This window comes from Mesoplodon mirus (genome assembly GCF_964341445.2).
Source record: "Mesoplodon mirus genome assembly, chromosome: X".
Lineage (NCBI taxonomy): Eukaryota > Metazoa > Chordata > Mammalia > Artiodactyla > Ziphiidae > Mesoplodon > Mesoplodon mirus.
Window position 1 is genome coordinate 3,857,652 of NC_138981.1, and position 1,117,824 is coordinate 4,975,475.

The 1,117,824-nt window shown below is 43.7% G+C and overlaps 3 protein-coding genes, 2 long non-coding RNA genes and 1 pseudogene across 16 annotated transcripts in view; 3 read left to right on the forward strand and 3 right to left on the reverse strand.

The window, feature by feature from the left end:
* NLGN4X (neuroligin 4 X-linked) overlaps positions 1 to 147,525 on the reverse strand; it is a 458,026-nt gene extending 310,501 nt beyond the window's left edge. Inside the window, exons 1-4 of one of the 2 annotated variants that reach the window (XM_082609694.1) lie at positions 147,427 to 147,525; positions 145,114 to 145,241; positions 119,997 to 120,084; positions 30,612 to 30,814 (exon numbers count right to left, since the gene is read on the reverse strand). The gene's annotated coding sequence lies outside the window, so the exon portion shown is untranslated. Of the gene's footprint in view, positions 1 to 28,258; positions 28,510 to 30,611; positions 30,815 to 119,996; positions 120,085 to 145,113; positions 145,242 to 147,426 lie in introns of those variants that run through there. The other variant, XM_082609695.1, reaches the window with a different exon arrangement.
* Positions 147,526 to 274,595: 127,070 nt separating this feature from the next.
* LOC309796507 lies at positions 274,596 to 582,824 on the reverse strand. The gene is made up of 4 exons (XR_014292467.1): positions 582,499 to 582,824; positions 444,979 to 445,085; positions 367,899 to 368,040; positions 274,596 to 274,701 (listed from the first exon to the last, which is right to left on the reverse strand). It is a non-coding gene; the product is annotated as an uncharacterized lncRNA (long non-coding RNA).
* On the forward strand, positions 316,870 to 317,302 carry LOC309796929 (small ribosomal subunit protein eS24-like; annotated as a pseudogene). Its single transcript has one exon. The product of its transcript is annotated as a small ribosomal subunit protein eS24-like (transcript).
* A 20-nt stretch (positions 582,825 to 582,844) lies between the features above and the next one.
* Positions 582,845 to 715,108, reverse strand: PUDP (pseudouridine 5'-phosphatase). 2 transcript variants are annotated; one of them, XM_082609706.1, is made up of 4 exons: positions 714,661 to 715,108; positions 680,774 to 680,992; positions 663,530 to 663,759; positions 582,845 to 583,701 (listed from the first exon to the last, which is right to left on the reverse strand). In XM_082609706.1, exons 1-4 carry the CDS (start codon positions 715,055 to 715,057, stop codon positions 583,600 to 583,602), a joined length of 948 nt encoding a protein of 315 aa, XP_082465832.1. In that variant the 5' UTR covers positions 715,058 to 715,108; the 3' UTR covers positions 582,845 to 583,599. The 2 variants fall into 2 exon arrangements, with proteins under 2 accessions (XP_082465832.1, XP_082465831.1); XM_082609705.1 differs by lacking the exon at positions 582,845 to 583,701 and adding an exon at positions 641,981 to 643,377 and having other exon boundaries at positions 714,661 to 715,100.
* On the forward strand, positions 712,566 to 887,124 carry STS (steroid sulfatase). 9 transcript variants are annotated; one of them, XM_082609703.1, is made up of 13 exons: positions 714,313 to 714,691; positions 760,605 to 760,732; positions 766,407 to 766,518; positions 768,033 to 768,088; positions 797,996 to 798,136; positions 801,324 to 801,445; positions 801,539 to 801,661; positions 802,978 to 803,401; positions 825,739 to 825,875; positions 852,335 to 852,472; positions 865,502 to 865,661; positions 873,658 to 873,779; positions 884,114 to 887,124. In XM_082609703.1, the coding sequence occupies exons 5-13, from the start codon at positions 798,000 to 798,002 to the stop codon at positions 884,485 to 884,487; spliced, it is 1,737 nt and encodes a 578-aa protein (XP_082465829.1). In that variant the 5' UTR covers positions 714,313 to 714,691; positions 760,605 to 760,732; positions 766,407 to 766,518; positions 768,033 to 768,088; positions 797,996 to 797,999; the 3' UTR covers positions 884,488 to 887,124. The 9 variants fall into 9 exon arrangements, with proteins under 9 accessions (XP_082465822.1, XP_082465824.1, XP_082465829.1 ...); XM_082609701.1 differs by lacking the exon at positions 768,033 to 768,088; XM_082609696.1 differs by lacking the exons at positions 714,313 to 714,691; positions 760,605 to 760,732; positions 766,407 to 766,518; positions 768,033 to 768,088 and adding exons at positions 712,566 to 712,737; positions 712,819 to 714,266.
* A 119,832-nt stretch (positions 887,125 to 1,006,956) lies between these two features.
* LOC309796429 lies at positions 1,006,957 to 1,072,082 on the forward strand. The gene is made up of 3 exons (XR_014292455.1): positions 1,006,957 to 1,007,061; positions 1,049,650 to 1,049,774; positions 1,071,811 to 1,072,082. It is a non-coding gene; the product is annotated as an uncharacterized lncRNA (long non-coding RNA).
* Positions 1,072,083 to 1,117,824: the final 45,742 nt, after the last annotated feature.

Below are 1,117,824 nucleotides of genomic sequence, written 5' to 3' on the forward strand. Positions count from 1 at the left end.
AAAGACGATTAGAGCCGTTGAGAAGGTCTGGATAATGAAAATGTCAGACCAGTTTCAAAAGGAAAAGACTATCAAGAGACTAGGTAGGATTAGGGACTTTCCTGGGGGTCCAGTGGTTGACTCTGCGCTTCCACTGCAGGGGGCGTGGGTTCGATCCCCAGTCAGGGAACTGAGATCCCATGTGCCGCAGAGCGTGGCCAAAAAAAAAAAAAAAAAAGAAAAAGAAAAAGAAAAAGAGAGAGGGAGAGAATAGGTAGGATTAAAAAATGATCATCTGGGACTTCCCTGGTGGTGCAGTGGTTAAGAATCCGCCTGCCAATGCAGGGGACACAGGTTCGAGCCCTGGTCCGGGAAGATCCCACAGGGCACGGAGCAACTAAGCCCGTGCACCACAACTACTGAGCCTGCACTCTAGAGCCTGTGAGCTACAACGACTGAGCCCGTGCACCTAGAGCCCGTGCTCCGCAACAAGAGAAGCCACCGCAATGAGAAGCCCACGCACCACAACGAAGAGTAGCCCCTGCTCGCCACAACTAGAGAAAGCCCACGCGCAGCAACGAAGACCCAACGCAGCCAAAAATAAAATAAATAAATTTATTTAAAATAAATAAATAATGATTATCTTTTACAGTCTATCCATTTCATTATAATCACCAACAAACAGCACATTCCCCATCCGTGTCATCGACGTGAGGATGTGGCATCTGACAGTGATGGGCGCCTCCTTGGCTTCTGAGCCTTCTCTCTTCCCTTTGGTAAAGTACTTAAAATATCACCCCAACTTCCGACAGTTACTTCCTTGGCTCATTCTCTGTCCAGTAAGAGGCCAGGTCCCGTCAATACCATATTCCCAGTGCCTCTTGGGAATGTGAAACCTTCTCCGTTTCTGCAGTCTCTGCCACCGTTCCATCTCAATGTACATTATTAGCCTGATGTCTTCGATGTCTACCTACATTGCTACCTGCCTCAATCCTATTCACCAGCACAATGGTGGCGTTCCATAGATGATTCCACGCTGCTGAAGCCCTGACAGGGCTCTCACAGCCCACAGAAGAACATCCATTGGCTTGACCACTGAGTTCCACCACCCACAATGCTCTGATGTCAGTTTAATCGTCTGTACCCAATAACAGGCACTTGAAAGCGCGCTCAGCCCATCCCTCCACTCAACACTTGATGTGTCCACGTGTTTACTCACTGTCCCCTCTGCCCTTCTGAAAAAATCCTCTCCATCCTCTGAGATGCAGCTCACAAGCTGTCTCCTTTGGAAAAGCTTTGGTGCTAGCCTAGCTCGCAAGGTGTATCAACACCCTCCCATTGACCCCTTCCCCAATGTACCTGGTCTGGACTGTGTGACCGGTAGCGTGCGGCAGAAGTGACGATGTGTCTCTTCCAAGGTCAAGGTATCAAAGACTACGGCGGGTCCTAGGATTCCTCTCAGCCACTCCGTCTTACTCTCCCTTTTCTCACTGCCCAGAAAGCCACTGCCAATGCCGTGTGACCGGCCCTAAGGTGAGGTCCACAGGACAGCTAACTGAAGCCCTCTGCTGATGGTCACACACGTGAGGCTCTCTTACGCCTTCAAAGAACTGCATCCCTGGTCCACAAGTGGACGGCAGCATCCTGAGAGGCCCTGCATCAGGACCACCCAGCTACGAAGGTCTTGAATCCCTGACTTACAGAAAATGTGTGAGATAAGAAATATTGGCAGTTTGGGGTCATTCTTTAAGCGGCCATAGGCAGATACGGAACTGTCCTACGTGATACCAGTTTTCTAGTGGAAAATAAGATTCTATATTCCCAAGGTCTGTGTGTTTTCCCTTCTCACGGCATGTAGATGTGCTTGCCTTGTGGTGCAGGTGTTTTCAAGGATTATTTTGTCTTCTCTACTAAAAATGTTATCTCACTGGGATCAGGTCAGGGGTTGAATTTTATCAGTGTTTCTGTGTTCTCTGGTATCTAGCACGGTGACCTTCTCAAAATAAGATGTGAACACATGGCTATCGAATGAATGGATGGATGAATGAATGATGAGAAATGAATGGTGAGAAACTCTATTCAGTTTCTCACTCTCTGAAGGAGGAAGAGCTCCACACAGCCCCGAAGGACCAGAACTTTAGGACAGAAAGCGCTCCTGGATCCCTGAAACGGGAAACAATCACTGCCTTCAAGTTACTCTACTGCTTTGAATTACGAGCCAGGCATTTGGAGGCCACGGAGGAATAAACAACGTCTAGCCTCTGATGAGGCTTGATGGTGGTTATTATGAATCTTTACACCCCTCACGGTCCATAGCACATGGCAGACGTCCAATAAATATGCAGTGGCTTGAATGGTCCGGGGACCTGAGAGCATAAAGATAACCTGTAAATCCAGAGCAAGCCTGAACGCCAAAAGCAAACGAGGAGACGCAGAGATTTTAACACCGCCTTCCGAACAGGAAAGACCAACATAGGAGGTGGCCGTCAAAAATCAAACGGGATGTCTGTGGACATGCGGCCTGAAAGGACTGGAATGCAGTGGTCCTCACCATGTGGCCCCCGCACCAGCAGTAACGAGTTCACGTGGGGACATACTGGGCCCCACCTTTGATCTGGCGAGTGGGAAACTCAGATGCGTGGATCCCAGGGGTCTGTGTTCAACAAGCCCCCCAGGGGATACTGATGCTGAATTTGCAGAAACACTGCGTTCCATCATCTGCTCCAAAAGCAATAAAGATTTAAGACTTGAAGCCTTCTTCCAGGAATCATCTTGCCAACAGTATTATTCTGAAATCAGATTACAAAATGGATGGGAATTGACCCCCAGGCCACGGACCTAAGGACATGGCAATCAGGCAAAACCAGGAGACCAGAAGCCAACTCTTTCATCCACATCACTTACGGTTTTTCAGCACCTGCTCTGAACTCTACCCGCTTCTGTCCCCCAAGTCTCCCCCTCTCCCACCATCCCTTCAAGACCCTCCCAATTGGTGGTCTCAGTTCCTTCCGAAGACGCCCCGTGCACCAGACCTAAGGCAGCATCCCCTACCAGGAACCCTCCCGTTCTCCTGGCTCTATGCACATTGACTTTGCTACCTTCATTAAAGGAATGATGTCACCTGCACGTATGTCATCATCTGAGAAGCGCCACGCTCCTCCAACAGGCCACGTTATCCGTGACGGAGCTGGTGTCGCCCTCTTACCTACCGACCGCCACGGAAAGTCCAGAGCCTGCCAGGCATCAGACACTCAATGCCCCACGTATTAAACATACGATCATGCTTCTAAAGGTTCTGACATTCACACCGACTGGGAGATTTTTAAAGTTCCCATTCAGCCACTTTATAAAGGTCAAGAAATACCTCCTCAGGGAGAAGAAAAGAGAAGGCCTGAAAAACCGGACAGTAGGTCACGTCGTACACACAAGCAGGGGAAAGACAAAATGCTTGCTCTCTTGCTTAATTGTTTATAATGCACAAGCTACAAGCGGAAGATATACTGAGGCAAACGGACGTGGGACCCTGTATTTCCTCAGCGCCAGACACAGCAGAAAAAGAGGCAAAGATGAAATACAACGAATCGTACCTCCCTCCAGTTTCAATTTTAGTGCCATTTAGATGTTCTAACATAAGTGCCACCCTGTGCTTTACGATCCAGGCTTTGAACAGACTACATGTCACTCAAAGGTCCATCCCTCTGAATTCACTTTATTTTTTTTCCTTTTATTTATTTATTTGCTCTGTATTTTTTTAATTTTATTTTATTGGAGTATACCTGATTTACAATGTGTGTTACTTTCAGGGGTACAGCAAAGTGCATCAGTTATACATAGACATGTATCTATTCTTTTTCAGATTCTGTTCTCATATAGGTTATCACAGAGTATTGAGTAGAGTTCCCTGTGCTACACAGTAGGTCCTTATTAGTTATCTATTTTATAGGGAGTAGTGTGTATATACCAACATGAATTTGTTTTAAATGACACAATTGTGAGTTGCAAACCCCCTCCCCTCCCAGTTTGCCTCTGACGTTTCACCAGGTCACAAAGACGTTTATTGAGAAAAATCCCTGAAGCCTGTGGTCTCGCTAATTATGGTGGAAAACGAGCCGTATTCACATCAAGAGTCTTAATTACAATGATCATGGCTCTCGATTCAGGTGGAATTAGAATGGGAAAGGACTTGGAGATGGGTCCCACCCACTCATTTTACAGTTGAGGGGCAGGAATTTGTTTCCCTTCCAAGGACAGTGCTTACAAAGGGGGATCCCACGCTGTCCCAGAAGGTGTGACGCTGTGACAGGATGCAGCAGCATCCTTAAAATCTGAAGGAGATGGACATGATCCTGGGAGACAAGTATCCCCCCCGCACCCAACCCCGACTGGAGGAATGTATCGGAGAGACAGGACCAGGCTGCGAAGAGGCACAAAGCTGGCTGAGGGGTCACCTCAGCTCTACGCCAACGGGCTGCGGCATCTTGGATAAATCCTATGGAGAGCTGTGCATGCTGGTGTATGAGACTCCTAAGGCTGCTATAACTAAGGGCCACAGGCTTGATGGTTTAAAACAACAGGAATTTATTCTGGAAGCCAGAAGTCCTAAATCAAGGTGTCCCAGGGTCTCCCTCCTTTTTGAAGGCTCCCGGGGAGGGTCCCTCCTGGTCTGTTCTAGATTCAGGTGGCTGCTGGCCATCCTTGGTGTCCCTTGGCGTGTAGCTGAATCCCTCCAATCTCTGCCTCAGCACTCACGTAGCCGTCTTCTCCCCCTGGGACTCTGCCTTCACTCTGGCTCCCGCTACGCATGCCCGTGTCCTCTCGCAGCAGTTTCCCCTCTTAAAAGGACCCTAGTCGTATTGGATCAGAGCCCACTTCGAGGACCTCATCTTCGTTACACCTGCAAAGACTCTACTTTCAACCTCACGTTCTGAGGTCCTCAGGGTCAGGGATGCACCCTATCTCTTGGAGAAACACAGTTCAACCCACCATACTGGGTTTATTTGTGAGATGAGATGGTCGGGCTTATGAATTTTTGGCTTTAGTTTCTAAGCGTTAAACCTGAAGAGAAATTTACGAACACTGCTCAGTTCTCTCTTTCTCTCTTTCTCTCTCTTCCTCTCCTTCCCTCCTTCCTTCCCTCCCTCCCTCCCCCCACCGCACCTCCCACACACATTTGGAATTGTGGAATTGGAACACTCGGATGACTGGCTGGATGGATTTACCTTCAACCAGGTATTTATTGTATTTTTTATACAAAAACCACCTTCTACACATTTGCATGAAGCCAGAATGTGTGCTATCTGCAGAATTCACATCCACACATGCATCCACCGGAAATGTGACGATAACTGTTACCAGATTGCATGTGGGAACCATATACGTATAGGCATCAAAAGCCGCATAGCACAGGGAGATCAGCTCGGTGCTTTGTGACCACCTGGAGGGGTGGGATAGGGAGGGTGGGAGGGAGACGCAAGAGGGAAGAGATATGGGGATATATGTACACATATAGCTGATTCACTTTGTTGTACAGCAGAAACTAACACACCATTGTAGAGCAATTATACTCCAATAAAGATGTAAAAAAAAAAAAAAGCCCTTTGCAATAAGTGTGTAATCAATTGACTTTTCCTTGTCTCTTTGTACTTTCCTGGAGCCCAGCTTCTTCATCTCTTTCCTTGTGGAGCAGACACTTAATTTAAGTCTGTTCCATTGATTAATTTGAACATTGTAGCCATGGCGTCAACATCTCAAACATATAACCCAGTCTTAAAAATGTAGACAGGGAAAAGTAAAACATTTCTATTTAGGAACTATGAAATGAATACAATGAAATAATATTCATTGTAGCAAACATAAATACTGAAGAAATGTGTAAGGAAGAAAGAACAGCATATGTCTCCACAATCTAATTTTACAGAATCAAAGTCTTAATCATTAGTTAGGGTATCTCATCCATTCTTTCAGGAACAATTATGGAGTTGACATCAGCAGTTTAAATGAAGCAAGGCAACGTACTGCTATTTTATTACCATCTGAATAAAAATCGCTGTTTTTGCATAATCCTTTTGTCATAAGAAGTGTAGACGGTGCTCATTTATTATTGAAATTTAAAACAATAATATAAAGCAACCTATTCTGCAGTCATTTATGACAAATCTTACACTGCCTTCTTTGGGGTGAGGGATATTAACCGAGTCTCTAAGGTTAACAATACATTTCTCAAAAACACATTTTTCCATACAAATCCATCCCGTATTCACTCACAGAATATTAACTCTTCTTAGGTTGAAGGATCTAATTTTAATCCATCAGTGCAACGGCTCAGAAAACATAACACCGTTTTCAAGGAGTCTGAAATTCTCTGCACAGAACGTTTCTACCGTTTCCACGGATGCCAATAACTTCTCAATAACGGACAGCACTCACCAATCTGTGCTCATCTATAGAACTGCAAATCATATTCTGGGCGTCAGATGCTCACATACTGTCTCCCCATCTACTGAGCTTTCCGACTGCAATGCGCTTTTGCCCAATTTTAGATAAGCTAGCTGCGTTTCGCTTGGCCCTTTGTTCTGAGAGATACCTATCGAGGATTTTTCTGTTCTTGTTTTCTGTTTTTAGTTGCTCGAAAGCTCTCCCTTACGTAAATCAATCCCATCTTCCTCTGTGATCAAGTGTGTGATAACCACTATCCGCAAACATCACCCTCATTACAACCGACACAATTCATAAAGTCGACTCTGTATGAAAAAAGAGCTTCCAAAATAAAACGGTTACTTCCTCTCATTGTGAATACTTTGCCCAGGTGTTCTGATCACACCCAGCACACATATGGGCTAACAGAATCCCAAAGACAATGAAATTCCCTGTGTAAAAACTCATTTTATAACAGAGGTCCTTCACTTTGATGCATTTTTACCCCCAGGGGACGCATGTGTCACTGACACCTCGAGGCTTGAGGGACACGACTAAGCATGTGACAATGCACAGGCCAGCCACCTACAAAAACGAATTAGCCACCCCGATAGCAAGAGCACCAAGGTGCACACATCTTTCATAAGAAAGGTGTATTCCTGCCGTATCTGAGTAAATCGAATCACATTTTAAATATTATACGGCACCTACTAGATTGCAAAATTCTCTAAAGCATCCTTCTGTAATAGACTCCAATGATCTTCTACCAATGGTAGTTTAATATCCCTAATCTATGTTATGGGAGCGCGGGTTTATGAAGCATGTGCATGTGTGTGCACACACACACACACAAACGTACAAATATGTGTAGGGCCTATCTTGCTGTTTCTTGCAAGACCATTTTTTAGAAAGGTTGACATGTCCTTCATTTTATTTTGCTCTGTAAGTTAAATATCTAATAAGTATCATTTTTCTCAAATATGCAGTCTTTTACCGAAAGGCTCTACGCCATTGTGCTAAAGGATGAAATAAACTTAGAACCAAACAGCACAACGGTACTTGCCAGGGGCTGGGTGGGGTAGAGGAAGTGGGAAGATGGTGGTCAAAAGATACAAACTTCCAGTTAGAAGATGGATAAGTTCTGGGGTCTAATGTACAGCAGGATGATTCTAGTCAACAATAATATCTTAGACATTTGAACATTGTTGAGAGTAGATCTTCAGTGTTCTCACCACAAAAAAAGACACGGTAATTATGTAGCACGACCAGGGTGTTAGCTAATGCTAGGGCAGTAATTATTTTACAATATATAAGTGTATCAGACCATCACATGGTACACCTTCCACTTACAACGTTATGTATCAATTATATCTCAATAAAATGGTGGGGGAATAAGGATGAAACAAGCCAAGAGTGATGAGAGACCATCCTGGTCAGACACCTGCGCCTAAACTGTCTTAATCTGGGGCATAACTATGGCAGCATGAGAATGATGTCCAACTATAATTGTGTAGATTAGGTTGCTACTGCTTAGTCTTTATTTTTGTAAATGTGATACGTAGCACAGACTTCAATCAAACTGATATAATTTGGTTAAGTATGAGTTGGCAAAGGGGAAAAAATTGCAGGGGTATGTGTGTGTGTGTGTGTGCGCCTGTGTAATGATGAAACAAAGGTTACCCTCCCCCTCTCTCATCTTTGCCGGTCTACAGTACTATGGGTATCAGATTAAATGAGGTCCAGTAAGCCTAGAGGGCACCCACACACACCTGTGGCCACATTTACACAGCTTTCCTTCTGGGGACAGCACTGCCTCAGGTAAGGCAGGCTTCCTCCCTAAGGAGCTGGTAAGCTAAGACCAAATGTTATGGAAAACACTCAGGTTCTTTTAAAAATAACTTGAGTACTCCATTTTGCTGAATCTATAACCTACTTTCCTAGAGAGTAAAAAGAAAGAGCAGTTCCTTCAAGAAGAATTTGCATGAAAATGATGGAGAGGGACACAAGCCCATGAAAAGAAACTCAAACGATGAATCAACCTACTGCGATGCACAGACCTTGGGTGAGTTAGCAAACCAGTAAAAAAAAAAAAAAAAAAAATCATCTTTGACTTTTATGACTTGATGGTGATACTGAGGAATTGTTGATAATTTTAGGAGTGGTAAAGATACAACGGATATGTGGGAAAAATTACTTCTTTTATTTTAAAGCAATATACTGACATATCGTGAGATGAATTACACAGTGCCGTAATGAGAATGGGGGAAAAGGGTGAGATTAAATAGGAACGCTTAGGCTAGGCATTCATAATTGTTAAGGGTGAGTGACGGGAACATGGGATTCATTATTCCATTTTCTTTCCTTTATTTCTTGCAAGTACTTGAAATCTTCAACATTAAAAGATTCCATAAGATTTCAAGCACATACAAAAGTTTTTTCTTAAAAAAAAGACAAAAGAAAAAAGTTTACGAATCCAAACAATATACACAAATCTACAAAACAAAATAAGTAATGCCCCTTTGATGAAGAATGTGGGATTTATATGTATGGCTTTGAAAATAAGTTATAGGTGCAAAACTATATAAACACTCTACCTGTCAAAAAATAAGGAAATTGCATATAAATCAGTGAAGTTAGAACACTCACTCACACCATACACAAAAATATACTTAAAATGGCTTAAAGACTTAAATTTAAGACATGACACCATAAAACTCCCAGAAAAAAAACAAAGGCACAACATTCTCTGACATAAACATAAACTGTAGCGATGTTTTCTTTGGTCAGGCTCCGAAAGCAAAATAAATAAAAGCAAAAATAAACAAATGCAACCTAATCAAACTTAAAAGCTTTTGTACAGCAAAGGAAACCACAGACAAAATGAAAAGGCACCTACAGAACTGGAGAAAACATTTGCAAATGATGTGACTGACAACAGCTTATTTTCCAAGATAAACAGCTCATGCAAGTCAATAACAGAAAAACAACAACCCAATCAAAAAACGGGCAGAAGATCTAAACAGACTTCTCTCCAAAGAAGACATACAGCGGGCCAACAGGCACATGAAAAGATGCTCAACATCGTTAATTATTAAAGAAATGCAAATCAAAACCACAATGAGATACCGCCTCACACAGGTCAGAATGGCCATCGTCAAAAAGTGTACAAAATGCTGGAGAGGGTGTGGAGAAAAGGGAACCCCCCTACACTACAGGTGGGACTGTAAACTGGTGCAGCCACTATGGAGAACAGTATGGAGGGTCCTGAAAAAACTGAAAATACAGCTACGAAATGATCCTGCAATCTCACTCCCGGGCATATATCCGGAAGTGACATACACCCTCATTCGAAATGATACATGCACCCCAATGTTCATAGCAGCACTATTCACAATAGCCAAGACATGGAAGCAACCTAAGTGTCCATCAACAAAGGAATGGATAAAGAAGATGTGGTACGTATTTACAATGGAATATTACTCAGCCATAAAAAAGAACGAAATCATGCCATTTGCAGCAACATGGACGGACCTAGAGATGATCACACTAAGTGAAGTAAGTCAGACAGAGACACACAAATATCATATGATATCACTTACACGTGGAATCTAAAAAACTGTACAAATGAATTTATATACAAACCAGAAACAGACTCACAGACATAGAAAACAAACTTAGAGTTACCAAAGGGGAAAGTGGGGGGACAGATAAATTAGCAGTATGGGATTAAGCAGACACAAACCACTATACATAAAATAAACAACAAGGACCTACTATAGCACAGGGAACTATATTCAATATTTGTAATAACCTATAATGGAAAAGAAAATAAATGATTTAAGACATAACCTCCTGAGAGAATTAATCATGAAAAGTAATGCTTATGAAGATTCACAACAATCCTAAAGAGGTTTTTGCTATAATATTTTGGGAAATGTAAAGTTCAGAGTGGCATAGATATATTGGGTTGGCCAAAAAGTTTCTTTGGGTTTTTCCATATCATCTTACAGCGAACCCAATAGATATATAATATGTACATAAGTAAAGATATGGATAGAGATAGAAATATGGATGTAATTCAGACATAAATACAGGTAGGAACAACATGATATAAGTAAAGTTACAGATATGATATGGTTATGATATAGATTGATACAGATGATACAGATACATAGATACTGATGGAATATGCATGCATATATATACACATATTTATACACACAGATAAAGATATACATATAGATAGATAACTAAAATATTAAAATATTCAGATAATTAAAATATTAAAATATATGAAAAATTCTGAGAGAAATTATACAAGTTGTTTAGTGTTTAACCACTGGTTTATGGAACGAAGATTGATGTTTATGTTGTTTTTTTCCAAACTTCTATTCTTATAACACTCTTCATCCGTTCTTTGTAAAGAAAATCACACTGTCCTTAGAATCTCCTTGAAAAGGCTACAGTGTGCTTTGATGACTTATTCATAAAATTCATAAAATGGAGAAGGTTTCTTAAGATACACTTAAGCGATAACCACCTGTGTGCATATTAAAATTTTATATTAAAACCCACACCATAATGTTAAGAGGATGAGATCACTTTTTAAAATATCGATCATGGTGAAAAGATGGCCACACGCCTATGGGCATTTCACAATCTAACCTCCACGGGGTGCCAGTGGAAATCTGGTCAGGAATATGTTCCCTCAACCTTATGCCTTTTGATAGAAAAATATTCGGATGAGCTGTGAGAAGGCGTGAACCCCAGGCCACTGTGAAGCCGTGGAAAGGGCGCCTTGCTTGCTGCCCAGGAGGGCTACAGATTAATGCAGTGAGGGACCGTGCAAAACACTGTGGACTCTGCCAGTCCACTGAGGTTTCCAGATGGAAGGCGGCCGTTTTGTAAGCTGAATACCCCCGGTCCAGCGGGGTGCGCAGAGCTGACCCACACAAGCGAGAGTCTCAAGCGAACAGCAGAGTCACGTTTGCTGCTGCAGATCTTCCAAGAACAGAATCCTCCCCTCCCACGTCCAAACCCTGGATGGGAGTTTTCCTCTAGTCCTTCTACAATGGAGCATCATTTAGCAACTGTCAAAATGAAAAGACTCTTGGGTGTCCAAGCAATACCAACAAAGTACAGTAAGTAACAGAGAGAGTAACAGCAACACAGTATTGGATTGTGATCCTACAATGTAGTTAGTATCCCAAGTATACAATAAATATCCATGAGTCCCGACAGATATAAAGGAATGATTCAGTGAATCAATAAATGAATGAGGGAGAAGAGAAAGATCTCCCTTTCAGGGGAATTCTAAATAATTGACGTCAACACTCCATCATCCAAGACATGCAGCTGAATCGCCCCACCTCCCCACCGTGAGGCACTTCAAATGACTGGCTTCCAAAGAACAGACTATGAAAAGGTGAGGGGGGTGGTGTGAGTCGACAGTGGAAAAACCCACTACCTCGGCCAGGGGATCAAGGTCAACATCAACATGTTGCTAGGCTATGCCCTTGACAGGATGACAAAGGCAACTGACTTTTGCGGGTTCCCTCCTCCAGAAATGTACCCCAGCCTAAAACATCACACAGACTGCAACTGGGAGACTTCCTACATAATATCACAAAACTATTAAAATCATGGAAAACAAGGTCACAGAAGAGAGGAGGAGAAGGAAACATGACAGCTAAATGCACCGTGTCGTGCTGGAGGGGATTCTACGACAAAAAGGGAGCATGAGGTAAAAACTGGGGAAAATGACATCAAGTCTGACACTTACTTAACAGTATTGTACCAGTGCTGGTTCCTTAGTTACAACACATGTCCCATGGTAAAGTAAGACATTAAGAGGACATGGGGTAAACAGGCACTCTCCGTACTTTCTTTACAGGGCGTTTTGTACATCTAGAACTATTTTTTTTTTTTTTTTTTGAGGTACGCGGGCCTCTCACTGCTGTGGCCTCTCCCGTTGCGGAGCACAGGCTCCGGACGCGCAGGCTCAGCGGCCATGGCTCACGGGCCCAGCCGCTCCGCGGCATATGGGATCCTCCCGGACCGGGGCACGAACCCGTATCCCCTGCATCGGCAGGCGGACTCTCAACCACTGCGCCACCAGGGAGGCCCCTAGAACTATTTTTAATTAAGTTTACTTTTAAAAATGAAAACAGTACAGGCATACCTCGGAGATACTGCAGGTTCAGTTCCAGACCATTTGTGTAAAGCAGGTCACACAGATGTTTTGGTTTCCCAGGGCATATAAAAGTGATACTTATCCTAGACTGTAGTCTATTACGTGTGAGATAGCATTATGTCTTTAAAAATAATGTACAGACCTTAATTTAAAAATAACTTACTGCTAAAACATGCTCACCGTCCTCTGAGCCTTCAGCAAGCCGTAGCAGTAACATCAAAGGTCGTGGGTCATGGATACCGTCACACATACAGTCATAATGACAAAGTCTGGAATACTGTGCAAATTACCAAAGTATGACACAGAGACACAAAGTAAGCGAATGCTGTTGGAAAAATTGTACCGAGAGACTTGCTCGACACAGGGTTGCCACAAACCTTTGATTTGTAAAAACAAAAAAACAAAAAAACACAGTATCTGCGAAGTACAATGACACCAGGTCTGCCTGAATTGCAAAACTGTCCTAAAGAAAATAGGTTCCGGGCTTCCCTGGTGGCGCAGTGGTTGAGCGTCTGCCTGCCGATGCAGGGGACACGGCTTCGTGCCCCGGTCCGGGAAGATCCCACATGCCGCGTGGTGGCTGGGCCCGTGAGCCACGGCCGCTGAGCCTGTGCGTCCGGAGCCTGTGCTCCGCAAAGGGAGAGGCCACAACAGTGAGAGGCCCGCGTACCGCAAAAAAAAAAAAGAAAGAAAATAGGCTTCTATTTTGTGAAATTAATCAACATGGAAGAATCGGAGTGAGCATTAAAATCTCAGTGAGGCTGGGATGCTAACTTCCCACTCTGAAATGTTCTGTCCAATGGAAAAATCAGCTGGTTTTCATCCTGCAGAATCAAAACCCCATATAAGCAATAACAACAGTTAAATTTTTTTAAAAAAATGCCTCTTACTGAAGTGAGAAAGGATTCATCTCAAGTGTATTTACTCGAAATCATCAATGGAAAAACAGCGGGTCTCAGACACAGAGAGATCTTTACCCCTAGCTCTGTGCTCAGGTTCGTAGGTGGGTAAGAGTACAAAAGCATAAAAGGGCCATGACAAAGCAGGTACACAAAGGTGTCACACTAACACTCGAGGCTTCTTGGACGCACGTTACAACAAACCGTTATCCAAAAATACGGGGGTCACGGGGACTTCCCTGGTGGTCCACTGGTGAAGAATCGGTCTTGCAATGCAGGCGACACCGGTTCGATCCCCGGTCGGGGAACTAAGATCCCGCACGCCGCGGGGCAACTACTGAACCTGCGCACTGCAACTAATGAGCCCACGCGCTCTGGAGTGCCGATGCCACCACTAGAGAGAAGGCCACGCGGTGCGACGAGGAGCCCATGTGCCACAACTGAGATCCAAGGCAGCCAAAAAAAAAAAAATAAATATTAGAAAGAAAAAACAAAAACACGGGGGTCAGGAGGGGACCACGTTGATGCGTAAGGTAGAATATTATGCTCATGGTAAGTCAGCATCCCCTTATCCTAATGCCTGTTTCCCTTTGGATCAGCCCTCGGATACAGGTAAATCCTCATAAAAATACACATTTTACCGAGTCACGTCCCGACTGGAAACTCCTCAAGGTGAAATGACACAGACCAGCCCCTGAGAGTTGACTGACCTTCCTGTTCCGCCTTCTCTCCCTCCACGCAGATGGAGACCCCTATGTTCACCAGAAAGAGGGGCTCCTGGTGCTTTTTGCCTCTAGGACCCTTTGGTTGTCTTTAAAATTCAGGGGATGGTAGATGTTTCTTTCCTCTTGAGTCTGTCTCAACGGACTAGAAAGACATGAACAGAGAAGTAGAATCCACTAGCGTTTGCAGAGATGAAAGATACAAAGTTCTCATCTTGGACAAAACCCTATGGGGAGGGGCTTCCCTGGTGGCGCAGTGGTTAAGAATCCGCCTGCCAATGCAGGAGACACGGGTTCGAGCCTTGGTCCGGGAAGATCCCACATGCCGCGGAGCAACTAAGTCTGTGCACCACAACTACTGAGCCTGCGCTCTAGAGCCCATGAGCCACAACTACTGAAGCCCACGTGCCTAGAGCCCAGGCACCGCAACGAAGAGCAGCCCCCGCTCGCAGCAACTAGAGAAAGCCCGCGCGCAGTAACGAAGACCCAATGCCACCAAAAACAAACAAACAAAAAAACAAACAACAACAAAAAAAACCTATGGGGAGAGAGGAGACTGCATCCCTGAAAAAGTTTCATCCCTTCCTACAAATGTGTGAAACATGGCAAGGTGTAATAAACAAGTGCAATTAACTAACATTTCAAAAAACTGGAGAGGCATTGGGTTCTTACAGATAATAATTAAGAATCCAGAGACAAGGAAGATCAGAGGCAGCTAAGCTGCTTTCATAATAACTCAGAAAAAAAACAAAACAAAACAAAAAAAACACCTGAGTTTCAAGTAACAAGTTTTGCTTTCAGTTTTGGAGTTTTTTTTTTCCTCTGTCCTCTCCCCAAAGAGATTTCTCTTCTTCAATTGCTGTGGCACAAAATACAGAAAAGTCGGTTTTGAAAATGAAATTACGTGCTTTGCTTTATTAACGTGTTTGATGATGCCTCTGATTTCATATGCTTCTCATAAAACTGGCAAAAATAGAGATATCAAATCCTGAACTTTCAGGTATTTAATCTTCATTTCCAGAATAGTGTTTAAAAGTACTGTCCAGCTGTGTGGTTCGGGGATAAATCACTGGACCTCTGTGTGACTCAGTTTCCTTCTGTGTAAATGAATGAACACAAATGATTATTCAGTTTCTTTCAAATCCTCATAACCTGTGATTCTAAGGTATTTTCTTATTTTATCACAAATATCCCAACCAACTATACTTTTTATATTTACTATAGGCAAGTCAATCATGGTCTAAGCTCATTTTTATATTCCTGGAATTAAAGGTGGATAAAAAGGCATACTTTGCATCCTTCAGCTCCCCACCCCATAAGCTGAAATAGGCCCCCCAAAATGTATAGTATCTGCTTGAATACTGTTTTTTTTTTTTTTTTTTTTTTTTGCGGTACGCGGGCCTCTCACCGTTGTGGCCTCTCCCGTTGCGGAGCACAGGCTCCGGATGCGCAGGCTCAGCGGCCACGGCTCATGGGACCAGCCGCTCTGCGGCATGTGGGATCTTCCTGGACCGGGGCACGAACCCACGTCCCCTGCATCGGCAGGCGGACTCTCAACCACTGTGCCACCAAGGAAGGCCTTGAATACTGTTTTTAATTTGAAGAGAGGATTTGTTTTTCCTGCTGAGTAGGCTTGGAAGGATATCAGACCAGAAGAGGAACAGGAAGGAGGGGAAACAGCTGTGTTTCATCTGACCAGCTCCGGTGAGAAGCCCAGCACCACTGAGGCCCAGAGGGAGTCACCTGCTCCCCTACCCTGGCCATGACATCCGTAGCAACATGTGGGTAATTGCCTCTGAAGAAAGGCCACCCTCGAGGGAAACCGGAAGAAGTAAGGACCATCGCTTGGGAATAGATAGTTGTTTCAACACCAGTAAATCCGGGGATGCCCACCTAGGTGTGACTAAACTCCCCTGGGCCCAGCTCCACGCTTCAGGGATGCCCTTAGGCCCCATTAGATGCCGTGGGTTTTAAGACCGGGCTGTGCAAGGAACACCAAAGATGCCAGTCATCCACCAGAAGCTAGGAAAGAAGCACAGAACAGATTCTCCCTCACAGGCTCAGTAGGACCCAACCCTGTGGACACTTTGACCTCAGACTTCTGGCCTCCAAAACCCGAAGACTATAAATTTCTGTTGTCTAAGCCAATCTGTGGTATTTTGTTACAACAATCCTGGCAAATGCATGCAAACACTGTGTTCTTTAATTCTTGAACCTGATAAAAATGTTAATCGCCATTTGGGGCATTTTCAAAAGGAGGTTTATCTCCAAAGCAATTTCAATACCCTTCTTTCATTTTACCTTCATAAGACCCTATTAAATAAATAGATACTAACATTCCAGTGTTAAAAAAAAAAAGAAAGACTGGGTTGTGATTTCTCTAAATTAACAGCATACTGGGGGTAGGGGAGGGGAGATACAGTTCACAGTTAAATATAATTTTTCAAATTTCTTCCCCTTTTACTTTTCTCTTCCTTCAGTGACATTTAAAGAGAGAAAAGGTAAATAGACATCTTGGAATGATTTAGCAATAGAAATGTTAACAGTCAAGTTCTGTCAATACAAATAATGCGTTTGGATTTTTCTGCTGATTCTGTTATGGTATTGCACAATGCAGAGCAACTGTTGTCTTTTTATTTAAATCTTCAGGACTACATGTGCCGCGATAAAAAGTAAGCTATTAATATTTATACATATGTCAATATATATGTATGTGTTTATATAATTTATATGTGTAAATTACATATAGACATACATCTACTGATTTAATCCGGTCACATCTAAATGAACAAGAAATTGGCTGGCTCTACAAATGGCCAACATGTATCCTGGTATTTCACACATATATTCATAGAACTGAGTAATTTCTTATCAATTTGGATGTGATCAGATTAAACACCCCAAAACCTGTGAAATTAATACACATGCTTACTGAAGTTATTTTAATTTTGATAAATTTTAATAGCTGATTCTTGTTATTCATCAAAGGGAGACTTTTCAATCAATATAATCATCACATAAATTCATGGACATCACTTTATCTGTGAAATTGTTTTAGCAGAATCATCATGAAACACCTCCACACAAATCTGAAGCGAAGCAATGTGTAAAGCATGCGTTTCTCCCCATAATCTGCTGCTGTTTCCATGATTTCTGCCATGAACCAAAATTGTCCGAAGATGTGTGCTGAGATGGGATTTTTCCCAGGACAGGCATTAAGACTCTCCTCCATTGTCGTATTTTTATAACAGCTTTATTGTGATGCATCTACAACTCACCTACCTATCACCCTTTCACTGAGGTTGGTTGGTTTTATGTTCTTAACACCCTCAGATTCCCCCCCCATTCTGTTTTGCCATCATAGCTTCTGTGTCTGGTAACTTCCTATGTCTTCTCATTTTAACTACTATTTAACATTGTGTAACCGTTACTTTTCCCTGACCCTTGTATTCAGGGAGAAGTATTTTCTCCTGCCTGGCCTGCTGGGTGACATCACAGCTGCTAACCCTCAACTCTGTGCTAAGAGGCAAAGATCAATCCATAAGGAAGGTTTTTGCCTTGTGTTCTGTATTTGGTTTTTGTTTTCAAAATGTCCTCTCCTTTTCCATGGCTCTGATTCTCCGGGGGTACCAGTTCCAAATAATTTTCTGTACTGTGATCTGAACTATTCCAGCGTAAGCTTGGCTCGCGGGTAATGATACAAGATGTAAATGCAGACAGACCCAGCCTGCTAGCTAAGGGCTGGGATACAGGTGCCATCCCCGGCATCCACTAGGACACGTAGCCTTCTTTTCCCCAAAGCCCCTGGTTAATCCTCTGACCCTTTATCAAATCATCTCTTTGCTAATTAACCCTAGTAGCCTGTGCTGTTGAAGAAGCTAAAAATTTGAAGGTATGTCATCTCCAGCTGAAAATTATAAAATTCCCTACCTTCTCAATATTTCAGCTATATGGCCCTAATGATCTCGCCTTCAACTATTTAAAAAATATTTGAATTAAGTTATTTTCCTTAACACTGGATATAGAACATGAGAAATTCAACACACACACAATACAACACACTGACACACAGACACACACCCCAGAAGGGAGATTCTCATAGAAAACTTCTTTGTTGTTAAGTTTGAGTCTGTTTCCTGTCTTGTCGTGCCCACCCATCCCCCTCGCACTATTTTTCCTGGGCGGCTTTGTCACATGGATAGTACACGAAAGATAAAAAACCTGGTCTTCTTCATTTGCCCCATGTCTCAGCCCTCAATCAACGCTGAATAAGTGAATGAAACGAAAAAAAAAAAAAACCAACAAGTTCATTTTTCCAGATTACCTTGGCAATTTAAACACTTTCAAGTAATCTTAGATCCCCTTACCTCTGTGTCAATAAGATATCATAGAAGCCTGCTATGTGATTCCAGTTAGGTAATTTGGGTGACACTTGTTCCAAAGAATCTCAAATTACGCTATGTCTCCTGAATCCATCAGTGTGAGGCTCTTCAAGTCCTTAATGTGTTTGTTTTCCGTGTAAAAGTCAAGACACGGGTATGACAGGTATTAGAGAGGCTCCCAATTATTTGATCTGGGAGCCTCTCTAACGGAGAATCCCTTAACGAAGATGTGGTATATATGCATAATGGAATACTACTCAGCTATAAAAAAGAATGAATTAATGCCATTTGCAGCAACATGGATGGACCTAGAGATTATCAAACTAAGTGAAATAAGTCAGAAAGAGAAAGACAAATATCATATAATATCACTCTGTGGAATCTAAAATAATACAAATGAACTTATTTACAAAACAGAAGCAGACTCACAGACATAGAGAACAGACTTGTGGTTGCCAAAGGGGAGGGGGGCTGGGGGAGGGAAAGACTGGGAGTTTGGGATTAACAGAGGCAAACTATTATATATGAGATGGATAAGCAACAAGGTCTTACTGTATAGCACAGGGAACTATACTCAATATCCTGTGATAAACTGTAATGGAAAAGAATATGAAAAAGATTGAATATATACGTATAACTGAATCGCTTTGCTGTACAGCAGAAATTAACATAACATTGTAAATCAACTATACTTCAGTAAAATAAATTTTTAAAAACAGACAATCCCTGATTTGGGAGCTCTTGACAAAGACCTTAACTAGCTGAAAAATAGATTATACGAGGGGTGGTGGAGTTTGAGAACATTATCTGTGATTTTACAATCTTTGAGACTCCGGTACATCAGAATTCATGATATTTTTCATGATCACAAAAATGCTGATATGTCTAACTTGCTTATTGATTTTTATAACGACCATAGGATACAGTCATTAATTAATGAGGCTAGATCCACTACCTTATGTTTAAAAAAAAACAATACTTGATGGGCCCTCAATTCTTTCTTGAATCAAAGTAATCTGTTTAAATATGTATTCACTCACACAATTTACTTAAAATGAAAATCAATGTTTCACAAATATAGGGTTTGACAACTTTAAAAAATATAAAGCAGCTAAACAAATAGGGCATGTGAAGAATTCTATTAAGTTGTCCTGGAAAATCTTCTTTGCCATTTCATTTTGCTATTCTTTCCTGACTGATGGAAAGAATTATCCTCTATCTAGTTACCTTCATTGGTCCTTTAATGCTTTAAGGACCTCTGAGTTCTCATCAGTCAGCAAACAGAAGAAAGTGAGGGGGGAGGGGGGAAGGGAGAGGGAGGGAGGGAGAGATTAAAGAAGGAAAAGTCCGTAATACGTACCAGAAAACGGGAAGGGGTGATACACACGTGAACTAAATATCTTAACAACTTATTTATGAACATTCACACACAGGCAAGGATTTTTGAGGCGGTATAGGCCTAAATCATCTCAACATTACCAGGGCTAAATTTCCTTCCAAGCTTGCAACTTGGACATGCTCAAGAAAAGTGATGAATGAAAGAAGGAATAGGAGTCAGAAGCTAGTTTCCAGAAAAAGATGCGTATACCTCAGTCACCGAATATCTTTCTTGCCAAGACTAAGGAGCTCCATTCCCGAGCCTACCATATTGATTTCCCATCTTGAGCAAGGCCCCACAAGACACCTAGCCAACAGGATCTAGCCCACAGAATCTAGCACACACATGCTCAGATGGAGAGCCATGGCGGCCACCACCACTAACCCGTGCCTGTGGCGGGCAGCACTGATTTGCTGTGGCTTCTGTCCTGCTGAGATAGATTCTAGGGTCTTGTGTTCTAGGGGCAGCAGATGCCCATCCATTCAGGCAGGAAGGATACAGGGCTTGACTTGATACATATGCTTCCACTGACATGAGGTTGCTTACTAAGTATCAACTAATTATGTTTCAGTGAGGGCTCAAATATGCTTGTTACCATAGGAACATTAATAACTCCTCAACGTCACTTGAAGGCAAAGAGGTAGTTTCTGTGGACCATTAAATGTAGATTCTGGGGAGCAGCCTGGAAATGGTCTTACCAGATGTGACACAGTTTCTTCTGGAAAATGCACATCAAACTATCTATTCATCCATCTATATATGTAGGCTCTACTTGTATTAATTTTTTTTTTTTTTTCCAGTACGCGGGCCTCTCACTGTTGTGGCCTCTCCTGTTGCGGAGCACAGGCTCCAGACGCACAGCCTCAGCGGCCACGGCTCACTGGCCCAGCTACTCTGCGGCATGTGGGATCTTCCCAGACCGGGGCACGAACCCGTGTCCCCTGCATTGGCAGGCAGACTCTCAACCACTGCGCCACCAGGGAAGCCCCTAATTTTATATATATATAGATAGATTTCTTATATAAGTTAAATATGTATATACATTATGTAATACACAATTATATTTACATAATACATTACATGGCTAAATGAATTCTTTTCATTATCTATATAAAGGCTCTCCAATGAATTTTAAGATAAAGCATGTCTTGGGACTTCCCTGGTGGCACAGTGGTTACGACTAGGCACTCCCAATGCAGGGGGCCCGGGTTCCATCCCTGGAACTAGATCCTGCATGCCACAACTAAAAAAAAAAAAAAAAAAAAAAAAGAGATCCCGCATGTGACAAAGATCATGCCAGAATGCCAGAACGAAGATCCTGCACACGGCAACTAAGACCCAGCCCAGCCAAATAAATAAATAAATAGATAGATAAATATTTTTTATAAAAAATAATAAAGTAAAACAAACCATGTTTTGATGAGTCTTTCATCAATTATATAAATTGTATGCAAATACAAATATATAAATGCATAGTGTATATTATATATAGATAACTAACAAGGACCTACCTACTGTATAGCACAGGGAACTACACTCAATATTTTGTAATAACTTATAAGGGAAAAGAATCTGAAAAAGTGTGTGTGTATATATATATATATATATATATATGAATCAGTTTGCTGTACACTTGAAACTAACACAACATTGTAAATCAACTAAACTTCAACTTAAATGCACAGTGTATACACATAATTATATAAATATATAAATACAACATAGCAATAATTATATACATACATATTTAAATAAAATTTAGCTAGTTTAGAGGATGAAGTCTTTCTAGATATGATCTGCCAATAAAACGACCCTGTGCAAGAAATAGCTTTGTGATGTTGTGGCTCTAACTGTCCTGAGACCACTTGGGTCCGCACGCCAGCCTACTGACATGTCAGGCGCCTACGTCTGTTTGCAGTCCACGTGCAATCCTATTTCCAAAGAACCTGAGCCCACTGGCAAAGTGACAACCCAGGACAGGAAATCCTCTGGCATTAATTCATGGCTGCCGTGGCTTTCCTGTGAGCTGGGGTGTGCCCGTGCTTCTCGGTAGGTGCACCGTGGATGAGTGCTCCATGTGAAACTGGGATGCAAAGGGAGTGCGGGAAGGCAGGGACCCCAAACCACAAAGAGACTATTATGAGCTTCTCAACTTTGGGGACTTCCAGCTTCTCGGTGTTCATGGCAAGTGAACTCTGGGCTTGTCTGCTGTGCTGATACGATGCTTCTTCGACTGCGCCAGGAGCTTTCGATGGCGACAGCCTCTCCACAGAGCCCTTACGTACCGAGAGACACAAAGGCTTGCATCGCCTACCAGGCAGATAAAAGGGCTATTTAGTTTCGCCTTTTTAAAAAAGAGTGTCCAGTGTGATCCTTGCAAAAATTGTCAATTTCTCCATCCCAGTATGTAACCTGGAGGAATATGGATGGACATAAAAGGGCAGCGTGTTATCACTCCAACCACACAGATTATTTCACCCTGGACCTGGACAATGATACCTTGTAAGAAACTCTTACTCAATCAGAAGAGAAAGCTTCAAGGAAAGTTAGAGAAAGCAGCTGCTTGCCCCTCAACATACACTCTCAAATTATTTAGGTCTCAGTGTCCTGTCATAAACCATCATGGAAAAGAACATGAAAAAGAATATGTATACATATGTATAACTGAATCATTGTGCTGCACACATGAAACGAACACAACCCTGTAAACTAATGTCTTCCCCCTCCAATGAGGAGTCTTTTCAGGTCCATCTCAGGTAACTTACATCATGAATTTTCTAATATCACTTACGTTTGGTGAATGATGGAGAGAAGAAATGGAAAATGACCAAGACAAAAATCCCATTTTTCATTTTGGTACTTTGTTTTTTTTGTTTTGATCTAATGTGTTGCTGTGGCTGAGAAAAAACATTTGATGCAAGAAATTGCTCTTGGTTACGCTGGTGCATATGGGCATACCTATGTGTATAAATATACACAGACACACACAGACACACTTCCCTTCTTACTACATGCCTTTAGGCCATGAGGGAGTATGCACTCGAGTGAGAAAAGCAGTTAACAGTGACATACTTTATTTGCTTGAAAAAATGTGTTTCCTCAGACTCACAGATACAGAGAGAACGAAGGAGTAACCAGTGCAGAAGGAGAAGGGGGAGGGGCAAGATAGGGATAGGGGATTAAGAGGTACAAACTACCCTCCTACGCCTTTGGTGGGAATGTAAATTGGTGCAGCTACAATGGAGAACAGTGTGGAGGCCCCTCAGGAAACTAAAAATAGAGTTACTATGTGAGCCTGCAATCGCACTCCTGGGCATATATCCAGAAAAGACAAAAACTCTAATTCAAAAAGATACATGCACCCCAATTTTCACAGCAGCTCTATTTACAATAGCCAAGACATGGAAGCAACCTAAATGTGCATCGACAGATGAATGGATAAAGGAGATGTGACACATATATACAGTGGACCATTACTCAGCCATAAAAAAGAACAAAATAACGCCTTTGCAGCAACACTGATGGACCTAGAGATGATCATACTAAGTGAAGTAAGTCAGACAGAGAAAGACAAATATCATATGATATCACTTATATGTGGAATCTAAAATACGACACAGATGAACTTATTTACAAAACAGAAATAGGCTCACAGACATAGAAGACAAACAGAATACACTTTGCTGTATACCTAAAACTAACACAACATTGTAAATCAACTACCCTTCAATTAAAAAGAGGTACAAACTACTATGTATAAGACAGGTAAGCCACAAGTATACATTGTACAGCACAGGGAACTACAGTCATTTTTTCGAAATACCTTTTAATGGAGTATAATCTGTAAAAATATGGAATCACTATGCTGTCCACCTGAAACTAATAGAATTATGTAAATCAACTTAAATTTTTTAAAAATGAGTTCACGGCTGCCCACCACCTGGCCCAAAGGGTACTCGAGTAGGAAAAAACTGAAAACACTCTAGGCACGCCACCTCAGTGGCTTGTGGTCTCCACACACACACCTCCCCAGTGCCCCGCACACCCCCATCCCCACTGGTTGTTTCTGAGACCACAGTTTGACGCTGCAGGCTAAGTAGCCAAAGCTGGCGGACCGTCAAGGTCACATAATCCACGTCCCTGCCACGGGTCTAAACCAAACACTGGTGATGCTGATGGATGAAACCCGGAACATGACACCATGTGCAAATCCCATCACCGCTGTAAGAACACAACCAAAGAGATCTTTTCCATGCTTCGCAAAAATAAACAGCGACTCACGGGTAATACACCTCTCATCACTGCCCGTCACAGTTTCTTTCAGTTTGATTCTTTTTTTTTTTTTTAAAGGATCCAAAAGCTTAACCAACTTTCTTTTTCACGTAGAAAAATCGGAGGTGAAATTCCCCATTTCAAAGAAGTGCACTTGGCAAAATATGACTTCTTCCGCCAACACCGCCCCCCCGGAAACAAAGTTCCAACCAGCCAAACAAAAGCAAAAATGGTTACCAAAGGGGAAAGTGGTGGAGGGATAAATTAGGAGTTTGGGATTAGATACACACCACTATATATATATATATAAAATAGATAAACAATGAGAACCTCCTGTAGAGCACAGGGAACTACACTCAATGTTTTGTAATAGCCTATACGGGAAGAGAACCTGAAAAAAAGACTATACACATATATATGTATAACTGAATCACTTTGCTGTATGCCTGAAACACAACAACTATACTCCAATTTAAAAAAAAAAAATGAGAGGTGAGTTGGGATGAGGGTGGATGCCTGCAGAAACCTAAGAGTCAATTTCACAGAACGAAAGAGTAGAATGGGGGTGGTCAGGGGGAAGTGGCGAGTTACGAATCAAAGGTCATAAAGTTTAGATAAAGCAAGATGAGTATCTTCTAGATCTTCTGTACGATATTGGACCTACAGTCCACAGGACTATACTGTACACTTAAACATGTGTTTTAGTGTACAGTATAGTGGATTCTCGTGTCACATGTTTTTACCTCAAAGCAATAAAATAAAAAAACATACCCTTGGGATGATGACTTCGAGATGGAAGGATGACTTCATCATCCAATCAGGGATTAGCCTCTGGAAACCAAAATGATCGCCGATAGCAACACATCAAACCAAGAAGGTCCAGTTGCCAGCCAAAAAAGAGCACTCTGTTACCGTGGTAAATCACTATTCATAAATAAAACCACCAAACAAAACTCTAGGTTCTTTCCCTTCATTTCCAAAGAGCTGTGAAAGCACACGCCATTTCATTAATACCATCCTGAAATAAAGATCTGCCTCCAGGGAGGCCCTGTAGGGTTTATTCTTCCTCACTTCTTCCCTAATACGATTACTCTTTTCTCCTCTGGAATCAATTCAATAAAACCTCACCTTACTAGACATTTCACGCTTGTTGGGGTTTGGTTCCTGTTCGGTCAGGCACGCCTTCTGGGCAGTGCAGGGGGGGGCGGGGGCTGGTGCAGAGAAGATGCTCATTCTGGAAACTGGCCAATTTCCACAGGCACGTGGTGCTCAGGGGTTCCACACATACCTGGGGCAGGTGATCTCAACAGTGAAGGTCTGAAGGCTGAAATCAGAGCCCTAAGTGGCCTGGCTATTCTCCACTCATGTGCTCATTTTATGAGCCCTTTATTTCCTTTTTGTTGTCGTATACCCACTGCAGACATAAATCCTTCTCAGAGGTATTTGTTCAAAGCCTATAAATGGCCAACCTCAAACTTCTAGGCGGTCCCACTGTTTTTTTCTCCCTTATTCATTTGTCCTATTCTGCCTGCCCCTAAGTAAAGGAGGAAGGGTTTCCCATCCCGCCACTCACGGAGCACAGAACAGAAGAGGCTTTGAAAGGCCAAATGTAGGTTGTTTAGAGAAAAATGACAAAACTGGAAAATATTCATGGCGTGAATGGCCCATGAATGGCTTGCAGCCCACAACAGATGACCTAATTGCCTAGAACCACGTGGGCTCAATTTTGAGGTTTTCACTGCCTCCCCTTATCCGGCCCAAAGCAGAATATCTGATTTGAAACTGGTAGCTGACAAGTTTAAGAAAGCAGCTGTCGCTACATCCAAGGCCTAGTCTGTCTTCGACTTTTTTAACATAATTAAGCGGAAAATGAAGTGTCTCTTCTGAAAAGATACAGTATCCAGGATTTTTTTTTTTTAATTGGGCAACTGACTTAAACTAAACCTTGCGCGTATTTTTCTCATTTGGGAATAAATGTAGACTGCTAAGCATCAAAAGCATTATAGAAAGTATACAGCTGTGGTTGATATATTAAAAATCTGTTCCTTGCCCTTGACTTCCACATACAAAAATCAGCTCTCATCGGGTTTGGAATTTAAGTATATCTTAACCAGAGAAGCCTGTCATCAGAGTGAGGGCATTAAAGGACCTGAAATATTTTCATACGGTGGCTTCACTGGAATCACATAAATTCTGTCAACAGGTTGTACTGTTGACAATACGTAGCTGTGCGATAAAGGTTTAGAATCTGGAGTACCAATTAAAACGGAAGAACAGTAAAGCCACGCCAGACTCTGTGCACTTGAATACTTACTTTTGTGAGAACCCTCCCTGGGTTTTTGTGTTGTGGTCCAGGCATCAAAGCCCAATATTCTAAAGAGCTCTTAAAGGGATGCTTGCACATTCTGAAAGCACTGTAATGTGTATAGAGAGGAAACACTCTCATCTTTGTACAGAGACCAAGAAGCTTTCCACAAATTACTACAAAGGAAAAAACATGAAAAGGCCAAGTTCAGAAATAAAGAAAAACCCCACATACTTACTGCGGGTCTACATTCCAGGCCCCAAAAAGAGAACTTTTATATTGCCCACATCTATTCACTTGTAAATTTCAGAACATGGAAATACCTGCTTTATCTACCTTATGTAGCAAATCATCACTTATCAAGTATCTTATATCTATTTTGAGATTTGGGTATAAATTGGCTGGGTTTAGGGCCAAATGTACATTCAGCACTCTTTTTATTTAGGGGAAAAAAAATACAAAGGAAAGCAACAATTCTTCCACCAAAGAAAAACGTGTCAAAACACCTTGAAAACGGCATCAAAGCACAGCCATTAGTATGAAAATGCAATTATCATTAACTCCCTGCTCGAAATCATTCCGGTTTCCAAAAAATTAAACCTGTCATTTTAATCCAGTAATTTAAAACTGATGAAGTAATTTTCTACTTGCTACTTATTGGCCATCATGATTTTCTTACATGTCAAGGAAAATATTCTTTAAAATTGCCATATATATATCTATATATAGAGAGAGATAAATATAGATATATAGATAGATAGATAGATCTCCAAGTACATTTCTTTGGGTGACAGAATATTTAAGTTTTAATCTAGAAAAAAAATAAATATTTGCAGAGGTCTCCGTGAGATTCTTATGTTCTTACTTTAGGGATGCATTTTTTAAATCCACATTTTTTAAATCTGGAAATAAGGGATGAATGCAGCCATGTGCCAAAACACTCACCGCCCCCTACACACACACACACACACACACACACACACACACAGAGAGAGAGAGAGAGAGAGAGAGACACACACACACACCCTTCTGCTGCATCTACACAGGGAAATCTACCCTGAGGTTTTCAAGGCCGGCTGTTAACCTCTTTCCAAAGCCCACTAAAGGCAACTAAAGGCATGAAAAATTCCCCAGCCCCTCTATCTGCCCCCAGAAAGATGCAGATTTCTGTGCCACCGGACCCCTTCTCCGGGCTCTCTCATTCTCTAGGAAAAAGCTAAGCATCGCCATTCAAACCACGCCGTTCTCTTAGCAGCTGAGGTTGCTTTGTTCTGATGGAAAGTCAGGTCTTGAAGCCCCGGTTAATTTCTAGCTGAAGTATATACCTACCGACGATGCCTTATGCACGCACTCCTACGTTGCCTGCAGAACCCTACACAAACTGGAAATTCTGCTCCCTCCGGATATAACTAAGTCTCCCCAAACTTTCTTTTCTTTTTTCGTTCTTTTTTCCTCTGCGTCCCGTCCCTCCAATCGTGGTAAAGGCTGACTCCGAAAAGGAGCTAGCTCGTACCACCTCGCATCACAAAACAGTTAAACGCAGCGCGCTCAGGATGTGGAGGCCGGGTCAGCCAGGGGACCCCTTCAGACAGCCTAGGCTAGGAGCACAGAAAGCCGTTCCCCCGAAACTGACCCAGTAGGAAAAAAAAAAAAAAGGAAATCAAGGGAAGAATCCACACTACCACCTTGTGGATTCTGCTCGCAAGAACAGTACCTGCTGAGTTCGATACCCGCCGCCGGACACACCTCACCCCAAATCTCCCAAGTTGGGTCCACATGACGGAGGGCGAGCCGCGGCGCGGGCCCGGCTCACGGCAGGCGCGCGCGCGCTCTCGGCTTCACTCCCGACGCGCGCTCCCAGAGCGGGCGCGAGCCGCCTTCCCCGGCCCCCGACGCGGCCTCCTGCGCCCCGCCCCCCTCCCGCCGGCCCGAGAGAGCGGCCTCGTGGCTCCAAAAATAGATGAAAAGAGGCCCACACCTGCTGGTCGGTTCAGAGAAGGGAGTCACACCAGAGGAAAACCCGCAGCCAAAAAAAAAAAAAGCCCACAAAAAAACAAAGCAGAAAAGGGCGAGGGGCGGGAGGGAGGCAGAAGACGTCCTCCGGGCGCCCCTCGCCCTCCGAGGGGGACTTCCGTTCCTAGGGCGGCCCCGGCCAGGCCCCGAGGGTGCGCGGGGGGACCCCCGGCCCCCGCCCCCGCCGCTTCGGGGAGAAAGGAGGCTGTGTCTGGCGGCGGGCAGGCGCCGGAATGGTGCGCCGGGCCCAGGGATGCGCGGGGCCCCGGGCCCGGATCCGGGGGCGCACCGCCCGGGGGGGCCGGGCTGAGAAATCGAACCTACAGGTTCTCGGAGGGGCGAAGAAGCCGGGGGAGGTGAGGGGAGGGGAAGGGTGCGGTCGGGGACGGGCGGGGAAAGAGGGGGCGTCTGGGAGACTCAAGGGTGCCCGCGCGCCCTGAAGAGGCGGCGGGCTTCCAGGAGAGCCGGAGCGGAAGGGAGGGAACACTCGTGGGCTGGGGTCGGGGTGCAGCCAGGACCTCGGCCTCTCCTCCGGCCGCCGCCGGCCCGCGACCCCCGCACCGTCTGCGGCCGAGCGGCACGCCTGTTCGGCCCGCTGGAGCGGGACGGGGGTCAGGCCGAGCCGCGCGGGAAAGGGCAGGGGGCGGCGGCGGGGGTCGGGATGCAATCGGCTGGGAAAGCGTAGGAGGCGGGCGGGATCCGAAGCGCGGGACGGCTGCGAGCTTTGGGATACGAAGGGGGGGGATGGAGCGAGGGAGGGGGGAGGGTTGTCTGTTACGTGGCCCAAGGCTCTGCGGGTGGTCCGCACCTCCGAACCAAGTCCCCGAACCTCCGCCCCCCGCCTCCGGCGAGAGGACCGGCCCGCCGTGCGCCCCGCGGGCTCTGCTCCCGGAACGAGGGTTCTCCGTGGGCACCGACGGGGGTCCGCATCCCCGGAGACCCCGGCTAGGGCGCCCAGCGCCGGTCCCCGCAGCTGCCAACTTTTGTGGTCCTCGGGGAGAAGCGGGCAGCTCGGGGACGGCGCTCGGGCGGCAGCTGCGAGCCCCGCGCAGACGTGCAGGCCAGACCCAAAGGCTCCCGAAGCAGCAACGCCACCAACCGCCCTCACTCCTCCTCGCGCCCTCCATGTCCCGCCGCTTGCCTTCCCACAGCCCACACGCACGGCTGAAGGGCGGATGGCCGTGGGAGGGCAGGTGGCCCGCTCCCCAGCTTTGCAGAAACGGCGCTAAGCTATTTCGTCTTCACCCGGGGTCTCCAGCGCGCCCGGGTCGCTCCCCAGCAAAGCCCAACCAGGTCCTAATCAATCACGTGCGTTATTTCGTGCATCACACAAGCCGTCATCTTATTCAAGGCCAGCAGAGGAAGGAGGGGGAAAAAAATCGCTTAATGCAAACCCAGCCAAGCCTGTTTTCCTTTTTTCTCTCTGGTTAACCCAAAAAAATGCACCCGGGGAGGTGGTAGCTGACAGTTTCCTTAAAGAAGGAGGAGGAGAAAAAAGCCCGTGATGGCTCACAGTTTCCAGAAGTGCTCCTGGCTTCCCCACCAGTCCTGCTTTGCAGAGATCTGGCACTTTGCTCTTTCTCTCCCTGTACTGCAGATGTATTTTTTTTTCTTCCTGTGTCCGCCACACTCTTCTGTTTATTTGTATGTAACACAGCGCTATTTTGTAAACACATCACACACGGCCCCAGAGCCGTTCAAATAGCTGATTGCAGCAAAACGCTTCCAGACCACGGTGGTCCCAATTTTTTTAAGTCATGAGAAAAAAAAAATGTACTGTTTCTGTAGAGATGTGCACGAAGCTTGCACAGGACACGCCGTACATATATGTACACACTCCCACCCACACCTAAGAAACGGAGCGACCGATGGAAGAAAAACTCCTATCCTAATTTTCAAAATTAAAAAAAAAAATTTTTTAATGTCGGATGAAGTGGAGCGCAAACGTTAGCAGTCGGGCTTATCATCTTTTGCTGGGAAGCACACATCAGTCAAAACGTTAAATAGGCTTTAAAAAAAAAAACAACCCAGACACATCTTAAAACGGCACCTACCTTAGCCGTGGAAAAGCTGCATCGGCTGTAAGTGTTCTTTTTATGCATCCAGATATTTCCAGGGACCGAGGCTATGATTCAGGAGGATGTACTAAGTCCAAGCGCCTTGGCTTTCTCGAATCCCAACTGGATTTGCTCCCCCGAAGAAACGCGAGGACCACCGACACTGCCGCTTGCAGGAAATTCGTTGTTTCTGTCGTCGTCTGACGGGGGAGAAGAAACGGGAACACAGTCGGAGAAGGAAGAGCCGCGTTACGTCTGAATAAGAGCTCTGTATGTAGAGACAGAGACCCGTCTGCAAGAAAGAGAGAGATTGAAGCGAGAGGTCCTGATGGCTCCCAGCTCCCCCTCTGCTATTGGACCAAACTGAATGAAATTTACAAAGCCAGCAGCCAATAGATCCCCGCGGTCGGCCCCATCGCTACAGAAACCACATCCAGGGCTACAAGCGCATGCAAAGAGCAGCTAATCCCAGTGCAAACCAGCTGGAACAGAGAGATTCCGGTGCCGCCGGGGTGGTGGAACAGGTGAGCGGGCTTCTCACTGGGCCACTGGGCCAGAGCGCACGGGAAATCTTCCCTGCGCTCTCCAGATACCCTTCAGGGACACCACACACGCTGCCGTATTTGCAAACACTTTTAACCCTTTAAGGCTATGCTATCCAAGGGTGAGTGACAGCAGTACAAGCTCTTCCCCGGGGGTCAGGCTGACAAATGTGTTACTGTTTCTGGGTGGTATTCGGCTTGTACTGGGAAACAATGATAGATAGATAGATAGATAGATTAGCAAAATTAGAATGAAGACCTGTAAAGGACACAACCTCTTTTATGCCCAGGCGATGGGTTAATACCTTTTGGCGTTTTTTTGTTTGTTTGTTTGGTTTTTTTGGCTGCGTTGGGACTTCGTTGCCGTGTGCGGGCTTCTCAATGTGGTGGCTTCTCTTGTTGCCGAGCACAGGCTCTAGGTGCATAGGCTTCAGTAGTTGTGGCTCGTGGGCTCTAGAGCGCAGGCTCAGTAGTTGTGGCACACGGGCTTAGTTGCTCCGCGGCATGTGGGATCTTCCCGGACCAGGGCTCGAACCCCTGTCCCCTGAACTGGCAGGCAGATTCTTAACCACTGCACCACCGGGGAAGCCCGTTTGTTTCTTATACAGTAGTGGTTTTGATGAATGAACTACTGAAGAAGTTTCTAGCATCTGCCAGTTCTATTGAAATACCCCTCTTCACTTTTGGGATCCAGGATTTCATCTTTTCCAGCCAACTCAGAATTTGGTAATAGGACCTGGTATTTATCACTGGGTTAGAGGCAGCTGGCTGTCAGTCGCGTGATGTCTGAAGCTCCCCTCTGATAAATCAGGGAAGGCTATAGAGTGCTGTGGCAGTCTGAACACAGATTCTCAAACTAGACTGCTTGGGCTCAAGTGGCATATGACCTTCGCTGTGTGTTTAAATACTTCGTCTGGGTTTCTGCCTCTGTAACGTGGAGAAGACAAAAGTAATCACCTTGTGATATCCTTGTGATGTGATATGTGATACAGGACTAGGCATGCAAGGAGCTCCAAATAAATGTCTGTTTTTCTTAACCTTATTTCACAGGACTGTGGACTTACTTACTGAAGGAAAAACATAATGTCTTCCATCCATAGGACATCGTCACAATTGCTTCTGCATTTAGGCAGCAAACTCAGGCATCCAACCTGCTGTCATTATATGGTGTGACGGCACAATTAGCGATTCCTCAGGAGTTTTAAGAGAAGGACTCTTGGGGAAGATAGCCAACAGTGGGGAAGGTGATAAACGCTGATGTAGGGGACCTAGTTTCAGGTCGAGTGTCTTAACCCTGCTAGCGTTCACCTGTTGGAAAGTCCGTTAGGTTCTGTGAACCTTAGGGAACAGATCCTTTAAACAGTGATGAAAATAGCTCTCTGTGGTTCCTTGGGACAAATAAATGAGATAACAGGCACGGAAACATGCATCACCAAAAAGATGTCTATATATACCATACATACAGGTACAGAGAGAATGCTGTTTTCATCAGTTATATATACACAAAAGAGATATATAATCTAATAATAGAAGAAATATACATGTTTTATATAAATATATATTTTTCTTCTATCATTCAATAATTATTTAAGATCCAATAACATAATAGTATCGCTAATAAGTGTAGTTTTCCCCCCAAATTAGTAACACACATAACTGTAGACACAAAAATATATAGACAGATATAGATGTCTCTATATATGTAGACATCTCTTCTTCCCAAAGTAGAGTTTAGAAGCAGAGACTTGAGTTAAACACAATAACTTAGAGCAGGCCAGAAAGTCACTGGCTTTGCCGAGAAAGTGTGTATTCACTGATTTATTTATGCATTTATCAGGTAGGTATCTCTTGAGCACAGGCATCATCCTAAGCGCTAAAAATGCATTTGTGAGTAACACTCATCCATTTATTTTTGAAGAAGCATACCGTCTAGTGGATAAGGGAGCCGACAGCGTAAGAAACAAGTGATCACCAGGAGGTGTGAAAGTACCTATGACGTATGAAGTCATAGGCATCCATGCAGATGGAACTGATGGAGAAAACAGTCTCCAGAGAAAGAGTGCTCTCAGCAGAGAAGGCACCGTCGCAGAGAAGAACCAACCTGCCTCCCTGTTCAATCTATTCCATTCGCTCTAACCTTTGTGCTCTGCGGTCTGTGCTTAGGCAGGCTGGCTCTGCATCTCTTGTAGAAGAATGTTGCCTAGAGCCTGAAATAGACATGACAGGGCATTCTCAAGGCTCTGCCTTGCAGGCTTGACCATTAAAGGCATAATAAAAAGTTGCGGAACAGAAAAGGACAATTGTGGGCTGTTCCCTGGCGGTCCACTGGTTAGGGCTCAGCGCTTTCACTATCGTGGCCTGGGTCCAATCCCCGGTGATGGAACTGAGATTCCCACAAGCGGTGGCCCGTGCAGATTAAAAAAAGAAAGAAAGAAAGAAAGAAATCAAGTAACAATTGTTGAAGTTTTCTTGGAACATTGTATTGTGACCACGACCAGTCAATACCTCCTCCCGTTTTAGTAAAAAAGAAGCCTGGATTCTATTCTACTGGATTCTACTCTACCTCCGGTCAGATGGTGCTTTGGGACATTTCTCAGTCTCCTGGCTTCCCGAATAAAGTCCTTATTCGTTGCCCCAACACTTCCTCTCTAGGTTTATGGGCCTGTCGTGCGGTGAGCAGTGCAAGCTTGGAATGGGTAACAGAATGGTAAATAAACATGCATCAGGTGCAGCAGTTGGGGGAAAAAACATGGAAACAGCACGGAGAAAGGCACAGCAGTAACAACCTGTATGTGGGGATCTGGAATACACAGGGTTTTTGGGATGGGCAGGGTAGAGAGGGTGAAAAGAAGAGAGAGAAGACGAGAGGGTGAAGAATTCCTCTGAGACCTATTTATGGAGGGTCTTGAATACCATGCTGAATGGCTGGAATTTACCCAGCAGGCAGTGGGGCACCAAAAACATATGTTAAGCAGGGGGTAGGGGAGGAATCATCAGATTTATATTTCAGGGCAACTGCTCTGGTGGCAATGAGAAAAGGGGGCCACAGGAGCAGGAGACAGAAAGCAAAGGTCCACTTTCTGAGACTGCTGCAAGGACGGATCCTAGAGAAGTGAAGTCCTGAGTAAGAGGGAGAGAGAGAGACAGACAGACAGAAAGAGAGGAAGGAAGGAAGGAAGAAAGAATGACCCTGTTGGGATTTTTAAAAAGTACTTAAAGAGCCAGAGTATTATTTTAAGAACAAGTGAATGTATACTTTTATGAGTTTATAATTTCCCCTAATCCTGACTTCCTCACATAACGCCAGGAAAAGCAACAACCCAACTTAACCATCGGGAGAACAGATTGTACGATAATACAGCAAAAAAAAAAAAAAAAAAAAAAAAAAAAGTTATACAGTTTTAAATCCGGGGTTCTTGGAAGAGAGAATTCTTCATGTTTCCATTTGGAATCTAATTATGGAGTATGGCGAGTTGGGGAGACATGTCATAAAAAGGTATTAAACAATAGGGTCCAGAGAAGGACCCATTGCTATAGGGGCTATTTGATTCACAAGAACAGGAAGGAGCCTGAGAAATAATCTATAAGGTACCATAGCTGCCTCTGATGCGTGCAGCAACCTTGAACGATTCTAACCTACATTCTAATATAACGTTCGTGTTCCCATGGGCCTGACATGTTCAACCCTAAATGCAATACTGCCTACGCCAGGTAGATGATCAGGCAATACTAACTCATACTGGCTCCATCAGTACAATGGGAAAAATAAAATAGAACTATGATTATGTAGGATAATAATTATTAGTGCAATACTAATATACACTACTTTGTATTACCACACACTATTGGAGATACAAATATGAATAACCTGTAAGGTGCTTAAAATCTAAGGCAGTGATAAATCAGGCTCTTCGAATACTAAAATCCAAGGCAGTATATGGTCTGTGCCATCTTAGAAGCATAGGAGAGGCATAGCAGGCTCCCTGTAGGGATGAGGAGAAAATTCTTCAGAGATAAACAAGGTTTTCATGGGGAACTGGAGAGGTGGGGAATCCTTCCAAATGAACAAAGTCTGGAAAAAAAAAATAGCCATGGAGTAGGTAGGGGCTCTGAAAGTTGAAGGCACCTAACTGTGAGCCAGGTAGCTTGTTTAGCTAGTCTCATTCCATCTTACTTTATACTCCAAAGTGCCCGAGGAACCTTGTCCTTTCAACGATACAAAGTAGACTTCAGACCAGTTGAACTTGAATTCTCATGAATTCCAGGTTAATGTCAATCACTTAAATGAGGTTTTCACATACTAGTTTACTAGTATGTACCTTTTCATACATGTAAATATCATTATAGAAATTTAGTTAGAAGAGACACAGAGATGGACCCCATTGGTTTTGTGGGTGAAGTGTTTTCTACACTTTAAGGAGAGATGTTCAAGTTTGTATTTTCCAACAAGAAGGTTGTACATTCCTCTAATTCAATTTTTGCACCTGAGAAATGAAAATAAAAAAAATGCAATCCTCTTGGGTGGAAGTCTGCTCCCAGGCCCTACCATGCTCTTGTCCTTCTGACTGTTATTTTAAACCCCCCAAAACACCATTAATTATGCAAGATGCATATACTGTGTGGCAATATGCTCTGACTTGCCATCTGATTTTTAAAAATCCTTTGCTAGTTATTATTTCATCGCTGGACATGATGAGCCGAAATGACTTTTAAATGGCCCTGATTTTTTAAAAAGGGTTCAAGCTCCTGAATTTCAGTACATTCATTGAGGCTGAGAAACCCATTAGGTACTGCTTTTGTATGAAAACCAAGGACACTGGATCCCAGTAAGTGGCCCCAAATAGAGTTTGTTTGTTTGTTTATTTATGGCTGCGTTGGCTCTTCGTTGCTGCACGTGGGCTTTCTCTAGTTGTGGCGAGCAGGGGCTACTCTTCCTTGTGGTGCGCGGGCTTCTCATTGCGGTGGCTTCTCTTGTTGCGGAGCACGGGCTCTAGGTGCGTGGGCTTCAGTAGTTGTGGCATGCAGGCTCAGTAGTTGTGGCTTGCGGGCTGTAGAGCACAGGCTCAGTAGTTGTGGCACACGGGCTTAGTTGCTCCACGGCATGTGGGATCTTCCCAGACCAGGGTTCAAACCCATGTCCCCTGCATCGGTAGGCAGATTCTTCACCACTGCGCCACCAGGGAAGTCCCCTAGAGTTCATTTTTAAATGAACTTGCAGCAACTTTCCCACTGTTATTGCCTAAGTCTTTATAAACTTATTTCCGGGGTACTTATACATATAAGTATATATACTTATATATATACACACACACACACACACACACACACATATATTCAGGCATACATACATACATATACAGATGTATACATATAATACATAAAGTATATATGATAGAGAGGGGTTATATATTATATGTAAGGTTATATATTTATATATTATAGTTTATATATTTATATATTATAGTTTATATATTATAGTTTATAATTTTTAATATATTTATATAATGTAAATGGTTATATATAATACATATAATATACAGGCACACCTCAGAGATACTGTGGGTTCAGTTCCAGACCACCACAATACAGTGAATTTCTAAATAAAGTCAACAGGTTTTTTTGGTTTCCCAGTGCATATAAAAGTTATGTTTAGAGTTGACCGTAGTCTATTAAGTGTGCCATAGCATTAAGTCTTAAAAAATGTCCATACTTCGATTAAAAAATACTTTATTCTAAAAAATGATAACTATCATCTGAGCCTTCAGTGAGTCATAACAGCAACATTAAAGATCATGTGGGTCACAGATACCATAACAAATACAATCATAATGTAAAAGTTTGAAATATTCTAAGAATTACCAAAATGTGACACAGAGACATGAAGTGAGAAAATGCTGTTGGAAAAATGGCCCCGATAGACATGCTTGAAGCTTGGTTGCCACCAACTTTCAATGTGTAAAAAAACAAAACAAAACAAAACAATACCTGTGAAGTACAATAAAGCAAAGTGCAATAAAATGAGGTATGTTTGTATAGCATTATATGTGACATATACAGGGTTTTATATATACATGTTATATATAACCCCTCTGTATAATATGTAAATATATAGACATCATATATACATATATAAAATACATTATAGAGATGTTTATATTCCCAGAATGGTTGATTGATTCCTGATTCTGTCCTTGTATGCTTGTTCTGTGTGCACACACGACCTCACTTCCTACTTTATACCTTATACTTCAGGTAATCTATATTTAAAAAGAAAGAAGTTTACTACTGTAGAGACAAAATAAGAACTGGCATAGATGTGCTTTGTTTATTGATGCAAAGAACCTTCTGTCTTACTAGTGACCTGTACCAGCTATACCAGCAGGGAAATAGAACTTCTCTGGTGAACGGAACATGGTTTATAATTTCAGTTTAAATAAGATGAGGTTGACCAAAATATTGTTAGCACCATTACTCTCTTGTATCCTTTCAAACTCAAGGTTTATTTTGGAATCTTTTCTTTAAAATCATCATTTCAATTTTTTTTATCCTTCCTTGAGAGGAGAGGGAAAGTATTGCCAATTGTGCTTTGCATGTGACATGTAAACATATGTGGATTTGCATACATGTGGAACTAGAGCAGGAAGAAGATGTATATTAATACGAATGGTCTAGTTTTGAATGGAGATCAACTTCTGTTCTAAGGCACTGGTACAAGAGTAATAAGATAATGTTTTCCTGGAATAGTCAAGAATGACCCAAATGACACAGAAAACAGTCACACCTGTGTAATATCTTCATATCAAGAAACTGATGTAAAATATGGCACAAATGAGCCCATCTACAAAACAGTAACAGACTCACAGACATAGAGAACAGACTTGTGGTTGCCATAGGGGAAGGGGAAGGTGGAGGGATGGACTGGGAGTTTGGGATAAGCAGATGCAAACTAGTATATAGAGAATGGATAAACAACAAGGTCCTACTGTACAGCACAGGGAACCATATTCAATATCCTGTGATAAACCATCATGGAAAAGAATACGAAAAAGAATGTATATCTATACATATAACGAGTCACTTTGCTGTACAGAAGAAATTACAACACTGTAAACCAACTATACTTCAATTAAAAAAAAAAAAAAGGAAAGAAACGGATGGTATCTTTTGGCCAAAACTTGGTGAAGAACTGAAATCCTCAGTCCAGCAGCCTGTGAGAAGAAACTGAATCCCACCAACCACCATGTGATAGAGGAAATGGATTCTTCCCCACTCGAGTTTTCTGCTGAGACTCCAGCCCCAGCTGACACCTGGATTGCAGCCTACGAACATCTTGTTGCAGAGGACTGACTCAGCCAAGCTATGCTCCAGCTGTAGCCGCTGTGTGTCCCAGTCTCTACATCTGATAATGTGTTACACTGTGACAGATAGCTAATGTTACTTAAACACATAGGTATGTCTGCATGTATGCACGGATGTATCTGGATGTGGAGGGCTGTAAACAAGCTGCAGCGATCAGGATCGTAAAAGAATGTTGATCAAGTCGAACCAAGATGCTAAAGATTTTACAATTTGCAGCATGGTTGGGACAGCTCTTCGAGAGACACCATAGACGAATGAACCAGAGGAAGGAGTACGTCATCTGCTCGTGAAGGCTGACAAAAGGTATCAACTTAGGAAGAGGCGGAACTTGACAACCAAATCTGTACTTCCTGCATCCAGCAAAATAGATTTTCTGTGCTCTGGCTGAGAACTGTTTCACACTCATCAACACCCCTGATGTGTGCACAATTTGTCACATCAGGGAATGATTAGGGAACCCACCCTCTATCTGGTCAGCTCTGTGCTAGCCAGGATGTGAGAGTCTTGGAGATATTACACAATTCCAAAGGATTTATAATTTCTTGATATAATCACTCATTCCCCCCACATCCTCCTGCAGAAAAATTCATCATTCCACCTCCCCTCATTTCAAAGTATGTTGACCTTCTGATAGCACCTAAACCACCTACTCCCGGTGGCACACAGAGGGCGTGTGTGTGTCTGTGTATGTGCATGCATCTTGACCACGGGACTGTAGGCTGCATTTAGATATCTATCCCTAATGCCTCACTTTAAAAATATTTACTATTTTTTAGAGTTACCATATGATCCAGCAATCCCACTCCTGGGCATATATCCAGAAAAGACAAAAACTGTAACTAGAAAAGATACACATACCCAAATGTTCATAGCAGCACTATTTACAATAGCCAAGACATGGAAGCAACCTAAATGTCCATTGAGAGATGAATGGATAAAGAAGATGTGGTACATATATACCATGGAATATTACTCAGCCATAAAAAGAATGAAATAATGCCATTTGCAGGAACATGCATGGATCTAGAGATGATCGTACTAAGTGAAGTAAGCCAGACAGAGAAAGACAAATACCATATGATGTCACTTACCTGTGGAATTTAAAAAATTATACAAATGAATTTATTTATAAAACAGAAATAGAAAACATCACAGACACAGAAAATGAACTTATGGTTACCAAAGGGGAAAGCGGGGAGGGATGACTTAGGAGTTTGGGATTAGTGTATATAAACTACTATATATAAAATAGATAAAAACAAGGTCCTACCGCATAGCAACAGGGAACTAAATACAATATCTTGTAATAAGCTATAATGGAAAATAATCTGAAAAAATATATATAACTGAATTACTCTGCGGTACATCTGAAACTAACACAACATTGTAAATCCACTATACTTCAGTTAAAGAAAAGGTGTGTTAGTTTTAATATAACAAAATGAAATATAACAAAAGTTGCATTGTGTTTCCTCTTTTTCAGTTCACTTTCATCTCATAAATTGGGCAGATTCATCCAAAACCATCAGTGGAAATTTACTGGGAAGGACAGATGTTACCTTGTCTTCCTACATCTCATTCCTGAGGGTTGAGATTTCCCCCTTGGGTAGACCACAATTAAGTCATTTGCCAATGTGATCTAATCCCGTGTTACAGTCATGAGCCTTCTGATATGAAGTCACATGGCTTTACTAATAACATGAAAGGGTTGAAGTCCCAGATCCACACAATCCCCTTGCCCACTGCATTACCATTTGCTAGTCACGCTCGAACATAGCTAGCATGATTAAGGATTATAAACAAGCCCTCTCTGTTAGCAATTGGGGATCAAGACTCTTTAATGGGGGCACCTCGCACGTGGGTTGCAAGACTACGGAGGAATATATTTATTCCAAGCTGGCCAATTTAAAGAAAATAAGAATTACTTATAGATCATATTTTTTGTTATAAATTTATTATTTTTTTTTACTTTACTTTTGGCTGTGTTGGGTCTCTGTTGCTGCGTGCAGGCTTTCTCTAGTTGCGGCGAGTGGGGGGGCTACTCTTCATTGCAGTGCACGGGCTTCTCATTGTGGTGGCTTCTCTTGTTGTAGAGCACGGGCTCTAGGCATGCGGGCTTCAGTAGTTGTGGCACGTGGGCTCAGTAGTTGTGGTGCACAGGCTTAGTTGCTCCGTGGCATGTGGGATCTTCCGGGACCAGGGCTCGAACCCGTGTCCCCTGCATTGGCAGGCAGATTCTTAACCACTGTGCCACCAGGGAAGCCCTAGATCATATTTTTTAATTCACATGAAAAGTGTGTTTCATAGTACTAAGGACAAATAATCTCTCCCTCACTCTCTCTCTTGGTCTCTCTTGCTTCTCTCCCTCTTCTCTCTCTCTCTCTCTCTCTCTCTCTCTCTCTCTCTCACACACACACACACACACACACACTTTTTTTTAAGACCGTGCAGCAGGAAGCAGGGATTAGATCTTCGAGCAAGTTCTCCTGTTTCTTGCAGGGACCTCACAGGTCCTCCGGGCTTCAGGATGCATCTTGTTTCTCCCTTGAGAAGCCCTGGACAGCCTCAGAGCTCAGCCTCTCTCAGACCGTCCACTCGTCCATGGGCACTTGGGGCTGCCTCTTCCAGGACAGCCTTCCCCTGGCCAGTCTCCAGGCCCCTACAGCCACCCTCCCAAGCCTATAATGGTGGGGGGAGGATGAGACTCAGAGGCTCAGGGGTCCCCAGCCTGAGATGCTTTTGTCCATAAACAATCACTGTGGGACCTCCCTCATGGCGCAGTGGTTAAGAATCCACCTGCCAGTGCAGGGGACATGGGTTCGAGCCCTGGGGTGGGAAGATCCCACATGCCATGGAGCAACTAAGCCCGTGCGCCACAACTACTGAGCCTGCACTCTAGAGCCCGCGAGCCACAACTACTGAGCCCACGTGCCACAACCAGCGAAGCCCGTGTGCCTAGAGCCCGCGCTCTGCAACGAGAAGCCACCACAATGAGAAGCCCATGCACCACAACGAAGAGTAGTCCCCGCTCACCAAAACTAGAGAAAGCCCACACACAGCAAAGAAGACCCAATGCAGTGAAAAATAAATAAATAAAAATTTTAAAAAAATAGTAAACATTTAAAGAAAAAGAAATGGGAAATGACAGTGACAAATAGCAATGGAAATGACAAGATTTGCATTCTCAACTGGGGTGATATGTATCACGTTCAAGGGGGTAAAAACTGGTTCTTAAGGGGCAATAAAAATCTTACTCTTTGAATATATATATATATATATATATATATATACACTCAAAGTTATATATATGTATATTTATATATACACTCAGAATAAAACATATACATATATATTCCATATATATGGATATATATGTATATATATTCCATAAGCAAATGTAGAGTATATCTGTGATCCACGGTATTAAAATAACATGGGGATGGGAACTTTGGAAAACATGTTTACAAATTCTCCCTAGGGGTAATGGGTGGATAATTAACAATAGCTTGATAAATACTGCTACAAGGCATAGAACATATGAGAGAAGGGACAAATTATATATTAGTTTCTTCAAATAGCATCAACAGCCTCTCGCCAAAAGTAAATGAAGAAGAATTTATGAGTGTGTACAAGCTCCATACCCTGCAAGACACTTGAATGAGTCCCAAAAGTGGTATTAAGGCATGGTCCTCAAGAAACGTTAATTGATACACATGGAAAACACATGTGTGAAGCATGACATCACGCTGAAAAGTATTTAACCATCGGGTTTCTGGGAAACCTGATGTATCACTTGATGATTTCCATGGTGAAATACTTGGATCTTGGCCAGTTTCCTATATGAACATGAAGTCCCTGAGCCTGGAAACTGGAAGATGCTCGGGGTGTTTAATGATAGAGAATTTCCTCCATGAAGCTACAGTAGACTTAATAACCTCAAGAGCGTGGAGAAGACCAAAATGCAGTCAAATAATTAGTCACTGATGAGTTTCAGGCATTTATTAGCATTTTAAATAATGTATTTAATTTTAAGATTATATAATTGTTTTTAATGGAGGGCTACCTTTATCAACCGCGTGTCAAAATTCCCAAAGAGTGAGCCATTGGTGATCTCAAGCCAGAATGAGTTGAGTCAGCCACACCTGCAGAGAATTAGGAGATGGTGTCCTTCATTGTATCGGATGTACTTCAAGAACTTAAAAATTAATTAATTGATGCATCAGCTGTTCAAATTAACAGAAGAGTTCCAATTCTATTCCCTTTTGTCCCATCCGTAACTACCTGTTTGTGGACTTGAACTCTTCTTTTGCTGAGTTTCTTTGGGTTTTGATGGTTTTTCACAAACTGACCCTGTTCCAGGTAGTTTTATTATTATATTATGTAAAATATTCACATGAATGTGACTGGTCTTGTGTAAATCCTTTTAATCTGATATCTGTGTCCTTTCACTATGGATCCAGAACTTTTTTTTAAAGCAACCATTCTTTCCAGTAATTGAGTTTTCATATTTAAAAAGACAGTCTCTTTAGCAAGTGGTGCTGGGAAAGTTGGATAGTCACATGTAAATCAATGAAGTTAGAACATGCCCTCACTTCATACACAGAAATAAACTCAAAGTGGCCTAAAGACTTTAACATTAAGACATGACACCATAAAGCTCCTAGAAGAGAGAGAGCAGAGGCAAAACATTCTCTGATATAAATCATACCAATGTTTTCTTAGGTCAGTCTCCCAAGACGACAGAAATAAAAACAAAAATAAACAAATGAGGCCTAATCAAACTTACAAACTTTTGCATAGCATAGGAAAGCAGGGACAAAATGAAAATGCAATGTACGGAATGGGAGAAAATATTTGCAAATGATGCAACCAACAAGGGGTTAATTTCCAAAATAAACAGCTCATACAACTCAGCAGCAATAAAACAAACAACCCGATCGAAAATTGGGCAGGAGACCTAAGTAGACATTTCTCCAAAGAAGATATACAGATGGCCAAGAGGCACATGAAAAGATGCTCAACATCGCTATTAGAGAAATGCAAATCAAAACTACAATGAGGTATCTCCTCACACCAGTCAGAATGGGCATCATAAAAAATTCTACAAATAACAAACCCTGGAGAGGGTGTGGAGAACAGGGAACCCTCCTACACTGTTGGTGGGAATGCAAATTGGTGCAGACACTATGGAGAACAGGATGGAGGTTCCTCAAAAAACTAAAAACAGAGGTAACATATGATCAATCTCACTCCTGGGCATATATCCAGACAAACTTTAACTCAAAAAAATACATTTACCCCTATGTTCATAGCAGCACTATTTACAATAGCTAAGACACAGAAACAACCTAAATGTCCATCAACAGACGAATGGATAAAGAAGATGTGGTGCATATATACAATGGAATATTACTCAGCCATAAAAAAGAATGAAATAATGCCATTTAAAGCAACATGGATGCAACTAGAGATGATCATACTAAGTAAGTCAGAAAGAGAAAGACAAATACTGTATGATAAAACACATGTGGAATCTAAAATATGACACAATGAACCTATCTCCGAAAGAGAAATGGACTCACAGACATAGAGAACAGACATATGATTGCCAAGGGGAGGGGGGTGGGGGGAGACTGGGGTTAGTAGATGTAAGCTATTATATATAGAATTATAGATATATGGATAAACAACAAGGTCCTACTCTATAGCACAGGGAACCACATTCAATACCCTGTGATATACCATAATGGAAAAGAATATTAAAAAAGTATCTATATATATGTATAACCAAATCATTTTGCTGTAGAGCAGTAATTAACACATTGTAAATCAAGTATAGTTCAATTTAAAAAGTTAGTAACTCTGCAAAATGAAACTTCATCAAACCTACCATGTGAACATGCACATTTAGATTTAAATAAAAATGCAGATTTGGTTATAATGTGATTGGTGATTGTTTCCTGTCTTCTCCTGAGATCCCCCAATTTTCCAAAGGAGATGGGATCAAATTCTTTTGATTTGGAGAATGGGAGTGAGGATGATATGGGTGAGGGAGCAACTGAGGCATGGGATTTTATTAATAGGTTTAAGGAAAAGGTATTATTGGTTGCATTGGTAGTTCAATGAATTCGATAATATCATCCTATAATTTATAGATTGCATTTCTTCTTTTTAAGGATAATGTCTGAAGATTTTTTAAGAGCCTGCTTTAGAAGTTTTATATTTCGACCCAATGGACAAAATGCAAGTGATAATTGTTCTAGGCACACAAAAGCTCCCTGCGTATTGAAGATTCCAGAAACAGCTCTTTACCCCAGTGACCCAATCCAGGATGAGAACGTTGACCTGCCTTTCTCCGACTGGGGATGAATCAGGCATCGTTACAGCAGATATTCTGACTCACCTGGAGTCATCACGAGAAGATTCTACATCTGTCAGTCTAACTCGAGGGACTTCCCTGGTGGCGCAGTGGTTAAGAACCCGCCTGCCAATGCAGGGGACAGGGGTTCGAGCCCTGGTCCATGAAGATCCCACATGCCGCGAAGCAACTAAGCCCACACACCACAACTACTGAGGCTGCATGCTGCAACTACTGAAGCCCGTGCTCCGCAACAAGAGAAGCCACCGCAATGAGAAGCCCATGCACCGCAAAGAAGAGTAGCCCCCACTTGCTGCAACTAGAGAAAGCCTGCGTGCAGCAATGAAGACCCAACTCAGCGGAAAAAAAAAAAAAAAAAAATCTAACTTGAGGGTTGGCAAACTTTTCATTTTTAATCATAAGCCAACGATATTAAATGATAATTAAAGAACACAAAATTAAAAGCAGTCTTTTTTCCGTGAGACTATGGAGGTTTGTTTTGTTGATGGAGAGGAATTGAAACATGTATCTCACACTTTAAAGGGATTAATAATGACAACACAGAATTTCAGTTGATTTTAGTAAAACCTTTTACACCATTCAGTTCTTACAATATCTCCCCCTTTCTCTTATTGAAGTAGACATTTCAGTAAACGTAATGTCGTGATTGAATCTAAACATTTGCAATTAATGATTATTTCATTGCATGAGTGGAAAAAAAAAAAAAAGACAGGCAGGAAACAACTGGTGAACTCAACTATAGGAATGTGCTAAATTTGATTTCTTCCATTCAGTGATACGGAGGATAAAATGCAGGAGGCTTTCAAAGACCAAGGCTGTTATGCAGATTGCAACACTCTACTTCTACAAGGTCATTCATATGTACTTTCATATTTCATAGTGTCAGTAGAAATGTTCTGTTGGTCAAGTCTGATGTTTTAAAAACACTTACGGAGAGACACAGATGTAGAGAACAAACATATGGACACCAAGGGGGGAAAGCAGGGGATGGGGGCGTGGGGTGGCGGTGGGATGAACTGGGAGATTGGGATTGACATATATACACCAATATGCATAAAACTGATAACTAATAAGAACTGCTGTATAAAAAAATTAAATTAAATTAAAAAAAAACTTATGGAAATTGTTACTTTTTTTTTTTTTTTTTTTTTTTTTTTTTGCGGTACATGGGCCTCTCACTGTTGTGGCCTCTCCCGTTGGGGAACACAGGCTCTGGACGTGCAGGCTCAGTGGCCATGACTCACGGGCCGAGCCACTCAGCGGCATGTGGGATCTTCCTGGACCGGGGCACAAACCTGCGTCCCCTGCATCAGCAGGCGGACTCTCAACCACTGCGCCACCAGGGAAGCCCTACATTTTTTAAAAACCTCTGCAAAGCCCTTGGTTTTTCGATGAGGGATATTTCTGGGAAGGCAAATAACTGAGATCAAAGATCTTTCTGCTGCTTTTAAAGGCAAGCTTATTATTTCTTGAAATGTGTTCTCATTTACCTGTGATTCACGGTGCATGGTTAGCCATTTTACTGGGGATGAACATCAGAGAGCTACAGTTAAGCTGCGAATGTGTTTAAAACAAAAAATGTGCCAGAGGCTATTTTGTCTCTATTTCCACAACAATGTAGAACCGCAGTGAATTATATGTCTGTATGGTGATAAAGTCAATGAGCTTATCGAAGCACTTTGTGTGTGTTAAGAATAGGTAGGTAATGTGCAGTGTATGTGTTTATTTTAGGGTGTGGATAACCTTTGTGTAACAGCATTTTTCCACCAGAAATATCAGTCGCAGAATATTTCCATGGCTTCCCAAATGCTTGAGCCCTTAACCATCTTGAAATAATGAGCTTCTTACTGTTGTCAAATTGGTTCCCTCTTGGCAACATTGCATTTGCATCAGACTTGAAGTTACAGAAGTGCCCTCAAATGCACGTGGGTGAGTTTTAGCTGGGAACCAAAAGATTTTCCCAGTCTGCACTGGCTGTTACCATATGGATGGAGTTGGCTACACCTGCCCTGGGAATTGGAGCACTACCCGTTTTAAGGATGGACAAATACAAGGACTCGGCATTTAGCTGAGAAAAAGAGTTTTCTGAAACCTACACAGCCACCAGGAACCCAGCTTCATTTTAATGCTTGCAAATCTCACTGGGGGGTGGTGGCCACATTGCTCTGTGCGTTTTCATGGCACCACTTCCTATCGAGATAAACAAATATATAACTTATTATAACCATTGGGAAGAGTGTCTTCCCTTGGGATTTGGAAAATAAGGAGGACAAATGATCTCTTATAGTCCCATCTCACACTCAAGAGTCTTCTGGCTAAACCATGGGTTGAAAGACTCAAGTGTTTAATCCCCAAACAAATCTATACACAGTCCAAAGAAATACTGCCCTGAAAGACAGTATTGTGGATTTATCTTAGAAAACCTGAAGCCAAAGACAGTTGATTCTGTTTCCGGGTAAGTCAGAGCTTACCCAAAGCTGAAATTAAGGTGTTTTTTTGTTTGTTGAGTGGTTGAGAATCTGCCTGCCAATGCTGGGGACACGGGTTCGAGCCTTGGTCTGGGAAGATCCCACATGCTACGGAGCAACTGGGCCCGTGAGCCACAATTACTGAACCTGCGCATCTGGAGCCTGTGCTCCACAACAAGAGAGGCTGCAATAGTGAGAGGCCCACACACCGCGATGAAGAGTGGCATCCGCTTGCCACAACTAGAGAAAGCCCTCGCACAGAAACAAAGACCCAACACAGCCATAAATAAATTAATTAATTTAAAAAAATTAAAAAAAAAAGCTTCAACCAGTTTGAATGATTTAAAAAACAAACAAAAAGAAAACTTTTAAACTCAGTGTTGTGCACCATTTACAAAAAGTTTTGCTTTCAAGACTATAGAAAGAATAATAAACCACATTAAAGCTTGTTCCCCCAGAAACTCAAATATGAAAAACGATGTGAAGAACTCAATTTAAGAACATTTTTATCCACTTTGATGCGATGGGATTTCCCACCCTGCATTGATGCTTTTCTTCCTCCCATTTCATTCTTTAAAAAATTTAGAGACAAAAATAGAAGAAACCTCTCCCCTAGTTACACTGGGCCTTAAACAATGAAGTCATTTATTTAAAGAAGGATTATCCTTGTTAGGCCAGATAAGACTATTGCATGCATACCCTGGTTCTAAATGCACTACCTGTTTCACTCTGCGGACAAAACATCCAGCATGAAAAACTGACAACCCGATACCTCTTCATTCTCCGTGAGGCACTGCGTTTAACATAATTAACATGCATTTCCTGGAAGGATGGGTTTGCTCTATGCCATAAATTCCAACATAAACCGTCAGGATCACCATAGTTACCTGCAGCAGTAGACTCAGTGATGTGTGTGCCTGAAATATCTAGGAAAGTTGACTGTGGGGTTGGGCAGGTTTTTTTTCAGCCCAAAGATAAAAGGGTAATGAAAAAAAATTTAATTAATAAAAAAAAATTACAATAATTTAAAACAAAAACATCGAGAGAGAATGGCATCATAAACTTTCAAAGTCGTGGATTTATGCTCAAACGATCTGTCTGTTGATCATCAGAAAGAGGGTGCTTGCAATCTGCAGCTGTTTCCGAGGCCAAGATTGGGGAAAGCAGACGTTTCTAGGGCAAATCTGGTTCCTTTAAGCACCCCTTTATCAACTGACATCAACCTCTGAATTGAAGATTGAGTGCTGAGCGCACGGCAGGATGATTTTCACCTTGGGGGCAATCCCGTCGTGGCAACTAAAACTCGCGAATGATACCCTATCTGTTAATTACTTATAAAAGTCAGAATGAAGGACAGTCAATATGGTCAAACTCCATTTCTCTCGGGGGCGGCTTTTAGCAATGATTGGAAGACATTTGCTCATTCGAGGATCGAAGAATCGTATCCGAGCCACATCCCTTCCGCAGACCCTGCATTTGCAGGAAACAGCACATAGCGCAAAGATGGTCTCTCTTTACGTGCCGTTGGGTTTTCTGCTGAAAAATCCACAGAACTGGGCAAGAGAGGAATTACTATCATCACGTCATTTCACACAGGAGTTGTTTCTTGAAGGTGCACGATAAATGTGTGTGAATTAGGTCTCAAATCCTGTTTTTCTGATTGTACCACGGAAATGCTGCTCCTCTTGAGGTTGTAAAATTTTTTAAGTGTTATTTAAAAAATCAGCCAGCAGTGATCTTCACATACCGAGTGTCGAGAATTATAGCAAAGGAGAACCTTACCCTTAAAGACAAAGTTTGGAAAACAATGGTCCCTGGCACAGTTTAACATCTACCTGTATCTGTATGGCTACAAGCTTGGAAAGGATTGTACGTTTTCGATGGTGAAGAATAAACCAAAGAATCTCTGCTGACCCACGAAAATCATATGAAAGTTTAATTCTGGCGTCCACCAAGAAAGCTTTTCGGGCACACAGCCATGCCCGCCCATGCTTCTCTGTGCTGCGTGGATGCCTTCAGGCTTCATGCTGCCCTGGAAATGGAGAAGCTGCAAGAGACCAGAAAAGTCTACAAGAGTCACGATTCCTGCCTTCACAATCCAGGTTTAGGGAAATACCTTGACATAAATACCTCCTCGGGTGTGAAGGGTGGTATCTCTGGGCCTGACCTGGAAAGAGAAAGACACAAGAAAGCAAAAAATCAAGTGTCCTCCATCATTGAAGGATCTGGGGTTTCCAAGGACAGGTCAGAGGGTGAGGGCCGGCAAAAGATACGTCAGGGATGAGAGTCGGGGTGGGGGAGTAGCTTGGGAAGATGCTGGAGCGGAACATCCATCCAAGTAGAAGGAGGGGGACAGTGTACAAGTTCATGGTCAGCGTGAAATTCCCGACTTGCCAAGGACAAGCAAAGATTGTTAAGATCTGAGCTTCCAATATTTATTCCATAGGAATTGGTCCTGATGTCCTCTCTCCTCAATGCTCTACACTTTCCATGGCCTTGGAAGACACCTTCCATTGGAAGGTCCTGTCGACCGAAAAAGAAATGCACAACCTAAAAGCTGAGAATTATGTTTTACTTGGCGGACTTTCTGAGGTCTTAAGCCCGAGACGCAGCCTCTCAAACAGTTCTGAGGGACTGCCCCTAAGAGGTAAGGGGGAGCCAGGATATACAGGAGTTTTTGCAACAAAAACCAGGTAGAACATGAAAAGATGACTGTTGATTAAAGAAACCAGGCGTCCGGAGGAAATGGATTTAGCATTTTTCTCTGTATGCGAAGATGCAAGAGGATGGGCTCACTGAAGTCAGTCCTCTGATACGCACCTCAGTTACCTTGGGCCAGGATCCTGCTTTTCTCCATCCCGAGTCCCCTCAGGGTGCCCAGTTTGGGACAGCTACGGTGGTTGATGGCTTGATGGCTGCAACATCCTTTGTTATGGATAGGGCAGGCGCTGGTTTTTGTCCACAGTCTGAAGTTACTGAGGAAGGGGATGTGCGCGAGAATGAAGCCATGGAAAGTGCAGCTCCGGCCCCAAGCACTGATGGCTTCGAGTTTGCAAGGCCCCGCGACCCTACGAGAACGGTGATGGGCCACCAAGGCAGCATATGGGATGAGCCCCCTGATCCCTGAAGAGGTGCCTATTACAAGGGGACCTCAAAAGACAGGAGGATTTAGGGCCAGGCTTGTCAGTGACACCCAGTTACATTCTGCGGTTACAAAGTGGAAAATACTCAGGTACATGGCCTGCATGATGGCAATTATCACCCAATATCTTCCAATTATTAACTTGAATTTGACCTCTGCTCTTAGCTATTAAATGTTCGGAGTACCGATGCCTGAATCACTCTCCAAATATATTTTTGAATACAGAAAGAAGATAGGAAAATAATCATGCTTTTGAAAAGCACCAATTGGATTCTGAAGAAAATCCAATTTCAGAGAAAATAATTAAATGAATGTTGTTTTCTCTTTAATTGCTTCACACTTACAATCAAGTGTGTTTGGGTTAATACTTTTCGACTTCTAATTGAATTTTTTTTTTTTTTTTTTTTTTTTGCGGCACGAACCCGTGTCCCCTGCATCAGCAGGCTGACTCTCAATCACTGCGCCACCTGAGAAGCCCCTTGAATTTTCACAGTTCCTTATTTTGTTTGTTTTTTTAGTTTTTTGTTTTTGCGGTACGAGGGCCTCTCACTGCTGTGGCCTCTACCATTGCAGAGCACAGGGTTCGGACGCGCAGGCTCAGAGGCCATGGCTCACGGGCCCAGCCGCTCCGCGGCATGTGGGATCTTCCCGGACTGGGACACGAACCCGTGTCCCCTGCACCAGCAGGCGGACTCTCAACCACTGCGCCACCAGGGAAGCCCACAGTTCCTTTTATTATAAGATGAGGTTATAAGGAAAGGTGCTGACTTTTCAGGTACCATATGGTTTCTCTAGACTATTGGGCAATGTTTGAGGGGCCCAAAAGATGTTTCTAAGACTAATGCTTGTTTTGAAAAGGAAGATTCTACAGGCAAACTTGTGAGAAGCACAGCAATGAAGAGCAAATGCTTCTATCATAGAAGAAAATGAATCAATAATCCAAGTAGTGACAACTGGGCAGTCCTGTTTCCCTATGATTTCGAAGTCCAGAGCCCAGGGAAACGTTAACAGGCTGACCATGCTACGCTATACTCAATATAGATAAACATGTTCCAGAAACTATGATCCAACCTGTGGAAAATCAGAATTTATGAGACAATCTGAATAAGTTTAGGTCTGTGTGAACACCAACACTAGGCAGTCGCTATAACTGCCCTGAGAAATGTGTGAATTTAAGTTTCCAGAAGGCTTGTCCTCAAACCAAGAATGTAAAATCATTCTTCCACGTTTTTAAATAATGACTCAAACATTCTTTTCTCCATTCCATCTTCCATCCAGTGCGTCCTGAATGTTTTCATGTGTACCACTGGCACTATGATATATTTAGATTCTGTATGTATTTTACACTTTTTTTTGGCCACGTTGCGCAGGTTGCAGGATCTTAGTTCCCCGACCAGGGACTGAACCTGGGCCCCTGGAAGTGGAAGCACGGAGTCCTAACCATTGGACCACCAGGGAATTCCCTATGTTATGCTTTCTTATTGTTGATATTTAATATAATTGCACAATGGATAGTAAACGATGTCTTGATGGTTTTGATTCTTTGGATTTTTTTTTGAGCTTTCTTTTGTGGCACATGATTCAGATCAGCACAGGTTAAATTTTGTAAATGACTCAGATGCCTTGCAAAAATAATACATGACGTCTTTTTTGGTTATATATATATATATATCACTATCTTTGGGGGAATCTATCAATTAGATTAAGCTTGTTAATTACAACCTTCCAGGTTTTATCCTTGCTTTCTTTTTTGTTTCCTTTCGCAATACTTGAGATGCATTTAATTCTCCCACTAAAGATATGTTTTAAAAATAGCTTTGGGGGATTCTGTCATTTTAAGCTTTATGTACGTCAAGACCGTTGTCAGCATTAGAAAGCAAGTTTGTGATTACTGTGGATTTTTAGTGGGATGATTTTCAGACTATGTGATATCCCTAAACTCTATTCCCTGCTTTTGGTTTCAAGTCAATTGTATGTCAGTTTCATTTTGGTTTTTTTTTTTTCCGGGTGTGAGATTTCCATTTCTATCATTTTCAAACTCTTTTTGTCATTTTGTTATAGGTATGTCACCAGTAAATCATTTAGAGATGCATTATTATTTTATTTAGTTAGTTTTAATCCAAGCAGAGTATGTGTGCCTTTTACTATGTTGAAGGGGTTTAAGCTTTTATATCTATGGTGATGACTGACGTAATCGTACGTATTCCTACTATGTCAAATTGTGTTTTCGTGTCTCACCCTGTCCTTTATCTGGCTTTTTAAAAAAATTTTTATTGGAGTATAGTTGCTTTACAATGTTGTGTTAGTTTCTACTGCACAGCAAAGTGAATCAGCTATACGTATACATATATCCCCTCTATTTTGGATTCCCTTCCCATTTAGGTCACCACAGAGCACTGAGTAGAGTTCCCTGTGCTATACAGTAGGCTCTCATTAGTTAGCTATTTTAGACAAAACTGGGTCACTTGTAGAGACGTGGATGGACCTAGAGACTGTCATACAGAGGGAAGTAAGTCAGAAAGAGAAAAACGGATATCGTATATTAATGCATATATGTGGAATCTGAAAAAATTTGTACAGATGATCTTATTTACAAACCAGAAATAGAGACACAGACGTAGAGAGCAAATGTATGGATACCAAGGGGGAAGGGGGGTGGGTAGGATGAACTGGGAGATTGGGATTGACAGATATACACTATTTTTTTTTTTTTTTTTTTTTGCGATACGCTGACCTCTCACTGCTGTGGCCTCTCCCGTTGCGGAGCACAGCCTCTAGACGTGCAGGCTCAGCGGCCATGGCTAACGGGCCCAGCCGCTCCGCGGCATGTGGGATCTTCCCGGACCGGGGCACGAACCCATGTCCCCTGCATCGGCGAGTGGACTCTCAACCACTGCGCCACCAGGGAAGCCCCCATATACACTATTGATACTATGTATCTGGCTTCATTTTATCTGTCTTCTTGACGTCTGGTGATTTTCCTCATTGTTGGTTTTGTTTCCTTACTTTTTCCTACTTGTTGTTTTCAATATTCAAATTTCCAATCTCTTAATGAACTTCAAAGCTCGTAAGTATGATGATCCTCTTTCTGCACCAGACAAGGGTGGCAACATACTCCACCTAGTCAAACACCTAACCCCGCCCCCATTCCTTATTCATATTATTTAGCATTTCTACTCCAGCTTAGATATTAGTATAAAAAAATTATTTTTGGCTGCGCCATCCAGCATATGAAATCTCAGCTCCCTGACCAGGGACTGAACATGCACCCCCTACACTGGAAGCATGGAGTCTTAACCACTGGACTGCCAGGGAAGTCCTTTTTTTTTGGTATAAAATTTTAATATTGTATTACAACTGTTTTTGCAATTAATACATATTTATTTATAGATTTACCACTATAGCTCACAGTGGTCTTTCCTTATCTTTCACATTGAATCTAGTATTTCCTACCATGTTTATTACTCTGGGCTAAAATGTATCTTTTCATAGTGTCTTTATAAAGGATCTTTGGGTAAAACATTTTTTAGAGCCATTTATGCATGAAGAATATCTCTATTTCTTTTATTAACTGTTGCATTATTGATGGTTGTGATTGGAAGTTTATATTCTCAGATTTTGTGCACAAACATTTCAAATACACTGGGATAGACAAGATATTTCTAAGGTGACCCCGATGATTCCTGCTTCCTGGTGTTCATAACTTTGTGTGCTCTCCTTCCATAGAGTGTCGGTGGTCAAGGAGATCTGTTTCTAGACATGGAAAATTTTAAGGGAGATTGCAGACAGTTCCACATTAACTGACTTTGAGTTCATCTACAGGAAGGTTATCATGGGTGGGTCTGACTTTATCCCATGGAAGGTTTTAAAGGAGAGAATGGGTCCTCCCTAAGAGAAAGGCTCTCCCCATGGGTTGGTCAAGTTGAAGACCATACTGGAGATGTCTTGGTCTCCACCTGTGTTGGACAGATTGTAGGAAGACCCCCCAATGACCCCCCATCTTCTGGTATACCTTCTTGTATACGTCCCTGTCCTTGGGCATGCCCAGGATCTTAGGATGTGACCTCCCTCTTTCCTGATGCTACATTACACTCCATCTTGCTGGCAGACACTCTTAGAGACATTCTCTTGCTGATGCTGAAGAAGCAGGGGGTCGTGATGCTGGGCCCACACAGTGAGCTGATGAGTTTGGCCTCTAGGATATGAGCGTGGCTTCTGCCTGAGAGTCAGAAATGGCCAGAACGTTCAGTTCTACAGCCACAAGGAAAGTTAAGTGGCTCCTTCTCCTCTTGAACCTCCAGATGAGAACACAGCTGGCCAAAGGCTTGATCACTCCCTTGTGAGACTCTAAACACCACACTCACCCAAGCTGTGCCCAAATTCCTGACCCGTGGAAACTGTGAGATGATGGATGACTTAATTTAATAAATGCTTTAAGCTGCTATGTTTTGGGATGACTGTCACACAATTAGCAATAGTGAAGGAGTCCATGAATGATCCCATTACAACGTCCGTGAAGCAGAGAGTGTAAGACCTTGGTTCTGAATCCAAACAGCCTTTACTTCTCTCTGACTTATTCTGCTCCATCTATCAACTGGGATAAATAACAGCCCCTCCATCCTAGAGTCATTATACAGACAGTGTTGATGTTTAGAGCCCTGCCAGAGGGACCTAGGATATATATTTAATAAAGATATCATTATTATTTCATTGTTGTGATTATTATTCCAGGAACTGAACATGCAGAGTGGTTAATGTTTCTCTGCTAGTATTTTTTCTACTTCTTAGATCAAATAGGAATCTTAGTCAGACAGGAAGGACTTCCCTGACGAGCCATGCTTTCAGAACATGGGACCCTCTCTGGGTTGTGTGATAGGTTTAAATATCAGGTCTCTACTCGTCCAAGGTCTCTGTAATTATGTGCCTTTTACATTCACCCCCAAACTTCAACAATCTATTGATGTTTGAAGTGAGCACATTGATTTTTTTCTCTCTCTCTTATATTACAATGCCAAGGGCTTTTAATAAATGAGTGGTGGCCTTTATGTGAACTAACACAAGTCCCCATGATGGAGCAGCTATTAAGATAGCAGCCAGACAGATAAGCAGAATCACTGCTAAGGCTCTGGCATTGAAACTCTGGTCATCTAGGCTTGTAAATGCTCTGACTGTGACCCCCGACCAAAATCTAAAACATAATGCTCTCCTCTAATTATGCAACTCTTAACGTCATAAATTTTTAAAAATTCTAATTGTGCATGACTAGCCTTTGTGTTATTTATGAAAATTTCTTATGTTCCCAAGTTACTTGATTTTATAAAAGGAAATCTTCAACTTTCCTTATGTAAATTAGTGCAGCCACTGTGGCAAACAGTATGGAGGCTTCTCAAAAAACTAAAAATAGAGCTACCATATGACCCAGCAATTCTATTCCTGGGTATATATCCGGAAGACACAAAAACACTAATTTTATTTTATTATTATTATTATTCTTTTTGGTCACACCATGTGGCTTGTGGGATCTTAGTTCCCCAACCAGAGACTGAGCCCACGCCTTCGGCAGTGAAAGTTCAGTCCTAACCACTGGACTGCCAGGGAATTCCCCTAAAACACTAATTTTAAAAGATACATGCACCCCAGTATTCATAACAGCATTATTTATAATTGCCAAGACATGGAAGCAACCTAAGTATCCATCAACAGATGAATGGATTAAGAAGATGTGGTACATATACACAAGGGACTATGACTCAGCCATAAAAAAGAATGAAATAATGCCATTTGCAGCAACACAGATGGACTTGGACGGTATTATGTTAAGTGAAATAAGTCAGACAGAGAAACATAAATACTGTATGATCTCACTTACATGTGGAATCTAAAAAATACAACAAACTAGTGAATGTAACAAAACAGAAGCAGACTCACAGATACATAGAATGAAGTAGTGATTACCAGTGGGAAGAGGGAAGGGGGAGGGACAAAATACGGGTAGGGGACTGAAAGGTACAAATTATTAGGTATAAAATAAGCTACAAGGATATATTGTACAACATGGGGAATATAGCCAATATCTTATAATAGCTATAAATGGATTATAACCTTTAAAAACTGTGAAACACTGTATCATATACATGTACTTATATACTAATAATAAAGAAAGAAAAAGAAAGAAAGAAAGAAAAAGAAAGAAAGAAAGAAAGAAAGGGAGAGAGAGAGAAAGGGAAAGGAAGGAAGGAAGGAAGAAAGGAAAAAAAAATCATGCTATGTTGTGTCTGGGACTAGGACTTTCTCTAGCTCTCAGCCACTGTTTAATTCTAAACATGAGACTATTTTTTTACATTTTAATTTTTAATTTAATTTAATTTTTATTGGCTGCACCGCATGGCTTGCGCGATCTTAGTTTCCTGACCAGGGATTGAACCCATGCCCCATGCAGTGGAAGCGTGGAGCCTTAACCTCTGGACCACCAGGGAAGTCCCTACACCTGAGACTATTTAAAAAAATATAATTGATATGTATGACCTCTGCCTTACCATTTCTTTTTCTTTTGTCCTGAAGAGGATCCCAAAAGAATTGCATACATCCATTAGACACAGGCCGACTTCTCTTGTGACTGTAAAGATATAATAATTCCTAGGGTGCCTTATGCTTTCACTCAAACTGGATCCTAATCATTTTTGAAACAGTCATGGCCCCAGAAGGGAGAAAAAGAGTCATTTGAAAGTTGGCTTTTTTTTTTTCTCTCTCTCCCTGATTTGATGGAGCCTTAACTTCTCATTTGATGGAGAACAGCTCCACCTCTGGAAAAACAGACAGACATGCTTTCTTGCATGGAAGTGTTTAAACACAAGGATGCTTGGGTTCTTCTGGGTTCACTGAGAAGGAGATTGCAAGATGCACCCTTGGAGAAGCAGACAAGACATGATTCAACTGGAAAGGATTGTTTCCGGAGAAAAACCCATGTGAGGGAAGATGCCAGAGGATCTGGGTAAGGCTGGGAGACCCAGCAGAGCTGAACGCAAAGTCTGACTTTCAGCAGAAGAGAGAGGAAGGGGGTAGGAAGATTGGGAAAGGCAGTTTGGGGTCCTGGAGCCAAAGTTGACCATCAGAGGAGTCTTCTGTCTCCCCAGAACTGCCCTGCCTGACACACTCAGGCATTAGGGGGCGATTAGTCTGGGGGAAGTATGGCCACCATACAAACGAGGTGATGGCTTTCGGAGCACAGCAGCTGGAGCCCCTGACAACCAAATTCTCTGCAGCGGAGGACCTGAGAACCACATTTTTTATGGCTCTTCAAGGGGCATTTTGTTGCAGAGAGTTTCTCCTGGACGCACAGCACCTGATTCCAGAGCACGGAATTGCAATGCACGAGTACCTAGGAAGCTGATTTCTTTTTTTTTCTTTTCTTCTGCATTGTCAGCCTCAACTGCTTTAACATGAAGTTTTGTGTGGTGTCCCAGCTTAAAATTTGCTGAGCTGTGGGAATTTGAGGGTCCAGCATGTGTCCAGGCTTGGTATAGTGGCAGCCCTAAGGATGCCTGGCCTGACAGGGCAGCAGGAGGGGCCCATCCAGAAGCTCAAGGCTGACCACTCAGCTGCCCTGCTGGCAGGGGCTGGGGAAGACGGGGCCAGATCTCTGGGGCTGGGTGCCTACTCTTCGCAGATGACTATAGCTTTAGGAGAAATGCAGTACCATGCCGGACTTCCTGCTGGACCCTCACATGTGAGTCTTCTGGTTAAATTTTGTTTTATACTCTCCTTTTTCCCAGTAGGGGAAACTCACATACATCCATTGAAACGGCCTCATCTATTCTCTAAAATTGTGTCTACCAGAAATAATAAAATCTCACTGGAAATGCACATTTAAATTTTTATCTAAAGAGCATGGTTTTCTTCTGGAGACTGCTGCTCTATTTTGTGAACTTCCACGCAGCTGGGCGGTGGGGTCCGTGTCAACCTTTCAAATTTAGGTTTTGCTCTAATGTAATTTCTCCAGGGAGGTCCAGCACGTTTTTCTAGAAATTTCTTGAGCTTGGCCTCATCCGCAATCCAGATGTTCTTCCCATGACCAAGGAAATCGATTTCTCCCTCTTCATTGTCAGCCATAGACGCTCTGGAGTGATATCAGGGTCCTGGCTGAAACTTATCCTCTCTCAGTTCTGGAGGCTACAAGTCTGAGATCTAGGTGTGGGCAGGGTTGGTTCCTTCCAGGGCTGTGCCAGAGAATCTGTTGCAGGCCCTTCCCCTAAATTCTGGTGGATTACTGGCCATCTTTGGTGTTGCGTGGCTTGTAGAAGCATCACCCCGATATCTGCCATCAGAGTCACATGGCATTCTTCCTGTGTCTGTGTCCAAATCTGCCCTTTGTATAAGGACAGCGGTCCTATTGGACTAAGCCCGTCCTAATGACTTCATCCCAATTTAAATACACCTCCACTGACCCTATCTCTAAGTAAGGTCACTTTCTGAGGTGCCTGGAGTTAGTTAGGTGTTCAATTATGCGTTTTCAGTGTTAACCCACAACTCCAGTGAATCAGACATAACTCACCATTTCAGGACCCAACTTCAGCCGTGACTGGGTTGCCCAGGGATGCTCAAAACTTGGCAAAAGAGCGGCTCGATTCCATGACAAAAGTTGGCTCAACTTTTGAAAGAAGCATCCTGCTCCCACCTTGCCGTCAGATTTCCTGAATTACGCAGCACGATCTCCGAAATTCACTTGGTATCTAGAAATTATCCCAAGTCTGGCTGATCAAAGAAGCTTTGCTGAATGCCAAAGGTAATGAGTTCAAATTTGCATTCAAATTTACATCATTGTATTATCCACCTTGGAAACTCTTCACTTCTTAATGTAGCATGACTATATAGAAGTCAAGTACTTTATTTTCTGCACATTCCTCACATGTGTTCTTAACAATTACAGCCTGTCTCCTCAGCACCAGCATTGACAATTGTTGGCACTTGAGAATATTTTAAGTTTGTCGTGCTTCCTGGCAGAATTTTTAGAACCTGGATGAAACCTGCAAGGCTAAGATCTCACGTTTTTCCCTTAGTAGTTATTTAACCCAAGTTTTATGGTCCATATTTACGACTAATGATTCCTTCTGTATCTATAAGCATAAAACACAGGTTTAAAGGTGTGCTCAGTAATTAAGTCAGTAGTTATATAACCGTCTGTGTGGACATGACAAATTATAACCCAGCCCTCAAAATGTAGGTTTCTTATGTAAAAGGCAGAAGTTAGGATGGGTAATCTTAAGAACTGGATGTTTCAAAGATATTTCATACCTTCAAGGAAAGGTTGAGATTTTCTTTGTCCAGAGATGAACTCATGATTTATCTTTATCATACATGGACTTGCATGTGAAGCAGCATTTAATTTTAAATTACTACTTCAGCAAGAGTGATGCAAATGAGCAGAATCCACCTCCAGAATCCAGTAAGTCTCTTCTGTACACTGCCATAGAAAGTCCATGACTATTTTATTAAAATGGAACCCAGTACGGCACTGTGTTAAGTGAAGGAATTAAAGAGTATTTAACTGGCGAATTTATTCATTTATTTTTTTTTGGTGGTACGTGGACCTCTCACTGCCATGGCCTGTCCCGTTGCGGAGCACAGGCTCCAGATGCGCAGGCTCAGTGGCCACGGCCCACGGGCCCAGCTGCTCCGCGGCACGTGGGCCCTCCCGGACAGGGGCACAAACCTGCGCCCCCCGCATCGGCAGGCGGACTCCCAACCACTGCGCCACCAGGGAAGCCCTAACTGGCGATTTTAGCTGACAGTCAGAGCACAAATGGGAAAATGAAAAGTCCAAGAATACACAGTTATATAAGTAAGAATTAAACATTCTTGGAGAGCAGATTCAGAGTTACTGTTCTCTAGAGGCTGATACAAATTTCTCTTCTAAGCTTCTGGAAACAGTGTAGGTTAGTAAAGAGCACACACGTGAACGCACACACACATACACACACACAGAGGCAACCTTTTTCATGGCTGCCTAATATTCCATTTACAAATGACTTGGACTTTACATTGGACTTCCATCAAGGGTCATTTTAGTGTTTTTCTGCACTATTACCAAACAGTTCTGTAGTGTCTGCACCCTAAAACATAGATCGCTCTGTCATATGGGTGTGTGTATTTCTGAGTGCGTCCCTAGAAGTGGAAGGAGATGCTGAGTCACAGGCCATGTGCATTTTATTATTTTATTTTATTTTTATGGGGGTATAGTTGTTTTACAAGGTTGTGTTAGCTTCTACTGTACAGCGAAGAGGAGCTCCCTGCGCTATAGAGCAGGTTCTCATTAGTTCTCTATTTCATACATATTAGCGTATCCATGTCAATCCCAATCTCCCAATCCATTTCAGCACCACCACCCACCCCCACCTTGCCCCCCTTGGTGTCCATACGTTTGTTCTCTACATCTGTGTCTCTATTTCTGCCTTGCAAACTGGTTCGTATGTACCATTTTTCTAGATTCCACATATATGTGTTAATATACGATATTTCTTTTTCTCTTTCTGACTCACTTCACTCTCTGCATGACAGTCTCTAGGTCCATCCATTTGGGTCTCTACAAATGACCCAGTTTCATTCCTTTTTATGGCTGAGTAATACTACATTATATATATGTACCACATCTTCTTTTTTTTTTTTTTTGGGCTGTACGCGGGCCTCTCACTGCTGTGGCCTCTCCCGTTGCAGAGCACAGGCTCCGGACGCGCAGGCCCAGTGGCCACGGCTCACGGGCCCAGCCGCTCCGCGGCACGTGGGATCCTCCCAGACCGGGACACGAACCCGTGTCCCCTGCATCGGCAGGCGGACTCTCAACCACTGCGCCACCAGGGAAGCCCCCACATCTTCTTTATCCATTCAGCTGTCGATGGACCTTTAGGTTGCTTCTACAACCTGGCTATTGTAAATAGAGCTGCAATGAACATTGTGGTACATGACTCTTTTTGAATTCTGGTTTTCTCAGGGTATATGCCCAGTAGTGGGATTGCTGGGTTGTATGGTAGTTCTATTTTTAGTTTTTTAAGGAACCTCCATACTGTTCTCCATAGTGGCTGTATCAATTTACATTCCCACCAACAGTGCAAGAGGGTTCCCTTTCTCCACACCCTCTCCAGCATTTTAAAATTTTTATTTATTTATTTTTGGCTGCACTGGGTCTTTGTTGCTATGAGTGGGCTTTCTCTAGTTGCAGCGAGTGGGGGCTACTCTTTGTGTGGAGTGCGGGCTTCTCATTGCGGTGGCTTCTCTTGTTGGGGGCATGGGCTCTAGGCACGCAGGCTTCAGTAGTTCCAGCACATGAGCTCAGTAGATGTGGCACATGGGCTCAGTAGTTGTGGCTCGCAGGCTCTAGAGCACAGGCTGAGGAGTTGTGGCACAAGGGCTTAGTTGCTCCACGGCATGTGGGATCTTCCCGGACCAGGGATCGAACCCATGTCCCCTGCATTGGCAGGTGGATTCTTAACCACTGTGCCACCAGGGAAGTCCTGCAGCATTTACTGTTTGTAGATTTTTTGATGACGGCCATTCTGACTGGTGTGAGGTGATACCTCCTCGTAGTTTTGATTTGTATCTCTCTAATAGTTAGTGATGTTGAGCATCTTTTCATGTGCGTCTCAGCCATCTGTATGTCTTCTTTGGAGAAATGTCAATGTAGGTCTTCTGCTCATTTTTTGATTGTGCTGTTTGTTTTTTAAGTGTGAATCTTCTTTGCCAAATTTCCCTCTCAAGGGGCTGATTCACACTTTTACACACTTACCATCAAAACATTTCCTAGGTGTTGTCAATTTTTTAGTTTTCTATTGGAAGGTTAAAAATATGGGTTCCCACCCACGTTTGGATTTGCATTTCCTCCCTTATGAGGGAAAAAGAGAATTTTTTCACTTATTTAAATTTATGTATATTTCTGTTCTTCTCAAACTCTCTGTTCAGGCTTTGTTGTTTGTGGTTAATATTCTGGACATATTTTAAGTATGGTAGCCCACAGTCTGTTATACAGTTGAATGGTTAGTGTTAATGTGTTGCATTAGTCTGCCAGGGTTGTCGTAACAAAGTACTCCAGACCAGGTGGCTTAAACATCAGACATTTATGTCTCCCCGTCCTGGAGGCTGGAATCTGAGATCCAGGTGTCGGCAGGGCTGGTTCCTCCTGAGGCCTCTCTCCTGGGCGTGTAGACAGCTGTCTTCTCCCTGTGTCCTCACAGGGTCGTCCCTCTGTATGTGTTTGTGTCCTGATCTCCTCTTCTTATAAGGACACCAGTCCTATGGGATCAGGACCCACCCTAGTGACCTCATTTTACCGTAATCACCTCTTTAAAGACCCCATCTCCAAATACAGCCACACTCTGAGGTTCTGGGGCTTAGGGCTTCAGCCTGTGAATGTGGCGGGGGTGGGCACGATTCATCACATCACGTGTTAGTTGGGTTAGGCTATAGTTCCCAGAAGACTAATCAAACACTAGCTTATATGTCGTTGTGAAGGTATTTGATCGATGTGGTTAACATCCAGAATCAGTAGACTTTAAGGAAAGCAGAGTGGCGCGGGGGATAAATTGGGTGATTGGGACTGACACATACACACTGCTACATATAAAATAGATAACTAATAAGGACCTACTGTAGAGCACAGGGAACTCTACTCAATACTCTGTAATGGCCTGTATGGGAAAAGAATCTAAAAAAGAGTGGATCTATGTATATGGATAAATGATTCACTTTGCTGTACACCTGAAACTAACACTACGTTGTAAAGCAACCATACTCCAGCATAAACTTTTTTAAAAAGATGAAGGAAAAGCAGATTACCCTTGATAATGGAAGGGGTTCTTTCCTGGTCAGCTGAAAAGCCTTAAAATCAGAAGTGAGATTTCCCACAGAAGAAGATATCCTGTCTCAAGACTAAAACATCAGCTCCTGCCTCACTTTCCAGCCTGCCTTACCGATTTTGAATGTCACAGCACCTGCAAACGTGGGAGCCAATCCCTTGAAATAAATCCTATGTGTGATCTATAAAATAAAGAGTGCATATAACATGTAATAGATAATATACTTTTGTGTTTATAATATAAATATATGTGATATGTATATACATCTTTAGATAGATAAATAGAGTTATCTCCTACATATATATAAACCACATATTATATAAGATATGGATCAAGGGGTTTTGGGGGTTGGTTCCTTCTGGGGGCTGGGAAGAAGGACCAGTTCCAGACCTCTGTCATGGGCTTGTTTTTGTTTTTTTTTCTTAATATATTTATTTATTTATTTTTGGCTGTGTTGGGTCTTTGTTGCTGCACACGGGCTTTCTCTAGTTGCAGCGAGCGGGGGCTACTCTTGGTTGCGGCGTGCAGGCTTCTCATTGCAGTGGCTTCTCTTGTTGCAAAGCATGGGCTCTAGGCACGTGGGCTTCAGTAGTTGTGGCATGGGGGCTCAGTAGTTGTGGTTCACGGGCTCTAGAGCCCAGGCTCAGTAGTTGTGGCGCACAGGCTTAGGTGCTCCACGGCATGTGGGATCTTGCCGGACCAGGGCTCGAACCTGTGTCCCCTGCACTGGCAGGCGGAATCTTAACCCCTGCACCACCAGGGAAGCCCTGTGCATGTTTAATATATAAAACTTAATGACATGTGGAGATGGTGTCTACACCCATGAAACCATTGCCACAATCTCTGCCATAAATGCAGCCATCACATCCAAAAATGTCCTCCCATTCTATTTATTACTATTTTTTGTGTGTGATAACATTGAACATAAGATTTATCCTTTCAGTACATTTTTAAGTCTATAATACAGTATTGTTAGCTATAGGCTCTATGCTGTAGATTTGTCATGTATATTACCATGTATAATTTGTCATGTATATGACCAAAACTCTGTATCCTTTGAACCCTCCTACACTGTTGGTGGGAATGTAAGCTGGTGCAGCCGCTGTGGAGAACAGTATGGAGGTTCCTCAGAAAACTAAAAATAGAGCTACCATATGATCCAGCAAACCCAGTCCTGGGCATATACCCAGAAAAGACAAAAAGTCTAATTCAAAAAGATACATGCATCCCAATGTTCACAGCAGCACTATTCACAACAGCCAAGACATGGAAGCAACTTAAGTGTCCAACGACAGAGGAATGGATAAAGAAGATGTGGTACATATATATATAATGGGATACTACTCAGCCATAAAAAGGAATGAAATAATGCCATCTGCAGCAACATGGATGGACCTAGAGATCGTCATACTAAGTGAAGTAAGTCAGACAAAGAAAGACAAATACCATATGATACCACTTATATGTAGAATCTAAAATACAACACAAATGAACTTATCTACAAGACAGAAACAGACTCACAGACAGAAAGCACAGACTTGTGGTTGCCCAGGGGAGAGGCGTGGTGGGGGAAGGATTGGGAGTGGGCCTCTGGACAGAAGTCTGCCCTCCTCCCTGGGTGCTGACACTGCAAATAGAGCAGACTTTCCTTTCTACCAACCTTGCCTCTTTACTGGCTTTTGAGCAGCGGGCAGCCAGACCCCACTTTCGGTAACAAAGAGAACAGTTCGAAAGCCACTCAGCATTCTCTGAGCCCCTTGGGTGTAGGCAGATGTCTGCAGGTGTATGGGCTGCTTCCTTCAGGACCTATGAGCACAAAATCTGCACACCCAGAGAAAGGAGGAACTTTGTCTGGAATTCCCAGCCCCACTGAGTAACAGGGCTTTGGTCTCTGGAATCAGAGCAGCGCAACGCTCACCATGAAAACACTTCGGGGGCTTCCCTGGTGGCGCAGTGGTTGAGAGTCCGCCTGCCGATGCAGGGGACACGGGTTCGTGCCCCGATCCCGGAAGATCCCACATGCCGCGGAGCGGCTGGGCCCGCGAGCCATGGCCGCGGAGCCTGTGTGTCCGGAGCCTGTGCTCCGCAACGGGAGAGGCCACAGCAGTGAGAGGCCCGCGTACAGCAAAAAAAAAAAAAAAAAGAAAACACTTCGGGAGTCTCCCTGTGTCCTGTTCAGCGGTTACCATCTGCCCGTGGCTGTCCCCGCTTGGCATCTTTACCACGAAACTCACTTCTTTTTGTAATGTGCACCTTACCACCCCCACCAGTGGAGTTAAGATTTCCGTACTATTAGGAAACATAGAGCTTGGTGGTCACGGTAATGTCTTTTCCCGCAACATCCTAAGCGGAACGGGGGCCATGGAACAACTGTGTTGATTAGCTCCTGCCTGCGGGCTCAAAAAGAAATCAGGCTGGTCTCCAAAGAAAGCAGGCTTTCGGAGAAGAAGAACACCTGCGGGACAAAGGGCCACAGGAAACTGCACTGATGTTGATCGATTCTCTACCTTATCTTGAGAAGAGTGAATAAAAGGCAGGGACAGGAACTGCTGAATACAGGGATACTAGTTGAGTGTGGCTGCAAGCAAAGACAGAGGACCCCACAATGGTGACGAGAAACCCTTCTGTAAACTACTGGCAGCCTGAATCCGCACACCGCTCCTAGTTCTTTCGGTGACTCCCAAGCTCGGAAATAAGAGGTGAAAATGACATGACTTTTGCTCTGCATTGTCAGTCATGACATGTTACAGCCAGGCAGACCACCCCCCCCCCAACCAGGCTCCTCTTGTCGACGCAGGGGAAGCAACCCCCCTGCTCGGAAAGCTCGGCGGGTTACTAGGAAGCTAGATGCACATTATTAATTCTTGCCTCAGTTATTTTTCACACCACGGAAATGATTCTAAAAATAACCTGGAGAATTATGTAACTCTCTTTGCCATTACACTCTTGCTTCCTTGATTTTTTTTTTTTCTTTTTAAACGAACTTCTAGATGGATCCACCATGGGCTGCTTTGGCTAGAAGCAACATAAAAGATGTTCATTTCAGTGGACCCTCCTTCTTCACAAAGTTCTAGAGCTGCACTGCTCCTGGGACTTACGACTTAATCTCTGCAGTCTTGGCAGTGCCGTTGAAGCCGTGGGTTAAGTTGTAAGATGAGTGTTTTAACATCTAGTGCTCTAACAGTGAGATGTAAATGTTTTCAATGCCTTTCTACAGCCCAGATTCTCCAAGAAAGTAAAACAGGAGAGAGACGGTGAGCTCATCATTTTGAGGATGGAACAGACCAGGCTGGGCTCACAGAAGAGGAAAGACTGCAGGGGGAAAGCCCCCAGGCTAATGGAGTTGGAGAATTTTGGAGGCATGGACATCTTCTAAGTCGACTCCTGGATACCCACTGGTATGCAATCCAGACTTTGGGGGCACTGTACAGCTTGGAAGTCAAGGTTAACCTTCCCTCACCATGGTTCACCTTGTTTCAAAAAGGTTTTCTTTCATTCCTTTTTAATGAAAAGAAAGTACTCAAAGGCATCTTATCACGACAAGGAAATCTCAAATTGCCATTCAAATATACTCCGAGGTACCTGGTCCTGTGGATTTAAGTCATTAATGGAACCAGAATGGGCTGGAAAAACAACTAGAAGCCCCCAGGAGTGCCTTGAGAGCTCCAAACAAGATAATTTACCTTCTTTATTTTTCGCAGATGGAGGACGTTGAATCCATTGTGCGTTCCTTTTAAACTCTACATGAAATGCTCTAGTGAACGCAGGATTTTAGTGAGAGCTGATTTATGATTTCTGTGTTTGCTCAGTTTTACTTATCATTGGAATTAAATCATTCAATGGAATCTATTCAGTTTGGTGAGAAGCAAAAACAGGTGGCAGGAAAAACATGTGCCATGTTTGAAATGTTTTTTCTAATGCTTTAGAGTTTCAGGGTCCCTAAATAGATCTTGTCGAGTGTTTTTTTTCTTTAATTCCCATCTGTATTTAATGTTTGTTTTTAAAGTACATTCATTGAGGGCAGAACTCTATCTTCTTTCATCCATAAAAAAAATAGATTATTCTCATTTTCCTTCTTGAGTGAACCATGATAGCAATTGAATTAAGTTGACCCAGGTACACAGAGTTCATCCAAAGTTCAGTTTAAGGGGTTAGATGAAAGCGGGTAGGTTGTACTGACTAGTAAAATGGGCAAAAAATCTCTTAGAAGTATCACCTTAAAGAGCATATATTCCAAAGTGATGTGAATGTGAAAAGACACTGAATATCAATGAAAAATTTGGCCACACTGATTCAGAGCAAAAGCTGGGAACATATGCAAACCATCTGCTTTCAATTCTTCCTCTAAGTTTAGGAAGATAGGGTTTTTGCTATCAAATTCCTATTCATCTTAAAACTAGGAATGATACTTAGATTAATGTAGCATCCTGGCCAACTCTGCTCTGACTTTTACCAGGTATGCTGCAGAATTTCGTTGCTGATACACAATAAAATCAAAGGGAAATGTTAAGGGTCAGAACAATCGAAACTCTTTGAAGAATTATGGCCAATTTTCTATTTTTTTTTAATCCACAGAGTCTATTACCATGCTTGGCCCAAATGATGTTCTCAATATACAGTTGACCCTTGAACAACATGAGTTTGAACTATGCAGGCCCACTTATACATGGACCTTTTTTTCAACAGTAAATACTACAGTTCTAAGTAATCCAAGGTTGGTTGAATCCCAGGATGCAACCGGGGATACAGGGACCCAACTGTATGTTATAGATAGACTTTTTACTGTGCGGAGGGTCACTGCCCCTAAGCCCCACATTGTTCGAGGGTCAACTGTGTCGTTATTGGGTGGATGACTGAATGAATGCCTCCAAGTTATACTGCACCTTGCAATTTGGGAGACCACTAGCCATCGAGATAGAGACATGAAGAGTTCTCCCCCTCTACTGAAAACCCCTCATAGCAGGGAGCTAACCATTTGTTGTCTTTCTGCAGGAGAGTAATAAAAATAATAAGAAAAACCATAGGATGCCTGGAATAGAATGCCCCAGATTCATCTTGTTTTCCAGAGAACCATAATGGAGGGTTTGCTACAGTTAATTAATACTGCTCCTTAAGAAAAGGGAGCCCTCCTGCACTGTTGGTGGGAATGTAAATTGGTATAGCCACTATGGAGAACAGTATGGAGGGTCCTTAAAAAACTAAAAATAGAGCTACCATATGACCCAGCAATCCCACTCCTGTGCATATATCCAGAGAAAACCGTAATCCAAAAGGATACATGCACCCCTATGTTTACTGTAGTACTATTCACAATAGCCAAGACATGGAAGCAACCTAAAGGTCCACTGACAGAGGAATGGATAAAGAAGATGTGGTGTGTGTGTGTATGTGTGTGTGTTTGTGTGTGTGTGTATATATAAGTGTGTGTATATATATATGTGTATATATATATATATATATATATATATAATACTACGCAGCCATAAAAAAGAATGAAATAATGCCATTTGCAGTAACATGGATGGACCCAGAAATAGTCATACTGAGTGAAGTCAGTCAGATAGAGAAAGACAAATATCATATGATATCACTCATATGTGGAATCTAATTTGAAAAAAAAGATACAAATGAACTTATTTACAAAACAGAAATAGACTTACAGATATCAAAAACTTAATGTTACCGAAGGGGAAACACTGGGGGGAGGGATAAATCAGGAGCTTGGGATGAAAACACACACACACACACACACACACACACACACACACTACTATATATAAGACAGATAACCAACAAGGACCTACTGTATAGCACAGGGAACTCTACTCAATAATCTGTAATAACCTATATGTGAAAATAATCTTAAAAAAGAGTTAATATATGTATACATATAACTGAATCACTCTGCTGTACACCTGAAACTAATAAAACACTGTACATCAACTATACTGCAATAAAATTAAAATTTAAAAAAAGTCAGAGATCCACCATAGAACACTGTGCCTAGAACTAACGACATTGTGTTGTACATTTAATTTGCTAAGAGAGTAGATCTCACGTTAAGTGTTCTCAGACAATAAATAAAAATACATATATCTTTTAAAATGCTGCTCCTTCATACTTCTGGGAAGAAAGAAAGGGAGTGAAATCACCTTGATCGAGCTCCTAGGATATGGAGAACAACCTCCAGGGCTTTCAGAGGTGCCTGCCCACTGCCTACTTTGGGTAATCACCTCTCCGTGACGTATGATTATCTGCACTGTTCAAATAAGGAATTTGAGACTGAAGAAGGCTAACTGTGTTGGCAGTTTCAAGCATTTGATACATGGAAGCATTGGGGTTCTAACCCTTATCTTCCATGCCCAGGTTGAGAGCTGTTCCCTCTTTACTGATATCTATTGAATGAACATGAATTAGTTCATGCTCCACTTGTCTTCACTTTAGAGATTTCTCTGGCGTCAGAAAGCATTTAGAAACAAGACGCCGCCCTTTGCAGAATGCAAAGCAATTCGTTTCCAACCCACGACTTCTCCCTTCTTTGCTTCTTGAAGGCATCCTTCCCATTCAAGACATCATTAGTATACTGTGTTCAGGGTTCACACTGAACTGAGCTGGTGGCAGTAAGCAAAGGGCTCTCCCTTCTCTGAAAGAGATTGTGACTTAGCCCGAACTTAATGTGTATGCATGATCTCACAGTTTCTGCAGGTCAGGAGTTCAGGCACAGATGAATCCTCTTGGTAGAGGTTGGCGAGGCTTCCGTAGAGGTGTTGGGCTGGGCTGAGCTTTCATGTGGAGGACTGACTGGGGAAAAGTCCATTCCCAAGCTCAGGCCGGTCACTGTAAGATTCTGTTGCCTAGTGGCTGTTGGTTTGATAGGCCACCATCTTGCTGGTTATCACCCAGAAGCCACCTTCTGCTTTTCTGGGCCATCCGCAGCTCACGTGGCCTCCCAGCATGACCATCGACTTCTTCAATGTCAGCAGCAGAGAAAGCCTCTAGAGAGAGTCTGCTAGAAAGATGCAGTTTTATGGTGTATAAACACAGGAGTGACATCATAACCCTGGGTGCACTTAAAGCGATGGGGGCAGATACAAGGATACAAAGGCCAGAAGTCAAGAAGTCAAGGATTATTGGGGTGGTTTCCTTAAAGTCTGTCCAGCATAGGAGGTTGACCAAACAATTATCAGTCTGCTTGTCACTATATACATTTGTCCAAACCCACAGACTGTACAGCACCAAGAGTGAACCCTAATGAAACCTACAGACTCTGGGTGATGATGATATGTCAGGGTAGGTTCATCCGTTGTAACAAATGCCCCACTCTGCTAGGGGATGTTAATCATTAATCTCCCAAGTATGGCTTTCAATTCTTCCATCATCTGGCCTTGATCCACATTTCCAAGCTCCCAGCGTGGCTGCAACATTTCTTTCCTTTCCCACACACGTCCTGCATCACTTCGTGTCTTGCCTTTCCTTCTTTGTTCATGGGGCTGTTCAGTGTCAGGTCAGTGGGTATGCATCCTTGCCCTGTCGCTGTCACTGACTGGTTGTGTCTGGTGGATACCCGTTTTGGTTCCACCTAGTTTATCCCAGTAACTACAGTTGTTTCTCTCTGGGGGACCAACTGTTTTCTTCCCTTCAGCTCAACATTTCTGATAGACTTGAGTCCAACTCATGCTCCACAGTGGAACTTATAACCTAGAGTTTAGTCAACCAGGAGGTTATACTTCCTGACCACAGAGATTGGTTCACAGATCATCATGTGACCCAAAGTGAAGAAGACTCAATGAGAATTTGATGGGAAATGCTGAGATACAGATCCTTAGTCAAGTGTGAAAAGATATAGCCCTTGATGCTACTGGTAACCAGAACATTAACACTTCGCTGTTGAAGAAGAATTTTTAAAATACTATTATTTAAATACCCAAATACATATGTATCCTACGTTTATTTATATATCTATATTTATGCATGCATTGTATAGAGATCACATATCTGTATTATTTACATTTTTTAAATATATAAAAACATATTTAGGTATAGGTTTCCCTGTATCATCTGACACTTCAGTACCATGTGTACCCAAGGAGCAGAATTCTCAGTCAGTCAATGGTTACTTTTTGATAGACTTGTCATCCTTGTACAGTGATGCCGATATGGTTTTTTAAATACCTTACTGATTATTGCCCTTATTATTTTGTTTTTAAACGGGTAGAATAGGGAGCCATGAAGGTGTTAGCATTATAATATGAAGTACAGGGAATTTCCTGGTGGTCCGGTGGTTAGGACTCAGCACTTTCATTGCCGTGGCCCAGGTTCAATGCCTGGTTGGGGAATGAAGATCCTGCAAGCCACGCAGCAGAGCCAGAAAAAAAAAAAATGACCTACATGTTTCAAAAAGTTAATGACATGGAAGACCAATGTGAACATCATTCAGTGAGATGAAAAAATGGAATCTCCAGCTTTTGGGACTCAGACTTGCCAATGGTGTGTGCCATTCTGATGGAAATGAACACCAAAAAACCAAAAAAGTATGAAATGCTGGTCTAGTGTTATTGATGATTTTGCCTAAAATAAATATTTCAGCATTCATTTTTTGTTTTATGGACCTAAAGTTCTCTTTTCAGCGTGGAGTTTGTTATCTGATTTTCTCATGTTCAAATGCTGTGTGGGACTTCCCTGGTGGTCCAGTGGCTAAGACTCTGTGCTCCCAATGCATGGGGCCGGGGTTCGATCCCTGGTCAGGGGACTAGATCCTGAATGCATGCCGCAATTAAGAGTTTGCATGCCGCAACTAAAGATCCCGCATGCAGCAATGAAGATCCCGCATGCTGCAACTAAGACCCGGCACAGCCAAATAAATAAATATTAAAAAAAAAAAACCCAGAAAAAACAAATGTTGTGTTAATTTTTAGGAACATTTTGTGTAAGAAAGGAAAAGCTGCCTACGTTACTTAAAATCATACTCACATTATGCATGACACATACTCTACTTGGCTACTAGTACATGCTTGGGATTTTAAGAGAAGGCATTTTATGATGTCCATGGCCTACCAAAAAAAATGTCCTGGCAAAGAATGCTACCTAAGGTTTTTCTATGTTGGGGGACTTCCATGTGTTTTTTAAAACAGTACCATTTCCTGTTATTTTTCCCTTGCTCCCATTAATTCTTTTCCGCAGGAGCCTGAAGGATCTAAGCTGTCTTTAATTCTTTGTCACAATAATGGTTGCCTCTCTTTACGTTATCAGTGTGGAGTATTACCAAGAAATAAAAAGCTCCTCTTCAGGACAGACAGAGCAGCAGGGAAGTAGTTTTTTTTTTCTTTCTTTCTAATGTTTGTCACGTTTTGAAACCCACTTTGGTCGGACACAGGTCCATCCTGAATTTCCTCCATTTAAAGTAAGTTCAGGGATTACCTGGTGGCGCAGTGGTTGAGAGTCCGCCTGCTGATGCAGAGGACACGGGTTCATGCCCCAGCCCGGGAGGATCCCACACGCCGTGGAGCGGCTGGTCCCGTGAGCCATGGCTGCTGAGCCTGAGCGTCCAGAGCTTGTGCTCCCCAACGGGAGAGGCCACAACAGTGAGAGGCCCGCGTACCACAAAAAAATAAAAAGTAAAAATAATAATAATAAAGTAAGTTCAGTCAGACTTGTGGCTGCCAAGGGGGAGGGGGTGGGGGAGGGATGGACTGGAAATTTGGGGTTAGCAGATGCAAACTATTATAAATAGGATGGATAAACAACAAGGTCCTACTGTACAGCACAGGGAACTCTATTCAATATCCTCTGATAAACCATAATGGAAAAGAAGATGAAAAAGAATATACGTGCCACATCTTCTTTATCCATTCCTCTGTCGATGGACACTTAGGTTGCTTCCATGTCCTGGCTATTGTAAATAGGGCTGCAATGAACACTGTGGAACATGACTCTTTGAATTACAGTTTTCTCAAGGTATATGCTCAGTAGTGGGGTTGCTGGGTCATATGGTAGTTCTATTTTTAGTTTTTCAGAAACTAACACAGTATTGTGAGGCAATTATACTCCAGTAAAGAGATATGGGAAAAAAAGAAAGGAAAAGAATATCTGTAACTGAGTCGCTTTACTATACAGCAGGAATTAACACTGTAAAACAACTGTATTTCAATAAATAAATTAAAAAATAAAATAAAAGGGAGATTCAATCAATGACATGGCTCAGAAGGCCAGTGTTGTCACTCAAGCTCTAACAGACTTTTACTCTAAAACAAGAGAAGAGGTCCACAGATGAGAGCCAACAAGCCAAATCTAGCCCACTGCTTGTTTTTCATATAGGAGCTCAGGCTACTGAATAAGACAGACACATAAGAGTCTCCATATGACCCAGCGATCCCACTTCTGGGCATATATCTGGACAAAACTATAATTCGAAGAGATACGTGCACCCCAATGTTCAAAGCAGTACTACTGACAACAGCCAAGATATGGAAACAACCTAATGTCTGTCGACAGATGAATGGATAAAGAAGATGTGATAGATACACAATGGAATACTACTCAGCCATAAAGAAGAATGAAATAGCCATTTGCAGGGACATGGATGGACCTAGAGGTTGTCCTCCTAAGTGAAGTAAGTCAGATGGAAAAAGACAAATACCATATGGTATCACTTATATGTGGAATCCAAAATATGACACAAATGAACCTATCTACTAAACAGAAACAGACTCACAGGCACAGAGACCAGACTAGTGGTTGCCATGGGGGAGGGGAGTGGGGGAGGGGTGGACTGGGAGTTTGGGGTTAGCAGATGCAAACTAGTATATATAGGATGGATAAACATCAAGGTCCTACTGTAGAGCACAGGGAACTATATTCAATATCCTGTGATAAATCGTAATGGAAAAGAATATGAAAAAGAATATATACATAACTGAGTCACTCTGCTGTACAGCAAAAACTAACACAACATTGTAAATCAACTATACTTCAATCAAAAAATAAATTAAAAAATAAAGTTCAATCTACTAACCACCTCCTTATGCGTATTCTTGTTAAATTATTTAGCCATTTGTTTTTTTATAAAAATTCCCTAAAATAAATACCTTTCCCTTTATCAGTATTGCCATCCTCAGACTCCTTAAGTTAAAACAAAAAAACCAAATAACTATTCTACTCAGGAGGAAATGAGTCTGCTGTAGTGCTGCAGACTTTTCAATGAAACTTCTCTGTATATTTCAGGATTTGGAAGCCACATTTTTACCTTTTCAAGGCCAGTAGATTTTCTGCAATGGAGTTCTTGCACCCCTGAAGGTTTTCTCAGAGAGGCAATGGGGTATTTAGATTGGTGCCAAGTGCAATGGCTAGCAAAGGATCCCATATCATATGACTCCTCATCCCACTTGATTTAAGACAGGCTCCATAACAAGCACATCTAGATGCACAAGTAATACACTCTGTCCTTCCATCATAGGCTCTGTCATTTCCACGTCCCAATAAGTATATCAAGGAACTCTGAGACATACAGATGACCAAGAGGCACATGAAATAATACTCAACAGCACTAATTATTAGGGAAATGCAAGTCAAAACTACAATGAGGTATCACCTCACACCGGTCTGAATGGCCATCAACAGAAAATCTACAAACAATAAATGCTGGAGAGGGTGTGGAGAAAACGGAACACTCCTGCACTGTTGGTGGGAATGTAAATTGATACAGCCACTGTGGAGAACAGTATGGAGGTTCCTTAAAAAACTAAAAATAGAACTACCATAGGACCCAGCAGTCCCAGTACTGGGCCTATACCCTGAGAAAACCATAATTCAAAAAGAGTCATGGTCCACAAAGTTCATTACAGGTCTATATACAATAGCCAGCACACGGAAGCAACCTAAGTGTCCATCGACAGATGAATGGATAAAGAAGGTGTGGTATATATATATATAATGGAATATTACTCAGCCATAAAAAGAAATGAAATTAGGTCATTTGTAGAGATGTGGATGGACCTAGAGTCTGTCATACAGAGTGAAATAAGTCAGAAAAACAAATATCGTATATTAATGCATATATGTGGAATCTAGAAAAATGGTACAGATGAACCTATTTGCAGGGCAGGAATAGAAAGGCAGACGTAGAGAACGGACGTGTGGACACAGAGAGGGAAGGGGAGGGTGGGATGCGTTGGGTGATTCGATGTGACATATATACACCACCATGTGTACAACAGATAGCTAGTGGGAACCTGCTGTATAGCACAGGGAACTCAGCTCGGTGCTCTGTGATAGTGTAGTGGGGTTGGATGGGGGGGGGTGGAGGGAGGTCCAAGAGGGAGGGGATGTGTGTATTCGTGTGGCTGATTCACTTCGCTGTGCAGCAGAAACTCACACAACGTTGCAAAGCACTTATACTCCAATAAAAAATAAGAATAAAAAAAAAGGAACTCTGAGCTCCTGGGTGGTGTCAGCAACTCAGAAAGCCTTCATTCAGCACACGTGCACATGTGCGTTCTGAGCATCGCTATACAGTGAGTCCCTTACACAGGAACCTTCAAGTTGCGAACTTTCAAAGGTGCGAATGCGCATCTGGTTCCAGCAAGGAACCAGAACCTGCGCCACCAATGTCAGGAGTGAGTGACCTTGCAGCTTGCCCTCCGTCTCCTATTGCTGATGATGCATCCACTCTACCGTCTCCCGCCTCCTCTCTCCCCTCCAGTCAGTAACTCTTGTTGCCTGTTCACTGGATGCCAGCCCCTGGATGCCAGCCCCTGGATGCCCACTGTTGTATTGGACTACGGTACTTTTCCAGGTACTGTGCTGTAAGATAAATACGTTTTCTTTATTGTGTTTGTTTTTTATGTATTTGTATGTAAAGTATTATAAACCTGTTACTGTACAGCACTACATAGCCCATGGTGTTGGCTGGGTACCTAGGCTAACGTTGCTGGACTTACAAACGCTCTCTTGGAACGGAACTCGTTCGTATGTCGAGGACTTACTGTACGTCCTCCAAACTCATCATGAGATACAGGCAGCACCTGCTCCCCAGTTTAGCATCCCCCCCTCCAAACTCTACTTTGGATTTCCCCACTCAAAATTCTGTGCAAGGGTAACAGTTGTTCCACTGGAGAAAACTGCCTGATTGTAAAAATCCTTCAGCTTTATCCGTCTGTTATCATTGCAGTTTTTCTTTAAAGGAATCATCAAAAGAGAAAAGTATCCAAGGGGATAGTACTGGCATAAAATAGCAGATAGCCAAGGAGATAAAATTTTCATCAAACCTTTTCAGGCTTAGATGGGAAAATAAAATGTCAATCACTGAAAGGTTAACTTCAAAAAATTTAGATGTAAACTGCTCTCTTCAGAGACCGTCCATATTTAATTTTTATGTTTTATAAAATAGAACCATGTTTTAATTCGTTGTACAAACACAGATTAAAACAATCTTCTTGTATAGCCATGCAAATTCACGGGGCTTGCTGATTCTGCGTTTACAGACGTCAAAACCCCTAGTTCTTGGCACAAACCATTCTTGGACTTTTTTTTTTACAGGGAATTTTCTGGAAATAGCTGAAAACTATGGAACATGTTATGCACTTTCAGTGAATCTCTATGGGGCAGGCCTTACAATTTTTTTTAAAAAAATTTATTAATTTTTATTGGACTATAGTTGCTTTACAATGTTGTGTTAGTTTCTACCATACAGGTCTTACAATTTTAAGGGTAGCAAGATTTGACTCTCTTTTCCTTAACTAGCAATATGAAAAGAGTTTTCACAACTGAGAATGTTCTTTCCAAGCTAAATGCATGCACCTAACATACCTACACTGAAGAAAAGACACCCAATCAATATTCACACGGAAGTATCTACATTGCAGAAGCTGCTTAGGTGCTGAGGGTCGCCATTTGCTTTTCCTGGGAGCACAGCAAGACCATCTGCTGAAGAGACCCACGTTACTTTGCTTGTAACCTTGATACTCAAAATCCGGTCCGTGGGCTGTAACATCAGCACCGTCTGGGAGCTCGTTTTAAACAAGGCAGACTCTCAACCTCATCTTACACGTGCTCAGACTTTTCATCACAACAAAACCCTCCCTGCAGTTCGTGTGCACATTATCTTACGAGAAGCCACATGTAGAGAAAAACGGTAGACGTCTCTGCATCCAAGGGAGAGTCAGTGCGGGCAGGGTGGAGTCACTGAGAGATGGAATTCTTTGATACAACAACTACAATGAATCACACTCACCAATACTTGGTGAAAGTCATTCTGTCCTATGACTCCTCAAGTCTATACCTGTGTTGGGACAAAGAAGCTTGGGCTTTGGGTGCTTCCTTAGTGAAGAATCTAAGCAGAGTTTGGGCTGGGGGTGGTCAGTTAATGACGTTGCAAGGTTTCTTTTACAGGCTTCTCAACCAAATGCCCCTGTCTCTGGGGATAAGGGTGTCCGTCTACCTCCAAATGGTGTGAGGGGGGGCACCTTTCACTGGGGAGATGTCTCTCCTGCTTCAGGGAGACCGAGAGAAGGGTCAGCGTGTCCCCCTTGTATCGGCCATTTCTTAAGTAACTTTCATTAAAAATCATCAGTATGCCATGGAGGCATATTTTGGGGGTGGCCTGCCCTGGGCTCCAACACCTGTAATCGTCTCACTGTTACATGGGTGTGTGCAGAAAAACCCACATTTACCCACACACAAAATCCCACCCCCTTCCCCTGCCAATCTCGGTTCACCTGGCGCTGTGTCTTGATGCCTGGTTATCATCCCTACCTACCTTCTTCGAAAGCACAGAAGAGAAACAGGCACCTCTTCTGCAAGCTCCAGAACGTGGCATTTGTGTCTCTCAGATTTAGAAAGGATGGGGCGGCATTCGGAGCCAAGAAGGGAGGCGTCCTTTCTGACGGTCGTATCAGGGCTCATCCACAGAGTCTCAAAGTCAACACAAATCAGCTCGGTGAGACAGAATTTAACCTCTCCCCAGTTTTTATTTTAGGGAGCAGGCACGAAGCCACCTGCTCTAAGTCAGCAGACTCCATCACTTTTGACCTAGGGAACCACTTTACCTTCTTCAAAATGACTGAGGACCTCAAACACCACCTTTAATGTCCGTTATATTTATCGATATTTCCCAAAGTAGAAGTGAAAACCTAGACACATTAAAAATATTTACTTATTAGCCTATTCACTTTACATATAATATAATAAACCCTCTGTATGCTAACATAAATTACATTTTTCATTAAAAATGACGATATTGGGCCTCCCTGGTGGCGCAGTGGTTGAGAGTCCGCCTGCCGATGCAGGGGATACGGGTTCGTGCCCCGGTCTGGGAGGATCCCATATGCCGCGGAGCGGCTGGGCCCGTGAGCCATGGCCGCTGGGCCTGCGCATCCGGAGCCTGTGCTCCACAACGGGAGAGGCCACAACAGTGAGAGGCCCGCATACCACAAAAAAAAAAAAAAAAAAAATGACGATATTTTAAGAAATAGTGATTAGGGCCCCACTGCTCTGTGTTTGTGCAAATCTCCCAAGTGAGCTTGGTAAGACAGCTGGAGCCTCATATCTGCTTCTGCATTCAATCTGTTATAATATCACATGGCATGCAGCCTCTGGAAAACTTTACTGTAAACTCACGAGGGGATGAGGGGGGAGAAAAGGCAACAGTGTCTGAGAGTTATTATGAAAAGTGTTTTGTCCCAAGGACCCCTTGAAAGGGTCTCGCAGACGCTCAGGGTTTCCTGATCACAGTATGGACAACATATGCTTTAACTGGTTGAATGGTGGTTCTCGCAGAGACCAGGATCAGCTCCGTCATTTTCAGGGATCGGGAGAAAATGAAAATGGGCAGCCCGTGGATCAAACATCATCATGCATTTCAAGATGGCGACAGGAGAGCGTGAAACCAAGTGGGGAGCCCTCTAAGAATGGGTCACATGCAAATGAAGCTAGACCAGGTAAAGATGGAAATAAATTGTATTTTGCCCTGTAATGTCGGGGCTGAAGAGAACTGGGTTTGAGATAACTTCAGGACACCACAAGATTCAAGTCCGTCTGGTGGTGAGGGCTGTTATTATGTGCGTAGGCAGGAATCAAGGAGGCTGGATGGCTTTCTCCTGGCTTCTGTTTTGTCTTCAGCTTTTGGCTTCCCTACCCTCCTTCCCCTCATGCTCTTCATTTTTTTTCCAGGATTCCATCCATGTTGTGTGATAACAGATGCTAAGCTCATGGCAGGGGTGGGCAGGGTGAGGGGAAGGAGGTGTAGCGTTCTGTCTTCGTCATCCGGCCTCACATTTAGGCAGGTCCTGTGCTCACAAGGTTTGCACCTGAGACATTCTCAGCATCCCTGGCTTCCTTTCCATGGCAGCCCATGGATGTGTGGGCTTCACCTGGCATTGATGTTTGGTCTTGGGTGACACAGAGTTGATGCCCTATACCTGAAGGTAGCAGAGCTCTGCTTGTTATCAACACAGGATCCTCGACAGGATGAGAGGGTCTGTCTGCTGCTCTTGACCCAGCTGTAAAAGGGTTTTTGCCTGGGCCCTGGGGGTGACAGGTTTTGCTGCACCTTCTATCAGTGGTTTAATGTTTTTCTTCCTAGGAGCAGTGCAGGAAGCCTGTGGTGTCCGTGCCTTTCCCCAGGCAGCTGTTGGTTACTTCCTTCATGCCTGCAGCACTGAGGTGAGCTCTCCCACCTCTCCCACACGGCCTCTAATCCTTCTCATGAGGAAACAACAGGACCAGTTGAGATTCTCTAAGTGCCAATCCCCCTGGTGTTCGGGGTCCAGAGGATACCGGCAAAATTGAAAGGTACATGCATGACTTTCATTAAGATATAAACTAAGCAAGTGCCAAATAGCTTATTAATGAACGAGGGAATTAGTAAGACATACAATCGTGTTGTACCTTCGTACATCTACTGCGCGATAAAGAATGCTGGAATGAATTTACAAATGGATGTAAAATTGACCACCTGCTTGCATTCGTTGGCTGTTGTGTAGCTTAGCCAAGCCGGCACGTCAGAAGAAAAAACATCGCACTGGCAAATTCTACATGGTGAGAAGCACTTGCATTCCACTGGACATAATTTACATTGCTTTGGGCAGGAATTATTTGCATTGCTATCCATTTGCTATAATGTAGAGAGTTGTAAATAGCCTGGTCAAAGGCCAACAAAGGAATAAATGACCAAGATGAATGAGGCAGTTTGGACATGGATGACGTTTCAAATGGCTGCACCATTCTGCATTCTCACTACCAGTGAACAAGCATTCCTGTTGCTGCACATCCTCACCAATATCTGGTGTTGTCTGTGTTGCAGATTTTGGCCATTCAAATAGGTGTGTAATGGTGTCTTACCCTTGTTTTAATTTTCACTTCTCTGATGACATATGATATGGAGCATCTTTTCATTAAATCCCTTGTTTCTTTTATTGCAGGCAGACAGGTTAGCTGGTACCCAAAGCCGTGTTATTCTTTGGTTACAGTGAGAAATAAAATGGGACTCGGAGGCTTATGTAGCTCTCTGAAGGTTGCAATTTTGTTTGCAGTAGACAAGGTGTTAAAACTCAAAATACTTTCTCATCTCTCATCGTTGATCTTTCTGATTGCAGAACTTTGCCCTTCGTATTAAAGAAAACTTTTTATAATGGATCTAAGTCACCTGTAGAAGAAAATATCATATCCGTATGGGTGTTTTATTTCCTTTAATTCAAGATAAAAGACGGCAGGGTCAACATACGAAGTTGCTATTTCTTGCAAACTCTTTTGTGTAACGTCTGAGTTATTTGGACAATTATCTCCAAGGTTCTATCCTACAGTTTTTATGCACATAGAGTTTAATCTCCAGTTGTTTGCCTTGTCCTCTGTACTGGGGAAACTCATTCAGTTTAGCTTATTTCCACTAATTTGTTGACTGACATTTTCTTCAAGGGATGACTCAAAACTGAAGTAGTACTTTGTTGCTGCTTCAGGTTCTTCCTTGGTTTTGCTCTCATGGCATTGTAGGGCCTGTCGTAGATAAAGAGCGAAGTTGTTTACTTTTTTTTTTAATTTTTATTTTATTTTTTGGCCGTGCCCCGTGGCATGTGGGAGCTCAGCTCCCCGACCAGGGATCGAACCCACGCCCCCTGCATTGGAAGCGTGGAGTCTTAACCACTGGACCGCCAGGGAAGTCTATACAAAGGGAATTTGAAAGAGCAAAGATAAAATAATGGGAGGCCATCCACATGCACTTACCATACACACTCCCTTTTTACTGAGCACACCCAAAGGTGCCCCAAAGACACGGAATACATGCCCATCTTGATATGCCTGGTTAATTACTGCTCTGCCTTTGTCTGTGACTCACAAGTAGGTCCATCACCTCTCACTCTGCACTAGGTCCAAGTCATACTAATTTTTCTCTAAGAAAGTGATTAGCAACTTCATTTCCTATAATCAAGAGGGCACAGAGGATACGGACGTGTATGTGTTTGTGACCTGATGGGGAATAAATAGAGAGATCACACTTGGTGAGTTAACAAACCCTGAGCTCTAGCCACGACTTGGCCGTGATCCCAATACTGTTAGCCTGCTGAGATTTTTTTAAGTACTTATTCCTTTAATTAATTAATTAATTAATTATTTGTGTCAGGTCTTAGTTGCAGCACGCAGGATCTTCACTGTGGCATTCAGACTTCTCTCTAGCTGTGGTGCACGGGCTCCAGAGCACGTGGGCTCAGTAGCTGCAGCACTCAGGCTTAGTTGCCCTGTGGCACGTGGGATCTTAGTTCCCCAGCCAGGGATCGAAGCCGCGTCCCCTGCACTGGAAGGCGGGTTCTTAACCACTGGACCACCAGGGAAGTCCCAGCCTCCTGAGATATTTAGAGTAATTAAATGAGTGACATGCATACAGCGCATTCTCTAATAAAGAGTATTATAGTTATTTTCAGGAATTCATGAATCTAATGAACATATGCTTTTAAAAATCATCCAATGGTTTCAAGGGGAACAAAAGATGGGAGAAAAGAACTAGATGTGATTTGAAGCCAGCATTTGTTTTGCTCCCTTGCCGTGCGATGTCTTAAATGGTGACAGGATGATTCATCGTGAGTACTAGCCATTAACTAAAGGTCTATTGCTAAAATGGTCGATGGTTTTACCCTTTGATTTTCAATCTTGGTGACGACCATGCTCACGGCCCTGTCTACAATCCCCTGTTTGAAGGACCTGCTAGGAAGAGTGTTGTTTTAATGCCCTGAATACTGTTGATTGGACCAGAGGAGGGAATCTGACCCAAGAGTAAAAGAGAGCTTGGAGACCTCAGATGTGGCATGGTGTGCAGGGGAGAGACGGGCGGGTAATAGGCTCCTTTCGGAAATCTCAACTAGATAACTCTTTGAAAATGAGATCTGGAAGAATGACAGCTGGGTCTGTAAGAATGCAGAAGGAACACGAGGTCGGAAAGGGATCACGGCATGCAACACAGTGAGGACGCCCAGGCTTAGGAGTTAGGAGGAGAGGTTAAGAGGTAGACAGTAGGGGGGAGGAGAAGAGGAAACAAAGTGAAGGAGCTGGTAACCAGGGGAGAAAGGAGCAGACACGAGACACAAGCATAGGGGCCGTCGGTGTCAGAAGGAGGAAAGAAGTGGGCAGGCGTTCATGCAGTTAGCCCGGTGACAACCTGACAACCAGGTCCAATGTCTTTTTCCTTTTTTTAAAATAAATTTCTTTTATTTATTTATTTCTGGCTGCACTGGGTCTTTGTTGCTGCCTGCAGGCTTTCTCTAGTTGTGGCGAGCAGGGGCTACTCTTCGTTGCGGTGTGCGGGCTTCACGTTGCGGTGGCTTTTCTTGTTGTGGAGCACGGGCTCTAGGCGCGCGGGCTTCAGTAGTTGTGGCTCGTGGGCTCAGTAGTTGTGGCTCATGGGCTCTAGAGTGCAGGCTCTGTAGTTGTGGTGCGTGGGCTTAGTTGCTCCGCGGCATGTGGGATGTTCCTGGACCAGGGCTCTAACCCATGTCCCCTGCATTGGCAGGCGGATTCTTTTTTTTTTTTTAATTTATTTTAACATCCTTATTGGAGTATAATTGCTTTACAATGGTGTGTTACTTTCTGGTGTATAACAAAGTGAATCAGCTATAAATATACATATATCCCCATATCCCCTCCCTCTTGCGTCTCCCTCCGACCCTCCCTATCCCACCCCTCTAGGTGGTCACAGAGTACCGAGCTGATCTCTCTGTGCTATGCGGCTGCTTCCCACTAGCTATCTATTTTACGTTTGGTAGTGTATATATGTCCATGCCTCTCTCTCACTTCGTCCCAGCTTACCCTTCCCCCTCCCCGTGTCCTCAAGTCCATTCTCTAGTAGGTCTGTGTCTTTATTCCTATCTTACCCCTAGGTTCTTCATGACTTTTTTTTTTTTTTTAGATTCCATATATATGTATTAGCATATGGTGTTTGTTTTTCTCTTTCTGACTTACTTCACTCTGTGTGACAGCCTCTAGGTCCATCCACCTCACTAAAAATAACTCAATTTCGTTTCTTTTTATGGTTGAGTAATATTCCATTGTATACATGTGCCACATCTTCTTTATCCATTCATCCGATGATGGACACTTAGGTTGCTTCCATGTCCTGGCTATTATAAATAGAGCTGCAGTGAACATTGTGGTACGTGATTCTTTTTGAATTATGGTTTTCTCAGGGTATATGCCCAGTAGTGGGATTGCTGGGTCATATGGTAGTTGTATTTGTAGTTTTTTAAGGAACCTCCATACTGTTCTCCATAGTGTCTGTATCAATTTACATTCCCACCAGCAGTGCAAGAGGGTTCCCTTTTCTCCACACCCTCTCCAGCATTTACTGTTTGTAGATTTTTTGATGACAGCCATTCTGACTGGTGTGAGATGATACCTCATTGTAGTTTTGATTTGCATTTCTCCAATGATTAGTGATGTTGAGCATCCTTTCACGTGTTTGCTGGCAATCTGTATATCTTCTTTGGAGAAATGTCTATTTAGGTCTTCTGCCCATTTTTGGATTGGGGTGTTTGTTTTTTTGATATTGAGCTGCATGAGCTGCTTGTAAATTTTGGAGATTAATCCTTTGTCAGTTGCTTCATTTGCAAATATTTTCTCCCATTCTGAGAGTTGTCTTTTGGTCTTGTTTATGGTTTCCTTTGCTGTGCAAAAAGCTTTTAAGTTTCATTGGGTCCCATTTATTTTTGTTTTTATTTCAATTTCTCTAGGAGGTGGGTCATAAAGGATCCTGCTGTCATTTATGTCATAGAGTATTCTGGGAGGCAGATTCTTAACCACTACGCCATCAGGGAAGTACCTCCAATTTCCCTTCTAGGCATGAACACCTTGAGAGTAAAATGATGTTTATCTGGACAGCCATTTGAGTAAATATCTATTAACTGCTGATAAATGAAACATAAATAAATCGAATATTAAAGTTCAATTTTCCTGTATTAAATTAACGCAGTCTAAATGTGGAAAGCTTTACATGTCAGATAATTAAGAATGGGGGGAAAACATCATAGTAAGTTCTGTGATATAAAATTACTATTAAGTCATGCCTATTTTTCATCCCACAATTTTTTCAAGCATGTTTTGATATTCTGTCATCTTTATATCAAATTGAATTTAATACTTAATATAGTATATGACATTTTCTAAATTTGTATATGCCTTTCACAGTCTTTATTTTTGATATATAACAACCCACTGAGTTGATATGATATGATTTATTTGAACACGTACCAACAGTCGACATTTAAATTACTGACCTTTTTTCACCCTCACTTTGTTTTATTTTCACAGATGAACTGCAAGTACACATGACACCATACAACCATTTTCCTTAGAGGCTCTGCATTATTTTAAAATAATCTTTTGGTATTTGTCGTGGAAAAACCTTGAGGATAATCTATTTTTTCCTTCCATTTTTTAGGTCGTGTATATTTCCTGCTCAAATGCATACAGAGTATTCGTGCCTTTTCCATCAATTCTGGGTGAGCCCTCTTAGTCACCAAACTCAATTATTTTCTCAGCTTAGAAAAATGTCTTCTATGATGTGTTCAATATTTTCCTGTCTTCCATTGGTCTTTATTTTCCTAAGTTCCAACTATATTATTTGGAGTTTAAAGTAAGGTTCTGGAGGACACTTTAGCCTCAAGAAATCAAATAAATTCCTCTCATTTCACTAAAAGAAAAAATTCATCCATTTCCTTTGCATTCATGTACAGCGTCTCAAATTATCTTCCAAAGTACCAAGTTGATCTCTCCAAGTTTCGCTGTTTCTTTTTACCCATTACAAGTGAATCTTTATCTTGGTAGAGCATTTCTGAATTCCACAAACTCTCTCTCTACACCCTCATGCTCTTCATCCGTCTCAGCCTATCGCTTCCCTGCCTGTTGCTTTTTTTATTCCTCATAAGCAATCTGATTCTATATTTAGTACCTCAGAACAGTCATTCTCCAACAATCTCTGTTCTTGTCACTCAAATTCATTCACTAAGAACGCTTCTTTGCATCCCTCTGAGAATTGCAACCCTTCCTTCACATGCGGAGTTTTGTCCTAATCCCCGTGTAATTCTCCGACCCCAACCGTTGACTCTTTCACCAGTTTATGTCTCCAGGTTCACCTCCTGGAGCCCTTTGCCTCTCACTTCACACTTTAGGTATTCTTAACTACTTGAACTTAGAAAGCACACCGGTCATTTCCAAGAACATCTTCCTCACAAACGTGAGGACCTCAAAGACAGCGGCAGGACCTTCCTCACTGGTACATCCTTCATCCTCCAGCTCTTATTGGTTGCTCAAAAACCTCATTAAATCCATGAATGAATGGACACATGAATGAGAGCAGGAACTCACACTTACACTGTTACCATATACTGGTCAGGAGTCTAAGCCCTACAACCAATAAGGAGGGTAATGCAACTGGGACCACCAATGAGGAAATGCTGGAGCCAGCGCATAAACTCACGGCGTCTGAGAGGCTTTTGCTAAAGGCATCACAATAATATCTCAAGACTCACACGATAATGGATGGAAATAATCTAAGTATTCATTGATGGAGGAATGGGTAAAGAAAATGTAAATACACACACAAACACACACACACAAACACAGGAATATGATTCAGTGTGAGAAACAAGAAATCATTTGTGACAACATGGATGGACTTGGAGGGCATTACACTGAGTAAAATTAAGTCAGAGAAAGACAATTACTGTGTGATCTCACTTATATATAGAATCTAAACTAAACAACACAACAAACTCATAGATACAGGGAACAGACTGGTGGTTTCAGGGAGTGGGGAGTGCAAGATGGGTGAAGGGGGTCAAAAGGTACAAACTTCCAGTTACAAAATCAACTAGTCCTGGGGCTTCCCTGGTGGCACGGTGGTTGAGAGTCCACCTGCCGATGCAGGGGACACGGGTTCATGCCCCGGTCCGGGAAGGTCCCACATGCCGTGGAGCGGCTGGGCCCGTGAGCCATGGCCACTGAGCCTGCACGTCCGGAGCCTGTGCTCCGCAACGGGAGAGGCCACAACAGTGAGAGGCCTGCGTACCGCAAAAAAATAAAATAAATAAATAAACAAGCAAACAAACAAACAAACAAGTCCTGCTGGGAGAAAATATTTGCAAACGATGTGATCAACAAGGGCTTAATTTCCATAATATACAAACGGTTCCTACAACTTAACAACAAAAAAATGAACAACGCAATCCAAAAATGGACAGAAGACCTAAATAGACATTTCTCCAAACAAGACACAGATGGCCAAGAGGCACATGAAAAGATGCTCAACATCACTAATTATTAGAGAAATGCAAATCAAAACTACAATGAGGTATCACCTCACACTGGTCAGAATGGCCATCATCAAAATGTCTACAAACAATAAAAGCTGGAGAGGGTGTGGAGAAAAGGGAACCCTCCTGCACTGTTGGGGTGGGAATGTAAACTGGTGCAGCCACTATGGAGATTTCTATTTTTAGTTTTTTGGAGGTTCCTCAAAAAACTAAAAATAGAATTACCATATGATCCAGCAATCCCACTCCTGGGCATATATCCAGAGAGAAACATGGTTTGAAAAGATACGTGCCTCTCAATGTTCATTGCAGCACTATTTACAATAGCCAGGACATGGAAATAACCTAAATGTCCATCGACAAATAAATGGATAAGGAAGATATGGTACATATATACAATGGAATATTACTCAGCCATAAAAAGAATGAAATAATGCCATTTGCAGCAACACGGATGGACCTAGAGATGATCATACTAAGTGAAGTAAGTCAGACAGAGGAAGACAAATATCATATGTTATCACTTCTACGTGGAATCTAAAATATGACACAAATGAACTTATCTATAATACAGAAACAGGCCATTTCCAACCATTATTTTATGAATGATAAAGTATCACTGATTTCCTTATTCAGTTGTGTTTCAGGAAAAGTAAAAATATATAAGAGAGATTTTGAAGATTCACTCAAGTCCAAGATACCCCTAACCTAATGTATGCCCATTAGATCTTAATTCATCATAGATAAAATATCATATACTGGGCATTTGTAGAAATCTAACCACATCTATATGACACCAATGAACTTATCTATGATACAGAGACAGACTCACAGACATAGAGAACAGACTTGTGGTTGCCAAGGGAGAGAGGGGTGTGGGAGGGGTGGTCTGGGAGTTTGGGGTTAGCAGATGCAAACTAGTATATATAGGATGGATAGACAACAAGGTCCTACTGTAGAGCACAGGGAACCATATCCAATATCCTGTGATAAACCATCATGGAAAAGAATATGAAAAATTATATATATGTATAACTGAGTCACTTTGCCATACAGCAGAAATTAACACAACATTGTAAATCAACTATACTTCAATGAAATAAATTTTAAAACGTTATAAAAAGTAAAATAAACTAGTCCTGGAGATGTAATGTACAGTATGGTGACTACAGTTATCAAGACTATTATATATTTGAAAGTTGCTAAGATGGTAGACGGTAAAAGTTCTCACAGCAAGAAAAAAAATCTGTAACTGTGTGGTGATGGATGTTAATAACTAGACTTCTGGTGGTAACAATGTCACAACATATACACATATCAAATTATTATGTTGTACACCTGAAACGAATATGATGTTATATGTCAATGATACCTCGATTTGAAACAAAAGGAAAAAGAAGAAACCAAGCCTTTGACATCTTGATCTTGAACATCTGGCTTCCAGAATTATGAGAAAATGACTATCTATTGTTTAAGCCAAAAAAGAAAAGTACAGCAAGGTTCCTTCCACCCACAGCTTTGGTCCATATTAGCTGTCTGGGTCCCTCTTTCCTCTTCCCTCATCCACCAGGCCCATCCTTATTCTTTCTCTTCACAGATACATCATCCCTCACAAGAAGCCTTTCCTACTGTCCTAGGGGGGTGTGCCCTGACACCCTCTTAGGTGTTCCTCAAATGTGTCCTGGGGTACTCTCCATATGAACCAGCGGAATGCCCCCAGTATAGTTTAAGCTCTACAAAGGCAGGAAAAATATGTCTTGTTCATCAGTCTGTTTACACGGTCGAGAGCATTATCTCATTGCATCTTAAGCAAGGATGATTCACCACCTCTCTTGAAGCCATTAAATATTTACGAACATCCCCTTTGAGGGAGGGAAGAGCTTGAGTGAGATAAAAGCCATAAAAGCCTGATGTCTGCAGAGAGTGTATCAGCTCTGAGCCTCATCATTGGCAGGTTTGCTTCCAAAATCCAATTAGCATCACGAAAGTACCCGATGTGACTTCTAAGAATAGGTTTGAAACAAATCAGCATGTTTGAACCAAGTTTCAGGATGCCGGGAGAGGAGACACCTCTATTTCCTGAGGCGCCGATGCCTATCAGAAGCTTCTCAGATATGGTCCATTTAAATCTTCAGAAATAATTTGTAATGGAGATATGCATAGTTCCATTTGGAAAATAACGAAAGCGAACAGTGAGAGAGGTCACCCAGCTACTGGTATGTCCACCAGGTTTCGACTACCCTTGCTCTGAGTTACTTGGTGCTGTTTTAATCATTTAAGGTTGAAACCCAGATTTCGCACCTTCATGAAAAGCTGGGGCTGCACTTTTTTAGGAGCTTTCCCTGATTTCGACCACTGTGTTTGCCTTACTGTCTCCCCCCTGGGCTCCACATCCTTCCAGGTTGTGACTGGTCTGAGGGCATTTCCCCTCAGAAGAGAGTTGAGATTCAACTCTCCCCGTCTCCGTTCATTGCGGAGGAGAACATCCCTTCCAAAGGCTTCTTCTTCTGCATGGAATGGTACCCATCTGGCTTCTAACACCACCCGCCCCTCTAAGAATTACCCTGTGCAAACATAGAAGTCTTCAACTCAGCCATGACATTTTTAGTTAAATTCACGTGGAGTAAATGATCATCTTTCCAGTCAATGACTGTGATGCCATAAAAAAAGTTTTCCCCTTCAGTATTCCCTAAATGTTACACTCTAGTCCATCTTTATCATGACTAAATAGAAACATGGAGATCATCTACTGTGAGGTGGAAACTGTTTTCTCCATAAACTTGGTGCTCATAGGGAATTCTAGAAACAAGACTTGCAATGACTCTGGTCATATATTTGCACTCATGTGGAGGGGTAATGCAGCAGCCATCGTCAACTGGAGAGACAACACGGCTGCCGATGTAAAACTAATGTAGTTGTCCAGGGGATGGCCAGGACTCTCCATCTCTCATGGTAGAAATGCTGTCCACTTGATACTAGCTTCGGGTGGAGCTCTGTGACCTCTGTCTTGCTTCCCCTGATTCCTCATCCTTTCTCAGTTCATCTTGATCTTTGGACCAGACCCTCTCACCCCTTACTCTTTCAGAGTTGACTTACTGATTGGCAAAGTCTGGTGATGCCAGAGTCTCAAAAAAAAAAACAAAAAAAAAAACATCTCCTTGAAAATTCTTTCCTCAACAGCAGTTCTGTACTTTAAAAATATTTACTAACAATTAGTGCTATTAGTTTTGAATCAATAATCTATAAAAAATGTACTGAGCTAAAGATCTCACCACTTAGTTCTTTCCTGATCTACAGACAAAACTGATCTGCTAGATATGATCCATTTAACGTGAGGAAAAGGAAATGTTTCCCAAGAGACACCAAAGGACTTGGAAGAAAGTGAGCACATGAAGCCCATGAATCCTTTCCTTTAGTACAGTACAGCTCCCAGCCTAAGCATTCAGTAAACACAGTCGCTGTCATGCTTTGCATGTTTTTCTTTTTAAAATTTACACATTTGACGCTGTCTAGATAATGTTGGTTTCCAAAACACCTTCATTGGAAGTTGGCAAGAAAATAGACAAGGTCATCTGAGTTATCTTTCCTATTACTCAACCCTGAGATGCACTCCAATAAAAAGGGGGTGTAAGCTCCCAGAAATGTGGCTTGTGCCAGGAATCTACACTTCGGATAGCACTATTTTTAATGAGTCCTTGGGTTTATGCAAAATTGATGTGCTTACACATTTTGGTCAACAAGCATTTATTGAAGTTTCTGGCCAAAGGTGGTTGAGTAAAGACTCTCCTTCCTCAAAATTTCCATAAAGAAAATAAATAATGAAAACTAGAGGGAAAAAAATAAGCTTTCTCTCTCTCTCTTTTTTTTATAACTTTTCTCTTTAATATATGAAAAGTTCCACAGACCCCCATCATAATAAGTCATGGCTGCAGACTGAACATGAAACCTGGATTTCCAAAAATTAAAAAAAAAAAAAAAATGATGGGTCCCTTTTTCTTGGAGAAGGAAACACAGAAAAGCCAAGAAAATTCTCCAGGGTCATCCTGCTAGCAAGAGGGTTCATCAGAAAGCTTGATGCTAGCAAGAAGGTGGGGAGACGGGAATAAGGAAATAAACCACCAAAGAGATGCAAGCCACCTTAGAAGGAAAAGAGAACAAACAAGACTCATACAACCAAAACACCATTAAGATTCTTTCTTGTGCAGAACGACCAACCCTCATTCTTTCATTTATTTCTGCAGCTCCACCAATTTGCCTGTTGTTTCATTTCTACCTTGCCTGTCTTAAGCCTTTGAGAGACCACATTTTCTTTATTATAAGCTTTCATGGTGACTAAGAATATTAATGCTTGACGTTATTGTAGAATTACTATCGAACACAATACATCAGAGAAAGAAATAAAATATGTACCTATTATAAAAGAGGAGGTGAAGTCATTATTTTTTGACGGGTTAGTTTTATAACAAAAACCTAAGAGAATCAACCAGAAAATAAAAATGAAGATATTAAGACATTAAAGGAGCATGGTTATTTATGACGTTAACACAGAAATTCAATATTTTCCCCAGATATGAGTAATAATATGTTAGGGAATAAACTGACAGGAAGATAACTCATATTACCAAATAAGCAAAAAAATAAAGTACCTCAAAATTAACTTAACAAGCCATGTACAATATACAGAGAGAAAAATGTTGAAACGTTATTGACACATATAAATAAGAGGAAAAACATGTTATTTTTCCTTGACTCAGTATTGTAAAGACGTCAATCTCCTAAAATTAATTTGTAACTTGAAGGTGATCTCAATAGAAATGCCAACAGGATTACTTTGAAACTAGAAAAGCTAATTCTCAGACTAATGAGGAAGGACCAGCCCCTCGAGATATTCAGACGTAACATAAAGCTACATTTATTAGAGCTACTTGATGTTGGTACAGGAATATACGCAGAGAGCAACAGACAGGACAGAGGCCATAAGTAGATTGACATACGAAGTGGAATTTAGTATATGTCAAAGAGAACATCCTAAGTCAGTGAGGAAGAGAGTACATTTACAAATAATAGTGGGATAGTGATGTGGCCATCAAGGGAAACTACATATATGTGCATATGTACATACATATATATGAGTATATATGTTTATTAAACTATATTTGTTACTATATACAGTAACTATATACTATATATACAGACTATATATACTAAATAGTAACTCTGTGCAGACAGATAGATAGACAGATAGAGAGATAGATGACAGATATTTTCATTTCCATTTATTTACCAATGGCTTACTTTATTCCTTACATAAATTTAAATATGAGGGTAGAAATTCTAGAAGGGAACAGGGCTCATTTTACAAGTACAGTGTTGAAGTGGAGACAACTTTCAAAGCAAGACATAAAACTGGGCACCATATTGATTTATTGACTTAGCCACTCTAAATTTACAATTTGTGCATTCAAAAATATATTGAAATTAAAAGACAAATTTTTAACAGGACATATCTCTTTGCCTAGTCATACAGGATTTGAGGACAAAGATGCTTCTACTGGTTCATTTAGTTATTTAGTATCATCAGAAGCCCTCAGCACAGCACGCTGAATAAACAATCACTCTATACACATTTAATCATCAATTCATCGTGTTGATCAGAACTCCGTACTCTCAAATAGGAAATTTTTTCTCCAAATCCAAGCAGGAAGGAATTGGTTCACTTATCCTAAGAAAGTAAAAGAAGCTGAAGTTTCCAGAATTTGTCCTCTGTCTCAGCTTAATATAAGCTGTGGGATACAAGAGGAAAAATAAAACACCGAGAACTGAATCAATTATAAAAAGTGATCCAAGCTACAGAACTCTTTGATTTCCGCAGGTTTTTGCTTCTGGTGTTTTTTTTGGTAACACCTTTATTGAGATATAATTCATGTACCACACAATTCACCCATTTAAAGTACAAATCAATGATTTCTAGTACATCAGAAGAATTGCTCAATCATCACAGTAAATTTTAGAATATTTTCATCATCTGAAAAAGAAAACCTACACACTTTGGCTGCAATTCCTCATTACATCTCTTCCCAACCCTAGGCAACCACTCATATACTTAAGATGTCCATAGATTTCCCTATTCTAGACATTTCATATAAATAGAATCCCATATGTGGTCTTCTGTGTCCAGCTTCTTCATTTAGCATAATGCTTTGAAGAAACATCCAAATGGTAGCATGAATTAATTCTTCATTTCTTTTTATGGCTGAATAATATTCCACTGCACGGATAGACCACACTTGTTTACCTATTTATCCACTGATGGACATGTGAGTCCTTCAGCTTTGTTCTTCTTTTTCAAGAATGTTTTGTCTATCCTGGTCCCTTAAAAGTCCGTAAGAATTTTAGAATCAACTTTTTCCATTACTGATATGGGCCATTGAGATTTTGATGGGGATTTCAATGCATCTGTAGATCACTTTGGTGAGTACTGCTTATCTTAACAATATGAGGTCTTGCAAATCATGAACACAGATATCTTTCCACTTACTGGGGTCTTCTTGACTTTCCTTCAGCAATGTTTTGTAGTTTTCAGAGTGTAAGTTGTACATTTTTCATATACTTTATTCCTAGGCACTTCTATTATTTTCAATGCTATCATAAATGGGAATTGTTTTCTTAATTTTATGTTTCATTGAAAATGTACAGAAATTTGATTGAGTTTTTATGTTGATCTTATATCCACAGAATTTTCTATATACAGGATCATGACATCTTCAGATAAAAATCATATGACTTCTTCCTTTCCTAGTCTGCATGCCTTTCATATTATTTTCTCCTTTAACTGCCCTGGCTGAAATGTCCAGCACAACGTTGAACAGAAGTGGCAAAAAAAAAACCCTGTCATGTTTCCAACCCTCGGGGGAAAGAATCCAGACTTTCACCGTTAAGTAAAATGTTAGCTCTTGTTTTCTGGACATGTCCTGCAGAGACTTTTCTATACGTGTGAGAAGAGGACTCAAATCGAGTTAATGGCCCGTGTTCAAATTCTGACATATATACAAACACTCATTCTTACAAAATATAGCCACTGTGCTACTATTTAACAAATGATCTTAAACCGGCGTTAATAAAGTGCAAATAGCCAAAGAGCATTAGGAGAATTTGACATTTACCAAAATTCAAATTCCATTTTAATGCTTCCCCCAAACTAAAAAATAATTAAAAAATAACAACAGACATAAGACTGACCCCATGATATTCAAATTCTAATGATAAAGCAATGCTGACAGCATTATTGGTAATCTTAAAAGTTACTGAAAATAGGTTAAGAAAAATGTACTTTTAAATTATACTAAGTGGCTTAATTCACTTATCAGTTTCAGTTCAAAAACAATAAGGCTATCTTACAAACAGAAAGCACTTTTTTACAAAGTACTTTATAACCATTATCTCATTTTAACTCTGTTTTTTTTTTTTTTTTTGTGGGTTTTTTTGTGGTACACGGGCCTCTCACTGCTGTGGCCTCTCCCGATGTGCAGGCTCAGCGGCCATGGCTCACGGGCCCAGCCACTCCACGGCATGTGGGATCTTCCCGGACTGGGGCACAAACCCGCGTCCTCTGCATCGGCAGGCGGACTCTCAACCCCTGCACCACCAGGGAAGCCCTTAACTCTCAGTTTTTAAAAAAAAATATTTTATTGAACTCTAGTTGATTTATAATGTTGTTAATTTCTGCTGCACAGCAAAGCGACTCAGTTATACATATTCATAGATTCTTTTTCCTATTCTTTTCCATGATGGTTTATCACAGGATATTGAATAGAGTTCCCTATGCTGTACAGTAGGGTCTTGCTGTTGACCCATCCTAAACGTAATAGTTTGCATCTGTGAATCCCACACTCCCAGTCCATCCCTCCCCGACGCCCTCCTTGGGAACCACAAGTCTGTTCTCTATGTCTGTGTTAACTCTCAATTTTGAGAGTAGTAAAGCACATATTCATTTGAGGAATGAGGAAACTGTGTTTCAGAGACATCTCTTAGCTTAAGTAAAGGACAGTGTCTTAGTGGTGAAGTTTGTCCTAGAAATTAACGTTCCTCATCCCCTTCCCAGAGTTCTCAGCTCCACTCAGTGCTCCCACACTTGACCTGATGTTGGCAGAATTGCTTGTGAACCTTACCACCACCTGTAGTTTTCATCAGAGAGCAAAAACGGGAAAAGTTGAATCTTTTATTAAAAAAAAAAAAAAATTAAAAGCTCAGGAATTCAAAGGAGCATTCAATGGAAAATAAAAACTGTATTTAAAAGTATGATTATGGGCTGTTGGCACTAATTAATATTAATTTACTTTTACTATTCAGGTGCTTAGCTGGGGTGAGTTAATTGATGTAGGATGCCAGTTCGAAACTTTTCTAAACACAAATTTTAGGTTAAAAAACGCTCCAATTTCCAGGATGGAAACTATTTTCTCAACAGCTGGAGATCAACTATTTTCTCAACAGTTGGAAATCAACAAACCATAATTAAATCAATTTAAAAATGTTTAAAGAGACAGCAATGAACTCTAGCGAGAATTCAATATATAGTTCTGTCTTTAGTTTCAAGACCTCTAGAACATACTAAATAACTCGAAGATATTAAAGAAAAGTTTTTTTTCCCTGAGAATTTTCCTTGTAAAGAAGGCATTTCATGAGTTACCATGAGCTATAAAGTGAAATTGATCCATTCAGTCAATAAAGCGGGTTGACAAGATGAACTGTTATTCATACGGAAAGGTAACTGATGACCCTGCAAATTTCCTGACAATCCTTTAAGTCTGATTTGTCCCAAACACATTTGCTTATGCCTCTGGCATTATAATAGCCAAATGCCTTCCTGCTATCTAGCCAGCCACATGGGGCAAATTCTCCTTTCAGGCACCATGGAAATGGCCAAAGAACTGGTGCAGCACTTGGGGACCTGGTACTGCAATTATCAGAAGCACCAGTGACAGCCTAAGAGCTACCTGTTTGCACTGAAATCGTACACACATCCTGCGACCTACACAGGCATAATCACATATTAGCTTGGACTTGCTGACGGCAATACATGGTTTTTTTTGGAAAATGTCGTCAGAAGAGGGCATGAGTCACATCTGGGTTGTGTTTTGGGTTTCCAGACAGCAATCTGAGTTGGTCTGAGAAATAAATGGGGAAGTTGGCAAATATGCTCGTTCATTATTCTGCAGGTCTTTTCCCGTGGTTTATTCCTTGGCATACCTAAGTCATGCTAAGGTTAACTTAGGGAAAGATTACAGGATGCTTTGGTCAGGATTCCCCAGAGAAACAGAACCCATTTCACATATATACACATATAATTCCCTGCTATATGTACCTATATATGCAATTAATATACACACTATATTAACATTAAATACTGGTGTCATCCAGGGGAAGTAAGCATACCTAAGGGCTTCTGATGGGAGGCAAGTTGTTACAAACTTTCCGGAAGGAAATATACGGCAAAGGCTTTAAGCAAATGAATATCCTTTGACCTAGCAATTCCATTCCAAGAAATACATCTTAGGCAAACAATCGTTGATGTGGGCAAAGATTTAATTGTATGTTCCTTCACCTTCTATTTATTAACAGTGAAGAGATGGTCAGAAGCTGAACGCCCCAAATGAAGAACCGTTAAAATAAGAATGAGTTGAACTTCAAGGCACCTATTTAATGAAGGTGTTTCAGGACAGCTAATGATGTAGACCAAAGGTTCAGTATATGAATTAAAAAAATAAGTGAAAACTATTGGCTGGATACAAATATAGATATACAGAGATACAGACACAGATACATTTGCCCCTATAGGGGTAACTAAAAGAATATATACCCAACAGGTAACAGTGGCACAATTTCAGCTAATATAACTTTCTTCTTTGTATATTCTGTGTGTATCAAATATATTATTAAACAAAAAACAGTAACTTTACGGTGGAGAAACCTAACATACCACCTCAGCCAGGTTATGAAGTTTAACAGCCACTGTGATATCATGCTGATAGACTGTACCCTTCCTAGGATGTGAGGAAAACTGTAGCTGCCTTTCTTCCAAACCTTACAACCCTGATTATAACATGAGAAAAATCCCAACTGAGTGACATTCTACAAAATACCTGAGAAGTCCTTCTCCAAACTGTCAAGGTCATCTGAGAAACTGTCACAGACAAGGGGAGCCTAAGGTGACTGAGGACTGAATGGAATGAGGTGTCCCGGACGGGATGCTAGAACAGACAAGGGATGTTTGGTAAAAAGGGAATAGGAATAACTCACGGACTTGAGTTCATGATCATGTATCCAGATTGGACCATAAGTTGTGAGAAATGTACCACAGCTTTGCATATGGAGGTGAACTTTGTGAAGGAGAGGGACTCCTTCAGAGTCTGTTTTCTAGTGGTAAAGGGTCTTCCGGCTTCAATCTCTTCACCTACATATTCCCACTGCCATGACAGATGGCACAGGGGACGGTACCATGTGAGATGAAGATCCTTCTGGGAATCCAACATAAACACCTTTGATGAGCAGCCAGTCTGGAGTGTGTCAAATCCTTGACCAGCCTCCATCCATAGACACAGTTTCTATGAATTTTCTTCCATTTCTGTGCCCCCATGGGTGTCTAACACCAGCCATGGGAGGAAAACAGTGGTTTCTACTTCCTGTATCCTACCATGATCATTGTCTACAACAGGTCCCAGCGCAGGTGAGCTGACAGCTGTCCTGAACCTTCCGCTGGGCTGGACAGGACCAAGGCTGAGAGGCCTCTCTCATCTCTGAGTTGGAGCAAGTCCCAGCCCATAGAGACGTCATGGTGCTGTAGCCCTGCCCGTCTGTGATGTCAGGGGTTTCTAGGAGATGGGCCATGATGCTCACAATTAAGAGGATGACCACCTTGATTCATTTACAGTGCTGACAGGCAACAGTTGTCCAGCTGCTGAAGCACACTGCTGAAAAGCTTTCCTCCCAGAAGGATGCCGATTTGTACTCCGATTAGCAACAGCGCTAAGAGCTCTCCTCCTTCTCCTTCTTCTTCTTCTTCTTCCTTAAACTGAATTTTTTTAACTGCTTCTTAATATATTTTGATTATTCCCTTTTTGTTTGGATGGTCTGAGACCTCCATTTTCCTGGAGCAGGTTTTTCCAGTTTACCTAGGAGACTGCGGCTGGGGGTGCAGCCAACAGAGCAGGTGGGGGCTCCGGGCAGCCCAGGTAAAGGGGTGCAGGAATAGATGGGACAGGGAAGGCCTGGTAGGAAAGGGGAGAGAAGGCAATCAGCTGTTAATGGGCAAAATATCAGAGTATGTTTCAGGGGAACGGACTTCAATCCTTACACCTTAATGATATCTTCAGATCAGCCGATTGTGGGGCTCAGCTTTGCCTCCTTACACTGCAGGGACTGAAAAGTCACCTCTGGTTTTGGCTCTACGACCAAATTCACAAAGATGCCAGGGACTGGTCCTGTCCAAGAGGGAGCTAAACCATGATTAAGTCACAAAGGCCGTGTAACGGCATTCTCACGGGATTTGGATGATCGGCTCAGTACCTGTACCTCCGGGCATGATTACGTGGGAGATGATGGAACAGAACCAGGAAGAATATCATGAGACATGGTGGGATGCGTGAATCGTGGCTGATGTGTTCTGTCAACGAAAAATGGATTCTTAAATCTTCTGTTCAGCCGTTCCTCTGTTAGGAGGTGAGGATACATCGAAGGATCGGGAGAGATGGGAGGGAAAAGAAGAGGAGAAAGCGAAGCACGGTGTGGAAATGATACAGGGGAAGTAGGAGCAGGGTGGTCAGGTCTGGAAGAAAGTAGAAAGTGCTTAGCTCTGACAGGGAGGGCAGAAGAATTCATACATGACTGAACGACGGGGCTGACTCGTGGTGAACACCATTCCTTCAAGTGCAAAGGTTGGGGAAGAGGTTTTGTGGCCCATCTGAAGAATCAAATTCACCACCCACAGAGCTTGAGAGGAGGATTCACAGAGGGGTTGTAGGGTTTGAAGGTCAACCAGTAGGTCAGGTCGGATCAGAAAGGACAGACTATAAGATACTGAAGCATTTAAGTGATGTCTTGCAGGTAATGGAGAATTTAAGTGTATTACCTATGATGACTGGAATTATTAAGATTCTGGCAAAAATGTGGAGATTAAGGAGGCGAGGCTGGACAGAAGCTGAATATTAAAAGTGCATCAGTAGAGGGAAAGTCAACAGTGTGACAAGTTTATATATTTAACTGATAGCATGCCCGGCAGGTCGGGCTCCCAGAAAATAGCATAGCTTTGAACTGGTTTACAGCCATATCTCAGAGAGAGCGTGGGTTCAGTTCTTGAGCACTGCAGTAAAGCAAGTCACAGGGAGTTTTTGTTTCTCAGTGCATATAGAAGTTACGTTTGGGGCTTCCCTGGTGGCGCAGTGGTTGGGAGTCTGCCTGCCGATGCAGGGGATACGGGTTCGTGCCCCGGTCCGGGAAGATGCCACATGCCGTGGAGCGGCTGGGCCCGTGAGCCATGGCCGCTGAGCCTGCGCGTCCGGAGCCTGTGCTCCGCAACGGGAGAGGCCACAGCAGTGAGAGGCCCGCGTACCGCAAAAAAAAAAAAAAAAAAAAAAGTTATGTTTGCACTAGACTGTAGTCTGTTAAGTGTGCTAGAGCATTATGCCTAAAAAAAGTACACACTTTAATTTAAAGATGTATATTTATATATATATGCACACATACAGTAGAATATCACTCAGCCATAAAAAAGAATGAAATAATGCAATTTGCAGCAACACGGATGGACCCAGAGATTATCACACTAAATGAAGTCAGACAGAGAAAGACCAATACCGTATGATATCACTTATATGTGGAATCTAAACTATGATACAAATGAATTCATTTGCAGAACAAAAATAGACACAGACAGAGAAGACAAACTTATGGTTATCAAAGGGGAAAAGGGGGGAGGGATAATTTAGGAGTTTAGGATTAAAATATACACACTACTATATATAAAATAAACAACAAAAGGACCTTCTGTATAGCACAGGGAACTATATTTAATATCTTGTTATAACCTATAATGGAAAAGAATCTAAAAGAGAATAGATATATATGTATCTGTATAGCTGAATCACTTTGTTGTATACCTGAAACACTAACTATATTTCAATAAAAAAAATTTTTTTAAATGCTTTATTGCTCAAAAATGCTCACCATCTTCTGAGCCTTCAGCAAGTCATAGTAGTAACATCAGAGCACACTGATCACAGATACCACAGCAAACGTAGTCATGATGAAAAAGTTTCAAATATTGTTAAAATTACCAAAATGTGACACAGAGGTATGAAGTGAGCAAATGTTGTTGGAAAAATGGCCCCCATGGACTTGCTCGAGGCAGGATTGCCACAAACCTGAAATTTGTAGAAAATGCACTATCTGCGAAGCACAATAAAATGAGCTTTGCCAGTATTAGCAAAAATAAATGAAGATAGGCAATTTAGCATTCATTTAAGAACGTTAAAGACAGATGAGAACAAATAGAAAAAATTAATATAAATAATAATGTAAGTTAATGAATTAGAGAAGAGGAAAATGTATTTTTTATAAAATCATGCTATGGGACTTCCCTGGTGGTCCAGTGGTAAAGAATCCGCCTTCCAATGCAGGGGATGCAGGTTCTCTCCCTGGTCAGGGAACTAAGATCCCACATGCCACGGGGTGACTAAACCCACGTGCCACAACTACTGAGCTCACGCGCCTCAACTAGAGAGAAGTCCTCCTGCTGCAAACTACAGAGCCCACGTGCTCTAGAACCTGCGAGTGACAGCTACAGAGCCCAAACACCCTGGAGCCTGCACGCCACAACAAATAACAGAAAACCACATGCCACAACTAGAGAGAAGCCTGTGTGCCGCAATGAAGATCCCATATGCTGCAACAAAGATCCCGTGTGCCACAACTAAGACCCAATGCCACCAAATAAATAAATAAATATTTTTAAAAATAAAAAAAACATGCTAGATATGATTTTTTTGAACATTTAAACATTTTTTATAGAAGTAGAGTTGATTTACAATGTTGTGTTAGTTTCAGGTATACAGCAAAGTGGTTCAGATATTCTTTTTCAGATTCTTTTCCATTCTAGGTTATTACAAGATATTGAATATATTTCCCTGTGCTATACAGTACGTTCCTTTGTTTATTTTATATATAGTGTGTATCTGCTAATTCCAAACTCCTAATTTATCCCTTCCCCCCAGTTTCACCTTTGGTAAACATAAATTTGTTTTCTATGTGAGTCTATTTCTGTTTTGTAAATAAGTTCATTTGTATCATTTTTAGATTCCACACAAACGTGATATTATGTGATATTGTCTTTCTCTGGGGGACTTACTTCACATAGTATGATCATCTCTAGGTCCATCTATGTTGCTGCAAAAGGTCATATGTGACAAACTCACAGCTAACATCATGCTCAATGGTGAAAAACTGAAAACATTTCCTCTAATATCGGAACAAGACAAGGATGCCTACTCTTGGCACTTTTATTCAACATAGTTTTGGAAGTCCTAGTCATAGCAATCAGAGGAGAAAAAGAAATAAAAGGAATCCAAACTGGAAAGTAAGAATTAAAACTGTCAGTGTTTGTAGAGGACATGATACTATACACAGAAAATCCTAAAGGTACCACCAGAAAACTACTAGAGCTCATCAAGAAATTTGGTAAAGCTGCAGGATACAAAATTAATGCAGAGAAATCTGTTACATTTCTATACACTAACAACAAAATATCAGAAAGGGTAATTAAGGAAACAATCCCATTTATCATTACATCAAAAAGAATAAAATACCTAGGAATAAACCTACCTAAGGAGGCAAAAGACCTGTACTTTAAAAACTACAAGACACTGATGTAAGAAATTGAAGATGACACAAAACAGATGCAAAGATATACCATGTTCTTGCATTGGAAGACTCAATATTATTAACATGACCAATCTACCCAAGGCAATCTACAGATTCAATGTAATCCTTATCAAATCACCAATGGCATTTTTCACAGAAGTAGAACAAGTAATTTTACAATTTGTATAGAAACACAAAAGACCCCAAATAGCCAAAACAATCTTGAGAAAGAAGAATAGAGTTGGAGGAATAAGGTTGCCTGACTTCAGACTATACTACATAGCTACAGTCATCAAAATAGTATGGTAGTGGCACAGAAACAGACACATAAGGTATGACTTTCTAGGGAACAAATGACAAAATATAATGTCAGATATATAACTATAAAAGATTTGTTAAAAAACTTAACTGATATCCAAAAAGAGGGAAGAAAATTATATATCAAATAGAGAAATTAAAACACTTATCAAAGATCTTTCACATATTATAGAACATGTGGAAATGAGGATGAATTGGGGTATTATTTTTGCTGACACATAAATTATCAAAATTCACTCAAGAAGACCCAGATTTAGACCAATGACTCCAAAAGGAACTGAGAAGGCTGTCAGAGAATTGTCATAATATGTGATGAGTTGTTTTAAATTTTGAAGAATTACAGGATTCCTATGTGTTTATAAATTTCCAAGAATAGAGAAAGTAATAAGACCATTAAAAGAACAATGTCATTACCAAACATGGTTTAATTCAGGACTGCAAGGCAGGTCAATATTCCAGAATCCAAATATATATAGCTCTATGTATAAATGACACATAGCAGAAAGAGTAAGCAGTTTCCTTCACAAATTAGATAACATTAATAAATTGGATAAAATTCAATACCCATACCTAATAATTCTTAATAAAATAGCAAGAGAAGGAAACTTCCTAACAAGATTTCAAAAAATACTTATTTCAAAAGTATAGTCATGTTAAAGGTGAAACACCAGACATTTTCCCTTAATGTCAATCAATGATATGACAAGAATTCTCACTCTGTTTTTGTTTACAATTTTTCTTCAGAAAATGATAATGGGACACATCTGATAGGAGAAGCAAAATTACTGATATATGAAGATGGTCTTAATACTTAACCAAAAGGCTCAACTTAAAATAGTCAAAATGATATATGTTCATGATGAAGTCCAGTGATAAAAGAGTTCACTGTTTAGGGCTTCCCTGGTGGCGCAGTGGTTGGGAGTCCGCCTGCCGATGCAGGGGACGCGGGTTCGTGCCCCGATCCCGGAAGATCCCATATGCCGCGGAGCGGCTGGGCCCGCGAGCCATGGCCGCGGAGCCTGTGTGTCCGGAGCCTGTGCTCCGCAACGGGAGAGGCCACGGCAGTGAGAGGCCCGCGTACGGCTAAAAAAAAAAAAAAAAAAAAAAAAAAAAAAAAAGAGTTCACTGTTTAAAAAAATGTTACTGTTAACTATTATAAAATGGAAAATCAATGTTTGCTCATGTTCAACCCCTAATCAGTTAGGAAACATAATGTTAAAATGTTACAATAGCTACAAATAGAGAGAGGAACACAATAAGTTTCGGGATCTATATGAAGAAAGATGGATTCCTAACTCAGGGGGAAGACAAAAAAAAAAAAAGACCTGATTGAATAAAATCCCTGACTAGATAGGGAGAGGTAGCTCCTGCAGGTCTAGCAAGGTCTTAACATTATAAAGATGAATTCCACTGAAAGCAAATTAATGCAAATTCATTCAAAATATCAAAGTACTAACTTGAAGAAATGTTTTAAAATCCACTTGGATGAATATGTTTTATAGATTATTGAAGAAATTTTTGAAAAATTAAGAAAGGAGACACGTTTAAGACATTAAGATATTTTGTCAAGTTAAAACAATATATAGGGACTTTGCTGGTGGTCCAGTGGGTAAGACTCCGCGCTCCCAATGCAGGGGACCTGGATCAGGGAACTAGATCCCGCACATACGCTGCAACTAAGAAGCCCGCATGCCGCAACTAAGGAGTCTGCATGCCACAACTAGGAAGTCCACATGCCGCAACTAAAAGATCCCTCATGCTGCAACTAAGAAGCCTGCATGCTGCAACTAAGACCCGGCACAGCCAAAATAAATAAATTTAAAATAAAAAACACAATATGTAGAAAACTACTTGAGTGTCAAGGAGAGGGGATATTTATTTCCTATATACACTTGCACAGATATATAACAGAATACTCTGTACTCATCCAATAATGACAGAGCTCTAAACTGACATGGAGGATCAGAATATATTAAGTGAGGAAAACAGGGAAAGGCACAGTATGTACAGTGTGATCCAATTTTGATTAAAAATACATATATACAAGTGCAGTAAGTCAGAGAAAGATAAATATCATAAGCTATCACTTATATATGGGATCTAAAATATGACACAAATGAACTTATTTACAATACAGAAACAGACTCATAGACATAGAAAGCAAACTTATGGCTTCCAAAGGGAAAAGGTGGAGGGGAGGGATAAATTAGGAGTTTGGGATTAGCAGATACAAACTACTATGTATAAAATAGGTAAACAACAAGGTCCTACTGTAAAGCACAGGGAAGTATATTCAATATCTTGTAATACCTAGAATGGAAAATCATCTGGAAAAGTGTGTGTGTGTGTGTGTGTGTGTGTGTGTGTGTGTGTGTGTATATAAAACTGAATCACTCTGTGTACACCACAAACATGTTATAAATCAACTGTAGTTATATAAAATTATATATTAAAAATTATATAGGGCTTCCCTGGTGGCGCAGTGGTTGGGAGTCCGCCTGCCAATGCAGGGGATATGGGTTTGTGCCTCAGTCCGGGAAGATCCCATGTGCGGTGGGGCGGCTGGGCCCGTGAGCCACGGCCGCTGAGCCTGCGCGTCTGGAGCCTGTGCTCCGCAACGGGAGAGGCTACAACAGTGAGAGACCCGCGTACCGCAAAAAAAATATATATATATATAAATTAAAAATAAGAATGAAGCAAATTATAGGCTGTCTCTTCTCAACAGCCTCTTTTCTATCCAAAATAGAAGTCAAATGAGGTAAGAGGTGACAGCTAATTTTACCAACTAGTTCTTTTATGGATCTATAGAACACCATTTATCAGGAGAGAAGCCAGCAAAAATGAATTAATGAGATAATCTGAAGCAAACAAATCCACTTGCTGTTTGCCAAAGCCTGCCATATCCTACTAGAATCTGTTGGGAAAGGGATGAGCTTAAAGACATGGCCTTATTTCATTCTTTCCTAAGACTGGCTGGTTATGTTTTAGTTTGTGGCAGGCAGGAAACTGGTGACCCCAAAGACACTTGTACCCTGATCCCTAAAATGTGTGAATATATTACTTTACATGGCAGAAGAGACTTTGCATTTATTTTTGAGACTCTGCAATTCTGATTAAGCTCAGGATCTTGAGTTGGAGAGATTATTGTGGATTATACTGGGGTCCTCAGTGTGATCACAGGGATCTGATAAAGATAAGAGGGGGGCAAGGGGGTGATTCAAAGTGAGAAGGAATCCAACTTCTGTTGCTGGTTATGAAAATGAAGCAAGGTCCCCCTGAGCCAAAGAATGGGGGCACCTTTTAGAAGCTGGGAAAGACAAAGCAGTAAATTCTCCCTTAGAGCCTCCAAAAGGAATACAATTTTGCCAACGCCTTGATTTTTAGCCTGGCGAGACCCATGTCAGAATCTCGACCTCCAGAAATGTAAGAAAATAAAGTTGTGTTGTTTTAAGCCAGTAAATTCATGAACCGTTTCTATCCGCCTATGAGAAAACTCCCCTTTCTGTAAAGGAACGAAACTCTAGAAATCAGTCCAGATCAGGATGGGCCATTGCCACATATCCAGATGTATGGCATCGGGCATGGCCTCATCAGTCTTGTCCTGCAGCACGATTTTTTGGATACAACCCCTGCTGTGAATTCCGTGGGACCAAGAGATGTAAGAACTGATTGTCCTTCATGGAACCTTGAATCATACCAGATTTCTTCATTGAAAATGGTACATTTTAATACCAAAAGTGGTATGTTAGAAGGGGCAACATCAATTCATTTTAAGATGTAATCAAATCTTAAGCAGCTGTTTTTCTTGAATGGTTACAAATCCTCTGAAGATTTTTCTATGAGCTCTTCCTTCGACAGAAAGCCTCAGCTACAAATTTATGTATTTCTAAAGCAACGGAAGGTTTCTGTTTATACTGAAGCCATTTCTCTTCCTTTCTATTTCTTTATTTTCTTCTACAGCACACATAGGTATGTATTTATAATCTGTGTCATACAAGAGCTAGAAGAGGAAAATTGAGAACTTCTAATTGGTAATTAATTCCTGCATACACACAGCAACACACAAAAAAGGGAAGAACATTCTAAGTAACCAACTGGAGATGTTATGATATAAAACAGTAGTTCTCAAACTGTGGTCTCCACATCAGCGATATGAAAATGGTCCTGGCAACTTGTTATAAAAGCAGATTCTCAGATCCCATCACAGGCTTACTGAATAGAAGCCACAGAATCAAGATGTAGAAGGAACCTTGGCTGTTATGCAGGATAGTGTGATTCCTTGAAAGATAGGCTCAAACACATCATCCACAGTTTAGGTGGCGTCATGCCATTAAATTGAAAATTAGTACCACGTCTTTGATTTTCAAATCTTACACATACTTACATCCCCAAAATGGGAAACATACTAGAATCTCATTTCTCTTTACCCTTTAAAAAGGTAAAATACATATTTTAAAAATGTATACATCACAGGTTATTTGCTCTTTGTGATCCATTATGAAAAATAAAGGATAATTAATGAATAACATCCTCAATCTAATTACCCTTACACAGACTTGAATATTATCACCGCTTTTTAAAGAAGTATCATTTTTTTTTCTATCTTATGTTTACTGCCAACTGCTTGCAAAATACCATAGAAATTATGGGACTCATGGAAGCATTATTACATTTTCAAAGAAAACAAATGATGAACTTCCATCTTTACAAAGGCATTTTTAGAGTTATCTTTAAATTTAAATCACCAACAGATTATGGAAGCAGCCTGGATTTCATATGTGCTTATTCTTAATCTGTTATCTTGTTTCTAAATATCACTGTTGTTTGTGAATTTGCTTTGTCTTTTATAAAGCACATTTTTTTCTTCCCCTTTGCTTTTTCTATGGCCAATCTGTTGCTTTTCTCTTAAGCCTTCAGCTGTTAATTTGTTTCGTGTCACAATAACCTTACCTCATAATTCAGGTTTCAACATGGCTTGAGCTCTGAATTAACAGAATAATTGCTAAATTTCCATTTCACTTTGGGGTGTTCGGATGTAACTAAAGAGTGTTTCAACATCGAACATGCTTTGTGACAATTTCTTTTAAACCCTAGTCTTGAAAATTCTGCATGGGGATAGCTAGATAAATTGGCTCCTTAATTGAAGAAAACAGGTACACATTTTACCATCAATTACAAAGAAAGCTTTGCAATGCACATCTAAGTCAGCTGTAGAAGAAGTAAAGAATATCCAAACTATTCATCACAATCCCAAATCCTTTATTGTGAAGTCACTGAGAAAAAGTTTAAAACATTCATAAAAGCAGTTCCACCCTACATTGGCAAATAAATATGTCTTGAAGATAATACTTATGGTATAACTTAGTCACCATACCCCTCACTTAAAAAGAAATACATTGGGACTTCCCTGGTGGCACAGTGGTTAGGACTCTGCACTCCCAATGCAGGGGGCCCAGGTTCGATCCCTGGTCAGGGGACTAGATCTCCCATGCATGCCGCAACTGAGAGTTTGCATGCCACAACTAAGGAGCCGGCAAGCTGCAACTGAGGAGCCTGCCAGCCACAACTAAGACCTGCGCAACCAAATAAATAATAAGATAAATAAAATTTAAAAAGAAAAGAAACACATTTAAGGAACTTATGAATCCATGGTCTTTAAGGTTTTGCTAATTAAGAAGTATGCCTCTTGGACCAGTAGCATTGTCACTGCCTGGGAGCCTGTAAGAGATGCAGAACCTTAGCATGCCTCTTCCATCTATTATAGAATCTGCATTTGGACAAGTTTCCCAGGTGACTCATGTGCCCATTAAAATTTGAGAAGCACCTCTTTAAGGGAAACTATTTTCTGAAACATTGAAGATTTGGGGATTCCATTCTTAAACATCTGACTAGCTATTCTGGTCTTGTAGGAACTGTCGTGCATATTAAAGCATCATCAATCTTTGGTGTTAGGACACATGAGACGTGTGTCAGAGATGAGAGACAAACTTTGGACTTAAAGTTGCCACAACAACAAGAACAAAAAAAAAAAAGAAAAGAAAGGGATTTGCCTTTCTGAACCCCAGCCAAGCGACCCCCCTCTTTGGAAATATGAAGCACTGACTTGTCACCTTCTACCTTTGGCTACTTCCTGATCCAAAGACATGGGCATCCCTATTTTTTTTTTCCTTTTATTTTTTTTGAAATGCAGAAAGATAAAAATCTTTAAAGTCAGTCACTCTCATTATCTAATTTCTGGCTCTTTTAAACAAATCTATAATTCATGATTGCATTCATTTTACCATGTGTTCACTTTTAAAGGAGTAGGAAGAAAATCCTATTCTTTGTTGTTTCTTGAAGAATATAAACCAATGAATCTAAAGAATATTATCTAGCATGAAAAAAATTCATTCTTCAGACACTCAAAAGCATTTCTCTTTTCATTACTTATTAAACTACAGCATCCCAGCGCTATCTCTAGTGGCGATTTCTCTTTCGAAATCGTGGAAGAATAAACCCACCCCGGTGCGTACTTTCATTCAATGTGTGGGCTTAACAAGAGTCTCAAGATGCACGGCAATGAAAGGAAGGTATTTATTCTCACTGCCGGGGCATGACGCTTATGTATATGTTGACTGTGACTCCTACTTTTTTTCTATTCCTGAAAATCAATCAGGGTGCTATCACAGAAGCACACTGCATACAGAATGCATGTAACTTTGTTACAGAGCTTTGATATAAGATACACATATACGTGGTATCAATATCAACAATATATTGATAGATAATATATAATCATATAGGTATATCTATAGATATGTAGATTCGTACACTGATGGAAATATATAGGATATAGAAAGATACAGATATTACATATATTCCATATAAATATTGGGTTGGCCAAAAAGTTTGTTCGGGTTTTTCCTTAAGATGTTATGGAAAAACCTGAACAAACTTTCTGGCCAACCTTATATATATAAGGCATATCCTTCCATCTATATACCATATATATTCTCCATATTTTATATCTACATCATATATATATATACACACACACATATATATCTCCCTATCCAATATATCCCATAGATACAGATAAACTGATTCTACACATAAGCTATACTTCTCTCCAACCCGTCACAGGCGTTGTAGAGTTATACCCAGTTAGAGGGATTTGTTACAGAGCTTTGCTGACACCCCTGCAGGGCTGGGCGAGCTGCTGCCATGAGGCCGTTGTCTCTGTGCCCGATGCTTCCAGCTGGAGCCGGAAGCCCACAGGGAAGCAGTCAGGAAGGGAAGAGGAGCCCCAGGTGGGAGGGCTGGGAAGCAGGCTGAGCCCACAAGCACTAGTGAAACCACGCAAGGGTGGACCGACGCTGGACACGATTGCTGCCTTGACCCTGGCGATGAGGGCTTCCTGCGGAACGCGGGGCCCCTCCTCAGGGAGCTGACAGACATCCACGCCTGACCTGTGACTCGGAGAAGCTGCGGGGGGAGCCGGAGAAAGTGGAGGACGTGCAGACCCAGCCGCTGCTTCACACCAACACGATGAGTCAGTAGATCAGAGACAATGGGGGTGACCTGCAAAATGGCGGCTGCTTTCCTCCCACCCTCCTGATCCACCCCCCACCCAAGGATGATCTCCTTTGTGGTGATTCATACAGGAAAGGGATTTCTGGGAAATGCCACTGAGCAAAGTCAAGATGACACGTTACAAAGGCACGCCTGCCTTCTCCTCTATTTCTCTGAGCTCATGGAGCATTCAATAACCAGCACCTTGCCTCTTGAGATTGGAGAATCAGAACTTACATAAACCCAAACTTCCTGCTCCAAAAACACTGACCTTTCAGAATACAGACAAGAGAAAATGCCCAAGTAAGTGTCCTACTATAGAACCCTGTTTTCCCAACCCATGTGTCCAGTTCTGATCACCTGATGTAGTACCTTGAACTCATGTCTCCTCTAAATCCATCAGTATCCTACATCTGGATGATGTTGTTTTATAACCACTGAATTGGAATTATAAAGAAGTTATGGAGATGGCAGGGTTAAGCTTTATATGCAAAAGGATTCAAGGCCGAAAGTGACTGGGTAACTCTGCTCAATATTCTGTAACAACCTAATTGGGACAAGAATCTGAACGAATAGATAAATGTACATGTATAAATAAATCGCTTTGTTGTACGCCTGAAACGAAAACAACATTGTTAATCAACTACACTCCAGTATAAAATAAAAAGTTTAAAAAATAAATTAAATAAATAAAAATAAGTTAAAAAATAAAAAAAAGAGAAAGTGACTGGGTAATTAAAATGCTACCCTTAGTTCTTCCCACGTTTGGATTATACCATCAGGGTTGGGAGACCTCACCATTCTGACCTGCCCTCCTGGGAAACACATGAAACATATTCAGTTTCAATTGCTATACATTCAATTTCAAACAGCAAATCTTAGAAAATGTGCTCTCCTGAATCCACCAAATGTTTGAGTTTCTGGACACTAACCTGATTCTTCCGTCAGATCATTTAACATTTCCCTTTTAAGTACATGTTCATCCTTTTTCCACACTAACACAAAAAAACCCTTTTCTTTTTTCCTTTTGTTAGTGAGTAGCTGGAGGGCTGGTAATTACTCTATGTGTTTAGTAGCAAGTATCATTAGAATTCTGGATTAAAAATAAGATTAATGATTTAATTTCAGCCTTGTCAAGATGACTCATTTAAAAAAAATACTGATGTGATATAATGCTATGAAAGATTTAAGCATAATTTATTGATAAAACCATTACAACTGGAATGAGAGAGCTATTTGTCTACATAATGGTTCCTGAAATCACAGATAGTACTTTCCCATTATTTCGCTGCAACATTTGTAATTCCTTTTTGGATTTACCTTTTTTTTTTTTTAACAACCATACGTGGTACTTATTAAGTGCCAGCCACTGGTCCAAATGTCTTACAAACAGTGCTCACCAATTGCCTTACAAGGCAGTTTTACTGTTACTCCTACATTATGCATAAGAAAATGTAGGCGTGGAAAGCTTCGGGAAGTTCCCCAGTGGAACACAGCAGGTGAGTCTGGGAGCCATGATACAAACCCATAGATTCTGGACCCTGACTCTACAGCCTCCTAACCCTTCCTCCACATCCCTTCTCTAAAACCAAGGGAAACTGGGCCTGAAGACAGTAGCAAATACATCTTTGCATCTGGGAAAGTAGCCAGGTGGCAATATTCTTGGTGTAGAAAATGCTCTCGAATACAGAAAGTCAATAATCCTCATAGCCAGACGAAATGTTACAGAGATCTTCTCCTAACGAGGAATTATATAACTTGAGGGGTAGAAAGTTAAGACTTCTACTTCTTGGCGAGTTACCTTCCCAACAGAAACAAAAAGTAAAGCAATGGCTTTCAGGACATTGGATATCAATGAATGGATAACAGTGATTCCAGAAAGATGGGGAATAAATGAGATGAGCGCTCTGATATGCCCCTCCAAAAGGACTTGGTAGAACACTGCTCAGTGCTCACAGAGGACCACAAATACTGCCTGTCCCCACTAGTTGGAAGGAAAAGAGTCCCACAAACCATAAGACATTGCAGAGTGTTGAGGAAGGTGCAGCCTTGGTAAGAAGGAAATCATTCACCGTAGCCTGAGCACTGCTCAGGGTCTGCCTGCCAAACATGCTAAGCAAGACTTGAAGACATCCATCTCCCTCCAAATAGCTTAATTACAGCCCAGAATCAAACCGAACATTTTTATAGGAATAATAATTACTCAACTCCAAAGTGGTAAAATCTACAATGTTCTATCAATACATTCAAACATTTGAGAATTTGAAGTATAGCAACAGAAATGATCCAAATGAAATACAGTTGGCCCTTGAACAACCTGAGTTTGAACTGTTTGGGGGCCACTTATAAGTGGATTTTTTTTTCAATAAATACTACAGTGCTACATGATGTTTGGTGGATTGAATCAACAGATGCAGAACAATGGATATGGACAGCCAATTATCAAGTTATAGGGGGTTACCCAGGAGTCAGTGCCCCTAACCCTCAAGTTCTTTAAAGGTCAACTGTACAAAGACAGAAAAAAAGTATAGATTAACTGTAGTACAGCATCAAGTATCCTTATATATTGGTGTTTGGAATACACGAAGGAAAGAGAAGAGGACTGAAAAATAATTTGAATAAATAATGGCCAGAAATTTTCAAAACTTAAAAAAAGCTAGAAGCCTATATAGATCCAAGAATCTCAACAAACTCTGAGTGCAAGAAACGAGAAAAATTTTATCAAGACACGTCATAAACAAATTGTTCAAAACCAGTGACAAAGTCTTCATAAGCACCAGAGGAAAGAAGCATGTTTTGTATAAAGGACAAAGATCAGAATAACTTTAGACTTCTTAAATATGTAACAAACATATTTAAGGTACTAAAAAAAACACAACAAAACAAGTCACGTACATTTCTATACCCAGCAAAAATATCTTTAAATCAAACAAAGGTGGAGAAAAGACATATATATAAATCCAGAAAGAATTCATGACCAGCAGACCAGCACTACAATAAATGTCCAAAGAATTCCCTCAGGCGTAAGAAAAATGATATTAGATGGACATCTGCATTTACATAAAAGAGTGAAGAACACAATAGTAGCTCCTTGATAAACCTATACATTTTTTCTTATTTAAATATCTTTAAAAATAACTGATGGTTTACATAATTCAAAAAGACACATGCCTCCCAACATTCACTGCAGGACTATTTACAATAGCCAGGTCATGGAAGCAACCTAAGTGTCCACTGACACATGAATGGATAAAGAAACTATGGTACATATATACAATGGAATATTACTCAGCCATAAAAAGGAATGAAATTGGGTCATTTGTAGAGACGTGGATGGACCTAGAGACTGTCATACAGACTGAAGTAAGTCAGAAAGAGGAAAACGAATATCGTATATTAACACATATATGTGGAATCTAGAAAAATGGTACAGATGAACCAGTTTGCAAAGCAGAAATAGAAACACCGATGTAGAGAACAAATGTATGGACACCAAGGGGGGAAGGGGGGGGGGTGGGATGAATTGGGAGATTGGGATTGACATATATACACTAATATGTATAAAACAGATAACTAATGAAAACCTGTATAGCACAGGGAACTCCACTTCGCAGTACAGCAGAAACACAACACAGGAAAACAACTATACCCCAATTTTAAAAAAATGATGGTTTAAACAAAAATGATAGGAATGTACTGTGAAGTTTATAATACACGTAAAACTAAAACCTGACAATAGTATATGCTGCCATATACGACTGGAAAAATAAAAATATACTGTTGTACAAAACTGGACAGAGCACAGAACAGGAAACTGCAGACCAATATTCCTCATAAACATAGAGTTGGAAATTCTAAATGCATGTTTAGCAAACTGTATTAAAACAGTGTAAAAAGGATAATAAATCGAGACCAAGGAGGATCATTTCAAAAATGTTTTAACATTCAAAATCAATGTCCTATTAACTAGTTAAAAAAGAGAAAAAGATCGTCTTAATAGTTTCAAAAAATTTGTTGAAATTCAAAATGTAGTCCTCATTTTTTAAATTACGCTCAAAAAAAAAAAAGAGTAAGGGCAAGTGCTCCACACAATAAAAGGCAACTAACAGCATTCTTAATGGTGGACTCTTCGCCCATAAAATCAGAAACAAGCCAACTGTGTTTGCTCTCAGCACTTTTTTTTTTTTTTTTTGGATTCCCAGTTTTAATTTTTTTAGATGTTCAGGTCCGGTGAGTAACATTTCACCAAAAAGAAACAGTCTTTTCTGAGTCTTAACTGACCGAAACAGAAGAAGCACAGGGCAGGGTATCTATGGGGACAAAATATGCAAGAAGATTTGAAGAGGTTCTGTTGCCTGGCTAAGCACTGCACGTATAAGGTACAGGGGAGAACGGATGAAGTCATGGGAGGGAAACGAATCTTACTAATAATTCCAAAGCTGTCAGCACAGAGACTGTCACTACCATATACAGAGAAAGTATGCACACATGATATATTGATTTCTGGGTGAATGACCAGACCAAGACCCTGTCAGCCACACGGCTGTACAGAATGCCCCACCAAGGTCACCTCAGGATGTGATCCAACCACATATCTGGCCAGCCACTGACGTATCAAGAAGTCATCAGTGCCCTTGAAACAACGTGTCCACTCTTTAAGAATAGGACCAGAGGGATTGCACTTGATGCTTGTTCTCCAAGGAGGCCAGTCTTTTTTTTTTTCCTTTGTGCTTAGTGTAGTGTCCCTTGCTCATAGGGTGCCGAGTGCAGAGGCCTTGCACCTTGCACTCTTCAGACCAGGGTTTCTCGTGTGAAACGGCTGTGTCTGACACTTCGGCTCAGTAGACAGTGTGCAGAAGCACTGTCAGCCCTTCTATTCACCAATGTACTGAAGATTCTACCCAGTAAAACAAGGAAGAAAAGCTTTTAAACCTCCAGATCGGAAAGGAAGAATTAAAACTGCATTTGCAGATGACATGATCATCTGTGTAGAAAATCCAATGGTATATACACAACTACTAGAACCATTATGTGCATTTAGCATGGTTGTAAGATAAAAGATCACTATCTAAATTATATTTCTATATACTAGCAATGAACACTCAAAAACTGAAATGAAAAATACAACCTCAATTACAACAGCATCAAATGTATGAAGTATTTTGGGATAATTCGGACCAAGGTGTGCAAGACCTGTGTACTGAAAACTACAGAAAAATTGCTGAGAGAATTTGAAGAACACCTAAAGAAATGAAAAGGTTATTACTTTGTTCATGGGTTGAAACATTAGGTATTGCGCCAAGATGTCAGCTCTCCCCAAATCCATCTATAGATTCAACACAATCCTAGTCAAAACCTCAGCAGGATATCTTTTTGTCAAAATTGATAAACTTATCCTAAAATTTGTATGTAAATTTAAAGAACCTAGAATAACTAAAAACAAAACAGAAAAACTTGACAAAGAAGAACCAATTTGGAGGTCTCTCACGACCTGATTTCAAGACTTATTCAAGCTCTAAAAATCAGGACAGGGTAATATTGGCATTAAGACAGAGAAACAAATCAACAGAATAGGTACTTGAGGAATAGACTTACACATATATGGCAAACTTCCCTTCTACACACACACACACACGCACACGCACACACACACAGAGTCAACACCTGAGGTCATCAGGAGCAGGTGTTTGGGGCGCACACCACTAGATCATCGTTCAGCTCCCCTGTAGACTAAATGATCAGTACTGTTTCCAGCTAAGCCTTCATTTCTTCTCGGCAAAGAGTATGACGTAGCCATTTCTACCTGATGACAAAACCAATCCACTGTCTTGGATGTTGACCAGCCCAGATGTCATTTTACGGGTGAGAAAACAGGGCACTGGTAATTGGGGATCATTAGAGGTTGATTCAAAACAAGAAATCCGTCCCTTAATTCCAATCCAGTGTCCTGCAGATGACGGGCCAGAGGACAGAATAACTCAAAACTCCGCAGGACAGGTGCAAAATATGGTGCAGGCAAATATAAGCAGCTAAATTGTCCAAAATTAGCCTGGTACCATAGGACACTTTTATTTGATCTACCTTTAAATTTGTTGGCTTAAGACATTTATGATCTGATAAGCATCTTTAACAAGAATGAAACTAGGAAGGCTAATCATATTTTTTCTGAAAAAAATACCCAATTGAAAATGTGCTCTTTCATATTCTTATTGGTTTATTCTACTAGCTAAGCAATTTGCCAATTCTGTAAGTCATAAGCGTAAAAAGATTAGCTTGTTTTTATAAATGTATTTTTCCTTATTGGGTTACATGCCACCAATATGTTCTAAAATGATGCGTCTAGGGACTTCCCTGGTGGTGCAGTGGTTAAGACTCCGTGATTCCACTGCACGTGGTGGGTACAGGTTCAATCCCTAGTCGGGGAAGTAAGATCCCACATGCTGCGCAGCATGACCCCAATTTTTTTTTAAAAAATGATGTGTCTAGATCAAATACAATTAATATCATTCTACAAAAGAAATTAAGACATATTTATAAAATGAAAATACAGCCATTCTATGGCTTCCCTGGTGGCACAGTGGTTAAGAATCTGGCTGCCCATGCAGGGAACACAGGTTTGAGCCCTGGTCCGGGAAGATCCCACATGCCATGGAGCAACTGAGCCCGTGTGCCACAACTCCTGAGCCCACGTGCTGCAACTACGGAGCCTGTGTGCTGCAACTACTGAAGCCCATGCACCCAGAGCCCGTGGTGCACAGCAAGAGAAGCCACCGCAGTGAGAAGCCCGCGCACCGCAATGAAGAGTAGCCCCCACTCGCTGCAACCAGAGAAAGCCCGCCCGTGTGCAGCAACGTAGACCCGATTCAGCCAAAAATAAATTAATTAAATAATTAAAAAAAAAAAGAAAATATGGCCATTCTATACGTTAATGACAATTCATTAATGATATATATCCATTTGTAATATTTTCAGAATAAAATTCAGTCTCAACTTTTTTATAGTAAAGAAAACTGAAAAGACTAGGAAATAGTACAAAATAGGCATCCTGGGTTTTTAGGGTCTGATTTTTTTAAACCCTAAAATATTTTCCTGTTCCTTATAAATCTCTTTAAATAAAAAGAAAATATCTTGGGGTTTGATCAGTGGCATTCCATTAGTCAGGAGTTTACTGCATTTACGCATCCCTAATCATTGTCAACAGAACATGTATCAGAAAGCTTTTAATGATCCATTGACTGGGACAATTAAAAATAAGAATTCAAGTATCTTAATTGCAAAGGAATTTTCAAAATTATTTACTGACAATTCATTATCAATTTTACCTATGGCAATAAACGAATGAGAGCTTTTAAGAGAGTATATTTTACAGCGAAAAACATAGTCTAAATCTCTCTTACACATTTAAAAATTCTCGTGAAGTATCTGTTCTAGACATATGGGCTACTTGGAGACAGAATGTTTGGCTAAATATGTACTTGTCCATTACAGTTCAGATGAGGTTATTACATGATATAATACATATAAATGGGCAACAGGGGACTACATGAGTCAGCACGTCCCTCCTCCTGAAATTAACTGAACATTAAATTACCTTGGTTTGACAGTGGAATAGAATATCAGCAAGCCTTATAATTTGCTATCATGTCTTTGTTTGTTTATAAAAGACAATCCTAAAGCATTTCCACCTAAAACCCTAATGCTCGTTCTGTTCAATTACAGAGGAGAAAATTTAACAGCCTGTGTCATCAGTAATTAAGAAATCAAGGTAGTGCTGTTCCTTTGTACAGTGCAAATATAGAACATGGATGTGTATTCCCGTGGATGTATACAAATGTATTTAGAGGATGTCAGTGGACTGAAGAGTGCTTGGGTAGGCTGATGCCTCTAAAGTTTTTTTTTTTAAGCTTCCAAGTTCAACAGTAGTTTTGGACCTAAAGGGTCCCACCAATTCTCATTGTTTTCATTTAAAAAGCATGTTTTACCCAATCACCATGGAAAACAATACGGAGGCTCCTCAAAAAATTAAAAATATATCTACTATATGATCCAGCAATTCCACTACTTGGGAATATACCCAAAGGAAATGAAAGCAGTTATTTCCAAGAGATATATGCACTTCCCTGTTCACTGCAGCATTATTCACAGTAGCCAAGATATGGAAACAACCCAACTGCCCATCAGCAGATGAATAAATAAAGAAGATCTGGTATATATATAAACAATGGGATGTTATTCAGCCAAGAGAAAAGAAGATAGCCCGCATTTGTGACAACACAGGTGGCCTTTGAGTACATTATGCTAAGTGAGATGCGTCAGACAGAGAAAGACAAGTATGGTCTGATTAATCTTATACATGGGATCTAAAAATGTCAAACTCGTAAAAATCAGAGAGTAAAATGGCAGTTACCGGGGAATGGGGTTGGGGGATAAGATCGATGTTGTTTAAGGTTACGAACCTGCCATGAGCAGTAAATAAGCCACAGAGATTTAATGTTCAGTATAATAAATACAGACGACAGTACTGTATTATAATTTTGTAATGTGATAAATATCACTACAGTGGCAATCACAGTATATTATATAAACGTATCAAAGCAACAAGTTGTACACCTTAAATGTACACAATGTTTTACGTCAAATATATTCAATTAAAAAAATGCTGTAAAGAAAACCAAAAGCAGTTTTTATACTGAAAAGGAAGATCTACGAGGGGGGGTGGAGTTACACTGGATATTAGAATATACACCATCTTTATAATGATGATGATGTTGAACTGGCACAAAAAAACAAAGAATGGAATGGAATGGAGTAGAAAATAAGAGAAATAGACCCAAGGATATATAGAAATCTAGTATCGGATGAAGCTGGATCTCAAATCATTTGGGGAATAATGGATGTTTTAATGAATGGCTATATTGTAAATGTCTGCAGCCATTTGAAAGAAGATAAAAATTAGATTCATTCCTTACACCGTACCCAAGAATGAATCCCCAGTGGACCCAAGATGTAAATGTAAAAAGAAACGAAACCACAAAAGTACTAGAAGAAAAAGTGGGAAAATTCTTTTATGAGCTGGGTGTAGGGAAATGGCTTTCTTAACAATGATGCAAAGCCCAGATTTAATAAAAGAAGGGATTGATAAATTTGACTACATTAAAAAAAACCCACCTTCACATGGTATAAAATTCCATAAATAAAATCAAAAACAAAGATGAATGAGGAGAAAATATTTGCACTATTTATTACAGATAAAGGACTAATAGTCCTAATATACTAAGATATTGAAGAGCAAAAATAAAACAAATGGGGCAAAATATCACACTAGATAAATCTGGACAGAAGGTATGCTGATTGTAGCATTCTCACAACTTTCAACTAATGTCAAGCTACAAAAAAAGTTTTTTTTTAAAAAAAAATTATGGTTTCCCTAGGAATAGTTTGTTCTTAGCACACAGTACACACTCAACAAATGTGTCTTAAATCAGTATTGTAAAATGAATAAAACTTATATAGAATTTAGATTTATATAAAATTGAATTGGAATGTGCATATCATAAACGGGTCTTCAATAATGATTCCATTTAATTTTTTAAAGCACGTGTTTATAAATGAATGTCTATTTGCATATTATCATATGGTTGAGAATCAGAGCTAAGAGTCATTTTAGTCTCAAGCTATCCTTTCAGTGTTAGTAACTGTCAGAGTCTCTGATGTTCTGACAAGGGGATGGACTGACGAGGGGATGGACTGACGAGGGGATGGACTGAGGTCTGAACTCCCCGTAGGGAGTGAAGACCCAGCCGTGACTGGAGTCCCTTTTACTGCACGTTACTTTCCCAAGTTTCCCATGAGACTTCACATTTAAGGAGCCATCACGAGTATGTCAGCATCAATTACACACAAAGGTGACGGAAGTGCTATCTCACCGACGACCATCAGCATCATCGCTGAATGTCCTAGCTTACGGTCTTAATTGGTCATCACCAGAGGCTTTGCCCACCACTGTAGCCACCCTTCAACTGGGTCCTCTTTCCCTTTTGCCATCGTCACTTTAGTAAAATATGGGTGAATATGATGAAACTTACCCAGGCAGCCAGGAACTTCTCAAGGCTTGGTAGAACGAGAGGTGCACGGGGAAAGAACTGCAGTGTTCGTGGGTACCACCAAGGCTTTCTAAAGAAAGAGAGAAAGCGAGAGAGAAACAAACGGGAGTTAGAACTATTCATATGGAAGAGGGAGAAAGGACAAAAAGAGAGAGAAACTGGAATTAGTCACATGGAAACACTCTATCATTATCAGTCATATATCGCCCAGAATCCATTCAGAGATGCACAATGAATAAAGTAAGATAACTTCATTGTCTCGCTTCTTAAACCCTCTCTAATCAAATATTACTTTGGAAATACCCGGCATCTCCTTTTCAAGACTTCTGCAGCTGTGACATTCCTATTCTGATAAGCATTAGGGCAATGGAGTAAGATTCTTTGTTGCCTAGTTTTATACATTTTCGCTAAAAAGCGCAGCAGACAACTTTGAGTTTTACATATTTGGATTTTCTCCTCACATGCTGGACGTGCTTTGTGTTTGGAGAAGCGTCATCTTTCAGAAAAAGAGAGGCTTAAAGGGAAACCAATGGAACCGCCGACACCTGGAATTCCGGCTGCGAGCAGGGGCATGCGGAGGCGTTTGCCAGACCAGGGGCAGCTCACTGACCACATTGGGGTTCTGCAGAAATACTGTTGTCTTGGAATTTCCTGGGATTTGGATGTGCTGTAGAGTTTTGCTACTTTTACTTTTCTGCTTATAGTGAGAATTTTCATCAGCTGGTTCACATATCCTGTCTTCATTGGACAGCACTGTTTCATTGGATTTTTCTTCCTGTTCCTCGGCATTTTGTGAAGACAGCTTCTAGGTCTAGATCACTTTCTACGGTGACTGTTCTAAAATGTGGTCTTTTTAATGGATGATTGTGGTGGGGTGGTTGCGTCTGGGAAGGGGAATTAATTTTCTCTCCTTGTTCCGTTTTTCCCTAGATGGCCACGCCTTTAAGGGGACGTTATTTTGATTATTTCCCCAAGGCAATGCTGTCCTCCAGCTGCTACACCTGCACGCCTTTCTCTGAAGCCTGTCTCCTCTTATCACGTTTTGTGAGCCACAAAGACCCATGCTCAGTACTAGGGTGCTTGTAATTTTTATAATGTTTATGTAAAACCTTTATTTTATAATTTACATAACATTCATATAAGATGTAAAATCTTTGTTTTGTAATTTATATCATATTCACACAAAATGGAATGGTTATAATTTATGGTTTAACGTTTATAACTACATTGTGGGTTTTCAATCCATATTATGGGCTGAAGAATGTTAATGGGAGTGGAAGTAACACACTCTCAAGTTCCAAATTCTTTGACAGAATTGTGCATTTTCTTTTCATTTCAGAGTCAATAAAATCTCTCATCTTATTGAAAACTGAAGCTAGTAGATTACAGTGCTTGGGAATCAATACAATTCATTTTTGATTCAAAACTGAAAGTGAAAAACAAAAATCAGTGAATTCTGGCATGAGAGTATGAGCGTGCAATCGCAGAGCTTAGCTAAGAAGAGCAAGAAATTTAATAAATAAAATGAGAATGATTTATTATCATCCATCCTTTGGGAAAAGTGTGGAATTAAGAAACATATTTTAAAAATAAGCAAATGTGAAGGGACTTCAAAGAAACAGCAGCCGACTCTGCAGCTATGCTACCGTAATAATGTACACAGCATAATACTAGAAACGCAGAATCGGTATTTTTCAAGTAAGACATTCCACTAATATTTGAGTTCCAATATTCTGACAACTGCCAGCGATGGCAGCTGCCTATAAAACTAGAATAAATGTTGTCGTAACACGTTGTTGAAACTTTATTTTTTCACAAATGGGAACTATGTTTTGGTGTTTTCCAAACAGACAGCCAAATATTCACCATCCGAAGAACGAAGACACAGCTATGCTACACAGAGTACTGACCTGGAAGACAAGACAGCAACTTCAACCAGTGCGGCTCTTGGCCTTAATACCTCTGGCTCATCCAGTAAACAACACACAGATCGATAGTCCTGCCTTATCACCTCCCCATCAGAAGCTTCACATGCTGATTCTTCTTGCTCTCACCTACTTTCCCTACTCAAATAGATTCCCGCGTATCTGAATTCTAAAATGCATTCCTAGTTCACATACCCAGGGCGTTCTACAATAAAATCAATAACCCTCAGACGCACATACATCTGTAGTAAGTATCATACCCAGCACAGCCATACCCAGGGCATTCTATAATAAAATCAATAAACCCTCAGGTGCACATACATCTATAGTAAGTACCATACCCAGCACAGCCATACCCAGGGCATTCTATAATAAAATCAATAAACCCTCAGATGCACATACATCTACAGTAAGTACCATACCCAGCACAGCCAATCTGTAGCATCCTTGATAAATAACAAGTGCTGGCTTAGTATTCAAGAAAAAAAGAAGCTAAGTTTCTACGATTGCACCTCTTAACACTGTAGAGAACTCTTCAACTCTAGGATATGACTTCATGGAAGAATCCCTGACCAATCTCTCAGGTGCTATTTTGTCCAGACGTCTGCTTCGCAGCAGGGGGTGCAAATTTAGAGGCCCCTACCCCTGGCTGTAACCGTGAAAGTCACTCTCTTAGGAGAATATTCAGTTTTCAGGAAAATAAATGTGGAAGATACAGACACTGGAAAAACGACCAACATTTACTTTAAGCTGCAGCTGCTCTTATTCTGCAAGAAGTCATTTACGTGAAAGAGCCCTGGAGCTTTTCCACGTTTCCAGGAATTCTTCTTCGCTGAGACAACTCCCTCAGAGGCTGGAGAAGTTTGCTTTTATCGCACCTCCCTATACGCATCAGCTCAACAAAATAATTTCTACAGGTCACATGAAGTCTGTTCTTAGCCTAAGTGAATGAGAGCTCATTACATTTTAAGATGATTTAAATAACTTGTAAGGCCCCTTGGGTTAAACGGCCATGCCCAGCTATGTTGTAGAATTGGGGGCGAATAAATTATTTGGGGGGAAAATGGAGTTGTCATGGGAACCAATGGCTTCAAATAATATCAATATAGTCCTGACTAGCCTGCACATCAAGGTCAAATCGAGATTTAGTTCAGGGATTCTGTGCTCAGAGCAGTAACAGGCGTTGACAGAATCACATGGAAGTGGAAGAACCCAAAGTCAGGAGGATAAAGATGTGGTCCTATTCCTACTTCTGTTACTTCTTACAGGAAAAAAAAAATCCCATTTTTCAGATAAGCCAACTGATTTCATAACTCCACACTCTCCCCAGTTAATTATTTCTTCACCAGCTTTCCCACCTTCTTCCAGTGCCGCTCAAGCCCCCGCCCCATCGATTTCCTCTGGAGTTCAGTTTTTAAATATCACCCCTTCACCGAAACGCTGCTAACCTACTCCAGGGATGTCTACATGCTTCTTCCTTTTGATGTGTCCTTGTTTTATTGGGTCCACTGCACTGCCTTGTATTTTACTTTTACATCTCTGTCATTCTGGGTATGTGTGTGTGTAAGAGGAGCATTTATTTATGCAGTAAGACGACATACAAAAGAAAACAAGAGAAGGATGAACACAGGATCGAGGACACACGCTTCCCTGGATAGAGGAATAGAAGGAGGTGGGGTGGGGGACCAGATAACAGCATGTAGGTTATTTTTAAGGTTCTGTTTTTGTGTGGTTGCCTCTCTGACGACTATAAACACACCAAGAAATGCATGAGCCATTTCTAGACTAATGATGAGAGTAGGTCGTGAGTCAAGACTCACGTTTCATGTACGTTTTTGGAACTGAGGTCCAAAAAAAAGAAGGTGTTACATTTACGTCATCTTTATGTATTTCCTACTTTCCCATTGGTCAAAGCTCTTCAAAGATATATGACAAAATTCTTAGTTCCTGTGTTAATGTGGGCTAACACTGCATTTCCTCATCTGTCAAATGGCATAATTACAGTATCTACTTCATAAAGATGCTGTAAGGATTAAATATAAGTACAGGAGAAGGTTCTAGAGAAAGACCTGACACAGAGCAGACACTGAAGAAAAGTTAGCTCTTGTTCATGGGATTATTAAATGAATTGTTTCTGTTGCCATTTAACCAGAATTCTGGAGGAAGACACGCATCTACTTTGGCTCAGGGGTCCTGGAATGTCAAAGTTACATGTGTTGCCATTCTCTTGGTCTCTCTTTCCTTGATGGTCACAACATGTCAGCTGTAGCTCCAGCCATGTCTCCATCGCAGGCAGGAAGAAGGGAAAAGGAGAGAATAAAAGGGAGAAGTCAGCTAAATCCATTTCAGGTCAAGGCACCCTTGTGGAAGCCAAAGCAATGATATCACTTAGCTTCATGGGAAGATACACCATGCAGTCCTCTTCTACTGGGAGACATTACCACTCAGAACAAAGCAAGAGGACCACTCGGTCTGAGAGAAAGGACAATGAATGTTGGGCAGGCCACTTTCAGGAGCTCCCCGACTTTCACCCCTATCTAACCAGGCTCGTATTCTCCTGTCCAGCCTAACAGTCAGTCCCATTGAAGAGAAGTTGCAGACCGACTAAGCTTTGTTCTCTTCACCTGCAATGAAGACTATGTCTTGTACAGCAAGCAGTAGGCTGTGTTATTGGTAGAACTATACAATTCTACCAAAATACTCTGTTAGAACTATAAAATTATGAACATTTTCTGTTGTACTCAGCATTTATGTAAATGCCAACTTATTCTGAAACTGAGCTTTCTTGACACCCAACTTACAGTCCATGCCTGTCTGTCGTTCTTCCCTTGAGAGCTTGTCAGAGAATGTGGACATAGTCTTTGAATATTCCAAAGTCAGAAACCTCCTTATCTGCAGCCTCAAGGATTGGGATTTTATGTGCAAAATTTCATTTCCAAGAATATTTATTCTGCCTGAGTAATTTTCTGTGGAGAATCTCAAGCTACAAAAACATAGTATATCAACTGATCGTTTGCCTAAAATCAAGTGGAAACGCTCAAAGTTCCCCCTTGTGTGAGTATGAGCGACCCTGCAAAGTGTGTGAATTGTACCTAACTCCAAAATGTGAACTGTTTTAAATCAATTCTTCCATGGTGGTCAGAATTATGTCCGAGTAATGGATTTCCACTAGAATTCTAGGAATTAATAACTTAACCCACCTCTTTTTAAAAAAATCACTTTTACATACCACTTTTTAAATTTTAAATTTCACTTAATGTTAAAATGAGTGAGACATCCAGATAATTCAAAACTCATGAATGTTTCTTTTGATATTTCATGCTCATACTTTTGTTTTCTCCAGGTAAGATTTTTATGCACCCATCCAGTATTTCCTTTATGCAAATAAAAGAGGAATATATAATCCTTTTAACGCCTTTCCAACACAAAAGTTACTTTTCTACATACATTAATTTGCACCATATTTTTTCATCTAATATAAAGAATTTTTATATACTTAGCAGGATTTTACCTGCCAGTTTTTAAACTTTTTAATCTGTCCAGTCCTACTCTGCTAAAAATCATTTTACCCTGCACATCAACATCCATGGCTTTACCTCTCCTGGGTATGTACTTTGCATTTCTTTCACCGAAAACAGGTTTCATTACCCTTAAAGACCAACAAAGCTAGGCTATGCATTGCCTCTGACTATCTTCAGAAAGTTTTGCAAGAGATAAACTTCCAAGAACTCCATGAGCACTTAAAAGCCAACCTGAAACATACCTGATAGTAGTCCCAAATCTAAGATGCATTCCAAACCACAAAAACAATATGATTTCAAGGCCCTCTGACATTAGAGAATCACAAGCCAAAATTTATGTCTGCAACACTCAAGATCCGAAATCAACAATCTCAAGAATATTCAAGGTGCCTTTGCATCAATTTTTCCCTGGGAAAGGTGACAGGGTAACAGAAGATTGATTTTCTTCTAACAATTCAGTATAAAATTGAAAAAACAACGGTCATTAGGGAGCTATAGGGTAAGTGTTGATCGTTCTGGAAAGTTTAAGGAAGCAATACGTCATGACTATTATAAAATCGTGGCAATGGAGATACATATTTTCTTGTTCATGTATTCCAGAATTCCAGAACCAGGACACGTTCCTGAAAGTTGGAAGGTGATAGTTTTATGACAAAAGGACTCACTGTTTACACACCAGGCAGGAAGGATGTAGAACTCATTTCTGGAAGGGTCTATAACAGATGGAGAGTATAAGTAGGCATAGAAGGACCGTGATAAAATCAGAGAGGATGAATCACAAGGAACGTAGAAAAAGAGTGATGACTTATATGGCTGTCTACAGACACAACATTACGTCGGATGTTTGCTTCATCTAAGCAAGAGTCTTTACACAACTGTCCACGATGGAGCGCCCGATGTCTTGTGCAGTTGGTCTGAACCAGTACCCTGTGTACTAGGTTCTCATCCAAGGTGTTCATTTCCCTTCAAAGACTGGAGACCCCTCCGTCCCCATCACTGGACCAGGGCTGTGGCTTTGCCTGGCTTCTTGGCAGTAGGTTGGTCAAGAGCTCATCTCAGGACTCGGCCAACCTTGGTAGTCCAAGCAAGTATGGCTGGACCAAGGTAGGCAGCTAATGGATGCAATGAGGCTGTAGGTGAGGATGTGGTTTCAGAAGGTACAGCTGCTCCAGTCATGGAATCACCCCCAGGAGAAAGAGTTTATTGGGGATAGGACGATGGAAATTGGTATAAATACTTTACTGGAGAAAGATAATGGAAGAATTTGATATAGTTTATTGGGGACAGGATGATAGACGTTGGTACATAGAGTTTATTGGGACTAGTGTGATGGAAGATGGTATAAATATTTTTTAGGTACAGGGCAAAGGAAGTTACTATAATTTGTATAAAACAAACATTTTATTGGGAGTAGGATGAAGGAAATTGATATAGTTTACTGGGGATAGGACGATGGGCGTGGTGCAAATATTAATTTCTTAGAGATCTCACCTGCTGTGTGCTTCTACAGCCAACTCTTGTTCCTAGTAGCTGGTCCCCTTGTGCGTTTTGTAATTTGGGTTTGTGTACTTATGTTAACGTGTGCTTTACCTGTGAGAAGCCTTCTGCTCATTTTGAGCATACATCCATCTAAGGAAGAGTCACTTTCCAGGTGCCAGGCACCCTGTGTCCTCACAACACTAGGGCATTTCAAGGTAATCATGTTATTATTGTCTTGGGTCTTCTTAAATCGTGCAAGAAATGTGAGGTCTAACCTCCCGAACTCTGCAACAACAGTTCTATAGTTACAAAGTCTTGGAGGAAACATTGTTCCAACCTGGATTTCAGATCAGAAGAGTTCATTTTCTTCTTCTTCTTCTTTTTTTAAAAATATTTATTTTTTTATTATTTATTTATTTGGTTGTGCCGGGTCTTAGTTGCGGCTCGAGGGCTCCTTAGCTGCAACATGCGGGCTCCTTAGTTGTGGCATGCAAACTCTTAGCTGCAGCATGCATGTGGGATCTAGTTCCCTGATCAGGTATCAAACCCAGGCCCCCTGCATTGGGAGCACAGAATCTTAACCACTGCACCACCAGGGAAGTCCCCTGTGTATATTTTCTTCTTATTTCCTTGTTTTAGCAGGTGGGTTTTTCTTTTCTAGTGCAATGTTTGACTGGCAAAAGAGCCTTCTGAGTTCCTGGCTGCAAAAAGGGATCTCAATTTCTACTCCATCCTTGGTGTAAGATCAAGGTCTTGTGTACTCCCTTTGTTACAAGTGGAAATGTCTAATCCCCTCAAAGAAGTTTTGAGTCCTCTGAACACTCTTATTCCCTGTCCTGTTACATTTCTCCCCCTGGCAATTAATTACTTCTACTTTCTTATAATCTGCTGTGTGTGTGTGGTTTTATTTATCATCTTTATTGGAGTATAACTGCTTTGCAATGGTGCGTTAGTTTCTGCTTTATAAAAAAGTGAATCAGTTATACATATACATATGTCCCCATATCTCCTCCCTCTTGTGTCTCCCTCCCTCCCTCCCTCCCTCCCTATCCCACCCCTCTAGGTGGTCACAAACCACTGAGCTGATCTCCCTGTGCTATGCGGCTGCTGTGTGTTTTAAAGAATGTTTGCCACGCCTTATCCAGAATTTTTACGTATTCTCCAGTGGGAATGTTGCTTTGGTAGAAACAGTCTGCCATATGGGTAGCAACAAAAACCCTACACTTTTCCTGTCCACGCATCCTGCCTTGACTTCTCCTCACCTTCTTGAGTGAAGGACGCCAGTGGCCTCCCAATGAACTTCATTGACTACAGACGTTTTCTTATTTCTGTCTACTGGCAATGACCTCTGAGCTTAATTTTATTGAAGTGTTTTATTTACATGCCAATACCCTGCTCCAAACCTTACTATGCTCTTCCACTGTCCAGTTATAGAACCAAATTTTGAGATTTCTAGGTCTATTTCAGCTTTGACGACTCTACTTGGACAAACTCATGTTGACCGCTTCTCCACGACTGGGCTCTTTTTGCATCAGGCTGATTTAAGTGAGGACCCTCAAAGCATTCTCTTCTCATTCTCTGTGCCGTTGGTCATCTTATCCTTTTCTTCTGTGAAACAACTTCTCTTCTTCTTTATTTTGGAGGTAAATCCCAATCACTCTGCAGGTCCATCCTTGTTTACGAGGCTTTTTACTAATCAAGGTAGCTCTGACCCCAATAATACCCTGAAGCATTTCTTGTAATTGCTCTGAAGGAACAGGTAAATACTGAGACTTTTACCGTTCGTTGTTTTATGGGCATTTACCTCATGTTCCCAGTTAGTTTTAATTGTAACAGAGATTTTAAAAAATGATCCATTCATCACAAAGTGCCTATCCGAATGTTCACTGTACTTAACAGAAGAGCCACATGAGGCATGCTTTAAGAATGGTGTATGGGGCTTCCCTGGTGGCGCAGTGGTTGAGAGTCCGCCTGCCAATGCAGGGGACACGGCTTCGTGCCCCGGTCCGGGAAGATCCCACATGCCGCGGAGCGGCTGGGCCCGTGAGCCATGGCCACTGAGCCTGCGCGTCCGGAGCCTGTGCTCCGCAACGGGAGAGGCCACAACCGTGAGAGGCCCGCGTACCGAAAAAAAAAAAAAAAAAAAAAAAAAAGAATGGTGTATGTAAAGTAGTTGTAAACTAACGTTGAATTATCTCTTTTTCTGAGACTGGAGAACACGGCATGTCTTCAATTAATTAGGATACTGCCTGCTAGGATTGGGCACCACTGAGTTCATAGTAGATCCATCACTTAACATGCAGCATGGTGGGTGGGGGAGGTAAAGCATTCTCCATGCTCCCAGACCTTTAGGTCCAGTCTTCTCTCCAAGACCGTGAGCTCATCCAGCAGATGCACCATGTCTCCATGTGCTGTATCCTAAACAGAAGCAGATGACACAGTATCCAAGCTAAACTTCACCGCCATTTGGTGCCATTCAAGAAAATGTTGTCCAAATAAACGGAGAACAGCAAATCCTTGATGTTTTAGAAATCTAAAAGGTAGGTGGGCTACTTCTTCTTCAATTAATCCTCATTAAGTCTTCAGAATGGGCCTGATGAGAACTTGGGCAGGAGACCCTGTGGAATTTATTTTTCTGATGAGTAATTAGAGTTCACTCTTCCCTGATACTGAAAGACAGTGGGGCTTCCCTGGTGGTGCAGTGGTTGAGAGTCCGCCTGCCAATGCAGGGGACACGGGTTCGTGCCCCGGTCCGGGAAGATCCCACATGCCACGGAGTGGCTGGGCCTGTGAGCCGTGGCCGCTGAGCCTGTGCATCCGGAGCCTGTGCTCCGCAACGGGAGAAGCCACAACAGTGAGAGGCCCGCGTACTGCAAAAAAAAAAAAAAAAAAAAGAAAAAAAAAAAGAAAGACAGACAGTGGATCTACACACTTCAAGGATCATGAAACACAGAACAGTATCCACATCCTATATTGAAACTTATGGATTCTAAAGAAGACTCATTTGGGTTGATGGAGGGCAAACAGGAATTAGTTAACCTGATGAGAACCAAAGAGTAAGAAAAAAAAATGGAAGCAATCTATATTCCTTCGGGAAGGTGACTATACATAACTAACAAAATTTCTTGGTTCTATTCCCTAAAACAGAGCCAAGAAAATAATGCATGATTTGACTTTTATAACAAGAAGTTATTTAATCCATGCCATTTCTCAGAATCTCTTTGGTCGAAAGGTTGCCAACTTTTACCAGCAGAAATCAAAGATCATATCTGCTTCTCAGCAAGACAGACTGTGCAACACCAAGATGCTGAAATATCACCGTTTTAGTAGGTTGGGTGCATTGGGGTCCCTAGGAGAACACAGAGGAAGAAAATGATTGATTTTAACACACTGTTGATGGGCGAGGTTGCAATCCCAGTGGCATGTGAGGCAAGCAGACATGGTAACCACAGACGTCATGAACAGCCCCGTGAAGAAAAGTGGCATGGTCATTGTTTGCAGGGGACTCCAGGAAGTTTCTTTTGTTGGAGCAAAACTGTTTTTCAATATTGAAGGCTAAAGACATCTCTGGTAAGGACAACCCTTTCAATCAACGCTTAGTAAATGTGAAGGAAGTGGACTCACGTACCGAGTCAAAGAAAAGAAGAATGTTCTAGGTTGGAGGAACATTTCAATGACGTCAAGAACAAAACAAATTTCATGAAAGAGGAGTAAAGTATGCCTGTCTTGTTAAAGGTAGGACTTAAAAAAAAAAAAAAATCTCTCACTACAAGGCAATTTTCCTAAAGCCTCTCAACATGGGTCTACCTAAATTTTGAGAACAGTTGTTCTAAACCTTAAGAGACAAAAATCTCCCATGTATATACAGTATTTTATATATTGCTTGCATATTGTTACATAACAAATATTTGAACTACACCTGTTATTCTCACATTGATATATTGATTCATATTAATAACTCATAATAACGATATTGATGGCTAACTTTATATAGTGTTTACTAGGTGTCAGGCACAAATGCTTTACACACAAAATAGTAACTCACTGAATTTTCAAAAGCTCTAAGAGGTAAGTCACTTTTTATCATCATTCTATAGATCAGGAAACTGAGGCTCAAAGGTAAAGGAATCGCCCAAGACCGCAAAGGTTATAAATGATGAAATATGAAACCACCACTCTTACTCATTATGCTATAACTTATTATTTAATAATAATAAGAACAGGGCCTCCCTGGTGGCGCAGTGGTTGAGAGTCCGCCTGCCGATGCAGGGGATACGGGTTCGTGCCCCGGTCTGGGAGGATCCCATATGCCGCGGAGCGGCTGGGCCCGTGAGCCATGGCCGCTGGGCCTGCGCATCCGGAGCCTGTGCTCCGCAACGGGAGAGGCCACAACAGTGAGAGGCCCGCATACCGCAAAAAGAAAAAAAAAAAAAAAAAAAAAAAAAAAATAATAATAAGAACAGTAAATTCCCTAATTACAGTATAAAAAAGAAATAAATGGAAAGTAATATGTGACCGTATGGTATGTATTGTCACCATATGACATAATGAAGTGGTCCAAAGCTTTGGGGGTTAAACTGCTTGTGCCAGAGACTCAAATACCACGAGCAGTGTTGGAATTCTTCTAAAATTGTTAACAACTCTTGGTACGTTTCCAAACAAATAAACCGCAAGTTTCCCTCTAATTACTTGGCAGCTGTGCTCTTGGAAAATTCCTATTGGAAATTCCTTGAAAATTGAAAATTGAAAATTCCTTGGAAAATGCCTATTGTAACGGTGCAAAAAAAAAAAAAAATACGCCTTGAGTTTAGATATAAAATGCAGTTAGGTTCTAGGTTCAGATAATTATGGAGAGCTTTTTTATGTAAAGAGATACTTAGAGGGATATTTCAAAGTTGCGTGGGAAATGGTACGATCCTTTTTTTTGCTTTTTTAAACTTACGTTCTGTTTCCACGTTATGGACGCCGCGGAACTGTTTAGTCATTCCTGGCTGCCGCCTGCTAAATGACAGTAGTGACAGTAAATTATCGTAATAACACTAGTAACAACAAGATGCCATAGGCATCTTTGAAGAGTTACTGTCCTAAGGAATCCGTGGATAGAATTCGGGACGGCCTGAACTCTGCAATTCTAGGCAAAACGTTGAGTGCAGGTGCATTCTTCTTGGGGAGCTCTCAGTAACTTTCAGCAAATTCTCAAATCGTAATTAACATCTATTCCCCCCCAGGGTTAAGAACCACTGATCTCGGGTATTCCACGACAGTCTGCTTTTTCCAATCCCTTGTCCATCTGGTAACCATTCTTTTTGGTTTGCACAGGACACTCTTGGCAAGTTCAAAACCTGCATGATTTTGACTGTTGGCTCAGCATCCGTCTCAACTTAGCATCCATCACAGACTGTTTGTGTTTTTTTTTTTTGGCCGCACTGCAGCATGCGGGATCTTGGGTTTCCTGAACAGGGCCTGAACCCGCACTCCCTGAAGTGGAAGCACGGGGTCTTCACCGCCGGACCACCGCGGAAGTCTCTATCACAGAGTTCTTATGTCCAATAAACGATGCCAGACACTGCCCACAGCTGCATTAAGATGAGCTAGGACAGGTGGGGTGGAACACCACTCTAAAGTTCCCAGATTCTGCCGTAATTTTTTTGCTGGTTCTACGTGCAATACAGAGGTGGTCTGCAGAGTCATCGCTTAAACCTACAGTTACACTTGAAGGGCAAAAGCTGCAGAACCTCTTCCCCCAACCCTTTCCAGGGGCAAGGTCATGAGCATCTCCTTTGAAGGGCACTATGCAGGGTGGTGGCTAATAATGCAACTTGTGTTGGGGCAGAAGCTGGTGCTGTGGACTCTTTCTGGTCTCCGATGATGGTGTCCAGTAGTACTGGCTATTTGGTATACCAGTTGAGCCACGGCCGCTGCCAGGACCCAGACTATACGTGAAGCCATCGGGGCAAGGTTTAGGGTAGCAATAGGACATTATTGGGGATATGGCAAATGTGTGCTGGAGAAAGGAAGGCTCAGTAGTACTGTCTTAGTGCATATAAATATTCTGTGAATGCCTGTGATGGTAGTCTCGCCATTAAGGCTATAGTATAAATCCACTGTTATTTATTTGTGTTTGGCCATTCTGATAGATATGTACTGTCCATTTCACGGTTAGGGTCTTCAGCTACCTGTCCAGATTTTGTAGCTGCATTCAGTGGGGGTTACTACGTACTGTTCCCATGTGTTACAGGCTGAATTGTATGCCCTCAAAATTCATGTGTTGACACCCTAGCACCCAATATAACTGTATATTTGGAGATAGAGTCACTAAGGTTAAATGAAGTCATTAGGGTGGGCCCTGATCCCACAGGACTAGTATCCTTATAAGAAGAGGAGATTAGGACACAGATGCACAAGGAGGGATGACCATGTGAGGACACAGGGAGGAGACGGCCATCTACATGCCCAGGAGAGAGGTCTCAGGAGGAACCAGCCTTGCTGACACCTTGATCTTAGACATTCAACCTCCAGACCATGAGAAAATAAATTTCTATTTTTTTAAGCCACCCAGTTTGTGGTACTTTATTATGGCAACCCAAGCAGGCTAATCCACCATTTTATTGAGAACTAAAATGCAACAAACATATATATATACATATATGTATATATATATATATATATACACACACACACACATATATATATATATAATTTTTTTCCTTGTGATGAGAGCCCTTAGGATTACTCTCTGTTAAGAAATATTTTTAATGATATGTGTGTGGGCAGAAATTCTTTTTAAGAGAAAAAGGATTCAATTCAATTCAATAAAATTTATTTCTCAGTCAATAATTTTTAAACAATTAATCATAAAATTTATAAATTTATGCTTTTGTTTTTGTGTCCCCATTTCTCTCAAGAGACCTAGTGGAATGGTGAAATTATATAGTCACCTTATTCAAATTCCTGTTAACCCAGACACTCCCGAATTCCAATTCCTTTCCTCCTCCTTTCTCTCCTTTCTCTCCTTTAAATGGTTAGTCGTTTACAGAGGATATCGAACACCATTCTCTGACAGTCCCCTCGTGTGCGGCCTTCCCATAATGGCATTAACCATCGATTAACATTTTAAAATGTTCCCTTAATGTTTCACAATATTAACAAAGTCTTTAATCCCTTCTGGAAAGTTAAATCCATAGTTCTTCTTGGTGGACTGTGTGACAGCTATCGAACCAGCTCCCCAGTTGCCAGGCTCATGGGATTCCTCCCCAGGCATCCCTGTTGGTCTGTCAACCCTAATAAATGAATCCAGGCTGAGAGGGATGACTCGTAGGACCAACTGTAAAAGGGTTTTGTGTGGACGGTGACCTGTTTACACACTGTTCCCTCCCGGGATGATGGAGGAAGGTATTCAACACAAAGGAGTGAAATTTCAAGAGTTTTGATCTGCAATAGGATTCTCTGTGTATGGAGACTTTGAAGGAGAGATCACAGTTGCCCTAGAGAGAGTTTCCCTCATGCAGCGACCTTTCACGTCCACCCTAAAATGTGTTGGGGTGGGGGACTGAGGAAGGCTGGAGGCCAAGAACCTGGGGCAAGGAGACGATCTCCAAACTATCTCTGTGGCTTTGGGTAATGCCTTGAGCATCAGAGCCTTGGTTTCATCAACTTGACTGTAAAAAGAATTATAGGCACCCTACCTATTTCCTAGTGTCAGAATGAAATAAAGACGTAGGCATAAAAGTGTTAAGTCCATTATAGAACATTATACAGTGATAAAGCTGAATGACCCCCTCGTAATAATAATTATTAAGTGGTGCCTTTTTGAGAATGGAAGCGGGGCGGTTTTAAATTCTCCCGTGTCCTTTACGTCTGGGATCCAGTATTATTATTGTACATTTGTCATGCATTCTCATGGTGATTGCATTAGTTCTCCTCTGTAACTGTTAATATGCGGGCAGGCTTCCAAACCCCTCCAAATGCATGCGTTTAGGATAACCATAAATCAACAGATTTTTACTGAAATAATGAGTTCTCATTATGAATATGAAATGGATTAAAAGACAAGACATGTCTACCCAGCAGTTGACCGGATTAGTGAAAAAAATAGGACTCTATGGATATTCATTCTCATGATTTATTGCAAGGATACATAAATCTGTGCTTTAGAAGTTTAAACTATATATTTTGCCCTTGATTTCTAAAACCTGCTAATAAATCCAGTTCAGCTTCTCATTGAGAAATCATTATTCTAAGCGTCAACTCCAGCTAAGTATGAGGACTTATAAGCCTGGAAAATACGTGTACAAAAGGATCCCCAGGGTTTGAAACTGTACCAATAAATCTTTAAAAAGAAAAAAAAAAAAACGTTTTTAAACAAATCCTTACCTTCCAGTTGGGATATAAGTGAAAGATTCAGAAATTATGACCTTAAATATATACAATGATGGCCAGCATAAGCCATCACCTAATCTGAATTTAACACAGGAGAATTTCCGAGTGGTAAGTATTAGGAATCACAGCGTGAAAAGTATTATTTTAAATGAACGTTTAAAGAGATTTCTACTTGGCAGGAGTTAGTAGGGGGATAGATGCTGTTTTGACCCCTTGCCCAGATCTTTACAGGGCAGATGGAGATCTCTTCCAGCCGCTGGAACGGGTGCTATTAACAGGTCACAGCCACTCTCCTCTGTAGAGAGCTGCCCTTGGTGGAGAATAAGTTGCCCCGCCTGGAAAGTTACCCCCTACCTACCCACCCTGAAGACCCCACAGCCAAATGCCTCCTGACATGGGGGCTACAAATGGCAGTCCCTCTTGCTTCAAAGCTGGATGGTGCAGTCTGCGCTCCAGGGGCCCTGCCACCATGATATCAGACCAAGGCTCTATTTTACCAGGGGCTGGTCCTTTCTCATTTCTCTGCACCTTGCTTGCTGGTTTTTCCCTCAGTAAATCAATGGCACTCAAATTCCTGTCTCAGATTCTTCTTCTAGGGAACCCAACCAAAGACTCCAGCTATTTCCAATGATTCTTTACACGCGTGTTGCCATTCCAGTTCACCTGGATGACCAACATCCATTTAAGATAAGTGGGGTCAGCTTTCAAGTTGCAACAAATTCTTTCTTGTCTAGTGAAGCTCCTTGGTCAGAATCTCAACATCTGAACGTGTCAACAGGATCTTCTTGTCTTCCCATTTTGTGATTGCTCATACAAAATTCAGAGGTGACTGTGAGTGCAATTATTATCCTAAAAAGGGATACTGATGTTTCATTTGGTTTCAGTAAATGAAGCGAAGTCTTGGTCATTTGAGCTTTACGTATCAGTGTCTGTTTTTGTTTTTGTTTTTTGCGGTACGCGGGCCTCTCACTGTTGTGGCCTCTCCCGTTGTGGAGCACAGGCTCCGGACACGCAGGCTCAGTGGCCATGGCTCACGGGCCCAGCCGCTCCGCGGCACGTAGGATCCTCCCGGACCGGGGCACGAACCCGTGTCCCCTGCATCGGCAGGCGGACTCTTAACCACTGCGCCACTGGGGAAGCCCTCGGTGTCCGTTTTAAGAAGGGTGAAGACGTCTCCACCCAAAGAAGAGGCTGCAGTGAGACATGGGCTTTCTGACTGCCAAAGCCCCTGTTCCCCCATCACAACTTGGAAGCATCATTAAGAAATACATTAAGAGCACAAGACGTTCTGAAATCAGCACACAGCACTTTGGTAGCTAGCAAAACATTTCCCGTTACTTGGCCAATGATGATGAATGTAGCTATGTATGAGGATGCTAATGATGGGGCTTAAAATATTCAATACATCAAGAACGTTCCGTACAGGAGCTACTTAAACAGATCCAAGGCTATTGGTGACTCTTTGGCGATTAACTTAGAGGCATCTAACGTTTTTCCTTGGCAACATCTGCATCCCTAGCAAGAGAAACAAGATCTACAGAGCATCTTCTGTCATCCTCTTTTGGCTCTGAGGTGCATGTGCAACTATTATACAGAGATTTGCTTCCGTACATATAAGAGCAAGAATGGATGTTGAATTTACAGGGTGAGGATGAATCTTGAATGCTAAATTCAACATGGCGGATTTCTGTGGATATCTGTGATCCTCTTGAGGCACCAGCTGGCTCTTGGGGAGAAGTGGAAATCAGTGATGACTTCTGACAGCACACGCTGGCTGGGGGAGGATCTCTGGACCACACTGCCTAGAATCAAAGCAGTGCTTGCACTCAGCACTTCTTGCTTGGTACGGATGCCTCTCTGGGCATCGGTGCTCACTGTAAAAATGGGTGTGAAGAGTAACTTCTGCTCGTGGCTGTTGTAAAGCTTGAACTGTGAAGTTAGCAAATGTAGCATACTTAGAAAGCTACCTGATGTGAAACACTCTAAATTCTGTGCAAAAACATTATTAACCAATATACTAATTATTATATATGCATTATTGTGTACTATATTCTATATACATATATAATTATACATGATGTTATATGTAATTATACCTTATATATTATATTTATAATTATACATTATATAGTACGTTATGTATTATAATTATACATTATATGTAACATAATATATAATTACAATATAATTAATGATCAATTTGTTAATATACAATATAATATATATATATTTAATATATAATATATGAAATATAAAATCATATAAAGTATATAATAAATGTATGTATATAAAAAGAGGCAAAGAAGAGACATATATATAGACATATGTGTACATGTGTGGTGTATGTATCTAAATGGTACACGCAGTTAACAAGCCTCTTGTGTTCTTCGTTTTCAAACAATAATGACCTGACAGGGGCCCGTATGAGCCGGCACCATCTCTAGGCTCCTTGTCACAGGCCATCTTGTGTTGTCTTCCCACACATACTCCCCGAAACATCCAATTTCATACTCCTTTACACTGTATGAAGCATTAGATATGTTCATCACTCCACTGTCAAGATTACTCTACTCTGGGCTTCCCTGGTGGCGCAGTGGTTGAGAGTCCGCCTGCCGATGCAGGGGATACGGGTTCATGCCCCAGTCCGGGAAGATCCCACATGCCACGGAGCGGCTAGGCCCGTGAGCCATGGCCGCTGAGCCTGCGTGTCCGGAGCCTGTGTTCTGCAACGGGAGAGGCCACAGCAATGAGAGGCCCGCGTACCGCCAAAAAAAAAAAAAAAAAAAAAAGATTACTCTACTCAGGGAAAGGAAGAGAAAGTCCAGACTAGAACATCTGATCATGGGAAAGAAAGTGACTTAGTAAGAATAGAAAGATACCGTGGACAAGGATGTAGGCTTGTTAAATTCACAGCTAATGGATACTTACACTCCTGTAACTGATGCTAGGAATGAAATCAGTGCAACTCAACTGCCATGACTGAATCTCTTTATCTAAGTACATGAGCATATGCCCACGTGTTTGAACATATGTCCAAGATTCCCTGGGGCCTTAGTCCTTAAAAAAAACTTTATATTTTCAAATGGGAAGATCTCTACTATTTATTGCTTGATAGAGTGTTTGCTGATATATAAAAATGACATTTAAACAGAAAAAAAACATGAAATGAATGAAAGAGGAAAATAGGGAATTATTAATTGGATATTTCTCATTGCAGTTGAAACTTAGGAGAAACTATGTCACACGAGGAAAATAATGCATGCAATTTTCCTCCTGTCCTAAAAATATGGTTTTGAAAAGATAACTTGAGCTGTCTGATATTTTTGGAATGCAGCCTTGTATGTGCGGGGAGGGGGATGAAAAGAGTTCTGAAGGGGGTGGAGGAAAGAAAGGTGTGATCAGTTTTGCCATAACTCCTTCATGCCTTAGTTACTTATTTATTTATTTGGTTGCACCGGGTCTTAGTGATGGCAGCCAGGCTCCTTAGCTGTGGCTCACCAGCTCCTTGGTTGCGGCACGTGGGCTCCTTAGTTGCAGCTGGCGGGCTCCTTAGTTGTGACATGCGAACTCTTAGTTGTGGCACGCATATGGGATCTAGTTCCCTAACCAGGGATCGAACCCGGGCCCCCTGCATTGGGAGCACGGAGTCTTAAACGCGGTGCCACCAGGGAAGTCCCTCGTGCCTTCTTTATGTTGGTTTTTAAAACATAATAGCACGTTAGAGAAGTACTGTATTTTGAAGTCCCCTGTGGACCTGCCCTCAATTACATTTCCCTTCTTCTCTTCCCAGCAAACTCAGTTTGGTTTTCACAGTGTCCTGGATCCCTGAATTGTGTTATCATTCTAATACATATGTGTCTACCTTTCTATCAATGTTTATCTATTCATCTTTCTTTCTTTCCTTCCATGTATTTATCCACCTATCGTCTATCTAATCTATCACCTATTTATATCTATCTATCCATCTCTCCTTCCTTTCCTTCCTTCCTCCCTTCCATATATCTACCCATCTATCTATCATCTATCTCAAGCATCTATCTCATCTATCATCTAGTTCTATCTGATCTACCTACCTACATCTATCCATCCATCATGTATATGTCTACCCAACCACCTTCCTTCTCTTTTCTTTCTTCCTGTTTCTTTCTCTCCTTCGCTATATCTATCCACCTACCTATCATCTATCTAATCTATCGTCTATCTCAATCATCTGTCTCATCTCTCATCTATTCATATCGCTCTACATACCTACCTACATCTATCCATCATCTATCTATCTATCTACCACCTATCTATTCATTTTTAAAACTTAAGCAAATGGTATCATGCTGAAGGTCACTTCTTTTATTCATCATTCAACTTGAGACTCATTAAATTGATACCTATAACTACAGTTTATTTATTTTACTTATAATTATTCCATCGTGGGTAGTTTCTAATTTTTCATTATTACGAGCAAGTTACTGTGAACATTCTTGTCCATACTCTGTGCACATGGCCTGAGCTTCTGTGGAGTAGCAGCTGGCTAGAGAGCTGAGTGCATCTTCAACTCAACTGATGCTTCGAGAAGTCTTCCCAAAGTGGTTTGGTCAATCCACATGCCCTGTAACAGTACGGAGATTCATTTCTGCTTCACAATTTCCTCGGTGCTTGAGACTATCTGACTTAAATTTTTGCCCAACTTAAGGGAGTCGTATTCATGTTTTAACTCGAGTTTCCCTATCCGTAGTAATGCACATAGAATGTTACTGCCATTCAGGTTCTTGTCTTCTACGTGCTATGCATTTCCTATTTTCCATGGAGGTTTTTCCCCTCCTCTTCTTTTTGACTGGTCGTTATCTGTGTGTGTGTGTGTGTGTACTTTTATATACTCTTACAAACATGTATATTCATTTACTGTCATTTTAAGCTTTAGATATGTGAAGACTGTCGTCAGCATTAGAATGCAAGTTTGAGATTATTATGGATTTTCAGTGGGATGTTTTTAGGATGATGTGATGTCCCTAGCCTCTATTCCCTGCTTTGGTCTTCAAGTCAATTGTATGTGATAGACATATAATATACGTATATTCTTATATATATGAGTGTATTATAATATATTCTTGATAGTAATCATAAACATTTGGGGTGAATAGTCTTCACAGATTCTTGGCTCTTCTCTTTGTTGATGGTATATTTTATTTTTAGAAGTATTAAGCATCTGTGTATTCAAATTAACCAATTAAAATAATTGGTTCTTTTTGTGTCTTAAATTCAGGAAAGACTATTCCTTCACGATGCCGCTAAACGCTAGCTGTTTCGTATCTTTCTTAAATAGGATGCCTAATAAGGCTTTTCCTATTACATAAGGACAAAAATGGGACGACCATTTAAGAAGATACCAACATTAAAAGCATGTTATGCTGTTGTTCTGGACTGAGCACATTTGGCTATTATTGGAAGCAACTGCTCCATAAACACCAAGTTCACCATTATCACATTACACAGATATATCAGGGTATGTTTCCAAAGCACTTTTATATCATTTTTATTTGTTATTACCCCGTGCCCTAGTTTTAATTGGAAAGCATTCCCTCTCAGTACAAAATTCCTAATTAAATCCCCAGACTACACTATGAAATCTGTCCCCACCTTTTTTTTTTTTTTTACAGGAAGTAGACACCATTTGAAGGAGGAATGCATGCATCTTAATTAGGCTGTTCATCTTTGCTCAACTAGGAACCCATCACTGGATTTTGGAAAAATAAATTCTACCCAAGCTTGTTCTAAAGGTTTCTAAATTGGGGTTATTGTATTCTATAATTCTATGTCTTGTGAAACAAGCTTTACAAAATTCCCCTGGCTAACCTTGAGTAATAAGACAGTCACAAAAGGACACAGTGGTATGATTCCATTTATACGAGGTGCCGAAAACAGTCAAAATCATAGAGGCAGAAAGTAGAATGGTGGGTGCCAGGGCCTGGGGGAGGGGGAATGGGGAAGTCGTGTTTCATGGGGCCAGAGTTTCAGTTGAGTGAGATGAGAGTTCTGGAGATGGATCGTGGGGATGCTTGCACAACAGTGGGAATGCACTTAATGCCACCGAACCGTACACTTCAAAATAGTTACAATGGTAACGTCTATGATATGTGTATTTTACCACAATTTAAAATAGTTTAACCCCCTTTAAAACTGATCAGGGCACTCTCATTGTACACAGATAGCGTAGGTGAGCAAAAGAAGAAATGATATCGCCTGAAGAAGTGATTTCCATTGGTCATTCCAGCATCCTCATGGTTTACGTTGGTCCACGTTTGTACGGGTCGCACACAAAGAAGCAGACCCTTGCTAAGATATTTTCCGTGAGCGTTTTCCTTACTGAAATATATTGCCTTGTAACACTGTACACTTAAGGTGTACAACACGTTCTTTTGATATATTTCTGTACTGTAGTATGGTCGCCACTGTAACAAGAGTTGGCACCTACATCACATCCCATAACGATCGTGTCTTTTCAAGATGTTTTCTATGGAATAGTTGCCAGTGCTGGTATTTCAAGAAGTACAGACCAGGTCATGGAAATCGAGCCGTTTGTGTGCTAATGTCTAAAAGCAAGAGCTGGAGAAAAGACAGGCGTCGTAGCGATGGTTGTACCTGGCCAGAATCTTAGAGCTCTTCCAGTCCAATTTCAAACTCCTGGGTGTGGAGTATAGGGGAAAACAGGTGAACAACCACAGGAAGATTGCTGGTGGGTGAAGAGGCTGGAGATCCGGATCTTCTGGCCTTGGGGTTAAAACGTGCTCCACCTTCAACATCCAGAAACCAGTGATGCGTCTTCCGCCATGACCTTTGCTGATCTCCCGTCTCCTGGCACTTTGATGAGATGACACTGGACATCTCGTCCATTATTTTTCTCTATAACATCAATTTTAAGGTTCAGCAGGGCAACTGTTTCCTGACCTACTTTTTCTTTTCTTTGATACTCAATACTTCATTTGACGATGTCGACTGCCTCACACATGTGGATGATTTCTGCAAGAAGCGTTTGGGCGTGCTTGGCTTGGGGCTTCCAAAAACATGCACAGAAGTGTCTGTGATATAAGGTGCACCTGTTCAGTGATCTTTAAAACCCGCTACTCGGTAGAGGGTCATCGATGCAAATCAGGGAAAGTCTAAAGTCCATACTGGAAACCTGGCCACACATCTTTCATCCGTGAAGCTCCTTCTGAGGATTACGTGGTATTGTATATTGCTTGTTGTTCTTCTCTAAATCCTGTCTTGTCGAGGGCAAGGTCAAGAAGACAGTGTACGGGGCTGTGTGGCCATCATGCACATGCCAGGTGATCCCACAAATCATGGGCCTTTCATGAACATCTCGGACAAAAGATGATTCTGCCCTCATTGAGTTTAACCAAATCGGTTCCCAGCCCAAAGCTCCCAATGGAAGAACACTTAGAATGACAGCTGGGGGGTGAGGAGTCGGCTGCATCACACAAGGTAACGCATGTGAAATGATTCCATAAGCTTTAACACGTGGCTTTCAGTGACTGTGATGATGGATGCTATTATTACAATGAAAATCACTACTAATGAGATATTTTGGACCATTTTTGATACTTTAAAAATAGGTCTTAGCAAACTACAACCAGGGTGCCAAATCTGGCCAGCTGCCTGTATCTGTGTGTTTTAAGGGTTGCTGAGTTAAGAATGGCCTGAACATTTCCAAATGGTTACATTTTCAATGGTTGTATATATACCTGTGTTGATTTCCTCAACTTTGCATCTTAGTTCACCAAGTTGAATGTCTAAACTATTTACTTTAAGAAGAAGTTTGAAGAACTCCGCCTTACATTTTATACCCCATCAAAAAATGGGCAGAAGACCTAAATAGACATTTCTCCAAAGAAGACATACAGATGGCCAACAAACACGTGAAAAGACGCTCAACATCGCTAATTATTAGAGAAATGCAAATCAAAACTACAATGAGATATCATCTCACACTGGTCAGAATGGGCATCATCAGAAAAGCTACAAACAATAAATGCTGGAGACGGTGTGGAGAAAAGGGAACCCTCTTGCACTGTTGGTGGGAATGTAAGTTGGTGCGGCTACTATGGAGAACAGGATGGAGGTTCCTTAAAAAACTAAAAATAGAGCTACCATATGATCCAGCAATCCCACTCCTGGGCATATATCTGGAGAAAACCATGATTCAGAAAGATCCATGGGCCCCTATATTCGTAGCAGCACTATTCACAATAGCCAAAACATGGAAGCAACTTAAATGTCCATCAACAGATGAATGGATAAAAAAGATATGGTACATATATACAATGGAATACTACTCAGGCATAAAGAAGAATGAAATAATGCCATTTGCAGCAACATGGATGGACCTAGAGATGATCATACTAAGTGAAGCAAGTCAGAGAGAGAAAGACAAATACCATATGGCATCACTTATATGTGGAAGCTAAAATAGGACACAAATGAACATATCTATGAAACAGAAACAGAATCACAGACATAGAGAACGGACTGGTGGTTGCCAAGGGGGTTGGGGGTAGGGGAGGGATAGGGATGGACTGGGAGTTTGGGGTTAGTAGATGCAAACTATTCCATATACAATGGATAAACAACAAGGTCCTACTGTAGAGCACAGGGAACTATATTCAATATCCTGTGATAAACCATAATGGAAAAGAATATGAAAAAGAATATACATGTGTATGATTGAGTCACTTTGCTTTACAGCAGTAATTAACACAACACTGTAAATCAACTATACTTCAATGAAAAAAAAAAGAAATGTAAATGCAGACATGTAATTTCAGGGCTCACAGGAACCCTATGATATAATGAGCGTCATGTAATAGGAAGAATGAGAGGTCCGCATGAGAAGACCAAATTCCATTTAACCATTACCATCTGTGTCCCTATATGAGCTTGCTCATCTGTAAAGGAGAAAGTAAGAAAAAGGGGATGGTGGTACTAAAAATACCACCTAGTTTAAAGCCTAGACAACTGTTGGAGGAATAAAATGCAGCGATGTATACAGGAAAGCCTTAAAGCTTGAGTAGGATAAAGTGAAGGAGGTCTGAAAACCTACACTGAAGGGTGTGTCGGGAAGTGCAGCCCCAGCTCAGCTCAGATGACACAGTCCAAACCACCCAGATGGGGACTGGACGCTCGGATGGTGAATCTGATGCGTCAGCTTGACGGGGCCACGGGTGCCCAGACAGCTGGTTAGACATTAACTCTGGCTGTGTCTGTGTGGGTGTTTCTGGAAGAGCTTAGCATGTGAATCAGTGGATGAGGTACAGCAGTCACCCTGACCCTAGTGTGGGTGGGCGTCACCCAATTCCTGGAGAGTCTGCGTGGAACCAAAGGCACAGGGAGGCTGACTTTGCTCTCTTCCCGACTGTGTGAGCTGGGACGTCCGTCTCCTCCTGCACTGGGAGTTACACCATCCATGTTCCTGGTTCTCAGGCCCTGGGGCACACCCAGCTCTGGCTTCTGTCTAACCAAGTCGCTGTCATTTCCCCAAAGACGCCCCATGTTTTGTCACCTCCAGCCCCATCACTCCACTTTTCATCCCTGCATCACCTCCCCTATATATTCTCCCTCACCTTATGAAATCTCAAGGCTCTCCCATCCTGCAAAAAACCAGAAGTCCCATCCTGAAAAGAAAGCTGTCCCCGTTCAAAGCATAAGAGGTCAGTCCCCCGTCCAAATCTTCATAAATGCTGTTAAAAAACAATGAGCTCACAGGGCTTCTGTGCGCAACACCCAACACAGGATTTGAACTTTTACCTGCATCGGCCTTGAGCCTTTTAGTGTGCGTTCATCTCATCCGTGTGTGCTCCTTGCAGGTTCCTGCGTGGCAGGGTCCCTGGGGTCTGCTTCCTTGAACACCCCACCCTCTGCAAAGCCTTCCACAGCTGAAAGGTACACAGTACGTGCCTGTCAATGGACTGATTCATGGTAACTTCCTGGTAACCATTTAAGGGCGCTGAATCTCTCCTGCTGTCAGCAGCCATTCCATAATAATACCCAATCCGCAGAACCCATGAATCTCACCCCTGGTATAAACACTTCTCTAAACAGCACTGTTTCTAGGTCTGCATGACAGGCTCCTTAAGACAGGACCACCCAAAACTCAAGGGCATACAACGTGTGCCCTGAGCGTTCATTGTGTTTCACTGCCATGCTTTTCAGTAAAGCCTGTATTCTCAGGTCTTGCTACTGCTGCAGGGTCCGAGAAGTACCTCCCTTGGATGGGATGGCGATTTCCACGTTAGGCTGGGGCAACTAAAGCGAGGGCACGGTCTCATAAGAATTACAGAGCGGTTGTCAGCCTGGGCCTCCCACTTATGAGAGGTGGTACTGAGCCACGGGGACCCACTTGGAGGTCCACAGACAGGGCATCCCCTCTCTCCCTACTCTGCTTCCGTACCTGCATCTCCATCCATTGGGAGCATCCCCCATGCACCTGTGCCCTTGTCCACCAGGCGTGAACTCGGATGCACCTGCTCCATGGATTCTGAGACAGGGTTGGGGAATGCCATACAAATTAATCTAATAGAAAAGGTTTATATATTGCAGGTTGTCACCTCTCCTGAGGCTTTTTACCGCCACTCTTTCCCCCTCACTTTCTTGTCGCTGTTGCTGCTGTCTTTTCAGTAACATTCACTTTTTGGAAGAGACCCACACACCTCTGTACTGGGTGCTGCACATGGCAACGTATGTCATCATTTTACTTATACCCACCAGCCCTAATTTCGGGAGCCCCTGAGCAGCCTGCTTCATCCTTAAACCATACGCGATGTGGCCAACTCTGCATTCCCTCTATATTTATCAACCTTTTTTATTTTTAACAATTTTAATTTTTAAACATGGCTGATTAGCCTTTTAAGATAATGGCAGAAGTAATGCTGTGTAACTGAACATAAAGGTTAGAATATTTCCTTTTCAGTCCCCCCACCACCCCCCACTGGCCCCCAGGCTCATTCTGGATGTATCAAGTTATTCGGTAAGATTTCTTTTAGCTTCCAGCTTCCAAAGAAATGCCTATGGAAAGCAGAAATGGTGCCTGAGCAGAAACATTTAAAAAATTATTTTGGCATCTCACTAAATACCTAGGAATTGGGTCCAATCTAAAAATAACTCGGTCATAGTTTTTCTTCCTGTCGTTTTGAGACCCCGTCGTCCTATAATCTTGGAGCCATGCTCACCAGTAACAAAAGGAGTATTCTCTTTGGTGCCCTTGTTCCGTCTGCTTAAATCATCCTTTTATTCAATTCATGTCTCAGGAATTACGCAGTGGTGGAAAGTAGCGATGATTTGGAGGCATGGTGTCTATTAAAAATTGAGCAAGCGTTCGCCCCTCTTGGTCACCAGTGACCTTTCTATATCTAATCTTTTGCTCGGCACCCGTTAGCAGAGCAGACTCTCTTCACTTAATTGCTTAAGGCTTTCTAGAAAAACCAGCTGGCCATGGCCAAACTTCAATAGACTTCAAGAGACAGCCAAACTTCCCAGGCTGCTAGGAAAGCACAGGGAAGTCTGGGCTTCATGCATTTTGGGCAAAGCTCCTACAGTGCACACGTGTACACAAAGAGGCTCCAAAGGGGGGCTCTCCTGAAGCTTGAAACTAACAACCAGTTCAGGAAAATTAACTGGTCACTTGACATTTAAGAAACGATCTCGTGCAGATACTGGTCTGTCAGCTGGTCTCGTTCAGAAAGAGTTATTGATCCAGCAGTTGTTTATTGATTTTTACACCAGTCTTGCTCTTAAAAAAAAAAAAAAAAGAAACAAACTCTGCAACTAACTTACTTTATCTCATATGCGAATAATACAATTGTAAGCAACAGCAGGATGTTTCCCAGAATTCAAATCCTTCGCAGTGGTCTTACCGGTTCTTTGCTTTACAGGTGTGAAGGAAGCCTAATTTACCTAGGAGAGGGGTCTGCATGTACGGCTTGCAGCCTCCCTCTGCTGTAGGTTTGGGATATGTACCACATGCAACAGACATAGAATTATGAAAATGGAACCCTGGGCTGTCAAACTGCATCACATCCATGGTGCTCTTGTACATTCCTTACAAGTAATGCCTCTTCTTACCTTTCTCTGCCGTGCACAGAATTCTTATGTGCGATTTCCCACAAATTCAAGTCTCAAGGGACTACAGGAAGCGGCAGTCTCTCCCAGAGGCCATCTGGAGTACTCCAAGAGTGGTGCAGTTTCATTGGGTGGAGCGACCGATCTCAAGCCCCTGAACACATCTGCCCCAAGGCCAAGGGCCTCCCGTGGTCCTTGGTCCTCAAAACTGTGGCAGCCCACTGCCCCTGGAAACCCTGTTGGTGTCCAGACATCACAACGGGGTGGTGTGCCCACTCTGGGGATCTTCTCCTGTTGGGAGGACACGAATGGTCTGGTGAGCATGGAAGGTTTCCAACCGTGTCTACCCAGAAGAGCAAACCCTGACAGGCACGTGCGCGTGAGAAGGTGTGCACCGAGACCAGCACGCGCGCGTCCAAAGGGGCCCTCCTAGGCTGCAGAGCAAGATGCCTGATAAGATTTAAGAGTCTCCAGGAGGAGGCAGGGGTGACGGGATGCTGAGGAGGGTGGGAGTCTTCCGCGGCGATCAGAAATGTGCGAATGACATTTAAGCCCATGAAGGGTCCAGGGATCAAAGGGGTGATAGAAGCAAGGCCCGCGAGCAGGATCTGGGGGGCCAGATGTTTTCATCCAGCGTCAGGGCGGGGAGAAGTGGGGAGGGCACGCAACCCTACAGCCTTTTACAAACGCTAACGAACCTCAGTGGCCTGGAGGACGAAGGGCTCCGGTATCGGCCCCCAGCTTCCTCTTTCAAGGGGAGGACTGAGGACCACACAGCTCATCGTCTCTGAAAGAGAAAGGAATTCCACGTTCAAGATGTAAATCGAACCCTTTCATCCCATTCACTCGCTCCTCCCTGCAGAGGACCCCAGTTCTGGAAGCATTTTCACAGCCACTCCCCCCCAGCCCCCGCCCGGCACAGAAGCGCACAATCGTTGCACATCCTATCCCTACTGACGGGGGGCGTGGTTTACGGAGCACGTGCGTAAATGCGCGAATAGCAGCGCACCTTCCAGGGATGCGCAGACACAGAAGGCCGCCCCCGGGAGCAGTGGCTCCCGGGCTTCGAGGATCACGTTTGACGATGTGCTGTGCTGTCCGGCGTTCGAAGGATCCTAAACAGCTTTTTTTTTTTTTTTTTTTTTTTTCGGTACGCGGGCCTCTCACTGTTGCGGCCTCTCCCGTTGCGGAGCACAGGCTCCGGACGCGCAGGCTCAGCGGCCATGGCTCACGGGCCCAGGATCTTCCCGGACCGGGGCACGATCCCGTGTCCCCTGCATCGGCAGGCGGACTCCCAACCACTGCGCCACCAGGGAAGCCCCTGAACAGCTTTACTTTTAAGGCAGAGGAGAGCGTGGAGCTTTCCAGGCCTCCCTATGAGCACGGGGATCCTCGGGCTTTCAGGTCTCTTACTGGCTCGTTTTCCCGGCCAAGAATGCCCCGTGGAATCCTTTGAACGCCCTGCCAGTTGCAAAGTGCCCTCATTTTCATGGATGCCCTTGAATGAGCCCTTTCACGGAAGCTTTCCCACAGCCCGGAAAGCCATCTGGGCGCGCCCGCTCGGGTTTCGTGCGTCTTGGTGCCAGAAAGAGAAGAGGGACAGGCCTCCGCCTGGCTCCTGAAAGCATTCCTGGGCTGGCGCGTCATGGGCGTGAGAAACCGCCTGAGAGGCTCAGAGGGAAAGCTGTCCCCCCAAAAGAGTCCCCGAAGCCACTTTGAAACGAATCTTCTTGAAAGAATCTTACAGGATGGGGAAAGCAAGTCTTTCAGAGACTTAACACTGTTTATCAAAATGGTGTTTATAAGGGAAATGAACGGCCACGTGTAAACACCCTATCTCTTCTGCAATTTTACGTCCCAAAATATTGATGGAAGCGGTAGGGCTTTTCTTGCATAAACAAGGCCACCTAGTAGAAAAATGTAACGCCTAGACTTTTCCCAAATTATCTCTGTGTTTATCAAGTCATGGGGGACAGACAGGGGGTTGGGGGGAGCCTGGCATTTAAAGCTTATTGTCACCATTAGGAGGAAACACAGGTTATTCATTCTTTCATTCATACAAATGTAAGGTGTCTGGCTGTGCTTAGCAGCTAAGGGGGAATCCAGCAGTAACTGGGCACCCCTCCCCAGTGGACTTTGACAATGTCTAGAGACAGCTTTCACTGTCTGAACGGGAAGGCTGTCACTGGCTTCTAGGCAGTGGAGGCCAGGGATGCTGCTAAACATCCTACAGCGCCCAGGACGGCACCCCAAGGCAAGTGGCATCCGACCCGGAAAGTCAGTAGTGCCGACGTGGAGAAACCCCGACGCTGAATAAGGAGGCAACAGCCATCTCAGCCTTTAGGAGTCACTTTGGCAGGTGACATCGTGATATCAAAGCTCAGTTTTTCCTGTCTGGTGAGAATTGTGTGCACCACGCAAACGAAGGATTATCTCAATATCCCTCATATTTAGTGGTCAGAGATGCAACAGGCATGTTTCAGTGGCTAAAATGTGGCTAAATATGCCAGGTTAGAGAAACTGCATTTTCCACCTAAATCCTCTCGGGATCCCACCACCTGCCCCCCAGGGCAGGGCCAGCTGGACCAAAACCCAAGCCCCTGAGACTAACGCATGTTTTGTCTTTGTTATTCTGTTGGCTCCATCCGACCAGACTCCCTGTCTTCCTGCCACGCTCCTGTGGTTTGCAGGGTACAAATATCCCTTGCTCGTTCTCTTGGTTGCTTTGGGTATAATGTCTTTCTGAACCTGTACAGGTTCAGCCGATACACGACACATTAAACATTGTAATTCTACTGGTACCCTCTCCTCTTCCAAAAGTACACCTCTACCTTTTACATCTATTTCCAAATTTCTTGTCTCTGTCTGTATAAGGCATCCCCCCCTCATCCTTTTCCCCACATATTTCTTTCCTAATCAGCGGTAGGTAGTGTGTCTCCTTTTAAAGCTCACAGACAATTTGAACATTACATAGGAAATCACATTTCTCCATCATCCTGCTTTCTGAATCCTGCAGGGGTGGGAGCTTCAATCGCTCTCTGCGCTGCATCACTTCCTGCCTATTCCTACCTATGGAGGATTAACCCGTTGACATGTCATCTGAGGCCACGTGAAATCTGGAAAACAAGCACGTGTCAATCCTGACGGCTTTTTACCTCTTGGTGGACATTCTCTGGTGAACGGAGGCTGTTGTCTGAGGATCTCACACATAAACAGTTCTTTCCTAACTCTCTGCTCATATTCTCACCCACAGAATGAGTTCCTCCCTTCTCTCTCTCTACCCAGATGCTACACAGCTTTGAGTTCCAACCCAAGGCCATGGCTTCCTTCTCTTCTGAGCCCTGACTAGTTCTAGCACCTGTGTGGCCCCGGATGATCACAGAATTTCAGAGCTGGAAAAGGATCTTGTGTGTGATCTTCTGCTATTCTTTCATTTAGTGGGTGAAAGAAAAGGAAAAGAGAACATCATCACGTTGTCAAATATCAGGTCCTAGTATTGGTAGCTTTTGTCCCGAGCTTATTTTTGGCTGCCCTGCTGGAAGACAGGGACGGTGTCACATCCATCTTCATCTGAAGCTACGTCTCCCTGCGCTGAGCACGTAATGGGGCGCTCGTCAGTCAGGCACAGCGTAGTTTCTGTGTATGTGCTTTATTCTTTCATGCATGCTTCTACCAGAGGAACTCACCCTACAAACCTCATGCCTGGCAAATGTTGAGAGGGTTTTGGAAATAAGTGGTGAATTTAGCCAACAAAAGTCAAATTCAAAGCGAGGACGCAAAAGAATTCTCTTTCAGACTATTGCTTCAGACTAATGGGCAGATTCATTTCTCCTGCCCTGGAAACTGCATTCGTTTGCATCAACTCTTAGTGACTTCCCAGAGGCAAACAGCTGGAGGCCACTGTCACCCTGAGATATACTTGCTTAAAAGTGTGCATCCAGTTTACAACCCCTCCCAAATGATTCCCTTTTCCCCAAACCCAGCTACTTGCCATTTTTTTCCATCTTCTGACGCTCATTACTTAATTCAAAGATGTGCTGAGTCATGACTTCTATTTCTAGAGAGTCGAGCCTCCCCCTTGCCTAAGAGTTATTCTCTTAAGTAACATGTGAGTTTTGACTCATTCTATGTTTTTCTCAAAGAGAAGAGAGAGTTTGTGACTCAGGTGTGGTCATTCTGGTATAATAAAATCAGTATCTTGTTTTCTAGCTCTTATGTTATTCTGATATTCAGGGCTGCTGCAAGCGCATGTGGGAACTGGTTTTAGGATAAACACGTTATTTCATCCAGAAATTTTACAATATCCTTTATCTTCCTTAGGGGCCATGGTCTCAGCTGCCGCTCTGCTCAGCTCAGCGTCCGGCTGCCTTGGATCCCCATCTCACACACTACAGACCTGCTCTTCCTTGAGGAGCCAGAGGAAGGAGGTACGGGAACTTTCTCCTTGCTCTCCTTCTGGATAGCTCAACCATGCTCCTCCGAGAGCCTGAAGACGGAACCGAGCTTCCAACACCCACCCCAATGGGGAACCAGGCATCCGCTGTGCACATTTGTTATTCTAGAAATCTACCTTGAGGTTATGCAATTTACAATGCTTTTCAGGAAGAGGAAAACCACCCGAAGCATTAACATTTGTAGCCAAACCTCAGCTTGGAAGAAGTGGCCCACAAAGATGCAATCATCCCCAGCAGCTAAGCTTTGCCCTCACCTGTCCTCCAAGCCGCTCATATAGTAAGTTAAAATGCATGACTCGTAACCTCCCTGCAAACGGTTCCACGCGGGAGATACACTGCTGCGGCCACTCCCCTTAAGCTGTTAAAAGAGAAGTGCCTAGGTGGACCATTTATAAAAATACCGACAAACAGAACTAATACAGAATCAGCCAGGAATCTGAGTCCCTCCTGAGCCGTACTTTATGGAAGATACACCTCTCTCTAGTTTTTACCCTTTTGTCTACGCAAACTCAATTCCTCTAACACGTACTCATGAACCATGTCTTATACACGTTTTCCATCCCTTTATTGTGTGTGTGTTTTACACCCAAGGAAATATCATTTAATTTCCAGGTAAAGGATGAGAGAAACTAAAATGATGAAGAGAAAGACCATGGCATGATTGCAACCAGTCCTGCTAACTTAGCCCCCAGTTTAAAACAGTATTACTACCACTATTTGAAAATGTACTTTCATAAATAACTAAGCTTCATCATTACTTGAGCATGGGCGCTCTATTTTTCACAGGGTGTTAGGTCAACCTTGATTGTCTGTTAGTAGACAGTCTCTTACCTCTTGTTCCATACAGGAGACACTATACCCTGTGTCAGAATTTTCCTTTTAGCTATTCCACTTGTGGACCGGACTCAGACAGCTCAACAACGACTGCAAACCACACAGAAATGCAAGAGCCTGCAATCCCAAAGAATTCCAACCTAAGACATGCAGGGTTTGTTCTGGTCAAGGCAATAGTGAATTAATTGGGGTCTTATCTATGCTTTGCCTGGAAAAGAAGACACCAAACCCAGCTGCGTGAATGACCTATGTCCTTGTTATTATGCAAACCATGGAACTAAAAAGGTTCTGGTGACAGGGCCAGCACATATTACTTGTAGCAAACACACACAACCGGACTCTAAAAAATGTACGTACATCATCACTGTGGAATTAGATATGCCTGAACGTGATTTTAAACTGTGATGTAGAACAGAGTAAATGCTGAATAAGTACATTCCTACTAAAATATACTTACCCTAAGATGAAAGAAACTAACCCCCATAATTAGTGAACACTATGGTTAGAAAAGTTCCTTTGAAAATATATGGAACACAAGCTTTCATAGGGAACAGAAGTGCATAAATAAGTACATGATATTTTATACTGACAGTAACTGCCTTTCAAAATTTTCTCTGTATTTATTTTATATTGGATCAATTTAAGATGTTTTATGAGAGATTCACTCTATAGAACAGACAACTATATTCAATATCTTGTAATAACCTATATTAGAAAATAATTTTTAAAAATATCAATATATGTGTAACTGAATCAGTTTGCCATACCCCTGAAGCTAACACAATACTGTAAATCAACTATGCTTCAATTTTTAAAAAAGATAATTTATAAGAGGAACATAATAAGACATTAATAAATTTGTATTGACTCAAAAATTAATAAACAGATATATTAAAGTTGGTTATTTTGGAAAATATGATCTTATATTTTTCTCAAAATCCACAAATTGATCAAATTCCAGTAATGAGATTTACCTACATTTACTAGATTTGCTATTATTATTATTTAATATCTAATTAGTGTTAAGAAAAATAACCTAGGAAAGTCATACATGTTCTTTCTAGAAATAAATAATTGCTAAAACAATAATTGCTAAAAGAGTAAGTTTCCCCAATCTAAATATAAAAGGGGGCAAGTTAAAAGGTTAAAATCCAGTTTCCTACTTCCAACAAAAAGTGAATGGCTCATTCACAAAGAAAGAAAACTACAGGCCAATATCACTATGAACACAGATACAAAAATCCTCAACAAAACACTAGCAAACAGAATCCAAAAGCACATTAAAAGGATCATACACCATGATCAAGTGGGGTTTATCCCAGGAATGCAAAGATTCTTCAATATATGCAAAACAATCAATGTGATACACGATATTAACAAATTGAAGGATAAAAACCACATGATCATCTCAATAGATGCAGAAAAATCTTTCGACAACATTCAACACCCATTTATGACAAAAACCCACCAGAAAGTAGGCATAGAGGGAACTTACCTCAATATAATAAAGGCCATATAGGACAAATCCACAGCCAACATCGTTCTCAATGGTGAAAAATTGAAACCATTTCCCCTAAGATCAGGAATAAGACAAGGTTGTCCACTCTCAATACTATTATTCAACATAGTTTTGGAAGTTTTAACCACAGCAATCAGAGAAGAAAAAGAAATAAAAAGAATCCAAATCGGAAAAGAAGAAGTAAAGCTGTCACTGTTTGCAGATGGCATGATACTATACATAGAGAATCCTAAAGATGCTACCAGAAAACTTCTAGAGCTAATCAATGAATCTGGTAAAGTAGCAGGATACAAAATTAATGCACAGAAATCTCTTGCATGCCTATACATTAATGATGAAAAATATGAAAGAAAAATTAAGGAAACACTCCCATTTACCACTGCAACAAAAAGAATAAAATACCTAGGAATAAACCTACCTAAGGGGACAAAAGACCTGTATGCAGAAAACTATAAGACACTGATGAAAGAAATTAAAGATGATACAAAAAGATGAAGAGATATACCATGTTCTTGGGTTGGAAGAATCAACATTGTGAAAATGACTATACTACCCAAAGCAATCTACAGATTCAATACAATCCCTATCAAACTACCAGTGGCATTTTTCAGAGAACCAGAACAAAATATCTCACAATTTGTATGGAAACACAGAAGACCCTGAATAGCCAAAGCAACCTTGAGAAAGAAAAACGGAGCTGGAGGAATCAGGCTCCCAGACTTCAGACTATACTACAAAGCTACAGTAATCAAGAGAGTATGGTACTGGCACAAAAACAGAAATAAGATCAATGGAACAGGATAGAAAGCCCAGAGATAAACCCATGCACATATGGTCACCTTATCTTTGATAAAGGAGGCAAGAATATACAATGGAGAAAAGACAGCCTCTTCATTAAATGGTGCTGGGAAAACTGGACAGCTACATGCAAAAGAATGAAATTAGAACACTCCCTAACACCATACACAAAAATAAACTCAAAATGGATTAAAGACCTAAATTTAAGGCCAGACACTATATAAAACTCTTAGAGAAAGACATAGTCAGAACAGTCTAGGACATAAATCACAGCAAGATCCTTTCTGACCCACCTCCTAGAGAAATGGAAATAAAAACAAAAATAAACAAATGGGACCTAATGAAGCTTAAAAGCTTTTGCGTAGCAAAGGAAACCATAAACAAGACCAAAAGACAACCCTCAGAATGGGAGAAAATATTTGCAAATGAAGCAACTGACAAAGGATTAATCTCCAATATTTACAAGCAGCTCATGCAGCTCAATATCAAAAAACCAAACAACCCAATCCAAAAATGGGCAGAAGACCTAAATAGACATTTCTCCAAAGAAGACATACAGATTGCCAACAAACACATGAAAGGATGCTCAACATCATTAATCATTAGAGAAATGCAAATCAAAACTACAATGAGGTATCACTTCACACCTGTCCGGATGGCCCTCATCAAAAAGTGTACAAACAATAAATGCTGGAGAGGGTGTGGAGAAAAGGGAACCCTCTTGCACTGTTGGTGGGAATGTAAATTGATACAGCCACTATGGAGAACAGCATGGAGGTTCCTTAAAAAACTACAAATAGAACTACCATACGACCCAGCAATCCCAGTACTGGGCATATACCCTGAGAAAACCATAATTCAAAAAGAGTCATGTAACACAATGTTCACTGCAGCTCTATTTGCAATAGCCAGGACATGGAAGCAACCTAAGTGTCCATCAACAGATGAATGGATAAAGAAGATGTGGCACATGTATACAATGGAATATTACTCAACCATAAAAAGAAACGAAATTGAGTTTTTTGTAGAGAGGTGGATGGACCTAGAGTCTGTTGTAGAGAGTTAAGTAAGTCAGAAAGAGAAAAATAGATACCATATGCTAACACATATATATGGAATCTAAAAAAAAAAAATGGTTCTGAAGAACCTAGGGGTAGGGCAGGAATAAAGACGCAGACATAGAGAATGGACTTGAGGACATGGGGAGGGGAAAGGGTAAGCTGGGACAAAGTGAGAGAGTGGCATGGACATCGATACACTACGCAAATGTAAAATAGATAGCTAGTGGGAAGCAGCTGCATAGCACAGGGAGATCAGCTCAGTGCTTTGTGACCACCTAGAGGGGTGGGATAGGGAGGGTGGGAGGGAGATGCAAGAGGGAGGAGACATGGGGATATATGTATATGTATAGCTGATTCACTTTGTTATAAAGCAGAAACTAACACACCATTGTAAAGCAATTATACTCCAATAAAGACGTTAAAAAAAATTGAATGGCTCAAAATTATTTCCACAAAATAAGTGGAAATAATTACGGATTTGGGGCTACATCTTTTTCATATCTTCATTCTCTGAAGAGCAAATGAAATAGGATTATCATTGAATAATATCAGTCAATTAATTAAAGATCCAGAATCCAAATAACAAATGTTTAGAAAGACTGAATACCAGGACTGTCTATTTATAATTACCCTGGAGCACTTAAAAAAAATTATTTAGGGCCTCCCTGGTGGCGCAGTGGTTGAGAGTCCGCCTGCCGATGCAGGGGATACGGGTTCGTGCCCCGGTCTGGGAGGATCCCATATGCCGCGGAGCGGCTGGGCCCGTGAGCCATGGCCGCTGGGCCTGCGCGTCCGGAGCCTGTGCTCCGCAACGGGAGAGGCCACAACAGTGAGAGGCCCGCATACCGCAAAAAAAAAAAAAAAAAAAAAAAAAAAAAAAAAAATTATTTAAAGTAGCTAAGCTCCCTGTAATTCCTGTGGGTAATCTAAGAACAGATTAATTTTTCAATTATAAATATAAACGTCTGTGTCAGGATAAAAACAACTTTATAGTTTATGTTTTTCTTCTTTATTTAGGGTTGATTATAAGTCTATTTCTTTTTTTATAAATTCATTTATTTTTTATTTTTGGCTGCGTTGGGTCTTTGTTGCTGCATGCGGGCTTTCTCTGGTTGCGGCGAGTGGGGGCTACTCTTGGTTGTGGTGCATGGGTTTCTCAATGCAGTGGCTTCTCTTGTTGTGGAGCACAGGCTCTAGGTGCACGGGCTTCAGTAGTTGTGGCACGTGGGCTCAGTAGTTGTGGCTCTCGAGCTCTTGAGTGTAGGCTCAGCAGTTGTGGCACACGGGCTTAGTTGCTCCACAGCACGTGGGATCTTCTCACACCAGGGCTCAAACCTGTGTCACGTGCACTGGCAGGCGGATTCTTAACCACTGTGCCACCAGGGAAGCCCCTATAAGTCTATTTCTATCTTGAGAATATTAATGCTTTTATTTTTTAAACATGCCCAACTGAATTAAATCTTACATGTTCTAGGATGATGTATCAATGGAAATAAGACATGATATTTTTGTTTGTTTGTTTTTTGGCTGCACTGCACGGCATGTGGGATCTTAGTTCCCCAACCAGGGATCAAACCTGTGCCCCCTGCAGTGGAAGCACGGAGTCCTAACCACTGGACCAGCAGGGAATTCCCATGGTATCTTTAAAGTACAGGTTCCAAAAGCCTCGGCGTTTTGCCAAACTTAGTACTGAAAGGAACATGCTGGAAGCCATTAACACACTGAACTAAACGTCGGAGAGGCTGAACATGGTAAGATGGGGACTCACGTGTTTGGTCTAACAGGGAGGTAGGACAGCAAACATCCTTCAACACCAGCACCCATGTAACAAGGCTTATTAAGGACCGCAAGGGCTGCAAGAGAAGAAAGCAGCCTGTGTGCACTATAGGAAAAAAATCTCACGCCCACAGACACCTCCCTGCTGGACAGCACAGAAGGGTGAACACAGGTAAGACGGATGCTTCCATAAGGTTGGCTGCTAGTAGAAAAGGAAGAAGAGAACAGAATGGGCAAGTGCCCAGAGTGGATAGGTGATGCCCTTGAGTTCTGCTGATTCCAGAGGACTGACATGGCTGGGTCCCCCCAACATCAGGAACTAAAAAAGCAACCCTGAGCCATTTCAAATAAGCCACGCTCAGGAGGGCTCTTGATAAGTTGATTGTTCCGACATCTGTGATTCCTAGGACCCCGGGGACCGGGGGGAATTTAAGTTTGCCACTCTCATGGTCACCTCCGTTAGAAAAGCGTAGGTTCCAGTCCCCGAGCATTAAAACCGGGCACTAACCTCCTACTTGATGACAGCTGCCCTACCGTAGCCCATGACAAAACCATGCCAATGTCATCGACACTCGTTTTCTGCTAAGGCAGGTGAGTGGTCCTCCTTACTGATCCCTTTAGGAATTTCTGTAGAGTGTGTGACATTACACTGGCTGCTGGGACACTCTTTTTGTTACTGGGCAACTTTGAAGAGCCCTCAAGTCTTGGACATCAAAAGAATACCAACAGAACACAGACCATTCTGAGCCTTGATAAACGCCCAGGTGTCCTTAAGTGGAAATGGAGCTTACCCCACACTAACACAGGTCTGATCTTACACTGAAAGGTAATTTGGACACGACTGGTCAACTGTGAACACGTGGTTCTTACACAAAGCTATCCGCCCGAGATTAGCGATTACAAAGAAACAAAATTACTTCTTAAAAACCCTACAAATCTCCCTATTTGATGTGGGATCACCGAGCACCAGACTCTGTAGGCCATGTGAAAATGTAGGCCCCGTGTTGCCAGGTCTTCCAATTTTTAAGAGAAACATAAAATCAAATTATAAAATCAAAATTTAACCAATTTTAAATGCTAATAAATTACATTTATAAAGATAGCAGTTGCCATCAGGGAAAAATGGGTGAAGGGTACACAGTATCTCTCTACTTTTTCTTGCAACTGCATGTGAACTTATGATTATTTCAAAAAAAAAAAAGAAAAAAGCTTACGTTAAGAAAAACAACAACAAAATACTGTGAAAAACACCTCAACACTGTGAGCTGGGAACTCTGTAACCTCTGATGTATAAAATGATGGCTCTGGCTGAACTGCCACGATATGACTGTTCTCTTTTTTGTAGTTACTGTTGACATACATTTGCTCTGGCAAATAACTGACGTCATGAAAGGTTTTACGTTTAAATTTGGCAAAAAGCAGCTTATATTTGTAACGTATACCCATAATTCACTAAATGATAAAGTGTGTGTGTCTTGGAATTCCCTACTTCCAAGGAAGCATGTCTTCTGACACTCTGTAACAGTGTTTTTTAACAAAAATGTGGATTTGAGCACAAAAATGAACTCAGGCTGTGTAGGTAGAAGCTATAAGGGACCCTTATCTAAGGTTCAAAACTGCTTGTCCAAAGCTAACTGTAAAACAAAACAAATTAAAATTATATTTGAATTACAGACTTTGTGCATCATAAAGCAGAATTTGGGAATCTACTTTCCCATGCCAAGTCTAAACTTTGTTTCCTGTGGCGTTTAGGTAACTTTCACATTTAATAAATTTGGCTGGTCTCTCTGAGGAACTTCTGGCATTGCTATTTTTTGAGATACATTTTTGACTTTCTATGTTTGCTCGTAAATGTGTGGAGGATGCCAGAGTTCTGCTGATTTGGATCCTGATGGTATATATACCTTCATTTGTACATGAGAATAGCAGTTTTATCAGTTCATTTAGTTATGATTAAGGTTCGGGCAATCAGTTCCTATTAGCCAAAATCTAAAATGTGATAACACCAGTGAAAATGGCCATCATTAAAACACTCTACAAATAGCAAATGCTGGAGAGGGTGTGGAGAAAAGGGAACCCTCCTACACTGCTGGTGGGAATGCACGTTGGTGTAGCCACTATGGAAAACATACATGTAGGTTCCTCAAAAAACTAAAAATAGTTGCCATATGATCCTGTAATCCCACTCCTGGGTATATATCCAGAGAAAACCATAATTCAAAAAGATGCATGTGTTGGTGGGAATGTAAACTGATACAGCCACTGTGGAGAACAGTATGAAGGTTCCTTAAAAAACTAAAAATAGAACTACCATATGACCCCGCAATCCCACTATTGGGCAGATACCCTGAGAAAACCATAATTCAAAAAGAGTCATGTACCAAAATGTTCACTGCAGCTCTATTTACAACAGCCAGGAGATGGAAACAACCTAAGTGTCCATCATTGGATGAATGGATAAAGAAGATGTGGCACATATATACAATGGAATATTACTCAGCCATAAAAGAAACAAAATTGAGATATTTGTAGTGAGGTGGATGGACCTAGAGTCTGTCATACAGAGTGAAGTAAGTCAGAAAGAGAAAAACAAATACCGTATGCTAACACATATATATGGAATCTAAGGAAAAAAAAAAAGGTCATGAAGAACCTAGGTGTAAGACGGGAATAAAAACACAGACCTACTAGAGAATGGACTTGAGGATATGGGGAGGGGGAAGGGTAAGCTATGACAAAGTGAGAGAGTGGCATGGACATATATACACTACCAAATTGTAAAATAGACAGTTAGTGGGAAGCAGCCGCATAGCACAGGGAGATCAGCTCGGTGCTTTGTGACCACCTAGAGGGGTGGGATAGGGAGGGTGGGAGGGAGGCAGACGCAAGAGGGAAGAGGTATGGCAACATATGTATATGTATAACAGATTCACTTTGTTATAAAGCAGAAACTAACACACCATTGTAAAGCAATTATACTCCCATAACGATGTTAAAAAAAAAAAGATGCATGCACCCCAATGTTCACTGCAGCACTATTTACAAGAGCCAAGACATGGAAGCACCCAAAACATCCACTGATAGATGAATGGATAAAGAAGATGCGGTACATATATACAATGGAATACTACTCAGCCATAAAGAAGAATGAAATAATGTCATTTGAAGGGACATGGACGGACCTAGAGATTGTCATCGAGATGATCATAAGTGAAGTAAGTCAGAAAGAGAAAGACAAACACCATATGATGTCAGTTATATGTGGAAGCTAAAAAAAATGATACAAATGAACTTATCTACAAAACAAATAGACTCACAGACCTAGAGAACAGACTTGTGGTTGCCAGCAGCGGCGTGGTTGGGGAGAGATAGATTGGGAGTCTGGGATTAGCAGATGCAAACTATTACATACAGAATGGATAAACAACAAGGTCCTACTGTAGAGCACAGGGAACTCTATTCAATATCCTATGATAAACCATAATGGAAAAGAATATGAAAGAATGTGTGTGTGTATATGTACATATATATACACACACACATTACATATATATGTATAACTAAATTACTTTGCTATACAGCAGAAACTAACACATTGTAAATCAACTACACTTCAATTTTTAATGTGATTATATACAGTAAAAAGCACAGGAGACAGACCATCGCAAGACATCATTTGGGAACCACAGGAACACTCCTTCATGGGTTAAGGCAAACTCGGTGAAGGGAAATAACATCTAATGCTCACTGAGCACGTACTGCACCAGGCTCTTTGTTAATTATGTTTATCGGCTCATTTAATTCTCTCTTCAATCCTGAGAGGGAAAGCTGTGTCCTATATTTTCTCTCAGTGAGAAGATGAAGAAATCGTGATTGAGATGGGTTAACTGGCTTTCCTAGAGAGACTCTTCTGTGTAGCTGGAACGGACTCCAAAGTTACGCTTTCAAATGCTCCAAAAAGCTGCCTAAAAAATTGTTTCAGTTATTTCTTCATCTCCTTCTCTGTTTAAAGAAAAAAAAAAACTTCTATCTCCTTTCACAAAATGTTTGGGATCCAGGAATATTTAAGAAGATATGGTAAACTTCAAATCACTATAATAATATGAGACATTACGTTGATCATTTTAAACGTACAGGCAATTTTTTCGTTATGTTGGAAAATGTGTCTGGTCAAAGAACCAGGACTGGAGCTCTTTTCAGAACACTCTTTCTGGTGGATAATTAATAATTCCACCCAGAAAAGTAAAATGGGATGCCGGGAAAATTTGATATGCACACAGAGGGTATTTGTGGGTAAATGGGTATTTCTGTTTATCAGAGCTCCTGGCTATAGGGCGATGTTTCCAAAAGGATATTTACTAGAACGAAGGTTTCTCAAAATTATCTAAGGTAAAAGGATCTATGGCCAAAGAAGTTTGGAAAACACTGCATATGAATACTGTTTCTTGTGAAGTCACAACACACAATACTGTGCCGAATGTAATTTGTTAAGGCTGCTATAACAAAGGACCACAGACTGGGTGGCTTAAACAACAGACATTTATGTCTGCCAGTCCTGGAGGCAGGAAGTCTGAGATCCAGGTGTGGGCAGGACTGGTTCCTCCCGAGGCCTCTCTCCTGGGCGTGTAGACGGCCGTCTCCTCCCTGTGTCCTCATGTGGTCGTCCCTCTGTGTGTGTCTGTGTCCTGATCTCCTCTTCTTATAAGGACACCAGTCCTATGGGATCAGGACCCACCCTAATGACCTCATTGTACCTTAATGACCTCTTGAAAGACCCTGACTCCAAATTCAGTCATATTCTGAGGTCCTGCTTAGGACGTCAACATATGCATTTGCGGGGGTGGGAACGATGCAGCCCATCCATAGCAAATACCCACTAACGCTCTTCAGAACAGTAATCCTGAGAACACACTGGGCATGCAGGTGTTGAAGACAGTCAAGACTTCCTTGAAGTGGCTCTGAAAATGGTCTGCAGGGATCTGCATGAAGCACAGTGTTTGCTCCACCATCCAAAGCAATCAGTTCCTCTTGGACGTAACTGCCAAGAACACTGATAAGAACGTTCAGGGGTTCCCACAGCGTTCCCTTATCGAGTTGGTGCACCTGTTCTTAAAAATCTATTCTCTAACAAACAGACCCTTCAAATAGATCTTCCGTTTCCCGTAAAATAAGAATCTACCGTCCAAATATTCACAGCAATGCCGGCACTTTGCCTGTTAACTCCGGATCACAAAATGTCTCCAGCATAGCCCTTGGCCCGTCTGCTCAGCCCTTGGGATTATAACTCGAAAGATCGTTAAGTCCCGAGTTCCATGGGACTGTCAGAGGGAGAGAGGTGCTTGGAGATGTGCTCTGAGTCAGGCACCCCTATTAAAGCAATTATTGGATCAGCTATAAATCCAGCTGGATAAACCCTGAAAGGGAAAATCCTTTTAACTTCCCTTCGCCTATAATGAGTTCACGTGCCTTCTCTCCTGGAGCTCATATTTACCGGACAGAATAATGTCGAGAGCTGGTCAAGCCTGAAATGACTGAATGGAAACGTCTCATTCTGAAAATCCACAAGACTGATTCTCCACAAAGCCTTTCTGTGGGAAATAACACGCCGTCATTCAGAAATTACTGGTGACAATACTTGTCCGTATCACTTCTCCAGGCTACTTACCGGTGGGCTTTTGGGGTGTGTGTGCCAGAGTAGCAGATAAGGTGCAGGGAGATGAGAACCCTTTCAGTAAACCACAGGAAGTTCTTGACAAGAAGAACCCTTTTCTATTTGCAAGGGTTATGAAAGCAAGTTAAGGAATGTCAACTTGTCTCTGCGTTTGTAAGAGCAAAAGAGAAAGTAGAAATTATTCCATGTGGTCCAGCAAGGGATGGAGAAGTGTTTTCCATCTGCTCACCTTGGGCAACCTCCAGCAGGAGAGAGTGCAGGATGCCACTTTCAAGTGTTGTCTTTCAAACTGCACGGAACACCTGAATCTCTTGCCTTCTTAATGGACCTAAGATGTTACCCTTTCCAGGAGAACCTGGATTTTCAAACCGTCTTCTCTTTGTTTCCCAAAGAACAGGCTTACTCTATCACCAGTTAAGTGGAGAATCAAGAGTGCTTTTCTTTTATTTTGTAATGCTTTTTACTGACACACTGGTGCAAGAACCTGAACTCCACTATTTAGTCATGCTTTCTCTGTAAGTTTAAGCCGGGGGGCCAGCCTCAGAGGCGTCCAGTATCAGGAAAGCAAACACATTTTAGACAAAATGATCGTGTATCATGGAAAACGCCGGGAATTCAGCATTCCATTTTCTGGAGAATGTAATTAAGATTGCATTATATTTCTGAAATTGTTGAATGTAAAAATTCTCAAATCACTCAATAAGCCTCTACCATTTGTTTGAACCCACTGTATAGGTCGGTCATTTGTTTAGCCTATCTGAATGGATATGTAGGATTTTGTATGTCGGAAAATACAGTTAAAGCAACTAGTTCCTTGTGTATACTTGAAAGACTATTTTCTTGCATGTAAGTGATCTGAAGCCGTGCAGAATATACGAAATCTACAGGCTGCCTTAAGTGTTATAAAACTGGCCACACACCAAATGCATCCGGTATTCACTGAATCAAAGGTACGTTTTGGGCTTCCCTGGTGGCGCAGTGGTTGACAGTCTGCTTGCCGATGCAGGGGACATGGGTTCGTGCCCCGGTCTGGGAAGATCCCACGTGCCGCGGAGCGGCTGGGCCCGTGAGCCATGGCCGCTGAGCCTGCGCGTCCAGAGCCTGTGCTCCGCAACGGGAGAGGCCACAACAGTGAGAGGCCCACGTACCGCAAAAAAAAAAAAAAAAAAAAAGGTACGTTTTATTTATTTGCCTTCAAAGGTAATCAAAGGTATGTTTTATTTATTTATTTTTCTTTTTAATTCATCTGCATTTGTGACAAATTTTAAAGCGGAATGTGACTTGAGCACTACATTTCCATTGACGAAACCTGCTCTGAGTTACTTAATATAAAACGTACCACCTTGAAAAGTAACACGAGATGTTAGCGATAATATTTACATTGCTGAAATCTGTAACAGTGGAAATGTCTTCTCCATCATTTATTCTCCAATCTACTCTTCTTGTTCGTGACGTGACATCAAAAGTTAGGAGAATTCGACCTTTTCCTTTCCTAGGCAGTAGGTTTTCTCTTCACCTTCGAAGCACACTCTCTCTCAGATGCATCCTTTGTTACTTTTATTCTCATTCATTCATTGATTCATATATCCATCCAGCTGTCCAGCCATTCATCCATCTATTTATGTAGCATTTCTTAAGCACTATCTTTGGGCTAGGGAATTTTACGTACCAGATAAACTCATTCATTCAAGAACAGTGCTGACGTTTTGAGCACTGGGAATTAAGTAGTAAAAAGCGAAACAAGGGCCTCCCTGGTGGCGCAGTGGTTGAGAGTCCGCCTGCCGATGCAGGGGATACGGGTTCGTGGCCCGGTCTGGGAGGATCCCATATGCCGCGGAGCGGCTGGGCCCGTGAGCCATGGCCGCTGAGCCTGTGCGTCCGGAGCCTGTGCTCCGCAACGGGAGAGGCCACAACAGTGAGAGGCCCGCATACAGCAAAAAAAAAAAAAAAAAGCGAAACAAACTAGAGGACACATCCCAACTGAATATCAATCAAAACCAACTGTTGTCCGATACAGGACTGTTATTGCAGGCTCTACGTGGCTGACTTTAGACTGTTGTCTTAACGTTGTTTGGCTTGAGAGTAAAGATGGCTTTCGTGTACCTTTAGAAGGTCAGTGATGCCGGGTGATGGTGAAATGGGGGCAGCCCCTGCACCACAAAGAGACGTTCCAAGAAAGCTTCTACAGTCAAAGGCTAAGACAGCATTCTGTGCGTCGAGAGGACCAGATGCTTCTGTGAGTGCCCTGTACTGGGTGAAACATGCACCGGGAAAGTAAGAAAAACAGGAGCAAAGGCAACTCAGTCAAAAGGTGAAAAAGATCTCGAGTCACTGACTATGTGAGAACCCTGCTCAGGCGTGGAGGAGTCGCGTGAACTCGGATAAGCCATGGATCCTTTCCACTCTCCTCAGTTTTCTCAGCTGTAAAATGAGAACTGGGCTGGGGTTTGGGGTGAGCTGGAATAAGAAAGGGCAAAAAGGGCACTGGAAGCTGTGATGATTCTGTACCTAAATCTCAGCGTGGTGTGAATGAATACCTTGTCAGCCATGAGAATCTGCTGGGACAAACAACGTTGGCCATTCTTTTTTGTTGGCGTGTCCGAGAGACAGACTGTGCTTGGTTATCTCAATACCATACATACCACAACCTGTCACGCAGTCACACTGTTTCAGAATCTCTTGCAGTAACAATGTCTTCCCTGTTTCAGTAACAACACACATTTAAAATCGCTTACCCTTTCCTCAGTTTCTCAAAGTTTGACATTACAGTTGGTCACAATAGCACACAACGTGGTTTCCATGGAGAAATCTTTCTTTTCTTCCCACGTTTCCGTACAATTAAGCACAATGCACGTCAAAGAGCACAGAAAGTGTTATCTGTGGAACGCAGCAGGTTTATTTGGGTCTTTCTTACCACAACTCCAAATGGGTCTTTTAAGATCTTCCTGGGAAAGTGGCATCTGTTGGTTACACAGTGCTATCCAGACGTACCCTCACCTTTGATCTTGCTAGATGCTAAATAAAATCAATGAAGCGCTGGCTGAAATCTGAACTTAGAACACAGCCCATCAAATGATGGCTTCTTATAGTTAAACAATGTAGAGACCTGTTATTGTAAATTCTAATAATTCTAATTTGAAAAATTGTAATAGTTCTAAATGAAAAGCCACTGAAGATTATTATCAGAGATGAGGGACAGATTTTTATTTCTGGCAATAAAACTAGACTTGGATTTAGAAGAATGAGGTCCTACCTGTGTCACTAACTGTATTTATAACTTCTAGAAGGTCACTTGAAATCTTTCACTTTCACATTTCTCATCTTTAAAATAAGGAAATTGCACTAAACCTCTCTACCAGTTACTCTTATCCTGAGATTTTTTTAAGCCTATGGTTTGGACACTTTTATTTGCAAATAAAATTGAAGAGGTAAAATTCATGGTAGAAATGGCATTGACTGCACGGTGTTATATCGTTTTTTGATAATTTGCTTTAAAATGCCTCTTTATAAGCCTCTTTATATATAAATATATATATTTATGTATGAAAATTAACGTTACTTGCCACCTCATGTGGAAAGGTAGCATTTTAAGGCCCGTATCAGAAATCTAGAAGTAGCCATAAAGGATATATTCCAAATATGCTTTTGAAATCTGTAACAGAAGTTCCTTTTTTATCATAAAACATATTAGAAATAATTTTTCTCTGGTGATGGATGGAGACAAGGTCTCTGGTTTTACCGTGTGGTACGCAGAATAATGCCTGGCTCCAAAGATGCTCACATATTAATGACAGTACCTGTGACAATGTTCCCTCACATGACAAAGGGGAATTTAGGTTACAGATGGAATTAAAATTGCTGATCAGCTGACCTTAAAATAGGGAGATTCTCCTGGATTATCCAAGTGGACTCAACAGAAGCCTAAAGGTCTTTAAAAGTGGAAGAGGGAACTTCCCTGGTGGTCCAGTGGTTAGGACTCAGCGCTGTCACTGCCAGGGCGTGGCTTCAATCCCTGGTCAGGTAGCTAAGATCCCACAGGCTGTGTGGTGGCCCGGGGTAGCAGTTGGGGCGGGGAGTGGAAGAGGGAAGCAGAAGAAGTCAGAGTGGTGCGGTGTGAGGACTCCAACTGTGGTTGCTGGCTTGGAAGATGAAGGACGGGACCACAAGTCAAGGAAGGCAGGTACCTCTATGTGCTGGAAAGGGCAAAACATGCATTCTCCCCTACAGCCTCCGGAAAGAAGGAAGCCTTGCCCACACCTTGCTACGAGCCTACTGAGACCATGCTGGACCTCTAACCTACAGGACAGTGAGATAATGAATCTGTGCTATTTTAAGCCATCATGCAACTGTCAAGGTGTCTGAGCAGCCGTAAAGAACTAATACACCAAGCAAATGTGCATGCTTTTGACAGACTGGCCAGCTCTGTACCCAATACCTCAGGACAATGTTCTTGGTCTACAATCCTGTTAGTCTCATGCCAAGCTCCTCCCCCCAACAGACAGACAGACAGACAGACACACACACACACACTTCAAAGGGAGACTTTTGCCCACACCAACCTAAATCTTGCCTAATCCTGCCTTCATCAGAATAAGCACAGTGAACTCTACTCAGTACTCTATAATAACCTCCATGGGAAAAGAATCTGAAAAAGAATGGATACATGTATATGTGTAAGTGATTCACTTTGCTGTACACCTGAAATGAATGCAACACTGTAAATCAACTAGACTCCAATAAAATTAAAAAATATGTATCATTCTTTCTTGATGTGTATCTTTTGTGAAAAGGGCTTGTGTCTGAAGACAGAGACTGGAGACTTTCTTGAGTTCCTGAAAATGTGCCTGTTGGGCTATGAACGTGTGTACCATTGGCAGGGCTGATCTTCGTGGTGACTCAACCACCCAACAGCCAAGGTACTGGGCTGATATTAGGTCCAGAAGCTTCTGATATTTATCAAAAGGACCTACCTGAGAGTCGCCAAGCTAAATTAGCCTAGGTCAGGTGAGGAAAAAAAAAAAAAAAGAAAGAAAGGCTATGGGTTTGACCATCATTAATTTAATACAAAGGAGCATGTTCTGTTCGCTACCGTCAGCACTGTGGACATATTTCGCAAACACTTAATTCGTAAATGAGCATTCTGGAAATCGACAATTTTCACTAATTTAGAGAGCTTCTCCATCACTTAGCCCCAAGTCATTAATATTATATTGTCACTAATTGGCTATAATACTCATCAGCCTGAGGTCAACTATACACATAATAGAACTCACATGAACACTCTACTCATTATTGGGAATCAAATCCTCATCTTCATTGAATGGTAAATAGTGACAACGTGCCTACTAATTGGGATATGCAACACTGAGATAAAGGGGGTAGGTAATCCCATCCTTCATTTTTAAAGCAATCTTCTATTTTACCACCTTCTAGATTTAAACGCCGTGACTGTGGGGGCTATCTTTTGCTTGCCTTGGTGTCTTTCAAAATGCCTACCCAGTGTCTTGGTTAGCCGTGCAAATATTTAAATGGAATTCATCAAAAGCACATGTGGTCCTTTCTGAGTAGAACTAGGATGAGAAAACAAATAAAAAAGAATGTAGGCAGGTACTTTCTGATGGGAGGGGGCAGAGAGGGGACATTGGGGATCTATGCTAAAGACTAAGAAAGAATAATAAAGATGTATGCTACACCTAATTTGATTCCATTCAGTGTGATGACAAAGATCCAAGTTTTGCTTATTAAGGAGCGTGGCATCTACAGGTGTCCTTGAGATGTGTTTGTCCAATGGGAAGACTTAGGAAAGAAGCCCTGGTATCCTCAGTGCTCAGGTAAAGAATTCTGCTACCTCCAAATCTGATTCATATGTAATGTTAGGTCCTCATCTGGATTAGGGTAGCTACAATTACTAACTTAATTTTCATATAAAGGCACACCTTGGAGACACTGCAGGTTCGATTCCAGACCACGGGCAATAAAGGAATACTGCAATATAGCAACTCACACAAATGTTTTGGTCTCCCAGTACACGTAAAAGTTATGTTTAAACTAGACTGTAGTCTATTAAATGTGTAATAGTATTATGTCTAAAAAAACCCAATGCATGTCCCTTTATCTAAAAATACTTTACTGCTTGAAAAAAATGCCAGAACAATTACAACCGTAAGAGAGAAGATCACTGATCACGTATCACCATAACAAACATAAGTGATGAAAAATTTTGAAATATGGCGAGAACTATCAAAATGTGGCACGGAGACGTAACGTGAGCAAATGGTACCAACAGACTTACTGAGCACAAACCTTCCATTTGTAAAAAACACAGTATCTGCCAAGTGCGATAACGTGAGGTCTGCCTGTATTCAAAAGTCACGGCTTAGCTTCTGAGAAGAAATAAGCAATGAAGATTTTTAAGGTAAAGAGTTGAAATCGCAATCATGAGGTTATATTCTATTTAATGAGACTTTTAGATGCGGTGTAGTTAATTATGTGAAAACGAACATCGAAAAAAGAAACTTGAAAGGAAATATGCCAAAAACTATTTGGCACTTATTTTAAGAACTTCAGGAGTCATGAGTGATTGTGTTTTCTGCCTTTTTTTTTCTTTTCAGCACCCTTCTAAAGTAACGTGTACTGTTTGTCAAAAGAAAGTAATAATTTAAAAAATTTAAAAAATGTATTTTAAAATTTTGAGTATGCAATTTAAATAATCCATGTCACTATATGAAGGACTAGTTCAAAAATGTTATTTGCTCAGCTTTAACAAATATTCCACAACTTTCCAGGACACACAAAAAACTTTTGATATTGACCCAAATATCCATATTTAATGTGACAGATACACTTTTCCTTCCAAGTATCTATGGCTTATAATTTAACCCACTAGTAACTAATTTGGTTTCTGGGAACTTGTATAGGACTTAATTTATGTTCACAAAAACTGGCCATAAGAGAAAAAGTGAAATTCAGATAATCACACATATTGAAAACACTTTGTAAGCACTTGGATTAACTGAATTCAACTTAAAAAGAAAATGAGCACTTTGACAAAAAGCATATAATTGTATGTATTTAAATCATTATGTACTTATTTGGGTTAAAGGAAGGTGTCATAAGGTCAAATTCAATATGAATACCAAGAAGCATTATAACAATTCACCATCTCCAAGTATTTTCTCAGTTCCTTCCCTTCTATCTCAGTGAAAACACTGGCAATGAGCTGAGGAATCTTACATGCATGAGTGTACATCTCACACACACACCAAAGGAACTAATGTAAAAGGAAGCAAGAAGTTTTCACCTACCACATGTTCTCTTGGAAAGTTTTATCAGATAAATAGATTGAACAATTTTTCTAATGATAATTACCTTTTTTCAAATACTTAACATCCAGATATGTTTCTTTATAGCATGGCTTGCTCTGTAAGCCATCACTGATAATTCCAAGATTCTCCAGAGGTGATGTAAAATGGAGAAAACAGATGCTAAATACGGCTCCTGCACTTACTATGTGATATTTAAGCTTCTCCAGGGCAAGCATCTTTCTGGTTTATTTTCTGCTGTATCCACAGCAACTACAGCAGGGCTTGGAATATAGTTCAAGAAAAACGTACTGAATGGACAAATAACTGCAGCTATCCAATAATACTTTCTGCAGTTAGGGAAATGTTCCACATCAGTGCTATCCAAAACGGTAGCCATTACAATTTTCACAGAACTAGAACAAATAATTGTTCTAGTTACTAGAACAAAAGACCCCAAATAGCCAGCAAAGCAATCTTGAGAAAGAAAAACAGAGCTGGAGGAATCAAGCTCTCTGACTTCAGACTACACTGCAAAGCTACAGTCATCAAAACAGTATGGTACTGCCACAAAAACAGAAACAGAGATCAATGAACAGCGCAGAAAGCCCAGAATAAATCCACACACTTATGGCCAATTAATATATGACAAAGGAGGTAAGACTATACAATGGAGAAAAGACAGTCTCTTCAATAAGTGGTGCTGGGAAAACTGGACAGCTACATGTAAAGAATGAAATTAGGGCTTCCCTGGTGGCGCAGCGGTTGAGAGTCCGCCTGCCGATGCAGCGGACACGGGTTCGTGCCCCGGTCTGGGAGGATCCCACGTGCCGCGGAGCGGCTGGGCCCGTGAGCCATGGCCACTGAGCCTGCGCAACTGGAGCCTGTGCTCCGCAATGGGAGGGGCCGCAGCGGTGAGGGGCCCGCGTACCGCAAAAAAAAAAAAAAAAAAAAAAAAAAGAATGAAATTAGAACATACTCCAGAACACTATATACAAAAATAAACTCAAAATAGATTTAACCCAAATGTCAACCAGACACTATAAAGCTCCTGGAGGAAAACATAGGCAGAACACACTTTGAAATAAGTCACAGCAATATTTTTTTGGATCAGTCTCCTACAATAATGGAAATAAAAGCAAAAGTAAACAAATGGGACCTAATTAAACTTAAAAGTTTTTGCACAGCAAAGGAAACCACTGACAAAATGAAAAGACAACCTACTGAATGGGAGAAAAGATTTGCAAATGATATGACTGATAAGGGGTTAATATCCAACATATATAAACACCTCATACAACTCATCATCAAAATAAATAAATAAATAAACAACCGGATTTTAAAATGGGCAGAAAAACTGAACAGACATTTTTCCAAAGAGGAACTGCAGATGGCCAACAGGCACATGAAAAGATGCTAATCATCAGGGAAGTGCAAATCAAAATTACAATGAGATACCACCTTATACCTGTCAGAATGACTATGATCAAAAGGAACACAAAATAACAAATGTTGGCAAAGGTGTGGAGAAAAGGGAACCCTCGTACACTGTAAGTGGGAATGTAAAATGGTGCAGCCACTATGGAAAACAGTATGGCGGTTTCTCAAAAATCTAAAAACAGATATAGCATATGACCCAGCAATTTCACTCCTGGATGTAAATCTGAAAGAAACAAAAACACTAATTTGAAAAGATACATGCACCCCAACATTCACAGCAGCATAATTCACAATAGACAAGATATGGAAGCAACTTAAGCGTCCAAGAACAGATGAATGTATACACACATGCACATACACACACACACAGTGGAATACTACTCAACCATAAAAAAAGAATGAAATACTGCCATTTGCAGCAATACAGATGGACTTGGAGAGCATTATGCTAAGTGAAGTAAGTCGGAGAAAGACAAATACTGTATGATATCACTTACATGTGGAATATAAAAAATAAAACCAACCAGTGAATATAACAAAAAAGCAGCAGACTCATAGAACAAAATAGTGGTTACCAGTGGAGAGAGGGAATGGGAAGGGGTAATAAAGGGATAAGGAACTAAGAGGTACAAACTATTAGGTATAAGACAAGCTCTAAGGATGTACTGTACACTGTCGGGAATATAGCCAATATTCTACAATAAGTATAAATGGAGTATAGCCTTTAAAAATTGTGAATCACTATATTGTACAACTGTAACTTATATAATATTGTACATCAACTATACTTCAATAAAAAAATAAAAACAAAAAGTTCTAATCATAAAAAAGCTAATATGGTAGCCACTAGTCATATGTGGCTATTGAGCCCTTTAAATGCGGCAGATGTAAGTGAGGAACAGTTTTTTAATCAAAGAAAATTTAAATGGCCACATGCAGCTAGTGGTTACCATAATGGCCTGGACATGGCTAGGTGTTTACACTTGGTATTTTTAATACAGGAATGAAATGTTTATTTTCTCTTCCAGTGACTAGTCTATGTGCATTTAATTATCTCACAGAAACACTTACCAGACAGCACTAGTAAAGGAAAAACCAAATCTTACTTTAATACGATTCATTAATGGTGTTTGTTACCACACAGAAATTCTGATGAATCCATGTTTCTTTGGTGACATACTTATATTGCCATAGTTAGAAAGATCATCCCAGTCCAAGATTATAAATTCTCCCATCCTTCCTTCTAGTACACTTTATGGTTCAATTGTTTATATTTAAATCATTGATCTATTTGGAATTTATCCTTGTGTATGCTCTGGGACATAAGATCATTTTTAATTTTCCCATGTGGCTAGCCAAACATCCCAATACATTATTCAAATTTATCTGTTTCCGCTGATTGATGTGCTAGCTATGGGCGTCCAAAATTCCTAAATGCATTTTGGCCTATATCTGAACTGTTAGGTCTGTTCCACTGGTCTGTCTCTGTGTCTTTTTGACAACATCATGTCTTATCACTGAGACTTTATAATATACTACAATACTACTTCAAAGGCTTTTAGTCATCCTCACTGTTCCTATTTTTCAAAAGTTTTCTAGTTATTCCTCTTTGTTCATTTTTCCATATGTTCTCCTAATTGGTTGTTGTTTCTCTATGTGAAAGTCATTTATTTTTATACATTATTTTGTATCCCACACTGAATCCCCAAACAGCAAGCTAGGAAGACAACACTGCCATTCACATCACAAGCAAAGGGCTGAACTTAGTCCCCAACCTAGGAAGTGATAATTACAAGACTGACAACCAGTAGATGGTAAAGCATATGAACTGACAGTTCACAGAAGAAAAAAGGGAATAAGATGGGTTTTGAAGAAGAGAAGGGATGCTTGTTAAAATAATAAAATTACTAAATAAACAAATATAAGTACTGTAAAATACTGTTTTCAATCTGTCAGAGGTGGGTGAAGGAAACAAGAGTACATCAAGGGTCCCTCAGTTCCTCCAGGGGGATGGCTGTCTTTCTTGTTTTACCTGCACCCAACCTCCCAGTGCAACATATGTGATAAACAGCTCCACATACATCTCAAGAAGAACATTCTGTGTGCAATTACAAGCGCTTGGAGGCTGGCTTCTCAGCTGTGGACACCTCAGCCCCTTTAGAAGGCAGTTTCTGGGGAAGGGACACCACCTTGAGACCACTTTTGCTGGGACACATCCCATGATCCTATCCCTTGATGCCATTTCTCTCTCTTTGATGGAGAAAAGAGAACCATGCCTGCCGTATGTGGAAAATCTGCATGTCTCTTAGCCATGTATCACTTTCAAAGCAACAGCGAATGTTTTCTTGCCTCATTTCTGCCAGTGCGTGGAGCTCACAGGAGCGGCTAAGTGTGGCAATGAAGAGGAGAGACCAGACTGGAAGAAAGGAGACCATTTGAAACTGTGTCGCCATCAGGTAGAGAGGCTGAGTACTTGGGAGAGAGGGGTAGGATGACTGGCAAAAGTGGACCCTGCTTTTGCCCATCCAGAGTGTAAACAAATAGTAATAAAAATAACAACTTCAACAATAATAAAGAGGTAAGATAAATTGGTGGGGGAGCATGATCACGATACCCCCAAGATCTCATGGAGGTTGACTGTGGCTTTGATTTGATAGAGAAGCCACATTTAAAATGCAGAGACCCAAGCCACAGTAACAAGTTCACCAGACCTGCACTCTCCAATATGGCGGCCACTCATCATAAGAGGCAATGAAGCACGTGAAATGCGGTGAGTCTGAACAGAGGTGGGTTGTAAGGACCAAATGCATACTGATTTCAGAGTCTGTGAAATATCTGCCCAATACACTCTTAATATTGATTACCTGTGGGGAGATGATAATACTTTGGATACACTGGGTTAACTAAAGTATGCTGTTAAAATCATTGTCACCTATCTTATCTACATTTTTTTTAGTATGGCTACTAGAAAATTTCAAATGACACATGTGACTTGTATTACATTTCCACTGGACAGATATCGTATGATATTGCTTATATGCAGAATCAAAAAAGAAGGATACAACTGAACTTATTTACAAAACAGAAACAGACTCACAGACGTAGAGAATGAACTTACGGTTAGCAGGGGGGAAGGGTTGGGGGGAGGGATAGATTGGGAGTTTGGGATTGACATGTCCACACTGCTATAGTTAAAAAGGATAACCAACAAGGACCTACTATACAGCACAGGGAACTCTGTTCCATATTATGTAACAACCTAAATGGGAAAAGAATTTGAAAAAGAATAGACATGTGTATACATAAAAGGGAGTCACTTTGCTGTACACCTGAAACTAACACAACATTGTTAATCACCTGTAGTCCAATATAAAATAAAAAGTTAAAAAAAATAAAATCAATGCCATTTTATTTACTTTTTTTTTTAGTATGGCTACTAGAAAATTTAAGATTACACATATGACTTGTATTACATTTCCATTGGACAGCACCATTCAACGCAACCCACATTGATTAATTCACTTCTCTCTTCAGCTCAGTTACTCCTGGCTTTGCCCCAGCAGGCAACTCTGTGTCTCATTTGGGGCAGGAAGATGGTCTGGGTCCCCTTGGGTGTTCATGGATGCGTCCCTAACTTTATCCCCTGAGCATTCCCTCTCCAGTGGGCTTCCTGTTTACCCCTTGGCTCTTTAAAGCCCTGACTTTGTTCTCTTCATAACAAAAGTGTCCTCCTGAAGTCACTAGATTTATACCTTTCCTGAATTATGTGCTTTACCCCCTTTCCATATAAAATATCTCCCTTCTGCTCCATACTCTATCTCCAACAGGCTTTCACCCATTACACAACTGTCCCATCTTGGAGTGAGAAAAGAGGTGTTCTAACATCCGTCCTCCCTTTTCTCAGTTCAGAAGACTTGATCTCTCTCAAGACACACTGATCCCCCCAGAAAAACTTCCTTCTAAAACCTTTTTCGTGGGAGTGGATGGAACACCTGAAAGATGTTGGGTGCAGGACTGGGATTAAAACCTGGGTTTCTAGAACCTTCTTCTCAAGTCCATTCTAATCCTAATCTACCTCAGGTGTGTGTCTACTTTATAAGAGTGAGGACAGAGCTGTGACCCCTGCTGGGACATCCAGGGCTGAGCTCTGGCAGTCTTCCTGACACTGGCCAACCCTTCAAACAGCTACAAGGCCTTTCCAAATGAGTCGGGGTCACAACTTTGTAAGTAAATTGAATGTTGATAAGACATCAGAATTCGTAAAATTCCCAGAATATATTTTAAGCATTTCTCAAAAAAAAAAAAAAAAAAAAAAAGCTTTTTTTCCTGGGAGAGAGAGATTTGGTCACTACTCTGTGACATGTTGCCAGCTTTATACTTTTATCAATGTTGGTCTCACTCCAACCAGATCTTTCCATAAATAAAATTTTATCTGAAACAAAGCAGACAGTTATTTTAACATGTTGGCAGAATTGTCATGGACTATTTTAAGGAGACTTTAGAATACAATGTTTTACAACTGGTAAACCTAGAAATGGTGGGAAATGACAGTTTTTGACACCTCAATGTCTCTATCCACCCATTTGAACCTCTGCTTGGCCAGACTCGACCAACGGGAGTGTTTTAATCTCCTGTTGAAATGTAGATCTTAATTTAAACGTTCCATCCAGAAGGGACCTGTCTGCAGTAGAGAATTACTGTGAGACTTTGGTTTCTAAATACCCATCTTTAAAACATAATTAGGGGGCACACACGGCAGAGCTCTGAGAAAGCAGTCACCTGCCAAGGGTAACAGAGCAGACATTCTAAAACTTTGTAAATCACAGTTAAAATCATCAATCACAACACATCTCCTCCTTGTCAGATGTCTTCATCAGCTCAGGCTGTCATAACAAAGTACCACAAACTGGGGGCTTAAACAGGTACTTGTTTTTCACAGTTCTGGAGGCTGGAAGTCCAAGATCATCGTGTGGGCAGGTTTAGTTCCCAGTGAGGCACTCTTCCTGGTTTGTACAGCTGCATTCTTGCTGTGTCCTCACGTAGTAGAGAGAGGAAGCACTCTGGTCTCTTCCTCTTCTTATAAGGACACTAATCCCATCACGGGGACCCCACCCTAATGACTTAAAGTTAATTAAATCCCAAAGGTCCCACCTCCAAATACCGTTTACTGGGGATTAGGACTTCAACATATGAATCTTGGGGAGGGAGACACAAACATTCAGTCCATAAAACCAGGAAAAGTGAGTGCAGACAGAGCATGCCTTAGTTCTTTTTTAATTCACTCTTTGGGAGTCTGAATAATGCTCCCCCACACCCCCCGACAAAGATGTCCACGTCTTTTTCCCCAGAGTCTGAAAATACATCACCTTACATAGCAAACGGGACTTTGGAGATGTGATTAAGTTCACAATCTCAGGAGAGGGAGATTTTCCTGGAATAAGCAGGTGGATCTGTATAAAAGGGATGCATGGGGGTCAGAGAAGATGTGATGGTTGGAATGATTCAGGTCCATGAGCGAAGGAATGCCAGCACATGAAACATACCAACAGTGATAGGTGTATGCAAAATGTTCTAAAGCAAAGGCATAAACTAGGAATGGAGGGCTCATTATGGGTAGATGTGGGAAGAAGAGAATATAAAGTAGAATTAAGAAATAAAGGAGAAATTGGTTTTAGGAAAACTGATTGTCTAGATGGACTAGTCTAGAATGGAAAAAGCAAATAGAAGGAAGGTAGTGTTTAAAGAAATTCAGAAAGAGGAATTAGTACTTGATACTGGCAGGTCTTTAAGTGTCAACAATAATCCGTTCTATATCCACTAAATATAAGCGTAACACATAGAAACCACATAACGCACTATGAGTATAATTCAAAATAACTGACTGCCCATGCACGGAGAGACATCACTGCTTGCGTGAGTGCATGCTGTGAAGTTATGATGTGAACCTCCAGGAAAAGCAGGAGTATTGGAAAAGACCTTAGCACCAGATCTGCTGAGAGGCACGTTTTTACCACGAGGGCTTCCTTAGGCTGCACCTCCTGAATATCTGTTTCTCTCCTCTGGAGTGATGTGCCCTTTGGGGTAACTCGGGGGAATCTGATCCTTTTACATCTTGCCATTTCATTGATCAGCAGTGAGGTCTTCAGCTGTTTGTGTCTTGGTCAGAATCCCCGACCTTCTGTACTCCCATGCAAGGCTATTTTTGCTTCTGGCCTTAATCTTAATCATTCTTGCTGTGTCAGAGATTTATTTTTTAATTATTTTTTAATGTTAATGACCATTGTTTATTGGGAAGTTAGTCTCTGTGGTATTAAATATCTTTCTTTTAAATTGGAGTATAGTTGCTTTACCATGTTGTGTTTGTTTCAGGTGTACAGCAAAGTGAATCAGATATATATATCTCTTTTAGATTCTTTTCCCCCATAGTTTATTACAGAATATTGATTAGAGTTCCCTGTGCTATACCGTAGGTCCTTGTTAGTTATCTGTTTTATATACAGTAGTGTGTGTATGTTAATCCTACAGAGATTTAAACAGTAGAAGGTGGTTTTACGAAGATCAATAAAGACTCTTCAAAGGGGGCGGGGGAGAACACTGATTTGCAGTGTTTGCCAGTTTTTGTGGTGTCACTATTCCCGCTGTGGCAGATTTCAAGCTACTACTGCGATGTGGCTGAGTGGGGAGATGGGAAGAGATGGACCCAGTTGAGTTATGTGGGGACCACCCATAGTAAAGCAATGCCAGGTATCACTGACTGAAATCAAACCACACAGGACCTCTTAGGAAGGCTACCTCTTAACACATGGAAATCTGAGGAGACTCCATCACCTATAGTATACAGCAATAAACTTGTAACTGTGAGGTTCTACACTGGGTATCTCAGTATATAGCTTGGACACACACAAAAAATGCAATGCACAGAGCAGGGAATCATGCTGCTGGGTTTCAAATCTGGTAGTATACACCCACCAGCAGTGATGTGCATGAGATTTACAGCTTTTCTCATGCCAAGAAGTAGCTGGCGCTTGTCATCAGACACGTGAAGAGGAGAGGAATGTGGAAATACTGACAGCCTTATAGCAGTCTACTAAAATTAGAGCTGCGCTCCAGGCAGAAGACGGATAATTCAGGCATCAGAGTAAATCCGACTCAGGTCTCACAGGGCATCCATGAACAACAAACAGGCTTGAAACACTTAGACCTTTTATCCTTTAGGGAAAAATCTGGCTTCCAGATAAGCATTGATATGTGTTTTGAAAAGGTAGAAAGTCATGCTTCTATTACTTCAAAGGTATTTTCAGGTGACTTCAAAAAACCTTAAGAAAGATGTCAAGGAGTTGGATTATTCCTTCATTTTGTTGGTTTTAGTGATAGTGGTTATTTGGCTAAATATATTTCTATGTGGGGACATTACACCAAACACACATCAATGACAAAAAGCAGCCTGGTTGAGTTAAGGGCAGGGAAAATGGTGGTTTTACGAAGTTACCACGTGGATTGGAGACGGTGGATTCTGACGGTTGAGTGCCCCGGCACTTCAATGCAGTATCTAGACATACACTTGTCTCTTTGCAACTTTAAAAATGTTTTCTTTCCCTCCCAAGCACATAGCATTCTTTGTATTCTGTACTGAAGATCAAGAACTAAACACTTTGCTTTTATGTCCCTCCCATGGCGTACTTTTAAATTAAGTTGGTCTCCGGCTATTCTACGTATTGTAATCCTCTGAGTTTAGTTTTCCCAACCATAAAGCCTACAGCTTACCAACATACTGTCAGATGCTGCCGAATGCTTGGAGGCCAGAGCCATTATCTTACTCGACATGTGGATATTCTCATGCCTAAGATAAGTGATTAGGTCTGTAACCTTTTATAGCAACTTGTTAGACTTTTCGTAGGAAATCACAGTGAACTTTTTTTTCTTGTTCATTTTCAAATAATATGAAATGATGGGAATTAAAAAGTAGAATTTTAGACCTAGGATGTCTTGAAATGAGGTTTTTAAGACCAAGATACAAATAGGTGTTTTAAAGGGTATATAACCAGTGTCTTAGGTCAGGTTTTCTGGAAGAAGGATTCTTGTGCATGTGAATTTTTGAGGGAGAACTCTCAGGGTGAGGGCAGGACAGCAGAAGAGGGAGGGGGTGAGGGAAGCCAAGGCAGACATGGTCCAATGTGGAAGTGACGGTCCCAGGTGGACATGTACGTATAAATCTGGGGGGACACCAGCATCCAGTCTATAGCATCCACCTTGAGGCAAAAGTACAACCTTCTGTTCCCCAGGTTCAACCTGTCATTGGCCGCAGGCAGCAGGTGTTGGTGGGCTGAGCAAAACCTCCACATGGAGATGATGTTTGCGAAGGATTTTCATAGCAAAGAAAACTGGTTATGATGTATGTGAAGGAAGAGTATACAATAGTATACAATCTTACCCAGGCACAAAAATATGGTGAACCCAGAGGAGAGAGAAATACACCAAGGTGTGATTAGTGACTGTCTCTGGAAGGCACATGGCTGTCATTGTCTATGATTTTCTGTGTTTCCAATGTTGTCACAGTGCATCTTGTATAGTGAATAAGAACACACACTCAAGATGTGTTCAAAACCTTGCACGACAACACAACTAAGGTCTGACTTACCAACCTTTAGAAAAGGGGTTGGCAAACCATGACCCATGGACCAAATCCTGCCCACTGCCTGCTGCTATAAATAAAGCTTTACTGGGACACAGACATGCCCATTCATTGGTACCATCCATGGCTGCTTTCATGCGGCTGCAGAGTTGAGCAGTCACAAATGAAGACCATGAGGCCTCGCCAACTCCTGCTTTAGAGCACTATTCCTCATCTGTAAAATGGGATAACAATCCTTATCTCACAGAATTCCTGAATGGTTTCAGAGAGAAAATGTAAGTCAAGAGCTAACTCTACAGATGGCCAATAGGCATGTGGAAAGATGCTCAATATCACTAATTATTAGAGAAATTCAAATCAAAGCTACAATGAGGTATCACCTCACTCCAGTCACAATGGCCATCATCAAAAAGTCTACAAATAACAAATGCTGCAGAGGGTGTGGAGAAAAGGGAACTTCCCACACTGTGAGTGGGAATGTAAATTGGTGCAGCCATTATGGAGAACAGTATGGAGGTTCCTCAAAAAACTAAAAACAGAGCTACTATATGATCTTGCAATCCCACTCCTGGGCATATATCCAGAAAAGATGAAAACTCTAATTTGAAAAGATACATGCATCCCTATGTTCAGAGCAGCACTATTCACAATAGCCAAGACATGGGAACAACATAAATATCCATCAACAGATGAATGGATAAAGAAGATGTGGTATATATACATATATATATTATAATAAATATAATATATTCATTTATACACACACGTGCACACACACACACATGCACACACACACAAACAATGGAATATTACTCAGCCATAAAAAAGAATGAAATATTGCCATCTGCAGCAACATGGAAGGACCTAAAGATTATCACACAAAGTGAAGTAAGCCAAACAGAGAAAGACAAATACCATGTGATATCAATTATATGTGGAATCTAAAATATGACACAAATGAACTTATTTACAAAACAGAAATAGATTCAATAACACAGAAACAACCTTATGGTTACCGAAGGGGAAATGGGGTGGGGGGGATAAATTAGGAGTTTGGGTTTAACATATACACACCACCATATATCAAATAAACAACAAGGTCCTATAGTATAGCACAGGGAACTATATTCAATATCTTGTAATAACCTATAATGGAAGAGAATCAGATAAAAGTGTGTATATATATACATATATATACACACAAATAAGTATATACATACACACACACATATATTTATATATATGTGTGTATAACTGATGACACCCAGAGAACGACAGTGAATCACTTACATCCCCGTTAATCTCCAGAGGCTTGTGGAACCAGACAAACATCTGACTCTCATACAGCACCTTTGCAATCGATTCATGACTCCCATGTACTAAGTGGGTTATCTATTTGCATGTGTACCCCAGGTTCCCTCTGGAAACATACAAAGTTGCTTATATAGGTTCATTAAAATTTTATATCATTTTATCTTTCATATAGGACTGATCTACTCAAGGGTTTTTTCATCATTTGTGGACAATATGGTTTTTAAGGTAAATCCTACCAAGTGATTGTGCCAACAACGTTTGAGTGTGTTTCTTCTATATACTGTAAACAGATAGAACTTTTTGTGAGCACATTTATGTAGGAATCTTTTGCTAGAAGAAAGAATGTAAAGCACACCAGAAGTCACTACCTGCGCTCCTAAAGAAGGTACAGTACCATGCCTGGGGATTCTATTACATAATGCTGTCCTGGAGAGCAAAGGTCATCTGTAACAGACATTTTATTCAGCTGTTCCTACTATAATCACTGGTCCCATAGATGTAGGCATGAAAATAAAGAATCAATGTGGCTGAATGAAGTATATTTCCTATGTCTTTACTTTTCACATAAAAATTTCATCTGGGGAATCCTTAAGTATGAAATGCAGGTGGTTCTAAAACTATATGAAGAGCTGCCTCTCAGTGTTGTTTCCGTTTCTGTTCCTCCAACAAGCTGTTATCTTCTCAAATAACTGAGCATGTCAGGAACGGTAAGTTATAATGGCTTAGGATGTACCAGAAGGGCAGACCAGAGTTAGGATGCATTCTGACATGGACGGCAGGTCTTATTTGGAAATAGGGTGCCCATCTGTAAACCATGACTCCTAGATGCAAGGCACCCTCTAAGAAATCTGTCAGTCAGACAGTCCCTGTATTAAATGAGCATAATATTTTTGTAGAAGATATACATGTTTTCAGCAAATACCTACAGTACTGGGAATAGGTGATACCTTCAATGAGTTCAATGACCATGACTGGGTATTTCTTATTTACCAGGTCCTTTACTAGAAAGAGAAGCAGAATACCCCATTCACTCTCTTCTGCTTGATATTACAAATTGTCTGCGTGAAAAGACTTCAAAATTAGAAAAGTAACCAATAAATAATTGAAGAACTTCTCTCCTTGGTATGGGGGGAGAAGCTGGGCTTTGCATCAGCCAACCAGACATGAGTACCATACTGGACGTTGTTTTATCCTCCTGCCCCTGAAGTTAAAGATGGGGAGAAAACTTAAGACCACAAGCCATACCAGTGAGCTGGGTGAACGGTTTACAGCAGCCTACTGTCCACACACTGAGAATATGTTGGACTCCTCCATGTCTCAGCCATCCACTGGGTGAGTGATGGAGCTGCGGTGCCAGGTTAATGGTGAAAGGTGGTATGGATCTGCCACAGCACAGGCATCTCATCTGAATTCAACTCAGCAAATAATTATGGCCTATCTATTATGGGCCAAGCTATGAGTTAGACACTATGGGGTATTCAAAGATGGCCAGACACTGACGATGTCCTTAAGATGCTTATGAGGTTGGTGGGCGGGGGGAGCAGAGAGAACCAGGGTTAGAAGGAAACCCAGGAAAAGCTTCCAAAGGACTATCCTTAAAGGTATGGTGGTGAGTCAATGAGGAACCATCCAGGAAGAGTGTGTATCACAGAGGGAATTGGATAGAGGAGATTTGTCACATAGGTGATCTTGAGGGATGGTGGGGAAACTCAGAGACTAGTAATAAGAGAAAGCTGCTACTACCCTGAAGCTGGAGGGTCAAAGGTGAAGAGTGACGCTGGTGATCCCAGTGGAGGCTACAACCATGGAAAGGGCAGGCCTTTGAGTCCTGGGGGAGATAGACCAGGAGAACGGTGAGAAATACACTGGATTCCCCCTTGCTCCCATCAGCCAACCTCCTGCTGGTGTCATGTAGGAGGAAGCCCGGTGGCATGGATCCTGGGAAACACTGCCTGCAGGGTTCAACCTCCCTATGATGTGCAACAGAGCAGGGAACTGCAGAGGAGGGGAGGTGGGGCAAAGAACCCCAAGGCACACAAAGATGGTCAGTGACAGACAAATATAGCACGATGGAAATTCAAAGTCAGAGGAGCTGGACCCAATGAGAAAACGGCTTCCAGGATTCTAGACTGTGGAGAGCTTTGTGTCCTTCATGACATCAGTTTAGAAATATTTCATATATTGTAAGGAAATCAGAAGTACCTATAACATTTTTCCAAAGAAGAGATACAGATGGCCAAAAGGCACGTGAGAAGAGGCTCAACATCACTAATCATTAGAGAAATGCAAATCAAAACTACAATGAGGTATCACCTCACACCTGTCAGAACAGCCATCATCAAAAAATCTACAAACAATAAATGCTGGAGAGGATGTGGAGAAAAGGGACCCCCCCCACCGCCGCCCCTACACTGTTGGTGGGAATGTAAATTGGTACAGCCGCTATGGAAAACAGTAAGGAGGTTCCTCAAAAAAACTAAAAATAGAGCTGCCATGTGACCCAGCAACTCCTCTCCTGGGTATGTATCTGGAAACAAATGAAAACACTAATTAGAAAAGATACATGTACCCCAATGTTCATAGCAGCTCTATTTACAATAGCCAAGACATGGAAACAGCCTAAATGTCCATCGACAGATGAATGGATAAAGAAGATGTGATTATATATAAATACATATATACAATACACACACACACACACACACACACACGTATAGAGAATGGACTATTACTCAGCTATTAAAAAGAATGAAACTCTGCCTTTTGCAACAACATGGATGGACTTGGAGGGTGTTAGACTAAGTGAAGTAAGTCAGACAGAGAAAGACAGCGTACGGTATCACTTATATGTGGAATCTAAAAAATACAACAAACTAGTGAATATAAACAACAACAACAAAAAGCAGCAGACTCACAGATATAGAGAACAAACTAGTGCTTGCCAGTGGGGAGAGTGGAGGGAAGAGGGTGAGATAGGGGAAGGGGAATAAAAGGTACAAACTGTCAGGTATAAAATAAGCTACAGGGATATACTGTCCAACACGGGGAATATAGCCAATATTGTGTAACAACTATAAATGGAATATAACCTTTAAAAATTGTGAATCACTATATTGTACACTTGTAACATACATTATTAATACTGTATATCAAGTATACTTCAATTAAAAAACCCCCAAACCAAACAAAAACAAGAAAACAAAAAGTACCTATAAATATATTTTATCTGAATAAGGGACCTAGGACAGCAAACATCCAGCACACGTCTTAAGGACCATCTTCAAACGCAGGTAAGTTTACCATCTAAAATATTTACTATTTGCTGTCCCTGCTCTTGTCTTTGGCCTCAGGTCATTGTCAAATGTCATTCATCCTGATACAGGAAAAAGTATACAAAGTTGAACCAGATAAACAGCACCCTGGTTGGTTTTATCTGCCATCTGGTTGAGTTACTTAGGTTCTAGGCTGCATCTAGATTGTTGTGTTTTGGTCTCTATAATTTTTCCAGCTGGAGGAGATCTATTTCTATTTTAAGTAACAATCATAATAATTTAGCTTGGTTTCATGCTGTTCTCCTTATCGGAATGACTCAACATGTTCCACATTATTTCCATCAGCTGAAAAACATCTTGACAAGAAAAACTTGTGTGTATTCTAACTTTCTCTGGAAAGGGCTGGATAGTAAATATTTTTGGCTTTGCAGGACATACAGTCTGTGCTAGAATTACTCAACTGGGCCATTACGGTGTGAAAGCGGCCACAGATGATATATAAAGAAATGAGCATGGCTGTGTTCCAATGACTTTATTTACAAAAACAGGCTGTGGGCTACAGTTGGATGACCACTCATCTAGATGTTATTAATTAAGTGCCTATACATATGCAGGTGTATCTGTGTGCAAATATCCATGAGCTAGTCTTACTCTAATAAAAAGTAAAAAGGAAATTAAGGTTGTCCATGCTGACTTTTAATAAAATCACTAGTGTTAAAAGAAGATATTTTCCATGGACTTCCAAGGCTGCTCTTCAAGATTAAACGTCTAATGGGTCATTCTTTAATTGATTTTGTTGCTTTATAATGTTGATTCTTTATGTTAAACACATACATTTTACAACGATGTCAGTCATAACAATGAGTAATGCTATGCTCGTTTTACACATTGGAAACTAAGACTTAAAGAGAGCGACTGATTTCAAAATCCATCGTTATTAAGGGTGAAAATTCGAATCTGGACTAAGATCCACAGACAAAAAGTTTCTGTGCCTACTATAAAAATACTCATAAGGCTAATTTTGTGAAGCATATTAAGCATTTCATGAGAAAAACAATTTAAGATCTCTTCCCTTACTTCATAATATTTAATAATAAAAGAAGAGATGGAAACAGATGTAATTCCACTTACAAGTATCCTTAATATGGACGGTGGGACACCAAATGCCAGGACGGATATGTAGGAAATTCATCACTCATTCGGTTTCCACTTTGGGGAAAATTAAGTAGATACCTGAACTCTGGCAGTGCTGATTTGACATCCCATCGACGCCAACTCAATTACCTGGCATTTCTGTTGGAGAATTATGCGCTCAGGAAAGCTGATAGGTCGAGCTGTGTTTCACCACTTAGCAAGATCCAACACTCAGTTCAAGAAGCTGAAATTAACTGCCTCTCCCCAGCTGGTGAAGAAGCAAGGTTCCCAGACCCTTTCTACAACAGTAAAGTGAATTAATTTGTTTACACACACTCCGAGGAATCTGTCTCTCTACCCACCCAGGGCTTCCTTAAACTGTAACTACATTCTCTCTCCTCCCTTGACTAGTTTTTTACTTAAAGAAACAATGTAGCTTGAGGGCAAATGGGGGGGGGGGAAATGATTTATCCAAGGAAGAGGTGAAAACCAGCAGTGTCTCAGATATCGTCAGAATTACTGAACAACTTGCCATCTGGGTGTGGAAGAAGAGAAAAGATGCATTTCTTGGCTTTCAATGAATTTAAGAACTTTTTAAAGGAAGTTGTCAAAAGACATTGTAGACGCTCTAACGTGTTCTACTTTAAGAATCTGGGTCTTGGACTTGATAAAGGAGATGACAGATTGACATTTCATTTTACACAATTTAAAAATTGATGAGGCATAATTTACTGGGTTGATGTTTAATCAATTTAAAAAAATCAATGGATGCAAGAAAACATAATTATCGAGCTCCTTCCCTCATACTGTTGTGCAAAATATAAAGGTGCTCCTTATTCTTCTAAGGAGGAGGGATGGGAATGATGTTTTGTACACAGAGTTTTTGGGGTTTTTTTTTAATGTATATTGTTTTATTTACATCCACAGCAATCTCAGAAGGCTGGTGTCGTGATCCACTTCTTAGAGGTGAGAAACTGGAGAAGAAGCCACATCGCCACACGGTTGAGTTATGATTCAGAACCTGGCTTGCTTGACTCAAGAACCTGTGTGCTCTGCATGATGTCACGTGGCTTCGTGGTGGAGAGGAAAATGCACGTGTGTGCTTGTGGGAATGTATGCATGCTATGTATACAGAAAGTGCACACACGCACATGCACATGCACACAAACGCATGAACACCAAGCACAAGAGATAGGCAGCTTCACGGGCTGTGGCAATATTCCTATCTTAGCTGGCGTCTCAGAGTGGATGGAGAGGAATCAATACAGAAGCCAGTCACCTAAGTTATGAGAAGCGGAATGTTAGTATTTCATGGCATTAACGCACGGGGTCGGGAAACTCAAGGAACATGGAAGCTTTGATCTGACCAGTTTGGTTGGAGCCAAGATCTGTCTTGAGATACAGAGGTCTGAGTCTACAAGGGGACAGGGATTCGAATCTCCAGCATAAAGGACACTGGGCTTTAGATAAAGATCGTACTGGGAGGAATTATCAAACTCACATCCTTGAAAGTCTCCTTAAGATCTATCTCATCAGAGTATATTTCAGCCCACCGAAAATTTTACTTTTGTGAAAAATTATTCCTTCATGATGGCATTAGCAGAGAAAGATCCATTCTGTAACGGCTAAATTTTAGAACCAACGAAAGAAAAAGTTGTATTTTAGAGAGTGGAGGGGGTTTTGTACTATTTGATGAAAAAGTCTTAGCTAGACCCACATGAAGAAAAATTCCAGTCTAAATATATGGAAACAATTTCAACATGGAAACTAACTGTGGGAATCACAAGGCTTACAGAAAGTGGGAGAATTGATTCCAAGAACAAAACAATGGGCTTCTGCCTTAGGAAAGATTCCATCCTGGAAAGGTCATTCCACCCTCCGTCATCAACTTACTATAACTGATGCAGGATGAAGACCTACGGCTTAGAGATCAAAAGCTAATTCCGATCTCGTGACTTGAAAAATAGAGTTCTTCTTGAAAAATATGAAGATGCTGAAACCTGTCTTGGCTACTTGATTCTCGAGTGAAGGTGACCTTCAATTAGGAATGCAAAACTCCACTGCCTGAGTGCCATCAGAAAATAAAACAATACAGAAGTAAAAGAATCCTAGGCACTACCGCCTGAAGAACAGATATGACTGAACAAGGACTGCCGAGCCCGCTGTATCCACCCATCCGACATTTTTACCGAGAGGAAATCTTCAACGAAAAGAAGACTTAAAATTATGACATGCTGAAGGCTGTGACACTAGAAATGACCTTTAGAAAGAATGTATTTTCTCTTTCCCAATCTCTTTAATAATTCAGCCAATGCAATCGCCAGTCCAGAGGATGTTTTAATGTGTGACTTACATGAGTGCCCGATAATCTGAGTTAAAAATTGGTCGTGAAAATAAAGGCAGGATGAGAAGTATTTAGGAAGAAGGTAACACATCACACACATTTTTATAACTTTAAACTTGCAGGAACTTCTGCATGTTTAGTATGTATTTACAGGCAAGTCTAGACACAATTGGGAAACATTTCTGTTTTTTTCAAGGATGGAAACAGAAAGCTACAGATGTTGTACTGGCAATTATTTGAATTTAACCTATGTGCCTCAGTAATAAAGCTACAAGATGGATTGTTGGTGAAAAGACTTTAACTGCTTACTAGTTTTCTGATGTTGTCTTATTTAAAAATTTATTTGAAGTATAGTTGATTTACAATGTTGTGTTAGTTTCTGCTGTACAGCAAAGGGATTCAGTTATGCATATATATATTCTTTTTCATTATGGTTTATCACAGGATATTGAATGTAGTTCCCTGTGCTCTACAATAGGACCTTTTGTCTATCCATCCTATATATAGTAGTTTGCATCTGCTGACCCCAAACTCCCAATCCTTCCCTACCCCACTCCCCTCCCCCTTGGCAACCACAACTCTGTTCTCTATGTCTGTGAGTCTGTTTCTCTTTCTTAGATAAGCTCATTATGTCATATTTTAGATTCCACATATAAGTGATATTATATGATATTTGTCTTTCTCTGACTTGCTTCACTTAGTTTGATTATCTCTAGGTCCATCCGTGTTGCTACAACTGGTATTATTTCATTCTTTTTTTATGGCTGAGTAATATTCCGTACCCATTCATCTGTCAACGGACATTTGGGTTGTTTCCATGTCTTGGCTGTTGTAAACAGTGCTGCTAAGAACATAGGGGTGCATGTATCTTTTTTAATTATATCAATAGTTTTGCCCAGATATATGCCCAGGAGTGGGACTGCTGGATCATATGGCACTGATGATGTCTTTCTTTGTTTTGTGAATATTGTGAATGGATCCCCAGATTTTGCTTGTCCAACATTCAAGGTTTTGACAGCCGTATGGGCACATTATTAAATGTATGTATGACTATATCATTATTCACATGAGGATACTAGGGTCTGAACTTTAGTCTTTGATTCTGAAAGCCAAGCATGCTCTTTTCTCTTTCACCACAACTCCCTTCAACATAACATGCATACTCTCTGTGAATGCTACAGATGCTAAAATGTCCCAGCATAAATGCTTGACCTTGTAAAAAGGGATGCGCATGTACTGAGTCCAAGATTTCATCCGTGGAGTGGGCTGGGTATTAGATGGCCATTATTATTAAATCCTTACAGCCACCCTGTAAGGTGAAACAAGTCAGCAACCTTCCAAGAAACTTGTCTGACTTCAGGTTGGTCTACAAGAAAAGTCCCATTTTGCCTCATACTATGTGTTTTGAAAACTTCTGAAAGGTGTGGTCAAGTGCCACGTAGGTCTTACAGAAAACTATAGCAATTTGGGGCAATAAAAGCCACCTGGAGACCCTGAGATTTCTAATACTGGGCTACACGTTGAGCTGATCTCCACTCGTGGCTAAACTGATGCCCTAAATTTTTTAGGTTTCAATGAGAAAACATTGTATCTGGTTCCAGAGTCAGTTAGAGGCCAATGCGTGATTTAATTAAAATATCTTGTATGTCTTTTCCTTTCTTTACATTTCTTGAGAAACAGAATGATAGGAACAAGTCACCGTGTGGAACTCTAACTTCCCAGCATCTCTGTCCCTATTTGAGTGTATCCACATCTTCAAAGAGAATCTCGTAGAACAAATGCAGAAACAAACATTATCTGACTCCTGGCATGACTTTCTCAAAATTCCCTATGTAGTACTCTTGCCAGAAAGCTTAACCTGAGTCTAATCATGAGAAGGAAGCAACGAGACAAATCCAGGTTGAGAAGCAGTCTATAGAACAGCCACGAACATAGACCCTTCAAGCCGATCAAGTTTTTAGAAACAAACCAAAAACTGCAGAGGGGCAATTGGGATTTAGAGAGGGTAAAAAGACATGACAGCCAAGTGCCAAGCATCATTATGAACTGAAGCTTGGGTTTATATACAAGTATATCAAAATTATTTATGTATATGTGCTCTGCATCATATGTATGAGATTTTGTGATAAATGGAAATTTAAAATTTTAGGTATTATTGTATCCATTTTATTTTATTTTTATTTATTTATTTTTTTTGCAGTATGCGGGCCTCTCACTGTTGTGGCCTCTCCCGTTGCGGAGCACAGGCTCCGGACACGCAGGCCCAGCGGCCATGGCTCACAGGCCCAGCCGCTCCGCGGCATGTGGGATCTTCCCAGACCAGGGCATGAACCTGTGTCCCCTGCATTGGCAGGCGGACTCTCAGCCACTGCGCCACCAGGGAAGCCCTGTATCCATTTTAAATGTCTTGGATGTGATCATGGTATTATGATTACATCGGAGAATGCCTCTGTTCTTAGGAGTTGCACACCAAAGTATTTATCAGTAAAATGTCAGTAGGTGCAAATGATTCAGAAGGATCTGAATATACATACACATATATATATGTATATAACTCATATACGTGCATTATATATGTATGTATTTTATATATATTTTATATATAGATATACGTATGAGAGGATGCATAAGCAGAAAAAGGGAGAAAGCAAATGTGGGAAAAAGGTAAATATTAGTAGCGACTCAAGGAAGTATATGCATGTGTTCATTGTATTATCACTGCAAGTTTTCCATAGTTTTGAAGTTTTTCAAAATAAAAATGTGGTGGGGGGAATGAAATGCAGATCTGACAATCACAGAGAAAAGCCTAAGTAAAAGTTACTAAGTGCTTTCCGGGCTTCCCTCGTGGCGCAGAGGTTGAGAGTCCGCCTGCCAATGCAGGGGACACGGGTTTGTGCCCTGGTCTGGGAAGATCCCACAGGCCGCGGAGCGGCTAGTCCTGTGAGCCATGGCCGCGGAGCCTGTGCTGCACAACGGGAGAGGCCACAACAGTGAGAGACCCGCGTACCGCAAAAAAAAAAAAAAAAAAAAAAAAGAAAGAAGTGCTTTCCATAGCAGCTGTTCTCTACACTCTGTACTTTGCTTACACCATATGGTCCACATATTTTAACATAACTGCAATTGTTTTCACAGGTAGCAACGCATTATTCTTCTGTCTCCAATGGTGATTTTTTTTTTTTAACTCTGATGTAGCTTCTGATCTGGAAAACATTTATTCTGAGGCAACGCCTGTGAATATGGCAGGTAATCAAAATGGCAGCAGAACTTGGTAGGGAGAGAAGGGAACGAGTTGGAAAATTAAACGAAGCCTGTGAGTTCTGGTATAATTCAGAGACTCATGGTCATGGGACATTGAACAAGTAATTGGATCCCTGTGCTTCAGTTTTCCTACATGCCTGGTAGTCACAGTGCATGTACAAGTGTTTTACACTGGTAAAGTTCAAGATAAGTAATGGGGCTCCTAAGTGTCATAGAGATGATGGGTAAAACAAACATTAGCAAACTGGGAAATACTGTCTTTGTTAGGGTCTAGACTTTTTTCTTCTTCCAGTTTTATTGAGATATAATTGACATACGGCACCGTGTAAGTTTCAGGTGTATGGCATAATGGTTTGACTTGCATGCATCATGAAATGATTATCATCATAAGTTTACTGACATACCTCATCACATATAGATAAAAAGTTAAAGAAACAGACATTTTTTCCTTGTGATGAAAACTCTTAGTATTTGCTCTCTTCACAACTTTCATGTATAAACACACAGCAGCATTCATTATATTTACCATGCTGTACATTATATCCCCAGTACTTATTTATCTTTTAAGTGGAAGTTTGTACCTCTGAAGCAATTAAACTGATTGTTTTGGGTATGCCATGTGTTGTCTTTTAAAAACAATTTATAGGGCCTCCCTGGTGGCGCAGTGGTTGAGAGTCCGCCTGCCGATGCAGGGGATACGGGTTCGTGCCCCGGTCTGGGAGGATCCCATATGCCGCGGAGCGGCTGGGCCCGTGAGCCATGGCCGCTGAGCCTGTGCGTCCGGAGCCTGTGCTCCGCAACGGGAGAGGCCACAACAGTGAGAGGCCCGCGTACAGCAAAAAAAAAAAAAAAAAAAAAAAAAAAAAAACAATTTATACCAAAAGAATTGTGAAAATACTGGGGTAATGACAACACTGACAAATTACACTTGGATTCATGGGTTGGGTCCATTATTTTAAAAGAGATCCATTAAGTGATTCATCATGCATTTATGTAGAATTACATTTGTATGAACATATGCACTTAGGTTCACAGTGATAAAAGCTTCAACCATATGTGTGTGGGTTTATCTCTGGGCTTTCTATACTGTTCCATTGATCTATATTTCTGTTTTTGTGCCACTACCATACTGTCTTGATTACTGTAGCTTTGTAGTATAGTCTGAAGTCAGGGAGCCTGATTCTTCCAGCTCCATTTTTCGTTCTCAAGATTGCTTTGGCTATTTGGGGTCTTTTGTATTTCCATACAAATTGTGAAATTTCTTGTTCTAGTTCTGTGGAAAATGCCAGTGGTAGTTTGATAGGGATTACATTGAATCTGTAGATTGCTTTGGGTAGTAGAGTCATTTTTACAATGTTGATTCTTCCAATCCAAGAACATGGTATATCTCTCCATGTATTTGTATTATCTTTAATTTCTTTCATCAGTGTCTTATAATTTTCGGCATACAGGTCTTTTGTCTCCTTAGGTAGGTTTGGAACAGGATAGGAAGCCCAGAGATAAACCCACGCACATATGGTCACCTTATCTTTGATAAAGGAGGCAAGAATATACAATGGAGAAAAGACAGACTTTTCAATAAGTGCTGCTGGGAAAACTGGACAGGTACATGTAAAAGTATGAAATTAGAACACCCTAACACCATTCACAAAAATAAACTCAAAATGGATTAAAAACCTAAATGTAAGGCCAGACACTATCAAACTCTTAGAGGAAAACATAGGCAGAACACTATGACATAAATCACAGCAAGATACTTTTTGACCCGCCTCCTAGAGAAATGGAAATAAAAACAAAAATAAACAAATGGGATCTAATGAAACTTCAAAGCTTTTGCACAGCAAAGGAAACCATAAACAAGACCAAAAGACAACCCTCAGAATGGGAGAAAATATTTGCAAATGAAGCAACTGACAAAGGATTAATCTCCAAAATTTATAAGCAGCTCATGCAGCTCAATAACAAAAAAACAAAAAACCCAATCCAAAAATGGGCAGAAGACCTAAACAGACATTTCTCCACAGAAGATATACAGATTGCCAACAAACACATGAAAGGATGCTCAACATCTTTAATCATTAGAGAAATGCAAATCAAAACTACAATGAGGTATCATCTCACACCAGTCAGAATGGCCATCATCCAAAAATCTAGAAACAATAAATGCTGGAGAGGGTGTGGAGAAAAGGGAACACTCTTGCACTGCTGGTGGGAATGTGAATTGGTACAGCCACTATGGAGAACGGTATGGAGGTTCCTTAAAAAACTACAAATAGAACTACCATATGACCCAGCAATCCCACTACTGGGCATATACCCTGAGAAAACCAAAATTCAAAAAGAGTCACGTACCACAATGTTCACTGCAGCTCTATTTACAATAGCCAGGACACAGAAGCAACCTAAGTGTCCATCATCGGATGAATGGATAAAAAAGGTGTGGCACATATATACAATGGAATAGTACTCAGCCATAAAAAGAAACGAAATTGAGATATTTGTAGTGAGGTGGATGGACCTAGAGTCTGTCATACAGAGTGAAGTAAGTCAGAAAGAGAAAAACAAATACCATATGCTAACACATATATATGGAATCTAAGAAAAAAAAAACAAAAAGGTCATGAAGAACCTAGGGGTAAGACAGGAATAAAGACACAGACCTACTAGAGCATGGACTTGAGGATATGGGGAGGGGGAAGGGTAAGCTGGGACAAAGTGAGAGAGAGGCATGGACATATATACACTACCAAATGTAAAATAGATAGCTCGTGGGAAGCAGCCGCATAGCACAGGGAGGTTTGTGACCACCTAGAGAGGTGGGATAGGGAGGGTGGGAGGGAGGGAGACGCAAGAGGGAAGAGATATGGGAACGTGTGTATGAGTATAGCTGATTCACTTTGTTATAGAGCAGAAACTAACACACCATTGTAAAGCAATTATACTCCAATAAAGATGTTAAAAAAATTAATTAAATTAAATTTTAAAAAAAGCTTCAAACAATTTCCTAGAAGTTGCCAAGCAGTGGGATATTCATGAAGTGGGGTGAAACTGAATAAGAGTAAATAGTGATTCATTAGGGGTAGAATAGTGGATATATTTGGGCAGATGATGAGATTTTACAGAGAAAATAAGTACATGGAAAATGTTTGGGGAATCGGCAGGCTATCCAAGTAAGAACTCTTCAGAAAAATCCCCTTTAGGGTGATAATACCATTTTCATAGTCATTAATTAGTTGCTTTTCTAAGGGTAGTTCTTCCATAATCATCAATAATCCCTCTTGGTTCAAATACCCTTGAACCTTAAGACTTAGCTTTTAGTTTTTTGAAATCAGATTAGAAGACGGGATTAGCAGACATAAGCTATTATACATACAGTGGATAAACAACAAGGACCTACTGTATAACATACAGAACTATACTCAATATCCTACAATAGACCATAATGGAAAAGAATAGGAAAAAAAAGAATGGGTGTGTGTGTGTGTGTGTGTGTGTATCTGAGTCACTTTGCTGTACAGCAGAAATTAACAACATTGTAAATCAACTATACTTCAATTTAAAAAAAGAACAGAAGTACAAAATACAGCCACACTCTTCCCAATATGTAGTTGACTTTGTTATTTTCAAAATCATTTTTCCACACCCATAAATATCTATGGAGCAGAAACAGTGTATTTTATTAATTTCCCCTTCTGCCCTATTTTATTTCAGCCAATCTGACTTCTGTATGCAATGCTCTCCAACTTCCATGCTTGGTATCTGATTCTATTTTAACTGCCCATGTCCAGAGAACCTCCTTCCCGCCATGGCTGGGATGTTACTTTCCTTGAGTGAGATCACATGCACCCATGTGAAGAACTCATAAATAGGCAGCTGACCTGAACATCTCTGGGGCTTTCAAGTCACCCACCTACCCTGGGTTTTCCTGAGACTGATGGGGAACCATGGCAGGAAAACCAGGCAGAGCAGATTCATGTCAGCAGGGAGAAATTTCTACCAAATCAAGACACTGTCAAAGATGGATGCCCATCAACTGACGAATGGGTGAACAATATGGTGTATCCGCGCAACGGAATATTATTTGGCCATAAAAAGCAATGAAGTACTAATACATACTACCACAGGGATGGACTTTGAAAACATTATTCTGAGTGAAAGAAGTCAACCATAAAAGGACAGAATAGTATGATGCCATTTACATGAAATGTCTCGACTGCGCAAATCCATATAGACACAGAAAGTAGACCAGTAGTTGCCTAGGGCTGAGGTGAATGAGGAAACTAGCACTGGAACTGAAGGAGGCACACTGCCTTCTTGGGAGGTCATGAAAATGTTCTAAAATTGATGGCAATGGCGGTGGCACAACTCTATATATATTCTAGAAGCCATTAGACTCTATACTTTGTATGGGTGAATTGTATGACTAGTGAATTTTATCTCAATAAAGTTGTTACCATAAAAAATATATTGAAAGCGGCCTTTGAGACAATGTAAGCAGAACACTGAAAGTAGAAATTGGTGATGTTACTCAGTCTCTGATTTTATTTTTCTGAAGCCAATGACTTGGTGTGCTAACACCTGCAAGATACACACCTGCAAGGCTTATAAAAGATGTTTATGGTGAGACATAAATGTCCACTGCTCTGCGGGGACTCTGGGTCGTCCATGCTCTAACTGCTACCCCAAGCAGAGCTGAACAATTCCGTTTATTGTCTCGGACAACTATACACGAGAACCAGGAGCACTGCTGCCCTGGGAAAGCTGTCTAACACGGATGGTGTGCGTCTTCCTTGATTTTTCCCATGCTACAAAATGAATCCATTTCACATGCTGAATACGTAAAACAGGAAATTCAGTGTTTTGTCAATGCGTTTATTTTTCAGTCTCAATTAATAACGGTTTGCTTAATAAAATTAGTCAATGAAAAGGGATTTTGGTGGGACAAATGTCGACATTAGCAGATTGAGCAACGGTGACAGGCGCAATCTTATTGCCACATTAGTTTTCACAAATTTGAATTAAATGCTCCCAGGACAGCGGAAATACCCTCCTAAAACAAGAATCCTTGGGAACAAGTTGGAAGAATGCTGCTCTAATTGGCGCATTTGCCATTTACTTTTGAGTACCTCCATTTTGGTTTCCTTTTTTTTAAAATGAGTCTGCTTCTGGTGTGCTGACCTCATTTTTAAACTCCAACTCTCTCTCTCTCTCTCTCTCTCTCTCTCTCTCTCTCTCTCTCTATATATATATATATATATATATATATATATATATATATAGTCAAGCGTTTATATATTATACATGTGTGAATATATTTTATTTCATCTCTCAGGAATGGACCACTTGACCATAAAGCATAGAACAGAAAATTTTATAAAACATGATTTTTTCCTATCAGTAACCATACTCTTCATTTTAGCTGTAGAATTTTGTATTGAAAGTTGGATTTATTCACACAGAATCAAAATGAACCCACCAATCATGCTTAATTTGACTACCATGAATTATACACCCCCTCTATACACACACACACCTTCATGTATAATTTTTTTTATTAGTCAAAGTTTTTCAAAATCTCTGAATTTTGCCTTCTCTGTGCACATAACTTGAAGAAAGCATCTCTAGGGTCTCAGTTTCCTTCTCCGTCCTAATGTCACTCCCCTCCCTCTAGCTGCCTCGTTTGTTTTCTAAGGTAATACAGGAGACTCCTAAATGGTCTCGTTTTGGGGACTTCCCTGGCGGTCCAGTGGTTAAGACTCCGCGCTGCCACTGCAGGGGGCCCGGGTTTGATCCCTGGCCGTGGAACTAAGACGCCGCGTGCCACATGGCACGGCCAAAAAAAAAAAAAAAAAAAAAATCAATTGTATTTCTAAGTGGTCTAATTTTCAGTCCTGCCTGATGGAGCCCACCCTACCTTCCAGGGTCATGCAAAGAAGCTCTTCTGAGACGCACATTTCACTGGGTCACTTATTAGCTGAGACACCTTGGTCACTTTCCCGTTCTTTATATCCGGGGACCAACACCCACCCCTGCAAATGGCCAGTCCTGCTCCAATTATGTAATCCCAACCCTCTGAGCACCACTGTCCTGCTCACACTGTTTTCATTTTTCTTGAGCTTTTTCCCCTGCTCCGAGATGTTTTCCCTGGGAGTGGTGGGGTTTCCATTCCTGATTGGGAGTTAAAAAACAACACAAAACAACAACAGAAAAAACAATCCTACCTAAATGCAAAGCTTGACTTTCAGCTGTTTCAGGAAGATTTTCCCATCATCCCACTGTCTCCCTCTATAGAAAACTCCATCCTGTATGGCCACCGTGCCCATTAGATATTTGCTATGCGGTGTTTTACAGTTAGTTGTCTTTCCAATTGACCTTTGCAAAGGTGAATTTCCATCCTGTCCTATGTGAAAGATCCATGACCAGTGATGGTTTTCACATATTATTTGCACTCCTTGTATTCATGCACAGAGTATGTGCTGCACCCACACCTGTCAATGTGACGGTGTAAACAGAGCTATCCCAGAGCTGAGTAAGAGGAAACATTCACATAACTTTGGTGTCCTTGCAATGAAAGAAGAAAGCACGTTTGGGCACAAGACTAACATCACATCCAGGGAGGTCTAATTCCTCTGCAATTCCTTATGTGACAAAAGGGGGTCAGGTACCAAAACAGTGGCCTCACATGACATTTTTTTCTCCGTGTTGCACTGATATGTGAAAGTATTTTTGTTCAGTGCTGCTGGGGATCTCTGGGAAGGGTAGTATTCCTTTTCTGTGCCTCCGTAGCAAATTTTCTTTTTGGAAAAAAAAATATATTTATTTATTTATTTATTTATTTACTTTTGGCTGCGTTGGGTCTTCGTTGCTGCGTGCAGGCTTTCTCTAGTTGCGGCGAGTGGGGGCTACTCTTCGTAGCGGTGTGCGGGCTTCTCGTTGCAGTGGCTTCTCTTGTTGTGGAGCACGGGCTCTAGGTGCGTGGGCTTCAGTAGTTGTGGCATGCGGGCTCAGGAGTTGTGGCTCCCGGGCTGTAGAGTGCAGACTCAGTAGTTGTGGTGCACGGGCTTAGTTGCTCTGCGGCATGTGGGATCTTCCCACACCAGGGCTCGAACCCATGTCCCCTGCATTGGCAGGCGGATTCTTCACCACTGTGCCACCAGGGAAGTCCCCTCCATAGCAAATTAACACCAACTTAGCACCCTAAAAGGACAGCCATGTATTAGCTTGCGGTGTCTGTGGATGAGATTTCCTGGACTAATGTGGCTCAGCTGGTCCTCTCCTTTGAGTTTCACAAGAATACAAAGTGCAGGCAGGGCTCTGTTCTCTGTGGAAGCTCTTTCTGGGGATGCACTTCCAGACTCATTCGGGTGACAGGAGGAACATAGTTGTACAAATGAGGTCCCTGTTTCCCGGCAGGGTTCTCAGCTTCTAGGTGAGCTGAGAACTGACCGCATAATACAAGATATTGTATTTGGAGGTCAGCTGATTAAATCTTATCTCCATCTGCAAGGTCCCTTCTCAGCAGTGTCTAGGTTAGTATTTAAGTGAATCAGCAGGAAACATGACTCTTGAACACACGTCTTTTTAAGCAGAGATGGATACAGCTAAACCATGTCCAGAGACTCGAGAAAGCCAAAATTAAACCATGGATGGCATGCGAGCAGAAGCCACAACCAAGATGGGGTACACTGATCACAAGGGCTGGGCCACGTGACCTCAGACTGAGAAGAAATGCACACCTATGGCCGTCTCCTCCAAGCTGGAGGGGGAAATACAGAAAGCAGTTTGAGACAGTGATTGCATCTGTATCCCCAGCTGTTCAACTCTTCTTGAGGCGTATCAAACTTCACGCCATGTGATATGTTCTCTTATCTCCCAGTGTTTTCCTTTGCTTTTCTCTCCACCTGGGCTGTTCTTTCTCTTGGGATGTTCGTGGCGATCCCCAACTCACTCTTCCAAACCAAGGTGGTCCTCCCTTTTCCGAGACCCCTTTGCTGGTCCTCTCTGGGCAGAGTGTGCCACATCATCTGCAACGTCACCCTGCCAGGAGACCCCCACTTCTGTTACATGTAACATGTGCGCTGGCCCTTTCTGCCTGCCTCTCTCCCCTACGTGACTGTAGCTCCCTTCTCTTTATTTCCATATAGATTTTCATTGGGTTTTGAGATATGGGAGTCACTAAATCAATATCTATAGAATGACATGCTATTATTATCCATTAGGGAGCAGGCTGGTAATAAATCGTGCTGTTGAACCACAGTGATGAAGAGCACATGTAATTATTAGGTTGGACCTTTGGTGTCTCATAATAAACCAAAAGTTTAACCCATTTCTTTAGGGAAAAACGATTTCGAGGGTAACAAGAGCAGAAACATACAATTTAATTTAAATATTTATGGTATATTAACGTGCCAAGTCTAAGGGGGCAAAAGAGGAATGCTGGACAAAGCCACAAGTTGACTCCAGGGGGAAATAAAAACCAACTTGTGCTCTGCAGAGTTGCAGCTAATTTGCTGTAACGAATGCAATCACGTGGTGACAACTCCAAAAACAAAGGACACTGCCACTGGAGTCTTTGACCTTTAAGAGCTGAGGAGATTACAGTACACTAGACCACGGAGGCTGTGCGGGGAAATCAGGTTTTAGAAACTCTCCCTGCAGTCAACTCAGGTCATTTTGAATCAAGTCTGTGACACAAGGAGTATTTTATCCAGAAGAGGTGCTCACCACTGCACAAAAGCATTTTAAGTTCCTTCACATCCGTTTTCTATATTGGCCTTTGGTCCCTTTTGTACCTGCTTAAAGTATGAGGAGGAAACATCCATGATTTCAGCACTAAAGCAGTCAAGAGCTTGCCTACTCACTAGTTAGTTTAAGGGCTCCATAAACTGTGGGTACCAGTTTACTGCTGAATGATAAACATTATATAGGTGCGTGTTTATTTTCTGCCGATGCTGTAAGAAATGACAGCAAACTTAGTAGCTTATAGCAAGCCCCAGTGCTTTTTTGAAAATCTATTTTATTGAAGTATAGCTGACTTACAATGTTGTGTGAGTTACTGCTATATAGCAAAGTGACTCCGTTATACATATATACATTCTTTATCACCTTCTTTTCCATTATGGTTTATCACAGCATATTGAATATAGTTCCCTGTGCTGTACAGTACGACCTTGTTGTTTATCCATCCTATATATACTAGTTTGCATCTGCTAATCCCAAACTCCCAGACCATCCCTCCCCCGCCTTGACAATCACAAGTCTGTTCTCTCTGTGAGTCTGTTTCTGTTTCAGAGATATGTTCACTTGTGTCATATTTTAGATTCTACCTGTGAAATCACATGGTATTTGTCTTTTCTGTTTGCCTTACTTGACTTAGTATGATAATCTCTCTGTCCATCCATGTTGCTGCAAATGGCATTATTTTGTTCTTTTTTTATGGCTGAGTAATATTCCAGTGTGTGTGTGTGTGTGTGTGTGTGTGTGTGTGTGTGTGTGTGTACATATCACATTTTCTTTATCCATTCATCTGTCAATGGAGACAGGTTGTTTCCATGTCTTGTAAGCCCCATTTCTTATCTCACAGCTCTGTAACCACAAAGGACAGCTGGTTCAACTGGGTTCCCTGCTCTGGGATCACCCGAGGCTGAAATCAAGGTGGTAGCCAGATCAGCTTCTTATCTGGAGGTTCTGGGGGGGGAATTCGTTTTGAAGCTCAGGCAGGTTGTTGGCTAAATGCACGTCCTTGTGTGCAACTGAGGTCCCCTTTTCCTCGCTGGCTGTCAGTCTAGAGCTGTTCTCCAATTCTGGACCCACCCGCCCACCCCCCATTCCTTGACTCATAACGCACATCCTCCATCTCCAAAGCCAGCCGCTGCTGACCTACCTAGTGTGCTTCATGCTTCAAAGCTCCCTGCCTTTTCTTCCCTTCTTCTGCTGCATTTCTCTGAACACAGCCAGCCGTGGTTCTCACTAGACTGAGCTACTCAGACAATCTAGGATCATCAGTCCACCTCAAGGTCCACGGTCTTTCTTTCACCTACAAAGACCTCTTTGTCATAGAAGTCGTTTGCCAGAGTATGACAAATGGAGTGGCTTCAACAATAGAAATGTGTTGTCTCACAGTCCTAGAGGCTGGAAGTCCAAGCTCAAGGCCTCAGTACTGGGCGTGGAGATGGCCTCTCCTCCCTGTGCCCTCACACGGTCGTCCCTCTCCCTGTGTGTGTCTGTGTCCTGATCTCCTCTTGTTATAAGGACACTAGTCCTCTGGGATCAGGACCCACCCTAATGACCTCATTGTACCTTAGTTCCCTCTCTAAATACCCCATCTCCAAACACAGTCACATTCTGAGGTCCTGGGGGTGAGAATTTCAACCTGTGAATTTGATGGGCTGTGGGGACACAGTTGAGATGACAATAGCCCATGGAACATAACATATCCAGAGGTCGCATGGATTAAGTCGTGGACACTGGCGGTGGTGGGGTAACATCCAGCTTCCCACAGAGCTGAACTCTTGAGAACCAGCAAACAATTAGGTATATAGTGAGAGGTAAAACCTAAGAATTCCTGACGTAGTTCTGAAAATAAGAATACAAGTTTTCACGGACAGCTTCATGACACACAAGACGACCCCGTGGTTCTGGACCTCCTAATGGAAGGGCACCCCGACATTTACGTGGGCTCACTTGCCAGTTCAGCTGTGGCTCATAATGGAACTGGTCAACTACGACCTTGGATATCCTGATATACATAAAAACCCCTTTTGTGTCATTATGTTTAGCTTTAAATAATCTAAGTTTCACGTTATTATTCTGGTTGACACCATCTGGTAAAGAGATCCCTGTGTCCGATATGGCAGCACTAGCTACCTGGGACACTTTAAGCTAAAATGGGGATTAGCTACCATTAAAGGTTGAAATTCAGTTCCTCAGAGGTACCCAGCCACCTTTCAAGAGCTCCAGAGCACGTGTGCCCGGTGGCTTTAACCCTGGGCAACAGATACAGAACATTTCCAGCACCACAGTCAACCCTGTTGGACGGCCCTCGTCTAGACAGTAATATTATGATTTTTTCATGATGTGATTCCCTCAAGGTTATGTAACCTGATTAAGGGTATTACAGTCCATATGTTGATATCTTATTAGGGCAATATTTATGATGATTAATTTACACAAAGGAATAATTATCTACTAAATACAGACTAAAGAGACGAAGGCCACCATTTATGCTGAGGATGCCAGCCAATAAGGAAAGGTAATTGCCGAAGATAGATGTGTCTGTCTCCTGCATTTGGCTCCACGTTCGGACAGATTTCCAGAAACGTCAGGCCGGGTTTCATCACTGATGATGGATTACGCCATGCAGACTCCCAAACTCTTGGTTTCCAGGTGATTGTTTTCAGACATGATCTTCCTTGAAAACAAAGTTCAAGTAAGAGCTGGCGAACTGTGAAAATCACCTCCTGATGCAGACACAGGCAGGGCTTTCAATAAAGAGAAAAAACTTTCCTTCAGAGCACGTTAGCACAGCCTCGGGCTTTTACTATTTACCCTGTGGCCAAGAGCTGCGAACCACCATGACAGCCCTTCAATTTCATTTATGTACAGACACCTCTAAATGCTTAAATACACTTTTGTCTGTTTGTTTGTTTGAATTCACATACCCAACAGAGGCTTTAGAACAATTTTTAAAGTTGGACACCTCTTTAAAACAGAGGATGGTTTTGTATAAGTCCTGGTGGTAATGTGTGGATTTGCCTTGGATATCCAGAAGTTTGAATGACTTGAGTATAAACACAGCAGTGGGGCTCGGAGGAGAGGCTGTTTGTATTGATCTATGCAATGTTGGCAGCTTACGGTCTGAGAAATATCTGTGTGCCTGGACGTTTGGTGAACTCACTGCTGGTATTTGTAATGTATGGGTACCATCCAAACGCACAGGCGCGTACCTCGCTCTCTGGATGCACTCACCCTACGTGCACAAGCCTGGTGGAGAGGGATCTTCCGCTCCATCGGAATGGGAAGTCCTGGTCCATCGTGATTCTGCCGGCCTCTCTTATTAGACAAATATAGCACTGAAGCAGCTTACCAAACTCCAAAGTCTCTCAACACCAGGAGAGCCTTCACACTACGAACTCAAGCCCAAGTGAGTTACCCCTATGTTTCCAGAGGCGTAGAAGAAAGCTCCAAAATTAGAACTCCAGGACCTCAGGTCCTAACACCACTGTCTCTCTGCTGTGTGGTATTTAGTAAACCATCTAACTATTCTGAGCATCTGATAGAAACTACAGGTACAAACACCTATCAAGCAGGGTCCTTGGAAGTACTAGACAATGAGAATAAAGCACCAAGGATGCTTGCTCAGAACATACTATAACCCACGGTAGGGGTCAAAGGACATTCTCTGTCAAACACCAGAAAGTAAATATTTCAGGCTTTGTGGGCCATTCAATTTCTGTTTTTTTTTTTTTTTTTTTTTACATCTTTATTGGAGTATAATTGCTCGATTTCTGTTGTTGAGTACTCCACTCTGCTATTGCAGTGTTGACGCAGCTACAGACCTCCTGTCCACAAATGGCTACAGCTGTGTTTGCCTTCTGGGTGGTCCAAAGCGAAGTTCTGTGGTGACCTTCTGGAATCAAGACTAAATCCTGGAATGTCTTTGGTCCACAGATCATGCGCATTCCTTGCACACACCACAGGAGAAGAATCCTTCCAGGATATGTACGATGATGGTGACTTAGTAACATCCTTGACACGATGACAATAATGACCGTGATAAGGTTAAGCTCTTGATAGCTGCCAGACGTGTAACCTTCCCAACACAATGAAGGAGATAAAAGAGCATCTTCATTTTCCAAGTTCATGAAATGAGAGGGAGATAGAGGTGGTCCGTGGACGTGCTGAGTGGTCATGTCAGGAGCCGAAGCGCTGAAGCCCTTCCACAACACTGTGGGTTAGTCAACCCTGGCTCAGGCTAAACTGCCCCGTCTGGGGACAAACATCAGGCACATGAGCGTTCCTGGTCCTTCACTCACTGCCATGTGACCTTGGAAAGGAACTTTACTATCCGGTATCTCTATTTCTTTACTGTAAAAGTGAAAATGAAGTAACAGTATGTACCTCGTAGGGCTGATGTGAACTAGTTAATTTTTTAAACACTCATAAAAATCACTGCCCATGGTCGGTGCTTATAAATATTAGCTACTAGAAGGTGGTTGGATGCATGTGTCTGCAGCTTGGTGAGAAGCGAGGACCAGGGATCTAAATTTGGTTGTCAGCCCAGAGAGATGCTATGTAAGGCCATGAGCCCGGGTGATAACTCCTCTGGTAAAGGGGTAAATAGTTTCTCTGTTTCTTAAAAAAAAAGAAAAAAAAAGAAAGAAAAAAGTGGAAGAGGGACTCTATGGGAAAAAGGAGAAACATGAGGTTTAATTCCATATAGCTGGGGCACAGACAATCAAGCCTTTTCCAACGGAATGTCTTGTCTGGGAATGGAATGGCTGATCTCTCTCCATGGCTACCTCATTTAAAGTGTGTGAACCATGGTCCTTCTCCCTAGTATATGGGTTTCCTAAGGCTCCTGTCACAAATCACCACAAACTCAAGGTGTGGGCAGGGCTGGTTCCTTCTGGCGGCTGTGCGGGAGAATCTGTGCCATGTTCCTCCCCCAGGTTCTGGTTGTTTTGCTGTCAATCTTTGATGTTCCTTGGCTCGTACGTGCATCAGTCCAACCTCTGTCCCCAGCTTCACGTGGCCTGCTCCTCTCTGTCTCTGTATCCAAATCTCCCTCTGATTTCTCTTACAAAGATACTACTCACTGGACGAAGGACCGACCTACCCAGTATGATTTCACCTTAATTACATCTGCAAAGACCCTACTTCCCCAAAAGGATGTATTTGCAGGTACCAGAGGTTAGGACTTGAACATTCTGGTTGGGGGGCCGGGACGGGGAGACACAATTCAAGCAGCGCACCTGGTGATCACCAGCTGAGATCATGGTTCTAGAAAACATGAACAACGGTATAAACATGAACCCTGAATCTGTAACATCAAGCCCCACTTTATCACCAAGTAAACTCCATCACACCTGGGACTGGAAGGCCTAGTTCTTGGCAGCTGAGTGAAGAAGATAGGCGAGAGCTAAGATGTGGAGTTAGACCTTCTCATCCTGGAGGGCCAGGCAGGTGCGGACCCGGCTGCCTGCCTGGCTGGGAGGAAATGGGAGGTGTGGGGCAGGGGATCATTCATCAGTATCACGGAAGAGCACAGGAGGGCAGCCCGTGGACGCAGTGCGTGCTGGGCGTTAGCAGGGCCCCAGGCAATGGCCCATGTCCAAGACCCAAACTTGGCTGTCATGAGTAAAATGGAAACATCAAGGCAGGACCCCTGTCTTGATGGGTCCAGGGTTCTAAGGAAAGCAGAGAGGGCTCGGGCAAAGGTAGTGGGCTCTGGGCTTGGAGCACAGGTGGGGACCCCGTCTTGGGCCAAAAGCCAGTTATCAAAGCAGGAACGGTAGTCACAAAGAATGACAAGACCGAGTTAGAAGGTGAAGTCTTTCAAATCTTTCTACCTTAAGTGGAAACTGAAGAACAAGGTGATGAGAAGGAAAAGTAATGAACAATTGAATGTGCAAAGTCAAGGGCAGCCACATGGCAAGGCTAAGTGCTGGAGAGACTGGGGATACATCTGGCTTTCCCAGTCTTCCTTTTATCACCAAAAGTCCCTGGGAAACTCTTCTCTGGAGCTTTCCTAACATCCTGAGAAAGAGTCAGAAGACCATGACCCGCCCTTTGTCTTGGGCCCTTGAATATCAACATCCTGATGTCAACCTGCAAATCAGCGTGGAAAATAAGGGCAGAGCATAAATTCTTGAAAGCAACGCTCTAAAAATAAAATGCAATGGAAACTCATGTTTTAAACATGGATGGCTCTGGCACCATGGCAGTCCTTTGATATAGATGTTTTGCTGTAGGCTGAATTAATTAATTAATTTGCATCAGGCCTCCAAACTCAAAGTGCTTCTTTCGAAACTCATATGCATTTCCACAAACAAGTCTGTGAAACAGAAGGCAAAGTGGGACAGCAAGCCCCGCCTTGCTTAGAATCTGCTAGATGGCTTCAGTTCGGCAATCCGTACAGCAAATCTTTTGACACAGTGGATTTTAATGCTTCATCGAAACATTTATTTGTCACTGGGAGGGATCCAGAATTCAATACTGAACACCGCTTTAAGATATTTATTTTACGCTGTGGATGCACTTGATGTATCGTGGTGCAGAAATTTCGACTTTGTTGTATGACAAATTTGTGGATGTTCAAGGTCATTGTGATTAGTTATCACTGATGAGAATGTGGATTTTTATTCAAAGTTTTATTCTTTATACTACGCCAGATGCTCATGATCTGGAGACGAATATTACTGAAACCCTTATCCTCAAGAGGCTTAAAGATAGAGATGGGAAACACACTAAGAAATATTTACACAGTATGGTTTAGACCAGGGATATGCAGGCTGTGGCCCGCAGGCCATATTCAGCCTGCAACCTGTTTTGTATGGCCTGTAAGGTAAGAATTTTTGAAACTAAAACCTGGTTCTTTGAGAAGATAATGTTGATAAACTTTTAGCCAGCCTCATCAAGAAAAAAAGGGAAAGGGCCCAAATCAATAAAATCAGAAATGAAAATGGAGAAGTTACAACTGACACCACAGAAATATAAAGAATCATAAGAGACTACTATGAACAACTATATACCAAAAAATGGACAATCTAGAAGAAATGGAAAAATTCTTAGAAAGGTACCATCTCCCAAAACTGAACCAGGAAGAAACAGAAAATATGAACAGACCAATTAACAGTAACAAAATTGAATCAATAATTTATTTTTTATTTTTTTTAGCAACACTGCACAGCTTGTAGGATCTTAGTCCACCAACCAGGGATTCAACCTGTGCCCCCTGCAGTGGAAGCACAGAGTCTAAACCACTGGACCGCCAGGGAATTCCCAAGAATCAGTAATTTAAAAACGTGCAAGAAACAAAAGTCCAGGACCAGATGGCTTCACAGATGAATTCTACCAAACATTTTAAGAATTAACACCTATCCATCTCAAACTATTCCAAAAAATTGCATGGCAGGAAACTCTTCTGAACTCGTTCTATGAGGCCAGCATCAGCCTGATACCAAAACCAGACAATGACATCACAAAATAAAGAAAATTACAAGCCAATACCACTGATAAACATAGATGCAAAAATCCTCAACAAAGTATTACCAAACCAAATCCAACAGTACATTAGAAGAATCATACACCATGATCAAGTGGGATTTATCCCAGGGATGCAAGGATTTTTCTATATCTCCACACCAATCAATGTGATACACCACATTAACAAATTGAAGAATAACCATATAATCATCTCAGTAGATGCAGAAAAAGCTTTTGATTAAATTCAGCATCCATTTATGATAAAAACTCTCCTTCTGGAGAGGGAATATAACTCAACATAATAAAGGACATGTATGACAAACCTACAGCCAGCATCATACTCAACGGTGAAAAGCTGGAAGCATCTCCTGTAAGATGAGGTACAAGACAAGGATGCCCACTGTTGCCACTATTACTCAACATAGTTTTGGAAGTTCTAGCCATAGCAATCAGAGAAGAAAAAGAAATAAAATTAATTCAAATTGGAAAGGAAGAAGTGAAACCGTCACTGTTTGCAGATGACATGACAGTGTACATAGAAAATCCTAAAGATGCTACCAGAAAACTACCAGAACTCATGAATGAATTCAGTAAAGTTGCAGGAGACAAAATTAATGCACAGAAATCTGTTGCATTTCTATAGATTAACAACGAACTATCAGAAAGAGAAACATCACATCAAAAAGAATAACAGGGCTTCCCTGGTGGCACAGTGGTTGAGAGTCCACCTGCTGATGCAGGGGACGCGGGTTCGTGCCCCGGTCCGAGAGGATCCCACGTGCCGTGGAGCGGCTGGGCCCATGGGCCATGGTCGCTGGGCCTGCACGTCCAGAGCCTGTGCTCCGCAATGGGAGAGGCCACGGCAGTGAAAGGCCTGCGTACCGCAAAAAAAATAAAAATAAAAAATAACATACCTAGGAATAAACCTACCTAAGGAGGTAGAAGACTTGTACTTAAAATATTTTTAATAGTTTGAAAAAGACTGAAAGAAAAATAGTTTTGTAACATGTGAAAATTGTATGAAACTCTACTCTGACAACACAATCTGCAATCATAATCTGTGGTATTTACTCAAAGGCGTTGAAAACTTAAGTCCACAAAAAAAAAACTGCACATGGATGTTTATAGCAAATTTATTCATAATTGCCAAAACAAGAAAGCAATCCAGATGTCCTTCAGTAGATGAATGGATAAATTGGAGCATCCAGACAATGGAATATTACTCAGCACTAAAAACAAATGAGCTATCAAGCCATGAAAAGACATGGAGGAATCTAAATGCATATCAGTAAGTGAAAGAAAATCTCAGAAGGCTGCACACTGTATGATTCCAACTCTATGACATTCTGGAAAAGGTAAAACTATGGAGACAGTGAAAGATCAGTGATTGTCGGGGGCTGGGTAGGGAGGGATGAACAGGTGGAGCACAGGAGATTTTCAGGGCAGTGAGACTACTCTGCATGATGTTATAAGGATGGATACATGTCATCATACACTTGTCCAAACCACAGAATAAATGACACCAAGAATGAACCCTAATGTAAACTACGGGCTTTGGGTCATGATGTGTCAATGAAGGTTCACTAATTCTAACATATGTACCATCTGATGGGAGATGCTGATAATGGGGGAGGCTGTGCATGTGGGAGGGCAGGGGTTGTACAAAAACATCTCTACACCTTCCATTCAATTCTGCTGTGAATCTAAACACTCTCTGAAAAGTGGCTATTAAAAACTGTATGATCGGGGCTTCCCTGGTGGCACAGTGGTTAAGACTCCGCCTGCCAACACAGGGGACATGGGTTCGAGCCCTGGTCTGGGAAGATCCCACATGCCGCTGAGCAACTAAGCCTGTGAGTCACAACTACTGAGCCTGTGTGCCGCCACTACTGAGCCTGCACTTTAGAGCCCATGAGCCACAACCAGTGAGCCCACATGCCTCCTCTACTGAAGCCTGTGCGCCCAGATTCCGTGCTCCGCAACAAGAGAAGTCACCACAATGAGAAGCCCTCACACCACAACGAAGAGTAGCCCCCGCTCGCCGCAACTAGAGGAAGCCCACACACAGCAATGAAGACCCAACACAGCCAAAAATAAATAAATAAAATAAACTTATAAAAACAAAACAAAAACCGTGTGATCCATCCATATCTCTGCAAATGACCCAATTTCGCTCCTTTTTATAGATGAGTAATATTCCATTGTATATGTGGGCCTACAGACTATCATACAGAGTGAAGTTAAGTCAGAAAAAGAAAAACAAATATCATATATTAATGCATATATGTGGAGTCTAGAAAAATGGTAGAGATGATCTTATCTGCAAAGCAGAAATAGAGACACAGACGTAAAGAACAAATGTATGGATACCAAGGAGGAAAGAGGTGGGTGGGATGAATTGGGAGATTGGGATTGACATATATACGTGATCGATACTATGTATAAAATAGATAACTAATGAGAACCTACTGTAGAGCACAGGGAACTCTACTCAGTGCTCTGTGGTGACCTAAATGGGAAGGGAATCCAAAAAAGAGGGATATAGGTGTACGTATAGCTGATTCACTTTGCTGTACAGTAGAAACACAACACTGTAAAGCAACTGTACGCCAATAAAAATTAAGAAAAAAAACTATATGAAACTCAAATATCAGTGTCTGTAAACAAAGTTTAATTGGGATATAATCACAGTGATTCATTTATACATCACCTGTGGCTGCCTTTGAGCTACACCGGCAGAGTCCAGCATCTGACACAGAAACCACACGACCTGCAAAGTTAGAAAACTGTAATAGATGTAGCAGACCTGCAGATGTCTCTCTGTCAACTTGCACACCTAAGTACAAGTCACTGTCCAACCGTCTCTAGAATAGAGCTGTCTGTTAGGAAGGCTCACACCAGAGACTTAAAAAAAAATGAGTAAGTTCCTTATGCCAAATGGCAATGAAAATGTTTCAAGGAAGCTGAAAGGCACACCTACGTTCCCCTCTTTGAGGCACGAGCAGTTAAAAGGCATCCAACCGGATGTCAAGCACTGCAGCATCCACTTGTCCACAAGGCAGGACCAAGACGTGCAACCCGACTGCAGAGAAACATATTGGGCTTCTCCATGGTCCGATGCAGAAAGAATATATTGAACCACAAATAATGGATGACTAGATTCGCTACGCTGCTCCCAAAGATGACGAAAGATGGTTTGCTTCCCCAGTGGGAGTTACTTATGGGTGCAAAGCTCATCAGGGCCTCAGGACCAGGTCCTCGCTGCCTGCTCCTTGCTCAGGTGGCCAAATTTCTTTCTAGATGACAAATGCATGTGCCAAGAAGCATAAAGCGCACAGGTGGGAAAGGCACCTTGCTGCACTGGCTCTCCTAGAGGAAAGCCTCGGGGGGCCCAGCTCAGTCCTCCACGTGTCCTTGACTTTGGGGGCAAGTGCTTGCGTGGCTCTGTAGTAAGGGGCTGGCAGGCACCATCAAGGGGGAGGTATTTCCTTCTGGGACTTTGACAAAAACAGGAATGACCTTAATTTGATATTTATAAACCACAGCAACTGGCTACCAATGGCTTAGTCACGTTAGTCAGCTCGGCAGAGGTCAGCTAAATGGACCACACCAAACGGACATGTTTTGGAGACAGATGGGATGCTGCTTTGCCCAAAATGTGTATCCTTACATCCAGGAAGAACGTCTTTCCAAAGCAGAGGCACTTTTTTAGAACACAACTTCAGCAAGTAGTTACTGCAACTGGCTGGGAGGTGAAAGCAAGGAATTGGAAGCAAATGCTTTCTACTTAAAAAAAAAAAAAAAAAAAAAATCCAGCCCCGCCCCAAAGCCCTTGTATCATTATTGAGACGAGGTGAAATTTATATTTTGATTACGTGAATGCTCCCCAAAATGGGATGCCATTGTTATCCATAAGCTACAAAAGCTCTGTCTTATCTCCCTTACTGAATAGGCAAAGCAAAAGTCCAAATGCGATTTTGGTTCATGTATTTTTCTTTAATGACAAAGGCAAAATGGGGGAAATGTGTGTGGTCATAATGCAGCAGCCTCCTGCTCTGGAGGCCTGTGGTTAACAGGCGGCCTTCCTCTCTGTCTTTCCCTCCAGCAATTCTTCCTGCTATGCTGTCCATCTCCCTGCTCACTCTGTGCTTTTGTCCCTGCTGGGTTCCTGCAGCTCCTGTGTACGTACGGCCATTGCTTTATTCCGTAGCCACACAAACGGTATACCCTGTGTTAGCGGGGAAAGCAGTTACATTCCTAATCAAATAAAATGAATGAGCTCAGGAAATAGACCAGATAATTTCTTGTTAAGAGCAAGCATCCCTTTGAAGAAGACCATAACATGTCTCCAGTTTTGTATGCCAAATGGGTCTCTGAATGAGCCTGACCCATTTAGCTATTTTTCTAAAAGTGACAGGTAATGCTTCTCCAAATAATTCAATTGATGGGGGTGGGGAAAGAAACTTATATCATCTGAACAAGTGTATCAAGCGTATTCCTTCAGATCTGTTAGTGTTCAAATCCAAAGCATATTCTTGTTTTCTTGGAAGGAGACCTGGAGATTTTTTATTCATTCAGTCAATTTTAGCACTGTTCACCTGCAAGGTTGAAATCAATTTTTCATCCTTTCTGTAAGTTGTACTAAGTTTCTCCTCCAAATATCAAATATTTTTCAACAAGCCTTGCACAATGAAATCATAATACCTATAAATCCTCTTCTCTAAGAAGGTACTGGGATTTTACCTGCTCTTCAATTTAAGATTTGTGGGCCATCTCCATTAGAGATGAGTTATTCTAAATAGGACCCAGGCAGTTCATCAGTTGCCATTAAAGAGGAGTCAACTATACTGTGCTGGACCACACAAGGGCAGACTTTCATACTGATAAACAAACTCTGCTAAATCTACCCTGTAGATTGTTGATGCAGTATGTGTTTATCAGTGCACAGAGCCCCTTGTAATATTTTCAATACAATATTCACAAGTAAAAGGTTTTCATTAAGACCACCTTGGAATATGTGTCTGAATGTCACAGAGAGGAAATTAAAACACTAGGAGAAGACCCATCTCTAAAGGCACACGTGGGTAGGAGGTAATACTTCATTCCTACAGTGAACATTCCAGTTGCTTTCTTTGGAATTTATGCTTTATTTGCTGGTGAGGAAATGCCTCTTGAACTATATTTAAATGGAGGTTGCATGAATATTTAAAATGATGGTACCAGCCAAAGGAACATTTTCCTTATGGAATGAGCAACAGAGAAATAATTCTCCACTCGACTTTCTCGGTAGGGTGTCAAAAGCCGTCAGCCCCGTCTCTTGAAACGTTGGTACTCAACATGCTAGTTGTTAAAATAAATAGATTGGGAATAAATAGCCTAATCCTAGTTTTTTATACGACTGCATTAAAGAGACTGTTAGATAGACCCACCAAATATGGAAAGTTATCACCTAAACACTGAAACAAATTTAGTAGAATGACCACGATGATGACTAGCCTACTCTTGGAATTTTTATGCGCTGCATCCTCACAACCCCCAAGCAAATGGATTGCGACAATTATCTCTGCTTTGCAAATAAGGAACTGAGCCATAGAGGTGTCAAGTAATTGCTTGGAATTCAAACACAAGTAAGACAAGGAAATGGGTTATGAACCCAGGTGTGCCTAGTGGGCATGAACTCCTAACCATACCCCAAATTGTAGAGCATGACAATATTAGGGCTTTCATAAAAATAACTGTGGTAGACATTTAATAAGTGCCTGCTGTATACAAAAACACAGGGGGAAAGACTGTGCATCTATGGGCAAGACAGAAACCCTCCCTTTTTTTTTTCTGCTTTTTAATATTTCTTTCTTTCTTTCTTTCTTTGGTTGTGCTGGGTCTTAGCTGTGGCAGGCAGGCTCCTTAGCTGCAGCATGTGGGCTCCTTAGTTGTGGCATGCAAACTCTTAGTTGCGGCATGCATGTAGAATCCAATTCCCCGACCAGGGATCGAACCCGGGCCCCCTGCACTGGGAGCGTGGAGTCTTAACCACTGTGCCACCAGGGAAGTCCCAAGACAGAACCCCTTTGAAAGCTTATGATGCATGGGAGAGAGAAATGAAATCAAATACTTGTAGGATACAATTTTGGTCAGTAACAAAAAACATGTAATTTAACTAGGATATACATTCTCTAAGGATTACCTTTAACTATATTTTGTGTTTGTTTTAAATGAGACTATCATAATCCTGCATCTATAACATCAATGAAGTTTTTATACTTCTATTTCACTCTATATAAAGTTTAATTACAAAGGACTCTTTAAATTCATAGGTGACAAATCTTATTCCAACTTACAATTCCTCTCTCTTGTATTAAGATCTGGGATTAAAGCCATTACAAAAAAAAAAAGAAAAAAGAAAAAAAACGTCTCCAGAATTGGCCAGCATCTTGGGCATTTTTCTGAAATTTACATAGCTGCCAATCAACTCTACTAATAGATATTTTAGCATCAAAAAGAAAACTGGACTAAGAGTCCGAAGATAGGGAAAAATACTTAATATACTACTTGTAGTATTTTAATAAAAATATTACTTGACCCCCGTTTGATCGATCTGCAAACAGAAATTATAGTACCTTAGCATTTAGTTCACAGGATACACATAATCAAAGGCAGCATTTGTGAAAGTAATCTGCTAATTATAGACAATCAAATTGACACATGAAATTAACCATCACACTGAGGATGAAGCTTTTATTTCACACATCTGTGTGTCCCCTCACGGGGAGCCTACAACCTGGAATAAAACAACTGGCCAACAAACGTTTGCTGAATCAGTGAATACATTTCAGCATCCTCCTTCTCTAAGATGTTTGCTTCCGATGCTTCAAGATTTTTCTCCAACACAAAAGCACTGTGCCTACCTCACGCTGAATCTCAATATATTGTAGTTATTCCTGCCCTGCCACTAGGTTCATCCGTACTGTTGTTTTAGATTCCATACATGTGCGTTAGCATACGTATTTCTTTTTCTGTTTCTGACTTACTTCACTCTGTATGAAAGACTCTAGGTCCACCCACCTCACTACAAATAACTCAATTTCATTCTTTTTTTATGGCTGAGTAATATTCCATTGTATATATATATATATATATGTGCCACATCTTCTTTACCCATTCATCTGTCAATGGACATTTAGGTTGTTTCCACATCCTGGCTATTGTAAATAGTGTCGCAATGAACGTTGCGGTACACGTATCTTTTTGAATTATGGTTTAAAGATGCAGACACAGAGAACAGACTTGAAGACATGGGGTGGGGGGGAAGGGTAAGATGGGACGAAGTGAGAGAGTGGCATGGACATATATACACAACCAAACATAAAACAGATAGCTAGTGGGGAGCAGCCACATAGCACAGGGAGATCAGCTCGGTGCTTTGTGATCACCTAGAGGGGTGGGATAGGTACGGTGGGAGGGAGATACAAGAGGGAGGGGATGTGGGGATATATGTATACGTATAGCTGATTCACTCTGTTACAGAGCAGAAACTAACACAACATTGTAAAGCAATTATACTCCAATAAAGATATAAAAAAATTTAAAAAAACAAAAATAAAATTTAAAAAATCACGGAAAAAAAGTATATATATCGTAGTTAGTCATCACTTTACTCCCATTTCTTGCTTGTTTGTCAGTCTCAACTTGTACATCAATTTTACTGACAACGTCTTGCAGACAGAAATTAGAGCCATGACATCCACGTCCAGTAAGGGAACCCAGGGAAAGGCGTGGTACCCAGTGAAGGCTGCACAGATGTTGATGCCGATGGTGATGACGAGGTAGCTGAGGCTGACCACCACCAAGCAGTCACCCTACATTCAAAACCAAAGCTGAGCTCACCGACTGGCTGACTTCTTTACCAGAGATGGGCTCGCCTATTGAGGTCTGTTTCTAAGCATGGTGGGGGGAAAGTCATCATGACCAATTCCAATGTTCTCAATTTCTGGAACAACAACAGTTGGACTGTTTGATCACCATCAGACGGTGTCCTGGTTGGAGCTTAAGCATCACAGAGAAAAAGCAACCTAAGCACTGCCATACACATCTGGAACTAGTGTATAAAAGGAGATTCAAACCCTGTCGTTTTAAAAATGTCTCTTTATGCTGCTGGCCTCCACAGTGTAAAATACTGATAAATAGTATTTTTATTAGTCCTGGTCTTTTATCTTTAGTCAGGAACTGAGTTAGGGAGAGTTAGTGGTCCTGCAGTAACTGTGGTAAAATATGGATATTATAATTTAAACTGACTTCTTGCTGATAATATGTCACTAAATCGTGTAACTGCGTATCTAACCATGAATTAGGAAACACAGGTTCAATGATTGCATAATGACAAGCTTCTACCCCCGCTGCTCCTGATTTTTTTAAACGCAGAATTAAAGGGAGACATCTTTAGGGTGGATATCCACTGAAGGATGTAACAGTAGGTCAGAAACAGATTAAATGTCATTAGAACCAAATGTTACTAGAGGCAAAATCCTTCACGATGACGGAATAATTTTAGAAAAACAAACTCGGTAGTATGCACTCGTTTGAGATTAAAGATATGAATGGGTATGTGTACGGATTTGTGACCAATATAACTAGCACTATTACAAATTTACAGGAGGTAACAAGTTACTTTCAAAAATTGCAAGGTTAAGTGTGAATGTGGGGAAGAATGTAATTATTAGCTATTCTGCAAAATGTACTCTCTCTGGAAATAAAATACAATGTTATTCATATTCTATTTTAGTCCTCCATGTCTGCACTTGCTATGGGGTAATAATTACTGAAGGCTGGCTTGATTTATCTTTCACCACTTCATTTAGGTCTGACCTATCTTTTCCTCTTCCTTCACTTTCTTTTCCTGCTTTGTTCCATCTGTAAGGTGGAAGGACCCTTCACATAAGAAAGGCTGCAGCTTCTTTTACACAGAGGGATGCCCCATCTGAGTACCTTAGATTTCTTCAATTGGAAAATAAACCTTTTCTTCTGTTTTCTAAAGTAACTGAGGAGTTTTCCAGAAAACCCCATGGATAAGGCAATGCCTGAAGGCTTTTGGTGAAAAACTGAAACAGGAAATTTTGGAAACTACCCCATCTATGTATTTGCAGAGTACAGTGGGATTCACGCAAAACTAGCACCATGCTCTCCATGGAATAGGAGACCAGTTCTGCACTGATCAGGCACTGCTATTTGAAAGCAAATTACAGGTATTCCTATCACCTGTATAACTATACAAAGCAGAATTCATAAACTTTTAAGATGTGAGATTAGAGATGATTTTGGCAAAATCTTATTATCTATCATCTCTGATGGTCTGGTAAAGTAATGATAATGTTTCTTAGCATACACTGATAGATAAAACATGCTCAAGTCATGTGGCTGAAAAAATAATGTGTGTTGTTTAATAGTAAAGACACAGTTGGTCTAATGGCACTGCTCCTTGGGTCTTTGATGGAAAACTCTAGTCATGTGAATTGTTCTTATGGTGAACTTTCCAAGAAAAATTGAATTTTTTGCCATTAAATGTCTGGTTCTATGTGGTTTCTCTATTTCTCTCTGTGAGAAAATTACTCTATAGTATAAAAGTTAATTTTGGAATCTTTCAACAAAGAGATACTTGATACTAAAGATATTAATAAACATAACCCAGAAAAGACTGATTGTTTGCAATGCATGGACTCCAAGCAAATATCGTGGTCTTTAAAATGAGATTGATTGTCTCATTGTGGGCACAATTTTCTATAATCCAACACTCTGCAAACACAACTCAGGATTAAGATTTCTTTTACTATGATTTTTAAAAAAATCATTACGACCTGGTCAGCCAGATTGAAATAACTAGAAGCAAAATTCATCCCTTAAAGTACCCTGTGCATGTCATTTACTAGGGAAATTAATGTTATTTAAAATGTGCCATATTTCACCGGATGAAGATGATCACTGCAAACCTCCAGCCAAACATTAAGTTATTATCTGCGTTGATACAATGTATTTTATCTCATAAAAGAGTAGACACATTTTACTATCCTTGTCTGGGATAATATTCTGATGGCAAAGTTCTCCTGAATCCAGGCAGTAGAAATACAGCAGCTAAAGGTATGTGATTTCATGATTTCGTAAACAGGTGTTACATTTCATTCAAGTTACTCACGGATTATCTAGGATATATTATGACATATTCTTCATCAAGACAAAAATCAATCAGTCCTCATGTAACCAATGATTCAGTCTATGGCTAGTATTTCAGCTACTATTCACAAAGATTTCCAAGGAGACCATCTGGACACTAAAATGTGGAAAATACCGACTAGAATTGCAACAGCAGTTTAGTTCCTACATTTTTATTTTTGCTACATTTGTGGCATTCCTAAATCCACCCAGAATGGATGGCTTATTTTATTAAGCCATTTCCTACATGAGAAAAGTGGAGGGGTGAATGTGATGTAGTACACTATATCATTTTTCACTCCCAAACCACATTTCAGAAAAGAATTTCAGTGGTTTAGGTATCTACATACCCCAAAATGGCCTGTGCTGCTGAGAATCACTGGAGAATCTGAGAATATCACAAATGACAGAAGGAAAAACATCTTGAAACTGACGTGACAGGGATGGTCACCATGATTTCTATGGTGGCGGGCAGGGAGGGAGGGCAGGAGGCTCTGGAATTAATCAGCCATTATTAAAACTTAGTCTCGCACAAGCTTGACAGACTGTATTATTTTAATCAATTTTTTCATTCAACAACTATTGAGGGTAGGTATTGTGGCATATAGACAACTAGGCTTCTGTGATAAGGAAAGGTTCCTGGTTTCAAGAAGCTTGCAATGGAATGACACAGATAAATGAATACAGGATTTTGATGTAGGTGACATCAAACCCTAACCCTAACCCACACCATGATGGTGTGGACCAGGGGCACCGGGGTGAAGAACTGGCTATGAGATGGCTGCTATGGAAACTTCAGGATGCTTGAAATGGACGTTTCCATTACCCCATGCCCTCTGAGAAACACCAACACGAAAGTAAACGTGCCAGTGTTTCATTAGGCGAAATGCCCAGGTGAAAAAAGAAAAAAAAATGGGGATGGACCTTTGTGTCTCTTCTGTCCATTTCACGTAACTGGTCTCATACAATAGAGAGCACTTTGCAACTGTCTTTTTCACTTGGCGTCATGTTTCGAGCTTCATCCACACTGTATCGGGTATCAGTACATCTCTACTTTTCACTGCCAAGTAGCATTCCAGTGTAGATATGGATCATGTTTATTTTCCCATTCATCAGTTGATGTGTTTTCACTCCATGTTATTAGTATACCTCAGTATACAATCTCACATTTGTTTAAAAAAGATCTGTTTCACTTGTGGAGGCCCAGGGGGAGGGCAGGTGGTGGGGGGATGGACTGGGTGTCTGGGATTAGCAGACGGCAAACTACTATATTGGGTTGGCCAAAAAGTTCATTTGGGTTTTTCCATAAGATGTTTCAGAAAAATCCAAACGAAGTTTTTGGCCAACCCAATATATAGGATGGATAAACAACAAGGTCCTACTGTAGAGCACAGGGAACTCTATTCAATATCCCGTGATAACCAGCAAGGAAAAGAATATGAAAAAGAATGTATATGTGTATAACTGAATCACTTTACAGCAGAAATTAAGACAGCATTGTAAATCAACTATACTTCATTAAAATAAATTTTTAAAAAATATCTGTTCCATCGTATTTCTCTGTCTCAATCCCCATGTCCCCCTTGCTCTGGTACCATCCTGGGGTTTGTCCCCTAGGACCACGACAGGTGGCTGTACAGATTCATCTTCACCTTGTCTTACCCTGAATTGCTCATTTTCAGCCTTTACGATCAGGCCCAACCCAGCCACTCACACCAGGCTTCTTAAGAGCATGATGTGCTTATAGCCTTAACATCTAGTTTCCCACTTCTGTTAAACCAAAGGAGACCACCGTATTTCTTTCCCTACACATGGAGTGCATGCCCATCAGCCCCAGAATCTCTGATAGACTTACTATTCTGGCATGTAATGCATCACCCTCTGCTTCTCTTGTATCTAACAAGTCTTCAACTTCGTAGAAGTCCAGCTCAAGAATTTCACATCAGTGTGGTCAGTTAAGACCCTACTGAACCAACAAGTGTCCAGATAACAAGAATAAATGCCAATGAACTACCTGAAGTTAGACAAGGATAAATATAAGCAGGCTGATTCTGGAGAGGAGTTGGCACTTGGAAAAAACAAACCCCAAGATGAGATTTCCATTCTTGCACATTTTAGCCTAAGAGCATGTCACAATGAACACGTCAGCTAAAATTCTAAAAGAAAGCCTACCATTGTTCTGGTCAAAAGAAATAGGAGAATGTTCTAATTTCATTCTTAGAACATTCTCTAACACCATATACAAGAATAAACTCAAAATGGATTAAAGACGTAAAAGTAAGACCGGATACTATAAAACTCCTAGAGGAAAACATAGGCAGGACACTTTTTGACATAAATTGCAGCAGTGTTTTTTTGGATCCGTCTCCTAAAGTAAAGGAAATAAAAGCAAAAATAAACAAGCGGGACTTAAACTTAAAAGCTTTTGCACAGCAAAGGAAACCATCGATAAAATGAAAAGACAACCTACTCAATGCGAGAGAAAGTTTGGAAATGATATGACTGATAAGTGATTCAACATATATAAACAGCTCACACAACTCAACATCAAAAAAACAAACAACCCGATTAAAAAATGGGCGGAAGACCTGAAAAGACATTTTTCCAAAGAGGACATGCAGATGGCCAACAGGCACATGAAAAGATGCTCAACATCACTAATCATCAGGAAAATGCAAGTGAAAACCACAATCAGATGTCATCTCACGCCTGTCAGAATGGCCATCATCAAAAAGAACACCAATAACAAATGTTGGTGAGGATGTGGAGAAAAGGGAACCCTCGTACACTCTTGCCAGGGATGTAAATTGATGCAGCCACTATGGAAAACAGTATTGAGGTTTCGCAAAAAAACTAAAAATAGAACTACCATACGACCCAGCAATCCCACTACTGGGTATATATATATCTGAAACAAACAAAAGCACAAATTCTAAAAGATACATGCACCCCAAAGTTCATAGCAGCACTATTTACAATTTATATATATAACACAGTGGAATATCAGTCAGCCATAAAAAGACTGAAAATTTCCACTTGCAGCAACATGGATGGACATGGAAGACATTATGCTAAGTGAAATAAGTCAGACAGAGAAACACAAATACTGGATCACTTGTATGTGGAATCTAAAAAAAATGCAACAAACTATTAAATGTAACAGAAAAGAATGAGACTCACAGATACAGCGAACTAACTAGTGGTTACCAGTGGGGAGAGGGAAGGGGGGAGGGAAAAGATAGGGGGAGGGGAGTAAGAGGTACAAACCATTAGGTATACAATAAGCTAAAAGGGTATACTGTATTGCACTCAGAATATGCCAATATTTTATAATAACTTTAAGTGAAGTAAAAATTTCAAAAACCGTGAATCACTATATTCTTTTTCTATTACATAGCATCCTCTATCCGCTGCATTCTCTATAAGTATGTACTGATACACATCAGGGGCTTTACCCTACCTTGGAACTGGACAATTATTACATCACCAATTCATAATGTAAGTAAAGAATACGCAGTTCATTTAAAAAAAAACAAATACCACAGCAATGTCTACAAAACTTTCAGGATTGGAGGCAAGTTAAGACATTTGTTAAAACCATAAACGTTTTTTAAATGGATAATCTGCACATTTGAGACCAAAAGTAAAATTTTCTGGATGGGGAACCATGAAGCCTTGTAAACATATGTAGAGTCTTTTCCTCTGAAGTCTATGTGGCCCCTGAAACTTTGGGAAAAGTAGACACAGCACACATGGAAACTTCACCTTTGAGTTACAATTGAATCTAGTCACCTCATTAAAATGCAGGCTTTTTCAACTTTCCCATAATCTTGGAACCAAGCTGTATTTTTCCATGAACTTATCGTGACTCATGAGGAACAATCGAATGTGCCTGTGTGGTCCACATAAAACCAAACTACCCCTCAGAAAGAGGCGGTCACACGTCTAGTGTTCCAGGCAGAACGAAGAATCACAATTCATAATTTTATCGGCAAACACAAAGGCCAGGTGGATATTTATGAAGGCTAAAACTCTGTAAGGCGTTCTAAGTTTCGTTTCACGCTTTTGATTTATTTTTCCTGTAAAGAGCGCACACTGGTGTGTATTTTGGTATTCATTCACTATAGCCCTGTACTAGAACATTTTTCCTAAGTCTTTATTTTTTTCTCTCGTTTCCTTCTCAGTGATAACAACCCTCTGCAACACGACTTACGCCTTTGAGTTTATTATTAATAACCCTAAGAAGGTGCTTTGCATCTCCACATTAAGCTATTTTCCACTGTGGATTGTATTTATAAGCCTTGATCTTTGAAGGTTCTCAAAGACAGGAGACCTTGATTTGCAATTTTATATTTCAAGATATTTTTATCCCAAGTGCCTGATATAGGTGTACCATCCACCTATTCATCAACTGCAACATCCCTTTTTTTCAAATATCAAATAATTTCCTTTAAACATCATTCATGTTTTTAATGGAGGGCCATTGTTATTGTAGGTCAGATTCTAGGGAAAGTTTAGTAAGTCTATAATTTATAAAGGAAAAAAGAAAAAAGAAATCCACTGCTCACAATTAAAAACAACAGAGAAGTGCCTTTCAATAAAAAGCTGGAAGCATAATGTTTTCCAAATTGTCCTTGTGTCCTTCCATGGCCATCACATTACTGTGATGAGTCTTGGAAATGAATAACTACCTGTATTATACTATCCTTTTATTTTAGGGATGGACAATATCCTCAAGTTAACTGGCTTTCTTGGACTTTGATTATCTGCCACCATAAGCAAAGAGCTCTGCCTTGCTTAGAGCAAAGGCTCAGCATCAGACCCCCATCTTTGCACACAAGACCCAGTTCTCCAACATGACTGGCAGCTGTACTGCATTTGGGCATCAAGTCCTGTCTGCTCTCTCCGTACAATGAAACATGCACCCCTGTCTCCAAATCTGCTGTAGACTGCATGTTTGTGCTTTCCCAAAATTCATGTTGAAATTTAACCCTCAATGAGATGGTATTAGGAGGTGGGGTCTTTGGGGGTGATGAGGTCATGAGGGTGGAGCCCCTATGAATGGGATTAGTGCCCTCATAAAAGAAACCCCAGAGAGCTCCCTCACCCTTTCCAGCACCTGAGGACACAGTGAGAAGACAGCTGTCTGTGAACCAGAAAAAGGGATCTCACCAGACACTGAACCTGCCTTAGTCTTGATCTTGGATTTCCAACCTCCAGAACTGAGAAAAATACACTTATGTCTTTTATAACCCACCCAGCCTATGGTATTTTGTTATAGCAGCTCGAAAGGACTAAGACAAAGCCTGATGCCATTTCCACTGCTTATCCATAGATGATTACAACCAGACACCCTGTCCTCCCTGTAAGCACTGAAGGTCCTCCCTCTGTGTGGGCAAGAATGGATTTTTGGAGATCAACACCGGTTGCTCACCTGGGATCTATATGCTCCCCAATCACTGCAATTTGATCTGATTACAGGAAACTTGCACTGACAATACCGCTTCCTAATCTCTCTCTCTCTCAAGCGTGTGTGTGTGCGCACACACACACACACAGTCTGGGGGAAACAGCAAGGGTATCCCCTTTTGCTTAATCTCCTGTCTGTCTACAGGGCAGACCTCCCATGAACATTTCCACACAAAGCTCCTCCTGGCTTGCTGGCTCTTCCCCCTGGCAGGAGGAAACTCTTTTAAACAGCATGTACTTCACAGAACAATGTTGTTCACTGGCCAACTCTTGTGGTTATTATTCCTTGATGATAACACCTCTCATGAACGAAGACACATGCCAGATGCTACACTAAATATTTTACGTGTTTAACCCTATTTGTTCGTAACATCCATAGTGTGGGCATTTCGATTTTTTTTCTCCTCTCATTTTACGGTTGAATGCATTGAGTTTTACAGAGGATAAATGGCTATCTCGAAATGACATAGCTAAAAATAGAGCTGGTATGTGACATGTGTGTTCTAACATGGTCCTGTACCCTCCTTCTCACCTAGAGAGTCCCTGTGACTTAAACCTGTGATATTCTGATTAACAAGTTAAGCTGTTCACTGACGAGGATATTTTGATTATTTCTGGAAAAAAAAAAAAAAAAAAAAACCTTTTATGGGCACCGTCATTGCAGCTTTATGCTACCCAGTGTACATATCTAAATAATTCAGGAAGGATCCCAGGTGACTTGTGAAATTCCCTCCCTTCGTTTTTATTTCAGTCATTCTTTGAGCGTAAGGCTTTGAGCGTGTACTTCAATGAGATGCTACAGATCAACTCACTCAAGCTTCCTATATTGTGTACTTTCCAGAAAATGGCATTTTCCCCATCTTCGTAAATATACATGAAGCCTCCTTTTGAACTTTAGTAATTCTTCCTTAACTGACCATCGCTGGTTCCTAAATTCACTGTTTTAGAAGAGTGGAGAGTTCAGTAATATTCAAAACATTCTCAAAGCATCATGATGAAGCAATGATGTTGGTGGTATCTTTATGGCAAAAATAGTTATGTGTCCATGGCAACACTACACCGCCTCTTAGACTAGATTTTGAATGTTGATTTAGACGGAGGAGAAAATCGTATTATGTTTATTTTTTCATTTCACTTTGAATTCATCTTTTAACTAGTCACCATTTAATATATGATCCAAATAAACTCATTTTTCTCCCATAGGTATATAATATTAACAAGACTGACTACTAAAAATGTATAATACCGTACAACCAATTTTGTATTTTCTAGTTATGTTATTCTGATAAAAAATTTTCTTATACTAGGTCAATGTAAACTATAGATTGGACACTTTGTTGAACTGTATGTAGAAATTTAGTTTTCAAATTTTTAACCTTCCCTTAGAAGTTATTTATGTTGTGAAATTAGACACTGCTAATACCTTTTATTGACCCCATTTAAATTTACCCAGAGAAGAATGCATTTACCTATACACAATCTCTTTGAAAATGGAAAACATACAGAGGTACTATACTGAATGGGATTTGGGAATCATATTGCACCGAGAATAAGTATCAGCTAAGCTTGCACTTTCGAAGTGAAAATGTTCCTTAAGGTTTAGAGTTTCAAAAATATCCCAAATTTTAGAATGGAGAGAGTTTTTGAGGGAAAGAAGAACTGTGAGAAAAACCCTGAAAACATTTTAAACAGAAATACTTTCAGTATTACCTAATGTTTCTACCCAATAATAAAGGAGTAAAGATTTTTAATCTTATGTCAAGAGCTCGGGGATGACCTTTAATGGAAATATGCATCCACTGGCATACCCTTGAATCAAGGTACTTGTTTAATAGAGTTAAATGAGATATACAATGAAACAAGCAAAAACATGGCTTGTAGAGATTCTTGTGGCTCAAATTCTGACAGAGGCATCGCCAGGGTCAACTGTGCTAAAGAACTAAAGCGTTAGCGTGCACCTGCACATCTTGGGCTGAGCACCATCACGTTATTACAGCGTATCCAACGCAGACAGCAGAGACGGTGCAAGAGCATTACATGCAGTTTAAGGTCACAAGAGTTTGCCCACATCCCGCTGCTCTGCTGCTTCTTAACACCTACACGCGCGACACTGATTAGTTCCCTGAAAACACTGCAATACCGTTTTTCTCCTTTGTAAAGTACACGTATCACTGGACAAAGTATATGTGAACATAATATTTTTGGTGAACTGTACTCTACGTTTTGCACACCCAAACCCTGGGTCAGCGGTGCAGTGGACAGGAAGAAACATCCCTGCCTCTTTGAGAAGCAAACCTCTAGAGGGAGGGTAAGCTTATGTCTGATCAACAATGTCTTAGACACCAAGCAAAGTTCCAGTCCAAGTCTACTCTTGAGGAATGAAGCAATCAGCACCGAATTTCCCCAGAAAACATTCCCTATGTCTCCACTGTCACCAGGAATAAGGCAGGAGCCCAGCTAATACCCAGCTCACACAGCGAACAGCTGTGGTACCTGGCAGTTCACCTCACAGCGTTATGGGAAGTGCTCAGATTTAGCCCTATTATTATCCCAAAAGGAGCTGCTGTTATTGAGACCCTATGAAGGATCCCCTCAGGGAGCAGGAATTGTCTTGTCTTACAGTGTGTACATGAGTGAGGCTCTGCACAAGCTTCAAAGGACCTCCAGGAATCCTGAGCACTAAGAAAGAGGTGTTTAGCATTACAGTAAAGAGCTGCCTGGGAGAAACCAAGGCTTAGTAGAGCAACACAGGGGAAATGGCATCCTGGAGTTCGGTTTTGGTCAGAAAAAGACACTTCGAGACTTTTTATGAGAAAGCAAGTTTGCTTTTAAAAGGGTAAGATTGAGCCCCAAACTCGGTTCCTATCGACATTTATAAATGTGCTATCGACCACAAATTCATCAAAAATCTTAAACTTTGTTGAAATCTTTCTTGCCTGGCTGGAACACCTCCTATCATGAGGAATTGCATGGTTTTGCCTACTCATGTGAAAACAGACACCTTTTGGGGTCGTCGTACCAACATGGTATCTTTCCCGTTTGGTAAAGGCAATAATAGAGGGTATTACTTCTCTATTCTCACGTGACACATTATCCCAAAATGCAGTGGCTTGAGACAACTCACGTGGATTATCTCACAGCTTCTGTGGTCAGGAATCTTGGCGCAGCCTAGCTGGGTCTTCTGACCACAATCATCTGAAGGCTGCACAAGGGAAGGACCCACTTTCCAGCTCGTGCAGTTGTTGGTAGGATTCAACTCTTCTCAGTTTCTTAGACTGAGGGCCACCGTTCTTTTATGACTGTCGGGCAGAGGTTTCCTTCAGTTCCTTGACTCATGGGCTTCGCACACGTGTCAACGTGTAGCATCAAAGTTTTCAAGCCAAGAAAACAACAGAAGTAGTCTATTACCAAGGTGGACGTCACATATTACTTTTATGACCCCATCACCTCTGAGTATCCTATTCATTAGAAGGAAGTCTTCAGGCCCCATGCACACACAAAGGGGAGGAATTACACAAGGGCATGAACACCAAGGAGGTGGGGATCGCCAGAGCCATCCTAGAAGCAGCCCACAGACCTGCCTCACGGGACTGGCAAGAGTACTCAAGAGATAATCAATGGAAAACACTTAGCACTGGGTAGATAGCCATCAATGCATTAATACTCTAGACGCGACCCACATCCTTTGCGTTTTTTGAGTTCTTTCTCAGTGTTTCGGATTGGGTTCTAAGCAAATTTCCAAGAAAATATATTGGGAAATCATTTCCAATACTTACTTCATCCCCTCAAATGAAATACTACTCACCATGGCAATCAGATTTTCTTACATCTATTTATAAAGTGTTGGTTTAAAAGGACAACAAAATGAAATAAAGCAAAAAAAAAAATTTGATGCCTGTTTAGCTCACATGAATGATAAATCCATACCAAACAGTGTATCCTTAGAGATAAATTCCAATAAGGGATGACAGACAAGCATATCTACTATACAGTTGTTTACTGCATGTAATTTTAAATTAGAGTCATCATTAGGTTTTCAAAAAGGTTGTAAGAAAGTACATGGTCACAGTAGAAAATACTGAAATGGTTAGTGACGCAAACAGGAGCTGCAACATCAAGAAGAACACATCTTGCTTTTTTAACAGCTTTATGCAACTGTAATTCTGAGACCATACAATTCACCCACATAAAGTAATGTACCTCTAGTGGTGGTTTTCAGTGTATTCACAGACTTCTGCTACCATTATCAGAATCAATTTTAGTCAATTTACATTTTAACATACAACCCCCTAGCCATTTTGTCTAGGCATTAACATACATTTTTATAACCTGAATTTGCACCTAATATGTAGTGAACATTCCCCATGTCCATAAATATTCTTCAGGTGCATGCTTCAGAATAGCTACATAGTCACTGAAGAAAAAAATCTTATTTCTCTTGATGGTCTACTTTCTGCCAGGCACTTTTTTTTTTTTTTTTTTTTTTTTTCTTTTTGCGTATGCGGGCCTCTCACTGCTGTGGCCTCTCCCGTTGCGGAGCACAGGCTCCGGACGCGCAGGCTCCGGATGCGCAGGCTCAGCGGCCATGGCTCACGGGCCCAGCCGCTCCGCGGCATATGGGATCCTCCCAGACCGGGGCACGAACCCGTATCCCCTGCATCGGCAGGCGGACTCTCAACCACTGCGCCACCAGGGAGGCCCTGCCAGGCACTTTTTTGAGTAACGGATTTTGTCATTTCATCTTCACAATAATCTTATGAAGTGCTTACTATTCTTTACAGAGAACTGAGGATCACAGAGAAGGTTAAGGTTCTTGGCTACAGTTGTCAACATGGTGAGTAAATGAGAGATGTTCTCACTGAAGTGATTTGACCCCACTTTCTTCACACGATATAGTATCATATGGGTGGCTAAGCCAATGGTGTTGAAAATTTAATTTGTTTCAAATTTTGAGATATTTTAACTGTATCAGCTGTCTGATGGTGCATAAAAACCTACCCCCCAAAATGAGCAGCTGAAGCAATAATTTATCTCATAGATTCTGTAGGTCAAAAATCTCGGAGTACCTTAACTGGGTCTTCTGGCTTAGGAATTCCTACAAGGCTGCAATTAAATGTCACTTGGGGCACCTGGGATCCACTTCCAAGCTTGCTGACATAATATCATCAGGTTGTAGGTCCTCACTGGCTGTTGGAGAGATGTGGCATTTCTTTTACATGTGATCTTCTCCATGGGACAGCTCCAAATATTGCAGCTGGCTTCCCTCAGGGCAAGGAAAGCAGACATGATGCCCAAGATGGAATCCTAGTCTCAGAAGTGACATCCCATTATTTTGCTGTATTCTTTGTATTAGAAGAAGTGACGTGACGTGGCCGACACTGAAGGTAGGTGACAAGACGAGGGTAGGAATATCAGGAGGTGGGGATCATTTGGGGCATCTTGGATGAGGGCTATCACAACAACGAATGCATATTTGTAAATACATACATATATATATATATATATATATATATATATATATATATATATATATATACACACACATACATGTGCACATGTGATTATTTAGGAATAGAAGCAACCAACTAAGGTGTGTGTGTGTGATTAATATGCACTGACAAAATGACTACAGAGGGCATAGAGGTAGCCTCTGCAAATTCACTTAATCCCCTTTCTTAATGCCACCCAAACTTTTATTTCCATATCCATCTCTTATCCACAGAGGCCATATACCCCAATAGAGCATGAACCTACTCACACCATGGCTGTGGTGAGCCTCAGCCTCATGGAGGGCACATGACCCAAATGGTCCAATCAGAGCTTATCTTGGGACTCTTAGCTTCTCATGCATAGATAGGAGCACTTCCTCTCTTCTGTGGACACGGTGGTGTTTGGTGTGATGGCTGGATTGCAACAGCCATTTTGGCACTATAAAACAGAGCAGCCTGAGAATGAAGCCAACCCTCAGAGCAAGACAAAGCCAAAGGGGTCTCAACAAAAATGGAATACAAGCTTCTGGATATGCCAGCCTTGAAAATTGCACTACAACTGAATTCAAGTTCTACATAACAATATATCAATACATCAATCTTTTTGGAAGCCAGTTTGAGTAGTTTTTCAATATAAATTGAAAAATCTGCCATCCAAAATCATCTAACTAAGGAATAATGTCTACAGAAGCCGTCTGCTACAATTCACACATCTGAAATGTTGGGTGAGCTGAGCCATTGACAAAGACGCAGAGAGAGAACTCTTCTATTCTAGGTTGGGAAGTCAATTAGCACTAATGCGTAGTTATAAAACACTAGTTAAATCACCACCAATTATTTCTTGGGACTCAGCTTCTGTGCCCATCAAGGTTTAGGGGGCCTGGGAGGAAACATTCAGGGGTGTGGGAGTGAATTCGCTACTTCCTGAAGGTCTCAGAAATGCCTAGAAGCAAGAGATAAGGTTATACTGAAACAGGACCATGTAAAATCAGAGTGGGGGAAACGCAGGTTTTCTACGAGACACTTTGATGCCTATGGAATAGTATTCAATGTGAAAAGGGCAACTCCATTCTCAACGTTATGAGACCAAAAATAGATAGAGTCATCTTTATCTCCTTTCTCCCTCTCACATTCTTCAGTTAAGGTCAAGACTTATCCGTAAACTGACCACTTCTCACCACCTTCTCCATCCCAACCTGGTCCTAGCCTCCATCAAATCTTCCCCAGTTTACTGGGGTCACCTCCCTCACAAGGGTCCCTGCATTGACCTGACACCTGACAGTCTATCCCCAACTCAGCGGCAGGTTAATTCTTTTAAAATGTAAGTCCATAATGAATCATTAATTTCATTAAATCCCTTGAATGGCTTCCATCTCGCACAAACTAAAAGTTAAATTCCTTACAATGGCGTTGAAAGCCCTACTTGGCGTGGAATCCTGGTACTTTTCCAGTCTTATCTCCACCGGCTGACTTTGCTCTTTCTATACCCCGTGCTGTTTTCTAAACACACTAACTACATGGTCGCTCTCTGCACTTGAGCTTGGGGTCCTCTTGCCTGAAATGCCATCCCCCAGGTATCTGCATGATTTCCTCACGGGATCTGCGTGATAAATTGTGCCCTCACAGGGTTGTTCATGGGGTTATTTTGGATATGTATCACAAGTTTTGTATAATGGCACCTATAAATCTTTATAGTTATAAGTCCATGATATGGCTGTGCAGTTATGAAGGCTCCCCTTGAACATGGGACAGATATACTCTATATTATTTTACGGTTTTATTGAGAAAAAATTTTAAATTGAAGTACAGTTGATTTAAAATGCGTTAGTTCCAGGTGTACAGCCAAGTGATTTGGTTATACATATATGTGTATATATATGTATATATACGTATATGTATATGTATATATATTTTTCAGATTATCATCCCTTACAGGTTACTACGAAATATTGAGTATAGTTCCCTGTGCTACACAGTAGGCCCTTGTTCATTATCTATTTTATATATAGTAGTGTGTATATTGTTTACTTGAAATATGAAGAAATATTTCGGACACAGTAGGCCCTTGTTCATTATCTATTTTATATATAGTAGTGTGTATATTGTTTACTTGAAATATGAAGAAATATTTCGGACATGCAAAATACACATCAGCTTGTTTTGTATGAAAGATTCACTAACATTGTAAACTGAGCTGGAAAGCTTTTACCCTTGTTACATTTCTAAAAAATTGATTAAAACTAAGGGTATGCTCGGGCTTCCCTGGTGGCGCCGTGGTTGGGAGTCCGCCTGCCGACGCAGGGGACACGGGTTCATGCCCCGGTCCGGGAAGATCCCACATGCCACAGAGCAGCTGGGCCCGTGAGCCATGGCCGCTGAGCCTGCGCATCCAGAGCCTGTGCTCTGCAGCAGGAGAGGCCACAACGGTGAGAGGCCCGCGTACCGCAAAAAACAAAACAAAACAAAACAAAAAAAACTAAGGGTATGCTCTTTATAGACCTTCTGACAAGATTCACCTGTAAAACTGGGCATGGTGCTTTTTAGAAGGGTTAGAGTCTGTTTCTGACTGCTAGTTCAACACAATGCTGTTCCTGGTCACCATGAGCAAGGTAATTAGGGACTTGTCTCTATTTCTAAAACATCATGGGAAGTAAATAGAGCAATATCACATTTGCAGTTCAATAGTGTGCAATACACTGAGTTACCCACGAGACAGGTGGATTGGAAGTCCAAAGTGAGCCACAACTGTTTTCCCCTGGGGATGTCTTCTGAACAGTCCCTGTTTGTCCTAAGAGGTCAGGTTCTCTAGACCAGAGTTTCCTTGGAGTAAAAATGGGTGTTTGGACAAAATTCCACTTCCCAATTGATGTCTGTTATCCTAACACAATTTTAAATAGCATCCATTTTCCCTCTCAAAATCATCCTCCTTTGTTAGATCAGCTACATATCATACGGGTACCTTAGAACTGGATGACTTCTAGAGTTCTTTTCATACGCAAATATGAGAAATTACCTTTAATATTCCTTCCAACTAACTTCATGGTTGCAGTAAGAAATTTCACACTGTATAAATCATTAATGATTAACAAACACCATTAGTTTCCTCTTCAGGAAGTTTCAGGCAGTGGATTACAATGTGATTGAAATTTCATGTGTAAAATTTCTACATTAAGTAGGTTTGAAGTGATTTTATAATTGTATAATTTAATCTTTCTACAGAAATTGTGTTTAGTAAATAGGACACTTATTTAGTGCATATCATTTTACAGAAGATGACAAGTAAAAGTATTAAAATGTCTGGCACCAGACAAGAAGACTTATAATATATTCTTTTTCTTTTTATTTTTTTAGATTTCTTTTGATGTGGACCATTTTTAAAGTCTTTATTGAATTTGTTACAATATTGCTTCTGTTTTATGTTTTGGTTTTTTGGCCACACTGCGAGGTGTGTGGGATCGTAGCTCCCCAAACAGGGATCAAACCCGCACCCCCTGCGTTGGAAGGCAAAGTCTTAACCACTAGACCTCCAGGGAAGTCCCAAGAGTGATAACCTATTCTTGATTCTAAAAGCACTACGTTGCTTCTGAAACCAAAGAGACCAAGACAAAAATGACTTCCTTTCTAAACTCATGTTGAATTCCCTGAATAAGACTAACACAGTAGCAAACAAATAGTCACTTTTGAATATTTTCCTGAAACATACCAAAAGAATGTCTCCTTGTCTTCCTAGCTTCGAGAGAAATAATCAGGCAGCTAAAGGAGGTTTTTCTACCTAAATTTTCTCTTTTCCCTGCATTCTCTTTCACTCCTTGGCCTTCCCTAATGGAACCCATTTAAAATATGCATCTGGGGACTTCCCTGGTGGTCCACTGGTTAAGACTCCATGCTGCCAATGCAGGGGGCCCGGGTTTGAACGCTGGTCAGGGAACTAGGTGCCACATGCCACAACTAAGAGTTCGCATGCCGCAATTAAGGAGCCCACGTGCCACAACTCAGGAGACTGCGCAAATAAATAAATAAATATTCTAAATAAATAAAATACGCATCTGTTATTTTAAAATATTAGTGTTGTCATTCCTGGGGTCACAAAGTGACAGGTAACAGGAAGACAAAAGATTCGTTTGCGGGGAGCCTGAACCGTGACGGCGGAGCAGAAGGACATGTGCTCACTCCCTCTTGCGAGAACACCAGAATCACAACTAGCTGCTGGACAGTCATCAACAGGAAGACACTGGAACTCACCAAAAAAGATACGCCACATCCAAAGACAAAGGAGAAGCCACAATGAGAGGGTAGGAAGGGTGCAATCACAATAAAATCAAATCCCATAACTGCTGGGTGGGTGACTCACAGACTGGAGAACACTTACCACAGAAGTCCACCCACTGGAGTAAACGTTTTGAGCACCACGTCAGGCTTCCCAACCTTGGGGTCTGCCAATGGGAGGAGGAATTCCCAGAGAATCAGACTTTGAAGGCTAGTGGGATTTGACTGCAGGACTCTGACAGGACTGGGGGAAACAGAAACTCCACTCTTGGAGGGCATATACAAAGTAGTGTGCGCATAGGGACCCAGGGGAAGGAGCGGTGACCCCATAGGAGACTGAACCAGACCTACCTGCTGGTGTTGGAGGGTCTCCTGCAGAGGAGGGGGATGGCTCTGTTTCACCGTGGGGACAAGGACACTGGCAGCAGAAGTTCCGGGAAGTACTCCTTGGTGTGAGGCCCTCCCAGAGTCTGCCATTAGCCCCACCAAAGAGCCCAGGTAGGCTCCAGTGTTGGATGCCCCATGCCAAACAACTAGCAATACAAAAACACAACCCCACCCATTAGCAGAGAAGCTGCCTAAAATGATACGAAGTTCACAGACACCCCAAAATACATCACTGGATGTGGCCCTGCACCCCAGAAAGACAAGATCCAGCCCCACTGACCAGAACACAGGCACCAGTCCCCTCCATCAGGAAGCCTACACAAGCCACTGAAACAACCTCACCCACTGGGGGCAGACACCAGAAAACAACGGGAACTACGTACCTGCAGCCTGTGAAAAGGAGACCCCAAACACAGTAAGTTAAACAAAATGAGAAGAGAAATACGCAGCAGATGAAGGAGCAAGTAAAAACTCAACAGACTAAACACATGAAGAGGAAATACACAGCCTATCTCAAAACAAATTCAGAGTAATGATAGTAAAGATGATCTAAAATCTTGTAAATAAAATGGAGAAAATAAATGTTTAACAAGAACCTAGAAGAACTAAAGAGCAAACAAACAATGATGAACAACACAGTAAATGAGACTAAAAATTCACTAGAAGGAGTCAATAGAATAACTGAGGCAGAAGAAGGGATAAGTGACCTGGAAGATAAAACAGTGGAAATAACTGCCACAGAGCAGAAGAAAGACAAAAAGAAGGAAAAGAAGGGGGGACAGCCTAAGAGACCTCTGGGACAACATTCAAATTACAGGAGTCCCAGAAAAAGAAGAGAAAACAAAAGGGTCTGAGAAAATATGTGAAGAGATTATAGTTGAAAATTTCCCAAACATGGGAAAGGAAATAGTCAATCAAGTCCAGGAAGTGCAGAGAGTCCCATACAGGATAAATCCAAGGACAAACATGCCAAGACACATATTGATCAAGCTATCAAAAATTAAACACAAAAAAAGTATTAAAGGCAGCAAAGGAAAAGCAAAAAATAACATAGAAAGGAATCCCCATAAGTTTTTTTGTTGTTGTTGCTCTTGTTCTTTGTTTTGTTTTTTTGTGGTACACGGGCCTCTCACTGTTGTGGCCTCTCCCGTTGCGGAGCACAGGCTCCGGACGCACAGGCTCAGTGGCCATGGCTCACGGGCCTAGCCGCTCCGCGGCATGTGGGATCTTCCCGGACCGGGGCATGAACCCGTGTCCCCTGCATCGACAGGCAGACTCTCAACCACTGCACCACCAGGAAAGCCCAGGATCCCCATAAGTTTAACAGCTAATCTTTCAGCAGTAACTCTGCAAGCCAGAAGGGAGTGGCACAATATATTTAAAGTGATGAAAGGGGGGCTTCCCTAGTGGCACAGTGGATAAGACTCCATGTTCCCAATGCAGTGGGCCTGGGTTTGATACTGGTCAGGGAACTAGATCCCACATGACTGCCACAACTAAGAGTTTGCATGCCACAACTAATAGTTCACATACCACAACTAAGGAACACAACTGCTGCAACTAAGACCAAGCACAACCAAAAAAATAAATAAAAATAAACATTTAAAAAAATCGATGAAAGGGAAAAACCTACAACCAAGATTACTCTACGCAGCAAGGATCTCATTCAGACTTCACGGGAAATTAAAACCTGTATAGACAAGCAAAAGTTAAGAGAATTCACCACCACCAAACCAGCTTTAAACCAAATGCTAAAGGAACTTCTCAAGGCAAGAAACACACAAAGACCTACATAAACCAAACCCAAAACAATTAAGAAAATGGTAATAGGAACATACATATCGATAATTACCTTCAGTGTAAATGGATTAAATTCTCCAACCAAAACTAAAAGACTGGCTAAATGGGTACAAGAACAAGACCCTTATATATGCTGTATACAAGAGATCCACTTCAGACCTAGGGACACATACAGACTGAAAGTGAGGGGATGTAAAAAGGTATACCATGCAAATGGAAATCAAAAGAAAGGTGGAGTACCAATTCTCATATCAGACAAAATAGACTTTAAAATCATGACTATTACAACAGACAAAGAAGGACACTACATAATGATCAAAGAATCAATCCAAGAAGATATAACAATTGTAAATACTTAGGCACACAAGATAGGCACACCTCAATACATAAGGCAAATGCTAACTAAGAGCCATAAAAGGGAAAATTAACAGTAACAAAATAATGTTAGGGAACTTGAACACCCCACTTTCACAGAACATCCAAAATGAAAATAAATAAGGAACCACAAGCTTTAAATGACTCATTACACCAGATGGACTAGATATTTATGGGACATTCATTCCAAAAACAGCAGATTTCACTTTCTTCTCAAGTGCACACAGAACATTCTCCAGGACAGATCACATCTTGGGTCACAAATCAGGTCTCAGTAAGTTTAAGAAAATTGAAATCATATCAAGCATCTTTTCTGACCACAACGCTATGAGATTAGAAATGAATTACAGGGGAAAAAACGTAAAAAACACAAACACATGGAGGCTAAACACTATGTTACTAAATAACCAAAAGATCACTGAAGAAATCAAAGAGGAAATCAAAAAATAACTAGAGACAAATGACAATGAAAACACGACGATCCAAAACCTATGGGATGCAGCAAAAGCAGTTCTAAGAGGGAAGTTTATAGCTATACAAGCCTACCTCAAGAAACAAGAAAAATCTCAAATAAATAACCTAACCTTACACCTAAAGCAACTAGCAAAAGAACAAATAAAACCCAAAGTTAGCAGAACGAAAGAAATCATAAAGATCACAGAATAAATGAAATAGAAACAAAGAAAACAATAGCAAAGATCAATAAAACTAAAAGCTGGTTCTTTTTTTTTTTTTTTTTTTTTTTAAAGGCCGCCCCTCCCCCCAGCCACACAGTTCTGCAGGCTTGTTTCAGGACTACAATTAGAAGGAGCTCTTAGGATTTTTATTTATTTATTTATTTATTTATTTATTTATGGCTGTGTTGGGTCTTCGTTTCTGTGCGAGGGCTTTCTCTAGTTGTGGCAAGTGGGGGCCACTCTTCATCGCGGTGCGCAGGCCTCTCACTATCGTGGCCTCTCCTGTTGCGGAGCACAGGCTCCAGACGCACAGGCTCAGTAATTGTGGCTCACGGGGCTAATTGCTCCGCGGCATGTGGGCTCCTCCCAGACCAGGGCTCGAACCCGCGTCCTCTGCATTGGCAGGCAGACTCTCAACCACTGCGCCACCAGGGAAGCCCCTAAAAGCTGGTTCTTTGAGAAGATAAACAAAATTGATAAACCATTAGCCAGACTCATTAAGAAAAAGAGGGAGAGGACTCAAATCAATAAAATTAGAAATGAAAAAGGAGAAGTTACAACAGACACCACAGAAATACAAAGTATCCTAAGAGACTACTACAAGCAACCCTATGCCAATAAAGTGGACCACCAGGAAGAAATGGACAAATTCTTAGAAAGGTATAACCTTCCAAGACAGAACCAGGAAGAAATAGAAAATATGAACAGACCAATCACAAGTAATGAAACTGAAACTGTGATTAAAAATCTTCCAACAAACAAAAGTCCAGGACCAGATGGCTTCACAGCTGAATTCTATCAAACATTTAGAGAAGAGCTAACACCCATCCTTCTCAAACTCTTCCAAAAAACTGCAGAGGGAGGAACACTCCCAAACTGATTCTATGAGGCCACCATCACCCTGATACCAAAACCAGACAAAGATACTACAAGAAAAGAAAATTACAGACCAGTATCACTGATGAATATAGATACAAATATTCTCAACAAAATACTAGCAAACAGAAACCAACAACACATTAAAAGCATCATACAGCATGATCAAGTGGGATTTATCCCAGAGATGCAAGGATTCTTCAATATACGCAAATCAATCAATGTGATTCACCATATTAACAAACTGAAGAGTAAAAAACATATGATCATCTCAATAGATGCAGAAAAAACTTTTGACAAAACTCAACACCCATTTATGATAAGAACTCTCCAGAAAGTGGGCATAGAGGGAACCTACCTCAACATAATAAAGGCCATATATGACAAACCCACAGCAAACATCATTCTCAATGGTGAAAAACTGAAAGCACTTCCTCTAAGATCAGGAACAAGACAAGGCTGTCCACTCTCACCACTATTACTCAACATAGTTTTGGAAGTCCTAGCCTCGGCAATCACAGAAGAAAAAGAAAGAAAAGGAATACAAATTGGAAAAGAAGAAGTAAAACTGTTACTGTTTGCAGATGACATGATACTATACATAGAGAATCAGAAAGACGCCACCAGAAAACTACTAGAGCTAATCAATGAATTTGGTAAAGTTGCAGGATACAAAATTAATGCACAGAAATCTCTTGCATTCCTATACACTAATGATGAAAAATCTTAAAGAGAAATTAAGGAAACACTCCCATTTACCACTGCAACAAAAAGAATAAAATACCTAGAAATAAACCTACCTAGGGAGACAAAAGACCTGTATGCAGAAAACTATAAGACACTGATGAAAGAAATTAAAGATGATGCCAACAGATGGAGAGATACACCATGTTCTTGGATTGGAAGAATCAATACTGTGAAAATGACTATACTACCCAAATCAATCTACAGGTTCAATGCAATACCTATCAAATTACCAATGGCATTTTTTATGGAACTAGAACAAAACATCTTAAAATTTGTATGGAGACACAAAAGACCCCGAATAGCCAAAGCAGTCTTGAGGGAAAAAAAATGGAGCTGGAGGAATCAGACTCCCTGACTTCGGACTATGCTACAAAGCTACAGTAATCAAGACAGTATGGTACTGGCACAAAAACAGAAACATAGATCAATGGAACAAGACAGAAAGCCCAGAGATAAACCCACACACATATGGTCAACTAATCTATGACAAAGGAGACAAGGATATACAACGGACAAAAGACCGTCTCTTCAGTAAGTGGTGCTGGGAAAACTGGACAGCTACATGTAAAAGAATGAAATTAGAACACTCCCTAACACCATACACAAAAATAAACTCAAAATGGATTACAGAACTAAACGTAAGACCAGGCAGTATAAAACTTTTAGAGGAAAACATAGGAAGAACACTCTTTGACATAAATCACAGCAAGATCTTTTTTGACGGGCTTCCCTGGTGGCACAGTGGTTGGGAGTCCGCCTGCCGATGCAGGGGACACAGGTTCGTGCCCCGGTCTGGGAAGATCCCACATGCCGCGGAGTGGCTAGGCCCGTGAGCCATGGCTGCTGAGCCTGCATCTCTGGAGCCTGTGCTCCACAATGAGAGAGGCCACAACAGTGAGAGGCCCGTGTACGGAAAAAAAAAAAAAAAAAGATCTTTTTTGACCCACCTCCTAGAGTAATGGAAATAAAAACAAAAATAAACAAATGGGACCTAATGAAACTTCAAAGCTTTTGCACAGCAAAGGAAACCATAAAGAAGATGAAAAGACAACCCTCAGAATGGGAGAAAATATTTGCAAACAAATCAATGGACAAAGGATTAATCTCCAAAATATATAAAGAGCTCATGCAGCTCAATATTAAAGAAACAAACAACCCAATCCAAAAATGGGCAGAAGACCTAAACAAACATTTCTCCAAAGAAGACATACAGATGGTCAAGAGGCACATGAAAAGCTGCTCAACGTCACTAATTACTAGAGAAATGCAAATCAAAACTACAGTGAGGTAAAACCTCACACCACTTAGAATGGGCATCATCAGAAAATCTACAAACAACAAATGCTGGAGAGGGTGTGGAGAAAAGGGAACCCTCTTGCACTGCTGGTGGGAATGTAAATTGATACAGCCACTATGGAGACCAGTATGGAGGTTCCTTAAAAAACTAAAAATAGAACTACCATAGGACCCAGCAGTCCCACTACTGGGCATATACCCAGAGAAAATCATAATTCAAAAAGACACATGCACCCCAATGTTCATTGCAGCACTATTTATAATAGCCAGGACATGGAAGCAACCTAAATGCCCACTGACAGACAAATGGATAAAGAAGACATGGTACATAGATACAATGGAATATTACTCAGCCATAAAAAGGAACGAAACTGGGTCTTTTGTAGAGACATGGATGGATCTAGAGACTGTCATACAGAGTGAAGTAAGTCAGAAAGAGAAAAACAAATACCGTATATTAACACATATATGTGGAACGTAGAAAAATGGTACAGATGAACCGGTTTGCAGGGCAGAAACTGAGACACAGATGTAGAGAAGAGACTTATGGACACCAAGGGGGGAAAGCTGCAGGGGGGTGGTGGTGGTGGTGGGATGAATTGGGAGATTGGGATTGACATGTATACACTGATGTGTATAAAATAGATGACTAATAAGAACCTGCTGCATTTAAAAAACAGAAAAAAACTATTGATTAGGTTTATAGACAAGTGTGCAATTTAGAAAAAAACACACTACTGTTACCTTGAAAAAAAATTTTAAAAAAAATATCTGAATCCTGAAAAAAAAAAAAAAAAAAGATTCATTTGCGGGACTTCCCTGGCAGTCCAGTGTTAAGACTCCGTGGTTCCACTGCAGGGCGCATGGGTTTGATCCCTCGTTGGGAAATAAGATGCTGCGTGCCATGTGGTGTAGCCATAAAAAGAGAAATAAATAAATATATATTTTTTAAAGCCTTATCTTTAAAAAAAAAAAAAAGATCTGTCTGCATTTGAAATTCAGCATGGTCTATCGTTCAGTAAGTGCCACCGTCATTGTAACAATGTATCTTGTGGGCAATCAGCCAGGAGTAGGCATTCCATGCTTTTAAAACCCCAGGGGTCCCATCCCAAACGCAACGAGGGACACTCAGGCTACAAAAGAGATAAGGAGAGTCAAAGCTAATTTATAAAATCTGGTGCTCTGTGAAACTCTGCTCGAGATGTTACTTTTTGCTCTGATGAAAACCTGTATTTTATGGATTGGGTGGATTGTCCTTTGCCTCAAAGGCTATTGGTTAAGAAGTCATATTGCTCCACTTAATTCACACTCCTGTGAGATACACTGGGCTGGATCGTACTGGGTACTGGATATATCAGTAGACCGCGTTCTAGGAGATGCAGACCGTGGATGGCTCTGCCCTACTGTGCCCTTCTCTGGATGGTCAGAACAACAGCATCTCATTACATTACCAGCTGTGACTGTAACTCTTTAAATGAGGTCACTTACTCACCGTGCTGTAACACGCCATTCAGACATGCTCAAGTGTCCCATCTCAAAAAAGTGCCCCTAACGGTCAAAAGCAAAGATGCCTGCTCCGGAGAAAGCACTGCGATGGTCTACAGATCAGGCCATGACTCAGTCCTAGTCACCTTGTCTGTGGTCACATCCAGATGAACCAGGCTTGCTTAGCAGTGATACCTGGCTGTCCTCGATCCCAATGGTGTTGTAAAGTCTGCCTGCGAAGCGAACAATCCGAGTTTACATTTGAAAAACTGCATTTTCATCCTAGGTTTTACAGGAATAAATGGCAATGTCACCAGCCCTAGATTCTTCCTGGAACCATGACATTTAGCATTTTTTTGGTCCCAAAGGCTTATTTCTTAAATCACTCAAAGTGTCAGAGTCCAACTTCGCTGCTAAGATGTAGGTTCTGGGAAGTTCTTCAAGGCTCAGTCGGATCGCAGTCGCCGGCAACTGCTAGAGGATTTTATTTGAAAGAAAACCTTATAGCTCTGAGAGAAAGTATGAATTCATACTCAGAGGAGAGATGTCATAAAGAAGAACTCTCCCAAGGATTGAGCCCAGGGTGCTAAACTTGATGTCACCTGGTCACAGAGACGGTGTGGATTTTAAAGCAATTTGTCAGTGAGGAAAATTACCTGTCTCTTCAGAGTCTGCTTTAGAAACAGCTTCAGTTTAGTAATCAAGCCCACTGATTTTGGCTCCCCTGAAAACTCAACTGTTTCTTGTCAGAAGGCCCATCATCAAAAAGTCTACAAACAGCAAACGTTAGGGAGGGTATGGAGAAAAGGCGGCCCTCCTACACTGTTGGCAGAAATGTAAATTGGGGCAGCCACTATGGAGAACAGGATGGAGGTTCCTTCAAAAACTAAAAATAGAGCTACCATATGATCCAGTAATCCCACTCCTGGGTATATATCCACAAAAGACAAAAATTCTAATTAGAAAAGACACATGCACCCCGATGTTCACTGCAGCACTGTTTACAATAGCCAGGTCATGGAAACAACCTAAGTGTCCATCGACAGATGAACGGATAAAGAAAATGTGGCACATATATACAATGGATATTACTCAGCCATAAAAAAGGATGAAATAATGCCATTCGTGACAACATGGATGGACTCTGAGGACATTATGCTAAGTGAAACCAGGCAGACAGAGAAAGACAACACTGTATGATCTCACTTATATGTGGAATCTAAACAATAACAACGACAACAAACTAGTCAATATAACAAAAGAGACGCAGACTCACAGATATAAGGAACAAACTAATGGTGACCAGTGGGGAGAGGGAAGGAGTGAGGGGCAAATTAGGGGTGGGGGAGGACGAGGTACAAACTACTAGGTATAAAATAAGCTATAAGGATATATTGTACATGAACATGGGGAATATAGCCAACATTTTATAATAACTATAAATGGAGAATAACCTTTAAAAACTGTGAATCACTAGATTGTACACCTGTGACTTACATAACAGTAGAGCAACTATACTTCAATTAGAATAAAAATAAAAGAGAAAAAAAACCTCAAATGGTTTTGCACTCACATGGCCCTCTATCTTGCAGGGATCAAGTCCATTGTCACTTCATTCATGAAGATGTTCCCGATTTTCCTATTTGGAAGTCAACTTTTTTCTCTAAAATCCAATATTCTGCTATTCCCCTTAAACTGCATGTTTTATACTCTACCTTGAATTATATTTATCTGTGGGTTTGTTTTTTAACATTAACTGTGCCACCATCCTGTTCCACGTTTTATTCTAAAGCTCTTAGGACAGAGTCCTGCAAGCAATACATGGAAGACAAATAGCTGTCTGATGAATTAATAATTTGCTTCAATGAGTCTTCAAATATAAATTTGAAGCAACCTGTAATTATCACCAAGTTTCTCATACATTACCAGGCCATATAAATAACTGAAAATGTCTGCATCACAAAGAGTTTCTGCTAGCATCATCCAAGAACTCTACTTTCCTCCAATGATGAACATGGGTACCTCAGGTCACACCCTCCCCTGCCCTCACTAGCAAATTCATGCCTTTCGGTTTCTAACCCTGAACATCAATAAGGACTCTGCTTGAAGCAAGAGGTGGTTGCATTAATCCATTTACAAGGCTTGCCGCTCTGATATATTTGCAAAATTACTCGTGAAATGTAGGTTGCTTCCTCACAGAAGGCATTAATCCAAGCCAAAGTCTTTGTCTAATACAACTAATTATCCTTAAGACTAAAGGATAAGCAAACAGTTAATGAATTTGCTAACTGTTTTTCCATTCTTTGGACCTTTATATGGTCTTTCGTTGTTAAAGACACTGTAATTAAGGGGAAAAAAAGAACAGCTAACTTCCGTTATTCCTTTTACTTTTCTCTGCTTTGTCCTTTTTTCTACAAGTCAACAGAGCATATAAAAAAAAAAACAGAACATAATTTTGTTCAATGAAAAAAGGTATTTGTACTTTTTTAATTGACACACAGTATATGTTCAGTTATACATCACGTGGTTACGGAAAAGCAAGCGCTAAGGTGATGATGATGAACTGTTCGTTGAAGGGGTCTTGAGAGATCTACAGGCCAGGAGGATGCACAGAGAAGTGACGTGGATGCTCTGATAAAATGGGTTGGTGGCAGTATGGGGGTAAGTGCAGGAAGCTTTCTGTCGATGCACACAAGCATCTCCCACAGTAAACACGGGCAAGAAAGGGGCAGCTAAGGCATGACAGCAGGGTGAACGTGGCTTCTAGGAAGGAAAAAGGGGAGCAGGACAGCTGGTGTTGGGAGACCTCCGTCCAAGAGAAGAGCTCACGTAAAACCTCAGAAGTAGGACAAGATAGCACATTAATACTCATGAATGGGGCTTCCCTGGTGGTCCAGTGGTAAAGAATCCGTCTTCCAACGCAGGGGACGCGGGTTCGATCCCTGGTCAGGGAACAAAGATCCCACGTGCCGCGGAGCCACTAAGCCCACGCGCCACGCTACTGAGCTCATACGCCTCAACAAAACAGCCCGCGTGCCGCAAACTACAGAGCCTATGCACTCTGGACCCCACATGCCACAACTACAGAGCCCACGTGCCCTGGAACCCTCACGCCACAACTAGAGAGAAGCCTGGGAGCCAAAACGAAGAGCCCGTGATGCAATGAAAGATCTCACATGCTTCAATGAAGACCCCGCGTGCCACAACTAAGACCCGATGCAGCCAAAAAAAAAATATATCCTAATATTTTTTAAAATAATAATAATCGTTAATCATGACACCAACAGGACCCTGTGGGGCTCCTGGGCACAAAAGGTTTTCTGTGTTTCCCTGTGTCTTGATTACAGGAAATAGGCTTCATTCATCCCCCAGGACCTTCCCTGAGTTCCAATGGGGCAGGTTCAAACAGATGCTAATCAGAGAAGGGAGGGGATGCAGAGACAAGAGAGGAACAGCCAAGAAACAACAGTGCAGCCTGGGGGCAGGTCCTGGTTCCCCCTCAAGGGATACATGTAACAATATCTATCAACTGTTTTGCAGAGACTGAAAGCCCCACCAGGTGGAAGAAGTTAACTGCCCTGGTTTCACAGAGGGCTGTGAATTTCCCAAAACAAGCTAGAAGGGTCCTCCTTCGGATCCATCTGAGGTCCAACCCACAACCAGGTGGATGTTTTAGGATCTTCCCTAACACTCTAGCCCAGGTAGCTGCTGCTCATTTCCCTGTGATGGATTCGGTTTTTCTTTTGAGCGGCCAATGCAGTGAGACGACCGTCAACAGCTATACTCAACTACAGCTCCTGAAAGGACACCCCAGGGTCTCCCCGCTGCCCTATTTTTTTTTTTTTTTGCGGTACGCGGGCCTCTCACTGCTGTGGCCTCTCCCGTTGCGGAGCACAGGCTCCGGACGCACAGGCTCAGCGGCCATGGCTCACGGGCCCAGCCGCTCCGCGGCATGTGGGATCTTCCCGGACCGGGGCACGAACCCGCGTCCCCTGCATCGGCAGGCGGACTCTCAACCACTGCACCACCAGGGAAGCCCCCCTGCTGCCCTATTAATGGTCCCTTTTGTGTCTGTGTCTTATTCAACCCACCATCATCTCAGCTTGACTTCTCTGGCCTTGCCATCACATTGCATGGTTTTAAGTATAGCAGTGCCCCCCAAATATCTTTGAGCATCTCATGTCGGATGAAGAACTGGCCTATCAAAATGAACGCAGCCCCAGAACTCCTGGTTCTGTCCAACACAAACTAGGTATCTTGCCAATCTTTCCTACAAAGTGAATGGCACATGCAACCAGCAAAACCACCCAAAGTCGAGCGCCGTCTCAGCGTCCCTTCCCAAATGTGCTCACGTGCCCGACTGATACCATTTTTGTCCAAGCTGCCATGACGTCTAAGGGGGCTCCTGGAGGATCAGAGCAGGACTATTTGCAAGCAGTTGCACGAGTGGTCTGTATCAAACTGTTATCGATCCCGTGACTAAGAGGGCTTCCCACAGAAGACAGGAGAACATCCAAGCTCCATCCTGGCATCTGGGAGGACTGCATGACCTGCTCCCTTCCTAGCTTTCCCATTAGGACTAACCACCTTCCCCTTGTTTGCTGTGATCCAGCAAACACCCACCTCCTTCTTCTCTTCCTTCAAACAAAGCTCCTGCCTCCCTCAGGGCATCTAGTACTCTGTCTACTGGCTAAAGGTCCAGCTCCCAGTTCCTGTGATGGCTCCTACTTCGAGCTCGGTGTCACGTACAGCCTTCTAAGAGCTCTTGATCTAAAGGACCTCCCTCACCCACCTCATCTTGCCTCACCCAGTTTTATTTTCTTTAACCGCACTCAGAATGTCCAAAAGAGCCTGTTCGTTCATTTGTTTGCTCCTGTACTGCTAGACCTCCCCTCCCCCACCCACCCACTTGAAGATAAGATCCATGGAAGCAGAGACAACTCCCTCTGTTTGCTCACTGCTGTATCCCATCACCTAGAGTGACGCCTGGACTTAGAAGGCATGAGATGAATATTTGTTGAATTAATTATTTGCTTTGCCAAAAACCGTCTTCAAGTGTTCCGGCACCCATGCATATGCATTACGCATTTATCTCAATAAATATACAGCCCAGGATGATCAGACTGATTCATCAATTGAATGCGGACTGAGACACCACTGATACATTAGGGGTGTAGAGAAAGTGGTGTTTGATGCTTGGTTATTCTCTTACTAGGTAGCCTCTTGTCCAACCCATCCTCATAGTGGAGCCTAAATCCTAGGGGTGCTACCTTCATTGATAAGTTGTTTAATCTAAGTTGCAACAGTCCCCCCAGATTAAATTGCATTTCAAGATCCTAGAAACAGCGCAGAGTGCTTCATTAGAACACAACTTTTTACCCACAGGGTGTTATTTGAACCTGCATCACAGAAATTGGTCCTAGGTGACTCCAAAACACAGAGATCCAAGCGTGCAAAGGGGCAAAACTCATAATGATTTTACTTCCTGGGTCTGCAGTTATTGGGGTCTTACATTTACTTAAGCTGTTAGAGCAATTCCTTTGTGGTGGAAATGAACTCACTTGTAATCTTATAAAAATGAACATTTCATTTCATGACATGGTCTCTAACCTCTTTCCAGGACGACCATTCTCCCGACGCTGGCAGCTGAACGGCCCTGGTGTGATAACCTGATTTATGCAGAGCGGTGTGTCCCCCGTCCCATCTCCCACACAACAGAGAACCTCAGTCTGGAGGTGGTTCAATAACTAATTTAACCTCAAACCTAATTCTTTTAATGATTTATCCGTCACAGCCCCTTAAAATGCCTGTGTCAAATGCAAATGCACAGCTTGGGCTTGGATTTAATTAACGTATACAGCCTTCATTTTACCTTAATGAACCACCATATAGGTGGACTGAATACTTATGAATAGACATAAATTTCAGGTCCAATTTTCTCTATCCATGAAAAATAAAGCCCAGTAAATTACAAAGTTATCAACCCACTGAGATATGTGATATTCTCTTCCTATGACGGGGTGGGGCTGGGGAAGGAAAGATAGGAGAAAAAGAAGAAAGAGAAACGAAAATTAATATTCCTAAGGACCTATGTTGGTACTTGGAAAGGTGAGATGATTTCTACAGAGATCTGTTTGGTTTTGAATGCTTTCCCCCTTTTGTTCCCCAGTATGCCACGCTGCCGCTTTCCAGAGCTGGTCAACGCCAAGGAGTATAGAAAAGAACTGAATTCTCATAGGGTCGGGGAGCAGAAAGATCTGGGTTCTGGACCCAGGTGTGTTCACTGAGTGGTTCTGGGTAAGAATCCAAATTTTGAGGACCCAGGGTTTTGCCCTTATTGACGTAGGCCTTTGATCAGGACGGTCTCAGATGTTAAACTTCAATTCCCATGAACCAGAGAGCCTCAAAGCTATTTGTTCTTATTTCTGGGAGTCAGAACATCATGTTCGGTGTGAAAGGACAACTAAGATGGTCTTCTTTGGTTGTTACTTCATAAAGATGGATACTGTCAGAGTAATAATGCCACAGAGATGCACCTAAGAGTACACAGACCTCATTGTGATGCAGCACGTGTTTATTCACTGAAGTAAACATGCCAAAACTTAAGGGTTTTTTTTTTTCTTTAAAAAAATGAAAGTTGCTCTCTGGGATGAAGATATCATACTTGGAGTTTAGGAAATAGGAGAATATTTATTTATTCATGTAGTTTAATTTATGTCAGTTTAGTTAAGATGAAGAAAAGGGGAAATGGGGAGGATTTACGTTCATGTCCTGGACTAAATATACAATTTTATGGTCCCTGTTTGTGTGTGAAAAGGAAGGGATGAAATACCTCCTCTTCTGTCAAAGTAAAGCAACATAGGGGTCTCAAAAAGTCTGAATAGGCGGGCAGGGACGTTGAATAAGTGTATATTTTAGCCTGAAAATTCTGGTTAATGAGACATTTAGGCAGAGGTAAGCCAAACTTTGAAGCTGTGGATAGATTTTGCTTTCATGAATTTATTACTTTTTTTCTTCACCAATGACTCTTTTTTTTTTCATTGATCAGAATAGTTTAAATGATAAATTCAGATAATACAGACAAGTATCAAGAAGATTCCAGAAGTCACCTAAAATAAGCATACTCAACATTTAGACAATACCATCTCTACATGCATATACACACCAAATGTAGGTAAGTTGATTAAATGCATAGAATCCATTTTTAAATGAGGTATGTCATATATGCTTAGGAGAAAAGATATGACTTTCACAGAAGAACATAAAGTGGAGTTAAGTTGAAAATACTGATATTCAGAAAGATATTTCTTCTATTGTACAGTCTTCTCATGAAAAAAAAAAAAACCTTTAAAAAGGTTGGAGATACTGTTTTTGTTAAGGGCATGTTTTAGCTTTATGGGCATCAATTGACTCTCCCCTATGAAAGATGAAGGACTTTCTACAAATACCTTCCTGGTGTCTTCTCTCTCCTCAGCTTTCCAATTTTGTTAATTTTAGTGTCATTTTGAAAAGGGCAAGTTTTGTAATAATCCAATTCACTTGGTTTTCAAAATTCTCTCCATAATTTTACCTTGGAACTATATTAGGATGGATTCAGTACACAGCAGCACCCCTTTTGATAAAGTCTCAATTTCAGAATTATTTTCCCATTATTTGTTTAAATGGTTTCATTCTTCAGTAGGTTTTTTTTTAAAGATATTTTCCTTTGATGTGGTCCATTTTTTAAAGTCTTTATTGAATTTGTTACAATATTGCTTCTGTTTTATGTTTTGGTTTTTTGGCCGCGAGGCATGTGGGATCTTAGCTCCCTGACCAAGGATCAAACCTGCACCCCCTGGGTTGGAAGGCAAAGTCTTCACCACTGGACCACCAGGAAGTCCCTTCAGTAGAGTTTTTAAAGACGATGTCACAGTTACTGTCAGATGTCCTTTATAGACCAAGGACCATTTTGAAGACAACATTCTTTCAAATGATATCCATTGCTCCATTACACTCTGACATCGAACGTCTCCAGGAAAACGTCCAAGGCCAACCTGTTTTTCTCTATGTTACATAGGACTTATTTTGCTCTCCAAATGACTTTGATTCTCTCTTTGTTTTTCCCATTTGGCAACATCACTAGGCTAGATTTTGGTGAGAGGTTCAGTGTGTAACAGCTGTTCCTAAACTAACTTTTGACCACTAGATTCAAGTGTCCCTTTATTTCAAGAAATTTCTCTTCTATCACAACTTTTTTTTGGATACCTTTATATTTCATTCTTAAAAAAACAAGACTTTATTTTTTAAATTTTTTACACAATTTTAAAAGGTTACACTCCTATTACAGTTATTACAAAACATTGGTTGTATTCCCTGTGTTGTACAGTATCTCCTTATAGCCTGTCTTACACCCAATAGCTTGTATCTCCCATCCCCCACCCCTAAGTTGCCCTCCCCTCCCTCCCCACTGGGAACCACTAGTTTGTTCTCTATATCTGTGAGTCTGCTTCTCTTTTTGTTATATTCAGTAGCTTGTTGTATTTTTTAGATTCCACATATAAGTGGTATCATATGATACTCGTCTTTCTCCATCTGACTTACTTCACTTAGTATGATAATCTCTAGGTCCATACATGTTGCTGTGAATGACATTATTTCCTTCTTTATTTTATGGCTGAGAAATATTACATTGTGTATACGCACCACATCTTCTTTATCCATTCATCTGATGATGGACACTTAGGTGGCTTCCATATCTTGGCTCTTGTAAATAATGCTGCTATGAACACTGGGGTGCATGCATCTTTTCAAATTAGTGTGTTTGGGTTTTCTGGATAAACAGCAAGGCATGGAATTGCTGGGTTATATGGTAGTTCTACTTTTCGTTTTTGAATGGAATTTTTCTTCTGTTCTCACCTTCAGGAACACCACTTATGTACACATTATACCCTCTTTGTCTCTCATTGCAATTGTCCTCCTGATTCTGAACATCTTCATCCTTTTTCATTTTGAGTGACTGAGTCAAATCTATCCTCTGTGCTGCAATATTTTAGTCTTTTTAAGTCTATTTTATGATATTCCAAATGGCTTTTTCAACCTTCGTAATTCTTATTTTTCCTCTTTCATTTCTTTCACTAGCTTTAGCAACTTCATTTACATACTCCTCTATTGGTTCGTAATTTTTTTGGAGACATTTTCTATCTTTCAATGCATTTTAAAAGAGAAATCATGTATTGAAAATTTGTTGCAGATGATGAAGAAGTAATTGTCTGAAATCATCATTTCCTTAAGTTTATCGTTCATTTCCTTTTTGGTTATTTATATTCCTTGTTCCCTTGTGTGACCCCGTCTCACCTGCTTTCTTTGCAGTTTAGACAATTTTCTGTTGGCCCCCCTTTCATTTGGTCTTACCTTAGAATAGGTAATTAGCAATGGAAGGGGTCTGCCTTGTAGCTTTGGTTCACTCTGTTCCTTTAAACTCCCTCTTTTCAAGTCAGCTCTTTGCCATGGGGAGCAGGTCTCTTTCAAGATTTGAGAGTTCAGGGAGCTGGTACAGATTATAGGGAGACTTTATCCCACAGTCAGTAGATACAGTTGTAAACTTAAGGTTAAGGATGCAATCATCTCAACTTGCTTCACCTCAGGCAGCACCGTAGAGGCAGGAATCTAAGATCTATGGCAACGATGGGAGTGACAGCTTTTTAAAAATGGAACTGCTTTCCTCGTTTTTATTTCCGTCAACATAATTGCATCCTGAGCCAGTCCTAAGCATGTTTCTGCTAGGACGAGGTGGAGGGAAGTTTACAGTCAGATTTCCGTGTTGAAAATAGGATCTTGCAGCAATTGATACAGTCCTGACAGACAGGCTTTGTTGAGGGGAAGGATTTACATATGCCCATTTGCATTCCTCTCTAATTACTGGATATGCCTTTCAGGTCTCTGACACTTTTTTTTTTCCTAGGAGCTATTGATTCTGATGGAAGACAGACTGTCAGTATCTCCCTCTCCTTGGCTAGATTGCACACTTAGCCAGGAAGCAGTTTGTCTACTGGCCTGGAGTTCTCATTTCTTGGTTTCACTGAAGACAAGGTTTTCTTCCATTTACTTTTTGAGAAAGGGATGGAAGTAAAACAAAAAATGCCTTTATCATATTTAACACCAGTAGTGGATTTTTTTATTTAAATGATTCATCTTAGAAGAAAGTCTGTAAACGCTTGACTTTTCACACCTAATGATCATTTTAAAGTGGTTCCTACATTTCTACTAGAGATATTCACAAGTGCCCACTACACGTCTGTGATCGTCCTGAATGTGTGTCAGTGAATAAAAGAGCATGGTCGCTACCTTCTTAGAGTTTACCAGCTTAGTTTGAATTCATCTTCTCCACAACTCCCAAGATCCCTTATTTCTAGCAGAATTAGCTTTATAAGCCAATTTGCCATTCTGCACACAAAATATCTTTCCTCATGTGAAACAGAACTGATTCCCCATAGAAGTTAAATAAGCAAATCTATATTTGAGGAGTGCCAGCTACGTTCAATACCCCTCTCTCTCTTCTTCAATCCAATCCAGATTCATTTCCAAGTTACTGTCCTTTCTCATTTTATATCTGAGATTATATATATATATACATATAATTTTCAAATCATTTCTTTACATAGTTGATTCTATTGAATGGAGTTCTTCATTTATATTTTTCATGTTTATTTAGAATGTATGTTCGCGTTAAGCATGCTTGGCATTCAGCACTGAGTTTAAAGTGAATCAGATATTCAATAAATATTGATGGACGTTCCATAGTTCTGGGGAAGTCTGGATGTCCAATTTGCAAGAAGGAAAGAGCCACTTTCCAGACTCATTATTTTTTCCAATTTAAGGTCTTAACAACTGACATGATTCATCTAGAATATAGTAATTAAGATTTGTTTGCGCTAGTTAATAGTCATGCAAGCACCAATGTTTCTGTTAGAAAATTAAGCAATTAAGATGACTATTGCTCATTATGGATGGCAATATAAATGCTTATTTCCAAGGGGGAAGAGTTCTAAATATTTCATCAAAGTGCCTAATCATTTAATTGGGAACCTTCCCTACTGATAAATGATGCTTAAATCATGCAGATATAAACACACTGCATTGTCTGGAAAATTGCATCAATGTTGAATTTGAGCTTTCTAAAACATTCATTTTATTTATTTTTTATTTTTGGCTGCGTTGGGTCTTCGTTCCTGCGCACAGGCTTTTTCTAGTTGCGGCGAGAGGGGTCTACTCTTCATTGCTGTGCGCGGGCTTCTCATTGCGGTGGCTCCTCTTATTGGGGAGAATGGGCTCTAGGCAGGCGGGCTTCAGTAGTTGCATTGCATGGGCTCAGTAGTCGTGGCATGGGGGCTTGGTAGTTGTGGGTCACGGGCTCTAGAGCACAGGCTCAGTAGTTGTGGCGCACGGGCTTAGTTGCTCTGCAGCATGTGGGATCGTCCCATACCAGGGCTCAAACCCATGTCCCCTGCACTGGCAGGCGGATCCTTAACCACTGCGCCACCAGGAAAGCTCTGAATCTGAGCTTTTAAATGGAAAAGAAGTATTCTAACTAAAGAAAATTACTACTCTCTAAATTCCTCAGGCATGTCTAAAAATACCGAGGAAATGAAAGAGCATGTTGTTATTAGGGCTCAGTTAAGTCTGGCATAGACTCAGGAAAAGAAACAAATACAATTTAAAAACAATCACAACTCCATTATTTGGAATTTATCCTAAAGAAATAATCAGATTTACGAAAAGACTTGTGTATAAGGATATTTACTATAATTTTACTGATAGTAGCGAAAATCGGAAACAAGTGCAAATGCTCAACAAAATGAAATTAGTTGAATAAATTCTATGGTACTAATCGGCCACTAACAGATTAAAATACGTATCACATTGGAAGTTTTTTAAAGTACAGCATTTTATTTTTAAAGCAGGATGCAAAATTATACATACAGTATGATCCTCAATTTGTAAACATTTCCTAAGATGTATATATCACATATCATATTTAAATATACATTACAGGGACTTCGCTGGTGGTCCAGTGGTGAAGAATCCGCCTTGCAATGCAGGGGACACAGGTTCGATCCCTGGTCAGGGAACTAAGATCCCACATGCCGCGGGTCAACTAAGCCCACGTGCCGCAACTAGAGAAGAGAAAACCCGATGCCACAACTAGAGAGAAGCCTGCGCACCACAACAAGTGCCCATGCGCTGCAACGAAAGATCCCACCTGCCTCATCGAAGATCCCACATGCCACAACTGAGACCCGACACTGCCAAAAAAGTAAAACAAACAAACAAACAAACAAATAAATAAACATAAGCATTCTTGGCCAGCTCCGGTCTCCTGTCTCAGGCTGGCACAACTGCTTGTGCAAGAGGAAGACACACTAAAAAGGAAAAAAGAAAACAAGGTGCAATATGGAGTATTCTAGAGTATGTCAGAAAGAGAAAAGTCCTAAGGATAAACAGAAGCGGAGCATGGCAAGTGGGAATGATGCATTGGACCGTGGAGGGAAAGCCTTGGAAGGTTCCCTGAGAAGATATGTGTGGAGTAAAGATCCAGAGGGAGGTCGTGAAAGACAGAGAAGAGAGGAACAGCAGAAAAGAGAAACTAGGAGCAGGGAACACACCTACTGCCCAAGAGAAGTGTGGCGCCTGAGAAGGATGGGAAGCCTTCTGCCATTGAGAGCAAATGAGTAAAATTACCTGACACACATATTCCTAGGATCACTGACCATCTAGTGCCGCCAAGAGGAAGCTCCCACTGCATGTGCCAACCTGCCCCATTGGTCTTTCAGAGCTGCCCGATATTTGGTATATGCGCCAGCATTTTCCACGTTACTCCCTTTTCCCCAAATCCACCTTGTTCTTGACTACACGGTACCTCTGGGCATCCTGGTTCCTCTGGTGCAAAAGCTGTGGTTTCCACTCTTTGATTAGCCAATTCCGACTTGGGCCTTGAAACCCCCAATTAGTGTTGTATTCTTGGTCGTGACACGAATTGGTTTCTAGTTTAGCATCTTTTTACTTCCCTGCCTCTCATCTCAGATGGTGAGTGTTTTGAGGACGAGAACTCTTCTCAGAAGAACTCATGGTGATCCATGAATTAAAAGGAAGAATATTTGGAGAAGACAGCAGAAATCCCAAAACCAAATTTGGAAAATGGCAAATAGAGTGCTCTCAACAGGAAAAAGAACAGATCCCTGGAAAAAGACGCCCAGAAAGGGGAGATGGTAGATGGAAGCCCCTTGTCAATTCTGCAAGCAGAACAGACACTTCTCTGTCACCATGTTAGTTTACCCTCCTATTATCCTCCACAGACCTGGTCCAAATTGCATGCATCAGGAGTCTTAAGGATGGGAAATTTGGTAGGAAAGAGAGCTGTGCAAGAACCTTAGGATGACTGGGTTTCTCAGAGATGTTTTTACTGGACACATTTTTGAGGGCTTTGAGGGGCTTTTGATTTTGAATATATAAGGTTTGTCAACAGGAAGGTAGATCCTTCTCCTTATTCCTTGGGCCACTTCATGCCTTCACCTTGGATAACCGTCTTAGCTCATGAGACCCCGAGACCTGAGGATGTAACTCCGAGGAGACAGGGTCCACTTTCCCTGTTCAAGGTCTCAATCCTAAAGAGGAAACTGTCTGTGAATTTTCATCCAGTTCAGAAGTGGAGGCTCTGATGATGATACATGGCAGAAATGAGGACAGTGCATTGGGCTGAGGCTCCCTTATCCTTTGTCATTTTTAAAAAATTAATTTATATTTATATTTTTGGCTGCACTGGGTCCTCGTTGCTGCACACGGGCTTCCTCTAGTTGCGGCGAGCGGGGGCTACTCTTCCTTGCGGTGCGCGGGCTTCTCACTGCGGTGGCTTCTCTTGCTGTGGAGCACAGGCTCTAGGCATGCAGGCTTCAGCAGTTGTGGCACGTGGGCTCAGTAACTGGGGCTCGTGGGCTCTAGAGCACAGGCTCAGTAGCTGTGGCGCATGGACTTCACTGCTCCGCGGCATGTGGGATCTTCCCAGACCAGGGCTCGAACCCACGACCCCTGCCTTGGCAGGCAGATTCTGAACCACTGCATGACCACGGAAGTCCCACCCTTTGTCATTTTTAACATGACATGGCAGACAGTTCAGGACACTGAAGAATCGCAAAACATAACGAAATATCAAGCTTGTTTACCATGCAATTCCTCCACAGAGGCTTCCATTTACGGATTATGGGGGTCCAGCTGACCTCTAAATGAAGATGTGGTCCAACAAGATGATGGACCATTTGAGAAGGGTCTTAGTGTACACACTGATTTTTATTCTATTAAGAAAACACTGCACAACATAACTGAATTAAAAGTAGTAATTTTTAAGGTGTTCATTATGAATACCAAGTTGATTGGGTTTTTTTTCCAGATATCAATTCATGGTGAGTGGAGTTAAACTTATATAGGGACTTGTACATTCTCATGAATTAAGTCTGCTTCAGAATCAGAATTTTTGAGATGCACGGAGGGGAAAAAAATGGGGGGGATTTATGCTAGGTAGTACTCCTGATAACCTTTTACCTAAAAATGCCCATGTTATAATTCATGGTTCTCTCAAAGGTTTCCTTTTACTGACAAGTAGGTTCAGATTTTTTTTAATCTATTTTGGATTTAAATAAATTCACTCAGTAAGTTCATACTCCATGGTGTACACAAGAGTTCTCTGGCATTCATGAAAAATAAAAGTACTTTAGAACACATTAAAAAAAAAAAGTGGGTATTGAAAATGAAAGGAAAGTTATGGTTTGCTCAGTGGTCTCCAAGTATTTCGTTTAATCAAATGTTTAACACGGGTCATCTCCCCTACTCTCTCATCCCACAAGACCGTTCATTTTGCTGGTTCTGGACTCCACTTTTAATCAGTTCGGGCACTCAGTCCGTGCACTTAGGGAAATAATTTCCCTATTTCTATTTTCTCCTGCAGCAGCAAAAGAGGAAATGTTTCCATTTCTAAAAGTTATTTGAGATGACTTCCAGTGAAGTGGATTGTGTAGATGTATGGAAAGGAGCATGAGTGTATTTTCCAGGGCAAGATGGTTCTCAATAAACACTCACATTTCCCCCTTGTTTTACAATTTTCAAAACCATTTCACATACATTATCTCATGATGAGATTCAATCCAAGGAGAAAATTAACTGGAAATACAGTTATTTCTATGATTTGAGCAACTCTGTTATTTTTGTGCGTTTCTCTGTACCAGTGAACACACAGGGTAGAGATATAAGTAAACAACTTACAAATATTTTAAAATGCCATTTACAAAACAAACAAACAAAAAAAGACACTTTGAATCTCCATATTTCCGTATTACTAAGCAGAATTTTCATAGTATTTTTGGTATTCAAGCTATACAAACTGTCTCTATCTTGATGTATAGAAAGATTATATATATAGTTATACATAGAAATCATACACGTAAATATATTCTAATTTAATTTTTAAAATAAGGGGCAAAATTCTTGAAGCGAATCTGAAGAATAATGAAGGGACGGACTTGTGACTAGATATATACATATATACGTGTATATATAATGTTTTATTGGAGAAAAATTAGAAAAAATTCTGATTAAACAATTTTCCAAAAAAATCAGCCAATAGTCCACATTAGAGATAAGAACTGTAAATCTTACTTGAGGTTTTAGTTTCCCAGTCACTAAACAATATGTTTGATTGTATCTGTGCTTACTATCAGATATAGTCTTCTCTTATATGGCAGAAATGAACAGAACATTGTAAATCAACTCTACGCCAATAAAATAAATTTTTAAAAAAGCACAAGGGCTTCCCTGGTGGCGCAGTGGTTAAGAATCCGCCTGCCGATGCAGGGGACACGGGTTTGAGCCCTGCTCTGGGAAGATCCCACATGCTGCAGAGCAACTAAGCTCGTTCGCCACAACTACTGAGCCTGCGCTCTAGAGCCCGCAAGCCACAGCTACTGAGCCTGCATGCCACAACTACTGAAGCCTGCATGCCTAGAGCCCATGCTCTGCAACAAGAGAAGCCACCGCAATGAGAAGCCCGCTCACCACAACAAAGAGTAGCCCCCGCTCGCTGCAACTAGAGAAAGCCCACGCACAGCAACAAAGACCCAACACAGCCAAAAATAAATAAATAAAATAAATTTTAAAAAAAACAAAAACAGGGCTTCCCTGGTGGCGCAGTGGTTGAGAGTCCGCCTGCCGATGCAGGGGACACGGGTTCGTGCCCCGATCCCGGAAGATCCCACATGCCGCGGAGTGGCTGGGCCCGCGAGCCATGGCCGCGGAGCCTGTGTGTCCGGAGCCTGTGCTCCGCAACGGGAGAGGCCACAGCAGTGAGAGGCCCGCGTACAGCAAAAAAAAAAAACAAAACAAAACAAAACAAAACAAAACAAAACAAAATAAATAAATAAATAAAAAGCACAAGATGATACCATCACACATGTGAATTTCAGATATGGGTTATTTAATTAACTCATATCTATCCTGGGGAAGTAAGCTCATGCTGCTATTTTGCTACTGTAAATTTCCTTGGGATTATGTATTTCCCCATTTGTGCTATTCTCCTTTGGGTTACATTTCTAAAATTATGTCTACAGAGAAAAATTTTAGACTTTTGAAAGGCATTTTATTATATAATTCCAAATGGCCTCCCAGAAAGGTTATATAAAATTATTCAAATGTCCAAGAGTACTACTCTTCACCACATAACAACACCCACATTTTCTATTGTTTCTTGTAATATGTTAATCTCATCGTGGAAAATTTACACAGTGCTTAACTCTAAGCATTGTTTGTTTATTAGTGAATTTAAATATAAGACATGAAACACCACAAAACTCCAGGAAGAGAACAGAGCCAAAACATTCTCTGACATAAATTGTACCCATGTTTTCTTAGGTCAGTCTCCCAAGGCAATAGAAACAAAAGGGAAAATAAACAAATGGGACCATATCAAATTTACAAGCTTCTGTATAGCCAAGGAAACCATAAACAAAACAAGAAGACAACCTACGGACTGGGAGAAAATATTCACAAACAATGCAACCGACAAGGGCTGAATCTGCAAAATACACAAACAGTTCACCCAACTCAACAACAAAAAAACAAGCAACCCAATCAAAAAATGAGCAGAAGACCTAAATAAATATTTCTCCAAAGATGAAATACAGATGCCCAACAGGCACATGAAAAGAAGCTCAACATTGCTAATTATTGGAGCAATGCAAATCGAAACCCCAGTGAGGTATCACCTCACACCAGTCAGAACGGCCATCAACAAAAAGTCTACAAATAACAAATGCTGGAGAAGGTTTGGAGAAAAGGGAGCCCTCCTACACTGTTGGCAGGTATGTAAACTGGTGCAGCCGCTATGGAGAACAGTGTGGAGGTTCCTTAAAAGAGCTACTATATGATCCAGCAATCCCACTCCTGGTTATATATCCAGAAAAGATGAAAACTCTCATTAGAAAAGATACGTGCACCCCAAAGTTCACTGCAGCACTATTTACAATAGCCAAGACATGGAAGCAACCTAAATGTCTATCGACAGATGAACAGATAAAGAAGATGCAGTGTGTGTGTGTGTATATATATATATACATATATATATACACACACACACACAATGGAATAGTACTCACCCCCAAAAAAGAATGAAACAATGCCATTTGCAGCAACACAGATGGACCTAGAGAATATCATACTAAGTGAAGTATGTTAGACAAAGATAAATACCATATGATATCGCTTATACGTGGACTCTAAATATGGCACAAATGAGCTTATCTATGAAACAGAAACAGACTCACAGACGTAAAGAACAGACTTGTGGTTGCCAGTGTGGGGGCTGTGGGCGAGGGATAAATTAGGAGTTTGGGATGAGCAGATGCAAACTATCATATATAGAAGGGATAAACAACAAGGTCCTACTGTATGGCACAGGGAACTATATTCAATATCCCATGATAAACCATAACGGAAAAGAATATGAAAAAGAGCATATATATATATATATACATACATATATATATATACACACACACATATATACACATATATATATATAACTGAGTCACCTTGCTGTACAGCAGAAATTAACAGAACATTGTAAATCAACTATACTCCAATAAAATAAATGTTTAGAAAAGCACCAGGTGATACATCACACTCATGTGAATTTCAAAGTTTACATAGACTCACAATAGTGAGTGCTGCTAGGATATGAAATGGTGGTACCCAGTGGAACTTTCTGGTGGTGATAAAAGCTTCTAGTCTGTGCTGCCAAATATTGGGGCCACAGGCAGCCACTGAGTACTTGAAATTTGGCTACTGGGACTGAGGAGCTATATTTTAAATTTTATTTCACAGTCATTAAATTTAAATGACCACATGCGGCTAGTGGCTACCATATTGGATAGCACAGATATGGAACATTAGGGGAATGTTGGGGGGAAGGGTGTAAATTAATACCAGCTCTTTGAAACATGTACATACAGTTGAACATATATCCCTTAAGAGCCATCAATTTCACTTTTAGGGATATAGGCAAAGCTGTGCTCGCCAGCATTATTTGTAATAGCCGCAAATGGGAAACACTTCGAATGTGTGTCAAAGGTAGATTCGATCAATAAATGATAGTATTTTTTGCATCATGGAACACCACATATCACTGAAAATAAACTAACCACCAGTAAGCACAACGGCACTGGCGGATCTCACAAATGTAATGTTAAGCATTAGAAGTCAGATGCAGCAGAGTAGTCTATGATTCTAGTTTTATAAATATTAAAAGGAGCCTAAAATAACCTGTGGCATGAAAAGTCATGACTGGGAGAAGTGGGCAGGGGATGAGATGCTGGGAGAATCTTCTTGCAATGGTCAACTTTTTGACCCAGGAGATGCATACACACATTATTCACTTGTGATAACTCAAGCTTCGTATGAATGATTTGTGCACTTTTCAGTTATGTACGCTCTATTTTCACATAGATGGTGAACACAAAGCAGAGAATGACATATTAGCAACATACTAATGACATATAAGATTATACCATAGTGTCAGATGTGAACATCAACATGTAAAGTTGTAAAAAAAAAAAAAAAATTAGGGATCCCTTCCCTAATTTGTCTTAGGTATACACAAAAGTCGTATAATAGATTTTTAGAGTGCTGTTTGGATTTTTAGAGTGCTGTTTGACTAAGTAGAACATAAAAACGGTTAAGTGGTAAGAAAACATGATGTCATTGGTTTGAGTGGCAATGTTCTCTTTCAGAGAACCAGACAATAGTGGCGTGTCATAGGACCAAGCTTCTTTGGGTTCAAGGAAATGTGGTATCTACTTTATTTTTGAGGTTTCCTAAAGCCACACGAGACACCTCCACAGAGCGGGCACTGTACTACAGGATGGGTCACACACCCACCGTAAATCAAATGCTACTCCCGTCGAGGGCGGATCGGAAGTGAAGGACCTGAGAAGAAGAGGAGGTGACCAAGGAGGCCCGGGGTGAGCAGTGGTTCCCAAAGGGAATGTGACGAGTGTGCAAACAGGAATAAGAAGGGAACCTTCCACGTTCACTCCATCAGAACTCCAGGGGAAGGGCTTCCCTGGTGGCGCAGTGGTTGAGAATCTGCCTGGCAATGCAGAGAACACGGGTTCGAGCCCTGGTCTGGGGGGATCCCACAGGCCGCGGAGCAACTAGGCCCGTGAGCCACAATTACTGAGCCTGCGCGTCTGGAGCCTGTGCTCCGCAACAAGAGAGGCTGCAATAGTGAGAGGCTCGCGCACCGCGATGAAGAGTGGCCCCTGCTCGCCGCAACTAGAGAAAGCCCTCGCACAGAAACAAAGACCCGACACAGCCATAAATAAGTTAATTAATTTAAAAAAAAGTTGTTATTGAAAACGAGACTTACATGTACCTTGGTCATTCATTCAGAATAGCCCTTTTAAGTTGTCACATATCTGAAAATATGACAATGATTTACTGAAAACGTTCACCCCTGTGTCATGACCTAAGGAACCGGATTTGGTAGATGTGTGTGACCATGCCCACTTAAAGTTCCTAGTCTGACAACACAGGTGCAATCCGAACTCCAAGTTTATATTTTAAATATTGGTAGGTTTGGATTGTAGAGACCAGGAATGTCCATAGACTGTTTCACCTGAATTCATGATGCTTTGTTTTATTTATCCTCAAATCAACTGGACTATCTTTGACAAGCTCGGCATCATGGAAGATATTGTGTAAAGACCTCTCGAATCTTGAGTCAGTCTCTTTTATGATAATTACAATGTCCGAGGAGTTTTCAGAACCGGAAGGCATTCGGTGATATTTTAGCCTTGTTATTTCCATTCTTCTTCTGACAAGAACTTCACCATATGAAAAGCACCATTGTTTTTGAATTCCATCACGATCAGCAATGAAAATGAAATCCAAAGAATGCATAAACTTTATCATGCTTTTCTCTCCCCTGACCTTTCCCAACTTCTGCTCAATTTGATGTAAACAAAGGCGGGCATTCATGATCATATATTATCAGAAATTTTATTCTGTGAACAGCAAAAGCAAACATACCCTTCTAGACATTTGCACTGGAACACTGGCAGGGGTCTCTCAGGATGAATTTCCCCATTTATACTTCCAATTAGATGTGTGATTCTGTTCATGTCTTTATCCCCAACTCCACCCCCGTGCGGCCCAGTGTCCACGGAAAAGCTGATGGCATCTTGGAGTGTCTGACTGAACCAGAGGCAATCCCTGTAACCTTGCTATTGTCCACCTCAGGAGTTGGGTGTGTTATCTGATTCTTGCTAATCAGATGAGGGACGTCTTCTGCAAGGGTCACAGGAGAGTGTCCTCCTAACTAGCAGAGATGCACAGTAGAGATGTTCTGTTTGCTGCTACGTCACATCTCTCTGTCCCAAAGCCAAGCCTGTAACTCCGAAGCTGAAGACAACCAACTCCCAGGATTGCAGAGCAGGAAGACAGAAAACACCTGGATTCCCGATGACCTCACAGAGTGGGTTGATTCTCTCACCTGAAGTCCACCTTACCCCCGGGCTTCCTGAGAACTAAAATCTGGACCTACCTGACCAGCTTATCAGACCCAGTGCCTGGCAGGTGGATGGAAACAAAATGAGGGCAGTTTATCACAGCTGACCAAATACAGTACCTATCCCTCACTATGCTGAAACTGTTTGAAATGAGACATTTATTTCCTAATACACCTGACCTGTTTATCTCTTAAAATACTTTTAAATAATGGGAAGGAAATTCAAGCAAGTAAAAGATATTGTATGCTAAGTCCACAGATGCCCACGAAGCCCACCGGATGCCCATTTGATTAGCTCTATGACCTTAAAGGATGAGATTCCCTCCACCTTGATGAGAAGCAAACCAAGCTGGCTAAAACAAAAGAAGATCTGCCCAGCTGAGAAGCAAGGCAGAACTAATTTTTAAAAAAGCAAATGTTTCTCTAAAATGTACTGGTGTGTATCTGACAGAATACCTACAAAACTTTTTTGGTTCAGTCGTGGCCGAACCCTTTAAACATATTAATTTGACCAAAGAAGAAGCTTTTTTTCCCCTAAAAGAAGAATGTGTCCCTGAAGATGAACAAGACAGGAAATGAGTAGCTAAAACTACTTCTAAAGGAGAGTTCATTCCTTTCCCATAATTCTGGGGTAACTATCGTATCCAGGGTACTGTGTGAGGTCCCAGGAAATCACAGATGACAAGTCCCAGATTCTGCCATCCGTGGAGACAACAGGGGTCCTATGCAGAGAAAAGAGAGCTCGTGCACACGTGAACATTTATTTGTGCACACGCAGGCTGATCATGTGGGGCCAGAGAGGTATCTTGCATCGCAAAAACCAGATGACAGGCAAGGGTCAAGTCAGTAGAGTTTGGCAAGTCCAGAGCTAGCCTGTTTTGACTTCCTCCACTGACCAGTGTATTCACAGCCTCTCTGTCTGCTATGGACTCAATGTTCGAGCCTCCACATTAAGTCACTAACCTCCCAATGTGAACACGGTTAAAATCAAGGACACTTGCCAAACAACCAAATAGGCAGAAATACGGTTCAAGGCCTAGAGAAGATGGAGAGATGATTTCTAGCTGGGGTGATTGGGGAGGTTGATTTGAGAGCAGCGTGGGCTGGGTTTCTTCCCACCAGGAGCAACATATAAAGCAAACAGGGTTGTAGAAGTTGGATCTCTTCCATCGGGCGGGTCCTTCCAAAAGTGTGTTCCACTTAATAGAGACCTTAGGATCCTTCCATGTTCAAAGCGTCTTGCATTGATCGCACTCGGTGCGATGTACCCTTCTTTGAATGATCGAATGCACACCAGTTCATTCAAGGTTCTGAGAAGTCCTGCACATGGTGATCTAGAATTTCCCAACAGAATTTCTCAAATGCGTAACGAGTCAGCCATGGCCGCTGAGCCTGCGCGTCCGGAGCCTGTGTTCCGCAACGGGAGAGGCCACAACAGTGAGAGGCCCGCGTACTGCAAACAAACAAACAAAAACACCCAAAAAACAAACAAAAACTAAACAGTGCTCAGTTTGCTGCTGCTTTTCTCACTGTAACTTAGTAGATAACAATCCCAAAGGTTCGACAGACTTTGCATTAAGTGTGAAATTGTCAGAAGTAGAAACGCGGTACAGACCAAATTAAAATAATTTCTATTTCATTTAGATGTGGCTGGTCTAATGACAAGACCCACTTAAAAACAAATAATATTTACTTAAAATCTGTCCGACAGTATTTAAAGATAAAGACACACATTAGCAGCAGTTTCTAGAGCCGGCCAAGAGCGTAACCTGCTAAAGCATGACCACACACTCCACAAATTTATACGCCAACAGAAGTTGCCACCCTAGTCTGAAAATTCTATGTAGATGGTGTCCTTTGTTGGGTCTGAGCTCTGCTTTGGTCTTGCATAAATCTTTGACTTGGGGAAGATTATTGATCTCACAACCAAAGCCAATAAGAGTGAACAAAACTGAGGTGGGCTTATTAAACCAGGAACAAAAGAAGGATCCTCATAAGAGATATGATTATTGGAAATTCTGCACAATAAATGAAACCCAGAGTGGACGTTAGAGGCACCAATATTGGAAATGACAAGGCAAAGTTGGATTTATTTACAGATGCTATGACAGTCCGCCTCGCCAAAGCAAACGGGTCCGCTCTTAGAAGGTTAGTCACATGGATTAGTCCCAAAGTATTTTAATCTGTTTCCCCTGTCAAACATAAGTAAAAAATACTGAAGCTCCTGAAGCAACAGGACACAGAGCATGAACCCAGAGACGCACTCCGTGGGAGATCGTTTCCACCAGCCCCAACTCATGTTCATTATATCAGGACCCACCCTTCACCTGCGGCCCCTCCTCGGTCAGCAGGACAGGTGAAGAAATTTGTCCTTTTTTCTAACAGCCTTGGAAAACCACGGAGGCTTTAAGCAGGTACGGACATGATCTAATTGCTGCTTCAGACAATTTTCTGACTATAGCGAGAAGGCCGGCTTATGGGGAAAAGGCCGAGAGCAGAGAGGCCAGCCAGGAGGAGGTGTTTGCTCCAAAGGCGTAAATGTAAAAACTTCAAATCTTCCAAGAAAACTGTCTACTCACAGCGCTTCCGACACCCAACGTGTGGCTCTTCCACACCGAGCAAGTCTCTAGTTCTCCTGGGACACCAGCTGGGCGCCCTCCACTTCAACTCTGATAGGAGCCCGGGTGCGCGCAGACCTCACGGGGTAAAGACTCGGTCCCCCAGGACGGCTCCCCCGTCAACCCCAAGCGCAGGGACTGGGTCCCCAGGCCGCCCACACGTGTGTCCGACAAGGCTACACACGGAGAGTCCCCGTGACGCCCTCCCCAGAGAACTCAGGCAACACGTGGCGGACTCACCCGCTTATCAGAAAGGGACGAACAGCCAGAGACGGCGGTGGAGGGCGAGGCCTGGGGGTTCCCCGAGCGCGGGAGCCTCTGTCTCCGCGGAGTTTGGGGGGCGTCACTCTCCCGACGTGCGGACGGGCTCCCCAACCCGGAAGCTCTCGGAACCCCTCTACGCAGAAAGTTTACGGGGCTGCCGCCAGGCACGACTGTCGAAAGCCTCGCGCAACGTGAGCCGCTCGAGCCCCGCCCCCTCTGCGCGCCGTGGCGCCTGGGGGCGGGGCTGAACGGGCCCACCCTCTCGTCACGTGATTGGTTCCTCGGGGCAACCGGCCCGCGCCTCCCAGGGCTACGCCTCAGCGCAGACTCAGGCGCGGCGCGGCTCGTTCCGAGGGTCGCACGATGCTCCTCTGACCTGCGTCGCTCAGGAAGCTCCTAGGGTTTCGGGAGCTCTGCGCCAGGAACCAGGAGACGGGAGGGATGCGGCCACGAGCCCAGGGACGCCTGGAGCCCCCAGAAGCTGCAAGAGGCAGGAGGGACCCTCCCCTGGAGCCTCTGCAGGGAGCGCGGCCCTGCCCACACCTGGATCCCAGACTTCTGGTCCCCAGGACTAGGGGAGGATAAATGTTTGTTGTTTAAAGCCCCCTGGTTTTTGGTAATTTTTTGCGGCAACCCTAGGAAATTAGTACAGCCCTGTAGTATATACGGAATGTCTTTTACTCCATACCTTACCTCTTTCAGGGGTACTTACTTTTTAACTTTTAGTTCCAATTATTTTATAAAAGACTTGGTAATCAAATGAAGGGTGGAAATTCAGATAGCACCATGCAGGAAGGGAGATGCTTGTTTGGAAGAGCAAGCCTTTGTCAGCACACCGGAAATGCCGCTACTTAGGAGAGGAGAGAGATCCTCCTGACACCTCTGCCTGACCCCTTGGTTCACAAGCACAGGTTACAGGTGAGCTGCATGTACAGCTACAAGAACCACCTGTGGGTGATTAAACTTGCCAAGTGCCTGTGATGTCCATGTAGCTAGTCCTCTAATGCATGCCTCTCGTGTCTGTATTCCTAGTTCATTTTCAAACAAGGTAGGAGGGATTTTTAAATTAATATTAATAAAGGGAGAAATAACCTCTACTGTGCAATTCTAAGAAGACATAACGGGTGTGATGGGAACGCCAGCATCGGTGCCACCGATGTTATTCTTTTCTTAAATTCATGGTTATCAAAGCCAGAGTGAAAATATTGCAAAATGCCGAGACGTGGATAATTAAACAATACAGATTTTGAGAAGGAGAACACCTTGATGGAATGAATCATTATGAATCAGCAGATTGAAGTATAGAATTATTTGAACTGTTGAATGTAACGATTTAGTTAAAATGGGAGAAACATATTGTAGAAAGTGGTTCTCAAGATGGGGTGCCTGGACCGAAAGCTATCAGCTGCACCTGGGAACTTGTTAGAAATGCAAATTCTTGGGTGTCACCCCAGACTTGCTGACTCAGACCCTCAGGGGACCCAGCCTGCTCTTTTCTAACAAGGCTTCCTGGGGGGCCCATGCCACCCTCTGCTAATATGTGGCTGGAACGGAGTCGTTTACCCTTCCATCTCTGCAAGCAATGCTCCAGAGAATATGACCATGGTAGAAAAACAACAGGACATTGCCCCTTAAGAGAATCAAACATATAACCTTCAAACGGTTCATTAAAGAGACTGGCAATTTGGAAATCTGCCTTTTGTTCTGAATCCTTAGCCACACAGATGAAGCATGTACTTGAAAGGCTGGCAGAGGAATTTGGCCGCTGATAATTTAATTGGGCTGCTACCTGGTAGACAGCACTTTGCTGCATGAGGGTCCCCAGGGTGATGGCTGCCTGGAGTGGGGTGGGGACCTGGAATCCACGCTGATGGTCTCCCAGCCAGAAGCAAATCGGAGCGGAGTTGCCCCATTAGTCTGCTTATCCCCTGACCTCCAGGAAAAGTCATTAGTGGCCCCAGAGGACCAGACCAGCTTGTTCCCAGAGCCACATCCTGGGAGCTGCGCCTCCCCAGCAAATATCTGGATGACTAGAGGGGGGTAGAAAATTCCAGAGAGACGATGAAAAGCGTATTATCCGTTCTCTCCACGGGAAAGAGTGATATCTATCAGTGGGTTCCATGTCCCAGTTTCACAATCTTATTTAGGTTTCAAAACTGCCTCGCAGACCCAGCTGTGTGGGTTACATAAAACCTGCTGGGCTTATTACTGATGACAGGCATAGCACATGTCAAAAAGCATGCACGTGAAATTAAATTATCTCTTTGATAATGACAGGATTGCAATCAGCGAATGAAACTTGTTTTCTCATTCGGTTATGCCAGAAAGGCTCCATTCCACTGAGCTGTCTCTCCCCCTTTCTCACGTGGAAATCATACGGAATACTTGCATGTGTGTGTATGTAGGGAGTGCTTTGAACGGTCATATAACAGCAAGCAACTGGAAGTTACATTGACTTCTCCGAGTGTGAGAGAGAACTGAAGATAGGCAAGAAGCTGCTGGGTCAATTCCAGGTAACTGAAATTCAAAAGTGAATTATTTCCTTTGACTTAATTATGATACAGGACAAAGTGAGGAGAAGCTTGGGAATCTTGAATATTGACATTCAGTTTAAAAACTAATGAAATTATATGTTTCAGAAATCTATAAACAACATAGATATAGCATCTCTCTCTGTCTCTCTCACACACACACATACACACACACACATACCTTAGGTCTTTAATTTATATACATACAGATAACTGATACTATGGCTCTGAGTATGGTATTTATAATGTAATACGTGTGATTTTGGCTATTCTTTTTTTTTTTTTTTTTGCGGTACGCGGGCCTCTCACTGTTGTGGCCTCTCCCGTTGCGGAGCACAGGCTCCGGATGCGCAGGCTCAGCGGCCATGGCTCACGAGCCCAGACGCTCCGCGGCATGTGGGATTTTCCCAGATCAGGGCGCGAACCCGTGTCCCCTGCATTGGCAAGTGGACTCTCAACCACTGCGCCACCAGGGAAGCCCTTGGCTATTCTTTTTTTTTTTTTTTTTTTTTTTGCTGTACGCGGGCCTCTCACTGCTGCGGCCTCTCCCATTGCGGAGCACAGGCTCCGGACACACAGGCTCCGCGGCCATGGCTCGCGGGCCCAGCCGCTCCGCGGCACGCGGGATCCTCCGGGATCGGGGCACGAACCCGCGTCCCCTGCATCGGCAGGCGGACTCTCAACCACTGCGCCACCAGGGAAGCCCCCTTGGCTATTCTTGACATTCTTTTTCAGAAAAGGGACATAAATTGGAAATACATTACATTTATGCATCCATATACACTCTTCAAATATGCAATCAAAATGAGAATATTTCCTGTGAGACTAAAAATAATAAAACTGTATGTAATTCGAGAGGTGGGGAAGAATCTTAAAATGAACATTAAAACATAATAAAGATAGAGATAGAGTCTATCCCAGAATGCCTGCATTCCTCTCCCAGAATACAGTTTCAAAGAACGATGAGAGAAGATGCTTTAGAGAGAGAGGATAATGATTTTAGAAACGAAAGCAATTCCCAGGATAGGTCTTTCAAGAGAAGGAGCTGGAATTGTACCTTAAGCAAAGTTTCACTGTCCTGTTGGTCTCTGGGGCATCCCTGGGGTGGACTAGACCTGCCCTACCCACTTAGAAGGAGCTCATACAGAATCAGTCTAAGACCTATGTCAACTGATGGAGGAAACGCAAAAAAGGTACACAGTGGGATCTTGGACTTTCTCCATAGATTAGGTGTCACTTCTTGTAGTTGATGGCTCTTTCTACCTTTTGAATTCTGGGTGCATTTTTTAAGCACCAAGAGAATGTTTAATCTATTCTTAGAATTCAATGGCCACAACAAAAACCGTATATCAAAACCCCACAGCTACCATCATACTCAACAATGAAAAAGTGAAAGCTTTTCCTCTAAGATGCAGTACAAAGCAAGGAGGCCAATTGCAGATGACATGATCAGATAAGTAGAAAACCCTAAAGACTCAACCAAAAGACTCTAAAAACTAATAAACAAATTCAGTAAATTTGCAGGAAACAAAATCAACACACAAAAATCAGTGGCATTTCTATATGCAAATAATAAACTACACAAAAAAAGAGAATTAAGAAAACAGTCTCATGAAAAATAGCCACAAAAACAATAAAATACTTAGGAACAAATGAACCAAAGAGATGAAAGATTTGTACACTGGAAATTATAAAATAATGATGAAGGAAATGAAAGAAGACACAGATAAATGGAAAGATATTTACGTTCATGAGTTGGAAGACAGAATATTGTTAAAATGTCCATGCCACCCATAGTGATTTACAGATTCAATGCAATCTCGATCAAAATTCCAGTGGCATTCTTTGTAGAAATCGAAAAAAAAAACCAACACTCCTAAAATTCATATGGAACCACAAAGACCCTGAGTGACCAGAGCAATCTTTCTCTAAGGAAACTGTGAAGAGAGAGTATATACAAATTAGGAGGCCAGTGATGAGAAGCACCCCCGCCTCATCATTCTGGATACACTCTGAAAATTGGTACAACTGACATCTTCCCAACAAGCCCCTTCATGCAATATGCTTCATGTTCTGATAGCCTGAAATGATCCTTTAAAAGCCAGGATTTCAAACTTGATGTAGCTATGTTATTTTAGGTAACATCTAACAGTAAATATTCATGACCAATAGAAATGATTTCCTTAAAGGAGAAAAAAAATAAATGGAAGATTTCATTGAAAATAGAAATTGGTTCTAATCCCAGAATAAAAGGGATTACTCGTAGGAATATTGAATTATAATAAATTTTGGCTTCCAAGTATACTGATGGTTTGCGGATAGAAATATTTCAAATGCTTAGGTTTTTTGTTTTTGCCTGACATTTTCAAATGAATGGATCTGAATATGCTGTAAAATTTCAATAAAGTATCATCACAAGTCTATTATTTCTTCAGATTCATTTGTAATATTTAATGAGGTTGGCACATAAAGCTCCATTAATTCAAAACAGACTTGATGAGTACAGGGGAGAGGGAGTAACTTTTTTTTTTTTTTTCTTTTGCAGTACGCAGGCCTTTCACTGTTGTGGCCTCTCCCGTTGCGGAGCACAGGCTCCGGACGCATAGGCTCAGCGGCCATGGCTCACGGGCCCAGCCACTCCACGGCATGTGGGACCTTCCCGGACCGGGGCACGAACCCACGTCCCCTGCATCGGCAGGCGGACTCTCAACCACTGTGCCACCAGGGAAGCCCGGGAGTAACATTTTGAGACAATTTTTTTCTCATCCCACAAATGGGTAATAAATAATGAGGATTCTGGAATTCTGTTAGGCAGATTTACATTAATCCCACTTTTTAGTTTAAAAATATGTGTTGAATTAGCACATTACATTTATCGCCAAGGAACTTATATAAAAACCTTTCAGTGTCAATTATTTCACTTTTCATATATATATATATATATATATATATATATATATGAGAGAAAGAGAGAGATTTTGCTATGTTCTATGAGCACTCCTGAAGTTGTCACTATAACTAGAAGGATAAGCAAAGAACACAGCAGTGTGACTGCATAGATCATACGACTGTTGCCAAAGAAGAAATCATATAGTCTGTCATCTCCACACTCTATATCCATAAATACTGATATGTGTACATATATGACATCATACATTCCTCCACATACTATATATGTATGATGTCATATCTATATATCTACATACCTCTCTATATATGCATAGATAGAAAGATAGGGAGAGAGAGAGATAAGATAGAAAGATAGATTAGAAAGGGGCTTCCCTGGTGGCACAGTGGTTGAGAGTCCGCCTGCCGATGCAGGGGATGCGGGTTCATGCCCCGGTCTGGGAAGATCCCACATGCTGCGGAGCAGCTGGGCCCGTGAGCCATGGTCGCTTGAGCCTGCGCGTCCGGAGCCTCTGCTCTGCAACGGGAGAGGCCACAACAGTAAGAGGCCTGTGTACCGCAAAAGAAAAAAAAAAAAAAAAAAAGAAAGATAGATTAGATAGAGATCTGTCTATATATTTATATAATGTAAATATATAGAGATCTAGCTATCTAGGGATAGCTAGATCTCTATATGTCCTATTGTCTCTGTTCTTCTGGAGAACTCAGATTAATGCAACGACCTTTGCTTTTCATTCCTGAACAAATTTGAAATGTTTATATATAGTTTCGTCATCTCTCAGTAGAGATGGAGACAAGACTCCAGCATTTCTTTCCTTTTCCCTGTTGCTGACTTTCTATTAATGACAAGACCTAAGTAGCTCTGAGCAGGTAATTAATCATGAACCCCCAAGTCAAGAATGTTAAGCTTGTGAGTGGTGACTGCAGAGAAAAATATTCCGGGGTTGCCCATTAGAAATGCCTTTCATTCCAAGGAGACCGAATGTGGCTTTTCAGACTGTTCATTCGAGTCAAGTTCAAGCCTGTGATTGCGCTAGAAAGCAGACGGGATCCAGGCCCGAGAAGGATTACTGGATAAGGCAGGAGAGACTTGTCCATGGTGGGCCGTGCTCAGAGAAGAAAGAGCACCTAACTGGCTCCCGTCCACAGCTTTTCACCCCACAGCACACTTTTCGACGACGTGTGCCCTGTTCTGAATCTGCACCCCAAGTATGGCCCTTTGGGTTGCAAGTGCCTCTGTTTAACTCTCTTTCTTTCTCTCTCCTCCTTAGAGGAGAAAGATGAGCTTTATCTGGCTTCAACAATGTCTAACAAATAAACCGCACCTACTTGAATCATTCCATGATAGATGCTGTTTTTCCTTTTGTAATGGTCCCCTTCAGGTACTCTTTAAAAAACAACAACAAACAAGGAAAACAAAATATAGGGAACGCCAATGATTCTCAACCTCGGGGTGAGTTTGTCTGGCCCCCCCACGGAGCACTTGGCAACATCTGGAGGCATTTTTGGGCGTCACAACCAGGGGGAATTGTAGTTCTACTGGCATCTGATGCGTACAGACCAGGGATGCTGCTTGTCATCCTACAATGCATACGATGGCTCCACAACCAAGAATATATATAAAAAATAATAAACGTAGTGAGATAGTAGAAAGAAAAAAAAAGGACATAGAATTCTGCCAAAAAAATTTTTTTTCAGTCCAAGGTTGAGAAACTGTTGGACTCCAATCTCCCTAAATCTAACTTACAGTGGAAGAAACACCAGAACAGAACTGACATAGTCACATAACCCTTGACAAACACAGTCACTTGTAATAAATCTAACATGTAGATGGGATTCTTGCAGTGCCTAGAATGTTTAAAACATTTTTGTACACATTAATTCAGTTGCCTTGTTTTAATGAACCTTTAAAAAACCCCAATCACGTGCCAGGACCTGAGTGCACAAAGGTAAACACAATAAATAAAATAAAATAGAATCTCAGAGGATGCTTGAAGCCTGGTACAGGAAGTAACCCTACACACTACAAATCTGTCTGACTTAACAACAGGGTGACCCCAGGCTCCGCGTAGCCAGGAGAAGGAACTAACTACCCTCCGGAAGCTTGAGCATCTTCAGAAAGTTGGTGCCTTGGATGTGGGCCTTGAGGGACTGGAGGTACCAGATGAAAGAGGTTAAAAGAGGGAAGCAAACGCAAACTCAGTGAGTCAAAAAAAAAAAAAAAAAGGAGCAGCATCTTTTGAGACGTGAGAAGGTAGTGAGGCTGAGATCTAACTCAGCAGGACGGGAAAATTAAACACAGGCTATGTTGTCGTGGTTTTAAATGTGATTGGCAGCCTGGGAAGTGCACACACTGACCTCAGACACCACTTTCCGAATGTGTGTCAGGCACAAAAGTAAGGGCCTAAGCACATGTTTTTTTCTCCTATTATTTCGCAATAAAAGAGTTGGTTTCTGTCAATCTTTGGATGTCTGGCAATGATCTCTTTCATTCACATTTAATTTTCTTTATTTTTTAACTTCAAGAAGCGTAAGATGTAAACAGCTTTCAGGAGATGTTATACAAGCCGGGTGATGCTTTTCAGAAGCTGCATGTTGCCGTGCAGACACCCTGTTGGGTTGCAGGGGCGGTGTACTGTGGAGAGGGGTTAAATTAAGAAACAGATTTCAGCCAAGCAAGCCAGGCAACTTGGTGTATTCTCACGCGGGTATTCAGGCTACCCCCTAAGACTCCAGTCTTGCCTTTGTGTCTGGGCTAAAGATCTCCGGGTTTCCTGGGAGAATGTTTTATTCCTTTCACGAGTTTCTACAAGTTACTGCTCCTGGCTGAACAGCCCTCCCTTCTGTCTCCGAAAGAGTTTTGCAGCTGAAACCTGTCCATCAGTCTGTCTCCCTACTGCTGTGTCCTACGACCAGAGGATGTTCCTAAGAAGCAGCTCTTGGTTACTTTGCAAAGTCCCAGAAGGACAAACAAATGATAAGGAGAAAAATGAGCAAGCAGGTAAGAAAGAGAGAAAGAGAGAGAGAGAGAGAGAAAGAGAGAGAGAGGAAGGAAGGAAGGAGGGAAGCAAGGAGGGAAGGAGGGAGTAGCCCAGCTCCTCAGCCTGACTCTCCCCTGCAGTCTGGGACCTACCGCCCTCCTCCATCTATAGCTGTGATGCCCTTGCCTGCTTCCTCTCACCATCTCTGACAGCCAGGCCACCTACTCTGCCCTCACCAAAGGTTTGTCCAGATCTGTTTCTGCACCCTCCAAGTCCAGCCAGGCCTGGATGAGCTGACCGTCTGTCATCTAAACAAACACAGGGAAACGTGTGACCTGATCTCTGCTTGTGACAAGTGACCTAAATCCAGTGGAGCCTGGTCCCATCCTAGCCCCTCCTCAACCACATTCTTAGTCTCCTGTTGGCCACTTACTTAGCAGAATCAACAGAGGCCACTGAGCTCTGAGAACCACTCCAGCGGGAACCACTGTCGCCGAAGAGGCCGCCCGCACGTGGACTGCAACGGATGCTCCCGCCCTGAGATGCCGGGCAGCTTAATTCTTTAGCCTCTCATTCACCAGCCATGCTACGGAGCCACACACATTTAATGCTCTGTCGTCAAGCTCTGTATTCAGAGGAGAGAGTAGGCAGGAAGCAATGTTTCCAAGCGACAGGCTGGTAAAGGTGTGCGAGTGGACGTACCTGGTGGACAAGTTGGGCTGTAGTAACAGTCACGTCATGCCGTGTGTCTCCACGTCACTCTTCACAGAACTCAGAGCAGTCAGATGTTGTCTCTTTATGGCTTGGAAAATTCCTGCAAACCAGCACAGAATTTTATTATGAGATTTAGGGAACCATTGTTACCAAGAATGTGGTTTTAAAAACATTAGGTAGTAGGCTATTAACTATTACACATCCAAGTATTGCATGGTATAGATTGAGTATAGTTAGATATAGATACATAGATACATACATAGATACAAGATAGATAGATAGAAAGAAAATGGACAGATGGAGCTTCCCTGGTGGCGCAGTGGTTGAGAGTCCGCCTGCTGATGCAGGGGACGCGGGTTCGTGCCCCGGTCTGGGAAGATCCCACATGCCGCGGAGCGGCTGGGCCCGTGAGCCATGGCCGCTGGGCCTGCGCGTCCGGAGCCTGTGCTCCGCAACGGGAGAGGCCACAACAGTGAGAGGCCCGCGTACCGCAAAAAAAAAAAAAAAAAAAAAAGGACAGATGGATGGATAGATAGATATGATTGGTAGATACATAATAGATGATTTATATACACAGGTAGATGACAGATGATAGATACATAGAATAGATGGTAGGTAGATAGGTGATAGATTATAGATAGAATATAAATGATAGATAGATACATAATAGATGATTTATATACACAGGTAGATGACAGATGATAGATACATAGAATAGATGGTAGGTAGATAGGTGATAGATTATAGATAGAATATAAATGATAGATAGATAGATAGATAGATACATAGATAGATAGATGATAGACAGATATATGATAGAACAGATGACGGAGTCGTATCCTTAATGGAATGGTAATGTGATGGGTAAGTGATTGTAAAGCAAAAATGTAATATCAATGGAAATATAAAAAGCTATAGAATAATATTATGAAGTGATGTTTGCATGAGCATTCTCTCAAAAGACGCTCTTTTTACATTTTCAACCTAGACGTACGTGCGTCTAAGGCACCACAATTATTGACAGCAATGACAGCAAATTCCTAATACATCTCCTGCCTTGTCAAAGAAATAGTAAATTATGAATTCACTCTGGACAAAAGTGAGATTAATTGTAGCTTATAGCTGGGTAACTAATCGGTATTTATTTGGGAAAAGATCCCAGGGGCTGTTGGCTTTCATTTGGCTCTAAAAAGAGAACGGTATTGGGTCACACTGTGAGGAGAAGAACAATTCAGGAAGTAAGGTGATGTGGATGACTCTTATTTCATCTTTCTGCCTTCATTTGTTTTTAACTTTAACTTGGTTTTAATTTAAAATAAAAGTAATGCGTACCCATGTTAGAAAAAGTCTCAGAAGAAAAAAGGGATATGCAAAGAATAAACCATGGTCAAAACCCAGACCAACAATCAGTGTACAGGTGTGTATATTTATATACTTAAGTATGCATATATATGTATATACGTATTATTTTTCCACAAGTGGAGGATATTATACACATTCTTCTGTACTTCATTTTCTCTCTAAACAGTTTATCTGGGAAAACCTTCCATTTCATCATACATATATCATTGCATCAAAGTAATCTTTTTTGTGGAGGTATCATACTTTATTTTACTAATCTTCAATTATGTCCACCTGGGTGGTTTCAAGTCCTTTGTTTTATAAATCATGCCAAAATGAGCCTTTTTATTTGTTGAGCTGTGCACATATTTGAATATATGGGTAGCATAAATATCTAGATTTGGAATTGCTGGATCACATTTCTTTCCAAAGAGATCACGTCATTTTATGTTCCTACCAATAGCTTCCGTTTCCCTGCACCTCTGCCAATACTATATGTATTTTCAAATATTTTGAGCTTTCTCAAAACAGCAGGGTAAAAAATATATCTATATATCTATATCTAATTGTTGTAATTATCCTGTTAATATTATGAATGTGGTTGGACAGTTTTTCTTATGTTTATAAGCAAATAGTATTTATTCTTCCATGAGATATCTGTTCACGTACTTGGTCCACTCTTTCTGCTGGGATCTTGGTCTTTCATTAAATTGTAAAAGCTGTCAATAGCAGGCAAACATGGCTTTGTACATAATATTTTGCATGATTGTATACTTTTGATGTTTCTTGCTATTTATGCAGGAATTGTTGGGTTTTGTTTTTCAGTTTATATTATCAAATTTATCAATTTCTTTGTTACAGTGTCTGGATTTTTGCTTTCCTTAGAAATGCCTCTGGTACTCTAAGATTATTTTTTTTAATATTAAAATATATTAAAATATTTCAATAAAATATTAAAAATATGTTAAAAACATACCCCTTTTATGTTTAAATATTTGGTTTGTGTACTATTTCCTTTGTTGGAAGGGGTAAACATACATCCCCCCACCCTCACAAATTTTTAGCTATTTGACACAATGTATTGATACATAAGGGATGGGTGATTGTTTTAGGTGTCCTGGCTTGGTCTGAATTGCCATCTGTATTAAAAATAAAATTTTAGTATGTACTGGGGGCAATTTTAGGATTCTCTATTCTTCTATTGATCTGTCTAATCACACATCTCTACTGAACTTTTATTAATATTGTTTAACACCATGCTTTGATACATACTATTACAGTCTACAAGTGCATATGTATTAAGTTCCCATGGAAAAACTGTGAGGAATATAAAAACATTTCTTAAAAAGCAAGAGCATATATTATGTGTTATAGATCATATATATAGTACTGAATAAAATTACTGAATTTTCTTCTTGTTTCCAACAGCTTTTTAGATTACATCAATGTTTTCCACATATACACTCCCATCTGCAAATTACTGCATTTCCTCCTTCCTAATTTGTATTCCCTATTTCTCTCTTTTGTCTAACTGAATTGTGCAGTAATTTCACAACAATGTTAAATCATAACAAATTGGGCATCCTTATCTTACACCAACTTTAATAGGGATCTCTTTAATGTTTCCACATGAATTAAAGTGCTGGTTCACAGCTGAAAATACTATTTTTTCATAATAAAATTATCAGTCCTTTTTCATTACGCATTTTACCCGGAGGAGACACTGAATTTTATCAGATTGGTTTTGGCACATACCGATCCCATGGCTTACGTCCTCTGTGATTTATTATCATGGTGCATGGCATTCACAGATACGGAGCCATTCTTGCATTTTATGGAATGAGTTTTGAGACTCATCATAATTTTGAAATTCAACAGTACTACAAGGCATTTATTCTTCGGTATAAAGAATATGGGTGCCAGGGCTGGGGAGAGACCCTGATGTGAGGGTCCTGGGATTCAGAATGGAATCGTGTTGAGTGATCTCCACTGTGTTGGGTGAGTTGATTTAACATCCAGCCATTGGCTCACCTGAGTGGCGGACACTGGGCACTAGAAAAAGAACAAGACAAAACCCACTTCTCACCTCTCGGAGCCCAGAGATTACCTTTAATCTCACTTTGCTCATTTATAAAGCCATTTGGGCTTTTTCTTCTTCCTAGTTCTCTAAGATTATTTTTATTTTTATTTTTATTTTTATTGAGGGCTTTTAAACACATAAAATTAATTATACTTCATCTGAATGAAAAGGGTGGGAAACCCCCAAACATGTTTTGACCAAATTTATTTCAGCACTTTGGAAATTTGGAGACAAAAGCCTAACTTTTAATTGATCGGAACTCAACGAAGTTGAATCATTAGAGTTATGAGAGTTTTATTTGCACATTCCTGCCATTCCGCCTTTCCCTCCCCCCACAATGTTTCATCACATTTTCCTTTAAATGTTTCTGGTGAAGCAGACTCTGAAATATTAAACTGAGCTCCTCCTTCACAAAATGACAAAGAATACTAATTATTCCCAATGATCACCCCATTTAAACACACCAGAAGAAAAATGTTGAAAAAATATAAAGAACGAATCAACTATAATTCATTGGAAAAGGATAGTATTTATAATCACTTTTGAGTGACCAGTAGTAGAGCTACCCTAGTCCCACATTGTCACTTTTCAACAAGGAACATACTAAATTCAGAATTTTTGCTTTTAGAATTATTTTTAACTTTGAGAATTAAAAAAAAAAGCTTTATGGACTTTTCTAATACAAAATATAAATTAATCATAGTGGTCCCACGTTCCACATGCTGTATTACATCCTGGGGATAGAGTAGGAGCATGCCTGAAACACCTACTGAACTTATACCCCAGTGGAGAGACACCAGTCATTAAAGACACAGCCACACAAACCAATAAAAAATAATAATGCAGGAAAATATGGCTCAGATGAATATTTAATAGGGATCACTGCAATTCAGACCCAGAGATCATTCTTCCTTAGCAACAGTATGAAGAGTGAAATTTCAATGAAGAGTCTTAGGATAGCCTTAGTTTAGTGGTCTAGACAACAAGCAACTGAAAGTAAGTGCAATAAAGCAGATGTATGTGTTCTTCTCCCCAAAACTCTACACTTGTGGCACCATATTCTTATGAAACGTACAGGGTTTATTCATCCTTTCTGCTCATTCGATCAGGCGGTCATTTGTCACGCAATCCTTCATCTGTTCACTCAGCAGGTGCTTATGGGGAGAGAGGAATGTTATCTAATTCCAGGAGTACAGGAATGAGATCAGCCTTTCCTCTGAGCGCTGAGTCCGAGAACTGGGGCGATAGATTAAAATAGTCTAGTTCCACGTATCGGATGCAGAAAGTAGAAAATGCTATGAGAGCAAGAGGGTCCAATAAATGGTGAAGCCAGCGAGGTGTGCAGAAAGTGTCACAGTGCACCCAGCATGCTCACACGTTGCTGCTTTATTTAACTGCAACATCTCCCCAAGGACTTAGCACCAGTTCACAATTGTGGAGTCAACATCTGCAGAAGTTGAAGGACTGGGCTAAATGCACACATCCAGCAAGTGGCCTGTTCTCCCCTATCAGAGCCGTCTACCTGTCGTTACATGAGACCACACCAAATATGTTCATCTACAATAAGCATTACCTGGGCAAGCCATTAAGGCAAAGTCCATAATGTCTCCTGCAATGCATTTTCTCCTTGATCTATTACATGATGGAGGTCACCACGGGGCCTTCTTTGCTCCAATATTTAATGCACGAGGTTAAAAAGGATCTGATAACACAGGGCAGTGGCATGGAGTCAAACTTCGGTTGGCATATGGAGTTGTTTCGTGCAAAAACAGAAGTCTAGATACCTGCTTTTATCACCATCAAGTAACTCCTGACTGTCTTAACGGGCCTCCTTCTGAAAACGCAACAGAACAAAGCAAACGGATGATGGTCCTGAACTGGCAGATACATGTTTCTTTAGATTCCAACTCCACTAATGGTAACTGATTCCTACATAAGGCAGTGGTGAGAATCACACAGGGATAACAGATTAAGGACATGGAAAGCTTGGACTAATAACGTGGATTCTGCGTCCAACACTGAATAGGTCTGATTATCGTTATCTAGTTTCGCCCTTGACACACTAGAGAAAGTCTTCAATTAAAAATTAAAATGCTCTTTACATTCCTGTGAAAACACAGAAATAAGAGATGGGATACATCCCTAAAGGGTACTATTATGCATTATTCAAGTTTACCAGGCAATCGTTTGCTTTATATAACTCTGGCTTTAGCTTTTAAAGGTAATTCTGGAGAAGAAATTGTGCTGTATTTTTACCTACAAAAGTTTGCTTTCATGAGAGCAAACTAGTTTCTGGCATAAAAATTTCATTTGAAAACAGCTGAAAGAAGATCACGGAGGAAACGGAAAAACAATGATCCCACGCTCTGTACCCACATTGCTAGATGCTTTTTTTACTCTATTATTTGAAAAAATATTTTTGAGACAAGCTATATTTTTTGGGGTGAATTCCTCCAAGGTTCTCTCTGTTGTTATGGCTCTTATTTACCACCAAATTGAGTGATAACGTTACAGGAGCAAGATGGGTGGGTCTTTGGAAATGACCGTTCCATTGCACCCCTGAACTTTGGGGTTCTAACCTTGGAAAGTCCCACCTGCTGCTTCCTCCAGCAGACCCACAAGAAATGCCCAATCTAGAAATCAAGAGCATCTTCTCAGAAATACAAATCAAAACTACAATAAGGTATCACGTCACACCAGTCAGAATGGCCATCATTAAAAAGTCTACAAATACCAAATGCTGGAGAGGGTGTGGAGAAAAGGGAACCCTCCTGAACTGTTGGTGGGCATGTAAATTGGTGTAGCTGCTATGGAGAACAGTATGGGGGTCCCTTAAAAAACTAAAGATAGAGCTACCATATGATCCAGCCATCCCACACCTGGGCGTATATCCAGAAAAAACTCTAACTCGAAAAGACACATGCACCCCAATATTCATAGCAGCACTCTTTACAATAGCTAGGACATGGAAGCAACCTAAGTGTCCATTGACAGAGGACTGGATAAAGAAGATATAGGACATATATACAATGGAATATTACTCAGCCTTACAAAAGAAGGAAATAACGCCATTTGCATTTGGGATTAGCAGATGCAAACGATTATATAGAGAATTACATATTACATATAGAATGGATAAACAACAAGATCCTACTGTACAGCACAGAAGACTATATTCAATATCCTGTGATAAACCATAATGGAAAAGAACATGAAAAGAATGTATGCATATGTATAACTGAGGCACTTTGCTGTACAGCAGAAATTAACATGACATTGTAAATCAACTATGCTTCAATAAAATAATTTTTTTTAAAAAGAGCATCTTCTGGGATGTTACTGGGGTTTTCTTAAAATACGGAACTTTATTAAATCTGCTTGCCTTTGAAACTAGATGGGTACAATTGAAATCTTTCCTCCTGAGATGTCTCCAAGCACATTTTAATTGGATTAAGTGACAGATCGAATAAAGAGAAATAATGTTCTGCTAATGAGCATTATTATTACTGGTATTCTTCATAAGCCTCTAGGGGACCAGACCAAACAGATGTTTCTAATGATGACTTTCAACATATACAGAAATATTTCTATCTATATTCTGAGGTGTTCTCTGCTTTCAGCGATTCAAAGAACGTGGCCAGCTTCCCTGGGGTTATTTATTGTTTCCTTTTGCAGTTTCATGTCCCATGGAGTAAGTCCTAACACAGTGATCAAGGCATCATGATTAGTATTATTTATCTAAATAGGGAACTTTTATCCTCAAAATTGGCAAAATCTGTGAAATACAAGTAACTACTCAAAAATGCATTGAAGCAGGTTTTTTACTTCTTCCTTTACTCTGTTAACCAGACTTTAATTAAAGAAACCCCAGATATGAGTCCAGCCTGTAGTCAAAGAAACTCATATATGAGTCCAGGTAGCTGGGGATAAGATGTAAATAACACCTCGACATTTGTGAGATTCTATTAAGTAAGTAAATACACAAATTATGCGAAATACAGATTCTGCTTCATTCAATCCTCAAGTAACTGATTGGATCATTTTATGGGTAAAGAAAACAAGGTGTGGAGAGTTTGAACAACATGCCCAGAGTTGCGCTGTATAATAAATAGAGCCAAGACAGGACCTTCATTTCCAAAACTGGGCTGTATCGCCAGTCACAGCGGTCACACACAATCCTCTCCCCATTCAAAGTTACAGGTTCATGCAGGTCTGTGTGGTATACTGGCAGGGGGAAAACTCCAAGAGGACAGTTTTCTCTGCTAAACCTGCTTTTCAATCTTACTTGTAAAATTATTTTATTTATAAATACTTGGGGTAAAAAGAATGCACGGAATAAGGGGAGAAGAAAAAAGAAGGCATTTATTGGATACCTTGGGATTTTTATAGATTAAAAATCTAAGACAGATACCAGAAAAAAAAAAGGAAATGATACCTAAATGGCCAAATAGACACACACACACACACACACACACACATATAATATTTTAAATATAAATGTTTATATATTACAAATATGTTGATTTGTTTTTATATATTATATATGATGTCTAAGATACAAATGTTCATATTATATATACATATATCTTTTCATTTTTTCTCACTGTGATTTTCATGTTGTATGTTTCTCAAATATATATTTATATACACACACATATATATTTTTTTAAAGGGTACTCAACTTGGTTAGTCTTCGGGAAATTAAAATTAAAACCACTACGTACCAGAATGACTAAATTACTGAAACTTGGAAAGACTGGCAATAACAAATGTGGAGAAAGTGTGGATTAGCTGGACATTCACCAACGTTTGCTGACCCCAAACCATATTTTAAAGAGAAATTCTCAAAATGGAGCGAGCGTTCCCTGCCACCAAGGCCATGAAAGAATCCAGTCCCCTACCTCTTTATGGAACCAACTAAGAGAAGCGTCTATGCAAATATTACATTTGCTGTTTCACGACAGAAATGACAGAGCTCAGACCCAGAACTGCGTTCAGATTTAATCATCCCTATCTAAAACCAATCACTGGCTGCAATTTAAATCAATTTGCTCTGCATTAAAACTTCAGGGGAAAGAGAATTTCCCTCCTGATAACCCGCATCAACAGATAGTAAGTTAAGCTCACAGAGAAAAAACATACAGGGTTCATACCATGTAGTTTCTACCACACATACACGGGCTCTATTTTATGATACCTCTCAGCTGAAGAGGAAATAATCCTTCAGTGTATCTTGCAAATGACAGTGTACAAGTTTAAAAAAAAAAAAAAAAAAAAGCATGTTAGATCTGGTTTCTTTCCTTCTGGCCCTTCAGACTTCCATTCGCCCTTTGCTGTCATTTTGTAATGCGCTGTTAGGAAACATCGTGACACTTTCCAACTCCAAGAGTTACCCATCACCTTAGAGCCAAGAGGGAGGTCTGTTCTTTGCCTAGGATTTAACTATCCCCATATTTCTATTGTGTGTTTCTTTTCCTTTCTACGTGCGTCAGGTAAGACTTACTGTATTATAAATGACCCATAGTAAATTTAACTTTAGCATTGGATATTGTAAAGCAAATATTTAGCTGACCGATGCATGTACTGTGATATTCTCACCTTTTTCATGTTGGGTTAGTAATGACCTAGAAAAGTTATTGGGGGAGTTACCTCTAGGGGTCTCTGGAGCAGTAGCACATACCATATGTCATTGGTCCTTTCCATCTGCACAAAGAGAAACCTATATTCTTAACAAAAATTTACTCCAGGTGGTGTTCGCAGCTCCTCTGAAGCTTGTATACTGGGATAGAATCTCCTTTCTCTTTTCTTCTTTTTAGTAAGAGTCTTTGCCTAATGAACAAATGGTTCTGATTTATTTATTTTCAATGTTTTGTTCATTTATTTGTTTTACTATATTCTGAAACACCTTTTGTATCAGCTAATGTTGTATTAGTCTGCCTTCCAGAAGAAAGCCAAACTAAAGTGATTTAACCGGAAAACACTTATTTTTGCCAAATAACAAAAAATAGGTAGGTAGGCAGTCTAAGGTTCGACATAGATGTTAAGGACCCAGATTAGTTCTATCTTCCTGCCACTCCAACCTTAGAGTTTGGTTTTCTTCTTCATGATCATACAATGGCTGCTTCACCTCCAGGATTGCATCTGCATTCCAGGCAGACGTGCTCATTAAGTTTTATCAGATAATTCAGGAAAGAAGCTCTTTCCAGCTGATATATCTTCACATGGCTGCTACTAGTTCTTCTCAAGAAAACCCTGGGCTTCCCTGCTGGTCTTAGAGAGCCTCTCAGAGAGGAGGGGGGTGGGGAGAAATTATTTTGCAAGCATCACATCTTGGACTCAATTCAGAATCCTAGTGTCTCCCTAGACATATCACGTTTGTTTATTCCCCCATGCCCCTCTGCTTTCACATCTGATGGTCGGTTTGCCTAGAGGAGTGATTCTCAAACTTGAATGAGATAGGACCACTTAGAAGACTTCTCCGAACAGATAAATGGGTCCGTTCTCTGAGGTTTCTGGGTCAGCACGTCTGGGATGGATCCTGAGAAACTGCATCTCTAATAAGTATTAGGAGGTGCTGTTGCAGTGGGTAGAGGTCAACCCTTTGAGTAAAAGCACCCGCCCTCTCAATCAGCTATAGTTCAATAAAACAAAACAAAACAAACAATAAAAGCCACCTTCCTTCTACCTTTCTTCTCTACCCAGATTCTACTTATCTTGTAAAATAAGGTCAGATTTCCCGCCCTCTATGCTCCTTTCCCCAAAGCTTAGAAAGATGGCCTTGCATTTCCCCCATACCTGCATCATGGTCCTTAGACTTGATTTTGCTACACTCGTGATTAATTTCCACATCAGACATCCACCTGCAGAGCCTTACATCTTGGTCTGCTCACTGTGACTTTCCTTCATGTTGTCTGTGTCTCCCAGTGGTCAGGGCATCTTTACAGTTGAAGGTCTTGTTGGATCAACGGTGGCTGGACTGTATCAGTCAGGCCAAGAGAAAACCCTTGTGGTGCAGGCAGAAGTCTGAATCCCACTACAAGATCCAGTGATTCCCCCTAAAAAAGTGGGAGCAGGAGGTTGAGAGAATCGTTGGCAGCCTGGTGCACATCCTTTTTGCATTGGATGCACAGAGCGGGTGGATGGCTTCTCTCCATGGAGTGGGGACCAGAAGATGCATTCTGGCCCCAGCACTAAGGGTCTCCTGCAACGACTTCAGATACATCTCCTCCCCCTCCTATTCTTTCCTCTTCTCCCCTCCTCTCCCTCCTACCTCCCGCCTTCTTTCTTCTTTTTCTTCTTTCTCTTAAAATTCTTGCTTTTCCTCCATCTCTTCCTCCTCCTCTTTCTTCTTCATACGATTGCTCTCTGATTTTTTTTAAATTAACTGATCTCTGATTGTAGCTTGGCGGGGTGGGGGGGGCGGAATGCAGGAGCCTAGCCACCTGGGAAATGAGACAAAAAACCCCAGCAGGTGACCGTACCTGCACAGCAGGTTTACTGGTCAATAGGTTCACCGACAGGGTAGCCGCTCCCCTGTGGGTTTGTGGGTGGGTCTTGGCAGGCTGGCTGAAAACTCCTGGATAACTGATGCTAGGAATCACTGACCCTGGAGAGGGCCGATCTGAAGCCTCCACCCTGCCCCGGTCCACTTCTAACACAGGCGGCACCCTGTCTTCATTGATGGATGTGGTCTTAGGGCTTTAGCCTGTGGACTAACGCTGCAGCTGGCTGTTCCAAGAAGCGGAGGAAGAAGTGTTGCAGGGCTGGGCCAGTGTTTCTGTGGACCGTCTTGCTCTATCGTTTAGTTTTTGCTTCGTTCCTTCTCCCTGCAAGGGCTGGCGTGGTCTCCTGTCCGCTCCCTTCCGCCCTGAGCCAATCTGGGGTTCTTTTCTGCTTTCCTTTCCCTCTGGTGCCCGAGTGCCTGCACCTTCCTCAAATTCTTCAGTGCTACCATTCACTTTTTCCTCTTTTCCACAGTATAATGGATTTATTATCCTCTTCCTATCACTTATTTTCATTTAGAGACCTTTTCCCAGGAAAGTGAGGTAAATATAGATGCCCATGCAATCAGAGTGAAAAATAAGCCTGCTTTTCTTTGAGATAAACGAGTGGGCTTGGAATCACTGATTCAGTGAGGAGGTACATTTTATGAAATGTGGGCACATACTTCCACAATGCCATCCAGGAAGGAGTGTGTTTATAGGACCTTGAGCAGGGACCGAGAGTCTATCAACACTCACTCATCCTTTGGATTAATATTGACTAAGTCCTACTGTGTTTCAGGAATATACAGTAGAAAAAAATATGAATCTCACCTTCCTGATACTGATCTTTTAGTGAGAGAGACTTAAATTTTAAAAACAAACCCATTATGAACTGCCAGTATATACCTCTCCTGGGTATATATCTGAAAAGAAATGAAAACACTAATTAGAAAAGATACGTGCACCCCTATGCTCACAGCAGCACTATTCACAACAGCCAAGACATGGAAACAACCTAAATGTCCATCGACAGATGAATGGATAAAGAAGATGTGGTACATGTATACAATGGAATATTACTCAGCCCTAAAAAGGAAGGAAATAATGCCATTTGCAGCAACATGGATGCACCTAAAGATGATCATACTGAGTGAAACAAGTCAGACAGAGAAAGATGAAGACTGTATGATCTCACTTATATGTGGAACCTAAAAAATACAACAATCTAGTGAATACAACAACAAGAAAAAAAAAGAAGCAGGCTCTCAGATATAGAGAGTAAACTACTGGTGACCAGTGGGGAGAGTGCGGGAGGGGTAGTTTGGGGTGAGGGGCTGGGTGGTACAAACTATTGGGCGTAAGACAGGCTACAAGGATGTATTGTACAACACGGGCAATAGAGCCAATACGTTGTAATCACTGTAAATAGAGTGTAACCTATAAAAATTGTACAGAGAGTTTTTAAACTTAAAAAGACAAACCAACCAACCAAATAAACAAAAAAACCCACCAAATCTGGTATGTAACTATGTTGTTACAAATTATGATAAAGGTCATGAGGTAGAAGTATTGGATATTATATGTAAAAAACGAGCCCCACTCACAAATTTTGGCCATTACATATTTTAAATGTTTAACAATTTTGTAGGCAAAAATTACTTAGAATTATAGTTCTAGTTTATCTACCTTTGACTTCTAATGACATTACATATTTTGTCTTATTTATTTATTTTACTTTCTGAACAGGCTTCACATATTTAATCTTCTCTTTAAGGGCTTTACTTATTTTTAACATTTATTTATTTATTTATTTTGGCTGCGCCGGGTCTTAGTTGTGTCACGTGGGATCTTTAGTTGCAGCCTGCACACATCTTCATTGTGGCAGGTGGGATCTAGTTCCCCGACCAGGGATCGAACCCCGGCCCCCTGCATTGGGAGCGTGGAGTCTCACCCACTGGACCATCAGGGAAGTCTTTAATCTTTCTTTTATGTGAGCATCTTTGTTGCTGTTGTTTATTGATTTACAGGAGCAATCGATAGATGAAGAATTGTAACCTTTTCTCTCGGATACATGTTGTGATAATCACATTTCTTTGCTTTTTATCTCCTTAGTTTTATACTCAAAATTCTTTCAAGCACACACTAACCTTACCGTGAGTGTAAAAGCTTTCTCTAACACAGATCAAAATAAACCTTCATTTATATTTTCTTATCATTCTTTTACACCTTCCTAAATAAGATTCGTGTCCCCCCTGGATCATTTTGGTGTGTGGTGTAAAGTGGGGATCTATCTTTTGCTTCCTTCCTTCCCTCAGCAATTGGAGATATTGCCTTTATATTTTAAATATCCACAAACACGGGCACACACCTACACCCCCTGCCCCGACTCCACGGGCTCATTTCTGGGTGTGTTATTTTCATAACTGAAGCTATGTTATGCTCTTGTCAACGTTATTCTGATCCTTTTGTCTAGTTTTTCTAACATTTGCCCCCATCTGTAAGCACGTTCACAGCAATTCCGATGCACACCTTTGCCTTCAGCCCTTTTCCACCCCGATTTCCTTTCCTGAGTTCCTTTTTAAGTTAATTTCTTGGTTGTTGGCATTACCTGTCTAAGCACGTTATTTTCGGGAGAGCACGGTCTTTCCAAGCACATTATTATCCGGAGAGTATGGTCTTTCCCTGGGCTTCTGCTGGCGCCTCTCATGAGTAACCACCTGGCTGTGGGGAGCCCTCCAGCTTCTGGGAGACGTTTCCCCTTCGGCCAGAGGTCTGGGGTGCCCAGCACAATTTACAGTCTTCGTACGGCGGGAGGTGTTTGCAGGATTTTACTTGGTCCTGGGGGCGTCCCTTTGATCTGGAGCCTAAGGTTCCTTCTTTGGTCAAGTCTTCTTCTTCCTGTGCTTCTGTGGCTTCTGGTTTGCAGGGTGTCCTTCGACCTAGGTAGGAATTCTGAGTCGGCCATCTATCTGCTTTTTACTTAACTTTCTGTCCACTGTTCTCTCCAGTCTTCCGCTTTCTGGGTTTGCTGTTACTTCCTCATAATTGTTTTTTTATTTGGACAGTTTGGTTTTCTTTAGCACCCGTCTGCTGCTGTTCACTGTCTCCACCACTTGCTTTTTTTTTTTTTTTTTTTGTCTCCCTTCTTTAATCTCTGATTTCGATTTGCTTCTCCATGACTTTCACTTCTAATTTATATAGATGCTTCCTCTTGAATAGTGTGTGTGTGTGTGTGTGTGTGTGTGTGTGTGTGTGTGTGTAAACTGATGAGAAATTTTCAAATAGTTACTCCTTCTTTCAATCAGTTCTGGTATATAGATAATCCCTTTGAGGGAGGCAAGCTTTTCAATTTCAATTTTTAGCTATTTATGTAGAGAAAATCTGAGTGGGTTCATGGAGCTGAGATGTCCGAACTCATACTGATACTCTAGCCTGAAATCTCCAAATATATTTTTAACATAATGGGGACCAACTGTATATATTTTTTATATCCTGCTTTTTTCACATAACATCAAATCATAAGCACTGTTTCCTTCTGTGGCTACACTACATATATCAAAATACGATTATGTTCTTTAGTCAATTTACATTTTGCTTCCAATTTTTTTGGTATAATAAACAATATGATGATCACCATTCATGCACACAAATCTCTTAAGAGCATTCTGACAGTGCCTTTAGGAAATACTCCTAAAACTGAAATTATGTGGTCAAAAGTTATGAACATTGTAAAGACTCAATGTCAGTGCTCAAGTAGCTTTCCAGGAACATTCTAAAATGTTTGCAATCCTACTAAGAGTATATCAGCTGCCAGCTTGTTAGTTAAAATGCTTTTCATGTTTTCCTGCTATAAAGAAGGAAGTTGTTTTTCATGCTAACAGCCATCTGCTTTTTTTTCTTCCCTTTTCATTTATAATTTGTGTCACTTGTCCATTGTTTTGTTCTGGTATTAGGTAATTTCTACTTCTAAGTGCTCCTATAGGATGATAAACTCTTACAATATCTATTTTTTATGTCTAACAATTGATTTTCATTTTGTGGAATGGTTTTCCTGATAAATTTGGTTTAAAAAAATTTCATCATCTGGGATTGGTCAAATCAGCTATGCTTGAACTATCATGACCTGGGATGGTCATATTGGTGCCTGTCTTTATTACTCTTTGTTGTTTTGGAAATAACTGTCTGTGGGGGTGCAGATATGATTCTTATAACTGTCACAGCTATATTTTTGACAATGAAAAATTTCCTATGTTGCTACTTCTATCATTTATTGCAGCTGTTTTTCTAGAGTTAAAAATAAAAAAGAAAAGCACAAAAGGCTGGTTAGCTCAGTGTATGACTTTATTTAACATTTTGAGCCACTGAATCTACAATGATGTGAATCTTAGTAGGTCAATCATGGCCCTTTCACTCATTTTGACTGTTTATAATTAACAAGGAATGTCTGCTTTGGTATTATTTTCTCATAGCCTTCAACTTACTGGGCTTACATTGAGTTAAAATAAGTATACTTTTTATAGTTTATACAGAGCAAGTCTACACTAATTTTGCTATGCTCTGTATTTTGCGTTCTGTGCAGGATTGGTTACAAGAAATTAACCAACAGACACATGAAAATGGAACCGTCAGTAGCGTAAAACAGTGTTTCCCAATGTACGCTTCATGGACTAATTTTCTGCAGATGAAATAAGTGTAGGAAACACCAATTTTGGAAGTCCTCCCATACAGACAGTCATACTGACCATAAACATATGCAACACCCTGGCATCTCTTGGTGAAGAAGGCTGTTTTAATTTTTTAACCCAGCACTGCCCAAACGTATATGTTCACAAAGCTCTCCTTTGCTTGTGTATGTTGTATATGTGTGTAAAACACCTACTAATATCGTGAAGAATTATCAGCATACAGGCAACATTTGGGGAAATGATTCTCTACATTGTAGCCCACCAATAACCTCAAAATTTCCCTCCTACGTTACTGGAATATACCCGCCCCAAGCAAGATATGTTAAAAATAGATGTTGCAATAGATTTTTGTTGCAATGTCAAAAGCACATCTCAACCAGTTCACACCAGACGGCTTAGGTATTTTTTTTTTTTTAGATGTTGGGGGTAGGAGTTTATTAATTTAATTTATTTATTTTTGCTGTGTTGCATCTTCGTTTCTGTGCGAGGGCTTTCTCTAGTTGTGGCAAGCGGGGGCCACTCTTCATCGCGGTGCGCAGGCCTCTCACTATGGCGGCCTCTTGTTGCAGAGCACAGGCTCCAGACGCGCAGGCTCAGTAGTTGTGGCTCACAGGCCCAGCTGCTCCGTGGCATGTGGGATCTTCCCAGACCAAGGCTCGAACCCGTGTCCCCTGCATTAGCAGGCAGATTCTCAACCACTGCACCACCAGGGAAGCCCAGGTATTTTTTTTAATGTGTGTTGGTTCCCTAACACAGCCTGGCTCTGTCATCGTCATCTTCCCCAGATCCTTCTTGACTTGCAAGAGACCAGCAAAGAAGATTTTTCTAGGAACTCTTGGGTCGTCTTCTCTGGGAACCAACAGTCTGAGGAGATACAGGACTAAGCTTTCTTTGGGCTTTTTAGGGGTGGGTCAGTTTGGTCCATATCCTAATGCTCCAGGGGAACTTGGAGCATTCCTGGGAACATACCTGAAGTCGGGGAAGGAGAAATTGGCATTTTGTTCTCCATGTAGAAGTGCATTATCTCCAAACCCGCCTGCAGCCAAGTACTCTATCATTATATTATGCTTGCTGGAAGTTTCTTGTACAAAAAGTAATTTTCCCTATTTGACATGGTTTTGTGTTCATTAATTTTCCCCCTGTACACTTTGCTGTGATCGCATTATTTTCCTCTTCCAATGTTCATATGATATTTTAATAGATTACATAATATTGAACCATCCTCTCGTTGCTGGAATAAATGCCATTTGGAAACAGTGTGTCTTCTCTGACCAGTGCATTAAGATTGCTAATGTTTTATTTTTATTGTTGCCTTTGTATGCTTGATGGAAGTTTAATTATTCTGTTTTTCGTTTTTCTTTGCATTTAAAAATATCCGTGTTATAGCAGCCTGACATTGTGAAGGAAACATTCTTTAAACTACACTCACAGAGAATTCACAACGTGGGAGTCGTGTGTAACTTGAACTTGAAATTGAACTTGTAACTTGAAATTTTCATAGAACTTGCCCTTCAAATAAATCAGAAGTCATGAAATTTGGGGGATATATTTCTTCACTACCTTGTAATTGGCATTGTGAAACTGATGAGTTTTTCTCTTTTTTATTGAGTTAATATTAGTAACATATTTTTTTCTAGGAAATAAGCAGCTTATCCTATATAAATAATTTGTGGTAGTAAAGTTTATCAGTATTTCCTTTTGTGATTTATCAGTAGTACCTGGTCTAACGCTTAGGTATCTTAACAAGGAATGATTTCATCAAAAATCCTCCGATTCCTGATGGAACAGAATGACTTCAGTGAAGAGAATATCTTGTTCCTTCTGTAAGGATGCCATTTCTTTGCACCTGAAAATTAACTAATAATCTAACACTATCATGATTGTTTTCAATACTTCTTTTAAAAAAAAAAAAAAAAGTGGGGGCTTCCCTGGTGGTGCAGTGGTTGAGAGTCCGCCTGCTGATGCAGGGGACACGGGTTCATGCCCCGGTCCAGGAAGATCCCACATGCCGCGGAGCAGCTGGGCCTGTGAGCCATGGCCGCTGAGCCTGCGCGTCTGGAGCCTGTGCTCCGCAATGGGAGAGACCACAACAGTGAGAGCCCCGCGTACTGGAAAAAAAAAAAAAAAAAAAGGTGGATAGGAAAAATAAGATGGAAGGCTTTTAACTCATCCAGTTGCTATTCATTACTTACCGTTTGAACCTCAAGGCAATTTTCTTAGCAGTTTCATTTCCAGGCTGTCATTAAGGAAACGATCTTATCAGAGCCCCTTTCCATTATGTTCTAGTGACAAATAAGTGCCAGTAGGTGTGTCTGGACAGTAGTGATGCAGATGAGCCCAGACTATTAAACAGAAACCTACAGGAAGAGCCAAGCGTTAACAAGAAACTCATTCCATGCTAACACGGAGAGCTTGACTCTTGAGAAATGCATGAAGGAAGATCTTTTGTATGTGTTTACGTATATCTGAATCACTTTGCTGCACACCTGAAACTAACACAACATTGTAAATCAACTACACTCCAATATAAAATACGATTTTTTTTTTTTTTAAGGAAGATCTTTTAGATGAGGTCTCAGTAGCTCACACTTTTGGGCAGCCACAACCCTCTGGCCCAACGGAGTTGGGAGCAAAACTCAACTACCAACACAACATTGGAAATCAGCTATACTCCAATAAACATTAAAAAAAATAAAACTCAACAAGAACAGTGTTCCTCCACTGGAGCAAGCATTGCAAACACCTGCAAGGCCCCACCTGCAGAGGTTTGGATTCTGTAGGTGGAACAGATACGCAGAGCTATGGATTGGAACTACCCTGTAGTTATTTAGCTCATGAATTCTTGATTACTCCCTCTGTGAATAACCCAGCGGCCCTAATCACTGCTCTGACAATGCTGACATTTCATCTTGCAGAAGGGATATTGTATTGTACTTTTAGATAAGTCTCTGTGTTCCAATAACCTTCTGGCACTCAGACTTGCTAGGTTACCTTTGCTGTAGAACTACACAAGATGTTCACGACGGTGTCAGAGAAACCTCTTGTCCACAAATACCTTCCTTCCTAGCACTTTCTGCATGCTACCCTGACCCTAGCCAAATGTCATGCTGTGTCCATTCTGATTGGTGACTCACTGTCATCTTTACCAATTCCATAGCTGTGGGCTGGACTTCCTTCTATGAACCTGTCGCTTTACTCAGAATAGTTACATTTGGAGATTCCCCGGCAGAGATTCTTATGGATGGTTTACGTTTGGGGGCTTTGTTTTTATTTCTTCTCTATAATGTATCTACATCTTCCAAGAGAGAAAATCTCATGAACAGCATTGACTCTGAGGCAGTTTAGGACCCTCATAACTCAGCTAATTCATTCCCCATCCAAGAGGTAGTAAAACACAGGCTTCTTCATGACAAGTCTCTACAAACATTCATAGAATAGTGTAAATCCTTTCATTAACACAGAAGTTAATTTTTAAAAATTTTTTGCAGTACACGGGCCTCTCACTGTTGTGGCCTTTCCCGTTGCGGAGCACAGGCTCCGGACGCGTAGGCTCAGTGGCCATGGCTCATGGGCCCAGCCGCTCTGCGGCATGTGGGATCTTCCCAGACCGGGGCACAAACCTGTGTCCCCTGCATTGGCAGGCGGACTCTCAACCACTGCGCCACCAGGGAAGCCCAGAAGTTAATATTTTTGAAGTGCTCTTAAGTATTCTTATCTTATAACAAGGCCAAGAAATCTAGACTGGGTTCATAATTGACCTTCCTTTTGAATACAAAGCTGATGAAAGACTATTCTTTTCATCTATCAATACTTCATTGCTGTTATGTGGGGCTTTATTTTCCCAAGCTGGTTTAGGTCAAATAATTTTGAGTCAAACCTAATGACTATTCAACTAGAAGATGTCCAGATAAAGAGATCACTTCGGTCATTTTCTTGAGAAACCCCACATACAACATTACTTCACTATCTTTCCTTGGAATTGTTGGTGCTTTTGGTATTTATATCCTGATTTTTTTTTCTTTTTTTATCACTCTCAGCTTTGCTTTGTTTTCCTTTAGACTCCAGATTCCATGAAGTCATTCTATGGTGTATATCAGAAAGCCCTGCATACTGGAGATTGAGTACGCTCATTTAAGGTTCCAATGACCTAGGATAATTTTTAGTAAACTTCCCTGCTCTACACAATGGGGAGGAAACTAGATTGCAGAAGATTGTATGGCACACAGTCCTGAATTCTGATCATGGACTTGGTGTTTACTGTCCATAGAAACTTGGGACAAATTACCAATCTGACTCATTTCCAGTTTCTTCTGCTACCAAATGGTGACAGTAAGATGATTTTCTCTGTCTGCCTAGCAATTTTTTTTTCTGTAAAAACGAAATAAGACCATAACTGTACAAGAACTCAGTAGATACTAAAATGTCATATTATCACAAGCTGGGTTTTGTAGTTGGCCTGAGACATATTCTTATCTATCGTAGCTAACACCACGCTTCTAACCAGGTCTGAAGAATGATAGAACAATGAGAATGCCCACTCATGGATCTCTTTGATGTGAAAAAGCTTCATTTTGGTCTCTGTCAGTATTGGGAAATGTTTCTACTTTTTCCTTATGCTTCCACAAGAATTTTTTTAAAGCGCTGGCTTGTTTTGCATTGTATGATGAGCTCCAAGAGTTGGGACAAACAAACATTCATGTAAACATCCAAATGGATTCATTTATTTATTGGGTCAGGGATGCTCAAGGTTATCCTTATATCCAAGAATAACGGTTTGGGGAAAGATCATTAAACACTTTAGTACAATCTCAAAACGCCCTCCTTGTTTTTCTAAGGTCAATGTGTAGACACGGAATATGCAGCACAAGATGGGAAACGAGTGATGGGATGGGGGTTTGGATCACGGAGAACTTCTGATATGAACCACTGCGAACCTTGTATTTAGCAAGAGACAGTTGGCATGCAGACATACCAGTGTGCCTACGAGTGACAGAGCTTCTGAGGCACTCAGGTGTGTCGACTCAATGATTCTGAAGCTTTGTGATTAATTAGAGATGTATAAGGAAAAAATGGAAGACCTTATATCTACCTAGCCTGCTTACATGCTGTATGAACATAGTCACCTGCTTGGTGCTATTAAGAACTTTTGTGAAAAAATCTTATGTTTCCCTCCTAGAGCAATGTCACAATCTTGAAGTCTCAGACAGTCAAACACCTCATTCCTCTGGACCGGCTCATTAAGCCCCCCTAACAGACCTTGATAAAACAGGGTATCTCCTTACAGTTTTCTATCATAATGAGTCATTAGGGAAAATTGGAGGAGCTCTACATTTTCAAAGGCAATACTGTATCCACGAACTGTATTTTGAAGAAAACCAGAATGTACGTAGGAAATAAAAGGAATATTTAAAATTCTCTAATGCACATCCCTCTCTTAGTGGTGTATTTAAGCTCAATTTTTTTTTTTTTTTTTTTTGTGGTACATGGGCCTCTCACTGTTGTGGCCTCTCCCGTTGCGGAGCACAGGCTCCAGACGCGCAAGCTCAGTGGCCATGGCTCAAGAGCCCAGCCGCTCCGTGGCATGTGGGATCTTCCCGGACTGGGGCACGAACCCGCGTTCCCTGCATCGGCAGGCGGACTCTCAACCACTGCGCCACCAGGGAAGCCCTCAATTTTTAATTAGATCAAAATCTGGGATTCAAAGCCATGATTCCGTGAACAATGGCCATGTTAGAAATATGTACTGTGTTGCTTTTTTTTTTTTGGTCCCTGTGCACATTCTGATGAGAAGTCCCTATATTTAGATTTGTTTTGTCAGTTCACTTGCACTGTTGATTATTATTATTACCTTAACCCGGGAGTAGAGTGTGTCATGATTAACTGCAGAATGCTGGGAATAAAAACGTAATTGTTAGTTGACGTACGTGAGGGACGTAAGATGGATCCTGCTGGGAGTAAGCTTTACTCTAATGTAAAAAAATCACTCAAATAACCTGTGCTTTTCAATTAAACTCTGTAGCCCAATAAAAGGAGCAAAATATGGCCACTGGCATTGCACTAATATTATGAATATACCCTTACATGAAAATTGCCCATGTAAGCACAAATGGGTATGGGAAATCTGAGTGTAGGGTGCAATTCTGAAAATTGTAATAGACACTCCATTACCAAATAGAGACAGATTTCAATGTAGGCATAGTTCGTGCCAGCAAGTATTAGGTTTAGAGAAAGAAGTTCGCAGTGGAACCCAAGAATTGAAATAATCTATGTGTTATGGGACGTTTAACCTGGTAAAACTATCTTCTAATAGGGCACAGGTCAGAAATGTAAGAATCAGTCCATAATGGCCCACTTGTGATCACAGCAGAAAATCACATCAGTTTTTCCTTAGATCGTCTATGGATAGAATGGAGTCATACAATGAAGTAGTGATAATTAATACATATGAACTACAGACCTCAACCTGAATAAATTTAGTAACAACATTATAAATCAACTATACTCCAATTCAAAAAATAAAATAAAATAAAAATAAAATGGTAAAAAAATAAATTGTACAAGTAAATTGTTAAAAAAAATTTACCAGCCATTAACACTAAATTAAAAAAAAAAAGAAAAGAAAGCAAGTATGGGACTTCCCTGGCAGTTCAATAGTTAAGACTTTGCCTTCTTATTCAGGGGCTGTGGGTTCCATCCCTGGTCTGGGAGCTAAGATCCCACATGCCTTGCGGCCAAAACACCAAAACGTAAAACAGAAGCAATATTATAACAATTTCAATATAAAAACGGTCCACATCAAAAAAAATATTAAAAAAAAAAAGCAAGTCAAAGAAATTGTCCAGTGTGGTCACCTTTATATAAATATCAAAAGCATGAAAAGCCAAATAATATATTTATATTACTAGTCTATGTACCTATAAATGCCTATATACCATATGTAAACATATTTGAAGTATTTGATACTTCAAACACATTTGAAGTTCATACAGATGAACATGTACACGAGGCGATGTGAGAAAACAGGAGAAGCACCTCCTCCTTCAGCTCTGGCTGCTCAGTGAAACCTTCCTGCAGAAATGCGAAGCTGGGGCTCTGAGTCTTCAGAGAAAAGTGCCACGTGGAGGGGTAGTCTGGGACGAAGGCTTGGAAATGGGAGGGAGACCACGGCGCCCTGGGAGGTATAAGAAAGTTGATGTGTAGGGCTGGGGTGGGCGGGGAGATGATGAAAGGGGATGGTGAGAGATGAAGGATGGAATGAACACGCGGGTGGGATTTCATTCCACGTTTCATGAGTATTCATTGTGTCCCGGGCACCATTTAGGCGCAGGTTGGGGCATGGCAGCTGTTCAGATCCAAGGGCAAAGGGTCTGACCTTACGGACTTGGAAGTTACATCCGTGAATTATTTTGCTTGATCTTATTTCATTTCGGACCCTCCTCATCCCAGCCAGGCATGCTGGGGACAACCTAGCGAAGAGTCAGAGGAAGGCGGAGGCCCACGGCGGGGCAGCTGTGTGCTGTGCAGACACGATGCACACCTGAAAAGAGCAGGCGCCCAGCTGATGACCAGGTAGCAAGGACTCCGATCCTTGGTTAAGACGAACCCAAGGGAAACAGGTGTGGTCAGAGGAACCCCTGGAGGTGGGTGTGTGCCTCATATTATGGTGAGAAGAATTTAACTGGACACCAAATAGGATATAATGGGGGCGAAACTTCTGATCTAATTTTGGCACTTCTACTCAGCAGATCTCAGCCAAATTTGCTGTCTTTTTTTATGATAAGGAAGCATAAGAAAGAGAAAACATCGTGCCTCAGCTAAAAAGATACTGTGGCCTTTTAAGACAATAGCATATGCACATACACACACCACTATATTTAAAACAGGTAATCAACAAGGACCTCCTGTAGAGCACAGGGAACTATACTCACTATTCTCTGATAACCTACATGGGAAAAGAATCTGAAAAGGAATAGATACATGTATATGTATGACTGAATCACCTTGCTGTACACCTGAAACTCACACAACATTGTAAATCAACTATACTCCAATATAAAATAAAAACTGAATTAAAAGAAAGACCATAGCATGCAATGAGACGCTGACAAAAGAGGAGAGAAAAACACCCCATGGTGAGTTGTTTCCATTTGGTGTCAGGGAAAGCTTTAGCCCGTAAGAAGGACAAGGTGAATTATAGATTTGGTTGAAGATTTGACCCAACTACAAGAAGTGGTCAGGAGAAAGGCAGCCTCAAGTGGGTTCTCTGTTAAAACTGGACTGTGTATTATATTTTAGATGGAAAAGGACATGCCTATTCAAATTACGCTGCAGCATTCCTCATCAGAGGTGTTAGGACCAGAATGTGCCATCCATGTCCAGGGGCCTGGCATGGAAGAGGTGATGTCTACCTGAATGAATTCAAGCCACACGTGTGGCCACGGGGGAGGTACGGAAATGTAGCCCAGGGAAAGCGTGGGAGAAAATAAAAAAGATTAATTTCTCATAGTGGACACAGATGAGAAGCAAAGGAACATGGTAAGGATGAAGGGGGGGCATAGCAGAAAAAGAACAAGAGGCAAAACAGATTTCCTTCAGAAGGAGCAATGGCCCCATTGGATACCATACTACAGAGCTCATCCAAGGGAGGTAACACAAGCCTGGGTTATTTTGCTTAAATTCTTAAAAGACCACAGCTCAAAATATGGATGTTCATGACTATGAAGAATGAATTAAAGCGTCCCCAGTATGTGACTGTGCTTGAATCCTCCATGGTGTAGACATATGCAATTGTGAGACAAGGAAACAGGACCAACCCTTTCCCATCATTATTGTAAGAAACGAAAGGTGTGAACCCAGTACGAGAAGAGCACAGCCCGGAAGGCTGCATGTTAGAATGCACATGCTGGTTGAACGTAGTTATAAACTATAGTTACAGGAAAAGTAAGTAAGCCTACAGTAGCATCTCTGGCAAAGAATGGAGTGGGGCACGTAAAGAGTAACACTCAGAAAGCTAAACACAGAATTACCCAGTGATCCAGCAACCCCACTCCTAAGGACATACCCCAGGGAAATGAAAACACCTCCACGCAAAAATGTGTACACGCGTGTTCATGGCAGCATTATTCACAGGAGTCAAAAGGTGAAAACACCCCAAGTCTCTATTAACAGATGAATGGATAAACAACTCACGGTATATCCATACAATGAAATATGGTTCAGTCTTAAAAAGGAATGTAACACTGATACATGCTACAGAATCCATGGTTCTTGAAAACATGATGCTCAGTGAAAGAAGCCAGTCACGAAAGGACACAAACTGTCTGATCCCATTTACATGGGAGATGTGCAGATTTACATGTTAAATCCACAGAGAGGGAAAGCGGATTAGTGGTTGCCAAGGGCTGGTGCGGAAGAACACAGAAACAAGGCGTGACTGCTGAATGGGTAGGGGTGTCCTTTTGGGGCGATGAAAACATTTCGGAACCAGACACGGGTGATGGTTGCACAACACTGCGAACCTATTAAATGTCACTGAATTGTACACTTTAAAATGGTTCATTTTATGTTATGTAAAGTTTATCTCATTGTTTTTTACAGATGAAGCTCTCCTGTGTGCCACAGAAATAACATGAAACAAAACCCAATAATCTGAGGAGCATCTAAGGAATATAGATAAAAGCTTAGAGAGCATTTTTTAACAGTTTAAGACAAACAAAGGAAAAAGAATACAAGTCCTACTTTTAAAATGCCAGAGAGTGAGTTGCAGGATGTTTTTTCCTGTTAATTTCAGCTTTATTTACTTTGTAACTCTTTAGTGTAAGATAATTAGAGGCTTCTTGAAAATTGCCAAAGTTTTAGGCAGGAGAGTTCTGTATACCCTCCACACCACTTTTTCCAATGTGAACATTACATCATCAAAGGACAATGATAATACCAGGAAATTATTGATAGGACACTATTAATGAAATCAGGGATCTTAGTAAGATTTCTCCAGTTTTACTGCTAGCATTCAGTTATGGACCGGGATTCCACATTATGTTTAAGGTCCCTGCAACCTTTGACAGTTCCTCCATCTTTCTTCGTGTTTCATGACCATGGGTGACCCCCTTTTGAAAAACAATAGTCACTTATTTTCTATCCTGCCTATGGGGTGTGTTCACGAGCTGTAAAGATCTCCAAAGAAGACCTCAAGTGTTTTAACATCCAGGGAGGCATCTGAGAAATGGTCGTCCAGGAAACAGGCAGAAAGAAACAGCAAAAAATCAGATTCGCAAACATGGGGGGAAAAACACTTTTAAGAGGTACCACGCGGAGCTGCAGAAATAAATGCAGTCTCTACAAAAGGGTGGAAGGGCACGTTGAGAAGGTAGATGAAGGATGCCAGGGAGGTGGGGAAAAGAAAGATCTGACAGACGTTATCCCATGTTGCCTGTGGGCAGTGGACTGTGGTGCAAAAGTTCTCAAGAGCAGTTTTGGTCCATGTCTTAGCACCTCAGCATCCCCGCCTGTGGTCACGTCGGCATGAAGAGACCATTCGTGATGGGACCTCTCTCTGCTTCTTCCTTTGTCAAGTGTTGAGATGGGTACGAGGTTCTCAAGAGCGGTTTTGGTCCTTCTCAGCATCTCCGCATGCCGTCACGTTGGCATGACAAGATCATCCGTGATAGGATCCCTCTCTGCTTCTTCTGTCCGGTGTTCCCTGAACTCTGGGGCTTCCCAGAGCCCTGCACGGCCACTCTGCCATGCCCTGGCTCTCTGACGCCTTCCACCCGGCCAACTCTTGCCTGTGGATTCTGTGTTTCCAGTTCCTCATCCATAAGTATCTTCCCTGCATAAACTGCAAGCCTACTCCTACCTCCGAGCTCAGCTATCTCCGGTGTCACACTCTTTACCAAGATTATTTTATCACGGAAGCGTGTTTCCAATTCTTCTATGAATATTCTCCAAACCTCCTATATTTTTCTTATAAATGCAATTTATTTTGAAGTAGAAGACCATGTATTGCTAAAAATAATGAGACCATTTCCTCCTATTTCATTATAGGATGTACCCTATCTACATATTCTAATCTGACATTTAATTCTAATAGACTGCGATTCATGCCCAATAACTACCGCCTCTAACTCCTACCTCTGCTCCTGACGTGCATACATGTGACTAGTTATTTTCAAAATAAATTATTTGCAGGGTGATTTGTTTTAACCCCAATGCATATTTGTCAGTAGCAAATTCCCGTACCACCTCTAGTTAGATAAGGGTGTCTCTATGTTATAGCACATCCTCCAAAGCATTATCAGCTGTAGGCTCATTTTTCTAATTGATCCTTTGAGCCTTTGCTATAAATTATTCAACATTTCAGGAAGGCTTAGAGATCCTCAAGGCAAAGGTATTTTCTCCTTGCTACAATCCACTCTTGGGAAATTTCTGGGTAAAATCAGTGCAGACAGGAAGTTGAGCCAGGTTTGAAAATCTTCCACACTCTTCAGTTGCGTATACTGGGTGCCCTATCACTAACAATTCCAGTAAATACTAACGTGTCTATGACTGGTCTGGACAAATTCTGCCAAGAAAAACCATTTCCAAACAGTTCACAGGGATGAGACTCTGTTCCGATGCACTTTTCTGTTCCTTCACATCTTCTTTTGTGCTTTGTTCCCACGGTCAAGGGTGGTCGATGATGACACTTGGGGCCCAACACAAGATGGGCTCAGCCTCGCCAAAAACAGAAGAAATACTTCTTTAAAAAGCCTTGTGTGGGAACTTCCCCGGCGGTCCAATGGTTAAGACTCCACGCTTCCATTGCAGGAGGCACAGGTTCGATCCCTGGTCAGGGAACTAAGATCATGCCACATGGCACAGCCAGAAACATAAAATTATAATAAGATAAAATAAAATGAGCTATACTAGGGTCGGGGTTTAAAAAAATAATGTGTATTGAAAAATAAAGTAAAAAAATAAAAAGCCTTGTGTGTGTGTGTGTGTGTGTGTGTGTATGTTTGTAAGAAACACGGCTCCAAAGATGTAGGGCAAAATTCGCTGTGTGTTCATAACAATGTGTGATATGAAAAACTTACTCTTCACGTGACCTTGCTTTAACTTCAGGTGTTCATATTGGGTTGGCCCAAACATGTGTTCAAGTTTTTCTGTAAGCGATGAAAAACCTGAATGAATTTTTGGGCCAACCCAATACTTGACCCATAAACAACGTATCAGGCAGAGGTGCAACTCTTTTTTCCTTCTTTCCTATACACACCTGAGATTATGTGGACAATAAGAGAAATTTCAACACATAAAGTAAAATCTTTCTTCTTCTCCTCCTACTTGGAAAAGAAATTCTTTATATCTTAAGGAAAGCCCTTATGTTCAAATGATTAATAGTAGTTTAGCTGCCCAGTGCTCATTTTTTCCCATCTAAGATAGCCTTTTAGCCCAGAACATTTAAAATGTTCACACCTGAAACACTAATACCTCATCCATTTAAAGGGAAAGACAACCTTTGGGAGAATATTATAATCTTCCAAGTGGTTGTATGCAGCTGAAAACTCTGGGTCTATGAAATGGCCCCTCATTGACAGAAAGATGATTGAAAATATTGGTCTAGAAATGGAGTTCAAGAGCACGCAGTTTGGGCCTCCCTGGTGGCGCAGTGGTTGAGAGTCCACCTGCCGATGCAGGGGATACGGGTTCGTGCCCCGGTCTGGGAGGATCCCATATGCCGCGGAGCGGCTGGGCCCGTGAGCCATGGCCGCTGGGCCTGCGCGTCCGGAGCCTGTGCTCCGCAACGGGAGAGGCCACAACAGTGAGAGGCCCGCATACCGCAAAAAGAAAAAAAAAAAAAAAAAAGAGCACGCAGTTTTGTGGAGTGGGATGATGGTAAATATAAGGATACTGAGGTAGAAACTAGCTTTGCCACTTCAGCTATAAGCACTGAAATATCACTTGCACTCTAGTAATTCTGGGTTGGCCAAAAAACTCGTTTGGGTTTTTTGTAAGAGGGTACAGAAAAACCCGAACGAACTTTTTGGCCAATCCTATGAGATGTATTACAAAAAGCATACTGTTATTGCAATTTAGGTGGAAGATAGTTGAAAATGAAGGAATCAAACATGCCCAGCTTCCTGTGGAATATATGCCAGAGGTGTAACCACTGAGTATATTCTCAACTGAGTAGAACTTTCAAAGACATATTTCAGTCTACAAACCAGAACCTGTCCAATTTTATAATCTCCGGTGAATATTTTCATATCCCTGAGATCTGTTGAGCTTTGGAAGGGTTGATCATTTTTTCTATCCCATCACAGCTCTGGGGGAAAATACTGTTACTTTAGAGTTGATAGCTTATTTATCTTGCCCTGAGAAAGAAGTATTTACATGTATTATGATGCTTCGAAATGATTAATTAGAACTGTTACAGAAAAATGGAGTGCCTGGGTTCCAGCAATGAAGCAGACAGATTACCATTATGCCGTTTAAGTAATACTTTATAAACCCATTTGTCACCCAGAAGAGGTGTCACATGTAATCTGATTCGCTGGAGGTAATGGATTAGGTGAAATGTACTTACATTTTCAGTAACAGGCGCGAAATAACTAACTTAACCCATCAGCAAACTGCATTCTATCTTTTAAATCTTATTACGCTCCCCGGGGCCAACAGAAGAATAGGTATTTGTATTTCAACTGACATCAGAAGGGGCTAATGTCACGATTAGCTACCACAAATTTTAGTCAAACGGGCCCCGTTTAGGCAGTTTGCTTGACATAAGAGGACTTGTATGGCCATATCCACATATGCACTTGTGGCCTTGTGTCAAGGAAGCATTTCCTTCCTTGAGACAGATATTATAACTAGGAAAGCATCTACACCAAAGGCTCTGAATGTCTGATTAATCAACAGTTCTTAACAATCTTGAATGGGCAAAGCAACATGCAGTGGACAGTTTGCCACATTTTGGCTTCTCAAGATCGACCACTTCTGGAGGCTGCGGAGGCCAAGATCAGGGAGTTACCATGGTTATGCTCTAGGGTCTCATGAGCCCCTCTTCCTGCTTCATTTAGTGCATCCTCACATGGCAGAGAGAGACAGGGAAAGGAAGCCAGCTGTCTTCTCTGACGTCTCCTGTTGGAAGGGAGCTAATCCCGTCATGGAGGCTCCACCCTCATGACCTCATTACCTCCTGAAGGTCCAATCTCCAAAACCCATCACATTGGGGATCAGGGTTTCAACGGATGAATTTGCGGGGGGACACACAAACATTCAGTCCATAGCAGCATCTAAATGTCCTTTGTGGGGAACTGTCTTGCTCCCATTGAGTGTAAACTGAGTGCAAAGGTAGATCAAGTTGGGACTTCCCTGGTGGTCCAGTGGTAGAGAATCTGCCTTCCAATGCAGGGGACGTGGGTTCGATCCCTGGTCAGGGAACTACGATCCCACATGCCACGGGGCAACTGAGCCCACATGCCACAGCTACTGAGCCTGCGCACCTCAAAGAGAGAGCCCGCGTGCCACAAACTACAGAGCTCACGCACCCTGGAACCTGCGTGCCACAACTAGAGAGAGATAACCCGCATGCCACAACTAGAGAGAGATAACTCGCATGCCACAACTAGAGAGAAACCCAAGCAGACCGCACGCCAGCACAAGAGGATCCCGCATGCATCAACAAAGATCCCGTGTGCTGCAGCTAAGCCCCAACGCAGCCAAAAAAAAAAAGGAAAATCAATAAATAAATATTCGTAAAAGACCTATTTAAAAAAAAACCAAAAGGTTGATCAAGTTGACCATCTCCCTTTTAGGAAACCAAACGGGACAGATGTACCCTCTTCCTGAGAGGTGGGCATTTGACCTAAGCCCCTCTATTCAAGGCATCACCTCTTGAGCACATGGCGAGGATGAGATGCATGGTCGAAGCACAGTCACTGCAGACCAGTCTGCCGGAGAGAAGGCTTCCAGAGACCTCTAGAGATCTCTTGGTTACCCCCGATCACAAGTGTTGACCTCCAACCTCACATGGATTTCATGAACCTTCTTGATAATCTTTCTACCGAATTGCAAAATGAGCTTCACTCGCTTTCAGCCAAAACCCAAACTGATACAGACATGTCCAGTTGGAAAAGATAAAAATCTGGAACACTTGCATATAACTCATCTCATGGATATAAATTTCATTCATAAAGCATGACTGTAAAGGCAAACTTTACAAGGAATTAAGTATCTCTCATTTTAAAAAATTGATCACGTTCAACAAAACACTGGATGGAATGCTAAATCGTGTAACTTTTCAAAAGGTAAACTTTAATGTTGATTCCATGTAAGTATCAACGTGAAGATGGCTGTTGGATGATTTGGATTAAAATTCACAATTGTGGCGGTGCCTCTGGTGGGTCAACATGAATGATGGTTTTGGCCATCCAATGGAGGGCAGCTTCTTGGGTTTTTTTTAATAAGCAGGTTCTTTTTTTAAAAATTTTTATCCATTTATATTTATTTTTGGCTGTGTTGGGTCTTCCTTTCTGTGCGAGGGCTTTCTCTAGTTGCGGCGAGTGGGGGCCACTCTTCATCGCGGTGCGCGGGCCTCTCATTGTGGCAGCCTCTCTTGTTGCGGAGCACAGGCTCCAGACGCGCAGGCTCAGTAGTTGTGGCTCACGGGCCCAGTCACTCCGGGGCATGTGGGATCCTCCCAGACCAGGGCTCGAACCCGTGTCCCCTGCATTGGCAGGCAGACTCTCAACCACTGTGCCACCAGGGAAGCCCTAGCTTCTTGTTTTGATTGCAACTGAGGATTAAAACCATGTCAGAAGATGGTACTTGAGGAACAGAATCAGGATCTCATGGTTCCCTTTGCCAGGTGATAACAGTATATGTCAAATAACAATAGGGCTCTCCAGTGAACCTGTACTTGGGGCTGTCATTCCTACTTAGTTTCCTGTATCTCCAATCTTAACCTTTTCCCTTGTGTTCTCCAAAATAAATAAATAAACAAAATAGTCAGAGAAATATTTACAAAGAGAAATCTGATCATGACCATGACTTTGACATCGTCCCACATCTTCTGGGATGAGCTCTGAAGCCCATACTATGACTTTGAGAATCTGGTCCCTGCTACCACCCAGCCTCCCCTCCCGGCGCCTCTCCCTCCCGTGGTCTCTGCCCACTTCACCCCCGCCAGCCATGCGGCATTTATTTCTGTGCCTCTCACATCGTGGGGCTCCTGCCAGGTGGCTCCTCTAGCCTGAAATACCCTCAACCTCACCCCCATGCCTCCCAGTCTCACTCCCACCTCCAACACCCACATTCTTCCTGCCATCAGCATATCCTGTCTTCTCCCATTTTCCTTCCACGTCACTGAACACCCTGCCCTTTCACTTTCCCTACTTCTCTTCTGAACTGTAGAGCTCACTTGGCTGTATCCTGTCATGGAAAGTAACAGGGGTCTCTCATTCACCGTTATATTCCTAAGACCTAGTGTCACGCCCAGCTCCTAGCAGGTGCCAAGAAACGTATTTGTCAATGGAATATGACTCGGCCATAAAGAAGAATGAAATACTGCTGTTTGCAGCAACATGGATGGACCTAGAGATTGTCACACTAAGTGAAGTCAGTCAGGCAGAGAGAGACAGATATCATTTGACATTGCTTGTGGAATCTAAAATATGATACAAATGAACTTATCTACGAAACAGAAATAGAGTCACAGATGTAGACAACAAACTTATAGTTACCAGGGGGTGAGGTGGGGAGGGATAAATTGGGAGTTTGGGATTGACACATACACACGACTATATATAAAATAGATAACCAATAAGAACCTACTGTACAGCACAGGGAACTCTACTCAATGCTCTGTAAGGACCTGTATGGGAAAAGAATATGAAAAAGAGTGGATATATGTGTATGCATAACTGATTCACTTTGCCGTACACCTGAAACTCACACAACGTCGTAAATCAACTGTACTCCAATAAAAAATTTTAAAAAAGAACCGTTTGTTGTCAGCGTCTTGTTGCAGGAACAGCAAACCCCGATCTACCGATGAGCTGACAGACCGTGGGACCCCCGCCATGGCCTCCGTCCATATCCTCAACTCTGGCGTCTGAGAGTACCACCTCTGTCACACTTGGGGAAGGAAGTCCACCCGTTTACCAGGTATTGGAGGGTAGTTACTCAAGCAAGATGAACTCTTTGTCATCCTCGTAGAAACGTTATCATTACCCTGCCTTAAAATGCTGAGTACTCCCCATCACCGCATGGTACACAAATCCTACCACAGAGCTGTGAAAATGAAAACGCTACCTGTATGTAAGTCAGCCTAGCACAGGACCCTGAGAACGTACACACAAGTAGTTGTAACAGGAGAGAGCTACCAAGGCCCGTGGCACACGAGAGGAGATATCTCAGTCACTGGGAGATGGATCAGTGTTCTACAGGGACGCTGCTACCTTGAAATGGTCCGTGATTACATTCTGGGAAGCATGCTCCTTTCTGCACAGTTTTGCTACAAAAATATTTAAAATCTCTGCTTAAAAAATGGGGCCAGGGCCTCCCTGGTGGCGCAGTGGTTGAGAGTCCGCCTGCCAATGCAGGGGATACGGGTTCGTGCCCCGGTCTGGGAGGATCCCACATGCCGCGGAGCGGCTGGGCCCGTGAGCCATGGCCGCTGAGCCTGCGCGTCCGGAGCCTGTGCTCCGCAACAGGAGAGGCCACAACAGTGAGAGGCCCGCGTACGGAAAAAAAAAAAAAAAAAAAAAAAGGGGCCAGACTGACATGTTTTATGTGAAATAATTAGGAGAATTTGAGAAGTAGTAATTTTGGTAATTACCAAATAGTGTGGTTCTTTCCCAATAAAGCATATGTCAAATTACATTAAAAAAATATCACTAGGTTGTTCTGCCTTTAAAAGATTTTACATATGCAGAATACAAGTTTAAATATGCTAATGCTTTCTCCCCATATTGTATTTAAATAATTGTTTTTAAAAACAAATGAGCTTGACTGCTTCTCAGTTTCACTTCTTCTTGTGAAATTTCAAGCTCTGAAAGTTTCTTCTGATCTGTCCCCAGTGATTGTTTCAGACAAAAATCACACTTTTTTTTGCAAAGAAGTAGCATGGGAGAGGGTATGGGAAGTGATGCCGAGGAGTTTTGCTCTCGTAAGAAAGAAAAGATTTCTGTGCATCTGATTCCTATAGATGACGTTTTCCATTGTAGGTCTTCCAGAAAGAGGACTATTTGTTCTGATAAGTCATCCTCATTCATCCCTGTGAACTCTGTAAGTATTTATCAGCCTTCTCATGCTTGTTCATATGTTGTTGGTAGCATGCTATTCTTTCAATACAAAAAATACCAATACGGAGCTGATGTCACAAAGTATACGGTTTCATGTTCTGTTTTGTTTATCCTTCTGAGTGACAGGGATCATTACTGATTTGGGCCAATATAAATAAATGCACTCCACGGCCGTGGACAAAAGAAGAGAAACTGGCTGAGGCAGGGGGGAGAATTTACGCTTTCTTCATAAATGACCCCGAGTGTCTACCTGAGCTAACTGGGAATGAGCTTCCCAGGGTAATCGAAACAACGAAAGAGACGATAAAAGTTACTCTCCTGCTATTCCAGAATGGGAATGTCTGCTAGCTCAGAGTCACAGAAACAAGAAAACGTGGAAATAGTCTCTGTTTGTAAGAAATACAGACCATAGTCTCCACACACCTAGCTCTCAGAGAACAGCAGAGGGCTGAAGAGTTTTCGCTGAATAAACACTCCATGTCAAGGGACTGCAGTAGCCTTGTCAAAGGCTTGTTGTACACAAGTCAATGTTGGGGCTCAAAATTATGACACTGATATTAAGACAAAGAAATGCTTATATTTACAAATCACTTGAGTGATAAAGCGGTACTTCCCAGGAAGTCCTACTGCTAAGGACCGAATTGTGTCTCCCCAGGTCCTTATGTTGAAGCCCTAACACCCAATGTGATGGTATTTGGAGGTGGAGTCTTCGGGGAGTAATTAGGTTTAGATGAGGTCATGAGGGTGGAGCCCCAGGATGGGATGAGTGAAGAAGGAGGAGGAGGGGCAGGAGAAGGAGAAGAATTCTTTCTGCACCATGTGAGGACACAGTGAGAAGGTGGTCACGTGTGAGTAGGAAGCAGGTCCTCACCAGAACTCAGCCGTACTGGTGCCCTGATCTCAGGTTTCCAGCCTCCAGAACTGTGAGCAATATATGTTTGTTGGGAAGCCACCCAGTCTGTGGTGTTTTGTTATGGCAGCCCATGCTGACTGAGACAAAATAATCCCACAATGAATTGAATACGCCCACCCTCAGGTGCCTTCAGCTTTATAAATGCAGGGGTATCAGTGTTCCAGGGAGCCAGACCATATCCTGAGTTCAGCGTCCAGGTTAACTGTCTTAATAGATCCATAAACATACTGACGGTAAGGGGTGGGAGTGGTCAGGGGTACCAGTCACTTAATTATGCAGAAGAAGAAACTGGAGGCCAGAGTGGTTGAGTGACATGGGTAACATCACACAACTAGTTAACGGCAGAGATTCAAACAGGACCCACCCTCCTGACTCCCAGACAGTATGGTCTCAACTACACTACAGCACATTAGTCCTGGGCTTTCCCTCTGTAGATGATGATGTAGAGAAGGTTTCAACCATTACACTCATCCTGTATATGAGCAGGAGCCTATGGGGCCTTCCCAGTACAGACCACTCCATCCCCTGCCTCTCGTTGGTAGAAAAACTTTAGCCTCCTAGGCCTTCCCCAAGTTCCAAAGAACAAATTTAATCACAGAAGTGAGAAATGAAGAAATAAAGGAAAACGATCAAGCAAAACAAATTAATAATAGTTTAGTCATTAAAGAAAGCCAAGGACTCCATTCCTCCTCAAGGACTATAGATCATATTCCGAGCCACGTCCTTTGAGCTGTTTTGCAGATACTGAAACCTCCACCAGGGAAGAAGTCAACTGAATGCTGCCCACCAGCACGGAGACCCCAGACCAGCTGGAGCCAGAAGGTTGAGGATGCCAACTCCCGATGACCTCACCACCAACCAATCAGAACAGTGTCCACCAGCTGATCACACAGCCCACAACCCCACTCCTTCACGCTGTCTTTTAAACCCTTTCCCTGAAATCCATCGGAGACTTTGGACCTTCTGAGCATGGGCTGCTCGTTCCCCTTGCTTGGCCCCTGCAATAAACACTGCATTTTCCTTCACCACAACATGCTGTCAGGAGACTGGCTTTGCTGTGCGTGGGCGAGTGGACCCAAGTTTGGTTCAGTAACAACCTTACAAATAATTCAATATGTACGTATGTGTATGCCTGCAGGACTCTGTGTATGTATATAAGCACATCCATATAAGTATGCATGTTTGAAAGACATTAATATGCCCATTTGATAATAAATTGCCAGGAGGTAATGTCAAAAAAAAAGTCAATCCTAAAATAAGAGGATGCCTAGATCCACTGGACTCTTGTCCCTTTTGGTGTTTTCTACCGCTAACTTGATCATCAAAAACAGAGAAACTCAACAGAACGCGTGTGACATATTTCACTCCTTCTGTCATCAGTGTCCCTTTTGAGTTTTGGGAGACCAGGCTCAGCTAACGACCCAACAGTGTTGAATATATACGCTGTGCCATATTCTTCAAAGCTCTGACCGCACTTAAAGCTCACGACAGCTGTACAGAGGAAATACCAACCACGGTCTGTAAAAGTTAGCAAGCTAATAGGTCCTTCCCTCATGGGGGGCATAGAGCCCAGTAGTTTGAATTCAGCTCCTTTTAATCTTCACAAGACTGACTGCCCCTAAAGCCAGAAAGTGCAGGATTTATCCTTGTGTCTCCCGAAATCACTGGTAAGCTAAGGCCTCTATGCCTTGGATTGAGGAATTAAGAGTCTCTTTCTATCACTTACTGCTTAAAAGAATGCTCTCCATGCAAAAGGGAAGAGATACGGGAACATATGTATATGTATAACTGATTCACTTTGTTATACAGCAGAAACTAACACACCATTGTAAAGCAATTATACTCCAATAAAGATGTAAAAAAGAAAAAATGCTGTCCAAAATCGTTTCCAATATCCGGGGGGCAACACGGTATGGCGGGTAAGGCTCTGGGCTGTGACCTTGGCCCCGTTTACAGCACCCACCCGTCACCCCGCCCTGCTAGGTCTCTCCGTGCGGGAACCTGCTCACACTGTTTCATGTCTTTGTTGTCTTTGGTCTCAGCTCCTGCGGCAGAGCTGTCCAGGGATCCATCTGCCTGCTCTTGACCTTCTTTGTGAGGATGGATCTTCTCCCATGTTGAGTCAGCTCTTTAGAAGGTAGGTCCAGGTGTTTCCGTCCTACTCAGAAAGCCCAAGGGGACAGTTCCTCCCCTCTCTCCTCTCCCAAGTCAGGGGACAGGTGTCTGACCTGAGCTACACCCATCCAGACACCCTCCCCAGGAGCCAATTTCTCATCCTGGCCTCATCCTTCCCATGGGTAGGATTCCTACCCATAAAACACTCGTGGGGTATATGTGAGGACACCTCCCGGGAGATGTAATCTTACGCATGATCTCAGGATGGAACGAAATGTTCTTTCTACTGAATTTTCAAAGGCACTGTCATTCTTTTTCGAAAGGATGAAGGCGTTCAAAGGTCTGAGAGTTCAGGCAATCGTTGGGCATTGCCCCTTAGCGGAGGCTTTCATGAGCTGGCGCCGTGAAGGTACACAGGCCGGCAGGAGGGAACAGAAGAAAGAGACCCGATGCAGGTTTGGCCGGAGCCCGCTTCAAGGGCCCCCTTCTGAGACAGGCTGGCCCTTAATAGCTGGGGAGTAACGCAGTGAACAGGACAGAAATCAAAGTCAAGGTGGTTTCACGGGGGACAGAGGTCAAAATGTCCGTTGAGCAAAGAGACCGGGGAAAAAAGGCCAATATTCTGGGGTGGCACCTAGAGCAACAAGCAAATGATACCCAGGAAAAATGGGGGGAGATGGATAATCACGCATTTTGTTTAAAACCCACTCTTAAGAAGGCAGGCAGTGAATCCAGTGAAGATTTGAGCATTCGTGTCGTGTCAGGAAGGGTGCCCAGCAAACAGGTAAGACTTTGAAGCAGACGCCCTCCGTGTTCAAACCCTAACCACTCAGTTCACCAGAGGGGGGACCAGCTGTGGCTTCGTGGAGAGCCTTGCAAAGGTTTCCGAAATCTGGGTGCGTGAGAGGGAGCACAAGACTCCACGGAGCACCCTCATATAGAGTTTCCTTTTGAAGATAAAGGATGTGGTTCATCTAGAGAGAGACAAAGCGAGAAACAGAAATCAGTAAACAGAAAGGGAGACATAGAAACAGAAAAAGACAGAGAGAGACAGACAGACAGGCAGAACCTGCACACGTGGGGGGTCCAGAAGACATTTCAGGCATCAGGCACCATCTCCCATACTTCATATTTGCACACAGGTTATGTTTTGTCTCAGAATTAAACCGTCAAGCTCTGCACAAAGCATTTTTTTTCCCCATGAGCATTCAAACCATAAGTTTCCAACATGCGTTTCTGCTCCTCCAGCCATGTCATCAAGCAGCCCATCTAACTGGGTACATCGATTGCAAACCATCGGTGGAAAAAAACGGCCACGGGGGTCTCCAGCGGAGTTCTGGACTGAAGGAGTGCGTCCTAAATCCCATGGCCCTTGTCTAGACCAAGAGTCAGAAAACACTTTTAGTTTTTTAAGGAACCTACATACTGTTTTCCATAGTGGCTGTAACACTGTAAAGCAACTATACTCTAATAAAAATTAAAAAAAAAAAAAAGCGTCAGAAACCACATTGCCAGGTGATCACGATAGAGCTTTTGTAACCCGGCGGTAAATCAACTCCGTGTGTCCGGGCCGGTACTGACGGGGCTGCCAGCTTCACACAGGAGTGCCTCTGCGTGGGACTATCTCTGCCAGAAGGGTAGGGCTGCGTGCTACACCGGGGGCTGGTATGGTCTGCACACTCAGGGGAGTGGACACCCTAGGCACAACCCTCACTGGCGGAGGATATTCATTGCAGCTTCCTCTCCCCTGAGCAGGGTGGCTCTGAGGTAGCTACTACCAGTCTCCCAGGGAAACAGCGGTCCCACTGAGACCCAGTGGCCCACTGGGGTAGCCCTCGTGAACGCACTTATTGGTGTGGGAGGTTGAAGTCTAAGATGTACCCCGAGATCCCTTTCTGCTGGTGTAAAGTGCCCTCCTCTTGAGAATGCATGGGACCTATGAATATGGTGAATGTCACTCTCTCTCTCTTTTTTTTTTAACCTATTATTATCATTAGTTTTAAGTTGTGGCAAAAAACACACATAACATAAATTGGACCATCTTAACCATTTTTCAGTGTACGTTTCGGTGCACATCGTTGTGGCATCATCACCACCGTCCATCTCCAGAACGTTTCCATTTCCCGAAACTGAAAATCCATACCCATTAAACACTAATACCACGTTGCCCCTGCACACAGCCCTGGCAACCACCACGCCACTTTCTGTGTCTATGAATGATATCCTCTACATACTGCACTGAAGTCGAATCACACAATATTTGTTTTTTTGTGCCTGGCTTATTTTACTGAGCATGATATCCTCCAGGTTCACCCATGCTGTAGCCTATGTCAGGATTTCCTTCTTAGGGTTGAATTTTATAAATACTGCGTTTTGCTTATCCACTCTTCTGTCAATGGACACCTGGATTCCTTCCACCGTGTGGCTACTGTGGACAAACATTATTTTTATAATACTGTGGTTTGATTTCTACCCCCATACAAAGGAATACCGAGGCTAAGGGGGTGGGGTAACTTGTGCACAGAAGCCGAGAAGTAGGCTCCAAACTCAGGACTGTCTGCATGCACCCACTACCGCTTTTCTCTCCATCTTTCCGTACTTTTTATTCCTACAGAAGGGTGTTGTTGTTTTGCTGCTGTTTGTTTGTTTCAGCATGAGGATCAACAATGTGAATGTCACTCTGTTGACTAGGTTCCTCACTGGTTGACTTTTGAGCCCATCAACTACCCTGGGTGGGCCTGACCTAATCAGAAGAAAGGTAGAGTCAAAAAGATAGGATCCTACAGGCCTGGAAGAAAGGAAATAGCCATGATGAGAAACGACCAGGGGCTCATAGGGCAGGGACTGCAGGAGCTGAGTGTGCTCCCTGGGCCACCCTGAGCAAGTTTTTGTTCTTTGTTTTTAACCTTGGTTGTACCACTAACATTCACACTTGGCAGAAACTTCTTGCCCTGAACGGTAGGGAACTTCTCAGGCTCCTAGATGTCTCCACTTTATGTCTATATTGTTACGGGCAGTATGACTCTGAATGTCCCATAGGAGAGGCCGTAATCCCCCTCCCCGCTTTCCTGCTGTGATTACTGACTCACCCCGGAGGAAGCTGGCATGGCAAAGGCTCCTACTTAGAATCACGGTCTCCCCAGTCAGCGCACTCTGCACTAAGCTTCAGCGGGTCCCCGGCATGGACACGTGTCCATAAAAAGCACCTTGATAACCTCAGATCCTAAGAGCGTCGACGGACCTTTGTAAAAACCATGGTGCCTGTCCAGGGTGGGCGGCACGGCAGGACCTAGATTTTCTTTTTTCTCAAAGTAATCACATTCCTTGAGGTGCAAGGTGTGAAGTAATTAAACTTGGTTTTGTCGCAACATGGTTCTGTGACCAAGAAAAAAAAAATAAAAACAAGAGGGTGGTGTGAAAAACAAGCTTATTTTCAGCTCTGTGTTGTTAATCATCTGCTCTCACCCCGGGGTCCTGCCTGGGATCATCTGATTTCTTTCCCATGCAAAGAAAACAAATGAGAAGCAGTTCACCCCTCCTGGTTTGCCAGCCCCTGATCCTATTTCCGCGTCTTTGTGCCAACGGTTGGAGGATTTCAAGGGCCTCTGGCAGCAGCCCAATGATGGGGGGTACAGACCATATTCGGGATTTTCAAGGAAAAGCAAGTTCAACAGAAAGGAAACAGCCTCTGTGGCTCTTGCAATTCTTTAGTTTGGAAGGCAGCCTATCGCCAAGACCTGGGAAAGAAGGGTTGGTGCCATCAAGATGCCAGCATTGGGGTTTGTGTGTGTTTCCTGTGACTGCCACAACTCATGACCACCACCTGGATGTCTGTAAACAAGGGAAGTGCATCCCCTCCTGGTTCTGGAGGCCAGAAGTGCAAAATCAAGGTGTCCGGAGGCCTGCACTCCCTGTGAAGGCTCTAGGGGAGGGTCCTTCCTGGTTTCTGGTGGCTGCTACAATCCTTGGTGCTGACTGGCTTGTGGCCACCTCGCTTCAATCTCTGCCTCTGTCTTTGCTTGTTCTGTGAATACTTCTGTCCAAATCCCCCTTTCCTTCCTCTTATAAGGACACCAGTCACTGAACTGAGGGCACGAGGATGATTTCCAACCAAGACCCTTAACTGATGACACCTGCAAGACCCTCTTTCCAACTGAGGTCCCATTCTGAGATTCCCAGGGACATAAATTTGGGAGAGGACCCTCTTCAGTCCACTACGTGATGTCCCTCTCCGTCTCTCTGTCACCTTTCTGTGGCTCTCACCTTGTCCTGACCCCCAAGGAGCTGAGAGGTCATCTCTGGAAGGAGGAATGAAGAAGTCTGCTATTCTCAGCACAGCCTGTTATTTATAGAGTGACGCTGCCCGGGGATCACACGCCTGCCCCGAGAGCCCTGGGATCACACGTCAGCCTCAGACATCAGGACAAAAGTTAAAACCCGCAGCAGTGGGATGGGGAACTGGCATCACCATGCCCGGGCTGGTCCTCCTCTGATTAATTAGGCCGACGGCGAAATACCAGGTCTTGCGTCCCCGTAACCGGGTATTGTTCTCCCACGAAAACGTATCAGCTCTGCCAGAAGCTTTGCCCCAGTTCCTTCTCTTCTCATTTGTGTTTTTTATCTTCAGGTTGGAAGGATACTTAGCAGTCCGCCTTCCCTGCTGAGTTCCTTTCTGGGAGCTGGGTCCCGGGAATCCGCAGCGCCTGTCCCTCAAAGGGACGCAGATACAAAAGGTCTGCTCGGGGGCTGCCAGCCAAACCCAGGGGGGCCGTTCCGGTGCTGAGTGCACATTCAGGCTGGATTAGCTCCGCTTTGGGGGACACTGGTAGACACCAAAGGAATGTGTCTAGGACGTCACGAGATCTCGCGGCTGGTGGGCAGAAAGCAGTGGTGCTGGCAGCGACATGCCAGCCACGGCACAAAAGCAAAGAGAGACCCAGTGTATATTTTGGCTGAGGAGGAGAAACCAAGGGTGATCTCTGCGGAGCCGGGGTGACACAGTTGCTGGTTTCATCTTCAGCGGGTATTGGTTCAAGCCAACTGAATGACACTCAGGCATGCACGGAGGTGTCACGGTGATGGAGGGAAGTGTGAGAAACGCGGGGCATTTTCCTGCCTTTCTGGTAACAGACACCTAAGAAAACATGATAACCACAGTGACTGTGGTAAAGCTGTGTGCATATGGAGTGATTTTCTTTATAGGATCAGAAATCATGGAAGTGCTGCATCCGTTCCTCCCCTTGGCTTAGGGGGAATGCATCCTTTTATTTCTCTTCACTTGGGCCTCCATCTTCAGAATCCCAAAGGCCTCCAAAGGCCTCCCCGTGCTCTCGTCCTCCCAGGCTGCTTGAAGATCAGCCTCTATCATGAACGACACAGCAACTATCCAGGACCAGGAAGTTCATGACCGACCGACTACTTCAGCGGAAACAAACGGGCATCAACGTCCTTCACCCTGGGAAGGCAATAGACCTAAGACAGAAATTTGGGGGAAAAACTAGCCAAAATGCATATACAAGACCACACCAGATGCCATCTTTGTATGTGGATTCACAACCCATTTTGATGGTGGCCAGACAACTGGCTTTGACATGGTGTACGATGCCTTGGATTACTGGAGAAGAATGAACCCAAACCCAGGCTGCAAGACATGGCCTGTATGAGAAGAAAAAGACATCCAGAAAACAGCGAAAGGAACTCAGGAACAGAATGCAGAAAGGCAGGGGGACTGCAAAGGCCAATGTTGGTGCTGCCAACAAGAGTGAAGATTCTGCCGTGACTGTATCTGTGGGGATGTGAGCAGCCTTTTCACGAGAGGATTAATAAACTAAGATCTTTTACACGCCAAAAAAAAAAAAAAAAAAAAGGTCTACCTGTAATCAAGCTGGACGGCTTTTGTGGCCTTGAAAGTGCTGACTGGACTTGAAGCTGCAAACTCTGATCTCCCCACTCAGATGCGAGCAGATGTGTGGTTAGATCACAGAATCACCATGTTTTATCCCCTCATTCATTCCTGCATCCATCCATTCAGTATTTTCTGAGCACATGCTACTAAGAAGGTGAACATTTATGGAGGGTCAAGCAAGTGTAGGCAATGAGCTAGGAGCTGGGAGGACAGGGTGCAGTAAGATACATGGTTACAAGAGAGAAGGCATCCCGCAAGGTGCAGGCTCTGGGGAAGTAAAGCAGGGTGGCCTGAGAAAGGCTGGGAGGACAGAGGAGAAAATCTAGAGAATGTGACTTTACACCCAAACAATAACTGAGAGGAGAAGAAGCAAAGAACATTCTGGGTGGAGGCGTCAGCAGGCCAAAGGCCTTGAGACATGTATTAGTCAGGATAAGCTAGGTTATGCTGCTAAAAAAAATAATCCATAAAATATCAGGAGCAAATTGCTACAAAGCTCCATTTCTTTTATATATATATATCTTTATTGGAGTATAATTACTTTGCAATGTTGTGTTAGTTTCTGCTGTACAACAAAGTGCATCAGCTCTATGTATACATATACCCCCATATCCACTCCCTCTTGAGCCTCCCTCCCTCCCTCTCTATCCCACTCCTTAGGTCATCCCAAAGCAAAGCTCCATTTCTTACATCACAGTCTGATGGGAGTCATAGGGTCTCCCTGTGCCCTGGAGCTACGTTATCTGGAACATGTGGCCTCCAGAAACACCTTGCAGGGAAGAGAGAGGAGGAGGACCAGTACTGGCTACTTGCCACCTGCACCTGCAAATGACATGTGTGCCTCTGCTCACAGCTCATCAGGCAAAACTAGTCACCTGGTGCTAGCTACCTCCTTACATGGTGGTCTAGGAAATACAGGTGAGAACATGATATCTGGTGAGCTAACTGTTTGGGTTACGTGCTATGAATGACTTGTACCTCACCAAATTCATATGGGACTGTATATCGCTGTAGTGTGACTGTATTTGTTTGTTTGTTTTTCACATTCTTCACACCTATACTGCAAGTTTGGAAATGCGTATTTTCAAGCAGCCGTATGAAAGTATTCATGAAGAATGCATAATCTCTGAAAATTGTGAAAACATCCCTGCTACCAAGACATTTCCAAATACACAACTGACTACCATACTGTTACTTCTGTGTAGCATGAGAAGTTCATGCTCAAAACAGATAAAATTCTTTAGTTGAGAATGGTATGAATGAGAGTCTTCTTTTTTTTAAATTTCTTAGTCGTTTGGGATCCTTAAGCATGCAAGCCTCAAAGAGGAGGGCCCACGAAGGAACAAGGGTTGTCTTACGGCATCCAGTACAAGTATGGAACGCTTCACGAATTTCGCAAATTTGCGAGTCATCCTCGCACAGGGGCCATGCGCATCTTCTCTGTATCGTTGCAGTTTCAGTATATGTGTTGCCGAGGTGAGCACCCTCATGTGGCTGTATCTGGACGTGGGGTTTTGCAGGAGGTAATCAAAGTTAAATGAAGTCACGGTTTGATGGGATCAATGTCTCCCAGAGTTCTCTCCTTCTCTTCCTCCACTGTGGGAGGACACAGCGAGAGGGTGGCCCTCTACAAGGCAGGAAGAGGGTCCTCACCAGGAACCAAGTCATCTGGCACGTTGATCTTGGACTTCCAACCTGCAGAGCTGTGGGAAAATCACCTTCTATTGTTGAAGCCGCTCAACCTATGGTGTTTTGTTACCGCGCCCGAGCTGAGCGGTATCTCTCACACCAGGCAGGAAGAGCCTGGCTACTTTGGGAGCTGACAGCCAGATTGAAGGCCTGGGGGCCAAGGGAATAAGAGAGAGTATTCCATCAAATGAAGCTGGAACAAGAGTGGAAGCCCATGTCATGCAGTGTCACAGGGCCATTGTGACAAGTGCTTCAAGCATAACAGCAAGAGCACAGAAGGATGGCTTTTGCAAGTTTCAGAATCTCTCCCATAAGCCCGAGTGGATCTAGGGACCGTCTTCCTGAGGATGAGCAAGGTGGCTTAGGTGGGGCGGTGGTCATGGTCATAGAGGGAGGTGGGTGGGTTGAAGAGCTTTCAGGAGATGGAGGAATGGTACCAAGAGATCGATTCTACGCTGGTGTTGAGCAAGAGAGAGTGAAGGAAATACCCCACCTCCCTAGCCAGAGCACTTGTGGCGGTGCCCTTGTCCAACATGAGGACCAGGAGTGCGGGACAAGTCTGCTACTGGACACCAGTCTAAGGGAGGGAGGATTTCCAGTCAGAGAATCCACAACGCACACCACTGCGGGTCCCTCACTGTCACTCCGTCAACACTTGTTGTTGAACAAATGGATGAAAGCACACAGGGACGTGAATAAAGCACACGCCTTCCCCATGGGTTGTGTTCCTGGTGAGGGTGAGAAGCAAGGAGAGAAGTGCACTTGTAAGTTAACTGATGAGGAAGTTCCCGTACGGTGCAGTGGTTAGGACTTGGTGCTTTCACTGCAGGGGCCCAGGGTTCGATCTCTGGTTGGGGACCTAAGATCCCGCAAGCCATGCGGCACGGCCAAAAAAAAAAAAAATATCAAAGCCTAAATTAATTGATGGTTTCAAGGATTTAGTCTTTAGTAGCATGTTGCTTAGTCTTAGTCTCATTTCTTCTCATTTTCTTCTTCTAGTCTCAAACTAGAAGTGGTTCACTTCTAGTTTCATGCCGTTCCGTCACGGATTTAGCCTTTGCACAGACATGTAAGTTCCCTCTTATGTGCCAGCCAGGCACTGTGTGAGGCTCCAGGGCTTTCAGAAAAAAAAAAAAAAAAGTCCAATAATATGCCCACCTTCCCCTGAGTAACTTGATCGTCTAGAAGTGGAAAGGGACCAATAAATAACAAATCATAACGTGGTATCATGACAACTGGCGTGGTGTGGCCAGGATGCTGGGGAAGAGCTGAGAAGGAGCAGCTAAATAATTACGGTTCGGTACGGTTTAGTAAAGACAAACCGTATGGAAGGGAGTTTTGCTGAAAGAGGAGGAGGTGGAGAAAGGACGTGGGAAGGGTGGTCCAGACGGAAGCAAGGGCAGACACAAAGACAGAGAAGCGTGAGCCAGCACAGCTCAGCAGAGACGCGTGGGTGAGGCTGCGGGTAGGGCTGGAAGCTGGCAACCTTCAGAGGGCAGACGCAGAGTTAGGACACAGAAGGCCAGAGGCATCACGTGGGAGAACTTCCCTCAGCAGAGCGATGGACGTTAGAGCGATGAGAGTGACTGGAATCTTAGAGAAACACACTGAAAGCCAGATGGCAAGTACACTGGAGAAAGACGATGAGTGAGGAAGCTACAGCGGCAATCCGGGTGGGAGGAGCTGAGATTGCGGATGAAGCCCAGGGCTGTAGACATAAAAACAGAGGGAAGAGAGCAGACTTGAGGGATAGTCAAGATCAGCACCATCTAGGAAGAATACCGGGCTTGGGAGGTGTGGCGAGGGAGATGAAAATGTCCAAGTCCCAAATTCTGGAACCTGTGACTATGTCACTTGACATGGTAAAAGGGGCTCTGCAGATGGGATCAGGGCAAAGACCTTGAGATGAGGAGATGGTCCTGGATTATCCAGGTGACCCGAAGTCATCCCAGGGGTCTTTAGGATTGAAAAAATGAGGCAGGAGCGTCAGAATCAGGGAGAGATGACGATGGTATGGTGTTGGCTTTGCAGGAGGAGAAGGGGGCCATGAGGTAAGGGATGAGGGCGTCCTCTAGAAGCTGCAAAAGGAAACTGCTGGATCCTTCCCTTGGCCCTTCCTTAGGGAAGCAGTGCCAGGGACAAAGACAAACTGCCTTTGACACACGTGGAGTGTGAGGAGGACATGCGTGGTAGGCAGCTGGATATTGGTCCAGAGTCCTGAAGCCAGATCTGGGCTGAGGATACAGAGATGGGAGCCGGGCTGAAGCTCAGGCTGTTTGAGCCTGGCTCTGAATGCCTGCATGACGGTCCGCTGGCTGTAGAAAACCAAAAATAGCTGCATCTGTGCGAGGCTACTGATCAACCGTGTGTGGGCGTCCTCCTCACGCTGGCTGACGTGGATGCCATGTTGTTGAGGGTCCGGAGGAAGACAGAAGGAGTGAAACATTTGGGGAAGCATCAGTATTACGTGCCGAGCAGTGTATTGTATATTTTGCATGCAACGCCACTGTCCTCTGGTTGCTTCAAGTATTTTAATTCATCGGTCATTCCTTTTCTACTCAGACAAAATTTTCCTAGCCTTCTATAAACGCGTCGTCAAGTCCTTTGCATCTTGAACACCAGAAGAAGTCCCTGTTCGTTAGGGACGGTGGCCGCAGAGGAAGACAGGCAGAAGCGGAATCAACAGAGCAGTGGGGGCAGAGGCAACAGAGCTGAGCTACAGGAAGGAGGTGGCAACCGAGAGGAGGCTCACCAGGTGCGTTGTCGTCCCCAATTTCAGGTTTGTGCTCCATGGCCGACTTGAGGTTTGCTGGATACTGGACTCCGGCAGGCACCCTAGTGCACCCCAGTGTTTATTCATTTCCAGGTAGAGCCTAGCGCAGGGACGGAGGGTGGGCACACGCACACACACACTTGTTTACCCCCCATGCCATCTGCATGTGCAACACGACTTTGTATATGCTCAGAGTGCTTTCAACGTGGGCAGCCACTCACGCTTCCGGTAGCCACAGTCACCAGGAAGCCCTACTGTCCAACAGCCGACTCAATCTGATCATTCACGCTCCTTGCCTCAGCCTTTTACACCTATGATTTTACAGGCCCTGAAACAAAAGACAGTCTGTAGGTTCTAACATGGTCTATATTTCCTTATCCAGAAAAAAAAAAAAAAAAAAAAAGAAGAGGGAGGAGGGTGAAGGGAGGGCTTTGCTTCTCTCTAGGGCAGGGTTCCTAAACTCTGGCACTAGTCCGAATCCAGCCTGCCACTGTTTTTGTAAATAAAGTTGTATTGGCATAAAACCAAGCCCAGTTGTTTATGTGTTGCCTGTGGCTGCTTCCATCCTGCAATGGTAGATCTGAGAAATTATGAAGAGGCTCTACAGCCCTCAAAGCCTAAAATATTCACTAACTGGCCCTTTACAGAAACTGCCTGCTGATGGCCCCTATAGGGAATCAAGTCTTGTAGAGCAAAGAGGGTAGCCAGTTTCCTCCTCTGTGATATGCTTTAGATATAGCTGTTTAGTATTTTCATGATAGTTATGATATTGATTACATAACCAAATAATAGAGAACAAACTTCAAGGCATTCACAGGTGCTGAGCAGTAGAAAGAAACAAAAAGGCCAAGCCAAGAGCAATGAAAACAGGCAGAAAGAATGAGTTCTACCCTAAAGAAGAATAAAACACTGAGAAAAAATATCCATTTCCATAAGATAAATCTCTTCCCTACCTATAAAACATCTGCCTGGACAGCTAGATAGAAGCTTCTACTTGTGTTCAGACATGCCCAATGTGCTCAGAATCTATGTCAGGATTCTGACTCCAATTTCCTTCTCCAGCATTTTTCTCTGTGATGTGAAACTAATTAAGTCTGGCATCTTTGCAGTTCTTGAAAAAGATGATTGTTTTAACCATATCTAATAACACCTTACGGGCCTTTTGCATTGAAAACAAAAATATATTCTCCCCTTGAAAACATCGATATATATTCTACTACAATGTGGGTATTAATTCTCTGTGTATACAGCAGGCACTTAAAAATGATTTCACTTCCTCTAAAATTTGATTATGTATTTGAACCCAGCCCACTCCAGCCTTGCTATGAAAATGGTGTGCTATGGTGCACACATGTCTTTCTGGGGCATACACAGCATGAGAAAATGTCTGTATTGATGCTGGGTCACACCTACAACTTTGGGTGATTTAATATGCCTCTAATTAGTTAAGATCTAGTGACTACATTTTCGCAGCGGTTTCTAACTGATATCCGCGTTTGAGTGTATGTTATGTCAGTCCTGAGAGGTGGATGTCAGCTCAGAGAACTTCGGTAATATCTGTCTTTTTTCTTCCCATTCTTTAGCTCCTGCTTTGTGCACGATAGTACCCTTCAAGCATGCAAAACAGTACAGTAGCTCTTCTTCAGTGCCAGACCTTAACAACAATAATCTTCAGCAAGGAATCCAGGGAGAATCACACTTTCAACATTTTTCGAGGTCATGGAGTTAACAGTCACGTCCATGTTTCTTCATTTGTCTTGAAGGTTCTAACTGTTGTATATTACCAGGCCATCCCCCTTTTCCTATTAAAATGTGTATCGGGATATTGAATATTCAAGTATTATGGAGTAAAATCTATTTTTCTATTTCTGGAAAATGGACCATTGGGATTCACTATTCAATGCTAATGTAAGAAAAAAAAATCTTATTTACTCAATGAAAAGAAGAAAGTGGTCATAGACAAATGCACACGGGGCCTGGGATTGGAGTGAGAAGGTGAAAAGCAAAGCAGAGGTGTCCATGGTACCATAAGGTTAAACAGGGGAGAGGAAGCAGTTAACACAGACAGGAGACTGAGTCTTTTTCACCAAGGCTGCCTTAGGCATATGGATGTGTCCAACTGACTCTTCACGTAATAACTTTCTCTGTTCTCCACTGTTCTTTTTTTCAAAACTAAATTTTTTTTTTTTTTTTTTTTTTTTTTTGCGGTACGCGGGCCTCTCACTGTTGTGGCCTCTCCCGTTGCGGAGCACAGGCTCCGGACACGCAGGCTCAGCAGCCACGGCTCACGGGCCCAGCCGCTCCGCGGCATGTGGGATCTTCCCGGACCGGGCACGAACCTGTATCCCCTGCATCGGCAGGCAGATTCTCAACCACTGTGCCACCAGGGAAGCCCAAAACTAAATTCTTTATGAAGAAAAATACAAAGTGTAATGGAGGGTGTAGAGAAACAGGCCAAAATAAATGAAGAAATGCAGTATGTTTCTGGATGAGATTATTCAATAGTGTTTACATGTTATTTTCTAAATTAATTTTTATTGGCGTATAGTTGCTTTACAATGTTGTGTTAGTTTCTACTGTACAGCAAAGTGAATCAGCTGTACGTATACATACATCCCCTCTTTTTTGGATTTCCTTCCCATTTAGGTCACCACAGAGCATTGAGTAGAGTTCCCTGTGCTCTACAGTAGGTTCTCATGAGTTATCTATTTTATACATAGTATCAGTGGTGTATATATGTCAAGCCCAGTTCATCCCATTTCCCCTTTCCCCCTTGGTACGTGCTATTTTTTTTTTTTTTCCAAAATGAATGTATGTTTGACACAAAGCTAATGAATGTCACCATGGAATTTTTTGGTTTGTTTTTCGGGTCACAAAATTATTCTTATGATCATCTGGAAGAATAAATGTACAAAAGCGTCCTGGCAATTTCAGGAAGAAGAGCAGTGGAGGATGGGAGAGGGAGAACGAATTATCCCGCGTGTAAATCTGCAATTATTTAAACAGTGTGATATTACGACAGCCACGGAGAGACTGACTGATAAAAGTAAGAGGCACAAGAAGAAACACACAAAAAAGGAACGCGTGTTTTAGACAACCTGGTGCAAAGTAATGAATATCTGGGTTGGCTACTTAGGGTACAATAAAATTCATTTCCCCCTAATTAAACACCAGAATTAAATATAATTGTTAGGATGCCTAGTTCCATTTCAGGACAAAACAGCGCTCTCATCCTCATAATCAAAACATATGTTTGAAACATACTTTTCAAAAAAATCATCATTTTTTATTATAAAAAAAGATTCGTGAAAAGCTCAGGACACAGAGGAACACAAGAAACTAAATTCCAAAAACTAGCAAGCTCCTTCCAGGAAAGACAAGACTCTTGTCGGCTTTGATCTTTGTGGAAGTGGTCAGGGTGGGAGGACCCTGCTGTAGGTGAGGGTAAGGAGCAAAGAGGAGTACAGTTTTAAAGCGTGTTTGATGGGAAACATGAGGGAGTCCTAGTCTCAGTACATACTTTGACCACCTGCTAAGTGTTTCCCAAGAATCTCTGCAGAGGAAAGAGATAGTCTGCCCCATGTGGGTGAGGTGGGAAGAGAGAGGAGATCAATACCATGAGTTCTTGCCCAGGTTCAAGGCAGCCTCTTTCAGAAGGTAGGGATCAGGGAAGTGGATCTGACGCAAAGTGTACTCAGGCATGCCTGGGCTTCACAGGGTATTAGACAGCAGCCCTCCAAAGACAAAGGCAGTGTCACAGGGTGGGGGGACTTCTCCAATGTGAGACACAGAGCAAACAGACACCCCGAATAGCATCCTGGTGGTAACTGGAGAGACCGATCTCACGGTTAAGAGAACTGGGGACTTCACGGAAAAGCACAGAGATATTTCTGGTGCCTGACCAGGGCCAGATCCCAAGCCTGGCTGAAGATGAAGTCCCAACACTGTCCTCAAAACTTCTGAAGTCAACAGTGACGTGAGTCACAGGGAAGCTCGTGTATTGTCCCACAGACCTCAGAAGGTCTCTTCTCTGCTTCCCCAGTCTCTCTTCTCTTTGCATTTCAGTTTTCAGACTTTCTATTGGAGTCAGAAGTGAAAGGACAAGAATGGGGGCAGAAGGAAGATTCGAAGAGATAATCACTGGGAACTTTCCAGAATCGATGAACGATGTTGACGCGTAGATGGGTGGTGTTCAGCAAACCACAAACAGGAGATACACAAAGGAAACGACACCTGACAATTTCCTAGACAACCCTGAACATCAAAGATGCAGAGGGAATCTCCAAAGCAGCTAGGGAACAAAAAGACGCATCATACACGAGCGTGTGACATTCTGAATTATGGCTGACTTTTCACCAGAAGAAACAGAGGCCAGAAGCAATGGAAAGATATCTTCAAGGTGATGAAAGAATAGTGTCAACTTAGAATTACAGACCCCGTGAAAATATCCTTCAAAATTGAAAGTGGTATAAAGACATTTTCAGGTACAATGAAAATGTAGACCCACTCCACAAGACATACTAAAAAATACAAAAATAAAACATCTGCAGAAAGAAGGAAAAAATACCAAATAAGAGCCCAGTTATGCGAAAAGAATAGAAAGTGAAAGTGTAAATATCTGGATAAATGTAAAATAGCTTTCTTTAAAGTATCCATGTTGTTCAAGTGTCTTTTTATAACCATTCACTGTTTAAAACAAAAATGACAAGAATGTTTTGTTAGATGTATAGGCCATGTAGAAGTGGATTGCAAAATAATGAGAATGTAATGGGCAGGGAGGTATTCCGTGCAATTATTCTCCTGTAAGGTCCTTATGGAGTTTGTGCATATTTCTGAAAGTAGTATAATTTTTTAAGGTGGACTCTGCTACATTAAAGATAAGTATTGGGGTGTCTAGAGGAGTGCTTTTCAAGAGCTAGAGGGTAACGAGCCACCCAGAAGCTTCCTTTGTGTCTTTCCAAGTAGGGTAATTTTGTTTATTTTACTTCATAATGGCTCCAGAGCACAAGAGTAGTGATGCTGGCAATTTGAATATTCTCTTATTGTGCCTGATTTATAAATTTAACTTTATTGTAGATAGGTACATATAGGAAAAAAACATAATACATATAGGGTTTGATACTACCAGTGGTTTCAGGCCTCCACTGGGGGTCTTGGAATGTGTCCCCTGTGGATAAGGGGTGACAATTGTGTATGTAAATATACAATATATATACTGTATTCCTAATATATATGCAATATATATACTGTATACCCAATGCAATATACTGTATTCCTAATATATATACAATATATATACTGTATACCCAGTGCAATATACTGTATTCCTAATATATATACAATATATATACTGTATTCCATATCTATATATCTATATGTCTCTATCTATCTATCTATATAGTATTCCCAATTACTTGCTAGATTGAACCAATCCGTCTTGACTTTTGCACCTCTGCAAAGCACATTGATAAGAATGGACTTTTCTCATATTTCATCAAAGGCTTCCACCTTCCAGGGACACACTAGAAAATCTGTTATACTCTAAGTTACCCAGGACGATAACTGGTAAAGAAGAAATCTTTCTGTACCCCACACCTTCAGTCCATCAGAAACCAAAATAGTGCTATGATTGCTCGTACCTGACCTACTTTAGTGTCGAACCTATAACGACCTAAATTCTTAAAGTCCTAGGCTTGGAAGGAACTTTGGAGGGTTTTCCCAATCCATCCTCATAACTTTACGCAGAATCACACCTCCGCTGTGCTGGATTCATCAAAGCTATGCAAGGATTTTCCGCCACTAACTTAGGGTTGTCTATCAGATTTGAGGAAGGTGTATGGCTTTTTATTTTCTAGTCTGAAAAGTAATATAACAATTTTATCTAATAATGCTATTTGGTTATGTAGTTATAGAGACAAAGAAGGATAAAGCACAGGCCACTTGGAACTGTAATTTTATCTGTCACACACAATAACTCTGTAGGTACTTTATGGTACCCATTTCTAAGCATCATGATTATACTGAAAGCTATTAAAGAAGTATAAACACCCTTAAAAGGCTACCAGCTGATCTGGTTGCATGCCAGCCTGGTGGATACCCAGGTTCCCAAGTTTTACTTCCTTTCCTCGGACACGAGATGTTCACGTAATTCTTTCCAGTACTTATAAACCGGACCCCTTCCTTCATCTCAGCCACATCCTGTTCTCAGCCTTCCCTCTCTCCCCAACTCAGACCCGTGATTATCACCTAACAGGCAGGTTCCAACCATTTGCCTTCAACTCAGAATTCAGAGAACCAGCCCTGACAACCGAACACGTGGCATGTGTGTCTCGTAGGCACCGAAAATTCCATCATGTTCAGGATGGAAGTGATCGGTCTCCTCACCAGCGTTCCTCCCTTCCTGCATCACTTCTCATGCAGAATCAGCAGGCTCCTTGGATTCAAATATCCAAATACTGTGTGTGTACATAGGTTTGTGTGTGTGTACTTTTTTCAACTTCATTCGTGTTCTTAATTTCTACTGCAGACCCCCAATTTCAATCCACTGTCTCCTGCCTGTACTGTTGCAGAAAACCCTTAACTTGGTAGGTCTAATCCCCCTTTGCTTGTTCCTAATCCAGTTTTCAAGAAAGTCTGAGGGACTTTTTTTTTTTCCTCTTTTTTTTTTTTGCGGTACGCGGGCCTCTCACTGTTGTGGCCTCTCCCGTTGCGGAGCACAGGCTCTGGATGCGCAGGCTCAGCGGCCATGGCTCATGGGCCCAGCCGCTCCACGGCATGTGGGATCTTCCCGGACCAGGGCACGAACCCGTGTCCCCTGCATCGGCAGGTGGACTCTCAACCACTGCTCCACCAGGGAAGCCCTGAGGGACATTTTTAAAACAAAAGTTGGATTGTGCCACTATGCTGCTCAAAATCCTTTCAGTATGTCTTTTTTTAACATTAGGATGGAGCCTAAAAATGTTCAGAATGGCCTATAGGGCTCACGGGATCATTCTTGCCCCTACCTATGTCCTCCAAGACATCACACATGAATAATATAATGTTCTTGAAGAGACAACACACAGCTTATGCATGGAGTCAACTTTAAATGTTTTTCAGGATCTAAGCAGAGCTCCTGGTGTCCTTTTTCGTAGCTGAAAATTGAACTTCCAGGTGGTCTTTGCTGAGACAAGTGTAGGATGGCCTGCTGCCGATTTCCCAAGAGAAGGCAGTCAGATTATGAGTTCAGATCACAAGCGTGTTGCAAGACAACTGGAACACCTTGCCATGAATTCTAGAGGCTGAAGATTCGTCATGGAATCAGAAAGACTTCCTCTAACCTGCCCTGCCCTCTCCTCGCACCATTCCACAAACCCTCTGGCCACAACATGGGACATCACCACTTTTCACCATGTAAAATATCCACATATGGGACGGAGAAAAGCAAACAAAAAGAGTCTTATGGAGATCATGCCCCCAAAACAATATTGACCACTGTACGTGTTTGCTGGGGCTGCCATAACAAAGCACCACAGACGAGGCGGCTTAAACCCAGCAGACATGTATTCCTCCCAATCCTGGAGGCTGGAATCTGAGATCCAGGTGTGGGCAGGGCTGGTTCCTCCTGAGGCCTCTCTCCTGGGCGTGTAGACGGCCGTCTCCTCCCTGTGTCCTCACGTGGTCGTCCCTCTGTGTGTGTCTGTGTCCTGATCTCCTCTTCTTATAAGGACACTAGTCCTGTGGGATCAGGACCCACCCTAGTGACCTCGTTGTACCTTTAGTTCCCTCTTTAAAGACCCCATCTCCAAATCAGTCACATTCGGAGGTCCTGGGGGCTAGGACTTCAACATACAAATTGGGAGGGGGGCAGGACACAATTCAGCCCCTAAAAACCACTGTAAATGTTGCTGGAATTCCCTATGCTTTGTCCGACAGCCTGCCACGAAGCATTATGAAAGCGTTCTGATAAATGAGTGTGGCCGTGTGTTGATCTTTTGGTTCATATGGCAAGCTTGGAGACATAACCGATGGACCCAAATTCCTATGAATGTGACGTGACGACTGATCTTGGCTTGTGAGTGTTCCCAGTGAGGGCATTAAGCTGTGTTGGATGCATGTGACTGTGTGTGTTGTATAGAATGTCAATGACCATCGGTGACACTGGCTCACCATTTTATCACCTGGATTCACTTCTTCAGAACGCTGAATGAGAATGTGTCTCAAAACTCTGGACATGGGAAGATTTGTTTTCCCAAACCCAAGTCTCTGGTCAACACATTAAATAAAACCAGAAAAAAAATCGAACCACTTTTCAGAACCAAACTTTTATTAGAAGGAAGAGTCTGAAAACATAGACTCACCTTTTGATATCTGTGCTTTCTATTGCCCATTTAATAGCTGCCATGGGGGTGCTGGAGAGACAATTAATGCAGACTCACAAGATTGAAATGAAAATCAGGGCCATGTTATTTCCAAGCAGATGACTTTGGGGAAGGCACTCACCAGTTCACTGTGATTAGAAAATGAGCTAAATATAGATTTAAATAATCTCTAACCTTCAGAGAAGTCTAGAGACCATCCCCTTTTGTAAGCTTACAACAGCTTGAGAGAGAAATGCCAGTTTGGGGAAACATAAAGACTCACTGCCACCACTTATTAATTTTTATGAGCAAAATCGTGACAAGTCAAAGATGCAGTTGTTACCTGTCTCGGTAGGTTAGTTACTGCCATTCAGGTTAGCCCTTCTCTGTGAGCCTAGTGAGCATGCAGCTTACGGTTGATGAGAACCTTGATGAAATGGATATTTTCAGAAGGATATCCTTATATTTTAAAGTAAGTTCTGAAATTTTTTAAAAAAATCTTTATTTTCAGAAAGTTTATCTCCTCCACCTGTACCACCTGTTTGTTCTCACTGGATCGCCATCATAATCCTCAATTTGCTGAATCACAGTTGGTTGCCGTGGAGATGACTGCGATGTCACAAACAGGATTATAACTTCAAGTGGGGAATAAACAGCAGGCACACTGAACTCTTCACAAACAAAATCCTGTTATTATGCAGATAGCCTTCAAATAATCAAGTGTAACCCAAAACGCAGAATTTTCTTTTGTGGGTTTTTTTTTGTCCCCCTTGGTGTAGCAAAATGCATCATCATCTGCTAAATCCAGTTCTAAAATGAAAAATGTCATAGGACTTCAAAATTGTATTTGAGAGTGGAAGACCCTACTGTGTGAGAACAACAACAAAACTCATTATCAATAAGTTGCTAAGAACATTTTAGCAAAGATAATGATGTGTCCACGTTTAACCAGAGAAGCTTTTCAGGATCAGAAGAGGAATTACAATCATGCTGAACAACTGTCAAATTAGAGGTATAAAGGTAAAGAACTTGCAGTAGATATTGCTACACCCAACGTGGCTTCTGAGATTTGAATAGTTGCTGATCACTAACGCTGACCTCCAACAAAGACGGATAGATAGGATGGTTTCTGGGACACCATGAAAGGCTCCTCTGACCAGAAATATCATTCTAGTGAACTCAGAACAACACCTAAATCGGCCATGTGAGTCAACATTTATAAGAAACAGAAGAAGAATGGAAGTAATATTCACTGGGCATCTATCAACAGGTATGGCGGCAGTTATTGTATGTAAGGTCATTGAGGGCTCACAGTCATCTGGACACACACACACACACACACACACACAGCAACTCATTGTCTGCATTTTTATGTGATTTTAAGGTTTAAAGAGATTAAGGATCACATTGTGTCTGTGGTTAACAAGTTTTGGAGCCAGTATTTAAACCCACACTCAACAACTCCACTGCCTAACTCAAGCTACACCCCAAGGCTCAAAATCTTTGTGAAAAGCCACAATTATCAGTCATTATCACCTGGACTCCACATACTTACAACTGTTTGGTTTTGGCTAAGGAGAACATCAAACTCCTCAAAGTAAGAGAAGGATGGATCAGTAAGTATGGACCAGGGAGACACACCAAATGGAGCATGGGGCTGGGAGACAAGCTGTCTGTAGGATCTGTAGTCCTGAGCAACTTTGCTCCAAGCATCCTGAGGTAAAGTGCTATAGTTAATTATTTCAGGGGTCACAAGTAGTCTTTTCACGCCTCTCTGAATCTTGGAGACTGACCCAGTGGAACAGAGGCAGGTGGATTTTGCACCGAGGGTACCTCCTCTGCCATCTTGATGCAGTGTCCGTGGGCCCGTCTTCCCGTACGGAAAGGACTAGTAAAACATAACCTATAGGATAGGCATTACTTCTTAGTTCGTTTAAAATAGAGCACGAAGTGGCTTCCATTACAGTCTCGTGGAGATTTCCATTGTTGTTCATACTGAGAGGCAAACGAGTCTGTAAATGAAGGAAAGTCAGGGATTCTACTAGTGTTTCAGGAGTGAAGTCTAAAATTTTTTTGAAAACGCCATTTAGAGTATTTGAGAAACTGGAACAGTAGCCAAGAATTCATACCTCTACTAAGAAATTCCCATTCTTTGTTTAAAAATACTCATTTATGGTTTATTGACGTGTAGCTGATTTACAATGTTGTATTAGTTTCAGGTGTACAGCACAGCGATTTAGTTATACATATGCATATATCAGTGTTCTCTTCAGGGTCTTTTCTACTATAGGTTATTACAAAATATTGATTACAGTTCCCTGTGCTATATGGTAGGTCCTTAGTGTTTATCTATTTTATATATATAGTAGTGTGTATCTGTTAATCCCCAAATCCTAATTTACCCCTCCCACACACACCTTTCCCCTCTGGTAACCGTGAGTTTGATTTCGAGATCTCTGAGTCTGTTTCTGTTTTGTAAATTAGTTCATTTTTTCCATTTTTTATTAGATTCCACATAGAAGTGATATCATATGGTATTTGTCTTTCTGTGTCTAACTTACTTCACTGAGTATGATCATCTCTAGGTCCATCCATGTTGCTGCAAATGGCATTATTTTGTTCTTTTTATGGTTGAGTAATATTCCATTGTATACATGTACCACATCTTCTTTGTCCGTTCATCTGTTGATAGACACTTAGGTTGCTTCCATGTCTTGGCTATTGTAAATAGTGCTGCTATGAACACAGGGGTGCGTGTGTCCTTTTGAATTAGAGTTTTCTCCAGATCTAAGCCCAGGAGTGGGATTGCTGGATCATATGGTAGCTCTATTTGAAAACTTCCCCTTCTTGAGCTACAGATGATTGCCCCCTGCACTAATGAGGATGCCATTTTCACTGCACGGTCCCAAACTCACCATGGTGGCCTCTGCACTTTAGGAGTTTTCCTGTGTGTTCTGGCACTAGACTGGCCCAGCACCCAGCCCTGGACTATGTCCATCATCAAAGGAAAGAATGAGCAGGACAAGTCTGAACAGCTGATGGGAGCCCCTCCTCATGTGTCTTCAGACACCTGGTCTGTCCAGGGAACAGATCCCCTGGCCCCCACGCTGAGAGGATGGCAGGATTCCTGGCAGGCCAGAAAGCAGCGTACATGGCCAGCGCTGGCTTTTCATGACCACTCTGATGTGTTTGTGTAGAAAAGAATGTTTTCTGTGAAAGGTTTCAGTCTGCATTGCAGAGACCTCTGCCCCTCGGCTGCTATCATGGAGAAGCAGGACCTGCCCCCTCTATGCGCTCCATGGTGCCCAGAGAACAAGGAAGATCAGCGGATGAGCTGGAAGGTGGTGGGTGTATTGGGATGATGTGAAATTGAAGCCGTCCTCGAGGATGTGCATGAGGATGATGTATAATTTGGAAATCAGCAGAATTCACCTCAGGTAATTGAGACAAGGTGTGCACGTTCAGGTCTCTTGTATTCCTGTTTTGTGCTTTTTGTTTTGGGATTTTTTTAAATTTTGTTTTGTTTTGCTTTAGGTGCCTCTTGCCCTGGCCCTAAGTAAACTCACGTGGCCTTTCAGCCCCTTGAACATTTCACAGCCTGGCCCATACCTATTTTGTTTTCCGTCACTGGTCCAGTCCCATATCATGACCATTCTTCTTCTTCCTTTCCCTCACAGTGGTGGTGCTAAAGGCTCTCCTGGATAAAAGAGTTGCCGGTTATGAACTACCAAGCCAACACGATAATGACTGATAATTATGGCTTAATCCATACAGATAGCACCGTGGCTCCGTAACAGCCTTATTGGGCTGTAAAACCTCCACACCCTTTATTTCACCAATTTTACGTGTACATTTACAGCGGCTTTTAGTGTATTTACAGGGTGGTGCCACTATCACCACAGTCTAATTTCAGAAGATTTCCTTCACTGCAAAAATATTCCTCATCCCCTCCACCTCATCCTGTCCTCAGTCCCAGCCAACCACCAGACTACATTCTGTCTATAGATTTGTCTTTTCTGGGTATTTCATACACATGGAGTTACCAAACTACATTCTGTCTCTAAACATTTGTCTTTTCTAGGTATTGCTAGCCTATCACCAACGTACATTCCGTCTCTATAGATTTGTCTTTTCTGGGTACTTCATATAAATGGAATCATACTATATATTTTTTTAAATTGTGATAAAATCCACATAATATAAAATTTACCACGTTGACCATTTTTAAGTCCACAGCTAATTGGCATTAGGGACACTTACACTGTTGTGTAACTATCCCCCCATCCATCTCCAAAACTTTTTCAACTGGCAAAGCTGAAACTCTGTACCCACTGAACAATAACTCCCCGTGTTCCCCTTGTCATATATGTTTTTCAGTGACTGCGATTTTTGTCAGAATTCACCCATGGTGTAGCGTGTATCAGTACCTCATTCCCTTTTATAGCTGAACAATATTCCATTGTATGGATATACCCTATTTGTCTATGCATTCATAAGTTGATGGATATTTGGATTCTTTCCACTTCGATTTGGTCATTGTGAACAATGGCTGCTGTGAAACATTCGCAATTCACGTGCAAGTTTTTACGTGGATAAATGTTTTCATGTCTCCTAGTTAGATACCTAAGAGTGGAATCACTGGATCAGAGATTAACTCTAGGTTTAACACTTTGAAAAACTGCCCACCTGTTTTATCAAAACAGCTGCACCATTTTACATTTCCAACTGAAACACGAGGGTTTTAATTTCTCCACATCATCATCGACATTTGTTATTGTCTTTGGTTTTTCCTTGTAGCCATCCTGGTGGATGTGATGTGGGACCTCATTATGGTTTTGATTTGCATCTGTGTGAAGGCTGATAAAGTCAAACATTTTTTTTATAATGTGCATATTAGCCCTTCATATATCTTTTTTGGAGCAATACCTGTTAAGTTCCTTTGCACTTTTAACTTGGTTATTTACTCTTTTGTTATGGAGTTATTTATATGCCCTGAATAAAGCCCCTTATTGCATACACGACTTTGCAATATTTTCCTCTGAGTTCTTAAGTTGTCTTTTCACTTTCTTGCCTTTTATTTATTTATTTGTTTGTTTGTTTACTTATTTATTTTTGGCTGCACTGAACCTTCGTTGCTGCGCGCAGGCTTTCTCTAGCTGCGGCGAGCGGGGGCTACTCTTCACTGAGGTGCACGGGCTTCTCATTGCGGTGGCTTCTCTTGTTGCAGAGCACGGGCTCTAGAGCGCAGGCTCAGTAGTTGTGGTGCACCGGCTTAGCTGCTCCGTGGCATGTGGGATCTTCCGAGACCACAGCTCGAACCTGTGTCCAATCATTGGCAGGCGGATTCTTAACCACTGTGCCACCAGGGAAGCCCCATGATGGTGTCTCTTAGAGAGCAAACGTTTTAAATTTTGATGAATTCCAATTCTTCTATTTATTCTTTTGTCACTTGTACTTTTATTTATTTATTTATTTATTTATTTATTTATTTATTTATTTATTTATTTATTTTGCAGTATGTGGGCCTCTCACTGTTGTGCCCTCTCCCGTTGCGGAGCACAGGCTCTGGACGCGCAGGCTCAACACCATGGCTCACAGGCCCAGCCGCTCCATGGCATGTGGGATCTTCCCAGACCGGGCACAAATCCGTGTCCCCTGCATCGGCAGGCGGACTCTCAACCACGGCGCCACCAGGGAAGCCCCTATTCTTTTGTCACTTGTGCTTTTAGTGTCTTATCTAAGACATCATTGCCGAACCCAAGGTCATGAAGAAATATTCATGCTGTCTTCTGAGAGTTTTATAATTTAGCTCTCCCATTAGGTTTATGACCCATTTTGAGTTAAGGTTGTGTCTGGAACGTCCAAGATAGGAACCACGTATATTTATACGGGGAATTTACCTGCAGCAGCTAACCCACTGCTAATTAAATAGCATGCACAAAATACACATTTTTGGATAAGCGGATATTTAATATGTGCAGATTCCATAACCCTGACTCCCCACGTGAAACTTCATTCTTTACTTGTAACTAAAATGCAAGAGGAAGGTAGAATAAGATAGAGGTGAGAACTAAACGTGTATCTCCGTAACTCCCCTTCTCAGCATGCTGTATGAAGTGCAATTAATTTTTCTCTCTTAAACCTCTTCCATCACTTGAGAAGGCACGTATTCAAACAACAAGCTCTCAAGGGTGAAAGAAATACCTACTCAAACACTTGGTTTGAATGGAATCAAAACAAGAGCTAGCCTCTTCAAACAACGTTGAACATGTGCGGAATTAATGATAATGTCTTGTAACATGAGTCCTACAACCGATTCTACCCCAGCCAAGTGTGGAAATGCAGCACGGTTTGGAGAGCCGCAAGAAGCAGCCACGGCAAAGCTGCACAAACCGCTTAGGGAATTGTAAATGATGCAAAATTGATGTCTAGTCCAGAAATTAGGCAATCATGAGTGGGTTGGGCCGACAGGAAAGGCAGGCGTGTGACTCTCACACCATCAGACCCCTCCTTCACACCCCTGATCACTTGACTATCCACATGATTTCAAGGGTAAATGGCCCACACATCATCTGACCTTATATATCCAAATGGAATTCTCATTTAGTTACATTACTTCAAACAGCCTCTACATAGTTTTCTGATTACGATCTTGACTTGAAAATCAGAAATAGAATGGGAGTGAACTCCCTAGGAAAGCGGTCCTTAAGTGCATGATTATTCCACTTTTCAAACCTGAATGCATGCTTTATTCCAGCCTTCCTACCTGATAAGAATTCCTTTCATACACCTGATTCAATAACACTGTGGAAAGTCTCCACTGTAAACCCTCAAATGCATAACCGATAAGGGAAGGTGCTTCTCCCACCAGACATGTCTGAATCTCACTGTTGCTCAACCAGAATCCACTTAGCTAAGTGCCACAAATCCCCCCAGATGCAGACATGGCACGTTGACATGCTAATTGGAACCACTGACACAATTCTTCTAAGAGGAAATCCACCTGGGATTAACATAAACACACTACTATATGTAAAACAGATAACCAAAGAGGACCTACTGTCTAGCACAGGGAACTCTACTCAGTATTCTTTAATAATCTCTATGGGAAAATAATCTCAAAAAGAATAGATGCATGTGTATGTATAACCAAGTCACTTTGCTGTACACCTGAAATCGACACATTGTAAATCAACTGTACTCCAATAAAAAATAAAAATTCAATTAAAAAAAGAGGTAATCCACTTGGACAACAATATTCCAAGTTATTTGGCTGCTAATAAAACTGGATCAGCTGAAGGTGAACAGCTTCATTTGGCTGGCAAAGGTGTAGTCTGAGAATCAACACAGTTGACATATTAGGATCAATGTTTCGAATCACCTCTGTTCTCCTGTTTCTCCCTTCTCTCCCATCTTTACAACTTTTTCCTGGACAGATCTATTTCCCAAGTCTTTCTCTGGATCTTAATTTTTAATCCTGAGTTAGAATTGACGGCATCGCCCTCCACCCTGTCACATGATGGACGGCAACAGCTCTCCTGGTGAGAATGAAGGACACGTGTAAAAATTCTACTTCATCTGCTCTCGTGAAGCCACATATTAAAGAGAAGCAAAACACCACCCCCGCTGAACCCTGGAGGACATTTTCCCCACCTGACATTTTTCTGCACTTTTACGATAACGTGCCTTCAGAGTCAGGAATGCTCACTTCAAAGAGATTTTTCTTTGTTCTATTATGACCAGTGACAGAGGGCTTTCGTCAGGGGTGTCCATAACTCACTGTTACTTGCTTCCAAATGAACATTTCAGCTCCATATCTAATCAACCAGCATCTCTTCTTCTCTTACTGAGAGTTATTCAGAAAGAAAGCCATCAACTTTGACAAGTAAAGGTGGAAACACAGTTATTCTGTCTTTTTTTTTTTTACTCTATCTCTTGCCCAAAGATGTTTTGCAGACTGTCTACATTGGGCTTATGTATACCAGCTTTCTGACACTCTCTGGCCCCATTTAGGATCTTGTACGTAGGAACTGATGTTTCACATTGAAGAGTTCATAATACTGCATTAAACAATATTCCTTCCTCTTTAGAAAATTACTTTAGCTTTATACCCACCTCCTCCTTCAAGAAATAATATAGTAGATGTGGTCCATGTATACAATGGAATATTACTCAGCCATAAAAAAGGAACGAAATAAAGCCATTTGCAGCAACATAGATGGACCTAGAAATGATTACTCAGTGAAGTCAGTCAGACAGAGAAAGACATGTATCATATGATATCGCTTTCATGTAGAATCTAATTTTTTGTAATGATATAAATAAGCTTATTTACAAAACAGAAGCAGACTCACAGATTTCCAAAACAAACTTGTGGTTACCAGAGGGGAAACGGGGGTGGGGAGGGATAAATTAGGAGACTGGGATCAACATAGACACACTACTATATATAAAATAGATAACCAACAAGGACCTACTGTAGAGCACAGGGAACTCTACTCAATACCCTGTAATGACCTATATGGGAAAAAAATCTGAAAAAGAATGAATATATGTATATATATAACTGAATCACTTTGCTGTGCACCTGAAACTAAGACAACATTGTACATCAACTACACTCCAATAAAATTAAAAAACAAACAAACTAATAATATAGTAAAATCTTGAGACAAAGGAGGCAAGGGAGAAACCAGGATCTTGGAACCTGCTGCTTTTCAAGAGTCTTTTATAGCCTGGGATTCTCTACAGCAGTGCTATTGACCTTTGGGGCCAGATAACTCTGATGAGGGGCGTCCTGGGCACTGTATGATCCTGAGCTGCATCCCTGGTCTCCACCCACCAGATGCCAGAAGTACACATCCTCCACTTCTGACGATTAAAAATATCTTCAGACATTGCCCTACAGAGGGGAAAATCAAGATTGGCTGAGAAACTTGCAGCAGTGCCTAAGATGTATGGACCCAGAGGATATGTGACTCCACAGCTATCTAAAAGTTCTCCCTTCCGATATAAAACTCTTTTCCTATGTAACGCCTTCATAAAAACCCTACTGATACGTACTTCCAAACTGCTTGCCTCAAAAAGGCGTGATCTTGTTCTGTGGACTTCACGCTTTGGAGACATTCAGGTGGTATAGTGGCCAAAAATGTTGAGTCACCTTTTTAACTAGAAGACCCTCATCTTTCCTTTCTAAAGGATAACCAACTGCTTATGTTTTTTAAAGTTCTGCTGGGAATTAATGTGTCTCCGTTCAGGACGCATCCATGGTGAAGGTTCTGGAATCCCTCTGCTGTTTTTTTGGTGGCGGTGTGCCTCTCCAGTATTAAGAGTTGGACTGAATTTTACAAGACTGTCATTTAAGGAGATCTGTGATTGTGCGGTGTTTCCCGACATGACTTCCGGCATCCAAAATGTGTTGCTTCACCAAACCAATTCTCTGATTCGCTCACACTATCCCTGTGCCCAGCAATTCAGTTCAGTTCTGACAGTAACCCTCAGAGCTAGCTCAGAGCCCACAGATGAAGGGCTCAGTCTCACAAGCCTACCCCCATCTCAGACACCAGCTGCAAATGGGGTGCCCCCAAGGCTACCCAGACTTCTGCCCAGCCAACCATACATGTGGGGAATCCCTACATCCTCCATCTCAGGTTCAATGATTTGCTAGAACAGCTCAAAGAACCCAGGAAAACACTTTATTTACTTTTACCAGTCTATTATACAGGATACGACTCAGGAACAGCCAAGTGCAAGAGATGCACAGGGAAAGTTATGGGTCCCTGGGGGCGTGGAGCTTCCGTGGTACCCCTCTGCCAGCCCGTCAATGTGTTCAGCAGCCTGGAAGCCCCCCCAAATCACACTGTTCCAGAGTCTGTACAGAACCCAACCTCCAGCCTGCCTCTCCTCTCCAGAGGTCACGTGTGGGGCTGCAAGTGCCAACCCTCTAATCATTTGGTCCTTCGGATGACCAGCCCCCATCCTGAAGCCATCCGGGGACTCAAGGTGGACTCCACCTTGAGTCCCCTCATTAGCATAAACTCAGGTGTGCTCCAAAGGGGCTTCTTATAAATAACAAAAGACATTCCTACCACTTGGGAAATTCCAAAGGTTTTAGTAGCTCTGTGCCAGCAGGCAAAGAGCAAATTTTTAATTAGTTAACTTATTTCTGTATGTACCACAGTGATAGAAACAATTGCCTGATCCAGGCACAGTATGTGGACCCTGGACCCTTTCGACAGAAAGGAGAGAAGCCTCCGCATCTGCTGATTACTGCTCCTACCACTGAGCTGAAAGCAACCAGATACTGTGTCTCTCTTGTCCTAACACTTCATCATCTAAATTTATGGTCCTGTAGAGAACAGACGGCTGGCTGCCAAGGGGGACAGGGGTCAGAGAGGGAAGGACTGGGAGGTTGGGATTAGCAGATGCAAAACTATTCCATCGAGGACGGATAAACAACAAGGCCCTGCTGTAGAGCACGGGAAACGATAGTCAACACCCTGTGATAAATCATAATGGAGAAGAATACAAAAAACAAAACAAAACCAGTGTCTATATATGTATAACGGAGCCACTTTGCTGTACAGCAGAAATTAACGGAACATTGTAAATCAACTATACTTCAATTAAAAATAAATAAACGTATTGTCCAGCTCCTTTTGCGTTAGAATGAATCTTAGCCTTTGGGAAAGAACTACAGTCCTTTGGACAATCATTTCCAGACTTCAAGGCTTTAATGAAGTAACACCCTGAGTCATTTGGTTGGTTGTACTTTCTCCAAAGGTTCCTTCCTTATCATAACGGCTGGTTTCAAATGAGTATCACAGACCACCATCTCCTCCTCGGCACACTATTATAAACGACATAACATATAACCCGACATACCATTTTTCATGTAAAATAACAGAATTACAAACAAACAAACAAAAAACCCCATCTGGTGGAAACACCATTCACATAAAAGATGTATGGAAATGAAGTCACAGAAGGTACCGCAAGTACAGAATTTGTGTGGTTTCCAGGGGCTTCATCTACTCAAATAACTGTAATCAATGCTCAGAGTTCTTTGTATTTACAATGCTCTGGGGAAGTCAATGCAGGGGAAGCACTCTTCTCCGGGGATCATGATCTTATCTTTATCCAAATGTATCTAAGTGTCAGCAATTTCATCTTCTGAGGCTCATTTTAACTATTTGTTGCCCATTTTCCTTAAAAAGAAAGAAATTATCCAATCCCACTTCTGGAGGTAGATCCTCCCAACTTCAAAGCAGGATCTTGAAGAGGTACCTGTACCCCCATGTTCCCTGTAGCATTATTCACAGTAGCTGAGAGATGTAAAGAACCCAACTGTCCATTAACGGATGAATAGATAAACTGGTATATATTGTATGTGGTATATATTGTACGTAAAACAGAATAGTACTCATCCTTAAAAAGTAAGGAGACCCTACAGGTGCTACAACATGGATGAACTTTGAGGCTACCAAGCTCAGTGCAATATGTCACTCAGTGAAAGACAAATACTGTATGACTCCATTCATAAGAAGTAGTTGGAATAGCCAAAATCATAAAAACAGAAAGTAGAATTGTGGCTACCAAGGGCTGGGGAGAAGAAGAAAATGGGGGCACAGTCAACAGGCATAGATTTTCAGTTTGATAAGATGGAAAAGTTTCAGAGAAGTAACAGGTACTCTCGTTCATCGCTGGTGGGAAGGCAAAAATGGTACAGCCCCTTTGGAAGACAGTTTGGTGGTTTCTTATAAAACTAAACATACTTTCGCCATACGATCCAGCCATCACGCTCCTTGGTATTTATCCAAAGAGTTGAAAACTTACATCCACAATAAAACCTGCACGTGAATGTTCATAGCAGCTTTATCCATAACTGCGAAAATCTGGAAGCAACCAAGATGTCCTTCAGTACAGGAATGGATACATAAACTGTGGTCCATCCAGACAATGGAATATTATTCAGCAATAGAAAGAAATGAGCTAGAAACTTAAATGCATATGACTAAACGAAAGAAGCCAATCTGAAAAGGCTGCGTACTGTATGATTCCAATTCTATGACATTCTGGAAAAGGCACAGTGATGGTGACAGTAAAAAGATCAGTGGTTGACAGGAGTGCAAGGGAGGGATAAACAGACAGAGCACAGAGGATTTTTATGGCAGTGAAAACATTCTGTATGATGTTATAATGATGGATACATGTCATACACTTCTTCACACCCACAGAATGTACACCACCAGGACTGAACCCTAACGTAAACTGGGGGCTTTGGGTGATGATGCTGTGTCAGTGTGGGTTCATCAGTTGTAACAAATCTCTGCTGGGGATGTTGATAATGGGGCAGGCTGCGTATATGTGCAGACAGGGGGCATATGAGAAATCTCTGTACATACCCCTCAAATTTTATTGTAAAGCTAAAAGTGCTCTAAAAATGGTCTTTAAAATACATATATATTTAGTAGATTCACTGTTAAAAAGTTCCAGAGTTCTGTTGCACAACAATGTGAATATACAATACTGAACTGTATACTTAAAAATGGTTTAGATAATAAATTTTATGTTGTGTGCCCTACTACAATCAAAAATTTAAAAAAAATAATAGGAATACAATGAGTTGTACTTTAAATGAGTAAGCTTTATGGGATGTAAATTGTATCGTAAAAAACATGGTTAAAACTCACTGGGAAAAAATTGTGAATTCTAGAAGGTTTTCTTATCTACCTACTTACATGACTCTCATGTTTTTCCTGTATATGTATATGTATCATGCACATATACATACAGTTTTCAATAACTGTCATTATTCCTTTAAAAAGACATACGGCACTTATGAGTTTTAAATACACATCAGTATTCTAAGCCTCATGTCCATGCCCTGAATTGGAATTGTGGCTTACGTCAAGGAGGAGAAAACTTTTCCTATATCCTCTTAATCTCTGTTCTAGACGCCTGTGAATTAAGCTGACAAACAGATGAGCAAGAGAAAAGACAGGTTTTTACATAAAGGAGTCCACCAAAAAATGTGAGTCAAGGAGACAGTTAGAATTGGGGGGCTTATACAGCATCTTAACGGGGTGGGGAATGTGTGGAGGGGTAGCTATGGGAAAACCAAGGACTTTTCGAGAAGATAGATGGGCCCTAAGGAGAAGAGATGGGAGGCATGATAGCTTAGCAACAATGTCCTTTTGGATGTGGGGCCCACCTCTAGTCTTTGGAGATAAGAGTCCATCTTCTCTAGTGGTTCCTAGAGAGGGCATTTATGACCATGCAGTTCTTTGGAGTTCTTTGTGGAGGTTCTGATTTTAGACAGATCAAAGAGTTCAGAGGAAAAAAAAAAAAAAACAGCTTATTCTCAAATGCCTTCAACTCATCTTTTTCATGTCTCAAGAGGTGTTTCTGGACCCCTTCTCCCTAGTGGGGATCAAAGCCCCTTTGCGGAGCGATCAAGCCTTTGCATTTACGGGTGGTCACCGTCTAACCTCACCACGGCCACGGCGTGCCAACACTGGGCCCCTTGTATCGACGGCACACAGTGGGGAGTTAGACATGGAAAGACAGGGTCACGGTATGGCACCCAGAGTCATGGGATCGGGGCTTTCGAACAGCATCTAGACGGGAGTCTCAGGGGAAGGGTTTTGGGGCAGAGGGAAGCTTGCACACAGGACGCAGGGCTCATGTCTACAAAGTCGCTGCCAGGTGCAGAGATGCTGCTGCATCTGTAGCGATGCACGGGGTTTTAAGTTTCTGTTCACGGCACTCAGGAGTCCGGGAAGCATCTGAGCGCGGCGGCGGCGCCATGAGTCCGCTGGAACGTGCGTGATAGCACGGGGGCGACACGCTCTCACCGCCCATCCTACACTAAGGTCCCCAAGCGCTGAAACCCCATCTCCCGTCGCCTACGTCTGCCCCCCGCTTTCGCACGGAGGAGAGACTAGGCTGTTGCCTTGTGTAGCTCTTCTCAGCCTGTGGCCGGCATTAGAATGTCTGGTTCCCTCGGTGAAAGACAAAAAATAAAAAAGGGCCGGAAAACAACCGAGGTGATTGTAGGTGAGCTATTACAAGAGAGGGAACGTTCATTTAAGGGGGGACACATCTCAGAGCAAAGGACTGGAGCCTGGGCGTTCGCAGAAGCAAGCAGACAGGGGCATCGTCCTCGGCCTGTGCCAGTGGTAGGGGCGACTGTTCACTGGGGCTATTCAAGGGTGGGGGGCCTTGACCGTAAGCCCGGTGCTGGAATAGAAAGCGGCGGGGGGGGATGTGTGGACCCTGGCTATTCCGAGAGCTCAGGGCTCAGGGAAAGCTACACCTGGCCACCTTGGTAGCCAGTCTCCAGGGTGCGCACGGAGCGCCACCTTCAAGCTCCCAGAGAGACAGAAGCCCGGGTGCCCCCAGAGGCGGTTACCGTAATTGCTGGAGGAGCCTCCGCTGTGCACACGCTACGCAAACTCTTCGTGTCTGAGGCTCTCATTGAATTTGAAAACCACACTTTGAAAAACTTCTTAAAATTCCTCGCTCATGACTGATATTCCTGAGATCTTACGAAGCAGATGTGTAAGGCAGGACCCAACGTGTTAACTGCCATCAAGATTTTCGTATAGATGAGCTGTCAGGGGTGTCTTTATCGTTTTCCGTCCGCCTGCCGTGGGCTTTTGATCTACAAACGTAGGAATTCACCCCATTCCATTTTCTTAAAAACCAAAAATACAGCTACTATGTGTTCATACCTTAATACCCTATATGACGTAGTATATCCCTGACTGCACAGAACTGCCATTTTCCCCAGGCATTGATGAGAGTTGAATGTTTTCTTACAAGATTACACATCTGATATTTGGGGTGAAAGTCCACAGAGTGGCTTCTGTTTCTGTCCACACAAAGGCTTCTTCCTCCCCTTGTACCCATCCACTCACAGAGCTGGACACTGGGGATATTTTCATACCCCCCCCCCCGCCCCGCAGGACCTGTGGTGTCATCCCTTTTTGTCACAATGCCAGGTGAATTAGGATCCAAGACAGCAGCATATTTCTGGAAGCCAAACCGCTACACACCAGGAGAGCTATAGCCAAATTTAACGTGTGACCACGGACACACACACATCCAAATGAAATGTATTCCCAACTGCCTTCTCCTTTTCGGGGTCCCCCAAATGCTCTGTCCACCGTGACATCAGCTGGCACTTGGTCTAGTGTGAAGGAGGGACAGTTGGAGTGTAGCTGTCCTAACCAGTGCAGATAAAATATCTCACCGGGACAGCATTTCTTGCCGGCCACAAGCTTGGATCATCTTGACCCCTTCCCCCAGCTGATAAGCTAAGAGCGGGATGTGTAATTCTTCCCCAGAAGCAGGAGACACTACACTTATCTCAAAACATCAGCCATGGAGGACCTAAGTTTTTGTTTTGTTTTGTTTTTGCGGTACGCGGGCCTCTCACTGTTGCGGCCTCTCCCGTTGCGGAGCACAGGCTCCGGACGCACAGGCCCAGCGGCCATGGCTCACAGGCCCAGCCGCTCCGCGGCATGTGGGATCTTCCCGGACCAGGGCACGAACGCGTGTCCCCTGCATCGGCAGGCGGACTCTCAACCACTGCGCCACCAGGGAAGCCCGAGGACTTAAGTTTTAAGGCGGAAACTTAATTCAGAGGGAAACGTGATCCACGAGAGAAGCAATTCCAAGGGGAAAGGAAAGTTCACAAGAAACAGAAAGGAAAAAAGAAAATAGCAACGCTCCACGCCACCTGTGGAAGATTCCCTTTCGGCCCAAGAAGGGGACCTCATGCTGTATTCTCAACATGTTTCAGAATTCCTGGACGCTGGGCAATGTTGTGTGCATGGCTGCTTCCTTGGTTACTGAGGAGATGATACCTAGAAGAAAAAAGGTCCCTCTGGAGGACAGTGGGCAGTCAGCAGCTCCAAATCCATGTCAGGGCCAATAGCAACTGCGATCTTAATAAGCATTGAGGCTTCGTCCTTTTCCACAACCAAATAACACAACTGCGCTTGAAGTGGCTAAGCTCACGGAAGGGTGAAATCATCACACTCATAATAAGATATAAAAAAAATGAACACATTTTAACAGTTATATTTAACTAGACAACTGAGGAATACAAAAGTCGATGGTATCACTGGTTCCAAGGAAAAATTTTTTAAAAGGATAAAATTATAGGCTGGGAATGGTGATGTGAAGGTGTATATGGAAAGTCATGTGGCTTTTCCCCAGGGTGTGGGACACAGCTAATTAAACCTGATTAAGCCCAAAGGGAACAGGAGAGAATTTTTGGGTCTCTAAGAAGTATTTTGCATTGCTGTCTGTCACCCACAATTTAGGGAGTTGTAAAATAGTTCAGGTAACTCAGGAAACTGCTGTGCGTAGGCAATGCATAGTCTTCTTTGAAGCACTTTCCCCCCCACCATTCTGTATCCCTAAATTCACCTTCCAGGGAACCTCATTCTTTCAGATTTGATTTGTGTTAAATCCCACACCATTTTCCTTCTGAATACCATGTGACTCTCAAGTTAAACTCGTGTATTTTTAGTAAATGACACAGAACATAAACACACAAATGTGCACAGTCCCTTCCAAAAAAACAATCAGCCTTTGGAACTCTTAAGTGCGTTGTGAATACCCAAGATATGTTTTGAAGTCTCTGCTCAGGATTATCCTTAGAAACCACCACAAATTACTTTGAACAACCTCATTGGCGGCAAATTTATTTTCCTCATGTTCCGATTCATTTTCTGGAGCAATCAAAAGCCATTTATGAGTAAGTTTTAAAAAAACAGGTGGGATGGATGGACCTAGAAATTATTATACTAAGTGAAGTAAGTCAGACCAAGAAAGGCAAATACCATATGATATCACGTATACGTGAAATCTAAAAACGGACACAAATGAACTTATTTACTAAACAGAAATAGACTTGCAAACATAGAAAACAAACTAATGGTTACCAAAGGGGAAGGGGGGAGAGGGGTAAATTAGGCATTTGGGATTAAAATATACACACTGCTGTATATAAAATAGATAAACAACAAGGACCTACTGAATAGCACAGGGAACTATACTCAATATCGTGTATATATCACATCATTTATATGTATGTAGGTATGTATGCATAACTGATCACTTTGCCATACACCTGAAACACTGTAAATCAACTATACTATACTTCAGTTCAACTATATCAACTATACTTCTGTTGAAACACACACACACACACACACACACACACACACACACACACGAGGACTCCAAGCTGAAGAATAACATTCTGAATTTAAAAGCAAGGAAAACTGTCAGTGTAGCCTAGACTGCGTCGTCCCCTTTTGAACCAGTAACATTTTCCCCCAATCTGAAGGCTTAGACAGGGTTGCCAGTAAAATAAAAAAGTAAACACTATGAGGTCCGACCACCGTAATCTGTAAATAGAGTATGTATAGGGCAACATTTGTGCTTGCACAGGAAGCGATGCTTTGTTTAGACCACATTCTTCCTGCTAAATGATTCTGATTCTCTTCATAGCCTTGCCTTGCCTTTGAGTGACTTCACAACTCAGGAGGTCCCAAATGACCCAGAGTACTGCAAAATAATTCTTGTCAACAGACACGAAAATTCTGCCTTTGGAAATTCAATTGACTTCTCTGCCCCACAAAAACGGAAGTCAGTTTGCTTCCGTTTGTCCGTTCATGTCCACGTTTCTGACCTAGAGATAGGACTCTTTTTGCATTGTTCTAAGACGGAGCTTAACAACCTACCACTGGTTCACTCAGCAATAATGCGTTAAAGGCCATCTCGAACATCTGTTCATTTTATATTTATCTGAGAGTCGTGGTTTTACCTTTTCTTTGAAAATTATCCTTTCAAAGACCTTTTTTTCATAGAATGGACTTGCCTTTTGGAAAAGAAGCATAGCAAAAACTTCCCGCCTTTTTTTTTTACATGGATTTTATCTTTAATTAAATACCACTTCATAATGCTATTTGCACATAGCACACACATTTTTTTGAAAAATAAGACATGCCATACATTAGTCACTAAATCAACAAAATGTGAGCTTCCACATAGAATATATTCTAAGGTGACAAAGTTCCGCTTAGAGATGTATTTCAAAGTTCCATTGAGAAAACAATCACAAGATAAAACTCTATTTTATGACGCTGCACTCTTGTCTTGGAAGAAGTTTGTCCGTTTCCTGACCTTTTTTGTTTCCTTACAGTGCAAACTCGAAACGGAGCTTGAATGTCACGCTTGTGATAAATCTTTTTTTTAAAATTGATAATGCTTGTCAGCAAAACCGTTTTTGTTTTGCTTTGGGCCGTTAGTCCTGTCTCACTGTTGGGGTTCAAGACGTGCTACCCCCAAACATGACAGGTTGGCATATGGAGTATTTTAAACTGAAGGAGTTTGAGAAAAGGACTGAAGCAGGACGGTCACACTGATGTCTTCCTCCCACCCCACCCGCCAAGCTTGCCCTCCTCCCTAAAACAGGTCATTAAACTCCCATGTGAGAGGCACCCTCGCTGGCCCAGGAGGAGAGAAGACGTTCTCATCACCAGAGATGGGGATTTGGGGGCTGAGGAATCTGTACAGAATAAACCTTGTTAAACTTAACCCTCACCTTCCTAGTTACCTCATCACCCTTTACTGCCCCAAGCCCCAACCCCTTTGTCTTGTCAATTCTGCACAAATTTATTGTTTGTCTGAAAGGTATAAAAGCTTCCTGCCCAGCTCACTTTCTTGGGTTTTCATTCTCTTGTGAAGGCTCCCAGGTAAACATTTAATAAAATGTGTATGCCTTTCTCCTGTTGATATCTCTTGTGTCTGCTTCATTTTCAGACCCAGCTCGAGACCCAAAAAGGGCGGAGGAGAGTTCTTCCTCCTTTATACTGTCATAGAAATATTCTCAGAAGTCAGACCCCTTGCCATCCTGTGGTCCTTCTCCTGCTTTTTCCTTCAAGCAGTCGGTAAGAAATCTGGCCACGGCTGGCCAGGGGCAACAGGGCAGGGGGTTTCTGGGTGGAGACCCAGACCATTAAAAGGGGACCAGCTGGGAATTGACCTGAAGCTTGGAGAGGACATCTCAGCTGCTAACGCCCGCTTGTGTCCTAGCTCTCGGGAGCCACCGCCTTGGTCTCCTAAAATTCCCTGGAGGGAGAGCTAGGGGCCGTGTTCTCATCTGGAGAAGTGGATTCTCTTCCGAGCTCTCTGGTTGCTGATAGAATTCATTTCTTTGTGGCTGTCGAACTCAGAATCGCTGGCTTCAGAGAGACTCTACTGTGTCACGTGTCTTGCCTCTAAAGCTTCTTTGAAAAGGCTGAGTGCAGTGGTCAGGTCCACCCAGGGCAATCTGCCTATTGATTTACTCAACGTCTACGTTTGGGTTAGGGACCTTAATCACCTCTAAAATATGGCATCTACTAAAAACCCTTCACCTCTGCTATACACAACCTAATCACTGGACTGACATCCATCACATGCAAAGACCATGCCTACACTCAAAGGCAGGGACTATATAGGATGTACAGACCAGGGGGTGGAAATCTTGGGGGCGTCTGTATCATTTTGCCCCTTGCAGTTGTCAAAAAAATCAGATATTCTCCTAGAGATTCTGTGCAGTGCTATAGCAGGACTGAGAAAATCAGTATTGTCTATGACTTGAGCAATGTCAATTTGATTTTAAAGGTCATCTTTCTTTTTACCTTCACCCAAAAGACTTAATTAAGCTGTGGATACCTCTAATGAGAGATTTTGCTGGTGACTGAGAAATGAACAGCATGGAATAACCATGCTCCTCTATTTTTTTTTTTTTTTTTGCGGTACGCGGGCCTCTCACTGTCGTGGCCTCTCCCGTTGCGGAGCACAGGCTCCGGACGCGCAGGCTCAGCGGCCATGGCTCACGGGCCCAGCCGCTCTGCGGCATGTGGGATCTTCCCGGTCCGGGTCATGAACCCGTGTCCCCTGCATCGGCAGGCGGACTCTCAACCACTGCGCCACCAGGAAAGCCCCCGTGGTCCTCTATTTTTAACAAAATTTTTCTGCTAGCTGCTGATTTGCTTTATTCTCAGTAGAGTTAACTCAGGCATTCAGTGCAATAGACTGAATGTTTGTGTCCAACCCCCCAAAAATTCATATGTGGGATTCTGACCCACATGGGATGGTATTAGCACTGGGGTCTTTTGGAGGTGATCAGGGCATGAGTTCCCATGAATGGGATTAGTGCCCTTATAAATGAGACACCAGACGGTCCCCTCACCCCTCCCACCATGTGAGGACACAGCAAGAAGATGGCCATCTATGAACCAGAAAGTGTGACCTCACAAGACAAGAAATTTGCTGATGCCTTGATCTTGAACTTCCCTGCCTCCAGAACTATGAGAAATAAATGTCTGTTGTTTAAGCCTCCCAGTCTGTGGCATTTTATTTTGAGTTTTATATTTTTTTAATACAGCAGGTTCTTATTAGTTATCTATTTTATACATATTAGTGTATATACGTCAATCCCAATCTCCCAATTCATTTTTGTTAGAGCAGCCTAAACTAAGATATTCAGATTCAGGAGAGAGCTCGTAACTCTTGGAGGATGAGACAGTGTACTTGCCCAAAATAGCAAAATAAAAGAACATCATGCATTGTTTGTATTTATAGCTGAGTCTCTTTACCACCATTTAAGATTTCTGAGTGAAGCTCTTCGGTACTAGGTATGACTCAGGAACGGAAGCCAAGAGTACAGAGGGTGGGGTTTGAGACCGGCAAAGGACCATATACATGTCCACTCAAGTACCTTCATTCAGTGATGAAGCGCTCGAAGCCCTGACATGGCAGGGCTTCCCACGGGTCACAGAGGGAGTGGGTTTGGGATGCACCAAGACCCCGATTCTCAGAATTCTAGCCCCCTGAGTACTCCATTCTGCTTCTGTCCTCTGTGGCTTAGGGACGATGACCGCATACATTGGGAGGTCTGCACAGCCAGGAAGTGCTAAACATCGATGCTGGAAAGTAACAGAATCCAATCCTTCTATGAAACTATAGCATATCTCTACTTGGAATTCTCTGAGTGCACTTCTAGCCTTTGGACCTCAAGAGAGACAGGATAACACCTGAAACACCAACCCCAAGTCAACAATGTCAACAAAAGCAGCAAGGTCATAGGAAGACTCAGCTCAAGCAATCAACATCAGGAGGGTGAAAGCAGTAGGAAGGCGGGCGGGGTTATCACATACGGATACACTAACAAGGTGAGGGTCCCTGTGGTCTAGAAGGAGGGAAAGTGAAGAGCTGGGACCACATGGTTCCCTCCTATACATTCAGTCTCGCCCTAGCACAGGTTCTAGGTACATCAGCTTCTTCGCCTGGATTCGGCTTCAGACCAACCTTCATCCTAAATTTGCCAGATTCGGGTTTTGGTGCCCGTCATGGGAATACTGCCCGGTTTGTGAGCCCAGTTCTCTGCGCTACACCATCTCACACACGTGGGCTAACAACGCAAGCCCTGTCTTGCTCTTCACGCCTCAAAACTTTTCTTGCCAACTTGCCTAGTCACCCAGTGTCTCCAAAATGGGGGCTTTGCTTTCTTCTTGCTAATTTTTTTTTTTTTTTTTTTTTTTTTACCAGAAAAGTCCTCCTTCTAAGCCATGGGGATCAAACTTGACTACGTACATGAATCCCATTGGAGTGCTTGTTAATTAAAACACTCACTGCTCTGCAGCAACATGGATGGACTTGGAGGGTATCATGCTAAGTGAAATAAGTCACACAGAGAAAGCCAAATACTGTATATATCACTTACACGTGGAATCTAAAAAATGCAACAAACTAGTGAATATAACTGAAAAGAAACAGACTCACAGATATAGAGAACAAACTAGAGGTTACCACTGGGGAGAGGGAAGGGGGGAGGGGCAACACAGGGGTAGGGGGTTCGGAGGCACAAACTGTTAGGTATAAAATAAGCTACAAGGATATATATACTGTCCAACGTGGGGAATAGGCCAGTATTTTATAATAACTACAAATGGAATATAACCTTTAAAAATTGTGAGTCAATATATTGTACACCTGTAACGTATACAATATTGTACAGCAACTAAAAACGTTTTTTAATTAAAAAACGAATTAAAACACTCCTTGCTGAATCCACTCCCTCCGCCCCACCTGCCCCGTCCCGAGTACCTGACTGAGGAGGTGCGGCTTGGGGTGAGAGTCTGCATTTCTAAGCGGCTCCCAGGAGCTGGTCTGGAACCACACCTTGGGAGCCAGGACGCTACGAGGCAACATGGCGTTCCCGGTCATCAGTTCCGCTGTCCGTTCTCCCTGGTTTCTTTCAACTGCCTGGTTTTGTCGGCATCCCCTTTTGTCAGCATCCACGTAGGGAGCTAACCTTCTCCAGATGATCGAGCAGGTGCCTTCCCCACCTCCAACCTCCAATGCTGTGAGGCAGGCAGCATTAGCTCCATCCTGCCAATGAGGAAATCGGGCTTGGAGCTACTGAAGAACTTTCTCTCTGCACAGAGTTTGCAAAAGGCCAAATGAGGATGCCAGCTGAGTCTCTTCCGCCTTCCGCCTCTTTTTACTTCCCACTGTACTGTCAGGCCACAGGTCAACTCTCTCCTTTTAGAATCCGGCTTCTGACAAAGGTCCGTTCCCTTTCCTCCTTCCGTCTCTTTCCGACGCTCCTGAAAGCAGTGGCTCACAGGCAGTCCACCGGGAGCCAGCACGGGACCCCAGAGATCAGTAGTTTTGGAAGCCCCAAGTTCAGGTTCAGCCTGTCCTCACCCATCAGAGACCACGTTGCCGTGGCTCTTGGACTACCTTCTAGACGTCAGCCAGCGTCTGTCTGCCCTTGTGAGGTGGAGAGGCATCGTTTGGAGCAGGATCCAGTTTCACAGCTTTCCCTGATTGGCAGGTAGAGCTACCCAAAGGTTAATTACGCCTCGTACCTCCAGGTGGCCACAGTTTTGAAATTAGTAGCGCGGGCTGAGAAATGGGCAGTTTCGCACTGCAGTAGCTGCCCGGGTGTCCTTTATGGAAGTTGTCATAATTGATATTTCCTGGGTGACTCTTCAACTCATGACCATTGTACATTAAAATGGACCCTACGCACTTATCAACGTTGAAAAATGTATTTACGCACAGAAATGCCACAACTGAACCAGCTCAACTTAATTAGGTCAACGGCACTTTAGAACTTTGGGTCCACAGCAGCGTTCTCTGTTTGCAGGAGCGCAGAGAAACACCCATCTTGAAAGGAGGGTACGGCAGGGAGAGAGGATGCTTCCCTCGTGGAAAAGGCATTCCGTGACTCTGCGAATGAGGGAACGTGCGGGCTGGTGTCTCAACTCCCAGCCGAGCCCCCCTCCACCCAAACAGGACAGACATTCAGACTGGATGGCTCGCCGAAAATGACACGAGGAGAAGTGACCAAAGAGAGAGAGCTGGAGGAGGCTCCTTTTTATCCTAATTTTATCCCTCCAGAAACTGGACCTAGCCATTAAAGGTCACACAGACTCCCTCTCTCATTCAGCAACATGTAGCACTTTGCCATTTCCTAATGCCCTGCTGTGGGGATTTTCTTCCCCCTGAATGAACCCAATAAGTTGTCAGAGCAAAATGTCCTACTTAAGTATGGGAGCACATCTGGTTGAATTTCTTACTTTCGATCTATTTTCGTTGTACCCTCATGGTGTCACAAAAGCCCACAGAGCTATCCAAGACAAATAAAAATGTTACCCAATGATCTTGCGTTAAAAAAAAAGTCTCTTTTTTAAAAATTTATAAGTTCTCTCTCTCTGTATGTGTATATATATATATATATATATATATATACACACACACACATACACGTTATTTATATGTTAGTTACATATATATATTATTTCCAATAGATAATGTATTTCTTGAGGGTAGCCTGTATCACAATTTTTTATCCTAAACACCTTAAAACAAGATTAAAGTGCCACAGATAGCTAACACACTTTTTTTTTTTTTTTTTTTTTTTGCAGTATGCAGGCCTCTCACTGCCGTGGCCTCTCCCGTTGCGGAGCACAGGCTCCGGACGCACAGGCTCAGCGGCCATGGCTTACAGGCCCAGCCGCTCCGCAGCATGTGGGATCTTCCCGGACCAGGGCACGAACCCGTGTCCCCTGCATCGGCAGGCGGACTCTCAACCACTGCGCCACTACAGAAGCCCATCATGCACTTTTAATATGAGAAAAAAATTTAGGTTGTTTCCATGTCTTGGCTATTGTAAACAGTGCTGCTGTGAACATTGGGGTGCAGGTATCTTCTCAGGATAGTGATTTTATTTCCTTTGGATAAATACCCAGAAGTGGAATTGCTGGATTATCTGGTAGTTCTATTTTTAATTTTTTGAGGAACCTCCATCCTGTTTCCACAGTGGCTGCACCAATTTACATTCCCACCAACAGTGCACAAGGGTTTCCCTTTCTCCACACCCTCTCCAGCATTTATTATCTCTTGTCTTTTGGATAAAAGCCATTCTAACAGGTATGAGGTCATATCTTACTATGGCTTTGATTTGCACTTCCTAGATGACTAGTGATGGTGAGTGCCTTTTCATGTACCTGTTGGCCATCTGTATGTCTTCTTTGGAAAAAATGTCTATTCAGATTCTCCTCTGACACTCATTTTTAACTGATTCATTAGCTCCTGAAGCTAAGTCACGAGAAGATGGAACTCATTGCTTTATTGGTCTAAATGCCTCATCTTGCTGAACAAACATTAAGAGAAGCATCCACCAGTGACCAAAATTTTATCACTTAATCAACAGAGTGCATTCCCAAACTGAATATTTTAGCTTTTTATCTGATCTTCACTTAGCTATTTTCCCAAGGTGAGATGCTATTTATAGATGTGCAACTCATCTTAAACTACTTTTTCTGATGTCGCTAAAGAAAAAAGTCCGAAATATCAGCAGAAGAATGCAAATATTAGCATGCTGCTGATATTCAACCGTTTCTGACCTACAAAAAAATCTCAATTTCATGTAGCTCAACCTGGAAATAATTCATTAAATGAGAACTTGCCATTTACATTGTCCTTCAGAATGAGAATGTGAATTGAGAGAGATGAATGATGGATATTTTGGTCTCATTGTCTGAAATGGTTTGTATTGAATTCAAGAAGTATTGATTCATTGACTCATTCTTTCAAGGAAGACTTATGAATATTCATTGAGTGTCCATAAATAGGCTGTATTGTGTGGGTACAAAAAGAGGATGAAACACAATCTCTACCCCAAAGAAAAGCTTCAGTGTGGTCTGATTCTGGCATGTTCTAGAAAAGGTGGTGATCTCAGGAAAATGAGCACCTTTCTAGACTTCTTTGCCACAGTCTTGGAGTATTTTAAGAGCCCTAGAAGATATTACCCAGCTTCTTTCTAATTTCCAGTTAAAGATACAAAAATTAGTACAGTATGAAGAAGTCGGGCTAGACATAAAAAAGAGCTTCCTCATAATAAAGCAAGCTCTTCTCTGAAAACACATAAGATGTCCGTTTTCCAGGAGAGGGTTAATCTCTGGGTGGGTCCTTTTTGAGGACAGACAGGAGACAATAACCTCTCAAGGTTCCTTGGCTGTGTGCTCTGATTCTCCAATGCATAACATTTTTACCCCCCCATCCCCATGGGGAAAAATAAAGATATGGAATAAAGCACTTTTACAACTTTGATTAACTTTACACAGAAGGACGAGATCCTGTACTTGGAAGGTGAGCTTGGGATTTGTAAAATGATGAGTAAATTTAGTAGCACCATAAAGCATAATGACCCTGCTACGGAAAATGGTAAAGGGACGACATAACGTCGCCAACTCTTCATTTTCTGGGGGGAAAGGCTTAATAATAACTATTATAGTTTATAATGGGACTTAGTGGCTGCCTAACTGTGTTTTGATTTTCCAGGATTAGCGCTCGGTGCCATAATTGTAATTCCTCCCGATTGCAGACTGCACTGCAGTTACCCAGCCACCTGATTCCTTCTGAGCGCCAGCCTCTGCATTCTTTTCGGGCTGATTTGAAGGTAATGAAACAATCTATATTTAGGTGTTTTGCAGAGGTTTTTTTATTTTTGGCTAAATGTTAACTATACATGTTTCCTGTAGTAAATGCTGCTAAGAGCGAAGGAGTAAAATGGATTTTCAGGAGAAAGTATTTGAAACCTGACTTGACTTTAATCAGTTTCATCTCATCTCCAATCCCCAACTCACTTTAGAGGCTGACGAAGGATAAACGGAGAGACAGACTGTATTTGTCAATGTCTATTCAAAGGCCATCGACTATTTGATGGAGAGTACAGTAAACACCTTAGGAGGTTCCCCCATTTAGACTGCAGGGAAATAGAGATTTCTGTACAAACAGAGGCCACCTTGGGAGCACAAGCAACACAGCATCTTAAGATGCCAACTGTGGGACCCTCATATGGCAGGTATAAAGGCTCATAGGGCTGCACACTTGTATAAACTGAATCCCTGCTTCTACTTTAGGTCCCTATACGAGTTCTCTCCTTTTCATTCTCACCTGATTTCTGTTTGGTTTGTTCATCATTCTGTTGGTTTATTTATTTATTTTCTACATATGTTCTATGTGTCTTTCTAAGCCACCTTAAAACCTCTGTGGAAAAAGAGAGATAATGAGTGGATGTATGGATGGGTGGATAAGTGGGTGGATGGATAGGAGAGGATGGGAGAATGGATAAATAAATGGATGGGTGGGTGGATGAATGGATGGATGGGAGGATAACAGGATGGGGTGGATGAATGGATGGTATATTTATGAATGGATGGATGGATGAATGAATGGAAAGGTGTATTTGTGGAAGGATGGATGGATGGAGGATGGATGGATGGATGGAAAGGTACAAAGGTGACTGGGTAAATGCATGGATGGATGGATAGCTGCAAAGATGGATGGGTCAATAGGTAAGTGGATGGATAGGTGAGTAGGTAAGCGAATGGATGGGTAGATGGAGAGATGGATGGGTCAATACGTAAGTGGATAGATGGGTGAATGGGTAAATGGATGGATGGGTAAATTTGTGGATGGATGAATAGAAGGTTGGGATGGATGGATGAATGGAAGGAAAGGTGGATTTCTGGATGGATGGATGGATGAATGGATGGAAGGATGGACAGACAGGTGGATGGGTGGACAAATGAATGGATAGATGGGAGGAGAAAACTTAGATAGATGGATATATAGATCAATATATGGATAGATGGATGGATGGTGGGTGGATAAATGGGTAGATGAATGAATGGATGAATGGACAAAAAGAACCCTGAAAGAATGCACGCTTATGTCAGCAAACCTCTTGGGTAAACGTCATTTTCTACCACATGACGATTTGTCCCGTCCTTTTCTTCCTCTCCACCATTAACAGTGCCAGTGCTTTAGTTTAGTTTTTCATTCATCAGCTCTCAAATCAATTCTCATTCTTCAACTCTCTTTCCTCTGAGAAACTCCTGTTTCTCATGCTCTCCTCGCTTTTTCCAGAATTTAGGCACCCCCTTTTTTCTATGCCCAAATCATCTCGAGTATAACTTTCTTATAGCACAGACCATACCCTTTGTCATCTTTCTGTCTCCTTTGACAAACAGTGGGGCCTCTTCGAGGCTCCTGTTTTTGTCTTATCTTGGTATCCCCAGCGCTGCACAAGTTGTTCCGCATGTTGCAATAACAGAAGGTAGCATTTATTAGGTTTCTCCTGTCTACTAAGTGTGTCACATATACTTCACTTGTATTGTGTCATTCCATCCCCACAACAATCATACGTGGTAGGTATTGATGTGATTCTTATTTATAATGAAGAAAGTTCGTTAAGGTTCAGAGGGGCTTGGTGACTTGCCTAAGATCACAAAGCTGATAAGTGGTGCAATGGAGGTAGAAATCTAGGCTGTCTGACTCTAGAACACACATTCTTCATGCACAGTATCGTCCCAAGTGGGTGAGAATTGGTTCTTGGGAGGTGAAAAGAATAATACTCATTTTACGTGCAGAGTTCAGAAATACAAACACAGAAGCAGCATATCTGTTAAAACTTCATGGGGGGTGGATTGGGAACAAATGTGTGAAAAAGCACTGTAGTGTGCAATCATGAAAACACACTGAGAACTGTTCACAATAGCCAAGACATGGAAACAACCTAAATGGCCATCAACAGATGAATGGATAAAGAAGATGTGGTACATATATACAATGGAATACTACTCAGCCAAGAAAAGGAACACAATAACGCCATTTGCAGCAACATGGATAAACCTAGAGATTGTCATACTAAAGGAAGTAAGTCAGACAGAGAAAGACAAACACCATATGATATCACTTATATGTGGAATCTAAAATATGACACAAATAAACATATATACAAAACAGAAACAGACTCACAGACATAGAGAACAGACTTGTGGTTTCCAAGGAGGGGGAGTGGGGGAGGAATGGAGTGGGAGTTTGGGGTTAGCAGATGCTAACTACTATATATAGGATGGGTAAACAACAAGGTCCTACTGTACAGCACAGGGAACTATACTCAATATCCTGTGATAAACCATCATGGAAAAGAATATGAAAAAGAACATATATATATATATATATATATATATATATATATATATATATATATATGTATGTATGTATGTATAACTGAATCACTTTGCTATCCAGCAGAATTAACAACATTGTAAATCAAATGTACTACAATTAAAAAAAAAAGAAAAAAGGCTGAGAAACACTGGGTTACACTATTCACATCCATCTGTTGTAGCATGTTGCCTCTCGTGAGCAGATGAATGAATGGGTTTGCCAACGCAAGGAATGTAACTTCAGAGATTCCTTCCTGGACCTCAGGAGTGTGGTGAGCAGACTCCCAAATGAACCCAGCTCCTGATTTATGCCCCTGTTTAATCCCTTCCTCTGAGTGTGGGCTGCCTGGTGACTTGGTTCTCTCCAACAGAATCCAGCAAAGACAATAGATGCACTTTCATGATTCGGTTACCTACGAGACTGACTTCTGTCTTTCTAGCAGACTCCTTCTCTCTTGCTGGCTTGTGATGAAATACGCGACCACAGGAGAGGTCAAGACAAGACATGGACGGACAGCTCCAGGTAACAGCCAGCAAGGACTCTCTCTCTCTCTCTCTCTGTCTCCCCAGTCACCTGCAAAGAACTGAATCACTGCCAAAAGCCACATGAGTTTAGAAGCAAACTCTTCTCCAGTCAAGCCTTCAGGTGAAACCCCACCCCAGTCCTGGCTGACACCCTGGCTGCATCCTCGTGAGACCCAGCTGAGCCGCACATGGAGTCCCGACCCTGATGTACAGAACCTACGTGATGATAAAAGTGTGTTGTTTGAAGCCAATGATTTTCTGGTAACGGGTTACACAGCAAGAGATCCCTAAGACAAGGAGTTTAAACTCCTTGGCTTGAAACCTCAAGAAAGCGAGACCCAAGATATCAACATAAATGAAAAGCAGATTCTGTGAGTTTGTTTTCACATCACTTGACAACATCTCCATGGAATCTGAAGCAGATTTGAAAGTTATGTTCGCAAATGGTTATGTTTGACAAAAGGTGTAGGGAGACCAGAGTTCACTTGCTGGGAAGCTCAGTCCTTCAGAATCATCCTCCACAACAGCGAGTTGTTATGTGTGTGCGCAGATCTATATACAACTGAGTGTTAGATTTCTTTATTTAATGGTGGCTACTTAGTCAGCTAGCTAGGATAGTGTTTTATTTGGGAGACCAGCATCCCATGATAAATGCCAGTGAGCTACCAACCCAGGGATTGATGGATGGAAGGACACACAGGCACCCATGGGTATGAAATAGTTTGTTACACACATAGAAAACAGCAAGAGCATTTCCCAAGGAGAAGGGCTGAGGTCTGAGCCAGAGTGAAATGACAGCAAGGCGGGAGGGAAGTTCTGGGTTTCATTGTGTTAGGGGATCCGACCGTGGTGAGGGTTTCTGTGTGCACAAGAGTTAGGATTTTCCTGTCTTGAATTTCCCCACCACCTTCTAGGCAAGTAGCTCCTGATCTTTTTTTTTTTTTTTTTTTTTTGCGGTACGCGGGCCTCTCACTGCCGTGGCCTCCCCCGTTGCGAAGCACAGGCTCCGGACGCGCAGGCCCAGCGGCCATGGCTCACGGGCCCAGCCGCTCCGCGGCATGTGGGATCCTCCCGGACCGGGTCACGAACCCGTGTCCCCTGCATCGGCAGGCGGACTCTCAACCACTGCGCCACCAGGGAAGCCCTCCTGATCTTTTTTTTATTGGCTTGTCCAGCTGTAGGACAAAAGAGAATGAGGGAAGGGTCGAGTTTGAAAGCTGACAGTAGTCAAACATCAAAAATGGAGTCTCATATCTTTTCCCGGAAAACTCCTACTCACCCTTCAAGACCCAGCTCAAATGTTCCCTTCTCTGATGAATCCAAGTGGAAACTGAACTCATGGGAGTCATTCTCTCCCCCACCCCCAAAATCTTCATAAAAGTATTTACCTTGTTCTATGTTTTAATGGAGTCAGACCCTTGATTACAGTGGCCACCTAGTGACAGGATATATTAAAACAATAAGTGAAACATTATACATGGTATGACTGGTTAGGAATGGGTGAGATTATCAAGTGTTGATCTAAACTCAATAGAGGAAGGTGGGCGTCACTCACGTGCAAGGATTCGTAGGATCACTGTCGAGACAAGAAAACAAGCACAGGAACAGAACTGAGCGCAGAGTCAGGACGCAGAATCCTTGACGTGAATCTAGAAGGCGCCGTTGTCACACTGTCCGTTTTCAAGGTCTATCCTTATAGATAAGGTGACCACATGCCCTGATTCACCTAGGGAAGTCTTGACTTACCCGTTTCTCCAGCAGATTTACAGACGAGTGTTGCCTTTCGCTCCCCCAAAATGTCCCAGTTTGGTTGAGAGGTTGAATGCATTTCCTCTCATCTTCCACGTGCCTAGAAACCGCTGTAATCAACCACAGAATTGTAAGGGGTTTGGAAGAAGCTGGTTTCCACCCGCCTTGATGGACCTCATCATCGAAAGCAGAGCAGTTCCACGTTCATTGCGATTAATATCAAAGCATGATTTAGGTGCCACGAGCATGAAGAACTGTTTTATTTGTGAGGTGACCTGGACGCGAAATCTCGGGGGTCTTCTAACAGTAACAGCTGACCGGTGTACAGAGCTCTGTGGTCCACGAGGGACTTTCACCTATTTGTCTCCACTGCTCTGTGGTACATAAAGCACTTTGCTCTACTGGTCTCCATTAATCCAGAAAAACTCTGTGTGTGAGGCAAAACAGGCGTTATTATCCCCAGTTTAGACGTAAGGAAGCTGAGGTCCAGAAAGCTGCGCAGAAGGGCCATTTACCAAATCGGAAGGATGCAGACTTGATCCTGGGGGCGGGTGGGAGTTCCCATCCCACAGACTTCCCTGGCTCACGCTTCTCGGACGCACCGGCACTTGTGACGAGTGTCTCTGACCTGTCTTGACAGGAGAAAGATGGAGAGTACACACTGGATGCAGGACGCGTGTGCCACACTCTGGTTGAGAACGAGCATCCGTCAGTTAGAGGATCCCGATGAGGATTCATTACAAAAGGTTCTAATAACACAGCATGTTTGCAAATGTAACTTCCCTCTTCCCAAAGATCCTCAAGGAAGAAGAAGAAGCCATGCTTTTGTATTTGTTTGACTGTCCTCATTCCATTGCCCTCAATAGTTGCTCTGCGATGCCCCTATTATTTCCTGAACCTCCACGGGCACAGCAAGGTCTGATGATAGGCGTACGGGGCTTTGAACTTGCTTTTCGAATCTCAAAACTCAACCATTAGAAAGGTGGCCACCACTGAACGATCAAAGAAGACTGCCCCCGCCAGGAGAAGATCAGACATTCCTCTTACCCCAGGTGTGTGGCTTTGCATGGAAAGGGTAAGGTGAAGGGAGATAAAAGGGGTAGACCCTTCAGGGGTGACCTGTAACATGTGGACTTATTTGGTTTACAGGAGATCTCTGAAATGTTCTCTCTCTTGGTTGCACTTCAGAAAGGACGTGGCCTGTTTCCCACTGCATGCTGGACCCCCTGGGTCCAGCAAAGTCATCTAAGATTTTGCCAGTCAAATTGTCTTTCTATCCACTTTATTTCTCTGTCATTACTGTGCCACCCAGATCCCGGAGAGGCCCGTGAGCGCTGAAATAGGGAGACAGGCACAGATTTTTGGTGGTCACGAATGACTCAGAGCCAATGTGTTGTTGACTCAGAGGGTCATTTACTCTGACCTCTTCTGACATGGACTGGGTATAACATACTTTTTGCACAAATATACTCCCAGTTGTCCCAGGGACGTAAACTCCCAGGAAAACCCAGTAGGCAACAGAAAGGAGAGAAGGAGCTTAGTACATTTATTGGAAGCTAATTGCTTGATTTACTCGAGGGCTGGCCAGCTGCGGACGTCAGTGGAGCAGTGTTGATAGCATTTGCTGAATTTTCATCTTGACTTAGGGGGAAATCCTAGGATGCCGTGGGAATGTGGCCTCTGTAAAGACTGTAACATATTTGTATAGACATAAGTTGGAGTTCTGAGCCCTTGGGCAAAACTTTCCTAAATTCCTCTCTTGCTCTTCTTTCCCTTTCCAGCAAACAGAGATACAGGAGAAAGCCACTCCCCTTTTCTCCCAGGCCCCTCATGGTAGGATCTGCACAGTGTGGTCAAGACCCTTCTCTCTGATGATCTGTTCCCACCAGAAACAGGAAGGAAAGACACTTAGTCAAGGGGCTTCACTCATACAGTGGAGGGCATTTTTTTTGTCTGTAAAGTAAATGAACAACTTCCTTTAGTGCCTTTGGCCCTAGAAGATCAGCCATCTGTTCTAGAAGGTCACAGGTGTAAATGTGAGTCAGTGAGCTTCAGGCCGAACCGTGAGCAGACGTGGGCTTTGGCGTGAAAGCGACACGGCCTCAGACGGCCAACTGGAACATCTGGCCCCCAACTGGCCCCTTGCCTCTTCTGTCAAAGCAGAGTAATGAATGAAAATGCTGCTGCCCGTTACAGATGGAAGAGTCCCTCTAGCTCTCTATTAGTGAGCGGTCAAGGCATTTTTGTTATCTCCATTGACCCCCAAAGCCCCAAGAAACAGAGACTTCCCAGTAGTCACCAAGACAGTCCAGAGAAGACAGGTGTCTTGAGCTTATAGGCTGAAAGCAGGTGTTTTGAACCAAGAGGTCAAGTGCGAGAGAAGGCCATGGAGGGTACGGAAGCCACCCAAGTCAACTGGCAGTGGGAGAGAAGGCAAGCATCCTCCACAGCCCAAGATGCTCCCACCCTCCATGGCATCTTCTGCAGAGCAGGGCGTCTTGCTGCCTGCTGGATTCTAATTTGAGGATGTCACCCCCCAAGATGAGCCACTGATATAATTAAAACACAATAGCTGGGCTTCCCTGGTGGCGCAGTGGTTGAGAGTCTGCCTGCCGATGCAGGGGACGCGGGTTCATGCCCCGGTCCGGGAAGATCCCACATGCCACGGAGCGGCTGGGCCCATGAGCCATGGCCGCTGAGCCTGCGCGTCCGGAGCCTGTGCTCCGCAACGGGAGAGGCCACAACAGTGAGAGGCCCGCGTACTGCAAAAAAAAAAAAAAAAAAAAATCACCCGATCCTTAAGGTAGCATGATATTCCCCACGATAAATGAGTACAACTGTGTTTCAGAGTCCAATATTAGGGAGAATGCTTTAATATGTTAAGATTTACTTTCATATTTAACTAAAGGAGTACAGATCAGTATTGTAGAAGATACAAAGAAGTATAACAAAACAAAACAAAAAAAACACAATAGCTATCCTAGGGTTGATTTCTCTCTTGAAACCAAGAACATCTATGTAGTATCTCCCCATGTGTTAGACACTAGAGAAATCACAGCCAACAGGACAGATGTGGTTTGAACCATCAGGGAATGAAAATGCAAACGGGTTGTATACAAAATAAGGAGCCTCACCAAAGGAAAAGTAGGGGATTGTAGGGGGACAGGTAGAAAGGGAATCTTACCGAGACCACAGAAAGGGGAATGGCTTTCAGGAGAAACGGGCGTTCGTAGGCCTTGCACCAGCCCCGCACACACGTGACCCTTTTAACCCAAGTTCAGGCAGTTTAGTGCGTTGAACGAACGTGTACACGAAACCTTAGTCCTGAAAGTGATTTTGCCCACCAGGCACAGCTACCAGGAAGACAGCCCTGAAGTTCTGTTTTGTTTTGCACTGGGGTGGAGTGAGCAGCAGAAGGTAGGAGAAGGCCACAGGCAAGTTTAAGGCAGTGGGACAGGGAATCACAGCGCATGACAGAGAGCCCTGGGGGACTCAAGGGAGGGCAGGGAGCAGTACCACTGACCACAGACTAAACCTTCCTATTCTGCCTGGGGCGGGGGCTCAGCTTCTGAGTGTCTGCAAGCTTGCCTTCTGCAAAAATCCCAGCTGGGAACTTGCACAAGCCCTTCTCCTGGCTTTATCCTCTCCGCGGAATCAGAGCTTCTAGGTTCTAACAGAGTCAACAGAATCTTATTAAGACATCTGTCTAATGTCAACAGCTTATCTTCACGGGAACACTACTGCAAATCCACCCACCGACAAAACGAGTGTGTACAGAGAGCGAGCAGACGGCCCCCTGGAAAGACGTTCCAAAAAATATGGGTCACGGAGAACGGCAGCGAGGGACTGGAACTGATTTTCGATCTAGACCTGGAAATAGTGACATGAGCACTGCAGCCTGGTGGATGGGTCGTAGTCTATCAGAGACCTACATGTTTATTATGGAAAGAGAGCACCCTGCGGTGGTTCTTAAGCAGTGGCATCTACGCATGTTCTACATTGTCTTTGTCATTTTTTGTGGCCGGAAGCCTCATCTTCTAGAGCAAGGTTCCTCCCCTCTACTGCAACTCCCTGAGTGCCACACCTGATGTTTTTTTTTCTTCATTTTTTACTTCTGAAATGCTCTGTTTGGGCAACTTCCTCGCTTTATCCCTGCAATGCCAGTCCCAAGCAACAGTCACCCACCTACGCCTCTCACAAATCCCTTGATAGAACCGCAGATCACGCTCAGCCTGGAAGTGTTATTAGCACAGCTCTTGTCTGCTCCCTTTCCTGTTTTCCCAAACTGTCAGGTGGGGTATAGAGAAGTGTTTGCTGCTGGCGATCAGGAGGCTGCCTTGTTACGTTGGGTAAATGACTCAGGCAGTGACACGAGGTGACACGCCACCACTGCTGTGGGCAGCCCACCTGTCTGGAGTGAAAGGGGAAAGGTGGGCTGATTCCCTCGAAGCAAAACTGCCCTGGCAGACGGCGAAGACCCCTCACCTCCACGTTACTGGCTGCAGGGGCGTGTTGAGAAGATGGTGTTCTCTCTCTCTCTCTCTCCCCATATGCATTTAGAGTGAAGCATCTCTGAGGGTCCATGGTCACCCGTAGGATGGTCCAGATGGATGAGGAGGCCAAGCTGTACCTCCCAGGCCAAGTTACAGACACTCACAAGGGGCTGTAACTGAGGGTAAGCCCAGCTTGGACTCTCCCTTCCAAATCCTCTCTTCTTCCATGGCCTCTGGATTCCAGGGGAGGGCAGAGGGGAACACAGACGGATGATCCTAGGACCCGATCTACCGCTTTGACTTCTTCTCTCAAAAAGGAGGTGGGGATTTGCATGTGAAAGATTGAAAGAGGAAACGCTCTTCCAAGAGACATGAATCTAACGATGGGAGAAACATTACGGGCTGGTGTTTTTCCCTTGGAATTTAAGGACAATCATAGGAAGTCTATAGCTTTAAAACGTTCTCCCCTTGTTATATGTTTCCTTGCACCTCCCCGTGGTACAGCCTACACATTATTGATAAGAACTAATGCCACAGTACCTATAGCAAAAATTCAATAAATTCAGTACACTGTTACCTGACAGGTGGTAGGTAAGTTGCTTACACAGCTGGGCTGCCCTACACACAACTGTAATTCTTGGCACGTACCGGCTCAGACTTGGCAGTGGAGGGTAGGGGATTAGGGTTAGAAGTGTCCTTTCATAGTCTACCTGCTTCTGTTGATCATGTGGAAGGACAACGTTCTTCCCAGGGCTCGTAGGGACCAGGAGCTTCAGGTGAGGATCAGCAGGGGGGGAAAGTAGTCAGTGACGCACGTAAGAGCGAGAAGCTGCAGGACCAGCCCTCTGTTTAGGGGGCAGTGGTGGCAGAGAAGGCAAGACAGCGGGAGGCCTAGGAGAAACCCCTGTCTTTCCCTACCCGTTGGAGAAAGGTAAGCCCCTCGAATGATGAGGGCGATGTTTTCATTCACATGTATCAATTAATTTCCATCACGGTCTTATGGATGCAAGTACGGTAACCCTTATTTTTAAAGACGAGGAAACTGAGCCCCCAAAGGATATGTGACTTTCTCCAGGATATGCAGTCGCCTGTATTTTTATATGTAACTTAAAGTCAGAAGAGGGGTGTTATTTCCTACAGATGATTGAGTTTTGCCGGTTTAAAATGCTGACCCATTTTCTTTCTTATCGGATGATTCTTAGCACTTGGATTTAACAAAAGCTTAACTGAGAAACCAGTGTCCAGAGCTTGTACGAAATACAATCATTCAGCGGCCATCAAATTGCCATTTTCTCTAGCATCCGTCGCAATGTAGTTTAAGAAAAACCTTCATCTCCCAAACCTTTGCTGGCTATTTCTAATGAAATGCCTCTTTCAGAGGTAATCTCTCACTATCTTTTACAATACTGTTTCTAATACCTTCCCCCAACCAGAGTGGAAACTATAAATGTTCACTATTGATCTTCTTATTGAAAAATGGCATTATAACATGTCACTTTAGAAGCTTGAATGCATCAGAGAAAAGCATGAACAGAATTTAAATTATAGGAAACTGAAGGTAGCTGATTGGATTTTTAGCCTATTAAAAAAATAATAAACTTATTTATACGGACAGTTTTTCAAAGTCTTTCATCCTGTGTGGTCTCGAATCCACGGTGAAATGGGGGGTTAATTCTAAGGTCTGTCGGGGAAGGAATAAAGAGAATGGGGCGCGTGGGGGGGGGTCTCATGAAAACCATTTCAATAAGAAATAATCTGATAAGTGAGGAGTGTAAACATCTGGAAGGTGGCCTCACAGAGTCCTGAGTGAGTCCATTTAGTGATAAATGTCAACATCAGGACTCTCCAGAGGGAAATAATTGCATTAGTCACTGCAAATAGACATAAAAGATTAGCCTTTCTTGGTTTTTTTTTGTTTGTTTTTTCTTTAGTGTTCATACCAAGAAGACAGTTAATGAGTTTCACTGACTCTATTCGTTAAGAGTAAAATAAAAAAATGTAGCAAATTACAAAGAAACATCTCCATTATCGAAATCAGCCTAGGGAGAACAGAGTGTGTACACACTGCCTCAGTCTCATGCACACGTTAGTTGGAAATCACTCCGCACACCAAGTGTCACACGTTTTTATGGGGACAGGAATGAGCTGAAAATCAGGCAACATGTAAAATAGCCTCTGGAAAACCATACATTGTACCCTTTTAATGCTGGCTAAAGCTACAAGGGAAGAGAAAACTCCAGTGGGCAAAAAAAAAAAAAAAAAAAATAGAGAAAGAGATGGAAAAAAATGAAGATAATATAAATCTCATAAAGATTTTGGTTTACCTTTGTCTTGCGATGAAAATGAGTTTCATTCAAATCCAATCCTTCAGTCCAGGATGTAGGTGTCTTGGATCAAGTGGCATCAGAAAGTCAATAAACTTTTGGTTGATGTATGACATACCGAAGAAAAGTGCACAGATCATACCTGTATGGGAAAGTGAAGGATGGCACGGTGAACGCAGACATGTCACCACCATCCAGGTCAAAAAGTCAAGCATTAGCTGCATCTGAGAAGCATCTTCCAGTGACCTCCCAATAATTACCTCTCCCCATGTCAAAAAGTAACTGTTTCCTAAATTCTAATATCATACATTCAATTTGCCTGTTTTTAAACTCTCTATAAATGGAATCCTACAGTATTTATTACTCTGTCTAGGTTCTTTCATGTAACATTACAAGATGTATCTATGCTGTTGCATGGGGTGGTTCATTCAGTTTTTAGTTCTAGGCAATATTCTTTTGTATGAATACACCTCAGTTTATTCATTCATCCTACTGTTGATAAACCTTTAGGTTCTTTTCTTGGCTTTAATGAATAGTGATGCTGTGAAGATCCTTGGACAAAAGTTTTGGTGCAGGTATGCACACATGTACGTCAAGAATGGAACCAGGTATATCTATGGTCAGTTTTCATAGATACTGCCAAACAATTTTCCAAAGGGTTGCACTAATTTATACGTCCTCCCACCAGCCTTGTGAGTGAGTTCCAGTTGCTCTATATCTTTGCCAACACTTCCTGATATCAGTCTGTCTGTGGTAGACGTTTTGGTGGTTGGGCAGAGGTCTCTCATTCTGGTTTTAATGTAAATTTTCCTGACATTCAATGAGGTGGAATGTCATTTTCACGGGTGCATCAGGCATTTGGTGTGAGGTGCTAATTCAAACCTTTTGCTCACTTTTGAACTGGGCTGTTAGTTGGTTATTTTTTGTTTTTGTTTCTTTTTACTTATTAATTTGTAGGAACACTTTCTATCTTGAGGATAGGACAATTTTGCTAGTTTAAAAGGCTGTTGGGACTTCGCTGGAGGTCCAGTGGTTAAGACTTTGCCTTCCAACATAGCGGATGCATGTTCAATCCCTGGTTGGGGAGCTAAGACCCCACGTGCCTGGTGGCCAAAACGCCAAAACATGAAACAGAAGCAATACTGTAACAAATTCAATAAAGACTTTAAAATTGGTCCACGTCAAAAAAAAAAAAAAACTTTAAAAAAGCAAATAACTAACTAACTAAATAAAATGCTGTAAATATCATGTCATAAACCGTGGCTTTTCTTTTGACTCTTTTAATGGTGTCTTTTGTGATCAGAACACCTTGCCAGTTTATCGGTCTCTTCCTTTAGCAGGAGCGTTTTGTGCCCTGTGAAGATAGCCTTGACAATTGTGACGTGTCTCATGGCGGTCTGATGATTTGATCTCTTTGTTTGTTTGTTTCTCTTTGTTGTCAGCAGGATGGACTGCCTGAGAGAAGTGGGCAGATTTTGCTGGAAGTGTACCTTCAATCAAACAGTATTTTGATTAAACTACAATGGTCCTCAATGCTTTATTTTTTTAATCAAATGAATCTTGCTTTCCCTTTGCCTTTAAACTAACCAAACTGAATTCCTTTCTCTTAAGGCTCTGTCCTGTAATAAAATTAAAATATACTTTACAAATAATGTCATCACTGATAAGTTAGTATAATCGAGTTATGAAATTCATGTCATTTTTCATTGTATTAGGAATATAAAGTCAATGAAACAAAAATTTACTATTAAGGTAGAAAAAAAGGTATCAAAAGGAGAAGCTGGAGAAAATGAATGATAATGTTAGCCTACTTCAATAATGGGCAAATTGCAACATCCTGCAACAGATTGCTAGGTCGAAAGGATGAAATGACTCATTCTATAGCAGCTGAATAATATGAGTAAGAACTATTAGAATAGTGAATACAGCAACAATCCAATAACTACTGTTCATTGTTCATACTGGCAGGTGAGTCCATGAATTGCCTTCTGGCTCCTGATGGTTGCTTGGAAACTTGGCCTCTACAGGTGGACAAGCCCGATAAAGAGTTTGACACCAGCATACATTGTTCACACAAATAAAATCAGACAGGCGTTTTGAAGAATGGCGTTATTAACTTTAAAACACTTGGATTTATTTTAAACTGAGAATATTTCTTCTTCCTAGGTTTATATCACTCATCTGGAAAATGAATCATGATTCTACATATATTCTATATATTTCATTTGGGCATCTCTTATACCACTGTTTTTCATAGAGTGATTATTTTCATAGGTTTTTTTAATTGAAATACAATATGGCTCTTTAATGAAGGAAAGATGAAGAGAAGTATTATATTCTTTATGTAATCAAAATGTTTAAACCAGGCCAAAGAAAACATAAATTATTCAAGGTTATGACTGCCTTTCGACAGCAGCCCTGGGTTCCATCCATGAAAGCATTAAATCTTCCAAAATGTGTGTGTGTGTGTGTGTGTGTGTGTGTGTGTTTTAATTGTACTGCAAAAAATCTTAGGTTTTTGAAATAGTTTTCAGGTCAGATGAAAACTGACCAGTCCTTGCTCCGGCAAATAATAAAATCTGTAGCAAGACTAAAGAAATGATTTGTGGTGAAAGACAAAATAAATGTAGACATTCGATAAGAGATTTTTCTTCCTTCATCTATACTCAAACCTACCATTTATGTGAGAGTTCAATAAGGTTGGTGAGTGTTATGTTCATAGATGTGCTAAACCATATAGGAGTGATACCTGCCTCCCATTTAAGGCTTCATTTGCACCTGGAAACTTTACTCTTCAGGACTAAAATGAACTTTATTCTCAACCTCACCAGTGAATGTTATTTATTTATTTTTTTTAAAAAAAGGAGGGCAGGGGATACTGGCAGAGTAGGAATAGCGGAGGTGACAGAGATGAATTCTAGCGTCAGAATGGGTTTTAAATAAACAGAAAAGAGTGATGTGAGAGAGAAATGCAGGAGTGTATCTTATCTAAGGCATCCTACGCCGGAGAAATTCCTTTGGTGTCAATATGTTTAGCTTTCAAAGAATCACATAGACTTAAATGTCAAGGGGATTTTGTGTATCTACCCAATTCAAAATCTCTTTCAAGGTTGCTGGCAGACAGAGGCAATTTTCCAGGCAGTCAGCTGGAATTTCCCACTTTTATGTGAAGGAGAGAATAAAAATACTTGGAATCTGGGATGTCCTGCTCCAGTGGGTGCTCAAGTCTTCTCTCTGGAAACTCTGGTTTTTCAGCTTATTTCTTTTTACTTTGGGAATTTCTAAGCCAATGGATTGGAAAAAAATAGAGAAAGAAGCATACGCTTCTTTCAGGAAGTAAAGCCATTGGGAAGAAGTGAATAAACATCCTTGCACTTTGAGAGAGGGTCATGGCGGTGAGGCAAAGCCCAGTCTGTGGGAGGGAACCTGCCCCTGTGGGCGGGAGGCAGCTGGATCCCTGCAGAGCTGGCTGCTGCTGCTCATGAGACAGGGCGTACACGATCACCATGGAGACACATCACCCTGGGCATCAGGCAGGGACAACCAGTCATATGGCTTTATGTGAGTTGGGTTGCTTCATTAGGAAAAGCTACCCAATATCTTCATCTTCAACCAACCAAGTAGTGTCCTTTGGAGGAACAGTGTTTAATCCTAGTTATAAAATAAGAAGACATGAAGCATGACAATGGAAGACCAGGTTAATAAAACAGTGGATCTTGCAACAGAGAAGCAACAATGAAAAACAGACATACGGTTCACTCAGTAAATAGTGATTAAATACCTACTTGAAACAGGTGTCTTGTTGGATAGACATATGGATAAGCGCTTTCACTTACAGCCTGGATCTCTAAAACCTAATTGTACTTGAGTCCTGTTTATAAGAGTTTTAAAGAAAATTAATGTTGGGAGCTGAAAAGTGAATATGGCATTTTTCTCCATGCCCCAATACTTTTCTCTTTTTAAAAAATTTATTCATTTTATTTATTTATTTTTGGCTGCATAGGGTCTTCGTCGCTGCGCGCGGGTTTTCTCTAGTTGCGGCAAGCGGGGGTTACTCTTTGCTGTGGTGCGTGGGCTTCTCCTTGCGGTGGCTTTTCTTGTTGCAGAGCACGGGCTCTAGACACGTGGGCTTCAGTAGTTGTGGCAGGCAGGCTCAGTAGTTGTGATGCATGGGCTTAGTTGCTCCACGGCATGTGGGATCTTCCCAGACCAGGGCTCGAACCCATGTCCCCTGCATTGGCAGGTGGATTCTTAACCACTCTGCCAGCAGGGACGTCCCCCCCACCCACAATACTTTTCTAAATAAACAACACCATGTGTATATGTTTTTCAGGCCCGGACACAGTTCCCGGTATCTTACTCTCTCCTGGAAATCTCTTCAGAGTGAAAACAATCTTTTAAAACTCAAAGGATGATTCTGTTTCTAAAACACCTACTCTGTGCCAGGAAATTGGTTATGCACTTCATCTCGTTTATTGATTATAGTTTCAGCATGATCCTGCATGGTGTGGATTGTTTACTGTGCTTTACAGAAGAGGAATCCAAAGAGGAAATGATTTAAGGTTTCTAAACTTCCAGGGAAGGACCTGAAAATCTGAAGTCCATGGATCTTATTCCAAAAGCTCTTTCTTACTTATCTACCTGAAACAGATTCACACACGGGTGCTCAGTGAATGCAGAGTAGCTGCCGCAGGAGTTTCTTCCCTTCCCCTTGTTGACACAAACATAGGATTACGTTTCACGATCGTCACTAAACATCACAGTTCTCAAATGTGAACATGCACCAGAATCAGCTGCGGCCGGGTCCACAAGGTTTTTCTGTAAAGAGCCACAGAATAAGTATTTCAGATCCTGCGGTCCATACAGCCTGTCTTGTAACTGTTCAGCTGTTGTAACGTTAAAGTAGCCATACATCATAAGATGTGACAGGGCGTGACTGTGTCCCCCTAAAAGCATACTCATGGACACAGAATTTCATACGGTTTCCATGCATTGCAAAATATGATTCCTCCATGTGACATTGACATTTGAGATAAACATAAGGTTATTTTTTTCTTACCATTTTTTTAACAAAATAAAGAGATGGCTGATATAAATATAAGCCTTATGAGTATCAAGTAGATCATAAAAAATTCTGGGAGGGAGCACAGAACTTAGAATTTTCTGTTATGGAAAACTCTCTTTCATAGTACAATTTACAGTTTTTCCGTTACCAGTTTTGTTGTTGTTTCTTGGTATCATTCAGTACTTCAATGTAATTTTGTTATAATTACCAAAAAAAACATGATTCTTCTTTTGATTTTGTTTGTTTCCCCAACCAATTAAAAACAGAAAGACCAGTCTTAGTTTACGGCTGGAAAAAGGCAGATGGTGCTTCAGATCTGGACTTCTGGGCTTCGTTTGCAGACCCTGACCTAGAGGGGTTATTAAAACTAAGATGCTGGGCTCCACCCCAGAGTTTCCCGTTCCTTAGGCCAGGAGCCATCCTGAGAACTGCATTTCTAACAAGCTCTGTGGTGGGTTCCACCCTCAACGGAATGGTGCAGGAAGATTAAGAAATCAAAAATGAGTCGCTTGTAGGTCAACTCTTGTTCAAAGCAGTGATGTTTCTGGATAATTTTCCCATGTGCCTGTGTCCCACACCTGTTTTCTTTAATCAAATCAGCTGCCTACATTTGAAAAGTGGGATATTTACAGGAAAACACGAGCTTCTGACTACTCTTGAAAAATGCAGAAAACGTTGTAGTGTTTTCTACATCGGGGGCAGTGTTGACCCTCGACTTGTTCATGGCGAACCTTGCAGTCAAGGTGGCCCCATGAGACAATGCTTACACCTCTCCATGGTCTTTACGCAGTCTGTCACTCACGTCCTTACCTTTTCTGGCCGTGGGACCATTTGCCTTCACAATCCCTGAACTCCATGGACGGAGAAAGATTACTGTACCTTACATCAGAGGACTTAAATTTAAATAACACCTACTGGGACAAAGTGAGAGAGTGGCATGGACATATATACACTAGCAAATGTAAAATAGATAGCTAGTGGGAAGCAGCCTCATAGCACAGGGAGATCAGCTCGGTGCTCTGTGACCACCTAGAGGGGTGGGATAGGGAGGGTGGGAGGGAGACGCAAGAGGGAGGAGATATGGGGATATATGTATACATGCAGCTGATTTGCTTTGTTATAGAGCAGAAACTAACACACCATTGTAAAGCAAGTATACTCCAATAAAGATGTTAAAATAAATAAATAAATAAATAAATAAATAAATAAATAAATAAATAACACCTAATTTGTGTTGGGCACCTAGCCATACATTCTTTCTCTCTATATAGTATATTACACACACACACACACACACACACAGAGACCCATGTATGTATACACACACACACATATATATATGTATATGCATATATATGGTTAATGCATATATAATACTACATATAAAATTATATACAGGTAATTTCACTAATATATACATCGACCAGGGAGGTGGGCATGGCTACCTCCATTTTCTAGGTACACAAAGGGAATCACAAAGGTCATACAGGTTGCCTAAGGGTGCCCAGAAGGACAACTGAATACCAAACCTGTCTGCCCCTAAACGGTATGGCATCTTCTATATATACTAGCCCTCTCTCTCCAAGCGCAAAGCAAAAGAAATATTTCCTGCGGCATCTGTTCCCTACAAATATGAGGTGTGCCTGCCACCTGTTAAGCGTGGTGAAGAAAAAACAGAGCAGCGGATTATTTACCAGAAATAAATATCAAATTTTTAAAATTTTGTATCATTACAGGCTCATGGTTTTTTAAAACATAGCAATAACTTGTCTAAAGAATGCTGTGCTTTGCAAATCTACTGTAATATATTTTATTCCCTGACACGTAATTGCATACCAATCAGTTTTGATTCTCTGTTCTTCACCAGGCAATATTTATTTGAAATATCTCTGATTTGGTTCTCCAAAGAACAAGTTGTGTGCTGAATAGGAGGATCAGATGGCTGTTTTTGCGGGTGATCAGCCATGCTATTTTGAATCACTATGGGAGACAGGTTCAAAGGTTAGACATCAAAATCTTTTCAGAGATTCGTTAGTTTCCGCATAGCTAGCAAAAAAGAAGCGGCAGAAATCAGGCATTTAAAAGAGAGCTATAAACGTAGAGAAAAATGATCATGATTAGCGACTGTTTTCATCCATGAGGATGCGGTAAAACTGTACCTAACATATGCTGCTTTATAATACATGTATAGTGTACAAACCAGTATGTTAGGTGTACTTTGTGTACGTGTGCACATACTTTGTATACACAACATATATATGTGTGTATGTATACACACATACAAATTCACACATAACAGTTATATGCATATATGTACATATACATATATATGACAAAGAGTATATTTTAGCTGCACTTATTTATAACACGTGGATTAAAAGAGTTGTGATGGGGCTTCCCTGGTGGCGCAGTGGTTGAGAGTCCGCCTGCCGATGCAGGGGACACGGGTTCGTGCCCCGGTCTGGGAAGATCCCACATGCCGCGGAGCGGCTGGGCCCGTGAGCCATGGCCGTTGGGCCTGCGCGTCCGGAGCCTATGCTTCGCAACAGGAAAGGCCACAACAGTGAGAGGCCCACATACCGCAAAAAAAAAAAAAAAAAAAAAAAAGAGTTGTGATGTAGATATTAATGCATATGTAATATACATTACCTATAACATATAATATATATCACAATTGTTTTAATCTATATAAGTTATAAAAGTGCATCAAAAATATCCTCTTTGTAATACATATAAAACAAAGTATATGTATTACAAATGTTATGTATTTTTCATATGTAAAACGCAGTATAACATATATTCTTATATTCTTATTCATATGTAATAGTTAAACTGTTTTTATATATATGTTTATACATATTACAAAGAGGATATTTTAATATTTAATAACATATAAATTAAACAATTATGATACATATCATGTTATATATATTGTATAAATTATATATGCATTGATATATATATATTGCAATTGGTTTAATTCTCATGTTATCAAAGTACATCTGCAATGTACTCTCTGTAATATATATAAATATATATAACAGAGTATAACTGTTATGTATGAACACACACAGAGTTCACCTAACATATACTGTTTTGTAATCTGCATATATTACAAAGCAGCATATGTTAGGTGCACTTTTATAGCATCATATGGATTAAAAACAAGTGCTAATCATGCTGATTTTTCTATAAATACCACACGCACACACACACACATGTGTGTGTGGGTACATAAAACTTTCCTATTAGAATTCATACAGATTATGAAAACCACAATCCTGGAAGTTGCTCTGTATTCAGAGATACTCAATAAATCATCAAGCATTGTACTTTACCCTTTATGATGCATCAGCGTCTGTGTGCGTGTGCGTGCGTGCATGCGTGTGTGTGGGCACCCCATCTCAGTAACCCTGAGAGCTGACCTCATGGCAGCAGGCAGGGGAGCGCCTGTCTCTTACCCCATATCTCACAGCTCCCAGCAGCTCCCAGGGGCTGAGCTCTGTAAGCACGTAGTAAATGAACAGTCACGTTGCCCCCAGACGGTGCTCCTCCAAGTTATGCACTTCCAGTGTGCAGCAAACACACGAAAACGTGCACCAAAGTGTCTTCGCCCCCCACTTCTGTCACTTTGATTTGAAATAAAAGGAGAAATTCTTTTATGTAAATATTTGGAATCTTTAAAGTGAAGATCATCAGCTGGAAGAAAAGCAAAGATGTGAACTGAAACGTAATAACTTTCCCAGTAGGATCCCTGTGTCTCTTCACCATGAACATTTTAATTTGTACAACACTTTTGCTGCCTTTGTGGAGAGAGCTTACTTAGCCCCCAGAGTTGGAGCTCAATTTCTTTCTGGACTTGACAGATCAAAAGGCACGGGATTTTTTCCCAAGAATCCTGGCATCTTGTACTGTTCACGCCATTCCAGCCCGTCATGTTTGTCAGTGAAAGAACAGGAAACTGCTTTGAGGAGATGCGGAAGGAGGTACATGTGACTGACAGTGTTAACACTTAGAATGAAGGGAATGGCCATATTTTAGATTCCACATGTAAGTCATATCATGTGGTCTTTGTCTTTGTCTTTCTGACTTACTTCACTTGGTATGATCATCCACTTCAATTTAAAAAAAGGACCTACTGTATGTATAGCACAGGGAACTCTACTCGACACTCTGTAATAACCTATATGGGAAAAGAAACTGAAAAGGAATGGATATATGTGTATGTATGTATAATGGAATCACTTTACTGTACACCTGAAACTAAGCCAACACTGTAAATCAACTATACTCCAATATAAAATAAAAATTAAAAAAAAAAGAGTAAAGGGAATGGCAGGAGACAGTGGAGGCTGGAGATACATCCTGTTTCTCTGCTGGTTCAATTAAGAACATCAAGCACAGTGCTTCCATCATTTAATGCAGTTTCTCTTTTATCTATTGTTGGAGGAGTTTGTGTTTGTCTATATGTGGAAAGTATAAATCCTCTTTTTAGTGTTCAAGGTAGTAGAGGTACTTAGGTGCAGCGACAAATGACTGCGAATGGATTCTTTGTAGGTAAAGTATTATCAGAGTGATGGCCCAGAGTGGTGAAAACAAAGATTTTGAAAAATCAAATAGGCTGATATGGAGAAAACCACACATAATCAAATTCACAATGTCTAAGTAATGTATAATTAGGCTATATTTTCCCAGGACAAAAGCACTGAGTTTGGAAAAGGAAATATTAAACTTTTGCTTTAAACACATCAATACTGAAAATAAGTATGTTTTCATCTAAACCATGCTAAGTTTTTAATGACAGACATTTTTGTGCATTACAAGCCCAAAGGCCTTCACGGAAAGCGCTATTTTTTTTCTCTTGGTGCTTTTTTTTTTTTTTTTTTTTTTGCGGTATGCGGGCCTCTCACTGTCGTGGCCTCTCCCGTTGGTGGAGCACAGGCTCCGGACGCGCAGGCTCAGCGGCCATGGCTCACGGGCCCAGCCGCTCTGTGGCATGTGGGATCTTCCCAGACCGGAGCACGAACCCATGTTCCCTGCATCGGCAGGCGGACTCTCAACCACTGCGCCACCAGGGAAGCCCTCTCTTGGTGCTTTTAAACATGCTTAACAATTTGCACTTTGCTTGCAGACCGACCCTCCAGAATTCCACCAGCTCACTCCATCTAAGTGTTGACAGTGTGGATCAGTATTATGAGAAACTGAGCAAAAGGCTCAATTTAGCGTGCAAATCGTCGCCTTGGTTCCCTGACCCTGAGATGCCAGGAACAAAGCCAGTTACTCAGCCGAATTTATTACATTTAAACTTATTGTACAGTCTTAGCTTTTAATTTTCTTTCACCAAGATGAGCAACTTATTCACTCTGGCAAGTCCACAGAGCCTATATGCTTTCCCATTCCCTGGGCAGGTTTCCTGGTCTGTATTTTAAGGTATAAACAAAGTTCCCTTCATATGAATATGTAAAAGTTTTTTCACATTCATTATTTGATTTACAAGGTCACTGAGCTAAGCTTGATTTTACTGCTGACGAAAGGTGAGCTGCAGAGACCAGGGCACCTCGACCTTGTCAGGCAGGTACAGCGTGTCAGGGCTGGACCCCAGGCCTATTTCTTTTGACCCCCGATCCTACACCCCATGGCTGGTTCTCCTACACCCCACGCCTCTGACACGGTCAAAGGCCACGAAGTTAGCATTCCATTGCCCATTGAATGAGTTTATCCCACTCTCTCCTTACATCAGATTCTGTTTCCTTTCTGGACCAGACCTCAGCTCCACTCTTCATGGACTGATTTAGTATGTATTCACCCAAAAGAACAGCTAGCAGAGACACAGACGTACCATGTTTAGAAAATCTCTAGTTACGTAGCCGCGATGGTTTGCAGAGGTGAATGACGCACATAGATAGCTACAGACGCCCTTGCATTTCTTCAGGGCCCTTTTAAAACTACATGCCTGGCTCTGCTATCCATAAGGGAATGAACAATCTGGAAAATCCCCACAGAAACACTGGGGCCCCAAGCAAGGTGAGATGGGTGCATACCATTTGAGATCTGTCCCCCAAAACAGGTGGGGTGACTAGGGAAGATGAGGAAGGGTTAAACACTTGGTGGCTCCTCTGAACACCTGGGGTCCACACATTTGTGGGGGGAGATATTCTCAAGTTCATCACCGTGCGCAGGGATTTGAGGAATTCATTAGGTGGACACATTACGCTCCATGCTTCTCAAACTTCCCTGTTCCTTGAGTCTCCTGGAGATTTTACCACAAGGAACATTTGGATTCAGTAGGTCTTGGGCAGAGCCTGAGAGCATCTCTGATGATCTCTCTCGACGCCAGTATCCTTGACCTTTGGACCATACTTCCTGTGGAAGACTGTTCTACAGGGTCCTCAACAGCGGTGTCTGGAGGGAAATGCAAATAGACTGACATCCAAAATGGGAAGATGCCCGAGGACTTTCCAATGATCCAGCATCAAGTGTTAATAACATCAGTGAATGTGGTTGTGAATTACGGCAAAATGCTTTCATAGTCAATGCTCATTTCCAGCTCAAAATGTCTTTGTGAAATCAATAAGACAAACATTATTTCTTCTTCTTATTTTCAAAACAAACAAACAAACAAACACCTAAAGAATAGTTAAGTAGACGGAGAAACATCATACCATAGGTTAGTGTCTCTTGTACTCTTAGCGTTAATTTTGGGATTTTTCCTTAGATGGTTTTCTGTCCCCATAAGCCTAGTCACAATTTCCCTCCACCTACAGAAGTAAGCGTGATGGACCCTGATGAAGCAGACTTACTTGTTAGCTCAAAACCAAAAATAGGGGTTTAGCTAGAAATTCCCCTCAGGAAAAAAAAAAATAAGTTTTTACAGCAAAGAGCGATTATTATATTTGTTTCAGGACACCAGCAAGTCATGCACACCACAAAAGCAGCATCAGAATCCCCTGTCACTGAGAGAGCAGTTATGTGCTACAGCTGTAAAGTATGAACTTGTTATTTCGCTTGTGTTACCCAGGACTTCACTGCTGGATGGAGAGAGAAAGAAGTAGAAAGTTCCCCTTATTGCATAAGCATGGGCCCCTTCTGAGGACTACCTAGCGCTCCTTTCTTCTGCATCAAAGAGGCATAGCTATTTTCAACTTCAGGAGGGAGAAATGGGTCAAGAAAAGGGAAGCTAAGAAGAAAAAGCTGGAATAACGAGCCCCTGTGCCCTTGTGACTTACATAATCTACCAAAGGGAGCTCAGTGGGAACCAGAGAAATGGAGTGGAGGCAAAGCTGGCGAAAATAGGTTTCCAGGAATCAGGAGTTTTAAACACATTGGCGCTCAACGGCTCTTCTTTGAGCTATGTGCTATTTCTAAACGGCATGGCTGAGCGATTCTGTGATTTCTTTGGTCCACAGAGTGGTAGAATATATATAACATGCCGTGCAGTCTTTCTCAGTATCTCTGTGTCCCTCTCTCTTTGGGAGAGGGGAGATTCTGGCCTAGGAACAAATTAAAGATGAGAAGTTGATACTGAGGCTTTAATGGCACTGAAGCCTGAGGAAGCAAATCTTTCTTAACTGAAAAAATTCAAAATAGCAGGGAAAACTGGTGTAGTGGAAACACATTGTACTGGAAGTCAGGAAATGAAAGCTATTTTTCAGGTTCTTTTACTTAATCACTATTGGGTAAGGTCTTAGCTTTGCAGACACTCGTGATAGAAATAAGTCATCCATTGAGAGTCAGGGCCCAAGCATTCCCTTAATCATTTTACATATATAAGTATGTAAGTATATTGTGGGGAGCCCAAGCTTTGGAACTGATAGATGGACGGATAGATAGATATGATAGATCACTAGGTAGGTAGACATGATAGATGGATGGATGGATGGATGGATGGATAGATAGATACAAAGATAGATCAGAATATGCACCCCAAATATGCCACTTTGGCATAAGAATTATTTTAAGATGAAAGCAACTGAGAAGTAGCAGAAGCAGGAAGAACTCTCTGTCCTTCCCCTTTCTGCCTAAAAGAAGGGCACTAATTTCCCTTTGAGAAGGTGGCATAAATTTCCATCTGTAAAGGTGTAGTCCTCTCCCACACCAGAAGAGGTGAATGACTCTTCTCTGCATAACAAGTCTTACTAAAGAACCCTTAACTAACTTAACTAGCAAGAACTACCAAGAACTAACACTCCGGGTCCTCTTCCCACAGTTCACCACCCCTAGGAGCCCAACCACCTTTTCCTTTGTCTGCTCACTTCTCCGTAATTTATCACCTTCCATTAAAATGGTACACGAAGCCCACCCCACACCTGTGTAATCACCTCTTTGGGTTTTTATTTCTTTCTGTGAAGCCCCTGTCAACTACAAATTGGCACTTGCCATCTACCTCTACCAGGATTAAATCTTGAGCCGCTGCAGCTGGTGACCTTCAACACCCCCTGAAAGAAGTCCAGGGTGGAGACCAGGAAGGAGGCCCTCTGTGCTCTGGGAAAAACTGGCAGAACACGTCCTCAGATAGTTAGATATTCTCAGGAGCTGATTTTATGAGCCCAATTCCTGCATCTCCTTGTGTATAGAAAAAAAGCACTAAAATCCTTCATGGTGACGTCTGCTCCGCGGGACTAGCAGAAACATTCGCCAAAAAAATATGTGCTTGGGGACTTCCCTGGTGGCGCAGTGGTTAAGAATCTGCCTGCCAAGGCAGGGGACACGGGTTCGAGCCCTGGTCCGGGAAGATCCCGCATGCCGCGGAGCAACTAAGCCCGTGAGCCACAACTACTGAGCCTGCGCTCTACAGCCCTCGAGCCACAACTACTGAGCCCGTGCTCCGCAACGAGAGAAGCCACCGCAGTGAGAAGCCCACGCACCGCAATGAAGAGTATCCCCCGCTCGCCGCAACTAGAGAAAGCCCACGCGCAGCAACGAAGACCCAGCACGGCCAAAAATAAATAAATAAATTAATTAAAGAAAAATATGTGCTTGATTGCATGTACTCCCCCTTCACCAAAATCACATATATACTGACCTTCCCCCCCCCCACCTCTTTGGAGCAGTTGCTCAGAGCTAGCTGAGATGCCGTCTCCTGGGCTATAGTTCTCATTTTGCCCCCAATAAAACTTAACTCACAATTCTCACGTTGTGCATTTAAGTCGGCACCCCCATGCACATGGAAACATTAACATCGATCAAGAACTATGTCTTTCTCCTGTTAATCTGTCTTTTGTCAGTTTAATTCACAAGCCTCAATAAACAGATTGTAAGAGGGCAGAGGAAAAAGTTTTTTTCCCTCCCACAGTTGGGGGTCGGGGGAGAGAGACAGAGAGAAACACTGGTGGGTGGATGGATGGATGATACTTAGAGAGGCAGACAGACATAGACAGAGGGGTGATAAACAGAAAGAGTCCGAGTTCTGTTTTCTGCAAAGGGTTATTTTAAGGACTAAATAAGATAATCTATATCCATTATTATCTACCATATACAATTTATTACTATTTTTAATGGTATTTACATTATTAATCCTGAATAAAAATCTTCACTTATGAAAACATTTTTTCTTAGGCAAAAAGTTTTGAGTAGTGACTACGACGACAAAGCACTGGGGAGTGAAGGCATTTTTCGATTGTTTTTAATACTCAGCTAGAAATGTAACTATTGAGAAGAAACTCCGCATACCTGTTAACTGTTATAAATGAAGGCTCCCTTTCGGGACTTCAACCCCAAACTCTGCTTTCTGTGTGGTTTAGATGCCAGTGCTGGTCATCTTTAAGAAGAGTCTCTGTTCAATCAACTTGGCATCTCCAAGACTCCACATTTCAAGCACAAGACCAGGCACTAAGCTTGTCTGCAATGAAACTCTACGAGGATGAATCTCTGGAGCAGCCATTGAAAGTATCTGGCGCTAGTTCTCTTTCAGGGCCACCATGAACCAACAATCACTTTTGGAAAAATGTCTCTACATTCTTTGTAGCTCAAACTTCTCCACACCCAATATGTTGCATTACCACTGCCACAAATTGAGACATTATGAATGTAACAAGAGTCAGTTACTGTATGTTATGTTCTTCTACAACAAAGAGAGAGCCGAGTCAGCCTGGGGGCATGTACTTGCACCTCTATTCCAACCCAGACTATCATGCCATCCCAGAGCACCAGTTCTGGTCATTTCATATCCCTTGCTCCAAGGATGATGGGTCCATATTGGGCCAATGAGTCACAGAAAGAGATTTGCTGGATAGGGTTCCTGGGAAACAGAGGCCAGTCACTCTTTTTTCATCAGGATGTAGATGGGGAAACTCTGGTTGCTATTGGCAACTGCCTATGCCCATGATGAAGCTGATGGTCTAAAAGAAGTAATAGAGGGACTTCCCTGGCGGTCCAGTGGCTAAGACTCCGTGCTTCCACAGCAGAAGGCACAGGTTCGAGCCCGGGTTGGGGAACTAAGATCCCGCATGCCACTTGGCATGGCCAAACAAAACAAATAAATTAAATAAAAAATAAAATAAAATAAGTAATGGAAGGTCCTGGACCCTGATGACACAGTTGAGCTGTGGAAGCAAACTTTTCTGAGGCCTGCTCTTCCCTGGACCTGTGCCGGACGAGATAGTGGCCCTGGCTGTTTAAACCAGGTTGAGTAGGTGTGTCTGTTCTTTGCAGCTTGTAGCCTCCCCGTGGATATTTATTACTAAAGTATCTTCACTTACTGAGTTAACCTTTACTGAGCATCTACTATACGATTGGAACTTTAGGGTACTGGGATGCACAATGCACAGTTGCTCCTAAGACCTTACTAGGTTATTCATCCCAAGCTCACTTGTTGGAACTGCAAATGGTTCATTAGAAAACTTGCTCCTTTGCAATTTAAATATCTTCCCAAAGAGGCAAAATATTTTTCTCCTTAATTTAGCTGAAAATGTATCAATGCATGTTATTTTATGTCCAATAGAGTTAATAAGTTAATTTTTATAGTCCAGTAAAATTATCCAAGGTAGTTTTCTAAGTATCTTTTTTTTAGTGAGTTTTCATTGGTGCCTTTATTTTTTCTTTCATCTCAAGATGGACTCAGAAACAACAGGAGCTAAAAGTATCAATATGTATAAATATCTATGCTGAATTCTTAATGAAATAAGCTATAATAACCACAGGATAATCCCATCTTTTTAATACATGTAACATGTATAGAAAGATAAATTTACGTATGTATTCACATACAGCTGTATGCTTTTGCAGTTGCTCTTATCTTCACAGTAACAGATCGTTTGCAGAATAATCTGTTAATTAAATCTGGCGGCTTTAAACGAACCTGTATTATTTGATTTTTTTTTCACAGAAGCATATTTAACATGTGAAATAGCTTCGCCAAATTCTTAGGTAGTATCCAAAAAATACTTAAAATGTATTCAAAGAATACAATTAATTTTCACTGGACAAACAAAACATAATTAACCAGATAAACATGATGCTAAATTAATGGATCCCAATGACTCTTCATTTTTGTCTGCTTCTTTAGAGAATCATCCCTTTTATGCCTCTCCAACATACTGGAACTAAGCTACGGTTACATAATTCTCTCTTGCACTGTGTATTTATTTTTTTGCCTTGCCAATCTCTTAGTTATCCTTTAAAATCATCCACATATCAAGAACCTGCAACAGACAAGTTGAGGACTCACTGTCCTTGCTTAGCTCCGATCATGATGCCTTCAAATCTACAGATGTTCCAAGTTCCATATAGTTGTTATTACAGATTAGAGGGAAGAGGTATGCCATTTTTATCGATAAACGTAATTTTTACCACTAATTGAATTTGAGAACATTTCTGGAGCAAGCATGCCAACACGAAGCAAATTCCATAATTAATTGATTTAGGTCAAGAAGTAGAAACTATTGTTCCCACTGTTTTTTTTTTACCTTAAGAAATATGTTATAAAACTGTTCCTTTATACATCGCTGAGGAAGTTTCTATGAATGCTTAACAATCGGTCATATTTGCTAACAAATTCGTTATTTTGTTTGGATTCACAGATTTCCCTTTGTTTTTGCTAGCATTCATCTTTCTCTTGGTGGATACTGAGACTACTTAAATAGTTGTTTTACCTTTTCTATGACTAGAGTTCAGAACACCTGTGTTTATAGCCTTTGTTTAGCCAGAGATTCTCAAACTAGAGCACATCAGAGTCACTTGGGAGCTTTTAAAACTATAACCTGGATCATTCACACCATTTTTGAATGTTAACAGTGGTGTTACTGTATGGTGTGTTTGTTCTCCAGTTTATTTTCCCCCTCTCAATAACCTAGATGTTCTCCCCAAAAATTCACGACATGGGCCGTGTCTGCTTGTTCACTCAGCAAAGATAAACTTCAGTGTTTTTATTCCTAATCATGAAGAAACAGCTCTCTTACTTAACCAGCCATCCGATAATTTCATTTCCTGCTTCATTTTTTGGAAGGATACTTCACGGAGCCATGTGTACTGAACTACTGGAAAACTGTTGACAAATACCACATGTGGATCTGCAGAAACTCTCCCTGGACCTTTCAAAGGGGAAATGATTTGACCATGTAGAGAGAGGTTTACTCTAAGCTGCCTTGTGCCCACAGTAGCACATGTGTATGTGAGGATCTTTCAAACCAGAAACATGTGCAACAGGTGAGTTATAATATTCTGAAGGTAAAAATGGATGGGCTTTGGCTATTTTTTGTAATTCCCTTAAATTCCATTAAATAAACTTCTGCCCTGGCAAAAGAAACAAATGAAAGTAGAAATCACTAATTACATACTATTGCCAGGCTGACTCTATCTTCATACACATTGGTAAGATAGGATGTGTGCCTTTGTCACCCCATTACTTTGTTGGAGGAAGAAAGTATTGGCATCGAAAGTTTAAAACCATACAATGGTTCAAGATGACTTAAGTAATCAACAAGATGTGGTTTATCCATGCAATGGGATATTATTCTGCCTTAAAAAGGAATGAAATTCTGACCCATGCCACAGATGAATCTTGAGGACACTGTAGGGAAGGGAAAATAATTTTCCCTCTATCCCTCTGAGTTCTTGGCTGAGACCCCTGTAATAAAAGACAGATGAACAAGAGACAAACAAGTTTATTAACGTGTACGCCTCGTGTGTACATGGGAGAGACCCAAGGGAAAATGAGTAACTCCAAGAGGTGGCTTAGAACTCTGGCTTATAGAGCATCTTCAACAAAGAATAACAATTTATCGAGAAAGAGCAGCACAAAGGAAAGCAATTTTAGGTTTCCAAGGACAAACTATCAGAAGTTACCTAATGGTATACAAAGTCCAGTTAGAAAAGTTTATATGGGTTCCTCTGGTGCCACCTCCTGGCTGATAGGGTCTAAAATTATCTCTGGTGATTAACTTTTGTCTTTCCTGGTAGAAAGGGGAGGAGGAATATCTTTGCAAATTTATGTACTGCTTTTAGGCAAATCAGGGAGTACAGGGAGCTTTTCTTCCACCTGCTTCTTCTCAACTGCCTTCATCTCAAAGTAACTGAGCTGGCATACTTTGTGGGGTGGCATATTCTGCTACGGTTCAACATTGTGCTAAGTGAAATAAGACAGACACCAAAGGATAAACATCGCATGAGTCTATTTATATGTGGTACCTAAAACATTGAAATCCATATCGACAGAAAGTAGTGTCGTGGTTCCCAGGGACTGGGGGTGGGGAGAGGCTAGGAAGAAGGAGGAATGAGGAGTCATCGTTTAATAAGTTTAGTGTTTCCACAGACATAGAGAACAGACTGTGGTTGCCAAGGGGGAGGGCGATGGGAGAGGGAAGGACTGGAAGTTTGGGGTTAGCGGACGCAAACTAGTATATATAGAATGGATAGACAACAAGGTCCTACTCAGAGCACAGGGTGCTATATTCAACCTCCTGTGATAAACCATCATGGAACAGAATATGAAAAAGAATGTATATATGTGTATAACTGAATCCCTTTGCTGTATCACAGAAATTAACACAGCGTTGTAAATCAACTATACTTCAATAAAATAAATTAAAAAAATAAGTATGGAGTTTCAGATTGGGAAGAGGAAAGAAGTTCTAGACATGGATAATGGTGATGGTTGCAAAGCAATGTGAATGTACTTAATACCACTGATCTATGAGCATGTACACATTACATATGTATGCATATGTATACATATCCATACATATATACGTATAACTGAACCACTTTGCTGTGTACACCTGAAACTAACGCAGCAGCGTTAGTCAACTATACCCCAATATAAAATAAAAACTAAATTTAAAAAATGACACTGATCTATACACTTAAAAAAAGATTAAAATGGTAACATTTATGTTATGTATATTTTACCATAACTTTAAGATAACCTCAAATAAGCATCAGGAGTCGTGTACAATGGATTCTTCAAGGAGGGCTGGAATCCAATGAGAAAGGGTGAATGAGGAGGCAGAAATGGTTCTAGCGGGTTCCATGCCATGCATGCTCTAGAACCATGATGGGCGGAGTCTTTGTCAACCACAGAATGGACTGCGACACAGTAACAAGAACCATGGTTATTGATGTCAGCCTGCAGAGTTGGTACCGTATTTTATAACCTTGTAGTGACTCTGGAGAAACACCTACCACCATTTTCATAATCTATATCATCTTGTACATTTGAGTCCAACTTCACCATTTCCCTGTTCATTTTTGGCCGTGTCTACCCTAAAGCAAGAAACTCCCACGGGATTTCCAGCAGTCATGGCTGGATGACCCAGAAAATACTGCCCCCCCCCGCCCCCCAAACAAAACCAAGTTGAATTCCTCAAATAGTTTAGCAGCTCAAACAATTGCCAACCATGCAAAGATGCCTTAAGCAAAGAATGGTCTGTCTGTTTCCACATTCTTGAATTGAATCATCTTTTATTTTTTATTTTTTTGTCAGCCTCACAGAAAGAATTCTTCTGAAATGCCAGCTGCCTACAGTAGCCTTCCGGGAGCCACGGTGCCCCAAGCAGTGTGAGAACGGCTGTGTGGAGAGAATTTCCTAAAATAAGACTTGACTCTCTGCCAGGGTAGAAAATAGACTCTGCAGCCTGAGGTAGCACCCTCCCTGGCTCCATCTTGCTTCCCTCATCTGTAAACCGTGGCCCCAAGGCTGTCACGCAGCTCCTAAGAGTGCTGAGGAGATGAGCGGGATCACATCTGGGGGAGTCCTCGGGGCGCTGGGAAAATGCATCGCACACGTAAGTGAGGTGCATTCTGACAGCAACCTGTGTCGTTCTAGTGTTCATAGTAACTAGACAATTTAACCCATGGCAGTCATGATAAGTCTTTCTCAGAATGTTTATCCTTTCATCAAATGATCTTTGCAAATAAACACATGATCAGTTCTTTAACTGTCATTATTCTGATCATGGTCAGTTCATAGCCATCCCCTCTAGGACCAGGGTCCCCAGAGGAGCCTCGGAGGATAAAGAGCCACACCAAGGAGCAGGCTGGGGCCAGGGCCCCAGGGACTGCTGAACCTCTCTAAAGGTATCATCACCTGATGACGCTGACTTCCTGCCTGACCCGTGAACTGCTCAGGAACGAGGGATCAGGACCAATTACTTCAGTTCAAAAGGCAGCAGAGATCCAGAGGCAAAGAGCGCTCCCAATGCAGCCAAGCCTCTCCTCCACGCTCTGCACAGGTATCTATGTGGAAAACTCTTGCAGACATGGCCCTGGACGTGGAGTGCATTCTCCCAAAGCCCTAAAAGATGCGCACAGCTCAGGGGATCTGGAGATCCGAAAAGGAGCGCATCCTCCAAAGCTTTTCGCCAAGCCTGCTAGGATCATCCTCTTAAGAGATTAGGATTAGGGGATGTCACTTCCCTCCTCACATGCCCCGAGGGACTGGGCAGAGGCTATGAAATAAAGCCCAGTTGCTCAGCACAGCACTCAGCATCTTCCAGGCTCTGTCTCTTAACACGACACCCCACGTTGCCTCCCAGCAAAGTGCTGGACTGTGACCCAGACCCCAAGGGCACCTGCAGTCCAGTCAGGATGCCCCTGAGGTATCACACACCGTCAGGCCCTCCAGCACAAGCCACGACTCCAGATGTCCAATCTCTCCATGCCCCTGTCTCTGCAAGTCCTACGCATCCATCAAGACCAGCATACGAGCCATCTCCTTTGGAAAGTTTCTTGATGCCCCAGACAAAAGGAATCCTCTGCTGCGCTGTGCTTGCGTTACCCAAACTGTGGCATGATGCTTTCACCCCTGGTCCAGTAGGAGAGCTACTGGCAACCTTTCAAAGCTTAGCGACCTTAGCCAGGGGCATTAGCACCCCCTCCCTGGGCACAGCACAGCGCCTGACTCATGGGCAGCATTCAACTGAAGGTTGCTTGGGCAGAGTGGATTATCACTGACTGGAGTCCTTAAAATGATGGAACCCTGGGTTCAGATCACGGGGCAACACATTCCCGTCAGCTGCTGCCCGCTGAACTATTACGGCGGGCACGTGTATACATATCACTGGAAAATTTCCCTTATTTCCCTCCAACCTCAGGCACAAGCAGAGAAATCGGACATTTTCCAAGGCTGAAGCTGAGACCTGGCCACACACCATATACAAAATCTGGCTAAGCAATCCCAGGCTTAGTGCACACAGGAGGACACAACCATCAATATCATTGGACCCAGTCAGATGAACGCAGCTCCAGCTGGAAGCAAATAAAAGCTGGAAACAAGAGCCGTTGGCTTTGACCCACATGTTAAACCACTGTTCACACGTGTGCTGTAAAGGACGTAAAATGAGAGGTGAGTTAACGACCTCTGGTGCCCCTGGGAAAAAGTGTGAGTCTTTGAAGCAGGCCTCATCTGTTCATCGTGGAATGCCTTCCCGTTACCTCTGAGGTCTTGCAAACTCTAGATCGGCCCATGTTCCCCTTGGTCTAGACCCAGGAGGAGCTGTCGGTGTCAAATGTTCAAGGGCAAGGCTCGGCGATGTCATCACTATAAAGTGCAGATCAACCCATCAACCCATCTCTCCATGGCCCTATGGCCCCATGAACCCATCTCTCCATGGCCCCATCAACCCATCAAACTATCTCTCCATGGCCCCATGGCTCCATCAACTCATCTCTCCATGGCCCCATGAACCCATCTCTCCATGGCCACACAAACCCACCAAACCATCTCTCCATGGCCCCATGAACCCATCTCTCCATGGCCGCATGAACCTGTCGCCCCATCTCTCCATGGCCCCATGGCCCCATCAACCCATCACCCCATCTCTCCATGGCCCCATGGCTCCATCAACCCATTGCCCCATCTCTCCATGGCCCCATTGCCCCATGACGCCATCACCCCATGGCCCCATGACCCCATTGCCCCATGGCCCCATCATCCCATCGCCCCATTGTCCCATCAGAGACCAGAAGCTCATGACTGCACAAAAGGTCCTGTTTCTTTGTTTGGCTTACAATTATTTTAATTATCCCATTTCCTCTGAAGCCAATAAAAGGCAAGGTGTGTGTCCAACCTTTTCCCCATCGCTGGGGGTCATCGCTGTGTGTAGCTTACACACCCAAGACCATATTGCTCTAAAGCCCTTGGAAGCAAGCATAGAGCTTGTCATTTATATGCCAAGTCCAGTTAAGAAGGAAAAAGTATGCCGTGTGTGGGGTTGCACAGAAGAGAGGAAGAGATTGTCTTGTTTTTTTAATGCTTCTGCTGGATGGAAATATCACTTGCAGGGCTGAGGAAGAGACTCAAGGTTTCTCTATGCATTAAATGCTGGGTCTGTTTGGGATTGCACAAAAATATTTGTCTGTCCAATCTGCTCTTTCCTCCCCCAATTCCTTGATGCTCTCTCCCAAGGCCAGGAAACACCCCTCCAGTGTGTGCCATGCTCATGGGGTCTGGTTGACTCAGACACATGGCATATTCTGCTTTCCCATCTGACCACCCATTGTCTCAGCCCCAGACTATTAACCTACAGCGTGTGCAGCCCTGAGTCAGCACTCTGCCCTCTGGCTCGTCTGTAAGCTGCCCTCCAGACCGTGCCCTGCCCACCACTGTAGGGCTGGGCAAAGGCACTCAGGATGCTGTCAAGCTGGTGAGCCAGGACTTTGTGCTGATGACATTAGAAAGTTTTAGTCAGAAAGCCAGTTGAATGGATAAAGAAGATGTGGTACATATATACAATGGAATAGTACTCAGCCATAAAAAAGAATGAAATAATGCCATTTGCAGCAACATGAATGGACCCAGAGATGATCACACTAAGTGAAGTTGAGTCGAAGACAAATATGATATCACTTATATGTGGAATCTAAAAAAATGATACAAATGAACTTATTTACAAAACAGAAATATACTCACAAACCTAGAAAACTTACGGCTACCAAAGGGGAAAGGGGGGGTGGGGAGGGATAAATTAGGAATTTGGGATTAACAGATACACACTACTCTATGTAAAATAGATAAACAACAAGGATAATGGAAAAGAATATGAAAAAGAATATATATATGTACACATACATATATGTATATATAAAACTGAATCACTTGGCTGTACACCTGAAACTACTACAACACTGTAAATCAACTACACTTCAATTTAAAAAATGTGTTTCTTTTTCTCCTGTTCATCTGTTGTGTGTCAACAGCCATAAGACCTCAAGAGGGGTGGAGGGGAAAATTCCCCGCTCCCGGACATAAATATGTCACAGTGTGATACTTTAACATCAAATTCCTTTATATTGGCTTACCCCTACATTCTTTCTCTCTTTTCTGAAAAAAAAAATGCAAATAGCCAATCAGGACCTTGAATTATGATTCCCAGGTACGTCCCAGCAAGACCTGAGAGCCTTTCTTCAGGAAGATCAATGACACATGATTGGAAGAGAAAAGAAAAGCCACAGGCTTGGCAAGCTCCTGTGGGAAGTCTTCCTTTAGAAATCCCGCCAGCTTATTACTGAACGCGACGAGAACCTGGCAGCAAGCATTCTGCCCACGGAAGCCGCCTTCAATGAGGCGAAGGTCGGATCTGTGAACGTCCCGCCCATCAGTTCTGCCCCGAAGAGCGTCTCCTTTAACTTTTCAGTTGACCTCTGCATCCACCTCTCCCTTTGTTGAGAAAAACGAAAAAGAAGAACGTCTCACAAAAGCGGAGGGTGGAAAACCGTGGTGGTCACCTCTGGACATCGCAGGACTTGGTCTTGAATCAATAAGAAAGGGCAGGAGAACAAGAAGGACATGGCGTGGAAGGTCCCTGTGTTCAACAACAGCCAGCTAAATATTCAACCTTTTAAAAACAATGAAAGATTCAACCCTGCCTTGGGCAGGCACCTAACACGCCCACACTCACATGTGTTTATTTATGAGAGAAACGTTCACCGAGCACCGACTGTGTGAACGTGTAGGCGCTGCTCTAGGTGTGGCGGGTACATGAATCAGAGGATGGACCCTCCTCCCCGGGAGCTTGAATTCTGGAAGACAAAGCAGCCCATATCACAGAAACGAACATTGTCCCAAATCCATCCAACCTGCCATGTATTCTCCTAAAGGCCCACTTATCTTTGCTAATGTAAAGAAACATTTTTTTTATTTTATCTTGGAGTATTGTTGATTAACAATGTTGTGTTAGTTTCAGGGGTACAGCATAGTGACTCAGTTATACATAGACATGTATCTATTCTCTTTCAGATTCTTTTCCCATATGCATTATTACAGAGTCCTGAGTAGAGTTCCTTGTGCTCTACAGCAGGTCCTTGTGGGTTATGTGTTTTAGATATGGTAGTGTGTTCATGTCAATCCCAACCTCCCAGTTCATCTCTCCCTGCGGCGTCTTTCCTCAATTTTATTTGCATTTCCACAGGTGCCTTTCTCCTCCTCCCCTTCTCCTACAAAGATGGTGCCAAAGTGCTAAAGTCTAGCCACTTCCCCAAGCCACTTGCTGCATGAGTTCCCATGTGTGTATGTACGCCAATACATTTTGTCTTTTCTCCTCTTAATCTGTCTTTTGTCAGTTACCTGTGTACTGCCTTAGTTAGAGAACCTATACGGGTGGAGGAAAAGTTTTTCCTCCCAGATTTGATTAACCACATAACAATTTAAAGTAGAATTTTTAATACATGAATGACTCGAACCCAAAGCCACATTCAACACAAAATATCATGTGATACAACTGAAGACACACCATCCACTCAGATTTCCACGGGAAGGGCTAGCCAGGCAATTAGGCAAAAATGTTCAAAGCAGTGGGAAGAGTGTAGAGAAGGTGAAACAAATTATCATGATGCACAGACAACATGATTATCTACAGAGAAAATCCAAGAGAATCTTTAGGGAATCTATTAAGAAGAGCGTTCCACAAAGCTGCTGAAGACAAGAGCAATATAAAAAAAGGCAATTTGCATCCCTTTATGCCAGCAACACATAATTAGAAAACAGCGCTTAAAGAGCATTATATTAAAACTATAAACAGATTCAATTATAAAATACCTAAAATACACCTGTCGTAAAACATGAAAGCCCATTATGGAGAGAAACGAACAACTTTACGAAGAACATAAAACAAGATGTAACAAAGGAAAAGATAGACTTTGTTCACTAAAGGGAATATGCGCGATCTTTAAAGATGTTTATTATCCGCAAAGCCAGCCATCAACTCAATGCAAAGCGCCTATCATAATCCCAGCAGAGTATTTCTTTACACGGGAAAGGATGGTGATTATTTCACATGGAAGGGAAGTGTTCAAGAATTGCCAATCCTACTTGGAAGGATGGTAAAGTTAAGGCAGTTCTCCTACTGAACAGCGTAATAACAGGATACATGACAGCAAAAGGTTTATGGTCATTAAAACAGTGTGACACTGGCTAGTCAGACTGACTAAAGGAACAGAATAGAGGAACAGGCACTAGGTGAAGGTATAAATAGAAACCCATAACATGGCAAAAATTCAGAGCAAAAGGATGGGGGTGGGGTATGGACAGGCCATTCAGTAAATGGTGCTGGAAAACTTCCGTGTACAGATAAGGCAGAAAGGGATGATAGATGCCGGCACCGCGCTGCGAAAAACATCTGCTGAATAAAAAAATCTACTTGAAAAAGAAAATGTCCACACCATTAGAAGAAAGTATATAAAAATATTTTTAAGATCTCGGACTAAGAAAATTTCCCAAAGACACCAAACATACAAACCCTATTTAAGGGAAATATTGGCATACCAAATCACATTAAAGCCAGCGTTTCTGCCTGACAGAGACACAGTAAACCACTTTAAAAGATAAGCCACAGACAGAGCGAAAGACTTACAAGGGATAAAACCCCAAATGGATTACTTCCTGCCTCAGCAAAGATGTCCTACATGTCCATAAGAAAAGAGAACACTTGAGGAGAAAATGACCAAATGGTACAGGAAGGTAATTTATAGTGAAAAGGATTGAATAACTAAAAGCGTTAGGAAAATGTGTTCAAACTCTGAAAATTAAGAAAGTACGCCTTTAAACAACAGGGAGCTAGCATGTGATACCAATTAGATTGGTTTAAAAATTACAAGAAAATGGGCTTCCCTGGTGGCGCAGTGGTTAAGAATCCGCCTGCCAATTCAGAGGACACGGGTTCGAGCCCTGGTCTGGGAAGATCCCATGTGCTGCGGAGCAACTAAGCCCATGTGCCACAACTACTGAGCCCACATGCCACAGCTACTGAAGCCCGTGTGCTTAGAGCCCGGCTCCTCAACAAGAGAAGCCACCGCGGTGAGAAGCCCACGCACCGCAATGAACAGTAGCTCCCAGTAGCCACAACTAGGGAAAAGCCTACGCACAGTGACGCAGACCCAATGCAGCCCAAATAAATAAATAAAATAAATTTATATATTAAAAAAATTACAAGACAAGGCAACACCAAGTGTTTTCAAGGCTGCAGAAAGCGGAATCTTTCATACTCTCAAGTCTGAAATATTTCACTTTTTAAAAATGTAATAAGCTAGGATGATTGGATATAACAAAACATGTTGATGGCAGATTTCATTCAAAACTGGAGAGAAATCTGTTGCTTTCTCCCCCACCTCCACCAAGAATAGCCTTATTTTTTTTTTCTTGGATTTTAATCCTTTTCCCTTAGATTTTTATTTTCATGAAGCCACACTACCTAAAACATAACAGCCTCAAATAAAAGCAGCTTCACATGTAATTTAATGTGCAGTACTGTCAAAAGTCACATCCCAGGGCAAAGACTAGAAAAAGTACCATTTTAGCATTCTCTCCAAAAAGACACTTCCTGAGTTACAATATCTTATAGAACGAAGTGGATATATTCAAACCTTGCAAGGTCAAGGAATAATAAAACCATCTCATTATGCACTTACTAAAATGAAACAAATGTACACTGCACAAAACTGATGAATATCTGCTGTTTGCAAACGTATGCTCCACAATTTTCTTTCCCTTTTCTATTTTTCACAACATTTTCATGATATTTGAAAAGAAAAACACAAAGACACGCGTAAGAAACCATCCAGCCGCCAAAAAATAAGAATAATTAAAATAAAATAACTAAAGTCTTAGACAAGAAAAATCCTGCCAGAAGGTGCTCATTGCAAGGTGAAGTAAACCTGTGATTTCAGGACTTAAATGAACTCAGTCTGATCATTTAGTTGTTATAGTTTAATAATTCATCGATTAAATAGGGTTCAAAATGAGACAAAGAGTCACTCTTTTATGCAGAACTGCTTGACCTGATGTCAGCTGGTTAAATCTTGGGGAAATATTTGTGATGGTAATGATCCGCTTCCCACGCAGCACCCCAAACACTGCTCACCTACATGGATCCGGGGAACTTCAAAAAGTCTATTTTAATCGACCCAGCTCTGTGATCTGACAAAGTGGAGCATTCTGAACACACACCAGGCACTCAAAATGGGAAAATACTTATTTTTAAATACATGGACAACGGAAGGAATGGAAGAGCCTGTCCCGTCCCCTGTGAAGATCACTGCTCGCCCGGGTTCTGCAGACGTTTCTTCTTGGGGTCAGTGTGGCTGGTCCCCAATGACATGGCCATGGACTGTGAGGGACCCCGCAGCACAGGCATATCCTCTTACCAAGGTCGCCTTCGGGACACAGCTAAGAAAATGGGGATCTTTCTCTAGATGGGTGGGATGTGCCCTAAGTTCTGATGGCACCCAGGTATTTTCAACCCTCCTCCTAGCTTCTGAACACAATAAGCAGGGAAGTTTCCCCTTTTCTCATTTTCTCCACTGCAGCTGAGGGTTCCTCCCACCCTGGCTGATTTCTCCATCCTACTTCAGAGAGGCAGGAGGTGTGAACATCATTGGAACTTCGTCTTGATCATACTTAAGACGACAAATTTTAACAACACTTAGGAACTCAGATATTTATGGCCCCGTGTCCCAACATCATCTCTGGTACACATGTTAAAAAAATATATTCTAATGCAAATCCTGACATGATTTACATCCCTTTCTTCTCAAGTGGAGACAGTCATAAAACACACACTTCAGGAAATGTCACCCACATACGAAACCATTTTTTTAATGTCTTAAGACACTGAAAATACATCACTCCGAAGTCTTCCTGGAAATTAATAAACTTTTGGAGATGTACTCCAATGAAAGGAGACACCAATCAAAAACAGAAGTTAAGGGCTTCCCTGATGGCACAGTGGTTGAGAGTCTGCCTGCCAACGCAGGGGACATGGGTTCGTGTCCCGGTCCGGGAGGATCCCACATGCCGCGGAGCGGCTGGGCCCGTGAGCCATGGCCGTTGAGCCTGCGTGTCCGGAGCCTGTGCTCCACAGCGGGAGAGGCCACAACAGTGAGAGGCCCGCGTACCGCAAAAACAACAACAACAAAAAAAAACAGAAGTTAAAACTAACCATTAAAGGCACAATAAGAGAGGCGGCTAACTACAGGGGAGCTAATGATAGAATTAAATCTAAGTAATTGTGATAAATACCACTGCAAACCCAGTGTAAATGTTAAAATTCTTGAAAGAACTTATACTCATGGGATAAATGGTGATGAAATAATTTTTTAAAGGTAGGAACATAATCATTTGGAAAGCAGAAGAAACAATGTGAAAGCATGGATCAAATTTAATGCATTACAAAATGAAACAGTAGTTGAACTGATTGATAAATTCAAAACAGAAATCTGACTCCCCCTAAGAAACTTCAAGAAGGAAAAGATAAAGTTAGAGATGGGGTGGTGTAACGGATAAGGAGGGAGGGAGGGAGAGAGAGAGAGAGAGAGAGAGAGAGTTAAAATGTAGAACCTTGGAATTGGGAAATGGGCTACAACCATAGATAAGGAAGAAATTAGTCTTAAAAGTACTTAATAGAACACCATTCTATGAAGGTTGCAAATCCGTACGAAATCCATGCTTAAAATATACATTCATATATGAAGAAAATATAGAGAAACCAAAAGGACCAATTATCATAGAAAAAATTTAACATATATAGAGTCAAGGAACGGGGCTTCAAAGAAGGCAAGTTTTCCCTTCCACAAATGACCTGTTCATTTCTTTGCACCTTTTCTATGGGATGTGCTTTCTTTTCACGTTTTATCCAGGTGGCTTAGTGGGTCGGTTGATGGTGCTTCAGAAAGATGGAAATAATCAAGGTGGAGAAGAAATCATTTAAAACCCAGATGCCTTAGATGCCTGCTCTTTTTTTTTTTTTTTTTTCTTGCGATATGCAGGCCTCTCACTGTTGTGGCCTCTCCCGTTGCGGAGCACAGGCTCTGGACGCACAGGCTCAGTGGCCATGGCTCACGGGCCCAGCCGCTCCGCGGCTCGTGGGATCCTCCCGGACCGGGGCACGAACCCGCGTCCCCTGCATCGGCAGGCGGACTCCCAACCACTGCGCCACCAGGGAAGCCCTCAGATGCCTGCTCTTTGTTTTAAAACCACTGTGGTTTCAGCATGGGGATTAGCTAAAGAATTATGTGGAGCTACCTATCTCAAAAAGAAGCAGGTACCCCTCAGAGAGGGTGGTCCAAGGATACAGATGACCCAGGATTCAAAATGTGGTTTGCAGCTGAACAAACAGGCATAGAGTTTGAGCTATTGACGTGGGCATGAAACCCAAAGTTTAACACCTGTAGGTAAGTCAGAGTAAGCATATATGGTTTCTCAACGGATCAGATAATGATTTTTAAGTTGTAAAAATAAGCAGAGAATGTTCTACAACTCCTCCAGTTTGGCTTCCTATTTTAATGATGTGAAAGTGTTTTGCGGATCTTCCAGAAAGTTTCCATGTGTGCAGGACAAGCTACCAAAAATTAGGAGTTGCCTCCACAGATAATTGCTCCTGCGATCTCAAAGTTGTCAGAAAAAATGATTTATTAGTAGTTGAGAATAAAAGTCATTACTTCTGGCAGATGCCATGAAAAATTTAATTGACTCATTTTTGATAACCTGTGGCCACAAGCTAATTCATTTGCTTGCTGGGGAATGCATTCAGCCAATAATTTATTCTGGGAAGTTTAGAGAGAAAATTTACTGCTTGGAAATCATGTTACTATAATAGCTTTACAGAGATTTTTCCTAGAGCCAGGTTTGTCACTGATAAACCCAGCCATAAAAATGTTCCAAATTATCTTGATCGGGTGCTCTGCGATGAAGAAACTTTGTAGCAAAATCACTTTTTTTCCCCTATAAGCTAGAGGGGGCGTTTTGGGTTTGCTTCCTGGGTGTTTTTGTTTTTTGGTTTTTTTTATGATGAAACATCTAGCATTCCTGCAATCTCCATCCCTGAAGATATTGATGTATTCTTTTATTTATCCATCCATTTATTCATTAAAAAGACATTCCTAGGGCTTCCCTGGTGGCACAGTGGTTGAGAGTCCGCCTGCCAATGCAGGGGACGTGGGTTCGTGCCCCGGTCCCGGAAGATCCCACGTGCCGCGGAGCAGCTGGGCCCTTGAGCTATGGCCGCTGAGCCTGCACGTCCGGAGCCTGTGCTCCGCAACGGGAGAGGCCACAACAGTGAGAGGCCCATGTACCAAAAAAAAAAAAAAAGAAAAAAAGGACATTATTAAACCTTTACTATAAATGAGTTAGTGTGTTAGCATCTAGTAAAGCTACCATTAAGCTCTTTAATCCCTGACACCAGTACTATCTGTTTTACAGATGAGAAAACTGGGGCACAGAGAGGTTAAGTAACTTGCCCAAGGTCACACAGCTGGTGAGAGGGAGAGCTTGAACTTTTAATTTTAGAGTGTTTTTGCCTTTACAGAAAATTTGAAAAGCTAGTACCCATGTACCCCACATCCAGTTTCCTCTAATGTTTACATCTTACACTTCCAAATGGGATAACAATAGTCACTCACCAAATTGGCAAAGATTAAGACAGTAAAAATATCGTTGGAAATCTCATGCCTGGTTGTTCCTGATCAACATTCAAGATGCATATGTCCTTTGAAATAATAATGTTATTTTCATAGCGTAGCCTATGAAAATACATACTCACCCAAATATGCAAATAGGTTTATACAATGATTTTTTTATAGTCATTGTTTCCAGTAGCGAAAAACTGGAAACAACATAAATGCCCATCAGTAGCATTGTATGTTAAAGCCTCAGGTCCTTGATACTCTTTACGTTTCTGGGTATCTCAGTGTGATGACAATGAAAAATGCCCAAGATAGATTGGTAAGTAAAGAAGTTTCTTAACAACACCGGGAGATCCCATTTGTGTCACAAGAGACTTTGTATATTTTAAAAAGAGCAAAAGCACAGAATACATATGGAAAGATACACTACTAATTATTAAAAGATGGTACTTCTAGAAAGTAAGATGTAGTAGGTGAGTTACTTTATAGGAAGGAAGTCAGGGAGGGAGGGAGGCAAGACGGGAGGAGGGAGAAAACTTTCTAAATAAGATGGCTGGGAATATAACTGAATAAATGAATGAATAAAGTTGTAATTTGAGTACTCTGATAAATGTGTCCCACATTATTTTCATTAATCATATATATTTTTTTACAAAAGCAGTCTAGCCGTTGAGCACCATTTTTCTTTCTTGCACTGTGGCTTGACTTCAAAGATGCATTAGTGGTCCACCGCCAGGAAAGGATGCTAACAGCCGCGGCCAGCACTGACCATAAATACACATTTCAAAGAGAGTGATGACATCGGTCTCCCCGACTGCATCCCAGGAGGCAGTGCAGAGCACAGACGGGAGAGATGGCCAAGCAGGGAGAAGTGACAGGGACTGAACTGTCTGCTGAGCGCCGGACCTCGGTGGATTCAAGCCTGTCATCTGACCTTGGAAAAGGGCTCCCCCGATCACGCGTGAGGGCTCATGCACTGCAGGGAAAGGGGACTGGGGATTCTGGGCTCGGGAAGCAGGAACCCGGAGGATCTGGAGGCTATGCAAGCAGAGCAGGAGGAACTGAGACCACCGAGGCGAGCAGATACGGAAGACACCCAGAGGTGCGGCGCCTCGGACGTCGTGGGGACTCGGACCCTGACCCCGGAGACACGGTGGCCATTGCACAGTTCTGAGCAGAAGGTGGTTGAAAGCACACCTGGCTACTGTGCTGGGAGGTGACACAAGTCAGGAGGTGCCTGCTATCATCCTGGGAGATGGGGTCTCTGCAGTTCAGACCAGAGGCTCCATGGAGAGGTTGCATTCTGGGTCTTTTTTTTTTTTTTGCAGTACGCGGGCCTCTCACTGTTGTGGCCTCTCCCGTTGCGGAGCACAGGCTCCGGACGTGCAGGCTCAGCAGCCATGGCTCACGGGCCCAGCCACTCCATGGCATGTGGTATCTTCCCGGACCGGGGCACGAACCCGTGTCCCCTGCATTGGCAGGTGGACTCTCAACCACTGAGCCACCAGGGAAGCCCTGGGACTATTCTGAAGACTGACATTCAGAGAGACACTATGTCCCACCAAATTCATGCAGGGAGGTGGGGGGAATCACAGTGTAAACTGGGATCTGACTTAGAGCAAAGCCTTCAAGTAAGTCAGACAGAGAAAGACAAATATCATATGACACAATTCTATCCACACGGCATTGTTTCAGACACTTTCAGTGACCAACTGACCCAGACATTGCAAAGTGAAGGGAACAGGTTTGTTTCAGATTTAAAAAAAAATGATTGGAGTGATTTAAAAATTTCAAAGAAGGTGGAAAAAGTAAAACCTCCATAAAAACAAAATATTTATTTTTGCCCGCCTCTTTTCTTTGTATGTTTACTTATTCTACACAGATATCGCATGTAAATAAATTCAGACATAGAAACTGGAAGGGGGCTTCCCTGGTGGCGCAGTGGTTGAGAGTCCGCCTGCCGATGCAGGGGACACGAGTTCGTGCCCCGGTCTGGGAAGATCCCACATGCCGCGGAGCGGCTGGGCCCGTGAGCCATGGCCGCTGAGCCTGTGCGTCCGGAGCCTGTGCTCCGCAACGGGAGAGGCCACAACAGTGAGAGGCCCATGTACCGCAAAAAAAAAAAAAAAAAAAAAAAAAAAACTGGAAAAAGAAGATGTGGCACATATATACAATGGAATATTATTCAGCCATTAAAATGAATGAAATAATGCCGTTTGCAGCAACATGGATGGACCTGGAGATGATCATACAAAGGGAAGCTGGACAAAGACAAGTATCATATGATATCACTTATATATGGAATCTTAAAAAAAAATTGACACAAATGGACTTATTTATAAAACGGAAGCAGACTCACAGACTTAGAAAGCAAACTTATGGTTACCAAAGGGGAAAGGTGCAGGGGGAGGGAAAGAGTGGGAGTTGGGATTAGCAGACGCAAACTATTATAAAGAGAATGGATAAACCACAAGGTCTTACTGCATCGCACTGGGGACTTTGCTCAGTATTCTGTAACAACCTAAACCTAAAGAATTTGAAAAAGAATAGATACATATGTATGTATAACTGAGTCACTTTGCTGTACACCTGAAACTAACACAACATTGTTAATCAACTATACTCCAAGATAAAATAAAAATTAAAAAAAAAGCCCACCATGGTTAATATCATCATCTATCTACCTGATGAAAAAATAAAATCAGGGGAAGGCTCCTGTGTCTGCGTGTGCAGTCAATCAATGGCCACTGTTCTCCACGTACTAATGAACCCCTCTCTGGACCTAGCTTTTCAGTCTGCTGGTTGTACTGATTTATACATTTACGATAAAGGATGATTCACATTCCACTCACATGTCTCAGGCATACAGCCTGTATGACCACGTGCCTATAGAATCTTTTCTAGGTTCCCAAACGTTATGCTGTCTGTATTCTATCCTGCGCATTCCAGAATGCTTCTGTCCTTGGTATTTGGGGGAGGCTCATCCGCGTGAATAGTTCAGCTCTTGTTCATTCACTTTTCACTGCTGTGTTATCATCTGTGCGTGGCTCGACCACAATTTATTTACATGCTTCAGACTGAATATTTAATTTAATTGGCAATAAACGTTCTCCCATAGGTATCCCCGTGCAAACAGGTGAAAAGCAAGACTGCCGAGGAAATTTTACTGGGCGTCCCCCAACTGCTCAACAGCAGTTAAAACTCCTACTTTCTTGTTTGCCTTCTGTAGTGATTGAGATTGGTTTTCTTCAAGTGTTTCCCTTAACTGGTTGGAAATTATTGCTTTTCTTCAAGTGTTTCCCTTAACTGGTTCGATTTCTCTTATTTTTGCCTTTTTTCTCTTCTTTGCCTTTGGTGTCTCTGCAGCTTGAATGCATCCGAGAGATGTAGATTTCTTTGCATCAATCTATGCGGGAGTTGTATCTCTGCCCTTTTCTAAATTCTACAAAATTCTCAGCTGTTCTCTCTTTCTCCTATTTTGATTTTTTCTTCTGCATCTCCAATGAGTCCTACAGAAGGCATTATTTTATCTTCTATGGGTCTTCATCTCTGTTTCATATTTGACAAGACTTTTTCTCCTGGTGCTACATTCTGGATAATATCATCAGAAGCATCATCCAGTGCTCACTGATATCTAATTCATGGAGGTTTCCTTTTATTAATATCTACTCCATGAAGGTACTTTGAAGCCAATAATAATATATTTCACTCGCAGAGATTTATTTATCCCTTCATTCAAAAAAAACTTCCAAAAACTTATTGAGTTTCTATGGTATTCTAGATGGGGAACAAAATGGGATTATTACAATACAATGTGATACAATACACAATGGAATAAGAAATTTTAAGAAAAGACTTTTGCCCCAATGGATTTTAGACCATAGTGGAGGAAATATAATAAACAAACAAATATGAAAAATAAATAGATGGTGTAGTAGGCAGAATAATTCCCATCCCTTCAAGAAATCAGGTCCAACTAATAAGAACCTACTGTGCAGCACAGAGAACTCTACTCAATACTCTGTAATTATCTATACGGGAAAAGAATCTAAAAAACAGTGGATAGTCATATATGTATGGCTGAGTTGCTTTGCTGTGCACCTGAAACTATCACAACATTGTTAATTGGCTATACTCCAATATAAAATAAAAAGTGAGAAAAAAATCCAGTAGATACGTGTATATGTATATACCTGATTCACTTTGCTGTACAGCAGAAACTAACACAACATTGTAAATCAACTGTACTCCTATAAGATTAATTTTAAAAAAAGAAATCAGTTCCTAATCCCCAGAAGCTGTAAACTCTATATGGAAACAGGGCCTTTGAAAATGTGATGAAGGGTCTTGACATGGCAAGATCATCCTGGATTAACCAGGTGGGCTCTAAATGTGTCACCTGTATCCTTATAAGAAGGTAGAGAGATTTACACACACAGGGAGCAAGACAGTGTGAAGGCAGAGGGGAGAGAGATTTGAAGATGTTGATTTTGAAGACGGGAGGGATGTGGCCACAAGCCCAGGGATGCCTGGAGCCCCCAGAAGCTGCAAGAGGCAGGAGGGACCCTCCCCTGGAGCCTCTGGAGGGAGCGCCGCCCTGCCCACACCTGGATCTCAGACTTCTGGTCTCCAAGATTGAGAGAATGAGTGTCTGTTGCTTTAAGTCCCCGGTTTAGGGTGATTTGTTACGGCGGTCATGGGAAACAGGAAAAACAGGTGGCAAAAAATACTATGAAGAAAACTAGAGGGGAGACAAGGGGTGCTTGGGGTTGCGATTTTATGTAAACTGGTGAGGGAAGCCGTCTCTGATGAGGTAATGTTTGAGCAAAGACCTCAGAGAGGAGGGGGAGAGCCGCCCCGGGAGGGCAAGCAGCAGGTGTTAGGGCCCCGAGGGAGGACCTGCCCGGAAGGCTGGAGAAGCGTCTCCAAGTCCAGCGTGGCTGCGGATGAGTGAGTTAGGTGGAGTAGTCGGACATGGGCCACAGGGGTGACGGTGGGGACCCATCGTGCGGGTCCTCGCACAGGACTGTGAGGGCCTCAGATTTCACACTGAGACAAGCGTCTACTGTGGGGTTGACACATGGATCCTCTCCTGTAAAAGCATGAGTCTGCAGGCCAGGTTTAGAACAGCCTGTGGAGTGTGGCAGTGATGCCAGTGCTGACCATATAATAATAATAATAAGAAGAAGAAGAAGAAAAAGAAGTAATTGTGTAAATATAAATTCTGTCTAAATAATGTATTAATATAATAATAAATATAATAATGAATAACAATCACTGTTATTATCCCAAAGGAGATAATGGTGGAAGTTTCTAGAAGGGCAGTGGTGGGCGTCATGAGAAGAGGTCATATTCTGGGTAGATTCTGAAACTTTAACAGATGGAACATGAGGTGGAGAGTGGATGAAGATTCCGTCAAGACGGCCAGGACAACCTGGGCAAACTCTAGAAAATGGACGCGCAGAGAGTGGCTGATGCATTCTGATCTGCCAGCCCACGTCCTCTGCTTCAGCCCGTGGACAAAAGAGTGTTTAGACATGAGAACCGATATCTGGTCCCAAACTAACAAGGGTTCTGCAGATTATCAAACCATGATGGAAGACTGTCAACCATCCAATGGGATCGGCCGGTGCCCTGTGTACTGATTTCTGAGAAAGTTTGTGAAGCTTCCTTTGAACTCAGGTCATGATTATCTTTTTCTAGATAAGTAGGCTCGCAACCTCCTCTGTGGATTAGAATCACCTGGGAAGCTTTTAAAACTCCTATACTCATGTTGAAACCCATCCAATTACTCCCAAAACTCCAAGGGTGGGGCTCAGGCATATGTATTTTTTAAAGTTCCCTTTAGACCCTTTCCCAAACATTTCAGGTCAGTGTCCTTCCTTTTCTGTTAGTCTTTATCCCCTACACCATTGGTCCTCCACTGGGGAGATTCCACTGCCCAGGGACACCTGGCAATGTCAGGAGACATTAAGGGTTGCAATAACCCAATTAGCAACTATATCGTAGAGTCCAGGGAGGCTGCTCAATACCCCACAATGCAGAGGACACTCCCCGCAACAGAGGACACTCCAACCCCAAACGTCAACAGTGCCAAGGTGGACAAACCCTGTCCCAAACCCCGGGAATTTTGTTACTGCATTAATGAGTCCATGAGTAATAGCCAGATTCTTAAACATCCTTTTTTTTAACCACTTTGGATTATAAGTGACAATCTGAAGGTCGTGGGAGAGCACCGTGGAAGCAGGGAAGACAGGGACACAGAGTGGAAACACCTGGGTTGAATCACCATCTCCCGCCTGCTTAAGGGCCTCTAGGAAGGAGTCAGGTGGACAGTTAGTGGGTTTCAAGAGCAAGGAGAACAACTCTTTGCACTGTTCCTTCCTGAATTATGTCTGTGAGAGCTGAGTTAATTATCTGTTAAGTCGTACGGAGACGCCAGGTGTTGAGGTCGAGGGCACCGATGTCTTTGCTCCTTCAAGGCATGGAACACAGCGCACCAGCACCCAAGGGCCTGCTCTTCACTGACATCATGCACTTGGGCAGAGGGTGCATCTCCACGTGTGAAGGTGGCCCGGCCTCCTTCTGCAAGTTGCAGATGACTGGGTGGGACTCCAGGACGATGTCTTCACCGGGGTTTGCGTTTCTGAGGATGGACCTCCTGACTCTGCTTTTCTGTGTGTGGGCAGGCGACTCTTTGGAGTGGTCCCAGTGGAGGGGACTTTCAGCCCTAAAACTGAAACAGGACTGGGCCAAGCAGGATGAGGTGACCACAGCAATGGAACTGGGAATAGTGGGGGTTACCCTGGCACAGGTTTCAGTGTCCAAATGTGCCCTAGAAATTCTGGCACAAATCAAGCCCAATCAGCTGGAGGCGACTGAGCCCCTTGGAGTCGGGGGTGGTGGGGTGGGGGGTTGAAGGGGTGGGTGGGGGGCTTTTTGGTCATTACAAACTGGGGGTGGGAGTACTACTGACATCTAGTGGGGGGAGGCCAGGGATGCTGCCCCATGTCCCACAGTGCATAGGACGGTCCCCCATGACCAAGAATGATCCTGCCCAGAAACTGGATATTAGATCATATAATGGAATTACTGTATAATTATCTTAGGTATAATAATGGCATGGTGACTATGTAGGAGCATGTCCTTATTTATAAGAGGTGCATATTAAAGTAACTGGTGTCTACAACTTAATTTCAAATGGCACAGCAAAAGCAAAGAGCACAGATGATAAATACACCAACGTAAGACAAATATTAACAATTTTGAATTTAAGTGGTGTGTATATGGCGTTCCTTTCCGTATTCTTCCAAGTTTTCTGTACTTTGCTTTTTTTCCATAATAAAAAAGTTGTAAAATATACAAAAGAAAGAATAATCCAGCCCAAATGTCAATGGTGCTGAGGTTGAGAAGCCCTAGAAAGAGAACAGTAGGATAAAGAAAAAGATGAACGGCCCTACTGATAACCTCTGCGATGCTCCTTATCTGCTGTCCTTAAAATCAGGCACTTCCAGTGGGTTCTACAATAAAATGCTGAGTCAACTTGGGATGGAACTGAACACCTAGCTACCCTCTGAGTGGTATTTTAGCTTCCAGTACTTGGTAGTACGGAGTGCCCAATAAATGTTCATCTCGTTTCTCAACTGGCCTATTAAGACTCTGTGAATGGTTACCATGAAAACAATGGTTGCGCTTGATTTGTGCCAGAATTTCTAGGGCACATTTGGACATTGAAACCTGTGCCAGGGTAACCCCCACTATTCCCAGTTCCATTGCTGTGGTCACCTCATCCTGCTTGGCCCAGTCTTGTTTCAGTTTTAGGGCTGAATGTCCCAAGTGGGACTCTCCCAATCCCAGGGTCAGCCTACATTCCTCGGAACTGGTTTTTCAAGTCATGTTTTTTTCTGGAGGGGGAGGTGGGGAGGCCGCATTTGCAAATCCTCCCAAAGCCGAATTCGGTGATTAGCATGCTCCCACGCTCCCACCTCGAAAAGAAATGATTAAATATCTCTTGTCATGCGATAGGCACTTTTTATATACACAGTTGGTCTTTTTACTGGGCAAAGGATCATATCCTGAACAATTACAGATACTTGTTTTAAAAATATTCCAGCCTTCTCATTGTAAGATTAAAGTTTATTTTTATACAACTTGATAAAGCTCAAGGACTACCAGAGACGCCCCTAAGGGTAAGACTGTTAACAATTTAAAGCACCACTTTTGCATCCCTGTCGGTATTGTAATTCACTTTTGCATCCTCAAATGTAAGGTCATGCACCACATTTCCTTAATAGCCCTGTTAATAGCCGGAACCCAGCACAGAAATCCCTGAGAAGTCCTCCAGTGCCCACAGTGGCTCCAAATGAGTTCATCCAGTGAAATGTCATCTCGGTGGTACCAAGAGGGTGGATAATAATCCAGCCAGAGTGCCCATCATCTTACACTTTAAAAACATCTTATCAAGGCGTTCTAATACAATGCACTTATGCACTTGATAGAGGGGTTGCCGTTTTAATTAAAAAACTCAGCGGTGCGCCTTTTCAAACACCCAAGTCATTGCTACCTCCAGCCAGGTAGGTACCTGTTTGCCTCTGCAGCTAAGGCAGCGAAAGCCTGATAAATTCCAACACACCTTTGGAGAATTATCTATGTGACATCAAATATGTTATGTTAGATACCCAAAATATACTCCTACATCCGTATGTATAGAAATGGTGATGTATGTAACTAAATGTGTTATGAATTCAGTAAGAATTCAATATATGTACATGTATACACATGCCTGTGTGTATATACACAAACATGTGTGGGATATATATACACACAGATATGCAGATACATATAGGCATAAGTAGATGAGATAGATATACATATATATGGAGATAGATATACATATATATGGAGATAGATACATACATACATATGTAGACAGATAGGTAGATACATACATATATATATATATGTATATATATACATTCCATGATATAGCCTGAAGTTTTTAAGTATAAGTAAATTCCTGATGTCAACCTGCTTTCATGCCCTTTTTTTTTCCTCCTCAAAAAAGAATTCTGCATGCTAGTAGAAATATTTCTCTCTTTTATTTTTAAGGTGGATGTTTGGGAGATTCTGGATAAGTAATAGGGACATGACATAAGCGGATTTACTGAATTAACTCACAAGCGTCTCTTTAGATTTGGATATGAGGTAGGTTAATTTAGGGCAGGGTCAGGAAACTGCAGTCCCCAGGCCAAATATGGCTCACTGCCTGTTTTTTATAAATAAAGTTTTACTGGCACACGGTCACACCCATTCATGTAGGTACTGTCTTGAGGCACAGCTGAGTATCTGGGACACGGACTTTGCGGCTCAAAAAGCCAAAATACTTATTACTTGGCCCTGTACAGAGGAACTTTGCCTACCCCTAAGTCTGACTAAAGAGAACCAAGTTCTATTATTTTTAAGAATATAAGTAATAAGGAAACCGAAACACATAGCTTCCACTCAGAAGCAAAGCCACACACCCTCAAACAGGTTGTTTTTGAAAATTAAGAAAAGACAAGACCCTTCTTTAAATCCTGTGGCTTTTTTGCTTGGAAAACGTCAGCTCTGTGGTTTTGATATTACAGGATAGCAATTGAAGGTGTTTCCACTGGGGTACACTGGATGAAGGATATACAACTTTCCTGTACATCATTTTTCAACTTCCTATGAATCTGTAAATTTTTTTAATAAGAGAAGTTCTAAAACAGTGAACTCAATTCCATTTTCTCTCTTGTTACTGGGATGACTGTCTCCTTCGTCACTAACATGGTTCCTATATGAGATGGTCAGCTAATGGCAGGCCCGTCAACAAGGCATTATGAACAAAATTCCTCACTTGGATGTTACACAAACCACTATGACCGCAACACCACAGGCAGACCTTTACGCATTATCTCCTGTTTCCCAGCGTTGTACCAGGCGCTGTAAAGCTTTCTTCCACAATTCTTCCTCCCAAGAACTCAGTGAAGACTCATGTATTCCATACCATCCTTGCTTCATCTTCACATCCAGATTTTCATTGCTTTTGTTTTCCACATCTTATTTATTTTGCTCCAGTATGTTAAGTTCATCCATGAAGCCAAAGTCAACCCACTTTGCAACAAGAGAGCATACGTGTTTATGAACAGTTCAACATCCGAATAAGCAACGGTGTGCCGCTACAACAAGAAGCACAAGAGTCCAAATTAGAAGGTCTGATTCTCAGCGTCAGCTCCACCATGCATTAGCCATGTGACTGCAACCATCCAAAAGCAACCTCAAGTGTGAAAGGAGAGGGGTCCAACTCGGCAGGATGGCCTCTGAGCTCTACAATGCCGATCCATGGCTTCTGCAAACAGGGGGAGTCATTATGACAGGGAGTAGAATAGCACAGAATCAGGAATCCATCTTTCTTGCCCCACTGTTTTATTGTTGGTCAGTTGCAATGGGCACATTTGTGTGGTCATGGGGAGGACCCCTGTATACTTCATGAGAATGGTCACCCAGGGCATCGTGGTGAACCCAACCCTCTGACGTCTTTGAGCTACCTCACAGAGGTGGAAGATTGCTGCATCCCACCCCCAGCACCTGAAAGGCTCGAGAGAAATGGAATCTAGATATTTGGCTGTAATGCCTCCTGGAAGATGTAATACCCTACAAGATCTAGAGGAGAACAATTCCGGCAGTTATACGAACACCCTCGTCCCCCTAAAATTTCCTAGAAAATGTTATCTACTCCGTATCATTCCTAAAAAAGCCAGTTGGCAAGACTGACCAAGAACCTTAATCATGTTGGATGCTCTATAGATAATTCTGCTTCTTGGATTTTATGCTCAAGGAAAGAATCTGCCATGTGCCAAATGCTTTACACACAAAGATGTTCATAACTGAACAATATACAGTAGCATAAAACTGGATGCAATCAAATGTTCAAAAATAGAAAAGGGGGACACTTCCCCGGCGGTCCAGTGGTTAGGACTCAGTGCTTTCACTGCCAGGGCCTGGGTTTGATCCCTGGTCGGGGAACTAGGTCCCGTAAGCCTTGTGGTGACCAAAAAAAAAAATGAGAAAGGGGGTTACATATACAGTGACATACATGCTTGATGGAACCTTTTGCAACTATTAAAAATAGTGCAGAATAACGTGGAAAAATACTTCTTTGCTTCTGACAGTCACTGAGTCTACATTTTAGATCAGGCTGAAAAACATACAGGGTGACTGGAATATTGAAGATTGCCTTAGCACTCAGCGAAGAGAATGAGCTGATGAGGCCACAGGTGAAACGCCATTGTGTTTGGGTTCTTCGTGTCTGGGGTCTTGTGTCTGCTGCATCCATGCAGGAAACCATGAATCCACTGAGCGAGAGCCCCATTCCAGCACCTTCTTTGAGGTGAACTGTTTGGGAGCCTTGGTCCCTGTGGCCCACGTGCTCAGTGCAAGTGAATCAAGGTGCAAAGAGAAAGCTCTGGGTAGACAGCAAAGGCCAGGCCACAGAACTCATTAGTAGGCAATTTTCAGGACAAGTCCTGCACCTCCGTGGAAATCACTTTGAGGGCTCTTTCTGAAAGCAGCCAGTGGGTTTTTTCGAGATGTGTCATCGACAACAGCTTCCTGGGTGTCACGTGCTGCTTCTTTCATGGGCCCCCAAGACTGGAACTGAATCATGGCATTTTAGCCTTTATCACCGAGATGAGACAAATCAACAGCTCGTCAGTGCGACAGTTCTGTTTTCATGTGACCATTGTCCATGCTGTGTGTGTGTGTGTGTAACCCCTTCAGCAGCATGAAGAGGTACACATCCACACTATACATGACTTAGAAATGTGATTCTTACAGCTTAGCCTTTCTACACCTTAGGGATGTATAGGATTTTTGATGCTAAAATATCATTCAGTGCCAAGAAACCCAAGTCTTTCGGTTCACCAAGGAGAGGACATGAAGAGCTGTGGGAGTTGGGCTGGGTACCTTTGATGCACACAGCCCTCTGGATTGCACTGCGCACCAGCTTGGAACACACACCTGTAGACACCCTCTAGATGTGAGTGACGCACCCTTTTCTTAGAAGGAAGCAAGGAACATGGTAAGAGAAGACGTAAGTGGAGTCAGTTTGTTACTGATTAACACGGAGTATCTCGTGGGGACAGATCTTATCACGCGTCACCTCCTTACACCAAATCTCGGACTTCCTCTCGCCGGTCAATGCCCTCTGGCCAAAGACCACCAGGAACAGAGCAGCAGTTGAACAAGTGCTTCCTAAAATGCACACTTTCTACAATGGACTTAACTTCAAGGCTGGGACTCTTTCCGTGACTTTCAATCAGTGTAGAATAAAACTCAAGTTCCTGATATGGCCTGCAAGGCTCCCCATCACCTGCAGCTCACCGTTCTGGCTCACCCCTGCCCACTCCCACGTATGTCTCTGATGCGCTAGCCCAGGAATCAGCAAACTTCTTCTGTCAATGGACAGAAGGGAAATCTTTTAGGCTTTGGGGGCCATATGGTCCCTGTCACTACAGCTCAGCTCTGCTGCTGTAGCGTGAACGTAGCCATCGACCTAACAAATGATACTGAACAACCGGCGTGGCTGTCTTCTAATAAAGTGTTGATGGACAGTGAAATTTGAATTTTGTATAATTTTCATGTGTCACAAAATGATAGTCTTCTTTTGACCTTTTCAACCACATATAAAGGGGAGAACCCTTCTTAGCTCAATGGTCCCTAGTTTGATGAGTCCTTTCTAGCCAAACACGATGACATTAAGTGGCTCCCTCAGGACCCCATGCTTGGCACTCCTGGTCAGCCTGCCAGGGACCAACTTTCCAACCTCATGCATCAGGAGGGCTTCTTACTCATCCTTCAAGAAACTGCTCAGATACTCAGGGCATTGGATCTTAATAGCTCTGAGGTATCTCAAAAGAACAGGATTACACTGCAACCCTTTAAACTATAACATAAATGGAGTGCATTGACCTCAGACAACAAATTCAATACTTGTGCCCACGCTTACTTCTCTGTTTCCTTCCTTAGGATGGTAAGTGGCTTGAGACTGGGAATGTTTCATTTGTCATTCCTTAGTACTGCACCTTCGTCAACACAAACTTTTTCGTAATGCATGAATGAATAAATGAATGAAGGATGCCCCATGCTGGGTGTCAGGTTTCCCCCTGGATCCAGGATGGATGGAAGCAGTGTCTGTGCCTGAGTTTGTCCGTTTGACCCATGGACTGGACAAGTGCGTTACACATATTTTTTCAACCTTATTCTCAAGAAGTAAGGTGCCACATTCTGAGTCATCTTGACCCTTTTGGGTACATACATATGCATGAGACCCTTGTCAATATTTAAATACTCATCAGATACAAATAGACCTTAGCCAGTTGTTGCCCAATTAACTACATGCATCATTTTGGAGGATTTTCCAATTAGTGATGAGTCTATTGATCATTGGCTAATGTTAATGAGACAACCATAATCATTTAAAAATATATAGGAAATAATATCCGCTTTAGAAAGGTATATTTAAGCATCAGTTTAATCTTTGAGGTACTTAGGAAAGTGCCCTGATGGGAATAATTGAACAGGATCATAATACTCAGTAAAAATCCTAACTATTCTCTGACTCATTATTAAAATTCAAGATTGCAAAGCACCATATACCAAATGATGTATTTTACATAATGACTTTCTTATTCAATTTTTCTAATCTCTATTTTTCATCCCCTGGGTTTTTTTTTTTTTTCCTCAGTAATTGTCTAGAGCTTTAAATAAAAGAATAGTGGTGATTGAATCTTCAGGCATCTTTATTTTTAGACTCACATCATGAAGTCTGCAGAACGAGAGGCAGAGAACATAAGAGAAAAGCGTGTGTGAAGATGGTATATGAAAATCATCCCAAGTTATTATGTGTCCTTCAGTTCACCAGACTGAAGAAGAAGGAGAAAACCTTGGAAGGGAAAAAAAAAAAGCTCCCTCGTCTGTTCTGTGAGGGGCTGCCTTTAGATATTAGGATTTGTCCCTTTGACATGTGGGGGCCTCATCTAAAACAGGCTGCACACATACATGAATTCAGTCATGTTAATTGCATGACCAGTTCTAGGGTCAAGACCTAGTAGAAACCCTTTGAGTGTGTGATGGATTAGGGGACCCCAATCACCGCCCCCTTACCACATCCATATTTAGTCATCTCTAAACACAGAACCCTCAAGCCCTGGATCTGAATCATTCTCAGGTTTCCTGCAAGCTTCTTTGATGTTCAACCCGAAAGGTTTAATACAGAGCCTTCTTGCACAACCATGGCTATATTACTGTTGACAGGATAATTCCTCAGACCCAACTAGTCACACCCCACGTGCCCACCCTTCACAAACAGTGCAGGCAGCACTGTGCTACACACCACTGGATCGACCCACTGTTCTGTATGTCTCAGAGCCCTGCGGTGCCTCTGCAGGCAGAGCCTGAACAAATGCAAAAGATTCTAGCAGAGCACGCGGTGTGAACACGTGAGGGTTAGCTGAAAAGCGTTAACTCCCTTCCAAAAGAGAAAGACACTTTTATAAAGAAAAACAAGTGCCCACTGTGTGACAATGTATGCACTCACACCAGGTAGAAATCTGCCCTCAGAGAGGTCATTACGGTTGTGTCTAGAAGGTCACTGATGACTGACCTTGACGATGGCTGGAACGGAACAGTAACAACAGACGGAAGTGGGTTAAGGAATTAGCAGGGAGTGAAAACGCCGTGGCTGTGAGTGTAGACGATTTGGGGCACGCGCTAAAACTGGAACAACACTGATTGACGATATGTGGTGAGCGTGTCAGAAAGCAGGGAGAACTCGTTCATTTAGAGATGCTCCATTCTTAAAAAGGTTGGCGATAAGAGAGGTGAAGAAGATGAAGGATGGGGACCATCCTGCAACGTGATGGAAATTACAGAGCGGACGGGGAGACTCTTATCTCTGGTCCAGAGTTCTCTGGAGACCAGAAAGAAGAAAGGACATGGGTACAGATTGTTCTGCAGGGGACATGCAAAACCAAGGAACGTTATTCCTTGATAATGATGATTTTCTCCTTCCATGAGAAGTCTGACCCAGGACTGGGGAGTGCTGGGATGAAGCCGAGCTGATGAAAGAACAAGGGGACAAGAGAGGAGCGGGCGGGGATTAGACCGTGATGGTCTAGACAGGTGAGAACAGTAACTGAAGTTATGGCGCAGGGGAGATGGAAAAGAGGAGTGGTGGGAAAGAACTTAGCGACTCATTCCGGGTGAACAATGAATAAATGACGATTGAGGCTCCTGAAACAGTAGATGAAGCTTGATGAGTTTCATATGAATGCTGAGTGTTAGGTGCATGTTCGATATTCTGTTTCCATGATGTCTTTGCTTATGACACGGGAGGCGAGACTTTTACGAGATATTTCTGCAGCCACACAACTCCTCTGTCTAACAAGCCACTTAAGAATCAGCGTCCTGCATCCTGGAACGTAATGAACGTGTCAAGTCACTAGCATCAGCTCTTACGCTGGAACCCTCTCACCACACTGTGAAAACTGCCCTTAAAAACTGGCCACAGGGCTTCCCTGGTGACGCAGTGGTTGAGAGTCCGCCTGCCGATGCAGGGGACACGGGTTCGTGCCCTGGTCCGGGAAGATCCCATATGCCGGTGGAGCGGCTGGGCCCGTGAGCCATGGCCGCTGAGCCTGCGCATCCGGAGCCTGTGCTCCGCAACGGGAGAGGCCACAACAGTGAGAGGCCTGTGTACTGCACAAAAAACCCCAAAAACAACAACAACAAAAAAAACTGGCCACAAACCACAGAGATGTCATGCATTACTTTTTTTCTTCCCTTTTCTTCCAGCCATGATTTTTGCCCTGAGGCATGAGATTCGATTACGAAACAGCTATTGACTAAAGCATGGGCAGACGGCAGAAGCCTGAGTCCAGTATAAAATGAGTAGTGACGTTAAAAGGGCATACTTGGCACGGTGAGAATATGTGAAGGTGATGGATGGTGTCCTTCTTGGATGTTTGCAGCCAGCTTGTTCCATCAAGGGGCTTGACAAGGTCAAGGCTACACGCAGGGAATTAGCACAAGTATCCTGTTGGAGTCGAGAGCCATTCATGTGCAAAAAGGCTCGGTCTGCGTTCACCAAATGTAAAATGTATAAAATGGAAGGAGCCCTGGAAAGAAAGTTTTCATCACATTGAATGTGTCTGGTAATTGCATCTCATGGGGGGACTTTGGGTCACATAGACACTGCGTGTGTGTGCATGTGTGCTATTCCTGATCAAAGACAGCACACACGTGAGGTCCCTATTCGCTGCTTCCCTGACAGGTTCCCACACCCGAGGGTGATATCTTCCACACGTCAGGTGCCTGGTGAGTGTTGCTGACTTAGATCTGAGTTCAGGCAGCTGTAGTTCTCTGTTGGAATCCTTGACTGCTGGTTGCCTTGCTTGAAATGGTGGGGTTTTGTGTTTCCCTCAAAGAAACAATTAAATTAAAAATGTCAAGGAAATCATGGGAGGTTTCCATGCCAACGATAAGATGCGCTGTAGGCATCCCAGGCGCAATTGTTTAAATCAGTTGTGGTTTGGTAATTAACCCAGGAACCACTTGAACTGAGAGACCGGAAGGGGACGCAGAGATCATGTCTCAACAGTTGCCACGGTCAGCGACGCCCTGTGGAGCTTCTAGGTTCGTGACACAATTGCAGTGGTGCCACGATAGCGTAAAGACCTCAAGGAAGCGTGCGGTGTCCTTCACACGCTGAAAGAAAAGGAAGAAATCAGAACCCGTGTCTGGCGTTCTTCATCATTTCTGTTCGTGACTCACTTTGCCAATCCCTTTGCAAAGTCTCTGGTATCCAATAAAGAAACTATGGTAGCTGTCGATAGTCATGTTTTCATAATTATCTCCTCCAGCTCTCCATTCTATGAATTTATTTAGTAAACAGCCTGTTCATCAATGCTTTAGCAATGAAAACACTGAATACGTCCTTAAAAAAAAAAGAAAAGAAAATAGCATGAAGCCAAAATTCCTATTAGCTAAGGAGAATCTTTTGGAGGGCCTATCAGTTTTCAAGATAGAAGGCAACCTTTCATCTCCCTTTAAGAGATGCCAGACATATAAAGCTCATTATCAGCCATGCTTAGATGGGTATTTCTTCTTGCTTTTATCTCAGAAATCCCCATGTTTGTGTGGGTGATATTTTAAGTGTGAAAAACCTATAAATTATGCAAGATATTTTTACGGCAGGAAGAATTTAGCTGAGCACCTAAGCAGAAGTGTGACTGGTGCTTCTGCAGCCTCATGAGAGGTTTAGAAAATAAGAATTATGGTCAAGCATCAACGGTATATCGTACACCCTGTCTAGCCGCTACGTTCTTTCTCTTCGGTCCAGAGTCCCAGTGGGGTAATCTATACTTCACCTTCCCATTTCCTAACCTCCCTTTCTTCACAACCTCGCATGCAGGTTTATCTTTATCTCTCTACTCAAACTACTTCACCAAAGGAAATTCATCCATGAGATCCAGAGGGGAGAAGTTAACGTGGGAACAGTTGCAGGTTGTAGGATAAAGATAAGGACAAGGGATAGCAGCAAACCACAGAGCAAGGCCATCCCAACACATCCTGTGTTCTTTCGGAAGTAGGGAGTACATTCCACTCAAAGGAAGGTAGAGGGACCATGAGGGCCTGAGTCCCCAGAGCAAAGAGAGAGGGATTTGGAGCCACTACTTGGCAAGACACCAAAAAGGTCATAGATCTCTGAGGATTGCTGATGGCATGGGGGGTCCATATGAGTTAGAGGTAAATAGAGTGGTACGATACCAAGTCCCCAGAACACTCTGCAGTTAGAGGTGCAGAAGCAAGATGGTGATTTTAGCCAGGGTTGAAGAAATTACGGGGCAGAGGAAACAGACAAATGTGGATTACAGGAACGGATAGGCTTGGGGTCAGAACCTAATGGAAGGGAATCAACTTTCCATGGGAAGTGGGAGGTCAGGTTGGGCAGCAAGGCTAACCTGGCCCAGTCAGAGAGCAGATATACAAATGAGGCCAAAATTCCTCAACAAGGGAGATATACTATTTTTCCTGGAAGAAAACTCAAGGAGAAATGATGAGTGTGATAAATGCCTGTGCAAGAGATGCAATGGGTTATAGCTATTTTACTTTATTTTATTTTAATTTTTTTATTTTTTTGGTACACAGGCCTCTCACTGTCGTGGCCTCTCCTGTTGCGGAGCACAGGCTCTGGACGCGCAGGCCCAGCGGCCATGGCTCACGGGCCCAGCCGCTCCGCGGCATGTGGGATCTTCCCGGACCGGGGCACGAACCCGCGTCCCCTGCATCGGCAGGCAGACTCTCAACCACTGCGCCACCAGGGAAGCCCAGCTATTTTATTTTTTTGATGTATGAGTTCCAAAGGCTGAACAAGGTTATACAGAAAATGGCAGATCCTCAAAACGAGACACATCCATTTGAATGAACAACAGGGATTCATGTCATTCGGCAGGAAAACAATGTCAGCTGATGCACATATGCCTATTAATCCCCAAATTATAAATTTCAAATTTCAATAAGCAGTAAGTTCTGACCTGATGATAGGCAGGACCTGGTTTTTTGTTTGTTTGTTTGTTTACTTTGTTTTTTAAACATCTTTATTGGAGTATAATTGCTCTACAACTGTGTGTTAGTTTCTGCTGTACAACAAAGTGAATCACCTATACATATACATATATCCCCATATCTCCTCCCTCTTGCGTCTCCCTCCCTCCCTCCCTATCCCACCCCTCTAGGTGGTCACAAAGCACCGAGCTGATCTCCCTGTGCTATGCGGCTGCTTCCCACTAGCTATCTACCTTACGTTTGGTAGTGTATATATGTCCATGCCTCTCTCTCACTTCGGCAGGACCTGTCTGGAACAAGTGAGGTCGTATGACTGTCTTTTCTGAGTTCCATGTACCAGCCTTCGACCCAATTTAATCCCTCTCCCGTGACATCCAACACTTCCACCACTGAGTTGTCTCAGTTAGGTGAGAAGCTGTCACTTCCCAAGATGGATACCTTTTTTACGTTCTAGGAGAGACTCTGTGGATAATCAAGAGCTGTTTTCTCTGTTGCTGAGACGGATTTACTGAGAGGCACGTTTTCACAGGAACGGGTTCAGTAAATAATTGTGTCAATTTAAAGATGGCCAAGGCCACACACTAAGCTCTCAGAGAAACAACCTGTGTTGAAAAAAATCAGTGTCAAGGACCTCCGTTAGTCATGGGACAACAGCAAACACTGCAAACAAGCTCGTCGTTTGCTTGGCCAGCAGCCATGGCTGAGATTTAGGAACGCATCCTCCATACAGTCAAGGTGAAATGAAACGATGTGCCGTGGGAGAGTGAGACAAAGACCTGCCATGGATTTTCTACCATGTTTTGAATCAATTCCCACAGAGCCAAGGGAGACTCACGATCAAAATTCTAGAGGCGTGTTCGTCTACATGGATGGAAGCTGAGCCCTCAGGAAGCCACTGGCTCTGGGTCAGACAAAGGCTGAATGAGACAGTAGCCAGATGATGACAGTGGCTCTGGGCAACGTTGCTGGGAAGCTGCACCATGCAGGTACCTATGGGGCGCATGGCAAAGGCATGATGCAATGCTGCATCCGGCAGCGTGACACGGACGCCAACTGCAGTGAGGAAAGAGCTACGGATGAGTCAAGCCGCAGGGTTGTTGCAATCCTAGCTCAAGGGGCCGGCCTCAAAGGGAAGCATCCCACGGCGATTCCAAGCAGCGGGCTCTGTCCTGAAAAAGGCGTTCACAGCTGCTACTCAGAGGACAGATGACATGGGATGTGAGCCTCGCTCTTGTCTGCGAGTGTCCTACTCAGACAGAGGCTCTGACACACACGTCCTCCCTGACTCTGGAGGGTAATTTTACAGACACACACGTCCTCCCTGACTCTGGAGGGTAATTTTACAGACACACACATCAATTGACTGGAGCCAAAAATTCGCTCGTCCTCTCGTGAGCTGTGTCACTGGGTTGATTCCAGATTTTGGGGTTTCCCATGTCATGACTCTAACGATATCTTTCAGAAGCTCTATGTACGTACTGGGAGTTAACATCGGTGCAGTGTTTTCTTTTATTTTTTATTTATTTCCTTTCATTTTTTTTCCCCAGCCCAAACTCTTTTGTTTTCACCATCATGCCATGAATTCATAGGGAATAGATTCTAACAGATCAGACTTATTCTATAGTTGGTTCTCACAAAATGCTGTTCTCTGCATAGGACACGGTTTTTCAACTTCGGCACTATTGACGTTTGGGACCAGATAGTTCTTATTTTCTAGGGAGGTGTCCTGTATAAGGGGGTCAGCAACACTCACCCACCGGTAACAGCTGCCAGCACCTCCTCTGCCCTCTCTCCAGGTGTGATGACCAAACATGACTCCAGACTTTGCCAGATGTCCCTGAGGATAAAACTGTGCCCAGTTGAGACCCACCAACACGGAGTGTGTTGACATTTAAGTCCCTAGGTGATTCTGTCTTTTGCTTTTATCTTGTTCTTTTGATCAATTCCTTTCATGTGTTCAAGACATTCCCCTCAGCTCCAAGGGAGCTTAATATGCAAAATGCACACACACGACTGCTGTTGGAGTAACTACCGGCCTTCACTGCTGTGTTGACAACCGTGCTGCCAGCAAGTTCCGTGACATTGTGGATGATTCCCGTTTTGCCATGGCAACATGGGGCACTTCTTGTCGAACAGCCTGCATATGCCCTTGATGTCCATAATAGCACCCTGGTCGTCCATTCAGAAGGAAGAGGCCAGAAACACAACGTGGTGTTGACGGAAGCTCCCGTCTCCTTGATCCTTCTGTGTTGCTCCATTTTGATCACCGATATTCGTTCACGTGTTTTAGGGGAATTAATGGAGGTTGGTGGATCCAAGTGCCAGGCCATGTGACATTCCTACAAAGTGTTTTCAGAGCACCAGCCAGACGGGCTCCATGTCAAGGAACTTTTCTATCTCGGCAGAGAGAACAGTCAAACTTGCTCATCTGTGCTTCCAGCTACCCACCGGAAGTAAGTGTATTCCACTCCCGTCTGTCAGCCGGTCCCTGGGCTGAGTGTGACGAAGTGATTGTGTTTCTTCTGAGTCCTGGAGGCTCTGCCCAACATCCCCCTGTGGTTTTAGTCGTCCTGAAGACCCATAAGTGCTAGGAAGGAAGGTAAGAAAGGTGGTGTCTCGTGGCTTCACGCTGACTTGAACAGGAACCCTCAGCCCTTGAATGAGGTAGATCTGACATGACCAGTTTGCCAAGACTCCAGCGGACATGTCCTTCCTGTTGAACTGTAGACCTTGCTAAATCCTGAGCATGGGAGTCCCAAGAATCTACTCTGGCAGAGACAAAGCCCATCCCATTTGCAGCCTGGGGGAAGTTCTACATTCAGATGACCATGGGTTCCATGTTGACTCCTAGACCACTCTAAATTTATACCGAGGCAAAGTCAGGAAAGACCCTTTCTGCAAAGCCGTGGGTTGGAAACCAGTCCCTGTTTTCAAAGTCAAGTAAGGTTTTCTCTTGAGGCCAGGCACACTTCATGGGCAAAATGATGTTCTTACTCTGCTTTTCTTACAGTTGTTCTCCCTTATTTTTAGCACAGAGATTCTACTACTTGTGGGGCATTCCTTTTTAAAAAGGACATTTCAGCATCGCAAAAAGAAGCATGAGTACAGTTCACACTGGTCACAGGGTAATGACAGAAGATCATTAACCGATGAGACTTAAATATATCTGAATGCAGCCATGGGGATGAGGAAGGGCTTGATGCACATTGTAAAGTCGTGGAGTATCAAGTTCTTATATGGTGTGGGTGACAAAAGCCACGGTAGAACTGGGTCCTGGTCCCACTGCCAACCAGCTGTGTGACCGAGGGTAAGTTCGTCTTTCTTTCCAGGACTTGGTGCTTTCATTTCAAGGACGGTGTGATGGTTCATTTTATGTGTCACCTTGACTGGGCTAAGGGATTCCAGAGGGCTGGTGAAACACTGCTTTCGGGCGTGTCTGTGAGGGTGTCTAGAAGACATTAGACTGATTAAAGCAGGTGGCCCTCCCCAACGTGGGTGGGCCTCAGCCAACCCACTGAGGACCCGAATAGAACAAAAAGGTAGAGGAAGGGCAACTTCCCTCGCTCTCTTTGAGCCTGGACATCCTCTTACTCCTGCCCTCAGGAACTCTCACGTCTGTTTCTCAGGCCTTGGGACTCGGACTGAACGACGACACTGGGTTCAGGCTGCTGCAACGAATTGCCACAAACTGGATCGCTTACGAACAAGAAGAATTTCTCTCTCACAGCTCTGGGAAGTTCAAGATCAAGACCATGCCGGCATGGGTGAGGTGTGGTGAGGGGCCTCTTCCTGGTTTCTGGCCTGTGTCTCCTTGCTGTGCCCTGCATGGTGGAAGGGGGGAGGGAAATCTCTGGGGTCACTTTCAGAAGGATGCTAATCCCATTCATGGGGGCTCCACCCTCATTACCTCAGCACTGCCCAAAGACCACACCTCCTTATACCGTCACACTGGGGATTAGGATTTCAGCATAGGAATTTGGGGAGGACTCAAACACTCACGCCATGGCACCTGGTTCTCCAGCTCGCAGAGATCATGAGACTTCTTGGTTGCCATAACTGCATGAGCCAATGGCTATAGTAAATCCCTCTCTCTCTGAACCGTGATCAATACAGATGGAGTAAAATCAGTGCTGACACCCCATGCTTCTTTCGACAGTTCAGTGAGATAGTTCTTGTAAAGTTCATAGGAAGTCCTAGCATGTGATAGGGGGTGAACTTGTGCATTATTCCTGCAGCGCCTTATCCCTTCCTGATTCACGCCCTCTCCCCTACCATGGCGTAAAAGACAAGGGGCTGAGACCCTCGGTGGGGACCTACGATGCATGGTTTTCTTAACAAGCACCACGCAGACTGTGTAGCCATTATCTGGCTCCACCAAAAGCATGGACTCCCAGCATCCCTCCTCATCTGCAACCTTCTTGACATGGTTTTCTGGCACCATCATGAACATACCCTATTTCCTTTATTTATGGCCACACCTCAACTCTTAATGCGGACAGTGCAATGAAGCCTGAGCTTCTCTTGATTATAGGTCCCTGGAGGTTGTAGTGGAGGGTGTGATTGCACAGGGCAGCTGCCTTGTCCATCTCCTCCATCCCTGCATTTCTTTCTTTTTTTTTAAATTGAGGTATAGTTCATTTATAATGTTGTGTTTAATTTCTGTTGTACAGCAAAGTGCTTCAGTTATACATATACACATTCTTTTAAAAAATATATTCTTGTCCATTATGGTTTATCACAGGATATTGAGTATATTCTCTGTGCTCTACAGTAGGGCCTTGTTGTTTACTCGTCTTATATATAAAAGCTTACATCTGCTGACCCCAATCTCCCACTCCATCCCTCTCCCAAGCCCCTCCCCCTTGGCAACCACAAGTCTCTTTTCTATGTCCATGAGTCTGTTTCTGTTTCATAGATAGATTCATTTGTATCATATTTTAAATTCCATTTATATGTGATATCACATGGTATTTGTCTTTCTGACTTCCTTTGCTCAGTATGACAATCTCTAGGTCCACCCGTGTTGCTGCAAATGGCATTATTTCATTCATTTTTTATGGCTAAGTAATATTCCACTGTGTATATGTACCACATCTTCTTTATCCATTCATCTGTCGATGGACATTTAGGTTGCATCCATGTCTTGGCTATTGTAAACAGTGCTGCTATGAACACAGGGGTGCATGTATCTTTTTGAATTAGAGTTTTGTCCAGATATATGCCCAGGAGTGCATCCCTGCATTTCCAGTCCTTGGAACGGTGTCTGCTGCAAAGCAGGTCCTCAGGAAACATTTGCCATGGAAACAACTAGCTATGCCATTTGACTGCATAACTTCTGAAAGTCCCAGGGACACCTGCCTGGACTGTGAGTCTATAGTCTGATCGGATGTTAAAAATATTCTAAGAGGACTTCCCTAGGGGAGCAGGATTGAGATGCAGATGGATTTGGAATAGAGGAAGGCCACACAGCAAGAGAAGGGAAGCTACTGAAAGCCATTCTTCCTCCGCCTCGGATAAGGGAATCACGGCCCAATGAACTTTACAGGGGTCAGTGCACATTAAAGTGAAATCTATCTTTAATCATTTTTGACATGGTTACATTTTCTGTTGAAAACATCACGGTCACAACATTGAGGAATCTCTTGGTCCCTAAAATATTAAAATTAAATCAGTGGTGTTGGAAAGCATAGTTCCCATATAATGAATATGTTTAATATTTTTCCCCTTTGGGCTCAGCATAGAACTTCGAAAAATGTCATACATGAGAAAGATTGCTGGGAGAGAGAGGGGAAAACAGGACAAGACTGAGTAAGGAAATGAATGAAGGATGTCCTCAAAACAGATGACAAACATCCCTGAAAGAAGAAAACAAATGATGGAGAAAGGAAATAAATGTCAAAATATGGAAAATGAATCCTTAAAATGCCAGGAGAAAGGACCAGCTTGAGAATAATTTTTTAGAAGAACATTTTTCAAAGTAACGTTACTTATTGTAAGAATAATACCCACTCATTGTAAAGCATTTAGCAAATACAGAAAAGCGTACAAAGGGAATAAAAATCATTCAAAGGCCACCCTACAGGGAAAAGCATTTTAATATTTTGGGGGTATTTCTTTCAAGTCCTTTTTATATGCCTTTATTTTTACAAAATGGGGGCATATTCTAAAAATGGTTTTAGATCCTACCTGTTTTCCAATTGATATTATGTTGTGAGTGTTTTCTCATGTAAAACTGCATTTGAAAACATGATTTTATTTAAGGGGAGAACAAACTGAAACCCAAGGGAATATTGACCAGCATGTTTTTTGTGCAGTTCACAAGCTAAGAGTGGTTTTTACCTTGAAATTAAATGGCTGAAAAAATAAAAATAATATTTCACAACACATGAAAAGGATATGAAATTCGGATTTCAGTGTCTATAAATGAAATTGTATTGGAACACGGCCTGCCCATCCCTTTACACATTGACTATGATGGCTTTTGCCCCATAAGGGCAGTTGAGTAATTGTGATGGAGACTGTATGATCCTTAAAGCCTGAAGTATTTACTATTTGGCTTCTTACAGAAAAGGTTCACTGACCCCTGAGTTACATAATTACACAACCTCTGCATATATCATAATTCATATGTTTTATCATATTTACATCTTTTATAATTAAATGTTCCTTATTATTGAGCATTGTGGAATTTTTCCTTGCTATTTCAGGGAACACTGTTGTGAATTTTCTTGACTTAAATTATGGTGGACGTCTCTGAATATTTTTCTGGGTAATTAATTATGGATCAAAGGCCATGGATATTTTTATACCTCTTGATGTACTGTCCTCCAGAAAGGCAGAGAGAGTACATCCTGTTTCATGCCAAGGATGCTTACAAGAAATGGGAGCTCTGAACTGGCACCATGGTGTTTCCTTACATGGAGGTTTATCATCTCCAACCACTGCAGAACTAGGAAATTATTGGCTGGTGTCTTTCTCCCTCTAGAATCCTTTCAACTCCTTCTCATGGTGTTGGTAGTTGGTAGCTAGAAAATGATCCACATCCACCTGTTGCATGCACACAGAGTGCAGCAAAACTTTCATCTTTACACCCAACAGACACTTTGACCAGTAAAATAAGCAGTCAAACGAAGCAGGCACTAGAAAGTAGGACAGTAACCACAGAGAGATCCCTGCTACGGCAACGGAACAGACAGATTGATGAGGCGAACTGCTCACGGAGCAGAATGCAAGGCAGATGGTTCCCCATCGTGGGCCGGGTGGCTAGAATTATAAGCAATTATAAAGAATTCAGATTTCAATGCACAGCAGACATTTCCACTCTATCCACAGAGCGTCTGAAACAAAGGCAAGGCTGGATACCATCATGGTTTGGGTTGTTAATTTCACGGGGGGGAAATAGTGTATCAGCCATTGGTCTTATTCCCGTTAGTTGCCCATCTTTCTAACGGGGAGTTCACTGTTTTTGTATGGTTTTGAGAGACCTTTCTATATTTTAAGATAATAAATGCTTCTTCTTCTAAATTCAATTTATGCAGGATTTCTATGCATTTTCCATGGGTTTTTGATGTGTATGACTTGTAAATGGGAATCATCGGATTAAGCAGGGTTAAACAAGGCTGTTTAAAGCAAGACTTCTCAAAGCTTTTAATATGATATGGTGAATTGTGAATCAGCAAGTGATGAATTAAAATGTGGCTTTTGCCAAAATTATTGACCATGGGCAACTGTGCTTATTACCTGTCTTTCAGAATATGCTTTAATCTGTTTTGTGCTGAAAATTTGGGAATCTGTGGCAGGAAGCAGGAAGTGTATGAGAAATATTCTAAAAGAGACTAAATACTACTGAAAAACAACTAGCATTAATTACAGATTCCATAAAATGGCTAAATACAATATAAATAACAATAAAACAAGTTTTCCTATGTATAAAAAAACCCCTAATTTTAAGATATTACCTGAAAAGGCCCCACCCCAACAGCAAAACACACAAACAAAATCTAGAAATAAACTTCATAAGAAATATGTAAAAGCTATCTAGAAAATCATAAAACTTTACTAAGGAATATAAAATTAGACTTGTAGAAACAGACAAAAGAGCATGTCCCAGGATTTAAAATATAAACATTTTAATTATGCCCATTTTTTCCCAAATATATTGCAGATTTATATGACAATAAAAATCCTTAATGGATATTTTTAGGACCTTGTAAGTTTTTTGCCCAAAAGTGATCTGAAATAATTAGTAAGTGAGCCAATCTGTGAAAGCTTTAAAGAATTAGTCAGAGAAAACTAAGGTCAGATAGCAAAAGATTTTATGTATAAGGAACATAGAAGATTCACACAGATGTAGCCAAGAGATACCAGAAGCCCTCTTTGTGCATACTCTGTGAGCTGTATCTCCCAATTAGAGACAACATAATGGACACAGTCCCTGAAGGAGAAGAGACAGAGGTTGAGGCTGAAAAAACCTTGAAGAAATAACAGCTGAAAGCTTCTCTAGTTTGACAAGAGATGTACACCTAAAAATTCAAGAAGCTGAATGAATACCAAAGAGGATAAACCCAACAAAATCTATGCCAAGATACATCTTAATAAACTCCTGAAAGCCAAACACAAAGAATAATCCTGAAAGCAGCCACAAAAAACAACACCTTACCTACAGGGGGAAAAACTCAAAGACAGCAGATTTCTCACCAGAAGCTATGGAGACCACTTGGAAGTGGCACAATATTTTTTGGATGCTGAAAAATCCTTCAGGAATGAAAGGGAAATTAAGATATTCTCAGATAAAGAATATCTAAGAGAATACATCAACAGCAAACCTACACTAAAGTGCTAAAGAAATGTCCTAAATAGAAGGGAAATGATAAAAGAAGAAATACTGGAACATCACGGAGAAAAACAACAATATGCAAAAATTTGGATGCTTATGCTTTTCTTCTCCTTTTGAGTTTTCTAAATTATACTTGAGGGTTGAAGCAAAAATTAGAACATTGTCTCATGTGGTTCTAAGTGTTTGATGAAAAAATGCACAATATAATTATAATATAAATGGGTGAAGGTAAAGAGAGATAAGGCTTCTACAGTTCACTAAAACTGGTAAATGGTGACATCAGTATACTGTGATAGTTATGAATTTATAATATAATATCTGGAAAGACCACTGAAAAGTTATATAGAGAGATATTCTAAAAACACTATAGATAAACCAGAATGGGATTCCAAATAACATTCAAGCAACCCACGGGAAGGCAGAAAAAATAATATAGAAAAATGAAAAACAGAGGTAACAAAAAAGTAGCATAATTTAGCCCTAACATATAAAAAATTATATTAAATGTAAATGGTTTAAATATTCCAATTAAAAGGCAAAGATTGATATCCATTCATGTTAAATACTCTGAAAAAAGTAGAAATAGAGGGAAACATTCTCAACTCTATAAAGAGAAGCTATAAACTACTTTCAGCTAACAGTATACGTAAAGGTGAAAAGCTGAATGTTTTCACCTAAAACAGGGAACAAGGCAAAGATGCCCAGGTTCACAACTTTTATTCAACAAAGTGTTGGAAGTTCAAGTCAGTGCAGTAAGAAAATAAGACATATAGATCAGAAAGGAAGAAATAAAACTGTTCTAAGACCTGACACCAAAAGCATAATTCATATAATAAATAATTGGTCTTCATCAAAATTTAAAACTTTGGCTCTGTTAGGAGGATGAAAAAACAAACTATAGAGTGGGAGAAAATACTTGCAAACCATATATCTGACAAAAAACTTGTGTCTAGAATATACCAAGAACCTTCAAAACACAACAGTGAAAAAGCACAGTCCAATTAGAATATGGACAAAAGACATAAAGAGACATTTCACTGAAGAAGACATACAGATGGCAAATAAGAACATGAAAAGATGTTCAACATTATTAGCTATTAGAGAAAATGCAAATTAAAACTACAATGAGCTATTACTATACACCTATCAAAATGGGTAAAATAAAAAAAAAATATTGACCATAGCAAATGCTGGCAATGATGCAGAGAAAATGAATCCCTCATACATTGCCGGTGTGGTTATAAAATTGTAAAGCCACTCTGGAAAACAGTTTGACAGTTTCTTAAGTAATTGACCATGGAACTAACATAGAACCTAGCAATTTCACTCCTGGGCATTTATCCCAGAGAAATGAAGACTCATGTTCCCATAAAAATCTATACACAAATGTTTAAAGCAGCTTTATCTGTCATAGTCAAAAAGAGAAACAAGTCAGATTTACTTCAGTGGGTGAATGGATACAAATTTGGAATAGTATTCAGAACTAAAAAGACACCAAATTATTGAGACACAGGACAACCTGATGAATATCCAGAGAATTATATGCTGAATGTAAAAAAGCCAACTCCAAAGGTCATGATTCTATCCACATAATATTCCTTAAATGACAGTACTGAAGAAATGGAGAATAAATTAGTGGTTTCCAGGGGTTAAGGAGAGGGTGGGGTCAGGAAGGGAGTAGGTGTGGGTATCAAAGGATAACATGAGACAGCCCTGTGGTGATGGAAATATCGAACATCTTGATTCTATCAACTGCCCGGTGTACCACAGGTTTGCAAAATTATACTATTGCAGGAAACTGGGTACATAGTACATGTGATGTCTCTTTCATTTCTTACAATGCTAGGTCTATAACTGTGTTAAAATAAAATGTTTATAATTAAAATTAAAAGAATAAAGCTACTGTCAACTTAGCAACAAAAGAGCCTTTAATGAGATGGAGGAACATGCATGTTATGTTCACTTAGATGGTATATATTGCTTTAAAAACTGTAACAGTGCATCAAACCTTTATCCGGAATGTGAGACTTTTTCTTCACTGACTTTATTTTCCATAAAGAGGTTACATTTAAAACTAGGAAACTGTACTCACACGGCCCAGCATCGCAAGGCTGTGGGGTCCTTATTTAGCGTAGCCAGGCTAATGTCACATAAAGAATCCGGTCGACAGTGACATGTGTGGGTCCATTGTTAACAAACGCGAACCAGTGCCATTACTGTGTGACACGCAACTGCCGGGGAAAGCGCTGCTTCAGAGGCACGCTGCCATTTGTCCATGTCTTCGCTTTATTATGGAATGAGCTCATTAACGAGGCCCCACATTGTCCTGAAGGAAGACCTCACAAGAGGGGAACCGCTTTCTGTTTTATTTTCCTCATTAGTCGGTGGTGAATGTGGACTGCATGGCTGGATGGGAATAACGATGCATTTTAATGGGCTCACCTTGGTCCTAATGAGGACTTAGGACAATGCCCCTTCACCCTTAGTCGCAGGTGCCTTTTTGTCCACATTGGAACACAACCCACAGTCATTTCACGCTCGGCCACGAAGCACGGATGGACTCGAAACCAGTGCCCACAGCCCAACCCAGAGATAACATCAGGAATGAGAAAGAGTCACATGTGCTTGAAGATCTCTTTCATGATGGAGTGGACATCGTGCTGGGGAGGGAAAAAGGCGGTTCAAGTTCTATCGGCTTAAGCCTTTAAGAAACTGCTTTGAGGCCCCATCAAGGTCCACCTTCGTGCTTCTCTGTGGACAGTTCTTCTGTACATGTGCTTCGAAACCCCGGGATGTCAAAGTCCATACACCAGGTGGTTCTCATTTTAGTCTGGCCAGAACCAGGGTTGCCTTGGAGAGCACTGCACACACCGGAGTTTCTGGGTTTGAAAAGGCTTCCCATGTGTCCACTTCCCCTTATATGTGACCTGTCCCCGCTCTATCCCACCTGAGAAACTAATCTATCAGGCACGCTTAGGGCACTGCTGAGAGTATGAGATAGGGCTACATGAAATCTGCACTTCTGCAGACCAGAAATAACTAAGTGTTGGCAGTTTCATGTGGTTCATCCCAGGGGGTTCTCCGTCGGGGCAATTTTGTCCTCTCTGGGGACACTGGGCAGTGTTTGGACCTGTTTTGTGTTGTCAGAACTGTGAGGGCGTGGTACTGGAATCTGGGGGCTTGAGACCACGGCTGCAGCTAAACATTCTACAGTACACAGAACAGCTCCCCCGCCCACCCACCCAGGCCCACACAAAGACCCACCCGGTCCCAAATTTCAGTAGTGCCAAGGTGAAGAAAGCCTGCTTTAGTTCCTGGAATCACAAAATGGCAACCCATGGGCCAAAGATAACCCCTGCAGGTAGTTTTGTTTGCACTCTCTCTTTCTCCACGCTGCATGGTAACTAGACAGAACTGAAATTCTCGTTACAATGAGCCTGCTCCCTTCTGTATGTGATCTGCCTGGCCCCTGGACACATCTCGGTTTATAACCCTCTGATTTCAAAGAAGCATATCCTAAATTAGTGGTTCGAAAATGGGCAATTCTGCATTCCTGTTTCCCCCTCCCACTCCAGGAGATAACTGGCTGTGTCTGGAGACGTTGCTGGTTGTCACGACTCAGGGGACAAGTGCTCCTGGCACCTGGGGGGCGGAGACCAGGGATGCTGTTCCACACCACACAGTGCAAAGGACGCCCCACATCAGAGGGTCATCCGGCCCCAAATGGCAGTCGTGCCAAGGTAGAGAAACCTAGGTTCTATGCAACATAATATGGGGTTTAAGAACAGGGCCTTGAAGCCACTGTGCCTGGTTCCAAAGGCCTCTCCACTTACTGGTTGTGTCGTCTTGAGTACCTTCCCCGAAATGGTAGTAATGATGATTTCTGCCTTAAGGCTGCAGGGGAAATTAAGTAAATATAGGTAACTTCCTAGTGTTGAGAACACTGATACTGGCTATTATGACCTGTAAGAATTATTTTTGAAATAAAAATGGCAAGATCCAGAATTCACAGAAAATTTATTACATATCCAGATTGCTGGAGTTGATCTGAAATCCTGGTTTTTCTTCAGGGTTTTTTTTTTTTTTTTTTTTTTTCCGTCCCAATAGACAGCATTCCCTTTAACCAACACACATGCATATTCGAAAGGTAAATAATTTTTCAACAGTAAGTTCCCAGGGCAGATCATTATTATACAAGTTTTATGTACAGAAAACTAGCTCATCACAGGAAAGCAGTGAGTTTTATTTGCAATGTTTATTCTTGCTCCAGATAAATGGCCACCCTGTAGAAATCAGCACAGGCTGCACTGAATTAAGAGCAAAACACAGAAGCCTAAAGTACTGCGTTTGTGTGTGCAGAGGGGAAGTGCGGGGTTGGCCAGCACAGAGCTTGGGGTGCCAGGTAAATCATGTCCACCGTCCTCAGGATGGGTCTTGAAGCCGGTGTGTGAAAGCTCACTGGTCTTCCCAACAAGCCTGTCACTCCTCCACCCTGATTCCGTGTCGTCTGCCCAAGATACGCCATCCTGGAAGTCTTCTGCTTGATTTCAACATGTAAGCAGGGGGCAGTTTTGCAGAAATTACTAGGATTAGACACACAGAAGACAGTTGGAGAATAAGCAGGTCAATTTTTCTCATTAAGGCGCAGGAAAAACAGTCGGCCGCGTGCGGAAGGCCCTCCTCACCTTCAGCAGGGAAGGCAGACCAAGCTTATCAGGTAAGGTCACACCACGTGGCAGTTCTGCAATTCCTGTCTGGCCCTTCATTAATCCACGGGGGTGGGCGGGAGGGAGCCCGTGACTGTTCATCACTGAGACACCCACGGCAACAAGGCAGGCTGTCAGGAGCCTCAATTTCGATTCCGTGATTCAGACAAACAAACAAACAAAAATCAGAATGATTTTCTTCCCCCTTTCTTGCTTGCTTGCTTCTTGTTTCTGCTGTCAGGAAGGCTTCAACTGATAGCTTGTGTTTTGAGTTTGTCTTTCCCATTGTTTACGGTTTCCCGTATATGAGGGTATTGTAGAGGTGTGTAATCACTGCAGCATCTTCTTGCTGCTCAGAGAGCTGCTTTATAGAAAAATGACAGGCTCGTTGAGTCTGTTGGACAGGATTCCAGGGAAGCCTGGCAGCTGGGTTCTCAGTCCTTCTTAAATAAATAGCCATTTTGATGGCAAGAAAACAGTGACGGGAAGCAACAGCCTCCAGTCACCTGCTGGGATCCGTGTGCCCCCAGGGGGCCCAGGCGATCCAAAAGGAAGACATGTTGGAAGCACAGTCTGTTCTGCAAATGATCTCCAAAGCCTTTCCAAAGTCTGCCTTGGGAATGACAAGCTTAAAGCACAGGTGAATGGGGTGACTGAATCAGATTCCTTCCCCATTGTATGGGTTCTCTTCTAATTTTGTATGTTTCCCCCATTCCAAATTTTTACCTTGACCAAAGGGAGCTCTCTCCCATGAGAAATGAAAAGCTCAAGAAAATTCTGAATTTCTCCTTGCCTTCCCATCACAAGATATTCATTTATTTTGTAAACTTTATTGAAGTATAGTTGATTAACGTTGTGTTAATTTCTGCTGTGCAGCAAAGTGATTCAGTTATACATATATACGCATTCTTTTCTTATATTCCTTTCCATGATGGTTTATCACAGGATACTGAATATAGTTCCTTGTGCTCTACAGTAGGACCTTGTTGGGTATCCATTCTACATGTAACAGTTTGCATCTGCGAATCCCAAACTCCCAGTCCACCCCTCCCCCACTCCCCTCCCCCTTGGCAACAAGTCTGTTCTCTATGTCTGTGAGTCTCTTCCTGTTTCGTAGATAAGTTCATTTGCCATCACAAGATGTTAATAAGGGCTGGGAGAGATCTAGTCCAAATCTGGCCACACCTATTCACTGACCTGTGGTCTCCACAAAGGCAGAGCTGAGTTGATGCAGCAGAGACTGTATGGCCCGAAAAGCCAAACACATTTAACATCTGGCCTATTATAGAAAAAGTTTGCTGCCCCCTTGTTTTGGAGTTTAGAAACCAGAGGCCCAGAGTGGTGAGGTGACTTGCCAAGACCACACAGGCAGGTAAGGATGGAGGCAGGTGCACCACGTTTGTTTTCAGGGCTTCGTGATGGATCCATGTCTTACCCTCTTGGTACCTATTGGGGTTAACACATATCACACACTGGCACGGTCCACCACATAAATTAACTTAAGTCTATAAGAAATGCCTTGGTCCTATGATAGGCGAAGAAGAAAGAAGAAGATGGACAGGTTGCCAGCTTTTAGGTGGGGTTGCCTCCCTCCAGCGATATCTCATGCCCCCAATGATGCATGCTGTGTCCATCTGCATCAAGAACAGAATGTCAACTCCTAAATCATTCAGAACCTGGTCAAACGATACGCAGTATCAGGCTGCTTGGTGGATATGAACAGAAGACCTACCTGAAAGCAAATATCTCCCATTAGGTGTCACACGATGAGAAAAAGATGGTGACACCCCATTGTCTGATGACAAAAATCATCAAGGGATGGAAGGTTTCCCCAACAGAGTAGTAAGGCTTTGCCTCTTCCAATCCAGCCCACTAACACATGCAATAGTTAAATCACTCTACATGGTTTGTTGCTTTGCCGTCCGAAATGATTCCTTTGTGTTCAACACAAACTCCTCCACCCAGGAAGTCACATCTGCCCCCATCCCAGCTCAGTCCCATCTGCCTTATTTCCCACTCCTCTCTTCTGTGTATCCCAGGCTCAGAGCCTTGGAGCACTGAACCGTCACAGAGGACACCTGAGGAGGTCCCCCTTGGAAATGTGCCACTCAGAGTGGTACACTTTTGCTGTGCTCCAGAAACCCATTTGTCTGGGATACTTTGACACCACCTGCACTGGCCACCTTCAGTCCTGCACCCTGGAATGCCCTTTCCTTTTCACACATTGCATTTCTGAAGACTCCCTGAAATACATCTTCTTGATGAAACCTTGTGCAACCCTCTTCTGTTATGGGTTTTATACCTTTTTGATCCATCATCCAAAGTAGACACTTTGTGAATCTCTCTCTCAAGGCATGTCTGACACTCCACTTAAGTTCACAGCCTTTTGCATCTCACCCAGTAGACCATCTTAAGGGCAAGAGTTGTTTCCTTTGTCTTCCTAATCTTCACCTCAGCATCCACAGAGTTGGTGCTCCATGAAAGTTTGTAGAACTGGGCAACAAGAGTTAAGAAAACTTAATGGATTCCTGTTTGTATTAGCCAGGGTGCTCCACAGAAAGAAACAAAACCAATGGGAGATATGTATCTATATGTAGATCTATCTATCTGTCTATCTATCTGAAGATCATTTACATAAGGAATTGGCTGACACAGTTATGGAGGTTGAGAAGTCCCACAACCTGCCCTCTGCAGGCCAGAGAGGCCCAGGAAGGGCCTCAGTCTGAGTGTGAAGGCCTGAGAACCAGGGTAGCAATGGTGTCCATCTCAGTCCAAGGACAGGACACCAGTGTCCCAGCTCAGCAGTCAGCCAGAGAGACTGAGAGGGAATTCAACAATCCTCCACTTTTTTGTTCTTTTCAGGTCCTCGGCAGATTGGTTGACATCCATCCTGAGAAGGACCACCTGCTTTCTTTGTTCAGTGTACCGATTCAATGCTGGTCTCATCTGGATGTACCTTCACAGACACATCCAGAAATAATGTTTATCCATCATAGGTGGATATAGGTTTTTGTTTTTTTCTTTTTAAGTGTTGGTATTTTAACTCTCCCTATCATGAGGTGCAGGCAGAAATAACTTCATATGCAAAGTGTTCTGTTAGGAGCCAGAACTCCACAACTGCTGTGCCATGTGAAAGCAGCCGTAGACGGTATGGAAATGAACGAGCATGGCCGTGTTCCAAAAGAAGTTTACAAAATCAGATGGCGGCTGCATTTGGCCCATAGGTTAGAGTTTGCAGATCCCTGCAAAAGCTCAACAGAGAAATTGTGCATGTTCCTAGGAACACAGAACCAAAGGCATGTTGAACAGAAGATGCCTTCACATACGTTCTCTATCCAGGAAATAAATAAGCAGATGTTAATTTTTTCACTAGAAAGCCTTTTTTAAAAAACATTTTCCTCAATGCCTTGCAGCCTAATAGCAATGAGCATCATTTCACCTCATTTTATGTGCGTCTGCTCACTCGATGCTTCAAACTGTTTGCGAATCACTTGTTTTATGGAGCCGTTAAATCTCTGGAAACTAACTGGGCTCAGAAATGTGGGCCTGGGCTGGATATTCTGCTTTTGACTATATTAAAATGGAAAAAAAACTGTCTTCATTTTTCTACAATGGTTATTGTCATCGATGCATGAAATCTTGAGCAGAAGTGAAAGCTAAGGGGCAGCTTGGGTTTAAAGGGCTACAGATAGAGTCACCATCCCATCTATGAACTAATATTAAAAGATGGATACTCAGAACAGGAAAACCATTTTCCATCACCTCAATAGTGGAACCAATCTCATCTCTGCCCTCTGAGGTCCGCATCCACGCACCTTCTTGAATGCATTGCACCAGGTTAAAAAGCACATTGCTCTTTCCAGCCATTGCCAGAAAAACAAATTTGAGTATGATTTATCAGATATTCAGAGAACTACAGAGAGGTAAACAGTCTGTCGATAGGACAAAGGGGGCTGTTGACGTTTTTGTCCACAAGTTCATGAGCTTTCTTTCCTGTCTGGGTAGATTTATTATTTTGTAGAAATTGAGTCATCTCAGCATGGATTTGAAAGATACATATTAAACTTTTTCTTAGGCATTAGTTGGGCCTAATGTAACCTGGGGATAGTGGATAGACAAGTCCATGGTGCTGGAGATGAGTGGAAGGCAGAGAATTTCGCAGGAATGTGCCCAGTGTGGGTAGGCAATCTCACCTTTCCGGTTTAGCTTGACTGTGGGCTGAAATTTCACAGGAATCTTCCTGGCTTAGGATGAGGAACAGCCACGTTGTAGAGGAATCCTGCCCCTCCCCCCCCCAACTTCCACGTCCCCTCTTGTCTTAAAGGGGCACATTTCGGTGAAGTCTATGGTCATTTCCATCTACTGCTGCTCGCTCAGTGTCTTTGGATACTGAAAGATAGGGTCACTCTGGGAGTTTTACAACATTCAAGGTGGTTTCTGAAGTTTTACTGGACGGAGCAGGTCCCAAAGATTCAAAATTGTCCTGAAGCAGCAATTCTGCAGTTATCCTTATAGAAAAGGACGAGCATCCGTCAGCATCCGGAAAGTGGTCCTTTGAAAGGAGTTCCACTTTCCAAATAGTTTGGGACAGGAATGCATATCAAACCCTGCAACGTTCACAGAGAGTGGTCAGATGCGGGAGGCTCTCGAAGACTCAGAGAAACCGAAGGATATGAATTTCATCAACTTTCTTACAAGCAGCATTTCTGAAACCCCTAGGACGAGAGAAACCCTGTGTCTTGGGAGAAGGAATCATAACTCTTCGCGTGAAACGCGACATTGGAGAAGCCGTGCAATCGCTCCCGTGCTTCTGGAGCTTCAACGGGTAGTAAACCATGCGGATCTTGCTAAAAGTCAGATTGTGACTCAGGTGCTCTGGGGAGGTGCCAGCGGGTCTACGTTTCTGACAAGCTCGCAGGTGGGGGGATACTGCTGGGACACAGACATTGGGTAGCAAGGGACAGAGTCCACCTGCTGAAGCCGCCCTTTCATCTTCTGAAGCTCCATTCCCCTCCCTCAGGGCTACCTGAGTTACTGCTGTTGGAATCCCCACCCAGCCAGTGTTTTCCTGTCAATCCCAGGTGCACCTTGGCATCATCCAGGAAGCTTTCAAAGAAGACTCATCCCAGGACTGTGAAATCAGAAGCTCTACGCTGCTGGCTGGACATTCTTTTAAAAGTGAGATAGGGCTTCCCTGGTGGCGCAGTGGTTGAGAGTCCGCCTGCCTGTGCAGGGGACACGGGTTCGTGCCCCGGTCCGGGAGGATCCCACATGCCGCAGAGCAGCTGGGCCAGTGAGCAATGGCTGCTGGGCCTGTGCGTCCGAAGCCTGTGCTCCGCAACAGGAGAGGCCACAACAGTGAGAGGCCCACATACCGCAAAAAAAAAAAAAAAAAAAAAAAGTGAGATAAAATTCACATAACATGAAATTAACATGTTCGAGCGTACTATCCAGTAGCTTCCAGTACATTCACAAGGTAGCGCAACCATCACCACTAAGACGTTTCTCAACATTTTCATCACCCCAAAGAAATCCTGTAACGACTAGGCAGTCCCTCTCCATTCCCCCTGCCCTCAGCCGCCAGCATCTGCTTTCTGTCTCTAAGGACTTGCCTATTCTGCACATTTCATGTAAGGAGAATGATACACAATATGGTCTTTTGTGTCTGGCTTCTTTCACTTAGCCTAATATTCTCACGGTTTGTCCACGCTGTAGCCTGTGTTATCCCTTTACAGTGAGTACTGTTCCACTGGACACACAGACCACATTTTCCTTATCTCTTAAACTGTGGATAGACATCAGGCTGTTTTCACCTTTGTTGACTGTGAGTTGCTCTGTTTGTGTACATCTGTCTGAGCACCTGTTTTCAGTTCTTCTGGGTACGTGACTAGGGGAGGAACTGTAGGGTTGTGTGCTAATTCCATTTTTAATTGAGGAAACGCCAAACTTTTTTTTTTTTTTTTTTTTTGCGGTATGCGGGCCTCTCACTGTTGTGGCCTCTCCCGTTGCGGAGCACAGGCTCCGGATGCGCAGGCCCAGCGGCCACGGCTCACGGGCCCAGCCGCTCCGCGGCATATGGGATCCTCCCAGACCGGGGCACGAACCCGTATCCCCTGCATCGGCAGGCGGACTCCCCATTCCAAGTTGCTGGATAATCTTTTTTTTTTTTTACAACTTTACTGGAGTATAATTGCTTTACAATGGTGTGTTAGTTTCTGCTGTATAACACAGTGAATCCGTTATACATATACATCTGTTCCCATATCCCTTCCCTCTTGCGTCTCCCTCCCTCCCACCCTCCCTATCCCACCCCTCCTCTGCTTTTCTGCCCGCGAAGAGCACAGGTCGCCCTGTGTAGCGTGCTCGGAACGGCCGGCATTCCCAACATTCCCAAGGAGGGCGGATCATCAATTCCCGCAGCAAGGCCGCTGCAGCAAGCACGGGCAGTGGGCTGGTCCTCAATGAGCCCGCGGTTGCGCGGCCGCGCTCCCCCGGCCCTGCGCTCTCCCTTCTCAGCGCTGCCCCTAAAAATCGCGGGTCCGGAGCGGCGGCCACGAAGCACACACTCTACGGGCGCCTGGTGTGTCTGCCTTCCGCCGAAGCCGGCGTGCCGCGCTCGGCTTCCAGCGGGTTTTCCAGCTTGGCGTTCCGAGACCTAATCCACTTTGTGCCTGGCGCTCCTACACCCTCCATCAGCGCTGACGACCCCCGCCGTCTGCGTAACAGACGCGGCTTTCCCAGGCTGCAGCCAGTACCGAGTAACTAACGTGAGGTCAAGGCTGTAGCCGGCACGCTCTCCCCGCTTTTAAACAAGCACCACCGTTTCCATTGAACCCTGCCTTGGTCAGGTCTGCTGGAAATTGGCTTCTTTTTTTTTTTTTCAGTCCTTTCCCCCCACCCCTCTGAGTTTAAAACCAAGCGGGGGGGTCCCCCGCCACCTCGGAAGCCCCCCGAGGTGCTTAGATATAATAAAGAATAAGAGAACAGTAAAAAAAAAAAAAAAAAAAAAAAGGACTCGGGCGGAGGCAAAGGGCTCTCAGGAGGTTCCCGCCCAGCCCTAGGGGTCGGCCTGGAAAAGATTCAAGGGGCCCCAGGTCAGGGAGTGCCCTGCTGAGAACGGGGTGCGTGCAGGAGGCGCCGGGAGCTGGGAAGGGCTACTGGGGTCCTACACACAGGGATGGCGGGGAGTGGGGGGCACAGGTCCGCATCACGTCTTGCAGCCCCCGGCGTCTGCCGGGCAGGTGGCCTCCAGCACCCTCCACTGCGGCTCACTCGCGTCCCCATTCCCACACTGCCCACCAGCACATCGGCTCGGATCCCAAGCATTTCAGCCGCCCCTGGACCAGTCTGGGCGCCACGTGGATGACATTCGCTTCCCCACCCAAGGCAAGGGAGGCGTCATCGTAGTGCTGCCCTGACAATAAGGGAAAGAAAACTCGCCACCCTAATATTCTGCGGTGCGTTCTCGTATCTGTGGGACTCACTGGATTAGTGATGACAAATGAATCCAACCAGGTGTCTCATCTTCGAAGGATGGGCTAGATGGCTAAATGTGTGGGCACACACGCACGCACACACACACACACACACACACCACCAAGAACAATACCAACGACGAAAATCCAACCAGGAGAGAGGGAACACTTAAAACATTATCCATTGCGAGGAAAGATCCATTCATCGAGCTTCAAACACACAAACCCCACTAGCAGGGAAGGAAGCATTAAGCACAGGACCTGCTGGGGAAAAAGCGCTCATGCATCAGACTTTCACGGGCCCGGCGAGTCAACAGGTCCAGATGATACCCATCTGGCTTTGAGACACGCGTCTCTACCCAAGAGGCTGATCGCAGGGCCCTGTTTTAGGATCATTGTGACGTGACTTGGTGCCGTGTGGTGGTCTCCTGGGGTGACCCCGAATGTGACATTCCCCACACGCTCTTGTTTCCAATTTGGACAGAGGAAGGTATTGACACGTGAGCAAAGAAGGGAAGGTTCCTGCCGTTCTGAGCCTTCTCGAGGTTGAAAGTTAGGTGACTGAGCTGCCTGCCCGATTCCTGATGAGGCCTTTGTATTTGTTGCACGAATAGAAACTATGTGTCTTAAATTCCCCAGATGTCTTTCTCTAGGGTGTGAGTTCCATAATCCTCTCTATCTCCTTTGCCTCCATTATAAAGTCCCAGGGGAGTTAATTCCTCTAGGGAACTGGTTCTCAAGTGGGGGGTATTTAGTAAGTATGGGGGTATTTTTGGTTTTCCACATAGCTGGAGGTTGGGGGACTGCTACTGGCACCTAGTTCAGAGGCCAGGGCTGCTGCTAAACACCTTACAGGGCAAAGGACAGCATGTCTGCAACAAAGAATCACCTGGCCCCAAATGTTGCCATGTCAAGTTCTATTCTAGGGTGGTTACAGATGGATACCAGGACAGATTGAGTCCTACCTGAAATAAAAGTACCTGGACCTGGCAAACCACTAAGCAGCATGTGGGATTTCAGTTCCCCGACTAGGGATCAAACCTGTGCCCCCCTGCAGTGGAAGCACGAAGTCCTAACTACTGGACGGCCAGGGAAGTCCCAGGAAAGTCCTTTCTGCAAGTGGCTTATTTGTTCTTATGTGCCGTACAAGCTTTGTGGAGCCCATAAAACCACACCAGGTCTGCACCACCTAAGAGAAAACTTGGGCTCTACAGAGTGTTACAAATGTGCAGGTAAGTCCTGGGAACACAGGTGTATTAGATGTTGCCAGGTCCATGCCAGGCAGGGAATTTCCGGTGCCCGACCCCTTCCCCCTTTTTCTCTGTGCAACCCTGCCTGGAATACTACAACTCCACCCTTGGGCACCAGGCACACTTTTAAACACATGGTAGATTTCTGAGCGTATGTGGTAATGGTCTCTGGCCTAGGACTGGCCTTTCCCTGGTGTCCCATCTTCTAAAACACAAGAGCTGGTCTAGGAGCCCATGAACAGCAGCCTGGTCATCTTTAAAAGTTTCAGTGGACAAAGCGAGAGAGAGGCATGGACATATATACACTACCACACGTACGGTAGATAGTTAGTGGGAAGCAGCCACATAGCACAGGGAGATCAGCTCGGTGCTTTGTGACCACCTAGAGGGGTGGGATAGGGAGGGTGGGAGGGAGGGAGATGCAAGAGGGAAGAGATATGGGAACAGATGTATATGTATAACTGATTCACTTTGTTATGAAGCAGAAACTAACACACCATTGTAAAGTAATTATACTCCAATAAAGATGTAAAAAAAAAAGTGTCACTGGAAAGAACCATAATTAATAAATGTTCTCGGCATTATTGTAACTGAGCAGGACCCTATGGGGCCTTTTCCCAAGACAGACTTCCACCCCCCATGTTGTCCACCTGCCTCTTGTCTACGGAAAAACTTTCGTCAAACGATAAATTTAATCAGAGAATCGAGAAAATGCAGAAGCAAAGGAAAACAGTCCAAGAGGACAAAATAATAATAGTTTAGTCATTAAACAAAGTCAAAGACGCTTAGCTCCTCCTCAAGGGCTGTAGATCATATTCTGAGCCACGTCCTGTGAGCTGTTTTGTAGATACTGAAACCCCCGCCAGGTGGGAGAAGTTAGCTACGTGATGACCAGACTGTAGCCATGACACAGGCTGCCACAATTCTGAGAACTGGCGTCAAGGTAATGGGAAAAAAGTGATCCGGGAGCTGAAGACTAACTGCACGTAAAACAATCAAGATGACACTGGTCAGACCACCGCAGGACCAATTTCAGAGCTGACTGTACCACTTCTGCATGGAGCCCCCTGCCTCCCCCTGAGCACCCCTGAAACTCCCCTTTAAAAGCTCTTGCCCACAATCAGCAGGGGGGAGTTGGCTTTTGGACATGAGTCTGCCTTCTCCCCACGCTGCCGGTCTCCAGAATGAAGCCAGCTTTCCTTGCCCGCCAACACTAGTCTCTCGAGTACGGGCTTTGGAGCAGCAGCAAGCAGCCAGACCTGAGTTTAGTAACATTTTGTGGAATGTGGTTATCCAACATTTTCAAACTACGAGATTCGGTTGGTTCACCAGGAAATGTGGGTTTACTTTATCAGAATTAGATGATTTCTCATGATGTCTCGCCTGCTGTAAAGCATATGTGCATCTCTTCCAAATAGAGCCGACCCGGGCCCCAGATAGATCACCAGCCCATCCCCACACTCAGCAGGTCGGGAGAAGAGGTATTCAGTGAGTTCTGGATCCTCCAAGCCCGGGAATTAGCGCAGGCTTCCCAACCACCAGGCAATCATTTGGCAATGGAGGTGGGTGGTGATAGTTTACATCAGTGAACACTTAAGTCATAAATGGGTTTCTTATTTATGGAACATTAGAGATAACTGCAGTTTTCCATTTAGGATTCAGGAGTGGATTGTGTCTATTTTTAGGCAATTTAGGTGCCCTCAGGCAGAGGTTTTGCAAATGCATTTACATAATCACCGTGGAGCAACTAGATCCTGTGTACTTAGGGCCCTTCCAATCATGGCTTTCTATATACATCTTATCTTCAGGCGAGGGGTGCATATGTCATTTGTGTATTATGCTGCTTCTGCCCAAGGTTGCAAGTATTGGGTAATACAAACAGACATCGGTCCCCAAAGGCAGGGCTGACATGCTGGAATTAGATTCTGTTCCTGGGCCACTTCAGGAAAACCATGTACTAGACCTGAGATGATGAAGATTCTAAGGAAAGGGGACCACTTCCACACCATCAGTACCATTAGCAGTCTGATCCCAAAGGGGAAGGAATCACCTGTTCTCTTCAGTTGTCCTACAAATTCTGCCTGTTCCATCTTTAGCTGGAGTCTGACTTCAGGAAGTTATTTCCTCATCAACAATAATACAGACTTGCCTCCTGGTGGGCTGTCAAAGTCCTACTTGATGCCTTTTCTGTCCCCACGCTGTCCCAGTTACCCTGACTTCTGGGAACAACGTTTACGTCAGGTCAATGCTTCACGTCTGCAAAGCGCAGAATGAAAATGAGCTCAGTGTGCCACCTGGGTGCACATGCCTCTCGTGTCTGACAATACCAGGCGTATCACAGAACATCTTTGTGAGCCCACACCATATAGAGATGCCAGGATGGGTGAGATGCACAGACACAGAGTCAGGGAAAGAATTAAAGGCAAGACTCAGGGGCACAACTGTAACCCAGGACAATGGTTTCACCGAGTTTTCTGCAGACACTCACCAGGGCCCCAAGTCTCTTAAACGTCATTGTTGGTGGCAACCATGTAAAGTATATTATATTTTACATGACTGCCACCAACTACGACATGTAACCCCCCCTCAGAGACGCATGCCATGGCGACGACCGTCCTTTCTCCACCAATTTGCACGTTTTATCAGAGAGTAATTCATTACTTCTGGTTTGATCTGAGTCAACTGGTGATAACTCAGAAGGGTTTTTCCTCTTACGGTCACTATTACCTAATTTTAGAGACAGTCTTTTCCCCATAGGTACCTGCTTAAATTAGTAAATCAAACCATGCTGTGTTACCTGTGGTTTTATTTCACTTTTAAGATTCCTCCATTCTGCAAATGCTTTACATATGGGTAAGAAAATGCATTAGCTAATTTCCTTCCTACCCAGAGATGCGTTTCCAAGGGATTTTCCACTTCGATATTTGAACCTTCCTCTTCAAATCATATTTTCTTTTCTAATGTCTTTCATTTTCATAGAAATCGATATGTCTTGCACCTTCATTGCATTATCGCCCAGGATGGTGTTCCCACCTTACACACAGCTCGTAGGTTGGATACGTCTCCCCACGGAACCGCAATCATTAGGTAACTTGACTGTCAAAAAAAAGTTCACTTTCTTTCTTTAATGTTGCCAACCTGAGTTTTAAGTTAGTTTTCCCTCAGTTTATTAACTTGGAACAAGAAATGATCAATACGTCAAACGCCTGCATCTCAGCATGGTTCCCTCATTCCCTCCTCTTCCCACCCCTACCAGCAAAGAACAAATCCCAGCAACTTTGTAAGGAAGATGTTTTTTATGTAGCGACAAAACAGCAGCAGCGTCTATGATAAACAGATGTGGGTCTCAGGCCAGGCGTCCATATGGCTCTGCTTTCTTACCCACCGTACACGTCTCTCTTTCAAGTTAATGGGACTCTTTCTCTTTCACTCCCATCACATGGAACCGGACGTGCCTGGTTCCCTTTCCTCTGGGGATGTCCAGATTCTTTCTCTAGAAATCTCATCCCTCCTTTAAGGTCTCAACCAGATCCAACCACCTCCACGGATATGCAGTGCCCTGCCCCCCCTTTTCTAAAACCCTGTAACATGTATGGCACAGGCGACTAGTTGAGTCAACTCAAGGCCGTTTCACTTGTCACTGCCTTCTTCAATAACTAGTTATGAATCATCTACTATGTGCCCAACAAAACGCTTGGCCCCTGGGACATGACAGTAGAAGAGACATGCTCAGGGCCTCGGTCTTGGAGTTTTAAGAAACTTGATGCAGAAACAGACATTCAGCGGAGAAATATACAAGGCATTTACTTATTAATAGGGTGATTCCCACGTCAAGAAGAGTACATCTGTACAAGACACACTATAAGAAGCTGCATGGCTTCTCTGAGTGAAATTCCCAGCAGATGCTTGAAAGAAAGAAAAGAGAAAGAAAGAAGGGAAGAACCAAATGAAAGAAACAAAAGGAAAGAAAAGAATAAGACACGGTCGGGTGAATACTTCCGGTTACTGTGTACAGACTGATTCCTTTTGTCTGAAACAGCACCCAGCTTCCTGGGGGGTCCTGCTGTCAGAAGACCTAGCTCTGATTTTATTATTTATTTATTTATTTATTTTTTTTTTTGCGGTATGCGGGCCTCTCACTGTTGTGGCCTCTCCCGTTGCGGAGCACAGGCTCCGGATGCGCAGGCCCAGCGGCCATGGCTCACGGGCCCAGCCGCTCCGCGGCATATGGGATCCTCCCAGACCGGGGCACGAACCCGTATCCCCTGCATCGGCAGGCGGACTCTCAACCACTGCGCCACCAGGGAGGCCCTAGCTCTGATTTTAAATATTTCAAACATTCTTTGCCACTTCGAGTGCCTGCACCTATAGCCTTCCGAGCAGGACAGGAGTGTGCACTCTTCTGGACACCAGGTTAAAGCATCCAATCCACTAAACGCTGGGCATCCCTCACCTGCCCCCCTGTGCACCTTTCCTGCTCCTTTTTTCTGGAGCCTGCATTCAATCACATCCATCTTATTGCTGGGACTTGTTCCTCGGCATCTTAGAAAACATTTTACCACCACCTCCTACATCTTGTTAAGTCAACGGAAACCTGTTATATTCCTTTTAAAACCCATGTTTTTCTCAACTTCCTCCTCTGTCCTGCAATGGGGGGCACTTCCAACAGACTCTCTATTTCCATCCCATCCCATCTCTCTCTCTCTCATGGATTCACACTGTAAGATGACAACAATGGTCCATCACCATGTCACTGGTCAATTTTTTGTACAGTTTACCTGGTTTAGGTGACTTCCTCTCAGTAGACAGAGCTCAGAGATGATCTGGTGGCTGCTCGAGGATCCACGCATGAATCCACCAACATGTCGTCAGAATCTCGAATAGCCTAAAACGAAATGCAACGTGAATTATGACAAGAGAACGTACAACTCCTTGCTCTGGCCTCAAACGAACATGTGGCCTTTCGACCTTGGGCTGGTGTCTAGATATAAATTGAAGCATCTCCGTGTCTCATACTGGTAGCTGTGAGCACTGGCACAGATCCCCTAGCAAAATGTATCGCAGGGCAAACTATTTAGGTAGAGAGCTGGGGAAGAAACAAAGTATGTCTTGTGCTTGGAGAGAACGTCCCCATTTCATGATCTGTTATTGTCATATTTGGTTTTGCTTTTTGTGCTGTGGAATATTATTATTTTCTAAGATGCTGTGGAACTAGCGCTGAATCCAATCCAAATGATGCAACTGAACGGGAGCAGAATGTGCCACCCCAAGATGTGACTGTAGGGGTTCAGGTGTGGTGCCCCCAAATGTATCTGTGGGGGATCAGGACGTGTCACCCCAAGATGTGACTGTAGGGGTTCAGGTGTGGTGCCCCCAAGTGTATCTGTCGGGGGTCAGGACGTGTCACCCCAAGATGTGAGTGTAGGGGTTCAGGATGTGCTGCCCGCAAATGTACCAGCAGGGGTTCAGGACATGCCATCCCAAAATAAGCCACTTTTTGGTATATTGATGATTTTGAGCTGGAAGCACTTGGAACATAGCAAATGCAGGGAGAAACTTTCTCTAAACCCCTCTTTATCTCCTAAAGACAGATCCTCCCAAAGGAACCCAGATGTCATCAGTCCCCTCATGGGAGTGTCATCAACCTGGCAGGCTTGGCTCCCATCACAGGACAGGAGTCTAGAGACGTAGTTACATACGCCTGCAGCGTAGAGAGGAGAGATGCAGACACTGAGGTGTGGTCCACCCCACACCCAGACACACTTCATCACAAACAGGCCCCCTCCCATCCATCCTTCTAAAGCCCCATCATCTCTCCTAAAACCCATTTACTCTCCCCAAAGAGGCTCATGTCCCACCTCGCCTTCCCCAAAAGCTGCCTGGGGGAGCTGCCCATTTGCCCCTGGGTACCCCCCATGTGGACATGAGCTAGGCAGGAAACAGACTTCTGTGTGTTTCTCTCTCATCAAGCTGTCTTTTATTACAGGGGTCTCAGAAAAGAACTCAGAAGGGTGGAGGCAAAATTATTTTTCCTCTGCTACACAATCCTTCATGTAATTGTAGGTAATTATTTTTCCCTGAAGCTCTTTTACACAATTTTCTTATGTTTAAAGCATAATAACCTGAGAGCAAGACTTAGAACATTATTTCTTATTTGCGGAGAACGGAACAGTATGATCATTAATGACTTTCTTCTCATGACTAATTTTCTTTGATGCTTGAACTTATTATATACTTATTGGTCAATTGTTTGCTTTCATTTTTTTGTGTGTGTGTGGTACGCGGGCCTCTCACTGTTGTGGCCTCTCCCGTTGCGGAGCACAGGCTCCGGACACGCAGGCCCAGCGGTCATGGCTCACGGGCCCAGCCGCTCCGCGGCATGTGGGATCCTCCCGGACCGGGTCATGAACCCGTGTCTCCCGCATCGGCAGGCAGACTCTCAAGCACTGCGCCACCAGGGAAGCCCTTTGCTTTCATTTTAATCATCGGACTCAGCAGATTTTCTGTAGTTATTGCCAAAAGCTTGGGAAAAATTACATTTATAAATCTTGAAGCAGATTAATGTTTTCTACACTTTGGCCACTATGATTTTGTTCCTAAAGCTTGTGCTTATGAGAGAAAAAAAACAAACAAAACTAGTTTATATGTAGCCGCACATGTTTACTTATCCTATTTCATAGGAAAAGAATTAAACCTTCATTCCACAAATACTCAGTGAGCACCAACTGTGTGTTCTAAGTGCTGGGGAGAGGGCAGGACAGATAAAGTTGCTTTTATGAAGCCTAGTCACTATAGTAGGAGCAAACAACAAACAAACACATAGATACACGAACAAAATAATTTATATTACGTGCTGTTTAGTGTGAGAGGGAGTGTAAAACATAGAAATGGAATGAGTGACACGGGTGAGGAGACTAAGAATGATGCTAAGCTGGCAGATAGAGAAACGCTTCTGGACAAGTGGTCAGGGAGGGCTTCCCTGGAGAGAGGACACATAAACTCTCTTCAAGAGGAGAGGCACCAGGTGGAAGCAGAGCCTGGGGGAGGCGGTCGTGTTTATTAACAGAAAAGAAGAAAGGATGGTAAGGTCGGAGGCTACTGAGCAAGGGAGGTAGAAAGGCAGCCGGCTCAAGAGGTGGGCAGGGTGGGGGGGGCCACTCGGAGCCCTGGGGTCTTGGGAACGAGTCTGCGTTGTGTACGGGGTGGAATGAGAGGCTACTTGAGGGTTCGTCCAAATCACTCCGTCTGCAGTGTGGGCACCTTGCAGCAGGGAAAGCACAGCTGGAAGCGAGACACAGATGAGCCCAGCAAGGCTGAGCGATAACGGAGGTAGTTTTATATCCATGTCATCCCACCTGTTCTTCTCGTCTGCATCACTGCTGTGAAGCACTACCCCCTAGAGAAGAGGCCGCTTGCTGCTTAGATGCCCACTTGGACTGCGGCCAGGCTGGACAGTAGAGATTATTATGAGTGATATCAGACCAATTAATAGAGAATGACGGAGTTGGGAAGGCTTAAACCCCAGAAACATCAGTACTGGTTAGAAGGAAAGTGAAATTGGCCGGACCTTAAAAATACTGTTGGATACCATGTGACCCCAGTGTCCTTCCCCGACCTACTTCTATCTGCTGCACTCGCCGTTAGCATCCCTACCCTCCACTGCCTCACCAGGAACGTGGGGGCTTGACCAGCGTCGAATGAAAGAAGTATGAAATATGAGGTCATGGGTCACAGCAGGGAAGAACCTAGCTGCTAGAGGACATGTTTCTTCCTCTATAGAAGCTGGCTTGAAGGGCATATTTAGATTCATATAGGAGTGACATCATTTTATTTCTCCCTGTTCTTCAGCTGGAGTCCTTTGTTAAGAACGGTAAAGGATCTCAGATGTTCGTGTGGTTCCATTCCAACAAGCCAGCCTACCAGAGCATCACAGATGATGGCAGAGGACAAGAGACTCCTGGGTCAGAGGCAAAAGACTGTCTCTTCTCACAGTGGCGGCAGAAAGCAGAGTAGCAGCGTTTGCGCTGGTCCCCGCAGGAAACAGGAAGAGGGCTGGGTGACGCCTGCACACACGGTGGATCGTGGGACGGGAGAGGGACCCTGTGCTGAGGGAACGGGACAATAGGCCAGAACGCTGATAATAGGCCGTACACCTGTCTGATTGTAACGATAGAGGAACACACTGTCTTTATTAAATGGGGAGTGCAATAAGCAATAAATAAAGCAAGCCTGCCATTTGCTTTAGAGGAAGACCCTGTCTATCTTCCAAAGCTGTTAGCTATACAAATATCTGAGCAGGACCCTGTGGGGCTCCTGGGCACAAAAGCCTTTTCCTGTCCCCCATTTCTTATTTGCAGGATAAAGGTTTCAGCCTCCTACATCTCCCTGAGTTCCAAAGGGCAGATTCAAACAGTTACTCATCAGGGGAGGGAGGGGATGCAGAAACAAGAGAGGAGCCGTCAAGGCACAAGAGCGCAGCCTTGGGGCAGGGTCCTGGCTCCCCCTCAAGGAATATACATAACAATATCTTTGAGTTCTTCGGCAAGAACTAAAGCTCCCACCCAGGTGGAGGATGGCAACTTTAGGCTGAGAACAAGGTTCCTGGGACACTGCCCTGTTACCTAAGCACCAACCGATCAGAAGAAGGTCACATACCCTGCAGCCCTCACCCCAAATTTTGCAGATAAAAACTTTCCCCCCAAAACCATCACGCAGTTGGGGGTTTTGAGCACGAGCTACCCGTTCTCCTTGCTTGGCTCTGCAATGAACCTTTCTCCACTCCAAACTGCAACATTTCGGTGTGTTTGGCCTCACTGTGTGTGTGGCACACAAACTTGTGTTTGGTAACACATCCTTGAGAAGACAGCTCAGAAGAAAGGCCGTCACTACCTCTGCTTGCAGTTGATGCAGAAATGCAAGAGATCCCAGATGAATTGTCTCCCCACACCTTTTTAATGTGACTTCTTGAATAAGAAAATTATGTAAAGGTATAATAGAGCCTAGAATACATCAAAAACTGAGACATAAGGACTCTTCAGTCCCCATGAAAAATGGGGTGAGAAACTCCCCATAGGTCAGTCTCCTTCCTCAACATTAGAGCTTTACTATTCCCAACAGCAGGTTTCACAGCTGCTTTAGAGCTTTCCAGTACAGTCCTAAAAGAAAATTGATGTTCAGACAACTTAGGGGCTTTCAACGGTGAGTCATCTTGACCATCTGAATTGTGAAGTTAATTGCTACTATAACCTCTCTGAAAAGAAGTGAAGCTCCGTGATTCAACATCATTAGCAATCCCAAGTCAATGCCTTATTCATTGTGTGAGTGCCAGCTTTGTAGACCAAAAGAAGCCCTGAATGGAAGGCTATTATTGCCTATCAACTGTGACACTTTTAAAATCATTAGAGATGCCTAAGGGATGGAAATTGATGGTAGTTTGCTTTAATTAGGTTCAGAGAGCGTGTGCGTGCGCATGCACGTATGTGTGTTGATGAGCGGTAATTTTCAGCGAGTCCCTTTGTTACGACTGATATTTTGGACTAAAGTTATTACTTAAGAGCGATCAAGTTATGGATGGAGAAGAATGGATGGAGAACAGCGAATCAAAAGAAAGACCCAAAGTTTCCTGGACAATATGGTAAAACACCCTAAAGTGCTTCCTCCACCAAATGGTTTTCAACTTTTCTACCCAGTTAGTTTCCACCAATCTATTAGCTCAACTCTCCTACTTTGGGCATACAGAATTGAGTAAAGAATTCACTTTAAAACATGTTGTATTTTGTAGTTTACATCTGGCAGAATCACTGGAGCATCCAAGTCTTTCTAGATTCTGTACTGATATGTGTATGTTTGTAATCAAAGACCAAATAAGACAGAGAGAGAGAGAGAGAGAAATTAAAGAGGACAGGAAGCCATATCACTCAATTCTGTACTGATATGTGTATGTTTGTAATCAAAGACCAAATAAGACAGAGAGAGAGAGAGAGAGAAATTAAAGAGGACAGGAAGCCGTATCACTCAATCATTCCAAAGTTATTCACCTCATCTGAGCTTTCTGGAACAAAGCAGAGATCTTATAAATGGGTGAGATGTGCCTAGAGCAAAGGATGTATTCCTCCAGATTGTTGCAAATGTTCACCGTGTAGCTCTATCAGGTACAGAGCAGATGGTATAATCTCTGGTGCCTTTGAGAGAAACAATTTGAACTCTGTTGGTTTAGGGAAATAATTTTCAACCTAAATGAGGAATTAACTTCGGAGGGGGGAAAATAAATTGTTGAAATGTTAAAAGAATTATGCTAAAAATAAAGGAAAAAGAACTTGATAAATTAAGAGACTGCAGTTAGAGTCTCCCTAAAGGTTATCTGAGTGACCACCTTCTTAATGGTGGTCATCATACACACTAAATTGCACATATTGGTGATGAGACCAAATTATAAAAGGAATTCACTGGACTGTATGCAATTGAAAATCTGATTAAAACTCATCTGTCTTTGGCTCCAGAGTGAAAACTCAAAGTGTCAGTTCTTCAAGCGGCTGTTAGCTGCTCTACACAGCCCCCAGTGATCTCTGCCCCTGCTTTTCACACCCTTTTATACATCTTCCCTGCACTGTTTCACAGTGGGCTTGTTTGACCAATAGGACACTACTGTTCATACAGTGATGGTGCCTGATTCCCAAGGTCATAAAGTGCATTATGGTTTCTGTCTTGCTCTCTGTCTTGGTTCACTCATGCTGAAGAAAGCCAGCAGCTGCCATGTAAGGACACTCAGGCAGCCCCATGGGGAAGGCAGCATGTCAAGGATCTGTAACCTTCTCCTAGCAGACAGTAAGGAACTGTGACCTCCAGCCAACAGCCATGCAAATCAGTGTATTCCCAGCTGACATCATCAGATACCCTGACACAGAAATACTGAGCTCAGTCACTCCAAGGTTACTGAGCCCGAGACTGTGAGAAAATGAACATGTGTTACTGTAAGCCACTCCACTTTGTGTTGCTTTGTTACACTGCGGTAGATAACTAAGTGATATAATCACCAACACCATCCTCTATGTTAGGAACAAGATAAAAATATTGAGACTGAAACCAAGCAGGACCCTTTGGGGCCTTCTTGGGGACAGACAAACCCTTGTGTCTCCCAACTCTTGTTTGTAGAAAAGCTTTAGCCTCTGAGGCCTTCTCTGAGTTCCAAAGAGCAAATTTAATCAGACAAGTGAGAAAATGAAGAAGCAAAGGAAAACAGTCAAGCTAGAGAAAATAATAAGAGTTTAGCCACTAAACAAAGTCAAGGACCTTTAGTTCTTACTCAGGGTTACAGATCATATTCTGAGCCACGTCCTTTGAGCTGTTTTGCAGATACTGAAAGCCCCACCAGGTGGAAGAAGTTAACTGCGTGCTGACCACCAGGACACAGACCCCAGACCAGATGGAACCAAAAGGTTGATGATGCCGACTCCCGATGACCTCACCACCAACCAATCAGAAGAGTGTCCACCAGCTGATCACACAGCCCGCAACCCCCCTCCCTCACCCTGCCTTTACATGGGATATGACAAGAATATTTATTGCATGATTATTCATAGCAATACAAGTTTGGAAGTAATTTAAAATGTCCACCAATAGAATAATGGTGAAGAAAATTACGGTATACCCGTTCAATAAAATGCCATGCAAGCATTTAAAAAATAAAGCATGTCAGTACGATTATGGAGCGATCTCCAAGTGATCAGTTTATGTGGCTAAAATAAGATGTAAAACAGATGACCCAGAGACGTGCCATGTGGTTAACTGTAAAACTTTACACTTGTTCCTATAAAAACAGATTTTCAGTTCACAATGATGATTCTTTACTATGACATTTCATTCTTATTTACCTAAAGGACTTAGAGGAAGTGTAGACTCATGAGGTGATAGTTTTAGTGGTTCGAATAGACCTAAGTCTTTTAGAAAAAATTCATCACACACTTGGTTAAACTTGCAAAGTAAATAAGGTATTTTAAGATCAATGACCTCTTGATAGTCAAGACACCGCTGAAGATTTTTTAAGGTCTTTACTTCTTTATGTTCAAACACATTACGAAACCAAAAGATGAATAGTATATTTTGCTATCAAAGAAGCCTTGGAATAAACAGGGTAAGACGCTACGTATTTCATTTCTCAAAATGTCTTGGGAAGAGAGAAATAGAAACTGAACATATGTTGATTTTTTTTAAACGTTATTTTTATTCCATCAAAGATTTTGAAGAATTGGGCTTTAAAACTATGATCCACAAATTATTTATAGTCCATTCATTAATAGGATTTTAGGAATAACTACTTCTTAATTAGTTTCTCAAGAAAGATGAAATGGATACCTATTTGAAGAGTGCTATACAGAAGACTAGGGGTTTTTGTTTTTTGGGGTATTTTTTTGGTAAAGTCTCTGAAATCCTAGCAGAGGGGAACTACTTAATTAAAAAGTTGCTTCACTGAAAAACTGGAATTCAGTAGGAAGGAGTATATTCTATACTTATTGCAGATGCAAAAACACGTCTGGCACCTGTAACAGCCAGATAGTTGATTAAACTCTCTTCTTTCTGATTCTAGTCTAAGTCAAAACTTCGAAACAACCCTCCCCACTCTTCCTCTCAAAGGGTTAAAGGACAAACTTCCATTTATTAGATTTCCCGATGCTGGCAAATCATGGGAAATCTGTATTCCCTACTATCTTTATCTAATGGGAGAAAAGTCTTAATCCTCGTTAGAGGAAAAATAAAAGAAAATAGCCACCATAACTAACAGTCCCTAACATTAGCTCCTTCAGGGAACATTTAGTTCATATATGTAAAAATGGGCTCTGAGCCATAATTAGAAACAAAGTATTTGTTTGTCGGCCTCTCCCCTGCAAACTTTAAAAAGTTTCCTTCTTTTCTCCTCTGAAAGGTTTCCGCTCTCAATGGGAGTGCTGTTTCCTACCACTTCAACTTGATTTTCCACTATTAGGTGAAGGATGCTCAGACAGCACCACATTCATTTCGGTGGCACTAAATTCGACCTAATTCAGCAAGCAGGCCTCTGTTAATGAGGCCTCACATGGCAGTGACAGCAAGCCCGCCTCTAAGTGCGGCTGATCGATGCTCATCACTCAAGCGGCTCTGGTGGTCAATTACGCTGGCTTCTGAGCAAGGCCCAGGGTCCCTTTCTCATTAACAACCCGGACCTGCCTAAAGTCACAAGGCGCGCTTGCCTTGGCATCTCTCCCTCTGTGCCTTGTCCGTCTTTGCCAGGAACCCCCGTGGGGGGTGGAAGGGGAGGCGTGCTCCCTGCAGCCACTTCCACATGGACCCTGCCTTCCGGCTGGGAGCTGACGGATGGGTAGGTCGAGCTGCAGAGGGAGCCAGCAAAGACCTGCTGTTTGACCCCAGGACACGAGCTTTGTTTGATGAGGCCCCAGGGAATGAGTACAAGGAGCTGAATTTAACATAATCCCGCTCTGCACTTGCTGAGAAAAGGAAGAACATGAGATGCCCACGCGATGTCCTTTCCTTCCTGGCCGCCGTTCTCCGCAAAGAGCCCTACACATACACACCGCCTTTGGGCCCAGATACCACCTAGGCCAAGGGGGTCAAAAAGTCAGCCCTCTGTTACGTGGTCGAAACTGGTATCTCCCAGAAGACTGTCACGATGTCCCAGCCCACACTTCTCTATGGGAACCAATGCCAAGAAACGTCGTCATAAACCAAAGGAAATACGTTGTTGCCCCCACAGACACAGAAGTAATGACTGCTGACCGGGACAAGGTGGGTCTTGGGAAGGATGGGGTTGGGGGGGTGGAGAAGGAAAAAAAGGACATGCTGACGAGTGGGAAGTGTTGTTGTTTATTTAAATTGTTTATTTTGCCAAGAAAGAAAAGAGATGTGGCAGCCCATCCAGTGCCTTGTGCATTATGACAGGCGACTTTCTCCATAAGAACTAATTCATTCTCTTCTGGGCATTGGTATCCTGAAATCCCCCCAGAGGGTCTCTTTTCGACGAGAGAAGAAACCCTGGTCTCAATCACCTCCTGTTGTAGGTTGGCGTGCACCTCTTCGTAAGTAATTTCAAATACGCAGAAGCCCTTTTTATTTCTGCGGCCACAATTAACTACACCCCGTTAGTAGGTGCTGCTGTGTTTCCCGGTGGTGATCTGATTTCAAAGTGAGGGGAAAGCAGCGATTTGGTGGCCACCGAGGAGAGGGCATGGCATAAGAAGGAAAAAGACATGGGAGCACGTGGAGAGTGTTAAGCGGGGGTGAAGGCAACACTGGGTAGCACTGATGCACTGCTTCCTTGTCCTCAGACCCTGACGAGGAACAAATCGGGAATGAGCAGCTCAAGCAGGACTGTCCGGAGGTGTGTTTGCGTATGTTTACTTCCCGGGTAGTACAGCGCTCGACAATCACAGCCATTGGTCTGTGCTTCACATCTTCCCTTTACTATACAAAAGCCCTCCAGCCCCCACTGTAATCACAGGACAAAGTACACACTGTACAGGCAGGACACTGCACCTCAGAGGGTGCGAGCGGATACACCACCTCCTCCAGCCTCCGAGCTGACGTGACACACTCCAGCCTCACAGCACTTGGCTTCCCTCTTGTGTAAAAGGGGCCTCAGAACGCCGGCTGGTGCACGAAGGACTATGCTCCCCAGTTCACTGGTAGGGAAACCGAGACTGGAGGAGGGGCCAGGCGACGAGACATTTGTTATATCCTCTTGCAGGGGGGATCCTTACAGAAACGAAGCGGGAAATGGAGGCAAAGACAAAGCAAAGATGAAACGCGGTTTTCAGTTTTTGGTCAATAAAGACAGCACACCGCCCAGCTCATCATCCCTTCAGGTCGGCCAAGGGAAGCACGGGAAGAAAGGCAGGCGAGGGGCCACAGAAGGACAGTGGTGGCCCTCTTTTGAAGACCGCCTTAGGGGAATCCAACCTCATGCCGAATTTCTCTCTTAGCAACAGGATCATTCCTAAACTTTTGATACAAGACGTACATCTGTCCGAGTTTGACGCATGTCTTCACTGGCCAAGGAGACGGCACGATCCTGGTTTGTGCTGCTGAAGGACTTACACGCTAGGAGGTAAGAGAAATAGGCCGGGGCGTCTGAGATCCACAGATGAACAGTCTCCACCGATCAATCGACCAGATAATTGCACAACCCTTCACACTTCCTTGCAGAGCCGTGGCTTCGAGGCAGACAAGATTGACTTTCTTTCTTTTGCGCCATCTTAATGATATCTGTGAGAATTAATTCAGGGGGAATGCGTTCATTATTTCTATACTGTAATTCGTATTTCTTCATTGATTATTTTGATGTGAGAGAATTGCCTGAAACGATGTGATCCCAAAGGCTCCAGAATTAATGACACACAGAGGTGTGAAGAACACTGTGAGCTGCAGGAAATGGTCATATGCACATACCAGGGAGGCTACGCACACATGTGTATACAGACCACGGCTGGTAATCAGGGCAAATTCAGACAATCTGATGCTTCCTCACAGTATGGGGGCCCTTTTCGCTTGGAGTTTATCCATCTGACTGAAGTTCTCTCCCCGCTGGAGGGCTCCCAGGGAAGGGAGTGCAAATCTGGAATCGGCAGACATGGTTGTGTGCTGTGTTTTTCGTGGAGGTCTTAGAAAAGACATTTAACTTCACAGCGGCTGAATCTTCCCACCTTTCAAGATGGGATCATTGTTTCCGTCTGTCTAACCTCATGGTGTCTGTTAAATGGGGAAAAAATGGTAAGTCTTTAGTATGTGGGGCTGTCCTGGGCATTGTGGGATGTTTGTTTTATTTTTCATTCTGTTTTACCTGGGTAAAGATGCATAGGCATCTTTTTATTTAGTTGGCGTATTGTTGCTGTACAATATTACGTAAGTTACAAGTGTACCATATAGCGAGTCACAATTCTTAAAGATTATACTCCATTTATAGTTATTATAGAATATAGGCTACATTCCCCGTGTTGTACAATATATCCTTGTAGCTCATTTATTTTATACATAATATCCATAGTTTGTACCTCTTAATCTCCTACCCCTGTGTTGCCCCTCCTCCCCTCCCCACGGGTAACGACTACTTTGTTCTCTGTATCTCTGAGTCTACTTCTTTATGATATTCACTAGTTCGTTGTATTTTTTAGATTCCATAAATGCCCCCTGGGGGATAAAACTGTCCCCAGTTGAGAACCACTGATTTAATTCAACCAACGTTTCCTGTGCATTTACCACGCGGAACAGACAGAGCAGAAGCAAGCGGATTTTCCTCCTGCCCTCACTGTGCAAGGAGGTGTTGGGGAGAGAGGGGCATGACCCTGAATCATCACCACAGTCTTTGTGGTTCTTTTCTCGAATGTGTGTCTCCCTCCCCAAGCTTCCGGCAGCCACATCCACTTCCCCGAACTGAGGGCATCTAGAGAGTCATCTAGGCAGGAATTTACGGTAGATTTCAGGTCAGCAGGGGAGAAGTGAGAGAGAGAACCACGTGCTGGCTGAAGCCAGGTAGCATGAGTCCTGGATCTATGAGTGTGTGGTCAGGCTGCAGCAATAGACAGGGAGAAGGGAGAAGCCCAAGAATCCAGTGCGGGGGCGGGGGGGGTGGGGTGGGGTGGGGCTTGTTCAGGCTGAAATTCTTCTGAGGCTTCTAAGTGGATTATGCTAATTAGGCAGGAGAGTGTACAGTCTTGGGAGTTCTCCAGAGAGATGGGCTGGGACACACGGATATAGGATTCTGTTGGGAGGCAAAGGGTATGAGGACGAGCTCCATAAACCAGGAGACACAGCGCCGGGCTCTGAGAACACCAAGAGTTACTGGCCACGTGGATGAGGAACGCTAGGCGATGAAGGCTGAGAAGGAGCCGCTGGAAAGGTGGCCCAGGGCGAGTTTCTGTACTTGTTTTTTTCTTGAACAGCCTAGATCATCTTTGTATAGCTATGCTCAAGTGCTGTTTTCACTCAAGAATCCCTAAAGGACATTGTCATTGTGTGTGTTTGTTTCTGGTTTGCTTTCACGTCTTTTGCTGTCCTTCTAATTCCTCAGGGAGGTCATTCCATCAATGGTTAATGGTGGGAGGGCAGAATAACCTTAGGACCCAGCTCTGTGACCCCTACGTTGGCGCTCTGTGACCCCTACGTTGGCACTGTGCCCCCTACGTTGGCACTGTGCCCCCTACGTTGGCGCTCTGTCCCTGCTTTCTTAGGTGTGGGGTAATTGCAACATAATACAACTATGCATGGATGCCACTGTCTTACTCTTTTCCCTGATAATCAAAGCACCCATCTCAATGACATGGCTCACTGAATTATCTGTAAGTCAAAATTTAGTTTTCAGTGTCTCACCATCGGTGCTCTGTGTCTGACTTTCTCACTTGCATTTGCAAGAGAAACTGTGTCCCTGTTTCTGTGGATTTTGAAATTGAAAGAAGAGGATTTGGGACATAGTGATTTTTTTTTTTTTTTTAATGATGGGATAAAGCATTTTATTCAGGCTACATTGAGAGATTCCTCACCCGGCTCTCTGAGAGGTATTTCTTTTGTGGCTGTGTTCCAATAAAACTTTATTTACAGGATGGGAGTAGGGTGGTTTGGCACATGGGTAGTAGTTTGCTGGGCCCTGGTCCAGGTGAGGGGTTGTCAGACATTATCACGCATGGGAGTCATTCAGGGGACTTGTGGAAACCCTCCCTGCTGGCCCCGCGCCAGAGGCTCTGATTCAGTACAGTGGGGGTCGGGTGGAATAACGTGCATTTCTAACAGCCTCCCAGGAGATGCTGATGCTGCTGGACCCAGGACCCCACTTGAGAACGAGCCACATTTACAGAGGCAGATAGTAAGACCAGATAGAAGGAAAAACCACACATGCAGTCACACAGCTGGCGAAGGGCAAAGCTCAGAACCTGGCTGTCCTGGCTGCCGGCATTGCTGCATGGGGTGTTTTATTGTGTGGATACAGGGAGCGAAGGTGTGGCGTGTAAGGGCTTGTTTTGGGGGCAGACATGTGACATCTCCCTCCAGGACGACAAGCACATGGGAGCCCCACCCTGGAGGAGGGGCGGCAGCCGGCTCGAAGGTCAGAGGGGACAGCCGGGGCGCGCCGTCGCAGGACGGTGCTCAGCGTCTGTCCTCACCTCTAGGCAAGAGGACCGATTACTCAAAGCGACCCCCCGATGGGCTGGAGTTTCCGTTCGCCGCATGCAGATAGATGGAAATATATGCGTCTCTATTATAGATGCCGGGAAGCATTTGTTCGCCACAAGAGACAAGTAAAAGTGACTAAACTGGACTATGGAAAAACATGTTCATGAAGCGAATAGCCAAAAAGATGGTACTCACTGCATTTACAAAAAGGATGTCTGGTTAAAAAAAAAAAAAAAAAAAAGAAAAGACAAAAGACGGACATCCCACAAATGACAAGCAGAGTCTGCCAGAGAGGTGATTTTAGAGGCAGGATAATCTGTCCCTGACATCCCCTCACTTACTAGCACTATGACCATGGATCTGGCTCCCAGCCGCCTCATATTGAAAAGATGATGAGTTCTACTTTAGCAGGTTTTATAAGCATTAAATGGGATAATATACATCAGGGTGTCTAACAGCATATGGCAAGGCATGTGATTCATGCCCAGGGGAGTCTAGGCTTTCATCAGAAAATGTTTCAACTATTTATATTTCTACTCTCACGTCTGAAGAATAGTGGTGGATACATCCACGTGCTATAAAATATCGTTCACACCCTGGTAAAACTTTAGGCATCGTCTCTATTAGAGAACCTATAAAAAGTTCATAAGTATGAAATTAGAGCCTGCAGGAGTGTATATTTTATTCTGTGCTTATGATGTGTGCCTGCAGGAAATGACCCTTTATATGCGTAAGGCTGTACCACATTTATGCTCTGATTCTGATGCCTGGATGGGGGAAACAGAGCTACCGTTTGCCTGACGTAATTCCTTCCCCGTTCCCCTTCTCTTTCATCCAAAATTGTCAAAAAAAGGGAGCATTATAGTAACTACTGTGGTATCCAAGCAGGTTTACGTTCATTATTTTAGTTAGGCATGACGATGGTTCTCTTGGCTGATAAAAATTGGTCCAGTTAGGGCTTCCCTGGTGGCGCAGTGGTTGAGAGTCTGCCTGCCGATGCAGGGGACACGGGTTCGTGCCCCGGTCCGGGAAGATCCCACATGCCGCGGAGCGGCTGGGCCCGTGAGCCATGGCCGCTGAGCCTGCGCGTCCGGAGCCTGTGCTCCGCAACAGGGGAGGCCACAACAGTGAGAGGCCTGCGTACCGCAAAAAAAAAAAAAAAAAAAAAAAAAATTGGTCCAGTTAAAGGCATTGAAAATATGGATGGAAACTTTTGTACCCTTGGGATGAACTTACAATTTAAATAGTGCACTGAGTCTGCAAGCATGTTTGAAGTGCCTTGTAGTTTTCAGTGCTCAAGTCCAAGGTCACGAAGATGAACGAGAAAAATTCCCTATCCCCAAAGAGAATATGGCTGCGGAGCTATACGTGGAAACAAATCACAGCAAAGCAGTGTGAAGAGAACTAACCTCCCCAGAGGCGGCCGCATGAGAACAACTCCTCGGCGGTTGAGTGGACAGTCACCTGCTGGACATGTGTGTTTGACATTAGGGACGTGAAGAGACTTGAGACTAGAAGCTGTGTGCACGACCCCATCACCTGTGGCCAAGCCGGACGCAACAGTGGCCACTGCGCCTTCCCCATTCCCAGGCTGGACTCCCCTTTGAACCGGGGTGTTGGCCCATTTGCGACGCTGCTGTGAAATGTCTCTTCCTGCAAAACTATGAACCCCTCTCTCTTACTCTCTTACCAGGTCAAATCATCACGTTTTGGTTCTGAAACATACGAGTTTAGCCTACGTATGGTTGAGATAACGTTTGCGTGGATGCAGCTCTGATTTCTCTCCACATCTTTAACGTCTGGGGAAGAGCGGCTGACCCATGTAAGCAGAGACATGTTGGACCTGAAAACAGGGAGCTTCCCCTACCGGAACCATCCTCTGTGTCATTTTCAAGTGTCAACACTTCCGGCTCGGGTACGCGACGAGGAAGAAGCTGTAAATCAGAGGGTCCATCCACACCCGCAGCGTGAACGTGTACGGAGCGCGGCCAGGCGCCCCTGAGCTGCCCTGACCGACTACACCCAGAGGAAGGGGTGAGGGTGGGCTCCAGGGAAAGAGGTCATGGGGAGAGACTGTGGGAGGGGGACAGCGGTGACCAACAGAACGTGAGGAAATGACATGGAGATGTCCCCGCGGTGGGCACCGCGCCAGGAGACGGCACCACGGTGGCCCTGTGACTTCCCGGGGCTTGTCCGGGAGAACGATTTGCGGCCCCGGGTGAGCACCACGGCTGTAAATGATGGTGAGAAAGGCGTGCACAGCCTTTAATCTCCCATCCTGAGACTCAAAGCACACGGAGGGGGAGGCGGTGCGGAGACACACCGTGCAGGGCTGCAGATGATGTCACACGTGTCGCTTTGCACAGCTCATCTTGCCAAGCTGACGCCTCGGAGTTTTGACAATTCTGTCAAACCCTTCGAGTCTTAAGTGAAAGTCCCCGTAAGTCCCTTCTTTAAAACAAGGAGAACTGCATTCTTCCACCAGCATGCAAATGACCTTGCCCAAGACGTCTATTTGAGAGTTCTGGAGCAGCAGACTCCAAACCCTGGGCACTGGGGGTGGGTGTGAACACAGAGCTTAAGAATGGTCCCTTCATTGGGAATATTTAGAATGATGTCCCTTGAGGCATGATTTTCATGGACTATTTTATGCCTTTCTCTATGTGCGGGAACCACACAAGGATGAGAGGACTTGCAGTGTGCATGGCAATCAACAACTATAGCCCATACTTTTGTACTTTATCAGGGCACCAAGCGACTTCGGATTTCAAAGAGCGCTCAATCGACATCAACGCAGCATCTTCTCTTGGTAAAGAACTGTTCACAGGCTTTAAAAATGAGTAAGGATCAGTCCAAAACAAATGGAAAAATGACTCTTGCATGGAAAGAAAGCAGGAAACAGACTGATGGTGGCCGGGGGCTGGGGAGGAGGAGAAATGGGGAGTTTTGTTCAGTGGGTGTAGACTTTTGATGATACAAGATGGATACGTTCTAGGGACTTCCGTGGCGATCCGGTGGTTGAGACTACGCTTCCACTGCAGGGGGCGGAGGTTCGATCCCTGGTCGGGGAATTAAGATCCCGCGTGCTGCACGAGGCAGCCAAAAGATAAGTTAATTAATTAATTTTTTAAAAACAGACGGATACGTTCTAGAATTATTCAGAAAACTGTTCCGGCAGTTAACACCCCCATGACCACCACCACTAAATAGCATCAGATCTTGAGGTGACAGACAGTGGGTCGATGGACGTTTGTGGTTTTATTTTGGTGATTGCTTTCAAATCATTTTAATGCTAACAGAGAAGAGCTACCTCTGAACAAACAAGAGAATGAACACCTTCCTCTAAATTCCAGAAGGAACAGTAAGAGCGTGGATGGCCTCTGGGGAAGCTGTTGAAAATGGGAGAGGTCATGGAGTAGGACACTTCAGTGTTTTTTTGTGTTATAAGCCTTTTCAAACAACAGCTGACCTTTTTACTGAAGTATAGTTGATTTGCAATATTATATTAACTTCCGGTACACAGCATAGTGATTCAATTTTTTATAGCTTATACTGCATTTAAAGTAATTATAAAGTATTGTCTATCTTCCCTGTGCTGTACAATATAACCTTGTAGCTTGTTTATTTCATACCTAAGAGCTTGTACCTCTTAACCTCCTCCCCCTAGCTTGCCCCTCCCCCTTCCCCTTTCCCACCGGGAACCACTTGTTTGTTCTCTGTATCTGTGAGTCTGCTTCTTCGTTATATTCACTAGTGTGTTGTATTGTTTAGACTCCACAGGTAAGTGAAATCATGCAGGATTTGTCTTTGTCTGACTTAGTTCACTTAGCATAATGCCCTCCAAGTCCATCCACCTTGTTGTAAATGACAGGATTTCATTCTTTTTTATGGCAGAGTAATATTTTATTGTGTATATATTCAAATTATTTGAGTGTAAGTCTTCAAATACAATGAAATGCAACATCCTTTTCTGATGGTTTCCGCACCAAGACCTAACGTGATCTTCTGAACTGTGATTATGTCACTCTCTTATTTAAGACTCTTCAGCACAGCTCGAAATGCCCTAAAAGTCTTAAGGCTCTAAGGTGGCCTGAGGGATGCTTCCATCTCTCCTCATCTCGCCTTCTTCCCTCAAGTCTGGGTTTCCTGTTTCGTAGCATGTGAGGCTTCTGCTTTCATATCTGAACTTCTCTGTGCCTTTCTGAAGATGGAGCCTTTCTCTTTTGTTCACAGCTATTTCAGTACCAACACCACTGCTGAATAGTTACAAGGTGAATGGACACACACGCTTATCTCATCTCCCTGACCGATGAGTCGCAAAAAATTCAGGTTGTAGGGCTTCCCTGGTGGCGCAGTGGTTGAGAGTCCGCCTGCCAATGCAGGGGACACGGGTTCGTGCCCCGGTCCGGGAGGATCCCACATGCCGCGGAGCGGCTGGGCCCGTGAGCCATGGCCGCTGGGCCTGCGCGTCCGGAGCCTGTGCTCCGCAACGGGAGAGGCCACAACAGTGAGAGGCCCACGTAACGCCAAAAAAAAAAAAAAAAAAAAAAAAAAAAAAAAAAATTCAGGTTGTCCGAAAAGACACCTCGATGAGGGTTGACTGAAAATGGAAGTAACTCAGGGTTTCTGTTTGCTGACTTGATAAAAATAACATGTTTCCCAAATATGCCCGGTATGTTACCATATTCCTCTCAGGGAAGAGATTCTCCATCCAACATTTCCCCACGCCCACTTTATCCTAAATGGGGGAAGAGATATACTTGGCAAAAAAAAAAAAAAAAAAAAAAGTAAGTCTAGGAAAAAAACCCTGGAATTAACAGAGCATTCACTACATTGGTTACAGTCATTTAAGTTGGAAACTGAAATCTAAGGTGTGGGTATTTAGAGGTCTTCCAGGGTGGTAAGTTCCAACATCAGTCCTTGGACCTGCTGTATCAAAGAGAGATGAGGGACTTGTCAAATATATGCGACTTGCAGTCTCACTGCCAACTTGCTGGATCAGAATCTCTGGTGGAAAGGCTTAAAACTGGGCATTTTCTAAAATGTCCCCATGTAATTCCCACGGGTATCCAGGTTTGAGAATGGGATCTGGTCCAGCCTCGATGCAAGACTTGGAGAGATGGGTCATTGGGTCTTTGCCTGAAATCCTTAGAGGAGAAACTGTTCACTGAAATAAAAACACACAACGTGAGAGTTGTGAGTTTCAGTTTTACTGGGGGACCTTACTGAGGACCGTAGCCTGGGAGACATCTCACATAACTCTAAGAAACTGTTCCTAAGAGGTACGGGAGAAGCCTGGATATATATGATTTTTTAGGGGGGCTGGGAAATACATGTAGTCAAGCATACATCTTAGTAAAAGATTATTGCTAATCACACACACACACACACACACACACACACACACACACACACGTACAAAAACAAAAACAGAAAAACCCCAGACATTTCAAGTTAATGTTTTTAGTGCTTATCTACGTATGGGAAGATGCAAGAACCTGGGGTCACTGAACTCCTTCCTTAGGTAGGCATCTTAACTATCTAGGGGTCATGTATCCAAAACATTGAATATTTCATCCTGTTTTCCCCCTGAATTCCTTTCAGGGTTTACTGAAGATCAGTGACTGCAGTGGCTAATGATTTGATCCCTGTAGAACTGGATGGCAGGCAGCAGCCTTTGTTTTACAAAACTCACTGCTTTACGTGGAAGTTTACTCTATTTTCAGAAATCTCAAATGGTTAGAAAGTATTCATTTCCAATTACCTATACCTACACCCCTATAACTTTTATTCATGGGCACTTATTTGTTCTTGCAGAACCAACAGAACAAATCTAAACCTTTCTCATCATTGGAAGCCCTTGAAATATTTGAAAAGGGCTACCATGTTGTATTGATTATCTATTGCTGTGTATCCAATTATCACATTATCTCAAATTTGTGTATTGAATCATCCAGTTAGTGACCTGAAACAACAACATTTATTGCAATTTCTACAGATCAAGGCTCTGCTTGGTCCTCTACGTTGGGAGGGTCTCTCACAGGCTAAAACTCAAACTTCCAGTCAGGGCTATGGCCTCCTCTCCAGAATCCACCCGGGAAGGATTTACACCCAAGCTCCCTGATGTTGCTGAAAGGATTCAGCTCCCCATGAATTTATGGACAGAGAGCCTGTCAGTTCCATCCTTTGTTGGCTGAAGGTTGCACTTGGTTCCTTGCCATGTGGGCCTCTCCCATATGGCAGCTTGCCTCATCAGCACCAAGCACAGATGGCAACAGAGAGAGTTGAGGGTCTCTTAGCAAGAGAGAGTCCTGGTCTTTAATAACTGTTATGGACTGAATGTTTGTGTCCCCTCCCGCTCCCCCCAAATCCATACATTGAAGCCCTAACTCCTAATGGGATGGTATTAGGAGGTGGGGCCTTTGGGAGGAGATTAGGGTTAGATGGATAAGGTCATGAAGGTGGGACCCCCATGATGGGATTAGTGCCCTTTAGAAGAGGAAGAGACACCATAGTCCATTTTCCCTTTGCCATGTGAGGACACAGCAAGAAGGCGGCTGCCTGCAAGCCAAAAGGAGAGCCCTCATCTGCCATCACTTTGGTCTAGGACTTCCCAGACTCCAGAACCGTGAGAAATGTGTCTGTTGATAAGCCACCCGGTGCACTGGTACTTTGTTACGGCAGCCTGAGATGCCGATCACTTTTTTCTGTACTGTGTCCATTGAAAAGCAGCCCCCCAGGAGTCCTGCACACACAGAAGTGGAGGGGTTTACACAAGGGTGTGAAGAGCAGGAGGCAAAGCTCACTGGGGCCATTTCAGAAGGTCTTCCACCACACATATGGTCCTGAGTTTTCTTTTCTGCAGATCCTCATTTCACTTAATCACCTCTCATAAAAGCCATGTTTGCATCTCTTCATCTCCTGCACTGGTCTTTGCTTGCACTGTGATCTGTGGCCGTGGATGTTCTAACATCTCATTCAAAAAGGAAAACAAGAGAGGATCTCTCTCTTCTTTCCCCCAGGTCCCAGTTATTTTATTTTAGGAAAGTGTATTTCAATCTGCCCAAAACCATCAAGATATTTTCTGCATTAGTCCAAAAGCAGCTCCTAAGAAGAGATGAATAGATGTGTGAAAGTGTGTTCTGACACCCACTTTCCAAGGATCCTTCTCGGTCTTCTGGTTTCCGCTTGATGTCTCAAAACCCACATCATATGTGAAATCTCATCGCTCAAGCTGAGAAAGCTTTGTTCTCCAATAGCCCTGAAGTTTCAGATGCACACAGAAGCTCCACAGTGCCACACAGACACCCTCGGTGGCATCCTTTAGATTATTCTGAACTCTTCCAAATCCCAGCAGTTTGAAATGCACTTGCTGAGTAAGCCTCAGCAGAACTGAGAAAGGTCTATAAAGATGATCTTACAGATCAAGCATCGGCTAGAGGATTTTATTTTTAGTTTCCTTTGGTCTGTTTTGAGTCACAGACAGAGTACCATTTTAAGGACCCAGCAAAACGTTTAAGATTCAATAGATCTGTTTATCTGCCAGCCATAGGTTCCCAACTGAAAGTGAACAAATTTATAAATATGCTGGGCGCATAGGACAAATAGAAGAAACCCTCTGCTTTTCCAATTTCCTCCCTACAAGAGTTTGTGTATTTAAAATGTACTGAATTTGCTAATGTCCACTCCTCCCTTCCCCACCAAATAGGGATAGAAACCACTGTCATTAACATATTTATTGTTAAATCTATGCAGGACTTACCTTGCGTGTCTATACCATGAATGTGCCTTGGGAATAAACCCAGAACACAGCTAGCATATATGAGCAACTAAATGTCTGCTTGCTTTCTTCCTTTGGCTTGCATCACATGCCACAGGTAAAACAGAGTACCCAGGTAGTATGGTGAAAAAAACTCATGTGCTTTTGAGCTATACAGTTTTGGGTGTGCAAGTGAATTTGATTAAAGCACTGGAGAACTGTGTGCAAATAATTCATCCTTTCTAACTCTTCTTTGTTTTCATTTCAGAAATGTGAATGATACATTTTATGATGGTGGTGGTGACAGTTCAAAAGGTCAATGAAACAAAGAACGAAATGTATGAAAGCGTTGTCTGTTGTCTTTCTCTCTGCTATTTCTAGAGTTAGCTATGAAATTCCTTCCAAACAACAAGGAACTAGCGTGTAGCCCAGGGAACTATACTCAGTATTTTGTAATAACCTATAATGGAAAAGAATCTGAAAAAGTATATGTATAACTGAATCACTTTGCTGTGCATTGAAACTAACAAAACATTGTAAATTAACTATACTTCATCAAAACAAAAAAAGAGATATTCCTTCTGGAAAGACATTCCTGTTACTGGAAATATTTGGTACAATGTGCTCAGATCCCCAAAAGTTTAACACTCAAGGGGCCTTACTTAAGTATAAACAGAGAATGAAAATCTTAGCAATATACTGAAGAAAGGAAGGATGTTGATAAGACTCTAAGGTAAGTCAAGAACATGAAGATGGGTCTTCTGTCCAAGAGGAAAATGGGATTCTGAAAATTACTCATTGCTGTCCATGAAAGCTCTGTTCCCACAATTATTATGTATCCCCTCAACCTGAATCTTACTAACACTTCTCTCTGCACCCACTGCCCCCGCCCCGCACAAGGGTGGTCCATGTGGAGGCTGCCTGGACTCATTTAGGGCACCTCTACTGCAAAGATTTGTGCTGCTGACCGACATGTGTCATTTCTCTTTGGTGTCTCCATAGAATGACTGCAACGATGGAAGAGTGGGTTCACTTAAAACCATATTTGAAAAAAGTCTTCGTGGATTCATGCTACTGTTTTCTAAAACCAAGCCTGCAGGGGCCACAGTTTGTCTCATTTCACAACCACGGGGTCCAGGCAGGGAACTCTGCAGTCTCCTCGCTTTTATAGAATTTGTTTTTCAGCCTATAACCCTGTTTACTCCCAGACTAGGTGTAGTTGGCCGCGTTTGGTGCCTTTGTCACCTGCATCATCTTCTGAGAGGGGAAGACAGAACACACAGGAAATAATGTTTTAAAACAACGAGTATCGGCTGCCATGGGTGAAAGATCCGTGCCCTGAAGCAGCAAGACAGGGGTCGGTGCCACGTGTTTGTATCATGACGAGGTGTGGGTCGGCATCATCATAGAGTGTGGGGTGATGTGAGCAAAGACAGGAACGGGGAGATACCCAGCGGGCTGGAGGTGGGGTTCAAGACAGAGGTGAACGACCTTCCTAGGATGGAGGAGGGAGGGAACCAAGGGGGAGTCACCCTCTTTCAAACAGGAAGAACGAAACGATGGTGTGGAAAGCCTGTGTGCAATTACATCTGTACTCTTTCCAATAAAATTGTGTGTGTCGTGAGCATACGCATTACAAAATTAAATTTTCACACGTGAAATTCTTAAAATCTCTAAATAAACATGTTTGGGAAACCAACATTTCTGTAGGTTCAAGGAACACTGCAAGGGTGGCTACCTGAAGGAAAGGGGGTCCTGGGAAAGAGATCTTGGGTGGGGGTCTTGGGGATTCGGAGTGCGACCCGGTTAGAGGGTGTGGGAGTGACTAACCACACTGCTACTGCACACCATGTCTCAGGGCCACGTTCGGTGAAAGAAAAAGACCTGGGCGACTTCTTTCACCAGACGCTTCTGCGCTGCTCTTCAGAGCGCCCTAGGAAACTCTCGTCAGGCTTTGCTGATCCCAGAGAAAGAAACATCACACCTCACCTTGGGGGAGAGTGGTTTCTAAGCGAACGGGGAGGATTAGAGCAGAAAGAGACAGCTGTGAGGGAGTCATTCCCAGCCCACCCGCGTGGTCCTGCCACGTGCAGCACTCAGGCCCTGGGCACCGGCAGGAGGGCAGTGGAGTAGGTGCTGAGCAGGAAAGGAAGAGCCTGCAGGTGGCGCGATACCAAAGACCACGTGTTCTTCTCCTTTGGGACACTGTGGATGGGGGGGTGGATGTATTTCTGGCTCCTGCTGGATCATGACGTGAGGGCCTTAACCCCCACCAAGCCTCCTGTAGGGGACAGGAGCAGTGGGGGGCAGAGTGCTGGGTCCCCCGCATCATCCACACAGGAGGGGTCTAGGCGAGGAACCCCAGCAGCACACCTGGGATGAGGGTGCAGGTGTCCTGGAACCTCCTACCGAGTCCGCCCGTTCTGGCCCCAACTGAGTCCTGCCCTGGCTGCTGGGAATGAGAGAGATCCTATCATCACCCGAAACCTCCGCATCACACATAGGACTGATTTCTGAGTTGTGTGTTTAAACCTAAGCCTCGGGCTTCCCTGGTGGTGCAGTGGTTGAGAGTCCGCCTGCCGATGCAGGGGACGCGGGTTCGTGCCCCGGTCCGGGAGGATCCCACATGCCGCGGAGCGGCTGGGCCCGTGAGCCATGGCTGCTGAGCCTGTGCGTCTGGAGCCTGTGCTCCGCAGCGGGAGAGGCCACAACAGTGAGAGGCCCGTGTACCCCCCAAAAAAACCAAACAAAAACCTAAGCCTCTTTCAAAGGAGTAGGTGGCAGCTGGGTTGGGCGGTGGGCGGGCACATGGTCAATATCAGGTTACTGACTTGATCCGACTTATGAAAACAAAGTGCAATTCATACCAAGATTTAAAAAACAAACAAACCTTGCGGAGTCAATTCTCATTGTCATGACGAAAATGTCTCTGATCTAATATATAGTCTCAACCAAAACATTTGCTACGGCGTTGACATATTCTCTTGAGCTCATCAGAAACAGTATTCAATGTTTTGAAGATTCTCCCAGACGTAGACTAGCACCTACTCTTCTTCCTTCCCAAGGGAAGACGATCTTAGCTGGAGCTGTAAGAAATTTCTTACGTACTTTTGAATGGGGGGTCTGTTTTACTTCCTTTTGTAACATACCTTAAAAGTATACCTTTATTGCAAAGTTTGACACTGGAGAAAATACCTATATGCAACTTGATGCATGGCTGTAATGAATGTGCAATCTACATCAGATAGTAAGGGTGATAACTTCATTTTTATCTTTACTCGGGAGCTTAACTGAATCCTTAGAGAGGGATCTAATTTCTTCTTAGAGAAGATGGTTCTTAACTTGGTCATTCTCCACACTCCCTTCTCTGCACCCAGACCACCAGTTAGGGCCAACTGGAATGCCAGGAGGTATAAGGAAGACTTACTGAACAGTAGCTGAAAATGCACATGGGTATTATGTGCATATGTATATGCATAAACTTTATGGATATACAAAGTAGAATAACCTCAAGTGTATATACACGGCAGCGTAAACTTATACAGATACACATATTAGCACAAGCTTACATACGTACGTATGCATCGATATACAGAGTAGCAAACAAGAAAAAAAGTTCAAGAAACCTTGATCTTGATGTCAATTTAGCAACCAACTAGTTATGTGTCCTAGGTTTGAATATCTAGAAATAAATACTCAGTCTTTCCACTAATCCAGAAACACAGGCACAGGGCTGGCTCTTGATCTTTCTGCTGTTTGATCAGATCACCTGTAAGGTTTCCTCTGTCTCCCCAGAATTTTCCATATAAAGGAAAACCAGAGACGCACCATCGTCTCCAGGAGAAACTGGGGTCAAGCTCCCTTAAGTGGTCTGGGGGCTCCAGAACCATTCCCCTCTGGTACCATGAAATGTCCTGGACGTGGTACAGAGGCCAGAACCCAACAGGTGTCTGGGAAAGAAGGGGTGGCCGGCAGCAGGGAAGGATGGGATTCTCCGGGACAGCAAGAACCTGGAGCTGAAAACTTTTCCAGGGACTCCTGCCCAGTGGTTCTGTCTTCTGCCTTCAGACAAGAATATGGCCTGGGTGAGGATGAGCTTGACTCAGTCATCGAGAGAATCCCGTGTCGCGCAACCTTACCTTACATAAACCTCAACGTTAGTGGAAATTCTTTCTGCATCGGTGACCTAAGTCCATCACTTTTATGTCAGGGCAAGACTTTCACCTCTTTCTTAATTAGAAGAAAAATGCCCACGTGAGCAGGAATGTCATATACACACGAGCACCCCTAAGGGACGATGCAGCCAAAAGCCTCTCCAAGACGCACTGTACCCGCCCCCGCTTTCCCAAGCTCACCCCCTTTCCACCAAGTTCCACATCCTCAAGAAGTACCTTGAACACACACAACGGCCTGGATATCACCAGTGTGGGGCCCACCTGTCACCTGATTCAAGCTCCCAGGAAGGTACCCTTGGTGAGTTGCAGTCTTAGTGCTGGATTTGTCTCGGGGCCAAACACACTTCTCTGATTTTTACTGTGAGTCGTGCACGCATGTGTGTCTGGTGGCAGTGTGGGGACGCAGACACTGCTTGAAGACATGGGGAAGAATGTTTCTGCTCTTAGCCCCGTGCTTTAAAAATGTATCTGTTAACGAGATTGTCTATCAATAGACCTATATACATGTACTACTTTTCTACTGCTGTGGTAACAAAGTGCCATTCAGCGGCTTAAAATAATACACATTTATTTTATAGCTTTTTAGGTTACAAGTCTGGCATGGGTCCCGCTGGGTGAAAGTCAAGGTGCCTGCAGGACTGCATTCCTTCTAGAGGAGGACCCGATTTCCTTGCCTTTTCCAGCTTCTAGAAGCCACCCCTATTCCTTGGCTCATGGTCCCCTTCTCCATCTTAAACCCAGCAAAGTTGCGTCTCTGTGTCCATTCTTCCATAATCACAGCTCCTTCTCACTGACTGACTCATCTTCCACTTTTAAGGACCCTTGAAATGACACTGGGCCCACCTGGATAAACCCCGATAATCTCCTTAGCTTAAGGTCAGCGGATGGGGCATCTTAATTCCATATTCATTCTTAATTCCCCTTTGCCAGGTAATGTAACACAGTCACAGTTCCAGGGATTAGGATGTGGACATCTTTGGCGAGCTATGATTCTGCCTACCATAACACATCGATTCATGTATATCTGGGATGAGACCATGTGACAACACCTTTCTGTAATCTATACGACCTACAACACCTGTTTCATAACACCTATTTTTACAATGTATACTGGAGCAAGCAGTCCAGCTAAAATAAGTGAGATGGATGCACATGCCATTTCAGGCTGTAAATGGAGAAGACAGAACCCCCCAACGATACACACACACATTATATTCTTGATTTCTAAGGAAGAATGATGGTCCTTCCTCCTTTTCCCAGCTCGTCTGCCCTCAGAGGTGGCAACCCTCAGGAAAAAAAAAACAGAGCAAAAAGCACAGAAGGCTGTCCGCAGCACAGAGGGTCCCAGGAAGGATGAGTCCAGGATACAGGATGCTGCATGAGTGGGGGTAGGCAATGCTCTGACATCAATGCACTTGGAGAGCTGGGACATGAACCAAATTAATCCAGAATGGAGAATAAAAAATAATCTATCTGTGAGGTAAGAGTAATGTTCGCAGAAAACAGCATCACTTTGTGAGATAATGCCTGTGGGTGGCAGGAAATACAGCTCTGTCGTGTGAACCTGAAATAGTATTAAGCCTCCCCCAGAAGAAGAGATCAGAGAGAAAGCAAAGAAGAAGCCACAAACCCAGTCTGTTGGCACAAATCAGGCCTACGTAAATCTCTCTTCATTCAACGACGTAAGAAGTGAAAATCAACATGGATCTATGAAAAAAAAAAAAAAGTAGGCACAAGGAAACACAATATCCACCTGAAGATTAAGAAGGACCTACTGGAGCCAAGACGTAATCTGGAATTTTTCTTTTTGTGAACTATGAGGATAAAGGAAAAATGATCTTCAAGAATTCAGGCAGAAGAAGAAGAATAAAAAGAGGCTATATCTACAAGGAGCAAAAATCATGGGATGCTCAGACTCTTCATACGGAACCCTGGGTTCTAAATGTCTTTTTCCTCTTAAAGTAGAAAAATTGGTACCCAAAGAAGCTTATATCCAACCAGGAAGTCTGTCATATAGAAAAGCAAGGAAGAAAATACTTTTCAAAATTCAAGAATTTTTTAATAACCCAAATGCTTTTCTCAAAAATAAAATATATGTTAACTCACTAGAGAAGAAACACAAATATGAACTCAGGAATGGATAAATTACAGAATACGAGGTCCAAAGTGACTATTAATACCAGATAATCACAGTGTTTTATACCAAAAAGTGTCAAATACAGTTACCCAAATGAATTAAATGCTACAAGTTGTTGCAAATGGGTATATTTCTTGTAACATAATTAGTAAAAATAATTTGGGTTTAAAATCCCATATTCTGTTAGAAAAGAATATGAAAGTATAAGTCAATAAAATATAAATTGCCCTCATTGGATACAGTAGGAGTTAAAAGACAAACATTTTACATTCATGATCTTGAACAATGTAAGTATTAATAAGAATGAAAATAACTAATATTTTGGAGACACTTGTTAAGTGCCAGGCCTTATTTGCAGCATTTTTCATGTAGATTTGTAATATGGGTTCAATTACTGTCTTAGTCCATTTGGGCTGGTATAACAAAAGGCCATAGACTGGGTGGCTTATAAACAACACACATCTATTTCTCACAGTTCCAGTGGCTGGCAAGTCCAAGATCAAGGTGCTGGCAGATTCAGTGTCTGGTGAGGACCAGCTTCGCGGTTCATACATGGATGTCTCCTTGCTGTGTCCTCACATGGTGAAAGGGGTGAAGGAGCTCTCTGGGGTGTCATTTATAAAGGGCACTAATCCCATTCATGAGGACTCCACCCTCATGACCCAAAATCACCTCCCAAAGGCCCCACTTCCTAATAAAATCACATGGCGGGTTAGGATTTCAAAATATGAATTTGGGGGGGAGGGCAACATCAGTCTATAGCAATTATATTCTTGAAAAACTAAAACAGAAGCACAGGCATATTTATAAAAGGAAGACCTGCTTTCCAATCTTTGGAAAAGACACAAACAAATAAGACAATCATATGACAAAAGACAGAAAACAAAGGCAACAGCAAGAAATCCTTACAACCCCTCACTAGCAAGGAGACAGAAGCGAAGCCAATCACACAAGTTATTGTGTTGGAATGGAGAACAGGCTCACTTCTCACCTCAACAGGTAAAGTCTCTCAGATTGGGCTAAAAAAAAAAAAAAAAATCCAAACATTTGGGGGAAAATGAAAGCTTCAGAAGAGATCTGTTAACCTCTCTGCTCCCAGTTACCAAAACCTACAGAACCTGACAAGAATCACTGAAGGAAACGGAGGAGAGAGAAGAAAAACAGCTGTGATGCTCAAACTAGCAAAGGGCACCAAGGAATGCCACCTACTTCAAGGAAATTCTGCCCTGTCTAGAGCAAAGGGGCCCACATTCAAGAGGCCACCAGGAGCAGCTCAACACTCTTCCTGTTACAGACAGTTGTAATTTGGTAAGAAATAAATGGGAGCTAATCTGGGAAATTGAAATGGCATCACCTATGCTGGACCTACAAAGGGCAGGGCTGTGGCCAGGTCACAAGAGGTGAACAAAGCTCCCCATCACTGGGACGTCAGGCCCACGTGTTAAATAGGGGATGGAAAATCAGTGACGAGTTGTCATTTTTCTCTAAACGGGCTAGTAACAGCAGTCTCAGACTCCCCCAACTGGGGTAGAGAGGAGGATGAGGGGGCTGGGAATCCTAGATGTCAAAGCAAGAGCTCAGTGTTCAAGATGAGAGAACCCATCTATCTATCTGAAGCCATTTCCGGAGCTACAGAACAGCAGCAGCAAAGACAACCCAGCAAGAAGCCAGCAAGAAGCCAAGTCCATAGATGAGTGTCTGTCCCAGAAGCCAGGAGCCACCCCAACTTCTCTAGGCTGGAACCCACAGGGGTCCTATGCTGGGGTGCGGTCCCCAGCCTTCTGCCCTCGGTGGCTGGACCTGGACCACTCAGGTGCTGCCCACATTCTGAGTCTGCCGTGGAGGTCAGCACTTTGCAGGTGCCTGGTGCCCGTTCCTCATTGTTAACTGGCCTGGGTATGAACCAGGGCTGAACTAAGATCTGCCTTAGAACAGATCTGAGGTTACCTGGGTCCTCCTCCTCATCTCTCTCTCTCTCACACGCACGCACACACATGCACAGGTGTATGTAGATAACAAACTATTAAAAGTGACCATTTACAACCACGTAAAAATGGGATGATGGGAAGGTAGGGTGAAAAGAAATGCAAAACTACATTTTCACAATACCAATTTTGTTTAAGAAGCATATCTGTAATATACACATATAATTATAATGTAGATGGATGGCTAGATAGATACCTACCTACATACATACATACATACTTGTATAGATAGATACATACATACATGCATAGATGGATGGATAGACAGATAGATAGAGATAGTGAGAGAGAGAGAGGGAGGGAGAAATAGATGTATATATAGACAGACAGATATTCAGGTATCTGTCTATGTCTCTTTGGAGTCACTCATGAACATAATTCTAACAATTACAGCCCAGTGCCCTAGAGAAAATGATCTAACTCTCTGAACTAACGTTTCCTCATCTGTAAAGCAGAAATATTAATTGTATATTCAGCCCATTTCTTGTAAAGATCAGATGCTATCATCTGTCACACACCTGACCCATCAGAGTTTTTCAATAAATAATAGTTTCTGCCTCTTGCAATTTAGAATTACATGTACCCATAAAGACATTTTTTAAAAAAACAGCAGCATTCAATCCTGGACCATTCTGGAGCCCATGAAAATCAAATCCCAAACTGTAAGTATAGCCATCCTATAATTGTGCATTATATTTTAAGAACGTTGTCTGAGATAACCAGAAGTATTACATAAATGTATTTCTTCACAGAAAAGAAAAACTGGAATACACAGAAGATTGGACCATAAACAGATCTACATTATCTTCTTACCTTTATAAGACAGGGCAGGAAGGGAAAGGAGAGAAAACTGGAGGGCTCATTTTTCACCCGTCGCAATGACCCAACACAGTAAGGAATAAGTGCTCCCTTCTCAGTGGGGGGGGGGGTGCGACCACCCTGCTGCATGAGATGCTTCAAGCATCACGTCATCTGGTGCTGACTTTACAGCTTTCTGCTCGTTCTATTACCAGTCAGACCCTTTTACTAACAGCCCGAGGACCTGGTTTCTAAAATACCCGGCAGGAAAAGGTTTAGGAGGAAGTTGCCCTTGTAACTTCTGGTTTAGCTCACGGGTCCCCATGCTGTATTTCATGATATTCATTCATATATAATCTTCATGTGGTCCCCAAGAAGATTCCATGTCTTGACACCCTCAAGTGAGAGCATGTGACTTCACATGGCAAGAGGGACTTTGCAGATAGCATGAACCTTAAGACGCCATTGACCCGAAGACAGGAAGATCATCCTGGATTATCTGGGTGCACTCACGTGGCTAGAAGCAGAGGATGAAGCTGTAGGAAGATGCAGTAGATTGGGAGCCTGAGCAACCTGAAGCATGAGAGAGAGTCTGCCTGTGCTTGCCAACTCTGAAGGCGAGAAAGGGTGACCCGAGGCCAAGAATTCTGGGGTGTCTAGAAACTGGGAACAACCCCAGCTGGCAGCCAGCATGGACACGGAGACGTCTCTCCCATGGTTACCCAGAACTAAATTCTGACATCACCTGAATGAATGTGGAAGCTGACTGTCCCCCAGAATCTTTATACGAGAGCCCAGCCTGGGCGCCCAACACCTTGATTTAGCCTCGTGACCCTGTGATGAGGGAGCCCAGCCATGTCACTACTGACCTACAGGACTCGAAATAATAAACTCGCACTGTTTCAAGCTGTGAAGTTTATGGTTATCTGTTAAGGCAGCAATGAAAAATTAATAATGTAACACATTACAGCATGGAATATTTACCAGCAAAGATGTATGAAAAAAATCTAGTTAAAATGTAATAGACAACAACGAAGTGGCTATTTCCTGAGAAATCTGACCCTTGCCTACGAGAAAAAAGTGTGTTGACTATCCCCAGGTGGAAAGAAAGACACCCTTGTCTTTCCCAAATGTACAGACTAATTTCACCAGTTATGAATTCTGGTAATAACTAGGTTACAGTAATACTAAAAATAATTCTAGAGTATATGTAACATAACATATATATAAGTTCTACATTCTAATAATAGAATTTTAAATGTTGCTTTTTTATGTACATAACATTTTGCATTTGTTTGCATTTATATTGAACATGCATATTTATATATAATATCCAATAACTTGTAAATGTTAATGTTATAGATTTATAACTTGTTTTTAACTTCTCCCTTAACTCACTGCCCCCTGCCTTTGTTGCCTGTATTAATGTTCTATTGCTGTTGTAACAAATTACCACAAACTTGGTGGCTTAAAAACCCCAAATGTATTATTTTATAGTTCTGTAAATCAGAATGCTGATGTGGGTCTTGCTGGGCTAAAATTAAGATGTTAGCAGGGCTGCATTCCTTCTGGAGGCTCTAGGAAAAGATCTGTTCCCTGCCTTTTCCAGCTTCTAGAGGCCGCCCACATTCCTTGGCTTGTCATCCCCTTCCTCCATCGCCAAAGCCAGGAATATTTTATCTTTCGACCATTCTTCCATAATCTCCTCTCCCGCTGCCCACAGCCAGGAAGGGTTCTCTGATCTGAGGACTCATGTGATTAGTTTGGACCCACTTGGATAATCCAGTGTAATGTCCCCACCTCAATATTCGTAATTTACTCACATCTACAAAGTGCTGTTTTCTAGAAAGGGGAGCATGGTCACAAGTTCTGGGCATTAGGTCATGGCCATCTGCACTGTGGTCTACATTGGACAGAAAGTGAGCACTGAGCAATGACTTGCTTATACATTTATCCACAATTGGTCCTGATGAAAAACCCACACAAGACAGTGTCCCAAATTCCTATTTTCTGTCCTTGCCACCTGTGACCAGACTGAGGCAAAGGAGGAAACAAGATGGGGTCGGGAGAAGTCCTACACGTTGGCCAAATATCCAAACACAGCTGTTATGTGTGTATTTTGGTACCACTAAGCTCACTTAATGTTATACATGTAGTTTCCATGTCCTTATTTCAACAAGAATGTGGATGGTGAGAGGAGAATTGAGTTAAACAATTAGTCTGTGACACACAGAAAGTGAGTGTAAGCTTTTAAATGTTGCCCAGAGCATAGATTATCCACCTGGAGATCCTCCAGATCTTTGGGTACATCTTTCACCTCTAGTCAAGAACAAATAATAACCCTGTGGATTGTGGGGAAAGAAATCTCTGCCACCCCATCAGGCTTGCTTGTGCCCAGTGAGAGGGGAACTGTCAAGGCAGCTGTCTGAGTTTTAACTCAGGGAAGTTCTGGTGGAGGGAAGAAGGCAGCCACCACAGTGGATACACGTGAGTATGTGTCTATCTTTTATGGCAGCAGAATCACAGCTCCAGGGTGGAGTTTTCCTCCTCACGTCAGGCTAGTTTTGTCACACTCGAAAAAACTCTACTTTCAGCAAATTGTGCTCTTGTGCGCGCGCGCACACACACACACACACACACACACACACACACATTGGAAAGGGAGTTAGAACTCCTGTATCCCACTCCTGGCTCAACTATCCACCCTCTGGATGCCTCAGATTTATTTCATCCTCTTTGCTTCAAATCCCAAATTTTTAAATGGAAAGTCATGGTGGTTAAGATCCTTGACACTTGCAGCTCTAGAATATGGAATTCTATAAACATACAGTATGTTGATCAACTGCTGACAGCAATGCTAAACCCATCTGTGGCTCACAATGGAAAACAGTCCTGATCTTTATCACTCTATGTAGCACATGTAACCTCCCCACTCTGAAGGGAGGATACATGGGCTACCCTCTCCCCAGCAAGGGGACCTGTCATCCCAGGAGACTCACTCTGCTTCATAAGATGACAGATATGGTGTAATATCTATCTATCTATCTATCTATCTATTCATCTATCTATCTATCTTCCATCCATCCATCGATCCATCTATCCATCAGAGATGATGTAGTATCTATGTATCTATCAATCTATCTATGTATCTATGTATCTATCGATCCATCCATCCATCTATCAGAGATGATGTGGTATCTATGTATCTATCAATCTATGTATCTATGTATCTATCTATGTATCTATCTATCTATCCATCCATTGATCCATGTATCCATCTATCAGAGATGATGTAGTATCTATGTACCTATCAATCTGTCTATGTATCTATCTATCCATCCATTGATCCATCTATCCATCTATCAGAGATGATGTGGTATCTATGTACCTATCAATCTATCTATGTATCTATGTATCTATCGATCCATCCATGGATCCACCTATCCATCTATCAGAGACGATGTAGTATCTATGTATCTATCAATCTATCTATGTATCTATCTATCTATGTATGTATTATCTATCTATCTATCCATCCATTGATCCATCTATCCATCTATCAGAGATGATGTAGCATCTATGTATCTATCAGTCTATCTATGTATCTATCTATGTATCTACGTATCTATGTATCTATCTATGTATCTATGTATCTATCTATCTATCTATCTATCTATCTCTGTATGTAAGAATGATCTCTCCTAATAGATTTTTCTTTCAAGGTCAAGTACAGGAAGACTGTTTAAATATATCAACTTCTGACCCAGGCAGGCAGAACAATCTTAGAGGTCTGAATGGGGATGGTTGAAGAACTTTTGGATATTTCTTTGTTAAGACTATATATATATATATATATATATATATATATATATATATATATATATATATATATATATATAAAATCTCATACATATATATGTGCTATATTTTATAATTATCTCAACACAATAGAAATTTAAATGTATAATCAAAATTTAAATACATGCATACATGCTTAGGTTCTTATTCAATCATGCTTTCCTATAATAATAAAGACAAAACCATTTCATCCATCACTCTGTCGCCAGAGTTACCTGAGAATCCAGGATGCCAAGGACAGAAATGACTTATTAGGATAGTTCTGTACCCCTTGTCAGTGAGGAATCATTCACTAAAATAGTCTTTCCAGACCCTTTTTAATTATTTGGAAAGAAAATAAAATGGAATGTAGTGAAGGAGAAAATCCTCCGAGAATGTTTATCCTCCATATTTAGAGTAAGATTTCAAGATCCAGGCAACTTAACCCATTTGCCTCTGCAATTTCAAGCTTGGCCAAGTGCTCAAAATTAGGCAAGTGGATGGAAGCATCCACTCCCTGCCATCTGTCTCCCAGAATTAAAACAGTCACACGAATAACTCAGACCAAAAATCTCTGAGAAACTTAAGCGAGAATGAGCTAGAAGGACTTTCTGTTGATGACATCTCTAGTGGCCCATGAGGGATGGGCGTAGGTATGATATATATATTTAAATAGTTTCCAAATGCTTCTGACACGTTGAACTCCCCCATCCAAACATCCTGGTTTCACTTAACCCTCACTGTGGTCCATTTGGTAACTGACTCAGACCGTCACAAAATCAGTACAGTACATCCAACCAGATAAATAATATGAGCTGGCTGGAGAAGGGTGAAATTTTGTAATAGATAAAGCATGAAAATGGGAATTTTGCTGTTTGGGGATTGTTTGTCGGTTGTTTGTTATTTTGCCAGCAAAATGTCCCTGTCAAATCTTCTACCTTTTCTGGGCCTCAGTGTTTCTCGGCTGGTAGAATGAAGAAGCTGAACTGCAAGCCATCTATGCTTCGTCAAGCTGTGCCTCTCGGCAGGGCCTCAATTAGGAGTTTCTGCCCTAAGGGTCTAGTTCCCTTTCTGTCAGCAATAACCATGCTACAGGCTTCAAGTCTTCCTGACAGATGAAGGCAGAGAAGGCACATGTGGCTGCCTGAGCCTGTCTGGAGCACCACGGTAGGTCCCATGCACGTGTGAAAATGTCCCTCTCATCATGATGAAACCCCGGGCCCTGGCTTCCTTCAACTCTTCAGTGTTCATGGTACATTTTCTTCATTGCCTCTTTCTCAGTGGTGCACATTCTAGCTTCTGCATACTAAGGAACATGTTCCATTTCCCAAGCTCCCTCCCACCAGAGGACACCCGCCAGGGATTCTGCTTCAGTTCCCACAGGCTGTGCTGATGAATTCAACCCCCAGGGCAACACTGGCCATCTTTCTGATTTCCAAGCAACACAGGTTAAGGGCAGTGTTGAGAGCTAACACAGCCTCCTGCCCACCATGGACAGGATGGGAAGAGGGAGGAAAACTGTGCCGCTGAGGGAGGAGGAAAAGCTGGGCGTGCTAACCCTGGCCACTGTGTCGAAAAGGATTTGCAGCACGCATGTAAATATAAATACACGTATATTCATATGTACGTTTAAACATAAAATATCTCAGGGTCAGTCTCATTTATCAACCTTTCAAAACCCTCAAAGTTAAATTTTTTCACTGAAGCAAATATCTAATGTAACTGGACTGCTGGCACTCCAGCAGTTGTAAGCTTAACAAAGCCACTTTATAGCACTGAACTGCGTCTATCCGAACCACTGACAGCGTGATCCAGAACACAAAAGGTGGTGCTGCCTTCGGCGCGCTTACCTAATAGAATTGCTATAAGTACAAACAACATTAAAACAATGAAAATGTTAAATAGATGAATAGTAACAACTGAAATAGTTGCATCAGTGGCATTGCCTCCGAAACACAGAACTTGAGCAGGAAAAAGGACATTCAGAACTCGTGTATGGATGATGACCTATGTTGTGAACATATATCCGTTAAGTAGTGTGCACTAGCAAAGTTGAAAATGGAGGAAGATTTTCAAACACCACATTTCTTAATAGCTAGTGTTTTGTCTAAGCAACATCAAAGGAACTTCAGGATGAGCAGCTCACAGCTTTCATGAGAACCTCTCTTCCAACGGCTTTTAGTGTTGTGTGTTTCGTTCCATTGGTTAAAGGTCACATCATCATTGCAGGAGTCTTACAGTGGGTCTACACACTTAAAAAAAAAATCACTGATTATTAGAGAAATGCAAATCTAAACCACAATGAGGTATTACCTCACACCTGTCAGAATGGCCATCATCGAAAAGTCTACAAACAATAAATGCTGGAGAGCGTGTGGAAGAAAGGGAACCCTCCTACACTGTTGGTGGGAACGTAAACTGGTGCAGCCACTATGGAGGACACCATGGAGGTGACTCAAAAACTAAAAACAGAACTACCATACGACCCAGCAATCCCACTCCTGGACATATATCCAGAGAAAACCATAATAAGAAATTATACTTGCAGCAATATTTACAATAGCCAGGACATGGAAGCAACCTAAGTATCCATCAACAGATGAATGGATAAAGAAGATGTGGTACATATATACTGTACAATGGAATATTACTCAGCCATAAAAAAGAATGAAATAATGTCATTTGCAGCAACATGGATGGACCTAGAGGTGATCATACTAAGTGAAGTAAATCAGAAAGGGAAAGACAAATACCATATGATACCACTTATAGGTGGAATCTAAAAAGTGATACAAATTATTTACAATTATTACAAAACAGAAACAGACTCACAGACATAGAAAACAAACTTATGGTTACCAAAGGAGAAGGGGAAGGGAAGGGATAAATTTAAGAGATTGGGACTAACATATACACACTACTATACAGAAATCAGATAATCAACAAGGACCTACTGTATAGCATGGGGAACTCTACTCAATATTCTCAATATAACAACCTATATGGGAAAAGAATCTGAAAAATCATGGAGACATATAAAATTCACTTTGCTATACACCTGAAACTAACAAAACACTGTAAATCAACTATACTCCAATAAAAATTTAAAAAAATAATAAATGTGCTCTACTTTTAGTCACATGCCAAATGACTTAAAAATCTCATGAGAGAGCCCGAATTAGAATCATCCGTTTAACTTGCTCCAGAATTTCTGACCCTCTGGAAATCCTAAGGCCAAAAATGCTCTTTTATTTTGCCATTTCAGACTGCCGAGTTTTCAGAGGATTTATTATGAAGGGATAGGTAACGAATGCAACCATCTTCTTTCACCTGGGGTGTCCGGAAGCTCCCAGAGCCCAGAGGCAGAACATGACATGATTAAGAATGCCCTCCATCAAGGAAGCCTGGGCTCTAGTGCAGGGCTGTATTGTCCTGGAGCCCCCTGGAGTGTAAGGATATTGGGGGGGTGTCCCTTCCTGGGCCCACAACCTTGGAATGGTAACCCTTCCATAAGTTCAACACTCCTTTGTGTTCCAGTAGTCAAGATAACATAAAAATTCAGCCTCAGGCCTATTAAGAGACTCTTAAATTGGCTCGGGGCCCCTGGTTGGAGGGTTTTAAGGAGAAAAACAAGAGATGAACACCCCATAAAAAAGAAAGGGGGCCTCCCTGGTGGCGCAGTGGTTGAGAGTCCGCCTGCCGATGCAGGGGACACGGGTTCGTGCCCCGGTCTGGGAGGATCCCATATGCCGCGGAGCGGCTGGGCCCGTGAGCCATGGCCGCTGGGCCTGTGCATCCGGAGCCTGTGCTCCGCAACGGGGGAGGCCACAACAGTGAGAGGCCCGCATACCGCAAAAAAAAAAAAAAAAAAAAAAAAAAAAGAAAGGGAGTGCTGTGAATGCTATCCTAGGTCCTGTTATCAAATAATGGAATTAATAATAAGAGAGGGGGCTTCCCTGGTGGCGCAGTGGTTGAGAGTCTGCCTGCCGATGCAGGGGACATGGGTTCGAGCCCTGGTCTGGGAGGATCCCACATGCCGCGGAGCAACTGGGCCCGTGAGCCACAACTACTGAGCCTGAGGGTCTGGAGCCTGTGCTCTGCAACAAGACAGGCCGCGACAGTGAGAGGCCCGCGCACCGTGATGAGGAGTGGCCCCTGCTCGCCGCAACTGGAGAAAGCCCTCGCATAGAAACGAAGACCCAACGCAGCCAAAAATAAATAAATAAATAAATAAATTAAAAAATATATATATTAATAATAAGAGAACCTAGTGGACAAAAAACAAGAACAAACAAACAGTGTTTTGTCTATATCCAAAAAAAGTCACGATAGCTTGAGAAATCAGAGGTTCAGTAACAGAAAGTCAAAGACATGGAAAAAAATAGTCCAAGAAAGATGGGTTTGCCCTCTGACCCGAGGCAAACGTCTCCCTCCAGATTCAACACTCTCTTAATTAAGCTCAATCCTGTCCTCAAAGGGAATTCTGGACCTAAATTTCACTCACTAGCCATCAAAGCAGTTTTGCTGTTCTCCTGCAGGTGAATTTTGCATTCATCTGTCCAAACAAATATATAATAGCATCAAATATTTATAAAAACTGTCTTCACTTCCTATTGCAGCTGTAACGAATTACCACAAAACAGCATACATTTTTATCTTACGGTTCTGGAGGCCCTACGTAAAGGATCTCAGTGGAGTATAATCAAGGTTTCGTGGGCCTGTGTTCCTTCCTGGAAGCCCAGGGAAGAACTCACTGAGGGCCACACCCAGATTCCAGCGGCTGCCTGCCTTGCTACAATCCTGGCTGCCCGCCCACCTTCAGTGACAGAAATGGCTGGGTTGGTCTTGTTACCCTGCAGTCTCTCAGGTTCTCTCACCTGTCTTCGCTTTCAGCATTTATAAGAACCACTGTGGTTCCACTGGGTCCATCTGGATAATCTAAACACTCTCCTATTTTAGGGTCAGTTGATGAGCAACCTTGCTTCCAAGTGCAGCCTTTCCTCTCCTCTGCCAGGTAACACAATATATTCACAGGTTCTGGAAATTAGGGCGTGGACATCTTTGTATGGCTACTGTTCTGACTACTACTGATACATTACTTTGTCCAAGGATGATACAACAGGAAATACAACCTAGACTCTGCATCTAGGGCTTCCCAGTAGAAAGGGAAAGGAGATGGGATGTAACAAAATAGTGCGGCTACATGATCCCACTGGACCACAGAAGAGGAGGTGCTGGGGGCTGGAAAAGTCTCGAGGTGGTGACGTTCAAGCTAAGTCTTAAAGAACCAGAGGACTGTTAGCAAACAAACAGAGATGCGATACTGAGTTCCAAGGAAAGGGCAGAGTATGGACCAGTCATGGAGGCAAGATGTGATGAGCTGAGGTGCAAGTGGGTTTTTATGGCATTTTCTTACTGAAAAAACAGAGTGAAATTAAGAAACCGAGGATTTGTCATGCTAGAAACTCTGGGGTTTGTCCTGTAAGATTACAAACAAGGGAATCTCTTTATTTTATCCCTACACAGTCTAATGGGGAGCCTTCGAATAAAATAAAGTACAGTCTGTGGTTGGGAAGAGGGATGGAAGGAGGATGGGGCGGTGGTTTCTCACACCTACCCCTAAGGAGCAGGAAGTATATGGACAATTACACATAGAAGGAGTCTTTTTTTTTTTTTTTTTTTTGCGGTACGCGGGCCTCTCACTGTTGTGGCCTCTCCCGTTGCGGAGCACAGGCTCCGGACGCACAGGCTCAGTGGCCATGGCTCACGGGTCCAGCCGCTCCGCGGCACGTGGGATCCTCCCGGACCGGGGCACAAACCCGTGTTCCCTGCATCGGCAGGCGGACTCTCAACCACTGTGCCACCAGGGAAGCCCAGAAGGAGTCTTAAATAGAGTTCTCGTTTATAAAAGAGTAGGGATGCTGAGAAGCTGGGGGATGAGATGATCAGACTTGCATGTTGCATAACTACTCTAAGTACAGGGTGGAGAATGGACCACAGGAGGAAGGGGCTGGAGGCAAGCAGATCAGGTACCCAACTACACTCTGACCGCAGTAAACAAGCTCTTATTCTGTCTTCTGATCACAAACCACCTTCCTTTCCTTCTCGTCCAAAAACGGGGCCCTTTCTCTCCCTAAATGCGTGCTTTAATTTGCAAACCAACATTCTAAGGTCCTTCCAGGGCCTGGTAAATAACGTCCTTCAATCCCGGTCTCTGGGTACGTGATGAAATCGTCCTGATTCATCTACTTCGGTTTGCGTAGGTTCCCTTTTGGAGCATCGTAGCAGGAAGGATGGTGTTCTGTCAACCCGCCCACTGGCCCCCGTCTTTTCCAAATCCTCACTGAGATCCTGGAAGGATAAGCTGAAGCTTTCCAGAAACGGAAGAAACCATCTCGTGAAATTACAAGTGGTCCCTCCCTAGAAATATTCAAAACCATAATGATGGTCGTGAGGAATACTGCCCAAGGAAGGACTGCATGAGGAGGAAGGTTCACTCAGCTACCTTTTCGGACAATGCCTCCCAACGTGCGGTCTGTGGGTGCCTGCCCCTCCCAAATGGAGAGTAAGCATTCCAAAGCCTGTATAAGTCACTGAATACAGTAACTGTCTGGTGACTCTCAATGAAAAAGCGAGCTTATGTTTTTTTTTGCAGTACGCGGGCCTCTCACTGCTGTGGCCTCTCCCGTTGCAGAGCACAGGCTCCGGACGCGCAGGCTCAGCGGCCATGGCTCACGGACCCAGCCACTCCGCGGCATGTGGGATCTTCCCAGACTGGGGCACGAACCCATGTCCCCTGCATTGGCAGGCGGACTCTCAACCACTGTGCCACCAGGGAAGCCCCGAGCTTATGTTTTGTAGGTCTTTTTATTTCATCTTTCTGATAATTCACATAATTGGTTTACAAGGCTTGGTCCATGAAACACTGGAAACTATTTCTTTTAAATGTTGCTCTAGCATTGTTTCCACCTCCCCAAGGCTGTGTGTCAGGGAGCCTCAGGTCCACGGCTGTGAGATTCCTCTACGACCTGCCACTCTTCCTCCCTTTCAGCGAACCCTCCCAACCTTCCATTGCTATTGTAGTCACTCTTTGACCTTGGCCTTGGTATCGTCAGTGACGCTCCTAAACCCCAGATCCGAACAAAAGCACGTCCTCAAGGTTCTAATTTGTATTCATAGAAAGTTACTACCTGTTGAACGACTAAGATGTTCCAGGCACTTCGGACCTCCTTATATACATTATTCTTTACCCTTAATAACCACCAGGGAAGTGAGCCACCTTACGGAGGAGGAAATGGAGTCCAAGGAGATGAACTGCCCCAGCTGGTTTGGGGACCAGCGCATAACGTCTTCACTCTGCCGCCCTTAATTAATACCGAAGTATCGTGTCTGATTTCACCAAATAATTATAATTTAATCTTTTCCTAGTTCAGGGTCATCATCAATCTTAAGCCCAGTCATGCTGACCTAAAACTATCAAAATGTTCTGCACGAAGTTCAGTGCCCACTTTTCATGAAACCCTTTGAAGATCTGAATTCTAAGTAGCAAATTGCAAAGGCTCTTTGCTAAACAGTAAAATTAATGATTTCAGAGGCGTCATTTAAATAGGATATAAATTTTGATAAAAGCTGAATGTCTTTTGCAGAAATCATGAAAATGTCACTTAAATACCTTCACCTTCTCAAAGGCAGGTTGTCAGGAATTGACATTTGATGATGCAAATCTATTTTTCAAGACCAAAGAATAATAATGCACAGATCTGAAACAGAAATGATTTTCAAGCTGTGCCTTGCCACACCCCCAAAAAAGAAAAAGAAAAAACATTTTGCTTAAATCCAAAGTCTTTTAAAAGAATTACCATAATATCTAAAATTCAGATACAATATGGCCAAGGAGAAGATAAGAATTCTTGTCTCACATTAAAAATCTGTTCTGTTTTCAGACTTGTGGTTGCCAAGGGGGACGGAGAGGTGCTGGGGGGAGAGGGGGAGGGAAGGATTGGGAGCTTGGGGTGAGGAGATGCAAACTATTATATATGGAATGGGTGAACAACAAGGTCCTACTGCAGAGCACAGGGAAATATACTCAATATCCTGTGATAAACCATAATGGAAAAGAATATGAAAAAGAATGTACACATATGTACACCTCGCTTTGCTGTACAGTTAACACAACACTGTAAATCAACTATACTTCAATAACTTTTTTAAAAATATGTAGAAATCTGTTCTGTTTTCATCAGAATCTCACTTCTGAGTGACACAAAAAGATCTCAGGCTTATACATGATCATCCTTAAAATCATAGTCACCAGTTGGATATCTTGTATGTCCAGATAATTACAAAGATCTTTACATACATTTATTTCTCACAATATCCATATGAAATAGGTATTGTAACCCCCATTTCACAAATGAAGAAATCACGTGCATCAGTCAGCTATTGCTATGTAACAAACCACACAAAAACTCTGTAGCTTAAACTCAACAGCCACTTATTTCTCACGTATCTGTGAGTCAGCTGGGAAGTACTTCTGATCTAGAATGAGATGTCTGATCTTGGGGGGGCTCCATCCTGCATTTGTGATCAGGTGGTGGTCTAGCCAGTGGGCTGGCTAGTCTAGGGGGACCTCTCTTGGGATCTTCCCCTAGACTAGCCTGGGCTTGTTCCCATGGCAGTGATTGAAGTCAAAGAAAGGAAAGAGATGTTCATAAGTGCTTTCTGAAACCTTGGCTTACATCACATTGGCCGAAGCAAGTCAGAAGAGCAACTCCAAAGTCAGAAGTAAGAGGGGACTACAAGGTGAGTTCTGAGCTGGTTTCTGGATCTGGTCTAAACCTACAACATTTTTTTCCATTTTGCCACACTTTATTTATACCAAGAGATCATGTGCATTCCCCCCAGACCATTATCATTAATCCCTATGAATTTCAGAGCCATAAAACAACTAACATCCAGCCCCGGTGACCCAACTGATAAAAACGCATTACAGCAACCAGAGCAGAGCTTGTTACAAAGCACTTAAAAGTTCTGAATTGTAAGTAGCTAATTGCAATGGGCACAGATTTAGAGAGACTATTATGCAATCAATCTGCTACATTAAGGCTCAGAAAATTTAACAAGTTGTCCATGGTCAGGCAACTAGTAATATGAAACCAGGTCTGTTGGACTCCCAACATCTACATTTGCTTCCAAAAAGCCACACTGTCTCTGGTGTCCTGTGGTACTAACAGGATGGACTTCATCATCTGGTTTACTTGCTGAAAACTGTGGCTACATTATACATGTGAAGGATGAGAGCATTGCAGCTTTGACTGGGGTACTGGGATGTCATGGATGCTGCGTACCAACCCGAGGTGAGAGACAAGGATGCTGAATTTAGAAAGGAACTGTTCCCCAACTCTGAGCAACTCTGCAGATCAATGACATGCCAGCAGATCCTAACGTGGAAGGAATGTTTCTTTGGGGAAGTGACAGAGAGAGGAAAGAGCACGGGTTTGTCGGAAGCTCTCAGAGACCTTGATGTTCACTGAACGTACGACATACTGAGAACCGCCTCATTGCCTGAGTCTCACCTGCGAATAGAAAGTGGATCTGGGTGTGGGAGCAGGTAGCTATGTCAGTACTGGCCCGCACCCCTGTGTGTCCACGTGTGCTACCTGCAGGCCAGGCGCTGGATGCCCGGAAAACAGAGCCATCTAGATTCTGCCCAAGAGGATGGCTGAGAAGGCAGGAGCGCTCCAGCAGTAAGAATCTCCATGGAGCAGAATGAGATAAAGTTAGAGAAGGAAGCGGAAAAGCGAGGAGATGCATTGCATGCATCCAAGTTGCTGCAGGAGAGACTCTCAATGCAGGAGGGTCTCCTAGGAGCCCGCTCACGTCATGAGAAAGACTTCCTTAAGCTTCTGCTAAGCCCAGTGTGCCAGGCGAAATCAGGCCGCCAGAGATGTCCACATCATAATCCTCGGAACCTGTGACTATGTCACCCTAGGTGGCAAAAGGCACTTTGCAGATGGGATGAAGTCAAGAATCCTGAGATGGGAAGATGATGCTGGATTATCCGAGTGGGTAGTCACGGGGTCCTTATAGGAGAGAGGCAGGGAATCAGAGTGGGTAGGAGGCTTTGTGCAAACTGGGTAGGAGATCAGAGTAATGGGACTATAGATGAGGAGTGTGGGATTCCCCCCTGGAGCCCCCAGAAGGAATGCAGCCCTGCAGACACCTTGGTTTTACTCCCATGAGACTGATTTTTGCATGTATAACTGTAAGATAATAACTTTGTGTTGCTTTAAGTTTGTGGTGATTTGTTACAGTAGCAGGAGGTAACTAATGCCCTCAAAGAACATGCTGTGTAGCCATTCCAATAAGTCAGAACTACTCAAAGTCCTTCACATTTCCAGCCTCCATACCTGATCCCAGGAGATTCTGAAACAGGTAAGATAATAACTGGGGGAAGAGAATTCCACCACGACCTCTTCCCAGAGGACTGGCGGTCTACTAACTATAGTCCTTAGCTGTGGAGGCACAGAGGCTGTCTTAGCTTTGAGTGAAACTGAAACGGTGATTCATACCTTGGACTAGACCTTCTCATGGATGAATCAAGATGTGATACACACACACACACACACATAATGGAATACTACTCAGCCATAAAAAAGAACGAAATAATGCCATTTGCAGCAACAGGATGGACCTAGAGATTGTCATACCGAGTGAAGTCAGACAAATGTCATATGGTATCACTTATATGTGGAATCTAGAAAAATGATACAAATGAACTTATTTACAAAAGAGAAACAGACTCACAGACATAGAAAACAAACTTATGGTTACCAAAGGGGAAAGGGTGGGGGAGGGATAAATTAGGAGTTTGGGATGAACAGATACACACTACTATACATAAAATAGATAAACAGCAAGGACCTACTGTATAGCACAGGGAACTATACTCAATATCTTGTAATAGGAAAAGAATCTGAAAAAGAATATATATGTGTGTGTGTGTGTGTGTGTGTGTGTGTGTATATATATATATATATATATATATATATATATATATATATATATATATAAATCACTTTGCTGTACACCTGAAACGAACACAGCATTGTCCATTAACTGGATTTCAATTTTTAAAAAATGGTTAAAATGTCAAAAAAAAGATTGCATTTTTGGACATAACTTGTCCGTAGCCTACTTGTTAACCTAGAAGTGAGCTTAAAGCATGGTAACTGAGGGCCATGTTTCCCCATTAAATAACAGCTGAAGAGGAACCAGAGATACCCTTAATTTGCATCTTGAATTCCATCATAACTGTTGTGCATTCTCATCTGATTGGGTAAATGTGAGAACTGGGAGCCAATAATGAATCACATCAGCTCCTCCCATCACCTCCTGGCCCCTTAAAGGCTACCTGCACTGCTCTCTCCTTTTCAGATGGAACCAAGGGGAAGAGAAGCAAGATGCACAAATGCCTCTTGTGCATTTCACATGGAATGTGTACTTAACCCCCCCAGTCCTGTTAGGAGGTGGCCATTCTCCCCGTGTGATGGGTGAGGATGCTGAAGCTCAGCGAGGTGTAGCAATTGTCCAGTTTGTCCCTTTCCAGAGCCAACCCTGACCCCTACCAGCCTCTCTTCACATCTCTATACATGAATAGTACCTGGATCTGCTTAAAGCCCACCAACTCTGCAGTTTTCCATCATCTGGGTTCCCCCCGCTTTCCTTCCATTCTGCCCAATTCACTTATTCAATGCCTCACATTTATAAACGCTGATTCACTGAACTCGGGTCTCACAGGACCACCCTCAGTACGGAGTACCATCTCTACCTCCACACGACTCCTCATGTATTTTATCAGAAAATCACACAAGTGGCCCTGAGCATCTTTCTAAACTAGTGTTGGCCCCCCCATCTCCCTCTGGGCAATGTTACACCTCTCGGGGTTCCCCAACATTCACCGCCCCACAACGTGCAGCTGCATCTTGGCATGAATACCCTCCAATGAACGGGCACCATTTAATTTCTCTCTTCCCACAGGTTGATGCTTTGGTCCACTTTGGTCCATCTTAGAAGAACCTCAAGTTGCATATATATTTATAACTGAATCACTTTACTGTGCAACAGAAATTAAACACATTGTAAATCAACTATAGTTCAATAAAATTTTTTAAAAAGGGGAAAAAAACGAGACTGATAACATACAAGGTTGGAGTCGGTGGTGGCAGTTATCATGGACAATGTCCCAGGGTAAAGGATTACTGTCTTTAAACTGAAAACTGAAATTCAGGCCAACGCCAATTTGTCACAGATCCTAAAGGAAACCACAGAATCGAAGTATTTAATTAATCTAGATGACAAATTACCTGTGATCTCAAACCAGGCAGGCAGCACCTACGAGTAGGAGGCCCATGTGAGAAACAGAAATAAAGGAGAATACTGGTTTCAGGAATTTACCTTATAAACAACATTATTCTAAATTTACAGCCTAATACTTTGGAGTTTCTTAATGTATTTGCTCATGATCCCTGAAGGAGAGAAAAGTTAGGAGTACTCTTTAGGGCCTCTCCCAAGATGTACTGCCCTGTATGTTTGCTATTACCAAATATACCCATTAAGATGAAGTAGCTGACACCACAGTCACCCTCTGGAGATGTAGATAAAAAAATTAATCTGAGGTTAACCCAACAACCCCATACATACATGATGTATCATACAGAAAAATAAACAACCATGTGATTATTCATCTGACAGAAACACTGTGGCCTCTTTAGGGAAAAAGATAAAGGGAAAAAAAAAAGGAATATTCTGAAACATTTTTTTTAACATCTTTATTGGAGTATAATTGCTTTACAATGGTGTGTTAGTTTCTGCTGTATAACAAAGTGAATCAGCTATACGTATACATATATCCTCATATCCCCTCCCTCTTGCGTCTCCCTCCCACCCTCCCTATCCCACCCCTCTGGGTGGTCACAAAGCACCGAGCTGATCTCCCTGTGCTATGCGGCTGCTTCCCACTAGCTACCTATTTTACATTTAGTAGTGTATATATGTCCATGCCACTCTCTCGTTTTGTCACAGCTTACCCTTCCCCCTCCCCGTGTCCTCAAGTCCATTCTCTATGTCTGCATCTTTATTCCTGTCCTGCCCCTAGGTTCTTCAGAACCATTTTTTTTTTTTAGATTCCATAAATATGTGTTAGCATATGGTATTTGTTTTTCTCTTACTAACTAACTTCACTCTGTATGACAGACTCTAGGTCCATCCACCTCACTACAAATAACTCAATTTTGTTTCTTTTTAGGGCTGAGTAATATTCCATTGTATATATGTGCCACATCTTCTTTATCCATTCATCTGTCGATGGACACTTAGGTTGCTTCCATGTCCTGGCTATTGTAAATAGAGCTGCAATGAACATTTTAGTACATGTCTCTTTTTGAATGATGGTTTTCTCAGGGCATCTGCCCAGTAGTGGGATTGCTGGGTCATATGGTAATTCTATTTTCAGTGAAACATTCATTTTTAATAAAATCTTCCAGGCATCTAACTTATATGTAGACTTTGTAATCATACAGACATATATGTGTGTGTGTGTATTCGAAACGTCTTCGCCTGGAAAATTACCATTCTTTAAGGAAAGATACTTCCTAGAACATATACCCGCTCCCCACCTGCCAAAAAAATCATGTTCAAGTGAAAAGATGATCATTTCCTTTCTTGCATTCTGAAGCATCTCTGAAGAGCGTGGAGAATTTGCAAAAACAGGAAAGAGCTGTTCTCAGAAAACCCAATCGCCTTTAAAGCAATGGTACAATGCCAGATGTTAAGATTGCTCTGAGCATCTCCAGAGAAGTGAAAGCAATTAGGCGTTATCCTTGATTTTTTTCTGTTCAGAATCTCATTACCAAAGACAGCAGACGTGTTGGTGATGATGTACATAGAGCAGGTGGCATTTTGTCACTGCGAGAATAAAGTGTGGGCCGCATTTTACTATAAGTTTCCTTGAGGGAGGGAGGGAGGGAGGTAGAGGATGCTAAGCATATAAAGTAAACCTCATTAATTACATTATTTTGAAATGTTATTTCGCAGTCACTAGAACTATGGATTATTTGTAAGCCTGTTCCAGGTTAAAATGATAAACTCTGCTGTACTGACCTCCTGTGGTGTGGCCACAAGACAGTACAGCAAGAACATCCGATGCCAACTGTCCCCCTGGCACTGGGGAATGTGCAATAGCATGGGCACTGCCCGTGACATCGTCAAGCCCAAACTTGGACTCAGGGACAGCAGTTCAGCTCCTTCCTAAATGGCAAAAGACGTCGGCCATGCCGTGAGTTCCTTAGACTTAGACTAGAACTACACCATTGGTTCTCCTGGGTCTCGGTCCTTCAGACTTGGACTAGAACTAGGCCATTGGTTCTCCTGGGTATCCACCTTGCAGATGACAGATCATGGGGCTTAGCCTCCATAATGACGTGAGCCAATTATAATAAATCTTTTTGTATATATCTCTTATTGGTTTAGTTTCTCTGCAGAGCCCTTTCTGATACACCACCCTGTCTCATACAACACCTCCTTATCCATCTCCAACCCCAGACTCCCCCGAAGGGTCTCTGAACATTACTGATGATCCCTGACCACTTCCAGCTCTGAAATCCAGACACTAAGGAAACACACATGCAAAAGAGTAATGGTCAATGCACAGCACTTCACACAAGCCTGTCCTGTTGACCTATTAGATGGTACTGGTGTTGAATTAATATTGCAACTGACCACCCTCCTCCTCACCTGCCTTTGTAAATGAATTAACGGCAGACACTGGCAATGCCAACCAAGCATATTTGAGATTTCACCCTTAAATCTGCTCTCGGGAAGGACCCTCTAAAATAATCCCACTATCATGTCTAAATACAGAACATAACATCTCTCTGGAATCGATGGATCACAGACCTCTGGAAAATGGCGTAACTCAGAGGAGATGGTTCAGTGGTGTAATGAAACAGAACAGAGGTAATTTGTATCCACATGGGCCCCATGTTCTTACTGTAGCTTTGATCTTCTACCTGATTCCTGATACCTTTTGCTTTTCTTTTTTCTTTTTTTTAAATGTTTTGTTCTCACTGAGTGACACACAGGATCTTAGTTCCCTGACCGACACACAGGATCTTAGTTCCCTGACCAGGGATGGAACCCGCGGCCCCTGCAGTGGAAGTGCGGAGTCTTAACCCCTGGACCACCAGGGAAGTCCCCTGACACTTTGATTTAAATAAGCCGAGATATGGGAACATACGTATATGTATAACTGATTCGCTTTGTTATAAAGCAGAAACTAACACACCATTGTAAAGCAATTATACTCCAATAAAGATGTTATAAAAAAAAAGTCAGATGTTCCGACACTGACACATATTCAAATTAAATTAAAATTTGTTTGCACCTCGTAACAAACAATTTTAGGAAGGAAACCATGGCTAGTCACTCGGAAACTGAGAAGATGTTCATCTAGCTGCTATTACAGATAGGGACATATGAAATGATAAAGCATGCACGTTCATTCCATACAGATCTGCTTAGAACAAAAGCAAAAGGTTAAACTCTGTGGAAATTCAGCAAACACTGATTCACTTGTTCAAAAAAAAAAAATCACCGAGTACTTACTCTGGGACACAGAAAATATTCTTGAGCAGGCAGAGTGAAGAATAAAAATGTCCCCCAAAGAACAGGGGGGCGGGGCACAGAATAAAGAGAAAACAATGTGGTGAATTGGAGAAATCTAACAGAAGCATGTGTTTGGAGGAGCACAGAGAGGGCTGATTAAACTGTTCTCCTGGAATTTCTTCTGAGGGGAGAGAACAGTGGGCATGCAGAAACTTAAATGCACCTGAACACCTTTCAAATTAAGGAGACTTAAAAATGAGACGCAAAGTGTCACCTGATACCTGTCCCCTTTCTCCTCTAACCTGGTTGCCATATCATCAGCACAGACCCTGTGCCAGCCTTTGCTGTAGATTCTTCACACACACACACAAGATATAAATAATTTGTCTGGCCTTTGTCCCACGTTCCTGACAAAGAAAACCCTTGGAATTTCCCGAGTGATAGGAGTGTCTTTGTTATGCTGATGAGATGCCTCTTGCTGGGGTCCCCAGTGGCTTCAGGAAGAAGGCTGCTCACCAGAAAGACCAGCTTCGTGATTAGATGTTGGGACTTTAAACCTCTCTACCCCCAGGGACAAGAGGTGGGTGGAGACTGAGTTCAATCATGTGGCCAGTCATTGAATGGTGCCCCCCAAAGAAAACCTCAGTAAGAGTTCTGGACACTGGTGCTCAGAGGAGCCTCCCGGCTTGGAAACACCTTGCCATGCTGGGAGGGTGAGGGCTCTGATTCCATGGGGAGAGGCTCAGAAGCTCTGGATTCCTGCCCAGACCGCAGCCTGTGTGCATTCTTTATAATAAAACTGTAATTGAAGTATGGCACTTTCCTGAGTGCTGTGAGTCATTCTAGTGAATTTTAGAACCAGGGAACCCCTGACTTTCTAACGAATTGGTCCAAAGTGCAGGTGGCCTGGGGACCCACATAGTGTGGCTGGCGTCTGAAGTAAGGACAGTCTTTTTTGGGGTCTTATGGGGTCTGCACGGATGCCGGTGGTTACAGCCGGAGTTGAACTGCAGTACACACAGCTGGGATTGGAACACAATAACGCATATTAACACATTACTCTCTTCACCTTGGCAGGTGGACTCTGCTACGAATCCCATTTTGCAGATCAAGAAACTGAGGCACAGGGCTAATTCTTCAGCTCAAGGTCGAGCCTGGAATTGGAACCCAGGCAGTTCATTTTCAAGCCCACATTCTTACTGTTCTCCTGGTCTGCCTCCTAATGATTTGCTTCTGCTTCGGCCAAGCCCTAGGGACATATATTTATTTACGTGATCCCCACAACTTCTGATAGAACAATATTATTATTTCAACGGTGTGCGGTCTATTGTCACAAAGTGTTCAACCCTCAAGAGAGAAAGTCAAGTAAACAAAAATGCAAAGGACACTAAAGTAAAAGGAATAGGCACAAGCACATGGACATCCGTATTGCTGTAAATTGAAGTTATTTTCTTGGAATCTTATATAGAGAGAAATATAGCTGATTTGAACCCTGTAGCCATATTTGCACGTGCAGACATTTTCCAATGGGATAAAAGCCCTGACCATCCCATCTCTATTGACTTTAGTATAGAGACATCTGATGAAAGTTTCATCATTACACCCTCCACTTCTGCAGCTGGAGCATAACGGACATCTCTGTGGAGGAGCCCACGTTTTGATCTGCCCACAAGGGTTTTTAGGGTCCAAGTCTCCCAGGCTGTCCCAGTCCTGGTGACTTAACTAGTCCCTGATATATTCACGTGCCACAAAAGGCAAGGCATGTGCGTAAAATCTGAAATGCTGCAAGAATGGAGAGTTTCTAATTAGTTTATTAAAGTGGGAGTTTTACCTGTGTATGGGGCTCATTTTTCTCACCATTACCATTTTCCCCAAAATGCCTTGTCAAGAAATTCCATAATGTTACATAGCAACAGCTTACATTACACAATCCTGTATGTCACTGAGGTTATCTACTGTTAAAAATCAAAATCATGATATTTGAAATGCTCACCTATGACAATTTCAGGAAACACGCATGGTTTGAAATTCTGCCACTAATGGGTTGAGAGTCTTGCCTTAGAAAGTCATTCCCTGGGGAGAGTTCCCTGGTGTTCCAGCGGCTAAGACTCTGAGGGTTCGATCCCTGGTCAGGGAACTAGATCCCACATGCCGCAACTAAGACCCGGCATAGCCAAATAAATAAATATTTAGGGGGAAAAAAATATTTAGGGGGAAAAAAAGAAAGAAAGAAAGAAAAAGAAAAAGAAACTCGTTCTTTGGGATGTCTTGGTTTGAGTTCCGCCCAGGAAGCAGACCCCAAGGCAAGAGTGGGGTGCACAGAGTTTATTCACAAGATGATTCCAGGAAGCACACGTGAGGAAGCAAAAAGTGAGGTGTAACAGACGAGGAAAGAGGAGGGATTAATAGCTACTGACTGTGGCCAGCGAGTGGGGCTGAGTCATTCTGGGACAAGTCCACCGAAGGAAAGGTTATGATTTTTGGAAACATCACCCCCACGCCAGGAGCGGAGGTTGAAGCATTTGCCCTACGAGTCCGTCCCCCCAGCCCCCAGCTGTCAGCCTGCTGAAAACCACCCACTACACCCGCCTCTGAACTTAGGGAGGCCCAGGAGGTGAGGGCAGGGCATCCACAGCACCTGCCTGGTGGGCGTCAGGCACCACGCTGGAAGTGCTCCCTGGCCCGTTGATTGGGGGTCCCGATTTTCAGACGCTCAGAATGCTAAAGAAAAGTCTGTGCTTCTGAGGATGCTTCTGCAGCACCGTCCGGATGAGGAAGACCCCAAGTTTATGCTCCTGCCCCCGCCCCCAGCGTTCTCCCTGCTCATCTCTCCTGCTACAATGGGAAGGCCAGGAGGTGGGCACCATGTTGCCTTGCAGGCAACATGCCTCATCCACAGGAAGCACACAGTTGTTATTTTGTAAAACAAATGTGTAAATGAATGAATGAATGGTCTCCTAAGTATCTAACTCAAGGGAACAGAACAGGTGCTGAAATTCCAAAAGATTCTCCCTTTATATGCAAGAGTCTGAAAGGAGAGATGAATGAGTTTTCCAATCACTTTTTTTCCATGTCACTCTAGAATTGAACAGCACATAAAATGAGTCATTAAAGTGGTTCATGCAAAGAACCACTAAAAGATACTGAGTATTTCCCACGATTCCTTACTAACTTCTTAATTCCTTTTGAATAATTTGCTTTACATTCTCTCTATGAAAAGGACCATGCATCAAAATTTCTTGAGGGTCAATTTTGAGGGTATATAGGGAAGAAGCACAGCCATCCTATATTTCAGACACATTGGGGTGATTTTTAGAGGGTTTTTCCCATGATCAGATTTAGAGTTTGGAATTTCAAATATTTATAATCTGTATTGCCAAGTCCATTTGCAAAGGTCAGAAGATGGCATGATGGTCACTTACAATATTAGTTCAAGACTACTGCTGTCCAAGAAAATATAATGAAAGCTACAAATATAAGCCCCATAGTGATATGACCTTTTCCAGGAGATCCATTTAAAAAAATTAAAAGAAAACAGGTGAAGCTACATTTATTAGCACATTTTCTACGAATCAATATATCCCAAATATGATCCTTTCAATGTGTAAATATTTTGGAAATTATTGAGATACTTTACGTTCTCTTTTTTTGTACTGAGTCACTGAAATCCGGTGTGTGTGTTTAGCACTTAGAGCACGTCTCCATTCGGACTGGACACACTGTAAGTACAATAGCCATGTGTTGTGAGTGGCTGCCATACTGGATTAGAGTGCAAAGCTAGCTCATCTCGTGGTGGACCGTGATGGATGGTGGAGTGGACACTGGTCGATAGGGTTCAGGATAGAGAAGGGAAGACCTTCCACAGATGGTCCTTAGGTTGTAAATTCCTCTTTGTGGGTGCCACACACCTTGCCCGCTCCCAGTGCAACGTAGGTGTTCTCCACGGGCATTCGTATTTGTGTCACATGGTGAAGAAACTGTGCTCTGGAACATTCTGGAAACCTGAGCTTAGATGAAGTGAAATGACTAAGAGAGGAAGCTTGGGGAATAGAAGATATGGAATCCTTGGAAGAAGAACAAGCTGGTCTGTGTCCATCCCTGCCTTTGGGGAACCACCTACCCCCAACACAATATAGCCCCGGCCGAGAAATGTCCCAATTTCCCACTCATGAGATGTGTGTCCTCTGCTACCCTAATGGAAGAAGGAGGCTGTATTGCCTTCCTATGCCTGCTCTACCAAATCACTACAAGTTCAGTAGCATAAGACAACATAAATTTACTGTCTTCCAGGTCTGGAGGACAGAAGTTCAAAATGGGCTGAAATCCAAGTGTCAGCAAGGACTCGTGTATTCTGGAGGCTCTCGGAGGGGATTCTGTTTCCTGGTCTTTTCCAGCGACTTGAGTCTGCCGCCTTACTTGCCTCACGGTCCCCTTTCATCTCTAAAGACAGCGACGCTGGTGGCGTCTTTCTCAAATCAGCTGACTCTCATGTTTCTGCCTCCCTCTTCCTCATTTCTCAGAACACTTGAGATTCCATCGGGCCCCCTGGATAATCCAAGACACTCTCCCTATCTAAGGTCAGCTGACTAGCCACCCTCATTCTGTCTGGGACTTTAATGCGCTCTCTGCCAGGTGAGGTAACATATCCGCAGGTTCTGGGGACTAAGCCACAGGTGTTTGGGGAAGGGGCACTATTTTGCCTTCCTCAGCTTCCTTCTAGCAGAAGTCTCTTTTGTTGGGAATGTTGCTGTGTTTCGAGACCGTAAGTTCTGAAACTAAACGTCCAACGAAAGCAGTAGATGTTTTCTTCCGGAGCACAGGTTACGTTTAATCTATTGGGAACTAATACTTACTATGTATTTTTCATTGTCATCATAGTTTTATAACTATTGTCACGAACTACTACGATCTCTTAGAAGTCTGACACAATTTTTGTTTTAAAATAAGTAGCTGATTTTGTGTTGAGACAACCATCTACATACTATCATCTTCAACCTCCCCATTAAAGTCCTTTCCAGCATATCTTCATAAAACTCTCTCATTCAGAGACTGGCAAATGTTGTGTGAGGGCACAGGATGATCTTTCCCGTGAGACATGGAAGAAGAGATGCCAGGAAACATGATACCACTTTTATTCACTGGGTAATGTGTCAATTTGGGGAACAGAACAATATGCTCAACACTTAATGTTCTTACCATTAACAACCTCTTCTCCAAAGCTTCCACTATCAGAAAGGTGCGTTATTTTTTAAGATTACGTGAATGGGTCATTGAATTTTAACTAAGAGTGTGACTTTTCTTCTAGGCAAAAGAATTAATTGCCATTCGACTGGGAATTCCCTCGATACCTCTATCATGGCAGATATGCAAAGAATGGAGCAAATTTACACATACTTCACAAGTAAAAATAGATATACGTCTAAGCAATTAAGTTGATTTAGCTAAAAAAAAAAAAACCCACAATGTTTTCCCTTGAGGGGTTAGAGGTGAATTAGTAACTAGAAGTCAAATAGAAAATGAAATCTGCTTTCAACACAAGTATCCACGGTGACGGGAAGAAAAGTTGATTTTTCTTATTTAACATTTACATTTTTGCTTTTTCATGCTAGTTACGCTGTACCACAGAATATGAAGAATTACATGATTAATAAATTTTTAAGTAGAAAACTAAATTCAAATATTCCTAAAAGTTGTGTGTGTGTGTTTTTTTTTTAAATTCAATGTGCTGTATGGACAGCACACTTGCAAAAGTGTATTTTAAATACTAAAGAAGGGAAAATTCATTCCCCACAGACACTTATTTAGCTCCGGGGGTGCTCACAGCGCTGGGGAAGCTATTTCCTACAAAAGAGCTTAAACGTACAGATTGAAACGGTGTAGAGGGCGGGATGGAATGGAGGCCGCGTGGACCTGCAGGGTCGCAAGGAAGGGGCGCCATCTTGTGATGTGTGTTCGGAGGATGGAGCCTCCTTGTACCTGTCACCAGGGATGCACGTGTCCAAGGCCTGCATGCCCGTGCGGTGCCTCCACCTGCTAGGCAAGCAGACAGACTGCTACAAAGGAGAGGAGGACCAGGGAAGTTGCCGTCCAAGGAGAAGAGCATATCACAGACTCATTCGATTCTTTTCAGAAGTATGTGTGCTTGTGTTCTCTACAGTGGGCTCCATTCTGAGAATGGGGGACATAGCTGTGAACAAAGCGGACGAGAGCCTCAGCGATATGGAACTCACCTTACGGTGAAGAGGAATGAGGTGCCATAGAACGAGAAAGAGAGAGAGAGAGAGAGAGAGAGAGAGAGAGATCACCAAATTTGCTCTACAAATGAAACTTGACCTGGATGAGGAAAATAAGTCCTCTGGGCCCCAGCAGGTGGGTCTGAGGTCTCGTTAGAGGATGGACATGGATTTCAGTCAGAGGAAGGAGTGTGGGTATCCACAGTCTGGGTCTTTCCAGATTCTTTTCACTGATCTCGGGAGGGCACTGGTAATGTTCCAAATTCTTTCCTGTACTGAATGTTCCCACCAGGTTTTACCTTTTCTGATTGCTGAGAGACTTAAGAAGTCCTCTGAGGATGAGATCTAGGTCGTTGTACGAAACTTCCCTGGAAAACACTCTAGCCCTGGTCTTCAGAGATGTGAGCAATGCTGCAAGATCCCCACTGTTTTCTCGTTCAGCAACAAAAACATATTTACCCAGAGCTTTCTTTGAGCTTGGTAATACTCCAGGCACGGAAAGTTCAGCAGTGATGAAGGAAAACAGTGACCTCAACTTCACAGAGGTTACACTGAAGCCAGAAGAGGAGAGATGGGGTTGGTGGAGGTGGACGTGGTGGTGGTAGACATGGAGGTGGAGGTGGTGGTGATGGTCGTTGTGATGGTTTTGGTGGTAGAGGTGGAGGTGGTTTTGGAGGTGGTGGAGATGAACGTGGAGATGTTGGTGGTGGGGATGGAGGTGGTGGTGAGAGTCATTGCAGTGGTGTTGATGGTGGAGTTGAAGGTGGGCCAAAAATAAATAAATGAATGTACAAGAAAAGCAACAGAGAGCAGTAAATGCTAAATAGTACGTGGACTATGGAGACCTTGATGCAGTGGACCTGCGTAAGTACTCTGGACAGATGGTCAGGAAAGACCTCTTAGAAGCAGTGACCTGGATCAAGGTCTCCAAAGCCGAGGGGCCTGACAAAGGGCACCCTATGCCCCATGTTCATGAGTGAGGTTTTACTGAACAGGTGTAAAGGCCCAGGTATGTTAGACATGGAGCAGAGACTTTCAGAGAGAACGTTTATGGTCAGAATACAAACAGGCTGTCTCCCCTGTCCTCTTATTCCGACACGCTACAAACATTAGGGATTTATTGTGACAATTTTTCCATCACATCACCTAAACTCCATGGAGGGGAAAAGATTCAGATTAGCCTCTAGATTTGTTTTGAAGTTTGCTTTGTGTCTCTCTACTCAGAAGTCTTTCCATAGGGCTCTAGAAAGTGTTTTTGTTCCTATTAACTTGCTCTAAACAAGAAGCCTACTTCTTCTGGCATCTTTATATTCTTAAGAATATCTCTGCAAAAGTCTATGCCATCTAAAAAAATAGTCTTTTTCTAGCAATTTTCTAACTACTGATTTAGCTCTCCTCGTATGTGTTTAAATGAGCAACCAGTAACCTAGTCCTGGGGAAAACTGAGAAATGCAAAGAAAGTACAGACTTAGCATCTCACTCACGCTTCCCTTTTTCCCTTTGTCTTAGTCCTCGCTCACTTTTCCAATCTGTTTTCAACTTGACACTACTATTGCCTGGCAAAATACTAATTCCTAACCTAGTAAAGATAATTACTAAGGTGTTCCACAGTAGATACTATTGGTGACCCATCCAGGTATACTGTTTGCCACTTCACCCTTTGGGGTCCCCACTCCTCAGCTGAGAAGAAAATTGGATGCTGGGAGCTCAGAGCTACACCAACTGCTCTCCACCAAATGGGACATACCTGGCAGGTTACAGGCCTCCCCAGGGGTGGCTCAGAGGAATGAGGGATGTGAGTGAGTTCCAGTTATGTGTTACCACATGGCAAACCACCCAAGTCAGAGCCATATTAGGCTCATGAATCACACGGGCTGGGAATCTGGACTTGGCATAGTGAACATAGCTGTCCTGTTCTGTGAGGTCTGGGGTCTCAGCTGGAAGCCTCAAATGCCTGGCAGTGGCCTGAAGAACTGGGGACTGGAATACCGAGAGGGTTCTTCATTCACACGCTGGTGCCTGGGCTGGGAAGACTCCAAGACTGGGCTCAGGTGGGACTCGATAAGAACACCTCTATGTGGCCTCTTCATGAAGCTGGGGCTTCCTCACAGCATGGCGGCCTCAGGGCAGTTGGACTTCTTAGGCAGCGAATTAAGACTTCAAGAGTGAGGGTGCTGGCAAACCAGGAAGGGGTGCTTTGGACTTTTATGATCTAGCCTCAAAAATCACATAGTATACAACGAGTACACAAAAAGATGTTCAACATCACTGATTCCCTAGGGAAATGCAAATCAAACCCACAGTAAGATGCCATCTCACATCCATTAGGATGGCTATTACAAAAAGAAAGAAACCTGACAGACAAACAAAAAACAGAAAATAATAAGCGCTGGTGAGGACGTAGAAATATCGGAACCCAAGTGCATTATTGGTGGGAATGTAAAATGGTGCACGTGCTAAGGAAAACAGCAGGGAGGTTTCTCAAAAAATTAAGAAGAGAACTACCATATGATCCAACAACCCCACTTCTTGGTATATACCCAAGAGAAATAAAAGCAGAGTCTTGAAGAGAGATTTGCACATCCATGTTCACAGCAGCCAAAAGGTGGAAGCAACCCAGGTATTCATTGATGGACAAGCAAAATGTGGTCTATCCATGCCATAGCATGCTGACACCTGCTACAACATGATGAGCCTTGAGGACATCGCACGAAGTGAAATAAGCCAGGCACAAAAATTAAAAACACTGTATGATGGCACTTATATGAGGCACTTAGAGCAATCAGATGCATAGAGTCAGAAAGTAGAATGGTGGGGCCAGGGACTTGGGGAGGGGTGCTGATTTATTGTTCAATGGGTACAGAGTTTCAGTTTTGCAAGATGAAAAGAAGTCTGTAGGTGGACAGTGGTGATGGTTGCACAGCAATATGAATGCACTTAATGCCACCAAACTGCACACTTAAGAATTATTAAGATGGTAAATGTTCTGTTATGTGTATCTGACTACAAATAAAATTTTTTTAAGTCCTATACTGTCACTTTCACTATATTCTGCTGGTTGAAGCAATCACAGTTCTGCAGATATTCAAGGGGAGGGTATGCAGACCCACTTCTTGATGGGGAGGGTGTCACAATATCGCAGCTGTGTGTTAAAACCACCATGACTATACAATGGAATATTACTCAGCCATAAAAAAGAATGAAATAAGGCCATTTGCAGCAACGTGGATGGACCCAGAGATTGTCGTACTAAGTGAAGTAAGTCAGAAAGAGAACGACAAATGATATGATATCGCTTATATGTGGAATCTAAAAAAAAAGGGTGCAAATGAACTTATCTACAGAACAGAAATAGAGTCACAGATGTAGAAAACAAACTTATGGTTACCGGGGGGAAAAGAGGGGGAGGGATAAATTGGGAGACTGGGATTGACATATACACACTACCATATATAAAATAGATAACTAATAAGGACCTACCGTATAGCACAGGGAACTCTACTCAATACTCTGTAATGACCTATATGGGAAAAGAATCTAAAAAAGAGTGGGTATAGGTATACATATAACTGATTCACTTTGCTGTATAGCAGAAACTAATACAACATTGTAAATCAACTATACTCCAATAAAAATTAAAAAATTAAAAAATTAAACCAGCAGGAGGCCCGAGGGGCCGGCCCCATGGAGCAAGGCGGGCGAATCCGTAGAAACACGTATGCTCCAGAGCTCCCCAAGGGATCAAGCTGAGGCGACTTCTGCTGCAATCAGACCCCCTCCACTTTTTCGCCCTGTCCCTCCCGCTTCCCTCATTTCCTGGGAAGTTTCTCCTTAGAGACGTCCATCAATAAATGACTTGCCCATGACTCCGTAACTCAGGCTATGCTTCTAGGGAATCTGACCTAAAGCAGACTCTGGGATGGAGACTCTATTAAAAAAATCAAAAGATCAGTGGAATTTTAGATTTCTGCGGGGCTACTGGGAATATGTTTTGAAATAGAAAGTCTTTTCATCACCTTTTTTTTTTTTTTTTTTTTTTCTTTTTGCGGTATGCGGGCCTCTCACTGTTGTGGCCTCTCCCGTTGCGGAGCACAGGCTCCGGATGCGCAGGCCCAGCGGCCATGGCTCACGGGCCCAGCTGCTCCGCGGCATATGGGATCCTCCCAGACCGGGGCACGAACCCGTATCCCCTGCATCGGCAGGCGGACTCTCAACCACTGCGCCACCAGGGAGGCCCCCATCACCTCTTTTGAGAAAGCCCTGAAGGATGCCAGCTAGTCACAGGACCTGTGCTAATCACTTTGCTGTATTCCTCCAAAAGCCACATCGGCCACTCTTCGTTTTGATGGGCTGCTCTAAGAACTTAGCAACTCACTCAGGGACACGGCTGGTGAACCCCAGAAGGAAGCACTGTTGGACGTTCAGGTGTCCGCTCAGAGTGACCAACTGTCCTTGTTTGCTCAGGACTAAGAGGTTTCCCCAGATACGAGCTTTGCAACAGCAATCCCAGGAAATTTCCACACAAACCAGGCTGTGTTAGGTGACCGAGGGCCAGCTTGCACTCAGCCCTCAGGATGTCTAGGATTTGGTAACCCTCACGTTAACATGACTCTGCATGCATGGACTCGTTCCCTACGGCTGGCTTAACAAAGAGCCACAAACTGGGTGCCTTAAAACAACCTAAATTTATGGTCACCGTTCTGCAGGCTACAAGTGTGGAATCAAAGTATCAGCAGGATTGATTCCTTCTGGGGTCTTCCTCCTCTGTTTTCACACAGTCTTCCTTCTGTGTCCAAGTTTCCCGTTATTTGTTTATTTATTTATTTATTTATTTATTTAAAAAGAATTTTTTGATGTGGACCACTTTTTAAAAAGTCTTTATTGGGCTTCCCTGGTGGCGCAGTGGTTGAGAATCTGCCTGCCAAAGCAGGGGACACGGGTTCGAGCCCTGGTCTGGGAAGATTCCACATGCCGCGGAGCAACTAAGCCCGTGAGCCACAACTACTGAGCCTGCGCTCTAGAGCCTGTGCTCCGCAACAAGAGAGGCCGCGATAGTGAGAGGCCCGCACACCGCGATGAGGAGTGGCCCCCACTTGCCGCAACTAGAGAAAGCCCTTGCACAGAAACGAAGAGCCAACACAGCCATAAATAAATAAATAAATAAATAAATAAATAAATAAATAAATAAATAAAATTTTTTAAAGGTAAAATTCCTTTAAAAAATAAAAAAATAAAAGTCTTTATTGAATTTGTTACAATGTCGCTTCTGTTTCATGTTTTTTGGTTTTTTGGCCACAAGGCATGTGGGATCTTAGCTCCCCGACCAGGGATGGAACCCGCGCTCCCTGCATTGGAAGGCGAAGTCTTAACCACTGGACCGCCAGGGAAGTCCTTAAGTTTCCCCTTTTTATAAGGACACCAGTCCTATCAGGCTAGAACCCACCCTAATGACCTCATTTTAACTTGATTGCCTCTGTAAAGACCCTTTCTCCATATAAGGTCACACTCTGAGGTACTGGGGGTTAGAACTTCCACATATGAACTTTCAGCCCTTAAAAATGCATAAAGCCAAAGGCCAACAAGCACAAGATCAATATGCTCACACATCTCCCTCCCACGAGCTGCAATCATCTTCTTGGACAAAACACACTCAACAGAAAGATAAGCGTGAGTTCTACTGCCCCACTCACACCAGTGACTGGAGTACACCCCATGTGGGACGTCAAGAACGGCAGCCACTTAGCGTGTCAGCTGAACCAGGTGGTGGGACTTCGGAGGGAGACCTGGCAGCCCTCAGTACCCGCTGGAACTCCCCACACCCGGGAACGCAGGGCTGCATTAAAAATTAGCTCAACCCAGTCAATGAAGTGCATTACTTCCGGAGTTATCGACACCAAAGCAGGCTCCGTTACATGGGGAAGGAACAAACATCCTAAGCTCGCTAGAAAGGCAATAATTCAAGCGTCCCCAAAGTACAAAGGAAAGCACACATGGACGTCCAACAGTGGAACACCGGTCATCAACTTTTTGCATGGAAGTACTTTGAATTACAATCTAGGAGACCTTGGATTTATTCCTGACTTTGATATTTAATATTAAATAGCTTTTTTAAAACCATTTTTAAAATTGAAGTATAGTTAATTTACAATGCTGTATTAGTTTCAGGCATACAGCAAAATGACTCAGAGATATATACATATGTGTGTGTGTGTGTGTGTGTGTGTATTCTTTTTCATACTCTTTTCCATTATGGTTTATTATAGGATATAGAAAATAGTTCCCTGTGCTACACAGCAGGTCCTTGTTGTTTACCTGTTTTATATATAGTAGTGTGTATAATATTAACTAGCATTAATCATGCCATCTTCTTCCTGCTGTCTGAGTTTTCCTCATTTGCAAAATAGACAGCAAGGAATCTATGTTCATCTTTAGTTCCAGGATACTGTGAAAAGAAGGCAAATGTCAATAGTATACATTTTTAAGGAACTTAATCCTTTCAGCTTAGTAGCTCGCCATTGAGTAAACGTTTGCTTCACTAAATGTTGACACAGTGATGGCCTAAAACCATGCATTCATCATCAAAAAACGAGTAGTTCACCCCCAATTCATGAACAGGATTTCATTAAGTCTACATTCCAATGGCTCATGTTTTTTTTTTGTTTTTTTTTTTACCAAGTAAGTCTATTAAATGAATCAGTACTATGATCAAATAATGAATTGGCAATTACATAATGTCATATCCTATGGACATTAAAAGTGCACTGGGAGCAGAAAACTCCAGCATCTATTACACTCACCCTGTGTTAGACATCCATCAACATCCATGGGCAACAGGTAATTACGTACTTTTTACTGGCACTACAAAAACTGCTTGTCATTCAGATGGATGGAGTACCCAATTTGTTCTTGTACCTTGCCATTACATCAAATTCCACTATACCCTGACATAACCGAAGAATATAGAGCCATTTTTCCATTAAGCAAAACACTAACCAGAAAAGTCAACATTTAAACACCTAGAGTAGAATTCAAGCAAATGCCACGGCTAGGGTTTTCCCCCACATGTACAGAGCATTTACTGACTCACAAATGCTGTCTATGCACCATCCGCTCTTGCCCCAACTCTAATTTTTGGCCCCATTCTATGACAGATGTTAAAAATATCTTATGCACTTGATGCGGAGGCTGTTGTGTTAACTACCTGATGTGTATCCAGCAGAAACAGAAACCAAGAACTTTATCTGATGTTATTAATAGGGGTCACCAATCATTGGTTGTTAAATTCCCCATAAATTGTTTCAGACCGAGTATAGAGGAAACGGACCACCAAGAGAAAAGTAAGTATTTTGAGAAGAAAGGTTGTCTAGCCAGACAATTCCGTTATCAAGTATAGATGTCAGTCAAATGAACGTACAGGGTAACAGCCAGCTGCCCAGGAGACCACTCAAAGTAGGAAACTATAGGCTGTGTTTCCACGCAGCCAATGAAGGGTGAAGTTGTACCATCCTGGTGATGCACGCAGATGCCCATCAGATATTCTAAATGGAAAGAGATGTGCACCCTTTCTTCCTATCAGGTCAATTGCCTTTTACGCGGCTATGTTCCCCTCTGCGTTTCCTCACTTGTTTTGCTGGTACCAGTGACTAAATTCCTTCTGGGAATCTAAAGTAATAATCATGTTTCCCTCCAGAAGATTCTGTAATATCCTTTCCTCTGAGAAATGACACTTGTTTGGGTACTGAAACTAAAATTTCCAAATCTAAGAACTCTCTTTTCAATACCTGTTATGACTCAAAGACTTGGAGAAAGATAGGAAATATACATGTTGGAATTTTTTTTTTTTTTACTTCCCAGCAATTACTGTTCATTTAACTAGTGTTTGAGCACTGCAAATTCAAATTCAAAATAAAAATGAGGTAAGAAATGATTTTCATCAACTGTACCTCCCACCTCCATCCCACATACACCACATTCATGCAACCTTGATTTTGAATAAGTGTGTCTGCTGGATTCGGTTGCAGGTAACAGGCACCACACTCTCTCTTCTGCAGCAAACAATTAATATAGAATGTGCTTACAAATCACTAGTTAGGTCTCTACAAGGGACTCTGAGACCAAAATTACAAAAATAACCCTTCTCTTGGGATCTGATGGCTCGGCCACAGCTGGGGGACCAGGTGTCTGCCTCTACAACCAGGTGTCTGCCACTGCACCTGCCAGACCGCCCCTGGCATGACCGTTTTTCTCCCCACCTGCCTCAGTTCCTAATGCAGGTCTTAAAAGAATGCCTCTGATGGATGGACCTGAGTCATATCCCAAAACCAAGCTGCAAGGGAGTCTGGGAAATGTCATTTTTGGCCTTCCAGCCTGTGCTTTACAAGATGACATACTTGAAGGATATATAGAATAGATGCTGAGTCCATCAATTATCCTTAGCTTCCCACGTACCTATGTGTGCAGGCTTTTTCTCTACAAAAATGTTTGTTATCTTCTCAACAGCATCGAGTCTAAGGGAGCCATTTGTTCTGGAACTTGGGATAATTTTAATCAGTTTGCCCTTTAAATTGTGTTGTGTTTAACCGGGCAGAGCTGTACAGTGAAGGCCTGGCACAATTCTATATTTATTTGAACTCCTGTCCCTTTGGGTACACTTTCAGAGGACATGACTCTAAATGATTCACCCTCACAGAAGAAAGAGTATGAAGCAATTTTTTTAAAAAAGCCTACAGTACCAAAAATGTTCTCTGAACCACATCTTAGGCTTCCGGGATTACAACATGAGAGGGAAGTCTGCAGCGCCGGGGTAGAGGAGGGTCCACGACCTGAAAAGCCTTCCTTTGGGGCTACTGAGGAAGGATTAGATTGCCCTGCAAGCACCGTGTAGCAGGGTCCGAGGCGGGTATGGGGAGGAGGTCTCAGCAGGCAGCTGACGAGGGCCACTGACGTGGCCAGTTCAATAAGCCGTACCCACAGGCATCCATCGGGGAGCTCAGAAAGCCCCTCATAGACAGGCCCTTCCCAAGGGCTGAAAGGCGGTGCCTGAGCTTGTGAAGGAATTCCTCAGTCCAGCCTTCAGGGTGCGGCCAAACCTCCTGGATAAAAGCAGCTTGTTAGATTAAGGGTTCTCAAGTGCCACCTCCCCAGATCCTGGGCTGCGGCTGAAGGACCTGCCCCCTACTGCCAAGTGATGCTGAGGAAGGTGGTCCAAACATCTACGGTAGAGAAATTGGACGACAACATGGGGAAGAATGGAGGAAAGTAATTAAGGTTAATGAAAGGAAAGAATAGAACCTGCTCCAGTTTCAGATTTTTCTCTAAGAGAGAAACTAGAGTTGAGTTGACTGTGGTGCAAAAGGCATTTTTCTGCCACTGGCCTACTAGTGATTGTTGTGCATGGATTCTGCCACTATCCTCTCCTAGGCATCTGTTTTGCATAGTTCAAGTGTAAATAAAAGAGCAGTGTTGTTGTGTAAATGACAAAACCCATTAGGTTTCTCTCTGAATCTGTCCATCTTCCATTATCATAAAGAAGATGAAATTTCTGCCACGGAAGGACCAGCTAAGGCATCCGATGTTTCTCGGCTTGTCTTGATGGTGTATGTTACAAACCTTTCAGCAGAATGTACTGCCCAGGTTTTACTTAAGATTCCGTCAGATATCATTTAAATCAACAATCACAAACAGGAACGCAGGCCTGCTTCCAACAGTGGTAAGAGCTGGCTGGGTATAGACAACAGTGTCTATTTTCCTTCCAGGGCATCGAGGCTTATGTCTCACAATGAAGATCAAGAGATCCTTTGAGTTAAATCACTGGAGGCTATGTGCACATGTTCATAGCTGTTGCTCAGAAGTCTGATTCTTGGTTCAATCACAGCTTTCTCTTTTCTCAGGGCATCTCAAGAATCGGGATCAAAAGTAATGAAGGGCGTGAGGATCTTGAAAATAATTTTCTACGGTCAGTGTCACAGTGCAAAGTGTGTATTGAACATCTTACTAGGTGGAAAAGGACTGTTCTACATGAAAACCTAAGGGCATGTAACATTTACCCTCAATCACTGGAGAGGGTCTAAATCCATTCCACACGGCCCGGGATCATGAAACCCACCCCCCCCCCCGAAGTCCCCGTTCTGCATGTAATAAAGCAAGAAAGCAACGGGCAGAGAGGATGCAGCTCACAGAGAACTCTGGGTTGCAGCATTTTGGGAGAAAGAGCTGTGACCCACCTCACTGTGCCAAGATGAGGTGACGGTCCTATCACGGGACACTATCCTATGTGTTGGTTTGAGAAGATGACACTGAATTTTGCTGTTGAAGTTCCTCTCTCTGCCATTCAGCAGGTGTTCTGGAACTAAGTATGAGACAGAAAACGTAACTATAGAGACACATGTGTATCACGTGTGCTCAGTCCAATGCACGAGCAACTGTATGGGGTTCAGAAGATGAGTTTCAGTTTAACTCTGCTTCTCACGGTGTCATTTCAGGCCTCTGGGTCTCAGTTTTCTCATGGGATGGATTAGAAGTTATTTAGAACAACTGGGGAATCAAGGTTTTGTTTGGTTTTGTTTTGTTTTGTTTAATGTCTTCACCATTTAAAATACTGTCCTGCCCAGAATTCAAGATTGCCGGAATGGCTTCCCCTCAAATCTTATTGCCTTAGTTTTGTTTTTTTTTTCTTTGATGAAACAGTGAAATATATTTTCACATGACTATTTCTTGTTTACTTGTCATTTCCCAAGCAGCTTGGCACCATTAACCTACCTTATCCTAAGTCTGGTACAGATCGTTCTGCAAGTCTACAAACTCTGTTGATAAGAGGTTTCTATATGAACATGGACCTTTAAGAAGTAATGTAGGGCTTCCCTAGTGGCGCAGTGGTCGAGACTCCACCTGCCGATGCAGGGGACACGGGTTCATGCTCCAGTCCGGGAAGATCCCACATGCCGCAGAGCGGCTGGGCCCGTGAGCCATGGCCGCTGAGCCTGCGCGTCCAGAGCCTGTGCTCCGCAACGGGAGAGGCCACAGCAGTGAGAGACCCGCACACGGCAAAAAAAAAAAAAAAAAACGTATTGTAAAAACAGAAGCTTATTTTAAGTAATAAACATACAGAGAGAATCTTCAAATCACACAGGACTGCAGCTAATGTCAGATGACTAGAATTACAGTTTTGGTTCTGTCACTTACTATATGTATTAGTCCATTCATTCATTTAGCAGATATAAACTGACTGGTCCTAGGGATTTATACTGTAAGCTTCTTTGCCATAAACATCTCTGCCACAAAAGCATCTTTGCTGCAAACATCTTCACCACATAACTAATTGGCCGTTAAGGCAATTCTGCCGTAAAAGATAACTGGTTGACAGTTTGGTTTTGACAATTCGGTTTCATTTCTCCACTGACACAGCACTCCCATGTTTATATCACATAATCTGAAAGACACCAAGGGCCTCGAAGGCCCAGAGCTGAACCCACATTTCGCAAAGAACTTAGGAACGTCTGTTGAGGTACATGACAATATACCAAGAACACAGAGCAGTGCAGACGTGTTCACAGCTCAATACGGACCTCAGGTACAAATCTGCATCCTAGTGTTTGGAAACTGACACCTCTCTTAGTGAAGAAAGAGATTTTAGCACACACAGACACACACAAAAATCCACATTAGTGCATCTGCCGTCATGCAGTTCTGTAGCTGGTCCAGGAGGTCCTATGTCAGGGACAGAGGTGCCACGCTTGTTCTCCTTTATTTTTATTTTCAGCAACTTGCGACCCTTCACCATTCTACAAGTGCCCGGGTGAGAGAATTTAGTGATGATGTTACCCAGCGTTCATGAGATCAGCCCTCACGAAATGCATGAGGGCTCCTGCAGAGACACCAAGACTATGCACAGGTCACGCAAGCACAAGCCAACAATGGGACGTGCTGCGGTGAACACATCTCTTAGCTCTCGCCAGCACACGCTCAAATGAAAAGCAACGGCTTTAATCAATCCTGACAAAATCTTAGCTCTCCGTCCAAATGAAGTTCAGAATTTTCAAGGCTACTGAAAAGCATTATTTGCATCCACCGTTGTGAATGAGGAATCCTGACGCTAAGGTACACCGCACACAGAGACTAGAGCATGGTCTGACGTGTATATGATATATTAAAAACAGATAAGCTCATGGGGACTTTCCTATTTATCCATGGGGGCATGTGGCCACAAAAGTTTGGAGACCATTGTGCTAACCACTCCCCGTGATCTTTATGAGGAATGTAATGATGAGTTGTCATCTTTGAATTTCACAGCTGTCTTTGATTTTAGGTTGAACCCTAGGAAACTAACACTATGCAAGCACTTTGGGTCTGCAAAAAACAGCAGTTTCCTGAGTTCAACTTAATAAATACAACACCTGGAGTCAAGGTCGATGAATATTTGAGGGTCTTGTTTACAGAGTCCCTGAGCTTGGTGCTAGGTATACAATGGCTAACAAAACATCCCATCCCCATCCTCATAAAGCCTTGACTCTCCTCGGGAAGTCACACAATAAAGGTTATGACTTTTTACATCACAACCTGTCTCAACGCGTAAGGAAGAAGTGGTTCAAAAATTTCTACTCTGGTGGTTGAGAGTTTTACATCGAATGAGAAACAGTTTGAAGCAGGTGCAAACTTCAATGTGTTCAGTGCCCACAAGAGCAGAACTACTTTCAAGGTTACCTGTAAAGGGGTGTTATGAAAACAAATTTAGTCATTCACCAGCCCTCCTCTCCACCCACCCAACAAAAACTGGAGAGGGATTATCCAGATGATCAATGTTTGTATCAGCCCAGAAGCCAATTCCAGCCCATCACCTGTTTTTATAAATCAAGTTTTATTAGAATATGGCCATGCCCACTTGATCTATAGGTGAAGAATCATCTTTCCTCTACCCTTGTAGGTTCTGTCACTGAGGCGTGTGAATTAAACTGATAAAAGACAGATGAACAGTAGAAAGGGTTTCTTTATGCATATAGAGGCCTTCACAGAAAAGAAGTGAATTCTCAAAGAAGCAGTTAGACTTTGCAGCTTATATACCATTTTGACAGAGGGTGATAAATTATGGAAAGTGGCTAGGAAATATATGAAGGAAACTAACAGAATATGACGGTTATTTTAGCAAGGTCTGTTTGTGCAGACTTATCTTGGTATCTTGTCTCCAGTGATGAGAATCACTCTTCTCTTTCTGGAACAAGAAGGCACGTTTCTTGCAAGAAATTTATGCCCAGCTTTCAGGCAGTTAAGAAGTGGGCAGTGGACTCTTCCTGTGTCTGCTGTTTCTCAATTGCTTTCAGCTCAAAGTAATCCATATGCCAAAGTGGTGTATTTTGGGGTGACATAATCTGGGCCCCTTCAGTTTACATATTCTCTGTATTGTTTTCATGCTTCATCACAAGTAGTTAAGACAGAGACTAGATAGCCCACAAAACCCAAAATATTGATTCTCTGGTTCTTTTCTGAAAAAAGTTTGCTAGCCCCTATTTATGTAATGGCAGAGTACGTTGCAAGAGGAAAAAAAAAAAAAAAAAGGCAGATGGATTACAGGTAAGGTGCTAATCCAAAACAGAACAACTGGAGCTCAATAAAATATATGTTTACACTTTTCTTAAAGTTTTCTATCACCCTTCTAGGAATGTAGGAAATGACTTTTGATAATGTATAAATGATCATTTAAGATTTTCCAAGATTTGAAGCTCCAAATGTTTTTCTGTTATTTAAACAAAACAAAACAAAACAAAACAAAGTGTGTTTTGGCCTTCCCATAAAGCAGAGAAACAGAGAAACAGGCATGTGGTCCATGTTATATTTTCTATCAGGGCTCTCTGGCCATCAGCATCTAACTGTAAAATAAACAGCTATCCCAAAATACCTATGCAAATATGAACTCATTCTTCTGATGTAATTTGCATTAAGCCGAATCATTTCCCAGAATAAATTCAAAAGGTATTTCATTTTAAACCCTCATTACTGCAGTTGTTCTTGAAATAGGTCTTTACATAAAAAGGCAGGTCCTTTATTAATTTATACAAAGTTTTTCACGAGGCTGATAATTGAAGTTCTGAAGGCAGTAAGTTCAATTCTTGTGTCGCCTGCCTTGATAACGGATGAACTGTTTACTTTGAAAGGAACAGTAAGAAAATGTTAACTTTTTTCCAGAGAAATTCTCAAAAGCATAATGGAGTACAGATATAAACCATTTTCCTCTGGGCTCTACTAGGTACTCGTGGTCCAAGAAATGCTTATAACTGACAGGCTTCTTCCGAGTAAGCTTTATTCCTTACCTTTATTTTTGAATGGATGGGGTCCTAGTTTCTTAACTCATTAAAAAGACTTTTCTCATGCGTGAGCAAGCACTAAATCAAGGGCCCCAGAATTACTAAATCTAAGACACAAAGAGTTGAACAGGACTAGGGAATCCCTAGGTCTCTTATTAAATGACTGGAGGTTGTGAATTTAAAATCCAATCATTTGGCTATTCTCTGATGAAGCCACATGTGTTTTATGACATAGCCTTATTCTGCAGAAAACGAAGCTGATGACGTTTTGTTGATGTTAGAAATAGATATTTTACTGCATCAAGGTGGAACCTCCTTCCAAGGAGGATCTTAATTTCTTAAAAGTGGCAAGGGGTTCGCTCCAATTATAAAAACTATTGCCAAGTGCACTTTCCGTTCTTGTTGGTGTATGTTTCAGAGACTGCTTGGATGGATGTCTTGAAAGAAATTCTCCTGTTTTGTTCTTTCAATGGCAGAAAAATCTAGGTGGCTTCACGGCAGAGCAGGAAGGATAAATGAAGATCTTAGGAAAGCAGAAGTCCTCGACGCTGGCCACACATAAGAAACTCCCGAGAAGTTTTAAAAATCCCGTTGCCCTGGCCACAGCCTGAAACCTCTGTGGGTAGGACCCAGGCATCAGTATTTTTACATTACCCAGGTGATTCCAACGTGCAATCAAGTTCCAGTTCTCCAGGGGAGAGGAAATCACACCATCAAACTTCAAGGACACGGAAAGAACATGAACAGACACATGAGAAAGGACCTCCTCCTCGTGTGTTTTAGTCACTTGAAAACAGTGGTTTGTCAAAATACATCTTCAAAAACATTGGTCTGAAACACACAACTTTACGCTTACTTGGGGTCTACCATGGCAAAGAGTGCTGAGGGTCAGACCATGAGCCAGACTCGTCAAATTTGGGAACTGCAGTGTGGTAGAGTTGGGATGAGCTAGCCTTTTGGGAAACAGGCTGCAGGATTTTATAGCCACGGGTGCAAAATAGTCAGAAAGATGGAGGTCAGGACTTGAACTCAGTGACATGACAGAGTCTTGCCCAAGTCCTAAGACCCGTGTTTCTTCCCGGCAGTTCCCCAGAAAAGACATCCACGGCAACATTAAACCCAAACGGTTCTTTCTGAGAGACGACACAATTCCAAAATGTTAACTGCTGTTATTTGACACAAGTTTGAAAATCGAGACCGTGCAGTGAGCTGGCATGAGATGTTAAAATTCACCTCTGAAGGAATAATTTCTCCTCGGAGCAAGCACGCCGCTAATGTGGAACACAGTGGGCTAGCCGCTGGCCGTGCCTCTGGTTCCGTGTGGGAAGGAAGATGGCATTACATTTCGCTTAAATGGCCCCCGAAAAGGTAACGTACCACGTGTGGGTGAGCATTTTATTATCCAGAGGAAATCCATCTCACAGGCACAGAACCCACAACAAGACATATCATGGTCGATGGTATCTGGCGTCCTCATTAGCAACTCCAGGAGAGCTACCAGCGCCTGAGTGTGACAAAGGAGACCGACACCGCAGGCTCTGGCTGAACGCGAAGCGGCAAGGCCCTTCCAGAGACGGCGCTTCCCGACCCCGTTTCAGGATGCCCCGCCTCTTCCCAGCCAGAGCCCCGCCAGCGAGAGCCGGCGTCACCCGCAGGAGAACGCCACGAACACGCTCTGGACAGAAGACGGCTTTGAGGGTTCATGCTGATTCCGCTGAGGGGAGAGCCCAATGTGCCCGTAGTCTCAGAAAACAGAGTTTTGGAAACACAAGACGAAATAAAGCATGACTCACGGAGCTGATTACCCAGGACACACAGTGCGAATCGTTACACAGGACGCATTCACGGTGCAATGAAAAAGCCTGAGACTTGCCAAACGCAAATGTGACTCCAGCTTCTTATGTTCCCATCTCCTGAGTCAGAGAGGATGCATGCGTGCTGAAGTTTCTCCTTTTTTAAAAGAATTAATTTATTTATTTATTTTTGTCTGCGTTGCGTCTTCGTTGTGCATGTGAGCTTTCTCTAGTTGCGGTGCGCAGGCTTCTCATCGTGGTGGCTTCTCTTGTTGTGGAGCATGGGCTCTAGGCGCACGGGCTTCAGTAGTTGTGGCACGTGGGCTCAGTAGTTGTGGCTCATGGGCTCTAGAGCGCAGGCTCAGTAGTTGTGGCGCGCAGGCTTAGTTCCTCCATGGCATGTGGGATGTTCCCGGACCAGGGCTGAAACCCGGGTCCCCTGCACTGGCAGGTGGAGTCTTAACCTCTGCGCCACCAGGGAAGCCCCTGAAGTTTCTCCTTTCTGTATGAATGTGACAGGAGATACACGTGTGTCCTTAGTTCTTGGATGTCTGTGATGTTCTCTGGCTCTCTTGCTCTCTCCCCCACTTCCTATTACCTTCCTCTTGAGTGTGACAGGACTGATCACTGTGCCTGTGAACTTCCCTCTGGCTTGGCATGAGTCATCCCTTTTCCCTAGACTTTAACTTGGTACCCTGCCCACTCAACAAATATTTGTTGGATGGATGCATGAATAAAGCAGTTAAGTATCTTTTTTCTTCTCAATCTATGTTTCCATTCTGTTTTACCCTTATTGACTAAAGGATCTTTATGTTATTTCTGGACCTTCCTCAAGATTCATGGTTGAGCGCTCTCCCATCTGTGGAGACCTCATCAGTTCTCATGGATGAAGTTATGAGCAGGAGAATGTGTGGGTGCAAAGACTTACTAGAGGCAACAGAGACAGGAACAGAGGAGGGAAGGGACCACCTCCATGGGGGGATGTGATGATACAGGTGTAATAGGGAAGAACAAACCTCACTCCATATTAGATCTGTTCCTTTATATTCTAACCTTTGTGCTCTGTTGCCTGTCCTTAGTCACACTGGCTCTGGACCTTTTGTAAAAGAACGTTGCCTGTAGCCTGAAATATACAGGAGAGCCCTTTCTCAAGGCGCTGACCTTTAAGAGTATAACACCTTCCCATTCATACAGAGATAAAAATTTGCAGAACAGAGAATACCGTTTGCCTTGTTGGAGGTTTATAGGAACAGCGTGACCTGACCTACCTGGACAGAGGCAAGAGCAAAGGATTCCAGCACCAAGAAGTTTGCATCACCTACGCACGCCTGCCTTTAAAAGTGCTTTGCTGTGGGCTTCCCTGGTGGCGCAGTGGTTGAGAGTCTGCCTGCAGATGCAGGGGACGCGGGTTCGTGCCCCGGTCCAGGAAGATCCCACATGCCGCGGAGCGGCTGGGCCCGTGAGCCATGGCCGCTGAGCCTGCACGTCCAGAGCCTGTGCTCCGCAACGGGAGAGGCCACAACAGTGAGAGGCCCGCGTACCGAAAAAAAAAAAAAAAAGTGCTTTGCTGAAACTCTTAGGAGAGTTCAGGGTGTTTGGGGCACGAGCCGCCCATCTCCTTGCATGGCCCTGCAATAAGCCTTTCTCTGCTCCCAACTACAATGTGTCAGTTTGTCTGGCCTAGTTGTGTGTGGAGCACACGAACTTGCTTTCAGTAACACAGGCAGTACTGGGGAAGTGTGAGCAGGGAGGACCTGAGACCAATGTCCCTGAGCTGGGAGGTGACTTCTTAGCAGCGTAGGAAGGCTGGATGTGAACTGCGGGTGAGTGCAGTTTGCAGGGAGAAACAGCACCCAGGGAGGAAGCCAGGCAAGGCTGGGGTTTGGCTAACCAAGGCTGGAGACGGAGAAACAGTGTGGCCTCTGATTCCCGGCTATGGTTAGTTACCATGCGCCCGATCCCACAGGCCTTGCTCGGCCCGGTGCTGACTCTGTACCCCACCGGGGAAGACCAGGACCACGTTGTGCCTAAAGAAACGCACAAGGCAAAAGCATACGCTAGTACTAGAGTTAATCAATGAATTTGGTAAAGTTGCAGGATACAAAATTAATGCCCAGAAATCTCTGGCATTCCTATATACTAATGATGAAAAATCTGAAAGTGGAATCAAGGAAACACTCCCATTTACCATTGCAACAAAAAGAATAAAATATCTAGGAATAAACCTACCTAAGGAGACAAAAGACCTGTATGCAGAAAATTATAAGACACTGATGAAAGAAATTAAAGATGATACAAATAGATGGAGAGATGTACCATGTTCTTGGATTGGAAGAATCAACATTGTGAAAATGACTCTACTACCCAAAGCAATCTACAGATTCAATGCAATCCCTATCAAACTACCACTGGCATTTTTCACAGAACTAGAACAAAAAATTTCACAAGTTGTATGGAAACACAAAAGACCCCAAATAGCCAAAGCAATCTTGAGAACGAAAAATGGAGCTGGAGGAATCAGGCTCCCTGACTTCAGACTATACTACAAAGCTACAGTAATCAAGACAGTATGGTACTGGCACAAAAACAGAAAGATAGATCAATGGAACAGGATAGAAAGCCCAGAGTTAAACCCACGGACATATGGTCACCTTATCTTTGATAAAGGAGGCAGGAATGTACAGTGGAGAAAGGACAGTCTCTTCAATAAGTGGTGCTGGGAAAACTGGATAGGGACATGTAAAAGTATGAGATTAGATCACTCCCTAACACCATACACAAAAATAAGCTCAAAATGGATTAAGGACCTAAATGTAAGGCCAGACACTATCAAACTCTTAGAGGAAAACATAGGCAGAACACTCTATGACATAAATCACAGCAAGATCCTTTTTGACCCACCTCCTAGAGAAATGGAAATAAAGACAAAAATAAACACATGGGACCTAATGAAACTCCAAAGCTTTTGCACAGCAAAGGAATCCATAAACAAGACCAAAAGACAACCCTCAGAATGGGAGAAAATATTTGCAAATGAAGCAACTGACAAAGGATTAATCTCCAAAATTTATAAGCAGCTCATGCAGCTCAATAACAAAAAAACAACAACCCAATCCAAAAATGGGCAGAAGACCTAAATAGACATTTCTCCACAGAAGATATACAGACTGCCAACAAACACATGAAAGGATGCTCAACATCTTTACTCATTAGAGAAATGCAAATCAAAACTACAATGAGATATCATCTCACACCAGTCAGAATGGCCATCATCCAAAAATCTAGAAACAATAAATGCTGGAGAGGGTGTGGAAAAAAGGGAACCCTCTTGCACTGCTGGTGGGAATGTGAATTGGTACAGCCACTATGGAGAACAGTATGGAGGTTCCTTAAAATACTACAAATAGAACTACCTTATGACCCAGCAATCCCACTACTGGGCACATACCCTAAGAAAACCATAATTCAAAAAAAGTCATGTACCAAAATGTTCATAGCAGCCCTATTTACAATAGCCCGGAGATGGAAACAACCTAAGTGTCCATCCACAGATGAATGGATAAAGAAGATGTGGCACATATATACAATGGAATATTTCTCAGCCATAAAAAGAAACGAAATTGAGCTATTTGTAATGAGGTGGATGGACCTAGAGTCTGTCATACAGAGTGAAGTAAGTCAGAAAGAGAAAGACAAATACTGTATGCTGACACATATATATGGAATTTAAGAAAAAAAAATGTCATGAAGAACATAGGGGTAAGACAGGAATAAAGACACAGACCTACTAGAGAATGGACTTGAGGATATGGGGAGGGGGAAGGGTAAGCTGTGACAAAGTGAAAGAGCGGCATGGACATATATACACTACCAAACGTAAGGTAGATAGCTAGTGGGAAGCAGCCGCATAGCACAGGGAGATCAGCTCGGTGCTTTGTGACCGCCTGGAGGGGTGGGATAGGGAGGGTGGGAGGGAGACGCAAAAGGGAGGGGAAAAAAAAAAAAAAAAACATACGCTAGTCATGGGATCTTCCAGCCCGTGACTATATGTACATGTGCAGAGATCACTGCCCTTTGACTAGCCAGGACTTCTGAAATGTAATCGCCTTCCATCGCCTCACATGAGCCGTGTCTAAAAGCAAAGCCAGCTGGTCCTCATTGTTTGTGGAGTCGGCACTGGCAAACTCTCCTATTCGCTGACATTTATATGTAACCCTGACAGCAAGACTGTGTCACTTTCATAGTCACATACAGACGTCAGCAGAGCAGTGAAAAGTTCGGGTCCCCCAACATACACGTTTCTAGCTGAGGTCCAATGATGCAAGGCTCCGCCCTTTTGTTTCAGCTCTCACACTATAAACAACTCTTCTTTTTTAAAATATCTTTATTGGCGTATAACTGCTTTACAATGGTGTGTTAGTGTCTACTGTATAACACAGTGAATCAGTTATACGTATACATATATCCCCATATCTCCTCCCTCTTGCGTCTCCCTCCCTCCCACCCTCCCTATCCCACCCCTCTAGGCCGTCACAAAGCACCGAGCTGATCTCCCTGTGCTATGTGGCTGCTTCCCACTATCTATTTTACGTTTGGTACTGTATATGTGTCCATGCCACTCTCCCACTTCGTCCCAGCTTACCCTTCCCCCTCCCCGTGTCCTCAAGTCTATTCTCTACGTCTGTGTCTTTATGCCTGTCCTGCCCCTATGTTCTTCAGAACCGTTTTCTTAAAACAACTGTCTTTTCTGCAGTATATTCAGAGCCATGTTTTGTTGCAGTTCTGTGCTTTGTGTTGGTGGTTTCACTAAGGCGGCCCCACGTGTAGTGCTAAGGTGCTGTCTGATGTTTCTAAGCATAAGGTGCTTGTCTTGACCCTTATGGCAAAAATACGTGAGTCAGAGAAGCGTCATTCAGGCACGAGTTAGAGTGCTGTTGGCCGTGATTTCAATGTTAATGAATCAAGTGTATATTAAATAAGGTGTCTTTAAACGGAAATACAGATAAAACGAGGTTAGGCATTGACTGGGTGATGACAATTTTGGGACCACAGGGTCCAGGGGCCCAGCCCTGCATTTCCCTAGGGAGCATGTTTAGTACTCAGTTTATAGAACATCACAACTATGAATAAAGGTAATCACCTTCGCTTCATTTTCCCACTTGTTCTTGGGAAATTTCCCCCCCTCAGTCAGGCAAAACCCACATTTCATCATTATGCCTTCTTACGCATCCAAACAGCTGCCCATTTTCCACACGTCTCACTTCAAGGGGTCTCTCCCCACCTTCTCTTTCCATTCTCAAAGCTCTCCCCTCGGGACTTCCCTGGAGGTCCACGGGTTAAGACTTTGCCTTCCAGTGCAGGGGGTACGGGTTCGACCCCTGGTCGGGGAGCTAAGATCCCACATGCCTCGTGGCCAAAAAAACCAAAACATAAAACAGAAGCAATATTGTAACAAATTCGATAAAGACTTTAAAAAGGGTCCACACCAGAAAAACCTGAAAAAAAAAAAGCTCTCCCCTTTTGCGGGCACTTATTTCACAGCTGAATTCTCTCTATCATATATTAGCTGTTCTCCCCAATCCCTAACTCCCGCTCTCTGTAGCCTGGACAAGCTATGGCCCCTGCCTTCAATGTCCTCACCTTTCCTTCTTCCCAGGGAGGTGTGACCCCATCTGCAAAGTCCAGCTGAAGGGCCACCTCCTCCGTGAAGCCCTCTGTGATGCTTACGTTCCACGATGAGCCTTTCTCCCCATAATCCCAGAGCTCCTGCAGCCCCAGGCACTGGTTGGATGAACCAGTGGAGCCAACTTCCTTGTTAATTTCCACAGATCACATGGCCAAACGCTCCTTAAGGGCAAAACAGTAAACTCGTAATGCTTCTTGAGATCATCCATAGCACTTTGCATGGTGATTGATTAAACTTTTCTCCAGGTTTAATCGCATCAAGACTTCTAACAACTAGGGTTGCCTTCTGAATAAAATACAGGATAAATCAGGTAAATCTGAATTACAGATAAATGACAGTGTTTTTAGTATAACTCTGTCCTGAATATTTCATGAGATGTACTAAAAAAAATGACTCCTTGTTTAACTAAAACTCAAAGTGGGCATTCTGCACTTTATTTAGGTAACCCACCCAGTACAGATTTAATCCCCAATACCTTCTTGGAATGAGCGACTTTCTAAGGAACTACCAAAGTAGCAGATTCCTGCCTTCTAGGTGTGAAGAGAGGGCATAGGGAATAAAGAGATTTAAGCCATAGGGAGGAAGCCATACTCGAAGGCAGATGTATGCAAACAAGTCTGTGAAGCTAAGAGCTGGGGAAGCACAAGATACAATTCAACTCAGGCTGCATGACTGAGGTAGGTTTCAAGGACATGGCCTGAATGCTGACTTTTGAGAAGACATGGATTTTCAGAGAAATGGGGAAGCCAGGTGTATCAGTCACCTGCACCTGCTATAACAAGTACCACAGATGGGGCGGCTTAAAGAACAGGCATTTATCTTTCCACTCCTGGAAGCTGCAAGTCTGAGATCAAGGTGTCAGGAGCACTGGTTTCTCCTGAGGCCTCTCCCCTTGGGGTGTAGACGGCCGTCTCCTCCCTGTGTCCTCACACGGTCGTCCATGTGTGTCTGTGTCCTAATTTCCTCTTCATACGAGGACACCAGTCCTATTGGATTAGGGCCCACCCTCCTGACCCCATTTTACCTTAATTACATCCTTAAAGGCCCTACGTCCTCCAAATACAATCACATTCTGAGGTCCTGGGGGTTAGGACCTCAACCTATATGAATGGGAGGTGGGAGTGTAATTTAGTCCATAACACCAGGTGGATGTCCTCAGAGAAGACAATATTGTAAGAATAATCATTCAAGTTCATTCATGTCTTACTTTTCCACTTCAGTGCCATCCATTCATTTATTTTTACCAATTATTCCAAAACTATATTTCCAGGTGGTCAACGACAGAGCCTGACCTAGTCACAAAGAACTATTAAAACGTCCTGCTCCAAGGGCCGGGGGGAATAAAAAGAACCCTACTTCTCAGAGAAAGGTGCGAACGGAAGTACTTCATCATAGTTATTGAAGGCAGAATTCATGCAGGTTATGATGACAATTCCTTACGATGGAAACTTCTATCAGTAATACCATTCTACACAATCAGTATAAACTTAGAAACACAAATGTAAACAATGTTGGAGCCGTAAGACTAACTCTCAATTCCCAGTAAGGGAACACAGGTACTGTCACATACTTGGAATACTGGTGGTTTTTAAAAAATGTTTCGCTAACTTTATTCACAACAAGCACCCCACAGCCCACCCCCGCCCAAGTAGGACACAGAAACTGCTTTTTTTTTTTTGGCCGTGCTGTGTGACTTGCGGGACCTTAGTCCCCAACAGGGACTGGAACTGGGCCCCAGGAGTGGAAGCGCAGAGTCCTAACCACTGGCCCGCCAGGGAAGTCCCCATAGAAACTGTTGTAATGCAGTGTTTTATGTGTTTCATGACCGGAGCTTCCAAGCCTTCAGCTCTCAATTACTTAAGTTAATCTGCCTTGGCCCTCATTAGAGTAAGATTTGTGAAACAACGCTTATTTCCTGAAAACAAACCTAAATGATTTGTGGAAATCATCCTCTGGAAAGGCTCCCCTTCTCTTGAGGGTGCCTGGAGGAACTCATTCTTCTCCAAACCAAATCCTCAGTTATTGCATTAAAGAATGCGATGGTTTGCGTCTTTGTGTCTAAATCTATTTACGTACAAAGTCTTGAAATAGCATGAAAAAGTGAATGACATGTTTAGAAGTTCCTTTCCCAAAGGCTGCCTTGGAAAAGAGGATCCGCTTGGTTCTCAGGAGGACACGGATCCTTTAGCACATTTTCCAGATGGGACTTCTTGTTTATGAGATGCCGGCCACCAGAAGAGGGTGTGACGAGAGGGTGGGGATTCCACGATAGGATATTTGTCTGTCCCAAGGATTTAGGCTCTGTCAGTTGTGAAAGTGACTAAAAATATTTCATGTTTGCAAGAGAAGACAAGACAAAGAATGCAGACCATTTAATGCCTTACCACTTCAACCAAATATTGTGTATTACTACACATTATATATACATACATATGTCATTTATATATGATTTCTCTGGAGAAGTAAAGCCAATTGCCAATGTAAAACTGATTTTTAATTTTAAGTTCCAGAATCCCCGCTGCCTGGCATGGAAACTGTAAGGAAACAACACCCATTACTGGTCCCCAAGGAGTGAGTAAAATCTCCCAATTCCTCAGTGCGGTGAAGGGTGGTGCTGGGAGGTGGGCTCTTCACACCTGCCGTCGAAGAGTTTTCCCCGGGCTTCCCTAGTGGCGCGGTGGTTGAGAGTCCGCCTGTCGATGCAGGGGACACAGGTTCATGCCCTGGTCCGGGAAGATCCCACATGTCGCGGAGCGGCTGGGCCCGTGAGCCTTGGCCGCTGAGCCTGCGCGTCCGGAGCCTGTGCTCCGCAATGGGAGAGGCCACAGCAGTGAAAAGTTTTCCCTAAGAGGGAACCCTTGCCTTTCCTTATCGGGTGTGGTACATGGAGGCCGCTGTCACAGCAAACACTAGTGTTGAACTCCACGCCTGTTGATATTCTAGATTGCGGCTGGACTTCTTGTTTTTCTTTAGAAGCAGATTGTCAGACAGGTTCTCACGCATCGAGCTGTCACCATTGATTTACACCTCCATTCCCCACCTCCCTCTAAACTGTCAGTCATCCCTGAGAGAAGACACTTCCGTGTGCCTTGAGAGTCTGGAGGAGTCTTGTGTCCGGAAACAGAATAGTCGACGTGAATAACGGATGAAGTAAAACAGTACGGTGGTAAGTTCTGGATTTAACATTGTTCAATTAGAAGAGGAATTGTTTTCCTTTGTCTGAACGGAGACCTTTTCACCTGTGCATCTTCCGTTAACACAGGGCAGAGAGAACAATGTGACATGTCCATTCGGCAAACCTGCATCTGGCTGATGCCTGAGCTCTAGTGCAGGGGTCCTGGGACTAGAGCCATTTTAGAAGCTGGATGTGTAATTTCACCCTGGGATGGGGTTAATTGGCTTTCTCCCCAAAGCATGACATGGCTGCAGGCTCCTTTCCCCATGTAAACCATTTTTACTCCTGCAGTTAAGTTGCAGTTGGTTTTTTATTTTCTGCTTCACAGAAGATGCCTCGAGGGTCCTGGACTTGTAGTTAATTTTTTTTTTTTTTTTTTTTTTTTTGCGGTACGTGGGCCTCTCACTGTTGTGGCCTCTCCCGTTGCAGAGCACAGGCTCCGGACGTGCAGGCTCAGCAGCCATGGCTCACGGGCCCAGCCGCTCCGTGGCATGTGGGATCTTCCCGGACCGGGGCACAAACCCGTGTCCCCTGCATCGGCAGGTGGACTCTCAACCACTGTGCCACCAGGGAAGCCCAGAGTTAAATTTTTATTATGACCCTGGTGTCTGCAGATGTAGAATTTTCTAGCTCTGAGCTATGCTGGCCTTTGTCTCTACAGAATTCCAGGAATGGTAGACGTGACAGGACAGGGAACATCTAACAAATTAGGTTCTTTTGTGGACTTCTGCAAAGTACAATGACTGAAAGTCCGTTGTTTGCAAATTTCTGCTAAATATTTTACGAGCTTTTTTTAAAAAATATATTTTATTTTATTTATTATTTTAAAGTTTCTTTGACTGCACTGGGTCTTTGTTGCTGCATGTGGGCTTTCTCCAGTTGTGGCAAGAGGGGGCTACTCTTCGTTGTGGTGCACGGGCTTCTCATTGCGGTGGCTTCTCTTGTTGAGGAGCATGGGCTCTAGGCATGCGGGCTTCAGTTGTTGTGGCACACGGGCTCAGTAGTTGTGGCTTGCGGGCTCTAGAGCGCAGGCTCAGTAGTTGTGGCACACGGGCTTAGTTGCTCCACGGCATGTGGGATCTTCCCAGACCAGGGATGGAACCCGTGTCCCCAGCCTTGGCAGGCAGATTCTTAAGCACTGTGCCACCAGGGAAGTCCCTTACGAGCTGTTTTTTAAAGCCAGGTTTAAATCACGTATTTCATCAGGCTTACTAGTTTGCTGATATAAAAGTTTGCATTTTAGATGGCCGTGGGGGTTGTCTACGCTCAGAAGGCAGTGAAAATCGAGAAGGATGGGCCCACTTCTTGTCCTAATCCTCAGGTGGTACCTGCTCTCCTGGACCTTCCTGAGGATGCATGGACAAGCCAGGAGGAAGGGAAATAATACAACTTAGAGAGAGAACGTCACCCAACTGCTAAGTAATTTAAACACCATTTGGATATGAAACCCAACACAGGCTGTGAAGGAGACTTCTGGTTTCTGGGTCACAAAATTTAGCATCGCTTGATTTCTTGAATGAACATATGATTCTTAAAATTAAAATACACGTGTGTGTGTGTGTGTGTAATCTGACAGACACTGGAGCAGGCTGAAAATGCCTATGTATTATTTAATATGAGAGAGAATGGGGTACGGGGATTAAATGTTCACTTTCCTCTCATGAGAGGTAGCCTGTCTTAGTTCCACAGACAGTGTCTCAAGTCGGATGGTTGAGTTCAAGTCCAATAAGAATGGAGTCCATGATCTTGGGCAGGTCATTTTACCTCCCTCTCCTGTAAAAGAGGATCCCACATCTACCTGGGGGACTATAAGCTTTTCATAAGTATGTTTATATAGAAGATGACATGGATAAATCCCACAAGGGGAAATGCATTCCATCAATAGCAGGTGCTCCAAGGCTTCCCTGGGGGCGCAGTGGTTAAGAATCCGCCTGCCAAGGCAGGGGACACGGGTTCAAGCCCTGGTCCAAGAAGATCCCACATGCCGTGAAGCAACTAAGCCCTTGCGCCACAACTACTGAGCCTGTGCTCTACAGCCCACTAGCACAACTACTGAGTCCACGTGCCACAACTACTGAGCCCATGAGCCACAGCTACTGAGCCCACACGCCTAGAGCCCGTGCTCCGAAACAAGAGAAGCCACCGCAATGAGAAGACCACGCACCACAACAAAAAGTAGCCCCTGCTCGCCACAACTAGAGAAAACCCACGTGCAGCAACGAAGACCCAACGCAGCCAAAAATAAAAACAAATAAATAAATAAATAAAAATAGTAGGTGCTCCTATTTACAATAGCCAAGATATGGAAACAACCTAAGTGTCCATTGACAGATGAATGAATAAAGAAGATGTGGTACATATATACAATGGAATGACTCAGCCATAAAAAAGAATGAAATAATGCCATTTGCAGCAACATGGATGGACCTAGAGATGATTATACTAAGGGAGGTAAGTCAGACAGAGAAAGACAAATACCATATGATATCACATATATGTGGTATCTAAAATATGACACAAATGAACCTATCTATGAAACAGAAACATACTCACAGAAATAGAAAACAAACTGATTGTTACCAAAAAGGAAAAGGAAGAAGAGGAATAAATCAGCAGTTTGGGATTAACAGATACAAAACAGTACACATAAAACAGATAAGCATCAATGATTTACTGTATAACACAGGGAATAATATTTAATATCTTATAATAACCCATAATGGAAAAGAGTCTGAAAAAATGTATGTACATAAGTGAATCACTGTGCTGTACACCTGAAACTAACACAATACTGTAAATCAACTATACTTCAATTTTTAAAAAAAGAGCTCAAGAAAGGGCCAAAAAAAGTAGGTGTTCACTCTATGTTAGTTAATACGCTGAGATTATGTATTAAGGATATTCTTGTAGGAGACTCCGAGAGAGCCTTCTGGTATCCTTCCCCTATTATGGCCACCTGTAATGGGACTGGATCCAGGAGATAAAGAGCCGCAGGGAACCCTTGGACACAGGAGCCCACAGCTTTTCAGGGACTCTGTGAGCTCTGGGCATCTTCAGCTACAATCCAGGGGACCACGTCTTTTGGAGGCACCTGCATGAATGTGGAAATAGCACGTGGCTATCTTTCCACTCACCACATCGTTTTTCTCGCCAAAATGCATGTCAATATCGACCAAGTTCACCTGTTTTTTCAAACATCAGAAGTTCTAAAACACATTGAAAAGCCAAACCCGCTCACTGGTTTTCTGGCCTTGCGTTAAACAACCTCTGTTACTGCTGAAAAGGCTACATTTGATGTGATAAAGGATAAAGGGTTCATCCTCCCACTCATCAAATGACACAACCCTGGTTGCCTTTTTTTTTTTTTTTTTTTTTTTTGCGGTACACGGGACTCTCACTGTTGTGGCCTCTCCCGCTGCGGAACACAGGCTCCGGACGCGCAGGCCCAGTGGCCACGGCTCACGGGCCCAGCCGCTCCGCGGCATGTGGGATCCTCCTGGACCGGGGCACAAACCCGTGTCCCCTGCATCGGCAGGCAGACTCTCAACCACTGCACAACCAGGGAAGCCCCTCTGGTTGCCTTTTAATAGCTAAAGCAGGGTTGGCAACTGTTTTCTGTCAAGGGCCAGACAGGAATTATTTTTGACGTCACGGGTCACATGGTCTCTGTTGCAATTCCTCAGCTCTGTGGCTGTGGTGTGGAAACTGCCATAGGCAGTTTAGGCGACGTGTACACACTTGGGGGTGGCAGGATGCCAGTAAAGCTTTATTTGTGGGCACTGAAATTTTAATTTCATGAACTGTTTATGTGTCATGCAATATTCTTCTTTTGATTTTTGGAAGGCAGCTATGCTCACCACTATACCACCCATGCACATGGTTCTTTTGATTTTTTTTTCAATCATTTAAATACAGATATAACAACCAATCTTAGTTCATGGGAAAGAATGCTGAAAACAGGCGGCTGGCTGGATTGATTGTGGGCCACGACTATCTAAATGACAGAATTCATGTTCCTAACATGAGATTCCAGGGCCCCTGAGGTCTCTCTCTCCCAGTTTCCCAAGGACGGCAGTCTTCCCTACCCTTTCATCTTCACTCAGTTTCACCCTGTTCTTCCAGGGCTGGCTGAAGACCCACATCGTCTATGAAGCCTGTCCAGCTCCCTCTAGCTCCTCTAACCACATTTATAAACATGCGTAAGAGCATTCAGCGTCATACACCCCTTATAAGGACGTGGAGAAAGACCAATCATGGTCCATTGCCCTCTCTAAGTCTCTGTTTCCTTGCTTATGAAAGTGACATCATAATGCACATCTGATAAAACTGTTGTTATAGGTATTAAAAACAGACAATGCACTTAAAATACCCAATACGGTTTTAGTATGGCATAGAAACTCATAAAATGGAGCTGCGATATAGATACAAATGATGGTGCTGATGACGGTGATGGTGACGATGATGATGATGAATGATGATGGTGGTGATGGTGATGGTGGTGAGGATGACAGTGATGATGATGGTGATGATGGTGATGGTGATGGTATTGATGATGATGATGATGATGATGATGGTGATGCTGATTATGGTGATGATGGTGATGGTGATGATGGTGGTGATAATGATAGTGATGATGATGGTGATGGTGGTGGTGACGGTGGTGATGGTGATGATGATGGTGATGATGACAGTGATGACAGTGATGATGATGGTGATGGTGATGATGATGATGATGGTGATGATGGTGGTGATGATGATAGTGTTAATGATGGTGTTGATGATGGTGGAGATGGTGATCGTGCTGGTGATGATGATGATGGTGGTGATGATGATGACAGTGATGATGACGGTGATGATGGTGATGGTGGTGGTGATGATGGTGATGGTGGTGATGATGGTGATGGTCGTGGTGATGGTGGTGGTGATGGTGATGATGGTGATGGTGGTGGTGATGATGGTGATGGTGGTGGTGATGATGGTGATGCTGGTAATGGTGATGATGGTGGTGATGATGACGGTGATGATGATGATGGTGATGATGATGGTGGTGGTGATGATGGTGGTGATGATGATGGTGATGATGGTGATGATGACGGTGATGATGATGATGGTGATGATGATGGTGGTGGTGATGATGGTGGTGATGATGATGGTGATGGTGATGATGACGGTGATGATGGTGATGGTGGTGGTGATGATGGTGATGATGGTGATGGTGGTGATGATGGTGATGGTCGTGGTGATGGTGGTGGTGATGGTGATGGTGGTGATGGTGGTGGTGATGATGGTGATGGTGGTGGTGATGATGGTGATGGTGATGATGATGGTGATGATGATGATGGTGGTGATGATGATGATGGTGATGGTGATGATGATGGTGATGATGACAGTGATGATGACGGTGATGGTGATGATGATGATGAGGTGTAACCTTACACAATGACTGCAGTTGATTATGGAGCTTTGTAAACTTGAACTGTCGATACCCTTGCATGCTAAAGCTGACTGTGATTATATCAGATTTAAACCCTTTTCAGATTAAAAATGTTCGAAGTCCCAAAACATGTCTCCCTCTCAAACTGCTACTTCAGGCTTATATGGGGGAGAATTAAGATATTAAAATCAATGTTACCTTAGAGTAGTGGCTCATAAATAGGGCGATTTTGTCCTCCAGGGGACATTTAGCAATGACTAGAGACATCTTGGTTGTCATACCTGGAGGAGGGGAGCGCTACTGGCTTCTAGTCAGTAGAGGCCAGAGATGCTATGAAACATCCTACAATACACAAGACAGACTCCAACAGTAAAGAATTATCTGACTCCAAATTACAATATTAATGAGGTTGAGAAATCCTGTCCTAGAAGAGAGGGAGAAATGGGGAGAGAGAGAGAGAGAGACAGAGACAGAGATGGAGAGACAGAAAGAAAGAGAGACAGAGAGAGAGATAAACTCCTAAGTGCATACTCTTCTCTTTAAGTAGATTTCTTGGACAATCCAGTCACTTTCTGTTCTTAATTGCTATGGTCTACAAGGGACCCTTTTTTAAAAAAAGAGAGGACTAAACACTAATGATGCAAGGGTATACCAGATGACCAAGAATTTTTAAATTGTTCTATGAGGGTGGATACAGGAATTGCACCAAATCAAAGGATGGTGTCTTGGCAGCTGGACAACTTTCTACTAGGGATACAGCAGTCTCTCTCTCATGGGAAGAGATGACATAAGATTAGAACAGATGTCAACCCATTCCTAGACATAATTGGGAATAGGAAACCAAGACAAGTTTTCTCTTAACATGACTGTAGAAACATTCAAGGAAACACTCTGTACAAGGGAAAGCCGAATAAATGAGTACTGGTGCATCTAGAAGCCCAAGAGCAAAAGCAGAGTTCCTTATAAGCACGCCATCCACGGTCGAGCTGATGATTATCAACTCAGTACCACTCCTATGCTGCCATCTTGTTTGTGTGGTTATTTAAACCTGTGTCGCTACTTAACTTTCCATATGCCTGTTTTCTCTCTCTCACTGGATGACAGACTAATTAAAGGAAAAACGCAGGCTTTACACTTATTTGTACGCCTCAAGGGGCACAGTGTTACCTGCCTTACCATTGAATCTGCTTAATAACACACTTGGCAATAATGATTCTCCACTCTTCTGAAAAGCAACGAGGACAATTTTCCTGATGGTCACACCATCATTACAACTTCAAAGTCACTGGACGTGAAGCAACACTCTAAATAACTCTACCTGAATATAAGAGGCAACCACATCACCACAAAGACCCTGGGTTGGTCAGGGAAGGGGGTGCAATAGACAAATACTTGATTCCAGCATTTTAAACATTTCTAGGGAAAGGGAGCTGGTATCTTGGAGAGTGAGAGCTGCACAGATGCTGAGAAATACTCTTTTCTGACCCTGAGATTTTATAATTGGGAAACTGAAATCTCAAAAGTTAAATTAGATGCTTAAAGGTGCACAGCTCTTATGAGCCAACTAACACCAGGGGCCAGGCCACAGGTCCCCAATTCAGCCCTCTTTTCTCAGACCAGGGCTTGTCAACCCAAGCACTATGGATACATGGACCTGGATCATTCTCCGTGGTGGAACTGTCCTGTGCGCTGCAGGGTGTTGAGCAGCATCCCTGGTCTCCGCCCACCAGATGCCAGTAACAAACCCCTCCTCCCAGTTGAGGCAACCAAAACTGCCCCCAGACATTGCCAAATGTACCCTGGGGGGCGGAATGGCCACTGTGCTAGACAATCACTGTGCTAGACCTATCTTACCTTGACTTTAATAGCTAAAAAATGCTTCTAAACTAAGTGACACATATTTTAACACTGCTACGTTTCTATAATCCAAAGACTTTAGCAAAAGAGCACAGACTTCTTACAGGGAAGTCCTGCCATGTTAGCTTCTTTTGAACTCCCTTCCTTACGTACCTTTTTCGGTAATACCTATACATATCTAAAGCCTTCGTATCACCCTTTCACTTCCTAAAGAATAAGTGGTCTCACTTTCTCTCTCCTCATTGAAGAAAGCAGGGGTCTCAATGGCGTACAGATAATTAGAGAAGGATCCAGAAGGAAAGGGTCTATTTATACAAGCGTGGGTACAGAGCAGCAGTACTCAACAGGGAGCGCGTCTGCCGCCCAGGAACCGGTTGGCCAGTTGGCAATGTCTGGGCACATCGTTGGCTGCCACACTGGGAGAGGGTGGGTGGCAGGGGTGCTGCTGGCATCTGGTGTGGAGAGACTAAGCACGTTGCTAAACATCCTACGATGCACCAAACCACCTTCAACACATGCAGAAAAGAATTATCCACCCTCAAATGTCCGTATTGTGGAGGCGGAGAAACCATGGTCTAGGGTAACTGCAATAACCAATGCCCGTGGCATTCCAGGTGGTTTCACCCTCTGGGCCTAAGTGGGGGTGAGGATTCGCACTGGAACGGTAGAGACTGTGTAGGCTCAGCCATCTGGAGAACAGCAGGGGCTCTTGGTTGAGGGGCTCAGCCAGCACGAGGTGCCCAGGGAGGAAGGCAACCAAGGGGATCATCTCCCTTCCCCCTTCTCCCTGCTGCCCTGTCCAGCTGGGGCTCCTAATCGGCCAAACACCCCAGGAAGCCAGAGCCACAGAAGCCTTGTTGATGGTGTTCACGCAGGTCAGCCTACCAGGGGCAGAGAGCAGGGCAGGGATGAGGGAGAGCTTGCCTGGAGGGAAAGTGCAAGCCCTTTGAGACACTCAGATTTCTAAAGATTCACTCACCTCCTTGCTGCTGGAGGCCCACTTGTGATTCCTGTCTGCCAGCCTTCCCCGTCCATGGCCTTGGGGTCCTCTTGGTCGAGCTCGTCCTTGAGTCCATCCACCCAGAGCCCCCTTCCTCACTCCACCTCCTTTGCAGAGCTCCTTCTATCCGCTGCCCCCGTGTTTCTGAAATCGGTCTTTGATGGGCGTGGAGGAGCCAAGTCCAGCAGTCATGAAAGGGACACCCTGGATACCACACCGTGCAAGGGTCTTACTTCGAGAAAATACGGGACTTGACGTGAGGGGTCTTGGATGTGAGTTACAGCTCTGACGTCCGCTGGCGTCTGAATGTCTGATGCGTCCTGGCTGAGTGACCACAAGGGGCCTAGTTCTCAAGTGTACTCATTGGTGCAGTCAGGACAATACTGCGAACTAGGCTGAATGGCCACACGTTGCCTAATTCTCACTGGTGCACGCAGGATGATACCGCTAACGAGCAACGGTAAAGATCATCCAATGACATCGGCACAGCAATCAGCCCAGAGACGGAGACGAAGAAAACAGCAAACCGTAATGACTATTTTCATGGTTATAATGAAGAAATGATGTCCAGAAAGGTTCTTAAATACAAAAGCACAGTAATGATACTTATTATTTTTAATAGCGTTAGACCCAAAATCTAAGGTATACTGGACTATTTTGAAACCATTCATCAATAATATTGGTAATTTTCCCGATTATATTGAATTGACAATTTTTCCCTCTGATTATACTGAAATGGGCACTTATTCCCTCTGGTAATATTTTTTTAAATAAATTTATTTATTTTCTTTTGGCTGCCTTGGGTCTTCGTTGCTGCACGCAGCCCTTCTCTAGTTGCGGCGAGCGGGGGCTACTCTTTGTTGCGGTACGCGGGCTTCTCATTGTGGTGGCTTCTCTTGTTGCAGAGCATGGACTCCAGGTGCACGGGCTTCAGTAGTTGCACCTCGCGGGCTCTAGAGCGCAGGCTCAGCAGTTGTGGCGCACGGGCTTCGTGGCTCCGCGGCATGTGGGATCTTCCTGGACCAGGGCTCGAACCCGTGTCCCCTGCATTGGCAGGCGGATTCTCAACCACTGCGCCACCAGGGAAGCCCCTCCCTCTAGTCACATTGAACTGTTTTCTTCACTACAACCCTTAGGAAGCCATCTTTGTGTTCTCCTGGTTAGGGCATTTTATCCATGAAGGCGGCTAGTCCTATCCTTTCCATTATCTTCCAACGGCCCCATGGCCCAGGACACACTTCAAACAGCTCAATGTGAGATCTTTCACCATCCAATGGCTTGGGGGTGAGATGTTCCTTCTGTAAAGATAAGCCAGTTTGGAAACGCCTAGTTTACCACTACAACTGAGCATCCAGAAAGCTTCGGGATGCTGACTCTCCTGCTAGGTAGCCCTCTCAGCTTCCTACCATAGGACATGAGATCACTGACGTCAGCAGACACAACTTTCCAATAACTCAGTGAAAAAATTTAAGCACAGCTCCTGGGGACAGTGAGTTGCAAAGCCAGAAACTAAATGAAGAGAAGAAAAGGAGATAACGCTGTGATTATGGATTCCCTCTGGGGCTGCACTGAAAAGTGCGTTGAGTTTAGAGAGATGGTGAGATTCTACATAGGTGTTCGGGGCAGAAAGCCCCAAGGAAGGGTGATTCTTGTCAGTGCCGGCTCCTGCTAGAGTTACGACATACTGTTGGGTGCACTTGGGAAGCGGATGCGTTGGGCGTGGTGGAGAAGCTGGAGTGAGCAGCAGTGAAGTCTGAAGAGGACCTGAAACTTCTGGGGAAGAGCCTGAAGCCACGGACGGGCTGGCAGCGTAAATCAAGGGCAGGGCAGGGTCTGAGTACCCCAGTCCAGTTCCAGATGGAAACAATGAGAGCCTGTGCCCAAAGACTTGGATGAGCCCATGTGAGGAAGTGTGGGACCCTCAGATGGAGCACACACACCTCCAGGAGCTTCTACTGCGGGGAAAAGGACGAAACCTTATGCGAAGACAAGTCTGTAAACGGACCGGCCCCTTCCTGCTCTCTGTGTCCCTGGCTCACCAGGTTTGTCTCTGTCTTTTTTTTTTTTCTTGTATTTGGCATAGAATTTCTTTTTCCCCAGCTTTATTAAGATATAGTTGAGATATAACTGACACATAACACTGTAAGTTTAAGGTGTACAGTGTGTTGATTGGATACCTTTGTGTATCGCAAAATGATTCCCAAGATGGATATGGACCCCTGTCTTAACCACTCAACAAAATGAAGTCAAAATGGAATTAGGGTTTAAACATAAGACTTGAAAGCATGAAACTCCTATCAGAAAATACAGGGGGAAATCCCCTTGACATTGGTCTTGGCGATGATTTACTGCTTTTGACACCAAAAAGGCATAAGCAACCAAAGAAAAAAATAAAGTGGGACTCCATCCAACCAAAGGGCCTCTGTACAGCAAAAGAAGCAATCAACAAAATGAAAACACAACCTACAGAATGGGAAAAAAATATTTGCAAATCATACAGCTGATAAGGAGTTAATATCTAAGACACACAAAGAATTCAAACCACTCAATAACAAAAAAACCCAAAGCAACCTGATTAAACAATGAGCAGTGGCTTCCCTGGTGGCGCAGTTGTTGAGAGTCCGCCTGCCGATGCAGGGGACACGGGTTTGTGCCCCGGTCCGGGAGGATCCCACATGCTGCGGAGCGGCTGGGCCCATGACCCACGGCCGCTGAGCCTGTGCATCCGGAGCCTGTGCTCTGCAACGGGAGAGGCCACAACAGTGAGAGGCCCACGTACCGCAAAAAAATAAAATAAATAAATAAATAAAAAAAAAACAATGAGCAGAGGACCCCAAAAGGACGTTTTTCTTTCTTTCTTTTTTTTTTTTTTTGTGGTACACGGGCCTCTCACTGCTGTGGCCTCTCCCGTTGCGGAGCACAGGCTCCGGACACGCAGGCTCAGTGGCCATGGCTCACGGGGCCATCTGCCCTGCGGCACGTGGGATCCTCCCGGACTGGGGCACGAACCCATGTCCCCTGCATCGGCAGGCGGACCCCCAACCACTGCGCCACCAGGGAAGCCCAGGACGTTTTTCTAAAGAAGATGTGCAAATGGCCAATAGACACGTGAGAAGTTACTCAACATCACTCATCATCAGGTAAATGCAAATGAAAACCACCGTGAGATGTCACCTCCCACCTGCTGGAATGGCTCTCCTCATCAGGCTTGTCTTTGCATTTCTGTGAATGGGCTACGCAATGTCTGTTTCCTTGCTCCCTAGACAAGAATCCTCCCCTCTGAGCTGTTCACGAGGCTCATGCCCTGACTTCACTGGTCTCGAACGTCACTTCCTTGTTGATCCCCTTGCAACTCCCATCCTCATCTCTGTGCATCACGCCCCGTCCTTTACGCTTTGTACCCTTTTCACAGCACTTAGCAGGACCAGCTATGCTATGGATGGATTTTGTGCCCATTTCCATGGAAACTTCATGAGGGCCAGAGTTGTTCTGTTTATGGTGACAACCCCGGAAGAGAGTATTCCCTCAAACCTAGCAAGGACCCCATAAAGAGTCATTAAATGAACAAATCAGACCAGGAGCAAGGTCAAATCCCGGATAATCTCACCAACGGAAGGAGGAACAAACTGGAAACACAGGCCTAGCCGTGGCAAAACGGGCTGACATAGGTGAGGCAGGATAATGTCTCTCCAGCTTCACCACGAGACCAGGGATGGAGGAGAGGGTGCAGAATGCCAGCTCCTGAAGGGATCAGGGCGTAACAAGGAAGACAGGCAGAGAAGTGTGGAGCGGGGGCAGTGTTCGGTGAGCTGTAGGTGCCTGTCCTGTGTCCACGTTCCACGGGAGCAGGGGCCCTACCCCGTTTGTTTGCTGCCCCCTCCCCGGAGGCTGGCTCGCGGTTTACCCCTATCAGATGCCGGCCAGTGTGTTGTATGGATGAACAGATAAAGGTGTAGCTGAGGACCCTAGTGGCCTGTGGTCTCCAGGACTATGGCAGGCAACCTCTACATCGGGGCCAGGTGGGATAATTCACTCACAGATAGGGGCGCAGGCCCAGATGGGCCTCTTCTTTTTTTTGTTTTCTTTTTTTTGTGGTACGCGGGCCTCTCACTGTTGTGGCCTCTCCCCACTGCGGAGCACAGGCTCCGGACGCGCAGGCTCAGCAGCCATGGCTCACGGGCCCATCCGCTCCGCGGCACGGCATGTGTGATCCTCCCGGACCGGGTCACGAACCCCGTGTCCCCTGCATCGGCAGGCGGGTTCTCAACCACTGCTCCACCAGGGAAGCCCTGGGCCTCTTTTTTGATTCCAGGGGAGGGAGGTTCTGTGGGGGTGTGAAGGAGCTGGTGTCCTGCAAACAGCTGGAGTGGCATTTCAACGGGGCAAAGACTGACAAAACCTGAGTGCTCATAACACACGCTAGTCTACATTCTGGTTTCCACGGTTTTGATTATTGTGCAGCCTTTGATGGTACAGTCCCCAAGACCACCCTCTCTTCTGATGCCCACCTCAAGTTCAGAGGGCCTCAAGACCAGCCTTAGGGTTAGTTATCTGCCAGGAAGACACACACAACTTACTGAAAGCTGTCGTACTCGTGCTATCACAGCTAAAGGACACAGATTAAAATCATCCATAGTCACGAGAGCAGGGGGCAGGTCCCAGAAAGTTACACATGAGAACTTCTAGCTATCCTCCCCCGAGGAGTCTTGGGCAGCATCAAGTCCTCCCGGAATGGTGACTGGCGACCGGACACGTGTGGAGCGCGGCCAGCCAGGGAAGCACACCCCAGCCTGCGTGTCCATCTTGACTGGGGCTCCATCAGGGAAGCGTGGTCGACTGCCCACGTGGCTGGGTTCAGCCTCCAGCCCCTCCGGGGATCCTGCATGACCCACATGCACAGCCCCCTCTCCCAGAAAAAATTTCTGTCCACAGTTTCATGTAAATCATTCCAAATCATTTTCTCTGCTTGTACTTGCAAACATAGTTTACACAAGGGATGCTTCGGTGACCTCTGGTTGCACTTGTCTACCTTAGAGAAAGGAGAGACGGAGAAATGGCAGGATGGAAGGAGGCAGAGGGGGAGGAAAGAAGAGGAAAGAAATGAAGGATGTGACTATGTAAGAAAATGTAATTATCTGGACCGCACATTGGAGCCTTGGAAATATTCTGTATCACCGCCTCTTGTCCATGTGTATCAGTCTAGTCTCCTGAATATATGTGAAGACCCTTGAAAGCTGAGACCATCTCTTGTCTATTTTGCCAACCCCACCTCACAACCAAAGAGGCGTTCGATTAAGTATCTGATTAAATGAACCTCTTTTAAGTGGAAAACATTCACAAGCTTCTCATAGGGATAATTCTGACTCTGATACACTGTTCATAATAGCATCTCTCTGTTAAATGATCATTGCCCTGGGTTTTAATCTGTGAGTTTACTTAATATTCCTAATCTCTGCAGCAGGATTATTATTGCCATCTTTCAGAAAAGGAAACCGTAGCTCCATTTAAGAGCCTTCGGGAGCTCAGCCAAGGTCATCCAGCAAGAGGCTGTCCGGGCAAGGATTTTAACTCATGTTAACTTGAAACCGAAGCACTGTACTGCTGTATCCCTCACGGACATGCCTTTCTCCAGGTCACCACACAGGCTGCACTTCTTCAGGTCACTCCTGCCATGTACACATACGATGCTATCCCTTCACTGTAGTCGTCAATCCAAACAGAATCAACACGATATGTATATATGCATATATGTGTGTCTGTACATCATTTATATATATATATAATTTATATATATCCTTTATATATTTAATATATCCATATCCATATCTATGTATCCTTTAAATATATATATCCTTTATATGCATGTATCCTTCATATTTGTAGGTATCATTTATATATATATATCCTTTATGTTGTTATATCTTATATATATCCTTTATATATATATTCTTTACATATCCTTCTCTATATATCTTTATATATATATCTTTTATATACATATATCCTTCTTATTTATATGTATCCTATATATATCTATATCCTTTATATATATATTCTTTAGATATCCTTTATGTATACATATACACCCCTTTATATATATCCTTTAAATATATATATATATATATCCTTTATATATTTATATCCTTCATATTTATGTGTATGCTTTATATATCTATATCCCTTATGTTTATATATCTTATATATATCCTTTATATATATGGGTATATATCCTTTATATTTGTACACATAGCTATATTCTTTACATATACATATAAAGGTGATTTGTTATGAGCAACTATGGAAGCTGAAAAGTCCCACCATCTGCCCTCTGGAAGCTAGAGGCCCAGGACAGCCAGTGGTGTAATCCAGTATGAGTCTGAAGGCCAGAGACCCAGGACAGGCAGTAGGACAAGCGCCAGTCCGAGAGCAGGTGCAGGCCAATGTCCCAGCTCCGCCAGGCACACAGAGAAGGGCACATTCCCCCTTCCTCCACCTTTGTGTTCTATGCGGGCCCTCAGCAGACTGGATGAGGCCCACCCACACCGAGGAGGGCCATGTGCTTTACCCTGTCTACCGAGTCAGCGCTAATCTCTTCTGGAAACACCCTCCCAGACACATCCAGAAACAACGTTCAGCCAAAGATCCGGGTACTCCATGATCCAGTTAAGGTGACAAGTAAAATTAATCATCATACCTATGTCTACCCATTTCTACCCAGTCATCAATCTGGCATGCACTTTACTGGCTTACACATGTGCATACACACACATCCATGCACACACGCATGCAGACACACATGCAGAATTATCCTGGAAAACTGGATCAACAAGTCTGGGACTGAGGCCTTGCCTGTCGAACTGTGGTTATTATGATGTGTAAGCGGTGCCTGACCACGGTAAACTCTGTGTCCTGCTTCCCGAAGCCATTCACTCCACCTTTTTCTCTTCCCTTCTTCTCACACATCCCCAGATTTCTTTGCAGCTAAGAGTAGTCACAAGAACCAGTCTACATGATGAGATAAAAAAAATAAATAAATAACAATGGGATGATTCTCCATCTTATTAAGTTTAGCACGACGCTCAGACTCGGCACATTTCTCTCAGCTCTTTACACTTTACCCCTTTCTTCCTTCTTGGAATGTGGATGTGATGTCTGGACGGGCAGCAGCCACCATGTGGTCGATAAGGCCAAGAGCCACATGATAAAGATGGCAGGGCAGGAAGACAGACGAAGCTTGGGCTGCTGATGCCATGGGCAGGGCTGCTGAACTAATCCAGCAAATCCATAACTTTGTTCATGGATGCAGCTAGTGTTCTGATTTGACTTTGACATCTTTTACTCAAAAGCTTGTCTACTTTGAAGAAACTTTAATGTGCGAATTAGTGTTAATATTATCCACTGCTTTCATTCAATGCGGATTGAAAAACATTTGTAAAACAAGGTTGCAATTAATGAAATTACTATTTCTATGTCTATGCAGAGTTTCTCCAGGAAAATGAAACAAAAAACATTCAGGATGCACCAAAAAAAACAAAACAAACAAACAAAAAACCCTTAACATTTTGTTCGTTCTATGTTTATGGAAAACATGCATTAAAATATCTTAAAAACATGCAAGAGGCAAACAAAAATGCCAGCTTTTTTCTCCTTACATTTCATTTATAGCACTTTGATTCTAAATTAAAGACTTTCTACATTGTGCTGACAAGTTAGCAAGTTTGAAAACACCATGTTAGTAAACAAATAGCAAAAAACAAACAAACAAAAAAAAAGCACACACACACACAAAAACAAGAGAAATCATTGAAAAAGATTCTCTAAAAATAAACTAGGGATGGTATAAGAGGCACCAAGCTGTGGATTCAGACTTACAATTTGTGTTCGTTCAAAACTAACACAGTGTTGCTTCAAACTTCAATGTGCAACGCCTCTGTAATGATTTGAGTGGTAAAATGTTAATTACCTCGAAATAGAACTTAATGATCTGGCTCCTAAAGAACTCTTGGGTGGGGTGATCATTGCAACTGTACAGTCACCTGAGCCCTCGTTTTGTGACCACTCTAATGAACTTCCAAATCACCCCAAGCTAGGAAAGGCTCATGGGGTGATGGGTAGTGTGGGGACAAGCAGGGAAGACAAACAGAATGCTGTCCCCTTGGTCAGTGCATGCATTCATACCAAATCACCGCTAAAGAGTAAACCAGAGCCCTCTGGCTAAGATTTGCACCATCTCCCCTCTAACCTGTGCCAATCCTTAACCTTCCCTCTGTAACGTTTTCTGTTTCCTAATAAGCCTGAAAATGATGTGTTAATTATGGAAGATGCCAGAGATACCGGTCCTTATCAATCTGCTGTTGACTTGGCTTTGATTTTCCACTGCGCCTCACTCAGCTTTTTGCACCTTAGCAGTTGACAAATGCGTACTGAAGGAGGAAATCTCAACATCTAAAATCAGAGTGGTAGAAGTATTGTGATCCCGTAATTTTCAGTAAAAGCTATGAACCTCCCAGGGACATGGGCATTTGTGAGCCAGTCTCAAAAACCAAATCCTGTTCTGTCCAATTGGTGGACGTTCGGGTCCCACTGTGTGTCAGCCGAAAGGGACTTTCTCACCGGACCCTTACAGTTCCAGCCCCGCCTCCATCCCCACTCCGGGTTCACAGTACCGCTTCCTCCTTCCCCGAGAAACACGGAAGGAGGCGGGAGAGGAGGCGCACAGGCTCCCAGCACCCAGACACCCCGCTCCCTGCCCCTGCTCCCCACAGTGCCCCTCTGTCCCGTGCGGGATCACTGTCTCTCTCCCCACTGGACCAGGCCCGTCGGCAGGCAGACGTGCTACCATTTCTCTCATCCGAAACCAAAGAAGTAAAACGCTCCCTTGCGCCCGCTTCCACCTCCAGCTCCCACCACGTCCTCCTTCAGTCCTTCATTCCTCATCACAAGATGCCTTGAACGAATCGTCTTCAGTCACGTGTCCAGTTTCTTCTTACTCCTTTCTCCTGAACCCTCCCCAGTCCCTTCACCACGACCCTCACGCCCAAAGTCACCACAGATCTCCCCATCGTCGTGAAATCCAGCAGCCTTTTCCCACGCCCCAACGGGGCTGAGTTCTGAGAGGCATCGGACACCTGGACTGCACCTCCGCCTTGAACTGCGTCTTTTGTCCTCCCCTTCTTTGTCTCCTGGAGGTCTGGGTGGCCCTGCTCTGCCTGCTTTCTCGGTTCTTCCTGTCCCTCCATGCCTGCAACTCTTCTCTGTCTGCACTGATCCCCTAAGTGTCCCCTGATTCAGCCTCGTGGCTCCAGTACCCCCTGTACACAGATGGCACCCACATTTGGGTCTCCAGATAGACCCCCGCCCCTGAGTTCCAGGCATACACACTCATCCCTGTAGGAGGTCCGCACTTAGACACCTGGCGGCTGAGCTGAGACGTGTCCCAAGTTGAGATCTTGCTCTCCCCACCACAAGGCTGCAACTCTCGCTCCTTCTGCAAATGTCCGTGCTGTTCTCTCCCCCCGGCTGCTTGGCCGCAGACCTGCCTGTTACCCTGACTGCGCTCTGTGTCCCACGGCCTCATCATGTGTGTCAGGACATCCATGCAGATGTCTCCAGACTGGACCGCCTTCTCACCAACGCCCTGACGCCCGTGTCTCTCCCACGGCGGGGGGGGGGGGGGCACCACAAGCATCTCCCGTGTGCTCCCTCTGCGTCCTCCTCCGCCATCGGCTGCGCCTCCCCGTCGCGTCAGCCCACTGAAACGCGAGGACTTGTGGGGAGCCGTCTCAGCTCACACCTGCCCCACCGGGCTCCGTCGGCTCAGCTTTACTTGGACTCTCAGGGCCCTGCACCGTCTGGTCCCCGGTCACTTCCAGGGGTGCTCGTCTTGAGACCCACGCACTCCTCTGATGCTTCGGCGACCCCCCTTTTCTGCTCCGCTGGCCCCAAACTCCCCGTCCCCGTAGAGCCTTTCCACCTGCTCCTGCTACGGCCGGAGCGGCTCTCATCCCCAACAAACACGTGACCTGCTCCTGCTCTTCGTCAGGCCTCTGAAAATCCTCCACCTCGGGGTTCCTCGCTGACAGCTTGTGGAAACGGTCACCCAGAGCCCCGACACTTTGCACCCCGCCCCTGCCGATCTGCCTTCCTTGGCACTCAATTCCATCTAACATACTGCAAGGTTCACGGAATTAGCAGGGCTCTGACCCAGCGCGCACATTCGCAGGTAAGCCGCAGGCTGGCCGCACGTCTGCCTGCTTTGTTCACTGCCCCATCCGTCACACCAGTGACTACTGTTGAACGAATGCTGGGTACCGGTGGAACGAGCTGCAAGAGTGGAGGGCGGTGGCACACGAGGAATACAACGGGGGAGCCCAGAGACAACAGGCTGCATTACTGGCTTTTTGGAGCTACCTGCATTTTTCTTTAAAACGTATAATTTAGATATAAACGACAGCTATCAGATGGGCTCGAATAGATTTGTCCTGCTCTACCAGCATTTGGGTATTACAATCGTTTGCCCCCATGACTGGGATTTGGGTGTGTACTTCTCAGATGCCAGAATGTTCCAGGAAAGAGCAGCTCTGTTGTGTTTGAGATTGAAGTATCTTGGCAAATATTACGATCCCCAAGTTGAAATATGATGCAGGACATGTCTTAGAAAAACAAAATGAACGGGACCTTCAAGGTGTCAGAGGAGTAAGACGTGAAGATCACCTTCCTCCCCACAAGTACATCAAAACTACATCTACATGTGGAACAACTCCTACAGAACACCTACTGAACGCTGGCAGAAGACCTCAGACTTCCCAAAAGGCAAGAAACCCCCCACATACCTGGGTAGGGTAAAAGAAAACAGGATAAACAGAGACAAAAGGATAGGGCCGGGACCTGCACCAGTGGGAGGGAGCCGTGAAGGAGGAAAGGTTTCCACACACTAGGAGCCCCTTGGCGGGCGGAGACTGCGGGTGGCGGAGGGGGAATCTTCGGAGCCGCAGAGGAGAGCACAGCAACAGGGGTGTGGAGGGCAAAGCGGAGAGATTCCCACACAGAGAATCAGTGCCGAGCATTCACCAGCCCGAGAGGCTTGTCTGCTCACCCGCCGGGGCGGGCGGGGGCTGGGAGCTGAGGCTCAGGCTTCGGAGGTCGGATCCCAGGAAGAGGACTAGGGTTGGCGATGTGAACACAGCCTGAAGGGTGCTAGTGTGCCATGGCTGGCTGGGAGGGAGTCCGGGAAAATCTCTGGACCTGCCTAAGAGGCAAGAGATGATTGTTTCGGGGTGCGCGAGGAGAGAGGATTCAGAGCACCGCCTAAACGAGCCCCAGAGATAGGCGCAAGCACAGCTATCAGCACAGACACAAGAGACGGGCATGAGAGGGTAAGGCTGCTGCTGCAGCCACTAAGGAGCCAGTGTGCAAGAACAGGTCACTATCCACACCTCCCCTCCCGGGAGCCTGTGCAGCCGGCCACTGCCAGGGTCCCATGATCCAGGGACAAGGTTGTCCACTCTCACCACAGTTATTCCACATAGTTTTGGAAGTACTAGCCAGAGCAATCAGAGAAGAAAAAGAAATGAAAGGAATCCAAATCGGAAAAGAAGAAGTAAAACTGTCACTGTTTGCAGATAACATGACACTATACATAGAGAATCCTAAAGATGCTACCAGAAAACTACTAGAGCTAATCAATGAATTTGGTAAAGTAGCAGGACACAAAATTAATGCACAGAAATCTCTGGCATTCCTATACACTAATGATGAAAAATCTGAAAGAGAAATTAAGGAAACACTCCCATTGACCATTGCAACAGAAAGAATAAAATACCTAGGAATAAACCTACTTAAGGAGAAAAAAGACCTGTATGCAGAAAACTATAAGATAATGATGAAAGAAATGAAAGATGATACAAACAAATGGAGAGAAATACCATGTTCTTGGACTAGAATAATCAACATTATGAAAATGACTATACTACCCAAAGCAATCTACAGATTCAATGTAATCCCTATCAAACGACCAACGGCATTTTTCACAGAACAGAACAAAAAATTTCACTATTTGTATGGAAACACAAAAGACCCCGAATAGCCAAAGCAATCTTGAGAAAGAAAAATGGGGTTGGAGGAATCAGGCTCCCAGACTTCAGACTATACTACAAAGCTACAGTAATCAAGACAGTGTGGTACTGGCACAAAAACAGAAATAGAGATCAGTGGAACAGGATAGAAAGCCCAGAGATAAACCCATGCACATATGGTCACCTTATCTTTGATAAAGGGGGCAAGAATATACAATGGAGAAAAGACAGTCTCTTTAATAAGTGGTGCTGGGAAAACTGGACAGCTACATGTAAAAGAATGAAATTAGAACACTCCTTAACACCATACAGAAAAATAAACTCAAAATGCATTAAAGACCTAAATGTAAGGCCAGAAACTATCAAACTCTTAGAGGAAAACATAGGCAGAACACTCTATGACATAAATCACAGCAAGATCCTTTTGACCCACCTCTTAGAGAAATGGAAATAAAAACAAAAATAAACAAATGGGACCTAATGAAACTTAAAACCTTTTGCACAGCAAAGGAAACCATAAACAAGACCAAAAGACAACCCTCAGAATGGGAGAAAATATTTGCAAATGAAGCAACTGACAAAGGATTTATCTCCAAAATATATAAAGAGCTCATGCAGCTCAATATTAAAGAAACAAACAACACAATCCAAAAATGGGCAGAAGACCTAAACAGACATTTCTCCAAAGAAGACATACATATGGCCAAAGAGGCACATGAAAAGCTGCTCAACATCACTAATTACTAGAGAAATGCAAATCAAAACTACAGTGAGGTAAAACCTCACACCACTTAGAATGGGCATTATCAGAAAATCTACAAACAACGAAAGCTGGAGAGGGTGTGGAGAAAAGGGAACCCTCTTGCACTGTTGGTGGGAATGTAAATTGATACAGCCACTATGGAGAACAGTATGGAGGTTCCTTAAAAAACTACAAATAGAACTACCATATGACCCAGCAATCCCACTACTGGGCATATACCCAGAGAAAATCATAATTCAAAAAGAGTCATATACCACAATGTTCACTGCAGCTCTATTTACAATAGCCAGGACATGGAAGCAACCTAGGTGTCCAACGACAGATGAATGGATAAAGAAGATGTGGCACATATATACAATGGAATATTACTCAGCCATAAAAAGAAATGAAATTGAGTTATTTGTAGTGAGGTGGATGGACCTAGAGTCTGTCATACAGAGTGAAGTAAGTCAGAAAGAGAAAAACAAACACCATATGCTAACACATATATATGGAATAAAAAAAAAAAAAGGTTCTGAAGAACCTCAGGGCAGGACAGGAATAAAGATGCAGACCTCGTAGAGAATGGATTTGAGGACATGGGGAGGGGGAAGGGTAAGCTGGGATGCAGTGAGAGAGTGACATGGACATATATACACTACCAAACGTAAAAGAGATAGCTAGTGGGAAGCAGCCACATAGCACAGAGAGATCAGCTCGGTGCTTTGTGACCACCTAGAGGTGTGGGATAGGGAGGGTGGGAGGGAGACGCAAGAGGGAGGGAGTATGGGGATATATGTATACGTATACCTGATTCACTTGGGTATATAGCAGACACTAACACAACATTGTAAACCAATTACACTCCAATAAAGATGTTTAAAAAAAATTAGCAAATACAGAGGAAACCTGTTTTACCTTCTATTTCAATGTCCTTTATATGCTGCTTTAAAGTGAGCCTATGATTAGATGATTAAACATTAACCTTTTCATAAGGAGAAATTGAGTCACTCCTCTAGATTCAATATCTAAAGAATGCGACCCAAACACTTGGTTGTAAATATGCTGGTAAACTAAGTCCCCTACATATGAACAAATTCTGTTCCTAGAGCACGTTCATAAGTCCAGGTTGTTCCTAAGTCCAACAAAGTTAGCCTAGGTACCCAACTAACACAGTCGGCTATATAGTACTGTACAGTAATAGGTTGATAACACTTTTCACACAAATAATACATAAAAAACAAATAACACAACAAATAAAGAAAACGTTTTAATCTTACAGTACAGTGCCTTGAAAAGTACAGTAATCCAGTACAACAGCTGGCATACAGGGGCTGGCATCGAGGGAAGAGGCGAGAAGAGTTCCTGACTGGAGGAGGGAGAGGAGGTGGAGATGGTAGGGCTGAAGGATCGTCAGCAGTACGAGGCGGAGGGCAAGCTGCAATGTCACTCGTGCCTGACGCTGATGGAATGCACGTCCGCATCTTTGAAACTTCTCAACTTGAAGGTTCGTGTATAGGGGAGTTAGCTGGAGCCAGGTGATTAATTTCTCTCATCTTTCCTCCATTTTTGGTTTTTTCTCTTTGTCTCATATGTTGATATGCCAGAAGGCAAGGGTTACATTTCTTAATTTGTGCTTCTCTTGAGTCTCAGGTAAATTCCAGTGCCCCGCGCAGCCATATGTCTCATAAACAAGTGGCGTGAAAGGGTTTGATCTTTGAGTAAAAGGTGTGGGTGGCGGAATTTGGAAGGGCAAAGGAGCAAGAAGAGCGGATTCTCATGCTTCCTTGGGTAGGTTCCATTGTGGCCGCCATGCTCCTTTCCAAGATGGCGCTACATTTTAAGATGGAGTAAATGCTCTCTCCTTGCCAGACAAACCCTTCAAACTCATTCTGTGTCTGTGTCTGCTCTCAGCCTTCTGGTAACAGTCAGACAGAAGCGAGCTACTATGGACGGAATTAGTGTGTCTAAAAATACAACTGAGTAAACACACAATCTGAAACACAAAGGAAGCGAGAATTATGGGCACATTTAAATGGGAACAGCAAAACTTAAATTACAGGTCTGAAAAGAGTGATCTTTTCTATGAAGGCTTTGTTCGCCTTTTCTTCTTTTAAAATGATGCTAATTCCACGAAAACGGAATGCAACACAAAGCCTTTGAAAGGGAAAAAGGAGGAAACCCAGCACCAATTCAGTTTAATTAATGCCATCCTGTTCTTTAGTCTACAAACAATTACTGAAAGTGCAAGATGGCTATATATGACTTTCCTAACTATTCTCTGTTCTTTTACAAAACCATTTTATCACGCGTCTGTTGTTACCAAGAATGGAACTCTAAATTATGCCAACGGCATTTCTGTGCTTTCTATAGAATGACCTCATTTTTACAACTAGTCTGGAGAAAGTGGGGAACGGTGCCCTTTGGCTTGGCTTGCCCAGGACGAGTCTGATAAACTCCCCACCAACATCTCTAAAATCGTGCTTTTATTATTTTTTTTTAAAGTAACCGGCACCATTTCTTCCAACAAATGGTTTTAGCCATGGCCACCAATGGATACTAAGAAAACGATTCTTTATAGTGCCTCTAACTCTACAAAGAACTAAAATTACTATGTTCTGGGCAGTAGGATGGCAGGATCACGAAAAGCTCCTTTGTTTTTTTCTATGAGGTGTTTGGGAAGTGACTTTGAGAACTCTGGGAAGTAATTTCCTCTGCTTTAAGGAGAAGAAAGTCCTCATGTTCCTCAGCAGATAAAGCTCTCACTGACAGGGTGACACTTAGAGCTGGGATCCTCAGTTGGTCCTAGTGCTTAGAATGCTCCAAAGCCATCAATTTGATTCAAATACACGCTCTCTTCATCTCACTCTGTGGGCAACTCCAGACTGAAACAGTTCTCTTCAACCTTTCCAACTTAGATGCCCTCACTACGGCACAAAGTGATTCTTGGGGTGTGTAGAATAACACGTGAAATCTCGTTGAGATCTTACATTTTGACTGAAAAATTCAAGTAAATTTGTCATCCCATCCCATAAGAATATCCCAATATGAAGTATAATATAAAATTAAAGTTATAAATTACAAAAAATTGACACCTCCATGAGGCAGTGTCTAAAATTACTTCCCACTTATCATGCCATAAAATCGATCCTTCCCCAAAAACGTGTGATAAAATTTCTTCCCGCTTCCCATACCTGACACCTCAAAAAATGAAACCATGATTATCCTATAGCTTTGTGTACTCCAAATCACTCATGCCTCAGGGATACGTGGACCCAATTTAAAAACCCTGGTCGTACAGAAACATTATTGTATTTAAATATTTACTTCTGGCCAGTGGTGTCAATCATGTATTGCACAGACCAGAAACCAGAGGCCAACATCACGTTACACAGGAATTACACTGTATGAGGGTTGCCATATTTATTTAGCAAATATATAAAATGCAGGAAACTCAAATTGTAAAGTCAGATAAACAACAAATTATTTCAGTTTAAGTATGTTCCACATTTATGTGAAATTCAAATATAACTGGGCACAGTGTGTTTTATGTAGCAACCCTATTTTGTACTGATCTACCCCCAAAATGACACTTTGCCAAACGCACACTCCTTAGGGCTCTTCCTGCCCCAAGCCCTACGTAAATCTTCTCTCGTACGACGTGATGATGCATCCTTCCCTATGACGGGGCTGTGTGTCCCAGAATGCACTGGTTATCGAGCATTTCCTTCTACTGAAGGGGACTGTTAACAACAGAACTTTTTAGTTTCCGAGGGGTGCAGGAAGGAGCGAAGGGACGTGGTGGAAGGGGCACCGGGTGAAGGGTAGAACCTTCCAGTTCTTCCTCAGGGCAACGATGACCACAGCCCACCTGTGACCCTCCAGTGAGAGCAAGGCAAGGAGGGTGGTCCCCTTGATGAGGTGAAATGGAAACGAGGAGGCTGGGGGCTGTTTTCTCAAGCTTGCATCCGTCAAGGTCCCCGCACTAAATCTCCTGACCTTGCTTTTTCCTTCATCTTTTCTCCTGGAACCTTCAGTGCGATGCTCAGCTCCAGTGGCATCCCGAGACCTGGAGGATGGGCGCCATGGTCTGCACTGGGTGGTCGCTCCCTGAACACTGGGTGGAGCTCTGCACACGTGGAGCCCTGGCCTCTGAGCTCACTCGGCCATGCCCACCACGGCTGGGTGTCATCGTTTGCTGATCCGAATGACTCTTAGAACAAGCGACTGTCATGAGTCTTCGGTTTCTGGTTTACACAGCTGGAGGGAGGGTGGTCCCATTCACAGAGACGGAGCATGCTGTAAAAGGATCAGGTTTCCAACTCCGTATGCTTAGTTTTAGACTCGCTGAGCTTGAAAAGATGTTGAGGAATCTGGGCAAATGGATCCAGAGCTCAGGAGATGGCATGGCAAGCGTCGTGCTGAAGGGCACAGAGAGAATGGGCTACATCCTGACTCTGCCGCATCCTAGGTATGGACCTTGCCAAGTTACTTCATTTTTACTTGCTTCTGTTTCCACATCTGTCGAAGGGGAATCACAGTATCAGGCCCCCCTCCTTGGGATCCTATGAGGATCAGGTACGTTGAACGTCTGGAGTAAACACTCTGTTATCCTTTCAGGTGGAGCATCCACAGCTGCTTTCCCAGTGGAGCTGTGGGGTTGGGTTAAGATGGCCTGGGCACAGGCCACAGAGGCAGAGGAGGGGAGGGCCCAGGACAAAGACCTCTCTAGCACATAAAGGTCTGGCAGAGGCGGATGAGCCTCCAAAAGGGACAGAGAAGGACCTGTCGGTAAGGAAGGAGGAGAGAGGAGAGTGGTGTGCCACCGGGGAAGTGGCCAGCTTGCTGAGAAGTCCCGTAAGAACGAAGCTCTGAAATACAGGTCTGTGCCAAGGAGCAATTCAGCATTACTGGTTTCCCTTGTTGAGAACTGTCTGGGTGGGGTGGAGGGGCCAGAAACCAGCCCGGGAGCAAATGGGAGTCAGCAAACGGAGAGAGCCAGTGTGGACCACTATCTTGAGAAGCTTCCTCCCGAAATGAGAAGGGAGAAATACTAAGTACGTGAAGGTTTGAGCTCATGTTATATTTAAAAGCAAAAATATCTAACGGTAAGGGAATAATTAGGTAGATTTGTTATACACCCTGGGATGAAAGTGTATGGAGCCAGGAAACTCAGGGCTTCTGCTGTTTCTGCTTCTGTTCCTAATTGCTACCGAGAAAGTCATTGTAAATCAGAAGATTTAAGGGAGGCAGCTCTCATGTGCGGGGATCTTGAAATGTGGAGAAACTCAGCTGGAGGGGAAGCTCTGCTGGACTTTTGCAGCTGTGGGCAGGACCCAACCCGGGGTGCCCGGAAGGCTCGGCCCGAGATAAACAAGATAAATCATTTTGCTCTGCACTTCTTTTCTTCTCAGCTGTGGTGAGGAGATTCAAAATCCCCCTCGCTATTCAAAAAACATTTTTACTGATTAAAATGCGAGCTTAAAGACATTTAACTCTTATGCGGCTTCATGCCCCAAAGCTCTTAAATTAGTAAAAATTAATTCCGTGAACACCTCATGTAAGCTTTAATTAAATACGTGTTCATAAATAACGGTATGTGTGTGTGTGTGTGTTCATGTGTGCACCGTGCAGAAGAACTTCTTAAAGCCAACTTCAAAGCCCCGCCTGTCTTTTGTCCTCTGTGGGGCAACTTTGTATGAACTCAGCATTGCAGTCAGAGAGCGGGGCCGTCCAGGCAGGCTGATGACTTCATACTGAACAGGTGAAGGCAGCTCACGTGCACTCCATCACGTGTTATGCTCAAACGCCTGAGCGGTGATGGATGGTTCTTGCCCAGAGGCCCTGTCCCCCGTAATTACACACGAGGCACGAGTTTCTGCAGGTCCTAATCGTGCAGGCTGGCGTGCAAGGATTTTTCTCTTCTGTCACTTTCTTGGAAAAGCACATCTCATACGTCGTACTTGCTAAAGGCCGTCCTTTTCATCTTTGCAGGGTCAGCGTTTGTTCTGCCGGAAGGATGAGAAGTGGGATCCAACCTCGCCAAGGGGAGGGACCCTTTCAGGTCAAGGGTCACATGAATTATGTCAATTTAAGAACGACCTTCATAAAACAACTTTTTTTCTTGCACACCAACCCCGCCAAAGCTAAGAGGTGCAAAGGTGAACACTAAACCTTTATGCAACTGGCATATTTTACTTTCAAATTCCTAAGCGCAATTATCCGTTATGTCCCAGAAAATTGGTAATAACTAAAAAAAGCAGATAATGGATAAGTACTCTGGCAGACCAATTATAACGTATGCTTAAAATTATCTTTTTGCAAACTTGTTCTCAACTTTTGGGTTCTTCTGATTCATTCAAACCATGACTTTTTGTCTCTAAGTTCCGTCCCTCGTTTTAAGCAATCTGGTGAAATCTTTACAGTTAAGGAAGGGGAAGAAATGCAATTTCTCTTCCACTGAAACGAGAGAGATTTTTATCCTTATCAACAGTCTTGCCAAAGTTGGGAGGAAATGTGTTACCATCTATGAGAGGCTACCTTAGAGGTGTCACAAAAGCCATAGGATTAGAGAAAAAAATCTTTTATTCTAGCATGAATTTCCTAGTTCTTAAAAGACATATTTATTGTTACAACTTAGAGATGCTATTCCATGAAAAAAACATAAATAAAACTCAAGAGTTCTAGATAGCTGTTAAAGAAGGAATCCCACAAAGATCTTTCCAGGGCTTCCCTGGTGGAGCAGTGGTTAAGAATCCACCTGCCAGTGCAGGGGACACAGGTTCGAGCCCTGGTCCGGGAAGATCCCACATACTGTGGAGCAACCAAGCCCGTGCACCACAACTCCTGAGCCTGTGCTCTAGAGCCCGCGAGTCACAACTACTGAGCCCTGGCGCTACAATTACTGAAGCCCGCGTGCCTAGAGCCCATGCTCCGCAACAAGAGAAGCCACCACAATGAGACGCCTGAGCACCACAACGAAGAGTAGCCCCCGCTCGCCACAACTAGAGAAAGCCCGCGTGCAGCAACGAAGACCCAACAAACACAACCAAAAATAAATAATAATAAATAAAATACATATTAAAGAAATCTTAAAAAAGAAAAAAGATCTTTCTAAAACACAAAGATTTGTAAACCATCATTTCTACATATGGCATCACTGACATTGAATTAGCTCTTCCTGGTAACATGGTTGTGTTCACTGAACTCAAGAAATAAAGGACATTCTGGTGAAGAGGTCTGAAAGCATGGAGATGGAATCTTGGGCCTCTAACATTTAGCCTCTTTTTATTTCAAAAATAAAGGTTTTTAAGCTCTTCTGGGGGGCTCAGCTTGATTCATGGTTTACAGCAGGGGTTGGCACACTACAGCCCGGGGACAAAACACAGGCCCTCTACCCTGGTTTTTGAATAAACTTTTACTGACACAGAGCCACACGCATTGCCTTACATACTGTCTGTGGCTGATTTCTGGCTACAGTGACAGAGTGATGGGTGTTGGTGAGAATCAACGAGGTCAGGCCAAAGTGCCATGTTTATAAGAACCGAATTACAGGAAATAAGAAATTGTTCATCAGCCACAAGCTGGGGACAGACCGGTGCAACTCTAGTTTCCTGAAACTTTAAAATGGCAAACTGTATTTCATACAACCTAAGCCCCATCAGGGAATTACCCTGCGGGTAGCAGGGGAGGGGAAAGTGGTCTGCTTGTCATAAGGGAGCTCACTTGAAGATGTCTATGAAAAACGATCCAACCATTTGTTCAATGTTTCCTTCTGCAGTTTCCAACATGCAGTGCTTGTCAAATCACAGAAGAACGGTTTCCTCTTTGGTTTTTGTTGGGAGGGTTCTCATAAGAGCAAGTACCCCTCCCTCAATTTCTCCTTCCATGAGGCTGGGGTGCTCCGGGGTCTGGCTCTTTTGGATTCTTTCTCTCTCCCTGGGTTGCCCTGGTGATCAAAGCCTGCCTGGCACTGTCCCCTAGCCCCACTGCACCATGAGCTGTCTGCACCAGCCCCCAGGGAAGAAGCTCTCAGCCTGACTGTCCTAGACTCTGGGGCCAGTTCTTTTCTGCATGGGAGAAGGTTCGTCCTTTTCCATTAGGGGGAACTATCCCAGTCTTAGGTGTGGGACTGCAGGCAAGGAAACCTGTGCAACTTGCTTTGGTCCCAACTCAAGGTCTCCTCTGGGCTGGGCTACAAGAGTGGCACACATAACTTTGGTTGTGGTCCATTAGGGCTCCCTGTTGGGGTTTGGGGCAAAGGAGAGTCGGGTACTCACTTTCCAGCCACTGTGTTCCCGGCTTCTGTTTGGTGGGGAAAAGCTGAGGAGACAACTTAGCATCCCTGGATATATACGGGAGGAAAAGATTTCCCTCTACCCTCTTAGGTACAGTACGTGAAGGCTGCAAATTAAACTGGTAAAACACAGGTTAACACTAGAAAGGGTTTATTTATGCATACGGAGGCCTTCATGGAAAAGAAGTGAAGACCTTAAAGAAGCAGTTAAGACTCAGGAGCTTATATGCCATTTTAAGAAAGGGAAAGAACCTGTAGGTGAGTGACAAGAGAAGGAAAAGGGGTTTGGCCTTTTCTGGGTGGTAAGCTGTGGGAAGGTAAATACATAGGGGAGATGAATGGAAGACAAGGGTTATTATAGTGAGGGTTGTCCGTGCAGGGTCCACCTCGGTGCTGACCTTCTGGGTCCAGTGATAAGGGCTGTTCTCTCCCTGGTACTGCAGAGGGCAGGAGGGGGAACACCTTCCTGAAGGGAACGTCACGCCCTGCTTTGGGGCAGGCAGTGCCAGGGCACAGGGCTCTCTCTGCATTTGCTGCTGCTTAAGTGCCCTCAGCTCAAATCGATCCTTATGCCACAGTGATACATTATTTTGGGGTGGCCTACTCTGACCCCCACCTCAGCTACCCTAAGGATGAATCGTGTTGCCTGAAAACTGATGTCCACCCGGCATCTCAGAACGTGACCTTGTTGGAAGCAAGGGCTTTGCAGTTGTAATTAGTGAGGGATCTGGAGATGAATTCATACTGAATTTCGGGTGGGCCTCCAATCCAGGGACTGGTGTCCTTACGGGAAGAAGAGAGGACACAGAGACACACAGGGAAGACGGCCACGTGAAGACATGGGCCTAGACTGGAGGGATTCTGCCATGGGCCAAGGAGCCAAGGATGGGGCCACCTGAAGCTGGAGGAGACAAGGCAGGATTACTTCCTAGAGCCTTCAGAGAGAGCAGGACCCTGCAGACACCTTGGTTTTGCGACTCTCGGCCCCTGAACTGTGAGAATAAATCTCGGTCGCTGAAGCCAGCCCACGTGGATCCCTTTGTTTTAGCAGCCAGAGGAAAACTAGTTCACAAAGGAGCGTCTCATCAAGATGCTGCCGTAAGTGTGTGCTCACGTGCCTATCGAGGTGCCCGAAATCCCAACGCAGGGCTTCAGTACCCCTACTATTACGTGCTACTTACCGAATTCTTGCACTTTTCACATCTGCTGGGACTAGGAGGGCTTCTATATAGGACGTGCATTTTAAGACTTTCACACATGTTCCCAGATTCCGCGGCCACCTACGCATCTGCAGACAGTGTTAATCACCAGGACTTCTAAAAAATGTGATACAATAATAGAACATTTCCTCCTTTGCCAATTAGCTTGTCAGCAGTTACTTTAATATCTAAAATATTTTAACGGTTTCTTTCATCTCAGCAGAAAGCCTCTTCACCCAGGGGACTGTGACTCAAACGTGTACTTCAGCCCAGAGGCAAAACGATTTCACTTATTATCCCATATTTTTGTGATTTGGGTCTTTGTGATTGTGGGTCACAGGCCTGGAATTGAATGAAAATTCTAACCAAATGCTTCAATGTGAAGTGTTGAAGAAGCAGGCGACATTCACCCCAAATGTTAGACATTCAGCCAGAGAGGTGAGGAATCAAACCTCAACATTCTGGAAGACTGTGTTTTTATTAGGAGCAGAAATAGCCAGTGGGTAGTTGTTATCTCTACTCACAATACCTAAAACGCGAGTTGGAGGCTGGCATTTCAGCAGTAAAGAGGAATCGCCTTTCAGCACAAGTTGTCAGCTCTCTTAAACGGTACCACATTTTCCACACTTCACAAAGCATCCCACACACCAGCCACTGGAGGCAGACATGGATATTTTATTCTCCCTCCGCAGAACGCTTAAACACATCCACTCCCTTCCATTCAAGGCTTTATGACCTAATGCCATGCCTACGTCATTTAACATGAACAGAGACGGGGAAAAATAAAGAAGCAAGAAGTCCAGATTCACTTCCTTCGATTTGGTCATTTTTGTGGTACAGGCTTGTCCATTCCAGGCTCCTGCTACTGTCCTGAACGTTTTACAGACCTTCCTCCACTTACAATGGGGCTATGTCCTTATCAAGCATCATAAATTGAAAGTACTGTAAGTAGAAAATGCATTGAATACACCTGACCTAGCAAACATCACAGACTAGCCCAGTCCACCCTACCTGTAGTCAGAACACTGGCACTAGCCTAGAGCGGGGCAAAATCGTCTAACACAGAGCCTATTTTATACTAAAGCGCTGAAGGCCTCATGTGATTTACTGAACACACACTGCAGTGGAAGTGAGAAGCAGAACGGTTCTAAGTGTTAGGGACGTTCCCCGTGTGATCCCAGGCCGACGGGGAGCGGCCGCTGCCCAGCATCACGACGGAGGATGGGCTGCCTGTCAGTAGCCCGGGAAAACACCAACGTTCTCAGTCTGAAGCACGGTTTCTGCCGAATGAGTATCGCTTTCCCCCACTGTAAAGTCCAAACGCTGTACGTCGGGGAGCGTCTGTACTTGTTTCTGTTGACTAAGTTGATCCAACGCTGACACGGAGCCCAACGCATCTTGGGCCAAGAGCTGCCCCCTGGAGACGTGTGGGCTTCAAGTTCTGTGCCCGGGCATCTTCCTCAGAGTCTCCACCCCCGAGGCTCTTCGGGGACCCACCCCCATCACGTTTACCACCCCAATCGTCGCCCAGGAGCCCGTCAGGCTGATCCCATTGTCTCTCCTTGTCAGGCAAGTGGAACGACTTGATCTGAAGAGTCTCGCAAGACGAGCGCCCACCCATGACGGGCCACTGCCTTTAACGTAAAAGGAAACGTAAACTTGGTGCCCAGCTCCGACCTCGCAGACCCGGTCTGGTCAAAGAGGAACGCAGCCGGGGGCACTTCGGTTCTGGCATTCGGCCAGAAAAGCAGCCGTACGGCCCAGACGCACATCCGTCTGCTTGTATGCAGGTGGATGCATACACTCTGCATGCACGTGAAGCCACTGACGGTGAGGGACACGGACGGAGAGCACTTCCCAAGCGGGGAGGATGCGGCCAAGAGAGTGATGCGCACAGGTGTGTACTGATATGGGTCCAAGGGCGTCGCTGTCCAAGGGCAGGTAAGAAAAGGCCATATTATATCCCCATATATCCTAGTATATTATATTAGAAACAGTATACTGTATGTGCATACTAAACGGCCTGGAAGAACACAGACCCGATATGGTTATTACTCCAGAAAGGTGAACATTTGAAACAAGGACTGGGATGAAGGCTGAGGATGAGGAGACAGGGATTTCCGATGTACATTTGCATTTCTGTATTTTTTGCACTTTTTGTCATTAAGAACAAATATTTAAACACGTGCCTTAAAACCTCTTTGTATTTTACCTGTTTTTAAACTATAACTACTAGGAAACACTAATTTAAAAAGTGGGCAAAGAAGATGAAGCAGCAATTGAGGAAGGAATTGTGGTCGATAACACCAGAAAATCAAGGAAATGCATATTTAAACGATGAAAATGTAAAATGTAAAATCTATGAAGATTACAAGAGTGGTTTTTTTTGAGTTTGAATATTTTATTTTATTGACGTATAGTTGATTAACAATATTTTATTAGTTTCAGGTATACAACATAGTGATTTTGATATTTTTGTAGATTATATTCCATATAAAGTTATAAAATATTGGCTCTATTCCCTGTGCTGTGCAATATATCCTTGTACCTTATTTATTTTATACATAGTAGTTTACACCATTTAATCCCCTACCCCTATTTTGTCCCTCCCCCTTCCCTCTAAGAGTGTTTTGGATTGGGGTCCCAAAGGTTGTCAGGGCGTCAGGCATGGCTACAGGGAGTTCTATACCTTACTGGGAAAAGCATAAATTGGCAAAACTGAAAGAGAAAGGCTGCAGCAAAGAAATCATACAGTTATGTACACCCTTGAACTCAGAAACTCAACCTCTAGGAATTTATCGGAATGAGAGAAACACAGATATAAAGAATCATTTGACTACAAGGTGATTGTAGCAGAATTGCCAACACCTTAAACGTCCAATGAAGTGAAAGAGGTAGGAAAAACTTTGCAATATTCACATGTGGAGGGACGTCTGGCCAATGACAGTGTCAGCAGAGGGTATCAGAAGTGTACAGAAAGACGGGAATGATACATAAAAGACTCAAAAAACCCAAAACCCACAATGCGGTTTTACATAACGATGCCATTTTGTGGGGAAAAGAAAAAAAATTCTCCAGGTCTTGCTACATTGAAGCGAGTATGGGAAATGTGTACCTCGATCATTCCAGGGGCAGGATCACAGCTCATCTCCACTGCGTTCTTTAGGCTTACAGTTGTCTTCTAGCTTTAAAAAGAACACGTACTAACCTGATGCTTTGAAACGGAGATGATGTTTTAAGAGTTGCATCACACAGACTTGGTCTAAAGTCAGCACACCCAACAGGGCAGAGTTGAGAACAGGGTGGCCTCGGACGGGAACGGACATACACCACACAGAGTTATCCCATTTTGTCTCTAAGGTGGACCCCAAATCTACTAGTCTAAGCAGTAACCACTTTACTGGGCTTTCAAGAATGTTAGCTCATTCTAATTGAATGTAAACCCAGTGAAAATTGTAGACCGTATCATTCTTTTTTTTTCTTTTTTTTGTTTTTTTTTTATACAGCAGGTTCTTATTAGTCATCCATTTTATACACATCAGTGCATACATGTCAATCCCAATCCCCCAATTCATCACACAACCACCACCACCACCCCCGCAGCTTTCCCCCCTTGGTGTCCATACGTTTGTTCTCTACATCTCTGTCTCTATTTCTGCCCTGCAAACTGGTTTATCTGTACCATTTTTCTATGTTCCACAAAAATGCGTTAATATACTATATTTGTTTTTCTCTTTCTGACTTGCTTCACTCTGTATGACAGTCTCTAGGTCCATCCACGTCTCAACAAATGACCCCATTTTGTCCCTTTTTATGGCTGAGTAATATTCCATTGTATATATGTACCATGTCTTCTTTATCCATTTGTCTGTCAATGGGCATTTAGGTTGCTTCCATGACCTGGCTATTGTAAATAGTGCTGCTGAACATTGGGGTGCATGTGTCTTTTTGTATTATGGTTTTCTCTGAGTATAGGCCCAGTAGTGGGATTGCTGGGTCATATGGTAATTCGATTTTTAGTTGTTTAAGGAACCTCCATACTGTTCTCCATAGTGGCTGTACCAATTCACATTCCCACTAAAAGTGCAAGAGGGTTCCCTTTTCTCCACACCCTCTCCAGCATTTGTTGTTTGTAGATTTTCTGATAATGCCCATTCTAACTGGTGTGAGGTGATACCTCACTGTAGTTTTGATTTGCATTTCTCTAATAATTAGTGATGTTGAGCAGCTTTTCATGTGCTTCTTGGCTATCTGTATGTCTTCTTTGGAGAAATGTCTATTTAGGTCTTCTGCCCATTTTGGATTGGGTTGTTTGTTTTTTAAATATCGAGCTGCATGAGCTGTTTATATATTTTGGAGATTGATCCTTTGTCCATTGATCCGTTTGCAAATATTTTCTCCCATTCTGAGGGATGCCTTTTTGTCTTATGGTTTCCTTTGGTGTGCAAAAGCTTTGAGGTTTCATTAGATCCCATTTGTTTAGTTTTGGTTTTATTTCCATTTCTCTAGGAGGTGGGTCAAAAAGGATCTTGCTGTGATTTATGTCATGGAGTGTTCTGCCTATGTTTTCCTCTAAGAGTTTGATAGTGTCTGGCCTTACATTTAGGTCTTTAATCCATTTTGAGTTTATTTTTGTGTATGGTGTTAGGGAGTGTTCTAATTTCATTCCTTTACATGTAGCTGTCCAGTTTTCCCAGCACCATTTATTGAAGAAACTGTCTTTTCTCCACTGTATATCCTTGCCTCCTTTGTCATAGATTAGTTGACCATAGGTGCATGGGTTTACCTCTGGACTTTCTATCTTGTTCCATTGATCTATGTTTCTGTTTTTGTGCCAGTACCATATTGTCTTGATTACTGTAGCTTTGTAGTATAGTCTGAAGTCAAGGAGTCTGATTCCTCCAGCTCCGTTTTTTTCCCTCAAGACTGCTTCGGCTATTCGGGGTCTTTTGTGTCTCCATACAAATTTTAAGATTTTTTTGTTCTAGTTCCGTAAAAAATGTCATTGGTAGTTTGATAGGGATTGCACTGAATCTGTAGATTGCTTTGGGTGGTATAGTCATTTTCACAATACTGATTCTTCCAATCCCAAGAACATGGTATAGCTCTCCATCTGTTGGTATCATCTTTAATTTCTTTCATCAGTGTCTTATAGTTTTCTGCATACAGGCCTTTTGTCTCCCTAGGTAGGTTTATTCCTAGGTATTTTAGTCTTTTTGTTGCAATGGTAAATGGGAGTGTTTCCTTAATTTCTCTTTCAGATTTTTCATCATTAGTGTATAGGAATGCAAGAGATTTCTGTGCATTAATTTTGTATCCTGCAACTTTACCAAATTCATTGATTAGCTCTAGTAGTTTTCTGGTGGCATCTTTCGGATTCTCTATGTATAGATCATGTCATCTGCAAACGGTAACAGTTTTACTTCTTCTTTTCCAATTTGTATTCCTTTTATTTCTTTCTCTTCTCTGATTGCCGAGGCTAGGACTTCCAAAACTATGTTGAATAATAGCGGTGAGAGTGGACATCCTTGTCTTGTTCCTGATCTTAGAGGAAATGCTTTCAGTTTTTCACCATTGAGAATGATGTTTGCTGTGGGTTTGTTGTATATGGCCTTTATTATGTTGAGGTAGGTGCCCTCTATTCCCACTTTCTGGAGTTTTTATCATAAATGGGTGTTGAATTTTGTCAAAAGCTTTTTCTGTATCTATTGAGATTTTCATATGGTTTTTATTCTTCAATTCGTTAATATGGTGTCTCACATTGATTGTTTTGCGTATATTGAAGAATCCTTGCATCCCTGGGATAAATCCCACTTGATCATGGTGTATGATCCTTTTAATGTGTTGCTGGATTCTGTTTGCTAGTATTTTGTTGAGGATTTTTGCATCTATATTCATCAGTGATATTGCAGACCGTATCATTCTTAATGGGACAGTGGTTAAGGTTACAGAAAAGTGCTAAGATGTGGGCGATCCGATTTGTCCTTCAAATAGAACAAGACCCCAAGCACAATACTCTCCTTTAGACTTTCACATGATGCTGGCTTTCATGGCCGGCCTCTTCAAAGGAAAAGGAGGAAAATCAGAGCATGCATGACTCCCTGCCCTCCATGCCTCTGTGACTCCCAATCGCAGGGAAAACAAAGGAAGGGGTCCCAGATGGAGCAACACCCTTTCTCCTAGCACACAAAAGGACTATTTTTACATTGACTCAGGAGAGAACGCGCATAAAAAATTAGCCTTTGGATCTGCTAGCTATCTAGCAGAGGAGAATAAAGGGGAGTAAAGGACTGCATTTCTCCATCAGTGTTTGAATGAGGGTCTTGATGTTATGCCAATATCTTGGTCTTAAGAACGAACCTCCTCGGAGGCTCTGAGATGATGAAGAAGCCAGGCGGTGGGGACCCACCCCAGGGTCACACTCCCAAGGACCCACCCTGGTCTCCTTTGCTCCCTCGTCATTTCATGGGTGGAGGTGGTTGACATGCCATCTTTCATATTTTGGAGTGAAGCTTCTCAAACTTTAATGCACCCACAAACCCACCAGGGGTCTTCTTTTTTTTTTTTTTCTTTTTGCGGTATGTGGGCCTCTCACTGTTGTGGCCTCTCCCGTTGCGGAGCACAGGCTCCGGATGCGCAGGCCCAGCGGCCATGGCTCACGGGCCCAGCCGCTCCGCGGCATATGGGATCCTCCCAGACCGGGGCACGAACCCGTATCCCCTGCATCGGCAGGCGGACTCTCAACCACTGCGCCACCAGGGAGGCCCAGGGGTCTTCTTAAAAGGACAGATTCTGCAGGTCTGGGGTGGGACCCGAGACTAGGTTTCCTACCAGCTTCCAGGTAAACCAATGCTGCTGGTCCCGGACCACGTCCAAATGGGAAGGTGTCCAACAGCGTAAGAGGAAAAAGTAATATTTTCTTGCCTATGAGAATTTTCCGTAGTTTCGTATGTTCAATTCATGCACTGTTTCTGCATGTGCTCACTTTTTTATCCCAGAATGTAGACGGGGTGATTCCAACAGAATGAAATGTCCCTGACATCAGTAATACAGTAAAGAAATCGATGTTCCAGGGCGTTGGAATCTAGCAGTCTGGAAGCTGAGGAAACTGTCTACGTTCATGGAAACTGAAACAACTAGGCTGTCATCATGCCCTCTGAGGACACAGGACAAAAATATGATTTAAGACCAGAGTTATGATGAGCCAGCTTGGCATTAGGAATGGAGGCACATAATATTGGCATCTCCTGGCTCAATCCTTTATCATCGCATGGAAGCAAAAAACGGAGACATGAAGTCAACGTATAACACCACGATATAACAGGAAAGTGTAAAAGAAAAGCCATTCTTTCTAGATATAGGCACACATCAACAACCCAGAAGAAAGAGGTCCCTTCCTCTGACTCACTCAACATAATGGGCATTCAGAATTGTCCCTCTCGTCTATTTCCATGAGACCTCCACTCACACAAAGTATTTGGTGAATTTTTTTCTGCAGACTTTATCAAAGACACAATAAGGGATGTGGAGGGGGTTACAGTTCGCAAGTGTCACAGCTTATAATCCTCCAGATCTTCACTACCTCGGGTGTCTTTTAAAGTTTGCTCTCTCCTGTCCACCCTCCTCTGATGATCGGCACCCTCTCAACGAAGCAAGGCCACTAAACATGTATGCCCTACCAAACTCCATGCTCCATAAAACCAGAGGGTGCTGCTCCCCTCATGTGGCTATTTATCAACCACGTACTGTTTTTCTTGTGTGTTCGTGTGACGGTTAGTGTTATGGGTCAACTTGACTGGGCCAAGGGATGCCCCGAGAGCTGGTAAAACATTATTTCTGGGTGTGTCTGTGAGGTTGTTCTGGAGGAGATTAAGCATTCGAGTGAGAAGACTGGGTAAAGAAGATCCATGATCACCAGTGTGGGTGGGCATCATCTAATCCGTTGAGGGCTTGAACAGAACAAAAAGGCAGAGGAAGGGTCAATTCCCTCTCCACCTCTTCCTGAGCGGGCATGTCCATCTTTCCCTGCCCTCAGATATAGAAGCTCCTGACTCTTGGGCTGTTGGGCTGTGGGACTTACACCAATAGCTTTCCAGATATCAGACCTCTGGCCTCAGATTGAGAGTTAAACCATTGGCTGCTCTGGTTCTCAGGCCTGAACTATACCACCAGTTTTCCTGGTTCTCCAGCTTGCAGACAGCAGATAGTAGGACTTCTCGGCCTCCATAGCAATGCAAGCCAATTCCTGTAACAAATCTCCTCTGACATCTATCTATATATCCTATTGGTTCTGTTTCTTTGGAGAACCCTGGCTAATATGGTCAGTAAGGTCTCATCTCCCACCCCAAGTTGCTAACAGCTTGCAGGAGTCTCCCTACAAGAATCCTATTAAGCAAAATTTTCTTTCATATATTTTTTGTTTACAGAAATTGCTTTCTGCTCCCCTTAGGGTAATGTCCAAACTCCATGCATTAGTTGTCTACCTACCAATGATCTGCAAACTTTAACAGTTTAACACAACGCATACTTATTATCTTATAGTTTCTCTGGGACAGCGCTCTGGTCGTGGGGTAGCTAGGACTTCTGCTTCAGGATCTTGCATGAGGCTGCAATCAAGATACCGGCCAGGGTTGGGATCTTATCTGAAGGCTCCTATGGGGAAGGATCCACTTCTAAGCTCACTCACGTGCTGTTGGGAGGATTCAGTTCCTCACGGGCTGCTGGCCAGAGTTAGCCTTGCCATTTGGAACCTTGCCGTGTCTCCAACACACACACTTTTTTCCAAGAGAGAGAGTCTGCTGCAGGATGGAGTCCCGGTTTTATACCCTAATCACCAAAGTGATTTCGCATCCTTTGGCACATTATTCTGAGTGCTTCTGGGAGGATGTTTTTGGGTGAGATTAACAGTTCAACAGGCAGACCGAGTAAAGCCGATTGCCCTCCCTGATGTGGGTGGGCCTCGTCTGATCAGGTGAAGGCCTGAATAGCTCCAAAAGGCTGACCTCCCCCCTGTAACAAGGGAAGTCGTGCCTAATTTCAATCATACCTTCTGCATTAACACTCACTAAAAATGCCAGGACATTCCAGTTGCCCTTGATTTACTAGAGAAGAAAAGGTTTGAAGCACCAGTAACTGGGAAGTATTTGGATGCCCTGTGGGAGAGGATACATCTCAAAACAGAAACGTGAACACAATTTCACTCTGAGTGAGTATGATATACAGGAGGTATGGCTGGAGTCATCCTGGAACAATATTGCTAGATTGGGGTTTTATTCATGCACCCGGTGGCCTCATCTCTTCTTCTGCTGGGTGTGGCCATGGAAATGCCCATTGTTGAGAACTTAGAATCTCAAGGGGGGTAGAGTGGTGTACTCAGCAGTACGCTTACTTGCACAGCCCCCGCTGAATTAGGAACAATTTTTCTTTCCTGAATACTTTTCTCCTTGGCTTGTATTTTTAAGTCAATGTTTTGTTCTGGAATGATTTTAGATTTTCGGAAAAGTTGTAAAGAGAGCAGGGAGGTTTCCCATATATCCTTCACCCGTTTACCCTACGGTTAACATTTCACATAACCATGGCACGCTGGTCAAACCAGGAAACCGACCGTGGGACATCACCGTTCACTGTACTTCAGACTTTACGAGGATTTTCCCAGTTTTTTCCAACAGTGATATTTTTCTGTTCGAGAACACTGCGCTGCATTTTGTTATCATGCCTTAGTCTCCTTTGCACTGTGACAGTGTCTCAGAATTTCCTTGTTCTTCATGATCTTGACAGATATTTTTTAGAATGTCCCTCAATTTGAGCTTGTCTGATGCTCTTCTGAATATTAAATGGGAGCTATGGGTTTTGGGGAATAAATCCTCAGAGTTGAGGCACCCCTTCCCATTGCATCATATCATGATTTCCACATGACTCACCAGGGACGACATAAACCGTGATCAGCTGGTAAAGATAATCAGGGTCTGTCGAGTTTCTCCACTGTTAATCACTCCATGTTTTGTGCAACCACGGGATTCTAAAAAAATCCATTCGTTTTCAAAATGCCCAAAGTCATGGCTATTTCTTACTTCTACGGAGTTTTTCTATTTTCAATTTATTTCTAATTCAATTTCATCTTTGTTGTTTCCTTCCAGAAAAAAAAAAGTTCTTAAACACCACATTCCTCATAGAACTCTTCTAAAACCTGGAGGCTATTCTTGGTTGGGATGAAAGGAGATCCGTCTTCTGAGCATCTCTAAGGTATGAGGGAATGCCATAAATATTTTATATACGTTTCCTACTTACATTTCACAAGAGCCCTCTACATTAAATATTAACAGACATTTTTTTTTCAAATGAAGGAACCAATTTTCCCAAGGCCTCAATTAAAGACAGAAAGTAATAAAACGGGTAGGAGAGAACCCAGATGCTTAAGCTAGAAGGTTTATGATCACCCACAAGCTGTTCAAATTTGACTCTTGCCCCTGTACTACATAGACTCCCTGCCCCCACAAAAGAGAACAGGTCTATGCCCTGCAGCATAAGCATTTCCTAAACATGAGTGCCTTGAATATTTGCTCCTGCAGACTCCATGCTCCAAGTGGTCTCCCCAGACACCATGTGTCCTGAAAGCTTAGCTGAAGCCCACCTCCTCCGGTGAGCCCTCCCTATGACACCCACAACAAAGCTCCCTCCTTGTGCTCAGTGTGCCCCTTCTAGCACTCACTGGCCCTGTATGACGTCTGCCCTCCCCTGCCGCCAGCCTGTCAAACAGGGTCAGCTACCCCTGCACCATGCCTTGGGCAGGATACGTGTGCCAGCCCGGATGAGCAGTGCCTGTGTGCTAGCAACCTCCCGGGAGAGCCCTCCAGCTACCTGGCTGGAGCCCGGCACTGCACCCTGCTCAGCGCACCCCAGCTCCCCTCCTGGGGCCTCCCCTCGCATTTGCCTATGTGCTCATGAAAAAGTTCGCCAACTGCAAAGTTAGAAGGGGCTTTCTTCAAGACAGCTGTCACGTCTGATGCCAACCGCAGGCCCTGGTGGGTGCATGTCCCAACACCACTATCAGTTCAGTAATTCGCAAGAAGGACTCACAGGACTCAAGGATGCTGTTCTGCTCATGGTTACGGCTGACTAGCAGCTAAGTGATACAGACGGAAGTCAGCCAAGGGGAAAGGCTTATAGGGGAGCGTCCAGGAATGCTGCGAACGTGGTCCATCCAGAGTCACAGATGGGTTACATTCCCAGCCAACACTTATGGAGGACTGCCAACCAGGAAAGCCCACCTCAGGCTGTGTCCAACTTTTACCTGTGGCTCCATCACATAAGAGTGATTGACTGACCCCATGACTGACCTCACAGTCCACCCACTCAGGAGGTCAGGCTGATACTGCACAACCAAGGCCCCCACCCTATGTCACATGGTTAGGTTTTCTGGCATGGCTGGTCCCCCCTACCCTAAATCACAGTTACACTATTCAGTGACCCAAGCCCCCCAGGCAGGCAAAGACGCCCTGTCAGGCAGGACATTCCAAGGGCTTAGAGCTCACCTCCCAGGAGCTGAGGGGCAAAGGCCAGATCTGCTTCTGACCAAGATTAAATTCTTGACTACACAGTCTTGGAGACCTTCATCCTCTTTTCTGACTTTTAGCTCTGCAAGCGTTTCTTACCATAACCAGAATATGTGGGCACACGTACACCCAAATGTTGACAAGGATGTTTCCCCTGGTCCATGCTGGGATCATAAGCAATTTTTTTAGCTTCTCATTTATACTTTTCTACTACATCCATATTTTCTTCAAGAATGGTTGCTTCTATCATTAGGTTTGGAAAACAGATTTTAATGAGGCTTTTTTTCCACATGTTGCTCACCCAATTTGCTCACTATGTGCTCCATGATTTATCCCATCAGTGAGTCATTTATATAAAATTATATTTTCAGGGATGTATGCTTTTTTCCTCCTCTGAATGATGTGGAAAATAACTAAACAAAGATATGTTAAGGATAATTTAAAGTCTACTCATTAATTACAAAAATGTATGTTTTAAAGTACAATCCCGTATATGGAAAACAGTAGAGGTTTCTCAAAAAACTAAAAGTAGAACTATTATATGACCTAGTAATGCCACTCAGGGGTATTTATCTGAAAATAAATACCTAACACTAATGAAAAATGAAATCACTAACTTGAAAAAAACCATGCCACACCCATGTTCATAGCAGCACTATTTACATTAACAATGAAGTGGAAGCAACCTAAATGTCCATCACAGACAGATGGATAAAGAAGATGTGGTACAGATACACAATGGAATAACTCAGTCATAAAAAGGAACAAAATTGTGCCATTTGCAGCAACATGGATGGATTTGGAGGGCATTATGCTAAGTGAAGTACGTCAGACAGAGATAGAGAAATACCATATGATATCACTTATATGGGGAATCTAAAAAATACAACAAACTAGTGAATATAACAACAATAAAAAAAGCAGACTCACAGGTATAGAGAACAAACTAGTGATTACCAGTGGGGAGAGGGAATGGGGGGGCGCAAAATAGCAGAAGGGAATTAAGAGATACAAACTACTATGTATAAAAAAAACAAGCAACAAAAATATATTGTGCAACACAGAAATCTCTTGCATTCCTATACACTAATGATGAAAAATCTGAAAGAGAAATTAAGGAAACACTCCCGTTTACCACTGCAACAAAAAGAATAAAATACCTAGGAATAAACCTACCTAAGGAGACAAAAGACCTGTATGCAGATAACTATAAGACACTGATGAAAGAAATTAAAGACGATACAAACAGATGGAGAGATATACCATGTTCTTGGACTGGAAGAATCTACATTGTGAAAATGACTATACGACCCAAAGCAATCTACAGATTCAGTGCAATCCCTATCAAACTACCAATGGCATTTTTTCACAGAACTAGAACAAAAAATTTCACAATTTGTATGGAAACACAAAAGACCCCGAATAGCCAAAGCAATCTTGAGAAAGAAAAATGGAGCTGGAGGAATCAGGCTCCCTCAGCTCCCTATAGCTCCTTCAGACTATACTACAAAGCTACAGTAATCAAGACAGTATGGTACTGGCACAAACACAGAAATATAGATCAATGAAACAGGATAGAAAGCCCAGAGATAAACCCACGCACATATGGTCACCTTATCTTTGATAAAGGAGGCAAGAATATACAAGGGAGAAAATACAGTCTCTTCAATAAGTGGTGCTGGGAAAACTGGACCGCTACATGTAAAGGAATGAAATTAGAACATTTCCTAACACCATACACAAAAATAAACTCAAAATGGATTAAAGACCTAAATGTAAGTCCAGACACTATATAAAACTCTTAGAAGAAAACATAGGCAGAACACTGTATGACATAAATCACAGCAAGATCCTTTTTGACCCACCTCTTAGAGAAATGGAAATAAAAACAAAAATAAACAAATGGGACCTAATGAAACTTCAAAGCTTTTGCACAGCAAAGGAAACCATAATCAAGATGAAAAGACAACCCTCAGAATGGGAGAAAATATTTGCAAACAAAGCAACTGACGAAGGAATCTCCAAAATATACAAGCAGCTCAATATCAAAAGAACAAACAACCCAATTCAAAATGGGCAGAAGACCTAAATAGACATTTCTTCAAAGAAGATACACAGATTATCAACAAACACATGAAAGGATGCTCAATATCACTAATCATTAGAGGAATGAAAATCAAAACTACAATGAGGTATCACCTCACACCGGTCAGAATGGCCATCATCAAAAAATCTACAAACAGTAAATGCTGGAGAGGGTGTGGAGAAAAGGGGTGGGAAAAGGGGTGCACTGTTGGTGGGAATGTCAACTGATAAGCCACTGTGGAGATTAAGGTCCGGGCAATCAGTTCCTATTAGCCAAAATCTAAAATGTGATAACACCAGTGAAAATGGCCATCATTAAAACACTCTACAAATAGCAAATGCTGGAGAGGGTGTGGAGAAAAGGGAACCCTCCTACACTGCTGGTGGGAATGCACGTTGGTGTAGCCACTATGGAAAACGTACATGTAGGTTCCTCAAAAAACTAAAAATAGTTGCCATATGATCCTGTAATCCCACTTCTGGGTATATATCCAGAGAAAACCATAATTCAAAAAGATGCATGAGTTGGTGGGAATGTAAATTGATACAGCCACTGTGGAGAACAGTATGGGGGTTCCTTAAAAAACTACAAATAGAACTACCATATGACCCAGCAATCCCACTACTGGGCATATACCCTGAGAAAACCATAATTCAAAAAGAGTCATGTACCACAATGTTCATTGCAGCTCTATTTACAATAGCCAAGACATGGAAGCAACCTAAGTGTCCATCGACAGACGAATGGATAAAGAAGATGTGGCACATATATACAATGGAATATTACCCAGCCATAAAAGGAAACGAAACTGAGTTATTTGTAGTGAGGTGGATGGACCTACAGTCTGTCATACAGAGTGAAGTAAGCCAGAAAGAGAAAAACAAATACCATATGCTAACACATATATATGACTCTAAAAAAAAGAAAAAAATGGTTCTGAAGAACCTAGGGGCAGGAGAGGAATAAAGAAGCAGACCTAGTAGAGAATGGACTTGAGGACACAGGGAGGGGGAAGGGTAAGCTGGGACGAAGTGAGAGAGTGGCATGGACATATATACACTACCAAATGTAAAAGAGATAGCTAGTGGGAAACAGCCGCATAGCACAGGGTGATCAGCTCGGTGGTTTTTGACCACCTAGAGGGGTGGGATTGGGGGGTGGGAGGGACGGAGATGCAAGAGGGAAGAGATATGGGAACATATGTATATGTATCGCTGATTCACTTTGTTATAAAGCAGAAACTAACACACCATTGTATAGCAATTATACTCCAATAAAGATGTTAAAAAAGAAAAAAAAAAGAAAGAGAGAGACATGGAATGTACAATGGTTCAAACATACCAGGTGGGCTTTGAGAATTGATTTCAACATATATTGTAGCTCTTATAAAGAAACAAGTCAATAAATGCTATTTAATCTATTACTCACTTTTAGTACCTGGTGATGCTGAGGTGGCAACAAAAATTCCTACTTCTACATTTTAATTTGACTTTCAATAATTACACTTTAAGATACCTATGCCATCACTATTACATGGTGTGTGCGGCACAAGAATAGCTCAATAAATGTTTGTTAAATAAGTGTAGTAAACAAATAAATGATCGATGAGTAAAAATATATATATATATTGTTCAACAGGGGGAATATAGCCAAAAAATTTTAAGTATAAATGGAATATAATCTTAAAAAATTGTGACTATGTTGTACACCTGAAACATAATATTGTACATCAACTCTACCTTAATAAAAAAAAAATAAAGGACAATAACGTAAATGTACACAGGTAAACCACATAAGCATTTACAAGGTGCACAAATATACATATATATGTAAACATAATTAGACGTAGCTGTAGACTTAGAAGCATTCTGTGGACTGTGTCACGTGTAAACATGTAAGACTCCTCAGCCAGCGTGGTAATGGGCGTACTCTCCTTCCTGTCTTGTCTAAAGTTCCTTTCTGCCCACTCCATGCTGTCATTTCTTGGTCCAGGATGCATTCTCAAGTGGGGACAGGAGCACCCCTAAGGGGCAGAGATTGGTTCTTAGGGCCACAACTCTTAGTATTTTTATGTATAAAGCACAGACAGGCATGCAGCACGTGAACGGATACACGGTGTAACCATGGTGTTAAAATTTCACGGGAGGGAAAGGGCAGCATTAGAAAAGGAAACGTCTGAGAACTGGAAGCAACTCCTCCGTGAAGTCTTCCCGGATGCATTGGTCCTCAGTCTGGACTCCTGACTTGGCCCTCCCACTTCCTGAACTTGGTTCAGGCATACCCACCGCAACGTGGAATCGAGCCTGTCCGCATGGTGCTTATCTCCCCTCCAGCGTGATGTCCACCAAAACGTCCTTCGAGTCATCTCTGCATTTGCAAGAAGACAGTCCTGCCTCTCTTACAGGGTAGGGGCTAAATAACCGTTTCATGACTAAATGGACAAACCCGCTAAGAAACAAAGGTTAAGGATAAACACAAGTCACACGGGGCACCGCCCCTACCTCCTCCGTGTCCGTCCGGATGCCTGAGAGCAATACAGTGTTTGGTAGAAGCATTCTTCATGCTAAAAAGAATAAACATGCCCCTCGTAAATACAACAACAAGCAGCTGCTTTTACACAGTGGAAACCTACTTTCAAGGAGTCTGAAATATGCTAAGAATTAATAAAACATTTAAAAATGTACTCTGTAATTTGAGTACAAAAAGGAAAATCGATTCATGATTCTGGAAGAGAGAACAAGTGGAGACAGTTATTATAATTTTGCATGTATTGAGAACCTGTAACAGTCTCGATACTGTCAGGCTCACAAAATCCATTCCCCAGGCTGGGGAGCTGTAATTTTAACCACCGGTAGAGATGTCACTTGCCATTGTTGGCCCACTGTTTTAATTTGGCAAGGTCTGCCGCTGAGAGATTGAAGAAAAAGTCAAATAAAATAGCACATACATTCTCATTAAGTTGCCTAATTCCATAAAATGTGTTTGATTGAAATCCTATAGCCCCGTGTTGGAGTCTAGAAGAGCCTTCACACACAATAAACTCCAGGCACTCACAGTTGTAGGTATTAATGTCCCGTAGTTCTGTCTCATTTTCAATCAATCCTTCCCTTTGGGCTGCAGACAATTTGATAAAGTCCAGTGTTTGGATTAGAGTCTATTATTTCTGCGACACGAACCTTTCTGCTACACGATGCAGTCACTTTGGAAAGTTCTTCTTTAGTTAAATGTGTCCCAGAGTGTACATCTAAGTGAGGATAGTCGTTCAAAAATGCAAACTTCTAGGCCATGAATTTCTGCTAGTGGGAAAGTTTCCTTCAATTTTGCCATGGCCGGTGCAAAGGGCTGTCTTGGTTTTATTTTTTCCTTTTTCTAGTTCCATACAAGGTTGATATTTAGAGTGTTTAAAGTTTGCTTTATATGGTTATTGTTGGTCTCATTCTATGTTTCCTGAAAACTCCACCCCTAGTCCAACTCTATGTAAACAGTTCCGTCTCTGACTGATAGGCGATGATGTCTCACCTCTGTCTTAATTCTTCATTCTTAGACGTTTGCACACCGATGGAGTTAGGAAGCATTTTACGTGCATTAAGCTACCCCCGGCAGGACAGACAGAAGACGTGGGTGCTGTGATCATCCCCAATTGACAGACCAGAGCTGGTGCTTCCGAGGAGGCTGAGCTGCAGGCACAGGCAGAGCGGACGTGGCCAGCTCAGACGTGGTCACTGTCACCTGCAATGGAGAGCATGTGCCGCAGGGCAGCGGGGCCTCTGTTCCACACGGTCACTCGGGGATCCAAGTAGTCACACTCCCTGCGGCTTCAAGGCACAGCCCGCAGGGTCCCCAAGGGTGTCAGTGCTGCCACCGGCTTGGAGGTACAGGAGGGAATTCTCGTGTTGGGTCTGGCACCCTTCACTTCTGCTCAGCTCGGCTTCTGCCTGGGAGGACGGGGTCACACGGGCACACTCCCTGCCAGGGAGGCTGGAAATGGGTGTGCAAACCTGTACAGGACCGAACCGAGGCATCATGGAGGACTGACGGTCGATGCTGATTGTCCACCGCTGCCTGAATGCCCTTGGATAGATTTAACTGAAATGGATTTAACTAAATGGATCAAATGGACCATTTCCTCATTGCAAACATTTCTTTTTTCTTTTCTTTTTTTTTTTTTTTTTTGGCCACACAGCATGCAGGATCTTAGTTCCCCAACCAGGGATGGAACCCGGGCCCTGGCAGTGAAAGCGCTGAATCCTAACCACTGGGCCGCCAGGGAAATTCCTGCAAGCATTTCTTGAGAGAGGAAAGGGCCATCGCTGTGTTCAGGCCAATACTCTACCTGCCAGTGTTTGCTTTCCTCCAGCACAATCAGGCTCTTTGTCTCTTGAGAACAGGAGTGATCCCAAAGGGGTGAGCTGCTCAGTGAGAGGCTAAGGTATAGGGCGCATGAACAGAATAAGCCACGTCAAGGTGCACAGAGTTGGGGGAGAGGATGTTCATTTGCTTTTGCACAGGGTTCCCAGCACCAGAATCCTGGTGGCACTGCACCAGCCTAGGGACCCACGCCTTGTAGCTACTTGTAAGTAGGTACCTACTGGGACCCACCCAGTAAGAGTGGTGGCCTCTGTAGGTCATGACACATTGAGAAGAGAGACAACCATCTGTAGAGTTTACGTGTGTGAACTGCATGCTGTGGGGATTACATGCCAATGAAGCTGTTATAGAGACAAGCAATGAAGTGCCTGATGGGGGCGTGCAGTGAGCTTGTCCCAGTGGGGCACTTCTTCCTGGAGACTCCTGGATGCCCTGGGATTCCCACAGCAGCCTCCACCAGCAAAGTGGCCATCTCCTGACCGTGACACAGTGGCATTCTCTGAGACAGGATTACACACAACATTCCCCTGTACATCCTCAGCTGCTTCCTTCACATGCCAAGTGCACAGATCCGGCACACCCAAGGGGCTGAGAATTTCTATCGATGTTCCCACCAAGATCCCTACACAGGGGTTCACCCAAGACACTGTTTTAGAGAGCAAAACCTTTTATTTGTTTAGTTTTGCTTCTGCTGAGGTTTAGTACCTTTTTTTTATTGAAGTATAGTTGATTTACAACCTTGTGTTAGCTTCAGGTGTACAGCACAGTGATTCAGTTATACATATCTATATCTGTATAGATATAGATATTCTTCTTCATATTCTTTTCCATTATGGTTTATCTCAAAATACTGAATATAGTTCCCGGTGCTATACAGTAGGACCTTGTTGTTTATCCATTCTCTATATAAGAGTTTGCATCTGTTAACCCCAAACTCCCAATCTATCCCTCCCCTTCACCCTCCCCCTTGGCAACCACAAGTCTGTTCTCTATGTCTGTGAGTCTGTTTCTGTTTCATAGATAAGTTCATTTGTGTCATATCTTAGATTCCACATATAAGTGACATCATATGGTATCTGTCTTTCTTTTTCTGACTCACTTCACTGAGTATGATAATCTTACTCTAGGTCCATCCATGTTGCTGTAAATGGCATTACTGTATTCTTTTTTTTTTATGGCTGAGTGGTATTCCATTGTGTGTGTGTGTGTGTGTGTGTGTGTGTATCACATCTTCTTCATCCAGTCATCTGTCGATGGACACTCAGGTTGTTTCCATGTACCCAAGACAATGTTGAACTTTACCCAAACCCTGTGCTCCTGGAAAACAGGGAAGGTTAAGGAATTGCCCCATCCTCTGTGCCCTGGAAAACTGCTGACTGCAAAGCACCTTCCTTCCCCACCTGAGTTAGATAGGACTCACAGATATTCCCTTTGGGCACCTAGGACAAGGCCCGACACAGACCCTCCAGATTCCCATCCTCTGTGTCATAAATGATGTCCTGAGTCATTTGTCCTCACAGATGAACTGGAACGAAATGCCTGTGAACCAAACTTGGGTTCAGCCTCTCTCCCTTTGCCCCCCAGGACCTTGAGCTTTGGCCCACCCTCAGTCTGAGCCAGCAGCCTCTCACCCCAGCACAGGGTGCTCTTAGGAAAATACTCTCTGGTCTACATTGCATCATGCCAACCTTTCACCCCACTTCCCTTTGCCTAGTTCTTTCTAGACTACAGGTCAAGGGAATCAACTGTGCTCCTGCTACAAAAAAAGAGGCTCCCCTTTTGCTAACTGCTGCTTGCTGACCTTACAGATAGAATGTTGTCCCAAATGCAATAGCCCCCCCTGCCCCTAATGCAATAGTCTCTTTCCCTCCTTCCAAGAATCCTTTTTGAATAAGAGTCCCTCCTTACTAAGTCCGGATGTGTTTTCCTTTTTTGTTCTGACAAGCACAACCCATGTGGGACTTTTAGGGTTAAATTCACAAAGGGTTCATCCCAACATCACTGCAAGTTCTTACCCTGGCGTGCTTTTTCTCAACCCCGATGGAATCGATCTGTCAATATGTCTCCTTGCTTCATCTGTTGGCATCCCCTCAACCTTTCTGTTTTCTTTTAACGAGCTGAATGACCCCCCAGTAAACAGATTCTCGAAACACAGTCATGCTTGCACAAGCTGTTTAACGTGGAGCTTCTGGAAGAAGGCAAGGGTGCTTTCTGGTAGTGACGGGGCTGACGGTGTGTAATGAGCACCGTGGCCACCTGTCACCACAATGGATCACAGAGGACACACGCTGGGCTCTTGCATCCCCACTGAGCAGGGCGTGTAGGGAACCATGTCCCCCTCTGAGTTGGATTCTTCTCTTGGGCCTTCCTTCTCCTTCACCAGCTGATCGGTGCCCAGAACTCCTCCTTTTTGGCTGAGTTACTTTTTATTTGGCACTTTCTTGAAACAGTGAGTGTTTATCAGTGCACTTCTAGCCAGTGGCACCCTGGCCACTGCTGAGAGATGTAGCAGGAATCTGTTTCATCACACAGACCGCTGGAAGGGGAGACACGGTGGCTGGGAGGTGAGAACGAATTCCTTGGGCAGGGCACAGTCCCTCCCTGCTCAGAGCTGGAGGTGAGTGATTTTCCACCACACAGGGGCGAGGAGGGGCCAGGAGCCCCCGTATGGTGCGTGGAAATGTTCCCTCAGGGAAGTCATTTGGGCTGTTGGGTTTTGATCCCTTCACGCTGGACATTTTGTGGGCTGTTCTGAAGAAAGAAACAGGTTCTACAGCCATCACTTCAGTCTCCTGGAAACTGATTCCATGCATGAGGGAGGAATTGAGTATTTGGTGATGGTTGGCCAGGTTGTTTATCTGTCCTATTTTCCTCCAAAGAAAACACAATTGTTCCCACCATGCAGGGATACGTGACTGGCATTAGCGTGCCTGCTCTGGTACTTTCCCGAGAACTGTGCTCTAGGACGTGGACGGGGGACCTACATCTATATTACAGGCAACGGGCGGCTTTATTGACTAGGCAGGTGCTTCAGACAAAGTCTTTTGTGTAACATAAAGAGCAAGTGACTCTTTTCAAATGACCATAATACTCTTAGTCAAAACCTCTTTCAGTTGAAATGGCATTAGCATACATCTTATTTTCTGGAAAATGTATTGGAAACTGCATGAGAAAGGCACATTCTATATGTTTTCTGGAGAACTAAGCTATTGGATAAAGAGGAAAACCAACTTGTTATGCAAACACCGGATTCCCCACTTTGAGGGATTCAATAACTCAACTGAAGAAATGTGTCTGGGGCTCCTCTGTGTTTAGAATGAGGCACTGTTCAAGCAGCCAGAGGTACAGTGTTGAATAAGACATGGTCCCATCCCCCAAGACATTTCTAACCTGCTTTTACAAATATTCCAGTCAAGAATTCCCAACTGCCATGCAAGTTTTTGTTTTTGTTTTTCCCATAATACCATGCAATTTTAGGGCCTGGATCTGAAAACACTGACAAGAAACAATGAAAAGAAAACAGTGACATCTACTTGGACCCAGACAGTAGTCCAAAGAAGCATAAGCTAAATAACATTGTCCTCTGTGTGATGTTTTCTTGATTATTTAAAAAACCAGAAGCCGATGCATGTTTTTTGCACTAAACGGTCACACCCCAAGACTCTCCTCTTTGATTTAAGGCTCTTTGGGGTCACTGAAGTGTCGTTTGGAAAACTGCTTCCTGATGTATAATGTTATGGTAATGATACCCTAAAGCCCGTGTAAGGGCTCTGCCAAGAGAGCTATCGATTTATCTCCTTCCCAGTATTGTTTTAAAACAAGAGGCAGCTGGGGGTCAAGAGAGAGACGCTGGGTTATAAGAGGCTTAATGCAACCCTAGGAATTTTTTTTTTTTTTTACACACTTGAGAGGAGGAAGGTTGTTCATAAATACTCATTTACAGAAACAGTTTGAGAGACGCAGAAAAGACACATTTCTCTTCCATCTGAGCATAGGATTAGACCCTTTGTAACAATGTAGGGGAGGGAAAGAGGAGAAAGTGCTAGAGTATTGGGGTTATAGCTAGAATCCAAGAGACCTGGATCAAAGCCCAGCCCTGCCACTCACTGATTATATCCATTTCGTTTATAAATTGGAATTTTTTGAACTTAGTCACCTCACATAAAGCAAAATTACCTGCCTCAAAGATAGCTGCAAGGATACAATATGATATCGCATGCAAAGGCCAAGGAAGAAAGCCTGGTACGTAGTTTAAACTCAGTAAACTGTACAGATCACTGCTACTGTTATCGTTTATAGGAGTTAGACACAAAGTATTTACACATAAGGTGCTGGGTAAGGTGCTTGCTCTCAGTACTTGAGATGGGTGGTGTGATGTGATCATTAATTTTATGTATCAATTGACGAGGCTATGGGGCCCAGTCATTTAAACGCTAGTCCACATGTGGCTTTTGTTTAGATGTGATTACATTGAAATTAGCAGACTCTTAGTAAAGCAGATTACCCTCCATAATGGGGTTGGGCAGGGGATGGTGGGATAGTGGGTGGGTCGTATCTAATCAGGCGAGGGCCTTAAAAGCAAAGATGAAAGTTTCCCAAAGAAGAAGCAATTCTCTCTCAAGGCTGCCACATAGAATCTCTGCCTGAATTTCCAGCTTTCTGGCCCACCCTGCAGATATCAGACCTGCCAGCTGCCACAATCACATGAGCCAATTCCTTAAAATAAATCTCCTGATGGATACATAGATACAAATACATCTATCTATAGTTATAGATGTAACTACAGACAGATAGGTATCTCTATCCCTGCTACCTATCGATAGCTACATCTACACCTATCTATCTACAGAGACAAAGATGCAGATAGATAGATAGATAGATGAATACAATAGATCTTTCTCTATACAATAGCTAATTGTAATTCTATTGAATCTGTCCATCTATCTATCTATCAAAATCTGCCTCCATCTCTCTCTATAGCAATAGACAGATTTAGCTATAGCTAGATAGACACAAATTCCCTGATCTCTACATCTGTATCTATAGAGATCCTCTTGGTTCTGTTTCTCTAGAGAACTTGACTAATTCAGGCTGGGAGACCGACAAGTAAATAGACAATGTGAATGCTCTGTGGTAGGTCTCAGCACAGCACAAGGTGCTATGGGAATGTACACAACCAGACTGCTCTTTTTGAAGCCCGGATTGAATAAGCTGCCCGAAAAGATGGTTGAAAATGAGAACGACCTTTAGTGGGTGGACACAAGGGTCGGAACCCCCAAGGACACAGATGAGGGACAACTAGAGGATTAAGAAGATAAAACAGTGTGATGTGAAGAGGGCATGAAAGCCCAGGGGGAGAGCTCTCCGAAGGGCAGGATTCATCCTATGGGAATACCACACGGAGTGTAAGTTAGACACTGGGAGGTTTGCATTTGGGATTTCAGGAGGGTCTTGGCACTGCATGAAACTTAGATGCAAGGCACGGCCGTGGAGGTGGCTGGAGGGGAATGACGGAGAAGGTCCTGTGGGTGAGAAGAGCAAGAGCTCAGTGAGTGCCGTTCCCCGGAGATGCTCAGGGCAAAGATACTCAGCCACCCAGTGGGGAGCAGTTCAGGGTAGCGGCAGCCTCAGGGAAGGCCCCGATGGTGGAAGAGACGGCGGGTGAACAGGCTGAGAGAGTGGAGGGCCTCGGTGTAAAGCTAAATGTCCTGGAGGTGGGAGAGCAGCGAGAGGCTGGGTCAGGAGCCAGGGCGGAGGGGCCGGAGCTCAGGAGACACAGGCGGGCGCCATGCCCAGACGGGCCCAGCTGTCTGGGGCTTCTCAGGAAGTCCTGGTCCACTGGCCTCAGCCTCAGATGCACGTCGGAACCGGCCGGGGAGCTTTTCAGATATTGCTGCCCGGGTCCCACCCCAAAAATGCTGTTGTCGCTAGCCCGTCTCCCTCCTTCATGATTTATGTGCCAAAGACTACCTTTCATCATCACCACAATTGTGCCCACGCATCCCCGCGCTGGCCAATGCTGTTGACTCACTCCCAGGGTCTACTGAGACCAGCAGCTCCACGGGTACATGGCCCTGGACACTGACTCCGTTTCTTCAACCCCCGGCAGGGCTCCAATAGACAGCCTGGTCCCCAAAGCGTCTGTGAAAAGGAGGCAGGGGAGTCCATGTGGACTCGGAGGGGGGTGTGGACGCCTCCAAAATCACAGAAGGGTGAGATACCCAATTACCAACCAGCCAGCCACCCACAGAAACTCCCCTGAAGGCATTCGCTCTTGAGGTGGATGTGGGCGTTGCACCTCACAGTCCACAGATGGCCTGGTGTTCCACCTCCCCCAAGCCCACAGGGGTCACTGTCTCTTGGCAGCTGTATCAAGGGTGACTCTATCACAGTGAGCAACCAAGGGGGTATGAAAGAATGTCCCCCACGGGAGGCCCATTCTAGGAACAAAGGCAGATCTCCCAGCTCTCTGGAACAGATATCTTGGCAAAAGCTAATTAGCCTCTAAACCCTAATCACAACTAAGGCACACAAGCTACTGCATCTGATAACATGAAAGGTATAATCACACTTTCGCAGCACAGAGTACTTTCACCTGTTTAAGCAAATCTGAACGGAAAAAATATATATCATTTTACAAGTTTTTTACAAACACCCGTAGCTCTAGACAACAGATGTTGACTTAAAGGTATAATCATATTTTCCAAGCACAGAGTACTTTCACCTGTTTAAGCCAATCTGAACGGAAAAAAAATATATCATTTCACAAGTTTTTTACTAAACACCCGTAGCTCTAGACAACAGATTTTGACTTAACTCAGCGATGAGCTGCCATTCATCCAACATTTAGCCATATTGTAAAATCAGGTTTTGGAAGCTATGCTGCTATTTAAAGCTAAAGGTTGATACAGTACTTACTTAGTGTTGTGGAACACTGCAGAATGCAAGAAGGGACCTGCAAAGGGCCTCTTAAAAGAAATAGTTCCTTTTTGGCAGAAAATATCATTGGAGGGTCCCCCACGGGTAGGGGAGTGGGCAGTGCACAGAAGATGGGCTGACACTGCATTTGAGAGTGGAAACAATACACCCAGCGTGCAGAGTAGACTGGGCTTCTCCTACTGGGCCATACGTGCTGGGCCGCTTTGCATTCACCTTCTAAAATGAAACTTCCCCAGACAATAATTACTCATGTTTTCAGAGAAGAGAATAACCATTGCTCTCCTGGTGTCTCCAAACTCAGAATTTCAGGGTCTAATTCAGACGTACTCACTTAACAAGCCAAGCTTTTATCCATAAAGTAAGACTAGAGGAAAAGAGAGAATGATTTTTATGATAGGTGGGGGTCAGTGGATGTCACAGAAACTTCTAGATGCAGCCCCAGCCTTGCACCCTTAGGGTCAAGGCTGCACCACCAACAAGATGGTGGTCCAAGTTCATGGGGCCACTTGGTGGATCCATTTACATAGGTGGTGCTCCTGGAGCTTTACACAGCAGCTCCTATATAATTCTGGACATTAATAGGCTCAAGCAGACTTGAGAACAGCCCTTTTGAAGTAAGGTTCAGCCTCACTGTCTCAGCTACTTCCTTGGGGAATTCTGAACGTGGGTTCCATTAAAAAAACAATACAGCAGCAAAGGGGCATCCTACCACTGCTTCTTTGGAGATTTCACTCCCACATGATACCTCTTGGATGAGAATCAAAGCTTTTCGTGTACCTACCATTCTAGGAGCCGAAATACCAAGGCGAAAACCCTCCCATGTGATTGTTTGAGCACAGAATACAAACAAAATAATTAGCAACTCAAAGGGCATTTCAAACACGCGCCAACACGGAACCATGCGAAACAGGGAAGATTCCTGTTTGTAAATTCCGACTACTCAGACAGACTTTAAGGATTCATATCCTAGGCAACAGAAATGTGCTCTGTAAAAGAAATCTTCCCAGAGGCTCCTCCACATTTGCCACGGTTAAGCGTACATTTAAATAAACGCGGGGTTTCTTACCTGTCTACCAAGTGGTCCTTTTGCAAATCAGCTCCCTGCTCTCCATGTTACTCCACGAATGAGCAGAAACAACCAGATCTCGTTGTGGGGACCACAGGCTGTCCTCCTTGTGGAAGCGCAGTAGAAACTTCAGCATCAAGCCTTCAGAACGTAGATGCCAAAGTCTAAAGTGCAATTATCTAAGAAGAGAGGGCTTGGTACAAAACATCGATGGCCTGCAAAGAGGAAAATGGCATCTTTGACTGAAAGTCAATAGTACACACATTCATGGAGTTTCTTCCCCAGAATAGAGACTGTTTCTATGTTGACACACATCTTCTGTACCTTAAAGGATGGTCGATGAAATACATTTGAGACACTGGAGTGCGTTTATGGCAGTCATAGGATAAGTCATTATTTCCATGTGCTGTGGTTTGAGTTTGTGACTTTGGACACATTGATCATTAAGGCAGAGGGGAGATACAAGTATTGACAAACTCTCAGCAGCACCTAAGCTAGGATATCCCAGAGGTGGCTACCTGGGGCCTCTGCTTGGGGCCCCACGTGATGGGGCTCCCAGGTCAGTGATTCGAGGAACCAAAGGCAGGTAGTCTCTCCATCACCTGCGGCTAGAACGCTGAGGCCCTTACCCTACCAGGCCATAAAAAGCCCCACCATGGCAAAGAGAGTCAGCACAATGAAAAAGGCATGGGATCCGTATTGAGAATATGAACCTGGGCTCTGCCATTTTGCGGTGTGGTGGCCACGGACTTGGCAGGAATATGGCGAAGGACCTCCTGGAAATTCTTGGATTTCAGGCCCTCGAGACCTCCTGTCCTGGCAAAACAAATTCTCCACATGGCCCAGCCCCACTAGCCTGGACACCGAAGTTTAGGGCCAGGGTCCTAGGTTGTCGTGAAATGGTCCTTTCCCCTGATGAGCTCTCATGCAACAGGTGGCCATTAAACATTGCTTAAAGGATGTGAGGCATTCGGGAATACCCCATAGCTATGGTTTCCAGAAGATTCCAGTAAAAGAGGAAACTCTGTCCGCTTTCTTTATTTTTCAAGCCCAATTCTGTAGAGTTCACTGTGCCCTCTGTACCTCATGAGGTGTGATATCCTAGAGGCCCTTTGGCTTTTCAGTGATCTCTTCGATGGAACCCAAGATGGTCTTCATGCTGAATTCCATCTTCAGTGGGCAATATCGTATATAAAGTTCCTTCTGAAAGAAAAGGGAAAAGAACCAGAATCAACAATGGAAACGTATCTGTTTTACTCTGTGTTGTTTAAATTATTGGAATAAAGAAAGTAACCTTAAGTTTAATTTTAGTTTTAATTTGCTTTTAATAACTTGTCCAGATTGAATTTACCACTAAAGCATGAGAAAATAGCAATAATTGACTCCATTTAGGTCAAATGTTGGTAATGATGTTTGATCAAAGGCAGATTATCTAACAAAGGAACAAATGACAGATTAAAAACAACAACAAAGAAGACATAACAAAACCAAAGAGGAAAAAAAACTTTCAAGAATCAATTCTGGGCCATCTGAGCCAAGGAATATTTTTGCAGATTGGGATGGTAAGTCATGACAGTACTATGAAGCTACCAAAAGCAAAAAGGTAAGGCTTTTGATACAGCTGAAAATGTGAACTGTATTCCACAACCTTGGTTTCCTGTCTCTTGATAAAGCAGCCTGCATTCAATCCTTTCCCAAGTCCATCCGCCAGCCTCATGACCCCTGAACTTTAGATGTCCAGAATTGAACCTCAAAGCAACAGTAAATAGGATTGCTGGCTAAAGCTCTGGACCAGCTCATTGAAGACATTGCCAGGACCACATATCAAGGAACAGGCAGAGGATAAGTATCGTTAGACATGAAACAAAAACTCAAGGCTCATGGCTCAGAGTTGCTTCTAGCTTAATACTAAGTTATTTAATATTTACTGTTATAAAATGTTATAACAATGTTATAATATATAAAATATAATGTAATAATTTAATGTTATATTATATAACACTGTTATCTTCCAAAGTATGTCTTCTTGCAGCTAAATCAGCAGGCAATTGGTACAATTTGACCATACCAATCAATACACTGTGATTAAAATATTTCAAAATAAATACAATGCAGGAGTTTTGGTAAGTGCCATTTTTTAATTTTGTTTAGTTCTTCAGTCATAGTTGATCACTGCCCTCCCCCGCCCTGATCTAGATAACACTAACAAAAATATGTTCTCCACGACTCAGCCTGTCCTAGACATATTGATGAAGAGATCAGAGGGAATTGTTAATTACAGAGTTCTAGACTGTAAGTTTGTTCCACAAACTCCTTGCAGATAAAAATGAAAGTAATAAATTAGCTGTCACCACTTTGGAGATAAAGACAGTGGCATCTCACTGTCATGGGCATTGCTTTATAGACACAAATGGCATATTTAAGGAATGAAATACGAAGGGGGGAGATACGCACAAACGAAAAATAAGGTTGCTGAATTCATCACAGGTGAGATATTCCTTGGTGTAAAAAATTGGTTGTGCAGCTGTGATCCTGCAGCAGTGCCTGCATAGAAATGTTTAAAATGTGTTTTTAAGTGCACGTGCTCCTAGCAGCATTTTACTGAAAGATGAAACACAGCATCTGGTCTCCTGCTCCGTCACCCTTCTCAGAGACAGATTCAAGCATCTCCAGATGAGTAATATCCATGAATTCTGAGGTTAGTGATGGAAATTGATGCTCCATCCCTGCTGAGAACCAGGAGTGACTGCAGGTCCAGGACTAAGGAAAGGTTGGACCCCAACAGTTCAGGCTGGTCCTCACTAATGGTTTCAGGGTGAAAGGCACATCTTTAACACTGGTATCACTGTTATAACTCTTCATTTATTTTTATCCTGTTTATTATTTTTCGATATACTTTTAAAATTTCCCCATAAAGTCTTTTCACCAATTTTTTTTCTATTCATTACTAATCCTTCATATTTTGGGGACTTCTGCGAAAGATATTTTCTGAAAGTGTGGTGTGGTCTAATAATTGCCAGCATATAGATATACAAGTGATGGTGAATATTTATGTTGTATCCAGCAACCTTGATAAACCCTCATCGATTCTAACAATTTATCTGAATATTCTTTGAGATCTGAGGTTTTCAAGGTAGACAATGAATAAGCTCTGAAGGATAACAGCCTCTTCCTTTTATAATATTCATACCTTTCATTTTATTTTTTCTTATATCATTGAGCTGGACTTTAGTATTGCCAACACAAAGCTGAATGGGGGTTGTAACAGAAAGCATTCTTACTCCTGATCTTAAACAGCAATACTTTTACCTTTTCACTATCAAATATAATAGTGAGTTTCAACTCGTTTTTTTTTTTTTTGATAGATATTATTTATCAGTGTAGGAAAGCTATTTCCTATCCGTAACTGCTAAGGATCTTTTTTTTTAATAAGTCAGGAATAGATATCGACTTGATCAAATGATTTTTCTTCATCAGTTAAGATAATCATACAGGTTTTTCCCTGGTAATTAACAGACTGATCTTTCTAATGTTGATCCAGGTTTGTATTACTAGGATAAATCCATTTTTTTTCATGATTATTATTCTTTATAGCTTGCTCGATTGTTTTGTTAATATTCTGTTTAAGATGTCTGTCCCTATATTTAATAGGATTTATTCTCCTTGGATAATTTAGTTATTAAAGTTAGGCAGTCTCAAAAAAATGAGTTAGGGCTTCCCTGGTGGCACAGTGGTTGAGAGTCCGCCTGCCGATGCAGGGGACACGGGTTCGTGCCCCGGTCCGGGAAGATCCCACGTGCCGCGGCGCGGCTGGGCCCGTGAGCCATGGCCGCTGAGCCTGCACGTCCGGAGCCTGTGCTCCGCAACGGGAGAGGCCACAACAGTGAGAGGCCCGCGTACCACAAAAAAAAAAAAAAAAAAAAAAAAAAAATGAGTTAAGTTTGTTTTCTTTGTTCTCTGGAAGAGTTGTAATAGTTTGAAATTACTTGTTGATTGTTAGATTTAACATATAAAACCATCAGGGCACAGGCTTTTCTTTGGGGAAAGTTTTCATTTGTTTGTTTTTGTTGTTGTTTTTACGACTAACTCAGTTTTTATAGTTTATTTCTTCTTGAGTCAGTTTCATTTTTCTAGAATTTTGAACGTTTACGTTTTCAGCTTTATTGCCATAAAGCTGAAAATGCTATCATTTTATTATCTTCTTGACCTCAGAAGCATCTATACTTTTAAAAAATAGTTTCTGTTTGTTCTCTCCCCCATCACCTTCTCCTTGCCTCTCCTCCCCTCCCCTCCCCCACTCTTCCCTTCTCTTCCCTTTCCTTCCCTCTCCCCTGTCTCTCTCCTATTCAGTCTTGCCAGAAGGTTTCCAGTCTTACTAATTTATTCTTTCGGACTTGTGGAAGGTTTAACCTGTTGTTCTTTTCCTAACTCCCTGCTCTAGATGCTCAACTCATGGACTTCCATCCTATTCCTGTCCTCATATAAACGTTTAAGGCTTTAAATTTCCCTCCCAATACTGCTTTATTGCATTCCCCTTTAAAAAGTATATAGTGCTATTATTGTTTATCGATATTTTCAGTTTCCTTTATGACTTCTTTTTTGACCCACACAGTTGTTCTTTTTTTTAAGGGTGTGCTTTAAAATTTCTATATGGAGATTTTCCATGTATCTCTTTGTTCCTGATTTCTAACTTAATGCATCATGGGGAGAGAATGGGACATATCCTATGAGCGTGATGAGATTTACCTGATAATCTGCTTTATGAACTGGGTTCAATTGTCAAAATTATTCCTTATATTGTATTGAGATACATATCTTTCATTTGCAGGCTGCAATGTCCTTTCGCTAACATGAAACGCATGCTTTCTTTTTTTTTTTTTTTTTTTTTTTTTTTTTGCGGTATGTGGGCCTCTCACTGTTGTGGCCTCTCCCGTTGCGGAGCACAGGCTCCGGATGCGCAGGCCCAGCGGCCATGGCTCACGGGCCCAGCCGCTCCGCGGCATATGGGATCCTCCCAGACCGGGGCACGAACCCGTATCCCCTGCATCGGCAGGCGGACTCTCAACCACTGCGCCACCAGGGAGGCCCGCATGCTTTCTTTTCATTGTATTTTGTTTTAAAAATTTCCACAATATAGGGCAGTTATTGAATTGCTGAGCAATGTTAAAAAAAATTCATTCAAGTATGTTGATAGAGTGCTTAGTACATGCTCATTATGGCTGTACACTAGGCATTAAGAATACAGGGATGGGGCCTCCCTGGTGGTGCAGTGGTTGAGAGTCTGCCTGCCGATGCAGGGGATATGGGTTCGTGCCCCGGTCTGGGAGGATCCCATATGCCGCAGAGCGGCTGGGCCCGTGAGCCATGGCCGCTGAGCCTGCGCATCCGGAGCCTGTGCTCCGCAACGGGAGAGGCCACAACAGTGAGAGGCCCGCGTACCGCAAAAAAAAAAAAAAAAAAAAAGAATACAGGGATGACAGAGACTAACACAGTGCTTCTTCCCATGGACTTAACTTAGCATCTAGATGGGCAGAGAGATAAGTGCTCACATAGTTATTTAGTTATTGTTGTGTTAAATGTCACAGAGGGAAAGTACAGCGTGCGATGACGCAGGTTCTTTCTGAGATCAAGTACAGTGTCTATAGCATGCGAGTCATCACTAGCTGTACTCAGAAGTCTTGGCACAGAAACACCGAAGAGTCACCCAGGAATATGGCTCATCAAGTACAGGTGTATCCCTCTAGCCTGCTGTGTCTCTCCTCCTCTCCCCCCTCCTTATCTTCACCAGTTCCTAGTGATTTGTCCTCTTTTCCTTTTCTCCCACTTCCGTTCATTGTTTGGCTCCTAACGACCATAGTGGTCTTTCTCTGAAAACATGTTACGTACTGGATGCTTGGGACAAACCTCCACAACTCTGCAGGTGTGATCTGTTCAGTAGAGTTTCTGATGTCACTCACACTCCATCAATTGGTTTTTTCCAAACCAAAAGTTACACGGTTTACCAAATTTGGCTCTTAACTGAGGATGTGCATATAGAAATATGAAAGAATATTTTAAGTAGTTACCATGCTCTCTGTTATTATAATGAATGCAATCACAAAATGAGGTCCAAAGTAAGGTCATTTCCATTTCTGTCATGTTCAACATCAACATTCATTTGTATTGTAATTGTGTGAGGTGTGAGATTATGGGAGGTTTTTTGTGTGTGTTTTTGTTTGGTTGGTTGGTTTTGGTTAGACTGATTATGCTGAAGGCTCATATTGCCACGGCAGTCGATTAAAATGTCTGGCTATTTTTGTTTTTACCATCGATCAGCCCTGTCCCCGCAAGCTGGTACTTGAGTGGCTGGTGTATTTGAGCAAAACGTGGCACTTTGCTGCTACTGGTCTCCATCTTGTTGGATTCATTCCATTGATCCAGGCCAGCAAGTCTCCTCTGGACCTTGTTTCTTCTTTTCTCTTTTTCATTCCTGGTTTCTTTTGGTCTCAGTTGTGTCATTCAATGTATTTGCTAATCACTACTTTGCACCCTGATCAGCAGGCTATCCCCTTCCTTGTCCAAGCCTCCCCAGCTGAAATGGCCAACAGGAGAGCCAGAGAGGGACTATGAGAAGCATACTCCAGCTGGACATCCATCCCTTAATCATCAATTTCAATAATGTTAAGCTGATCTTGGTTGATCCCAGTCCTCAAGGCTAGGACTGAAAACACTGTCAAAATTCTGCTCAGATGGAGATCGTGTCCTTCAAGTCAACTGCGTTTCTTGTATTTATTAGTCCAGTGAAGTGAGTCTTGTCTGGGAGGGCCTGTTAATGATGAGCCCACCCTGACTCACAGTGACCTCCACTTTCTTAGTTAAGTGCTCACCGGCCGCCTTTTTAAATACTCCATCTCCAAATGACCCTCGGGGAGGACATTAAGCTCACGTTCCCTCAGAGCTTTGGCTTCCTCAGTGATCTCAAGCGAGTTCTAACCACCAGCTCCAGCCTCCTCTTCTCAGCTGTCCCCGCTTGACCTCTTCCTGGCATTTTATATTCTCAACCACCCCATCTTCCTTGGTCACACATTTGTGCAATTCATCTTCTCCTTGGTCTTTGAAATATCAGAACATGTGTTCACTTTCAGTCTTGGGGATGGAAATCTCTGCTGTCTTATAATGATTTCTCAACATTGCCAGTGATGATGAGTCCGGACAATGCACAAGCTCTTTTGAGAAGCAGCTTATCCAGGCTAGAAAATCTCTCCTCCATAACCAGGTTTCCCTTATAACCTCCTTGTGGTCTTAGGATTTTAAGGTTCTTCTAAATGTTAATTTCACAATTACCTGTAATTACCTGACTTCTCAAAGTCAGAGAAGAGGAAGCAAAAATGAAATTCCAAGAGATACTCCCCCTTGTGAAAAAACTAGTCAATGGTTCTGAACACTATTTAGGTGATGGTGCACCTGGAATTTAAAATACTGTCTGTTTATACAGCAGAAACTATAGCACAGCATTGTGAAGCAATTATACTCCAATAAAGATGTTAAAAAAGTAAAAAGTAAAAAATAAATAAAATAAAATACTGTCTGTGAAACGCCTTGATATAATGAAAGACCATGATTATCGGTAGCTATTTTCATCTTACAATCAATCTGGCCAGCCAAAGGTATTATATGTGACAAGTACTCTAAAGCAGGGGTCCACAACCCCAGGCCGCGGACCAGTAGTGGTCCATGGCCTGTTAGGAACCGGGCTGCACAGCAGGAGGTGAGCAGTGGGCGAGAGAGTGAAGCTTCATCTGCCGCTCCCCATTGCTCCCCATAACTCCCATTACTGCCTGAACCATCTCCCCCCACCCCTGGTCTGTTGAAAAACTGTCTTCCATGAAACCGGTCCCTGGCGCCAAAAAGGTTGGGGACCGTTGCCCTAAAGAACACATAAAAACTACAGCTATGAACAAATACATATACCTTCCCAGCACAAGATATCAAAGTCATCCCATTCTGGGTTTTTCTGCTAACACAGACATATCTCACAGATGTTGCAGGCTCAATTCCAGACTACCATAATAAAATAAATATTGCATTAAGAAACTAAGACAGATTTTTTGTTTCCCAGTGCATGTAAAAGTTATGTTTACACTACACTGTAGTCTATTAAGTGTGCAATAGCATTATGTCTAAAAAATCAACGTACATACGCCAGTTTAAAAATACTTTATTGGGGGGTCTTCCCTGGTGGCGCAGTGGTTGGGAGTCCGCCTGCCGATGCGGGGGACACGGGTTCGTGCCCCGGTCCGGGAGGATCCCACATGCCGCGGAGCGGCTGGGCCCGTGAGCCATGGCCACTGAGCCTGCGCGTCCGGAGCCTGTGCTCCGCAACGGGAGAGGCCACAGCGGTGAGAGGCCCGCATACTGCAAAAAAAAAACTTTATTGGGACTTCCCTGGTGGTCCAGTGTTAAAGAATCCACCTTCCAATGCAGGGGATGTGGTTTGATCCCTGGTCGGGGAACTAAGATCCCACATGCTGTGGGGCAACTGAGCACAGGTGCCACAACTACTGAGCCTGCATGCCTCAACTAGAGAGCCCGAGTGCCACTAACTACATAGCCCACGCTCTCTGGAGCCCACACACCACAACCAGAGAAGAGAAAACCCGCACGCCACAACTAGAGAGAAGCCCATGAACCGCAATGAAAGATCCCACATGCCACAGTGAAGACCCTGAGTGCCACAACTAAGACCCGATGTAGCCAAATAAATAAATAAATACATATTAAAAAATAAAATGAAGTAAAAATACTTTATTACTAGAAAATGCTAACCATCATTTGAGCCTTCAGCGAGTTGTATTCTTTTTGCTGGTGGAGAGTTTAACATGTTGCAAGAATTACCAAAACGGAACACAGAGAGTCGAAGTGAGCAAATGCTGTTGGAAAAATGGTGCCAATAGATTTGCTCAATGCAGCATTGTCACAAACCTTCAAAATTTGTAAAAAGCGCAATATCTGTGAAGTGCAATAATATGAGGCCTGCCTGTAATTGCTTGCTTCCTATTGATTTATTGAACAGAGGAGGTTAGTACTTAAAAATAAGAGAAGGCGGGGGACTTCCTGGTGGTCCAGTAGTTAAGAATCCACCTTCCAAGGCAGGGAATGCAGGTTCGAGCCCTGGTCGGGGAACTAAGATCCCACATGACATGGGGCAACTAAGCCCATGTGCTGCTACTACTGAGCCCATGCACCCTGGAGCCCGTGCACCACAACTAGAGAGAAGGCCGCGCGCCACAACTAAGGCCCGACACAGCCAAATAAATAAATAAATAAATATTTTTTTAAAAAAGAGAGAGAGAGAAGGCATAGGATGCCAAACAATTAGGAAAAAGAATTATGAGAGGAAATATTTTAAGTTGAGACTATTTTGTTATTCAACTTAATTCTGGTGAGTTGTGAAAAGACTATGGCCATCACATAATTTTAGAAGCAAGGATCCAAGGCAAACTTGGTGTGCACAGGACACCTACTAAGCTAGGTGGGTCCCCAAAGCTTCCATTACCTACTTGAGACAAGCAGTTACCTGAGTGGAGTTAGTTCTCACCTATCGTTCTACTTTGGGAATTAGTGGCTTTTCTGAGGTAAAAAGTCAGTAAAATCCATTATTTATTTCTCATACCCCTCGATCTCTATTTCATAAAAGGATTAAAGACAACGTCAGATTCACCTAAAGAAAGACAAATGTTTGAAGAAGGCGGACAGATGTGAAGTGCTCCAAAGCAAAGGAGAAGTAGTTAGATGCCATGGGATGGAGAGATTTTTGATTTCTCAAGTTTGTTATCGCCTATATATTTCCCCCTTACAGATTACCACTTAAGCCCTTAAATAACTAATGAGTGTATATTCCTTTTTTCCAGGAGTATCATGGAATTGGCACTCAAGAATGATCCTGCTTCTTTTCTGCATCCTGCCCTTTGGTCCCCACTTTGCCTTTTCAAGCAAGGTCTTGCCTTTGGGGCTTTACCACCTATGCTGAAGACTATATTGGAGGTGTTCCCTCTCCCTCAGTATGTCCCCATCACTCTGCCCAAGTTTTACTTTAATTGGCAGCGTTTCTTCATATACTGTGGTTCAGCATCTGTGTGGTTATTCACCTCATCAAAGATGGGATTTAGTTTTACTCTTTTCTTTCTCTTCATTGTTTTCCATTCCTTTAGTCAGGAAAGGAGAAATATCAGTAACTAGGCTTACCAATAGAAAACTCATTTTTGTTTGTTTCTAAAATTGTGAAGGATAAAATGAATACAACATGCTTGTTCTCCTTATTGTACCTGCTGTACAATTTCATATGGATTTCTTATATGTTTTTAATATTTTATTTTATTTTATTTATTTATTTTGGCTGCATTGGGTCTTTGACACTGCGCACGGGCTTTTCTCTAGTTGTGGTGAGCAGGGGCTACTCTTTGTTGCGGTGCACGGGCTTCTCATTGCACTGGCTTCTTTTGTTGCAGAGCATGGGCTCTAGGCACCTGGGCTTCAGTAGTTGTGGCATGTGGGCTCTAGAGTGCAGGCTCAGTAGTTGTGACGCACGGGCTTATTTGCTACGCGGCATGTAGGATTTTCCCAGATCAGGGATCGAACCCGTGTCCCCTGCATTGACAGGCGGATTCTTAACCACTGCATCACCAGGGAAGTTCTATGTTTTTAATATTTTACTCTGTGGTCCATTTCCCCTACTAGACTGCCAACTCCATCAGTATTGGTCCATCTTGCATATGTTGGTTGAGCGAGTTGAATCGGCCCAATTAGAGAAAAGGTCTTGTGATCTGCTCATTTCATACAAGTCCTTGGGGTGGAAGGAGCAATATAAATCTGGTCGCATTTACTTTTGTAAATTTGGTCACATTTACTTTTGTATACAAGACTGACACTATTAGGATGACTGACATCATTCTATATGGCTGTTATTCCCCTCCATTTTCAAAATGAGCTGCTATCAGATCTACTTCAAATTGACTCCATCTGAATATGAACAAGTGCATTTGACATAATGAGTGTCGTTTGGTCAGGTTCGAGGAAGGACTTTTAATTTCCTTTGTTTCACTTTCCATGGAAGTCTTTCTTTCACGTCCTCCTGTTTATTTTTACAAACCCAGGGATACCTGCTGGGCCACGAATAGACTCAGCTTGGTTATACCTTGCTTCATATTTTCGGCATCCTTTTCCATCGTCCTGTAGATAAATTAATATCAGAGAATTTGGGAACAGGAAGTAATCTTAGAATCTGTCAACTCCCGCTCCTTTACTTTACAGGCTGAGGAACAGAGGTCAAGATGCTGCGAGACGCATGTAAGTTCTCAGAGCTGGTGAGCAGTAGAGCTCATTTTCCTGAGATCTAGTCTCATGTTCTTTCTATTACACCTCCATGCCTCTATTTTGAACTTGAGCATCAGCTGAGTAGAAAAGTACGTCTGATGTAACGGCAATTGTGTCCTTGGAAATATACAGCATCACCCTCGCACTCAACAACTTGTTGGCAGGGATCCAAACTTCTGTCTTACCTCCAAGTAAAAATAAAATATAATGTATGTCATTAGCACAAATATGACATTTAGGTGAATTCAGGGCACACTGAAGGCTTCATGTTTATGGTGATGAACATCTTTTTTTCTTTCACGTAGATGTCCTTTCTTTATGTTTACCACAGTTTCAAATTCCTTTCTTTGCAGAAGATGATATACTATAGCAGAATATTTTTACTTTGTCACTCACTTTTTTTTTTCTATTTTAAATGATTTCTTAAAAATATATCAAACAAATGGTGAAAATAATGGTTTGAGGAAGGTTATTTAAGCAGCTGACTTTGGCGGTCACAAAAAAGACACTTAACTGCAGGGTAGGCAAGAAAATAAAGACAGACCAAAAAATTCAAGTGCACGTGATTTGGGTTTGGGTGGTCAGCTGGATAATAATAGCCAAAATGCAACTCCATCCATGGGAAGCAGAGAGAAAAATACTTTCCTTGAGCACAAGAGTACCGGCAAGCCATGTACTGCAGAAGCATGATGTCGAAAGGGTAAGGGACTCGTGATATTGCAGGCACTCCCACAGACCTAAGCCCGATGGCTTTGGCAGCAAAGAGAAGAGAGAAAAGCCAAGCAGAGGCAAATGTGAACAAAACAAGCGACAGAAGCAGCCAGCCATGCCACCCTTATAAGCACCAAGAGGCAATGAACCTGTCAGCGGGGCTTTCCACGCAGAGTCTCGCCAGGCCAAGATGTAGTAACCATCAAAGGAGGTTTCCAGGCTTACGTTCTTCATGCTTGGTGCTAAGCATCCTGGGACAGCCGCACATCCCATGTCTCCTATCTGACGGTCTCTGCCCATTTGGGGGGCACACCAGTCCTGATGTTCTAACTTGACGTCTTCAGTAGGACAGGCTGTCCCTGCAAGTGCCCGCCCCTGTGGCACTGCCATTTCTAGCGAGGCGAGGTCTCCCTCTGCTTCCTCCCCACCTCCCCTCGGCTGCTGAGACCCAGCTGCTACCCTCTCCCTCTCTGGAGCTTGGAAAACCCTTCCCTTGTCTGATGGACATGTTGGGAAACAGTTAGCAGGGGGTGGGGGGTAAGAGTCAAACCTCACAGAGTGCTTTTGGATAGGAGAGAGAGATTAGGAAACTGGAACTTAGTTTTCTACTGATGCCTCTTTTTAGAATTTTCTATTATTTGGCTAGAGACTGCCAAGGTTGGTTCTAAGGAGTGATTTTTCTCTTAACTAGAGACTGAGCTGGACACTTCATGCTAAGAAAAGACATGGTGCTTGTTCTTGAAGTGCCCCCAGGCCATTGGGACAGATGGACAATAGACAGTGCTCAGGGATGTTAAGTAACAAATGGTGGAATGCCACCAGAGCCCAGAGGGGAGCAGCCAGGTTCAACCTGGGGTTAGGGACGGGCACTTGAAGGAGTGACCCCTTGATTTAGGATTTAGACCTCTGTCTAAGCATTTCTCAGGAAGGAGAAAGAACAAAGTTGGGAAATAACACCACGTGCATGTGTGTATATATATGTGGTCCTACCCAGAACATCCATAAGACATTTGGTCCATGCCAAAAGGTCCTTGATATTTGGTCTCTCCAAAACATCCTTCAGCATATTTGGTCCATGCCAAATGGCTCTGGACAGGACCAAATATCAAGGACCTTTGGGCTTGAATCAAATGTCTCCATGGATGTTTTAGACAGAACCAAATATGACAAAACATCAAGGACCTTTTGGCATGGACCAAGTATCTCCATGGATGTTTTGGACAGAACCAAACATGAGCAAATATCAAGGACCTTTTAGTTTGGTGCAAACGTCTATGGATGTTTTGGACAGGACCAAATATGACCAGATATCAAGGACATTTTGGTGTGGAGCAAATGTCTAATGGAGCAAATGTTTTATGGATCCCATGTCTTTTTTAAAAAAATATTTATTTAGGGCTTCCCTGGTGGCACACTGGTTGGGAGTCCGCCTGCCGATGCAGGGGACACGGGTTCGTGCCCCGGTCCGAGAAGATCCCACGTGCCATGGAATGGCTGGGCCCGTGAGCCATGGCCACTGAGCCTGCGTGTCTGGAGCCTGTGCTCCACAACAGGAGAGGCCACAACAGTGAGAGGCCAGCGTACCGCAAAAAATATATATATATATATATTTATTTTTTTGGCTGCATTGGGTCTTAGTTGCTGCACGCAGGATCTTTCACTGCAGTGCGGGCTCTTCGTTGTGGCACACGGGCTTCTCTCTAGTTGTGACGTGTGGGTTTTCTCTGTCTAGTTGTGGTGCGTGGGCTCCAGAGCGCGTGGGCTCTGTAGTTTGCGGCATGCGGGCTCTCTCGTTGAGGTGTACGAGCTCAGCAGTTGTGGCGTGTGTGCTTAGCTGCCCCACGGCACGTGGGATCTTCATTCCCCGACCAGGGACTGAACCCATGTCCCCTGCACTGGAAGGCGGATTTTTTACCACTGGACCACCGGGGAAGGGCCTATGGATCCAGTATCTTAAGGACATTCTGAAGAGGACCAAATGTCTGCTAAGTCAGTGAACATAGGGTGTGAGTTGATCGGAGAGTGCCCTTTCACTGGGAGTCAGTGGATTCTGCAGTGCAAGTTTGGGTGGCTTTGGAAGGAGGACTAAGACAGCAGAAGTCCTCCTTCACCTGCTGCCCCGCGTCCCCGGGGAAACGGGAGCTGTGCCCCGGTTTCTGCCGCTCTGAGGACAACCACCACAGAGGGCCGGCTGCTTCCCTGGGCCCGTGCTCTACCGTCCACCAACCGGCTGAACAATCTCCATTTTCATCTAGGACTTGGGTTTTCCTCCTCCTTTTTTATTTATGTATTTAATGAAAACAGCAGTGAGGAACGATGTAGAACTGACGCGGAAGTCAGGATTTTGGCTCCCGGATTTCCATTGTGTGACTTTGAGGAAATGACTCAACACCTGGGGGCCTCAGTCTTTCCAAAAAATGAAGCGGTGATTACAATATATCTCCTGGGATGAAATGAAGTCATCTATGAGCAGACATAACAGGTGACCAGCGAGAAGAAGCTTATTGCTGCTCCCAAGTGAATGGTGATAAACGGAAGCGCTAGATCCGGGGTCAGCGAGATGTTCCCATAAAGGGCCAGAGAGCAAATAAAAGGACCTTTGGACTCCATTTCAACTATTTCTGCAGCTGCAGCAGGAACACAACCATGGACAATAATAACTAAGGAATGGGTAGGATTGTGTTCCCACGAAACTTTATTTACAAGCACAGACAGTGGGCCGCAGTCTGCTCACTCCTGTTCAATCGATAGAACATTTCCTTTGGGTCATGATATCCGATTTATGTTATTAGGCAGTTCGTCTTGGCTGCTATCACATACAGAACATCGATCCAGCAACCCTGTGGGGTAGGTATTAACTGTCTTCCTTTTGCAGCAAAAGCCTAGTGATGCTAAGGAATGGACTGAAACTCACATGGCCAAGCTGGTAGGAAAATGAAAGCCCCCTGTTGTTAATCTCCATGCCCGGGAGCTGGTTCCCATATGGTGTTTCCTTCCTAACTTGGAGCTTGATGTTTCTTGATGATGCTGATGTTCTCTGAGGTAGATAGATGTCCATTCTTCCTGTGACTCTGATATTTCTAATCTAGCCTCTTTCTTCAGGCCACCTCGAGGCAAGATGGATTTTGCACTTTTCTTTGCAGGCTCTTTCAGTGCACACCTGGGCTTTCTCTCCTCTGTTCTCTGTGAATCTGTCACGCCCTACCTACATGGCACTCACAAGTTTTATTCTCTTTATTGGTGACTTCCAGTTTTTTAAGTTTCCACATTAAGTGGTGACTGCCCCAGAGTAGACTTCTCAGCCCTTAATTTAAGTTTGCCTGGAGAGGAGATGTAAGGTGGGGTCTTGGCAGCTGGAGAAGAAGGTGGTATGCAAACTCTCTGATTCTTAGGGGCTCAATGGCCCATCTCTGCCTCGGGTCTGAGGCTGCAAGTAGAATTCTGCTTTCGGGACATTTGAAGGCAGAAGAAAATACAATGTGAACCCAATTTACTTTCTTCTGGCACCTCTAAATCTATAGTTCATATTTGCTAGTCTTTGCCATCCTCGAGGGCTGGCAGCCGCCCAGGATGTGCGTGTTGTTGGAAAGCCCAAGAGAGAACTCTAAATTCAGAGTCAGATGCCATCACACAAATAGCAAAAAGTAATAGTGAAGTTCAGACCGCAGCCCTCGGCAACTTCCCAAGTTTTCTACTTCCTGGTGCAGTTATGCCTTTAACATGCTTTCAAGGGCATCCCTTCCTCAGGGGACAATTTATTATATCTTTACCAAAGTACAAGCCCACTTCTTTCTGTCTTCTCGGGTCCAAGGGGGCGGTCGTAACCCGCCGGAAGTTTCGCTGGGATAAAAGTCTAACTGGGAGAGTGTGTGGGTCCCCTGTGCCGTTTGGGGTTGGAGCCGGCAGGTGTGCTCTGGATGCGAGAGCTGAGTGACAAGGGACACACGAGCCCAGGCCAGCTGGTGGGGCTTGCTGCTGCCAGTGGCGGGGGTGGGGGGTGCTCCCAGCATCTCTACAGGGACGAGGCCGCCTCCAGAGTGGCCAGCCTGGGGACAACTTCCTGAAGGCTTTTGACACACCAAAAGCACTCTTAAAATAGAACTTGGAGAGGTACCAAGCACATTAACTTTAAAAAACACTAGCCCTTTAATAGCCAGAAAGCGATGACATGTAACAAGGATGTAACGGCCAGAAAGGCACTGCTTTCTCCATTCTGTGGATTCAGTGGGCCCGTTGCTATTAAACCACCCAACTTTTGTTCAAGTGTTTCCGGGATTCTGCTGGCGAAGCAGAGCCCTTGGGTAAGCAAACGGTGGAACTCAGCGAGTCCTTAGATAGAATTCTAGTCCTTGAGGCAGGGTTTTCCATGGATTTACAGGCTGTGTTCTCCTGGTCAAACCCTGGGTTTCCTGGAGGACAAACGAATTTGGGTGTTTTTCAAGCCTGTGGTGAAACAATTCAATTAATGTAGCAGGACAGGGGTGGGTATCTCGCTGCATGTTACTAGTTGACTCTGATTCAGGGACTCTTTTACTTAGTTACAGGAATTTAGAGAATGGTAGGAAAACCTTGAACTAAAATTTAACCCAAGTAAAACTCCTTAACACATTTCCCATTTAATTTTTCTGCATAGCATTTAGAGCACTATATATTTTACTTTTCTTTTTAAAAAAAACTTAACAGCTTTATTGAGATGTAATTCACATAAAATTCACCCATTTCAGGGGCTTCCCTGGTGGCGCAGTGGTTGAGAGTCCGCCTGCCGATGCAGGGGACACGGGTTCGTGCCCCGGTCTGGGAAGATCCCACATGCCGTGGAGTGGCTGGGCCCGTGAGCCATGGCCGCTGAGCCTGTGCATCCAGAGCCTGTGCTCCGCAACGGGAGAGGCCACAACAGTGAGAGGCCCGCGTACCGAAAAAAAAAAAAAAAATTCACCCATTTCAAGTATACAACTTAATGGCTTCTGGTAGATTCACAGAGTTTTGCAACCATCACCACAGCCAGTTTTACATCATTTTCATCACCCCACAGAGAAACCCTGTTCCCTGTAGCCATCACCCCTACCCATCTGTGCTTCCAGTCCTAGATAGGCATTCATCTAATTTCTCTCTCTGTGGATTTGCTATTCTGCACATTGCAAACAAACAGACTCACACAATATGTGTTCTTTTTGTGCCTGGCTTCTTTCACTGAACATAATGTTTTCTTGGTTCATCCACATTGAAGCATGTCAGAGCTTCATTCTTTTTTATGGGTGAATAATATTCCATTGTATGGACAGATCACATTTTATTTATCCAGTCATCCATTGATAGACATTTGGGTTGTTTCCACCTTTTGGCTCTTGTGAAGAATGCCGCAATGAACATTTGTATCCGAGTATTGTTGTGTGTGTAGAGGTCTTCATTTCTCTTGGGCATATATCTACGAGTGGAATTGCTGAGTCATGTGGTTATGCAATTTTCCCCACAATAACAAAAATCGGGGAGACTTAATGGTGAGAGGTAGACGGAACAGGGTGGAATTCAGGAGGTGCTGGCAACCTTGCGCTTTAAGATGGTGGCTGAAGTGTTGTTATTCCCAATTCATTAACCACTTACTTTGCAAAGATTCAATATTCAATGTAAAACCATACTTAATGGGAAACCATAAAAAACTAGAAGACAACATATGAGCCTATTTTTACAATCCAGAAATTCTTTTTTTTTTTTTGTCTGCGTTGGGTCTTCAGTGCTGCACGCGGGCTTTCTCTATTTGTGGTGAGAGGGGGCTACTCTTTTGCAGTGCTCAGCCTTTTCACTGCAGTGGCTTCTCTTATTGCGGAGCACAGGCTCTAGGGCACGCGGGCTTCAGTAGTTGTGGTGCGAATGCTTCAGCAGTTGCGGCCTCAAGTTCAGTAGTTGTAGCGCATGGGCTTAGCTGCTCCGCAGCATGTGGGATGTTCCCGGATCAGGGCTCGAACCCATTCCCCAGAATTGGCAGGCGGATTCTTAACCACTGCACCACCAGGGAAGTCCTAACCAAGATTTTTTTTTTTTCTACTCTCAAGTCCCCTCGTATGATGCCATTGGTGGTCCAGGTCCCTGATGTTTTTTTAGGCATCTAAAAAGCAAAGGAAGGAATTTTTTCAGTACACGCCATTCTTTTATATTTCTCTGCCTAGGCAATGAGCACATACCTGCTGGGTTTTTTGAAAGGGGGACTGGGATAGATAGGGAAGAGATTTGTGGAGAGGTTGAAAACTTTAGCAAGACTTCAAAATAGCAACAGTGTTAACAGGGATGATCTCCAGATGGTAGAGTTATTGGTGATTTATAGTTTTACATGATGTCCTATTGGTTCCAAGCTTTTTACGATGAGAATGGATGACTTGCGTTACAAACAATAAATGAATAGAAATTATTTTCTTTGCATGCTTCTCAAGTGGATGGAGATTGTGCAGAGAGCAGGAACTCAGCCTCCCGTTTTGTGTCTCAGCCTGGTGTGCGGGGCATTTGGAGATGCCCTAAAATAGCTGTTGATCCAACAGGGTAAGTCAAATTTCAATCCTACTCTTCCATCCATCTAAAAGTGTAAAATTATAATAAGGATGCACAGTCTCTCTCTATAGCTCTGCTTTTGTGCATTCTCAGTCAGCAACAATTCTGAGAGCAAAGACGACTAAAAAAATCCTTTCTCACACTTCTCCTGCAGACTTGGATATGCTATTTATTAAGTGTAAGTAGTAAGTAGCTTTTCTTTGTTTAGTGAGTGCTTCTGTAGCACTCTGTATAATCCTCAAGGAAGCCTAAGATACAGGCATTATAAGTGGGACTGTCCCCCTTTACAGATGTGGGTAATGTAAATAGATTAAGTAATTTGCCCGTGATGATATACATGATAAAGTATACTACCAAATTTTCAACTGTTTAAACTCTCTCTCTCTCTCTCTCTCTCTCTCTCTCTCAGAAATATATGTATTTCCAAAGTCTCCTTTAAGGCCCAAGTCACTATTATGTATCAACCCTGGAGGAATTACGCTGTAGGGAGGCCGCTGTGTTGATGCAAATTGTTTCTTAATCTTTGTCTGTCCATCCTCCTCACCGAGCTTAGTTAAAGCCTTTACATTTCTGACTTCAGTGGGTGCCGTGGGCTCCTAACTCACTTTGCAGCCTTAATCTCAGCCCTCTCCACTCTGCCTTGGGCAGAGGTCTGTGCTGGGTCCCCCTGGAATTCTTGACTATTCCTGTCTGGCCCATCTCTATGTTGTTCACCAAAGTGCAGATCCTCTGGGAAGCTTTCATCAACCTGTATTAGTTTCCTCCTGCTTCTGTAACAAATCCCCACAAATGCTGGCTTAAAAAACACACAGCCCTTGGGCTTCCCTGGTGGCGCCGTGGTTAAGAATCCACCTGCCAGTGCAGGGGACATGGCTTTGAGCCCTGGTCCGGGAAGATTCCACACACCACAGAGCAACTAAGCCCGTGCGCCACAACTACTGAGCCTGTACTCTAGAGCCCGTGAGCCATGACTACTGAGCCCGTGAGCCATGACTACTGAGCCCATGAGCCACAACTACTGAAGCCTGCCCGCCTAGAGCCCGTGCTCTACAACAAGAGAAGCCACCACAATGAAAAGCCCACACACCGCAATGAAGAGTAGCCCTTGCTCGCTGCTACTAGAGAAAGCCTGCACAGCAACGAAGATCCAATGCAGCCCAAAATAAAAATAAATAAATAAATCTATTATTAAAATAACCCAACACAGCCCTCACCGCAGGATATTATAATTGCTGGCTTATCTTTCTCCCTCTCTTGAGTGGGAACTCCTAGCAGAGAGGGGTAGGTTGGCATATTTGCAGAGGAATGAATGAATGAATGACTGTGCTTATTTTTGTGTTGGCCCGCATTTTTTCCACAGGTTGAAACTGGGTTCAACTAACTTTGTAGGATGTGAAGAGCTCAGCAAAATTCTCTTTTCAGGCAGTTTTTGGCGTGCATCCCCACAGAGATAAAGTCACTACAACCAAGATTTATAGCTTCTTTTCTCCGTAAAGCTTTATGACTTTTTTAGCTACTTCAGTTAGAGTATCTAGAAATTGGTCTCTGGGCAGCTGAGTTAGGTCATAGCTAAGGAAACTGTCCGGATGGGTTTGCCAGGGAGTCCACTGGTTTATCATTGCTGTCCTGCTAACTATTACTGATGTCCCCTTTCACTCCCAATTTTGATGATAAATTACAGTCGGTCTACAAATATTAATATTTTTAACATCAAATACATCAATTTGCTTGGATGTAAAAAGAAAAGGGGGAGTAAGTCAACGAAGTATCTGCAACAACCCTAACTACACACGTGTTACTTTCTTTAAAGCTTTGAACAATCCCCATGATTCCTGAAAAAGTTAAGGACAAGAAGAAAATTATTACCAATATTCTTCTAAGAAGTGACAGGTGCTCAAGCCAGCCTCAAATGTCAGTATTTCCACTTGCACATTTTGTGTTGAAGGACTGAGATTCTTCCTTACACTCTTGTTGGCTAAAGACTGCCAAGAAGGGAACTCAGTTTCACTGACACGTGGCTGCAGAACTCTCTGACTTCCCAGGAAGTACAGAAAATGTTAGCTTTGGACAGGGTCCAAATGGACGGGCAACACAGGTGCAGGAAGACCGATGTGAAAGGAAAACCAACTGCATCCTTGAAGGGAGAGACGGGAGGGGAGGAAAGCCAGTCTCAGAACCTAGAAAGAGAACACATCTGCCAACGACCCAATTTAGCAACGCAGATCTCGCACTGAATCCGGGACCAGACAGTGCAATGCTAGAGAATAAAGGAAAGGAAATGGAAACAACACGTTCAAATATGAGACCGGGTATGGCGGGTCCGTGCAGAAAGAAGTTCCTTGGGTTCATGTGAAAATGAATAAATGCAGCTTAAAATATCTGGAAACTGTGGGAGGGGGGTGGTGTAGGAGATCTGGAATAATCCATTGCAAGAACTGGACCAATTTTCTTAAAAAATGATGACAGTGGGGGAAAAAAAGGAAGACAAAAAGACATTTTTCAATGATTCTAAAAAATCACTTATTCAAACACCAAAAAAATGGCATGATGAATGTCTGTTGTGAGTCAGATCTATCAAGTTGGAGCCAGGCAGCACCACCGAGAAGGCTGCTTGTGCCTTCCGAACAATTAATAAACACAGACTTATAAACAAAGACTGAGATGAAATTGTTCATCCAACCCTAACGTTTAGCCCATTTTTCACAACTGCCTATACAACGTACACAACCTACCACAATGTGAGGATCATAAATAAAGGCCTGTCTTTTGTTTCCTTAAATAAACCATATATGTATATCTAGTCTCCTGACGGAGCTATGACTCCATATTAAACAGAAACCTAATAATAATTGAAAAACCCTGATTTTATATTTTGATGGTACCCAGGTCTTCTGCTACATATGTGGAAAATGGAATTATTGCTAGAAACATTATTTAAGGATTACGGTATGAAGTAAGTATCAAGAGGTCAGAAAGTTCTTTCTTCAGAAAGGAGCTTATCTTGATTCATTCAAACAGCTTCACGCCAGTTTGAGGTCCTTCCACCAAATTTAAATTGCTAAATGAGAGGACCCTATGTGGCCCGACACGGAAAGAAGGCAAAATCTCATAAGCACGGGAGATAATTCCAGTATCTTCCCCAAAGTTCTGGCAAAAAGAAAAAAAGGAAGGGAGCCGTCAAATTACTCATTCTGAGTGCTTATGATGTGTGTCCCAGTGCTAGATACAAAGTGGAAGAAATCATGACTCTTATCCCCATGGAGGTGACAGTCTTGCTGGGGCCAGTAGGGGGTGGTCGGCGTGACCTGCCAGGACCAGCACTCACTAGTAAGACACAGACTTCTGTGTCCAGGGCTATGACTGAAACCTACATGAGCTGACAGCCATTCAGAGAAAGTACTGTTCAATTCAGCTGTTTGCAAAAAGGACTATTTTGGGCTCTTCCCTGGTGGTCCAGCAGTTAAGACTCCACCCTTCAAATGCAGGGGATGCGGTTCGATCCCTGGTCAGGGAGCTAAGATCCCACGTGCCACGCAGCACGGCAAAAAAAAAACAAAAACTGACACACAATAAACTGCATGTATTTAAAAAAAAAGGACTACTTCGTGGAGAGGATCACGTTTGAGGGTCACGTTTGAAATAGACCTTTAGGAGTTGGAAAGATTCTACAAGGAAGGACATGGAAAGACGAAAGGTCATAATGAGCAGAAGCACTGAAGTGAGGAGAGGGGGAACTCTTTAAAAACTTTTAAATTTTGCTAAAGTATACGAATCCTAAGATTTACTCTCTTCGCCATTTTCAAGTGTACACTTCAGAAGTATCAAGAACACTCACACTGTTGTGAAACCATCCCCAGAATATCTTTCATCTCGTGCAAAACAGAAACTCCATGCCCGTTACACAACATCACCCCCATTCCCCCCCCACCCCGGGCACCCACCCTTCTACTTCCTGTGTCTGTGAATTTGAACGACTCCAGGTGCCTCAAACTGTATAAGTGGAATCACGCAGCATTCCTTGGCTTATTTCACGTGGCATCATGTCCTCAACATGTCTGCCCATGTTGTAGCATGTGTCAGAATTTCCTTCCTTTCTAAGGGTAAATAATATTCTATTGTGTGTATATATTATAGTTTGCTTATTCGTTCATCCACCGATGGACACTTGGGTTGCTTCCACCTTTTGGTTATTGTGAAAAAGGCTGCTATGAACATGAGTGTGTAAATATCTCATGGGGACCTTGCTTTCATTTCTTCTGGAAAATACTCAGAAGTGGAATTCCAGGATCGTGTGGTTATTCTCTTGTAATTTTTTGAGGAACTGCCAAATTGTTTTCCACAGCACCTGCGCCATTACCCATTCCCACCAACAGCACACAAGGGTCCCAATTTCTCCACATCCCTGGCAACACTTACTAGTATTTTGTTTAATAATAGCTAATATCCCAGTGAGTGTGGGATGGTATCTCACTGTGGCTCTGATTTCCATTTCCCTGATGATTAGTGATTTGGAGCATCTTTTCATGTGCCTTCTGGCCATCTGCATATTTTCTTTGGAGAAATGTCTATTCAAGCCCTTTGCCCATTTTTTAATCAGGTTGTTTGTTTTCTGGTTGTTGAGTTGGGGGGGGTGTATCTTTCAATACTAGCGAAGGTTCAGTAAGGCTGGGGCCCTGAGTCCATGAGAAGCTGCACCAAACATTAAACCTGGAAATGTGAGTCTGAGTCAGACCATGGATGGGATGGGTTTGAATGTCTGGCCCAAGATGGACTTTTGATTTCATCGGAAGCCACAGAGAGTCCGAGGGCAAGAGCGTGTCCAGACTGCTCTCTGACTCGGGAATTTTACTCTGACTCCTCCTGGAGGAGGCTGGAAGGAGGGAGCTGAAACAGACGACAGTGCCTTAAATTGGGGAAAGGTATTTCGAACATGCCATGGTCACCCTGTAAGAGCTGGCTGGCAGAAGGCAGAGAAGGGCATACTGGACAAGACAGAGGGCTCCAAAGTCCGAGGGTCAAATCCCAGCTCCGTCGCGTAAGGGCGTGCCTCAGTCCCCCACAGGATCACCGTGAGGGTCAGTGACATCATACACAGAGTACACAGCAGTGCAGACACACACCACCTCAGCTATTACAACACCAGCCACTGACTGGGGTCAACGCCGGAGGCTGAGAAGGTAAACGCCTGCTTGGCAAACTCCCTCTCGTCACTGAACGGTCTTTCCGACGATGAGGCATCGCAGAAGACACCTGTGCTACCCACCGCACCCTGCTCATTTCACAAGATTCAGCCACAGGAGCACAGCAAGCAGGGGACTTAGTTTCAACCACTCCCCATTTCCCCCTGCAGGCAAATCATGTGGCACAGAAGCAGGCGCAGAGGTCCAAGACCTGATGCCAGCTTTGGGACTGACTCTGCAGACGGGCTTCAGGGTAAGTTCTTTAATCTCCATTCTGGATTAAGTGAGGGTCGTCACGGAGCTGCCAGATGTAAAAGGACTGAGGGGATTTTCATCATTAATGAGTGATTATTTTTGAAACCCCAGAAAGACATCGAAAAGCCAAAGTCTGATAGGTACACAAGGGCTACAGACGTACAATGAAATTTTAAATTATGATAAGACTCAATGGGAAAAAAAAAGCCATCGCTTTCAAATAGAATCCCAAGGCAGTGAATCACTTCTAAATCGAGACTCCCTTTCTTATCTGATGTTGACTTAATGTTGGCACAGCTTAAATTTAGTTCAAGGAACATTTACACGATCCTGGCAAGACTCGGAAACCCTCAGAAATAGGTTGTCCTCTGTGTCAACACCAGGCGGCTAAGCTAACAGCACATTCTCTCTCTACACACCATTAAAAGCGATTTTTGATCTCTGTTTTTTTCACTGGAGGTAAAAGAAAATGCTTACATAACCGCTTTATTTGTACTGTTGTTTCTTGCAAATTCTGGGCCTAAAGTAACAAAAAGGGAGATAAACATTCAAATGGTGTTCTTTCTTCACCATGACCCAAGATGTAAAATGAAATAAAATAAAACCATGCCTTAAAATGAAAATGAAAAAATGAAACAAGCCTAAAGACAAGTCCTGCATTCCAAGGTTATTACCCAAATAACCTGACACTGTAGTCCTGAAACACTGAAATTAACACTTGAGGCAGTGGGTATAAATAATTTAGGAGGAAGAAAACAATTCGTCTTTCACTGAGGAGTTTGCAGTGTAGCCTAACACCAGTCAGGTCAAGAAAAAAAATCGTTGTTTAACTATTATTATTTTTTAATACGTAGTTCCATGAATTTGTTGAGAGGTAGAAACAGAAAGAGGCATCTTTGAAAATAATGAAACAGATTTTTAAAATAAAATCACATATGATCTTATTAAGAAAAACAGAACCCCCCTCCATCACATGTGAAATAACTTCAGAAAGATGCAAAGCAAGGTAAAAAAGCCTTAGAGTATTCACACAAAAGCTGATACAGGCAGAAACAAAAAACATTTACATCATGTAAATATTGGGTATTGTGTGTCTCCGAAGTTGGGATATGGAGAACTTTCCTTAGCGGAAGGGGTTTGGAATACTCTTCCTGTGATTCAAAAGAATACAGGGTCATGATCCTAAGTTATGAAGGAAACGAGAAAATTTTGATAGTTTGAGGAAAGCTGTGAAGGAGCACCTTTGAGGGCGGGGTAGGTACTTAGGATGGTGAAGAATTTTTTTTATCCTCTCTGTAAAAAAGCAAAGCAAAGACAGTTTGAAGAAAACACGTGCATCATCTACCACTTAAAAGGAAGTACACTAAAGACAGTATTTGTTTGGCTGTAAGGGGTAGACCGTTAATTCTGTGGCCATACAGACAGAATGGAAAAACTGCGGGAAACAGACTCTAAAAAACATGAATTACTCCAGCAAGTGGCTGTAGATGGAGAACCAATGTGAGTGTATAACTCACCTTGCCGTTAGGAATATCACCGGCGTGGCGACATTGCCCACTTTGGAGGGGACTTAGGAGAAGGCTCCATCTCCTTTGACATTTATTTGGACTGCATGAGAACAATATCCAAATTTTTACAAAAGAAGAAGAAGACATTCCAGATGTGCAGAATTCAAGCTGGAAGAGTTCTGTCCCCTGGATGTCCGAAGGTCGAATTTTAACGTGTCTCCGTAGGTAGGCTCAAACGTTTGGGATAAATGCAAGAAACCATCATGTTGAACTTCGCCCTTCCCCTCCCCTCCCCTCCCCTCGGTCCACAAAGGCAGCGAGGTAGAGAGCAAACAGCAAGCGAGGATGCAACGTGGGTTGACGCGTTCTGAGGGACCCGGGCAAACTCATGAGCGGGGGCCGTGCCCCTCCTCACGTCCGCGCACTGAACGCTGATTGACAAGGAAGTTAAAGTTCACCCCAGGCACGTGCTGACGCTCACATCCTCACGGCCGCCACGCTTCCCAGTAGCCTCTCCTCTGGAACAGTCCCTGAAGACATATTTGTCGAAGACCCACTGGCATTTTTAGAGCAATTGGAAAACAACTCAAGATGCTCACGGTCTAGCGTGAAAGCAGACAAATCACCTCCCGTTTCACGGGGTACCCCTTCTAGGCCTCAGGACGTCTTCCCACCCAAATCTGCTGTCCCCCAAGCCCCACGTTCCCCACTCCTTCATTCACTCTTCACAGGCCCTGAGGGCCGAGGCCCTGTACCATTTTGATCACACGCCATGCTGTACATGCTGCCACCAACCCACCATGTGGACGCTGCACCCTGAAGTTGGAACCCAAGAGCAACTCGCTACGTGCAACCACATTACAAGCCTTACATCTGACCCACTGCTCTGTCAACAAGGTGTAGAGCCTCACAGTGTCACACAAGGCACAGTTGTTGTCTCAAGGGATTCCATGGGGATGGCCCTAAGTCTTCGACCAAAGATGCTGCTGATGGAAACAAACAGCACAGCAGTCTTGCGGGAGTTTCTCAAACCTGCTGGAGAGCTTTAAACGAGACGGATGCCGGATCCCACCTACAGAGATTCGGAGTTGGTGCTGTGCAGTGGGGCCTGGACATCAGGATTGTTTCAAACCTCCCCAGGCCCATCTGACATTCACCCAAGCCTGAAGCGCACGGCTCCGCCAACATGTGACCGGCCTCTGCTCCCCGCCCCCTCTCAGGGATGCAGGAGGTCGGGCTGCTAACTCAACGCTCACTAGAGCTCAAGGGCAATCCAAGAGGGTTTGAGAACCTGGAATCGGGATCTGATTAAATGCTTTAAACAATGCCAGGGGAGAATTCGCAATGCGGCCGTGATCGGTGCTTCCGACCCTGGTTATGAAGACTCGCACTAGAAACTGCTCACTAGGTGGATAACGGTACAGTGAAAAGAGCCCTTTGGGTCCCGTTGTTAACACGGTCGTTCATTCACCAAACAGTGCAGGCAGTTGAGGACACTTCTCCCTCGTGTTTGGAAGGCCCCCTGGAGACCATGCCAAATGCACACAGACGATGAGGAAGAACTCACGAGAGGGGGATAGAAATGTCTAGTTTTCTTCCGAGATCTTTACTTCCCTGCAGTTGTGTTGCCTGTGAAACAACAGAACATTCTCAATGAAATCATGAGTTTGGTTTTGAGATTTTGTTTTTATTTTTTTAAGATTTTTTGATGTGGACCCTTTTTAAAGTCTTTATTAAATTTGTTACGATATTGCTTCTGTTTTATGTTTCTTGGTTTTTTGGCCACGAGGCATGTGGGATCTTAGCTCCCCGACCAGGGATCGAACCCTCACTCCCTGCACTGGAAGGCGAAGTCTTAACCACTGGACCACCAGGGAAGTCCCGAGATTTTGTTTTACAAATTCAAACACTGACTGAGGATGGTCCGTGAGAAAGAGCTTTTCAGGTACTGTGTCTGGCAGTGGAAACACCCAACAGCTTATGGATGCTGACAATACTGTTGCCATTTTGTTGCCTGTCTCCCTCCTTCCTTCCATTCCTCCCACTCTCCCTTTCCCTCTCCCTCCCTCTCTCCCTCTCTCCCTCTCTCTCTCTCTCTCTCTCTCCTGCCCTCCCTCCCTCTCTCCTTCCCTCTTTCTTTCTATCACAAGTGAAAGCACGTCTTGTCAGCCATCCTTTCCTCCCGTAATGACTGCTTTCAGGGCTCAGCATCTCTCTCCTCACTCCATCGGCAGGAGATGTTCTAGGGCATGAAGTGTGTGGGGAGGGGCTCGTGGGAAGGAGGGGTGGCTGGGCGGCAGCCCCTCCCCTGTCCTGCAGCGCCCGCTCCCTGCACTTCCTCCCGGGAGGGAATCGGTCTGCAGCTTCCTTTCTCTAGAGCATGCTCCCGCTGACCCTGTCTAGAGCGATTCTTTGGATGCTTCAAGGGCTCCAAAACTACACATGTGTTTTCAAAAGAACCCAAGTAGGAGCTACCACAGAAAGGACTAGATTGCTGCAATCTGATTCCTAAGAATCTGTGACTTTTAGGAAGGTGAGCGCTCAGTCTAGGATATAGGGATTCATTCAGGTAATCTGTGTCTTGAGAGTGAATACTACAACATCAAGCATATTCTACCAGCTGGGGAACACAAGTGTGTGTGTGTCTGTGTGTGTGTGTGACACAGAGATTGATTTATGCATACAAATATACATATCAAAGCATTTATTTATTTCACAAAGTTGTCTAATATAACACAGTCTAAATTGAGCAATCCTCTTCTATTTCTGACGCTACTTCTAATTCTTCTCTGTCCCTCTGGGCAAAACCACTTAAACCTTTTATCTCAGTTTCCTTTGTGGGAAAATGGGGATAAGAGACACCCCTTGGCCATCTCAGAGCGATGTTTTGACGCCAGCCGTTCTTTGATTATACGAGAAGAAAGCTTTGGGCTCTGGCAGTTAGGTGCTACATAAATATTATTAGCAAGCTCCGGAGGTTTTATCTTTTGACACTGACATGTATTTCTCTTCTAAAACTTCCTGTCTTTAGCCCCTGGACACATGTTCCCGATGGCTCTCTTTCCAGAGATGCACCTCGCTCCATGAAAGCAGCAAAGGTTCTCCGCTCAGGGAGCTGCTGCTGAGTCTGAGGAGAGGCGTTTTGTCCCTTGGAGTCAGGGGCAGACAAGCTGCTGGTCCCGAAGGAAGACCTCCCAGTCAGGGCTGCTGGCAAGGGTTAGGAAGTAAGGAGATGGTCCTGCACAGGTGGCTGTTCACCTGGAGGGACACACGGTGCAGAGAGTAGAGAAAGTGTGCAAAGTTGGTGGCGTGCAGGTGATGTACGGAAGGGGGCAGAGGAAAGCCATTCAGACCTGCACGTTCAGGGGAGCTCTTGTTGATGCCACGTGCCTGTATGTGGAGATTATTCCACAGAAGTAGCCAAGCTCCTAACCTTCTTTACATGTAACGACCTTTTCTACAAATAGCAAATGTTGGCGAGGGTGTGGAGAAAAGGAGCCCTCCGACACTGCTGATGGGAATGTAAATTGGTGCAGCCACTATGGAGAACAGGATGGAGGTTCCTTAAAAAACTAAGCACAGAGCTACCATATCATCCTGCAATTCCACTCCTGGGCATGTATCAGGAGAAAGCTCTAACATGAAAACATACATGCACCCCTGTGTTCACTGCAGCACTATTTACAATAGCCAAGACATGGAAGCAACCCAAGTGCCCATCGACAGAGAACTGAATTAAGAAGATGTGGTGTGTGTGTGTGTGTGTGTGTCTGTATAATGGAATATTACTCAGCCATAAAAAAGAATGAAATAATGCCATTTGCAGCAACGTGGCTACACTTAGAGAACATTAAGGTCGGTGAAATAAGTCAGACAGAGAAAGACAAATGCTGTATGATATCACTTATGTGTGGAATTTAAAAAATAATACAAATGAATGTATATGAATAACAGAAACAGACTCACAGATATAGAAAACAAACTAGTGGTTACCAAACTGGGGGGTGGGGAATTACGGATATGGGATTAACAGATATAAACTACTATGTATAAAATAGATAAGCAATCAGGATTTACTGTATAGCACAGGGGATTATACTTAGTATCTTGTAATAACCTATAATGGAAGACAGTCTGCAAAAAAACAAAACCCTGAATCACTATGTTGTACACCTGAAACTAACACAATTTGTAAATCAACTATATTTCAATTAAAAAATGTAATGACCTCTGTTGATCTCAAAGGCATCTTCTTCTGCTAGAAGTATTATGCATTCAACATGGAGAAACATCATTTGTGAAGATAGGTGTGTGTGTGTGCGTGCATGTGTGTGTGTGTGTGTGTGTGTGAGTGAGAGAGAGAGAGAGAGAGAGAAAGGATAGAGGGAGGGACAGATTTCCTTGCTCTGTGAGTAGTGTTCACTCTTACTTTTCCTCCTCAGTTCTGTAAATGAGGAGTGAATTATCAAGGGGGCATAGAATTAAATGGTTGACGCTGTTAAGTGCTCAAAGATTAAAATAAAAGTACAATTCACAAGACTTGTTCTTGATTAGTTTTCAGGATGTGGCTGGGAACCGGGAAGTAAAAAGACGCCAGTAAATTCCTGACCCCATGATAACAGGGGCTCCCTCTGCATCAACAGAATTGGCTTAGAGAATCCCACAGGTCATGCAGCAGTCCTGCAAAATGATGACTGGCACTTGGACTGATTTTCCAAATGACAGAATGGAGTGATTATTTTAAAAAAATGATATTCCTAGAATATGGAATCCAGTCCATCTGATATAAATGTCAAGGGAATAGGCCAACAGCCAGAAATGAAATTAGAGGGAAAAAGTCAGGATAGCAAGTAGGTGCTGGTTTCCTTTGCTATCTTTAGAGCAAAGACAGTAATTTGGTAACACTGGATTTTGGAATTTTTTTCATGGGAGTAATTTCTGTTTCCTCAGCTTTGTGATGTATCGCCACCAAGCTAAGCTGATTAAAACAAGAGTGCTGGCTGTGGTCTCTTCCAGGATATTTAAGCTCTAATGCATGCCCGCAACGAGTCATTTCATGACTGTCTGGTCACAACGTGAATCAGGAATTTGTAAAATTGGAAAGCAGGAGTGACTCTCTTCAAATCTATTGGAGCGTCCGTTCAAAGCATCTAACTTGGTAATGATGGGTTACATCATAACCTTTGGTGGGGAACAGACTCCGAGAGTCTTAAAATTGCAAAGGGTCTTTAAGCTAATCAAACACTACGTCTCAACTAGCATGACTGCCCTCCTGTAGCCTCACAGGTCCCGTTTCCATTCAAGGATTTTTTTTTTTTTCAGTAACTCTGATGTACCCCAAAGTTGGATGCTAGGAATACAAAGGTGAGTAAGACATGATTAATCTCTGTCCTTAAAAGACTGACAAACTAGTGTGGAAGACAGCCAAAATACAAATATCTAGAACATTCTAGAAACAGGATGGAGTACAAAGGAGAGGCATTTAAAGCAACGCTGAGGCATTTAACCCATCTTGGTGTATCCGGAAGGTTATCATATGTCCAGGGACGGGAAGTCAAGATTTAACAAATTCCGACATTCCATTGGTAATTAACAGCAGTTTTTAAAACCTGTTTTCTAATAATAAATCAAAATCTGCCTTTGTATAACTTTTACCCCCTTGGTCCCATGCCTATCCTCAGGGGTGACACAAAACATGATTAAATCATCACCTCCCTTTTCTTAGTATTCAGAAGGCAAAGATTAGAGAAGGTATTCCAAATTCTTGACTGGAATCGACCTTAAGCTCACTGCTCTGCGGTGACCAATCTCAAGGGAGGTACACGTGGGAAACTTAAAACTTCCCGTCATGAAGATGCTCGCGTAGCTCCCAAGCCACCACTAGTGGGCGCTCCCGCCCACAAGCCGTAAGTTGTATACCTTTGGTGGGTTAGGACAGGAAAAGAGATTGAGTTACAGAGAAAACATACAAACGGCCAACAGGTACATGAAAATCATCAAGGAAATGGAAATCAAAACCACAGCGAGACACGACCTCACAGCTGTTCGGATGGCTCTCATCAAAAAGACAAGAAATAACAAGTGCTGGTGAGGGTGTGGAGAAAAAGGAGCCCTTGCGTGCTGTTGGTAGAGATGTAAATTGGTGCAGCCACTGGGGAGAACAGCATGGGGGTTCCTCAAACTATTAAAACTAGAACTACCATACGGTTCAGCAATTCCACTTCTGGGTATACATTCAAAGGAAATGAAAGCAAGATCTCAAAGAAATATCTGCACTCGTGTTCAATACAGCCTTATTCACAATAGCCAAGATGTGGAAACAACCTAAGGGTCCATCTATGGATAAAGGGATAAAGGTATGATACATACACACACACACACAAATATTATTCAGCTATAAAAGAAAATAAATGAAATCTTGCCATTTGCAACACCATAGAAGGATCTTGAGGGCATTATGCTAAGTGAAATAAGTGAGAAGGAGAAAGACAAATACTGTACGATCTCACGCCTATGTGGAATCGAAAAAGAAAATCCTAAGTGATAGAGACAGAATAGAGCGGTGGGTGCCAGGGGCTGGGGGTTATGGGACATGTGGTGATGCTGGTCAACGGGGAGAAACTTCCAGTTATGAGACGAAGACGTTCCAGGGATGTACTGTACAGCACGGGGATGGTCGTTCACAACGCTGTCTCATGGACTGCCAAGTTCCTGAGGAAGCCAGTCTTCAGTGATCTCAGCACAGGAAGAGATGACAAGTATGTGAGGCGACAGAGCTGTTGGCTAGCCATACTGCGGTGGGCATCTCACAACATACATACATCGGGCATCTCACAACATACATACATCGGGCATCTCACAACATACGTACATCGGGCATCTCACAACATACATACATCGGGCATCTCACAACATACATACATCAGGCATCTCACAACATACACACATCAGGCATCTCACAACATACACACATCAGGCATCTCACAACATACATACACGGGCATCTCACAACATACATACATGGGCATCTCACAACATACATACATGGGCATCTCACAACATACATACATCAGGCATCTCACAACATACATACATCGGGCATCTCACAACATACATACACGGGCATCTCACAACATACATACACGGGCATCTCACAACATACATACACGGGCATCTCACAATATACATACACGGATATCTCACAACATACATACATCAGGCATCTCACAACATACACACATCAGGCATCTCACAACATACACACACGGGCATCTCACAACATACATACACGGGCATCTCACAACATACATACACGGGCATCTCACAACATACATACATCGGGCATCTCACAACATACATACATCGGGCATCACACAACATACACACATCAGGCATCTCACAAGATACATACACGGGCATCTCACAACATACACACATCAGGCATCTCACAACATACATACACAGGCATCTCACAATATACATACACGGGCATCTCACAACATACATACACGGGCATCTCACAACATACACACCTCAGGCATCTCACAACATACATACACGGGCATTAGACCGTACCATCGTATGCCTTCAGCTTACAGAATGTTACCTGTCAGTTATATTTCAATACAGCTGGAGAACACACACTGGGACACACAACTTCTGTGTCCTCCTCATCTTCCGTCCCCGTCTCCATCATCAGACCAACAGGAACTGGATTCCGCGTGAGACATTTCCTGGAGTCACAGTCGATACAACACTACAGAGGGTGGTCCTGCAGCCTTGCCCACGTGCTACTCCCACACTTGGCTTGGTAACCCAGAGGCTCCTGGTACAAGGTACCCATGACTGCGGCTGAGGACGTGACGGAGCACCTGTCCTGTCCCAGGAGCATCCTGTCGGGTGCTGGATGGTGGCGATGTCGGCACTGGGGCCACGGGCTGAGTACCCTCTCTATTGGCTGTGTGGGCAGAGGGACACTGGAGAAAATGCTGGAAACAATTATCATGCGTCAAGGACTAGGTGTTTGGCTGGCCAAACCCTGGCCCTCGGGACTCCGACCGCAGGGCAGTCCAGGATATTGTATCTATGTTCAAGAGAATCCAATAATGTCCACCCCGTCGTGGTAGTACTCTGGTCCCATCCACCATCCACCATCACCTCTGGCTGTGAGTGCTACCCAGACCCCCAGCTGACAACCTAGCTTCAGCACTGACCTCACATGTCCTCTGGATATAAGTCACATGGCTTTGGTCTCCTGCCCCAAATCCTCTGTATGAGCCCCACTTCACCCAGTCAAAGACTGTGACACCAGACGTTTTCATTTCCTATTATTTTGGATGCATTATTTTTGAGGATCCAGAAGAGCATTTTCCCTTCAGTTTAAACTAACAGAGCACACCAGGTACTTTAGGTCTGTTTGAAGGGCTCTGCTCATGCTATTTCAGCAAGGGCCGGGAATCATTAGTAAGCAAAAGTTCCTGGTTTGAAGGTTGTTAAGAGCGTACAATTAGCGTACATCACAAACCACGGCACAGGCCCCCTGAGAGTTATTGTCAAACCTCCCTTCTCAGGCCCCTGTATACCCTCGCGGAGGGGACCACGGGCCCGAGAAGATTGCAAGCCCTCAGTTCTACGTCTCAGTTGCTATCAAACGTTGAGTTTGCCCTCCGCTAAAACAGCTTTTGCCACCAGGGCTGCAGGAAATGAGAACAGATTTCATTTTACCTGCTGTGCAATCGCAGAAAAAGCAAGTCTTTATTTTGCCTGGGAGGCTGAGATTTCCTAAGAGTTCTTCCCAAAATTGGATGCTACATAGGACCGATTTTATACACGCCCACCTGTACACACACCAAGGCCTGATGTACGCTCAGGGTACAAACCCACCCATTTCCTTTTCCCCGAAAGAAAAGTAACGGGAGTAAATGTGGAATATTCGTTTTACTTTGTGGTCTTCAGTTTAAACATATATAATTACCAATAAGGAAAATAATATGTAATTGTGCTTTTACTCATAATCTCCAATGTGTCTCATGATGAGTGCACTTTTGGTGTGCTAGGCTAAACATCTTTCAGGTGTTACACATCAAAGGTAATTTGAGAAACTGAACAGATGCTTTTTTGATATCTCAGCACTCTGGAGAAAAACCAAGTGCTGCCGGGTGACGGAAGAAAACAAAAATGTAGCTTTTACAGACCAGACAATACATACTCATTTCTGCCCTGGTGATGCGGCCAATTAACCATGGAACACAACAGCCATGTGGTTTTCTTCTACCTTGAGACTGTCTTTATTTTAAAAAGACAAAAAATGATGATTAATGCTAAGTTTCGAGAGACCACATCCTTTTGTTATGAGTTTGTGCCAATAACAGCAAAACTAACAGAAAACTGCAATTGAAATAAAAGGCAGTGCCTTATTTGTATATATTTAAAAAAAGGATGCTTATTTGAGCAGAATACCACTTGCAGGTAGAAAAGACTAAAATTCTGGCCGTGGTGGAAGCAATAGAGCCTCAGAGCCTCATCAAGCACCCTCAGGTTCTCGTGGCCTCTCTAGGGAGGCTGGTGGTCAGAAGCGGAGCCAGGAAGCCCCTGCCCTGGCCACTCACCAGACACAGCACGTGGGATGCCCGCGTGGCTTCTCAGAAACAATCAGGCCGCGGCACAGAACGGCTGCAGGCCGCTGTCCCCTGGCCAGGCCCAGCTGGGGGTGCGGCACCTCGTCCAGTTGCTAACACACACAGAGGGGCGCGTGCGTACCAGCTCTTGACTGGATGTTAGACACTGGATGGCCCACTGGCTGCCACCTGGGGACGGCCATCAGCAGCCGAGAAGGCGACGGCCAGCTTTCCAACAGCAGAGGGCCCAGAGGACAAGCACACGCCCCTAACTGCAGTCACCTCTGTTGGAGCATTCTGCTTACTATCACTTTGGGTGAGGAACCACAGTTGGTCAGGCTGTCACATTTGAATGCGCCTTGCCAATCGCCACCGTGGTGCTGAAACCACAGGAGATGTTCTTCACCTTTTGGTCTCAGTGGTAACGGGGGACGTGGTCAACCAAACCGTCTCACGTGGGAGACCGAGGGAGGAAGGTGGGGCGCTGAGCACAGCGAAGGGCTTACGATGACAAACCACTGCAGTTCTGCAGAGAATGACCCCAAGGCTTTTGTTGAACGCAGACTCGGTGCGTGTCAGCTGACTGGCACGTTTATGGAGAACGCTGATGAACTCTTAGGCTAATCTAAGTAAAGACGGGCAGCCTTTATTTCCTATCTCAGCTCAGCGTCCCATTCAAACAGAAACCGACTCCGACATCCAGAGAAGTCTGAGAAATAATTTAACGCTTTTTTTCTCCAAGCCCATCAAAACGGCCAATATTTTCATCTTTTCTAGCTGCAAGTGGTATTCTGCTCAAAGAAGCTTCCTTCTGTTATAAAAGTGATGCACTGCCTTTTATTTCAATGGCAGCTGTATGGGAATGTTAGTTTTGCCATTACTGGTGTAGACTCATAAAGGAGAAAAGTTAACCCAATGGGCCACCTGCACGGGGATCTAATTCCTTAGCAACCTAGAAATAATTAGATGGAAGGGATTGTGCTACAGATCCAAGACCCTCAGAGACCAAAAACAAAGAGAGTCCCCACACAAATGCCTTTAAACCCCCTCTACCTCCTTATGTTGTATCAAGTTGCCGTCCCGGTTACTTAACAGAGCCAGGGAAGATGTGTTCTGCATAATTGTCATGAACCACTGCTTAACCCTTGACGTTTGGAATGTCTACGGTAAACAGTTTTGGGTTGCAAATTTGCTTAAAATTATACACAACCACACAGATATCTGTTTAATCATGTCTCCATGATTTATTACTGTGGATAGCAATTTTATACTCATATTGTCAAAATCATAGCTATAGATGCAGATGGGCAGACTGGCTTGGAGGGTGGAACTAGCAATGGCTGGGTATAATTTTGGAGACCTTTGCTGGAACATCACATGCACAAAATGCCTGTAATGCCTCATTTTTTGCTACTTGCTGAAAACTCATAGAAGCAAGTGAAGGATGGGCTCCTGCCTCATTTTCAAGACAATATAATAGTGCTGATTTTATGCAAAATTAGTGACAGAATTAAAGACCGAAGCATTCTTTGCAGGTGGTTTTATCATGCACCTGCAACATCATTTTCTCTCCTGTCACTGTCAGCATCCTCAGAAGATGATGTCAGCATCCTCAGTTTATCTTCATCAGTCCAAACACTTCAACCACATAATTAACACACTGGACTGCAGGCATCATCTCGTCAACTTTAGTGCATCCTTCTCCCTTCCTTCTGGTGTGATAAAGGAGAAATCTCCCGTTACTTCATCCATCTATGGTTAATCATATTTGCAAGGGCAGGGTCCAAAATCTACAAATGTCTGATCCATAACTAGAGGAGTTCTGAGGGCAAAGGTGACACAAGACGTGGCTGTTTCAGAGCTTTCCTTAATATTTCTGGGGAGACTGAGATGTCTGTTATTTTGTTGCTTCCTCTTTGCAATGAAGATATTCATGGTATACTACTGTATACCATGGGGATCAGACAGGAGTAATGGAAAGGCTTCCACTTCTGGCCAAGAAGGAATAACAGGGACTGGATTAACTCTCCCACCTGAAAAAACCATTAAAACACACAACATGTTGGAAATGGTGATTTTCAGGGTGAACCTGGACATCTGACAGTGAAGAACCCTGAGAGACAGGAAACAAGATGAATGCTGTGACCGCCGAAGGCTTTGGAGAGTTTCCAGGAGGCAGTGCAGAGATGGGGAACTGGGGCAGCGCCTCTCAGAGTGCAGGAGATGGACTGAAACTCCGGGGAGACCCATGTGACTGGAGTCAGTGGAAGAGAGCACCAAACAGGGGAAATCTGTGCAGAGAGGGAGCGCCCCAGAGACCTTCCCAGGGCCTCCCTGAGGATCAGCACGCGAGGGTGAGGAAACTCCATGAGGCCAAGGAAAGAATCACCTGAAATAATCAGAGGGAACAGTACTCGGTGCTCACCCAGGGCTGGCAAGGGTGCCTGTTTCCACCAGCCAGACTGTGATGCATGGGGCACGGAGTATTCAGAAAGGTCTTGCCTTAGTAATGGGGAATAACTAACCCTAGACTGAGCATTGCTCTGAACCTTCCTGTCACATCATAAAAGTAAGACCCCAAAGTGGCGAATTGTTTCCAAGTAACCTAACGGAAAACAGTATACCTCAAGAATATGTACGGGAATGCAAAGACATCTAGTATCTAAACAGTTAAAAACAGAATGTCTAGCATGCAATCAAAAATTTCCTGGCATGCAAAGAAGCAAGAAAAAATAACGCATGACTGAAAAAAAAAATCAATTGAAGCTGACCCAGAACTGATGCAGAGATTAGATGTGCTTTTAAATCTCAAAGATTTAACTCTCTATTTCCTTCCCAAAGTGTTGTGGTTTTAAGTTTATATATAAGTCTATGATCCACTTTGAGTTAATATCAGCATGTATGCTTATTTGTATGTATTGTTCGGAGGCATGGATCAAAGTTCATTTTTTTAATATGAATATCCAATTGTTCCAGTATCATTGATTGAAAAGACTACCCTTTTGTTACTGAACTGTCTTTGTATCTTTGCCAAAATCAGTTATCCATATATACGTGGGTCTATTCCAATCTATGGATTAACTATCTTAATGCCGATATCACACTCTCTTGACTACTGCAGCTTTATAATACATCTTGAAATCAGGTAGTGTTAGTCCTCCAACTTTGTTCCTTTTTTCAAAGCAGTTTGGCTATTCTGGGTGTTTTGAATTTCACCGTGAGTTCAGAATCAGCTGGATAATTTTAAAGAAGAAGCCTTTTAGGATTTTGAATGGGATTTTGTTGAATCTATAGATCAACTCGGGGACAGCTGACATCTTAACAATATTGAGTCTTCCAACCTATGAACAATGCATAGCTCTCCATTGATTTCATTCTTTTATCCTCTCATGAATGTTTTTTTGTTTGTTTGTTGTTTTTTGTTTTGTTTTAGTTTTTGGTTTACTGGTTTTGCACACTTTTTCTCAAATTTATCCCTGAATATGTGATATATCTTTTATTGAAGACTAGCTGATTTACAAGGTGTGCCAATCTCTGCTGCACAGCAAAGTGACTCAGTTATACATATATATATATATATATATGTTCTTTTTTTTATATTCTTTTCCATTATGGTTTATCAGTGGATATTGAATATAGTTCCCTGTGCTATACATTAGGACCTTGTCTTTTATCCATTCTAAATGTAATAGTTTGCATCTACCAACTCCAAACTCCCACTCCATCCCTCTCCCTCCCCCTGCCCCTTGGCAACCACAAGTTTGTTCTCTATGTCTACGAGTCTGTTTCTGTTTTGTAGATAGGTTCATTTGTGCCATATTTTAGATTCCGCATATAAGTAATATCATGTGGTGTTTGTCTTTCTCTTTCTGACTTACTTCACTTAGTATGATCATCTCTAGTTGCATCCATGTTGCTGCATATTTTGTTCTTTTTTATGGCTGAGTTGTATTCCATTGTATATATATGTACCACATCTTCTTTATCCATTCCTCTGTCAATGGACATTTAGGCTGTTTCCATGTTTTGGCTATTGTGAACAGTGCAGCTGTGAACATAGGGGTGCATGTATCTTTTCTAATTAGAGTTTTGTCTCGGTATATTCCCAGGAATGGGATTGCTGGATCATATGGTAGCTCTATTTTTAGTTTTCTGAGGAACCTCCATACTGCTTTCCACAGTGGCTGCACCTACTTATATTCCCTCCAACAGTGCAAGAGGGTTCCCTTTTCTCCACACCCCATCCAGCATTTATTGCTTGTAGATTTTTTGATGATGGACATTCTGACCGGTGACACCTCACTGTAGTTTTGATTTGCATTTCTCTAATGATTAGTGATGTGGAGCATCTTTTCATGTGCCCACTGGCCATGTGTACGTCTTGTTTGGAGACATGTCTATTAAGGTCTTCTGCCCATTTTTCGAGTGGGTTCTTGTTTTTTGTTGTTGTTGTTGTTGAGTTGTATGAGCTGTTTGTGTATTTTGGAGATTAAGCCCTTGTCTGTCGCATCATTTGCAAATATTTTCTCCCATTCCATAGGCTGTCTTTTCATGTTTTTTGTTAGTTTGTTCCATAGGCTGTCTTTTCATGTTTTTTGTTAGTTTGTTTGTTTGTTTATAGTTTCCTTTGCTGTGAAAGAGCTTCTAAGTTTGATTAGGTCCCATTTGTTTATTTTGAATATGTATTTTTTTTTTTTTTTTTTGCGGTAAGCGGGCCTCTCACTGTTGTGGCCTCTCCCGTTGCAGAGCACAGGCTCCGGACGCACAGGCTCAGCGGCCATGGCTCACGGGCCCAGCCGCTCCATGGCATGGGGGATCTTCCCAGACCGGGGCATGAACCCGTGTCCCCTGCATCGGCAGGCGGACTCTCAACCACTGTGCCACCAGGGAAGCCCCAAATATGTCATATTTTTGATGCTACTGTAAATGGTATTGATTTTTTGTATACATTTTTGATTGTTCATTGCTAATACATAGAGATAGCAGTTAACTTTTTTGGATAATGAACTCTGCTAAACTCAACAAATAGTTCTAGTAGCTATTTTGTATATTGCATTGGAGTTTTGATCATGTGTCTATGCTTAAAGATGGTTTCACTTCTTCCTAATCTGGGTGCCTTTTGTTTTCTTTTCTTATGGCACTGGTTCGAGTCTCTAGTACAATGTTGAACAGAACATTGGTGAACAGAACATGGTGAGAGGAGACATCTTCATTTTGTTCCTGAACTTGTTCGGTTTCACCATTAACAACGATGTCAGCTTTACGTTTTTAGTGCATGTCCTTTATCAGATTGAGGTAGTTCCTTTCTACTCCTAGTTAGCTGCAAGGTTTTCATCCACACTGGACGTTGGATTTTTTAAAAATCACTTTCTACATTTATTGAGATGGTCATTTTGTGTGTATGTAGTTTGACAATATTGTAAATTATGCTGATTGGTTTTCAACTGTTTCTAAACAATTTTATATTGTGGCTTAGTATTGTGACGTAACCTAGCCTGCTCTGGCTGTGTGTGCGTTGTTAAACAATGACAATATTCTGTTCTACTGTGACTCACATTACTGCATTACAGTTCTTTACTACCAGGGTCACACCTGCATCTGAGCACTGCCTTCAGAGGTGACTGAATGGAATAGGAGTAAATCTGCTCGGTTATGAAGGGCTCCCTTTCATGGCTGTATGATTCTGGTTTGTATCCTAGGGTGTTAACCACCGGCATGACTTCTTCATTGCCTCCTTGCGGGTGGAAGGCAATCTTCCCCAATACTCAGCTGACTGTTATAGCTGTTTTTCTCGCTGTGTTTTTTTTCCTTGGCAGCCGTGGTCAGCCCGTGAGAGCCCCTCCTCTCCTCTGGGGTGTGTTCAGGGCTCACTTACTCTCTGCTGTGTGCACCCTGCGAGGTGTCAGCCTTCTCTCAGTCTGCTCTATACATTTCTGCCACTCACTGGAACTTTCATTTTCCAAAATTCCACTTCCACATGAAGTCGTCTCTAAGCAAGGCTTCTCTCTACATTTTTCACACAATCTTCCGTGACCGTAAAGATAGTCCAAAATGCTGAGCATGACGGCATAAAATTCAGATGCACAAAAAGTGACCGTGGAAGGTGGCAAAGGGTTACCATCGTGCGGACGTAATGAAAACTCCCCACTGGGAAGCCTTGGACACATCACTTCATACATCTGGTCCTGACTTTTCTGACCCTTACCTCCTTGGCAAATGGGATATCTTGCAGTTGGGATGAACCTTGAGCTTTCAGAGGTCTCCCAAGTTTCAAAGGCCCTATTTCAAGAGAAACCTGCATCTCTGAACCCCAGGGGAGACAAGCTTGTCATTTCAGCCTTCCCTTTATTTAAAAAGGTAATCTGTGCTAATTCTCCAGTGCACAGCACTTAAGTCAAGGCATCATAGGAAGACCATTAGGTGTAAAGTGATAAATATACTATGTCAACTTTGAAAATTGATTCAGCACTTTTCTCTATAAAAACTTCACATTTCTCAGGTAAGCAAATAGATGCGTTCGCTTAATTGTTTTACATCATCAGGTATCAGTCCTCGTGATGGGGGCTGTGTCGTCTACTTAAATGTGAAAGGGAAGGGAGACCAGACACCCCTCTCTGAATGGTGATTTCTGTTGAGGTTCTAAATTAGCGTGTCGGCCTCCCACATAAATCCTCGGGGTCGGAGACAACAGAGACCGTCTATTCTTCTATTGGATTGGGAGCTCTATATTATGTAAAAGCTCTCAGAACTATGAATGTGCATTTGTTCTGTCCACCGAGACCTTCCAACAGCACCACCAACCTGCCCAGGCCACCGAAGTCCCTATATGCATCACGGCAGCATATGAAGGGGGAAAAACCCAGCAGGTATGGTGTCCCCTGTTTACAGCACACGTGGTAAGTCCTGTTGGAAAACAGACTCATAATCTGAGGCCCACAGACTCACAACACCCTGGCTTGCTCACCTGAGGTCCTGATCATTCATTTCTTCCCCGAATCTTGGTTCCAAACCCTTCTTACACAGTGTGTCAGATATCCAGCCCCATAGTTACATTTTGGAAATTGGGCACGGCACAAACTCAGTTCACCTTCCTTGGACTTGTCCACTGTACTAAGATTCTGCACGGCACCCATTCCTTCCGTCTCCGCCAATGTTTTTCTAACACAAATGATGTGCACCCCACCTCCCAGCCCAGGGGACATTTGGCAATGTCTAGAGACATTTTTGGTCGCCACCATTAGGGGTGGGTGCAACTGGCATCTAGTGGGTGGAGGCCAGGGATGCTGCCCAGCACCCTACAACAAAGGATAATCTGGTCCAGATATTAGTCATGCCGAGGCTGGGAAACTCTGGTCCATATGACTTGGAAACCAGAGATTCTCCTCCAGGACTGAGCTCTGACCCATAACTCTATCTACACAACTGGGATGCAGATACCTAAATCCTTCCAGCCTTTGCGCAAGAAACCTGATTACCCTGCCAATGCTCACCAGCTGGAGACTGATTTCGTGTTTTTCCTGCTTTTCTGGAAACCCCTTAGTGCATTCCCTCAGATATCCATGTTGCCCAAACTATGTGTGAGTGTGACATGCTGTGTTAGGATGCCCAGCTTCTCACGCCAGAACCATTCCCAGCAGACTGGCTTCAGCTCATCCTCCCACGCCAGCCCCGCTGCCCTCTCCCCAGTTCCCAGCAGGTCCCCCACCTGAGCTTGCTTCCCTGGGATGCAGCAGTGGCCAGGGGCCAATATCTTACAAAGCCAGTTTCAGACGTCCTTTCAAAGGCTGCCTGCCATCAAGTGAATAAGTAAACCTTTGCTGAAGAACCCATGCATGTAGGTATCATCTAATATTTTCACTGATTTCTTTGAGCCTATGCTAAGAGAACTTTTCCACACTTCATTTGAAAAGTGAGAGAATTATGTGTATCTTCCGAAGGAGGAAAACACATAGCTCCCTTTTTATCCAAGGTGAAATCCATAAACATGTATGACTGAGCAAAGACACCTCAACAGAGACAAGAAGATTCAAATGACTGGCAAGGTACCCTACGTGACTGTAACAGAAAAATCTGGCTTTTTTGCCCTTTCGTCAAATTATTCTGACTAATCACAAGATCCTACAGACATGTGAGTCCTACAGGCTGGAATGAGGTCTCAACTTATCTAAGGGGTAAGACAGCCACATCAGGACAGAGGATGCTGGAGCAGCGGATCTTTGCAAAGAAGGACGGGGAGAGAGCTGGGTCAGGCCAGGCGGACAGGAAGAGTGGAACTAGAGAAATAAGCTTCACCAGAGGAAGACAGCAACAGGGTGGTTACTGGTCTTAGTTCTACAGTCATAGTCACGCAGCTGCTGTCGGCCACAAAACGAAATGAGAATGAAGGGACACTTGAGATTCGCACACCTGCCAGGCTGGGAAGATCCATAAGCATTGTATTAGTTTGCTCTGGCTGCTGTAACAAAGCAGCACAGACTCGGGGGGTTAAATAATAGATATTTACTGTCTCCAGTCCTGGAGGCTGGAAGTCTGAGATCAAGGTATCAGCAGGGCTGGTTTCTCCTGAGGCTTCTAACCTTGGCATGTAGACGGCTGTCTTCTCCCTGTGTCTCCTCACAGGGTCGTCCCTCTGTGTGTGTCTGTGCCCTAATCTCCTCTTCTTATAAGGACAGCAGTCCTATGGGATTAGGGCCCACTTTGATGACCTCATTTTAGCTTCATCCCTTCTTTAAAGACCCCATCTCCAAACACAGTCATATTCTGAGGTTCTGGGGGTTAAGCCTTCAATGTACGGACTGTGCGGGGACAGTACAAAATTCAGTCTGTATCAACATACTTCTAGTGGTGGTTCCACAGTCTGTTTTGAGGCAAGGGGACACCTGAACAATGACGAATAGAAAAGACACGATATAAGTAGTGGGATCCTCCCAGGCTAGAGGGTACATCCCAGGTACACCCTAGGAGGGTGGGGAGCTGAATCTGTCAATGCCTCTCACTGAGCACAGGGTGATGCGGCTGGTGGACACTCACTTACTAGTGCGGTCGGTTTCAACTTCCCATTCATTTTCTGCACAAAAAATTCAAAGTTCTATTTGGAGGTTTTTTCTCCATGGTAACCCACAGAGGTCAGAGTCATGCAACTGTCTATAGGAAGGGTATCCAAAAGAGAAGAGAATGTCATTTCTACCTTTGGTAGCTTCTGTACAAATTTCTAGCTTTAAAATAAGTAACTCATAGGCATGTAATGCATAGGAAACAGAGAGAGAGAGAGAACGTCATCGCCACCTATGGTACCTTTTGTAATAACTCTCAGTTATACAATAAGTAAGTCATGGGGATGTAATGTACAGAAAAGAGAGAGAGAGAGTCACTTCTAGCCCATAATGTGAAGACACACATCGCTTAGAGATTTTGGGTCTAATTACTGTTGTAGGGTCCTGGGGGTACTTCTCATAGATAGTTTCAATTTATGCAAATATACACAGACACACATACGTGCGGAATTGTAAAAATTACAGTACTGGCCATGTCCTCACCCCCTTTTTTTAATCTTCAACATCACATTTCTGGACCCAGGTTGTGAAACACAAAATGAAACAGCTCCTGTCCAATGGGCTGGCACTCCGCTGCTCATGAAAACGTGTCATGTCCAACTGGGATTTTCATGTTTTACATCAGCAGGGCTAATTCTCTATTACCAGAGAGAGTGTTTTAGTTTTGTTAGGGAGTAAATCCTTTTTCTGATTAGGAAGTTACTAGATGTCAAACTATGATGCTCTCTTGATGGATTCAAGTAGGTTACGTTTATGGGGACGAGTACGTCCAACTGAGAGACAACGGCAATTCTGTTCTTGGCACGTGACTTTGAAAGTCTGAAATAAGGGAGGTGAACTTCCTTAGGACAAGGTAGACTCACAGCTGAAAACCACTCTGATAAATGTTAGGATTACATGTACTGAGAACAAAAAACTCTTTAAACCTGAATGCACGTAAAACGCACAAAGCCTCCCAAGACATCCTAATTTTTGGATTCTGTTCAGAGTTCGCCAGCGTGCAAATGTTTTCACTTCTTTAGATAAAAACTTACACATATATGAGCAACTGTTTGTAGTGACATTTGTAATAAAAACAGTTGTTAAGCTCCTGTTCGTCATGACGTTTGTAATAAAAATAATTGTAAGCTCCTTTCAAGCAAGGGCTGTATGAATACGTTAAGTGTGGGATGAATGCATAAAAATGCAAATAATGCATGTGTGAAACGAGGCTGGCATGAAATGTCAGATAGAACCACATTTGTGCATACCGGTTAAAGAACTAGTGCTTTAATGTGAAATGTGAGAGAAATCAAGTGAGTCCATTTTAAAGTTAGGGAAGACACATGGGATTCCTGAATTGTTCTCGGTTTAAACCTAATAGTTATTTTGTTTTAAATATCCTTAGAACCTTAAAATGCATATGGCTAAGTGAAAGAAGCTGGTGTGGAAAGGCACCACATGGTATGATTCAACTAGACGACCTTCTAGAAAAGCCAAAACTATGGAGAGAGTAAAAGAAAAATCAGGGATTGCCCGGGGTTAATGGGGAGGGGGAGTGAATAGTCAGAGCACAGAGAACTTCTATGGCGGTGAAGCTATTCTGTCGATACTGTAATGATGGACACGTGCCACTGTACGTTTGCCAAAACCCACAGAACATAATACCACACCGAGAGCGAGCCCTGACGTAAACTGTGGGCTTTAGTGAATAATAAGGTAACGGTATCGGCTCACCAACTGTCACAAACACACCACGCTAAAGCCAGATGTTAATGACACGGAAACCTGGGAGGGGGACATCTATAGGAACTTTCTGGACTTTCAGTCAAGTCTTCTATAAACCTAAAACTCTCCAAAAACGTCTATTAATTTTTTAAAAAAATCCTCTCCCAGTTTTGGCTTTCCTGCTCAGCAGCCTGTGCCCCCGCATCCTCAGCGGGCTGCACTGAGCTCACGCTTGGAACTGCTCTATTCCCACTCTCACCAAGGACACTGGGCATCCTGGCCCAGACACCCCGGGGTTTGTCCACGGGCAATTCTGTCACGTGAGCAGAACGTTAACATGAGGTTCAAGGGGTCAGATGGAGGATGGTGCCAGCATTATTGGGTGACCAGAGCCCTACAAGCAGGTGAATCTTCCTAATAACTGGAACGTACCCACCAGCCGCCGAGAACACCTTCCCAGGGTCTTCCTCACCTGGCACGTAAGCGCTGAGCTCTGTGCCGTGACAACCGGCCGCAGCCAGCTCGTCCGTTCTCACGCTTTCCTCAGTGCCCTGCTCTCACAGACGACCGCCCCCACGGGCTCTGACACGGTCCCGTCCCTTCCCACCTGCTCGGGCAGCGTGTGACCTGTCCCCACTGCCTCTCCACGCCCCGTGTCTCCGGAGACCCTGCTCAGACCCTGCTTCTCCAAGGAGCCTTCCACGCCCACCCAGGTTCACCCCTCTGATCCCACCCTGTTCTGCAGGAGGCCCTGCGCTTCCTTCGGGGTTTGCACACACCTCGCCATCACACACTTCCTTCGGGGTTTGCACACACCTCGCCATCACACACTTCCTTCGGGGTTTGCACACACCTCGCCATCACACCCTGCCTCTTCCTTGTGGGACTCTGGCTTACAGCCTACAGAGCTGCTTAATGCGCCCTGTTTGTGCCTTGGACCAAGAAGAAGGTAAGTCCCTGACTCAGGGACCTTTTCTGAGGCTGTTACTAAGAATTCCTGAATGTCCAGGAAGTTGCCTAAGGAACATGGGTGATTTTTAGTGTACTGAAACACAGTCTACCGAAACGTTCTACAGGACATATATTTGGTCAAGAATGGATAAAGAGTATTCTTATTTTGAGGTAATACACATAGTCTGCAAAAATTAGGTTGACTGGCGTCATCAGCCATTTATGCAATTATTTTATGAGATGAACACGCATGGAATATCAGTTTGAATTACTGGGTTTTCCTTAAAATGAAAGAACGTGAGTCTACTTTTAGTTCTTCTGGTGGTTACCTGCACCCACTTAAATGTATCTGTCGCTCTTTTGCTTGTTATGAATTTAAAAACAGTGCCTACTGAATGCCTGGAATTAAACATGAGAAAAATCAGCATGCTCTTCCTCGCACTTCCACGTTCAACTGCATTTCCTTGGATGATGTTTTAATTAGTTACGTTATCATCTCTACATTGTCATGGTTGACAGCAGTTATTTCCTTCTCTGTGACCCTGACTTCCACAGGTTTCACCTTAGTTTTACACTTAAACACATCTTTTAAGTTTACAATGAATCTCTCAGACACGGCTTCTCTTGGTTCGTAAGAATTCAACCTCTTTCTGTTTGTTTTCTTCATGAACCTATATTCCCTGCAGTGGTGTCTGTTTGGACATATCTACTTGTATCTTTTAAAATGTATGGACAGTTTTGGTTGCATTCTGGGACATACAGTCTTTCCTTCAGGTCTTTTTATATATTGTTCCACGTTCTTCAAGCACTTCCTGTCTGACATGGAGAAATCTTAGCTTCCTAGATTTTTTTTTCTGAATATCTGTAGAATTTTTTCCGTAACTTAAAATCGCAGTAATTTGCTAGACTATTTCTTTGTGAATTAATCTATGTAAACAGTGCCTTCGGTTTCACTGTGCTATTTCTGTCTCCAGGTTCAGATTTCCCCGTATTTCAGAACTTTAACCGTGAATACACCTTTGACTATTTTTTTCCTGTTCATTCATTGTTAATTTTGGCAGGGCACCAGTTTAAAGATGGTCCATCTCTTCTCTCTGCCTCTCCTGCTCACTTTTCATTCTCATTTATTTCCGAGGCTGCCCACCTACTTTTCATTCCCATCTCATGTATTATCAGCTCCTCTTTAAACCCTTACAGCTCTTCTTTAAATTCTCATTTCAGAGAAACACTATTTTCCTTAATTGCTTTGATTTCTCGGACATCTCTTTGCTCATGGTCTTTGTTGGCTGTGGTATGTGCCTTCATCCATCATGTCCTGTTCTTTTTTGTTTTTTTTTTCCTTGCAGCATCTCTTCAAAGGCCTCTGGCCAGCTACCAGCTTTTAAAATCATATTATTTCTCATGTTTGAAGGAGACATCTATGAGGACCAGGTACTAGACTGAGCAAAATGTGGGGGAGTGAGCAGACGGGTGAGCTAGGTAGGGGGATGGGCCGCTTGAGTTGCTGGCTGTGGCTCCAGGGGTTTTCCTAACTGTACCGGGCCAGTGGGTGAGTGCTGACAGCAAGCTGTCTGGGCTCAGCCTGAGGCTGTGCATTTCTCAGAATGTGTCACAGTGCTTATCTCACCTTGACCTTACTACCTTCACCAGGTAAGGATGAGTAGTTGCTCAGAGAGGTGACCTCCTGACTTCACCACTTTGCCAAACCCACGGTCTGCTTTGAGCAAAGGTGGCCTGTGGGCTTTTTTCTTACTAATTCTTCCCCCACCCCCATCCTATGCCAGGATGGAAGCATGACGTAGGGAGGCTTCCAAAACCAGCCCGAGAGCCTTGACCCTACTCTTCTAAGCAAGGGGTCACTGCTTTTCCTTTTAATGTGCGTTGCCCACTCTGGGTAACTCTTGAGTTCTGCCGTTTCTGCCCGAGTCACGCAGAAGAAGACGGCTTGTCGTGGTGTCCCCATCACCTTCATCCAATTCTCACGCATTTGGCCATCTTTCTGCATGTGATCCAGAAGATGTCTAGTTTCATCAAAGATAACATTTTTTTTGTTTCTTATTCTCTTGGTTGTGTTGGGTTGGTTTCATAGAAGAAATGGGATGGAAATATGTTTATGCAACCATTTGAAATTGAAAGAGCAATTCCTTCCTTTAGAGCCACCTCTTATTTTTCTCCCCAGTGAATTTGATACCATAAGGGAGGGGGGGACTTGAAGAGAATGTCTAACATACTTATATTTAAAATGTCACATCTCTTCTGCACAGGTCTGCCTGTCTCTGTCTCTCTCTCATACACACAGAACATTCTATGAGGATATGATGGCGCTTTTTAACGCTATATGTGGACAGTCTGTGTAAAAATACTAGTTACTAAATGAGGATGAATGGAGAATTTAATTCCTTATGGAGAATTTTAATTCTGTCAGAGGAATGGTATGTAACCATAGTAATTTTTTTCTTTAACTCAAAACAATTAGGTTGCATATGTAGATACCCACATTCAATTTTCTCTCAGCTATTTTGATTGAAATGTACCAAAGGAAAGATAGACAGATAGATAGGTAGATGATGGAAACATAGATAGATGACAGATAGATAGACCGATCGATCTCGGTATGTAGATGTAGGTATAATATTTATTCCTGTTCCTACGATCATTTCTATTTTCGCCTTTTCCTTCCAATTTTCTCCGTAGAAGGCATTTTCTCTGTCTGAGTTCAACATGCTCTTGTGCAAAAGTCGGTAGGCCCAGATTAGCACAGCAGGTATTTACATGAAACAGCAGGGAAGGATCATCTGGGGCGTGCGACTTAAGTTGGCAATAGGAGAAGGGTTCCAATTTGTTGTATAAATCATCCTCAGAGCCCCCAAGAGTGCCACACGCAGGCACTTCTTTTCATTTTCAGTGTTTAAGATCACCTTTTAAACACAGTTTAAATGAGGCAAAGTGTGTAGATTTTTGAAAAGAGGTTAGAGAGATGTTGGTTTTGATACCTCTTGCTTGTAGTAGCTGACTTATTTCAACAAAATAAAAGGTTTAGAAGGAGAGAGGGTTACTCTTGCTCAGTGGGTAGGGAAAACATGCAACACTGAAAAATAAACCAGTATAAATCTCAAAATTCATACCACTATGGTTGGGTGGAAATTAACAGATATCACTTAGTAACTTTATATTATCATGGACTTGTAGTGAACTAAAACAGGGCAACTTTAGGGGAAAAAGTCATACACGTAAGGGAGAAATAAACCCTATGTTTAACTCTGAGCTCCATATATCCCCTAAGGATGGATATTGTTTTTTCCCGACTGCCCTTTCTTTCTTAATGCAGAAAGGTTTCTTTTGAACATTTCACAACAGACATTTTTTTTAAGGATGGCAAATTTGAGTCAGCCATCACCACGGCTTATTTGAGAATTAATTTGGTACTTATAAGTTTATTTTGGAACTTTCTTAAAATAGTGTGTAGCAATGTTAGTTTGGAAACGACTATCCAGTGGTGAGTTCAAACAGTTTATGAGTGCTGTTGTGGGTAAGTGTATACATTGGGGATATAATATTGGCATTCTTCTGGGAAAACTCTGAGTCTGGTAAGTGGAGAAAATGGCGCAGAATGATGTTTCTTTTCTAAAGTTTCTGCAAGCCACCATCCAATTTGGATTATGGTTCGGAGGACTAACCATTCCAATCCTAAAAGGTGTATGTCAATTTCTTTCTGTGAGCTCACCCCCTCCGAACCTCAAGGTAAGGACAGCGGGTGAGACACAGCAAAGAACATCACACAGAGATCTACTATTTTAATAGTTTATCCAAAAAAGCCTGAGCACTCAGCATGGAGGAAATCTCAGGACACTGAACCATCCGCCCTCTGGGTTGCATTCCCACCGAGGACATCAGTCTGGAGACCGAGTCTTTTATGAAGTAGGGCTGCAGAACCAGCCCCATCTCTACTGCCCCAGGAAAAGTGGTCCAGCATGGCGTCACCCTCATCTTCAGACCCCAGACAGGAGCATCTGTGCCATCCTGGAGCTTGGAGCATGCCCTAGGAGGTGGCTTAGGGCAGGATGCCCCAGCCCAACCTTGGCCCACCGCTGAGAAGAGCCAGCTGAATGTTGCTACTGTAGGGGTGGACACAGAAGGACACACTGCCATGGAGAAGGATCCCCACAAAAGGGTTAAAAAAAAAGATGAGGGTGATGTGCTTCCCTGCACTCTCCTGGAGAGCCCAGGGCACCTCATTTTACAACCTGATCTTGCTGCCTTTGTGCTGCCCACGGTGGCGGCAGGCTCGCTTCCGGCACCCGATAATTAAGTAAAAGGAGCTGGCACTCGGGGAGGCCATGAATGCCCACGGTCAGCCGCCAACCTCTCCAAGGTCCCAGGAAGTCCCCACTCAGACCTCCTTCCTCTGCTGCCGTGCCTCCTATTCAAAAGCCTTCACTGTCACTAACCCGCCTCTGCTTTCCTTGCACCCACATGTGATTCCCGCTGATGAGCGGGTCTCAGCTAAAAACGAGGAGGAAGCGCTCTGGTTAAAGAGGTTAAGAGGGGAAGTCGCGTTCTCCGGGGCATGTGCGTTTTTACAAGGGGGATTCATGGACGTATGTGGCCACATCACCACGGAGTTCTGTGCAGAGTGACAGGGCAGGAATGAGCCTGGTTCAGTGCAGGGAGTGAGATTTGGGGCCAGAAGTATTCGTCGGGGGCTTAAAGCATACACGCACGTGGCTGCTTCCTCGGCTGTAAAAAGACGTCTGTTTTGATGAGCAGGATGTGAAGAGCTCTAGGGAGGACGGAGGTCTGAGAGACCTTTAGCTACTCGGCTGTGCTGGATTTGCAGGATTCAGTGCCCGTTCGGGGTAAATGCCGGAACACTTCATGAGTTCTGGCCTCTGTGCTTGTCCTCCACCCGGCCGGACTCTCAGCCTGTCCTGTCCTTCCCCTTCTCTCTGGGGTCTCATGTTTCGAAAGAGAAATTTCAACTCTGTCGACCAACCAGGGTTCCTTGTTCCCTTTAGGATCAAGATACAATTACTTCACAGAACTCTACCCTCTGGAGTTCTGAAGCATGTCCTTCTCTTTCTAACCACTTTGAATTGTTCAGTCCACAGAAAACTCCAACAAAGGCAAGAGACTCCCTCCTGGATCCTTTTTGCCCTGGAGAGACCCCCCTGTCTTTGGTCTCCTGATCAGTAAAACTCCTCGGGAATCTTCTCCACTCATGGTGCCAAGCCCTTCACCTTCATCTTCTCCAGTCTGTCCTTGGTCCCCAGAACGGATCCTGTCCAACCTCAGGTAACTAGACCTTATGCCCACTTCTCTGCCCCGATCGTCCTTGGTCTCTTGGCAGCGTGTGAAGGTGGACTTTCAACTTTTGTGAAGTTCCAATCACTTCCCTTTGAACTGTTTTCATTGGACACCTTCTTGTGTTAGGACCCAGATTCTCCTAAAGCTATGCATTTTCCTCTAAGCCAAGCTTTGGCTTATCTTGACAAACTATCACCAGAAATAGACTATAAACCATGAAGTGATTTGAACTCCTTCTCTTTTGTCTCTTCTGTTGGTTCTTCTCACCAACATCACTTATTGCTATGTAGGCGAATGCTATCAATATTTTATTTTTAAAGATTTTTTTTGATGTGTACCACTTTTAAAGTCTTTATTGAAATTGTTACACTATTGCTTCTGTTTTGTGATTTGGTGTTTTGGCCCCAAGGCATGTGGGACCTTAGCTCCCTGATCAGGGATTGAACCCACACCCCCTGGGTTAGAAGGCGAAGTCTTAACCGCTGGACCACCAGGGAAGTCCCTATCAATATTTTAAAATGCACGTATTTTCCATTAGAAAATGGACTGAGTTCATCGATTCACTTGGCATACTCTAAATCTCCAGTTGAGATCTTTATCCATCTCTTGTCCAAATTACCTAACTTGCTACAAATACAGGAAGCTCCTTTTATGCGAGCTGATTAGAGGATCGCGTTTGGGTGTTGGTAAAAGGTACGGGTAACGCTGGAATCTGGGATTTTATCGTAGAGCCAACTTCCACAAAGCCCTTCTCTTTTGATGCCTTCTGTAGTTTCCTCCTTTTGACTATTATGACTGTGCTACAATGAACATCTGTGTACAAGTTTCTGGGTGGGCATACTTTTTCATTTCTCTTGAATACTGACCTAAGAGTGGAAATACTGGGTACTGTATGGTCAACCTATATTTTACTTTTTAAGAAACTGGCCAAGCTAACTTCCACTGCCTCCTGACTCAAGCGTAAATGCCGCTTCTGTTGCAAGGCCCCCTCCTTGACCCTATGAGACCCAACTTAAATTAAATGCCCACTGCTGTTCTCCCTCAGACACTGTTCTTCTACCTCACAGCCGTTGATAGCAATTTGCAATGGAATTTTCCTGTGTGTGGTTCCTTACTGTGTCTCCCACACTAAATTACACATTGCCTGGGGGTCAGAGCATGCCCATCTGGTTTACCATCACTAGGAAACAAAAGAGTCACTGTTTTGTTTTGGGTGCCCCTAGTTATCCACCCCCACTAGAGGCATTGGGTACCACTAGTTATCCACTGCCCCTACCCCCCAGAACTCTTGGGATATGCTTTGAGCTACTCCTTCCAAAGAGCTCTGGCCAGAGAAAGGCAGGTGAGTGTTCCTGGCTACCAGGAGGGAGTGGATAGCACGCGGATCTACAGGGACTGTCACGAGACCAGAGCTGCCTATCTGAGACCTTCATCAGGACTCGGGGGACAATGCCACCAACAGGCTCAAGGCTGACTTCCACCATCCTGGAACTCAGGAGGCAAGTTCTCACTGGATGCTGTCAGGGTGGCGGGCGTGGGAATGGGGCGTATGGACAATTACACAGTCAATTACAGTTTGGAGGGAAAAAATCAAGGTCCAGAAATGAAAGAAGTAGTCTCAGGGAAAGGAATGATAGATGAAAGCCTCAGATCCACATCCTTGAGAGGACTTAAAAAAACTGCCCTAATAATAACCAGAGGCTCTTCTGAAGGGACCGTGAGCCTCGGGATAGGATGACTATCCTTGAGAACACATGCAGATGATCGTCGCCTTAGATCCGGCCTTGAACTGGCTAATGACTTGCCTCATCGACATGACTGTGCATTAGTAAGGAAATGGGCAGAGAATAAACAGCTCATCACCGGGCCTGATGAGTGTTTGCCAAGAGAGGGCACTCAAGAATGACATTTCACAGTGTTTTCTTTTCCGAAGGTAGCTTGAGAATACTGACAACCCCAGCAATGAGGGAGCTGTCTCAGGCACAGATAAGAGGTAGCTTTCAAAGGGCTTCATATTTTCCCACTTAGTGGGCATCTCAAACTTGTTTAAGGAAAATATTCTTCTTGATAAAAATGGATGGTGTGGCTAAGGCTAGAGGGTGTTCTGTGGGCTGCCTTAAACAGCGTGGGTCCATGTTCAAATGCAGGGCTGCCCGGGCCCAGGCGGGACCCGTACGAGGCAGGTCTGCACCTGGAGAGTGGTGATGGGACACCAAACGTCCCTGACACTTTAATTACTACACGTCTTCTTTCTTCCCCTGTGGTTAAAGGCAGCAGTGCTGGGAATGATGAAGCCTCCCGGAGTGTGCCGTGACGATAACTTGTACCTTTAACCCTCAGCTCCACCCCTGGCCTCACAAGTTATGCGACGTAATCGTGCCTCAGGTTCCCCAGAGGTAAGACTTAAGAGGGGATGCAGAAAGGACTCTCAGCCACTACAAGGAGTGGATTCAGACACAAAAGAGCAAAAGCAAAGGCGCAGAGATGTGCGTTCATAAATATAAAGTGCCTAGCAGCTCATGATCAGCAACTGACACGTTACATGACCTACTTATGCAGAAATATGGAGTCTTTTGCAATTTTCAAGTGATCAGCATATGTGAATACTCTGTACTAATTGAAAGTGTTTTCCACGAGTTTTTCATGTTTCAGCAAGTGTGTGTCTGTCTGCCTTCCTTCTGTAGGTAAGCGCTTTCCCACAGGCAGGCAAGCTGAGCCGGGCGCTTCTTGGTTCTGCCTGCACAGAAGGCACGGAGCATGCGCCCTGGGCAGAGGTGAGGAGGAGGTTCACTCCAGGGACCTGGTTTTGCTGGTGTTCCATCCCGGCCCTCTGCTGATCCCCTGGTTCTTAGGTCCCGTGGTTCTGGGGATTTGAGACTTGTGGTGCACTTGATTCCAGGGGGTCGATCTCCCCCTGGATGATATCAGTGTGCCTAGCTTCCAGCCTAACGGACAAATCTTAATCCTTTTTAGGTGCACATACCCTGCCTCCAAGTCATTCCTGTGGCCCAGCCGGCACTGGCTTCTCGCCCGTCCTGACGACCACGCAAGCTCCCCAGGTCCTGAGCCCTCGCTTCTGGTGGCGCAGCTCCTGCCTGGGCATGACTCACTGATTACAGGGACTGCTAAGCCTTCTCCTTTTTGTTGGATTAGATGGAGACGACCCAAAGAGGGGAGCCTGGGAATATGGGAAAAGATAATGGCCGAGGAGTCCAGGGAAACGTAAAGCAAAGCACAGACTCAGGGAGAGGTACAAAGTCCAAACAAGATCCAAGCAAAGGAAGCCATTCCTCAGAAGACCACAGACCAAGGACAAACCCTTAACAGCAGCTAGAGAAAAGAGACAGATCACCTTCAAGAGTAGGGATAATAGCTGGTTGTTTAGTCAAAGCTATGAAACTCAGGTAACAAGGAAATCATACCTTTAAAGGGTGAAACGAAATTAATCTCAAACAAGAATTCAGGATCCAGTGAAGACATCCTTAAAAAGAGTGGTGAAATAGACAGGTTCAGAGAAACAGTTGAGAGAATTTGACATCATGAGGCTCATATGTAAACATTAAATGGCATTATTCATTGACTAGAATTTCTAGAAGGATGATATGAAAGCTTATGGATAGTAGGAATCCTTTTGGTTTCTGACTTTTAAACAGAATGCCGATTTTACCACCAATTAGAGCACTGACTTGGCTTACAGAGAGATAGGTATTCGTTATAATAAATATCTATCCTTATCTGATTAAGACCTTGAATATGGAATGTATGCCAATTCTTTCCTAAAGTGGATTTTGAAAACATAGCATTTTAAGTGACTTTGCACAATATATGAATACACCATCCCTCTGACGAGGTTTTCACAATAAGCCAATGTATACTACGGCATGTTTCCCAAGGTCTCATGTTTATTAAAAGAGATGTAAAATGACGTCATTTGCAGCAACACGGATGGACCTAGAGATTATCACACTAAGTAAAGTAAGTCAGAGAAAGACAAATACGGTATGATATCACTTATGTGTGGAATCTAAAGAAATGATATTGTACAAATGAACTTTTTTTTTTTTTTTTTGCGGTACGCGGGCCTCTCACTGTTGTGGCCTCTCCCATTGCGGAGCACAAGCTCCGGACGCGCAGGCTCAGCGGCCATGGCTCACGGGCCCAGCCACTCCGTGGCATGTGGGATCTTCCTGGACCGGGGCACGAACCCGCATCCCCTGCATAAGCAGGCAGACTCTCAACCACTGCGCCACCAGGGAAGCCCCAAATGAACTTTTTTACAAAACAAATATACTCACAGACACAGAAAACAAACTTATGGTTACCAAAGGGGAAAGGTAGTGGGAGGGATAAAATTAGGAGTTTGGAATTAACATATACACACTACTATATATAAAATAGATAACCAACAAGGATCTACTGTCTAGCACAGGGAGCTATACTCAGTATTTTGTAACAACGTATAAGGGAAAAGAATCTGCAAAAAGTACATATATACATATAACTGAATCACTTTGCTGTACACCTGAAACTAACACAACACTGTAAATCAACTATACTTCCATTAAAAAAAAAGAGAGATGAGAGAATATTACGATTCTTAAATACTTCTTTATACAGTAATTTTCATCCCCTAGAGAAACACATTGTTAACATATTGGTAAAACTTGAATATATTTTAATGTAAAAATACTCTTTTTCACATAGTGTTGTAGAAAGCCATTTGGAACTTGGGAAGCATGGGCATTTGCAGTCAACAAAAGCAACACGGTAATACCATGCTTTAACACCAAGCGGGCGGCTTCAGAGTCTCTAAACAGCTCTGTGACAGGCACCCACCACGGGGCGGGGGCCCGTCCTGCCCCTTGTCACGCAGGCTTGATGCTAACCTGGTACTGAAGAAAGATCTGGAAGCAACTCAAATATTTTTATGACTGAAATGCAACAAGATAAATACCCTGAGATGTGCTCCTCTTCAGTTTTATATGACTATGGAGCCTGGCATAGAGTAAGGAAATAACAATCCTGAATTAGTTCGATCTGGATGACATTTTTTCTGATGAAACCAGTTACAAGCAAGAGAAATATCCAATGACGAATGAAGGTGACAGAAAGCAAGTACTCCACTGTACGAGATACGATCTGTTAAGGAGAATCACGAGAAACCAGAACATTTTGAGGCATCCTGAAAATCTGCTTTCAGACCGTGTGAGCTGCTCAGACAACAAATATCCTTGGTAAACCAAATATCTCCAACCAACAAAAACTAGTGGGGAATGCCACATGGACTCTGACACGGGAATAACTGTAGCTGCCATTTTATAAATCTTTCATGATGTGCTAAGGATTCGCATCTCATGTGCGACCTCAATCAATTCTTTACAGCAACACTGCAAAGTATTCAGTAACCCCAATTCACAGCTAAGGCGTCTGAGGTGGAAAGGGGCAAAATAAAGTGACACCACTAGCCAGTAGCAGAGCTTCGATCTGAACTGAAGTCGGCCTAATTTGAAACCCCTTGCTCTTTAATTCCCATTTTCCCTTTACAGAAGATGATGATCGTGATGGTAATAATAATAATAATAATAGAAATAATTCTACAGACTGTTGGTGCTAGACTTAGGTCAGAAAGCCTTTCTATAAGGCCAGGGAGGTTTGAACTTTATCCTGTGGAATAGTTGAGTGTAGGCAGTACACGATGTGAAGCAATTAACACCAACAGGCAAAACCTCATTATTCTTTGTTATAAAACTTGTTATCGTGTGCAAATTTGTTTTTAAAATGTGGAAACAGCGTCCAAAGCATGCCAAATTCCGCATCAAACCGTCGATGATATTCAAAGGTATGTGCGCTGAGGTTTCTAAACGCTGACTACCATGGCACAGCAGAAGTAATTCCTATTTCTTAGTAAGTCAATTGTCTTAAGCGTTACGTGGGTGTCTTCCAGACCTTTTCTCTTTTCTATAAATCACTGAACTCTAACTGAAGACTTATGAGGTGGAAAAACTCTAATAAGTAGTAATTAGTACGTTCTTAGAAGTGTTCACATGTTTCATTTAAGTGGGATGAAGAAGAGAATGACCGTGTCATCCCTCGGTGGCTGTCATCAGTACTGAAAATCCTTCTGAAGGACAGGCAACATATGAGCAAACAGGTGCAACTTAGGGCACAAAACGGCGTAACTTCTATTAATCCCTGAAGGTCCTAATGGAACACACTTTAAATGAGCTAAGAAAGTAAGACAACGACTCTTTTTTTTTTTTTTTTTTTTTTTTTTCAGTACGCGGGCCTCTCACTGTTGTGGCCTCTCCCGTTGCGGAGCACAGGCTCCAGACGTGCAGGCTCAGCGGCCATGGCTCACGGGCCCAGCCGCTCCACGGCATGTGGGATCCTCGCAGACCGGGGTACGAAACCCGCATCCCCTGCATCGGCAGGCGGACTCTCAACCACTGCGCCACCAGGGAAGCCCAACAACTACTCTTTAAACTTTCTTGGCAGGACTCATTCTGGTCTAAATTTTCATTATTATACCTCTATGAAAATGATGGATTATTCAGTGGAAAAACACCACCGAAATGTTGTATTGCTTCAATTGCTTCAATCAGACTCACGTAGAAAAATAAGAAAGAATATGTGGGCTTTGACCACACATCCGTATTCCTCTTTCGTACCAAAAAGTACCAAGTGTTTGTATGCAGAGTTGGCTAAAACCACAAAAACACCACCACCACATTTAAGACCACGTTCACCCTAGAGAAAAACTGACCCTGATCTACATCATTGAGAGGCATTAAACCTGTTTGTCTTATTCGTGCAAAATGGCTTAATGATTAGAAAACATCAACACAAATATTTTGGAAGAATGAGATACCAAATCACGTACGTGACCATTTCACTGAGAGCCTTTCTTTGCTGTACGCAAAGACAGCATGGTTCACCTAAAATATGTAAATGCCTACTATATATAAAATAGATAACCAACAAGGACCTACTGTACAGCACAGGGAACTATACTCAATAATCTGTAATGACCTATAATGGAAAAGAATCTGAAAAGGAATATATATATAAAATCAAATCACTTTGCTGTACATCTGAAACCAATGCAACACTGTAAATCAACTACATTTCAATAATTTTTTTTTTAAATATGTAAATGCCACTTTACCATGTAAGTACTGTTTGGGTTAAAAAAAAAGAAAGTCAGTCATGAATGTTTTGCATTTATGTTTTACATTTGTTAGACGATAATTTTTTTTTTAAAAAAAGGTAAAATCATACTCCCATACAAATAAAACATGAACAAGTAAGTGTCAAAACTTTTATTCAGTTAAACTCACTGGTGAGGGAACAGTAAGCTGTTACAACCAATTCCAAGGAGAATTCAAAGAACAGACACGTATACAGCAATCAAGAATGTTGAAATGAATTTGCTGAAATGATGTAAAATTGGTCAACAGCCAGAGACAACCATGCACAGATAATCATTCCACGTGACAATCACATACCTCACTATCACCTTTCTGAGTCTCACAGAATTGAAAATTAGCTCAAGGACAATCAATAACAGAGAACACCGGGGCGGGCCAGAAGCGGGGTGTCCACCAGTGGAAACACCCTGTGATTGTATTTTTCCCATTTTCAATGTCTCTCACTATATTCCCATCATAAAAGGCTGAGTAAATCTACTAAAAGCAGTTAATCACCAAAGTGTAATGTCCAACAAATTGTTCCAAAAATGGGCTACGGCTCTCGGTGGTACCAAGGATGCCCTCTGAAATCCAATTCTATCTGCATCAAAGAATGTATTAAAAAAATAAATGTCCTTAAAGGAAATGATTTCTCTGAGGCAAAAAACATTCTCAAACGTGGATATGCACCTCGATATAAGACGTAGGCTACCATTATGTTCACACTGAAAGGAAACAACGGAAGACACAGTTCACGGTCAGTCTCTCAGCAGAGGTCCACAGAGATTTAAGGGCACATAAGGAATGTCAACATTTGCTGATAAAGAGAATGATTTATGAAAACCTCATCCTTCATGCGGATTTCCCACTCAGATTGCAAACCAAACAGAATTACCATTACCACCTCACTTTTATTAGTTGCTAGCGCATGTTAGGATGATACACTGAGGAGTGATACAGCACACAATGTATATAAATATAATAAATATGTACATACACATATATACATACAAGCATATACATATATGTATATATATTTTACATTTTCCAGCCAGGGTTGAGAACAACGAAGAAGAAAAAGAAATGAACCCAAATTATTCAAATACTAAACATGACTATTCAAGCGACAATTTCCATCTGTGCTCTGGGCTGTCTCTCTTTTGCTTTCTGTCTGTCACGTTACAGTTCATTGACCCTTTAGAGAGCGTGGGCCAGGCCCTCGTGGGATGAGAAGGCTTCCCAGGCTGAAGGATTGTCCACATGGAGGCCTGGGAGCTGGGCTTTCCTCTGCCCTTGTCCTGGGCAGCATGGGCCACACGCGTGGGCGCAGGAGTCTCTCACTCGTAGGGCGGCAGACCAAACAGCTCAGGCTGGAAGTCCTGCAGGGAATCCAGCACGAGGGTGGCCTTTGTGGTCAGGTCTCGGTTTAAGTTCCCGTCGGGAACCATGACCACCTGCATCCCAGCTGCGAGGGCGGCCTCCACCCCATTGGGAGCATCTTCAAAGACCAGGCACTGTGGGGTGAGGAAGAAAGAGAGGATTGAGACGGCGTTCTCTGTAACCACACGTCTAGACTGGGCGTTCATTGCCCGCACCACCATCAGCTGAGTCAGCTCGGTGTTCTGCGTGACACAGAAACGCAGTGGAGGCAGTCCGGTTTACGGTCTGTGGGGAGGAGAGGGTGCTGGCCCTTCTGCGGTCCGAGTGCGTCCCACCACACCACTGTATGGGGGAGAGGTCCATCTTGGCCCCAAAGTGTTACCGAAATGTGGCACAGCTGAGTGGAAAGACTGGATTCTCGGTTTACAAATTCATTTTAATTGAATCATAAGAATCTGTTCAATCGATAATTGACCATGCTGAGCAGGAGAGGAAGTTGTGAAAAGAAAAAATACGCTTTTTAGGTGTAAAGTGACTTCAGAGCTGGCAATGTTTCAAGTACTGCAGTTTGGAAATTAAACCGTTAGGATGTTTTAGTGAAAAACTCAGCCCCTGGGGGTACCCGTCACGCACCAAAAATCTCCCGAACGCAAAGACTGAGTACCAGGTGTGGCACCTGTTTCAGCTTATTCAGACGCCACCTCTCAACGGGAGTGTCTGCGCCCCGTTCGCGTCAGGAAGCTCCTGAACGTGCCGTCCTGTGACCATCGCTACCGCGAGTTTCACATCAGGACTCGCTCCAAATTCGAGGCAGAAGTCTACCCAGCGGTGAACGGGCGTGTCACCTTTTTATCACCGTCCCTCCGAGGAGAGCACCCACTGAGAAAGTTTCCCTTGGCTCCTGGAATTGCACACTGAATGTGAAAGCAGCTTTAGTCTTTTCCATTAAGATTCTGTAGGGGCCGGACATGTATAAAGAGGGCTCCGCCCGGCACCTCTGAGATGCTCTCCTGTGCTCCTTCTTCTCCACAAGTGTCCGAGGACGCCCAGGGGGTGGCCCGGGTTGGACCCTGACAGTCTCCCCCTCACCTCCTCCCGGCCCCCCTGCCATTGATCACAATGACTGCCCCCAACCCCACTTCATAGGTCGCTGCGGTCCCAGCCCCATGTGCTGGTGACCTGGAAATGGCTCCCGGGCACCAGCTGCCAGGTGCAGCCTGACGCTAGAAGGTCTGCGTCCTCTGATGTCTTTAAGTCAGTGGAAAACGCACAACACACACAAACACATACACACGCTCTCACACTCTTACTGCTGGTCTGCTCTGGAACAGGTTCGCTGACTTGTTTTCTTTCCCTCCCTCCTTCCCCTTCTCCTGGAGGCTGAGCCATTTATGAGCTGACTCCCCCCCCCCAGGGCCAAGGTGAGGACCGAGCGAGTTACTACCGTCATGACAACAGGTCAGCACTAGGCACCGCACACAGCGGGCTGATGCCCGGGACACAGCGCTGAACTGGGCGGTCCTGGGCACACGGAACACCCAGTCCCACTGCCTTCCTGTCAGGCTTCCTGCAGCCCCCGGCTTGTTTCAAGCTCTCTGCCTCTACCGAGAGAAGACGGTTTCCCTCTCAGGGGGGAATGACTTCGCTTAGGCCGTCAAGGTGCCGTTTCTTAGTTATCTCATTCAGAGAGTTCTTGCTTGTGACGTTTCTGTCCCTGACTTTTTAAAGTTATGACCTGACCGTATTCTAAACGTCCCTGTTGTTTTACCTGGGACCATGGACAGGCACTTCAATGTCACCTGCTGACATGTCGTTCTTTAAACACGTGAGATTTTTAGGCTTTGCGCAGGCCACCTGTGAGCTTTCAGTGGGGCGGAGGAAGAGATTTTGTTGATTCCTTGGGGTAACGGTGCTTGGCTCCAGTCGTGAAAACAGCTTTGATTTTGTATTTGTGAGAGGCTCCTTCCAAGGAGCATGTGGGGCTGGTGTGAGGGAAAAGTGGTGGCTCAGAAACCGTGGCACTGAGCAGAACAGGAGCCCAAGACACCTGTCCTCATCTGAGAACAGTGGTCAGCCCACTCGCACCTGACAGCTCACCCACGCACCCTTTAAGCTCCAGGAAATACAGAGGAATGTCCACATGCCGTTTAAGCTCCAGGAAATAACAGGAGGAATGGTGGCGTGATCAGGAAAAGCTCCGCAGGTACTTATGGCTCATACTGGCGGCATAACCGACACACCCTGTTTCTGAAGGTTTCACTCTTTCTGCAGGCGCGCACCTTCTACTGGTTTCAGTTTCCAATTTATCCTGTCCCCACCTAATTCTGGCATGAATCACCCCAACGCAGCACGGAGATGTGACACGCGATGTTTAGGACGCATGCGGCAGAGCGAAGGGTGGCAGGCGTCAGGGAGGCCAGCCTGAGGACGACATGGAGGAGGGGGTGTGAGGCGTGTGCAGCAGGAGGGCCGTTGCAAGTGTGTCCAGGCAGCTAAGTAAGGCTGGGCGCTCGAGAGGACTCGGGGCAAAAGCCCGGCAGACAGGACGGGGAGTTTGCGCAGAGCCTCTTGACTGTTCTGAAAGGTCAAAAGCGATTGTAGTCTGTGTTGTAAACATGGTGGGAAGCATAGCAGAAACCCTGATTGTATACATTGTGTCAGGAGCTCCTAAAATTCCTTTCCTTTGCCTCCTCTCCCGCGGCCTCCTCCTCGCCTGGTAGATCTCAACAAACGCCTTCCACGAGCGCCAGCTGGACTCTTCCCAAGGGCCAATAAGAATTCGAGAAGTGCGGAGAAGTTAAAAGAGAAGTTGACGTTTTTAAAAGCAGATTGTGATAGGGAAGAACAAATACGACCCCGTATTGGACCTGCGTCTTTAACTTCAGCCTTTGTACGCTATTGCTTTAGCTTCCAGTTAAGAACGTTGCCTGTAGCCTGAAATACACAGGAGAGCCCATTCTCAAGGCTCTGACCTTTAAAGGTGTAACACCTTCCCATCCAGGTAGAGATAAAAAGTTGCAGAACAGAGAATACCATTTGTCTTACTGGAGGTTTACACGAACACTGCGACCTGACCTATGTGCACAGCTGCGAGAACAAAGGATCCTGGCACCAAGAAGTTTGCAGCGACCATCTACGCTGCTTCTTCAGCTTGCCTCTCAAAATGCTTTGCTGAAACCCTAGCACCAGCGATGGGTCCAGGTGGCCGACCCCAGCCCCGGCAGCACACGGACAGCACTGGGGTCTCAGCCATGGGACAGCACCGGGAATCGTAGGTCCTCCCCTCCTTCTTACAGGAGCAGAAATACAAAGCAGAACAACTAGATTTTGGAGCACCTGTGAAAATGCCTCAAAAGGTTTTCAGCTGCTCATTATGCTGTGCCCTGATTCCTAAGACCTAATGGTCTCCTAAGCACCACTCACAGGGAAAGGGACCCAGAGCCCAGGATCGTGGACACTGTACGAACAGTCACCTCATGGTTTGTCTCTCTACTGAAACCAAAGAATAAACCTTTGAAAGCTACCTGGAAAGACTATGCCTGTTCATAACAGGACTTAACAGTTACATAAGCTAAAGCAGTACAGCTCACACCTTACACAAACAAAAAGGAGGAAGTACGTTTTCCCGGCAAGTCAGTTTCTAAAGGCCACAGGTGGCTAACAGGCGCTGGCCTTTGTCTCTCTTCTTCCTTTCCAACACTTCGTTGTTCCCTCAGTGACCAGCCCAGCCCTTCCCACCCGGAAGGGACTGGTTGCACTTTTAACCTTCACTCGCTCACACCTACCTGTGAAGTGTGACTGCGGATGTGTACTTTGGTGTCTGCCGAAGAAACGTCCCTGTAAGGAAAGGCGCTGCAGGGGCTGCGGCAGGTGCAGAGGCCAGGGGAGAACGCCCGCCCCTCGGCCCTCGGCCCGAGATCCTGTGGACGGCAGTGGATGCAATCGTTTCACCAGTGCGGTGAGTTCTGGGGCCCAGCATACATAGCAGGTGCCCCAGGACACACTTCCAGTGCTTCAAGGAAGCTGCCGGTCAGGGGTCCTCGTCTCACAGCTTGTGCCTGGCTGTGAGCAGGCAGGGCTGCGGGGAGGCGCCCTCTCGCGGTGCCACGCAGGTTGTGGGTACGTGAGGAGCGCCGGCTGAGCTCGCGGAGGTGGCGGGAGCGCCCTGGTCGGGACTCAAAGCAACACAGAGGCCGCAGAGTGTCGCCCTCGAGGCCAGCGGCCAGCCCAGCCCTCTCCTGTCACTGTCATGGCCGAAGGATCTGAGCCTGGGAAGCTCAGAGGGGAGCTGAAGGTCACACCGGCAGGCAGGTGACAGAATTCGGGAACTGTGCCCGGGTCTCCAGAATCCAATGTTCTTTTTCACTTTACCAAGCTGAAGGGTAAAACATATCTGAATTCCATCTCCAGGAGAGAAGATAAGCTTAATTAAACTGCAGCCTGAGGGGTTTAATTCAGGAAGAATGACATTTCCAACCACCGGGTAGGTGAAGGCAAGTATTTCGGGGGCTTCGCTCAGAGGCGCCGAACCCACTTCTCCGAAGGCGCTCGGGCTCAGGAGCGCCCTGGAAGGCGGCCCACGTCCGCGGCCTTCGCCCACGCTGCTCGTCTGAGCCACGGGCTGGGGGCGGGGTGGCCAGGAGGTCCTTTCAACAGGAGCATCAGGGAACCAAGATGGCTCATGTGGTAACTATGGAATTGCACAGAACCGAACCTTCGTCTGACGGTGGCGGAGAGAATGCAGGGAGGTGGATGGGATTAGGGAAATCCTTCAGAGGCAACAGGGAGTCTGATGGACAACGCCCTGGACGCTGACGCAAAGGAGAGTCCGACCTTTCTGATGCGGAGGGCGCTGGGACTGCCGTTTCGGTGGACGGAAAGAGAGCTTCCTTTGTGACAGCCTGGGTTTGAGTCCACTGTGGGAGGGTCTGGCAGAGAGATGAGGGGCCTGCCTATGTCGTGGGTGAGCGGAGCGGGGCTGGGTGTGAGCAGAGGGGGGCTGGGTGTGAGCGGACGGGGTGTGAGAGGAGGGGGGCTGGGTGTGAGCGGACGGGGTGTGAGAGGAGGGGGCCTGGGTGTGAGCGGACGGGGTGTGAGAGGAGGGGGGCTGGGTGTGAGCACACGGGGGGCTGGGTATGAGAGGAGGGGGGCTGGGTGTGAGAGGAGGGGGGCTGGGTGTGGAGTTGCAACCAGGAGGAGGGAAAAGGGGAGACAAGGAGGGGCCCAGGGCAGCCTCGCATTTCTCTGAGATGAGCAGACGGCCCAGGAGGGATGGAGCTTCAGCGACAGTGGCGGGCAGAAGGGGAACCAGGTGAGCTGCAGCCCCAGAAGCAATGTCAGGTCCGTCTGCTAGGCATGTCATCAGATGCCCTGGGGCCCCCTCCCCTTACGTCCAAGGCATGGTTTATACACTGGGCTCCCACACGTTCGGAGTTATGGCCCTCACCGTGCTTTTCCTCATCAGCTCAGGCCAACAGGGACTCATCTTCAATCCCATGCACCTATTCCCTTCAGGTCCAGACCCACCTGAGATGACACTTGATAACTAATTTTACATTTCAAACAAGTACAAGTGTATATTTTAAGTGGTACACTTCTCTGGAACCAGTGAACTTTTTCCATGTGATTACATCGTCTCTAGGGAAGGAAGCCTTTCCTTTTGCTCAGTAACACACAAACTTTGACATGAGGTCACTCTGGTTCACTCTGAAGCCTCTCAGGGGCCTGGCATTATGTGTATGCAAATTTAAGTACCCCCTAAAGCAGCATCCATGATTTTTCATTATATATAAAGCCATGGATAATCCAAATCTAATCACTAAAACAGTTTTCAGCTAAACCACAACTTTTAAGTTGAAACTTCCATTACATCATTTTTTGCAGTAGATTTGATTCTATACATTAATTTTAAAGTATCAAGTTCAATTTTCACAGTATGAGACACGAAAACTTTGAGGTCTTAGTTTTTTGATTAACTTTTGATTAACAGTGCTCATATCTAAGGTTTAAGTTTTACTGGTCTCCTTGTTCTTTGTCAGTGAATTACCCATAAAAAAGTACCACAATATTGTGATATCAAATATGTATACACTTCATTACATGTTTACTTAAATAATAAACCTTTAAGTACTATTGTAAAAATGACTGAAGTTTGCATGTGTTTTGCTGTTAATTACTACTTTTGTTCATGTTCTTCATCTTTTTATCCATCCATCCATCCATCATCCATCCACCCACCCATCCATCCATCCATCCACCCACCATCCACCCATCCATCCATCCATCCACCCACCCATCCCTCCACCCATCCATCCATCCACCCATCCAACCACCCATCCACCCATCCACCCATCCATCCACCGATCCATCCACCCACCCATCCAACCATCCATCCATCCATCCACCCATCCATCCGTCCATCCATCCACCATCCATCCATCCATCATCCATCCATCCACCCATCCATCCACCCATCCATCAATCCATTCATCCATCCACCCATCCACCCACCCATCCATCCATCCATCCACCCACCCATCCACCCACCCATCCACCCATCCATCCATCCACCCACCCATCCAACCATCCACCCATCCATCCACCCATCCATCTGTCCATCCATCCACCATCCATCCATCCATCATCCATCCATCCATCCACCCACCCATCCACCCATCCATCAATCCATTTATCCATCCACCCATCCACCCACCCATCCACCCATCCATCCACCCACCCATCCACCCATCCATCCACCCATCCGTCCATCCATCCATCCATCCATCCACCATCCATCCACCCACCATCCACCCATCCATCCATCCATTCCTCCAACCATCCATCCATCCACCCATCCATCCATCCACCCATCCATCCACCCACCCATCCACCCATCCATCCACCCATCCATCCACCCATCCGTCCATCCATCCACCATTCATCCACCCACCATCCACCCATCCATCCATCCATTCATCCATCCCTCCAACCATCCACCCATCCATCCATCCACCCATCCACCCACCCATCCACCCATCCACCCACCCATCCATCCACTCATCCACTCATCCACCCATCCATCCATCCACCCATCCACCCATCCATCCATCCACCCACCCATCCACCCACCCATCCACCCATCCATCCACCGATCCATCCACCCATCCATTCACCCACCCATCCAACCATCCACCCATCCATCCACCCATCCATCCGTCCATCCATCCACCATCCGTCCATCCATCCATCATCCATCCACCCATCCATCAATCCATTCATCCATCCACCCACCCACCCATCCATCCACCCATCCACCCACCCATCCACCCACCCATCCATCCATCCGTCCATCCATCCACCATCCATCCACCCACCATCCACCCATCCATCCATCCATCATCCATCCCTCCAACCATCCATCCACCCACCCATCCACCCATCCATCCACCCATCCATCCACCCATCCACCATTCATCCACCCACCATCCACCCATCCATCCATCCATTCATCCATCCCTCCAACCATCCACCCATCCATCCATCCACCCATCCACCCACCCATCCACCCATCCACCCACCCATCCATCCACTCATCCACTCATCCACCCATCCATCCATCCACCCATCCATCCATCCACCCACCCATCCACCCACCCATCCACCCATCCATCCACCGATCCATCCACCCATCCATTCACCCACCCATCCAACCATCCACCCATCCATCCACCCATCCATCCGTCCATCCATCCACCATCCGTCCATCCATCCATCATCCATCCACCCATCCATCAATCCATTCATCCATCCACCCACCCACCCATCCATCCACCCATCCACCCACCCATCCACCCATCCATCCATCCATCCGTCCATCCATCCACCCACCATCCACCCATCCATCCATCCATCATCCATCCCTCCAACCATCCATCCATCCACCCATCCATCCATCCATCCATCCACCCATCCATCCACCCACCCACCCATTCACCCACCCATCCATCCATCCATCCACCCATCCATCCACCACCCATCCATCCATCATGCATCCATCCACCATCCATCCACCATCCATCCACCCACCATCCATCCATCATCCATCCATCCAAGCATCTGCCCATCCATCCATCCCTATCTATCTACCTACCTACACACCCACCCACTCATCCACCTATCTATAGGTAAAGTAGATTCTAACTGTGCTGTGGTCTTCTACATAAATGTCTGATGCTGAGGTCAGTATCCCTTGCACACTGCAGAGCTGCTGTCTTACTGAATTAATTTTAGTCTGAAAATAAAAGAATAAAGCCAGTACTGAGATAAACATATTCATAACAAAATCCTCTAGCGTTACAGGCTAGATACATGAAAGAATCACACCCCTAAATGGATTCCTTTTCCTTCTGAGGAAAGCCTTTGAAAAATGTAGTATTTAGCAACTTGGAGGGCATGGGCGGGAAGCTTCCTAAGGAATTCTGTCATTTTATTCATGAAAACTACATTGTGAGGCCCTCTCAGTGTCCATCTTAAAGTATGTGTGTGTACATTAAGTGCTGAGCAAAGGACTTCAAGATAGCTCAAAAACCTTCTTCTCATTTTCTCTTTTAATAATACACATTCTGTGTCCACCAATTTGTCAGGAACCACTGAAAAGCCCAGCAAGGCTCTCAAAGGCTCTGCATATTTTCAAGATTCATAAACCAGTGTTCTTTGTTTCTAAATGGTCATCAGAATACTTTCTTTCATCTTCCTACCTCCTCCACATATTCAAGTAAATGGGCAAAATCAGTGTTTTCCTCGGCCTTCTGCACGAGGCTTGTGAAACACAGGTTTGACTCAAGGCCCCTATTAGTTTCACGTGTTGAGAGCTGAACTCTGACACCAGCTTTGAAGATTATCCCCCTGCATGGCTACCATGTCGAAATACATACTATGGGCCAAATTGTTTTCCGCAAGGTTCAAACGTTAAACCCTAACACCCAATGTATTTGGATACAGGGTCCCTAGAATGCTTTTCAGGTGAAATGAGCCCCAAGGGGGCCCTAATCAGAGAGGGTTAGGGTCCTTCCAAGAGGAAAGGGAAGCTGCTCTGTCTGGTCCTGCCCTTGCGCTCAGAGGAAAGGCCACGAGAGGACAATTAGCAGGAAGAAAGCCCTCACCTGAGGCGGAACCTGCCAGAACCCTCACGTTGGACGTCTGGTCCCCAGAACCGCGAGGATACGCATGCCTGCTGTTTCAACGCCCCAGCCTGTGACAGTGCGTCCTGGCCACCCAAGCACACTGTTACAATACGCCTAACAGCGAGCTGTGTGTAATCTCCACTTAGCACTCTCTCAGAGGAAGAACCACTTGGAGGTTTCTTAGATCACAACCGCTTGCAGTCTGGGGAAAGGAAATAAATGTTTCCTGGATGACCTAATTCCACAAATGCCTAGAAGAGCAGAAGCACAGCACATTTTGTCTGCCTTTAGCTACTGAAGAGGCTTAAGCCACAAACAGAATTATCACAGGACACAGGGCGCCTCTGAAGACCTGCGGAAGTGATTTTTCCACTCCGCCCACGAACGTCGTGTACAGGAGAGGCTGACAGTTACTTTGGGAAGCGATACACAGGCAGGGAAAGCCTACGTAATTACTGGACCCGGAGGGGGTTGAACTCTTCGTTCCCCAGCAAGGGGACGGACAGGCCGCGGTTCTGGGAGTTGACATGTCACTGCCGCCGATGCAGGAGGCGTCTCTTCAGTCCTCTGGATGCGAACAGCTGTTACTTAAGGCCCAGCGACCTGTTTACAGATGATGACAGGCCTATGAAGGCAAGGCCCTCCAGGATTTACTCTCTGGTACTCATAAAGACGCCTGAATGCTGCGAACCCACTGAGTGCCCACCAACCGGATGAAAGCTTCCTTTTACACACAACCGTAGCTCATTCAGCACTTCTGGAAGTGAAGATGTGCTTAATTCCAGGGGAGGCTTCTGATCTTTCCCTTCATCTCTCAACAGTCGTATTAATGTTCATTTCTAAACATCCATCAACAGAGGAATGCATAAAAAAGATGTGGTACATATATGCAATGGAGCATTACTCAGCCATAAAAAAGGAATGAAATTGGGTCATTTGCAGAGTTGTGGATGGACCTAGAGACTGTCATACAGAGTGAAGTAAGTCAGAAAGAGAAGAACAAATATCGTATATTAATGCATATATGTGGAATCTGGAAAAATGGTACAGATGGTCTTATTTGCGAAGCAGAAATAGAGACACAGACTGTAGGGAACAAACGTATTGGATACCAAGGGGGAAAGGGGTGGGGAGGAACTGGGAGATTGGGATTGACATATATACACCACTGATACTATGCATAAAACAGGCAACTAATGAGAACCTACTGTAGAGCACAGGGAACTCTACTCAGTGCTCTGTGGTGACCTAAATGGGAAGGAAATCCAAAGAAGAGGGGATATACGTATATGTATAGCTGAGTCACTTTGCTGTACAGCAGAAACCAACACAACATTGTAAAGCAACTAGACTGCGATGAAAATTAATAAAAGAATAAATAAAATAAAGATAAACTGCCTACTAGGACGTCCTTAGGTACGAGGTTTCCAGAATGTTCTTTGATGCAGCAGTCCAGAGAGATCCACCGCAAAAAGGAGATTCTTCACATTGAATGAGGGACTGGAGATTCGTGACATACAAAAATCAGCATAAAAAAAGTTTCTGGAAGGACTTCCCTGCATAAACCCATTGTTTCAAGTCTGATGGAGAAGTCCCACAAACGTGGAAATGTGTCTTCAGAGAAAACCAGTGAACGTCCCCCCAGACTAGTGCTCTGAGCAAGACCTTTGGGAAAAGCTTCAGGAAGGTACACCTGACCGTGGCAAAACTCACACTAGTGCAAACAAAGTCCTCGGCCTTGTGTTCCTGGAACAGTCTGAATCCTCCCTGTACATAGCAACTTTAACGTAAAACGCTTCTCATGAATAAAAGCAGATGATGCAAATGCTCACTTTCAACGTCGACCAGCTCTGGCACTCGGGTTACACTTTTATTTCACTAGGAACGGAAGTGCGTGAAGACGTAAGCAGCTCTGGGCAAAGGGTGCCCAAGAGGTCGCACGGTCAGGTCCCCCGGAGGGGCAGGGGACACTGTGGAGATGCATGAGGCCCCTGAAGGTGGGCGCGGAGCAGTCAGGAAGGCATCCTGGGTCCACGTGGGCCAAGAAACGTTCTCGAGAAGTATAAACAGCAAGCCCTGAGTTTGCAAGTCTCTTGTTGGGGTTTACAAATGGGGGGTGGGGCATCTACTAGCCAAGGGTCCAAGCTGACCCAAGCCGTCTGCATCGTGTGGATCCCTGTGTGGCCACGGAACCACACCCTGGGCTTCTGCTTGTCGGACACTGGCCAGTGGACACTCAGCACGGTGGGGTGAGAGCCACAAAAACTACCCAGGACCGGGGCGCTTTGTGGCCCTCCAGGGCCCCCAACACGTGCCCCAGGGACCATGTGCCGTAGGCGCTCTTGGCTGCTGGTAAAAGAAACAGCGCAAGTACTATTTACCTTCAAAACAGACCATGCCAACAACAGCAGTGTTTGCGGGCAGCACAGTCAAGTAAAGGGACAACAAATACAGCACCGTATTCGCTTTCTTCCTCTACCCTGAGAACATACTAGTGGGGTGAGAATGCTTCACATCCCATGCATTTACCTGCTCATAGACTTCAATCATGTCAGCCCCTGACTCAATGTTAGTGTCTAACAGAACAGGGGCAGTGAAGAGCTCCGACTCACAGGCACTGATACGTCATCCCAACTGGGTGAGTCCTGGTCCGGCCCGGACCCAGGCCTGCCTGCGAGGGTGGCCGTCAGCCTCCTGGGAACCAAGAGCACCTTGGGACCTGGACACAAGGGGCAGTGAGTGGGTCCGCCTCCTGGGGGCCAAGAGCACCTCGGGACCTGGACACAAGGGGCAGTGGGTCAGCCTCCAGGGGACCAAGAGCACCTCGGGACCTGCAGACAGGGGGCAGTGGGTCAGCAGCCAGGCGCTGTGCAGAGACTCTGGAAGAATCAGGAATGTGAACCCCTACGGAATGATGTAGAAGCAGCAAAGAACAACGTAGAGAGAGAAAGTCAGCAGCAGAGGGCCTGGGAGAAGCTTTATTCCTGCAGCAAGTGTCATTTCTAACATTTCTAATATTCTTATCCCCGGTCTTGTAAGTGGGAAAACTGGAACTGAGAGTAGGTAGTGTGGTGGGCAGACTGGTCCCCAAAGATGCCCACCCCTGAAGCCCCAGAACCTATGAATGGGGTCCCTTACACGGTAAAGGGGACTTTGCAGATGGGCTTCAGGTTATGGAGCTGGAGACAGGGAGGGTGTCCTGGCTGAAAGGTGGGGGGCTCCTCTAGCCAGGTGTGCCCCTAAAAGCAGAGCAACTTCTCTGGCTGGAGGGGGAGAGACGCTGCAGAAGGAGTGATGCCAAGTGTGAGCAGAGTCGGACGCAGCAGCGCTGGCTCTGTGACGTAAGACCCACTGTCAGGACCAGAGCGAGACCTCAAGGGGCTGAGGGTGGAGCCCAGGACACCCAGCTAGGAGACGGGGACTCCAGTCCTACCTATAAGGAGCTGGGTTCCACCAGCCACCTGATGAGCCTGGGCATGGTCCTTCCCTAGCACCTCCTGGGAGGAGCCCGGCCAGCCAACATCTTGGTTTCATGCCTGTGAGACTTGGAGCGGAGGACCCAGCTATGCCAGGCCCGGAATTCCAACCTACGAACAGTGACGTAAAAACCTGCATTGTTCTAAGTCCCTAAACTTGTAGTCGTTTGTTACGGCAGAGGTGGAAAGGAACACGGGCAACTAGTCCAACGTTAAAAACCAAAATTCACATTTAAAATTCACAGAATTCACCTAGCTGACTGTGGAGAGAATACTACAGTATACAACCAGCACACCCTCTGTGTGCTAAGACGCCTTCAGCTAATAAAACAAACCATGCTGTAATTTGCCGATTGTCCAGAGAAAGGGCCCTGGCAAGAAACTCCCAACCCAGTGGCCAGTCTTCTTTATTTGTGCAGAATTCACACCCCAGTTCCTTGTGCATTCACCTGGGGAGTGATGCTGCTGTGTTTTAGAAAACAGGGAGGGATTCCATTTTCATCCAGTTGACGCCCAAGACTCTTAGAATTAGGAGAACTTTGAAGAACTGGTCCAAGACCCCCAGCGTCCCTCAAAGAGATGTGGATCCTCTTGCCAGCATTCAGGACAAGCTGTTGCCAAGTCTGGACTTGAACAAGGGGGGACCAGTCATCCCCACTGGCCTGGGATTAGGTGGGCTCCTGGAACACGGAGGTTCAGAGCCAGCACCGCACAGGATCTGGCCGATGCCGAGGACTTAGTCACCCTGGTTTAAACAAAGGGACGGGGATGTAGCCACTGTGGACGCCCTCTAAAAAAACCGAGGATCACCCTTGAATCTGTCAGACGCCGTCCGTGGAAATCACTGGGGACTATTAACTCTGTATTTGTTTAAGCTAGCATACGAGTAATCCAGTGTTTCTGAGGTATCTTGTTCATTGTCGCTGCCTAAGAAGCCTTTGCAGACAGACTTTTTTTACCCCAGTACAGCAGCCCCCCTTCCCCGCTGATGAGAGGCTAGTAACACAGAAGAGGAAGCTAGGACGGAGGCCTGGAGTCACCAGCGAGGGAGGAAGCGGCCGGGCGAAGGGGCGCGGTCAGGAGCCAGGCAGAGCGACACAGAATCAGAGCCAGCGACCCGGACACACACGTGGTTTACGGACATTCCAAAGGCAAAGCTGGGAACGGAGGAAGAGGTTCTTAGCCCCGGCAGTTAAGTGTCATTGCGCCTCGAGCCTAGCAGAACTGTGTGTCTACGAAGGTTATCTGCGGGCACGACGATTTAGTTTTTCACAAATCCGAGATACGACTCATTCTTCTCAGTGTCTGGAGCCCTGTCAAATTTTCATTCTGTGATGGTGGCTTAAAATAGATGGGTTGTATGTACAGGCTGTTACGAGGGCCTAATGAGAACCATCATTCTTTCAAACTGCCGATATGTGGAGACTGCACAACCACATGTACAAACACACAAAGAGCCGAGAAAACACGCGGTGCAACACAGGGATCACAGCGCCTGGTGCAGTCCGGGGTGGGGGTGGGGGTGGGTCCCTAGGACTGGCACGGGACCAGCTGGCTCAGGTGGGAGCCAGACCAAGGGCTCCTGGAAAGCAGGACTCCCTGAGGCCCCGTGGGAGATGAAACTGCTTGGGATGAAGGCAGGACTTGAGGTCATTCAGAAATGCAGAGGCCGGGCAGCTCAGCAAGCAGAGGCCTTGCCGCTGGCCAGCCAGAGGCTGAATATTCACAGGAAGAAGCACGAAAGTGACGATGGGGAGTTGGGGGAAAAAAACAGGGACCGCTCGGGGGTGAAGGGGGCCCAGAACATGCCACGGGAGCCCAAGGATCATTCTGAGCTGAAGACATGGGAGAATCAACAGCTGCAGGGAGAGGCTTTTTCTAAATTCTCCTTATCTTCCTAAAGGCAAAGGCTCCCTGAAGAATTCAACTGCCATAAATCCCCTCCCCAGGAGTTTTACAACCGGGGAAGGTTGACTTTTATGGCTGAAGAGAAGTCTGCACAGGTCAGAGCCCGGATAAGAAATCGTGTAAACAGACGTCGTCATACAACTACCACGTCTCGCATCTGTTCTCCTAAGAGCCCATTCGTGTTTCCTAAGAGTCGTCTCTTCCACCAGAAGCACCCCTCTGTCTCTCCCCAACCCCTATTAAGATGGTATACGAGCCCCAGGTTCTCACTGCCTCCTTGAATCATATTTTTCTGGGAACTGCCTCATTCTTACACAAATAGAAATCTGTATTTTCTCTTACTAATGTCTTCTGTCCGTTTAATTTACAGGCCCCCAAACACTGAACCTAAGAGGGCACAGAAAACGTTTTCTTCCCCCCTCGACAATGGAATTTGGGAAAGCAAGCAACCTAGTCCACAGAAAGTCAGTAGGGATAGATACCAAGCAAAGGCAGGTTGCATGAAAGAAAAGATGTGTAATGGGAGGAGTTATGAAAGGAATAGTTGAGAACTTTTTTTTCTTTTAATGAAATAAGGGAGGCCCTGGTACATCAAGTTGCAAGAGACATGAAATAATACCAAGACCAGTGACCAGAGGCCCCCATATTTTCCTCAGTGGTTCTTGGTGACAGGAAAAGATGGTCATGAGGCCTGGGCAGCAATGGCCAGCGATGCAGGCTCCCTGAGGCCCCGAAGGTGGCTGACTATGGCCCAGTGACTCTCCACACCGCCAGGAGAAACTCCAGCACCACTATGCCCCTAACGGGGTGTTCAGAAGTGAGACACTGACTAAAGAGCATGCAATACCCCAAAGACAGAAGCACAGCTCATCTCACCTGGCCAAGTCTTAACTTTCTTTTTTTTTTTAAATGTTATGTATTTATTTATTTATTTGTTTATTTGGCTGCTTTGGGTCTTCGTTGCTGCGTGCGGGCTTTCTCTAGTTGCGGCGAGTGGGGGCTACCCTTCGTTGTGGTGTGTGGGCTTTTCACTGCAGCGGCTTCTCTTGTTGCGGAGCACGGGCTCTAGGTGCGTGGGCTTCAGTAGCTGTGGCTCGTGGGCTCTAGAGCGCAGGCTCAGTAGTTGTGGCGCACGGGCTTAGTGGCTCCGTGGCACGTGGGATCTTCCCGGACCAGGGCACGAACCCGTGTCCCCTGCACTGGCAGGCGGATTCTTAGCCACTGCGCCACCAGGAAAGTCCTGTTAACTTTCAACCTGCCAGAAGCAACGCACCCACTTGATTCCCATTATTCTGGGAAGTGAAGTAGCTCTTCCAGCAGCAACACCTGACAGCCTACACCTGTCTGCAGACTTTGGCCATAGACAGTACACAGTAAAAAGAGATACAGAGAATGATTTTTAAATTAACGTGTTTCTTTGTCAAGAGATTACGTAAAATATATTAATTGCCATTTCACATATTGAAAAGTCCACTCAGGTGACGACTTCTGTAATTGAAGAAATGGTCCGAGTGTTATATGATGAAGACATTGTACAGTTAATCAGAAGTCAAGTTAAAATACATTTGCCATTTTTTAACTGTCTAGGTATATAAAGGCTTAATGTGTGAGACTTTCTTCAAAACAAAACAAAAAAGTAATTCAAAAGAAAACTCTGGGGACTTCCCTGGTGGTCCAGTGAGTAAGACTCCATGCTCCCAATGCAGGGGGTTCCGGGTTCGATCCCTGGTCGGGGAAACTAGATCCTGCACGCGTGCCACAACTAAGAGTTCACATGCTGCAACTAAGAGCCCGCACGCCGCACCTGAAAGATCCCACGTGCCGCAACTAAGACCCGGGGCAGCCAAAATAAATAAACAAATAAACAAATAAATAAAATAACTATGATTCTTTAAAAAAAGAAGTAATTATTCATTAAAAAAAACCCTGAAATTCAGCTCTGAACATTAACAAGAAAAATATATCCAAAGTAGTGATTGCCATGCTTTTAAAAACTGATTTCAAGTTTTACTTGTAATGTAGTAGTAATATCAACACGAGAAATCCTGTGTAAATGATGGCATTTTTATTTTGCAACAAAGATGTGCATTTCTGGGCTTCCCTGGTGGCGCAGTGGTTTAGAGTCCACCTGCCGATGCAGGGGACACGGGTTCGTGCCCCGGTCTGGGAAGATCCCACATGCTGCGGAGCGGCTAGGCCCGTGAGCCATGGCCGCTGAGCCTGCGCGTCCGGAGCCTGTGCTCCGCAACGGGAGAGGCCACAACAGGGAGAGGCCCGCGTACCGCAAAAAAAAAAAAAAAAAAAAAAGATGTGCATTTCTGTGGCGAGGCACTCAACTGGCAGAGCTCACACACCCAGGGGGCCTGGGGTGACTCCCGGCTCGTTGCCTCAACCTGCCCGGGACTCTGAGCCCCCTCACTCCTGTCTGCAAGCCTCCAGAAGCTCAGGTGCGGTGAAAGCTGGGGCAGTGATAACCTCTGCCCTGCGGGGCCCCTGGGATTCAGTGGGGTCTCCCGCATGCCGCGTTCCCCCTCGGCATACAGCAAGCGCTCAGTGAGTACGCCTGAGCATGAAGATGGGTTAAAGTGACTTTTGAAGACGGCACAGTACTCCTGCATATCTTAAGCACGAAAGAATGATACATAAATAACTTAGGACATTTGCAGTGAACATTTGCTGAATGCCAGCTCTGTTAGGCATTTTCTCCTAGTAAAACGGTGACTAACGTGGCAACATAAATCCCCCCTTTTAGGCTCCTTGTGCTTTACTACAGTCCTCTTAGTACTACTGTACCGGACTAACTTGGTGACACGCACAGCATCATAAATTCCCGACGGCAACCGTGACTCTCTCCAAGGACCTGGTAACTGCAGGAAATGCCCTTCAACTCCGAGGCTTGTCACCCCATGTGCTGGCGCCTGCACTGCGTCAAAGGGGAAGCAGCAGGACACGACCTAAGAGCTGTGTCATGCTTCCATGAGCCTCTCTGCAACTGCTTCCTGAATTTGGAAGACAGACGCAAGTACAAAACGGGCGGGGGGCCTCCACAACCAGGAGCCGATCGACACTGTCCTTTCCTCCTGCAATAGGCACATCTGAGGAAAACCCAAACACCTTAACTGTATCTGCCTAGGAAACAGGACAAGACAGGTTTCATTTCTGCAAGACAAATACCTGCCTCAATAAATGTGGGTGACTCACAAGGGTAGCCGGTGGAGAGCACTTCTAGGGGCGAGACTGCTCCGCAGATACGCACTTGCTAGCCTCTCCTTTGATGTGCCGAGAACACTGTCGCCGTGGGCAACAGGGATGTCCGGGCTCTGCTTCGGTGCCTCGGCGCCTCACTAAGGGGGACTCCCGCCCATATAGACCGGAGCTGCACAGCCGCCGTGCCCTCCTCTCCCGCAGCTGCATTGCAACTGGCCTCACGCAACGCCGGCGTGTGGTCTCCCCATAAACTTGGTTCGCACACACACTTGAAAACCTGGAAACGCCATGTTTCCATGAATAGGGCGCCCGGCAAAGGAAGGACTGTGTGGAGTAGAAAGAAAGGCAGCACCCTCTCCTCCCTGAACTGCCTCAGTCAAACGAAGGAGGACGTGACGGGTCAGCATCTCATCTCATCAGCTGTGAAGACGGGCTAGAAGCAGGTGCTCCTACCCGGAGCTGCCCTGGAACCCTGGCTCAGGGTGGCACCTCACTCTACCTGTGAGCAGATCGAGAGCAACCTGCACCACACAAGGAAGATGACCCTTCTAGGAGGAGGGCTTCATCACCTGAAGGGATGGGAAATCCTTTAAGAAGTTCTTAGGGAAGGAGAGCGCATGTGTATGGAATCTGTCGTAGGATGGCAAACACGTGGACACAAAGATGTTCTGATGTGAGAAGCGGAACCACACTGCAGCCAGGACCCATCCCACCAGCCCTGAGGCCTCATCTTTGACTCTGTGGCTTCGTGGCTGGGCCATCGCAGGCTCCACCCTGGTCATGCAACTGCTGAAGTGAATCCGCCCGTGTACATGTATTGCGAGGAACGCACTGCCACCGTCCCTCAATGATATACAATGATTCTTCTGGCTGTCGCGTAATAAAAAATATATATATATGGCCTTTGCCCCTGGTTTCCAGCACAGAGCTCCTAAAACCCTTGGCATTTCCTGGGCAATCAGAACATTTTTTGTTATTCGTAATAATCCCCTTTCAAGCACATGTCAGTTTATGCTAACGAGTGACAGTCCTGGGCCCCAGATGCCTTCGGGATGGGGGCTGGTGGACAGAAAGACCAGGCAGGATTAGAGCGCTGCAGCTTGCACCCCATCCCAACCTGCAGGCCCGGCGATGCAACCAACAAAGGCCCATGGTTTAACCAGCAGTGCCAGGTAATGGAGCCTCCGCAAAAAGCCCTAAGGTTCTTGGAGCTTCTGAACACACGGGGGTGCTGGGAGGGTGGCGTGCCCAGAGAGGGCATGGAAGCGCCAGCACCTTGGCACCCAGATCTTAGGCTGAGCAGCTCTTCCAGCGGGCTGCTCCTGAGCTGTACTCCTAAACTAGACCAGTAAACGCAAGTCGTGTCTTCCGAAGTTCGGTGAGTCATTCTAGTGAATTAGAACAACCGGGAAGGGTGCTGTGTGGGAAGCCACATCTGTGGCCGGCTGGGGAGAAGCGTGAGGGGCCTGGGTACCTCATCGGAGGCCGGCGTCTGCAGCGGGGGCAGTCTCTGGGGCTGAGCCCTCAACCCGGGGGTCGGCGCTGACTCCAGGTCCTTAGCGTCAGAAGTGCCCTCAATCGTGGGACGCCCAGCAGGCGTCTGAGAATCAGAGAAAGCCCGAGGGGTTACACAGTCCGACGGCCCTTACAGGTTCGGTGTAGTAAGTTAGGCCCCGGGCCCAAAAAACACATCACTCGACAACGCTCGCCACTGTCAGCTGCATCGGGAGGCAGGCTTCTGAGTAACCTTCCCCGCGCTTGTGGTTAGCGCGGTAAAGCCTGCGTTAGTGGGAGGCAGACGGCGAGAAGATCTCTCACGGAAAGGCTCTTCCCTGCACCCAGGCCCCACGAAGCACCGCGCCCTGGGATCCAGGGGCCAGGCGGGAGCACCGTCAGCCCCAGGGCCGCCCCGCCCGCTGTGGACACACGTCGGTCAGCAGCAGCAACCGCTCTCGAGAAGCCCCAGGTGTTCTGGAATCCGCCTCTGCAGGCGGCTGAGGCTTCTCCCCCCACTCCGTCTCACCAGCCCCCATGCGCCGCGCAGAGACTCAGCAGAAGCGACCAAGCCCCGCCGTAAGGAAGCCGCCCACAGAGGCAGGACAGAGCTGGCGGCGGAGAAACCAAGAAGCGTTTTGGGGGAGGGGCGGTGAGCGCTGCTGACTTACGCCTGAGCTGCTGAAGTGCAGGGCACGTGTGTGTTCAAGGCTGCCCGTTACACCTAAGGACGCTGGCGCCGTGCATCACTGAAAAGTGCCCGTCAGGCAGCGCTCGGCGAAGCCCAGGCTTTCTTCCATTCGGGCACCCCAGACGCTTCTGGCCGGGACTCACTGGCCAGGTGACTCGGGGAGGCTGCACTCCCCCACACAGCGAAGGGATCCCCCCACGCACCTCCCAGCCGGCGACCCCCCTGCCCTCTCCTCGAGTCCTCGGGAGCGCCGCGCAGCAGCTGTCCACGTGGACACAGAGACCCTGCGCCTGCGCACGGCGAAACCTGCACGCCCGCGGCCGCTTACCTTCTCCACAGGAGGGGCGGGCGAAAACCTCCGCGCGCACGCCAGGAAGATGTCTGGCTCCGGCTTCCCACTCCTCACTTCGGGGTCATCGCCGAGGACCACGTGATGGAACAAGCTGAAGAAGCCCTCGTGCCTGCTGGTCTTCATCCGGAAGGATGCGGTCCCTGAGCTGGTGGCCACGGCACAGGGCACGCCGTGCTTCTGCAGGTGGCGGATCAGCTTCTCCACACCTGGAGGCGGGGGGGTGGGGGGGGGGAGGCGTTAGCGATGCTGGGGAGCAGGTACCGGCCGCAGGCCTCCAGGGACGCGGCGCCAGCCCTGCCGCATCGTCTGATCTCACACTGCCCTGGCAGGGGTCGTCAGCACCGGGACATCCCCACTCAAAACATGAGAGAGCGACTCAGGGCTCAGCGACAGCACCTCCCAAAGTAACAGAGGTGACGGTCCCGGGATGACGCTGCCGTGTTCGCCAGTCCTATCAGAGCCAACCCAGGGAAGGGCCTCTGCACTGAGTACACAGGGCTCCGTTTTGTTTTCTTTTAAAGCAATGAATACACAAGGACTATGCTTTTGGTGTTCTCTGAGGAAACTCTGTATTGTACAGAAAGCAATTCAGCATGGCTCACACTGCTGGACCCTGAACCGGCCCCCATCAGACGCTGAAGGGAAAGGTCGCAGCTGAAGCAAAGCTGCAGGACCACCTACCAAGGGGTCGGAGAGCGAAAAGGCTCTGCTTAACGCAGCTGAACAACAATGACAACATCACACCACATGAAAGACACGCTTCCACGTTCCTATCAACTGTGGTGGTGAAGTCCGGGAAACACGCAGGTTAATGTATTATCCTTGGGGCCAATTAAGAGACCGCCAGTTATCAGAAATGTGACAAAAATGACAGTACTTTCCACCTTCAACACACGCCGGTTACAACAACAGTGATGTCTAAATTCACACAAAGGTTTATCTAAAATAGTATTTTAAATAATCAGATAATCATGGCTGTCTCAGTAAGGACGCAAGGCGATGTCCCTACTTTCTCAATTGCTACAGAAAAGATCGACACGTGTTTCAATACCTGAACCCATTCACAAAGGCAACAGATACTGTGATCCTTCAGAGAAACAGTCCTATGGGGTGCTCAGAGGAAAACGTGGACCTCAACTCCACGCCAAGACAACTAAATCAGCAAAATCTAGCACTCGGATAGATGTAAAAAGTCATTGTGTCCGACATCCAATCAAAATTACCATGCTTGCAAAGGAGGAAATACAACCCATAACCAGGAGAAAAAGGCAATCAATAGAAATGAACACAAATATGGAAGAGATGACGGATATCAGCAAATAATGACCTCACATAACAGCTTGATAAATATAATTATGCCCAACTTAGGGACTGTCAGAATGGAAAAACAAACAAAAATAAAAGTGAGACCCAAATACATGCTGTCTGCAAGAAACTTACTTTAAAGATAAATAGATAGGTTAAAACTAAAAGGATTGAGGGACTCCCCTGGCGGTCCAGTGGTGAAGATTTCACCTTACAGTGCAGGGGGTTTGTGTTAGATCCCTGGTTGGGGAGCTAAGATCCCACATGCCTCGTGGCCAAAAAACCAAAACATAAAACAGAAGCAATATATTGTAACAAATTCAATAAAGACTTTAAAAATGGTCCACATTAAAAAAATCTTAACAAAACAAAAAAAAAGGATTGAAAACTATGTATTATGTCACTACTGATCAAGAGTCAGTGTAGCTGTACTAACAAAAGACAAGTGGGCTTTAGAACAACGAATGACGATTATCAGGGATAACTAGGGATGTTTTGTAATGACAAATAGGTCAATTCATCAAGAAGATATAGCAATTCTAAATGTGTATGCACCAAATATCAGACCTTCCAAATAGGTAAAGCAAAAACTCAAAGCACAGAAAGGAGAAAGACAGATGTTTCAAATTCCTCTCTCAGTAACTGACAAAACAAGTAGAGAGCAAGTAAGTATGGTACTGCAGACTTCAAAAACACTATCAAGCAACTTAACCAAATGGACATTTATATAACACTTTACCCAACAAGAGCAGAATACATATTTTCAAGTGCATATAAAACATTCAACAAGACAGAATACACTATGAGCCAAAGAACAAGCCTCAAAAATGTTTAAGTAACTGAAATCATACAAAGGAATTTCCCTGACCAAAGGAGAATTAAAATAGGAATGGTATTTCAAAAATCAAAATCTGGAAGAAAGAAAAGAAGATCTACAATCTAAGATTTTATCTTAAGAAAGTAAAGAAAAAAGAAAAAATAAACTCAAAACAGAAAAGAGAATGTAGAAAACTGATTAAACCAAAACCTAGTCCTTTAAAAAGATCAATTTAATTGGTGGGCTCTTAGCTAGACTGATCAAGGGAAAAAAAAATCTAAATTTATCACAGTGAAAGAGGGACAGCACTACAGGTCCTTAAAATCATTAAAAAGGATACACAAAATATGACAAGCAACTTCATGTCAATAAATGTGCTTAGATAAAATGGACAAGTTCTTTGAAAGCTAGAAAGCTCACTCAAGAAGACACTAATAACCTAACTAGCCCTAGCTCTATTAAAGACATTGAATCTGTAGTCAAGAACCTTCCCAAATCTAGGACTGGATGGCCTCACTGGATGGTGAATTTACCAAGCATCTCAGAAAGAAAGAAGAAATAAAGAAACCACAAGAAATTGGAGGGAACGCTTGCTTCCCAACTCATTTTATGAGGCCAGCACTTTCCTAATACCAAAGCTGCATAAAAGTCACACAAGACAACTACAGATCTGTATGACTTCTGAACACATATGCTTAATTTCACACTGAAAAGAATTTCCAACCAGTGTGAAAGTATTCTACATGAAGGGTTTCTATGGGGTGTGAATCTATTATGTGAAAACATGAAAAAACCACAGCATTCAAGATGGTTTGCGACAAGCACTGATTAACAGCATGGAGAATTACATTTATCAGTTAAATTTCAGTAAAAAAAAAAAAACCTTTACTTAACGGATGAATTAAGATGGATGAAAGAATGCCTATAAACAAACAGACATCCAATAATCACCTCTGTCTGGATACGGTGATTAAAGTTGAGTATCAACATGATTTGAATTTAAAACAAAATATTCAAATTGTATTACACAAAAGTAAACCAACATATTAAAAAATAATGGAGCATATTTAAACAGATGCTTTCTCTAAAACCTACTGGAAAAAGAAAACTTTGCTGGACAAGTTCTTTGGTGATACTGATTTTAAAAATTTAAATATAGTTTATCTCATTTTAGCTTATCCTTCTAACATTTCTAGTTCTGTGAACATTTTGTAATGTACCTAATGTAACAGCACAGTACTATACATAAATAAGTACATACCAATAAGCCTATATTGGAGTCAGTACTCAACATTTTTATCCATAGGGGAATGAATCAAAAATGGTTTTCGGACGACTGTTTTTAAATCAGACACAACATACTGAGCTCCTTGAAAATGTCTGAGACCAATACAAACACGAAACTCAAGAGAGGGACCTGACCACAGCCCGTGGCAATTACGTCCCCTCTTTGTGGCTCAGTTTTGTCCACTGTCACACAGCAATGATTAATGTTCCCGGTGGTGGAGTTGTGAAGGAATGCCTGTCAAGGGGCCTGCACGTAAGAGCACACACAGGAAGGTAAGGCCCCAACAGATGTTAGCCATGGTCACCACCATTACCTCAAACTTCAGGTTACAGTCAGTAACGAATCACTTGAACGTCCTGATACGTTATTGCCTGACTCCTTCAGAAATTCTGTATCATTCATTCATTCATTCATTTTTTTTAAGTGAACAAAAAACATTGTTTTTAAATCAGGGAAATAATCTTTTAAAAAATTGGGTCTACTCTGTTTGGGTTTGAAACACACACACACACACACACACCCCTGAAACACTTTTGTATCCTTTAAATACTGTACACCAACTCTTTGTTATTCAGTCACTCTGAGAAGTAAAAGACTGAAAATGTGCAAGGAGTTCTGTCCTGTGGAGAAGCTGGTTCATTATGTACATAAATGAAATCCACTCAACAGCCTGTAGCCTTGATGTGCTTAAGCCGGTTTCAGGGCAGAAAGACAGAGAGCTCTTGCTACAAAGAAGCCATGCTCACAGGATTGACCTACAGGGGAAGAAGAAATGTGGAGCATCAGGGATCCTGAGAGAAGAACGTTTCCATCTGACTTCATCCTAGAGACCTAAGATGGGGTGAGAAAGGACACAGAGGCCGCCACGAAAGTGGATTTGAAAAAGGAAAAATGCAGAAAAGATAGCGGACATGAGTTCTTTCAGGTGGTGCCGTGGAATTCATGCGTTGAGTGGGTATATCCATCAAACCTCTAACTAGCTCAGGCATCATTTGTAACACTTCACCCTGAACCCAGAGAGGGTTCACTCCCAGGGGGCAGGGAACAGGACCCAGGGGCAGATGATACCACACAGCAACACACACACCACGTGTTTCAGGAAGCACAGAGCAGCTGCTGAGTCTAGACCTCTGCAGGGATGCAAAGGAAGGTGAGGGTCATTTCACGGGGTCAGCCCGGGGGCTCAGCTGATGCAAGCGCCCAGCCACGTGGCAGGGGAACAGACACCCACACCGTCCTGGCACAGGTGCACTGTGCAGGGCTCTGCTCAGCCTAGACCTCCACACGTGCGTTCCTCAGACAAGGCTCGGCCCCTCCTCACCCCGACTCGCGTGTGTAAGGGCGTGGGCAGACCATCTCTCCTAGACGCTGAGTGTGCCCCTGCCTGAAAGGTGAGCAGCCCAACACCACGGTGTTACAGGTCACAGGGATGCCACCAAGGGCAGTGGGTCAAACGGTGGCCCCCCCAAAGATATGTCCGAGTCCTAAGCCCTGGTGCTTCTGAACGTGAACTTATTTGGGACAAGGGTCTCTGCAGGTGTGATGAAGGCCCTCCAGAATGAGATCATCACGGATTTATGGTGAGCCCTAAATCCAATGACTGGTGTTGGAACTCTGTTCCTGCTGTTATAATAAAACAGCACAGGCTGGATGCTTTATAAACAACAGAAACTGATTTCTCACAGTTCTGTGGGCTGGAATTTAGATCAAGGTTCTGGCAGATTCAGTGTCTGCTGAGGGGGCCCTCTTCCTGGTTCACAGATGACTGTGTACTCCCTGTGTCCCCGCATGGTGCAAGGGGTGAGGGAGCTCTCTGGGGTCTCTTTCATAAGGGCACTAATCCCATTCATGGTGCCCCACCCTCATGACCTCATCACCTCTCAAAGGGGCCACCTCCTGATACAATCACACTGGGGCGGGGGGTGGGGGTTAGGGCTTCATATATTATGAACTTGGGGGTGAGGGGGGATGACAAACATTCAGGTCATAGCAACTGGTGTCCTTGTAAGAGGAGAGACACAGACACAGAGGAGAAGCCACGTGAAGATGGAGGCAGAGACGGGAGGGAGGCAGCCACAGGCCCAGGGACGCCTGGAGCCCCCGGAAGCTGGAAGAGGCAGAAAGGATCTTCCCCTGGAGTCTCCGGAAGGAGTGCAGCCTGCCCACACCCTGATCTCAGACTTGTGGCCTCCAGAACTGTGAGAGCATAAACCTCTGTTGCTCTAGGCCACCAAGTTTGCAGTCATTTGTTACGGCAGCCACAGAAACTGTGGCCCCAAGGACCCAAGGTAGCAGCGCTGGTGGTGGAAACGAGAAGCTGGGGCCTTGATTCTGAGAAGACGACATAATCCATGACTATAAACATGAACGTGTGCTGGCAATGTTTTAGCAATTGTTAGCAATCAAGGGCGGAGCTCAGGAAAGAAAAAGGAGACACACACACACATACACACACACACACACACACACACACACACACGAAGAGAAGCCTAGCAGCTGCTCTCAGTAGCAAGAGGCCCCAGGAACCTCCAGCTGCCGCCTCAGACCCAGAGACCAGATCACTCTGCTGGGATCAACAGCCAGGAGGTGCGAGGGTGCTGGGAGCTACAGGAGCCAGGGGGGATCCTGACACCTCTCCCTCCTTACAGGAGACCTTTAGCAATGCCCGGATTTTAATGTCACTGTGGATTCCTAAGGAGCGCTTTGGCAAGGCATGATCAGAGGCCGTGAGTTCACATGCCAAGGCAGATAGGGGAGACAAGGGCCGGCTGACTCACCCTGAGGGTCGCCCTTTCCAGGGTGGATTCCTAATTAGGATTCTTACCTAAGTATGGGAGGATGGTGGGGACAACCAGACATTCCACCCTCCTTCCTAGGGCAGGATTTGGAGAACAAGCCCATCAAAGGCAATGACAACTCAAGTGAAGGGTCACCTTCCAAGACGAGCAAGGCCCAGGAGCCTGAATTTTCCATCCACCCCATAGCACACTCAGAGGGACCTGACATGATGCCTTCCCAGTCTACCACTGTATTTAGGGCAGTGGTTCCCCAGCAGAGACAATTTTGACCCCCGCCCCCTGGGGCATCTGGCCATGTCCAGAGACACTGGTTGTCACAAGTGGGGGGGGCTCCTGGCTTTGGTGGGTGGAGACCAGGGATGCCAGTCATCATAGGCAGGGCCGTACGCAATGTTCTCAGTCAGGGCAGCGTAGGAATGGCCTAGAAGTCCAGGGGTCAGATTCCTCACTCTTCAGTTCACTTCTCCAAACCTGCATCCTCACCTATAAAATCTGAGTAAGACCAATCCTGCCTACTTCACGGGACGAGTATAAAAACTGCAGATGATATAAAGATATAGGAAGCATGTCCAGTTTTCAATTCCTACACAAATAGGAGATGATGGAAAGAAAGGTGGGTGCCTTCTAAACAATTCACATCAAAAATGGATTGATTTCCTTCACCTGATGCATCCTACAGAGATGAAAGCAGCGGAGTGCATTACTGTGGCTATCAAACTAATCTGAAAGTGATCAGCCCAATTTGTGGGGACCAGGACAGTCAAATGAGATAATTTTCCACTGTCAACTATTTTTTCCTTGCTGCCATTCTGCAGAAGTTTCAACACTGTGGCCAGAGTTTCTGTGCATGTTGTTTTCTGGGCATTATCTCAAATATAAAATTCTTTTCTTTTTTAAATTTATTTATTTATTTTGGCTGCGTTGGGTCTTCGTTGCTGCGTGTGGGCTTTCTCTACTTGTGTTGAGAGGGGGGCTACTCTTTGTTGCAGTGCGTGGGCCTCTCATTGCAGTGGCTTCTCGTTGCGGACGGAGCACGGGCTCTAGGCGTGCGGGCTTCAGTAGTTGTAGCACGCGGGCTCAGTAGTTGTGGCTCGCAGGCTCTAGAGCGCAGGCTCAGCAGTTGTGGCGCACGGGCTTAGTTGCTTCGCGACATGTGGGATCTTCCCGGACCAGGGCTCGAACCCGTGTCCCCTGCATCGGCAGGCGGCTTCTTAACCACTGTGCCACCAGGGACGTCCTCAAATATAAAATTCTCGGTGTTATCGCCTATGCTCTGGGGAATGGTCTGGTAAGGAAACAAAGTCTTTCCCTGTGTTCCTGTCTAGGCTGCTGCAGAGATGCCGAAGGCGCCGGTGCATGGAAGGCTGCAGCAAGCCCCTAGCGAGGGTCCTCTCCTTTCCACGGGTATCTCCCAGAGGAGGACTCTGTGGTGAGGTGCTGGAGCCCCACTCAACATGCCATGACACTGGGACTAAGGTCCCACTGAGTGTAGGCTCAGGGGGACACGGAAGCAAGGCCCTTCCCCTAGTGGCTGTGTGACTCGGTTTGGGGGAGAGGAGACAGGCACAGCTGTGACATTTAAGGGAAAATCCTTTGTACAGCATGCAGTTACCACCATTTTCTACCTCACCTGTCCAGGAACTTTAACAAAAAACAACTTCGTAATCCGTGAACGGCTTCTGGTATTTAAAAAGAGAAACGAAATTTTTTTTTATTGTGGTAAAATATCAGAAAGTTTACCATCTTGTGCATTTTTAAGCGCACAGCCAGTGGCATTCAGGAGCCTCACCTTGTTTTGCAGTGGTCACCACCAGCCATCTGGAGAACTCACTCACCTCCCCAGACAGAAACTCTGTCCCCACTGAGCACTGCTTCCCCCCCGCCCCGCCCCAGTAACCTCCACACCACCTTCTGTCTCTGTGACTCTGACCACTGCAGCTGCCTCCTGTCAGTGAAATCACACAGTATTTGTCTCTTCTGTCTGGCTTCTTTCCCTGAGCACAATGTCCTTAAGGTTCACCCGTGTGGTAGCCTGTGTCAGAATTTCCTCCCTTCTTAAGGCTGAATAATATTCCACTGTAGGAATATAAGACATATTATTTATCCAGTCATCCATCAGTGGACACTTGGGTAGCTTCAAGTTTTTGGCTATTATGAGTAGTTGCTTTCCATTCTTTAAAAAATACAATTTGTTTTTATTTTTTGAAAAGCAAGCCGCAGCTGAAATATTTTGTCTGTTGTGCACTGCATCCCCAAAATAATGCTAGGAGCAGATCTTCCAAGATTGAAAATAAATAGACTAATATACAGCTGACCACTGAACAAGAGGGGTTTGAACTGCGTGGGTCCACGTACAGGTGGATGCAGTGCTACACGGTCCGTGGTGGGTTGACTCGGCAAGTGTGGAGGAAGTGCAGACATGGAGGGCCGACTATAAATTACAGGTATTGGGCTTCCCTGGTGGCGCAGTGGTTGAGAGTCCGCCCGCCGATGCAGGGGACGCGGGTTCGTGCCCCGGTCCGGGAAGATCCCACGTGCCGCGGAGCGGCTGGGCCCGTGAGCCATGGCCGCTGGGCCTGTGCGTCCGGAGCCTGTGCTCCGCAAGGGGAGAGGCCACAGCGGTGAGAGGCCCGTGTACCGCAAAAAAAAAAAAAAAAAAAAAAAAATTACAGGTATTGTTCAAGGTTCAACTGTACCCATATCGTCTGTGCACACACTGCATCCCCACTGCTGGCTGGGTTGGCTACAGGGAAGCTGTGGAATGCGGGGCAAGCCAGGCGGCCCCCTGGAACCTGGCCGTGTTCACTGGGACGACAGGTCACTCCTCACCCCACACAGGTGCCACCCACCCCCCGAGTCCGTACCTGTGCAGTCAGCACCTGCTCCTCAGACACCCAGAGCCTGTCCAAGCGGCTGGAAGCCACTCTCCTCAGCTGCCGACGCCCGTGACTAAACCATCATGGCCATCTATCTACCCATTTTCTCTCCACTGAATTGAGGGATCTTTCAGTAAGGACTTCTTTTATCCATGATCTTTTCCTCCCAAGTATTTAAAAACCCACAGGGGAACCACCACACATTTAAAAACAAACTGCAGCTCGTTCATTTGAGAAAAACCTTTACGCCCACAGTAAGTAATAGCTAGAATCACAGGAAGACAAGACATATATTTTGTGGCTTAGTCTAGGATGTCTCTGTTATAATTCCGTCAGTAACAATTCAGGCACCGGGCAGTCTTTGAATGCCAGAATATTTAAACCAGGAAAAAGGAGTAACGCCCATGTACATCATCAAATAAGTCAGCACTCTACAGGACAAGGGGAATCAGAACTGTAAAGGTCTGTTACTGGCATTACTGACCGGCAAATGATTTTGAAGGAGCGTGGCATCACGACGTGGTTTGTTACCACGTCCATACTCAATACTGTCCTTTCACTGCTGTTGTGACTGATTTCACGATGAGAAAAGCTACGCGTAACCTGAGACTCACACCTTCTCTCCGTATGTGCTGCCTGCTGGATTCTTTTTATGTTTGCAATTCTACAGCTTCGGTGCTTAAGTAATAATGACTTGAAATTTCAGTTCCAGTCCTGGTTTCTCAATTTTTTGCCAGTACCACGTCACACTGTCACCTCACATGGGACTGTGGTCCACTCAGACCTTCTGACTCCACCTTAGGTCAAGCCCTCCTAGCCTGGCCCTCCTCCCGGCTAACTCTCCCCTGCTGTTGTCATCATGTGCCATAAACCCAGAGGAATTCCCCCCCCGACCCCACATAGGTGTCCCTCTGGCACATCATCTCTTCAAAACTCCCACTGGTTCTAGAAGCAGCAGACAGCTTAGCTCAAGACTAAAGACCTAGTTGAGCCAAAGTCCTTGCCCATTTCTCAAGCACATCAGCAGTAAGAGGCTTAGCTTCGAGCCGCCTCTATCTCACGTGCTCTCCGCAGTTTCCCCAAAATTCAAGCCCCCGCCGCCAGCACAAAGCTGCCACTGCTCCGAGAACATTCTGCTTTATTTTCCTCCACTCCCCTTCCACCACTCTTTTCTGAATTTCTCTTTTTGATGTAAAACTATATGTTACTGTAGATGTCCACTTAAATGGATATGCACGTGTCCTAAGCTGATTATACACACCTTTCTTTAATGTGCCCATGAGCAGCCACCCAGCACCAGATGCCCTTAAGGATTGAGTAAAGGAAGAGGAAAATGACAGGATGACCCTAAGGAAATGAGTGCCTTCTTGCCAGGACGGTGGACCGTATGTCCAGAAAGCGGGGAGGCAGGAGCCGATCATGTCTGCTCATAGCCACGGGGGACTAAGGGCATAAGACACATGAAGAATCAAGTAGGAGAGAGAAGCAAAAGGCGGAGGGTGCAGGGGTGGGGACGGACATAATTACCCAGGCCAAAGCAGGCTGGCAGAGAAGAAACGGGCTTGGGTAAAACTGGGGCCGGGGCCCACACCGCGGAGAGCGCTGTCCACTTCGCGGCTGGGCTGCGGTCTTCAGGGGCGCTCCGGGAGGAGAGCGCACGTACCTGCTGAGCCCCGGGAGTCCCCACGTGGGCTGCTCTCCAGCTTATGTCGGGGGGCCGCACTCCACGGTGGACTCGGCCGAGTTCCTGGTTTCCTGAGAGGACCTGGGGCTGCAGAGCACAGGGAGGCTCCGCTGACGGGGGAGCGGGGACCAGCCGCCCCCCAGCCGCAGAGGCCTGGGCACCACAGCCTCAGCTGCCCAGGGGGCCGGGGATCAGCGTGCACTTCCGCTCTTCTGCTGGGTGACCTCCAGAGCAGGAGGAGGGGAGAGAAAAACCCGAGGGAGCGCAGTGCGGCGGGGGGAAGGGCGGGGGGGGGGCTGGCACCTCCCAGGGGCCCGTGTGACGGGCAGCGCGTGGGCGATCACTCCTGGGCTCGGCCTCGTCCCCCTCCTGTCCACTGGCCCAGATGCCACGCCCTGGGCTCTTCTGTGGGAAATCCCCCCATCCCAGCCCGTGAAAAAGAGCAGGAAAAGTAGAGAGCCAGGCCAACAGGAGAACCTTCCGGGGGGTTTCAGACCAGAAGAGGCACCGACTTCATGACTGGCCTTCTACACCAGTTACTCTCGCTGAATTATGCCAAAATACATCATTTCATCCACCTCAAAGAATCCGTGACTGAAGAAATATGCTTCAAAATACAACAGAGGTACCAGCATCCTTCATGGGGACCCTGTTAAAAAGGTTTCCTTACGTCCCATGGCAAAAGTTTTTCTTAGGTTAGGCCACATACATTTCAATACTTCTTGTCAAAAAGTTGTGCCACGATTCAGAAGATGTCTCTTCCCAGAAAATAATCAGACCCTTCTCTGACCTACACCCTATATTTCATCACTAAGGCATGTGGTACATGCCTACAGAACATACTGGTCCAAAGTATTTCCCTCCTAGATCATTCATGACCCACTTCAAGGAGAGGCATCCAAAGCTTTCAGTCATTAGGCTGCTGATAGGAAGGGAATCCAGTCACTTATGGCTGGCCTTCAAGCCCCATGGGCCAGCCCTACCCTCCAAGTGGCTGGACCCAGGCAAGGACACACCCGCGTCACTATCAGGGGCTAATTTCCTGGTGCCCGGCCCAAGCGGGGCACACCCACATCATAATCAGGGCCTGCTTCCCCTGGTGAGTGGCCCGGGCAGACGTGCCTGCATCATAATCAGGGCCTGCCCTTGGCAAACTGCCACGCCTCCCTTGCTAAGTACCTGCTGGGGCCACAGCTCTCTGCCTGAAGTGAGAGCTTCATTCTCAAAATGAAGGATATTGAATTAATTATAGACCGTCCCTACAGACAGCCTCCTTTTCTAACGGGCTCAAGACGCCTTCCACAACCTAAAATGCCCCACCAGAAAATACCTTCAGAAAGAAAAGAAATGAAAGTCAAGGGTTATGTTATCATCCACAGCTGCGTGAAGGTAACAAAGTGGTAAGTGAACAAGAGGAAAACCGAGACCTAGAAAGAGGGCAGCGGTGACTTTTTCTACTTAGAGTCACCACACCCTGGACTCCCCAGGAGGTCACCTTTCCGGTGGAATTCAGGTTTGGCTCAGATAAAAGAGGCGATGGGAGGAATGCCGCAGGGGTGGAAACTAGGGGGCAAAGCACGTCTTTTTGGGTAGACAGCTTGATCTCTGTCCTTACTGTTTTTGTGACGTACACGTTATAGAACAGAAACTCTAAGGAAGTGTGCTTCCGGGTCTGGGTTTCCACACAGCCTTTCCTTCGGCTCCACAGTCCATCCTGCTTTTTACCTCCTGTTCTTCCCTTTTGGGGTACGTATAATTACCAAATGCTGCTGGTCATCCTAACCCACTCAGAACGTCCAGTGGCACCTTCTGACCTCGGTCCCTGGTCTCACGCAGCATCCCAGCACGATTTTACATGTCTCCTGTCCGGTGCGTTCTTGGGCTTTTCTTTATACTCTTGTCATCTTCTCATGCTTAGCTCACCTCCCAGTTATGTGTGTGGAAACGACCTCATGTTTTCAAGGAGACACTTTAGAACCACTGATAAGTCCTTACTCTCATCTGTGAGGCTAGTAGAAGTTCAAGTATACACAAAAATTCTTAGGCTAAAAAGCCAGATTCATAACCTTGATCCATCAGTAAATAAAGAGGTCCTGTACCCCTCTTGTCTAGAAGAGGTGAAGTAGTACAGAAAGAAGAATCATCCGGGTGAGTTCTGTAGGACTAACTGTCTTTGGAGAACTAGTTCCTGCCTCACGTCTACGGTGGAGGTGTCTGGATTCAGGTCTCTTCTGTTGCTGCCTACGATGAGCACCTTACTTAACTCATACCTAGTCACTGGGAGAGACAAACGACGATACTACAATGACTGGATCACCAAGCAGATTTCATAAGATAGACTTGTTGGCAATCCAGCCAAACAACCAGACTAGCTGAATGAGACATCATATTTCCTTGGAATTGTAGTATAACATATCTCAAGTAATTCTTAGAATATAGGACAAAAATTCTAGAAGGAAAACCACTTGAAAGCCTTGGGTGGATAAGGAAGAAAAAGGATATTTACAGTCCTAAAACATCACAGGTGCTTTGTATGTTAAACCATGAAAGAGACTCCAGGTCAAATATGAACTGTATAGACAAATCCTTAGCTGGATTAACTAAGAAAAAAAAAAAAAAAGGACTCATAACTACAATCAGAAATGAAAGATGGGGCATTAAAACCAATGTCACAAAAATAAAAGGGATTAAAGGAGAATAATATGAAAAATTGTATGCAAACAAATTGGATAACCTAGAATAGATAAATTGCTAGAGACATACAACCTATCAAGATCAAAGCAAAAAGAAAGAGAAAGTCTGTTCAAACCTGTAACTATTAAGGAGATTAATTCAGTAATCAGAAACTCCCCAACAAAGAAAAGAGGACCAAATGGATTCACTGGAGAATTCTACCAAATTTTAAAGAATTAATACCAATACTCCTCAAACTCTTCCCCACAATGAAAGAAGACAATATACTCCCAAACTCATTCTATGAGGCCAGCATTACCTTAGTACCAAAGCCAAACAAAGAAACTGCAAGAAATTGATACTAATATACTCAGCAAAATACTAGCGAACTTATTTAAATAGCACATTAAAAGGATTATACACGATGACCAAGGGGGAACACAAGGATGGTTCAACATACAAAAATCAATGTGACGTACCATATTAACAAAATGAAGGACAGAAACCACATGGTCATCTCAACTGATGCAGAGAGAGCATTTGACAAAACTCAGCACCCTTTCATGATATAAACACTTAAACGAAGAATAAAAGAAAACTACCTCAACATAATAAAGGCCATATATGAAAAGCCCACAGCAACATCATTACTCGATGTGAAAAGGCTGAAAGCTTTTCCTCTGGGATCAGGAACATGAAAACATGCTTTCTCTTGTCACTTTTATTCAACACAGCACTGCAAGTCCTAGCCAGAGCAAATCAGGCAAGAAAAAGAAATAAAAGGCATCCACGTTGGAAAGGAAGAAGTGATCTGTTCGCACATGACATGATCTTATACGTAGAAAAGATTCCACACACATACACAAAACTGTTAGAATAAACAAATTCAGCAACATTGCAGGATACAAAAATCAACATGCAAAAATCAGTTGCATTTCTATACACTAACGATGAACAACCTGAAAAGAAAATGTAAACGCTTCCATTTACAATAGCATCAAAAAGAAATAAAAGTTAACCAAGAAGGTGAAAGACTTGTACACTGAAACAACAAAACACTGCTGGAAGAAACCAATAAAGAAGACACAAATAAAGAAGACACACGTAAATGGAAAGACATCCCATGTTCATGGACTGGAAGATTTGATACTGTTACAATGTCCATACTTCCCAAAGCGATCTACAGATTCAGAGCCATCCATATCAAAATTCCAACAGCAATTTTTGTAGAAATACAGAAATCCATCCTAACATTTATATGGACTCTCAGTGGAACCTGAAGCGCCATAACAATCTTGGAAAACAAGAACAAAGTTGGACAATCTCACACTACCTGACTTCACAACACATTACAAAGGTACAGTAATCAAAACAGTGTGGTGCTAGCATAAACAAAGACATATAGACCAATGGGATAGAACAGAGAGCCCAGAAAGAACTCCTCACACGTATGGCCAAATGATCTTCAACAAGGCTACCAAGACCACTCAAAAATGGGGAAAGGACGGTCTCTTCAACAAACTTGTGTTGGGGGAAGTGGATATCCACGTGCAAGGAACAAAGCTGAACTCTTACTTTATACCACACACAAAAATTGACTCAAAATGGATTAAAAACCTAAAGGTAAGAGCTAAAACTATAAAATTCCTGAAAGAAAACATGGGGAAAAAGCATTATGACACAGGATTTTTTTAATATCTTCGATATGACACTAAATGCACAGGGAAGAACAGAAACAGCCAAATGGGAGTACATCAACCTTAAAAAGTTCTGTGTATCAAAGGACACAGTCAACAGAGTGAAAAGGCAACCTATGAAATGGGAGCAAATATTTGCATATCATGTATCTGACAAGTGGTTTATATCCAGAATTTATGAAGAATTCCTAGAACTCAACAAGAAAAAAACAAATAACCCTATTAAAAAATGGGCAAAGGACTTGAATAGACATTTCTCCAAAGAAGACATACAAACGGCTAACAACATATGGAACAATGCTCTGTGTCATTAATCATTAAAGAAAGGCAAAACCAAGAGATAATCACTTCACACACGTTAGGACAACTACTACCAAAAAGACAAAAAATGACAAGTGCTGGTGAAAATGTGAAGAAACTGGAACCCTTGTGGGCCATTGGAGGAAGAACAAAATGGTACAGCCAGTATAGAAGACAATTATGGTGGAGCCTCAAGAGACTAAAAACAGAATTACCTTATAATCCAATAATCGCACTTCTGGGACCACACCCAAAAGAAATGAAAGCAAGGTCTTGAAGAGATATTTGTATATACGTGCTCACCGCAGTGGTTTTCACAACAGCCAAGAGGTGGAAGCAACCCAGTTATCTATAGACAGATGAAGAGATAAACAAAATGTGGTCTGTACAGTGGAATATGATTCAGTCTTGAAAGGGAGAAAATCACATGCTACAACATGGATGAACCTTGAAGACACGATGCTAAATTTAAAAAGCTAGTCACAGAAGGACAAATACTGTATGAGGCACCTAGAGCAGTTCAAGTTCACAGAGATAGAAAGAAGGAGGGTGGGCGCCGGGGCTGGAGAGGGGGAGGAATGGGAGTTAGGGTTTAATGGGGAAAGAGTTTCAGCTTTGCAAGGTAAAAAGGTTGAGAGGTGGAGCGGCGATGGTTACACAACAACGTCACCATTCCTAACGCTACCGAACTGTACACTTAAACGTGGATAAGATGGTAAATTTTAAGCTGTTTCTGGTGACGTATGGATGCGTTTCCATCACTAAAGTTTGTCGGGATTACTGGGTGTGCAAACAGCCCAGAGGCAGCTGATGGAGGGAGTGTGAATCACGGTGCTTGTACCCGTGCGTGAGGGGTGTGTGGGTGTAATCCAAGAACAGTCCACGTGGCTTCTGTGCGACACAGGCTGGTATTAGCAGGGCCCTTTGACAGAAAATTCTCTGGTTCCAGGGAGAACTCAATCTGCCCCTGTGGATATGTGTACAAATATAGATAACAACACATGTTTCAAAAATGATGATGACTCATATGAATACAAGTTTGAATCCAAAATTACTGCTTTCACTGTAAACCTTTTCTCCCTTAGCACCAGGAATTCTAAAGACTGAGTATTCACCTTTTCTCCTAGAAGAATCTAAAAATAAGACTTCATTTTTAAGCATTTTCTGTCCCTGTAATCTAGAATGTTCTTGACCTTCTCACTTGTAGTAAGAACCAGCAGGCAATTCTGTTGTGATCAACCTTCAGTTAACATGCCCCAAGGGAGAAAAATCATCTTCCCTTTCAAAGGAAAACAAGTAAAGAGAGCAATAAAGGCCATACCAACGTACATGTCAGAACAGAATTATGCTTTTAACTTAAAAAAAAAAAATTTAAACTTCTTTGGGGAGATTTAAGTGCTTGCTTATCATCAACATGTTAAAGTTTGCATAGCTGCTGAAACCTTAGTCGTGTTACCTGATTGTGAAAAGAAAAAGCCTTCTGTCAGGAATGTAATCTTTACATAATACTGATGCAAACAAAATGCAAATGTTTTTGGACCTCAGGAGTCAGTGAAAGGAACGTGTATTCTTTTAAGAAGCCTTTAAAAAGATAAGATTGAATCGCAGCATACGAGAGCATCCACCAAACTCTCTCTCTCGAGTCCCTCTGAGCCTCACAAGGAAGAGAATTTTCCAAGAAGTTATCAAGACCAAAGGACAACCCTAGCATGCCCCGCATGAGTCTGTGAGAGTCACTACTAAGGCGAGAGACACGATGCCGAGGATGGCAGAGGGCGGCACCTGGCATGAGCTCGGCGGTGGGGAACACCTCCTTCAGCTTCGCCTGGCTGGCTTCCACCAGCTCCTCCTTGGACGTCGGGAGCTGCAGGGTGTCTACGATGATCTGGGCCGCCTCCAACGCCGTCTTGCCCATAACGAGGGACTTCACATCCCAGCTGTATTTCTTCCCATAGCGACCGCAGACTGCCTCAAACACCACTGAGTACAGCCGTTCAGTATCTGCAGACACAGTGAGACGAAGACACAGAGGCTTTTAGGGTGCGCGCGGTGGTAATGCCAAGTCTACATCAGAGAGGCACGTGTGTTCACAGTGCAGGACAAGTTCAGGGCAGAAAGCTCTCTCGGGGAGACCTATGGACGTGGGGGAGACGTTCTCAGGCCACGGGGACCAGACGATGCCCTGGGCGGCCTGCTCTCTGCTGCTCGGGAACGTTACAGGCTGGCCCAGAAAGGAAGTATCTATTACCGTGAAACTGCCTTGTCTACGCGCACGCAAGCATCTGGCCCTGAACACACGCTTGACGCCCTGAGCGGGTCCTCCCAAGCGTGCCCCGTGACGGCAGCACGCAAGGGTCTGAGTGCGAGGCCTCCGCTGTTAGGGATGCGTTCAGGGCCCCGAGGACCTACTCCCACCCGGCAGGAGCACCTGGCCACGGGCGCAGCGGTGAAGCGCCTACGCGACGACAGACATCTGTGCGCGGCTCTGAGTAGGAAACCCAACACCTGTGCTTCTTCTCGTTTCCTCTCCCGGGACCAGCTCCCTCACGGCACTTGTGTCATCGGGCGTGGTGGGGGGGGGCTTCTCCCACCAAGCCTTCCTGCAACAGCGGCGGCGTTTCCTGCAACGTACCTGGATGCTGACGCTCTGTGGCGAAGGGATCAGTCCCAGGAGGCGGCCACCCACCCCGTGGCTGCTTCTCCCGGCAGCTGACCTGCCCGTCCCCTCCCCACCCGCTAAGTGTGTCGTGCTAGGGCCTCCCTGTAGGCTGCTTCCTCGGACAAGGCCTGGGCCCTCAGCCCCACGGTGGCATGCTTCAGCCTTGAGGATGACCAGCAACAGAAGAGCGAGCTTTTCTTCCTCCCCTGCGTTTCAAGGCAAGATCATCTACAGCTGCGTTATCAAGTACGCAGAACTCATCTTCAGCGCTTTAACTCTTGGGGTCCTCACTGTCCTACCACGGGCTGGACACTGGGGGGGACGGTATAAGACACACAACAAGCAGATATCACATTTCCACCCTCAGACATACTCGCCAGACTGTGCTTGGCCATGACCCCTGGGCTGGGTAATAAATTCTGGCTTTTGTTTCCTTTACTTTTTTTGGTACACAAGAAGGTGGGACTTGAAGAAAAGTCTTCCCGGGCTCCTTGGTAGAAGCAGCCAGCGTTTGCATAATAACCTGAGTGGTTCTAGTTTTTCTAGAACCCACGCTGCACCTAATCTCCCTAAAGAAGTCCCAGCAAAGAGGGGAGGGCTGGTCCACCCCTCCGCTGCACCAAGAGGAGGGCTGCCTGTAACACATGCTCTTTTACATGCTTCTCGCCTGTGAGGGGACACAGAGGGAGGGCTCTTGGGGTGGGGAGATGGGTCGACTGGCAGGGAGGCTGTACACGTTACTTTCTACACGTGAGCACTCTTCTTCTAGCGGTTGAGAGACAGAGAAAGAGACGAAAAGACATCGTCGGCACCAAGCAAGTGAGAAACCACCGACAGGTCTGCGAAGGCTAGGTAGGGAGTGCCAGGAAAAGCAGCAGAGGCCGGGTGGGGAGTTAACATGAGGGACTCGTGCTGAAGCAAGTGGACGGGGAAGGAGAAAGGAGCATGAAAAAAGACTAATTCTGAAGACAGAAAACAGTTGTATTCTTTAAAAATGCTTCAAGCAGCGTTTATTTAAAGCTGAAGCTTTTAATTTAAAAGGCACAGAACGGTGGGATTATAAATCTGTAGGAGACTGTGCCGACAGCCACTTTGCTTCACCATTTAGATAAAATCACCCCAAACCCTCGGTGGAATAACCGAGGATCCAAACGCTTCGACGAACCCCTCAGACCCGGCAATGAGCACGCCAGCTGACAGCGTACGACCGATGAAAGGCACAGCGTTTTGGAAGGAAAAGGTTCCCCAGAAGCTGAACTAAAATGAAGCCGCATAAAGTAGCTGTGCTCTGCGCCGTGCTTCTGGGTTATTTTTCACAGGAAACTCACGTGGTTTTCCACAAGCTACGTGCACACAAGCTGCGTGCACACAAGCTGCTCCCTTCCTCAGGTGTGTTAGGAAAATACTGCAGGTACACGAGAACCTCAGCCCTGGGTGGCGGGGGGGATAGGATCCAGGCAGCAGTCCCAGCAGGTGCAGATGAAGGGATTAGGCCCGCAGTGACATGAGGGCATCGGATGGCGGTGGGGGGGGGGGTAATGGGGTAATGAGGGAGGTGAGCAGACAGACTCAGCCTAGAGGTTGGCATCTTCATCCGAGCTGCGGGCTGGGTCCCCAGGTGGGAAAACAGAAGGCATTGACGTTTAGGGTCACTGAACTGTTACTATAAAAGGCATCACCACACCTGGAAGGCCTCTGTTTCGTCTGAGGCTGAGCTTCTCTCGTTGTACTAAGCTTAGCAACAGCTTTTATCATCGAGAACGTATTTAAATGCTGGCTGAGTCCATCCCAGGCTCTGAGAATGGTAACTGTTTGTGTTTCAGCTTATGAAGACGGGAGGGGTGAGTGTATTTCCCCACTTCTCTCTTGCACGAAGCTGCACCTAATCCAGTTGTAAAGGCATGATCTGCATTATTTAATAGCAAAACCCCTCAATCAACCCGAGAGTAAGAAGCACGTAGGGCAAGAGCTGCCTTGGTTTCTCTGCCCACCCCACCTCCGTTTCTGTACCCCATGGACACAAAGCAAGGGCGTCCTGATCCGAGAGGAGCAGGGAATCCCCAGCCTGGCCACGTTCTGGCTGGACGTCCCAGGAGGAGCTGCTTCGCCTCAGTGGCCTGCGGCTTCTGCTGGGGGCACCGTGGGGAGCAGCGTCCACCCGCAGGCCCAGGCGTACCGCAGGACTCTGGGCTGGGAGCCGGCCCCACGCTCGGAAGCCCAGCTGGCCTGGGTTGGAGGCCCTGCCCCGCAGCTGGCCAGCCGCTGGGAACTCAGGACACATGCTCGGCGCCCCGCTGGGCCTCAGCTTACCCGTCTGCACCCTGGGGGATCTTCCCATGGGGCACACACCTGCTAGGCGCCTGTGTCAGCTGACCGGGTAACCGGCGCGCAGCCGTGAGCACGGCACCCGGCCCGGCCTCCCCGCCTCTAGGGCCCTCTGGGGTGCACGTGCCCTGCAGCGGCTCCGCGGAAGGCAGTCAGGGAGTATCTGTGAGCTCAGAGGAAACATCGAGCTCTGCTTTCCCTGCCTGCACACCACAGCTCCCAAAACGGCAAGGGCTCCTGCATCTGACAAGTCACAGGGACTCGTTCCGGGTGCTTCACTTTAAAAGGAAGTGGTAACCATTTGGGATTCCTTCCCACAGTGTTACACATTCCCTAGCTTCACAAATACTTGTTAACTGATCGCCCGGCCTCGGACAGGCACACTGATGCCGTGTCCCCAGCCCCACAATCCATAAACTTCCGGAAACGGAAAAGTTCTCATTTAGCAGCAAAAACAGAGTCAGTTTTAATGTTTAATATTTGGGACAGTTAGCGTGAACCTTCTCGCGCTTCCCTGTACAAACACCAACAGGCTTTGGATTACGGACACTGCCCCAGGCCACCGCTGCGCCCCCCCACCAGAGCGTACATATCATGGAATCAATGCATTCCTCTTTTTTTTTTGCGTTTTGCGGGCCTCTCACTGCTGTGGCCTCTCCCGTTGCGGAGCACAGGCTCCGGATGCGCAGGCCCAGCGGCCATGGCTCACGGGCCCAGCCGCTCCGCGGCATGTGGGATCCTCCTGGACCAGGGCACAAACCCGTGTCCCCTGCATCGGCAGGAGGACTCCCAACCACTGCGCCACCAGGGAAGCCCCAATGCATTCCTCTTTAAAATAATAATTTAAAAATCGAAATACAACTGGCTCCTCCGGTTTTGGAAACGGACTGTGGACCCACATTGATTACTGCTCTCCGGTCAACTTACACCTTCCATATCCTGTACACCTTGAACAAAGTGAGATAATGCTTCTCAGAACTTAATCTACCTTGAGAATAGTCTTACTTTCCAATTACTAAAAAAAAAGAGGGGGAAGGTGACCTAAAGACACTGTTTTGTGCTACAAATAGTTCCTTAACGATACAACACACCTTTCCACGTGGAAAGGCGGAAGGGCCCATCGTGGGCTAAAATCAAATTGTCACAGTCTGGCAAACAGGAAGTTGTAGAAGAGGAAGCAGACGGATGTAGCCGGCTCCATGCTTCCTCTCACCCAGAAATGGAGCAGTCTTCTTCAATGTGGTGAAAGGTACGTAGTTTACATGTGAAACGGCTTTAATGATAAAACGGCGGCGCACAGTACATTTTGATCAAAGTGGTGGTGCCATTTTTCTAAGCCACCGTAGTAGTATATAGTAGGTAATCAATCACTGAATACACTCCTTGAAAAAATTCACTTATTTTGTTCACCTACCACTGGTTTCTCTAACCCACTGGTTCTCAAAGTGTGGTCCCTGGACCAGGAGCATCAGGAATGCAAATACTTGGGCCTCACCCCAGACCTACTGAGTAGAAACCGCATGAGGCCCAGCGCTGTGTGTTTTATCAACCTCCCCCTCCCACCAGCAGGAAACTAGCGTGTGCGTGCTAAACACGGCGGAGAACCACTGACCTGACCTGTTTTTACCAAAGCCCTGTGCTCTGCAGTCGGCGATTTTAAAAACAGATCAAGTTTAACCAAGAAAAGCTTGATTTTAACAATTACACGCATAGATTAGCAGAAATTAAAGAAAAAGTAATCTATTTACACTTTCCTCTGTATTGCATCCCATGCATACTTAAACTTTTTTTTCTTTTGAAGAAACATGTAGCTTGCAGTAAACTACAGACAACTTAATGGAACATACTATACTGAAAGGATTAGTGAACTGGTTCATCTCTCTCCCAGGTGGAAATAGAGAAGAAGGATTTCCAGCCCTGGGACCACAGAACAGGAAGCAACAGCTGTTGCTGGGGGCCTGGGTTTGAGAACGACCACTGAGACTGACACACTCGCTCTCTGCGCTTTCCAGCAGGGGATCCTTGACTTCCTCCAGTGATGAAGGACCTCACTGGAAAATAAGTGTCCGTTCCCAAAAATGGACCCTTAGGTCAAGTGGCACAGCCATCGTACAGCCTAAGCTGTAGATGACAAGAGCCTGCAAACGTGGCTGGCGCTTCTCAAGAAGACAGGAGATGAGCCATCTGACCCGGCGGGCTCTGCTGTCAGGGGCTGCCCAGGGCTTTTCTTGACTTCTTAGGGCGGCCCAGCTTGCTTAATAATTTCTAGCACACTCACGGCGAAAAGTGTTTCTGCAACAGCTGTCAGCTGCTGTACTCCATGCTCCCAGCACACGGCACGAAGCCCAGAGCCTCTATCGGCGCCACGCTTGGCTCCGAGTTGCCTCTGCCATACCCGTGCCGGGCCAGCCGGCCAGGGCGTCCACCAGCCTGACCGGCCGCTGTGATGAGCAAGGCCAAGGCAGAAGAAGGTACCTGCTAAAGGTGCCAGTCACCCCAGGTGCGGTGGAAGGGCACTGGTGGATCTGGAGGAAGGCAGAAGAAGGTGTGGACGTACCAGGTTCTGAGAGGGGCTGGCGGGGGCACAGCCTGAGGCAGGAGGCCCTACAGGACAAAAGGCCCTTCCGGGAGCCAAGGAGGACCCGCCGGTGGTGAGCGCTAGCGGAGGCGCCTACGCCTAGCTCTCCGCAGGAAGAGTCGGCCAGCGCTTGGCTGAGCAGTGGCAGAAAGGCCGGCAGGGTAGTGGACAGCCCTCCCGGGAAGGGGGCCGGCTGCAGGGCGGGAGCCCAGGAGGTGGCTACCATAAGCGGGGCATGCGGCATGGCTGGTTTGGGGGCGTATCTATCTGGCTTTCCCTGGCCTGTCCCACGTGGGAAGCTGCAGGCACGGACCACTGATCACTGCAGGGCCTGTGGTCCGGACGCGCGGGAGGCTGTGGGTCGGTGCACGGCTGGCACGTCCTGTCTCTCAAGCGTAAGGCATCTGCCAGCTGCTTGCTTTCTCACTCTTGGAGTCCAAGGTCCAAAGGCCACTTTCCTGCGAGTCAGCCCGAGAAGGACAAGGGTCCCACCCGCAGGGGGCAGACGGCTCCGTCTCCAGGACAGGACGCCACGGTGGAAAGCCCCCGGGTGAGGAGAGCAGCTGCGGAGACCGTGCGGGATGCCCAGACATTCCAGTCCCGTTAAGGGAGACAGGCTCCGAGCCGGTCAAAGACCCTGGGCCACACGCTGGACCCACAGGCCCTGCATGGATGGCCCTACGTCTCCTCCTGGCCCCCTGACCCTCCACAAACCCACCCTCAGCACGTGCCCAGCCGAAGGCAGGACCCCACTCCCTCCCTAGCTCCGTTCACCTCTCCCCCGGGTGAAGCATTCCTCTTCACACAGGTGCATCGGGCACATTCTCTGTGAGAGGCACTGAAAAAATGTGGTAAAGTAAGACAGAAACATCCTTGCCAAGTCAAATACAGAACTCAGTGATTGGGACTGAAAAGCTTATTAAAGTTTGCTTGGGGGGGAAAAAAGGAATAGTCAAATACCTGCAAAGGTAAAGAGAAGCTTTGCAGAAAGACTGGTAGAGAAAAGGCAGTATGTAAATCAGGGTATTTTTCTCAGCTCAGACCTACTGGTATGTGGCCCTCTGCTAACCACAAGGATCTGGAAGTCCAGGAATGTCCTCTCAGACCTGAAAAGGGATGCCAGGCAGAGGCTACGTTAGACACCGAACGCAGAGGCCTGGCATTCTGGGGAGGAGAAAGAAAACAAGACGAGGAGAACACGGATGGTGTCTCCAGCAAACACTGCAAGTCTCCACGCGCTGAGGGCACTCAGGTGCTCTCTCCAGGGGCAGCCAACACTGCACGCTGTTTATACACACAGGGGAGGCTTTCCTAGTCTGTGCAGTTTAACCTTTACAAATGAGCTTGCATGTAAGAGGGAACACGTCCTCGTGTTTAGGAATGTAAAAGACCGAAATGAGTAATTAACAAGCATGAAATTACGAGTCCCGGTAATATGTGCTTCAAATCAGCAGCTTGCTTGCTCCAGCAGGATTAGAGGAAAAGTATTTAAGGGTCTGATGTACTGTTTCCTATGGCTGGAAGCTATCAGTTTTCAACTGTAAAGAAGAAATAATAACTCCTTAAAATGAAGATCGGTAATAATAATTTAACTGAGTGATCACTTGTAAAGTAAAAATCTTGATTAGTATTCAGCATGATTCACTGGCATTGTCGATTATTCCCTTTAATAGGTATGGGTATTAGTCAAGAATTTTTTTTTCTGGTAATCCATAATGAAGTTTAAGGAAATCATTTTAAAAATGAACTGGTTCAAAAAATGTTGCTGGATCATATGTATCTCTATGGAAACATATCTGTACTGGAGGAAAAAAAATGAACACTGACCCTTAGACTCATAAACCTAAATGTAAAACCGAAGCTATAAAACTTCTGGAAGAAAATACAGGAGCCCATCTTTGGAACCATGGGTTCTACGAAGGTTTCATACACAGAACACACAGTAAGAACCCCAGAAGAATACATGGATAAAGGGGCTTTCGTCAAAATTAAAGGACCCCAGGAAGAAAAGGCAGGCCACAAAGTGAGAGAAAACACACACACACAGACACAACTTACATGCAGAATCTGTAAGGAACCGCACTTTACAACTCAGTGGTGACACAAACAACCTGTAGTAGAAAGAATAACAGCCCCACAAAGATGCACGTGCCCTAATCTCCAGAGCCTCTGAAGAGGTGTCATGGCAAAATGGACCTTGCAGGTGTGATTAAGTAAGAGTCCTGAGGTGGGGAAATGACTGTCCAGGATCACAAGCATCCTTCTGAGAGGCAGGCAGGAGGGTCAGAGTCAGAGGAGATGTGAGTGCAGAAGCAGGGGTCAGGCAACGCAGGGCCACAAGATGAGGAAGGTGGGTGACCTGTAGAAGCCGGAAAGACAAGAAAACTCTCCTCTAGAGCCTCCAGAAGGAATGCAGCCTTGTCAACACCTAGATTCTCCCCCGGCCAAGACTGCTTGTGGATTTCTGGCCTCCAGAACTAAAAGATACGTCACTTTGTGTGGTTTTCAGCCACAGGGTTTGTGATAATTTTTTACAGCAGCAATAAAAGTAATACACAGCCCAACATAAAAACCACTTTGGAAAACAGTCTGGCAGTTTCTCAAGAAGTATACAACTATCATCCAACCACTAGCAATAAAAAGGAAAAAAAAATAACATGCAATCCCATGAATGAGTTCAAAAACATTGTGCTCAGTGCAAGAAGCCAGATTTAAAAAGGAGTACATTCTGTATGACTCCATGTAAAATCCCAGGAAGCGCAAACTCATCTGTAGTTTCAGAAGGAGAGTGACAGTTACCGCGGCAGGGGCACGGACAGAGAGGGATCGCGGGGGGCCACAGAGATACTCGTGGGAGCAGCATCCTTACATTCCTTACCTTGAGTGTGGACACCGTATCACGGGAATTACATGCTAAAACTGATGCATCCGTGCAGAGTAAACTACCGCTGGAGTCCAATGTGATCAAAGTGTCCTGACTAGACTTCTCAAGGTCTGCTCAGAACAAGGAGAACCAGTGTTTGCAGCACAAGAAAATGAAGACCTGGAATTCCAGGCGGCCGGACTGTTTCTGAACACAGAGACAACTCCTGGGGTCACCCTATCAGTATGAGGACGTGGGGGACAAAGGACACGGTGCGTGAGACGGCTCTCAGTCAACCAAAAGGAAGGCTGTTTTAGAAAGCGTGACATCTGTGCCCAAGGAGGGAAGACTTAGCAGCGCTGTCCCCTATCTTTGGCCTGAAGAGAGCAAGACTTTCTCAGGATTTAAGGTATAAAATGAGCTTTCCCTGAGGAGACACCATCTTGATGGATGCGAACAATGGCCTCTGAAAAATAAAACTGGAAAGACTCCTACCTCAGTCCTTACTACTGAAGCAAATGAAAAGGTCAGACACCACAGTCGGAGGTCAAGGGCTGACTCTACCCAAGGTATGCAGGCCGGGAAGACCACCCTGAGAGGGCTGACGAGAGGCTCATCATGCTGCCTGCCAAGGGGCCCCGACAGGCAAGGGAGGTAGCTGCTTAGACACAGTGTGCGTGTCCCCTAAATTCCTATGTTAAATGCTAATCCCCCATGTGATGGACGCTGCTAGGAGGTGGGGCCTTTGGGAGGTGGTGAGGTCATGAGGGCAGAGCCCTCCTGAACAGGATTAGGACCCTCCTAAAAGAGACCCACAGAGAGAGCCCCTCAACCCCCTCCGTTACATGAGGACACAGAAGGCACTGTGGACAGAGATCGGACTCTCCGCAGACACCAAATCCACCTGACCTTGGTCCTGGACTTCCCCAGCTCCAGAACTGTGAGAAAAACACGCGTGCTGTGTAAGCCACCCAGTCTGTGTACTTGTGTTCGGGCAGCTGGAGCAGACTGAGGCAGGGTGATGGCAGGACTCCCTCACACACGGAAGGACTGGAGAAGGACAGGTGGGCACCGTCCCACACGACGAGCCGTCAAGAAAAACGTGACCTCTGCAGTAGCTACCACTTCCAGCACCCCGGACGCCAAGCACGAACAATGATGAGTCTTCCAGGAGAATCCCAGATGCCCCTGCACACCTGCCAGGTCAACTCCAGGTGCCCCCAGTTAGCCAAGGGGTGTGGACAAACGGCCTTCCAGCTACCCACCCCCATAATCACACTGAAGCACTTCACGTGGAAAACACAGGAAAAACAATTCCTCTCCTCGTTTTTTGTTCTTGTTTGTATTTAGGCAAAGGCACAACATAGACAAAGAAGGTAAAAGGCAACAACTCAAGCTTCTCTGCGATATTTTACTTAGACTGCGGCGAGGTAACAGAAATGCCCAGCTACGCTTCGTCCTCCAAAGTTGTTTTTCTTTTCCATTCCACCACCGAAACTGGTGATGTACCCCCCGCATCTAGGCTTTCCCTTGTTCACGGTCTTCCGCTTTTCGATCACCTACCCTGTGGCCCTGCTCTTCCTCCCGCCCTCAGAGACACTGAAAGTGACGGGAAAGGCGAGGCATTGGCAACGGCCGGCCCTGGAGCCAGAGGCAGTGGTGGGGATACAGAACGGGCCCCAAGAAACGGAAGAGCGGGGCGGGCAAAGTCGGAGGCGGGGGGGCAAGAAGCAGAGAGGACGTTTACTGAGCCCTGACGAACTGCAAGATTAGGAGACACACCTTCTAAAATGGGGAGGAGTTCAGGGAGGTAAGGGTAGAAGTTGGTAGTGATGGTTAAGGGCTTTTCAAGTTAAACATCTCCCGAACTCATCCATGGGAGTCACTTCACAGTTTACCGCTTATTTTGTGTTATTTAACAGTATGTTACTGATACAGAAACGCTATCAGGACAGCTTAAAAATAAGAGATTCTTTTTAAACTTTTTTGTTTTTAACTTCTGTTTTTAAGCTTTTAAACACGGCATACTGAGTTTCCATGACTTCTTCCAGGTCAGCGAGCTCACCTATGACCCATCCGGGGCTGACACCACGGTCTGCGTATGAAAATCCCAGGAGCTCCGAACTTTAACTTGGCCTGGCACACGCTCCTACAGCTCACGGGTCAGGGCGCTCTGACTTCAGCCGCGGTTCTGCAAGGTGTGGGACCCTGACCAGCGGCACGGGCCTCACCTGGGAGCTGGTGGGAAATGCATTCTCGGACCCGCTCCAGATCCACGGAACCACAGAGCCTGGGGCTCCAGCAATGTGTGTTTACACAAGCTCTCCACAACGGCCTGATGCCTGCTCGAGGGAGAGAAGCACGGGACTGAAGTTTCATTAGCACTCCTGGCAGTGAGATGACACAGTGTCTTGTATCCTCACTACGGCTACTGACGTAATTAGTAATGGCCAACACTCACTCAGTGGGCGCCTCCCATGGGATCTGTGTCCACCTGAGATCCATGACAACCCTCCCGATATGTACAGGATTACGCCATCCCCAGTTTTTGGACGGGCAGACTGATGCTTGGGGTACGTGGTCCAGGGCCAAACAGGAGGTAGAGAAGGAGTCGGCCTACCCTCTTCGGATGTGCTGACGCACGCTCTCAGCCGCTACGCAAACCCGTGTCTCCTAGGAGGAGCTCGTGTCTGCCAACACCTGGCTCACAAATTTTCATCCCCATAATCCCGTACACCCTCACTTTGCAAACCTAAGCTCCGGGTTTTGGATGTGTCCCTGTTTCCCGCCTTCCTGTTGCAAAAGACGAATCTAGAAGCTTATGGCAGCACCACTTCTGTGGGGCACTGGCTGACCGTGAAGACACCTTATTCAGGTGAGGGGATTCAGTGACATGGTTACCAGTCCTGCCCTGAGCGAGCTGTCAACTGAGGGCTTGTCAAAGATCAGATCTCTCCAAGGTTTCTCTTAAGACTTGGAGCAGAATCGACCAAACGTGGGCACAGAGGGTTCCACTAGGTCACTGATCCCTACAGGGACCTGTGGCTCAGGACACCAGCCTGTTCCTTTCCTGCAGAGAACCTCTCACCTTACACCAAAATTTTCTACGAGTGCAACCCTGGGCTCTTCCACCTGGTAGAGTAAACACAGGCAACAGCGTCCGGCAAAATCGAACAGCATCTGTAACTGAAGAAGCAAAAGGAAGATGCTGTTTTCACTCGTAGAAGGTAGAGCCGCTTGAGAAATGCAAGACCAAGGCTGAGTCGGAACACCACACACAACACGTCTTTCTATGCAGGGAAATCCAGGAGGTGGGCGTGTGAGTTCCAAGTGCCCGTCGCTTGACCAGGGGAAAGCGGGCTACCCTCATGCTCGTGACAGTGGGGGTCCCCCAACAGGCTACTACTGAAAATTCGCCCTGGAATCTGGAGGCTAAGGGAGAGCTTGCCTCAATTACAGGAGTGGAGGCTGGGCTGAGGGCAGAGTGGAGGGGACTGTGTCCTCCCCGGAGTGAGATGCTGTCTTGTCAAGCATGGCGTCCTGGGGACCCTGGAAGCCTCGGGAAGCTCTCTGCCCGTAGAGGAGGTGCCGTGAGTGGGGACAACCAGGATTCGCGTGCTGGCCTTGCTGCTTCCTGAAGGTGTCCCCTTGTCAAAGGGACAAGCGCACTGGAAACTCAGTTTCCCTGTCACCCAAGGCTGTGCGGGGGGGGGGGATGAAAGGCGCCATCCGATGTAAACTGTCCGGAGCACAGTTATGTGCTCCATCAAGGACGTTCCCATGAGATGCAGCGGGAGATGGAGAAGGGCAGGTAAGGCGGGGCTTTTCTGGGAGGGTCTGTCTGCAGAGGGTGCACGTGAGGACGTCCAGGGAGAGGGGACGGTCCATAACGGAAGCACAAGCAACAGGAGAAGGGACCCCCGGCTGGGCCTTGTCTTCAGGAGGACAGGCCGTGCCTTTCATGTCCCCAGTCCCCTCTGTCCCCGGACGCAGGGCACAGGGAGCAGCAGCATGGGATGGCACAACTTACTCCAGGCAGTTGCAGGAGTCGGGCCTGCAGGCCACGCCCCTCTGCTACTTCTCATTATGGGGCAGTGGGCTCGAAGGGGCAACTTCACAGTAGAGCAGGGGCCCTGGCCCCCAGGGGGATGGCCACCCGGTACATGGACAGGACAGCGAGGCTCCTCGGAGGGAAAGGCCCCGCAGGGAGGCGGCTGGGGGCGGGGTGGAGGCACGCGGAAGGGGCTGGGGCTGGGGGAGGCCCATGCGGCAGACAGAACGGCGGGCCTGCTCCCTCTGAGGGCGTTCTGCGTGCCACGCGGCGCGGGGGCCCCTCCTGCAGCTGTGCGACGGCAGGGAGGATAAGGAAGCCCTGGTGGGGATCCACGAATTCGGGAGAGCCACAGGTCTTCCAGCTGAGCTCCCCAAAGGACAGTGAGGCTTCAATCCTGCAGATACTGGGGTTAAGATACTGTTTTTACAAGCTTATGGTTACTAGGGGGGAAGGCGGGGGGGAGGGATCAATTAGGAGCTTGGGATTAACACATACACACTACTTAAAAAACAGATAACCAACAAGGACCTACCGTACCGCACACGGAACTCTACTCAGTAGTCTGTAATGACCTATATGGGAGAAGAATCTAAAAAGGGGTGGATATATGTGTATGTATAACTGATCCACTTCGCTGTACAGTGGAAACTAAGAACACTGTAAATCAACTATACCTCGGTAAGAATTAAAACAACCAAACAAGATACTGTCTTCACATTCACTGGCGCAGAAAGCCGATATACCTAAAAAGAGGAAAGAACCCACAGAGACACTGAGTGAATCACTCTATGCTGTGTATGTGACCACATGTGCAGAAACGGCTTTTCCAATTAGTTTCTTCTCGGCACAGATGCTGATGACCTCTCCCTCTCCTCTCCTGTATCCTTCCTTCCTCTCCCACGTTTCCTACGTGGATGTTTCCAAGCAGAATCTCAGAGGTTGCAGAGGCTGACTAAAGACTGCCTTCCCGTTTCCTGTGAGGAGTCAGCCAGCACTGCACGGGACAGCACACTTATCAGGCCCTGCTTCTGAATCACGGCTCCATCAGCATGCGTCGTCCTGCTGCAGATTCTGTGCGGGGCCACACCGGCCTGAGCATGGCTGAGCGTGAGGGCGTAAGGCTCCAGGGCTGTGCCTCCCTTACACGTGGGATGCCTGGGAAAGACCGGGCCCCCACGGCGGGCTCAGGGTTGGACTCTGATCACCAACTTACACGCTAAAGTATATTCACAAGGTACAATGTAAGACAGCGTATTCAGAGTACGGAACCCCCCTTGCTGTGGAGCCCACGCAAAATTGCAATAGTGAATCCGGGTACAGGCAATGCTCCATGACTTTCTCCAAAAAGACTTCTCCTAAGGTCAAACTGAAACTATTCCTAGAGTCAGGTTATGATTTTGTACCTATTTCCCTTCTCAATCAACGTTATTTTCCATATTTGAATAGAACTTACCAAACCAAGAAAAGTTCTAACTTGAAGGTGGCATGCAACCCAGGAACTATGATACATTTTTACTTTTTGTTTTGGAAAGTATCATCAAGCAAGATTTGGAAACACTTAAAAATGCAGTACGTGTTACACACGAGTGTTTCTTGATTCACTACCCAATGACCGATTCAAGAATTTCCCTGTCAATCTTACTACATTATGCTAAAATTACGCTAAGTTACTTTAAAATGAGATGAAGGATAGTGATGCTATAACCCTTTTTTTTTTTAATTCCTTGAAGTGATGGTTTACAATCAGGGGTGATTCTGCCCTTGGGGGACATAAAAGACATGATAAATGTGTTTTTTGCTTGTGAGTCCTTTTTTCCTATCTGATTTAAAAGACAACTGCATAAAGCAGTAATTATAAATCTCTGTTGATGGGCACGTAACGTATGGAGACGCAATCTTCACAGCAATAACAGCACAAAGGAGGATAGGAAAGCAGGTACAGAGGACCAATGTTTTTGTATGCTATTTAAATTAAGCTGGTATTAACGCAAACCAGATGGGTGTACGTTGTTAACTGTAATACTCTGAGCAACCACTAAGAAAATAACTAAAAAATAAAAAAATAAAATGATAAGACGAGAGAATTTAAAATGTACACTAGAAAATCTATCTGGTTAACATCAAAGAAGGAAGGCAGTGATGGAGGAATAGAGGAACAAAAGAAAAAGACATGGATTTGTCCGTTTTATTTTTTTGATTCCACACATAAGTGAAAACCTACATTATTTGTCTTTCTCTGAATTACCCTCTAGGTCTATCCATGTTGTTGCAAATGGCAAAATTTCAAACTAATATAACACAGAAACTTGGGACGTCCCTGGCGGCGCAGTGGTTCAGAATCCACCTGCCAATGTAAGGGAGACGGGTTCGAGCCCTGGTCCAGAAGATCCCACATGTCGCAGAGCAACAAAGCCCCTGTGCCACAACTACTGAGCCCGCTTGCCACAACTACTGAAGCTCGCGTGCCTAGAGCCCGTGCCCCACAACAAGAGAAGCCACCGCAATGAGAAGCCCGCGCACCGCAACAAAGAGCAGCCCGCGCTCGCAGCAATGAAGACCCAATGCAGCCAAATAAATAAAATGTGTAAATAAATAAATTCACGGAAACAAAAAAAAACAGAAACAGAGAACTAATAGTACCATAGCGGAGAGAGGTGGGGGAGGGACAAGAGAGGTGAAGGGGACTGAGAGGTACCAACTACTAGCTATAAACTAAATAAGCTACGAGGATGTAAAGTACAGCACAGGGAATGTTGTTAATAGTTTACAACTTTACACAGAGTGTAATCTATAAAAGCATCAAATCATGATGTTGTATGCCTGAAACTAACATAATACTGTAAGTAAACTAATATGGACTCTTCAATAAAAAAAATAAATGCGGACAGAGGAAAGTCTTCCTTAAGTAGAATGCCAACTAATAAATACAGATTGATGGCATCTGACCAAAAAAAAGACATAGAGAACACAAATAACACAACGCCATACGTAAGTCCTCTCTTATCAATAATGGCACTGTATGTAAAAGGTTAAAAGTAAATTAAAAGGTAAAGATGGGCAGAAGGTATTAGAAAAAGAAAAACCACGTGATCCAACTATATGCTGTCTACAAGACACACTTTACATTGAAAGGTGCAAAAAGATTGAAAGTAGGATGGAAAAGATATCCAATGCACACGGTAACCAAAAGAGATCCAGACTGACCGCATGAGACAAAGGAGACTTAAGGCAAACATTTCTACTAGAAACAAACAAAAAAATTAATAGAAACATTTTATAAGGATAAAGGGGTCATTCCATCAAGAAGATGCAACAACTATAAACATATGTGAACCTAACAACAGAGCCCCAAACACATAAAACAAAAACTGACAAAACTGAGGGGAGACAGGGATGATTCAACAATAGTAGTTGGAGACTTTGATGCCACACTTTTAATAATGGACAGAACAATTAGACTGAAAATTAACAAGGAATATAAGACCTGATTTAAATCACTTAACTATGTAAATACCGTAAACTGACTGGAGCTTGTGATAGTAGGGAGCACTCCACCCAACCATGACAAAATATTCATTCTTCTCAAGTTCACAAGGAGCATTCTCCAGGAAAGATGATAAGCTACGCCATAAAACAAGTCTCAGTAAATTCACAAAGGATCAGAATCATACCAAGTATCCCCCTGATCATTGATAGAGTAAAAGGAGAAATCAGTAACAGAAGGAAATTTGGGGAATTCCCAAATATGTGGCAGGTTAAACCACACACACCTCAATAGTCGGTGGCGAAAAGGAAAAATTACAAGGGAATCATGCGGTAGGTTGGGATGAAGGAAAATGCAAACACAACACGCCAAACAGTATGGGACACAACAAACGCAGTGCTTGGATGGAAGCTGATGGCTGTAAATGCCTGTGTCAAAAACGAATGGTCAGAGAGGAGAGGCATTGGTGGGTCTGAACACGAGGAAGTGGGCCCTGAGCCGAGGAACGCAGGCCGCCTCTAGCAGCTGGAAAAGGCAAAGTAACAGATTCTGCCCTGAAGCCTCCTGAAGGGACCAGTCCTTGATGTGATTAGCTCCTGAGACTGAGGTGGGGTTTCTGACCTCAGAGTACACGTGTGTTGTCTTAAGCCACTCGGTTTGTGGTCATGTAAGGCGGCAATAGAAAACTAACACAATACGAAACTCACCTGCCATCTGTTTTTCTTTTTTTCTCATTGGGTTTGTGTACAATGACTCTCAAACAGACCAAGCACAAGAACAGACCTTTCTTAATGGCTCATTCACAGGTGCCTTAACCACGGAAGGCCGAGGACAGCTGCAGAGTTTGTAGAACTACCGTGTGTGACAGCTTCCACTGTGTGTGAAGGTCACCCCCAGTTAGTAAGAACAGCATGGCCTCGGCCTTTGTGACCACTACATCATAATCACACACGTATAAGTCTTATTAACCACTGGGCTTTTTTTAATCCATGTCGTACTGACATATGATGACTTCCACTTAGTGAATAACTTAAATTCTTTTCAAATTTTAAAAGATAAATAAACATACAATCATAGGGTTCTAGGTGGATGTGCCTTTCCCATCTTCTAGAGAGCTAAACCCTCTTGAGAGTTAGTTTCCCCATGCCTCAGGCTTTATGGATTAATGCTAAATCCCTACATTCTCATGCCTTTTGAATAAGTGCAAACCAGAACGTGTCCTCCAAGAATGCAGAAAAAGTTTCCATCTAACTTCATCCTAGAGATCTAAGATTGATGAGAAAGAACATGGAGATTGCCAGGAGAGTGGATTTGGAAAAGGAAGAATGCAGGGAAGACTGACAGTGGGCATGAGTTCGTTCAGGTGTTGCCTTAGAATCCCATGTGTTGGGTGGGTATAGACATCAAACCCCTACTAGTTCAGGCATCATTTCTAACACTTCACCTTAAGCCCAGAGACGTGCAGTTGTAAGGATTTCCTTCCCCACGCAAATCAACAGCTTCCATTCCTTTTTTCAAGACCTTCCTTCAGCGGCTGCTCCTGCTTCTCCTGTACTTCTATCCTCCCTGTGGGTACGACGGGATCCAATACTGAATATATCACCAGTGGTGGGTGCATTAGTATGAAGGCCATGCCAAAAACAGTTTTAATTTAGCACAGTGCAAATCATTAAGGAATCTAGGAAATGCACTGAAATGAGAAGAGATCAAGAAGCACACAGTCCTCCTCCTTCAAAGACACACAAGCCACTGTGTCACCAGCATAATTCTTTAGCTGTTATGTATGTTTCCATTCACTTGTTTTTTGGTGTGGGTGGCGTGGAGGAATGTCAGACAACTCAACTGTAAAGAGATGACAGGGGTTAAGACTGGAGAAACTTATGCTATAATCCTGCTGGTACAGCCCTGAGCATCCACGCTCTACGTCCCGGGCCAGTCTGCCTGTGAAATCTGTAAAATATTGGTCTACATCACTTGATCTCTTCACAGTATCAAAAATCCTAAATTTCTGGGTGCATTAGTTTGCTCTGGCTCCAATAACAAAGCACCACACAGTGGGAGGCTTAAACAACAGAAATTTACTTTCTCACTGTCCTGCAGGCTGGAAGTCTGAGATCCAGGTGTCAGCAGGGCTGGTTCCTCCCGAGGCCTCTCTCCTGGGCAGAAGGTGGGGGGGTGTGTGTGTGGTGTGGTGTGGTGTGGTGTGGTGTGTGTGTGTGTGTGTGTGTGTGTGTGTGTGTCCTAATGTTCTCTTTTTGTAAGGACACCACCCATACTTGATTAGGACCCACCCTAATGACCTTATTTTACCTCATTACCTCTTTAAAGACCTTGACTCCAAATACAGCCCCATTCTGAGGTCCTGGGGTTCAAGGCTTCAAAATATGCGTTTTGGTGGGGACGCAATTTAGCCCACACACTGAGTTATAGATCTTCATCTACTTAGTGTGTCTTCCTATCAAAGGCAAGGGCAACCCATTAAAAGTACCCTTCTATGTCTTGTTTTTTCTAGGTTACTAAGAATGTAACCCAGAAATAAGGGTCAAAATTTCTTTTAAAGAACATCTGTTTAGGGCTTCCCTGGTGGCGCAGTGGTTGAGAGTTCGCCTGCCGATGCAGGGAACACGGGTTTGCGCCCCGGTCCGGGAGGATCCCACATGCCGCGGGGCGGCTGGGCCCGTGAGCCATGGCCGCTGAGCCTGTGTGTGCAGAGCCTGTGCTCCGCAACGGGAGAGGCCGCAACAGTGAGAGGCCCGTGTACCGCAAAAAAAAAAAAAAAAAAAAAAAAAAAGAACATCTGTTTAAAAGGTATACATTGGTTCACATAGCTCAGATGTCATTTAACGCTACCCAGGATTTCTGCAAAGACGAAAAAGCAGTAAGGTGTGCTTCCCCCTCCCGCGCAGAGTGTACCTTTGGTGACGTGGGAGCTTTCCTGAGCAAAGAAGGCAGAGCTCGGTCACCACAGGGAGAGCTCAACTGACCAAGCCTTCCAACTGCAGGGGCTCCGAGAGCTGAGCAGTGACAGTGCCCATCCTGTTCTCAAACAGAACTGGCTTTTAGTCCAGAGCTCCGAGGACCTGGGAAACAACAGCAGGTGAGAGAGGCTGCCTCTCTGGGGACAGGCAGAGGCTCCTCAGACACAGAATTAAGGCTGGCCCCTATTCATCTCCTGACTCGCGTGGGTATATGGCTTTACACGGTGTTACTCCAAGTCAGACAAAGGACACGAAAGAAATCCATCAGGCAGTCACGTATTATTTTCATGGCCCTCTCTGGGACTTGCATGGACCTGGGAAGTATACTGAAAGAATGAAAAATTCTTGTCAGGTTCAAAGATTATTGGATTTAGGTGGAAAGACATGTACATATGCCAAGAAACGGAAAATCTCATCAGCTGGGCGGGAAAAGGCTTTCTCTAATGGACAGGCACCTCTCGATCCCCAGAACATTCACAGAGATGTTTAAGGGAAGGCAGGGTACTGAAGCCGTGTTTGTGTGTTATCTATTACTTTATTACTTGTACCCTTAAATGGAATTTGGCCGACTGGGGCAACAATGCTGTAAATAAACTTTGAAATACACACTGGAATTACTCATTTTCACTAACAACTTAAGACTACATTATTGCAACTCTCTTGGAACAGTCAAGTGAACTTTGCGTTCATCATAAACTTCATTTACTAGGCTTAAAATGATCTCTGGCTATTCAGAAAGGTTCTGCGTGTTAATTCAGACGAGGGAAGTATCGAACAAGGAAATAAAACATACTAGCTTTATAAATGGAGCTTAACAAGCACAAAGGTGTTTCAGTTGATTAAAAAATGTGTAAACAGAGTCAAACACTGTCATGGCCTCTTAACAGTGATGACTAACGTCTACCAGATTTGTCAACAGAATAAGCAGAAATTAAGTGTTTAAGGGACAGCTAGGCTTTTTTAAAAACCCGGTGTACAGGAGCCAACTCAGCACACAAGCAGCCGCATCCGTAATATTAAGCACCCGTGATACGCGGCCCCCGTGTGTGTCAGTGACGCAAGAAGAGCGGAGGGTGTGAAAGGGCTGGAACCCCAGGGCACCGCAGGCGGAGAGGCGGGGCCCGGGGCAGAATGATGCTCCTGGCGCTCCCAGACTGGAGATTCCCATAATCAGGAGGAGGTGGGTGGGTACGCTGGGAAATAAGACAGCTCTATAGGTGCGGGATGGGTTTTGTGAACATGGGTCTGGGTATCTAGCTTCCATCTATGAGATCTGTATCTGGGGAAACACGTTCTGATTATCCGAGTACCGGACACTTAAGTTATTTTAGGCCCTTCTTTTACACGCTAGTGTCCACGCCAATCAGTAATGACGAGGACAAAGTTCAGGCAGCTGTCAGGTGAAAGAGCAGGGCCCACGGCGATCCCTGCCGGAGTAGCAGGAGTATGTGCGTGTCGGATCATTTTCCGATCCGGGACAACGGCCACACACCCGCAGCCGGCTCCCAGCCTGTAAGCCGCAGTCATCCACGCCACCAACAGTGCCTTTGTACGGCATCCCCTGCCTGCGAGGCTGGGCAATGGCTGGGAGGTGAGGCCTACGTCCCTGCGTCTGGCACGAGGCTCACCACGCCCCGTCCCCTTCCTGAGACCTCTGCTGCCACCTGTCAACGGGCAAGGAGCCTCTTCCCCAGGCCCTGCTCTCTCAGACGTACACACAGCGCCCTGCTAGCCTGGGATCCTCGCAGCCCTCCCTGCTGCCCCACCCAGCCGACTCCGACAGCCCTGCCCCAGGCTGGGGACGGACCCAGTCTCCCGGGAGGCACCCTGAACCTCAGCCCACTTCCTCTGTCCGGCTCCCAGCGAACTGGGTCAGCTCAGCAGATCGTGTCAAGGCAGCAGGACAGGAAATGTCTGCCCCCTGCAGCCCGCCTCCACGGCACCCCTGCGTGGCCTTGTATCCCTGCCCTGCACTGGTCTCGGTACCCGGCGTCTGGTGGGCCGGCTACGAAAGCCTGTGGGACTCAGGAAGCGAAGCAGGGCCCTGAACACCTCTCTCTCCTTGATGGCCTGGGTGGATCCATCCTGTAACGCTTTTCCGAAATCCCCTTTGAACGTAAAGCTTTATCCCCAGATAAACGCTCAACAGCCAGGCAGACGGACCTGGCTACAGGCTGGCAGCGTTAAGCCACATTAACTCCTTGGGCGGCTGGCCCAAACCACCCAGAAGCCAACTCGAAATGCTTTCACGAGGCTGCTCTCAGACTGGTTAAACAAGATGAGTGCCGAGATACGGCTCGAACTTCCAGAAAGGAACGCGTTCGTCGGGCTGCACCTGGCAGACCCAGAGATGATTTACATTGTTTGTGTTATGACCACACAGACGAGCGTGCACACACACACATAACTACATGGGAGGGGGCATCCGATGCGCGACAGGTAGAGTCGAGGGTTATTTTTATGGGCATGAAGGCCTTTTCTCTTGGGAAGTATTTAGGGACCAGCTTACACCCAGATTCCCCCAACAAGGGAACGTAGGACCATTCTGGGGATAAACTCCTGGGGAGCTGTATCCTCTCGTCAAAGCCTTCTTCACACACATACAACGGGCATGGAACATGGCTTGTAATCTCGCCAACACGAGCACCAAAATTCAACCGCTGCCACTGACGTTTCTGGAACTGACGGAACTGCCCGTGAGCACGCCTGAGTCTGGTGAATCACTGCCTCTTTTTCTCGAGCTGCGAGAGGAGGCGGGGGGCAACACCTGTCGGGCACTGCCTCTGAGGTTAAGTCGCTTGACCTCAGGAAGCCTCGCTTCCCTACCTGCAAAATGGGCAAAGCCGAGACGGCCAGCGTGGGGTGCCGTCGGCCTGCTGCCAGGGACACAGCCGAGGCGGGCAAGGTGAGCCCGGCGGCGCGGGGCTCGCGGTGAAGGCTCGTGGTAAATATTCACCGTTACCACAGAGGATGGAGACGGAGGGCCTGAAGAAAGGCGGCGGCAGCTGAAGGACACAAACGTGGCTCTGAATATTGAGGAATCAGTACTGGCATGTTGGGAGGGGAGGGGGGCGGGAGGACCGGAAGACAGGAAGGTCCCTGCCAGTCTCCAATGCGGGCGGCTCACGGGGCACGCAAGACGGCAGATGTGGCCAAGAGCTCTGGGCTCAGCTTGAAACCCGGGGCTTGGGTGCGACCTCTGGGTGGAATAGCCCGCGGGCACCGGGAAGTGTGGACGGAGGCCCGAGAGCAAGAGCGGTCACTGAGGCCGTGCGTCCACAAGAGATCTCCGAGAGACGGGGTCCACAGCCCAGTCCAGGGCCCCACACAGAGGCGGAGAGGAGGACAGACAGACAAGGAGAAGTGAAGCCACGTAGATAGATCCCCCAGGACGGAGCGGGGCAGTGGCCCATGACGCAGAAAGTTCTGGAAACATAAGAAAAGATGCCGAGTGGTCTGGCATCACGAAAGTCACTGCTCCCTTCGTGCAAATGACGTCCACGGGACGCAGGCGGAAGGCAGTTTGTGCGCAGGACACGGCAATGAGGGAGCAGAGGTTTTGTTTATTTTTTTTTAATTTATGGCTGCGTTGCGTCTTTGTTGCTGCACGTGGGCTTTCTCTAGTTGCGGTGATCAGGGGCTACTCTTCGCTGCAGTGCGTGGGCTTCTCATTGTGGTGGCTTCTCTCGTTGCGGAGCAGGGCTTTAGGCGTGTGGCTCAGTAGTTGTGGCTCGTGGGCTCAGTAGTTATGGCTCGCGGGCTCTAGAGCACAGGCTCAGTAGATGTGGCACATGGGCTTAGTTGCTCCACGGCATGTGGGATCTTCCCGGACCAGGGCTCGATCCTGAGTCCCCTGCACTGGCAGGCAGATTCTTAACCACTGTGCCACCAGGGAAGCCCGAGAGGTTTTGGTGAAATGACAGATGTAGCACACTTTATGCTGAGGTACAGAAGCATCAGAAGAAGAAGAAGAAGGAGGAGGAGGAGGAGCTGCTTACACCCAGAAGAGAAGGAAGCCTTTCCTCCCGGGAGGAAGGGAGGGCCAGGGCCGAGCCCGGGGGGCGGCACCAGTGATGGGAAGGACAAAAGGATGCCTGCAGCGTCCTGCAAACTCACCCCAAACTAGGGCACCGACGAAGAGGCCAGTGTTAAAGCACACCCTCAAATTCAGGACCCTGACTGTACTCCCAGCCCAACGAGCAGAAACGATATTGTAAATGTCAAGACAGATACACCACCCTTATTACTCAGTATTACAGGTGTGATTACATAAAGATATGAAGTTCACAGAAGGGCCATCTGCTCACTAAGTGAGGATGTTCCTTTACATGATCTAATAATAAATATTAATGGTATTAAGAAGGGCTGCATCATGTATCTGGATGATTAAATCTCTTTTGCAAAGTCACGTTAAACAGTGCCGTAAGGGCCTTGGGTCAGCTAGCACGTGATCTTGGATCTGACTGCTTTTATATCTTAATGAGATGCTGAAGTCCCAGAAGACGTCCCACACCATCTGTGATGTGCTGAAGGTGGGAGCGGGCAGGACCCTGGGGAGAACACCAGGGGATGGGGAATTTCACCGAGTCAGCAGGCAGAGCAAGTACCCCGGGGCGCAGTGAACCAAGCTTCATCCAAGCAGCACCTAACGTTTTCCGTCAGCCAAGGGGGTTGTGGGCAGTCTCCTCATCGCCCGTCTGAGATAAAACTAAAGCACTCGCCATCAGCTACCTGGCCTTTAAGGAAGGACTCCCACTGGCACCTGTACCAGTGAGGGCTGCCCGGCAACAGAGGCGTCTGGGAGTTCTGACACGACACCAGTGCTGCCCACACAGATACGTGATGAAACAACCAAGTAGGAGAGACCGGGCCTGATTTTCACTGGGCTCTCCAGCCAGCTCGCTGGGTTGTCCAAGCACATCTCAAAGTCGACTAGAATTCCACTCTGAAAAGCCAGTCACCTGAACCTACCACTTTAAAAGCTGATGTGTGGTCATCAAGATGTCGGTACCAAGGTCAAAATACACGGTGGCACAAGGCAGTAACTCAGCTGGTTTGAAGTCTGCCTTGATTATATGTAGTCATCATGCCAAAAAATAAATGTTGTCTATGCAACCAAAGGAAATGCTTTGTGGTAAGATAAATAAGGGAAATAAGAGATGCAGAGAGAAGACAGGAACGTACTAGGGGACCAACTGAAATTCATGACTATGTGTGGCCATAACAGAAATGCGAATAACATCTTGCTGGCACAAAACATTTCTTCAGTAACCAAGTGACTTTCCTTTTTTTAAAGCAAAAGCAGAAAGGTTTCCAAGCCACTGAAATTGAGATGAACAAGGGAAAGAGAACCCCATCTAGGTACGAACAGGTAGCCCCCAGGGCCCTCACGCCAGGGACTGCACCAGCCCAGGGAACATGGACAACATGCGGGCATCCCCGTTAACACCCATCTCATTACTTCACTCCAGCTCAAGCGCCAACCTCAGGTTTCCCTGGACCCTGGCAGCTGACAAGGAGTAAGGGATGAGAGCAGCCCCGGCCCGCAGCTGCAGACATCTGCTGAGAGCTGCAGGAGAATCAGTCACGGGGGCCCGGGGCTCAGCTGACGGGCTCCAGAGGGACGTGGCGGTCACCAGGTCTAATCAGCACACGGTGTGAGATGCAGGGATCGGTGTGGGTGGCTACTTTGGTAAGTCATTTAGGAAGCCTTTTTTTTTTTTTTTTTTGAGTGTGATCTCCTGACTAAATATCAGCTGCCATTTTAAGATTCCACCAAAAGAAAATTTGGTACATAAACGTCTTTACAAATCCTGGGGCCCAGGTCCAAACGCACTGTGAGAAAAAGACAAGGAAGTGGATAGAGAGGATGAGAACAGTGAAGGGGTCTCTTCTTTTCCAACTGTCTTCTGCTATCACATGACACCAGGGAATGCACTGACACCTAAATTCTCCAGGGAGCCGAAGGCTCTGGAACTGTTTATTTTACACTGTTCACGCGAATCTTGTAAAGATGTACGTTTTATATTCTTGTCTCTTTAAATAGAATCGACTAATGACTACTTCATAGTTTGGTTTTGTCTTTCAGGGGTTCGTGCTTCAGGCTTAATCCTCCCATTCCTTTTTTTTTTTTTTTTTTTTAACTTTTTTCAAATACATAGAAAAGTCGAAAGAAGCACAGAAAAGACCCATATAACCTACATCTGTAAGCAATAAACCTAAAAATTTGCAGATACTCTGCCATTTATTCCTTTATACCTCTGCATGCTTCTCCATCAAATAAAGACACTCTTCTACACAGCCATGACTAGCACCAGAACCGGCCAATCAGCAACGACTGAATGACATCATCTAATTAGCCACTGCACACTGCATTCTCCAACTGCCCCAAAACTGTCTTCTATAAGATCTCCTCCCACCCCAACCTAAGATCCGCTGCATTTGGTACTCAGGTCCCTTTAGCCTCCTGTAAACCAGAGCACCCCACCCCAGTCATTTCCCGTGACATCGGACACTTTCAACAGTCCACCCAGCGACCTTGCAGAATGCCCTGCATTCTGGATCGGGCCGGTCCGTTCCTCCGTCCCTCCAGACTAGAAAGGACACCTAGAAGTTCGACTGGACTCAGGTAAACTGCTGTGGCAGCACAGGGCAGCCAGCGGCTCCCCCGCTGACACGGCTGCGTGGGATGCGTCGTTTAAGCGGTGGCCCCCAGAACTGTCCATCACAGGCGTGTCCGCCTGTGCTGTGTGTCAGCACCCTGTCGGGGTGGCACTCTGGCACTGTCTGAACACCCTCGCCCCCAGTGAACCCAACGGTCCTGGTTTCCACCAGTGCCGCCTGTCTGAAGCATGGACAGTGAGGCCTGCAAGACGGCGACCTGACGAATTCAACCGTTCTTTCCATATTAACTGGCATTCTCCTGCTGCCCATGTCTCCCCTCTCTTTTCTTTTAAGGATCGTGACTCACAGATTGCTTTTTTAAAAACTTAGAGTCTTAAAATCCATCACAGTCATTATTCCTTTGATTTCCACTCACCCTGCCTTTCGCCAGTGGGACCCCCTGCCCTGGCTCTGGAAAGGTGCCCACGCTCATCTTGGGTTTCACAGGCACCAGTCTGGAACTGGCCTCTTCTCCCCAGAGTCTTGGTTCCTTTCCTTGGGTATGATATTTAGAAATCCAGAACTTAACTGCTTTTAAGCAGCCATGAATGCTGCTCCGGTGGCGTGGGGAAAACATATAAATGGTGGGGAACACAGAACCACACTTAACAAATATACGGCTCTGCTGGAAAGGTTTACGATTGACAAATATACGGCTCTGCTGGAAAGGTTTACGATTGACAAATATACGGCTCTGCTGGAAAGGTTTACGTGGCAAAAGTGGACGCGGTGCAGGCAACCGTATCTGCTTTGATGAACGTATGCTTTCTCATGAGTCTGATGGCAAAGGTGGGGATGCCCTTGGACCCCGTCCCCTAACACCGCTGGCAGAGATCAGGGCACGTGATCCAAGTCAGGCAGAGCTGCAGGGATGCAAGGGGGTCCATCTCACAGAGCCACCCTGGCTTCCTGAGGGTGAGCAGTGGCCGGGCGGCCCTCCACTTCCCCGCAAGCACCCCTGCCCGGCTTTCTGCCTCATGGTTCAGGCCTTCGGGACGCACAGGCATTACGTCACCGCCGATACCGGGTCCCTCAGGCTCCTGGCTTCTCACTGAAACATCCCATGCACTACCACGGAAGACAAGAGCTGTCTTGATACGACAAGACTTTACTCGAAGGAGGGCACTGACCACATGGAACATCTACCCCAAAAGGCCGTGAGTTGGTGCAGTACGTTCTTGGCAGAAACGGCTGAGGGAGGCCAAGTGAGGCACGGGCACGAGGTCTGGATCGGAGGGAATACGAGGGCTGGAGAACAAGCGAGGTGGCAGGAGGAGGAAACCAGCAGGCCAATCCGGAACACGGAACATCCTCTGAGAGAACCAGCCCGCGCTCTTCCAAGAGCCCCTCTCACGGCGAAAACACAGGCCATGCAGCTAGGGGATGGGGCGAGGTTTTCTCGTTCAAAACAGGCTAAAGGGACTTGACTACCGTCTGGAACCCAGTGTGGAAAACACCAGAGTACTATCCACCAGGCAGAGATCATCCTCACCCCCACACTTCAACACCATCGTTAATAACAAGTCTTTCTCTCTTTTTTTTTTTAACTACGACTCTCTGCGTGACCAAAACAAGCGCTTCTCTGCTTCAGAAAGCGTGTGTACTGCTCAGCCATCTGTCCTCCCGGTCTGGAATACCCACTGTCCTCCCATCTGCCCTCGAGAGCATAACCTCCCAGTGATTTCAGTGCAAGTGACTACCCCACCCCTTCTCCTGCCCTTGCCGCGCTGACCGCCAGCAGTTACTCAGAGATTCACGCGTGTGCTGTGTCCCAGCCGGACTCCAAGACCACTACGAAGAAGAGACTTGCTGTGAACCCCCTGCAGCCCCCGGCATAGTATATTCCGAACAGATAAGGAATGAGTGAACTCACTCCTCTAGAGCTGCGTCGTCCACCACGGTACCCACAAGTGGCTACTTCAATGAAGTAAAACTAAAAAAGGAAGAGTTCGTCAGCTGCCCTGGCAGCATTTCATGTGCCTGGGTGCCCGCTGTGGCTCCCGTCCAGGGCAGCTCAGATACAGAACATTCCCTCCACGGCAGGCAGTTCTACCGGGTGGACATGCTGGTCCAGAGAGCACAACGGTGCCCAGTTCTCGCCAAGGACACGATGATGGCAGCGGAGAAACGGAAGCCTGCTGCTTACTTTGGAACGCGTCTCCAAGGCCCCAGATAAGCTCAGGTGCGCAAGCTATGACCCTCTGCTCTCATGTCGCGTACAGACTGGACAGTGGGCAGACTGGGAGCCGAGCAGACTCTGCTTTGCCTCTGGATCCGGCCCTGATCTCTAGGCCTAGAGAGGCGAGTCAAGGGACATCAACTGGCCGGCCCAGTGCCGGGAGCCAGGCCGATGGAACTGCCCTCCAGGCAAGGGCGTGGGGCAGACCGTCCTCACCCCAGGTGTGCGCCCCTCTCTGCGCAGACACTAAGCTGCTGACCGCAGGCAGCAGAGCGAAGGATGTGTGCGAGCCGCACCTTGAAGGCAGGTGGGCACGTACCTGCCAGACACTCAGAACGCACGTTGAGGGGTGTTAGGATGGCCGTCCACCTCGGCAAAGCCAAAGGGGGAAGACATTTCTGGAGCAGAAATGCATGTGTGTCACAATTATTATGTTTTCAAGAAAATTCTCCTTAGACACCCCAAAGGCAACTTTAAACCACAGACCAGCATTGCCCCCCCCACTTTAACACAGTTCAATGAAGCTTTTAATATATGAAATGCCGGAATTATGAGTCGCCGGTGTTCACATACAGCTGACAGGGAGAGCTTTATCTTCTACTGTAAGCCACTCTGCTGTAACACTACTGCGCCTTCCAGCTACCGGCTAGGTATCCATCACTTTTCAAACATCTCAAACAAAGCTGTGAAGAGTCACCTGGGCACCTGCGTAATGAGTGCTTTTGGTGGACGTTCCTGGGGGGCATCATCTCCCTTGCTCTTTTACATTGCATTAAATCTCCATCTACCCCTGAAATAGGACACAGTGTAATGGATAAATTATAGTAGCTTTAAAAATGCAAGAAACAATAAAGGAACAGAATCAGAGAAGGCAGAGAATAATCAGAAAGACAAAAGTGACCAAAGAATCCCCCCCCCACAGCTTTCCAAGGAGAAGAAAGGAAAAATAGGTTCGAGAGAGGGGGAAAAAAAAAAGTCTGCACAGCTAAGATTCTAAATAAAAGCACATGACGAGGAGGACGAGGAAGCTAGGAGGAAGCTGGGAACGGGCACTCCACACCTGCACTGACAGAAACCTGCTGAATGTTTTAGTCGTGTTACCAGTTGGACCAAACTCCCGTTGACCTGCAGGATTTTGCAACTTTGATCTCACCTTCCTGTGAATCTAGAAATGGGAGCAGCTGTGGTGCATAAGAACCACTAACCGCGGGAACACGGGAAAGGCTGACGCGGCTCAGGTCTATTAGGAAGCACGGCCAACGGGACCTGAGTTTACCCACCTCGGTCCCCCCTCGAGTGCTTTCTTATTCCTGATGAATTTCCTGACATTCAACAGAGTCCATGGGTACCTTCGCCTGCCCCTACCAGCGTCTTACTCCAAATTGAGAAAGTACAAGTCAGGGCCCCCTTCTGCGTGGGCTCTGCTCGGCCACAAGGCCTCGGACCGGCCTCCGAATTTCCGCCACCTCCTGTGCAAATGTAGAAGGGACCTAAATGTCGCCTGGTAAGGTGACATCAAACACGAGCGTGTGCCCTTAGTTCTGGGGGTTGGGGGCAGGGCAGAGAGAAGGGGAACGTGCTGTAGCACAGGTGCCCTGACATCCGTGACGAGACCCCAAGGCACACAACAAGCCAGGGACGGAGTGAGGGTGTCTCCGGGAGCCTCAAAGGCAGACAGTAACCTCACACTGGCCATCCCGAACGAGCGTTTATTCTGCTCTACCTTCCTGAGACTCTCTGGGAACGTCTGGACTGAGTCACATTACAGGATAGGGACCCACGGACGCCGAAAACCTCATCATCTCCACTTTTAAACCTCGTATGTGTTACACAGGGTCAAATACAATGTACGAAGACTCATCTAGGGCGTGTGCTACAGCTGTACAGGGAGATCCTGTGTTTGTCATCAGCTTTGTGGAGGTCCCAGTGCCTACAGAAACCAGCGTAGGTGAGGTGAGCCAGAGGACGACGGGTGACAGCGGATTCCGAGCAGACTGGGCAGGGCTGCGAGCTGCTTCGGTCAACAATGGATCCCTGAGCCCCAGGAGCACCACCAAGGTCCCACCTCCACCCAGAGTTCACGCTGTACCCTGGGCCCCGGACGGAGAAACGGGCACTTCCACACGGTCTCAAGTGCTATGATTAATATTTGGCAAGCAGGAAGCTGAAGGAGCACAAACAGGTACAGGACAGGGGATCTATTCCTCTACGTGAAGGTGAAGTAGAAGCCAGGTGTCACCCATTAAAATCCTGCCATCTCTGTGTGTTTATGGAGACGTGGTCAATTATAATCGACACTGCAAAGAGTCGTATTTCCCCTCACAGATCTATCGTATTATTTTCTGCTTATTTTTTAAACATTTGAAAATAAGCTTTTTATTTTTCCTGGCTGATTCTTTAAGGATTTAATTACTGTAACAGACTCCTAGAAAGCATATTTTATGTATACCACATTTTACATATATCAGCATTCCTAATTCTGAATATTCTTAACATCCACCCTCCAACTGGCCCCGTTATCAACAGCAGGCATCAGTGAGTTGCTTCCTAAGGCTCTGTATCTGGGTTGTCCCATACAGTAGGCACTGGCCAAACGTGGCAAGTGAACCCATGAAATCTGGCTAGTTTGAGCTGAGATGCCCTGTGAGTGTAAGATACACACAAATTTCAAAGGCTAGGTAACAAAAAGGAACGTAAACTATCTCAACTATTTTTTTTTTTTACTAATCATGTGTTGAGTAACAATATTTTGGATGTGTCAGGATAGGAAAAATAGTACCATTCAAGTTCATTTCCTCTGTGTCTTTTTGCTTCTTTAATATTGCTATAACAAAATCTTACGTGGTGCTACTCCTATCAGATAGCAGGACTCTGGACCACCAACTTTCTTGTCTCTTAAAGAGAATGGTCCGGGCTTCCCTGGTGGCGCAGTGGCTGAGAGACCGCCTGCCGATGCAGGGAACACGGGTTCGTGCCCCGGTCCGGGAAGATTCCGCATGCCACGGAGCTGCTAGGCCCGTGAGCCATGGCCACTGAGCCTGCGTGTCCGGAGCCTGTGCTCCGCAACGGGAGAGGCCACAGCAGTGAGAAGCCCGCGTACCACAAAAAAAAAAAAAAAAAAAAAAAAAGAATAAGCCACGGTAGGGACTTCCCCGGTGGTTCAGTGGTTAAGAATCCGCCTTCCAATGCAGGGGACACGGGTTCGTGCCCCAGTCGGGAAGATCCCACATGCCACGGAGCGGCTGGGCCCGTGAGCCATGGCCGCTGAGCCTGCGCGACCGGAGCCTGTGCTCCGCAACGGGAGAGACCACAACAGTGAGAGGCCCGCGTACAGCAAAAAATAAAAAATAAAAAATCTTATCCTTGTTCATAAATAATCTCAGTCCCCTTGGTCTCTGTCTCTAAATGGCATTTGAGGGTCGAAATTACTACCTAGCTCACAGCTAATTGTTACCTCTGTCAACAAAAACAGATTCCAAAAATTGAAAGGAAAACAGCATCAAACATTTCAAAAGCACTAGAAAGTAACCCTGGGTTTCTGGTCAACATTTCTGCAAATATCTCCACTAACTTCCTCATTCTCCTCCGGTTAAACAAGTTTCCCCACGCAACTCTTTATTTTCAATTGCACTTCCCTGAGAATACAAGGGTTGGGGCTACATTAACAAACAGAACTTACTAGGGAAATAGATTTACAATTCTGAAAAGCAGGCCCACCTAAAAACACCTCACAATAAACTGAGGATACATTGTTATGCAAACAACAGACAACTGAAGTCAGGTGCTTAAGAATTAGAACAGGTATAATCAAGTAGATTAAATGAGGTAAAGGAGCACATTCTGGAAAGTGGTGTTTTATACCAGACATTTTGTTAAAAAAAAAAAAAAAAAGAATAAGCAAAGGTGCCTTTCTGATAAAGTTCTGCAAGGCCTTACCGCCTCAAAGAGTCAGGGTGAAATGAGGTAAAGGGCAGAGAACGAAGCGGGAAAGAAGAGCCAGCTCTTATCTTCCCAAAGGCCACTAATTCTTGTTTCTCTGACCAGTTCAGAGGATTGGGTAACAGTACCAGACCAATGCCTGATAAACTTTAAACGTGCCTGAACTAGCCAAGAGGAGACCCTGGTTGATAACTACCCCTGCAGGCACCACCACGTAAGTCACATTCATGGCTCCGGGGAACAGGTATGTGTGCACCTTGAGTGGGGATGAAGCATCAAGCTCATTGAGAAGTCTAATCAATTGAATTTTAATGGGACACCTCAGTTTGTATTAAAATTCATAAGACTCGCTAAACATGTTCTCTGGACTTTTCATTACAGGATAAGGAATTTATCTGACAATTTTACTTGACCACCTGAGCAGGAAAACTCACGTCTACAAACTCTTACTTACGAATCCCGGATGCTTTTTGAAATTGAGTCATTTCAGATTTAATAGCTGCATACACTGTTCTACCTCTATGGGAATTTATTTTCGCCCTTAGGAATTCATTCGTTTATATCTCTGGGTCCATACAAATAAGACTGTTTTTTGTGTGCCTTTAAAAAAATCAGTGCCATTACTACTGAACCAGTGAGCCAAATGATCATGGGGGCAAGGTCACACTCCCCCTGTAAAATGCGCACGATATCACTTACATTTAGAATCAGATCGATCTGGAGTCATTTCTCAGTTCTGTCCCTTATTAGCTGTGTGACCTTGGGCAAGTAACTTTCCCTCTCTGAGTGGTGCCGATTTTGTTTTTAATTAGTCAGTGCAAACATCTCCTCCCACCTTGCAGGATTTTATGAGAGGCAGCACTGATGTATGCACACCTCCACCAGGTTAGTAGCCTACGTAAAGCATGCAGACATTTTTCAAGTCCTAGGAAGCCCTCCGGAGACAATGAGGTCAGAACGCGTTTCCTAACCCCGTAACACCGCGTAGTGTCATGAAACATACGCCCAAGCTGTAGGGTAGAGCTCACAGCAGTTCTCTGTTGAGTTATAAATGCAGCGTTTTCTACGAATGCTACTTGAATTCGCCTCGGTGGGTAAGTTCATGCCTATCACCATCGACTACGGGGCTGTTCGGCGCACACAGGATTGTTAACCGCTCAAAGCCACAGCACGGGTGTGCACCTCCAACTCTCCGGCACTTGGGTGAAAATGTAGATTCTGATTGGGCAGCTGTGGGGTGGGGACCCGGGCTCTGCACTGCAAAACTGCTGCTCCCCGGTGATGTCCCTGCTGGGAGTCACTCGGACCAGCCAGACCGCTGAGCACGGCTCCTCCGCCGCCTCCGCGCTACAGATACTTGGGTCTGGAGCAGTCGCGGTGGCGTGGAGCGGTCCTGTGCACCGCGAGAGGGTCCGCCGCATCCCAGCCGCTACCCTCTGGACGCCAGTAAACTCCCACCCTCCAGCTAGGCCACCCCAAACGCCTCCAGACGTCGGCAGAGGCCCCCAAATCGGCGGGTGGAGGACCCTGCCCTGCAGGATGCTACGAGCAAGGTGCGTGCACCTCGGAGCAAGCCGGCAGGGATCCTGGAGGCCGGGGTGCAGACGGGGAAATGGAGGCCCGGCTGCGCGCGCAGCGCCCGCGGCCCCCGAGGCCCGACGCCAACCTCCCGCCCGCGCGGTGGTCCCCGAGCACCGCGCCCTCACGCACCGCCCCCCACGCACTCCGTCCCCACGCGCCGCGCGGCCGCCGGAAGTAAGTGCCCCGGGCGCCGTCGACGCCTCAGCCACGAGCGCGGCCGGCCTGACGTGGGCCCTGCACCCCCGCCGCCCGCCAACCCGGGGGCCCCGCACACCGTCCCGCCGCGGCCCCCTCCCCTGAGAGCCTGTGCCCCCCGCCCACGCCCTCCCCGGACAGCCCTCGCGGAGGCGGCCGCAGGCTACCCACCCAGAAGGAGGCCGTCCAGGTCAAAAAGCAGGTGGGTGACGGGACGCAGCGGGGGAAAGGGCGCCGCCATTGTGCCGCCGTCTCGGCCGAGTGGGGGGTGGGGAAGAGGCGCGCGCACGCGCGCTCCGGGCCTCCCCGCGCGCCCCGAGCCGTGCTGCGCACGCGCCGCCCCCGGCCTCCTCGCGCACGCGCCCCGGGACGCTCTCGCGCACGCGCGCTCCGTGAAGCCCCGTGCTCCCCGAGCCGCTCTGCGCGCGCGCGCCTCAAGCGTCCTCGCGCGGTTCCTCAAAAATCGCGCGCCCTGCGCCTCCGCGGCTCGCCGGCGTCTGGCCTCCTTCCGAGGGTCCTGGAATGCGCGACCGGAGCCGCTCCCGCGCACTGTGGGCCGCGCCGGCATGTCCTGCGCACGCGCGCCGAGAACAGTCACCCCAGCCGTCGCCGCGGGGCTAAGAAGCGGCACGCGCGGGCGCGACAGGTTTGCCCGCATCCACCACCACCCCCACGCCCGCTCACTTCACACCCGTAAACGGGCTGGGACGCTGAGTCAAGGGGCGGAGCAGAGCCGAGTTCCTAATCTAGGTGCCAATGCCTGGCTCGAATTTGGAAAAGGCATGAGGAAGGAGGGAGGGCGTGGAGGGACGACGGCGCATGGGGTTGACGGAAGGAGTGCATAGATGCTCAGGTTGGCATCCTTGACAGCCACCAAGTAAATGGGTAGCTAGGTGGCCTTAGTTACGGGGACCCCGGTGGCTTCGTCCCGGCCCGGAGCGCCCGTCTCTGGACGCCGGGCAGGTTTCCGTGTCAGTCTTACCCGCCCGGCTTCCTGCGTGCCTCGTAAGGCGCATGCGCAGTGGCGCGCGGGTCTGCATCCTTTCCGCCTGTATCCCCCGAGCGTCCCTGGCTGGTCGACGCAGCCCCCCCGCCGAAATTTGATAGGAAAGGGCCGAAATAATAAGCCGTTTTAAAATGCCTGGCCTTTTTTCCTTTATGTCTCATCTGTCTTTGATTGCTCTGAGTTTTCTTTTTTCCCCCCAAACTTTCTGAAGGCAACCTGAAAAGCATTCTTTTTTTCGACCAGTCTCAGGAATACTTTCCCCCACCCCGTTTCTATTGTGTTAGTTGGCATTGCATATGCATGTTTAAGCATAAAGATAGGATCTTTCAAGAAGCAGAAATAAGAAAGTTTCATAGACTTTAAAATCTGAGCATTCAAGAGGCAGAAATAAGAAAGTTTAAGAGACTTTAAAATCTGAGCGTTGTGTTTCTGGTGAAGTGCGTAAACTGCACTTGGAGGCACCTGAGTTCAGCAAATGTATCAACAATAAGCAGTAAGCGTCTGTGCCTTCGTCTCCTCGTGTGTAAAACGGGTGTTAAATGACGCAAGGCAGGTCAAGCTGTTGGAACTGGCCAATAGTATATGCTCAATTCATGTATGTCTTTTTAGAGCTGTCGCTGTTAGACACATTCCCTGTTTTTACTCCAATCATGATTCCCCATTGAGGACCCTGGACCTCAGAGAAGGCAGTTCATCAACCAGTTAGTGGAGGGGCTGTGACCCAAGTGTGCTAGGCTCCTGTATCAAAGCACCACAGACCGGGTAGTCTCAACAACAGGAAGGTATTGCCTCAAGCCACAAGTCCAAGATCAGGGGGTCAGCAGGGTTAACGCTTTTTGAGGAAAGGATTGGTTCCAGGCCTCTCTGCTTGGCTTGTACACAGCGGCCTTATTCCTCTATCTCATCATATTGTGTTTTCTCTATGCATCTATTTCTGTGTCTAAATCTCCCCTTTTTATAAGGACATGAGTCATATAGCATTGCCACCCAGACCCATGACTACATTCTAAGTTCATTACATATGTCAAGACCCTGTCTTCAAGTAAGGGCACACTCTGAGGTACTATGGGTTAGGACTCCTACACTATTTTTTTTTTTGAGGGGGACACCATTCAACCTGCAGAAGATTGATTCCACAAATATCGGGCGCATACTGTGTGTCCATGCTCACCTGCTGGAACCTTTAGAATTCTTGCTCTCAGTTTCTCTCCATTCTTGGAAACAAATGGACACACAAAGGAGAGAGTTCTTTGTCTCTCCCATGGTAACAATGTTGCATCTGTTCATTGCTTAGATAAAAGGAGCATTTTTATTTATTTATTTCGTGCAGTTTTTTTTTTCTGACAAATTGATTAAGATATAATTCACATACCATACAAATCAGCCGTGTAAAAGTGTACATTTTAATGACTTTTAATACAGTCACAGAGGTGTGCATCCTTCCCCATAATATGTCAATGCTACTCTCTCACTCCATCCCAGCTTCCCCTTCCACTGCCCCACGCTCTCAAGTCTGCTTTCTACGTCTGCGTCTTTATTCCTGCCCTGCCACTAGATTCATCAGTACCGCTTTTTAAAATCGCATATATATGCATATATATGCATTAGGATACAATATTTGTTCTCCTCTTTCTGACTTACTTCACTCTGTATGACAGACTCTAGGTCCATCCACGTCTCTACAAATAACTCAATTTCGTTTCTCTTTATGGCTGAGTAATATTCCATTGTATACATGTGCCACATCTTCTTCTTTTTTGTTTTTTTCACATCTTCTTTATCCGTTCATCTGTCGATGGACACTTAGGTTGCTTCCGTGTCCTGGCTATTGTTAATAGTGCTGCAATGAACATTGGGGTGCATGTGTCTTTTTGAGTTATGGTTTTCTTAGGGTATATGCCCAGGAGTGGGATTGCTGGATCATATGGTAACTCTGAGACTGTCCTCAATTCTTTTCATTCTTTTTTCTTTATTCGGCTCCCTGGCAGTTATTTCCACCATTTTATCTTCCAGCTCTCTTATCTGTTCTTCTGCCTCAGTTATTCTGCTATTGATTCCTTCTAGAGTATTTTTAATTTCAGTTTTTTGTTGTTCATCACTGTTTGTCTGCTCTTTAGTTCTTCTAGATCCTTGTTAAAAGTTTCTTGTATTTTTTCCATTCTGTTTCCGAGATTTGGGATCATCTTTACTATCATTATTCCGAATTCTTTTTCAGGTAGGTTGCTTATTTTGTCTTCATTTATTTGGTCTTGTAGGTTTTGACCTTACTCCTTCGCCTGTAACATATTCTTTTGTAGTTTCGTTTTTGTTTTTTGGTTTTTTTTGATGTGTGGGGCTGTATTCCTCTCTTACTGGTTGTTTGGTCTGAGGCATCCAGCACTGGAGTTTGCAGGCAGTTGGATAGAGCCGGGTCATGGTGCCGAGATGAGGACATCCAGGAGGCCTCACTCTGATTGATATTCCCTGGGGTGTACGGTTCTTTATTAGTCCAGTGGTTTTGACTTGGAGCTCCCACCACAGGAGCTCAGGCCCAACCTCCATCCTGGGAACCAAGATCCCGCAAGCTGCACAGTGTCACACACACACACACAAAAAAAGAGTAAAAAGAAAAAAAGGAGTAGTACAATAACAAAGAATAAAATACAAAATAAAATTAGAAAGATAAAAAATATATTAGGGGCTTCCCTGGTGGCGCAGTGGTTGAGAGTCCGCCTGCCGATCCAGCGGACATGGGTTCGTGCCCCGGTCCGGGAGGATCCCGCGTGCCGCGGAGCGGCTGGGCCTGTGAGCCATGGCCGCTGGGCCTGTGCGTCCGGAGCCTGTGCTCTGCAACGGGAGAGGCCACAGCGATGAGAGGGCCGCATACCGCAAAAAAAAAAAAAAAATATATATATATATATATATATATATATATTAGGAAAAATCAAAATATAATTGAAACATTTGCAACAGTATAAAACAAAACCTCAACAGAAAAAAGAAAAAAAAAAACGGGGGGGCGGTGAGGGGGGACAAGCCAAAAGGAGCAGAACAATAACAAAGTATAAAGAATAAAATAAGGGCCTCCCTGGTGGCGCAGTGGTTGAGAGTCCGCCTGCCGATGCAGGGGATACGGGTTCGTGCCCCGGTCTGGGAGGATCCCATATGCCGCGGAGCGGCTGGGCCCGTGAGCCATGGCCGCTGGGCCTGCGCGTCCGGAGCCTGTGCTCCGCAACGGGAGAGGCCACAACAGTGAGAGGCCCGCATACCGCAAAAAAAAAAAAAATAAAAAAAAAATAAAATAAAATTATAAAAATAAAAGATTTTGGACTTCTCTGGTGGTGCAGTGGTTAAGAATCCGCCTGCCAATGCAGGGGACACAGGTTCAAGCCCTGGTCCGGGAAGATCCCACATGCCGTGGAGCAACTAAGCCCGTGTGTGACAACTGCTGAGCCTGCGCTCTAGAGCCCGCGAGCCACAACTACTGAGCCCATGTGCCACAACGACTGAAGCCCACGCACCTAGAACCCATGCTCCGCAACAAGAGACGGCGCAGCAATGAAAAGCCCGTGCACTGCAACGAAGAGTTAGCCCCCACTCACCACAACTAGAGAAAGGCCGCACACAGCAACGAAGACCCAGCGCAGCCCAAACAAAATTAATTAATTAATTAATTAAAAAAAATTTTTTTAAAGAAAAAAGATTTATAAGAAAAAATAAAGATATAAATGAATCAACAACAGTGAATCAACAAAGTAAAACAGAACCCCAATCTAAAAGAGGAAAAAAGCAAAAAAAAAACCCCAAAAGCCTTGTCTATGGGGGCGGAGTTGAGGCGGGGGTGGAACTTAGGCAGGGGTGGGGTTCAGGGTGGGGCGGGGCCTCTGCTCAGGACCTGCGTGGAAGGGGAGAGGCAGCCCGTGGAAAGGACGGCCTCTGGAGTGGAGTGGGTCGGGCCCTGGGTGGGTGTGTGTGGGTGGGGTTTAGGTCCAGCACGTTGGAGGGGGTCTCGGAGGGGGGGGTCTCCGAGTGTAGAGGTGGGGCCCTGGGTGGGGTGCAGGGGCGGGGCTTGGGCTCTGAGTGGCAGGAGGGAGGCTCCCAGGGCAGAGGATTAGGCCCAGTAACCCACAGGCTTCCCGGTGCCTAAGTGGACAGGGACAGTGCTGGCTGCATTCCCTTCCGTTCCTCCGCGCCCCACCCTCCCCCAGGGTCTCCCCCATCCCCGCTGGACCCCTAACCACAGGTGGGTCCCGCTGGGTGTAGGAACTCCTCCCCTCCCCCAGCCGCCCCTCAGGGGGGTGCTGGTCCCTGAGGTCCAGCCTTTACTTGTGCTCCCCCTTCCCTCCCTCCCTCTCCCTCAGGACCCTCGTGGCTGGAGGGGGCCTCGGTGGGCAGATGATCAGGCCCGGGATCTCAGCAGGTCCCTGGGGGCCCAAGTGGGCAGAGGAAACCTGGCCACGCTCCCTTCTGACCCTCTCCTCCCAGTGGTTCCCCAATTTCCCCCTTCGGGCAAGGGATCCCTTCCCCTCCCCCAGCCGCCCCTCAGGGCACCAGTCCCCTCTCACCTTCACTTCTCTTCCCCCCTCCCTTCTCCTCACCCCCCACGTCCTACCCGGTCGCTGGGGGTTCCTGCCGTCCCCTTAGGTGTCCGTGGTCCCCTACCGGTACCTGGTAGGTGCCCTAGTTGCGCGGAGACGCGAATTCTGCGTCCTCCTAGTCCAGTCCGCCATCGTGACTCCGCCCCCCAAAAGGAATATTTTTAAAAGGGAAAAAAAAAAACCTCCAACGCCAGGGTGAAGGATTGGAAACAGCAGGGATAATGCAGGAGATCTCCATGTTAGGAAAAGTTGGCTCCTTAGAAGGAGCTTAGGGAGTTGCCTGGGTTTTGAAGCTTCCTAAAGATTTGCTGCAAAAATAAGCAAAGACATAGATACAGGTGATGAAGGCATCAGACGTCCTGGTACAGAGATCCTTGGAGAGCGTCCCCCTTGCCCTGGTGCCGTGGCTGCAACACTGGGCATGTCTGGGTGGACAATCCAGTTTGTTCACTTCCAGGAACCAAGGTGCTTTCAGTGGGTTCCCCCTTCACAGCGGCTAAGCTGACAAAATCTCATGGCAGTTGTAGAAGAGATGCATTGGGGAACTTCTCCCACAAGGCGTGAAAACATGGCTCAGATAATATTTTTTGTGGTATTATTTTCCACACTTCAGAAACACCTCTTGTACACAATGGAAGATGCCTTTCTCTTCAAAACAACAACAACAAGAAAACTGAGTAATGCTTCATTGTCACAAGGTAGATCGAAAAAAAATGAAAATGTGTTCTATTAAAGTCGTTTCTACACAGGTCACTAGGTCCTGTTTAGCTTTTCATAATTCTCCTAACAGTCAGAGATGGATACACACAGAACTTCTATGAAGAGGGAGGATGGCTTTCTTTCCATGAATTACATTTTATTTTTGCAAAATTGTCTTTTCCCTGTGGCACGATAGCTTACTTTTCCTGACAACTTTAAAGTGCAACACAGACAATCCAGGAAACTGTAATACGATGGTGTCGAAAGCTCATGTCTGATGGCACAGATAAAAAGACAATCCTTTCCCACACAATGTATAAACTTACACATGCCATTTATTGTAAAAGAAAACACATATATACATATACGTATATATGCCACTCTCTGTACAGTCCAAACTTATTTCAGCTTCCTTATTTTGCTGTCTTGGTTCTTCCGTCTATGTGTTTGCTTTGTGTGCTGTATTTGGAAAGCTGCTTACAGCCCAAGTTATCTTTGGAAGCAGTCCCAGGCCTGCAGTTTGCTCTCAACAGCCCTGATTTCCTTCCCTAGCTCCGTGTACCCTGGTCCTAGGATGTGTGAAATTCACGGCTGATGCCTGTCCTGCAGGTTACACTTGGAAAGCCCCACAGCACCTGAGCTGAGTCTCAAAGGGCTGTGTTGATTCAGGACCCGAGGAACATTTGGGGCTGCTGGTGGCAGGACCAGTGGGGCTTTGCGGTGAGCTTGGAGGTGCCAGGACGCTTTCTCCAGTTGCAAGGGTTCCATGCTCAACTTTCCTTGACCTGGAGCACTCACATGGGAGCAGCTTGAAATTTTAAGGTACAGGGGTTGGAGGAAAGACATCAAAGTACTGGTGTCTTGAGTGAAACTTTGACACTCTTTATATATCCATACAATGGCATATCTGTTATATATATATATATATAATATATATTTTAGATATATATATATTTACTTGTATTCCCTATGTATGGATGGATATAAATATACATAAAGTATATCCATCCCTACATAAGGTATATGCATATATAAAGTGTAAATATACATAAACATATATATTCTTTCTATTTAATAAGATCAAACTCTAAACAGCACACAATAATAAAAACTCAAGCCCTCATGACCTCTTAGGTAAGTGCTAAGGGTAGTTGTCTGTCAGTTTCAGAGACTTGTCAATTCCTTGTTGTTGGTGAGAGACACTTAACTGAGAAATTGTGGTAGTCAGCATGGGCTGCTCTAACAAGGTATGGACCGGGCTGCTTCAACAACAGACGTTTAGTTCTCACTGTTCTGGAAGCTGGAAGTCCGAGATCAGGGTACCGGCAGACTTCAGTTCCTGAGGAAAGACTGTTTCTGGGTTCTTGGATGACTGCCTTTTCTCTGTGTCCTCAGATGGGATAGGAAGGTGGGGGTGGACGTCTGGTGCCTATTCTTATAAGTAGGTTATTCTTACTGTGGGGGCTCCACCGCCAGGACCTCATCTGAACCTAATTACTTCCCTGTGAGTTATAAGAAATACATATTTGGTCTTTGTTCCGTTTCAGGCAGCTCCTGAAACCTTTGGAATTTCCTAAGTGAGGAAAGAGTTCAAGATGTCTTTTGTTATGTGAATGAGGTGACTTTTGCAAAGCCCCTAATTGTGAGGACGTGTTGCCAGGGGAACCAGTTGTCTGATGAGAGGGTTGGAAGGTTCAGTTTCTGATTAGAGGGTTGGAAGGTTCAGATTCACCCCCAACTCTGAGGAGGGGAGAGGGGCTGGAGGTTGAATCGATCATACATGGCCAATGATATAATCAATATGCCCAGGTAATGAAGCCTCCATAAAAACCCTGGGTTTGGAGCTTCTGGCTGGGTGAACCCATGGAGGTGCTGGGAGGGTTATGCCCTAAAGAGGGCGTGGAAGCCCCGTGCCCCTTCCCCATACCTGCCCTGTGCATCTCTCCCAACTGGCTGTTCCGGAGTCATGTCCTTTTATAAGAAAGCAGTAAACAGTAAAGTAAGCTGTTTCCCTGAGTTCTGAGAGCCACTGCAGCAAGTTAATCAAACCTGAGGAGCGGGTTCTAGGAACCTCTGATCTAAAACTGGTTGGTCACATGCACAGGTGACAACCTGGACTTTTGATGGATGTCTTAAGGCGGGTGGGCAGGGGGAGGTGTTCAGTGGAGGGGGGTGACTTTGTGGGATGGAGCCCTTACCCTGTGGGATCTGAAGCTATCTCCGGGTAGATAGGTCAGAGTTGAGCTGAACTGTAGGACACCCCACTGGTGCTGGAGAATTGCTTCCTGGGGTCGGAAAACTCTGGAATTGGAATTGATATCAGAAGTAAACTCCCGTGGCCCTAATGTATAGCACAGGGAACTATATTCAGTCTCCTCTGGTAAACCATAATGGAAAAGAATATGAAAAAGAATGTATAGTTATATAACTGAGTCACTTTGCTGTACAGCAGAAATTAACACAGCATTGTCAACCAACTATACTTCAATTAAAAATAAATTTGAAAAAAAAAAAAAGAAGTAAACTCCCAAAGATCCGACCTCCACATACCATCTCATTGGGGATTAGGGCTTCAAGCTATGAATTTTAGGGGGACACAAACATTCCGTCCATCATAGAATATTATCTTTTATTTTGTTATTTAAAAAACTGATAACCCGGGTCTTTTACTTACTTCTATCCTACGTCGAGTGACCAGGCTGTCCTGGCGTGCCTACAACTTTACCACTTTCGCGCTGAAAGCCCTGCATCACAGGAACCTTTCCGCCACAGGCTCATGGGGACCCTTTGCCGGCCTTCCTCAGCTGTCACCCGTGGTGAGGTGCAGTTAGACTATGATCGAGCCCAGGGCCTCAATAAGGTAGAGAAAGGGTGGCAGGCGTGAGCCCGCCTCTCCTGGCATTTAAAGCAAGGCGAGTTTGTGGTTGGGCTGGTGACTGAAGCAGACATTCCTGTTAACAGCCATGTGGACGTGCCTGTGAGGACCGGAAATGCAGGCCATCCTGCAGACCTCTGGCCTCAGGGTCCACGTGGGCTGACGTTCTCTCCCAGACGTGGCACCACAGGTAGCCTGTAGGGCAAAACAGCAGGGTCGCCAAGGAGAGTTTGCAGGTGACCACACAGCCTTAGCACAGAGGAAGGGAGGCAAAGAGGTAAGTGTTGAACTGAGGTTTTAGGACCTACAGAAGCCACTGGCCCATGCACCTTTAGTTCAGGGTTTTCCCCCTTGGCATTATATATATTTGGGGCAGGAAGGTCATTATGGGCTGAATTGTGTCCTCCAAAATTCAGTGCTGAAGCCCAAGCCAGACACCAGGACCTCAGAATGGGACTGTATTTGGAGATCTTTAAAGAGGGGATGAAGGTACAATGAGGTCATTAGGGTGGGCCCTGATAGCATTGGTGTCCTTATAAGAAGAGGAGATCAGGACACAGACGCACACAGAGGGACAACCACGTGAGGACACAGGGAGGAGACGGCCGTCTACACGCCCAGGAGAGAGGCCTCGGGAGGGACCAGCCCTGCCCACACCTGGATCTCAGATTCCAGCCTCCAGGATGGTGAGGAATAAACGTCTGTTGCTTAAGCCATCCAGCCTGTGGTACTTTGTTACGGAAGCCCTAGCAAAATAATGCAGTAATTTTCGTTGGGGGGGGGAGGAGGGGTGTTTCTGTGCATTGTAGTATATTTAGCAGCCTCCCTTGCCTCTACCCACAAGATGCCAGTAGCAAGCACCTCCTGTCTGTCTGTCTTATCTATCTATCCATTCTTTTGTCTATGCATCCATCTATCCATCCATCCATCTCTCCATTCCTCTATCTATCTGTCCATCTATCTTTATTTCTATCTGTCTGCACATACACTTATGCACACATATATATGGACTCATATGTACATGGAATCCCAGTAGCCTAATGAATCAGGAAAGCAGGGTCATAGCTCAGAGGTTCTGCCCTGTATATGCAGTCACCTTCCCCATGTCCCTTGACTCCAAGAATTCATGACCCAATTCAAGAGCTCTCTGTCCTGGATTCAAGAAGGACTTAAAAAAAAACAAAAAAAACAAAACATACTCCTTGTACAGCTAAAACATTTCACCGATCCATTTTGACAGCATCTTCCTGACCACAGCATGCTCATTGCTACTTAGAAAATGTGTCCTTTCTCACTTTTAGGACACAGTTAAGTGTCCTGCTAATGAACACTTTCCTTATAGACACCAGATAAGTAAGCCGACAGTCGCTTGCCACGGTCTCTCAGCTCCTCGAGGAGCTAGGGTCTGCCTGTCTGGTGGCCAGTCCGCTGTAGCCGCCATCCATAACCTGCCTCTGCCCCGTCCTTGTTTTCACATCTGTGAGGTGCGCGTCCCATCCAGCAGAGATAGGTGGTAGGTTGGGCTCGGGCCTGGTGCTCTCTGCGGCCGTCTGTGGACAGGTACCTGCAGTCTGTGTTCTGCTCCAGCCACGGGGGGCTCACGAGCCTTGCCCGCACCCTCCAGCCCGAGGAGATAGGCTTCTGCATCACATTCAGGGTCAGGATGGACCCAAGGGGGCACCTTGACTGACGATGCTGGGAAACCAAAAGCTCTGGCTTCCATATGTAGCTGGCAAGGGAGTGGGGACCATGGGATGTGGTTACCTGTTTCCCCCAAGCCCCGGGAACTCTAGAAGGGAAGCCTGACGTGGATGGCTGCATTTGCCTCTTGTGGCATTTTCCTCCAGGATGCTGTTAGTATTTTGCAGTAAGGTCATTAGTCTTGACCTCCTTTGAGGTCAGAGTACCACCTGGAGGACCTGCCTTCAAGACAGGAGCCCTGTTTAGTGCTCACAGTGGTAGACGGCAAAAGCGGTCCACAGACCCACGGCATTGGCACAATCCGGGACCTTGCCAAAGATGCAGACCCCCAGGTGCCACCCGACCCTCCTAAATCAGCATCTGCATTTCACCCAGGTCCCCAAGAGGTCTAGGCCACTGACCCTCCCCTCCTGGGGCCTGAAGGATGCTTCGTGGTGGTGTGCAGGCATGTGAGGACCTCGACGTGTGAGGATTTTATGTAGAAAACAGGAAATCAGTTAAGCCTTACTAGCATTTATTGTGTGTGTGGATCCTGGCCAGTGATCTCCATGGGGGATAGTCGTGTGTCCCTGTGGGTCCTCCAGCTGTCTAGCGAGGAGAGTGTGGAAAGACATCCATGCCCCAGATCGATTTATTTGATTTCAGCATAATGCAATGTGCATATTAGCGTGAAGCATATTTACAGCTTTTTAAACATTTTTATTGAAGCGTAGTTGACTTAGAATATTATATAAGTACAGCTTTTATTATTTAACTTTTAAACCAACCCTCAGGAAATGGACAGAGGTCTTAAAGTCCTACAAAAGGAGTAAAATGCAGGTTCAGTTTCTTAAGAAGAAAAGGGAACTTCTGGCATGAGCTTCGTAGCATTCACTGATGAGGGAAAACATGTTTGCTAACACACACAGTGTTCGCACCTCAATCGATAGCACTGTGCAAAATCACGTGTATGGACCGAGGCTGAATGGTCAACCTTGGGGGCAGTGAGGCGCATGTTTGACCCGCACGCTGTTTCAGAACTCCCTCTGGCCCTCAGACCCTATGACCATGGACGCCTGAGGGAGGGGCCTGAGGCTCCCCCCTACCTCCCCCTCAGGAGCGCTGCTCACCACTAGGACTCACGAGGCCTACTGAGTTCTCTTGTCCCCCTGCTTTCCTTCCTCCTGTTGCAGGAAGGGGACCCTTCCAGGGCCTGAGCTCTTGTCTAACATTCAGAAATGAATCGTCCGAGGAGACACACGTGCTGACAAAGCAAGAGACTTAATTGGGAAGGGGCGCCCGGCTGGAGAGCAGGAGGGTGAGGGGACCCAGGAGAACTGCTGTGCCACGTGGCTCGCGGTCTCGGGGTTTATGGTGATGGGGTTAATTTCCGGGTTGTCTCTGGCCGATCGTCTTGCTTGTGCCCACATTTGGTCTCCTTCAGGGTGCTGCCTGGTGGCATGCGCATGATATTCTTTTTCCATTATGGTTTATCCAGGATATTGACTATAGTTCCTTGTGCTATACAGTGGGACCTTGTTGTCTATCCATCCTATACATAATAGTCAGCATTTCTGAGCTTTAGAAGGTGGCACTGGCTTGCTGGAGAATAGCTGAGCCCATCCTGAGCTGCAGAGCTGCAGAGCTGAACATGTACATCCAGAATGCACGCACTTGATCCCGTGCAGAGACAATAGAAGATGATTACAGATAGTAATAGGCCAGCTGCACAGTGGATCCTGAGGTTCCAGGCCCCGTCCAGGTAAAGAGATCACCCTCCCACGAACGCGATATTGCTCTGGTCCCAGTTGCCAGATTTGCATTGAGATGCGGGTTCCTCTAGTTAATGCCCTAAGGACCAAGCCTCGGTCTTTACAATCCATCTTGGAGAATGAGTCACTGCTTGCTAGTCTTTGACTGACTGCATCATGCCCTAGTCCTAGGGTGGAATTTTCCACCAACCCTCTCTCCACTGGGCTCTCCTCTGCAGAGTTCAAAGTGAGGAGATGTGCCCAGTTTTATCTTGAGGCTTCCTTTGGTGGTCACCATGGTGAGAAGGATGTCAAACATCACCTAGGTTCCACCTTGAACAGTTTCATTACTACGCCTCTGTGAGGCTTAATGAAACAAAGCCCCTGCTTCTCCTGACCTCAGAGCACAAGTGGGTTACATAGTTCTATCAAGTGCAATCTTTTCACTTCCATTCTCTAAAGTTAGCCCAAAAGGAGCCTTTATTTATGTTCTAGCCACTGTGTCCTGGTCCATTATCTTGTGAATAACCTAGCCTGGAACGCAGCAGAAGAGAGAGCCAATGCTCCAGGCTGGTTATGTACTTTTCCGAGGTTGCACAGCTAGCTTGGGACCTGACTCCAAGTCCTCTTTCCACTTACTAAGATAAATCCTTCTGGGGGATTTTTTTTTTTTACATCTTTATTGGAGTATAATTGCTTTACAATGGTGTGTTAGTTTCTGCTATCTAACAAAGTGAATCAGCTATATGTGTACATATATCCCCATATCTCCTCCCTCTTGCGTCTCCCTCCCACCCTCCCTATCCCACCCCTCTAGGTGGTCACAAAGCACCGAGCTGATCTCCCTGTGCTATGCAGCTGCTTCCCACTAGCTGTCTATTTTACGTTTGGTAGTGTATCTATGTCCATGCCACTCTCTCACTTTGTCACAGCTTACCCTTCCCCCTCCCCATGTCCTCAAGTCCATTCTGTAGTAGGTCTGCGTCTTAATTCCTGTCCTGCCCCTAGGTTCTTCAGAACCTTTTTTTTTTTTTTTTAGATTTCATATATATGTGTTAACATACGGTATTTATTTTTCTCTTTCTTACTTCACTCTGTATGACAGACTCTAGGTCTATCCACCTCACTACAAATAACTCAATTTCGTTCCTTTATATGTCTGAGTAATATTCCATTGTATACATGTGCCACATCTTCTTTATCCATCCATCTGTTGATGGACACTTAGGTTGCTTCCGTGTCCTGGCTATTGTAAATAGAGCTGCAGTGAACATTGTGGTACATGATTCTTTTTGAATTATGGTTTTCTCAGGGCATCTGCCCAGTAGTGGGATTGCTGGGTTGTATGGTAGTTCTATTTTTAGTTTTTTAAGGAACCTCTACACTGTTCTCCATAGTGGCTGTATCAATTTACATTCCCACCAACAGAGCAAGAGGGTTCCCTTTTCTCCACACCCTCTTCAGCATTTATTGTGTGTAGATTTTTTGATGATGGCCATTCTGACTGGTGTGAGGTGATACCTCATTGTAGTTTTGATTTGCATTTCTCTAATGATTAGCGATGTTCAGCATCCTTTCATGTGTTTGTTGGCCATCTGTATATCTTCTTTGGAGAAATGTCTGTTTAGGTCTTCTGCCCATTTTTGGATTAGGTTTTTTTTTTTTTTTTTTCCTTTTTTGCGGTACGCGGGCCTCTCACTGCTGTGGCCTCTCCCGTTGCGGAGAACAGGCTCCGGACGCGCAGGCTCAGCAGCCATGGCTCACGGGCCCAGCCGCTCCGCGGCATGTGGGAACCTCCCTGACCGGGGCACAAACCCGTGTCCCCTGCATCGGCAGGCAGACTCCCAACCACTGTACCACCAGGGAAGTCCGGGTTGTTTGTTTTTTTGATATTGAGCTGCATGAGCTGCTTGTATATTTTGGAGATTAACCCTTTGTCAGTTGCTTCATTTGCAAATATTGTCTCCCATTCTGAGGGTTGTCTTTTCATTTTGTTTATGGTTTCCTTTGCTGTGCAAAAGCTTTTACATTTCATTAGGTCCCATTTGTTTACTTTTGTTTTTGTTTCCGTTACTCTAGGAGGTGGGTCAGAAAGGATCTTGCTGTGATTTATGTCATAGAGGGTTCTGCCTATGTTTTCCTCTAAGAGCTTTATAGTGTCTGGCCTTACATTTAGGTCTTTAATCCATTTTGAGTTTATTTTTGTGTATGGCGTTAGGGAGTGTTCGAATTTCATTCTTTTATATGTAGCTGTCCAGTTTTCCCAGCACCACTTACTGAAGAGGCTGTCTTTTCTCCATTGTATATTCTTGCCTCCTTTATCAAAAATAAGGTGACCACATGTGCGTGGGTTTATCTCTGGGCTTTCTACCCTGTTCCATTGATCTATATTTCTGTTTCTGTTCCAGTACCATACTCTCTTGATTACTGTAGCTTTGTAGTATAGTCTGAAGTCAGGGAATCTGATTCCTCCAGCTCCGTTTTTCTTTCTCAAGATTGCTTTGGCTATTCGGGGTCTTTTGTGTTTCCATAGAAATTGTGAAATTTTTTGTTCTAGTTCTGGGGAAAATGCCAGTGGTAGTTTTGATAGCGGTTGCATTGAATCTGCAGATTGCTTTGGGTAGTATAGTCATTTTCACAGTGTTGATTCTTCCAGTCCAAGAACATGGTATATCTCTCCATCTGTTTGTATCATGTTTATTTTCTTTCATCAGTGTCTTACAGTTTTCTGCATACAGGTCTTTTGCCTCCTTAGGTAGGTTTATTCCTAGGTATTTTATTCTTTTTGTTGCAGTGGTAAATGGGAGTGTTTCCTTCTGTTTCAGATTTTTCATCATTATTGTATACGAATGCAAGAGAGTTCTGTGCATTAATTTTGTATCCTGCTACTTTACCAGATTCATTGATTAGCTCTTGTAGTTTTCTGGTAGCATCTTTAGGATTCTCTATGTACAGTATGTCATCTGCAAACAGTGGCAGTTTTACTTCTTCTTTTATGATTTGGATTCCTTTTACTTCTTTTTCTTCTCTGATTGCTGTGGCTAAAACTTCCAAAACCACGTTGAATAATAGTGATGAGAGTGGGCTACCTTGTCTTGTTCCTGATCTTAGTGGAAATGGTTTCAGTTTTTCACCATTGCGAATGATATTGGCTGTGGGTTTGTCATATATGGCCTTTATTATGTTGTTCCCTCTATGCCTACTTTCTGGAAAGTTTTTATCATAAATGGGTGTTGAGTTTTGTCAAAAGCTTTTTCTGCATCTATTGAGATGATCATATGGTTTTTATTCTTCAATTTGTTAATATGGTGTATCACATTGATTGTTTTGTGTATATTGAAGAATCCTTGCATTCGTGGAATAAACCCCACTTGATCATGGTGTATGATCCTTTTAATGTGCTGTTGGATTCTGTTTGCTAGTATTTTGTTGGGGATTTTTGCAACTATGTTCATCAGTGATATTGGCCTGTAGTTTTCTTTTTCTGTGACACCTTTGTCTGGTTTTGGTTTCAGGGTGATGGTGGCCTTGCAGAATGGGTTTGGGAGTGTTCCTTCCTCTGCTATATTTTGGAAGAGTCTGAGAAGGATAGGTGTTAGCTCTTCTCTAAATGTTTGAATTCGCCTGTGAAGCCATCTGGTCCTGGGCTTTTGTTTGTTGGAAGATTTTTTTTTTTTTTTTTTTTTTTTGTGGTACGCGGGCCTCTCACTGTTGTAGCCTTTCCCGTTGCGGAGCACAGGCTCTGGACGTGCGGGCTCAGCAGCCATGGCTCACGGGCCCAGCCGCTCCGCGGCATGTGGGGTCCTCCCGGACCGGGGCACGAACCCGTGTCCCCTGCATCGGCAGGTGGACTCTCAACCACTGCGCCACCAGGGAAGCCCTGTTGGAAGATTTTTAATCACAGTTTCAATTTCAATGCTTGTGATTGGTCTGTTTATATTTTCTGTTTCTTCCTGGTTTAGTTTCAGAAGGTTGTGCTTTTCTAAGTATTTGTCCATTTCTTCCAGGTTGTCCATTTTATTGGCACCTAATTGCTTGTAGTAGTCTCTCATGATCCTTTGTATTTCTGCAGTGTCAGTTGTTACTTCTCCTTTTTCATTTCTAATTCTATTGATTTGAGTCTTCTCCCTTTTTTTCTTGATGAGTCTGGCTAACGGTTTATCAATTCTGTTTGTCTTCTCAAAGAATCAACTTTTAGTTTTATTGATCTTTGCTACTGTTTCCTTCATTTCTTTTTTATTTATTTCTGATCTGATCTTTATGATTTCTTTCCTTCTGCTAACTTTGGGGGTTTTTTTTGTTGTTGTTCTTCTTCTTTCTCTAATTGCTTTAGGTGTAAGGTTAGGTTCTTTAGTTGAGCTATTTCCCAGGGGAGTGTTTATGGTAGCAGGGTAACGTGTCAGCTGAGGGAGGTCCTGGAGGAATCTTCAAAGTAGGCAGCATGGAACCCTGTGGGCTCTGTGATCCAGCAGCAAGGGCATAAAAGAAGAAGTGGAGGGGGCTTGGGAAGAGGTTTCTTTGGCTTTAGCTCTGTGCCCCTCCCTGTGGAGGGGTGGGCTTCTTGCTTCACCCCAGCCCTGTGAGGCTTCAGTGAGACCCCTTAGAGAGGGTGAAACCTCATTCTGCATCTCTGGTGCCCCAAGGGCCCGACTCCTGCCTGAATTTCCAGGGAGGGGGCTGTGCTAGTAGAGGCTGGGCTTCCCAAGGCTCTCAGAGATGCATGGCCAGCTGACCTCGGTGGCCCATGGGGACCAGCAGGGAGGGAGTCTTGCCGCCATTTGGACTTCTGCTCCTGGGGGGGTGCGGGGGACTCCAGCTGAGAAGGAGCCACAGCCACACCCTCCCACTACCCCCCACTCCCGCAGTCTCAGGACTTTTCGATGGGCAGGAATCCAGCTGGGACAGGTCCCATGAACTCGTAGGAATGCACTTCAGAGGGAAGGTCAGCCCTTCCAGTGGCCTGAAGCCATCTCTGGACACTACCAGCCTCAGGGGAATGATCAGCCCCTTTGACCTTATCTTTCCCTCTACATTCCTTGCTGGGAGGGACAGGACAGCAGCCAGAGGTGCAGTGAGTGATCCGTGAAGACACCAGAAGCTCTTATCTCATTCTCTCCCTTCCCAGACCACCAAAACCACTCCTGCACTCGTGACTTACCCTGGAATTAAGCCTGCAGCTTTAGAGTTGCACTAGGCATTGAGTTTTGGGCTTTGAAGCATTCAGTGACCAGAAGCATCCCGGGACGTGCTGGAATTTTGGCCCCTGATACTGTGAACCGTCTCTCCAACGAGTAAGTTCTATGGAGACATCCCACCCCCCCTCTAAGACCATATGTCACCTTGTTGTTGTTTTTTTGTGTGGTATGCGGGCCTCTCACTATTGTGGCCTCTCCCGCTGCGGAGCACAGGCTCCAGACGCGCAGGCTCAGCGGCCACGGCTCACGGGCCCAGCCGCTCAGTGGAATGTGGGATCTTCCCGGACCGGGGCACGAACCCGTGTCCCCTGCATCGGCAGGCGGACTCTCAACCACTGCACCACCAGGGAAGCCCTAGATGTCACCTTTTGATGATGTCAGAGTCATGCTTATTCAGCTTAAAATAGTTTTTCAGGTTTCACCATACTATCACCCTGGGCTTCCATGAAGAACGGGAAATATGTCAGCAGCCGCTACATTATGTATTAATTATGTGAGCGCCTGCCAAGAACCAGAGGCACACAAAATAATTAAAACCAAGTAAGGTTTTATTTATAGACATGGAAAACAAAGGTGGAGATTTAGTCTTTCCTTTTTTTTTTTTTTTTTTTTTTTTACCTAAACAAAACGAAATAATGATGGATGGGAGGAGACAGGCCAGAAGAGAAATGCTGACAGTTATCTTTCCCGGGGTACACGTGTCCCCCAGATGTGTGGGCTGAGGCATCCGGGCGCACTTCCTCTGTGCTGCTTTCCGCCCACCAGGCTCAGGGCTGCCCGTCCGACTTCCTCATCCTGGGTGTTGGCCGGCAATGCCTTCCTCGGGGCTGTGTGTGCCACGTGCCGGGGGGAGCGAGACACGTGATAGTCAGGGATGCAGGGCTGCTGTGCTGCGGGCCGTGCACAGGGCGTCCGGCACGCAGCCCCAGCTGCGCATGGCCTCATCCGCACCCCGGTGCCTCCCAGTGGGGGAGCAGTTGTCCCCACGTGTGACGCCCACCTCCCCACTGCTTTCCAGCACCCTCAGCTTCCCCGCCCACACGTGTGCACCTGCCACACCTGCCTGCTGTGCACAGTGGCGTGGAGACTCCCGTGCACACATGAGATGCTCTGAGTACATGTCCACTTTTTTCCCCCCTCCCACTTCAAGGTGCCAGCAGGAAAAGAAAGATCACGGTGCAGTATTCAGAAATGATAGATGTGTCCGTTTGATTACTGCCAAGGTGTGACTGATCATTTCAGGAAGCCCAGCTCCCCTCTGATTCATAGATGAGGCACTAGGGGCCTGAGGGAGGATTACGTGAAGAAACGCAGGCGTTAAGTAACTTTTTAATGAGAGCTTCACCAGTTATCCGGTGATGACTTTGCAGCCAGTGATGTAAGTCCATATAACTTCCCCGGGCTGTCCAATGACTGTTCAAAGCCCTTGAGCTCTTGGCTGGGATGCTGTTCAGTGCAGTCAGTGGAAAAGCTGTGTGAGGTCCCTGCAGTCAAGGCACCTTCTCTATGTGCCAGAGAATAGCTCTGTCTGAAAGCCTCATGAGTTGGTGAGTTGGATTCTTTTTTTTTTTTTTTTTGCTTCTGGGAATAGTTACTTTGTCTACAGGTCCCTGTTTTGTTCTTTTTCTGGAATAGTTAAGTAATACATGAGGTAAGAGTTAGTTACATAAGTTGAAGGGCTAAGTGTTAGCTATGGGCAGGTGGAGGTTTGAATTACCTGGCGTGGGACTAATGAAAGTATGTGTTTTATCTGGAGTGTTACCTTTACAAAAAAAATCTGTAAAGCCACCTGCAACAGTTTATCTGATATGTATTCATTTGTTCGTTTGCTCTGGAACAAGGGAGTCCTCTGGGAGAGGAAAGCAATTGCCTCATAGTCTTTATTTGTTTCTTTCTGCATGAAATTCATACTTTGAAAACACCTGCGGGTAAAAACAAGAAACCTAAGAGGAAGTGAGTAAAGAGGTACACTTTGTGCTGTAGCTTGACTCAAAAGAGAAATTGGGTCCATTAACCCTAGCTCTCAAAGCATTAGAACCACTGCTTCTGAGTTGGATACAAGGAATATGAATAAGAAGTATTTGCCATCAAATGTATTCCATGAAAGACAAATGTCATTCTCAGCTTAGTACTTGCTGCTTTTCCGAAACATAATTTTGAGGAGTTAATAGAAGTTCCAATTTTTTTTAACCTTTTTTCCATGTCACATCTTTCTTTTCTTTCCTTTTTTTTCATACTTAGGAATTTGGTATTTATTTTTTGGCTGCGTTGGGTCTTTGTTGCCGCGTGCGGGCTTTCTCTAGTTGCGGCGAGCGGGGGCTACTTTTCCTTGCAGTGCGCAGGCTTCTCATTGCGGTGGCTTCTCTTGTTGCGGAGCACCGGCTCTAGGCACGCGGGCTTAAGTAGTTGTGGCACGTGGGCTCAGTAGTTGTGGCTCATGGGCTCAGTAGTTGTGGCTCACGGGCTCTAGAGCACAGGCTCAGTAGTTGTGGAGCATGGGCTTAGTTGCTTCACGGCCTGTGGGATCTTCCCGGACCAGGGCTTGAACCTGTGTTCCCTGCATTGGCAGGCAGATTCTTAACCACTGTGCCACCAGGGAAGTCCCACACATCTTTATTTTCTGTTCTAAATATACAAGTTCAGAGTCTGGCATGAGCCACTTGAATCTGTGTCCTGAAAAATGACAACCAGATTTCCTCCCTACTTGAGAGGCAGGTACGCCGACCACTGAGTGTGTCCTCAGGACCATGGCTTCCACCACTCCTTGTGGCTACACTGGCTGTGTTTTCAGACGTGCTGTTTATTATTCCAGTGTTTGGCTATGTAGACAGGGTTTGGCTTCTGTATAAAGGAGCCGGGTTAAACAGGGAATGAGTCTGTGGTTCAGAAATCAACCTGTCCATTCTGCAAATGTACGTCAGTTACAGAAAAAATCAGCATCTGGGACAGTATGTCCTTTGCAATGCATGCCATACATAATCTACCTGTTATGAACCAGCCAAATATATTATTTTTCCCCCCAGAGGTAGATGCTAAGAAATGCATGTAACCCCCTGTTCAGCCTCAGCCTCCACATTTCCCTGTGAATGAATGATCGGAAAGAATTAAGATGTCTAGTTCTTGCTTAGTTTACTTCTTATCCAGGTATCAACAGATTTCCTGTCTACATCAGTTTTGTCTTCTGTGCTCACCCTTGCAGATGGAATTAGAGGGCTGATAGAAACAATTGCCATCCAAGATGATGTTACTAAAAATGGTGAAACTATTTTGTTGAAAGATTACTCCGCGACGTGGTTATTTGCCGTAGGGCACTCTGTGTGTTCAGTAAACCCATGGCAATACCTGACAGATTATTCATATGAATTGGTGTCTCCAGGGTCATTCATATTTCCCAACTGAGATATTGCCCCATATTCATTTATAATGAGATTTTAATATAACAACTGATGCCATCAGGATTCAGAACTGTAAAAGCTTTCACGGCATGGGAAAAAGAAAAAAAGATATAAAGTCTCCCTCTATTTGTATTTAAAAGCTAAACAGTAAATGTCAGGCATCCCTTAAAAGGCTGGATGAAACAGGCATTTAAAGTTTGTGGGTAAAAATCCTAAGCCGTGTTCTCCAGACCAGTCGCCACCTCTGTTGTTTTCTTTGCTTCTTGTCTTCTGATTAAAATCCCCGCTTTGTTTGGATATTAACCTTGTAAAACTCTCGATCAGTCAGTCAGTGAACTCTTACCTAGGACCCCTGGGATCCAGGTAAAAAAAAGGTGTAGCAGGGCTTCCCTGGTGGCACAGTGGTTGAGAGTCCGCCTGCCGATGCAGGGGACACAGGTTCGTGCCCCGGTCTGGGAAGATCCTATATGCCGCGGAGCAGCTGGGCCCGTGAGCCATGGCCGCTGAGCCTGCACTCCGCAACGGGAGAGGCCGCAACAGTGAGAGGCCCGCGTACTGCAAAGGAAAAAAAAAAAAGTGTAGCAGTGATGAAACACAAGCGTAGTCTCACCTCCAAGGCTGTCCGAGATGGAAAACAAAACTTGGGAAATGCTGCAAGTGCCAATGTCAGGGATCATTAAATGCCTATCATGAGCATCAAGTGCAGGGAAAGACACACTGCTGGGCTCAGCTAGGGCCGCCGGCTTGACTGTCAACTCTGGTAGAAAGCCTGCAGGTGAGACTGAATGGGTCCTGGGTCCAGTGTTCCTCTTTAGTGGTTCCAGGATCGGGGGGTTGTCTTGTCTACAGATAGATGGAGAGTTGGGGTGGGGAGGTCTCCTTTACAGTTAATTTGTCTACCCCAGGGTTTCTCAGCCGCAGCACTGGAAGACGCTTTGCTGTAGGGCCTGACCTGTGTGTGGAGGATATTTAGGATCCACCTGCTAGATGGCAGTATCAACCCCCCTCCCAAATGTGACAACCAAACTTGTCTCCAGGTGTTACCCCATGTCCCTTCAGCTCCAGATGACAACCACTGACCTACAATAAGCATTTAAAATGCACAAGGCACTGTTCACAATAGCCAAGACATGCAAACAACCCAAGTGCCCATCAACAGACGGTTGGATAAAGAAGATGTGGTACATATATACAATGGAATATTACTCAGCCATAAAAAGAATAAAATATTGCCATTTGCAGCCACATGGATGGACCTAGAGGGTCTTATGCTTAGTGAAATAAGTTAGACAGAGAAAGACAAAGACCCTATGATATCACATGTATGTGGAATCTCAAAAATAATACAAATGAATGCACATGCAAAACAGAAACAGAAAACAAACTTACGGTTACTAAAGGGGAGAGGGACGGGGGAGGGACAAACTGGGGGTATGGGATTAACAGATATAGACTACTCTATATAAAATAGGTAAGCAACAAGGATTTACTGTATAGCACAGGGAATTACAGCCATTCTCTTGTAATAACCTGTAATGGAATATAATTTGCAAAAACCCTGAATCACGATGCTTTGCACCTGAAATTAACACAACATTGTAAATCAACTATACTTCATAAAATAATAGAATAAAATGCATCAGGCAGAGCTTCGCGGTGGAGCAGGGTTCCTCGGCCTGGGCACTACCGTGCTGACTTTTGGGGCCACATCATTCTTTGACATGGGAGCGTCCTGTGCACCACAGGGGGTTGAGAACACCTCCGCCCTGGTCCAAACATTGCCGAAGGCTTCCTGGTTAGCACCTCTGAACTGGAGACAGGAAGGAGCCCCTGGAGGCCTGACGGAAGCGGGAAGAGGGCTCCTGTGTCCTGTCTGCAACTCTTCCCCCAGGTCTCCTGGCAGCTTTTCACTTCTGCTGGAGGCCGCCCCAGCTTGTCCGAACTGAGTCACTGGGCCAGGGTTTCCTGGGTCCCTACCTGCCACCTCTGTCACAGATGAGGAGACTGTGGGGTTATGTGAGTTCACGGGATTGGCCAAGATACTCTTCAGCCTAGGAGGGCTTTGCCAGGGCCTGACTCCTTCAATTGCTTCTCTACAAAGCCCTGCCTTCCGATCCACAGCCCTTTGTCTGTAACCAGAAAGAAAAGAAAAAGATTGGAAGCCCGGTGTCTGGCAGCAACAGTTGTTTTGAACCAGGGAATGTAAAACTGATGTAACGTTGAATAGTCTTTCTTTAGCCGACAGAGTGCAAATATTCATCGTGTTTATCGCTGTGGAACCATTAATATGTGTGATTGCAGGTTGCTTTCTAAAACTTTGCTCGAGGTATATGGATTACATGATATATTTGGAGATATAGTATGTGTGTGTGTGTGTGTGTGTATATACGAAGGTAATGCTGCATATATACATATATAGATATCTATATATATGAAGGTAATGGTGAACATATATATGTATAGATGTATTATACCTATATACATGAAGGTAACGGTGAACATATACACGTATAGATGTATTATATCTATATACATGAAGGTAACGGTGAACATATACACATATAGATGTATTATATCTATATACATGAAGGTAACGGTGAACATATACACGTATAGATGTATTATATCTATATATATGAAGGTAATGGTGAACATATACACGTATAGATGTATTATACCTATATATATATGAAGGTAATGGTGCATATATACATGTATAGATGTTTTATACCTATATATATGAAGGTAATGGTGAATATATACATGTATAGATGTTTTATACCTATATATATGAAGGTAATGGTGCATATATACATATATAGATATCTATATATATGAAGGTAACGGTGAACATATACCCGTGTAGATGTATTATACCTATATATGTGAAGGTAATGGTGAACACGTACACGTATAGATGTATTATACCTATATATATGAAGGTAATGGTGAATATATACATGTATAGATGCTTTATACCTATATATATGAAGGTAATGGTGCATGTATACATATATAGATATCTATATATATGAAGGTAATGGTGAACATATACACGTGTAGATGTATTATACCTATATATGTGAAGGTAATGGTGAACACGTACACGTATAGATGTATTATACCTATATATATGAAGGTAATGGTGAATATATACATGTATAGATGTTTTATACCTATATATATGAAGGTAATGGTGCATGTATACATATATAGATATCTATATATATGAAGGTAACAGTGAACATATACCCGTGTAGATGTATTATACCTATATATGTGAAGGTAATGGTGAACACGTACACGTGTAGATGTATTATACCTATATATATGAAGGTAATGGTGCATGTATACATATATAGATATCTATATATATGAAGGTAATGGTGAACATATACACGTGTAGATGTATTATACCTATATATGTGAAGGTAATGGTGAACACGTACACGTGTAGATGTATTATACCTATATATGTGAAGGTAATGGTGAACATATACACATATATTCCAGCTTTATTGAATGACAAATTTCTAGATATTCCAGTCTTACTCAGATATCGTTGACCTCAACATTGTATACCTTTCAGATGTACAACACAGTGCCTTGCTATGCCATGTGGATTGTCACATGATCACCGCCATAATTTTAGTGAACATCCATCACCTCACATGGTTACACTGTTTGGTCGTCTCAGTTGCTAAATGGTGTGTGTGACAGACCGAATGCTTTCAGTGTAGAAAACTAGTGTGTCTGGTATGAGTGCCAAAAGCCATCCTGAAGGCAGCTCAGCGTTGGAGGGGGTCTTTGAATCCTTTTAATGAAGTAGTTTTGATTTCTTTTTTAAAGCCATTACTTTCTAAAACCCAAAGACTTCTGAGCTCTGAAACACAACTGGCCACACGTGTTTGAGCTTTTTTGAGACCGAGGACTTGGGGTTGTAATCGCCAGCAGGGTAGGGTTCATGTTTAGCACATGGTGACTTTGAACAGCAGATGGTGTTTGCACTATGTGGGTTTTGTTTTTCCACTTACCGTATCATCATATGCTCTCTTATACCCTCAGAAGCAGCTTCCACTGCTTAAAACCTCATGACCCTTCTGCACTGTCCAAGCTTTGCAATAATGTGAAAACACTCAAAAGCCTAAATGCAGCCAGAAGACTTGGGCAGAAGGACTGTGCCTTTTGGACCCTGTGCTCAGAGCTGCTGTGCCCCGTGTGCTCAGGGGGCAGCTTCTCCCCAGCCTGTGCACCTGAAAGGCAAAGAACCCCTAACTCAGATGGACCGTGTGGGTTATGAGGGCCCAGCCTGGTGTTGTGTGGCCCTGGAAGTACTAAACTGAAAGGCACGTATTGACTTTGAAAAGGCCAGCTATGTGATTCCGTTAAAAAAAAAAAAAAGTACCAAGTCCATTTTTGGTTAATTAAGAAGAAGGGAAAATTGTCGTTTGGCGAGCAAGCAGGTATGCCTCTGGGTCAGGATTTCCCAGCCTGGGCACAGTTGATCTGTGGGCCTGGGGAATTCCTTGTCGTGGGATGGGTCTTGTGCATCGTGGGATGTTTAGGCGCATCTTTGGACACCATCCCGGAGATGCCAATAGCACCTGCCCTGTTGTGAGAACCAGAATGACTCCAGACGCCACTAACACCTCTGAGGGATAGGTGGGGGGGCGGGCGTTGGGAACGAGCTGCAGAGTCACCCCTCATTGACAACCACCGGGCTAGAAAAAGCATTTAAGAATTAATAAGACATGGGCTTCCCTGGTGGCGCAGTGGTTGAGAGTCCGCCTGCCGATGCAGGGGACACGGGTTCGTGCCCCGGTCCGGGAAGATCCCACATGCCATGGAGCAGCTGGGCCCGTGAGCCATGGCCGCTGAGCCTGCACATCCGGAGCCTGTGCTCTGCAATGGGAGAGGCCACAACAGTGAGAGGCCCGCGTACCGCCAAAAAAAAAAAAAAAAAGAATTAGTAAGACAGAGCTTGGACTGAGAGCACGATGCTCCACCTTGGCACGAATGATACCTGGGGCCGGATCGTTCTTTTGTTGGCAGTGCATTGTGGGATATTCATGTGCATCCCTGGCTTCTACACACTGGATGCCAGTGGGTAGAAGGTCACAGCTTGTGAGCACAGCTGTGTTGCTTGTGGAGCAACGCCCACAAGCTGTGACAACCAAAAATGTGTCCAGACAGCGCCACCTGTCCCCTGGAAGACAAAGTCACTGGGGCTTGACAGTCGTTGGTCTAGTGGGATCTTATATTACAGGTGGGAAAAAATAAATCTGTTTTCTATAGGTAGTGTTGGGGCCAAGAGTTCTCCTGCCCCACCATCTTGTCACCCATCCCCTGGGTGACTCATCCAAAGGGGTGTCGAAAGCCATTTGCCTTCCTGGGCATGCCGGGTCATGTCACATAATTGACATCTCCTGAGGCAGACTCATCCCGGCCGGCAGCACGCAGTCGAGTCCAGGAACTTCTTTTTTTTTTTTTTTTTTTTTTTTTTTTTGCGGTATGCGGGCCTCTCACTGTTGTGGCCTCCCCCGTTGTGGAGCACAGGCTCCGGATGCGCAGGCCCAGCGGCCATGGCTCACGGGCCCAGCCGCTCCGCGGCATATGGGATCCTCCCAGACCGGGGCACGAACCCGTATCCCCTGCATCGGCAGGCGGACTCTCAACCACTGCGCCACCAGGGAGGCCCTTAGTCCAGGAACTTCTAATTGCAGATGAGTCCAGGTGAGTTCATTAATCAAGGAGACGACAGTCATAACTGTCTAGAGCTAGAGGGTGCACACTCAGGTTTTTTTGGTTGGAAGTGACAGAAACTCAGTGCCCCCTCACTCAAACCCAGAAAGGGATTTTTTCAGTTGCACAGATAGGAGGGAGGCTCACAGAGTCAGAGGAAGAGCCCCAGGAACCAGGACCATTGGCCTTAAGGAGCTGAAAATTCTCTGTAAGTCCGATTGACGTGACTTGTCACTACTGTCTGTGGCTGCTGGTGGAGGGGACCACTGTATTTGAGAGCCGCTGGTTTTGCATCCTGGTTAAATGCAGTGGTGTTATTACCATGTTATGTATATTTGGGAGTGGATGTTGTGGTAGTTGTCTGTCACTGGATACAAATTACCGCATATTTAAGGGCTTAGAACAACGTCCATTGATTATCTCCGTGTCTGTGGGTCAGGTGTGCCCGCATGGCTTACCTGGCTCGTAGTCTGCTCACGACGGTCTTTACAAGCCTGCAAAGTATTGGCCACAGTCGTATTATCACCTGAAAGCTTGGGATGCCCTTCTAAGCTCATTCAACATGTTGGCAGAATCTAGTTCCCTGTGGTTGTAAGACTGGGACCCTCAGCTCCTAGGGGCCACCCCTCCCTATAGGCCTTTCACACCATGACTGTTTGTTCCATCCAGGCCAGGAGGATTGCAAATCCTGTGCCTGGAGTCTGTTTCCAAGGGATCACCTGATTAGGCCAGGCCCACCCACTTCAATCTCCTCGTTGAGTTGCACAAAGTCAGTTGATTAGGAACCTCAATCATATTCCTTCACTTTTGCCAAGTCCTACATCTCAGGCCCCCCTCACACACACACACACACACACACACACACACACACACACACATCCTCAAGAGGAGAGAGGATCACACAAAGATGTGGGTACCAGGAGGTGGGAGCCATGGAGGCTATCTTAGAATCCTGCCTATGACAGATGCCTTTTTGTGGCAGGACCTGGGAGCCTAAATAGGATTTGGAAAATAGGTCTCTCTGGACAGCCCTTGCCTCCCTACACCCAGTAGACCCTAGTGACATCCTTCTTCTGTGATCCTAGCTACCAGGTCAGCTCTCCCTTCCCCCCAGCCCCGTTCGGTCCAGCCAGGCCTTACAGCAGAAAGTGTTCTCTTATTGGTTGGAAGTTATCACTCCACTGCTGTCCGTGTAGTCCTTCCTTCTCTCCTTACGCAGAAGGTTCATTGGACCCGAGTCTATGGTCCCTGGGCCAGGCTGGTGGGTCCAGATAGTCACCAGCGGTGACCTACAGTCCTGTTTGCATTCACAGTGGGGGGTTGGCATTCGTCCACATCTCAGTTTGAGGCTGGAACATCACGCTAGTGAAATCAGAAGACTTGGTGGTGTTTTTTTAAAAAGTAAACTTCAACTTGATGTTTCTTTTTTTAACGCTTTTAAAAAAAAACTTGGGGTAAAATTCAACAAATTGCATATTAACCGTTTTAAAGTGTGTAATTCAGAGGCATTAAGTATATCCAGCCACTTTGTTCAACTGGTACCTCTCTCTAGTTCTAGAACTTGTTCATTATTCCCCCCACCAAAACCCCATACCCTTTATCAGTCCTCCCCAAACCCAACTCTCTTTCCCTTTAGCCTCTACCACTAATCTTTCTGTGTCTATGGACTCACCTATTCTGGACATTTCCTATAAATGGGATCGCACAATATGTGGCCTTTTGTGTCTGGCTTCGCTCGCTGACCATCCTGTTTTCAAGGCTTGTCCATGTTGTAGAACTCTATTCCTTTTTATGGCTGAATCCTGTAGCATTTTATAGCTGGACTGCATTTTGTTTTTCCGTTTACCTGTTGCTGAGCATGTAGGTTTTCACCTTTCGGCTCTTGTGAGCCCTGCTGCTGTGAGCCCTGGGTGTACAGATGTCTTTAAGAGCGTGGTTCCACTTCTTTTGGGTGTACGCACAGAAGTGGTCTGGCTAAGTCATGTGGCCAGTCTTATGTTTCGCTTTCTGAGCAACTGCCGTGCTGTTTTCCACCTCCAGGTTTAATCTCTCTTCATCGTTGAGGTCCTCGTTTTAGATGGTTGTCTCTGCTGTGGCTCAGCAGCCCTGAGAGGTAAACTTACAGCGTCTCCTGTCAGAATTTGTGTTGAGGAAGATCAGTTTATCCGTGAGAGAGCGCCTGGCAAAGCCTCAGTTTGTATCATGAGCGTTGTAAGACTTGTTTCTGTCTGCCCGGCAGCCTGTTGGGGAAAAGGTGGAACAGCCAAGGCTCAGGTGGAATGCAAGGAGGGAGCGGCCCAGAAACCAGTCACCTGAAACACAGGGTCACATGGTTCCAAGGTCACAAAAAGAGGCCCGTGGGTCCCGAGAGGCCATCAAACCTGGCCTGGTGGCTGGAGATGGACTTGAAAATCCATAGGGGCGATTCCTGGTCCCGTTGGGAGTTGCCATTGGGCGGGGCTGCTGGTGTTCCAGATGGTGGCAGGGATCCCAGGAGTCTCTGAGTTGTTGAGTTTAATCTGCTTCCCAACTTGAAATGGGCCATGGAGCCAGGAATAAACAGGGTCTTCTGGGACCCTCCCTCCACCTGCCTGTTCTCCATCACACGTCACCTACCTCCCTCCTGCATCCTGGCCTCCCTCTCCTCTCCACCCACAAAGTGTTACCCCCATCCAAGCCTGCCTTGGTCTGGGGACAGAACTGGGTGTCTGAGGTCCAGGGGATGTAACCAATGGCCCATCACCTTATGAAGATTCAAATTCCAGTTAGATCAGGAGCCTTTCTCTCTGTGTTGACTGCACTGACTTCCATCTCTCTTCCAACCCCATTTCCTCACCCTCGACACATACAGTTGTGTCCAGTGGACACATTACGAGATTAGAGATTTTATCAAACACAGTAGTGTGAAAGCGGCTGAGTGACTACTGACAACTTATTTTCAGCAAAAAAGAGTGCTCCTGGCCACTGCCCAAGCATTCATTAGGACATGAAGCCTCCTAGGGTACAATGGTGTGTGTGGAATATACGTGGCACCTAATTATATATTCCATTAGAGCCATTGGAAGAATCAATAGGTGACCCCAGGTGGCCTTCTTTAAAGAATTACATGAATGCCATACATTCCCAGCTACCTTTGAACATAGCTGCCACTGAAGTTTTCAAATGGAATGTCTGTTCCTGTGATTTTTTTCACTTCTGCATCTTTTAAGCTGAATGAACCTTGTGCATCAAGTTATACTTTGAGTATGATTATTTTTTCTTGGTTCCAATAGCAAGCTAAATTAGAGAGACTAGTGTCCTTTTGACCTGTGATCACTACATAGCAGGGATATTGGGAATCCTTTCTGTGGCCCTTTTATATTTTCCTGCCAATGTAACAGTTGGTTATTTACCAATTTGCTTGGAATGCTGCCCACAGTTAGTCACTTGTATTCATAGACTTGTTTGTTTTTCAGTAAGACTTTTAGGATTTCCTTCTTCACCACACTTGTAGTCCCCTATTGCATCAATGCTGTCCCAGGAAATTTTCCCTGCAGCACATAATCAACTCCATTCCCAGCTTCATCATCATCTCTTGCAGGAAACACTTCTGCTTTTCCTGCAAAGATGCTCAGTGCTGCTTCTTCCTGGGATGCTGGAAGAACAAAAATTCATGAAATGACTTTGTCTCCATGTCGTTGAAAACCAAAATGGATATGCCATTGCTACAATCATAAAAACATGTTTAACAAATAGGGTTCACTGTCTGTTTTCCATGTATTATACGGTAATCATTGAATTTAAGTAAATTTGATTGTAAAGAATTAGCGTCCACCCTTGGCAGCCTTTCAATGATAACAATATGCCTTGAGTTAAAAACTTGGACAATTCCATGGAAATAATCTTGAAGATACTGCTGTCTTTGGAAATCTTACTAAAAATCATGACTTTGGACGATCCATGAAGCCTAAGAGTATCGGGTACTCATTTAAAACAGGGGCAATGAAAAGCGTCTTGCTTGCCCCCCAGAACCCCGTGTACCTTTGAGCCACCATGCCTGCACCATGTGCAGAGTCTAGAAGCCTCAGGAACCCAGTCGTTGGTAACTGGCGCTGAGCCACTGCCCTGGGCCATTCCCCACACTCCGTCCCGTTACACAGTTTACTCTGTGGGTCAAACCCTGTTTGCTTTTCTGTCTTGTTTCTACCCACACATTGTTGACCTTTCCTGAGACCTTAGCTTCTCTCAGCCATGCTGATTCCGCATCCTGGTGGGCTGCTGCAGACAGATGCTGGCAAAGGTCCTCCCAAGCAGACATGTCCCTGCCAGGAACATCAGGAGACGAGTCAATCACACACACACACGTTCACATTTATCAGAAGGAGAGAAAAAGAATAAGACATGTAAAAGTCCCACCTTATTCAATTTGCAGTGGCACACAAGGGCACTCTGTTCTAAATTTACATACATACATTTTTAATTCGGTCTGTGTTATTTTTCTTTAAATGATGTAACGCCTGTTTACAAATTTTTTGAAGCTTATTTTATGTATTTTGAAAGTCACCCACTTGCACCATTCAGTGGTTTGCATTAAATTACCAAGTTGTGGGGCTTCCCTGGTGGCACAGTGGTTGAGAGTCCGCCTGCCGATGCAGGGGACACGGGTTCGTGCCCCGGTCCAGGAAGATCCCACATTGCCGCGGAGCGGCTGGGCCCGTGAGCCGTGGCCGCTGAGCCTGCATGTCCGGAGCCTGTGCTCCACAACAGGAGAGGCCACAACAGTGGGAGGCCCACGTACCGCAAAGGAAAAAAAAAAAATTACCAAGTTGTGCGATCATCACCATAAATCAGTTTTAGAACGTTTTCATCACTCCAGTGAGAGCCTTTACGCCCATTTCTTTTCATCCCCACTCCTACCCCGTGCCTGAAGATGTTCTTAAGAAGTCATATTTTTCTCAATGTCATCATATTTCTTGGAACCCCGTGATTATTGCCCTCAGAGATGTTGACAGTCATCAGATTATATCATTCTGCTACATGACCCTGTAATCCTTGTCTTACAAGGTCCCAGAGCTAATCGCTCAAGCATGAGGAAATAAAACTTATGTGTTCTATACACCTCCATGCCCCTCACTGCTTGGAATGCTTGTCTTTTGTCTGCCTTCACACTAAATCATCTGACCTGCTTCCACCATTTTCACCGTTTTCTCCTAACTACTTGAAATTATGGTCCTTTCCAAAGGAAAGGTATATGGACCAATACTTAGGTCCTTAAGACTGATTTCCCTTCTAAACAAGTCAGGGTCTGTCAATGAGATGATCATTGCTTGTATATCTCAGACTGCTATCATTTGAACAAATGTACACTTATTTCAAAAGGCACAGCTAATTGTAGGAGTAAGGGAAATGCACTGAATATGGGCAAATGACACAGTTGTAAATAAAATCAAAACTTTAAATCTGGACATGGAAGCATGCTAGGGTATTATTTGGTAAGGATTTTCAAAAGAGAGAAAATACCAAGTGATATAATTTGCAATTATACAATAGACTCCCAGGCCTGGTCCAGGCAGTGAATAATGACTTCTTAACTATAGATAATGAAACTGGCATAGAAGCCTGATCTACTGGTGATCTGGGACTTTAGCTCCTGGACATCGGCTGGAAGTATTGCCCAGCTAAAAGCTTAATATCTGATAAACTCTCTTCTTTCTGGAAACTTTATCCCACAGATAAAATATTGCTCTGAAATTGACTGTGATAAACCAGGAAGAATTGGTTGGTGAAGTGAAGTGATAGAAATCCTTAGAAGGAAGTGACCTCTTTTAAAATCTGTAATAGTAAATGGCCAACGGGTGCCCTGGGGTTTAGAGTCGTTCAGATAAAAATAGATAATATCTCCTCGCCAGGAACTCTGAAAAAGGAATGACTCGAGCATTAAAATGGACTCAGACATGAACGTCTGCCATTGCAATCACAAATCCGTAAAGGGTCCAGCGGAGGAGGGAGAAAGCAAGAAATCGGCCTAGCAAAATAGGGTTTCCCTCTAATGAACCCAGACTTTGAAAGGGAGTACTCGAGAGGTTGAGGAAGGGCAGAGAATCATGAAATGAATGGCTTCAGATTGCCACCATGTCAGGAAGACCAAAAACCCCAAACAAACTCCTCAAAATACTCACCTGGTGCTCTAGTTCCCAAGTCTACCTGGGCAATGTCCGTGCCCTTGGACGGGACAGCATGCCCACTGCATCAGACCTAATCCTTAGGAAGGTAAAAATCCATTTAAACAGCACCCGTATTTTCAAAGTTCTGAAGCCGTGCCGGCAGACGTCGCGGAGCCCCATCTGGAATGGGCCGTGTTCGCTTTATGTGTCTGACACCACATGGTGCTGATACGTTTCTTGGAGACCATCGTGTGGAAATGCTCACCTGATCCACTGCACGATGTTGACTCACATCCTGGGCTGTGCCTTCGGGATTGCTTGTTGTTTGATCTACTCACACGAGCTGAGACCCCTTTTGCATTCCCCGGCATTTTAAATCCAACCCCCTCCTGGGATCCCCCAGGATCACAGCCTCACAGACTCTCATGGGTAGCAGGAAACTTTGCTACCTCTGAAACTCTGAAAAGTCTACACAAACAAGCAAACTAACGAATTGACTGGCCAGCCAATGCCTGTTGACAAATTGGACTCAACTCTCTCCCTTTAATCCTTAGACTTGCCCTAGATTTTAGGCTGCCTCAGTGATCCCTTCTGGCTTCCCAAAATTCACCTTCTTAATCAGTACTCTTTATCCCATCAGGTCCACGTCCCAGACTTTCATCTCTACCTCTATCTAACTGGCTTGGCGTCTCCTGGATCTTCTTTCCCAAGGTCACCTTTGACCGTCTTACTGCCAGTTCCAGTATCTTTTCCTTTGCGATGATTCCCACTTCTGGTTCTTTGCATACCTTTCAGCATGCTCTTTTCTGAGCTGCGTTCTCTGGTTCTTTTTCCCACCTCTGCCCCTGGAAGTTTCAGTTTACTCACGCTTATGTCTTATGACCTTTTTTTCTTCTGTTTCCCCTCGGTGGGCAATCTCACCCACAGCCGTGGCATCAAATGTCATCCTTAGTCCTGTCTCCTAATTCCCTATCCTGTGCTCTGCTTTCTCCCCTCATTCTAGTATCCGGGGAGACAATACTGGTATCGTGAGTGACGGTAGGTACCGTTCCAGGTACGAAAACTGTATCTCAATCCCACCTTTTCTACATACAAGCTGAGCTGGTAAAAAACTTCTGTAAATGTCGGTTTCCCCTTCTGTAAAATGGGAAGGAATAATAGATGATAGATAATTTAGGTTAACATAGATAATACATATTTACAGTATCAGGATCATAGGTAATATATAGTCACAGTGTTAGGATAATGCCTAGCACATTGGCAGCCCTTAGTAATTGATGATGGCGATGATATTTTATTGTCTTTTTCCTGTGACATGAGCTACACATATTTTCCAAACTAGGTATGTGCAAAATTCAACCTTCAGCTGCTCTTTTCCAAATCTCTGTACCTTCAGTACATCTCGTCCATATGCTGGAGGCATTCATGTCCATCCCCCCATTCCCTTATCCAGTTAGTCATCCATCTGGCTGGCTTAGTTTCTGAAGTACCTCTCTGACCCCATGGCCACCATCTGCCGATGGTGATCTTAGGGGTTTCACTGCAATGCAGTCTTTGGACGCATCCAATAAGGGGGGCATTTGGGCGCTATAGCCCTGTCTTGGCGAAAGTTCACAATTTTCTTCCTATCTTGCTTCTCCACTCACCCTCAAATTCTGTACTTACCTGGTTCTTTGTTCTTTTCCTTAGAAACAGTATTCATGTTTATTAAACACATTTTTAAAGTATTATTAAATGTTTACCTTTCATGAGCTTCAAGGTTTCCTTTTCTCCCCAGATCTGCATAACTGAACTTTCAAATCTGCCAACTCCCACTGAAATGACTCCACTGTGGATTCTAAGGCGTCAATTTCTTGCAGATTTTCCTTTGCTTCTTCTAACATTTCTCCTGTTTCTTCTTGAGAGTGACTGATGAAAACACAGTGAGACCAATCTGATGAGGTATCACTAAGCGGTCATCATCTGCAAGCATGATGTCCTCACAAGCATCTTCGAAGTTTTGGAGTTGTTTCTTTCTTCACTTCTATTGCTTCCTTCATTTCTGTGATTCTACTTCTATTCTGTGCAGATTTTTTTGTTTTTTTAATCTGCTGTGTAATCTCCTCAAAGCCACATTGACGTCTTCTGCACCTGCCCTTTTTATGGTGGCCGCCGTCTTGGGTGGTTCTTTGTTCTTTAATTCATCTCCATTCCATCCAGAATGTTCCTTGAAAGTGGATGTTGTATTGGCACTTTAGAACCATTTCCATGTTTCCTGGCAACTCCCTGACCAGTCTAGTCCCAAAGGACTCACCCTTGGCCCTTTGGCCAATATCCCATTGATACCAAGATTTCACATTGTCGCTGAAGCACTTGAAAGGATTTTATATCCTGGGGTGATCTCCATGGTAAGAGCCAGGATGCCAGGGATGCCTTCTGTACCAAGTGGAAGAAGGTGAGGGTGGGAACCCAGGCAGCATGTTTTTGGAGCATAAATGGAAGTTGAAAATCTGTCAACAGATTCCCTTAGAGTGCATCCCTTCCCCACATACCCATGCCCCCGCACGTCTCTGTGTCTTCCTAGGAGTCGGTGAGCCCCAGGTGGAAGACTCGTGACCTGGATTATTGGATTCACCTCCTCCCTGGTCTCATTTTCTGCAAAACTTCATTCGATCAAAATCTCCCCATTTTGCCTCTGTGAGAGTAATTTGCTCACAATGTGTCTCCGTTTTCTTTGAAAACCTACCTAGTCTGACTTTGGAAGAAACTCTTGCTTTTGGCCTTTGGATGCTTCCACAGTCTGTTTCCATGTCACTCACTGAGCCTCACCTTTCACATCGCCTCCGTAAACATCCCATCGCAGGGAGACCGGCTCGTTTTCTGTGGGCATATCACTTAGCTATTTCTGTGTTCAGCTCATTAACAGCCCATTGTATTGCTTGCGAAAATGAACTTATTCTAGAAGTAATCAGATTTATGTGTCCCCTAACAGGTAGTGTGAACGTTAACTTTTCCTGACACCTCATCCCGCATTGATTTGACACAGCAGAAACTTTTTTCCTCGGGTCACTGTACATGGGACAGTTCAGGGACATCTGATAGATCAGAGAGAGATGGAGGGTTACGGTGCAGTAAACACATTCCTTCTGTCGACATAGAACACTTATACAGAATCGGAATGTTCATTGTCGTGGGGCATTAGCAAAAACATAAAGTTTTGCCCTTTCCGTTTTTTATACCTACAAGAGCTTCACCGCTGAGAGGTAGTAATTCTGTTCAGGGATGTAGCGCTTCTAACCTGAGCTTAATTGGGGGGAAGAGCTGTTTTGCTGTCGACACAAAGAAGGGACTTGCAGCTCCCAGCAGCCTGTCCTACTGTGCACGCGCCCTAGGAGGGCCAAGCGCCACAGGGGCATCACATGGTTACGTGACCCCAGTTCATCAGTCTTCCTCCGGCTGTTGCCTCTGCTCTTATTCTCTTGAGAGAAAACTTTCTGCTTTCTTGACCGACTTCTCAAGAAGGTCGTAGTTAGCTTTCTCCAGTCCTTGACCTCTGGTTTTCTCTCTGTTCACTAGATCTGTCTGAATGGTGTTGTGACCTCTTTGGTTTCTAAAACCAACTGGGGGTGAGACACCAGGAAACGGCATTGTTCACACTTGTTAAAGTCATTTCCTAGCAAACGCCCGCACCCGATAGGAGTTGCCCTCTGCTGCTACGGTTGGCCACATGTCACCGGGTAGGAATATTCCCCCTGTGGGGAAGCAAGGGATGCCACGTGGGTAGCCAAAACGGGGTCTGGAAGGAGGCCTGGGAGTCTGCTGCAGTGTCAGCTGCCTCCCCGTGTGACCCTTGGGTCAGGCACTCACCTTTCACGGGGCTCCATCCTCTCACCTGTAGATTGAGGCTCTTTGGATTTTAATTCCTGGACTCTATAGAGTCCGGCCCTTTGGTTTGAGCCAAAACACCCATATTCTGCAGAGTTCCCAGGCTACAATTTGAGGTCAAATATCCTGAGCTGTAAAACCAAAACCAGGGGTTACGTTAATGAATGTGACTGCACGTTGGGGTAGGGGGTGGTAATCAAGTATTAGGTCATTTATCAAAGTGTTCCCCTAAGGGAGCTGGCATGTTCCATAAATGCCCCCAGCTACCCTAGATGAAGAATTTTACACTGAAAGCAAGTAGGCGTGAATCTGCCTCTAAATCTCGTGTTTAAATCCACGCTCAAAAGTTGACAGACTGTCCTCCTGAGTCAGACGCCACCTAGCAGCCGGTATATGGTCAGGCCACTCAGTATGGCTGTTCTCTTGTTCTCTGTACGTCCCCTGCCTGACCAATCCCTGCTTTGCCTACACCCTACTCACAGGACCGTGCTTGGCCCCTGCCCCTTAGGCCAGAGCTGCCCCACCTGTTAGTTTATTAAAGGGAGACATCTACCGGCGTGACGATTGTTAGCCTGAGGGGCTGTGGGCTGCTAGTTTCCCTGGTAACGGCTGAGCCCACCTGATGTTTATTCCCCCTATAAATGGTAGCCTCCTCCCCCGCGGCTTGCAGAGATTGTTGCCATGTCCTGTGTGTTCTCTGCTGTACACAGCGGGGGTGTTGCTCCAGGGCCCTTTGCTTCTGACGTCTAAGTTCCCCCGTCCAGTAAACCCTCGGTGCCACTGTCGCTCCTTCTTTCGTCTCGCAGCTGGGTAGTGACAAAGCTTGCGGGGTGCAGCCCCACAGCCCGTGACTGGCAAGGAAAGCCCAAAGCTGGTGCTCCTCACTCATGGCCTGCTTCTCAGTGCCCTAACTCAAGCCCATCTCTGTAGAGAAAGGCAGCTTTAGCATCCACTAAGGAGCCCTTCATGGTTTAGTCGGCAGGGCCAGTATATCTGCCAACCCAAGGGTGTGGGCCTCAAGTCCGTGGGCACACAACAGAACAGAAGTGGTGTTGGCCATCGATGCTTTGAAAATTCTACACACATCAGTTCAATAAGTTATCACGGTTAGCATAAAAGGTTAAGACTATGAAGACTGGTCTGCCAGCTGCCGGGTCCCAAGGTAAAGTGAAGCCCCATTTCACGATGAAGCGGTCATCGTGAAAATGCCAATTAATATGGTGAGGTCATGCCAAGAACGGTTAAGGGTGAGGAATATGAGGGATGCTGTTTTAGGGAACCATGACCTTCCGTGAGGTGTTGACATAAACACCCCAAGGACGTGTCCTGAGCAAGGACGGGACTCTGCAAAGCCCACTGGAGTGTAAGGATACAGGTGTCTGACGTGTGGCCATTGGCCATTGGTGGAGTGCCCGGCCCACCACCTGACCGTCACCGTCAGACACCTGGCAAAACGCAAGCACACCCCGACATCATGGCACATTCAGGCTGTTTATTGACTTACCGCTGGCCTTGCAAGTCCAAGGCGGTTTCAGGAACCTCGTCGTCATGGCCAAGATGAAGTTTGTTCATCCTATGAGTTGGTGCTATGTGGGTGGCCTTTTAAAAAAAGGTTATAGTTTATACTTTCTTTCTGTTTCCTAAGGCTCTACCCAACTTTCTGTTACAAATTTCCCCCCACTTAAATCTCACGTGAATGAATGATCATCTTTATATCCTTCATCATTGATCATAGATTCAGTAATTGAAGGGCTTACAGATGATCGTAGATTCAATAATTGAAGGGTATACAGTTGATGATAGTCGATAATTGAAGAGTTTACCGATGATCATAGATTCCATAGTTGAAAGGTTTACAGATGATCATAGATTCCATGGTTGAAGGGTTTACAGATGATCATAGATTCCATAGTTGAAGGGTTTACGGATAATGATCATAGATTCCATAGTTGATGGGTTTACAGACGATGATGACAGATTCAATAGTTGTCAGCATTTTGCCATATAGGCTTTATCCCTCCAAAATCAATGGCCGTCTTATAGTGTCTTTCATGAAGCAGGTACTCAGCAGTTCATCCCACAGTGGGTGCCAGAGTCCTTCAGAATCTAGAGGAAGAGAAGCAGTGTGAAGCTAGTGTACAGGTGTGTGCTTTACATGTTGGCTCAGTGGTAATAATGTGCCCTAAAGTGCCCAGAGCTGGGATCCCCCTGAACCCCAGAGGATGGATGCTCCTTATCGTGGAGTGGCTATAAGGTGCTGCTATCACCAGGCGTCCGTTATAGCTTTTGAACCAATGTATCTGACTAGACTTGGAAATCGAATCTAGCATTAGCTCAGAACTTTGACCCCCCCCTCCCCGCCCAGGTCCTTTTACCTGCAACCAGGGGAAATAGTCTTTTCACAAACACAGCCTGTTACAGCTGGGATGGGTAGGAAAGCACTTTGAACAACAGTGAATGCCTATGGAATGTGTAAGCATCCTGGGGTTGCTTTGCGGATGCTGGTTTAAGACAGGATAGAAAGGAGGAAATTTGGGACAACCTGCAGGTAGGAGAAAGGTGGGTGAGTTCTGGATCAGCTCTAGCTTTCCTCCATTTCTCCCTCCCTGTATTCTAGGAGGTGGGTATACTGGGGGTACCCATGCATTGTTGGAGAAGGCTGCTTGTTCTGGGCTGAAGAGTGATACCCTCTCCCCAGCCCCCACTGCCAGTCAGTTATTGGCAGAACCTTGGAATGTGCCCTTTTTTGGAAGTAGGGTCACTGAGGAGGTACATAGTAAAAATGAGGTCCCACGGGAGTCAGGTGGGCCCCTGATCCAGTGCGGCTGTGTCCTTAGAAAGAGACTCATAGAGCCTTGCAGAGGGAGAATGATGGGAAGATACATGGCGAGAACTCCACGTGCCAATGCAGGCAGAGCTTACGGTGGCCGGTCTACAAGCCCAGGAACACCAAGGGTTGCTGGCAACCATAGTCAAGCTGTATATCTTACTCAATTCATTTTCACATTTACAGTTTTTATAGAGGTTGATAATTATAATAGTTTCCCACAGCTCTTTATTTCCAGTTCTTTTTTTTTTCTTTTGGCCACGCCTCGAAGCTTGTGGGATCTTAGTGCCCCCCGACCAGGGATCGAACCTGCACCCTCGGTAGTGGAAGTTCAGAGTCCTAACCACTGGGACACCAAGGACTCCCTCTTCATTTTTCCAGTTCTGTGTTAAACTTCTGACGTCCCCAAGACTCTTGCTAGTTCCCCAGGAGAAACCTTCAGAACTTGTCATACAACTAATTGAAGACATAAATGCAGCAAACATTTAGTGACATCCCCCCTCTGTCTGCTGCTACACACAGCCTTCTGGACAATGGGAAGTACAAAGAAGATGTGGCCTCCATGGGGAGAATGGCTCAGTTGATTTAGGGAGAGAAGATGTAAATGTGCTCGAAAATGGAGACAGGGGCAAAATCGTTCACCTAAGATCGTCCAGGTAATTAAACAGGAGCCTCCCTGTGATTGATTCCATAGTTAAAGGTTTTACTAGGAGAGCACACAGAACAGGTTCTAGGAGATATTAATTGCATCACCAGTATGCAGTTTTGCAAATGGAGATGTTTTCCTTCTGTAGCATATGAGTGAAAATAATTACGTGATCCTGATAGCCTTCCATTTTTTGAAGCATCAAATGACCAACTGACCCTTTGAAAATTACAATATTCTTAGAATATAATGAAGACAGTAAGAACCTCCAGAGCAAACCAGAAAATGGCCTGAGTAAAATGAAGACAACAGACAACACAAATTAAATTTGTTGACAAATTAGAAACTGTCCCCAGCCATGGCAAAAAAAAGACAGTTCTGTGGTTGTAATTCTTTCCCCTCATTTGGTCAACATTATTCTGTTTAGCTGATCTATGGAATTTGTTTTGTGTCATAAGTTCATACTCGGCCCCATTTCAGGCATAAATGCCACTTGGCAGTTGGACTCAAGTACGAAAAATCCTAACATTTTCGACTGTGGGTTTGAAATCAACCCAGCCTCCCAGCAACATAATTGAGTCTCTACCATGGGAAACAGGGAAATACCACATGGCTTTTGTTGCTTTGGAAGGGGCTTCTATGAATTAGGAGTGCAGCTGTCTAATTTGGTTTGATTCCAGATGTCGGTGATATATAGTGACATCTTGGCACTCACTCTGATTAAATTCCCAGGATTTCCACAGTTGAATATTGATACACAATTTCTTATCTGAAGTCCTTGGAGCCAGGACTCCAAGGACTGGAGCTTGGAATTGAGTTATGCATGCTTTAGAAAGTTAACAAGTGCCTTTTCTGTAGCTCATAGGACCCCCTCAGCAGGTGGTGGCAGCCCTCTGTAATCAAACGTGTTAATATTCCTGCAGAAAAATGTATGAATATTTCTCCCAGTGGGATACATGAAGACAACTGCTCTGATAATTACATTGTATTCATATACTGGTAAATTAAATTGTATGAGGATAGACCATCAACACCCTGGGTACTTCCTGTCTCTAAGGAAAGCAGGAGATGTAGCCAAGTCAAAATAAGAAGTAGCTGTACACGTACCCGTGACATATGTCCATGATCTCTGGATGCTCAAGTACCTTTGCGATGAGGTGCTTTAGAGTCAGCATAGTTCTCTCATCGTGTACTATTTGGCCAAGCAGTGATGGTTAGGGCACAAGGGTCTACAGGGACCAAATGGTCATGTGAAAATCGACCCTCTCAGAGACTTCTTTTATTATGGTCTGTCTTGTCAATCTACTTTCTGAGTGGTCTCTCTTGTGGAGCGAATTTGCCATAATCTCTGGTTCTTGAGGCCAAGAATTAACAGATGACATATCTTAGCCATATCTGGGTCAGGGGTCAGCCAACAGTTTCTGTATAAGACCACATACATAGTAAATATTGTTGGCTTTGCAGATCATATGGTCAGCTGTGCAATGACAGGGCAAAAGCAGTCATAGACGGTACATCAATGAACGTGCACGGCCATGTTTTCAATAACACGTTATTTACAAAAACAGGTAGTGGGCTGGTTTGACCCGGGGGTCATAGTTTGCCAACCCCTGTTCTACGTGATTTTTTTTTCACTGTAGTTCACAATTCTGTGATCATGACCACCACTGTTAACTTTGCACTTATCAGTATACAACCAACGTAGAGTGGAAGAAAATGTTTATCTGCTCTTCATGGAATACAAAAACCCATGGTTTGATAGATTTCATATCCAAGAAGAAATAAGTACCTGAAGTGTTACATTTCACAAGAAGTGTGTGAGAGAGAAACTATATTATTTTACAGTTTTGTTCTAGCCTGGCTTGTCTACTCTTGGTATGCTGGTTCTTGGACTACTCGGGGAATATTTCTCAGAAAACCCTTCCTGTGTGGGTGAGGATGAATAGGTGATTTGAGTTCACATTTCCATCGTCTTGGCTGTTTTTTTCACGACCGTCAACCTAAGCTTGAAGACCTCTCTCCCCTTGTAAGGGTTTCTCTGGGATCATAGATTAGTGGCAAGATAGGGCTGTTTTCATCTGTGTTGTATGTATTTTCAGGACTAAATTCTTATCAGCTTTTGCCTTTCATGGAGCCCCAGGAAATAGATCCTGGGACAAGATCTGCAAACCTATGGCAAACACATCGGTCGAATTTCATCCACTGACCTTTTCATCTGTTTACCATCTTTCTAGACCATCTCTTCAAGTAGGAGTCCTCCAAGGCTGACCTTATCTAATAACCATGCTTCTGGGCTATTGCTAATGACAAATACCTTCCTTTCTTCCTCTCACTGTTACTCAGGAGGTATCTTGACCTCCTTTTGATGTTTTCCCAGTGCACTTGAGCCTACTGTTTGATGACAGTGCAACGTGATGCTAGCAAACAGCTGAGGCACGAGCGCTGAGACAAGACGGATGCCTCAAGTCGGTTCAGGTTGGGTTTCGCTGCCAAATAAAAAACAAAATGTACAAAAATCTTTCGGTTTCCAGGGCTTTTGGTGTCTCACAATCAAGGACAAGGAATGGTGGGTTCTAACTCCGCCATTACACCACTGTTGTGATTTTCAGTGTTGTACAACTAAAACCTCATTTGGAGAGGGGATGAGAATGATGAAAAAATGACCAAGTAAATGACAGTTGCGACGATTAGATAAACAGTGGGAAGGGTCATGGAGCATGCTTACTGTTAACTCACAAACTAAATCAAAATATAGGTTCCTGGGGCTTCCCTGGTGTGCAGTGGTTGAGAGTCCGCCTGCCGATGCAGGGGACGCGGGTTCGTGCCCCGGTCTGGGAAGATCCCACATGCTGCAGAGCGGCTGGGCCCGTGAGCCATGGCCGCTGAGCCTGCGCGTCTGGAGCTTGTGCTCCGCAACGGAAAAGGCCACAACAGTGAGAGGCCCGCGTACCGCAAAAAAAAAAAAAAAAAAAAAAAAAAAAAAAATATATATATATATATATATATATATATATATATATATATATATAGGTTTCTAATAATAAAGCAGACCTAACCCCTTGATCTTCACTTTTCTTGTTCTGTGGCTATAACTTGGGTTATAAATTTCATCTCCAGAGACTTATTTTCACACAACTTATCACAGTCATAGTGGAACTACCACTCATAATTGGCCGTGCGTGATTGTTGGAACACACTGGTGTGACACGCCCCCTCCAGCCCCATCCACGTTTTTGCCCATCTCTGGCATCACACCCGGTTTCATGATGACCAGGCCGATTATCTAACGCAGTTTCTCCACCTTGGCACTAGCGACGTTTGAGACCAGCTCGTTCTTTGCGGTGCAGGACTGGGTTGGATGCGTGTTTGTGGTTGGCAGTGGGAGAAGCTGTTCTGTGCATCGTAAGGTAATTAGCAGCATCCCTGGCCTCTCCCCACTGGATGCCAATAGTATCCACACATTTGAGAGAACGAGAAATGTCTCTAGACATTGTCCAGTGACCCCTGTGGAGCAAAATCGCCCCGGGTGAGAACATGCCAGTGTTATTTTGAAAAGTGTGCTCTGCGCGTGGGCCGTTAGACTTTCCTTTGTGTGTGTTCCTCCTGCAGGTATAGTCCCTCGTGGCAATACCACTGTGAGAGGCATTGTGACTTAATCCCTTTACATGTGTTTGTTCCTCTTCCTAAAGTATCAAATGCGGGTCAGAGGGCTTCCATGCTGATCTCTTAAAATCTTTTTCCTGTCAATAAAAGGTGTGCGCAGAGAAAGGAAAAATGATGATTTGGATCTTCCCTGCCTTGCCTTGCAAGGGGCGTCACCCAAGTGTTCAAATCCACGTCCTTACAATCTTAATCTCGCCAATTAATATCCTGGTGAGAGGGCAGAAGAGGTGACCATGCCCAGAGATTCCTTCATTCCTGAAGACAAGGCGAAGGGTCAACACTGATGACACACCATTCCTTTTTTTAAATTTTTTTCTAACTTTTATTAATTTTTATTGGAGTATAGTTGATTTACAATGTTGTGTTAGTTTCAGGTATATAGCAAAGTGAATCAGTTATACATATATATCCACTCTTTTTCAGATTCTTTTCCCATATAGGTCATTACAGAGTATTGAGTAGAGTTCCCTGTGCTGTACAGTAAGTCCTTCTTAGTTACCTATTTTATACATAGTAGTGTGTATAGGTCAATCCCAAACTCCTAATTTATCAGTTCCCCCCGCCGTGTTTCTCCTTTGGTCACCATAGATTTGATTGCGAGATCTGCAAATCTGTTTCTGTTTTGTAAAAAAGTTCATTCACTTATATGTGGAATCTAATTTTAAAAATGGAACAAATGAACTTTTTTTACACCATTTGTTTTCAATAGAACCTAAGATGGAGAGCCATGCTGGAAGATGGATGACAGTTTCAAATGCCATCTCTGGAGGGAAAATATTTCTGGGGTACTGATTGAACCCAAGAAATTGTTGCTGGGAGCTGAACTTCAATAAAGCAAGACTTAGATTGACAAAAATCTATGGAATAGTAATTTTTCTCTAACGTGGCATTCTCTTGTGAATATTATTATTATTATTATTATTATTATTTTGCAGTACACGGGCCTCTCACTGTTGTGGCCTCTCCAGTTGCGGAGCACAGGCTCCGGACGCGCAGGCTCAGTGGCCATGGCTCATGGGCCCAGCCGCTCCATGGCATGTGGGATCTTCCCGGACCGGGGCACGAACCCGTGTCCCCTGCATTGGCAGGCAGACTCTCAACCACTGTGCCACCAGGGAGGCCCCTTGTGAATATTATTTACCAAGTGACATTATGCTTCCTATTTTAAAAGGATAAACAATAGATTTACACATTAATAAATTTCTCCATGGGACATGCTAGTTTTTGTCTAAATGTCAACAATTTGAAAAAACATGTATATATATTCTTCAGGTTGAAGGGCATTGAGTTGGCTTTTTTTTGAGCTCATTTTCAATTCGTGGGTGGGGCTCTACACCAGAGATTGAAAAACATTTTCTGTAAAGGGCCAGATAGTAAAACATTTTCAGCTTTTCAAGCCAAACAATCTTTGTCACAACTACTCCACTCGGACTTTGTAATATAGGGGCAAACAGGTAATAAGTAAATGAATGGGTGTTCCAGTATTTTTGGACTTTGCTTATGGACCCTGAAATATGAATTTCGTGGACTTTTCACGTGTCACAAAAATGTCCTTTTTTCAACCGTTTAAAAATGTGAAAACATTCTTACTTGGCTCCAAAAACAGATGGGGGCACAGTCCCCTGCCCCGTAGCCTCTGACCCCAGCTCTGTTGGGAAAATATTTAGCGAGAGCTTGCTGTGACAAAGAAATAGCCCTGCCCTGTTGACTCTTAGAGCCTGTGGGAAGGACAGATACCAAATAAAATGAAACCAAATAAATAGACTATTGCAAATAGTGACAACTGCTATCGAGGGGGGAAGAAAAAACAGTGCTAGGATTCGTCAGCCGTTGGGCAAATGCTTTATAAAGATTGTATGAATCACAGGGGGCTTCTCTGAGGTGGTGGCCACTCAGCTGACCCCTGTGGATGAGTAGGAGTTGGGCGGAGCATGGAAAGAAGAAACATGCAGGAGGAGGAATCCCCTAGGCCAGAAAGAGCTCGTTTCATTGAAGTGTTTCAGAGTGTGGTTGTTCGGAGTCCGATTCTTCTTCTTTTGGATGAATTCACAGGATGAGCCTGGTGCCCCCTGTTTCCGTCTGCTGAGAGGCACTCACCATCCCTGTTCCTGCTCACCGTGGTCTCTGTAACATAAAATCTGGAGGACAGTCACCCAGGACTGTCTGAAATTGTTGCCACTGTAAGTACAAGAAGCGCGTGGACAGCTCCTTTGGCTCTGGAAATACCATGGCCTATTCACAAGACACTCTCCTCGCCCTGACTGCATGCATTGTCTGCGTCCTGTGGGTATTTGGTGCCCTTTATAACGGTGTTTGGGGACATTACCGTATTGCAGGGGTGACATCAATTTGGAGCCGCCCCAGCTCTGCGTTTCCTTCAGACCCGACTCTCCAACAAAAGGTCACTTTGTTAAAGGGGAGAAGGAACGGGGACAAACAGTTTTTCCTGGAGAAGAGCGGTCCTGGGCCCGTGAGGGCGTGTACACTAGTCAGCAGTAATCATCAGCGTGTCTCAGAGAATTTAGGGGTGGATTTAGGACACACGTCCTAAATGTGTGTGGGCCTCATCACCCAAGGCACAGTACAGGCTTTCTTCCTGCAGGCTGCCCCTGGTTCAGGTGAGTGTGTGTGTGTGTGTGTGTGTGTGTGTGTGTGATGTTGATGGGGACAGGATGAAGGAAGCAGCTTGCAAAGACCTTGCAGGTGACATTCCCTTCTCTACACCCTCCTCTCAGAAAGAGGCTGCATCTTGATGATACTCTGCCATTATGATGTCAGGGGGGCACTGCGGGGCATTCAGTGTCCCCACCCACCCACCAGCAGCAGGCTCGGAGGAATGGGCACGGAAATGCTGTCAGACAAGATATGGTTCGCGTTGGTACGCAGAGGCTCCCAGAGGTAGAACCGTGCGGAGTCAGGGAGACCCAGGCTTTGGATCCCAGCTCCCCACCTGCTGGTCTCGTTCTCAGGAAGCGGATTAACCTTCCCGCGCCCGGGTTTCCTCTGTACAATGGAGATGCACAGGACAGGTTCCCAGGGCGTTTATGAAAAGTAAAGGATGCCCTTTGTTTGGGAGAAGTAGGAAAAGTACCTGGATGATCCTGCCAGCCAAGGTGATGGAGTGCAGACAGATGTAACCATCTTCACAATGCAGCTCAGGACTCGGGGGTTACCGACGACAGCCCTTCTCCCGCCGCAGGGCGGCTTTGCCCTCCAGGGGGAGGTTGGCAAATTCTGGAGGCATTTTGGGCCTCATAATTTTGGAGGAGCTTGGCTCCTGGCATCCAGGGGGTGGAAGCCAGGGATGCTGCTCAAACATCCCGCAATACACAGACAGCACACAATCGGGTGCTACCCTAGCCTCAAACGTCACGGGTGCCACGTGGAGAAACCCTGACCCATACGACAAGAGATTTAACTTAATCTTCTCTTTCTTCTTAGAATATTCAATGGTCTCTTACTTTGAGGGATTAGAGTTAGAATACAAATTAAAGAGAGGAAAAAGACAGTCACCTTTTAGGATTTTTTTTTTTTCTGTTAAATTTAAACACAGAAGCACAGGGTTCTCATCCTGGCACAAACATCCACAGAGGCTTAGAGCCGTGGCTTGTGTTCACTCTTAACACTGAGCAGCTTAAGAGGTTCATTTCCTCTTGTGATTTCTGTAATTTCTGTTCTTCAAAAGATCATGTGTTCCTTTTCTCGTTCAGAAACAAACTTTTGGGGGTTTTAAAGAATATTTTCTAAAGTTCTTGTTAATGCAGGAGCTGGCTTTGATTTGTGACCCAGCTTTCAAAGCCTTAAGCACCTGCTAAGTAGAGTCTTCTTTTTATTCCGCTGCAAGACAACTGTATATTGCAGGGAAATGCTTCGAGTAATATATTTTTGGGGTTGTTTTAGTCTAGAGGGAGATTGACATTCTGTGGACCCAGCTAGAAGAGCTCAGGAAAAAAATGGACAGAGTCAGTAGCTAATTAAAAGGAAGCAGCTGAAAAAGAGTCATGATTCATTCATGCTAAATTCATACAGCATACATTATCCTTTTTTTAACAGTCGATGCAAAGGGAGAGTCTTTCAGTGGGGACTAAAATATCTGTTCCTAAATGCCTGATAACAATATCCATTGTATCTTACCAGCATAAAGGTGTCCTCACAGGGTGTTTTAATGTACTTCTGGAGTTTGGGGTTCTTATATATAAAACTTTGCCTTTCCATAAGTGGATGAAGACTTTAATTATAATCAAGGAAATCCTTTGATCTTGTCTCTGGTATTTCTAATTCGTTCCCATCCAAAAAAAAAAAAAAAAAGGTTTAGGGATGTTAAAGGTTTCTTCTGAACTGAAAAAAGAAAAGAGGAGGAAATCTGCTTTTTATGAGATATCATTTTCTTTGACGGGACCTGCCAGCCATCTGTTGCTCACTCTGCTCAAATATCTACTAGGATAGTCAGTCTTTTTTTTTTTTTTTTAATCCTTTGAGGATGATAAAAACATTCCTCAAGTGGACTGTAAATCCTTAATTAAGAATATCTGATGGCAGCAAATTTACCCATGATAGTAAAAGCACATCTGGGGGTCAAGATAATCCCAACCAAAAAAATGACCGTGACTGTTTTGTGTGTCTCAGAGAAAATGACGGAGAGAAGGTTCGTTAAGAAGTAAATTGGGACATAACGTAGAGCAATCTGCGGGCTGTACTCTTAACCAAGAGACCCCCAAGAGTGGGGCATCTTGTTGTCACGTATCTCCTCATAGGAGGTAACAAGAAGGGCACCAAAAATCCGGTATAATATCCCTGCCAGGAAGGTTCAACCTGAATCTGTACACGAGGAAATAGACAAATCCAGAACGTACTACATTGTCTAAGACAATTGAACCTGGATGCTTCCCCCCAAAATCATGCAAAACCAAGAAAGGTCGGGGGTGAGGGAATGGTTCCAGATTTCAAAAGACCAAGAAACACAGGGGTATCTGAATCTCGAATGGATCCTGGATGGGAAAAAAGACACAGGTGGTACAATTATTTGGGGACTGTGTAGGTTTGTTGATTGAATCAATGTTACTCTTCATAGTTTTCATGGTAGCGAGGTCGGGGGAAAACTGTCCTTACTCTAGGAGACCCAGGCCAAACTACTTAAGGGGTGAAGCACCATCCTGTGTGCAGCTCCCTGTGAAATGTCATGATACACAAATACGAATACATGCCTTATTCTTTTAAAATCTTCTGATGTAGAAAAAACGTATGATGTATGCCTAGGTACCTCTGTGTGTGTACACACATGTGTACACATAGAGACAGAGAGCAAGCAAGCAAGTGTGGCAACATGTCAACAGTTAGCCGTCCTAAGTGAAGGAGTATACCTGGGTTTGTTTTTATTCTTTCGACTATTTTGTAAGGTTGAATAGTTTCCGAAAAACGTTTTTGGGGAGAAATACGTATGACGTTTTATTTTGCTTCTCCTGTTTGAAGAGGTGGTTTAGTTCCATTGATTTTTGTCTTTAAAATTTTGTACAGGGCCAGTCATTAGAGGTGTATGTTGTGTGTCCCTGCCTCCAGGGAGCTTCTGCTGACCATGGGGCCCTCCGTATTCTGGTTCCCTTTTGGTGGATCACCCTATGGTGTGGTTGTAGGTTGTGTGCGGTGCAGCATCATCCCCGTGGCTCTAAAGATGATGAATCCATCTCTTTGTACGTGCTAGTTACAAAGTAACTGTGGAAGCTGTCATCTTGCTTTCCGTGTAGCTTCTTTACATACCTTTGAGCACACAGTAGGTTCTTGCCAAGAGGTGCATTCAGAGTGTGTCCGTGACAGTTCCCATGCCCCCTTCCAAACCTTCCCAGCTCCTGCTGTGTCTGACCTGAGGACACAGGGTTCACGTGACAGTGGGCTCCGCCCTGAATACAGCTGAGGGAGTCGTGTCAGGATTTATGGGGAGAGGGTTCTGGTACCTCGCCTTCTGTGTTTGTCTCTGCGTGATTTCCCGCAGCACAGTTAACTCAGGCGCTGTGGGTCTGTGGATATTCGCGTGAGTGCAGGACTCACAAAGCCCATGGGTGTCCTCCCTGGCAAGCGCTGCCTGCCTTCAGAATCAAGAGCAGTGCTTTTGTTCAGCGTTTTTAAAGAGGGCATGTGAAAAAAGAGACAAATATCACTTCTTTGTGGCATCTAAAGAAATGATACAGACAGACTTATTTACAAAACAGAAATGGGCTCGCAGGCATAGAAGACAAACGTATGGTTACCAGAGGGGAAGGGGTTGGGGGAGGGATAAATTAGGAGGTTGGGATGAACAGATACACACGACTATATATAAAATAGGTAAACAACAAGGACCTGCTGTAGAGCACAGGGAACTATATTCAGTATCTTGCACTAAGCTGTAATGGAAGAGAATCTGAAAAAGAATACATATAATGTATCACTGAATCACTTTTGCCATACACTTGAAACTCACACAGCATTGTAAATCAACTATACCTCAATATAAAAAAAAATAGAGAGCATGTGAAAAGACTTAAGGAACAAGGCATTCCATTTATAAGAAGACATTACAGACACGATCCAGCCAAATGCTTAGTTTGCCACCTTGACGTCCATTCCAGGGAGGACATTTAGAACGTTCAACCCGATATTCAGTGCTTGGCAAACTGTTCCTGTTGGAACCCCGAGGGCTCCACTGGCTGCTCCTGGGAACTTCCTTGGGCCCCGGGATGTGGGAAGTGATCTCAGTTGGTTCCACCCACTTGTAGCCGACCCACGCTGATAGTCATCTCTAGTGGACCTTCTTATGGACAGAGGATTTGTAAGTAAAAACAGTGGCCCCTGATTTCCCCACCTGTCCTGTCTTCTAAGCGAGGACAGCAGTGAGGCTGGAGCCTGTTCAGTTATTTACATAAAGACGGGCGAGGTCTGTCCGTGGCCTCCCCTGTGTCGTACCCACGATTTCCTTAGCGGCCCTGCTGTCGAGCCACAGGGATTCACAACAACAAAAAGCCTCATGGATTGTCTTGGAAGAGATGGCATTGATACGCGAAGCTCTCCAATGTAAAAAGCCCCGAAGGCCCCTTGCATGGGCTTCTTTGCTGTCTCTTGTTTCTCCAGCTGAATGTGGCACACCTTGGGCTCAGCCGGCTTCATCTCCCACGTGTGCAACACTCTGGCCTCCGGTGATCGGTCTGCCTCCATCAAGGCCTTTCCCACCACCGGGAGCCAGAGGCACCTTCTCAACACCCAGACCTGATCCTGCCTCTGGCCCTACTAGAGCTCTCCAACGGCTTTCCATCGGAAGGCAGGTGGAATTCCAGAACCACAGCTGGAAAGGCCTCGACTATAGGGCTCCTGGCACCCTCCGTGTCCCTCAGGCCTTTCTTGCACCCGCCTCACCCTTGCTTTGTTTTCATCCTCCCCTGGGCCTCCGCACAAGCCAGCCTCTCCTTTCACTGGGCCTCCAGCTAGTAAGACCCACACCATGCTCCACGCGCCCTGGTCCCGTTGACAGTTTCATACCCTTGTGGATGTGTTCTTTGTCCAGTATTGATCTGGATCCTGTCTGTTTTTGCAGATGCTCTGTAAGCCCTGTGAGTACAGGAAACATACGACTCTCCCTACCGTCATCCAGCAATGCAGGGTGCCTTGTAGATGTTTAGTAAATAATTGTTGAATACATGAATGAAAAAAATGGTTCCTCTGCTATATGAATACTGATATTAAGTGATATTCTTTGGATTTCAGTCAACCAAGAAAGTTGCATGCCAAAAAAAAAGAAAAAAGAAAAAAAAGCCTTTCTGATGTGATTCGGCTTCTAACTTACACAATGTAAAAAATGATCTTTGTCTCTTCTGTGGGATTGCTCAGTCTTCCTCTTGGCCACAAGTGATGAAACCTCATACCTGGTAAAGATTGTCTCCCGCTCGCCGACCTGGGATTCCAGAGAAGAGCAGAAGTATCTGATTCCTGGCGTAAGCAGGTACTTTTTTCTGTTTAGTGAAACAAAATTTTAAACTAAGGTACAGGAATTTCCTGCCGTATTCCACCGCATGTATTTTACTCATCTTACTGACAATCATTGAAGTGTAGCAGTTCCAGTATTTATCCTGCATGTCCGGTGTTCTGTTTATATTGATTTTTTTTTCCTATATGAAGCTCATATTAAACTTTCCATTTTAAGGGTGAGTTGTATGGAAAGATAGTCTACTGTATTGTTTCAAGTATAAAATACGATCTTATTTGAAGTCAGTCAGGAAATAATCTATACAAAAGCTTATTACTCTTTGTGTTTGTGTATAAAGTGTTGGAAGGCAGTCATAAAATGTCTGTAATTAGATTTTTATAATTTTAGGAGTACAATCTTTGAATTTTAAAATTATAATCAATTGCTGATGAGTGGTTGGTATACTACTACTTTAACCTACACCATTGTACTACGTTGTATCTCTGTACTGCCTTAAGAATATCTCTATATTGCTTTAACCTATACTACTTTATTTCTCTCTTTGTATTAAAATCAACTCTGGATTTGAAGACCTAATGGAAAGTTACCAATTTATATTATGTTTTCCTAATCCCCTCCTTTCTTGACTTGAAACCTAGGTTCTTTCCTTGAATTTGAAAGTTTTATTAACTGTACATTAGTCTCTAGTTGTTTGGTTTTTTGCAGTTTGCTTCCAGAGCCTGAGGGGGTTTGCTGAGTTGCTTTGAATTGTGTAACATTTCATACCAGATGAATGCAGAGCTAGTTGCTTCTAGGTATGTTTCAAGTTTATTTATTGCTACAGTCTAATATTCAGGGAGGGGTTGATCAAATGCATAGCTAATGTACATTTACAGTAATGAGTAGATGTCATTTCCTTACTTAGTTACTTGCAGGTTTTGCTTTTTAAAATAAGCGTCAGCCAAAAAACATCGACTCCAGAATAAATTTATCTTTCAAGGACAATTCTATTTGCTAGAAATAGGAAATTGCCTAATAACGTCCTCACTTTTGGAGACATTATCGTACAAATCCAGAAGATAAGTTTGTTAAGCACATTTAATAATACTGAACATCATACTGATAACTAAAAGTAATTTTGGTTTCCTATTCAGAAACCACACATTTGAAGTGTTAGAGAACTTTGTAACGTTCCATGATTTTTAAAAAACTACTGGTCTTTAGTTTATTTCAGGTATTATTGTAAGTCATCTTCCTTAGGAATGTGAAGAATTGGTTTAGTCCCCATTCTCTAGTTTCCTTCTCAATAATTTGAAAATATCATTTAAGTACTATTTTTTTTGCTGTAACTCTTTCATAATATTGGAAAGCATTCAGTAGCTAAGATGAAATTCCCTTCAGAAAATTTTGTATCGGGCTTGCAGGAAACTTTGAAATTCTACACAGTAACCTTAGACTCTGAAATCTCGAATCACCTTACAATGTCTGTGATGTAAAAAAAGAAGGCTGCAGCTTTCCCAACCTTATTAGTGTGATTACTCTCGTGACAGTTGTATTTCGAGAGGCAGAAGGAGTGGGATAGGACCAGGCTGCATCCTAAAAGCAAGTGAGTTTCCAGCTTCCTCTGTGGTCTTTGGGCATTTGTTGGGTCAAGTGGGAAAGGATGGGCGAGGGACAGAGGGAGGAGACATGATGCATTTGGGGTGTTTCTTTAGTGATGAGAATGAGCCTCCTACAACAAAGTGGATGCCTAGTGCCGTGGTTCACACCTTTCCCCAGCTCTGAGTCTGGTAGTGGGAGCTTCCCTGGGTTCACACCCCCCACGAACTCAAGTCCCAGTAATCGTGGTGCCCATCACACATACTTGCCCACAGCACAGCCCCCCCCCCTTGGACTCTCATTTTCCAACCATTTTGCCCCTTTTCCCCTCATCCCCCCCTCAGCCGCCCCACCGTGGAAGCTGTCATTCGACATGTAGTTTGCTTTGCCGCCTACAGTTTGAATGAAGCCATACATAAAAACCGTATAGTGGTCTCAGACACACACACACAGACCTGTGTTTATACATAGTCGTTTCTGGTTCGTCACCCTTGTGGATTCCGTGTTGAGAATGTTCTCCAAGGGGCATGTTTGTGGTGAAACGATGAGTCAACAGCGAAGATACTCCTTTAAGAATGTTCTCAACATGAAAACCCAAACCCCACTTTGTGTTTTTTCTTAGCCTCTCTCTTTCTCTCTCAGGCACACCCAGACTTTTTTTCTTTTTCTTTTTTTTTTTTGCAGAGTTAGAGTTAAATGTGTCACTGTGATCACTACAAAGAAGAGCCATCAGGTTCTTTCCCTGTAGGAACAATTTCACTTGACATCCTGTCTCCTTTCTGGCTGTTGTCTGGGGAGGACAGGTGTCCTCTTATCATATCCATACTCCTGTTGCCACTGCATGCTTCTCAATAATGATCTACCCATGACTGGCTGGTTCTTTGTGTGTATCTGTGGGATCCCCCCAAGTGCCTGGCTCTTTATGGTTTATGTGTATCTGGGGGGATCCCCCTGAGTGGCTGGCTGTTTGTGGTTTGTGTGTATTTGGGGGGGGGTCCCCCGAGTGGCTGGCTTTTTGTGGTTTGTGTGTATCTGGGGGGGATCCCCCTGAGTGGCTGGCTCTTTGTGGCTTGTGTGTATTGGGGGGATCCCATGAGTAGTATTTTATTGTTTGTGTGTATTTTGGGGGGCAGTCCCGCAATGCTTTGGGGCACCGCCCTGGAGGTTTGGTGCATTTGTCTTGGAACACTGATTTAGATGCTTTCCGTCCCATTGTGGGTTTCATGGACATTGATCCGCCAATGCTATAATGTAAGAACAGACAAAACCTTTGAGATGGGTAATCCGAGCCCTCCTCAGGCTGTGGGCTGGCCGTGTCCCTGGCCAGGACGGACCCCTGAAGTCATGCCCACCGCCATCATGGTGTTTATTTCCTCCTTGCAAATCCACAGGGGTCTCAATTTGAAATAATTGCTCTACCTTTTATGTCTCTCTTTTCAGCAGACACCGTGGGGATCATTTTCCTTTTTCCAGCTAAACCTACCGAAAAAGAGGCTGGGATAAAGAAATCGAGCTTTACCATTGATGAGGGTTCTGAAGGTGGGGAAAACCCAAGGTTTTAGACCTAGGGTATGTTTGCTGTTGTGTCTTCAAATTCTGCACTGTAATAATCAGAGCTTTCTTTCACAAGGGGAAAACTGTAGAGACTAGAAATCTGTGTTAATTCAATTCTCTGCAACAAGTATTTATTACCCATTTATTATGTGCTTGTGCTAAAGGAGTAAGGACTTAAAAAGGGAATCTTTTTTTTTTTTTTTTGATTCTATGACAAGGGCCAGACGCATAGTATTTGGCAGATCATCATTCTTTAACAAATTGAAGTTTTCTCAATTAGGGTCTTTCAGGCCAACTGGGAGCCCAGGGTCATTTTCTTTTTTATTCCCATTTGTACAAATTATTGTATTTGAGGAGTTTGGGGCATTTACTCTGACAATGTCTCCAGCGTCAGAAAGACAGTATGATTAAATTGTACTTTGCAGGCTCTTTTTCTTTCCTGATTACAAAGATAAGTAGAACATTCGATACATAGATACAAGAAGGTATAAAGCATCGTGTAAATACTGGTAGCCCTGCTCCCCTAGAACTATCATCTTTCTTTTCAGTTTTGTGTATACATGTCTATGCACACAGACACAGAAAACATACATATCCATATATAAATATGAACTTCTTTTATTTGCGATCTTGCTGCCTTTAGTTCCTGTCAGATTTTGCCTTTCCCACCCTAAACTTATACCCTGAAGTTTTTCTTCATGAAAAAATAATAGTCTTCGAAAATCAAGAATTTTAAGGGCTGCATAATATCCTATTACATAATTTATTGAACCTTTCCCCAACTCTCCTGGCTTCACAAATTTCTAACTAAGGTTGGTAGGAATATATTGATAAGGGACACGAGTGTTGTGTGGGTCTCTTGATATTTTCACAGAAAACGAAATTCCTAGAAAGGCAAACACCAATTCAGAGAGTGTAAAACTGTTGAGACTATATTCATCCTCACATATGCTCCCAAGCGTCCAGGGAGCATATGTTCAATAACATAACCCACGAGCAGGAGTCCCCGTTTTCCGAGATTCAGCCTCATCCTGTCATTGTATTTGCCACATTGATAGATTACAAATAGCATTTTCCCTCTGTTTTCTTTTTTTTTTCTTTTTTTTTTTTTTTTGCGGTTCACGGGCCTCTCACTGTTGTGGCCTCTCCCGTTGCAGAGCACAGGCTCCGGACGCGGAGGCTCAGCGGCCATGGCTCACGGGCCCAGCCGCTCCGTGGCATGTGGGATGTTCCCGGACTGGGGCACGAACCCGTGTCCCCTGCATCGGCAGGCGGACTCTCAACCACTGCGCCACCAGGGAAGCCCTCTCTGTTTTCCTTTTAATTCTTGATCCCTAAGGAGGCTGGACATTCTTCATGTGGATATGAATTTATCATGGTTTCCTCGTTCATCGCTTGACGTTTTTTCATTAGGATGTTGATGGCGCCCTCCGCCTTACCATACCTCTCCTTCTTAGCCAGTTGCTTAGATACCCTTCTCCATTCTCAGATCATGGTTCATAATCACATAGTTCCTTTGAATTACTTTGTGGCCCCCGCCTTGTTTTCCACTCTGGATTCTTCTCCAGCGCAGAGTCTTTGTTGCATGTTGCTGCAGGCAATGCTGCTGGTCTTGGACATGTCTGGTGCCCAGATTGCACAGATAAGAAATACCAGATTTTGGACCATTTTTCCCATAACATAGAGTCTTGGGAACTCTGTGGTCCTCCAGGTGAGCACAGTAACGAGGGGTAGGTGTCAGGATTTCAGAGGTAGCTTTGTAGCTTTCATCCAGGTGCATTACGTTGCAAGTCGAGTGTGATTTTGACTGCTCAGCTACCACTATCCTCTTTTTTTTTTTTTTTTTTTCCTGCGGTACGCGGGCCTCTCACTGTCGTGGCCTCTCCCGTTGCGGAGCACAGGCTCCAGACGCGCAGACTCAGTAGTTGTGGCTCACGGGCCCAGTTGCTCCGTGGCATGTGGGATCCTCCCAGACCAGGGCTCGAACCCGTGTCCCCTGCATTGACAGGCAGATTCTCAACCACTGCGCCACCAGGGAAGCCCCATCATTTTTGATCTATAAGAACGGCTATTTCAAATGTTTCATCCTAACTCTGTGATAACAAGATCTTGTCCCATTTCTCAATCATTAAAGCTTTTCTTTTCCATTGCAAACAAACATTGAGCTCTAGGATCCAAAAAGCATTAAATAAAAGGCAGGGGTGGCCCTCCATTGAATAAAATATAAATTCTAAGTTGAAGAGCTACCCACAGTTAGGCTGAAACATATTGCTGTGAATTTACTTGTTATTTGATCTGTCGTGCAGATGCAGTGGGTATCAGAGGAGATAATTCATTTGTGTGCGTTGGGCAAGCAAATTGATCTTCTTTTCCTGTAATCCATTTTCATGTAAAGGAAGCACATTTTTAAGAGCTGCTGATTGATTTTTCTGCATTCCTCGGCAGTTGCATTTTTATTCGGAAAAATAAGCACACTGCTCTCAAATCACTTCTGCATGCATGTATGACTTCTGTTGGCAGGGTCCTCAAGTATTTCCCTGACATGTGCAACCTCTAAAGATTAAGGCAGAATGGGGAAGTGGAGGTTCAGAGAATATTGCTTATGTTCTGACAATTCAGTCAAGAGAATCTCTCTCATGAGCACTTTCAGGCAGGGGAAGGACTGAATTTACAGTTTTCCCTATTGGTTGAATTCATAAATGTTCATTTTAAACACTGTAATGTTTCTAAATGATGTCAGTAAAAAAGGTCTTGTACGTAATGATGAGATAACCAAACCCCAATATTAAAGGTTTACCACAGCATGCAGGAATATTGGTAGATGGAGGAAAATTTAGAGTTCAGAGTATTTTAATGTTATATTCCAAATTGGGCCTTGGATAGAAAAAGTGTCATTATGTCCAAAGAAACTTGCATGTACGCTTTCTGGTAGTTTTGTCAACTCATTCCTGATTATAAACTGGTCAGGAACGTAGCACAAAACTGAAGAATTACTCTGTAACTTAACAGAAAGAATCATTTACGTGATAACTTAACGGCTCGTCCAAGGTTACACCTATCTGTTAAGAGTCATGCCCTGTCCACAAATCAATGTGTGCAAATATTTTCTCAGTTCCCCACTGTCCTAGGAGTTGAGTTGGTTGTGGAGGGCATGAGACGAATGGTCTCCTGGCCTCCTGCAGTTCTAGAACAGCAGGAAACCCAGCCATTAAATCGGATGCTAACTTTTTTCTTTCTTTTCTCATTTCCTCCCCGAAGTCTCCCTTCCCTGGTTCTTCGCTTCCTTTCTATAGTCACTTTCTGTGACTGCTGTAATAATTGGCACCAACTTTGTAATAAATCGCCACGACATAGATTTATTATCTTAGGGTTCTGCAAGTGAGAAGTCCAAAGTGGGTTTCACTGGCCTAAAACCAAGACGGTGGCAGGGCCAGTTCCTTCTGGAGACTGAAGGGCAGAATGGTTTCCTTGCCGTTTGCACCTTCTAGAGGTGCCTGCATTCCTTAACCTCCTGGCTGCTTTCCTCTGTCTTCAAAGCCAGCAGAACTAGCTTCTTCCAGTTTCTCCCTGTCTTCACATTGGGCTCACAGTGGGCCCCCCTGGCTAATCCAGGACCATCTTCCCATGTCAGGGGCCTTAACTTAATCACACCTGCAAAGTCCCTTTTGCCACTTAAGTTTTGCCACTTAAGGTAAGATAGTCACAAGTTCTGAGGATTAGGACGTGGACGTCTCTGGGGGTCGTGACTCAGCCCACCACGATGCCCGTTGTTCTATCTGCTCTGAGGTTGCTCCATCCAGACAGTGTATCCTGGGCCTTTATGAGATGCCATGGGCTGTGCTGAGCCCCATACCATGTAGCGTACAGATGCAGCTCAATACCTATTTGTAGGTGGTATGATAAAAAGAAAAGAATTTGATATAGTGATGAATACCACAGATTTTTTTCCATATGTGGGATATGGAAATACATTTGTAAACCAAATCTCCTAGCCTGAGATCTCTCTAGCTTTGGATAGGAAAGCATTTGGTTTAAGATTTATACCCACTGTACTCATTTTCTGTTGTTTCACAACAAACAGTGGCTTTAAGGAACCTCTGTAAGTTATCTCCCAGCCTCTGTGGGTCAGGAGTCCAGGCCAGGGATAGATGCTCCCTCTGCTTAGCCTGTCACCAGGCTGACATCCCTTCTGAGGCTCAGGATCCCTTTCCAACTTCAGTGGGTGCTGGAAGCATTCAGTTTCTTGCAGTTGGGGTCTGAGTTCCCTGTCTCCTTGCTGGCTGTCAGTCCCGGGCCACCTTCAGCTCCTAGAGGTCACCCACCGCTCCTGGGTACATGACCCCTGCAGGCTGTTCTCATCACAGCTGTTCGCTTCTCCTTTGATACCAGCTGGGCACACCTCTCGTGACTTTGGAGAGACTTCTGGGCTCCGTAGCTTTTAAGGGCTCACCTGATTAGGTCAGGCCCACCTAAGGTAATGTCTCTGTTGAATGAACTCTGAGTCAACCGATCAGTTCCCTGATTACAGGAATGACACCCATCCTATTCACAGGTCCCGACCCCACCCCCCTCAAGGAGAGGGGATTATACAGGGTGTGTATGACGGGGTGGGGGGGCGAGAATATTGCTGGTGTTCTTAAAATTCTGCCCAATTTCTCTGGCTTGGGTTTGTGGACCTTGTCTCCTTGGAGAAAGTTGTCCTCCGTGCAAACGACTTTCTTTCTCTTTGCAACCACTGTTTCTTTTTTTTTTTTTTTTTTTTTTGCGGCACGCGGGCCTCTCACTGCTGTGGCCTCTCCCATTGCGAAGCACAGGCTCCGGATGCGCAGGCCCAGAGGCCATGGCTCACAGGCCCAGCCGCTCCGCGGCATGTGGGATCTTCCCGGACCGGGGCATGAACCCATGTCCCCTGCATCGGCCAGCAGACTCTCAACCACTGTGCCACCAGGGAAGCCCGCAACCACTGTTTCTTGAATCCCATAGTGTGAGTAGGTCTGTGGCATGCTCTTGGGGTCCCCGTCATCATCTGCTGAGATTCCCAGGGGCCATTCATGAAGATCTCTCCTGGGGGGGTTCAGGGAGAAGGCTGGACAGCTCCTGGACCCACATGGCACTCCCTTTCTCTTTTTTTTTTTTCAATCTCAGGGCTGGAGCAGCCCTGCCCTGCTCCATATGGGGGGAAGGTACCTCTCCCAAGTCTGCAATCCAGGCTGGGATTGAATCCAAACATCTGGATGTCCTTTTCCTGCACCGTCTTCCAGGGCCTCCCCCATGCAAATCCATCACGTCCATAGTTGTCTGTGGGTTCTTGACTCTCGCTCCCCATTCTTGGACAGTCAGCAGCCATCAGTGTATAATAAATTACTTACAGGGCAAAAGTTAAGAAATGCAGGGTAGGCTGTGATAATATTAGGGGTATGCACATAAAACTGTGGCTTTAGCGGAAGATTTGAATGAGACGCGGACGTGGTTATAAATACTTGGGAAAGAACTATGTCTCAAGATAGACTAGCATCTCTTGGACTTTATCCACTGAGAGTTTGCCATGTATAGAGGGGCTTTTATATAATGCTGACGTTTGATTTTGGGGGTCTTCTTGCCCTTGGAGTTAGTTTTTTTTGTGTGTTTTTTTTAAAGATTTTTTTTGACGTGGACCATTTTTAAAGTCTTTACTGAATTTGTTACAGTATTGCTTCTGTTTTACGTTTTGGTTTTTTGGTCGCAAGACATGTGGGATCTTAGCTCCCCGACCAGGGATGGAACCCGCACCCCCTGCATTGGAAGGCGAAGCCTTAACCACTGGACCGCCAGGGAAGTCCCTGGAGTTAGTTGTTTTAAGTAGATAATTCATGCCCCTGGAGATAATCCCTCTGAGATCACCCAAATATTTACGTATTTACATACACAGGAGCCATGCTTCTTCCCTTTGAATTATGTGATGAGGCATTGTACTGAACCTAACGATTTTCTTGCCGACAATTACTGTGTTGCAGTGAGTTTGCATGATATAATTGTAATCAGCATTAAATGCAAGGTTTGCTCTCTCAGTGTCTGTGTATCTCGTTGTTATTGGAAGTGGTACCATTTAAAGTGGTTTCTAATCAGTGCACAACCTTGTTACTGTTTCTTTTCTATGTATAAGAATGATATCCATCTCTGACCTCAGGAGGGAACTAGACGCCACCGCTGTCCCAGGCCAACTCCTTAGTATTTTGTGTGCCTCCCTTGGCTTTTTTCTTCCTACTCCTGGCCCCCACCCCGCCCCGCAACCCCCATCATGTTAGCTCTAAGGATTGTCATGGAGATTGTTGGGTGACTTCAGCTCTTTTGGACCTTCTGGTCTAGAGGACCTCTCTATAATCCTGCATCACCAAAGATAGGATGCTTGTAGCCAGCCTGTGGATGAGGACCAAGAGGGCCACACACAGAATGGGTGTAGGAAGCTCAGGGCTTGGGGTCCAGTTCCTTTGTGTCAGGTGTGGAGACAGGATCCCAATCACAGGAACTCAGAAGTGAGCCCAGGAGGCTGTTCAGGTGTTGGCCTTAGAGGCCGGCAGTCAGGCGCGGGAATGGTGTGTTAGCAGTGGGCTTCTATGTGACTAACCTGTAGATGGTACCTCCACTTTCTGACAGCATGTTCTTTCTCAAACTCTGCAATGATTTCTTCCATTTGTTCACTGAAACACCAGTCTTGGGACTCAGCAACCTCCTAATTACCAATTCCAGAGCTGTTTTCTCATGGGCTTTATACAATTTGATAATGTTGACTAGATCTTCATTCTTCAAAGTATAGTTTGTATTTAAGAAATAAATGGGTACACAAAACAGAAGTTAAAGTTATCCATTATATCACTGGTTTGAGTTTGTAATATGGAAGTAGGTGGAAGTCTTCTCATCTTCCAAAATAACCATTCAGAAATAATCTTTTATTAACATTTTGATGTTATTTCCAGTAACTGCAGTAATTCCAACTTTGCTAGTAATTGTTTATTCCAGTTTTTTAAAAAAATATTTAAAAATTTTATTCATGGGGCTTCCCTGGTGGCACAGTGGTTGAGAGTCCGCCTGCCGATGCAGGGGACACAAGTTCGTGCCCCGGTCCAGGAAGATCCCATGTGCCGCGGAGCGGCTAGGCCCGTGAGCCATGGCTGCTGAGCCTGCGCGTCTGGAGCCTGTGCTCCGCAACGGGAGAAGCCACAACAGTGAGAGGCCTGCGTACCGCAAAAAAAAAAAAAAGAGAGAGATACTTGAGAAGGGATGCCAAGACTTGGTTGGGAGTCCCTGTTTCCAGGGAGAAGCTCCTTCTGCGAATATGGGAACTAAATTCCGGCTGGTGCAGAAACCATGAATGTGTTACCAAGTTCAGGGTCCTACTGCTCGCCACACAACAGACCAGTGAATCGAGAGACAAGTTGTTGGGACAAGGAATAGCTGCTTTATTCATAAATCCAGCAGACCGAGAAGATGGTGGACTCGTGTCCCAAAACCATCTCACTCGGGTTTGGGTGCTGGTTTCTTTTATAGAACAAAGAGGGGGTATTGAGGAGGTCGAGTAAAAAGGGTGTAAGTTGTTGCTAAAATCTCCTGGTTCTGGCCAGACTGCAAAGGGGGTGTGTTCATTTCTTCCTTCCTGCAGTCATTGACAGGTGGGCCTGGTCGGGATGTTTCCTGTGAGCTGAACAAAGGTATTTTAGCTTGATACTCATGACCTGGAAGGCAGGGGGCCCAGAGATGGGCCACTGGGTATAATTTAAGGTATAGGCAACATCCTTTTAGTGATGAGCTTGTAGCAAAAGCAGTAGAATTACAGAGATGAAAGTAAAAGAAACAGATCCAACCTGGAGTTAGATTTCTTCCTCCCTGTTACAGAAGGAGGGTAAATGAATGGAGTTTCCATCTCCTGGACCTCTGCTCACATCCCTGACCCAGAGATGGTGCCTTGAAGATCGTGAGAGTGCCTGTTGTTTTAACCTTGAAACAAACCGAGTTGGGAAGTTCATGGGAGCGACCCGCTTCTGTTGGATATTCTCTCAACACACATTTCCATGTACTTGTTTTTATAAACTGTTGTTGCTGGGTAATTTCCATTGATTATAATGATTTTCCGTGAGGCTTTGCAAGGGCAGGTTGAGCAAGGGTTATAAATGGGACTAATTAGTAAGATGCAAACTGCTTTTATGGCCTTTTCAAAACATTCAGATGACCCGTAATGAAATTATGTTGCCAAATTATTTGTTCATTATCATCTTCCTATCAAGTTTATTTCATCAGGAGACCCCATCCACCATCTAGTAGGCAAAGAAAGAGACATCCTGTGAATAGGTGCCTTGGAGAACACTGGTCTGGTTGGGTTTCTTTCCTATGGCGTACGCTTTTATTTTTTTCTTTCTGCTTCAGTATATCTTTAGATGTTGAGTTTGCTTATGGACTGATGGAGTCTCCAGGCTGGGAAGGATTATACTAGTCACTTTGTTCAAACTCCCGGCTTCTCGGTGAAGTAATCCCTCTGCAGTATCCCCAACAGATGGGGTTTTGTCTATCTCCGATAGATGCTATCTGAGAGGCTGATCATCTTATGGTCTGGCAGCTGTTATAAGGTCGTGGTCCTTATTTTGGACAAAGTCCTAGCTCTGGCCTCTGAGACAGCCACTAAATTCCTTCTCTCTTTTGCAGACAAGCCACTCAAAACAAATTGAAAGGCAAGTGCCTTTCGCGCCCTGGGTGGAACGTTCCGGATTCCTGAGAGATCACATACGCAAAATGGTCTTTGCGCCCCTGGGCATCCTGTTTGGTCTCACCTCATAGCCAGGTTGTCCCCTGTACTTATTAAATAGCAGCCATCTGAACTGAAAAATATTACTCCCACTGTGGTACAATGTGTGAAGAGTCCAGTGTAAATTCTCTTCCTGCTCACCAAAACATCTCCATATTAACGGGTACCAAGCAGCATGAACTTTAGCCTTTATGACTTTAAGTCACTCCATGGCTCACCTGCCTAATGCTTAATTTCTCATCCATTAAAATCTCTTTCGCAGGAGCTGCAATCACGCCACATCTTTTTTTTTTTTTTTTTTTGCGGTACGCAGGCCTCTCACTGTTGTGGCCTCTCCCGTTGTGGAGCACAGGCTCCGGACGCGCAGGCTCAGCGGCCATGGCTCACGGGCCCAGCCGCTCCGCGGCATGTGGGACCTTCCTGGACCGGGGCACGAACCTGTGTCCCCTGCATCGGCAGGCGGACTCTCAACCACTGCGCCACCAGGGAAGCCCCCCACGCCACATCTTAATGTCAGCGTCCTGGTACCAATGATTATGCTTCTTAAATAAGTGGATTATGGGTCTTGACATTGAGTTTAATTTTGCTGATCTTCATCATGTGTTCCATTTACCAAGGTCTTTCTGAAACTTTATTCTCTTCCACAGCACAAACTCGCCCCCACGTGCTGGATAAATATTCTTGTAGTTCATCCATACACGTCATTGGTGTAAATTATTGAATAGAGCAAAGTTGTAGAGCACATTCTCAAAAACCTTTCACATTTTCTACAACTCTTTGGCAAATCATCACTCCTTTGGACCATCTGTTTATCCAGCTACAACTCATAGGTACTGTCATGTGAGATTTTTCAGATCCTGGGCTAGAATTACGGTTCATGCTGTGGCTGATATTATCAGGAGTTGGAGGTCTGGTGGCTTGATCGCAAAGGATGGGGCGGTGTGCTTTGTTCCTGGTGAGTTCATGATGGTGCCAGGGATGACCATGTGCCTTCCACAGTGCACACAAACCATCTGTAGAAATACTCTTTCAAGAATCTCGCGGCAGGGCTTCCCTGGTGGCGCAGTGGTTGAGAGTCTGCCTGCCGATGCAGGGGACACGGGTTCATGCCTGGGTCCAGGAAGGTCCCACATGCCGTGGAGCGGCTGGGCCCGTGAGCCATGGCCACTGAGCCTACGCGTTCGGAGCCTGTGCTCCACAACGGGAGGAGCCACAACAGTGAGAGGCCCGCGTACCAAAAAAAAAAAAAAAAAAAAAAAAAAAAAAGAATCTCGCGGCAGATACATCTTGAGGTAACCAGTCTCAAGTTTATCATATCTTCGTTTTTTAAATTGGAGGATCGTTGATTTACAATGTTGTGCTATTTTCAGGTGTATAGCAAAGTGACTCAGTTATACGTATATGTATCTGTTCTTTTTTTTTTTTTTTTTTTTTTTTTTTTTTCTTTTTGCGGTATGCGGGCCTCTCACTGTTGTGGCCTCTCCCGTTGCGGAGCACAGGCTCCGGACGCGCAGGCCCAGCGGCCATGGCTCACGGGCCCAGCCGCTCCGCGGCATATGGGATCCTCCCAGACCGGGGCACGAACCCGCATCCCCTGCATCGGCAGGCGGACTCTCAACCACTGCGCCACCAGGGAGGCCCTGTATCTGTTCTTTTTCAGATTCTTTTCCCTTCTAGGTTATTACAAAATATTGAGTATAGCTCCCTGTGCTATACAGTAGGTCCTTGTTGTTTAGCTATTTTACGTATAGTAGTGTGTATATGTTCATCCCAGACTCCTAATTTATCCCTCCCCCCTTTCCCCTGTGGTAACCATAAGTTTGTTTTCTATGTCTGTGAGTCTGTTTCGGTTTTGAAAATAAGTTCATGTGCATCATTTTTTAGATTCCACATACAAGTGATGTCACATGATGTTTGTCTTTCTCTGACTTAACTTCACTTAGTATGATAAGCTCTAGGTCCATCCGTGATGCTGCAAATGGCATTATTTTATTCTTTTTTATGGCTGAGCAGTATTCCATTGTATATATACGTATCATATCTTCTTTATCCATTCCACTGTCAATGGACATTTAGGTTGCTTCCGTATATTGATTATTGTAAATAGTGCTGTGGTGAACACTGGGCTGCATGTATCTTTTCAAATTACAGTTTTTCTCTGGGTCTATGCCCAGGAGTGGTATTGCTAAATCATCATATCTTCATTTTTTTACTTAAAAATTCTCTGGTTGTTTATGAATGAGATCATCACCCTGCATGCCCCTCTAGTTAGTATGTGCACGTCTCTGGATATTTACCTAATGCATACAGCTACTCTATGATGATGCTGAGCACCGTTTTAATAAATAAGGAGCTGCTGTTATTAGCTATTTAATTATGTAGAATTATATTCTGTTAAGTATCATCATGTTGCTGCTTGACCATGGATCTTCTGGGTTTATTATTGCTACAGCTATCTGATGCAGGTTCCATGTCTGAGGATCGTTGCCGATAGTGTGTCTGCTTTGTACAAGATGCTTTTCAGTGAGGACACCCCAGTGGAATGGAGCACAAAGAACAAAGCTGTATGTGGGGAAAGATGCCTTCAGCTGTGATACCCAGAGTTATTTTCAAACTAACCTTTAACCCAGAGACCGTTATCATCATGAAGGGTCCTGTATTATCTAGATTTTCACTGTTTCCCCTCAAGACAAAGAATGCTCCCCTAAACAGAGGACCTGAAGATAACCTTTTCCTGCACGCACATCTTCTGTTCAGCCCGAGGAGTTCTTTGTGAACTTTGTATCCCGAAGACTGGATCTACTTATATATTTATGTCAAAACTGCTTTACAGCTGAAGGCAGTTTGAATTACTGCCTAGTAATCCTATTAATTGATTGACAAAGCCTATAGATACCATTTATCCAAAAGGTACTACCAGTGGAAGACAATGAACGTGCTTAAATTCTTTTATGGATCCTTTGACATATTTATTATTATTATGGATGTTTCAGGGGCTATGCCTGATCATTTTTTTCAGTTCCATTATGGTTTATTACAGGATATGGAATATACTTCCCTGTGCTCTACAGTAGGACCTTGTTGTTTATCCATTCTGTACATACTAGTTTTCATCTGCTAACCCCAAACTCCCACTCCATCCCCCCACCTTGGCAACCCCAAGTCTGTTCTCTATGTCTGTGAGCCTGTTTCTGTTTCTGATAGGCTTATTTGTGTCATAGTTTAGATTTCACATGTAAGTGATATCATATGATATTTGTCTTTCTGTACGTCTGATCATTTTAACAACTGCACATCATATGCTACTTTACATCTAATGTATGTATAGCTATGTGTATGCATTGTTTATACATTTCTACATATATATGTGTGTTTATACATACATATCTTTAATGATGGACATGGAGTGTAAAAGAATAGCGAACACTGAATTGCATGTTGATGTTTTACCCCTGGAAAACATCACACCCCCTTGTCTACCCGGCCTCTGGCGTGAGCCACTCTGTCAGGTTAGATGTTGCTTGTGGCTTTAATTAGGTTGAGTTCCCTCTGGCTTCACGGTCTTTGCTGTGGGGTCCACACTTCCTCTTTAACAGAGCTTGGGATCTGAGCCCTGGTGAGGGTCACAGGGTTTCACTCTGCTTTACAGCCTGGTTGCTGGCTTATTGGGTCTTTGAGGAAAGCTCCTTGTTCGCTCTCCTGCCCTGGATTTGCTGGACCCATGTTCCCATCCTGGCCAGGGGGCAGGGACAGGTGTGACTGCCCGTGGGTTTTAAAAATGATGATTTTAATGGAGAGTGTCCTATTGCTGGTGAGAAGGTGAAACGCTGCAGCCGCTGTGGAAAATAGTCTGACACTTCCTCAGTTAGTTAAACATAGAATTTCCAAATCCACTCCACTCCTAGGTGTCTGCCCAGAAGAACTGAAAACAGGTGTTCAAACAAAAACCTCTGTATCAGTGTTCGCTGCAGCACTTAGTTAAAATATCCCTAAAGTGAAAGCAACACAAATGTCCATTGACAGATGGATAAAGAAACGCGGCATGGCCCTGTGCAGTAGAATAGTACTCAGCCGTGAAAAGGAATGAACCACTGACACAGGCTACAATGTGGATGAGCCTTGAAAACTGATGCTCAGTGAAAAAAGCCCAACACAAAAGGCCACATACTGTAGGATTCCGTCTATAGAAAATATCCAGAATATGCAAATCCGTAGAGAAAGCAAGTTGGTGGTTGCCAAGGGCAGGTGGGACGAGAAAATGGCGCGTGGGTAGTAGATGGGTGCAGGGTTTTCTTTTAGGTGATGAAAGCATTCTGGAACTAGACACAGGTGATGGTTGCATTACATTGTGAAGGTACCGAATGCCTGAGCCGTACACTTTTCACTGGTCTGTGTAGTGAATTTGATGGTATGTGAATTTCTCCACGATTAAGTACGTGATTATGACTATGAGGCTTTGTGCTTTATCTTGTCAACGTGAGCGTTGGGGGTCCCTTTGGCTTTCTACCTCTTAACTGGCAGTGAACGCAGTGCTTTTTTCACATCCTATAACTTCTGTTACTTTTAACATTTTCAACTATGTACCTGTCTCCTAACTGTACAGAGGCTCACTGTCAGCATTTGCATTCTGGGGTGTCGTCGAAAGGTATTTGGGGTCCGATGGCAAACAGCCAGACAGTGCAGATCCCGGGAACCAAATTCAGACCCAGAGCCCAGAGGTCTGGAGCTGGGGAAACTGGCGTGAATGGGAAGGTCATGGGGAAATAAACAGAGGGGTGCGTGGGGTGATCCCTGAGCACCAGGCACCATCTGCAGGCTACATGAGCACCGTGGGAGGGATGGTGCCCTATTCCTGTACTACTAAACCTTTTTTATTTTTATTTATTTATTTATTGGCTGTGCCACACGTCATACAGGATCTTGGTTCCCCGACCAGGGATTGAACCTGCGCCCCCTGCAGTGGAAGCGTGGAGTCTTAACCACTGGGTTGCTAGGGAATTCCCTAAATTGTATACATGCGTTCTGCTTAACCAAAGACATTTATTGGACTTCTTTTAACCATCTTGAGACACGGAGGATGGTTTCAGAGAAAGCAAAGCGACACATGCTTAGCTCTGTTGGAGTTTGCATCGTCCTCTGCCTTGGTTTGTTTCTGAACTCTTTCTTCCAAGAGGAAGAGGCTGGGAAGATCCCCATTCCAATTTGCTTTCACTTTCGCCTGGACCAATGAGGTAGATAGAACAGGGGAGCAGGGTGCCACTCTAATGGGGAATGAGGGGGCTGTGCCTGCTTCCCCAGACCCCAGCCCTGGGAAGGCTGACTCCTTGAGGGGAAGGATGGAGGGCAGAATCTGGCGCTGGTCAGGGGACCAGGGTGTAAGCCCTGCCGACACCCAAGCACACAGGGCTCTTTGCTGGAGAGTCCCATTGTCTCATTGTACATGTCAGGCCAGCTCACAGTTCCCTGAGGCCTTGGGGCGAGTTCCCTGCAGACTCACAACCAAGGACGTGGTCATTCCCTCACTTTGGACAAATTTAACCCTGCATCTTCCTCTGGCTGGATTTCATACCTGGGAGAATGCTCTGATGATGATGAGGCCATGCATTTCAGCTGTGCACCATTTTAACTACCGAAGCAATTTTTTAGAAAAATCCCTTTGCATTCTGCTTATAGTAAGTGCCCTGTGCACTTATTTATAATCTCTATAAGAACATCAGTGATTCTGTGAGTGCTGGGGAGGGAGCACCCCATCCTCCCTGGGAAGATGGCCAGGCTGATCATCATTTCTATGAAATTCCTTCAAGGCAGAGGGTTAACTAGCTTGCTGAAGCGTGAGTTTCTGAGTAACAGCTGACCATCCCGTTAGTGGGGATGTCCTACTTGTTTTGAGCCATCTTTGTCTTGTGCCCTAATCTGGTTGTTAGATTGGTCAAGCTTGGCCCAGATCCTGGTAGCTAAAATAATGCTCTTCTTTCTCGTCTCAAGTCATGGCCCTCCAGAGCGGTTCTCACCCCCGTCACGAAAGCTTTAGTATCGCAAGGGGAACAACCTCAGAGGCATTCTGATGTTTACAGTACAGGTGACAATATCAGGATGTAAAGAAGCAGTTCATGTCTTTCCCAAAGCCCTCACTTTCTCTTCTGCTGCACACTTTCTACTTTGTATTCTGTTCTTTTTCCTCATGCAGTTTCATTCTATCCGATTGCCTATAATGTAGGCCCATTCCTTCATACTGTGTTAGAAATTTGGGTGAATAAGTTCATTTATATCTTTTTTTTAAATTAGATTCCACATACAAGTGATAGCCTATGGTATTTGTCTTTCACTGTCTGACTTCACTTAGTATGATCATCTCTAGGTCCATCCATGTTGCTGCTGATGGGGGGAGGGATAGATCAGGAGCTTGGGATGAACACACACACGCACACTACTATAGATAAGATATATAACCAGCAATATATCCCTGTGTGTGTCTAGCACAGGGAAGTCTACTCAGTACTCTGCGATAACCTATATGAGAAAAGAATCTAAAAAAGAATGAATATTCGTATATGTATCACTGAATCACTTTGCCGTACACCTGAAACTCACACAACTTTGTAAATCAACTATACTTCCACTAAAATTAAAATTTGAAAAAAGAGAAATTCAGGTGAGATCGGGGTACTGTGTTTTGGCCAGGCGATGCAGGAATATGCACATATCCCAAATCTGTCTTCACGCAGGCTCTGTTCCTCCCCGTGAGGGCCCTGAGAAAACTCTGTGTGCAGACAGGACCTCTGTAGACACAGCAACACTGTCGGCTCCAGCCCTGAACCCCAAAGAACTCTAGCAGGAGGGACTGGACTCTGCATAAGCCAGACGGCCTGCCATCACTTCCTCACTTGGAGGAAGGGGTGAGGGAGCTCTCTGGGGCCTCTTGGATAAGGACACTAATCCCATTCATGGGGGCACCACCCTCATCATGACCTCATCACCTCCCAAAGGCTCCACCTCCAAATAGCATCTCATTGGGAGTTAGCATTTCCACATATGAATTTGGGGAGCATGCAGACCTCCTGATCTTAGCCGTTTCTATATATGTTTTTCTTACAGAATCCTTCTCTAAATCACGCTTAGCGTTAGAGAGGTCATCCAAACCTGGCTTTCTCACCCTTCCTTCCATACCCCAGTGTCATGATCTATCTGCTCACTATTCTCCGGGACCGAGAACTCTCCAGCTAGGGTGACTCTCAACATACCAGGAAGGAAGGTTTTAGGATCTTGACACTACCCAGAATTTTGAGGACCACTCCGGTTACACAGTTTTCTTTGTAGAATTCAGCCACTTGTAAATGAATGAAAACCTGAGGTGAGCCCTAGTGCGTGGTGGATAATGGCACAGCCCTTAGGATTGGAGATTGAGCAGATTATTAGGCAGAGCAAGAGAGAAATGGCTTCGTCCCACACAGTTGTCTTAACGATAAGCGCCCTGTGCACAGACGTGCCACAGATCCTGGGCCTTCGGGATCTCGCTGGAGTAGTTAGAACTGGAGCAGCAAGGGGAGAATCCCGTTTACGAAGTCACTCAGATGCATTCCAAGTAGAAGTGTACAGGAGGGGCGTGCATGGTCATAACAAACGCTGTTACAATTAATTCCAGCTGGCTTTATCTATGGGAGGCCTCTCTCTCCCTCTCACTCTCTTTTTTTTTTTTTTCAGTGTACCTATTTGATTTTGGTTTGGGAGGTGGTGGGTGGGCTTTCATGTGGGATCTAAGTTTCCCAGCCAGGGATTGAACCTGGGCCCACGGCAGTGGAAGCGCAGAGTCCTAACCACTGGAGACCACCAGGGAAGTCCCAGGAGGCATCTCTTAATTACAGAACTTTGAAACCGCATAGAGAACACTGTTTTAAAAACGCTTAGCCTTCCAAAGTGTAAGAAAGTGCAAGGGAATTAAGCTCTAGCAGGGATTCTCTGTGTTGGTTGTTCACATTTGTGAATGTGCTAGATTTAGCACAGCTCCATCTCAAAATGCATTTTTCTTTTGCTTTGGAAAAAAAAAAACAGTTGAGGGTTAAGACAACCTCTTATCTTAAAAGGCAATCCATTCATTAACAAAGTGACATTTTACTGTGCTATATACCTGAAACTAACACAACATTGTAAATCAACTATACTCCAATAAAAAAAAAATTTTAATGACATTTTATCAAAGCTCCATGATGTCATATATCTTCCGGGTAGCATGAGAACATGATTCAATATTTGCTCACGAAAATTACGAATTATTACGTGCAGAGTATTTGAATTGCTTATCTTCCTTTGTCTTAGAAGCGAACCTTTAGTTGTAGACATCTGGCTACGAGATATTCAGCTACTTAGACTGAAAATAAGGCATCAGCAGCAACTAAAATTTCTTTTGTAAATTTGGCAAAACACTAAAGTGTGAACTTTTATCAAACATTTATAGTCATAGACGTTTCAGTGTATGAATACAAGGTGATGTGTATGTGTATGTGTGTAACCTATTTATGAACTGAGATACGTATTTTGGCATACTACTGGTCACTATATATATGTATATAGTATGTATTTGTCATCCTATATAGGTATGTATATGGTATATAGTATATATAGTATGTGCATATATGTATTTAGTGTACCAAAAGTGCATTTTTGTTTTTCAGTTATTTCAGAATTCAGTGAGAAGTTATTATACGATGAAGAAGAGTGTTCCTTTGAGTTGTTCATAAATGAAGAATCTTCTAATCAGGGCAAAGATAGCACTATACAGCTCAGAGTGATCAAACATGTTATGAACAGGTGTATTATATAATTTCAAAATCTCTAGGTGTTCACAAATTTTAACCCTGCAAACAGCCAAAAAAGGGAACTTTCTAACAGTGGTCAGAAGACCAGGGCGAGAGTTAATAGTGGTTAATGATTTGGTGTCTCATTTTCTATATTTGGTCTTTTAAGACTAATTACCATCCACAGACAAATGGATAAACAAAATGTGCTCTATCCATGCAACAGAATCTGATTCAGCCTTAAAAAGCGAGGACATCGTGACACACACTACGACACAGATGAACCTTGACATTGTGGTCAGTGACATAAGTCAGATGCAGAAGGACAAATAGTGTGATTCCACTGGTGAGAGGCACCCACAGTCATCAGATTCCTAGAGACAGAAAGGAGAATGCTGGGTGCCAGGGGCTGGGGGAGAAGACAATGAGGGGCTGTTTAACAGGGACAGAATTTCCGTTTTGCAAGATGAAGGGTTCTGGAGATGGGGAGGGGGCGATCGTTTTCAACAAGATAAATGTACTTAATGCCCCTGAAATGTACCCTTAAAAATGGTTAAGAGGGTAAATTTCGTTATGTGGATTTTATCACAGTCAAAAATAATTTTCAACTTACCCAGTGAGTCATGAATATTCAAATAACGCCACCGTGTATAAAAGGAAATAGAATCCTCCCTGCCTGCACACGTGGCCCCGGCCCCCTTCCTAGGTGGTCCCTACAGCCCGCTCTTAGCTGGACAGTTCTCCTCACCTTTGTCTCTGAATGGATTTGGCGTCCCACAGAGCTGAGCTGTGACCCCCACCCCATCATTCACTGGCTACATGTCCTCCAGCAGATAATGTCACCTCTCAGCCTCACTTTGCTCATCTGTAAAATGGGCACAGTAGCAGCCTGTGACGTTGGTTGTTAGAAGTAGGTAGCAATCTGTATAAAACGGGCACCTCCAGGCTAACAGTTTGATGCCATGTGAGGGGTGTGAGTTGTTTTTGCTGCTTTTTGCCATTGCTGTCTCATTCTGAAGCCTTCTGCTCTTGCTCTTGCAACTGGGGCTGAATTTGTATTTTTCTGCTCCTCTGAACTCCAGCAGCAGACGCTCCCTTTCAGCTGCCTTGCCTGGTTGGGTCTTTAAGCCATGGCAGGACCGTTGGTTCCTTTGCATGAGAAATTCCCCAGCTTCTGGACGGGGCCGGCAGGGATCTCATCTCATGACAAACGCAGTCACATCTGTGCCATTAAATCAGCCGGAGCCCAGCCAGGGCACCTGCCTTTTCTGTTTCTCTATCTCAAGGGGAACCCTCCACCTTTGCCGAGGTACCCGGTGCAGGTTGAGGCAGCCAGAGATTGACCCTGACAGTCAGCGGTGGGGGAAATGCTTTTCAGGAGCTCAAACAGGATGGGTTGTCACATGCTTTTCAGACTCTGGTTTTTACAGTTTTCATGGACTATTTTGCTTTGTGATGATGCTCTCAGAGTCTGTCCCTCTGGAATATAATTGGAAAACAATCCACAGTCATTTCCAGGCAGACATAGAGAAGAACCATCAGCTGTGGGCACAGAAACAGGGTGGGGTTTTAGACATGCCGGGATCCCTCTTATTATATGGGAACGGAGACCTACACAGACAGGGAGACAGCATGGGCGTGGCGGGGGCAGGGTCCCATCTGGGTTCCTTGCTTGCTTCCCTCCCTCCTGTGTCTTGCTGCATCAGCTGGATTGAGGAGCAAGAGAAGAAGTGAGTGAGAGCCCTGAGAGCCTTCAAACATGCAGAACTGACCGTCTCCCCAACCGTTCTGAAGATTTCAAATGTCAACAGAGCGGTTGGGCAAGACTTACGTTTTTAAAGGTACCTTTCTTTATTAATACTCAGTACAGTTCCTTTAACTGTACTGGGTGTACTTGAGCCTCCTGAAAAAGTCACAGACCAGAGTACCAGCCAGGGTTGCGCAGTCAATGAAAACTGGGGTTCGCTAAATAAATAAGACGTGAATATTTATATTAGAAAAAACACAAGCAATCTGAATAGGTATTTAAATCTATAGAAACAGCTGTTTAAACACATATTCAGTTGGCATTTTTGCTGCCCTGATGTCAGACTATTTTTCTTCACGAATTTAAAATAGGACATCTATTAGGTAACACTTTGTTAACCAAATTTCATTGATGATACATAGCTTGGGTTGAACAAAAATGGCATTTCTTCTAAACAAAGTGTGGTTTGCAATGTAGGTTTTTCCCTGTTTCCAATAAGCCTTTTCCACATCAAGCAAATAGATCAGGGACATTTTTGTTGCTGTGGTAAAGTTTCCGTCATGTACGTGCAGTGTTAATATTCTTTTAATGAACAAATTTAATGTAATTACATCTCTAGTTATGAAAATGTTCTTTTGTCTCTCCGCTTCATAATAATTCTGTTTTAGGAATAGCTGCATTCTCAAAAAAGTTTTTTTTTCTTGCTTTTTTGCCAAATTAAGGTTGTTGAGAAAAATAATTTAGTTTTTTCAGGGGGGACATTACGGTGTTTTTCAGAAGTTAATGTGCTATACTCTTAATATCTTGGAGCACTTTTATTTAACTTTTAATTACTTTTATCAACTAACTCTTTGAACAGTTTGAAACATCGTTAGAAACACTTTGTACTAATCCATGTTTGTGGGGAAAAAATAAATTCTGGTTACCTCAGACAATAATAATTCAAATGCAGTGGGATTGTAAGTGGCTATTGAGAAACATAAAATTTGAAACATTGTTTATTGGACTAGGTGGTATTTCTCACATTAGCCTTAGTAATATCTACCCCAGACACATTTTGGACCTATAACTAATGATACACGGTCCCACTGAGCGAACCAAAACTATTTGGCAATTCAGAAATTAATATAGATATTAATAATTATTAGTGGACTTTTTCCCTATTGGATTTCAATTAAAAAGTTTTACACATAAACTAACCCTCTCACTGAACAACACAGAAAATTGGAATGCTTTATTTTTTTTTTCCAAAGAGCACACATATGTACAATGGGTCCTTACTACGGCAACATCCTGGCATGGAGAGGATTCAGCATCTTAAACCCCAAATGTTTTCTCCTTTATTGTGTTCTTTGACAGCTAACGGGCCCTGTCTGTTTCCAGACAGCAAAGTTGTCCCATTCACTGCCCTCTCTTTCTGACACTTCCTGTCCAGTTAGTTACCAAGGTCCACTGATTGCATCTCAATGCAGTTCTGTTCTCCTCTGCTGCCTGTCCCCACCTACTCTGGGTACCGACATCTTTGTAGGGCCGTGGCCTTTATCTTCATGTCCACTCCAGCCTGTGCCAATCCATCCACCAGAGAGCAGCAGAATGACCATCTCAGTGGAAATCAAACCTGCCTGTCACCCCCTAATTAAAATCTTCACTGTCTCTCCATCACTTCTGGATAAAAATGAATGTCCTTCATGTGCTGACAGTGTCTTCCATGTCTGACCCCTGCTCTTTCTTAGACTTTTCTCCACCCTATAGTGAGAGATCTGCGTGGAAAAACAAAAACAGCATCCAGGGCACACAGTCATAGGAGTACTGTGCATTCAGCTGTTGACACAAGCATAGAAAAAAGAAAAACCTGGAGAGAAACACAGGACCTGAGTGGTTCTCTGAATAGTTGGTTTGTATGTTTTATCTTGTGTACACTTAGAATATAAGTAAATACAGAATGAAGAGAAATTTATTTGAAAATAAATCATATTTGATTTTTGTGTACAGTAAAATCATAGTAGCCCGAAGTAGGTCTCTGAGTAGCTGGATTTTGGGCTGAAACTTACTTAAGGTTCACACAGAGTCTGAGTTTCACACCATTTAATCTCTTTCACGCATGTCTGCCATAAGAACATTTATTCCTCTTCTGGTATCTTCAACTTTCAATTGTAAAGCAAAAATTCACTTTTCACATGGTGGGTGAGCTGAGCCATGTGTCTTTACTTTTTATTTCATTGATTTTTGCTTTGGGAGTGAGCTTGGTCTTTTTTTCATTCACTTTCGTTGGAGTATAGTTGCTTTACAGAGTTGTGTTAGTTTCTGCTGTACAGCAAAGTGAATCAGCCATACATACACCTATAGCCCCTCTTTTTTTAGATTCTTTTCCCATGGAGCCCATGACAGAGTATTGAGTAGAGTTCCCTGTGCTATACAGTAGGTCCTTATTAGTTATTTCTTTTATATATAGTAGTTTATATATGTCAATCCCAATCTCCCAATTCATCCCACCCCTCCCCCTTTCCCCCTTGGTATCCATGCATTTGTTTTCTGCATCTGTGATCTATTTCTGCTTTGCAAATAAGTTCATTGGTACCATTTTTCTAGACTCCACCTATAAGCGATATTATACAGTATTTGTCTTTATCTTTCTGACTTACTTCACTCTGTATGACAGTCTCTAGGTCCATCCATGTCACTGCAAATGGCATTATTTCATTCCTTTTTATGGCTGAGTAATATTCCATTCTATATATGTACCACATCTTCTTTATCCATTCCTCTGTCAGTGGACATTTAGGCTGCTTCCGTGTCCTGGCTATTGTAGATAGTGCTGCAATGAACATTAGGGTGCATGCATCCTTTTGAATTATGGTTTTCTCCAGATATATGCCCAAGAGTGGGATTGCTGGGTCATATGGTAGCTCTATTTTTAGTTTTTTAAGGAACCTCCATACTGTTCTCCATAGTGGCTTTACCAGTTTACATTCCCACCAACAGTGTAGGAAGGTTCCCTTTTCTCCACACCCTCTCCAGCATTTATTGTTTGTAGATTTTTTGATGATGGCCGTTCTGACTCATGTGAGGTGATACCTCATTGTAGTTTCGATTTACATTTCTCTAATAATTAGTGATGTTGAGCATCTTTTCATGTGCCTTTTGACCATCCATATGTCTTCTTTGGAGAAATGTCTATTTAGGTCTTCCGCCCATTGTTTGATTGGGTTGTTTGGCTTTTTGGTTTTTGGGGTTTTTTTTGCGGTACGTGGGCCTCTCACCGTTGTGGTCTCTCCCATTGTGGAGCACAGGCTCTGGACACGCAGGCTCAGCGGCCATGGCTCACAGGCCCAGTCGCTCCGTGGCATGTGGGATCCTCCCGGACCGGGGCACAAACCCATGTCCCTTGCATTGGCAGGCGGACTCTCAACCACTGCGCCCAGGTTTTGTTTTTTTTTTTTGATATTGAGCTGCCTGAGCTGTTTGTGTATTTTGGAGATTGATCCCTTGTCAGTTGCTTTGTTTGCAAATATTTTCTCTCATTCTGAGTGTTGTCTTTTTGTTTTATTTATGGTCTCCTTTGCTATGCAAAAGCTTTTAGGTTTCATTATGTCCTATTTGTTTATTTTTGTTTTTATTTTCATTACTCTAGGAGATGGATCAAAAAGGATCTTGCTGTGATTTATGTCAAAGAGTGTTCTGCCTATGTTTTCCTCTAAGAGTTTCATAGTATCTGGCCTTACATTTAAGTCTTTAATCCATTTTGAGTTTATTTTTGTATATGGTGTTAGGGAGTGTTCTAATTTCATTCTTTTACATGTAGCTGTCCCGTTTTCCCAGCACCACTTATTGAAGAGAGTGTCTTTTCTCCCTTGTATATTCTTGCCTCCTTTGTCTTAGATTAGGTGACCATAAGTTCATGGGTTTATCTCTGGGCTTTCTATCCTGTTCCATTGATCTATATTTCTGATTTTGTGCCAGTACCATACTGTCTTGATGACTGTGTAGCTTTGTAGTATAGTCTGAAGTCAGGGAGCCTGATTCCTCCAGCTCCATTCTTCTCTCTCAACATTGCTTTGGCTATTCGGGGTCTTTTGTGTTTCCATACAAATTGTAAAATTTTTTGTTCTAGTTCTGTAAAACATGCCATTGGTAATTGGATAGGGATTGCATTGAATCTGTAGATTGCTTTGGGTAGTATAGTCATTTTCACTAGATTGAGTCTTCCAGTCCAGGAGCATGGTATATCTCTCCATCTGTTTGTGTCATCTTTGATTTCTTTCATCAGTATCTTATAGTTTTCTGAGTACAGGTCTTTTACCTCCTTAGGTAGGTTTATTCCTAGGTATTTTATTCTTTTTGATGCGATGGTGAATGGGACCGTTTCCTTAGTCTCTCTTTCTGATCTTTCATTGTCAGTGTATAGGAATGCAAGAGATTTCTGTGTATTAATTTTGTGTCCTGCAACTTTACCAAATTCTTTGATGAGCTCTAGGAGTTTTCTGGTGGCATCTTTAGGATTTTCTATGTAGAGCATCATGTCATCTGCACACAGTGACAGTTGTACGTCTTCTGTTCCAATTTGGATTCCGTTTATTCCTTTTTCTTCTCTGATTGCCATGGCTAGGACTTCCAAAACCTTAAATAAATGTTGAGCCATGTATCTTTAAATTACTTATATACATTCCTCCTACTCATTAATAATGAAACATCTTCTTAACATATATTCAGCATGACCTTCTGAACCACCAGCATGGGGAGCTTTTTTCAGGTCCTCATCAGCACAGCTGCACTGCCCATCTTAAGCTACTGCACTTTGTATTAGCTATCTACTGCTGTGTAACAAACAGCCCCCAAGCTTGGCAGCTTCAAGTGACACACATTTGTTATCTCACCGTCTCAATGGGTCAGGAACCCAGGCACAGCTTAGCTGGCTCCTCTCCTTGGATCAAGGTACCAGCCGGGATGGTGGTCTCATCCACTGGTTCAACAGAGGCAAGCTCTGTTTCCAGGCTCAGTAAGATCCTTGTGGGCAGGGTTCAGTTCCTTGTAGGCTGGTGGCGTGAGAGTCTCATGTCCTTGCTGGCTCTTGGCTGGAGGCCTTCCTCAGTTCCTCGTCATGGGGGTCTCTCCAATGTGGCAACTCAGCTCATCAAAATCCAGCAAGAAGTAGAGTCTGCTGGAAAGAAAGAGGTCATAGTCGTTTGCAGCCTCATCACAGAAGTGATGTCACATCACTGTTTTCATCTTCTGTTAGTCAGGGCCAAGTTGCAAAGTCCAGCCACACTCATGGGGAAGGGATTATGCAAGATGTGAGTACCAGGAGGGGTGTCATCGGGCCATCTTTTAGTTGGCCTCCCACATCTTCATTTAAAGCTATGTGACTGTACTTATTAGAGTCTACACAAAATTATAATGATGCTGCTGATAACTGCAGCTAACAAGTACTGGCACCTATGAGTCCCTGACTGAATCATAGTGCTAAGTATATCATGTTATCCTCACAATAATCCCCATTTTACAGAAGAAAATAATGACAAAGGGGCTAAGTAAATGTCCTGCAGTTTCAGCACTATGAAGCAGGGGAACCAGGATTAAAACTCATCTGCAGAAGCCACATCTGTCACTTATTTTAGTGGGTTCTGTACCCATGGAATACCTCATTTGGCCACCTGGAGCCTTGCAGGATGATTCTGTGTCTCATTCAACCATGAAACCATCACAAGAGCATCGTGGTGTCTTTTAGCCAATTTTTACCTCATAAGCATTTGTGGAAACGGATTTGGTTGAATTGTCAGTGAATGGCTTTTAGCTGCAAAGGTATCGAAAGACAAAAATACTCCTAACAAGTTACATTTGTCTAGTACTTTATCATTTTGGAGACCCTTTATTTCTTTTTCTTTTTCTTAGAAGGAGGGGAAGGGGATATTCTTTTTTTTCTAGCTCAGTTGAGGTGTAATTGACAAATAAAATTGCGTATATTTAAATACGGTGATTTGATATACATACACGTTATGAAGTGATTACCACTGTCAAATTAGTTAACACATTGGTCACCTCACACAGTTTATAGACTTTTTTTATGGATAGAATGCTTAAGATCTACTGTTTAAGAAGATTTCAAGTATACAATAGAGTGTTACTAATTATAGTTACCTTGCTGCACATTACTTCCCAGAACTTATTCATCTTATAACTGGAAGCTTATACCCTTTGAGCAATATCTCCCCATTTCTTCTGTGCCACCGCCCCCTGTCTGCCCGGGGCAACCACAGTTATACTCTCTGTTTCCATGAGTTCAACTTTCTTTTTTTTAGATTCTACATATGACTGAGATCATGCGGTCTGTGTGCTTCTTTTTTTTTTCTTTTGTTTACATCTTTATTGGAGTATAATTGCTTTACAATGGTGTGTTAGTTTCTACTTTATAACAAAGTGAATCAGTTATACATATACATATGTCCCCATATCTCTTCCCTCCTGCGTCTCCCTCCCTCCCACCCTCCCTGTTGTGTGCCTCTGTTATTGGCTTATTTCCTTTAGGATAACGTCCTCCAGGTTCATCCATATTGTCACAAGTGGCAGGATTTCTTTCTTTTCAAGGCTGAGTCACTTCCCATTATATCACGTTGTCTTTATCCCTTCATCCGTGCGTGGACACTGAGGTTGTCTCTGTATGTTGACTATTGTGAATAATGCTGCAACGACCGAACATGGGATTGTGGGGATCCTGATTTCATGGAGACCCTTTCTTTCCATCTTTTTATGGGAGGCGGGCTCTGTGTCATCAGCTGAAAGTTCTCTGCACTGAAAAAAAAACAAACAAACAGGCGTTTGGTTGACTGCCTGACCGCAGAGATGGCATCTTGGTGAAATGTGGATGAGTCATCCACGCAAGGAGGTGATGCTCACGACACAGGCCTTGTAGCGGCTGGCCTGAGCTGATACGAGACCCTTGAGTCTCTCCATTCTGCCCTCATGCCTCTACTTCCTGACAAAGACAGGCCACCAGAGAGAGCACAGGGGAGGCAGTCAGGAATGAGGAAGTGGGCTCTGGAAGAGCACGTTGAATGGTCACATTTCCCTGGTTCGTCGTTATCTTTAGACAAAGGGCGCCGAGTTTGCCTTTGTGAAAAGATCCTTGAGAGGCAGAGAGGTGAGAGGGGAGACTGAAAGTAGGTCAAGAGAGAAAGGTATGGCTCCAAGTTATCCACGCCCTGGGGGTGAGGATGCTTTGATCTGGACTCAGAAAGGCAACAGGCAAGACGACTGTTCCGAGAGCAGAACATGTGATGAAAAGGCGCCGTGGGGAGAGACGTTCCACGTGGACCAGAGACAGAGAAGTCACAGGTGAGGCAAGGCCAGAAGGAATGCTCGGAGCCTGAGGTCCTCTTTGAAGAGCCTCCTCGAGCTTGTTGCCCACGCGCCCAGGAACGCAAGGGCTTCTGTGACCGACGGGGGCACGTGATGGCCGAGGCACGTAATCTGTCAGCATTGAAGATGCACTCGTGGATGCAGAGGAGAAAGTCAGTTGGTCAGATGGGCTGGAGCTTCCGAATCCCTGCACAGAAGCCAAACTGCCCGCCTGTGACAGCCAAGGGAGTGAGTCGTCACTGTGTACATACAGGAGCGAAGGTTTCGCCAATGATTTTACAGGTGATGAAGAGGGTGATGGGTCGGCAGTGACTCGGTGGCTCTGCACTGGGGGTGACTTTATGCCCCCGGGGCCATGAGGCAGCGTCGGGAGACTTTTTGGTGTCACAAGTCAGGCTGGGAGGGTGCGCTGCAGGCATCGAGCGAGTGGGTCCAGGGGTCCTGGCACAGCACGGCTCCCATGACAGAGAATCGTCCCGTTCCAAGTGGGCTCCAGGGATGAGGGCCTGGACATCTTTGGGGGCTGGGGTGTCTTTCCACATCCCACTCTAGGTGAGGGTCAGTGTTACGGAGAACAAGGCAGTGCAGTGAAAGAAGAGGACCACGTGAGGGTGGCTGGGTTGGCGTCCAGGTGTCCTCTGGAAGCAGCACCCGTGTTGTTTGCTCCGACGAGACTCTCATGGGATTTCTGCTGCACGTGGCCATCATGCCTCCTGTGGAGCCCCACAGCTCCCGTGGGGTTTGCATGTCCCAGGCCCCTTCCCGCCCCCGATGAGTTCCTGATGCCGCAGGTTCTGCTGAGGTTTCCTCTCGTTTCCCTAAGTGCTGAGGTCTCTCAAGGTGAGCGATAGCTCAGGTGTGTGCATCCCTCGGTCTGGCCCCTGGTTCTGGCCCCGCGGACGCTTAACCCCACCCAAGGGGATAGGCCTGAGGATGCTTCTGCCCCCAGCTGCTCAGATGCGGGCAGGTTGTGTCCCTCTCCTGATGTTCACTTGGCAGTTCCTACGGGCGTCAGAGCGGGAGTTTCAGGTGTGCATCCACCCCCAAAGTCCTCCAGCCCATTGTTCTTGAAAGGGGTGAAATGCCGGGGCAGGGGGGTGAGTGTGCGTTGGGATGACAGCCATAGAAGGTGGATGGATTTACCCCCCCATCCACTGTGTTTGCTGCCACCTACCGGCACCCAGAGCCGCCCCAGGCTGTGAACCTTCTCTTCCTTGAGCTTGGAAAGGTTTGCATCACGCCCAAGTCTACGTGTTTCCCTTTGAAAAGCTGTTACGCCGAAACTCGTGGCTAGTTTTAGAAAGGATTTGACATGGACAATTGGATTGTCCTGAAATGCCTAGGTTTTTTTCAGTGCAGAGAACTTTCAGCTGATGACACAGAGCCCGCCTTCCATAAAGAGATAATTGTGTATTCATTTTTCTAGACAGAGCCTATATTTTGGTTTGGGGTAAAAAGGAGAGGTCACTGCTCTCCAGGGAGAAAGAAGTGTTTGTTTGGGAAACAGACACACAGGACAGAGAGGATGCAGTTCTTCGCTGCGTGATGTCTTAGATGCTTTGCAGCCCATGTCGTCGGGGGTGGCCAGGTCGACAGAACGTCCTCTACTGGGAGGAGGGGGAGGGTCACAGAGAAGGAGGAGGGTCTACCTCAGGCCAGCATCCTTTATGTCTCTCTTCCCCTTGCCCTTTGCAGGACGATGAGGACGCTTTTGCTTCTGCTGCTGTTCATCTATGAGGCCCGGAGCCATGCGGTGTCAATGCCTAACTTCGTCCTGCTGATGGCCGACGACCTTGGCATTGGAGATCCTGGCTGCTATGGAAACAAGACCCTCAGGTAGGGTGACGTGTAAACACAGGCTGCCTTCCTGTGACGGGCAATGCACATTCACAGAGCACAGGCCACGGGGAAGCGCTCAAAGCCCCCCAACGGCACACTTCCCTGTGCGACTTTACGTAGACACACACAGGCGTTAGTAGGCAGGTGTGATGACATCTATTCGAGTCACTGTTGGATGAACTCAGACGGCTCACGGGGAAGGTATTCATCACAATTCTTTCTTCCTCGCCCCTAGTCTGTGGCTTTTTTCCCATCATCATGTTTCCCTCCCTTTGGTTCGCCTCTTCTGTTTTGTCTTCTGTTTTCGGCCTCTGGCTCTGTTCCCACTGGGACCCAATCCATCCCCCCTTGTCAACCACTCGCTGTCACCTCAGTACCTTCCTTCTGCCTCTGGGCCAGGCTGTGCTGGATTCTCAGGCAGACACACCAGCCGGGGACAGATGTCCCGGGGACACGTGTCACGTTTGATGATGTCAGAACTTTTCAAGGGCTAGGGGTGACGACAGTGGTAGGGAAAACACAGTGGGAACCAGACTCGGACAGAGGAGGGTGTTTTGTTCCCCAGCCCCCCGGTGTAGGGCTCTTGGGTTTAGAATTAGTCGGTCAGGGTGCAGTGGAATATTGGCCTTGGGGTTGCACTTTCTCTATATGATCACAGGGAAATGTTGACATAACTGTGGTTCTATGGAGAGCTTCATCTCACACGTGATCAGCACAAACAAAATGAAAGGAGAGGGTGGGTTTCACCAGAATTTTCTCGTAAGAGCTACAGATAATTATCTGAAGCTCAGAGGGACGTGCCGCTGAGTGCCACGGGGTCTGATTTGTGTTCACACCACTCGCTCTGGGTCCTCCTCTTCTGTACAAACGTGTGACTGTATGACCGTGCGTCTCAGGACGTCTGTTTCATCATTATGTGGCACAGCAAACAAAAATGAAGTAAATTACGCTTCTGAGGAGGACCCAGCCTGCAAGATGCAGCCGAATGTGATGTCACTTCCAACCTGATTCTGTGTGTCAGATGTCACGTGTTATTTTTTAAATGTATGCTGACCTATGATGTTTGTTAGATTTTGTTTAAAGCACGTGCAAGGATAAGATCTGCACTCAGTGTTCTCTTAAAATTTTAATTGACCACATACGTTTCCTTCCCCACCTTTTGCTTCATTTTGTAAAAAGTTTAGATCTCACTGTTGTTAGACATTTCAGACACGAACCTTGTTAGTAATTTAATTTTTCTTATCGAGGTCACAATTTTTTTTTCATTTTAAGTATCATTTTAAAATACCATATGATATTAGTATTAGATATAATATTAGATATGATATTCCTAAACTTTAGTGAGATACTAGATAACTGTTCCTACTAAGGTGTCTTAATTAAAAAATCACAGTCAGGCCTTTAAGGTTCAGTGTCTGCCAATTATCCAAAAGAAAAAAAAGGGCCATAAAATCCTAAGTAAGCATTCATATCAATAATACCCTAAATCTGCCTTGTCCTCCATATTAGCATCCAGTTCTTTTTTTTTTTTTTTTAATTGAAGTATAGTTGATTACAATGTTGTGTTTCAGGTGTACAGCACAGTGATTCAGTTTTATATCAATATATATGTATATATTTATATATATATACTTATATGTATATATTTATACATACATATATATATGTAGATATTCTTTTTTTCCGATTCTTTTCCATTTTCCATTATAGTTTATTACAAGATAAAGAATATAGTTCCCTGTGCCCTACACTAAATCCTTGTTGTTTATCTATTTTATATGTACTAGTCTGTATCTGCTAATCCCAAACTCCCAATTTATCCCTTCCTCCCCAGTTCTTTCTGAAGGACATTTTTCATTTTACGTTTTATAATATCACCCCCCAAAATAGTGAAATTTTTCAGTGGCCGATCTAGGCACTAGGGAGATGAAGTCAGATATACAGACAGCCTCAGTGTTCTCAGCATCTTGTAATTTAAGGCCAGAGCAACGTGAAAGTGTTGAGAATTAAAGGCATAAGTTAAACTAGTAGACGACAGAGCAGCTTGACAGTACAGTGCAATGCCGTGACCTTCCCCTTCGAGCTCTGCATTGTTACAGGACTAGCCTATGGGCGCTGGACCAGGGAAGCAGTGGCGTCACAACGGAACAAGATACGTGCCCCACGCCACAGGCAGCAGTCTTGGAGGGGAGTGCCGTTAGCCACTCCGTCCCTTTACAGGGAGGAAGCTGCCGTGATGGGGGATAGGGACTGACATCCTACAGATGGAACAGGCCTCTCCCACAGGACAAGGAGGCCATGGCAGGGTCGGGGGAGTCCCGTCTATGCTCAGAACTGAAGTATAGAAGATGAGCAGCCTGGCAGAGAGGCAGGCGCTGGGGTTCCCACTGGAGGATAAGGGATCGTCCCTCAGTGTGGACCCAGACCTGAAGGAACTTCCCCTCTGAATGCCTAGGAAGTCTGGCATGATTTCCTAAGGTGATGGACCACACAAGTCCTGGATAAAAGGTGGCAGGATGGCTTGTCCTGCAAAAGGCGTCATCCTAGAAGTCAGCCCATAAATGAGTGTTTCTTTAGCGGAAAAAAAAAAAAGACACCCAGAGGGTGTGCGTGTCTCACGGCATGTCGTGTTTCCATGTTGCCATGTCCCTTTTCCCTGGAGTCTGTGACCCCTTTGTTACTGATCCCTGGTAAATGCACCTGGAGCCCATCGTCCCTTTCCCTGGATGGTGCCGTCACCCCGTTCTCCCTGGGGCCCTGTGGAAATTCGGCAGAGCCTGGTGAGAACTGGTTAGGAGCTTCTCTTTGGCTGTGGTTGGGAAGGAAGAGTCAGGCTGATCCCAGAGCTTTCTCGTTTGGGGCACGGAGGTAACTGGTGGGGGGGCACAGGTGACAGAGGACGGAGACCTTGCCCCTTGCCCCTCCCGCTTCTCACAGCAGCCCCTTGTCAGGACTTGGCTTCTCTCCTAAATCAGCAGCTCAGAGCCCCCAGGGGGGCACGGGTGGGCCCCTGGAGAGGGCAGACCTGGATGATTTCATCCGCAGTGTGGTTCGGTTGTCACTCTGAGTCTCGGTGCTGTGTCCCCTTCCTTCCCTGGATAAGTGACAAGCGACTCACTGTACAAAGCCAGAGAGAAAGCTTTCTTTTCAGGGTCGCGAGGAATGACCTGAGTCTTTGTTCCAGGACTCCCAATATCGACCGCTTGGCCAGAGAGGGAGTGAAGCTCACGCAGCATCTGGCAGCATCGCCCCTGTGCACACCCAGCAGGGCGGCCTTCATGACGGGCCGGTATCCCATCCGCTCAGGTACCCAACCTCCTGGTTCCGTCGCTGCGGCCCTGGGCCACCTCCCAGTCCTAAGGCTTCCCCTGTCCTAATGGTGGGTTTCTCCTGGCTTAGGAATGGCGTCTCGGTCCCAAGTGGGAGTTTTCGTCTTCTCGGCCTCTTCCGGAGGACTTCCCCACAGTGAGATTACGTTCGCAAAGCTCCTGAAGAATCAAGGCTATTCCACAGCTCTGATAGGTATGGGCGGCTGGGGGCGGGGGGTGGGGCGAGGACCTGGGTGAGTGGGAAAGTGGGGAGGGCATGAGAGCAGCCTTCTTGAAGATGAACTGACTGATAGAGTTTGCACAACTGTAAATAGGGAAGGAATTATTTCAATGCTAAATTCAAACACCATGTGTCTGTATGTGCTATTTGAATGTGTAGATGTGTGTCCTTATTTATGTATGTATGTGTATGCGTGGATGGATGGATGGATGGATGGGCGGTGGATGGGTAATGGATGGATAAATGGTGGATGAATGGATGGGTGGATGGATGCATGGATGGATGGATGCATGGATGATGGATGGACATATGGATGGATGGATGGATGGTGGATGGGTGGATGGATGGATGGATGGATGGACAGATGGATGGGTGGATGGATGGGTGGATGGTTGGATGGGTGGGTGGATGGATGGGTGGATGGATGGATGGACGGATGGATGGATAGACGGATGGATGGGTGGATGGATGGGTGGATGGTTGGATGGGTGGGTGGGTGGATGGATGGGTGGATGGATCGGTGGATGGATGGGTGGATGGGTGGATGGATGGGTGGATGGATGGGTGGGTGGATGGATGGATGGATGGGTGGATGGATGGGTGGATGGGTGGGTGGATGGATGGATGGATGGATGGATGGGTGGATGGTTGGATGGGTGGGTGGATGGATGGGTGGGTGGATGGATGGATGGATGGATGGATGGATGGATGGATGGATGGATGGGTGGATGGGTGGGTGGGTGGATGGATGGATGGATGGATGGATGGATGGATGAATGGGTGGGTGGGTGGATGGATGGATGGATGGATGGATGGATGGATGGGTGGATGGGTGGGTGGATGGATGGGTGGATGGGTGGGTGGATGGATGGGTGGATGGTTGGATGGGTGGGTGGGTGGATGGGTGGGTGGATGGATGGATGGTGGATGGATGGGTGGGTGGATGGATGGATGGTGGATGGATGGATGAAAGGATGAGTGGATGGATGTGTGGGTGGATGTGTGGGTGGGTGAGTGGATGAATGGGTAGGTGTGATTGGTAGGTGGATAGGGGGATGGGCGGGTGGATGGATGGTTGGGTGGATGGTTGGATGGATGAATTGGGTGGATGTGTAGATGGATGAAAGGATTGATGAATGGATGGTTGGATGGATGGATGGTTGCATGCATGGTTAGATGGATGGATGGTTACATGGATGGATGGATGAATGGATGGATGGATGCATGGATGCATGGTTGGATGGTGCTCATGGGGACTAAACGTGCTGCCTGTTTGTTTGTCTGCTCAGGGAAGTGGCACCTTGGCACCAGCTGTCACAACAGAACGGACCTCTGTCACCACCCCTTGAGCCATGGCTTCGACTATTTCCACGGGCTGCCCATGACCAACCTGCGGGACTGCAAGCCAGGAGAAGGCAGCGTGTTCACCAGGGCCTTAAGGCTGCTGGTCTTCACCCCGCTGCAGGTCATTGCCATCACACTGCTGACCCTGGCCGTGCTCCGGTGCCTGGGGCTCGTCCAGGTGCCCCCCTGCATCTTCTTCTGCCTCGTCTTCCTGGCCGCCCTGGTCCTCGGCGCCCTGCTGTGCTTCCTGCATTACTTCCGGCCCCTGAACTGCTTTCTCATGAGGAACCGTGACATCACCCAGCAGCCCATGTCCTATGACAACCTCACGCAGAGGCTCACGGCGGACGCGGCCCAGTTCATACAACGGTTGGTATCGCCCCCCAGCCTGATGCTGCCTGGGCCATGTGTCATATGCTATTTCAGGTGTTTCCATGGAGGTAGAGGCACCGGGGTGGTCCTTTGAGCCATGTTTCCCCTTCTGTGGTTGGGGGATTTCTTCAGCTGGGCACGTATTGGGCGGGGTGGAGTGGGTCGGGAATTGCGACGACCTGGGCTCCCCCCAGAGATGCTTTGCCAGTTTCCCGCACGTCCTCTGCTTATGAGGCCATGCCCCAAAAGTGTCTGGGTGACAACAGGGACCTCAAGGCATCACCACGGTCTTTACTCTTCAGGTGTGTGATTAAGAGAGGAAAGGTCATGTGTATTGTTTACTGTAGATGTTATACGATATAAACAACGTGACGAGATCCAAAATATTCTGGGCACGTTTCCGAGCAGAGCAACTCTGTGAGTCAACTGGGTGAAGCGGATGATCTCTAGTGAGTCTGTTGGGGCCTCTTGAGTTTGTAGTTTAGGTGTTTGCAGTCAGCAAGGGGGGGGTAACCATCCACAGAGGGCTTGACAGCAGTCTGTCTCAGGAACACTTGCTATTAAAAACGAACAAAGTTGTTTTGTTGCCTTTGAAAGTTTAGAGGATAGTCCTATAGAGAAAGGTGGGAACTCGGTGTGAAAATCAGATGTTTGGCCTTGGTGGTTACTTGCCCTGCCCGTGAGATCAGGTCTGTTCAGGCACCAGAGAGTGGAGGAAGCTGGCAACATGGCGTGGTGAAGGACATATTGATAATTCGATTCTTAAGAGAAAGGGGAAGATGTTCAGCTGGCCATCACGCTGGTGAGCATCTGTGTCCGTGATTTTGAACCTGGAGATGCTGTTGAGCTATCAGTGCTCACGGCCAGCCTACCCGTCGGCCCGCACAGCCAGAGGTGGGCATCACGGGAACGGACACCTGCATCGTGGGCGTGGCGCTTGGTGCAGATCTGTCCCTTGTGGGATTGCCTGTGATAGCTCAGTATGTGGTGGCATAGAAAATTAGATCGTTGGAACTTCCCACAGGTAGACCAAGAAGGGAAGAGGGGAAAAGCTCTTGACCGTAGGTGGAGAATTGTAAGTCCTCAGACTTTGTGTAGGGAGGTGCTGGGGTGCTGGCTGAATCTGAAGGTTGCCAGTCTTAGCTTGAGAAATTCCTACGGAGAGTAGTTCTAAGGTAAGGCTTTGCATCTCCCTGTCAACAAGCTCCCCTAGAGTTCTAAACTCCTGTACAACACTGAGAAATACTAGAGCATCTGTGGGTTTTTGCTGTTAGAGAACGGCACCATCACTAAGCTGCCTAGATTTTTCTAGAAGGCGGTGCTAACATGATCTAATGCAGAAGCTTTTGAACTTCGTAAGACATACATTTTACACCATCATCCAATGAGATGTCATACACAGATGTTTAACTGAAGCAAAAGTTTCCAGAAAGGATTTATTTCTTCATAGAGTGATCGCTTCTCATGCTTCCTACCTGATTTCCTTCTGTTTTATTTTTTAAAACATGATCTGGTTGTGACACGAAATTAATGTCATGAATCAACAGTGGGTCCCAGTCTGCGTGGTAGACAAAGCTTTCACCTCATGGGTTAGCCTTACAGTATTTTACAAGTAAGAGAACGGCCATTCCAAGGTACAGCGGTGCTCTGTGGATGGCAGACCTACCCGTTTAAGCCAGAATACAACCATCTGCTGTTTGGCAAACTTGCTGAAGCAGCGGAACCCTCTCCCGCCCTGTCTGTTGACTAGCAATCAGTCAGAAACTGGTGGGGAGGGGGTGAAGAATACAATGCTCCTTATAAAAGCACAGGCTTCAGGAGTGATCCTCAGCTTCCAGGGTGAGTCACATTTTGACAGCATGTGGTACTTGGACACAGATGATTGAATCTATAGGATATATGAATATTCATATGATTAGGAGGAATTTTAATGGGTTCCTTGGCGTATGACTTTGGGACAGGATTGAAACAAATTTGATTAGCCTAAGGGTATTGAACTTTAACCAGTTTATCTTTGTTTAATTTCATTTATTTTTTTATTGAAGTATAGTTTATTTACAATGTTGTGTTACTTTCAGGTGTACAGCAAAGTGATTCTATTATATATACTCTAGATATACTATGTACATATATAAATTCTTTTTCAGATTCTTCTCCATTATAAGTTATCACAAAATACTGAGTAGAGTTCCCTGTGCTCTACAGTAGGTCCTTGTTGTTTATTTGTTTTATGTATAGTAGTGTGTATCTGTTAATTGCAAACTCCTAATTTATCCCTCCCCACCTTTCCCCTTTGGTAACCCTAAGTCTTCTATGTCTATGAGTCTATTTCTGTTTTGCAGATAAGTGCATTTGTATCACTTTTTTAGATTCCACATAGAAGTGATATCATACGGTATTTGTCTTACACTGTCTGACTCACTTCACTTAGTATGATGATCTCTAGGTCTGTCCATGGTGCTGCAAATGGCATTATGTCATTCTTTTTCATGGCTGAGTAATATTCCATTGTATATTTATACCACATCTTCTTTATCCATTCATCTATTGATGGACACTTAGATTGCTTCCATGTCTTGGCTGTTGTAAATAGTGCTGCAGTGAACATTGGGGTGCATGTTTCTTTTCAAATTAGAGGTTTCATTTTTTCTGGATATATGCCCAGTAGTGGGATTGCTGGGTCATATGGTAACTCTATTTTTAGCTTTTTAAGGAACCTCCACACTGTTTTCCATAGTGGCTGCACTAATTTACATTCCCACCAACAGTGTAGGAGGGTTCCCTCTTCTCCACACCCTCTCCAGCATTTATTGTTTGTAGATTTTTTGATGATGGCCATTCTGACCCGTGTGAGGTGATATCCTTGTAGTTTTGATTTGCATTTCTCGAATACTTAGTGGTCCAACCAGTTTATCTGGATTATATTGGAGTTTCTGCAGTTTTCTTCCAGAACTAGATAGTTAGGATGCTCTAGCAACACCATAGTGGGAGGTTATGCTTATTGAATTATTTGAAAAGGGTTTAGTCTTTAAGTAGGTGATTCTAATGTAAACGACTATTGCCCACATTGGAGCAATGCATACATTGGTCAGGATTAGTGACAATACTACCATGTGTGTGCCATGATGTCATTCACACAAAAAAACTTCTCATATACATTATCTGAAGATTCAAAGATTTTAAACATCTAGGTAAAACCATCCTTGGGTAACACAGTCTTCCTGTGTTACAGGAGATATCTGATCTGCTGAATTGTTATTTTCAGGAATCTAGAGAGAATTGCCTCAATATGGTACCAAAGAATCATAACAGACTGTGACACTATCATATTTATAAAAAAAATTTTCAGGGATCTGAAGACATTTAAATGTGTATCTCTTTGACTGGAATATCCTGAGTAATTTAGGCAGGCCTTACCACCTCTGTGAGACATGGATTCAGGGCTACTCAGAAGCAGAAGAAGGAAAACCTCATCCAAGCAATAACGGTGTTTGTGAAATGTTTTCAGATGCTCTTGAATCAAAATTTTCCGATTGAAACCAGTGCTTTATTTCAGTGGATTGATATAAAAACCAGTTTGGGGGTACACAGCTCTCCCTGGGTTCATTTGTCAAAGGTGATAAGGAAAATGATTTAAACTCTCATTTCTAAAATTTATATTCTCTCTCTGAGCCTTGTGGATGAACTGATTTATACTCAGACGTTTGTTCTCAAGATACTAACTTGTGATGTGAAGATACAGATGACAGGGGCATAAGGGGATGATGCTTTATTGGTTTGTGATTGTCTCACATGAAGTCTGATTAGCCAAATTCAGGTATGTGCCCCGGGATTACAAGCAGGTGTTTCCAAGTTGAGGAGAGTGACGGTGTGGAATATATAACTATGCACTCCACGATCCCTCACTTAATTTACTCTTTTAGGGATAGAACTTATCTTGGGAAGATGCTTCTACTATTAGAGACCTAGATAATTAGCTCAACATATGTTCTAAGCTGTACGGTAATTCGAGACAGGTCATCCTAGACACACTTTAATTAGCAAGAAATCCTTTTTGCTCTGACAGGAATGACCTGTAGATTTCTTAGAAATACTTAGTCTTCCTTATATATGCCCTGAATGAAGGGCCCTTCAGTCATTCCAGCTTTCTCCCTGGTCATGACTCTCATCCATGCTTTGTAAAACAGATCCAGCTTGGGTGCCCAGCTAGGGGTGTGTTCAAGTTTTAGCAGATACTGGTTAGATATATGCCAGGCACTGTGGATATACACATATTCTTGGTCACATTTCATACCCCTCACCTCTTACGTGCTACAAAAGGATCCTGGAAGATGGGTAAAGTGATGTCTTCTTGTGGAGGAATTTGAGGCTCAGAACTTTGGAGTGACAGCAAAAGCCCCACAGGGAATAGTAGATAGTGGGTTAGAGCCCATATCTAACTCTCTCTGAGGGCTCTCCTGAGTGGACCATAACGAGCTTGCTGCCTTCTTTGCTTCCACATCTACTTTGCAGACTTACCAATAAGCTTCGAGTGTGGATTATTTGGAAGAAGACTAGGAAATTCAATACCCCTTCTCCAAATGGAAGCGTCCAGGTCCCATGCCCCCAAAGGAGAACACACCTGAGAATTCTTAGATAAACTCATGTTCGTAGTACAATCCTTACCGTGGCGAGGGAGAAGTGGCTGAGTATTCCGAAAAGATATAGGCTACGTGGTGACGGGTGCATTTAGCAAGTTAATTTTGTTCCCAAGGTAGTTTTTTAGTTCAAGTTGAACTGCATTGAAAAAGGTGCGATGCCAGCGGGTGGAAAGAGATTCACGTTTCCCAACGTCCTTCATAGAGAGAGGCGAACCCGGCTCATTTCTGCCACGGCAAGAGCCAGGTTTGTTGGCCCCTTCCCTCCCTAAAGTCACTGAAACCGGCGTTTCGTTGCTAGAAAAAGCATTTCAGTTGAAAGGAACCACTGTGTGTTTCTCTGCCAGTAAAGACACCCTCACTCTGAAGAAATATTCCAAAATGATGACTTTATACAAACCCACATAATTTGTATAGTTTAGGGTATCCAGTTACTGGATTCATAAATGCATATGAAATCTACCAGGAGTATTCTGTTCTCCAGGTCCTGGTTTATGGAAGTTGCATTGACAATACACACACACACACACACACGTGTGTGTGTGTGTGTGTGTGTTTGTAGCTTTAAAGCCTATACTCAAAAGTGAAATCAATGCTAACCATTTTCAGGTAAGCTCATTTTCAGATATTTCTTGTGCTTCATGAAAGTGTCCTTTAGGGTCTACCAGAAAACAAGTCCAAAAGCTGGAAATGACATAGAGTTCTACTTTTCATCGGATTCCCCAGAGTTGTAAGATCCCCTTTTTCTAACTTCAGCAAACCCTGATCCCTGACCTCTCCCCACAGGGAAGCCATGTGACATCAGAATTATGGGGAGTATGAGTGACTGCGGGCAGGAACATCCACAGGGGAATGTCCTGCCCTTGGTGGGGAGTCATGGGCAAGAGCCCCCCACCCCAAACCTTTTCTGTAGTCTGCAGTTTCATAGTAAATAAATATGCCTTCGTACAAGCATCGCTTGTGTCATGGTAACGCCCTCAGACCTGTGACAGCTGATGAATGTATCATCGGATATCTGACCTTTCATCCTGTCCTGGTGCCGTCAGTGTTTCGCACACTCAGGGTCCTGAGATGCATTTACAGGGCACCTCCAGCCTAGCCTTTCACTTGCCCCCTGGGCTGTGGTCTCAGTGGCTGTGATGAATAGCTGTGATTGGACACAGAGCTTCTTTGGAGCAAAGGGACCATTTTATTAGTTTAAATAAGAGTTTAAGCCAGAAAAGAATGGGGTGACATGGACTTTAGTTCTTGGTAAGAAAAGTAAATCAGATGAAAGATTAAGGGCAACACACAGGGAGACACACGTGTACAGACACGTTCAAAAGTGGAAAGGTTAAATAATTGAAGAATTGTCTTGTTCAATAAGGGCAGATGCTACTTGATTGGTTTCCTTTTTTTAAAAAAATATTTATTTATTTATTAAGCTGCACCAGATCTTAGTTGCAGCATGTGGGCTCTTAGTTGCGGCATGTCTGTGGGATCTAGTGCCGTGACCAGGGATCAATCCTGGGCCCCCTGCATTGGGAACACGGAATTTTAACCCCTGGACGACCAGGGAAGTCCCTTGGCTCCTTTTCTAACTTTCATCGGGCAACAGGACATGAATTTAGGAACGGGGAGTGGTTCTTTGGATGTACCCCTCCTTCCAGGTTGAGCAGGCTGCAAGCGGAATGCAGTGCTGGAGGATGCTTGTCTTCAGCCATCCTGGGTCCAGGCCCACGGCATTCCTACCTGAATGGGGTCTGGATAAAGCGCGCTCGGACCTTCTTCCCTTTTTCATCAAACCCCCAGATCTCTTTGGTGCCCCCAGGATTATGGCCCAAACGGGAATCAGGAGGTGTGAGCTTTGGTACATCAGGCGTTAAGGCGCAAATACGCGGAGGCCCAGGCTGGCAAGGAAATGCATGACGGGTGGGATGAGGCTTGGGGCCCGAGGGAGCTGGATTTGGTGCAGCCCATTTGGATGTCTGGCTCCTGAGGGCTCCTGCTAACTACGGCCCCGAAGGAGTGTGGGTGGTACTCGCAGCATCCCAGCGTCCCAGAGAAATCAGAAATACTGATTTGCGTGTGTGCGGGGGACTGTTTTGGGGGATTATTTTTTCTTTTTTTTTTTTTTTTTTGCGGTACGCGGACCTCTCACTGTTGTGGCCTCTCCCGTTGCGGAGCACAGGCTCCGGACGTGCAGGCTCAGTGGCCATGGCTCACGGGCCCAGCTGCTCCGCGGCATGTGGGATCTTCCCGGACCGGGGCACAAACCCGTGTCCCCTGCATCGGCAGGTGGACTCTCGACCACTGCGCCACCAGGGAAGCCCGGGGGGGGGATTTTTTTAAGTTGGAAATTTCTCGATTTTTAAAAATATTGGCCTGTTTTTTTAGCATTCGGTCCTGATGTTGAGCGAATTGCTGTGTGCTCCATGTCTTAGAAGGGATCCCCATTATACTCACTTCCCTGCTTCCCTCTGGCGAAGCGTGAGGGTGGGCTGCTCACATCCTGCACGTGCTTCTTTCGTGGGTCCAGGCTGGGAGGGAACCTGTAGAATAGATGACCTATCTTTATATCGGGCATCCACCTACTAACAGAGGTATTCCAGACAGGGCAGGTTTCCTGGGATGGGGTAACACAGGCAGTCTTGTTTGTTTCCCTTGTAGGGTCCATTCAAGGGGGCACACCCCCATGCTGTTGTACCCCCATCCTTTTAGGGCACTCATGAGCACTTGGCATGGTTACCCAGCCATACTTCCTCTACCTACTTCCAGGACAAGTCACGATGAACCCTTCGGCGAGGCAGTCCCCACTCATCGCCCACCTGCATTGTCCCCAGAGATAGTCTACGAGGATCCTTGTGTCCACTTAACTGGGCGGGGGGCCTTCTCCAGAGAGGAAGGGGACTCCGTCTAGAAAGCTGAGAGTGGACAGGGCCTCTCGTCAGTTTGTCGTGAGCCTGTCCTCTTTGCCGGGGACCAAAGGGGGCATGCATAGACTTGAAGGAGGGGGACGGTGAGGAGGAAGAAGAGAAGAAACAGAAACAGAAGTAGAAGGAGGAAAAGAAGCAAAAACAGAAGAAGCAGCAGAAACTGGAGAAGCAGCAGAAGCAGAAACAGAAGGAGTTTGGAAATCCATCCTCTTCCCTCGTGTCAAATCTCCTATTACAACGATTTCCATTGTTACTTCTTTCCTACTTCCTGAAGCATAAAGAAATTTGACTTTTTGTCCTACAGATGTTCAATACCTCTGGGTTAGGATACTTAACGAATGAACGCCAGGTAATTTAAAACCGGAAGCATCAAAGAATCTTCCCACCACCTGTTCCGGACTGGGGCGTGTGGCTGACCTCAAGCTCTTTGATTGAAGTTCCGCTGTGCATGGACGGTTGAGCCCGATTACGGATGGTGTCTCTTGTTGGGCGCCCTCACTGTACCCCATTGTGGGTACTAAGCCATATAATCTATAGGAGCCACACAGAGTCACAGGCAAGGCTGTCTGTGAAGGATCGTCTCACAAGGAGACCATCGTGAAGCTTCACAGACGAGGCCATTGTGGGGAAGCTAGGGTGCTTGTGGGGAAGCAGGGGTGCTTGTCATAGCTGGAGGGACGCCAGCAGGATGAAACTCAGGGCAGCATCTTAAATCTCGTTACACAAACCGACTTTCAGACCTGGGCATCTATTTCTTTTCCCTCTGTTTTTGTGGGGGAAAGGTGGCTTTCATGGTTTTCCTGTCTTCGTTTTTTTTTTGTTTTTTTTTTTTTTGCGGTATGCGGGCCTCTCACTGTTGTGGCCTCCCCCGTTGCGGAGCACAGGCTCCGGATGCGCAGGCCCAGCGGCCATGGCTCACGGGCCCAGCCGCTCCGCGGCATATGGGATCCTCCCAGACCGGGGCACGAACCCGTATCCCCTGCATCGGCAGGCGGACTCTCAACCACTGCGCCACCAGGGAGGCCCCTGTCTTCGTTTTTATATTTAAGATATATCTTCGTTTTTCTGTGGTTTTGAAAATAGCATGTGCTACTTTAAAAAATCAAAGCAGCATAAAAATATAAAGAAGTAGAAAGTTAAAATTCCCAGTTTTTCCCCCCTCACAACTAATTGTCATCCAATTAGTGGTATCTTTCTTTTTTTAAAAAATACTGCTTTATAACAAAATTAATCAGTTATACATATACATATGTTCCCATATCCCCTCCCTTTTGCGTCTCCCTCCCACCCTCCCTATCCCACCCCTCCAGGCTGTCACAAAGCACCGAGCTGATCTCCCTGTGCTATGCGGCTGCTTCCCACTAGCTATGTACCTTACGTTTGGTAGTGTATATATGTCCATGCCGCTCTTTCACTTTGTCACAGCTTACCCTTCCCCCTCCCCATATCCTCAAGTCCATTCTCTAGTAGGTCTGTGTCTTTATTCCTGTCTTACCCCTATGTTCTTCATGACATTTTTTTTTCTTAAATTCCATATATATGTGTTAGCATACAGTATTTGTCTTTCTCTTTCTGACTTACTTCACTCTGTATGACAGACTCTAGGTCTATCCACCTCATTACAAATAGCTCAATTTCATTTCTTTTTATGGCTGAGTAATATTCCATTGTATATATGTGCCACATCTTCTTTATCCATTCATCCGATGATGGACACTTAGGTTGTTTCCAGCTCCGGGCTATTGTGAATAGAGCTGCAATGAACATTTTGGTACATGTCTCTTTTTGAATTATGGTTTTCTCAGGGTATATGCCCAGTAGTGGGATTGCTGGGTCATATGGTAGTTCTATTTGTAGTTTTTTAAGGAACCTCCATACCGTTCTCCATAGTGGCTGTACCAATTCACATTCCCACCAGCAGTGCAAGAGTGTTCCCTTTTCTCCACACCCTCTCCAGCATTTATTGTTTCTAGATTTTTGGATGATGGCCATTCTGACTGGTGTGAGATGATACCTCATTGTAGTTTTGATTTGCATTTCTCTAATGATTAATGATGTTGAGCATCCTTTCATGTGTTTGTTGGCAATCTGTATATATTCTGTGGAGAAATGTCTATTAAGGTCTTCTGCCCATTTTTGGATTGGGTTGTTTGTTTTTTTGTTACTGAGCTGCATGAGCTGCTTATAAATTTTGGAGATTAATCCTTTGTCAGTTGCTTCATTTGCAAATATTTTCTCCCATTCTGAGGGTTGTCTTTTGGTCTTGTTTATGGTTTCCTTTGCTGTGCAAAAGCTTTTAAGTTTCATTAGGTCCCATGTGTTTATTTTTGTCTTTATTTCCATTTCTCTAGGAGGTGGGTCAAAAAGGATCTTGCTGTGATTTATGTCATAGAGAGTTCTGCCTATGTTTTCCTCTAAGAGTTTGATAGTTTCTGGCCTTACATTTAGGTCTTTAATCCATTTTGAGCTTATTTTTGTGTATGGTGTTAGAGAGTGATCTAATCTCATACTTTTACATGTACCTGTCCAGTTTTCCCAGCACCACTTATTGAAGAGGCTGTCCTTTCTCCACTGTACATTCTTGCCTCCTTTATCAAAGATAAGGTGACCATATGTGCATGGGTTTATCTCTGGGCTTTCTATCCTGTTCCATTGATCTATCTTTCTGTTTTTATGCCAATACCATACTGTCTTGATTACTGTAGCTTTGTAGTATAGTCTGAAGTCAGGGAGCCTGATTCCTCCAGCTCCATTTTTCGTTCTCAAGATTGCTTTGGCTATTCGGGGTCTTTTGTGTTTCCATACAAATTGTGAAATTTTTTGTTCTAGTTCTGTGAAAAATGCCAGTGGTAGTTTGATAGGGATTGCATTGAATCTGTAGATTGCTTTGGGTAGTAGAGTCATTTTCACAATGTTAATTCTTCCAATCCAAGAACATGGTATATCTCTCCATCTATTTGTATCATCTTTAATTTCTTTCATCAGTGTCTTATAATTTTCTGCATACAGGTATTTTGTCTCCTTAGGTAGGTTTATTCCTAGATATTTTATTCTTTTTGTTGCAATGGTAAATGGGAGTGTTTTCTTGATTTCACTTTCAGATTTTTCATCATTAGTGTATAGGAATGCCAGACATTTCTGTGCATTAATTTTGTATCCTGCTACTTTACCAAACTCATTGATTAGCTCTAGTAGTTTTCTGGTAGCATCTTTAGGATTCTCTATGTATAGTATCATGTCATCTGCAAACAGTGACAGCTTTACTTCTTCTTTTCCAATTTGGATTCCTTTTATTTCCTTTTCTTCTCTGACTACTGTGGCTAAAACTTCCAAAACTATGTTGAATAAGAGTGGTGAGAGTGGGCAACCTTGTCTTGTTCCTGATCTTAGTGGAAATGCTTTCAGTTTTTCACTGTTGAGGACGATGTTGGCTGTGGGTTTGTCATATATGGCCTTTATTATGTTGAGGAAAGTTCCCTCTATGCCTACTTTCTGCAGGGTTTTTATCATAAATGGGTGTTGAATTTTGTCGAAAGCTTTCTCTGCATCTATTGAGATGATCATATGGTTTTTCTCCTTCAATTTGTTAATATGGTGTATCATGTTGATTGATTTGCGTATATTGAAGAATCCTTGCATTCCTGGAATAAACCCCACTTGATCATGGTGTATGATCCTTTTAATGTGCTTTTGGATTCTGTTTGCTAGTATTTTGTTGAGGATTTTTGCATCTATGTTCATCAGTGATATTGGCCTGTAGTTTTGTTTCTTTGTGACATCCTTGTCTGGTTTTGATATCAAGGTGATGGTGGCCTCGTAGAATGAGTTTGGGAGTGTTCCTCCCTCTGCTATATTTTGGAAGAGTTTGAGAAGGATAGGTGTTAGCGCTTCTCTAAATGTTTGATAGAAGTCGCCTGTGAAGCCATCTGGTCCTGGGCTTTTGTTTGTTGGAAGATTTTTTATCACAGTTTCAATTTCAATGCTTGTGATTAGTCTGTTCATATTTTCTATTTCTTCCTGATTCAGTCTTGGCAGGTTGTGCATTTCTAAGAATTTGTCCATTTCTTCCAGGTTGTCCATTTTATTGGCATAGAGTTGCTTGTAGTAATCTCTCATGATCTTTTGTATTTCTGCAGTGTCAGTTGTTACTTCTCCTTTTTCATTTCTAATTCTATTGATTTGAGTCTTCTCCCTTTTTTTCTTGATGAGTCTGGCTAATGGTTTATCAATTTTGTATATCTTCTCAAAGAACCAGCTTTTAGTTTTATTGATCTTTGCTATCGTTTCCTTCATTTCTTTTTCATTTATTTCTGATCTGATTTTTATGATTTCTTTCCTTCTGCTAACTTTGGGGTGTTTTTGTTCTTCTTTCTCTAATTGCTTTAGGTGCAAGGTTAGGTTGCTTATTCGAGATGTTTCCTGTTTCTTAAGGTGGGATTGTATTGCTATAAACTTCCCTCTTAGAACTGCTTTTGCTGCATCCCATAGGTTTTGGGTCATCGTGTCTCCATTGTCATTTGTTTCTAGGTAGTTTTTAATTTCCTCTTTGATTTCTTCAGTGATCACTTCGTTATTAAGTAGTGTATTGTTTAGCCTCCATGTGTTTGTATTTTTTACACATCTTTTCCTGTAATTGATATCTAGTCTTATAGCATTGTGGTCGGAAAAGATAGTTGATACAATTTCAATTTTCTTAAATTTACCAAGGCTTGATTTGTGACCCAAGATATGATCTATCCTGGAGAATGTTCCATGAGCACTTGAGAAAAATGTGTATTCTGTTGTTTTTGGATGGAATGTCCTATAAATATCAATTAAGTCCATCTTGTTTAATGTATCATTTAAAGCTTGTGTTTCCTTATTTATTTTCATTTTGGATGATCTGTCCATTGGTGAAAGTGGGGTGTTAAAGTCCCCTACTATGAATGTGTTATTGTCGATTTCCCCTTTTATGGCTGTTAGTATTTGCCTTATGTATTGAGGTGCTCCTATGTTGGGTGCATAAATATTTACAATTGTTATATCTTCTTCTTGGATCGATCCCTTGATCATTATGTAGTGTCCTTCTTTGTCTCTTCTAGGAGTCTTTATTTTAAAGCCTATTTTGTGTGATATGAGAATTGCTACTCCAGCTTTCTTTTGGTTTCCATTTGCATGGAATATCTTTTTCCATCCCCTTACTTTCAGTCTGTATGTGTCTCTAGGTCTGAAGTGGGTCTCTTGTAGACAGCATATATATGGGTCTTGTTTTTGTATCCATTCAGCCAATCTGTTTTTTGGTGGGAGCATTTAGTCCATTTACATTTAAGGTAATTATCAATATGTATGTTCCTATTCCCATTTCCTTAATTGTTTTGGGTTTGTTATTGTAGGTCTTTTCCTTCTGTTGTGTTTCTTGCCTAGAGAAGTTCCTTTAGCATTTGTTGTAAAGCTGGTTTGGTGGTGCTGAACTCTCTCAGCTTTTGCTTGTCTGTAAACGTTTTAATTTCTCCATCAAATCTGAATGAGATCCTTGCTGGGTAGAGTAATCTTGGCTGCAGGTTTCTCTCCTTCATCACTTTAAATATGTCCTGCCAGTCCCTTCTGGCTTGCAGAGTTTCTGCTGAAAGATCAGCTGTTAACCTGATGGGGATTCCCTTGTGTGTTATTTGTTGTTTTTGCCTTGCTGCTTTTAATATGTTTTCTTTGTATTTAATTTTTGACAGTTTGATTAATATGTGTCTTGGCGTATTTCTCCTTGGATTTATCCTGTATGGGACTCTCTGTGCCTCCTGGGCTTGACTGACTATTACCTTTCCCATATTAGGGAAGTTTTCAACTATAATCTCTTCAAATATTTTCTCAGCCCCTTTCTTTTTCTCTTCTTCTTCTGGAACCCCTATAATTCGAATGTTGGTGCGTTTAATGTTGTCCCAGAGGTCTCTGAGACTGTCCTCAGTTCTTTTCATTCTTTTTTCTTTCTTCTGCTCTGCAGTAGTTATTTCCACTATTTTATCTTCCAGGTCACTTATCTGTTCTTCTGCCTCAGTTATTCTGCTATTGATTCCATCTAGAGTATTTTTCATTTCATTTATTGTGTTTTTAATCGATGCTTGATTCATCTTTAGTTCTTCTAGGTCCTTGTTAACTGTTTCTTGCATTTTGTCTATTTTATTTCCAAGATTTTGGATCATCTTTACTATCATTATTCTGAATTCTTTTTCAGGTAGACTGCCTATTTCCTCTTCATTTGTTAGGTCTGGTGGGTTTTTATCTTGCTCCTTCTCCTGCTGTGTGTTTTTCTGTCTTCTCATTTTGCTTATCTTACTGTGTTTGGGGTCTCCTTTTTGCAGGCTGCAGGTTCGTAGTTCCTGTTGTTTTTGGTGTCTGTCCCCAGTGGCTAAGGTTGGTTCAGTGGGTTGTGTAGGCTTCCTGGTGGAGGGGACTAGTGCCTGTGTTCTGGTGGATGAGGCTGGATCTTGTCTTTCTGGTGGGCAGGTCCACGTCTGGTGGTGTGTTTTGGGGTGTCTGTGGACTTTTTATGATTTTAGGCAGCCTCTCTGCTAATGGGTGGCGTTGGGTTCCTGTCTTGCTAGTTGTTTGGCATAGGGTGTCCAGCACTGTAGCTTGCTGGTCGTTGAGTGAAGCTGGGTGCTGGTGTTGAGATGGAGATCTCTGGAAGATTTTCGCCGTTTGATATTATGTGGAGCTGGGAGGTCTCTTGTGGACCAGTGTCCTGAAGTTGGCTCTCCCACCTCAGAGGCACAGCACTGACTCCTGGCTCCTCAATTTGGGATGATGTGTTGTCTATTCATGTATTCCACAGATGCAGGGTACATCAAGTTGATTGTGGAGCTTTAATCCGCTGCTTCTGAGGCTGCTGGGAGAGATTTCCCTTTCTCTTCTTTGTTCTCACAGCTCCTGGGTCTCAGCTTTGGACTGGGCCCCGCCTCTGCGTGTAGGTCGCGGAGGGCGTCTGTTCTTCGTTCAGACAGGACAGGGTTAAAGGAGCAGCCGCTTCGGGGGAGGGAGGGGCACGGAGGCGGGGCGACGGCGTGACGTTGCACCAGCCCGAGGCGCACCGTGCGTTCTCCCAGGGAAGCCGCCCGTGGATCCCGGGACCCCGGCAGTGACGGGCTGCACAGGCTCCCCGGAAGCGGGGTGTGGACAGTGACCTGCGCTCGCACACAGGCTTCTTGGTGGCGGCAGCAGCAGCCCCAGCGTCCCACGCCCGTCTCTGGGCTCCGCGCTTTCAGCCGCGCCTCGCGCCCGTCTCTGGAGCCTCCTTTAAGCAGCGCTCTGAATTCCCTCTCCTCGCCCACCAGGAAACAAAGAGGGAAGGAAAAGTCTCTTGCCTCTTCGGCAGCTCCAGACTTTTTCCCGGACTCCCTCCCGGCTAGCTGTGGCGCATTAGCCCCTTCAGGCTGTGTTCACGCTGCCAGCCCCAGTCCTCTCCCTGCGCTCCGACTGAAGCCCAAGCCTCAGCTCCCAGCCCCGCCCGCCCCGGGGGCCAAGCAGACAAGCCTCTCGGGCTGGTGAGTGCCGGTCGGCACCGACCCTCTGTGCGGGAATCTCTCCGCTTTGCCCTCCGCACCCCTGTTGCTGCGCTCTCCTCCGCGGCTCCGAAGCTTCCCCCCTCCGCCACCCACAGCCTCTGCCCTCGAAGGGGCTTCTAGTGTGTGGAAACCTTTCCTCCTTCACGGCTCCCTCCCACAGGTGCAGGTCCCGTCCCTATCCTTTTGTCTCTGTTTTTTCTTTTTTCTTTTACCCTACCCAGGTATGTGGGGAGTTTCTTGCCTTTTGGGAGGTCTGAGGTCTTCTGCCAGCGTTCAGTAGGTGTTCTGTAGGAGTTGTTCCACGTGTAGCTGTATTTCTGGTGTATCTGTGGGGAGGAAGGTGATCTCCGCGTCTTACTCTTCCGCCATCTTCCCCGGAAGTCAGTGGTATCTTTCAGTTAGCGGTAAAAATCCATATAGTGGGGGTTTTGTTTTAAAAAATGTATCCTGAAGTGTTCAGTGAATCGTTTGGGGCCACATGCCATAGAAAGTGTGCTTTTAAAAGCTCACCAGGTAAGTACACAGGTTACGTCTCTGCCATTGTCCACTCCTGTATCTGAATAGCATCCAGGGGACCATGGCTCGGACGCCGGTGCATTTATGGAAAGCGTTCACATACACTGGCGCACGGCAGGAACTTCTGGAATCTCTCTCTCTCTCCAGGAGTGAGTTCTGACCCCTACCAGGTTGAGATTCACTCTCCTTCTCTGTATCCATCCTCTGATGTGCTCCATCGTGGAACTTAAAGCAGCTGAGACCAATTAATCACGGTCTTGTCTGAACTGTGAGTTGCTGGTGGCAGGAGCCGGTCCAGCTTAGCTTTATATTTTTAGTGCCTAGAGTCACGTGGGCAGAATAGATGTGAAAGGCCTGGATGGATGAAGTGAACAGCCAGGCGTGTCCACTTCTGTGCGTACAGAGCGGTGGTCACACGGACTCCGGCTGGGTGACTGTTGACACCGCTATCTGGTTTATGCCTCAGTCTAATCACCAGCATCTGAGGGGTCTCAGGAGGAATCCACAGACGTCCCTATTTGCATTCTTATCATTCCCTACGCTGACTCAAATGGGGACACTCTGTGAATAATCAAGGTCAAACTTTGAGAAGAGGAACATGGTATGCAAGACCGTGGCAGACAGAAAAAAAAATAATAACGCCATAGCCATCTTCTTGCCTAGGTTTCACTCACGCGTGGACGGGATGTAAATCTTTTTGATCCTGAGATTGGAGTGATTGCAGGTTGCTGGGAAGGTGCACACCTGCCTTCTGTATTTGTAACAAATAGAGGGAAGGCACGTAGCAGCTGAAAGTTCTGTCTTTTCACACAGCGTGCGAGAAAGTGGCAATAAATTTTCAAGAGCGTTGTTTACTGAAGTGCTCCAGCTAATAAAAAAGGAGCTAAGCAGTTACGGGGAGACATCTCCCTCCCGCCAACTTGCTCCAGCGTCATTTAGTTTTCAAGGTCGTAGAGAGGAGGAGAGACCTGGGCCTTCTGAACGAGGGAGGATGGCCTTTCCTGCGCTCTCTTGAAGGATAAGGCTGAGCAAGGGTTCCTCCCCCACCACCAAAGAGCAGGCTGTCCGTCACATCTCAGGGTGTGTGCAGGGCAGTAATGATGGATGTCTGTCCAGCACAGATGCCCGTGCTACACTGATCACCCCTCTGCTCCCGGAGGGTAAATCTTCCTGATTCAGACTTTGTGCAGCTGGGTACACTTCCCTAAATGTTCCAGGGTTGGTTTTTGTGTAGAAAACCTCATCAGTCTTCTTGGACACCTAGCACCTTGGCTGGTATCGGTCATGGGCAGTCTACTGGATGCCAAAGAGATTACAGAAAAATAATTCTCTACATAGGTGCATATTTATACTCAATGCAAGAATGGCCCTCTCCCCTTCCACTCAGGGTCCCCCTACATTACAAGACAGAAATCACATCCCGTGGTCATTGATTGAGCCCCAAAGGGGTACCTCTTGGACTCAACTCAACTGTTCTTCCTGCTCTCTTTACGAAGGACGTTGGTCTTGGGCTCCCTTGTTTGCTTGTTGCCCCCACTTTATCCTTTGCTTTTTCATTCTCACCTCACGTTTTCAAATGCCTTCATCTTGTGATCCCTGTGATTATAAAATGCCAGTAATGTTGATGGCTGCCTCTTTCCTCAGTTTTCTTTTTTTTTTCCCAAGCTGTTGGGCGTGCAGTAGCTCATCCTTCTCTGCCAATCACATCCTGCATTTTTTTTTTTTTTTTTTTTTGCGGTATGTGGACCTCTCACTGTTGTGGCCTCTCCCGTTGCGGAGCACAGGCTCCGGACGCGCAGGCTCAGCGGCCGTGGCTCACAGGCCCAGCCGCTCCACAGCATGTGGGACCTTCCCGGACCGGGGCATGAACCCGTGTCCCCTGCATCGGCAGGAGGACTCTCAACCACTGCGCCACCAGGGAAGCCCACATCCTGCATTTTAAGTTATGACCATGTACGTGCTTGGGAAATGGAGTTTTTAAGCTTCCTTGTCTATTTTCCTTAACGCTAAGTCTAAAGATAAATAGGAGACCAGATGAGCCTCAGGTGGCCCTGAGATTGTACCCATTCGTAATGTAACTGTCTATTTTGGGACGAGTATGAAGAGTGAGATTTTATGTTCCTTTTGGGAAATCCAAGCCAGTTTTTAGGGCCCTAATCTGCTTCTTGAGAAGGAGGTACAGTGCATCCAGGTGTGAGGAAACGTGCACCCAGAATGACTGGGGTGGAAATTGAACAGGCCACCTGTGTGGCCAAAGTCCCTGGTGTACCATGGCTTAGTCTCACTTCTTTCAGGGTCTTCAAGGGTATGTACCCTTTGAGGTACCCAAGGGATGCCTTTGGTACACATGCTCATGCGAAGATCATCAGCTTGGATGACAGCCCCTGTGCATCTGTCTGCACACGAATATCTCTTCTTTTCTTTCTGAGAGGCAACAGTGAGATTTATACAACAGAGGTTGTGGGTTCTAATTCTCCTGCCTTCAAACTCTAGTTACTGAGAGAAGTGGGGCAAGCCACTTATAACCTTTTTTTTTTTTTTTTTTGCTTTCTTAGTTGTGAAATAATAACAGTATTTCTTCATTTTATGCTCTTGTAAAAGAAAAAAATATGACAGAATTCATCTCCCAGTGCTGGAAATATAAAACACTATTCAAGTAATCAACAACATGACCCAGCAATCCCACTACTAGGCATATACCCTGAGAAAACCATAATTCAAAAAGGGACATGTACCAAAATGTTCATTGCAGCTCTATTCACAATAGCCCGGAGCTGGAAACAACCTAAGTGTCCATCATCGGATGAATGGATAAAGAAGATGTGGCACATATATACAATGGAATATTACTCAGCCATAAAAAGAAATGAAACTGAGCTATTTGTAATGAGGTGGATAGACCTAGAGTCTGTCATACAGAGTGAAGTAAGTCAGAAAGAGAAAGACAAATACCGTATGCTAACACATATATACGGAATTAAAAAAAAAATGTCATGAAGAACCTAGGGGTAAAACGGGAATAAAGACACAGACCTACTTGAGAATGGACTTGAGGATATGGGGAGGGGGAAGGGTAAGCTGTGACAAAGCGAAAGAGAGGCATGGACATATATACACTACCAAACGTAAGGGAGATAGATAGTGGGAAGCAGCCGCATAGCACAGGGAGATCAGCTCGGTGCTTTGTGACCGCCTGGAGGGGTGGGATAGGGAGGGTGGGAGGGAGGGAGATGCATGAGGGAAGGGATGTGGGAACAGATGTATATGTATGACTGATTCACTTTGTTATAAAGCAGAAACTAATTAAAAAAAATTAAAAAAAAGTAATCAACAACAAGTTGCTGAATTTGCTGTTTTCAGAGAACAGGAAGTGCGTGACTACTCATCGTGTGTTCTTTTGTGTTTATTTTCTGTTCCCAAAAGCGAGCGACCTTGAAAGTGTGATACTCAGTAGATGGGAGCAGTTGACTCACTAGTGCAGTAGGAGCTGAAGGAACCCAAGTTGTAGTCACTTTAGGAAACGGAAAATGAATTTAGAGGAGTGTCATCCATTTATTTATTAGAGGTAAAGTTATGGCATTTGTGAGACCCAGCTGTAAATTTGAAGTGGTTTTGGTTCTCATGAGGGGTTAGGTTCGTAAGTAAACATATACAAGCAACGTTGCTTGAATTAAATAGATTCTTCCTTTAGAACTTTTGCTCATTGTTTGAGTTAAATAGACTCTTCCTTTAGAACTTTTTACTTGTTGCTTGAATTAAATAGATTCTTCCTTTAGAACTTTTTACTTGTTGCTTGAATTAAATAGATTCTTCCTTTAGAACTTGTTACTTGTTGCTTGAATTAAATAGATTCTTCCTTTAGAACTTTTTACTTGTTGCTTGAATTAAATAGATTCTTCCTTTAGAACTTGTTACTTGTTGCTTGAATTAAATAGATTCTTCCTTTAGAACTTTTGCTCAATGGCAAAAATGTCAAACACAGGGTGTGATTCCTCCAAAACAGCCAGAGACTTTTTTTTTTTTTTTTTTTTTTTTTTTTTTGCGGTATGCGGGCCTCTCACTGTTGTGGCCTCCCCCGTTGCGGAGCACAGGCTCCGGACGCGCAGGCCCAGCGGCCATGGCTCACGGGCCCAGCCGCTCCGCGGCATATGGGATCCTCCCAGACCGGGGCACGAACCCGTATCCCCTGCATCGGCAGGCGGACTCTCAACCACTGCGCCACCAGGGAGGCCCCAGCCAGAGACTTTTGACTTAGGTTAGAAGTTTGGAGATATAGATCTACATATATAGATAGACACACACACAGACACATACGTGTGTGTGTGTATATATGTATAAAATATTTATACATATATGTGTATATATATTATTTTGTATATATAAAATATATATACACGCATATATATATATATATATATATATATATAATAATACCTGCTGTAGAGCAACTTGTACATGAACCACGTTGCATTCATGAGTCCCAAGTAGTTCACTAAAGTTCTGGGTGGTACTTTTGAAGCTGAAAGAGCTAATGCAATATTTCATTGAATAACAGAGGTTTACAGAACCGATGCTACCTGCCAGTCACCGTGCTGGTGCCAGGAATCCACAGATGTAGATGACATGCCCCAGCCTGTGGTCTAGTGGGAGAAGGAGAGCATATAAGTGACCCTTGGGTAGACCAGCAAATGCTTTATTAGAAATTACATTCATTCACCCATTAATGCATTCATTCCCTTCTTCATTTGTGCCCTGATAGCCTTCACAAGGGCACTCACTCAGTATTCCCTTTTAGCCAGAAAGGAATTGCTGATGGTTGCCTGGAGTGAGGTATAGGAGAAGGCTGCTGCATGAAATTGAAACACAGCAATTGAGTGTATTTCTCAGAGGTCCACTAGATGTCAAGAGGAAGTGATGTGACTTACTGATCCCTTTGAGCAGACTCGGATGTGAACCCCCAGACCTCCTTACAGTAACCATGCTGCCTGGCAGTTGTCCCAAGGACCACATGTGCACAGTGACTTTTAACGCTCCAGAGACTTAGAATGCTCCAGCATCTGTGCTTTCTCAACAATTCCACCAGAGTAGGTTTAGGTGTACTCTGAACTACGAAAAGCTTTTGCAATACCATCCGTCTCTCTCGACTAAAGTACAGATTGAGGCCAGTTCAGAGGATGTTCCATTTAACTTCCAAAATTCAGTATTGACAGTGGAGTGTTCCTGCCAGGAGACTTGTTCTATAGTAGAAGGTGGGCAACATGGTGGCACGCAGGGTTGAACTGGCTTTCAACTGTGGATCTAAGTAGTTGACAACTCAAGATACTGTCTTTACTAGATAGGAATGTGCATGCGTGCGTGTGTGTGTGTGTGTGTTTTCCAGAAAGAATACAGTTTTGTAGGTGCTTCAATTCATATAAATTTCAGAGAGAGAGGGAAGAATAGAATTCAAGAAAAAAGTAGGTCATTCTCCCATACATTTTTTTTTCTGAGTTGTCTCTTTGGAGAATATCTCAAGGACATAGCACATCAGTCTGCTGATCTGTAGAGGGTACAATGAGCTACCTATGGAGAGAGACTTGCCATCCCCCAAATAAGAGATTCAGTATTCAGCATCATTCAGTGGTGTTTTCTGAATTTTCAAACTGCATCGTGTCATCATAGGTTGATCCTAATCAGAATGGTGGCCATATCTTCTTTATGCATTAATTCGTTGATGGACACTTAGGTTGCTTCCATGTCTTGGCTGTTGTGAATAGTGCTGCTGTGAACATACGGGAATGGATGAGGAAGGTGTGGTACATATATACAATGGAATATTACTCAGCCACTAAAAAGAATGAAATAATGCCATTTGCAGCAACATGGGTGGATCTGGAGATTATCATACTAAGTGAAGTAAGTCAGAAAAAGACAAATATTATATGATACTGCTTATACATGAAATCTTAAAAAACTGATACAAATGAACTTATTTACAAAACAGAAGCAGACTCACAGACTTAGAGAACAAACTTATGGTTACCAGTGGGTAAGGGTAGCAGGGAGAGATAGATTGGGAGTTTGGGATCGACACGTACACGCTGCCATATTTAAAATAGATCACCAGGCCTCCCTGGTGGCGCAGTGGTTGAGAGTCCACCTGCCGATGCAGGGGATACGGGTTCGTGCCCCGGTCTGGGAGGATCCCATATGCCGCGGAGCGGCTGGGCCCGTGAGCCATGGCCGCTGGGCCTGCGCATCCGGAGCCTGTGCTCCGCAACGGGAGAGGCCACAACAGTGAGAGGCCTGTGTACCGCAAAAAAATAAAAATAAAAAAAAAAATAAAATAAAATAGATCACCAACAGGGACCTTCTGTATAGCACAGAGAACTCTGCTCAATATCCTGTAATAACCTAAATGGGAAAAGAACTTGAAAAACAACAGATACAGGTATATGGATAACTGAATCCCTTTGCTGTATGCCCGAAACCAACACAACATTGTTAATCAACTACATTCCGATACAAAATAAAAAAAAATTTTTAAAGTTCACTGCCATTAAGTCGGAGCTGATTTAATTTTCCTTAGTTAGTATGCTGAATCTGATATCATCGTTTGAGACTGAAATTATAAGTGCCATCTTTTTTTACCAAGGGAATATACATTTTCACTTTCAGAATAAAAACAAACAAACAACAACGGTGGCCAACATGTTTATTTTGCTCTTAGATTTTGGTTTTTTTTTTTTCAGGAATGCTAAGACCCCTTTCTTGCTTGTCCTGGCTTTCCTACACATGCACACGGCTCTCTTCTCTTCGAAGGACTTTGCCGGCAAAAGTAAACACGGCGCTTATGGAGATGCTGCCGAGGAAATGGATTGGAGTGTTGGTATGTGTATCTTTATCTTCAGTCTGTCCTTCAAATGTGACTGAGGCTTTTCCTGCTTCTATCTCATGTTCTCTGAGTTTCCACCTATGTCCCCGATGCCTTTAGAGACAGCACGTGCTTTTTGTTTTTGTGTTTCAAAAAAAAGGAAGCCAAACAAACACTAACTGTGAAAGGTAAGCAGAGTATAAAAAGCATCTCAGCCCCGAGTCCATGCTTGCGGTTACCGGTGGATACAGCAGCAAGAGGAGTCTGGGTCTGTGGGCTGGTGATCAAAGAGATGAACGAAGAAAAGGAATCACAGCATTAATCCTTATCACCACTTATTATTTTAGCAATTCAATGTGAACAACCCCTTGTCTGTAGCAAAGTTAGGCACAGGGTAGATTCGGGAGGCAGAGGACCCTCCATGGGCTACGGCCTTGGTGAGTCTCGATGCAGTAGCCCTGGGGTCTTCCATGGATGCTGTGAGCCCCACTGTGTTTCCTTCTTCTCCAGCTTGTGTTCTTCTTGCTGCGTCTGTGAGGACGGCAGGGATTGCCTTGCTCTCTGTGTCCCTTCTCCCTAAGCAGATTACCCTATTTCTGAGAAACGTAGCATGTTTTTCAGAGGTACTGGGAAGACTTCCTTCTGAGGTTTCCTTTTTATTATTTTTTATTTTTTTATTTTTTTTGCGGTACGCGGGCCTCTCACTGCTGTGGCCTCTCCCGTTGCGGAGCACAGGCTCCGGACGCGCAGGCTCAGCGGCCATGGCTCACGGGCCCAGCCGCTCCGCGGCATGTGGGATCTTCCTGGACCGGGGCACGAACCCGTGTCCCCTGCATCGGCAGGCGGACTCTCAACCCCTGCGCCACCAGGGAAGCCCTGAGGTTTCCTTTTTAAACGGTGTCTTGCACATCGACGCGAGATCATGGTGACCGTGCTCTCTTCTGCACAGCTAAGCAGTCTTGGGTCTATTCCACAGAGTGTAGAGGAAGCCAGAGTATGTGGGTCAAGCAAAGGGATGGAAAATCAATGGGTTCTGAACTTCGCATTCAATTCCTGTCTATCCCAGAGATGTCTCTTTTGGTGACGTTTTTGTCTCCATCTGGACAAAATTGGACAAAATTGAGCAAATGGCACCCGTAAACAGGTTGCTTAAGATTTTTGCATATTTCCTTTCTTTTCCTTCCCCTCTTCCTCTCGTTCTTCCTTCCTTTTCTTTTTATGCCCTGGATTGATCGTTTTTTCATCGAGGTGTTTTGGAGATATTTGAACATGGCCGCAGAGTTTCTTGGTTGGTTTGTATTAAAAGCAAACTGAGCGTGATTTGGTCACCAACGTTGGGAATGACAAGAACAAGGTTTGTTTCCTTTAAATCTTCTAAGGAGCACCGTCTTTTGGACAAGATGACTGTACCCTTATTCTAGCTTCTAGCTCCTTCGGTTACTATCTCCGTGAACTTGAGAGATGTCTTAAACCTGTGGGCCTGATGAATTCAGACAAGGTAACTTCCAAGTTTCTTTCTTTTCTAACCTCTGTGGTGCTGTCAGACAACAGAAGTGAGCACAGATGCTGAATACGTACTAGGAAAAACAAAACCAGAACAACCTGCCTAATGAGATTCGTAAGAAGAATTCATTATACTTAGGGCTTTGACAGACACCCATACAAGCCTGCCTTCTTTCACTTTTCATTCTTAAAACGTTGCATGTAAATTAGTTTACATTTAACACACCGTCGTAGTGTAAATCAGTAGAGTACTTCGTAGTGTGAGTCAGTAGAATATTTTATCTCTTTAATGAGCGTTATCTGTTAGTGTAACAGGTTTCGTGTACAGCTCTCTGACGTTTGTTGTCTAGCAAGCAAACTCATGCTGGTGTCATCACACTTACTGATTAATTTTTATTTAATTAGAGCAGTGCATATGCCTACCCTGACTCATCAAAAAAGTCTAACTTCCAATGCTTTCCTGCTACTGGTCCCTCTTGAATAAAACAGAGAATGTTTTTTAATCTTCGAGATCTGCGTTAGACCCTGATATCATATTAATAGATGACTGCATTCTTTTTTTGCCAAAAAATAAAAATCCTTCCCTTAAGCCATTACATTCATTTCTCAGGATGTTTCTGTTGTTTTACAAATACCTCTGAGCATTTGGAGGAATATTCCTTCTTTCCAAAAAGAGCCTTTTATTGTCACACAGAAGGGGACTGTAGCACTCTGGATAATTATGTAATAAAATAACATGAGAGTATTGGCTTAAAAAGAAATGCTGCTAGTACCACGGGCAGCTGAGCTACAAGATGTTACCCAGAGACGGTACGTCTCTGTCCTTGAGAGCATTTTCTCTCTAAATGTTTGGAGGCAACATCGTTTCTCTGTACCTGTAAAGGCAAATTCATAAAAAGAACCTTTCTTATTTAATTGTCCGCCATGACCAATCTCACCCCATATCATGGTGCTGGATGGCCTTATTCTTACCTGTGTGATGGCTGTAGCTGGTCTTGTTATCATGACGCGGGAAGGACTGACCGCACAGATGTGGTGTAAGGTCTATGCCATGGAGCTCGTGGTAAAAGCTGGCAGGGGGAGCTGAAATCCTGGAACTCTAATACTGCCATGCAGTTCGAGGGGTGGGCAATGTTCTAAGACTCACAGCCGCCGCCTACGAAGTGCGTGCCCTGCACCTGGCCCGGGGCTTCACAGGTGGCCCCTCCCTTCGTGCTGTCAGCAACCAGGGCAGCATTCCTGCTGCGTCACAGTGTGGTATACAGTCGACAGTAAGTCACAGGGAAAGAGCTGGTTCCTTCCTTCATCACCTCTAGTAGATGCCATTTGTGTGCCTACCTTTTTTTTTTTTTCAGGGAGAATGCAATGATGATGAGACCTTGGCTCAAGAGAATTTAGGGGCTCCTAAGGGATTTAAGATTCTTCCAGTTGATCCTGTAATAACCCAGAGCAGAAAGGAATGAATGAGTGTCCTGAGGGAGGTGCAGATAACGCTCGAGTGGTTTCGAAGGGGAAGGGTCTCCGTATGTGACCAGTGGCTGGCCTCACCATTTCAGCAGGGCACACTTAATGGGTGGAGCCTTTGGGCAGTCGTGGCTCTATTGCGGAGTCTGATTTTCAGCTTCTCAAGCAGCAGAGCTTTGGGGGAGGAACAAATGGGTAAAATCACAGTGTTTTCCAATGCACTCCAAGTAGTTTTTCTTTGCGGGGGGGCAGGTGTGTGTCATTCTGTCTGGTTTTTTTTTGTTTTTTTGTGTGTGTGTGTGTGGTACGCGGACCTCTCACTGTTGTGGTGGCCTCTCCCGTTGCGGAGCACAGGCTCCGGACGCGCAGGCTCAGCAGCCATGGCTCATGAGCCCAGCCGCTCCACGGCATGTGGGATTTTCCCGGACCGGGGCATGAACCCGTGTCCCCTGCATCGGCAGGCGGACTCTCAACCACTGCGCCACCAGGGAAGCCCCCCTCTGTCTGTTTTAATGACATCTACCAGAGACCTGTGAATGGGTGGGGGGCAGGGGGAGCGGGTGGAGGGGTGGAAGTGGTTCCAGCCAGTGGTTTGTTATCTGTGACGTGTCCCCGTTCCAGTGCTCACAGCTGCAGGGGGTCGGGTGGAATTTGCCTGCAATGGGCTTTTATTTTGCTCAGGATGAGACTAGCAGATTCTGTAACCTACAAAGAGAATGCAAGTCGAGAACAATGAGGTGAACGTAAAAATAAATCTCTGACTTCAAATCAAACCTTTCAATTAAAAAAAAAATCCCTGCCACTTCTAAGGGTTGGGACCCAGTGGCTTACGTGAGATTCTTTCTTTCAAACAAAAACACTAAGTCTTTTTCTTACGTGGAAGAAACACCGACCTTCTTAGTGGGACCCCGGAAGTCTTCAGGAGTTTGGTTGTCAATTGCTTGGGGTCTGTGATCTGGCACCCCTACGGGCCGTGTCTGATAAGGCAACCTCAGTTTCTCCCGCTAGTGATATTCCCGTTGGGGCTCTGGGCAGCGCCACCGTCTGTGGGTACAGAAATGGAACAACGAACCCAGCGGAAGGAAAAATAATGGATGAATTCATGAAAGGCGAGCTGGGGGGATGGTACAGAATGAATCCTTTTCCATACCTGCGGTGTAGTCAGCCATGTGCCACAGAGCTTTCTTGGCCACACGTCAAATCTGTCTTGACAAATGGAGAATACATTGGAAAGCCTCATTTAGCCGGAGGTCAGGATGGTCCCAAGAACCTTGAGAAACCCAAGGAAACTCTGAAAATAAGGCTTAGGGATTGGTCCAAGTCCCTCAAACATACAGTATAATTCTAACCAGGGTTTGGCTTATTGGACATAGGTCTAAGGAATGATCTGTTTAAAAATGGACTGTTCCTAAAACTCTTGGATTAAAATAGTCGTTGGAGTCTGAAATGCAGTGTACGGTGAATAACCCCTCAGTGACAGGTGCATTTACTCAGGCAAAAGTGCTCTGGTTGAGTTTCTGTAGAAGACATCTTCTTTAGAATGCTATAGACCAGGCCCATAGTAGGTACCCAGCAAGTAATTTTTCAAGGTCAAGTCACGGGAAGCAGGTGCCTCTTAGTTGTAAGGCCCTGACTGTGGTGCTGGTATTGATAGGAAAGCATGGCTTTTTCTTACACATGTGGATACTGGTCCAAAACATGTGGGAGTGGATTCGATGGCCTTGCAAGAATATTAAAAGCAGTCGAGCACCTTGTGACTCAAGATGTATCTCCATCTTAATCCAGGATAAAAGTTTCAGAATCCACCTCCCTGTTTCTAGTTCTCGAGAACTAACACTGCAATGTCGATATTCTTTGTCCTTCTGCTGTTCCATAGAGAGTGTCACCTGAGCTGTAAGGTTGTGTGTTTCGCTTGGGATTCAATACATCAATTTTCCATCTTGAATTTTTAAAATGCTCTTATTCTTGATAAATGAGACCTTCTTTAAAACGTGAAAATCTGTACTCAGCCGTAAAAAGGAACAGAACTGGGTCATTTGTAGAGACGTGGATGGACCTAGAGACGGTCCTACAGAGTGAAGTAAGTCAGAAAGAGAAAAACAAATATCATATATTAATGCATATATGTGGAATCTAGAAAAATGGTACAGATGAAGCTATTTGCAGGGCAAGAATAGAGACGCAGACATAGAGAACAAATGTACGGACGCCAAGGGGGGAAGGGTGGGGTGGGATGACTTGGGAGATTGGGATTGACATATATACACTACTGTGTATAAAATAGATAACTCATGAGAACCTACTGTAGAGCCCAGGGAAGTCTACTCAGTGCTCTGAGGTGACCTAAATGGGAAGGAAATCCAAAAAAGAGGCGACGTATGTAAACGTAGAGCTGATTCACTTTGCTGTACCGTAGAAACTAACACCACATTGTAAAACAACTATACTCCAATTTTAAAAAAAAGTGAAAATCATGTGCTTGCTTCTGAGGCATCCTGAAAATGGAAGGGCAGGTAGGCATTCAAAGGGAGGGCAAAACGGGAAGAATCCCCAAAAGAAAAATGAAAGAACAGCCAGAGGATGAGAATAAAGACTAGGAGAAGTAGGGTCATGGCACTCAGGGGTGAAGAGCATCTCACCCCTGGAAGGAGGGTTAGCACCAACCAGGACTTCTGAGACATCATGTAAGGAAGAGGTGAAAAGGCAGCAGTGCATTCAGCGACCGTGAGCTTGAGGATTGCATCAGACTGCACAGCGAGGGACATTTGAGGAGCTGGCAGTCCATGAGGTTGGATATTCCTTTTTTTTTTTAACTGAAGTATAGTTGAGTTACAATGTTGTGTTCGTTTCATGGATATTCCTTTTTAAGAAGCACAGAGGAACTCGAACACAGGGATGACTTATCCGACTGTGTCGAGCTCAGCTCTGTTTGGAGACTGTGATTTGAGTGTTGGCCTCCATGTGTGGGGACTGAGTGATTTTCCATCCAATGCAGGGGCAGAGAGAAGGGTCATGGAGTTGACGGATGATTGAGATTTTGCCGGGGCATACCACAAAACACGACGGGACGTGAGCGTTGGGTGGTCATCAGGAGAGCGACTGGGCTGGCAGAGTAGGGGAGGGGAAGGAAGAAGGAAGGGGACTGGTGGCTTGGGAGGTGACAGGTTGGAGGTCCAAATCGGATGGTAGGAAAGGTGTTGGCAGGCTAGGACAAGGTGAAAGTGTTTACATTTCAGGAGTAGAACAATTCCAGCTGTTCCCAGATCCATGGCATGTATTTAGTTTTTTTTTTTGCTTTTTGGCCACGCAGCATGGCATTGGGGATCTTAGTTCCCCGACCAGAGATGGATCCCATGCCCCCTGCAGTGGAAACGCGGAGTCTTGACCACTGGTCCCCAAGGGAGGTCCCTGCAGCATGTATTTAGGATGATGAGTGAAAGACAAGGATGCACTCGTCTCACGTCAAGAGATGAAGTAACTGGGAAACCAGGGTGTTCAGCGGGCACCTTTGGGGTGACGGGGATGCACCAGAGATGGAGACCTTGACGGTTTACGGCTGGGCGGGGGGCTGGAGGGCTAACGGTGGACTTTACAGAGAGAAATGCCGAGTCATTAGGGACCACGTGTTCAGGAGCTGAACTTCCAGTTTCATGAGTTAGACAGTCACAATCGAGGCTTGGAAATTATTGCAGGGGTGGGTCACCAGTGGAAGGTCCCAGTTTTTAAGAGGTTTCAGGGAGGAACAGGGGTGGTCCATGCGCTCTGAAAGCTCCCAGCCCTGTGCAGCGAAGCCCCGCCTGTCAACTCAGGGACATAGAGGCAGTACTAAGAGCTGGGTGCTCGTAACACGTGGATCGTTGTCACTTTGTAGCCACTGGGCCCGAGGTTGTGAGCAGTGCAGGGGGTGCACTTTGAGGTCGTAGGAGCCAGAACGTGGAGCGTTCCGTCATAAAACTCGTAAGCTTCTGAAGGAAAGCACTTGTATTGCCCCGTCTTCTGCAGCGGAGGTTGGAGGTGGTGGGAATTCTTAAATGTGTTTTTTGTTTAATTTGCATTTTTGTTTAAAAATATGCTGTGCATGAAGGGATGCTCTGTGTAGCTAATTATTAGAGAAATTCAAATAACCACGATGAGTCAGAATGGCCATCTGGCCATCGTCAAAAAGTCTATAAATGCTGGAGAGGGTGTGCAGAAAAGGGAACCCTCCTACACTGTTGGTGGGAATGTAAATTAGTGCAGCCACTGTGGAGAACAGTATGGAGGTTCCTTAGAAAACTAAAAATAGTTGCCATATGATCCAGCAATCCCACTCCTGGTTATATATCCAGAGAAAATCATAATTCAGAAAGACACATCTACCCCTATGTTCATTGCAGCACTATTTACAATAGCCAGGATGTGGAAACAACCTAAGTGTCCATCTAAAGAGGAATGGATAAAGAAGATGTGGTACATATATACAATGGGATTCTACTCAGCCATAAAAAAAGAATGAAATAATGCCATTTGCAGGAACATGGATGGACCTAGAGATTACCATACTAAGTGAAGTAAGTCATGCAGAGAAAGACAAGTATTATATGGTACCACTTCTATGTGGAATCTAAAAACTAAATGAATCTATGTACAAAAGATAAACAGACTCACAGACGTAGAAGACAAACTATGGTTATCAAAGGGGAAAGGGTTGGGGGAAGGATAAACTAGGACAAACTTAAAGGAAAAGATTGCTAGATTTAATGACAGAATCTGTTATTTCCTGATGTCAAAAGAAGAAGCTAGCCAGACCAAAATCAGTTAAAAAGCCTTTGCGACATCTGTGTCAAATGAAAAGAAAATCTATGTGATACAGAAAGAGCCCATACAAAGAAATTGATAAAAAGATAAGTATCAGAAAAAATGAGTTGTATCCATTTGTAGTATCACCTCACCACAAATTGCTAGCATTATGATTTCTAAAAAAAAAAAAAAACCAAAAAAACTTTGTTAATGAGTGAAAGAGGGCATCTTATTATATTTTTTATTTAAAAAAAATTTTTATTGAAGTACAGTTGAAGTAAAAAATTATGTTACAGGTGTACAGTATAGTGATTCACCATTTTAAATGTTATACTCCACTTATAGTTATTATAAAATATTGGCTGTATGCCCTGTGTTGTACATTCTTGTAGCTTATTTTATACCTAATAGTTTGTACCAAAAGAGGGCAACTTTTTGGAAAGTTATATACGCCATACCATATTGATTCCTAAAGAGGTCAGTTTTCTTTCTTTTTTTAATTAAACAACAAAAATACTGTTGTTGTTTATCAAGTGGGGTCAGTACATATTCACAAGCCCCATCCTCCAAAGATGATATGGTAAGGAGCTCCAGCAGCTGAATTTTTCACAAAGTCGCCTCTGCTAACCATACTTCTGAGTTTAGTTTACAAAGTGTATTTTAAATATTCAGCCAACACTTCTTCTGAATCCCAAGCCATCAATGACACAGTTATTAAAACTCAACTCAAGCAACAAATTGGATCTTATTTTCTCACTGGTGCTTTCCTTCATTGAAAATTCCCTTTGGGAATTTTGAGAAAAAATTTAAGTCGTCTGGGAGAGAGAGTGAGTGTGTGTGTGTATGTGTGTGTTTACAGTTGTCCTTTTGCATTTTCTCTTCAACTGCATCCTTAATAACACACCTTAAAAATGCATGAGTTTGTAAAATTTGCTTAATTCAATAACTTCTGTGAGATGCTAATTCTCCAAAGTGGGAATTGAATTTTTTAAAAAGGAAATGCACCAGTTTATTTCAGACTATCAAATCTTAGCTATATGCTTGGGACGGCAGTTTAGCTCTGAATCAGATAAACTGTGACCTCCAGTGCTATCACCGTAATCCCTGGTTACCGAGATAATCAGGAAACAGAGCCTGCAGACAGCATCCTCCCTGGGACCTTTGACAGGGCCTGGTATTACAAAAACCTCTGCCTAATGAACAGATTTTTCATTCAAGCAGGTCTAGACAGGAGAGAAATGAAATCCTTTCCATTACAGACCACTGTTCACCTGAATGCAAGATACATAATGAAGTTTTGAAACTTGAAGAAACATTGAACAGGAAATGATGACAGCCTGTACGTTGTAAAGGAGTGACTAATACAGACCCACCTACATATCATTGTCTTTCCACGATTGTCAAATCTATTTAATAAAAAGACAGGATAAAAAAAAAACTACTATGCTCAATTAACAAAGATAGACACTAAGTTTCAGGACATGTACCAAAAAATTAAGAAAATGTGCTGTTAGGCTGTTTGGGAGAGCTGACTGTGAACTTTCAAAATGCAGGGCTTCTGCAAATAGTATATGGGGTATTGTTACTGGAATATACGTTTATTTTTTTAATTTTATTGAAGTATAGTTGATTTACAATGCTGTGTTAATTTCTGCTGTACAGCAAAGTGACTCGGTTATGCATATATATATATCTTTTTTCATATTCTTTTCCATGATGGTTTATCATAGGACATTGAATATAGTTCCCTGTTCTGTGCTCTACAGTAGGACGTTGTTATCTATCCTATATATATATAATAGTTTGCACCTGCTAATCCCAACCTCCCAAGCCATCCCTCCCCCACCCCACTCCCCCTTGGCAACCACAAGTCTGTATGTCTGAGTCTGTTTCTGTTTCATAGATAAGTTCATTTGTGTCATATTTTAGATTCCACATATAAGTGATATCATATGGTATTTGTCTTTCTCTGTCTGACTTATTTCACTTAGTATGATCATCTCTAGGTCTAGCCATGTTGCTGCAAATGGCATGACTTCATTCTTTTTGATGGCTGAGTAATATGGAATATATGTTTATGGAGGTTCATACTCCTTGCGGCCTTGAAGGAAATGAATTTATGATACATGAAACTCAAATCACCTATGCCAAGATTTCCCATTGTTGACAATTTCTGAAGTGTATGTTTCAGGAGTTCTTTGTGAATGACAGGGCATGGGTTGGCGGACACAGTGGGTGTGAAAGATCGCTGACCAGCCCGGAATCATGCTTTCTTCTGTGCCGCTACTTTGGGGCAGTTTTCTATTCCTGCAGGGGCTGTCGTGTATCAGGACAAGGTCACCCTTTTGTTCTGGGCTCCACAGAATTCAAGAGCAGAGTTCTGAGGGCGCTGTCTACCTGCATCTCATATACCCTTTTGTAAGAGAAAAAGAGTTTTTAAATTGTTGTCAGTGTCATCTGTATTTTTTTTAAGTTGACTGTTTTCCTCATTTATTAAGGTCACTGACAGCAGATGCACCCATCGACTCTAATTTACAGAAAAATGTGCATGTTTATCAGTTACTTAACTTTTAAAACCAACACTCAGTGACATTCAGCTCCATGATCTCTTGGCACAATGTGACTTCGGCAACGCTTTCACATTCCCAGTTCATAGAAAATTGTTAGAGAAGGAGCAGTGTTGTCACAGTATTTTTTCATTCTGAAGTAAGACAGTAGCCAGAAGAGAGCAAAGATGACAAGATTACAGCATTTTAACTTTTAACTTTGATCATTTGAAGGTAGAATTGCCCATCAGATAACTCTGTTGACACCCCCGTTGCCTGCCTGCCAGATTTCATCGGTAATGGTCATCTTATAAATGCATTTATGCATCTGATTTTTAGCAAGTAAACAAGCCGTGCATTAGGAAGACGGAAACCTACAAGAAATAAGCGTCTCTGACAATCTTGGAAGCTTTGAGCACTGACTTTGAGAAAAGTCATTTTGCGTTGTCTCTACAACTTGGCGTTTGGGTTTTGCTTGGTGCTGCTTTGCAGTTAAGCCAAGGGGAATAAGAGAAAGGAAAGGGCATTGCTGTTTATTTTGAAATAGAACGAATGACCATAGATGCCAGTAGCGTAGATGCTTCCATTCTTTGACACCTCATCCCCATTCGGGGATGCTTCTGTACAAAACAGCTGTTCCACACAGGAGCGAAGCTGGCTCAGACATCATTGGCTGAGGAGGAAGCAGTCCGTTCAACTGGGGTGAAAGAAAGGGAACCTGTCCACTCTGAAAAACAGCGTGGTATCTTTTTAAAAAAATTCTAAACATATATCAACCATTAACCCAGCAGTTGCACTCCTGAGCCATTACCCCAGAGAAACGAAAATATATCTTTAGACAAAAATCTTTACATAAATGCTAATAGCATTTTTGCCTATAACAGCCCTGAACTGGAAACAACCTATAAACCAACAATGGTACATCCATACCAGCATGAGAAAAGGAATGAACTTGTGATACCCACAACCTGGATGAATCTCAAGGGGATTATGCTGAACTGGAAAAAAAAAAAAAAAAACAGTCTAAAAAGGTTAGCTACTGCGTGATTACATTTATGTAACATTCTTGAAATGACAAAACTATAAACGTGGACAGGATGCCAAGGATGAAGGAAAGGGTAGGGGCCGGAGGGAAGTGAATGTAGCTATGAAAGTGCAACCATAGATCCTTATGCTGATGGAAACCTTGTCCATTGACATTGACTGTATCAATGTCAGTATCCTAATTGTGATATTCTACTCGAGTTTTGTAAGATGTTACCATTGGGGGAAACGAAATACTTTACCATGGATCTCTTTGTATCATTTCTTACAATCGCCTGTGAATTTATAATTATCTCAAAAGAAAAAGTTCACTTAAAAATTAGATAAATTTTACAAATTGTTTTAAAAAGAAAGGGAACCTGTGACCAGGGCAGTATAAACAGACTTAGGACAAGCACAGGTTTTGTGAGTGCTGACGGCACCCAGGGTAGAATACACACCCACCTGTATGTGTGTGCACGTGAGCGTGATGCACAGAACTAGATATCGTGTGCTCCACGTGTCCTTCCCCTCGTCACCCCACACAAGCCAGGAAGTCCCTTAGCTCATTGTGGCTACGCAGGGGGCCTCCACTTGCTGTCATCCGTAGCTCTGTTGTGCATGGCCTTGTTTTGCATGTCATGCCGCGTGCTGGGATGCCCATCCTCAGAATGGCCATCTCCTGGGGTAGGGTCTTTTTTCTCCCGGGAGAAAGGTTTTAATGCCTCTGTTCACAGTCTCCCTAGAGTCCCATGTGGAGCATTTCCTAATCCGAAGGGCGACTCTTCATTTGCTGCTTGGCAGGTCTACGTGGTGCTGGAGGTGAGGTCACTGGTCAGGGTCTGATCTTCCCGTGCACACTGTCTAAAGGGTCACCCATCTGCTGTTGGCATCAGTTTCTCATTCTGCTCTTTTTTTTTTTTTTTGCGGTACGCGGGCCTCTCACTGTTGTGGCCTTCCGTTGTGGAGCACAGGCTCCGGACACGCAGGCTCAGCGGCCATGGCTTATGGGCCCAGCCGCTCCGTGGCATGTGGGATCCTCCTGGACCGGGGCACGAACCCGTGTCCCCTGCATCAGCAGGCGGACTCTCAACCACTGCGCCACCAGGGAAGCCCCTCTCATTCTGCTCTTAAAGCAGCCTAGGGAGAGGCTGGAGGGCTTGCCCTTGTTTAAGGAGGGAGAAGAATGATCTCCAGGTCGACGGCTGCTTAACCACTGGAGATCAACTCTGCAAACCCTATTAAGTCTCCGATGCTGTCTACACTGCAGAATCAGACATCTGCACACTTGGGCTGCCTCCTGAAGTCTGATACTTGAACCCCGTGCCCACTGACCATGAACCCCTCCAACATGTTTATTGGGCTTCTTTACGTGGATCTTTTTAAAGAGGCGAGAAATGGAATCCTAACCTAGAGGCAATGTAAGAAAGTGTGGTTAAGACAAAGGCACATTATGGCCACAGGGGACATAGAAAGTAGAGCCATTGAATCAGCCCCCTTCACCGCGCTTGTATAGGTGGCGGTGTTGACGTTCTTTTCTGCTCTCTTCCTCCGTGACCCCTGCCCCATCCATTTGTCCACCAAGGTGACACCAGCCCTCACGTGCTGTAGTGAGTCCTGGGCTGCTCTCAACTGCATCCATTTTTTGCATTATTTATTTATCTTTTATTCAAGTATAGTTGATTTACAATGTTGTGTTAATTTCTGCTGTACTGCAAAGTGATTCTTATATATATATATATATATATATATATATATATATATATCTTTTTCGTATTCTTTTCCATTATAGTTTATCACAGGATACTGAATAGAGTTCCCTGTGCTCTACAGTAGGACCTTGTTGTTTATCCATTCTATATATACTAGTTTGCATCTGCTAACCCCAAACTCCCAATATACCCCTCCCCCACCCCCACCCCCTTTGGCAACCACAAGTCTGTTCTCTATGTGAGTCTGTTTCTGTTTTGTGGATATGTTCATTAGTGTCATTTTTGTAGATTCCACATATAAGTGATATACATTTGCCTTTCTCTTTCTGACTTACTTCACTTGGTATGACAATCTCTAGGTCCATGCATGTTGCTGCACATGGCATCACTTCATTCTTTTTTATGGCTAATATTCCATTGAATATACGTGCCACATCTCCTTTATCCATTCTTCTGTCAATGGACACTTAGGTTGCTTCCACGTCTTGGCTATTGTAAATAGTGCTGCAATGAACACTGGGGTGCATGTATTTTTTTGAATTATAGTTTTGTCTGGATATATGCCCAGGAGTGGGATTTCAGGATCATATGGCAACTCTGTTTTTAAGGAACCTCCATACTGTTCTCCATAGTGGCTGGATCAATTTACATTCCCGCCAACAGTGCAAGAGGGTTCCTTTCTCTCCGCACCCTCTCCAGCATTTGTTATTTGTAGACTTTTTGATGATGGGCATCCTGGCCAGTGTGAGGTGATACCTCATTGTAGTTTTGATTGCATTTCTCTAGTAATTAACAATGTTGAGCATCTCTTCATCTGCCTGTTCATCGTCTGTATCAACTGCATTAATTTTCAATGCTTTGCTCTTACAGATGAATCTTTATCTTCCAAAGTGCAATTTTTTTCTCCATTATTATTCTTGATTTTATATGTGTGCATCAGGTACGCATATCTGGAGAGCTTAACGTAAATCAGGGTATCAGAAAATCCAATGATAGGGCAGCAAGAATAAAGGAGATATATATAATACATGTTTTCTATATATGGAAAGGGAAGTTTCTATATAAGGGAAGTTCTCTTCCCTTCCTGTGTGAGTTTCCAGTAAATCTGTATTCGTGACAAAATAGTAAATGTTCTTCAGGAAGAAGTTTTTGCAGTCTCAGCTTAGAGATGCAAGCATGAAGAGGAGGGCAGTTAGGATGGGGAGAGGGCGCTGGAACAGGACCAATGCAGGTCTGGTGATCCAGGCTTTTGGCTGTAAGATGTAGTTGGAACTTCATTGTGTAGAATATTGATTTTCATTCTCTAAATTAATTTATCTTATAAATCACTAACCTCTGGGTTTCATAAACTCTATAACCACGTTACCATTTTTGCAGACCCCGAAGCTTAATTTCATGTTCTCGGGCCTGGGATGTATATTATTTTACCTTGAATTTACCTCTCAAATCAAAGCGAGTAGTTTTTAGCCCTCTTTCATAAATCATTTCCCTAAAGAAGATAGTACCCTAAATTATTGAGGAATGAAGTTGCGCAATCCATTCAAGCAGGATTAATAAAATTTCTGGCTACAAAACAACAACAGTAAACATTTATTGACTCACAATAGCTAAACTCTAAAAGCCTTTGGTACATCCTAGTCACTTATTTAACATCTGCCACGGGTTGTTTAGTTGACTCCCCACAGCTGTGCTATGCGAGATTTTCATCACCGTTGCAGGTGAGAAAGTGAGGTCTGAGAAAGGTAAGGGACTTGTGTACGATTTGCGCAGCCACCACTAGGCTACACTGCTTCTCAGGAGCCTGGAAGGATTTCTGGTTTGTTGGATTAATTGAGACAATAGATTTGTCTCTTCTCCAGCTGCAGCTCAATATCAAAAAACAAACGACCCCACTAAAAAATGGGCGGAAGGCCTTAATAGACATTTCACCAAAGAAGACATACAGATGGCCAAGAGGCACATGAAAAATGCTCAACATCACCAATTATTAGAGAAATGCACATCAAAACTACAATGAGGTATCACCTCACACCAGTCAGAATGGCCATCATCAAAAAAATCTACAGGGACTTCCCTGGTGGCGCAGTGGTTAAGAATCCGCCTGCCAATGCAGGGGACACGGGTTTGAGCCCCGGTCCGGGAAGATCCCACATGCCGCGGAGCAACGAAGCCCGTGCGCCACAACTACTGAGCCTGCGCTCTAGAGCCCGCGAGCCACAACTGCTGAAGACTGCGTGCCACAACTACTGAAGCCCACGTGCCCAGAACCCGTGCTCCACAAGTAGAGAAGCCACCACAATGAGAAGCCTGCACACAGCAACGAAGAGTAGCCCCCGCTCGCTGCCACTAGAGAAAGCCCGCGCGCAGCAACAAAGTCCCAACGCAGCCCAAAATAAATAAGTAAATAAATAATAATTTTTAAAAAAAAGAAAAAAAAGACAAGCCTGTTTGGACCAATGGCCTCCAATGGTTTTCATGCAGCTTCTGTATCCTAGGAGTCCCTCCGTTCCTGTGTTCTTGAGTTTGCCTTGTACACTCTAGACACGTCTGCCTTCGAAATTAAACAGCGGGTGCAGGGAACAGGAGTATGTAGGTGTGGGTATCACAGGGGTGTTTTGGATAATACTTCCTCCACCTTCAACCTCTTGCAATTAGCACATTTAATTTGTTGGTTAGATATTTCTAGGCAGAGCAAGAAAAGGTAAATTAGGATTGGGGAGATGCGGTTAAAGCAACGTTCAAATAATAGTCCACTGAGGACCCGTATATATATATTTGAAAGGTGAGGTCAAAATGTGGGGTCAGAAGTAGTTTGAATACCTGTTGCTTTTGAGTCATGACCCAGGGAGGGCTCGTCAGAATGTCAAATGCATCAATCCCCCTGCATAGATGGATTTACTTGAATTAACCAATCAGATGAAATGACGTCATGTATTTACAGTAGTCAGCATGGTGTCTGGCATGCAAGAAGTGCTCAATAAATGCTAGCTGCTATTTTTATTATTACTGTTCCTGTTACTCTCACTCTCCCTTCCACAGATGGTTAAAGCGTCTTTGCTTAAAATGTGTATGAGGCCCTTACACTGAATAGAAAAATCATAGATGAGAAAAAAGTCTACGATGGAGAAGGACACATCTATTTGGACCATCTTGTGGGTTTTTAGATCATTAGTAGTATTTCACCTTCTATTTGGAATGTTCCCTTTGGACTTCACACTTCCGAAGGAGCCCTCTGTCCATAGCTTCGGTATTTAGGATCTTGCGGGCAAGCCTAAGCTGCTTCTAAGAGCTTGAGCTCTCCCCATAAAGTCAACGCATCACCCCAGAGCTAGACGGACATTTCAGGGGAGCTGCAGACTGGCGGACTGGAGGTCCCTTGGACTCAGAACCAAACATAAGAGAGGAGCTTGGTAGGGCGTTAGTCAGTGTGTCCGGGTTTGAATCTGTGATTGATGCACAAGGTTTCTGCAGAGGAAAGCATAATTTTCCACTTTGTATCTTCAGCTTTATAGATGATCAAATCCAATGCAAAAAAAAAAAAAAAAAAATCTAGTCCTAAAACTGCAAATGGGTGTGGATGGTGTAGGAGAGCGTCATAAAATAAGGGCGCTCTGAAGGGCTTGGCTTCCTGGATCATTTACTGTCCGTCATCTCTGGACATTCTGTGCTCACAGCCCAGCTCAGGCGGGAAGTGTGAGGTGATCCCTCTCATTGCTGGAGAAGTTCTGGCCGATCTCTTTTTTTTTTTTTTTTTTTCTAAGTCCCTAATTGTTTATATAGTTTTTTTTTAACATCTTTATTGGAGTATAATTGCTTTACAATGGTGTGTTAGTTTCTGCTTTATAACAAAGCGAATCAGTTATACATATACATATGTCCCCATATCTCTTCCCTCTTACGTCTCCCTCCCACCCTCCCTATCCCACCCCTCCAGGCGGTCACAAAGCACCGAGCTGATCTCCCTGTGCTCTGCGGCTGCTTCCCACTAGCTATCTACCTTACGTTTGGTAGTGTATATATGAGGCATGGACATATATACACTACCAAATGTAAGGTAGATAGCTAGTGGCCGATCTCTTTCTAGAGCTTTTCACTGGCTTCCATCACAGAAATGGCCCCATGGGCGTGCAGGCAGCGTCGTTCTCCATCACAAAGCCCGGGTAACCTCCCACAGCAAGTTCAACCGGTGGCCATCCCAGAGAGCAAACAAGCTGCAAGCTTTCTTTTCTTCAAGACAGTGAAGTCCAGCAAATAGAGCGGCACAGCTGCATCAAGAGTGGGGAGACCTGTGTTCACTCCTAGCACTGTCCTGTCACACGATTTCCTGCTGGTCTGATTATCCACTGCCCAGGTCAGCTGGCCCATTGTGATGCTTATGAGCCCGGGGAAGCACTGACCACGGAGCCTTCCTCTGACTCACAGGCACACCGACTTTGGTTTTCCCCCAGACGCAAGTGTGCAGTACCACTGCACGGACACGGTGACACTTGTGTATGTGCAGGAAAGCACCGGTGTGCTTGGTGAGAATGAGGACTAGTTAGGGTTATTCAAATTCTCTCCAGCAAATGCAACACCCTGGGGAAAAAACACATACAACTTAGTGTTAATTGGAGAAGATAAGCTGAGCAGAGCCATGAAAGCATCCCAGATGGTTGAGAGCAGGTGCCAGAGCAGGAGGATCCATCACACATTACAGCTGTGATGTGATGAGGTCAGAGATGGGCTTTATGCAGGAAATCACAACATTATCCTAACAACCAGGTACAACACCAAACAAGGATGCATTTCCTGGAAACAGTATGAACTCACACAGGAACTAACCCAAGAAGGAAGTGAAGCCAAATCAAGGAAGGGTCATCCATACATAGGCAACATTTCCGTCTTACAGTTTCCTGTTTCTTAGTTACCCTAATAATCCTAATTCTCTATTTACTGTGTTTAGTTACCGTGTATAAAAGTTATGTGTTCAGTGGTCTGCAACTCAAATCTCATTCCTGGGGTAATTCTTGAAATCTGTAAAAGGCCAACCATCTCCTTTTATTATATGTCAGCAGGTATTAAACATGTTGTCACAGGGAAACTCTCTTCTAAAAGTATGCGCCTCAGATAGGCATCATTTAGGAGCTTTTAAGAAACTCATGTTCTCAGACCTCACGTCAAATTTACTGAATCAGAATCTTCATTTAAGTGGGGCAGGGGAGATAAATTAGGAGTTTGGGATTAACATATACACACTACTATATATAAAATAAACAAGGACCTACTGTAGAGACAAGGGAACTCTACTCAATATCTTGTAATAACCTAGAATGGAAAATAATCTTAAAATATATATATATATATATAACTCAATCACTTGCTGTACACTTGAAACTAACACAATGTTGTAAATTAAGTATACTTTAAAAAAATAAAGCACTAAACAAATGTTGATCAAATCATTTAAAAAAAAAGAATCTTTATTTTAACATGGTTCCCAAGGTGACAAATAAGCTTGTCAAAATTTGAAGGACACTGATATATAATAAGAACATGCTACGGAACCTATATTCTACATACAAGGTCTTGTTTATTATTTTGGTCACCCAGAAGAATGAAAAAAATGCATAAAGTAGCCTAATCAATTCCTTACTATCACATTTGCTTACTTTTCTATCACTACTTGGAACATGATTAGGGATAGCTTCTAAACGTGTTTCTAATGAAGTTCTTCTGTATGCACTTAGGAGATGGGAAAGTGAGTGACATGGTAAGAGTATGATCCCAAAATCAATGGACGTGGGTGAATCTGATTGAATAGGAAACACACAGGATGTGGCGATGGGTGTGTTGATGTCTATTTCACCGTGGCTGCCAGGGAAGGATTTAGCCTTTTATCGAGGGCCTTCGGACAGGCAGGTTTCAGGACTCCTGCATCACAGGCTTGTAAGCAGGTGTGCCTGCGTGCAGCAGAAAGGGCTCCTGACATGGTCGGAGCTTCTTCTTTCCTGCATGTTGGTTTTTTTTTTTTTTAATATTTATTTATTTATTTGTTTGTTTGTTTGCACTGGGTCTTAGTTGCAGCAGGCAGGCTCCTTAGTTCTGCCTCACCGACTCCTTAGTTGTGGCAGGTGGGTTCCTTAGTTGTGGCGCGCGGGCTCCTTATTTATGGCATGTGAACTCTTGCAGCATGCATGTTGCAGCATGCATGTGGGATCTAGTTCCCTGACCAGAGATTGAACCCGGGCCCCCTGCATTGGGAGCGCAGAGTCTTAACCACTGCGCCACCAGGGGAGTCCCTCTTGCTCGGTTTTTAGTGGAGGTGGAGGCCACCCTGGTCTCATCACTCAGGATGTGGAAATGCAGTGCGTGTAGCAGCCTCTTGCTCCCAATCCCTAGGTCCTAAAACCACCCTGCAAGAGTTTCATTTTCAATGCTTCCTCGGACCTCCTATCTGGGCGGCGTCTGAGTGAGTCTCAGACTATATTTTGTACAACCTTTGCATTAGATCCAAGTATAGTAGGGCAAAACACCTCGTCTTCTGTTTATTTATTACAATATTTCACTTGCTACTGTCTGAAAATACCCTCGAATCAAATAACGAATGCAAAGCTTCTGAACAAACACCACCAGCTCTCCCCCACGTATCCCCTAAAAGCCAGCACGTCATTTTTGTATCTTATGCATTGCAAATAAGGAATCCAATCTTTTTTGGTCCTATATTATTTTTCACTTTGATGTGTAAGCTTTTGAACTTGATTTCATACTATAGGTAACCCATGTGCTTTCAAATGTCCCATCTGTGGGATCCCTTGAGCTCCGTGTGATGGAGAGCATCAGGACTGGTGGTTTGGAAATCTTGACCATTTATTTTGGGAAGACGTACAAGATCGAGTGTACCTACATTCCATGGACAGTGCTTCCAGCCAGAGACAATAAATCTCTGTGCTTGTTGACAGATACGTCCCGATGTTTGGCATGTTGGTTACGCTTCTAATCCCACATAAGCTAAACAAAGAATTGCCTTTCCAGGGCCAATCAATGATGGCAGAATTTCTCTATCCCACTCAGTAACTGATTCAGGAGAGCCTCAGAACATAGGGTAAAGCTCGCTTTCTGGAGCAACGTCTAGCATTTCCCATGCCCAGGGAGAGTCACAGCCACCACCAACTGCTGCCATTAGAAACTCTCACTTATCTTTAAATCCTAGCCTCCATGGGAATATTTGACTTCCACCCTTCACCTGTTGATCACAGGAAGGATTTAGCGAAAGTCGTTTTAAGGGAACTTTTCAGGGTTTCCTGCCTTCCCTGGAATTACATTGAATAGGTGGACATTCTTCCTTAATTATTCATGGTGGGTGGCTGCTTCAGGAGATATTTTCTTTCCTTAATGAGCTCGATGTTTCCAAAAGGGTGAATAGGGACATCAAAGCATTTTCCTTCCATGTTTTTTGCCTGAGTCGACCTACCTTGTAGAAGAAAAAAGACAGATCTGCTGAAATAGCAAGACTTCCATTAGGCAAGCCGATTTTTAAAAATTTTTATTGAAGTATAGTTGATTTACAATGTGCATGTGTATATATATATATATGTGCATATATATATATGTATATATATATATATATATATGCACATATATATATACACGTTTTCAGATTCTTTTCCATTACAGGTTATTCCGAGATATTGGATATAGTTCCCTGTGCTATACAGTAGGTCCTTGTTCTTTATCTATTTTATATATAGTAGTGTGTATCTTTTAATGTCAAATTCCTAATTTATCCCTTCCCCCCTTCCCCTTTTGTAACCATTAGTTAGTTTTCTGTCTGTGAGTCTGTTTCTGTTTTGTAAATAAGTTCATTTGTATTATTTTTTTTAGATTCCACATGTAAGCAATAGCGTATGATATTTGTCTTTCTCTTTCTGACTTCACATAGCATGATCATCTCTAAGTCCATCCATGTTGCTGCAAATGACATTATTTCATTCTTTTTCATGGCTGAGTAATATTCCATTGTGTGTGTGTATAGATATAGATATATAGATATAGATATCACATCTTCTTTATCCATCCACCTGTTGATGGACATTTGGTTGTTTCCATGTCTTGCCTGTTGTAAATAGTGCTGCTCTGAATCTTGGGGTGCATGTATCTTTTCGAATTAGAGTTTTCTCCAGCTATATGCCCAGTATGGGATTGCTGGAACATATGGTAGCTCTATTTTTAGTTTTTGAAGGAACCTCCGTACTGTTCTCCATAGATTCTGCACCAATTTGCATTCCCACCAACAGTGTAGGAGGGTTCCCTTTTCTCCACACCCTCTCCAGCATTTGTTATTTGTAGACTTTTTGATGATGGCTGTTCTGATGAGTATGAGATGATACCTCATTGTAGCTTGGATTTTAGGCAAACTGATTGCTTAACTCAGATTTTTAACTCCATTGTAAGAGCTGAGCTGCACTGAACACTCCTAGTCCTGGGCTAAGAGTTTGAGATGCAATTCTCTTTCATCCCTTATGGCAACCTTCTACTATTACATGTTATCACCTCTGACTTAGAGGCAAAGAACCCCAGTGAGCAAACCAGGGACCCAGGACTCAAACCGGGTTGGCTTCTGTCAGGACCCAGAAGCCAGAGCCTGAGCAGTTAATTCTACATTATAGCACTTCCCTTTCACGTCAGAGCTAGGATTCTGCCCAAGCGCCAGAAACCCTTGTCTCTTATGTGGCACGCCACAGCCCTGACTCCAAAGAGTGGCTTGGTACCTGCTCGTGGCGTGAATTAATGAAATGAACAAACTCTCCAGGACCCAGGCTTCACACCTGAAAGAGGAAGGACCCTGATTTTCACAGCACCAGGTTTTCTCCTTTAGAATGACAAGTTCTCATCTTTTCCAGTGTGTGAGCTCTTGTTGTCTCTGGTTAAATAAAAAAGTGCTCTCGAAATGGCTTGTTTCCTGTATTTGTTTCATTCCAGGAAGAATGTGAGAAAGCTTTGGAAATAAAGCATTTCATTTATAAGCTATCCTGCAGCCCACCATCGGTAATTCAAAACTATCATCCTACATAAATTGGTATCATTATACCTGGAGAACCTTCTGAAAGATAATATTTGTGGACCTCTGACTTCCAATGTATGGGTCTGAAAGCAAGACTAATCCAGCAGTATTTGTTCCCACAGGAGATTTCTGGGCACAATTTTTAGAAGAGAAATATGTTAGACCTTTATAGGATCAATCTCATGAAAAATTTAATGGTTAATGGGCTCCAGGCTTTCTGAATGAGATTCTGGCATAAGACCCAAATAGTTATGAGGGACAAGGGTGCCTCTTGCAGGAGAAAAAGAACTAAAAGGAAATCAGAAATCTGATGGTTTTCTGTGTGTAAATGCATGGTGGCCTCAGCTAGATTCTCTCGTATTAATCCCAGCCCAGTGGTGTGCAGCGATTTTGATGAAAGGGATAAAGTTATCACTCTAGGCAATGAATCAGAAAAATTGATGGGGACAAAGAAAATATCATGTATCATGTAGCAAGTATCATGGTCATTTGAAATCTTGGAATTTGGAGGAAATATCTAGGGAGGGGTGTGAAAATGGGGAAGGATGCAAGGTATATTTTAGTAGAAGGAGTCTGGATCGTAAATGCAGCTGCAGGTTCGTCTGGATATGAAAATAGCCTAGAGGGGAATCTGTACGTAGGAGATGTAGCTAGCTTGAGCAAAGGCAAGGGTCACCAGGAGGCTTTGGGGACAAACGCCATCCATGACCCTCTGCGTGCCCTGGTCTTTAACCTGTGTTTACTAGGCTTTTACGAACACGTGTTGAATGCATGGACGAGGACGTCTCAGAGCCAGCAGTGCATTTGAAAGGCATCTTTTTAAAATTACTGGACTATTTTTTAATATGTATTTATTTTAATAATGCTTCTTTTTTAATTTTTTTAAAACTAAAAAAAAATGTTTTTTTTTAAATTTTTGGCTGTGCCATGTGGCTTGCAGTATCTTAGTTCCCCGACCAGGGACCGAACCCGGACCCTCAGCAGTGAAAGTGCAGTCTCCTAACCACTGGACCGCCAGGGAATTCCCAGTGGACTTTTCTTTTTTTTTTTTTTTTTTAGCAGTTTTAGGTTTATAGAAAAACAGAGTAGAAAGTACAGAGAGTTTTCCTATATTCATTTCTTCTGCACACAGTTTGCCATGTTCTCTCTTGTATTAGCGGGGTACATGTGTTGCTTTTGCTGAGCCAATATTGATACATTATTATCCATTAAAATACATGGTTTACATTAGAGTTCACCATTGGAATTGCGCCTACTGTGGGTTGGGTCAAATGCGTAATGATTACAGCATCATACATAATACTTTCCCTGCCCTAAAAATCCTCTGTGCTCCGCCTGTTCTTACCTCCCTCCCTCCAACCTCTGACAAGCACTGATCTTTTTACTGTCTGCCTAGTTTTGCCTTTTCCAGCATGTCATAGAGTTGAATCGTGCAGTATGTAGCCTCTTCCGATGGGCTTCTTTCACTGAGCCATATGCATTTAAGGTTCTTCCATGTCTCTTCATGGCTTGATAGCTCATTTCTTTGTATCACTGAATAGTCTCGCACTGTCTGGATGGACCACAGTTAGTTCATTCATTCACCTGCTGAAGGACACCTTGCTTGCTTCCAAGGTTTTGGCAGTTGTAAATAAACGTGCTCTAGATATTTACATTGTGTCCATAGAAGTTATCACGGAAGCCACATTTTAAAAAAAGGCATTTCTTCACAGCATTTTCTTCAGGCTAAGATACTTCTGTGTAATATATGAAAGGTGAATTTCATTTGAAATGGAGGTGCGTGGTTGTATGCCCTTTTTCAAAATATCAATTAACACCCAAGGAAGTAAAACCCTGAATCCTGTGCTCTCTGCCTAATCTGTGTTATTTTATTTAGAAATTAACTATATGCACCAAAAGGGGCATTTTTCTTTCAAAGTGTTAAGTGCGGGGGGCTTCCCTGGTGGCACAGTGGTTGAGAGTCGGCCTGCTGATGCTGGGGACATGGGTTTGTGCCCCGGTCTGGGAAGATCCCACATGCCGCGGAGCGGCTGGGCCCGTGAGCCATGGCTGCTGAGCCTGCGTGTCCGGAGCCTGTGCTCCACAACGGGAGAGGCCACAGCAGTGAGAGGCCCGCGCACCGCAAAAAAAAAAAAAAAGTGTTAAGTGGGGGTTACATCGCCTTGTTGCTTCTTCCTCTGTGAACTCATTAAGCTAATTATCATTTTCAAAGTGATAAGCCTTAAATTAGTGTCAGAGTCGAACTCCCCCAAGCCCGAGTGCACACGTGGTCTGCTTAGCTGAACCAAATCGCAGCGCGATAAATGTCTGGCTGACGATGATTTATCATGGGTGACAAATCACTAAAATGGCCCCGTGCGTATTATTTTTGGTCCTGAGGATGACATTTATGTATATGGTGTGGCTTCTAGGTATGTTTAGTATATGAGTTAAAACACTGAGAAAGATTGAATGTACTCTAGCCTGTGGCACTGCAATCAAGTAGCAAGAATATGTCTGGTAACAGGCGACTGGGGTCTTGCTTTCACATCAGAAATCATCTCTGCCACCTCCGTGGAGGGTTGTCTCTGCGGCCTCCTACCCCTTTTCTGGCCCAAGTTGGTGAAGGTGCAACCCTGGAGTGCAGGGCCTGTCTCCACAGGGGGCGTGACCTGCCTGATGGATAGGATTACCCAAATTCAGTTATTATTTCTGCTGCAAAGGATGCCTGGTGTCCTTTTAGAATTCCAGTTGTGTGTTTATCCTACAGTGAAGAGATGGTCCCCTGTCGAGACGAGTGATGCTATGGCCACACCAAGAGGATGTGGAAAAGGTTGTAACTCACATATCATGAGGCTTTCTGGGGAAAGCAGGACAGCGCCTAGGCTGGTCTGAAGATGGCTTGAGGGAGATGGGAAAGGAGACAGATTCAGCTTTCATGGTGGGTAGGAGCTGGGGCTTGGATGTGGGTTCCCACATGGAGGTAGGAGCTGGCATAGTTTGAACCTTCCACGGGCACTGGGGGAGGGAGCCCCCAGGCTTTCTTATTAGCTTGTTGAGCACACGTGGAAGAGACAGAGGTGAGACTTAAAAGCTCTTAGCTGTCAAACATCAAAACACCGAGTCAGACCCTGTAATACCTCGAATAATAACTGCATGCATGGACCAAATTAACTTGGCAGCATGTGAACGTAGCAATCTCCTTGCAAATTGTAAATTATATACATCTCGTCTGACCATCATTTTCTTCTGATCTGAGAGCAGGTGGTAGCTTCCTAATCAGAGAGTCCGTGTTTCAGCACATTCTTCAACCTTCAGTTGGCTTCTGTTTTGTTTTGTTCTGTTTATTCTTATGGAAAATTGGAGGCATCCATAGAAGCAGAGAGAAAAGTGCAGTGAACTGCCGTATGCCCTGGATCCACATTTGACAATGAAGGAAGTCACGCCTGATTTTATTCATCCATGCTCCGTGCTCACTTCCCTTCTTCCTGGATTCATTTGAAGAAGACAGCAGCCATCATTATCATGTCATCCATGGGTGTTTCAGGATGTAGCTCGAACTCTTTTTCCTTCATGTCTTTTTTTTTTTTTTTTTTTTTTACTCTTCTGTGATTTTCATTGAGTTCATCCACTGAACTCTGCAGGGTTTGAGAGTTTGGGTTTTACATGACTTTGAACAGGTCCTGTGTCTTTTTGGAGCACTGTTGCCCTCACCTGTGCAATGGAGCCAATGCTCTTTACTCGTAGGGTTCAGTATGATGTAATCAAGAGAACATGGAATTAAGTCCTTTGCAGGCAGAGTGTTCAACAAATGGTACCTGTTACTCTCATTGTGGACCATGGTATCATTATTACTTTGAAGGGTTGCTCTGTGGGGGTTAGTATACACTGTGAAGTATGGGGAAAGAAGGTGAGGAGAAGAAAAAGGAACGTGTGAGGAATATTCATTTTCATGATGGACAGTTTTAGACCTGGGTGTCTGTGGTAACTATGAAAAAGGTCATTCATCATAAAATAGTTTTAGAGATGTTTGTTTGTATAAGAGGAACAGTGATGATTTAGTTTTTTCCAGTCAATAAGGAAAACCAATAGACTTCTTTATAGCCTCAGGCCAGCTGGTGATTGCAGCAATTTGGCTTCTCTCTTCCGGCACCTTCCTCCAAGGGGCTCATGATCTGTGAGCCTGATTCTTCTAGAATCCTTTATCAGGTCTCCCTACAGGGTCACCCCATGATGCCTAGATGTTCAAAGGATGCTTGTAGATGATACTTAATTCAGTGACTGCATCTCAGCCCAGGAGAGCTCAGTGTATAAGACCATCTCCTTCTCACCATCAGAAATTAACAGACAGGTCGATGAGGGCGAATCACCTCCCTTTCTTTTGTAAAGGTTGCACTGTTTTAACACTGAGCGTTTTCTCCCCTTCAGGGCAGATCTTGGATGTTCTAGATGAGTTGAAACTGGCTAATAACACCCTGGTCTACTTCTCCTCGGACCAAGGAGCACACGTAGAGGAGGTGACCGTCAAAGGGGAGGGTCACGGAGGCAGTAACGGAATCTATAAAGGTGAGAAATCTATCCAGGTGGGAAATGCCACGGTGTCAGCTCTGGGCTCTGCCTGCCCCCCGCAGCTGACCCCCTCATCACCTTGTCCTGGACCTTGGAGCTGTGGTGCTATTCTTCTGCCACTGGAAACATACAGGGCTTTATTGGGTCACAGGCATTGAAAACTCAGGTGGCCAAAGTGACCATTTCCGGTATGGTCCCCCCCAGAACTTAAAGGCATGCAGTCTGTGTCCAGACATTAAAATGAGGGTGTTTTCCCCCTAAATGTAAATTCAGCCCCATATGTATAGTTGGTTCCAACAAGACCCCTTACAGCCTCCCCCCATGACCTCTACAACTACAATTGCTTTAAGCCTGGAAGTTTGTGTTAATTTGTTACAGCAACAACAAAAAATGATTAACTTGTATTTGGACGTCAGAAGTCTGAAATGGGTCTCACTGGTCTAAAATCAAGATGGTAACAGGACTGCATCTTTCTGGAGGCTCCAGGGGAGAATCCATTTCCTTGCCTTCTCCAGCGTCTGGAGGTGCTCACTCTCCTTGGCTCATGGACCCTTTCTTCCACCTTTAAAGCCACCAATGCAGTGTCTTCAAACCTTCCTCTCTCTCTCTCTCTCTCTCTCTCTCTTTCTCTGACCTCTGCTTCCATAATTCCATCTCTTTCACTTACTCTGACTTTCTTGCCTACAATTTTAAGGACCCTTGTGATTATGTCAGGCTCACCCACATAATCCAGAGTAATTTTTCTTATTTCTAGACCCTTAATCACATCTGCAGAGTCCCTTTTGTCACGGAAGGTAACCTAGTCACAGTGTCCGGGGATGAGGATGTTGACATCTTTGGGAGGTCATTATTCTGCCTATCTCCATATGCTACAGCATTGTGGGCTGATGCTTCCTTCCTGACACACCATTAGCTAAGCCACCACCAATATGGATCAGGCTACCTGTCATTGGGGATATTAGATAAGACCCATCTGCTGACCCCAAGTTGCTTATACAACGTACACTCTGTGAATATGAGACATAGATACCTGATTATAATAACTTGTGGCCCATTTCACAAAGACTTAGGTGAGATACCTCAAAGGGCATATCCGTGCTAAGGGTTAGGACACCACCCGAATCTGCAATGGATGTGGGTTGGATGTAACATATGGGAGGATGATTAGAAGTGACCATGCAAAGAGGCAAAGCAAGGTGTCCCAGAGAGTAGGGGCTGCTGAATAAAGCAAGATGCGTGACACGTAGGAAAGCGCATTGAATTTTGCTCCCTAAAGCCATGAGGTGCTTTATTGCCCTTTCATTATTCTCTCACATGGATGTTTCACAGATTCCCAGGGACTCAGGAAATCAGAGTTTACCTACAAAGATATGAAATGCTAATCTTTGGAGTGCTTTCATCCATTAGTTTACAAAACCCTGATTGAGCTGTGTATCTGGCACTGGGTTAGAGGCAACAATACGGTCCCTGCCCTAAAGGAGCCCATGGTCAACGGGTTGGGTAGGTGGGTGGCTGGTTCGTTGGGTGGATGGTTGGATGGTTGGTTGGTTGGGTAAATGGCTGGTTGGTTGGGTGGGTGGTTGGTTGGGTGGTTGGTTGGGTAAATGGCTGGTTGTTTGGGTAGGTGGTCGGTTGGGTGGGTGGTCGGTTGGGAGGGTAGGTGGGTGGATGGTTGTTTGGGTGGGTGGATGGTTGGGTGGGTGGTTGGTTGGATAGTTGGTTGGGTAAATGGCTGGTTGGTTGGTTGGGTGGTTGGTTGAGTGAGTGGATGGTTGGGTGGTTGGTTGGGTGGGTGGTCGGTTGGGTGGGTAGGTGGGTGGATGGTTGTTTGGGTGGGTGGATGGTTGGGTGGTTGATTGGGTGGGTGGTCGGTTGGGTGGGTAGGTGGGTGGATGGTTGTTTGGGTGGGTGGATGGTTGGGTGGGTGGGTGGTTGGGTCGGTGGCTGGTTGGTTGGGTGGTTGGTTGTTTGGGTGGGTGGTTGGGTTGGGGGTGGTGGGAGGAAGCCTAAGGAGGCCCATGCGATTTAACAAGGGTGTCAACATTCTTGGCACAAGATGCCAGTGGTGCATACAGCAAGGAGAGCCTCACTGGGCCAACAGGGCCCAAGAAATGTTCCCAAAGGAGACCAGGCTGGGAAGGAGGTAGCCAGGGTGTGCTTGAGCTCTTGTCCTTCTACCTCGAGCTCTCTCCACTCTCCCAACCACATACCCTCCTCAGTAGAGCTGGGGTGAGGAGAGAAGCACATGGCTTACTCTGCAAACTGGCAGGAATGGGGTGACACCGGATCACACCAGTCCCGATGCAAACACAGCGAAAAGGCAGTCTATCACCCATCCCAAAGGCAGCACGTAGCCTGTGAAACATTATACTTCTATTTACATCCTCGACATGCACATCTGAATCCTTTCAAATTCTGAGCACGGGGCGGGGGCCGGGACCTTTGTCTACATCTTTGGTTACCTGGAACCCAGGAGGGAAGGATTCCTGTTCAGTGGTGTCTGGACAACCTCACTGGATGTTCATACCACTTCCTTTGCTTGTCATCGTTCCCTCCCCAGTGCAGGACACACGACTGATACTCAGCACGGGTGAAATGACTGAACAGGTGTCTTTCCTCGGAACAGGATTAACCCACTCTTTCAGCCAGCCCTCCTCTATTCAGTCTTATTTTCGAGGAGCGAGAAGTGAAAGTATGTATTCCTGTATAGTAAGATGAGGTGCTTTCGTCGTATTTCCTTGAGGTTATGGGCTGTGTGCAGAGAGTTGTTTTTATGTTGTTTTATACATGATAGTGTCTCTTGAGATGGAGTCACAGACTGCATTTCGTGCACTGGCTCCCCCGTCCGTTCATTTCCCCCGGTGAAGGTCTGTTAGGTTCCAGAGTTGCTTAGTGGCTGCTGCCGAGACGTGTACATAAATCACAGTAATAGAAGCGGTTAGCAAGGAATACGTTATTTAAGAAAGTCACTTATATGGTGCGATGGAGCCTTGATTCGGGGACAGATGACCAGGTGACCACCAGCTGACGAATCTGAGGGAGGCTGATGATCAAAAGAAGGAGATGTATGGGCATTTGCGTCATTGGCTGACTCTTCAGAGACCTAAGTGGATGGTGAGGATGAGTCAGAAAGAGAGTGTCAAAGGTCTGAATGATGCCTTGGAACTGGGGTTCTCATACAATCTGAAAAGCATGCTCATAGCTGTTCCCTGTTTTTTGTTTGTTTGTTTTTTAAAGAAACATATTGGATGTGTTAGAAATGCTTTGTTTGAATGCTAAAACTACCATCGGTGTCTGACACTGTATTAATGTCTCAGCCACTACTCTATTGCGAAGCATTATCCCTTTGTCGAGTTTAGTTGAAATCAAGTTCACAGTGAAACGTTGTTAATGGTATGACGCTCAAAAAAAAAGATGTGGCTTCCTTTAGCTATGGGGAATGACCAAAGACTTCTCAGCATCAAGACGCCTTGTTTTCTAAAGCTGTGAAGTTGCACGCACTCCTATGATTTGTGCAAACGCAGAGAAATCACACCATTTGAGCTCACTGATCAAAAGAGCATCGTTTCAGAACAATCCTGATTTGCAGTCTTCGTCAGAACTGCCCCAAAAGATCTGTACTTCCTCCCATTGCCTTCTCTTCTCTAGTCACATCCCATCCTGCCTCACTCTAATAAGGGCACTCCTACTGTCACTTAGGGCCCCCCAGGATAATCCAGGATAACCTCCCCATCACACCATCAGTAATGTAATCCTATCTACAAAGTCCCTTTTTCAGAAAACAAGGTATAATTCAAAGGTTCCAAGGAATCCAACATGGACATCTTTAGGGGTCATTATTCATCCTCCCGCTCAAAAAAAAAAAAAAAAAAAGAAATCTATACTATTTGAGCTCAGTGATGCCTCTGTATTCCTCAGTCTCTTTCACTAATGAAATCTGTGGACCACCTTGGTAGAATGGCTGTGATTAAATCGCTACACAGAGTTCAACAGCTAATCCCTTTTAATCAGAGGAACATTAGATTCTGCTGTAGTCTGCACTTCAAAAAATTAATTTTGTGGGGTTGAGGGGATAGTGACAATACTAGTTATTTCTCTCTCTTTTTTTTTAATTGAAATATAGTTGATTTACAATGTTGTGTTAGTTTCAGGTGTACAGCAAAGTGATTCAGTTATACACACACATGTATCTATTTTTTTCAGATTCTTTTCCCTTACAGGTTATTTACACAAAATATTGAGTGCTATACAGTAGGACCTTGTTGATTATCTATTTTTTTTAACTTTTAAAAAAAATTTATTTATTTTACTTATTTATTTTTGGCTGTGTTGGGTCTTCGTTGCTGCGCGCAGGCTTTCTCTAGTTGCGGTGAGCAGGGGCTACTCTTCATTACGGTGCATGGGCTTCTCATTGCGGTGGCTTCTCTTGTTGAGGAGCATGGGCTCCAGCAGTTGTGGCTCGTGGGCTCAGTAGTTGTGGCTCACGGGCTCTAGAGTGCAGGCTCAGTAGTTGTGGTGCACAGGCCCAGTTGCTCCGCGGCATGTGGGATCTTCCCAGATCAGGGCTCGGACCCATGTCCCCTGCATTGGCAGACAGATTCTTAACTACTGCGCCACCAGGGAAGCCCTGTTTATCTATTTTATATAAAGTAGTGTGTATCTGTTAATCCTAAACTCCTAATTTATCCCTCCCCCACTTTCCCCTTTGGTAACCATAAGTTTCTTTTCTATATCTGTGGGTCTGTTTCTGTTTCACAGATAAGTTCATTTGTGTCATGTTTTAAATTCCGTATATGAGTGCTATCATATGGTATTTGTCTTTCTCTGTCTGGCTTCACTTAGTATGATAATCTTTAGGTCCACGCATGTTGCTGCACATGGCATTATTTTATTCTTTTTATGGCTGAGTACTATTTCATTATACGTATATATCACATTTTCTTTTATCATTCACCTGTCGATGGACATTAGGTTGTTTTCCATGTCTTGGCTATTGTGGATAGTGCTGCTATGAACATTGGGGTGCACGTATCTTTTTGAATTACAGTTTTGTCTGGATATATGCCCAGGAGTGGGATTGCTGGATCATATGGTAGCTCTATTTTTAGTGTTTTAAAGAACCTCCAGACTGTTCTCCATAGTGGCTGCACCAATGTACATTCTGACCAACAGTGTAGGAGGGTTCCCTTTTCTCCACACCCTCCCTAGCATGTAATATTTGTAAATTTATTTTCACCTTTTCCCTAAAATATCCTCCCTTAGCTGGGACCAGAATAACTTCCCTAAGATTTTCTTAGAGTTTAGAGTTTCCTTCCTCTTCCTCACAGCTGAAAATTCCCCGAAGTCTCGGATGAGAACATCAGACTCCTAGCTCTGGCTTCCTTTTCATTCCTCTCCCAAGTCAAGGTCACCCAGCAGGAGGCTCCCCCCTCAACCCCCGCCTCCCTTTTACTCTGCCTAAAGGCAAGTAATAAATGTCAATGGAGCGGATAAATTAACTCTATAGATGGGTTCTGCAGAAGCATTGGTTGGTGGGTGTGAGGGCTGAAAATCGTATTTTCCTGAGTGTTCATGAAAGTAGACTTTCTCCACGTGCAGAGAAATGCTTTCCGAATTCCCTGATGCCTGCAAGAAACGCACTGCAGCTTCTGGCAGTTTTCCTTGAAGTGCAAATTCCAAAAGCCGCTGATTGGCCGGAGTCCATATGGCTTAGGAGTTGCTTCTTACAGTCACTGAGTTTGGTGGCTCTTTGCCTCATAAGGTCACACAGCTTTCAGAGCAACGGATGCTTTTGTTGGAGAAAAAAAAAAAAAAAAAACCTACAAGAGGCTCTGGTAGTTTATTAGGGGGTGGTTACATTCAGGTTCATTCTTCAGGTTTTAGCAAACATTTTCATCCGCTCCCCAAGAGAGGGCAAAGCTGGCTGGTCTTGCTGGTATCAGGACTTGTGTGCCAGGAGGCATCCCCCAGGCTTCCCCAGGCTTTTCCTCTCTGAAAGAAGCTCACATGTTATCCTCACCTAGCAGTTCATTCCTTCAGTTAAATTCCACTGAGAAGCACGCATATATTGAGCCTCCATCTATGCCAGGCTCGGGGCTGGCTTCTGGGACATAATGACAGTGAATACAGGGTCCCCAGCCTCTCGTAGCTCATATTCTCTGGTTGAGATGGACATCTAAGGAGGTGGTTTCAGAATAACAAACTAGAAAGGAAGCTCTGAGAAGGGACGATTAGACGTTGTTCCCCCAACCTGGGAATTCAGAGAACTTCCCAGGAGACCCGGACCTTTTGCAGGCTGATGTTTGGGAGTGTTGGCTGGGAGAGGAGAGGTGGAGAGTTCATTCCAGGCAGGAGTGAGATGCTTCCAGGGAGCAAAAAAGCAGCCCAAGGTCACTGGAGGTGAAGGTGTCAACAAGGGATACTGGGTGACGTAGCTGATGAAAGGTACCCTACGTCCACATTAGTATGTCTGATAGAATGAAGTAGATAGATAGACAGATGGATAGGGATGGATGGATAGATAGAGATAGAGATGGATGGATGGATAGACAGACACAGGTAGGTAGGTAGGTAGGTAGATAGATAGATAGGGATAGATATGATGGATCGATGGATAGACAGACATAGGTACGTAGGTAGATAGATAGATGGGTAGATAGAGATATATGAACAGACATAGGTAGATAGGTAGATAGATAGAAATGTGTATATATATTGTGTGTTTATATGTATGTGTGTGTGTGTGTGTGTGTATATATATATGTATATGTATGTATATATATATATATATATATATATAGTTATTGCCATTTGGGTAGTAGTTAAAATTGGAGGTCAAGAATATCACCCAAATCCACTCTAAGGAAAGGGTAAAGAAGTGAGCATAAGGATGAACTGAGGGGTAACATAAGATGTCTCATGTTTTTGGCTGGTGCGAATGGGTAGATAGAAGTTCTTTGAGGAATTAGGACTCCCAGGCAGAGACTTGGTTCCCTTGTCTTTAGAATTTGAGTCATAGGATGTTATTATAGGAACATCGTAGAAGACTGTTGAGATGATTAAGAAGTCAGTACATGCAAAGTGCGTCCTACGTGCCCTTAGTGAGGGCAAGGAATACTGCTACCTGCCAGAGTGCAAGAACTACGATCCAGATGTATTCTGCTCACATCTGTATTCTTAGAACCTAGAATAGTACCTGACATATTGTAAGAAATTATTTTTGAGTGAATATGTAAATGAAAAACCACTTGAGCTTAGGTTTGAAGGATCAGTGGTTGAACTCAATGAAGAGGGCAAGCAATCAACGTGGTTGTATTGGTAAACCCAGTGGTACTGGTGATTGATTGGATATTGGGCTTGAGGGAAAGGAAAACGTCAAAGCTGTCTGTTACGTGCTTGGCTGGTGTGACTCGCCAGACAGAGGTTCCCTTTAGGAATTAGGACTCCTGGGCAGAGACCTATATTGGGTTGGTGTATGGGATCATTTAGTGTAAGAAGAGAAGAGGGTCAGGGACGAAGCCGAACATAAAAGGTGATACAGGAGATGATGAGCCCACAAAGGAGATACGGAGAGAGTGACAGGGAAATAAGAAAACTGGGAGGGAAGGGAAGGACATGGTTCATAGAAATGGATGCTGATAAACAGTCAAGTAGGATGTAGACCCCAAGGGTCCATTGTGTATATTATACATGTGATGCTCCTATGAGTATTTTCAGTGGAGAGCGAGGTCAGAGGCTGGCCGGATAAAAGGGGGCCGGAAGGTGAGCCGTTTCTCAGATCCTTTTCAGAAATGTGTCTGTGCAGGGAGACGGGCTGTGAAAGGGGTGCTTTGTCATGGGGAAGGTTGGAGTGTATTTCATTCTCTCAAGTCAGCTTCAGTAGACGGATCGTGAAGGTACAGGGGACAGCTGAGAATGTCAGATTTCTGAGAAGACTGTGGGAAATGAGACCCAACCTGTAGGAGGACTGATCTCTGCCAGGAGGGAGGGACCTTGTCTAGTCTGGGAGGGAATGCGGACAGTAGATGCTGGTGCATTGAGAAGGGATAGTGGCTGGAATTGGAAGGTGTTCCCAAATGAAGCCTTCTGTTTCCTCTCTGCAGAAGGAAACAGAGTTACCCACTGAAGGCAGGGTAGGGCAGGGCATGGGGGTGACAAGTAGTCTTCTGGGCGAGGGTTGACATGCCAGCTGCACGTGGGGAACACTGGATTCCAGGAACAGGAAGGGACCCCATTTGGTCATTTTAACCAGATGTGCAAAGTTGAGAAGATCTCGATTTGCAGAGAACAGATAGATATTTTCATTGAGGGCTGGTACTGTACTGGGAAGGCATGAATATGTGTCAGAGGTTCTCTGGGATCCAGTCTTTTAGCAAGAGTGTGATGGAAATGGTATATTGCATGATCTGAGCTGGTCATCGGGACCACATAGGATAAAGTAAGCAAACATCCCGAAAATTGAACTGTCATTTGAAACAGTTGGGACTGTTCACTTAAGTAGAAAACTGAACGACCGAATGATCGCAGTCTTCGACGCGTTGACTGCATTGGGTTTTATTTGACAAAACGTGTGACCGTGGTACGATGGGGTTCGATATTGCAGAGTTTGGGCCCAAGGTTGAGAAAGCTGTATTGGAAGGCAGAGGTTTGTGGTTAGATAATAGAGTGTTTGGATCACTCACTTTTGAGAGGGAGCAGGTGGGAGTGATGTGGTCTGTGGATGCCGGAGGCCAAGGTTGCCTGGAGGGGGACATGGTTGGGGATGTGACATCAGTAGATAAACTGAGGTCTGGGAGGGCAGGGAGTTGATGTATTTTGTGCTAATTGAGCTCATTTTCCTGGATGGAATGCACAGTGAGGCTAAGAAGATGAGCTCGTTGGGTAAGACTCTAGAGGAGAGAACTTTTGGAATGCAACAGGTTAGGGAAATGAAAAAGCCTAGCAAAGTTAAGGGACCAAAAGAGGTTGGAAACAGGAGTTTATAACCACTCCCATCTGTAAGATTCTCTTTTTTTTTCTTTTTTTTTTTCGGTACGCAGGCCTCTCACTGCTGTGGCCTCTGCCGTTGTGGAACACAGGCTCCGGACGCACAGGCTCAGCGGCCGTGGCTCACGGGCCCAGCCGCTCTGCGGCATGTGGGATCCTCCCGGACCGGGGCACGAACCCGTGTCCCCTGCATCGGCAGGCGGACTCTCAGCCACTGCGCCACCAGGGAAGCCCAAGATTCTCATTTTTTCCCCCTAGCAATACTCTGCATCAATGCATCCATTATTTCGTTCATTCACTGCATACATTGGTCCTTCTCTATTTGGAAGGTATTACGCTGTGGACCGCAGTTTATTCAACAGTCGATTAGAGTTTCTTCTCAAGTACACTTGGTCCCGCTGGGATGATGAGACGGGATCGCATTGATTGTCACACATCCCATAAACGAGAACCTTGGAAAATGCCCAGGAAATGGAGAATAGGAAGACGTTACGTGTGGTAATGGGTGTAGAAGCCTTGATTAAATAGGAAGAGCGTGTTATGCAGGCTGTCGAGGGTTTATAGAAATGATTGGGGGTTGGGGGAAAATCCTGGCAGAGAAAACAGCAACAGAACTTTGCAGAAGGCGGGATAGGATGAGTTGTTTGCTGGGGCACTTAGGTGAGACTCAGCTTGACTAAGGAATGGTATTGGAAGGGTGGGCCAGAGCCACAATGTGGTTACTTTACATTTCAGGCTGAAGGAGAGATTCTTTAGTTTTTCATTCTTGCAGAAGATATGAAGGAGTCCAATTAAGTAAAAAAATAAACAATCAGTGGAAGTTGTGGTGACATTTCCCCCTAACAGTGAAGGAGTTAATATTACGGAGTATGGTGAGGGCTGATGCACGCACCCTACTCCCCAAATCTAAATTCAGTAACTTTAAGACCAGGGCTCTATACATGGAATCTATCAATCTATCAATCAAAAAAAAATAAAGGGGGGGGCTACAAATGAACTAACTTATCTACGTAACAGAAATAAGAGTCACAGATGTAGGAAAGAAACTTATGGTTACCAGAGGGTAAGGGCGGGGGATAAATTGGGAGATTGGGATTGACACATACACACTACTATATATAAAATAGATAACTGATAAGGACCTACTGTACAGCACGGGGAACTCTACTCAGTACTTTGTAATGACCTATATGGGAATAGAATCTAAAAAAAAGAGTGGATAGGGCTTCCCTGGTGGCGCAGTGGTTGAGAGTCCGCCTGCTGATGCAGGGGACACGGGTTCGTGCCCCGGTCCGGGAAGATCCCACATGCCGCGGAGCGGCTGGGCCCGTGAGCCATGGCCGCTGAGCCTGCGCGTCCGGAGCCTGTGCTTCGCAACGGGAGAGGCCACAACAGTGAGTGGCCCGCGTACCACAAAAAAAAAAAAAAAGAGTGGATATATGTATATGTATAACAGATTCACTTTGCTGTACAGCAGAAACTAACACAGCATTGTAAATCAGCTATACTCCAATAAAAAAAAAAAAAAAAGAAAAGAAAAGAAAAAGAGCAGGGCTCAGTAAACTATGGCATTTGGGCCAGATCCAGCCTGATGCCTGATGTTGTAGATCAAGTTTTCCTGAAACACAGCCATGTTGATTTGTTGGTGTCTGGCCCTCCTGCTTCTGAGCTTTTGAGGAGTTGGTCAAGCCACCCGAACCACCTAGAATAGTTACTCCCTGGCTTTGCAAAGGAAACACGTGCCACCCCCTGGCTCAGATGATTTAGCCGTTTGATGTCTTGCTTAAACAGTCACCTTTAGCTTTTGAAACCGGGTCAGTTATCTTAAGGGTGTTCTTCAGTTCTTTACCTTCAAGCAGTGACACGAGCAGATGGCTGCTGTTTATTTTTGCCCCGATAACAGGTGGATGATAGTTTGATGGAACCTGGGCAGTTTTGTCACATCTCCCATCTGTAATTGGTGGGGTTTTAGTCCCTGGACTGAATACATCGAGCAGAGTGTAAACTGTAGCATCTTGGGTGAGAAAGACTTCAGTGTGACTTAGATTCGTCACGTGCTTCCTTGTGGTTCCCATCAATCCAGGGAACCAGTGTCATCGGGCGGGGAGATGCCCAAGAGGACAAAAAATGACAAATAGAGTATTTCAAAGAACTCTGTGCCCACATGAAGCAAAAGAATGACAAGCATACCCTCTTGCCATTCAAAGGCATTTGACCTGCCGCGTGGCAGCATGTGCAAAGACAAAAATAGAAGCGTGGCAATTAAAAAAAAAAATAGAAGCGTGGTTTAGAGACAGCTGTTCGTAACAAGAGTCTCGGAGTGAATGGTAGAAGGATTTTCTCTGCACCGTCCTGGAGAGATTAACTCAGCCATCATCTGTCTGTGACTTCCTATCGCGGCCGAGTGCCACCGGGATGTTAAATGCGTGAATTTGACAATTACGCGACCAGATTTTAAATTTAGACCACGCTCTTTTCTCTGTTCAGACATTTTCAGAAGGAATCCACACTCCTTCACCTGTTCTTCCTGTATCTCCTTTGCAATCCCCTCCTTCTCTGCTACCCCTCTTTCTCCTTCACAAACCAACTCGAAGCCTGTTGCTTCAAGGCCCGTGTTCCCAGGCAAGAGTCATCATCTGTGCTTTTTCTTGGGCTGCAATCAGAGTTACGCGCAGCTTGTTATAAAGTCACGGGGAACTACTCCTGGGGAAGCAGCGTGTGTGTTTTTCCGTCCATCCGCGGGGTCCCTGCTGGAGGGACCCAGCATCTCTGGCCTCTTTGAGCCCAAGGCTGCTGTGCTGCTATCTCCCTTCCCCAAGGACCATTAGTGAGAGACCCCGGGGAGCATCTTCTGTTGACACTGTGACCCACTCCCAGCTCACCCCTCCAGCCCCTCCTGATACCCCTTTCATGCTCTATGTAGTTATTTTCGCATTGCCTCCTACGTGCAAAGCTCGTTTTCCCAACTAAACAGTAAGAGCTATGCCCGTAATAAAAGAATAGCAGTGATGAAAATGGCTATGGTCAGTGGTCTCCTGTCTCTCAGGCTGGGGATCATAATCCTGCGGAATACTCACATCTTACGTGTCTGGAATGTGTGGCACAGCCGGTTGATCCATGTCCCCAAGGGCACAGAACTGGTGTTTTCATTGCCTTAGGACCGCTGCAAGAAATCACCACCCATTTGGTGGCTCAGCACAACACAAATGGATGATCGTACAGTTCTGCAGGTCCGATGTCCAAAATGAGTCCATGTGGGCTAAAATCAAGGTGTCGGCAGAGCTGTGTTCCTTTATGAAGGCTCTCGGGCAACAGCTGTTTCCTTGCCTTTACCAGTGGCGGGAGGCCACCTGCATGCTTTGGCTTGGGGCACCTTTCTCTCTGTTCAGAGCCAGTGACGTAGCATCTTCCAGTCTCTCTGATTACAGCCTCAGCTGCTCTGATGCCAATTTTCCTGCTTCCCTCTTTCCCTTATAAAGAGCCTCGTGATTACATTCGACCCACTCACATAATCCAGAATAATCTCTCCTTTTGTCGGATAAGGTACCATATCCCCAGATTCCAGGGGTTGCAAGTAGACATTTGGGGGTGCCATTATTTTGCCTCCTACCAGTGGTAAAAGGTAGAAATGGAATTTGAACCCCATGACTCCAGAAACATTGTTATAAGTCTTTGTTGCTGCGAGATTTGAGTTTCCCTGATTACGGAGTCAGCACTTGTGTCCACCAGGCATTGCTGGCCGTGTGTCATGCATGTAATGACCATGACACATATATATATATGTTGGGTTGGCCAAGAAGATTGTTTGGGTTCTTCCGTAACATTTTATGGAAGAACCCAAACAAACTTCTTGGCCAACCCAATATATTTCTTTCACCACAAGAGATACAGTATTGCTTGTGAAATTCTCATTGAATCCATGTCACTAAATCACTAGGTTCTTCCAAATCGGCCACCCCACGTTGAGCGTTGACGAGTGCATTGAGGTACGTGTTGGAAAGACGTATAAATCTCCTTGATGCCTCTCCTTCGGCATTTTAGGGGGAAAAGCCAACAACTGGGAAGGAGGCATCCGGGTTCCAGGCATCCTCCGATGGCCAGGGGTGATCCAGGCTGGGCTGGAGATTGATGAGCCAACCAGCAACATGGACATCTTCCCCACGGTGGTCAAACTTGCGGGGTCCCCTCTGCCGGAAGACAGGTACTGTGACTCCCAGGTGCTCGGGGCAATCTCCTTCGGATTTTGTGGGCAAGGGTATTCCGATTCGCCTGCACGGTGGCATATGCTACTTCCGGCTGGACCCGTTATCCACTCCCAGTTATGGGACTTACTGGTGGGTCCAGCAATGTAAACACTGCTCTGTCCATCCTGTTATCCCAGTGGGAAATAAAGTCCAAAGCCTGAAGGGGATGGACAGTCTTTTTTTTTAAATATTTGTTTATTTATTCATTTATTTGGTTGCACCAGGTCTTAGTTGCGGCAGATGGGCTCCTTAGTTTGCGGCAGGTGGGCTCCTTAGTTGGGGCTCGCTGGCTCCTAAGTTGTAGCATGTGGGCTCCTTAGTTGTGGCAGATGGGCTCCTTAGTTGTGGCATGTGAACTCTTAGTTGCAGCATGCATGTGGGATCTAGTTCCCTGACCAGGGATTGAACCTGGGTCCCCTGCATTGAGAGCGTGGAGTCTTATCCACTGTGCCACCAGGGAAATCCTATGGGATGGACGGTCTTTAACTGAGCCTCCCTCTTTTGGCGTTCCGTGGAACCTCTCCCCCCTCTCTCCTCTCTCTCCTCTCTCTCTCTCTCTCTCTCGTCTGTGCCCATCATCGGCTTGCAGAAGGGCACCTGGGCAGATGCCCTCTAACCTCCCTTGTTTCGTCCCACACCTCTCCTCCCGGCCCTGTTCACCAGCTCTTTGCTGCAGCAGCGAGAAAGGCAGTGGGGTGCCCAGTCAGGCCCCTGTTTTCCCAGCACGTCTTCATTTAGCAAGTTCTAAATGAAATGTCTTTCTCTTCAATTTAAATACAACTTCTGATGGCATTGCCAGTGGTTTCTCCTTAAGTGTTATTACCAATCTGAAGATTTGTAAGTGAGGCACCCTGATTCATTGTTTTCATTAGTTGGGTGGCAGTCCAGGGTGAGGGCAGGCACACGGGCTGCAAATCTTGTTCAAATTCAGCTGCCGACAGAACCAAGAGGAAGCTGGAAACCAGAGACGAAAACAACAGCTCAGCCAGAGCTGAGTCCGTGGAGAGGTTTGCTCACCTCCCATTGTGCACAACCAACCTTGGTTCACTCTTCTTTTTTTTTTTCAAATTTCTGCATTAGGTATACCTTCCTCTCAAAGTGCACTTGCGCACGTACATGCACACACACACACACACACACACACAGATGGGAAAGGCAGAATTATACAGTTCAGCCCTTCTCAAACTTTGTGGTCTCGAGATCCATGTACACTCTTCCCAGATCCAGGAGCCCAAAGATGTTGTGTTTCTGTGGGCGATATCTATCAGTGTTTGTCACATGAGCAATTAAACCTGGAAATAAAAGTTTTTAAACGCAAGAGAGCCCAAGCACACATTGCATCCGCTGACAGAGTGATAATGGAGCCACTGGGGAAACCCACCGTAAGCTCATGAAAGAGTGGTGGTAAAAAGGCAAATAACATTTTGAATTGCTGCAAAGACAGTTTGAGCTCACAGACCTCCTCATAGGTCTCAGGCATCCCCGTGGGTCTCTGGACCACACCGTCAGGGTAGCTGGTGCTCCAGAGAAGAGCAGAAATTCCCGGAGCTGTCCTGCTGTGGCTTCACTGCTGCCGAAGCATTGAAGTTCCTGGGCCTTGATTTCTTCTCCTGCAAATGGGTTCACACTTGCACAGGATGGAAAGCACTAGAGCATGTCAAGTGCAGAGGAGAGATGCATGAACACTTGCCCTTTTTGTTTCACCCGCCATATTGAGAGGTAACAGGTAGGGAAGCAGAGTTGTTTCCACTTACACGTTTCACGTCCACCTGGGCTCAGAGAATCATCACTATGAGGGCTGAAGGGGCTTCTGAGAGCTTCTATTCCAATCAGACTATTCTTCTTCCCCTCTAATGACAGAAAACTTGGCAGGGGTAACTCATCAAAAGTCTTTTCTTACAGAAAATGAAAACTCTCACTCCTTATTTTATTTAGTCTTTGGCCCTGGTTCTTTCCCTTGGAATAAATCTGAATCGTTCCGTGACCAGTGCACACTGAGTGTTCAGAGAGTTGCATTAAGTCCATTTTTCTCTCATGGTTCATGATATTAAATTTGTCGGTACTCTCTGCTTTCACAGTATCTTTATATTTTTATTATTTTTTAAATATTTAAATATTTATTTATTTGGCCGTGCCAGGTCTTTAGTCACGGTCTGCAGACTTCTTAGTTGTGACACGCGAACTCTTAGTGGCGGCATGCATGTGGGATCTAGTTCCCTGACCAGGGATCGCACCCGGGCCCCCTGCACTGGGAGCCCAGACTGTCAACCACTGGAAAGCAGGTGTTAACCACCTGCTTTCACACACTCTTTAACTGGTTTTCCACCTCACTGGGAAGAGCCAAGGGAAGGGAAAAGTTCAGAGGCAAAGAGGAAGATCCCTAAAGGGAGATCTTGCTGCCGGCACCTCGTACCCACCCCAATCTGAGGCTAATGGGGGTCATCCTGTTTTTCTCCCACGTGCCCATGGAGGAAGGAAGCAGCCTCCCACCTAAGCTGACCCAGACATTTTGTGCATGAGCCAGTGTCATCAGTGGAACCCATTCTGAGTACTGAAGGTTCTTTCAATGAATCTCACCTGTTGATGGTCCAACTCAACCCAATGACACTATGTCTGGGTTTTCGTCCAAGGCTCTATAAGATGTCGTTGTCCTCCAAGACACAGCACAGATAAGAAAACAGCAATCTGCTTCCAGGTTGCTCATGGGAATAAAATGGTCTCACAATATACTATTTAGATCATGTTACCAACCAGGTCTAGAAGACGTCCTTGTGTGCCTGCCCTGGAGACGTTGACCATCTAAAGGGATGGTTCTCAGCTGGGAGGACTGTCCCTCCCAGGGGCCGTTTATCAATGTCTAGAGACATTTTTGATTGTCTTGACTCGGGATGTTGCTGGCATCTAGTGGATAGAGGCCAGGGTTGCTGCTAAACATCCTACAATGCACAGGATGCCACCCTCCAGCAAGGAGTGATCCAGCCCAATATGCTGGGAGTGCTGAGGTTGAGAATTCTGCTCAAAAGCTTATTCTTGCTCTTTTAAGGAAAATGTTATTATCTGTATAATGAAAACCTCATCAAAACTTTTCAATAAGAGCATCTGGATAATATCCTTATATTTATCAATATCCATCTATAAATCTGATACATAGGTATCTACTCTTTAGAAAACAGCCTAACTCTCTCCCACTAAGATTGGTGGAAATCAGCTTCCCTGATTTCTTGCTTAAGCAATATTAAATTTACGTTTCTCAGGTGAATAAACACATTCAGAGAGTTGGACCCAGGCTATGTGACAATCACTTAATGAGGTTGCCTCACATTTTCCCACATTTTTCATTGAACGAGAGGAGTTTTGTTGAGAAGACCGCCCTCCTTCAAGTACAGCCTTGTAATTCTCAAGAAGCAAGTGTTGTTCCTGACCCATCTTAGCTTGGTGAGAAATGAAAAGCCCACTGATGCAGGGTTTCTGCTCAGGTAAAAAAAGCAGCAGTCCCAGCGTTACACATAAAGATTTTCACTTTGCACAGTCTCATTGCTGCCGTGAGAATTCTCTAATCCAACCCCGTGGTGTGCCTATATGAGATTCCTCTTGGCAGTGAATCTTTGCTTCATACCTACCGTGACCACCACCCCAGGATATGCAGAAAAATCATTCCCCACTGCGTCTCCAAATAAGCTGATTCTGGACATAAATGGAGGCCACTCTTTCTTTGTGAGATAAAACATAGGCCACAAAAATATAATACCTAAATACATTAATTCATTAAAGTGAAAACCTGTCAGCCTCATCTTTGCAAGCAGATAGAGTATTACCATAATGAGTCTATGACCATGCCCCCTCTTAATAGAGATTGGCATGCCCAATTCTCCTATTCCATAATGAAAATTCGATTTCATTTCTTTTTTCCAAGTTTGGAAAAGAAATCCAAATGCTTGGTATCACTTAATGTCTGATGAAGGCAAGGGGACTGACTTGGTTCTCCCACTAAATTTTGCTGACATCTAGCTGGGTGACCACAAAAGACTTCTTCCATAGAGCACTACAGATAAAACAGCAAGCTGTACCCAGTTCAGCTCCATTTTGCAGAATAAGTTGAAACTCTTCACGTACGTGTGACTACGTATAATTGATCTTGCTTTCTCTTCACATATGGCAGAATGTTTGATGTTTATGGGTGGAAACACTTTTAATTATGAAAGAGACTCTCTGGGTACTTGGGATTCCCTTTAATTTATCAAAGATCTATGTGCTTTCTTCTAAAAATGTTTCCTTTCCTACTCTACAGTGAAAAAAATCACCTTATTTTTTGTTTGTTTGTTTTACATCTTTTTTGGAGTATAATTGCTTTACAATGTTGTGTTAGTTTCTGCTGTATAACAAAGCGAATCAGCCATATGTATACATATATCCCCATATCCCCTCCCTCTTGCGTCTCCCTCCCACCCTCCCTATCCCACCCCTCTAGGTGGTCACAAAGCACTGAGCTGATCTCCCTGTGCTATGTGGCTGCTTCCCACTAGCTATCTATTTTACATTTGGTAGTGTATATATGTCCACGCCACTCTCTCACTTCGTCCCAGCTTACCCTTTACCCTGACCCCATGTCCTCAAGTCCACTATCTACGTCTGCGTCTTTATTCCTGTCCTGCCCCTAGGTTCTTCAGAACCATTTTTGTTTTAGATTCCATATATATGTGTTAGCATGCGATATTTGTTTTTCTCTTTCCGACCCAGTTCACTCTGCACGACAGAGTGGTCCACCCACCTCACTACAAATAACTCAATTTCGTTTCTTTTCATGGCTGAGTAATATTCCATTGTATATATGTGCCACATCTTCTTTATCCATTCTTCTGTCGACGGACACTTAGGTTGCTTCCATGAATCAGCTTATTTTGAATATGGCAACAAGTAATTCACCTTGTGCCCCAAGTTAACGTCTTTTTAAGTCCCCCAAGCCTTTCCCTTCTGCTGTGATCCCCAAATCCTCCCCAGAGTGGACCAGGCACAGGTGGGTCGGAGGGACGTCCCCAAGTACATGGGTCACTGACTCAGCTGAGAGAGAGACAGCACATTCATGGGGGGATGAGGTCACTGTCCCCCCAAAACGTTCCCCAAACATGTTCTTTGCAGTTACATGAAAGTCATCCCCATGCTGTTGAATTTGACCTGAAATTCAGACATGACTCTTCTTGACCCTGAATTGTTACTATCCCGACGGTGGTCATGAGTCAGGAACCCAAAGAGAATCATCTCACTTTCCAAGTTAAAGACAATCTCAAATGAGCACATTTTTCACAGAATCAAGCAGACACCAGGGGAAAAAAGCATCCAATTTTGTAGCCGTGGCTGTCCTGCACACTTGCTATGAAAAGTTGCATTTGTTTACAGAAAAGGCCCATCAGACAATTCCCATAGGGAAGCGGCGATGCTTTGCATCACTTTGAAAGTGTACGGGCCCTTCTGCCCTGGATCGTGATGTTGTACAAACATTGCCATCCCAGCCATCCCAAGTATTTTGATAGCTCAGACACCGTTTAAAAGTGGAGCTCAATAGAGTCACTTTCCGTTTTTCATGGCAGAAATGAGCCTCTTTTTGACAAGCCATATTTCTCCAGCACTGTTCCACAGCGTTTCCATCGCAGCGTGATTTATTGCCGGCTTCCAGGAAAGAGTGTGTTAGGTATAGGATGTAAAAAAGAAATGAGACCTGTCTCTGCATTGCAAGAAGAAAGAAGTGTGCAGAACAGACTTTGCTTCCCTCCTTAAAAAAAGAGACAAATCTTCTGCTTGGAAGTCAGAAAAAAAGTCTGTGAGATTTACAGTGTTCTTTTTGTCATTACATCCCCCTTTTGTAGGATCAGGCGCAGTTCAGTTATGAAATACCAATCTTAAGAAAACCGTTCTGTCTCCTGGGTTCTTAAGTGCTGAGTGTTGTGGATTTATGATGAAAAACAGCTTCGAGAAATGAGTTAGACATTGAGTCAGAGAAACGGAGATTCATTCTCACCCTCGAGCCATCGTGGAAAGGCCTTCTCTCCACATGGAGCTAAAGGTGGTGGAGAGGGGTCGGGCCCATATGTCCCATCTCTCACCTTCAGGGTTTTCACCACTGGGGGCTTTTTATGCTCAGGTCCTCCTCTCTGTTCCTCTCCCGTCAACCTTTGCTTCCTTTCCACCTACTTAGGCTCTCCTAATCTTAAGGACTGAGTTTTTCTTGGAATTCACAATATCTGCCATTTCAGGATAGAGCTAGTATTCAGAGAGCACCCTGCTTCTGGATAGAATCATCTCTCTACCTTGTTCCTCTCATGGCAAATGAGAATCAGGCTTGGAAAGTGAGCCAATTCTGTCTTTTGTTCTTATTTTTAACTTACAATAATAGAATATTTTCAGTTCTGTGGACTTGTGCGGAGTGCATGATTAATCACTAAGGTGGGGACCAGAGAAGCAGTCAGCAATAATTACATGATGGGATTTTTAGCGACACGAAAATAAACCACAAAGGAAAAAGAAAAAAAAAAAAAAAACTCAAGGGATGTAGGACCTCTCAAGAGTGCTTACCCACATTATATAACCAAGTTAAAGTTCCGGTTTCTCAATTCCTCATAGTAGGAGGGGCCAGGGATGGAGTGTTTTGGGTTTTTTTTTTTTAATTTTTTGTTGGAGTATAGTTGATTTACAATGTTGTGTTAGTTCCAGGTGTACAGCAAAGTGATTCAGTTATACATATACACATATCCACTCTTTTTAAGATGCTTTCCCCACATAGGCCATTACAGAGTATTGAGTAGAGTTCCCTGTGCTATACAGTAGGTCCTTATTAGTTATTCATTTTATATACAGTCGTGTGTGTGTGTCAATCCCAATCTCCCAATTTATCCCTCCCCGCCTTTACCCCCAGTAACCGTAAATTTGTTTTCTACATCTGTGACTCTATTTCTGTTTTGTAAATAAGTTCACTTGTACAATTTTTTAGATTCCACATATAAGCGATATCATATGATATTTGTCTTGGAATGTTTTTTATCAGAGAAAGAAAACCCTCAAGTTCAACAATCTACCTCTTTCCAAGTAGCTTTCTGCCCCAGGTTTCGGTGGCAGTGGCCTCATGGTAATCAACGACTTCAATTTCTCTAGTGGCAGTTAATGTATGTTTCACTCAAAGGAAAATTATAGGCTTTTTTCCTTTATGTAACCTCCACATAGTCTTAATTTTGCTCCTTAGCAAGTTGTATACAGTTATTGCCTACCATCTGGAAAGTTCCCCTTCTCAGCCTAGTTCTAGAAGCGATATATTTACCTTTGAGAACGTAAACATGTGTGTAATGTGTATATGTGATATGTAAATGCATGTGAGTACATTTACATCTTCGGGGTATTTAATAGCATCATTATTATTTACAAATCACGTCCCTGGGACTTAGAACTTCATTTGCATTGAAGTCCATCCAGTCTAAATTGCCCCGTGCTGTATATTATCTTTTTTTAAAACTCAGATTGTCAGAAATTCTTATTTTCGATAGATCCGTAGTTTGTGCATACACCGTTGGCCAAGGCAATAGGCAGAGAACTCGGTATAGGAGCAGTAGCAGGGGAAAGCAGGGGAAAGCATGGACGCCCAGTCAGCTGGGTTTCAATCCCGTTGGCTCTTACGACACACGTGGAGTTGGGTGAATCGCTCCATTTCTTCATCCCATCATCCTGGAATGACACCGGTCACAACTCGTGGTGCTGCTTGGAGGATGAAGTGAGTTCATGCACGAGCAGAGCGGGTGCTACCTCGCATACGGCGCCCAGTGTGGCTCAGTTAGCGTCCTGGCTTGGTTGCTTCATTACCACGTTGTAGCTCTATCGTGCCCCCATTTGCTGGAAGGACAGTGCAGACCTCGGGATGTTCTAGCCCAAGGCTGATGCCGCCCCCTGATGCCCACCTGCTTTGTCCCCCAGGATCATCGATGGCCGTGACCTGATGCCCCTGCTGCAAGGGAGAAGCCATCGCTCGGATCACGAGTTTCTCTTCCACTACTGCAACTTCTACCTGAACGCCGTGCGCTGGCACCCACAGAACAGTGAGTAGGCGCATCTTTCTTTCCACGCTTGTACGGCTACGTGCAGTCACGGCCATGGGAATAGAAGAAATTGCAAGAGGGCACGGCTCTCATGAGATGCCCGAAAGATGCTCAGTGTTGCTTTCTCCGTCGTCTTCCTCGTCCCTTCGTCTCTTACGCCTCCCGGTGCCCTGGTTGTCCAGGTTAGGCCGTCACACATTGCCGTGACATGCGCTTGCAGCTCCCTCAACCTGGGAGGACTTCCTTTCTTTTCCCTTCCTGGTTAATGCTTATCCATCCGCCCCCAACCCCCCTGAAAGCCGTCTTCTCTGCCTCCTGTCCTGTAGCTTTTGCACTGGCTCCGAGTGCCTTTGAGATGTTTACCCGACCTTCTCTCCCGAGCCTCGAAGGTAGGGGTCGTGACTCATCGATGTGTGTTTGGTCACGGATCGTGTGTATTTGCTAGATGTAGATATTTAAGACAGGGTTCAAACGCTTTGTTGTTATCATGGTTCCCAAACCCAGGTGTGTTGTAAATCGTGCACTGTATCAGTGACGGGACCTTCTTTGGGTTTTCCAACAGCGGATACAGGGGTGCATTTCTAAAAAGCATAAAGGACCAAGTGGAACCAAGTGAGAATCATCGGTGTAGTGATAGGTTCACATCTGGTTTTCATGTATTTAAACTTAGAATTACATTAAGGCTCACATCGCTAAGATGCCTAGGAGTCTATGGGAATCCAGCAACTGTTATACCCCTGCTGTATATCCCAGAGCTAGATGCTGATATTGGACTTTCAGGTTCCTCTTCAGTGGGAAAATGAAACTCCCCACTTCTCTAGTGTGTTTTGGGATTCTGCTCCCAGAGGCGAGATTCTCAGAGCAGCTTGTTTATCCCCTGCAGCTGATGACTTTGTAAAAACTCAGGTGACTCTGATACTGGATTTCAGTGTACCCCTCACCCCATCCTGCTCACCCAGTCAATTTACCAAAGACATCATTTAAAGAGCAGCTGCTCCATTATCCTTAGAGTGGAAAATTATAACCCTTCCGTTGCCCAAAGAGATCACACCAGGTTTACCCTTCAGCGTTTATACTTTCAATCTGGACGGCTTCCTTGAGATAGTTTCTGGAAGACCAACATGGCAAAACCATGGGCGCACGATTCTAGGCCCGGAGGGATCCTATTTACGTATCTCATCAATGTGTCCATCCTTCCTAACACCCATAGGAATGCTGTCTCTTCTTAGGATTATTGGCAGCATTTAGATCTGGGCCATCTCATCCTAAATGAGAGATGCGGTCCTCCCCACTTCCTTTTTTTTTTTTTTTGTGGTATGCAGGCCTCTCACTGTTGTGGCCTCTCCTGTTGCGGAGCACAGGCTCTGGACGCGCAGGCTCAGCGGCCATGGCTCATGGGCCCAGCCGCTCCGCGGCATGTGGGATCTTCCCGGACTGGGGCACGAACCCGTGTCCCCTGCATCGGCAGGCGGACTCTCAACCACTGCGCCACCAGGGAAGCCCCCCACTTCCTTTTATACGGAGCCTGCAGGAAGCTTAAAGAACAAAGTCTCAGGGACTCTTGGCTGTTTAGAGAAGGATGATATCTCATCCTGAGCCTTTTGCAGAACTGCATTTAAGTAAAGCCAACCCCCTCGAGTTAGAGGAGCCGGAAGAAACATATTGGATCTGGGGCTGGAGGACCCATTATGTGGAGGAGTAAACAGAAAAGGGACAGGAAGGGGCGGAAAATAGGAGTAAGTGAGAAAAACAAGACCCAGATTCTGATAGGCAGCTGGCCTGGAGATAAAACTTGCTTCTAAGATACACACAAGTGACATTTTCTCCTATGCAGTTCCTCACTATCTTCTGTCTTGAAGCAGCAGCACACGAGGAAACATGACGGTGTCTCCACACCGGAATCATCCATCTAGCTAAAGGGTCTCAGGAAACCATGGGTTTTATGAATCATCTCATCTACTTTTCAGATTGTGCCTGAAACTCAGTAACAATGGTTGCTGCCTTGGCTGTCACACATGGCTCCATGGCTGTTTGCTCAGTATTTCATCTGTTCATTTGTTCTACACATCGAGCACCTACGAAGGGGCACCTTCTGGGCTAGGCTGCGCACCTGTCAGTGAGCAAAAGAGACCAAATTCTCTGCCAGGGAGTTGCTTACCTCTTACCTCAGGACGGGCTGCAGGCTGTGCAAACAGCTGGGAATGCACAGGTGTGTAAGGAAGTGTCAGCCGTGTGTGTGGAGTTACCTGTCAACTAGAGAATACAGTACTAGTTAGAGGAGATGAGTGACATCATCTCGGATCTGTGCTCGTAGGAGTTTATGGTCATCACTACACGGGAGACACCTCCCATAGTTGTCAGTGGTAAGAGGGCTGCCTCCTGACCTCCAAATGCTTTGCTAGAAAAGAAGAGAGACATTTAGGATCAGGGTTTAGAAATGTAGCGTCAGGGCAGCAGTGAGCTGGAGCCACCTCCGGATGGCTCAGGAATCCTGCCAGCTTGTTGGGAAAGCATTGCTACCTGGAAGTCAGCCAGGCGGCGAGCACCGACACCCCGGCAACTGGCAGACACAGCAAACGCACGCCCTGTTCCTCGGTCAGAAAGCACCAGCTTACCAGCAGTAAGTACACTGGTACCCGTAAACTAGAATTGAGTGGTGGTGCGGTTAAGATCCAGTTGCCCTTTGTCTTGAGTAGTTGGACGCCTACATGTTACAATTCCCAGCTTGTTACTCATTTTTCCAAAAACTTAGAGCTGGAATGCTGTTTCCACCCTTTTAAAACATGAACCCCTTTCAGCTTTTATATACTGTGTCTTCTCTCTAATTGAATAATTCTCTAACGATAATTTTTCTGTAATTTCGTTGTCTCAGCAAATTGAATGGCCTAACTTAATCATCTCATATCCTTACGCCCACTGCATTTTAGAAGAGCTCACGAAAGCATTATTAGGACACCGGTAACTTTTCTTGCATTACAATGGGAATTGTGACTTTAAATGTACTGTTCCGCGTGTATTCAAAAAGTTTGGCTTTAAGTTTTGACCTATGAAGCAGTGTTAGTAAAAATTCAGTGTAATGACAACTTGATTTTATGGTAAAATTTATCTTAAATGACTGGTAGTTAGCTCTGAGATTCTGCTGCGGATTTTTGAGCGGATGAATATGTCTATAAACTAAATGCTCACATTAGTGTGAGAGTTTCCAGACCAGCTGGTCGTACAAAAATCCGTGAGATGTGGTTATGCTGATGTGGAATCCAAGGAGCCTCATAAATCCTGCTAGCTTTTCAATTCAAGTTGGTTGGAATCTTCTCTCCTGTGACTTTTTTTTAAAGCATCATTTGAAAAACCTCAATAGTACACCTGAAGCATACGTTGTTCATAGAAAAATGATAAACAATTTTGACTTTTAAGACTTCAAAATAATTTTTTTAAATATTAAATCACAACAAAAAGCAGTAGGAAATTAGAATTCATTCCAAAGAAATTTGTTTATATCTAGCTCTTTTAAAGGTGCCTTTTTTTGAAAATAGGAGATAAGTGAGGTTTAAAATTGCAACAGCATTACAATAGTAATTGAGGAAAAATGCTGGCTTTGTTCACTAGATTTTCACCCAGTTAAAAAATTAATTTTGCCTCTAAAATGCACCTAAGAAAAGAGAGAAGATTCTAATTACAGCTGCCGATGTCTCAGGAGTTGATTGGTGTAAGAAAGGCTATGCTTAGTTTTTGTCTTTATTAATGACTTCGGTTTGTGTTGGTGGTCTGATTCTCCTTTGTCTGTCTGATTATCGGAAGTTAAACCTGAAGGGTCAGAAACAACAAATCGAGGGCTGAAACTGAACTCATGGGGGCTGTGGCCTTTTCAAATGCAAGCTGCAGGGCACTTTCCTGTACTCCAGCTTACCTTAAGAAGGAGAAGCCCTCGCCCAACCAGAACTTCTGTTGCAATTAAGAAAAAGCGCATATACGTAAATCACTTCAAGGATATATTTCAAGTCTTGGGATTTCCTTTCCCTTTTGGTTGAAAGTCTCGACCAAAGGCTGCCTTCCCAACAGCTCTTGACCTTTGCGATATTCACCCACTAACTCCTTTTTCACCTGCCTTCTCAGCCCGGTATCGCGGGACAGGTGTGCGTGTAATTGTAGGAACGCAGGGTGATGTGTCCCAGGATGGACGGAATCTGCTTTGCCCACAACCTGAGAGAAGGTGTGATGGTGATATAGGTGGATGGAGAAGGTTTCCCGGAAATTGTGGTCAATGTTTATTCGATTTGTTTTATCTCATTATCACCCAGACTCTTCAGTAACCGGCTTAATCGTCCCAACCATTCATTTCCTTTAATGGAAAAACACCATCATAAATGGATTTTTTTTGTTTTCTCCCACTTGGTCTATCAAACATGTATTTTTATATGGTACTTCCTATTACCTTATAAATAATATTAGACCATTTTTGAAACATACATCTACTTTTTTTTTATTGGAGTATAGTTGATTTGCAATGTTGTGTTAATTTCGGCTGTACCGCAAAGTGACTCAGTTATACATATATACATTCTTTTTCATATTCTTTTCCATGATGGTTTATCATAGGATATTGAATATAGTGCCCTGTGCTCTACAGTAGGACCTTGTTTATCCGTTCTGTATATACTAGTTTGTATCTGCTAATCCCAAACCCCCAATCTATCCCTGCCCCAAATCCCTCCCCCTTGACAATCACAAGTCTATTCTCTACAGACATCTAATACTTTTCGACTAAAGTTTTCGCATGTCTGACCTCAGATTACATTAATTCTTGGACGAAAAACGTGTCAGCCATGACTTCTGTTCATTTGTCGCAATGCAACCTTGCTTCCTTACAGAGACAAAATACATCAAAATGGGAGTTTCTCTCTCGAATGCCAAAAGCACAGTGTTTCTGAACGAGCCCTCCAGTGTTAGCTCAGCACCCAGCTTATTCGCAGCTACCATAGGCCACTTCTTCTGCCCTTTTCCCCCTGACGTACTCGCTCCTGCTGATTTTCTGCAATATTTTGCACATCTCTCTTCCTCGATGTCAGCATGGGGCATATGTCCGTTCTCACAGTATTCCTGCTTGTTTCTAACTCCATCCTGATTTGCTTCCATCTACTAGCAGACCTGGGCATTTTCTGTGGGTACATTTTAGTTCTAACCAAGGTATGTTGTAGTGAATATTTGTATTAAGTATTTATATTAGGTATTCATATTTATATTAAATATTTGTGTCTTCCTCACCTTCGGATCTTCTATCCACAAATGTTTTGTAGGTGGTTTTAGGCTTTTCCCTCTGTTAATCTCTTATTCTTGAAACATCTTTTTTATGTGACCACTGCATGTCTTTTGAAGACACGCTTGATAACAATACACTGCACCCTTACGTACACCCTTACGTTTATTCTATATCTCCTGTCTAGCAGACACTCTTTGCATATGATGCCTCTCTTAATCTTCCTTATTAAAAGTGATTTTGATTATATTCGTATTAGATTTGGCCGTACCAGAAACAAAAAGTCACAGTAACTTCTATCAGAGGGAGGTTTCTGCCTTCAGCTCGTGAGTGAAGTCTAGCGGTAGGTGGTCCACAGAGTTTCAGGGATGCAGACTCCAAGCTCCGTCCCACCACCTGGAGGATGCAGCGGCTTCTTCTGTGTGGAGAAGGGTGACAGTGTCCACCTACGGGCAGCAGGAGGGAGCAATGGATGGACAGGATGATGTTCCCCAGGCCAGAAGTTGGCCACCTGGTATCGGAGGAGGCTGGACAGTGTAGCCTTCATCATGGGTGTCTGTGTGCCCTGGTGACACCCCACAGCTGTGCGAGCATGAGGATAGTTATCAGTCTCTACCAAAGTTATTTACAGGTGAGGACGAAGAGGTGTCAGAGGTCACAGAATAGGCATGCAGTAACAAGAGTTGACTGCAAAGTTGGACGCTAAACCAACACTGGCTACTTTGAGAGTCTGCCCCGTGGTCAACTGGAGCTTCTTCCCCCAAGACAGTAAGTTCTTTTATTCACACCCACAAAGATGACTCTTCTTCCTCACTGCTGTCTCTGGCCATCTCCATAGCCCCATGGACTGTTTCTGGAATTCATTCATGTCCTCTCATTCCCTAAGTCCACCCATCCTCGGGAACCTCAGCTCTGGCCTCCCCTGGATGAACTCTAACCCTGATCCACACCCTCCCTCCCACTGCCGCCATGTCCACCCTGCACATGCCTCTGTGCACACGCTTTCTTGAAGGCAAAGGTGACGTGGAGACACCCCCAGAAATCTCTGACTTCCTGGCTCATTTATCTGCCGTGACCAGATGTCACCAAGCAGCCTGGATCTCTGGCTGGTTGGAGGCTGTGTTGGCACGGAGTGATTTTAGGCAGGACGCCCCCAGTGGCTCTGGAGGAGAGACGCACAGAATGTACTGGGCTTCCTGTCGACCCCCATGCCGGCTTTCGTGGTGGCAGCTGGCTTCTTCCCGCTTTTTCGGTGTCTTCCTTCTTATCCCGTCGGCCCATTCATCATTAATTTACCCAGCACGTTTTTATTGAGCATGTGTTCTACGTAAGGCCCTGGACGCTGGCAATTCACAGATACATTCACTCTTCTATGTAAGGCTCTAGGTACCGGGCATTTAACACACGTGGGAGATAACAGTTCTTGTGTTCAGGGAGCAAGTAACCTAGAAAGAAATGGAGTCCACAGACGTGGTAGCCCTTCAGGGCTGAACGCGCGGTAGAAGCTGCAGAGCGGCGCCAGGAAACGGGTAACTTCTGGCTGGAGACCTGGACAGGTTCACGGAGGAGGCGTTGTGGGACCTTGAACAATGGATAGGATTTCAACACAGAGACAGTGGAGGGGAGTGGGAGGCTTTAGCACGCCTTGTGTACCCACTCAGTACAGGATTCATATTTCCGTCCCCCAAAATGCAAAAACAAACTCTCAGTCAAAGGGAGTGTTTTGCTTTCGGGCACTCAAGCATCACTCGTGGAGCTCGGGTTCCTCTAAATCTGAATTTCAAAGCAGGTGCTCTAGGTCACAGCCCTTCCCTGCTTCCTCTTCCTTCTCAGTGTTTTCGTATCGTGAGTCTCAGTGCAGCCAGCACAGGAAGCTAGCAGAACTGGATCTATGATCCATGAGCCCAGTGCTGGGGTCGTTGAGGGTCTGGGCTACAGAGAATGGGCGGACACGAGTCTCAGGCGTCAAGAGCAAGAGCCCTTGGGTCCGCACTTCTCTGGGAGCCTGTGTGAAGACACTTTTGCCCTAGGCGGCTCCCTGTGGGCCCACATCCTAGGATCTTTGGGTCTGAGACAAGAATGTGGCATTGATGTCGGGTGGCTGGCTCAGGACAGGGGAACATGGCTGGGGGGCATCGTGGAAGCAAGGAGGTCTCCATGAGCGTGGGGACCTTGGGGTGGATTTTCAGACGTCCGTCCAGGAGATTAGATCAACATTACCAAGGGGGCAAGCTGAGGGTCCCCGGGGGGTGGTTATGGGCTGCTCACAGTGGGAAAACACAACAGTCTTTGAAATACTTCTAGAAGGACTCCAAGATGGCGCTATGTAGTGGGAAACACTGCTAAGACCGAAAACCCCCAAATGACTCTGGGTGTCTTCTGTATGTACACAGAATCCTCCAAGCATCCAAGATAAATCTTGCCAAGACTAGCTTGTTCAACAACATTCATCAAAGGATATCTAAACCTGAGTGATAAATTAAGAGCCAATGTGTTGAAGCCATTTACATTTTGTTATCCATATTCTTTAAGAATCCTTAGGAGGTGGGGGGAAGGTGTCTTAAGACTTGTATTACAGTGGCAACAGGTTTAAGAGCATAAAGAAACTAGTGTTTTTGTCTTAGATTGACGGCAGCTTTATATTCAAAGCTAACGCAAAGGTGGGTATTACTATGCACCTGGCATTGTTCTGAGAGCTTTACACGCAGGGATGGATTGTTAACCCCCAGAGCAAAGCCCCGAGGCCGGTACTATTATTATCCTCACTTATCAGAAAAGGAGCTGCGGGCCCTGAGAGGTTAACAGCCACGCCCAGCATCCCACAGCTAGGAAATCGTAAAGCTGGGTTTGGAACCCACGCTGTCAGAGCCATCAGAAAGGGGAGGAGAGTTCAAGCAGATCATAGTCAACTAGCCACCAAGACAGGAAACACTTCTGAGCTCAGAGACAGAGGATGTCTCCCCTGGATGCTGGTCACGGCTCTAGACCGACAAGAATCCTCTCATGAAGGGAAAAGCACTTTGCAAAGCGGACTGGTATCTGTTGGGCAGAACTTAGCATCTAATATCTGCAGAAGGTGGTTCCAGTGCCACATGGACAGAAAGAAACGGGCTTTACATTCTCTCTGTTTCTGTTCTCGGGGACCCTGTGTGCTCAGGCCTGGGGTTTCTCTGTCAACGGACCTCTAAACCTTTTCTGGTGGCTGAGTCCCTGGAAGTGATCAAAATCACAACAGCTGTTCCTGTCCTGGGCTCTCACGCCCCTCAGATCCCCAAGAAATCCCAGAAACCCACTGCTTATTTTAATTTGGACGAAATAGCTGTTTTAGGATTACACTTGGAAGGTGCTAAGTTCAGGGTCTAGCTTAGGAGTCATGTTTTTCTCACGTAAACACTATTTGTCTTTTTGTCAAAGGACTGTAAACTTTCTTTTCTCATGAATCCACTCAGTTTTTTTCCAGTGGTGATTTTGCATAAAAATGGGTTTCATAGGTAGGTAGTGATCTCCACAGCATTTTCTGTGGCCTTGACAAAGCAGCCCTCTAACTGTATGTCACTGACATCTTTGTCCTGTAATAGTCACAATTATTTCTCTTAAATTTTGGAGCTTATTTTAAACCTAAGTCAAATTATTGTTCCCATCACTACTTAGACTATTTTTTTGAAAAAAATGTTCCATTTAATTTTCCTTCATTCTCCCTAGAAAATGTAATATTTGCTTCCTCTGGTCAGTGGGCCTCAATTGTAAGAAAGATCCAGATCCCGTGGTGGTCAAATATTTATCTGTGACAGAGGTGAGACGGAAGGAACCTTTGTTCAGAGTGGACTGGAATTTTAACAATAGAGAAAAAAACTTTTTTTTTTTTTTTTTTTTTGCAGTACGCGGGCCTCTCACTGTTGTGGCCTCTCCCGTTGCGGAGCACAGGCTCCGGACGCGCAGGCTCAGGGGCCATGGCTCACGGGCCCAGCCGCTCCGCGGCATGTGGGATCTTCCCGGACTGGGGCACGAACCCGTGTCCCCTGCATCAGCAGGCGGACTCTCAACCACTGCGCCACCAGGGAAGCCCCAGAAGTGACATTTTAAAAACTATGTAACCATCCTACTCTGGGGTCAATTTGGAATTTTTAGCACCTTTATTAAGATATCACATATAGAGCATAGAATTCCAATTCAGCCATTTTTAGTAAATGGATAGAGTTCTACGACTAGAGTCAAATCTAATATCAGAACATTTTCTTCACCCCCAAAAGATCATTTCTGAAACCCAGCTGCACTTTCTCCCCAGCCTCACTAAATTCTGGATGGGATGCGTCTGGGCTTTCTTAAAAGGGAGGAAATCAAATGTTAGCTGAGGTCCTAGCGTGGTTCAGATGGTTCCTGATGGCTGTATGTACGTGTCCACGTGTGTATATGTGTGTGTGTGTGTCGCGTTTTACCATCTCACGTACATGTTAGCGTGGAGCCTCCCCCTTCCCTCCACTTCGTTTTAAACAGAAACACAGGCTGCGAAGCTTAGCATCTTGAAGTTGGAGAACAAAAAGGGTCAGAGCTCGGAGCCTAGAAGCTGTTAGTCAGTGTGTATTTGCTGAGTGCCTGCCCCAGTGCAGCTACAAGCTGCCAAGTTTATGAGACTGAACCGTGACAGTCCTCTTCGAGTTCTCTGCTCAAATAATTAGTAAGGTCTTTTCCTTTCTCACCAGCTTCTCCCAAGCAATTAGGGGTTGGGAGAAAGATGGAAGAGGGAGAGAGAGAGAGAGGGAGAGGGAGAGAGAGATGGATTAAGGAGGAAATGCCACAGTTCTAATATGGTTAGATTTGCACCCTAACAGCTATTGCATTATCAGCTTCGTCTCTTGTGCTGTTGCAGTTAAACAGCAATGCGTGGGTTTTTTATTTTTTAAAGCTATGTCTCTTACCCTTTTGAGCCTCAAGCATGAGAAATCCATTCCACGCATAAGCGAGTGGTAGGTCTCTGCCTTCTTGCAGTGCGTGGCAGGGTGATTTCTGTGCCTGTTCTCTTTGGGGGGGACTCTGATGACCCTGTCCCCACGAAACCCACTCCTGTCCTTGTCAACCACAGGCACGTCCGTCTGGAAAGCCTTTTTCTTCACACCCAAGTTCTTCCCCGAGGGCGCCAACGGATGCTTTGCCACCCACGTGTGTTTCTGTCACGGGCAGTACGTCACCTACCACGACCCGCCTCTACTCTTCGACATCTCCCGAGACCCCAGGGAGAGAAACCCGTTAACTCCGACGTCAGAGCCCCGGTTCCGGAAGATCCTGGGGACCATGCAGGAAGCGGCAGCCCGCCACGCTGAGACCCTGCGGGATGTCCCCAATCAGCTGTCGCTGGGGAACCTTATCTGGAAGCCGTGGCTTCAGATGTGTTGCTCGTCATCAGGCCTGTCTTGCCAGTGCGACTGGGAGAAGCAGGTTGGGAGAGGAAGCCGTTAGCCACGGGCGTCTGGGGGCGCCCGGGGCCACCCCACCTGCTGCATCACAGACGAGCTCGGGGAGCGGCACTGGGTGAAGCCAGCCCTGGCAGCTTCCACCCAGGGACTCAGATCCCTTTTCTCTGTCTGCTCACCTGGAGACCCCATCAAAACCCCACATTTACGCCCTGGGGAGAAAAATCAGGGTTTGCGGTAAACAGAGGCATAGACATTAGTCACATCTTCCAAGGCCAGCGTTATATGAACGCGGCAGGCGGGATTTCAGTGAGTCTGGCCAACGCCAGTGCAGACGGAGAGCGGGAAGTTGCACAGGTAACCTGTTCATCTCTCAGCCAATGCGTGTGATCCACGACCTAAGGCATCACTTACTCCACAAGCTGATGTGATGCTGTGGCCACTGTGATTCCCCTTATAGCGCATCACGAAAAAGAGAATAAAACTGAAAGAGTGTTTGCTAAATCTAACATGTGCAGCATTATAATGAGTAAAAGACCATCTTGACCCATCGTGGATGATGGTAAGTTCCAATTTGGGTATTGGAAGGCAATTACTGTCAGTATTATTTGCAATAATATGAAATACTATTCATGATATACATGTTTATATATATACAGTTTCTTCGAGAAGTTTACAGTATTTAGACGCTTATCACTATTTAAGGAAAAACAGTAGAGGCTCACAGCTCTGTCTATGCTGCAGCTTTTTGGTGAAATCCCTGAGGAACAGTAATGCCAAGACAAATCTCTCCTGTACGGATTTGCATCCCATAATTTGCAGCCTTCTCCTTGGGTTCTGCTGTTTCTTTGGTGCACAGAGGTTCTGAGCTCAAAGGCCACTTCAGTGATGCTGCTGCAGTCCCTGGAATCCCTTCTAACAGGAACCAGAATTTTTGGCATGTAAAATGTGCGATATTTCGTGGGGGGAGAGAGACACAAGCAATCCCTCCACGACCCATACCCATCCATGACCGTGACATCTTGAGTTCTTGCAGAATTGAATGAAGAGAGAAGGTGGTTCATGTCCGTACGTGTGTTTTCTGGGGTCTGATCCTGTGGCTGAGAAACGTCTCTGCGTCCACCATGCGACGCGCAATTTTGTGTGAATTCCATCTCCTGCAACCGCAGTAACGCAGGACGAGGCGTAACCAGGTCACGTCGGAGACTGGGGCTTAGGGGCACAGCTGGAGAGAGTTTCGACGTCTGAGCCACCAGCCCCTCCTGAGGACAGGATTCACCCGTGCAGAGAGCACTTAGGTCACCTTCAGGCACTGAACATCCTCCAACAATATCACGCGGATACCTTGCCTGATCCGTCCTCAGGGGCTGTGGTCCATCTGCCTCCCGTTCATCTCTTTCGGGAACATGTCTGAACATCTGCTCTTGGTTCAGGGTTTTCTCGATCCCACAGGAGTGCAGGTCAATGGAATACCCCACCCCCCTGGTACGCTGACCCCTCCGGGCACCTTGGAGAGAATGTGTACAGTGTGGCTCAGGCTTTCTGACAGTGGACTCTGATTTCCTCTGTCTGTCTCCACTGAAGAATGTCTAAGATCCAGCAGCATGTCCCCAGCTTCTCTTTAAGGTCTACAATTTCAGATTTTAATCCTTCTTTTTCTTAAAAAAGAGAAATGATTCCCGCCCCCGCCCCCCCACCGCCCCCCGCTCCCTCCCTGGGAATGGTTTAAAGTTGGAAAACAAACAGGATTCTTTCTTTTAATGCGGATTTCTCATTCCAGAAATTGCCCAAAATCTGTCGCATTGTTTTAGGAAATAGTCTCATGAAAGAATGCACCAGCATGTTACTAACATGTTAGGATTATTGCTGTTATCATACAGAAACTATATAAAGCTACTGTTACGAACTTACGTTTGAAGATGATCATGGTTACTCAGAATTGAATGTACTCAACGCAGATGGACTTTTACAAAACATTTCATGATGTAAGAACATGTGTTTGAGGGTGAAATAACTTGAAGGAGCTTTACAGATGATGTGAATACATAGCTTTGTATAGAATTAATTGTTTAATCTGTACAATGGTAACAGCCAATGAAGAATCCATATACCTCTGGAGCTACAATGAGCTTTAAAGTATTTGCCTCAGAATAACTTGGATCACCCTTACGTTTCACGGTATTTGAAAATCAGGTTTCTTTGTTGTAATCATACTTACCATAGACTTCAGACCACTTACCATCTGAAAGTTTGGCTTGGAATGTACAGCAGGAAATTGGGATTTCCATCGGTGTGACCTCTTGAGTTGTATGTGCAAACCTTAGTGAGTTTTGAAGCTTAAAACACATTCTTTTAAAAAAAAATCTTTGTATTTCTAGCATTTTGTAGATGTTAAAGGCTAAGCAAACACTAACCTATAGACAGGGCACTATTTGACGATGTCAGTACCACTGCATGAAAAGCAAAATCACAACCTACGTATGGAGGTAATTAAGGATTAAAGAAAGGAAACAGATTTCAGGTAGCCCTGGAGGACATCCAGTGAAGGGTAAAGAAACAGGAAAAGTATTTGGCATCTGTCTGAACAATGCGACCTGTGAAGTGATTGCCTCTGTGCAGGTTTCCCAGAACCTTGTCCCGATGTTAATGCAAAATTAAAATAAAAGTTTCCTTAGCAATTAAACCTTTTGTGCTCTCGTGCCCTGCTTTCCCACAGGACTCAATTCAGCAAGCGTGCGGAGTGTTTCCTATGTTTGGGGCACGATGTTGATGGATGGGGAATATGGGTTTTAGTTCAGCAAATATTTATGGAATGTCTGAGGCTCCGGGGAGGGGTAGGAAGTATGGGGAGGGGTAGGAAGTATAGAGATGGGCAAGAAATACATAGCCCATGACTTTCATGATTAGAGGGCAGGGCAAGGGCCAAGTTATCCATCACGCACACGGCCTCTTTTCAGGGGCTCACAAAAAAACGTCTAATGTCTTTTTAACGTCAGAAACAAAAACTGAACGTTTGGAGTTGAAGATCATAGACGCACAGGTACCAACGCAGTCGTAAAATAGAATTCTTGTGTGTTTTAATGTGGTTTATGTTTTTATGTAACCTGTCTTTATCTTGAACCTTATGCATATGTTTCCTTCCTGGGCCTTGGAAGTCTAAACCGGTCCTCAAACCAGATGAAGCAGCTTCTTTGCTCAACAGATGTCTGGGGCAGAGAAGAGTCTAAATTGTGATACGACAAACCTTGCCCTCTCTTCTCTACCTTTCGACTGGGTTCCCTAGGAAGGCAGAAGCGGAGTCAGACTAAACCGCTGAAGCCATGAGAATAAGGAAGGAATGCAGTGATGCTGGGGCTCAGCTGGGCTCTCACTGACCCAGCCATTCTGGATAAAAGCTACACCATGCCCGTCGGGAGGCGGGCTGACCCATGGGTCATAGGAGGGAGAGGTGTGCGTGGATGAAAGATGTTGCTTTGCACAGGCTCTTGTGCAATACCCGCCAAGCTTCGTCACCTCCTCTTTGGTCCTGAGAGGATGTCAGGTGTGATGTCAATGACCAAGTGCCTCGTAAACTGTAGCTGCCTGACTCCCCTCACCTCCCATCCATCTGGGCTGCCCTGGCCCCAGACAGGACAGTGTGGGTGCCCTGGCCATCCTTGGTGTTCCGGTGCCACAAACCGGGTCTGTGTTGCTACACCTGCCTCTAGCTGACATCACTTCCTACCATCTCTTTGTGTGATGTGCTCTGAGTTAAGCGATTGTAATTTACCAATATTTAAGAGTGTCAAATATTATGTTAGAGGAGCCGTTTCAATTAAGGAAACGTCCACTTACCTAATTAGAACACAAGCAACTTGGAAACGACCCGTGTGCTCATGCAAAGGAAATACTGTCATGAAGCAGTTTCTCAGTTTTCTGAGAACTCAGTGGACCTTACATCTAGGACAGCCTCAAATGTTTGCCCTAAAGGCGGTTCTCCTCATGAAGTTCAGATCCTTGAAATGACCTCTCAGGGTACTGCTGTTTATCTTACCCATCTTCAAAGAAGCTGATTGTCAAATGAATGTATAATATATTCAAAACAGAAATAGGGCTTCCCTGGTGGCACAGTGGTTGAGAGGCCGCCTGCCGATGCAGGGCACACGGGTTCGTGCCCTGGCCTGGGAAGATCCCACATGCTGTGGAGCGGCTGGGCCCGTGAGCCATGGCCACTGAGCCTGCATGTCCAGAGCCTGTGCTCCGCAACGGGAGAGGCCACAACAGTGATAGGCCCATGTACTGCAAAAAAAAAAAAAAAAAAAAAGACTCACAGGCATAGAAAACAAATTTATGGTTACCAAAGGGGCAAGAGAGGGGAGGATTCAATTAGGAGTTTGGGATTAACAGATACACACCACTTTATACAAAATAGATAAAAAACAAGCATTTACTATATACCACAGGAAACGATATTCAATATATTATAATAACCTATAATAGAAAATAATCTGAATATATATATATGAGTTACTTTGTTGTACACCTGAAATACACAATATTGTAAATCAGCTACACTGCAATTTAAAAAAAAAGGCAGATTGTACGGTTTACCCAATGAGCAAACATAATGACTTTCATATGGTGGTCTGGGATATAAAATTGGCCTCCCTGGTTATATGAGGATCTCAGGTTTCAAACTGTATTACCTGTGCTGAGGGATGGTGGTATTTTTCTGAAGGCCCAATTTCCGATGAATATATTTTTATAAATATGAACTGTGTATTGCCTGTCAAATTTTATGTTGTCTAAATTTAACACAGGGTGCAAAACTAAGTCACACACAAAGATATGACATATTACCTAGTGGGCAGGGCCCCTCAGTAACTGCATGTGAAGCAGAAACTGTCTCATAGCTCTTACATACGGTTTCATTGCAATGGGTATCGGGCAAGAAGACATATCCCACTTCTTTTATCTTTGGGACCACAGAGACACTCAGGCCTGGCCGGAAGTTCCCCGCACCATCCTCTGTAGCTGCAGAATGCAGAATATCCAGGTAAGGACTCTGAGTTGGTCCTAAGGAATGGTGATGCCATGATGGTAATGAAATAGCCTGGATCCCTGAGTCAACACCGGGGGTAGCTCCAGAGAAACCCCCCTCCCCTCATCAACAGGTGGCTGTGACCTGAACAGGATCTAATCTTTTTCTTAAGCCACCGAGATATGGAGGCGGTTAGTGCGACAGCAGCTTGGGTTACTTACCTTGACTGATAACACTAAGCTTGGCCACGTTATGTAAGCTTGACATTCTGTGATCATTTTTTGGATTGCAAAAAGATTCTTCCCATCTACTGGTATTGCTTTGAATAGAAGCCTATGCACTAATTTTTAATTTTGATTTTATGATGGGAAGAACCCTTAACATGAGATCTGCCCTCTTAACAGATTCTTCAGTGTACAATAGAATATTTTTAACTACAGGCACAGAACTGTACAACAGATCTCTAGAATATATTCATCTTGCATAACTGAAACTTTATACTTGTTGGTAGGAACTCCCCATTTTCCTCACCCCACCCCCTCACCCAGCCCCTGGCAACCACTGTTCTGCTCTCTGCCTCTATGAGTTTCCTCATATAAGTGGAATCATGCAGTATTTGTCCTTCTGTGACTGGCTTATTTCACTTAGCGTCTTGTACCTAAGATTCATCCATGTTGTTTACTGAAAGATTGCCCTCATTTTTAAAGTTCAAGGGTGTCTATTATTAAAAAACAAAACAAAACAAAAGGCAACAAGTCTTGGTGAGGATGTGGAGAAATTCGAACCCTCTACATCGTTGGCGGGAACGCAAAATGGTGTAGCAGCTGTGAAAAACAGTATGGAGATTCCTCAAGGAATTAAAGATAGAACTACCATAGGATCCAGCCATCTCACTTCTGGGTATTTATCCAAAAAATTGAAATCTGGATCTGAAAGAGATTTCTGCACAACCATGATCATTGCAGCATTATTCATAATAGCCAGTATGTGGACAGAATCCTAAATGTCACTAACTGATGAATGGACAAGGAAATGTGGCATACGCCTTAATTCTTTAAAGACTGTCAACCGTATGAAGGTGGGAAACAGAGAAACTTAAAGATAGAAGTATACTGGACACTACCACCACCTGCCCACAGCCCAGAATTGTGGAGAAGTGATTCTGCAACTACAGTGTGAGTGAGTGAGAAACAGAGTTGCTTGCTTTATACAACCAGCAATTTGATCATTACTTAAATGTTGAGATTCTTTCTCAAAGTGGAATATTACATTTTGCATCATGGATTATAGGAAAAGAGCAGATTTCAAGACACATATGCCTAGGAATGATGGTATGTCTAATAGTAAAATCTTCTAATGAATACCTTTTTATAAAATATTCTGGCTAGCAGGTATTTGGTCCTGTCCAAAACGCCCAAGGAGACATCTTGGTCCACACCAAAAGGTCCTTGATATTTGGTCCTGTTCAAACTTGTGTGGCATGGACCAAATATCTCATGGACCTTTTAGATAGGACCAAATTTCAAGGACCTTTGGGCATGGACCAAATGTCTGATGCACCAAATGTCTTACAAAAGTTTTGGACAGGACCAAATATCCTGCAAGGGATGTTTTTTTAATTCCCTGCAAACTTTATCACTTTTGAAATACTTTCAAAAATATTTCCTGTGAATATGTAAAAGACTCCTGTGAATGTGATGTTTTAGTTTTGTTGATCAGATTTTAGTCTTAGAAAAAGATCAAAAGATGATGTAATGTTTTTATGCCAACTTCTTTCAGCAACCTTTGAAATAATGCCGTGTAACTAATGTTTAATATTTCCAATTAATCCATGAGATGCTTATTTCCTGTGTTTTTCTTTAAAAGTCAGCATTGAAAACATTCAGTTAATGCAGAGTATCAGTTTCGTGTTAAAATCTGAGGGGCATTTCTGCAGCAAGGTTTGAAAGCAGCGTTGTCTAGTGCCTCTCAGCGAAGGTGACAAGTGCCATATGAAAAGGTTGGGAGAAGTTAAGAGTTTCAGATAATTCAGAAAAGGGCACTCGTGACATTTTATCAGGCAAGGCAAATGTATCGGGTCAGTAACTGCTATGAGAGAGAGGTATGAGACAGACCATCCATTAGAGTTTGTATCAGGGAGACGTATTCCCAGCTGTAGCATCAGAAGCAGAGATAAAGTGAGTTTCTGCAACATGTTTCATCATCCTGAAGGTGAGGTGGGAAATGGTCCCAGGGCCCATGCGTTGCTGTGATAGGCTGGCGTATGCGATGATGTTTGGTTAGACTCATGCATCCCAGGCTTGATTCCAAGTGCGGCTGTGCATTCATTGACTTAATCTTCATTCCACCTCTGTCAGATAGATGTTATGATTGTCTCGTTACAGATGAGGAAACAGATATAGAAAACAGGATGTAAACAGACTGCTTTATGCTCAGATTTATGCCGTGATGTTTTGGTTAAAAAAAAGTAAATGGATAGATTTTCATGGTCTCCATGTATGACTGTGCATGCTGTCTACTGCACAACTCCAGGGGTGACAAAACACACCACCATAGGAAGAGTGCTTTCTAAATTTGTCCAGTGTGCAACCTGGGCCACCATACATAGCAGGCTTGGTTAGATGGTGACATTGTACAAAGAGCTGGATATGTAAGTCATTGATAGAACTTATTATTTTGATTGGCTTGCCAAGGAACACAGGAGGGTGCTGCGTGAATTCAACCCACACATTGAATCTATGAGCTGGCCTATAGACTTGAGACCTTTCCAGAGGAAAGAAGCAGTCTGAGGATACTGACCATTAAAATGGAGTTCAGATTAGTGGAGTTGGTCTACTGCATTTAAAGAAACAGGCATGTGGTTTTGTGTTTGTTCATTTACTGTTTACAGCCCTCACTGTGGTGTTTGCTAAAGGTTTGTGGCTTGTTCCATGGTCCAGGCACATTTAAAATTGTGTTTTGGAGGAAATGTCACCTGTCACTTCAGAGCTGCAGCATCAGTTGCCAGTATAAAAATTTCCCAGCACTCCTTCCACATCTCAGTTAGAGGCTGGTCCCCCAGACTGGTCTCAGGGTGAGGATGACACCAACCAGAGCCCCAGATGACCCACGATGACCATATAGGGTGAGCAAGGAATAATCCTTTGTTCTTAAGTGACCAAGGGCTTAGATGTTGTCACTGCACCTTTAAGTACCTTCTTCTTGACTAACTCCTGTCACCACTCTGTTTCTGCAAAGGAATCATGATTACATTTTTCCAGATACTTCATCACTCATTTTTTTCCCTTACAGATCATCTGCTAAGGAAATCCTAGGCATTTTGAACACTGGAATGGTTGAGGCTTCAGCAGGCTTAGAAAGATATTTTAGGTAGTTGGAGGAGAGGAAAAATGAGGATGGCTTTGGGCCAGGATGAAAAACAAACAAACAAAACACAAAAATTAACATTTAGGTTGACTGAAGCTTCAGAAATGTACACATCTCCTAACCTTTCCTGAGTGGGCTTTAGGGAGGTAAATAATCCCTTCACTGGGTGACATCTTACAGGGCATGGTAATTTATCAACGACTGTACAAGTTAAATGTCTCTGCTTTAACAGTAACAACAAAGCCTACATTGAATGCCATGTGAAATATGTTGAAAATGTTTCCTCTTGTTTAATTGTATGTTTAAAATTTTTGACACTATATTTAAAGTAAAAAAGCATATATAGTAGGAACAGTGACATGTTTTAAATGCCAGTAAACCATCTTCCGACCTTTCATCCTTTGAATTGTTTGCCCTTTTTATTTTCATCCCAATAATGTTTAGTGAATTCTGGTGCCAAGAAAAAAAAAATATATAGTGTTCTTGTTTTCCCATGACAGTGTTTTAAAGGGTGACTTGTGTTAGGGAAATATTTAAAGCCATATTGCGTAATTTCCATCACAGCAAGGCAGTGTTAAAGATTTTCCAGGGCTATAAATGGTTCTGCTCATGTATAGTTGTTTAAATTCAACAGTGATGACAATTAGAAGAGAACGACCAAGCAGAAATGAGACAGTGACTTATGCCTTATAGTGGGAGCAGGGGCTGGAGGCGAGAGGAAGATTAGTGTTCAATATAGAAGCAAGCCTCTATCATCCCCACTTCTGTTTATGGTGCATTTCTCTTAAAAGATGAAAAAGTAGAGGTCGGAGGACTGACGTTGCCGTGGGTCGCAGTGTGGCAATTATCCCATAAGAGTCCATCTTCAGTGATTCTAGGTAACGCCTGAGAAAGCACTTGATGAATGCTTCCGTCCAAACAGCTGTTTAGCTCCGGGGCAGACAGAAGAGCCAGAATTACAGACCTTCACCTCTCACTGTCTTGTATGTCTAAAACGTGCAGGAATCCAATGTCAGCTCATCACTTACCATGCTTTAAAAATACATATTTCTCTGCACAAGATGGCCTCTTTGATTCTCTGCTCCAAGGAAGTTTTCTAGAAGTACAAGAAATCCCTTATGAAGATGTGGAGATTTATTCTAGGAAATGACAATGCTCTTGAATTATCTTTCGAGGAGATCTGGCCACAAGCAGGGGCCCTAACAGCTAGATGGCATGCTGCCCTTTCTAGAAATTAATGGCCGTGACAAAACGGATTCTGCAGCAGCCCCGGCAAATATGTTAACGTGTACTCAGTGACTGGCCTACATACTGAGCATCGCCCATCCAATTTGAAACATTGAGCAATGGCTTAGAGCAAGCCCTGTCCTCCTCTCTCCTTCTGGTGTTCGTCTAGACTAACCACTTTGGCTGGGCTTCTCCTTTCTCCTCTTTGGTACATAACCACAGAAATTTGCATGCTCTGGACGGAAAAGAATTTGACCGAGTGAATGAATGGGACTCTAAATCACTAATTTTGAGGATTGAATGTCAACATAATTCAATTTCTGTAATGTAAGTCACGCCAGTGCCTAAGAAGGGAGGATGGTGACAAAGGCAGCTGAATTGTAAGGCACCATTATGATTAAGCACGATTATTTAATAGAACACATTTAATTCTCCTAGCAAGAGAGGGTTACCCAATTAGAAAGTGTTTTCGTCAGTACCATATTAAGACCCATTCTGGTGTATCTTTCCTACTATTTTCATTGTAGTGTGTAAGGACAAATGCAAACTGCAATAGTACCCTAAAGCATTTCCTAGTTGGTCGATAAATATTCCTGAACCATAAAATATGGATTTGCCAATGTAGGGAGTTCATCACATTGCCCTAGAGTTTCTTCCGTCTTGGCAGATAAGTACAGAGTCCTTTCCAGCATGGAACTCAGCTCTCCGATTACTGTGTAGTCCATTGTAGTTGCCAATTACTTAGGTGTTAGAAAAGCAAGACATTTTCATCATGGACGTGGACACAGAGCAGACTATGCCTTTTGATTTTTTACATTAAATGTGATATTAGTAAAGATCATTTATTTATAATTCGCATGGGGTTGCATTGTGGTTGTGCTGACAGGAAGATGCTTCCACTCTGCCCTCAGAAGCCTCAGCCCTTGGAAATGAAAGCTTGGAATGCAATAATGTAATATGTTTCCTGAGAGAGGCACAGATGAAACTTTACATTTTAAAATTCATTCTCATCAGTGTTATTCCAAATGGAAAGACAGGATAGAAAGATTGAATGACCGTTGCTAACCATAATTTGTTTAAAGCACTATATTGTGGAAAACGGCAAACACACACAAAAGTAGAAAGACTGCAGTATTGAACCCTCTGTGACCTCATCCCCATAATTCAAACACCATCACCATCATGCTCATCTTCAAACACAATTGCAGTCACAATATTCCCTGGTGGTCCAGTGGCTAAGACTCCACACTCCCAATGCAGGGGGCCCTGGTTCGATCCCTGGTCAGGGAACTAGGTCCCACCTGTCGCAACTAGGACTTTGCATGCCGCAACTAAAGATCCCACGTGCCGCAACTAAGACCTGCGCGCAGCCAAATAGATAAATATTTTAAACATAAATAAATAAACGTAAAAGTTTGCCTAGTCATTCCTGATCAGAACGTAACCATTTTAATGTTGCAAGATAGACTACGTAAATGGCTACATTTTTCTCCAGAGTGTCTGTATTTTCATAGGTGTAAAGAGTAAAGATGATGAACAGACAGATGGTATCAGGGTCCTCTGTGTGTCACACCATCTCAAAACTTAGTGGCTTCATACAATACCCACTTCCTTAGCTCCTGATTTTGTAGGTTGACATTTAGGTGGGGCTCAGTGGGGTGGCTCTTTCCTGTCTAGGATTATCTCCGTGGATCTTGGCTCCAGCATCTGTAACTGGTGGATGAACAGCTGGGGTGACTGGTTTATTGTGGCTTCATCCGTGAAGGTGGGCAACATCCAGGGCCCCTCTCCATGTGGCTCCCTCATTCTCCAGCAGGCTGGCCCAGGCTTGTCCTCAAGGCTGCCATTCCGGTGGTTTCAACATCAGAAGACAAGGGCAAGCCCAGGTGCAGAGAGTTTGCAAGCATCTGCTGTTGTGTGTTTGCCACTTTCCACTGCAAACAGGTTCCGTGGTCAAACCCAGATGCAAAACGTTGATAAGTAGACCTCCGCACTTACAGGGCATAATTGCAAATTCACATTGCAACAGGACGTGCACACAAGGGAGGGGAAATCTGTGGCTAGCGTTACAATCTACTTTATAAAGTTTTATCAATGAAAGCAAAAGGAAATGGCATGGACAGCAGTGAAAACAGCAGAGTAAGGACCTCCAAAATTTCCCTGCTCCATAAAATCAGTGAGACAGCTAGGAAAAGTTGTCCGAGATAACTTTTTACAGGAATCTGGAAATTAACCAAAGGCTTGCAGCAATCCGGGCAGCAATTATTCGAGGAAAATGGTTGAATCTCAGTAAAAAACAGTAAGCTTGGTGGTATCTTAACTTGCCGAGTACGATGCATCATTCTCCAGCCTTGAAAAACAACATCCCCCAGCTTCCCTAGCAGGCAGCAGAGGGAAGGAACAGCCTGGACTCTAGCAAATCCTCATTCCTAAGGGATGTTTTTTTTGTCTGTTTTTGCCCTGACTTGGAGCTTGCCTAGTGCAAAGAGCCTTTACCTGGAGAGAATAAAGTGCTGAAACATGCAACATTGAGGATGAACATTGAAAACATGGTGGTAAGAGAAAAAAATCACAGATAAGAAACCACATATTCTATGATTCTGTTAAGACATTTCAAGAATATGCAAATCCATAGTGACAGAAAGTAGATTAGAGGTTGCCAGCTTCAACAGACTAAATATTTATGACTCCCCAAACTTCTTTTGTTGAAATTCTAACCCCCAGTTGGATGGCATTGGGAGATGGGGCTTTTGGGAGGTGATTAGGTCCTATAAGGGTGGAGCCCTTATGAACGGAAGTAGTGCCCTTCTACAAGAGACCCTGAAGGCTTCTGTCTCCCTCCTGCTACTATGTGAGGACACAGCAAGAAGACACTGTCTGGAGACCAGGAAGAGGGCCCTCACCAGACACCGGATTCTGCCGGCACCTTGATCTTGGACTTCCCAGTCTCCAAAATGGTGAAAAATAAATTTTTATTGAAGCTACTCAGTCTACGGTATTTTTCTTATAACAGCTCAAAAGGATTAAGACAGAGGCTGAGAGTGGCTGGGAAGTGGCTTCTAATGGATGCAGGATTTCTCTGTGTCCTGATGAAAATGTTCTGAAATTAGATAGCAGTGATGGTCACACAACTTTGTGACTATCCTAAAAGCCACCAAATTGTCAATGTTAAAATGCTAACTGGGACTTCCCTGGCAGTCCATTGGTTAGGACTCTGTGCTTCCAGTACAGGGGGCACAGGTTTGATCCCTGGTTGGGGAACTAAGATCCCACAGGCCGCATGGTGTGGCAAAAAATAAGTTAAAAAAATAAAATAAAATGCTAACTATTATGAGATGCGAATTGTATTGTAATAAAAAAAATGAAGTCCATTATTTCAATAACTTATGAAACAAGAAAGTAAAGTAGCTCTCGTTTAGCCTTCAGTGATTCAAAGTTGACTCTCTACATGTACTTTATGGCAAAATTGTTGAACTTTTACACCGTCTTTAGGATGGAGTCCTGGGCTTTTGATGGCACTTTCTGTTTGTGTTTTTGTTTTTCGTTTGCCTTGATTAACAAACCCCAGCTATGTTCCAGCTACTCTTCATGCCTTGAATGCCCCCTTCTCCACCCACTGACTCATCTCCCCAAATTGAGGAGCCACGATTTATCTTAGAATTCTCGGTTCAGTTATCTCCTCTCTAGGAGACATACTGTTTCCCCATGTTAACACATAACCACTGGTACTGTGTCTTCTGTAAGATGTGGATTCAACGAGATGGGTTTTAGACTTCTAGCCCCTTGAGGGAGGAACCGATTTTTATTCATCTTTACATCTCACGTGAACAGAACGATGCCTGAAACCTTCACAGGGATTTTTCATCTTCTCTGGACACTGGGAAGGTTATACCTGCCACCATCTCTGGAGCATCGAACCCGAGGCCAGTCCACCCTGTCCATTCTCCCACCTCTCTGCACACGTTGCCCAACCAGCTTAAAAACAGAGTGGTCCCAAAGGAGTGGGAAACTTCCATCCACCCAAAAGCCTGAACAGGGATGCTTACAGCAGCTGTATTCATAATTGCGAAAACATGGATGCAAGCAAGGTGTCCTTCAGTAGGTGAATGAAGAAATAAACTGTGGTCCATCCAAACAATGGGATATCATTCAGTGCTGAAAAGAAATGAGCTATCAAGGCATGGAAAGACATGGAGGGACCTTAAATGCTTATTATTAACTGAAAGGAGCCAATCTGAGAACGCTACATATGGTATGATTGCAACGCTGTGACATTCTGGAAAACATAAAACCATGGAGAGAGTAAAAAGATCAGTGGGTGCCAGGGGATGGAAGGGAGGGGTTAATAAGTAGAGCACAGAGGATTTTTTAGGGTGGTGAAACTGTACTCATACAGAATAGATACTATAATGGAAACTGTACTCATACAGAATAGATACTATAATGGAAACTGTACCCATACGGATTAGATACTATAATGGAAACTGTACTCATGCAGAATAGATACTATAATGGAAACTGTACCCTTACAGAATAGATACTATAATGGAAACTGTACTCATACAGAATAGATGCTATAATGGAAACTGTACCCTTACAGAATAGATACTATAATGGAAACTGTACCCTTACAGAATAGATGCTATAATGGAAACTGTACCCTTACAGAATAGATACTATAATGGAAACTGTACCCTTACAGAATAGATACTATAATGGAAACTGTACCCATACGGATTAGATACTATAATGGAAACTGTACCCATATGGATTAGATACTATAATGGAAACTGTACCCTTATAGAATAGATACTATAATGGAAACTGTACCCATATGGATTAGATACTATAATGGAAACTGTACTCATATAGAATAGATACTATAATGGAAACTGTACCCTTACAGAATAGATACTATAATGGAAACTGTACCCATACAGAATAGATACTATAATGGAAACTGTACTCATACAGAATAGATGCTATAATGGAAACTGTACCCTTACAGAATAGATACTATAATGAAAACTGTACTCATACAGAATAGATACTATAATGGAAACTGTACTCATACAGAATAGATACTATAATGGAAACTGTACCCTTACAGAATAGATACTATAATGGAAACTGTACCCATACGGATTAGATACTATAATGGAAACTGTACCCATATGGATTAGATACTATAATGGAAACTGTACTCATATAGAATAGATACTATAATGGAAACTGTACCCATACAGAATAGATACTATAATGGAAACTGTACCCTTACAGAATAGATACTATAATGGAAACTGTACCCTTACAGAATAGATACTATAATGGAAACTGTACCCATACGGATTAGATACTATAATGGAAACTGTACTCATACAGAACAGATACTATAATGGAAACTGTACCCTTACGGAACAGATACTATAATGGAAACTGTACCCATACGGAATAGATATTATAATGGAAACTGTACTCATACGGAATAGATACTATAATGGAAACTGTACTCATACGGAATAGACACTATAATGGAAACTGTACTCATACGGAATAGACACTATAATGGAAACTACTCATACAGAATAGATACTATAATGGAAACTGTAATCATACAGAATAGATACATTTGTCCAAACCCACAGAAGGTACAAGACCAGGAGTGAACCCTAATGTAAACTATGGACTTGGGGTGATGGTGATGTGTCCACATAGGTTTATCAGTTGTAACAAATGTACCATCTGGTGGGGGGGTGCGTGTAGATAATAGAGGAGGCTGTGCAGGCGTGAAGGCAGGGGGTGTGTAGGAAATCTCTATACCTTCTGTTCCATTTTGCTTTGAACCTAAAACTTCTCTAAAAAATAAAGTCTTCTGGCTTCCCTGGTGGCGCAGTGGTTGAGAGTCTGCCTGCTGATGCAGGGGACGCGGGTTCATGCCCCGGTTCGGGAGGATCCCACATGCCGTGAAGTGGCTGGGCCCGTGAGCCATGGCCGCTGGGCCTACACGTCCGGAGGCTGTGCTCTGCAGCGGGAGAGGCCACAACAGTGAGAGGCCCGCGTACCACACAAAAAAAATAAAAATAAAAAAATAAAAAAAATAAAGTATTCAACGTACACATGCACACAGAGTGGTGATCATCAGGCTGCAACGTGACCCTTTCAGCTTCTCCTGGATCCCAAGGGACGAAGTGAAGTCTCCTGTCCAGAGTGTGTTTTCTGTTCCTGTCTTGAATCAAGAACCCAGGGAAAGTTCAGAATCTGCTGTTATAGGATATTCAACCCCGAGGAAGAGCCATTCCTACTCCAGGGAGTGTATCTCACTTTGCCTCTGTGAAAAAGACTCCCCTTTGGAGCCCAGCAGAGAGTCCAGTGTGTGCAATGCCCCCAGGAGGTGTGCACTATGGCCATACTCAGCTCCAATTCCTCTTCTCCAGATCTCTGGACATCTTTGTCCTACTGTCCAGCTTCTCAGGGGCTCCACCTGACAGCTTCAGGTGCACAGCTTCTTGATCTGGCTCTGAATATTTAACCCGGCTCTCAACTTTCACCCTCAGCTTTCCTTCAGTCCTCCAGTTTGGCTCAGTGGACTCACCTCTGCTGTGGGATTTTCCCCACTGCACATAGTGATGTTTGTTCCCTTTGAATGAAAATGTGTGGCCCCTCCCCAAGTCATGCTCACTAGCTGCTCTGATTCTCTCTTTGCCACCTCCCCCATCCCTACATGAGTCTTTATCAGAACCTCCTTTATACAACCCAATGATTTCTGCAATCTGAAAAAAGTCTTAATAAGTCAAGGTGAAAATATGATCTTTCAAAGGACACGTTTTTGGACACTCTCCTCTTGAGGGACCTCTAGCAGCTCAGCTACCATTCAGAGTGGTCCAAACTACCCATGTAAAAATGGCTCTCTTAGAAAGTTGTTCCATAAGAATCATGCTGATCTAAAGTTATGTATGCAGAGTATGTATTTAATTTCTCATTCACCTAAAAATCTCAATGAAATAACTGTGTCGTGTACATTTGTATCCACTTCTTCCTTTAGTGGACAGTTATCTAATTTTTCTTTGTGCTACTTTGAAATAAATATCTCATGGAATATCCAATAATAGCAGATTCTGAACTTTCCCTGGGTTCTAGATCCCAAATGATATATTGGTGTCTTTGGAAAGCTAGATTTTTAGCAATAAAAAACCAAAATGCAAACTTAGCTAGCTCTGGGAATAAAAATAGTGGAGCAACAAAGCAAAAAGTGCTTTTTTTGCAGACAACACAGGCTTAAAATAGCTAAACTCATGTTGGGTTGGAAGATAATAATAGGAACAAGGCCTTGGCCTAATTAAAATCATTCCGAAAGCTACATAACATATATTCAACTTTCAGTTATCTCAGAGATCACAGAATTGGGGGTTTGTGAATGATAATTAAACATTAGCCGTAGAATTAAAGCCTTAAAAACTGGCAAAAAAAAAAATTTTATGCGTTTGTTCTATGCCTTCAATCAAATTGATTGTTTACTTCTTCCTGTATTGTGTGAGCTGTTTTTGCATTTAAGGGATAAAAGACGCTGTTTTTGCATTTAAGGGATAAAAGACATGAAACAATGTTTCTAAGGCTTGTTGTTCTGAAGCAGGTGTAGGTTTTCTAAGTAGAACTGGTCTGAGCTAATGTCCTTACTCCGGCATCCAGAATTGAATGCCTGGCTTTTAATCACTTACTGAACTGCTAGAAATATCACAGAAGGACTCAATTTTATATAGATTGCTAATTCATGAGCTTCAGAAATTTGGTGACTTAGAAAAGTAACATTTCTTAGGCATTTATAATACCGACACACCTTGAGCATGTGGCATTCAGTGGTTCTGGCTCAGGACAGACTTTACTTGAATGGCTTTATTTTCATACTCTTGTCCGTTTCTTGGTTTTGAGGCCATTTGTTGGCAGTCTTTGGTCTTCTGCTGTTTGATGCAAGGGCCTTGTTCTGTTTAATTCCATGTGTCAGAAAACCACAGGATTAGACCTTCAGATAAATACATCAACGCTGGCCCAAGACCTGCAGACTTTGGCTTGGCAATGGTGATGTGTTAGTTAGTTATTTCCATAATATTGCTGCATAACAACCAGCTCTACTCAGTGGCATAAAAATACACATTTGTTCTCCTGCTCATTGGTTTGTGGGTCATCCAGTGTGGTTCTGCTCCATGTGTTGCACACTCAGGATCCAGGCTCAAGGGGCAGAGAACAGAAGCACCCAGAGGGGCAAGAAGAAACACATGCTGCTCTTCAGATCTGTCCCTGTAGCAGTCATTTCTGTTCACATTTCGTGGGCTGAAGCAGGTGGCAAGAAAGTCTACTTCTCCCATAGGTAATTTTCCGTGGCTATGCAGTGAATCACCACCAGCTTAGCAGCCAAAACCAATACCCATGCACCGATTCACAGTTCTGTAACCTAAAGTCCAGCACAGTTCAGCTGGGTTTTCTGCCGTACATCTCACAGCGTGGCATCAGTGTATCATCTGGGACTGACTGTAGTTCTCACCTGCGGCTTGAGATCATCTTCCAAGCTCGGTGGTTATTTGCAGAATTAATTTCCTTCTCATACGTCCCACGTAGGTTCCTCCATTTTTAAAAAATAAATTATTAATTTATTTATTTTTGGCTGCGTTGGGTCTTTGTTGCTGCGCACGGGCTTTTCTCTAGTTTTGGCGAGCGGAGGCTGCTCTTCATTGTGGTGTGCGGGCTTCTCATTGTGGTGGCTTCTCGTTGCGAAGCATGGGTTCTAGGCGTGCAGGCTTCAGTAGTTGTGGCTCGCGGGCTTAGTTGCTCCATGGCATGTGGCATCTTTCCAGACAAGGAATTGAACCCATGTCCACTGCATTGGCAGGCGGATTCTTAACCACTGAACCACCAGGGAAGTCCCAATTCCTCCATTTTTAAACCAGCAATTGCAGGTCAAGTCCTTCTCTGCTTTTTCTTCTATTCAGTCCCTCAACCAATTGGATGAAGCCCACCCACAGTGGGAGAGCAATCTGCTTCACTCAGAGTACTGATTCAAACGTGAATCTCATCCAGAAACACCTCACAGACACACCCTGAAAATAATGTGTAGCTAATTAGCCCAGCCAAGTTGATACGTAAAATTAACCATCACAGAGCATGTCAAGTTCATGAGCATAGTTGAAACAAGTAGGGGGAAGTGGGGCTGGAGACGGAGGATAGGCAAGGACCACAGTGTGGGGAGTCTCGCTGAAGGGCTTGTCCTGTAGTCTAAAGTCACTGGGAAACCATCAGAGGATTATAATAAGGGCAGAAGTCTGATCCCATTTGAAAGACCATTCTTTTTTTTTTTTTTTTTTTTTTTTTTTTGGCAGTACGCGGGCCTCCCACTGTTGTGGCCTCTCCCACTGTGGAGCACAGGCTCCGGACGTGCAGGCTCAGCGGCCATGGCTCACAGGCCCAGCCGCTCCGCGGCATGTGGGATCTTCCCGGACCAGGGCACGAGCCCGTGTCCCCTGCATCGGCAGGCGGACTCTCAACCACTGCGCCACCAGGGAAGCCCTGAAAGACCATTCTTAGTGCAGTGCAGAGGAGAACAGAGTCTTCGGTGTAGCACTGGAGAATGTGAAAAGTAGACAGATTCAAAACTTCTTTAGGAGATGAAGTGGATAGGACTTGGTGGTTGACCAGATGTAGAAGATGAGGGAAAAGCAAGGATGCTTCATACTGTGGGACCCAGGACAGTTGTAAAGATTTTGCATATACCCTGGGGCACTGCTTCTCAGTTGTAATCTACAGGCTGTCAGGGTGTCTGTGAGTTCTCTATAGAATTTTTTATATTTTGCATTCTCATTTTTTTTAATAAGGTTGCTAACAGCTCTATGCTTTTATTTATTTATTTAAAAAATTTTTCTTTGGCTATGCCACACACCTTGCAGGATGTTAGTTCCCTGACCAGGGATCGAACCTGCACCGTCAGCAGTGAAAGCGTGGAGTCCTAACTACTGGGCCGGCAAGGAATTCCCACATTCTCATTTTATTGATAGTACAGGGGAAATATTTTTTTAGAAATGACCTGAACATTCTGGGTGATCTGGCCAATGACCCCATGACTGAATTCTTTCATCTTATTTCAGAGACTCCATTTGAATTTGCATGAACAATTACATTAGTGTCCTCTGGGGACCATGTTACGTCCCAGTGAGCCGTTGGAAGAAAGGTTTGATAGTACATAATTCAATAGAAAACGTTTTGAGAGAAAGGAGTCACCACCAGCTCCGCAGTGATCGCAAATTCAGAAAATCTGTATCTCAGAAATCGGTGTCAGGAGCAAGGATTCTTAGGTTGCAATAATACGTACAGAGTCTATATTAAAAGACATTATTTCCCGAAACGTCTCAGAAGGCCACACAATATGGCTTAGAGGCTACATAGCAAGGGTCAGTGCAGCCGGGAAGGATCCATGTAGCAGATACACCGAATTCTTCTAGAAAAAATGTTGCTGCCCACTGATTGATCTCCACTTCTTGATGTCTACAAGACTAGGGACTGAGCCCTGGAACCAAATCCATCTACTCTTCCCAGCATACACACACTCCTTGTAAGCTGAGGTGCATAAGCGCTTCCAGAGCCCCCTCCGAGTGTGTATGGTTGGTGGAAGCAGGTCATGGTGCACTCTCTTCAGGTTTCTATTCCAGTGTCACCTGCCCTGACTCCACTGATTTTCCTCCTCACCCTGAGTTATTCTTCTTCATAGCACTTAGCACCACCCAGTTGATGGTGGTGCTTCATGGTCCCTCGTGCACCCAGCTGGAATGTAAGTTCCGTGCAAGTCAAGACATCACAGCTGTGTCTCCAGTGCCAAGTGCAGAGACTGGCACCTAGAAAGCAGTCAATGAGGCTGTGGAAGAAATACGTTCCTAGTTAACATAAAATCAATCCATGAATTAATAAAACAGAAGAATGAGACCTGGAGTAGGAATGTGCAGGGTGTGTGGCTGGGACCACCACGACCCTCTCCAGGGTCTAAAGGACAGATTCCGTGAGAGAGAGGGGTGTGGGGGGATTGCCTCAGACTAGAACTGAGGTCACAGACACGGACACCAACTCTGCTTCTCCATCCCACCCAGGGATCAGAACCGTCCCTGATGGGGTCTCTCTTTTTTTCTCAGAGATTAGCCCAGAGGAGGTGGCTAACAATGCAGAGAGTGATTGCAGGGGTGCAGATAGAACTCCAGGGAAGATGACGGTTGAGGACTTCCTGGGCGGAGAGGGAGATGAGGAAGAGAGGTCAAGAAACACCCCAGGGAAAAGGACAAGCTCTCTCTTAGGTTGGCTGATCTTTTGAAGGGCTCAAGGCCTCCGACCCAAATGAAATGTGACTTACACCATATTGAATGTGGCTGGTTTAGGACTGGCTTTCTGTTAAGACTTTCTCAGGGGTTCAGACTCCTCCCATCCTGTTTTTTGTCATCCTCAGATGCCGTTTTCCGAGACAATTCATGAGCATGCTTTGGAATTTGGACCGTGTTTCACTTTCATTTCTTTTTTTTTAAAAGACTTTTTTGATGTGGACCATTTTTAAAGTCTTTATTGAATTTGTTACAATATTGCTTCTGTTTTACGTTTTGGTTTTTTGGTCGTGAGGCATATAGAATCTTAGTTCAAACCTGCACCCCCCGGGCTTCCCTGGTGGCGCAGTGGTTGAGAGTCCGCCTGCCGATGCAGGGGACACGGGTTCGTGCCCCGGTCTGGGAAGATCCCACATGCCGCGGAGCGGCTGGGCCCATGAGCCATGGCCGCTGCACCTGCGCGTCCGGAGCCTGTGCTCCGCAACGGGAGAGGCCACAACAGTGAGAGGCCCGTGTACCACAAAAAAAAAAAAACAAAAAAAAAAACCTGCACCCCGCTATATGGGGAGGCAAAGTCTTAACCACTGGACCACCAAGGAGGTCCCTTCACTTTCATTTCTCACTGGCTAGAATGTAGTCACATGACCAAACTAAGCCACAAAGTAGTCTGGGAAATGTAGTCTTTATCAGGGTAGCTCTGTGCTCAGATAATAATTCTATAATTATGAAAGGGGTGCGGAATAGATATTGGCGCCCCTGGCAGCCTCTGCTACCCTCCCTAATGACCTAGATTCCAGCCTGTCATCAGCCTCGTTTCCATTGTCATTTTAGTTTCATACATGAGGGAGTAATGATTGTCTGTATTTACAGGTGAGAAAAAAGTACTTCACTTGAGGGAGGTAGTTTTCAGCAGGTGGATAAAGCAGTGATGGAATTGTGGGCAGGAGGTTGGAGAGAAGCGTAGCAACTGCAAGCCCTTTAATGTTCTCATGCCTACATGCTGATGTATGTGCGTACCCCTGTGTGTGTGTCTGAATTGATGCACGTGTGTGTGTGTGTCTGTATGTGTTTAAGGATGCTTTTGTGTGTGTTGCTTATGAAGGCTGAAAATTGGAGTGTAAGGAAGCAAACCTTGAAAGGTTTTAAGAAAGGGGCTAAAATGCTTCTCAGAAATTAAACTATAGCAACAACACACTCTGTGCTGCACCCCCTTGGTGCCTTCAGAGCCTACGTGGTTCAGTTGAGTGAAACGATGACGGGCAGAAAAGTACAAGGTTTTGTCCTTAAAGTAAGTCCGTCAGTCTGTCACTGTATACACAAATGATGCTCAAACCTATTTTCTTGGAAGGGATAAAAATACCCCCTTCTATACACTGTTCTGTAAGATGCAGAAATGCTTCTCATGTTTCAGAGAGTTATACTTTTTTGTGCTTCAGAGAAGAAAAGTAAAGCATGTACTCGGAATCTCCCTTCCAGGATTGAAAGCATCGTTTGTACAAAAGACTCATTTTCCTCCTGGGAAGCAGGAGGAAATGACCCTTCTCCAAAGGTGGCCGGCTCCCGTGTCTTCCCTGCCCCCCCACCACTGCCCTCTGCGCTCAGCATCTTTGCAAGAGGCTGGAGTATCATGTCACAAGGCAAATTTCAATCACATTAGGATTGTAAATGAATTCAAGCCATAGCAGTTGCAACAAATGGGTTTCTGTCTTGAGATATGACATCTGTGCCAGCCATATATCTTGGAGGAAAGACGGCTGTTCCTTCCTTCTCCTTATTGATCCTGAGGCACCATATATAACGCTCCACGATCAAATAAAGGATGGCACGATGGGGCGTGGAAGTGATTATAAATCCCATGTGTGACAGCGTGTACTAGCTGGATTTCAAGGGAACCGCTCTACCTAGAACTATTTCCTAGAGCGACCCCTGCCCAGAGCCCCTATTCAGAGGCCACACCCATGGCTGCACTGGTAACCACCTTCTTACTTCAGCTCGACGCCCCCTAACTACACATACAAGCAGCTAGGAATAGGAATAGATGAAGGATGTATGTACAGGCTGATGAGAAATGGACCATCTGTCGGGCTGGGTATGAAGGCAGCAGGGGAGCCAGTCCAGTTTCTCGCCAGGAATTTGAACCTCACAGAACCCGAGATTCTGAGGCATGTGGCTGCAAGAGTTCCAGCTGGGACATCGTGGAGAGTCCTGTCTCGGGCTGACATTGGCAGCCACCCGATGCTGAAGTTAGCAGAGAGAGAGAAGCCGGGTAGATAGAGGGAGGCAGTGAGGAGAGAGGATGGAGGGGAACTGGAGAAGCAGAAAAGCTGAACAGGAGGCAGAGAGAATGAGAGAGAGGGAAAGATATCTCTTCTGCAAATATACGGCTCCATTTCTAGAACCCCCGGGGGTTGGCTTTCCTTGGTTTCCTTTCTTTGCATTGCATGAAATTTCCATGAACTCTCACAATAACGTGACCTGACTACCCAACCAGAGTTGTCTCAAGAAGATATCTGATAGTTACCAAAAAACACGAGCCCCACTTTCAATCAGAATTAGCTAATGCTTATGGCCTGTTTACTGGGTACCAGGCAACATTCTAAAAGCGTTACGTATATTGACTCCGTTATTTCTCAAAAAGCATTACCAGTCATTTCATCCCATTTCCCACATGTGGAAATTGAGGGTTGGAAAGGACAGTCCCTTGCCCCTAGCCTCCACGTACATAAGGGTTAGAGCTGCAATCTCCACGTGGCAGTGTCACTCAGATGTCACACCCTTAGCCTCTGTATTAGCTGCCGATCTGAGAGACCCATTAGGGTGTATGTCAAGGTGAAGGAAATAAGAGTTTGATACATGGTGTCTTTTTTGTGTTAATTGGTCCATTTATGACATAAGGTTCTCAACAGCCCCAGAATAGCTGTTGGACTTACATTAAGACGTGCATTGATACCAAGCCAGGGGTTTGCGTCGATTCAGTTGCTGACCACCTTTGGATATTGCTGGAGAGAGGGCAGCTCTACAGGAAAAGGAAAGGAAGCTGTACCTATGGGGGAACAGCTACAGCAAAATCAGGAGCAGGAATACGTGTCCAACCAAGGAAAGTTGTTCTCTGGACTGTCCCTTGGCCAAGGCGTGGTTTGGACTGTGTTGGGTGAAGCCAGCAGTCCCCTCTGGACAAAATCCTCACTCATTTTCTTACCCCATACTTCTGCGGTCGTCATCCTTCCCTAGGCAATCTCTCTCTCTCTCTCTTCCCCTTTCTCCCTCGTTGCCTCACACTGTGGCAGAAACAAGGGCTTGCTGGGTACCACACCTGCTTTTAAAGGTCCATGGCTACTAGTTGTGTGCCCCTGTCCCCGGTTGCTCTCCTGCAAGGTGGACGTACATACGGCTGCCACCTTGGAGGGTTGCACACTGATGTGATAAAGACACACACACACACACACACACACACACACACACGGGTGTAGCAAAGCAATTGCAGCATCTGGAACGTAAGCCCCACGCTCTTTGGCGTCCACAAATACGCCGCCTCCTTGGCCCGCCCCCTGGGAGACCCTGCATCCCTACTGCAGGGTCTACCCCATCCGCCACGGCAGCTGTTTACACCGCGGCCCCAGTTTTCACGTCTCCAGGCCTTGGTCCCTTTCCGCTCTCTAACTCTTACCGAACTGAGAGCACGGAGCTCTGTCGGATGACTCTCCTTCAGCTTTTGCACGCTTCCCCTCGAGTCTTCTCTGCGCCCTTGCGTCTTCCTTCCGTCTTGGCAGACGCCTTCGAGACGCTCCGCTGTTCTGCTGGGCTCTTCCGCGTTGGAATGCACTCGCTGCCCTCTCTCTAGGATCTCGACCCCCCCGGATGTTTCCTTCGGAAGTCCAGCCCCCTCCTTCGCACACATTTCCCTGTCCTCAAGCGTCCCTCCAGTCCTCCTTCCCTGGTCCACGAACGCTCCATCCCATTCCTGGTTGCCTGGTGAGACCTCGCTACGTCATCGTGCAGAAGTGCACCTGCGTTGGTTTCACCCTCCGTGGACCAGCCTCCGGCGTCGAAACACAGCACCTTCCGCGCTCTGCGCTTGGAGCGCTCCTTTCAAAGGGCCCTGACACACTCTGGGTTGCCAACAGGAGTAGCCTTCTCACATGTTCTTCCTCGGGGAGTTCTCTAGGCCACGTGCCGCTGCCAAGCAGCTCTTCCTTTTTTTTTTTTTTTTTTTGCGGTACGCGGGGCTCTCACCGCTGTGGCCTCTCCCGTTGCGGAGCACAGGCTCCGGACGCGCAGGCTCAGCGGCCATGGCTCACGGGCCCAGCCGCTCTGCGGCATGTGGGATCTTCCCGGACCGGGGCACGAACCCGTGTCCCCTGCATCGGCAGGAGGACTCCCAACCACTGCGCCACCAGGGAAGCCCAGCTCTTCCTTTTTAAAGACCTCCTTGTGGGTCTGGGAAACCATCCTTCTGAATTCCCCTCTAAGTTCATCCCATCCCTCATTTTCCTCAGGAGCTCTCTGTTTTCGCACCATTTCTCCCTTATCCTACCCACTGCTGCCTTTCTGTTAAGTGTAGCGATTTTCCCCTTGAGGTTTCTCATGTCTTATCTTATATTCACTTCCTGGCTCCAACTACTTCCTCTTAGAAATGACTCCCAACCCTCCCACCGCTCCCCACCCCCACCCCTAGCTCTTACTTTTACCCCAAGTTGCAGTCAGTGTTACAAATTGCTTCCTACACACTTTAAACCCAACCCATTCTGAACAGAATGAATTAACCTCCCCTTTCCCTGAAGGAAAGAAAACAAAAAAACAAACAACTCGCAGCCCTCCTCTTCCTTGTGGCTAATTGCATGACCCTCTTCTGATCCCTTGAGCCTCAAAATCTGGGAGTCGTCTTTTCTCTCTCGCAACAGTTCATTGAATTTTTATCGAGTTGTGTCAATTCCACTTTAGAAATGTCTCTGGAACTGGGACACTTTTATTGATTGCAAAGACCGCTCTCTTAGTTTAGGGTTATCGTGTCGTGTCTTATCTAGATTATTTGTGATGGATCGTCCTTCCTACAGATTCTTGCCCACTCTCATCTATTCTTCAGACAAATGCTGGGACTTTCTTTCTCGATACTCATTCCCGAGCCTTATCTTCCTGTCTCTGTTTCCTCTTCTCTCCATATTTCTTGTGTTCTAACCGCAGCAGATAACTTTGCCATTTCCTCTCCTTGGCCACGGCCATATATCTTGGCTAATGCTAACAGGTCCCACCTGTTTGGAATGTCTTTTCTCCTTCCCCCAACCACCGAAGTCGGTATCGGTTTTTCTAATCCTGCCATAAAAAATTATCACAAACTTAGCAGCTTCAACCATCACACATTTATTACCTCCCAGGTATATGGGTCAGAAGTTTACAAGGTGGCATCACTTTGTTTCTGTACTGTGGGTTTCCTAAGGCTAAACTCAAGGTGATGGATGGCCCGAGATCTTATCTGGAGACTCAAGAGGGAGGATCGGCTTTCAAATCCATTCCGGTGGTTGGCAGAATTCAGCTCCTTCTGGCTGTAGGACTGAGTTCCCTGCTTCCTTGCTGGCTGTCAGCCAGTGGCTATGCCATTCTGAGCTCCTTATGGACCCCTGCATTCCTTGCCATGTTGCCACCTCTGTCTTCAAACTGACAACAGGACACTGGGTCATGCCATGCTTCCCACCTCTCTGGCTTCTGCCATGTCTCTCCCACTTCAGCTACAAAAAGTTCTCTGCTTTTTAGGGTTCATGTCATTGGATTGGGTCAACCTGTGTAATTCAGGATTATCTCCATATCTTAAGGTCTGTAACCTTAATTACATCTGCAGATGTAATTGTCCTGTAACTTGACATGTTCATGAGTACAAGGGATTAGGGTGTGGACATCTGTGGGGGGGCATTTGACTTACCACGAAAACCCAAAGATTTTTCAAAATGCAAACTCTGTCTCTGTGAAGCAATGTTTGCTTTGTTGCTTCCTTCAAGGTATTATTGTGACATTGTGCTTATTAATGTCCTCTTCCTGCAGTATCTCACTTGTGCGATATTTAATTATAGACGCTTATTTACAAGTCTGCTCCTACCACTAATGCTAAATCACACCAGCTCAGAAAACACCCTGATCACCTTGATATTCGTAAGCAGAATCTAGCACAGAGCCTTACATGCATTTGTGAAATAAATTGAGTATGTTTTACATAGAAAAGAGTGAAATAATGCCTTTTGCAGAAAATGGATCGACCTAGAAATTGTCAGAGTCAAGAAGTCAGAAAGAGAAAAACAAATATCGCATATCATTTATATGTGAAATCTAGAAAAATGGTACAGATGAACTTATTTGCAAAGCAGAAATAGAGTCACAGATGTAGAGAACAAACATATGGTTACCAAGGGGGAAAGGGGTGGTGGTGGGATAAACTGGGGGATTGGGATTGACATGTAAACAATACTATGTATAAAATAGGTAGCTAATGAGAACCTACTGTACAGCACAGGGAACTCTACTCAGTCCTCTGTAGTGACCTAAGTGGGAAGGAAATCCAAAACAGAGTATATATATATATATATATATATATATGTATATGTATAGCTGATTCACTTTGCTGTACAGCAGAAACTAACACATTATAAAGCAGCTATGCTCCAATAAAAATTTAAAAAAAAACATGAAAGCAAGATGAAGTTATAATCTTTCATGCATCATGATGGAAGTGCCATCCTATCACCTTTGTTATGTTCTTTTTTTTTTTTTTTTTTCGGTACGTGGGCCTCTCACTGTTGTGGCCTCTCCCATTGTGGAGCACAGGCTCTGGACGTGCAGGCTCCACGGCCATGGCTCACGGGCCCAGCCGCTCTGTGGCATGTGGGATCCTCCCGGACTGGGGCACGAACCCACATCCCCTGCATCGGCAGGCGGACTCTCAACCACTGCGCCACCAGAGAAGCCCCTATTATGTTCTTTTGGTTAGAAGCACATTACCAAGACAACCTACATGGAAGGGAAGGCTGTGATGCAAGGGAATGGATGACCAGGAGGCGGGGTCATTGAGGGTGTCTGAGGGTCTGCCTGCCCCATCCATCCTTACAGAGACAGGGGTCCTTAACCACGTGAAGTCATTCAGGTGATTGTAGAGTTCAGTGGGACAGTTTTGAATAAGTTAGATGGAGGGGCTGATATTTTGAGGAAAGTGATTTGGTCAGTGAAGAGAAGATGGATGGGGTCCTTTATTTGTAAAGGCTTTAAATAAGATTATGTAATTGTAACTTATAAAAAGTGTAAATTATATGACTATAAATGAATGTATTTATAAGTCCTTTATTTATAAAGTTAATAGTCTTCACATCAACGATCAAGATATATCATAGCAGTTAACTACCTTCCCTGCCCACTGCTAGGCCTAGGACCCCATAGAGATTTTATACACGTGAATTATATATATTTATATTTACCACATTGGAAGTCATAGTGGAGACACCTAAAAATATTTATACATTCGTATAAAAGTAACCATAATAGTAAACCTATTTCACAGGAACGTAAAAACATGTTTATAAAAAATAGCTATAGTTTCCAAAATAAAATTGTTAAATGCAGCATTACTTTTCATTAAACATTTTTGCAAATTTTTTTTAAGCTCTGTTTTTAATAACAGCTGGATACTCATAGCTGCTGATGCATTCAATCTGTAATGATATATTGTTTTGGTTGGTAGGTATGAAGAAAATCTGGTCTCCCACAGGCATGCTGTTGGAAAAGATAGGATAATTAAATAAGTAAATATATTTAAATAATTAAATATATTTAAATAATTAAATAATTGTGGATATTTTTTCTTTAGTACTATACCAAAACTCATCATGGATAGATTCTTACAGATTAATTAAAAATGTGATCTGAACCTATATCAAGAAACATTTTTTCCTTTGTGACATCAAAATTCATTTTTAAGAATTGAAGTATAGCTGCTTTACAATGTTGTGTTAGGTCCAGGTGTATAGCAAAGTGATTTATATATATATTTCCCTCTGCTATACAGTAGGTCCTCATTGGTTGTCTATTTTATAGATAGTAGTAGGTATCTGTTAATCCCAACCTCCTAATTTATCCCTCTCTCCCCCTTCCCCTTTGGTAACCCTAAGTTTATTTTCTATGTCTGTGGGTCTGTTTCTGTTTTATGTATAAGTTCATTTGTATCATTTCTTTTAGATTCCACATGTAAGAGATATCATATGATATTTGTCTTTCTTTTTCTGGTTACTTCACTTAGTATGATCATCTCTAGGTCCATCCATGTTGCTGCATATGGCATCATTTCACTCTTTTTGTGGCTAAGTAATATTCCATTGTAAATATATACCACATCTCCTTTATCCATCCGTCGAAGGACATTTAGGTTGTTTCCATGTCTTAACTGTTGTAAATAGTGCGGCTGTGAACACTGGGATGCATGTATCTTTTCAAATTATGGTTTTCTCAGGGTACATGCCCAGGAGTGGGATTGCAGGATCATGTGATAGCTCTATTTTTAGTTTTACAAGGAACCTCCATACTGTTCTCCATAGTGACTGTACCAATGAAATCCATTTTCTTCATCTAGTACTTTGCATGCATCTTTTACCCACACATGACTTGTAACACTATGCATTAGTCATTTAAAATATATCCGTTCACTAAGTTATGCAGGACTTTCAAATACTCACACATTTCATTATATAAGATCAAAAACTCACATTTATTAACATCCTCACTGATTTTACTGGGAACAAATTTAAGTTTTGGGAGCCCATGCAGTTCATGGTGGCAGATGCAAGATTTCTAAAATTCTAATTTTTTCTTGAAATCTTCAGTTTGTCACTGGCAACAAATACTGTCAGTTGTTTCCCATGAAGTGACACGCTCACTTTTGTTCATTTTTGAGAAAATGTCTGCCAAAAACCCAAGTCTGAATGGCCACAGATTGTCTGTCAGTCATTCCATCAAGTAAAAATGGGAGCTCCTATTTTACCGCACTTCTCAAACAGCAGCCCGCTTTTTGTTTTTCTCCTGGAGACAAGCACCAAACTTCATCGTGCAGGAGAAGAGCTTTATGTACACCTCCCACTTCTTCATGCAGAATGTTAAAAAGACACGTACTCAAGATATTTAAGAAAGTCAGCAGTGTTTACAGCTTCATCAACAACATTCTGAAATGAAACTGGCATTCTTTTATTCCAGAGCTTGGTAGTGATGAATATTAGTACAGTTTGGGGTCAGCGCCTTGGTCAGTGCCAAGGTGCCAACAGTTCTCCCTACTTTTGCACCATCAGTACAATTGTGAACAAGGTGAAAATGGTGAATGACATTTCCATATGATTATGAAGGTGGACGTGTGCTCAGGGACCCTGTGAAACATCCCCCAGACTACCGGGGTCCAAGGTTCACACTTTGAAAGCCACTGTACTGGAATATAGCAAGCAGCATCCCTGAGGGATGCTTGACGAGATCACAAAAGTTAACATGTACTTGACTCAGAACTCCTGTGCTCTCTCCCATCAACACTGAAGCTAAAACTCAACTCATCATTGCCTTTCTCACCAATCACTTCTGTGGACCCCAAAACAAAGCAAAACTTCTCAACTTACTGGCTGCTTCCATCTTAGCCAAACCCAGGTCTTCAGAGCCTCCTGAGTTTTGGGTGCTGTTCTTATTGCCATTGTTTTTAATTTACTTGTGGTTTATTCGTTTGCTTATAGCTTTTATTCATTTACTTATAATAATATTTATGTGTCAGCAGTGTATGCATTTACTTGTTTTGCAAATATCTCTCTGTTCAACTAGATTCAATACCTCTTTGAGGAGTCTCTGCCTTTCCTAGTATATTACACTAAACTTTGAAATACCAAACACTGTGAAGATCTTTGTTCTTTGGTTTTTTTTAAACATCTTTATTGGAGTATAATTGCTTTACAGTGGTGTGTTAGTTTCTGCTGTGTAACAAAGTGAATCAGCTGTACATATGCATATATCCTCATATCTCTTCCCTCTTGCGTCTCCCTCCCACCCTCCCTATCCCACCCCTCTAGGTGGTCACAAAGCACCGAGCTGATCTCCCTCCCTGTGCTCTGCGGCTGCTTCTCACGAGCTATCTATTTTACATTTGGTAGTGTATATATGTCCATGCCACACTCTCACTTCGTCCCAGCTTACCCTTCCCCCTCCCTGTGTCCTCAAGGCCATTCTCTACATCTGCATCTTTATTCCTGTCCTGCCCCAAGTTTCTTCAGAACCTTTTTAATTTTATTTATTTATTTATTTATTTATTTAGATTCCATATGTATGTGTTAGCATACGGTATTCGTTAAATAAAGATCAGGAAATGTGTACCATCTAATGAAACTGTAAAGAAAGTAAAGATACAGTGAAGCATATAAACCCCATGGAGGATGCAGCTGTCCTTGTGTTTGTAATAACAAAAGAGTGAATTGGACAGAGAAACAAATGGAAACAATCTTTTAATTCTGTTCTCCTAAAACACACCTTGAAAAGCTCATAAAGATACATATACCACAGGCAACACTGGCAATTATAAATAAAAGCAGTACTAGAGAGAGAGAAATAGATCTTAAAATGAAAATTGACTGAATAACAACGTACGTCTAAAAGCAAGTGCTTTATAATTGCCCTTTTATCAATCCAGTTTGCATGAGGGAGCGCTCTTAAAACATAGTTGTGTTTCTAAATGTTCAGGGCCCAGCTGTATTCCCATTTTATTTTATTTTATTTTTATTTTTAAAAAATAAAGTTATTTATTTATTTATTTTTGGCTGTGTTGGATCTATGTTGCTGCGTGCAGGCTTCCTCTACTTATGGTGAAGCGGGGCTACTCTTTGTTGCGGTGCACAGGCTTCTCATTGCGATGGCTTCTTTTGTTGCAGAGCATGGGCTCTAGGCATGTGGTCTTCAGTAGTTGTGGCACACGGGCTCAGTAGTTGTGGTACACAGGCTCAGTTGCTCCGCGGCATGTGGAATCTTCCCAGACCAGGGCTTGAACCTGGATTCTTAACCATTGTGCCATCAGGGAAGCCCTGCATTCTCATTTTAAAGCTTGTTTTGCATAATGGGGTTTGGAGATTTGTATAAATTCCTGATTATGGACTGTTTTCTATCCTGGGTGTTATCACTCCACGTCTGCCCAAGATCTAATTTGCTGTGTGGTCCCTGGGGTGCTTTTCTGTGATGAAGCACTGACCTGACACCCTGGCAGTGATGGGAGACCTCTGGAGTTCTAGTAACCAGGGTGTGGTGGTGATAATGGGGGTGATAACCCCTGACATCTCTCAGAGCCTCAGTTCCCTCTTCTGCGAAATGGGAATAAAAACATTTACTGCTGGATGATATGGTAGTTCTATTTTTAGTTTTTTAAGGAACCTGCATTATGTTCTCCATAGTGGCTGCACCAATTTACATTCCCACCAACAGCATAGGAGGTTCCCTTTTCTCCACACCCTCTCCAGCATTTATCGTTTGCAGATTTTTTGATGATGGCCATTCTGACTCGTGTGAGGCGATACCTCATTGTAGTTTTGATCTGCATTTCTCTGATAATTAGTGATGTTGAGCATCTTTTCATGTGCTTTTTGGCCATCTGTATGTCTTCTTTGGAGAAATGTCTATTTAGGTCTTCTGCCCATTTTTTGATTGGGTTGTTTGTTTTTTTTGGACCTATAGCTGCATGAGGTGTTGTGTAATCTGATTTTTTAAATGATGTAAATGAACTTATTTACAAAACAGAAACAGACTCACAGAATTCAAAAACAAACTTATGGTTACCAAAGGGGAAACTTGGTGGGGAGGGATAAATTAGAAGTTTGGGATTAACATACACTCTACATAAAATAGATAACCAACAAGGACCTGCTTGTGTAGCACAGGGAACTCTACTCAATATTCCCTATTTGGGAAAAGAATCTGAAAAAGAATGAATATGTGTAAAAAAAAATTACTGTTCAGGAGTGTTGTAAATGTTAGAAAAAATTTATGTATGACATTTTACACATACTGAGTTCTCAGTAAGTGTACCTGTTGTGTGTATGAGGTCCATGCTATATTTTCACATAACCGTTTTCCCCTTTCATTGCTCTCTGATAAATACTTTTTCTTAAAGATTCAATTCGCCCCATAACTTACCTCCTTCCTGCAACATAACATTCTCAGAGAAATTGCATCAATCACTAGCGGCCCTCAATGACTTCTCATCTCTCCCTGACCTTGGCCCTGACCTCATCTTGACCTCAACGTCACCCTGACCTCATCTGCTCATCCTGGCCTGTGCTTCCATCCACGCCTGGGAAGGTCGTGATGGCCATTTCTTCTTAACAAACTCTTCCTGGCAGAAGACCCTACAGGTCCGGTTTCCTTTTGGATAACTCTCCACGGCATGCAGGTCTGCAACCCTCAGAAAAAGGGTTGTAATTCCTTCATTTGCACCACTCACGGGAGATCTCAAGTTCCAAGATAAATGGATAAACAATCGGGCGATTCTGCTGGGAGCCTGCCGTGAATATTCAGGACTAAGGTCTGCTGCAAACGTCTAGGCCCCTCCCTGCCCTTGCTTTGTGCAGCATTCCAAAAGGAGATGAAAGTGATGTAAAGAAGACTGCTTTAGTTGGTTTCTGTAATATTAATTTCCTTAACCAAAAAAAGAAAAAAAAAAAACCCACGTGCACATCAAGATGGATTAGAATCCTTAATGGCGATTTAATTTAAGGGTTGTTGCACCGTAACTTCTACGCCATAGCACTGGCTATTGGAAGGAATAATTCACCGTCTACCATTTATACTAACAGTCACACATGAATATCGTGTCTAATGGTCTCAGACAAGCTGCCTGGTAACCGTGCTTCTACACATCCACTTACACTCGCTTTTCCTAATTGACATGAATTGGAATAAATATGTCAGATAGTTAGATTCAGTAACCTGATTTTAAAGGAATGACGGAGCTCTATGTCATATGCACAAGCCTGGCTGTTTCTTCCTTCTTATACGTTGGTCCTTTGGCCGTGCCTTTTAAAGATAATGTGTTTTTTCACATTCCCGGGTTCTCAGATCCCTCAGAAGTAGGGTAAGGTTCAGGATCTGTCCGCCAATGGGAAAAGAGCATGTCCATTTGGTCATGTCGCAAAAGTAGCAGAGGCAAAGAGGACTCAAATCCTTCACGGGAACGGGCAGCTGCTCCATGCTGTAATTATTCCATAGACGCTGAATAAATATGTCTGAAATAAATAAAAGTGGTAGATGAGACTTTTTTAACCTTGGCATTCTGCGCTCCTGTGAACACAGCCATAGAAAACTGACAGGTAGGCTCTGGATGTTCTGAGAACTTACGGCTTATAAAAGACTTATGCATAGGCACGTATTACTGTTATCAGAACAAAACCCAGAACCGGTGATGACCTTGAAAAGAGTGCACATGATTCCTGTATACAAGGTGCTTAGTGCAGTGGCCTGCATCTTCAAAGTACGACATGTTACTCTTATCGTGCGGGATACCCTCCGTGGTCATCCAGACATTGTCCCTGCGGAATTTGGGGTGCGTTTCGTGTGACAGGAGCAGATTCCCGTTCTGTACTATTGTATTCTCACATAAGCCAAACCACTCTATTTTGCCTGAGGTTCCAGCTGTTGATGGCCAAGGATATTGAGGGAAAAACTATGGACTGAGAAAACCGTCCTGAAAGCAACAGTCTTGCACATCAAGCACTCATGTTGACTGAGTCCAGACATGTCATCTACGTGTGGATATTCGTATCTGAATACCATGTATTCTTGTTATCTATGTGCTTATTAACATGTTTCTTGTGTCCTATTGTTGGATGCATGGTTGATACACAGGAAGGGCATTGCTTTTGCAGACCCTCCCGGTGACTGTGGGCACACGATGTCGCTAACTGCCAGCTCTGAAAACACAGCCCGATCTCTTGGGAAAGCCGGACTCTAACTGGATACTTCAAGTTTCTTTGTGCCTGGATGTCAGTGGCATATCCATCTTTTTGCAGCTTATGAAGTCATCAAACATATATCTGACTAGACTTGAGGAATTTAGGGCTATGCATTTGTGTACGGTTGGCAGGTGAATCTGCATCAAAATTGGCTTGTGGGAAATTCAGATAAACAATCCAAGCAAAGGAGAGAATCTAGCCCGCCTTGTCCGTTACCTGGGTTGTCTGTCTCTGTTTGGCTTGGGATTCAGCCTGTTGGATGAATCACAGGACAACCCCCAAAAGTTAAAGGAAAGCTTCTTGAAATCGCTGTAGACTCCTGGGCCAAAAACAAAACGTATGTCAAAATATTTCACACTACCTTTCAGGTGTGTGCGGGGGAAAAAAGTACCTTTTGTTATTTTCTGTGTGGCCTCGTCTAGTTGTCAAATCTCCCATGTCCAGTGGTGCTGGGGGACGGGGAAGAATCTCAGACTTCAGCTTGCCTTTCAGATCACAGACACTTCTGGTTTTATACTTTGGGTAAATATCCCGTCAACTCAGGATTGAAACACCCCCGCCGCGTTGGAATCCTCCTTCACCCCGACCGAAAGGCTGTTTCCCATCCTCAAAATGGTGTTGGGGTTTGGGGGCAGCCTCTGTAGCTTCTTGGGGGTGAGAAAGAGACCTGGGGAGTGAGGTATCTCTCCTCTCTTCTCGTGTCGCTTCCGGCCGTGCCCATGTACTTGGAGTTGGCGTAGCCTGGGGTGAGTTCTCTGGATGAGAGCGATGCTTCGTGGTCCCCCCCAGACCCGCCATGGAGCTGCTCCTGGAAGCTCCACCTTGGCCAGCTCTCTTGTTCCCTAGATTCTGCCTGTTTCCATTTGTCCCTTGTTTTGGGCGTTCCCTTCTGCGGGCCTCCAGTGTGGAGTAATTTTCTCTCCCCATCCAAAAGACAGGCTGATCAGCCACCATTCAGCTGTCTTCCAGGTAGGAATGATTGAATCTCACCAGAGCAAAGGGTGAGCGCCGAGAGGTTTGGGAGGTTCCTCTGGACCTATTTCTCAGGAGATGTTTCTTTGTGTGGACAAACCAGGCCACCCCCGCCCTCCACTGTGATTTCCTCTGCCTTGGACATCTATCCCAGCTTTCAGGAGGCTCTCCCCTTCTCCTCAAGGTCTTAGAGGGCTCAGCACGCCCACGTCTCATCTCTCTGTCTCTCTCCTTTCCTGCTTGGTTCCTCCTCCTGACACCGACAAGCCTATATTTCACATTCGTGTCTGGTGGTCTGGTTCGGACTTTCCTTACCTTTTAACTTCTGGGTCTCCTCTTTGAGATTGTTTATAGCAAAATGATGGGCCGAGACTTCCAAGTTTTGCTCTTGGTTTCTCAAGCAAACGTTTTGAAGTTAGGAAACCTTCTTCTTTCTTGTCGATGCCTGGTATCCAAAGCTAGAGTATCCCTGAAGATTGAAACACATCCACTTTGCAACCCACATCGAGCTCTGAATTCTTTGTCCTGGGGCCGTGTGTCTTCTGAAGTAGTCAGATCCACTGGATTCCTGGATGCAGCGGGCAGGTCCTCATGAACTATAGGGAAGAGAAAAATAGTTTGCTTTAATATTTCCAATAGACTCTTAGCTTTATATACAAATATATGTGTATCTCCTATCCGATCACTGAATCCCCATCTACAGCTAGTTATTAAAATAAGCCAGTTTGGGGCTTCCCTGGTGGTGCAGTGGTTGAGAGTCTGCCTGCCGATGCAGGGGACATGGGTTCATGCCCCGGTCCGGGAAGATCCCACATGCCGCAGAGCGGCTGGGCCCGTGAGCCATGGCCACTGAGCCTGCGCATCCAGAGCCTGTGCTCCGCAACGGGAGAGGCCACAACAGTGAGAGGCCCGTGTACCGCAAAAATAAATAAATAAATAAAATAAGCCAGTTTTACATATTGGTAGTCAGGATAAGTGGCAACTTCCAAGTCTAATCTTCCAGCAAGGAGAATGATTTGAGAGGGTGAGGAAAACATAAAGACCTGAAGTTGTCGGTCTCTTCCTTGGAGACAGTGGGCACAGTGTCTTTATTTATTTATTTTATTTTTTTGCAGCGTACAACTTATAGAGTTCCTGATATGGCAAAGTCATATCCAAAGAAGTTGTGGAAATAACCAGGGCAGTAATGTGTTCATGAGATAACACAGTGAGGGTATTTCAAGACATTATGGTCAATTAGGAGATGTTGTCCTCTAAAATGACTGTACGAAAATACTTAGTATACTGGCAGAGTGTCTTGATAGCTTGTCGTGGACTCAGTCCTCGCCCCAGATTCAGAGCTTTGCTCCATGCGCTTCCAGTTCTTTGCTCTTGGGGTCAGGTTATCTGGCCATCCAGGTTTGTCAGCCTTGAAGGGGTATGAGGCCCACCTCCAACCCGATTCCTCGTGCAGGGAGGGGCAGCCTGGGCCCTCAGGCTCGGGGGACCCTAACCTTCCCTTCTGCTCTGGCCCTGGTGTTGCTGAGATCCCCACTTTTCATCTTCATCCCCGCCTTTCTGCTTGGCTAGAATATCGCTACGTTGCCTCTCTGCCTTCCTGAGAGGATAGGAACTACGGAGCAGGTGATGTGGAGTTTTCGGGAGGGCGGGCGAGGAGGGGAGGGGCGAAGGTAGGTAGTGTCACACCACGGGGCCTTCCCTGTCTCACTCCCAGCCCCCCGTCCCCAGCACGGCCATGGGATCTAAGACACGTGTGCATAGCGTCCCTTACACCCGCCCCCCCAATGTTGCATGAATGAGACTGAGCTTCATTCTCAGCCTTTGGTTCATATCCCTGGTTGGTCTTATACCAGCTGTGTGACGCTGGGCGCGTTGCTGCATCTCTTCACATCTTCCCTTCCTCCTCTGCCAAGCCGGAGTCATTTCTGCCCGCCAACATCAGGATTTCCACCTGCGTGACACAGCGCCTGGGGCATGGGGCATCCTCAGTCAATGCGCATTACCTTGTCCCTCCGGAGACCCATGACAGTCTCTCCTCAGCTGTCTAGTCCCTCAGTTCCAAGTTGACCCTCCGTATCAACACCACGTCTAAGATCTCAGTATCTTTGTGCAGTATATAGGGTCTTAGAGCCAGAAGTTGGCACGCAACATTCTTCCACATGGGAACATGGAGCATTTCACGGTGAGGATTAACCTTCAGAGTCGTGCCTTCCAAGGTCAGTGGAAAATCGTGTTGATTCATATGAGGTGGTTGATTAGAAGGACAGTTTTTTCACTTCATCGCTGGTATCCGCTTAGGGGCGGGAGAAGTCACAAAGGGGAATTGGTACGAGCAGGCCAAAGGAATGGTGATGAGAGGCATGTGTTGGAAAGTTCTACCTGTGTGGAAAAATCCATCCACAACCCGTCTTTAAGTGCTATGGCAGGTCTGCTTATAACTGTGAACAAGATGCAGTTTCTGTTAGTAGAACTGGTTTTGGGGCTCAGGAAAAAAAAATATATGTGTCTGTGTGTCTGTGTCTGTGTGTGTGTGTCTGTGTGTACGTGTCTGTGTGTTCCAGTCAAACCCAGGAGTCAGAGTTCAAAGGGTATAATCCCATGGGTGGGTAAAGAGAACAAGTCAGAGAGAATGCTGAGGGGCCGGGGGGAGTAGGAGAGAGAGAAAAACATCGGCAGGAAACAAACGGAGTCAAGTCACGTATGCCCAGCCCTAAGCTTTCCCCTCAGCCCAAGACGCTGACACAAAACCACTGGTTTACCTTGAAAACCATTTTCTAATTTTAATTCTTCATTATTTTGCACACCTGGGAGTTTCCTAATTTCAGCCAGGAGCCATAGAAAGGCTACAGTCACAGCCAGACACTCTGCAGCAAAGTCATTCCTTTGCTACCTTCAGGACATTCAGATCCTTCTGACCCGCCCAGCCTCTCACAGATGTGGGGAGACGTCTCGTTTCTCAGCATGCTCTGTTGAAATGTTGCACACGGTGCATGAAAAGTATTCCGTTTGATAGACTTCATCAATCCACCTCCTACAGCAGCCGCGGCGGTACAGGTCAGACGTGGAGTGTGAGGGCATTTGCTAACACCCTCCGTTTTTCTTCACTTGAATCGTCACTCGTCTTAGCCAGGGAGATTTCTACCAAAGCACGGACACTCTAGTTGAGGATTCTGCACGTCTCTTCCTCTTAGACACGTGCCAGTCCAAACGTGCCTGGGATCTTTTGGATGCTTCACATACCCCCAACCTTTGAGGTCCTCAAGTTGAGCCAGGATGTGGCTTCAGCAGAAAACTGGGCTGCAGTCTTGGGAATCCACACAAAATCCCATGGATGCCCCGAACCGGGCTGTATGACCTCCCTCAGATGGTATTTCATTCTTCAGGCTGAGCCAGGTCACTGTGAAAATGCAGAGGGCCCTGAAGCCACTCAGAGACCAACGACTAACACTCTGAAACCATTTCTTCGCATGAGCCTCGCTGGTTCTTTAACTCGCAGTGCATCCTTCCGCTTTGTGAGGCTAAGGCTGGGCCTCGGGAAATATATTTGATGGGGCCCAAGTGAAACTGATGATCCTATGGGTCAGAAACAGTGGAATATGGGCAAGTTCACAGGGTCCGGGATAGCACACGGTCTCCTTGACCTCCTGGCTTCCAGTAGGGGGGCTGCCGGAGAGAGATGGCCAGGCAGGAAGAGAGGGCAGAGATGCCTGCCTGCTACTCCAGCCACAGCTCTTGGTTGAACTTGGCTGTTGGCTACCGTCCCATCTTTTTGGGCCTCCCACACCAGCATCCCTGTGCCCTCAGACGTTCTGGCACTGGCCAGGCAGAGTCCTCCCTTGGAGGTCCGAGGCCAGTTCCTGAGGTCCCCTCTTCCCGTGCTTCTGGGTGTCCTTAACACCGTGTCTCTGTGCCGAGCCTAAGGAAGAAAGCTGTTCCAGCAGCCTTCACCTCTGGTCCTCCTCTCTCATCCCTTTTTGCTTTTTAAGTCCTCCACCACCTTGGAGACTGACTTGCAATATTAAATTCTCTGCGTTGGACCGACGAAAGCAGCTTGTCCTCTCCTGGCCAGATCTGACACACGCGTTGGCAGCTCCGGTTGGAGAAAGCTCCTTCCGAGCCCTGCTGCGTGACAGAGAACAGATTTACAGTGTTCGAAGCCCCCGTATTCCCCCCGCCCTATGCCCACATCCTCTCCCGTGTCACCTTAGAGTGGACCCGTCTGTGTGTCCACGGGACGTGATGCGGGCAGAGGCTTAAGGAAGCCTTTGTGTTCCTCGTCCGTTCCCTCTTTCTCCCTGCCAGTACCATGGCGCGGCTGAGCCCACGCCCTGAGGGGTCCCAGGAAGAGGAGGGAGCAGAATTAAGGTGCCGAGTCACCCCAGTTAAGGTCACGTGGCTCCTCCAACTTCCAGCCAAAGCCCACACGGGACAGCAAGCCTGCACCCCAGATGCGTGCACAGCACCTGCTTACTTTTGAATGGATGGGGGGTTAAACAGCCTTCTTGTGCAGAGCAGAGTAGCCCGCAGCCTGGCTCATTCAGCTGCACGAGGGCCTGGAACAGGTGCCCCTGAGTCAGCCCTCGGGACCCTCTGCAGACCTGTCCTGTCCTCAACTTAATATGCACGTGCTTTATGCTGAAGGGAAGCCCACAGCTCCTTCCTAGATTTCCGCACGGCCTTCTTGGCTTGTGTCAAGAGCCTCTTGTGTCAAGCCTTTTGTGTTTTCATGGCCTCTTGTGCACCCTCAGAGAGTTATCTGAACGTCTCTTCACCCGTAGGGGAGGTGAGTGTCCTCCGGAGGTCTCCTCTGCAAGCTCCCTACCTCTCTTCACATTTCCGTAGGACACTCATGGCCGCTCGCCTACCTGCTGGCTCAGAGCCATTGGCCAGTAAGCTAGGAAAGCTGCCTCTCCTGACACGCAGGCCTCTGATATATTGCCTTGAATGCACCAAGTGTGACATTAAACTTGTATTAATGCTTGTCCCCTCAGGGGAAGGGTATTCGCCACTCACTTCCAGACTTGCACACTGAGCCTCAGTCAAGCCTACAGAGTTAATTCTGCTGAGGCCTAGATGTGATCATACCTTCATTCATTCAACAAACACTTTTCAGGCATTTATATCTATGTGCCAACAGGTGGCTATTGAGGTACCATCTGTGCTGAAGTGTAGCGTGGCAGGAAAGGTAGGGACCGTAGATGCATGCAGATGGAGACGGGCGTGTCAGAGTTGCTTGATAGAAAGTGGGTGGCTTCTGCCAGGCAAGGGGCACAGAAGTCATCAGGGGAGTGTTTCTTGCAACCTGAGTATGTCTTGAAGGAGGCATATGCGTCAGCCAGATCAAGATGTGGAGAGGGTAGTCCAGGCAGGGGCCTGAGCAAGGGACAAAGGCACGAGGTGTCTCCGGGCCTCAGTAGACAAAATGAGGTTGGAGACCCACCACGAGGACAGGGACATTCCAAGGAGTTGTTGCTCCTTGTGAATGAGATGTGTAGTAGGAAGTTCATATTTGCATTTCAAAGAAATCACATCGGTAGCCTTGATAGAATGTATCAGCTTCGGAATCTCTAAGAGTGGTTCTAATCAGGGTGATTCTTCCGCCTACGGGATACTTCCAACATGTGAAGACACAGGGCCGTGTGTGAACCAAGAAGAGGGCCCTCACCAGACACACCAGACCCGCCGGTGACTTGGTCTGGGACTTCCAGCCTGCAGAACAGTGACAAATCAATTTCTGCTGTTCATAAGCTGCTCGGTATGTGGTATTTGTTACAGCAGCAGAAGAGACTAAGTCACATTCACCGAGCCACTGTCTTCTTGGATTCAAGTCTCTCATGAGGACGCTTGGGAAGAGAGAGCCTAGGTTGACTGGCCATCCAGTCGTGCCGGGCTGCGTGGGACTTATAGTTCTCATTTCCGATATACATGTTGACGTTCTGTTGTACACGCTGGTCCTTTACACGAGGATCCCCCCCTGAGCTACTCCCTGGCTTGGAGGGAGGTCACCAGTGTGCTGGGGGACAGTGACTCTAGCCTGAGTACCCACAAGAAGCTGGCCTGCTCTCATTGCTTTGCTCTAACTACAGAAGCCCCTCTGATCCCTGCAGCCCCCTGTCCCAAGACTAAGTTTCTTCTAAAGGAACGTGATACCCTGCTTACTGTTTCATACCAAGGTATGAAAGGTAATATTCAGGTAATACCAGACCCTTCCAACACAGTGTCTGATGTCCAGTTCATCTGGGGCATTCTGCTTCCTATAAATAGGTTTCTTTACTGTGGGACTTCCTAGACCTTTTTATTTTTGAAAATGCGTTGGGAAGATCCCAGCAGGAGATGTATTACGAATTGTTTCTCAATGTACTTCAATAAAGAACATGGTTTTCACGTTCTCTATTAATTGTGTGCTCCTGTGTCTTTTTCCTGCCATCCCCTCTTACTTGTGCCTGGTTTCTTTCTATTCTCAAACAGCGCCAGCTTGGGTGATCATTTCAGCGTCTTCTCTGACCCCTACTTAAGAAAAATTAATCACACCTCTCCTTGTAAAATCTCTGTTACAGACCGACCCAAGCATGTTGTATCAATGTCATTTGTCCGTATATCTGTCTCTTTGACTAGAGATATTTTCTCTTTCACTTTTTGTGTCAGGGAGGACCTTGTTCTCATTCAGCTTTTCATCTTACCTCCCCTCACCTAATTGGGTGCCTGTATCTGGCTCACAGAGTGTTTGGTTTTTTATTGAAGTATAGTTGATTTACAATATTATATTGTTTCAGGTGTGCAACATAGTGAATCACAATTTTTGAAGGGTATATTCCATTTAGTTACTCTAAAATGTTGGCTGTATTTCCTGTGCTGTATAATATAATATATCCTTGTGGCTTATTTATTTTAGACATAGTAATTTGTACCTCTTAATCTCTTACCCCCTGTCTTGCCCCTCCCCCCTTCCCTCACCCCACTGGTAACCACTAGTTTGTTCTCTATATTTGTGAGTCTGTTTCTGTTTTGTTATATGTATTCATTTGTTGTATTTTTTACATTCCACATATGTGATGACATAGAGTATTTGTCTTTCTCTGTCTGACTTATTTCACTTAACATAATGCCCTCTAAGTCCATCCACATTGTTGGAAATGGCAAAATTTCATTCTTTTTCATGGCTGCATAATATTCCATAGTATGTATGTACCACATCTTCTTTATCTATTCATCTGCTGATGGGCACTTGGGTTGTTTCCATGTCTTGGCCGTTGTCAATAGTGCTGCTATGAAAATAACATGTACGTGCTATGAAAATGCATGTATCTTTTCAAATAAGTGCTTTTATTTTCTTCAGATATATACCCAGGAGTGGAATGACAGTGAGTATTTTAAAAGTCAGACTCAGAATAAAATAGCCTTGATTCCTCAGACATTATGAGTCAGGGCTGCTATGAGAGTGAGAAGGAGGTGGAAGTGTAGCACCACTTCCCATCACATCTTTCTGACTTGTCATTCCTGGGCAGTCAAGCCATAGTCAAGCCCAGTTACTTGGGATTTATCCAACGTGTACGTCCTTGTCAAAGTTCAGCTTTCACTCTACTTTCGAGCAAGGGTGAGTTCACATAGCTTCCAGTGACCCTCTGTCTTCTTTCTCTAAGGCCGTTCCGTCAGACTCCAGCCCTCTCCTGGTACAGCTCCTGGCCCACTGAACTCTTAGACTCGGGTTCCCAGGAAGGAAGGAAATAAATGAAAAGCATCTGGCCAATTTTAGGGTCACTTTAACTTAACTGCAGGGTTTTGCTATCTGCTCTGCATTGTTTTTTTTTTTTGTTCGTTTGTTTTTGTTTGTTTGTTTTTCTCTGCATTGTTGTTAGCAGTTTGTTAGCCGTTTTGATCCCTGTTCTCATGCTGAAAACTGTGGAGCATTATTTGTATTGTTTGATGTAACCTGGCAGGGATTCGGACACTGGCCTAAGAGCCATCGTTGATTTTAAACATAAAACAAGGTCGAAGAAAAAAGCAGTCTTATGCTGAGCTAGATTTTTCTTGAATGTGACTCCTCAGTGTGACATAAGAAGCTACTTGGGGTCTTTGAGCATCTTCTCCTCTCAGTGGATAGTAATTCAGAGATGGAGGAGGATAGTTCTATGGTGCAGCAAAGAACTCCATCTTTCGGGGGCCTGCATCCCCCTTTTCCTGCTCTTCTTCAGATTCTGTCCAATTTTGGGTAATCCTAAACCTGACCATTGATTTTTAAAGAAAGACATTCATTAAAAAGAAGAAATGTTGACTTCTTTTCACTCCCTTTTTAAGTCATGCAAATAGGAATCTACATTTTCTAGCTTCTTCTGAGAGACTGAATTGTTAGAGGAGTGGAACGAAAAAGTGCATTTTGGGGGTGTTAGTCAATTTCAAGCATTTGCCCCTTTGTGTTGGGCATCCAGCAGCCTTTCTGAAATGAAATAAGAAGCATTATACTGAGAAAATTCCTTCAGCATCAGCGAGAGACTGTTGACTACGTCTAGGAAGAGAGGAATTACTTGTTATGAATAGGGGTTCTGTCTTTCATTAAGAAGAAATCAGGAGGTCAGAAGAAAAGAAAGAAGAGGGAAAGGAAAGGAATGAAATGGTAGTTGGAAGAATAGATCAAGGAATTCATTATTGTATACTTTATGTATTTCTCATGTAAGATTTATTTGCATTTAATGCTTCTGTTATCTGGGGCATGCACAGAGTCAGTGAAATCTATTAGAGATACATATTAAAGGTCTGTGCTGTAATCGATGCAAAATTCATTTTCTCAGTTTAAAATAGAGAGGCAATTTTTTTCCAGGCCCTCTTGTAAGACCCTGGAACAAATCAACACCCTTTACAAATATAATAAGTGTGCTGCAAGCCAGCCGGGGATTTGTTTGCTCACATCTTCCCAAAGGTTTTGGACAGGCAATGCATAGATCAGTACAGTTCTCAATGGAACTTCAATTGACTAAAAGCTTGACAAATGAAATAAATCCAAATGCTAATAAAAGAAAGAAATGTTTCTTATAACAGAGAAGATATATAGATACAGACATAGACACACACATTTCGTCCACAATTTTTGTTAAGGAGGTATGTTAGCATTGCTTTGCCATTTTTCCAAAGTATTACAGAAAGAAATGGATTCTCTCCACATCACATGCTACCAGGTAGCTTACACCTTGCTGGTGAGACAAACAGGCATTGCTCTTGCAAATCTCGTCCTCTGACACAACTCTTATGAAAGTAATAATAAGTGATATCTAATGTCTCTGGAATATTTGTTATGAGCTATGTACAAAACAATTTAATAGACTATGTAATATCTTCCTAATGGTAGAAAATATTGCTTTCGTTATTTTTCAGATTATGCTATCCATAGAACTAATTTCTTTCAAATAATAAATGCTTCTAGTGAGAGGATTCCAAATTAAGCCAAGAACATTTTATGCTGGCAATCAATTTATATTAGTGTATAAAAAAATCAATTTATGGGCTTCCCTGGTGGCGCAGTGGTTAAGAGTCCACCTGCCGTTGCAGGGGACACGGGTTCGTGCCCCGGTCTGGGAAGATCCCACATGCCGCAGAGCGGCTGGGCCCGTGATCCATGGCCGCTGAGCCTGCGCTTCCAGAGCCTGTGCTCCGCAATGGGAGAGGCCACAACAGTGAGAGGCCCGCGTACCGCAAAAAACAAAACAAAACAAAAAACAAAAAAATCAATTTATATTAACCTATAAAGCAATTAATGCATTTATTCACTTGTTGACTCATCAACTTTTTGGAGTGCCTAGAATTGTTCCTGGTAGGCAGTATGTGCTCAATAAATATTTGTTGAGTGAATAAATGTGTGAATGAGTGAGTTAGTCACAGGGCTCGGGGGGAAAAAATTGACCCCAATAGGGATGTTGTCCTCAAGTCTGATATTGGGAATCTACCTTGCACCTAAACGGCAGCAATAGTAGATAGAAATGGCATATAAAAGGGGAGTTCTTTGAGAAAAATATAGCTTGCAGGTGGGTGACCAGAAAGGACTAGTGGAAGAGAGCATATTTTCGTATGACCATAATGGAGGTCAGGAAGCCAAGATTTGTAAAAGAAAAAGAGAATGCATTTCCATGTGGATTACACATGGCTGGAAATTCACCAAGGGAAGACCTTGTGAAGATCAGCCCACGGTAAGAATTCATTCTATTAGCCAAGTAAGGAAGCATCCGCTCAAAATCCATTTGAGGAAATCTTTGAACATTCCCGTTGGAATGAGTATATGATAGGCAGAAAAATGACCTCTCCCTGCACCCCAGCGATGTCCACGTCCTAATCCTCAGAACTGGTGAATGTGTTACCTTGTATGGTGAACAGGACTTTGCAGGTGTGATTGCGTTAAGGAACTTGCTCTGTAGAGGTTATCCTGGATTACACCCACAAGCGTCCTTGTAAGACAGAGGCAGGAGGGTCAGAGGAAGAGAAGATGTGAGGAGAGAAGCAGAGATCAAAATGATGTGACCAGGAGTCAAGGAACATGGGTGGCCTCTAGAAGCGGGAAAAGGCAATGAAATGGATTTCAGACCAGGGGAGCAAGATATTGCATGTGTGTTAAGTTAAGCCACAAAACGTGTGGCCATTTTGCTACAGCAGCCATGGGGGTCGAGTACAATGAGCTAAGCTCTTAGACAGGCATGCTTTTTCTCTTCTCATGTCCTTTTTTCCCCGCCATGTCCCCCGTTCAGCACGATAAAGCAAACTTGGTAGCTCCGGAGTGTTAAATGCAGTGTCCTCATTCATATGGACATCCAGGAAGAGCTGTGTTTAAGCTTGAGCTGTTTTAAGATATGGCACAGCAGCCCAACCCTCTGAATTGAATCCTCTTTTGATCATTGGCCTGCGGTTGCTATGGCGCCCAGATAAAATGCTTCAGATGCTTTTTTTTTTTCCTGAGGGCAAAACACCATCAGCTCACATATTCCAAGAAAGATGTGCCACTTGTCATCTTTATTCCAGGAATACAGATGTGCACATTATTATTATTATTATTATTATTATTATTATTATTATTATATATTTTTTACAGAAGTGTGTATGTCAGAAAATCATTTCGATGAGCCTTCAAAATATTTGGAAGGAAACGCAGTCGAAAATGCGCAGCTCTTTACATTGATTCTGTTAACCTTTGGCTTGCTAACCTTTACTTTCCTATTTTCCCGTGGAAACTCATCAATTGTTTCTACAAAAATATAAAAGACATTAGCAAATTGGACAGCACCTATGTTCTTATCTTTCTTCCATGTCCAGGATGAAAAATGACTCTTTTAGATCATCATCAATAACGATGACATTTTCTGAGTTGGACAGAAACCCACCATCAAACTCATAACCTTCAAGGATACCAGAAGACATGGATTATGTGCTGCAGTTTTGTTTTTTTAAATGACATATACACGGTTAGGGTCTTTCGCTGAGTGTGGAAAACATCACAGATTCTTTAGACTTCTATGAAACTAGAGAGATCCAACTGTGTCCCCAATTTAATGAAAAGTTGTCAGGATTTTTTTCCACCCTGTGTGAAGCAGCACAGACACAAAGATGTGTTGGAGTTGGTTCTTGATTTGGAACTAGGACTTGTGATAGAACAGAAATCGTAGACACACAATCACTGCAACGCAACCTTCTTGATCCTGAGGCATAAATCAAACCCCAAATCCAGACAGTCTTATCTTTAACTCACTTTAAAGCTCAACAGAGTTGAGTGAGCTTTGATCTAACGAAATTCCAGGACCACAGAGAAATTTTGTGCATGTGCTTGTGTGACTATGAATAAAGGTGATCATGTCTGGGATCCTGCTTTTCGTAATTGTCCACAAAGACAGTTGAGGGTGGGAAACAGTGCCTAGTTAAAAAACATCACGGGGTTTCCATACGATGAACCTGGTTCACCTGGGTTTCATTTGTTCAGATGTTCTAAGGTGTAGATTTGAAGATTTAAAGACCCCAAACCTGAACTACTGTAGGAACTTTCCAAAATACTGGTCCTAAAAATGTCCTGTATTCTTTGATTATATAATGTCTTAGTTTGTTCAGGCTGCTGTAACAGAATATCATAGACTGGGGACTTAAATAACAGACATTTCTTTCTCGTGATTTTGGAGGCTGGAAGTCCAAGGTCAAGGTCCTGGCTGATTTGGTTCCTGGTGACGTCTGTCTTCCTGGTTCATAGATGGTCACCTTCTCAATGTGTCCTCACATGGTGGAAGGGGTGAGGGGGCTCTCTGGGATCTCTTTCATAAGGGCACTAATCCCATTCATGGGGGCTCCACCCTCATGACCTCATCACCTCCCAAAGGGCCCACCTCCTGATACCATTCCTTTGGGGGTTAGGGCTTCAACATTTGGATCTCAGAGGGACATGGACATTCTGCCTATAGCAAATAATGACAAGAGAAGGACAAAGTAGAAGAGTATCAAGTGCACGTCAGACATCCAACCTGAAAGGAAAGGTGTTAGGAAGGCACGCTCCTTCACGGCGTGTTCAAAACCTTCCTAGGTGGTTGATAGGTGTCGTGCACATTGCAATGGTGCAGTCAGGATGCGGTAAGGTTGTCTGTGTTGGTTAAGATCTTAGTGTGGGTGCCAAGAACTTCTGGGCAAGAGAATGCCCATAAAGTCCACATGATAAGATATCCATTTCTGGGAAAACCCAAGGAAAAATTAAGTCTGAGGGTGACATATTCCATAATAACAGTGTGAAAATGGAACTCGTCTGTCGATAAGAGAAAAGTAAGGAGAACCTAAAGCTATTTTGGGTAAAGCAGCCCAGAGGGCAGGATTCAGTATCTTTCTGCTAATCACAGTGATGTTTTGTGAAGAGAGAGGCAAACAGTGGGATATGGTTTTTTACCCGGTATCCAACCATTTGTGAATAGATGATGTGATTCATCCTGATTTTCATTTTCAATACCCGGTCTTTCTGTAAATGTTGTAGTTTGGGAATTTAAGCAGGGAGTGTCTCCATGGGGGACAAGGTGACACATCAGTATCTATGTGCTCACATCCAGAGGGTTCTGGGTTGGCAACACAGAACCAGGGGACCTGGGCAGGAGAACCAGGGTGAAAGTGGAGAATCAACGCATATGCGGGGCTGGAGGAAGCAGCGTGTCCCGTCGGGCAGGGTCTCCAGGACATTGGAGAGGGTGCCCCACCTATGCCCCAGGCTGCATCTTGGCTGGAGAGGTGTGTCTCCTGCCAGAGAGAAAACGGGAACCCCCTGTACTTTCTCCACTTCTCTCATCGTAAAACAGGGAGGCCCAGCTGGGAGCCAAGTACTGTGTGGCCTCTGACCCTCACCAGCCCACCCTCACAGTCCAGCAACGGCTGCGATCATGAGCTCGAAAAGAGCGTAGGTGCATCTTCTTCGTGTGGCGGTCTATCTGGGGTTCTCCTGCTGGTCTGGCACTGAAACCGGCTGGCACCTGGGACCCTTTGCTGCAGTGCTGTGATGCTTTCACCTGGACACACCTCTCCTCCAGCAACAAAATACAAGAAACTATGTGGGACTAAAAATAACTCCGTGCATGCACAGGTGGGGCAAATTCCAGACAAAAGATACAAAGAGACCAAAACATCCAACTGCCACTTCTGAAGAGCCCGGAGCAAAAGCAGGGTACTGCGCATGCCCCCTGCACTCAACACCACCAAAGGGGTGGGCAGACCACCTAAGCCTCCCCCCCCCCGGCCCCACCCCTGGACACACCCCTACCCTCACCCCATAGAAGGAACCAGCTTGCACCGCCTTGGGGAGCGAGCAAGCAAGGGAACCTGTTGTTTGTTCTTGTGCCCCTCCCCCCTTCCCCCTTCCCCACCGCCGCTGCAGCCGGGGCCCGGATCAAGCCTTGCCTGAATTTCGTGTCTGGCCTCTGATCAATTTCCGTTGACTAAGGAAGGCCACGAACCAGGGTTGGGAACAGCACTGTGCATCCCAGAAAACTTCCGACTCCCTGTGACGCTGACGCCCGCCTGCTCTGGGGAGTAGCCTCTGGTCTCTGGGCTCAGACTGCCCACACTTCCATCCCAATTCTTCTCTTTACCACCCCTGCGGTCGGGAAAGGTGTGTGGACTCTTTCCTCGGGTTCACGGCTCTCATCCACAAAACGTGGCCGATGAAACAGTACCTCTCGGATGGCATTGCTGGGAGGATGAAAAGGGGGAGGTTCACAGCTGATGCGCAGGGCCTGCTGTTAGCAGTCGGTGCTCAGCCAGCGCTCCCCATGACGCTAATGCTTACGGTACAGCTGACGCTGCTGAATCTCACGCTCCATGGATGGTGAGGAACCATCTCGTAGCGTAGGCTATCACGGGACTGCTGTCCAGTGTGCACGGGGAAGGCGGGCGTCTCCTCACTCTGCTGGACCGTCCGTTTCACTTCCCCTAGATCTTCTCCGTTTTCTTCTTGCTCTGTGCCCTGGGACACAGGGACAGTGGACAGTGGACAGTACCTGTGGATGCTGTGTTTCTGCCTCCAGGATGGTCTGACCCAATCGGAGGGAGGGAGGGAGGAAAATGAGAACGAGGGCGCCTCTCACTCTGGCTTCCTCTCTCTCTCTGTGAGGACATCTGGGGCTGGAAATGGCCCTCAGCAGAAGCTGGCTGCCTTCTCCAGTGGCTGCTGCAGACGCATCTATGTCTCCCCAGAGGTCGGGAACTCAGCCCTCGCCAGGCTGTGGAGATAGCTCCACTGCTGTGCGTTCTGAACCCCTTGCACGGTTTGCGGTTTCGCTGCACACATTTCTAATGAGACCATTAATTAAAACAACGAGAAGAGGAACACCGTCCTTCCACGGATGATCCCAATTTGAAGACGCTCTCGGTTTGTCTTCAGAGGCTTCTCATTCTCTAATGCTGTCTAGTCAGACACACTTTGGAGGTGATGGATTACTCACAGAACGTGGGTTTGCGGATGCCAGCCTTGCAGGATCAAATGTACTCGTCTAAAAGGCTGTGGCATATGAAACCACTGGTAAACATGAAGGTCTGGCCATAAAATCATTTCCCGGAGCCGTCTGTTGCAAGGTGATGCACTGAAGCACGGTCTGTGGGTATGGGTTTTTGGGTTCAAGCATTGTCAGCAACCACTTGGAATAAATGAACCCGCGCTGGACGCCTGGTCACAGGCATAATGCCACATGGGTATACATGAGTATTTTGAACATACAGCTTTTTTATTTTCCTAGATTGCTCACACTGAAACTTTACCCTTCATTGTAACGTGTGATGGTCATTTGTAAGTCCAGCCACATAGATAGAGCAAATACACTACTTCTGTTGTTTAGATGTGTTATTTAGGTTCAGAAACGTCTGGAAATTGTACTTTGAAAATTTTACACGAATGAAATAAGGGAAGAGATTCTTGGATTTCTCCCAGCAACTGTAAGGAATCCTGGTACATTCTTTCCCTGGTTTTCTTTTCTTTTTTTTTCTTTTTTTTTAATTTTTGAATTGTATTTATATTTTTATACAGCAGGTTCTTACTAGTTATCCATTTTATACATATTAATGTATATATGTCAATCCCAATGTCCCAATTCATCACACCACCCTGGTTTTCAAAGCCCCTTTCTTTTTTTTTTTTTTTTTTTTTTGCAGTACGCGGGCCTCTCACCGCTGTGGCCTCTCCCACCGCAGAGCACAGGCTCCGGACGCACAGGCCCAGCGGCCACGGCTTACGGGCCCAGCCGCTCCGTGGCACGTGGGATCCTGCCGGACCGGGTCATGAACCCACGCTCCCTGCATCGGCAGGCGGACTCTCAACCACTGCGCCACCAGGGAAGCCCCCTCAAAGCCCCTTTCAACCGCTGTATTTCTGTCCATCTTATAGGACTCTCACTGTTTCTAGCCCTTCTGGTTAAGACAGAAATCCTAAAATTTTCTTCTTGTCATTTCCTAATAGCCCACGGTGCTGGATTTCCGGTTGAGTGCTGGAATGATTGGCCAGTTATTTTAGGGTGGGGGAAGGGATACTAGAGGGACTGCTTTCTGTATCCGAATTGAAAAGCAATCCAAGGATCGCCTCTGAAATGCCTCAGAATTGCCCTCTTGGCCCAGAAAGAACCTGATAAAACCAGACTTTTAAGGGAACTCAGACATTTCGCTCTAGCTCTTTGACACGGGACTGTGTCTGAGGCAGTGTGTTTCCCAGGGCATGTGTACAGGACAATAGTTTATTCCGAATTTACCCCTACCTAAACCCTTTACCAATTTCTGGCAATAAATGTGTTTCCTTAACATCAGGTGCATTCAGAACCCAGTGGGAGCACTGGGGAAAATGTATCTGACTTCAGAAAATGAATTGACAGGTAGAAACAGGAATCAATAAAACTGCCCCTACACCCCAAGCTTGATGCATCTGGAAGCAGGATATGTAATTTTTTGAGTTGTCAATATTTTTTGAGGTTACACAGGGGGTGAAAAATGCTTTCAAGAAAGCAGTTCTGATATTCTTCCATTGTATTTACAGATAGCATGTATATTAAGATAAAGGATAGATTCCATATTACAGATTCACCTTAACTTTTATAAGAGATTTATCAGAAAATGTTATATGCAGAAGGCATTGGAGGCATGGAGTCTGTATGCATAATGCACTGCTTGGTTACCTCTTCATGCTGTGTGTGAATAAATTCCACCTAAATTCAGGTTATGGGTGGTTCTTTTCCTATTTCACCAACAGATAATCCGAGCAAAGGCTCGATAATCAAGGTCCTCAGAACTGCAAACTCTCCTTGGTTCTTGGTTGAGGGCCATAGTAAATGCTCTCTAAAATATTTAGACGGGGTGGGATGCGCACATTTTCTATCATCATTAACATAGCATAGAAGTTTTCACGCTTTATGAAGCCATTTTTCATCCCGGTGCAAATTTTAGCCTTTAGGCTTGGCTATAGGTCAGTGCCTCTTACTAAGACTAATTCAGCTAGGGTTGAGTTTGGGGAGTCTGATTCCTAAGGAAAGAGTCTTTGTGAAGGAGTGGGAATAGACAGTGAATTCGTTATCTACTGCTGCATGACAGATAACCACAAACCTAGCCATTTAAGTGAACACCCACCTGTCATCTCAGAATTTCCGTGGGACAGGAATCTGGGAACAACTTAAAAGTCTTCCGCTTGGGGTCTCTCAAGGTTGTAATCAAGGTATTGTCCGAGCTGTGTTTTCATCTGGAGGCTCAACTCAGGGAGAATCGGATTCCAAGTCCCCTTAGCAGAAATCATTTCATTGTGATGGTACCCTTGGCAACGTGTCTTGTGAAGCCAGCCACTGAGAAAGGGGGTGGATGGTTTTGCTGCTTGGATATTCTGGGTAGTCCTGGGCTCGCTTTTAAGGATCTCACCAGATTAGGTCAGGCCCACCCAAGCTAATGAACCTTCTGATTAATTCAAGGTCAACTGATGAGATAGAGTTCAATTATATCTACACACTCACTTTATTTTTGCCACAAAACCTAGCATGGGAGTGATACTGCATCCCCTTTGCCGTGGTTAGAAGATCTAAGGCTCTGCTCATATTTCTGAAGAGAAAATTATGTGAGGGCGTGGAAACCTTGGACAACATCCGAAGGTGTATCCACCAAAGCTAGATACCCAAGCTGCCACTCTTCTCCGCCTTGAGCTGATCATGGGGCACCCTAACAAAGGCCCACTGAACCAGAGCTTCGTGGTCTTTTTTTTTTTTTTATTGGAGCGTAGTTGATTTACAATGTTTTGTTAGTTTCAGGTGTACAGCAAAGTGAATCAATTATACATATACATATAGCCACTCTGTTTTAGATTCTTTTCCCATATAATTCATTATAGAGTAGTGAGTAGTGTTCCCGGTTCTATACAGTAGGTCCTTATTAGTTATCTATTTTTTTTTTTTTTTTTTTTTGCGGTATGCGGGCCTCTCACTGTTGTGGCCTCTCCCATCGCGGAGCACAGGCTCCGGATGCGCAGGCCCAGCGGCCATGGCTCACGGGCCTAGCCGCTCCACAGCATGTGGGATCTTCTGGACCGGGGCACGAACCCGTACCCCCTGCATCGGCAGGTGGACTCTCAACCACTGCGCCACCAGGGAAGCCCTGTTATTTTATATATAGTAGTGTATATATGTCAATCCCAGTCTCCCAATCTACCCCTCCTCCCCCTTACCCCCTGGTAACCATAAGTTTGTTTTCTGCATCTGTGACTGTATTTCTCTTTTGTAGATAAGTTCATTTGTACCCTTTTTCTTTAGATTCCACATATGAGCAATATCCCATGATATTTGTCTTTCTCTGTCTTACTTCACTTAGTATGATAATCTCTACGTCCATCCATGTTGCTGCAAATGGCATTATTTTGTTCTTTTTTATGGCTGAATAATACTCCATTGTATATATGTGCCACACCTTCTTTATCCATTCCTCTGTTGATGAACACTTAGGTTGCTTCCATGTCCTGGCTATTGTAAATAGTGCTGCTGTGGACATTGGGGTGCAAGTGTGTTTTTGAATTACGGTTTTTCCAGATATATGCCCAGGAAGTGGGTTTGCTGGATCATATAGTACTGAGCTCCGAGGTCTTTAAGCGAGGTGTATGGACTGGCTTCATAAAATCCAGGAGGCTCTGGAGGGGTGTACAACATTCTATACACATGCCTATCTCTGGGGTTTTCCTGGTGAGGTGTAGGTCCGTGGTTTATATTTGTTTTTCCCATGAATACTGTCCTAAGACCTCTCTCCAGATACACACGGAGGGAGAATTCTCCAAAAAGCTCTCCTGTCTGGGAAGGAGATGGAGGAAATGGTGGTAGCCTCTTCCATTAATGTTGTGTTAAGTGTGTCCTGACTAAAGAAGAATCCTTTCTAGATACTGGTTCTTGCAATGAGCTTCTCACCACCTTTCTTCCCTCCCAAGGTCAACAAAATAAGAGATGCTGTTCTAGACAATTCTGGTGTCTTTCGACTGTATGTTAGCCTTTGCCACATTCACCGTCCATGCTATGCCCAGGTTATAGCCACTTCACTTTTCTAAGAGTTCATGACATAGTGACCACCAGACTTCAGATGGAAAAATAAGCAAGGAAACAAAAAAAGGTCTGGTTTCCAACCAATGAGTTAGTGACTTTCTATCAGAAGGTACTCAGTCATTGCCCCTTCCTCTGCTTCAGCCCATAATCTATAATTACTACATAGGTACTTGCTTTTCCTCTCTCCGTATTCTGAGATATGGGCCTGGCTGGTCCTGAATCAGCAGGTATGCTCAAGTGTCCTGCAGCCGTCAACTGAGCACTGAGATTCTTATGTTTATGGAGCAGCTTTCACGGGCAGTAGGTTATCTCAGCGTCACAGTGATCCTCAGAATTCATCCATTCGTATTCTCATTTGACCGATTCCTCAAAGTCATGCAGTTGATCAAGACAGCTGATGAGGTGTTTTAAACCCAGAGAGGCTTGACCTAAACATTCATGATCTCTCATGAACCAGAGCTATCAAACTGGGGTTTGGGACTCCTGGAAGCCTTTTCATTAAGTCAGAAAAATACTCCATGTGATAACAAATTCTTCCCTCTGAATTTTTTCTTTTTTTAGAAATTTATTTATTTTTGGCTTCGTTGTGGTGTGTGGGCTTCTCGTTGCAGTGGCTTTTCCTGTTGCAGAGCACGGGCTCTAGGTGCGCGGGCTTCAGTAGTTGTGGCATGCGGGCTCAGTAGTTGTGTCTCGTGGTCTTTAGAGCGCAGGCTCAGTAGTTGTGGTGCACGGCCTTAGTTGCTCCATGGCGTGTGGGTCTTCCCGTACCAAGGATAGAACCCATGTCCCCTGCATTGGCAGGCGGTTCTTAACCACTGTGCCACCAGGGAAGTCCGTCCCTCTGATTTTATACTCCATCAGTGGTTCTCAGCCAGTGGTGATTTTCCCACCTCCCTTCCCCCGCGCATCCCAGGTGGTGGCAATGTCTGGAGACATTTTTGGTTGTCACACTTCAGGGGCAGGGCTGCTACTGTCCTGGAGTGGATAGAGACCAGAAACTATGTGAAACATCCCCCAGTGCACAGGACAGCCCCCTACAGCCCAGAATTATCTGGCCTCAAACGTCAAGAGAAACCCTGCACTACATTTTGACTTAATGAACTCTGTTTCTCAGACAGTGCTTTTGGAAAAAACACTGCTCCTTTGCTATTTTGCAGTTGTTCCCAGGGCATTAATATTCATCACTGCCAGCCACAGCGTTCAGTCTACTTCATTTCTGAGATTCTTGCTTCTCAGTTCTTTTCAACTCTTTGTTTATGATTTTTCCTGCGGGTCAGTGTTTTGCTGCTACAAATTTTTGTTGCTCGTTATTACTCTGTGTTTTGCTGTTTGGCCCACAACTCTGGGATCCTTCTAAGGAGTGCTATGTAAAATAACAATAATGACAATGTTTGCAGTTCTTATCCTCAGCAATCTCAGGAGCATCACGAAAGAAGACACAGGAGTTTGTCTGCATCTTTCTGTTCTGTCTATAGATAAGCACAGGCCAGCTTTCCTCCTTAGTGAAGTGTTCATAGATTATTTTTTCCGCATAAGTACGCGGTTAGTGCTTGAATGTATTTCACCCTTGGATGAATTCAATTTGTCTTCATTTTACAGTTTATTCTGTTAGTTAGAAAAGGTTATAAGATTAATAACTAGTCATTGCTAATGCATTTGGTGGACTGCACTATCAGCTTGATGAGGGGTTACCCCCCCACACAAAAGGGACATAAATGATCGGTTCATATGCATCGTATCAAGTGTTTGATGAAGTGCACTGCAGAGAAAGTGCTCAAGACTACAGTGGTCTTTTAATGATTTTCAAAATCATCCAAACATCAAAAATGCAATTATATTCCATGTGCATAATAAATGGACTGTCTTGGGAGGGGCAAGCTGTTATTAATTGAGATGATGCAAATCATGAGAATGGATTCTAGTGATGAATTCTAATAATAACAGCAATAGTATTAATACCCGTACCAGCAAAACTTTATACTTGTTTAGGGTTTTACCATTGCCAAGGGATTTTCACATGGACACACACACACACACACACAGACTTTCATAGCTAGGTTATGCACTTTTTTTTTCCCATAGCAGTTGAAAAACTGATTTAAGATCATGCATTAGGTGGAGGAACTTTCCTGATGGTCCAGTGGGTAAGACTCCATGCTCCCAATGCAGGGGGGCAGGGTTCGATCCCTGGTCGGGGAACTAGATCCCACATGCATTCCGCAGCTAAGAGTTCACATGCTGCAACTAAGAAGCCTGCACGCTACAGCTAAATGAATAAAATAAATAAATAAAATAAATAAAAAGACCATGCCGACTTCCCTGGTGTTGCCACAGTGGTTAAGAATCCGCCTGCCAGTGCAGGGGACACGGGTTCGAGCCCTGGTCCAGGAAGATCCCACATGCCGTGGAGCAGCTAAGCCCATGTGCCACAACTACTGAGCCTGTGCTCTAGAGCCTGTGAGCCACCACTACTGTGCCCACATGCCACAACTACTGACGCCCGTGCGCCTAGAGCCCATGCTCTGCAACAAAGATAAGCCACTGCAATGAGAAGCCTGTGCACTGCAACGAAGAGTAGCCCCCGCCCGCAGCAACTAGAGAAAGCCCACGCGCAGCAATGAAGACCCAACGCAGCCAAAAAAAGAAAAAGAAAAAGAAAAAGAAGCCTTGGGTCCCCTGCTTTAAAAAAATGACCATATATTAGGTGGAAAACTGGAGTTAAACCCTTTCCTACTGACTTTGAGTGCATTCCTCTTTATATTATAAACCACACCAGTTTCTGGGGGCAGAAAACAATATTTGCAAAATTATAGAGTTTGGGTGTAGCATATTAAATCAATGAGTAAAGAAAAAATTAATAGTGTATTCAGAGAGTTGACGAAAAGAGCTCTGATGAAATAATGACACCCTTCCCCATTCAGCTGAGCCCTGGCACTGCCTGCAAATGCTTGAGAGGAAATAAAACACAGAGGAAGTGAGTCATCATTAATTGATGTCTGGCAGCTTTGCCATAACTAAAAAGAGGGCGGGGAGCCTCTCCCTGACTTGTGATGGCCTTCTCGCTGTATCTTTGCATGGTGGAGAGAGAGAAACTGGGAGAGAGCAAGCTGTCTATTGTCTCTTCTTATAAGGACACTAATCTCATCATGGAGCCCCACCCTCATGACCTCATGTAACCCTAATTACCTCCCAAAGTCCTCCATCTTTACATACCAGCACACTGGGGCTTTCAGCTTTACCGTATGAATTTTGGAGGGATACAGTTCAGTCTATGGCAATGTCTCTGCTTATCAATTTGGAGGCAACCACTATATAGTAGGTAATTTCAGAAAATAGATCTGATCAAGGATTATTTCATGTTATATTTAGAGGGGTCTGATTTGCCTTTCAGGGTATCTGCATTCATGGATTCCCCAACCATATTATATTATATATCTCATCCCATAATCATCTCATACCTACTGAGTAATTAAAACATTTCTAAGCACCACACGTTTCAATTGAAAAGACATAACATTTTGAAAGGTGGAGAAGTGGCTGCCACTAATTTTCTGCTCATTAGTATAATAAAAGAATCATTTTTACAGAGGAAACTGCAGAAGGATGTTGGAAATAGTATTTAACATTCTGACATTTTAAAAAATGTTTAAAAGTTTCCACTTAATATCTAATAGTACTACCTTAATTGAATGTTACTTTTTTTCTGACAATTTCAGACGTTATATATCAAGGCAAGATTTAGAAAACAGGAATTGCCGTATCTTTTCTGTCTCGTAATTGATAAACAGTTGGTTTAGCAAAACCGAAGGAAAAACAATAATAGTTTCCCATGGTCTGTATATTGTGGAAAGGAATTCAGCTAGACTTAGTGGTGAGGTCTCCTTGGATGATCAGAAAATACTGCTTAGCTGTTGGCGCTAACATTGGGGAAAACAGATTCTAGTTGAAAAAAATGGCAGAATAATATAAAACATGACTCTGTCATGAAAACATGCCATGCAGAGGAGTTATAAGTAATATTTCTGGATTTGAGTTGAGAATGTTTGAATAGAGACCTCCATTTCTGACCACTCCCCCCAGTCACGTGACTTTGGGGAATTCTCATAATAATTTTCATCATTGTTTACACGTTAGTGATGATACACACCAACTACCATAAAGTGTTGATAGAGTATCAAATGAAAAAACAAAAACCAAAACACATCTTTGAGTAGAAAAAACAATGCAAATGAACAAAAATAAGCAGTGAACAGTTATAAAGTAACCATCAAGCAAATTTCAGTTTTATAATACATTTTCTCTTCTGGAAGGAAAGATGACTGCAAATTACTCTGTTAGGTTTTCACTGAATATTTGGTAATGACTTGGCATGTTATGATATTAACCTTGTGAATTATCACCGTCGGATGATATATGAAGGGCTCACACATTTGCAAATCTTGCAGCCTGAAGACAATTTCATTATTTGCTATAAAGGAAGGAGAAAATTAATTTTTCCCCATCCTTAAGGCATATCTGTAAGTTTTGAAGTAGAACAACTTCATCAAAATCATGTTGCAGTTCCGATCTGTGTATTACCCGTACTAAATCCTGAACTAAATCCATCTGTTATCCAGGATGTTGGTGCGATAGGTAATGTGATCTTTTTAATTTTTTTTAAATTTTATTTATTTATTTTTTTAACATCTTTATTGGAATATAATTGCTTTACAATGGTGTGTTAGTCTCTGCTGTATAACAAAGTGAATCAGCTATACATATACATATATCCCCATATCTCCTCCCTCTTGCGTCTCCCTCCCTCCCACCCTCCCTATCCCACCCCTCTAGGTGGTCACAAAGCACCGAGCTAATCTCCCTGTGCTATGCAGCTGCTTCCCAGTAGCTATCTATTTTACAGGGTAATGTGATCTTGACTTTGATCTATAGGTCCTTTTCTGAGACCATGATCTTATTTCTACTTTCATTTCCAGGAGTTTAAAGATCTGTTGGGATTGCAGAGGAAGAAGACCTTGTAGGTTGCTATAAATACACTGGGTTTGGCAGAGTCTAGATTTTCAGGATTGAAAACCTTAGTGGCTTAAAAAGGCACACATTTTTTAAAAATTGAAGTATAGGTGATTTACAGTGTTGTGTTAATTTCTGCTGTAGGAAACAGCACACATTTGTAATCTGACCATGTCTGTGGGTCAGGAGTCGCGGTGTGGCTTTGCTGGGCCCTGAAGCTCAGCATGTCTCACAAAGCTGCAAGCAAGGTGTTGGTTAGGGCTGTGCTCTCAACTCAGGATTTTTTTTTTTTTTTCCTGGTACACGGGCCTCTCACCGTTGTGGCCTCTCCCGTTGCGGAGCACAGGCTCCGGACGCGCAGGCTCAATGGCCATGGCTCACTGGCCTAGCTACTCCACGGCATGTGGGATCTTCCTGGACCGGGGCACGAACTCATGTCTCCTGAATCAGCAGGCGGACTCCCAACCACTGTGCCACCAGGGAAGCCCTCAACTCATGATTTGATTGGGGAGGGATCTGCTATCAAGCTCTGCAGTGGGTATTGGTGAGATTCCATTTCTCAAGAGCTGTTGGGCAGAGGGCTTGCTCACTGTTAGCTGGAGGCCACCCACAGCTCCTTGCTGTGCAACAGCCAGCATGGAGTTGAGGGTCTCCAACATGGCACTTTGTGCCAGCAAAGCCAGAAAGAGAGTCTTCTGGCAAGATGGAAGCCACAGTCTTCTGTAACCTAATCATGGAAGCAACACCCATTGCCTTCGCAATATTCTGTTTGATGGAAGTGAGTCTCTAGGTCCCAGTCCAGACCCCAGGAAAGGGGGTCACACAGGGACTTGAATAGCAGGAGGCAGGCGTCACTGGGGAGCCTTCTCAGAAGTCTGCCTTCCACAGATGTCCGCTCTCACTCATGATTTCCCAAAGTGAAGATAATGAAGACCAGCGACATGAGTGAATGGGCCAAGTTTCACCGCAGGTTAGCAAGACGGCATGGACTGAAACGTTTCTCCTTAGTGGTGCGTCCAAGATGTCCCTACATTCTCCTGCCTTTGGGTCTCCGTGTGTCCCACCAACATAATGATGCTAACTGCTGAGCAGAAATTCAGACTTGGACTCGCCTCCTCCTGGCTTCCAACGTAATGGTGACAACACGTAGAAGAAATCAAGCAGGTTGCCCATCCGTCCGTCCTAGGATTCCATCTTGTTTGCTCTGGGGGGGTAGACCCCACCTGCATTCATGACCTTCAAAGCACTGTGGCAGCCAAGAGATGAGAATTTCTTTTAAAACTGTGCTTCTGTGTCAGTTCTACAAACAGACTGTCACCGCCTGGAGTGATAACCTTGAAATTGGAACCACAGATCTGCAAACCTATTCAGCTGCATGGTTTCTGGGGAGTCTGAAATTACAGTGCTTTTAGCTTGTTTCTTTTTTTCCTCCTAACACTAGAAAACTCTTTTATGATTGCTTTCAAGTCAAATAGTTACACTGCCCTGTGTTCTGAGGATGTGCCTCGCTCGTTTTCTTTTAGAGGAACATAATCCCCCTGCTTTGAAGTTGATTGTTTTCGGGAAAATGACAAGGCCCCGGATGCCGCAGAGACTAAACTTGGAGGTGGCCATGTCCACCGTCCTGCCTGAGGGTCAATTGAAAATTTCTATTTTCTTAGATAAGAATTTCTGAACAAGGAGAATTTAGTTCCGCTTTGTGGGAAACTAGCCAGTGAAGCTTTGTGTCAACTGTTTATGGGTGCTTTAGTTTCTGAACACAATGGTGGGAAATGCCAAGTAGAAGGACAGCTTTGGTTCGTTTGGGAATTATCCCTAGTTTTACTTTCTACCATATTTGTCTTGAAGGGCGAGATACAAAATGATGGCTGTATGGAATTTCTTTTTTTTTTTTTTTTTTTGCGTTATGCGGGCCTCTCACTGCTGTGGCCTGTCCCGTGTGGAGCACAGGCTCCAGACGCACAGGCTCAGCGGCCATGGCCCTTGGGCCCAGCCGGTCCGCGGCATGTGGGATCTTCCCGGACCGGGGCACGAACCCGCGTCCCCTGCATCAGCAGGCGGACTCTCAACCACTGCGCCACCAGGGAAGCCCTGCCATATCACCTCTTCTTCCTTCTTAAGTCTTCCATCGGTCAGTCTTGGTGTGAATACGCCTTAAGAGGTGACCTCCAACTTCTCTGTCCACCCGGGCTTCACCTTCTTTATGGATGTTCCATCTGTCAGTTGCCCCTTAAATATCTGTTTTCTAGGTAGTTATCCCTGAGATTCTCTGTCCCTCAATGGCTCCTATCATATTCAGGATAAAATTCAATCTCCTTAGCTTAGCATACAGGACCTGGCACGACCTGGCCCTCTCCTACTCTTTTTTTTTTTTTAATAAATTTATTTATTTTGGGCTGCATTGGGTCTTCATTGCTGTGCGCGGGCTTTCTCTAGTTGTGGCGAGCGGGGGCTACTCTTTGTTGCGGTGTGCAGGCTTCTCATTGCAGTGGCTTCTTGTTGCGGAGCACAGGCTCTAGGCGTGTGGGCTTCAGTGATTGCAGCATGCGGGCTCAGTAGTTGTGGCGCACAGGCTTCATTGCTCCACGGCATGTGGGATCCTCCCAGACCAGGGCTCGAACCTGTGCCCCCTGCATTAGCAGGTGGATTCTTAGCCACTGCACCACCAGGGAAGTCCCCTCTCCTACTCTTTAATGAATCATGCATTGTTTTTGCCAATCATATAGAAATAACATTAATTCTTGAAACATTTCATAGCAGTTCACAACACTGTCTGCTTTGCTGTGAAGAAATGTACACATTTCTTTGCCTAGTCAACTGCGAGTTACCCTGCATAGCAACAAGCTCATAATTCCTATGACTTCTCACTTTGTAGTTTGTCAGTTTCCGTATCAGACTAGCTCAAAGTTCTAAGCTCTTTGAGGGAAAAGGCAGGTCTAATTTGGCTTAGTGTCCCCAGACTTTGGCCCAGACACGGTACTTAGTATACATCAATCATACACACAATGATGTGTCTATTCACCAGAATGTGCTAAGGGGGGCAAGGAAGAAGTGGAGAGTGAAGCTGGGAAGAAAAACAGCAAATACTGTTATAACTGAGTTAAGAAATTCCATACAGGGCTTCCCTGGTGGCGCAGTGGTTGAGAGTCCGCCTGCAGATGCAGGGGACACGGGTTCATGCCCCGGTCCGGGAAGATCCCACATGCCGCGGAGCGGCTGGGCCCGTGAGCCATGGCCGCTGAGCCTGCGCGTCCGGAGCCTGTGCTCCGCAACGGGAGAGGCCACAGCAGTGAGAGGCCCCCGTATTGGAAAAAAAAAAAAAAAAAAAGAAAAGAAAACTGAAGAAGAGTGCCCATTGTTTTGGTGCTGTGCAGAGAGAGATTGAACTACCTTTCACATTTCCCCCAAATCTGTGTGATGCACTATTGGTCAACTCAATACAGGTAATCCCAGTACACAACTGATAATATAAGAACACCCCATCAGGAATGTTATCAGAGAAAGACATGGACCTTAACAGTGTTGCTTATTGGAAAATGTAACATGGAACCTATACATCTGCATGTTTTTCTTTTAGAATTCTTGTTTAAGGATAGTGTGAGTATGAGGCAACAATTAACCAGACTTCATTCACCCGTGACCTACTTTCAGCCTTATTTTCCAAGCAGTCACATCCTTCCTAACAAACTGTATCTTTTATTTCATATATTTTTGATTCAAGGAGTCCAATAAAGATATTAATTTCATGTTGAAATGCAAATAAACAGAATACAAACTGAGTCAGTAAGGGAAGGTTTTCAGAATGACACTAGTAAGTTAAACCAGCACTTTGAATCCTGGGATAAAACCACTTGGTTATGATGAGATATCATTTTTTAATACACCGGTAGATGTATTTTTCTAAAAGTTTCTTTAAGTTTTTATTTTGTTTGTTTTGTTTTGTTTTTGATCCATTGAGGGAGATTGGCCCATAAGTTTTCTTTCCCATGCTGCCTTGTCAGGTATTGGCATGAGATTATGTTAGCCTCATAAAATGATTTATTGAGCATCCCCTTCTCTGTTCTCCATAAGAGTTTGAATAAAATTTCAATTCCTTGTTCCTTGCATGCCTTATAACACTCACTGAGGAACCCATTTGGGACTAGCATTTTCTTTCTGGAAATATTTGACTGGGAATTCAGTTTTCTTAATGCACGTATAACTCTGAGTAATCTTTTTAGTCTCTCAGTTTTTAAGTTACCTCTTTCTAGAGGTTTATGATCTTAACGTTTTTCCTGTTATCTCATTAATGCTGCAAGACCTTAGGATATTCCCTTTTTCATTTCTAATATTGGTTATTTCTACCTGCCCTCTCTCCCTGACTATTGATCAGACTTGCTAATGTGCTTACTTATTGGACCTTTTGAAGAACCAACTTCTGGTTCTGTCAGTTGAACCTGTTATATGTTTTCTCCTTAAGTGAATCGTGGTCTTATCTCTATATGTCTTTCCTTTTGCCTCCTTCCTGATTACTTACTAATTTTTAACTTTTTAAGATGGCGATGAGTTTATGAGTTTTCAGTCCGTCTTCTTTACTAATACACACTGTTTCCCTCAGCCCTGCTCTAGTTGCATGTAAAATATTTGCTATGTATTCTTCAGATCATACATTTAAAAATGTCATCTAGGGAATTCCCTTGGGGCACAGTGGTTGAGGGTCCACCTGCCAGTGCAGGAGATGTGGGTTTCAGCCCTGGTCCAGGAAGATCCCACATGCCACGGAGCAGCTAAGCCCGTACGCCACAACTACTGAGCCTGCACTCTAGGGCTCACGAGCCACAACTACTGAGCCCATGCGCCACAACTGCTGAGCCCTCGCACCTAGAGCCCGTGCTCTGCAACAAGAGAAGCCACTGCGATGAGAAGCACATGCACCGTAATGAAGAACAGCTCCCGCTCGCCGCAACTAGAGAAAGCCCACGTGCAGCAACAAAGACCCAACACAGACAAAATAAATAAATAAATAAATGAACTTTTAAAAAAAAGTTTTTAAATTTCCATTATACTTTCCCCATTTAGTTATGGATAATGCAGACTTTTAAAACATTTCCAAATATATGGAGTTTTCAAAGTTAATTTCATGGTGGTCAGAGATCTGTACTGTGTGTTTTCAGTCTTTTGAAATATATTGACTTGGGTTTGGTGTATCCGTTTATTTACTTATTTATTTTATTTATTTTATTTATTTTATTTTTTTTTGCGGTACACGGGCCTCTCACTGTTGTGGCCTCTCTCGTTGTGGAGCACGGGCTCCGGACGCGCAGGCTCAGCGGCCATGGCTCACGGGCCCAGCCACTCCGTGTCATGTGGGATCTTCCCGGACCGGGGCACGAACCCGTGTCCCCTGCAGCAGCAGGCGGACTCTCAACCACTGTACCACCAGGGAAGCCCTGGTGCATCAATTTATATGAAAGTTTTCTGTATGATTGCAGAGAGTGTGTAATTTTAATTTTTAGGGCGATAATCTATATATGTCTGTTAAGTCAAATTCACTCATTGAGTCATTCTGGTCTCCTCTATTCTTACTAAAATTTTTATCTGCTGGCTCTTATCAATTACTGGAAAATATATATTAAATTTCTCCATGATAATTACACGTTTATCTATAACTCCTTTTAGTTCTTTCAATTTTTACTTTGTGTATTTTAAGCCTTTGCTCTGTTTTTCTCACCATATAATTTGTTTATCTAGCAACGAGTCATATGGGATGCATATCTTTTAGAGACTTGGGTTCTTTATTTTCCGTACTGTAACATAGGTTGAAGGTGTTGGAAATAAATACATTTCTCTTGTATAACCAGAATACACAGATCAATATGAACTAATCCCTCTGGAGAACAGTTTGGCCATTTCTTATAAAGTCAAGTGTACAACTAGCCATCCTAATCCTGAATATTTATCCAAGAGAAATAAAAGCACAGTATATATCCACACAGACTTGTACCTTAAGGTTCATAACAACTTGATTTGTTTTGGAAAATGCAGAGTTTCATATATCCACCATTGCAGAATACAAATGTCTGTGTGTATTTTTTTTTTTTTTTTTTTTTTTGCGGTACGCGGGCCTCTCACTGTTGTGGCCTCTCCCACCGTGGAGCACAGGCTCCGGACGCACAGGCTCAGTGGCCATGGCTCATGGGCCCAGCCGCTCCGCGGCATGTAGGATCTTCCCGGACTGGGGCACGAACCCGTGTCCCCTGCATCGGCAGGTGGACTCTCAACCACTGCGCCACCAGGGAAGACCTGTGTGTATTTTTTTTTTGAATTTTATTTATTTTTTTATACAACAGGTTCTTATTAGTCATCCATTTTATACACATCAGTGTATCCATGTCAGTCCCAATCGCCCAATTCATCACACCATCACCACCACCACCCCGCCGCTTTCACCCTTTGTGTCCATACGTTTGTTCTCTACATCTGTGTCTCTATTTCTGCCCTGTAAACCGGTTCATTTGTACCATTTTTCTAGGTTCCACATATATGCATTAATATATGATATTTGTTTTTCTCTTTCTGACTTACTTCACTCTGTATGACAGTCTCTAGATCCATCCACATCTCTACAAATGACCCAATTTCATTCCTTTTTGTGGCTGAGTAATATTCCATTGTGTATATGTACCACATCTTCTTTATCCATTCGTCTGTCAATGGACATTTAGGTTGCTTCCATGACCTGGCTATTATAAATAGTGCTGCAGTGAACACTGGGATGCATGTGTCTTTTTGAATTATGGTTTTCTCTGGGTATATGCCCAGTAGTGGGATTGCTGGGTCATATGGTAATTCTATTTTTAGTTGTTTAAGGAACCTCCATACTGTTCTCCATAATGGCTGTATCAGTTTACATTCCCACCATCAGTGCAAGAGGGTTCCCTTTTCTCCCCACCCTCTCCAGCATTTGTTGTTCGTAGATTTTCTGATGAAGCCCATTCTAACTCGTGTGAGGTGGTACCTCATTGCAGTTTTGTTTTGTTTTGTTTTGTTTTACGGTATATGGGCTTCTCACTGTTTTGGCCTCTCCCGTTGCGGAGCACAGGCTCCGGACGCGCAGGCTCAACGGCCATGGCTCACGGGCCCAGCCGCTCTGCGGCATGTGGGATCTTCCCAGACTGGGGCACGAACCCGTGTCCCCTGCATCGGCAGGCGGACTCTCAACCACTGCGCCACCAGGGAAGCCCTCATTGCAGTTTTGATTTGCATTTCTCTAATAATTAGTGATGTTGAACAGCTTTTCATATGCTTCTTGGCCATCTGTATGTCTTCTTTGGAGAAATGTCTATTTAGGTCTTCTGTCCATTTTTGGATTGGGTTGTTTGTTTTTTTAATATTGAGCTGCACGAGCTGTTTATATATTTTGGAGATTAATCCTTTGTCTGTTGATTTGTTTGCAAATATTTTCTCCCATTCTGAGGGTTGTCTTTTCGTCTTATTTATGGTTTCCTTTGCTATGCAAAAGCTTTGAAGTTTCATTAGGTCCCATTTGTTTAATTTTGTTTTTATTTCCATTACTCTAGGAGGTGGATCAAAAAAGATCTTGCTGTGATTTATGTCAAAGAGTGTTCTTCCTATGTTTTCCTCTAAGAGTTTTATAGTGTCCGGTCTTATATTTAGGTCTCTAATCCATTTTGAGTTTATTTTTGTGTACAGTGTTAGGGAGTGTTCTAATTTCACACTTTTACATGTAGCTGTCCAGTTTTCCCAGCACCACTTATTGAAGAGACTGTCTTTTCTCCATTGTATATCCTTGCCTGCTTTGTCTTAGATTAGTTGACCATAGGTACGTGGGTTTATCTCAGGGCTTTCTATCCTGTTCCATTGATCACAGTATATATCCACACAGACTTGTACATTAATGTTCATAACAACTTGATTTGTTTTGGAAAATGCAGAGTATCATATATCCACCATTGCAGAATATAAATATCTGTTAACAAGGAGACTTGAGAGAAGCGGACTCTAAATTAAGGCAAGTCTGGGAATTAGACTGTACAGGAAAAACACCTGGATAGAAAATCCTATTATCACAAAATCCCAGTTTTGTTTTCAGTGATTAAGTCAGATTCAAAGAGAAAGATGTCCTTTTTGCAAAACACAACAACATTTTAGATAGAAAATACGTTTCTCTTTAAGAAAGATACAGGAGGTAGAGGAATTTATGATCTAGGGCCAGGGCTGACAATGTTTGTGAAACTGATTTCATGGTAGACTAGGATTAGATTTCTCATGCGTTTAATTTTAGGGGAGTACGCTCCATTAACTTTGAAGGTTATCCTGTTCCAGTTCTCAACCGATGGCTTGATCGTTGAGAACTGGAAGAAATGTGAAGACGTTTTATTTCTGCAGTGGACAAGAAGCAAGAGTGCTTTGTGTTTAATCTGCATCTTGTTTTTCACATTATTTTAGGAGAGTATATTACCAATAATTTCACCACTTGTTCTATATGTTGTCTCCTAATACTCATATATCTTCTAACATTTAATATTATCTGAAAAATGTAATATGGTCTGAAGTTTTACATTCTAATATATTACAGTCTTACACAATTCAAATTTTCCTTTATGTCTGAAAATTATTTTCTTGATTCCTGAATGTTTTTTCCCCTTTTATGAGTGATATATATGTGTGTGTGTACTTATATTCATATTCATATTTATAACAATGGTTCTCAGTCTCTGTCCCCCATCAGAGGAACATCTGGCAATTTCTGGAGGCATGTTTCATTGTCGTGACTAGGAGGGGGTTGTTACTGGGAAGGGGTCGTTACTGATGTTTACTGGGTAGAGACTGGGGTGCTTCTCAGCATGCCATAATGCCAGGACAGCCCCACAACAAAGAATCGTGTAGGTCCCATAGGTCAATTGTGCTGTTGTTGAGAAACCCTGCTTTAGAAATGGCTCTTTCTAACTCTTCCATTGGTCCATTTGACTGGTTGGGAAGTCAGCAGATACTTGAGAGGTCAGGAAGTCTACAGCAACAGCTCTCTCACCTGCAATTCTGAGAAGATTGATTAAGGTATGAAAGAGAGAGAATAGGATTTAGTCCTTAAGAACCAAATGATACACCAAGACAACATGGAACAACATAAAAGAAGGAGAAGCCGGTGTGGGCAGCATGAAATTTAGCAAAACATTTCGCTGGGTAAAGAATGTGTGTTCTGGGACTTCCCTGGTGGCACAGTGGTTAAGAATCCGTCTGCCAATACAGGGGACAGGGGTTCGGGCCCTGGTCCGGGAACATCCCACATGCCGTGGAGCAGCTAAGCCCGTGTGCCACAACTACTGAGCCTGCGCTCTAGAGCCCGTGAGCCACAACTATTGAAGCCCACGTGCCTAAAGCCTGCACACAGCAACAAAGACCCAATGCAGCCAAAAAAAAAAAAAAAAAAAGAACCTACCGCCCACCAAATAACGCAAGAAAATCATCTACTTGACTTCTAAAATATCAATCAAGACTCCCCCTACTCTCAAAGGACCTTTACAAAATACTATTCTTTACCCATTAATAAATTAATAATAATATCTTCCCCAGACTGAAGAGAATCTAGAGCTGTTACATTCATAATAAGTAATATGTTTTCATTATTTACATACAAATCCTTGAGTTTCGAATTAACAACACTTGAAAGAGACCTGTTCACACAAAGGAAATTTGAATTGTAGATCAGGTGACACTTTGGAAGGGCTAGGTCACGTTGTAGCTTTTCAGCACCACCGAGATTTAATTTATGTAGTGTCATCGCAAAGAGAGAACTCTAATGGCTTTTTGATTATTCTCAACTGCCAAGAATAAATGAGAGGGAGACCAGTTCCCAGACAAAGAAAGAAAACGTTGGAAGCTGAGTAGAGATAATTATGCAGCAATGCCCTAGTGAAAGGATCTTAGGACATGGGAACGTGCAGTACTTTTCTGCCCATCAAACCTAGACAGGAGAACACAGGCATCGTCCTTCCCTTCCCAGCCGTCATGCCTCATCCTTAGAGTTTGGTGATCACAGGAAGTCATGGAGAATTTGGAAAGCTGTCGTTACATTTTTAGGGAAGCTTGTTGGGCTGTGGATGACAAAGAAATAGTAGAAGCAATTTGTCATGTCTGTTTACAGAGGTCAGAGATAGAGTACCTTGGACCCAATGGCTTCAGAAAAATCCATGAGAAAAAAAAAAAATGGTCCAGAATAAAATGTTGTAAACATTGTGTGATAATAGAACGACCTTTTTTTAAACTTATTTTTTTATTGAAGTATAGTTGATTTACAATATTGTGTTAATTTCTGCTGTACAGCAAAGTGACTCAGTTATACATATATAGACATTCTTTTTTATATTATTTTCCATTATGGTTTATCCCAGGATATTGAATAAAGTTCCCTGTGCTCTACAGTAGGACCTTGTTGTTTATACATTCTCTATGTACAATAGTCTGCATCTGCTCAACCCAAACTCCCAGTCCATCCCTCCTCACCCCTCTTCCGCCTTGGTAACCACACGTCTGTTCTCTATGTCTGTGAGTCTATTTCTGTTTCAGAGATAAGTTCACTGTCTGATATTTTAGAGTCCACATATAAGTGATATCATACCGTATTTGTCTTTCTCTGTCTGACTTACTTCACTTAGTATGATCATCTCTATGTCCATCCATGTTGCAGCACATGGCATTGTTTCATTCTTTTTTCTGGCTGACTAGAACAGTATTTTAAGCTTATGTCTCTTCGGGCCTGTTTTGGGGAGAGAATGCTGGCTATACTTCACTCTGTAAGCACCGACTGCCCTGTACCTTTGCCTTGCAACCCTAAAAGTGGATGTTGAATAAAATATGAGCTTCAAAGGTAGCTGTACTTCAGACGTGATCTTCTTCGTTATAGAGTATAAAGCTTGTCTGAGTGCTCATTTCCTTGGAAAACATGTAACCTGTACGTTCACAAAGCAAATGCATACTATCTGTTCATAAAAAGTTACTATTTATTGAATTTTTGAAGTAGTCTAGGGACTAGAAATTTGCTTTGAAAAGGGCTAGTCTGAGGGGCCTTAGAGTTAGGGAGAGATCCCGTTTTGTTCCACTGAAAGTAAGGATGAAGAACAGATGGAAGACCAAAGACATACGTTCTAGAAGCAAAGAAGAACTCTTCAGAACCAAAATGTTGCTGTTACTCTGACGAATCCAGCACATGGGGAAAATAATCAGCCTTTCTTCCAACCATACTCACTTCCCAGTAAAATCTTTATAAGGAGAACCATGGGAAAATTCAGGCATGTGCATGTTTTTTGTGAAATAACATGGTTTAAGCCAAGACATAAAGTGTTAGACTAACAGGGGAGAAAGCTAGAGCAGCCAGGCACAGTGTAATGAAGTGACTGTTTTTGGAAACTCTTTCTCTTAAATCCTGTGTTTCTACCCAAGTGTAAAAGTTTTCTTCAGCACCAGCTTGGAATGAAGTTACATGCACGTTTGCAGGACCTTCTTATGAAATGTCTGAACGTACCAGTTTTCTGACTGAAAGTATTAAGATTTTTATTCCCTGCAAATGTCCATTTAATATCAACGATGCAGGGAAAGGCTTACAGTTATGCACTTTTCAAACCCTTGAGTTACAGGCTCAAGGAAACAGTTGTACCCCAAGTGAAAATAACTATTCCTAGGGAAAGGAAAAGAATGTAACATATTTAGTTAGGTAGAAGGTCCTTTCAGTACCTAATAATTATTTTATTTAACCCACTTCTAATACTTAAGAGGTGCATGTGTGTGTGTTCATACTTTCTGTCCCAGACTGTGAGCAAAAATTTCTTCTAGTTGAGTCTCTTGTCAAAAGCTTAATGTCCCATTTTTTTAAGCCATCGGGCAAGGCTCCTTGGCTTCAAATATGGTGAATAAAACTGCTGATACTGGAAAACGTTCACATAAATGTGGTCTCAGAAATCGTCTTGAGGAGAGTTCCCTGGTGATCCAGTGGTTAGGACTCCACTCTTTCACTGCCGAGGGCGCATGGGTTCAATCCCTGTTCAGGGAACTAAGATCCCACAAGCCACGCATTGTGCCCCCCCCCCAAAAAGAAGAAGTGTTCTTGAAAACCACAGTTTTGAAATGCTGTGGACAGAATGCTATTTTTGTTCCCTGTTTGGTGCTTCCTAAAACATTCTGTTACTTGGAATGGTGAGAGTATGTACATGATATATAGAGAATGAGGTTGAAAATATTTATTTGTTCTACAGTGTGTGTTCCTTCCATAGCCTTTGATCTATTTCTACCTAGACACCTTTGCTGTCTCCTCTTCTGTGGTCAGAGTTGTCACTTCTGTCACCATCTGTCTCACTTCCTTTCCAAGCAATACACATTTGTGCAAGAGGCTGTGATAAGGCAGCAAGTGATGCAGAATTAGGAAAGACGTCAGTAAGGTGACCCTGTGCTGGAAAATGGCAGAAATATACAAAGATGGACAACCCAACCATCGCTATGCGGATGTCAAGAAAGGCCATAGAAAAAGGCTAAAAGGCAAGAAACATTAGCAACTCTGACTATTCAAATGTCTCAAGAGGCCATGAAATAAATCGCCTCTAAGCCCAATGGGAAGAAAGTAAGACTGTTGCATACCTCAAGTCCGCACAATCAAATCCCTTCCCATTCCTCTCTAAAGCACATGGCATCCTAGCCACTGCAGGATTCGAAAACAGACCCATGGCATCAGTTTCTGCAGGGATATAAAAAGGAAGAGATCGAAAACGTGATACATTTACATGCTGGTGTTAATTGTGGATTTCCCAGGATCTAAGAGAATGTTGCATTCTTACGGCAATGCTTAAAAACAGAGAGTTCGGGCCTCCCTGGTGGCGCAAGTGGTTGAGAGTCCGCCTGCCGATGCAGGGGATACGGGCTCGTGCCCCGGTCTGGGAGGATCCCATATGCCGCGGAGCGGCTGGGCCCGTGAGCCATGGCCGCTGGGCCTGCGCATCCGGAGCCTGTGCTCCGCAACGGGGGAGGCCACAACAGTGAGAGGCCCGCATACCGCAAAAAGGAAAAAAAAAAAAAAAAAACAAAAAAAAAAAAACAGAGAGTTCACATCTTTTGCTTGGGACCCAACTTCTGCTATTACTAAATATTCAGAATACAAATTTTCCATGTTTTTTTTTCTTTTTTTTTTTTTTTTTTTTTTTTGCGGTATGCGGGCCTCTCACTGCTGTGGCCTCTCCCGCTGCGGAGCACAGGCTCCGGACGCGCAGGCCCAGCGGCCACGGCTCACGGGCCCAGCCGCTCCGCGGCATATGGGATCCTCCCAGACCGGGGCACGAACCCGTATCCCCTGCATCGGCAGGCGGACTCTCAACCACTGCGCCACCAGGGAGGCCCCATGTTTTTTTTTCAATCGGAATTCCAAGAAACTAAATAATGCAGGAAAGGGGGAAAATTCCATGGGAATTAATGAATATCTTCTCATTAAACTTTATAATGTTCCAGTTTTATGTCTGCAGATTATATATTATGCAGGGTTGATTGGCCATTGATTTATAGGCATTTTATAGTTTAACGGCAAAAATTTTTTATCTTTTTTAAAAATTATTATTATTTTTTTAATTTTTATTTTTTTGGGTGCGTTGGGTCTTCGTTGCTGTGTGCGGGCTTTCTCTAGCTGTGGCGAGCAGGGGCTACTCTTCATTGCGGTGCACGGGTTTCTCATTGCGGTGGCTTCTCTTGTTGCGGAGCACGGACTCTAGGTGCATGACCTTCAGTAGTTGTGGCACGCGGGCTCAGTAGTTGCAGCATGCGGGCCCTAAAGCGCGTGGGCTTCAGTAGTTGCGGCGCATCGGCTCAGTATTTGTGGCTCGCAGGCTCTAGAGCACAGGCTCAGTAGTTGTGGCTCACTGGCTTAGTTGCTCCGCGGCATGTGGGATCTTCCCGGACCAGGGCTTGAACCCGTGTCCCCTGCATTGGCAGGAGGATTCTTAACCACTACGCCACCAGAGAAGTCCACAGTACACGTTTCTTACCTGGAAAAATGACATTTCATTAACAGTTGTAAGAAGGTGTACCATTCATGGAGTTTAAGATTTGAAATAGGGAGCTTCACTGGTGGCACAGTGGTTGAGAGTCCGCCTGCCGATGCAGGGGACATGGGTTCGTGCCCTGGTCTGGGAGGATCCCACATGCCGTGGAGCGGCTGGGCCTGTGAGCCATGGCCGTTGAGCCTGCACGTCTGGAGCCTGTGCTCCACAACGGGAGAGGCCGCAACAGTGAGAGGCCCGCGTACCGCGCAAAAAAAAAAAAAAGAGAGAAATAATGCTAATAGTTCTAATTGCTGAGACTAGAAAAAACATTAATATTAAAATTAAATATTAATCACTGAAGGACATCAATAGAAAACAATCTGTGTCACAATTCCAGGCATTTGCAATTAAATCCTATTTTTTAAATACACAAGAAAAATGGAATACAGAGGATGGTGACTGTTCAGTGTTATACTATTCATCACCATAAACTACTTAATTCTAAGATTCATGTTCCTGTACAGATGTAACTCACTGATTAAAATTCAGTCCTTCCCTTGCCTCCCCAAAATGAAGAAGAAATCAAACTCAATTGCACCTTGGACATTTAACAACAAATAGCAATAACAAATATTTATGTTAAGCAGGCAGTCCTTCATCTGGGAAAATGAGTATGAACACTGATAAAGAACAATATGAATTATGGAAACAAAAGAATACAAGACCCCATAGAAATGTATCATTTAGCATGATTTATGTGTACTTGCTGTTCCTATAAGGTAGACAGCTCTTCAGACCTAACAAAGCATCTCTAGGGAAAGAGCATGCATGAGAAATTCACCAAACATCTGTCATTATCCAGCAAGATTAAGCTCACTGTCAATGGCGTTCAAAGAACCTTCAGGAAGAATCAACCTTTAGATCGTGTTTGTGACGGACACAAAATCAGTGAGTGAGAATTCGGGAATGGATTGCTTTCGAGGGTCAGGAATGGCAACACCGCATACTCATATCTAAAGGAGATAAAGAGAGAGCATGTCAGAATCCAGAAAAGAGAGATCAGGCATCTGCGTGGGTAGTTATAGTTTCGGCATGAAAACTTCCTTGCAACACGCTGAAGGTGAGGAAGGAGCTTCCCAGACCTCAGGCATCAGGCCTCTTTCTACAGCTCTGTCTTAATATCAGCAGGGGATTATGTTAGATTTGGATTCAGAAGATCAGGGATGGGCCTGAGACTCTGCGTTTCTAATCAGCTCCAAGGTGGTGCTGATGCTGGTCCTCTGTGCATCATCAGAACATTGTCATAAGGAGAGAGGTGATACTGAGATGTTGACCCACTCTACGAAGGGGATTGTAGAGCAGGGCTGGAGCCCTGGGCCACTTCCAGCCAGGAGGAGCCCTGCTTATCGATACTGATGCGGCACAAAGATGTGATCATTTTCTCAATGAGCTGGACAAGAAAACGATGGACAGGCACACGATCACACCATGTTATGGCTCTGATGCTGAGAAATTTACAAGTTGAGGGAGAGGAAAAGTGATGAATAGTGGTGCCATCACAAATATTTTTTGAAAAGGAAAGACATAATTTTGAAAGAGAAGGCATTTGGGGACATGTGGAATTTGAGGACCAACTTAGGTGCACAGGTGGAGGTGGTCTGCGTGTGTGCTAGGCAGAATGGTGGCCCCCATGACCTTCAAGCTTTGGTATTATGCCCATGGTTATATTATGTTATGTGACAAAAAGGGGCTCTGTGGATGTAATTAAGGTTATTCATCAGCCGGCCTTAAGTAGGGTGATTATCCTCCTGGTTTAGCAGCGTGGGTCCCATGGAATCACAGGAGCCCTTAGAAGCAGAGAATTTGGAAGAGAAAGAGATATGGCAGAAGGGGAAGCCTCAGGGAGTTGAAGCGTGAGAAGGGGACATGGTGCTGTTGCTGGTGTGACGATGGAGCAGACAATGTGATGAAGGTGCAGGCAGCCTCTATAAACTTAGAGCAACCCCAGAGGACAGCCAGCGAGGAAACTGGGACCTCAGTCCTAGAAGCCGAAGGAGCTGGATTCTGCCAACCACCTCAGGGAACCTGGAAGCCATTCTTTCTTAGAGCCTCTGGGTAAAAGCCCAGGTCAGCCAATACCTTTCTATCGGCCTTGACCGTGGCCATCTGAACCTACCCAGACTTCTGAACTACACAACCATGAGCTAATAAATGCTCCCAGGTCCTAACTTTGGGCCTATCCGTTACAACAGCAATAGACAACGAATGCGGCAGGCCCCAGAAGGTACAGGGATCGTGATGAAGTGAGGGTTCTGTACACAGGCAAATAAAATATTGAATAAGGAGGAGGAAACACATGACTTCAGTGGAGCAAGTAGATGATGAAAAGAAAGAAAGATCCTTCAGAGGGAAGAAGCAAGCCAGGACTCCAAAGGTGCTGAGCCTGAATCCATGGGAGGAAAAACGGATACAGAAGGCACAGGTGAACAGAAGAAAGGGAGAGTGCTGGGAAGGCCAGCTGGGTGTATGAGTGGGCAGTTCAAGGGTGAGTTTTGAGAGATTTTGTCAGAGCTCTAGAGAGAAGGCTCAAGGGCTAGGGGTTAAGCAGGGAGTGGGTGGTGACCATAGTCAGGCATTGAGAGTGTATATGCTCTTCTTCCCATTGGGATGGTATAAGAAGCCAGGTAGGGCTTCCCTGGTGGTGCAGTGGTTGAGAGTCTGCCTGCCGATGCAGGGGACGTGGGTTCGTGCCCCGGTCCGGGAAGATCCCACATGCCACGGAGCGGCTGGGCCCGTGAGCCATGGCCGCTGAGCCTGTACGTCCGGAGTCTGTGCTCCGCAGCGGGAGAGGCCACAGCCGTGAGAGGCCCGTGTACCGCAAAAAAAAAAAAAAGAAGCCAGATAAAGGTGGGAGAGCACATCTGAGGGAGCACGGTAAAGAGATGTTCTTTTTTCTTCTTTGAGCGATAGAGAAGCTCCCATCTGAATGGAGACTGCAGGGATTGATGGGGAGAGGCAAGGGAGGGGGTACAGGTGGAATCAAGGCACTTTGCTGTCATTCAGTCTGCACTCATGTGTTCTGTTTCACTCAACCATCCACCCACTTTTTAGGGCTGATTTCAAGTCCATCCTCTTAGTCTTGAACAGCCGTCCTTACGCAATCCAGTACCACGTTTCCTTTGCGTTCTGAGCCTCCAGATCAAGCCACAGACCTCCTTTTCAAGATTCCCCTTCTAGACTGCCAGCATCCTGATTTCTGTGTGTGTTCTGCCCAAAGGACCCCACTGTACCTTTTCCTCACCCGTACACCTTCAAGTATGCCAATGGCACTGTTTCCTTTGTGCGGATGGAGAGACATGTTCTTTCTGTGCTTCAGGGCTTCTCTCAAAACTCCCCTTCTGGCAGACACTTTCATCCAGGGTATATAACGGCAGTATATGTTGGAAATTTATACAAAATGGCCATCCTGCACCCCAGCTCAGCTCTCATCACACCCCTTCTCATCATATCTATATCCATATCGGTATCTGTGTGATTGTCTCTTTCCTGACCAGAATATTAAATATATGAATACATGAGGGAAGGACTTTGTTTGATTTTCCCACTAGCTAGGACAACCCCTAGCACACAGTAGGCACTCAGAAATATTGATTGTACGTTAGCTGAGCTACGTTGGTTTGTAGAATGGAGTCCTGGTGGTATCGTGAATTCGGGAAGAAAATAACATAAACTTTTCACCCTCCCTGCTCCAAGACTCCATCACAAGACATATATACTCTCCTGCTTTCTAATACTTTCTACACCTTTTCCCTGATGACAAGATTGAGTTCATCCATTCGTGGAAATCATGCAATATTGTGTACCAGTCTTGTGAGGAGTTCCATTCTTACTAACCTGTTTTTCATCATTATTTTTTTAACATCTTTATTGGAGTGTAATTGCTTTACAATGGTGTGTTAGTTTCTGCTGTATAACAAAGTGAATCAGCTGTATGTATACATGTATCCCCATATCCCCTCTCTCTTGCGTCTCCCTCCCACCCTCCCTGTCCCACCCCTCTAGGTGGTCACAAAGCACCAAGCTGATCTCCCTGTGCTATGCGGCTGCTTCCCACTAGCTATCTATTTTACATTTGGTAGTGTAGATATCATGATATTTTTCGAACCCAAATAACTCATCTCACTTGAGTGCTGATAATTATTAGTTGTTAGTTAATATACGTCTTTAATATTGGGCGTACACATGTTATGGGAATACTAGATATTTTCCATCAAGAAAGAGGAGGGAAGTTAGGAAAACTGATTTTTATCCACACCACTGAGTATATTGAGTCATTTCAAGAAACAGGTTTACTTCTTGAAAGCTACTACATTGCAAATAGAGGCAGGAACCTATCCTATGGCCATAGCCCTTGAAAAGCTGTGAGAGGAAATTAAAAACTTCTTAAATTGGGCAATAAAATTGATAAGAACTAAGAAAAACTAATTGAGTCACTTTAGATTTGCGTAGTCTATCAGGAAGATCATTTTTAATCTTTTAAAAGAATATTTTATTGTAAGGTCCATCACTGACTGCATATACTCAGAAATACATATAAAGAGAATTTTTTGCAAGAAGGTCAATCAGCAAACATAGACACTCAGAAATGCATGCAGTTAAGAAAACAAATGACTGAAAGACATAAACATATTGACTGAAAAGAGCCTGGGAGTTGGAGAAATATTTCAAAAGTTGCTGTCTTTGAAACAATAATATTTCAAGAAGGCTGCAGTGACAAGTATTTGTTATAAATATTACTCTCCTTGTCTGAGCATGCGCATGCATGGCTTCAGCTTTTGCAAAACAAGAGATGCCAGAAACCCTAAGACAGGAACGCACATGATTATAGAAAAGTCCACTAGCCTGAGTCATTAGGGGACATTGGTCTGGTCACTCAAATGTGATATGGACTCAGTCATTAATTAGAGATTCATTACCTAAAAGACATTGGAAAACATGCCACATTTATGAGTGCATGTCATTCACCCTTTCAAGTTAGCTGTGTCCTTTATGTTTCCAGCTAGGAATGACATTCAAGGAGTCTGGACTCCTCTTATGAGTTCTTGAGTAAAATGAAGCTCTATATTAATAAATTAGAAATAAACATTTAAATCCACCCATGTGCCAAGTATGAACTTTAGCCTACAAGCTCAGGAAGACCCATTTCTATCTGCCATTCCTGAACATGGGCAACTAAAATGAATACAGTAGACTTTTTTCTCCTTCTACATATGTTATTTTTGTTTCTTGTTAATATCTCCAGAAGCATCCACTTGGTAACCTTAGCCATATGCCCTTACATATGTGAAAAACCTGCATCATAAGCCCTTGAGTTGATGCTTCTCTGGGGATTTGTGCTACACACTGTCAACTTGGAATAGATCAACCCTGTACACCACCTTGGACCCTCAGCATCAATAACCACACCAGAAGATGCTGGCCTTTTGGACCAAAGGATTATAAATACCTGCAGGATTAACTGGACCATCTAATTTGCATCATCTGGTCACAATGTCATGATCCATGCAAAGTGACTGTGTTTTGAATGTGAACATTTTCATCTAAAAATACTAACATTTAGAGTACAGTAAAAGCAAACCTCACCTAACATCTTTTGCTACTTTTTTCTTTTGAGATACATATTTGGTTTCCGTAACAATGTTGAGATACAATGGTGTAAAAAAATAATGTGGGCTTCCCTGGTGGCGCAGTGGTTGAGAGTCCGCCTGCCAATGCAGGGGACACGGGTTCATGCCCCGATCTGGGAAGATCCCACATGCCGCGTTGCGGCTGGGCCCATGAGCCATGGCCGCTGAGCCTGCATGTCCGGAGCCCGTGCTCCGCAATGGGAGAGGCCACAGCAGTGAGAGGCCTGCGTACCGCAAAAAAAAACAAAAAAACAAAAAAAACCCCGCAATTGCTATTATAATTTGAAAAACTTTGGAAAAGTTTCGTGCTGTGGTACTTTTGAAAGAGGATTATATGACATTGAACGAAATGGTCAACACACAATTTATCCCTTGGAAACAGATCCTGTAATCTGTGTCCAACTGAGCTCCATTTTCCCCTGGAGAGATCTTGTCCGCGTCTGTGTCCTGAAAGCATAGTTGGTTCAGTCACCACAATAGCCAGTCTCCACATAACTGGGCAGGAAAAACATCCTGTTGGAATGGAACTTCCGCGTGAAACAAAGCCGTCTGTATCCGCTCTCCAAGAGGTGAAGGGAGGTGGAGGGAAAGGAGATGAAAGCAAAAATAAAGATGGGAAATTGTAAGAGAATTAGATCGCAACATGCATCTAGATTTTGTTCCACTCTCGTCTCACTTTCCTGGGGTTGGTCACAAAATGTGACTTCCTTAAAGCAAACACGAATAAGTGTCCAGTTTCTTGAGAAGGGGTTGGAAAATGGGGATGATTACTCTCAACTTTCTCCCAGTGTCTCCCTTGTGAAGTTGCCATTGTCACACTAGTTTTCCCAAAATGCAGGATCAGAATCACTTCGATAATGAAGTCGACTTTAGACCTATTTCCACCATTCCCTAAATATCATTATGCTGAATGGTACGGCATTGCCAAGATTCAGCCATGGCAATTTTGTACGGTTCAGCGTCTCTCTCTACAAGTGAGTTGAATTAATTCAGAGAAATACATGCATTGTCTTTAAAAAAATGAACTAGGGGACTTCAGGACACTCGTGGTTTGCTTACCATCATGGTACAGGCATGCACAGTGCTCCTTGCCCCGGGTGGTAAGCATTATACGCATTCCAGTATCTCCTTCTCCTCTATTTCTGGGAACATGGAGGGAAAAGGCCATGCCTTTGAAGGTAGACTTGCTCACGTGACTACTTCAGACTTTTCATGATGAAACACAAGCGGAAGTGATGGATGGACATCGTTTCTGGTCTGAAGGCATCACCTTTGCTTGCCTCTTTAGCCATCTGCTACTACAAAGCCTCATGCTGAGATGACCGAGGCCATCACAAGATTGCAAAGCCTCCATCAGTCAGGCCTCTGAGTCACGAGGATGAGCAGACTCTCTCTGCCAATCACACTGGGGAGAGCGTGAAGAAGAAATAAACCTGTGTTTTACACCAAGGAGATTTCAGAGTGGTTAGATACTGTCATATGACCTAGCTTATTGTGCCTAAAGGATCTTTGGGGGACATTATTAGAAAGGCAGTACTCCATAATGCTTTCTGTGGATGACAACTTTGGACTCAGCATTTATCTATACATAATTTGCAGGGCATAAATGGGCCTTCCAAAAATCTCTGGCTGGTCTCAGAGATTAGCAGCCACTAGAAACCCTATTTGGAAACATCTTTTCCTGGGAGGTTATCAAAACTCCTGACATTATGAGTTCTGAAGTAGTTGAACCCTTTTCTTGCTTAATAGATGGCTACAATGGGTTTCGTCAACTCAGAAACCCTTAGAGGGTAGGATGGAGGTCTTTGGAGTGATACACAGTTCCTGGTTATGTCTGAACAATAAGGAACTACAGTTAAAAATGTCTTGAGTATTTGTAAACACTCCCAGTATCACTAGCAATTAAAAGTAAATGACACTCAGAACTGACTTTCCAAAGTCAATACACAGAAAAGTCATCTTTTTGGAGTGAAGCTATTTTGACATGTTAAATTCCAGTATTAAACACAGCTGTCATTTCAGTACACAAGGTTGAGGACTCAGGTAAAATTAGGATCATGACCAAAAGGGGAAAATTAAGACAGGCTTCATGGAAAGAGGGAAGAGTTGATCTCAGTAGAAAATAGAAGAAAATGTGAATTTATGCAGAGACTATCCTCCAAGTGATGTCTTTTATCCCCAAATGGAGATAAAAAACTTTCAACTACTATATTTTTAGGTGCAATTATAAATATAATATAATCCTCTTTTCAGTTTTAAGAAATCCAGTAGACAAAAATCTGACAACAAACACAATAGAAATAAGCCCAAGCTGCATAGTTTGGGGCAGATAAAACACTTTTCCACAAAACATCCAGGAGCAAACAACAGAAGCTTTGAACTATTTTTTGCTACTATTTTTAAGCAAGCTGTAGATCTCATAATCACCTTTTTAAAAAATTCCTGCTTTGTGATAATAACGTCTATTGACAGCATTTGTTTTACAGCATGATGCTTTACCAATCTCATTTTAAATTAAAATAGTAATTTTAAAAGGATAAAGGGAAAAAAAGAGCATAAAATGAGTTAGAATTTTTTAATCTGGACAAGGGACCTGGCTTTCTTTTTGGAGAAATCTGATTTTGCATAAAGAGAACTATTTCTTTGAACAGAATTACTGCTTGGAAACACTTGAATTATTTGTGTCAAGTTTAGAAAAAAAGTTTAGCTTATTCAAAACTTTTATTCATGAAAATTAAATGATTGCATCACCTTGGAGAGAGAGGCAATTTGAGGATCCCTTAAAGAATGTCAAGACTGAGACTTCCCTGGTGGTCCAGTGGTAAAGAATCCGCCTTCCCATGCAGGGGATGCAGGTTCGATCCCTGGTCGGGGAATTAGGATCCCACATGCTGCGGAGCAACTAAGCCCATGCGCCACAACTCCTGAGCCAGCGCGCCTCAACTAGAGCCCACGCGCCCTGGAACCCGTGCGCCACAACTAGAAAGAAGCCCACGCACTGCAATGAAAGATCGTGCATGCCTCAACGATGATCCCACGTGCTGCAACGAAGACCAGACGCAGCCAAAAATAAATAAATAAATAAATAATAAATAAGTCTTTAAAAAAAAAGAATGTCAAGATTATAACACAGGTAGAATTTGTCTTTTCTGTCATTCCCCTTCATTTCTTGAGCCAGGGTCTGTGCCTTGAGTACTGTCCATAAACAGCTCAGAGGCCCCCAATAGCCATGTTTTCCCGTCGTGAAATCTTTTTCTCTGGTCTCTATCCTTTCCTACGTCCCCTCAGGGTCCTGTTTCCACTTGGCTGATGACCAGGTGAGATTAGAAACTGCTACTCTAATGAATGCTCTGCTGATTCCAGAACAGTAAGGCTTCCCCCTGATGGAATTTGCCAGTCTGCAGAGCTCTGAGGTTTTAACAGGGGCACTGGCTCGTGACAAGGGACCTGGTCCCACCTGGACCTCTGGAGAGCGATGCTCTATTTCCCCGTTGCCGAAAGTGCATCTTGGCGGCGGAGGAAGTAGTGAAATGATCAAAAGAGGTCTTTTCCTTGATTTTACTTAAAGGAACTTCTCTGGTGGCTTAGACACTGCTCTGTGTAACCCCAAAGGCAGAGAGGTGAACAAGCTGATGAGGAAATGGAGGAGGACAAGACGTAGGATGTGTAGACAGGGGCCATGACTAAGAATGAAAGGCATATTCATTAGAGTGTTGCTTTGGCATTCCCAGGGAATGTGGGTGGGCGCTGCGTGGGTACAGGCAAAAAGGAAGAGTGGATGCCTTGCAAACAGGTATGCAGAATACCTGGAAATAAGCACCTTCAGTGCCCGGAAGCTGTCTTGTGTCTCTTCCATGTAAGATTGCCTGGGCTTTGAAGTTATGACAAAGGGCTTGATGGAACCGGTATGGACATAGCATATAAGACTAAGTCATTTCAACGCCAAGTGGATTCCAATTGCCTGCCTCCTCCAACTTGTTTACTTTACTCAAAATAACACTGTCTTTCACAGGAACCTTTTCCTTCATCTGTTTACTGAGACAGTCTCTCTTTTCAAAGTCCTAACAACATGCTAAGCATCGCATTTTTCACCCCTCCTTGGTTTCTACGAAGGAGAATGCTGCTGCGTTATAGAATCGAGTTCACTGAGCATCTGATAAAGGTCTAACATTATTCTGTGCAAAAACACAATGACAAGAATCTTAAGACCTGGTTAGTTGTTGTTTTTTTTTTCCAGATTTACGTAAATCGCATTAAACAGTCTTCATTTACCCTTAGTGAAGATTAAGGAATAAAATCAATATGCTCTGATATGATAGACTTGAAAGGCAAGTGGATTTTGGATGTGTCCAAAAGCATGAATGTGATGGGTGTCTGAAGTGACTTAAGCGGCTGAAGTTCCCAAAGTATGAGTCTACGTGGAATTATGCCAGTTTGATCCCACTGTGGGAGCAATGGCTCATAGCCCTTGCCTTGTCCGTGGGGAGTCAGTGGCCTCATTCCTAGGAAGGACAGAACTCAACCACCCGTCTGACACAGGAACCAAGGTTCCCATCTGCAATTATGCAAATCCATCTGTTGTTGACACAAACACGGGCTATTGATTGTTGCCCTTGGACTTTGCATTTGAATACGCGACACTGCCTTCCCGTCTCTCGGTATCTCCCTTTGTTCCTGTGCTTTCTCCTAACCCTTTTCAAGCTAATTGCTTTGCTTGTACTGTAATCTGACATCAGAGAATAACTCACGTATAAATTGCCCCACTTCTCAAGAAACGTGCACCACTCTATAATCGAAACCGTTTCAGGTCTTTTGCCAAAAGTTCTTACGAAGCACGCGGGTTTAGTCTATTTTTATTTATTGCTTGGACTGGCACATCTCTGTTGGGGACACATCCCGCATCCCCAACAGAAAGAGGGTCCTTTTGCAGGAACAAAGAGGGGAGATACCTGCGGTGTGAGTGAGGAAGGAAAAGGGGCTTCTCTTCCTGATGGAAATGGGAGCTCAGCTTCCAAGACAGTTTCACGGGTGCCTGGAATTGGTCAAAAGCTGTCAAAAGTGAGTAATGGGAGATGGACCAATGAGTAGCCCCTCCTCTATGCTACGGGCTGAAGTATGTCTCCCCCAAATTCCAGTGTTGGAATCCTAACCCCCAGGACCTCAGAATAATGTGACTGTATTTGGAGAAGGGGTCTTGAAAGAGGTAATCAAGTTAAAGTGAAGTCATTAGAGTGGGGTCCTAATGCAATCTGACGGATGTCCTTATAAGACACTCGGATATTTGCATGCAGATGTGCACAGAAGTGATAAAAAAATGTCTGTGAGAAAATAAGTGTCTGTTGCTGAAGCCCTTCAGTTCCTGGTATTTTGTCAGAGCAAACTAACACGGATGTGTGTGTGTGTGTGTGTGTGCGTGTGCGCGTGTGCTCTGAATGGGCTCTGTTTAATCACTTGATCTTTTTTAAGGCAGAGAGGAAAACAGAAGAGTCCGTGGGGGAGATGAGGTAATAAATGGGTGTTGCTTTAATACAGCCGCTAAATCTTCAGGAATGTGTTACAGCAGCGATAGAAAATTAATACAGATGTGTCTCTGTAATTTTGGGTCTCTGCCTGCTGACCCCAGTTTTTTAATCTTCCTCCACAAGATATAGTCTGTGGACCAGCAGCATAAACATCCCCTGGGAGTTTGTTAGGAATGCAGAACCTTGGGCCACATCCGAATCAGAATCTGCATTTGGACAAGATGCCCCGGAAATCTGATGTACACGCAGACCCATTCAGAGATCCGACCACGATGAGGAACTGAGTTTTTATCGTACGCTCTTAGCTATTTAATGACGTCATGAGAGGCTTCCAACACTGTCTGGATAAACTAAATCTCTTAGCTACATAGGTTATGTAATATTTCTCCATATTCACCTACCTGAAGCCCTCTTTAAACGTGTGTCATTCTCGTCGTCCCTTTCACCGATGGCAAATCTCCTGTTCATGCCATAGTGACAGGAATGTTCCCGGCATCCAAACTGACTTCAGCCTGAATCTTGGCATTTTCAGTTTCAAACTTTTTTCCCAGCGAAGGCTAATCCAGGCAGAGCTGGCCAGTAGCTGTTCTCCAGGAGTTAGGCCAAGAACAGAAGTTGCAGAGTATTAGACATTTATAAAACCACCTTAATCTTCTGCGTTTCAACATGTAAGCCTCTCCTCGTCCTGAAATCTCTGTCTCTCTCTCTCTCCCTCCTGTCAGTCGCTGAAGTTTATTATCCTCAGACTCCAGACAGCCCTTCTTTTCTCCCTGTTTGCCAACTCCTTGGACCCTGAGTGATCACCCCTCTTGCACAGCTGCTCTGGGGAGTTAGTGGACCTGGTAAATCACCAGCAGTTCTTTTCTCTCCTCCGTGTTACCTCGTCTTTATAAGACTCTCAGAGGTGCTTTCCCACCCAGATCCTCCATGTTACCAGCAGCAGCAGGGAGGCTCAGTCCCTATTTCTGTCCTACATGAGATCACATCAGATTCGACTTCCCCACTCTTCATTTTGGTTTTCTCTGTTCACTACTGCACCAGCTGGGTAGTTTCCCTGTTAAGCAGGCTCTCAGGCCTGATTGTGAAAGGTTCCGCTAAAAGGCTGCCTTGATCTAGCATTTCAAGAGGTACCATGTTCCTAATTATACTCTCCTATGGGCAAACCCATATAGATGTGTGAATAAAAACAAATTGACTGCAGCTCAACGAGTAAATCTGATGAGTAATCCAGGTAAATTTGGGATTCATCTATTGTACAAAAACGACCTCTAGTGCATGCAGAGGATATTCATTTGATATGAAATTATCCTCTGATTTCAAAAATTGTAAACTGCCTGCTGATTTTTTACAGTAAATAACTAGTGTTACTTAAGTGTTCACCTTTATTAAAAATAGAAACCAGGAGTTATTAAGCTCCTACTCTAATGAAGAAGACAGTCCTTTTGGGGTGGAGATCACGTTCTAGGTGTGATGATTTAAGCAAATACACAAGGCTCAACTTGTTGGAAACTCTAGTGGATGCATTCGTTAAAGACCGTGGCTGAAATGAGTGCTTTTGGGTATTCACAGATGGGAAGTGGAGCCATTAGGGATGCTGAAATTATACCACAATCAAAAATTAAAATATCTACAACTTCTGTTCATCAAAAGACAACATTAAAGGAGTGAGGGGCTTCCCTGGTGGCGCAGTGGTTGAGAGTCCGCCTGCTGATGCAGGGGACACGGGTTCGTGCCCTGGTCTGGGAGGATCCCACATGCCGCGGAGCAGCTGGGCCCATGAGCCATGGCCGCTGAGCCTGCGCGTCTGGAGCCTGTGCTCCGCAATGGGAGAGGCCACAACAGTGAGAGGCCCGCGTACCGCAAAAAAAAAAAAAGGAGTGAGAAGTGTGTGTGTGTGTATATATATATATATATATTTATATACTGAATATATAAAGAATATATAAGTCAATATCAAAAATGTGGAAAACTCAATTGAAAGATGGGGTTGAATAAGCACTTTAAAAAGAGACTGTCGGGCCTCCCTGGTGGCGCAGTGGTTGAGAGTCCGCCTGCCGATGCAGGGGATACGGGTTCGTGCCCCGGTCTGGGAGGATCCCATATGCCGCGGAGCGGCTGGGCCCGTGAGCCATGGCCGCTAAGCCTGTGCGTCCGGAGCCTGTGCTCCGCAACGGGAGAGGCCACAACAGTGAGAGGCCCGCGTACTGCAAAAAAAAAAAAAAAAAGAGACTGTCTAGGGAATTCCCTGGTGGTCCAGTGGTTAGGACTCAGCGCTTTCACTGCCACAGGCCCAGGTTCAATCCCTGGTTGGGGAACTAAGAGCCCACAAGCTGCATGACTTGGCCAATAATATTCAGTAATAATAATAATAAATGGTCTAAATAGTCAATAAGCCTATTAAAAACTTCCCAAGTTTATTTGTCATCAGGAGAAGGCAAATTGAAACCACTGTGTGATACCACTATACAACCTCCAGAATCTGCTAAAATGAAAAAGACAGACAACATCAAGTGTTGGTGAAGATGTGAAGCCACGGGAACTCTCTCAGGGGGTATAAACTGGTCAGGTGGGAAAACTGATTGGAGGTACCCACTAAAGTAGAATATATACCCTAAAGACTCAGCAACTGCATGCTTAGAAATCCACACATTTCATCCACATCCACACAGAAAAGAATGGTTTTTTTTGTTTTTTTGTTTTTTTTCAGCAGCACTGTTTATGATCCCCTCAAACAAGAAACCACCCAAATACTCATCCACAGTAAATGGAATAAGCAAACATTCAGGAGGTCTTGACAAAGGAAGAGTCTTCTGGATCTAGGTAGTGATGAGTTGAACTCCATCCCTGGAGTGGTCTGAGTTGACTAGCGCTCCTGTTAGCACCATGCATGTTCCTTTAGTATAACATGCCTTGTATCACCCTAGGCTTGCTTGTTTATCTTTCTGGTTAATCATCAGTATATTTCCCGTGCCAGACCCAGTGCCCAGCACAGAATGGACACCTGTAGAACTGCCTGAGTGCGTGTCTACTGGCAGAAAAGTAGAACAACTTCTCAGACACTGGAAGCATGGCCTGCTGTTTTTCCCTTTGAGCTTTATTCAAAGGGTCCTTTAAACACTTTAAAAGGAGATTGCATTACAAGAGAGAACATCTGCCAGTGAAGTCTCTAACACTTATGTTGGCTAATTGGATTTGGTGACTGACAAAGATAAATGGGTTTTGGAGACTGAGAACTGAAGGTCTCTTGTCCCCATGTTAAGAGGCGTTGTTAGCTGGTGGTAGGAGGCATCTTACATACTAGAGGCCTTGGCTGTTGTCCTTGACCTCTATTTACTTCTTCTGAGAGACAGACTCTTCTGTGGAGGACCCTCATCTCTGAAAACGTCTCAGAGTCTGGAAAGAAAGCCAGCCCTCTTGAAGAGGAGGAGGTGATAATAAGCACTGTTTATTAAATAATAATAGTGTAATCATGAAGAGCTTTGAGCTGTCTCCTCTGGAGATATGGAATTTCACAGCCCTGATACACAAAAGCCACTTATAAAGGAATCCGTACAGAGAATTCTTGTGCTTAATTTGAGCCATAAAAATGCCTTTTTTTTTTATGTTTTTTTTTTTTAATTTTTTGGCCTCACCATGCTACATGAGGGATCTTAGTTCCGTGACCAGGGATCAAACCCATGCCCCCTGCATTGGAAGTGTGAAGTCTTAACCACTGGACCGCCAGGGAAGGCCCCTTTTTTTTTTTTTTTTTTTGTGGTACGCGGGCCTCTCACTGTTGTGGCCTCTCCCGTTGCGGAGCACAGGCTCCGGACACGCAGGCCCAGCGGCCATGGCTCACGGGCCCAACCGCTCCGTGGCACGTGGGATCTTCCCAGACCGGGGCATGAACCCGTGTCCCCTACATCGGCAGGTTGACTCTCAACCACGGCGCCACCAGGGAAGCCCTAAAAACGCCTTTAAAAAAAAAAAAAGAAATCCTGGGACCTCCCTGATGGTCCAGTGGTTAGGCCTCTGTGCTCCTACTGCAGGGAGCACAGGTTCGATCCCTGGTTGGGGAACAAAAGATCCCGCATGCTGCAACGTGTGGCCAAAAAATAAAGTAAATAAATAAATAGATAAATAAATAAAAGGATATCATTTTTTAAAATATTTAAAAAATAGAAATAAAAAAAGAAATCATCGCATAGAATCCTCGTGTTTAATCTGAGGTATCACCACAAAAGCTGGAAATGATGATATATCTCTTGTCATAGGCTGAGTCCTTATTCTCAGATTTCCAATCTCTCCATCTTCTCTGTTGTGGTCAGAGTTGTATGATTTCTCTTCCATTCTCCCCCACCCCTTGAATATGCATTTCAAGATCTCACATGCAGGGGAAGACCCTCTCTTGTTCTCATGATCTGTTCTGAACGGAAAGCTGGCCCCAACTTCAGCTGGGCCCCAGGTAGCCAAGTCTCATCCTGGCTTGTTTCTGCAGATCTTGGTTTGACTTGGGACCCCAGGCACATAGGTGAATCCTTGTGACCCAGTTACTTGACTTGTATAAAGAAGGCGCTCTGCCAAAGAGCTCACTCCATTGTTGACATTGGGCTGCTGGCCACTTTCAAGCCCACCTCTCCCCTGTCCCCTTCTCTCCACACCTGGGCAGGCTGAGGAGGATGCCCAGGTGTACCCTCCTTGCCCAGGTTTAAACTATGCAAACAGTAGTACCGTGTTTAGGAACCCTCACCCCAGGATCACAACCTAACCTTATAAAAGCTTTCCCTGCTCCCTCAAGCCTTTTTGTACCCTCTCAGGAGCCTGCCCTGTCCTCCCTAGAAAGCCTCATGATGTGAGTAGCAAACCTTTTCATACATTCTTCATGCACGTGGCGTCATGTCTTCTTTTTTTTTTTTTTTTTTTTCAATTTATTTTTTTGGCCGTGTGGCATGTAGGATCTCAGTTCCCTGACCAGGGATTGAACCCGAGCCCCCTGCATTGGAAGCATGGAGTCTCAACCACTGGACCTCCAGGGGAGTCCTCCGCGTCATCTGTCTTGACCACTAAACCAACTTGTGGGCGGAAAGGGGTTCAGCCACCCCTGTGGAATGAGCCTAAGAGATGGTCAATCCCAGCCCCGAGGAATACCATGGACGAGCCCAGTATCATTTTGCAAAACAAGCAGAACTTTATTCCTTTGAGCCAAATGATGCACTCACCCATCGATTTTTGAATAACTTGCTTTCTATGGACTTTCCAATAGTGATTTACTTTATTTACTGACCTTTCCTTAGATGCCCTCTCTGGGGAATCTTCAGCCTGAAGTGATCCTCTTCCATATGAGCTGCCATAGTTTCTTATTCGTCACTCTCTTAAACAGTTGATTACAGTTAAGGTAATAACATCTCAGTGTTTTGGGCATGGCGGTTATCTACCCGTCATGCGGCAATGCCTGCCACAATCCACGCTCACTGAGTGTGCAAACGGTTCCATTTTGAGCCCACATAGCAACGATGTGATAGGGGCACATGCTGTTCATTTCACACCAAGCATTTTTGTGGACACATTTAAGAAGGTGCCTTGCTCTTACACCCCGTGTATAGGAACACATGCTTTCTTGTTCGCTAATACTGGGTAAAAGAGAGAATGGGCCTTGAATATGGCATAGCCAAGGGTGTTATGGAAATACTGGCAATGCTGACCTCTTATTTATAGAACTATTAACGTGTCCTGGCCATTTGGCCAAGCTCATTGCAAGTAGTAATTCAAATGACCGTCACAGCAACAGTATAAAGTATATACCATTTTTATTTTTTTTAAATTGGACTGTAGTTGATTTACAATGTTGTGTTAGTTTCAGATGTACAGCAAAGGTATTCAGTTATGCATACATATATATATATTTTTCAGATTCTTTTCCCTTATAGGTTATTACAAAATATTGAGTAGAGTTCCCTGTGTTATGCAGTAGGTCCTTGTTGGTTATCTCTTTTATGTATGGTAGTGTGTATCTGTTAATTCCAAACTCCTATTTATACCCCCCCACACACAACCGTTTCCCCTTTGGAAACCGTAAGTTTGTTTTCTATATGTGTGGGAAGTATATACCATTTTAAGTCCCATTGTGCAGATCTGTAAACTGAGGATCCATGACAGTAAGGAAAGGTCAAGGTTAGTACGTTGGTAAGCTGGGTTACCAGACATAAGAACCCTGGCGTTCTGACTCTAGACTCCATGCCCACTCTTTTTTGTTTTGTTTTGTTTTTTTCAATTTTTATTGGAGTATAGTTGATTTACAATGTTGTGTTAGTTTCAGGTGTACAGCAGAGTGATTCAGTTATATGTATACATATATCCAGTCTCTTTTAGATTCTTTTCCCATATAGATCATTACAGAGTATTGAGTAGAGTTCCCTGTGCTACACAGTAGGTCCTTATTAGTTATCTATTTTATATAAGTAATGTGTATATGTCAATCCCAATCTCCCCATTTATCCCTCCCCACCTCACCCCCTGGTAACCATAAGTTTGTTTTCTGCATCTGTGACTCTATTTCTGTCGTGTAGGTAAGTTCATTTGTACCCTTTTTTTTAGATTCCACATATAAGTGATATCATATGATATTTGTCTTTGTCTGACTTACTTCACTCAGTATGACAATCTCTAGGTCCATCCATGTTGCTGCAAATGGCATTATTTCATTCTTTTTTATGGCTGAGTAATATTCCACTGTATATATGTGCCACATCTCTCTGCCCACTCTTAGTGGCTGCACTAGTCTGCTGTTTATTAGACTCTAGGCTGACGCCTGAAGCCCCACCCCTAGAATCTACACCCTTCTCGCGTGTGTAGACAGGCCCTTTGACTTGCTTCGCACCGACAGAACACAGCAGAGGCCGTGTGCTGCTTCTCCTGTGATTATGTTAGATAAGATTGTAAATTCCCCATTGCTCAGAGCCTCTCTCCTTTGCTGGCTCTGAATGAGTACGCTGCCATGTCTCAGGAGCCCCACATGGCAAGGAACTGAGAGCTGTCTTCAGCCAACGGCCAGCAAGAAACCGAGGCCCTCAGTCCTCCGCTTCACAAGGAACTGAACTCCTTGAGTTCCAGCAACCACGTGAGCTTAGAAGTTGGTCCTTCCCCACTTGACCCTCAGATGAGAGCACAGCCTTGATTGCAACATTGGACAGAAGACCCAGCCGAGCTGTGCCCGGATTCCTGATCCACAGGAACCGTGACATGATAAATGTGTGCTGCGGTAAGCCACTAAGCTTATGGTAGTTTGCTGCACAGATATAGATAATTAATGCAGGAGGGTCGGCAATTTAGAGAACAGCGTGATTCTTAAAGCATCTTCTATCACTGGCAGCTTCGTGGCTGATCCCTTTTCTCTTTTTCTCTTCCCTCTCAATTCATCTTAAAGCATTGCTTCTTCAATGCTCTTGATCCTAAGAATAAACCGAGGGTGCTTGTGACGTGTACAGAATTCTAACTTTTTAGGACTCAATGAATTTGGTTAGGAGTCTGGAATTTCAGCAAGATGCTCGCGGTTTTCATTTGTTCAGGCAAGTTTGCAAAGCACTGTCATAGATTTCAGCAGTTGGTCTTGACCTTGGTTGTAGTTTGGATTCCTATAGCATTTGTTTTGTTTTGTTTTCTTTTTTTAAATTTGTATTGGGGTATAGTTGATTTACAATGTTGTGTTAGTTTCAGGTGTACAGTAAAGTGAATCACTTATACATATACATATATCCACTCATTTTTAGATTCTTTCCCCATGTAGGTCATTATAATGTAATAAGTAGAGTTCCCTGTGCTCTACAGTAGGTCCTTATTAGTTATCTATTTTATATATAGTAGTGTGTATGTGTGAATCCCAATCTTCCAATTTATCCCTCCCCCTCCTTGGAAACCGTAAGTTTGTTTTCTACATCTGTGACTCTCTGTTTTGTAAATAAGTTCATTTGTTCACTTTTTTTAGATTCCACATATAAGTGATATCATATGATATTTGTCTTTCACTGTCTAACTTACTTCACTCAGTATGACAATCTCTAGGTCCATCCGTGTTGCTGCAAATGGCATTATTTAATTCTTTTTTATGGTTGAGTGGTATTCCGTTGTATATATGGACCACATCTTCTTTACCCATTCATCTGTTAATGGACACTTAGGTTGCTTCCATGTCTTGGCTATTGTAAACAGTACTTCTATGAACACAGGGGTGTATGTATCTTTTCGAATTATGTTTTTTTTCTGGAAAGGGTATCATTTTTGGATGTGGTAATGGCTTTCAAAGCCATCGGTATTCTCCAGGTTTGCCTGGACAACATTTTTCTGTTCCCAAGTGTCTTAGTAGTTTTCCAGGCTTAACACGAGGAAGAATCCACTCACCCCATCCTCATCAAAGTTCAAGTTGTCATGGTTCCATGAATATCTTTTTTTTTTTTTTTTTTTTGGCCATGCCACTTGGCATGTGGGATCTTATTTCCCTGACCAGGGATTGAACTCGCACCCCCTTCACTGGGAGCGGAGTCTTAACCACTGGACCTCCAGGGAAGTCCCTGATGTGTCTCTTTTGGATCCTCTTGAAAGCCTGGAAAAGGGGCAGACACACAAACACCGCTCACCTACTTTACACCCGCCGAGGCCCCTTCCATCTCACCAGGAGTGACCACTTACAGAGCCAGAGAGTGGGCTGGTTTCTTTTAGAACGACATCACATTAGGTGGATGGAATTAAAATACTTTTTCTCCCTTCTCCCGTTAGGTTTTTAAAGGCAGTCTCAGCACTTAGCACAACTGACTTGATTTTGGAAAACGTGAGGGCATTTTGAACAATCACAGAAGAATGCCACGAGAGGAGGTATCAAGCACCCAGGTGGACCCGCCAGGCACGATAAGGGCAAATACCAATGAAAAGTAAAAGACGTAATTCTCCCTTTTAAAAATAAGGGATGAGATGGACGTCCCTGGCGGTCCAGTGGTTAAGACTCCGCACTCCCACTGCAGGGTAAACGGGTTCAATCCCTGGTCAGGGAACTAAGATCCCACGTGCCACGTGGCCAAAAAATAATAATAGTGATTAACAATAAACAAATAAACGTAAGGGATGAGATGTCCTCCTTCCCTTTTCTTAGAATATTTATTTTACTTTAATGGTAAGTTCTTTCTTCTCTCTTTGAAATACATGAACGCCAGACAGCAGCGATGGTAGCTGACTTCTTCACTAGAGGAAAATTTGTCCAAGGACTAAGCGGCCTCAATTTGCCCCTAAGCGTTTCATTTGAAATACCCATTTCATTTCTGTCAGGCATAGGCTCTTCATCCCTCAACTTTCCTGCATCTGACAACAAATCTGTTCTAAGCGTTCACCACTGGGCTGTAAGAAGCAAGCAAGGTTCTTTGCCCTGGTCGTGGTCTTGAGGGACAGAAATGATATTCGCTCAGAGACTGGGCTAAGCATGCGCGAATGTGTGTCTGCATGTATTTCTGCATGTGTGGATTTAGGTCTTTAGAAGATCCAACTGTTTCAGTCGCAAAAGCCAGAGGGCGCTGTCACTGAATTGGTCGTATGGACCCCCATTTGGACGCTAGCCCGGCCGAGACCTCCTGCCTTGGCAGGGAAGGTTCTTTTCCCTTTCGTATTCGCACAGCCAATGACGAAACCATGCTGAGACTGAAACAGGACACGCTTTATTCAATAGCCAGAGAATGGAGGAGTGGGAACTTGGTTCACAGGTCAGCTTTTCTTGCAAGAAGGTGAATAAGGCAAGATTTTAAAACCAAACTTAGCGAGGAAGAGGCATATGTATTGGTTTTCTGAAAAGGCAGGGTCCCTCCAGGAACTGGGGTGCCACCTCTTTTCTGCCCTTGTAGGGTCCTTTGGCATCTGGGTCAGAAGCAGGTCGAACCATCATGACACAGTCGGGCAGAGATCTTACTATTGTAACAAGATGCCAATGAGCTGCAGGGCAACTTTCGTCCCACTATTGGAGCCGACCCAGCTTGCACAGGTTTTCATGTGGTTGGACTCTCTTTTTCCTGCGATGTAAACACAGCTAGAGGATATGGTTGATTTCTGTTTTCTCCAAGTTTACCCAGAAGGAGAGGGCAGGGGTGTGCTTTTGGGGTCACAGCCTTGGTAACAGTACCTGGAAAACTGACTGTCTGGCCCTGGATAAACAATCAATCACCTTCTCTTTCTTTCTCACCTTCAGAGCCCTGCCAATCCTGAGACTTTTTTTTTTAATGCATCACCACCTGGAACAATGTACCCATTTGGGGTCCTGCCCATGATCTTGGCCCATGCATCCAATGTAACGGACGGTGGACCGTTTCTTCTGAGAGGCTCTGCAGATGCATTTGTGTTCAGCCACAGGTGTCCTTCCCGTAGGAGGCTTTGAGGCAACCTTGGTGGGGAACAGGCCATGGTAATTGCAGGCCCCTGATCTAAAAATGTGGCACACTCCTATGACACCATTCGTAAGCTGAAGTGGTGTAAAGTGAAGAAGCAATTTACCTTAGGGCATGTCTTGCTAAGAGAGGCACAAAATAAGTCAAGATACAGCAGAGATGCTCACAGGCACAGTTCACAGCTCTGGTGGCTAGATGCCGGGACACTGGGTGTGGTTCCCGGGAGGGCAGTTTGGCAGGGCTGCTCTGTCTGCCGGGGTTGTGCACTGCCGCTGGAATGACTATCGCCAAACAAGCAAAGGATGATCACTTCCTGCCATTTCTGATAAAATCGAAAATCTTGTGCAGATTTCTTTCGGTTGTCGTAAACAAGTACTGACAGAGGTCTTTCGTTAAAAGCAAGGTGATGTAAAGTGAACTTTGGAAAAGCCAGGAGGGAGGGGGGTATATGGGCATCTAATTAATGCACATCATTTTATTCAAATACTTTGAACCTTTTAAATACTGACTCTAAGCTATTAAGGCCTTATCCTCTCTCTAGCATCCAATGCTTATGTAAATTTGCGTAAGAGTAAACTCAGTTTGAGGCTATTATTTGAAAGAACATTTGACAGTCCTGCAAGCTCCAGTCACAGATGTAACCCTCTTTTATTGCCTTGTCTTTAAAAACCCAGACCATTGTATCCCATTAGCAAGTGCTTTCGTTATTTTGCACTCCTAATAATTAGATTTAGTTCATTAACATGGATGTCTTAGACCTTTTTTTTTCTAACCATGAATTTTGCATTTACTGATGCCCAGAAGAGAAAATGCAAACCTGAAACTACTCTCAAGCAGGGCCCTAGATTTAATTTCCTTTGCCGAGTTCATTTTCAGGAAAGAAAAACTTATCTGCTCCCCTCTTAGTTTCGTTACCTGGGAGTGTGTGAATTAAACTAACAAAAGAAAGAGGAACAGAAGAAAAGGCACACAATTTTTATTCACATTCGTGTGCACAGAAAAGTAGTGACATGCAAAGGAATAGTTAAACCTGGGGGCTTATATACCCTTTAACAGAGGACAGACGGTTTGGGCTTGAAGGGATGATATATTGTGGGGACTTGGAAACGGGTGGGCAAGGAATGCAGGATACAGGCTGTTTTAGTAAAAGGTCTGCTTATGCAAACTCACCTTGTGATCCAACCCCCCTTGAGTAAGGAGAGATGGTCCTCTTTTCCTGGGGGGAGGAACTGGTGAATTTTCTCAGAGGGAAATGTATGCCTGCTTCTAGGCCGATAAGGGGAGGGCAGATAACTCTCTGCATCTGTTGGTTCCAAGTTGCCTGTAGCTCAAAATGATCCTCAGGCCAAAATGGCATATTTTGTGGGTACCATTTTCTGATCCCCTGCACTTTTTTTCTGTGTATTCAGTTGGTAATTGTACACTCTGTTTTTAGTGTCTTTCAACCTACATATTTAGCTATTAAAGTCTAATATGAATCAAAGGTCCCCCCAGCCTGCCATGGGAATCTTCAACTGTTCAGCTCCATTTATTGAAAAGACTGCCTTTCCCCCACCTGAACTGCAGTGACACCTTTGCCCTAAATCAAGTGTGGGTCTCTTTGTGGACTCATCAATCTGTTCTATTTGTCTGTTCTTGAGCTATGACCCTACCCTCTTCATTCCTGGAACTTTATACTGAGAGATTGACTATCAAATGGACAATGCCCAGCTCACATACGAAAATAGAACTTGAGCCAACCCCAAAGCCAAATCACAACCTCTGCAGAAATTGACCCACAGTTGTCATTACCTGGTCAATGGCTGCCAATTTCCCTAAATGTCAACCTTCTTCCAACTTAGAACCAACCAGAGAAAGTCACATATGTCCCCCCAGGCTATCGCCTAAGATGTCCTGCTTCTACTCAGCCTGCCCTTAGATTCTTCATACCAACCGTCTCCCATCAGAGCTCACATTCACTGTAAAGCTTTCCCACTTCCTTGCCTGCCTTTGGGTCTCAGTCAAATGCAGATATTCCTGGGGCCATTATAAAGAAATTGTGACTTGGCCACACCGGGCAGTGTAAATTTTGATAACAAACTTAACCCCGAGGCTGTGATTGTTAGGGAATCTTGGCTTTATGAAAGGATTCCAAACAGCACTTTCATTTTTCAGACCAAATCCATGGACTTCTGCCCTCAGCACAGAGACCCCTTAAATATTTGACTGGCTTGTGGCAGCCACGGATTGGAAGACATTTTTCAGGGCAAGCGGCCCTCCCCATGCTAACTCACCTCAGTGACTTGTGGTCTTTCATAATACCTAATTCTTAGTCACCAGCTCAGATTTGCTTTAAAAAAAAAAAAAAAGTTTACATTTCATCTGCCATTTTATCGTTTCTATACTGGGAGGGGTTGTTGCAGCATCCAGTTGGCCGTGGGAATGGAGGCTCTCTACCTGTAAAAATGTTTTTTTAATTAATGTTCCTAACTTTCACAAAAAATTAGGTAACACTGCACCATGTAGTTACTGGATTTCTCCCTATAATTTCTTCTTTCTTAAATAGTGGAGCTTTAATGAAACAAACTGACCATACCCCAAGCTAAAAAAGGATATTTATAAAACTGAAGAAAAATTATTGCCAGAATTTTCTTCTCAGAAGACGTTTGCTTGGATTTATATTTACTCATGTATATGTTACAAAAAAAATTTTTTTTCCTCACCTGTGTGAGTAACAGTAATCAGAAAAGGTTTTACAAAGCTATTTTTGTGAAAAGGGCTGTACATCCAAATTAGAATGCATAGAGCCTTCTGACTTTAAAATTACACTGCAAATACATAGAGATACACACACATTGTTGTTTCATGTTTTATAAAAATTTAGCAGCATTATCTTTATGGACAAAGTTTTTTTTTTTTTTTTTTTTTTTTTTTTGTCCATGTCGCACGTCGTGTGGAATCTTAGTTCCCCCGCCCCGGGATTGAACCCAGGCCCTCGGCGGCGAAAGCAGCGTGGAGTAACTACTAGACCACCAGGGACTTCCTTTTTTTTGGGGGAGGGGAACAAAGATATGTTTATAGCCCACTGATTCTCTCTCTGTGTTCCAATAATAGTGCTGATTAATCCGTAGCTCAGAACATTACCTCTTCAATGAGTCATATCAGTGTTATAAATCATATTTTCATATTTTTATTTCCCATTCACTAACTTTTCAAATATTTCTGGCTTAGAATATGTTTTTTTCCCCTGTATTTCTTTTGGCTTCTCTGTGAAACATTCACCGCGGTTTGTAAAACCTGAAAAACGGTGGAGAAGTTGGTTTTGCCTGTGATGGCGTCACTGGCAGTGTGGGCGTAGAAGCCTTTAGGTTATTCTGTTTCCTTCCTCCCTTCTTTCTTTCTTTCTCCTCCCTCCTTCCTCCCTCTCTGCTTTCCCTCCATCATCAGACCCTGAGGTCCATACACTGGGTACCTCTAAGTACGTTGTGGTTTGGGTACCATATTAAGTAGCCTAAGGCCCCCAGCCGGTGCCTTCTGCTCTGTTCCGTGGTGAAAGCTTCCACCTAAATCTTGATTACCTACCACGCTCTCTGTTTCATTGGCCGTAAACTGCTCTTGCTGTACGAGTACACAGTGGGCACAACTGCATCCTTCGTACGCCCTGTGCCAATCGGACCCACATCCTCTGATGGGTGAGAACGCAGAAGTGCACACTCTCTGCAGTTAATGTACACAAATATTTGTGTAATGGATAGATGTGATGTTGAAGAGCCCAGGATTTCAGGTCTTCACATAAGTACTGCTTTTCTTCCTAAGTGGAGAGAAGGGACACTTCTCTATGCCTGGTGTGTCCTTCCAATGGTTGGTGGACAACCTGCAACTTCTCGTGCCTCTCACTTACTGCCTGCCCCCCCCCCACCCCCGCTGAGTGACTTGCCTGGGTCTTAAGGGACATGCCTTGTCCAGCTCCATCTTTTTTTTTTTTTTTTTTTGCTGTACGCGGGCCTCTCACTGTTGTGGCCTCTCCCGTTTCGGAGCACAGGCTCCGGACGCACAGGCTCAGCGGCCATGACTCACGGGCCCAGCCGCTTCACGGCATATGGGACCCTCCCGGACCGGGGCACGAACTAGCGTCCCCTGCATCGGCAGGCGGACTCTCAACCACTGCGCCACCAGGGAAGCCCCAGCTCCATCTTTTTCCCTTTCTCCTGGAAGCCAGCAGCCAAGGGGAAGGAGATGTTCTTCTCTGTTGTTAAGTATCATGGGTCTCAAGGGGGCAGTCGTGGAGGGAAACCGAGCTCAGACCAATGTTGGCTGGAACCAAGTGGCTGAGTTTTTCCTAAGGGGTCAGTGCTAAATTGCACCCAGACAAAACCCAGGTGATCTGCCATAGCAATGTCAATAAAGGTGACATTTTGGTCTCCATATACCTCATTAATTTTCTTAATGACTTCAGAACTTGGGTGGGGAAGTGGGGTGCTATTGACTGGTCCCCTTTGACACTCAAAGACAGAGTCTGATGTCATGTGATTTTTCTTAAGAATCTTCTAGTGGGTACCCTATAAGTATAACAAAGTGTACTTCTCATCCATAAAGCAATACATGTGTCTATTACACCACAAAGTTATATGTTTGTGTGTGTGCACACACAGAGGACTGGGTATATGTGTATTTCATTCCTACTATTCTAATGCTCATATTATAAAGTGTATCCACCAAATAGTTATCCATACTGGTGCCAAACATGAAACTCTCATTTGTGTCTTATTTAGAATGGCAGTTCTTTGTTTCTTTTTCCTTCAGTGTAAGATCGTCAACCAAACCATAACTTGCAGTGGCTTTCTTTCTTTTCACTTTGTTTTATTTATTATGCATGAGTTACATCTTTAAGATTCAGTAAGCCTCAGAGTTAAACGTAAATTATACAAACTTTCATGAGTGACAAAAAGCATTGTGTATGCTGGTCAAAATGTCAGTTACCTAAATAAAACATGACACTCAAATTATGTTCACATAGAGGGCCATAGGCCAATAGCTCAGGATGGAAACACAGTTTTGTTTAATAGAATCAACTGTGATTATCTATAAATTTTATAACCTGCAGCTCCTTGATGTTTTGTTTGAAGTAACTTTTTGAAAATGTTTAAAATTAGGTAAGTATGCGTTCAAAAATTTCAAAATGCTGTAACTCTGGAATATTTACTACTAGATGAATAATTCTGTGACTGTTGATGAGATTACTAGAAGTTAAGGCTTATAGGATTTGATTTCTCTGAGAGTTAATTGACCTTTGTATTGAGATTCCTGAAAATAATTTGCATCTATTTTCTTACAGGGCATAAAGTTAATTGCTTCCTCTCTTTTGAATATCTCTCTTGTACATATTTCTCTCTACAAATATCCTTCAAGTTTGTATTTCCTTTAATAGAGACACTATAGGGACTTCCTTGGTGGTCCAGAGGTTAAGACTCCATGCTTCCACTGCAGGGGACGCGGGTTCCATCCCTGGTCAGGGAACTAAGATCCCCCATGCCTTTGGCCACAGCATGGCCAAAAAATTAAAAAAAAAAAAATAGAGACACTATAGAACTTAAGTTGTTTGAAATGGATCTCTTTTTTTAAAAATAAATTTATTTATTTAATTTATTTATTTTTGGCTGTGTTGGGTCTTCGTTGCTGCGTGTGGGCTCTCTCTAGCTGCGATGAGCGGGGGCTACTCTTCATTGCAGTGAGTGGGCTTCTCATTGCAGTGGCTTCTCCTGTTGCAGAGCACAGGCTCTAGGTGCGTGGGCTTCAGTAGTTGCGGCACGCAGGCTCAGTAGTTGTGACTCACGGGCTCTAGAGCATAGGCTCAGCAGCTGTGGTGCATGGGCCTAGTTGCTCTGCGGCATGTGGGATCCTCCCGGACCAGGGCTCAAACCCGTGTCCCCTAAACTGGCAGGCAGATTCTCAACCACTGCGCCACCAGGGAAGCCCGAAATGGATCTTGTAAAACAAAAGAGAAAACACAATACTGATATAGCTTGCAATGATAATCTACATGCCCCAAATCACATGCATGAAAATAAATTCTGGAAGCTGAATTCTAAGTAAATCAACTCTCTCAAATCTTTGCTAATGAAGAGATCAAATGCTAACAAGGATTCAGAAGAAAATGGTGGCCTTGGTTTCACTGGAATTTTATTTTTAACTTTGGTATTAAAATGAAGTTCCCAGTTATAGTCAGCCTAAAGTGACATAAAATTAATTTTTCCCTACCAAGAGTGCATTTAATTGGGCAGAAGTGGAGCAATACCAAGGGGCTGGTGGGCAGTTCATTGGCACTAATCCAGGGCCTGGGTGGTCTTCCATATACATCATTTACCTTGAGAAAATGAAGTGGCTTCATTATTTTCACTAAATATTGTCTGGCATACAGTTAGTTATACATAGTGACTGTCTGACAAATTGTGAATAGCTCTTCTCAGAGAATTATAAGTAAACTAATATCAATTATTTATCTGCTAACCTACCTATATATGTATCTCTCTGTCTATCTCTATCTTTCTATCTATCCATCCATCCATCCATCTCTCCATCTATCATCCATCCATCCATCCATCCATCCATCCATACACCTATGAGTATCTAGCATCTTAAATAACAGAAAGTTACAGACACAGTTGCCATGTTTTTTGTACTATATCCCCATTCATTCCCATCCTGCCTTCCCCCCCGCCCCCGAAAAATATGGATCCTCAATTTGGTATTTATTTTTTGCCTATTTGTCTTTCAAATGGTGCTGTGAATTAGGTATCCAGAAAAATACATAGACTTGTTTTACATGATTTAAAACTTTACATCAATGCTATTATACTGTGCATATACTTCTGGTACTTACCATCCCCGCCCCATTTTGTTAGAGACTTCTGTACGTTAATCTATCTGTAGTCGACTCATTTGATCTCCTACACAAATCTTCCACTGCATGAATAAACAACATATGATTTTGTTTTTCTACGGATGGAAACTTGAGTTGTTTCCAGGTTTCTGCTGTTATAGGAAATGTCTCAAGGAACCTTCCTTTTTTTTTTTGCCGTATGCGGGCCTCTCACTGTTGTGGCCTCTCCCGTTGCGGAGCACAGGCTCCGGACTTGCAGGCTCAGCGGCCATGGCTCACGGGCCCAGCCGCTCCGCGGCATGTGGGATCTTCCCGGACCGGGGCACGAACCCGCGTCCCCTGCATCGGCAGGTGGACTCTCAACCACTGCGCCACCAGGGAAGCCCTCAAGGAACCTTCCTGAACATGTCATTTTGAACACAGATATGAGTTCTTCTTTAACCTGTATATGGGAATGAAATTGCCAGGATAGCTCAGAGGGCAGTTATGTCCCTGTAGTGCTCTCCGATGTAGAGTTTGCACAAACTCCTGACAGTTGAGATTGGCACACTTTTTAATATTTGCCAATCTTACGGTTATGAAATAATACTTTGTTGTTGTGTGGCTCGCGGGCTCTAGAGCGCAGGCTCAGTAGTTCTGGCGCCCGGGCTTAGTTGCTCCGTGGCATGTGGGATCTTCCCAGACCAGGGCTCGAACACGTGTCCCCTGCACTGGCAGGCGGATTCTTAACCACTGAGCCACCAGGGAAGCCCTATTTTATTGTTGTTTTCATTTACATTCCTCTGACTACTGGTGCAGTCAAATATCTTTTCATATGTTTATTAACCATTTAACTATCCTTTTCTGGGAATTTACCGTTCATATTCTTTGCCCATTTTTCTTCTTCGGTTTTTGTTTTTGTCAAAAGTTGCAGACCCATACACACAGGTATATACATATTATTGAAACAAAATATTTTATATAATACATATTTATGCAATATGTGCCCCATATTATATATTTGTATAGTATTTGTCCTAATTATATATTACTGTTACAAAACTTTGATCAGTTTTATACACAGAAATCCAATGTCGACTGTGGTGTATATTTGTGTGTTTTGATTATTGTTGGTTGTTAAAGTTATGACTAAACAGTTTTATTGTAGTTTTGAGGTTGTCAACGTAGGAATCTTTTTCTTCTTGATTTGCATTTTTTGTCCTGGTGAAGAAAACTTTCACTACACAAAGCCGTAACATTTTAATATATGTGCTTCTAGAAGGTTTAAAGTGTTGTTTTTCACATTCGGGTACAAAGGATTACATTTTCTTTCAAAAGAACACTCCTTCAAAACCATCTGGCTTCTGAAGTCTTTAAGAGTCCTCCAGTCAGATAATTAAGATGCAAGAAGCTTTATCAGAGTACAGGAATGGAAAATAAAATGTGCATAACATGCTCAGGCTTCATCGCTCATAAAAGTAAAGATAATCACTCTCAAGTATCATTAACAACCTGAACAGGAGCAAACAGAGAGGTGGGGCCAAGTCACCTACGAGGGAAGAATTTTGATATCAGCAACCTGCTGTTATGCAAGCATTTAGCACTGCACAGCAGGGAGCTTGGTGGGTGGGATGTTTCCAGCTAATTCTACATGCAAATCCCTCCCGTTTAAGGGTCTAGGACATTTATGCTGAAGCCTAGCTGGAACCTTTGTTAAATCACTTTCCTCTCATTCCAACAGAAGGGCACCATCTGATAATATATCTCACTTCCCAGGCCCATCATAACTTGCAAAGGTGGGCTGAGCTGAACACAGGCCCCTGTAACTAAACTCGGTTTCTTTCTCTTGGCTGTTGCGTACTCTGACATTTTGTTTCATATATTATTCTGTATCATCATTCTAAATCAATTTACCAGGGTCTGATCGATGCTGGGTAAATAAGATAAAAATTGTATTTTTGAGCCAGTTCAGACAGTATTGATCCAAGAGCAGAGGTAATCATATTAATCAATGGAGGTGCTACCCTTTTGGTCATCTCAATCACTGGTGAGAAGCAGCTAGAAAGATCTTTGTGATTAAGAATGATCAGTGCCACCATACACAAAAGTACACTCAAAATGGATTTAAGACCTAGATGTAAGGCCAGACACTGTAAAACTCTTAGAGAAAAACATAGGAAGAACACTCTTTGACATAAATCACAGCAAGATCTGTTTTGATCCACCTCCTAGAGAAATGGAAATAAAAACAAAAATAAACACATGGGACCTAATGAAACTTAAAAGCTTTTGCACAGCAAAGCAAACCATAAACAAGACGAAAAGACAACCCTCAGAATGGGAGAAAATATTTGCAAATGGAGCAGCTGGCAAAGGATTAATCTCCCAAACTTACAAGCAGCTTATGCAGCTCAATATCAGAAAAACAAACAACCCAATCCAAAAATGGGCAGAAGACCTAAATAGACATTTCTCCAAAGACGACATATGGATGGCCAAGAAGCACATGAAAAGCTGCTCAACATCACTAATTATTGGAGAAATGCAAATCAAAACTACAATGAGGTATCACCTCACACCAGTCAGAATGGTCATCATCAAAAAATCTACAAACAATAAATGCTGGAGAGGGTGTGGAGAAAAGGGAATCCTCTTGCCCTGTTGGTGGGAATGTAAGTTGATACAGTCACTATGGAGAACAGTATGGAGGTTCCTTAAAAAACATAAAATAGAGCTACCATATGATCCAGCAATCCCACTACTGGGCATATACCCTGAGAAAACCATAATTCAAAAAGAGTCATGTACCACAATGTTCATTGCAGCTCTATTTACAATAGCCAGGACATGGAAGCAACCTAAGTGTCCATCGGCAGATGAATGGATAAAGAAGATGTGGCACATATATACAATGGAATATCAGCCATAAAAAAAACCTAAATTGAGTTATTTGTAGTGAGGTGGATGGACCTAGAGTTTGTCATACAGAGTAAAGTAAGTCAGAAAGAGAAAAACAAGTACCGTATGCTAACACATATATATGGAATCTAAAAAAAAAAAAATGGTTCTGAAGAACCTAGGGGCAGGACAGGAATAAAGACGCAGACGTAGATAGTGGACTTGAGGACTCGGGGTGGGGCAAGGGTAAGCTGGGACAAAGCGAGAGAGAGGCATGGACATATATACACTACCAAATGTAAAATAGATAGCTAGTGGGAAGCAGCCACATAGCACAGGGAGATCAGCTCGGTGCTTTGTGTCCACCGAGAGGGGTGGGATAGGGAGGGTGGGAGGGAGACGCAAGAGGGAGGGCATATGGGGATATATGTATACGTATAGCTGATTCACTTTGTTATACAGCAGCAACTAACACACCATTGTAAAGCAATTATACTCCAGTAAAGATGTTAAAAAAAAAAAAAAAGATCAGTGCCACATAATTCTTATAATGCCTTGTAAGAAACCCACATTACCCTACGCATGAGGTGGCCTGTAGCCAGTCTGGAAAATCCGAGAAAGTGCAAATGATTACAGTTGTCATTGTTCCATACCTAGCCTTTGGTTCTCTTCCTTGCAGATGTGTGGTGCATTGCATCGAGATGTTTGTGTGAGGTTACGGGGTCCAGCTAGGTCAGCATGGGCCCGTGGTATTTGGAGGTGAAGAAAAGCTCCTGAGACCTGGCCCAGTGCCTACTACAGCACAGGGACTTAGCTCACCTTCCCCACAGGCAAATCCTAGATGGGGAATCATAGGATCCCAGGTAGGGGAAGCCAGCAAGGGAATGAAGCAGGACAGGAAGAAAGAGAGAGACAAAGGAGGGTGCTTTCTGTAAAGTCCCAGCCTCAGCCCCATCTCTGCAGAGTGCTGGGACATAAACGGTATCTTAGAGGACTTTTTTGTTTGCCTGCAGGCCAGGGAGCTGGGCATTTATATTTACCCGCCTTCGATCATCAGCTACAATTTGGGGCTTGTGCAGGGATGATGGGGTGGAGATGCCAAGTGGGAAGGACATTCGGTCTCCTAGCACATCTCTGGGTTCCAGTAGCCCAAAGACAAGAGGTCCCCTTATGAAAGAGGAAAACAGCCGAAAGGTCTGAGAGGTGGGCACACAGCACTGGCCAAAGGGATCTGCTGGGAACATGGCAGAACAGGAAGAACATTGGCTAGAATGTCACTCAGTGTTTGTCGAACTGAAAATGCATTTTCCTATAGGCTCTGCAAAGATGCAGTCGGTGGCTATTTGAAGACTTCAAACATGAAGGGAGGGAGGGAGAGAAAGAAAAGGAAGGAAGGAAGGAAGGAAGAAAGAACAAAAGAAAATAAAGAAGCAAAGGAATGCACCCGAAATCCATTTTCACCTCAAATATCTATGGCAAGGAAACTAATTCCTTGTTGATGGTTTTCTCAGCAATCATCCTTGAAAAAAATTGCCACATCACAGAATGTCCTTTTAAAAATAGGTTCCATCAGCTACGTGTGGCTGAATCTGGAGTTTGTAGGAGGGAAATGGGTTGATCAGAAAACACAGAGGGGAATTCATTTGGCAGGAATTATTGCAGAGATTTATGTTGTGGCAGAAATGATTATAACTTGGAAAGCAGCCAGAAAAAGCTGACTCGGAGGGATTATAATGTAATCAATACTCCAGTGAACAGGTTGTCCCAGAAGAAAACAATATTCTATGAAGCATGGTCCAAAAGCAATGACAGCGTCTCTGTTTGAAAAGAATTCAGAAGCACAATATTTTCCTGATAAAAAGTTTTAACCGTTGATTATTGTCACACCCTTGGAAGGCATTTTAGCTTGATGCTCTTTTATTATTCATTATTATTATTATTGCAGAACAGAAACTGTTCTAGCAATTAGATAGAAGTGCTATTTCATTTCTGCAGTTTTATTGCTTGTTCATTTCTTATCAGCATTTGGCACCGCAGGGCAGGAAGTGGAAAATGACAGCTCATGGGCCAAATCCTATCCACTGCCTGCTTTTGTAAATAAAGTTTTATTGGAACACAGCAGTGCCTGTGTTCTTGATGTATCGTCTGGGCTTGCTTCTGTGCACCAGAGCAGAGGTGTGTAGTTGTGACCAGCACCTTATATGACCAAGTAAGACTAAATTATTGATTATCTGGCCCTTTATAGATAAAGTTTGCTGACCCCTGCCTTACAGTATGGGGGAGTTCCAAGACCGGCAGCACCCACTTCCTTCCTCAACTGCTTTTTTCAATATCTTGGGAAAGTATAAAAGGTCAGAATTGATTTCTAGAAAGACAACAGGTTCTACTGTCTAATCTTTTCTTTAGAAGTCTCCAAATTTCATAGTGAAAAAAGACCGAAAAGAAACACATCCAACTCTAAATAGCGGTTTACGTCTGGGTAGTAAAGTGACAGATTAATTTTATTTTATTCTTGGCACATGTGTACATTTTCTGCATTTTAATGATAAACTTGCAAGAATACCTTCTATAATAAAAAATATATATGTTTTTAAAACCTACAAACTTGTAAAAAATCTCAGAGGAGAATTCAGTCTCCCCAATCAGTAGGTGGTGGGAGGGAGGCTTGGCCATAAATCAAAACTTAATCAGCATCTTCATCGTTAAAGAACAATGTATGTATTATCCCCACAAGCATGTTTTGATATTATGATTTATAATATGAAATATAGATCTGGTCTTTGCTGCGATTTCTGGCACAGAGCTCCTAAAACCCTTGGAATTTCCTAAGTGATGGGAGCTATCAAGGTGTTTTCATGCTCCTGGGGTGACTTTTGAAATGCACCTAAGGATGGGGCTGGTTGCCAGGGTAACCAACGACGAATAACAGAGGATCCAAACTTTCAGTCCCACCCCCTGACCTCCGGGGAGGGGCGAGGGCGCAGAGAATGAATTAGTCTCCAGTGGTCAGTGATTTCATCAATCATGTGTACGTAATGAAGCCTCCAGAAAAACCCAAAAAAGGAAGGGGTTCGGTGAATTTCCGGATTGGCGAACACGCGGAGATTTGGGAAGAAAGGCAGCCTGGAAAGGGCATGGGAGCTCCGAGCCCTCTCCCCACACCTTGCCCTCTGCACCTCTCCCAGCTGGCTGTTCCTGAGTTTTATCTTTCGTAATGAGCCGCTGATTCTAGTAAGTAAAGGTACCTCTGAGTTCTGTGAGGGGCTCTAGCAAAGTAATCAAACCCAGGGAATGGGTTGTTGGAACCTCTGATATATAGCTGCTAGGTCAGAATGACACCCTGGACTTGTAATTTGGCTTCTAAAGTTTCGGGGGCTGGCAAGGGGACAGTCTAGGAAGACTGAGCCCTTAACCTGTGGATCTGACCCTATCTCCAGCTAGATGCTCTCAGAATGGAGTTGCAGGGTAGGACGCCCAGCTTGTGTCCGAGAATTGCTTGGTAGAGTGGGAAAACCCCACACCCATTGGAATTGGTGACCAGAATATTACAATAATTATCTGGGTTAAACAGTACCATTCTTACTTCAGAAGGCTTGTCTAATTTTTCCAACACACCTGTGTTTGCAAGGGACATATTATGGGTTGGATACAAAACTAGCTTTAAAGCTCATGATCTTTTCAATATTTCACCTATGAAAATTATCAAGTCCTAAATGAATTTGATAAATAATTAAATAATACATTGCCAACACAACAAGAGCACAACAATGCGCTCCTGTTGGGACACTATAAATTACCAGGAAAAAAATATTTCCGGATAAATATACTGGCAAATACTAAGTCATAGGGTAATTGAAGTAATTTTAGAGTGATAATCTCCATTGCAAATGTGTCTATTAGGTGGCCATTCACATTCATAAGTAAATAATTGAAGGTGTTTAAATAGACATTTGATTATGGAGTATATTTTCACAAGTGCCTAAATTGGGCCAGGTGCTTGCCTCATGTACTTAAAATAGGGTTAAGAAGAAGATTTTCTAGAAGAGCGGTTCTTTAATTTTCTTCAGTTCAAGGTTAGCTTTGATACATTGGAAAATGCAGTCGATCTGACTTATTTTCATATCACAGGACTTTTCGGAGCCTTTATCAGATGATTGTTCTTTGTGAATGTTCAGGAGAGGTGCTGATTCACAGTTTTTCTAGGGGCGCTATTTGGCAACGTCTGAAGACATGTTTGGTTTTACAGTTTGGAGGGAAGTGGTTGTATTGTCATTCAGTGGGTAGAGGGCAGGGGTGCTGCTAAACGTCCTACAGTGCCCAGGACAACACACCACACTAAAGAATTATCCAGCCCTCAATTTCAAGGGGCTGGAAAGCGCCATGGTTGCGAAATCCTGGATTGGGAAGGGAGGGATTTGAAGAAGCTACAGCTTTGTTTTACCCTCATAGCTTACTTACGACACACGGCCTTGAGGCATTTCACTGAACTCTAGGGCTCTAAAAAGTGCTGCCTGAGGAATTAAACCAATGGGGTGGGACTGTGAACCTGGGAGGTTGAGGAGTATCAGTGTCTGTGTGATGAATCCGTGATTTGGTGAAGCAAGTATGCATGAGAGTTGAAGATATCCCTGTGAAATACCATCTGATCACTGCCTGGAAGCAAGCATTTCTGGGGACATCTGGTCAACCAGGGCATATGGGTCCAACAGTAATCTCTTGGGTTGGGCTAAAAGGCTCTAGGCTAACCAACACACCCTAAGTAGAGAAGGTGCCTGGAAAAAGCACTCACCCTATTAATGTTGATTGTAGGACAGGGTGGTTCAGATCCAGGAGTTGTCTCCAGCCCAGTTCCAGGACAGGAGTGTCCAACTTAGAAGGAGGCAGTATCTGGATGACATTGTCTGGCCCAAGGGAAGATGATAATGGTTGTGACGTTTAAATAAAGGGATGTTTAAGTTTACTGGGCATGTTGCCTCGTGCTCACTGACTGTGAAATGTAAAAGGAGCCCTTCACTAAAATAGGAAATGCATTGGGGCACAAGCAAAGCAGGGTTGAGATCCTATGACCATGTTGTTTTTGTTTTGTTTTGTTTTTTTTAATAATTTTTTAAAAATATTTTATTTATTTATTTATTTATTTGGTTGCACCAGGCCTGAGTTGTGGCAGGCAGCCTCCTTAGTTGTGGCACATGTGCTCCTTAGTTGGCTCTTTAGTTGTGGCAGGACAACTCTTAGTTGCGGCGTGCATGTGGGATCCAGTTCCCTGACCAGGGATTGAACCCAGGCCCCCTGCGTTGGGAGCATGGAGTCTTAACCACTGTGCTACCAGGGAAGTCCCCTATGACCATGTTTTATACAAAGATAGCAAGTGCCTTCTTCCATCTTCCTGCTCCTTCGGACTGCAGTCCACTGCACGGGGTAGGTTCCAGGTGTGCTCTGGACCCATTCGGTGGCTCCTGGCAGTCAGTAGGAGACATCAGGGGTGGCCATGAAGCAGAAGTGTCACTTGCTATGTGCGGCATACTTAGGGCAGACCTGTAGCATTGGGCTGGCGGGAGTGATTTGTTGTTGTTTAATTTTTGTTTTTATTGGAGTATAGTTGACTTACAACGTTGTGTTAGTTTCTGCTGCACAGCAAAGTGCATCAGTTATACATATATCCATTCTTTTTAAGATTCTATTCCCATATAGGTCACGACAGAGTATTGAGTAGAGTTCCCTGTGCCATTCAGTAGGTTCTTACTAGTTACCTATTTAGTAGTGTGTATAGGTCAATCCCAATCTCCCAATTCCGCGCCCCCCCTTCTCCCCTGGTGAGAGTGATTTGTTTTTGAGTTCCCGTGAGATGAACCTCTGGAACTCCTAGCAAAACAGGCTGAATAACTCACATGGAGAGAGCAGACCAGTAAAACCTAGGTCATGGCTATTTAAAAAAAAAGTATAGTTGATTTACAATGTTGTGTTAATTTCTGCTGTGCAGAAAAGTGATTCAGTTATACATACATTTTTCTTTTCCATTATGGTTTATCGTAGGATATTGAATATGGTTCTCTGTGCTATACAGTATGCCCTCGTCGTGTAGGTCATTGCAGTTTGAGTGGAATCTCATCTTGACTCTTAGGGACATGAAACCAAGGTAATTCAGTTTAGATTTTGATTAAGTATGGACAAACAGAAGAAGAAACTGGAGAGAAACAAAAGCTGGAAACATTGTAGAGCTTCAGGAAGTGTCTGAATTACTAAGTGGGCGTAACTTCTTATCTGGCAGGATAGGCTCAGATAAAACAAATGTCATTATAATAATTGTATTGATACATGGATTGTTAGTGAAAGAAGATGCATACCACATCCATCCTGTCCCACCCATCTTTCTTCATCCATGTGCATTAATTGAGCACCAACTGTGTTCTGAGTACAGTAAGTCCCCTACATACGAACGAGTACTGTTCCGAGAGTGCGTTCGTAAATCCGATTTGTTTGTAAGTCCAACAAAGTTAGCCTGTATCCAGTTAACACAATCGGCTACGTAGTACTATACTGAAATAGGTTTATAATACTTTTCACACAAATAATACGTAAAAAACAAACACAAAAAATAAAGAAAACATTTATAATCTTGAAAAGTACAGTAGTCCAGTACAGGGGCTGGCATCGAATGAACAGGTGAGAAGAGTTACTGACTGCCGGAGGGAGAGGAGGTGGGAGATGGTAGAGCTGAGGGATCGTCAGCAGTAGGAGACGGAGGGCGACCTGCAATTTCACTCACTCCTGACGTTGCTGGCACAGGTTCTGGTTCCTTGATGGAACCAGATGCACGTACGCATCTTTGAAAGCTCGCAACTTGAAGGTTCCTAGGTAGGAGACTTACCCTACTGTGCTCCAAATTGGGAGCCTAAAAATGAAGCACATTCTGTACCCTCTGAAGGTCGCAATGCATACTGAAGGACAGACGTGTACAGTGACAGGCACCATAATGATGGCCATTTTGTCAGACTGGACACTTGTGCTTAGTGGACAGTGATGCGATGATTTCTGATTATATCGAGGGAGGGAATTGTGACCCAGTTGGGCTTTATTGGATGGTGGAGGTTGATAGGAGTATTCTATTCAAAGAGAATAGAGAAGGCCAATCACAGAGTTATAAAGGTCCACTGCATATTTCGTTACCTGCCCGACATGTAGTGGGGCCACTGTGGTTGATCAGGAGTGGCCCAAGGGACCTGGTAGGTGGGGCTGAGAAGTGCAAGGTGGGGCCATTTTATCAAAGGCCTCCAAAGCTTTGTGCGGGAGGGTGTGTCTTCAAGATACACAGGTGACACTTTGTCTTTTTTTTTTTTTTTTTTCTTTTTTTTGGCGGTACGCGGGCCTCTCACTGCTGTGGCCTCTCCCGTTGCGGAGCACAGGCTCCGGACTCGCAGGCTCAGCCGCTCCGCGGCATGTGGGATCTTCCCGACTGGGGCACGAACCCGTGTCCCCTGCATCGGCAGGCGGACTCTCAACCACTGCGCCACCAGGGAAACCCGACACTTTGTATTTACATCCCATTTTAAGTTCATTTTGATCAACATAAATTATATTTTTAGAAATATATTTATAAAATATTTTAAAAATATATAAGAACATAATTTTCGGTCAACATAGATTATATTTATTTATATATATATATTAAATATTTAATATATATTATATAATTTTGTTTTATAATTATATAAAATATAATTTTGTTTTCAATTCAGGTGAAAAAAACCATTTCTTCTTTCCTTGCCGATTTCTTCTTTACATTCCTGTTAATGAACAGATGAGCCCATTCCCAGGCGAAATAAAGCTGTACACACACAAACACCTAGAAGTCTGTCCTCTGCATTGTAATTTCCAACGGGGGGCAAGGCAGTCTTTCAGAAGCAACTGAATTGCTGGCAGCAGCCGTAACCTTGGACCAGTGTGCCCCCTACTCAGAATGCAAATGCGCTCTCTTCCAAAGGATCCCACAAACAAAATGATAGGTTTCCTGACCTCTTGGCAGTCACACAACGTGCAGATGTTCACATTGCTTGGGTGAGTTATTTCCACCTGTGAGTGGGGTGTGCTCACGTATTCATTATGCCCAGTGCAAAGATGAAGAAATAGACAAGCTGGAATGGCTTTTCAAGGTCAGACAGTCCGTGCCATCTGCAGGTAAAGTGCGTAACTAAATCTCAAGATTTCAGGCTTCCGTCTGGAATTCCTGAGGTGTGTCATCACACCTTGCCACACACAGCCCGACAATTTGCTAATTATTGATTTCATGCGAAATAGAAAAAGGAGAAGCTGTATTTAATATAAACACAACAGTTTCAGAAAATCCTTAATCTGTTGTGTTGCGCTGATAGTAAAGTGATTAAATTTCTCTACCCAGTGTGCTAAGGGGAATGGGATTTATTGATAGGTCTAAGTTTAGGTCAATGTAGACAGGGGAGAAAAAGGCTGAGTTTCTGTCTCTTTACCCTCAAGGCACTAGACCAAGGAGGTGCCAGGAATATTGTTCTGGATAGGTTGGGGAGAATAATCCATCCGGAATGGTGCCTATAATCTGGAAAAGAGAGCTTGTGTTCATCAGATTAATCCACTGAACAGTTTGTGAATACCATTGTCATCAGATTGACTCATTAGAAATAATATGACAACCAAAGACACTTCTCAGTGTACTTATCCATACTTCCAAGTTCAGGGATACATGGAGGTTGACTGAAACATTTCTTGAGACATCTGATATCCAATGGATTGAACTTTCTTTCATGAATGCAAATTCTTTGAATTAAAAAAAATGAAATATTATTTTAGGGGAAAGTTGTTTAAAACTTCTTGGTTCAAAGCTAAACATTATACGTATTTTCCCACTATTTGGTGGCATTTATAGTTCATTACATACAAATAATCTTATTTACTTAATAATGTTTTTTTAATTGAAGTATAGTTGATTTACAGTGCTGTTAGTTTCAGGTGTACAGCAAAGTGATTCAGTTATGCATATATATCCATTCTTTTTCAGATTCTTTTCCCTTATATGTTATTACAGAATATTAAGTAGAGTTCCCTGTGCTGTACAGTAGGTCCTTGTTGGTTATCTCTTTTATATATAGTAGTGTGTTTATGTTAATCCCAAACCCTTAATTTATCCCTCCCGCCCCTTTCCCCTTTGGTAACCATAAGTTTGTTTTCTATGTCTGTGGGTCTATTTCTGTATTTTGTTTGTTTGTTTGTTTGGCTGCGCTGAGTCTTTGTTGCAGTGCGCGGGCTTAGTTGCCCCAAGGCATGTGGGATCTTAGTTCCCCGACCAGGGATCGAACCTGCATCCCCCGCATTGGAAGGCAGATTCTTAACCACTGGACCACCAGGGAAGTCCCTATCTCTGTTTGGTATATAAGTTATTCGTATCATTGTTTTTAAGGTCCCACGTGTAAGTGATATCATATGATACTTGTCTCTTTCTGACTGACTTCACTTAGTATGATCATCTCCAGGTCCATCCATGTTGCTGCCTTAATTGTGTTTTCTACTCTCCTAATACACTCTGGGTTGGACCATCGAGTAGGGCCATAGTAATGGTATGGTCTGACCGTCTCCATTGAGGGGTAGACATTTCTGTGCTGTTCTTCCACATTGCTTCCCCTCCACCTGCCCTATTTTTTTTCCCATTTTTATCTTTATTTATTTATTTGTTTATTTTTTGGCCGCACCGTGTGGCATGTGGAACTTCCCCGACCAGGGATTGAACCCATGTTCCCTGCAGTGGGAGCGCAGAGCCTTAACCACTGGACTACTAGGGAAGTTCTCCACCTGCCCTATTTAATAACAGCCTCCCATGGGAGAGCTGCTTGCCTCTGGGGGAGGGTGGCTGGGTTTTAGGATTTGGGAACCAGTGCCATCTTGTTTGCGTCCTCTCCTTGTGAGCACACAGGCGGGATATTCTCATGCGCCGTAGTTTGGTAGGAGGGCCTGGCCATCTTCAAGTCAGGAGGGACTAGTCAGAGCCCCACTGGTCTAATTTAACCTTTACTAGAAAGCGAGGATTTTTGTTACAGTTACTGGACCAGCAAGAGTATGTAAACAAAGCTAAAATATTTCTTACAGCATTTTTCGAAGGATTCTGGTGAGCTTGCTCATTTCTTAAAGAGATCAAGACTTATAATCATGCAGTTAATCAATAGTCAGTTAAAATGCGGAATCATATAAAAACATGTAAGCATACTTCAAACAGTATATTTAACTTTATAGAGATAGGATATATTGATTTTGTGCTAAAAAGGAAGAGAAGTAGTACTTAATATAAACACATTTCCAGAAAATCCATAATTTGTTGTGTTGCATCTGTAGGGAAGTGATTAAATTTCTCTTTCCAATGTGCTAAGGGGAATGGGATTTATCAGTAGGTTAGGTCAGTGTGGAGAAGGGAAAAAAAGAATGACTTTCTGTCACTTTTCTTTACCCTTAAGGCACTAGGCCAAGGAAGTACTCGGAATATCGTTCTTGGATACATTGAGGAGAATAATCCATCCTGGAATGGTGTCTATAATCTGGAAAAGGGAGCTTGGGTTCATCAAACTAACTATATATATTATAATTAATTATAAACTAAATATATATTTATATATAACATATAAAACAATATATAAGTATAAAATGAATATATAAAAATATATGTATATGTGTGTATATATAATCATATATACAATATATATATATTATATATATATTTACATAGCTTAGAGGCTAGCCTGTTTGCTATCACAAGAGTTTAGCATGTTAGCAGATTAGCCAGAATATTTTACCGAAGGAATGGACTCTGTTGATGAGTCTGACAAGATGATTAAATTGAGGTCATTTTAGAGACTTTTTATTGGGATAATAGAACTAATAATTTCTGATTTGGGTATTTTTGTTGCTTCTACTTCCTCTAAATGAGGAATCCTGGAAGAGAGGAAAGGATTTTAAGGATGAGACAACCTCCGCCTTTAAAAATATATTTTTTTATTTGATCCTGGGCAGTTATTATTTAATTCATAATAAATTGGCTGTAGGTGTGAATTGCAGAATATGAGATGCCCAGTTTTGTTCTGTTGTCATATATCTGGTTTGACTCCAAAATTGTCTGATCAAGTTTCCCAGGCAGCAAGTTTCACAAATGTTGAACAAACACAATTTGACATTTTAGGAGAAAATTCATGTTTCTATCCCTCTGTTCACTGAAAGAAAAGAGAGAGAAAAAAATCCCTCTAAAGAGAATTTTGAGTAAGGTATTTCCAACACGTCGTGCAGGCAGATGACCCATGTTTGTAACGTCTACGTCTTGTGTAGCATCCCATGACTCCCAGTCCTGATAAAATACAAATACAGAGCTACATTCACAAATACGTGTTACAAGAGATGACAGTGATTTCCCTGATGGTGTTCTCCTTAGGCTTGTTGCTTGGGTTAGATTGAATACAAATGCACTGAGCTGGATCCAAGCCAGGCATGGAGAGAAAAGGGGATGATGCACCTTGATGCACCTTCTCATGCATCAACCTCAGATCTACCTGTTAATTAAATGGAGACCCTGTCATCATCAGATGATGAATCAGATGCAGATGATTCCAAGGGCCAATAGGAATCTTGCTTCCCCTGAATTTCTCAGGAATGATAGATACTTTGTAGCTCTGAATGCTGATGACAATTATTAGTGTAGAAATCAGCTGATCCTAGTATTGACAATGCAATTTGTGGTTTTTGCCATGATCACAGGCAGCTCTAATAAATAGAAAACGTGAACTTGCTTTTCCTCTCCTACAAGAAGAGATCAAGGATGATTAGATCACTGACGATTCCTCCTTCCTCCCAACCTCCCTCCCTTCCTTTTTCTTTGTGTCTTTCCATCCGTCTATCCATCCTGTCTCTTACCATTTTAAGTAGATCACTAGTATTTCATTGAATCAAATGTACTATACTTTATTTAGCCAAACCTATTGATGAATATTTAGAGTGTTTCTAAACTTTCTTTTCTGTTTTAAACAAAAATGTGATGAGGATGTTTGCCCATCTGTTTGAACCTTTGTCTGATTGTCTTCCTGGGATACATTTCTAAGGTGGATTTGTTGAATAGATGGGCATGCACATTTAAGATTGTTTATACATATTTCCAACATTCTACTATACATCTATTGAGATTTTATACTGATATTAGGTAGCGTCAATTTTTTTCATCTTTGTCAATCTAGTTGTGGACACAAAGACATTTTTTGATCCATATTCATGAGGAAACACTTTTTAAAAAGTCAACTCTTTCCTTGCAAGAAAAATTTTTAAAGACTTTTTCTCTTTGTCATAGATGGACTTTTTTCTTTTCCTTAGTATTCTAATGATTCCTGGTGAGCTTGTGGTTTGTCTTGATCATACTGAAACTAAGATTTTGTTAAATTTTATTTGAAACAAAGGGCTCATAACTAGGGAAAAGTAAAAGTTTCCAGGGCCATACTATTCTTTATTAGTCAAGAAGCTTCCAGCTCTGAGTCTAGAAAACTGAACAAATTTTTTAATGTAGCTCAAAAGTGGAGACCTTTGTGTTCAACATTCTCTGTTGAGCTCCTTATTATTATGGAAATATATAAAAAATTAGGGTGGGGCTTCCCTGGTGGCACAGTGGTTGAGAGTCCGCCTGCCGATGCAGGGGACACGGGTTCGTGCCCAGGTCTGGGAAGACCCCACATGCAGCGGAGCGGCTGGGCCCGTGAGCCATGGCCGCTGAGCCTGCGCGTCCGGAGCCTGTGCTCCGCAACGGGAGAGGCCACAACAGTGAGAGGCCCGTGTACCGCAAAAAAAAAAAAAAAATTAGGGTGACTTAAGCATTTATAATTTTCTTAACAAGAGACCATTTCATCTGTTTTAGTCATTCATTTTCATCTAGCCTGTGTATGAGAAAAGAAAAAAGGTAGCTAAATCATTCTTTGAAAGCATATGAATTATTAGTAAGAAATAAGAAATTAAGAGCACTATAAAGCAAAATGAAATTAACAGATGTTTAAAATTTGAAAAAATGTTAGAAAGGTAGTGTTCTCCGGGCACTAGGGTGAGAAATGACATTTTACCTGGGACTTTTGTAGAAGTCTATTTCCATGGTGTGGTCAAAATATTTGTGTTGTTTTATTTTGTTTTGTTTATATAACACCGATGAGTTTGATAGGAAGATTGAGTCTGAATGACAGTTTCTGAACTATAACCTCAGGGGAGTTTGTTGGGGCCCATGGTGGGGCCCATACATCCGCAAAGCAAGGTAGTATCTGAGGAACTGTGACAAAGTTCCTCTGTAGACTCAAAGTGGCTCCAGGTGAAATAAAGACAAAAGAATGTCAACTGTAGCCTGAAGGGGAATAGCAGATATCCTAGGGCAGCCCAGGCTGTAGGAGGGAAGCAGGGAGGGAGCAAGGGTCTTCCTGCAGGCCAGACCCTGGGGCTGGGGGTCAAGGCAGGGTTGGACACTAATGTCTTTGGGGGCCAGGTAGAGAATCGTCAAGGATGGGATTGTCTGGGTGGGAACTCCAGGTGGTGTGGGACAGGTGTGCACTCGGCGTCAATCTACAGTTGCTGAGTAGAAATGCTGGTCGTGTGTTTCTAGACCTTCTGCTGTTCAAGAAAAGATTCCTTTGTAATGATGATGATGTTAAGACCCTGACCACCTGTTCCAGGTACAGTCATCTAAGACCATTGCCTTCTTCCATTATTTATTTTATTGTATGTTTTTCTGGACCACACACCAGCATCGAGGTACTCGGGAACTATGTGGACCTATGTGACTGTCTATCCAGGGCACCCTAGGTCTTTAACCAAAACAATTCTGGAAAAGGAAGGAAATCAAAGGTTCAGAGTCTCATCAGCAAGTTTTACCTCTTTTTTCCCCTGATGACATGAATGTTATCAAAGGCGCTTTTGTTTGCAAACAATAGAAATCCTGTTACACATGCTCAACAAAATGAGCAGAATTTATTACAGGGATGCACAGCATCCTTCAGAAACTGGTAGGGGGTTGTAGAGCAGGGCCTCTTGAGGAATGAAACGATGCACAGCAAAGATATTAGAAAACAGGCCTTAGCTCTCCCTCCCTCTTCCCACATGATCTTGGAGAGAAAAAAAAATGCACTTCAATGAAAAACTATGCATCAGATCTCCTGCACTTCTCCAGGATGCTGGCTGTCATCCTGTTCATTGTCTCTGAGCTATTGTGCACCCCTTTGTAAATTGGAGGTAACTGATAGATTTACAGACTGTCCTGCTCAGCAGAGGTTTTTTTTTTTTTTTTTGCGGTACAAGGGCCTCTCACTGTTGTAGCCTCTCCCGTTGTAGAGCGCAGGCTCAGCGGCCATGGCTCACGGGCCCAGCCGCTCCGTGGCACGTGGGACCCTCCCGGACCGGGGCACGAACCCGCGTCCCCTGCGTCAGCAGGCTGTCAACCACTGCGCCACCAAGGAAGCCCATCAGCAGAGTTTTAAGTGACCACCTCCCTGCCAAAAGGAGTTGCCTCCATTTACAGTTCAATTTCCTTGCTCCATACAATTCATTTTTGCCCCTCTCATTCCCCACTTTGAACCAGTTATAACATCTGTCTGGGTGTCTCATTGACAGAGTGAAATAAAATCCTCAACATGTGTTTATTTTTTATCTGTGGTGAGAGTCATGCTTTTACATTTTTCTGAAAATCATCTTTCCCTAACCTGCTTTTACCAATTCTGCATGCTCACAGAATGAGGCTGTTTCATCCCTCTAGTATGCTGACTTTGCTGGACCTGGGTTCAAAGGAACAGTGCCTCTAAATCTCCAACACCAGGAAGTTCCCACTTCCTGATGGAGGAGAATATGTTTGTATGTGTCCCCTGGCATCATTCCTCTCTGGGTATAATTAGGATTGCCCAGAGGGTGAGACCTCCCAGTGCCAGCGTGTTTAATGGACTCATCTTAGTATGTTGGGATACTGGGGGAGAACTTCTCAAGAGAATGTGTGTGTTTGTGTGTGTGGTGTGCACATGTGTGTGCCCCTGGTTCTGGGAATAGTTCTTGCCCAGAGCAGATATGCAAACAAGCATCGACTGCCGCAGATGTGAAGGCTGTAAAAATAACTCGTACATGCCTTACAGAATTGGGATATCCATTAGAGGGAGAGAGGACTTCCAACAGGAATGAGCAATGTTCATTCATTCATCTCACAAAACTTCATTAAACTGTGTCTATTTTGCTTGAGACTCTGGTATAGACCAAAGGAATGCAAATGCCGACACATGAGTCACTGTAATTCAAATTAGAGCGTGATTAGTACTGCAGAGAATTACAGATGTGTGTCTGGGAGTGTGGAAGAGGTGAAAAGGGCCTCCTGGTCGAGGGAAATAAGGCTTTATGGTATAAATAGCATTCGGTGTGGACCCTGAATGAGAGATCAGATTAAAACTTGTGGCATTAGGGGAGTCGGGGAGGAAGACATTTCCCTCTACTGTTCCAGGTTCTTCTGGCAGGTGTAAGAATTAAATGGACAGGAGACAGGTGAACAGGAGAAAAATCACATAACATTTTAATACCATGTGTACATGAGAGAGATTCAGGAAAACTGAGTCCATTTCCAAAATGACTGAACCCCGCACCTTAAACACCATCCTCAGCTAAAGACAAAAGAGGATGTTAGGGGAGTGATTTGGGATTCAAAGAGAAGGAACGCAATTCATAGGGGATGGAAAAGGAAATTTTATAAACTCGTGTTTGCAGGACCAGTGCAGACAGTGGGACACGGAGTGGACTCCGATCTCCAGGCCCTGCTGAGTTTCCCCACCCCACATGGCCCGTATTCTTTGCACACATGTCTGGTGATGCTCCATTCCAGGAACAACAAGCCCTCTATCTAAATTCTTTAGGCAGCCAAGGGGAGGTAAAAAGAAAGACTTCCTGAGTTTTCTGTTACTTAAAATTAATCAGCCTAAATTAATCCTCTTCCCAAAGAAACACATCGGAGGGGGATGAGAGAGGGCAAATTTTGCTCCACTACAGAGGTGGAGGTGGGGGGGTGTTTGAGGGTGGAAGGGTACCAGATGTACTTCCATAGAAATCTCTGCATTTCCGGTAGCACACCCTTCTGGGCTGTCTGATTTCTAGTGCGTGTTTCATCGCCTTTTAGATATTTTGTATCTCTTTTGAAATTGTAGCTAGCTGACTGTGGAGTTAGACTCTCCTCCTCCCAGTGAAAGAAAAATACTTGCTTCCTTTGAAATTCGGTTCCTTTACTCCATATGCATTGTTGATTTTTCCTTGCCACAGATGGTAACATCTTCCTGCCTCTTTCCTATAGGAGTGAAATGAAATCTTTAATGCCTATTCATTTTATAGCTGCATGAGAGTCACAATTTTTACCTTTTCCTGAAAACTTTACGTTTTAACACATGGCCACGTGCTACATTCTTATTTTGTTGTGGTTTGTCTTTCTCCACTTAGCTGCCACGTAACTGTCTCCAGTTTCAGGAAACCATTTCATGTTGGATGGGATACTTTTAGATCCAAAGTCCTGTCCCCAGAAGGAGGACTCTGATTGGCCCCATGTGAGGGAGGAAGTTTTAAGACAAAGCTGATCATCTGTTTGTGTTTGCACTTAGAGGTGGGAGTTGTGTTCTTACATTGGAGTCACTTCAGCCTAGTAAGCTCTGGATTAATCACTGTGTGTCTGGAAATTCGGATTTTTGGTGGTCTGATTTATTGCTTTGATGTAGATGGTCCCCTATATAATACAAACACAAGATAAAGGCAAGATAAGACTCAATTTACAAAAATCTAGGAATCCTTTTAATTTATATCATATTTTTTTCCCCCAAGGAAGCTTCGAACCTGTGAATCTAATAAGCTTCCAACCTGTGAATCTATGGTAACTAATAAGATACCATAAAGTAGACCGAAGTAAATTTTCATAGAGACATATTTGGGACTTGATACGTCTCCAGAGCCACATTCTTTAAACTGCAGGAGTTCTTCTGCTTTGAGTTTGGTGTGATAAGAATTATTTCCCATTTCTGCTGGCTGTTTTATCCTCTTGGCACTGCAAAACCATTTATTGTTTATTTATTCCTTTGCAATTCTTGAATCGAGGTAGCCGTGTAAGAACCTTTTCCATCCAACCTGGGAGACAATTTGATTACTCCATTCCTACGGAAGCACCTTCACATTAAATCTGGATCCTGAGGGCACGGAAGATTGAGAGGCGCCCTGACCGAGGAAAATCTTCTAGCAACATTTCAGTTATTCATTGGAAAGTCAGGACACAGCAAATGTAACGCTCAGGTAAATGCAGCATCATCACTAAAGTTTCACAAGGTAAACTAGCAAAAGCACAAAAGACAGTGGATTTGAATTTAAATAATTCTCGAATCCGCAGCCACATGGTGTAGGGGTAAGTGATGGATAAGATGGCTCAGGAGGACGAACGAGACATGACAAGAGAATGTTTTTAGTTCAAGTGCTATCAGTGGTTGTAAAACATAATGTGGTCTCCAAATCTCTTTTCATTGGGTTATATGAGTACGGAAACTGGAAGAGTTTGTGAAAACTGAGAAACCGTAATTCAGATTTTTGGATTTCACAAAATCAGTGCTGTAGCCCATCCTTCCGTTCCCTTTTTTATGTAAGCACATGTCCATGTCAAATACATAGTTTTTGAAGTGAAAGGAAATCTTTAAGGGTCAATGTCCATCTAAAAGAAGGAGACAATGAAGCAAGCAAATCAAAGAAGAAATTTGGGGGTTTGTTCTTTTCTTTTGGAAGGTGAAGCAGATTGCGCCAGGGTCTTAAACAACTGTAAACATACTACAAATGCGTTTTCTATGTTGAATTCATTGAAAATACATTGGGTACTGAATCTCATAAAACTGGCAACTGGAGATTAAAACAAATGCAATGGAAATGAATTCAAGTTTATTACAAATCTTGTAACCTCATTTTTTGGTTTGCATAGTCTATTTAATATTATGTATTCATCTTTTTTTTTTTTTTTTTTTCTTTGCGGTACGCGGGCCTCTCACTGTTGTGGCCTCTCCCGTTGTGGAGCACAGGCTCCGGACGTGCAGGCTCAGCGGCCATGGCTCATGGGCCCAGCCGCTCCGCAGCATGTGGGATCTTCCCAGACCGGGGCACGAACCAGCGTCCCCTGCATCGGCAGGCGGACTCTCAACCACTGCGCCACCAGGGAAGCCCTCTAACATTATTTTAAACACAGAAAAGTTGCAAAAATAGTACACAGAACTGTATACATTTTATATAGATTCACCAGTTGTTTACATTTCATTTACATTTCTCTCTCTCTCTCTCTCTCTGTCTGTCTCTCGTCTCCAGATCATTTGAGAGTAATTTCATGCTCTTTTATCCCTATATATTTCAGTGTGTTTTTTAAGAAGAACAAAGACGTCCTTCTAGATAACTAGTATACATGGTCAAAATCAAGAGATTTGACCAAGTACAATATTGTATTATCTAATCCACATTTTTTTTTTTTTTTTTTTTTTTTTTTTTGCGGTATGCGGGCCTCTCACTGTTGTGGCCTCTCCCGTTGCGGAGCACAGGCTCCGGATGCGCAGGCCCAGCGGCCATGGCTCACGGGCCCAGCCGCTCCGCGGCATATGGGATCCTCCCAGACCGGGGCACGAACCCGTATCCCCTGCATCGGCAGGCGGACTCTCAACCACTGCGCCACCAGGGAGGCCCTAATCCACATTTTGTATTCAAATTTTGTCTATTTCCCCAATATTACGTATATATTTCCCAGCCCCAGATCTAATCCAGGATTACACATTGCATTTAGGTCGACTTTAACCTGGAAATTCCTTAGCCAGTTGTTTTTAGACTAGCCCCCTATGGCATTTGGTGACCAACACTTAATTGAGATATTCAGTTGATTCCTTACTGAGCTAGAGGCATGGGTGATGTGGAATATCTCGTTATAGGTCCACCTTGAAGAAAACAAATAAAAACTCAATAGTCTGGGTCCTCAGAGGGGGCCTTGAGATTGGAAATATATTGATAAGAGTTACCCTGTTCCCCACGGCTCTTTCACCAGGAGCTCAGAAACTAGATTTTGTTACTGCACCCAGAGCTCACATATTTAACAGACAAAAAGAGTAAAGTTAACCCCTGGGGAACTAGGTAAGTGGAGGCTAGTTATGGAGCTTCTAGTTGGCCCCAACTTACCTTGTTCTAATGATTTACAGATTACAAATGAGCATCCGAGGCTTTATTTAATTTGATTAGGTTACCTCTATGATAGGTACTATGATAAATAGTGCCTAAATACTAAATATTATGAAAATGCAAGTCAGGAACTTACTTCAGAGGCAGAAACAATTCTTGTTCAGGTTTCATGAGATATTAAACTGTGATGCCAGTTTAATTGACAGTAATTTGCATCATCATCATCCAGGTACCACCCCACCTTAGCCCAAGACAAGAAACTCATGTGATGAGGGTCTCTGGATCAAGAGCAGGGCTGAGACCAAGTCCCAGGAATACCTGTGTTAAGACCAAACCCTGGTTAGAAGGGATTGATAGTTTTCGTGAGGTATGCCTGTATATTTGCTATTAAAGTTGCAATGCGAAACTAGTGCATACTGTATATTTCATGGGTTGACCTCTTCTCCATGTGTCTTTTTTCTTTTTTTTTTTCAGAAACCCCCTCGTTAAGATTTTTTTAATTAACTCGATTAATTTTATTTTATTTTTTATTGAAGTATAGTTGATTTGCAACGTTATGTTAGTTTCTGGTGTACAGCAGAGTGATTCAGTTATGTATGTGTATTCTTTTTCATAGTCTTTCCCATTATGGTTTATTACAAGATACTGAGTACATTTCCCTGTGTTGTACAGTAGGACCTTGTTGTTTATCTATTTTTTATATATAGTAGTGTGTGTCTTTAAGATTCTGTAAGTAAACTGAGATAAGTCAGTAGCCTTACTAACACTCCCCTAGTGCCTAAATATCATATGCCAGGTGACAAGCGCTCATAGAATTGGTGGCCCAAAGAGTAGCGATTCCCTTCTTGACCAAGTTCTGAAAATACAAGAATGTCTTAAGACCAGGAGAGCTCCTGGGAGGGGTGAGGAATTCCAGTGTAGCCCCTCCTAGGGAAGCAAATCAATCCAACGAACAGTTACTGGGTGCTGCTGTAGTAGAGTGGTTAGCAGGAAAGGCAGTCCTCTTTCCAGAATGCAGTGGGTAAAGGGAACGTGGCCGGAATCATGTGGATCATCATCAGTGATGTAGCGGGTACCCGTTTATGAGGGTCCATGGGGGTAGTGGGAAGGAACTTGCACTTTTTCTAAGACAGGTGAGAATCCATTGTAGAAATCAGACACACCTTTATCCATAGCTCTACTGTTCCTCTGTATTTATCTAAAATATTTCTACTGCGTTCACAAATGTGTAGAAGACACAGAAGGGCAGAATGAATAGAGAGAGATCTTCAGGCAAGGACGTTACTAGGTTGTGATTCACCTGGAAGACCAGCATAAAAATGCATAGCAGAGTCTATCAGTTTTGGTAATACCAAGGACAAAGGCGAAGGAGTCAGGGTGATGGAGTGTGAGGTGCTCCTCTTGCCCTTGATGCAGGGAAGCGAGATAGCCACTGAACTCAGAAATGTCCGTGACTTTTTCCCCCTGCAAACATGTTACCCGAGGGGTTGGGCTTAGGACAGGATGTTGGAGAATGGAGGTGCTTGGTGGTGAGGCCTGGGATTCCTCGGGGAAGATGAAGAGATAAGAGCTGGGTACGAAGAGCCCCGTGAGTTGAATGTTTGTCTCAGTATCAGGGTGTGGGTCAGAGAAGCATCACTCTTGACAGCAACCATCCTGCTTCTGCTTTGCTTACATTCTGTGGTCCATTTCTGTCGCTGCCGTCCCATAACAGGTTACCACCCATTTAGCAGCTTCAAACCACATCCGTTTATGATCTCATAGTTGTAAAGGCCAGAAGTCCTGGTGGGCGTGGCTGGATTCTCTGCTCAGGGTCTCACACACCTGAGGCCAAGGTGTTCGCTGGGCTGGGCTCTTACCTGCAGGCTCTGGGGGGAGATTCAGCTGCTCGTCTCATGCAGGTGATTGACAGAATTCATTTCCATGTGAGAGCAGGACTGAGGTCCCTGGTTCCTTGCTGGCTTTCTCTCAGGGGTCATTGTCAGCTTCTGGAGGCTACCTACATGCCTTGGTTCATGCCCCCTTCGTCTGCAAAGCCAGCAATGCCATACCAGATCCTTCTGGTACTTTGAATTTCTCTCATGTCCTCTTCTGTCTCTGCTTTGAAGGACTTAGGTGATTGCGTGAACCTACCTGGATACCACCTTGATAATCTCCCTATTTTAGTTAGGGTCAACTCATTAGTACTCATAATTATACCTTTTTAAAAAATATTTATTTATTTATTTGGCTGCCCCAGGTCTTTGTTGCCGTGTGCGGGATGTTTCTTAGTTTCGGCATGTGGACTCTTAGTTGCGGCATGCATTGTGGAATCTAGTTACCTGACCAGGGTTTGAACCCGGGCCCCCTGCCTTGGGAGCACGGAGTCTTAGCCACTGGACCCACCAGGGAAGTCCCCATAATTATATCTTTAAAGACTGTTTTGCCTTTTTCACAGGCTCAGGGATTAAGGCATGGGAACTTCTTGGTACTTTCAGTTCTCTGGAGCACAGATTTCAACCCTCATGTTTCCCTTGCCTAGATGCATGATTTGGGGCAGGTCTGCCTTCCTGATTTTTAGAGTCCTCAAATGTGAAACGAGGAAATGGTGGCACCTCCACCCTGGGATGTTTGAAGGATGAAACAAGTTAATAGTTGTAGATAAGTTAGAATCGTGCTTGACCTGTGGTCAGTGCCCACTGAGTATTTCGTTATTTTAAAGAGAATGCAGCCAGAGTCAGAATCTAGAGATGCATTGCTCATCAGAAAAGAATGGGAATCAAAAGCTGAGGTCACTCGTCAGACAGAGGGTCAGACTAGGTAACGGAAACAAAAACAAATTCCTCCTGCAGGGGAGTTGAGTTGAGATGATATGTGAGCAAACAAGCAAATAGGATGATTTCGGGTAAAGTTGAGTGTCCATGAAAAAGCTACAACAGGGGTGATCCAGGGAGAATCCCCTACTTAAACGGCCGCTACTCTTATGATTCCCTCCTTGGAAAAAGCTAAACCAGGTCTGATTGGGGGTGGGGATGGGGGTGATGGAGACACAGTTGCTTCCTCATCTTATTGAGGGACCATATTTAGGCTGCAGACTTTACCTGGAGTGAATTGTGAGTGTGAGAAAACCATCTGACAGCCACATCTTGGCTCTGGGCTTTCCGTGGAAACGTATTCTCTAGGTATTTCTCATTTTACAAAGGACCACCCATAAATCTCACCAATGAAGAGTTTCAGAGGTCGACTGTGAACCTAGAAGGGTAGAGGGAGAAAGATTTTTCCTCCCCTACTTGCTCAAGAGACCTTAGACATTCGTGCATTAATCCAGACTGTTCATTCACTCTGACTGAATTTTAATAGATATTTACATAATTGTAGGATTTTGGTGGTTTGCGTTTCTTCTCTCCTCTCTTAAAAAATATCTGCTTCATTTTGTCATGGGAAGGTCTGCCTCAAGGATATATGAATTTTTCAAACGTATCTAGAGATTCATTGAATGTCCTTAGAACAAGGAGGGTGAATAAATTGTCTGGTTTTTTTTTTTTTTTTTTTTGGTGTAAAGTATCAACTCTGCTTGTTCAGGACCCAAAAGGAAGACACTGGGGAAATGAGGTCAGTGGAGGCCAAACCTTTCTTAAGCTTCAGGAGGATTTAAAGTTCTCTACACGATAGAACTTCTAAAAATAAAATAAAAAGAAGACATTTTTATTAGATTTTCCTCTTCATTTCTGTGACTTCCATTAGCTAAAGTGCTGAGAAAAAGATACGGGTTCTATGTTCAGAGAAAAAGGGAGGGTAATTCAGCTACATGTGAAAATTGTCAAACTTAAGAACCTCTTGGGGAAGGTACTGAGAAATATACATATATATTAAAATCGAATAAATTGAAATACAGAGTATATAATAATATATTATGCTATAATACGTTGACATGTTACAGTATATATTAATATAATTTGTATAATATAGATTTATAATGTTATAAATTATTATAATGCTAGATATAATATATATTTTATTATATAACAATGCATATATAACAGTATAGTGCTTTTGAATGTAATGTGATGTCATATACGGTATGTAGTGCTTTATATGCATACATGTGCATATATGTAGATATGATTTAGGTAGGTATAGTATGATGAACAGCAATGTCTTTTCCAATTTTTGTCAACTATTTGAGATAATCCAGGGTCTAAATGGATCATGTTTAGAACCATTTCTATGCCATTTATGTAAATGTTGTAAGTAGCTTTCCAAGAAATGGGCCATTGAATACATTAATTTTTCTTTGTTTTGGGGCTCTATCTTTAAATTCTGAGTTGACAGCAAAGATAAGTTACTGGAATCTTCCTTGAAGATAAACTAAGCATTAGACCTTGTATGTCTGCATGCAGTATCTTTTTACGTTTTCCACACAGAATGCACACGTACCTAGAAAAGAGCCTTAAAATGGCCAGCTTCTTTCTCTCTCCAAACTGCATCCTTGCAATCATTTATCGATTAGTTGTTTTCAGGCCCAGCTCCCAGGCAAAGAGCCTAGAGTTGCAGTGGGCAGCCTGGGGTGCTCAGGCAGAGGAGGAGGGCGTTGCCTGGGTTCCTGGCTCTCAGCATCCCGTGGAGAGTTGTGCGTGGGCTGACAGCAGGTGCACTGTGATCTGTCATCTGGGCCAGGGGCACGGGGTACCCCAGGGAGGGTGTGAAGTCGCAGTATTATTTGTGGTGACTCTGTTTGTGGAGAACACCCCCCTGCAGAACCCTGGAGGTGCCAGCCTCCAGAGGAAGCTGAGCGTCAGTGCTGGTCACTGCAAGCCTCCTTGTCTTGTGGGTGGGAAGTTACACGTATGCCAGACCCTCTTGGGCAGAAAGAGGGAGGCACTGTCCCCCCGAGGTCATTGCCAAGGAAAGAGGACACCTCTGGCTCTATCGTCCCATAGACAGTCCATCTGTTTCTCCACTTTAACTTTCGTAATATAAGGACATAAGGCGAGTATTTGCTATTAGTTCCTTTAAAAATATTCCTCGTTCACAGCAGTAATTATCCCCCAAGTTAACTGCAAAAGAGGTTAATGCCTACTCTGGCTTTCCCACGTATGCGAACATGGTAATTCCTAGTAAGATGCACTGACCTGAAAGAGTTCTATTCATTTCATTTATGTTGAAATTCAATATATCCGTGATCCTGAAGAGGATAATCTTGATGCAAGAAATATACACTTTATGCATCTGATTATAAATACTAAATTCACCTCCTAATCCAGATTTGAATGCGGGCTTGTGTGGGAGAGAATCCGAGGGAAAGAGAGAGAGGAACAGTCGTTCTTTATTTCATCTAAGTATTCTCTTCAGGCTTCATGGGATATGATGCCTTGTTTTCCCCTAATATGCAAGACACTATCTTTTTCTTTCTTTACATCATTTTGAGCTGACATAAAAACTCTGCCAACTAAAAAAAAAAAAAAAGCGCAATGTGAGAGTTGTCAGTTAAGTTTTATTTGGGGCAAATTGAGGATGTAGCCTGGGAGAGAGCACCTCAGATGTCAGAGAGCTCTGAGAAACTGCTCCCGAGAGGTAGGTCAGTAGAGATGTGATTTTGGTGAAGGGGGAGTACACGCAATCAAGCACATGTTTTTTTCTTTTTGCGGTACGCGGGCCTCTCACTGTTGTGGCATCTCCCGCTGCGGAGCACAGGCTCCGGACGCACAGGCTCAGCGGCCATGGCTCACGGGCCCAGCCGCTCCGCGGCATGTGGGATCTTCCCAGACCGGGACACGAACCCGTGTCCCCTGCATCGGCAGGCAGACTCTCAACCACTGCGCCACCAGGGAAGCCCAAGCACATATTTTTTGCAGGTTTCTGCTACTCTCGTGCACGTTACCGTTAGTCCCAAGGAGTAGACATGAAACATTTTAGTGCTTTTGTAGATAGGAGGAGATGCAAGAACTGGGCTCATAAAATAGGCTCCTGAAAAGATCGAACTCTCTGAAGACCCGTTCTGCCAGTTTTTCCCAGAGCCCCGAGTGTGTCATTTCTGCTCTCCTCCCTGAGCTCCTTTCAGGGGCTGTTGAAAGTCAGCAGCTGCAGCAGGTGATGATTTAATCCTTATAGAGGTAGCCGGCACGTGCCAGTTTGTAGCCGACAGCTCTGTCCTCTCTTGTTTCCTTCTGTGGCTCCTCTGAGCCAAGGAAGTCAGAACTTGCTCCACGTGAAGTCTGATTTCTTGTCCCTGCTGCTTCCCCATCTCCCTCCCCTCCCCCCGACTTTCCCTCCCCCCCTCCCCCCCTCCTCTCTTCTTCTTCTTCTTCTCCTTCCTCCTCTTCCTCTCCTTGTCCTTTTCTTGCTAGGGTTTACTTTTCACTCTTTTCTCCCCCAGTCTAACTCCATTCTCCCTGAAAGTACTAGTCAAAGACACTGTGTTTGGTAGGTGACAGTCTGTCCTTGCATGCTGGGTGCAGCCACCTCGTCCTGGTCTTGTAAGGTTTCATCAAGGTGACTTCATGGAGGTCAGGGAGGAACTTTATCTCCTTGGGTAGATAAGTGTCTCTCGGGGTGGTTAAGAACTGCCTCTGGAAGTAGCTCCCTTCCTGGCTTATGGACATCTTTGCCAATGGGACACATTCCTTTATACACATTTCCTTTACAAAAGGGGAAATGTATGTACTCTATGTGTAGGCAGTTTGGGAAAGGTAAAGAGCTTTTCCTGCGTCTGCTGGTTCTCAATTCCCTTTAGCTCAAAAGAACTTGTATGGCAAAGGGGCATAATTCTAGAACCCTTGAACTCAGACTACTGGGGCTTGGAGGAGAATTTAGGAATTGCCTGAGGGGAAATGTAGAATCTGGTGAGAATCAGATTCGCTTCATTTCATCAACACATACTTATTGAGCACCTACTATGTGAATATACCTCTCTTGGTGGGAGGGACCATACAGCATTGCAGAGAGAGACACAAATTCAGGCCCTGCCAGAGCTGATGTCACTGTATGTGTATTGGTGAGGGAAAGGGGGGATGATCTTATTCACAGACGTATAGATTTTAATCACAAGTGGCAATTTTTGTGTGTGTAGCTACTTGCAGCTGTGCATCGTCCTGAGGTGTGTAAGCTAGCTTGCACAACAAAGCGGCTTTCATGTTCTCATTTATTTTCTTGGGAGCTTGCTGCTGCTTGAAAATCTATTTTGAATCTTCATTATCCACTCAGCTTTCTTTTTCCTCTAAGGTTTTCTTGGTTCCAAATTTCTGTATCTCCCTGGGATTAGTAAATACCTTAAAATAGATTGTGTGTAAGAAAGAAATGCAACTTCGTTGTTTGAAAATGGGATTAAAAAGCATCTACTCAAAACTACCTCAGATGTACCTATCAAGGTGCATAGCGGTATGATTTATTCTATTTATATTAAAGGAGCCTTTGGTGGCAAGGGATAGATACCTAGCATAAGCCAGATTAATCAGAAGAGGAAATATAATTTTCCCTCTGCCCTTCTGAGTTCTTGGCTAAGCCTCATCGCAATAAAAGACAGATCCACAAGAGAACCACAAACAGTTTATTAATATGTCTACCTCATGTCGATGTGGGACATATCCAGCGAAAATGATTAACTCTGTGATAGAGACTAAGCCACCAGCTTACATGCCATCTTCAGCTAAAGATAAAGACAGAGAAGTAAGAGAGAGAGAGTGTGTGTGGGGGGGGGGGCACGGAGCAGTCATGGTGGGGTTACCATGGAAATTACAGTAAACAAGGGTAAGGTTTGTTATGCAGATTTAACTTGTTGCCTTTTTCACTGATAAGATTCTGTTGTGACGTAGCATCATCCTCTTCCTGGTACAAAGTGGGTGGCACCCTTACACATGAAGATTTCCTTTATAAATATAAACTTCCCTTTCAAAAGAGTCACTTCTGCTCTGTTTCCACAGCTTCTCTCCTGTCTGCCGTTTCTCAAAATAATCAGCTCGAAAAAATCCTTATGCCAAAGAAGCATATTTGGGGTGGTCTGTTCTGCTACTATACACAGAACTTCTCTGAAGGACACTTATTAGACCTGCTGTGATGATGTCGCACCTCTGGGGCAGGTGAACATATCAGAGGAATGAGTCATTGTGATTAGCCAGGTCCAGCTCTCAGGAGCATCCTTTTGAATGGGAGATGGATGGACACCTGTACTTGAGAGTCCTAACAGGGCTCATGGATGTTGATGACATACAGGTGGGCGCCTACACCTGGTGGTCCCACCACAGCCATTTAGGTGAGAGGGAGGGCCATTCCTCAATGGGAAGATGGGGACCTGTACACATGCCACATGCCTGTCACTCAGCATCGGTACATCATTACAGTTCATAGCTGAGAGCTCCAGAGGCAGAACGCCCATGTCTGTCTAAGTAATCCCACCCCATCAGCCACCGTTTGCCCATATTAAGATGTGCATACAACGTGCCCTATCTCACTGTGCTTCCGTGAGGGGTAAGAGGGGCAAGAGTTGTAGAGTGACTGGCACAGGGTCCGTTCAGCTAGAGTAACTCATCAATCAGGGCACCGTTGACCGTATGACATTCTTGATGCTATTGTGATCGCTCCTGTGGGCTGTCTGCTCCCCAGATATCCACTCCACGTTCTGACGGGTTTCTAATGACTCGTGAGAAGATGGAGGTCAGGGCAGTTACCTCTCCTAGGGTCCAGTGGGCTTACCTCCAATTCCCCTCTCTTGTTTAGCAGTCATGGTCCAGTGACTCCTTCCACGCTGGTGAGTGGTCTGAAAAAAAGATTTGGTACCTTCAATCCAAAAAGCTCATCCCTTTGTTTTTCCTAAACATGCATATTTCAGATTTCAAGGAGATTTTCCACGGCCCTAGTAGGCCAGGGTAATGTCCAGACGACTTTACCGTCTTACGCTGTTAGCTAAACCATTGGGATGTTTCCCACTAGCCTTCGCTATCCCAGAGTGGACTTTAAACCTATAGACGGGTGATGAGAAAACCCTGACGTGGGTTCGCCATCTCCTTCACGCCGGGATGGTTCATTTTCTCACTGCAAAGCATACAGCATGAGCTCTGACAAGTGCGTGGAGATTTTATGGAACCTAAGAGGCAGTCATTTTCTTCTTTTTTTAATTGAAGTGTAGTTGATTTATAATGTTGTGTTAATTTCTACTGTAGAGCAAGGTGATTCAGTTATACATATATTTTTATATACATTCTTTTCCATGATTTTTTTTTTTAAAGAAGATGTTGGGGGTAGGAGCTTATTAATTAATGTATTTATTTTTGCTGTGTTGGGTCTGCGTTTCTATGCAAGGGCTTTCTCTAGTTGTGGCAACCGGGGGCCACTCTTCATCGCGGTGCGCGGGCCTCTCACTATCGCGGCCTCTCGTTGCGGAGCACAGGCTCCAGACGCGCAGACTCAGTAGTTGTGGCTCACGGGCCTAGTTGCTCCGTGGCATGTGGGATCCTCCCAGACCAGGGCTCGAACCCATGTTCCCTGCATTAGCAGGCAGATTCTCAACCGCTGTGCCACCAGGGAAGCCCTCCATGATGGTTTATCACAGGCTATTGAATATAGCTCCCTGTGCTCTACAGTAGGACCTTGTTGTTTCTCCATTCTAGGTATAATAGTTTCCCTCTGCTAATCCCCACCTCCCAGCCCGTCCCTCCCCTAACCCCCTCTTCCAGTCATTTTCCTTCTATTTGAGGAGACTTTTTCTTGTAGCAGAACACACACAACAGTGCACAGTAAGTGTCCAGCTTGATGAGTTTTCACAAAATGAACAGATTTCAGTCCCCACCACCAAGATAAGAAGGTAGCAAATGACTCTCTTCCAGAAAGCTCCATTCATGGCCACTCTGAACCATGGCACACTCACTCCCACCCCGAGGTAACACTGTGCTGACTGGTGTCACAACACATTACTTCTGCCTGTTGCGTAACTTGACATCAGTGGCCTCATAGAGTAGGAACTCTTTGTGTGTCCCTGTGTGTGTACTTGCCTCGCTGCTTTCACTCAACATGGTGTTTGTAAAAGTCATCCACGGTGTGTCCAGCTATCAATCGTCCATTTATACCGCTGTAAAATAGTACTTCACTGAATATCCATTGTATTGTTCTTTGAATGTTTTATCTCTCCCTATACTTAAGTTTTTTTGCTAGAACATATACCAGAGGATTTGTTTTTATGAGAAAAAGTGTATGTGCGCTAAAAATTATGAGTCCTTGATTGTTGGGGAAAGTTCTGATATTGTTTAATAGTTAGGCTGTAAAATTCTGGTGTGGACACATTTTCCTTCTGAACTTTGCAGCCATAGCTTTCTGTTTTCGAGTCCCCAGGGAAGTGATGAGATGTGTTTTTTTTTTTTTTTTTTTTTTTTTGCGGTACGCGGGCCTCTCACTGTCGTGGCCTCTCCCGTTGCAGAGCACAGGCTCCGGACGTGCAGGCTCAGTGGCCATGGCTCACGGGCCCAGCCGCTCCGCGGCATGTGGGATCTTCCCGGACCAGGGCACGAACCTGCGTCCCCTGCATCGGCAGGTGGACTCCCAACCACTGTGCCACCAGGGAAGCCCGATGAGATGTGTTTTCAAGAAATATCATCTTCTCCTTCTCTCTGTCAAAGCTTTTAGCCTTTTAATCTTCATCCTTGTGGTTCTGGGTTTTCATTCATCAGAATGTGTGGTGGTGTGGCTGTTTATTCATTTCGTTGCCTTCTTCTCATTCATTCCAAAGTCACAATCCTTTCTTTGACAAATGATCAAATTATTCTATGATTTGATGTATTGCCTCTCTCTAGTTTCTTGATTCCCTCCTCTGGAAAACTCTCCTCAAATAGAAGTAAGGAAAATGACTACCAAGGGTGGGTGGGTGGTTAGGAAAGGGATGGGCTGGGAGGTGGGGCTTAGCAGAGGCAAACTATTATACCTAGAATGGATAAACAACACGTTGCTACTGTATAGCACAGGGAACTATATTCAGTAGCCTGTGATGTGTTACTTTCTTGAGCTTTGCTATGCCTCCAATTTACTTTCTATTTCTTTGTCATTTTTGCTCTATGTTCTGGAATATTATTTTAATTTATTTTATTGAAGTAGAGTTGATTTACAATGTTCTGTTAATTGCTACTGTACAGCAAAGGGATTCAATTATACATATATATACATTCTTTTTCTTTTTTGGAATATTCACTCCGTTTTATCCTATGGGATCATAGATCTGTTCTTTAGCTGTCTTTGTTCTGTTATGAGACTTTGGGTGAACTATCTAGTAATTATCATTCACTGTTCCTTTTTTTAAAAATAGCATTATGTCACTTTTCTATGGAACATCCTTGCGAGTGTCCCTGAAGATACTAATTAGGTTTTTAGAGGATTTTCCTTATTTCTTCTGTTATACCTGACTTGAATGTTTTTAGTTGTTCTTTGGCATCTTTTTTTTAAATTAATTAATTAATTTACTTTATTATTTATTTTTGGCTGTACCGGCTCTTAGTTACGGCATGCAGGATCTTTAGTTGTGGCGTGCTTGCGGGATCTAGTTCCCTGACCAGGGATTGAACCTGGGCCCCCTGCATTGGGAGCTTGGAGTCTTACCCACTGGACCACCAGGGGAGTCCCTGTTCTTCGGCATCTTGAGAATGACTTGGGCGTATTTTTATTCTGTTTGTTTCTTTTCCTACCAGCTGGTCTTTGTTTGACTACTTCTGTTACTAAATAAGAGCCTGGATTCACGTAGGTGGCTGTAGTGACTGCATTCCCACTGTGTGGCTCTGTTTCTTACGGGCTTCTGTCAAAAATGTGGGGATGACAGGTCCTGTCCACAGGCAGATTTTTCTGAGGGGGCCCATGGAGGTCACACAGGCTCTCTTAGGATCCCAACAAAAGCAAAGGGAAGGATGAGTTCACAGAAGTGAGGACCCTGTGTATTTCACCCCCATGGTAAACCTTCCTTCAATGAATTTGTTTCCTGTATCCAGAGAGTGATCTCAGATCACCTTGGTCTTTGCTCTTCCTCTCTTCTTGCGTCCTCAGCTGCATTAAGAGCTCTTCTGTGAAAATCTCACAATATTTAGAAGGCAGGTCTGGGGGCTTCGGCTCAGGACAGGTGCTGCAGCTGCTCCATAACCATAATGGGGTGAGTGGCTATCTGGTAGACCTCCATGTACCCCCCCACCCCCGCCATGATTCTAGCTACATAGTATCTCTGGGTCCCACACACATCACTTTCTAAGGTTCATTTATCATTTATCTACCCATGGAGTCTCATTTCCATTTAGAAATGTTCTGGGAATATGGTAGTACCCTTTCATCTTTTGACCCTACCATGGTGTTGACATTTATTTTATCTTCTATAACGTAACTGTTACTTCAGTAGGGTACCAGGAGGGAGGTAGGCAAATGTGTGGCTGCACTCACCACATTGAACCAGAAATTCCATCCACAAGTTACAATGAGACTTCCAGACTGGCCACATAGATGGCATATAGCTTCCTAAAATTCCCCTTACAAAATATTTATCCTCAACTAGAGGATCAGAACTTATTTTATATCCCAGATTGACAGTGATTGTTTTGTGATTTTAAAATATTTAGTCAAAAATATTTGTATTTCTTGGTCCCCAAACAAAACTGACCACGTTGGAAAATGGCCTTCTTTCTCAATGCTAGGTCTTTAGAAGTTTGACCTACATCCTATTTTATTTTGACTTATATTTTAGAATCAATTCTTTGACCTATTGACCCTGAGATTATATATCCAAGTATTTCACTAATCTTTCTTTCATTGGCTTATTCCGTTTTTTGTGGGGTTTTTTGCTTTTCTATTTCACCAGCCCAACTGTGCACACAGGGTATGAGTAATTATTGTTTAGCAGCAGAAGATTGACCTTGTCTTTATCAGGAAGCTTAAGTGTTATGTGCAGGCAGATTCTGTTTCCACTAAGGAGGATACAGTAAGCATCACCTCATTTGCAAGTTCTTACCTTTCCTCACACTTAACGAATAACGTGACTTTGTCATATTGAGCTATTTCTCACTGCTGGATTCCATGGTTTTGTTACGAAACTTTGAAATAGACAAAAGGGCAAAAAATTTCAGTATATGGTCGTTTTCCTGTTGCACTGATGAAGTTGTAATCCCTGAAGCAAATTAATCTTTATAAAAATGCTTTAAAACCACCTTCCATTTTATATAATATGGCCCCTTAGTAAGAGCATTTCACCAAAAATAGCAAACTTGAGACTCCATTGAAACAACGGTAGTTTCTTACAAGTGGGACTCTTTCAGTAAGAGAAGCCCTCTTAACTATTCCATCATTGGTAAATATTCTAAATCAATGTGACCTAGGATCTCAATCCTTGAAGATTTACTCACCAGTGGCTTTTCAACATTTAAAAGTAGCTTTGGCCAACTAATAGTGCTGGCAGAAAAAGTAATTCACTCAGATTATGACTTCCTTGAATTACCTCAATATATCTCATCTAGCGGAGAAAAGAACTAATCTATTTGGAACTGAAAAGAGAGTGTAATTTGGATCAGAAACTAATGGGTTAGGAGCCTGCCTGATTCTAAATTTAGCTGTGAGGAGAGGAGAGTTGGTGGTCAAACCCACTGAACAGGAATGAAATGTTTTATGCTATAGGGTGGGGGGCAAAGAAACCCATCCAAGCTCAGGGTAGAAGAAGGTTCCAAACTTGATTCTCATGTCTGGTGGGATTATGATGGCACCCTCTTTGCTCCTAAGAGCTCATTAAAAGATACACAAGTCGTAAGTGCACCTAGATTCTCATATAACTTGGATTCTCCTCTAAAGGTCTTCCTTCCTCATTAGAACCTCATTCAAGACAATTTCCTGATCCTGTTTCCTTATCTTGGCCTTTTAAATTCCAAGTGATGTTTTTACCCCCCTTAAACTCTGAACTGAGGAAAATTTGCCTAATATAAACATGTGTTGAACCTGACCAGGTTTGATCCCTGGTCAGGGAACTAGATCCCGCAAGCACGCCACAACTAAAGATCCTGCATGCTGCAACTAAGACCCGGTACAGCCAAAAATAAATAATAAAGTAAATAAATAAATAATTTTTTTAAAAAAAGATGCCAAAGAACAACTAAGACTCCCCTGTCACGTTTAGGACCTGCTTGAGAGTGAACCTGATGGCGCATATAAGGAATTGCTGTCGCTGTTTTATGCGGTGCCATAAATCATTCATTAAAAATCATGCTTTATCCTTTTTGGAATCAATAATTTCATATTGTTCCAGTATACGTAGGCCAGTTCTTGATCAATGGTATTATCGAACCTTTGAAATTTTACATGAAATAACTTTTATAAACCGTGATATTATCGAACCTTTGAAATTTTACATGGAATAACTTTTTTAAACCTTAGTGTTTAAAGGAGATTTCGGAAAGCCTACTGTTGTCAGTCAAGTTGCTGGGTGACCTGGAATTTCTTGCTCATTCTTCAACTGATATTTTGTGTCTTAGTACATCCTTCCTTGGAACATGGAAACAAATGTTGAGACTAGTAAAGGGCATTACACTTTTCAGAAACCACAGTTGCATGGAAAAAAAAAATTACACACAGCCCCCAGACTTTTCTGTTACTAAACATGCACGTTGTCAGTATAACAATGCAACCAATAGTCCCGTGTATTAAATGAGGAAACTATATGTTTCTTATATTAGAAAACTGGTTCATGCACATTCTCAGGAGTAATTCAAAATGTTTTCGCTTTACATTTGGATAAGGGAAAAAAACACAAAGACTTCAAAGAAAAGTACACTTTAAATAAACCATGCACTTATTCAAGCAAAGGAGATATAACATATTCTTAGAGGACATGTCAAGATTCATAAAATCACCTGGACCGGTTGAGGGGGAATTTATTCAGGTGGGTTTAATGGTGACAGCCACTTTTAGTCGGCAAACCTACTGTATTTTAAGGGGCTTGATTGAAATTGTCCTTCATCCTTATGGCTACCCTGCAGGTGGATCTACTGTGCACATTTTAGAAATGAGAAAATGGGTGTTCATGATATAAAAGTTATTTGCTGGAGGTCTGGTATGTGGCAGCTTCTCATCTAAGACTCTCCTGTTAGTGTCATCCGTGGGGTTTGTATTAAGTACCCTTTGTCAGGAAAATATGGTTAGGGGAATGGAAGTTGTGAATATGTACCACACAGGCCCCTGAAAGGTTACGGAAGGATTTTTAAATTTTTGCTAAAATGTGCCAACATATGTGACCAATGCACATACCCCTTCCCTCTTACCCCAAAGGATTCTGGAAAGGAACTCATTCAACTGCCTGTATTCATCTTTTTTTTTTTTTTTCCAGTTTTCATTGTAGCCATTCATTAAGGCATGCATTCTTTCATTCATTCAACAAATGTAATTAAGTGTCTACCGGGAGTTAAGAGTGTCCTACCCTTCTACTTTCTACATTGCAGCTGAAACAAGGATTTGCTTTAAAATGGTAGGCTTGGGCTTCCCTGGTGGCGCAGTGGTTGAGAGTCTGCCTGCCGATGCAGGGGACTCGGGTTCGTGCCCCGGTCCGGGCAGATCCCACATGCTGCGGAGCAGCTGGGCCCGTGAGCCATGGCCGCTGAGCCTGTGCGTCCAGAGCCTGTGCTCCGCATCGGGAGAGCCCACAACAGTGAGAGGCCCGTGTACCGCAAAAAAAAAAAAAAGAAAAAAGGTACGCTTTTAAAAAAAATGGCAAACAACCCAACCCATTCTCTGCTACAGTGGTGTTACTTTACCACATTTAGTTAATACTGGTGTCTGAGTTCTTAAATCACACGCCACATTGTTTAGGCTATTCTATTGGGTCAGTTTGTTCCTCTTAAGTGTGAAATATACCTTTTCGTTTTTCCTATACCTCAGAAAGCAATACGCTGCCACTTCCATCTTATCTTGTAATTATTTTGAAATTATTTCCTTGAAACACTGTCTTGAGTGTTCTGAGAATTCTGATTTCAGACAGCAAGTATGAATTTTGAAAGCTAACACATGTGACGGTGGTTTGGAAAAGGTATAACGGGGGGGGAGTTAGAAATCACATGACGGTACGTGAGGTTTTTCTCACCACATCACAGACCCTATTTGTGAGTTCTATGCCCTTTTGTGTCTTGTAGCCATCGAGAGCTCCTGGCTTGAGATTTCATCAAGGGAAGAGTTTATGGAGATTTATTTAAAGTGAGGTGCGGTCACTGGTAATTTGGGCTGTAGGAAGAGGCATAATGCCAGAGGAGAGGACCCGGGGTGAGAGGCCGTACAGTCTCTGGTCTGGAAGCCATGGCTCCGAATCCTTGTAATTGTAGATGAAATAATAATTATTTGAGATCGTTTGCTAATCAGCAAAACCTTGGAAGTGGCTGCCGACAAGCATTAGCCAGCGAGGTATTAAGGTGAAGCCCTGAATTTGCATGCATTTACACTTCGATCATTGTTTGCAAGATTCCCTCTCTAGAAATAGACTTCTCTCCTTTCAGTATGCACAGGAAGTCAAAGGAGGGGAAATGAGTAACTACAGCGCAACAATAATGCTTAAAACAAAAAACACAGGATCTCCCTCACATAGACAATTATCTAATGATGCTCTTGTCTTTCTTTAATTACACGACAGGCTCACCTTATGTGTTTAGGTTATTAACCGTAACTAATTAAGAGTTGCTTTTTGCCATCTTCGATAAATATTGAAGTTGGGGACTTTGCAAACATTCGATATGCCTGTCAGGACGTGGTGTTGTCTATCATATAATAAGTCAGAGTCTGTGTACGTTTGTTGAATGGCTTGTTCTAACACGCAGAATTGGACATTACCCTTTTACAGTAGGAGTCAAATAGTTTACCTTTTTTTTTTTTTTGTCTGCGCCATGCAGTTCATGGGATCTTAGTTCCCCGACCAGGGATTGAACCTGCGCCCTTGGACGTGAAAGCACGGAGTCCTACCCACTGGACTGCCAGGGAATTCCCAAATAGTTTATATTAAGCAAACAGAATGCCAAGTACAAGTTTCACGTATGGCTACAACTCTAGTTCTACCTAACTTAACGTGTGGATTTCAGATTTAAAGTAAAGCTTCACTGAAGAGGGGACCCCTGGAGAATACTCCCCATGAAATATTTTAGAGAGAGCATCTTGATTTGTACACACTAAGCATGGAACACCTCAACAGACCATGCCTTTCATCAGTTGTATGTCCTTGGGCAAATCAGTTTGCCATTCTGTTCTGCATTTTAGAAATGAGGACATTCTGTTCCTCATTATATAGAAAATTAAAGAATCAGCCCCAAATACCACCAAGATCTCTTCCAGTGTTTACAGCCTCTAGGAATTACGGTCGTAACTTACATTTATGATCATTCTCAAAGGCTATTGGTTTGGCTAACAGATGATCTGCAGTTTATCATTTCTTTAAAATCTATTTTGTTCTTGTATATACATACATTACTAACCTTAACTCGTCATCGTTTTTAAGTGGTGTGGCTTTGGAAATGAACTTGAGAGACTTGAAAACACAGACAATGGACAGACCATATATGGCAATAGAACTCAGACCTGTCACAGACTCAAGCAAGCAGCGCTACACAGCTTCTCCAACAGAATGGGTCTCTGGTGTTTTAGCCTCTCTGCCAATCCAGGACCCACCAGAGAAGGGGAAGGATGCTCCCCAAACTGACACATGAGGCACCCCCCTTCTAGTTATCTGGCTCCAGGCCCTCAAGCTAATAGCCTCCAATCAGTGCACATCTGAATCCATCCCTTTTCTCTCTCTACTGTTTTCTACTCTGCCTGCTTTAGAGAATATTACAGATTTAGGTGATGGTGGCTGACTCTCTTTCTATAGCAGGCTCTGAAAACCAGCCTCTGTTTGCTTTCATGGGGCAGGGGGAGTGTCTTTGTGTATTTCCCCAAACTTGAGATGGTTCCTAGTACAGACGGATGCACGTAGGGCCCACGGCACGCGTTCCCAGGATTGTAGTTGACACGAGTTTATTTCCATTTTGCACCATAGTTGTTTCCATCTGAGGGAAACGGGGAATAAGCCATATGAACTTCCTCTCAAAGAGTAAAAAAATAATGTTTTTTGTTTGTGTTTTTTTATTAATAATTGAGAATCACTTTCTCAGGAAGCCCAGCGTTGTTAGTTTTCGTTCTTTTTTTATGGCCCCCTCTGGTATATCTGAAAAGCTGAGCAGGAACGTCAGTCAGCAAGGCAGAGACATGGGTGCAGGATTCCGGGGGTTGGGAAAGCAGAGGTTCGTGGCCAGCCCATTTCAGAGTTGACTCTGTATAGATACAAGCTCTGAGGGTGATCTCTAATACCACCCCAGAGGAGATTTTAGCAGTCGGAGGGCAGTTTATCAGATGGTTTTGGAGAAAGGACAAGATTCAGGGCAAGTCTGTACAGCTGAATAGCTTTGCACTGTAATTTGCTCTGTCTAAGCGGACCCAACTGGGCATCAGCGTAGTTAACTCCAGGGGTTCTTTGTGTGGGGCTATTCTGTCTGGGTTTTCAATCCTGCTGCCCCAGGTGATCCTCGGCACAGACCTCTGAAGCCTCTCTCCCTTATAATATGGTTTTCTTACCTATGGGCATCTGTAAGGAAAGGAACAGAAGACGAAGCAGTCTGGTTAGACACGTGTGATGTTGCTTTGTCATCCACGTTTCTCGGAGAAACTGTGAAGGTCCTTTGGTGTCGTCTGTTCTAAAAGACACCCCTTGGTCTCTCCAGGAATTTCACTGGAGTGGGAGGTGGATGCTTTGAAGAAGCAAGGCTTTGCAGAGTTTAATTTTAAGGCCATTTAAGCAAAGAGAGACTCGAGCACAAGTTGGGAATTTGATCCCTCAGAAAGGAAAAGACAGACAATGTTTCTGAAAATAAACGCTTTTGAACATAAAACAGAGAAATTGCACGAAAGCAGTCTTCTGTGTTTGAAGGCCATTTCCGTTTCTGTTTCAACTGCTTCTTCAGATAAAATTACAGTGGAGCTGGCTTTTCTATTTAACTGTTTCTGGATAGTCACCCCAAATCTTCGGCTGTTGACTTTTGAAACGTTGCTTACAGAAAAGATACTTCTAAAGCATACTTCTCTTGTATTTCTTTATAAAAAGAAAGGCCAGTAGGACATTAATTTTGTATCCATCTAGCCAACCATACTACCAGTTAATATTAAAAGTGGATCAGGGCTTCCCTGCTGGCGCAGTGGTTGAGAGTCCGCCTGCCAATGCAGGGGACACGGGTTCGTGCCCCGGTCCGGGAGGATCCCATATGCCGTGGAGCGGCTGGGCCCGTGAGCCATGGCCGCTGAGCCTGCGCGTCCGGAGCCTGTGCTCCGCAGCGGGAGAGGCCACAGCAGTGAGAGGCCCGCGTACCGCAAAAAAAAAAAAAAAGTGGATCAGAGAGGTCATGGTTGAACCTCTTACAAAAGGCCACTGAGACATTTTTGGTAAAATCTTTCGGTAAGCAAGGATATGAACATGGGGGCAACTTATCCGCTGATTCCCACACCGTCTTAGTTTGAGGGTGATCCCCAGGGTGTTGAGTTGTGGCCATGACCTCCTGTGGTCTTAAAATAGGGGTGGGGGAACCTTGGAGCTGGCTAGAGATTATCCAAGGTGGGTCATGGAGCGCTCCGCTACTACAGTGCCAAAATCAGGGGAAGACAGGAATTCAGTGTTCAGTGCACGTGAGTGACAAGGCTCATTTGGTTACATTCTGTTGATGAGGTAAACATATCCTGTGTTTGAGAAAGTCTTAAAGGAGGCCATTAAGGCACAGTACACGCATAAGGGAATTTGTTATCTGGTTTGTCAGTTGAGATGCATGAAAGTAAAAACAGAGACCTAAGGTTGGAAAAGTGAGTCTGTCATGGGCCTGGATTTCACAGTTATAAAGTCTGGACTTTGTAGGTGAGGGAGGCTTAAGGTCAGGGAATTCTGTGTTGTGAGAGAATGAGCATTATATTCTAACCGTTAAAATTGGGAAGTGGCTTCACCTGTGCCGCTCCGGTGGCATTCCAAGCAAGAGAAAGAGTAGAGACAGACGGCGGCTGGAGAAAGGTGTATTCTAGTTTGGTGGTGGTTCATATTAGGGCAGAATCCGATTAAGGAGAGTCAGAACAGCCTTAATGAGAAATTTGAAATTAATCACTCTTAAAGGTCTCAGGTGAAGTGAATTTGTTTTGGCCGAGTTAGATGATTTCGTAAGTGACTTTGTGAAAAGAAAGTGCGGGTTTTTAGTTATTCACCAATAACAAAATGTATGAAGCCTGCTCATTTCCTGGATCAAAAGCATCTTCTACTAAGTCAGCCCAGTCTTTTCCAGAGCGACGGTATAGACAACCACTAGCCAGCATGCTTGTCCAGCTCTTTCTGTACCACAAGCGTTTTGATGTTCTGTTGACTGGAGTGCCTGTGCCCTTAAAGTTGCCATTCACAAGTGTATAGGATGAGACATACTAGTTAGCTATACGCTAGGTACAAAATCATTTGTCATTGCCTATCCAGTGAGATTAGACACTGACCAAGGTATATCATCCTGAAGCCACCTCCACCAAAAATAGGAGCAACACATTGAAACCCACATCGTTCGAATAGCTCAGAAGGAACACCAGCTTTTGAGATGACAGTCACTGCCGTGGAACACAATGCTTACATCCTCTCGTAGTGTAGTGCGTTGAAAGATTCGGCTGTCAGTTTCCTTTAGCTTCATTTGCCTTTTAAATGAAATCACCGTGTTACTTATTTTGTAAATATGTTAGGTTCTATCTTTGTGGTTCTCTGTACTCACTTTGTTAATATTTCTCCAATTTCTTTTTATTGTTTTACTGACATATCCTGCTCCTGAAATTGAACAAAGCATTCAGTAAGCAAGTCCACCTCTGTTTCCCCGGAACATGCCACACGTTAATTAGTCGTACTTCTCTGAGGGTCAGTGAAGTCTTATATCCCAATCAACTGTCGATAGTGTCTTGTGTATTGATTTCCACTTGATGTGGTGCTTCCTGCAGTGCAGGAAGGCAGCGTGGCTCTTCAGCTGAACTCCTTTCTCATCCAGTTCTCATTGACCGGGTGTCAAGGGGGTGCTTGGTGCTTCAGCAGAGCTGATCCCAGCTCCTTCAGTGTTTTCAAGACTCCTGTTTTGCAGTGTCATGACATGGTGTTATGGTAACGCGTGTCTGCAGCTCTCGGCCACCTAGCCTGGGAACTCTGTGGGAGGATAAACTATATGGTATTTATTCTTGCATTTTTCTCCTCCCATCCATCTTTCCCTGAGCCCCCATACACAAATCCACATGCATACCATATGCTGCATTTCTGGACTAGCAGAAGATATTCAGTAAACACTTGTCCAGTGAATTGAATAAGGGCACCAAATACAAAGTATACCTGTTTCTCGGGCTGTTTGTAATCTGATGTAAGCATAGTGGACAATAGCAGGTCCAGTCAGGTATATAAATATGCTCTTCCTCTTGGTGAGTGTGCACAGGCTATGGAAAAGATGTCAGAGAAAAGGGACTATCTGTGAGAGAATTCCTTAGCTGGAAGATGCATTCATTGCCATTCTGTTTACAGGATATATCTTCTTGTGTTTTTCTTTTATTTTAGACATTATTTTATTTTATTTTATTTTTGACTGCGTTGGGTCTTTGTTGCTGCACGCGGGCTTTCTCTAGTTGCGGTGAGTGGGGGCTACTCTTCGTTGCGGTGCGCGGGCTCCTCATCACGGTGGCTTCTCTTGTTGCGGAGCATGGGCTCTAGGCACGCGGGCTTCAGCAGTTGCAGCAGGCGGGCTCAGTAGTTGCGGCATGTGGGCCCTAGAGTGCACGGACTTCAGTAGTTGCGGCACATAGGCTCAGTAGTTGCAGCGCAAGGGCTCTAGGGTGCATGGGCTTCAGTAGTTGTGGCACGTGGGCTCAGTAGTTGTGGCTCGCGGGCTCTAGAGCGCAGGCTCAGTAGTTGTGGTGCACGGGCTTAGTTTCTCTGTGGCATGTGGGATCTTCCTGGACCAGGGATTGAACTCGTGTCCCCTGCATTGGTAGGCAGACGCTTAACCACCACCACGCCACCAGGGAAGTCCCTCTTCTTGTGTTTTTCATGTTGAGTTTCCTGCAACCCTCATCAGAATGCTTCTTGCTTTGGGGAAAAAATAAAATCAAATATCTTTGATCCATCAAGTTAATACTCTGTAGACCCAGATCGTGTGTCCATGGAGATTTCAAGGAATGGGACCCAACTTCCCCTAGAAGAACCAGACCTAGAAATTAGGCAGTAACCTCACTCTAACTTGAGCCATTTAGCTTAGATCCAATTTCTGCAAGGGAGTGACGCACCTTACTTAAGTCCCCTGTCCCCGAACCCGATAGCACCTCTGACTGATATTCTGCAGTTCAGCACTTGATTACATCTAGTCTTTTCCTTTTCACTCATCCGTCCTACTATGAGTCTTTTTTTTTCACACACACACACTGTATTTTATTTTTACAAGAGATAAATCAACTGACACCAAGCATTGTAAATGGATGACCACAACAAAAGCAAGAATGATTGCAATTACCAAACACGAAACACACTCATATACTATGCGTCTTGAATCTTCATTCTTATTGTGTGTTTCTTGATAAGGTGTGCCTTGCCGTGGATTGGGAGGGCCTGGCAAAGCCCTGCCTACATGGCAGTGTTTCAATAAACAGTTGTCGACGGATATCATGTAAGGCATGAATTATGAGGTCTAGCAAAGGCGAGGTTTCATTTGCATAATTATAAGCTGAAGACTGACAGGAGAAATGAGGTGCAGAGCCAGTTCAGGACTGCTTTGGCTGCTACCTTTTGTGCTTAAAGTACCAGCCAGAGCTTCCCTGGTGGCGCAGTGGTTGAGAGTCCGCCTGCCGATGCAGGGGACGCGGGTTCGTGCCCAGGTCCGGGAAGATCCCACGTGCCGCGGAGCGGCTGGGCCCGTGAGCCATGGCCGTTGGGCATGTGCGTCTGGAGCCTGTGCTCCGCAACGGGTGAGGCCACAGCAGTGAGAGGCCCGCGTACTGCAAAAAATAAAAATAAAAATAAATAAGTACCATCCATGTGAACTAAATTTAAGTGTCCCCACATTGACATTTTCAGAAAATAACTCCTAAGTATTGTGTCAGGAGTTAATAATAACATCCTCACCCTCACGTGGTACTGGGATCTCCCAACATGTTCAATTAAAGGTGCTAGGAGAATGTTCTAACTTTGGGATAAACATCAGCCTGATACCCTTAATCTAGGGGTTCTTAACTCAGCATCATGCATAAACTTCAGAGGGTCTAAGAATCACCTGATAGTGGATAAAATTATGTGTGTGCACGTGTGCATTTAAAGGAGCCACATACTTCCTCAAATTTCTCAAAAGTGTTTCTTTTAAGCATATGCCGAAGAAAGCACCCATGGTGGTTCCCAAGAGAGCTGTTTCTTCTCCGGTCTGATTTTAGAGGTAAAGAGAATGTCACGGTTTGGTCAGGACAAAGGACCACCTAGAGCAGATCTGATCTCCAGGGTTTTTGGAAATCCAGCTTCTCTCTTCAATGGTTCACCTAAGCTTTAACGTGTGTTACGACACTCAAGGTTGGAAGGGTTCCTTGGTGTCTGTAGGCTCCAAGGTCAAGAGAGGGGGAAAGTGAAGGGTATAGGAAACGGTCTTTTCAGCATTCACTGCCACTAGCAAACATCTCCGTGTTATCTGAGTTGTCAGTTGGCCGTGCTGGTCAACACACAAAAGGGAGGTCATAGAAGCTGTTAGAGCTTTGCCTTTTCTCTTTTCTGAACCACTTCTGCCTTTCCCCTGCAATCCATCCTTAGCACTCAGTTCTAAGAGTTCTCCTGGAACTGCTAGCCTCTTTGAAGATGTCTAGGGATGGACTGGCATGAACACTTCCTGTTCATTCTGCTCTTTCCTAGCCACCTTCATTCAGTTTCCCCAGGCAAGCAATCCTTCTACCTAGCACCGCCTCCAAATCCATCACTGTGCAATAAACCTTGAGTATATATATTCCTATATAGTTACTAGGGGTGTAACTCTGTTCGTTCTGGAGATTGCACGATGACGATGCATGACAACAGTTTTGCATCCACTGGGCTGCTTTCCCAAGATGCTTTCCTGACCCGAAGAGATTGCAGCCGACTTTGCAGATGCAAGTGCTCTGTGTGTAGTAGGAGACCAGGCCTGCATCAAGACAATTTTCTTAACATCAGACATGGGCCTTTAAAAATCTATGCAATGCAAGGGCATTTAGGAGGTAATAATTTCCAAGGGGAAAAAAAATACACCTTATGTAGTGAAAAATATTTGTGGGAACTGGGCTCTCCCAAGATATTAAGTTGGGGGTTCTTATCAGCTGTCTCGCATGGACCCCTGGGAGTCTTCACACTTTCTTAGGGGTTAAGTCAAAACTGTTTTGCAAATAATGCTAAAGTAATATTTGCCTTTTTTCACTGGGTTGGTTTTGTATTGATAGTGCAAAAGCTGTGCAATGCAAAACTGCGGGTACCTTAGCACAAATGAATTCAGTGACACTAAAACTGTGTATTGTTTTACTCTTTCTGCTTCTTTTTTTTTTTTTTTTAATTATTTATTTATTTGGCAGTGCCGGGTCTTAGTTGCAGCATGTGGGATCTTCACTGCGGCATGAGGGATCTTTAGTTGCGGCATGGGGGATCTTTAGTTGCGGCATGCGTGTGGGATCTCTAGTTCCCTGACCAGGGATCAAAACCAGGCCCCCTGCATTGGGAGCACGGAGTTTTTGCCACTGGACCACCAGGGAACCCCTCTTTCTGCTTATGTAGGTAGCTTGCAACAAGTCTGTTTCACTTCAGAATGTCCTCAATGGAGTACGAAAGAATCTTAATCCTCAGTTCTGGGGTATATGCCTTCTCAATACTCTCTATGACAGAAGAGGAGGTGTGTATCAAGTCCTGATAGAAGAATATCATGGTTTTGGTGAGGGGGCACTCGTGCCATTATTTGAGTTGTGTGGGGAACTAGACACCTTTTTTCCATGGAATATCATTTTCCCTTGACTGCTATGGAAACGTCAGACTTGAGGATTTGGAAGACATGTTTTTGGAAGTGAACAAAATGAGCTGGTCACACCAAGGATAACAACTGACGGCAATTATTCCTAATGGTAATGTTCAACAGCTTCCCAATACTCACAGCCTGTTCTGAGGAGATTCATGGTGATTTTAACAATTGAGACGTTTAATGCTACGTGGTACCACATGTGAATATTTAGAATATCTGCATAATGTTCAGAAGCAGTATTCTGAAAATGAATCACGCATCCTGTTATACAATCATGCCTGGCTCAAAGATCCACTGAAGGGCTTCCCTGGTGGCTCAGTGGTTGAGAGTCTGCCTGCCGATGCAGGGGACGTGGGTTCGTGCCCCGGTCCGGGAGGATCCCACATGCCGCGGAGCGGCTGGGTCCGTGAGCCATGGCCGCTGAGCCTGCACGTCCGGAGCCTGTGCTCCGCAACGGGAGAGGCCACAGCAGTGAGAGGCCCGCGTACCACCAAAAAAAAAAAAAAAAAACCACTGAAAATGCAAGACAGACCTATGCTTTTTAAGAAAACAGGATACGAAAAGGTCCTTTTCAAGTAATCTTTAAGAAACGACTCATTTTCAGAGTTTGGATGAAGTATCAAAGAAGAATGTCCACAGCACTCTGAAAAAAAGCATTTCCAACTCCATGTCTGTACAAGAGTGGATTTTCTTCATAGCCCTCCAACCATGACAACAGATTGAGGGCAGGGACGCACGTTAGAATCCAGGCGTCTGCTAGGAAGCCAGGTATTAAAGAGGCTGCCAAGAGCACAAAACAGTAACTCTTCTCGTGTCTTCATTTTGTTCTGCAAAATCTGTTTATTTTCCACAAATACATTATTTATGTCTTGACAATAGCATTGCTAAGTAAATATTATAGGACTGTCTCAGTTTTCATTTCCACTGGGCTCAACCACTCAAGATATAATCTCCCAAGCTGCCTCTAAGGATGTCACAGGATCCCGAGATGATAGAGTTTGAGAACTTGTGGTGAAATAGTGTTCGATAACAGAGATGATCCTGAACCTCAGCTGGGGAGCTTTACATGGATGGAATCCTTGGCTACCTCTGAAAATTCTAATTCTGGGGCATGGTTTGGGCCAAATGCCCTCACCCCAGCTATAGTCAGTGCAGTCACAAGAGGCGTGACTTTGCAAATAAAATTGAGATTACACACTGTACCATGCTTTTTTTTTTTTTTTTTTTTTTTTTGCTGTACACGGGCCTCTCACTGTTGTGGCCTCTCCCGTTGCGGAGCACAGGCTCTGGACTCGCAGGCTCAGAGGCCATGGCTCACGGGCCCAGCCCCTCCACAGCATGTGGGATCCTCCCGGACCGGGGCATGAACCCGTGTCCCCTGCATCGGCAGGCGGACTCTCAACCACTGCGCCACCAGGGAAGCCCTGTACCATGCATTTTTTAAAAATCTCAAAGCAAATGCCAGTATATGGTTTCTACACCTCCTGATTTTTAGATGTATTAATGTAAGTGGGCATGGTCATTATTTTGGAAAGCTGTGAGTGACCTTTCATTGTTCTTTCATGGGTCTTGGTTGCTAAGTTATCTTTTCAAGTGGGGAAATTGATCTCTTGTGGTAAGGCCATGTGTTCTGTGGGCTTGGAAGCATGTTGGTTGGATCTAATACTCTGAATATAAAATACTTTAAAAAAAAATCTCCACTTAGTTTCTTCAGTCAGGTGTAAAACTCAACTGTTCTTATTTACCAAACTAGCTATGAGTAAACAAGAACAGCTTGTTAACAACTATCATTTCAATTACAGAAAACACAGAGTACTGTTTAAAAGACGTCGTTTCTTTGTGATTCCTATGCTGTTCATTTTTTTATGTGAAACTGTAGAAACTGAGAAATGGACATGCCCGATTTCTTTCATCATCTAGAAAAAGAGTAAAATTACAGTGAACGGTGGTAGGGAGAGGGCTTGATAATGTGATGCAGGGAGTATTTCCAGAGGAAAAGATTTATAATGAGGATATTGGAGAAACAGAAATACATCCTGAAAAAAAAAATCCACCAAGATTCAGTATGATTCAAAACATGCTGACACCTACAATGTGTTCTACCCCACGACTATGACAGAGAGATACATAGAATAGAGTTGCTTTCTTTTTTTTTAAAGAATGTTACGTCTAAAGCAAGAATTGGACTTCCCTGGCCTGGTGGTCCAGTGGTTGGGACTCCCCGCTCTCGCTGCTGAGGGTCCCGGTTTGATCTCTGGTCGGGGAACTAGGATCCCAGAGGCCACACAATGCAGCCAAAAAGAAAAAGAAAAAGAAAAAAAAAAAAAAGCAAGGATTGGAAAGCCACAGAGACTCACACACACTTTGAAATATCCTAGAAGAAGTTTTTCCAAAAGTTGACGATAAAGTGGCATTGTACTGTAGAAATAAGGATAAAGGATGCTACACAGGAAACACTTATTAACAGCAACAAATTAAGAGGTAAAAATGTGGGAGTCGTACAAACACTATAGGGCAAATTTGATAAGACAAGAAAACTGAGAGGGAAGAGCAAGACCATCTCAGCAGATTTAGGGGATTTTAGTTCTGAAAGGAAGAGGGAAAGTGGGTAGAGTTGGCATTGGATTTTTAGGAGAGACCACGATGAGTGTTGAACCAAAAAAGTCGTCTTTGAGATATTGCTGTGGAAACAGAAACAGAAGCAGAGATACTTGGGTCTTGGAGTCGATTTTGAAAGAAGACTACTGTTCTTTAAAGCTGCGAGGCAGGAATTCTCAAACATTTCCAGAACCCACCTTTGTATTTCATGCCATTCGGTTCCATCTCCAATTATAAGCAAACAAAGCAATTCCTGGCTGGTGCATTTCACAAACTGAGCAGGAAATGCAATTCCAGGTGATAACCGGGCAGAGGTGAAGAGTCATGAATGACTCCCAAAGTCTTTTTTTTTTTCTTTTTTTAACTTTTTGTCCATGTGGCGTGGCATGCTGGATCTTAGTTCCCCGACCAGGGATTGAACCTGCACCCGCTGCAGGGGAAACGTGGAGTCTTAACCACTGGACTGCCAGGGAAGTCTCCCAAAGTCTGTATTTTTATGGTGAGCCCTTGAAGTTCCTCCAGGTGACCTTGGGGCCTTGTATTACAGAGAAGTACTTCACTGAACACCCACAGAGTGTGAAATGTTGATAAGATTCACAAAAACACTTTGCACCCACCTGTAACCTGGAAGAATTTAATGGGATACTGTGAATTACGATGAGTCCAGAAAATTCATCCATTGTTGGACCAGGCTAACTGGTCCATTTCAGAATCAGAGCAAGAGTTTCTGAGCACCATAATTTTAGAGGAACATCATAGTAAATGCTCTTCAAGTTTTTAGGGAAGTGGTTTCTGCCAATGGAGATGATTTCATGGCTCATGACGTTGAGGATTTCATAGTGTCCTATCGTTTTGTCTAGACATGGGATGGCACACTGGACCCTAGGACTAGATAACTTAAGGCATTGTTGTCTAGTTTACGGTATGCTGGGTTTTGCAAATCTACTTTTTGTAGCTTGTCATGCTTGGGACAGAAAACATGCTTTGTGATAATAATTGATCACCTTTCACTAATTAGCTGTGAGGAACTGTCAACTCTTAGATTTGGGATATGTCCAAGTAATAATAATTCTATAATAATAAATGATTTAATTATTTGGGAAATATAGCCTTTGTCATTGAAAAATGCACAATAAAACAAAATATGCACCCGTTCAATTTTGAACTGTCTAGAGTCTCACGGACCTTCCAAAACATTTAGAAATGCAGGCTAATGTAGAGAACGCCTTAATTTAAGAAACTGTTTAAAGTTTAATGGAAGAATAATAAAGAAAATATTAAGTTCAACTTACTTGATAATGCAGGGGAAATAGATGAATTTCTAGGAAAGCATAACCTTCCAAAATTAACCTGCACAATGTATAATAGAAAACTTTCATAAACTCTAAAAGAATCTGTTATTAAAAATTGTGGTAGCTGGTTTTATGGCCGACTGATATCTATCCTTATTTAATTAATAATTCTGATGTAATTTATACCAGTGTCTCTAAAAGTGGTGGTGTGCCAGCATCATAGCATCATCTGGAAACTTGTTAGAAAAGAAAATCCTTGTGAATCACATCAGTATCCCTGAAAGGAAACTTAGGACAGTGCTGCAGGGGTGAGGAAGGGATAAATCTATAATCTAACAGGCTTTCCTGGTGATCCTTATGCATGCTAACATTTGAGAGGTCTGCTTTATTTTATTTTATTTTTTTCCATTTAAATATTAACTTTTATTTTGTGGGCTTTTAAAAATTAATTTTTATGGGAGTATAGTTGATTTCCAGTATTGTGTTAGTTTCAGGTGTACAGCAAAGTGATTCAGTTGTACATATACATATATCCACTCTTTTTTTAGGTCCTTTCCCATATAGGTCATTACAGAGTGTTGAGTAGAGTTCCCTGTGCTCTACAGTAGGTCCTTGTTAGTTACCTATCTTACATAAGTAGTGTATATATTGTCAATCCCAATCTCCCAATTTATCCCTCCCCCCTTACCCTGTTGGTAACAATAAGTTTGTTTTCTACAGCTGTGACTGTGTTTCTGTTTTGTAAATAAGTTCATTTGTACCCTTTTTTTTAGCTTCTATATATAAGTGATATAATATGATATTTGTCTTTCTCTGTCTGATTTACTTCACTTAGTATGATCATCTTGAGGTCCATCCATGTTGCTGCAAGTGGCATTATTTCATTATTTTTCATGACTGCATAGTATTCCATTTTAGGTATGTACCACATCTTCTTTATCCATCCCTCTTTGGAGGTGCATTTTGGTTCCTTCCATGTTTTGGATATTGAGAGCTCTGCTTTAAAATATTCTAGACAATAGTGTAAGGGAGGAAAAATAATGTTCCCTTCTGAGTTCTTGGCTGGGAACCCTGTAATACAAGACAGATGAACAAAATGACAACATGAGTTTCTTCACATGTCTACCTCTTGTATACAAGGAAGATGCCCAGGGGAAATGTGTAACTCCTCCAGGTGGCTTAGAAGTGCAGCTTGTAGAGCATCTTCAGAAAAGAACAATGAATTTGTGGAGACATGGCAGGAAGACGGAAAGCAGTATTAGGCTTCCAAGGGTGGAGGTCAAGGCTAGTGAGTAGCATTTGTTACATAGATTCTTCTGGTGCCTTCTCTGGGCTGATGGAGTCTATAGTTGCCTCTGGGATTAATCTTGTCCTCCCTCATAAAGCTGGAAATCTATGTCTTGCTTTCAAACAAATAGTGGAGGACAGAGAGTTTGTCTTGTATCTGCTGCTTCTCAGTTGCCTTCAGCTCAAATCAGGCCTTATGCCAAAGTGGCATGATTTGGGGGTGACATGATCTGCTCCCTTTCAGTAGAAAATATGCAAGTGTTCCAACTTCATTTTATTCATGTAGGGCAATAATTTAAAAACTGGGGGGTATCATGTAAAACTACAAAATAGAATAACGTTCTTTATGAACACAGATGAAACATTCTAAATAAAATGGTGGCAGACATCACCTAGGTCTAGCCCCAAAGAATACTATAATCAAGTAAAATTTATTTTATGAATGAAAAAGTTTCAACTTCAGAAATTATATCCATACAATTCATGATAATAAAAATTGAACGAGGGGCTTCCCTGGTGGCGCAGTGGTTGAGAGTCCGCCTGCCGATGCAGGGGACACGGGTTTGTGCCCCGGTCCGGGAAGATCCCACATGCCGTGGAGCGGCTAGGCCCATGAGGCATGGCTGCTGAGCCTGCGTGTCCGGAGCCTGTGCTCCGCAACAGGAGAGGCCACAGCAGTAAGAGGCCTGCGTACCGCAAAAAAAAAAAAAAAAAATTGAAAGAGGAAAACCCAAGTAACTACATAGATATTTGATAAATAAAATAGTCCTTACCAAAAAAAGAAAAAAAAATCTGGGCTTCCCTGGTGGCACAGTGGTTAAGAATCCGCCTGGCAATGCAGGGGACATGGGTTTGATCCCTGGTCCGGGAAGATCCCACATGCCACGGAGAAACTGAGCCCGTGCACCACAACTAATGAGCCTGAGCTCTAGAGCCTGCAAGCCACAACTACTGAGCCCATGTGTCACAACTTCTGAAGCCCGCATGCCTAGAGCCTGTGCTCTGCAATAAGAGAAGCCACCACATGCATCTCCCATATAGCTGACTCACTTTATTATAAAGCAGAAACTAACACACCACTGTAAAGCAATTATACTACAATAAAGATGTTAAAAAAATAAATAAAATAAAATAATTAATTTAAATTAAATTAAAAAAGAGAGAGAAGCTACCACAACGAGAAGCCTGCACACCACAACGAAGAGTAGCCCCCGCTTGCTGAAACTAGAGAAAGCCCCCGTGCATCAACGAAGACCCAACACAGCCAAAAATAAATAAATTTAAAAAATCTAAGTGAAACACATATGGAAAACAAACTGCTTAAATGTGATAAATTTTATTTACTTAAATTAACAATCAGCCATCAAATAGTGAGATTTTGGAAAATATCTATCCCAGTTAGGTACAGAACTGTGACATCAGTTTTCATTACTATTGTTAAACTCTCTTTGTTTAGTTTTAATAATAAAACACAGAAGATGACAATAAAATTTATTTTAATATTAGATCAAGAGACAAAATTATTTATATTTGCAGACCATTTGGAGACTAGTAAAAACAAACTAGAGGGCTTCCCTGGTGGCGCAGTGGTTGAGAGTCCGCCTGCCGATGCAGGGGATACGGGTTCGTGCCCTGGTCCGGGAAGATACCACATGCCGCGGAGCGGCTGGGCCCATGAGCCATGGCCACTGAGCCTGCACGTCCGGAGCCTGTGCTCCGCAACGGGAGAGGCCACAACAGTGAGAGGCCCGCGTACCGCAAAAACAACAACAACAACAAAAAAACTAGAATTAAGCCAATCCTATCAGGGTAAATTAACATCAATACAAGTTAAATATACAAATCAATAATTTTTTTTTTCTGCAGTTGTTAATAATCTCTTAGGAAAACAATGAAAAAATTACCAACTCATAATAATGCTGAAAATGGTTTGCTCACAGAGCTAAATTTAAAAATAGGGCTTTAGGGGCTTCCCTGGTGGCGCAGTGGTTGAGAGTCCACCTGCCGATGCAGGGGACACGGGATCGTGCCCCGGTCTGGGAGGATCCCACGTGCCGCGGAGCGGCTGGGCCCGCGAGCCATGGCCGCTGGGCCTGCGCGTCCGGAGCCTGTGATCTGCAACGGGAGAGGCCACAGCAGTGAGAGGCCCGCGTACCACAAAAAATAAAAAAAAAATAAAAAAAAATAAAAAAATAAAAATAGGGCTTTAGAATTTATATGTATTTTGTTAAGTACAGAATAAATGCTGAATATATGTAGACATAGTCCATTGTCCTGGATTTGAATATCTAATTTTATAAAAACACAAATATGCAAATTGAATGCATACCAGTAAAATCCCAATGCATGGGGAGGACAGGAGGAAAAGCATGAAATATTCTTCACGTCCCAGTAATAGCCAAGGATGTTGTGAAAACAGAATGGCGTTTGTGCAGTGATGGCTGTGTGTTTGTGTGTGGGTGCTGATGTAATTTATCAGAAATTAAAATTTACCATTAAGTCTCTGTTAATTAAGATAGCTGTATTAGTGAAGAAATGGATAAATACATTAATTAAATATAAGTGATTACTCTGTATGAATATACACATACACACACATACACAGACATTCAGTACAGAACAATTAATGCAGGTTAAGTACGTATGTAATCAAGGCAACAGTTTAATTCATAGCAACAGACTAATTTCTTTGATAAATGTCTCTGTCATCATTGGCTATCTAAATGGAATAAAAACAAACAAACAAACAAAAACTACATTCCTACATCCAGCCACATTTAGAAGCAAATTCCAGATGAGTTTTATAATGAAAAATATATACTATTAGAAGAAAATTGAACAGACTAACTTATTGATTCTGGAGTCACCTTATTACCAGCTTTTTGTTATGCAGCGAATACTTTTTTCCTATTTTTAAGTCATTTTGTTTTGGGTCTTCCAGTGTTAATTGAAAGCATCTTTATTGCTACATTGGACGAGAAGAAGCATCTTCTGAGCCTAAGTTTTGTAGTCAACAAGCTATAAATTATATTTTAAGAAACTATAAATACAAGTTATTCACAGAAAATTGAATTCATATTCATTTAAGGACAAAAAGGAGAGACAATACTTCAAGTCATTTGATACTCAAAAACCTCAGTAAAAAGACAAATTTTCCTGTCCTCTTAAGAGGTCTTGGTCATGTGGTTTGTGCCGTTAGCATGAAATACTGCAAAATAGAGAAGTGATAGGTGAAGGATGCTAATAAAAGGATTTGTGAGTCAGTGCAAAGAGGGGAAAAAAAAAACAGGAAATGACAATTTACAACTTTACATAATGCAGAAAAGAGTTTTGAGTAACCAAACAAAATGCAGCAGACCACAGATTTATTGGCAGGGGAAGGGAATGTGGGTTAAAGGACTTTTTGTTTGTTTGTTTTTTAACCAAGCTGGATTAGTGACAAGTAAACTAATGGCCTTGAAATTGCTCTCAGTAGTTCAACAGTATTTCCTGAATATCCAGAGAGTGCCGGGCTGTGAGTTGAACTCTGCAATGACAGAGAAGACAAGTGAACAGTCACCAGTTACATAGATGCGTGTTTATTGCATATTGGGGAAGATGGATGTCCCATTCTTGAAGACGATCATATCCTAATGGTCGTCTTAATTGAAAACTAGTAGGTTTTAGCACAGATGATTCACATTTATATCAGAAAGAGAAACGTAATGAAGGAATTATGGAAACTTCTGCTTCTGCTTATGAAGGATTAAGTGCTAAGGAAATTGCCTTCTCACTGTAATCAATTAGAGAGCTGGAAAGATACAAACAATGGTGTTCAGACTTTGGACACCGGGCAACAGGACTTTGATCCTCGAGATAAGGGACCTAAGGAAGTAAGCAGTCGGTTGGCCCCAGCTTCCTGTCCAAGCCAGTTTCTAGACCTTGGTTTAAGGGAGGAGGAAGCTAAACATGTATTTGTGCTGAATTGAGGTCACAGAGACCTGGGTTCAAAGTGTGAGGAGGCTGAGATTGCCAGGATTTACAAGACGCAGTCATGGGGAGGAGGGACCAGCACACAGAGCGAGCTCCGAGAGCTGCAGTGAGGTCTCTGGGTCAAGACTCTGATTCTGTGTCTACACTGAGAGTAGAGACCCAGCAGAACTCACCCAAGGATGGGAGTCACTCACATCTACACCAGCCAGAGAGGAGACACCTCAGAATACACAGGGCTCATCAACAGTGTCAAGGACAAAGCCAACAGACAAGACAGAGACTGGGAGAAAACATTCATAAAACAAGTATCTGACAAAGGACTGAAATTCACAGTCTATGAAGAAGACTTACACCTTGATGATAAAGACGCACAGTACAGTGTTTTAAAAGACAAAAGACTTGGGACTTCCCTGGTGGTGCGGTGGTTGAGAACCCACCTGCCAAGGCAGGGGACACGGGTTTGAGCCCTGGTCCAGGAAGATCCCACACGCTGCGGAGCAACTAAGCTGGTGGGCCACAACTACTTAGAACCCGCGAGCCACAACTACTGAAGCCTCTGTGCCTAGAGCCCATACTCCGCAACAAGAGAAGCCACCGCAGTGAGAAGCCCACGCACCACAACGAAGAGTAGCCCCTGCTCGCCACAACTAAAGAAAGCCCACGTGCAGCAATGAAGACCCAACACAGAAGAAAGGAAGGAAGGAAAGAAAGAAAAGGAAGAAAGAAAAAAGAAAGAAAAGAAAATTCTATGGAAAATGTGGGGTGGAATGAAAGGAGCTTGGCCAAAATGACTATCCACTGTAGGGTTCCATCCTTGTGAGGTTCTGGAAAAGGCAAGACAAATGTTTGTTGGAGAAAGTGTGAGCTCAGCATAGGTTTGGTTGTGGTGGGCATAGAGCTGGACTGAAACTTGACAGAAGGGGACAGTCTGGGAGGCCTGTGCTCTAGATCCGGATGGGGTTTGGTCCATACAACTGTGTGCTCTTTTGTCCTCATCAATGGCATCCTTAATACTGACCTATCTCGGTGGTACCTGGTTTCCCTGGACTAAGGCAATCACTACCTGCCATCCAGGCAACAGTTTTCTCTGCAGTGACTCAGCCATCGACTGTTTTTTCCCTGGGGTGAGGAATCACACTGTCATGTGGTCATGATTGTGTCCCCTGGACCAACGCCATCTTGACTATGGTCCCTCAACTGATTCAGTCATTGATTATTTATCCCTGGGCTGACTCGGTTATCAACTCTTTTTCCTTGCCTGACTGGGTCATGGACTATGTTCCCTGCAGTGATTCCTTTGTCAGTTGTCTGCCCTGGACTGAGAGAAAGACTGTCATTTCCTCAACTGTTTTCTATCCTTTTTTAGTTTGTTTTTTTGGAATGACGCTATCATTTATTGTTATCCTGTATAGGGGGAATTTTTATTTTGTCGTCAAATGTCGTCCCTGGGTTGAGTTGGTCATTGACTGTTTTCCCTGGATTGATTTAGTCATCAGCTGTTTCTCCCTGAGTTAACTTGGTCATCAACTATTTACTCCTGGACTGATTTGGTCATTGGCTTTTTTCCCTGGACTTACTCGGTCATCGACTATTTCTCCCTGGGCTGACTCGGTCATAGACTCTTTTTCACTGGACTGACTCGGTCCTTGACTACTTACCCCTGGACTGACTCGGTTATCGACTCTTTTTCCTGACTGTCTCGGTCATTGACTATTTTTCCCTGGGCTGACTCGGTTATTGACTCTTTTCCCTGGGCTGGCTCAGTCATCGACTATTTTCTCCTGGACTGACTCGGTCATTGACTACTCACCCTTGGACTGACTAAGTTAACTGTTTCTCCTGGACTGACTCTTCATTCACTCTTTTCTCTGGACTGTTCCCTGCAGTGCTTCCGTTGTCAGTTGTCTTCCCTGGACTGAGAGAAGCATTGTCACTTCCTCATCTGTTGTTTGGTTCTTGTTTTAGTTGGTTTTTGGCAATGACACCATCATTTATTGTTATCCTGTATGGGGAGAATTTTTATTTTGTCATAAATACCGTCCATGAATTGATTTTATAATTTATTGTTTCTCCTGGACTGAGTTGGTGATTGACTCTTTGCCCCTGGGTTAGCTCTGGTCATTGACTGTTTACCCCTGGACTGACTAAGTTAACAACTCTTTTCCCTGGACTAAGTTAACAGCTCTTTCCCCTGGACTGATTCTTCATCTACTCTTTTGCCTGGAATGACTCAGTCATCGACTATTTTTCCCTGGGCCGACTCGTTCATCAACTATGTACCCCTGGACGGACTCGGTTATCGACTCTTTTCCTTGGAAGGGTGTCATTAACTGTTTTCCTTGCAGTGACTGGGTCATCATCTGTTTCCCACAGACTCAGGGGAGTCCTCATTTCCTGCTGTCTCATTATCAACTATTTACCTTGCAGTGATTTGTTCATAGGCTGTTTTCCCTCCTCTGAGGATATTTCAGTCAGTCTCTATCATCAGCTATTTGCCAGGGACTGACTCGGTCATCCACTGTATGCCCTGGATTGACTCTGTTATCAACTGCTTATCTTGGACTGAGGCTGATGCCGCTTCACCATCTTGGTTCCAGTTCTTTTTTTTTTTTTGTGGTACGCGGGCCTCTCACTGTTGTGGCCTCTCCTGTTGCGGAGCACAGGCTCCGGACGCACAGGCTCAGCGGCCATGGCTCACGGGCCCAGCTGCTTCGCGGCATGTGGGATCTTCCCGGACCGGGGCACGAACCCGTGTCCCCTGCATCGGCAGGCGGACTCTCAACCACTGCGCCACCAGGGAAGCCTGGTTCCAGTTCTTAAAAGTAGGGGTTCCTGGGAAAGAAAGAAAGAGAGAAAGAGAGAAGGAGAGAGGGAGAGGGAGAGAGGGAGAGAGAGAGGGAGAGAGAAAGAAAGAAAAGAAAGAAAGAAATATTCTTATATTCACATTTATGAAAGCACACATATACACACACATATACCTGATTTTCCCCCCAGAAGAGTTGTCTCAGTTTGCATCCCAACCAAGACTATACAGGGGTCTCTCAAAGCCTGTGTGTTCCCAAACTTTAAGGTTTTTCCCCCAATATGATAGGTGAGGAATGGTGTCTAAGTGTGTTTCATGTTTTGCTCATTTGTACAATCAGTTTATTTGGACTTGTTCTCCATGAATTGTTTTTAACTTTGTTTTCATTGATTTACACAGTTCTTTTAAGTATTAAGAATATTTGCCCTATATTTATTATGTTGCAAATATTTATCCTCAGTTTGCCCGATTTCTTATGACTTAATGGCATTTTGTGTGTGTCTGTCCTGCAAATGTATTTCTAAAATTATATAGTCAAATGTATCAACCTTTGGTTGTATTTGGATTTTGAGTGATGTTTAGAAAATGTTACCCCACACCAAGTTTATGGGAGAATTAGTTCACTTCTCCTCCAGAACTTGTGTGTTTGTATGGATGTAGGTGTGAATGCACTTAGGCACGTGTAGAGATGCACGTATGCTGAGATACCTGATTCATTTGAAGTTTATCCGTGTGTAGGAAGGAGATGGATCCAAATGTCCCGTTTTCCAAATGGTTACCCAGTTGTCCCATCACCTTTTATTAAAAATAGTTCATCTTTGCCCAGTGGTTTGTGATGCCCCTTTTATCAGGCACTGAACTTCCTTATGTTTGTGTGTCTTGTTCTAGATGTTTAGTTCTGTTGCTCTAGTCCTGTTGTCTGTTCATGTGCCTATGACAGATTTCACTATAGATCCTTTATCACATTTTTCACACCTCACCAAGGGTTTTTCTGGATGTCCTCACATGCTGGTTATTCCACATAAATTTCCTTGTCAGCTGATCTAACTCCCTAAGACAGTTTATGAGTTTTTTTTTTACCGTGATAACTTTAATTTTATAAATTAACTAGAATTGACATCTGTCGTCCTATTCAAGGATTTTTCCCATGTGTTCAAACCACTTTTTTTTTTCTTTCAGGAGGCTTTTGCAATTTTCTATTATAGATTCCTTTTGGTACATTTCTTTTTAAGTTGATTCCTAGACATATTAACTTCTTAGGTGTTTTTGTACACAGAGTTTTCTCTAATATTAACTACTTTGGGCATGTAAGAATGACTTTTTTTTTTTTTTTTTTTTTTTTTTTTTGCGGTATGCGGGCCTCTCACTGTTGTGGCCTCCCCCGTTGCGGAGCACAGGCTCCGGATGCGCAGGCCCAGCGGCCATGGCTCACGGGCCCAGCCGCTCCGCGGCATATGGGATCCTCCCAGACCGGGGCACGAACCCGTATCCCCTGCATCGGCAGGCGGACTTTCAACCACTGCGCCACCAGGGAGGCCCAAGAATGACTTTTTAATGTTAATTTTTATAGCTAATTTATTCAATTATTTTATTGTTTGGATTAGTTATATCATTGATTTTCTAAAATTTCCAGGTATCATCTGCAAAACAATTGGGATTTATTTGTTTTTCTAATCCTTATGCCTCTAGTTTTTTTTTTATTTTGTCTCTTTGCATTAGCAAACATCTCCAGCATAATTTTGAATAGCCGTGGAAATATGTTGGGTCCTTGCTTGCATTCTTTGAATGAATCCCACTTGGTCGTGGCATCTTTTCAATGTTGTGTTAGATTCTTTTTGATAATATTTTGTTTAGTATTTAAGCGTCAATATTGACAGCTGATATTAGTCTGCAATATTATTTCATTCTTCAGCATGATACTTTTTAATTAGAATTTAAAGTCCTTCATTATGAATTTAAATATTTGAAAATAATATAGTTTTCAGTTGTGTATACATCTGACACATTAAAACTCTTACATTGCTCTTATAAATGTATCCAATTTTATCTTTGTATCATGGTGATTTGACAACTACAGTTGACCCTTGAACGACATGGATTTGAACTGCCAGCGTTCACTTATACATGGATTATTTTCAATAAATACATGCTACAGTTTTACAGAATCCATTGTTGGTTGAATCCATGGATGTGAAACCAGATATGGACTGTTATATATGAGATATATATATATGGATTTTTATACATTTTCAACCGTTTGGGGGTGGGCCCCCCTAACCCTCATATTGTTCAAGAATCAACTGTATTTTCCACTTAAAAGTATATGACCAAACTCTGCTATAACAGTAGGATGTTTTACATTATTATTCTTAACTGCTTAAATTAATATTTATATTTCATCCTTGCCAGAGAATTTTAACCTCAACGTGATAGATATTTTTGAAAATGTATTAGTTATATCAGTCCTCTTCTATCTTCACATATGTATCTAAACTGAAAATTACCTTTTCCTAATTCCTAAAACGATAGTGACTCACGTGTTAACACTTCTGATTGAGCTTTCATTGCATTTTTATTAAGGATAATTTATCAAAACATAAATACATAACATTTTTAGGACATAAGTTTTTATGGAGAATATTTGGGGATGGTAAGATAACAGGAAATTATGCATAGGTTCTAATATTCTCCTGGCCCGAATCATACCAAACTGAACTTATCACATAAGCATCAATCAATTCCATCATTCCTGGAATCAATTATTGACCCAGCCAATCACTAGACCCAGAACTTCCACTACTGTTATTTAATCTGGAGTGGTTACCACTACCCGGTGAGGGAAAACCACAGTCAGCAGTGAGATAGTTGTTGACCCTTTTCTGAAGCCTGGATTACAGGCTACTCACACTTGTCTGAAACATATTTAAGCCCTGAGTAACATGCTCATCCCACACCCAATTCATTTAATTAAAAAAAAAACAACTATGAAAGTGGAGTTTTATTGACTATTGTGACTATATTAATAAATAAGCCGCCCTATCTAATACAAAAGTATAGATTATTCTAATGGAATTTAAAATGTACATACATGCTTTGTGTGTGTGTGTGCATGAGATATATATCTGAAAAATTAGAATATAAAGCTGAAATGATGGAAAATGATATTTTAGATGATCATTATTACTCTCAGAAAAGAGATTTTGGGGGGAGGAAGAGGGATGGATTGGGAGCTAGGGATTAGCAGATGCAAACTATTAGATATAGAATGGATAAACAATAAGATCCTATTGTAGAGCACAGGGTGCTATATCTAGTCTCTTGGGATAAACCATAATGTAAAAGAATATAAAAAAGAATGTATATATATGTATAACTGAATCAGTTTGCTGTACGGCAGAAATTAGCACAACATTGTAAATCAACTATACTTCAGTTAAAAAAAAATTGAAAAGAGATTTTAAGGCAAATATTAATAGAGGCAAAGAAGAATAATGCATAACACACACACACACGAAGACAGTTTATCCACCAGGAAAAGATTAAAAATTCTGAACTTGTATGCAACTAGCAGTATTGCTCAAAACAAGAAAATAAAAACCACAAGGAGATATTGGGAAAAAATAAGGAAATACAAAAAGAAACAAGGACAGTGGGATTGGAATCTTTCCTGTGTTCTCTATGGGAATGTGTTTTCTATTGTTTGTCCTTGTAGGAACTTACGGGGACAGAAGACAGGGGCCCTAGACCCTAAGGACAAAGTGTGTGTCTTTCATCTGTGCACTGAGAATCATCCATCCCTCCCTGGCTGAGTCCAAAACAGATTGGAAAGCAGAAAAGGTAGGAAGCTTCTGTTTTTCTCCCAGATTGTCCTTATTTTCCACCCGAGACTATAGGTCCCTAGAAGCTCAGTCCAGGCAGTAGGGCACTTGCTGGGAAGGACAGCATTAGCTTGGAAATAGCTGAGGACACCTAGATACCAAGGGGCCATTCTCAGTGACCTACGAGACTCAATGAGTCCTCGTAAAGGTATATACGTTTAGGTAATGTCATCATCGGGGAAGCTGTTGCCTGGAGTACCCCCATGAAGTGTGTTCTGCTGATAAACCTGCCCCGTGCTGTGGGCTGTTAGCCGTTACCCTCACATGGCATGTGTGTTAAGCCCTAAAGACTGTAAACATTGTAAGATGTAGAGAAAGAGTTAATGTGAACTGTAGTCATGACCATATGAATAAGAAGGGGCGACGTTTAGTAATGTCAGAAGCCATGGGATGGGATTGAACAAGATTGGTTATCACCAACCACCATACTCCTAGCCCAGAGAAACTATCAAATGGGCGCAAAACCATTAAAATGGTTTTTAATTTAGCATTCTGTGTTTCTCAATTTAAAAGTAAATAGCAACGTTTAAAGGCCGTATAGTAAGATTACAGTAAACACTTTAACACTTTATTTTAAAGCCAGGATAAGTTGGCTCTATAAGCACTTAAACCCTATAATGGTCATTATTTGCAGTGTGGTTTGTCATGGATCCAGAGATGTGTAAATAAATGCATGCAGGGTAGGTCCTAGTGCACAAAGAGCTGACCATGGGGCAGAGAGTTATACACTAGAATAAAGCAAGACAGAGGCTTAGCAAGGAGAAAGCCTGACCAACAAGCGCCCACTGAGAAGCAAATCAGATAACTTCTCTGGTACTAATTTCAATGCAAGCGTGAATGTGTATTTCTAAATATGCACAGAATATCTATCATTGCAAGGAAGTGTAAGATGCAACCAAACAGGGTTCTACAGCCCAGACGTAAAACTCTAGCCTGGAGCTACTCTTCCGAGTCAGCTCAGAATATTCATCCTATTTAACCAAATAAAACATGGGGAGATACCTTATTAAAACACATAGAAGTTATGGGATATTCCACATAAAGGGTTTACTGGGCTAGGAGAAGAAAAGAGGTTGATGAACATCAAATGTACAACTTTCGCTTACTATATATTTTCCAGAGATGAAGTCTCAATACTTTAGCATTTGAATATTACACATGACTCATGAGATTTGGCTTTTCTTTTTCCTTCTCATCTACAATATGTGACTCTGTTTTTTCTCATCCTGAGAATCATGGCCAGAAAGTCAGTCTGTTGTTTTATATTCCTTTCAACTGCCAAGAAGGAAAAAAATTCACTTTTACCTTCTGTTAAAAATCTGTGAAATTCTCACACAGAGTGGATTTTTAAACTCCAGTTCAATTCCTAAGAGAATGATTTGTGCATTGACCGGGCTGAGAGAGAACAGAAGTATTGTAATTCATGGTTTTTAATTCTGCATTCTGGTTTCTCAATTTAAAAATAAACAGCAACATTTAAAGATCATATACTAATATTACAGCAAACACTTAAACACTTTATTTTATTTATTTATTTATTTTTTTGGGGGTATGCGGGCCTCCCACTGCTGTGGCCTCTCCTGCCGCGGAGCACAGGCTCGGGACGCGCAGGCTCAGTGGCCATGGCTCACGAGTCCAGCCTCTCCGCGGCACGTGGGATCCCCTTGGACCGGGGCACGAACCCGCGTCCCCCGCACCGGCAGGCGGACCCCCAACCACTGCGCCACCAGGGAAGCCCAACACTTTATTTTAAAACGGGGATAAATTGGCTGTATAAGCACTTAATCCTTTTAATTCACAAAGTGCTTGAAAACTGGAGCATCAGAGCACACCCATATGAAACAGTAATTATGCCCTAAAGAGGATAAACATTGTAAGATTTAGAAAGGAGTTAATAAGCATGACCATGTTCATAAGAGGAGCTGGTTTTTAGTGACATCAGGAGAGATCCATTTATACGTATATGGAAGCAAAGAAAACATGAAATCAAGGACACATTAGAAGCTGTTCAGCAATGTTCGTCTTGGTCAGCTTTAGGTTAGACAGTTTGCAAAATCTCAACATTTTCAATGTTAACAAAAACCGGTGCAACCTGAGATTGCTGGTAAGCTGTGGTTGCCCTACATTTGAAGATTATCAAGCATTAAAATAGGTAACCAGAAGACAGAATTCTGCTTCTTCACGTGCATTACTCTCAGATGAGAATTTCTCCCATCTAGGTGTCTAAACCACTTCCTCAGCAGACCTCGGGCATAAAGCCTGCTTTTCTGAGTTCTACTGTAATCGGTTATTCAAAGCAGATCCTTGTAAAAATACTTATTCAGACTTCTTTTTTGGTAGGATTATAACCTTTTTTTTTTAACATCTTTATGGAGTGTGATTGCTTTACAATGGTGTGTTAGGTTCTGCTGTATAACAAAGTGAATCAGCTACATGTATACATATATCCACATATCCCCTCCCTCTTGCACAGATTTTAATTTAGTTAATTTTGATTTAAACTCCAGAATTCTTTGGGGGAAAAATACATCATTGACAAACACTGTGATATATGTTTCATGTTAAAGTATTTTCTTTAAAAACAAAAGAAGAGTATTTTCTTGGCATGTTGAATTTCTTTCTAAATGTGCTGGAAATTTTTAGAGGGATTGCTAGAGCTTGTGACAGGCTGTTGGGTGGGTTGGGAACAGGGCTGGGTTAGGGTGAAGTAAAGGACGTAAGTGCTTATTTATAGAGCATTTGTGTCTTATGCAAAAAAAAATTTTTTAATAGGTCTTTATTGGAGTATAATTGCTTCACAGTACCGTGTTAGTTTCGTTGCACAACAAAACGAATCAGCCATATGCATACACATGTCCCCATATCCTCTCCCTCTTGTGTCTCCCTCCCATCCTCCCTATCCCATCCCTTTAGCTCGTTGCAAAGCACCGAGCTGATCTCCCTGTGCCATGTGGCTGCTTCCCACTAGCTATCGGTTTTACATTTGGTAGTGTATATATGTCCATACCACTCTCTCACTTTGTCCCAGCTTACCCTTCCCCCTCCCCTTGTCCTCAAGTCCATTCTCTACACCTACATCTTTATTCCTGTCCTGCCCCTAGGTTCATCAGAACCTTTGTTTTTTTTTTTTAGATTCCATATATATGTGTTAGCGTATGGTATTTGTTTTTCTCTTTCTGACTTACTTCCCTCTGTATGACAGACTCTAGGTCCATACACCTCACTACAAATAACTCAATTTTGTTTCTTTTTATGGCTGAGTAATATTCCATTGTATATATGTGCCACATCTTCTTCATCCATTCATCTGTCGATGGACACAGGTTGTTTCCATGTCCTGGCTATTGTAAATAGAGCTACAATGAACATTGGGGTGCATGTCTCCTTTTGAATTATGGTTTTCTCAGGGTATATGCCCAGTAGTGGGATTGCTGGGTCGTATGGTAATTCTATTTTTAGTTTTTTAAGGAACCTCCATACTGTTCTCCGTAGTGGCTGTATCAATTTACATTCCCAACAACAGTGCAAGAGGGTTCCCTTTTCTCCACACCCACTGCAGCATTTATTGTTTCTTGGCTTTTTTAATAATGGCCATTCTGACTGGCATGAGGTGATACCTCATTGTAGTTTTGATTTGCATTTCTCTAATAATCAGTGATGTTGAGTAGCTTTTCATGTGTCCCTTGGCCATCTGTATGTCTTCTTTGGTGAAATGTCTATTTAGGTCTTCTGCCCATTTTTGGGTTGCGTTGTTGTGTTTTTGATATTGAGCTGCATGAGCTGCTTGTAAATTTTGGAGATTAATCCTTTGTCTGTTGCTTCATTTGCAAATATTTTTTCCCATTCTGAGGGTTGTCTTTTCATCTTGTTTATGGTTTCCTTTGCTGAGCAAAAGCTTTTACATTTAATTAAGTCCCATTTGTTTATTTTTGTTTTTATTTCCATTACTCTAGGACGTGGGTCAAAAAAGATCTTGCTGTGATTTATGTCCTAGAGTGTTCTGCCTGTGTTTTCCTCTAAGAGTTTTATAGTGTCTGGCCTTACATTTAGGTCTTTAATCCATTTTGAGTTTAATTTTGTGTATGGTATTAAGGAGTGTTCTAATTTCATTCTTTTACATGTAGCTGTCCAGTTTTCCCAGCACCACTTATTGAAGAGGCTCTCTTTTCTCCATTGCATGTTCTTGCCTCCTTTATCAAAGTTAAGGCGACCATACATGTGTGGGTTTATCTCTGGGCTCCTGTTCTGTTGATCTATGCATCTGTTTTTGTGCCAGTACCATACTGTTTTGATGACTACAGCTTTGTAGTATAGTCTGAAGTCAGGGAGTCTGATTCCTCCGCCTCCATTTTTCTTTCTCAAGATTGCTTTGGCTATTCGGGGTCTTCTGTGTCTCTGTACAAATTGTAAGATTTTTTGTTCTAATTCTGTGAAGAATGCCATTGGTAGTTTGATAGGGATTGCATTGAATCTGTAGATTGTTTTGGGTAGTATAGTCATTTTCACAATATGGATTCTTCCAGTCCAAGAACATGGTATATTTCTCCATCTGTGTATGTCATTTTTGATTTCTTTCATCAGTGTTTTATAGTTTTCTGAGTACAAATCTTTCACCTCCTTAGGCAGGTATTCCTAGGCAATTTATTCTTTTTGTTGCAATGGTAAATGGGAGTGTTTCCTTAATTTCTCTTTCCGATTTTTCACTGTTGGTGTGTAGGAATGCCAGAGATTTCTGTGCATTAATTTTGTATCCTGCAACCTTACCAAATTCATTGATGAGCGTTAGTAGTTTTCTGGTGGCATCTTTAGGGTTTTCTATGTAGAGTATCATGTCATCGGCAAATAGTGACAGTTTTACTTCTTCTTTTCCAACTTGTATTGATCTCGCCGGCCTCCGTCCTATGCCCCCAGGACCAGTGCGGCAGGGGGGAGAGGGGTCCTTGGAGGACAAGGGACCGGCCTGGGGCTCAGCAGGCTCCCAGTGCCCGAGTAGGTGGGGCAAACGCCTTCTGCTCCTCTCCTGCTCCTTCTGGAGGGCCCTTCCCGCCTGCCTCTCCTGATCTCCCCAGCCTCCCTCCTATGCCCCCAGGAACCAGGCGGCCTGGATGGGGCTTTGGATGGGGAGAAGCAACCTGGGAGCTCAGCAGCCTCCCTGGCCCGAGTGGGCCAGGGGATCACCCTCCCCGCCTCTCCTGCTCTCCCTGGAGAGTCCCTTCCACCTGTCTTTTCTGATCTCCCCGGCCTCAGGGGTGCTGATCCTATCTGGCCTCCACTTCTCCTTCCCTCTCAGTCCCCCTACGTTCTACCGGTTCACTTTAGGGTTCCTCCCGTCTCCTTGGGGGTCAGAGTCCCCCACCAGCAGCTGCCAGATGCCCCAGTTGTGGGGAGATGCTAACTCTGTGTCTTCCCACACCACCATCTTGACTCCGCCCCTCTCACGCACAACTTAACTTTATAATCGAGACAAATATTTAACGCATTTTAAAAATGAAAATGGATGTAAAACATCCATAAAGAATCAAACGTCAAAACTGTAAATAAAGACAGGATGGGTCACGTGCAGTGCCTAGCCATGGAGCTTAAGTCAAAAAGGAAAATCAGTAATACTGATATTGTCTTTATTTCAAATTTCAGTGTTCTATTCATCATGGATGTTTTGCATTAATTCTTATTTTGAAAAAAATATTGAATTAAAATATTTATCTCAATGACTGTATTTTATGTGCTCCTTAAATTGTAGGCCCAAGGCATGTGTGTGCCTCACTTTCCTCACCCTCTTCCTGGCCCTCGTTCAGGGGATGGTGGCATCCCCTCTTTTTGTCCCTTTTGGGTGCTACTTCTGTACTGAATGTGACACACAGGGTGATAAGCATGATTGGTGCCACACCTGGGTGACCCATTTTGGCAAGGAAATCTTTCACATTGTTTACATGTCTACTAGAAGATTTGGAATTGCAGTTCTGAAATATTCAATTTGCCCTTGCAAGATGTCTTACAATTAGTAGGACCAAAGGGGGCAAAAGATAACAGGGCCTACTTGACTGTGGAATGATAGATAAGAGAGGCCATTCAGGGTCTTAGAGGACCCCCGATCAAACTCATCCAATAACAATCTTCCAAGCATTTACTCTGATAATAAAAATAACTGTATTAGTGGCAGCTACTCTTTATTCATTCCGCATACGTATATCAAACACTATGGGCCAGACACTGTTCTTGGTGATAAACATGATAGGAAAAGTATATATACTCTGAGTCACCATCAGTATGTGTGTGCGTGCTTGAGCAGGTACACGTTTGCACGCACCTGTGTACATGTATGTGCATGTACCTCAGGCCAGGTCCCATGGCCAAGATTACAAAGGTGAGAAAAGAACAGAGTGCTTGCTGCCCTCTGGAAACTTTTAGTCTATTTGGGAGAGGATGGTTGGACAGTCCTTCCAGGCAGAGGGAGCTTCATGTGCAAAGACCCTGGGGCAGCACCTGAGGGGAGGATGGGGACAGAAGTGTTACAGATTCCTATCTTTATCCTAGAGGAAATGAGAAGTTACTAAAAGCTCTTCAGTGGGAGAGGGACACAACTATATCAGTGTTTTTAATTGTGGGCAAGACAGGGGTGGATTTGGGGAGAGGGGTCAAAGAACAGAGAACTTGGTCCATAAAGCAAGGAGGTGTAGACCATGGCTGTGAACTCAGCTCCTCTGGGATGCTAGCCAGAATCCTTTAATGCACTTAGTGAGGTCTTTTCTGGTCAGGGAAACTTGACTTTGGTTGGGATTGAACCACCAATAAGCAAGGGCAACTATGGAAATGGTTGTGCATTGAACTGAGGCTCTTAAGAGTCTATTTCTGGACCGCTATTCAGATTGCTTGTACTGTTCTTATGCCCCTTTTTGAAGATAACTGGTTCTTTCTGTGCCTCCAAACTAGCCCAAGTGCTCCCCCACCCACGATAATAGAGTACCTCCAACTTGCTCAGTACTGGAGAGATACAGAAAGAAATATGAAGCGTGGGCAGTGCCCACCAGCTGCTGTAACTCTCTCTGGAACCAGAACGCATACTCATGCCCAATAAATAGGAGCAACAATTACGGGCTGAGTTGTATGGTGCTGGCAATTACAGACTGATGTGCATAAATAAAACCAATACTGTCGTGTACATATTCAGAACTCTGAACTCTACACATTTACACACAAAGAATAGTTGTCTGAAAGCACAAACTTTTTTTTTTTTTTTTTAAGAATTACCTTAATTAGGGAAAACATTACATTCCATCTCTGAGAGACATTTTCTTGGACGTTGCAAGGTATGTGGATGGGGGGCTGATAGAAATCAGGACCCCGATTTGCAAGTGGAATTTGATTCTTTTTACAAGTATTTTATGGGATGTGCCCTGAATTTTTAGTGTAGGGTTCTGGGTTTTTGCTTGTTTCAGGACTTAAAGGTTTTCTGAAATATTGTCTATATTTTATTTTTTATTGCACTCTGTTGACTGACAGTATATGGACAGACATAAATGATGTGGGGTGCATAGGTTGACGTGTTAAATTTTCATTATTGTCACTCGTTTGTGGCCGAATACCTGGTTAACTCCAGGACCTAAAACAGCAGGCCAGTGCCTAAGTAGCAGAACCATAAATTGCTGTGCATGTTCTGATTTAATAATTTATGAAAGGAGTGAATGTAGACACACAGGCCTGTGTCAGGCCCTGGTCTGTCACTCACAAGCTGAGTGATTTATTTCACATCTTGGTCAGTTCAGTTTTGTCATCTGTAAACTGTTGAGAATAATAATACCTACACTAGAGAATTATTCTCAGGATGAGATAACTGACCAATGTAAAGAACCTAGCCCATCGTAAATATGCCCTACATGTTAGAACTAATCATTGACTTCTATGCAACTGTAGACATGGCATGAATAGCAATAATTACCTTATCATATGAACATAGTCTTCCGATATGATGCCTTTTAAAAAAGCATTCATATGGTTACACAAAGTTACAACCTCAAATTCATTGGAGATACTATTTTTTTAAAAATATTTATTTATTTATTTGGCTGGGCCGGGTCTTAGTTACAGCATGGGATCTTCGTTGCCGCATACAGGATCTTTAGTTGCGGCATGTGGGCTCTAGTTCCCTGATGAGGGATTGAACCCAGGCCCCCTGCATTGGGAGCACAGAGTCTTAACCGATGGACCACCAGGGAAGTCCCTGTAGATGCTATTTTTGAGTGATCTGACCTTAAGATAGTTTTCACCAACTTCTTAAATACTGAGACAAAGAGATACCCTTGGATCTCTGTTTTACAGCAAAGTGGATCAATTGTAGGTACTAGATTCAAGAGAAGAACTGACCCTGCTTTTCAAGGCAGGAACTCTATCTAGTGGTATTCCAAACTCCTAGCACAGCATCTGGCTTATAGGGGGGACCTATAAATGCTCCCTCATTTACGCTTACCTTTCCCTTCTCTTCTTCCACCACCTCCAACTGCAACATTCACCTCATAGGATAGGCAGAGTGTCTACAAAGACCCTGGCTTACCTTGGGCGTTTCCATCTCCTAATGGCAATTTCCATCCAAGACCAAGGCATTCTCTTAAGAAACCAGGTTGATAAACCATGACCACTGATGTCTGAAAAGCAACACACCAGTAGATAAACACAAGCCACCTATTGATATAAATGTGCGGAAGGAACGAAAATGACGGAACCCCTTCTTGAGACTGAAGTAGGTCAACAGAAATAGCCTGTGGTTTACATTCTGTAATAACGGGTTTTTACTCCATGTAGTTATGACATCAGCCCTAGAATTCCTGGTGAATGTCGTGGTGCCTTCCTCAGGGTAGGTGATGATAAATGTGAGCGAATGATTCACCTTAGAAAAGAATGCTCTGACGAGAGGGGTCTAGGGTGTACTTGCAGGGTGAGAGAATCCAGGTAGGAAAAGAGCCCATTAGTCTAGGGCACTCTGTTCTCTTGGCTACTAGCACGTATTTATCTGTCTTTATCCAATTCTTTTTGGCAACCATTGGCAACAATTTCTGTAGCCACCTAGGCACTTTTTGGCAGCTGGAGGAATGTGCCCTGGGCCATCTAGGCTTCTCTGTGATAAGGATGGAAGAGTGTCTGGGAAAGGAGAGAGGTGAAAGCAGAAACAGTGGCTCGGAATAGGTTCAAGAGTAGAATCGTCCAGAGCAGGGGAGACCATAGAGAGATCTGACAGCCTAAAAGCCAGGCTCACCACTTCCAATGCAATGTCGCCTGTGGCTTTAGATAGGACGCCTTTCAGCTTCCCAATAAAATGTGTAAGGTGAAGAAAAATAGCATTGACACAGTCGGCTTCTAGCTCTGTGGAGCCAGGTCTGTGTCTGTCTGATTTGCTCTGGATCTTGCATAGAATCTCACATCCGTTCCATACTCAGTAGACACTTGTGAATCAACGGGCAAATCCAGCCACGGACGTCAAGTTAAGTGAACGATGCGTGGGGTGTACAGGGATAATAGGGTGGTGTCCATGGGTACGAACTGAGTGTGTGAGTCTTGTGCATAAGGTGTCTGTACTTCTAACGCTGCTTCCACCACTTACGGACATTATTATATACAGCAAGTATTTGCAACTCACTGTGTCTCCGTGTCTTAATTTCCTTCTTTGGAAGAACTCAGGTTTCTTCCTCATAGGGATGCTGTGGGCATTGCCTGAGTTACCCACGTGAGGGGCCAGAATGATACCTGATGGTCAGTAATCACTGCTAAGTGTTGGATGGTGCAAGGATCGCACCGTATCTGGGGTGGGGGAGGTGTCGCGTGGAACAGGCAACCCAGGAAGGGACCTGGCGGCCATTTCCATGCACCCATCTGTGTGGAAGGTCAGAAAGCATGATGGTGAGGTCGACAAGTCCCGCAGAATGAATGTAGATGAAAACCTACCAGATATGGAGGACCAAGCTGGGAACTCCACATACCAGCAGCTCTCCCATCCCTGTAACTCTGCAAAGACAATTATGTTACCAGTACCTTCCCAAGGATAGTAGGTCCAAGGGAAAACTCACCTTCACTCTTGGAAAACACTACGTATGTGTTTTTTTGAAATCTTAGTTTTAGAATGAATAAATACAAGAAATACAAATAAACCAACCATGAATCCTATTACAAATAATTTGGGACCAGATGTGGGAACCGTGGGCAATTTATATTCTTCTTCAGTGTGTCATCTAAGCCCTAGATTTGGACGTGAATAGCTACGTTCCCATGGGATAGAGGCGGTGGGCCTTGGGAGAAAGTATCTCAAGGGTGGATGATAAGGTCGTTATCTGGAAGGTCTTTATCTGCGAAGGAGGAAAGCTCCCACTGGAAACTAAACCCTGACAGACTTGATATTGGTTGGACCTTCCAGCCTCCAGAATTGTGAGAAAATAAATTTCTGTTGTTTAAATCAAAAAAAAAAAAAAAAAAGAAAAGAGAAAATTCGGGAAGGTCTTCCAGTCCAAGCTTGATAAAAATCTAGTTTTAAAGTAATCATACTTGATTTGGTGTGTAATCCATAATTCCTGCCATGAAAGGCTATTACAATTTTTTCATTTAGGGATTTTTCTGGTCCTTCCCAATCATATGTATTGTTTTGGTAGCTGCTACATTATTCAACAAAGGAAATGGAAGGAAATCCTTCAAAGTATGACAGCTCTGGAATTTAGTAAGAATTTCAAAATACAGTTATGTCTGGCTTTGATGATCACCTTTGCCATGGATATCCTGGCCCATTCCTTGAGCAAAGGCAAACTATGGAGTATGTGGCAAAACCAAGCTGAAGTTTGACCAGTAGGAGAAGCCAACTGTCTGTTTACACGACGTCTGATTAGACACATCAGGAGGATCAGAGCCAACAACTGCCAAGACTCCTAGGAGTGTGGGCTTTGAACAGACCCCAGCAAGGCTTAGGAATAATCAAGAAAACCATTGCCCCCTTGCCAACGGGCCGTGTTTGTTTCTTATTAGCAATGCAGGAAATTGATCTGCCCTGCCGCCCACTGCCAGTCCTTCAGATGAAATAGATACTTCCCATGGTCTACATCATGGTGACTGACAACTGTAAGCCACTCTTTAAAAAATGATTTCAAAGGACAGACACTTGGCTTCCAGACAGCTTGCAAATGGCCTCCTAATACAGGAAAGAAATTAATTACTTGCCCATGGAATCCCCAGGGTGTCCTATATTGTGTGGAGTAATTCTTTTAGTAGAGCTATGAATGACGTCTTCAGAAAAGAAAACAGAAGCTTCCCTGATAAATTCTACACAGTCCCCCTTGCCCTCCAAATGCCACGTACACACAAAACGTATTATTTTCAAAAGCTGGTTTGCTCATGCCCACCTGAATCTGGTTGTTTTTCCCTATGATCTTCAATTCCAGCCAGGAAAGGAAAACATACCTGCACAAGATCAAAGGCACCTAGCATTGGCATGACTGTTGATTTTATTTAAAATGTAAATGCATTAGTGATTTATGGTTCATAACACACAGTACGGCGTGTTGCTCTTACTAACTGTGTGCTTGTTAAAGATATGTGCAATTTGATTCCCTGACGAGAAATCTGGCACAGCCATTTGAAAAAAAAAAAAAAAAAGTATGTAATCCTGTATTGTGGCTGTGTCTGCTGACTTTTTTAAGAGTTCAACCTTTCTAAAAAAAATCATAAAAATGAAATTAGTCGTTTGTTGAATGTGGGAGAAATTTGTCACAGAAGGAAACTGTGTGAGTTAGATGTAAGCAGATGGTCACGTTCTATGGCTGCTTGCCTGCTCTGCGGCTGTGAGGGAATCTGTGGCCCTGTGAACAAACCAGTGAAAACAGGAATGGCCTCAGTCTCCTTCAGCCAGAGAAGCCAATTGATTAATCTGATTCTTTCTTCATCAGTTGGAAGGAAAGGTCTTGGAGGGATAACTTTATATTTTGTAATGATTTTAACACAAGGAGGAAAAAACCCCTATTCATTCTTTTCTGTTTTCATATATAACAGAGTAATCCTAAGATGAAGGGTTTTTTTTCTTTGACTTCACATCTAGAGAAGAGATTCTTAAATGCAGGAGGGCAGTTTTGCCCCCTGGGGACATTTGGCCATACACGGAGACGTTTCTGGTTGTTACACCTTGTTGGGGGAGGAGCTGGGGGCTACTGACATCTAGTGGATGGAGGCCAGGGATGCTGCTACCCATGGTACCAGGCACAGGATACTCCCCACCCTGCAAGCACCGCAAAGAAATACAGCCTGAGATATACTCTGCTTTGAAAAAGAGAGAGAAGTCTTGGAACATTTAAGGATCACAAACTCAGGTGCCTCCAGTTTTCAGGCATGTGATATACATGAATGCAGAGGGCTATGGAGTGCTGGAGACTAATCAGTATTGCCGAGGCTGAGAAACCCTGATCAGAACAAAAGTTTCATCCACCGTATAGCCACAGTACCCTAGGGCAGATGGGGAAGGTTTCAGGGTTTCTTAACCTGATTAGCCCATAGAAGATCTTCTTTGATTTCTACTAAATGCATCCTTTATATGTATATGAAAGTAAGGGATTTGCCTGCATGAAATTGGGGAAAAATACATTATATAACCAATATTAACTGAAGAAGAACTACAATCCTGCAGCCTGTGGAACATAAACCACATTCACAGAAAGATAGACAAGATGAAAAGGCAGAGGGCTATGTAGCAGAGGAAGGAACAAGATAAAACCCCAGAAAAACAACTAAATGAAGTGGAGATAGGCAGAAAAAGAATTCAGAATAATGATAGCGAAGATGATCCAGGATCTCGGAAAAACAATGGAGGCAAAGATCGAGAAGATGCAAGAAATGTTTAACAAAGACCTAGAAGAATTAAAGAACAAACAAACAGAGATGAACAATACAATAACTGAAATGAAAACTACACTAGAAAGAATCAATAGCAGAATAACTGAGGCAGAAGAACAGATAAGTGACCTGGAAGACAGAATGGTGGAATTCACTGCTGCAGAACAGAATAAAGAAAAAAGAATGAAAAGTAATGAAGACAGCCTAAGAGACCTCTGGGACAACATTAAACACAACAACATTCACATTATAGGGGTCCCAGAAGGAGAAGAGAGAGAGAAAGGACCCGAGAAAATATTTGAAGAGATTATAGTCGAAAACTTTCCTAACATGGAAAAGGAAATAGCCACCCAAGTCCAGGAAGTGCAGAGAGTCCCATACAGGATAAACCCGAGGAGAAACATGCCGAGACACATAGTAATCAAATAGGCAAAAATTAAAGACAAAGAAAAATTATTGAAAGCAGCAAGGGAAAAACGACAAATAACATACAAGGGAACTCCCATAAGGTTAACAGCTGATTTCTCAGCAGAAACTCTACAAGCCATAAGGGAGTGGCATGATACACTTAAAGTGATGAAAGGGAAGAACTTACAACCAAGATTACTCTACCCGGCAAGGATCTCATTCAGATTCGATGGAGAAATCAAAAGCTTTACACAAAAGCAAAAGCTAAGAGAATTCAGCACCACCAAACCAGCTCTACAACAAATGCTAAAGGAACTTCTCTAAGTGGGAAACAGAAACTTGCAATTGTAATATGGTTATAAAAAGGTGATACACAGCACAAAACCAGAATTATACATCAGTGGTACAGGATAGAAAGCCCAGAGGTAAACCCACGCACCTATGGTCACCTAATCTATGACAAAGGAGACAAGAATATACAATGGAGAAAAGATAGCCTTTTCAATAAGTGGTGTTGGGAAAACTGGACAGCTACATGTAAAAGAATGAAATTAGAACACTCCCTAACTCCATACAGAAAAATAAAGTCAAAATGGATTAGAGACCTACATGTAAGACCGGACACTATAAAATTCTTATAGGAAAACATAGGAAGAACACTCTTTGACATAAATCCAGCAAGATCTTTTTTGATCCACCTCCTAGAGTAATGGAAATAAAAACAAAAATAAACAAATGGGACCTAATGAAACTTCAAAGCTTTTACAGCAAAGGAAACCATAAACAAGATGGAAAGACAACTCTCAGTATGGGAGAAAATATTTGCAAGCGAATCAATGGACAAAGGATTAATCTCCAAAATATATAAACAGCTCATGCAGCTCAATATTAAAAAAAACAAACTACCCTATCCAAAAATGGGCAGAAGACCTAAATAGACATTTCTCCAAAGAAGACATACAGATGGCCAAGAAGCACATGAAAAGCTGCTCAATATCACTAATTATTAGAGGAACGCAAATCAAAATGCAATGAGGTATCACCTCACACAAGTTAGAATGGGCATCATCAGAAAATCTACAAACAACAAATGCTGGAGAGGGTGTGGAGAAAAGGGAACCCTCTTGCACTGTTGGTGGGAATGTAAATTGGTACAGCCACTATGGAGAACAGTATGGAGGTTCCTTAAAAAACTAAAAATAGAACTACCATATGACCCAGCAATCCCACTACTGGGCATATACCCTGAGAAAACCATAATGCAAAACGACACATGCACCCCCATGTTCACTGCAGCACTATTTACAATAGCCAGGTCGTGGAAGCAACCTAAATGCCCATCGACAGACGAATGGATAAAGAAGATGTGGTACATGTGTACAATGGAATATTACTCAGCCATAAAAAGGAACGAAATTGGGTCATTTTTAGAGATGTGGACGGATCTAGAGACTGTCATACAGAGTGAAGCAAGTCAGAAAGAGAAAAACAAATATCGTATATTAACGCATGTATGTGGAACCTAGAAAAATGGTACAGATGAACCGGTTTGCAGGGCAGAAATTGAGACACAGATGTAGAGAAGAAACGTATGGACACCGGGGGAAAGCGGCCGGGGGGTGGGGATGGTGGTGTGATCAATTGGGCGATTGGGATTGATATGGATACACTGATGTGTATAAAATGGATGACTAATAAGAACCTGCTGTATAAAAAAATAAATAAAATTAAAAAATTAAAAAATCAATGTTAACTGTTTTCTTTTAAACATTCACCTCTATATTTTCCCTAAATACAAAAACTGCTTCTTCCCGTTCCTCCACTTCCTCCTTCTTTTTCTTCTCATCTCTTGTCTGTCTTTGCAATAGGAGAGCTTTGGTCACCCCTATTAAGTTTATTTATGCTCATAATGCAAACAACTTAAATTCTTAAATTCCGTCTTGGAAAGGCCTTTAAGTTTCAGGGGATAGGTTAATTGCCTGAGCAGCAATTAAGATTTTAGCTATCAATCTAGAGGTTTTCTCTCAAGGGCACATACCAAAAGCCAAGTCCACAAACTTCCCTGGGATATGTAATTTATCCAAGAAACATGTAAATAAGAAACATCGTTCATGATCATGCCAGTCATTTCTCTTCGAAAGTTCCCAAAGGAAAAATACACCCATTGTTCATCTTTCAGTCTACAACCTTCAAGTTAACGGCCACGAGTGATGAATTGTTAGCAATATTAATACCTACGTGTCTTAAAATCTTTGAAGCATCATCTCTTCAGTTTATATATCCTCTGGTAAATTCTGACTTTGCACCACAGATTATAACAAGCAAACAATACAAGGAAAACCCACGTCTAGCCTCTCCTGTGGTTCGGGTGCCAACATGGTTTTCTGTTGACTACAGTGGCCGCACGGTTCATGAGGATGGCTCTTGGCAATCGCTTAGTGATAGAACCATATAGCTGCTCCTTTATCAAGACAGTTCTTCACTGTGGTTCTAGGAGATTCTCTTGGAAATATATCTTTGGGTCTACTTTTGCATCCCTTCCAAAGACTATGAGCCATCTGTATGCCCCCATAGATCCTTCTCTGCTTAAATTCTCTACAACAGATAGCGTTATCTGCAACCAATTGTCTGGAACAGCTAAAGCTACCATGACATGAACAGTAGCAATGTTAGCAGAAGTAAGGTCTGTTGAATGCTTTCTCGAGAAGTGCACGCCCAGGTCTTCCCTCTTATGTACCTTACGCTTGCTATTTGGGCGTATATAAAGTCCATTATATGAATCAAAAATGTCTCGATAGGAGATGTCTTGCAGGTTTGACACTGATGGTGTGAAATTCCCAGTGCAGCCCAAGCTCCGTCACCTCCTGTGGCCTTGCCTCTTGCCCTCAGAACACTCACTTATACCCCCTGTCTGAACACTGTAGGGAGGCTGAAGAATTTGCCACTCTCAAATATTCTGGTGCAGGACCTCTTTTTATTTTCGGATGAGGAAGAAAATCCCAAAGGGGGCAAACATGTTGCTTAAAGCCTCACAGTGTGCAAGTAACACAGATGAATACACATCCCACTGCATCATTCTGTCTTTCCATTATCTACTGGCAGAATGCATAGTCTAAAGATAGTTATGTGTCGTGTGTGTGTGTAGCAAAGACACATTTTTTTTTTTTTACCCCAGATGTATTCATAATGGAGCAGTTTACTGAAGCAGTTGAGTATGACCTGTTTTCTTTTTAAACATTGCACATTGGGGTGTGAGGGGAGGGATGGACTGGGAGTTTGGGATTAGCGGATGCAAATTATTATATATAAAATGGATAAAAAAACAAGGTCCTACTGTATAGTACAGGCAACTATATTCAGTATCCTGTGATAAACCATAATGGACAAGAATGTGAAAAAGAATATATATAGATAGATAGATAGATAGATAGATAGATAGATATAAAACTTAATCACTTTGCTGTACAGCAGAAATTAACACAACATTGTAAATCAACTATAATTCAATAAAATTTTAAAAAAAACCTGACAAATTAATGTCCAGATTTCTAAGAAGATATTTTCCAAAATCTGTATGTCTACAGGAACGTTTATTTTTGACATTGACATTGTCTATATGTTTTATTATCCCCTCCTTTCTGTATTTGCCTCGCTGACCCACACAGTAAGAGTTTAGTCAATATGTCTTTCCCTGGCCCACATGCCACTTGTTGACATTTTATGGAAGCACCAACCAAGTGCCGGGATTTGGTTTCCTAAGATGCAGAGGAAATAAGATTCCAAAAAGCCAAGCAGATTGTCTGTTGCAAAGGTGTAAAGGAGGAAAATGAAGGAATAAGGCTTAGGAGCTTTATTCTTGTTTCCTTTAGAGGAATAAGAATAAGCCAAAAGGCCAACGAGGAACAAGGTACTGAGGTTTACAAGTCAGGTTTGCATCCGTCTCAGGTATATTTGAAGCCTATTCAGTTTTGTACTGCTTCCCAGCACTGACAGCTTCTCTCAATTTGGAAAGATTTTTGGTTTCTGTTTTATCTTAATGAGGATATGAAATTGGCTTCTGGGAGCAATGTTCCCATTTGGTAAATTCCTTAGAGCTTCAGCACGTTTTTCCCCCTCCTCTGCTCACAGGACAAGCCCAGCAACATACTGAATATACAATAAACGACAAGAATGTTTGTTAAGAGTGTGATTTGAATGGTCCAAACTAGAAAATAGCCTAACCGCCTTACTATAGAGGAATGTTTGAAAATCATATGATGGGATATGATGATCTTTAAAAGGCATCAGGCAGAAGAAACTAAACGACATGACAAAACATTCACATTTATTATCAAGGGAAAAAGTGGTTCAGAATACTATGTGTAATTCCACACATATACACACGCTCACATACACAAAAGTACATACCAGCACCCACAGACACAGCTAGGAGGAGCTAAATATGAGCTTATCTCACTCATAGGCATTTCTGCATTTATCTTATTTTGTTTTGTTTTATTTTTTAATTTTTGGCTGCGCTGGGGCTTCGTTCCTGTGCACGGGCTTTCTCTAGTTGCGGCGAGTGGGGGGCTACTCTTGGTTGCGGTGCGCGGGCTTCTCATTGCGGTGGCTTCTCTTGTCGCGGAGCACGGGCTCTAGGCACGTGGGCTTCAGTAGTTGTGGCGCGCAGGCTCAGTAGTTGTGGCGCACGGGCTCAGTTGCTCTGCGGCATGTGTGACCTTCCCGGACCAGGGCTCGAACCCGTGTCCCCTGCATTGGCAGGCGGGTTCTTAACCACTGCACCATCAGGGAAGCCCCCTACATTTACCTTTTTAAATTTGTCTCCCTACTGACGCTTGAAATACCTGCAATAAAGTGCAAACATTTTAGTTGTACTGGTCAGTGAATTTTGTTTTATGAAAACCCTGTGTAACATCCACCCAGATGAAGAAATGGAGGGTTTCCAGCACCCTGGGGGTCTTGCCTGTCTTCCCTTCTTGACAAAATCTCCAGGTAGCCCCGACTCCAACTTCTCTCCCATAGTTTAAGTTCGAGGTGTACCTTCTTTTACTTTCCATATTGTTGTCACTGTTGCCTTTTAATATTTTCAAAGGTTCTGGATTGCATAGGTACCTTATAGGAGTTCTGTAATTGCAGTGTTATTAGGATGAGAAAAGGAGAGGAGGGAGGGAGGGGAGGGGGAAGGAGGGAGGAAGGAAGGGATTTATACATCAGCCACTGCATTCAAATCTATGTCTTAGCCATCGCCTTTGAAGGATCTTTGGGAGGATAAACTAGTTTGATTTCCTTTAAAGTATTACTTGGTATAAATTTAAGATGTGGTATCATGTCTTCAAAGAGAGTTCTTGGGCTTCCCTTGTGGTGCAGTGGTTAAGAATCTGCCTGCCAATGCAGGGGACACGGGTTCGAGCCCTGGTCTGGGAAGATCCCACATGCCGCGGATCAACTAAGCCCGTGTGCCACAACTACTGAGCCTGAGCTCTAGAGCCCGCGAGCCACAACTACTGAGCCCGCGTGCCACAACTACTGAAGCCCGCCTGCCTGGAGCCTGTGCTCTGCAACGAGAAGCCACCGCAATGAGAAGCCCGCACGCCGCAACTAGAGAAAACCCGCGCGCAGCAACGAAGACCCAACGCAGCCAAAACTAAATAACTAACTAAATAAATAAATAGAAAAAAAAAAAAAAGAAGAATTCTTGTACACCTATTTCCGCCCCCTAAAACCAGGTCCTGGGCGTGCCTGATATATCTATTTCTGGACTCTGCCCAGACAAGAACATTACATGTTTTTCTCCTTTGTTAGGTTATTTTCTGAGAACATCTTTGCGACTGGCTCCCTGCTGTATCTGTTTAAATTCTTCAGGCACACCCAAACACTGGTAAATGTAAACAGTTTGTGATCGCTTGAGTGCACACGTGGTGGTCTTGCCGTCATATGCCTGGAAGGAGCTTCTGAGATGGAAGCAGTTTGGGGAAGAGAATATCTTTTCTGTTAGTTTGAAGTGTAAACTTACTGTTGTGACATAGCTTCTAAAAGAAAAAGGGTGGGGTCCAGTGGTTAAGACCTGGCCTTCCAAGGGGTGTGGGTTCGATCCCTGGTCGGGGAGCTAAGATCCCACATGCCTCACGGCCAAAACAACCAAAGCATAAAACAAGCAATATTGTAACGAATTCAATAAAGACTTTAAAAATGGTCCACATCAAAAAATCTTTTTTAAAAAAAGGGTGTGATGCTGAAGCTTAAGCATGTGCCTGGTGTATTGGCATGAATTTGAATTGCCTGCATTTACGTGGATATCCCAAGTTCAAACATTTCCATTAAATTAAAATGTGGTCATGCTAAATTAACTTAAATTATGCATGGCCTTATAAACATACCCAGTTGGGTTCCTTTCACCCAGTCCTGCAGATAACCCTCTCTGTCTGGAGTATTTGCGTGGATTTGCATTTCCCAAGACTCGGTGTATCTTGTTCAACATTGTCTGACTGCCATGCTAAGCCATGCTAAGCCATGCTAAGCCCTCTCTTGGATCTTGGTCTCCTTTGCAAGGATCCTGGCTTTGCCTTTGGCTTTCCGAGTCTGGTTTAACAGGCCCAGTGATCAGAGGAAGGCATGGGTCTAGAGCTCCATCAAGAGCCAGTTATCTCCGATGCTGAAACTTTGCTTTTTAGATTCCTGGAAATAAAAACCAAATGGTCACCTGACCCTGGCGCCCTTTTGGTCAGGTTCTCATCTTTCTGATTAAGCAGCAGAGCTGTGCCAGAGAAGACTAAGTATACCATCATTTTCTTTAGATAGTCCTTTCCATGGCATTTCATGTTTTTTCCCCCAAAGGGCTTCCGTAGGACTTTATTATATTATCAGTTTGTTTGCAAATGCTGTCAGTGAAGTTCACGCATGCTCTTAGATTCCACTTTACTTACCGAGTCTCAGGCTGCTGCTTTGCCTGCGTTGTGGGGCAGGAATTCCCTGGGAATCCCTGCACCTTCAGGGGCAGCCTTTATCCAGTGACTGACAGTGTGCAAATAGAAATATCTCCGCTCCCCTAACCCTGGTGATGTCACCTCCTGTTTTCAAAGTTCTTCTGTAGGAGTGAGTCCACACACACAAAAAATCACTTTTTCATCTCGAGGACTTCTTCTGGGGAACCCAGTCTACAACAGCATCCCAGCTGACCTCTTATCTATTTAGTTAGAAGAATTGGAGGATTTTCACTGGAACTTGACTGCCAGTTATCTCCGAGGAGAGACTAAACATGTTGACATTTTCTTAAAACAATCAGTTTTGCATAAGTAGAGGATTTTTCTGAACCGGATACTTCTTAGAACTGTGTCTTTTGTTCATCCTCCCCCTGATAGGACATACTTCAAGTCAATGGAATAAGGATAGCACTTGTATATTTTAAGGGTCCTTTTGGTGGGGACCTGAAATTACAGAGTCAGGGAACTAGCCTTAAAGTCCTACTTACTGTTGAAATTGATCTGAATTGACGTTTGTGCAGAAGAGACAAGAGGAGACTCGTGTTGGTTAATGGCATGGGGTCCAGTGGGGACATTTCATTTCAGATTAGGAAGGACTGGGGTCTGGAAGATTTTCATCGTCTCAGAATGTTCTCTGGGGCAGAGTTCATAGAGTGTTTCAACAGTTGAAATCCTAGGAGTACTTCTCTGTTCCAAATGGCTTCCAAGCCGAGGATCCAGAAATTCAATTTGCTTCTCTGCTCTCTTTTTAAATGTTTTAATTTAATATTTTTTTTAAATGTGAAATAGTTCGAAATGCAGAAAAATCCTTTAAAGCTGCAAAATCTCCCTCTATCTCTTTGGCTCCCCCTATAGCCTGGCCTCCAGCAGAATGCAGAATGGATTTGCCTCAAACACACTTTTTCTACATAAAGTGCTGTGTTTTAAAGGTTTTTCTATTTGAGACTAAAGGGCAAACAAATGGAAGGGTAATTTAAAAAAATAACAAACATAAATAAATTAGAGAAGTTTGCTTATGTCTTAACTACATCCATCTTGAGTGTAGAACCTGCCGCTTCTCCCTGCTGTGTCTTCCTCCATAGCATGTATCACGTTCTAGAACACTGTGCAATCTACTTATGTATGATGTGTATTAAGAGTCTTCCCTGACAGAAGCCAGCTCCACGAGCGTGAGGATTTTGGCTTTTTTGTTCATTGCTGTACAAAGAGTAGGCGAATCTCTGGTACATAGAGGGACTCAATGAATATTTGCTGAATGAAGGAATGGAATCCCACTGGTGTGTCCTGGCTGCTGTTTGGCTTAAACATTTTGATTTGCTTGGCTGCTTTCCTTTTAACCTCTACCACTCTGCCCTCCTTTTATTTCTAAGGGTGGAGCTCATTATGTGCTCTTAGGTCTTGGGCTACAGCTAGTCAATGTGAAGAGGGAGGGAATTCCCTGGCGGTCCAGTGGCCAGGACTCTGTGGCGCTTCCATTGTAGGGGGCACGGGTTTGATCCCTGGCTGGGGAAGCAAGATTCCACAAGCCACGTGTCATGGTCAAAAAAAAATATTTACATGAAGAGGGAGAAGAGGGGTGTGTCTGTGTGTGTGTGTGTGTGTGTGTGTACAGCGGGGTGGAGAGATGGAGAAACCATTGAATGCAGGATATGTAGGATGAGGGTGGGGTCCTGTGGATATATGTAGTTTTAAGAAGCATATTCAATAAAGTGATAGATATTTAGTCTGAAAGATGCTTATTTTTCCATAATGCAGACCACTAGAAGCAAGAAGTAAAGCTGGCCAAAGTCTAACCTGAGTGAAATTCCTAGAAGATGGAGCATTTCTCCTAAAGAAGGAGCTTCTAAGTATCTTATTATTGATTGAAATGTCTGGTAAGAGCTTTCCATGAGGATCAAAGGGAGGAAAAAAGGTCTTAATGCTGGGGACACTCCACATGGGTCCTGATTGTGGTTTGTAACTTTTCTCAGCTGATGAAGAGGTTGAAATTCACAGCGTTCTTTGCAGGACTTATGGGATGTTGATATTTTAATCCCATGAAAGTAGTTAAGAGAAGTTCTACCCTCTGAACATCTGCACTTGTTCTCTATGCAGAGTCAGATTTCAGCCAACGGGCACACTTACCTATAATAGACTGGGTCTGAGTTTTTCCTGAGGCTGTTTATTTGCTTCTGTTAGAGTGATTTGTCTTTTATGAGCAGACTTGCAGTAGCAGAGTCCTGTGACTTGAGAAAAGGTTTTGGGAGAAACTCTTAGAAGGCACATTAAAAAAAAAATTAAGTGTAGTTGATTTACAATATTGTGTATCAGGTGTATAGCAGAGTGATTCAGTTATATATATATATATATATATATATTCATATATTTATATATATATACACACACACACACACACATATATGTCCAGATTATTTCCATTATAAGTTATCACAACATATTGAATATAGTTCCCTGTGCTATACGGTAAGTCTTGTTGCTTATCTGTTTTATGTATGGTAGTGTGTATCTGTTAATCCCATACCCCTAATTTATCCTTTACCTCCTTCCCCTGTGGTAACTAGAAGTTGATTTTCTATGTCTGTGAGTCTGTTTTTGTTTTGTATATAGATTCATTTGTATTATTTTTTAGATTCCACATATAAGTGATATCATATAACATTTGTCTTTCTCTGTCTGACTTCACTTACTATGATCATCTCAAGGTCCATGCTCGTTGCTGCAAATGGTATTATTTCATTCTTTTTTACGGCCGAGTAATATTCCATCATGTATAGGTACCACATCTTCTTAAGCCAGTCGTCTGTTGTTGGGCACTTGGGTTGTTTTAGAATGGACAAATTTGGACTTCCCTGGTGGCGCAGTGGTTGAGAGTCCGCCTGCCGATGCAGAGGACACGGGTTTGTGCCTCGCTCTGGGAAGATCCCACATGCCACGGAGCGGCTGGGCCTGTGAGCCATGGCCGCTGAGCCTGCGCGTCTGGAGCCTGTACTCCGCAATGGGAGAGGCCACAACAGTGAGAGGCCCGCGTACCGCAAAAAAAAAAAAAAAAAAAAAAAGAATGGACAAATTTAACCCTAGATGAATGCTTCCTTTCCTCCTGCGAACCAGAGAAGGACATCATTTTCCATGGTAGCTGCACATCCTGTGACTTCAGTTTACAGACTAGGTTCTGGAGATGCAATTAGAACAGAATGCCGGACTTCCCTGGTGGTGCAGTGGTTAAGAATCCGCCTGCCAACGCAGGGGGACACGGTTTTGAACCCTGGTCCGGGAAGATCCCACATGCCGGGGAGCAGCTAAGCCCCTGCGCCACAGCTACTGAGCCAGCAGTCTAGAGCCCACGAGCCACAACTACTGAGCCCGCGTGCCACAACTACTGAAGCCCGTGTGCCTAGATCCTGTGCTCTGCAACAAAGAGAAGCACCGCAATGAGAGGCCCGCGCACCGCAAGGAAAAGCAGCCCCTGCTCGCTGCAACTAGAGAAAAGCCCATGCGCAGTAACGAAGACCCAACGCAGCCAAAAATAAATAAATAAAAAATTTTAAAAAGGGTAGAATGCCACCTGTTAAACAGCGTCTATCTTTGTATCTAATGGTGCCACGTGGATATTTTTGAATTCATTCCCGATTACTAAGTACCTATTTTTTTGAACTTCCTTGATGTGTAAGCACTGTGCTCATACTCGGGATACAAGAAAGAGAAGGCCCAGCATGGTCAGAGTTTAATTGGAAAGAATAATTAATGAAAGAATAAATGAAATAGATACATAAATAGATACATACATACATAAACAAACATTGAAAGAATAAATAGGATAAACAAACAAACAAATAGTGAAAGAATACATCGGAGTCTCATAGGAAAGCATAAACAGTGAGCAAGCAAAGAAATCAAACATCGTGGTGGGCTCCCTGCCTGCTCCAGGCATGGTCTCCTTGGAGATGGTCTCAGTTAAAAATGGAGGAGCGGAGTTTGAGTATCACGGCATCTAGCGCAAATGACTAAGTCTCCCCAGTCTCCAGCGATGCTTGAATATCGTGTTGAACGTTCTCCACTTCAGATTCCCTTCCAGCCGTCTCCTGCCCTCCTCTGGGCTCCAGATGGCTGACCCATAGTGGGCTTCATGCACAGATCCCTTTGGCCTTTGCTTTGCATCACTTGGACTGTTGGGGAACTATTGGATTATCCACAGGGCATCCAAAGGAGTTTCAGGAGGGCGGTCAGGCTATGATCCTCCCTGCTCTATCCCTGTGAGACCACACTAGCTGGTGTAGGGGGCTCCCCGTTTCTGGATTCTGGTGCCTGGTCCCTCAGACCCAGGATAGGAATGGCTCCCTCTGTATCTAAACTCACAGGACTTCCACACCCCACCCTGTGTACTCCCTTACCCCTCCTGAGCCAGTTTTTCACACAATTGTCAGTAATTCTTCACTAAATCTTAATGACTTGTATCCGAGTATGCCATCTTTCGCTGGATGCAGTCTTGACTTTATAAATACCATGCACACACGCACACAAAATATACGATGCACAGAGTGGAAAATTCTAACAGGATACCCCGTGCAGTCTCCCCTTCTCCTTGCACATATGTCCTTCCTCTCTCTTTTATTCTTTCCTTCCTTCCTTCCTTTCTTCCTTCCTTTGCTCTGTGTCTTTAGAATAAAGTAGCCAAAAGGTGACAGTGTGTAGTATTTCAGTTCCTTCAATACACAAGTGGCACATCCACATGCAAAGGATTTATCAGAGACAGTGTTCTCTTAGTTAACCATTTTTATTTCAGCCTCCCCGAGTACATGATAATCAAATTGTTGCAGTCATTGGCACATTGAAAAACAAGTAAGATATAGTAGGTTTAATCCGTCTAGACTGAAAAATGTTTTCCTTTGTTTCAACTCAAATAAATACTTAGTGTGGAGAATAAGGAAGCCTGCAGTCCAATGATTAAATAAATGGAAAAACCATAGGAATGCAACTTCTCCCCGACTGCTCTGTGAAGTAGTGTATTTTAAGTCTTGTTTCCCACCGACTTGTGAATTGTGTATTGTTAGTCCCATGCTTAAACTCACTACATCAAGCTTAAATCAAAAATAGTTCCAGTTCTCCAGCTCTTGATGGAGTTTAAACTTACAACTTGACTTCTGCTTCCTTTTACTAAGAAAAACTTTAGTGCCTCTGTCGTCATTTTATTTCATAGCGTTGTTAGTCCAGCAAATGCTGTTTGTGACATCTTAGGATTGTGTGAGTACGGGCTTTCATACCAGGCAGGTTTAGCCAGCCTAGTCCAGGCATAAGAGCCATGGAACCAAGAAGAGGGCTGACAGTGCAGGGATTTATGTCTGTGGACCAACACGAGGGGAGGCTCTCTTTCATTTAATGGTGTCTATTAAATGACGCTTCTTGTGTACCCCTGCCTGACTGCATTTTCCTTCTCTCTTCCCCTAGATATGTGCCCCGTCTTGAACTGTTGTTTGCCATCCTTATTCACATCTTCATACTTTTGTAACAGGGTCGTGCATTCCAAAACACTGTTTGTTTTACATAGTTTAAGTGTTTATAAACATAGAGTGATACTATATATCTTTCTGCAACTCGGGCTTGGAATTTTATCCTTAAGGAAATGGAGACTCTCTGTAGAGATTTCAGCTGGAAAAGGGACTTTGAGGCTGAGTTTCCTAAGAACTCTGTGATATATTTTAGCCTAATATAAAGACAAGATGATGGAGATTAAGAGAGCTTGGGGGGGCTTCCCTGGTGGCGCAGTGGTTGGGAGTCCGCCTGCCGATGCAGGGGACACGGGTTCGTGCCCCGATCCCGGAAGATCCCACGTGCCGCGGAGCGGCTGGGCCCGCGAGCCATGGCCGCGGAGCCTGTGTGTCCGGAGCCTGTGCTCCGCAACGGGAGAGGCCACAGCAGTGAGAGGCCCGCGTACAGCAAAAAAAAAAAAAAAAAAAAAAAAAAAGAGAGCTTGGGGGAGGGCTTCCTTGGTGGCACAGTATTTAAGAACCTGCCTGCCAGTGCAGGGGACACGGGTTCGAGCCCTGGTCTGGGAAGATCCCACATGCCACGGAGCAACTAAGCCCGTGTGCCACAACTACTGAGTCTGCGCTGTAGAGCCCACGAGCCACAACTACTGAGCCCACATGTCACAACTACTGAAGCCCACGCGCCTAGAGCCCGTGCTCCACAACGAGAGAAGCCACTGCAATGAGAAGCCCGCACACCGCAACAAAGAGTAGCCCCTGCTCGCCACAACTAGAGAAAGCCCACGTGCAGCAACGAAGACCCAACACAGCCAAAAATAAATAAATTAATAAATTTATTTACAAAAAAAGAAAAAGAGCGAGAGCTTGAGGAATTTCCTCGAAGCCATGCTTTCACAGAATGAGGACAGGACATGAACCAAGGTCCAAAGCTCTTGCAGGGTCTTAAGGGAAGGCCAGACTTGAGAAGAAAAGCAGATGGGAAGAGACGTCTGAGACTCCGTGACCTGGAGGTCTTCAGGTGCACTGCTGGCTTGGTTCTGGGTTAAAGGGAAGGAGTCCCATTCCTCTCTGTGTGTCTGAGTTACCTGGTGAGATCTGTCCTGGGTGACGGGGTGGTGGACAGGATGTTCTGCATCCTTGAAGCCACGTACTTGAGTAACAGGTCCTGGAAGTTGGAGGGTTTGCCCTTTTCTGTCTAGAACCTTCTGTTATTGGAGCCGGTCTGTGCAGGTGCATCTACTAGATGGGCTGGGGTCATCCGTGAGGCATCCCTGTTTCCTGTGGAGTTCAGCAGAGCCACCCTCTCGCTGTCTGTGGATTTCATCTCTGGCTTTGGCCGGTCCGCTGTGAAGGAGCTCATGATGTGGAGGGTTCCTGTTTCAGAGTTCAAGATTGCCAACACCCAACAAGGTCAACCTGACTGTACTTCTCACTTCAGAACTTCCTTGGTTATGATCCCCTGCTCGGAAATTCTAAAAGGAACTTGATGGTGTTGCAATTCTGACACTGCCATCAAAAAAGATGACTCTGACAAATATGAAGATGGAAGAATCTTTAAAAATGCATGTAGTTATATAAAGCAGGGTACCTCCTGGCAGTGGAATACAGTGTGGTTGCAAAAAGCATGACAAAGTGCGTTATGCACCGCTATATAAAATCTCCAGAAAGCTGTTAAGTAAATAAAAGTGAGGAACAGGAGAGTTTATATAATATGCTACTTTTTGTTTAAGAAAGGGGAGTGATAAAATAATTCATATGTGCATACAGAAACATTAGAAGGATACAGAAGGAATGGCCAGAAATGGAGGAGAGGGATAAGTAGGTAAGACTATGATACATGCCTTTCAATATAACTGTTGTTTTGAAGCATATAAGTTTTTACTTATTAAAATACATTGCAACAAGTAAGATCTAATTCAGTTGCTATTTAATTGACATTAATTTCCCATAGTTGATCGTTATGCTCTGGTTATATAAATGATAACATTAGGGGCTATGGGGTGAGGGCAAAAAGGAAACTATTATTTTTTCAACTTTTCAGTAAGTTTAACATTCAACTAAATAGTTCAAAAAAATTTTTTTAAGATGTTACACAAACAGCTGTTAAGCACATGAAAAGGAATTCAGCATCATTGGCTCTGTGAGAAATGCAAATTAAAATCACAGCGAGACACTATTTATATAGCAAACAGAATGGCTAAAATTTTTTTTAAATGACAACAAACATCTTATGGGAGAAACTGGCTCTCTTATGTCCAACCACACTGGAATAAGGTTTGACAGCTTCTTAGAAAATTAAATATGCATCTGTCTTTTGACCCAGAAATTCTACTTTTGGGTGTTTCCCCATGAAAACTGATTATGCAAGAACGGTAATAACAGCTTTAGTTACAATTGTCCCAAAGTGGAAACAACCAAAATGTGCAAGAGGAGAAGGGGTGAACTGTTTATCATATTCACACGATGCATGTGCTTATTGTATATTGTTCAAAGGAACAAACTGCTGGTACATCCAACAACATGGATAAAGCACAGACATAACGGTGAATAAAAGAAACCTGATGCTGAAGAATTTATACCGCACTTATATGAGCAGGCAAAACTAACCTAAGGGGAAAAGAAACACAACTGTGGGTGCCCTTGTTGGAGGAGTAACTGGGAAGAGACAAGAAAGCTTTCTCTTTTTGTAAAAATTTATTATTTTTTAAATTAATTAATTTTATTTTTGGCTGTGTTGGGTCTTTGTTGCTGCGCGCTGGTTTTCGCTAGCTGCGGCGAGCGGAGGCTACTCTTGGTTGCGGTGCGCGGGCTTCTCATTGTGGTGGCTTCTCTTGTCGCGGAGCACGGGCTCTAGGTGCGTGGGCTCAGTAGTTGTGGCTCGCGGTCTCTAGAGCACAGGCTCAGTAGTTGTGGCATACAGGCTTAGTTGCTCCGCGGCATGTGGGATCTTCCCGGTCCAGGGCTCGAACCCGTGTCCCCTGCATTGGCAGGTGGATTCTTAACCAGTGTGCCAATGGGGAAGCCCAGGAGAGCTTTCTGAAGAGATGGAAACATTCTGTATGGCACTAGAGTTCTGGATTATGGAGCTATATCCATTTGCCAAAACTGTGCAGTTAATTTTTGTGTATTTCAAGTGTACTACTTCTGTATGCATATTTTACTTCAGAAAAAGGACTGCAAACATGATAAGTATATGGGAGGTGGGAGTGGACAGAGATATAGATGACAGATTAGCAAAATATTGGTAATTATTGAAGTGGAGAGAGAGATTCTTGGGATCTCATTACATCATTTTCTTTACTTTTTAGATAGTTGGTATTTTCCATAGTGAAAGTTCAAAATAGTTTTAAAAAGCAAAGGAAATACCAGTTTTTCTTTAAAGGGAAGCAGTAGCTTTTTTTTTTTTTTTTTTTCTTATTAAGATGGGAGTTTTATGGTGTGTTTTACGCTGACAGGAGTAATAGGGTCCTGGGAGTTGAGGAGAGCATTTGGCAACACAGGATGACAGCACAAGTTGCCAGATGACATTGACCATTAAAAGAACATCTTAAAATGTGCAGCGATAAGATTGTAATAAAAGAACGCCAGGAGCATTGAATCCCAGGCTTATGGAAAATGCTCAGGAAATCTAAACAGTATTTTCGAATTAGCTTTGGGCTAAGAAGACCAAGCAGACCCAAGCCCATTACTGAGAGCAGATGGTAAGTTAACAGACGTAAAGGGAGACCCAGGACTACTTCAAAGCCAGGTTTTCCTTGGCCTTTTCTACACAAGAAAATGGTATTCACATTTTAAAGGTTAAAGCAAATAGAGTTGGGAGGAATTTAAGCCTTCCATAAGTGAGGAAACGATGAGAGGACACGACTTTATAAAGTAAATTCAAACTCAGGGACAAAGGCTGTTAGCTAGTTCAGCCCATTGAGTAATCATGGTCCACAGGAGAGTATGGAGGGGTAAGAGATGACTAATGTTGACCCAGTTTTTTCTTTTTTGTTTTCTTTTGCTTTTTGTTTTTTTAAGGCAAGGTTAACATTCTGGAAATTACAGACAGGTCAATTAGACAGATGATAATCCTTAACGTTCTAGAAGAGATCCTCTAACAGATGTCTTGAGGGCCCATAATAAATGAAATAGTGATTTCTAGGAGCTCCATTGGTTTGTTTGCTAAGAGCCATTCCCTACTCTCCTGGTTTTATGAGAATCCATGGGTATAACTTGTCTGGTCATCAACATGTGATGTGACAGTTTTCCTCTTTCTTCTGGAGAAGAAGACGCATGTATAAATGAATGTGGGTAAAGCCGGAGATTTCTGCAACTGTTTATTTACAGGCGGTTGAACAAGGCTGGTGATAATTTTGCCACCCACTGCAAGGCTGCGTGTTTGGATCTCACGCGTGGAAAGGGTCCTGAGGCTAGTGCACACAAATGACCTATTTCTGTCTGAAACTATGCCTACGTTTACCCATTCATCCATATCTCTGAGGCTCCATCTACCTACCTACACATCATAAAATTAAACCACCTTCTTCATTATTTACACATTAAAAATTAGCCACTTGCTCTGCTCAGGGAATGGAGTGGCCCCATTGTTTGAATGTTCTGTTTAAGGTTATGGAAACACTTTCTTTCTACTCTTGTTCTTGCAAATAATCCAAGATTGTATCAACAACGCCTTCCAGCATTTCTTTTTTTTTTTTTTTTTTTGCGGTATGCGGGCCTCTCACTGTTGTGGCCTCCCCCGTTGCGGAGCACAGGCTCCGGATGCGCAGGCCCAGCGGCCATGGCTCACGGGCCCAGCCGCTCTGCGGCATATGGGATCCTCCCAGACCGGGGCACGAACCCGTATCCCCTGCATCGGCAGGCGGACTCTCAACCACTGCGCCACCAGGGAGGCCCCTTCCAGCATTTCTTTTCTTTTTTGGCCACACCATATGGCATGGCATGCAGGATCTTAGTTCCCCAACCAGGGATCGAATCCTTGCCCCCCTGCAGTGGAAGCATGAAGTCTTAACCACTGGACCGCCAGGAAGGTCCCCTTCCAGTCTTGTTAAATAGAACACACAGAACAAAAGTTATCACATGCTTGGTGATTCCTCATCTTGCAAATCATCAAGGATGTTTGAACTTAGGTTATTTTGGAGGAGAGACAGAGGAGGAAGAGAGGGCTGGGCACGGGGCAGAATAAATAGTGACAACTTGGGGTCGTTACTAGAATTAGATTCTAATTACTATCTTGTACTTTTCATTCTTTTCTGTCCTAAAAGTGAAATTCTAAAGTCATTATTAAAGGCTTCTGGATATGTGTTTTAAGGGCCACCTGTCTTTTACTAAAAGTATTTGTGATGATTTTTTCTAAAAAAAATCAGTTAGTGAAGGTGCTATTCTAAAGCACTACCTTACAATGTGGAGCAAAAATGCTCTACACTGTTCACGTACATCAAATTTGTATTACTATGTGCACGTAGCCCCTTAGCTAATAATCACCGATGAATTAGAAAAGCAGGGATTTACGATGGCACATCCAACTCTCAGCAGTGTTAATGAGCATTCCCGGTGATTCTGCAAAGATAAGGTTGAAGCAAATTGCTCAGAAAATACTGACGTACTCACAGCCTTCTCATAGTTTTTTTCATTAACATTGTGCTACAATTTTAAGAACCATCTCTCTTTAGTTATCAGCCATTTAGTGAGGAAAATCAATTCTGGTTTTAAGACACCTTCTCACTTCCTGCCCCGCTACCTTCTGACTTGCACTGATTATTTTTGGGTGTGTGACACTGTTGGCAGCCTTCAAAAAGATGATAACTGGGCTTCCCTGGTGGTGCAGTGGTTGAGAGTCCACCTGCTGATGCAGGGGACGCGAGTTCGTGACCCGGTCCGGGAGGATCCCACATGCCGCAGAGCGGCTGGGCCCGTGAGCCATGGCCGCTGAGCCTGCGCGTCCGGAGCCTGTGCTCCACAACGGGAGAGGCCACAACAGTGAGAGGCCCGCGTACTGCACACACACACACAAAAAGATGATAACTTAGCACATAATTATGTGATGTTTGGAGTTCTCTAACGTATTCCTCAGTTGTCCAAACTAATCTATTGGAGAAAAGGAATGGTATTTTGAACTTGTTTGATAATCTCAGTCTGAAATATAATTATGATTGAAATAACTCTAATAGATAGTTTATAATAACAAATCTCAATCGTGGATATGATGATGGAGAGGATGTGAGATTCAGCGTCAGAAGATCTGGGCATTTACCAGCTCTGTGACCTTGGGCAAGTCACCCCCTTCTTCCAGCTTCAGGTTTTTTCCTCTACAAAGGTGGGAGAATGGTAATCACTTTGCAGGATTGGTGCAAGAGTTGTCCAAGACAATGCACGGGACAGCTGTATGGAGTAATTCATAAGAACGTCTTAGCTTCCCTTCATGTTTCATCACCTCCTTTTCCTCCCATTTCCTTCCTTTCCTTTATGTTTTAAATACCTTGCAGGACCTTTGATGCTGTCCAAAACATCCATAAGATGTTTGGTCCATAAGACATTTGGACCACACCAAAAAGGTCCTTGACATTAGGTCATGTTTGGTCCTGTCCAAAACATCCATGGCGTCATTTGGTCCACGCCAAAAGGTCCTCGATGTGTGGTCATATTTGGTCCTGTCTAAAACGTCCGTGGAGACAATTGGTCCACACCAAAAGGTCCATGATATTTAGTGCCGTCCAGAACCATTTGGCATGGACCAAATATGGTCTTGGATGTCTTGGACAACACCAAATATCAAGGATCGTTTGGCAAGAAACAAATGTCTTATGGATGTTTTGGACAGGATCAGATATCAAGGATCTTTTGGCCTGGACCAAATGTCTTATGGATGTAGTGGACAGTACCAAATGCCTGCTTACCAAAATAAGCTTCTCTTCTCCTGCTGCTCTGAGAACAAAAATTTCCTTAGTTTGTTTTGTGGGCAGTCTTTCAGAATTCACATCTTGACTGCATAATTCGTAAACCTATGCTCCTTTTGACTTACCATGTATAATTTGGTGTTCAAAAGTATCAGAAAAGCAAGTTAAAGCCAGATACTTCAAAGACGTGGAACTTATGAGTTTCATTTTGATTTGCTGAGTCCAGTGTAGGTGGAAAGTCTCAGGAAGCAGAAATAATGAGGAGAGTTAGGATAGTCAAAAAATAATAACAAAGAATTAATATCAAAATGTAAATATAGGAATGTTAGCAAAGAAAACACATAAAAATGGCAAAAGTATGTTAGAAGTAACAATGCCACAGACCCTTTGCTTAAGATCTCTGGGTATCCTACAATCAATATCTTCTAAAATTTCACTTTCACACCTTTATTAGCAGATTTATGACCTGAATAAAATGTAGATTGAAAATTTTTCTTAACCATAGGCAGAGGATGAAATACTTTCAAAAAGTGGGATAGGCTTATTTGTTTTGTGGGTTTAACCAATAACAGAAATAATGATTTCTGGGCCTTGGTGTTTATTTCTAACACACTCTAGCAGGCTTGAGACCATGAGCAACTTTATATGTATTAAGCTAGGACACCGCTGTGGCTTCTGGTCAAGCCTACTGGAGTTGCTGATTAGAAATGCTGAATGTCTCAATTTAGAAATAATCTGTTGCACAACTTTTGTACCCTTGGATACTGAAAGTATGAATCATTAGTCAGTCAGTGCTCCTGTGATAGTTAATGTTATGTGTCAACTCGAGTGGACCATGAGGTGACTAGATATTTGGTCAAACATTATTCTGGGTGTTTCCCTGAGGGTGTCCCAGGTGAGATGAACATTTAAATCAATAGATTGACTAAAGCAGATTGCCCTCCATATTGTGGTGGGCCTCACCTAATCAGTTGAAGGCCTGACTAGCACAAAGGGCCGACCTTCCCTGGAATAAGAGAGAATTTTGTGTTTGGTGGTGTTCAGACTGGGACATCGGCTCTTCCTGGTTCTACAGCAGCTCCTGGCCTTTGCATTTGAACTAGGAGATCAGCTGTGCAGATTTTGGATTTGCCTGTCTCCTTAATAATATCAGCCAATTCCCAATAACAGTATATATATTATAGATGTTCTGTTTCTCTAGAGAACCCTGTTTCGTTTCTCTGGAACTACCCTCTCAACTTATACAGACATCATAAAAATGGGTTAAAGTCTTTTCCCAAAACCCCCAGGTCATAGGTCAGTACAACAGCATTCCATTAGTATAAATGATTCTTCAGGACCTCGTTTGGAATGCAATGGCAGAATTCAGACTTTCTGCTTAGGAACAAAGATCATTTCATTGATTATCTTCATTTTGTGCTCATTTACCCTCATTTAAATCAACAAATCTAAGCTTAAACTCAACATGCATGAGAGACAGATTATTATCAGATAAGGTTCTTGCATAATTGCACTGACTTGTGTGAAGAACTCTTTGGGGGACCTGGGGAGGGGGTCTGACCTGGAAATATACAGGGGTCAAGGTCAGACACATATCATCTTTTGAGAAGCTGCTGAGAACTGAAGTCACCCTTTCATAATGAGAAGAAACAGAGCCTTTCTGTTCATTTTTCTCCTTGCAGCCAGAGCCGCCTCAGTGCCATGAGAGACACAGCGGGACAGACCCCAGGAGAGACACAAGAGCTTCTTGTTAGGGGTTGGAGAACTTTTTCTGCAAAGGGACAGATAGGAAACATTTTAGGCTTTGCTGGGCAGTGTTGGTCACAAAGAACTCAACTCTACCATTTTAGTGCAGAAGTCACCGTGGCCGTTTCATGCACAATGAACATGGCTGTGATTCGATAAATCTGTATTTATGGACCCTAAAATTTGAATTTCATATACTTTTCACATGCTATATCATTGTATTTTGATTTGGGGAGAAAACTATTTAAAAAAATAAGAACCATTCTTAGTGTACAGTCTGCATAGCATCAGGCAGCAAGCTGGATCTGACCCATCGGGTGCAGTTTGCAAGCCCTGTTCTATAGAATCAACTTCACTGGAGCTTTCGATGTGCAAGTATTCACCAAGGAAAGGAATAGTCCTCTTCCCCTCCCCGGACTGAATATTACAGAAAGCGCTGAATTTAATGAACACCCCTACTAATATTTTATCCACATCTATATTTATCTAATTAATTTGGTGTAACAATAATAAAAAGAATGGTGGAAGGAACCTTATTACATATATGTATACATTATATATATGTATATACTATATATATGTATATATATTTGTTTATAGTATCAGTATTTCATTCTTACTCCCCTCTGAAAGGTACCAATCAAAGCCAGTTATAAAACACTGAAGTTTTAGCCAGATCTCATTATGAGAAACATTATAAAGATGATCATGGATTTTTTTTTTTGAGGGGGTCGTCCACCTGGTCTAGGGTGGGTCCCTGAATTGATGTGGGTCTCAGGCTTTTCATCACTAGAAGAGGAGATCGGTCTGACTCAAGTGTAGGCAGACTTCTTCCTACAAGGCCAGACAGTAGATATTTCAGGGGCCATCCCACTTCTGTTGGAACTATACAAGTCTGCTGTTAGAATGCTCAAAAGAAGCTATCACAATAGGGTCAGCATGTAATCGAAAGGCAGAGGCTGGGTTCCATTATAAAACATTATTTACAAAAGTAGGCAGGAACCCAGGTTTGGGTCCTAGTTTCATGACCTCTAGTTAAGATGTTCTTAAAATACCATCACGGACCTGGAAATCAGGTGAATGTCGCTTCACCAAAGTGGACCACCAGAGGAGGCCTGGCAAAGCTTTCTCCCTTTAGCTTTCCAAGAAGTCATTTTCATCTGCATTTTTTTTTTTTTTTTTTTTTGCCGTACGCGGGCCTCTCACTGCTGTGGCCTCTCCTGTTGCGGAGCACAGGCTGCGGACACTCAGGCTCAGTGGCCATGGCTCACGGGCCCAGCCGCTCCGCGGCATATGGGATCCTCCCGGACCGGGGCACGAACTCGTGTCCCCTGCATCGGCAGGCGGACGTTCAACCACTGCACCACCAGGGAAGCCCCTTCATCTGCATTTTATAAATAGAAAAACTGATGCAAAAGGAGTGCTAGTTGCATGTGGTAATTATGTCTTTCCTTAACTCATTTCTTCCATAAGATGAATCAGGAGCTCAAAGAAACTGATATGTTTTCAAAAAAGAGCAGATTCATGTGGAGGTGAGTTACAGAGAAGCATTCACTACAATGATTTCATCTCTTATTTGTTGGATATGGAGACTTGTGCATTTTAAATACTGTCAGTAACAAACTTCATTTGCAGCATTTTCTGTCTCCTTTTGTTTACAAGGTAAGCAACGGGTTAAATTTCAATTCCCACTGGGTCATTTGTAGAGCCGAGGATGGATCTTCAGAAAGAGAAAAACAAATATCGTGTATTAACACATATATGTCGAATCCAGAAAAATGCTACAGATGGGGCTTCCCTGGTGGCGCAGTGGTTGGGATTCTGCCTGCCGAGGCAGGGGACACGGGTTCGTGCCCCGGTCCGGGAAGATCCCATATGCCGCGGAGCGGCTGGGCCCGTGAGCCATGGCCACTGAGCCTGTGCGTCCGGAGCCTGTGCTCCGCAACGGGAGAGGCCACAACAGTAAGAGGCCCACATACCGCAAAAAAAAAAATAAGAAAAATGCTACAGATGAACCAGTTTGCAAGGCAGAAATAGAGACACAGATGTAGAGAACAAATGTATGGATACCAAGGGGGGAAGGAGGGTGGGATGAACTGGGAGATTGGGATTGACATATATACACTAATATGTGTAAAACAGATCATGAGAACCTGATGTATAGCACAGGGAGCTCTGTTTCACTTAGCTGTACAGTAGAACCTAACACAACATTGTAAAACAACTCTACCCCACTAAAAAAATTTTTTTTTAATTTCAATTACCATCCTAACAAACTAGAGTCTTCCTCATGTGGAACTCCAGTTTCTTATTTCATTATTTCTCACATGTACTATTCTAGGGAAAACAGCTTAGAGGTCTATAACTTCAGGCTACATGAAGCAAAATGTCTAATCATGAAAATCCCAGGAAATGTATTTGAAGTCTCCCCAGAAGGGGCTTGCATTCCTTGAAAGTGCTAAGGGCCATGCCTGAGCCCATCCACCTTTAGTGAGGGATTCTGAGAGCCCTCTCCCATATAACAAGACAGTCTCCATGGGAAGACTTGGAGCCTCTGTGAACACAGGTGTGGGTGTTGTGTAAATGGTTTGCTGGATGGAATGGTATGTGTGTGACTTCCATGGGCCATGGCTTCCAAGGAAATACACTGTGAGGGGTGAGATGGTCTTGTAAGGAACACACACACAGCACAGTGGCTCCTGGAAGCTGCTGAATTAGCAAAAATTAAACCAACGAAGAAGAAAACCTTGTACGTGAATGGGCTGTGGTGATGGCGATGCTCCATCAGCTTAGCACAGTGCGATGCAGAAAATTTCATGGATGCATTTTCTTTATGAAAGAGCTCAGTGAGAATATCTGCAGGTGTTTTAGGCAGATGATATTGGGAAATCTTTTCTCAAGTTGCCTCTGCAAGAAAGCGGAGCTTGGGACTTCCCTGGGGGTCCAGTGGTTAGCACTTCCACTGCAGGGGGCATGGGTTTGATCCCTGGTCGGGAAACTATGATCCCGCATGCAGCAGGGCATGGCCAAAAATTAAGGAAAAAGAAAGAAAGAAAGAAAGTGGAGCTTGTAAGAGTTGCAGCAAACCAATCTGGATATTAAGTTGACTGTTAGTGTCGATTTTTCTTCCAGATGTGTCACACTTTGGTTGATAGGAGACTCAGTGCTGATCTTTGAAATTCCTGATTTGGGATGAAGTTTTCTAATGATCCATTGAAATGTTTAATGTAAAGTCTTAAAATCAGTGTGTGGTTTGAGTGATGCTTTAATGATCTCAGATTTCTGGTGTATCAGCAAGTGGCCTGAAGGTATAATTAACTGATGGTTGTTAAATATTTATCTGGTGACTTGATTTAATTTCAGTTTCTTCCACTAGATCAACATTAATTGAAGACTGAGACTTTGTTACCCCAGCACACAGTAGTAGGTACTCAATGAATATTTGTGAAATGAATTAAAAAATGAATGAATGTTATATTTGAATATGACATTAAGTTTTCCCTTATGTGTGTAAGATTATCCGTACATATTTATTTTAGGGATTTAAATAGTAACTCCTTGAGGTCCTATTGTTTTATTTCTAAAGTGCTACTCAGAGGAATTACCTGAAAAAAGTCTAAGATCCTTTTAGATACACTAACATTTGCATATATAAGTCAAATTTACATCGGCTCAGTGTTTCCTGTTTGGTTCAGGGTCTATAACCATGCCAAAGGAATTTAAAACACCTGGGTTCTTTTGTGTACGACTTCATGAGACCTGAGGTTTGTTTAGAGAGTTCTTTGTCTCCTGGTGATTTTTCTTTTTTTTTTTTTTTAACACCAGCATAATGGGTGAGGTCATTTAGGGAGAGCATGTAGAACAAAAAACGAAAGGAACCAAGTGCAGAAAGTGTATGTATACATTAAAATTTTAAACATGCCAATAAATAAATATTTGTCAAGTTCCCAAAGGTCTGGGAATAAAATGAGATAAAAATGAGGCAGGCTTAGTAAGGCTAAAGAGTGGTGATGGTGTGGAGCATTGGATAGACATTGCAGCCAGGTCCTAATCATACTAAATCCAAGGAAAGCAACATAAACCTTGAACGTTCTATTCTTTGTCATTTTTAAATATTAATATAAGAGATAGTCTCTCTTATCTGTAATGTCAAGCACAGAGAGTTAATTCATATTTTACAATATTTCTTCAATTTGAAAATATGGAAATAAGTCAATACTGTAACACACCTTAAACAAATAGGCATCAAATGTTATGATATTTTAACCTACCAGATTAAAGTTAAAAATAAAGAAAATGTCAAGTATTGGTGAAAATAGAAGCAACTTTCATACATACTTGGTAAATTATTACAAAAAATCATTGGGTGGTATCAATTTAAGTTGAAAATACACCTACTCGATGAGACAGGAATTCTACTCCTAGATGTGTATCCCTGAGAAATGAGTGTATATTCCCATCAAAAGATACAGATAATACTGTTTACAGGAACTGTGTTCATCATAGCCCTACACTGTACAGACCCCAAATGTCCATCATTAAGATGATGGAATTGTTCTCTATTCTTAATATAGAATATTATATATTAGTAAAGGAATGACTGATTCATGTAACAGTATGAGTTGAATATCACACATATAATATTGAGCAAAACAAGCAACACACAGAAGAGTTCTTATATGTTTCCATGGCTAGGAATTTCCAAAACATACAGAATGTATGATGGGAACAAAAACAGTGGTTAACTCTGGGGAGATGTTGATTGAAAAGGGAGAAAAGGGAGCCTTTAGGTGGTGAGGGAAAAGTTTTATATACTAATCTTGGACTTGTTTGCAGGGACATATTTGTGTAGAAAAAATTATCAAGCTCTGTTCATGTGCGTTTTAATAGAAGCTCTAGTATAAGTAATATGCACTGTATTTTAGAATCTGTTATTTAAAGTTGAGTGTTTTCATAAAAATATACTCTTCCCTTCTTAATTTCCAAATTGGGAATTTCACCATCCCAACTTTATGCATTTCAGCCATATCTCATGAGGAAGAGTTAGAATTAAAATATGTAGATTTTATAAGAAAGAAAAAAAAAAAACTCCCAGGTATCCCACTGCCCCCTTCGGTTTGCCTTGACAGGAAGTCATTATTTCTGTATGATTGAAAGTAGGGCTGTGTGTTGGCCAAGCCCCAGTTATGTTTCCTGCAAGCCAGTTAAGAGCTGAGGAATAATGCAATTACTTCTCAGGGTTTGTGAAAGGGCACTTCATATCCATTACTGCTGGACTGTGAAGTCCTGTGAAGTCCTTCCTTGTATGGGTTTTTGCCAGTGGAAAGCTAACATAATCATGCAGGATGGGGCAGTTATAGGATTTCCTTGGAGTTTCCTTTTCCTAATGAATATGCTCCTTCATTGTCATGGATTGACCTTTGAACACTAATGTAAGTCTTATGACTGATTGTTTTATTAATTGCTAGAACCTTGCTCGCTGGGGTTTGTTAAGTCACCCTAAGCAAGGGCCACCTGCAATTAATCTTTTTCTAATTCTTGACACAATGGTTTACAATTATTGACTTCTTTGTTTAAAACCGATTCGATATTTTAGTCTTTTACAAACTGACACAAAACTGCGGGTCCCTGAAATGACTGGAGTGTCAACAGAAAAGAGCCCTTAGCCAGCCATCGAAGTTTTGGTCTCTAAAGCTGAAATTCATTTACATGCAAAAGTAGCTCTAAGCTGAGAGCATCCTTTGCAAGGATCCACCTATTCAGCTCACAGAGCTATGTTTGATGTGTCCCATGTCTTCAGTTGGTGACTGACAATGACAAATTCAGACCTGCCTTGTACCTTATGAATCAGAGCCAACAGGTACAGATTAAGCCCTGAGTATCTCTGTCACTGAGTGTTCAGTACCAGTAACAAGAGAGAAAGTACCCAGACGTCTTTATACGATAGCTATTTATCTTCTGAACCATTCTCTGAAACAAAATGGTAGGTGTTCATGGTCCAAGCCAATGGAAGTATGATAATGTGTCTCATGATTGCGGGATGCATCCATTTCATGTTTTCCTTTTCTCAATTCACTTTGCTCCTGGGAAATGGACCCTTTAAAAAAAAAAAAGTAACCTCAAGTAGGGCAGGAAATGACAATCCTGCCTGAGAGGAACACAGGGGCATCAACTTCGTGTTCTCAAGATTCATACTGTACTGTCTCTTGAACTCTCAGCCTCTTGGGCTCTCTCTGCTTTGTTTCTGCTGACCCTTTAATTCATCTCTCGGACCTCCTGTTGCTCCTGACTGGTTTACCGCTCTAGCTCTCTGCCCTGTGGCTTGGTATCCTGCTGCATTTCTTGCCTTCTTTTGCCTGCATTGGCACTTCTGGATACATCAAACTTTTTGTCACTGAAGTCTTGTGCTAGGCTGCCAAAGCCTCTCCCACTGAAATATCCTAATAGGACGATCTATCAGTTCTTCCCTCATATGGGTCCTGCTGGGAAAATACTTGCTCCACAGCGCTGGCAGATCCATATTTGCTTTTGAATATGTCTTTTCTGTTACCTGGAGATCTAGGGGGAATATATCCTGTAGGAAAATACCTTTAGCCTTACAACTTTTTTCTCTAAGATTAAAAATATGTTCCAGTTACCTTAATATGCCAGTTAATATTTCTTTATCTGTACTAGAACACATGGCATCCACATATACTGGACCTTTGAACAACACACGGGGTGGAGGTGCTCACCCCCGGCAGAGTCAAAAATCAGTGTATAACTGTTTTTTTTTTTTTTTTTTTTTTTGGGCTGCGTTCGGTCTTTGTTGCTGTGCGTGGGCTTTCTCTAGTTGCAGCGAGCGGGGGCTATGCTTCCTTGCGGTGCGCGGGCTTCTCATTGCGGTGGCTTCTCTTGAACAGAGCACGGGTAGGCACGTGGGCTTTAGTAGTTGCAGCATGCGAGCTCAGTAGTTGAAGCACAAGAGCCCTGGAGCACACAGGCTTCAGTAGTTGTGGCACACGGGATCAGTAGTTTTGGCTTGTGGCCTCTAGAGTGCAGGCTCAGTAGTTGTCGTGCACGGGCTCAGTAGTTTTGGCTTGTGGGCTATAGAGCACAGGCTCAGTAGTTGTGGCTCAGGGGATTAGTTGCTCCGTCGCATGTGGGATCCTCCCAGACCAGGGCTCGAACCCATGTCCCCTGGTTTGGCGGGTGGATTCTTAACCACTGCACCACCAGGGAAGTCCCAAAAATCATTGTATAACTTTTGACTTCCTAAAAATGTAACTGCTAATAGCCAACTGTGGACCAGAAGCCTTACTGATAACATAAAGTTGATTAACACTTATTTTGTATGTTATATGTCTATCTACATATTTTTCTGCATTCATGATATACCTAAATTTTTCTTAATTAAAAAAAAAGTACTTCTAGGCTGTGTGGTTCATCTGAGGCTTTTTTCAAATTGCTGCAAATCTCCAAACAAATTTTCCAATATTTTTATTGAAGAAAATCTGTGTACAGGTGGACCTGCCCAGTTCAAGCCCTAGCTGTTCAAGGGTCAAGTGTAATGAAAATATAAAGCATCTGCATTTCTATGATTCCTTTACTTATTTTTAAAATTAATTTTATTGAAGTATAGTTGATTTACAATGTTGTGTTAATTTCTGCTATACAGCAAAGTGATTCAGTTATACATATATATTCTTTTTTATATTCTTGTCCATGATGGTTTATCACAGGAGATTGAATAGAGTTCCCTGTGCTCTACAGCAAGACCTTGTTGTTTTTCCATCCTATATACATAATAGTTTGCACCTGCTAATCCCAACTCCCAATCCATCCCTCTCCCACCACTCCCCGCCTTGGCAACCACAAGTCTGTTCTCTATGTCTGTGAGTTTCTTTCTGTTTTGTAGATAAGTTCACTTGTGTCATATTTTAAATTCCACATATAAGTGATATATATAATTTATTTTCAGATGCCTGTTTACTCTTGTAATGCCTTCTACAATGCTAGAACTTTTGCCACTATCAACAAAAGTTGCCTTCTCAAGATTGCCAATGATCTTTCTATTAAATCTAGTGGACAGTCCTTATGCCTCATTTTATCTGATCTATTAACACTGTTTGATACAATTGAATACTCCCTCCTACTTGATAAAATCCTTCTTTTTTTTTTTTTTTTTTTTGTGGTACGCGGGCCTTTCACTGCTGTGGCCTCTCCCGTTGCGGAGCACAGGCTCCAGACGCGCAGGCCCAGCGGCCATGGCTCACAGCCCCAGCCGCTCCGCAGCATGTGGGATCTTCCCAGACCGGGGCACGAACCCATGTCCCCTGCATTGGCAGGCGGACTCTCAACCACTGCGCCACCAGGGAAGCCCCCTTCTTTACTCAGATTCCAAGAAAACATACTTTGCTGATTTTCCTCTGTCTGCTGTGGTCAATTGCCATCAATCTCCTTAACTGTTTCCTCTTCTCTCCCAATTCTGAAAGTTGGAGTGTGGCCCCCGTGTTCCTGCCTTGGACAGTTTCTTTTCCATCTGCATTCACTGCCTTGATGATCGAGCCTAATATCAAGTGTAACTGTTAACTCCATGGTGTTGACTCCCACTTTATACCCCCGGACCTGAAATCCAGACTCACAAATCCAACTTTCATCTCAACATTTCCACTGGAATGTCTTACAGGTGTTGCTCATGTTCCCTGTTAAACTCTCGACCCCTCTCTTGAAACCTGCTGGTGGTCTTCACCAGAGGAAATGATGATTCTTTCCTGCCAGTTACTCAGACCATTGGTTCATTGGTTCTGAGTGACTCTCCTCCAATTTCATGTGTTTCATGTGCTTCTGTGCAAACAGTCCCACTGGCAATCTTCTTTTCAAGAATGGTCTTCCTAGGACCATAGTCAGGCTACTGGAAGCACATTGCCCACAATTTTCTAGTCCTAGGAGACGTGCTCTTATTTTCAAGATAGTTTGGAGGGTCTAAGCCATTTGCATTTTCATATAAATTTTAGAATCTGCTTGATCATTCTAACAAAGAAGCTTCTTGTGGTTTATATTTGGATAACATTTTGAATCCAAGGGTCATTTTGGGGGGAATTGACATCTCTAAAGTAAGGAGTCTTAACAAGCCATAAAAGTGGTAAATATCCCCATGAATTTATGACTTTGTTAATTTCTCTCAGCAGTGTTTTGTAATTTTCAGTGTAAAGACCTTAGACAACTTGTATTAAATTTACACCTAAGTATTTTTGGTTGAGATGACAGTGTACATGACGATAGTTTTTTAACTGTCCTTTTCGAGTTGCTTGCTATCAGCATGCAGAAATACAAATGATTTTTGTATATCGACTTTATGTCCAAGGATCTTGGTAAATGACATGTTTGTTTGATAGATTATTTAGTATATTTCATTGAAAAATACATCATCTTTAAATATAGTTTCTACTCTTATGCATTTTATTTCTTTTTCTTGTCTTAGAACTTCTGATACAATGTTGATCAGTAGTGGTTAGAGTGTAGACAGTCTTCTTTTGTTCCCAACCTTCGAGATAAATTATAATATTTAACAGTTAAGTACAATTTTATCCATAGATTTTCATAGATGTTCTTTATCTGATTGAGAAGTTCTCTTTCCTGGCTACTTTGTTCATCAATCACTTTCATGTGTATCTGGTCCTTAGGGGCCATTTCTGGAGACCTGGCTTAAGACAGGTGGATGTTAGGAAATTGTTGTAAGTCTGATGTGTCCGACAAGGTTATGTAAAAATAATAACTTTTTAGAATAGAGATTTGTTCTTTTATCTGACATGCTCTTGAGACACGTACAATACATGTAGCTACTTTAATCTCATAGGGCCAAAATGCTGAAGCATTTTTGACTGTCCTACTTCTGTGTGCTTTTGCAGACTAAACTGTTTATTATTTAATAAATGACCAACAATAACAAGCAATAATTCAAAATACATTTTCTGTTAGAGAGACAGGGGAAAATATCCAATCCATGCCATAAGTGGTTTGCAGTCCATAAGTCAGGGAAACTAGAAAATAGGCTTTTTCTCACCCATGAAGGCAAGATGAGTAGGTTAAAGACTGGGGAGAAATGTGGTCCTTCAAGGTTTCTTGCTGCTTCATCTTGCTTAGGTGTCTACACATAGTCTCCACTCAGAATGCGATGAGCTTGAAGACAACTTCTCTCTTGTTCTCCAAATTCATTTGGATTATGAGTCATTTTCTATCTTTCCTGACCAACAGGCAATCTAAAACACTCCAGCTAAAGAAAAAAAAAAAGAAAAAAAAAAACGTATTCCAAGGGAAATGTGAACAATTAGAAAGCTACTAATCCTGTGAGATAAATTCTCATTGTTTCACATTCCCAGGGAAATGCCACTGTTTCATGGTGAAATGAACGTGATACACATAACAGGAAGGACAGCTTGTTTTTAGTGCACAGGCGGCTCTGTTATTTATACTAATCCTGAACAACAGGAATAAGGGTAAATGAAGTCTCCAGATGATCATAAACGTAATTTTATTCAATAGTCAAACCCTTCCATTTCAATAATTGCATAAACATTGTTACCAAGTAACTAAATTCACTAGGTTCAATGTTGGCTGCTTTAATTTCCATTTCTCTCTGGCCAGTAGTAGCATTACTCACAGTTAATGAAATGGCCCTGAAGGGGGCAGATATAAAGATGATAGCTTAGATTATATACTAACAGGTGACAAAAATGGAAGGTACATGGATTTTCAACATGGCTAAGATACAAGTAGGAGCAAGCTGTGACCTAAGGAACAGGTATGTCAGGCTTGAATGAGAAGCTGAAGGAATTTGGAAACACTAGGTAATTATTTTTCACTTGTGTCACTTGAGTGAGAGGGCTTAACTGAGATAGTCCCTTAGCAGACAAATTGTAACCGTTTTCTGATAGGGTTGCCAAACTCCCAGTAGTTTCCAGTGTTTCCGAGTCTATCCCCCATTTTTCCATCTTTCGACACGAAGCCACAGTCCAAGGGTTCATCTTTTTATACCTGGATATTTGCATAGTCAAGACAGGGCTCCATTCAGCCAGAATAATCTGGATCACACAGCAGATATCATTTGCCACTTAAGAAACCCTCTGTCTCCATGTTGTTTTTCAGAATGTAGATCTATCAGGGTAAAAATTGAAGCCCCCGTGACAAATGAAATACTGGAATTTCAAACATGGCTTCTCCCATGTTATATGGCAAGTCCTCTTATTGTTCCCGGCTTATAACACACCCACACACCCCACTGTCACGCCCTTTCTTGTGTGATCTCCTCTTGTGAAATACATTTTGCCACGTCAGGACAGTTGCTCATCCAGGTCTCCTGCAGCTGGTTCCAATGTCACCTCTCACCCTCCATGAGAAGACAATTTTGTCTGTCTGCCCCCAGCACTCACAAACCACATTTGGTGTTCCCGTAAAGCTTCATTTATGGTTCCCATCCCTGCCATAGTTGGAAATTCATTCTCGGGTTCAAACATTTTGAGTCGTCAGTGATAGTGGAACATATTATGAATATTCACATTAAGTGAGAAATTTGGGACTGGAGTTCAGTGGAGTAGTTAGGGAGGAAGAGACTTAAATTCATACAGTTTGATGGCCTCTCTGCTTCAGTTTTCAGTGTCTGATCATCAATTTCTTCTGTAAACTACCCTATTGCAGTGCTGGGCAAACATAATGAAAATAACAAGTACACAATAAACCATGATTTAAAAATCTTGAGGTATATGTATATCAACTAAAAAGGTAGCAAAAATGTTCATTCCTAAGCCTTAGCAAGACTTGGGTAGTGTCAGGGAATCTGATTTTATAAAAGAACCTCAGGTAATTATGATATAGGTTGTTAAAATACACACTTCTAGAATCACTGAAATAAAAATAGGCTAATTTGAAATTGGCCCAGCAATAGGGGGATGATTATGTAAATAATGGTATCTATTAAATGCAGTGTTGTACAGTCATAAATGTATGTAATTATTAAAAATACAGCAACTGTTAATATGCTTGCAGAAATAGAAAACACAACATGATTTGTTTACTTTTCATATCACCAAGTGTTGATACAAACATACTTGAAGAGACAAGTGGTGGTTTAATTGTCACTTTATAGTTTAAGCACATTTTTACTCTTGAGCTAGAGTGTCCAAGAGTAGCTCTAGGGCTTCCCTGGTGGCGCAGTGGTTGGGAGTCTGCCGGCCGATGCAGGAGACACGGGTTCATGCCCCGGTCCGGGAAGATCCCACATGCCGCGGAGCGGCTGGGCCCGTGAGCCATGGCCGCTGAGCCTTCGCGTCCAGAGCCTGTGCTCCTCAATGGGAGAGGCCACAGCAGGGAGAGGCCCGCATACCACAAAACAAAAACAAAAACAAGAGTAGCTCTAACAGTGATCTGGGAACCTTGGACAGCTCCCCACCAGTTGCAGAGGAAAGAGGGCGTCCAGAGTTGGGATCAAGCGTGTGGTCTTTGCATTAAAAAGGGGTGAGTGGATCACACTCATTTATATCTTCTCCCTCCACTCAATGACAGTAAGGGAATCGAAATAACCAAGAGAATAGTAGAGTATATATTTGAATAAAAATCAAGAATTCTGAACATAGCCAACATGTGAAGGAGGAATGGTAGCTGGTGTGGAAAGTAGGAGAACCTCTTTTCGTAGATGCTTGTTGAGGGTTCTTGGGGCAAAGAGTTAATGGTTCAACCCTGAGAGGCTTGTGAATCGATGAAACAAGGCCCATGATGGTTATAAGTGAGACATGGGGTGAAAAAATTATATGCATGTTAAATTATTGAATCACCTCCTCTTTTCCTGCTCCACTGCACAGAATGCTAATTCAGTGCTTGGGACAGAAATGCAGAGATTTCTTCCCTAAAGAAAGTAAATGTGACTGCCTCAAAATTGCAGCCAGCTGCATTCAAAGGACATGATAAATGTATCAATTAACAACATATATATATATATATATATATATATACACAGTATATTTATATATATAACTGCAACAGATACAAGTGACTAAAGATTTGTATCAAAAATCTATAAAGAATTGCTACAAGTCCATGTAAAAGACAAGGCACCCGATCTAAAAGTGGTGAGAGGGTGCAGATAGATTTGTGGAAGAGAATGAGCTCCCATACATTCTCCTCCAAGCGTTACCAAACACGAGTTCTTGTGTCCAATGCACAGTGAGGCCAAACAAACCGAAACATTGGAGTTTGGAGCAGAGAAAGTTTTACTGCAGGGCCTTGCGAGGAGAATGGGCGGCTCATGCCCCAAAAACTCCCAGAAACACTTTTTTTTTTTTTTAAAGAAGATGTTGCGGGTAGGAGTTTATTAATTAATTAATTTATTTTTGCTGTGTTGCGTCTTCGTTTCTGTGCGAGGGCTTTCTCTAGTTGTGGTGAGCGGGGGCCACTCTTCATCGCAGTGCGTGGGCCTCTCACTATCGCGGCCTCTCGTTGCGGAGCACAGGCTCCAGACGCGCAGGCTCAGTAGTTGTGGCTCACGGGCCTAGTTGCTCCACGGCACGTGGGATCCTCCCAGACCAGGGCTCGAACCCGTGTCCCCTGCATTAGCAGGCAGATTCTCAACCCCTGCGCCACCAGGGAAGCCCCAGAAACACTTTTAAAGGCAAGATGAGGGGAGGGAGTGTGGTTGGTTGGTGCAGACTTCTTGGTGTCTGGAATCCTTTGCTCTTGCAGCTGGCAACGTGGTCATTCAGTGTTGCTGTAAACCTCCAAAAGACAAATGTTATTCTCTGTTCTGCAACTTTTTATCACTATATGAATGGACTCTTAAAGGTCAGAGCCTCGAGAGAGGGCGATCCTGTATATTTCAGGCTATAGATAACATTCTTTCACAAAAGGTGCAGGGCCAGCATGACTAAGCACAGGCAACAGAGCAGAAAGGTTAAAATAAAAGGAACAGATCTGATATGGAGTCAGATTTGTTCTTCCCTATTACATAGGAAGACACTAGAGGTAGTTAATAGAAGGAGGAAAAGAGGGACTTCCCTGGCAGTCCAGCGGTTAAGACGCCATGCTTCCGCTGCAGGGGGCACGGGTTCGATCGGCCAGTTGGGGAATTAAGATCCCACATGCTACGCAGCACTGCCAAAAATAAAAAATAATTTTAAAAAAAGAAGAAAAGAGACCAAAGTGGGGGCCAGGGCCAGCTGTATCTTTAGCATTAAGAAATAAAGGGAGAGGAGGGAGAACTAGGAGGAGAAGGAGGAGAAAGGAGACAATAAAGAAATCAGGAAGAACTTCTCGGGTAATTATAAAGATGCTCTTACTATATATACTACTTTGTCTTCTTCTTCTTCTTACATTAAAAAAAACACTTTGCAGAATAAAGCCATATGTTTATTAAGGTTATTTCCTATAGAACGTGCCAGTCGGAATGTTTAACAGATACCCTATGCTTTGAACCTACCTTTAAAGGATAATTTTCTGTAAACATAGAGACAGCCATGGAAATGCCTGTCTTCAAGCCTAGTTGAATATTTCCATAAAAGCTAACATTACCTGTCTATTGACAGAAAGATTCTGTGGTTTCCCAGGGGGTTTTCCTTTGCTCCTGAAGCTCTGTAACACAGCCGTGCAAATCTCATCACACAAAAATGTTTAAAGCGGGCCAGGAAACATTCCATCACAGAACTGGCCACATTTCTTCTCGGAAGTGGGGTGTTTGGACAAACTGTTTCATCTTCCGTGGGCAAGGAAAAACTTCCAGTGATCTGAAGTGTGTTTATCCACCATATATGTAGAGAGATACCTGCCTCACCTTGATTCTTTCTGGTGTCCAGTCTAATAATCTGTGGACCAAAAAGTACTGCAAAAGCTCACAGCAATGATCTCGAACTCCAGTGAGGAAATGGGGCTCACAGCAATGATCTCGAAGCCCAGTGAGGAATTTAGAGTGTCTGGGCATCATGATTCCTATGGAAATGGGAGAAAATACAGGCAGGCACGCTGTAAAAAATGGCCTCAGTGAACAGCTTAGAAAGTCGCTACCTTTGTTAATAGAAACTTACTTGAGGAGATGAAAACCCAAAGATGATGCCCCAAGTTAAACATTCTGTTTTTAAACGTCCAAGGATACTGTGGCATCTCTTTTGCAGGCACTGTTTTTAATTATTATCCACTTGGGGAACCAAAACCAATTTTCCTACATGAGAAAAGAAATCGTATTGTTTTAAGAAAAGCCGTTTCATCTCTCTTGGTAGGAAGGTGAGATGAAGGAAATTACCTTGCCTCCCTCCCCCCCAATTACTTCACGTTTTATTAGGCTTCCCAGAGGCGTCCTGCACGTATGGTCTGTTAACGCTCTACAATAAAGCTCTTGTTCTAGAGCACTGCCCTGCTGTCTGGCCACATTTTGGTGACTGCTTATGTTTATCTATGAGTCTTGCTTGGAAAAAGATGTGTGACGTCTGGCTGGGAGTCCTCAGATGTATACTGACTCTTCTTCCGGGTTGGATGTAACCCGGAGTGGCCAGAGTATAGCGAGCCTCCAGAACGAATTTACGGCAGGATGTGCCGTTGATAACCCGGCAGAATGCTCCCTCGATATTTACTATTCAGTGGCAGTGATGGGAAGAGGGGCACTGGGGAGTTTCCAGTTCTGCTGAATCCGCTGCACTCAAGCAACCTTGAGAAGCAAGTCTTGGCACACTTCTTGCAAAGTAGGGGTAATTCTGGGGGAGGAAGGCAGTGTCACCTCTCCCCTGGAGAGGGAATGATGACACAAGGCAATGCTATTATTTTCTCTGCCGCTGAGGTTTCTGCTTCCTGAACCTTGTTTTCTTGCTTAGGTAAAGAACTGTATCAATTAGGGTTCTTCAAAACAATAGGATATAGATATATATAGAGAGAGACACACACACATGTATTACTTTAAATATACATATATAGGACTTCCCTGGTGGCGCAGGGGTTAAGAATCCGTCTGCCAATGCAGGGGACACGGGTTTGAGCCCTGGTCCAGGAAGATCCTGCACGCTGTGGAGCAACTAAGCCCCTGTGCCACAACTACTGAGCCTGCGCTCTAGAACCCGCGAGCCACGACTACTGAGCCCGCATGCCTAGAGCCCGCGCTCCGCAACAAGAGAAGCCACCGCAATGAGAGGCCCGCGCGCAGCAACGAAGACCCAACATGGCCAAAAATTAATTAATTAATTAATTAAAAAACATACATATATACACACAAAGATATATCATATATGTATATATATGAATATATGTGTACATATATGAGTATACACACATATTCATGTATGTATATGAATATATATGTACCTATATGAATATATGTACATATATTTTTAATTAATTTAAAAATATACATATATACACAGATATACACACAAAGATATATGTATTCATATATGTATATAAATGAATATATATGTGTACATATATGAATGTATGTACATATATTCATATATGTATTCTTATATATATAAGATTTATTTTGAGGAATTGGTTCATGCAATTGTAGGGCCTGGCAGGTCCAAATTCCGTAGGGTAGGATATGCAGGCTGGAAACTCTGGCACGAGTTGACATTGTAATCTTGAGTCTTCTTGAGTCTGAATTGTGCCTTTTTAGGGCAGGCTTTCAGACTGGAAACTCAGACAGGGAATTGACACTGTGGTCTTGAGTCTGAAATCTGTAGGGCAGGCTGGCAGGCTGGAAGCTCAGACAGGGAATTGACACTGTGGTCTTGAGTCTGAAATCTGTAGGGCAGGCTGGCAGGCTGGAAACTGAGGCAGGAGTCCTATGTTACAATCTTGAGGCAGAATTTCTTCTTCTCCAGGAAACCTCAGTGTTTGAGCAGGTAGAGCCCTCAACTAATTGGATAAGATTCACCCATAGTAAAGAGGATAATCTCTTTTGCTTAAAGTCGGCAGATGGTAGATGTTCACACATCTGCAAAGTACCTTCTTAGCAACATCTAGACTAATGTTGGACCAAACCACCAGGCACCATAGTCTAGCCAAGCTGGCACAAAATCTAACCATCACAAGAATCCATGCCATCTTAAAAACAAGCTAGGCACTTCTGTCTTCACTCAGCAAAGCGATTATTAAGTTTATCCGGGGCTGTGGAGCCTATCATGCCCACTCAGGAAGGAATCTAAAGGGATTCAAGAAGGTTTCTGGGCTGGTGTTTAAGCATATATGTCTTAGTTCCAAATCCATCATCTTTATTCTCCATTGGGATGCTGGAGCTGCTGCTTCTTTATCAGCTGGCTCCCTATTTAGTGGTACCCCTGGGGGGCCCCAGAAGCTCTGGGAAGGCAGGAAGAGGGAAGAGAGGATTTACTCTTCCCTGTTGGCTTGCTGGTTTTGTCTCCATCACCGCAGCAATGGTTCTTGACCTGGTGCGTTCTAGTTTCCATGTATTTCACCTACACATTGAGCGACCAGTTTTCCAGCCCCAGGCTCTTTGCTCTACCCTATAATGGGGGCCCCATGACCACCCCTGCAGGCTCTTCCTGAGCCCGTATCCTAGAAAAGGTAAACTGGGTTAGGTAGCATTGTGTTTGTATTTCGTGCTGTGACATTTATGCATCATGACATAACCACCTAGAGTTTTTCATTATTTCCTGGGAGTCATCTTGTATCTGCTTGGGGACAATGAACAGGACATGTTTTAGCTACCCAGCATCCCTGAAAGTGCCGGATCGGTATTTGCTGAGAACATGAAATAATCTGTTATTTTCGGAAGTCTCTTTGTAAATGTTAGCTTTCAGAAACTGGAATATGCATTCAAACCTCAGATGGATAGAAATCCCTCCTTCCACACCTCTCCCCATCCATTTCGATCATCAATTGAAACAGCTTAGGAAACATACAAGTTTAACGCTGGTTTTAATGGAAAGCTTGTTGGCTGATCACCGCAGTTTACAATCAGTACATTGGTGTTCAAAAGCAGGACTGATACAGGGGGCTTCAGACAGGTCACATCGACTCCCAACATTTCTTTCTGGTTCGGAAACATTTTATAAAAATAGAGTGGCTTCTTAAACGATCCAGTTATTTTGTTTGAAGAAAATTGTCCAATTTACATTTTTAGGTAGACACACAAGACATCCTACCTGCGATTTAGGAGTTTTTGATAGAAAGCAAACAAAAAAGTACAAAGCTCTTGATGTTAAGAAGCCATTCTTGGGCTTCCCTGGTGGCGCAGTGGTTGACAGTCCGCCTGCCGATGCAGGGGACACTGGTTCGTGCCCCAGTCCAGGAAGATCCCATATGCCGCGGAGCGGCTGGGCCCGTGAGCCATGGCCACTGAGCCTGCGCGTCCGGAGCCTGGGCTCCGCAACGGGAGAGGCCACAACAGTGAGAGGGCCCGCGCACTGCAAAAAAAAAAAAAAAAAGAAGCCATTCTTGAATTAACATTTTTTAAAATTGTGATAAAACATTAAATTTGCCATCTTAACCACTTTAAAATCTACAGCTCAGTAGCATTAAGAATATTCACACAGTTGTGCAGCCAATCTCCAGAACTTGTTTTCATTTTGCAGAACTGAAATTCTAAATAAAAACTCTCCACATGCCTCTCCCCCCAGCCCCTGGCGACCACCATTCTACTTTCTGTCTCAATGAATTTGATTACTCTAAATAGCTCATATAAGTGGAATTATACAGAATTATATATTTTTTTATGACTGGCATATTTCACTTAGTATAATGTCCTCAGGGTTCATGCATGTTGTAGCATGTGTCAGAATTTTCTTCCTTTTTAAGGCTTATAATATTCCATTGTATGATGGACCACATTTTGTGTATCCATTCATCTGCCGATATACACTTGGGTTGCTTCCACCTCTTGGCTACTGTGAAAACTGTGGCTGTGAACATGTATATACAAATACCTCTTCAAGACCCTGCTTTCATTTCTCTTAGGCATATACCCAGAAGTGGAATTGCTGGATCACATGATAGTACTACTTTTTAACTTTTGGGGGGAATCCCCATAATGTGTTTCATAGTGCCTGCACTGTTTTACATTATCCTGCCAACAGTGCACAAGGGTTCCAATTTCTCCACCTCCTGGCCAACACTTGTTTTCTGTTTTTTGATAGTAGCCATCCTAATAGGCATGAGGTGGTATCTCATTGTGGCTTTAATTTGCATTTTCTGAATGATTAGTGTTGCTGAGAATCTTTTAATATGCTTGTTGGCCAGCTGTATATCATTGGAGAAATGTGTATTCAAATCCTTTGTTCATATTTTAATTGGATTATTTGGGGTTTTTTCATTGTTGAGTTGTAGGAGTTCTTTATGTATGTTGGATATTAACCCCTAATCAGGTATATGATTTGCCATTATTTTCTCCCATTTCGTAGGTTGCCTTTCACCCTGTTGATTATGCCCAAAGTTGCTCAGAAATCTTTAATTTTGTTGTAATCCAATGTATCTATGTTTAATTGTATTGCCTGTGAGAAACTGTTTTTAGGAAATCAGAAAATACTTCAAAATGTAGTCATCAGTCTAAGTCAAATAATAATAATAAGTCAAATCACTGATTTGAGTGCATGGCACGTTATAGCCTCCCTCCTATTGGGTGGGCATTGTAACCACTGATGGTACAATGTTTTCAAACTAGATTCAGAAGATACCCAATAAATTCAGTTCTCCTATTCTCTCATCTCAAGCAAACACTACATTTTTGTGGCTGGTTCAGCTCAGGCAAAGTTACACAGTCAAATTTGTTTTAACACCTGTGTATGTGTATAGAAAACAAAACCGTAAGCCTCTGTGCTTTAAACGTTTGCTCTGTGATCCACAGTTTCCGTTTAAAAATAAAACTAATTTTACCCTGAGTAAAGTTCTTACAATAAGCAAGAAAACGAAATCAGCCATCCCTCACACTAAATCAAAGTAGCCGAGATGATTAGCGTAATGACTTTTAAAGTGAATATCACTCTATCATAGTGTATAACCATGCCAGAAGATCCATTTGGAAGTGGCCCAGATGAAATATGCAATAAAGCCAGAAATTATAATTCAAAAGATCTAAATGAAAACCCTCAAGTGTCATTTAGGGAAGTGGCTTTGGATGCACAGTTGGAATACAAATGTCTGTTTGTGCCACTGAGCCTTAAGCCTAGGTTTTCTCTCTAATGGCTCTGGTGTCACCTCTGGAAAAGTCTGTTGGTACATAAGCTCCCATTGGGTCCTTTGGGCTTGCTTATAAAAGGATGCTGGCTGATATGTTTATTCTCCTCTCTGGGTACCAGGCATAATGAGCTGTCAGTATGATAAGATCCTAGGCTCCACTTAAATTTCCTCAGCTGCCCCATCACATCTCCCTCCACGGGAGGCCTCTGAATTACATGCTCTCATGGCAAGAGCCTATGAACTTGGCAGGGCTGCCTTAGTTTCTCACACCTATCCTGCACTTCTGGAATCTAATGCTTGTTGGTTGCTTGCACATTTCTTTCTCCATGCAGTTCAGAAGCATGCATGGTGAGTGGCTGATTTTCAAGGTGACCCGACACCAAATGCTGAATGTCCTATGAATGGGGGTACTGTATTTTGAATTGCTCTTTCTATCTGGAATCTATGTAACTTTATTAAAAATCTAGGTTTTAGCTACTGGATAAAATTATTTCTAGACTGTCTATTCCGAACTAATTCCCCAGCCCTTTCTAATTTTTCTTATGGAATAAGAATTACCCCATTCTTTCATTGAGAAGGACCATGAACTTCGTGTAGTAGTCTCTTCATGTGTTTTTAGCTCAGGATACTTCTTCTTTCTTCTGTCAGTTTTTGGGATCTATGTCTGTTCTGTCCCTTGTGGTCCTGGTTAGACACTCAGTCCAATAGGCAATTGATAATTTGTGTGATTGTGCTTCAATAATGCTTTATTTACTAAAGCAGGTGGTGACAGGATTTGTCCTCTGGATCATCGCACATGCATTCCTCGTCTAAAATTATCAATGCATTGCTCTATTTCTATTGATAGTGAAACATTTTAAAATAATTAAAATTCAAGTTTTATGAACTATCTCTCGATGAGGAGAGTCAATGAGTACTACTCAGAGATGCATCCATGTCTCATTTCTCTAGTGGAATTTTAAGCTGCCTAAGGGTACAAATGACACTTTCATGTTCTTTGTACCCTTTTCAGTGTCAGCACAATTCAGTAGAGAAGGTTAGGGTGGTGAAGCTGTGCCATCCTGCCCAGAGACCCCATCAGGATCAAGGCATCTCATCTCCCATCTTCTGTGTTGTATTCACAGATCTTGGTTGGATCTCTCTTCCAGGATAGACCTCATTTGAAGAGAGTTGCCTCACCCAAGGTAGAGTTCCCACTTCACAGGCAGCCTGCATTTAATACCTGGTCTTAGCAGGGGTATAAAAGCTGGTCCTCCCCCTCACTTCAAGAATGTATCACACTGAGGGGCTATCCCAGTCCTAGAGATCTCCATCAAATCAGCTGAGCCCATTGATGAAGACCGTTTCCGTCAACTTCTTTCTCTGCCTGGTCCTATATCCTTCATCTCAAGGATGCTCCTTAACTGGGAGATTTGAGTATGAATTTTGGTGAGACAGGTAGTTGATGGGAGGGGACAGGAAGTGACATAAAGGAGAGGGGTCAGGAAGTATCATAGAAGGAGAGGGCGGTGCCACAAATTGACATAGTAGTGGGGGGACAGGATGTGACAAAGAAGTAGGGAGAGGGGACAGGAAGTGACATACAATCAGGGGGAGGGGACAGGAAGTGACATAGGAGTAGGGAGAGGTCATAGGAAGTGATATAGGAGTAGGGGGAGGGGACAGGAAGTGACATAGGAGTAGGGAGAGGTCATAGGAAGTGATATAGGAGTAGGGGGAGGGGATAGGAAGTGATATAGGAGTAGGGGGAGGGGATAGGAAGTGATATAGGAGTAGGAGGAGGGGACAGGAAGTGACATAGGAGTAGGGGAGGGGACAGGAAGTGACAGAAGTAGAGAGAGGGGGCCATGGAGGGAGGGGTGGGATCAAGGAGGGAAGTTAGGGTTAGATTTAGGGATAAACAAATGACAGTGCTTCTGAAATGTTACCGTTCGAATGATTACAAAACATTTTACTGGAAAGGTCTATATTTATACCTCCAGAGTTAAAAAAAAAAAAAAGTTTGGCCATGAGAGTTAACGTCCCTTGATCATAATTATTAAAAGATACAAGTGAAGCCAGCAGGGATTTGGCAAAATTTTAACAGTAAATCATGAGCAGTACTTAATTACATCCTTGTATTAAAAAAATGCCCATTGGTGTAAGAAGGTAGCAATTTTTTGCCATAGCACCATACTCACTCATGATATTTGTGCCATGAATTTGGAATACCACATAGAAATGCATCAGAAACTAACTAAATTCCCAGCTGGGCAGCACTGGCCTTCTTTTTTTAAAATTCTGCAATGAAAAGTAAACAAATGAGACCTAATCAAACTTATGGGCTTTTTTTTTTTTTTTTTTCTTTTTGCGGTATGCGGGCCTCTCACTGCTGTGGCCTCTCCTGTTGCGGAGCACAGGCCCCGGACGCGCAGGCCCAGCGGCCACGGCTCATGAGCCCAGCCGCTCCGCAGCATATGGGATCCTCCCAGACCGGGGCACGAACCCCTATCCCCTGCATCGGCAGGCGGACTCTCAACCACTGCGCCACCAGGGAGGCCCAAACTTATGGGCTTTTGCACAAAAAAGGAAACCATAAACAAAAGGGAATGGGAGAAAATATTTGCAAACGATGCGACCAGCAAGGGCTTAATTTCCAGAACATACAAACAGCTCATACAGCTCAATATCAAAAAAATAAAGAACCCAATCAAAAAATGGGCAGAAGACTTAAACGGACATTTCTCCAGAGAAGACGTACAGGTGGCCAACAGGCACCTGAAAAGATACTCAACATTGCTAATTATTAGATAAATGCAGATCAAAACTACAGGATATCCAGTCAGAACAGCCATCATCAAAAAGTCTACAAATAATAAATGCTGGAGAGGGTGTGGAGAAAAGGGAACCCTCTTGTGCTGTTGGTGGGAATGTAACTTGGTGCAGCCACTATGGAGAACAATATGGAGGTTCCTTAATAAAGTAAACACAGAGGGCCTCCCTGGTGGCGCAGTGGTTGAGAGTCCGCCTGCCGATGCAGGGGATACGGGTTCGTGCCCCGGTCTGGGAGGATCCCATATGCCGCGGAGCGGCTGGGCCCGTGAGCCATGGCCGCTGGGCCTGCGCATCCGGAGCCTGTGCTCCGCAACGGGGGAGGCCACAACAGTGAGAGGCCCGCATACCGCAAAAACAAAAAACAAAAAACAAAACAAACAAACAAACAAAAAGTAAACACAGAGCTACCATATGATCCAGCAATCCCACTCTTGGGCATGTATCTAGAGAAAACTCTAATTCGAAAAGATACATGCACCCCAATGTTCATAGCAGCAGTATTTACAATAGCCAAGACATGGAAGCACCCTAAATGTCCACTGACAGATAATGGATAAAGAAGATGTGGTACATATATACAAGGGAATACTACTCAGCCATGAAAAAGAATGAAATAATGCCATTTGCAGCAACATGAGTGGACCTAGATATTATCATACTGAGTGAAGTAAGTCAGACAGAGAAAGACAAATATTATATGCTATCTCTTCTCTGTGGAATCTAAAAAATGATATAAATGTATTTATTTACAAAACAAAAACAGACTCACAGACAGAAAACAAACCTACAGTTACCAAAGGGGAAAGGTGAGGGAGAGGGATAAATTGGGAGATTGGGGTTCACATATATACATATTCAAAATCAATAACTAATAAGGACCTACTGTATAGCACAGGGAACTATATTCAATATCTTGTCATAACCTATAATGGAAAAGAATCTGAAAAAGGATATATATGTGTGTGTGTATAACTGAATTACTTTGCTGTGCCCAGAAACTATCACAACATTGTAAATCAACTATACTTCAATTTAAAAAGAAAAAATTGAGAGTGTTCATTGGTCTTATAATAACCAGAAGCTATGTTACTTTCTTTAGACGGCAATCATGTAGAAAGCAGCAATGTTGTGGACCTTGATTTTTAAAAGTGACTATATTTAATCTGCAAGCATCCAGGGATTGAATCAATGACTCTTCTGATTTATATTCCTGCTCTGGGAGCAGAATGTCTCCTTATCTCTCAAAACTGCCCACACTACATATTATACTAGTGGGTGTGTTTCATGCCTGGAGGAGATTTGAAAAGTGAGGTCATTTAAGAATTTCAGTGTAAGGCTCAATCTTATCTAAATTTAGTAGTTTACCAGAGCTTCTTCAGGTCGCTCAGAATCCATAACGGGCTTCTCTCTATGGGCAATTCCATAAAAACAGCACATTGGCTGAATCAAAATAAATCTAACAGCAAACATATTTTGCAACTAACCAGAAGAGGCAATATTGGCAGGGGCAGTTTGCAAAGCAGCACAGCTTAGCTGGTGAGGATGTGTGTGCAATGCCATCGTTACGAAGATTCAAAATCTAGAGATATTTCTCATTGTAAGCCATTCACTTTTGGTCAGTTTTAAGCCTCTTTAATTTTTTAGGCATTATTCTAGCTCCCTTAATAGAACTGTGATGTGTGAATTTTTCTAGTATTTATTTGAAGTTTTTTATATTTGCAGTCAGCCTCTGGTCTTCTAGGTTATAATTTCTGCACATCAGCCCCTTGCTACCTGCTCGGTTTTGTTCACTTATCCTTTCTCTGTTTATCCTAATTTCCTTCTTTCTAGATGTGAGGAAAAGAGTGTCTATATGGTAAACTGGGGTTGGGTGGACAAGTCTGTGTTCATCCCAGTTCTGCCTTTATTTGTTTGTTTTTGTTTTTGTGGTACGTGGGCCTCTCCCTGTTGTGGCCTCTCCCGTTGAGAAGCACAGGCTCCGGACGCGCAGGCTCAGTGGCAATGGCTCACGGGCCCAGCCGCTCCGCGGCATGTGGGATCCTCCCAGACTGGGGCACAAACCCGTGTCCCCTGCATTGGCAGGCGGACTCTCAACCACTGCGCCACCAGAGAAGCCCCTCAGTTCTGCCTTTTATGAGTTTATAGACTTCAGCCATATCCCCTGGCAGCTCTGGTCTTTGCAGGTGGAATCCCACTCATCCTTAAAGGTTCTCTGAATGGAGCAGCAGCTCTGGACCTTTAATTATTCTGTCTTCCCTTCTCTGGACCTTTTCCTGCTCTGTTATGACTTTATTGAAAAGCTGAGATCTAAGCAGGTACAATATTCTTACTACAGTCTATTTTTTTTTCACACTTTTAAAAAAATTGATGATGTCCAAGGTTTTCCTGGGCGAGGGGTGGGAACATCTCCATCCCAGGCAGCAGAAAGGGAGAAAAAGATGAAGGAAATTGATGGAAGACTTTTATGAGCCAGCCTCAGAGTGTTACACATCACTTCTGCTTATAAATGACTGGCTAGAACGTTGTCAGACATCACCACCTACACACTGAGTTATGTTTCCCATAAAGTCTGTGGGGAACTTTCCCAGAATATTTAATATTTCACCAGTGTTTTACTAAGTTCCAATATGTGTGAATACTCAAGTGGTGGGAGGGATGACTCCCTCAAACACAATTCGTGTCCTAACATGAATTTATATGGAACAGGGAGTGGCAGGGGACGGCGGGGAAAAATCTGAGGCTTTATACGAGCGTAGACATAGCCTTCGCAAGCAGTGGATTTGAAATTCCACCCGCGTGATTTTGGAGTCAGCTGGAGTGATATAAAATACATTCAGCAGAAGAGAGGAAAGCTTGTGGATGTGGATGGCTCTCCCAGGTAGCAGATATTTCTGGATTCTTCCCATTGGGCCAGGACCATTCTATTCTGATAGCTAGAATTGCTGAATGTTTGAGTATGCTGAACTAATTACTGGGGTTTTTTGTTGTTTGGTGGTTGTTTTGAGAACACTTAACGTGAGATCTATCCTCTTAACCAACTTTTAAGTGCACAGCCTGTATTGTTAACCACAGACACTATGTTGTATAGCAGATCTCCAGAGTTTGTACATCTTGCATAACTGAAATTTATGCCCATTGAACTACACCTCCCCATTTCCGCCCCCCCTCGGTTCCTGGTAACAATCACTCTCTTCTCTGATTTTGTGAGTTTGGCTATTTCGATATCACATGTAAGTGGAATCATGCAGTCTTAGTCCTTCAGAGTCTGGCTCACTTCATTTAGCATAATGTCCTCCAGGTTCATCCATGGTGTTCCAAATAGAAGGGTTTCCTTTTTTAAAAAAAGAGCGAGGGACTTCCCTGGAGGCACAGTGGTTAGGAATCCGCCTGCCAATGCAGGGGACATGGGTTCGAGCCCTGGTCCAGGAAGATGCCACATGCCGTGGAGCAACTAAGCCTGTGCACCACAACTACTGAGGCTGTGCTCTAGAGCCCGCGAGCCACAACTACTGAAGCCCGTGTGCCTAGAGCTCACGCTTCGCGACAAGAGAAGCCACCGCAAAGAGGAGCCCCCACACCAGAGTGAAGAGTAGCCCCTGCCTGCAGCAGCTAGAGAAAGCCAGCACGCAGCGACGAAGACCCAGCACAGCCAAAAATAAATAAATAAATAAATGTTATAAAATAAAATTAAAAAGAGCGAGTAATATTCCACTGTATGCATATACCACGTAACCCCTGATTTGAAACTAACAGTTGCATTAGCCTGTGTTATCGTTGAGGCTCTTTGAGCCTCTCAGGAAGATTTGTCTGGGGAAAATGTTCAAGAACCACAGGTCTAAAGTATTTGTACAAGTAACAAGTCTACACTAAGTAAACATAAGTAAAATTCCATTAGTACGTGATATTTGGTTCTCTGCCATTTAAAAAACTCTTGAGTTTTTGTTCTTGTTATTTTCTCTGTTATTTCCTGCCTTTTACTTAATTGCTCACATTTTCTTTCTCTTTTTTTCCCCTGGGTATTTGAAAATTCTACCAAAGAGAAAATATTTAGATATTTAGTTCTAAAATAACATCAGCTGCCCCCTGCCCCTTAGTAATGGTTTAGCACCATTTTTAACACCAGTTAACTTCCTTCTGCATAGATTTTGGTTAAAATGAATTGTTTTTTTTAGATCAAGATTATTGCAACTATATTAGTTACAATATAGTATGTTATATACATTAATGTTATATATTGTAACACGTGGTATATATGTTACATTATTTTTCTTTTCTTATAAGATTTAGTTCTGACTGTTGAATTAAGCTTAATCGCCATGATAACTGTTTATAAATTAGCCAGGAGTTTCAGTGTTTCATTGCCTATTGACATTTTGATTATACATAGCACTTTTCTTCATCTGTGTATTAATTTGATTCATTTATCAGCTTATTAGAGTTCTGGAAGAGTTTTGTTTTTTTTCCCCTTTTTTATTTTATTTTTTATTTTTATTTTTATTTTTTTTTTTTTTTGCGGTATGCGGGCCTCTCACTGTTGTGGCCTCCCCCGTTGCGGAGCACAGGCTCCGGATGCGCAGGCCCAGCGGCCATGGCTCACGGGCCCAGCCGCTCCGCGGCATATGGGATCCTCCCAGACCGGGGCACGAACCCGTATCCCCTGCATCGGCAGGCGGACTCTCAACCACTGCGCCACCAGGGAGGCCCTTTTCCCCTTTTTTAAAGAAGTGCGTGCATTTGGTATACTTTTGACGTCCTTGCATGACTAAATATTTTTCCTTGGCTGGTTTTAGAATTTGTGTGTTGTAGTCTTTTTATGGTTGTTTTGGTTTTGTGTGTGTGTGTTATTTTTTTCTGTTATCTTTTTTGTTTTTTGTTTTGTTCTATTTGTCTTTTGATGTTGTTGTTTTGTGGTGGGTTTTTTTGTTGTTGTTATAGTCTTAGAAGCCCAAATGTCCATTTTAATTAATTCTGAGCACCCTCTGACATGAAGGTGAACTTTTTTAACAATATGGCATTGTAGTTTAGCTGAGTTAACTGATATATCCAGCTTCCTTTCTCTTTACCTCTGTACCAAAAGCTATGAAAGCAATTTGATCTGTCAAACTTCTCTGCAGCTAACAGTGTCCATGTGACGTGAGGGTGGCCAGTGAAACTTGGTATCATGTATCGCCGGCACTTTTTTTCTTTCCCTTTCCTTTCTACTTGGAGATCTGACACAATGTCTGTAGTTTCAGCTGCCGTTTGCTGACCAGGCACAGAAAGGCCACATCACACCAAAAGTGGGAGGATCCTGGGTCATGGGTGCATTTCTTGAGTTGTTCCTACAATCCCTGCAGTATTTCCAGAGATAAATCCGATCTTACCTATGTAAGTTATCCTAGCAGAGTCTTCACAGCCAGAGGAAATCCTGACACACAATTTGTTGTCCATCCATGTTTGGATCCAGATAAAATGCTAGTTCTCATCTGCTGTTACATTTAGGAACGCAGTTATGGCGGAATTCAGCTCTTCCCATTTAAAGACACAGTTCAAAGATCCTGATATTTGAAAAGTATCAATTGTACTTTTTAAGAACCCATCCATTAAGATATTTTGTAACACATCTGATAAACCCTAGGCCATTCACCTTTTAGAGTTTTGTATTTAGGATGATGAAAACTTTTTCAGAGACATAGATTGCTTCACTTTATAAAAGCATTCATGGGTTTTTAGGTGGATGCCTTGGTACTTTGTTTTTCCTCTATGTAAAGACTCATGTGAATGTGTGCAATTACTCGCATGGCCTCCGTTCCAGGCCATTCAGGAAGAAAATGCAAGTTCCTGAGGAGGTGCAGTTCAGTACAAAAACACATTATAGAGACCGTATTTAAATGGTTTGGTATTGGCCTAATAATTGAGAGATGAATGCAGTTAACTTAGTAGAATGTCAGAAAAATGCCCTGTCAGACATAGGAATTTAGTCTGTGATAAAGTGATATTTTAGAAAAGTGGATAATTTTTCTTTTTTTTTTTTTTACGTGGTAGTGAGGCAACTTGAAAAGCCATATGGTGAAATAGCAGAGCTGGATTCCTTCCTTACCATTTGCACAAAAATAAGTCATATATAACTTAAACACTTAACTACTTAAAAAACATGAAAATATGAAACAGAAAGTTGGAAATGCTCAGTGTTGCTGAAGGGGCGGGTAAAGGTTGGATTGGGCCAGGACATCTGCCTTTTGTCTTTCTGGCCAGGTGGCACATGGGATCTCCAAGACCAGGGCTCGCTGCAGTGGAGCGAGAAGTCTTAACCACTGGACCACCAGGGAAGTCCCTGTCTCTGCTTTTTTTTTTTTTTTTTTTTTTTTGCGGTACGCGGGCCTCTCACTGTTGTGGCCTCTCCCGTTGCGGAGCACAGGCTCCGGACGCGCAGGCCCAGCGGCCACGGCTCACGGGCCCAGCCGCTCCGCGGCATGTGGGATCCTCCCGGACTGGGGCACGAACCCGTGTCCCCTGCATCGGCAGGCGGTCTCTCAACCACTGCGCCACCAGGGAATCCCTGTCTCAGCGTTTTGAGCCTGCCCTGGAGACCATCCTCTGCGCATGCTTCAGGTCATGCAGGGCCTTAGGCAAGATCTGACTTCCTTAGACACCTTGTAATCCATTAAGAAGTGAATACCTTTCGCTCATTATCAACAAAGCTGCTTATGGTCTCACACAGTGCATGCTTACATGATCATTATTAAAACCCAGGAATGGAAACGGATTTGTTTTTCAAGTTGTTGAAAAAAATAGCCGCTAGCAAGGTGTTAAAAAGAGTGTAGGGCACAACAGCTGTTCAACTCATTTTTAAAAATGAGTTTTGTATACAAAGTACCTCCTTTTAGCAATCAAGAAAATCCTGTCGAAGGGAAACGTTTAAAAACTGGCTGACAGATGGCCGCTCCTCATTTCCCGAAGCGTTTGGTGATGGAAGTTTCGCTGAGAAAACACTAATAATAATGCTCTTAATATAATGCCTTTTTCCCTAGGAGCTTCACACACTTGACAAACATTACATAATTAATGCTTAAATATTATACAAACATCCACAGGAAGCGGGAAAGCAGAGAGGATTGTCAGCCTCCTTGTTGGTTGCAAACCACATACACGTGTGCCTACAGGTTCCCTCAGAAAAGAAGGGAACTGGTAAAGGAGTGGTTTCCCCTGGTTCCCGAACTTCAGCACCGTGTCGGGGCAAGGAGCGGGGAGATAAGGCAGCAGCAAGGTAAGGAAGAGGAAGAAAGTACAGGAAGAATCAGGAGGAAGAGAAAGTAGGAGTGGAGAGGGGCAGGAGAGACTGGATGGAGAATTCAGAACGCAGGCAGAGAGAAACAGCCAACGGCATTGGCGTCTCCCCCTGCAAATACCCTGCACACCTTGGTTCATTCCTGTTGGTCAGGGGAAGCGAGTCTTCTTCGTAACCACCTCCCAGGGAACTCTAATGTGCAGGATTTGTCAATCCTTACGCTTCAGGGCTCCACCATAACCTGTAAAGCCCATGCCAGAACCGAAAACCCACCTGTGGCATTCTCTCTTAAACATCTCCGCGAGTGCGCATGGCCCGTCTTCAGACAGGGGACGGTTTGGGGTGCAAGATTTCCAAACCGTGAAATCAGGAGCTGTGATGACCTTCAGGTGGGACAAGCCTTACCTGTTTTGTGTTTTCTATGGATGGTTGCAGCTAAAGCATTGCCTTGGAGGACTAATTACCTCCTTGGCCAAAGGCAGGATCCAGGAATGCACAGAATCAGAAAAAATCTGGGTTGTACAAGAAATGTGGTTCCCCACAGTGGGTACCTTTCTTTGAGAACTCTGAATGGTTTTATGAGCATCTCTCTGTATAAGGATTAAGAGATAAATACGTTGATTAAATGGAAAAGTACTTTTTGTCTGGTAAACCATAAATGGCTCTCATGAGTGTAGTCTGGAAGGAAGCTCCAGGAAGCTGAAATTTCTCCAATAAATCAATATCTAACTGATGCTGCCATGACTGCAGGAAATTAATGAATGCAACAGCTTGGAGCAGCTTTATTTCTAAGTCCTTCAGTGTGAAGCACTATCGAGCCACTTCATTCAATCAGTGATCAGGCCCATGAAATTTAGCCTGAACACCAAAACATCCATAGCTGAGCAGTTTCTAAACAAGAGTCCCTAAGAAGAGTTTAATTACTATGTCATAGCAGAAGGAAACTTGGAAATGAAGCTCCTTGGTCGGTTTCATGTTTGTAGCAGCAATTTTAAAAATCTGACATTTATTTCATCCTGGGGACACTTTTCTGAAGGTTAGTTTGAATGGCTCCATTTTCAGTATATTATTTTGCACTAGAAACAGTGATGAATATTTTTTAATTGAAGTGTAGATGATTTACAGTGTTGTGTTAATTACTGCTGTACAGCAAAGTGACTCATATAACCGCAAAGTTATACATATATACACAGTCTTTTTCATATTCTTTTCCAGTATGGTTTATCACAGGATATTGAATACACTTCCCTGTGCTCTACAGTAGGACCTTGTTGTTTATCCATTCTACATATACAAGTTTGCATGTACCAACCCCAAACTCCCAATCCATCCCTCTCCCACCTGGCAACCACCAGTCTATTCTCTGGCTGTGATTCTGTTTCTGTTTCAGAGACAGGTTCATTTGTGTCATATTTTAAATTTATTTATTTTATTTATTTTTGGCTGTGTTGGGTCTTCGTCGCTGCACGCCGGCTTCCTCTAGTTGCGGGGTGTGCGGGGGCTACTCTTCGTTGCAGTGCGCCAGCTTCTCATTGCGGTGGCTTCTCTTGTTGCGGAGCACGGACTCTAGGCGTGCGGCTTCAGTAGTTGTGGCTCGTGGGCTCTAGAGCGCAGGCTCAGTAGTTGTGGCGCACAGGCTTCGTTGCTCTGTGGCATGTGGGATCTTCCTGGACCAGGGCTCGAACCCGTGTCCCCTGCATTGGCAGGCGGATTCTTAACCACTGCGCCACCAGGGAAGCCCCATTTGTGTCATATTTTAAAAGGATCACAGTATCTGCAATTCAAGTTCAAGTGCGAATCTCCCCATCCTGCAATAGTGTTGTACTTTGGTAGCCCACTTACTGTACAAAAGTTAGTCTTTTCCTTCAAGGGGAGTTGAAATGATGCTCCTGTTTGCTGATTTGGGAGTTTGTCTGTAGAATTCCAGTAATTCTCAGTATCAAGTGATACTAAGAAAATATATAATTCAGATCATTACTGGTTTAGTGAAACTCTTATGGTTATTATTTAGCAGCATCTGAAGTTCGTTGTGGCCTCACTATAAACCAGGTGTTCCCAATCTGGGCATGATTAACACTGGGGCTAGATATCTCTTGGTTGTGCGGGGCTGCCTTGTGCTTTGTGAGATGATTAAAATAGTCTCTGGCCTCTGCCCACTGGTTGCTAGTAGCACCCTTCTCCCCGAGTAGTGAAAACAAAAAATGTCTTCATACATTGCCAGCTGTCCCCACAAGGGGTGTGTGTGTGAGTGCAAAATTGCCCCATTTGAGAATGACTGATAAAAATAACACATATTCTGTGATGCTTTCAGTTGAAACATATTTACTATGCCACTAGTGATATCCTTGAAATTAAATATAGTCTTATGAGTTCTTCTCAAAAATATGGCCCCCTTGTCACTCTCCTCTGCTAAATTTCTGTAAAACACACTCTAGCATTGTTTAAAGGTGTTGACAAAAATGTATTACTTGGGGGCTTCCCTGGTGGCGCAGTGGCTGAGAGTCCGCCTGCCGATGCAGGGGACACGGGTTCGTGCCCCGGTCTGGGAGGATCCCACATGCCGTGGAGTGGCTGGGCCCGTGAGCCGTGGCCACTGAGCCTGCGCGTCCGGAGCTTGTGCTCCGCAAAGGGAGAGGCCACAACAGTGAGAGGCCCATATATCGCAAAAAAAAAAAAAAAAAAGAAAGAAAAGAAATAATGCAGAGAGAGTCCGAAGTCATCTCCATGCATTTCCACAGTTCTGGCAATTATCTGTGCATGCTGTTGTGGAAAAGTAACAGCAATGTTGACTGTACTTTTTTGCGTCGTACTGCAGGGTTTTTCCTCCATTCAGGGGGCTGTTTCGTCTGTGAGCTGCCCCAACTCTGGAAACTGAGTAGGGGATTGTGAATATTCTAAAGAAGCAGCTGATGGCAGCTTTCCGCTTGACTAGAAGTTCTAGTTTCTTTTTAGTAAAGAAACTGAGAAACACCCCGAAGCCTCACCGTGATCTGTGAGCTACAGATTCCCCGGGGCATGAGTCACGATGCCTGTTACTCTGGGGTCATGCCAATTACGGTAATTAGGTTCACCTTGCTTCTGAAGGCTACGTGCTGGCCCCTTCCCTCTGCTGTTCCAGAATCCAATCAATAGCGTCACTATTTGTGAGTTTAGGTGTGTGGATACACCATCCACTCTCCACCCTGGCCTGCAGGTGACAGCCGCTGAGTAGCTTCTGAATTATGCTGACACCCCCTCCGCTGTGTATCCCTTAGTGCTGTCCTGAAGGGGGTCCTCTGAATCCTCCCAGGGAGAAAAGTGGAGGATATCTGGTTTTCCAGGAGCAATTCATCCTAGCACCCCAGGTTCTCTTATGCTTCTCACCCCACTCTCAGTTCTACACCGAGATCTGGCGACTCCACTTTATTTACTGAAGGCCGTT

Bases quoted from the DNA above. Each gene is read 5' to 3' on its own strand.
- STS (XM_082609696.1), top strand. From the start codon at position 713,995: ATGTCCCTGCTGGGAGTCACTCGGACCAGCCAGACCGCTGAGCACGGC. The intron at 798,137-801,323 runs GTAGGGTGACGT...TCTTTGTTCCAG, and splicing joins TATGGAAACAAGACCCTCAG to GACTCCCAATATCGACCGCT. The intron at 873,780-884,113 runs GTGAGTAGGCGC...TGTCAACCACAG, and splicing joins GCGCTGGCACCCACAGAACA to GCACGTCCGTCTGGAAAGCC.
- PUDP (XM_082609705.1), bottom strand. From the start codon at position 715,057: ATGCCGGCGCGGCCCACAGTGCGCGGGAGCGGCTCCGGTCGCGCATTC. The intron at 680,993-714,660 runs GTGGGTAGCCTG...CTGTGTCTGCAG, and splicing joins CCTGGACGGCCTCCTTCTGG to ATACTGAACGGCTGTACTCA. The intron at 663,760-680,773 runs GTGCCGCCCTCT...CCCCGCCTCCAG, and splicing joins CACCGCCGAGCTCATGCCAG to GTGTGGAGAAGCTGATCCGC.